The sequence below is a fragment of the Vulpes lagopus genome, chromosome X (genome assembly GCF_018345385.1).
Source record: "Vulpes lagopus strain Blue_001 chromosome X, ASM1834538v1, whole genome shotgun sequence".
NCBI lineage: Eukaryota > Metazoa > Chordata > Mammalia > Carnivora > Canidae > Vulpes > Vulpes lagopus.
In genome coordinates, this window is record NC_054848.1 from 34,841,547 (window position 1) to 35,984,742 (window position 1,143,196).

Here is a 1,143,196-nt window from a genome sequence, read left to right on the forward strand (position 1 = left end):
GTTTTGTTAAGGGAGGCAGTATTCCCTTACCAGCTCCCCTGGAGAGCCTACATTTGTCCAGGAGCTTTTGGGGATAAGCTACCCTCCTCTGTTTGTCCAGGGCAACAGAGAGCGCCTGGAGTGGGGCAAGTTGCCTCCCCGGTAGGCATTGCAAGGCAAGTGAGGTGGAGGGCCTGATCCAGATGTCCTCTCCCACACCTCCTGCCTGGGGAGAAGAGTCTCACCATCCAGGCTGCCCTGCTGGAAAACCTCATTGTGAGCTGCGTATGAAAGCGGACCCCTGCGAGTGGTCGGCTTCTCTCTTTCCTTCTCCAGCCCCCCTCAACCTGGTCCTTTAAGAGCCTTTGTTACCAGGCACAGAAAAAGGACCGTGGCTCCCCTGCACATTCCTTGGAGGTCTCACAGCACTGGGCCTCATATGCCCAGAGTAGTGCTTTGTACACAGCAAGTACCTACTAAATGTTAAAATACTGGGCCTCTGCAGTGGCCAAGAGCACCCTGGATCTCCCTCTAACCATGGGTCACCCTCCTCCTCCTATGCGTTTCCCAAAGCAGGGAGCTCTGGGTTCTGGTCTCACTCTTGCCAGTAATGGGTCACCTTGAGCGAGTGTTCTTTTCACCCTCTGAACCTGTTTCTTCAGCTGGGTTCAATGGGGGCTCAGTTAAAGCCCTGGTAGCTTGGCTGTTCTAGAAGGTATGCATCCACTTCTATTTGCTGGCTGTCACTTTTACCCTGCGGTCAGAGTAAATTGACAATGACCCAGGTCGGGCCACTTTGATCATGCCTGGGCCGGGATCTTCAGTAGGGTCCCTGGCCTTCTGCTGAGGATTCTCCTCCTGCTTTTCCACGGTCTGTTTAGCTTCACAACACACACCTGGTCCTTGGGCTCCTGACATATCCGTTCCTTTCTGTCCTCACAGCCATTTATATATACAGCTGCAGCTCCCGCGTACGACGGGGCCATGGCACATGAGCAATAACTCCAATGCCACAAGGGCACCTGAGTCATTTTTCTGCAGCCAGCATTGTCTGTTTGGAGCTACGGTAGACCTCCCTCCTGCCTGGTGGTGACACAGGCCCGGTTTCGTTATCTGTGGGCTCTGGATTTTTTTCTCCCTAATTTCCATTTCTCCTTGATTTCAGCAAGATAGTTAATGTGCACTCAGTGGCTCTGCTGAGGGTAAACAGAAAGTGTGATCAGAGGGATCCCAGTCCTCCTGTCTCTCAGAAGATTCACTTTCTCTGCCCAGGTAATGACCCCCTCTTCCTCCCAGCTTCCTCTCAGCCTCCATATATTTAGCACACGTTGCCCTGGATAGAGTTTAATTAGGCACCAATGCACCCAGGGGCAAGAACCAAGGACCCCTCTCGGGTTGAGCAAATGGGGCCCAGCCCCGGCACAGGAGCCTGCAGCCAGCCTCCCCCCACTGGTAAGTGATGGGCTGCCAGCAGGTAGAGGTTGTCCATTCTCAGCTAATGATCGCCTTAGGCGCCAAGTGATGGAAAATCCAGGCGGGCTGGCGAGCTGCAGGGTGCAGTGAGGGACAATTGTATGGACCAGTTTAACTCTGCTGGGGGAGGGATGGCAGAAGGAATGTGTGTGTGTGTGTGTGTGTGTGTGTGTGTGTGTGTTTCCTGGTCTCTTTTCTTTCCTTTCCGCACTGCCTTTCCTTCCTTCTTGCTCTCCATTTCGGTCTTCTCTTCTGTTTCTAGCCCACGCGAGTTGAAATTAGAAAGGTCTTTGCATTCATTTATTTGTTTTAATAAAGACAGCATTTTTAAGCAGCATATTTGCAGCAATTGAGTGTTAAACTAAACACCAAGCCAACTAAATGTGTTAGGGGGAAATGAAAAGTCGGTTTACAAGAAACATATAATTAACACGTTCTCTGACTTTCCCTAAGCCTTTGTCTGGCTGAGGACAAGGCAGAGGAACCGTAATCAACTTTAATAAAATGAAAGATGGAATCAAGGCAAGAGGGGAACAAAAAAGTTTGGAGTGGGAAAGGATTCTCAAGAGGGAATTCTTGAGTTAGAATAAATATGCTTTAAAAAATGAATCTTAAAAAAAATGAATCTTGTGGTGCCTTATTTTAGCCAACAGCCATGTTCTCCTTACAGTGACAAAGGCTCCAGAGGCTCTAGTTTGTACTGTACCTGTTAGCCACTGAAGGATGCTGGAGTGGGAGGCAGAGGCGCTGGAGTGGGGGGCAGAGGCGTGGGAGGGGGGTGGTTCTGAGGAACTGGCAGGAGATGCATGGGAGTTTCTGGAGGCTGATCTACCCAGGCTAATGGAAATTACTATTGCACAAACACCAGAGTCTTCACGTGGCCTGACTTCCAATAAACTGTTCCCCTCCTCACCCCTTGGAGAAAGTGAAATAAGACATTAGACTTTCAATAATCTCATATGGTGATGATCAATCAAAACCCAGAGGAGAAGGCCAATTTATAGAAATTGTATCTGCTTCACTGGGCGGCTACAACCAGGGAGCCGCAAAGAACACTGTGTTTGCCTTTGATGTGTGAAGTTGCCTAAAAATGACAAATGCCAAAAAATATCGCCTATTCACATGAAGGCTTTTCAAAGGGAGAGGGTGCTCCAGGGAGGCCTGTGTGAGGTGGCTGGCTGCAGGGACCTGCCTGGTGAAAGGCAGAAGCACATGTTTAGGCCACGTCCAACTATTTGTACTGTCTTTTGGCCATTTTCCGTTGCCATCTTTCTTGTTTGTTTTATCACCAATGAAGTTTATTTACTGAATTAACTTTTAAATGGATCCTCTACTTTGTTCTTCAAAGTTAGCTTCTGGGAGCTTTTGTAGCCAGGACTTCTCTTGCCTTTGTGACCAGCTCTCACCAGTTCTCACAGACCCCCAGCCCCCAAGACACACACACACACACACACACACACACACACACACCCCAATTCCAATCCTGGAGGTGAAGAGCTCAGCCTGTTAACTCCTTGCCTGCTGGTGTCTTTTCTCTGGAGCTACTAATCACCTCCTTTTGATCACTGCCAAGTTCTCAGGTTGAAGGAAGGAGAAGACCTCTTGACCATTCTGGCTGGCTTTCCACATGAGCCTGAAAATGTCGACAAATTTGAAACATCTGCCTGGCTGCTTTGGTCTGATTGCTAAAATATGCCGACCTCAAGCCCCCTCCCCCCCCCCGCCCCTTTTAATCTGTTTCATATTCACAAATTAAGCATTTAGTCTGGGTAATAAATCAGGGCGGTTTACGAGGCTCACACGAGACAAACAAGCGAGCAGGGCACAACACAAGCCCCTGGAAGCGGAGTGCGCGCGGAGCTGCCAGGAGTCGGGAGCTCCACGCGATCGAACGCGGAGAGCGGCCCCGGCGCGCCCTGACACGCCGCCAGCACCCACACTTTGGCCGGTCCCCGAGCGGGCGGAGCAGACGAGTGCGGGAGGGGGCAGCCCCAGCCTGGGCGCACATCCCTCCAACCTTCCCCGGGAACCAGCGGCGCCCGGCCCGCCCTAGCCCTGGGCGACTCGGCGCCCCCGCCCCGCCAGGGAGGGGCTGCTGGCAAAGGCGACGGCCTCACCCGGCACACACCCCTTGGTGGGCCCATTAAGCCTCTCCCAGCCGGGAAGACGGGATGCCCCCTCCCCCACCTCTTCCATCCGGCTGGGTTCGGCCTTCAAGATCCCAGGCCCACTCTCGCCAGAGAACCAAATGATCCCCCTCCACATCCACGTGTGACCTCCACTAAGCCTGGGCGCTAGGCACCGCCCCCCACCCCATCTCCCCGCGTCGCCTCCTCGCAGGTTTTCTGTCCCGGCAGCCACAAAGCTACTTTCAGATTCAGAAAGGGGGGGGGCGGGCAGGGAAGGGCTCTTCTTTAGAGTGGATCGAGGCTTAAGAGAGGCATGTGGAGGGGACCCCAGGCCCCCGCGGCAGAAATCCCGGCCAGGCTTTCAGCGATCGCCCAAACTCAGGGGGTTCTAACCCGTGCTTTTCCTGCCCTCCCCCGTGCATCAGCGAGAAGAGGACCTGGACGGGGAATCTGGCCAGTCCCAGCCTAGGACCTTGGGAGACCCCGGAGGGGATAGTGGCTCCAGGTCACCTCGTCCGGGCCTGCGTCGCCCTTCCATGCTCAAGTTCCCTATCGACTGGCGTTCTCGACGCTACCGTGGGACGCGGCGGTGGAGAGGCGGAGGGCGGGAAATCGGGCAGCCGGAACCTGCAGCCCACCCCGGACCCGGTGGGGAAGGCGTAGGAACGATTCCCCCACCTCGCAACACTGTACACACATCGCCCTTCCTCTCTTCTCCTAGCACACATTCCGACTGCGAAAGCCATTACCGCCGGCGCGCGAGAGACTTTTTAAATATTTACAGCCCGCTCTCCGCACGGTAGCCTGATCCATCTTGTGGGCGCGGAGGCGGGGCGCGGGGCTCCGCTCCGGGGGAGGTGCGGACCCAGGGCGGGGGGCGCCAGCCGCCTCCCCCGCGGCCCCCGGGTCCTCCCGGAGCTCCCCATCTCGTCCTCCCCCCAGATGGGGAGGAGGCCAGAGACGGCGCGCAGCGTGCCCGGGGCCCTGCTGGGGCCTGAGCAGGCGGGGGGCAGCGTCGGGGCGGAGGGAGGGCCGGGAGGCTGATTTAAAGGTTCTCACCGGGAAGCGAGCGAGGCACAGACCTGAGAGCCGCCGCGCGGTGAAATCCGAGGAGCTCTCTTGGCGAGGAGGGGCTGTCAGAGGCCATTTATCTCTCGCCAGAGTGGAGGCTCGGCTCCCACACCGCCCGCGAGTAACAATGGCAGCGATCAGCAGCTCTGCACGCGCTTCAGTGCATGAATGGATTGCGGAAGATGCCTGCGCTCCTCTCCGCTCAGGCGGCTCTCGGAGCGCCCCCTCCCCGCCCGCCGCCCCCGCCCCCCGGCCTCCTCCAGCCTGAAAGCGCGCGGTGCGCCTCGGGGTTCGCGGCTCCGGTCACCCGGCGCGGTCACTCTCACCCGACCCCGGCTGCCCTTCCCCCTGCCGCCGTTCCCAGGGCCTTGGCACCTTGCCACCGAGTGTCATTAGGGGCTGAAACTTGACACAAGCCTTCCCGACGCAGACACCCCCGCCAGCCCCCTCCCTCCTTCGCTCCCCTCGCGGCAAGTTTACTTTCAAGGAGTTGGTCGCTGTTTCCGCCTCAAAGGCCGGCCGAGTGCGGACCCAGGGGGAGGGGGCGGGCTCGAAAGGGTGTCTTCACCTGTCCCGAGGCCTAGGGTGTTCTCAGGCCCCTGGCTGCCCCCCCCCACCCGCCCCCTCCAAGCGCCGAGGCCAGTACCCCCTCCCCCCCTTTGTAGCGTTAACCGAGAGTCCCTGCGATCTGCACACATGTACCCAAACTCCGGGCAGCCCTGCCCGGACCCACACTCTGGCCAACTTTCAGGTCAAAGGCAGAACCCGGTAGTCAAATTCTTAAGGGCTTACAGTCTCGAGAGTTTGGAGAACGCGCAGAGGTGCCAGGTCGGCCACTGAAGAGTTCCCCCTTCACCCGAAAAGTAGGTCTCATAAAAGCCCCCTTCAGTTGCTGCCTAGGGCCGGGAGCATCAGGAAACGCCGTGAGGGATACTCCGACCCTCTTGAGTTTGCTCTGGTGGAGCTAAACCAGAGTCTCCGGCTGTTTCAGTTCCGAAGGTCGTAGACACCCAGACACGTGGGTCTGGGCCAAGGGAGGGGGCGCAAGGGGTGGACACTCCCAGCGATCCTAAGGCGGTGCCAACTAGCCCGAGGGAAGGGCCCGAGCTGAGCCCGGATCTAGGGAAGGGGGCCACACGCGTGCTTGCAAGAGCAAGGCAGCGTAAATGCCAAGATGCATTCGGAGAGGCAGAGCGCGACCGGCCGACCCAGGAGACTGGCGAGGGCAGGCGAAGCGCTGGCAGCCAGACAAAGCGGGAGGAGAGAACCGGGGAGGCTCAGCCGCAGACCCGGAAACACTGGCAGCAGCAGACGCCGGAGCCCCGACACGGAGGCGTGCGCAGCCAGGCTGGGCCTGGCATACCCCAGTTCGCTCCCAGGGGACAGCTACCTGGACTCCTGACGGGGCCTACTGCCGAACCACTCTGTTGAGCCGCCTTAGCGAGTCAGCCTGGGCCTTCCTCGACTCCGGTGGTCTTAACTAATAGGGACCCGTCCTGTCTCTGCCGTCCCTGAGCCCCAGACAAAGGTATGGGTTAGAGGGGTTCGACACTTTCTCAGGGCCCTTGGAGAACTTGCGTCTCTGCCCTAGGGACCTCTGGCAACTGTTTGCCTGACTTGGACGGTTCTGGAGGGCCACCACCCTCCACTGAAGGAACATTTGGGCTTCCCGATCTTAAGGCTTTTATGGCAAAGCCCACTCCCTGACTTCCCAACAAGTGGGAAACCTGCCATGAGGAACAGTGCAATGTGGCAAAGAGGTCCCCAGGCTCAGGTTCTCTGCCACTCCTTCCCACTGCCGGCACAGTGAGCCCACCAGCCCCTCCCCCACTGGGCCAGCAGCAGCCCCAACCCACTGCTTCCCCCCAGTCTCGCCAACCCCAGCAGCGCTGGGGCAGCTGTGGCTGAGCACGCCTGTCCTCCCTCGAATGGAGCCCGGCACACTGGCACACTCCCTCGGCTGTTGGCCTTGTACACACTAGCTATACCCACCCCCACCACACACACACACACACACACACACACACACACACACACAGTCGTTCTCGTCCTTCCTGTCTCCCGCTGGGCATCCTCGAAACCTGACTGTCTAGTCTGAGCCCAGAACCACGCTGAGCCAGAAGCCACGGACGGAGACCAAGTGGAGGTGGCCAAGGGAGAGGAGGGGAGTAACCCATAATGGAGGAGGGGGCTCATGCAGGAGAGAAGGAAGCCAACTGGGAGACACAGCATGCGGGAGAGGAGGAGTATAAAGGGAAAGCCAACACTAATCCCTCAGCCTGCCGATGATGGGGCCTGAGTCTACAAAAGCCTTTTCCCTGAATATTATATCATTTGCACCAGCCTCACTGCCGGGCTGTGAGGGAGGTAAAGCAGATAGCATTACCCCCATTGGCAAAGGAGGGAAACGGAGCCCAGAGAGGTTAAGAGAGTCTGTATCAAGGTCATAGAGCTAAGAGTGGTAGAGGAAGCCCAAGGCCTGAGTTTCCTGTCCCCAAGTTCACTTTCCTGTTCAACAGCTCTGTGTGCGTGCATGTGTGTGTGTGTGTGTGTGTGTGTGTGTGTGTGTGTCTGGGGGAAGATCCGTGTGGAGGGGAAGGGGGATGGCCAGCCAGGAATGCACAGTCCAGGCAGGCAGGGAAGTCCAGGCAGGAAGGACACAGCCCCACACCTCTTCCTCTCCCCAGGTCTCACAGATCTGGCCACTCTTTCGGTAGCGGCCTGAGAGTTGGCTCCCAGCCCACCTGCCCAGGGGTGAGCTGTCAGTGTGCCCAGCTGTGCCTTCAGCAGTGGCTACTCCTGAGATCTCCTATCTTTGGGAGGCCTGGCTCCGCTCCTCTGCTCTGCTCTCCTCTCTGCCTGTCATCCCCGCCCCCAGCCTCGGCTGCAGGATGCCTTGCGTCCAACTGTGGTTTCCGGGCAATAAAACAACTATTAAAGTCTCAGGCACGGCTGGTGATTTGCATCACATCCTCTCGTGCATGGATTCAATATTTAATACACAATATTGAATACGGATATTAAAAATCAATAGCTGAGGACCCCTGGGGAGGCAGCGCAGTGCAATCCTGCTTCAGGAACACAACCAGCTCCTCTAAAAAGACAGGAACGGTGAGTTCAGCCAAGCCGAGCCCAGCGCCAGGGGAAGTGAGGAGCAGTGGATGCCGCTCAGCTTCCTGGTATGCTTAACTGTACCCAAGTAAGTGGAGCTAAAGGGAGGCCGAAGGAATGGTTTGTCCCCAGGCTCTATGAGTTGGGGGTGGGTGGGGAGGGGTAGCATTTATTTCTGGGCCATCTACCAGGTGGATGGAGCTGCTCTTTGCATTTTTTGGGGGGGGGGTTGCTGTTTGCATTTTGGTGCGGGTCAGGTCTGAGTCCTGCAAGCAAGCACTCAATTCTTCCCACCATGAGGGCTCCTTCCCCTGGCCTCACGACATCCATCACCATAGGCCCCATGGGGAGCTCTTGGCATAAGCTTTCAGGGAGATGGAAAAGGAATTCCAATAGCTCAGAATATTCTTTGCACAGCAAAAGAAACTGTGAAGAAACTACCAGACTCAGAGTCGCAAGGTCTGCTGAGGCACTACCAGCCTTCAGGACAGAAATCCTCTTTCCACGTGGCCCACCCAAGGACCTGGTAATGGCTGGGTGGGATGACGAGGAGAAAGCTGGGACACCAAAGCACTCCTGCTCCAGAACCAGAATCCAGATTGTCTATTACACAGCCAGGAGAAGAGCGAGCTCCCAGGACACATAATTATCTTTTCAGGCCCGAAGAAGAACACAAATTACTCTTTTCTTTATCAAAACACAGGAATATACTTTACCCTACACAGAAACAAGGTTCTCCAGACTGATAGGATACAAGGGAAGAAGAATAAACATCTTTGAGGAGAATCTTTTTTTTTTTCCGCTATAGAAAGAGAAGAGAAACTAGCAGTGGGAAAATACACTTTGATTATCTGATTGGAAGGGGCTGGAGGCTTTTAGATGCCAAAGAACTAGGTGAACTTGACCTACTGAAGCACCATCCTAGACACCAAGTTCTCATATTAATTTTAGATTCCCTTTTTATCATAGCTCAAATCAATATGGACTGAGTTGGAAACCTTGCTATGTTTGTGAATAGAGAGGACACCTCAGGAAAACCTCCAAAGAGGGGGTTTGGGTAAAAGTTAGAAGGGAAGGAAAAAGGTGTTGGAAAATGAGCCAATGGCCCTGCCTCTTTGTTCCCTAACAGTTGCCAGATAATCATCAAAGGGGAGGGAACCGGTGCCTTTCTAAGAAGAGTCGCAGGAAAAGCTGAGGCTCTCTGGCTGCTACTGATCCCCTGGGTGGTGGTTTGCAGACCCAGCCCCCTGGGAGTTTGCCGGTGTGTATTTAGGCTTTTCTGGGCTGGGGGTGCAGCCACTTTTACAGCCTAGGCCCTGAGTCTGTGAAATCCACTAGGAAAAAGTCATACTCTGAGGAAAATTCATTCTAAGGCGGATGTTGGATATAGGGCAACTCTCCAGTATCATGAACAGTGTTTCCTCCAACTGCCTCACTTCTTTCTCCCTTGGCCATCAGGTCAGGCTCTGGGCCTCCTCTAGACCCATGCAGAGCAGACAGTCTGCAGACTCCATAGCTTGTACCAAGCAGGGACCTGTGGATAGGGTATATGATGGCAGGCCAAGGGAGAAGGGAGGCTCAGCTGGAGGGACCCAAGGCCCAGGAAGGCCTGCTGGCACAAGTTTAGAGCTGACCCAGCTTGGGGGAGGTGCACCTCTAGAACCCACTGAGGCTGACAAGTGCCTCCTGGACCCATTTGGTACTTCAAACCAAGCAGGAAGGTGGCCCCAGCCCATTCAGGTGGGCTAGGCGCTAGATAGGAGAGCTCTGCTGCGGCAAGTTCCAAAGCCTGAGAGGGACTGGGGGCAGGGCAGAAGGCAGCAGGTAGTTTCGTCCTCCCAACACCCCCAGCCCTCTGTAACATCTTCCTGGAATGGACTGCAGTTACTACTGGAGTTGCTCCTGAAGCCCCTCGGGTACTGTCACCACTCCTGGTGCAAGACTGCGAGGACGATGGCTTCCTGCCCAGAGGATCCCCTGGATAGTATTCGAGCCCACCAAAACGAGCCTCAGATTCTGGCGCAAAGACTCACTCTTCGATAAGATTCTACCTCCCTCCCCACGCCCCACAGAAAAACACCCCCGAACTGCTGGGTTCAACACAGAGTCTGAGGCCAGGGTCAGCGGAGGGGCGTCCCCACCAACAACAAGTTGCCGGCCGAGATAACAGCTGTGGGAGGGGGAGGGGAGCCGGAGGCAGCCACGACTGAACGGTTGCGATCTAGAAAATTCAACAAGAGGCTGCCGCGGCGGCGGCGGCGGCTGCGGTTCCAATTAGCTGAGCCAACTGGGAAGGCAGAGAGCGAGGCAGCGGCCCCGTCGATCGTGCCCGGGGCGAGCAGGCGGGCGAGGGCGCGGGGCCTCGGCGCTGCCCGGGCGGCCCTCGCCCGGCCCCTCCCGCGGGCTCTCGGAGCGCGCCTAGTGTTTACACACTGTCCTTCCGACACGGGATCAAGTTTCAGAACGCGCTGGAGGCGCCGGGGGCCGGCCACAGGCCCGGGAGAGGGGAAGAGCTGGAGCGGGATCTAAGGCAGCAATGCGCGGGCAAGGCCCGGCTCGCGTGGGCACTGCTAGTGCTGCGGTCCCCCCGGGGGCGGGGTGAGGGGAAGTCCGCCGGGCAGGGTGGGGCCGCGGGGCGCTATCTGCAGCGAGAGGCATCTTCGAGTCGCTAGAGTGGAGAGCTTTGCTCACTCTGGCCGGAGGGCTCACCCCTGAGAGGGAAAGGGCTGCTAAGAACCCCAGCGCAAGGACTGCCCTGAGCGCCCCTCGCGAGCTCTTCCCCCAGTCCCTTTGATATACTACCCGATCCAGGCCATTGTTGGGGAGGAGGGGGCGGTCTGTGGGCTAGATGAGGCTCGCGCGCTTGGAGACCTCGAGCTTCCCAGCGCGCCCTGGCCCCAGGGCTGCGGAGGCCTCCGGCCGAGTGCCCGAGGGCTCGCCGCTGCGCGCCTCCTCTGAGCTGGCAGCGCGCGGGTGCCCCACGCTGTCAGGCGGCGGTGGGTGAGTTCCAGCAGCACAGGCACACTGTAAACAGCTGCGTGCGCGCCCTCCCAGCCCGGGCTGGGAACCTCACCCAAACACCATGTCGCCTTCTCTCTGGCTCCGGGCGGAGGCTAGGGGAGCTGGCCCGCGGGCGGCGCGGCTTTTGTAGAGGGGCCTGGGGACAGAGGGCCCCCACCCCATCCCCGGGCCGCCCGGCCCGGGAGCGAGCGTTCTGAACCTGCAGGGGTGCGGGGTGCTGCGGGGAGGGGAAGGAGTCAGCGCCTGCCCCCTCCCCACTGAATGTCTGCTTTGTTCCGGAAAACAAGGGAAGCATTAGGCTGCTGCCCCCGGGGAAACACAAAACTTCTTTTTGAATCTCGGGAAGGGCGGTTGACTGCGCTACGGGGCTCCCGAGACAGACCGAGGAGGGGAAAAGCTGAGAGGGCGGGCGGAGACTGGGAGACTCCGGAGAGAGGACAACGGAAAGAACGGGGGCGGGGGCGGGGGGAGCCGCTCAGGGTGACTGGGCGGGAGACCCGGGAACCCGACTCGGCGCGAAGGTGCCGCGCGAGTTCCAGCGAGCAGCCGGCCCGGCCAAGTGGCGCCGGCCCAGCCGGCGGCCGTGCCAGCTTCCTGCCCTGCCCAGGACCGCGGAGCAGTCGGGGACGCCGCCGCAGGCTGGCCCGGAATCGCAGGACAGCGGGGGTGGGGTGGGTGCGCGAAGCCACAAGTAAACCTCCGACTAGAACTTTCTGCACACACACACACACATACACACACGCCCCAGAGTGGGCCGGGACCCCCGGCCTGTGGGGCGTCAGCTTCAGGCTTTACACCTTGGAGGAGGGAGGGGGTGAAGGCGCGGGGAACTCCCTCGAGGAAGGTGAGGGACAGTCTGAGGTGTCTTTGGTGTCATTTGATGACCGCTAATCCGATCGGCTCCCAGGCCCTCTGTGCCGTTCCGAGGGGGTGGGTCAGTTCTGCCCCGGCCGGTAGCGTCGTGCAGGGGGACGAGCCAAAGCAAACCTGGAACTCACTCACTCTCCAGCTCCCTGTCCTCCTCCGGCCACCACCCTTCACTTCACCTTCCCGCATCTAAGGAAGGGGAGGGCGCCCAGGCCCTGCCCCCCACCCCGCGGGGCGCTCCCCTCCGCCTGGGAAGCTCAGACTGAGAGCGAGGGTTTTCCCCCTTTCCCCTGGGCTCTCTGGGTTTCTAACTTCCTCTAAACCTCCCTCCTCGCTCCGAAAAGCCCCGAGGAGAGGAGCCGAGAGGAAGCACGCCGCGAGTGTGCGAAATGAAGAACATGTGTGGGGACGGCGGCATCAGAGTGCAGCCGCCGGGGGGTGAGGGGTGGCGAAGGCCCCCGCGCAGCCGGAGGCTCGGGGCGGCAGCAGCCAGCGCCTCTGCTCGGCGTTGGGGACGCGGAGCCGCAGCGAGAAGCGGCGAAGAGGCTGGGCTGGCCTCGTGGCGGGCGGCGGGGGGGGGGGGGGGGGTTGCGGGGGCTGCCGCGCCGTGGGGGGTGGGGGGCGGGGACGCAGCCCCGGCTTCCTGGGCCGCAGCTGCGACCGAGGGCGCAAGAGCAGATCGTGCTCGGCGGCGGCGGCGGCGGGCGGCGGCGGCGGCGGCTCGGGCCCGCCGCGCTCGCAGCTGAGAATCAACAAAGGGAGCCGGCAGGCGAGCGGGGGAGGGGCGCCGCCGAGCGTTCGCTGGCTGCTGTGGAATAATAAAAAATAATTAATAATGATAATAAGAGAAAAATCCCCGGGCTTTCATGGCTCTAGGTTTCCGTGTGGCTGCAGCGGGAAGCGCGCTGTCCTTGAGGCGGCCTCTCTCGCCTGGTCTCCCCGCCCCTCCCCCTCCCTCGCCCCCTCCCCTCCCCGGGAACCGGGAAGAGAAAGGTCTGCAGCTGACAAATATTATCCATTCTCCCCATCGATCGCGGAGTGTACAGATGTGAGCGCTTGATGTGCCCGCGGAGCGGCGGATCCTCCCTGCTCGCTCGCTCTCGCCCAGGCTCCGCTCACCGCCCCCCTCCTCCCCCTTTGTTCTCCTCCCCTTTCCCTCTCTTTAAATAGATTTCAGGGCGCTGCCTGTTGGAGAGCAGCTGGCGATCTCTCCCGAGAGAGGGAGCGAGCGCAGCCCGAGGTGCCCTGTCACCAGCTTCCCCTCCCCCACCTCGCCTTCCCAGTGCGGGCCCACCCCCCCTCCCCACCTTTCTCCAGTTTCCAAAACAGAAAACACCGGGAACACCCACGTCCACTGCACCGCGAGTCTCTCGGAGCCTTTGGACCCCTCGCGCTGTCCCTGTGCTGTTCCTGTCTTGGCGTCTTTCTGTGCGGGGAAGGGAGGGGGCGCAGGGAGGGGACCCAGGGACGTGCCGGAAGAGCTGAGGGTCGGGATCTTTCCCCGGCAGCAGCGGGGACGCAGCCCCGGTCACGCTGAGGGGAGACAGTTTATCCATTAGGGAAAGTCGGCGGAGGCGGCCCTTTTATTCCTCTTTTGCAGATGGCAGATTAAGCCGACAGCGTCCGGCCTCAAAGGGGCCGGCAGCTCGGCGAAGGGTTAACCCGTCAACCGGTGATCGCGGGCGGGCGCGCGGGCGCGCGCGCGCACACACACACACACACACACACACACACCGCGCGCGCGCGGCGCGCCCTCCCCGCCCGCCCGGGCGCCCGCCACAGCCCGCAGTGCGCCCGGGGCTTGGGGGGGGGCACTTGAGGGGGAGGGGTGGGGCGGGCTTAACCAGGCCGCTCGACTGAGCCGAGGCCACCTCGCCGTCTGTCACTTAAATGATTGTCCTCCGCTCTGCTCGGTGCGGTCAGTACGGGCTGTTAACAGGCAGTTGCAATCAGTTTCCGAAAGGTCAGCCAAGGTCCTCCGGCTCTCGCAGACGGAAGGCATTACGAAACCGCTTTTGTATCTGCAGGCACTTTAGAAAAAGAGGCGAGGAGGGGCGCACCGCAGCGTCGCGGTGCAGCGAGCCCCGAGAGCGAGGGGCGGAGGCTGCAGGGCGGGGGAGGGGGGTCTCCCCCCCCCCGCGGTCTGCACCCGCGGCGGGAAACCACCCGGCGGGTGACCCAGGCCCTCCCGATTTCGATGGGGAAGCAGGAAAGAATGGGGAGTGGGTGGGCAGGCGGCAAGGGAAGGAGGAATGGGAGGAAGCGGGAGAGGCGTCCTGGCTCCCCTCCTCGCCCGGCCTGCGGCCCACACCAGGACCCGGACGAGGGCAGGCGGCCTTGGGTGCGGCAGGACCCCGCTCGGACTCTCAAGTCCTCCTGACGCCGGCAAGTGGGCGAGGGACGGTTGTGGGGGCAGGGGAAAGAGAGACCCTCGCAGAGCAAGCGAGTCCCCGCATGGTGTCTGAAGACGCTGCTGCTGCCGCCGCTAGAAGTCGTCCATCAGCAACCAGTCCAACCTGCCAGTGATAATGTGCGATCAACACCAAATCACCCCCGCCAGGCGCGATCCATCATCGCTGCGCGCCGCGGGCCCGCGTGAGGCTGACTTGGGGCTGGGGGCGGGGGGCGGGGGGTTGCGGAGCAGGAAGCGGTCGCGCAGCGCATTGGGATTGCCGGCGCACCTAGCCGCCCCTCTCCGAGGCCTGCATAACTCTCCAAGTTCCCCCGCCGCAAAGCGCAGACCGAGTTCCTGGCGCGGGTCACTTAAGGAGCCCTTGCATCCTCGGCGCCCTACCACCTGGGTCACACCCTACAAAGCCATCCCGTCCTCGGAACTGCCCTGCCGGTCCCTTTCCCCTCCTCCGAGAAAGCCTGGCTGGCGGGAAATTAATATTTAATATCGTGAAATTGATTAAAGGGCTGGAAGCCGACGATGGGGTGGGGGGAAGGGTAGGGGCGTAATTAAAGATCTGAGAGTCGTGGCCGTTCCTCGTCTGCCTCAGCCGCACGCGGCCTTTGTGAGGCTGAGGCGGGGTCGCATCGGGCTGAGTCTGGCGGTCCCAGGGCCCTGGCGCCTGCAGCCTAGGTTCTGGCTGGTGACCGATGGCAGAGGGCAGGGGTGGCACCGCGAGGTCTGACTGGCCCGGAGATGGCGAGTAACCTCAGCGCACGGGGAGCTGTACCGAGAGCGGTGCCTCCTTTGCCTGCCGGCTCAGTGGGCTCATCTGGGCCGCAGGAGCCCGAGGGTGGGATGCTGCACTTCCTCACTGCTGGTTCGGCGCAGAAGTGCCTTAGATGCCAAGGAGGACCTCTAGGGCGCGACCCCCCTGAGACGCCAAGGTCCCCAGCGCAGCTTCACACTGGGCCCGGCTCTGAGGCCACCTCCCCAACCCCTCACGGGGGTCTTCCAGGCCTCTCACGCAGCCGTTCAAAAGAAGAGTCAGGTTCACCCAGTTCTGTAACTGCGGGATCCTGAGACCCAGGCTGCCGGGTGCTGCCGCTGGTTCTTTCTCATCCAGGCCCCACCCCAGGCCGCTCACACTTGGGGCAGCTTAACTCGTTCAGCTGCACTGCAGATGGGGCCTGCCGCTCCAGGCGGCGGTCTCCTGGGAGTCGTCACCAAACCTGCTCGGTGGGCCGCCTGTCGTGCCTTTTATGGTTACTGCGCCTCCCAGGAGGGGCATGGGGCTGGACAGGGCTGGAGGTGAGTGCGCCCTGGCCATCGGAGCTGGTGTTACCAGAGGAATTCTGTGGGCACGTGGTCAGCGGTAACCCATTGGCGCTGGCTGCGGTTTGCAAAGCAAAGGGATGGCTCCCTGGCAGTATTGACTCCCAGCTCCTGGAGGCCTGGCTTCAAAGGGCCGCTTTGAACTTTTTCTTGCATATGATTTATTTTTTGGTAAAGCATTGTGTCTGAATACCAACAAGTGCGCAGAGGGGAGACAACACACATCAACACAACAAGCGGCGTCCTTGGCCCTCATCAGTTGGGGAGAGCCAGGACAGCCCTCGAGGCTCCAGGTCCACTAGAGGGAAGGTTAGGTCCAATCTTGGGTTTATTGCTGCCCATGAACAAAGCACTGGGAGCTGCCTAAACTGGGGCAAGAGAGAGGTAATTAAAAGAGGGGCTGCAGAAGGCTGGAAAGGCTGGTGTAGCTGTTGCTTAGGTGGGTGTAGGAAGTGTTCTCCATAAGAATAACAAGCCTGTGCAAACCTTATGCAGAACAAGTTTATTTCACCAAAAGTTCAGATTCAGCCTCTCACACTCAGCCGATAAACCACAGGTAAACTTTGGATGGAAGCTTGAACTCATGGGAGGTGCCGGCCTGGAAGTTTACAGAGGACAATGGCCAGCTTTTCCAGGTACATCTCTGTTCCTACCATTGTGATTCTACCTGCATCAGCTGCTCCCTCCCGGGCGGGGAGAGGCGGCTTCTGACCTCCCAACCTGAGCCGGAGGCGAGATCACTCAGAATGCACCGCATTCATCAATGCCATTTCTGGTAAATTGGACCTCAGGTTTTGGAGTGTCCTAGGAGGAAGGCAGCCTACACTGTGCGCATACCGATGTTAGAGCCAATGTGACCAGCGGCCCACGTCCTATAGCCTTTACTAGGTAATATTACGGATTTCACAACCGGATGTACCAGCTTTTCCAAGAGAATTCTGATTTCAAGAGCCCTGGGCCCTGTGTCTCCGCTGGGCATGACCCCCTCCCTCTGGTCACTGGCATTGCGTAACTGTGCACCAAAGGTGTTCCGGGGCTTACTGGCCGAGCTGCCGAGGCGAGAGGAAAAGGCTTGGGAGGGGGGTGAGGGTGAGGCCCGCACCCAGTGGTACCCGCTGGCCCTTCGTCCACCGTGTGTACTCCGGCTGCCACCCTCACAGCCCGTATTTCAGCCAAGGCCTGGCCCTACCCCGTCGGAACCCGAGTCTGGGAGAGTTGGTTGATAAAATGTCCCTTTAGGGCCCGTCCAGGTAGAGCGCCTGGCAGGGTGCCTGTCTGGGGAAGTCGCAGGACTGGGTCCTCGGGGGTCCCTGCGGGTCGAGGAGGAGCGGTCCCCCGGGAGACACAGCCACCCGCGCCGGCTCCCGCGGGGGGCGCTGCCTGCCTCCCCCGCCACCCCCGGCGCCCGGGGCCCGCGCGGCTGCTCGCCGGCCGCCATCTTAGCCCGGGCGGCGCGGGCGGCGCTGCCCCCGGCGGTGGGACTGCGGAGCCGCAGGCCGGGCCGAGGCGGGCGCGCGGGCGTTCCCCGGCAGCCGGGGCGGGGGCGGCGGGGGGCGCGCGGGCCGCCGCCGCGCCCGCCCCCTCGCGGGCCCCCTCCGCGCGGCAGGGCACAGCTGACCCCAGGCCCTGGGCGGCCGCTCCTGCTTGGAGCGCGGTCTGGAGTCGCCCCTCGCCGCACCGCCAGAGTGGATTTTAATCCCAAGCAACGACCTCTCGTTCCCGGAGTCCTGCAACGGTCAACACCTTGTCACCTCTGCCGCCGAACTTGGGCTGCTGTTCCCGACTGCAGCGTGCGGTGGCAGCTCCCGGGGGTGGGGGCGGCGGGCGTGGGCAGTGGGGCCGGGGAGCGAGGCCTGCAGCGCAGTTCCCGCTGTTTCGACAGATTTCGCAGTCGCTTTCCGGGCAAGAGAAGATTGGAAAGTTCCCTCTCTTTAAGGGGATCTTGATTGGAGAAGACTGCCACTCTACTTGTCCACTTTTTTGACATGCGTTTATGGAGAGCTTGCTAAGGGCAAGGCACTGTTAGGTCCTAGGGGAATCCAAAAAGTACAAAAGTGAATTTTGTAAAAAGGCACCCCTGGCCCTCAAATGATTTACAGTCTAGGTGGGAAGGCAGACTTGTAAATGACTAACTAAACACAAATAAAAGGCGACGTGAAATGAATGTAAACAAAGGGCACGAATCCTGCAGTAAATGGCCTGGGGAAGGGCCAATTAATTATTTTTAAAATAACCTTTACTTTCTAAAAATGTAGAATCCGTTCTGAGAGGGGAGGAGCGGAAAGGATAAAAATTTACTAACACTAGCTAGTTCCAGGGTTCCAGGGAATAACAGTCATCACTTCTGAAAGGTTGATGTTTAGGAAAAATGGTGAAAGTTTATTTAAACTAAGCAAAATACCAAGAATCAGAAACTTCGGATTCATCTCTCAGCTCTTGACATTAGCTGGGTGGTAGAGATGCAATTTTCTAACAAGACACAATGCCCTCGTTTGAAATTGGTAAAACTCCCACCATACTTCATACAAAGAAAAGTTTTTAAAAATAAAGCTAAATTGGGGATTAGAAACTTCCAGAAAGCTTTCAGACCTAAAGATAATGGGAATTAAAAAGAAAACACACAAAACAAAATAGATCGGCCTATTTATTTGCAGATGGTCTCCAGGATGTGAACGTGCAGAAAACTGTCCCAAGATGATTTGTACAGAGGTTGGGGAGTGTGGGAAAGTTAGTCATAGGTCAAAGAAAATTAAGCAAATTAAAAACTGAGGCAATTATTAACCCCGGGGCGGGGGGGGGGGGGGAATGTTCAAGAAAGGAAATGTGATCACTGAAGCTCATTTGCCTCAGCAATATACAATATATATATGGTTACGAAGTAAACAGTGGATATGAATTTCATAAGAAATTATATAGCTCTACTGTAAGAGTGGGAGAGGGGAAGTACAATGCAGAGAACTAAAATCCTCCTGTCCCATAGTAGGAGGTCAACAGATGATAGTTACCACGGATTATTTAAGAGAAGGCCACACCTACATATTACTTAGAAATATGATGGTAGGGGCCCCTGGGTGGCTCAGGTCATGATCCTGGGGTTCTGGGACTGAGCCCCCTCCCCCCACCATTGGGCTACCTGCTTAGCTGGGGTTCTGCTTCTCCCTCTCCCTCTGCCCCTCCCCCTGCTTGTGCCGGCTCCGGCCCTCAATCTCAAATAAATAAACTCTTTTTAAAAAAAAAAAAAAGAAATATGATGGTATCTACCAGAAGAAACAGGCAGAACAAGGGAGGGGTCTGCTTTTTTGTACCAAGACTTTACATATTATTTGGCCTCATAAACTTTGGGCAAATATTCCTTTGGAAACAACTCCAATTTTTTTTAAAGATTTTATTTATTTATTCATGAGAGACACAGAGAGAGAGAGAGGCAGAGACACAGGCAGAGGGAGAAGCAGGCTCCATGCAGGGAGCCTGACATGGGACTCGATCCTGGGTCTCCAGGATCATGCCCTGGACTGAAGGCGGCACTAAACCACTGAGCCACCTGGGCTGCCCAACAACTCCAATTTTTTAAAAATTAAAAACACACATTCTGAGCACCTGTGTGGTGTGGTAGTTGGGTATCCGACATTTGGTTTCAGCTAGAGTCATGATCTTTGGGGTGAGATCAAGCCCCTGATTGGTCTCTGTGCTCAGCAGGGAGTCTGCTTGAGAATCTCTCTCCCTTTGCCCCTCACCAACTCTGCACCCCAACTCATGTGCACGCAGGCTCTCTCTCACTCAAATAAATCTTTAAAATTTAAAGAAACACACACCCATTCTTTTTTTTTTTTTTTTTTTTTTTTAGATTTTCTTTATTCATTAAGAGAAAGTGTGAGCAGGAGAAGGAGGAGACAGAGAGGGAGAGAGACTCTCCATCAGATTCCTCACTGAGTCCCAGCCCCTGCAGGCTTCAGTCTTAGGACCCTGAGATCATGACCTGAAATCAAGAGTGAGAGGCTTAACCGAATGAGCCACCCGGGGACGACCCCCACCCACAATCTTAGAAAAATCTCTGCAAACTCTCAGTCACAAGGATGTAGTCCTTCAAAACCATCCTTCAATATGCCCAATTCAAATTATCGGAAGTGTGGGAAAAATGGGGAGGGAAGTGAATGGATTTGGGGCTTCCAGGCTATACATTCCTGGTTAAAGGGGAAGAGCGAGTCCTCTAAATTTGCCTTTCTCAATACCTTTCCGAGTATTAATGGCATTCCAAATACCAATACTGTCCAGTACAGAAATGAACAGGAGTAGGCTCTACAGGGCTAATTTAGAAGGCTTCTAAAGGCTTTCCCTACCAGCCTATTGCTAACACCAGAAAAGTTCCACTCTGGACTTATTTAATTTTGATTAGGAATTGCTTTATCTGGATGATTGTCCACTTTTTTTTTAAGTAAGCTCTATGCCCAATGTGGGGCTTGAACTCACAACCCCAAGATCAAGAGATGCATGCTCTACCGACTGAAACAGCCAGACACACCCTGATCTTCCACTTTTATTTATTTTATATATTTTTCTTTTTACCTCTGTATTTCTGAAAGTAATCGCTAGGCCCAACATGGGGCTCGGACTCATGACCCCAAGATCAAGAGTGGTCTACTCTACTATGGAGCCAGCCAGGCATCTTCTGCTCTTATTTTTATTTTTTAAAATTTTATCTTATTTTACTATTTTATTTATTTATTCATGAGAGAGAGAGAGAGAGAGGCAGAGACACAGGCAGAGAGAGAAGCAGGCTCTATACAGGAAGCCTTATGTGGGACTCAATCCCAGGACTCTAGGATGATGTGCTGGGCCAAAGGCAGGCGCTAAACTGCTGAGCCACCCAGGAAATCCCTGGCATCTTCTGCTTTTAAATGTAAGTTATCTTCATCCATTACACATTAGCGTGCATTTTCCTTCACAGGTAACTCGTTAAGATGTTAAACTCCGTTGCACTACCTGTTAGGGTCTTACGCTCAAATGCCTACACCCAGTCCGTAAGGGCCTGCAGTTAGCAGCATCCCTTAAAGTCTTCATATTCGAAATCAAAGAAAACATGGTACCCCCATTCCCAGTGCCACCTTGCTTGCTAAACAAGATACATAGATAGAGTGACACCCTGTCTTTTTTTTTTTTTTTTTATACTCCAAATAAAGCCTAGAAGGAACCCAGTAATTTAGGAACAGTAGACTTCAGATGAGAGCTGACAAAGCAAAGAGTGAGTAAATGGCCTACTGCTCCAACCTGCTGGGTCAACGCTGGCTTGGTCTGCAGCCTTAGGCAGGCCCACTCTGCTCCCAAGATGCCCTTTTGACCCCTGCTCTGCCCTGTGTCACCATCTCTTTTCTTCTTGATCAGAGAGAGAATCTGTTTCTCCTCTGCCCTGAGAAGAGAACTGCCACTAACCTACTCAGTGATTTTGTAAGAATGGGAGAAAGGTGCCCTGGGCCTGAATTCCAGCCCTCCCTGTCTTGGCTGGAGACCTTTGTGCAATGCACAGAATGCACAAACCAATGTGGTGACCCAGCCTGAGAAGCCAGCTTATTTCAGGGGTCACCCTGACTGTTGTTTGGTTCTGACCTACAAGGTTCCTGCAGTACCTGGGTTTCTTTGGCTTCCGAAAGAGAAGTAGCCAGCCCCACAGACAGAACAAAATCACCTGCAGGGAGGCCCCCGAGTAGGCCAGGTACAGCAAGGCAAGTTGAGGTGAGGTCAGGAAAGGGGCAAGTGGGTCAAAGTTCACCCAGGAGTTTTCCACTAACCCTGGGGACTTAGTTTTCATTGAGATCTAAAACATGAGCATCCTGCCCCCAAAGCCTTGCTGAAAATTAAATCTTTGTGAGCAAAAAGGAAAGCAGGCCAGAGGGTGCACATGCCTTTTGGATTTTCAAAAACGGGAAAATGATTAGATTTCAGATTTAGGGAAGGTGTGTTGCGTTAGGGGAGCCAGAGAAAAGAAAAACTGCCAATTCCAAAGCAAAACAAAATCATGTTTTTCCACCACGTTTCCATCTCTGTCTCCTAGTTGAGCCACAATGAAACAGCGGATCAAGTAGCAGATCAAAGGCAGAGGCAAATACAATTATGTTGCCTGTGAAACCCCTAGCATGAAATTAGAAGTCAAACTCTCCATTCAGGGGTTAGAGACAAAGATAATGAGAACCTGGGGCCCTAGAGATGTACGCAGCCCCAACGCTCTCTGTGCTGGATATTTAAAACCACACCTGAGGGTAGGGGGCAAACATTAAGTATTAGAGTAATTTATTATGAGACTAATGTATTATTTTTTCCACACTCACTTTAGGAAATGCATTGACTACATCTCCAGCTTTGTACCAACACGGAGATACCTGTATGTTGGAAAAAACAAAAAGCGATTGGCAGGCAAATAGTACAATTGCTGTTGTCTGAAGCAATGAAGGGCGGCCACAGATCCCCCAAAGATGGAGGGCGAAGGATGGGGAGCAGCTGAGTCCTGTCCCCTACGGCTTTCCCTTTCAGTGCTGCTTCAGATCCCAACACAAAATTCTCCTCCGTCCTTCCCACGCTTCCCAAGCTCACAGAGCTGTCCTGATACTGTCCATTTTTCATAAAATCCGTATTTGCTTTATGGATCTGCTTCTTCTACCCTGGCCTAATTTTAATTCTGCCTCCCCCAGGCTCTGTATAATTTTTTTAAATATTTATTTATTTATTTTGAGAGAGAAAGAGAGAACAGGGGGGAGGGGCAGAGGAAGAGGTAGTGAGAGAAACTCAAGCAGACGCCACCCCTGAGCGTGGAGCCCAAGGCAGGCGCTGGATCTCACGACCCTGAGATCCAACCTGAGCCTAAACCAAGAGTCCAAAGCTCAACCAACTGCGCCACCCAGGCGCTCCTACCCACCTCCCTGTATAATTTATGCGGCCTCTTGAGATTATCAGTTCCTATTACAATGTAGACTATTCTGTTTGGAGCCGCCACTGCTAATTAAGCTTAGCTCTCAAGAGTGCCTGGCATGCCCCCACACACTATGGCCACAAGTTCTCTGACACTCCTGCCGATGAGAGGTAGGGTCTAAGTCCTCTTCCCTCTACTGTGGGCTTGTGACTCCCTGTAACTGGTAAAATACAGTAGGAATGACACCACATGACTTTTGAGGATGGGGCAGACTAGGTGATGCAGCTTTCTTCCCGTCTGGGGGCAGGCCTGGGTTTGGAGCTCTGAGCTGTGGCTGTGGGACTCCAAGGCCTACATTCCCAAAGCCACCACATCATCTGGAAGCCCAGGCCACAAGGACAGCCCCGTGTTTGTGCTGCGGGACAGAACTGAGGTCCCAGGCAGCAGCCAGACATGTGGGTGAAGCTGCCCCCAGACGATTCTAGCTCCCAGTTGTTGTATTTCCACCGAATTCTGGACCCACAGAACCCACAAGCGAATTCAGTTGCCTCTGAGTGAGCTTCCCTGAAGCTGACACATTCTGACCCTTATTTTTGTGATGGTAAGTAGTAATCAGTTTTAAAACATGTTGTTAAATCCATGGAAGAAGGTGAGCTGGATTAAAAACAGAAGTGTGGAGGATAGGACACTTGATCACGGCCCAAATCCTCCACCTTCGATGACATAACTGATCTCTTGTTCTTTAGGGAATCCCTTTAGGACAGTGTCCTGTCTCCTCCTCAAATCTGATCTCACACTTCCCTAATGGACCTGGTTGAAAGAACTCTATCTGTTGTCCCCTCCTGTCCTACAGTGGCTGCACAAGGCAGCCAGATAGCTGGGCAGGAGACCTGGACCAAGCATTTCCACCTGGCTAGCTTTGCTCCCCCATCTATTCGCTTCTCTCTCCACATTCTTCTTGCCTCTCCCCGAAGAAGGCTCTCCCTTCTGGGATGGGGAAGGATGGAAATACAGAAGGAGTGTCAGCATCAGTTTCTTCCCCCACAAACTCCATGTCTTTCGTTCCCTGTCTCCAACTACTCCACCAGTATCACCCTCCAGACACGTGTATTTTCATTCACAATACTCAGAGTCACACTGGCTGGGCCATATGCCCGCAGAATCACCCAGCAGTGCCCATTGGCCTGTTCCACCCTCCGTCCTCCTTCACAGACCCTTATTCATACCCGGCCCTCCTGGGGAAGTGCTGAGCTCAGAGGATGAGTCCTGGGGAGGGGCTGCAACAATCTAGCATGTAGAAGACTGAGGAGGGGAATGTGGGGACCCCGAGTGGTAACCACTCACCCCCAACAAGCAAGGCAGTCAGGGAGCAAGAGGAAAGAGCCCATGAGGTGAAATTGCCAAATTGTGTGTGCGGTGGAGTGGGGTGGGGGGTGAGAGGTGGGTCGCTGCTGAACAGGCCAGAATAAGACAAGCAGCAAAGAGAAGCAGGCAACACCCCCTCCCTGCCCTGCCAAAGGCCAGAGGATGAACTTGTCGAAGATAAAATACAGCCATGAAACAGGAGCAGAGGTCAGGCGGAAGGGACGGTTCCCCGGACCACAGAAAGCCAGCACCAACTGGGATTATCTGCCAGTCACTCATCCCAGGAGGCCTGACCGTCAGAGCAGCGCAGCCAGGGCTCAGGCACAAGTCAGCCCTACAGAGGAGAGAGCCCAAAGGCCTGGGACCTGCCCCTTCCCACCTTCCCCAGAGCCTGAGATGAAGGCTGGCGTGGCTCCCAGAGCTCCTGGTGGGGCTGCCTGTCCCCTCTGGACAGTGAGATCCCACGGCTCCCATTTACAGGGCTACTGGAACACACATTTTAGAACCAATTTTCTCTTCTGACTGAAATCCCAGGCCAGTGAGATCTGTGCCCAGCTAGGGCCTGGCACGAACTTTCCTTCCTATACTCCAAATAACATCAGCCCAAACCTTCTGTCACTCCTTCAACAATATTTATTAAGCTCTTATTATTATCTTCCTGGTGTTTTTATTTGTATTTTTTAAAGATTTTATTTATCCACTTATGAGAGACAGACAGAGAGAGAGAGAGAGAGAGAGAGAGAGGCAGAAGGAGAAGCAGGCTCCATGCAGGGAGCCTGACGTGGGACTTGATCCCAGTCTCCAGGAACATGCCCTGGGCTGAAGGCGGCGCTAAACCAGTGAGCCACCAGGGCTACCCATCTTCCTGGTGTTTTACATGCAATCACTTCATCTAATCTTTCCCCAATCTTGTGATGTAGGCATTCTCATACCCATTTCACAGATAAGGAAACTGAAGTTCAGATAAGTTATACAAATACTGAGGGGGAGAGGGGTGCACAGAGGCTCCCATCTAAAGCCCAGATATGTCTTGTTCCAGAGATGTCCACCACACCTGTGATTTCCCAAACATTTTTTTAAAAATAAATTCTCTGTTCAACAATGTGGGCTAGACCTCACTACCTTGAAATCAAGAGTCACATGACATGCTTTACAGACTGAGCCAGCCAGGCACTCCAATCTCCCAAACATTTTGAACATGTATTTTGTGCCAGGCCCTGAGGTAGGCTTGAGAAGATAAACGAGACAGTCTCTGTTCTTGGAGGGTTTGTAGTCTAGTGGGGGAGACAGAAACCCCACAATACAGTGGCACAAGAGGGCCAAATGGGAGATGGTCCGAGTACCATGGAGCCCTTCTGACTATTCTGAGCATCACTGCCTGTCCAGTCCACCTCTATTTTCTTAGCTCCTTTGGTTCCTTCTCATAGGCCATTCTTCTTTTCTACCTTAGGCATTGGCTGCTGGCTTCCCTCCCATGTCTGTCTTCTGTCCATGGGGTCTGCACCCACACACCTGGCAAGGATCCTGGTACCCTACTTGCCTTGGAGGGGCCACAGTGGTTGAGTAGTTGCCTTTGGCTTCTGGGGTCCCAGAGAAGGAGCTAGCCCCTGACCACAGCCCTAGGCTTCCTCAGCTGGAAAATGGGCACAGGGGTCCAGACACTGAGCAGGCTGGTAGGCCCTAGTAAGGCTTTTATTGAAGCCTGTTAAAGGGCTTTGGGCTTCCTCTGATGAAAGGCGCTTAAGTGCATCTGGTTTTGATTACAGGGGAGGAGAAAGCCAGGCAGTCTCTCGGGGGTTGGACCAGTCATCTGGCTCTGCCTTCCTCCGGGCAGAGCTGGCTGCTGGTGAGGCCAGGAGGCCAGGTGTGGGGGGGGTGGCAGGCAGGAAGCAGAGCCAGTACAAAAGCCCCCAACTCTCCAAGGCTCCTCACGGGAGCCCCTGGCTCTGCCAGGCAGGAGTCCCCAAAACAGCACGGCGACTCAGAGGTGCCAGGATCCCTTGAGAAAGTCAAGTTCAGAGTGGCTGCTGCCCACTCCTGACCACGTAGCTCTTTACTGATCACCTGCACTTCATCTCCAAAATACCCTCCCAAGAGCCCCTGACTGTCCAACAACCTTCCCGGACTGCTCCTCTCCCTCTGATGAAGTTAAAATAGACTTCTGCCTCAAGGGTTTGCACAAGTGATGAAAACTAAGGAAATGAAGACTTTCCAAAGTTGAAAACCCCTCAACATTTTCTTTCTCCTTTTCGACTCGCAGATGATCATTTCCCATCAAACAGACATCGTTAAGGATTCCGCGTCCCTGTAACTGACAACATGCTGAATTAAAGGAAGAGTTATATATTAAAATAACGCGGCTGCCCCAGGACGTCATCAGGCAGTCCCGGGCTGCTCACTGCCCAGCACCTGTCCCTGCGCGGGACTCCACGTGGGTACAAAAACTCTTGGGGGACCGGATGGGTTAAACGTAGTCCGCGGTTCTAGAAACGAAAATGCATTTTCTTATTCCCGCCCTGATTTAATCCTGCTGCGTGTTATTATTGTCAAGTCTCTTCGCACCACCGTTTCTAAAAAGAAAACCCGTGGGTCTGCGCGGCCCTTCGCCGCCTGCTCGGCTTTTATTGTGCACGCAGCCTGGTCTGTCTGCGTGGATTCAGCACGTCGTGACCGCTTCGCAGGCGCGCACGGACACCCTCGGATTGGCATTTCGAGAAGAGCTGGGTGCATTGTCTCAGTGGCGAGACGCACACACGCGCGCGCACACACAAAGATAATAAAGGGCTGCAGACCTCTGGCCAACCCTCCTCGCAACCCGTAATTAGAGATGACCTTTGCGAAAGGCAATTAAAATATGGTAATGATCGATGCGCTCCCCCCCTTTCCAAAAAGGGAAATACACAGGTGTTGGCTTCGGGAGGCTCCACCTGGCACGGCCAGGAGGCCTCCGCCAGCTCATGAATGAACTCTTTCTCTGGGGGAAGCTTCGATTCCCCGCTACCTACGCGAGCGCTGGCTCTCCTCCTCCCCTTCCCCTCCCCCACCAGTGCTCAGGCTGCCAGGAGCTTGCTGGCGGCGGCGGGGCTTTGTCATCGGAACGCACACACAGACACGCACACGCGCGCACCCGGCCACCACGGGACCGCGGCGGCCGCTGCGCTATGTCCTTCCTCCCAGCGCTTCCCTCCCCGCCCACTCCCCCTTTTTAAGAGCTCCACCGAACCCTTTCTTCCCTCCTCTATGAAAGCGGTCCTTTTAATGGAGGAGCTAGGGAAGCATTTTAGGGGGTCCTCTCGCGGGGCGCGGGACGGCAGGGCTCAGGACGCGCGCGGAGAGGACGCATGGGCAGCTGGGCTTTGTTCTGTCCCTTGTCCTGGTCCGGAGGGCAGAAAAGTCTCCGCCGCGCTGGGGCCCACCGGCGAATTGGCGGCGCCTAACACCAGCAACCCCCCCACCTCCACCAGACTGGAACGCGAAATCCCCTCCGGAGTTCACTTCGGACTTGGGCCGGGTGGGGCGCATCGCCTCGGGGAGGGTCTCTGGTCCACAAGTGGCTCTCCCCATACAAGCAAATGTGCAGTGTCATTATGGTGGTTCCTGTTGCTCGGGCCCCGGGGTGCTCCGGCGGCGCGCGCACCCCATCCCTACACGGCAGGGAGGGCGGGCCCTGGGGCTAGGGCTTCCCCGGGGGCTGCGTGGAGGAGACGCCGCGTCCGGCCCTCCCGCACCTCCTGGCTGTCTTCTGAGACCGCGAGCACGGAGCCAGGGCGGCCTCTCGCCTTTCATTACCGGGCCTACGAAAGCAGCAGCCCAGGCAAATATGTAGCTATTAAAATTAATCGCCCTGCGTTGTCAGCTGAACATAATGCAAATTATTTATGGGCTGTCTGCGCAATATTTATCATCGTGCAGGCTCCAGGCGCTTCGTGCCTCCCGGCCTCCCCCGCCCGCCCGGCCCGCGCAGGTTGAAGCTGCGCACGGGCTGCAGCAACCTGGGGGCTCTGGGCACCAGAGTGGGGTTCCTAAGGTGAGGCCGTGCAGCGGGCTGCCCTCCAGGCCAAGAGCCTCATTTTAGGTTCTGACATTCATTCCACGTTGGTCGGAGGCCTACTACGTGCACAATTAGGAGGTGTGCGAAATGGGGGGGGGTGACCAATTTGGAGAAATCGGGGCGGAACAGACAAGCTCAGGCCGAGGGGCGATGCAGGCGAGGGTTCCTCGGCTGCCGAAGTGAATTTTCCGTGGCTCAAGTCTGTCCTCCAACTCGGGAAATTTGTGGCAGCTGGATTCAGAGAAACCCAGAGCATCAGAGGTGCCCAACATATCGGAGTGCTTAGGATCCTGTTGACGGGAACAGGAATTCGGTGTCCTTCGAGCCTCAAAACTTGTTTGCAGATCGCAGATAACAGATTAACTGCTAATTGGCAGAATCGGCCAACCATTTAGTTTATCACTGCTGGGGGCCCCTTGGTATTCGCTGCACTTTTTATATGTAAAAACAGCCTTGGTACCTCCTAAACGGCTTTTGTGTGGCTTTTGTTTCTCTTTCAAATACGGTGTTTTAAAAAACAGCAGCAACACGCCACCCCACCCCCTCTGCAACCAAGCCTTCTCGTTAAAAAAAAAAAAAAAACCAACCCAGGAGGAGAAATAATCTATAGGACAATCCCCCCCTACTGGTCGGCGCTGGCGTTAGGGCTTTTAAAGCAGATCGAGTAGCCCTGGGCTGCAGAGGTAAACAGGCTTTCTGCACCGCTGCTAAATGAATCACGAGGGGGAGGAATGGGACTCCCGGGCGGAGGAGGCCTCGGGATTCAGGCCGGGTGCCAGGGAGGGGAGGGTGCAGCAGAAGGGGCAGTGGGGTGGAGGCGAGTTGACCCTGTCTAGAGGCCTCAGGGCCAGGGAGGGGAGAGGAAGGTCGGTGGGCGGTCCAGCCAGAGCATACCCCCTCCCCCCTCCCCCCGCGCCCCCGCGCCCCCGCGCCCCGCCTACAATCTGCTAGGCTGGGTGAATGCAGCCCAGGGCCTCTCTCCCCAGCGTGCCTGGGTGCCACCTGGGGCTGGTCACGCCGTGTGAGTCCATCTGTGGGTACAGAGGTCACGGGGCGCCCTCTCCCACACAGTTTGGGCAGCTCTGGGCCTTCAGGATGCGGAGGCAGGCCTAGGTCTTTCTTCTGATGTTCATTTTAAGCATATTATTACCAGTCGTCACTGTCCTCGCCCTGAACTCCAATGTCACCTCGTACTTAGGTGACCCAGGCAGAGTCAGGGCCTACTTCTGGGGTCCTGCGGGGTGGAGTGGCTGTCTATGGCATCTGCTCTTCAGACTAACTGAAGGAGCCTGAAAGCTACTTTGAATGTTTATCTATTCTTCATCCCTGTTTTTCCTCCTCACAATGTGGTTTGAGCCAATTCGAGGGTCTTTTTTCTATTTAACCCTCCGCCCCCGTTTTTGACCGAGATTTTTCTTGCAACATCCCAAAGCTTCTCCCATCACTTCAGAAACTTACTTTGAAGCGATGAAAAAGAAAAAGAGGTTCACAATATTAAGTTGCTTTTGGATTCCCTTTTTCTTGTGCATTCCCACACGGATTTGAGGAAGGGCTGCTTTTTTACTCTGTTTTGTTTTCTAATTATCAAATCACTGTGTTTTCTAGAGGAGGAGAGGCTGGACGTTGATCCCGGTTAAGTGGAGGGGTCATGCCCTTTTAACAAAGTGCTTTTGACACTGTGGGCCCCAGAATCCCACCTGAGCTGGGCAGTGTCACCATCCTTGTTCCCATTTGGCAGCCAAGGAGCCTGAGCCCCTCCGCCCCCCAAGTTTTAGGGATCTGATCTTCCTCACTGAACTAGGGCCAGAAGCCAGATGACCCCGGCCTGCTCCTGCTCGCACCCACCCTCCTCCAGTTCGGTGACTTGTAGCAAATGCCGCATCCATTTCTGAGCTCCATCTACTGGGCCACCCTCCGGCCGAGGCAGCTCCCCACTGCCTCCATCTGGGGCAGCTCCTCTCCAGCCTACAAACCACCCGGATCGGCTCTTACAGCCTCCTGTTTACTCACTTGCCTCCACCAAGTTAATTCCGACTGCAGACCCGGGAGGACAATTTTAAAGTGTTTCTGCAGACAGACCCTCTGGCCCCGCCGGAAGTGTTTTATGGACCTGTGAGCCGAGTTAATCCCAGGAGGGGCGGCAGGATTAGTCCCTGGTGTGGGTGGGGGATTCTTGTGTTAAGGTTTAATCCCCTTGGGAGGAGAAGAGATGGGGAGGGGGGGAATCGGGGTGGCTTTGGTAACGGGTGGCTCCCCCCATTAGACTCTTCGATTTTGGGGCGGGGCCGATGGAAACTGAGGCATGTGGCCCCGGACCTCAATATTTGGCTCGGCAGCGGCAGCGGCAGCGGCAGCGTTGTCGGCAGCCCGAGGGCACCTCGCGTCGAGCACCCTGGGAGCGCAGCAGGGACGTGGAGTGCAAGTGGAGAGAGCGCAGTTGTGTTTTTCTCCAGGTTTTATTCTCCCAGCCCTGTGGAAAGGAGGAGAGCCGCAACCCGGGGAGGGAGCCGGAAAGAAACACTTAATCACCGGCGTCTCGCTGCTCGTCACGCGAAGATGGCAGCGGCTCCCCTGGGTTTCAAGGTTCCGGGAAAGGCGTGTGTTCTGCCTCGAGGCGCGCGGGCTGCTGCGCTCCCTCCCTCCGCTCGGCGGCCAGCCCGGGCCCTCGGAGCCACTCTCAACCGCCGCAGGGGCGGCTAGGCCGGCCGGCCTGCCCTTCTGCGGCCCCGGCGGTGGCCAGGGCAGCCGGGCCGAGTCGTCGCGTGCAGAAAGTAAAGGCTGGAGGAGGTGGAGATCTGATCGCCCAGCGCCGGCTCTGACCACGAACCCTCCAGCCGCACCCAACACACACCCTCACGCCGGCCCAGGCACGCAGGGGCAGGGGCGTCAAGCTGCGGCCAATACAAGACCTGCAGGGTTGACTCCTATTAGCGGTGGCCGGAGGCCAAGCCGGCCTTGGCGGGAAAGGGGATTTGTCCCCAACCCCATCCACGCGCTCACCCCATTGTGTGTGTCCTCCCCCCGCCCCCGCCATTAGGAAACACGGCGCACAGGTCCCCGCCAGCCCCCGCCAGGAGGGGGTGGGGTGGAGGGGAGATTCACAGGCCTGGCTGCGGGCCCCGGGGTGCGGCGTGCTCACGGATGCCCGGGAAGAGGGAGGCACCTCGGTCCCTCCACCCTGACTCCACAGCCGGCGCAGCACACAACCGCCGAGGGCTTCCGAAGCGCCCTAGCGGGAGGGAGGAAGGGAAGGCGGAGGCCCCGGCGGCCGGCTGTGCGCTTGGAACCCGTGCTTGCGCGTGCGCGCGCGTGTGTGCGTGCCTGCGCGCGCTCTCGCCAGGAAAGGGTGTCCCGTGTTTACGAGAGGCAAGATGGGTGTGAGCAACCCACAACCAGCCATCCCCGCGGGGACTAACTGGCTGGCCTCTCCAGCCTCCCGCCATGGGGCTCCATGCCCGGGACTGGCGTTTCAAGAGGAGGGGAGCCAGGAACTGCGGGCTGCGCTATGACATCCATCCAGTTCTGCGGGAGGAGCCCAGGGATCGAGCCGCCCCCACAAGCGTCCGTTTAGCCCCGCCTCCCGAGACCGCTGACACTTTGTGATAAGGAGTTCCTCCGCAATCGGCTGTTCCCAGCCCCCAGTCACCTCCGGTAGACGTGACCACCGGATGCTATGCGGCAAGATTGGGCATGGGGCCTTTGCACTACCTTCTCTGACCCCTTCTCCAACGCGGAGCCACAATAACGTGCTTCTGTATGAAGACCCGAAACTTTCTTTTGCTAAATAAGGGCCAGATGTTGGGCCTTCACCGGTCTTTAACTTTTTCCTTTAGAAGGTAGGGGTTCAGGCAGTCGACCCCGACGACCCCGAAACATCCCCCAAAGGGCTCGCCTTCACTACCCAACACTGGAGAGCCCCAGAGCTCTGCCTCCCTCCCTCGGGGCAATCCCTGCCCTATCCTAAACTGTGTTGCTTTGGCCCAGCTGCTGAAGAGTTCTGAGCTTCAATGACCTCATCTGTAAAAGGAGGCCAACAACAGTGTCTAATTCACAGGGTTGTCTTGAGGATAATGAGTTAACATGTAAAACACCTAGAGCACTGCCTCTCAAACAGTGCTATGATGTGTTTGTTGTTATAATTCGGTACTCTCTTTTTGAAAACGGCCAGGTTAAAGTTCCCAAAGGCCCATATGGAGGCAGGGATTTGGGCAGGGAGGAGAGGGCACTGGTAGCCAAACAGAAAGGGCCAGAAGGCAAGATGGGCTCAAACTGTCTGAGCTACACTTTCCCTTAAAGGCCTGAGTGTGTGGTGGTGATGTAGGGAGGAATGTGCGCTTTAATGGTGCTCATTTAGACTGGATTAATGGAAAGCTTCTGCCAGGGCTCAGGCACCATTACCCACCATCCTCTCCCTGAGGCCTTGGGTAAACAGCACCAGTGGAAAGAGGACCTCCAGTAGACTCTCCCAGGCCACCTTTCTTTTCTTTTCTTTTTTTCCTTTTTTTTTTTTTTTTTTGATGGCTCAAAGCCACCTCCTATAAATCAGTTCTTGGAGGCACTGGGCAAAAGCCACATCCTCTGGGGATGCACTTTAGCCAGAGTTTAACACCGGTCCAGGCCTGGAATGTGGCAGGCCTAGTTGCTGGGCCTCATTTTAGGGACACATAAATGCACTACTATTTATGTCCAAAGAATTGGTCAGATATCTAATTACAAGAAGCTTCCCATTTCCTTTGAAATGGGGTCTCCTGTGTGATGGTTTGGAGCTGGGGCAAAGAAGGGTCCGAAGAGGCCTCAGCGCCCCTGGCTCCCAGGCTGGGCCTCTCCGGGTCACTCATAATTCATTAGGTGGGACAGCCTTTTCCTTTTCAGAGACAACGCAAATGGCCTTTGCCTTACGTGGCTGCAGGCGTTTGCCTAATCACTGAAATGTGCTGGCGGTGCGCTCTCCCTCTTGGTTGATCCTTATCGGAACTGTGCGTGCCAGGCTGCCAACCCCGGGGGAAGACAAAGACGGGGCTGCCTCCAGGTCTTCCCCCCCCCCCAAGCCTCAGAGTCACCTACAGGGCTTCCCCTCTACAGCCTCCGGCCCCCAAGCCGCTGCCCGAAACACAGCCGCAGCCCTATGTCAGAATTCCAGTTCTCGAGCGCCACCCGGAGAGCTCACATTTCCCCTCTTTCGAGGCCGCGTGGTGCGCCAGCGAGAGATTAAAGGTGGTGGCAGCACAAGTCTGGCTGCGGGGGGTGGGAGGGTGGGGGACGACGGGAGAGGGGGCGGGCGGTTTCCCCGCACCCAGCTGCAGGTTCGCAGGAAAAGAAAAAGCTGAGAAAAAACTTGGGCTTTAAAAGCCCAAACCCAGGGCAGTCTACTAGTAAGTACAAACAATCCCAGACAGGAGTTTGCAAGGAGTAAGCAACCTCCAAACAGAAACTACAACTAAAATAAATCCCTTTTTAGAGTTATATTAAAAGTCCTCCACGGTGCAGTGCAAAGGGGAGCGCGCCTTGTTAGGACACACACGGCCGTGCCAAGATACATCGTGCTCAGCCCAGCACCTCCTGCGCATACGTTTAATACTAGGCAAAAAACCGAGGTTCTCATCCGCATCTAGTAATTAACCAGTTCTCCTAGTATTTATAACTGACTCAACGTGTACTCGATTTAAAAAAAATGATCCTGCTCGAAAGATACATGGACGACCTGTATTGAGATAGGCTAAGTTCCCGTCGCTGTCTGACCACATTTGTCTAGTCTCTCTAAGAATCCACGTTTTCTAGCCCGGGAAGGGGCAGGCGGCCCTCGTGGCTTCCCCTTCGGCGGTTTCCTGGCGAGGCGCCCACCCTCCCCAAGCACCGGGAACGGAGGCGGCCGCATTAATACTCGCGGGCAGCCTGCTCTGACCTATACTGTCATTTTTTCCATCGGTCAGGATCGGGCTAGGGTGGGGGGGGGCGGTGGGTTCTCCTCCGAGGGGCTCTGCACGGATCATTGGGTTTTCCCCGGCGAACTTAACACGGAGGCAAAAGGGGCAGATGGAAACCAGGCCTCCGCTGGCCCGGCGCGCGTAAGCGCCGCACTCTGCAGCTCGACGCAAAGCCAGGGCTGGATTTTCGCGGCCCGGGCCCGGCGGCCTCCCCGCGCCGGCGCGAACCTCTCTCCCTCCGGCTGAGCAAACGTGCTCGCCTAATTCCGCCCTGGAGACAGCAGCTGTGCGGCGAGAGCAGGGGAGGGGTGGGGGGGACTGCAACTTTTCCAACAGAAAGTGTATGCGCACAGGAGAGGTGAAGGCCCACCCCGATTCTGTGCACGTACCGACACAGCATCTAATCAGTGTCACTGCCAGGAATACGCTTCCGCGGCGGGCGACACCCCCGCCCCCGCCAACCTGCAGGAGGGAGGGGGGAATGCAAATGGCGTCTCACGTCGTCCCAGACTCTGCACAGCTCCCGCTGCCCCACGACCCCGAGCAGACGTCGCAGCGGGCCAAGCGCCGCCACCCTGGGGACACTGACACGCTGGCGGCCAGCGCCCCTCTCCTGCGTCCCGGTTTCGGGAAAAGGAACTAGCACCTCTCCCCGTTTCGAGGCCATTCCCCTGCCCCATGTCCGGAAAAGTCGCCCTTCCCCGACTGGGGGGAGGGCCAGTGAGGGGACGCGGGAAACTTTGCGAGACAACTGTTCCGCGCCTTCCTCGCGTGGCGCCGGAGAGGAACGTGGGTGGGTTTCCCGTCCGAGGCCTGACCACGCTGCCCCACTCTTCCAGGCCTCGGACCTGGACCTCGTGGGCAACGGCGGCGGCGGTGGGATACATTTCAGGCCACGGGGATTGGAGGGAGGACACCAGAGTCCAGCGTCTTCAAGGGCTCTGGCGGGTGGCCAAGTTTGTGTCCTTTCCCTCCCACGCTGGAGTAGCGCGCGCCGCTTGGGGGAAGCGTGAGACTCCTCACCCCTGGCCATGAGGCCACTCCTGTCTTCAAGGTGGGGCCGATGGTTTCTCTACAGCACCCTCTCCCGCTCTGCGGCCGCCTCACGGCTCGCAAGCCCCCGGGGAGTCCCCAGAGACGGCCGCGCCTTCACTCGCCGGCTCTTCCGGGGGAGGGGGAGGCGTGGGTGTCGTGTGCACCACGGCTCGGGCTCGCACCCTCCGCGGAACCACCTCCGCAGCCCTCCCGGGCCATAGCCTCAGCCGATCCCCGCCCGGAGTCGCCCGGCGGGATGCAGCCTCCTCCACGCGGAATGGGGCGCCCCAAGGACGCAGGCAGGGATGGCGGTTCCGGTCGTTCCGGGATTTGCGTGCAAGAAGAAAACAAGGCCGGCGACTACGAGATCGGCGCCTCCATTCTCGGGGTTCGGACGCCCGCGCGGTCTCCGCGTCGGTCCCGCTATCACCACTCCGGGCTCGGGGACCCGCTTCCGCACCGCCCCCCCGCCCCCCGCAGCAATTCCTCGTCCCGCCCGCGCCGCACCACGCGGAGCGCCGAGCACCGGGGCTCCCGCACCAGCAGCCCCCGCTCCTCCCCGTAACTCCCGCGCCCGCCTCGCCCGGGGCTCGGGGCTCGGGGCTCGGGGCGCCGTTCGCTCTCAGCACCCGGAGCACGCCGGTTCTACCCTCGGCTGCGAAACCGCCACCCCCGCCCGGACGGGCCCTTGTCCCAGCCTGGCTCCCCCGCCAGCTGCGCCGCCACCGCCGCACGTGACCCGCCCCCGTCGTGGCTTCCGCTGAGCTGCCTGTTCCGGAGCACAAACAATTTCTGCTCTGACGCGGGGTCTCTCGGGCCCTGGCGTCCTCTCCTCCCTGCCCCCCCTTCTGGGTACGAGAACTCAAAACAACTCGCTGACCTTCGGGCCGACCAGCTCCTGCTTCCACCGACTCCGGCATTCCGTTCGAACCCAGCCGCGGCGGCTTCTAAGATTTCACTCCGCGCTGGGCTGGGGGGAGGGGGTGATTTCTCCAGGAGGGGGTGTCTCAGATCGAAAGAGCCACTACACGCTCCTTCCTCTCCTCCGAAGTGAGTTTTTAGACTACCCGGAGGCCCTGGGGAAATGCTTGCAGCAGCGCGAAAAGAAACCACCCCACTGCCACCACACACAGACAAACACACATACACACGCACATGCCGCCTTGACTAGTGTCTGACCCGATTTCCAGGGTCACGGCCCAGCGGCAGAGGGCCTGGTCAGCCTCAGACATACCACCCAGCGGTGGGCCCGTGGCACCGATCAGAGCTGGAGTGGGATGGAGAGAGTGCGTCAAGTAATGAATAGTAGCTCCCACTTCCGCTTTGTGCTAAGTATTTCAGAACCCCCAACTTCGCAGATCAAGAAACTGAGGCATAGAGAAAGATCAGTTATATAACTAGCTCAGGATCACCCAGCTAGTTAAATGACTTGGCGAGAATTTGAATCCAGGTCACCCAGAGTCCAGGGTGGTTAAACATTATGCTGTGGTGCTCTCACCTTGGAATCAAAAAGACCCATCTGCAAAAGCTAGTATTCACTTGCGGGCTCTATGTTTTTGCAGGACGCATTGTGGTTGGCACCTAGTGGTCACTCAAATGCTGGTGGAATCAATGAGTGGGTGAATGAGTGATTGACAGAATCGGTGCAAGTGATTTTCCAGAAAGTAGCCTTGACTATTGTTTCTCCCGAGATGATTGTCCTGCCTTAATAAAATCTCTGGTTTTTGAGTGTTAGCAGGTAACAGGAAACTCTTATTCAAAAATATGTCAACCTCCCACCCCTCCCTCCCAGCCAATCAGCCTGGCAGCATTTGAACTTGCTGGGGCACATACCCAAAGCAGCTTTTACTTGGTGTCAGCCATTTCTCTCCCACCGTGTTCTTTCTCTGGAGGCTTCTGCTCAGGGTCAGGCAGCCTGGAACCACATTTGAGGTGATTCAGAACATATAGCAAGAAGGAAGGAGTGTACACCCACCAAACATGGCTCATTGGCCTCCCTTCCACAGGCAGGTTGGTTGGGGAAGCATGGTTTGCAGCTCAGTGGTTCTTTTTTGAATTCATGGACCGCGTCAGGACCACCACCATCACACAGTCACCGCCCTCACCAGCTGTGAGGCCACATCTGTCTGAAGGCAGACAGCTCTGAGATGCTCATCAGTGGGACCAACAGCTGCCATTTGGAGAGCTGCCACTTGGCCCTCTGTGCTGTCCCCCTCCTTCCGGTGGCCCCTAACAGAGGATGCGACCAAAAAAATTTTTTTCGTCTATTTAGATAATCCCATAGAATGTACTTTTATACTGTATTGTTATTCTTCCCTCCTAATTTTCTAAACCTGACCAGTTGTCCCTTCTATGCTACTGATTGGGCAATGTGTAAACGAGGACCAGTTTCACTTCCAGTTACCTGAAAGCAAACTTTCTCCTTTCCAGTTTGATCCTTCCAACATCTGTTGCATGCCTCTGCGGCCTAAGTCACTATATTAGGCAGAACATGGAGGAAGAAAATGCCTAGTCTCTGTTTCTGATTATTGATATAGTCTGTTCTTCCCCCTTCTCTCGCCCCTCCCTTTCTGACAGTTGTCTATTTTGGCTCATGCTCCTAGGATTATTAACCAAGAAATGAAAACATTTATTTTCTAAGTGACGACCCAGTCTTGACTATAAGGCTGGGGTTTTGGCGGCCTCTTTTACAATCTGGTCTGGAGTGACCAGCAAGACCCTGTGACCTCAGCTCGTGGCCAGCCCAGGTTGGAAGCACCAGATGATTTCCAAAGAGGCCACCGGCCTCAATCTCATGTGGGCCCAATTGTAGCTGAGGATAGCCTTGCCGAAACTCACTTACCCCTTGAGCAGGGGGACGGGTGACAAGTGATGCTGAACGGGAGGTTCAGGATGCTAATTTGATTTATTATCTGTGTACAGCCTGGGGAGGAGAAAAGGCTCATAAAAGTGTTCTAGGCTGGTCATTCTGAATGTGAGCATTTATTTCTCTGCAAAGCTGCCGAATGTCCCTGCAGGAAGTCTCCGGCGCAGCAACCCCTGACTGCACAGACAAAAGTCTCCCCTTTACACAGGGCTGCCCTCATTGTTTCCAACAGCTTTGTGCTTTCCCTGGGGGAAGAGGAGAGTCACAGAGCGAGTTTTCTTCCTCTTTTCTCACGCTGCAGAGGAAGTGATGTTGTGGAAACAGTCGCATTAACTTGGCCTACAAACTGCGTCGGAGCCAGTGTTGGGAATAGCATGATGCAGGGTGGCATTCCTAGGGCTTGTCTCCCCCGGGGCCCCAAGCAACCTGGCCTGGGTCTGAGTGTAGGGATGGTGGGCACTCACAAGTGGCACACTGCAAGAGAAGTAATACTGGAGAATCATTTCCTCCTGGTGCATGGATGCTTCTGACCCCTTGAGCCCGCTTCCTTCTTGAGCACTTTTCATTTATTCTCTCTGTTCATTTATTGGGCAATATTTCAGGATCTCCCACGTTGTGCTGGACACTGTGCTAGGTCTGGGCGTGCAAAGGTAAGAAGACCCAGCGGCCCTGCCTTCACAGAGTTTACATTCTACTGTCTTGGTGCACAAAATGTGCAGGATGTGGGGTCCCCGCCATCAAATCCTGTGGGTCCTCCATCTGTGACATCTATCCTATACTCTTACTCCTCTGCCTTAGTTCAGAGCCTCGAGGACTCTTCGTGACACAATTGGACCCACCATCCCCAGACTTGCCTCCTCCATCTGATCATGCCACTCACTGCTTTAAAAATCTTTCAAGCAGCAAGAAGGGGAGGGACAAGAGGCAAAAGGGACACCCCCCTCCATTTGAATCAGCCTCCTTTAAAAAGATTTCTCAGAAGTGTCACCCAGTGATTTCCACTTCTGTCTTATTGGCCACCTCTTGCTGCAAGGGAGGCTGAAAAGTGTCGCCTTTTGGCTTGGGTGCATGGCCACCTCCTGTTACTAGGGCAGAGGAGGGATGGCCATTGGGATAGGCAACTGGCCACCTCTGCTCATCTACTCACAGAGTGTATGGCAGATGGCAGGAAAGCACTTTGTAGGTGGTAGGAGAGGGTTCGGGAGGGACCTTTGGGGCTCTGTTCCTGGCTTGCTTTGTGGTTCTCTGGGAAGTGGCCCTTTATTTCTTCCCCAGGGTCGGGACACCAGCAGGCTTCACTGTGGCTGTAGGTCCAGGTGGAGCCTGCTGCTGGCTGAGCCGGTTCTTTTCTTTTTCCTGGGAACCGCCAATTGGGAGAGAAAGTTGATCAGTTGGGCCAGGGCTGTGGCTCCACTGTGTGTGACCATTGCAATCACGTAACCCCCTGGCTCAGAAGGGCCCCACGCTCAGTTGCCATCTTGTTATGCTGAAGGATATCATTTCTAATTCATGTTTGGTAGGTGAAGCCTGATGGGATAATGGAGCATGAGCCAGGGGCGGGGAGCCTCGGCTCCTGTATGGTCTCACCTCCTGGGGTACCTCCTCCGAGGGGGGTTCTCTGATGCCTGCTCCCCAACTCCCAATGCTGCCCAGCCCTCCTCATACCATCCTGGCTGGGACTTGGGGGCTAACACTGGGGAGGTCATGGCGTCTTGGGGTAGGGAGGCTGGGAGGGCCACAGCACGTTTGGCTGGCAACTTGGCAGGGGCTTCCCACCCACCGGGGATACAGGCACGGAGTGTGTCCCAGCATGGTGGCTGTGATCCCTGAGTGGAGGCAGTAAAGAGGCGGGAAAGAGAGATTGCCTTTGCTGCCCTTGACTGGGGCCCTGTGTTTTAATTTTGTTCCGGGCCCTGCAAATTCTGTGGGCAGTCCTGCCTGACCGTGGGGCCATTGTGTTCCAGCCTGTGTATGCCAGGCGGGGGAAAGCCGGTCTGCAGAAAGGCAGAGAATAATGAAGAAGTGCAGTAAGTAACAGAGCGCCTTCAGAACTATGGGGCCTCGGCGAGGGCAGAGATGGCTTCCTGGAGGGGCTCCGGTGCCCAGGTCCTGCCCCCGAGGAGGCCTGGCTGTGCTTGTGTTCCTCTGTTCTTCTTATCAATTCTCTTCTGTTCCTTGTGCTACTATGAATGGGTCTCCCTGATTGCCAGCTATGAGTTCCCCAACCAAGATTAAAAAAAAAAAAAAAAAAAGCTTGGTTTTTAACAGACTGTGCGATACTGGGCAAGTTAGTCATTCTCTTTGAGCCTTCACTTTCTCAGCCTTCAAAAACAACTGGATATAATGGTACTAGCTTGGTGGGCTGCTCTGAGAATTATGTTTATGCCCTTTCTTGTTGATGGAGGGGCTTAAGGCACAAAGCATGCAGGAAATTTAGAGTGAAATTACTTCCTTCTTTCACTGTTTTCTCAGTACTTAAAAACTGCTTATTTGAATCTGGTTAACTTGAGTGGTTAGAATAGGGTCAACCAAGAGGGATGTCATAGGTTTGAGCACAAGACAGGTTTGCTTGGCGCATTTCCAGGACGGAAGACCGAACACGTAAGGTAGATATTCCAGTTATCTCTTGCTGCACAGTGAACAGCCCCCAAACTTGGTGGTTCAAAATGACAACCATGTTAGTGTAGCTCATGGTCTTGTGAGCCAGGAATTGGAGCAAGACTAGGAGCAGTGATTCTTTTGCTCCACGTGGGGTTGATAAAAATAAAATCTTAGGAAAAAAAAGAAGGCTTCCGAGAGATCCTGGGTAAGGAGCAGGAGATGGAAAAGCTCTTGGGAGCATTAGCTACTGCAGAGTATCTGAGAGCTAAGTCCCTGGGCTTTGTTTGTTTTTTACTTAAAGATTTTTATTTATTTATTCATGAGAGACACAGAGAGAGAGGCAGAGACATAGGCAGAGGGAGAAGCGGGCTCCCCATGGGGAGCCCAATGTGGGACTCCATCCCGGAACCCCAGGATCAAAGCCTGAGCTGAAGGCAGATGCTCAACCACTGAGCCACTCAGGCGTCCCAGTCCCTGGGCTTTGGATGTTAAACCCTAGTCCTGCTTCTCTCAAACTTACACACACACACGAAAATCTCAGGTTCCTATGAGGGAGTGACTATAATTATCTCCATTTTCTCTATAAGGAGACTAAATTGAATTGCCTAGAGTACCAGCTAGAAAATGGTACAGCTGGAATTTGAACTCAGGCGTACCTAATGCCAAAGCAAGAGGTCATTTTACAGTTTACAGTTTTAAGTAATTTTCTTGGGGTCAGCCAGAGAAACCAGAAATACATTTCAACACTCATTCATGAGGTAAATGCTTTGTAGACTTAAAAGAGAATGGAAATTCCTTTGTCTGATAAAGGGTATGTACATACAAAACTTACACTAAACATTATCCTTAGTGGTAAAATATTGAAAGCTTTCCCTCCAGAGATCAGGAACTAGAAGGACATCTGCTATCACTCCTCCTATTCATTATTATTCTGGAAGTTGTAGCCAGTGCAATAAAGCAAGAAAAAGAAATAAAAAGCACCCAAAGTGAAAGGAAGGGCTGAAACTGTCATTCACAGATGACATGGCTGTGCACATAGAAATCCAAAAAAGCCTTACAATCCAGCTATTAGACTTAATAAAGGAATTCAGCCATTTAACATAGGGCTTTTGTGGGGTTTTAATGGGAAACTTATATCAGATACTAAACTCCTACCTATTTAATTTTCACAACCACCGCTCTTTGGCCTGTGGCACTGGTGAGGCTTCCTCCTTGACGTTCCCTTTACTCTGGTTTCCTTGACACTATCTTCCTTTGTGTCTTGTCCTCTTTTCCCTCCAGATTTCTCTCCCAACCTCCTCTTTTGGTATCCACCCTTACAATGTTGGCCACGTTCAGATCTCTGTCCATAAGCAGTGCTGTGGTGAGCACAACTGCATCATGGTCTACATGGATGGCACCTCCCATGATTGTCTAACACCCTCATACCATTTCTTCCCTGGACTGTCTCACTGACCTAGTCTTCAACTGTCCCATCTCTAATCTTTTCTCCTCCCACTTTTTTTTTTTTTATTATGGTACAATCTCATAATGTGAACCTTACTGTCCTAAAAGAAAAACTTGCTATCTTAACCATTGTAAGTGTACAATTCAGTGGTATTAAGCACACCCATCTGCTTGTGCAAACATTGCCACCATTCTCCTGCCTCCAGTCTTGCTCTTTTTTGCATCCATCTGTTGCACAGCTCCTGGGGTTATCTTCCTAAAAAGCAACCTTGATCCTTGCCATCTTTTCCCTATTTAAATTCCTTCAAGATGTTGAGACACCTTGTTAGATTCAGCATCCTCTGAATGGTACAATAGCCCTCTGTAATCACTGTCCTGCTCACTACTGATGCACACCGTTCATGCTCTCTTGCTCTGTTACTGTCTTAATTTGGGTACCTCCAAAAGCTGACCCTGAGCCACGAATTTGGGGGCATAAGAGCAGTGATCTCAGGAAGCACAGTGAAGGAGTGGGAATTGAGAAAGACCAATAAAGGGTGCATTGGTGAATAGGTTGCTGATGTGGCCAAGGAGGCTCGATCCCCACTGATGCCTCTCTGGGATCCTGTGTAGCACACCCCTCAGAACTGTCCTCGTGAGGGGTGAAGAAGCTGAAGTATTTATCCACCGACTCCCATCCAGTGGTGTGCTGGTAAACCAGCTTTCTGGGAGGACAAAGAAAGTCTCAATTTGTAGTGTTTGCCAATTGCCATGATATAAATATTCCCACTGTGGCTGATTCTAAGCTAGCAATGGTTTAACAATTGGCTTGCAAATTTTCTGAATATGTAACAATCAGGCTCTCCAGAGCTAGTACCACTGCTCCAACACACCCCTGCTTCCATTCTGCATTAGTTGAGGGTTATTTCTGGGAAGCCAAGCACTTAGGATCTGCCCACACATATGGTGGCCAGCTGAACATGCTTCAGAGGCCAGAGAACTCTCTCTGATGGAGTTTCAGGAAGTCCTCTTTGTATTTGGGAAGTCCTTTCAGGTGCCTTCCAGGGTGGGCAGAGGGACATGGGTGAGGCACCAACAGAACTCGCCATAAGGTCTTTGCTGGGCTCCTCCCCCTGCTTGGAATGTCTGCCCCCTCTCAGCCCACCACTGAGCTTCTGCTCCTCCCTCAGTACTCAGCCATGGTGTCACCACCTTCATGAAGCCCTCCCTGCATTCCCACAAACTGTCCTCGCTTTCTCTACAGCCCCCAAGCAAACCCTTCGCTGGTCAATTGTTACCTGTTTTTCTCCCTCACTGAACTGCCAGCTGTCAAGGCCCGAGATGTTGTCGATCGCTCTCGGTAAGTGCAGTGGTTAGCCCAGTGCCCAGCGCAAGCTTAGCTACTTAATAAATACATAACTCATCCCACCCCACCTGGCACGTAGTAATGGTTGAGTCAAATTAACACTCTCCCCCGCCCTTATGTATATATCTGCTGCTCAATCAATCAATTGGTCTCTCCATGGCTTTATTGCTTATTCCCATCCGTTTCCAAAGAGGACTTGAGGCAGCAAGCAGGTGCTTCCTTTCCCGTGAAGGTGTGAGCGACCATATTTTCTGAAGCAATGATCAGGACACGTGATCCGACACATGTTCCAACACATGGTCTGACAATGGGACAGAATATTTTAAATCACCACCGTCTCAGAAAATCCGAGCTGCGTGGCTCTGTGTAGAAAAAAGCCAGGAGCCACGGCCTCATAATGCATACCCAGAAGAGGCAGGAGTTCTGTTTTAAAGACCTCTGTGATTTTTAAGAGCAGCATGTGAAGATAGCTGAGGAGAGAAGTTGATTTCTGTGCACTCTAGCTGGAGTGATCATAGGGAGCGGGAAAAAATTTGTGGCAGAAACAAGCTCTCATTAAGACCATATGCTGTATTTCTAATCGATGGCTCTTAGAAGTAATTCCCCGACATTTCATTCATTTTTACTGCCTCCCCTTCAGGGGCAGGAAGAACAGCGTTGTTAGCCTGCATTTATAGATGAGGGTATTTAGAAACAGAGAGGTTAAATGGCTCAGCCCCAGTCACAGAGTGAATCAGAGACACCGCCAGCCTTGAATTCAGAATTCCAACTTGAGCTTCTGTGCCAAGATCCCTCGGGGCACATTTCCTTTCTCATTTGCATAAATCATCAACATTTTTTTTCCAAGCTTGTGCTGAGAAAGCCCCTTTTCAAACAGTGGAAACTCCCTTTGCCTTCTGTTGCCTTAGTTTTATTTTGTGAACCAAATTCTTTTACTTCAACACGTAGCCTTGCTGTTTTTCCTTCCATAGAGCCCTTTTCAAGAGGTCGTGACCTTTGCTTACAGATGCATTGGAAACCGGTGAGCCCAAATAAATGCAAACAGATGATCTGGAGACTATATAAAGTGTAATTCCAACTCATGTTCAAAATCCCATGCCGTTGATTGCAAATCTTGAATCATGGCAGGTTATTAGGAAAAGAGTGGCTAATGGCGCTGCCAGTGTTTGAACCCTGTCGGGTGTGAAACGTACCTCCAACTTGCAGAACAGATTCATAGGATCAGAAATGGGAAACTGGACAGGGGCGCCTGGGGGTGCACTCTGTTACGCGTCTGGCTCTTGGTTTCGGTTCAGGTCATGATCTCAAGGGTTGTGGGATCAACCCCCGTGTTGGGCTCCACACTCAAGGGGAGTCTGCTGGAGATTTTCTCTCTCCCTCTGCCCATCCCACAACCCACACTCACTCTCTCTTTCTCTCATTGTCTCTCCAATAAATAATTAAATCTTTAAAAAGAAATAAGAAACTGGATAAACCAGGGCCATGCAAGTCTGAAAATGTCAGTCTGAAAATATGTAGGGAGTCATACCTGAGATTAATGGTATGTGAACTTGGACTTCTAATCACCAGTGTAATTACATAATTACTCACAATCCTTTCACATATTTAAGGAATTCTTAGCTCATGACCTCATCTGTCTGATGGTCCTTAGGTGACTCCAGTATTGAGGTTTCTGGGCATAAACTGTGTTTCCTGGATTCCCAGGTCAGCACTTAGCACATTGCTGACACTCACGAAATAGTAACAATCCTCCTGAAAGTGAAAACATATGCAATGTGTTTGGGAAAAACTTCCCCTCCCTGTCAAATATGTTAGACAATCAAAATAATTTATGGCTTATCGGTTTAATCGTTAGACAAAAAGAAATAATATCTATTCGGAATCCTTGGTAAAATGAAATTCAGCATAGAGAAAGAGCTTTCCATCTACATGGTGTAGTAATTTACTTTATTACTTATCACATTGGTTAGTTATTGGTGCAATCATGCTGTGTAACAAAACTTTTAAACACACCACACCTCAGTGGCTTAAAATGTTCATTTCCTGCTCATGGGTGGGTGGCTTGTTCTATTGATTTCAGCTGAGTTTGGCTCATTCTGGTGTTTGCGTCCAGGCCTGCTCCCATGTCTCCTCATTCTCCTTGAACCAGCAACTTCCTGGGGGCATTCTTGGCATATGGTAGATCACCAGAGAGCAAAAGTCACGCCGAATGGTGCAAGCACACTTAAAGCCTTTGCTGGCCTCTTATCTGCTCACATACATTGACTAAAACAAGTCACAGAGTCAAACCCAAAGTCAGTGGGGCAGGGGAAACAGCACCCCAAGAGGGAGAGGAAGGCAAGTGAATGTTTGCCGAACACCAGTCTCTCATGATTAGCAACCCAAAAAGGCTGCATCGTTTCCCTTCAAAATTCATATATCAAGCCCTGACTCCCCAAGACTTTAGAATGTGATTTCATTTGGAAATACGGCCTTAAAAAGTGATTAGTTTACCCCCTGTAACTAATACTACACTATATATGAATTAACTTGAATTATTTATTTATTTATTTATTTACTTACTTACTTATTTATTTGAGAGAGAGAGTGAGAGAAAGAGAATGCATGAGCAAGGGGAAGGGGTAGAGGCAGAAGCAGACTTCCTGCTGAGTGAGGAACCTAATGCAGGGCTGGATCCCAGGAACTCCAGGATCATGACCTGAGCAAAGACAGATGCTTAATCCACTGAGCCACCCAGGTGCTCCTTAACCTGAAATTTTTTTTTAAGATTTTATTTATTTATTCATGAGAGACACCGAGAGAGAGAAAGAGAGGCAGAGACACAGGCAGAGGGAGAAGCAGGCTCCATGCAGGGAGCCTGACACAGGACTCAATCCCGGGTCTCCAGGATCATGCCCCGGGCTGAAGGCAGGTGCTAAACCACTGAGCCACCCAGGCTGCCCCTTAACCTGAATTTAAATAAAATCTTGAAGAAGAAAAAACAGGATTAAGTTATGGTGAGGCCATTGGGGTGGGCCCTAATCCAATCTGACTGGTGTCCTTATAAGAGGAGATTTGTTTTGTTTTGACTTTTTAAAAGATTTTATTTATTTACTCATGAGAAACAAAGAGAGAGGCAGAGACGCAGGCTCCTTGTGGGGAGCCTGCTGTGGGACTTGATCCCAGGACCCCGGGATCACAACCTGATCCAAAGGCAGACTCTCAACCACTGAGCCAACCAGGCATCTCTAAGAGGAGGAGATTTGGAGACACCGAGAGACCCCAGGAGAAAAGGCCATGTGAGGACACAGCAAGAAGATGGCCAACTGCAAGCTAAGGAGAGAGGCCTCAGAAGAAACCAAAGCTGCTGACACTTTAATCTTGGGCTTCCAGCCTCCAGATCTGTGACAAGTAAATTTCTGTTTTTTAAGCCCTTCCAGTCTGTGCTATTTGGTTATGGCAGCCCAAGCCGACCAAGACAGCCTGTAAAACCCCCTGTGGGTGACTCAGGGCTATGTCGTGCTCATCATGCTGCCCTTTCCACCCCCACAGCACTTAGTGCATTACCTTGTGTCCATGTTTATGTGTCTTTGGCAAACAAAGTCTCTCAGTCTCAACATGGGCAATTATTTATTTTATCAGCTAGGACTCAGGGTTGCAAGTGTTAGAAACCCACTTACAGTTGTTGAAACAAGAACAAAATCTTTCAGGTCAGATGACTGGGGTAGCTTCTAACATCTAAGGAGTGAATATAGGAATCAGGGCCTTAGGTATTGGCACAGGGGACCACACACCTGTTAGATCCTCTCTCCATATTCTATCACTGAGGCAACTGGCCTTTTTTTTTTTTAATTTTTTTTTTTCAGATCACATGGCTACCAAAAAATGGCAGGTTCTGTTTTCAAAAACTGGCATCAAGAATATCTTCCATCCCAGATGTTCATCTTACAATGTGACTTCAACACTCCTCCCACTGAGAGATGGAATCTATATTTTCTGGGTGTTTTGTTTTAGGAAGAGAGAGCACATGTAAGAGGGGGCAGGTAGGGGCAGAGGGAGAGGGAAATGGAAATAGAGAATCTCAAGTTGGCTCCATGCCTGGCACAGAGCCCAATGTGGGGCCCAACCCCACCACCCTGAGATCCATGCTGTGAGGAAGCTCACACTATGGGGAGAGGCCATATGAGAGTGTTGTGAAGGGGAGCTCCAGCCGTGATCCCAGCTAACAGCCAACGTCAACCACCACCTGTGAGTGAAGATGCCCCTTGATGATTCCATCCCCCACCCTTCCCCATCACTGAGTTCTCCCTGTTGAGGATCTAGATACTGAGGAGCAGAGACAAGCCATCCCCACTGTGCTATCAGAATTTCCAGCCCACAGAATCTGGGAGTATGATAAAATGCTTGTTTTATGGTGCTGCATCTTGCCATAACCTGTTAGATACCAATAGTATGTGGAATAAAGAGCCCAGGATTACATCTTTTTTTTTTTTAAGATTGATTTATTTATTTGAGAGAGAGAGAGAGAGAGAGATGGGGGGTGGGGGAGAGGAAAAGTGTTAAGCAGACTCCACACAGAGTGGAGAGCCTGATGTGGGGCTTGATTTCATGACCCTGAGATCAAAGCAGTATCAGAAGGAGTGTGAAAATGTGTCCTGGGCACACTAAACTAATAGGTACATTATATCAGCTTTATTTTATTTGGTAACTTTTTTCTTTGGGAGGTTTAAGATAGTTTCCTTTACTTTTTTTTTTTTTTAGTCCGGGGATGGAGGCAGCCCAGGTGGCTCAGCGGTTTAACACCGTCTTCTGCCTGGGGCCTGATCCTGGAGACCTGGGATCGAGTTCCATGTCAGGCTCCTGCATGGAGACTGCTTCCCCTGTGCCTGTGTCTCTGCCTCTCTCTGTGTGTGTCTCTCATGAATAAATAAATAAAATCTTAAAAAAATAAAATAAAAATAAAGTCCGGGATGGGTTGAGCCAGGAGTGGCTTCAAATTCCAGCCCTACAATTTCCTGGAGGTGTAAATTCAGGTGTGCTATGTAACCTTCCGAAGCCCGGTCTCCTTTGTTTTTTTTTTTTTTTTAAGATTTTGTTTATTTATTCATGAGAGACACAGAAAGAGAGGCAGAGACACAGGCAAGAGAGAGAAGCAGGCTCCATGCAGGGAGCCCGACCTGGGATTTGATCCCAGGACCTCAGGATCACGCCCTGAGCCAAAGGCAGACGTTCAACCCCTGAGCCACTCAGGCGTCCTTAAAATAGTTTCCTTTAAAAAGACTGGAGAGCAGGTTCTATTACCTATAAGCTGTGTGACTTTGGGCAGGTTACTTAGCCATCCTAAGTCTAATAAGAATAATTTTTAGGGGCTCCTGGGTGGCTCAGTTGGTTAAGTGTCTGCTTTGACTCAGTCACGATCTCAGGGTCCTGGGATTGAGCCTCAGGTCCAGCTCCCTGCTCAGCAAGGAGTCTCCTTCTCCCTTTCCCTCTACCAGCTCCCCCAACCCTTACTCTCTCTCAAAAAAAAAAAATAAAGAAAATCTTAAAAAAATATTTTTTTAATAATTCTCTGGCATGTTGTTAAGGGCTTGTTAGAAACACTTTTCATTTTAACCACAATTCACGTGGGGATAGTCATCACTTGGAAGCAGGGACTTCAACGTCCTGGTCCAAGAGATACACACACACACACACACACCAGTCATAGAAGATGTGCATATACACATATTAAATATATATTTTTCACATATTCCATAAAATACCAAACTTTTCTTCTTTTTCTTCTTCTTCTTCTTCTTCTTCTTCTTCTTCTTCTTCTTCTTCTTCTTCTTCTTCTTTCTTCTTCTTTTAAAGATTTTATTATTTATTTATGAGAGACACAGAGAGAGAGGCAGAGACACAGGCAGAGGGAAAAGCAGGTTCCCTGTGGGGAACCCCATGCAGGACTGGATCCCAGGACCCCGGGGTCACGCCCTGAGCTGAAGGCAGACGCTCAGCCACTGAGCCACCCAGGTGGCCCAAACTTTTCTTGTTTACTGAAAACCAGTAATATTTTTGCAGCCTAAAAATATTCCTAGGGTCAGTATTCTCTATCAGAGGTTGACAGACTTTTTCTCTGAAGGGTCAGAGAAAAAAATAGTTCAGGCTTTGTGGGCCACATGGTTTCTGTTGCAACTGCTCACCTCTGCCACTGCAGCGAAAGCAGGCTCCAGAAAATATATAAGCGAATGGGTGTGGCTGGGTTCCAACAAAACTTTATTGACAAAACCAGGTTGCTGGCCAGATTTGGCGTACAGTGTGTAGTTCTATAGAGTCTATAGCCGCACTGTCTGGTAGAAACACAGTGCAAGCCACATATGTGGCTGCAGGGAGAGGAGATGCCTTCTCAGCATCAATTTCCAGCTCCCCTGTTGCAGAAGATGGTATCCAGGTAGAGCATCAGAGATATGTGGGTGCTGGAGGAAGGGAAGGCATGTGAGTATAATTCACTGTCTCCCACAGCTGTAGTGAACTCAGGCAGGCCGAGGGGATAAGGAATGGGGCATCAATAGTGTCTGCCTCAGGGAGCAAAGCTGAGGAAGAAGCCTGTGCCTCGGAAAGCAGGTCAGTGAAATGGGGAGGTACTAGAGCACAGGAGACTATGTTGCTGGATCAAGGCTTGCCTGAAGTCAACTCTACCTCTGGACTCTAAGGTCATAGGAACCAAGATATCTCCCAATCAGTATTGAAGCCAGTTTTAGCGGAGGTTTCTATGTCTTCTAACAGAAAGCAGTTTTTACTGCTCTAGGAATTAAACAGGTTAATTACTCCAGCAGTTCTTCAGATGCTGAATGCCATGAAAATTGAGAGTGGCAGAGGTGCAGAGGTTCTCTTTTAATATTTCTGAGTGCCTCTATATTTGATATGAACCTTCCTTCTCATTCCTGGCCTCTCAAACAATCAAATGAATCCAACTTTTAAAAAACATACCCTGGGGGCGCCCGGGTGGCTCAGTCAGCCAAGCGTCAGACTCTTGATTTTGGCTCAGGTCACAGTCTCAGGGTCATGGGTTGGCTCCTTGCTCAGGATAGAGTCTGCTTGAGATTCTTTCATTCTCTTTCTGTCCCTCCCCTCGTTTGCTCTTTCTCTCAAAATAAATAAATAAAAATTAAAAAAACCCATCCCACATCCAATATCAGTAGTAAAATAAGACAAGAAACACTGAGAAATCTGGGTGGACCCATTTAAAATTTTTTTAAATTTAATCTTAATTTTTTAGCAGATTTTATTTACTTATTCATGAGAGACACAGAGACATAGGTAAAGGGAGAAGTAGGCTCCCTGTGGGGAGCCTGATTCAGGACTCCATCCCAGGACCCTGGGATCTGACCTGAGCCAAAGGCAGACCTTCAACCACAGGTGCCCCTCCATATCCATATATTTTAAAGTAGACTCCATATCCAGCATGGAGTCCAATGCAGGGCTTGAACTCACAATCCTGAGATCAAGCCCTGAGCTGAGGTCAAGAGTCGGACACTCAACCAACTGAGCCACCCAGGTGCCCAGGTAGGACCTATTTCTGAACTGTCCATGGCAATCTGATCACTGGAAGGCCCAGACTGTTGGCTGAAACAAAGTGTAAACATAAACCACACCATAATTAAAGGGAATGCGATATATATTTAATGGAATATTATTCAGCCATAAAAGGAGTGAAATCCTGCCATCTTCAACAATATGGATGGACCTTGAGAATATTCTGCTAAGTAAAATGAATCAGACAGAGAAAGACAAATACTGTATGATCTCACTTATATGTGGAGTCTATAGAAAACAAACAAAACCCCAAGCTCATAGATACAGAAAACAAGTCCATGGTTGCCAGAAGTGGGGAATGGGTGAAATGGGTGAAGGGAGTCAAAATGTACAAACTTCCAGTTACAAAATGAGGAGGACCTGGGAATGTAATGTACAGCATGATGGCTATAGTTAATAATACGGTCTTGCATATTTGGAAGTTGCTAAGAGGGGTGCCTGGCTGGCTCAGTCACTGGAGCATGCAACTCTTGACCTTGGGGGCATGAGCTCAAGCTCCACGCTGGGTATGGAGATTACCTAAAAAAGAAAAAAAACTTAAAAAAAAACAAAAAAACACAACAACCAATCCTTTAGGGAATCCAGAGAGCTCATACTTGATTGGCTGATGGATCAGGAGCCGGTTCTTACCCTTCATTGATAAACATTATTGGAATATCCAGATCCCAATTCCAATTTGTGGGGAGAGTGGGGGTTTCTCACACCAACAACAAGCAATGCTCTGGACACCAGCTGGGGGGGGGGGGTGGTCCTACATTCAACTCAAGTCTGACACTACCTCCCTGGAGATAGTGTCAGATCCCACAGGGGAAAGGCTCAGTCCTACAAGATCGCCCTCCTCCCCCATCTCAGTTGCCAGTCACAAATCCAAGTTGTCACCTGTGCTTTTGACTAACCAGCTGTACAATGGAGGTTCCAATGATCCCCTCCTTGGGTTCAATTAAATTGCTAGAGCAGCTCATAGAGCTCAGAGAAACATTTCACTTACTAGATCCTTGGATTATTACAAAAGGATAGAATTCAGGAACAGCAGCAAATGGAGAAGCATAGGGTTTGAGGAAAGGATGAGGAGCTTCCATGCCCTCTCCAGGGGAGCCACTCTCCCCACATCTCCAAGTGCTTGCCAACCCTGGAAGCTCTCCGGACCATATATATATATATATATTTTTTTTTTTTTTTAAGATTTTATGTATTTGTTCTTGAGAGACACAGAGCCAGAGAGGCAGAGACACAGGCAGAGGGAGAAGCAGGCTCCAGGCAAGGAGCCTGATGTGGGACTCGATCCTAGGTCTCCAGGATCACACCCTGGGCTGAAGGCAGGCGCTAAACCGCTGAGCCACCCAGGCTGCCCCGTTTTGGGGTTTTTATGCAGGCTTCAGTACCTAGGCCTGATTGATCAAATCACTGGCCATTTGTGATTGACTCAACCTCTAGCCTCTGTCCCCGATTCAGGGTCAGGGGCTGGGAATGCAACTTCCAACCCTTTAATCACTCCACTGATTCCTCTTGACCAGCCCCCACCCTTAGGTGATCTGGGGCTTTCCAAAAGTCACCTCATTAACATAACAAAAGACATCTTGATCATTCTCTGGGCTTAAGAAATTCCAAGGGTTTTAGGAGCTCTGGGCCAGAATGGGGTGAGGACCCAATGCCTATTTCTTGTTATAAATGACAATATCACAGTGAGCCTTCTTGGATTCTACGAGAAGTAAATGAGGCACCTGAGGTTAAACAAGAATCTGGAGCATCATGATGGTGAGATCTCACATTTTTCTAGGACCCAAGTGGTCACCGATCCCTTGTCACTCAGGAGACAGGCCTTTTGTCTCAGCTTCTTGCGCTGTTGGGAATCTCCAGCCTCACTTCTCTTCGCTGGTAGTTTATGGCATTCAAAAAAACAACCATCACAACAAATTTCCTTTTCTGGCTTTTCCAGCGAGAAACCCAAGTGCCAGTATTATTTTCCACTTTTAATCACGGCTTGACCGAGATGGAAAGTTAAATCATGTAATTGCTTTTGTGTTTTGTAGTTCTTTTCACTATTTTGGAAAAAAGAAATCGTTCAATGGATAAAATGTGGGTTTACACCAAACCCCAAACATCACGAGCGTTAATGGCAACCATGTGTTATTCCTGAGAATATGCACCTAATTTGTTTGAGGAGGGAAAAAATACAGTGCTGTTCAGCCTGCATGTAGAGCCAGCCAAAGGGTTCCCAAGACATATTTGGGGACAGTTAGCCTTTCAGGTATTTTAAAGTAAAAAAAAAAAAAAAAGAAAAAAGAAAAAGAAAAAGAAAGAAAAAAAGAGAAAAAGCCTATTTTGTAAAAACTTCAGATGTAGCTTACAATAGGAATATTTGAAGCAAGATTGCTTTCCCAAAACTCTTGAGTCATAAAACATCTGTCTCAAAATTGGAAGACTGGGGATGCCTGGAGGCGCATCTGGCCCATCCGCGGCTGCCTTCTGCCTGGATTGTCCACAAAGAGACTAGGCCAGCATGTGACCCTCTGAGCAGCTCGACCGACCCACCGTGTGTGTGCACGCGCGTGTGCCTCCTCCCCCCCCCCCCCCCCCCCGCCCGGCCCCCCCACCCTCCCACCCCAACCGACCTTGACCGGGCTCTCCACACTGCACTTGATCCTTCCCCTTCTCTCATTGCCAGAAGCCTCAGGATGGCTAGGGGCATAGCAGAACAAACTTAGAGACCTATTGGTTCTAGGGCCCGTGACTTGATACCACTAAATTCTGATTTCTTGCTGGAAAGACCAGTGCAGGCTTCGTCTTTGTGAGTTTAGTGTCTGCTCATGGGCTGGAGTCGGGGCTGTGGCTGGACACATCCCAGCCCCCAACTGTAAAGTGGGTCAGAATTTTTGCTTGGTCACAAAGTCTGGTATGCAGAGACTAATGCTCTTTATTTTCTTGAAATTAAAATGACCTTGGCCCTTGAGCTCACATTTCCACTGGTGGTGGAGAATGTCAGCGTGCCAATTCAAACCAGCTCAAGTCCTTCTAAGTTTAAAGGTGGTCTCCTTGCAGGGTGAACCCGGTTCTTCCTCATATCCACCTCCTCCCTCGCTTCTCCCCAGGGGTAATCCTGGGCTGAGTCCTGGTCCTGGCCCCAGGAAGGCTACTGGTACCCACTGACTTCTGCCCTTCGGGTTATCTATCTCCAGCTGCATACCAAACCACCGTAAAACTCAAAACAAACACAGCATTTATTTTCCCCATAAAATCTGTGACTTGAGCAGGGCTCAGCAGGGACAGCTATCTCTGCTCCACTTGGTATCAGCTGCGGTGGTTGAAGGCTGGGGGTTGGGATCACCCCTTGCAAGGCCTCGGGGGAGTTGATGCTGAGTACCGTCTGGGACCTCATCTGGGGCTGTCAGTTGGAAGAGCTGCACCTGGCCTCTGCCTGTGGCCTGGGCTTCCCCACAGCATGCCAGCTGGATTATGACGGTGAGTGCAGGGGGTCAGGGAGAGACTGAGGTGGGGAGAGAGAGAAAGAGAGAGAAGCCAACCTGCCATTTGTGATACAATCCTAAGAAATCATACAGCATCACTTTTGTCACATTCTGTTTGTCAAGATGGCCCCAAAGACCTGCCCAACTTCAAAAGGAGAGAGATATAGACTCATTGCTCTTTTTTTTCATTGCTCTCTTTTTAAACAAAGATTTATTTATTTGAGGGAGGGGAGGGGCAGAGGGAGAGGGAGAGAGGATCTGAAGCAGACTCTGCGCTGAGCATGGGAGACCGACAAGGGGCTCCATCCCACGACCCTGAGATCATGACCTGAGCTGAAACCAAGAGTTGGATGCTTAACCGACTGCACCACCCAGGTGCCCCTAAAGTCATCTTTTGATGGGAGATGGCAAGGTGGTTCTGGAAGAGTATGCTAAATCATGAATATCATTGAGGGCATTTTCGAAACACAATCTTCTACACCCTCTCTTCTCAGTGCATTTACTGGTGACCTTTTTCAAGCTGCATGGTTGCTGGTTCATTAAATCCACTCTGGCTCCCTCATGCTACCCAGAGGTCCCTTGGTGTTGTAGCCCCCGGCTGCATCTGCCCATCTACACCCAACATGGGGCTCGAACTCACAACCCCAAGAGCAAGACTCGCATGCTCGAACTTACAACCCCGAGATCAAGACTGAGCCGGCCCGGCACCTCTAGCAGGCACTATTGATGCCCATCTCTATATGCCCTCAGCCTGCCCCTGCATTCACTTGCAGCTGCTGTGAGCTGTTTCTGGAATGCCTATAGTGCCCTCCTGTCTTTTCTTCTTGACCTATGGGCTTTCTTTGGCATCAGAGATCTTTCTGTAAGCATGCAACCTGAAAATCCCACGGAGACAGCACCATGGGGGAAATCCTCGACCTGGCTGCCCCTGGCTGGGTGTTTGGAGTTGCAGAGTGTGCTCTGAAGCATATCCCACATAGCCTTTCATGGTGTTTCCAGTGGGATCAAGCCTCAGCTGCTCCCAATGGCAAACTTGCTGGTCAACATCCCTGTGATTTGGCTTCCATCTCTGTCTCACTTCTCCCCTCCCTCACTGTACTTGGAGTCACCTTTTTTTTTTTTTTTTAAAGATTTCATTTATTTGTCAGAGAGAGAGAGAGAGAGAGAGCAAGTGAGCACAAGCAGGGGGAGGGACAGAGGCAAAGGGAGAAGCAGACTCCCCACTGAGCAGGGAGCCCAATGTGGGGCTCAATCCCAGGACTCTGGGATCATGACCTGAGCCAAAGGCAGATGCTTAACCCACTGAGCCACCTAGGTGCCCCCTGCAATCACCTTCTGACTGAGCTACTTGCATTGAAGTCCTCTTCTCAGGCTCCGCTTTTGGGGAAACCCCAACCAACCCCCATTCCCAGCCCCCTCCCCTGACATATAAAGTAGAGAGGCTGAATGCTTACTTGTCTGGATCCCTTCACAGTTATAGGTGGCTCATAAGCTGAAGTCTGCCGGAAGATTCCTTGGAAAGCTTTCACTTCTTTATAAAAGGAATAGATATTTTTGGTGCTGCCTCACCTCCTCCCACTTTCCTGCCTTGACCATGAACATGTTCTTGGAGCTTCAGTGGCCATTTTGAGGCCAGGAGGAAAGACCAAGAGAATCACAGAAATGCTGTCCCTGATGTTTTACGAGGTTGAACTTGTGCCTGTAGACATGAAATTCTAGACTTCTTATGAAAGCAAAATAACCCTTAGGTTTGTTCAGAATGCTGATCACGAAGTTTTTGGTTACTTGCATCCTAATGCAGGCCTAACTGATACAGTTGCTCAGGGCACTGAAGTCCGTGGAGGCTGCTTCCCAGATATCCCAGTCATGAAGCCAGGCTTCTCTGGAGCGGCACAGCATCCCCTTCCCTGCCAACACCCAAGCAGGAGGGCCAGGTGCCCCTGGGATTCCCACCTCCTGCTTCTCAGACTTATAGCACGAGGAGTGCAGGTGGCTTCAGAGACCACTGGCAAGTCCCTGGCTTCCTTAACTCATTTTTCTTCCTAAACCCAATTTCCTCCTTTTTAACTTCAGCTTTGCAGAGAGAGCAAGCTCTGAAGGAAAATGAAAAGAGACTACCCGCGTGTTTGGGACAATTCCCTGATTTCCCTGTGATTTACATCTCTTCATCACTCTGTGGCTTGTTTTGTCTGAGAGTGCAAGCTGGTGAAAAGCAGGCTATGGCTTCTCCGGGCTGAATGGTGTGCAATTGTTAACTGAGGCTTACTGAGCACCTAGGTCGCTCTGGGCTGGGGAAGATAACGGGGAAACAGAAGCCCTGCCCTGTCCTAAAACAAGATGCAGGGCAGCCTGGGTGGCTCAGCAGTTTAGCACCGCCTTTAGCCCAGGGCCTGATCCTGGAGACCTGGGATCGAGTCCCACGTCGGGCTCCTTGCAGAGAGCCTGCTTCTCCCTCTGCCTGTGTCTCTGCCTCTGTCTCTCTGTGTCTCTTGTGAATAAATAAATAAAACATTTAAAAACAAAACAAAACAAGATACAGTCTGGATGGGAAGGCTCCTGGAGCCACCCGAGACAGCCTGTAGTTAGAGGGACACTGTAGCACAGGGATCGCCAGCAGGTGCTCTACAAGGAATGGCCCGTATTGAGCAAAGTACTTAACCTCTCTGTGCCTCAGTCTCTTCCTCTGTGAAATGAACAGAATAATGGTACCTAATCCTTGGTGTCACCCATGCCTGCACATCCTAAGCTGTGGGAACGGTTCCTTCCCTGCGCACCTATCCGTGAGTACCCAGGGCACACCTGGCACCGTGCTGGGAGCTAGAGGCTGGTAGACAGATGAGGTACCTGCGTCTAGGAGGGACACGGACACCAAAGGGGTTACACGTGTGACAGCTAAGGCTTCCAGGCAGAGGTTCCCAGCCGAGGTCGGGGCCTTGCAAGCGAAAAGGGGCGGGTTCCGGAGCCCAGAGGGGCGGATGTAAGCAGAGGCTGGAGCAGGTCCAGATCCTGTGGGCCTGGAGGCACAGGTGTAGACGGATGCTTGGTGCCAAATAACAGTGGTTTGGACCAAACTGCCGGGGGAGTCTGTCGCGTAGACGCAGGGCAGGGCGGACGAGAGTCGCACCCCGCGCCCCCTTTCGACCTCCGCCTCTCCCCTTCCCGCGGGCAATGTGGAGGGATCGTGGGGGCCCCCCGCGGGAGACCGGCCGCCGGCTCCGGCAGGCGACCGCTCTGATCCAGCCGCGGAGGAAGATTAGCAATGGAAGATTAATTTCTCCTTGTCATTTCCCCGGGGGCCTTAAGCAATCTCGGGAGCAATTTTCCTCGCCTGGAACACCGCCCTCGGGAAGCTGGCGGTGATCTGCCGCCGCGCGGCGCCCGGCGTGGGACAGCGCCCCGGCCGCTTCGCAGCTGGGTGGCAGCCAGGGACAACTGTGCCTGCCGCACAGTCATCGCCGGCCTGTGATGGATGCTGAACAAAAGACAAGAAAGCAGAAGCATCGCTTTGCTGTGTGGGCTTTGCATTTGGCTAAGGAGCGTGAAGGACACCTGAAAGGGGGGGGGGTCCCTGCTTTTCCGAGCAGGCGGCCACTCGGGGCCGGGCAGCCTTTGTCCCGAACAACATTGGTTTTCATAGTCTCCGCTCTGCTTGGAGGGAGGGGTGCTGAGTCCCAGGCACTGTTCATTCCCCCTGTTCAAGACAAGGAAGAGGGTAGGGCTGTCCTGTGCTGGAGTTGGGGTCCCCAAGCTCACCCCGACAGGGGAGTCTGAGGTGAGCCCTTAGGAAGGACGTCCCAGCCGTAGGATTCTCTTCAATCTCGATTTTGATTAGAGGCTTTTCTTTTCTTTTCTTTCTTTCTTTCTTTCTTTCTTTCTTTCTTTCTTTCTTTCTTTCTTTTTTAAGATTTTATTTATTTGAGAGAGAGAGCGAGCGAGAGGGAGAGCAAGCGCACAAGCAGGGGGAAGGGCAGAGAGGGAGAAGCAGACTCCCCACGGAGTAGGGAGCCCAATGTGGGACTCGATCCCACCACCCCGGGATCATGACCTGAGCAGAAGGCAGACGCTTCACTGACTGAGCCACCCAGGCGCCCCTGATTGGTGGCTTTTCAGTGAAACAGAGAAAGCAGTTGTTTGGGAAGAATTTGAAGATACTTAAGCTGGAGCTCAAGGATGATCCAAAGATTGGGACAGGGTATGTCCCACACAAGGTTGGGTTTCCTGGGCCCCCCAAGATAGGCAGTGACTTTTAGACCCTCAGCAGCACCCCTGCTTGGTCATTCATTCATCCTTTTGTAGCTTTATTGGGCACTGATTGTGTTTGAGAGAGGGCTCCACCAGTGTGACCTTGGATGTGGTATTTTTTTTAAATTTTTTTAAATTTTTATTTATTTATGATAGTCACACACACACACAGAGAGAGAGGCAGAGACACAGGCAGAGGGAGAAGCAGGCCCCATGCACCGGGAGCCCGACATGGGACTCGATCCCGGGTCTCCAGGATTGTGCCCTGGGCCAAAGGCAGGCGCTAAACCGCTGTGCCACCCAGGGATCCCCCCTTGGATGTGGTATTATCCTCTCAGACTCCATTGCTTCCGAAAATGGGCTTAAAATGTCTTCCTCACAGGCAGATGGATGGCGGAAGATCTAACATTGTGAAAGCAGTCCTTATATATGGCCATTAGATGGGGTGCCTTCCACTGCGAGGGACCAAAAATCCCCACTAAAAGTAGCTCAACAAAAAGGTGAGGCACCTGAGTGGCTCAGTGGTTGAGTGCTTTTGGCTCAGGGCATGATTCTGGGGTCCTGGGATCAAGTCCCTCATCAGGCTCTCCACAGGGGGCCTGCTCCTCCCTCTGCCTATGTCTCTGCCTCTCTCTCTGGGTCTCTCATGAATAAATAAATAAAATCTTAAAAGGGGGAGGTCACGTATCTCACAAGACAAGAACTCCTGAGGCAGACTGGTTTCTAGGTGGGTCTAGCAACTGGGGTGTGTTCCATCTCTACACCTTCCTTTCCTTGATTGTCGGAGATGACTCTCCTCATGGCCTCAAGATGACTAACGCAATTCCAGGCATCACATGTTCAGCGTAAAGAAACTGACACTTCCGTCTTTGTGAGTATTTTGGTAATGGATTTTACTTCCAGCCTCACTGTCTAGGACTGGGTCACATGGCCATGCTCAAGCCAACTTTGGAAAAGGGATATGAAACCTCCATGATTGGCTCAGACCAAGCATGATTCACTGCCCCAGGACTGGGGAGGGGTCACCTTCCCTGACCACACAGAATGGGGAATACTCGAACAAATTTTAGGCTTGGCCATCAAGGAAGATGGAAGGAGGTAGGGGGCATGGAATGGGAGAAGTACCCCTTGGATAAGCAATGCAGTTTTGGCCACAGTTACTTGCCTTCCTACCTTTTTATTTTTGACTGTATGTCATATCTTCATTAAGAGAGAGTATGGGGGTGCCTGGTTGGTTGGGTCAGTACAACAGGAGACTCTTGATCTTGAGATCATGAGTTGAAGCCCTACGCTGGGTGTGGAGCCTACTTAAAATAAAAAATGTTTCTGGTGGGGAGATCCCTGGGTGGCTCAGTGGTTTAGCGCCTGCCTTCAGCCCAAGGCATGATCCTGGAGTCCCGGAATCAAGTCCCACATTGGGCTCCCTGCATGGAGCCTGCTTCTCCCTTTGCCTGTGTCTCTGCCTCTCTCTCTCTCTCTGTGTGTGTGTGTCTCTCATGAATAAATAAATAAAATCTTTAAAATAATGTTTCTGGTGGGAGATAAGGTGTATTTTTTTTTTTTTTTTTGAACAGAGTACGGCGCCTGGGTGGCTCAGTTGGTTGAGCATCTGACTCTTGATTTCTGCTCAGGTCATGATCTCAGGGTTGTGGGATCGAGCCTTGCCTGGGTCTCCATGCTCAGCAAGGAGTCTACTGGACATTCTCATTCTCCCTCTCCCTCTGCCCTTCCCCCTCTCTTTCTCTCTTAAATAAATAAATACATCTTTAAAAAAGAGTTGGGGAGAGCACCTTAGTGGCTTAGTTGGTTAAGTGTCTGTCTTTGGCTCAGGTCATGATCCTGGAGTCCAGGGATGGAGCCCAGTGTTGGGGGGTGGGGTCCCTCCTCAGCGGGGAGTCTGCTTCTCCCTCTCCCTCTGCCCCTCCCCCTGCTCCCTCTCTCTCTCTCTTTCTCTCTAATAAATAAATAAATACAATCTTAAAAAGAAGAGAGAGTATAAAAACTTGCTGGTAGGGCAGCCCCGGTGGCGCAGCGGTTTAGCGCTGCCTGCAGCCTGGGGTGTGATCCTGGGGACCCGGGATCGAGTCCCACATCGGGCTTCCTGCGTGGAGCCTGCTTCTCCCTCTGCCTGTGTCTCTGCCTCTCTCTTCGCTCTCTCTGAATGAATGAATGAATAAATAAATCTTTAAAAAAAACTTGCTGGTAGGAACTTTTGTTGATTCTTCTATTCCCCAACCCTGGTCACATAGTAGGCACTTCATAAACATTTGTAATTGATGATAGCATACATAAATAATTATAAAATCATGGTGCAGGAGAGTTGACTCTTTCTTTCTTTCTTTCTTCCTTTCTTTCTTTCTTTCTTTCTTTCTGTAAGAAACTTGAGGAAACATAACTTTTGAAGCAGTTCGTAAAGTGTTACTCTGAAATTCATTATGAGAGAGTGATCAAGGAAGAGATACTACAGATAAAAGTATGTCGTCTGGCGACAGGAAGTCAGGAGGAAAGAAATAACCAACATATATCTAAGGGGATATATATATGCACACGCAGACTTTTTTTTTTTTTTTGGCCCATTTTCCTTTCCTGCTTTACCAAAGTAATCTGCATTGAGAATGTCCCCCCTATGGTAAAGCATTTTTACAGTTTGGTTAGCCGAACAAATCAATAGTGGCACCCAGTGGCTAGAAGGGTTAATCAGGGAACAGCAATTTCTTTTTCTTTTCTGTGGCTCAGTTCTGCCAAGCGAGGCCACCCCTAAAAATTCAGCCATTGAGTAATGCATTTGAAGAAAATGTCTCTTTGGGCAGCATCTTGTTTCCCACGCCTCCATTACCTCTTAGCAGCAGGGACCTCCGAGGCCCATCTTCCACCTTGGAGCACAGAATGGGGGAGCGAGAAAACCTCATCGTCTGGCATGGCAATGGGGTTTGTTAAAAGCTTATTTATTCTATGCTCACACTGGAACTAAGCGAGTGCAATTATGTGCATTGCTGGAGTTCCAGGTCTTTCCCCACCAGAGGACATTTCCCCCCAAATTTGCTGATGTCTGGTCCTTACTGAATTTCAAGAGACAAGCGATCCAGAGGAAACAAACCTCTGCCAGTTAACAGGATAACCAATTAACTAAACCGGCAAGAGGGAGCATGAAAATGTTCATGTCTAGCTTTGGATTTCATGGTCATTCTTCCAGCAGTTCGCAGGGAGAGCACGTGACTTAGACCAGGCTGGTAATTACTTAGTCACTAGTTTTTGCAAGGTTCTAAGTCCTATTTATGAAGCTGCATGGACTGTGTTTTTGACTCAGAAGGAAAGATAGGCCCAGGTTACATGCCGACACAGGGAATGAATTATCTCCTGTTCCAAATAAGCTGGAAGATCTCCATGGCACAGGCCATTAGTTGGCCTTAAATAGCTCTTTCCTCACTATTTATAAGTAATCGAGTGTTAGCTGGGGCACATAGCCTCCTGGAGGAAAAAAACTCCTCTATTTCCCAGTTTATTCGTAGCTAGGTGTGGCCATGTGACTAAGTTCTGGTCAACGGCATGTAAAGGGAAGTGCATGCAACTTCTGGGAAGTGGGGAGTGTCCTTAAAAGGAGTCATCTTACCCTATTCCTTCTAACATTTGCTTGGAATCTAGTCCTGATGGCTGGAGCTTAGGCAGCCTCCTTAGGCTATGAGATGGCATAGAATGGTCAAGTGCCAAGATAAAAAAAACTGGTTCCTAAGTGCCATTTCAGTTCTGGGCACATTATAAACAGGCTTTTGTCCCTAACATTTTATTTTTTCAAAGATTTTATTTATTTATTAATGAGAGACACACGCAGGGAGAGGCAGAGACACAGGCAGAGGGAGAAGCAGGCTCCATGCAGGAAGTCTGGCATGGGACTCGATCCCAAGTCTCCAGGATCACGCCCCGGGCTGAAGGTGGTGCTAAACCGCTGAGCCACCCAGGCTGCCCTCCCTAACATTTTGTTACTCAAAATGTGGTCTTGAACCAGCACAATCAGAATCACCTGAGAACTTGTTAGAAATGCAAATTTTCAGGACCTATCCCACACCTACTGAACCAGAACCTCTGCGAGTGGGACCAAGCCATCTGCATTTTAATAAGCACATGGGTGATTCTTTTTTTTTTTTTTTTTAATTTATTTATGATAGTCACACAGAGAGAAAGAGAGAGGCAGAGACACAGGCAGAGGGAGAAGCAGGCTCCACGCCGGGAGCCCGACACGGAACTTGATCCCGGGACCCCAGGATCATGCCCTGGGCTGAAGGCAGGTGTCAATCTGCTGAGCCACCCAGGGATCTCCCACATGGGTGATTCTGATGTACTTTATAGTTTAAGAACCATTGCTCTAGACTATTAAACTATTTTCTCATTTTTTCCTATTAAAGTATTTTTCATCGATCTTTCTCCCAAAATCTATTAAGAAAAAGTATTTAGAACTAGGACACCCTAGTACTCCTTTTGTCTTTTCTTCTACTTATTTCCTTCCACCTAATTAAAGAGGAGATATTATCAACATCAATAAGAAGATGAAAGTACACAAATGATGCATGGGTGAGGGCAAGACTCCTTAAAGCGTAACATTTAGGCCAAGCAAGAGCAAATCTGGTACTACAAGCTAAGAATGTCCAAAGATAAACCAGCTGAGTTCATGAAGGACGCTGTGATGGTTAGTTGTAGGTGTTGACCTGACTGGATCACATGCACCCAGATATTTGGTCAAACATGATTCTGGGTGTGTCTGTGAGAGTGTTTTGGATGAGACTAACATTTGGATTGGTAGACTGAGGAAAGTGGATTGCCTGCCCTAAAGTGGGTGGGCCTTACCCGATAGTCAAAGGCAAAAGGTAGAACAAAAAAGGTGGACCCTCCTGGGAGTAAGAGGGAATTCCCTCTGCTTGACTGCCTTGAGCTGGAATATGGGGGATTTCCTGCCTTGAAACTTGGACTGAAACAATGACTTTTCCTGGATTTTGAGTCTGAAGGCATCCAGACTGGAACTACCACGGGCTCTCCTGCGTCTCAGGCCTTTGGACTCAGGATGGAACTACACTATTGGCTCTCCCACGTGCAGCTTGCTGGCTGCAGCTCTTGGGACTTGTTAGCCTCCATGAACATATGAGCCAATTCCTTATAATGAAACCTTTGTATACACATCCACCCATCACCACTCCTCCACCCTCTGTTGTTCCTGTTTCTCCAGAGAATCTCACTGATACAGACAGGGAGGCAGTGTGACATTGATCAAAGACCCAGAGGCCCCCATATTTGAATTGTGGTTCCATTACCAGCTAGCTATGAAGTTGTTTAAACGTCTCTATTTTTTTTTTTTTTTAAACGTCTCTATTTTTTTTTTTTTTTAAACGTCTCTATTTTTTTAAAGATTTATTTTGTTCATTTGTTTTAGAGACAGAGAGAGTGTGGGGGGGGTGCAGAGGGAGAGAAAGAATCTCAAGCAGACTCCCCGCTAAGTGAGGAGCCTGTAGGGCTTGATCCCACAACCCTGAGATCATGACCTGAGACAAAATCAAAAGCCAAATGCTTAACCAAATGAGCCACCCAGGTGCCCCTTGTTTAACCTTTTGAATCATGCTTTCTACATTTGTAAAATGGGGCTAATCATACATACTTTTTTAAAGATTTTGACAAGATTAAAGGAGATAATGTTTGTAGAACACCTAACACAGTGCCTGGCCCATAATTAGATAACTAATAACAGTGACAAAGATGATGATTGTTACGGTTGGGGCACCTGAGTGGCTCAGTTGGTTAAGCATCTGCCTTCAGCTCAGGTCATGATCCTGGGTCCTGGGATGGAGCCCCACATCAGGCTCCCTGCTCAGCAGGGAGTCTGCTTCATCTTCTCCCTCTGTGCCTCCCCCTGCTCATTCTCTCTGTCTCACTCATTCTCTCTCTCTCAAATGAAGCCTGATGCAGGGCTCAATCTCACAACCCTGAGGTTATGATCTGAGCTGAAATCAAGAGTCAGACACTGAAGTGACTGAACCATTTGGGTGCCCCGTAGCTTTCTTGTTTCAAAATCCATTTTTATTGAGATATGAGTAACATATAGCATTGTTTAAGCTTAAGACATATGACAGATTAACTTGATACATTTATATCTTGTAATATGATTGCTAACACTTCTATCATGTCCCAGAATTATTTCTTTTTTGTGGTGGTAACAATTAAGATCTAGTCTCTTAGCAACTTTGAAGTTTACGTTATGGTTTTGTTGTCTATGATTGCTATGCTGGGCATTGCAGCTTTCAGCTTACTCTCTTGTGTTTCTTGCTCTGGAGGAAGCCAGCTGCCATGTTGCAAGGACATTCAATCAGCCCTATGAAGAGCTCCACATAGAGAGAAACCAAACTGCCAGCAACACCTTGTCGACTATGTGAGCAACCTACTACCATGGAAGTGTATTTCCCAGGCTCCCGACTTCAAGTCTTCCAGAGCAAGCCCCAGACATCATGGAGACAAGCCGTCCCCACTGTGTCTTATCTAAATTCCTGACCCACAGAAATCAAGAGATGTAATACATTGTTATTGGCTCTAAACCACTACATTTTGGGGTGACTTGGATAACTAATATGGGAGGTGGTGGTGAGTTCCCTCAGAGCTCAGCCACAGCCAACTGTGCTCATGGAGGTTAATGACGAGCCTACAGGGGATGTGCTTCACAGCCTACAGTCAGACAGGAGGAGGTCACAAAAGGACTGTCTATTCCCCTCAAATAAGTTCCTATTACCATAATGTTTAGTTGTATCTTCTAAAAAAATTAATTACATGAGGTTTTAAGATATTGTTTAAGAAAGAAAACTTGAAGGTACTGGACAACTAATTCATAATTAAATTGTAGCCTCAGGACAAAGCCCTGCATTGCAGTTTACATCAGTTAAAATTAGGTTTGAATACAAGGGACTGAAAATGTTAGAAGTTTCCTTCTCTTACATATAAAAGAAGTCCACAGTAGGCAATCCAGAACTGGTACAGTAACCTCAAAAAGTTTTCAGAGACCCAAGATCCCTCAGTCATCTGGCTCTGACATTCTCAGCATGGGTTGTAGCTAATGGCCCAAGATGGCTGCAGAAGCTCCGGTCATTATGTTTGCATTCTGTCCACAGGAAGGAGGAAGGGATGAAAGGGAGCACACAATTTCTATTTCAGGACATTTTCTGGAAATTGCATCCGTAAATTTCTGCTTATAGCCCATTGGCCACGACGTAGTCTCACGGTCACATTCAGCTGCAAGAAAGGCAGGGGTGTATAGACTTTGCTTCAACAGCTATATTTCCAGAATGATTATCGGGGGATTCAGAGTTCATACTCCCATATTGTATCAGTAAGAATTAGTCTCAACTGAGAGTGACTGAAAACCCTAAAAAAACCAAAACAAACAAACAAAAAAACCCAACCCAACAGTGGCTTGAGCAAAATAGAAGTCTAGTCATGCCAAAATTTGGAGAAAGGCATCCCAAACCAGTATAGTAGCTCTTCTCTCTGAAATGCTCCTGGATCCAGACTCTTTGCCACCTTCCTCTTATCTGTGGTGTGTATCCTCCATTCTTAAAATCCTCTCATGGTTCAAGCTGGCTTCTCAAGCTCCAGTCAGGATTGCTGCATCATTTGTAGGGCTTGGTGCAAAATGAAAATACAGGGCCCCTTGTTCGAAAGATTATTCAGAGTTTCCATACAGCCTGAAAGAATCATCAAACCCTCCACGGGGCCCCTCTGGGTGCAGGGGTCCCATGTGGCTGCACAGGCCACAAACCTGTGGAGCCAGCCCTGCCTTTACAGCCAGAAAGGAGGCAGGAACCATGATGGCTGTAGCAGCAGGATGTGCTTGCAGGGCCCATGTTGCTGATCACCTTCTGTAGAAAGAAAGGATGTGGGGCGCCTAGGTGGCTCAGCAATTGAGCATCTGCCTTTGGCTCAGGGTGTGATCCCAAGGTCCTGGGATCGGGTCCCACATCGGGCTTCCCACAGGGAGTCTGTTTCTCCCTCTGCCTGTGTCTCTGCCTCTCTCTGTGTGTCTCATGAATAAATAAATAAAATCTTTAAAAAAGAAAAAAGAAGCAAAGGAAGCTCGGGTCCAGTACTATTGTTTTTGCCTGGCCAGCATCCATTCTCCCTCCCTTTGGTAACAGTATCTCTTCCATTACCTATCACTGTATCACGAACTACCCTAAAACGTAGTGGCATAAACTAACCAGAATGCCAGCGCATAGATCCTGCCAGTCAGGAATCTGGCAAGGGCATAGAGGGGACAGCTTGGCCCTGCTCCGTGATGTCGGGGACCTCGGCTGGGAGGACTCAGACAGCTGGGGCTGCAGGATCCACTTCCAAGATGGCGTCTTCCCTCTCATGGCGGCCACAGGGCCTGGAGAGCTGAAGGTCAGGTTCTGCTGTGACTGCTGATAGACTACCAGGATGGCAGTCTCAGGCTGGAAAGATGTATTAGTTTCCTGGAGCTGTCATAACAGAGTGCCACAAACTTGGTGGCTTAAAACAACAGAAATGTACTGTCTCACGGTTCTGGAGGCCAGAAGGCCGAGATCAAGGTGTGGGCCGGGCCATGCTCCCTCTGAGACCTCTAGTGGGTGAATCCTTTCTTGTCTCTTCCAGCTTCCAGAGGTCCCAGGCCTTCCTTGGCTTCTAGGGGCATCATTCCAACCTTTTCTTTTGTCTTTGCGTGGCATTCTCCTTGTGTCTTCACATGTGTTTTCCTTTTTTTCCTGCGGGTCTATGTCCAAAATCTTCCTCTTTTAAGGACACCAGTCAGATTCAATTAGGGCCCACCCTGCACCATGATAGCCTCATCTTAACTTAGCTAGCCTTAGTTTCAAGGACCCTACTTCCAAATAAGTTCACTTTCTGAGGTCATGGGGGTGACGACTTCAACATATATTTTTTGGGGGGTGCACAGTTTAACCCATAGCACAAGACTTCTTACATGATGACTCTTACTCTAAGACCAAGTGTTGCCATTTACCCTCTAATGCCTAAGCGAGACAAGATCTGCATGGCTTTGTCTTATGTAGCTTTGGAAGTTAAAGAGTGTCACTTCTGCTGTCATTTGAAATAGAAGCCCATCCATCGAGGGCAGGTGTCCAAGTCGGCTCGGGCTGCTGTAACAAAACACCACAGATCAGGTGGCTGAAACAACAGAAATTTATTTTCTCACAGTTCTGGAGGCTGCAAGTCCAAGATCAAGCTGCTGGCAAATTCTGTTCTTGGTGAGGCCTTTCTTTCCGATTTATGGATGGCCGCTTTCTTGCTGTGTCCCCACAAAGTCTTTCCCCTGTGTGGGCAGAGAAAGAGCTCTCTGATGTCTCTTCCTCTGCTTGTAAGGACACCAGTCCTATAGGATTAGGGCCCCACCCTTATGATCTCATTTGACCTTAATTATCTCTGAAAAGGCCCTATCTCCAAGCACAGTCACATTGGGGGTTAGAGTTTCAACCTATGAATTTGTGGGGGGTGGAGGGGGGCACAATTCAGTTCATAACAAAGTGCTTCAGTATAGATTATGTGTGTCTTTGCTGTTATTTTATTTTTTAAAGATTTATTTATTTGAGAAAGAGAGAGAGAACATAAATAGGGGGAGGGGCAAAGAGAGAGGGAGAGGGAGAGGGACAAGCAGACTCCCCACAGAGTTTGGAGCCTGCCATGGGTCTCAATGTGGCCCTCCACGTGGGCTCGATCCCAGTACCCTGAGATCATGACCTGAGCTGAAGTCAATGCTTAATGGACTGAGCCACCCAGGAGGTCTACTCTCTTTAACCTCTACGGTAGAAGAGGTAGGTCTACATTTGAAATACACCAATGAAGAGTAGAGTGCACACCTCAGGGATGGTCAGTTAGCATTTGAAAAATTGAATCAGAAATCCACACTGCAAAGGGGTGCCCGGGTGGCTCAGGTCCCACTCGATTTTGGCTCAGGTCATGATCTCGGGGTTGTGGGATCAAGCCTGGAATTGGGCTCTGTGCTCAGCTTGGAGTCTGCTTGTCCCTCTCCCTCTGCTCCTCCCCCTCCCGGCCGCCCAACTCCCCCAAATACATAAATAAATACAATCTTTATTTTTTTAAAGATTTTATTTATTTATTCATGAGAGACACACACAGAGAGAGGCAGAGACACAGGCAGAGGGAGAAGGAGGCTCCATGCAGGGACCCCAACGTGGGACTCGATCCCGGGTCTCCAGGATCACACCCCGGGCTGCAGGCAGCGCTACACTGCTGCACCACCAGGGCTGCCCTAAATACAATCTTAAAAAAAAAAATCCACGCTGCAAAGACAGCTCCCACGAGCACATCAACTATCTAATAAATCTGTATCAGAGGGTTCACCAATTAGCATTTAAAGATGTTGGAAATAAGTTTTCAGTGATAAAACAAGTGATACTCAAGACATAGGCTGGAAATATTACTAGTACCTCTGCTATTGCCCCATGGGGTGGGGGTCTATGAGTCTGACAGACCCAGAGACCAAACACCCTTGGGTACGGCAACCCAGGCCACAGATTTTATTTACTTCTGTGGCCTGCCACCCAACACAGTAGGACATAGTGCCTGTTCTAACCAGAAGGTTAGTTGAATCCTGCCACTTACATATTGTCACTTTTTTTAAAAAAAGATTTTATTTATTCATGAGAGACAGAAAGAGAGAGAGAGAGAGAGAGACAGGCAGAGACACAGGCAGAGGGAGAAGTAGGCTCCTCGCAAGAAGCCCGACGTGGGATTTGATCCTGGACCCCGGGATCATGCCCTGAGCCGAAGGCAGACACTCAACCGCTGAGCCACCCAAATATTGTCACTTTTATATTCGGTGTGCCTTTCAGCCAAGGTACTTTTGCTGTGCTCAAGGGCAGAGACGTGGCAGTGCCCTTCATTGGGTTATAAGAGCAGGTTGAGAAACTGTTTTTGTGCCTGTTTGTAATAAATGCTTTTATATGCAATTTCTGATTCAGTCGGAGACTGGCCATGATTTTTTTTTTTAATGATATTTAACAGAACACCTGGTAGTGAGGCTGTGAGAGACGGGACCTTTACTTTGTTCTGGGCCAGGGCTCTTAACCTGAGGTTCAAGGATAAAATGCACAGGGTCTGTGAATTTGATGTAGGAAGACATGAATCTTCATTTTCACTTGCTTCTAACTGAAATTTCGCATTTCCTCCGAACATAAGCAACAAACTTCAGTAGTATTCGCAGTACCTGCGACTGTCACCAATTAAAATCACGTTCCCATTGTTGCAGAGATCTCGAAATATCATTTATGTTCATCAGCGCTATGAAATGATGATAGTTATTAGATCTGCCACAGGAACTTGTTACTTAATGATTCACTAAAGAAGCACATAAATATCTATATCACAAATTTGTTTTAATAATTTGATAATGTTGTAAATGCTGTTGGTTTCCTTTGCATTCTGCTGTATTTATGTTTAAGGACCTCTGTTCTGGAGGCTTCTGCTGTTCATCAGATAGTCCCAATATACGATGTACACTCAAGGCCAGGCTTGTCATTAAAACAGCAGTGATTGGAAACTCGTGTTTCAAATTGTCTCTTGATATTTTCAATTTGAGGGCCAACTTCATCTCAGATCTGATTAAATTATAGTTGTTTTGGCCTCATGATGTGGCTGACAAAGAGCTCGTACTAGAAGAAACATCTGCTCTGCCTCCATCTTGTTCGGGCGTGCTTGCATTATTAGTATTATTTTTAACACATGGTTTCTTTGCAGGAATCTTTTTAAGCCCTATGGCTCATTTGGGAGTTAAGTTAAAACTAGGTCATATGATCAGTAAATCCACATCGCTAGGCACCTGTAAGCTGCCATGCGTCACAATATGCTGACAGTGGAGGAGGAAGCCGGCCTCCTGCTCTTCTCCTGGTCATGCAGATGCCACGGGTGACCAACATTTACTGTGGCACTGGCCAGGAAGGGCATTTGCAAGTGGCAATCTGCACAGGAAACAAAGACCAGTCACATTGATTTGAATCTACAAGTAAAAATGAAAGTAATCTCCATTAATATTGACATTAGGACTTTACATGTATTTTTTATCCTAAAAAAATAAGACAGAAACTAAAGTTGTCAGCGCACTGCAGCGGAGTGTTGAAGACCACAACTCAACAGCATAAGCCTTTGGTATTAGCATTTTTTGGCAGTCACATGACGCAGTAAATTCATGTGGCATTTACTAAAGCCTCAAAGTTGTATTTATCCACGCATTTATTTTGTTCATTCACTCATTTATTCATTCATTCAACGAGTATTTATTAAGTACTGCTTCATGCAGATTCTTCTAGGTGCTCAGATTCAAAGATGAATTATCTACATTCTCCACCCTCCCTTGGCACAATCCAAGGCGAGACGGGCAGTGAACAGTCCTGGGATACTGAAGGAAGATGGCCTGTGTAGGTGGATAGAGGGTAGGGGGCTCAGTCTGGAAGCTGACCCCCGGTCTGGTTGGAGGAGATGTGTTGGAGATGGGGTAGGGATTGGAGAGAGTCTGCCAGACTCCCAAAAGAGCTCACAGCGGGGATTGGGGCAATTCATTTATCAGAGCTGGCAGGTGTGTGAATGAGTGACAGGCAGCAGGGTGAGGCCAAAGCCTGGGCCTCAGGGACTTGTCCTCCTTTGAAAGACTCTTAATTAAATCACGGGGTCATGGAATGGATTTTGTTAGTTTTTTTTTTTTCTGATGGGGTGCCTAGACAAGGCTTGTTATTTATTTCAACCTGTTGAGAGACTTCCCCATCCTAATTAGTCCTACATTTTATACCATGAAAATTGTAGAATGGGGTGTGCCTGGATGCCTCAGTCAATTAAGCATCTGCCTTTGGCTCAGGGTCCTGGGATCAAGCCCCATGTCTGGCTCCCTGCTCAATGGGGAACCTGCTTTTCCCTCTCCCCCTGCCTCTACCCTCTGCTCATTCTCTTCTCTCTCAAATAAATAAATAAAATATCTTTTAAAATCCTGTAGAATGGGACCATGGTACCTCATCAAATCACTAAAGGTAGCCAATTGCACTGAGGGGAAATGTGTAAGATGAAAGATGCTTACCTTCACTGCAGCTCTGGGGTGGGACTGGGGAGAGAACAGGTAAACCATTTGTTCTCCATGTTGGTGTCATTTTGACTTTAAATCAACCACTGAAAGAGATACCATCCGAGTGAAAAATCCCTGGCTGTAAAACATATCATGCTATACTCCGATGTAACGGAGAGATACTTCCCTATAAAAAAAAAAAAAGGAATTTGTGTCATCTAATTATACCCTTGCGAGTTCTTGTTCAATAAAACAATGACCATTGCCAATCACCAGTTTCTCGTCTACCCATAACAGCACGTGAACCCAGACATTTGGAATTTCACACTGGGGAGACTGAGATCATTTGATGATGGGGAGTTTGAACTTTGATGATTCTTTTCCCTTTTTAGTATGATAAAATTGGCCTAGATATTTTTGCCTTTCCAAATGTGCATGGGGATGTGGCTGCTGGTGGAGGAAGGCAGAGGCGGGAGCCAGGCCTTTTCATCTTTGCATGGAAAATCAAAATTCAGGCCAGGCTGTAGTCACTGAGCTGTCTTACCATCTTCTGGCTGCCTTGGTTTATGGAGGTCCCTGCAGCCCAAACTCTCCCCATTTACTAGGTGTCTCACTGTGTCCAAGCACCTCAATGCCTTCTTGTTGGTCCTGGCTTAGTGAGAGGCTTCTGAGCAGTACCTGTCTAGGGTGGTCACTCCTTGTGATTAGGGCTCTCCTCTTCTCATTTTGGAGAATCTGTCTGCCTCTCTCCCCAGCTCCCTGGATTCCACATTTCCTCTTTCATAATTTTCCCCAAAATTTTGGTGGCTCATCTCCTCCAGCAGCTTTCTGGGAAAGGATGCATGGGCAGCAATGTTTTGAGACCTTGCACGTCAGAGAAGTATTTTCTATGCTCACACTTAACTGATAGTTTGGCTGGATATAGAATTCTAAGTTGGATCATTTCCCCTGAGAATTTTGAGAAGTGTTTTTCTCTTTTCTCCCTAGTTGCAGGGTTGCTATGGAGAAGTCCAGGGCCATTCTGACTCTCAATCTTTGTGTCTAATACATATTTTCTCTTTAGAAGCCTTTTAAAAATATTTTATTTATTTATTCATGAGAGACACAGAGAGAGAAGCAGAGACACAGGCAGAGAGAGAAGCAGGCTCCATGCAGGGACCCCAATGTGGGACTCAATCCCAGGACCTCAGGATCATACCCCAGGTCGAAGGCAGATGCTCAACCATTGAGCCACCCAGGAGTCCCTAGAAGCCTTTAGGGTCTTTGTCTCCAGTGCCTCAAAGTTCATCACAGTGTGTATTTATGTGGGTCTCCTGCCATCCACTATAATAGGTATTCCAATGGTCCTTTCTTTTTTTTTAAAAAAGATTTTATTTATTTATTCATGAGATACACACAGAGAGGGAGAGAGAGGCACAGACACAGGCAGAGGGAGAAGCAAGCTCCATGCAGGGAGCCTGACATGGGACTCGATCCCGGGACTTCAGGATCACACCCTGGGCCAAAGGCAAGCACCAAACTGCTGAGCCACCCAGGGATCCCCTCAATGGTCCTTTCAATCTATAAACTCATGTCCTTTAGGTAGGGGGACATTTTCTTAAATTATTTCTTTGATGTTGTCATGCCCCCCCCCATTCTCTTTCTAAATCTCCTTCTATTTGAAATTTCAGACTAATCATTTAGAAATTTGTTTTCTATTTCTCATCTCTTTTTTCTTTTTTTAAAAAATATTTTATTCATTTATTTGAGTGAGAGAGTGGGGATGGGGAGAGGGAGAAGCAGACTCCCTGTTGAGTGAGGAGCCTGATGTAGGGCTTGAGCCCAGGGACTCTGGGATCATGACCTGAGCCAAAGGCAGATGCTTCACAGACTGAGCCACCCAGATGCCCTCTCATCTCTTTTTCTTTCATCAAATTTTTTAAAAAAGATTTTATTTATTTATTCATGAGAGACACAGAGACACAGGCAAAGGAAGAAGCAGGTTCCATGCAGGGAGCCTGATGTGGTACTCAATCTTGGGTCTCCAGGATCATGCCCTGGGTTGAAGACAGTGCTAAACCACTGAGCCACCCGGGCTGCCCATTCTTTCATCAAATTTGATTCTCTAGAAGTTTCTTTCTATTCCCCGAATGCTTATTTTTAATGCTATTAAAATATGTCTCTTCTGGATCATTATCTGTAGGTAAACATGTGTGTATGCATACATACGTGTGGTGTGATTGTGTGTGTGTGTGTGTGTGTGGGGTTTACATTTCGTAGTATAGTCTGTTTTCTTCAGGTTGTTTCCTCTGTTCCTTTTTCCCCCCTTAAGATTTATTTATTTATTTTTAGAGAGAGAGTGAGAGAGAGAGCAGGGGCAGAGGGAGAGGGAGAGGGAGAGGGAGAGAGAGAATCTTCAGCATACTCCCCACTGAGTGCAGAGCCTGACACTGGGCTTGGCTCGGGGATCAATCCCACAACCCTGAGATCATGACCTGAGCCAAAACTAAGAGTCAGACACTCAACCGACTGAGCCACCCAGGTGCCCCTCATCTGTTCCTTTTGGTCTTGGTCATTCACGTTAGAGGTTTTCCTTAGATGTCTGATGATCACCAGTTATGTGTCCACATTTACAGCAGGACACTAAAAAGCTGCTAGGGCCCTCTGTGTGTGTGCACGTGGCCTGCCAATTGCAGACTTCACTCTGGAGCAGCAGTTCTCAAAGTATGGTCCCCAGGCCAACAGTGACAGCATCACCTAGGAACTTCTAAGTAACACACATTCTTAGACCTTGATCTAGATTTACTGGATTCAAAACCCGGGCTGTCTGAGTTTTAATAAACCCTCTAGGGCATTCTGTTGCCAACTAAAGTTTGAGCACCACTGTGGTGTGATGATCTGTCTAGGCTTTTTAAGTGGGAAATCTCTAGTGACAGTATTCAATCTCCTTCCTAGAGCCTGAATGTCAAGTTTCCAGGAGTTGAGTGGGCAGGAGAGCTTGGCTGGGAGCACGATATTCATAAGAAAACTTACACCTAATCTCTCCATTTTTGTTTGACCATCCTACTTTCAGCTGTGCCAGTATCTCTGTCCAAAGACCCTTTCACTGAGCCCTGTCCAGATAATAAAGGTCTAGTCTTCCACCTGCAGGGGTCGGTGGTGAAGGGGGACAGTCACATAGGTGTACAGAGCCAGGGAAGGCAACTGCAGACCTCACTGCTTCTAGAAAAGACTTTCAATTGATCGGTTTCACCTCCACTTCCAGAAGCACCTGGCATAGCCCCTTCTGGGTCTTTGGAGGGGAGAGAAATTCTGATAGCTTCTCAGCTTCTCTTCTGGCCAGCTGACAGTTCGGCTCTCTCGGTCTTGCTATATAAGTCAGTCACCAAACAACCCTCCTCTTTCCAGCTTCCAAGCTCTTGGCTATTTTCTCCTTTTCTGTTCCCTTTATGCTTGCAGGCAAATGCCTTTTCAAAAAATTGCTCTACTATCATCATCATGAAGTATTGGAAGGAGGCAAAGGAATGAATGCATGTGTTCAATCCTCCATCTTTACCCATGATTTTCTAAGTGTGTTCCCTTTGGGGACGGCAAACTATCCATCCTCAATGAGAGACTAGGTTTTCCAAGACTGCTCCCTGCTGTTGCTACTGTGATCCGTGGCAGGGCTGTGGCTGTGGCTGTGTTTTGGCCTCTCTGGGTCCCCCGGGTAAAAGGAAAAGGGGATCCAGGGCCTACCGTTATTTTGGCAGAGAAACTTTCAGAAAATATGGTTTCCATCCCTCGCTCTGGAGCCAGCCATGGCTCCTCACTGCCTACTGCCTGTAGTGTTTATGCTTCCAGAGAGGCAGTCAGAGCTTGCCTTGACGGTGCTTCATTTAGCTTGTCTGACTCACCCTTCTGCTCTCCCCCTCCCTTCTCCTGGCCAAAGACATTGGCACTCCTGTCCTGTCTGTCCTCTCACACCTAAGTGGACTCCATTCTCCCCTTTGCCTTCGAAAATCCCCCCCCTCCCAGGGTGCTGGGTGGCTCAGCAGTTGAGCAGTTGCCTTCATGATCCTGGGGTCCTGGGATGAGTCCCACATTGGGCTCCCCGCAGGGGGCCTGCTACTCCTTCTGCCTATGTCTATGCCTCTCTCTGTGTCTCTCATGAATAAATAAATAAATTATACCTTTAAAAAAAAAAGAACACCCCCCCCTCCAACTCCAGCTGAGATGCCCTCCCTCCCTCTAGACACTCCCTCTATGTGCTTCACTTTCTCTCCCCTTCTCTGACCTCACACACTTGATGTCAGCATCACACAACTTAGCTTGACAGCATCAAGGTTTATCTCCAATTCACCTTCTGGGCCCAACATCAGGTTGGAAACACTGGGTTTTAAATATCATGTCTGATTGATTGGTGAGAACTTACTGTACTCATTTCTTATATTCCTTATTACTAATACATAATATATATTGATGCATATTTAAAAGTGACAAGTGATATCTTAGCTGGGTCCCTAATTTGTTTTTCCTTCTGGTGTTTCTTTCTGTATAATCTTGCCCCTTAAGTCTTTTTTTTTTAATTAAGATTTTTTTTTATTAATTTATTTATTTATTCATGAGAGATCAGAGAGAGGCAAAGACATAGGCAGAGGGAAAAGCAGGCTTCAGGCAGGGAGCCCGATGTGGGACTCGATCCAGGGACTCCAGGATCATGCCCTAAGCCGAAGGCAGGGGCTCAACCGCTGAGCCACCCAGGCGTCCCCCACCCCTTAAGTCTTAAGAAACATTTTGCTATAGTTGATCAACAGTCTGTGTTTTAATAATAGAATTTCTGCCTGACAGATTTCTCTTAAACACATAAAAAATACATTGCACAAACTCTTTTAACAACTTTTTTTCAGAAATCAAAATGCATCCACCCATAGTCCTATGATCATAATGCATTAAACAGTTCTCATTTTTCCATGTTCCCTTTCAAGCTCCTCCTAATGCATTCTTTAAAAACTTGAGGAGAAATTCATATGACATGCAATTAACCATTTTATTTATTTATTTTTAATAAAATATCATCAGATCTTTTTTTAAATTTTAAGTAGACTTCACACCCAATATGGGACTTGAACCCACAACTCTGAGATTGAGTCGCATGTTCTATGACTGAGCCAGCCAGGTGCCTCTAAAAATTAACCTTTTTTTTTAAGGGGGAGGGGCAGATGGAGAGGGAGAGAGAGAGAGGGAGAATCTTAAGTAGGTTTTACGCCCAGAGCAGAGCCTGACTCTGGGCTCCACCTCAAGATCTTGAGATCATGACCTGAGCTAAAATCAAGAGTCTGATGCTTAAATGACGGAGCCACCCAGGTGCCTCACAGTTAACCATTTTTAAATGAACAATTCAGTTGCATCTAGCACATTCACAATCTTGTACAACCATTACCTCTATTGATTCCAACACATTTTTATCATCCCCAAATAAAATTCTGTATACCTGCCAGTTGGTCTCTATTCCCTTTTCCTCCTCCCAGCCCCTGACAATCACCAATCTGCCTAATCCAACTTTTCAGAAAATTAACTCATTTTTTCGTTGTAAAATATACACAACGTAATGTTTATCATTTTAACCATTTTGAGGTGTACAGTGCAGTGGCGTCAAGCCCATTCACATTGTCATGCAACCATCACAATCACCCATCTCCAGAACTTTCACATCTTCCCAGACAGAAATTCTGTGTCCATTAAACACTAACCCCCCCCCATTCCCCCTCCCGCCAGCAGCCACCGTTCTTTCTGCATCCACTAATCTGAGTACTCTGGGAACTTCATGGAAATGGAATTATACAGTATTTGCCCTTTTGCAACTGGCTTGTTTTGTATTATTTGCATCATATCCTCAAGGCTCAGGCATGTAGCGTATAACAGAATTTCATTCCTTTTCAAGGTCAAAGAGAGCGTATCCAGTTTGTTTATCCGTTCCTCGGTCTGTGGACACTTGGGTTGTTTGCACCTTTTGGCGATTGTGAATAGCGCTGTAATGAACACGGGTGTACTGGTATCTGTTTGAGCCGCCGCCCCCAATTCACTTTTAACATAGTTGCAACGGCACCGGGCGCAGTTTGGGGGTCTGATCCTTCGTTGAACGAGATATCACGCCTGCCTTTTTCCATGTTGGCACATGGTCTTTATAATCCTCCTTCTCAAGAGCTGCGTATGGCCCATCTAAGTAACTCCATTTTCGCAGAGAAACGCAGCGCCAGCTTAGGCAAGTTTTTACAGGCCTCCCTCACCAGTGTCTTTGGAAGGTTTGGAGCCGGACACGTTTGCAAAATGCTCCCTGGGAGATCAGCCTCAGCCCGGAGCACCGACACCCTTCGCCCCCCACCCCCTCCCCCGCCCCGCCCCCCATCAAAGCTTCAGGAAACAAAAGGAGACATCCAGTTCCTGAAAACAGATAACAACAAGCTGAAAGGCACGGAGAGGAGTCTCTCTGATGTTCTATACTGAAGATGGGCCCCCCCTCCCGAAAGAGGGGAGAGGCAAAGCCGACCAGCATTCCGGCACGTTTGCTTTCAGCGTCAGTGCGCAGCTGCGAGCCCAGCCAGTGCCCGCGGCGCGCCGGGCCGCCACCTCCGCCTTCACCTGCATCCTTCAGCTTCGCGCGCATCCTTTGGTGACCCTCACGATGTACCCAGACGCCGCCTCCCCTACTTGCCTTGGCCCCTGTCAAATGCCATAAGCAGCACTCCTGCTCCGGAGCGGGGGATCCGCAGAGAAGAAAACAGCTTTTGATGACCCGGGGACCCGCCGCCGGCAGCCCTGGGTGCCTGGCAGGGAAAGAAAGTGTTTTGTTTGGCTTTGTTTTGCTCACAGAGCCTCCTCTCCCAGCCCGGTTCACCTTTGCAGCATCACTTGAAGCAACAAAGCCGCTTAATTACGCTGCCTTTTAAAACTTTGAACTAGGCAGGCTGGATTCCTTGTGTTAAAAATCCTTTCCCTCCTGTAAGGGCTGAAAGGAGCTTCCCTCCTCAGCCTGGTTTTAAAACCCTCACACCAAGCATGGAAAATTCTATAAATACCAAATGCGTACCTCGAGTTTAACCTTTAATTATTCCAGCCTCCAGCTCAACCTCCCGATTCCACCATTTTCTTTCTGTACATATGTCCTCTTTAAACTGTCTGGAGCTTGATCAACATTAATGAAACAAAAAAATCTCCTTGGGAAGACTTTCAGAGCCATTTGAAAATGAATAGGAATCATAAAAGTGGGTGTGATCTTTTTTTTTTTTTTTATGATAGTCACACACACACAGAGAGAGAGAGGCAGAGACATAGGCAGAGGGAGAAGCAGCCTCCATGCACCGGGAGCCCTACGTGGGATTCGATCCTGGGTCTCCAGGATCGCGCCCTGGGCCAAAGGCAGGCGCTAAACTGCTGCACCACCCAGGGATCCCCAAGTGGGTGTGATCTTGGAGAAACACTCATCTGGCAGCCTGTGTTGTTGCATTGGTGCCAGAGGTTTGTATCAGTTTGATTGTCTGAAATCACGGCCATCCTCCCCCCGCGCCCCCCCCCCCCCAAAAAAGCAGGTAAAGCCTATGTATATACTGACTTGGCTTCATTTTCTCCCAGGTTGGTGTCCTCGATGCATTTGTTCTGCAGACTTCTGCTCTGGTAGTCTGCTTAATAAGCCACCTCCAAATTAGTGGCTCAAAACAACAATCATTCATTTTGCTTACAAATCTGCAGCCTGGGCAAGGCCAGTGGGGGACAGCTTGTCTCTGCTCTGCACAGTGTCCCTGGGGTGGCTTGACTGCTGGGGACTAGAGTCATCGGAAGGCTCTTGCTCACAGATCTAGTGCTGGTGCTGGCTGTCTGCCGGAACCTCAGCCGGGGTTGTCCATGTGGCCTCAGCATGCCGCTTCCTGGTTTCCTTGGAGCATGGTGGCTAGGTTCGGAGGGCGAGTGTCCCCAGGAAACAAGGTAGCCGCGCATAGCAATTTTAAGACCTAGCCTCAGATGTCCCAATAGCTTCGCTTCTGCTGTCTTGTACTAGATGAGGCGGTCACAACTGCTTGATCTGGTTCAAGGGAAGGGGCATAGGCTCCATCACGGGAAGCGACATCATCATTGGAATGTCATTATCACCTTGAAGAAGACCCTGTGAGTTGGGAGATACCGCAGTGTCTGTATTCATCTGCTGGGGCTGCCAGAACAGAATCTCGCAGGCCGGAGATGTGGGGCTTAAACAATAGAAATTTACTGTTCTCGAAGTTCTGGAGGCTAAAAGTCTCAGAGCAAGGTGTCGGCAGGTTTGGTTTCTCCTGAGGCCTGTCTCCTTGGCTTGAAGGCTCCCAGTATCCTCACATGACCTCTCCTCTGTGGGCGGATCCTTGGAGTGGCTTTCTCTTTTTATATGGATACTAGTCTGAATGGATTAGGGCCCCAACCCTGTGATTTAATTTAACCTTAATTACCTCCTTATAGGCTCTATCTCCAAATACAGCCCCACTGTGGATTAGGGCTTCACCCCATGACTTTCAGGGTGGGGGGACACTGCTCAGTCCTTAGCAGTGCCCATCTTTGGAAAATACAATCTGCTACAGGCCCTTAGCTATTCCTCTCTCTGAGTCTCTCAGCCTGAAATCATCCTTCTCAAGTCATGAGTGGCTTAAAAGGATGGCATTGGGCTTGGAAGACACTACCCAGTGAAGGCTTTCCCTTTCATGAACTGAGTCCACCAGACAATCTTGCGGTCCAAAATGTTTGCAGCATAATCTTCACTTCGAAACTAGCTGGGCCAAAGAGTGACCACAGAGCTTCTGGCAATCTGTTCAAATCTGGACCCCTTGGTGATTTCGTATTGTGGTCACCTTGGCCAGGCAGGAGCAATGTTCCCACCCCCAACCCCCCCCACTTCTTTACCTTTCACCGTTCCTGATGAGAGCGGAGTCAGAAGAGAAATGTGTACAACATTTGGAAGGTGGAGGAGAAGCAGTTACTGCTCCTGTCTGGTCATCGTGGTTTGGTGCAGTGAACGACAGAAGGTGCTAGAAGGTGCCAGCTTGCCCTTATTCCCCCCTGCCCTGCACGCAATTCTGTTTCTTGACTGCTGGTCCTGCTGAGCCACAGCTGGGCCATGCCAGGCCCACCACCAGATGTAGAGACGCATCTTCCATGGGCTTCTTCCCAAGCTCTCTTTCATGCCTCGCCCTGGCACCCTAGAGACTCTCCCTTAAGCTTCCCACCTTCCCCTTTGGACCCTTTCTTTCCCAGACTCCCCCATGGTCAGGAGGTCTCGCTCCATTACAAAGCCTTCACCCCAGCAGCCCAGGGACTACGCTCAGGGCAAGGTTTGCATGATGGAGCGCGAGGAACCTAATGGGTTCAGAGCAGTTTCCAGTTCAGAGCAGAGTTTCCGGCTGTCCAAGTTATGGGACCTTGTCTCCACATCTTAAATGGTGCTGTTGGAGTTGGGACAGGCCAACAGAGGGGTTCCTTTTGGGACTTCGCAAAGCTAGGAGGAGCCTCTGGGCTGGGAGCAGGGCCTTTGATCTGTGAAGGCCCCAGGCACTCTGGCTACCACAGACACTTCGGCTTCTAGTTCTGGATGGTGCTCCTCAGGCCTGGCACGGAGGTGTGTCATCACTTTTTCCATGACATCATCTCTGCCCCAGGCTTCAGAGACAGAGTGAACACACTGCAACACTGGAGAGAGCCCATGGCTCCGCACTCTGTTCTTTGAGGGGACAGGCCTTTCCTGTGTTCAATGATAGCACCATCATAATTCCACAACATTAAACACAAATGAACTCACCCAACAAGTTAATAAATCAGTTCGATAGGGTAAGCTGAGTTCCTTTTTTCTTCTTAAAAGATTTTATTTTTAAGTGATCTCTACATCCAACATGGGTCTCAAACTCATAACCCTGAGATCAAGAGTTGGCCATATTACTGACTAAGCCAGCGAGGCACCTCTTTTCTTTCTCCTCTCCTCTCCTCTCCTCTCCTCTCCTCTCCTCTTCCTTTCCCTTCCCTTCCCTTCCCTTCCCTTCCCTTCCCTTCCCTTCCCTCCCCTTCCCTTCCCTCTCTTCCTCTCCTCCTCTCCCCTCCATTTCCCTCCTCTCTCCTCTTCTGTCTTTTCCTTTCCTTTCATTTTGGTGAACTGACTTTCAAGTGACTTTCCAGTGGTCTCAATCCCAACAGTGAAACACTTTTAGCAACCCCCCCTCCACTCTATGTATATTTATTCACTCATAACTTACACTCATGTGCTAATGCTTTTTGCTAAGATCCTGAGGCCATATGCCTGTGTGTGTGGTCCATTATTAACAATAGGAGTCAAAAAGCCATATTTCAAATTGTCTTCTAAAGTGTGAACACTTTAAAATGAACTAGCTCTCAAAGTAGGAGAACTGTGAGCTCTGCCGGGTTCTTAGCCTAAGCTTTCTTCTATGGGACTATCTTCAAGCCACAGTTTCATTTACAGGAACCGTTTCAAGCCCCTTGCCCATTTTGTGATGATTAGTTTGGTTAGAGGAACATAATATAATCCGTAAATTCACACAATGTGGCACTCATAATAGGCCATTTGCTGAAAGTGAAAAATCATTTGAGGCAGATGATGTCCAAGTTATGGAACTGCCACTCTTGCCTTAGCACTCCTCAGCTGTCACACTGGATGCTGAGTGGTGACATACAGCCCAAACCAGGCCCCAGGGTCAATCTGCATGTTGCACATTGGTCATTGTAATAGTCAGCTCTTGCTACAATAATGCTGCAGAACAAACACTCTGAAACTCAGTGGCTTACAATAATGGGCATTTATTTTTCTTGTTCATCCTGCAAGGTTTTGGGGGTTTGATTAATCCTGCCTGGGCTTGGCTATTTCAGACTGTGGGTTGGCCAGGCATGGTTCCAGGTCACGAATTTTTTGTTTTTGTTTGTTTGTTTGAGGTGGTTGACATCTTTATTGCTTTGGAGGTGGGGGAGAGCAAGTGCTCAGGAGCTCTTGATGGGGTGGGCTGGCTTCCTCTTCACCATTTCTGGCTTCTGGCTGCACAGGATGGCACCAGCTCTGCAAATGTCAGCCATGCACAGATCTGGGCAGTGGTTGTTCTTGTGGATCATGGGCCTGGTGCTGCTGAGAGTGGCGGGCATTCTGGTTCATGGTGGTCCACAAGTAGGAGGTGATGGGTTTTCACTGGCGGGAACTCTGCTTCATGAGCACCACTACACCTCTGTTGTCGGGCCCTGGCTATATGCCCACAGTCTAGTGGTGAGTCAGCATGTTGTAGTGAAAGGAGTTGCTTTCCTTCAGATTATTGAGATCGGTGCTGTATGTCTTCATCAGGAAGCTGGAGCAGTCCTACCTGACCATCCACTGCAGGTGGGCAGATGTGGTGGCAGCTGCTCTCACTATGGCAGTCGGAGATGGAAGGAGCTCCAGGTCACAGATTTTGCGCAGCCTGGAGCCCTGGCCCATGTGACTATAGCCTCCTAGGACCTGTTCTTCTCCTAATGATGGCAGAAGCTCAAAAGGGCAAACCGGGGCAGCCTGGGTGGCTCAGCGGTTTAGCGCCTGCCTTTGGACCAGGGCCTGATCCTGGAGACCCGGGATCAAGTCCCACGTCAGGCTCCCTGCATGGAGCCTGCTTCTCCCTCTGCCTGTGTCTCTGCCTCTCTCTCTCTCTCTCTGTGTGTCTGTCATGAGTAAATAAATAAAATCTTAAAAAAAAAAAAAAAGGGCAAACCGTACCATGCAACACATTTAAAATGCCTGCTCATGGGCCACGTCTGGTAGCAGTCTTGCTCAAGCCCAACTTCCCTGAGGTGGGAGTAGTATATTCCACCCACAAAGGGAGGCACCGCAAAGTCACATGTAAGTGGTGTTGTTTCTATTCCAGGTGAGCAATGAATCAGGATCAGTAAGCCAAACTCCTGGGGCACCTGAGTGGCTCAGTCAGTTAAGCATCTAACTCTTGATTTCACCTCAGGTCATGATAATCAGGGTCTTGGGATCGAGTCCTACATCAGGCTCCATGCTCAGTGGGGAGCCTGCTTCTCTCTTTCTGCCCCTCATGAGCTTGCTCTCCTTCTCTCTCTCAAATAAATAAAAACCTTAAAAAAAATAAGCCAAACTACCATCGTGATATAAATGAAAGTTCTAAAGGTCTGGTATTTTCTTCCTACCTATGTTAGTTTGCTAGGGCTATCAGAACAAAGAAGCACACGTTCTTTGCATGGCTTAAACAATAGAAATGTGCTGTCTCACCATTCTGGAGGCCAGACGTCCAGGATGAAGGTGTTGGCAGGGTTGATTCCTTTTGAGGGCTGTAAGAAGGGCATTGGTTCCAGGCCTCTCTCCCTGGCTTGTCTTTTTCCTGTGTCTCTTCACATTGTCTTCCCTCTATGTCTGTGTTTAAATATTCCCTTTTTATAAGGACATTAGTCATATTTTTTAGGTCCACCCCAATGACCTCATTTTAACTTCATTACCTCTATAAATATCTTATCTTCAAATAAGGTCATATTCAGAGGTACTGGGGCTTCAACATATGAATTTTGGTGGGACACAATTCAACCCATTACCACTACCCCTCAAAGGTAATGGTAACACTTAGGGTGTGTGTTATCTCACTTTGGAGACTTTTTGGCATAGAGACCAGTGGAGAAAGTCTTCTTGCACTTGGCCTTAACTGACGCCTCTTGGCCCGGTGGCAAACACAGGACAAAGGCTTCAGACTTTAAGACCCCACCCCCAGCCCCATAACGATCAGAAATAAGCGGACCTGTTCAACCACGCCATAGCCAAGCCACGGCATCTCAGTTTGCTGGAGGGGGGGGCGGGGCATGGGAGGTGGTAAAAAAAATCCATGCCATTGGCTATAAGGTGTCACGGGGGCAAAATCTTCATATCAGTCTTAGCACCTGTGAAATGAGTCCTCACCTTCCTCTAATGGGATGTTGCCATGTGTAATGTTTGCCAGAAGAGCCCCAGAGGAAAGGGCAGAGTCAGTCCTACCGATGATTCTCTAGAACAGCCTGCCTTTTTTATTAAGGCTCAGGAAGGAGTCTGGGACAAGTGATGGAACTCACACAAGTTTGTGTTCCAACGAACACGGCCGAATGGGCCGTCAATGTACGCACGCCGTAAATAACCTTAACACTTTATAGGAGCACGCGAGGAGGCAATTCTCTCAGCCGGCTGCCCTGTGAGGCCGGTCTGATTCATTCCTGAGTGATGGGGCCCACACGTCCTCCTGCAACCGCAGGAACAAGTGTCCTTTCTGCCAGGTCAGCATTTTCCCTTCTGGCGTAAATTACGAACACTCCAGTCATTTCATTAAGAAATTACGTCTCCGATGTGACGCGTCGAGTTTCCAGAGCAGGACAGAAAAGCCTGTATGTGGCCCAGGACGGCTGTTCCCCCTACACCACCACCTCCCCAAACACAACGATACTCCTGTGACACCTGGACCTTAGGCTGAGGAGGAGGAGGGAGAGCAGCCACACTAGACATGCCACCGCAGACGACGGCGAGGCTCTGACAATGATCAGCAGCTTCCTTTCTTCCTCCCCAGCCCCATGCCTGGTGTTGGAATATTCCAGACATCTGGAATTATGACTGGTTAAATGCAGGCGAACACAGATTTCTTTTTGTGGAAATATTCTGATCTAAGACCCAGGAGGGCAGGGATATTGGGTAATTGCCATCCTTGCAATAAACATATTATGGAAGTTTATAAACTCGGCCTATCTCTTGGCTGCTTTAGGCTTCTGGTGTGCCTGGGATGGCTTTGATTTTGAAATCACTTAGACGATAGGCAGACTTTTCCTCTCCAAGCATTTGCAGAGCAATCTGATAAACACATCTGTGGCAAGTCCTGTTTGGGCTAGTTGGGGGCCGACCAGAGGATAGAGCACTTTCCCTGAAATAAATACACACATACAAAGCGTGTATGTGACCCAACTGGAATCGGGAAGAATGGAAACTATCACAAGATATTCTGTGCACACGATATCTAATCTCCCTTCTAGACAGAAGAAATTCAAATGAGCCTCTGCCATTAAAACTTTGATTATCAGAAACTTCATTTTAATCAGAGCTTGCCATAAACTCTGTGTGCTCAGCCGACTTGTGTATTTAACATTCTCGATATTATACGCTGTTCCAATTATCCAAATTTTTCTTAAATTCAATTTCCCAGGGCCTTGTGGTGTTCAGCTAATCAAGCTTTAAGGTTTTTTTTTTTTTTTTTTTTTTTTTTTTTTTTTAAGTGTTTATCTCTCGTCTCTGTATACACGCTGTGGCTATACACACAAGGGGACCAGATCTGGGAAGCCGTCGGGGTGCCACGGTGCGGGCACTTGGCTGATGAAGGGGCCCCTCTGGCGCTGCCTGGAATGTAAATGCCACCGGCTTTGTGCCGGATCCTTCAGTGCCCGGGGCGAACGTTGCCACGCTGCCTCCCCTGGCTCCCCCGCCGGCCCGGGCCGGGCTGCCCACGGGAGGCCGAGACGTGCTCTGCGCCCAGCTCCGTCGCCGGCCGCCTGTTTCCCGCTGCCCCCAGCTCGGGCGCTCACAGAGATTAGCCTCCAGGAATGCGGTCAGCACACACTGCGCTCATAACTCAGCCCCGTATATCACGGCACACAATCGCAGGAAATACCACATGTCATTACAACGTGCGCGCTCACGCGTCGATCCCCACACGGGCCGCACGTAGCAGCACGCACATGCACGCACATGCACGCTGCCGTGTGCCGTCCCTCCTGCACCCACCACTCGCTGCGTGGGCCCTACATGCCCTTGGGCCCCAGCGGTGAAGGGAAAGGATCCACTTTTTTTTTTTTTTTTTTAATCGCTGCGGCTACTTGGCTTCCCATTCTAGGCTCAGCCCACAAGGGTCAAGAATCGTAAAGAAAGTCCCTCCTGGCCCCCTTCCGGGTACCGGGTACCGGAAGGGCTGGGGCTAGAGATTGTGCTGTTGCAGTTGAGGGAGGGGAGGCCCGCTCGGCCTGCGTCGGATCGGGCAGGGTTGTCTCCTGCAGACCCTGGGGAGCTGGGCAAATGTCCCCTCGGTGGCACCTGCGCATGCCTACCGAGTCCCTTTGCCCTTTGAACCAAGCTCTTTTCTGCCATTGGAATGTTCTTTCCCCCTTTCTCTGCCTATTGAAATCTTGCCTCTTCCTCAATGCCTCGCACAAGCCCCACCTCCCCTGAAGAGGCCAGCTGGAAATGATCTCTCTCTCATTTCAACTTCTTAAAGGCTTTATTTTCTATAGCACTCATTGGACCCAAAGTAAACACTGCCATTGGGCGTTTGGGGGTTTTTGTGCATGTAAGAGCAGGGACTTTGTTTTGTACTTCCCTGCCTCCCTGTGGAGCCTGAATATGATGGCTCGCACATAATAGACACTCAACAAATGTTTGTGGATGAGGACAATAATGGCAACAGCTACCATTAATTGAGCACCTACTGTGTGCCCGGTGCCTTATCTAGATGATTCTATTTGGCCTGTTTGGTTTTGATGAAATACAAACACATTTTCTATCCGAAGTACTTTATATTTTTAAGGATTTTATTCATTTGAGACAGAGAGAGAGAAAGCATGAGCTTGCTAGCATGAGCAGGGTAGTGGGGCAGACAGCAGGAGAAACAGGCTCCCTGCTGAGCAGGGAGCTGGACTGAAGGTTAGATCTCGGGACCCTGAGATCATGACCTGAGCCAAAGGCAGATGTTTAACCAAATAACCCACCCAGGCGCTGCTATATGCAGTACTTTAATATCTTCTCTTTCTGAAAACTTAACATTTGGGGCGGCTGGGTGGTTCAGTGGGTTAAGTGTCTGACTCTTGATTTCTGCTCATGTCAGGATCTCAGGGTCTTGAGATTGAGCCCAGTGTAGGGCTCCATGCTAAGGCATGGACTGCCTTCAGATTGTCTCTCTCTCTGTCTCTCCCTCTTGAGATTGTCTCTCTCTCTGTCTCTCACTCTCCCTCCTGCTCATAGTCTCTTTCCCTCCAAAAATAAAATAAAATAAAATATAAAATAAAAATCTAATACATAGAGTAACAAGTGAACACTTCTTTCAGTCCATTCTCTACCCACTTTACTCCACCTTCTTAATTCCCTCCCTACGGAAAACCACCCTTAATAATTCAGCCTACCTGATCTTTGTCTAATATATATGTCTTATGTAATATGCAATATATATGTAAGATATACATATAGTTTGAAAATATACATAATTATGCTCTATGTGCAGTAACTCACAGTTGAAACCTCATAAAATCTTAAGAGGAACATTATTATTATTTTTATTTTAGATTTGAGAAAATTTGAGGCTGAGAGGTTAATTAACTTTTCCAAGGTCACACAGGTAGAAAGCGCAAGAACTAGGACTTGAGCCTGGCCTTTGCTTTTCATCTGAATAATTGTGAGGTTTCAGAGTTGCCTCCGGACCGCCAGCATCAGAATACCCGGGGAGCTTCTTAAATGTATGGATTGTCACCTGCCTCTCAGCCCTGGGTCCTGATTCAGGATGAGGCCCTAGATGCTGTCATGTAGCAGTCAACCATGGCTGACTCTGATGTATGCCAAGATTTATAAAACATGCTCACCTGGTGGCATCTAGGTTGGTCTTCTGGTTTCTAGCACTCATCTACCCCAGCTAGAGGGACAGCCAAGGCCAACAGAGTGGTGGTGTAGCCCTCATAAGTCAGGATACCTGGGTTCAAATCCTGTCTCCCCCACTTCCTACTTCTCACTTGGGCAAATTAAGTAACCTCTCCTGGCCACAGTCTCCTTATCTGTAAAATGGGAATGGTAAATAATAATGTCTTATTCACAGGGTTGTGTTGAGGTTTAAATTAGGTTAACAGACATAAAGTGCTTGCAACAGCACCTGGCAGGGGCATCTGGGTGGCTCAGGCAGTTAAGCGTCTGCCTTCAGATCCTGTCAGATCCTGGGGTCCTGGGATCAAGCCCTGCATTGAGCTCCCCACATGGGGGGGAAAGGGGCTGCTTCTCCCTTTCCCTCTGCCCCTTCCCCCCTTGCTCATGTTCTCTCATTCTCGCTTTCTCAAATAAATAAATAAAGATGCAGTTGGGTTAAGGCCATTCTCTGTCCATTGGCTCTAGTGATTAGCGGCTACAAGGAGCTCCAGAGCATCCAGCTTCCCCAAAAGGCTTTTCGTGGTGTCTATCCTACTCTTTCCTTGTGGTATTAGCAGGCCATTGTTTGTGGATGCTGTGGTGTCCAGCCAGGTCAGCCCTGCGCTGACCACGGGGCTCATCCCCAGTTGAAAGGCTCACTGTTTCAGTGCTCTCTCGAGAACTGGCCTTGACCTACAGGACAGCTTTGCCCAGAGCTGATGACTCGAGGCTTATGCACCCCTCTTCCCCCAATGGGATGACTTGTAGCCAGTGACTAACTGACACAGGGGATATAAAGGCCTGGCCCCCTGTGTCATGTATGGTGTTGAATGACTCCATGATCCCCAGCCCCTTCTGCCAGGGAGTCAGGCTGAGGCTAAATCTCCATCTTCATTTTGCTTCTTCCCCTGCCCTACACTGCTTCCCTCCCGTCTCTCCCTTTTTCTTCCGAGAGCCTTCCCTCAATAATTCACTTGCACAGGAATCTGTGTCTATGTGGGGCTCTGCTTCCAGGGAGCCTGACCTGAGACGCTGCTGGTCACCATGGCCCGCGGTAATAACACTCACAATGCAGAGACCGTTACCAAGCTATCCTGTGTCCTCTCTGTCCCCCACTTAAGTAATGAGCTCCCTCCCAGGGCCTGTTTTCTACCTTCTCATCAGAAGCTGGCATGAGAGTGAAAGAATGATAAATGAGAGAGGGAGCTGTGGTGTGATGTGAAGCTGAGAAACGCAGTCACCTGGGAGCTAGGAACCGTGGGAAGGTCCCACTCAAAACCGAGTATCACGACCACCAGCTAGAGGTGCTAATTTGCCTCTCCTTCCCACACCTTTGCACCCTGAGGTCAGGAGCCCCAAATGCCTACAAAATAATGTTAGTTAATGTCCCTTGCTACAGGTGCAGTGAGCTCAATATAGTGAGAGCTGGACACTTGGACACACAGAAGAATTTTCAACCTGTTTATGTGTGGCATTTCAGGTTTGGATGGGTAGGGAAGGCAGTGGAAGTTCACACGGGCTACTGATGTAGACCTGCTCTGGTCTGTTATAGACAGAAATGGCCACCAGGAACGGTCGTCCTGCCCACTGCCTGTTGGCTGAGCACTTTCTTGACAAATTTCTATTGACATCAGAGCCTTTGTATTTCTCTCTGCAGTGCAGTGCCCTGAATACTGTCTTTCTAGAAACTCTATGGTAGGCAAGTAGTACTGCTGTAATGATGGACATTTGTTTTTGTTTTTGTTTTTGTTTTTTAAGCAAGCTCCATGCCCAGTGTGGGGCTTGAACTCACAGCCCTGAGATCAGGAGTGACATACTCTACTGACTGAGCTAGCCAGGTGCCCTGGACATTTGGTTTTTAACTCCTTTTCTTAGTTCTATGAATGAAGTCGTATGTGGCCTGTTCCTTTCCTTTAGCAGTCAGGGCTGGAGAAGGCCTCGAAAGGGGATTTCAGATATAATTAAGGACGCTTTGGTTCTCTGTAAATTACTTGTGATTTCAAAACAAACTATAATATACTGATTAGGGTGAAAGGTAATGAAACACAACTTCCTGCATAAATTGTAGTTCACAAATAAATGCTTACTCTTCTTCCAATTTTTCTTCTTTGACTTCAAAGAGAAACTTTAATTTACTCCCAAGTATGTTTCACTGCATTTTGGAAAACGTCAGGTCTGTACCCAAAGCAATCTATAGATGCATTGCGATCCCTATCAAAATTCTAGTGGCTTTTTTTTTTTTTTTACAGAAATAGAACAATCCATCTTAAAATTTGTATGGAACAACAAAAAACTCTGAATAGCCAAAGGATTTTGAGAAAGAAGAACAAAGCTGGAGGCATGATGTGTCCTGATTTCAAACTACACTACAAAGCCATAGTAATCAAAACAGTAGGATACTGTCATAAAAACAGACACTTAGATCAATGGAACAGAATGGAGAGCCCAGAAATAAACCCACATACACATGGTTAATTAATTTACAACAAGGGAAGCAAGAATATGCAATGGGGAAAGGACGCTGTCTTCAACAAATAGTGTTGGGAAAACTAGACAGCCACATACAAAAGAATGAGACTGGACCACTATATGACACCGGACCACTATATGACACCATACACAAAAATCAACTAAAAAAAAATGGACTAGGAAACTGAATATAAGACCGGAAACCATAAAATCCCTAAAAGAAAACATATGCAGTAAGGTCCTTGACATTAGTCTCAGAGATATTTTTTGGATCTCACTCCCAACTACAAGGGCAACCCAGGCGAAAATAAACAAGTGAGACTACATGGAACTAAAAAGCTTCTGCACAGTGAAGGAAACCATTGACAAAACACAAAGGCAACCTACAGAATGGGAGAAGATATTTGTAAATCATACATCCAATAAGGTACTAATATCCAAAATATACAAAGAACTCATACAACTCAAGAGCAAAAACCAGTTCAATTAAAAAAAGGGCAGAGGATCTGAATAGATGATATTTTTCCAAAGAAGGCATGCAAATGGCCAACACTCATATGAAAAAGTGCTCAACATCACTCATCATTGGGGAAATGCAAATCAAAACCACAATGAGATATCATTTCACACCTGTCAGAATGTCTAGTATCAAAAAGACAAGAAATAACAAGTATTGGCAAGGATGTGCAGAAAAGGGAACTTTCACTCACTCTTGGTGGGGATGTAAATTGGTGCAGCCACTGTGGGAAATAGTGTGGGGTTCCTTAAAAAAAAAAACAACTAAAAATAGAACGATCTAGTAACTCACTGCTAGGTATTTATCCAAAGAAAATGAAAACACTAATTTGAAAAGATATATGCACCCATATGTTCATTATTTACAATAGCCAAGATATGGAGGCAACCAATTCATTGATGGATGAATGGATAAAAAAGATATGGTATATATATGTACAATGAAATACAGCTTGGTCATAAAAAAGAATGAGATCTTGCCATTTGCAACAACATGGACCCAGAGGGTATGATGCCAAGTGAAATAAGTCAAACGGAGAAAGACAAATACCATATGATTTCACTTATATGTGGAATCTAAAAAACAAAACAAACGAGCAAACAAAACTCACAGATGCAGAGAACAGATTGGTGGTTGCTGGAGGGGAGTGAGGTTGGGGTGGGTGAAATGGGAGAAGGGGTTAAGGGGTACAAACTTCCAGCCATAAAATAAACATGTCATGGAGCTGTAACACACAGCATGGCGACTCTGGTCAACAACATCGGATTGCATCTTATGTAACTTTATATGGCGACAGGGCGGTGGGGGGGGGTAAGCTAGACTTATTGCGGTGAGCATTTCACAGTGTATACAAATATCGAATCCGTATGTTGCGCACCTGTAACTAATATAATGTTATATGTCAATTATACCTCAATTAAAAAAAAATGTCAGGCCTGGATAAACCTTTCCAGCTCCCTCATAAGCGAGGGAGGATGTGGATGTGGTTTATGGGAAAATTGGGCAGACGGTATTGAGCTCCCATATACCCCAGTTTCCCCCATTAGAAGACTGGTTCAATATTGGTATGTTATTATTAACCAATCTCCACAGTTTCCAGTAGGGTTCACACTTTGTGTTTACATTCTATGGGTTTTGATACATGCATAATGTCATATATCCACTATTATAGTGTCACACAGAGTAGTTTCACCGCCCTAAATGTCCTCTGTGTTCCATCTATTTGTTCCTCCCTCCCTGCTCCATGCCCCCCCCCCAAACCTCTGGCACCCCCCAATCTTTTTACTGTCTCCATAGTTTTGATTTTCCAGAATGTCATGTAGTTGGACCCATGCAGTATGTAGCCTTTCCAGACTGGCTTATTTCACTTAATAACATGCATTTAAGGTTCCTCCTTGTCTTTTCATGGCTTGATAGCTCATTTCTTTTGAGCGTGTAATGGTATTCCATTTTCTGGATGTGCCTGCCCCTTTCTATACACTAGACATTGATGCAAGTGCTAAAGAGATCGGAAAGGGGCAAAGAAATCAAAGTCTATCTTCGAGGAACTTCTAGTCTAGTTGGGGAGAGAAGACACACACAGCCATACAAAGTCAGCTAATAATTCAGCAGTAAGTCAGATGAGCCGAAAGACACATGTGGAACGAGTAATTGCTGCTGCAGCTATGGTGCAGGAAGAGTTCTTGAAGGTTCTACGACGAAGTGCAGTGGGACCTGGGCAGGGAGAGACAAATAGGATGGAGAGAGCATTCAGAAAGGCTCCGTATGTCTCAGCTTTTGACCCGTATCCTCTCACCTAGGCTGTGTACAGAGAAGAGAGAAAGAGAGAAAAGGGAAATGATGTGCTCACAGTGTGTCCATTTTTTCTGATGGGAGACGGTCCCCCGCGGGGAATTTGGCAATTAGCTCACAGGTGGATGAGCTCATTCCCTCTCTTAATATGTGAGCAACTGGCGCCAGGGAGCTGGTATCTTTATTAAGTTCCATCTCTAGGCAGCAAAGCCTCTCAAATCTTTAGCTAAACTGTGTGTGTGTGTGTGTGTGTAGTATAAAGTTTATTTTAGAAGACATCATTCTTTATACTTTTTTTTGGCGAGATAGGTTGTAGGATACTAGGACATTTTTATTCCAGTCTTTGTATCTTTTATGCATTTAAAAAAAAAAACACACAGAATGCGTCCTGAATTTGCATGTCATTGTTGTACATGGGCCATGCTGATCTCAGTACCAGCCTGATTTTACCGCATGCACAGCCAAAGTGAGCACTATACCACTTTCTACTACTGCAAAGGACACATAACATAAAGTTGGCCATCTTAAGCATTTTTAAAGAGATTTATTTATTTATTTTTGAGGTGGGAGGGGCAGAGGGAGAGAGAGAGTGAGAGAATCTCAAGCAGGCTGCCTGCTGAGTTCAGAGCCTGATGAGAGACTCGATCTCAGGACTCTGAGAACATGACCTGAGCCCAAATCAAGAGTTGGATGCTTAACTGGGGGAGCCACTCAGGCTCTTCCGTGTTAAGCATTTTTTTCCCCTATGTTAAGCATTTTTAAGTGTATAGTGGAGCGGCATCACCACCATCCATCTCCAGAACTTTTCTGTCTTCCCAAATGGAAACTCTATATCCCTTGGATACTAACTTCACATTCCCCCCAATCTCCTGGCCCCTGGCAGCCTCCATGCTACTCTCTGTCTCTATGAGCGCCACTACTCCAGGGACCTCATATAAGTGGAATCATGCAGTATTTGTCCTTTTGTGACTGGCTTAGTGTTCTCCAGAATGCCTGACCCATTTTACGTTCCTGCCAGCAGGATGACAGGATTCCGATTTCTCCATGTCCTTGTCAACACTTTTTATTCTCTGATGTTTATTTGCTTGTAATAATGGTCAGCCTACTGGATGTGAGGTGCTCTTTTATTGTGGTGTTGATTCTGTAGCTAAACTTATTTGTTGGGGAAGCAATGGAGAGTAATGATTCCTGTGTGGGATGTTCATTGTGAGTGGACTCAGCTTTGGACTTCGGAAAGCCAGCCTTCCCACTCTTGGCAGTTCACTGGCTCTCTGGGGCCTGTTGTATAAAATATATATAAAATGTTCCAATCTCCTCCATGTACCTCATCTTCTTTTCCTCAAGGATTATTAGTATGATCAGTTCACATGTGAAAGTTTAAAAGATTCTTCTAAATATTCATTTTTAAAAACATTTTATTTATTTATTCATGAGAAACATACAGAGAGAGGCAGAGACATAGGCAGAGGGAGAAGCAGGCTCCCTGTGGGGATCCCGATGTGGGACTCAATCCCAAAACCTCCGGATCACGACCTGAGCTGAAGGCAGATGCTCAACCACTGAGCCACCCAGATGCCTCCCCGTCAAATATTTAAATGCTCGCAGATAGGCACATATAATTGTGTTTTCTCTTTTGTTAATTCATTTCTTAAATTTTATTTTAATGTCTTTTTTTTCAAGATTTTATTTATTTATTCATGAGAGACAGAGAAAGAGAGAGAGAGGCAGAGACACAGGCAGAGGGAGAATCAGGCTCCATGCAGGGAGCCCGACGTGGGACTTGATCCCGGGACTCCAGGATCATGCCCTGGGCGGAAGGCAGGCGCTAAACCACTGAGCCACCCAGGGATCCCCTATTTTAATGTCTTTTTTAAGCTTTATTTCTTTTAGGAATCTCTACCCCCAAAGTGGGGCTAAAACCCATGACCCCGAGATCAAGTGTCACTTGCTCCTTGGACTGAGCCAGCTGGGTGCTCCTACTTTGTGAACATCAAGGAAGTTCAAATACGGGGGACCTTCAGGCTGGGTGCTGGATGCAGGGGAGAAAAAGAGCATGGAATTGGAAGCTGCCTTTCGTGTCTCCTTTCTCCCACCTCTGTAAGCAGGACTGGTGTTTTTGTTTTTACAACGCATTCCAGTGTCTGTTGACAAGCACACACAAAGACTTTCCAGGAAAGCCAAGGCCAAGGCTGGGCTAATTTGGCTGGTAAATATGCAGTGTGCCACTTTTAGACTTGGACACTGTATTACTTACAAAAACAGTGAAAGGAAGATCAGCTGAAAGTGCTGGCTCCCTGGGTCGTTGTCCCATACAGAAAGGATGCCACTAAAGTACATGGGCCCAGACGGTCTAATTCCAGGCTGGCAGTACCCAGCTAGGCGGTTTTGTGGTCTGTGGCCCTGTCCTGTGGCAGGTTGGCAGGTGGTATGAAGAAGCTCTCATACCTCATCAGAACCCAGGAATTTCTTCTGAAAGCGTCCCAGAGGAGATAAGGAGGTGTTAGGCTGTATTATGTACCCCCTGCTGCAATTCGTATGTTGAGGCCCTGGCTGGCACCTTCATCTGGGGTTCTAGCTCTGGACCTGGGAGAAATCAGATTTCTGTTGTTTAAGCCCCTCCCCCCGCCCCCCCCCACGACCCTCCCCCATCCCGCCAGTCTCTGGTACGGGAGGCAAATGGAAGAGGGCCTCAGAGCCATTCCCCACACTCCTCCGTCTTCTGTTGTGCCAGGATGCAGACCAGCTGCCGTTCAAGCCCTGCCTGCCTGGACACGTGGCTGGTCACTAGGACATGGTGGTGAAGGGGTTCCTCAGAGAACACCTGCCTGTAACCCGCTTGCTGGATAATGAGATGGCTTTCAATGATTTTAACGCACCTACATAGGTTCACTTGTAAAGTATTGTTTGAACTTTAAAATTTTTATTGTAAGGGGCACCTGGGTGGTTCAGTCAGTTAGCCATCTGACTCTTGGTTTCTGCTCAGGTCATGATCTCAGGGTGGTGAGATCCAGCCCGGTGTTGGGCTCCATGCTGACGATGGAACCTGCTTGAGATTCTCTCTCCTTCTGTCCCTGCCCCTCCCCCCACTTTCCCTTTCTCCCTCTCTAAAAAAAAAATATTTTGAAAATCAGCCTATTTTCTGCCTAATGTTTTGCAGACAGTTTTTTCACTTGATGGGCAATACTATGGGTAGTACCACCATCAGTCTTACAGTGGCCTCCTGGGCCTGCATTGCTGCTACAGCAGCATACTCTTGAGGCCAACACTTCCACGGGCAGTCTCCTGAGCCCCCACCTTCCTGATGGTGACAGAGATGACTTGAGAGGTGAACCAATAAGAGGACCGTTGTGTTTGGGGCACCTGGGTTGCTCAGTTGGTTAAGCATGTGATTCGATTTCAGATCAGGTCATGATCTCAGGGTTGTGGGATCGAGGCCCATGTCAGGTTCCTTGCTCAGTGGGGAGTCTGCTTGAGATTCCCTCTCCCTCTGCCCTACCCTGTGCTTATTCTCTCTCTCTCTCTCTCTCTCTCTCAAAAGTAAAATACATAAATCTTTTAAAAAGAAAAAAAAGAGGACTGTTGTGTTTTCAACACCAAAAGTCATGGGGGCTTAGTATAGGACAGCGGTAATGAAGAAGGAGGAAAGTAGTTACATTTGAGATGTATAGAGTGTATGAAAAATCTCATCCTGTTCTATTTTATCTTTTGTTTGCTTAAGAAGTGGAATCACACCGGGGCTCTTGGGTGACTCAGTGATTGAGCATCTGCGTTTGACTCAGGTCATGATCTTGGGATCCTGGGATTGAGTCCTGCATGGAGCCTGCTTCTCTCTCTGCCTGTGATTCTGCCCATGTCTCTATATCTCTCATGAATAAATAAATAAAATCTTAAAAAGAGTGGAATCACACAATATCTACCTATTTTAATATCTATATTTTTGCAGAATGCTTTTTTTTTTCACTTGACAGTATGTGGGCAGCCTTACATTATCAGAATCAATATATCTCATTCTCCTTTTTTACTGGCTACATACTATTTCAAGTCAGGATTAAGCATTAGGTAATATATATAGTTTAATTAGGCTCCATGCCCCACATGGAGCCCAGTGTGGGCTTCAAACTCATGACTCCGAGATCAAGATCTGAGCTGAGATCAAGGGTCACTTAACTGCCTGCCAACCCAGGCACTCCTAGATAATATTTTTTTAACCATGTTGTTATTAGTAAACACTGAGGTTGACTCCACTATTTTTTTAAAAGATTTTATTTGTTTGTTTTAGAGAGAAAGAGCATGAGCAGAGGGAGGGGCAAAGGGAGAGGGAGAGATTCTCAAGCAGACTCCAGATTGAGTGCAGAGACTCCACAATGAGTGTAGAGACCAACAAGGGGCTCAATCCCATGATCCCTGAGATCATGACCTGAGCCAAACCAAGAACCAAATGCTTAATGACTGATCCACCCAAGAACCCTTGACCCCACTATTTTTTAATGTTACAATGAACACTTTTGGAGTGTTCAGGCTTATTCTCTTGGAGGTTTCTATAAGCTAGATTCCAGAGGGAAAATGCTGTCGAGAGGGATATACCCAACAGAAACGTGTTGCTATGTGCACCCAAAGTCACATACAAGAATGTTCATAGCCATACTATTTACAATAGCCCCAAACTGAAAACAACCAAAATGTTCTTCAACAGTACAACAGAACAATCAAGTATGGTCTGGTCCTGCAATGGAATTCTATACAGCAACAAAAATGAATGTTCTGCTTCACAGAGCAATATAGATTAAGCTTAAAAATATAGTATTTGGTGAAAGAAGCCAGACACAAAAGAATATATACTTTATAATTCCATTCATGGAATGTTCAGAAACAGGCAGATCCTGTTAGGGGTGAGGATAGTGGTTACCTAGGGGATTTACTGAGTAAGAGAGAGCACAGGGTCTTCTGGGCACTGATAATGCTCTCTTTCTTGATCTAGGCAATAGTTACATGGACACGCTGAGTGTCTGAGCCACATAGGATCTCTGTCCTTTTCTATATGTGTGTTCTACTTCAATAAAAAGCTTCTGTACATTTCTTTAAAGGTATATGGATTTTTAAAAAAAGATTTTATTTATTCCTTAGAGAGAGAGAGAGTGGAGAGCACAAGCAGGGGGAGGAGCAAAGGGAGAGGGGGAGGTAGACCCTCAACCCCCAAGCAGGGAGCCTAACATGGGCTCAACCCCAGGACCCTGAGATCATGATCTTAGCCGAAGGCAGACGCTTAACCGACTGGCCCACCCAGGCACTCCAAGGTATATGCATTTAAAATAATAATTGGAACTGCAAATCGCCCTCCAAAAAGGTTGCACCAATTTACATGCACACCAGCAATGCACACAAGTTCTCCTTCCCCCACACGCTCGCCAACAGCCATGCTAGGAAGCAGTCTGATTTTTTGCCAATTTGATGGCTTTTGAAAAAAAAGTATCTTTTCATTTTCCTTTGCATTTGCCTAACCACCAGTAGGTTGAGTATCTTTCAGGCTTCTTTTCCACTTGCATTCCTTTTTCTATGAATTAGCTGTTTATACTTTTCCCCATTTTCCACTCAAACTGTGTGTCTGGCTCTTATTTCTATATAATGGATATTAACTTTTTGTTGGATGTGTTGCAAACCTGGTCTCCGAAAGCATCTTATGTCTTTATCTTGCATTTATGGCACATCTCAGGGACCTGCTGAGGCTAAGCAAGCCGTGCAAGTAAGCAAGTCTGTGGCGGGCTGGGAAGCGCACCCCGCTTTGCTGGGCTCTGGCCAAGTATTGCCCGGTGGGAAGGTGGGAACCAGTGTGTCAGGTCTTCTGATTCTTCAGAAGATGCTGGAAATATAGATTTTTATGGGGAAACTTCCAATTTTAAAGTGCTGGCAACTTGTTCAAAAAATGTTGAGCACTAAAAGAAACAGCACATGTTCGGGTTGGGAACATGTGGATGTGTGGGACACTGGTTTGCAATCTCAGGGCGATGCTGTAGTCCACTGCAAAGGAGGTTTGTGTTGTCACATCTGTCCATTTTTTCCCTATGACTCCTGAGGTCTGTCTCCTTGTCCCCTTTTAGCCAGTTTAACATTGTGTTTACTCTCTAAATCCTTCTCTTTTAAGAGAAGCCTTTGGTGCTTTTATTCAAGTCTCCTTAATGAAAGAAATAAAGGCAAATATACACATTACTGGACTCAGAGAGTAGGGAGGGTCTGGACCTTGGGAATGTGAGTGGCTGGGCCCACGATGGTTAAAACATAAACATTAGAACTCCTTATTTTCTCAGTTAAGGCCAAGGGCCTTCCTATACAGTGAGATTTCAAGGGACGAGAGGCCGTTAGGCACACTGAAATTCACACTAACATGTAAATAAATGACTTCAAAGCCCCTTCCTGGGATCAGGTGTGCAAGTCAGAGCAGGGAGTGAGGAGCTGGGCACTGCAAGCCTGAAAGTGCAGGAGGAGGAACTCATCTTGAGCCCCACTTCCCTATGGGAGAGAACTTTGCCATTCCCAATTGCATCTGCTTTCCTCAGACCCTCCCTGCCCCACTTGGGTCCCACTCTGGCTGGCGTTACTGGCATTGCTCCAAGCAGAGTTGACGGGGAGCAAAACAAACATTCCCCAATCATCTGGGCTACTTTAATGGACTTTCGTGGTATCGTCTGCACATTTTTCACCCGTGCTAATGAGCGGCTGGCATTGCTGTTGCAATGTTGCATTAACAGAGCACACCTAAAAACTGCTCTGGGGGTAGAAAAAAATTTCTCTGGCTTCATGAACAGCAGGACCCAACAAGGGACAAAACAGGGGATCACTGGCTGAAGGTATGGCATAGCTTATTCCTTTTCTGGCACCAGATGACTGAGATGCTGAGCTCACCCAGAGGGTTGGTGCTGGTGGGCATATATTTATTCCCAATAATCATAACTGCATTTAGTGAGTGCCTAGTGTGTGTTAAGACCTGTGCTGGGCACTGTATGTGCACCACCTCATCTCTCTATAATCCACACTCAGCCTGCAAGATAGGGCTGTTAGTCTAAGTGATGGGGTCCAATGTGAACCAGGTGGCATGCATGAACAGCCTCAGAATTCTACTTCCAGCACAAGGCTTCCTGTCCTCCCAGCCTCAGGCCAGGCAGGGTGGCCCTCCATTCCAGCAACTTCTCCAGCCCAGCCTTGCACTGTGATTGGACTCTGGTCTCTATGGTAAGGATGGGCAGGCTCACCGCCCCCCCCCCCCCCCCCCCCCGCCTTCTGCTTTGCCTCAGTGGCCCTGCCCCTTTTGCCATAGGGGTTGGTGAGGCTCTCCCCTTTCTCCTCTCACCCCCAGCCCCCTCCACCCCCACTCCCCTAGTTGAATATTATTATGTCCTGAGACACCAGCTAATAATCCAGGTGTGAACAGATAATGAAGGTGCTGGATGGGAAGAGTTTTAAGGTGTGAGTTTTCTAGGCCACTCACATTCATAAAAAGCAGCACAGACCATAGAGTTTATTTTCTGATGCTAAGAGCAATCATGCCCTTTGTAGAGAAGTCAAAGATGCAAGAAGATATAAAGAAAAAAAAGTCACCTTACCACGTGAGACAATCATTGTCAACATTTTCAGATGGCTCTCACCACTCATTTTCATGTATCTTTCATATATACACACACACACACACATATATATATATATATATATATATATATATATAAATTTTAAATATATGTAATTTTTAAGCAAAGTTGAGATCACCCTGGCAATATACTTTCAGACCAGCTCTTTCCACATATGGTGTCATGGGTGAGCACTTTCATTGTTAAAAAATTATTTACTCATTTGAGAAGGAATGTGTGTGTGTGTGTGTGTGTGTGTGTGTGTGGTCATGCGTGCAAGTTGGGGGGTTGCAGGGATGAGGGGCAGAGGGAGAGGGAGAGAGAATCTCAGGCAGGCTCCACATCCAGTAAGGATCCCAACCAGGACTCGATCTCAAGACCCTGAGAACATGACCTGATCTGAAATCAAGAGTTGGCTGTCTATCCGACTGAGCCATGGGTGAGCCTCTTCTGAAAGGGACCCTGTGAGGGCAAAGGCTTTCTGAGTACCATGGGTGGAATCAAGGAACTGGGGAGGTAGGTTGTGGATTTTATTTTCAGCCAGGGGGGTTCCCTAGCCCACCTATGACACGGTTGCTCCTTGGCCTCAGGAGTGGAGAGGGTTGCTCTCAGCTTCAGTGAGGACAAGGAGAGACTCCTCCACTACCCCCTTCAATGTCACTCACTAGTTCTTGGGAGGGGAGAGAGAGTGTCTGCCTCTGGCCCACTCCCCACCTCACTGTGGGCTGGGTCCCCACAGCCATCCCCTCCCACATGGTTTAGTGTGTGTGTGAATATCTCTAGGGGACTGGCAGAGGGTGAGGGGGACACATGGGCTGGCTGGCTTATGGCTTCATGAGGCTCTCCAGTGGTGGGGGCAGGGCACCCATGGCCCTGGCACTTCCTGCCTCTTGAGAAACAAGCCGCCTTTTGGCTGTGACTGTGGATCTGCTGACCTCCATTAGCTGCTTCCCTAGAAGTGAAAATGGATTTGCTCTGAGCCCTGACATACCCTGTGACCCAGGGCTCACAGAAGCCACACCAGGAACACAGGACTGGCACCAAAAGGAATCATGCTAACTTGCCCTCAAGGAGATGTGAGCTTGCTTGATGCCAGCCTTGTGAGCATGCTCCCTGCCTCCCTCCTCCAATTACCTGACAGAGCTCTTGAAATATAGGAAGAGGGGCACTTAGGTGGCTCAGTGGTTGAGCGTCTGCCTTCAGCTCAGGTCGTGATCCAGAGGTCTTGGGATCGAGTCCTGCATTAGGCTTCTCATGGGAAGCCTGCTTCTCCCTCTGCCTGTGTTTTTGCCTCTATTCATGTTTCTCATGAATAAATAAATAAATAAAATCTTAAAAAAAAGAAAAGAATTATGGGAAGGTTTGGCACTTCCCCAGAAGGCTGTCCCTTCATTGGTGACAGTGGAGGAGGCCTGGCTGGGCCATCGTGGTTAGAACCAAAGGGACCTGGGGTAAGGGCCCAGCTCTGCCCTTAGCTGTGCCACCATAGGCAAGTTACTGAACCTCTAAGTTCAGGGTCCTTACCAGTAAGGTGGGCCAAACAGTAGGTACTGCCCAGAGGTGCTCTGCAGATTAGATGCTTTAAATTCCATGTATAAATCATCTACAGCAGTCCCTGAAACACAGCAGATGCTCAGGAAATGATCTTACGGTGTCTTACATTTACTCCTCATAACTTTTGGCAACAAATATCATCACCCCGTTTTCTGGAATCATGCTCGGGGTGGTCATGGCTCAGAAACGTTAAATGTTGTTTCATTTATTACTTAGTGGCTTCAAACAATGCTAAGTCATCATGAATGAATGAAAATTTCTCATGATTCTGTGGATTAATTGGGTGGTTCTTGGACTCCAGGTGGCTTTGGCTGGGGTCTCTTGTGTGGATACAGTCAGCTGGCAGCGAGATTGGGCTGAAAGGTCAAACAGGGCTTCTCACGTGCCTGGGGTATTGGTGCTGGCTGTTGGCTGGGCTGCCTTGGTCCTTTGCCTCCTGACCTTTTTTACCAGGCTAGCTTGGGCTTCCCTAAGCATGGCAACTGGATTCCAGGACAGAAGTGTCCCAAGAGGACAAACCTCAGCGTGTAGGTACACACCAAGCCTCTGTTAATGTCCTATTGGCCAAAGAAAGTCACAGCCAAACCCAGAGCCAACACGAGAGGGGGCTACATCGTGGCACACATACTGGAAGCACAGCTCATCGGGGGCTGTCCACCTAACAGTTTGCAAAAAAAGGCTTGCCTAAAATCCCACGTCTCTTGAATGGCATAGCTGGGATTTGAACCCAGGGCTGTCTGACTCTAAAATCCATGCTCCTCCTTCCAGGCACGGCTGAGGCTGGCTCTACGGTAGGCTGATGTTTGCGACCCCGTCATAGTCTGATGGCAAGCTCATTTCCCATCTTGTCTTCAGCCCACCCCTGCTGTCAGTGCCACATCATGATCTTGAACCTCTCCTGCTCACCTGATGGATGGGAGAAAAATACTCCTTCTTTGCTGGTCCCCAGTCTGCCTTTCTGTCTTCCACGTTGCCTACAGAAAGCTACTCCCGCTTCTTCCAGAGTCCTGGCCAGGACAGCGGTGGCCCTATCGATCCTGCAGGCAGCATTCTGGCTCTGCGGGCCTCGGGGCACACCCAGCTCTGTTTTCAGGACTCCTAACTAGGAAAACGATGATCACGAGGACAAAGACAGTATCTCGGAGATAAATCCAAGTTTACAGCATTTTGTGGTAATCCCAGTGGACTTCCAGACTGCTCACGGCTGGGGCCGGCACCTGACACAGGCCCCCTCTCCTGACCCCTGTCGACATTTAGCCAGAGGCTGCTTTGAGCTGGCCCCACGGTGCTGACTGCGGGAAGCCAGCCCCTTCCTGTTCCTGCCTGCCTCTGACTGAGGCTCCTGTCAGTTCCACCGCTGCTCTGACCCCTCCACCCCACACCTTAGGTGGGGAATGCCCTTCTCTCCGTCTTCCTTTGTTCCCGGGGCCGCTGTCAGCAGGCAGCATCACTCACTTTCCTATGGCTGGACTCTCCCTCTGCCCTATCATGAGCCAGTAGTGGAACTGAGGCCTCGAACCTGGGTTCTCACCTCCAGCCAGTACTCTCCCAGGAGCCCCTGTGCCCCAGCCCGCATTGTTTGATTCTGAGCGGGGCCCGCAGCTGTTCCGTTGCAGCTCAGAACAAAGGCTAACAAAGAAGCAAAGCCTCTGGAAAAAAAGAGAAAATGTTCTCTGGATGCTGAATTGGTGACCTTGGGGAGGTATGTGCGAGTGGTGTGTGTGGGAGGCCTCTGACTTGTGCCCAAGCAAAGGTCACGGTCAGGGAGAAAGCCTTTTGATGGGAGTCTGAAATGGAGCCCAGGAATGTCATCATGCGGCTGCTGGGGACAGAGATAGGACCCTCCGTCAGACCAGGCCAGTTCTCCTGATGTAAGGTCAACATGCCGAGGTCTTGGGAGAGGGATCTCCCAGTGAGCCGACTGGGTGGGATACATGAGGTGTCTAGGAATTGGTGGTGTCCTGTGTGGTCTCACTGAGGGAAGCCAGGCAAAATCTGGCAGCTGGGCTCAGGTTCTTGGCTTCGAGCAACAGGAAGTCATTCTGGTTTATTTAAGCAGAAAAGGACTTTATCGAAAGGAACTTGGGGAGTTCACAAAATAATCAGGAGGGCTGGAGAACTGGGTTTGGAAAGCAGGCCAAACAAAGGAGACTGCGTGGTAGTCAGGACCATGGCCAAGGTCAGGTCAATCCAGGGACAGCCCTGCTGCCAAGTCCAGGACTCCCAGCTTACACTGCCACCTGTGGATATGGTTATGGTCCCTGCCATCCCAGAAATGGAATGCCATTGCCGTGGTGACTGCCACCCTCCACCAGAATGGACCTCTGGGCTTCCTGCATCCTTGCATCACCAGCTCCCGCCTCCCAGTCTTTCACGGGGGCATCTGATTGGTTGGGTCTAAGTCAGGAGCCCGTGCTAGGCACACCAGTAAGAGGGAAAGTGACTCTCTGGCGTTTTTAGCTTCTCTGGTGAAAGGCAACTAGGAGGATGGAGAATTTCTCAAACGTGATTGTGGGGTTTGGACGTGGGTCAGCCATGTACTACCTGACCTGGGAAAATGTAGGGCAGCTGTCCTCAGTGAGTGCTAGAGAATTGCATGCCTCCAGGGACGGCCTGAGTTTATCTCTTATCTTCTCGTCCTCCAGATGGTGATGGAAGTGTGTGTGATTGTGTGTGCTTAAGGATAGGAACATGTTATGCAATGTGTGGCTAGGAACCCTAGGTTCGATTCTGAGTCCCCTCTGCCTGTCAACCTTAGACAAGCTGTTCTCTATCTTGGGGCCTTGATTCCACTTCACTGCATGCTGTCCAGCCCTTGAGCATGCAGACGGTGTGCGATAGCTTCTGCTGTCGTCTGCCCTCTCTGGCTGAGAGATGCCCCGAGACTGCCAAAACCCCAAATGGAATGGAACCGTTGGTTCCGTGTAACAGATGAGAGTGCAGAGAGATGGTGGTTAATGGCCATGTGACCCTGCACCCGTTCCTTAACCTCTGTGAACCTTAGTTCCTTATCTGCAAAATGAAGAAGAGGTAATAGGCACCCAGCCTCCGTTCCAACCTGGTCCTGTAGTGCCTTCATGTCCTGCAGAGGCTGGAAAGCTAAAGACCATGGTTTCCAGACACCTCTGCAGCTAGAGCTGTGGATGGGAATTAAGTTTCCCTGCGGCGCCTGGGTGGTGCAGTTGGTTGAGCCCCATTCTTGGTTGAGCACCAATTCTTGGTTTCTGCTCAGGTTGTGATCTCAGGGTAGTGAGATCAACCCCCATGTTGGGCTCTTCACTCAACCAGAGTCCGCTTGAGATTCTCTCTCCCCCTCTCCCTCTGCCCCTCCCCACTCTTTCTCAAATAAGTAAATAAATCTTAAAAATTTTTTCACTGATTAGATTCACTTGGGTAAGGTCAGGAGGGCAGCAGCGAGGCAGAGACTACTTGCTTGCTACTCTGGCTGTTGCTGCTGGAGACGCTGTGTTGTGTGTGTGTGTGTGCGTGTGTGCACTATGGGACAACATTCTTTTTTTTTTTTTAAAGATTTTATTTATTTATTGATGACAGACACACAGAGAGAGAGACAGAGACAGAGACAGAGACAGGCCGAGGGAGAAACAGGCTCCATGCAGGAAGCCCGACATGGGACTTGATCCTGGGTCTCCAGGATCATGCCCTGGGCTGAAGGCGGCGCTAAACCACTGAGCCACCCGAGCTGCCCTATGCGACAACATTCTAATGTTTGTTGGTCACCAGCTTTGTGGGTATTGAGAGATATTGTGGTGGCAGTGGCAGTGGCTTCCTGACCCTGGGATGGCAGCTACCATAGTGTCCTCTTGAAAATGAACATCTCTGTGGGTGGCCCCCACCCTCCCTACCTTCTGGGTGGTGGCAGGAATGGCAGCAATCTTGGTGGCACAGCTCAGTGGTGTTATGGGAGTCTAGAGCCTGCTCTTCTGGCTCTGCCAGTGATTTTGTAAGCACCTAATTTCCTGTATTAAATCTCTTCTTGCTTAAAATAGCTGGAGAGGTTTTCTGTTTCCGGCAACCGAATTCTAACTGCTATAAAGGTGACACCCCATTGCTCACGCAGTTGTTGGAATGAGATGAGTCGGTGGATGCTACTGGCTTTATAAACTGTAAAGCCCGTTAGGTATATTAGGTGTTTTTTGGGGAAGGGTATCCCTTTTGTCAGGGGAGACTAGATGTGATAGGCAGCCTCGTGACCAGCCACTGGAAGTTTATATGCTCTCAATGGGTTCTCTTACCTAGAGTTGCTGGGGCCGAAGCCAGCCTGAAAGAATTCAGGTAATTTGGGTGGATTGCCTGCTTTGGGAGGCTGCAAGCATTCTCCTGTGTATTGAGGGGGGTCCGGTCCCCTGTTATAGCAACGACTGGCCCCAAAGCAGCTGGGAAAGGTGGCAGGCTTTCTGGTGTGAGCCTGCAAGGTCAACTCCCCTGAGGTTCTCCCCTACAGGTAGGTGCCTGGGCTTCCCAATGAATTCCACTGGTTTGTGTTAAAGTGCACTTTAATTCCTTACCCCTACCCAGTTAAACCTTTCGTGTTTAACCATCCCCCGGCCTCCCAATCAGGTTTGAAGGATCTTCCTTTCTGTGTTGTGTAACATTCCCATGGCCGTGGCCTTGGCCCCATTAGTGTAAGAGTTTCCAGAGAAAATAACTGACAGAGGGATGCCGGGGTGGCTCAGTGGTTTAGCGCCTGCCTTCAGCCCAGGGCGTGATCCCAGAGTGCTGGGATCGAGTCCCACATCGGGCTCCCTGCATGGAGCCTGCTTCTCCGTCTGCTTCTCCCTCTGCCTATGTCTCTGCCTCTGTGTGTGTGTGTCTTGGGAAGAAGTTTGAAAGGCAGGGGGCCCAGAGGCTGACGTTGGGGACACTGGGCAACCACAGCCCAAGGGTGCTGGGTCCTGAGGGCAGAGAGGAAGACAGAAAGGGCACAAAAGTAAAGGGGGTTCTTGTGGGGCCCCCTACTCTGTTCAATGAACAGATTGCCTTTCCCCCCTCAGAGGTCCAAGCCCCTCACTCTCCCTCATCCTACCTCCTGCCATAAAATGGGGAACGCCTGTGGGGTGGGGGGGGGGGGGCGGGGGGGGGCAGGCAGGTGGCCCTGGTGGCTATGGAGCTGGGTGGAGGCTGGGCTGGGTTTGGCCGCCAGAAGAATCCAGGCCTCTCTCCAGCCCATCAGGGGGCTTGAGGCTGAGTGGGTGAGATAAACTCTTTCAGTGGTTTCCAGGAGCCCTAATCAATTGCAAGGCAGGGCGAAGCCCTCTGGGGACCCATAAAGCCCGCCGGGCGCTCCAAGCCCCGTTGCAGCCAACGTCTGTGTGGTTTGAACTTTTGTGTGGTTTGGACTAGTTCGCTGGGCTTTGCTGGAGTGGTTTCCTCTGCTTCCTAACTGCAGTACAGAAAGGCAAGTCACCCCCGAGAGGAGAGAGGGGGCCCGTCTTCTGTCCCCATTCGGGTCCTGCAGGCTCCGGGGAAGAGAGGCTGGGTATGTGCAGGCGAGCCAGATCCCTGGACTCCCACCAGGGATGCCGGGTGTAGACGGTTTGCAAAGCGCTCCCTCACGTAGGGCGCGCGAGCCCTTTGCGTTGCAGAGTTGGGCTGCGGCCGGTCGCAGTCTCTGCTCCTGCTTATGAACTAGAAAGCCCGATGGCCACTTTCGGATTCCAGGTTCAGCGGCAGACACCTCCCGCGGCGCAGTGGCCCCGCGCAGAGGAAGCCCGGGACGCTGGGGACACCGCCTGGAGCTTCCGCGCATAGCACCGGGGCGCCCTTCTTTCCAGCTTGAGGTTCCTGGCTTAACCTCTAACATGCCGGAAGACCCCGAAGGCTCGCGGGCAGGCCTTGGCTGGCTCCAGGCGGGGCTGGGCCCCCTGATCTGATCGCCGCCGGCTGGTACTCCGTGTGCCCAGGTCTGTTGCACTTGCCTGCAGGAGAGCAAAGGCTGCCCAGCGAGGTGCACCAACTCCGGGCGGGCGGGGACCCATCTGACAGTGTCCTGTCCCCTGGAAAGCTTGTGCCAGCCCGCAGGGGCCACAGGCGAATAGAACGAGGCACATGTGCTGCTTGCGAAGGAAACTTGGGCATCATCGCAGGGATGCTCACACCCTCCAGGGACCTTCCTGCCTCCACAGAAGGTGGGGACAGAGAGAGAGAGGCGCGCATGGAGAGAGAGAAAAGGAAGTGGGAAGAAACTGGTCACGGAGGAGGCTATTTTTATTCTTTGCTACAGCTGCGTGCATTTCTCTGACCAACTAGGCAGCGAAAATTAGACCGGCTCCTGCTGAAAACAGGCCTTAAACCATGGGGGCGGGGGTGGCTGGGCCAGGGAGTGGGTGCGTGCAGAAGAGGGGTGGAGAGGGGGAAATCCCTGAGAACTCAGCAAACCAGTCTCCAGAAGCCCTCACTGTGCAGGGCTAGCCCTCTGCTGTCCCTCTGCCCCAGATGCCTCAGCCCCAAGCTCGGTGCTCAGAGGTGGGGCATCCTTTCCCTTCTGTCTGACATCTTGGGCATGATGCAGTCAAGACAGGGGATTCAGTTCATCAGTGTCTTCCACCGTTAGGCCACAGAGGACAGCTTTATCCCTTCCGGCAGGTGACAAGTCTGCCTGGGTGGTATCAATTACCATGGTCACCCCAGAGCCCAGAGAAACTGGCAGATGTCCTAAACAGGAAACCAAGGTTGAGGGTGAGGGCCGTAGAGTTAGAATCTTTTTAAGCCATGATTGTCTAGGTCAGCAGTTCCTAAAGTAGGTTCCAAGGAGTCGTGCAGCTCCTGAGACCCTTTCAGACTGTCTTTTCTAACTGCAAGACTCCACAAGGCTGGATTTCCTTCCTCTACTGCAACCAGCACAACGTATCACAACAGATAAAATGCCGAGGCAGCTATGAGAAAGCAGCTGTCTTCTATTAAGCCAGATATTAAAGAGGTTTGCAAAAATGTAAGATGATGCCACTTTTCTCTGTAAATTTCCTTCTATTTCAGAAGAGAGTTGTTTTTTCATTCAGTGGTCCTATTGATGTTCAAGTGTGTATTAGTTATCTATTGCCATATAACAAATTACTCCAAAACGTAGTGGCTGAAAACATTTATCTCTCAGTTTTTGCAGGTTGGGAATCCGGGAACAGCTAGCTTAGTTGGAGGTTCTGGTTTGGGGTCTTTCGTGAGGCCGCGATGGAGCTGTGGTCCAGGGCTGTGATCAGCTCAAAGCTCACCCAGGGAGGAGAGGAATCCACCTTCAAGCTCACTCGTGTGACTGTTGGCAGACCTCAGTTTCTCGCCACGGGGGCATCTCCAGAGGGCTGCCTCGTGACATGGCAGCTGGCTTCCCCCAGACAGAGTGAGAGTGAGTACCCAAGACAGAAGCCACAGTCTTTTTATTAACTGATTTTGGAAGTGATCACATTCAAGGGGAGGAGATTGCTCCAGGGCATGGATGAGAGAGGGCGGGATCATTTGGCACCATCATAGAGGCTGCTCACCACACCCATACAAAGTTCATTATTGCTATTTTTATATAAAGTAATAAATACAGTTTAAACTTCTCAGTTTTCATTTTTAATATGGGAAATGTTGACAGATATGGTCAATATAAACAAAAGCTTTTTGGAGTCCTCAATAATAAATAAAAAATAGATCCCAAGAACTAGAGGTTTGAGAACTGTTGGTGCAGGTGTTATGATACCTACAGGAGAAGTACCTTGGTAACGTGAAAGTCAGTCCACCCTCCTATCCATCCAACCATACACTCATCCATTCACCCATCCATCCATCCATCCATCCATCCTCCATCCATCCTCCATCCTTCCTTCTACCTACCCATTCATCCACCCATCTTTCTTTCCATCCATCCCTCCATCCTTCCATTCATCCACCCTTGCATCCATTTTCTGATCCATCCATCCATCCATCTACCTACCCACCCACCCATCCTTGCATCTATCTACCCACTCATCTATCCACGCATACATCCAATTAAGATATTCCAACCACTGGGCTAGGGCTGGTGCTTTAACAGTGAATAAGACTGCCAGCGACTGCCCTATGGGACTTATAAGATTTAAACAGATGACACAATTAACAAATAAATAAGATGAATTTTTAAATAATAGCTTTAGGTTGTGATAATTTGAAACCCTGAAGCCTGGAGCCCAGGGAAGCAAAAACTCTCAAACTGGCACCATTTTGGGAGATGACATCAGAGGTGGCCCAGACTGGGGGTATGGTGGGCCCAGGCGGTAGGGTCCTGGGAGCAGGGAATGTGTCCCAGCTCTGGTCAGATGCACATGAGGCCCCAGTGTATCTGTTGTGTATCTCAGGTTCTTAGTGCCTAATCAGTGATCAGGGGCCTGCGGGTGAGAGAAGTCAAGTGAAAGATGTAACCCATATGGGCAGAGTTTCAATTTCTTGGTTCAATTTCCCTTTTCTTGTTGGAAGGTCTCCTTCTGGAGCTGACCTGATATGGATACTGGAGACTCCTCTGTAGCCCCGGAGCATCCCTGTGCCACAAATTCCACCACTTGTGAGTCCCCATAGAAAATGCTAAGAATCAGGGGTAGTGCCTCAAACTACCAACCCCAAACATGTAAAAACTTGGGTCCCTTATCTTCTTGTCTAGGACACCTTAGGGATTTGAATTGGTGACCTGCAGACTGGAGGAAGTAGGGAAAGTCTGGGGCAGAAAGAGGCAGCAGGCCCAGGCTGGAGACAAAAGGAGACTGGGCTCTGGGACAAGGAAAGCAGGGGTGGGGTAGATGACCCGAATGGAAGGTGATGATCTTTCAGACATCAAAGCCTGACCTTGGCCAGCCCTGCTCTGAGGGTCAGCTAAGGTAGGAGCCCCCAGTCCCTCCCCCAGCCTCTGAAAGCCATCGAACATTTTAAGGAGGAAATGTGCCCCCCACCCCGCACTCCCCAGGGGTTTCATGGTGTGGCTTGTGCTCCAGAAGGGGAGGAGGTTCATGTCCTTGGGGAGCATGAGGCTTGCATCAGTTATACCTGCTTTTGGTGACTGTGCCCCAATCCAGTGGGCTCCAGAAAGACTGGGCCAGGCCTCTTTGGGATGACTCATGGCAAGGATTTTTTTTTTTTTTTTTGAGGGGAGGGTTAGAAGTGGCCTATCTGTGGCTTTGCACAGTTCTTCCAGAGAAGTCTTTTCCACTGGTGGCTTTAGGCCTCAGGTTTGAATATGAGCTGTTTTTTAACAAAATGCTAAAACAGTGAGAATATTTGCGTGCAATTCAACTCCTATGTGGCTCTTGAGCCCTTTCAGGAGAGATTGGGGGTGTTGCCTTTGGTTTCAAGCCTAGTCATGGACTACATTTGTGAACTAATAATTGCTAGCTGGGTTACCTATGATATCTGTGAATCTCAAAGCATGGTCCAGAACCAGTAGCACCAGCATCTTCTGGGAACTTATTAGAAATGTGAATTCTTAGGGCACCTGGGTGGCATAGTCGGTTGAGTATATGACCCTTGGTTTGGGTTCAGGTCGTGGTCTCAGGGTCATGAGATCGAGCCCTGCATTGGGCTCAGCTCTCAGTGGGGAGTCTGCTTGAGATGCTCTCTCCCTCTTTGCTTGCCCCTCCCCTGATTCCCTCTCTCAAATAAATTTTAGAGGAAAGAAAGGAAGGAAGGAAGGAAGGAAGGAAGGAAGGAAGGAAGGAAGGAAGGAAAATTAAAGAAGAAAAAAAGAAATGTGAATTCCCAGGGGGCAGCTGGGAATCTGTGTTTTAGTAAGCCCTCCAGCTGATTCTGATGCCCTTCCAGGTCCAAGTTTGAGAGCCACTGATTTATTAAGTTTATTGTCCCCACTTAACAGACAAAGAAAATGAAGTTCAGAGGGTTTAAGTAAACTACCAGGAGCATGTAGCCAGCAAGTGAGGTGTTGGGAACTCTAGCTCAGGTCTTCCGTTAGAGGGACTATGTTTTTTTCTTCTGTGTCTTTCACTCCCTCCCTCTCTGTCCTCACCCCTCTTCAGTCTGGATCTTCTACTCTGGAGGTTTTCTTTTTTTTTATTTTATTTTATTTTATTTATGATAGTCATACAGAGAGAAAGAGAGAGAGGCAGAGACACAGGCAGAGGGAGAAGCAGGCTCCATGCACCGGGAGCCTGATGTGGGACTCGATCCCGGGTCTCCAGGATCGCGCCCTGGGCCAAAGGCAGGCGCCAAACCGCTGCGCCACCCAGGGATCCCTACTCTGGAGGTTTTCAACTTGGCTCCTCATCACCCAGGGAGCTTGAAGAACTAATATTGCTGTTAGGGTTCCACGCTAGGAAATACAATCCCTGGGGTGTGACTCCAGCATGTGTATTTCTCCCCTATTCACTGGAAGCTTTACCCAAATTCCTTTGCTCCTCAAAGTGGTTCTTTTTTCTTTCTTTTTTTTTTTTTTTTTTGTTGAAGATTTATTTATTTATTTGAGAGAGAAAAAGAGAGATCAGGGGAGGAAGCAGAGGGAGAGGGAGGAAGAGAATCTACAAGCACACCTCCCATTGAGCGCAGAGCCTGATGCAGGGCCTGATCCCAGGACCCGATCTCAGGACCCTGGGATCATGACCTGAGCAGAAACTGAGAGTTGGATGTTCAACCAACTGAGCCACCCAGGTGCTCTCAAAATGTTTCTGATGGATGCATTTGCACTAAGGTGTTAGTAACTGGATGTATTACCTTTCTCAGGGTATCTGCATTTGAGAAAAAAAGAACCAAGGACATAAAATAATGAATTGCATAAGCGTCCTAGCAAGTGGGAGAGGCCAGCTTTTGATCTCATTTCTCCCACTTACCCCAGATTTATTGCCATCACACACCCTGCTAAGAATCTACCCAGCAGTCTTGGCTGAGATTTCTGAATATACTGTGTCTTTTCGAGGGGATCCTTGGGCTAGAAGAATTTGAGCTAATCCTATTTCAATGCCCTTAAGCCATCAACTTTGTCCACAGAGGGCTGAGTTTCCAAAACTAGTAACAGTCAGTCAGTTCTATTTTAGCTAGCTAGCAAAACCAAAATTAAAAAACAATTTTTTTAAGGCATTTGGGAATGAATGTTAAGGCCCTGTCAGGCCTTCCCCTAGGTCCATCCAAACATACTCAGCCACAGAAATCGAGGTAGTCCCTAAACCATAAATTAGATTGAGAACTGCTTACATGAGACCCCTAGCATGGCTATTTCTAGAACAGGGCAAGATCGAAATGTTGACCTAGGCTACAGCTACTGCCTCTTAGAATGGCCATAAACTTTTGATTTTTAAAAGTGAAGAAAAAGAAAAGCCCACCCTAAAATGATTTTTTTTTAATGGCAGCTATGTCTCTACCCTGCTTCCTGCACCTGGTGGGGGACACAGCGCATCTCCACCCTTCAGGAAACAGCCCACTTGTCAGCAGCTGGGCTCCCAGGAACAAAGGCCTGGGTTCATTACCACAGTATCAACCCTGACACGTTCTACCCGGGCCACCTCCCCCAGACTCCTCAATTCACACCCCAAATGAAGTGTAATTGGACCCGGACACCTTTGAAGTCCCCGAGCAGATTGCCAGCAGTTTGAAATGTCCTTGATTTGCATGGTGAGGACCTGGTTGGAGGTGACTTTTTCCCACAGTTTCAAAGACAGAATTATTTTCAGTGACATTCCCCAGCCAGGAAGAGTTACCATGGAAGAAATAAAAATTCTCCGAGCCGAAAAAAGAAAAAGTAAAATAAGTCTGCAGATCTGATTAATCTCTAAATTGCCCTTTTGGCCAGTTTTTGTTGGGTGAGGGCCACATCCGAGGCCATCGTTTCCTCTCAAACTTCTCCTCCGGTCTGCAACCTGGGGGATCGCAAGGTTGCGGGGGACTCAGCTAGGAGGTTCTGAGGACCTGCAGGCTGCTGTCAGACCTGAAGCAAGAAAACAAGCCCCACCGCAGGCTGGTGAGTTGATGAGGGAGGCCATGTGTTGATTGGAGATCATCTATTTTCCTTCCCAGCTGAGCTGGGGCTGCTCTGCAGAAATCATGCACAGTTCCAGAAATCAGTGTGTGTGTGTGTGTGTGTGTGTGTGTGTGTGTGTGTGTACGTACTGTGGGCCTAAGCCTTGATGATATCCTGCAGCCCACAGCAGGGCCAGCCTGGTGGAGTTATGCCTGTGGCCAATGTGGGTATTTGTCGGCCCCATGACAAGCCAGCTTGGCAGTCTGCTTTGCCCTGAGAGGTGACCTGACCCTGGTTTGCTGCCACCAACTACCCCCCCCAACTCATCTGCTTCTGTGAGCTTTCTCAGGGGTACCAATCCTCTGAAGCAAATGATCCACTTTTGGAGCTGTTCTGGCCCTGGAGCTGTCTTGTCCAGGAGAACGTCCTTTGAAGATGGAAATATTCTAGATCTGTGCTGTCTATGTGGCTCTTAAGCACTTGAGACGTGACCAGTGTGATCGAGGAAGTACATTTTATTATATTATATTGTATTTTTTTAAAAAGATTTTATTTATTTATTCATGAGAGACAAAGAGAGAGAGGCAGAGACATAGGCAGAGGGAGAAGCAGGTTCCCTGCGGGGGGGCCTGATGTGGGACTTGATCCCAGGACCCCGGGATCATGCCCTGAACCAAAGGCTCAACCACTGAGCCACCCCAGTGCCCCCAGGAAGTACATTTTAAATTTTGCTTCAGTTTATGTAATTCAAATAGCCACATGCAGTTAGCAGCTACCATATTGGAAGTTCAGGGACAGATGACCCAACAAAACCCAAGAGCGGATACCCCAGTTTGGCCGTGTACAGTACTGATTACCAACTCCCTGAAAAGACCATCAGAATAGCTTCTCAATCAGGTGAAGCTAAGTTTATTAGACGTACTTCAGGAAAGGATGGTACCCCTTGACAGAATGTTAGTTATGTCTCCAAGCGGGCATCTGGGGAAGGATATTTACAGCATTATAGAGACTGGACTGGGCGATTTCTTTTTCTTTTTTCTTTTCTTTCTTTTTTTTTGGACTGTGTGATTTTGAAGTTTGATCTTCAAGACGAGAAACGGGGTTCGGGGTTTGGGAGACTTGGTGGCAAAATAGTTTTGGATTGTATGCAAGGTGAGGATCTTGTAGTGAATCTTAAAGAGGCAGATACTGCTCTCAATAATAAGCTATTTTAAGTTGGTTCAGTCTTATCTTCTAGGAGCAAGGGTTTCTTAGGGAAAATAGCTAAGTCATTTTTGCTTGTTCTCAGTATTATTTGAACACAGGGACAGGAAAGTATGCCCGGTCCCAGTATTGTTTACCATAGGGACAGAGAATAAGTTACCCCCAACGTAGTGACTTTGAACAATAAACATTTATTATTTCACAGTTGCTGAAGGTCAGGGGTGTGGGAGCAGCTGAGCTGAATGGTCCCGTCTTGGGGTATCTCCTGAGGTTGCAGCTGGGATGTTGGCTAGGGTTACAGCTGTCATCTGAAAGCTCGGCTGGGGCTTCCACTTCCAAGGTAGCTCGCTCACAGGGCTGGTGAAATGGTGTTGGCTGTTGCCAGAAGTACTCAGTTTGTTTGTCATGTGAGCCCCTCCAAAGGGGCTGCTTGAGAATCCTCATGGCATGGTAGCTGGCTTTCCCCAGAAAGAATAATTCAAAAGAGAACCACGCAGAACCCACCATGTCTTTTATGACCTACCCTGGGAAATCTCACTTCATTATTTCCACCATTCCCTACTGGTTATCCAGGCCAGCCTCATTCTGTGTGGGCAGCGATGATGCAAGGGAGTTCATAACAGGGGGCAGGAATCACAGGAAGAGGGAAAGATGTGGTTTCAGTTCTCAGTGGTAAGGGGGGGCAGTGGGTATAAGAGGGGTGCAGAGGTTCCTCGGTTTTAGAGCTGAGATGCAACTGTGGCAGTTCTGTTCACGTTGGGGATGGGGGAACCTGCCCACTGACCCAGCCTTTCAGCCACCTTTTATTTATGGCACATTGTTTCAGTTGCCTTCATGATGAGACAAATTGCTCCAAAATTTTGTGACTTCTCACAACCATCTTATTATGCTCACAGACCTTGATGAGTTGGGAATTGAGATAGGGCGCAGTAGGAGCTGGCCTGTCCATGCTCTGCAATGTCTGGGGCCTCAGCCGGAAAGATTCAAAGACTGACAACCGGGGAGCAGGGGCCATCTGCAGGTCTGGTCACTGTAATGTTTGGTGCTGGGCTGGGAGGACTCAAAAGTCTTGGGCTGCGGACTGGAACACCTACAGGTGGCCTCTCCAGATAGCTTGGGCTTACTCACAGCCTGGTGGCCTCAGTGTAATGAGACTTCTTACCTGGTGGCTCAGGGCTTCAAGTGTGATTGTTTTAGCAAACAAGGTGGAAAATGGGCTTTTAACACTCAGCCTTGGGAGACACCCGCCATCGCTGCCTCTGTACTTTATTGACGGGAGCAGTCATAGACCTGCCTAGATTCGAGGGAAGGGGACACAGACCCAGTCTCTCCATGGGGAGTGTCAATGTCACATTGTAGAAGAGCATGTGGCATGGATGGTACTGGTACAGCCTTTCTTGGAATATACTATCTGCTCTGCACGCCAGTTTCCCAAGGCTTTTGCCTGTGATGGGCACAAGCAGTGGGAGCTAGAGGAATTTGGGCCCAGAGCACCCCACGGAGGCATCTCTGTTAGACGCTGTTTGTTCCCTTCTAAGCATAGCTCGTTGGCCCAAGTCCACGCTGAGCAGGACACACGAGGAGAAAGAGATGAACCTGAGAGAGGGAGTCTTAGAGGGTGGAGCCCAGACACTACCACTTACTGACTGTGTGGTGGACAAGCAGTTAACATTTGTGCGCCTTGCCTCTACACGGGGAATAGTAAGTCCTGCCTCGGGCTCAGCGTGGGGAGTGGGTTAGGTAGGGTGTGCAGAGTCGTAGCAGGGTGCCCTGGCACATAGTGGGTATTCTGCAGATGGTAGCCGCTGTCATCGTGCCGTATTTATTTCTCTACCCCTTACCCAACCGGAGCTCAATCATCTATGGCACAGTATGTTATACATTGTTGGGTAACAAATCACCCCAAAACCTAGTGGCTCAGAATGAGCGATTTCTTTCACTCTCCTGGTTTCTCTGGCTCAGAAATCTGGAGCTTGGCAGGGCGGTGGTGGCTCAGGATCCGAGAGCCTGAGAGTTCACAGGCGTGGGTGGGGCTGGAGCACCCATCTCCAAGGTGGGTCACACACGTGGCTGGCAAGTTGGTGCTGGCTGCTGGAGTAGGGCCTCACACTTCTCTGTGCGAACCCTCCTCAGGGCTCCCCGAGTGTCCTCATGGCATGATGGCTGGCATCCCCAAGAGCAGGTTTCTCTGGGAGGGCACAATCTGGGTCTGCCTTGGTCACTGCTGTATCTCCAGAGACCAGCCCGATGCTAATGCCTGGCACAGAGCATTCTTTTTCTTTTCTTTTCTTTTCTTTTCTTTTTTTAAGATTTTATTTATTCATGAGAGACACAGAGACAGAGGCAGAGACAGAGGCAGAGGGAGAAGCAGGCTCCATGCAGAGAGCCCGATGCAGGACTCGATCCCAGGACCCTGGGATCATGACCTGAGCCAAAGGCAGACACTCAACCACTGAGCCCCCCAGTCACCCCTGGCACAGAGCATTCTGTGACGGGTTGAGAGACTGAGAGCCCTCCTGGCTATGCTGCCCTAGTTCCTTTACATTCTTCTGCAAGGTCTTTCGCCTTCTGCACCTATGTTGACATTGTGCTCAAGGTTTTAAAGATCCCAAAGGCAGTGGAAAGAGGAGCCTCAGCGAGAGACAGCTGCTAAGGTCAGGACCCAGCTGTTCCTCCTTACTGGAAACTCTCCTTCCAGACCTTGACCTTGGGCTTCTGAGTTCATACTAAGGGAGTTCACATTCAGAGAAGCCCAAATCAGCATCCCACAAGGCCAAGAGCCATGCAGGCCTGGAGAAGGAAGATAGCTCGTGGGAGGGAGGAGCTCACATCTGGCTGAGGGGCTGAGGGGTCCAGTGCTCCAGCTGGGCCTGAGAGGACAAGTCAACAGTGCTGTTCTGGTTAAGTAGCTAAGTGCAAAGGCCCTGAGGCGGGAAGGTGTGGCGTGAGTTCTGGGGCCTCCGAGCAGGTGGGCTGGGCTGTGATCCCAGGACCGGATGAGGCAGGATGAGGCTGGGACACAGGGTTAAAGCCAAACTGCAGGGCAGGAGGTTCGCTGAGGCAACAGTGAGGGGAAGAGGGAGCTGGCTAGAGAGAAAGAAGCAGAAGCAGGAAGACTACAGACGATGATGTGAAGCAAGGCCACAGCCCTGGGAAGTGGATGGAAGGGAAGGAGATCGGGCCAGTTTGAGAAAAGATTCAGATAGAAATTTGACCCGATTAGATGACCAGATTAGATTAGCCGGGAGCAGGGGGCGGGGAGCGGGCATGCAGATGAGTGGTTTTCTCTTGGAATGTTCTTTCGCTCTCAGTGTTGGGAGGCAGCAGTGCAGTAAGGAGGCTTAAGGTGTTTGCTCAGTGTCCCGAGGCCAGAGAAAGAACCCAGAAAGCCCAGGGCCTGGCAGAGCTTGGGCCATGATGTCATTCACACAGGGGGTCTGGCTGCAGCCCGTCTGGGGTGAGGGCCCCACTGTGGCTTGTCTCCCAGGCAACCTCCTCTGCTGAGAAACATGCCCTAATGACTGTCTCGATTTGCAGGTTACCCAGCACTTGCACGAATCTCTTTGCTTCATTTAATTGTCCCCGTGGGAACTGTTATTCCCATTCTACAGAGGAAGCAACCGAGGTGTCAAGGCTCAGAGAGGCGGGGTGGCTTTGTTGGGGGCCAGGAGGTAGCAGAGCCGGGCCTGGGACCCCATTGTCCTCACTCGCTGGCAAGTCTTTTCTCCAGGACGCTTCCTTTCCTGCAGTCTCTATCTCTCAGCTCCCCTAACTGCCACTTACATTGGGTCAAGTTCACAAGGAACTGCAGCCTTCCCCTAGGGTCTCTGGGGGGTGGGCATGTGTGTGTGTGTGTCGGGTTTGGGTGAGGCTGCAAGCGGCTCTGGCTTTTGAAGGTGGGGTATCTTGATAAAAGTGGGTGCCTGGCGGCATGGATGTAGGGGGGCGAGGGACTTAACCATCAGGGCCATCAATCAGGAAGGGGTCCTCGAGGCAAGGTGACATGGCTGAGCCACATTCAGGAAACCTATCAGGATGACAGTGATCTAGGACAAAGGTGCCTGCTTCTAGGCAGGTGTCAAGTTCACAGAGATCTTGATAACAGGGCCTTTTGCTCTCTCTCCCTGTTCTGGTGCCAAATATTCAGAACCTTGACCGCCTTTTCTGGTTCTGCCCCCACCCTGCTGCCATGCCTCTCTTGGCTGGGTCCCTCTTCCTGGAACTGGTGGCCAGGGTGGTACCAAGACCCAGAAGGAAGCTGCGAATTCCGTCCCCTTAATTCCTTTCCCAGCTCCCCTTGCAGCTGGAACACCTAAACGCTTTCTGAGACAGGCTCTCTAAATAATTGGAACTTTCTCCCAAATCAGCACTTTTTCATGCTACATTAGCATTTATTGGTTTGATATTTACATTTGGCAAAGGAGCACCCAGTCTCTGGGTCCCTGGGAGCGCACACTGTCAACTGAAACAGACTATAATTGCCACTTGCAAGCTTCCCCCTCCCCCCATCTGCCACCTGCCTTGTCCTTCCCTGCTCCCAGTCCATTAAAAAAAAAAAAAGGCTCAGAAGGGTTATCTTCACAGACCACAAGGTCTGCTGATAAACATGGGCCCTGCCCAGAGAAGCCAGGACCTGGGGGGGGGGGGGGCAAGGACAATTTAAATTTGTATGGTAGTGATGTCTATGCAGGGTCACTCCTCCATTGGATTGTAACCTCCTTGAAGGCAGGGATCTGCTGTAGTTCCTTGAATTTCTCCATATTCCCCTTTGGGGCCAAGAACCCTGCTACACAAACCTCAGGTTCTCAAGGAACATTTGTCCACTCTGGAATTTGGAGAAAATCTCGCTCTGGCTTTCTCTGACAGCTGCAGAGGGAGAGGCTGGAGGATTATCCAGGGAATGCCAGGGCGATGGAGTGGTGGGTGCGGTGGGGTGGTACATGGTAGGGAGGAAAGTTGTCTCTTCTCCCTTTCAGACACTGCAGCAGAGCTGGCCAAGGAGCCCAGCCCTGCAAGACTGTGGTGGACTGTATGTACTTAGAGCTCATCAGACCCAGCTCCAAAAGTCAGTGCTGACTGGTGTGGGCCTCAATTTCCTCTTTGGCAAAATCCAGATTATAGTGGTTCCTTTCCTCCCAGGTTGGTTGTGGGGATTAAGGAAGATTGGGTGTGTGATGCGTTTAGGGGATCATGTAGAGCAGGCCGTGCGCTTAGGAGGTGGTAGGTCCTGGGATTTGCTCAGGCCCGTGGCCCCTTGCCTTGTGGGAATGGAGCCCTGGGTATAAATCATAACTCCTCCAATGCCTCTTGGCATATTTACGCAGGGCCCTGTGGTTTCCAAAGGGCAGGCTCTCACATCAGCTCCAGAGCCTGGCTACTTAAAGTGGGGCCTGTGGACTGGCAACAGCAACATCACCCGAGAGGCTGTTAGGAAGGCAGACCCTCAGCCCCCCCAGATCTGCCCACTCTGTATTTTTAAAAAAGATTTATGTGTTTATTTGAGGGGGGTAGGAGCAGAGGGAGAGAATGTCGTAGGCAGACTCCGTGCTGAGCTGGAGCCCCGCATGGGACTGGATCTCCAGACCTGGACCTGAGCTGAAACCCAGAGTCAGACACTTAACCGACTGTGCCACCCAGGTGCCCCTGTCCACTCTGTATTTTAAGAAGGCCCCCAGGTTGACTTGTATGTGCATTAAAATTTAAGAAGTACTCTAGTAACCCTCTGTGAAATATGCAATGCAGAAATGACTTCCCTAGGGGCGTCTGGGTGGCTCAGTCAGTTGGGCGTTGGCTCGGGTCATGATCTTGGGGTCCTGGGATCGAGCCCGCAGTTGAGGTCCCTGCTTCTTCTCCTTCTGCCCTCGACCTCCCTCCCCCGCTCATTCTCTCTCAAATAAATAAACAAAGTCTTAAAAAAAAAAAATGACTTCCCTTTTCGTGGATGAGCAAACTTCCTAAAAAAAATTGATGATTTCTTTTTGCCCAAGCTCATGAGCCATCTAGAAGGCTCGTGACTCCTGTTTGTCCTGGATCCTTTTCCCTGCCCGCAGCTGTTCCTTAAAGGATCAGTATACTCCAGTGCAGGGTGGAGTGAGCGGAACCAGGCGCCAGGGGCTCATCTATAGCCCTGACTCCATTAAGGGGCCCTGGATGGCCACCTGCTGTCGAGGTGCTTTGTGGAGCCCACCCTGAGGAGCATGGGGTATTGGCCCACAGGCTTGAGTTGGGATGACAAGGTGGTCAAAGAAAAATGTCCCATCCACAGATGCCAGCATTCCTTTGTCAAAACGGAGTTTCAGAATTAGACCACTCGATTGTTCGTGCCGGTAGAAAATGACCATGTGGCAAATATTTTATTTAACTCCTTCATTAATGAGGGAACCTCTAAGATGTTAAAACCAGTTCTAATGAGAAAGTAAGGAGCTAGGTATTTAGAGGCAATTAAATGGAAAAAATTTAGGGTGAGGTAGCTAGTTTAGAAATTATTTGCATCTCTACCAGACAGAAATCTGCAAGTTAACCAGCCTCTGCCCCCAACCCCCACGGGATTGGCCAATTGCCTGGTCAATAGGAAATCAATCAGAGGTGCCAGCCCAGCACCAAGCTGAAAGAACACCCAATAATCTCTTTTGCCCATTTCCCATCTTGAATAGTTTTTTCTGACACTACCCTCGGTTAGTCCTTGAGAATCCGGAAATAGCTGTTGCCTGAGAATTACCCTCAGAATGGAATGTGGGTCTTGGAAGGAAAGGAGGAAAAAAAGATGAGCAAGTCCATCTTCTACCAGATGGGGAGTGTGCTTTCCTGTGCACCTTCCCTCCATTGTGTGGGGTGCAATGGCTCCCAGAGGGCGAGAGTTGGCATTGCACAAGGGAAGGTGACTCTTCCTAGGGAGGGGACTGCGAGGCCTGGGCCTGCTCTTTAACCTTGGCCACTGCGCAGAGAGGGATGATGTATCTGCAAACATATGCAGCCTCGTCCAAAATATTTTCCCCTCCTGTATAGTTCTTGCCAATATTGTTAATCTGTGGGTTGACTTCAGACCAAAATAAATCTCCCAGCCCTGGCCACCAGCTAGCTAATTTTACTTTGTAACCAGGGAATAGAAAGTGGGGGCCTTCAGCCGACCGTTCTGTGTTTATTTTGCTTGCTCTCTGCTGCAGTTTAAAAATCACACTTGGAAAAGTGGACCCTCTGTGCATGGGAGCAGCCACCCAGAGAAACAACAACAGAAACAGAGGGATCGGAAAAGTCGAGTTCTGCTATTGCCCACCATGCTTCTCTCTCTTCTCGGGTTCTGATCGTCCCCACTGGCCTCTCCCGTGATGTCTAGTCTTGTCAAATGTGCCAAAAAGCAGAAGGCTACATGGCCATTTGGGGAGGATTTTCCGGTTGCATTCTGTCATTCTTGTCGGTCACTCGCTAAGAGAATTAAACTCTGGGTTCCTCTTGACCAATCCTAGAGGAAGCAAGCGAGTAGAACCTTCACGTGTCAGCTGGAAGGGACCTCGGAGGCCGTCTAGTCCAGCCCTGCCGGCTAAGAGGCAGGATTACCTAGTGGTGGAGAGCACAGCGTGGCAGCCAGCTGGCCCCAATTTGAACCTGACTCCACCACTTGCCAGCTGTGTGATCTTGGATGAGTTATTAACCTCTGCCTCAGTTTCCTAATCTGTAAAATGTGGATAGTAATAGTCATACCTCCCTCAGAGGATTGTAGTGGGGACAAAATGAATTAGCAAAAAGATTGCATCGGGAACAAGAAAGCCTACAGTGCTTGATAAGATAAGGCAATGAGGCTCAGAGAGGAGAAGCAACCTCTCTAAGGTCACTCAGGGAGTTGCCAAACTGAGTTGGACTCAATGAAAAAAGAGGAGAGGTTATTGCTTCTTGGAAATTCTGAGTAATAACTGTTTTCTTTACTTGTGTTACATCATCCTCGCTCAACACTTGGAGGGAACCCTAACATGGAAGTCAGGGCGGCACATTCTAGTCCAGGCGCACCTCTAACTGACAGTGGCCCTACTGGTGCTTGGTCTGGGGCTGGATGGTCTCTGGAGTTCCTGTTGGTACTAACATCTTATAATTCAAAATTAGGGTCTGTGCCCTCCATTCAAGCCAAACCTGTTTTTCCTGCGACGCTCTTCGCTGTTTTTCTTTTTTTTCTTCCTATTTTCCTCTGACATTTTGCCTGACTGTATCCTGTGGACATCAGCAACCAGGTTTTTTTCACTCTCCTACCTTGTCCCTTCCCCTCATTGCTTCCTCTCCTCCTCCCCCCAGTACAGCAATCAAGGGCTTCAACTGCCCCACGCCTGAGCCCTGTGGATGCCATGTTTAAGTGGATTCGACACTTGACAGTCTTGTAGATGTCTTGAAAGTTACCAGGTAGTGACTTGAGTTCTTCTTTATTATGACCCACTTTGAAGGTCTCATAGAGTGCCCTTGGCAGAGTGACTTATCCATTATGGTTTGTTGACTGGTTCCCAACAGAGTTGGGATATTGGATTGGATGAAATCTTTTATTATCAAGGCTCCCGCTGGTATATTCAGTACAGCTGCCATAGATGTCCTTTGTTTGAGAAGAAGCCAGAATTATCCGACTTCGAAGCCTGCTAAAAAGGGTATTTTAGAACAATCAAGATTTCAAGCCTGAAAATTACAGGCTGGGATACAGGAATATGTTAGATACTTCCTCTGCTGCTTTTCATTCTTCCCACCCTCAGCCTGCAACCCCTCTCCCTGAAATTCAGGCCTGAGTCCAATGTTAGATTGCCACCCATGGGTGAAAGGTGCCATTGCAGCCTCACTCTACAAGACATCGTAAACGCCCGGAGTGAAGTAAGTGGAGATTGAGGTGCTGAGAGATGAGACTGTCAAGTCAGGTGTGGCCCAATATCTTTTGGATTAGGTTGATCCTGAAGGAAAGGTTGAGAGCTAATATCAAAGGTGAGTCCTCGAGTGAGAGAAATACTTCTAAGTGCTCTCAGGGCTGCGAAGGAACAGTAAACAGTTATCTGGGGACACAAACATCCTTAATGCCAAATACTGCTGAGTATATATATATATATATATATATATATATATATATATATATATATATCAAGGCCTCACGTACCAGTGGGCTGACCACCAATGAAATCCTCCTTTGCTCAAACCTTCGTCCTTACTTAAAATTGTTGGAATCCAATTTAAAAGTCTATATTGGAGTGATGCCTGGGTGGCTCAGTGGTTGAGCATCTGCTTTTGGTTCAGGTCATGATCCCGGGGTTCTGGGATTGAGTCCTGCATCAGATTCCTGCGGGGAGCCTACTTCTCTCTCTGCCTGTGTCTCTGCCTCTTTCCGTGTGTCTCTCATGGATAAATAAATAAAATCTTAAAAAAAAAAAAGTCTACATTAGAGAGGTGCCTGGGTGGCTCAGTTGGTTAAGCATCTGATTTGGCCTACTAGAACACTCACTTTGGGGATACTCCCTCCTGGAACCCAGCCATCATGCTGTGAGAAGCCCGAACTACATGGAAAGGTCACATATAAGGCCGTTAAGTTACCAGCCAGCAGCCGACATTAATTGCCAGCTCTGTGCCTGTGCCATCTTGGATGCCTGGCTCGGTTAAGCCTTCAGAGGACTCCAGCTCTAGCTGACACCTGACTGCAACTGCGTGAGAGATCTGGAGTAAATACGCCCCCAGCTGAGTCCAGTCAACTCACGGACCTGTAAAAAAAATAACAAATTGTACTATGCCATTGGGTTTGGAGGCACCACGTGGCAATAGGTGACCAGGACAACAGCGACTTTCGTTAGACACATGAACCATAGGATGACATATAATTAGGTATAGTTTTTAAATCTTGGATTCACCCTTAGAACAATGAGTCTCTGGGGTGCCCCTGTGGGTCAGTCAGCGTCCACCTTTGGCTTAAGTCATGATCCCAAGATCCTGGGATTGAGCCTTGCATTGGGCTCTCTACTCATCGGGGAACCTGCTTTTCCCTCTCCCTCTGCTGCTCCCCCTGCTTGTGCTCTCTTTCCCTCTCTTGTGTTGTCTCTCTCAAATAAATAAATACAATCTTTAAAAAAAAGAATGAGTCTCTAACATCATAGTGCAGTACTATTTCAGTGCACATCTGCTGCTTCTGATCGAAACACTATCTTGTACTTCCTGAGAGACGGAGGGCACTTCCTGACAGGTGTCCCCTTGCATCCTCATCTATGTGGCTGTGGAGCTCACAGTCTCTCACACATGCTAGCACAGCACTTTGTGCCCTATTTGCAGGCCATGAGGGAAGAACCTGTGCTGTTGTCTCTAGAATGTCCCGTGGATGGGATTGTGCTATGTACAGCAAGAATCCACCCATACATTTTCCTTTAGTTAACCTTATTGATGTATAATGTACATATAATAAAATAGGCCCATGGAGTGCCTGGGTGGCTCAGTCGGTTAAGTGCTCCACTGTTGGTTTCAGCTCAGGTCATGATCTCAGGGTCCTGGGATTGAGCCCTGCATCGGGCATCAGGCTCCATGCTCACAGTGGGGTGTCTTCCTCCCCTTCTGCTCCTCCCCCTCTAAAATAAATAAATAAAATCAAAAGAAGATCGCAAAGCTGTCACACTGTGGGCTTTGAAAGCAAATTTGTTGTCTTTGGGAAAAAAATAGACCCATTTTAAGTCTATAAATTGATGAGTTTTGACAAACGTAATCACCACCACAGTCCAAGCATGGAACATTTCCATGACTTCAGAGTTTCCCTCTGACTCCTTTGCAGTCAATCCCCCACCCCCTGCCCCCAGGCAGAAACTGATTGGCTTGGCCACTACAGATCAATTGTCATCTTTTCTGATATTTCATATAAATGGGATTGTATAGGATGCATTCTTATGTGACTGCATAGTATCTTATCGAACATAATATTTTGAGGTTTATCCATGTTATTGTGTGTATCTATCCTTCTTTTCCCCCTGAGTAGTACACCATCGTACAGATAGTTCACAATTCATCTATTCCTTCTCCTGTTGATGGACATTTGGGTTGTTCACAGTTTAATAATAACACTAATAACACTGCTATGAATGCTCACATACAAGATTTTATGATCATGTGTTGTTGTTCGTCTGGGGTGAATATCTGAGAGTACTCTTACAGGGTTATACAATCAGCATATGGTTAACTTTATAGGAAACTGACTAATGGTTTTGCATGCCTACCAACAAAATATGAGAGTTTTGGGTGCTCCGTATTCTTACCAGCACTTGACATCATCAATCTTTTTTTTGTAGCTTCCCTGGTGAGGGTAAAGGCACCTCATTTGCCCACAGGATTCTAAGTGTTTGTCTCCTTGGTGCTGCTCTCAGAGAATGTTACTGTGCCCTATTAGTGAGTGATCTCTTGCTGCAGAGTGAGTTACACCAAAACTTAGTGGTTTAAAACAACAACAAACCTCTATTACCTCACAGTTTCTGTGGGTCAAGAATTCAGGAGCAGCTTAGCTGAGTAGTTCTGGCTCAGAGTTTTTTCTTAAGATTGTAGTCAAGAGAGACGCCTGGGTGGCTCAGCGGTTGAGCCCCTGTCTTCGGCCCAGGGCATGGTCCTAGAGTCCCAGGATCGAGTCCCACATCGGACTCCCTGAATGGAGCCTGCATCTGTCTCTGCCTCTCTCTCTCTCTCTCTCTCTCTCTCTCTCTCACAAATAAATAAAATCTTTTTTTTTTTTTTTAAAGATTGTAGTCAAGATGTTGTCTGAGGCCACAGTTGTCTGAAGACTGGAGCCAAAGGATCCACTTCCAGGATGGCTTGATGGCATGACTATTGGCAATAGGCCCCAGTTCGTCATTGGCTGTTGTCAGAAGGCCTCAATTCTTCACCATATGGATCTCTCCATAGGGCTCTCCATTGAGAGTCCTCCCAGCATAGCAGCTGGCTTCCCCCCAGATTGGCTGAGAGAGAGCAGGGCAGAAGCCAGAATGTCTTTGATAATCAAGCCTCAGAAGTCATACTTTGTCATTCTCACAATGTCCTGTTGGTCATGGAGGGGATATGCAAGGGCACAAATAACAGGAGGTAGATGCCATTGGGGGCCATCTTGGAGGTATGCTACTGCATGCCTTGTCTGGACAACGTTCTTGGCTTGTGGTTCCTGGCCCTCTGGGGGAGGGTCCTGTGGATCCAAAGTACACTCAAGAAAGCGAAGAGCTATCAAAGTCAGACAGCTACTCTACATGTCTGAAAAGGAAACTGGAAATTCTGGCTGTGAACCTATGGACCCCAAAGACTCTTTTAATTTTGCTCTTTTGGAATCCGAAAGAAAGACAAACTTTTCTTTTTTTTTTTTTTTTTTTTTTAATTTTTTTTTTTTTTTATTTATTTATGATAGTCACAGAGAGAGAGAGAGAGGCAGAGACACAGGCAGAGGGAGAAGCAGGCTCCATGCACCGGGAGCCCGATGTGGGATTCGATCCCGGGTCTCCAGGATCGCGCCCTGGGCCAAAGGCAAGCGCCAAACCACTGCACCACCCAGGGATCCCTTTTTTTTTTAATTTTTTTTTTTTTTTATTTATTTAGAAAGACAAACTTTTCAAAGTGAATCCAACTGATGATGAAAACAAGACGTGATCCTAGGGTTCCTTACACCAACTCCATGACCTTCTATGCTGTCCTGTGAGCTTTCCCTGGTTCCCTACTAGTTATATTAGTCAAAGTCCAGTTGAGAAAATAGGAAATATGCTAAGGGTTTCGAGCAGATGGAACTCTATGCACAAAATTGTTGACACATGCGATGAAGAAACTGAGAAGCCAAACAGGAGAAGGTAGAACAATCCAGAGAGAAGCAAGTGCAGGACTGGCCCTAAGGCTGGAGGGATGTAGGGCAGAGCCGGGTCAGGGACCTGGAAGGGGGCTTGGCGGGCTGAAGCTGGAGCTGTGGTGGTCCCGTCCTCTGGGATCTGCAGGCACAGGGGAGCTCCAGCTACTGAGGCAGACAGCAAGAAGGAGAAATTCTCTGGCGTCTCCCTTCCTCTTGTCCTCCAGTCTTCTTCCAGTGACTTCCATGGACACCAGGGAACACACAGATGAAGCAGAGAAGAGGAAGAGGAAGGAGGAGGGATCTGAGGGCACCAGGCCCAGGACTGGCTCACTGGTGGTGGGTGGGCAGCAGATTTTGTTTTCCAAAAAGACAAAAGACCCTGATAATATTTCTGGCCCTACTTGTTCTTCTAGAACCATGATACTCTCCCATCAGATGGAGTCTGAGTCCCCCTCTTTCATCCTGCGTGGGACTTTGTGATTGCCTCCATGAATAGAAATGAGACAGAAATGATGCTAAGTGACTTCTGAGAACCAGCCACAGAAGCCAATACAGCTTCCATCTGGTTTTTGCTCTTGGGATGCTCTCCCTTAGAACTCAGCAACCATACTATGAGCAAGTCCAAACCAGCCCAAACAGAGAGTCCACATGGAGAGGCCCAGGAGAAGAGAAACTGAGACCTCAGATATCATGGAGCAGAGACAAGCTGTCCCTCATGTTCCTTGTCTGCACTTCTGACCTGTGAGCATAATTCTTTTCTTTTCTTGCCACTCCATCTCAGGAAAATTTGTTTCCATGGCTGTTGTAACCAGGAGATGGGGTGAGGGGCAGGAGGATTTCACGTGTCTCTTTGGGACCCAGAGCTATGCCAGCCTCCTCCTGGATCTTCTCTTTTGGGGTGGAATCTCAACCAATAACTGGAATTGGTTTGAAAGCATGTGGAAGTTGGCCTTACTCTTCTGCAAAGTCATAAAACCTTGTTTTTGGACCCATTCCCTCGAAAAAACTCACTAATTCAATTTATGCATATTTATTGAGTGCCTAAACTGTGCTAGGCAGAGTATGCCCTTGAAAATAAAACAGGCATGGTCCCTAACTTCAGACAGAAAACAAATGACCTTATGAGAAAGTATATAATTACAAAGCGAGAGAAGTGCTCTGAAGGAAAAATGTTAGATGCCAAGAGAGTATAACAGAGGATCTGGATTTTGTTTGGGGTGTTGGCAAAACTTGTCTCAGGAAGTGATATTTCTTTCTTTTGCTTTCCTAAACTTATTTCTTCAAAGCCATGAAATGTTTTACAATACGCTTTTTAAAAGTTAGCAAAATGAGATTATTCCCTGAAAATGATCATCGGACACACATATGCTAAAAAGCATTTACTCAGGGACGCCTGGGTGGCTCAGTCGGTTGAGCATCAGACTCTTGATTTCGGCTCAGGTGGTGATCTCAGGGTCATGGGATTAAGCCCCAAGTCAGGGCTCCTCACTCTCTGGGGAGTCTACTTGAGATTCTCTCTCCTTCCTTTCCCCCACCCCCACTCATGCTCTCTTTCAAATCAATCTTAAAAAAAAAAAAAAAAAGACATTGACTCATTCACGAGAAACCAGGAACCATGGAGGGTTTTGCTGGGAGACGTATGAAAATCAGAGACTCCCTCCCCCCAAAGAGTGCCTGAAGTTTTAGGGGAGTGATTTGGTCCCCAGTAGCTAGGGACCCCGGGCTGGCTGGAATATGTGGCTGGTCTCAGCTATGACTGTTGCCTCTAGGAGCCCAGCACAGAGGAGTGGGCTCTGGAGACAGAGAAGGGAGGTGAGCTGCAGGGAGCCGGGGGGGGGGGGGGCTGCACCTGGAAAGCCTAGACAGCAGGGACTGGGCTGCGGGCTGGGGCAAGTGCTGTGCCCTGAATCTGCCAGTCACTGCATGGACAGATGGCCCCAAATGGCTCTTTCTGGCAAGGCCTGTAAGGAAAGGGGCAGGAATGAGACCATTCCCACGGTTCCTGATTTCCCTTCCACCAGAGCAGGGATCTTCCTCCGGAGATGGAGCTGGGGTTTTTCCATCTGCTGTCCCCACAGAGCCGCCCTACCTTGTGTGTCCAGTGGCATCTGTCTGGTCTGTTGACACCAGCCTCACACACAGCCTTTTCTAGCTGTGCTTCTCCAGGAGCTTGAGTGGACATTGATGGGTCACTCTGCCTCCTCCACGGTGAGTGGCACCCCGTCACTGCTGCTTGTCCGCATCCGCATAATCTGCCGGCCCCCCAAAGATGCTCACCAAATATGCCTTGCAGGGATGGTCGCCAAACGACACACAGTCAAACCTCAGAGCCGCAGCCTTGCTTCAAAATACTGCAGGGAAACTCCAGGGCTCCCACAGCAGATGGGGAGATATGGCTGACGGGCCTAGGGCCCTGGCTGCCTTGATGCTGCTGCTGTGGTCCACCTCTTGGGCCTCGCGGCCAGCCCTTTCCATCCAGGTGTGCTCCCTGCTCAGATTATTCATCCTCCCCGCAGACAGGGAAACCAGATTCACTAGCAGGTGCTCATCACGGACACACCTGTCCCCAACTTTGCTGGGGTCCAGAACAAGAGCACACACAGAGGCCCACATGCTGTATCTCTAAATATTTCAAAATCAAAATCAAGCTTAGCAGCCCTTACCTGGAGTCTGTTGACAAATGTAACCTCACAGTGGTGTGAGAGGCTAGGAGTGGATTTAGAATTCTGGATTCTTCAGTGTTGCGCCAGCTGGCGCCTGCCCTCATCCGCCCCTCCTCTTCCCACCTGTGGGGCTCAGTCCCGCACCAGGATGGGCATACTGCTCACCCTCCAGCCCCCACGGTCCAACTCCATCCATTCATTGCCTTCCCACCACCACCACACCCCTGCAAGCAGTCACTTCTTGGCTACTTAAGGGGGTTAACAGGTAGTGATATGTGCTTTTGGAAGGACAGACAAGGGAAAGAAGCCTAGGAAGTCTCTTAGGCTTATGGAGGGGAATTCTGGGGTCCCAGGACTCCAGATCCTGTCCAGAAGGGGAGAACAGGCTCCAGGTGGGTGTTCCTCTGGTCCTGTGTAGTCTTCACCTTAAGAGCAGGGGCGTGGCCAGAGCAGGACCCTCTAGAGCATGGGACCCAGACCAGGCGCCTTTACTGCCCAGTTCTTTTTATTTTTTTAAGATTTTATTTATTTATTCATGAGAGACACAGAGAGACAAGCAGGGACATAGGCAGAGAGAGAAACATGGAGAGCCCAATGTGGGACTCGATCCCAGGACCCCGGGATAACGACCTGAGCCAATGGCAGACACTCAACCACTGAGCCACCCAGGCACCCCTCATTGCCCAGTTCTAAGGGTACTTTCTTATCCTCAAAACCAGACTGAGTCTTGTGGAGTAGACATGCTCTGTGTCCTTTGAGCTGTTACTCATGTACAGCCACTAGGAACCTCATTGAGGCTATTTGCCCACCTGGCACCCCTTCTGCCAAGGGCAATGTTCAAAATATTTTGCCTCCGTGTGGTATAGGTAATCACCAATACTAGCCGGGGTTAGGCCAGTGCTGAGCTGGGGTTCTGGAGGCCGTCTACAGGGCCAAGCATTGACCCTTCTGTTGTTGGATCAGGGGGAGACAGGGGATGGTTCTGGGCCACAAAGAAGAACACTGGGGGCGAGGCTTGGGGAGGAGGCCATTTGTCACCACTACGGAGATATTTAAATATGTTTTTTAAAGATTTTATTTATTTACTCATGAAAGACACACACAGAGAGAAGCAGAGACACAGGCAGAAGGAGAAGCAGGCTCCTCACAGGGAGCCCGATGTGGGACTTGATCCAGGGACTCTGGGATCACGCCTTGGGCCGAAGGCAGCGCTAAACCACTGAGCCATCCAGGCATCCCAATATTTCAATATTTTAACAACAGTGCTGCTGTACCCATGAATATCAACTCTATATTCTTCCCTTCTTCCTTGGATTTTAATAGGGCCAGCATTGTGCCCAGCCAAAAGACGACATCCCCAGCTTTGCTAGACGCTTAGAAGAGGCGGATAATATATAATGACAAATCTTCAGAAAAGCTTCTTCAGCTGGGAGGAATCCCCTTTGCCCCGTCCTTCCCCTTCTTCCTAAACCTGTGCTGCCTGGAATGACGGTGGGTGGAGCTCCAGCAGCCATCTTGTGACCTTGAGGATGGAAGCCCCACGCTAAGGAAAGCAAAGCTGAAATATTGAAGGAGCCTGGGGTCCTGATGACTGCAGAGCTGCCTGACCACCCCCAGACTGCCTACTGCTAGACTCTTTTTTTATAAGAGAGAATAAACTTCAAATCTGTGTAAGCTGCTTTAGTTAGGTTTCTGTTATTAGCACTTGAATTTTTTTTTAAGATTTTATTTATTCATCCATGAGAGACAGAGAGGCAGAGACAGAGGCAGAGGGAGAAGCAGACTCCCTGTGGGGAGCCCAATGCAGGACCCGATCCCAGGACCCGGGGATCATGCCCTGAGCCAAGGCAGATGCTCAACCACTGAGCCACCCAGGTGCCTCTTAGCACTTGAATATTATTGCCAATTCATATTAGCTCCAGTCCTCACTGCCCACGTCTCCTCAGGGCTGGTCCAGGGGTCAGGGAGGCAGAAGGGAGAGGGATCTTCATTCGGCATGTGTCTTCCACGAGTAGGATGTGTTCTGCCAGCTAATCCTTAAGACCATTCTGGCCACTAGTGTGAATTTCCTCACTTTGACCACTGATAAAACTGGTCTCAGAGGTTATTCGGCTTCACTCGTGGCAGAGCTGGGGCCAAGGCTTGAGTCTTGCAGGCTCCAGAGCCCACATCTGCTCCACCACACTTCCCAGTCTGTGCAGGCAGGACTGGGAGCCCCTTCTTATTCACTGCCGGGGTGGGGGGGAGGTGCCTGGAACATCCCCAGAGAGGGGGCATCGTTGGCTTGGACTTTGGGCTTTACAGATCCCACTGCACTTCACTGGCAACTGGGCAGGGATCTGCCTCCAGAAAATTGGGGTGTGTGTCAGTCAGAAAGAGTCTTTAAAAATCACCTGTCTCCATTGTTACTCTTGAGAGAAAAACCCAGAACAGTAGGCAGTGGGGCTATGGGTCAGAGGGGGAGGGGAGGGGAGCTGTGAAGCAGGTAGCAGGTAGCCTTCTGCCCTCCAAGCTCAGAGAATGAAAATGAAAATCCCTAGGTTGGGGGTGGGGGGAGGGCAAGCAGGACCCATCTCTGAGGCGGGGGTCCTCCAAGAGACCTGAAAAGGTGCTCAGTTTCCCCAGGCTTCGAGGCTGCTGCGTCCTCTAGGCAGCACACTTGTTCTCCCGAAGCCTGAAAGCCCAGCTGACCTCTGAGGGCGGCTGCAGCAGGAGAAACATTTTCTGAGGCAGTTTTATGGTCCCGAAGGTCTCTAGTGGACACCGGTGCAGGCCTGGCACGTAGAGGCTGGCGGTCATCCCTCCTCGGCCCTCTCTGCCAGACTCACTTCCATTCCTAGTATATCTGGAAGCGAGGGGTGGGGGTGGAGGAGAACTGTCCAGAAACCCGAAGCCCTCGCCTTCCTGAGGATCTCCCAGAATCCTCCACTCCCTGCTTTTCTCTTCAGGGGCCAGGGCCTCTCATTCCCTCTCCCCTCCATCTGTCCAGGGACTTTGCGGAGGTGAAGAGCAGCCTCTGAGAGCCCCAGAGGGAGCCTGCCCTCGGCCGAGTGGCTTCCTGGGCGCCGGGGGGAGAGCGCCAGGACGCGAGGCCCAGAGGAGGCTGCGGGCTCAGGCCACGGCCGCGCCAGGGCCTCGGCGTCCCTCACTCCCCTCGGGCAAGCGTGACCCCCCAGGCCCTCCTGAGGAGCACCCCCGCGCCTCCCCCTTCATGGGCTCCCAGGCGGAAGAGATGGAAAGCAGACCCTCCTGAATGTTTAACTTCAGCGGAGATGATAATAACTTTCCCATGGACGCAACTGTATCCTTTCCCTGCGTTCCTTCGGGGCTCCCGAAGCTCCATAAGGTTCTCATTTGCAGCTCGTTCTTGAGGAGGCCTCATTTCCTTGCCACACACCCCTGATGTGGTCAGGGTCTCCCTCCCACAGCCCGGGCGGGGGGCGATGGGGCGGAGGGGGGCTTCCCTGAGCTTTTCTCTGATGGCTGCCCCCCTTTGGCCTGGCCTCACCAGACCCCTCCCTTGGCCTCTGCCCTTTCCCTAACCCTTGCCCACCCCCGCCCTCCCCCAAGCCTCAGACCTTTCAGCTTCTGCTCCCCAAGCACCCTGGGAAAGGGAGTGGCTGGTCCGTGCTAGACTGTTCCCCAGGCAGAAGGACCCTTTCTAGGAGCTTCTCCCTCTCAGCCTGATAGGCCTGTCGAATGACCCCAGGGGTCATCATGGGCACTGTATCCTATGTGAGTGGCGCCCCCTGCAGCTATCAGGCACAGCCTCTGCTGGTAGGTCCTAAGGGGAGAGCAGTTCCAGAGCCCTTCCCAGCCTGGAAAAGACCCCAAACCCCTGTTGCCAGAAAGCTCGGCTACTCAAACTCTTTCTACCGCACACCTCTTATCACTTTGGTCTCATTAGGAAGCCCAGAGGAGCTGAGAAGAGGAAAGGGAAGAATAATACATCTCACGTTGGCATAGCGCTGCTGTTTTGTTGTTGTTTTTTAGATTTATTAATTTATTCATGAGAGACACAGACACAGAGAGAGAGAGGCAGACACAGGCAGAGGGAGAAGCAGGTGCCTCGCAGGGAGCCTGATGTGGGACTCGATCCCCGGACCAAGGATCACACCCTGAGCCAAAGGCAGACGCTCAACCACTGAGCCCCACCCCCACCCAGGTGCCCCTTACTGTTGTTAATATGTTCACGTTCCTGGAATCTCTCAAGCTTCAACTCACCCCCTCCCCCCCCCCGTGGGGTACCAGGGCAGGGGATTGTCAGGGGCCTCTGACAAAATGGGTGAGGAGGCTGGGCCCTAGGTCAGGGCCACTTGGGTCCCGGTTGGGCCCCAGCAGCAGATTTTCAGGGCTCCAAGGGCAGGGGGGAGGCAGAGTGGGGGCGAACAGGCCGCGGCTCCCAGGGTCCCGCTCTGCCGCCTGCGTGGCCAAGAGCCTCGTGTGGGTCACGCCCCCTCCAGGTGCCTCTGCGTCCTCAGCTGTAAAATGGGCGTTCAGGGCCGAGAGCTCTAAAGCGCCCTCCTCACCTCCGCTGTAGTTGGTCCCTAGGGCAGGTCCCGGAGACCCCGCTTCTCCCTCGCCCTGGGGCCCAGCTGCACTCTCACAATGAGAAATCTCTGAGGACTGGACACCCCCCCGCCATGTGCCCGCTCTGGATCTGGCTGCCACTTCCCATTTGCTCCTCTGCCAGGTTCTGAGGTCGTGTTCCAGTGGTTTGCACGACCCCCGTCCCCGTTGGCAGCACAGGCTGGACCCCGGTTAGCCCTGGCTTGGGCTGGGTTCCGGGAGCCCAGGAACCCACCTGGACCTCCAAGGCTGGTCCTTCGGGGCAGGTTCTTTTGTGTCGGGCTGGACCTGGGATAAATAGGTGCGATTAGGAGATCAAAGCGCTATACCACGGGTTTGGCCGGAGGGGGCGCTTTGATCTGCCCATCCCTTCGCTTCCCCTCCCCTCCCCCCCCCTCCCCACCCCCCACCAGCCCTGGAGTCCTGGCAACTCCAAATCTCCCTGCTTTCATTCTTGTCTTATCAAGCTGCTGCCTCAGCTCCCCGCACCGGGCGCGTCTTGCCTGTTGATGAGGAGCTGGGTTTTCCCTCCAGGTTGTTTACTAAATCACCAGTTCGAAGCCGAAGCCAGCGCGCTGCAGCAGGTCTGCAAAACCCCAACGGTTTCATTTTGAGCCTCGGTTGCAAAACCTGAAATCTTGATCTACTTGTAAATGATGGGCGGGTGAATCACGCCTGCCTCTCGGGGTATCTAATTAGATGCAGGTCCTGCCTGGTCTCCCAGAACTTGGCCTAGTGAAGGTGGGGGCGGGGGAGGATCGTTATGAGTCTTCTTTCTTGATCCTTTGAAAAGGATTGGAATTCCTGTAACTGCTTATGGCTGTGAACCTGTAGAATTTTCCTCCAAACTTGAGTGATGGCTTCTACCGATTGTGCCGTAAGGGCTCAGAATGCACCCTCTGCCACTCACCGGCAGCTTGTCAGGCTACTCAGGCTGCTAAGGACCCCAAACTAGAAGAGAGATGTGTGGTGAGGAGGTGAGGTCTCATCCAGCCTTCCGGGCCACATTCCAGGACCCGCCACCATCGCTGGCAGGCAAACAGGGCCTCTGCTGGCCTGCTCCCCCGGGGCTCTAGTCTTGCCTCTGGGACTTAAGGCCTGCCTACAGCTGATGATGCGCAGGGCGACTGGATGTCTGTGTGGGGAGAACTTCTGGTGAAGCAGAAGCAGCTGCAGGGGACATGGGGGAGGATTTCTAGGACACCCTCTCTGGGAGAAGAGAGATCACTATCCTGAGCTTCCCTGGGAGACGACAAATGGGTGGCTCTGGCTGCTTTTATGCTTTCACCTGCAGGAGGACCAGCCCTGGGGAAGCCTGCTTTCCTAATCCTAGTGGAATTGACAACCTAGGTTTATGTATTCAGCAAATATTTAGCAAGTGCCTGCCATGCGCTCGCTAGGAGCTGGTCTAGGCGCTGGGGACGTATCAGTGAGCCAAATGGACCAGAGGTTCCACCTCTCATGGAGTTTGTGTTCCAGGAATGGAGGAAGGCAAACAAAAAATATAAAAACCGAGAACATGATCTTCTCTCTTTAAAAGGTGAGGAGCACAATGGGAAGATGTTCAAGGAAAGAAGAAGGTAGATTGGCAGTAAGAGTTGGGGTGAGAGCTAAACTCGACAGAGTGGGGAAGGGGGAGAAGAGGTCACCCCCAAAATCCATCTCTCTGGTGTTAAGGATTATGGTGAGCTGATTATTTTTAGGAAACAGCAGAGACGGAAGCTCTGAAAAGCTACCCTCCTGAAAGACACATTTCCAGGTAGGAGGGAAATCTCCATTTGCAAGGGTGGCTCCCTTGCTGGACACGGGAAGAGAAGGGGGGAAGAGAAGGAAGAACAAGTCTCTAGAAACTCTGATCAATGGAGGAGACACTGACCTAAATCTGCATAATAGCCTGCATAAACTGAATGACGTCCCCAACCTCCCCAGATGTCCACATCCTCATTCCAGGAACTGTGAATGTGTTTGTCACCTTACTTGGCAAAAGGGACTTTGCAGATGTGATTAAACTAAGGATCTTCAGGGGCACCTGGGTGGCTCAGTGGTTGAGTGCCTGCTTTTGGCTCAGGTCATGATTCCGGGATCCTGGGATCGAGTGCTGCATTGGGCTCCCCACGGGGAGCCTGCTTCTCCCTCTGCCTGTGTCTCTGTGTCTCTCATGAATAAATAAATAAATAAATCTTTAATAAAATTAAAAAATAAGTAAACTAAGGATCTTCAGTCAGGGAGATTATCCTAGATTATCTGGGTGGGCCCAGTGTAATCACCAGGGGCCTTAAAACGGGGGCAAGGAGGATCAGTCACAGAAGAAGATGTGACAAGGGAAGCCGAGGTCAGGGTGATGTGGCTGCTGGCCCTGAAGATGGAGGTAGGGGCCAAGAGCCAAGGAATGCAGGTAGCTGCTGCATGCTAGAAAAAAACCAAGCAAACAGATTCTCCTCTGAATTCTCCAGAAGGAATGTTGTCCTGCCAACACCTTGATTTGCAATATCTGACCTCCAGAGCTATAAGAGAATAAACCTGTGGTGTTGGAAGGCAGTAAGGCTGCGGTCATTTCCTCCAGCAGCGATGGGAAATAATACTCCTCTGAAGGTGAGTCCAGATCCAGAGCTCCCTGGGGAGTGGGGGCAGGGCCACTTCTGCCCCATCCTGCTCTGCCCCATCCTGCTCCCCGCTTCCCTCCTGCAGACATCGGTGCCATGAGCCCCCTAATGAACACCGTGCACCGTGAGCTCCACCTCAGAGTTTGCCTCCTGGGGAACACGACCTGCTACACAGCCAGCATATATTTATTATAAGGCTTTGTTATGAGCAATTTCAAACAGACACAGAGGTAGTAAGAATAATATAATGATCTCCCACGATCCCACCGCCCAGCCTGGGCACTGGCCAACTCATGGCCAATCTTATTTGATCTCTATGGGAACGGTAGCTGAAAGGAAGATGCAGAGCTCCTGCCCTGCAAACCTTCCCAGTCTAGGCAAGGAGTTCAGATGGTGTTGACATCTCTGAGGTCAAGAGAACGCCAGGCAGCAGACCCCACGTCAGCGAGTGTGGAACCAAGAACACAGAGAAGCAGGGTTAGAGAAAGACAGGAAAGGGGGCAACTAACCAGAACCGATGGGGCCAACCATGTCACCAAAGGGGGGGTCCTACAATCATGGGCAAACTCATCTAGAGTCCAGAGTCCAAGGCAGGAGGCAGGTGACATGAAAAGGGACATAGTTGAATAGAATAAGCGACCATTTGCCTTTGTTTGTTTCTTTCTTTTTCTTCTATTTTTTTAAAGGCAGGCTCATATGCCCATCATGGGGCTCAAACTCATGACCCAGAGATCAAAGAGTCCCTTGCTCTACTGACTGAGCCAGCCAGGTGCCCCCACTCAGGTGCTCCCACCTGCCTTTGGTTTATTCCATTGTCTTTCTAATGTTTGTTTGTTTGTTTAAATAGGCTCCCACTTGCTTCTACATGACTATTAATAATAGTGATGCTAGAATAGTGCCAGCTGCTGAGCTAAGCACTTCCTGCAGGTTATCTCACCCATCCACCCGGCACCCCGGAGGCAGATACTATTTTTATCTCCATTGCACTGAGACTCAGTGAAGTAAGGCCATTTGGCCAAGGTCCCATGGATGGTGTATTTGCTTCCTGGGGCCGCTGTAACAAACGATCACATACTGGGGGGGAGGGGGTTATGACGACAGAAATAGATGGTCTCTCAGTTCCGGAGGCCAGCTGTCTGAAATCAAGGTGTCAGGCGGGTGGTGCTCCCTTGGAAGGTTCTAGGGGAGGATCCTTCCTGGCGTCGTCCAGTTTCTGGTGGCTCCGGGTGTTCCTTGGCTTGTGGCCGCATCCCTCCAATCTCTGTCTCTGACTTCACATGGCCTTTTCTCTCCACCTGTGTCCTCCCTGTGTCTCTTATAAAGACACTTGTCATTGGATCCAGGGGCCACTTGGAAAATCCAGGATGATCTTTTCTCAAGATTTTTTTAAAAGATTTTATCTATTCTTTTTAAAAATTTATTATTATCATTATTATTATTATTTAACTATTCATGAGAGACACAGGCAGAGGGAGAAGCAGGCTCCATGCAGGGAGCCCGACATGGGACTCAATCCCGGGTCTCCAGGATCAGGCCCTGGGCCAAAGGCGGCGCTAAACCGCTGAGCCACCCGGGCTGCTCTCAAGATTCTTAATTATATCTGCAAAGACCTGTTTTCCAAATAAGCTCACATTTCCAGGTTCCAGGGTTTAGGACACAGGTATAGCTTTTTGGAGGCCACCACCCACTCTGCCACAGGTGAGAAGAGGCGGACCAGGGGTCTGAACCTAAGAAAGATGATCTGTTGTCTGTGGAATGTGATGCAACTTTACCGAGAAGAGCTGGAAACTCCTTGTACTGGTTTTACAATATACCACAAGCTCTTTGACACTCCTCCCGTTGAAAGGTGGCATCACTGAACCCCACCCCCCTCAAATCTGGGCAAGCTTGTGACTCATTTGTCACCAAAAGAGTGTGACGAAGTGGTGCTGCGTGACTTCCAGTAGTGCATCAGAAAGGCAATGCAACATTTGCTTAAAAAAAAAAAAAAGATTTATTTATTTATTTATTTGAGAGAGAGCATGCACTCGAGAGAGCATGAGCAGGGGGAAGGGGCAGAGTGAGAAGCAGACTCCCCGCTGAGCAGGGAGCCCAAGGAGGGGCTCAAACCCAGGACCCCAGGATCTGACCACCTGAAGGCGGATGCTTCACCTACTGAGCCACCCAGGCACCTCAGCCATCTGCCCTTTTTCCAGAAACATTCGCTTTGGGAGCTCTGAGCTGCCCTGTGAGCCATCTGACTGCCCCGAGGCTGCCCTGCTGGGAGGAGGCCCAGGCCAGTGGAGAAGTCCCATGGAGGTGTTCTGATCACTAGCTGGAGCTGAGACAGCCTCCCCTACCTCCAGATGGTTCCAGCCTCCGGCTGTCCAGTCACTCCCAGCCACGGAGCCTCCCCAGCTGAGGCATCAGAGCTCCTGGAGCAGAGACAAGCTGTCCCCACTGCCCCCTGTGAATTCCTGACTCACAGAATCTGAGCATAAGAAAACTGGCTGTTTTATGCCACTATGTTTTGGGGAGGTTTGTCACACAGCAGTAGTGATCAGGGCACCCCTCCGTGTCTAGAAAAAGCCCCAAATCGGGGGGGTCAGTAGTTCCTGAGAAGTAGATCTGACTCAGAGAGAGACAAAAGAAAACATGTCCTGTCTGAACAAGCACACCCCCCACCCCCAATTCCCGGTGATTTCCTGAGAGGTGAGGGGTGGGGTGGGGTGGGGTAGGCAGAAAATGGAACCAGCTCATCCGGGCACCAGAAACCATCCCTCCCCAAAGCCCACGTGCAGAGCTCTGCGGCCTGAGGCTGCAGCCAGGCCTGGGCAGCCACCAAGTTCTGCAGCTCCCCCCGCCAGAGCAGGGCTCCCCAACCTGCTGCAGCCACTACAGCTTCCCATGCAGCTGCTGCAGACCGCAGGCCCCGGGGCCCCATCCCTCCCTAGGTCCTGGCCACCTAACTGAGTGCCCCCCTACCCCGGGGTGGGGAGTGGGGGCGTCTGGGGTCGGGGCCTAGCTTGCCCTACACTGGAGGGAATAGCAATGCCCCCCGCCCCCGGGGGTCCGCCTGCAGCCCTGGCTGCCAGTCACCAGAGCAGGCCCATTCATTTGCTGGATTGGATTTTGGGATTTTGTCATTTGCTATGCGGGGTTTTCTTTCTGACTAATTTGTTTACCAGGTTTAATTCTTCAATCATGTTTTCATTTTAAGAGATTTCAGGGTAATTATGAACTTTGAATAAATCCATCTGAGGCACCAAAGTGCTCTCAGCTCAGCTCTGCTAGGGTCTCTGCTGTTCCACTGCTACACTTGAGATCTGGTGTGAATAGGACCTCTCCTGTCTGCCCACCGCCCCCCACCCCCAACTCCTGCGATTGAAAACAGCTGGGCCTCTGGGAGCCAAGGTCAGGATTTGAGAAAAAGCCACAATTGAAAACCACACCGGGGTGGGGGTGGAATCAGGCCGGTGGGAGACCGAGGCTCCACAACCTGCCAGGATCCGGCCCCTCCCCACCCACCTCACCCATGCTCCCCCCACCCCCAGGCCGAGGCAGGGCTGCCCCAGCATTGCCAGCTGAGCATTTGCCAAAGTGAGGTGCAGGAGTGCCTGAGAGAGGACCAGACACAGGCTGGGGATCTAGTTCCAGTCTCATAGCCCCTGAGCAGTGGGGCCATGTGCAAAGTTTCTGAGCCCTCTGGAGAAAAGTAGAAATATATCGAGGATGAAGGGGAGCCTGGGTGGTGCAGTTGGTCCATCGGCCTTTGGCTCAGGTCATGATCCTCGGGTCCTGGGATGGAGCCCCACATTGGGCTCCCTGCTCAGTGGAGAGACTGCTTTGCCCTCTGCCTCTGCCCTCTCCCCTGCTCCTGCCTCTCCCCCTCTTTGTGCTCTCTTTCAATCTCTCTCAAATAAATAAATAAAATCTTTTAAAAAATATTGAGGATGATGAGGACAGTGCCTATTCCCTCCACTTTGCAAGCTTGTCACAAAGGAGCTGATGGGTGGGGGTGGGGGTGGGGAGGGGGTGCATTTTCTAAGCTAGATCACATGACACAGTTGAGAAGTGGCAGTGTTGTGGAACAAAGTCTCTTGGTTGTATCAGTGGAGTCACACTGGCAGGCTGGGGCGATGCGACACCCGAGCAACTGATATAGGCAGGAAATGCCACCAGGCTCCTAGATGTCTTGACTCCCTCACCATTTCTCAGCCAACACGTCCTGGCTCCTGGGTGTGCTGAGATGGTCATCTCTATGGAGTGTGTGAGCCTATGAACTGTGACTCCGAATCCCAGTTCCAGGCCCCAGTACCTTATCAACGCCACACAGGGAGGCTGCTGTGTCTTGCATCTTATCAGCATCAACAAATTAGGGTTGCCGAATTTGCATATCCGTATCAAACCTGCAGCCAGCCTGGGGTGGGTGGGTAATGCAGGGTGCACGCTAATCATAACTAGGATCAATGGATTAGGTTTAGCTAATTTATACGCGGCCAATCACAGCCGAGGTATGAACAGCAAAGCTTCTAGGGGAACCAATCCCACTAAGGGAATTCTCTACCGCACAGTGTATGTAAGACGCTGAGCTTCTTGAGCTTGATGGCACTTGCTCCCACCTCCAGGGAGAGGCTGTGTAGGGACCCCAGACTTGCCCTGACAAGAATCCAGCGCAGGATCCTGTCTCCGGGGACGGCATAGGCAGCTGAGGGTAAGAGGGAGGGAGTGGTGGTACTGTCTTTAGTTTGGGTTCTCCTAGAAGCAAGTCTACACGAAGATTCGAGAGCAGGAGGGACTCGGGTTATGCCAGAAGACAGCCAATAAAGGCTGAGTGATCAGACCAGGTAGTTGTGGGCAACTGTTCGGAGTGAATTGTGTTCCCTGCAAATTCATATATTGAAGTCCTAACCCCTAGAACCTCTGAATGTGACTGTATTTGGAGATGTGGTCTTGAAAGAGGTGATGAAGTTAAAACGAGACCATCAGGGTGGCCCCTAACCCAATCTGACTGGCGTCCCCATAAGGAGAGGAGGTTAGGACACAGAGGCACCCAGAAGGAAGACCGTGCAGGGACACAGTGAGAAGGTGGCTGCCTGCAAACCAAGGAGAGAGCCCCCAGGAGAAACCAACCCTGCTGACCCCTTGGTCTGGGGACTTCCCAACCTCCAGAACCATGGGAAAGTAAGTTTTCTTGTTTAAATACCCCTGTCTGTGGTCCTTGGTTATGGCAGCCCCAGGCACGAAGTCATTTCCATCCAGGAGACCGTGTGGAACATGGCTCCTAAGTTATCCCATCCGAGGGATGAGGCTGGGGTATTTATCTACCAACTGTGTCAGGCCTTAACTAGGAGCTGTTCCCAGGGGAGGGCATTAATTCCCACACCCCCAAGCTGCCACAGGGCCAGGCAGAGCAGCTTCGGTGACCAGCGGAAGCCCCCAGGTGATGAGGTTCAGGGGTTGCCACTTGAAAGTTGGGCATAAGAGTGAAAAGTTGTCGTAAGAGTGAAGGGACCTGTGGGTGGCAACAACAGTGGCATGTGCCTGTGAGAACAATATTGGATTTTCTTAGGTACCCCCCTAGAGGCTAAAGTACCATGGCCTTTAACCTCTATCCCAAAGGAATGTGCGTGTGTGCACACACATGTGTGTGTTGTGTGCGCATTACCAGGAAGGTTGAATCTAGATAGAATGCACACTTTTATGTTGGATAATCCTGTGTAATGATGTATGACCCTCTAATGAATATAATTTGCAAAGGTTACCTCTGGTTAGTTTCTATGCCAAAGCCAGTGGGGTGAACAGAATGTGTAACATGGCTCACCGTCTTCTCAGACCCCAGTGGCTTTGGTGGCCTCTCTAATGGGGGCCTGGATGAATTCAGTGCCTCTTGCTAATTTTAGACTCACATTCTGGGCGCAGCTATGGTGAGGGTGCTTTGAGTTAGGCTTCTTGGTTTCAAGCAACTGAGACTAATGATAGCCAACTTCAAGAGGCAACAGATTTCTGGAAGGTATGAGATAGTCCAGACTTGTGGGAAGGTGGCAGGACTCATAACTAAGAACACTCTTGGGGAGCAGAGGGGACTGACTTGCTAGCAACCCCCTCACACACAGCCTCCATAGGACACTTTCACTGCTGGACCCTTGCCACCATGAATGGTGTCATTGTCCCTGCCTCTTTATTTCCTTGAGATTCAAAGTCTCGGGCCCCTTGGTTGCTGGGGTTGGGGGAGATTTCAGGGAGGGGAACTAGGCTATGAGCTTCTCTAAATGGGAGGTGGGGGGCAGGCCATTTGTTTCCTCAGTATTACCCAAACCAGGGGATGCCTCCCAAATGGGTGAGACACTTGCCCTTTTTTCTTTTTTTAAAGATTTTATTTATTTATTCATGAGAGACACAGAGAGAGGCAGAGACATAGTCAGAGAGAGAATCAGAACCCCTGTGGGGAGCCCGATGCGGGACTTGATCCCAGGACCTGGGGATCACGACAAGAGCCGAAGGCAGATGCTCAACCACTGAGCCACCCTGGTACCCCGAGACACCTGTCCTTGCCGCGTAACACATGGTTAGGTGAAAATCCCAGAAAGGGGGGTGGGATTTATTTTTGTGAGTCCTGGCTCATTTGGGCCAGGCTAATGGAGATGGTGGGTAGACTGAATGTCAAGCCAGGTGTGGGGTGGTTGCCCCTGACCAGGGACTCCTGCGGAGATCAAGAGGAGCCATTGGGGTCAGAAGCAGGAAGACTGAGGATGCTGGGAGTTCTGCTGAGCTATTACTGCATAATAAGCCACTCCAGAACAGTGGTTTAAAACCATAGCAATCATTTACACTGCTCACACATCTGGGGCTTGCCTGAGCTCAGCCAGATTTAATTTGGGGGTTTTTATTAATTTTGGGGCACCCGAAAAGAAGGGGGGGGGGGGGGGGGGGGGGGGGGGGGGGGGGGGGGGGGGGGAATATGGCTTAGAGAAGATAAAATATTCTTTCTTTTTTTTTAAGTAAGCTCTAAAACCCAACGGGGGACTCGAACCCCATGATTTCCGAGATAAAGTGTCACATTTTTTTTTTTTTTAAGATCTTATTTTATTTATTTGGAACACAAAAACAAGAAAGGAAAGGGAAAGGGCTAGGGGGGAGGCCGGGGGGGGAAAACCCCCGAAAAACCCCCCCCGGGGGGGCCGGGTGTTAAAATTTCCCCCTTAAAACCCGGGGGGGGCAAAATTTTGGGGAAACCCCGGGGGGGAATTTTTTTGGGCCCCTTTTTTTTAAAAAGGGGGGGGGGGGGGTTTTAAAAAAAAAGGGGGGGGGCCCCCCCAAAAACCCAAAAAAAAACCCCCAAAAAAAAAGGGCCCGGGGGTTTTTTTTGCAAGCCCCACAATGCGCATCGAGCCTACTTAAAAAAGAAAAGGTCAAAGAAGGGCTTCTCTCTATTTAAAGACACTTCGTGGAAGTCAAACCCCAAACTACTGCTCACTTCATATTGACCACACATGGCTTTTTGGGAGGCTGGACAATCTGGCTTTTATTCTGGGCAGCCATGGCCTAGCTGACAATCAGAACTTTTGTACTAAAAAAGAATGGATATCGGGGGTGGGGGTCAACTCAGCATCTACCACAGCTGGGATTGAAACTCAAGTTAGAATAGCTCCTGAGGCCTGAGGCTTAATCACTCTGCTGTCTTGACTTTTCTTTTCTCGTGAAAGAAAGGGCGAGGCAGACACCGTGGGTTTTCCCCCCAGCCCTTTTTAGATCATTTTTATAGTTTCTAGGCACCTCTTCTCTGACTTAAGTGCTTTTTGCTGCTAACAGCTGGCCCATGAGACATGCCTCAGAGGCCGGCCCTGAGACTGCTGGGGGTGCTCTGCCCACATCTGGGAATTTGGATGGCGCCTACCAGTGACTGGCTGGGTGGGAGGGTGCCAGCCCAGCTCCCTGGCCTGGAGCCAGGACGACCACCAAAGTGTCATTTCTAGGTCGGCAAGCGGGCAGGGCCAGGCCAGGCCAGGTGTGCTCCCCTGCTTGGCTGCTTCCCGTTTTGCGTCCTGCTTTCCCCACTCCCTTAACTGGTCTCTCCTGGAAGCACTGCCTTCATAAATCACGTGCACACAAATTCTCGTCTTGGTGTCTTAGTGGCCTAAGGGTTTACCCTGGAAAGTATAAATAGGAAGTGGGCCAGCACTTTTGAAGACAAAGCGGTTCTGTTGTCACATGCCCCTCCGCGACGAAGAGGCCAAAGTGGCAAAGCCCTTGAGTTTGAATTAGGTCACACCCAGCCTTCCTGGCAAATCCCTAGCTGTGACAACTTGCACGAAGCTGGGCATTTAATATGTAGTCCAATCTTTCTCCAAGCTGTAGGTTTTTAAAGAGAATGTGTATTATTAGTCAGGGTTGGGCCGGGAAAGCAGACGGCACTCTCTGCTTCAAATGGAAGCGGATTTCATTCCGGAGATTAGGCACTCATAACACAGCTGGAAGAGCTGGAAGAGCAAAGGTTTAGGAAAGCCGATGCCAGCTCTCAGATTTCCTCCAAACTTCCAGAAAGTTCGGAGGAAAGTGTGGTGAGCTGCACACCCGCCCACAAGACCCAGAGGTCGGTGGTTTTCAGGGAAGTGCCTGTGAGTTGCTGCGAAAATTTCTGCATGCTGTCCCCTTCATGTCTGCCTGCTGGTTTTGGACAAGCGATAATAATTATGGCTTTTTGCCTCCTTCTGTCCTTCCAAGTCTTGTGCAAGAACGGGAGATGCTCTTTATCCGTGAATTCCAGATTAGCAGATTTGCCCACTCGCTAAAATGTATTCATCACCCCCAAAGCAATGCTTATGGGTATGTTCACAGTTATTCACGAACTTGGACAGACCAGCACATCTTCTCCTAGCTGAGGATGAACAAGGTGATGATGCTCTGACTTCTTGTTTTTGCTCTCCGACTGTAAACAAGGGCCCTTTTTCAGGACCTACACTTGTATCTTCACTGGGAGCAATGGGTCAGTATCCACTAACTCGGGTCACGGCGACTTGGCATAACATCACTACCATGAGTAATGATAGACTATTGGTAGAATCTAATTGGTGACCCATTTGGCTTAGAATGATGGAAAATGTAGTTCCCAAGCCTTCATATGCTGCCATACTTGGGAGACCATAGAAGGGGGAATAGTGTTAGGTTGCTGACAGACAATCCAGGGCAGCATATTAAGCCATTTAATGCTGTAAAAAAAAAATTTTTTTTTTACAATTGCCTTAGAGTGTTTACAGTAATTAATTAGCATCTCCTTCAAATAATATTATACTATTTCACATGTGAAGACTTTATAAGAGAATATACTACCGATTCCTTGGGCCCATTCTACATTTTATTTTTTTAAACGTTTTATTTATTTGAGAGAGAGAGAGAGAGAGAGAGAGAGCCAGTATGAGTTGGGGGAAGGGCAGAGGGAGAGAGACAAGCAGACTTCCCTCTCAGTGGGGAGCCCAACTTGGGCTGATCCCAGGACCCCAAGATCATGACCTGAGCCAAAGCCAGATGCTTAATCAACTGAGCCACCCAGGTGCCCCCATTTTACTTTTCTATATGCTCTAAGCACACAACGCATTGCTATCAGCATGGCAGCCAGGCTGATTTAGACAGTTATCTTTTAGAGCAACTCCTCAAAATTATATGAATTTTTATTTACCTTCATTTGTTCCATTTCTAGCTCTCTTCATTTATTTGTGTAGATCCAAGCATCTGCCCAATACCATATTCCTTCTTTCTATCACATTTCTTATAGTACACTTCTGCTGGCAATGAATTCTCTCATTGTTGTCTTTGAGAAAGGACTCATATATGTATGTATGTGGTTTCTTTTTTCAAAGATTTTAGTTATTTATTCATGAGAGACACACAGAGAGGCAGAGACATAGGCAGAGGGAGAAGCAGGCTCCCTGTAGGGAACCTGATGTGGGACTAGATCCCAGGACCCTGGGATCACAGCCTGAGACGAAGGCAGACCCTCAACCACTAAGCCACCCAGGCATCCCTGTATGTGTGTATTTAAATGGCAGTATGTTTATTGCATTTCATTTTCTCCCAGCTTTATTGAGGCATATTTGATAAGTAGAACAGTAAGATAAAGTATACAATATGATGATTGAATATACATATACATCGTGAACGGATTCCCCCCATCAAGTTTATTAACACCTCCATCATTTCGCATATTCACTTTTATTGCATTTTTTTAAAAGTCAAAATTTCAAATCTGAAACAAATGATTTTTTAAAAAAGATTTTATTTATTTATTCATGAGAGACATGCAGAGACACAGGCAGAGGGAGAAACAGGCTCCATGCAGAGAGCCTGACGTGGGACTTGATCCTGGGTTTCCAGGATCACACCCTGGGCTGAAGGCAGTGCTGAACTGCTGAGCTGCCCAGGGTGCCCTGAAACAATTTTTAGAGATCCTTTTGCTAATTCTCTTTCACTTAAAAAATATATATATATAAATTTAAGTGATCTTTACACCCAATGTGGAGCTTGAACTCATCACCTCAAGCTCAAGAGTCAGATGCTTTACTGACTGAGCCAGCTAGGTGCCTCATTTTGAAAAAATATTTTTGCTGCAGGGGCACCTGGCTGGCTCAGTTGGTTAAGCATCCACCTTTGGCTCAGGTCAAAGATGATCCTGGAGTCCTAGGATCGAGCCCTGGTCATCAGGAAGTCTGCTTCTCCCTCTCCCTCTGCCCCTCCCTCCCACCCATTCTCTTTCAATCTCTCTCTCAAAAACATAAAATCTTTAAAATATTTTTACTGGGTATAATATTTTGGGTAAACATGTTCGGTGTTTTTTTTTTTAAGCACTTTAAAGATGTCACTTTGTCATCTGACTTGCATAGTTTCTGATGAGAAGTCAGCCATAATTCCTACCTTTGTTCTACTGCACATGATAAGTCTTTTTTCTCTGGCTGCCTTTATAATTTTCTCTTTGTCTTAAGTTTCCAGCAGCTTAAATATGCTATGCCTATTTTGTTTGTGTTTTAATCTTTCTTCTATTTTCTGAACTTCTTGGATCTGTGGTTTGGTTTCTGTCATTAATTTTGGAAAATTCATGGCCATTATTTCTTCAAATACTTCTCCTTCCCCATTCTCTCTCTCTTGGGAATTCTATGAGATATATGTTAGATTGATGTCCCACAGCTCTTTGATGGTCTATTCTGGTTTTCTCCCCACTCTTGTTTTCTCTTAGTGTTTGAGTAATTTCCATTGACTTATCTTCAAATTTATTTATTTATTTATTCATTTGAGAAGAGACAGAGAGTGAGTGCGAGTTGAGGGGGAGGACAAAGGGAGAGGGAGAGAGAGCCTCTCAAGCAGACTCTATGCTGTGTGTGTAGCCTGACTCAGGGCTTGATTCCACAACCCTGAGATTGTGACCTGAATCCAAATCAAGAGTTGGATGCTTAACTGATTGTGCCACCCAGGTGCCCCTGATTTATCTTCAAATTTGCTGACTCTTTTTTCAGCTGTGTCAGGTCTCCTGATGAGCCACTGAAAGCACATCAGTGTTTTTCATTTCTAGCATTTCCATTTGATTCTTATAGTTTTATTCTCTCTGATGAAATTACCCATCAGATCTTGCACATTGTCTACCCTGTCCATCTTTTCCAGTGTCCGGTGCCATCTGCCCCAGGCAAACAAGTGCTCACTCTTATCTCACCTTGGAGGCACTGGTCTTTCTTTAGAGTTCAGGTCATTTGGGTGCCCTGTGATCTCAGTGCTCTGATGAGTTCAAGAAAAGTTGTGATTTTCAGATTATCCAGATTTTTTGTTGTTGTTATAAGGATGCTCTTGGGCAGGCCAGGTGGCTCAGCGTTTTAGTGCTGCCTTCAGCCCAGGGCATGATCCTGGAGACTCAGGATCAAGTCCCATGTCGGGTGCCCTGCATGGAGCCTGCTTCTCCCTCTGCCTGTGTCTCTGCCTCTCTCTCTCTCTCTCTCTCCCTGTGTGTCTCTCATGAATAAATAATAAAATCTTTTAAAAAACAGGTATTAATAAGGATGCTCTTTCCAGCATTCTACATCCTAAGTAGACTACTACTTTTTTTTTTTTTTCTAAGAGAAGTGCTTCTTTAGGAAAAATGTAAGAATGTATTTAATTCTTGGCTTCTGGGGGATCCCTGGACGGCTCAGCGGTTTAGTGCCTGCCTTTGGCCCAGGGTGTGATCCTGGAGACCCCGGGATAGAGGCCTGCATTGGGCTTCCTGCATGGAGCCTGCTTCTCCCTCTGCCTGTGTCTCTGCCTCTGTGTGTGTGTGTGTGTGTCTCTCATGAATAAATATATAAAAATCTTTTAAAAAATAATTTTTGGTTTCTTTTGGATCCTTGAAATGTACATATATAACCAAACCAAGGCACTGGTATTTGCTTGATGGAATTTAAGAGGGAATCCTCAATCTCCCTAAGACTAACCTAAAAGCTGTGGTAAGTAGTGTAAATAACTGACCAAATGTAATATATACCCTCATTATCAACTGAATTGTGTCCTCCCAAAATTCATATGTTGAAACCCTAACCCGCAATGTGACTGTATTTGGAGATAGGGACTTTAAAGAGGTAATTGAGTTTAAATGAGATGAAAGAATGGAGACTTAATCTAATCTTACTGGTGTTCTTTTTTTTTTTTTTTAAGATTTTATTCATTTATTCATGAGAGACACAGAGAGAGAGAGAGAGAGACAGAGACAGAGACACAGGCAGAGGGAGAAGCAGGCTCCTCGCAGGGAGCCCAATGTGAGACTCCATCCCAGGTCTCCAAGGTCACGCCCTGGGCCAAAGTCGGTGTTAAACCGCTGAGCTACCTGGTCTTTCCTGACTGGTGTTCTTCTAAGAGGAAGAGACACAAAGGATCCCTAAGCACGGAGGTAAGGATTCTGTTTACCAATGACAGTGTATGGGATTTCCTCCATACTACCAAGCAATTCTTGGACACCAACTAGGTGTCCTACAGTTCAACTTTATTCTGACACTATTTGGAGACAGCATCAGATCCCATAGGGTTAAACCATGAGGTTAAGTCCCCCCAAACTGCCCCCACCCAACTTCAGATGCTGCTCACAAGCCCAGGTGTCACCTACACTTCTGGCCAAGTGGCCGTAGGTTGGAGGTTCCAACATCCCCTCCTTGGGTTCAATTACTTTGCTGGAGCAGCTCACAGACTTCAGACATTTTACTTACTAGATTGCTGGTTCATTACAAAGGATACTAAGTATGCAAATCAACACCCAGATGAGATCCCAAACAAAGGAGCTTCTGCCCTTGTGGAGTTTGAGGCCCAAACAGTGGCAGGTGATGTATTCTGATTCACCAACCTGGAAGCTCTCCAAACCTTGTCCGTTTGGGTTTTTATGGAGGCTTCATTACATAGGCAAGATTGATTAAATTTGAGGCCATTCACAATTGATTGAGCCTCCAAACCTCTCCCCCCTACAGTGGTTGGGGCTGAAGGGAAACAGAAAGTTCCAACCCTCCAATCACATAATCAAGTGCCCTGGCAACTAGCCCCTACCCTTAAATGGAGTCCCAAAGGTACCTCATTAACATAAAACCCCACACCATTATGGCCCTCATGACTTAGGAAACTCCAATAGTTTTAGGAGCTCTGTATCAGAAATAGGGATGGAGATCAAATATATATTTCTTATTATAAACTTATATTATAGTTATTATTATATATATTATACTCATTATATTATACTTATGTTATAAACTTATTTTATAAATATATTATATATAAAATATATATTTCTTATTATATCGCAAGAGGAGAGGCCAAGTGTGGAAGCCTGAGAGGGTGGCCATCTGCAAGTCAGAGGGCCTCAGGGGAAAGAACGCTGCCAGCATCTTGATTTGGGACTTCCAGCCCCCACAACTATGAGAAAATTAATTTCTGTTGTGTAAGCACCCCCATTCTGTACTATTTTCTTATGGCCACCCAACTAGACTAATATACCCTCAATGCACATGTGGTAGATTTTTACCACCCCCTACCCGGCTGCCTCATATCCCCTGCTTTACCACCCTATCCTCTTCCCCCTCCACATGCCGCCTGCCCTGCCCCCCCCACTACCCCCCTCCCCCTACCCTATCGCCCCTTGTCCGATGCCCGCCCTCCCCCCACCCCAGCAGCTGCCCCTTACCTCCTAGGCCAACTCTTGCCTTCCCCCAACCCTCACTGCCTCCCGCTGCGCATTCTGCCACCCCCACTCGCCCACCGTCCCCTCCACCCTCGTCTGATCCTTCCCCTCCCCCCCCCGTTTTTTTTACCGACAGCATATATTTAATTAGACAATTGTAGGCTCTTTTTTTTTTTAATTTTTTTTTTTTTAATTTATTTATGATAGGAACACAGTGAGAGAGAGAGGCAGAGACACAGGCAGAGGGAGAAGCAGGCTCCATGCACCGGGAGCCTGACGTGGGATTCGATCCCGGGTCTCCAGGATCGCGCCCCGGGCCAAAGGCAGGCGCCAAACCGCTGCGCCACCCAGGGATCCCTGTAGGCTCTTTTTTAATGAGATAAAGCCCAATGCTTTATCCACGGTACTTGCACGTTCAAGAAAGTTGGGGGGGATGGGGGGCGGAGGGGAAGAAATCGCAACGAAAACCGCAGATGTATGGGACAGATGTACTATAAAGCACCGTTTACGTTTTTGGGGGTTAAAGGTAAATAACAGTCAATGCCCAGTCACTAAACTAAACTGGGAGAGAAAAAAAAACTTGACTTCTTAATCTGGCGCTTTGGTATCTGCTCATTTCATACATCTAATTTATTGGGTGCTAGTACTCACTAGCAGACAATTGAAAGAAAAGCGAACGCAAGGAAGTTGGGAGTATAAGAGAAGGAAAAGCCGGCTTCCTGAGTGGGGCGGGGCGCCCGACGCCAGTCCGGGCTCATCAGTAGAAGCAGACAGTGTGCAGAAAGGCTCTGCCGCTCTTTTCCTCGAACTCCTGTAGCAGCTCATCGATATCATTCTCCATATCGTCGGTGTGCTGGATGCACTGGCATAGCTCACAGATGAGGAACGCTCCCAGAGTGGCCTCTTCAAGGTTGTCTTGGATGTCAACGTTGATCACATGCACCGGCTGGCAGGTCTCCTGCTCTCTCAAAGTCAGATCTTCCACCACTTGATCGTACACTCTCTCTTCACAGGTAACAATCAGATCAAATACATCTCTGCAGCTCTGGAACCTTTCTGGGTGCGGCTTGATCCTCTTGTTTCTGTCTAGCATGTGTAATATGCCGTTCTGTGTGTAGAGATCTTTGTCTTTCCGAAGGAGGTCATTGTACATCTGATCATACGTGGTCTTGAAATCGTAAACATTTGGTTTGTCTGGCGCTGGCCCCGGGAGCTTCACATGGGTCCCTGTTCCAAAAGAGCGGACGCTGAATCCCCGCTTGTTGAGGATGTTGTGTGCCTCCATGCTTCTGTTCTGGTTGCTGGAGCACACCACCGCCACTTTCAGCGGCACCGAAGGCATAGCGGTAGCCGCCCCAAGGGCTAAACGAGACTCCCCTGGGACTCGTGCTCCACAGCTGCACTTCTTCAGGACTAAGACATGGTGATTGTGGCGTCCAGAAGTCGTGGTGCAAAGGCGGGGCTTCTGCGACGTATTGCATCAGGACGCACGTGGGTGTGACGTGAGCATGTGTGCGGTATCCCAGTGGTCACCTGCTCTGGAAGGCGATAGATTCCGAAAGATGGTTCCGGCTGAAACGTGGCTCCCACTGTTCACAGCGCCGCGCAAAGCGTCTTTGCAGTGTCAAAGTCCTTTTATCAAGTGGTAGAATTATTTTTCTACTCTTTAAATCTAAGCTGGCCTTGGTGACGTGGGTGCGGGGGAGGGGTCTCAGTCTCAGACTCAGGAGGCCTTGCCTCTCCCGGTTTTGTTAGAGGGAATTTCCAGCTACCATGTAAGGAAGCCCAACCTATCCCGCGGCAGGGAGAGACCACTTTGAGGAGAACCAAGGCCCCCAGACACATTAGTGAATCTTGCCAACACCGTGAGGAGACAGAGGTCCAAACATCCTACTGATCCCCCAGCTAATTTGAACCACTGTAAGTCATCTGTGTGGATATTTGGGTTCTTTAGCCTTAGGCAACACCGTGTGGAGCAGAGATGATTCATACACCCACCACACCTCCCCTTGCCCCAAATTCTTGACCCATAGAGTTGTGGGAAATAAAACGATAGCTGCTTCAGGCTCCTGAATTTGGGGATGTTTTTGTTAGGCAGCAATAGCAAACTGAGATAGCCGAGACTTCCACTTGCTCCAGGGCATCCCTCCTCTGTTTTGTCCTCTATGAATGGCTCATTTCTCAGCCAGATACATGGCCACCTAAATCAAAATAACATTTCTCAACTTTCCTTGCAGTTAGATACAGCCATATAATTATATGATCAAGTTTTGGCCAATGGAATATAAATAAAAAGGGTACCTCCAAGGTCCAGGGTAGCATTTTTTTTTTTTTTGAGGCCTTGATCTTAACAATATATCAGAGTTTATTAGAGACTCTATTGTAATTGGAGAGACAAAAACACTTTGTAGGACAACCATCTTCACTTCTCCCTCACCTTTATGAGATAAGGGTTATTTTAGCACATGGTAGGAAAAAATAAGAGCAACAGCAACCAAAACAGTGTACTTCAGGCAAGGCTTCAGGATCAAAAAAAAAAAAAAAAGTAAGTAGAAAAAGGATCTCAAAACAATATAGCATGAGAATCAGAGTAAAGGTAACCCTCAGGCAGTGTTGTTGGGAATGCAAACTGGTGTGCCCACCGTGTAAAACAGTATGCAGGAGCCTCAAAAAATTTAAAATAGAAGTACTGTGTGATCCAGTAATCCTACTTCTGGGTATTTATCTGAAGAAGGTAAAAACACTAATTCAAAAAGATATCTTCGGCCCCATGTTCATTGCAACATCATTTACAATAGGCAAGATATGGAAGCAACATAAGTGTCCACTGATGGATGAATGGATAAAGATGTGATGTGTATATATATCATACATACGCACACATATATACCTACACACACACACAATAGAGTATCATTTGACCATAAACAAGAATTAAATCTTGTCATTTGTAACAACATGGATGGACCTCAGGACCTCAGGGGCATGATGCTAAGTGAAATAACTCTGAGAAAGACAAACACCATATGATCTCACTTGCACATATAATCTAAAAACAAAAACACCAGGGGCGCCTGGCTGGCTTGGTCAGAAGAGCATGTGACTCTCCATCTCAGAGTTGTGAGTTCAAGCCCCATGTTGGGTATAGATATTACTTAAAAATAAAATCTTTAAAACAAACAACACCGCGAAATTCATAGTACAGATTGGTGGTTGCCAGAGGTAGGGAATGGGGGTGTGTGAAATGAGTGAGGGGGGTCAAGAGGTACAAACCCAGTTACAAAATGAATAAGTCCTAGGGATGTAGTGTACAACACGGTGATTATACTTAATAATACTGTGCTGTATATTTGAAAGTTGTTAAGAAAGTAGGTCTTAAAAGTTCCCATCACAAGAAAAACATTCTAATTATGTCTGGTGATGGATGTTGATTAGACATATTGTGGTGATCATTTCTCAATATATGCAAATACTGAACCATGTTATACACCTGAAACTAGCATGTCAGTTACACCTCAGTAAAACTAAGGTATTTTTTTTGTTTTGTTTTGTTTTGTTTTGTTTTGTTTTATGATACAGGGAGCTCCAGTTGGAAAGACTGCCTTTATTTAACCTGCTAGTAATCTAACATTTTGAGTGCCTTGGCAAATATGTTGTGGTGAATCTTCTCACTGAAAGTTGATTTATTTATTTATTTTAAAAATTGTTTTTATTCATGAGAGACACAAAGAGAAGGCAGAGACATAGGGAGAGAGAGAAGCAGGCTCCAAGTAGGGACCCCGATGTGAGACTCGATCCAGATCCCGGGATCATGCCCTGAGCCAAAGGCAGACGCTCAACCACTGAGCCCCCCAGGAGTCCCTGAAAGTTGATTTAAATCAAGACTTGGGCCCTTTGACTTTGGGCATGGAATGCTCTCAGTGTAATAACAGGTTTGGTACTTGCATCTCCATTGCCCACTTGCAGGTTATGGTTGTGATCTTGCTGTAGTAGAAACTACTAAGATCTTTTTGCTGAATCCTGGCTCCAAATAAACAATCCTTCCAAGTATGGTAGAAAGTTGAGAGGTATGCTTAAAAGTCTGGATGAGAATGGTTGGCATAGATGCCTGCCTAGGGCTCCTCATCCTGTTAGCCACTAAGCCTGTCCATGCTTTATTTCTTAATCCTGTCACCTTCTCTTTCCCCATGACCACTTCCCTGTGTTCAGCCTTTATCATTTCTTTCCAGGGCTCCCTGACCCTGCCCTCAGTCCTGTCCCTCGAATCCATTCTCTGCTTTGCAGCCATAATGATTTCTCTAGAAAGTGTATCAGATTCATAACATTCCTGTGCTTAGAATCTTAGCAATAAAACCCTAGCAAGTCTCCCCAGTCCTTTCATAGGAAGTAGAAACCTCCTTCAGGCTCTGTATGATCTAGCACCACTTCTTTTCCCTGACTCATCCTGGTTCCTCTTCACATGCCTGCTGTGCTCCAGCCACCCTGGATGACTAGAAAACTCCTGAAGCAGTCCAGCTGTCAAAGCCTCAGGGGCTCTTGCCTCGCCTGCCTTCTAGGTAGGCCAACACTTTGCTGCCTTTGTAAGACTCAGTTTATGCATAGGACTATCTCCTTGAGGAGGCTTCTCAGATTAAGGCCTTCTTTGTGTTCCAAGCATGCCAGTCATTATACTTGTCAGGCTGTTTTCTTATGGTCAGTCTTCCTCGTAGAACTGTAAAATGCTTGATTTAAGTGTAGCACCGAAGCCAGTGCCCCGCCCCCCATACCCTATCAGCACTTATCATTTCCAGCCATTTGCAGATCTCCAGAAAGCTGCTCTAGGAGCCCTAAGGCAAGCCCTCTAAAAAACAGACAGGTACTGGTATTGGCAACAAAAGCTCACTGAGGCCAGGGGGTATTAAAAAACAGTACAGAGGTATCCGGGGAAGCCAAGAGACAGCACCAACATTGGCAACAATGATTCTTAGTAAAGAACAGGAAATTTGGGGATCCCTGGGTGGCTCAGCGGTTCAGCGCCTGCCTTTGGCCCCTGGGGCATGATCCTGGAGTCCTGGGATCGAGTCCCGCGTCGGGCTCTCCTCATGGAGCCCGCTTCTCCCTCTGCCTGTGTCTCTGCCTCTCTCTCTCTCTCTCTCTCTCTCTATGTCTATGTCTATCATGAATAAATAATAAATAAAATCTTTAAAAAAAAAAGAACAGGAAATTTCCCTGACCTCCTCACCCCTTCCAGAGCATCATGGATGCTCCCCTTCCATGGCTTCTCTCCATCTTTGTTTTTGCTGTAAGTTCTGTGGGGACAGAGACTGTGCAACTTTGTCCCTCCAGCAATCACCCAAGGCCCTGTACGTAGTCTGCCTGGATCACTGTTGCCCAAGGGACAGAAGATTGAATGTTTTGTCCAACAAGAGTATAAGCTGCAAATGCAAGGGCCAAGGTTGAAACAGCTCTCTGGGTATAAAGCAAAGGTCAGGACAGGGACTAGGGCCTCAGCTGGCTCCGGAATGATTTTTTCAAACCTGGAGCCAGTTTGGTAACCTCTCCATTAGCCACCAACTCAGCTCGAATGAGTGATGCCTTCTGAGGGTGTGAAATATTGGTAGCTATTATTAACTTTGTGTGTATGAGGATAGGGTGGGGGCTTGGAAAGCAAAGGTGCTTCTCAGCTTCCCCCCAGGGGAGCCCAGATGGTTCTAAGCTTGGAGGAGAATGGGGGCCAGAGGGAAGGGGACTTTCAGGTTAGGGAAGAAATTTCCAGTACAGAGCTGATATGATATGAAGTAGCCAGAGGAGGATTGTGGTGAGTGGATTCACCCCTGCTGTGGCAGCTGTTTGGGTACTTGATATCTTTTTAAATCTTTTGTATTTGTTTTTGAAGATTTTATTTATTTATGAGAGACACAGAGCAGCCCGGGTGGCTCAGCGGTTTAGCGCAACCTTCAGCCCAGGGTGTGATCCTGGAGACTCAGGATCGAGTCCCACATCGGGATCCCTGCATGGAGCCTGCTTCTCTCTCTGCCTGTGTCTCTGCCTCTCTCTCTCCCTCTGTGTGTCTCTCATGAATAAATAAATAGAATCTTTTTAAAAAAAAGATATTTATGAGAGATACAGAGACATAGGCAGAGGGAGAAGCAGGCTCCCTGCAAGAAGCCCAATGCGGAACTCAATCCCAGGACCCTGTGAACATGCCCTGAGCCAAAGGCAGATGCTCAACTGCTGAGCCACCCAGGTGCCCCTCTTTTTCTTTCTTTCTTTTTTTTTTTTTTTTAGGTCTGTTACTCTCCTGAAGCAAGAGGGCCCTGGGGACTGACTCTCGGTAATTAAAATCACATGAGATTGGTCTAAAATACCTGGAAAGTCATTATTAATTTACAGTGAAAATGCAGTCATTTATTCGTTTATTTATTCCATGCATATTTATTAAGTGCTGACCTAAGTCAGGCTGGTCGTGTATAACCCTAAAGTTTTTTCTGGAAGTTATCGAAAGAGTCTTCAGGCAGGAGACAAAGACTACACCGGTTATTTTAAGAGAGAATTTATTTTATTGATTTATTTTTAAAGAGTTTATTTATTTATTTGAGAGAGAGTGAGAGATCACGAGCAAGGGGGTAGGGCAGAGGGAGAAACTGACTCCCCACAGAGCAGGGAGCCTGATGCGGGCTCCATCCCAGGACTGCGGGATCATGACCTGAGCTGAAGGCAGATGCTTAATCAACTGAGCCACTCAGGCGCCCCCTACAGAGAGAATTTAATTAGAGAATATTTAGCTAGGTATAATCGCTGAAGAACCCAAAAAGCAAAACAGGAACTCTAAGGCATCATGGAGGTAGTAATCTCAGACAGCAGCTACCACTGGTGGGGGGAAAAGGGAGAAAAATGTAGTTACTGAAACCTAGAAGCTTGGCGGGGGGAATCACATGGGGCTGAAAATCAGATGCCCCAGGAAGGGGCACCTGCCAGTGTCTGAGCTCAAAGCAGGAGAGTCTCATTGAGGTGGGACTCAGATCCCCAAAGAAGGGATGCTGGCTGGTTCTGCGGAAGTCAGAAAAAGTGCACAGTAGATTTCAGTTGCTGTTACAGGAAGGAAATGCTGTAAGAAACGGGGAGGATGCCATTCACAGGATCAGGAAGCCAACAGAAAGCCCCAGGAAGCCAACAGGAAGCCAGCAAACGCTTAGAGGAAGAAATAAGTCCCTACTTCTTCCTCTAGCTTTGAATCTTCCTCTAACCGCCCCCCCCCCTCCCCGCACTGCCCTGGGGCAGAGCCTAGCAGGGAGCCGCTGGCTGAGCAGAAATGTGTGTAGTCCCAGCCCCAGCACCACAAAGACAGGGGTGGGGGGACACAGTATCTCAATAACTGACATCTCCAAGGAAGTTTGAGGTGAGTGAGGGTGAGCTAACCCCTTCCCCCAACCTCTCTACTAGTTCACACAAAAGCAAGTCTCTGCCCAAATTCTGTTACACGCAGACATTTATTAGGCATGTATTCATTAGCAACCAGGCACAAAAAAGTCCTTGCAACCTGTTCTGTAGGCTTGAGGGAGTCCCAGCTCTCAGCCTACCACTTGCGTAGCAGGTCCACTCAAGGCAGATGCAACATTCTAGAAGTATCAGGGAACCAGAAATTCTCCAAAACTAAAGGTCGGATCAGACCTCAGGTGCCACCTCTGAGGTGCAGGCTGGAGGCGTTGCTAGAGTCTAATAACCTCTTCATGTAAAGGCAGGGAGCATCTCGAACATATTTAAGCAAAACCATAGATCTTGAATACCTTGAATTTCACCAAGAGCCTATTTCTTGTTTTCTTTTTTTAAGATTTTATTTATTTGAGCGAGAGCAAAAGAGATCACAGAGGGAGCAGGAGAAGGAGAAGCCGACTCCCGGCTGAGTGAGGAGCCCTTCTTGGGGCTTGATCCCAGGACCCTGGGATCATGACCGAGCAGAAGGCAGATGCTTAACCGACTGAGCTACCCGGGTGCCCCACCAAGAGCCCATTTCTAACTTTCATCATGCTAATTAACAAGCCACCAATTTCATCAATGAAAACCCATTTCTGACTTTCATTTTGCTAATTAGCAAAACCTCAGGTATTGATGAAGCCCTTGTGATCTTCCATTTGGATTCGGCCTTTCAGAGGCAAAGCTAGCTGACTAGCTGGAGAGGGGATTTTTGATGAGGGGCAAAAGGTTGCCCCTGGAATGGAAGCATTAGCTAACAGTGACATAATAGCACAATGTTCAGGTACAAGTATTTCAAATACTCGTAGAAGACATCATAATAAGTTTAGTTTTTTAAAAATGTTATCTATTAATTATTTGTAAAGTAGGCTCCATACCCAATGTAGGGCTTGAACTCGTGACCCTGAGATCAAGAGTACATGCTCTACTGTCTGTGCCAGCCAGGTGCCCCATAAAAAGCTCCTTTTGTACCATGCGCTGCCAGGATTTGGTAGTGGGCCAGCCACAGTCCTCACTCTGAAGAAACTCACAGCCTGGAGACAAAGAATAAAGCAGTGATTGCAGTGCATGCCAGGAGCGCCCCTGGGGGTCTGCCTGCCTGGGCTGTGCACTCTATTGTCAGCAAACCTCCCCTGTACCTTGAGTTTCCACATAAAATACAGGCTGGGGACACCTGGGTGGCTCGGTTAAGCAGCTGCCTTCAACTTGGGTCAGAATCCTGGGGTCCCGGGATGGAGCTCTGCATCAGGGAGCCTGCTTCTCCCTCTCCTTCTGCCCCAACGCCTGCTCATGTTCTCTTTCTCTCTTCCTCTATCTCTCTCAAATAAATACAATCTTTAAAAAAAAAAATACAGGATGCCCAGTTCAATTTGCATCTCAGATCAACAATGAATAATTTTTTAGCATAAGTACTCATATTTTATTTGCTAAATCTGGCAACCCTACTTCTCGGCAAAGCGAGGACAGCCGCAGAGGGCAGAGTTTGGCTTGGTGAGCGTGAATCAGTCAAGACAGGAGGGTGAGGTAGTTTTAGGTTCTGTGCTAGAATTATCCATTTCCCTTGACCCCTGGACAAGCCCAAGCGTTTTGGAGGTCAGAGGGTTTGTTTCTCCAAGCAGTGCTTGTCCCAAGCCACATGTGGTCTCTCTGAGCTCCCTTTTCATCGCAGAGTACAACCCTTCTGCCAGGATGGTCTTTCTCAAAGAGACCCCCAAGGAGCTGGTTACTTTTTTTTTTTTTAAAGATTTTATTTACTTATTCATGAGAGACACACGGAGAGAGACAGAGACATAGGCAGAGGGAAAAACAGGCTCCATGCAGGGAGCCCGATGTGGGACTCGATCCCAGGACCCCGGGATCACGCCCTGGGCCGAAGGCAGGTGCTCAACCAGAGCCACCCAGGTGCCCGAGCTGGTTATGTTTAAGTTCCCATAATGGCAATGCCATTTTGCTTCCCTCTTCCAAATAGGTCCCCCGAATGGTGTTGGTTTGCTCTCGGCCTTCATTTCCTTTTTCCACTGGTGGATGATCTCATTTTCCTCTTAACACTCAGAGAGGTAAAGAAATTTGCCCAAGGCTGGCCAGCTGGAACTTAATCTCACCTCTGGCTTCAAGGCCTGTGCCTTTTCTACTGTCTGGTGTGGGTCTGTGTCCTGGAAATTCCCCATCACAGGGAAGTAGCTGTTGGGTGAAGTGGAGGACACAGGGCTTGGAGTTACAGGACTTGGGCCTGGTTCAGAATGGCAACATCAGGGAAGCCTGGGTGTCTCAGAGCCTGCTTCTCTCTGCCTATGTCTCTGCTTCTCTGTAAAAAAAAAAAAAAAGGAAATGGCAATATCAGAGACAAAGTCAGGAGTGTGGGGAGGGCTGGGCTGTTCAAGCCTATGGTCATCTGGAAGATTCAAGCGGTGGGAGGGCAGGTTCATGATCCACCTCAGACATCACGATTTTCAAGTCTACCAGGCTGGGGCCAGATACCAATGGCAGGGCAGGGGGCAGAGGTTCAACAAACATAGGCTCTATGGCCAGCCAGGTAGGAACCTGAAACTTTGTTTCCTAGCTGTGTTCTAGGGTGACTAGATAATCTCTCTGATTAACAATTTTCCCATATCAAGATGAAAATTGAGGCACCTGAGTAGCTCAGTGGTTGAGCATCTGCCTTTGGCTCTGGTCATGATCCTGGGGTCTTGGGATCGAGTCCTGAATCCAGCTTCCTACAGGGAGCCTGCTTCTCCCTCTGCCTGTGTCTTTGCCTCTCTCTGTGTGTCTCTCATAAATAAATCAATAAAATCTTTAAAAAAAGAAAATTATGCTATCTACCTGTTGGGGTTGTTTTAAGAATTAAAGATAATATATGTAAACGTCTATTACATAATTGTTATTCCATATGAAATAGTGCTGCTGGTAATAGTGATGGCGGTGGTGATAATAGTGGAGGTGATGGAGGTGATGATGATGTGATGGGGGTGATGATGATGGAGGTGATGGAGGTGGTGATGATGATGGAAGTGATGGTGGTGGTGATGATGGTGTTGGGGGTGATGATGATGGTGATAGGAATGATGGAGGTGATGATGATTGATAGAGGTGATAGAGATGATGGTGATGGGGTGATACTGATGATAGGTGTTAGTGATGGTGGAAGTGATGTTGATGGTGGCAACAGTGACAGTAGCGGTGGCAGCAGAGCTTGCAGCTGTTCACATTACCTTGATTAGTTCAAGATAGTGAACTCTGTAATTTATTCTGAGGGACTGGACCAAGTATTTATGTTACTATTGTTTTTAATTTATCTATTCCTTTTTAAAAACTATTTTACTTATTTATTCATGAGAGAGACAGAGACAGAGAGAGAGGCAGAGACACAAGCAGACTCCATGCAGGGAGCCCGACGTGGGACTCGATCCTGGGTCTCCAGGATCACAACCCAGGCTGAAGGCAGCGCTAAACCACTGAGCCACCTGGGCTGCCCTTATCTATTCCTTTTAATTTGCATACCCCACTCTTGTGATTTACCCTTTTCTATGGTCAGTTATTCTTTCAGTTTAGTGTGTATATTTAATTTGTATTTTCTCTTAGAGAATGTATATTTCTTTATGTATCTTTTACTTTAAAAATTTTTTTAAAGATTTTATTTTATTTTTTATAAGATTTTATTTATTTATTTGAGAGAGAGAGCGAGCATGAGTGTGGGGGGGGGGGAGGGGGCGGAGGGGAGGGAGAGGGAGAAGCAGACTCCCTGATGAGCACAGAGCCTGACACAGGGCTAGATCCCAGGACCCTGAGCTCATGACCTGAGCCGAAGTCGACACTTTACTGAGTGAGCCACCTGGACACCCCTAAGGATTTTATTTTTTAAGTAATCTTTACACCCAATAGGGGACTTGAACTCACAACCCAGAGATCAAGAGTTGTATGCTCCACCAACTGAGCCAGCCAGGTGCCCCTCTGTTTCTTTAACTTTTAAAATCAGCTTTATTGAGGTATAATTCACATGCAAAAATGTTCCTATTTTAAGTGAACATTTCGCTGAATTTTGACAAATGTGTATACTCATGCAACTACACCAAAATCAACATATTATTGATCACTTCCATCACCATGAAAAGTTCCCTTGTATCCATTTGCAGTCAGCCCCCTCCCTCAGTGCCAGCCCAAAGCAACACGACTGCTTTTTCTTTTTTTTTCCTTAAATATTTAATTTATTTATTCATGAAAGACACACAGAGAGAGGCAGAGACATAGCAGAGGGAGAAGCAGGCTCCCTGCAGGGGGCCTGATGCGGGATCCCAGGATCCTGCCTTGAGCCCAAGGCAGATGCTTAACCACTGAGCCACCCAGACGTCCCAGTTCACCCCTTTTTTAATGACCATCTAGAGATTTCCACCTGCTGAGACAAGTCTCATAATTCTCCCCTTCCTATTTTCTCTTTATTTCCCTTCTATCGATATTGGCTTTATTCACCTTATTTTTAAATAACTGTTTAAAACTTTCCACCTTTTTGGGAAGCATCACAGGACTGTTCCTGGCCTTCCCCATTAGCTTGTTAATTAACCTAAGGTTTCTATTAGCATCTGTAAGACCCCTGAGGGGAAGCTGAGGCAGCAAATTCGATGAGGCTTCCGGAGCTGTTGTTTTCTTCTGCAGCAATGAGGTTCAGTGGGGCGCTCCTGTGAAAGGGGCCCCCTCAACCATGGCATTTACCATGACCCGGGTAATGGGTCTTTTGGGCGGGTTAATATCTCGCTTGTGATAAAGCCAGTCCCCACGCCTTGCATAGGAAGCTTATCAGCTGCTCCATCGGGGTGTTGCACTTGGCATTCATGTGGGGGTTAACAAGGTTTAGGGTGGCTTTTATCCAGTCCACCGGGCTGGCTGTTCCTGGGGAATGTCTGGATCACATACAGCCACCTGCGAGTGTTCCAGAGCGATCTGTGGGTCCCGCCTCAACCCGAACCTGCTGTTCCACAGGCGGCATTCAGACCAAACACACCGCCCCCAATCAGTTACTCCCCCAATCCGGCTCAGGAAGGCTTCCTCAGGAAGCTGAGGATACTGATTAGACAAAATGAAAACAACGCTTTCACACTTCTCCTTCTTGGTTTTGTCCTCCCCCAACGCTGGCTGCGTTCTTGGTGATCAGAGGTCTTAGAAGTACTTTCAGTTGTGCCTGCGCAATTTCCTCTCGGGGAAGCTGCGAAGCTAGTGGCTGAAGCTCAGACCCACCGCAATCTGGGTTTGGATTAGCGTCAAAGTCTGACCGGCCTTCTCTTGTGCTCCAGCTGTTACAGATCACGATGACCACAGGATCGAAATGTTGCCTTTTTCTTATTCGTACGCATTTCCTTCTGCATCCTGTGCACCAACTCCCTGGACTTGGAGCCATCCCTAAATTCCACTGGTGGCTTCGATCCTGCTCCACACCATTGGTGAGCACGGAGCCATCCAGGAATCAAAGGTTCCTTATCCTTTACCCTTCCCTCCTTTCTCTTGCCAAACCACATGTTTCCGTGAGCCAGGGCCATTCTAGCAAATACCACGTCACTGACACCAACTAAAGAGAAAAGACTTCCCCTATCCACCTTGTAGGGATAACCCCAGTTGTGTGTTTCTTCCCTGTTACCAGACGACACTTCACTTCTGATACTTCTGGTTACCAAATGTGTGGAGGTCCCCTCCCTGCCCCCGCACCAAGCGATTATCTGTGGCGCCAGCTCGGTGTCCTACAAATTGAACTCAACTGTGACACGGTCTACGCAGAGCCACCTTAAGATCCCACACGGTAAGGGATCAGTCCTACAAGACTGCTTCCCCTCCCCGCCAACTTCAGACCCCAGTCCATGTCTAGGCTGTCATCTGTGCTTCTGACCTACTGGCTATATAGATTGACTTCCTCCTCGGGTTGGATTAATTCACCAGAACGGCTCACAGAACTCAAGAGAAACATTTTACGATCTAGATCACGAGTCTACTACAAAAGGGGAGAACTCGGGAACAACCAGATGGAAGGGACGCACAGGGCGAGGTAGGGGGAGAGGGTGAGGAGCTTCCCCACCTTCTCCAGGCCCGCCACTCCCCCACATCTCCACGTGTTCGCCAACCCGGATATTCTCCCAACCCCAACTTTTTGGGTTTTTACAGAGGTTTCATTACAGAGACGCGACTGCTTAAATCATTGGCCATTGGCCACTGAACTCAAACTCCAGCTCCCCACCCCTTGCCAGAAATCAGGGGGTGGGGCTGAAAGTCCCAACCTTCTAATCTTGGTTGGTTCCCCTGGCAACTAGCCCCCATCCTTAGGTTACCTACGGACTTTGCAAAGTCACTTCATTAACATAACTAAAGACACCTCTATGGCTCTCGTCACAGGAAATTCCAAGGGTTTTAGGAGCTGGGAACCTGGAACTCAGGGAGAAGATCAAATATATATGAGAAATATTTTGGTCCTCTGAATGACCAAATACATATTTCTCATAAATCACAATATCACCAGTTCTTAAGCCTCATTCACAAGTAGTCTTAGATTGAGACACTTTTTTTTTAAGGTTTTATTTTTAAGTAATCTCTACACCTAGTGTAGGGTTTATAACCCTGAGATCAACGGATCAAGAGTCACAAGCTCTACCAACTGAGCCAGCCAGGTGCCAGGATTGGGAGCCAGTTTTAATTTTTCACACGTGGCATGCCATCTTTCCCCCTCACCTCCACACAGGTGAGCTCCAAAGCCTTGGCTGTAACATGAGCACAGGTGGTTTGAAAAAAGAAATCTCTTCGTTAGAATTTGTTTGAATTTTTTATTTAAGTATGGCATACATACATAAAAGTTCTCAAAATCATAAATTTGATGAATCCATTCATGGCCCATCATCGAATAATTCTGCTTTTGTGTGTGTGCGTGCTTCATATAAATGGAATCATGCTTAATGTACTTTCTTATGTCTCCCGTTTTTCACTATCATGTTTATCAGATTTATCCACACTGTTGTGTCTAATTCTAGCTTGTTCATTCTTGTTGCTGTATGTATTCCATTGCATAATTATACTACTAGTACTATACTAGGTGTACAGTATAGTGATTCAACACTTTCATACAGCACCCAGTGCTCATCATGACAAGTGGCCTCCTAAACCCCCATCACCTATTTAACCCATCCCCCCTTGCACCTCCCCCTGGTAGTCATCAGTTTGTTCTCTATAATTAGGAGTCTGGTTCTTGATTTATCTCTCTCTCTTATTTTTTCACTTTGCTTATATTTCTGTTTGTTTCTTAAATTCCGTGTATGAGTGTAATAATATAATATTTGTCTTTCTTTGGCTGACTTATTTCACCTAGCATTATGCTGTCTACTTCCATCCACGTCTTTGCAAATGGCAAGATTTCATTCTTTTTTAATGGCTGAATAATATTCCATTGTGTGTGTGTGTGTGTGTGTGTGTGTATGTGTGTGTGTGTGTACCACATCTTTATCCATTCATCAATCAATGGACATTTGGGCTACTTCCATTATTTGGCTACTGTAAATAATGCTGCTATAAACATAGGGGTGCATGTATCCCTTTGAATTAGTGTTCTTGTATTCTTTGGATAAATACACAGTTTTTTTCACCAGCAAAAATGAGTTTATTCAGGAATAGTAGACATGCAAGTTATGGCAAAACGAAATATATTTTTTGTACATTTTGATACATAACCTTTATCAAGTTAAGAAAGTTTCTTTACGTTCCTAATTTGCTAAATTTACTCATACTAAGCCATAATTGAATTTCTGGGATAAAAACTTTATCATTATGGATTTTTAAAAAGATTTTATTTATTTATTCATGAGAGAGTCAGAGACCTAGGCAGAGGGAAAAGCAAGTTCCCTATGGGGAGCCTGATGTGGGACTTGATCCCAGGACCCCAGGATCACGACCTGAACCAAAGGCAGATGCTCAACCACTGAGCACCCAGGTGCCCCTATCATGATGGATTTTTAAAACATACCTATTGAATTCAGTAGCTAATATTTTGTTTGGCATTTGTACATCTGTGTTCATCAATGGAAAAGCCTTATAAGTATTTTATTTATTTATTTATTTATTTATTTATTTATTTATTTATTTATTTATTTATCTGAGAGAGCAAGCTAACAGAGGCAGAGGCAAGAAGGGAGGGAGAATCTCAAGCAGACTCCTCGCTGAGTGTGGAGCCTGATGCAGGGCTCAATCTCATGACACTGAGATTATGACCTGAGCAAAACTGAGCTGGACGCTTAACCAACTGAACCACCCAGGCACCCCAAGCATTTTAAGTATTTAAAAAAATTTTTGTCACTAATTAGTTCTTGAACTAAGATAGACTGGCCTCAAAAAATGGGCTGGACAGCTTTCACTCTTTTTCTAATCCCTGAAACAATTTGTGTAAAATAGGAATTAAGCATTGCTTGAAAATTTCATAGAACTCATCTATAAACCCACCAGGGTTGGGCGGCCCAGGTTGCTCAGCGGTTTAGCACTGCCTTCAGCCCAGGGCCTGATCCTCGAGACCCAGGATCGAGTCCCACATCGAGTCCCACATCGAGTCCCACATTGAGTCCCACATTGGGCTCCCTGCATGGAGCCTGCTTCTCCCTCTGCCTGTGTCACTGCCTCTCTCTCTGTGTCTCTCATGAATAAATAAATAAAATCTTAAAAAAAAGATTAAAAAACCCCATCAGGGTCTGAAGTTCAGGGGGAAATGATGTCTCTGACTACCACTTCAATCTCTTCAGACTTGGTGGCTTGGAATTAGTCATCTCCTTCTTGATAAGATTTTGACATTTTATATATTTCTAGGGCATATTTCATTTTTGTTCTTAATTTTATTAGTGCAGTTACAACGCACTTGTAAAGAAGTGTAAAGAAGAAAAATTCTTTTGTAATTATCACTTTTGTGTCTGGAGTTACTTCTTCCTTATCTTCGTATATTTTATTTATTCACATTGTATCTCTTTTGTTCTTGATAATGCTTGCCAAAGGCCTGTTTTTTAAAAAAATTTTCATAGAACCAGCTTTTGACTTTTAAAATAATGTCCATGGTTTTTGTTGCTGTTCTTTATTTTACAGAGTTCTTCCAGGATCAAGCCAAACATTTGCATTTGCTTTCAATAAGAGCTTAACGTGCAAACTGAAGGTCAACTCCAGTTTCGATGTATCAATAATTGGTGATTACATCTGTCACAATATGGTCTCACCAGAGCTGCAATTATTCCAGAAAGATGGTCAAATTGTTACCTTGGCCATCATCATTGGCCAATCCATCAGGGAATAGTTCACAGGAAAATTTGAGAATAGAGTCTAATATTGAAATGACAGCAATATTGTTGATACATGCCAGGACTCAGGAGGATTTGCAGTTTATTCAGCAAATGCACCTCCTCCTCCTTGGGAAGGGCTATGAATGACATCCTGGCCAAAAATTCTGCAGGACCAGTCCAGAGATAGGACTTTCTGACTGTGATAGACTCTTTTTCAGAACCACTTGATATGCTCAGATCTGTGCTGTCACATGCTCAGATCTTCAACAGGCGATTCCTAGCCTGGGCATTGCAAGTCACTTATCTTTGGTAATAGATCCAGCTTTGCCAGAGTTGAGTATAGAGGATTTATGGTCAGGAACCTCATCCCATTGTCACCACCCTCCCCCAGGCCCCCAGATAAGTGGACAGATGATAAAGCTGGTAATGTGTGCTAAGGATGCTGTGAAGTAGATTACAGGAAAGATGAGCCATAAGACATGCCAGGTTCCTCACTGCCCAAAATGTCACACACTGTTCGACTTTTACAGCCAATCCTGCTGAATGACCAGGGGGAATGTCCTTCAAGAATAGTCTCAGTTGGGCAGCCCGGGTGGCTCAGTGGTTTAGCGCTGCATTCGGCCCAGGGTGTGACCCTGGAGACCCGGGATCGGGCTCCCTGCGTGGAGCCTGCTTCTCCCTCTGCCTGTGTCTCTGCCTCTCTTTGTGTCTCTCATGAATAAAATAAAATCTTAAAAAAAAAAAAAAAGAATAGTCTCAGTTGCCTCCACATGGATAAATAAGTGTGATGTCTGAGTGCCACTTTGTCTGTAACTATATTTCACTTGTTTTTACCCTATGAGTTAGCTTGTGGGGTTAGGTCAAGGGTGGGGTCTGCGGCTAGAATAATTAATGTCGGGACCCTCAGAGTGCAGGTGGGTCAGTGTGGCATTGTCCAAATGATTTGTGGTCAAATCTCCCTCTCGGGGTAATCTGACGAAGACAAACCAATAAGAATGTCTTCTTGAGAGTCATCGATGTTGCTTTTTCAGAGACTCGCGTGGAACTGCTCAAAGCTATGAAGATGGGGGCACCTGAGTGGCTCCGTCGGAGAGAGTCTGACTCTTCATTTCAGCTCAGATTGTGATTTTGGGGTTGTGAGATCAAGCCCCATGTCGGGCTCTGTGCTGAGTGTGGAGTCTACTTGAGACTCTCTCTCCCTCTGCCCCTCCCACCCTCACCCCGACCCTTGCTTGTGCACGTTCTTTCTCTCAAAATAAATAAATAAAATTTTTTAATTGATTTTTTTTTTAAGCAATGAGGATAAAAGCAGTAACTCCCCAGTCATTGCAACTATACCCAGTATTTCACTTGCGAAGTGCCTAAGAAGACTACTATAAAAAGATTGTAACGGGCCAGGTTTCCTGGGATGACAGTATGTTTTGTGTGTGTTTTTTTTTTTAATTTTTGTTTTTTTAGATTATATTTATTTATTCATGAGAGAGGCAGAGACACAGGCAGAGGGAGAAGCAGGCTCCATGCAGGGACCCTGATGTGGGACTCCATCCCAGGACCCCGGGATCACACCCTGTGCTCAGTCACTGAGCCACCTACGTGCCACTGTTGTTTTTAAGTAGGCTCTGTGCCCAGAGTGAAGCCCAACACGGGGCCTGAACTCACGACCGTGAGATCAAGACCTGAGCCAAGATCAAGAGCAGGATGCCTCCCCCATCCCAGGCTCCCCCAGGAAAGTACTGTCAATCAGTCCATTTTACAACTGAGAAAATGGAGGCTCAGAAGATTGAAACCCTGCTCTGTGGGGGGATTGCAGAATCTGAAACCTTCAATGCTGCCTCCCCTGGCGGGCCATCTGGAGTTGAACCAGATCCAGGCCCTGACCTCCAGCGTGTAAACAAGTAGGTGTAGAACTCTTATTATTTCTCTCAGGTTCCCCCAGGCCTCCTCTCCTGGGAAGCCCAGACCCTACCCCCTCTCCTGCCTCCAACAGCTAGGGTAACCCAAGTCCAGGGTTGCCTGGGACCCAGAGTTTTCCGGGCTTACGGACTTTCAGTGCAAAGCTCAGGACAGTCTGGGCCTTGCCAGGACTGTTTGGTCACGCATCCGCTGTTCCTCTAGCCTTTCCCCTCCTTTCTCCTTCAATGGCTTTGCTCATTTTGTGCATGGCATTTGTTTGACCTCATTGTCTCCTTGGGGGCCATGAGTACTTGTCGAGCACCCTCTGGGAGCCCAGCACCAGGGCAGGGGGGAGATTAGAGGCTGCAGTGAAGGTTTGGAATGTGCATTCTTGGATAAATGCCCTCTGGATGCCCATAGTCGACCAGAATATCACCCCCAAACAGACACATCATTCACATCTACAGGCTAGAACATTCTGGGCTCGGCTAACACCTGGGGAGAAAGAAAAAGGCAATCTCTCAGGCAAGTTCCCCATTCAATTCATTCATTCATTCATCAAATACTCGTTGAGCACCTATGTGCCTGGTTCTGCTCTAGGCAGCAATGAACAAACCAGATCGAATCCCCAGCTTGTGTTCCCTGGTCTCCTAGAGCATTTGTCTCCCTGTCTCCCTAGTTTAAAAAAAAAAAAAGGCAGTGTTGAAAGTTTTCCATATACTTCAACCCCCAACACCCAGCATGGAATATGCTACACAGAAGATGTCTGATAAACTTTAAAATCAATCAATTGGAGTGATCTCGGGTTCTGATTGGTAATGCCATAAGTTCCATCTTGAAAGGTCTGCTAACTTAAATAAGGTCTCCCCATTTGAAGTCAGGTGCACCCCAAAAGGGACAGGACCCAAGTGTGCCTCATGTGAAGGTGACTGCGGTTGGACGATGCAGGTCTGTGATGGGGTGGGGTGCCATGTCAAAGCGAAGGGGACCTCAAGGAAACCTAGAGGAGCAGGGCCTGCACATGGTCCCAAAAAATCAGGGTCCGAGCGGCTGGGGAAGGGACCTTGGAGGACGGTGAGCACGTAAAGAAAAAATGATGGCAGTTGTTAAAGATGGTGGAAGACTTTATTCAGGACCATTCCCATGTGCAAGGGGGTTTGGCACTGGGGGAGAGAGATCTCTTTGCTTTCAAATACAACAGGACAGGTGGAGAGTTCTGGCCAAGGAGTAGGGTGGGAGTCACTGGAATGACCAAGAGGAAATATCAGTGGTAAAGGGGATTCTGGCAAAACCAACTTGATGGGATTTTTGCTGAAGGCAGGCCAGGGTGATGGGATTTGACGGTGGGTGGTGAGAAATTTGACCAGATAGCAAGGGTGGGGGATTTTGGCTGGACTGATCGGGCTTCTTGCTAAAACTGGATTAAGTGGGCAGAGCCACTGGGCCAAGGACAGAGCCCAAGGTTGAGGCCTAGTCAGAGAGAGTTCTTGGAGGAGCCTGACTCAAGTTTGGTCAAAGGAGAGAGTCTTTGTTGGTCACAAAGAAAGGCATCTACAGCTGCCACTCTCTGCTGGCCCTGAAGCGGGGGACTAGGAGGAAGATGCTGGCAGGGGAAAGAGCTCAGGATTTTCTTCAGAACAAATCCTGGTCCCACGCTGAACACGTCACCAGGAAGGACCGTGAGTCCTGGGATTGACACACTGGTTTCATATTCAGTTCCATCATGTGACCTTGGGTGAGTCATTCGGCTGCTCCATGCCTCACTTTCCCCATTTGGCAAATGAGTGTAATGTTGCTAACCTTGGAGGGTTGTTCTTAGGATCATCTAGGGCAGTGGTTCTCAGCAGCATTACCCCGGAACTGGTTAGAAATGCAAATTCTCCGTGTACCCTAGATCTGCTAAATCAGAAACCCAGCCGCTTTAACAAGCCTCTAGGGGATTCCAATGCGCTCAAGTTCCAGAAACACAGTGCTAGGTCAGGTCAGCACAGGAACAAACCCCTTGTAGGTGAGCAGTTCTTTTTCTCTGCCCTGATCACAGAACCAGGGGGGCGGATTTCAGGCCTACCCTCTGGGTGCACAGTAGAATCACCTGGCCTCTTCCCAGACCAATTACTTCAGGCTCCTTGGGGGTGGGGGATGCCAGCCATCAGCCACTTTTAAAGCTCTCCAGATGATGCCATGTGCAGCCAGCTAGCTGGTATCAGAGCCCCCCTGGAGGGCTTGTTAAAGCACAGCCAGCCAGCCCCACCCCCAGAGTACCTGATTCCCTAGGTCTGAAGTGGGGCCTGAGAATTTACATTATTGTCTTTTTAAAAAATTATTTATGTATTTGAGAGGGTGTGGGGTGGGGAGGGGCAGAGGGAGAGAGAGAATCTCAGACTCCCTGCTGAGCCCAGAGCCTGTCTCAAGGCTCCATCCCACCACCCTGAGCTGAAAACAAGAGTTGGACATTCAACCAACTGAGCCAATCTGGCACCCCAAGAATTTGCATTTCTGGCAAGGTGCCAGGTGATGCTGGTGCTGCTGCACTTGGACAGCACCTTGAGATCCACTGCCCAGGGGTTTAGATGAGAATGGAGACGAGCAGGACTTGAGGGGGCTTGGGGAGAAATCCCAGCTTCGTCCTTGCTCCGCCCGGCCCCCCATGCTGATTTCAGCTGAACTTTGCTGGCACATCCATTGTTTTCATTACACTCTGCACCAGAGCGATGAGGTAGGCTGACGTTTGTGGAGCAGTTGAGCTGTGGTCTGGGCCTGCCTCGCAGCAGGAATTATTCCCACCATCTCGGCAGATCTCCAGGAAAATCAATCAAGAGGAGCCGATGGTACTAGGGTTCCTTGGGTGGTGCATGGAACCTCCCAGATGTCCCACCACTGCCCCGGCCCTGGCCGTGGCCTCCTTGCCTGCATTTTCTCAGAAGCAGGTGCTTTCTTTTACTTTTTCATTTCCCTGGCTCCCAAGCGCCCCTAGTGGGGAGGGGAATAGGGAGCCAGGAGGCCGAGATGTTTTCTATGGGGTTTTCCATGGATCTGAATTTATTCGTTCATCTGACCATCATTTTATTCAACAAGTATATGTGGCAGTGTTAGGTGGGCAGGGAGGCAGTCTTGTTTTGTCACTGCTGCATGTCCAGCGTCTGGCACATAAGAGGTGCTGAAGAAAAATTTGTTCGGGGATGGGGGACCAACTGTAGGCTAGGCGCTTCTACCAGGAAACGAAGGCACAGTCCCTGCCCTCAGTGCTCAGAGCTGCGTGTGTAGGGCAGAAAGATGCTAAACCAGTAACTACAAGCTGTGATGGGCATGGTGACAGCCCAGGGTCTTTGAGCATTTGTCCGAGGCCCCGTACCTGGTTCTGGAGGTCCAGGAAAGGGCTTCCAGGGGGGAGGTGTGTGTCAGCTGAAATCTGAAAGATGGACAAACCAGGGAAGAAAGACAAATGAAGGGAGAGGACTCTCTCCTAGGATGTCTGAGGATGGCAGAAAAGTGGTGCAACCACTTAGGAAAACTGATGGAATTGTACTCTTTATTGTACTCTTTACACGTGAATGACACGGGCACCTGGCTGGCTCAGGCAGTAGAGTGTGTGACTCTTAATCTCTGGAATCATGAGTTTGAGCCCCACATTGGGTGTAGAGCCTACATTTTTTTAAAAAATGTGAATCATACCTTTTAAAATGGTTTGAATGGTGAATTTTATGTGATACGAATTTTACCTCAGTAAAAATCTTTTTTTTTTTTTTTTTTAAGATTTTATTTATTCATGAGAGACACACAGAGAGAGGCAGAGACACAGGCAGAGGGAGAAGCAGGCTCATGGCAAGGAGCCTAATGTGGGACTCAATCCTAGGACCCTGGGATCACAACCTGAGCCGAAGGGAGATGGTCAACCGCTGAGCCACCCAGGCATCCCTCAGTTGCCAGATCTTAATCCCATGCTGCTTCCAGTCCTGCTGCTTTTCAGCTGTCTGGCCTCTCCCTTGGAGAATTTCTCTCTCTCAGCCCTCCATCTCCCAAAGTGGGCTTTCTGAGGCCTGGCTGTGTTCCTGTCACACACACAGTCTTTCGCCAACAGAAAAAGTCACAAGGCTTGGCCTGCCGTGTAAGGCCTTGTCCAGTTCAGCCACACCCATGTGTCCGGGCTTACCTTTCCCAGGCTCAACGGTCGGGAGAAGCCGGCTCCTTGCTCCAGTCATCCCAGTACTGGCCTCCCCCAGAACATGGCCTGGCTGAGGCGTCCACCTCGCAGCAAAGGCTTCCCAGCACACCCTCCCTGTGTGGTCTTGGACTTGTGCCCTGGGTTGCTCCAAACCCTGTTAGTACCTGCTGACCCTTAGACAGCCCCCCAGCTTGGCACCCCTAGGCCGTGTCACCTGCCTGTTTTCTCTCCTTGACCGCCGCCTGCATGACCGACAACAGGCCACGCTGATCCTGTCGTTGGCACGGCCCACGGCGGTGCCCTGCCCAGAGCGGGCACCCGGGGAATATGGGATGAACGAGCGGATTTTTCTAGTACAGTGACTTTCAGGGCTGGGAACTGTGGTTCCCAGACTATCAATGGAGAAATGGAGATTAGAGAATTTCTTGCTCAGGTCAGGCAGCCGGCCAGATGCAGAGCTGGTCACCTGAGCGCTGATGAATCACCCTGCCTCCCCAGAGACTCATGAGAAAGTGCGCTAAACAATCCTGCAGTAGCATCTGCCAATGGGGGGCAAGAACATTCGAGTAACATTTGCCAGTGTAGCTGCACAGCATTTGGGGGACTTTTGAAGTGTGTGTGTGAGTGTGTGTGTGTGTGTGTGTGTGTGTCCTCCCCAGAATTTCTCTCTTTTCTCTTTCTTCCCCTTCACTACCTCATGGCCTCTGAGAATCTCGGCTGAGAGTTTGCTTTGAGAAACTTAAGGCAGTTGAAGAAATCCTCTCTGCCCCCAGGGAGCTTTAGGAAAGCCAGTGCAGGGGTGAAGCACCAGGGGGAAGCAGAGAGGAAAGAGAGGCTTCCCCATGCTCCTGGCTGGGAGAGCTGGGCCCTCCAGGGAGGGGAGGGAGAGAAGCCTGAGTCTCAGAGCTGTGGGAGCGAGGCCTGAATGGTGGTTAGTCGTAGGTGTCAACTTGGCTGGGCCACGGGGTACCCAGTATGAGGTCAAATATTCTGGATGCTTCTGTGAGGGTGTTTCTGGAGGAGACTAGCAGTTAAATCAGTGGACTTGGAGTAAAGTAGAATGTCCTCCCTAACATGGGTGGGCCTCATCCAATCAGTTGAAAGCCTGAGTAGAAAAAAAAGACTAGCCCTTACCAAACAAGAGAGACTTCTCCAGCAGAATTCTCTGGACTTCATCTACATCATCAGCTGGTTTTGGTTCTACAGCAGACAGCCTTCAGACCAGACCGCATCGTTGGCTCTTCCTGGGGCTCCAGCCTGCTGACCCACATTGTAGATTTTAGACCTACCAGCCTCTATAACCGCATAAGCCAATTCCTTATAATACATTTTTTTCTCCCTCTATATACACATTCTCTTAGTTCCATTTCTCTGAAGGAGGTCTAATACAGTCTGCTTCCTGCCAGGGCCTATGTTGGTTCCAGCATCTATGCCCCAGGGCAGGAGAGACAGGCCTGGTACCCAGTGTAGCAGGAGGGAACTTAAAACCTTGCCTGGAGCTACAGTTCTTTGGGGGCCTTGGGACTGGAGCCACCCTCCCTAAACTGAGAAGCTGGTCTTCCTCTTGGAGCCCTCTCTCTTACCTCCGTACCTGGCAGCATGGCCCTAGACCCAGAGCCTGGGGATGGATCAGGCCTCCTGTTCTGCTCATCGTGCTGGGCCCAGATGTCAGCAGGAGGCAGGGCTCTTCCCTGTGCTCTGGGGCCGGCCCCGTCCTTGTTGCCAGGGAGCCTGGGAAGGCATGGGACGGTGATCTCTCTGGACATCCAGGGGCCCAGTCACCCTTCATCTTAGCCTGCTTGGGCTGCCTTCGCAAAATACCACAGACTGGGTGGCTTAACAGAACTGTCTTTTCTCATGGTTCTGGAGGCTGGAAACCCAAAGTCATGGTTGAGTTCTAGTGAGGGCCCTCCTCCTGGCTTGTAGATGGCAGCCTTCTTGCCGTGTGCTCACATGGCAGAGAGGGAGCTACAGCCAGCTGTCTGGCGTCTTCTCTTATAAGCATACCAGCCCCACTTTATCAGGGCACCACCCTCATGAACTCATTGAACCTTAATTACCTCCTTTTGGCCCCATCTCCAAATGGAGTCGCATTGGAGGTTAGGGCTTCCAGACTGAGAGGGACGCGAGTTGGCCCATATGACCCTTGCAGATGAATCCTTTCCCTCGAAGGTCTCTGCCTGGTCACTAATACCTCTGGGCTCCCCAGGCCTTCACCCGGAGAAACAAGAAAAGCCTTAAAAGGCGATCTGGGTACTTTGTGCTCAAACCACTCGGAAAGCACTAGCAAGCCTAGTCTGTCTCAGGTCCCACTCAGGTTTGCCCCTAAGGGTCGCACTCCCAGGACCCACGCTGATTAGCAGGGAAATCACTGGGGATACGGCAGGTGCTACAAGGGCCAGGAGCAAGACTAGGGTTGGGGTCAGGCCTAGGTCAGGGGTATTTTTTTCAAGGGACTTGAAGTTCCTGCTAACCCAAGATGGGGAGCAGAACTCTGTGTGTGTGTGTGTGTGTGTGTGTGTGTGTGAGAGAGAGAGAGAGAGAGAGAGAGAGAGGGAGAAAGGAAGGAAGGAAGGAAGGAAAGAAGGAAGGAAGGAAGAAAGGAAGGAAGGAAGACACATGGCCAGGAGGGCAAGAAACTCAGGTCACACACCAGCTGTCTTTGTAACCTCGGGTCACCTCCGTCTGTGGGCCTCAATTTCCTCTTCTGCAAAAAGAAGGCCTGGATTAGATCACCCCCCAGGCCGCTTCTAACCCTGACATTCTGTGATTTTTCTAATTTCCTTCAGACTCCAGGGGCCTGCAGACCCCATGCTAAAGTGCATGAATAAAACATGGGCGTCCTCAAGCTTGAAATATCGCAAGTATTTGCTCTGGATTTGTTCTCACTTCACTGTGTGGTAAGCAGCGTCCAGCTGGGGCCCCACAGCCTCCTGTTTGGATTGTTCCAGTATGGCTGGGCTGCCTCAGGAGGCCCATGGTGTGTGTGTGGGAGGAGGTCCAACCATCCCAGTGAGTGAGCGCCTCCCTGCGCCTTCCTTTCCTTGATCCTCCCCACATGCTTTGTTCCCAGGTCTCGACCCCAAACCCAACTCACCAGTTCCCTGTGCCCAGGTCTCTCATGGCACCTCACTGGGACCATTTCCCTTGGAAGTCTGCCCTGGCCCCTTCACATGGTACATGACATCCATCTGGATCCACACTGGGAGGCAGCCTATTGCCAGCAGCCTTCTGGAAGGGACATATCCTACATCTCTTCTGTTGGAACTCAACAGACATAATTTTTTCCCTTATTTTTAAGTTATTTTTTTATTTTTAATTTTTAAAAATTTATTTACTTATTTGCGAGAGAGAGTGAGAGAGAGAGAGCATGAGCCAGGGGAGAGGCAGAGGCAGAGGGAGAAGCAGACTCTTCACTGAGCAGGGAGCCCGACACGGGATCCAAGCATCATGACCTGAGCCAAAGGCAGATGCTTAACCAACTGAACCACCCAGGTGCCCTTTAAGTTATTTTTTTAGAGTGAAGTTTTAGGTTTACAAAAAAATTGCACAGAAACTACAGAGTTCCCATGTCCCTCCTCATTGCCTCCCCCACTGGCCCCCCCTCTTATTAACATCTGGCCTTGGTGTGGTACCTTTGTCACCACTGACAAGCCAGTATTGGTGCTTTGTTATTTAGTGAAATGTGGGGTTTAGATTAGGGCTCGCGCCTTGCGTCGCACAGTTGCATGGGTTTTGCCAAATGCATGATATCGTGTACCCACCGTTATGGTACCATTTGGAACAATTTCCTTGCCTTCACCACCCCCAGTGCTCTCCCTATTCATTCCTCCTTTCTTCCTTTCTCCAACCCTGGGCAACCACTAGTCTTTTTACTGTCTCCATAGTTTTGTCTGTTCCAGAATGGTCACATAGTTGGACTCATGCAGTATGTAGCCTTTTCAGACTGGCTTCTTTCACTTAGTAACATGCATTTAAGGTTCCTCCTTGTCTGTTCATGGCTTGATAGCTCATTTCTTTTTAGCGCTGAACCATATTCCATTGTCTAGGTGGACCGTTCAATAGATAACCTTTGTGATTGATGGATTGGCGGAGAAGACCAGAGGTATGCGATGAACAGTCACCCTCCAAACATAAAGTGTGTAAGAAATCTGGATTTCAGGACAGTTCTAGGTGGTATATATAGTGTGTCCCATAGAGAATATCCGACATCCTGAGAGTTGAATTTAGAGTATTAGCTGTGAGGCAAACTACCTTTATTACAGAATGCTTCTTTCTTAAATAGTTGCATTTAAGATAGGATTCGATCAATGATTTTTCTACAACATTACAGGCATGCATTCACACTAGAAATCAGCTAAACCATATTAGATATTGTGAAAACAGGGACACTTTGGAGAGTAAAGGGGAGGTGCTATTAATAATTATGCCCAGACAACAGGTGCAAGCCAGGACTATCCCAGATAATATATAGTCTTTCTATTTATAACTGGTTTCTGTCTGTTTAAAATAGCTGAGGGAATGCAGGATATTTTTGTGTTTCTCCAAAAAAATTAGATGGTATATCATCTAAGGTTACATGAGCAGTGGTAACACAAAGTGGCGAAGCTTAGCTTATTTTTCACTCACATGAAGTCCAAAACATGCATTGCTGATTGACAGGGATGGGAGATGGTGGGGGATGGGGGCTCTGCTCCATGCAGACACTCAGGGATCCAGGCAGATGGAGCCCCTGCCATCTTCCACATGTGTCTTTCAAGTGGGCTGACCACTAATATTTGTCTGGGAGTGGAGGGTTTCCCAGGCTGTAGACTCTCAGTGCTAAAACTGGGATGGTTTCTGGCCAACCAGGACAGTAGGTCATTTATATCCAAGGTTGCTCTGAAGATTGACATACAGCTGCTAGGAGGGGAGAGGGGGGAAGATTGAGAGAGGGAGAGAGAGAGAGAGAGAGAAGAATGGCATGGCTGGCTTTTCTGGACCAGGCCTGTCATCACTTCCACCTACTTTCTATTGACCAGAACAGTCACGTGGCTGCACCTAGCTGCAAGGGAGACTGGGAAATATAGTCTAGTTGTGTGCCTACAGCTAGAAGAAAATGAGTTTGGTGGCGAGCTACTACGGGGCCCTTAGACTGAGATGGACTTTTATCCTAGCTGACATGTGTCTGGGAGGGACGGGTACCTTCCTTTTGTGAATCTAAGTCTCATTTGTCTAGTAGTCAATGGTGTTCAACTCGGGGTGTCCTTATGGCCCAGGCCTCTGCCAGGGGACAGTCTCGAATACTCCAGGATTCTGGGAAGGTTAGGGGCATGGCATAGTGGAGGTTACACCTGGCAGCCACAGGAACTCACTACAAGGGAATCGGGTTGTGAGCAGGGAGGTGCCACGTCAGAGGGTCTGGTCATGCTGCAAATGGAAAACTTGTGGTCTGTGAAGTCAATACACTCTTGCACCCATGTCGAATATGTAGCAATATAATTGGTCTTCATTGTGACTGCTTTTTCCAGGCCAAAATTGTCAATGGGTTGTTTGGTGCAGCTGAGCACCTCCATGGCCACATTCTTTCTAATCATTAGCTCTCATAGCATTCCGGAGAAGTGGGTTAGGGCTGTTAGCCCCACGTTGGGGGCAGTTTCCATCTACAGGGTGACACCACATGCTTGACTTGTACAGGTCTGTCCTCCCCCTCAATGTAGCCAGGGACAAGGTATGGAGGGCTGACTTCAAGAGCCTGACTCCAGGGCCTCAGATACAGACAGTCTGTGGCTGTCTGGGTGAGAGGCAGATTGTTCCAGAAGCAGAGAAGGAAATGATGCTACTTTCACTCACTTCCCTGTCTGGACACCTCCTGTGGGGTGGCAAGGCTGGGAGCTGATGTGAGTGGGCATCAAGAAGATCACCCAGGGCAACCCCAACTGGAAGGACCTTGGTTTCTGCAGTCCCCACCCAAGGGACCAAGGGTTCTTTTTTCAGTGTGTGGGCTCGGAACCCAGGCCTTTCTTAACTCCTTCTTGGGGGTCACAGACTCAGTTGGTCACTGTATTTGTTTTCTGTGGCTGCTGTGACAAATAACCACAAACTGAGTAGCTCACAGTTCTAGAGGCCAAAGTCCCCAAGCGGTATCACTGGGCTAACATTGGGTATCTCTGGGAGGCTCTGGGAGAGCCCGTTTCCTGCCTCTTCTGGCTCCTGGTGGCTGTGGCCTTCCTTGGCTTGTGGCCACATCACTCCTGTCTCTGCTTCTGTAATGTCCCTCTGCCTCCCTCTTCTTATAAGGATGCTTGTGGTAGCATTTCTGGAACATCCAAGTAGCCCTGGATAAGCTTCCTGTCTCTAGATCTTTCACTTAATCATATCTGCAAAGTCCTTTTTGGCCATAGAAGGTAAGATTCCAGGGATGTCCTTGACACTTGGACATCTTTTTCTTTTTCTTTCTTTCTTTCTTTCTTTCTTTCTTTCTTTCTTTCTTTCTTTCTTCCTTCCTTCCTTCCTTCCTTCCTTCCTTCCTTTCTTCTTTCTTTCTTTCTTTCTTTCTTTCTTTCTTTCTTTCTTTCTTTCTTCCTTCCTTCCTTCCTTCCTTCCTTCCTTCCTTCCTTCCTTTCTTCTTTCTTTCTTTCTTTCTTTCTTTCTTCTTTCTTTTCTTTCTCCTTTCTTTTTTTCTTTCTTTCTTTCTTTCTTTCTTTCTTTCTTTCTTTCTTCCTTCCTTCCTTCCTTCCTTTCTTCTTTCTTTCTTTCTTTCTTTCTTCCTTCCTTCCTTTCTTTCTTTCTTTCTTTCTTTCTTTCTTTCTTTCTTTCTTTTCTTCTTTCTTCTCTTTCTCCTTTCTTTTTTTCTTTCTTTCTTTCTTTCTTTCTTTCTTTCTTTCTTTCTTTCTTTCTTTCTTTTGGGATGGCATTATTTAGCTTCCCACAGTTGCTTTGGCAACAAGTACTTCAAATGGTGTTAGAGCATTTCTGGGTATGGATCAGGGTATGAGGGGATGGGAAGGAGGACACCTGCTCCATGCTTCATGCTCCTGATCTCATTTAATTCTTCCAGAGCTGTCTGAGAGGGTATTATTATCAGTTCCACTTGACAGTATAAGACTCAGAGAGGTTGAGTGATTTACTTATATAACACAGCAGGTGAGGGACACCTGGGTGGCTCAGTGGTTGAGTGTGTGTGCCTTCGGCTCAGGGTGTGATCCCAGGGTCCTGGGATCGAGTCCTGCATCGGGCTCCCTGCAGGGAGCCTGCTTCTCCCTCTGCCTATGTTTCTGTGTCTCTCATGAATAAATAAATAAAATCTTAAAAGATAAAACAAAATAACATAGCAGGAGAATGATGAAACTGGACTGAGACAGGGCTGTCTGACTCCAGAGCCCGTGTTCTGCTATGGAAACACAGGAGATTCGACGAGGCCTGGACTCCATTGGACTGCAGACGACCGAGCACGACAACCTTCTCCCCCATGTAAGAGAGCCTGTCCTTTTTGCCTGTGTGATACTCTGATTTATAAGCAGAAATATATATTTGGTTTTCATCCCAGTTTCTGATCCAGAGCTCCTAAAACCCTTGGGGATGTTGAGAGTCTTTTGTTATATTAATGAGGTGACTTTTAGAGCCTCCATGTAAGGCTGGGGGTTGGTTACCAGGGGAACCAGCCTTGAATGGAGGGTTGGAAATTTCAGTCCCAGCCGTGACCTCTGGGGAGGGGAAGGGACTGGAGATTGAGTTCAATCACCAATGGCCAAAGATTTAATCAATCATACCTGTGTAATATAGCCTCCATAAAACTCCAAAAGGACAGGGTTCAGGGAGTTTCTGGATTGGTGAGCACGTGGAGAAGTGGGGGGAGTGGCGGGCCTGGAAAGGGTGGGGAAGCTCCTCATCCTTTTCCCCTACACTATGCATCAATTCCATCTGGCTGTTCCCTGAGTTCCATCCTTTTGCAATAAATTAGTGAGCTAGTGAGTAAGATGCTTCTCTGAGTTCTGTGAGCTGCTCTGGAGGAGGAAGTCATGGGAGAGTCCAATCTGTAGCCAATTGGTAAGCACAGATGACAGCCTGGACCCAAGTCATCTGACATAGGAGCAGGGCACTCTTGTACGACCGAGCCCTTACCCTATCTCTTACCGCTCTCTCCGGGTAGACAGTATCAGAACTGAGTTGAGTTGTAGGACAATGCCCAGCTGATGTCAGGAGCATTGCGTGGACGTATGGGGAAGCCCCCATCCAGCACAAGCATTGGAAATTGGGTCTGGGAATCCAAAAAAGCCTGTCTCTGGGATCACCCGTTGGCTTTGGACTAACATAGCTTGACCACAGGCCTGAGTGCACACGCGGCAGACCCAATCCCTGGAGAAGCCCCTGCACCTTTTTTAGTGAGCCCCTTTTCACTGACATCATCTCTTGGTTTTCACAGATACTTCTCTAGTCATCCATCCCCTCATTTCGGGCTCCTTCCTTCATCTCCAGCCTGATCAAACCCTTGCTTCTTTTCATCCCTAGTGTTCTGGAAAGTTCCTGTTCTCTTCATCGCTGTGTATTTGGTAACTTTTTCATCTATAGGAAAATTGGCAAAAGGCCATAACAGTCAGTATAAATAAGGCATAGATGCAGGGTAGTGGCATACTTCTTCACACAGAGACACACATTTCTGAAACTTATTTACTAGGCTCATGCCTCAGATGTGAAGATGATAGGAGTGAGGAATGAGGAGTTTTAGTCTCTGCTTCCCTTCTGGACTTTCTTTACACCAAATCAATTCTTCCTGTTTTTTTTTTTTTTTTCAGATCTGTGAATAAATAAATCCAAGCCATCTACCACTTCTCTTTTTTTTGGTGAGAGCTAGGGATGGAGAAGCAAGCTAACTTTTGCATTTTAGCGTTTGTGGCCTTTTGGCAAATAGTTTATCAGTTGTTAGAACCCATAGGTAATTAGGAGCTATGCTTAAGCACACACGCACATGCAAAGGCACACACGCACACACCTATATACCTTGGCTGACTAAAAAATCCCGTGCAGTAGAAACTGTAGAGTTGGGAAAGCTGCACACTCCAGGGTCCTCACACCCTGTTTTATTTATTTATTTTAAAGATTTTATTTATTTATTTGAGAGAAAGAGAACACACAAGAGAGTACAAGTGGTGGAGAGGGTGAAGCAGGTTTACCATCTAGCAGGAACCCTGATGCAGGGCTCAATCCCAGGAACCCGGGATCTTGACCTGAGCCAAAAGTAGCTGCTTAACTGACCAAGCCATCCAGCCCCCCCCCCCAAAAAAAAGGGTAGGCTAGGCTAGGCTCAGGGGCAAATCAACCCTCGGCATCTCAGGGGCTGAGTGCAATAGCTGATCTCTGGCTCCGATGAAGTCTGATGCAAAATAAATAATAATTATTTCTTTGCTTTCTCACCCCTACTCCTTGCTCTCTGCATTTAATGGGAGCCACCTTAAGGCATCTGGGAATTCGTGGAATGGCCACACCCTTAGTCTGGTCTTCACTTTGAGTCATTTTGAAACTCAGGTTTCTCCAATCCCATCTCTCACTTATTTGCAAAAGAAAATTTGACGGAATATTTTGTTCTGTGTAACAGGCATCGCTATCTTATCGACCTCTAATATCATGTTCCTCACTTCCTGCTGCCTGACCTTAGGGTTTAGGTTTTAATTTCAGCAAACCCTCATTTCTGATACCAATTTCTATTAGTCAGGATAGGATAGATTATGCTGCAGAAACAAATTAAGCCCCGAATCTCTGGGGCTCAAACAAAGGTTTCTGTGTTGCTCGTGGGAAGTCCAGTGTGAGTCAGGCCACTCTCCAGGGCAGTGTCTAGGATCTCGGATGCTTCTATCTTACCATCTTGATATGCAGCCTTCCTGCTTGTTGCCGAAAGTGAAGGTTGCACAAGATGTTTTTAATGGGAGAGCCTGGGAGGAGTGCTATACATTATTTCCACTTCCAACCCATTGGCTGGAATCCTATCATATGACCTCAATCTAACTTCAAGGGAGGCTGGGAAGTGTAGTCTTTCCGTGACCCCAGAAAGAAGAAAATGAAACAGGAGTTAGTGAATATATAAGATTATTCCTTTCACACTCCTTTTTTGAGGCTCTCTGCTCTTATTTATCTATCCCTGCCCAGGGTCTAATGCTCTGTCACTTATTCCCTATGTCCCATGCCTCTCTAGAATTTGCACTAGGAATATAAATGACTAATAATAGCCTAAAACTTGACCCCTCTTCTAGGCAGTTGCGTGATAAAGTGAATTTTAAGCTTTGGTCTAGAGGGTTAATGCTGTGATATGGGATTTTCAGACATGAGTAGGCTAGTAGGAGAAATATTTTTAGGGTTTCTGAAATGACAGACTGGGCAGGTCCTCTGTACCATCTTTTGTGTGCCGTTCTGCTATACCCAGGGAGATATTTGTGAGATATTTTGGACTCAAGGGACGTCAGGCTAACAGTATGAGTGGCCATGTTGTTAGATGTGATCAGACGATTAAAGCATGATTTTTCATCTGGCCATCTAGAGGTTATTGATATGAAGTAGGGAGAAATTATTGTCCACTCCAGCTGATTTGGAATCAGCTTTCAAACCATCCATCTACCATCCCTCCCTTACTCCTTCCCCTCTGCAGAATGAAAGAGGCTCGATCCACAGTGGGTCTGTAATAGGCCTCATGAAGGACAGGGTTGGGGTGGGTGGTGATGGGCTGGGGTTTCCCCAAGATTCTGGGGGCACTGAGGTCTCTTGTGTTCTCACTGTCGGACTCTAGCTCACCCATGGCTGTCTTGGCTCATCCTGGCTCCAGCCTGAGGACAGAAAGCACCTTTCTGAGCACCTTTCTCATTGACTGCACCCAGCCCTCAACACACACTCCAGCCCTGTGGTGCCTTTACTCTGTGAGCACCTAGTTAGACTGGAACTACATTTCCTAGAATTCCCTTCTGTGCCAGATGAGGGTGGGCTGCAGCAGCCACTTTTAGTGAGCCAACCTCACTCGTGTCGCTGCCGAGCTGCTGGCTCACATTTTGGGCCTTAGGGTACAGCCAGGCCCATAGCTACATTATATTTTTCTGGATCTTCTTTGGCTTCTCCAGATCCTGGGGCAGGTGCCTCTGAAGACATGGCAGAGGGTGCCAGCTTTTCCTGTGGGTGGCTCATGCCATAGAGGTTGGAGGCAATGAAATGTGGGTTCTAGCTGCCATGGTGGGTTCCAGTGTCTTTGTGCTTCCCCACACTAGCCTCCAAGATGCCCCCAGCAAGTCCTGCCTCCTGCTTTTTCTCTTCCTGAGTCCTTTCTTCTACATTGTACCGAGTTAGTCTGTCTGGCCAATATGAGTGTGAGAGAAACAATGGGATGCCACTTACGAATTAGGTTATAAAAGACATGGCACCTTCCATCCTAGCCTGTCTCCCTCTTTTTTTCTAAGATAGCTTGATCCAAGGAAAGCCAGCTGCCAGTGTCAGGAGGATACCTGTGGAGGGATGTGATAAGAAACTGAGGCCTTTGGCTAACAGCCAGTAAGGCACTTGAGGCCTCCCAGCAACAGATATATGAGTGAGCTGTCTCTGAAGCAAATGTTCCAGCCCCGTTTATGTTTTCAGATGACCTCAGGCTCCAGCTGACACCTTAACTGCAACCCCGTGACAGACCTTGAACCAGAACCACTCAGCGTAGCCGCTCCATTCCCAACCCTCAGAAACTGTGAGATAATAAACGTTTGTGGTTTCAAGTCACCAAATGTTGTTGTGATTTGTTACATAGTGATAGATGACTACTACAGGGTCCATTGTTTTTATCTCAACTGCTGGCATGCCTTCAAGCCTTTAGTCCTTCTCCCAAACGTGGGCTAACAGTTTTATATGGGCAGCTTAACCAGCCCCCACAATTGTGTCAGGCCCAATCCCACAATAAACCCTTATTTTGTATCACTCAGAGTGATTCTGCTTCCTTGATCAAACCTTACCTGATACCACAAGAAACTAAAAGGAAAGATTCCTCAGATCCCTCATCATTGGTTTTCCCTACCACTCTGGTCTCAACTTTTGATCAGAACCACCCTAAGAGCTTAAGAAAAAAAAAAAAAAACCAATGCCTGGATCCTATTTCCAGAAATTCTGATTTAATTGGTCTGTGCTGTGGCTTAGGTATCAGGATCTTAGAGCTGCCAGGTTCTTTTAATGTGCAGGTGGGATTAAGAGCCACTGGTCTAGTCCGGCTGACTCTACCAGTCCTGCTAGGTCTCCACTTCTCTAGCCTTCCTTGGGCTGGGACATGGGCACCCAATCTAAACACCCATGGTAACTTTTAGTTGGGGACTCCTGACACCTAGAAGTTGATTTACTGACACCTAGGAAATCATCTCACTGGTGGTGGTAGTTCCAGCAAGACAGTTTCCATGGTGGCAGGGAAACTTGGCAATGGCCCCGGTGTGTGTGTTCTGGTTCTTTAATTCCATCACCATCTCCATCAATGCTGTGAGAATTACCCAAAAGCTTCTTTCTTTTTTTTTTTTTTTTATAAAGAGAAAGAGAGAGAGAGCATGAGTCAGGGGAGGGAGGAGGAGAGGGAGAGAGAATCCCAAGCAGACTCCCCACTGAGTGCAGAGCCCAATGTGGGGCTTGATCCCACTACCCTGAGATCATGACCCAAGCTGAAATCGAGAGTTGGACGCTTAACGGACTGAGCCATCCAGGTGCCCCTACCCAACAGCTTCTGGACTGTATTTCTTTCTCCTTACATTATGGGACCTTTAAGATCTATTCCAACCCTAAGAGTCTGGATCAGGTAACTAAATTTCACATTAACTTCCCCAGTGACCTTAAGGGTACCCAGCTCCTCTCTGGCAGTCAGTTTCCTTATCTGTCAAGGGGAGGGCTGTATTAGATGAGCTCCAGACCCTTTGTCTTGGGTTGGGTTGGGAAACAGGCTCTGAGATGGAAATTTGTGTGCAGATGGTTTCTGGGGGAGTGCTTTGAGGATCAACATCTGTAAGAGGGAGTAGGGAAGCAGGAGTGAGCAGAGGAGGGGCTGAACTATGATGTTCTTTTGATGCCCTGAGAGCCTCGAAACTGGTATGGTCCTTCAGAGTGGTCCTGAATTGAGGCAAGGGGTTGAGCCTTTGTACCCCAATTGGCCAGTCATTGAGTGTGGTCTGCTCCAGGGAGAAGAGTGTAACTTCGAATGAGGCAGCTTTCTTGGGCACTTCCTGGAGAGGGAATCAGTTGAGAGCTGTCAGTCAGTAGCTGACACCCCGGCAGCTGGAGGAATGAGTCCCTCCATCTTGAAGAGATGGAGGTGGGGTGGGATCTGAACAATGCACCCCACTGAGTGCTGCACCCTTCCAGCTCAGAGAGCCCATTATCATAGCCTTAACCTCAGGGTGACCTAGGAAGAAAGGGGTGGATCTCTTACTCCCTTCAGCTAAGCATGACATCAGACACCCCAGGAGAGTAGCTGGAAGGTTCCAGGAGACCACAAGCTTGATTAAAGCACAACAACTCTTCTTAAAACCTCCCTCACCATTAACAGAGGGAAAGCCAGAGGGAGGTGTAATGTCAACTTACTCCAAAGAAGCAAGGCCCCAGGGAAAAATTAAAAGCCACTCCTGGAGGAAGGAGTGGCTTCCAGAAGGAAAATCTCCCAGGTATCACACTCAACTCCCAGGAGCACAGAAGATAACAGAGCTGAAAGGGACTGTGGTCGCCATGGTAATGGCATCTTGGATTCCAGCTGAATGAAGCTACTGGCTGGCCTGTCAATCACACAACGGCTGCATCTTCAGTGGGAACTAGTCTTGGGCCAACTGGGGTGGGGAGGAGAGACCACCCTCCTGTGCGCACGCAGCAGGCTTGTGGGCTTGTTGATGTTCAGGTGTGTGTCTTCACATATATGATAATAAAGGCATCTGTGCACATGTTTGCAGACATAGCATGGAAAACCGAGTCCAGTGGTATGTACGTGTGTTGGGGCTGGGGCTGGGGTCTGCATGCTGGACCCACTGCCCGTGAACCTGGGGCAGAACAGATTGCTTCATGTAAGAGGCATGATTTTAGGGCTTCTTCACCCTTCTTCAAAATATCAACAACTGTCGTTGTCCACTCAGCGTTTGAAAGCCATTTGTTTGAAGAAATATTCTATCTTCCATAGTCTTTTTTAAAATGCAAAGAATTATTGGGACCCCTGGGTGGCTCAGTCAGTTAAGCAACTGACTCTTGATTTCCACTGAGGTCATGATTTCAGGGTCATGAGATCAAGTCCCAATTTGGGCTCCGCGCTCAGCAGGGATTCTCTCTCTCTCTCTCCTTCTGCCCTTCCTCCCCCTTCCCACCCCCCCAAAAATACAAATAAAATGCAAAGAATTATCAATTACTGATGGACTTCAGTAATTAGCCCACTAATGGTGGGCTTCCCCAAAAGCTAGGCCAAGAAGCAGAGAGAAGATGGAACTTACCTAGTGTCTCTCACCCAGTAGGTGCCCAGCATGTTGGTCCGCATTTATGAATGCATAAGTATGTGAATAAATAGCTGGCTTTGGTAAGGGAAGGGCAACCAGGAGCCAGAATGGTCTCATGGGGAGGTGGAAGGGTTCCTGATATTGGCCTCAGTCAATTCAATTCCATTTGCTGAGCACCTTTCTTGTGCCAGGCATTCGGCTGGGGGCGGATGGTAGGTGGGGCAGATTGGAGCCTTCCAGAAGCGTAGAGTCTGTCTATCAGGGATGGGGGCCTCCCTTCACAGGTTTCCTTGGTGCTGGGCCGAGACTGCCATCCTTCAGCAAGGCTGGAACCCCAGCCTCTTTCCTTGGCCTTCTCAGGCTGCCAGGTCTGGTCCTCTGTCATAATCCCCTTCAGAGCCTGTCAGAGTTTCAGTCACATTCATCCATGAATCCTGGCTCTTAGTTTGGCTAAGCCTCCGGAAGCAGATCCCAGGACAGGGACGTGAGTGCAGGTTGTACATTCAAGGGTGATCCTGGGAAACACCCCTAGGGCACTTGGAGAAGCAAGACAGGGAAGAGAGGGAAGCCAAGAAGAGAGTGTGTTATGGGACAGGTCCCACTGTGGGCATGGGGTTTAAGTCCTACTGGGGCCTGGAGACAGTGGAGGGCCCACCTCCCAGAACTGTCCTCCCGACTCTGAAGGGTGAGGAAGCTACGATAATTCTCCACCAACTCCTGTTCGTCCTAGGCTGGGGGCTGCTCCCAGGAGACTGACTCCTTGTGTCTTCAGCCTGCCTCACTCACTAGCCAGAGAAAGCCCTTGGAAGGGGGCAGGTGGCAGGTGGCAAGTGCTCTTGACCCACAGTGGTTAGGAGGGACTAGAATGACTACTGCTGAGGGGTAAGGTCGGGGCACCGCCAGTGCCTGCTGCACCCCGTGTGGCCTTTCCAGCAGAGTGACCAGGGCAGCTGGTCCTCTCGGCCACAGCTTAGCAGGGCCCCATGGTGACAGACCAGTTCTCGGACCGGAGGTGGGTCCGGGCCAGAGGAGAGCCAGGGCTTCTGAAACGTTGGCTGGGCTGCAGGAGACAGAGATATCTGCAGGGCTCTTGGCTCCCATCACCCCCTTTCCTTCTGCTCCTGATTCTAGGCTGGGAACCTTCCCTGGACACTGGCACACAAGCCTGGCCTCTGAGCTCCGGAACTCCGCATCTGCCTCCCTCAAGGCCCGCTTCCCTCCTTGTCCTCGCCGCCTATGTGGGGGTGGGAGAAAGGCCCCTGGATCCTGCACCTGCAGCCTCCCTGCTCTGAACTGAGAGGAGACCTTCCCTTTCCAGATTATAATCGGCTCCCTCCTCTGCCCTCCTCCAACAAGTGAACTGAGGACGGAACAAGGGACAATCAGGCAGCGTAGCTTCCCTTGGCTCATCTTGAGTCGCTAACTTTCCTATTCCATCCTGCTTAGAGTCCCACCCACTTCCAGACTCTCTGGATGTTGAGTTCAATTCAACAGCTGCTGGAGGACTTTCTGTGAGTTCAGGACCATGCCAGGCAAGGGGAAATAAGAAGGAAGTCCAGGCAAGCCTGTGACACCTGCTGCAGGGGCCACTTCATCTCTGTTCCAGACGTGACTTCTTCTTCTTCTTTTATTTTTTTTTTTAAAGATTTTACTTATTTATTCATGAAAGACACACAGAGAGAGACAGAGACATAGGCCGAGGGAGAGGGAGAAGCAGGTTCCCTGCAGGGAGCCGGATACAGGACTCAATCCCAGGACCGCAGGATCATGCCCTGAGCCAAAGGCAGACGCCCAACCACTGAGCCACCCAGGTGTCCCCAGACATGACTTCTTTCTTTGCCTTTTGACCTGTCTGAGCTGGAGCTTAAAAGCCCTCATGATCTGGGCACATACTGGGTTTCTAAACACCACCCAGAAGAACTGCTTGCCCCATGGGAGCCTTGAACTGGCCTGAAGTGGAGCCGCAGGTCAACGAGGAGCATCTACAGGAGGCCTTTGGGACAGGTGCACTGTTCACTCAGGCGGGGAAGGGACTGCACGGTGTCTGCCAAGGCTGATGGGGAATTTCCGGCTATTTCACCATCTGCAGGCCCTGGTCCATTGCCCCCTGTGGTCAATGTGTGCTTTCTGTTTGTCACCCCGATGCCGTGGCATAACACATACCCCCCCCCCCCCCCAGTGCTTTGGCAGACACTGGCAAGCTCTGCCTTGCCTCTCTCTGAGATGAAGAAAGTGGGCTGTCTTCTATTTCTACTGCGAGGGCTCCTGCGGGTCCTGCCACTGAACCCAAGAGAAGGGCTTTGCCCACAAGTCAGCAGTTCAGAAAGGAACTTGCAGCCTGTGTTGATTATAAAGTAAAAAGTCCTCTGACTTCCTTGCCACAAAGATCTTGCCGGGATAGCATTGAGGGCAGAGGACAAAGGACAGCAAAGGCTCACAGGGACCTGGAAATCCCGTCGTGCACTCTCCTTCCTGTCCCACCAAGGATCAAGCCTGTGAGATCAAGATGTATGTGGCCGGAGAATGCAAAATCTTTAGGAAGCATTGTGGAAGGGGGAAACATGTCTATAATTCTTTCATACAATCCTTCTTCCTCAACCGCCCACCCGTCCCCTGCCACGCCTTTCCTGGTGCCCAGCAACAAATATCTTACTTTTTTTTTCTTTTTTGAAAGAGCAGAAGAGAGTGTGCATGTGTGTGTGCTTGAGCAGGGTGGAGGGGCAGAGGGAGAGGGAGAGAAGGAATCCCCAGCAGGCTCCACCCTCAGCACTGAGCCCATTGAGACCCTAAGATCATGACCTGAGCCAAAATCAAGAGTTGGATACCTAACCAACTGAGCCACCCAGGTGCCCCAAATGTCTTACATATATTTATAATGCTGTCTAGTTTTCTCAGTACTTTCACACACATCATTTCCCCACCCAAGCTAATTGTGAGGTCTGTGGAGTAAGCATTTGATTCCCATTATAGAGATGAAGTTACCCACTGAGGCTCAGAAAGCCCCAGAATAGGCCCCTGTTTCAGTCAGGATTAGATACAGGACTCAAAATAGCTGTGACTTAAACAAATGAAAGTTTTTTTTCTTTGCCATCAGAGTTGGGGGATAGGTAATTCTGTTCCACAAAGTCACAGGGATCAAAGATCTATCCATTGCTTTGCCAGACCCAGGATGGAGTCCTCACCTTCATGCTCCAAGATGGCAGCTGGAGCTCCACTCATCATATCTGCATCCCAGGCAGCAGAATGGAAGAATGAGTGAAGAATAAAAGTGAGGAGAAGAAAGCATGTCCTTTCCCTTTAAGGATACTTTCTGAAAGTTGTACTTGCCACTTCTGCTTTCACTCTAGCATTTAGTCACCAAACTGCAAAGAAGGCTGAAAAATGTAGACTTTGCTGCAGATGATCACGTGCCCAGGTGAAAATCAGAGATTCTATGCCCATGAAAAGGGGGAGAACATATACTGGGGGAGAGAACTGGTCTTTCTTGCTACAGAGACTGCCAGCAGAGGGATAAATCAGCCTTTGAATCTAGTTTTTCTGACTCCAGATCCTGCCTTCTTTCCCCTCTGTGTCGTGTGGTATCTCCTATGTATAAGAGATTCCCAGAGCCATAGAATTTCCTCATTGAGAAGGACTTTGAGGGTCCTTCTGTTCTCCCCTGGTTGCATGCCTGAGTTAGCTCTAAAATATCTTACAGTAATGGCCATTGCCTCTCTGAAACATCTCATAGGCCAGTCCACTTGGAAGTAGCTCCGAGAGTTAACAAAGACCCTTCTGTGAGTGGACCCAAGCCAGTTTCTCTGGTTCCTCTGACCATTGGTCTTCATCCTGTCCTATAGTACCTGTCCGAGTAGAAAGCGCCTACTCTTCTCTTCCCTCCTCTGCAGTGAAGTCCTGCAGATGTTTGAAAAAGATCCGATCGCTCCTGATCCTCCTGAGTCTTCTCTCTTCCATGTCCCACCAAATAGTCCTTGGCTGGTCCTTGACTTTTCTTTTTTTTAATATTTTATTTATTTATTCATAGAGACACACAGAGAGAGATGGGCAGAGGCACAGGCAGAGGGAGAAGCAGGCTCCATGCAGGGAGCCTGACGTGGGACTCGATCCAGGGTCCCCAGGATCAAACCCTGGGCTGCAGGCGGCGCTAAACCGCTGTGCCACGTGGGCTGCCTGGTCCTTGATTTTTCTAGACATCCCCCTAGTGAGGGCTGCTTCTCTTACAGTACAGTTTCCACACTAGGACACACTCTCAAAGAGGAAGGGGATGTCTCCGAAGACTGGAGCTACAGGGCATGCGGCTCTCAACCACTTCAGCAAGAAGGACTTGTGGAGTAAATGCAGGGGTGACTGAAGGTGTCTGCATTCTACATTCTCTGTAAAATGCATGGTAGGGATGGGGCCAGACTAGAGGACCCCACTACTTTGACATCTGGGATGCTTCTTCAGAGCTTCTTTTGTCTCTGGGATTCTGAGTGTTATGGACTACATGTTTATGTCTCCCCCACCCTGGAATCTTAGGATGAAACCCTAATCCCCAGTGTGATGGCATCTGGAGATGGGGTCTTTGGGAGGTAATGGGTGGTGAGAATGGAGCCCCCATTAGAGGATTAGCACCCTTAGAAGGGACGCCAGAGCACTGTCTCAGGCTCTTGTTTTCTCTCTGTCTCTCTCTCTCTTTGTCCTGGAAAATAAAGAAATTGGGTTCAACCACTTCTCAAGTCCTCTCCGGCTGGGATTGTGTGGAAATGGTTGGGTGAGAGGCTCCCTAAAGCTAATGGAAGAGAAACTTCAAGGGCTTTGTCATTGTAACGTCTGGAATTTGAATCCAGGCTCTGCCTCAACAAGCTGTGTGACCTTGAAGAAGTTGCTCACCCTCTTGAAGCCCAACTTGGCTCTATGTGGAAAATGGGTTAATTCATTTTTTAAAAGATTTTATTTATTTATTTATTTGTTTGTTTGTTTATGAGAGCCACAGAGAGAGAGGCAGAGATATAGGCGGAGGGATTAGTAGGCTCCCTACAGGAGTCGGGACGCAGACTGGATCTGGAATCCCAGGATCACGCCCTGAACCCAAGGCAGATGCTTGACCGCTGAGCCACCCAGGCGTCCCGCTACTTCACTTCTTGAGCGCCCTTTGAGGGCCAGAGTCCTGCGTCAAGTTTCTAGGCATCCGCAGTGCTTTGCTGTGTTTCGGCTTTCGGTGGGGAGCCAGGGTCCTGCTCGAGCTTCCCCTGGGGCCAGGAGCTGCCTCCTCTTGCTCTCTCACCCATCACTGTCCCTCCCGATGACCACTGAGGCTCCAGATCATACCCGAGCCCCCGAGGGAGCCAGTTAATGAGTCCTGGCAGAGAGGACAGGACCACCCGCGGAGGCCGCTCAGCAGGGAGACGCCTCATCAATGGATATTAAGCATTCACCGGACAGTAGGGTGGAAAGGGTGGCCACGCCTGAATCAGCGGGGCCCCTGGGTGCTGAGGCCATGCAAATGAAGTGCAGCCCCGAGCCTGGGCCGCCACCCCTGAGGCGGCAGTGGAAGGTGCTACCCTGAGCCTGCCCTGAGCCTCAAAGTGCCTTCCAGTGCAGGCCCAGCCAGATGTCCCCTCTGGGCTGGGAGCTCCATGACACTTCCAAGTTTCTTCAACCAGAGCTAACAGGACTCCTGCCGCCAGCGCCAGGTTGTGGAGGGCTTTTCCCTCTCCTGCCCTGATTCTGGCTCCCCTTGATAGAGCTACTTAGCATCAGCCGCTGATCTGAAGGAGCCTTGGGCCTCTGACACCCTGCTGATGACTCAGAGCTGAACTAGGCTTGGAAGTGCTAATTGAGCGGCTAGGGCAGGGCAGGCTGGGGCTGTCCTGCCCTCTGCCCTCTGAGGACCTCAGGTTTGGGGCCTGTTGTGGGCTGAATTGTGTACCTCCCTCAATTCATACACTGAAGCTTGAGCCTTCATTACCGCAGAAGGTGACTGTAAGTTAAAACAGGTCATTGGGGGGCACCTGGGAGGCTCAGTGGTTGAGCATCTGCCTTTGGCTCAGGTCATGATCCCAGGGTCCTGGGATTGGGTCCTGCATCAGGCTCCCCACGGAGAGCTGCTCCCTGTTTCTTTCTCTGCCTATGTCTCTGCTTCTCTCTGTGTGTCTCTCATGAATAAATAAGTAAAATCTTTTTAAAAATCCTATAAAAATGAATGCTGTTGTTGTTTCTAAGTGGGCTCCACACTCAATGTAGGACTTGAACTCACAACCCTGAGATCAAGAGTCACACGTTCTATCAATCAAGCCAGCCAGGTGCCCCAAAAGTGAATGTTTAGAGGAGAAAAGAAATAACAAATTCCAACATTGAAGGACTCATGAAGGCCTCAAGCTTCACAAAATCCAGAAAAAAATATATACTATATTTAGTAATTAACTGCCTGAAACACTTCCATGATTCTTCTTTTTCTCCTCTTTTGGGCTTCGTGGCTTTGATTGCTTCTCATATGGTAACGATTTTTTAATATCGTTTTCTATAGAGACAATAGAAAGATCATTCCGTCTCTCCTGCAGTGTGCGTGATCTCCCTTTTATAAAATTATTGATAGCGCTGTGAAGTTTCTTTCGGGTTCACAGGTTGTCATTGGTAATTAGTTTCTATTGTAATGCAATCCTGGAGTGACATTTTGAAGCATCCCTTCGTCTCCTTTGTTTGTTATGGCTACTACTGAGATACTTCTATCTTCCTGTCCTATTTGAATTTTGGTATGATTAGTAATTCTAAAAACACACACACATACAATTAATGTGAAATTAAGGTGTCCATATTAAGCTGCGTAATTGCATAATGAAATAAAATGACTCTTAAGCTACATGCGTTGACGGACTGATGAACATAGGAGTTTTGTCACTGGAGCACTTGTTTCTTTAGGCCCGTTTGGTACATCAGTGGCAATTTTGTGTGCTGCTTTTTTCTGAATCCATCAGGCTTCACCAGGATGAGATGTGTCAGATACGCTACAATGCAACCTGAAATACTGGGATGCATAAAGCTTCTTACTTGCTCTTTAAGCAGACGGACTCATGTTTGTAGAGTGTTCCTACAAACACTCGGATTCCGATAAATCCTATTTTGTGCAATTCCCATCAGAAAGGAAATAAAGCTAAATGGCGCGTTATTAATTGCAGACGCTGCATTATTGAGTATATTCCTGACAGAAGCGAATTTCCACTCTGACTAGGCGTCAATGAGAACGGGATTCGTCACTTCCAATTTTCCACATCTGATGAGTGGAAGATTTTCCACAGACTCACTTCTAGCACCCTGCATTGCAGGCTTTGTTTCTCTCCACTGTCTACATACTTGGAGGGGCTGGGAGCCATAGGATACTGTGACAGATTGTATTTTTCAAAATGGTCATAATAAGGTCTCCCGTCCACATGCTCTTCTCGCAGCAGATGTCGGCCTTCCTCTCACTGAGGCATAGGGCCCATCCTTCCCCTTGAATCTGAGGGGGTCTGGGACTACAGCTGAAGTGATGTTATGTGACTTCCAAGGTTAGGTCATAGAGAGTGATACGGCTTCAACCTGTCCCTCTTGGGACACTTGCCCTCGGAACTCAGGTGCCAGGATGTGAGGAAGCCCAGGCTATATGGAGTGGCCATGGCCAGCTGAGGTCTCAGCCAGCACCCAGTGTCAACCACCAGATATCTGAGCAATGAGCCTTCAGGTGATTCCAGCCCCCAGCCTCCAAGCCACCCCAGCTGACACCATGTGAAGCAATGACAGGCTGTCCCACAGATCCCTGCCCACTGCAGATTTGTGAACAAAACAAATGATTGCTGTTGTTTTAAGCCACTGAGTTCTGGGGTGACTTGCTATGTTGCAATAGATGCCAAGAACAGACATATTTATATTGTGAGGCGACATGTGGCATGCATCCTCAAGTCCCAGTACTGGACAAGTCAACCCTGAGGACAGTAAGAGTGTTCCCAAAGGCCATTGCTACTGTCACATGTGTTGGCCAGCACCAACTTTACATGGAAGTGGCTGCAGACGCTATATACGTATATCCCTAAAAAAAACCCTCATCGTATCCTCACTCTGACTTCCTCATAGCCAGATCCCAAATACGCCCATGTCTACTTTTACATCACCAGACTCAACAGGAGATGTGATTAAGCAGCAGTCAAATTGGAAACAGATGGTGGTCTGTACAAAACATAAGCACCCTACTCCCCCTGAACCACGCTTGGAAGGGACCAGTGTAAGTGACGTGCCTTGGAGCTTAAGGTTTACTCAGTTCACAATAAATCTACTTCCGTGGCCAATATTTATCGAATGTGTATAACAGTAGGTCCTGGGCTAAGCTTTTTATATAAATGGTCATATTTGAGCTTAAGTTATGACCCCATAGGTAGATACTATTCTTCTCCCCACTTTACATATGAGAAAACAGAAGTGAATATAATTCAAATATGTTCAGCATGTACTTACTAAGTTTTTACAACTAACAACTATTTGTATATTGTCTAATATTGTACAAAGGATCTGCAAATCTATCATGGGTGTTATAGCAACCCTCCAGGCATAATTTTTTTTAAGATTTATTTATTTATTTATTTGAGAAAGCGAGAGAGCGTGAGAGAGCGTGCAAGCCTGAGTAGGGGGAGGGGCAGAGGGAGAAGCAGACTTCCTGCTGGGCAGGGAGCCTGCCAAGGAGCTCCATCCCAGCACCCTGAGATCATGACCTGAGCTGAAACCAAGAGTTGGATGCTTAACAGACTGAGCCATCCAGGCACCTCTAGTCTCCATTTTTTAAAAGATATCTATCTATCATCTATCTATCATCTATCTATCTATCTATCTATCTATCTATCTATCTATCTGAGAGAGAGAGAGAACATGAGTGGAGATGGGAGAGGGAGAAGCAGACTCCACACTGAGCAGGGAGCCCAATGCAGGGCTTGATCCCAGGACCCTGGGATCGTGACCTGAGCTGAAGGCAGACACTTAACCAACTGAGGCACCCAGGTACTCCCTAGTCTCCTTTTTAAGGAGAGAATGGAGAAGTTATAATTTGCCCATGTTCACAGCTACTAAGTAGCAGGATTGGGATTTGAAGCAAAGATTTACTGTCTCCATGCCCACTAGCTTTCTGCTCTGGTTAATGCTACAGAGTTCTAATCTACAAAGGGTTCAAAGAGGTGTCCTGAAAGCTAGAGTGGGAAGGACCGAAAGACGTCTAGCTGGAAGTCAGTTAATTACACAGAGAAGGTAGAGCCTTAAATGCAGAGGGTAGGGTCCATTTATCTTGGCAGAGAGATGCTGCATGAACAAAGGCAGAGATTGATTGTACTACTGGGGGCAGTACACAGGAAGGGGCTCAAACAAAGAGTGTGTAGAGATGATGAGATTTATTTCTACATATTTGATGTTTTGTAAATGCTATTATAAAATGTTTTTTATTTTCTAATTTTTTTGCTGCTAACATAGAGAAATGTAATTGATTTTTGTATATTCACCTTATTTCCCATGACCTCGCTTAATTCATTTATCAATTCTAGTCATTTGTTTGTAGGTTTCCTTGAATTTTCTATAGACATAATTATGTCAGCAGAGGACAAAGACAGTTTTACTTCTTCCTATCCAAGTTTTATGCCTTTTCTTGCTTTATTGCACTGGCTAGGACCTCCACTACAACACTGAATAAAAATGATGAGAGGGGATGTCTTTGCCTTATTCTTGATCTTAGGGGGAAACAATTGGTCTTTCGTAATTAAGTATGAGGTTAGCTGCAGGTTTTTTTTGTAGATGCCCTTTATCAAATTGAGAAAGTTCTCTTCTATTTCCTGTTTGCTGAGAAGCTTTATCATGAACAAGTCAAGCCTTCTTAAAATGTATAACATGATTTCAGTTGGACCGTGGGGAATTAGAAAGGGTCATGACTTCATTCACTCATAGAGTATTTATTGATTCAGGTCAATGTTCTCAGTTGGGAGGTAGACTGCAGCAGTTATCAGCATAATATAGGCACGTCCAGCTGAGTGGCAACCTTCCAAAGTTATCAGCAAGCAGGAAGACCTGCACAGTGACTAGACAGAAAAGGCTGAGCAGAGGGACCAGAGAGACTGGTTCCAGAGCACAGATGAGTCAGCATCAAGGAAAACCTAAAAATAATTGGAGGGTGTGGGAAATAGGGGTGTTAATTCCAGCAAGAAGGCCAGTGGGGGCTCACCATAATCACTGGATTTAAAAATGAAGTATAATAATAATTCTGTGATCACACTCTATAGAGACTGAATACAAATTTCTGTTAGAATTTACCTAGGGAGGAAGAAGCAGTAGTTCATTCTATTTTAGGGTGGGGGAGAACTTTTTTTGTTGTTTTAGTAATTACATTTTAAAACATAGAGGAAAGCTGAAAGGCTATTACAAGGGAACATCTAATTCCTCCACTCCACCCTGTATTAAACAATCGCTAACATTTTGCCACATTGGCTCTCTTTATATTAGGCTGAACCACACGAGTTTGCCTTTTGTGTTTATCAAAAATAGTTGACTATCAGAAATTTCATGCGGATGTATTTTATGTTTTTGCCAAGTCACTTGAAAGTTGCAGGTGCCACTACACTTCACCTTCTGCAGTCATCTCCTAAGAACAGGAACATCTTCCTACAACACCATAATAACATTATCACACTAAGAAAATTCACATCATTTCCAGGGTACCTGGTGGTACAGTCGGTTAAATGTCTGACTCTTGGTTTCAGCTCAGGTCATGATCTCAGGGTGTGAGATTGAGTCCCACGTTGGGCTCTGTGCTCAGTGTGGAGTTTGCTTGAATTTTTCTCACCCTCTCTCTCTCTCTCTGCCGCTCCCCTCTGCTCTCTCTCTCTCTCTAAAATAAAATAAAATAAATCTTTAAAAAAATTAACATCATGTCATATATGTAATAGCAAGTCTCCAACATGGCCCCCAGTGGTCTCTACTTCCTGGTATTCACAACCTTGCAGATACCTCTCTCACAGTGGATAGGGCTGACCTGGGTAACCAATGGGATATTGAAGAACTGATGGAGTGTGATTTCTGAGGCTAGGTCATAAAAGACATTGTGGCTTCTTCCTTGCCTCTTGGATTCTCTCACTCTGGGAGAAGCCAGCTGCCATATTGTGAAGGCATTCAAGTAGTCTATGGAGAGGCCCACATGGCAAATAACTGAGGTCTCTTGCCAACAATCAGAATCAATTTGCCAGCCATTCAAGTGAGCCACCCGGAAGCAGATTGTCCAGCCCCAGCCAGCATCTTGTTACCTCCTGAGAGACTCTGAACAGGAACCATTCAAGTCAAGTTGGCCCTGGTTTCCTGATCCACAGAAACTGGGTAAGATAATAAATATTTTTTTTTGTTTTTTTTCAGTTATTAAATATTGGGGTAATTTGTTACTTAGCTCTAGATAGCAATTGAATAGCTAATACATCATTCGATATCTGACCCACATTAAAATTTCCCCAGTTATCCCCAAAAGTCTTCTAGAGTTTTGAGGTTTTTTGTTTGTGGGGGTGGGAATCAAGGATTGCATACCATACTTGGGTAGTATGTGCCTACCATCTTAGGCTCAGGGGCAGGGAGAACTTGGGCCTAACGACTGTAGGCAGAGTAGAACTGACCCACACGTGCTTGAGAACAAGATGAGACTCAGGGGAATGATTTATCCTGAGGCATAGTGGAAGATCAAGTTGAAGTAATGGTGGATGCTCACTGGGTGGTTTACCATATGAGTTAAGGACAGTAGGAGGTAGGCACGGTCAGCATCGTCCCCATTTACAGAGAAGGTAACTGATGTACAGTGGAGCTAAATAATTTGCTGCAGGTCACTTGTTAGTGATTGATAGAGCTGGGACTTTAACCCAGGCAGGCTGGCTCTAGAGCCCACGCTTTCAACCACTACACCATCATGTCTAAACCACAGAAGTTGTTGCTGCAGCTTTTGGAAGGAAGTCTGGAAGGATTCAAAGAAGAGATTGAAAAGAGAAAACATCAATGCTGTGAAAACCACTAAAAGGGATGATACAATGTGGGGGAAAATCAGGGCTGGGAAAGGTGGGGGGGAGAGCCAAACATTTCAAGGTTTATATAAAGCAAAGAAGAGTGATGGGTTCTTTCTCACCTTGACACAGATGCGTCAGAGGAAACTTCACTCAGCCTCATCTGGAGTCTGTCTGGAACAAGGACAGAAGAGCCAGGCGGTGCTGGAGAAGGAAAGCCATCGGGGTGGGATGGGTTAAGACCCCTTCTCTGGGCACTATGGGACTGAGCTGTAGGACCTCTTAGGGTTCTGTTGAGCCCAAGGCTTTCACGAACATTTGTGCCCACTTGTCCCTTGTTACTCCTTTCTGCCTGCGTCTGGTGGACACTGTTGGCACTCTGCCCATCTGTACCCCCACAGTGACTGTCTCTGCACTCAACGCAGTGCTGTTTCCAATAGAACTTTGGCTGATAATGGAAACGTTCCCTACCTGCACTGTACTGTGGGTACCCACTAGCCACATGTGGCTATTGAGCACTTGGAATGTGGCCAGGGCAGCTGAGAAATGGAATCATACATTTCATTTCATTTTAATTAATTTAGATTTAAAGAGCCACATGCGGCCAGTGGCAACCTATTGGACAGCACAGAGCTTCTAAAGGTTGTTTACTGAGAACACCTGCAACTCTCTGCCTGAGGGCTTTTTTTATTTTTTATTTTTTACTGATCAGAGCAGCCTAGTCCACCCCTACCCCCACCCCACCCCCTGCCCCTGCCGGTGGTAAGTCAAAGGTCCCCCCTCCCAGCAGCCTCCCTCCAACTAACAAACTGAGGAGGCCCCTCACCCCTCAACTGCAAAACTCTGAGATGGCTCCTCTGGGTCCCAGAGTTCCCCAGTGGGGCCAAGCCCCAGTCGCCCACGGTGGTAAATGACTCGATATTATTGACCGTGTATTGGCAGTAGTCCCTTCTCTGTTTCACTTCCCTCCCAAATAAAGGACTTGCACTTGTGGCAGGGTTTGTTTTGGGGTGCCCAAACTAAGACCTGCTTGCCCTCTGCTACTTCAAATAAAAAAACCAAATCCCCAAGATGTCTGCACTCCTGCTTCCATTCAGGGGGAAAAATGAACTGACCGTTCCATCCCCTGCCTATATGCTTCTGTACAGAATTGATAGGTGCCCCTGCCCTGATGGTCTTCACTCTGCTGGCTGCAACTCCATTTGCCTTGAGGCCCCCAGGCTGGAAGGAAACCCAGGACTGTCCAGGCCTAGAAGAACCCCTCTATCTCTGCCACAAGTGCTCCTTCTGTTCTGTAAGTGTGGGCAGGGCCTCAGTTTCAGGGTTAGGTGGTGTTGATCCTCAAGGTCAAAGTCAAGCTCCTTGAGGGGCCGGGTCTCTCCAGAGGGTAAGAGCAAAGCTGCACGGAGCAAGTCTATGGTGAAGGGCGGTCAGCTGATTGTTAAAACCTTTTCCTTCAGCGTGGCCCTAACAAGGGATGGTTCGGTGAACATGCTGGAAAACTTTCAAAGCAGAAAGACTCCTTTTCTTTGTCCCACCATCTCCTCCTCCGCTCGATCCCATGGCTTCCCCTTATTGATGTCTCTTATTAAATAAAGGGCAGTGGACTCCTTATAACCCCCACCCCCTGGCAAGTGGCCACATCTATTCCCACCTGTCCCCAGAATCTAAGATCAGGGATCTCAAAAATAGGGCTTGTCCCCCTCTGACGTTATATACAGATATGTGCCCCTAGGGGCAGCATTTCTTGGACTTCAGATGTTTATTATGTTCTATCATACCTCTTGTGAAGAGCCTCTCTTATGAAACTTTGTTGTGACCAACTATCCCCCCCTCACTTCCTGCTAGATTATTTCTGCTAGGCCATTCAGCCAATGGGCTGGAATTAATGCAAACTGGTTTTGTTTTGTTTTGTTTTGTTTTCCCCTAAAGGGTCAGCACAGCTTGTCTGTTGGGACTGAGCGATTGTGGACTGGCTTTCTGTGCCACTGCACCCGGGACAGGTGTGATTCCAGGGACCCAGCGCTTTCCTGAAAGTGGAGGTCCAGAGAGGGTTTCTCTGTCCAGCAGGAGGGCCAGGCCCTCTGGCTGAGGAGCCCACCGAGCACAGAAGCACGGCCAGGGCTGAACAGGGAACATTTGGAGCTGGTGTAATTGCTTATGTAGTTTTAATTGCTCATTCATCATGCTAACAGGCCCAGAGTACTGATCGTTTGCCACGTGCTCAGTAATTAAAAGACCAGGGGGTGAGATAGGGTGATGAGGAGTGGCGGGGTGAAATGAGGTGAAGAAAAGCCAACACGCACAGCACAGAAGGCAAGTGGGGGCAGTGGCTTGGCCCCTTTCTGACACTGAATGAGCAAGGGCTGTGTTTCACACCAGCGTTTCACAGTCCTTGGTTTGCACCTGAGAGCAACCTTGCTTCCAGCTCCCTGGGAGGGAACCTAGTCCCTAAACTGCGTTTTTCGGTTTGCAAGCCATTTCCTCCCACATCGTCCCACTTAGTCCTAGATGACTCCAGTGAGATTGGTGGCATCTGGGTGTCCAGTTTTCAGGTGAGGAAAAAAGACTGTACGATGCCTCACCCAGGATCACACGCGGCTGGCCACTGGTGGAGTCGAAAGCCAGATCCACATCTCGTCATTCCAAATCTCTGGCTTTCTCCTCCCTAGGGATCAGCAGAACATGGGGTTTTCTCTGAGTCCTACTGACATTATCACAATAGCTGGATTCTACAATGAATATCCAATTGCCTGAGGAATTTACAATAATTTACAATAATTCACTGGTTCTTATGTCCCACGTTCAACAAGGTTGGCAGCGTTTCTGGGGGTCAAGGTGGGAGTCTATGGATAGGATGTTCCCCTGGCAGCTCTAATGATTGTTCTGGCTTAGAGAGCCCTGTTCCAAAGGACACACTGCTGGCCCCAGTCCCCCTTCAAAAAAAGGCTTCACGGCAGGTGTCTCAGTTTGAGATTCCCCCAGCAGCTGATTCCAAGTCAAGTATTTGAGTGCAAACAAGTTTATTTGGAAAGGTGGAGAAAATTCTGGAAGACCTGGGGGAAATGAGACAGGGCATCAAAGGCAGAAAATGTAGGACACCTTACCAAGCAAGTTCCCTCTGCAGGCAATGCAAGCTTAACCCCATTGGGGACTTCCAGGATACCGTGCAGGACATGACTCACGGTTCTTTCACCTGAGGGGCAAAGGACACTGGGGCATTTATACTCCAAGTGTCCTAGAGGTGGGGGGTGTGAATTCCTTGCCACTGTCACTTTCAGCCTACCCTGCAGAGCAGAGCAGGCCCCAGCTCCAAAAGAAAGTCCTCAGGCAAAAGAGACGAAGATTCTAGCATTTGTGGGTTTGATGGGTCTGTGCTACAGTGGAAGGCCCCGGGGAATACAGGCAGAATGAGGACAGTGTCCATCGAGCAGGTATTGCTGTATGGCCACAGGTGCGGGGGGCTGCTCCTGAGAGCCCCTGTTCCCAACCACCCTGTTCAATCTGCCTTCATTGGCAGCTCAGCTGTTCTGGAACGATTTGCAAGTTGAAATAGCATTAGTGTTCCCCTGGGAGTTATTTATGCATTCATTTTCCTCCTCGCTTCTTTCTTCTTCTTCTCTCCCACTAATGCAGAAGATCCCCTGACCCTAAAAGTCATAGGAGACATACTGACCATTTCTGGAAGGCAGGCAGCATGGAGAGGGAGCTCCGTGATGATGTGCTGTGCTGTACTCCTTTCATTCCTGCCATGATTCAAGAACGTGGTCCTTGTTCCTAGTGGGGGACATAGACAGCCAGTGTGGACCCCCACAACCTGCCCTTTCCCTGTTCCTTACTCTGAAAGCGAACCCAGGGTTATGCCTGACTCCTGACTTGAGGACTATCATTCTACAACATTCTTTCCCTCTCAAAAAAGCACAATGGCAGGCCGGCCAGTGAGTGGCAGTGACGTGATTACAGGGATACCTTTCAGCAAATAATTTGAGATTTGTATGTTTTATTGTTAACAAATTTTGTGCAAGACAACTCACAGCTGATGGGGACATATTCATTGAGAACCACTGTTTGGTGCCATCGCAAAGAAACGTTGCTTTATTTTGCATCCAGGGCAGCAAACTTCCTGGAAACAGTTTCTTTGCATGCATGGCCAACTTTCCATCAGTTGATCAATAAATCAATCAACAAATATTGATTGTCTCCATTGTGCAAAGCATCGTGGAGATTTATTACAAATATAAACATGCTCCCTGCCTCAGAGGAGCTCACCACTTAATTGGGAGTAAAATCTGTAGACATGAAAAGGTAACTAAAAATGCAGAGTAGTGTACAAATGCTGAAAGAGTGGTGTACGTTGACTGGGTTGGGGAGAAGTCAAGGAAGACTTCTTGGAAGAAGGGTGATTTGACCTGGGCCTTGAATAATAGGTAGGAGTTGCACAAAATGACAACAATAGAAGGTACTATAAACAAGAGCAGCAGTGCCAAGGAGAAAAAGCCCAAGGCCTGTTCGGGGATTGTGAAGGGGTCTGTCTGGCAGTGGGGCTCATAGATGGGACAGGCACAGCCCAAGTCTTTGGGACAGTTTTGAGCACTGTTGAGTCTTCCTCATTTGAAGAACCACCCAATCCTCAGTGTTGGAACTTTGTCACTGCTATGGACTGAATCATGTCTCTCCAAAATGTATATGTTGAAGCCCTAACCACCAATGTGACTGTATTGGGGGATAGGTCCTGGTCCTAAAAGGATGTAATTAAGACTTAGCAAAGTCATAAGGGTGAGTTCCTAATCTAATAAGATTGGTGGCCTTATAAGAAAAGGAAGGGTTGGGATGCCTGGATGGCTCAGCAGTTGAACATCTGCCTTTGGCTCAGGGCATGATCCCAGAGTTCCAGGATCGAGTCCCACATCGGGCCTCCTGCATGAAGCCTGCTTCTCCTCTCCCTCTGCCTATGTCTCTGTCTCCCTCTCTATGTGTCTCTCATGAATAAATAAATAAAATCTTTAAGAAAAAAAAAGAAAAGGAAGAGTTCTCTCCCTCCCTGCCTCCCTCCTTCCGCCCATGCAAGCACCCAGGAAAGGCCATGTGTGGACACAGTCAAAAGGCAGCAGTCTGCAGGCAGTGGTGAGAACCCTTAACCAGAGACCAACTCTGCTGGCACCTTGATCTCAGACTTTCAGCCTCCAGAGCTAAAAGAGATTTTTGTTGCTTAAGCCACCCAGCCCGTGACACCCTGAGCAGACTCACACAGTCACCTTCTACCTGTGGAAGACAGGTGCCTCCCTGGGTGTTCATTCATGCTTGGCAGAGCAGATGGGTTCTAGCCAGCATCTGTGAAACTAGCGAGGGTCCCCCAGCCTCCCTGACTCAGCCCACTCAGCCCCGCCAGGGTGGCCTGGCCTCCACTGTCCTCTCTGGGACCTATGAGCCTTAAGGAACTATAGTTCTCTTCATACCAGGGATGTGCAGGAGGTTCACGCTGGGTCGACCTGCCCCCTTGCCCCACACCCCTCCCCAGGCCATGTGAAAGGAGGGTGGCTGGATCTAGCAAATAAAAATACAGGACAACCAGTGGCACCTGGGTGGCTCAGTGGTTTAGTGTCTGCCTTCGGCTCAGGTCGTGATCCCAGGGTCCTGGGATAGAGACCTTCATCAGGCTCCCTGCTCAGCAGGGAGTCTGCTCCCACCTCTCCCTCTGTCCCTCCCCACTGCTTGTACTCTCTCTTGCTCTCTGTCTCTCTCTAATAAATAAATAAAAATCTTTAAAAAATAGGACACCTAGTTAAATTTGAATTTCAGATAAACAATGAATAATCTTGATAGTATGTCCCATGCAATGTTTGGGACGTACTGTACTTATACTAAAAAAACTACTCATCGTTTATTTGAAATTTGCATGTAACTGGGCATCTTGTATTTGATCTGGCAACCCTCCATGGGAGGGCTTACAACCCGTGTGTGGCCAATCAGAAGACCCCATGCTCTGCGTCACCAGTTGGTTCAGCACTGGGCCTGTGACCCAAGGTCAGAGCCCTCCCTGCCAACACATACTAGGACTGGAAGTTCCCAAGCTGTCAGGACCAAGAAAGTTCTACAGCTGTAGGAGACTTTCCCCAGGGAAGCACCTGTCTGACAACCAAGTTCACACAGAAGGAAGTAGAGCTGAGGGAGAAGAAAGGAGTCTAAAGACACTGCTTGATTCAGCTTCACCCCTTGAACTCCCAACTAAAATGGGAAATGGCTTGAAGTGGGAATGCTTCACTCACAACTAACTCGGAGTTCTGGCAAAATCTGTGGGCACTAAGTCACCTGAGAACCGTAAGTCTCAAACCTGACTAAATTCAAAGGGAGGGCTGCTCCTAAGACACTTCCATTTTTTTAAAAAAAGATTCTATTTATTTATTTGAGAGAGAGAGAAAGAGAGCGAGAGAGAGCGAGCAAGCATGAGCAGGGGAGGGGCAAAGGGAGAAGAAGTAGACTCCCCACTGAGCAGGGAGCCTGACACGGGGCTTGATCCCAGGACCCCAGTATTATGACCTGAGCAGAAGGCAGATGCTTACCCGACTGAGCCACCCAGGCACCCAAGACACCCCCATCTAATCGCTGAGCAAACAGGGGCTCCTTGGCTCAGAGGGCAGTGAAATGTCCCAGCAGGTCCCTCATGCCCACTGGGCCTCCTGGGCGTGGCTCTGAGGTGTCACCTCTGCCATATCCGCCCCCTGCTGACAGCTGGCAGAGGAGCCCTTTGCTTCCCGTCCCCCTCATAGGTTTTTTTCTGTCATTCCTCCCTCACATCTAGCTTTCCTTTCTCTCAAAGATCTTTTTTCCGTCATCTGCCATATCTTTTATGTCCTTTCAGTTTCTTGTCTTGCCCTCCATGCTTACTTTTAAGAATACAACCCACAGACTCTCTCAACCACAGAGGGTTTATGGATTTATTCTGGACATCTTCTGGACTGGACTAGAAATATTGGAGCTAGAAAGACCTGAGGGCTGATACAATCCAGCCCCTCTCTCTCCTGAGCTCACAGAAGAGGAAACTGAGGTTCACAGTGGTCGAATCACCAAAGGCCCCACCAAGAGTTACAGGCAGATCCTAGAAGAGGAAAGCCAAGCGGTTGAGGGCACAGGTCCCTGGGTCTGGATTCTGAAAGCCTGTACATTCATGTAGGTTCGACCACAAATCACTTAACCTGTTTATGTCCATTTCTCCCGCTTGAGAAGGAGCTTAAAACCCCATTCACCTCATCATGGCTTCCGCGGCTGACAGAATTACAAACTGCCAAATGAGTGTGCTGGACCAAGGCTGCACGGTATTAGTGTTGTTGGTGTTACTATTATTATTTAACGAGGCTAATCTGCCAGAGAAGGAAATGAGCACACATCACGAAATTAATTATAGATGTTTTTTTTAAATGACTGTTTATATTGAAAGGAAGGCCTCGTAGTTGCCGCACAATTTGAGGATAAGTCGTGTTTTGGAAAAATATTAATATTCAGAGCTGTGTTGATTAGCTTCACTCTTGTTGCTAGGCAACAGGGTCCTTTGTAGCCTTTGCAGTGTTGGGATTTTTCTAGGGGTGGGGGTGGGGAATGGGATGGAGGGATTAGAGGGAGAAAAAGTGCATTACAGTAAGTGATTCCGCTGGTTCAGCCAATTCCAAAGTTGCCCTAAAAAAAAAAAAAAAAACTACTCCTTTAACAACTTATGTGATTATAGTTGTTGGATAAGGAAAACCAGAACGTGACCCCGAGCTCACCACTCACCCATGACTTGAGTTTCAGGTTTGGCAAGACTTGCGTTTACGAGATCAGAGCTGAACCACACATGGCCCGGGGTTTACCACCGCTGACGTTCGCTATGGCTCTGCAAGGGCAGCCTGCCAGCGTGCAGATTAGGGGGTCGTGAGAGGCTGCCATGAATCAAACGATCCAATCTCATTTAATAGTGTCTGTGGCCTTCCTAGTCAAATTCTAACACTCGAATGGGGCCAGCCCAGAGAAAGCCAAGTAACATGTTTTCTGAAGCAAAATAGAGTCTCATGAGGATCTGAAATGCATTGAAAATCCAAGACAGGTTACGTGCAAGTAACCATACAGAGTGTCTACTGGGTGCTGAGCACTTTGCAGGGTTCTGGAGCCCATGCTGGGAAAGATATAGTATTGTCCCCATTTGGGGGACTGAGATTTGGAGAGATGAGGCCAACTTGGCCTGGGTCACACAGGCTAGCGCAGGGCAGAGCAAAGATTTAAACTCAAGTCTTTCTGTGCATGAGTACCATGTGCCCACTTAACCAGGCTGTCTGCCCTTACCTGGCTAGGAGGGGCTGGGAAGGGCCCAGAGAAAAAGCTCAGGGCTTTGCATGAAGTTGGCTGTGGCCTTTGTTGGGTTGAGGCCCCCTTAGTGACTTTCTGATATCATCACAGACCACTTAGTATGTGGCACTGTTCCAGTCACTACTGCTACATTAGCCACCCCTAAACCTAATGGCATAAAACAAGACCCATTTTCTTATGTTCATGGATCTGTGGGTCAAGAATTCAGGCAGGGCTCAGCTGGCCGATTCTTTCACTCTTCTCACTCCTGTGTGCACTGAGACCATCTTGTGGCCAGTGGGCTAGGTCTGGAGGGTCCTACATGGCTTTATTCACACTTCTGGTGCTAGGAGGAGGGATAAGCTGTCACTTGGAGCATCATCCCAGCATCGCAGTCTCTGGGGTGGCTGGACATCTTCCATAATAACTGATTTCCCCTCCGGCATTCATCCCAAGAGACCCAGGGAGAGGCCGCAAGGACCTTTCTGACCTAACATAGAAGTCACATTGTGTCATGTGTGCCATATTCTATTGGTTGAAGGAGTCACAAGCCTACTCGAATCTCAAATCTTGATGGGAGGGCCATCAAAGAATTTGGAAACTCTGTTAAAAACAGCTCTCGATACCAAGTTCCTCATTCTAGTAAGAAATGGATAGTCAAAAAAAAAAAAAAAAAGAAGAAAGAAAGAAAGAAAGAAAGAAAGAAAGAAAGAAAGAAAGAAAGAAAGAAATGGATAGTCAAAAAACTTTGGATGCTCTGAAAATGGAAGAAATAGAGAGTTCGATATTCAGTGCTGCAAATTGTACTTATTTCAATGGATTTAGGACATAGCTGGTTGAATAAAAGGTAAGCTTAATAAGAGCTTTTGTTTGTTTGTTTTGAATTTCATGTTCAGGTGTAGTTGCCAGCTGAGGAGCCTATCCTGCTGACCAGCTAAGTCTCATTTATAATTAATAGTGATTCCGTTTGCATACAGTGTGCTTATGACTTTTAAAAGCCTTCATTCCACTATGATCATATTTACAATATTAGTTTGGTTAGGAAAGCCTTTTCTCCTTGTAGAAATCAAGTGAGATAATGATGTCGTTGAAAGACACTTCGGATATTTTAATGAGCTCTGCAATCCTCTGCTAGCCTACCTCTTGTTCCTTGGTGTTCTTTCTGTGTCAGGCGTTATGCTGGAGTCATTTAGAATATTGAGATGCACAAGACCATCTCTGGCAAAGACTGTTCCCCAGTATACTGCCTCTTCTTCTAACAGAGAAATCAAACTCTGATTTTATGCTAGGCACTATAATTCCCAGCCTCCTTTGCAAGAATGTATGGCAGTCTGATTTTAAAAATCAGGCTATTGGGATATAAGTGGAAGTATCACATTGCTGCTTCCTGGAACCTTTTTAAACAGATAGCTGATATTTGATCATTTGTCTTTTTATTCATTGTCTCTTGCTGCCTGGAATGTAGATGTAATGACTGGAGCTCTAGCCACCATTGTGGACCATGAGCACAGGGCTTCACTTTAGGAATGGTGGAATGGTAAACCAGAAGATGCCTGGGGCCCTGAGGTCTTCTTAGGACAGTAGCCATTCCCATGATGAACTGCCTACCCCTGGACTTTTACAAATGAGAAAGGAATCTCTACCACATTTAAGCTACTGCAATTTTGTGTCTTTGTTGCTTTTAGCCAAATTTAATCCTAATCAATATAGTATCTTTCTCTAAGAAAGTCACAGTCTAGTGAGGAGACAAAGAAGTACATAATTTTAATCAAATGAATGAATGAAATATGTGGCCTAATCACAGTGATTACAATTATGAGAAATAATCTGAGAGATACAATTTTGATGTTGAAATACTGAAATACTGTGACAGTATTTTTGAATTTAGGACCAATCCAGAAAATAGAGGACAAATGATAGCTATATAGCAATGCCAGAGCTAAAAGGAAAATGCCAGATGAGCCCTGATAAAGGAGTAAGGATCCCCCCCCCCTTTTTTTTAAAGATTTATTTGTTTGAGAGAAAGAGAGAGGGCATGAATGGTGGGGTGGGGGAAGGACAAAGGGAGAGGGAGAAGCAGACTCCCCACTGAGCAGGAAGCCCAATGTAGGGCTTAATCACAGGACTCTGGGATCATGACCAAAGGCAGATGCTTAACCAACTGAGCCACCCAGGTGCTCCAAAGAGCAAAGATTTCTGATGAGGACATCTTAATCAGATTCACAGGAGAAGAGGTAGGAATTTTAACTTGGTTTGGCATTTGGGGCTGACATTGTTTTTTTTAAAGATTCTATTTATTATTTATGAGAGACACACAGAGAGAGGCAGAGATATAGGGAGAGGGGCATCCCAGGGCTGGCATTTTTGACAGAAACAAGAAAGAACAAAGTCCAGGTAGTGTGGAAATGTATAGAGAGGTTTATAGAAGTGTCTAGGCTTTTTCCCCCAGTTCCCTTGGCCAGGCCTCAGGCAGCTATTATGTGAACCTGGGACTTTTAGCACATGATGCACATTGAGGGTCTTGGTAGCCACTCTCCTACAAAGGTGTCCTTGGCCTGTGTAGCTTTTATCTTTTTGAGTTAATTTTTGTACCTGGTGTGAGATAGGAGTCCAACTTCATTCTTTTGCATATGCATATCCAATTGTCTATGCCCACTTTTTGCCCACTGCCTGGACCAAACACTGAGGTCTCTGATTCATGGGACAAGCAAACACCACATATTTCCAGCAAACAAAATGAAGAGCGTGAGCAGAAGCCAGGCCACACTCGTGGTGCTGTTGTTCACTTATTTTGACGTGGGCAGTATAGTTTTAAATAGTCATGATCTCATCCAGTGCATTCTGATAAAGGCCCTGCTGAGAGTTGTGCCACGGGAAGGAGTTCCTGGATGCCCAAACCTCTCTTTAAGTGCCTCTCTGCAGAAATCTTTTCTTTGGACTTGGTGAGGTTTAGCAGGTATGTGGATTAGCAGTGAAGATTAGCACAGCCCTGCTGAGAAGATGGCCCATTGCCCAGAGCCTTGGTCCACAAAAGCTGTGTTAATAATCTGATGTGGGATGAGGACAAGGGACATCATAATGAGATTCTTAATAAAATCCCTTTTCAAAGACTGTGGTTTTTAAACAATTTTTAAATAATGACAATAAATAAAATGTTCCAGTGCATTAAGACATGAGAGGAGTTGGTGCACCAGGCCTATGGAATACTGGCTTTTCAAACACCTTCCTTCTGGAGAAATCTAAAGGGCAAATGGTCAGGATAAGGAATGAGTAAAGACAAGCATACTGTGCCTTGAAATGTTGGCATAGATGACTCAGGATTTAAGTCTTTGATCCATTTTTAATTAATTTTTGAGTATGGTCTCAAGTAGAGATTTAACTTCATTTTGTATGTGTGTGGCTATCCAGTTGTCCCCTCATGATTTGTTGAAGGGCTTATTCTTTTTCATATTAACTGGCCTTGGCAACTAACTTTGTCAGAAATCAATTGACCACACGTGCATGTGTTCATTTCTGGACTCCCAATTCTATTCTTTTGATCTGTATGTCTCTCCTTGTGCCAGTACTACACTGTTTTAGTTACTGTAGCTTTGCAATAAGTTTTGAAATTAAAAAGTGTGAGACCCCTCAACTTTGTTCTTTCTTTTTCAAGATCATTTGGGCTATTTGGGATCCCTTGCAATTTCATACAAATTTTGGGATCTGTTTTTTCAGTCTTGAAAAAAAATGACACAGGGATATTGATAAAGTTTGTATTGAGTCTGTAGATTGCTTTAACAATATTAAGTCCTCCAATCCATGAATATGGGATGCCTTTTCATCTGTTTAGGTCTTCTTTCATTTCTTTCAGCAATGTTTAGTAGCAACCAGTAGACAAATATTTGGTTAAACTTATTTTTAAGTATTTGATTCTTTTTGATACTATTGTAAATATAATTGTTTTCTTAATTTCATTTTTGGATTGTTCATTGCTTGTATACAGAAATATAACTGAGTTTTGTGTATTGCTCTTACATCCCACAACTTTCCCTAATTGCATCAGTTAAAGGACTTGCAAATTATATAAAAACCCATTCGAACTGTATTGAACCTAAGAGAGATTGATCAGTTCACATAATTTAAAAGTCTAGTGGGCTTCAGGCATGATTCTATCAAGGTTCTGGCTCTGTTTCTCTATACTTCTCTCAGTTTTGCCTTTCTCTAAGAATTGGTTCTATGCTCAGGTTGACCTCCCTTATGGTTACAAGATGGTTGCTGACAGAAACTAGGTCTGCACGCTTCCTTAGTCACATCCAAAGATTGTTAGCATTTCTTTCCCTCAAAAGTCCTGAGTGTCTCTTTGATACTGTCATCACGGTCTAGTGACAAGAGAGATGGAATTGCTGTGATTGGCTTAAACTATTGAGGTAGGGATGGGTTCAAACCCACTCAAACTTTATGGTTGATAACACAATGGGGTATATGTAGGGGGGTGGTTGCTATACAAAAGGAGATGGCTCTTAGAGGAAGATCTCAGGGCTGTTAGGAAGGGAAAAGATAGTGTCCACCAAACCTATGAACTTTGTACAATACGAAGCAGCATTCAATGACTAATTGCTGAATGAATGAATGAATGAATGAGTGAGTGAATGAGAGGCCCCACTAGTCCTTTCATAGATACCCAGCTCCCTGGGGCTGTCACAACCTCCATTCTGCTGATGGTCATTGCTGCAACCTCTGGAAATCCCCTACTGAGATCCTATGCTCTTCTATGGGGATGAGAGAATTCTTCCTACGGGTTTTATAACTTCTCTGGTTTCTGAGCAGCAGGATCCTAGTAGAATAGACCTGAAGAACTATGAGCACTGGGAAATCCACATATTCAGAATAAGGAGGGAGAGTCTTGTGAGTCCATGATGTGGCTCTGAAGTCCTCATGTATGAACTGCTCCTCGGCCTGATGCCTGACATTCCACCATTAGGAAATCATTCCTCCAGTTAGTTTAAAAGGTTTTTATACCTTTAAGATCAACCCTCCCTTCCCGCACCATCAACTTGGGCTTTGGTTTGCAATCAAACATCTTTGTGTGACCAAACCATAGCAATACTGATGTACTCAGAGGAGTATATTCAGTGATAAAGAATCACCTACACCAGAAAATCAGAGTCAAGGATAGGTCCCAGGAGCACCAGGTCCTGAATTATGAGAACTTGCTTCTCTTCATAGATATACAGTTTGAGCTTAGTTTCATCAATTCAGGACTCAGCCCCTTCTCTGTCTAATACCAAACTCCACTGTAGCAGGGGTATTTTCCAAAGATAGCCACAACAATAGTTCCTATCCCACATGCTTTTCTAGATCCTTGCCTCTCTTGCGTCAATAGGTGGAGTCTATGACCCTTACCATTGAACCTGGGTGGGCCTTTGTTACTGCCTTGACCAACAGAATGTGGCAGAAGGGATGCTGTATGACTTCTGAGGCTAAGTCATAAAAATGTAGGGTACTCTTGCCTTATTCCCTTGAGACAGTTTCTCTGGGAACCCAGCTACCACACTGTGAGGAAATTCAAGCAACTTATGGAGAGGAATCAAGGCTCCCAGACCATGGCCTCAGCTGAGCTTCTAGCCAACATGCCAAATGGCAACACCATTTGCCAGTCAGGTGACGGCCATCTTGAGAATCAATCCTTGTGATAGGCAGAATCTAAGATGGCACCCAGTGATGGAATTCTTACCCTTATGTAATCTCCTCCCCCTTAGGGCAGACTAGACTGAGTACCTAGATCCTAACAAATGGAGTACAGCAGAAGTGACAGGATGACTCTTCCAAGATTAGGTTATAAAAAGATGGTGGCTTCTCTCTTGGACACTCTCTCACACATTCTTTCTCTTGCATTTCTTGCCCTTCAGGAAGCTAGCTGCCATGATGTGAGGCAGCCTCGTGGAGAGGCCCATGTAGTCAAAGACTGAGGACCCCGCAACAGCCAGGTCTTCAGAAGAGAACCCAACTACAGCCAACAGCTTGACTGTAATCTCATTAGAAAAAAATATCTTATTAGATATCTGGAGCCAGAGGCCCTCAGCTGAAGGAGGCACCCAGCTAAACTGCATGCAGATTTCTGATCCACAGAAACTGTGTGAGATTACAAATATTCGTTATTTTAAGTCACTAAATGTTAGGGGTAGTTTGTAGGCAGCAAGAGATAACTAATACAATCTTCTTTTCCCCAGGTTGGCTAAGTGGAAGAGCCCTGCCCAAATTGCAGAATTGTGAGTAAAATAAATGGTTGCTGAGTTTTTAGCCCACTAGGCTTTGAGGTATTTGCTAGGCAACCATGGTTAACTTTTTCTCACTGAGAACCGTATCACAGGTGCTGGAGAAACAAAGCAACCAGTTACCCAGACTGAAACATTCATCTACCCTAGCCCGGTATCTCAGTCTGCTCAGGTCGCCACAAGGCCCACAGATTGCGTGGCTTAGAGAACAGACATTTCTCCTCTCATAGTTCTCCAAGCTAGAAAACCAAGAGCAAGGTGTTGGCATAGTGGATTTCTTCTGAAATTTCTCTCCTTAGCTTATAGATGGTTGCCTTCCCACCACGTCCTCATGTGGTCTTCCATTGCTACCTGTCTGTGTCCAAATGGCCTCCTCTTACAAGGACACCAGTCATCTTAGATTGAGACCCACACTCAGGGCCTTATTTTAACTTAATCATTTACTTTATTTATTTGTTTTTAAAAGATTTTATTTATTCATGAGAGACACCGAGACAGAGGCAGAGGGAGAAGCAGGCACCCCATAGGAAGCCTGATGCGGGACGAGGTCCCAGGACCCCGGGACCACGACCTGAGCCAAAGGCAGATGCTCAACCACTGTGCCACCCAGATGTCCCTAATCATCCCTTTTTAAGGCCCTAGCTCCAAATACAGTCACATTCTGAGGTCCTGGGGGCTAGGGCTTCGACATAGGAATTTCTGAAGGAAATAATTCTGCCCCTAAGACCTAGGCCACCTGCTTCTTTTGGAAGGTCCTCCAAGAACTGATTTTCCTAGAGATAAAACGTGTCCTCTCTTCTCGCTGAAGCATTTTAAAATGAGACGATTTTCATTGTCTTCCCAAAGCTTTTAAAAATCCCTTTGAAACTCACTTCTGCCTCTAAAAAAGCAATACCCTCCCACCCACCCCCTCTCCCCTGCCAAATTCCTTCCATCTCCCTCCTTACAGGTTCCTGGGCTTTACCACAGCAGATCCAGAGGCCCACGGTGGTGGCGGGGGCCACTAACCAAGGTTCAGGGAGACCTAGGCCCCCAGTGGATGCAGGCCTGTGGTACTCCCGGGCCTGCAGAGGTCACAGAACTGAGAGTGGACACAGGCCCTCAGTGGGCCCTGGGCCCAGGGTCCCAACAACTACCCACTCCAGGGACAAAACCCAGGGTCCACAGTCCTCGTTTTGTGGCCGCTTCAGTGAGGCCGAGGAGCTAATTCACAGCCTCCACTTAAGCACTTCCTAAGGATTAATGACTCCGGAAGAGCTGATGCCTGAGGCAAAGCAGAAAGCCGTTACTCTCAGCTCAGCATTAATTCCATCGTTATCATTATCGGGCCAGACACTTCTTCCGGGTTGTTTTCTGTTTTCCTACAAAATGGAGGGTGGGCGAGAGGCAAGGTTTTCAGCTCTGGGGCGGTAGTCTTGGCAGCAGAGCTCTCCCGCTGGGGACGAGAGGCGAGGAGGTAAAAACCGTGAGGCCGCTAGCCGACAAAGACTTTTCCTGAGCAGAAGGCTTCTCCCAAGTTCTCTTGGGGTGTCGGAGAGGATCTCCACCCCCCCCCCACCTGGCCCACCCTTCTATCCTTCTTGCTACACATTTTTGTTACCAGGACCGTGGGCCAGGCACTGTGCTAGATTCTTAGTTTTCTTATGTGATTTGGATTTATACGGTTTCTAGAAGCCCTTGCAAGGACTTTCCCTTCTACCCACAAACCCCAACCTTGTCCCTGGATGACTTGAAGTCCCCTCCAGGTAAACAGGCTTTGCTGAAGGTTGTAGCACGTGTGTGTGTGTGTGTGTGTGTGTGTGTGAGAGAGAGAGAGAGAGAGAGAGAGAGAGAGAGAGAGAGAGCAAGTGAGGGAAAGCAAGGAGGGTCTTCTGGTGGCCTCTATCCAGTCAAGCTGCCAGTGAAAGGGGGTGAGGGGCAAGTGTTTCTGGGCACAGAAAGGCAGCCTTCCTCCATAGGATTCTTGGCCTGCTTTCCTGGCTAGTTCTGCTAGCCTGCTCTCGGCGAACACACCCTGCCAAAGAAAACAAAAACCAAGGGCCCAAGAGAAAAGCCACCGTGTACAGAGCACAAGCCTCTAAATAGCTCTTCAGCCCCCATCTAAACCTCAGAAATGTGACTTTGGGGTAGGACAAGGGCTGTTGTGGAACAGAAACGGGACAAATACATAAACAGCGCAGGGATCCCGTAAATCCACTTAATCGTAGGTTTATTAAAAAAGTGGCCTTCCTGGGAGACTCTCAAAGGGCCCTGTGGTGGCGAGGCTTCGTTTTACAGAGAGGCCCCCTGAATCACCACCTCATCGGGCCCAGGGTGCTAGAAGTCCCGGTCCCAGGAGGGCTGGGTTGCAGACAGGTCTGGGGGACCTCAGGGGGGTCTCCGTCTTGGCCCAGTCCTTGGCCAAGGCCAGAAGATCCTGATTAACATGACAACGGAAGACAATTTGGGGCGTCCTCGGCGGCTGGCTCCTGTGCGGCTGAGCGGGAGGTAATCATTCTATCACTGTCTTTCTGGGCCAATTAGATGACTCAGCATATTCCTGGCCTCTCTCCGCGCTGAGGTGATTTATAGTGAGCGCTGCGGGCCTGCCGAGGGTGAGCGATGGGGAGAGGGGCCGTCCTCTGGGTGCGTGCAAGCGCGTGTGTGCACACACTTCACACATCACGTACGCAGCGCCAGATGGGGTTGTGTGTGAGACATGAAAACATTGGCGGGGCCTCTCCCAGCCACTCTGGTTGCTGACAGCTTCTACTGGAGAAATTCTTCTATCCGGCGAAAATCTGTACTTGTTGGGGGGTGAGGAGGTGGGGGTCTCCTCATGGGAGAAACGAGAAAGGACAGGAGGTTAGGGGTTAACCCACGGGCTGCTGGGAGTGAAGAGCTTTGGGATAACAAACAGAATGTGGTGGTGGCTTTGAGGGAGGCAAGAGGGGCTGGGCTGCGTTGTCTCTGCTGTCTGAGCCCACGTTTCTGGGGCTGCAGGGGCATGTGGGCCTGGTGCTGGGGCAGAGGCGTGAGTGGCCATGATGGGAATGGGTGTGTGCACAGGCCATGCCTGGCCATCCGCATTCTCCTAGATGTTTTGACAGGCTGCTCTGGATCATTGTTTCAATATGTGGCTCCTTCCATCCTGGGGGTGGGGGGGAATCTCATATTTACTGCCCTGGGAGGGTGAAGGAAGCTGTGTAATGTCCTCAGGAATAAGGAAGCCCCAACTTGATCTTCCCGAAGGAGTCAAAGGTGGGCCCTGGTGGTTCTGGGGCCGCTATGAATTGTTTCCACCCATCTGTCTTCCCCAGAAAGAGAGTCTCCGGCTTCTGTAATGAACTCTTGATATCACCCATAGGACACTGACCACTCCTGGCCACTCCCTAAGTCACTAATTGGAAGTCCGAGGGTCCTGGCCTGACGTGGCATCCGTACTAGTAACGTCATTGTCCCTCACACTTGTGAAATACCTATTGTATGCTAACAGTTATTCTGGATGCCTTACATACCTCATTTATTTCCCAAGACAATCCTTTGGCAATGTTGTTAGCATCCTGTGATGGTTAACTGGAATGCACCAACTTGTCTGGGTATGGGGTGCCCAGACATTCAGTCAGACATGATTCTGGGTGTGTCTGGGTGGGCATTTCCAGATGAGGTTAGCATTTGAATTGGTAGACTAAGTAAGCAAATTGCCCTCCCTAGTGTGGGTGGGCCACATCCAATCAGTTGAAGGTATGAATAGAACCAAAAGGCTGAGTTAGAGGAAACTTGGCCTGCCTGCTTGTTGAGCTGGGGTGTTGGTCTCCTGCGTTCAGAGTGGAACTTACAGCATCAGTTCTCCTTGTTCTCAGGCCTTCAGTCTTCGACTAGGACTATACCACTGGATCTCATGGGTCTCCAGTTTGCCGACTGAAGACCTTGGAACTCTTTAGCCTCCATAATCATGTGAGCCAATTCCTTATAATAAATCTCTCTCTCTCTCTCTCTCTCTCTCTCTGTCTCTCTGTCTCTGTCTCTCTCTCTCTCTCTCTCTCTCTATATATATATATATATACTTCTGCATCAGCATTCTCATAGGTGTTTTGATAGGCTGCTCTAGATAATTGCTCTCATGTATGGCAATTATATATATGTATATATATATACACACACATATATATATATCTACACACCTATGTGAACTAATAGGATATATATGTACTAATGTCAATATACACTCACCAATATGTATATATGCACACATCAAGAGGATATATATATATATATATATATATATATCATGTAGGATATGTTCTGTTTCTCTGGAGAACTCTAATACATATCTCCATTTCACAGATCAGGAAACTGAGGCACAGAGAAGCAAATTCATTGCATGGGGTCTTACTTAGGAAGTTGGGATTTGAACCCAGACAGTGTGACTCCCAAGCCCTCCTGCCTACCCCACTAGTTCTCCTGCCCTCTTACTCCTTAGCTTCTGCACATTAAAATATGTCCTCAGATTCAGTGTGGGAGAGGGAGCTGAGAAGCATGGAGTTAGTTCGTGGCTTGTGCCGTTCCCTCCTGCTTCTGATCCAAGCCACTCAGGCCCCATCATGAAAGGATTACTGAGAATTCCCGAGGGTTGGCTTACAGCATCCAGTGTTTTCAACCCTCGGTGACCTGAGAAGACAGGTGTTGTAGTGGAAGTGAGAGGCGAGTGAACTGGCTTCTAGGTCTACCTGGATGTGGGTGCGCTGTGTGGCCATTCCTCTGCACCTTGGTTTTGTCAGCTGTTGAGAGGGAAGTGTGAGCTCGATTATCTCTGTTGCCTGGGAATCCTGTTATTCCACGGGGCCGAAGCTTTCCAGATGGCTCGGAATGAGCCCCAAGTAACCACTTAGGCCATTTCCCAGCCCGAGGGCTTCCCAATAAATGTATCCAATCACAGAGGAAGAAACTTGGAGAGTGACTGTTTCAGTATGTAGCCAAATTCTGCCCTTTCCTGAGACTTTGGGTGAGTTCCTTGATCTCTCCTGTCCTGTTTCTGTAAAATGGGGCTAATGATGCCAACTCTCAGGATTGCCAGAATCGCGAATGCAGGTGCTGTGCTGATCTAAGTGGCCAATGGCATTTCTTTCCCTTCCTGACTCAGTTTCTATCATCATGGCTCACTGTCCCAGCCCAAGCACTAAAAGCGTCAACCTGTATCTCTTCCTTTCCCTTTCAGGAGTCTGAGAAAGCCTCAAGGACACCATGGGATCCAGCTTACTCTCTTAAAGGGTCAAGCTTGCTTTCTCTCTCCATTTTTCCTCCCTTTTCTTGTTTCCTGGCTCTTTTCCCCGATTCTTTTCTTTTTTCAACAAGCAGTTGCTAAGGAACTCTCTATATGTGCATTTGTGCTGTTTCTTTCAAAGTCATGTTTCCACCAGCTCTCCAAGTGTGAGGCAAACAACCTTCCTTCTTCTGAGCCTGGCATCACATGACTTCTTCAAGTGGGGAGGAGGGTGGAGGCTTCTGTACGGGGCCATGTGTGTGTCTAGACTTGGACACCCTTATATGCAGATGTGTGCATAGCAAAGAGACCCACATATGCATGTGTGTATATGTACACATGGAGGCCCACATGTGTGTACATGCGGGTACATAAGAACACTCATGTATACACCAAAATGTGATTCTCTAGCTGATGTGCAAATGAGTCTCCTAAGACCCTCTTCTTATCCTGCCCCCAAAGTGTAAAATTGCTGGTGAAAATGAAGTCATGTGTCTCCTGGGTTTGAAGGAAATAGAATGTGTCTGGGTAAAAGGAAAGAATCCATACCAGATGGTGCTCTTTTCATCTTGAAGCCCAACATTTTGAGGTGTGCCGTTGCCCAGAGAGGAGGGAAGATTCTTAAATCAATCAAACAAACTAAACGGGATGGAGAAGAGACATACCAGGTTCATGGATTAGAAGTCTTCATATAGCAAGGATGCCAATTTCCTCCCAAGTCAATCTATATTTAACACAATTCCAATTAAAACCCCAGCAGGAAAAAAAAAACAACAGCAGGATTTCTTATAGGTATAGACAAGCCGATTCTAAAATGTGTGTGGAAAAGCAAAGGAACTAGAATAGCCAGAACAATTTTGAAAAAGAAGAAAATTGAATCACACTACTTTATTTTAAGATCTATTACTGTATGACAGTGTGATATTGGTGAAGGGATAGACATATAGATCAATGGCATAGAGAGCCCAAACCTATAAACCTATTAATATATGGCAAATTGATTTTTTAAAGGCCTTATTTATTTATTTGAGAGAGAGAGAAAGAGAGAATGAGCACAGAGGGAGAGGGAGAAGCAGATTTCCTGCTGAGCAGAGAGCCTGATAAGTGGCTCTATCCCAGGACCCTGAGGTCATGACCTGAGCCAAAGAGGGATGTCTAACCAACTAAGCTACCCAGGTGCCCTGGCAAATTGATTTTTGATGAAGGTACAAGGCAATTCAATGGGGGAAAGGATAGTCTTTTCAAAAAACGATGCTGGAGTAATTGGACATCCATAGCAAAAAAAAAAAAAAAGTAAATCTCAACCTAAATCTCACAAATGATACAAAAAATTAACTCAAGATGAATCATAGGCCTAAATGTACAATGTAAAACAAAGAAATTCTTTTTGACCTAGGGTTAGGCAGAGTTCTTAGACATGAGAGAAAAATTGATGAATTGGACTTGACCCAAATTGAAAACTTTTGTTCTGTGAAAAACACACTTAAGAGGGTAAAGAAGCTGCCTACAGACTGGAGAAAACATTTGTAAATCATGTATCCAACCAAAGACTTGTCTATAAAATATCTAGAGTCCTCAAAATTCAGCAGTAAGAAAACTAACAGCCCAATTAAAGTCAAAAGACTCCGACACTTTGCCAGAGAGGATAACAGATGGCAAATAAACAGAAAACAATGTTCAGCCTCATTAGCCATGAGGGAAATGATGAGATACACACCTATCAGAATGGCTAAAATTTTAAAAAGTACCATATCAAGTGCCGACAGGCTGTGGAGTGACTAGAACCCCTATATATCGCTAGTGGGGAGGTTAAATACTACTGCCTCTCTGAGAAACGGTTTGGCATTTTCTCATATGATTTCCATGTGACCCAGCAATCCCATGCCTGTTACTTATCCAAAGGAAATGAAAGTGAACACGTATGTTCATGGAAAAACCTGCCCAAGAAAGTTTATAGCAGTTCTTTTTTTATTATTTATTTGAGAGAGAACAAGCATAGAGGAAGAGGGAGAAGCAGACTCCCTGCTGAGCAGAGAACCTGATGCAGGGATCATGACCTGAGCCGAAGGCAGACGCTTAACCCACTGAACCATCCAGGCACCCCATAGCAGTTCTATTTATAATTACCCCAAAGTGGAAACAACCCGAACATCCTTCAGTGAGTGAATGGTAAGACAAATGGTGGTATACCCATCCAATGGAAAACTGTTCCACCATAAAAAGAAACTATTGACATACTCAGTTTGGATGAATCTCGAAAGCATTGTGTTAAGTTAAAGAAGCCAGTCTTGGGCATCCCAGGTGGCTCAGTGGTTTAGTGCCGCCTTCAGCCCAGGGTGTGATCCTGGAGATCCAGGATCGAGTCCCACATCAGGCTCCCTGCATGGAGCCTGTGTCTCTGCCTGTGTCTCTGCCTCTCTTTCTCTCTGTGTTTCTCATGAATAAATAAATAAAATCTTTAAAAAAAAAAAAAGAAGCCAGTCTTGAACAACTTATATACTAAGTTGTTTCATCATGTATACATGATTCCACTTATATGATGTCCTGAGAAAGATGTCACTACAGTGATGGGGAGTGGATCAAGGGTTGCCAGACATTATGGGTGGATGAGAGCTTGACTCCAAATGGCGAGCACAAAGCAGGTGTTTGGAGTGATGGAGATGGTCTGTGTCCTGGTTGTGGTAGTAGTTACAAGAATCTATGGATGTGTTAAAATTCATAGAACTCTACACACTTACACACATGCACACAGAGTTTGGGGGTTGTCCTTTAATGAATTAAACACCCAGTTCCATTTATCTACTTGAAGGAGTCATGATTTCTTTCCTCTTTTCAGAAGGGAGATTGGATACATTAACTGGTGTTGGACAGACATATTCATCACCTATAGATGTTGGAGGTTTAATATTTTGTACAGAACTTCTCTACCACCCCTTCCCTCCAACTGGACACCACAATTTCTTTCTGCCACACTTTACCCAACCCTTACTTCGCTATCACAATGTGCCCATCCTATGGGAACCATATTTTATCATCCTAAGTGGGCCATGTTAGAACGAGTGTGCTGATGGACGCAACTGGACAGAATGTTTGAAATTGAGACTGACCACAGGACACTCAGAGCCCGAGGTAATCTTGCTTCTACAGTGTCTCTGGCTTGCCAGTGACCCCACGTCCAGGCTACATTTGTCCCATTTGGAACCCTCTTTTTTGCCTCCCCTCACCCCTCAGAGAAGGGGATAGCCACGGTGGAAATGCGACTCCTGATAAACAGATAAGCAGATTGGGACTGGCAGAAATTAGGCCCCTCGAAGCCACCAGACTGAAGATAAAACAGAAATTTAATGAAAATTGAAAATACAATCCGTATTACAGAGCCATTAAAAATGATGTTTACCGGGAGTTTGCAATAACATGAAAAATGCTTGTATCACTACGTTGAGCAAGAAAAGAGCAAATTACCAAATTGTGTGTACAGTTGATCACAATTATATTTTAAAAGATGTAGAGTAAAAAAGACTGAAGCTAAATATACCGTGAGGCTGGCAGTGACCGACTTTGAGTGGGAGGAGGAGTCTCCCCCCACCGCTCTGTACTTTAATCTGTATATTCCAAATATTTTCTAGATTGACTACGTTCATCTAATTTAAATTAACCTTCAAACCGAGGAAATAGAATGTTGGGATTTTATTTTAGAGCTACAACGTGAAGCCCTGGCGCTGTGTGCGTAAGTGAGCCAATATTTATTCAGCACCTAGCCTGTCCTGAATCCTTTGCACAATAAAACCGTCACTTGCCAACCCTGCTCCCCCCTTCCCCTCCCGTAGCCAAGCCTCTCCAGCACACACAATGTCATCATCTGAGCACTGCATTTGTGCCTAAGTGCCTCATCGAATAACCAAGGCAAGCTCAAGGATCTGGCACAGACATCATTGACAAGGCAGCTTCCTTTTGACAATTTCCCCAAGACAGACACCCTTATAATAAACCCCTGCCTGGGCCTGAAAGGTCCCCTAGTTAAAACCCTCATGTCTGCCCTGAATCGCAGGCTCCCGGAGACTCTGGCTCAGCCTCCCTCTATTCCAGCCCAGCCCCCAGAGCTCATCAAACATGTCCCCCTTTGTATCTGGTGGCCCACTCTCTCACCGTGCTTCCTCTGATTGACAGCACCCACCTGTCAATCACAGGCCCTGCTCAAGGGCCTTTGCAGGGTTACTGCAGGGCCCCTCGGCCTGCCTTCCCTGACATGGGCATTCTTCCCCTCGGGCTAAGACCTCTCCCAGCCCCCTGCCATGCCCCCGAGTGATCCGCAGGCCACTCACAATGCCTGGCCGCCCTCATTAGCCCTGGGGGCCTTCTGGGCCCCTCCTCGGGGCGAGGCACCATTCACACTGAGCCCCGCCCTCTAAATTCAGTGGTAGGCCACCTGACCCCTGTCGGCAACAATTTCTGTGACACGACTCAGTGTGGGAAAGGCCAGTGACACTTTCTAGACAGATCAGGCCCCACGAGGCCTTCTTTTACCCTGCCCGGAGTGGCCGGAATGGTAGGTGGGGAAAGCCTCTGGGCCGGGCCTGCACACCCTCCTGGAGTCTCATCTTCAGTCTGAGGTCCCTGGAGAAGATTCCAGAAAGGGCTCTGTCATTCCTTGTTAACCACAAAAACGGTGCAAGCCAAAACAGGAGAAGCAAACAAGGGGGTTGAGTCTGCCATGGCGGAGGGGAATTAAGCTGGGCCCAAAAAGAGAGGGGATGGGGCTCAGAGCCCCTGCTGAGCAACAGGAAAGGTGGGTAGACCCAGAGAGTCAGAGACACACACACAGAGAAAGAGAGAGAGAGAGAGAGAAGAAGGTAGAGGAAGAGGGGGAGGAGGGAGATAGGAAAAGGAAGAAGACCAGCAGCGCACATCAGCCATAATTGGAGCCCTGTGCCAGACCTGGTGTTCCCAACCTCCAGAAACCTCCAGTCTAACTGGGGAGATGATTGCGATACCCTGTAATAGGAGCAGATACAACACTGTGTGGGTTCCAAAAAAGGGACTTGTCCCTCGGCCTCTGGGTGTGTGAGTGTGAGCGCTCACGAGTGTGTGTAATGGTAGACTGTCGGGAATGGTCCTCCCAGAGAAGCTGGTGACTGAACCAAGTCTTGGGCAATGGGTAGCAAGCAGTTGGCCAGGTAAAGGCATAGGGAGGGGTGTTCCAGGGGGAAGGAACAGCAGGGGCCAACCCACAGCCTAGCTCCAGCGTTCTCCTTCTGTTTTCTAATGGGGGGCCTCCGGGGACTTCACCTAGAAACCTGGTACAAGCCCCACTTTCATTTTTTACCTAAGATCATTGGTTATGGCATGCTATGTATCAGATGCCTCCCATGTGGCTTACATTCTCACGGTATCGTGACTGGATTCTGAGAGGAAGTGTCCCTGGAGGTGACATCTAGACAGCAAGGGTCTCAAGAGGGAGACTTACGTGGAAGCTTCATGGCCTTAGCTGGTCTAGCCTGGGAAATCATTCCCTGTCACTTCCACTGTGTTCTACTGGTTACAAGTGAGTTTACAAGGCTATCTCGATTCAAGGGGCAAGGACCTAAATGCCTGGGAGAAGTGTCAAAAAATTTGCAGGCTTGTTTGAAACTGCTCTAGATGATGTCTATGAACTAGTCCTGCCCTCTAAAATACACTGGAGACTTTCTGATGGCAACATTAAGAACCAAACCTAAGCATTCCTAATAGTGCCATCAATGAGTTTATTAGGGAAAAAGTCCAAATCTAAGAGTCACACATTATTTGAATGACAGCTTGAACCAGGACAGCTACCAGCAGCAAGTTCATTCCAGAGGGAGCTTAGTGCATACATCAGCTCAAGTAAACGTCTGTTCCATCTGTTGATGGGAATGGCAAATGCAGAGTGTAGTGTGCATAGAAAAGAAAGGAAGAGTTTAGAAAGAGGGAAGGGTGGATGCCTGGGGGGTGCTCAGTTGGTTGGGCATCTACTTTTGGCTTAGGTCATGATCCCGGGGTCCTGGAATCAAGTCCCATGTTGGGCTCCCTGCTCAGTGGGGAGCCTCCTTCTCCCTCCCCCTGCTTGTGCCCTCTTTCTCTCTTTCTCTCTCTCTCTCCTTCTCAAATAAATAAATAAAATCTTTTTTAAAAGAAGAAGAAGAAGAAGAAGAAGAAGAAGAAGAAGAAGAAGAAGAAGAAGAAGAAGAAGAAGAAAGAGGGAAGGGTGAGAGAGGAATTTCACTAATTAGCAAGGTGCAAGAAGTGCTTCCCTTTTAAGGCCTCCCCTTCACAGAGGAGCCTTAGGAGGAGTCAGAAATTGCAGGGGGGGGGGGCACCTGGCCGGCTCAGTTGGAAGAGTATGAAACTCTTAATCTTAGTGTCGTGAGTTCAAGCCTTATGTTGGGTGTAGAGATTGCTGAGAAGGAAGGAAGGAAGGAAGGAAGGAAGGAAGGAAGGAAGAAAGAAAGAAAGAAAGAAAGAAAGAAAGAAAGAAAGAAGAGAAAATTAATTGTTTAGGACTTAAAGTTTGGCCAGCTACATAGCTTTAGATGGATCACTTTGGCTTTCTGGCCTCTGCTCCCTCATCTGGAAGTTGAAAGGATCAGAAGAAGGTCTCTGAGGTTAGTCTGAGGTTACTTCTTGATTTTAACCAAAGGAATGGCATCCAGTAGGCCAGGGGGAGTTTGGCTACTACAGGGGTGCCACCCTTCAGTTCAGCAAAGCTTTGCCAAGCCTGCCAAGCATGGGCCTTGGTAGGAAACCAGCTAAGATAGGTCTGTGCCGTCAAAATGCTGCATGTCTGAGGACATTCTCAGCCAGAGTGCACAAAGTCCCCAGGAATCTGGGGTTTCATAAACATAGAGCCTGACATGGGGCTCCATCTCGTGACCCTGAGATCATGACCAGAGTTGAAATCAAGAGTCAGATGCTCACTGAGCCACCCAGGTGCCCCAAGAAAATCAATATTTTAAACAACCACCTATAGATGATTCTTAGGTCTTGTCGTGGGCAACTCCATTAGTGCAGGATTGGGGAAACAATCTTGATAATGATTTGTCTTAGTTGATGTTTGGTTGCAAGTAACAAAGCAACTCTAGCTAACTGAAGCCCCAAATGAGACTTTCTAAACAGAGGCACACACTTCTTGCTTCCTACTTCAGACCAACCATCTTTCCTCCACGCTTTCTCACAGCCAGGTGTGGCCATGTGACTATACAGAGCTATAATGGGAAGAGCCATGTGACAAATCTCTAGGAGCCTACCTTCAAAGACAACTGACATGTCCTTTGTCCCCTTTCCTACATTCTACTGGTCGGAATGTGGACGCAAAAGCTGGAGCTGGAACAGTCATCTTGGACCAAGAAGTGACCTGCGAAATGGAGACTGCTCACAGCTGAGTGACAAGATAACTGGAACCGGGATAGCCGAGGACTAGGTGGACCAGGGCCACCACACCAGCCCTGGGCTTCATTCTTCTGGGGCTTTTGTGTATGAAACAAATAAACCCTCTTGTTCAGGCCACTGTGACTTTGGGTCCTTGTTACATGCAACTGAATGTCACCTTCACCAATACAAATAGTAGGTGCCCCAAGGGAAAATCTCCAGATGATTTGGTACCTAGGGCCAAGGGCTGGCGGGGGACTGCCAGGGTCCACCCAGGACACGGGTCTAGAGCAAGCTGAGGTCAGAAAACCCTCCGAGGTCTGGAAACATACCAGGAGATGCCCGCTGGCTGTTTGGAAGTTCTTTCTACAATCCCCGGGTTTTTAAAAGATGTTGTGATTATTTAAGATGTTGTGTCGAACTACAAGCTCCTTCATCCCAGGCTCCCTCAAGGAGCTAGAGGATGTCAGTCAAAGCCAGCTGCATTCAAGGTGCCCAGGGGAAAACAGTTCTCCTGGTGGCAGGTGCCAAGGATCTAGCTTCAAATTTAGGTTTGCGCCAAAGACCTCATTAGGGTTCAACTTTTATCTAATCACTTTAAGATTTATTCATAATGATGCCATTTAAGGAGCACTTCCTATGTGCTAGGCTAAGTGATAAGTACTTAGCATACATGATTGCATTTATTCTATGTGGCAAGGTCTCTCTTACTAGCCATGTGAGAAAACAGGCTCAGAGGGCGGGGTGATGTGCAATGAGCCCATGGTCACGCACACAGCCGGAACTCAGACCCAAGTCACTGTGATCCCAAAGTTCAGGGGCTAACATTTTGGTGAGCTTCTGGAAACCGACTCTCTCCCCTTCCATCCAGCCAGAGCCAGCTCTCCAAGCTGGCACTCTTCCTCTCCCTAGGGGGCAGAAACCAGGGACACTCCCAAAGATCTGGCAACTTCTGCCCTTACCATGTTCCTTAGCAAGACTGTAGATGAAAGAGAACATGCTGGAACAGGCTTGGGCAAGTGGGCAATGCCTCTGAAAGGGGTTTGCAGAGTATCACTGGTCCAGGACTCTGCGAGGGTTGGAGAGAAAGTGCTTTTGGCCTCGAGCCACAGAAGCCACCTGTAAAAGAAAGTTGGGTGTGTGTTTGCATCAAATATAATAGGGAGTGGATCCAGCCATGGATGACTGCTCAGGGGAACCTTTCAACCTTGAAAGCACCCCTGCTTTCCAGTGAATGATTACTAATTGCTCACTCTAGAAAACTAGAAGCCCCCCCCACCTATCCCTTTACCTCTCTCTCCACCTCAACTTCTTGACTTGCAAACCACCAATTAGGAGGTAACAGAAATTACTAGCTGCTAATTAATACTAATTAACAGGGCTACTTAAGGTAACTGCTATTTAAAAAGCCAGAAGTGTTTCCCTATTATGAGTTAAATTGGAAAGGTCGGGCCAAGTTGACACGGCTGCCCGGATGTCCTTCCATTCATCACCTCTCTTTCCAGAGCCTTTCTTTCCCTCTGGCCACTGCACACGTCACTCCAAAAGACAGAGACTCTTTGCCCTTTTTGCTAACCGTCAGCCACCTTGTCCGCAGTGCCTAGAGTAAATGCCTCGGTGGAGGCAGAGGACACTAAAGCCAGTCGGTAGGGATGTCTGTGGTGTCAGAAAACCTCAGATGATCTTCTGAAGGTTGCCTGGGGCTGGGTCTCACAGTCTGGTTGCCCTCATCCCCAAACCCTTCCGTATCCTTGAGTTTTTTGCACATCCAAGTGAAGGCACTCTGGAAGTCAAATCAGAGATGCCCACCACGTGTTTCTGGCTCCCCCACCTGCCAGGCACGTGGAGGTGAATTGTACTTCTAGCCTGCTGCAGATGAATGTGGCCATGTGACCGGTCAATTGTAACCAGTGAGTTCTGAGCAGGAAGAGAGCCTGTTTTCCCTCTGTCACAATAGATGGCACTCTCCAAACAGCAGCCCATCAACCTGTGTCCACCAGCAGTCCACCCCTGGTCAACCCCAAACGGGCACATCACGTGCAGGTAAGAAATCGGTCTTGGGTTGTGCTAAGGCACTGAGAATTTAGGGGACCACTGATGACTAGTGGTTCTTAACCACTTGGTATTTGGGGTCCATTTTCCAATTTGAGAATTCTTGTTAACATACCTGAAGGGATTAGAAGTCTCAAGCAACACTAAAAGAGGCAACGGTGGGCACAAGTAATTCCCTGCATCAGTTGTTGGGGGGGGGGGCGGTTGTCCCTACAGGGCCCTACGACTATCACTCTTCAACCCCTGGCACCTTTTTTGCATTGCTAAGCGCTCACCCATTGCAGACAATCGTGATTCCCTTAGAGCTGGCTTGATGCACACTACACCTCCTTCCCATGCTTCTAACCTCCATGCCTGACCTGCTCAGAACAATGTTCCATCTGACACGGAGCCAGGAGACTTTCATCCTCCATGTGACTCACTTGCCAGGCGGGAACTCACCTCCATGCAACTGTGGCCGCCAAGTACACTTCCCGGCGAGCTATCCCAGAGATCACGGGAAAGCAAGGCTCACAAGCCAACACAAAGAGCTCAAATCCATGCAGTGTAGCAAAGCAACTGGAAACACGCAGTGAGAAGCAGAGAGGGGGGGGGGGGGAATGGGGCAGGTTCACATACTCAGGACCTGGTACAAGCAGACAGAAGGACTGCGCTGCTTGAATCCTGGGGTGGGCAATGCTCTGCCTCTCTCAGCTGCCTCCATCAGCCTTCCCCTGCTGATTGTGTGGGTACGAGACCGTAGTTGAGGTTTGAGGTGCATAGAAGTCTGGAAGGTGCCCGGGGCCAACAGCGCACGCATGCTCTATCAGAGAGATGCAGAGACAGCATGTCTGGCCACGGCTGTGCTTCTCCAATTAGCCTGAGGAGCAGCCATGGAGCTTATTTGCATTTCTTGGGCTCGGGACACATGGGGCCAGGATGAGTGTTACCAATGGGTGGCTGAATATTGAGTGCCTCATATGCCTCATGTATATTTAGTTTATTATGAATATTTAGTGCCTCAGGTGCCTTAAATATATTTAGTGCCTCATGAATATTCTGTGCCTCTTGTATATTTAGTACCTCATGAATATTAGGAATCTCTCGCTCCCTCTACCTCTCTCTCTCTCTCTCTCTCTGTTCACCCATATGCTCTACCTTATCTGCCTAACATTTTCCCCAGCTTACTAACTTCCTTATCGATGACAACTTCCATCCATCCCACTGCTTGCTTGTCTTCCGTGGCAGACTTGAATATTCTCCACCAGCGCAGCAAGTACACACCGTGTCAGTCGTAGCAAGAAGCAAATCATCTTGGTCCGAATTTAATCACGGGTCTATGAGGGCTCACAGGACACGGGAGCCCCCGGCACACAGCACTCCTCCAGGCCAGGCACTTGCCAGGCCCGTCTCACGTGATCAGCACAGCAGCCCCAAAAGGCAGGCCTCATTTTGCTTCCTTTACATAGACGGGCGTTGAAACACAGAGAAGTTTAGAAACTTGCCAGAGGCCACACAGCTGGTAAGAAGCACAGTCAGATCTTGAACTCAGAGCCAGTTATATTGCTTCCTTTACCTCATGCTTTTGGGCTTTCCTCTCCACCAGGAAGTAGGGGATGTTCTCCATCAGCTTGATGTCTCCCATCCATCACCTGTACAGCTCCTACTCTGGTCCAAGCTGTTAGCACACCCCCACTTCAACTTTCCAGTGGTTTCCTATTGTTTTCCAAATAAAAATCCAATCCCTCACTACCACTTACTTATTACAAGGCTGACATACTCTGGCCCCTGCTGACCAGTCCAGCCTCTCTCTTTCCCATCCTCCTCAATGTCTGTCTTCCAGCCACACACCAATCTTTTTTTTTTTTTAAGATTTTATTTGTTTATTTGAGACAGAGAGAAAGAGAGAGAGAGAGAGAAAGAAAGAAAGAGAGCATGCACGTGCACAAGCAGTGGGGAGTGGCAGAGGGAGAAACAGACTCCCCCCCTGAGCAGGAAGCCCGATGCAAGGCTCCATCCCAGGGCCCCGAGATCACAACCAGAGCCAAAGGCAGACGTTTCACTGACTTCACCTTCTAAGCACCCCTTGTACACCGATCTTTTAGCAGCTCTCAAATATGCCATATCACCTCCCACTGCAGGACATTTGCACATTCCACTCCCTCTGTCTGCAATGCTTTTCCCTTCCCTTACCATCTGGTTCATGCCTATTTGACCTCATGTCTCAGCTTGCATGTCTCCCCCCTCTAAGAAATTCTCTCAACCCTTCTAGTCTAAGTCAGTTTCTTAGTTTACAGATTCCTTCCCTGCAGAGTACTGGTGTCAGCTTATAATTTTATTTGCATTGCTGTCGTTATTCACGGGCCTCTTCACTGACCTGTCCATGCTGTGAAATCAGGGACACTGGACTTTTGCTCCCCACCATACCTCTTGTGCCTCTCTATAGGTGTTTTCTATTGGCAGGATAGATGTCTACCCTAAGGAAATTGCCAGGGCCACTGCATTAGACACCCTCAGCTAGTAGTTTCTTTCTCAAGACGGAAAGAAAAACCACTTTACCCAGAGTCAAAACTGATCACCACCTGCATAGTGTGACCTCAGGTGGTCTCAAAAGTATCCTCCCTCCTGTTAGTTTGCTGGAAAATTCTGGGATGAAATGCCTTGGGGATGGGGTTTTCTGTGAAGATGCAAATCTCTCTGGGAGAACTTTCACATGAAGCTGGAGCTCAGTTAGAATCAGATTCCAGGGGTACCCAGTGGGCTCAGTCGGTAGAATGTGTGACTCTTGATCTCAGGATTATGAGTTTGAGCCCCACATTGGGTGTGGAGATTATTTTTAGAAAAATTTTTTTAAATTTCTTTTTCAAAAAAAAGAATCAGATTCTGATCCCATTTATAGAGCACCTACTGTGTGCCAGGGAGTATGCTAGGCGCTTATCACCCATATAACATCTTAGTTATCTATTGCTGCATAACAAATTACCCTAAAATCTAAAGACTTAAAATAACACCCATCTAGAGGCTTAAAACAAAATATCACAGTTTCTGCAGGTCAGGAATCCAGGTGTAGTTTACCTGGGTACCTCTAGTTAGGGTCTCTGATGAGGAGGAGGTCAAGATGTTGACCAGAGTCACAGGCTCTACTCGGGGTGGAGGACTTAGCTCACTCACGTGGCTGTTAGTGGCCTCACATCCTCACTGGCTGTTGGCTGGTAATGTTCCCTCATCATGTGGGCCTTCCTGTAAGTAGCTCACAACATGGTAGCTGGCTTCCCTCAGGGTGATTGAGCAAGAAAGCAAGAAAGGGTGGGCAAGATGGAAACCAAGTCTTTGTATAGCCTAATTCCATATTCTTTCTGTTCATTAAAAGTGAGTCAGTGGGTCCAGCCTACACTCAAGGGGAGGGGATTACACAGAGCATGAATACCAGGAGACAAGAGATCATGGGAGTGAGCCACAGTAGAGGCTGCCTGCCACATATCAGTTCTCATTTCATCCTACTGGCAACCTTGTGAGGGACTTTCGTCTTCATTTCAAAGGGGGAAAAGGCTGGTTCAGAGAGGCTAAGCATGGTGGTTAAATTTTATGTGTCAACTTGGCTAGGCTATGGACCACAGATGTTTGGTCAAATACTCCAGATGTTGCCATAAAGGTATTTTGTAGATGTGGTTGACCAGTCAACCATAGTCAACAGTCAGTTGACTTTAGGTAAACCAGGTTATCCTCGATAACATGGGTGGGTGTCATCCAATCAGTGGAAGGCCTTAAGGGCAAAACTGAGGTTTCCTGGAAGAAAAGGAATGCTACCTCCAGACTCTAACACAGAAATCTTAGCTGAGTCTCCATTCTGCTGGCCTGTCCTACAGATTTCAGCGTCAAGACTACAACATGAACTCCTATCAGAATTTGCAGTCTGTTGGCCCGCCCTATGAATTTCAAACTCCAGGCTGAGTTTCTGGCCCTACAAGTTTCAGACTTACCAGCCTGCACAATCATATGGGTCAATTCCTTTAAATAAATAAACAAACAAATACACACAGACACACACACACACAAACACACACACACACACACACAGACACACGCACACATTTATGTTAATGTTTATATCCTGCTAGTTGTTTCTCTGGAGAACCTACTGATACAGTAAGTTTTCCCAAGTCACGTAATTGGTAAAGTAGCAAAGCAGGGAGGTGGAGAAAAAAGTTGAGAGCATAAAGTGACTATCCAGCAACAAATATTTACTGAGTAATGTGGCAGACACCATTTTCCAAATATGGCCACCACATGATATCCCAGCCTACAAGCTCTTCTTACAATGTGATTTTGAGACTTCCTCCATCAAGAGATGGGGTCTGTGTTCTCTTCCCTTGAATCTGGGTCAGTGTGTGACTATGGTAGAAGTAACACTGTTTCATTTCCAAGCCCAGGTCCTAAAAGGTAACACCACTCTCTTCTACCCTTCTTGAGAGGTTCCCATTTTGAACTCAGCAGCCATGCTGTGAGGCAGCCCAAGCTAGTCTTTGTGGAGAGAGCCCCTGGAGAAGCCATGTTGTAGGTTCGGGCTGACAGTCCAGCTGTCGTCCCAGCCAACGGCCAGTATCCACCACCGGACAGACCTCCAGGTGATTTCAGCACCAGCTTTTGGAGTCCCAGTCCTTCTAGAGTGGTGACAAGCTCCCCCTGCCATGCCTTGTTTGAATTCACACCACACAGAAACTTTGAAGCATTAAGAAAAAAGACTGTTGCCATTTTAAGTCGTTCAATTTAGGGGTGATTTGTGACACAGCAATAGATAGCTGGACTATCCATTCCTGCACCAGGCCCTCTTGGAGGCCCAAGGAGTACACTGGTGAGCAAGATGGATATGGTATAAAGGAGTTTTTTATCAGACAGCTCAGGCGGCTATAACAAGATACCTCAGACTTGGTGGCTTAAGCAATGAACATTTATTCCTCATGGTTCTGGAGCCTGGGAAGTCCAAGTTTGAGTTTCCAGTCAGTTCAGTTCCTAGAGTGAGCTTTCTTCTTGACTTGCAGGGGGTTGGTTATCTTGCCATGCCCTCACATGATAAAGAGAGATCACCTCTCTGCTGTCTCTTAAAAGGGCACTAATCTTATCATGAGGGCCCCAACCTTGTGACCTCACATAAACCCAATGATCTTTCCAAAGCCCCCACCTCAACATATCACCATCATTGTGGGTTAGGGCTTCAATATATGAATTTGGGAGGGGGGGGGGCACAAACACAAACATTCTAGCAAGTTGACATATGTAACAGAGGGAAGAGTTCCTGATCACAGAAACAAACAAGTAGATCATCTATCTAAGGTCTGGAGAAACAGAACAGGTGATGTGTTCCAGAAGTACTGCTTGAACCAGGGTAGTCAGGAGAGGCAGACAATCAAAGAGCAGCGGAAAGGCATTCCCAGCAGAAGGGATGGCAAGTTCAAGGCTAGAATCAAGGCCACACTTGAATGGGGGCTCTTTGAAGGATCTCAGCAACTGGGAGACTGCAGAGGACTCCAAGGAGTCTGGTAGAGGTGGGCCCCACTGCCTGAGGTAGGGCTAGGGAACTTCATTTGCTGATAATGAAGGGCCAGGGGGAGAGAGAGAGAGAGAGAGTGAGAGAGAGAGAGAGAGAGAGAGGTGAGTGGGAGTGCAGGTCAAATTTAGTGCTGCAGGAGAGAGGATCCTGGGAGGGATCAGTAGCAGTGCAAGCTGCCTCAGAGTTGGGCTGGCCCTGCCCAAAGCCTGCTCTGTGCTGAGCTGACCTCCACCCTGGCCAGGGGGAGGGAAGAAGGGGAGGAGGGTGATAGGGGGGTGCAGAGGGACTCCCACGCATATCAATGGGCTCTTTCTCCTTTCAATAAGCTCAGCAGAACTCCGGCCTTTGTCTGGGGCCCCTGCTCCCTGGGCAGATCTCATAAAGGGCCTGCAGGCCTGGCCTAAGTACAGCGCAGTCCTGGCTGGCCTCACAATGGCAGGGTGAGGAGGTTAAAGCCCAGTGTCAGCTGCTCGGAATCTTGTCCCTAGGGCTTTTCCTGCTTTTGTTGTTCCTGGTCATAGGCCTGATATTTGAGGGGGGCCTCTCTGCAGTTAGCTGCCTGGTGGGGGATGGCGAGGCCGGCCTTTGCCGAGGTTACAATGGACTGGTGAGCCATGGGGGCGGGGGACTCAGGGGAGGGATGTGAGAGCCCGGGTTGCACAGTCTCTGGGCTTTCAGATCCCCAGCTCCACAGGCTCCACAGAGCTCATCGATGATGAGTGTATCTTAGATCCCCACCATCTCGGGCAAGGAAACCACTGCCTCATCTTTTGGACAATTTTCCCACAGCAAGCCTGATAAGGTTCCAAGGGAAGGACCTTGTCACTCCAAGACGCTGCTGGGGGACTAGTGGCCTTCGTACCAGGACCCTCCAGAAGTTGTGATTGAATGCACAAAAACTGCACATCCCCATCAACAGGGGAAGAACAGTTCAACTATGGCAGTCACACAATGGAATACTACGCAGCAGTATAAAAGGACAAACTACCAAGTCCTCAGTAACCTGAATGAATCTTACAGACATTATGTTGAGTAAAAGAAGCCAGGCACAAAAGAGTAAATGCTGTTAGATTCCATTTATGAGGAGCTCGTGGACAGGCAAAACTAATGGATAATGCTGGAAGTCAGGACAGTAGTTGCTTCTGGGGATGTTGACTAGGAGGGAGCATGACAGAGCCTTTTGGAACTGGTGTTGGATTGTTCTATAGCCCGCTCCATCTGAATGATGGTCACACATGCTTGTGTGTGTGTGTGTGTGTGTACACAAATTCATCAAGCTGTACATTTAGATCTGTACACTCTATTTCAAGGAAAAAAAAGATAAACTGACCTGTTTACCCCCCACACACATACACATGCATCCTGCTGCACGAGTCAGGGGTAAGTGTTGGGTGTTCATTAGCCCAGGGACAATTCAGGGAGCCAGGTTCCAGCTGTACTCAGGATTTCAAGCTGTATTCTCAAAAGGAGTCTTTTGCTGCACCTGGTCCCTCGATTCAGTTGCCCTCTGAGCTCTGGTGGGGGCTACCCTTGAGCACAGCAGCCAGAAACCCTTTAGGCCAATTACTAACCCTCTTCCTGGTGTCCCAAGGGTGGGGCAGAGTGGTGATGAGCAGAGGCAGAGCTAAGGCCATGTTCATGCTCCTTTGTGCCACCTTTGCTGTTTTCTCCACAGCTTCCTCCTTGTACCTAAAAGCTGGCTATAGCTCCTTGGCACAGCCTTCCCCAGGAGCTCCTAAATTTTGCTAATTGTGGTTCCTGAACACACTTTTTTGTTTGTTTGTTTGGGTTTATTTTATTTTATTTTATTTATTCTTTTCTGAGCACACCGTTTTGATTGGATCTCCTGACTCTCCTTGGCCAGTCCCTCTCCCTTCCACATCCTCCCTCCCAACTTGAATTATCTCCCCCTCCATGTAACCTGCCCACCACAGATAACACACAGGTCCACGAACAAATGCCTCTCCAGAAGGGGCTCTGGGCCAACCTGCTCCAGGAGGTCCTGGATGCTTCTTCAGATCTTAAAGCCAACAGGAAGTGAAGTACTAAAAACAAAGGCACGAGGGACACCCAGTTGGCTGTCAGTAGAGCATGTGACTCTTGATCTCAGTGTCTTGAGTTCAAGCCCTGTGTTGGGTGTAAAGCTTAGTTAAAAACAACAACAACTGGGCAGCCTGGGTGGCTCAGCAGTTTAGCGCTGCCTTCAGCCCAGGGTGTGATCCTGGGGACCTGGGATCAAGTCCCACGTCAGGCTCCCTGCATGGAGCCTGCTTCTCCCTCTGCCTGTGTCTCTGCCTCTCTCTCTCTCTCTCTCTCATAAATAAATAAAATCTTAAAAAAAAAAAACAACAGCAACAACAACAACGAAGAAACAAAGGCATGAGTGAATGAATTACTCAGCAAATGACTCTCCCAGGGCCCAGAATGCTAAGGCACAGGTAGGAAGCAGGGAACTTTTTCTAAGCCAGGGCAACAGATATACAGGCACAGGGATCCTAGAGAGGGTTGATGGAGACTGGTAGTCCTCAGGTGTCTCCTCAACACTGACCATCTCACCACTGTAACCCACCAGTTTGAGATTCAGCAGAAATCTGTTAACTACTTATCATGGATATGTTATCTAAGAAATCCAGAACACAGTTTCTACTGCTGGAGCCCTCAACATTTATTGAATGAAGAAAATGCACAGGAGATTTCCAGTTGCCTAGAGAATTACTGGCGCATACTCACACACCTCCACTGTCTCCCCCTAAGCCTCCAGGAAAATGACAATAACAGCATTTTTTTAAAAAAAGATCTAAATCCACAAGAATAAAAAGAGAGAGAAAAGACACAGCTGTCCAAAGGTGTCATCAATGACTTGGAAGCCACAAAGCAAATGGACGAAAAGTAACAGACTTAGCAGACCAGAGAATGCTGGGAGCTCAGTGCCTATGGGGTAGAAGCTGCAAGAAGCAAGGTGATTCAGAGGGCAGAACCCAAGAGAGGCTAAGGAATCAGAGGCCCCAGGTACTACAGAAGGTACAGATGAGGGCACCTGGGTGGCTCAGACAGTTAAGCATCTGCCTTCAGCTCAGGTCATGAGCCTGGGGTCCTGGGATCAAACCCCGTGTGGGGCTCCTTGCTCAGTGAGGAGTCTGCTTCTCCCTCCCCCTCTGCCCCTCTCCCAGCTGAAGCTCTCTCTCTCTCTCTCTCTCTCTCTCAAATAAATAAATAAAAATCTTAAAAAAAAAAAAAAGAAGATAGAGATGGGCTGAAAACAGGGCTGTTGGCACATCTGTTTATGAAGTGTTAGATCCTCCCACCTCTCCCAGCCAGGTGACCTCACACCCACTCCCCACCTCCTCTCACCCTGTCAGAGCCTGGGGATTCACTCTCTGGAGATCTTGGATGCACAGGACTCTAGACTCAGGACACTAAGCTCAGTTGACCGTGTGCCCTGCTGGAAACAGGGGGGATGGGGGCTGCCATAATGGAAACAGAGTTAAGTGATTATTGTTATCTTGAGCCACTAAGTTTTGGGGTGATTTGTTAAGCAGCAATAGACAACTACTAAAGAAATAAACAATAGGCATGGAAAGTGTGGGATTCAGAAGACTGGAGATCCCACATACTGGAGAGAGGCAAGAATTCTCACTTGAACGCTGAGGGGAGCTCCCAAGGGGATCGCTGGGCAGCAGACCTTGAGTGGAACCCCAGCTGATCACAGCAGGAACATGCAGGATTTGGGACAGGGTCTCAAATTAAAAAAACAAAACAAAACAAAGAAGCTGGGGGGGGTTATCTGAACGTATCCAGAAGCTGAACAAACTAAAAGAGGGTGAGAGATAAATATTAACTTTAAGGAAAACAAAAATCTGTACAGTAAAGGACATGTATTCCAAGCATACTACACGACATGGCAGTGAATAAATTTACATGCTTATAAACATTGTATATTGATTTAACAAAAAAAATTGTGATACCATTTTACTAGGATCATAGAGGCAGGCAACAGTATAGGTGTGGAGTGGGGGAGGGTTAAATTTGATTTTCAAGTGAAAAAAGTCAATGATGGATCTGTTTTCTAGGGCTGCCACAATAGGATACCACAGACTGGGTGGTTTAAACAACAGAAATGTAGGGGCGCCTGGGTGGTGCAGTCGGTTGAGCATCCGACTCTTGATTTTGGCTCAGGTCATGATCTCAGGCTCTGTGCTTAGCGTGGAGTCCGCCTGAGGTTCTCTCTCTCCCTCTCTCTCTGCCCCCCACCTGTTCACATGTACTCTCTAAATAAATGAATAAATAAAAAAAATTTTTTAAAGAAACAACAGAAATGTACTGTCTCACAGTTCTGGAAGCTAGAAGTCTGAGATGGAGGTGTCGGCAGGGCCATGCTCCTTCCACGAAGACACTAGGGGAAGAGCTGTTCCAGGCTTCTTTCCCAGCTTCTGGTACTTCCTTGGCTTGTGGCAGCATAATTTCAGTCTTCCCACGGTGTTCTCCCCGTGTGCATGTCTGTGTCTGGGTCTGAATTTCCCCCTTTCATGAGGATAGCAGTCATATTGGATTAGGGCCCGCTCTAATGACCTCATCTTAACTTGATCATCTTGCAAAGACCCTACTTCCAAACAAGGTCACATTCATGGGTCCTTGGGGTTAGGACTTCAGTATCTTTTGGAAGGACAGACTCCAACCCCTAACAGATGGATAAAGTCTCAGGTTAATATATCAAGAGATAACAGCAGAAGCACATTATTTAGAAATATGAAGGTAACTATGGAGAGAAATAAATAGATCAGAGAGTCAAAAGTGGATCCTTGTGGGTAGCAGAAATTGGGGTAGAGCCAAGGAGGCTGCCGCTTTTTCTTTATAAGCCAGAAAGGACTGCGTGATTGCTGAAAGCATGCACATTTCTCACCCATCTTGGCTATGACACTCATCACATGCCATTACAATTTGATTACTCATCTGTGGTCCACACAGGACCATAAACTCCTGCAGGCTAATAGTAATCATAGCCGTATTTACATAATGCTCACTAGGTGGCCCGCCACTATTCCAAGCAGCTCACACCACCCCCATGAAGGAGGTACCGTTATTATCCACCATTTCATATGGCAAAACAGAGTCACAAAGAAGTTACACAGAGGTCACACAGCCCAGGTCACACAGCCAAGTAGAAGAGCCTGGATTGGAGAGGGGACACTGCTTCTATTTCTGTTTCATTTTGGCATTTCCTGTTCTGAAGAGCATGGGAGGACATGCATAATAGGTGCACAGTATCTCTTCAATGAGGGAAGGGGATGGAAGGGCCTCTTTGTCTACTCCCTTTGATGAGTGTATGGTTTCCTTCTATCCTGGGCCAGTCAAGCCTCATTATGTCTTTGCCCCCATCCTCCCCTCTTAGGGGATGGGTACGCCCTTTAAGTCCTGCACCTGCATAGCCATATTCTTCCCCATGCAGTCCATCCCACTCCACTGACTGCAGCTGATTGGGCTAGAAAGTTCCCCTGACCCGGGACCAGCCAATCAGAGGCTGTTCTGGGAGCCATGGTATGGTGTGGCCTGGCGAGGAAAGACAAGTTGGCCAGTCCAGTTCTCCCTTCTGGGCAATGTTTCCCTTAGCTGCACAGAGAATCTAGGCCACTCAGCCGTGGACGGAAGGCAGTGTCAGTCAGCCCATGGCTGGTTATGTTTGGAGCAGCAGGAAATGGCTGGTGGAGAGAGAACAGAGGAGAGAAGCAGAACCACCTTACAGGCCCAAGAGAGAGGTAGAGAGATTCCTAGGACTCCCTCAGAAGCTCACCATCTGTCCAATTGCAGACCCCACGCCACCTCACAACCAAACCCCTTTCTCTTGAGATACCCAAGTGTCTTGTGATCTTGCAAACAGCCCCCAGTGTCTATGATGGCCTATGCCTTGCATCTGGGCATTTCTCCTTTCTAGATGTTTCCTCCGTGTCTTCCTCTGCTTCTCCTCCCACCTTTTTATCTCCCTCTCCCCCTCTCTAGTGCTCTGGCTAATCAGACATTACATTTTTACTGGGCATTGTTTTTCATAAAGTCATGGACCGCCAGCGCTGTAAGGCACCTTTCAGATTAGCACTGTCCAATAGAACTTTCTGTGATGATGGAAACGTTCCACATCTTTGCTGTCCAATACAGCTGCCACCAGACACATGTCGCTATAAGCACTTGAAATGTCACTGGTGTGACCAAGGAGCTAAATTTTCCATTTTATTTAATTTTAATCAACTTAAAGGTAAATAGTCACATGTGACTAGTGAGCACTGAGTTGGACCACACGGTCATTTGATTATCTGGTCCATGACCTCTTTTTACAAATGAGTCTCTTGTGAGTGTAAGAGCCTTGGATCATCTCTTTCTTATCCCAGTGGCTGCCTCCTGGAGTCACTGCCCAACCATGGGATATAACAGCACAGGGACTGGGGTGACTGGCCCTCCCTCAAAGTCAAGTAGTTGTACCCTCACAGTAGCAGACTGGGTAGACCCTTGGAGGCCCTCCACACAAGGGCCCATATGTAGCAAGACTTTAGGGACAAGTCAATGATTGGGCTGAAGCAGGAGAATGTTGTAATCTCAAATTCAAGGACACAACTCTGATTTTGGGGGCCTCCTCAGAGGTCCAGTCCTGCTTCTTCCTGGTGGCCCCTCACTCTACACTCCCTTTCCCCAGAGGCCTTTCCATCAAGACCGTCCTGTTCTGTGCCACGGTCCCTCAGAAACTCTCTCTCTGAAGCAGTGGATGTTGCCTTGAGACCAGCACTTTACTATATTCAGTGTGTTAGCACCTGGGACAAAAATAAGCTGGAATCTTCCCTAACTGGTTTTGCTTGCCTTTCCCAGCTGTGGCCATGTGACCTTGTTCTGGCCAATAGCATGTGAACAGAAAAGATGGCTGTCCCATCCAGGTCTGGCCCAGAAAAACTTCCCATGGGTTCTTTCCCCTTCCACACCTCAGTACAGATGTATCCAGCAGAGCAACAAGATGGAAGGAGCCTGGGTCCCTGAATCACTTCTAGAGAGGAGAGCCTTCCATCCTTCAGGAACACCCATTTTTGGACTTGATGTCAGTGATAAGCTGCTGTGGTAAGCCACTGCCCCTTGTGGGTGTATCTCTGGCAGCAGCTAGGCAAACACATGTCCTCCTGCATGAATCCTTGTGTTGTGGATGGTGGGGATTGGGGTTACTCTGGCAGTGCCAGTGAGGGAGAAGGGGTCTTGTGAATTGTGATCGGAGATCTCAGCTCATGAGGTGAAGGCTGACGCTCAGCACCTGTGCTGAGTTCAGAACTGACTGTGTCTGCCTGGGGCCTTTCTGATCCACACAGCCCAACCTCTCTGTGGCCCAGGGCTGACAGATTCACGCCCCACCCCCTGCTCTCCCAGTTTGCTGAATGGAAGGTCTCCAACTGATGCCCACAAAGTAATGATTTCCCCTCTGGGGGAGCAAGGGCCTACAGAAAATCCTCTCTGAGGAATTGATGGTCTTCAGGCTGGACCAGTGGGCCTCTGTGAGAGACAGGGAGCACCTCAGCTCCAAAGAGCTCACGTAACTCACTCAAATGTGAGCGGCAAGGAGAAAGTCAAAGGAATTGGAATCACGACTTGAGTGAGGCCCAAGGTGGGTATTTCCTGGCAAAGAGATGAAGAGCCTGGCCAAAATTCCCTGCCAAAATTTCCCAGTTCTGAGAGTCACGGATGAAGGGCACAAGAACTTTCCGCCTCATTAACCAAACTAGTGAACACGGGGAGAGGGTCAGGCTGGGAGGGCAAATATCAAGACCACTCTGGAACGCACAAAGCTGAAGGGGGGTGGGGGAGGGTGCCCACATACACGCTTCCAGCAGCTGGAAGGGAATGGGGTCTCGACAGGGCCAAACTGATGTGCAAACTTGTGTCTGGAGACAGGTGATGATAAGAAACACAGCAAGGGAGAGGATTGCCAAGGGAGCCAGAAAGAACGCTAAGAGGCCTTATGGAGCAAACAAAGTGGGACGTTTGAGGTGCCAGGAAAGCCAGACAAGGAGACAGATGAAGAACAGGAGAGGGAGGAAGAGGCGCAGGAGAGAGGGGTGTCGGAGGAGCCACTTGGGGGCAGAGGGTGGGGGAGGAAGGAGCGGCCAGCCATGTGGAGCAGCGAGAGGACACGAGGGGAAGGGGCATGGAAAGGCCATCGGATCTGATGACACGGGCTCATTGGTGGCCCACGAGAACAAAAGTTAACCCAGAAGGACACTCACTGGTTGGCAAGGGGAAGCCAGGTGGAGATTCAAAATTTATGGCAGACAGTCTGCAAAAAGGATAAATTGCCCCTTAGGGACTGTGAGCTAATTGTGTCACGTGGTGCGCCTCGGGCAGGGACAGTCTCGCGGCACAAAACAGAAACCCCACTTGCGGGAGCTGGAAAAGGGAGAATTTATGGGAAGATAGCCTCATGTTCAAGGACAGGAAGTGCAGCCGGCCTCTGGGGAAGGGAACCAGCGACTGGGGAGCCGGCAGGAGCCTTGGCAGCTCTGTTCTCTCCTTCTCTGCGTCGGCTGCTCCGAGCTCTCTGATCTCTGCTCTCTTCCAAGAACGTGCCTTCCTTCTCTGCATTCTCTGCTGCTCTGTGCCCATGGTGGCAAATAGCTGCCCCGGGCGACCCTCTCTGGTCTGTCCACTTCCGTGTCCCCTGAGCCCCCAGCTGGGCCCGGCACAAAGCGCTCAGGGTTCAGGTAGCCCATAAAGACTGCCTAGAACCACCAAGACATCCCGAGGCCAAGTTCCTGGGAGGGCATCTAATTGGTCTTTTTGGATCAGGTGCCTGTCCCTTACCCAACTGGCGGTGGCCAAGAGGAGGATCTTGTGCCCTGAGGGGGTACCCTCAGAGGGGACCGAGGAACAGCATCTTTGGGAAGGGGGCCCAAGCGGGTTCTTGAAGAAGAGAATGTAGCGGCTGTCATACTTGGATGTTCCAGAGAAAGCTCAAGGGAGCTGACCTGCCTGGAAGGTAAAGAGACTCACAAGGTCAAGCTCCACTTTAATGGTGGCCAATAAACGACTCCATGGAGGCCACGAGGGGTGTGGTGCGTGTGCCCATGGACAGACGGCATTCCTAAAAATGGGATTTTTCCAGTGCCTCCTCCCTCCCGCCACCCCCACCCCCAGGCACCCAGGCCCAAGGATCCCACCCAAAGAGCTCATCGGGCCCTCTCACAACATCTGGGAGATTCGCCACCCACCCCCCAACACTTATCTTCTTGGATGTAGTCCCGACTCCTTTGTTCCCTTCAGCTGCAGCCCGAAATGAGAAGAGCTGGGTTGGAGGGGGCTGCTTGGGCACCGGGAGCCACACTTGCCCTGCTCCTGTGCCTGACCACAGGCACGTGGGGCAGGCGGGGTCTCAGCAGGAAACAATTAGGATAGTTCTAGAAGTATTTATGTACAAAGGGCCCATCATCAGAGAAGTGGGTGGAAGGTAACCACAGGGTTAGCCAAGAAACAGAAACTGTTTGCAAGGGGTGGAATGGGGTGGGGGGTTGCTACTACCCTGGGCTCCAAGGGCCAGGAGGCTCTCATGGTTATCCAGGAGAGGGGACAGAGGTAAGCAGAGAAGGCCACCTTTAAAGGAGCAGTGGCAGGGATCCCTGGGTGGCTCAGCAGTTTGGCGCCTGCCTTCGGCCCAGGGTGCAATCCTGGAGTCCTGGGATTGAGTCCCGCGTTGGGATCCCCGCATGGAGCCTGCTTCTCCCTCTGCCTGTGTCTCTGCCTCTCTCTCTCTCTCTCTCTCTCTCTCTCTCTCTCTCTCTCTCTCATGAATAAATAAATAAAATCTTCAAAAAAAAATAAAGGAGCAGTGGCAGGGTTAGTCGGCCCAAGTAGACTTCACAGGGAGGAATTTGGGAGATAAATCTCACCCCAATGTCCTCCTGCCCCCTGAGCTCTTGGTGGGCCTTCTCCATTGGCTGGAGCTGGCTAATGGGAAGCCAGAGGCTGGGGAGCCCTTTGAGATGAGTGCAGAGGGTCAGCTTCCTGGGGTACAGGGCAGAGAGGAAGAAGGCATAGTGGGGACCTGCAGGGGCAAAGGGAAGGTGCTGGGAACATCTGCTTCCACGCCCTGGGCTCCTTCAAGGCAAGCCACTGGCTTCTTTGCCTCTTGTTACCAGCGCCCAACTGAGTGCATGGCTCGCGCTTCCCACCCACGTTGGCTGATGCCCGGAGTGAATTTGGTGTGCCTGTCTGTTTCCCACATTGCAGTGTAGTGGCCGTTAATGACATTTAACTGAATGGGACCAGAGGCTCCTCTTAAAGCAAAGATTTAGAGGGAGGAGGAAGGAAAAAGCAATGAGATCAAGAATGTCCTGAACACGGAGGTGGAATAATGGGGTAGCTATTCTTCACCACCTCGGTAGGAAGTGTGGATAACAAGCTGTACTGTCTTCTTCTGTACCATGGCCTTTATACTGGTAGTAAAAACAACCATAACTGGCATAATGCAGTTCTTGCAACTTTACCAAGTGGCTTATATGCATTACCTCATCAGATGCTCTCAACAACCCTGTAAGGTACACTGTATTATCTTCCCAATTTTACGGGCCAGGCTCAGAGAGGTTAGATGACTTGCCCAAGGCCACACAGCTAGAACTTCCGAATCCATTTCTACTGTCATTTGCGCTCTGCTGCCCATTGGCGAAAGGCGTCTCAGGCCTGTTCCTTGTTGGGCTCGCTGTCCAGATTTGGGAACCCCAACTTTCAAGAAGCTGAACAGCTGAGCTGGGAACTGGAGCAAACGGACCAGAATGGGTGCCCAGGAACTCGGCAGGAGCACAGGATCCCTTTGTTTTCTGTTGCTACCTCCTGGATCATTGTGACCCCTTCCCTCTCTCCACTTGGCTTCAAATAGAAGCGGAAAGGGAGAGGGGGATGCCCTCCCTACTCATTTCAAGACTGTATAACAATTTGAGGATTTTATTTTATTTATTTTTTAAAGATTTTATTTATTCATGAGAGACACAGAGAAAGAGAGAGAGGCAGAGACACAGGCAGAGGGAGAAGCAGGATCCATGCAGGGAGCCCGTGGGACTTGATCTCGGGTCTCTAGGATCACGCCCTGGGCTGAAGGCGATGCTAAACCTTTGAGCCACCGGGCTGCCCGAGGATTTTAAAACCAAGTTCACAAGGTACCTGCCTGGCTCAGTTGGAGGAACGAGTCAATCTTGATCTCAGGGTCGTGGGTTCAAGCCCCATGTTGAGTGTAGGGGTTACTAAAAAATTAATTAATTAATTTTTAAAAATTTTGAATTCACCTCTGAATTCACTTACTATACGGCAGATGAACCTTGAAGACATGCTAAGTGAAACAGGCCAGTCACAAAATGATCAATATTATGTAATTTCATTCGTATTAGGTACTTAAAGTAGTCAAGGTCATAGAGACAGAAAGTAGAATGGGGGTGGGGGGTAGCTGGGCAGGGAAGGAAGAGTGTGGAGTTGGTATTTGATGGGGACAGGGTTTCAGTTTTGCAAGAGGAAAAAGTTCTGGAGGTGGATGGGTGCACAACAGTGTGAATATGCTTCACGTTGCTCAACGACACATTTTAAAATGGTTAATATGGCACATTTTATGTTATTATATTTTATGCAATTTTTAAACATTGAGTTTGGTAAATATTCAATTAGCATCTGCTATGTGCTCTGCACTAGGAATTCAAAGCCATAATGCGTTGGTCTTCAAAGACTGGTCAGTCCGGTCGGGCAGAGCAAGAGGAATTTTCTCAGGGCCATATGGAAAGTGCAATAAGGCAGCTTGCATGGAACTGGTGGAGGAGGATGGAGGGAGGGTAGGCTTTGTTGTAGGGGGCACAGGGAAGCCTTCCCGAAGGAAGTAGTATCCTAGCCGGCTGTCCCAGGAACTGAGATGACTTCACGTGTGTGACATAGAGGTTGAGCAGGAGGCAGGAGAGCTGGGGACACAGAACATTCCAAGCAGACTAATATAGAGATGTGAAATAGCATGTTGCTAAGCCTCTTCTCTTTTATTTGTGGGAATGCACCTAAACCCATATCCCCTTATTCTACACCAATAGGTCTATGACAGCACTTCTCAAGCCATCTGTGGTAAAGAACGTGTGTGTGTGATTTCTTGTCCATCGTAGACTGATATGTGGCCCTACCATGTATGACTATTACAGAGCTCGTGCCACATGCTACTCACCACGGAAGTTTGAATGCATCTACTTCCTGTTCAGTAAGAGTCCACTGATCACCGGCCTGGATGTTAACAAGGTCAAGCTGCTATCAAGGTTTCAGAATGGTTACTCTTAGGCTTATCTTATTGTGGACTAGCATGGTCCTCAGACCACACTCTGAGTAACGCTACTCCGAAAGACAGTGAGTCCCATATAGGGAGAAACCACGTCCTTTTATTTTATCCATCTTTGTGTGTGCCTGCAGATTTTCACCAGGACCACCCAAAAGAAGCCCTCTCCTCGCCCAGAAACGGATGCCCACTTGTTAATTAGCTAGTGTTTTGAATATGGAAAGCTCTACCAGCATTAAATATTATTATTATTATTAGCCTCGTGTCCACTATAGTAGATGTCATTTAATTAGAACTGCATAATAGGCAAATCTGCCTTAATTGGCTGGGATGTGGCTAAGAAACCATTTCACGTCTGTGTCTGCATTCTCTGTTCTGTGGTCATCACATCACATTCTCTGGCAATGGGTCATTCTGGAGACCTTGGGTAGGGTTCAGGGAAGGTTATCTGGCTACTGATTAACACTTAATTAGCACCTTTTTCATGTAGCACAGCAGTGACTTTGTAAATTTAAAAATTTCAGGGGACCACTTAATGTGGAATTAAAGTACAAGTGCAATATTTAAGATGCATGAAATTGTTTTACGCATTACAGCATTAACTAGCTCTTAATTTATGTGGTGCATGCCAGAGAAGGGCAATTAAAGTGTAGCAGGAAAAAAAATTATAGATCTCTATGTTGTCCTGTCTTTTCCTCTAACGGTACTTTTGAAGGCTTTTACTGCATTTGTATCTCAACTCCTATCCTAGATTTAGGAGTAAATGGTAAGGTCTGAAGCCTGTTTGCCACCACAGGAATTGACATTATCTTTAGCCTGAAACTCTCTCCAACCAGTAAGTCTCTCCAAGGGCCTAGAAATCTACCCTGATCTCAGTGATTGCTCCAGGGGTAGGTACAAACCCAAGTAGAGCCAATGAGATGTCAAGAAACATTTACTGGAACTGTACAAGAAAGTGATGCTAACAGCATCCTCCTTGATAGCCATCGGAAGGAGTGGTTCCCTTTTCCCCTGGCCAATGTGAAGATGTGAGGTCTGGAACGGCAGCAGCCATTTCGTGAGCAATCTGAGGCTACAGGGGAGCCGCTGTTTGGAATTTGGCGATGAGGCCAACACCATGGGAGGCTATAAGGCAAGATATCCTGGGAACCATGGGAGACACAGGATTGGGACTTGTCTGATGGCCGTCTGACTTCTGGACTTTTGAGTTATGTTGGAGCCTGTGAATGTTCTACTGCATATTCCCACCTTGATTCACGCTGTTCCCTTTGACTGGAATTCTCTTCCCTTCTTTCTCTCCATCCTTCAAGGCTAAGTCCAAATGCCATCCATCTAAAAAGCTTGCCTTGATGCTTGAGATGGTCAGAACCATGCTCCCCTCCTCTGGACCTAACGCCCCTTACTTGAACCTCTCCTTCGGCAAGGAGCACATACTGTCCTGAAAAGCGTGAAGCTGCAAATGAGACTCTCCATCTCCCCTGTGAGGACCTAAACTCTTGCTTCTTCTGTTCCCAGCATTAGTGGACACACTGAATCTGCAAAGTGCCACAACCCCGTTCCTAGAAAGGAATGTTAATAATTAGGATGGCATCGGCAGAAGAGGAGAGAGCCCATTCGGGCATATGGTCTTCTTAGCTAAAGCCAACCGAAAAGAAACTGTAAAAGCTGCAGCGGGGTGGATCCCTGGCCACCGCAGCTGTCGGGGCAAGCGAGGACTTGCCCTAGGAAGAGGGAGGAGGCACAGACGTGAGCCAGTTAGAATATTCGTCTGCCCCTAGGTTTGTAACTTACATAGAGGGATACAGTCTCCGAGTACAAAGTCAAGGGCCACAAAAGTAAAAGTTTCCCTGTCACCTCCTCCCCACGCTTCACGTCCTCTGTAGCAGATCCGTGCCTGAGCTGCTAGGATCCTCCTACCCCGCCCCCCCTCCAGCCAACAGCCTCCAGGTGCACCCAGCCCTTCTCCAGTCGGTGGCCCCAGCCAACAGCTGAGCAAGGCGGTGGCACTCAGGGCTGGCCACTTCCCCCCAACGCCAGTCCTCCCCCAGTGCCACCCAGAGACTTTTCAGAGCTGCATTGCCACCTGCCGGCTCCCCCTGCCCAGTCCCGCTTCTGCCCTTCTCTTTTCCCAGGTGGTCCTCCCAGCAAACCCTTGGTGCTCCTGACTCCATCTCAGTGCCTGCCTCCCTGAGAACCCAACCTGTGACACCCTCCCCAGAGGGAACAACTCTGCAATGTGTATCCTGCCACACGTTTTCCTATTCACTTATATACGTATGTGCATATACCACCGGAGGATTTGTCATAACTCCTTTTGTTTTCCCATAAGTGGGATTGTACCGTGCATGTGAATCATCCTACAACTTAAAATTGGAGCGCGTCTCCACGAACGGTATCTATGAACGGTAGGTATCAGTGTGCAAAGGCATGTCTTTCTTTTCGTTTGCTGCATACTATGCTGTAGTATGGTGAGCCCACAGTGTGTGTAACCATTCCCATACTGATGGACGTTTGGGCCATTTCTCTTTCCTCTTCCCCCTAATAATGCTTCTAGGAATGTTGCTATGAATGGATTTCAAATAAACTGAACGTGATTCCAAGCAGTATAAACCATGCACAGTGAAAGGCTAAAAGAGAAACCTGTCTTCACCATGCCTTTGATTGTCTGTGTTCCGATGCTTTGATATCTGGGGCCCTGCTGACCTCCTAAGGGACTAGCCCCTCCCAGGATTAGCCAACTCCTAGAGATTGTAGACACCTCAGCCCTGGAGGGTACCTTTCAAATGCAAAGCAACCAGCCCAGAGCGCCCACCTCTAACTACCTCCTCTATCTGGCCTGTTACACTCCTGGGCACTATCCACCTGCCCCCATCAGGTAGCTAGAGACCAACCCTGTCCTCCAGAGCCCTTGGAGATTGTTCAAACTAGCCAACCCTACACCTGCCTACCCTGTTCCTTCCCCTGGAAACTATGTAAAGGCTCTTGCCCACTGGCTCCCCCGCTCCCTCACCTCCTGACAGACCCCAGTGCTTCCCCGGGCACTGACGTGCCCTCCCTCCTCTCGGGATGTGTAAGTACAACCAATTATCTTTTCTCTGGCGGTCCCCTCCTGATGGGTTGGCTTCAACCGTACCAAGGGGTCCAGAATGCTTCAATTCGTGAGCTCTCCCTGGGCCAACGTGAAGTGTTAAACGTGCTGTTGCTCCAGTCAGACCCGAGAAGGAACTTCCTGCTGGTAAGCAAGGCCGCCGGCAACACCCCGTTCCTGGAGCGTCTTGAAAACAGTATCATCACCAGCAACAACAACCCTCGTGAGCTGATTCCCCCCGGAGCAGAGGCAGGGACCGAGGCTATGCAGCAGTCTCCTGCTGGCTGAAGCCTTTGGGAATTTACCACTCGCCTGGGCACTGGCCCCAGCCCCTGCAGAAGGAGGCCATCAGGGTCCCCCCTGCCAGGGGCCGCGGTCCCTGCAGACAGCTGAGGTCACGCTCACCTGGGAGGGGCGCAGCGAGGGGATGATCGCCCTCTCTGTTGCCCTGGGGCTCTGGGCCCGATGACGCGGGGCATCCTGGCGGAGGCTAGCCTGTGTTCACAGCTGCCTGCCGGGAGCCGGAGCCTGTCAGCTCGAGCAGCAGCGAGGGAAGACGTTTCTGACACAAAACCCCAGGGGAATCCACGGAGGAGCTGGGCTGTCATTACTTATTAACAATGGGCCTGATCCCCAGCCAGGCAGGCCCAGGGAAATAGCCTGGGGGGAGGCCAGCCTCCTCCCCACCGCCCCCCCTCCTACGAGGTGGATTAACACTTTCTGGGCAGGAGAGAGCTGTTTGGGGGGTCCATTGTCACATTTTGCATATAAGAGGGACCATTCTTTACACACTAGACACAGGCACACTCTTTTCCTCAAGGTGCCCTCCCCCTTCTGTGTCTGCATTCTTCTCCCGAGTTCCCTGCCCCCCTCAGGTTTTAAACCAGCAAACCCACAGGATGTGGGAGGCTGTGCTCACAGGGGAAAGGAAGGTTGGAGAAAGCACACAGCCAGAAACCTGAGTCTAACGCCCCCACAGCCGGCCTGCGGGGGTGGGAAGAGGGAGAGGCAGGTAGAGCTGGGGTCCGGGAAAGGTCTGCAAGCGGACTGGTCGGTCATTAGAACTGGTTGTGGCTCCTTCTCTCCCCCCTCGAGGGGTCCTGGGCTCCGTGCCAGCATGCTCTGGCCCAGCTCCTCCATCTCAGGTGGGCAGAGTGACCCGCCCCTGAGGTTGCAGGTCGGTTTCCCTGGAGAAGCAGATGCTGAGACAGAGATTGGCACGAGGCTCATTGTTTAGGGAGCACTTCCTAGGATGAGCACCATGAGAAGTGAGGAAATGGAAGCAGGCAGAGGAGGAAACTACTGCAATGCTAGCCCGACAGAAGCCTCCGCTGACCCCACCAAGAGCTCTGGAGCCCTGGTGACTTCGGTGCCGTTCCGATTGGGGCTGGACAGACAAGCCTCCGAGCCTCTGAGCCTCCGAGCCTCCGAGCCTCTGAAGCCTTGCATGGATAAGCTCCCTGGGTGTGAGCTGCTCCAGGAGCTGACATGACCCTGGGCTGGGTGGTTTCTTCAGCCTTGGGGAAGGGCGGACAGCTGAGGGCAGGCTGCAGACAGCCTCTCAGGGGCAGAGGGTGTAAGTCTTTCCTTCCTGAGCATAGAAGCCAGCATCCTGCCTCCTAGGAGCACGACTGATGGGGGCATTCCTCAGGACTCCTGCCTCCCGACAGAGGCCAGCCTGGCCTCCTTTCCTGCCAGGCTCCTCCCATCCGTCCTCCTATCCGTCCTCCTACCCCTCCTCCCACCCCTCTTCCTATCCCTCCCCTTACCCTCCTCCATTCTTCCCCCATTCCTGATGCTATCCTCCTCCCATATTTTTCCCCACTCTTCCCATCCTTCCTCTCCCTCCTCCTATCCTTCTTGCCACCTCTCCAGCCACCCCACCCCCATTCCTGCTGCCATCCTCCTCCCATCTCTTTCCGCACCCTCTCCATCCCTCTCTTACTCCTCTTCCCATTCCTCCTCTCGCCCTCCTTCTATCCTTCCTGTCATCTCTCCCCCATTTCTCCTGCCATCCTCCTGCCATCCCTCTTCCCGCCCCTCCTCCCATTCTTCCTGCCATCCCTTTCCTCTTCCCTCCAGGACCTATCACAGGTTTACAAAGTGCTAACAGGCCCCCAAAGTGGCAGGCCAGTGCGAGTTTACAAGGAAGCAGAACTGCCCTAATTGAGGTGAAAGGTCAGGAAGCCCCTCCTCCCGGCCCCCGTGGTCTGCCTATAAAACACTCTGTAATCTGTAAAGAGCTGGAGGGCTGGACCAGCAGCAGTTTTTCCCCTCTCTAATTGGGTAGTTCCGAACCTGCCACAGGGGGTGCTGAATTGTCGTCGTAGGTGCTTCTGTTTTATTTGTGTCAACAGGAGCAGGAAGCGCGTGGTTGTTATGTGGTGCGTCCTGTAAAGTCAATTCCGTGGGGCTCATCTGGTACGTACATAAGTGTAAAGTTTCATCTGCTTTGGGACACAGTAGTGGGCCTGATTGGGGACATGCCTTTAGGAAACGGTCAGCATTTTATCACAAGTCCACACTTCCAGAGCCCGCGGTGACCTGTGCTTCCATCAGCCCCGGCGGTCTTGTACGTTAGCATAAAGAGCCCCAGAAATGAGTTCTCGCTGGTGAAGGTAGTGGCTTTCGCTCCTAGAAACAGGAGCAGCCTTCCAGCTCCGGCAGGTGCAGAGGTGGAGAACCTGGCACGCCCTATGGTTTGTTCTCATAGGAACGGCACCGTGGGTTTGATCCCGGAGTGATCCTGCGCGCATCCAGCTGCTTGGTTTGGTGGCTTTTGTGCCCCTGGAGTTGGACCAGAAGGTTAGAGAATTCTGCTTGCAAGAATCCCCTCGTATTTGCCTCAGGCAGACTTTTCTGCGAGGCGCTGGCGGAACTCTTAAAAAGACTCCGGGCTGGAGCTTGCCGGAATTTCCCCGAACATGTTTTGTGACTGCTTTGTGCAGCTTGCTCCAAGCTGGAGCTGAGGACTTGGCTTCCGAGGAACTGGGCACGGTGGAGGAGGTGCCCTGGGCCCTGGCCCACCTCTAATTACTGAAGGCTACAGAGATCTACCAAAAAAAACCTAGTCATTTTTGCAAGACCAAACTGCCTTAGGTCAGTTTGCAGCAACCTAAAATGTCACCCTATAAAATCTTAATCAGCTGTGAATTCCCACCTCAATACATCAATAACCACCGCGTACCTTGATGTTTTCTCACGGTTATAACAGGGTCTAATACTTGGGTCCTCTGTCATAGGAAGTCATGAGGACTATACTTATGGTTTCCTTTTTTAAAAAAAGAATATTTATTTATTTATTTATGGAGGGCAGAGGGAGAGAATCCCAAGCACACTTCCTGTTGAGTTCAGAGCTCAACCTGGGGCTTGATCCCACAACCCATGAGATCACAACCTGAGCCAAAACCAAGAGTCAGATGCTTGACCTGCTGAGCCACTCTGGCACCCCTATACCTCCTGTTTTCTTAAACCATTCCAAAACAGGTTGGATTCACAAATTGGAGACTGAGGTCTTGGGGCCAGGGGTGGGGGTGGGGGTAAAAAAAATCAATGCTCAGAAGTGGCCACGGCTTTTCTAGTATTTGTCAGTGTCTCAGCAAGGAAACCTCTGGCCCTCGCTAATCAGTACAAGGTACTTATGAAGGGCTGGCTCCAGGACAGACGTAGTACAGAGTGAACTGGTTGCCTGTGGGGAAGAGAACCAGGGCTGTGAGTTACGTTCTCAACTTGGGTTAAATCTTCTCTCCCTGCAGCCTGGACCTGAGGGTCAGAGTCAATGTCAGTAAGGAAAGCGGTGGTTCTCAGCCAGTGATAATGATGTGCTCACCTGTATGAGGTAAACCCCAATGCCTGAGACCTTAGAGCCCAACGTGGGTTCCGAGTATCCTTTAGCCCTTTTAGTTGACAAAGCATTTTCACTGTCAATGTCGAGTTGGACCTTTACAGTTGCTGAAAATGTAAGAGATACAGGACAGACAGCTGCATCTCCTTGAGCTTGCCAATAGCCACTTCCCTTGTTTGCTGACAAAAGCCCAGTTTTACTCTGATATCAGATGGTAGTGTGTTCATGGAAGGTGGGCTCAGTCCCAGGAGATGATCCATAATTACCCTAAACCAAATATGGGACAAACTTCATTCTTTGATGATTTCTTTTAGGAATATACCTGCTCTGATCAATAGAACCTAACAAGGATTCTGGCTGGGGGTTGGGGGGGGGGTTCTCAGAAATATTTTTCTTCCCGAAAAAAGAGAAATGCCTAAGGAGATTACTGCCACCCTTACCCATCCGTGTTCTTTCTGCCTTTGAAAAGCTGCTGTAAGGATATGAGGTATTGGAACAACAGCAGCCATTTTGTGACCATGAGGCAGTGACAGAACAGAAAGGTAGAAAGAGCCTGAGTCCTTGATAACCTCTTGGCCACTGAACTAGAGACCACCTACCTCTGAGTTTCTTGCTATATATGAGATATTAATATAACCTTATTGTTTAAATTACTTTCAATGGATACTCTGCTGAGAGCATCCTAATGGGTACAATCCCCACTTAATAGTTGAAAAAGCTAAGCCTCAGAGAGATTGGGTCACAGTCAGTGACAGAGAGGGGCCTAGAATCCAGGAATTCCAGTTTCATCCAGGGCACTCTTCTCTGCCTCTGAATGCTACAGAGTCTTAGGGATCCCCTGGGGCCCCCTCAAAGCCAAGGGTGCCAATGATTAGGCTCTGTGTGCTTGCCTCCCTTCCCCAACCCAAACCAGAGCATCCTGGCTTTTACATGATTTGCCTTATTAGCTTCTCACTAACATTTGGTTTGAAACAAAGGCTATGAGGCTTAAAAATATTCTAAAACCACTGTCTTATCCGTTACCCTTCAATTAACAACAGCAGCCAGCTTTTTACCCCACCACAGGAGGAATTATAAAGAAAATGTCTTTTCTAAGAGGAAATAGGAAATCTTAGTTTATTTCCTAGGTTCAAGCTAGGAGATCCTAGCAAACTGCTCACTCACACAACCTACAGACACACACAAATGCACTTCTGAAGCATATGCATGCGGACATGCTGCTCACTTGATTTTGTCATCCTATTAGACTCTCCCAAGTTATCAGGCCCAGCGACACAATGAGGCTAGCACAGGTGCTGGGGTTTATAGAAACCCCCAGAGGGCTGAACGTAAGCAGAAGCTCCTGCCTTGGTTCTGGAAATGTCAGCAGCCAGAGCCACACTTGTCACCTGGCCATGTCCTTGGCTGTTCCAGACTCTGGGGCTACCTCCATTCTGGAGACCCAGCTTCTCTTGGCTCCTACCACTTGTTCTCAAGGTGTTCAGTTGGAAACCATCCCCAGGGCCGATGTGATCAGCTGGGCTTCAACGCCGCATGGCATGGACGCACCAGCCTCGCTTGGGCTGGACAGTGTTCTCAAGCCAGGGCACCTTATGTCTTTCCCAGGGTGCAGATCCCTGAGCCAATCAATGCTAACAGGATAACATAGTTCAATGACATGAAACAGGTGGTACCTTCTGCAAAAGGAACCTGGCCCTCCTCAAAACAGGGGGTGTGAGCATTGCAAGTGTCTGACACTTAATGAGCCCCATAATAGCCTCACGAAAACAACCAGAACTGCCTCTTATTTCCTCCTCTGCTCTTCTATGCACCCCTTTCTCCCTTCTCTTCCTCTTCTCTTTCACTCCTATCAATTTCTTCAATGTCTGCTATTCCAGGCATTTACTGCTACATTATAAATACCCCCCCCCAAAATCTAGTGGCTTCAAAAGAAGACTATTTTTATCATATCTCACAACTTTGGGGTTCAGAATGTGGTCAGGGCTCGACAGGGTGATTCTTTTGCTTCTCATGGCATCTGCTATGATCACTCAGTGATACTTGCTAGCAGCCTGTCTGGTCTGGAGGGTCAAGGTGGATCACGTCTGGTGCCTCAGCAGGAAAGGCCACATGGTGGGGAAGGTCTAGACTCCTTCTTCTCCATGATCTGAGGGTGGACGTCCTCATTTCCATAAGTTACAGGAGAAACTGACATTGTAATGATGGTGAGTAGGGGGCAATGGAGAGAACTGAGCAGGGCAGGGTTGCTCTCAGGAGGTGACTTGGGGGGAATGGAGGGGGGAGGGGGTGACGAGGGGTGACAGTGGGTGAGATCCAGGAGAGAAGAAGCTGCGCCTAAGGCAACTGGAGCTAGGAAGGGTTGTGCAGGGGAAAGGAGAGCCTCGTACTTGTCTTAGTCTGGGTTTTCCCTAAAAGCAGAGCCTAAAACGAAGACTTGGGTGTAGGTCCTTTGGGGGATGACCCCCAGAAATGCAGTCAGGGGCTGGGAAAGTGACACAGGGAGGGGAAGGAAACCCATAAGGGGTGTGCCGAGGAGCAAGTGGACATCAGGGGCTCAATTGTGCCAGAGCCCCGGGAAACTCTCAGGCAGGGGGAGGGGGGTGTCCCCACTCCAGAGCTGTCAACCAAAGAGCAGTGAAGCTGCCCTTTTTACGCATCAGCTTTCCTCCCTGATTGATCAAGAGGTGATCTGAGGGTGTTAGACTCTCAGCACTTTTGCCCTGCTCTGAACCAGGGACCATCCCAGAACGGTCGCCGTGTCCATGAGCTGTCTGTAGGTGGCTTCCGGAGTGGCCAAGGGGGTGTGGGCAGGGCCCTGACAATGTCTGCTGAGACTGTTTACGATGAGAATTTGTACTTCTTCTGCAGTGGGATGTGCCAGGGATACCTGTCCCACCGTATTGCCTGTTAAAGGTGCCCCCTTCACGTGCAATCGAATCCCCTCCCCGACCTTCCTGCAAAGTCATTGTTATGACCAGCCTGGCACACAGATGCTTTGAGAGGCAGCTGATTCTCTCTGGGGGCACCCGAAGAATGCAGAATGCGGAGTCCTGAGTCCTAAGTCCCAGTCAGCTCCAAGTTGAAATAAAGACTCAGGTGGAGACGAGTGGCATGTCAGGTTACCCCTTGCTTGTCTCCTTACAGCCCAGAGTCAGGGAACAAGGGAATGGGAGCATAGGGCTTGGTGAACACAAAGGAGGTACTTGGTCCACAGAACCCAGGCCAAGTTAGTGGCTTCGTTCAGCCTTCGTGAGCCCTATTTCATCAGCCAGTCAAAGGGCATAACTCTTCCCATCCGCACCCCACTCCCACCTCCGCCCCTGCCCTCGTGGGGAGCAGATGGGGCAGTGGATGTCAAGCCCTGCACACCAGTTCAGAACCCCATCCCTGCCATTTCCTAGCTGTGTGACATGGAGGAAGTAGCTCGAGCCCTCCGGGTATCCGTCTCCCCACCATTGCTCAGGCCTCGTAAACCCTAGCAGGCTGTGATTTGTGGTTCTATGAAGGAGCAAGCCTATGCGTGATCAGTAAACACGGAGGAGCGAAGCATACTGTTTAAACTGAAAGCTTTCATGTGGCTCTGGCTGTTAGGGCCATGTGGACTGCTCTGTGGGGACCGGTCTCACTATTGGTTCATCCTCCTCACATAGGAGCTCCCCCGCCCCGTGTGCTCTTGCCCTGCCTCCCACACTCTAGCAGGATCTCTGTGTCCTCGGCTACTCCACACAACCCACAGTGACAGCTCTGCTTTCCTAGCAGTCTCTTCTTGATAGAGGAGAAGGGGGCCCCCAGGCCCCCAGCTCATGCATATGCCCTGAGATACCTTGGGCCAGGAGGGGGCACACCCCGGGGGGCTCTGTACATTGGTGCATGCCCACACCCTGTCCTGTGCAGACTCTGATGGGCTATTTGTGTTAAGACAGGTAGAGCTTACTGTTCCTCATGCCCTCAGGTAGGGAGACATTTTCAACTGTTCTGGTTCTAAAATTATCTCCAGGCCGCCTTCTTGGGGGCACTCGTGGCTATAAGTAACAGAAGCCCCCAAGATGGGGAAGCCCCCAAGATGGTACTTCAAGGCTCCTCTTCTCTGTGATCCTCTTGGCTCTGCCTTTCTGGGTCCACGTGTTGATTTCAGCCTCCACCTGGTCCCAAAAGGGCTGTTACAGATTCAGGCATCCCATGTAGATGCACACTCTCTAGCAGCAAAGAACTGTCCCTTCCAGTCAGGGATGATGTTAAAAACATTCAACAACCAGTACAGCAGGGCACCAACCAGGGTGAAGAAACTCCAGCTGTATTGGTATGGGCCTGCAGAATATCAGGAGTGTTTCCAGGGTTGCCTTCCTAGGAATGAGGAATCTACCATCAAAACTAGATTCCAGGGGATTACCATTGATTAGGTTGGAATGGTAAAGATTTGCCTCCAAGGGATGCACGCCTGGGTGGCTCAGTGGTTGAGCGTCTGCCTTTGGCTCAGGGCATGATCCTGGGGTCCTGGGATTGAGTCCTGCATCAGGATCCCATGAGGAGCCTGCTTCTCCCTCTGCCTGTGTTTCTGCCTCTTTCTGTGAGTCTCTCATGGATAAATACAATCTTTAAAAAAAAAAAAGATTTGCCTCAGAACTGAGGAAGGAATCCCTTTCTTTTTTTTAAAAAATTGTATGTATGTATGTATGTATTTGAGAGAGAGAGAGAGAGAGAATAAGCAGGGAGAGCAGCAGAGGGAGAGGGATAAGCAGGCTCCCTGCTCACCAGGGAGCCTGACGCAGAGCTTGACCCCAGGGCCCCAAGATCATGACCTGAGCTGAAGGCAGACGCTTCTCCAACTGAGCCACCCAGGTGCCCTAAGAATCCCCTTTCTTAAGGGTAGACATATGAATTAGATTTAGATTCATTTAGCAGATTGGAAGTTAGGGAGCCCATCAATCTCACTTGCTCCCCAGCCTCCCACCCCCACCCCCTGTTACCCCTCCAAAATAACAGGTTCTTTATGCTGGTCTCAGCTCCACTGTGAAATCTGCCCTGAGCATCTTGATTTGTCCCCTTGCTTGTTTCTGCAACTGCCAAGTGCTTTATGATTTTTATGCAATTGATCTTTAATAACTTCTGCAAAGTATGAGCTAAATATTCCTTGGTTCAATTAGGCCCACTTCATGGATGCACAAAATGAACTCTTTTTATTTATTTATTTATTTATTTATTTATTTATTTATTTATTTATTTGAAAGAGAGAGCCAGAGTGAGTGGGAGGAAGGGCAGAGGGAGAGAGAGAAGGACAATCCTCAAGCAGACTCCTGGCTGAGCAAGGAGCCGGATGCAGGGCTCCATCCCAGGACAAGGAGATCATGACCTGAGCTGAAATCACGAGTCAACCGGTTAACCGACTGAGCCACACGGGTGGCTGAATATTTCTAAATGAGTCATTTGGAAGAGACTAGAATAAGGTTAATCTAAGAGGCTTTGGGACAAACCAGCAATTTCTGCTCAACTGCCTGCCTTTCTCCCTCTCTCTATAGCTCACACCCTTTCTCCCCCTCTCCTCGGGCTTAATTGATAGGCAAATTATTGAGTGTTTGGCCAGGCAGAGGGCCAGGAAGCTGTTTATAGCCTGCAGATCTTGCCTTTTAGGTAAGGTAGGGACGAGTCTGCCAGCAACCATCAGATAATGGGCCTCTTCCAGTGACAAGGGCATGATGGATTTCCTCCATTCTTTGATATCAATGCTTTTGTTAGTTTGCATTTTCTGCGGTGCCTTTCCTCTCAGCAAGTCAAGGCCTTTTGCAGAGTCTTATGTAATGGAAAATCATTCTGCAAGGTAGGCAGACCCAGGCAAGGCCAGCATACAGAAACCGCATTCCTTCTACACTCCACACAGCGACCCTGCTGGGGCCCATCTGTGTTGGGGCCGCGACATTCGACATTCGTGGTGCTTGGAGACCATAACAGAACACGGACATAGGCAGAGGGGAACGCAATTGCCTTTGCTAAGCTCCAAGGAGGCCCCTCTCCCTGTGCTTGGGTGACTGGCTTTGAAATGAGAAAAGGAGGGGCTTTGAGAAAGCTAAGGGTAAGTGAGGGAGGAATGGGTGATTATCCGAAGGAAGGAGAAGTCAGGAAGTGCATAGCCTTTATGGAAAACTGAACAGTAACCACTAAACCTGAATAAAGGCTCACCATCCATAGATGGCAATTCCCCTTATGGGTAAATGCCTGGAGGTAGCACACATTTTCACCAAAGACCTGCAAAATAATGCTCATCACACTATTCGGTTAGCCAAGAATTAGGGACAAGCCAGATGTTTATCAGAAGTAGAATGGATAGGGGCACCTGAGTGGCTCAGTGGTTGAACATCTGCCTTCCGCTCAGGTCATGATCCTGGGGTCCTGGGATTGAGTCCCGCATCAGGCCCCCCCTCAGGGAGCCTGCTTCTCCCTCTGCCTATATCTCTGCCTCTCTGTGTGTCTCTCATGAATAAATAACTAAAATTAAAAAAAAAAAAGAAGTAGAATGGATAGGGACGCCTAGGTAGCTCAGGCAGTCATCTTCCTTTGGCTCAGGTCATGATCTCTGCATCCTGGGATGGAGCTCCACAGGTCCTGGGATCAAGCCCTGAATCAGGCTTCCTGCTCAGTGGGGAATCTGCTTCTCTCTCTCACTCCCTTTGCCCCTCCCCACCATGTGTTCTCTCTCTCTCTCTCTCTCTCTTATAAATAAAATATTTTTTAAAAAGTAGAATGGATAAATAATCTGGTGCAGTTCATTATCCATGGAGTATTATCTGACAATGAAAAAGAAGAAACTCCTTCTTTGTACAATACGCAGACAAGCTGTCACATGCAGAATGTGGACAAAGTCCACAACCAGGTTAAAATAACCTCCAGTGATGGAAAATCAGCAATCCTTATGGAATGGGAGGCAAGAAGGAGCCATCTGAGGGGGTGTTCTAGATCTCGATCTCTGTGCTGGATGACACATGAATTTACTTTGTAGAATTTCATTAAACTGTACACTTAAGACATGTGTGCTACACTTATACATTTACGAGGTATATATTTTATGTATGTTACCTGTATACTTGATGTGTGCTACACTTCAAAAAAGGTTTGCGGGACAACTGGGTGGCTCAGTGGTTGAGTGTCTGCCTTCAGCTCAGGTTGTGATCTCGGGGTCCTGGGATCCAGTCCCACATCGGGCTCCCCACAGGGAGCCTGCTTCTCCCTCTGTCTACGTCTCTGCCTCTCTCATGAATAAAATAAAATAAAATCTTAAAAAAAAAAGGCTTGCAACAAGGAGGGGAAGAGAAGTAAGGGAAACACACATATGCATCAATTTGTGAACAGGTTGGAGTCTGTCTGTCCTTGAATCCATTTGTTCACTGATCCAAAGGGACCATCACTCACTTCACCTGTTCCCTGGCAGCAGAGCTAGTATACATTTTTTTTCTGGTCCTTAGCTTTCTGCCAGAGTTTGCAGGCCAAAATTTCATAAGCAGAGATGCTTCTATCTAGAGTAAGGCCAAGGGCATTAGAGATTTATGACTTCATTCATTCACTCATTCATTCATTCAACCATCAAAAACGGGAAGAATTATTATGTGATTCTGGACGCTGTTGGCCAGAACTCTTCATTTCTAGATGTTCTCTTACCAGCAACAAGACAGTTCAGCCCACTGTGGGGGAAAAGTCAGAGGTGGGGTGGGGGCTGCCAATGCTATAAAAACTGCCTTCATTCCTCTTTCCCTAGATTCCTGCATTGGGATGCTAATACTTGCTAGAATGGAGGGTGACAAAGTAGTGACAGCCTTGAAAGGGGGTGGATTTGTTTCTCAGGGCTGTCATAACTAAGTACTGTGAACTAAGAGGCATAAACAGCAGAAATGTACTGTCTCACTGTTCTGAGGCCTACAAGTCCAAGATCCAATTTCCTCTTTTTATAAGGACACCAGTCACACAGGATTAGGGCCCACCCTCGTGACCTCATTTTAACTTGATGACCTCTGTAAAGACCCTACCTCCAAATGGCGTTCTGAGGACACATATTTTGAAGGACACAATTCAGCCCATACCAGAGGGGAAGGACTCTACTGCAAGCACTTCACCCCGCCCCCCATTTTCCCCACTATGTCTGGAGCACACCAGCTGGAAAAGGCTGACAGGAACCAGAAACTCTTCTAAAGCATTGGGGAGGAGAAAGCAGTTGGCCTGAAGAATGAAAGTTTCACCAAGATAAGAGGAGGAGGAGAAGCTATGGAAGCATTGACTTGGCAGCAGGATAGGCTCAGGAGACGGGCAGGTTTGGTTCAAACTCTCACTCCCCTCATGGAACTACAGTCACATTGAATGACCTTGAGCAAATTAAAGTTAGGTTCTTGACCGCCGAGACCGCGTCCACCCCGCGAGCACAGGCCCCTCGCCCTCGCCGCTCCGCCGCCGCCGCCGCCGGTTTACACCACCCCCAGTTCGCCATGGATGACGATATCGCTGCGCTTGTGGTCGACAACGGCTCCGGCATGTGCAAGGCCGGCTTCGCAGGCGACGACGCCCCCCGGGCCGTCTTTCCTTCCATCGTGGGGCGCCCCCGGCACCAGGGCGTGATGGTGGGCATGGGCCAGAAGGACTCCTACGTGGGCGATGAGGCCCAGAGCAAGAGGGGCATCCTGACCCTGAAGTACCCCATTGAGCACGGCATCGTCACCAACTGGGACGACATGGAGAAGATCTGGCACCACACCTTCTACAACGAACTGCGCGTGGCCCCCGAGGAGCACCCGGTGCTGCTGACCGAGGCCCCCCTGAACCCCAAGGCCAACCGTGAGAAGATGACCCAGATCATGTTCGAGACTTTCAACACCCCAGCCATGTACGTGGCCATCCAGGCTGTGCTGTCCCTGTACGCCTCTGGCCGCACCACTGGCATCGTGATGGACTCCGGTGACGGGGTCACCCACACGGTGCCCATCTATGAGGGGTATGCCCTCCCCCATGCCATCTTGCGTCTGGACCTGGCTGGCCGGGACCTGACCGACTACCTCATGAAGATCCTCACGGAGCGTGGCTACAGCTTCACCACCACCGCCGAGCGGGAAATCGTGCGTGACATCAAGGAGAAGCTGTGTTATGTGGCCCTGGACTTCGAGCAGGAGATGGCCACCGCGGCCTCCAGCTCCTCCCTGGAGAAGAGCTATGAGCTGCCCGACGGGCAGGTCATCACTATTGGCAACGAGCGGTTCCGCTGCCCAGAGGCTCTCTTCCAGCCTTCCTTCCTGGGCATGGAATCCTGCGGCATCCATGAAACTACCTTCAACTCCATCATGAAGTGTGACGTTGACATCCGCAAGGACCTCTATGCCAACACAGTGCTGTCTGGTGGAACCACCATGTACCCTGGCATTGCTGACAGGATGCAGAAGGAGATCACTGCCCTGGCACCCAGCACAATGAAGATCAAGATCATCGCACCCCCTGAGCGCAAGTACTCTGTGTGGATTGGGGGCTCCATCCTGGCCTCACTGTCCACCTTCCAGCAGATGTGGATCAGCAAGCAGGAGTACGACGAGTCCGGCCCCTCCATCGTCCACCGCAAATGCTTCTAGGCGGACTGTTACTTTAGTTGCGTTACACCCTTTCTTGACAAAACCTAACTTGCGCAGAAACCGAGATGAGATTGGCATGGCTTTATTTGTTTTTTTGTTTTTTTTTTTTAATTTTCTTTTTGGATTTTTAATTTTTTTAATTTTTTTGTTTTTTTTTTTTCGGTTTTTTGTTTTTTTGGCGCTTGACTCAGGATTTAAAAACTGGAACGGTGAAGGTGACAGCAGTGGGTTGGAGCGAGCATCCCCAAAGTTCTACAATGTGGCCGAGGACTTTGATTGTACATTGTTCTTTTTTTTTTTTTTTTAATAGTCATTCCAAATATCGTGAGATGCATTGTTACAGGAAGTCCTTTGCCTTCCCAAAAGCCACCCCGTTTCTCCCTGCAGAGAAGGGCCTGTCCTCGCCCGAGTCCACACAGGGGAGGGAAAGAGAATTGCTTTTGTGTAAATTATGTAGTCCAAATTTTTTTTAATCTTCGCCTTAATACTTGTTCTTTTTGTTTTATTTTAAATGGTCTGCCATCACGGCCCTTGTTTTTTGTTCCCCCAATTGAAGATTTATGAAGGCTTTTGGTCTCCCTGGGAGTGGGGCTGAGGCATGGAGGCATCCAGGGCTTACCTGTACACTGACTTGAGACCAGTTCAATAAAGTGCACACCTTAAAGAAAAAAAAAAAATAAAGTTAGGTTCTTTAAGCCTCAGTATTCCCATCTCTAAAGTTAGAACTTTGGGGCATCTGGGTGGCTCAGTCGGTGAAGCGTCTGCCTTCTGCTCAGGTTCTGATCTCAGGGTCCTGGGATTGAGCCCAGCATTGAGCTCCCTGCTTGGTGGGGAGCCTGCTTCTCTCTCTCCCTCTGCTGCTCCCCCTGCTCGTGCTCTCTTGCCCTCCCTATCAAATAAATAAATAAAATATTTTTTAAAAAGTTGGAACTTCAGTTCCCACTTCCCAGGGGTGTCACAGGACATGTGAAGTGGCTTGCGCTGGGCTTGGTGTACACACAGCCCATAAGACTCGCAAGGAGTTATTGTTTGATCCTAAAAGAGACTCAAGAAAAGCAGAAACAGTAAGTCAGGGCTTTAGTGGCTGTACAGAGAGCAGTTTTAAAGTGATTAATCCAAAAAAAAAAAAATAAAGTGATTAATCCTTTTTTCAATTATTTCAGTCAGATGTGGATCTGTTTTGGTTTTGGTTTTGGTTTTGTTTTTTTTAACGCAAACAAATCCCACAGAAGGGTTCAAGGTGGAAAGTCCCTCTGGGCACTTTCTAGGTCTCCAGACCCACATCCCTAGAATCTTTCCAAGCATATCTACAGTATCTATATATTTACATTTTTTTTGAATACACAGATGAGACCACCGCAGATGCTGTCGAGCCTGTGTCGCCCCCACTGGCCCTGAGAAGCACCTGCAGACATTTCTTTTTTTTTTTTTTTCTTAAAGATTTTATTTATTTATTTATTTATTTATTTATTTATTTATTTATTCATGAGAAACAGAGAGAGAGAGGCAGAGACACAGGCAGAGGGAGAAGCAGGCTCCATGCAGGGAGCCCGACGTGGGACTTGATCTCGAGTCTCCAGGATCAGGCCCCGGGCCAAAGGCGGCGCTAAACCGCTGAGCCACCCGGGCTGCCCCAGACATTTCGCTCAAAGCCTACCTTCTTTCTGAATTTCTCTGCATGGGCATGCTCTCTGGCCAAGGAGATGCTCACTGGCATTTCGGGCTGGCTGGAGGTAGTGGGGAATGAATATCCCTCAAACAATGAGTGGCCAGAGTTGGCAGATAAATACCCCCTGGTGGCATGATCCTGAGGCTCGTTCCACACACATTTTCTGTGGTTCCCTGGGGGACTGAGCCCTGGATGCCCCCCAGTGGGAACCCGTTCACTGATGTGGGCTTTATTGGCATCCTCCCCACCCTGGCTCACTTCCCTCTTCCCTCAACTGTGCTTCCTGGATCTCCTCCCAAATAATGACTGCACCCAGAGTCTTGTCTCAAGCTCTGCTTTGGGGAAAACCCAGCTAAAACTGGGACAGTACGGCCACACGCTGGTCTGCACTAAACTTCTTCCTGCCAGCGGGTGGCTTGCAGATCTTTCCCTATGGGCACATATTGAAGGACCGCGGATCACTCCACAGTCTGGGTGTGCCATAATTAATTTAGCCAGCCGTCTCTTGGTGGACATTTAGGATGCTTCCAGCTTTTTATAAAGAATGATGTTCCAATGAGCCGGCTTGTATGTAATATCTTTCCGAAAACAGGCAAATCCCCAAGGCTAACTTTCTAGAAGTCCAATTGCTGGGTGGAAGGCTAAGGGAAGAGTTTTGATCAGGACCCAGAGATAGGCTCTGGAATCAAGACTGGAAGCAACAACAACAAAAAAAGACTGGAAGCAACAGGGGTGCCTGGGTGGCTCAGTTGGTTGGGTGTCTGCGTTCAGCTCATGATCCCAGCGCGATGGGATAGAGCCCCGCTTCAGGCTCCCTGCTCAGCGGGGAGCCTGCTTCTCCCTCTCCCTGTCTCTGTCCCTGTCCCTCTGCCCCTCCCCCGGCTTGTGCTCTCTTGTTCTCTCTCAAATCAATAAATCAAAAATTTAAAAACAAAAATAAAATCTTAAAAAAAGAAAAAAAGATTTGGAGGCAACAGGAGTAGAGTGGTTCCAACCTGGGGACACTGTAGTGAGGAGGCAGTGTGCCTAGAGGGCCTGTCCACCCCCATCCCCCCAGAAAGTCTACCCAGGCATCTCTGTGCATTTGTCGGGGGAGGGGGGTGTCTGTGTGTTCTGTGCACTGGGCAGAGGGCCCACTGCAGCAGAGGGGCCTTCCCTCAGAGTCACTGCCTTCGAGAAGAACTGCCACCTCTCATCTCACGTGCCCCCACCCCACTGCCACATCTGTGCCATAGGCTGTTGTTTCTCTAGCAAAAGTCTCCAGTTTTCAGATGAAAAACAGCTTGTTTTGAGAGTCCGCACTCCTGAGATCTTCAGGCTCTTCCTTAGGGCTGCCTGTTGACAAGAAATTCATGCTTAGGAAGAGGGTGGAAGGAATCAGTGATGAGGCTGAGAACAGGCCCACGGAGGCACAGGCAGTGTTTTCTATAATTTGGTTCCTCTGCCCACTCACGAACACTTACAGTGTTTACCTGATCATCAGTCTGTTCTGAAAACAAATGTTAAATGCATCAAAATACTTCCTCTTCCTCTCTTGAATTATTTGCTGCCTGCTGGCTGCCTACTTGATCTCCCCTCAAGATGCAGAGAAAGGTGCCCCAGACCTTGCTTGGGGGACTTGAGCCAGTGGAGACATAGCTCAAGGCTGAGGCAGCGGGCCCGCACCACCCAGACAGTCGAGGTTCTTGACCTTGACCGAGGAGGACGGAAGGGATTTTTCTTTCCCTGTCTCTTCTTTTTTCTTCTTTCTCTTGTTTTTCCTTTTCATCTTCTTTGTTTTCCCTTGTCATTGGAGGTGAGGAGCTGCGCAGAAGAGACACGGACACGCGAGCCCATCTTCAATAAAACCTTCGGGAAGGAAAGGGATCTGTGAAGAATGGTCAAAAGAGAGGGGGTGCTATTTAGTCAGCTTTCTGTGGAGATGAGGTGGGGGTGCCCCACCTTCTCTCTGGCTCTCACTAGCTCTCTCTGTCACACACACACACACACACACACACACACACACAGGCAGCGGTTCAGAATGTGAGCCCCTGGGGGAGGGGTTCAGCCACCTCAGCCAATGCACTTGTGAGGGGCAGCTGGGGAGAGGTGTGGCCTCCCTGGCCCTGAGGAAGGCCCAGGCCTAGCCCAGCCCCTGAGGATGTCCTCCTGGCTGCCTGGGGATTATCCGGCTCCTGGAGGTGAGTTATGGGGTCTGGAGAGAGACGTGGCAAAGGGAGCCTTCCAGGCACCCCCGCGGGAGGCTGGGAGGTTGAATTCTGGCCTTGTTGCCAACCGTGTGCGATGAAGGAGAGATGTCATCACCAGGCGGGTGGGGAGGGGTGCTGACCCACATTCTTACCCGGTGAGCCCTTGTCCCCCGCCAGCCTGTGTAATCGCATAGGCCCCAAGTTCCCCCCCATATCTGGGTGGGGGCCCTGTGTCTGAAGCCCGTGACAGGATTCTCCCACATGCAGGGTGTCCAAATCACCTCCCTTCCCGGCTGCTGCCGCCTCCACCCCCTTGGCACCTCCTGCTCATCCTTCCTGCTCCTGCCTCCCCGCCCCCCCGCCCCGGGCCCGAGAAGCGGCCTAGCAGAGGGGCTGCAAGCGGGGCCGCTGGAGCCAGGGGTGAGGTGCGTGTGTGGGGGGTGCTGCCCTGGGATCCCGGTGCCACCACTGAGCCGCTCTGCTTGCCTCAGTTTTCTCATCTGGTTCTTCTGAGGGTCAGTATTTGGGAAGTGGCTCTAACAGCGTCTGGCATGGAGTCGGCACCTGATAAATGTCTGTTAAATAAAAATGGTTACGTGTCCCCCCACCTATAGAACATAGCATCCCTTTAGGGAAGGTTCGGAAGTGATGGTGGATAAGGACAGCACAGAGAAGGGCAAAAGGCAACTTCAAATGGGGCGCCCTACAATCTCCTAACCAGCCCCCCTCACTGGGCAGCCTTGTCTGGCCTTCTCTCTTCTGAGCCTCCTGGAGGCACCATTTTGCAGTTTTCTTCCTCTCCCTCTGGAGGCCTTTTCCCCTTCCATTCTCTTACCCCAGCCTGGGGGAGCCTCAGCCTGCCTGTGGAATTCTTACTACTTTGTTCCCAGGCCAAGTCATCCCCCTTTGTCCCAACCTCTCCCTTTCAGATGCTGCCCTGCTCTGATCCTTCTTCATGAAAACAGTGATGTGTTTTCCTGAACAAAAGAACCAGCTGCTCTGGGTCTCTGTCCTTGGCACCCTCTGCATGATCCTACTTAATCCTCAGGACAGCCCCGCGCGCCAAGTATGGCTGTGACCCATTTCATAGCCGAGTAGATAATGGAGCAAAGAGATTGTCACAGAGCCAGTTGGTCTCGGAGATGAAATTCGAACTCGGCTCTCTGTAACTGCCCCCAACCATTATCCCATACTGTTTGCAGTATGCAAAACATACTCTCCCTCCCCCCACTTCAAAAAAAAAAAAAAGACAGAAAAAGAAAAGAAAAGAAAAAGCTATTTTTAAAAAGACCAGAATTTCTGTGCCTTACTCTCTGAGTGACCCTGCTCTGGGTTCAGCTAAAAACACGATTGCTTCTACCACTATGGAAACAGTACGGTGGTTCCTCAAAAAATTAAAAATAGAACTGCCATATGATCCAGCAATTCCACTTCTGGGTATTTATCCAAAAGAATTGAAAGCAGAGACTCGAAGAGATATTTCTCACACCCATGTACATAGCAGCATTATTCACAGTAGCCAAGAAGTGGAAGCAACCCAAGTGTCCATCGATGGACGAATGGATAAACAAAATGTGGTCTAGCCATACAGTGGAATATCATTCAGCTTTAGAGAGGAAGCACATTCTGGCACCTGCTGCAACACGGATAAACCTTAAAAAACAGGATACTAAGTGAAATAAACCAGTTACAAAAGGACAAATGCCGCATGGCTCCACTTCCATGAGGTCTCCAGAGCAGTCAAATACGGAGAGACAGGAAGTAGCAGGGTAGTTGCCAAGGGCTTCGTGGAGGGGGTGGAAAGGGAGTTGTTTGATGATTTGGGGAGATGAAAAAGTTCTGGAAATCTGTTGCACTGCAATGCGAATATATTTAACACTACTGAGTTGTACTCTTAAAAATGGTTAAGATGGTAAATTTTACAGTAGGTGGTTTTTACTGCTATTTAAAACTTCTAAAAATTAAAAGTAAACATATTTCAAAAGCACCACTGCTTCCAAAAAGCTCAAGGTTTAATCCACTTTCTGACCTTCCATGATTATTTTAAAATCTCCTTTGCAGAACCCAAGTCGTGGACCGTTAGGTCTGACTCTACCGGGAAACTGCTAAAGCTTCCCCGGGCTATCTCCAGGCAAACTGCTTCTTCACACCTCCTCTCCCCAACCGTGCCTAGTTCAGAGATTCTTAACACCTTTGGGTCTCAGGAAAATCTGAGAATCTGATGGAAGCTGCCACATTCTCCCTGCCTCCGCACCCCAAACCTACATATGCATTGATACGATTCGTTTTCTTTATGATTCAGAGGATTTCTGGATACCTTGGCACCTCTCCAAGGACCCCAGAACAAGCGTCCCTCACATCACAGAGCTTCCCCTGATTGGCTCAAAGACCCCATCATTAGTCATCTACTTTCCCTCTCAGTGCAATCAAGGGGAGAGGGAGCTGCTTAGAAAACCAGAATGGTGCAAATTATTTGTGTGACAATTCACTCAAAAGCATCTCTGTATGTACAGAATGGTGTGTGAGTGTGTGTGTAAATACATTTACCACAGGGGCAGTTAGTTAGCAATTCAAAAAACCTAATGAGAAACCCACGCTCCAGAGGTGGCTACTCAAGTGCTTCAAATATCCCTATCTAAATCTATACCAGAGGGTCCCTTAATTAACACGGAGGTCCTAGAAATAAGAAGTATATGGTTTAAGATCATAGGTTCCATGCCCTGGTAGGAGCAAGGCTAGTAGTGCAGCTGCCTGGCACCCTCAGAGCAACACACCAATCTGGAATTCCATCAGGCACTCTATGGTCTCCCCATTTTCAGAGGACTGTGGTGCCTGATTCCCACCCCACCCCCACCCACCCCCCACCAAGGGTGGTTGAACCTGTCAAAAGAATATCATTGCTTCTGCCTCTGAGCAATCTTGGCATGCAGAGCGCCTACTGGAGGGCCTAAGGACAGAGTGGGACCAAGCGTACAGGAACAGGTTACAGTGCTGTCCTTGTACCTGCTTCCTAACGAATGATCATACAGCTGGTCAAACTCCACCTGAGTAAGTAGAGCCCCAGCCTACTTCCCTGGCATATTTCCCTGGCAACAGGATCAGTTTGGGGATGCCCACAAGCTGTCCAAGTTGGAAGAAGCTTGGCTGTATTCAGGAATTGAACTGTGTCATCTGGACTCAGTTTCTCCCTCTCTCTTCTCCTGGCTCTGGCTGTATTCTTAGACTCCCTGGTGACAGCAAGATGGCAGCAGTGTGTCCTCATATTCACTCTGGTTCGAGTTCACCCTGGAACGTAAGGAGGACATTTTTTCTGAGAATTCTAACAAAAGTCCCCAAAGTGAGTCCAATTGCCATTCTGGCCTGACTTGGATCATGTGGCCATCCCTCATCTGGTCACTGATGCTGGGGAGAAAGATGTTCTGATGGGCCAGACACGAGTCACTGGCCACTCCAGGTAGGGTTGTCGTCTCCACCAGAACCACATGGCTTGAGAATTGTTAGGGGAGAGTAGTGAATTACAGCTGGGTCACTGCCACTCCTGCCACTCTGCCATTGAGACATGTAGTCCATTTTCCATCCCCTTGAATCTAGGCCAACCTTATGCCTTGTTTTGACCAAGAATGTATGATAGACATAACACTGTAAATTTTAAGGCTGGGTCTTAGGAAATTTGTGGATTATGCTTTTGTGTACTTGGAATACACCCTCATGGAATATTATCAGGAAGCCATGTGGAGAAGCCCGTGTTGGGGAGAGTCAAAGAGCTCTGGCCAATATCCCCAGCTGATCTCCCGGCCAGCACCCAGCACTAACCGCCAGCTGTGTGGCAGGGCTCGTCTTGGACAGTGCAGACCAGCTGGGCCTCCACACACTGGGAGAAGCAGAAGCATTGCCCAGTTGAGCCTGGTTAACTCATGGATCCATGAGGATCCAAGAATGAGGGTTACTGTTTGAAGTCATGAAGTTTGGGGATAGTTAGTTACACAACCATAGCTGATATGGAGTGGCTTCCGCAATGAAAATCAGAAGTTTTTCTTAGAAATTAAACGAGTGAATGCTAGCTGTACAACAAACAAGATGTCCCCACAGCCATCTACTGTGTGTAGTCGACTCTGCCGGACAACTGATGGGCTGAAGAGACATGGGATTCTCTGAAGCAGCATTCCAGTGTCCACTCACCAGTTCTGTCAGTGTCCAGAGCAGTTGCTGGAGCAGGAGATCCTGCTTCCTGGTACCAGGCTCATGGCTGTGGGTTTTTAAACATGGCTACTCCATTGGTGCCTCCTGGCCTCCCTGCGTGTGGCAAAGATGGCAGATCCCCAGCAGGCCAATCCTGAAGGCTTCTGGGAGTCATTCCTGGAAATCCAGCCTAGAATTCTCACAACAGCCCTTCTGTCATGGGCTGAATGGTGGCCTCCCAAAGGCTATGTCCATGTCCTAACCCCTGGAACCTATACATGGGAACTTACTTGGCAAAAGGTTTGTTGCAGATGTAATTAAGTTGAGATCTTGAGATAAGATCATCCTGGATTACCTAGCTGGGAGCCAAATCCAATGACGGGAGCCTGTATAGCAGACGGGAGAGGAGAAAACACAGAGAGGAGAAAACCACATCAAGACAGAGGCAGGATGGAGTGACACAGCCCCAGAAAATGCCAACAGCCACCAGAAGCTGGGAGGGACAAAAGCTTCTCCCCCAGAACCTCCAGAGGGAGCATGCCCCACCTTGATTTCAAACTTCTGGCCCCCAGAATGGTGGAAAGAATTCATTTCTTGTTTTAAGCCACTCGGTCTGTGGTCATTTGGTATGGTGGTTTCAGGGAATGAACACACCTTGTAATGATCCCATAAGCACCAACTTTCCTGTCTTAAATCCCTTTCTGTTTAAAATAACTGGAGCAGTTTGCTTGTTTGTCTCTTTCTTTCTTAAGTAATCTCTACACCTATTGTGGGAGTCAAACTTACAACCTGGAGCTCAAGGGTCTTGTGCTCTACTGACTGAGCCAGCCAGGCACTCCTGGAACAATTTGTGTTTCTCATACCAAACCCTGAGTGGTACAACTCCTCTCCCATCCTGGAAATGCAAGACCAAGCAAGCCAGAATGCATATTGTGGGGAGGACCCCGGGACAGACTGAGATTTCGTACTATCCGTGGTTCTGCTGTCAGCCTTACTGGCACGTGCATTTCTCCCAGTTCAACAGAAGCACAGGTCCTGATTGAGTCTTCTCTTTTGCCACTGTGACGGCAAGGCTTTATTTTTACTGTAAATTATTGCAGCCAGGAGAGCCTGGCTGGCTCAGTCGGTTAAGTATCTGCCTTCCCCTCAGGTCATGATCCCGGGGTCCTGGGATGGAGCCCCGCATCAGGCTCCTTGCTCAGCAGGGGGATTGCTTCTCCTTCTCCCTCTGCCCCTCTCCCGTGCTCGTGCTCTCTCTCAAATAAATAAATAAATAATCTTTAAAAAAATTTATTGCTGCCAGCACCCCAGCTCACGTCTACCAAGAGCCCACTCCCTCTGCAGTCTGGGAATGCAGAGCCCGGCAGGGCCCAGAGAGGCCCATCTCCCTTCCCTTCATCCCATGGAGTCCAGAAAAGATCTGGAAGCTGCCAGAGCTGGACTGAAGAGTTTTTATCTCAATACCAGTGAGAGGCTCCAACCACAGTTACTTCTTAAAGAGCAGGTTGTCCTAGTCTGCTTTTCTTCTCCAAACCAAAACTCTACGTTTTCATAGAGATGCGAATGGTAGGTGTCCATGGGTGTCTCTGAATTTGTGTGTCTGTGTTTCTGTGTGCCTGTCTGTGTGTTTGTACTTGTATTTGGCGTTTGGATGTATGTCTGTATTTTTATGTGTGTGTGTTTATGTGTGTATATTTACAGGTGTGTTTATATGTTTGTATAGACATATGTGTTTATATGTGTGTGTATTTACGTGTGTATTTATATATATGTATTGGTGTGTGTATTTATATGTATGTGCATGTATTTATATGCAGTGTACTTATATGTGTGTTTATATATGTGTGTATTTATGTGTTTACACACGTGTGCATTTTTGTAAATGTATATGTACACATGTACTTCTATATGCATATGTCCATATGTGAGTATTTGTGTTTGTGTGTCTGCGCGTGTGTGTGCACGTGTATACATGTGTGGAGGGAAGAAGTGAAGTGCCGGTGCTCACGGTTAACACCATAAACTTGAGCTATTGTTTTCATAAATCGGAGGCTGGAGATGGTCCCTTGCTCTTATTCTTGTGCTGTTGAAATGATACTGCTGCAGAAAATCCTTCTTTCGTGCTGCAAGCATAACCACAAAACCCAGGATGGGCAAATTGGGCATCATGGGAACCCAGATTTCTCTGCGCTGTCCGTGGAGCTCCCAAGCCGGAGTGCTATAGCCCCTAATGGCCTTGGCTCAGGGGAACAAAATAAAAACCACGGAATTGTCTGCTGGTAAAGGTGACATCACCGCAGTGCTTCTCGATAAATTCTCTGCGCTGCCAGCATTGATGGTTATTTATTAAGCACGCATCGTGCACCTGGAGCTGTTCCAGCTCCTGGCTTTACTGAGAGGTCCACCTCCATCCGCCATCAGAAAGCTCTTGCCCTTATGCGGTGCCATCAACACTGAGTGAAGCAGGGGACAGGGGTGTCATGAAGCGAAGCTGCTGGTGGTTCAGGCCAGCTCTGTCACCTCCTACTTTGAACCCAGTTCTCCAGAAACAAGTCTTCACGACCAAGCCCCTGCCTTAGATGCAGGCTTCTGGAGGGCATCCTGTTTCCGTGCTGCCCACTCCATCCCCGGGCTACTTCCAAAGGGACTGGAGGGCCACCTCAGTTTCTGCATGCCTCCGGAACCCTGACTCTTGAGTTCCCCTCCTGGGGCCTGGGGCCCCGCTGCCACCCACCCCTCTACATCCCCAGCGGCACACCCATCCATCAGCCAGGCTTGGCATACCCTTGACACCTGCCAGGCAATTGCTCATCTCAGTACTTGCCACTGCTGTGGAGACTGGAAGTGTCTGGAGCTTGGGGTCCGGCTATGCTCACCATCCTATCAGGATTTTCCCCAGCCCCAGTGCCAACAGACAACTGCCCTGGCAGAGGGCTCAGGTCAAACCTCAGCCTCCAGATGCCTTCAAAGCCCTGGGTGCTAGCCAGAGTGCTCCCTCAAGAGCAGTATCGCTCGGAGACCATCCCGCCACCCTGAGCATCACCCAGGGCTGGGTGAGCCCCATGACCCTGGGAGACACGGCAAAGCCAGGGTTTCCCAGGGAGTGCAGAGGATCAAAAGGCAAGGGATAGAAGCCAAAGGATGGGGTAGGGGCTGAGGAAGGGGGTAGGAGGAGGAGGGACGGGACACACTACCCAATCCCAGAGAAAGTCACCTCCTGTGGGGGTCAGGGTGGGGTAGGGGAGAACGAGTCGCAGTGGCCATTGGTTGTTGAGCACTGAGCGTGTACTGAGTGCTGGATATGCATCTTCACACCAGGCCTCACAACAGCATAAGTTGTTCCTGTCTCTTAAGTGGGGAAACTAAGAAACGCAGCCTGAGTGACTCGCCACAGTTAGGAGATGCGGCCTGACTCCCGCGTGTGCCGCAGGCCACCACGGCCGCTGGCTCGCTACAGAGGCCTCCGATGTGCTGGTGGCCGAGTGCCCCCACATGGGTCTGGACAGACAGAACTTGAGGATAAAGGGCCACGACTGGAGGAGGGATGGCCCTTTATCAGGGCCTCCTCCAGTCGTGGCCCTGTCTCCCCTCGGGGCCCTGGACTGGCCCCTTCTTCCTTCCCTCTCCGGGGCTCAGAGCATCGTGGCTGCCACCAGGGCCTGTGCTCCCAGCAGCCTCCGTGCTGAATCCTCTGCCATTCATCACAGAGGCTCTCCCGGATGTCTGTGTTAAGAAACAAATGTTCTCCCCCTTTAGTAAATCATGTGAACCATCACACACAGGGACAGCTGGTTAGAACACAAGCTACTACTTTCCTACAAGGTGAGGACATCGGAGGCACAAAATGTATTCAGGGCTGCACACGGGCAGGGCCTGGCCTGCCAGCTCAGCACATCCTGGCTTCCCTCCGTGTGCCCCTCGGCCTTGGGCTCCAGGCCAGCCGGGCACTGTGTCTTCCTTCCCAGCCCTTGAGGAAACAAGGTCATCTTTCTGGCTAGCTACCTGGGCACAAGGCACACTTAGCAGACACGGTTCCTCCAGGGACCTCCCCAGCACCTCCGCCTGATCGGCCTCTCCTCTGTCCTCTGGTTCTCAAAACCAGAAATCTCACCAATGTGGCTCCTGCGTCAGAAGGGGGAAGTGGGGAGACTGGGGTAGCGGTGGTGGAGAAAGCAACATTGGGCTGTAGATTATCACATTATTAAACTCTTTTATAGCCCCTGCCCTTTGGGGCTCTCTATCTTCAGGCCACAAGACCCAGGCTCCCATCCTTTGAAACCCAGGCTCCCATCCTGGAATGAATCTTGTGTCAGCCATTTACATCTTAGTATAAATTTAAGTCAATGAAAAAATTATCTCTCCCAGGAGGGTTTGCATTTAAATCTTTCTGAATGGAAATCATTATGCAATGAGAGATTTGTCTCCATCAAAGGAGTTTTGACTCATAATCCCATAAAACAGAGAGGCGTTTCGGTGGGTACAATGCTTCCACAGACAGAAAATACCACAACTTCATCTACCTGTCTTGTTCCCAAACTATCTTAGGTCGACTTCTTCCCTCTATGCTTCCTTACCCTCTCCTGCTTCAATTGATCCTTGGGTTTGGGAGGTTCTGTTGACTCACATTTATGATTCATCTCAGAATCATAAGATTTCAGGGCTGGTAGGAGCTTGGAGGTCAAATAATGCAAGTTTCTAGATGAAGAAACAGAAACTCAGAGAGAGATAAGTGAGAGGCCCAAGATCTCCCAGCAAGTTACAGCAAAGCTGGGACCAGATGCCAGATTTCTTGGCTCCTGTAAGTAGCTCCAACACCAATACTGTCTGCACAGGGAAGTCTGGGCAGAAGCCCTCTGCTCTGCTAAACCAGAGAGCATGGGCCTACACCAGGGGCCCAGCCCTTCCAGAGTTAATGACATGAAGCAGCCTTTGTGTGGCTTGGGAGGAATGTTTCTGGAAGCATTTGGTCTTTAAAACAAGGGCCGTGGAGCCCCCCTTATGGCTATAGGGTCCACAAGGTGTAAGGGGTAAAGAGGCCTGAGCAAATGTCACTATTGTTACCATCCAAACTCCTCTCCTGAGTTTTGCAATGAGGGGCTTTAGTTTTCTTTTTCCAGCAGTCCAGAGCCCCTCACCCTTCAAAAGCAGAGCCACCCTCCATCATACTCACCAAACCAGCTGAGTTACTTCCTCCTCACCAGACAACACAAGGCCCCCTCACCTATTTGAGATCACCCTTGGCCTAAATTTGATCTGAATTTATCCCAGAAGTACAGGCCAAAGGCACGGGACCAGAATCAACATGTGGTCTAGTGTATTAACGGGCACTAGAAATAGAAGGCCTGAGTTCAAGTCTCACCTCTGCTGCTTCCCGTTCTGTGCCTTTGGTATGTTTACTTGGTTCCTCCATGCCTCAGAATCCTCATTTGTCTGGAAGGGATCATTCTGGTACCTTCCTCCAGGCTGTTGTGATAAATGGAGCTAAAACATGGAAAACAAAAAAAACAAAAAAACAAAAAAAAAAAAAAACATGGAAAACACTCAGAATGGTGCCTGCACATAGTAAGTGCTCACTTAAAGGTACCCATAATGTCTTTGTTGCCTCCCTTCAAAACCTCCCAGCTATCTCTTTACCCCTCCTCCTGAAACTAGGTACTGTGAGCTTTGGTTTAAAAAGGTTGGGGAGGGGCACCTGGGTGATTCAGTCGGTTAAGTGTCTGACTTTTGGTTTTGGCTCAGGTCGTGATCTCAGGGTCCTGAGCTCAAGCCTCTGTGTTGGGCTCTGCGCTTAGCACAGCATCTGCTTGAGATTCTCTCCCTCTCCCTCCCCTACTACCCTTCCCCTTATGCACTCTCTTTCTCTCTCTAAAATAAATAAAATCTTAAAAAAAAAAAAAAAAAAGGTTGGCGGTAGGGAGGGATGTTAAAAGAAGCCTGTGTGGGAATTTCTGAAATTTATCTGAAAAACTGAAATACACTGACCATACCCACTTTATCCTGACATCAGGCTAAAGCCAACAAAGAAACTAATAATATAAAATTCTGGTGTGATACGAAGAAAGAGAGAGAGAGAGAGGGAGAGAGAGAGAGAGAATGTGTGTGTGTGTGTGTGTGTGTGTGTAGCAGGAGTTGTGCTGCCAGTTTTCCCTACCCTACTGGAAGTTAGCCTAGTTTCTAACATACAGGTTAGTGCTAAGAAATAAAATAAGAAGGAAAAGAAGGTGGGATGCTCCAAGGGAGCCAATGCTACATAAATATTCTAACTTTCAAACAAACTTGAATTTCACACACACCACTCTATTCTCGCCCCTTTACACTGTGGAGCACTAAATCTGTGTAGCTCTGAGCTGGCCACCAGAATGACCCAGAAACATCACCCCCTCCTCTTCTGCATCATCTGGGTGCTGATTCACAGTACAGGCTGGGGAACGATCGTGTGGAAGTGTGGAAGCTACTGTCCAGGCTGCCTTCAGAGCCCCAGTGATTACAGTTTGGTATTTATGGGCTCCGGGTAGACTGAACAGCCAGCTGTCTGCACCAGGAAAGTCCCTTGGCCGAAAAATATATCCCCTACTGGCCTGTGGTAAATGCCTGAAATTCCACTATTAGCAATGCATTCCTTTGGTTATGCCACGCCATTCTCAGGCCACAGTTTTCAAGTGAAAATACCCCTCAGGGGAGTAACACGTGAAGATTCTGACAATTAATGATGAATGAGTGTTTCAGCTCATTCCTGAGAGAGGTGAGCATTGGCTGCCTGGATTGGTTGGAGTGTGGCTGGGGGCAGAGGAGAAGGAGTATGGAAGAAGAAGTGGGGGCATGGAGGGCTGAGTGCAAACTTGGACAGCTGGGCCATTATGACACTTAATTCTTTGACACTCTTTCCAATGAGAGATGGGGTTTATGGCTTCTTCTCTTGAATATAGACAGGCTTGTGACTGCTTCAGCCCAGAGAGGGTGGCTAAAGCACCCCATGTAACCTCTGAGGCTTTAGAGTCATAAGAGGTCATGCAGCTTCCTCCTGGTTCTGGAACACCCACTTTTGGAGCCCTAGGTACTTGAGAAGACCAAGGACCCCGAGACCATGTGCTGGGAAGACCACTCTGATGAACAGAGCTAGCTGAGCCAAGCCTAGCCTGCTGGCCGTCCCAGGCAAGGTTCTTACATATCTGAGTGAAGACTCCAGAACAATCCAACTGTCAGCTGAATACCAGAGAGACCTCCCTCGATGCACTGAGGACAAAAGTTGTGCAGTCAAACCCTACCCAAATTCCTGACCCATGAAATGATAGCATATCATAAAATAGTTGTTTTAAGCCACTCAGGACTGGAGTCATTTATTATGCAGAAGCAGATAACTGGAATCTCCATGTGCCCGGAACCTGGCCTGATAGAGTCAGCCTCACAGACGGCTGATACAGATACGTCTGGGATTGGGGGATGGGGGGAGCTGGACTCCCAATAGAATAGGCTCATCCATCAGAAACCAGCCACCTCAAATCCCTAGAAATAATGCGTAGCCCGCACTTGGGGCCTGCACCTCTGGCCCACTGTTGGGCCATATATCGGCTAGCCCATAGAACCTTCTGCACATCCAGGGTTAGGAGCAAAAGACTTAAGGGAGTCCAGCTTGCCTTCCTTCATAGACGAGGCCACTGAGCTTCCAAGATGTGAGGCAACTTGCAACTCCACTGGCATCCACTGCAGGACCTGGTATCTGGCTCTTCAGACCCCCAAAGGGGCAGTGTAAGATTTTGTGCAAAAAGCATGGGTGTGGGCTCAGAAGCCAGGAAGGCCTGGCAAGACCTGGCTTCTTCACCTCTTGGTTTTGTTGGCCTAGGTAGAATGACTCAGTTTCCCCATCTGTGATATGGAGATAGCAGATCCCCACGCACAGGGTTAACCTGAGAGTTATATGACATGGCATACGGCACAGCCCTGGCACACCCAGGGGTCATCTTTGCCCCATCCCTCCCTCCATGGCCCTTTCCACCCCACCACCCCACCAGGGAGCACCTTCTCTCATCCTGGTCCTATGGCAAGGAGGTGGAATAAAGATACCTCTGGGAACCCCTGGGAACAGGCTGAGTTGCCCAGCTGCAACCTGAGTGCTCCCTGAAGCCCACTGGCCTCTCCTCGCTCAGTCCCTAGCCCAGACAGGCTCTTTCAAAGCACCATCTTATCAAGAGACAGCCACAGGGTAGAGGCTTCTCATTAGCAGAATTACCCGGATTTTCCATTTCTTCCCCCAGTGACCTCTGGAACAGAGCTGTGGGACGGGGCTAGACCAGGAAATAAAAAGCAATCAAAAGTCCTCCAAACCAACCACAGCCAGTCCTGATGGAGGCCCCTTAAAATCTATCCTTCGGGGGCACCTGAGTGGCTCAGTGGTTGAACGTCTGCCTTTGGCTCAGGTCATGATCCCAGGGTCCTGGGATCGAGTTCCGCATGGGGCTCCCCACAGGGAGCCTGCTTTTCCCTCTGCCTGTCTCTGCCTCTCTCTGTGTGTCTCTCAAGAATAAATAAATAAAATCTTTAAAAAAAAAAATCTGTCCTTCAGGTGGTCAAGGACCACACAACCCAGAGGGCCCCTCTTGCAGAAGGAGTCTGGAGATCCCAGATCCCTGACGTGTGTGAGAGGGTGCAGGGGTGGAGGAAGTGAGGGGTGGGGCCCCTGAACCATAAGGAAGGCTGTCTCCCCAGCCCTTGGGTGCCCACCTCGCCCCGAGCGCAGCCCAGGGGGGAGTCAGCAGCACGTGGCAGCCGGAGAGACTTTCCAGGCAGGGCCGGGCAGGGGAGCATAGGGCAGGGCAAGGTAGGGCGGGGCAGGGCCAAGCGGGGTGGGCCAGCCCGGAGGCCTATCAGGGGAAATCTTTGCACTCGCAGATGGCTAGGTTCTGTTAGCACATTGTTGCTGTTCTGGAAGAACAGACTGTTCATAAGGGAGGGAGGGTGGAGTCTGGAGGCTTTTTGAAAACGTGATGGACGTGAACATAACACCTTTTTTCTTCTGTGTGAGCGGTAGCCACCAGGTCTGTGTACTCTCCCCCTCCAGTGTGTTCCAGACTCCCCCTCTCTTCCTCTCCATCCTGACCTACTTTGGGCTCCCTCAGAAGCAGACTGGGAAATGTGAGCAGAACTGGTTTATTTGGAGGAACGGAGTGGAGCTGGAGGTGGGGGGACGAGGAGGGCAAGGGAAAGGAGCAGCATCCAGAAAACGATCCCCGCCACCGGCCACCGGGTTCTACACGCCTGCCTCCGAGTGTCCGGCCTCGGGGAGGGCACCAGGGAGCCGAGGCAGGAGTTTCCCAGTCCTGCGGTGTTCGGCCAGAGGTCCCCCCGGCTCCTCTGGCACCCACACGGGCCGGGGACAGCTGGGCAGTGCGACACCTGCGCCCTTCAGACCTGTGCCCGCGCCTTCCCTCTCGGCTTTCTGTGCACGGGACCGGCTGGCGCATCACTCACCGTGATGTCCACCTCCACTGCTCGGGCACCTCGAACTGAGCAAAAGTCACCATCACCCCCCAGGTTTTCCCTTGGAGTTTCTGAGAAGGAAGGTGGGTGGCAGAAAGAGCCCCGGAGAGGGGCAGACTGTTCCCTCCTTAGTGTGGACAGGACCCTGCTCTCCCCCGATGCTGTAGCCTTCGGAGGAGACAGGTCCCGGCCACAAGCTGCCCTCGGCTGTCTTTCCAGAAAGACCCTGCGTCATTCCACACTCTCCATCAGCCCCCCGTGCGGCCCGGAGCCTGAGGGTGGGCTCGGCATTCCCCCAGCCTTCGCCCCGGCGGGCCCCAGACCTCACCTGGCCTTGCTAAGCCTCCCTGCTCTGTTACTTGGGCCCAGCTGTCACTGCCACGGCCAAGCCTTGACACGGGGCGGTGAGGTTTGTTTTTATTTTCCGTTTCTAAGGCTCCTTCTCTCCCAGGAGCAGGAGGTGATGGGGAAGCTGTAATTTGCTAAACAGGCATTAATCTTCACATCAATCCCGAGAGGCAGGTAGAGCTTCTCAGTCAAAACACACAGGGCTGTGATTAGACAGGGCTGGCAGGGTAATGCGCGGGGATTTGCACTTCGCCGGCCAAGCCCTGGCCTCCCCGGGGCAGAACGGCTGACCTCGCCCCTGGGCTGTGGCCCACGGAGAACGTTCTCTCTGCACAAGGGCAGGAAAGCCAGGCGTCAAGGGCCACTGGGCCGCTCCCTCGGCACCCCCAGTCTTTCTCCAAGCCTTCCTCCCTTGGACGGGATGGAAAGTGACACAGCCTCGGAGGAAGACAGACGTGGGTTTGAATCTCGTTCTGTCACTTTTTTCCATTCAGCAAATATTAATGAGTCCCTATGATATTCCTGGCACTTTCTGGTTGTGGGAATACGGTGATAGATGTTGGGGTTTCAGGAGGGTCCATTAATAACGCTCTTTTCTTCTCCTCCCGACCGATTGAGAAATGGACACAGAAGTCCGAAAGGTAGGGCTCAGAATGTCCTTTATTACAGAAAAGGCTATCTGGTAGATGTGGCTCACGATCTGTCACAGCAATTGTCTTGCTGACACTCGCTCTGGCGTTGATCTGACCCACTAGGCTCCGGGTGGAACTGAAGACCACGGTGAGCTGAGATGCTCTGCTTTTTCTGGCAGGCCACCTCCTAGAGGGGACCTAGAAGGGGGGGGGGGAGACCCCTGGGCCCAGATTTGTCCCAACTCATCAGATAAAGCACTTGCCTTGTCTGGGCCCCCAAACATAGCCCTTGAGATAAGGGTGTGAGTATTAGTAGGATATTTGGGAGTGGACCCCAGGAAACAAGGGGAGGGCACGGAGTCATGGGCCAAGAGTCTCAGAGCTTGGCATGCGCTAGGTGCTCAGTAAAGATCATCCTTGCCCACCCCTCATTCCGCAGGCAAGTTGGGTAACCCCAGGATGTGGCAGTTCGGCTGCCCCACCATCCTGATGCTTTGGGGAGTGGGAGTGGGGACAGGTGATATTAGTAGCAGTGGAGATCCTGGCACTTGGGCTCCCCCACCCTTGGCCAGCAGTGATGTAGCAGAGATACGGGTGGGAGTGACAAAGGTGAGGGGATCAGAAGGCAGGAGCCCCCGTGTGTGAATCGAGGGGGCAAGAGAATTACTCAGTGACTCTCATGAACTCACCCTCCAGATTTTACCTAGGCCTAGGGAGTTCTGACTGGGGCCCCCAATGAGTCTTCCCCTGGTGCCAGAGATGTCACAGCATGGATGGGCACACGCGTGCATGCACATGTGTATACAAATACAGACACATGCAAACATACACACACAGAAACACATCTGCACACAACACATAAATTACCTACATTCACACATACACAACACGTTCTCGCACACATAAAAACACACAGGCATGCGCACACGTGAACCTATTCATTCACCCATACGCCTCACCTTTTTTGTCACTATGTGTGATGCAATCAGGCAGCCCTGGCAATGTGACCTCTGCGGTAGGAATCAGCCTCCGTCTGAGGAAGGTTTGTACCTTCCCTCCTACTCCTGCCTCCTGCCCTCCCAGCCCCCCGGGAGCTAGTCAGGAGGTAGGCCTGCCTCTGGCTTCCGCCATTTCTCCCACAAACATGCAGCTTGGGAGGACTCCAAAGCGAGGGCATCTTCCTGGAACATGCTGTGGAGGCCTAGTGTCCGTGACGGGCGCCCTTCCCTGGGTCAGGGGCTCTTCCCTATGCAAGGTAAAGGGGAGAACAAGGCTCAGAGCCAGGCTTTTTATGGGCAGGGCTGGTGCTCCGGGCTCCGGGCCAGTGCTCACCAACCACGTCTGCGCCTCCTCATAGGACACTCACAGGTAAATGTGCCTGCCCACCAGACATCACCAGGGCATCTCCCCACCCCTGCTACTGGACAGTGGCTATGCCTTTAGCACAGGCCAGCAGTGCCAGACCCATACCCCACCTTATCCAGTGGACAGGTCAGCCTTGCTCAGAAAGGATCTGTGGTCCTTATTGTCAATTTGGCCTCAGCCAAGAAGTGGGCATTCTGGGGGCTGGCAGTTCTGTGGACAGCCTAAAGACAAGGTGAGACAGACTATAGTCACTGAGAAAGGGGGAGGCAAAGGAACCATTGCTTTTAGGACCCCAGACACCAGTGTCTCATCATAAGTGAGGATGGAAAGGATCATGTTATTTCTCTAGATCCTACTGTTCCGGGTTTTCTCTTATTGGATGGCTGCAGTGGGAGGTGGCCCCGTGTTTCTCAGGCTGGCAACAGATAGAGACAAGGGATGGAGTCTAGAACAGGTTGGGTTGGGCCAGCTGAGAGAATAACATCCATCAGCCCTGCCACCCAGCCTGTGCACTGGCCCAATACCCAGCCACCCCCAGGGCACTAAACTCAACCCCCCAGGGAGGCCTCCCTACCCAGTAAAATGAACTTTCAATCTGGAGGCTGACCTCAACTTAGAAACAAGAAGATCAAAGCTTTTTGAGTTCCCTTCATTAGTCCTATTATCCAAAGCCCCCAAAGGGAGTGGAAAAAGAACTTGGTTGTGCTGGCAGAGCATTAGCATCAAAGTCAAGAACCGTCCAAGGCTGGGAATCAGCCTGACAATACATGGCGGTAGCCCCACGGGGAGCTCGGTGAGGGCTCCTCCTGGGGACCACCAAAAGCTGAGACACTGTGTCAGTTAGCTTTTGTTGTGCCACAAAACACTCCCAAACCGTGGCTTCAAATAAGCACTAGCTGTGGGGCACCTGGGTGGCTCAGTCGGTTGGGCATCCAGCTCTTGGTTTCAGCTCAGGTCATGATCTCATGGGTCGTGGGATCGAGCCCTGCATCGCAGGAAGTCTGCTTAGAGATTCTCTCCCTCTGCCCCTCCCCCTGCTCACTTGCTGGCACTCTCAATCTCTCTCTCTCTCTCTCTCTCTCTCTCTCTCTGGAATAAATAAATCAGTCTTAAAAAAAAAAACAACCACCATCTGTTTAGCTCACATGTATACCATAGGTAATTTGGGCTGGGCTCAGAAGGCGCCCTCATGCAGAATGAGGGATGAGCGAGAATGTATGTTCACTGAGCACCTAGTACGTGCCAGGCTCTGTGACTCTCGGCCTTCGGGCTTCCTCTGGCCTCTGGAGCCTACTGGTCCCCACATGGGTTAGGCTAGCGGTGAGGTGACAGCCTTCCAGGAAGTCCTCAAACACTGAAGGGAAATGGGGCATCATCAGGGGGCTCCTACAATCCTGGGGGGGGGACTAACTGAGGTATGAGGTGCTACTATCCCCCAGGGGTCCCCAGTAGCATTGGGCTCCAGATACCCCCAGTGGGGATCTGCTCAATGGAGTGTCCTTTGTTGACTGCCTCCCATCCCTGGCCCTCGGCCAGTGGTCACCAAGAAGTTCTGCTTCTGAGGGCCACCTGTACGCTGGAGCAAAGGGCTAACTGGTCCACAGCTCTTATCATCCAGCTGGCTGGCCTGGGCTTGTTCACCAGGTGGCTGAAGATTCTAAGGGCAGTAAGTGGACAAGCAGCATTGTGTAAGCACTTTTTAAGAGCTTACATGACGTTTAGGACTTGCCAAAGCAGGTCAATGACCAAGTCCAAGGTCAGTATGGGAGGGTGCTACCAGTTGGCAGGGAAGGATCTGGGGTCAATTTTTTGCAACCCACCACAGGCAGCACAGCAGGTGTCACCACCAGCCTATCGAGGAGGATCTACTGACTGGCACAAACCTCCCCACAGAGCCTCAGTCCCAAGCCCCACCTCACAGCAGGCTGCGGATGGCAGCGCATCGGACTTACATCCCCAGTCCCACGTCCCAACACCAGCGGCCATGCAGAAGAGGCCTCTGGGGTGCATGCATGGATACTGAATGCACATTGCCTCCGGCAGCAGGGTGGGCAGCAAGGCGACTTAAACCTCATCTGGACTCTCCAAAGCCCTCTGTGGCCTGGAGGCCCTCATCGGGTGTCCTTGTTCCAGACCGGGGACACCTAGGGTTTGTGCCAACACATGATTACTTTCACCTCTCTCTTTTGAAAAATGGCCCATGTTTAAGGATTCATAAAACTTAGGAAATGCATCACTGAGCCTATAACGCCGTGAGAGCCCCATGTAGAGAACGGCTTAAAAAGAAGATTCATCAAACTAATTACTTCTCCTCCCTATCCCCCCACCCCCACCCCGCCCCTCTTTCCGCTTCGCTTGCTCAGAAAGACATACAGCCTCTTCAACTAGGCTGCTCCAAAGCCAGACTCCCGGGCCTGTTTATGTGGGAGGGGCAGTGAGACACCCCGGGCCTCGATCTTTCTCCGACTTTCTGGGCAGACAAGAGGTTTTCCTGCTGATTCATCTATTCTGGAGGCGGAGGCAAGGCCAGGGTGCCTAAGGGGTGAGGCGGGGGAGAGAGCAGAGAGGAGAGAAACATTGGGATGCAGGAAGGCTCTCGGTCATCCAGCTCTTTGAGACAGATTCTACACATTCCCCTCTAATGCCTCACGTTGTGTCTGGGGCTTTCTGGAGATGCATGGGGGCTACCTTGGTAGAGGGCAAGGCTCAGCACTATGCTTTGACATCACCAGGGTCAACCCCAGCCAGCGAGGGCTGAGAGTTTATGGATAAATACTTCAGCTTCACATTTGTAGTGGGTCAAATGGTGGCCCCCAAAAAGATGTGTTCACCTTGACACTGTGAATGTGACTTTGTTTGGAAAAAGGGTCTTTGTAGACATAGTTGAGGTAGGGATCTCGATATCATCCTGGATTATTCAAGTGGACCTTCAATCCAATGACAAGGGTCCTTAGAAGAGAAGGGGAGAAGATGCAGAGAAGTGACACGAGGGCAGAGGCAGAGATCGGAAGGATGCATCTACAAGCTGAGGAATGCCGAGGATGGCCAGCAGCCACCAGAAGCCAGAAAGAGGCATGGAACAGCTTCTCCCCGAAGTCTCCAGAAGGAAACGACCCTGCTGACCCCTTGGTTCTAGACTTCCAACCTCCCGAACTGTGAGACAGCACATTTCTGTTGTAAGCCACCTAGTTTGTGCTACTTTCTTCCAGCAGCCCTGGGACACGAATACAGTTACCCTCAGTGAGATGATTCTAAGACGGGTTCAGAACAGTCCTTAAGAGGGTCCCCAACAGGATCGAGCCTTAGTTGTCCACAGGAACAACCAGCTCATTTGTACACCTTTCTTGGCTTCTTCTCCTTCCTTCCCTCACTACCTCACTGCCCTACCAGGTTTCCTAAGATCACTTCCAAGTGAACACCCTCCCCTAATTCCTTGTCTGCCCTTGTGGGCACTCAAGCTAAGGGTGCACTGCTCCAGAGCATCCATTCCTTCATTAATTCCTCCTGTCACCATTTATAAGGGAGGCAGCACAGGGAGTAGATGTAGTAGACCAAATGATGGACCCCCAAAGATACTCTCATCCTGGTTCTCAGAACTTGCAAGTGGTACCTTACACGGCAGAAGGGACTTTGCAGATGTGATGACATGAAGGATCTTGAAGTGATGACATCATCCCGTCTTCTGAGTGAGTCCAGTGTAATCATCAGGGTCTGTTGAAGAGGGAGGCAGGAGGTCAGAGCAGTAGTAGGAGAAGGTTATGTTGCCACAGAAACAGAAGTTGGAGTGATGCAACCCTGAGCCAAGGAAAACCAGCAGCATCTAGAAGGTGGAAGAAGCAATGAACAGATCATCCCTTGGAGCCTCCAGAAAGAATCAGCTCTGCCACCACCTTGATTCTAGCCCCACAAGATTTATTTAGGACTTCCACCTCCAGAGCTGTAAGATGATAAATGTGTGTTGTTTTAAGCCACTAGATTTGTGGTACTTGGTCACAGCAGCACTAGCAAACTCGTACAGCGGTTAAGAATACAAGCGTTGGGATTGAGCATACATGGGTTGAAGTCTTGGTTCTGCCACCCACTGCCGTGGACCTTGGGCAAGTCACTTACCCCTCTAAGATTCGGTTCCTTTGGTTTTCAAGTGACAACAGTCATCAGCATACCTTCCTCCCGCTGCTGTATGGACAACACGTGGTAGTGCCGGGCCAAGCAGCCAAGCACAGCAGTGCAGAGAGTTCATTACCATCTAGTATTAGCCAGTTGCTGTTGGAATACAAGGTCCGGTAAGACACAATCCTGGCCTTGGATACACAAAGGGCAATTCTGCTCTTTAGAGAGCTTAGAGCCTCGAAGCATGGAGGAGACCACCAATGTCTGTGAAAAGGGGATTTCTGAGCCACTGCCCCAAATGAAACAAAGATGCTTCTTGACACCTTGGGCCACAGCAGTTAGGACCTCCGAACTGTCGCTCCTTCACACAACCCCTTTCCCTCTGTGCAAAGGCTCAGTAGTAATAGTCCCAGCTGTGATAGCAATGGTACTAGTAGGAATAATTACCAGTGGCACAGCTCTGGCATTACCAATATCCCAGCCCTTGGATTCCAGTGTGCTGGTAAAGGCTCAGCCTCCCATCTCAGAAGTCCTCATTATCCCAGAGTCACTCAGAGTGGCAGGTATTTTGGGTTCCTGAACCCAATTCTAGTTGTGTGTAGGGGCCTGGGGGGAGGAGTTCCACAGACCCAACAACAAGCAACACTCTGGACACCCTGGACGCTCTGGACGCCAGGTGGGTGTCCTACAATTCAAATCAATTCTGACACCATCTACCCAGAGACAGCGTCAGATCCCACAGGGTAAAGCCCAGTCCTACGAGATCACATGCCCCCACCCCTCACAAGCCAGTCCAAGGCCAGGCTGTCACCTGTGCTTTTGACTGACTGGCTGTAAATCAAAGGTTCCAACGGCCCCCTCCTTTCTTGGGTTTGATTAATTTGCTAGAGCAGCTCACAGAACTCAGAGAAACATTTTACTTAGTAGATCATTGGTTTATTTATAAAAGGATAAAACTCAGGAACATCCAGGTGGAAGAGATGCTTAGGGTGAGGTCTGGGAAAAGAGGTGTGACGCTTCCATGCCCTCTCCCCAGATCTCTGAGTTCACCAACCCAGAAGCCCTCCCAATCCTGTCCTTTTGGGTTTTTATGGAGGCTTCATTACATAGGCGCGATTGACAAAATCATTGCATTGGTGATTGATTGGACCTCCAGGCCCCCTCTCCTTCCCTGGGGCCAGGGGAGGTACCATGGAAAGTTTCAACCCCTTAATCACTTGGTTGGTAACCTTGGCAACCAGCCCCCATCCAGAGGTGCTTTCCAAAAGTTGCTTCATTAACATAACAAAAGACACCTTTATGGTTCTCATCTCCAGATATTGCAAGGCTTCTAGGAGCTCTTTGCCAGGACCGAGATTGAAGACCAAATACGTCCATATTTCTTTTTATAAATCACAGTATCTTAGCAGCCATGGTCACTGCAAAGTCTGGGCTTCGTTGAGTTCTAGAAATTTTGCTTCATCTGGCGTGAGCCTTGTGTGTGGTGTGGGGGGAATATAGAAGGTTCCAGACGGACCTCAGAATGGCTCCTTCTCTTTCTTCTCCCTTTTCTAGGCAGACACCCATCTCCTCCCTGCCCAGTATGTCTTCCATGTGGCCTCTTGGAGGGCGCGAGCTTGGAAACTACATAGTCACAGTGATGCTTGCCTGTGGTAAATGAAATGCGCTCGTCACCGTAAGAGACAGCTAGGACTAGATGCAGGAATCACACAACCTCCCCAATGTCTGTGCAAAGGAGTTCCCAAGCCACGTGCCAGAGAGACACCTTCTGTCTGCAATCAGGGAAGGCTCTGTGGAGGAGGTGGCATTTGCAGTGGGGAAATGCAGGGATGGGGACGAGTGGTCCTGGGGAGGAATCGCAGGAGCAGAGCCAGAGGTGGAAAGGAATTTACAGAGCCCCAGAAAGGAGCTGTCCCAGGTGTCCTCTCCTATGTCTGGTCACAGAGGGAGTCCCAGCCCAGCCCAGCCCCAATCCTGCCCTTGCAGGCCCAGAGCCTGGGCCACACTCCCACCAAGGCAGCAGGGACCCTTTGCAGGCCGGCAGCCCAGACAGGCGAGTGGCAGGGCTGGGGGCCAGGAGGAGGGGAGCACCCCAGGTCATCTCCGTTTTGCCTGGGGCTGGTCTGGCTTGCAGGGGCCAGCCACAGGGTCTTCAGGAAGGGGATACAATGACTGCTGCCTGCACTTGCTTCCTATCACTCTGGTGGAAGGATTAAACCGCAGGATCTTTCTGGAAGGCAATTCTGCCATGTGTCAAAAGCTTTCAAGACCCAGCCAACTCTGGAAAGAGGAGGTGGGATACCTGACACAGGTGAGCTCATCACGATGTAGTTTATAATAGTGAAAACTTACAAAAGACTGCAAAGGAGCCGTAGGAGGTACATTTAATACATGATAACATTTTCATGCCAACAGAACGCTGGGTAGCCGTGAACTCAACGTAGATCTATTTTTATCTAGGAAAATACTCACGATGTGCTGTTAAGTGAATAAAGCAGTTTCTGAATTAGTTCCTATGGCATCTCCTCATTTTGTGGGAATAAACATGTTTATACGTGTATGTCTGCAGAGGTGAACATTTGATGAGATGTCCACCACTGGGTTAGCAATGACCATCTCAGGGAAGGTGGAACTTGGAATGATTTCCATTTTCACCATGTTGCTCATCTATGTTGTTGGTTTGTGGTGGGTTTTTAAAATTTTATTTAAAAAACATAAGGATGCCTGGCTGGCTCATCCAGTAGAGTACGGGACTCTTGATCTCAGGGTTGTGAGGTTGACCCCCACGTTTGGGTGTAGAGTTTACTTAATACACACACACACACACACACACACACACACACACATTAGGAAGCAGACCACCCCCCTGCACCCCCCACCCTGCCCTGCTAGTAAGGAGTCTGATGCAGGGCTCAATCCCAGGACCCAGAGATCATAACCTGAGCAGGAGGCAAACACTTAACCAACAGAGCCACCCAGGTTCCCCCCTACTTATGTCATTTTAAAAGGTAAGGGTTTCTTGGGGCCCCTGGATAGCTCAGTCAGTTAACTGCCTGCCTTTGGCTCAGGTCATGATCCTGGGGTCCTGGAATCCAGCCCTTCGTAGGGCTCTCTGCACAGCAGGGAGCCTGCTTCTCCCTCTGCCTCTAACCCCCCCACTTGTGCTCTTTCTCTCAAATGAATAATTTTTTTTTTTAAGGCAAGGGTTTCTTTACCTGTATTTTCTCACCTATAATGGTATTTGTAACGGTATTCAGATTCTCCTATCTAGACCTGTGTGAGCTCCCTGGGGAAAAATGCCCACAGTGGGAGACCCTAAGGGTCCTGGGTGGATGGGGTGTTTGGTCAGGATGGCCTCTGGCAGCCGTGAGACAGGATACCAGGAATAATGAAGGAGATTCATGGTGGTCACTGTGGTCCAAGGTGCAAGGCCAAGCCAGGAGCTTGGAGGGAGGCCCAAGGGCAGAGGGCAGGGGCTGGAGGGAAGGGCAGAACAAGACAGGGGGCTGGGACAGTGGGGGCCAGACTTCCCCATCTTCCCTGGTGCCCTGGGTCACACAGGGGACCTGAGACCTTAAGGCAGCCTCACAGGCCCAGGCACAGAGAGCTGCTGGGTGCTGTTTGAGCTCGGCACCTCCTATCACTCCAGGGTGTGTGAGAAAGAAGGAGTTAACATCTGGAATCTTCTTCCAGTGGAAGCTGCTCACAGCGCGAAGCTGCATTTGTGAAAAATGGGCTCAATCTGATATTTGGAGAGCAATGAAATTGAAATCATTTCAAATTTTAAATGCCCAACATATTGAGACCCACCCTCGGATAGATCGTCCAAATTATACTGCGAACTCTCCATGCCTAGCTGCAGGAGGGGATCGGCTTCTTTGCCAAAAAAGATTCCTCTTCCTTGAGTTGGAAAACAAAAGGCCCTGGGTTGGCGGGTCTCCCTGAGCCCGGGCCCTCTGTGTGCTACCGAGAGTCTTCTGCGCGGGCTGGAGGAGGAGTGTGTTTTTCTTCCTCTCTCAGGTAATGAATTTGATCTAATGGGACTGTCTAAGTGCCCAGATACCATGGTGATAGGCACCCCATAAACACAGAGATAAACAGGTAGAGAGATATATGGAGGCAAGCATAATTTGCTTCTAAGTGCCTTTTCACTAGTATAAATAAAGGAGGAAAATAAAGTTGTTGGAGGCACTTGCAATACTAATGTAAGGAGGAAATTAAGCACTAATTACAACGTTAAGGATAAATGAAAAGGCCCACCCGGTCCAGGTGCATTGGCATGCGTGTGTGGAGGGGCCAAGAGTGGGAGAGGCAGGAGAAAAGGCACTGGGGCCATCTCCCCAACTCCACCCAGAAGACCGTCCGCAGACAGTTTCCACAGGCCCCGTGGCTTCCTGTGTTTCTCCACCGGAAGGCACTCTCTGGCTCAGGGGGCATCGTGGGGCTGGCCTGGGAGTTGTTGGGGGGGGGGGCAGGCTGTGTGTTAAATGCTCCAGGAGTGCAGGAGCCACCCTCAGCCAATGAGAAATGGGAACCGAAGGATAAATACCCCAGCTTCCTGGCCTCTCGGTAGAAGGAAGATATTCATTCCAATGTCTTCTACATACTCCTTCGGAGGGCCTCCAGGGCCCATGGGGATAATCCACCCAAGAACAGACCTTGACTGGCTTTCCCCACTTCCCTTTCTCACTTCCCCACCCGACCATCACTGTGTTTCCTGCACAAATAACCTGGGCCCCTCTGCTTTGAGGGAAACTCAAACCAAGATGGGCCGTTTTGCACCAGGTCTGGAAGCAGAGCCTGGAGCCTGCGGACAGTTTAGGGGGAGCCCAGAGCCCACTCCCAGAGGGGCCCCATGCTTGGTTTCATGTTCTGCTAGCTCTATCTTGAAATCCTTAATAATTTTGCCATCAAACTTGTCTTTCCCAAGTGACAGCTGATGGGACCAAGGAGCACACATGAGAGTCACATGGATAACACACAGGGTGATGACGCTGGGTGGCAGCTGGGGGCTCTGCAGGCAGCATAACCCAAGGGTTTCCCTAGCAACCCAGGGCACACATGCATGCTTGGGGCAGTCCCCAGTGCAGCAGAGCTCCAAGGCCAGATTGGGGGTGCTGATGGCAGCTGTGGTGGAGAAGGGCAGGATATCCACATGGAGTTGGCGCTGGGACCCCTGGTGGGAAGCCAGCATGCCTGGCAGTGCATGGACCCCGTTCCTGTGGCATCGGCACAAATGTCAGCTCTCCGGCCTGCGCACCTGGGCAGGAACTGCCAGAGCTCAGACAATCAAGTTTGTCAATACATCTTTAAAAAAATCAAAGCATACACATGGACATTGCAATAAAGCATATCAGGGAGTTAGAGTTTTTCGATGAGTTTAGAATCTCGGGTTTTAAAAACCCCAGCAACACTGCGTGACAAATATCCACAGGCTTAGACATAGAAATTAAATTTAAAGATCATCAAATTCAACAGAAAAGAACGCTATTTTCACAGGAAGCTTCAGATGAACCAATTATTAACAAAGACAATTTAAAAATTAATTTTTCCTTGTAATTGGAGATACAACAATAAAATGCATAAACAGGCATTTTGAATTATAGATAAATCACGAAGCCACTTTTAATTTCTTCTATGACCTCCACGAGTTACAGGAGACGTCAGAGAAAATATTAAAATGCCTTTGTATAAATTTACATTTAAAATTAAATTCAGACTTAGATGAAACTGATTTGTATAGTTGATTTTTTTTTAGGAAAAAAGATGTTCTGTGAGACTCGGCTCTAGATACACTGAAATTTTTGAATTTCAAAATGTAATATATTTTGAAATAATTCATCAGAAATGTATCCCAACCTGGTCACAGCCCATAAAAAGACTCTAAACAGGTCTGGTAACAGTTATCACACAGAAAAGTCCTTTTCTAAAAAAAAAAATATTTTATTTATTTATTCAAGAGAGGCAGAGGCAGAGAGAGAGAGGCAGAGACATAGAGGGAGAAGCAGGCTTCTCATGGGGAGCCTGATGTGGAACTCAATCCCTGGACCCTGGGATCACACCCTGAGCTAAGGCAGATGCTCAACCACTGAGCCACCCAAGCATCCCCAGAAAGATCCTTTTCAAAATTAAAAATTTCCAAAGTCACCTGCAACCTCACATTTGCCAGGGGGGATCTATGTCACATTCAATTTATTTTGATTGAAAATGAAGTAGCTACAAGTATAAATTTTGATGACCTAAATAAATGAATTTGCAGAAAAGTGAGCCAGAAAATATGATCAACGTCAATAGCACATTAATAAAGTATTATTGATTTTGTTGCATAAAATCATAATGCCAAAATATTGTTTGGCATGGGGCACCTGGTGGGCTCAGGTGGTAAACTGTGCAACTCTTGATCTTGGGGTTGTGTGTTTGAGCCCCACAATAGGGGTAGAGTTTACTTAAAGACAGAGAGAGAGCTTGTAAGGAGTTCTTGGGCCTGAAACCTGCTTTAACCCCTGTTTCACAAACTGGGTCTTGTCATCCAGCCATTGGCTGCAGGCTTCCCATGGGCAAGGAAGTTCAGTGTGCTTGAGGACAGTTCTCGAGAAGGAACACTGCTCTGGGAGTCATCAGCACCTGGGGCCAGGTAGATTGGCCTTGAGGGAGGATCTGAGTAGAACACAATAGTGTCAACTACAGTCCACCCCTTGCGCCACTGCATTCACTTGCTGCTTGTAATGACCTTACTCTGCTTGTGGAAAACTTGTCCAGGATTCTGGAGTCTTGTTTTCTGGGAAAATTAAGAGAATAGTTAGTGGGAGAACCATAGTCCCTACTGCTACTCTTATTGATTTTGAAGACATAATAGGTCCTCTTTCTCCTCCTCCTCCTCCTCATCATCATCCTTCATCTTTTATAGATTCCCCTCTGCTAGCATAGCTTTTATTTAGTTGCCTTTCCTGGTGAGGTGATAAAGACCTTTATGCCTGAAAGACCTAAACCCTGGGTCACCGTGGCCTTCTTAGGCTATAACTGCCATACTTGCCCATTTATCATTAATATTGGACATGAGAGCACCAGGAGATTCTCAGTGGATAATTCGGGAGCCATATTTTTCACCGTTCCAGTTTTGTAGCATTCACTCTATCTCCTCCTAATGATCAGGGCTCCACTGCCACTGTCAGGATGGTGACTACTCCTTTTTCTGCCTGTTGGTCACTTGGCAAGAGGCCAAGAGACTGGGAGACCACCTAAATCTTAAGGCTGAACAAAAGCCTTAGTGTATCCCCTAATGTACACATTCCTCTTCTGAGAATGGAGACCTATAGATCCACATGATGGGGACCAGAAGCATAAATTCCCCCAAGTGGATCAACAGGATTGATATTAATTGGGCCACTCCCATTTCTACCTCTTGGTTCCTGAATCCACATATCCTACTATTGGGGCTACAGTGCCATATAATCATTGTTGATTTCGAGTATGTACAATGTCCCAGAAGATGGCATCCCATCCTTACAGAATACATCCTTCAAGCTGGTACATCAGCAACAACAAAATAGGCCATTTATCTGTTTTCTCATGCTAACAGCTCCTGGGTGGTGCAGTATGGGATAGAACCAGAGCATCCTGTGGTCATGTGTCCACTGTCATACCTCATTTGCTGTAAAGAGGGACCCTCAGAGGTGGTGTTATATGAGAATCCATGTTAGTAAATCAAAGGTTCTGTAAGCCTTCAAGATTGGAACTAACTCAACCTCAGCCTTTCCCCTTATCCATCAGCTGGTCATAAGGGTCTCCCCAAATGTGGTGTCCACTGGAGGCCCAGTGGACAGGAGAGATAAGCCCATATTGCATGTTGGTCCCAGTCAAGATGAATCATTGCCTTTTCCAGGGCAGAAATGAACTTGCTACCAAGGGGACAGCTGGTCTTCTTGAGGAATGGTGCCAAATTGGAAGTTTAGCACTGGTCTATGTTAATGATAGGTCAGACACTCAACAGTGCCAGTAGCTAGATCAGCCTTAGTGAGAAGGAGCCCATGGAGTTGGGCCAATGAATAACTTCTATCACTGTTATAATGACTACTTCATTCATGCACCTATTATGCCACTGTGTCAGCATTGGGGTGGCCAATGACAGAGGATGGCTGATGTCAACTGACAGATGTCTACTTGGTTGTTTGGTGACTCTTCTGTGGTAGACACTCTCTGGTGGTTATTATGTGTGATAGATCATACTTCGTGCATACCCCCATACATGCCCCCACATGACTCTTCCCCAGACCTGTTTGTCCCTCATCTTCTAGTCTTTCTCCTTTCTGGAACCTGACAAACCAGTCTGACCATTTGCCACTGTCTGTGAGTTTGTATTTTCTTACTTTAGGCCACTTTCTGCACAAGGTAAATTATCAGGTGTACCATCTAGATCTCTGATCATTGAAAGGATTTCTCCTTGCTTATGTCTTTCAGGGCCATCCCTGAGTGGGATGAGACAGCAATCCACTTTGGGCTTGCACCAACATACCAAGCTTACCCCCCTGTGACTCAACCTCAGCCTTTTCCCTTATCCATCAGCTGGTCATAAGGGGCCCCCCAAATGTGGTCATTTGAGGTCAGCTAAGGGAAAGATGCTGGAACAGTGGTAGAGGACAGGAGCATCTGGGCTTACATGTTTGTGTGGCTTACATGAGCTCTCTGGTCCTGCTTGCACCCAATTCAAGAACACCATTCTTATCATCAGTGGATTGCTACTGGGCCCACCCAAACTTATGATATAGTGGGTCTTACAGTCCCAGCTCATGATGGGTAGTACTGATCACATAATCACTTGACATCACATATTTAGGTGCTTGGTCTCTAGCAGGGCTCAGTAGCATGCAGGGAGCTGTTCTCTGAATGGCACGGCATGGTCTTGCTCCAAAAACTAGAATCAGGCACCTAGCTTGTGATTCTTCTGTTGGGGCTTGCCATAAACTCCATCTGGCATTTTATCCCACCACACTTACCTCAACTATAAGGTCATAGGGCCCAAGCCCCAGGGCTGTTTGCTCTGCAGCCTGGACTTGCTTCAGAGTTCTTCCCTGCTCTGGGCCCTACTCAAAGTTGGTAGCCTTCTGTATCGCCCAGTTAACAGGTATCCCCATGTGCAGAACATGCTACCCCAAGATCCTGGGGAGGCTTACCAAATATGGCACTCCTTTCTGAGTGGTGAGACAAAATACAGTAAATTGCTTTTGCTTTGTAGAGGATGCCCCAGCACGTCCCAGACTACTAGGGGTCCCTCAAACCTTCACGGATGTGATATGATACTAATTGTCATAGGGCTCATCTCTCATTCTCTGGAGTTCATATGTCTTATCAAGACCTCCAACAGGGTTCCTGGGTGGTCAGTGGTTGAGCGTCTGCCTTCTGCTCAGGCATGATCCTGGAGTCCCAGGATCAAGTCCCACATCAGGCTCCCTGCATAGATCCTGCTTCTCCCTCTGCCTGTGTCTCTGCCTCTCTCTCTCTCTCTCTCTCTCTCTCTCTCTCTCTCTCTCTTTCTGTGTGTGTGTGTGTGTCTCATGAATAAATAAATAAAATCTAAAAACAAAATAAAAATAAATAAAAAATAAAAATAAAAAAGACCTCCAACATACTTACCACTCGTTGCTCATCTGTTGTGATTAACAAGACACCACCAACATGATGCATCCATTTGATGTTTTGCAGAATGTTCCGATGGTCCAGAGCTCTTCAGATTATGTTTTAAGAGAGAGTGGGAAAGTTAACATAGTCCTGGAGCAAGACCATCCGTGTCTACTGTTGTCCATCCCACAAGAATATAAGCCATTAGAGATAGCAAAGAATGGTTTACTATCTAGCTGAATTCCAGGGGCCAGATGAATTTAGGGTCCCCTCCTACTCCACTATCTTAACTCCCCAGCCAGATAGCAAAGAATGTATTCACCAGATCTTTGGCCATATACTATGTGCCAGAAGCAAAGATGCCACATTGGGTAAAACAGCTGCGAATTGGGGTTGCCGCTTGATCAAGTGATCCACTCTCATTCACCATACTCCATCCAGTTCTTTAAGGGGTCAGACTCATGCATTAAATGGGAACATGTTGGGAACCACCAAACCTGCATTCTTGTCATCATTGAGCGTGACCCTAATCTCTGCCATCCCCCCAGGATGTGATACTGTTTGTGATTCACTCCAGTGGCTTGGGGTGTGAGGGGAGGCATTTCAGAGACTTCCACCTCATCTCCTTCGCTGTGGGAGCCCTTACTCCGTAGGCCAAAAAACCCAATATGAATGGGGGTTCTGCTCACCACTAAATATGTCCATTCCAATTAGACATCTAGGGAGCAGAGAAATAACCACTGAGTACGTTCATGGACCCAGTGGAACCACCACTAGTCAGACCTGGGCCTGGCCTCTATTTATTACCTGGCCCACATGTGCTTTCCATTCTAATAGAGGCCCCAGGATAGAGTTTTGTGTTCTGGTATCAATGTCTGTGCCAACAATCCTTGAAAAGTCTGCTCAGTCTCATTTTTTCTACGGCTCCATTACCCAAGTAAATGGCCATAGGTTCTTTGGAAAAGGAATGAGCCTCAACCAACTAGCAGTGAGAGTTGATGACTAAATACCCCAGCTCCCTTGCTCATCTGGGAGAACAATTCTGCTTCACACCGTCTCCCAGAGTCCCCGGAGCAATCGTGCCCTGGTTGCCCACAGAGTTCACCTGCTGTGGAGCTCAGCCTTCACCAGCCTTCCCCCTGTCCCACCCCATGGCTCCCGTCCATCACTGTGCTTCTGGGGACCTCTTCCCACATGAACTACTTGCATCTTCGTCCTTGTCTCAGGGCTCCTTGGGGGAAACCACGTTAAGATAATAGCATGGAAATGAGTGGCCTGAGAAGTCAGCCCGTCTCTCTCTTCTTAACCCTTAGGCACTTCTGGTCTGCTTGCCCAGAGGTGAAGAAAAGGTTCCACCAGCCTCTATGGCAACCCAGTTCAACATTTAATTCTCATTGTCAGACCTTTGCTTTTTATTCTCAACCCTCAATCCCTCCTGCTGGAATTTCAAACCACTTCATCATCTTAGGATTTTTTTCTTTCTTTTTTCTTTCAGAGAGAGAGAGAGAGACAGAGACAGAGAGAGAGAGAGAGAGAATAGCCGGGCACCAACTTCAGTGTAAGAGAACCTTATATACTCGAGTGTGGGTATTAATCTTTACTTCTCCAGGCTGAAGAATCCAGGTTCTTTTAAAGAGTGCCCATCAGTCCCGTTTTCCAGGCTTTTAATCATCTTTGCGGCTGTAAGCTGTCACCCCCAGCTGCTCACCATAGACCAGCCTGCAGGCTTCTGGAGACCACCAGATGCATGTTTTAACCCAGAGAAGTTCACAGGAGGGGAGGTGCCCCAGCTGCTGTAAATCACCCTCCCCCTTGCCTCCTCCCCAAAGCCAGAGAACAAGCCCCAGCTTGCTGTGGAAGGCCATAAAACTTCTCTTCTTTAAAGGGCCCCTTTGTTGGGTATGTTCATTGTAGCAGGCATGCAAGTCCACCAAGGGCCCATAAAACTTCCCCAGGCTTTGTGCGGGTGACCCCACAGGCCTGCGCCGTAGCAATCCCACCCTTAAGCCCACAATGAAACTGTTTCTGGGTTCACCCAGAAACAGACTGGACTCAATTTGCCTTGTGATTTGTTTGTTAGCTTTACAAATGGCTTTTGAGGCCAGACAACCCCTCCTAACCCTGACTACTTGATGGGTGGAAGCCCAGGGACTTCCCGGGGAACTGTGGGGGCTCTCAAGTCTCCATGGAGATTTCTAAACAATTCACCTCAAGGGAAAAGCTGTTGTGGCCCTGGAAGGGTGAGCCAGCATTCAGACGCAGCGGGCCGTCTTGTCTTTGGTAGCAAAGGTGTTTTGCCTCATGCCCTCGCCAGCATGGCCTAGGGCCCAGCTCCCTGAGTAGCTCCAAGAGCCTTGCCTGGTCCCTGACGATTAATCTGCTCCGGCAACCCTACCAGCCTTGGTAAGCAAAATCCAAACAAAGTCAATCAGCCGGAGGATGATATTTATCTTAGACATAGCTTTAGTGGTTAAGAGCACAGGCTTCAAACAACCCAAATGTCCATCCACAGTGGAATAGATATTTATACAATGGGATATAAAAGAACAAAGCACAGATATACACAACCACATGGACAAATCACACAGACACCCTGCTGAGTGAAAGAAGCCAGACATATAAGAGCAAATGGTACACACTTCCATTTATATGAAGCTTAAAAACAGTCAAAACGTAATCTATGGTAGTAAAAGTCATAATAGCAGTTACCTCTGGGAGGCAAAGAGGGGGTGGTATTGACTGCAAAGGGACCCAAGAGAACTCTCTGGGGGTGATGGAAAGATTCCACATCTTGAGTGCTGGTCATACCCACATTATGTATGTGTATAGGTATATACACACATAAAAAGTAATCGAGCTGTCCACTTAAGATCTGTGCTCTTAAAAAAAGTTCTGTGCTCTTTATTGCATATAAATTATACATTAGGGTAGCTCTGGGGGAGAAGCCCCAGCTTCTGACCTACGGAACTATGAGCTTATAAATGGCTGTTGTTTTGAGCTGCTAAATTTGTGGCGATCTGTTACATAGCCAGAGAAGACTGGAACATCTCGGTTCTGACATCGGTCCTGCCTCCAGTTTATTGTGTGGCCACGGGCATGCAGCTCACCTTCTCTGAGCTTCAGCTTCCCAGCTGATGAGAACGATAACTCCTGTCCTGCCTGCACGACGAACGTGGACATCAAATGAGTCAAAGTATGTAAAAGCTCTTGGGAAGTTAGAAAGCGGCTCATAAATGGGAAGTTTATTATTGTCATATTAAAAATAAACCTCCAACTTTGAGCACAGGAAATGATTTGGAATTAACCAACCCAGGGCTTTGGGGTTAAACAATCATGGGTTAAAATCCTGGTCCTGCCACTCATTAGCCGTCTTTTAATTGGGTTATTTAATCTCTTTAAGACTTAGTGCCCTGGGAATTGAAATCTGTACCTCATAAGGTTGTTGTGATTCTCAAATATCATAGTGTCTGGCACAGAATAAACTCTCGGTATCCGATACTAAGAGTCATGGGTGTACCAGGCCTGGAGGGCAGCTGGTTCAGATGGGGACAGATCAGGAGGCTCCAAGAGATAGAGTTTCTACAAGATGAAATTGATTGAATACTTGACATGTCTGAATGTCTTTAGAGATTTAAATATCTGGCAAAGTTTACAGTTGTGTTACTGATAAGTGTGTACAAAACAAAGAAAATCAAAAACCAAATGACTATTAACTCCAGGGAAAGGGTTGTACAAGAAAAAACAACCATAATTCACTGCATGGTTCAGTTGTATAAAATATTTACAAAACATTTAGATAAATACTGACCACTGGTCCAATCAAAAGTACAGTATAACTACATTGGGAGCACGGGGAGGGAAGGGCACACGATGTGGGGAAAGGGCAGGAAGAGAAACGAAAACAATTTTTGTAAAGAATGGACTCATGGGGGCGCCTGATAGGCTCCATCGGTGGAGCGTGTGACTCTTGATCTTGGGGTCATGAGTTCAAGCCCCATGTTGGGCATAGAGTTTGCTTTTAAAAAAAGAAGAATGGATTAATGGATTATGTATTATGCTCTAATTTGATAATCATAAGTGAAAGATACTTTTAGTCCATTAAAGATTTTAACTAAAAAAAAACGATTCTAACTTGTGGAAAACAGATACAACGATAATAATATTTTAAGAGGGTAGCAACTGTGGGATGTAAGGGAAGCTCCGAGTCATCTGGACAGGGCAATATTGCCCTGTCAGAGGGAGAGCTGCAAGGTTCTAGAAGGCATAGAACTTTTAAGCAAGTGAAAAATAAAATTTCTATGTATTTTACTTTAGGAAGGTTTTTTAAAAAGTAAACAAATGTGAAGGCATCTGCCTGTGTCACTTCTGTTGCACAGACAAAATGGTACGCAGGTAGCAGTGTTCAGAAGGAGTGCATCTGACATCATCTGTTCCCCCAAGCTTGGCCAGATCCAATGCTGAACACACTCACATGCAGTGGACAGTTATTGCTGAGGCCCTGTAACAAAATGGGGGCTTATTGGCCCTGGGTTGGTTGATTCCAAGTCATTTCCTGTGCTCAAAGTTGGACGTTTATTTTTTTTTTGAGGTTTATTTTTAATATGACAATAATAAACTTCCCATTTATGAGCCGCTTTCTAACTTCCCAAGAGCTTTTACATACTTTGACTCATTTGATGTCCACGTTCGTCGTGCAGGCAGGACAGGAGTTATCGTTCTCATCAGCTGGGAAGCTGAAGCTCAGAGAAGGTGAGCTGCATGCCCGTGGCCACACAATAAACTGGAGGCAGGACCGATGTCAGAACCGAGATGTTCCAGTCTTCTCTGGCTATGTAACAGATCGCCACAAATTTAGCAGCTCAAAACAACAGCCATTTATAAGCTCATAGTTCTGGTGTGGCTGGATCCTCAGCTCAGGTTCTCACAGGGCTAAAGTGGAAGGCCAGCCAGGGCTGTGATTTTGCCTGGAGTTCACAGCCCCCTTTCAGGCTCCCTCCAATTGCTGGCAGGATTCAGTTCCTTGCAGTTGTAGGATTGAGGGGCCAATTTCTTTATGGCAATTGGCCAGGGGTCACTTTTAGCACCTAGAGACCACTCTCAGATCCTTGCCAGGTGGCCCCAACACCTTCAAAGCCAGGAGTGGAGAATCTTCCTGACACCAAATGTCTCACAGGTACTGGATCCTTCTCATTTAGAGACCAGTCACTTTTAAAGCCTCACCTGATTAGGTCAGACCCACCTGGGGTAATCTCCCTTTCTTGAAGTCCACTGCAACACAGCATAACCTAACCACGGGAGTGTTATGCTGTCATATCCAGAAGTCCTTCCCCACACTCAAGGGGAGGGAATCCTACAGAGCCTGGACCCCTGGGGGCCACCTCAGAATTGTGCCTACCACAGGAAGTGTGCTGGAATAGCATTTTCCCTGCTAAAAGGAGGGCTTCCTTGACCACTCATTTTGAGAGTTCCATGCCCACCCCAGGTTATAAAAAGAAGAAGAAAAAGAAGAAGAAGATGTATCATTGTAAAATTGGCTTAAAGGGATGCCTTTAGGCTGATGCATTATAGCTATGCCATGGAGAATGTGAAATGTGTCTGCTTCAGCTCATTACAGCAAAGATTTGTAATTTCTTAAAAGAATCATCCACCAGAAATAAACCAGTCACAAAAAGACAAATACTGTACGATTCCACTTATTTGAAGTATCTAGAGTAGTCAAATTCATAGAAGCAGAAAGTAGAACGGTGGTTGCCAGGGGCTCAGAGGAGGGGGAATGGGGAATTGTTCAGTGGGTTTCAGTGTTGCAAGATGAGAAAGTTCTGGAGGTTGATTGCATAACAATGCGAATATACTTAACACTACTTAACTGTACACTTAAAAATGGTTCAGATAATAAACTTTAGGTTATGTGGCTTTTTTTTAAACCACAGTTAAAAATAAATTAAAAGGAAAAAAGAATCACTCAGGAAAGCTTTTTGTGATCTGAAGTATAAAAGTGCTCTTCAAAGCAGCCTTGGGATGAGGGGAAGTTCCTAGAATGGGGATGATGGGGAGGATGTGTTCTCTCGCCATCCATCCCACCCTCCTCTTATGTCAGTCTGCACTGCCAAGCCAGGAAAACTAGGGTTCTGAGTGCGGATTACATTCTACCTATTAGATGTCCCTGTCAGAGATTCAGAGGGTGGGAGTGAGGCTGAGGCCATGTTCCATTGACAAGTGTGGCTGGGGGTAGGGTCAGTGAGTTTCTGGAATAGTTTTTCAGTGCCCAACACTGGCCTCGTGAGTGTCAATTGGCAACTGAGGCAACAGCATAATTGTGATCCATCCCTGGATCACACACGGCTAAAGCAGCATGCTCTTGAAGCAACCAGTCCCCCCGCCACCCCAACCCAGAGCTTTCTATGTCCCCACTTTCTTGGTTAAGATAGAGAAAGTAGCTCCCCTGGCAGGCCAGTCATTCTGTGGTGTCATCCTGAGAGTCATTCCTGACCTTGAATACCCTGAATCGAATTCCTTTCTGCTTAAAAGAGCTGGGGTGACTTCCTTTTTCTACAACTAAACTCTGAGTCTTAATTGGACATGATGGTCAGGCTAGCAGATGGATGCTTTCCATCTTGTGAGGTTTTGGTGACAACGGATAGAGGCCAGCATCTTCAGCTTTTTCCAGGACTGTGCTGGGGGCCTTCTGTGGCAATGGGGGCCATTATTCTCATCTGCCTGACTTTCACCCGGTCCCCGTACCCTAGGCCTCAGGTGGCAGCAACTGGCCCCCTACTGCTGGCAGGCAGTGCTCTGTTTCTCTCCTCTCCCTCTCGCGGTTGTTTGAAAACTTTTCCCTTCTACTCAAGTTCCCAACCTTCTGCTAACAGAACCCAATTTTGTTTGGGTATTAGGCAAATATCTCTCAATTTTAGGCACTATGTTCTGTGATGGATTTGTGACCCAGTCCTGGCTAATAAGGAGGAGTCTCCTGGGAAGCTTCTGAAGAGAATTTTTCTTCCTGAGGAGAGAGTGTGTGTGTGTGGGGGGGGGGTTCTCATTGTCTGACTGCCCAGGACTTCCTTGCCTAAAACAGGCACTGGGCTGCCTGGAGCCACAGCAGCCATCTTGACACCATGAAGTTACAAGAATGGGAAGGACAGACCACCAGCTAAGGATGGCAGGGCAGAGCGGCTGACAGAACTGGATTTTCCATGCAATCAACAAACCACGGACAGACCCTGGACTGCCTACCTCCAGACTTCTTGCTAGCTGAGCAGTAAAGGTCCTTAAGATTTAAGCCACTATTAGTTGGGTTTTGGGCCACTCAATGCCGAAAGACTTCCTGCCACTTATAGCCCATTCCTGATTAACTCTCAGCAGATGCCCTTGCCTTTGACTTTGCAGAGAAAAATGGAGTCCACTTCCTGCCCACCACCCCCCTCCCAACACACAAGATTTCTCTCTTCCCTCTTGTGTCCTAGCCAAGGGCCTCTGATCTGATCTGAGACTAATCATTCCCTGGGGCTTCAGACACCAGGCCCACCCCTCTGTGGGGAGCTCCCCAACCATTCTCTCTCTCTCTCTCTCTCTCTCTCTCTCTCATCTTCCATCTCCTGTTCTCCAGCAGCCCCCTCCCCAACTGTTGTCCTGAGCAACCACCCAAGGCGCTGTGTGCTAGACTGAGTGCACATGTCTCATCCTAACCCCCAGGGCGCGGCTTCTAAAGGGCCCCTGCCCTGTGCGGTGGGCCAGCCCCCAGGGGTGAAGGAAGCAGGAGGTTGAGGGCTTGGAACTGTTCTGACTGCAGAGGTAGCGGCTGCCCAGGACTGTGGACGGACATGGGGGCCCATGCCAACGGCGCTGTCCACTGCAAGGCTTATTTTCCTTCTGCCTTTTCCCCTTATTTTTATTGAGGGCATATTTTCCTTATCTTTAAAGCTTTTATAGCTTTGTATCTCTGCCTCGTTTTAGTATATTCTGTTGTTATGATTTATGCTGCTTTTACTGGCTCTTTACCCTCAGCACATAAACACGTTTAAGTTTTCCACAGCTTAGAAAAATAAAATAAAATAAAAAAAACCCTTCCTTGACCCTGCATTCTTTTTGAGATTTGGCGCTCTCTCTCTCTCTCTCTCTCTCTCCTTCATTGTGAGCTCTTCGGGAGCTGCCTGTATTCAGAGTATTCCTTCACATCCCACCCAACATTGAACTCTTGGCTCCCAGACCGGAAGCGGCCCAGCCTCACTTAGCACAATGGGGGTTTTATTGGCAGGATGCAGGGGATCTCACAGGGTGTGGGAAGAAAAGAAGGAAAGGGACGCAGCTGGGGCCACCAGCGCCCCTGGGACTCATTTCTGGCGGCCCCCACGCTCTTTCTCCCAGCTGCTCTCCTGAGAGTGACGTCATTCCCCCACGTGACTCCTTCCTGCTCCAGAGCCTCCTACCCCTCTGCTCCCCTTCACTCCAGTTTGAAAAATCCCAGGGAAAGATTCCGATTGGTCCAGCCTGGGGCGGGGGGGAGGGGCTTCTCACGGATCAGCCTGTGGGGCAAAGTCTGGGAGCAGAGACAAAACCTCAGGGAGGGGAACTATAAGCCAGCACTTCAGTGGGCTTTTTTCTTAGCCACAGCACTTGCTTGAAAGTGGCGGTGGCGGGGCGCCCGGGTGGCTCAGTGGCTGAGCCTCTGCCTTCAGCTCAGGGCGTGATCCTGCTACAGGCTCCCCGCGGGGAGCCCCCTTCTCCCTCTGCCCATGTCTCTGCCTCTCTCTCTCCCTGTCTCTCATGAATAAATAAATAAAAGGGGGGGGGTGGTGGCCTCCCCTCAGTACTCAGGCCTTGCCTCCATGTACTCAGGCTTTTTGCAACTGCCCAGGCCTGCCCGGCACCTGGGCGCTCTGCTCTGCCGGTGTATAGGGCAGGTCGGCAATGCTGAGAGATGACCACACCGCTGCTGACCTCACCCACGACCCTGGGCTGCATTAACGGCACAGCTTGCTGGAGAGGGCGAATGCAGTGGCCACAGAGATGCACCCCCAGTGCACCCCCTTCACAGAGGGACTTGTTGCCTCGGTGTGGGTAGACGGCCTCCAACTGCTGGAAACCACCTGGCCCCAAGGTAGTTGACGATAATTGGTCATTCGGCTCTGTGTGGGACAACTCTGACCGGCCGGCACATGCTTCAGGGCTTCCCAGGGGTTCAGTCCAGGGTTTGCTAGGCCAGCTTTTGCAGTTCAAGCCAGCTTTCAGCCCAACCCTGCTTCCACCCCCCTTTTTCCACAAATGTTCTCTCTAATAACTACCCCACATGCCAAGTGCCATTGTGGCTTCTGCCTCCAGAGAACCTAACCTGTGACAGATACCCCTGAGCTGTGTGTCCCACACCATCTCTGGGAGGTCCTGGGGTCCTGACCACCAGCTGCCCCTAGTGGGAACAGACTTGATAAGGCTCCCTTTACTGGCTGCCTTCCTTCCCCTAGCTCCCTTCCCCATGTCCCATATTCTCTGCATCTCCTGAAATCTACTTGCTCTCAAGTCCTTACACTGGGGACAAACCAAATCCAGACACCAGGATTATTGGGACTTTTTTTTTTTAACTCCAGAATCTCAGCCTTTATCTGTGACATGTACCGCTGTGACCACAAGCTCGTTCTTGAAATGCTGTCCTCCCTGGACACGCTGGGTTCCCTGTTCCCTCGCTGCCCACTCCTCTGCCCACCCTTCTTCCTCGGCCCACTCCCTGGGTTATAGCTTGGCTTCTCTACATGCAACATGTTCCAGGGAATCTCACTCACGCCCCTAGAGTCCACCACTACACGGGGATGACCCACCCTTGTCTGTGTCCTGCCCGGATCGCTTCTCTTGTACCCTGGACTCAGATATCCAACTGCCAACTGCCTCCCTGCCATCTCTACTTGGATATCCCACAGATGATTCAAAGCAATTCAGCAGAACTGAACTCATTGCCTTTTTCTAAGCCAACTTCTCCTACATTCCCTCTCTCAGCCAACAGCATCGCTGTTTGTTGTCCCCAAAGCCAGATTTCTGAAAGGCACCCCCACCTCCTACCTATCTCCTCACTGGCTCAATAGCACTTTCCTGTCTTGGTATGAACCCACCCACCCCTGCCCTTGATCAGACCTCCCACACCTAGGCTCCGTCCTCCACTAGTCATGTGACATGGAATTGCTGAATCTCTCTTAGCCTCAGTTTATGCATCTGTAAAATGAACTGTTAATAACAGTAGCTACTCTCTTAGAGTCGCTGTGAGGTTTAAAAGATATTGCCCTATGTAAAAGGGTTAGCAAAGTATACAGCGAGTAGTAAGTAATGATGGTTAGCAGGGGTTTTTTTATTATTATTGTTCTTGTTTTTTTATCTTTACCCTCCCCATCACTTTCCTTGTATTGTAACCACTTACGTGGCATCTTTAAATGCCCTACTGGTCTGCAAGATTTTTTTTCTTTTAAGATTATTTATTTATTCGTGAGAGACCCAGAGAGGCAGAGACACAGGCAGAGAGAGAAGCAGGCTCCCTGCAGAGAGCCCCATGCAGGACTCCGTCCCAGGACCCAGGGATCACACCCTGAGCCAAAGGCAGATGCTCAACCACTGAGCCACCCAGGTGCCCCATGGTCCGCAAGATTCTTGAAGGCAGTGTTATATCTTATTCACCTATCTGTGACCACCGTCTCCACTCCTATTTCCCCTCAGATCTGGTAGCATGGGAGTAACGAGGGGGATTTCTTTATATCCAGCTAAGGAAAAATTGACTTGGGGATATATTTAGTTTGGGTTTAATGGGACGTGTGTGTGTGTGTGTGTGTGTGTGTTTAAGATATCGCTGGCCATCCCAGGGCAGGAATAGCTTCCAAGAACACTCTCACCACCCACTGGGTTGACTCCCCAGGTAATGTAACATGAAGATTCAGGTCCAGAGGTTGTATCTCAATGTAAACATGTCCTACGGTGCCCAGAACCAGAAGCGTATGTGTAGTAAAGGAGAAACAAGGTTTGATAAGTCTGGAGTCAGAAGGTACTCTACTCTGGAAAATTCTTCCAATCACCGGACATGAAAAATTGTAAACAGGGGATTTAGTTCTTATTCATGCCTAAACAAAGGAAATTCTCTCCCATTGGGAGTACATTCAGCCATGCAATGTATACAATTATGAATGCACCATATATTTTTTTCCTTTCTCATGGAATGTATATGGAATAGAATTTATCAGAATTCTTGGTTTGTAGGGCACAAACTTATAGCAGTACAACAAATGGTGAGTAGGTCCGCATGTGATGTCGCATGTTTTATCCACTGCAGTGAATTGAACCATATCTTAGAGTATCTGATGCCTCTTGTTCTGATGAAGTCTGGCAGTTCCAGACGAAACGGCAGACAAAATTGACACCGACACAGCAAAATACCCTAAAGAAACATATTTATCAATGAGTCAATTTTTATCCCATAAGAGTAATTCAATTACATAATTATGTAGCCTGGTACGATGTAGTGGCAATTTAAGAAGGCATTTGAATTGCTCTTGTATGCCCTAATTTCAGATTAACTTTAGATATTTTTTTCGGAAATATCGATCAAACCAAAAATCGATCAACGAATATGCAGCCAAAAATCGTAAGATTAAAAAGTACTATCGAGGTGTATCAGGCAATGAGTGAAAATATTCTATGACATTGTCTGGATTTTGTGAGGTTTAGGTATTTGTCAACTCTTTCAAATTCAAGATTTCTTGTCATACCTCATTTTGGCCCTTTTGTCTTACATTCTTTTACTTAAAGAGAGGGACCCCCAAATTATGTATGTTTCAGGCCTCACAAAGCCTGGATCCTCCACCAGTTTCACTCTGCGACCCTGCATGCGTGTGTGTGTGTGTGTGTGTGTGAGAGAGAGAGAGAGAGAGAGAGAGAGAGAGAGAGAGAGAGAGCTCTATTGTCCCTATTCTGGTACCCGCTGCACTCCACACACATCCTCACAGCCAGCCATGCTGGAAGGTGTCTCTTGACAGAGGGAACGGAGGGCCAAGTAAACCAGGCTATGGTTCTATCGTGTAATAGAGCTGGGACCTGCAAACCACAGAGGCGACCCGGTGGGGCAAATTCAATCAGCGGGCTCCCACTTTGGGGACTGGGGCACAAGAATGTTTGGCAAATAGAAAAAGGGGTGGGAGTGGGGGTGGTGGGCAGGCCCAGAGTGGGCTGCAGTTCTTCATTTGACCACAAGATGGAGGTAGAAGAGTGGTCTCTCTGCTCCCTCTAAAAACTCATTAAGAGCTAATCAAGGTAAAGGGGTTTTTTCATGTTTCCTGAGGGTGCCTTCTCCCCTTTGCCAAGCCTCAGTGCACTTACTATTGTTCCATTCTTTTTGGTTGAAGTCGTCACAGATCTGCATTTTTGTTTGTTAACTCAACTGTAGCCTGCAGTTCGTCTTCTAGACAACTTTCCCTGCTCCTTATGGTTAAGGATTATGTTCTTATTAACTATTATTAGAAGAATTTTCTGACTCAGAAGTTTCAGGACTTAAAGCTATAGTCTTAGCTCAATAATTGCCTGATTATTTGCTGCCGTGCTTGGAACTTTCATTACCTGGCTTCTATTTCGCACGCATTGCTCCATACCACCCCCCCTCCCCAGTCAGGGCTCTGTACAGAGCGCTATCTGGAACACCAGGCCCCGTTCCCATCTGTCTGAGAGAGATATGGTTCCATCTAGTTTTACTGGGGCCCTGTGAAGGTTGAATTATTCCTACATTAACCATAAACAAATGGAGCAACTTGCCTAAGGAAGACAGTGATAGAAATAGGGTCAGGCTTCCTGGATCCATTCCTCCATTCTCCACTGGACAGGACCCCCTCCCCCCGGCAGGATGGTGGTAGTCCCATAGACCAGCACCATTAGCTCAGAATGCACCGTGCAGAAAGCATGGGGCGGTGACCAGCACTGACCCACCTTCCAGACGTCTTTTGAGAACTTTGCCTTCTCTGAGAGTCCTTGACCTAGACATGTACTTGGCTTATTGGTGGGGGCTTTGCTGGAAAAGCATGCTAATAAGAGGGCAAAGGTCCCCACCCAAGAGCAACCACACTATGATCCTGAGCACACAGATGCATGAGCTGCCTCTCCAGTAGTGGAAGCTATAATGTTTGTCTTTGATGAGTCATAAGCTTGTCTTATGACTGAGGTTGGAGATTACATCTGTGTAAGAGGACATACCAAAGCTCACTGGCCCACATTCACAGCAGATCTTGGCTGACCCCTTAGTAAATCTCCCCTGTTTCTTGACTACTCCAGCATTGAGATATCCCATGGGACAACGGGTGCTTTCTTTGAAGCAAGTAGAGGAATCAGAAACATTATGGCCTATTTCCCCTGCAAAATGCTTCCCTGGCTCCAGATCCCACGGATTTATTTTGTTTCGTCTTGTAGGAGTATCCCGCCCTAGACGGCACCTTGGGGCCTCGAGTTGGGCAGAATAGGAAAAGCAGTGCTGGACAAGGAATTAGGGGACCTAGCTTCAGATGGCAGCTGTGTGACTATAGCATCTCCTGTCAGGGACGAAGGACTCCCCCCAGCTGCAGGAGAGACTCTCTGGCCACGGCCACACCTTTTCCCAGGGTAGCCCACCTCTGATGACTACTGGCAAGGAGGTATTAAGTTTCAGCCTTCTTGTCCCAACTCGAAGTGACTCCAAGGGTCTTCTTTCTATCTTTCAGATTCCCCATAGAGTCAGCAAAGTTTTCCCTGAAGGCTACATGGCAGCTCAACTTGTCCCTCCATCCACTCTTGCTTTCTCTCCTCCCTTCCTCAGGGGTGGATCCCAAGGGCTCTCCCTAATAAACCTTCTCTGCATGCAAAACTCCATCTCAGAGTCTGCTTTCTGGGGGAACCCAGCCCAAGACAGTGACCTTGGGAAAAGGTAAATACTCTTTCTGAACTGTGTCAGGAGGCTGGCCAAAGCTGTGGAGCTACATTTACTGCCACCCCTGTGCTCATTTTTCACAGCTGACCACTAAGGATCCCACCAGCTCTTGGCAACCAGACTCGGCAAAGAATCCAAAGTTTCAGAAGCCTGGGAACCCAGTTACAGAGGCGTGCTCACACGCAGAAGTGGCTGCTCACTCAGGCAGGCTAGGGAGCAGTACTGAGATTCTGTAGCTCTCAACCCAAATTCTAAGAGTGCTGCTGTGTTTGGTTTTCAAGTCCATCTGCTGCTTAAGCTTGAGGGATAATTTCTCCCACTCAATCCCTGCAACTCAGAGACAGGCCTGGGACATTGTCCACTTCCATTAGTGGTTGGTTGTCCAGTTGTCCAATGTTGACCTTTGCTCTCTCTCTTCCTGTAGGGCCGTGGAAATAAATTCCTGTCCAGGAAATATTTCCTGTTCAGCGGAAATAAATTCAAGCCACATATATAATCTTAAATTTTCTAGTAGCCATACATAAAGGTAAAAAGAAGAGGACGAAATTGATTGCAATAGTATACCTAACCCAATACATCTAAAGTACTATCAGTTCAATAGGTAATCAATAGGAAAATCATTCACAAGGTATTTGGTATCTTAAATTCTTTTGGTTCATACTCAGTCTGAACTCTGGTGTGTGTTTGGCACAGCGCCTCTCCACTTAGACTCGTCACATTGCAAGCATCCAGTAGTCACTGCAGTGACCATATTGAACAGTGCAGGCATAGATTATAAGGGAGGAGAGTTGCAGAAGGAGGCATATGAGACCCTGGGATTTCGAAGCCAACCACTTTTGTTTCTAGAGCTGATGAGTTTGAAGCCTGAACTCCAAATTCTTGCTAACCCCTAGCTCTCATTTCTCCATAGATTAGAGATAATACCGTACCTGCCTCATAACGCAGGTAGGGGACTTTAACAAGATAACATCCCTAAAGCACCAGGCACACCCACAGGTTATCTGAAACCCCATGGCTTTTTACTACCTGCTCCCAAAATTCCACCAGCATGAGCAACATCAGCCAGGACTGGTTCATAGGGTTTGAAAGCAATACTAAAGACACCTTTATTTCAAGTTGCATTTCTGCATCTTGCACAAAGTCTTGACCAATTTTCTAATCCCAATCAGGGGAGGAAGTGTTTGGAGAGAGGTATAATACTACGTGTTCCCTTAGAATGTAAAACATTTAATTAGATGCCAAGGATTGAAAATCTTGATTCAGAGCCCGAAATGGCTAATAAGGTTTTATTGTTGCTATTACTTAGAGTTTTTATAGAACTTTAGGCTTGCAGAGTGCTTTTCAATCACTTGAGAGAATCTAAGTTTGTTAACAGCAAGATGAAAAAATGTTCTATTCATCAGGAAAGACAACATACATAATATTTTAAGTATTTAAGAATTACAACCCTGCTGTGAGAACTTCTGAAATTACCTCTACGTGGATGCAAGAGATTCTTGTTATAGGCACAGGACATTAATGCAGATACCAATGTTATTACCCTGCTGAGTCTGCAAGGGTGAACTTTTGCAAGTCAGGAAATACGGAAGTTTCTAAAACAAACATTAGCTGGCTCTAGTTACACATATGGAGCTTTTTGCCCACACGTAATTTTTGAACATTTTTCTAAAGGAGCTCTTAAGGTTTTATGGGTGATCATATTATAAAATCATACATAGTTCTAATACGGCATAATTTATGACTGCTCTGGGTCACTGAAATCTCCCAGGATTGTGCTGTTGGGGCTGCTGCAATTAGAGACAAATTTGCACCAATTCCTCTATAAATATTATCGGTGAGGCAGCATTGGCTGGAAAATGAATTTCTCTTCCCATGTATGCCAAAGGCAAATCCAAGCCCTCTAGCCTTTTGGATGTATCAGTTAGCTTCTGCTACAACAGTGCTGCCTAACAACCAACTCAAAGCGCAGTGGCATACAACCCTAAGGATGTATGCCTCCAGATGATTGGCTAAGTGGCTCCACTGATCTCAGCTAGATTCACAGGTGCTTGGTGGCTGATCAATGCTGGCCTCAGCTCTACTCCACTCTACATGTCTCTCGTGGTCCAGCAGGCTAGCCTGGGTATATCAACATGGAGATGGCTGATGCCCAAGAGAGAGCAAACTCCAATGAATAAGCCATTTTCAGCCTGTGTCATGCTTGCTTACAGTCCATTGGCCAGAGTCATTTGGCTGAGCCTGGAGTCCATGGCTGTGGTAAATCAACCCACCAACCAAGGAAATGCACTGCAGTCACATGGCCAAGGGCACTGATGAAAGGAGGGATGAGAATCGTAGCCATCTGTGTGGGCTACTACAGGTGTTAATGGATTAGAATAGTTTTCTTGAAAAGAAAAGGAAGGGCAAGCACAGTAAATGTCACCGACATTTGCATCCATTTTGATTGAGAAAAGATGCTCTCAGCTGGTAATGCCAAGCTAATGCCAACTCACTTCCCAATCCCTACCTCTCGGAACAGTTCCTAGGCCAAAGGTCATGGGAAAAATTTTTAAAAGATTTTTATTTATTCATTTGACAGAGAGAGAGAAAGAGAGCGAGTGAGAGAGAGAGAGAGAGAGCACACAAACATGGAGACTGGCAGGCAGAGGCAAAGGGAGATGGAGAAGCAGACTCCTCATGGAGCAGGGAGCCTGACGTGGGGCTCGATCCCACTACCCCGGGATCATGACTCAAGCTGAAGGTGGACGCCCAACTGCCTGAGCCACCCAGGCTCCCCAGAAATTTTTTTTAAAGATGCATTTATTTATATAGAGAGAACGGGTGGGGGGAGGGGAGAAGCAGAGGGAGAGAGAGAATCTTAGGCAGGCTCCATGCTCAGCACAGAGCCTGACATGGGGCTCAATTTCACAACCCTGAGATCATGACCTGAGCAGAACTCAAGAGTCAGATGCTTAACTGAGCCACCCAGGTGCCCCATGGGCAATTTTTGACTAAGTTCTAATGGGCAATTTTGACAGAGTATGAAGCAGGAATCTTTTCAAGTGTACCCCTTCATAGACAACACATAGGTGAGTAGCTCACAGCATCCTCCTGTCTATCTCCTTCTGGTAATCTCCATGTAGGGCCCTCAGTACCATGTAGAATTATACTTCAGAAAGCAAGGCAGGGGTTATAGACCCCTGTGGCCCTGCCTTGACCAGGTTTGGGTGGCCGCCACACATGCTGAGAGAGCCTCTGCTCTCTGCCATTAGGCCAAGCATCAGCTGGCCCCATGCCAAACTAGCATTTGTGCCCATCTGTCAGGGTGGCACCTGGCCCTCTTCTAGAAGCAGATGGTTTCAATTGATCTTTCCTTGCCAGTCTTCCCTGCATTGACACTCCAAACCTGCCCTGCCTCTATCTGGGATTTAATGGAATTCTCACATGCTCTAGCTTCCTGTATCTTTTCCCTGATAGCCAACTTGTTTTTCTTTTTTGCTTTTTCTTTCTTTCTTCTTTCTTTCTTTCTTTCTTTCTTTCTTTCTTTCTTTCTTTTTGTTTAAGTTTTTACTTTTCTGAAATAGTAGGATTATAAATGGATTTGTATATACAGAGGGAAAAATCAATAGCCTGTATTTTCTAGGACAAAATGTAACCTCGAAGCAAAGCACCGACAATTATAAAAAAAAATCATTTGTTTTTCCATTTCACTGATCTTGACATACAGTCCACCTCATAGTCCTAGACAAAACCAACTTTGGCCTCCCTGGACATAAGCGACTTGACCTAACAAAACCTCTCAGAATGAGACAGGAAATATGAAGGCCCATTCCTGGCACACCTTGGGTGTCAGGCTGACAGTTTAGTGGCCCAGAGGACAATATGGATTTAAAATTTTATTTAGTTTTTTTAAAGGAAAGACCTGAGTTCAGGCAGCTAAATGTTACAAATATTCCAAAGGTAAGGTGGTGCCTTGGCCCTGAGGTCCCAGCCTGGGAAGGGACAAGTGACCCTGGTGACCCGGCCCAAGGACAACAGGACACCGCCCCTGGTGCTGGGGCCTGCTGACCTCTGCCTGCAACCCAGCCCATAGAGACTTAGCTTTGGCCAGTGGGGCTGTCCAGAAGCACCCAGCAACGTCCAAATCACAGCCTGGCTTGGGTGTTTCTCCTGCTATATGCCTGAGATGCCACCATGTGGGTAAGTGAAGGCGGAAGAAGACCTATAGACAAGCACTTCAGTATGCACGGAGCAGCTCTGGCCAACAGAAACATAGTGCGAGTTGCAGATGTAATTCAAAATGTTCTAATAACTACATTTGTAAAACGTAAGAAGAGAACAGGTGAAATCAATTTTAATGAGACCTTTTCTTTACCCAATATATCAAAATATTATCCCTTCAACATATAATCTGTACGAACAGTGACTTATGAGACATTTCACATTAGTTTTTACATGAAGTCAAATTCGGTGTGTGTGTTGCACTTACAGTACACTACAATTCAGAATAGCCATATTCCAAGCACTCAGTAGCCACGTATGGAGAGGGGCCACCATATTGGGCAGCGCAGAGCTTGGGTAGTTCCAGAAAGGGACTCAAGGAACAGTTAACAAGGGTTGCCTCTCAGGAGAATGAAGGGACTGGGCCATAGGGATGGCAAACAGAATTTTATCCATAAACCCTTTTGTATTGCTTTTATATACTGAGTGTACAGATTAACACTACTCTGTTGTATTAGGGTTCTCCAGAGAAACAGAAAAAATAGGAAAGAAATATATATATTAATTAAATATATTTATATATAATATATATAAATTATATCATCGATATTCATTTAAATGTTCATCTAAATTACATTCAGATGTGTCTTTACTATATCAGTACTGGGCTAATTGCTTTTATTTTGTTTTAAGATTTTATTTATTTATTTGAGAGAGAGAGAGAGAGAGAGAAAGAGAGAAAGAAAGAGCTCACAAGCAAGAGGAGGGGCAGAGGGAGAAGCAGACTCCCCGTTGAGCAAGGAGCCCCATAAGGGGCTCCATCCCAGGACCTTGGGATCACGACCTGAGCAGAAGGCAGACACTTAACCGGCTGAGCCACCCAGGCGCCCCAGGCTAATTGCTCTTAATCTTCACAAAAACTTCAAAGTGGAACGTGCTGTGGACCCTGTTTTACAACACAGATACTAAGGCTCTGAGGTTAAGAAGCGGGCTAGCTAGTAAGAGGTAGGACTTGAGTTTGAACTGATTCTGTCTGCCTTCAAAGCTAGCAGATACAGATAGGGAGAATGAACACAGATGGTCCAATAAAAGAGATTTATTATAAGAAATCAGCTGATGTGATTCTGGAGGCTGAGAAGTCCCACGATCTGCCTGCCGTCTGCAAGCTGGGGACCCGGGAGAGCCAGTGGTGTAAGTCCCAATCCAAGGGCAGAAAACCGATGTTTCGGCTGGGCAGGCAGAGAGCAAACCCTCCCTTCCTCTGTTTTTTTGTTCTCTTGGGGAGGGGGGCCTCAATGAATTGGATGAGGCCCACCCACAAGGAAGGGGGGGGGCAATCTGCTTCACCTGGTCTTCTGATTCAAATGGTAATCTCATTCAGAAACACCCCAACAGATATACCCAGAAATATTGCTTAACCAAATATCTGGGCACCCCGGGGCCCCATCAACTTGACCATAAAATCAACCATCGCCTCTCCTTCTAGAATGGTATCATAAAGAAACAACTAGACAAGAGGGCCAGTACATTACGGACGAGGCTGTTTATCTCAGCATCTGAGCTCTTACTGGGAAATTGAAACGATCCTAAACGTTGCCAACAGATGTGTAGTGAAACTGCACCCTCTGGAGGGAGTGGCTTCTAAAGACAGGCAATAAGAGGAAATCACCAAGAGTCAAAATTGCCCTTGAAAATCACTTGGACAGCAACCTACCTAGGAGGCTCGGCGCTAAATCCTCCACAGCAAGGTCGCTGCTTCTCAGCCTGAGCTCAGGATGCAGCAGTTTGCTCGCTCGCCTGGGCCATACTGTGTGAAAAATAAGTGCCCTACACCCCGGTATAAGTGGGCAAGATTGGAGAGACACATTTGAATGGAAAGCAACGAAGGACACAGAAGATTTGTGGCTTCCACCTTGGGCTCCGTTTTTGAGTAAACTGGGAGACCGAATTGCCCCCTCTTATTTAAATTGTTTTCTCTTGCTCTGTGAAGTCCATACTTTGCACTAGACACAACTGACATGCTTGAAAGGGGGTTTGGGTGACCTGCTGCATACTGACGGGTGTGTATAAAGAATATAAGGGCATGAATAGGGGCGCCTGGGTGGCTCAGTTGGTTGAGTGTCTGCCTTTGGCTCAGGTCATGATCCCAAGGTCCTGGGATCGAGTCCCACATCGGGCTCCCTGCTCAGTGGGGAGTCTGCTTCTCCCTCTGCCTCCCCTCCCCACCTCCATGTATGCATGCGTTATCTCTGAAATAAATAAAATATTTTTTAAAAGGAGGGAGTGGTGTGCTCTACTTCAAACATGGGGTACATTCTCTTTATATTCAAAGGGATTGAGGAAACATTAGAGATGCCACTGGCATTTACAGAAGACCAAGGTCCTTGGTTGGGGGGCTGAGGACAACAGCTCCCCCTAGATAGTTCTCCTGCCTCCACTCCATGCCACTGCCCCCCTGAGGCTCAAACGAAATTAGAGATGTCTCCTGCGGGGATGGCTCATCACCCCAGGCCCCCAGCCTGCCCACCCCTTCCCTTCAGGGCTGCGGTGGGGCTTCCCGGACACCCCGCAGATTGTCACACAGTGCAGCACGCGCGCCCCCCTGAACCACCGGCCTTGGCATAGCAGGAGGAAGCCTGGCAAACACAGGACACATTGGAGAGGGACAAGCATAGCCTGGCGGCGCTGACTTAGGTGCGGGTTTAAAGCATGAGGCAGCCCCTTCCAGCAACTTGCTGTCATTTCCAGTCAGCATGCTCCAGATTCTAAACATACTAATGAGAATCCCTGCCCTGTCCTGGCGGCTCAGCCTGGAACAGGACTGTCCGTCTGGACGGTCTCTCATTTAATCCCCATAACAAGCCTCCCGGAAGGCGTTGCCACAACTACTTCACAGATGATGGAAGCCAGGCTCAGGGAGGCAAATCCTCTTGCTCAAGTGTCATGGGTTGGGTTCCCAGGGAAGGAGACTCTAGGCAGAGGGGAGCGCGCAGGATGCTTATTAGGGACCTTGGAAGGAAGAAAGGAATGGGGAGGGGGTGGGAGGGGCGGGCAGAAGGCAAAGTCAGCTGTGATGCGGGGCAGTAACAGCCTTGGTCACCCCTCCACAGGAAGCTCCGGAGCAAGGGTTGTCCCGAGTTGCCCCAACGTGGCCAGATTCTGATCTGATGCTCTGGCAGCCATCAGTCAATGGATGGGACCCACCCCAGAAGGCCATGACCTTGGCAAGGTGCTCTCTGGAGCCAAGACAGACCCTGCAGGGGCAGAGAGCTGAGGGCTGTCCCCTAACAGCGTCACTGATGGTGGGCAGAGCAATGCATCTTCTCTGGAAGGAGGACCTTGGCCCCTCACATGGCTGTGCCTACCACACCAAGGTCATCCAGCTAATGAGTGACAGAGCCACCGCTGAAAGTGAGCAATCCAAGAGCTGCAATTTCTGCCATGCTACTAAGCTACACTGCCTCCTCTGGGCTTCAAGTCTTACAGCAGCCTCAACCTTCCACCTAAACTGGGTCCTGTCTGAGGCCATGTTGGGGGGTGGGGTGTGAATAGTGAGTCACTATTGGAGTCTAGATTACCAGGCTGTTCCAGGTGCTCCTGGAGCCTCGCTACAGTTGTTCCCAACTGTTGTACAGTTGTTCCACAAAGGCTGTGGGATCTTTCAATTTTGCCTCAACATCCTCCCTAGCCCACAGGTGGGCTACTCTGCACCATCCCCCCCCCCATCACCACCTCTGATTGCTTCTACCACTACCTTTGGCCCCACCGCATCCTTCAGCATTTTTAGGGTGGATTGTAATGATCCAGGGGTGCCCGGGTGGCTCAGTCAGTTTTAGCATCCACCTTTGGCTCAGGTGGTAATCTCAGGGTCCTGGGATCAAGCTCCTCCCTTTTCCTCTGCCCCTCCCCATGCCCATGTGTGCTTGCTCTCTCTCTCTCTCAAATAAATAAATAAATTCTTTCCCAAAAAGATGGATTTTAACGATCCAAAGGAATTTTACCAAAACCTAAGGAGATTTACAAGGGAAACCAAACATTCGAGCACATTAGTGGCACTTAAAAACTGTGGTTTTCTCATCCTACAATAGCTTTTCAGGCATCAGTAAGCTGAACCAAAATCCTGATTCAGAGACTCCCATTTCCTCTTGGTAGATTCTTACTCACCGCCATCCCCCAGGCCCCACAGCCACACTAGGCAGGGGTTAGTGAACCCCTCAGTCCCACAGCCCATCCGGAGGTGAGTGACATGGAGGACAACCCCCACAGGTAAGGCTCCTTCTTCAGGGACAGCTGCTCTTCTACTTGGAGGGAATGGGATTCTGGGACCCAAACACACACACACACACACACACACACACACACACACACACACACCAGTGGCTTGGGAACAGTGGCCTCACTGGCTGGAGATCGGATGGAAATGGATGGGCTGGGGAAGAATATTGGTGTAGATGCTGAAGGGCAAAGGACACAGGAGAAGAGACAGAAATGGTCAGAGATAGAAAGGGACAATGACAGCCTTTGTTAGAATCCTACTCTGTCCAGCCTGGAGCATTAATTTCCTAGGGCTGCTGTAACGAAATACCACATGCTGGGTCACTTAGACAACAGAAATGTGCCTCCTCGTGGTTCTGGAGGCCAGAAGTCCAAGATCAAGGTGTTGGCAGGGCTGGCTCCTTCTGAGGGCCTGTAGGGGAGCAACTGTTCCAGGCCTCTCTCCTCTGGCTTCCGGTGGTTTGCTGGCAGTCTTCGGTGTCCCTCAACTGGTATAAGCATCACCCCTATGTCTGCCTTCACGATCATGTGGCCTTCTCCCTGCCTGTATGTCTCTGTGTCCCAATTTCTCCTTTTTGTAAGGACATCAGTCATATTGGACTCACGCCCACTGTCATGACCTCATTTTAACTCAGGGACCTCTGTAAAGACCCTTTCTCCAAATAAGGTTACATTTAGAAGTCCTGGGGGTTAAGGTACCAACGTGTCTCCTGGGGAGGGGGATACAATTCAATCCATGACACTTACTGATTCCAAACCCAGAGTGGGCATCTCTGATTTTTGCCAGCACAGCATGCCTGCCTATCTTCTGGTAACTTCTCCTTCCTTTAGGACTGAGTCCTTCCTTTCTATGCAGCTCCCAATAACATGACCCCATTTTCCCATTACAGGGATGGACACATGACCCAAGCTAGCCAATCAAATTCTCTCCATCCATCTCTCTTTCTGGATTGTAATGATGTTAGTGAATCAGTTGAGAGAGAGAGAGAAGTTGGGGCTCTTCCTGAAAATTGGCCCAAGCCCAATCTGTTTCTAGTATTTGCTCTTTTAGGAAAGTCTTCATAATGATATGCCCAAATAGTGACAAGCCCAAGGCTGCTGTGCCTGAGGAAAGCCCTTGGCTTTGATGCACAAACCCCAACCTCCTCATTAATTAGCTAAGAGATTGAGAAGTTTTCAGTGCCTAGGTTTTCTTCTCTATAAAATATGATGGTGGTAATGCTATCTATCTCAGAGTACTCTTGTAAGGGTCATATACATAAGAAGATTCCATACAAAGCAAAGGTCTATAAAAATATTTGTCATTATTAGAAAGGTTAGAAATCTAGGAATAGGAGAGCCAAAGAATAAGAATTTGTCAGTGTTTACCCAGTCCTGACTTCGAGCACTGGCATCACACTTTCCCGCCCCACACCCTCTTCCCCTTCATCTTCCAGTTGATAAGGCCATGTGGTTGGTTAAGTATGACTTTCTGGCCCAGACTCAATGTGGGAGGGAGAACACAAAAGCATGAACACAGAGGGGTGAGTGAGATTCATCAAGCATTACCAAATGGTGGTCTGCCACAATAGTCAAATAGTCACTCATTTGTTCATACTTTCATCCACTCATCAAATCCTTTTTGAGTACCCTTTATGAGTTCAGCACTGTGTTAGGCTCCGGGGATTAAAAGATGAATAACCAAGGTCAGTCCCTCAAAGTGTTCCTCTTGTCACAGGTGAGATGGGGTGAGCACATAGTTGCAATATAATGTGTCCATCCCTACAAGGGAGGGGAACACTGTCTGGAGTCCAGAGAGGCTTCCTGGAGGAGGTGATATATCAGCTAGCTTTTAAAAGGCAAGTAAGTGATTACCAAGCAGATGGGGGCAGAAGAGCTTTTCAGGCAGAGGAAGCCACACTTCTGAAGATACCAAATGTTGGAGGTGTTGTGCAGAGGTTTCAGAGTGGCTGGAACACAGGGTGTGTGGAGTGTAAATGCCAGGCTAAGGCATTTTGATTAGATGATGAAACCTGGGGAACCACAGGAGGTTTTCCAGCAGAGAAGTAGCTTAAAATGAAGTCTTTCTAGGAGAATAACTCCAGTGGGAGGGTAGAAGATGAGTGGCAGGAGAGGGATTGGAGGCAGGCCAGGTAGAAGGCTACTGCACAAGTCCTGAAAAGGGATAATGAGGCACAAATCAAGGCATGGGGTGAGGACTGAGGCAAGAGACTAGATGTAAGAAGAATTTCTGGGGTATAAGGGAGAGATGTTGGAATGGGAGCCTGATTATGACTAATTCTGGATAATTGGCCTGAGTCCTTTAGACAGAGCCTGGAGTGAAGACCACTAGCCTATTGCATCTCCATAGCTTGAAAGAAATTTGTTTCTTCTAATTCTCTGCTTCCTAAACAGTTCTCTGGTCTCTAGTTTGGTCTACTGAGGAGATCAACCCCCTGGAAGAATGTTCTATGTAGATCAAACACTTGTGTTCAGAACCCAGAGAGGAATACCTAGTCAAAAATATCCACTCCTCTTACCTCCTGCTCTGCTGCTAAGGAATTAGGTCCCATCTTCACATTTTGGCTGGATGTTCTTCCTTCTGGAACAGATGGGTACATTTTCTCCTCTACACATAAGATCTAAGGGTAGAGGAGACAGAATTTGCTGATTGACTGAATGTCAGATGTGAGGGGAAGAGCAAAGGTGAAGATAACACCGGGCTTTGGGCTTGAGTAATGGGAAGAACAGAATTACCACTTACTGAGAGGAGGAGGAGGAGGTTGGGGGAGGTTGGAGTTTAGTTTTGGAGATGCTCTAAGTGAGATGCTACTGGGCATGTAGGTGGAAAGGTGGAGAAAGTGGTTGAACGTATTAATATAAAGTTCTAACACATTACCCAAAATGTGGCAAAGAAAGATGAAAAATATCAAAGGAGGGTTACAGGATATGGAGGAAAGAACAAGACAGTCTAATAAATATTTAATTGAAGTCACAGAAGAGGAAAATGGAGGAAAGGCAATATTTGAGGGGATAATGGTTGACAATTTTCCAAAATTAATGAAAGGCATGAATCGTCAGGTCCAGAGAGCCCAACAAATTCATATAGGATAAAAGAAATTACATCACAGTGGAACCAAAAAAAAATCAAAAAACAAAAAACCCAACAACAACAACAAAAAAAACCTGAACACAAAAACACAAGAGAAGATTCTAAAAGCAGCCATGAGATAGGGGGATAGAATGGGACACAATTACCTATAAAAGAATGACAATTGGAATGTCAGCATAGTTGCCAACAGCAACAGCAGAAACAAGAAGATAGCCAAATGCTTTCTAAAAAAATATATAATTCACGTACCATGCAATTTATTCTTTTAAAGTATACAATTAAGTGGGTTTTTAAATATTTACAAGGTTGTGCAACATCACTGCTATCCAATTCTGAAACAGTTTCATCACCATCCCCCCTCAAAAAAACCCATGACCCGGGATCCCTGGGTGGCGCAGCGGTTTGGCGCCTGCCTTTGGCCCAGGGTGCGATCCTGGAGACCCGGGATCGAATCCCACATCGGGCTCCTGGTGCATGGAGCCTGCTTCTCCCTCTGCCTGTGTCTCTGCCTCTCTCTCTCTCTCTGTGACTATCATAAATAAATAAAGATTTTAAAAAATGTTTAAAAAAAAAAACCCATGACCCATTGGCAGTCACTCCTTGTTCCCCTGTCCCCTCAGTCCCCAGCAAGCCCTAACCTAATTTCTGTCTCTATAGATTTGCCTATTCTGAACACTTTGTAACAACATAGAGATTTTGCCTGGCTATAAGCTACAGTCATACTTGTACTCTAACCCTCCTATTCACCCCCTTTTGCTAAGCCCTGTGAACCCCCAGAACCATGAGGAACAATAAGAAAACGATTGTTGCTATTTTAAATCACTAAGATATTTTGTTAGGCAGCCATAGGTTACTGAAAACTGCTGCCTTGTTTCAAAGGCCAATGTCCTGGTGCAAAGGGCAGAGTAGGGATGGTCATTCAGAAAGGATTAGGTCCCACGCTTGTGTGTGCATGTTGGGGGGGGTCCTAGGAAAGATAATACAGGTTTCTGAAACCAGTCTACTGGGCACCAAGCACCGGTGTATCTTCCATACTGAGAGCCATGTTGGGGTTGTTATAGCCATCGGTCTCCTTCAAGTTTTACCTCATATGATTCAGCCCACAACAGCCACATCCTCCCTGGGTAAACTGAGAACATCTCATCTGGGGGCTCCGATGCTGAAACCCACTCCAGTGACTCCACCAGAGGTGTAGGCCCTGTGAGGTTGTACATTCTTTAGCTGCAACATTTTGGCCAAGACTAAGAAAGCTTATGTTTGCGAAAGTATTTTCATTAGCTCAACACTTTTTGGTGCTTACTGCTTCCTGAAAAAGTTAAGAATGGACAGACTTTGGGATGCCTGGCTGGCTCAGTCAGTGGAGCATGTGACTCTTGATCTTGGGGTTGTGAGTTCAAGCCCCACTTAGGGCATAGAGTCTACTTTTAAAAAAAAAGAATGAACAGACCTCTACCTGGAAGCTTTAAAGTTGAGTCTTTATTATTATTATTATGTTGAGAATACTTAACATGAGATCTACCCTTTTAACAGATTTTTAAGTGCACAATACAGTGTTGTTAGCTATAGTTGTACGGCAGATCTCTAGAACTTCATCTTGTGTAACTGAAACTTTATACCTATTGATGAGTAACTCCCCATTTCCCCTTCCTTCCAAGGCTGCCTCTTACTTGAATTAATTCTTTTTTGATTAACAAAGCATAAGCCAAAAATATATCCCTATGTTATGTTTAACAAGTATCTAATCTTCTCAAAAATAAATTCGTTGAAAATATAAGCTTTACATTTCTCTTTAAGAAATCCTTGAAGTTAGGGCCACCTGGGTGGCTTAGTGATTGAGCATCTGCCTTCGGCTCAGGTCATGATCCTAGGGTCCTAGGATCGAGTCCTGTATCGGGCTCCCCACAGGGAGCCTGTTTCTCCCTCTTCCTATGTCTCTGCCTCTCTCTGTGTCTCTCATGAATAAATAAATAAAATCTTTTTTTTTAAATAAATCCTTGAAGTTTGAAACTATAGAATGTATATAGATGTATATGCTAAAAAGTTTTCAGAATGAATTCTTCTGGACACCCACAATTACTACAAATGAGACCCCCAAATTAAGTGTTACATGATTTTTTTAAAAGACGGTAAATTTTAACAAATTTCACTATTTTCTTTAAAATTAGGGGCATTAGGAAATATTGAATACATTTTTAAAATAAGACAGATTATTAAATTATAGACTTTGTAGTAATATTGGCTCTCACCCACCTTTATTCATTCAGGCATTCATATTCAGTAAATATTCTTTGAGTGTGTAAGATAAATAATAACAAACAGCAAGTCTTTTTATGGATCAGGGACTATGTGACACCATGGATATCATCTTATCTAATCCTTTTAATAGCCTTTCAAGTATATGGGGGTTTTTTTTATTCCTTTTGCCCAGATGAGGACCGATGAGGTCACTGAGGCACAGAGAAGCTACCTTGACCAGTTACTAAGTGGATGCACCCAGATGTGAGCTGTAAATGTGTCCAGTACTTTCTTTTAACCACTGTCCTCTGCTGCCTCCATGTGCCCAGCAAAAAAACTTGGGTGCTGAGATGGAGAGATGTTTAAGACAAGTTCTTAATTCCAGGGAGGTGACTATAAGAATGAAGAAATCAAACAGCTCAACCTAGCCGGGGAACAAATAGTATAGACCATACTTGATAGGGCAAGTTTTTACCAGTTTAGGGTTAAATAAATTCATGTGGCTTTTGTCTTTAAAAAAGATATATATATTTAAAATTTAACACGTTTAAACTTACACAAAAGAAGAGAGAATAGCATAATGAACCCCCCCACATACCCATCACCCAACCACCCAGTGTAGCTAGTACTATCAATTTACCGCCAATCTTGATTCCTTTATATCCCATCCACTTTTTCCTTCCCCCTCCCCCTCCCTACTGGATTTTTAAAAATGTTTTTTAAGATTTTATTTTTAAGCAATCTCAGCATTCAATATGGGGCTCGAACTCACAACCTCAAGATCAAGAGTCACATGGTCTACTAACTGAGCCAGCCAGGTGCCCCCTTACTAGATTTTTTGAAGCAAATCTCAACCACCCTGTTCTTTTATCCATGAATACATCAGTATGCATCTTTTAAAGACAAGGAATCCTTGTAAACATAAGAGCAATACCAATACCCCTCCCCAAATAATTAACAATGACACCCTAGTAATCATTCAGTCTGTAGGGGAGGAAAATCATTTTCTCTCTACCCTTCTAGGTTCGTGGCTGATAATAAATAATAATAAAAATTTAACAGGAGAAAAACAAGTATGTCTAATAACATGTATACCTCCATATGCATGGAAGAGACCTTGGAAAGCTGAATAACTCTCCAAAATTGTGCAAGTCATCACCTTAAATACCATCTCCAGCTAAAGACAAAAGAAGATATTGGGATCGGGGCGCCTGGCTGGCTCAGTCGGTAGAGCATACAACTCTTGATTTCATGGTTGTGAGTTCAAGCTCTACCTTCACTGTAGAGATTACTTAAAAATAACATCTTAGGGACGTCTGAGTGGCTCAGCACTTGAGCGTCTGCCTTTGGCTCAGAGCATGATCCCGGAGTTCCGGGATCGAGTCCCACATTGGGCTTCCTGCATGGAGCCTGCTTCTCCCTCTGTCTGTGTCTGTCTGTCTGTCTCTCTGTGTCTCTCATGAATAAATAAATAAAAATATTTTAAAAAATAAGATCTTAAAAAAAATGTCAGGGAAAGGGAAGGTCAGTTACAGGAAGTTATCTGGCAAAGAGCAGTAATCAAGAATATGGTCATTGTGCAGATTTAGGTCATTGCCTTCTCCACTGATCAGTTTCTAGAGACTAAGTCATCCTGGTACAGAGAGCAAGACACCCTCACAAATAGGGAGTTCCCTTACACATGCACTTTTCTCTTACAAAAGGGTCACTTTCACTTGATTGTCAAAGCTTTTCTTCTGTCTGCTGTTTATCAAAATAATAATAATAATAATAATAAGCCTAAAGTAATTCTTTTGCCAAAGAGACATATTTTGGGATGACAGATTCTATTCCCCTTCAAGTCATTTACATATTCAAATTGACTCCTTAGGGGTCCACATATCCAGATTAATAAAAAACACAGTTTCTCTCCTGGGGTTCCTCTCCTAGTGAACTGAGATGCTAGTCCAATTCCATTGTGGTCCTGCTTCCAAGCACCTGGAGAAGAAAGAACCAGAGAGTCTGAGCCATCTCCCAACAGGTGCCCTCCTTACTTGCTGCCCCGGCTGCCCCTGAGTCTTGCTGATGGAAACCAGTGATCTTGGTCAGTCCAACCACTCTGACTTACTGCTAGTCAAGCTCCTGTCTAGGTCCCAGGGGTTCTCCCAGGAAGGCTGAACCTCTTCCTCTGGGGAGCCCTTGGATAGGCAAGGGCCCCACTGTGGGGATCTCAAGTGTCTGGCTCTTTACTTGCCTCTGAAACAGCCCTTGTTTCCACAACACACCTGGAGCTTTCAGGGCCCAGCCCCACACCTGAGCAGAATCCACCTTCCCCAACAAGAGCCAACACCAAAGGTATTGATCCTAGTCGAGCTTCTTCCTTCTTGGTGCATTTCCCCAAGTGCTCCCATGCCCCTCTCCCGCCAACAGATGCCCATCCGGACCCCGGCAACCTGTCAGAGAAGGGAGATGTCTCTGAAGTGAAGGACTAGGAGCCAGTTCCCTGTAATGTCGGGAATCTCTTGAGCCCCACACAAATCTGCCCTGGGACAGTTTCTGCAGGCCAAGACCTACTGGAAGAGGTGGGCCACAATCCAGCCACAAGGAAGGTCTTGTTATACCCCTCCCCTGGGCTACCTCTCACCACACATTTACACAACTAAGAAAGGTGGTTTAAGGATTTCTTAGACACAAGTCCATTCCAAGGTGACCAGCTGCCTCCTCCTCCACAACCTGTGGAGTTTTGCCTTTGTTTTGTTTAGCTAACTTCCATGTTGTACATTTATGTCTTGAACAGGTCAGATATTTGCATAGTTCAAAATTCAAAAGATATCGAAGGGTAGGTGGGAAAGTCTCTCTCCCACTGCATCCTGCTCTCACTCACCCAGATCATCCCCCAAAACAACCAATTTCATCAGTTTCTGGTGCTTCCTCCAGCAATATTTTATGTCTGTACAAGCCGATATATATATATTTATAATTTAATATATATGAATATTAAAATATATAAATGTTTTCATATGTATATGAATATATATTTTTCCCCTCCTTCTTACAGCAACAGTAGCATACGATGCACAGTGTTTTGCTCCTTGATTTTTTTCCCCCACTTTACAGTATAATCTTTACAATCAATCCAGGGGGGCATTCTTCTGTTCCTATTACACTTGCAGAGTATTCCAAAGTGTGAAGGTACTGCAAGTTGTTTAACCTCAAGTCTTCTATCGGTAGGCTCTCGGGTTGTTTGCCATCTTTTCCAATTACAAACAACACTGTACTGAATAAACTTATAAACAGGACCCAGACAGCTTTTTAACAAGCAACTTCTCTTGCCTAGAAACAAATTAAAATTCTAACTAAGTAGGCACCCTGCTGTATAAGATAAAGAATGATAAAATACTCTGGAGGATCAGAAAAGATAGAACTTACTTAGCTGTCTGGGGGCCACAGAGAAGAGATGTGTGGGGCGGGGAAGACGGAATCTGCAGGAGGGGAAATCACAGGGAATTCATTTAGAAAAAAAAATTAAGTTACCCTGATCTATGTATAGAATGTACAATAAGGAGGGGGGCAAGTTGTTATTTCAATTAAAAAAACAAACCTCTAACTTAAAAACTCTAGTATTCACATGGCATTATATATACTGCTTGCCTGAGAATGTAAATATCAGGCACTCCAAAATAAATTACAGACATAATGCAAAATCTGACCCAGTTCTTAGGAACACAGACTATAAAACACTATAATGAAGGCAAAAATCCACATCAAAATCTCCATTGTCTCAGAAAAATGGAATTTAAAGAAATCCCTTCCCTATTCAGTAGCGTTATCACTGGTATATTAGAATAATGCTATTCCTGCCCTTTGTCATTAATATATGCTTGCCACTTCTTGGTAAATGTCTCTGGTTTGCCTTTTGGTTGGTGGGTGAAAGGTGATTGTAATGCAGTTAAGGTAGCAAATTTTCCCACAAACAGGCAGTACAGACATAATATCGTTCCACACTGCACTTGATGCTCTGAATTATTAATTAGGACGTTAAATATATTGCTCAGTGCATGAGGTTATATTTAACTCCATATACTGACAATCTGAGCTTTGCACCTTCCTGGGTTTGAAAATTAGATTTGTAACAACAGGATTTCTTGTGTTTGTTCAGAAAATCATACCTGTAATGAGGGTGGAGAATCATTTCAAGCGGACCTCGAGAGGTGAAAAGTCAGTTGAGGTTCTGGAATGAAATGCCCACATAGGAACTAGGAAAAGAGCAATATCCATAATTAGTTCCTGGCACTTTCACTCCCAAGTTCAATCTTCTCGAAAATTCTGTTGAGAAGTATCAGGAAAGACTTGGGCCTCTGTCAACCAGATCTGAATTCAGATCTAGATTCTGACAAAACCTAAGATACAAAAATAGGGGATTCGATCAGTAAATTAGGATGCATTCACACAATGAAATATACAATTATTAAAAAGATGTGTGCAGATATACTGTTAAATGGATGGTACTAGAGCACTTCATGTAAAGGCAAAACATGGGAAACATTTTTAATGTCTGTTGAAACAGGCTTGGAAAATTAAATTATGATACATCTGCTGTGAACTGACCAAGGCCAATTTGGTCAAGGCACTCTTATGAGGCTCTCTTGTTGCAGCAATTAGTCTGAGGCAAGTAGGGTCTATTTATGCCCCACTTTGCCACCAGCTTTTGTTTTTCTTTTAAGATTTCATTTATTTCTTGAGAGACGGTGAGTGCAAGAGCAGGGAGTAGGGGAGCAGAGGGAGAGGGAGAAGCAGACTCCTCACCAAGGAGGAAGCCCCACTCAGGGCTCAATCCCAGGACCCTGGCATCATGACCTGAGCCGACAGCAGACACTTACTTAATCAGCTGAGCCACCCAGGTATCCCTTGCCACCAGCTTTAAGGAAAGTGGGTCTCAGGCCCAAATCAGCCAGGTATATATTAACAAGCAGGCCTAGCAACAGTGTCACAACCTCTTCTGTATACAAAGGAGTCCCAGCTCAGTCCTTGTGTTCAAGGTTCATTTGAGGCAAAGGCTGTAGTATTCTAGAAGCAGGATTCCATTGGCCTTATAGGTGGTATCAAGCAAGTAGAATGTCCAAATTCATGGTTGGATAAAGCCCCATTAGAGATCAAGCCTAAGGTGCCACTGAGCAAAGGCTGCATGCCTGCCTAGATTCAACTACCCTGCTTGTGCAAGTATGAGGAACGTCTATAAAATAGTTCGGCCAATCCATACACCTTGAATACTTCTCAACTCAACAATAAGAGCCCATTTTGAAAAGCATAGCTTAAACTAAATAACACATTCATAAAACACTGACTATATTTAAAGTATATTACAGGGACACCTGGTTGGCTCAATTGGTAGAGCATGCAACTCTTGATCTCGGGGTTGTCAGCTTGAGCCCCATGTTGGGTGTACAGATTACTTAAAAAAATAAAATATTTAAAAGAGAGAGAGAGAGCCCCTCGGAGGTACAGTCAGTTAAGTGTCTGACTCTTGGTTTCTGCTCAGGTCATGATCTCAGGGTCATGAGATTAAGCTCCACATTGGGCTCTGTGCTCAGCACAGAGAAGATAGGGAACTTATCATTATCCCAGGAAGTATGATTAGTGGGAAGAGAAGAAGCTGTCTACTTTTTTCTTTATGCGTTTCTGTATTTTGAATTTTTTACAATGACTATGTAGTTGATTACATGAATTTTAAAAATGCACACTTCTTCTAAAAGGATGTTGCAGAAGAATAATTATGTGGAGAAATGTTTATAATACATTCTTGGGTAGAAGACATTAGATGGTATTATATTAGATGTGACAACCATTGTCTCCTCATCTGTATGCAAACCTCATGTGGCAGATTGTGTTTTCTGAAGATGGCCAGGCCAATAAATATCCCAACCCATGGGCTCTTCATCCGATGTGACATCAGTAGGCCTCCAGTGACAGGCAGCAGGGGTGGGATGGGAGGAGGTCATCTTTGTTCCCTCTCCTTACACCTGGCAGATCTTTCTGCCTTGCCCAAGCAAGTGAGCAAAGACGTGATGTTCAGTGACCTTCTGAGGCTAGATCCTAGAAGGTGATAGGGCTTCCATCTGGCTTTCTCTCCTTGGGACACGTACTTGAGCCATTGGAGTCCCGAGTCCCCATATAGGACAACGGTTACCCTGATGCTGCCATGCTGAAATGTCCATGTGGGGAGACCATGGAGAAATAGAGAGATGCCCTGTATGCCCCAGCTGTTCCAGCCCCCAGCTGTTTGAGTCTTCCCAGCCCAGGTGCCAGACAGGCAAACATAGAAACCTTTGACATGATACCACCTCTGGCCACCATTTGACTGCAATGGTGTGAGACAACCTAAGTCAGTACCACCCAGCTGAGCTGCTCCCAAATGCCTGACCCACAGAATCCCTGATGAATAATAAATGAGTATTGTTTGATGCCACTGAGTTTTGGGGTTACTTGTGGAGTGTAATAGATAACTACTACATTCTTCCTTTTAATTTTAAAGCTTTTTATTTATTTAAGAGAGAGAGTGAGAGAGAGAATGATCAGGGGATGGGGTAGAGGCAGAGAGAGAAGCCGACTCCCCCCTGAGCAGGGATCCCAACATGGGGCTCGATCCCAGGACCCCAAGATCATGACCTGAGCCAAAGACAGATGTTTAACTGACTGAGCCACCCAGCCACCCCTACTACATCCCCTTTGAGAGAACCTACCACTCCCTCAGCCTAGAAGAGGAAGTCTTTACAATCCATTTGCTTCACAAAGAGCATCCATACATATCCGCAGAGGCAGGACCCCTGGAGGTCACCCGACCTCCTGGGAGTTCTCTGTTTCTCTCTTCCAGAAATTTGGAATGTGAACACTGACACCAAGTCTCCTAGCTTGGGGACACTAGACACTTCAATTTCATTTTCTACCTTATGTCCCAGGCTGCAGAGGACAGCAGAAGGACTCAAACACTCAGAGAAGAGCAGGACAGAAAGAGATCTCGTAGCTTTAAAAGAAAATGAGAGGGACACCTAGGTGGCTCAATGGTTGAGCATCTGCCTTTGGCTTAGGGTATGATCCCGGGGTCCTGTAATCAAGTCCCACATTGGGCTCCCCGTAGGGAGCCTGTTTCTTCCTCCATGTATGTCTCTGCCTCTCTCTCATTCTGTGTCTCTCATGAACAAATAAATAAAATCATTAAAAAAAAAAAGAAAATGAGAGAAAATATTTTTCTGTCTCGTTCCTGATATTCTTCCTACCTTTTGGTTCTTCTAAGTGCTCAGCATGTGTTAATTTTAATCCTCACCTGATGTATGGAGCTGACACCACTATTGTCCTTATTTTACAGATGAGGAAGCTGAGTCCTGAAAGGCAAAGTAACTTGCCCAACAGGCAGTTGAATAATGCCTTTTTTAAAGTTTTTGTTTTGTTTTGCTTTTTTAGGGCCAAGTATAAGCACACATACAACAGTGCAGAGCCAGGCTCAGATGTTCCCCTCTCTGCTCTCACTAATCTCACTAATGACTGAGAGTGGATCAGTACAAGGCACCCTGCAGGCTGCTGTGTGCAGGGTTCTTGGTGGGGCCCTCCGGAGGCTGAGGGAAGGTATCTGGAGACTGGAGATTTTTCATTCATAAGTCATCGCATTCATAAAGAAGGGGAAGTAGCTGCTAGAGGTGATGAGAGGAGACAGAGAGCACGTGGTTTCCTGATGCTGGTAATGGATCGGTAATGACCAATTCATGCTTCTCAGTCTAGACTCTTTCCCCTTATGGTCAGGACGATGGATGCCCAACAGCTGGCTGGAGCTAGGAGTGTGGTCTCCCAAGGGATTGGAGGGCAGATAGGGGCTTAAAGACATTTCTGGAAGCTTTAAATAGCTGTAGAGGTGGGGGAGGAAGGGAAGAGGCAGTGACTAGGTCAGGGGAAAGGATGGTCAGGGCTCAGCTGAGAGCCAATCCTAGGGATAGAGGAATTTCCACAGCAGCAGCGGTCGCAGCCCATGATAGGAAGAGAAGGTAGGCAGTCACATGGTTCCAAGATCAAGGTTTTGTCCAATAGGTTGAAGAGAAGACAGAGAGGAAAGAGATTCAGGGTGTGGCTAAGAGAAAGAGTGAGGAGGGGTGGCCCATGACTCCAAAGTGGGATAGGAAAGGCAGAAAAGACAGAAGGGGGGAGGTGATAGGAAAAATAGAGGACCAAAGGTCTGTTCAGGTGATCAAGCATCCCTACCAGCTCCTGGGAGCTCCAGAAAAGATCTTGAAAACACTTGTGAATGAGGCACGGTCTTGCCCTATTTTTTGTTTGTTGGGTTTTTGTTTTGGGGGTTTTGGGTTTTTTTTTTTAAAGTAATCTCTACCCCCAAGGTGGAGCTTGAACTCAGGACCTAGAGATTGAGTCATGTGTTCCACTGACTGAGCCACCTAGGCCCCCCAGTCTTGCCCTGTTTTTGCCTTTGTAATTATCTGGAAGTTGAACTTATTGTGATCACTTCATTAGCAGAAGATTCCCCCCATTTCATTCTTCATAGATAAATAGAAGCCATCATTAGTTAATTTGTTCACTTATTCATTCATTCATTCATTCATACGTCCAATGTTGTGTTTACAATGTACTCTGTGAACACGGGTCCCTGGTAACATGGAGGTGAACCACATGAAAGGAAGCATTTTCCCGTTGTCCCCAAATGGGACACAAATTCTCAGCTTATTTCCCCAAAGTTCAGCTCCAAGTTAGCAGAACCCAGAGTTCACAGAGCACATTGTAAAGGCACAACGTTGGATACAGGAGTGAATGAGTGAGTGAATGAACAAACTAAATGAACAACGGCTTCTATTCATGTTGGTTTAAATATGATCATCCACTAGGTGCAAACTGAGAATACGCTAAAGATATGTTAGGTGTAATTTGCATGTAAAAATGCATGAATTTCAAGTGAACAGCTTGTTGTATTTTCATCTATGTGTATCCTTCATATAACCACCATCCAGATCAAGATATAGAACATTTCTGTCACCCCAGAAAGTTCCCCTGGGCCCTTTCTCAGTCTACCTTCCTCACCCTCAGAGATAATGAATATTCTGACTTCTATCATCATAGATTCAGAGGATCCAGTGCTTTTGATTAGGTTTTTCAGGAGAGTTGAAGAGAACTATCCAAAGTCACTGTAGTCAGTATCCAGTGGCTCAATGAGAGGAAGTGCTCATGAAAGCTTGGAAATAAGATTGCTGTGTCTCAGCCAGGGTTTAATCAGGAAAACAAACATGGTAGGGACCATGGAAGGGGGTGGAAGCTCTCACGGATGGAGAGGTATGGTCTGTGCCATCACCCCAAAGTGGCTTATTACAGTGTCCTGTCAGTCTGACACACATATCCAGCCTGCCCAGGGAGTACATTCTAGCTGTGGAGACGGGTACAACAGAGTGCCATGCATGAAATATTTGCTCTGATTGTATACTCACCAAGTTGATTTTGAATAACTAGGATTCCTGTGTCACTTGCATTTTTGGGAGAGAATACACTGACCAGGTTGACATGAATATGTAGACTACCACATACTTATATCTCATTGTAAGTGAACAAAATGCTATTTACAACATGAAGATCTTTTGAGTTTATTGGTCCATGTCATGGAGTCAGATCCACTCTGAGACACTGACAGAGCTGGGATTCTCAGGCTGTGATAAATTCCCATGATAGATCCCACCTTTAAGATGTCTTAGAAAACACTCATTAACCTGCCAACCTAACTCTGGCCTTTCTTTGGAAACTTCCACACTCACTGAAGACATGTTTTGTAAATACAAGATTCTCCAAACACGCATTGAAATCACACACAAATAATTCCTATCAAGTCAAAGAAAAATACATCTTCTCAAGATCCAAAAAAGCAAACTGATTTTTAAAACCTTTTAATTGTAAAAGATAGCACACAAACATGTAACATCAATGTTCAGAATATGGATGATTATGAAATAAGCACTAATGTAACAACCACCATCTAGGTCATTAAGAAATGGCCAGCATTACCAAATTCTTGTGCATGTCCCTCTTTTTTTAAAAAAAGATTTATTTATCTATCTATCTATTTATTTATTTACTTACTTATTTATTTATTTAGTGTAAGCAGGGAGAGAGGCAGAAGAAGAGAGAATCTCAAGCTGACTCCACACTGAGCATGGAGCCCAGACCCTGAGATCATGACCTGAGCCAAAATCAAGAGTCAGATCCTTAACAGACTGAGCCACACAAGCACTCCTTACATGTCCCTTTTAGTCTCATCCCCTTCTCTACTACCCCCATAAGTAACCACTATTGGATTTTTATGATAATCACTTCCTTATTTTTCTATATACTTTGAATGCCTATGCTACATACCTAAACAACATACTTTCTGGGTGCCTGGGTGGCTCAGTCAGTTAAGAGTCTGCTTTGACTCAGGCCATATCTCAGGGTCTTAGGATGGAGCCCCACATCAGGCTCCCTGTCCAGCAGGGAGTCTGCAGTCTGCTTCTCTCTCTCCCTCTGCCTTTCCCCCTGCTTGTGCTCTCTCTCATTCTCTCTCAAATAAATAAATAAATAAAATCGTTTTAAAAAAACCAATATACTTTCTTTTTGTCTGCTTTGAAACTTTATATAAATGGAATCACATTTCTCATTTCTTATTTCTATTTCTGTGTAATATATATGACATATAATATTTATTATTTACATTTCTTAATTTTTATTGTGGTATAGCATCCCATTGTATGGAATATACCACAATTTATTATCCATTCTATCGTTAACGAACATTTAAATTACTTCCAGTTTTTGGCTATTATGACTAGTGAGCAAATGAATATTCTCTTTTCTTCTTAAAGATTTGGTTTTTTAATTTTTTTTTTAAAAACCTTTTATTTATTTTTTTTTTAAATTTTTATTTATTTATGATAGTCACAGAGAGAGAGAGAGGCAGAGACACAGGCAGAGGGAGAAGCAGGCTCCATGCACCGGGAGCCTGACGTGGGATTCGATCCCGGGTCTCCAGGATCGCGCCCTGGGCCAAAGGCAGGCGCCAAACCGCTGCGCCACCCAGGGATCCCTGGTTTTTTAATTTTTTAAAAAGATTTTATTTATTTATTTGAGAGAGAGCAGAGTGTGAGAGAGAGCATGAGCAAAGGTGAGAGGCAGAGAGAGAGGGAGAAACAGACTGCCTGCTGAGCAGGGAGCCCTATGCGGAGCTTGATCTCATGACCCTGAGATCATGACCTGAGCTGAAATCAAAGTCAGTCTCTCAACTGACTAAGCCACCCAGGCACCCCAGTGAGTAAATGAATGATATGAACATTATGTGCATGTATTCTGGCACATGTAAGTACATACTCATATTTATTCCAAAGAATAAAGCTGCCAGGTCATAGAGAATGTATATCTTCAATAGATTAGGCAATGTTTTAAAAAAATCATTGCACCAATTTATGCTCCTACCAGCATGTTATGAGAGTTTCAGTTGACTCACATCCTTGCCTACACTTGGCATGGTCAGCCCTTTTAACTTTTGTCAATCTGGTGGTGTGTTGTGGTATCCCGTGGCTTCAAATTTGCATTTCTCTAACTACTAATGAGGTTGAGTGTCTTTTTATCTATTTACTGGACTTTTGTATTTCCTCTTCTGTAAAGCATCTGTTCACATCTGTTGCCCATTTTTCTATCAGACAGACTTTTTCTTATTAATTTTTAGGAATAATTTATATAGTCTGGATACAACATATCTTTTATCTTTCCAGTTTTTACCTTGTATTTTCATTTACTTTATGGGTTTTTTCTTAGAGATTTTATTTATTTATTCATGAGAGACACAGAGAGACAGAGACATAGGCAGAGGGAGAAGCAGGCTCCCTACAGAGAGCCCTATTCGGGACTCAATCCCAGGATTCTAGGATCACGATCTGAGCCAAAGGCAGACACTCAGCCACTGAGCCACTCAGGCATCCCTACTTTATGACTTTTTATGACTTTAGTTTTTAGAACAGTTTTAGATTTAGAGGAAAATTGAAAAAATATAGAGAGTTCCCATATACCTCACACTCAGTTTTCTCTGTTAACATCTTACATTAATACAGCATATTTGGGGCAGCCTGGGTGGCTCAGCAGTTTAGCGCTGCCTTCAACCCAGGACGTGATCCTGGAGACCCAGGATAGAGTCCTACATCGGGTCTCTGCATGGAGCCTGCTTCTCCGTTTGCCTGTGTTGTGTGTCTGCCTCTGTGTGTGTGTGTGTGTGTGTGTGTCTCTCATGAATAAATAAATAAAATCTTAAAAAATAAATACAATCTTTTAAAAAGCACAGCATATTCATCACAATGATGAACCAATATGGATATGTTATTAAGTAGAATCCATGCTCTATTCAGATTTCCTTTTTTCTGTTGCAGGATCCCATGCAGGAATGAACAATTATGTTTAGTTGTCATACCTCCTTAAGCTACTCTTGGCTGTGACAGTTTTTCAGACTTTTCTTGTTTTTTATGAACTTGAGAGTTTTGAGGAGTACTTTGTGGTATCTTTGTGGTGTCTGTCCGATCGGGTGAGGGCCCCCACAAGTGGGGTGATGACTGGGTGGAAGCTGGTGGTACAGGCTTCACCTGAGGCAGAACAAAGGAGACAAAAGTTTATTGAATACACTGCAAGGGAGCTGTGGGTGAGACAGCAGAGGAGAGACTGAAATGAGGCAGCGGGTAGAGGCTGTTTTTCAAGGGGGAAGATGAGGAGGTATGGCATCCATACCCCAAAGGGTATGGAATTCACCCTTTTCTGGTAATTGTGCCTGGTTGTAAGTAGCCTATTGTTCAGTTAGGGCCTATGGGTATCTTGAGGTGGGGCACCTGTTGGTCCTGTCTGTCTTCAGTCAGGGGGCTGCTGTGGGCCCTTTCTACATTCCATTGCTCAAACCTGTTTGCCTAAAAACCACCTCTACATACTTGTCATCAAATATTTTGTAGGATGTCCCTCAATTGGGATTTGTCTGATGTTTTCCTCATGATTAGACTGGGGTTATGGGTTTGGTGAGGTAGGCCATAGAAGTAAAGTGCCGTTCTCATCACATATCAAGAGTACACACTATCAGACATGGTTTGTCACTACTGATGTTGGCTTTGATCACCTGGCTGAGGTAGTGTTTGCCAAATTTCTCTACTGTACAGTTACTGTACAGTACTGTACTGTTTACCCCCACTTTTCCATTCTGTTTATGGTATCTTTTGAAAATGAATTATTTTTTTAATTTTTTTTTAATATAAGTAATCCCTACACTCATCATGGGGCTCAAACTTATGACTCAGAGATCAAGAGTCTCACACTCTTCCAACTGAAACAGCCAGGCACCCTTGAAAAGAAAGTCTTAATTTTAATTGAGTGGGGGCTGCATGGTCTAGGGGTATGGCACGATCGTAGCCTCCACAGGACTCCCTGATGGCTGATTTGCAGGGACCAAGCCATTTTAATGCTGCCTCTGGGATCACTCAGAACTTACTGCTGGAATTAATGGGGCTGAGGGGCAGAATTAGGGAAACAAACTAAACTGTGTCTTCTTTCAAATCTTGTATCTGAATATCTCCTTTTAAAACTCAAGAGCCAGGAACCTGGGTGGCTCAATGGTTGAGCATCTGCCTTTGGCTCAGGGTGTGATCCCAGGGTCCTGGGATCAAGTCCCACATTGGGCTCCCCGCAGGGATCCTGCATCTCCCCATGCCTATGTCTCTGCCTCTCTGTGTGTCTCTCATGAATAAATAAATAAAATCTTTAAAAAAAAATAAAACTCAAGGGCCACAAATTTGACATCTTTGTTTCCTAGTTCTTCTCTGAGAATCCTTCCCTCAGGGCAAAGAATGACAGGAGTCTTGGCTATTTGGCCTGGGAGGAGAGGGGTGTGTGATGAAGGCGGAGGAGGAGGCTTCTTTAGAGGAGTAACACATAGCCACCTCTAAATGCTTCAAAGAAAAAGAAAAAGTTAACCACACGTACATCACCGATTATTTACTGAACACTAAAGATTGAATCAGGAGGGCTACAAATAGGAGGCAGAACTACTGACGATTCAAATATGACCTTGAGTACATACGCCCTTCACCAGGTTCAATCTCTCAATCTATGAAACAAAGAGAAAGCTTCCTACAGTGTTTATTTTACTGAATTCCTAGGCTCTAAGGAGCAGTGATGCCTCTTGGAGACCTCAGAGGAAAGGAGGGCTTTAGATTTACAGGCTAAGATATTCATCCCAATTTCAAAAAGGGATGTTATTTCTCAAGACACAGAGTATGAAAGAGACTGAGGTTTTCTTGCAGGGAGGAGAAAGAGAAGGGATTTTATGTTCCTGTCTATAATATCTTTGTTCTTCTTCAAATTAAAAGAAATAAGAATGTTCTAGAACTCTTTCAAGAACAGAAAAATTCACCCCATTTCCTGTGTCTTTAGGCTGGGTGAAATGGCGTGGAGTTCTGCTCCACTTTTAGCTGATTGTGCTCCTAAAGAAGGTTTATTTAGACAAACTCTTTCAGGGCCTTTGGTTTAGAATCTATTTTAAGATATGCAGCAAGATGGACAAAGAAGAAAATTTTAGTTAATGTAAAGAGAAATGACTCCATCATGCTTAAAAATGAATTTTTAAAAAATGATTAAATTCTTATTGATTTTTTTTCAAGCTAGTCATTTCAGAGTTGATGCTTTGAAAATTAGCTGCTTTAGACAATTTTGGTAATCTAATAATTTCACATTCCTAATGGAAAACTATCCTTCCCCCTTTCAGATTTTTTTTTAGATTTCTTTCTTTTTTAAAGATTTTATTTATTTATTCATGAGAGACACAGAGAGAGAGAGGCAGAGACATAGGCGGAGAGAGCAGGCTCCATGCAGAAAGCCCAACGTGAGACTCGATCCCGGGACCCCAGGATCATGCCCTGGGCTGAAGGCAGACACTCAACCACTGAGCCACCTAGGCCTCCCCAGATTTCTTTAAAGTCACTTTTGTGCTGGATCACCTGCCTGGCTCAATCCGAAGAGCATGTGACTCTTAATCTCAGGGTCCTGAGTTCATCAGTAGTTCAAGCCCTATATTGGATGCAGAGATTACTTAAATAAATAAAAATCTGAAAAAAAATAAAGGCACATTTGTGCAAATTCTTGCCTCTGAAAGAATGCAAATTTGAGAGTCAAAATTTTCCTGAAGTTGAATGAAGAGATCCAGATTCCATTCCATCAACTGAGAGTGGCTTTTGTAAGCATAGTGGATTCTGAAAGTTCAAAACTGAGTATCTGGGGAGTGTTCTGATTCCTGTTTTGAGTTGGGCAAGTTTTTCCTGGTATAGGTCTGCTACCTAAGAAACTCCTGGGATCACTGCCTTCAATCCATCTCCTATTTTCTCCTTCAATTAATCCCAAAAAGAAAATGGAAATTGGAAACTGTGTAAACAGTAGGACATTTTCTCCCAAAAAGTTTGTCTTGCATTTGTGCACTTTACAAAGCTCAAACACCTTCAATGGCTCCCCATTTCCTGTCAGTTGATGTGTTCTTTTATTTAACATTTAACATTCTCAATAAAAATGTCCCTAATTGAAATTTTTAGCCCTATGTGCCTCTCCCCCATATAATCTCTTCTTTGGTTAAATTAAACAGTTAATGTTTAACCTGACAGGCTTTCTCCATGCTGCACCTTACAGTTTTTGCTACCTGCCAGAACCACTCCCTCTCCGATACTTGCATATTGAAACCACAGCATCTTTCAAGGTCATGGGCCAGGGCATCCTTTTCTGATATTAGATGCCACATTGTGTCACTTCTTGCTTAATATCATAGGCAAAAAAACTTGTGATTAATGTGGGAAACAACGGCAGAAGGAAATGTAGGTAAAATTAAATGTCCTTATAACCTGCAACCCATTGACAAATACTTCTGGCAGGCAGCTTCTAACATTCCTCCAAGAAGCTCTCTACTGTCTTAATGTTAATGACTTGCTAGAGGGAAAAACTACTTTAGCCTGACAATAGCAAGATCTCCAATATCCCAGGAGTCTTGAGCGTAAAAAAAAAAAAAATCCTTTTTGGAACTTCCCTGATCTTTACCTCCCCAACACCATAGTACATAATCAGGTGCTCTTCACAGTTCCAGGGCAACAGCTCTTTCTGCCCAGGACCCACAGGTCCTGTTCCTGTGCTTTAAAAAAAACCACCTTTCTGGACTGAAGACATCCCAAGAATTCTTTCTTGGTCATAGGCTCCAGACTCCAACAACACTACTCCAAAATACACATGATGAGCACTGGTTATTGTACGCAAGTGATGAATCACTGAATCCTACTCCAGAAACTAATGTTACACTGTGCGTTAACTAAAATTTAAATTTGAAAAAAATATATCATAGGCCAAAAGACTTAAAAGTTGGAAGAGAGGATCCTGGTCTAATTAGTAGGTCTAGCCCTCACCTAACACTGAGCGAATGGATGAAGTAATTAACGTTCTTGGCCCCACATTCTTGGTGGATAGGAGAGTCTTAGGAGATAGGGCTGCCAGATTTAGCAAATCAAGATATATGACGGCCAGTCATATGTGAATTCCAGATAAACCATGAATACTTTTTAAGTATAAGCATGTCCCATGAAATATTCACGACATAGTTCTACTAAAAAGTATTCGTGATTCATTTGAAATTCAAATTTAACTAGGCGTCTTATATTTTATCTGGCACTCCTGCTTAGAGGGCAGGGGCTCCTCGAGGCGCCTGGCTTCCACCCAGCAGGTGCTCAGCATCTGTGCAATTGTTAGAACGAAATCCAAACCAGCTCCGCAGCTTCCACAGCTGCACCCGAGCTGGGCGGAGCCAAGCCACCGGGAAAGACAGACACCCCCGACACCGTCACTAGAGATCCGCCAAGGGGTCTGCACCTGAGAGGCAGCCCCACCCGGTGGGCACTCAAGATCCTTCCACAGGCTTCGTCATCCCCCCCACGTCCCCGACCCCCTGCCCTACGCTCCGTCTCGTGACTCGTGGTCACGGGCCGGGGGAGCGGAGCCGCCCGACTCTCCAACCGCTGTCTACCATTGGCGGGGCCTTCCATCCATCACGCTAGGCCCCGCCCACAAGGCCGACGTTCCCTGGACTACGTCGCTCCCGCAGGCCGCGACGTAGCTAGCGATTGGCGGAGAAGGCGGCAGCCGTCCCAGCGGAGACGACGACGGGGAGGTCTCAAGGAGTCGGGACGAGACGGAGCGCGTCACCCCGTACCGCTGCGGTGGTCGCTCGCGTTCAGCCGGTCCCGTCCGTGCCGCCCTGCACTGTTGAGGCCACCGCGGGACTATGGCTGCGCTCGTGGTGCTCCTGTCCTTGTTGGCGGCGGGTGAGGGCCGGGGCGCGCTGGAGGTGGCCGTGAGCCCCGGGGGTCGGGGGCGGCCCCAGGTGGGCGGTAGCGGGGCGGGTGCCGCAGTGCGGGCGCCCGGCGGCGGCCTCACCCCAGCCGCCTCCCTCTCGGCCGTCTGGTCGGGCCGACCTGTGGCGGCGAGGCCTGGCGGGCCGCCGGGGCGGGGCCAGGCCGCGTAGGGGCACCTGAGCCGGCCTCCACCCTCCGCCTCTTCCAGGAAGGCGCGGCCACTGGTCCCGTCGCCGGTCTCTTCCGGCTCCGGAGGCACCGGGATGCGTTTCTCAATTAACTGTGACCGCAGCCCTCGGCGAGGAAGGGAAGGCCGACTTATGAGCTGCCATCAGATGCTGCGTCAGTTTCTTGGCATTTTTCTGGTGTCTTCCTTTCCAGCGTTTGTCATCAGTAATTGGTGAAGTCCCCTCTATTCCCTTACATGTTTCAAATACAGAAGTTGGAGGTGGAGTAACTGGTTTTGTAGGATTCTTTCTAAAGGCAAGTTCAAAGTACCTCTCAGTAGTTTGTCAGGGTTCTCCATTTTAAGGATTTGGAAACTAAGATGTGAGTCACGTTCCTAGGGTCACATGTCAAGTAAATGATAGCTTTCAGAGTGGAACCTAGGTTCCCTAGTGTTCACCAAGTCCGCTAATATTTGGCCTCTTACTGTGTATCATGTAATTCGTTTAATTATACAGTAGTCCTTAGAAGAGGACATCATCCTCGTTTTACAGGGCGATCAGGCCTAAATCCATTACCAACAGCCCACAGGTAGGAAGCAGCAAAGCTGGAATTGAACCCGAATCAGCTGGCCCCAAGGCATGGGTATTTCCGTTGTGTGTGTTGTGGCACAAGTGACAGAAATGCGCCTACTGCGTAGGAATGATGGGGACCTGGACTGGGGGCTCAGTGGCAAACAAAAGGCCAGATTGAGAACAACTTGGTCTCTGTCTGTTTAAAACCTATAGCTTAAAAATCTGTGGGAGGCTCCACCCACTTTTGGAATGGTGGTTTATTTCAACAGGAGGGTATAGACCACTGGCATTCTTGAAATCTGACGTTCTTGAAATCTCCATCCCTGGAGGTGTGCTCGGGGTCATGTGTTGATAATTATACTTATTTTCATACTCCCAGGGTTTTAGGGTTCTTTTGTTCCTTTCATTTCTGCTTCTGGCTCTGGAAGGGTCATCCTGATCTATCTAGTAAGTTATTTTGAGGGGTGTTTTTATTTGTTTGAAATGTAGTTTTTGAAATCTAAAAAAAATCTTCCCTTTGATACTGTGATTTAACTGAATATCTGTTGAAATCCCATCTTTTAATGTTGTGACTAATAGTTTGGTTCAGTGAGGTTTAGGGTTTTTTGGTTTTTTGGTCTGAAGCAAAGTAATTGCTTCTGTACACGATTTGAACATGCTTTCCTACCTAGAGTATAGTTCATACAGACTAAGAATTTGACCTTGTCAGTTTCTGCATTGCTTGGTCTTGTCACATGAGGTTAAATTACTATTTTCCACAATGACTAAATGTGATTTAGTGGAAAACATCTCCAAGAGATTAGACTTCTCTATTTGAGAAAAAACGTAAATCCTTTAAAATGGTGTTAACCAGAGAGAGACTAGAGGAAGGGAACTAGTGTTATGAATACCATGTCAAGAGGAGTATTTGAAAAAAAAAAATTCAGATGTTTATCCTAAACAGGGAAGGCCAAGGGCAAACAGGTGGTATTTGAAACAGTGTCATGTGGAAGAGGGATTTGATGTGGCCAGTGATGCCCCAGAGGTCAAAAGTAGGACCTATTTTGTTCTTCTCTTATTGATTCCATCCACTGTTCATCGATCACAGCATAGTACCGTGGGAGTTCCCAAAGGGAAAGGATACTTACCCTCTAGCCCAAAATGGGAGATAGAAATTTTGTTGTGGGGGGTGATGCTTCATGGGCAAATATGTGGAAAAGATTGGAGTGGGGGAAGGCAGTTTAGACAGAATGGCCTGTGTATGAGCAGAGATATGAGCAAAAGAGCCAATAGTTTGGTGGGGCTGGAACGAATAAGGATTGAGCTGGAGAGCTCCCAGGAAGTAAGGTTGGTGAGGTTCCTTGGGTGTTCTGTTTTAGTTTTTGTCTCAAAAGCTCTGGGCAGTAAGTGCAGGTGGTTAAGCTGATAGTGAACAAACCCACTGGTATTTTGAAAAGGTGCTAGAAAAGCTGGCCCAGGGAATAGTGTGACAGGTAATCAGGCAGCCAGTTCTAGGAAGCCTGGTAAGGGTCCGGGAGTGTGCACCTGACCTGGAGGGAAGAGGATTTGTGAGATAAGGGAAAAAAATGGACAGAATTCAATGGTTGATTGGCTGTGGGGCTGAGGAAGAATTTAAAGATGACCAGTGTGAGCAGCTGCCTTGGAAGATGGTGTCGAGATAGAGAATACAGAAGGAGCATGTGGAAAGATGGTAAGTTCAGTTCGGAACCTGTTGAGTTTGAAGGACCCATGGGACTTAGAAGGAAATGCTTATTAGCAGGCTGTTGGGTATGTAAGTCTAAGGCTCCAGGGAAATCTAGGCTGGCAATAAAAGTCTGGGAGCCATCAGTGTTTTTGGCGTTTGCAGCCTGAGGAGTTGATAGGCTCGGCCAGGGAGAGGGATATAGACTAGGAAAGCAGTGAGGGTCAGGAACAGAGCCCTCAGATCTCAAAAGTAGAGTTTGCTCGGTGATCTGTTAGGATGCCAGAAGAGGGTACTAGAACTTCCATTTGTAGCTTTTTTAGCTCCCCCCCCCAACTTTTTTTTAATAGTAATGGTCAGATATTTTGTAGAATATCAGTCAATTCAGGTTTCTCTGATGTTTTCTTATGATTACAGTGGGAAGAATACAACACAAATAGCTCATCCTTTTTAAAAAGTTTCTGGTTTTGTGTGCTTTGTAATATATTATGAATGTACAGTCTATTCTACAAGTGTGTACTTTATAAATAAATATATGTATATTGGAGCTGCTGTCAAATTTTGTACCAAAAGAATTGAAATCTAAAAAGTTTGGACAGGGGACACCTGGGTGGCTCAGCAGTTTAGCGTCTGCCTTCGGCTCAGGGTGTGATCCTGGAGTCCCGGGATCAAGTCCCACATCGGGCTCCCTGTATGGAGCCTGCTTCTCCCTTGCCTGTGTCTCTGCCTCTCTGTGTGTGTCTCTCATGAATAAATAAATAAAATCTTTAGTAAATAAATTAATTAATTTTTTAAAAATTGGACATCACTGCTTTAAAGGATGGAAAGGAAAGAAACTGAGGGGAAACTGCCAGAGGGACTGGGAGGGGGGTGGAAACAAAACAGGGGCCCTAGCTTCATGAGGGCCAAGGCAGGAAATTTTCTGTTTTGTTTTTTAAGATTTTATTTGTTTGTTTTTTTTTTTTTTTCATGAGAAACACAGAGACCCAGGCAGAGGGAGAAGCAGGCTCCCCACAAGGAGCCGGATGTGGGACTCGATCCCAGGATCACGACATGAGCCAAAGGCAGATGCTCAACCACTGAGCCACCTAGGCATCTCAAAGCAGGAAATTTTCAAGGAGAGAGTTACCCAGGATGGGTGCTTTGAGAAGTTAAATAAAATAAGGGCTGAAAATTGTCTTTTGGATTTGGTAAATGGCATCAGTGGCCCAGTGGGGTCAGTAGCTGTGGGTTAGATGGTAGTGTTAGATGAAGAAGTAAAGAAGCAAACAGTGATGGTGATTTGGTGGCTCTTCCAGGACCCTTCCTCGGAAGGGAAGCAGAGGCTGGTAGAGGTGGGGTTTTGTGGTTGTCATTTTAGAAGGGGAGCACTTAAAGCGTATTTTTATGCTGAAGTGAAAGAGCCGGTTGAAAGGGGGAAGTGGGTAGCATGAGGCATGGCTTCACTCATGAACTCAGCAACTATTTCTTGAGCACCCATTTGTCAGGCACTGTTCTCAGCCCCAGGGATATTCTGTGAACAAGACAAGCTGGAATCCCAGCCCTCGTGGAGCTTACATTTTTACAGGGCCAGCTTTTTGTGCCTACAACCATATAGCCACCTAACTCCTGATCCTCATTTTCCCAGGATAGTGGCATAATGAACATTGAATGACAAATAGGTGAGCGAATGAAGGTTCCTAAGAAGGCTGAATTCGGGGGTGATGTCAGCCTGGATGAAGGACAGCCCTGCCAGCATCTGGAGGGAGAGGAGATAAGCCTGGGAGCTGGTGCTGATAAATTTATAGTGCGGAGAGGAAGCAGGCAGTGGGCAGGATTCCTGTGCTCTCTTTTGAATCCAGGGATGAGGTTATCTAGTAAGACTGAATCAGGGGTGATAAGATGCAAGAAGTTGGTAAGCTCATTTCAATTGAGTACAAGGAAGAACTTTTCAGGGGACTGGAATGTTGGGACAGTAGAGATGACTGCTGGCAAACGTTGGGTTTGTAAGTTGAGGCAGTGTCCCCCTTGACTGGTTATATTCTGGTAGAGAAGGGGAGACTTCCTGTCAGGTATCCAGGAGAAATCTGGAGTAGGCAACAGTTTCTCAGTCTAGGCCACAGCTGTAAGGTTTTTCTATAGCCTGAGGCTCCTGAAGGACTGTCATGCAGGCACCAAAGTGGGGAATCTACCTACAGTGTTGGGGCAAAATAATTCAGTAGAGCTTTCTTTGCTGGGATTGAGTGAATAGGGCCCTATTACAAAACAGGACTATCTCCAGATCCAAACAAGGTTCTTTAAATGTGTATGATACTTAGAAAGTACAGGTCTCTTGCTGCCCCATTTTCCTTAGCGTTTGCAATAACCACTAGTGTAGTGAACCAAGATGTCTATCAGTTAGAGACAGCCATTCCATTCTAATTTTTTTTTCTACCTGCCTTTGGCTAGAACACTTTGGAAATCCTGCTCTGGTCTGCGCTGAATTGAAACTCATAACTCTTCATGTTGTATCAGCACCATCCTGAGGCCTTTTATTTACTGTCAATACTGCAACACCAAAACATTTATTGTTGCTTCTAACTTTATTCCCATACCCTGTAAGTGGTACTTTCCTTAGGTCAAGAGAATAACAGTGATGCTTTATTAAAGTCTAATTTTCCCATACTAAGTAAGCATGGCCAAGATTTGTTTTGGACTTGGAGCTAATATTTCATAGGAATCTGAAAGTTTCCATAAGTTACTTGTCCTTGTCTAAGCTAGACATCATTAGGTTAACACAGAATGGCTGAAGAGGCCAGATACCTCATCCTTGGAGGGTTTATCACATAGTCCCTTTATTCTCATCCTTTGCCTCTTAATCTCAGACTCCCTACCCCTAGACTTGTTGGCTATATTATTACAGAATACTTGTTCTCAGCCTCTTGATAAACCCATTGGAAATACTATTTTCTAGACTACTTCTAAAGTCTGCAGTGCTTATATTCTGACTAGTAACATGGGCCCCCCTTCCCTCACCTTTGACAGTCCTCATTTTGCTAGGTTTGTTTATGGGTTGTAAAAAGAGATCTGCTCTATCTGAAGATATACTAACTTGCTCAATTTTTAGAGTGAAACACTAGGAGTCTTAAGAATTTGCATTTTGAAGAGAAGGTGGATGGCAGAAATACTTTAGAGATTTCAAGTTTCTTCCTTTTTAGTCTGTGCCAGGGTTTTGCTTTCTTTTTGTTTTTATTTTTTAAAGTTTTATTTAAGTAATCTCTACACCCATCGTGGGGCTTGAACCAACTACCTAGAGATCAAGAGTTGCATGCTCCTCTGACTGAGCAAGCCAGGCACCCCTTGTTTGCTTTTGAAATTCTGGAGCCATGCCACTGATTTCTAACTCTTGCTGAATGTGCCAAATGCCCCTGTTTAAGGGCCACCTGCAGGAAGGTATCTAGCTCATTGAGAGAATTGTGTTTCATAACTGTGCCTCTGTGACAACCCAATGTATGGACTTGGGTTCTTAGAGCAATACTTTGAAAAAGAATTTGTTGATGTTTGGGATTCAGCACTTTGTTCAATAACATGTAGTATGCTAAGTCAGTGGAGAATGGGGAAACAGGTTTTATTTTTTATTTTTTGGAAACAAGTTTTATATTTAATAATTTTCTACATGGGCGTAAGAGATATATGATGTTGATCATTCACTTATTAATCTGTTTTCTTCCAGGTGTTTTGGGGAGCGAGTTCAGTATATTAAGATCACCAGGGTCTGTTGTTTTCCGAGATGGAAATTGGCCTATACCAGGAGACCGAATCCCAGATGTGGCTGCATTGTCCATGGGCTTCTCTGTTAAAGAAGTATGTGTATTTTTGAAAAAATATTGGGAGCTGCTTCTAAAAGTATTTTTGTTGATTTTTCTGCCAATAGCCCAAGAAACCAAGAAGCAAACATAGGTATATTTAGTAGAGATTACAAAAGGTAAAACTTATTTGTAGTCGGGGAGATTTGGAGATGTGCTACAAACTTGGCTTATGAAACCAAATCATCATAAATCATTAATCATGTAATTATTCATAGTAGTGATGTTCTTTGTATATGAGAATGCATCTGTCCTATTAATAGGATGTACAGTTTTACTTATTTTGTCAGTACACAGTAGATGTAGGTCTTAGCTTGGGTTGCTGTTACAAAGTACCAGAGACTGGATGGCTTATAAACAATGGAAATTTTTCTCTCACAGTTTTGAGGGCGAGAAGTCCAAGATCAGGGTGCCAGCCCAGTCAGATTCTTAGTGAGCACCCTCTTCCAATTTGCAGACTGCTGACTTCTTTCATGTCCTCACAGGGTGGGGAGAGGGTGAGAACTCTCTGGAGTCCCTTTTATTAAGGCACTAATAACCTCACTGTGAGGGCTCCATCCTCATGACCTAATCACCTCCCTAAGGCCTACCCCTAATACTATCACACTGGGGGATAGCTTTCAACATGAACCTGTGGGGGGGGGGAGACAAACGTGCAGTCTATTCCAATCTATTATGAATGATAAAATGTGCATGCGTCTTGCCAGAGTTTAAGAATGTAATGTGGTCAGTAGCTGTGGAATATAATGCCTAGGACCTTGGTTTCCCCACAGTGAAGCCATAAGCTGTTGAGTATTTGGCTGCTGCCATGATGTAGTGAAAGGGGTGTAGGTCCTGTCACGAGAGGTCCTCAGTTAAGGGCATGGAGAGAGGGGATGTAGTCTGCTCTCTCTTCCCACTTCCTAAGTCTGGTGCTTCTGATGTGGTCTCTAGACATCACCTGTCACTCAAAGGGACTCTCCTCTTAGGTCCTGAGTTCCCTTGAAGCCTGAAACCCTGCAAGGGAGCTGCCTCTCTACTGGGCCTGTGGGTGGTCCCGAGTTCCTTACGGGAACAAGACTGGCTGTTTACATTTAAGGATGAAATTTGTACCTACTTCTTTATAGACTTAAATTTGACTACCCTTGGCTGTCATAATAACCCTGAGAAGTGATTATTAGTAACTTAACATGAGCTGCTTTTAGGAGGGATTTTATTTATGAAGAGTTTAGTCTAAAGAGAAGACTTTAAATGGCAGTTTTGCTGTGTCCTTATGAAAGAGAAAAGCCATGCTGTCAGTAAGGGCAAATGATGGGGTAGGGAGTGGGGATTCGCCCCTGGTTCTGTGAAGAGTATGTAATCTGGAATTTGAAGAGGATCTACATTTTGTTTACTTGTCTGCTTTCTTCCACAAAAGGTTTGGGAGGACTTACTACTAGACTTTGTTGTTTCAGATCTGTAGAAGTTTAAGAATATGAAGGAGGTCAAAATCCCCATCCCTGGTTAGGAGATTGCAACTACTGCCTTAAACATTTGCTTCCCCTGCCCGCCCCCCCTCCCCTGTGAATTTTCATTGCCAGTGTTATCCCGGAACCCTTTGACTCTGCTTAGTACCTGTTGTTGGGGAGGTGGTTTCTGGAGTGGATAAGTAAGCCCCGTCTCATGTTTTACAATGTCTAGGACCTTTCTTGGCCAGGACTTGCAGTGGGTGACCTATTCCATCGTCCTCGGGCTACCATTATGGTGATGGTGAAGGGAGTGGACAAACTCGCTCTACCCCCAGGCAGTGTCATTTCATACCCTTTGGAGAACGTGAGTATTTATTATAAAAAATTAAAGGCACCCATTTTTAATCTTGTCGAGCTGTCATTATGAATTATGTTTGAAGCACACTTTTCTTGTCCACATTTTCTTGGGCATTATCTTGTCACTTTCCCTTCTGACTTTTATTTGATTATTTGTGTAAGTAGGAGACTGGAGTCTGTTTTGCTGGCTCACTTACTCCTTCACTGGCTTTTCAGATAGTGTGGCTGGATGAGCTATCGTGAGAGGCCCTCCTTCCATTGCCAGCACATAGAAGTCACTAAAACATGTGTGTAGCTGAATTTTCAAGCAAGGGGTACACAGAGCTGCCAGACAGGCATGGAAAGCTCAAAAGCTACAGTGGTGAGCCAGAGTTTCATGTTTCTTACAGAAACCCAGGGGCTGTGAAATGCTGTCTTGTTCTCAAAAGGGGGACTAGTAAAACCCCAGCTGCCCCAGAGCTACACACCAGAGGAGCTGGCTTACCACTCTTGAGCAGTGGCACCCAAAGAGTCCCCTAAGAGAAATCAGAACCCCAGGCTTGGGCTGTGCAGAGTGGTGTGCCCCAAATTCACATGACCCACCCCATACGGATGCCTCCACAGCCCAGGGCTGCTTTGATTAAAAAAAAAAAAAAATTGAAGAGTAATTCACAAAGCACTTGCAAGAAAAAAATGCCATGAGAGAGTCTGCAGGCGCAACAAATTGAATTCATACCCTTAGAACTACAGATAACAGACCAATCTCAAGGAGATTTTAAAATACATATGTTAAAATTGTGAGGAGGTTCAAGGAAGGGATAAAAAGAAACTGAGGCAGGTAGAAGACATTTTTGGTATGTGGTGCATTCATTGATACCTCTGAATATTGTAATTTATCTTGTGATTTCTTTAACCCATGAGTTATTTAGAAGTGTTTAACCTGTGGGTTATTTTCAAATATTTTTAAATTTTTCAGTTTCTAATTTCATGGCATTGTAAGACTGGTCTATATGATTTTGGGAGGGAATTTTTCAGACTTTCCGTGGTCTAGTATAAATTATTTCCAAGCACACATGACATGAATACAGAAGGCCATGTACTAGGCCACAAGGCAAACCTCAACAAATAATAATTCATATTAAATAAACCACCCTCTCTGACCACAATGCAGTTAAATCTGAAGATGATAACAAAACAATACCTTAAAAAAATGTATTTGGAAGGGTGCGGAGGATGGAGGTAATAGGTGCAGGGGACGAAGATGTACAAACCTCCAGTTATAAAAAAGTCATGAGAATGGGAAGTACAGCATAGGGAATATACTCAATAATATTGCAATAACTTTGGTGACAGATGGTAACTAGACTTACCATGGGGATCATTTCATAATGTGTATAAATACCAGATCACTATGTTGTACTCCTGCAAACTAATACAATACCGCATGTCAGCTATACTTCAATAAATAATAATAAGAAAATAAAAACGCATTTGGAAATGATAAAAACAAAATAGATGACCCCTCAGGTTTAAAGCACACTGGAAATCTTAAAAGATATTTGAGAAAAGCCATTGTCTTCACAAAGGAATGATAGTAGAAAGCAGATTTCTCATTCCCATTAGACACTAAAAGCAAGAACCAAAAAGCAGTGACGGTCTATGGGGCGCCTGGGTGGCTCAGTCGGTTAAGCGTCTGCCTTCAGCTCAGGTCATGAACCCAGAGTCCTGGGATCAAGTCCCACATCAGGCTCCCTGCTCAGTGGGGAGTCTGCTTCTCCCTCTGTTCCTCACCCCGCTCATGCTTTCTCTCTCTCTCTCCCTCTCTCTAAATAAATAAACAAAATCTTTAAAAAGAAAACAAAAGCAGTGATAGTCCAGTATAAGGCCAGGCTGAGAATACAGTTTATATTATCATAATAATGATAGATCCAATGAAAATTATGACTATTGGGAAGGTGACAGCATGTATGTGGTGGGGGATAGGGCTGTGTGATGCAAGAAAGCTAAATCCTCATTCTCTATAATCAATAAATAGATGATCTCTAAAATGGAAAAATCAAGATGTAGTAACTAAACATATTTAGAAACGGTGGCAAAAGGAAAAGGAAACTGTTTGAAAGTGGGGGCCTTGGGAATGAGAAATGGAGCAAACTTTATTTTTCATAGTCTAATGGAACTCTTCATATCTTTAAACTGTATGTATAATCCTTTTTCTATATGATTCTTGAGAAAAAAATTATTTGTTTTTAAAGATTTATTTATGGTGGGATCCCTGCATGGCACAGGGGTTTAGCACCTGCCTTTGGCCCAGGGCGCAATCCTGGAGACCCGGGATCGAATCCCACGTCGGGCTCCCAGTGCATGGAGCCTGCTTCTCCCTCTGCCTATGTCTCTGCCTCTCTCTCTCTTTGTGTGTAACTATCATAAATAAATAAAAATTTTAAAAAAAGATTTATTTATGGGCACCTGGGTGGCTCAGTCGGTTAAGTGTCTGCCTTTGGCTCAGGTCATGGCTCAGGTCGTGATCCGAAGGTCTGGGATCAGCAGGGAGTCTGCTTTCCCCTCTCTCTTCGCCCCTCCCCTTGCTCATGCTCTCTCATTTGCTCCCTCAAATAAATAAAATTTTAAAAGATTTATTTATTTTAGAGAGCATAGGAGCTGGGGGGAAAGGTAGAGGGAGAGGGGGAGAAGGAGACTCCCAGCTGAGCGTGGGACACCCTCCCCCACAGCCCTACTGGTTCTCACCAATCAGAGATCATGACCTGAGCCGAAATCAAGAGTGGGACACTTAACCAACTGAGCCATCTTAGGTGCCCCATCTCTTGAAAAAAAATTTTTTTTTAATCAACAGGAAAAGTTAGTTGGAATAGATGGACTCCTACTAAATAATTCAAAAGTTAAAAAGAAAATCACAGTGGAAGTTTTGAAATTATTTGGAAGTGAATATCAACGAATGGTACCATATACTTAAAAATAGTGAGGTGCGGCTAAAGTGGTAAGGAAAGGAAAATTTATAGCTTAAATGCATGCATTAGTTTATAAGATTGGAAATTACTGAGCTAAAGAAACAAAGAATTTCAGAATAAATGAAAGGAAACAGTAAAAATCAAAAGGCAGATTTATTTATTTATTTATTTATTGGAGTTCAGTTTGTCAACATATAGCATAACACCCAGTGCTCATCCCACCAAGTGCCCCCCTCAGTGCCCATCACCCAGTCACCCCAACCCCCTCCCCTCCTCCCTTTCCACTACCCCTTATTCGTTTCCCAGAGTTAGGTGTCTCATGTTTTGTCACCCTCACTGATATTTTCACTCATTTTCTCTCCTTTTCCTTTATTCCCTTTCATTAATTTTTATATTCCCCAAATGAATGAGACCATATAATGTTTGTCCTTCTCTGATTGATTTATTTCACTCAGCATAATACCCTCCAGTTCCATCCACGTCAAAGCAAATTGTGGGTATTTGTCATTTCTAATGGCTGAGTAATATTCCATTGTATTCATATACCACATCTTCTTTATCCATTCATCTTTCGATGGACACTGAGGCTCCAAAAGGCAGATTTTAAAAATATTTTTATCTTAGTAATAAGATTATTAAGAATGCGATTTCTGTGAAAATCATTGTTGAGGATCCCTTTAAAATATATAAAAATCCAAAATGCTATTAAGATGTTAATATGCATGCAGTCAAAAACTAAGGATTTTTAAGACTAGCCTCATTTTACATGAGTACAAAATGTGAAAAGAGCTCATGTTGTTGCTTGACCCTGATTGACTGCTAACACTTTTCCTGGCAGTGGGTGGTAAATGAAATACAAGGCTCATAGGGCAAAATCCACAAAATCTTAAAAAATTACCCTTAATCCTCAATGAAGCTTCTGTTTGATTAGCTCCTTTCATTAGAATTTCAAGTCCTATAGATAGAGAAATTTCATTCTCTCCAGGACACACACACATCTCCTTCTAATATAGTAGAAGAAAACAGGAGATTTTAAGCAGATGAGTTTTTTCCTTTTTGAGCTTCGTGTTCTGTATAATTTTTTCTTCTCCTTCACAGTTTGGCTCTCATCTGACTCAGCAGCTTCTCTAATTTGATTGCTAAGGATGTGTTACCTTTAATCTTCAACTTTCCTGAAACAAGTGCCATTACATTAGGTGAAGTGAGGCTGGAAAGTCACAGCTCTCGCATTCCCTTAAAATAAGTTAATAGTATCATGAATTAGATGAAATTCCAGCATCAAAATTAGAGATGAATTATATTTATTTCTGTCTGTACCATGTTAGCATTAACTTGCTACTTACAAACACTAACCATTTAATAGTAGAGGGAATCACTGGGGGAAAAAATCACTGTAAGAAATCTCATTTTTAAAAAAAAAATCTCCATTTAGGGATGCCTCGGTGCCTTCAGCCCAGGGCATGATCCTGGAGTCCCAGGATCAAATCCCACATCAGGCTCCCTGCATGGAGCCTGCTTCTCCCTCTGCCTATGTCTCTGCCTCCCCCCCCCCCCCCCCCCGCCCCGTCTCATGAATAAATACATAAAATCTTTTTTAAAAATCTCTATTAAAACAAAAACACTGGGCATCCGGGGTGGCTCAGCAGTTTAGTGCTGCTTTCAGCCTAGGGTGTGATCCTGGAGACCCAGGGACTGTCAGGCTCTCTGCATGGAGCCTGTTTCTCCCTGTGTCTCTCGTGAATAAATAAGTAAAATCTTTAAAAAAAAATAAATTTTTTTAAAAAAGTAGATTTTTACTACAATTGGTTATTTCAATTTGGTATCATGTGATCCCAGGGTAGAGGCTTCAGAATTCTTGTGACATACTTTATACTTTATATGCCTTGTCTGAGTCTTCAGTCTATCTAGAGAAAAACCCTAAATCCAATATTTTTTAAATTCTGAAATGAAAAATGAGGTCTAGCTCTCTTCCAGTGAAATTTAATTCTTCAAATTCTTCTGACCTTCTTTTACATACAAGTTAATACTTTATTATAGAATGTGCATTCATTGTAACACACTTAATATTGAAATCAAATGAATTGCTGCTTAAAATACACTAACTACCAGGCACCTGGCTGCCTTCAGCTTGGATCATGATCCCAGAATCCTGGGATCGAGTCCTGCATCCGGCTCCTGCTCAGCAGGGAGTCTGCTTCTCCCTCTACTCCTCCTGCTTGTGCTCGCTCTCTCTCAAATAAATACATTTTTAAAAACCTTTTAAAAGTATATGAACTACCACCAGGAAATGATAATTTTGCAAGTGTTGTGTCCTTCATGTTGGCAAGTTACTTCCCATCTAGGTGTATGAGAGATACAGACTTGAGGCCTTGTGTCTAGGGCCTGCTTTGTTCCTTTAGAAAGGCTGTGTTTGGAAATGTTTTGGGTCTTTTGAATTTCCATAAATGATGGGGTTTTTTGTTTTCTTTTAAGGCTCTTTTGTTGTTGCTGAATGGTTTCTCTTACCCTTGTATTCTGACGATAATTGGTCTTACTCTTAAATTTCAGGCAGTTCCTTTTAGTCTTGACAGTGTTGCAAATTCCATTCACTCCCTATTTTCTGAAGAAACTCCTGTAGTTTTGCAGTTGGCTCCCAGTGAGGAGGTAAGTGATAGTTTTTATTTAAGGTGTTTTAAAAGATAAGCTTTCCTTAATGAAAATTTAAAACTACTTTTATGAAAAATTGTATATATGTTCTCTATTGATTGCATATACATATATATTTTATATATACTCTGTATATTGGAATTAATGCGCAGACTGTAACAAAATTTTGGATTCTTCTTGCAGAGAGTGTATATGGTGGGGAAGGCAAACTCGGTTTTTGAAGATCTCTCTGTAACATTACGACAGCTCCGCAACCGCCTGTTTCAAGAAAACTCTGTTCTCAACTCACTTCCCCTCAATTCTCTGAGTAGGAACAGTGAAGTAAGAAATGCCGCCATTGAATGAATACATGAACATCATTACTAATTTTCCATGTCTTATGTCCCCTGACTTCAGGAAATGACAAGTTTTGCCAGTTTCCTGCTGGCATAGATTCTTCTTCTTTAGTGTAATTTTTAAATGAATCCCAAATCCCACGAACAAATAGACTTTTTTTGTGACTTGAGTAAATAGTTTTATAATCTCTTGCTGCAGGGGTTGCCACCAGTTAAGGCAGACAGGCCAGGAGTCACACAAACTACTTGATTGGTGGAGCTCTGTTGGTCTGGTTCTGTAGAGGCCATTATTCACTGCCATCTCTGATGTGTTGTCTCCTCTTTCTAGTACATTCTCAACAGTACAGTAGAGGGAAGGACTCTTACTTTTGACTCCCTGTCAGCTTCACCACCCTCTTTACCATGTAGCATGCCACCTTTGTGGCAGCCTCTCCTCTTTACCTACTATGGATGACCAGACCCGCCATTTTTTCTTCTCTGATGTGGAATGTATTCAAAGAATGTGAGCAGACTGGGCCACTGGCAGGACCTCATTGCAGTGTGTCAAGAGTATTTTGATTCCTGGAGAGAAAACCACTCGAGAGTTTGGATGCTTTATCAAGTTTTTTTAAAGAGCTTTTATTTAAATATTCAAGGAGTCTTATAACTGCTCTTAAAAATCAGACCTGTGCTGGGTTTATCTGAAACTCCCATTTCAACTAATTCTGTTATCATACCTTTATCAAATATATAGTTTTTTTTTTCAAATATATAGCTATTGAGGGTAGTCACTGTACTGAGAATGACCCATCACCTTTTTATTAGGAAATGATTTTATGAGTATTTTCAGTTGAGATGAACCTACCAAATGGAGAAAACTGTTGCCTAAAATCATTTACTATGCTAAACATTTATAATATATCCTGTGCCTTGCATGATAAATGGCAAATACAGATCTCTGATTCATATTTAAAATAATGCTTATTTCTTTTGGCCCTCTGAAGGTTGATCTGCTCTTTCTTTCTGAATTGCAAGTGCTACATGATATTTCAAGTTTGGTAAGTCAGCTACTCTAGTATTTGTTTCATTTATTTTGGTTCCAAAAGATATTTCCGGAGAATCTTGAAATGATAGTGAGACCAATTAAAATTTGATTCTGCTTTAGATTTATGGTACCACAAAAGTTAAGAAATTGGTGGTGATGGGAATTCTGAACTCTTTTGTTACAGTGAAATTATTTTTCATTTCTGCTTCTAGGAGAGATAGTATATATATATCTTCAAGGGCACAGGCCTGGGAGTAGGGCCACCCTCGCCATAGTCCTGACTTGGCTGTTGATTTCTTGAAAGACATTAAGACCTAATTCCTGTATCTTTATCTTTGGGTCTAAAATAGAAATAACAGTTTGGACTAATGCTGTCAACCAAGTCAGGAAGGAAATAAATATACCTGTAGTATATTTTGTGTGTGAGAGTGGTTCTTAAAAAAAAAAAAAAAAGAGCCCTCCTGAGACTAAAAAAGAAAACTTACTGGTATGCTGTCTTCTGAGGTTGTTGCCCAGTTTTCAGTGGATTGATTTGGGGGAGTCTAGAGGTGTATTGCTGGGGGCCAGCCAGCCCAGTGCTCTAGGAGGGGGTAACTGCTCTCTGAGCACTGATGGCTCATGCTCTCCTGGGATCAAACTGGTCCTGTCTGTTCTTTCATGCCCTGGCCCATATCTGAGCGTGTTTTGTTTTCTTAAGTTCTATGTAGGCCCCGTGTGAGGCTTGTACTCCTGACCCTGAGATTCAGGGTCATATGCTTTACCAATTAAGCCAGCCAGGTGCCCCTTATATCTGAGGTTTTTTAACTAAGAAGCTTTTTTTTTAAGAGCTTTTATTAAATATTCAAGGAGTCTTACAGTCGCTCTTAAAAATGAGATTTGTGCTGGGTTTATCAGAAACTCCCATTTCAACTAGTTCTGTTTGCCACCAGATTAGACTATTTGTATATTGTGGCACACTGGTATGGTTCTGTTCAGCCTAGTTTTTAGTTCAGTATAGAATTTGAAGTGGCTGTGTCTGACATGACCCACTTCCTTTTGTTTGTTTGTTCTCCTAAGTTGTCTCGACATAAGCATCTGGCCAAGGATCATTCTCCTGATTTATATTCGCTGGAGCTGGCAGGTTTGGATGAAATTGGGAAACATTATGGGGAAGATTCTGAACAATTCAGAGACGCTTCCAAAATTCTTGTTGATGCTCTGCAGAAGGTAAATTAGTGATGGGGGTATCTGAGGTCAGAGTAATACCATTTCACTTTTAGCCTCTTAGTGGAAAAATCTATTTAGTGAAGTACTGTTGATTGAAGTCTCCTCTTTGGAGGACCTCTAATTTTAGTGACAAAGGGTAGAGTAGGTCAGAGATGTGTGCTGGGATGTCTCTAATGCTGGCAGAGACAGCAGAGGAAATGATCAATAACTCCAGCACAATACTTTTTTCTTTTAATTGTGGTGAAATAATATGTAAGTTAAAGTTACCATTTTAACCCTTTTTAAATGTACAGTTCTGTAGCATTAAGTACGTTTACATTGTTATACAACTATCACCACCATCCATTGCCAGAACTTTCTTCTTTGGTACCTGAAACTCTGTCTCCATTAACCCTATGAAATCTTCGAAGGAGCACACTCTGCACCATACCAGACATTGAGTAGTTGTGTAATAGGTGCTAGTTTCTCTCTACCCTTGGAGTTGCTTACCTGCAGCTCTTCAATGAGTTAAACTTTATAGGTGTTTGTGATTAACTGGAGACCCCTTAGGAAGATTTTTACTTCCTTTTCCACTTCCTTTCCCCAGTTTACATGCCAACAACTTGTTTCTTCTTAATTTTATTTCAAATGTTTGAATATATGTTGAAGATTAACACTTTTCTGAATATTTTGACATAATCAAACCTTTAAGACCATGTGGTGCGTTAGCTAATAGGTGGATATATGTTCTCATAGGTGCACAGAGCTTTAACATTATTTTCATAAATGCATGTTTGCGATTCATAGTAACGTCCGTAACTCTTCAGTTTGCAGATGACATGTTCAACCTTTATGGCGGGAATGCAGTGGTGGAGTTAGTGACTGTCCGGTCGTTTGACACATCTCTTGTCAGGAAGACAAGGACTATTCTTGAGGCAAAACAAGCGGTGAGCACATTTTTAGACCCTGCTTCAAAACTGTAAAAAAAAAAAAAAAAAAAAAAAAAAAAAAAACCCACTAAATCCTCAATCACCTGTGGGCTGCATGGACGATCAGACAGTAAATCTGGGAAACAATTTCAGTGAAAACCTAGATTGCTTATTCACGGAGGCATGTGTGTTTTGCCAGGCAATGCTCAGTTCTTTAGGGTTGTAATCAGATAATACAAGATTTGAGTTAAGGATGAGTCTATCAAAGCCAATAAGATAATTAAAATACTGCTCTTACAAGCAGACATCAGACGTTGATGTGAGGGAGTGGAGGATTCAGCACGTGGAGTCTTTTCCTGGAGGTATGTTGTCTGTGTGGCATAGTCTCTCATTTTCCAGGACCTGCTGTGTATACTCCTGAGAATTAGATTTACTTCTGTAAGTTTTCAGCCTGCATCATGCTTTGATTTTAAGCATTTAGAGGGTCCTAGGCAAGGGTGCCAGCCATAGCAAAATGTGTGTATGTGAGCATAGATAAGAGCTGCACTCTGGGAACTCCAGAACAGCATGTGGGCAAGAACCTTTTTTTTTTTTTTTTAATTTTCTTTATTTATGATAGGCACACAGTGAGAGAGAGAGAAGCAGAGACACAGGCAGAGGGAGAAGCAGGCTCCATGCACCGGGAGCCCGACGTGGGATTCGATCCCGGGTCTCCAGGATCGCGCCCTGGGCCAAAGGCAGGCGCTAAACCGCTGCGCCACCCAGGGATCCCAAGAACCTTATTTATAGTTGGTTTGAGAGCTTAGAACAATTACACAGGCATCTAGAGACACTCCCCTTTGGACCCATTTATTGATCTCAGTGTGGGACTTAAGACTGTCAAAGGTAATGCTAATTCAAGATCATCTAGACGTGACTGATCTGAGATAGTTTCATTCTAAAGGGAGTAGGAGGCCCTGTATTTAAGACAGTATGGGGACACCTGGGTGGCTCAGTGGTTGAGCATCTGCCTTTGGCTCGGGGTGTGATCCCGGGTACCACGGTACCCCGGGCTCCCAGCATGAAGCCTGCTTCTCCTCCCTCTACTTGTGTCTCTGCTTCTCTCTGCCTCTTGTGAATAAATAAATACAATCTTAAAAAAAAAGTATGGTAGGTTGGACAGTCCAAAAAATATTCTCACTACAGAGCATCTAGGAATACCGATAAAATATAAACACCTTTTTGAGCGTATAGTTTAGCTCTCAAGACATAACATTCTTCAGGAGCAAATAAAGAAGAGGAAGTCAAACTGGTAGGCAGGCTACCCTGGGAACATTTCTAGTTGGGTTACCAGTAGAGTGGTAGTAAGGCCCTGGCTCCCTCAGAAGGGCAGGGTTTGAAATGGACACTTCTATATAAAACTGGGGGAGCCAGGGCGGACTAAGAAACCGGTATCTGCCCACTGGCAGAGGAAGACAAAATGGCAGGTTGGGCTCCATGTAGTTGGGGAATGTTGTTGGGGATGGGAATGTCTCTTAGGGAATTCTTTCTCTCTCTCTCTCTCTCTCTCTCTCTTTTTAAGATTTAATTTATTCATGAGCGACACAGAGAGAGGCAGAGGGAGAAGCAGGCTCCATGCAGGGAGTCCAACGTGGGACTCGATCCTGGGTCTCCAGGATCACGCCCCGGGCTGCAGGCGGTGCTAAACCTCTGGGCCACCGGGGCTGCCCTCTTAGGGAATTCTTAACCACAAGTCCACCTTCATGTGGGTTTGTGGCTCAAATTTATATTTACTGCAAGTTCTAGGAAGCCCCAGGCCAAGAAATTCACACAAACCCTGGTCTCAAGATGGTAAGACCTGTGGTGCCCAGCAGGAGTAAATGTAAAACCTCTGGTAGGACATTCCCTCCACACGAGCCACAGTGGAGCGGGTGCCCCCAAATGTGAACTCAGAACATCATGAAGCAGGAGCAGCCAGTTTCCTGTGAGTGCAAGGTAGCTACTAACGTGTCAATTAGACCACCAAAAACTTCCGTAGAATATGGATATAGGCTATAAAACAATTTAAACTGATTAAAGAAATAGGAGTCAAGAAAAAGAATAAGATACTTTTTAAATTTAAAAGATTTTATTAGAACACAAGCAGGAGGAGTGGGGGAGGGAAAAGCAGAAGCAGACTCCCCCTGCTGAGCAGGGAGCCCCCAGGACCCTGAGATCATGACCTGAGCCAAAGGCAGACGCTTCACCTACTGAACCACCCAGGTGCCCCTCAACATACTTTAATGGCAGATGTGAATGTAACTGGAGCCTTCCAGTACTAGATTCTTTCACCACTGTCCCCACCAGGCCTGCTAATTTTATAGGAGGTGACTCTGGAGAGAACTGTGCCAGTTTGAAGAAGGTGTCCATGTTTTGGGAGTTTGGCAAGGCAGTTTTGCAGAGGTGAATTACTTTGCCTTCTCTGAGGTGTTAGGTGGAATTTATAATGGATAAATGGAGTTTATTAGGAAATGAGCTTATTAGGAAAGTAGTTTCTAAAATTATTTGTTGTCTGTGTGGTGAGGGGCCAGAATCAGGTGGCAGTCACTGGATTTTCTTTACCTACAAGGTAGTGCATTAACATCTTACACACATAATCTGAAGTCTACAGTATCTAGCAGACAAAAGCACTCAGAGCCAGGAGGCTTGTACCCAGCACCCCTGGGAGCACTGTTCTGCCCCGTTCTCCTGTGTATGGTGTCTGCCCCTCAGCTCTGTGCAGATGATCTCCCCAGTCCCCAGGAGACAAGGCCCTGGGCTTAAGGTTCTCTGTAGGGTATTGGAAACGTTCTACAGTTAGGTTGTGGCGCCAGCCGTGCAGCCCTGGGAATATCCTAAGGTGCAGGGAGTTGTGCACAGGAAGAGAGAACCTGTTTACCCCCAAAAAGAAAGAGGTTTCCAAGGGTGAAATCCTTTAGTGTTTGCCTCCTGTTCTGAGCTTCCCACACATGGGAATGCCCAGCTCCTCTCTCCCACTGAGATCACGATCTTGCTTTAGTCTGAGGGAGAGTGTCAAGAGTTTAAGGAAATGTTCAAATGCCCACAACATGCCAGGTGCTGGGGTCTGAGGCTGCTTTCTCTTCTCTGTCCTTTTAAGACAAGCCTGATCCTATTGCTCACTTCCTGCCTGAAACCTCGCCCACAGGCTCAAGGCCACATTGCCCATACCTCCCCTGCCTCTAGCCACTCGTCCTGCTGCTTTCCTCCTTGTTCTGTTCTCCAGCCAGGATGAACGAAGCTTCCCCAACAATGCCTCTGCGCACACCTGGAATCGACTCCACCCCCACCAGGGCCTGGCAGGATGAAGCTGTGGCTGAATGAACTATTTGTTTTCCTCTTTAAAATTAAAAATTTTAAGTGGAGCACACATAAGCATATAGCATGTGGGGAAGGGAACACAGTACTTGTTCCTCTGAACCTCCCGGTCCTGTCCCTGTACCATCCCCATCCCCAGGTAACTGCTGTCCTGATACATTAGTCATGCCTGTGATTTCTTTACAGCTTAACCACGGAATGGATTTATCCTTAAAGACTAGTGTTTGGTTTGCCTGCATTTGAATTATATGTGGACGGAACCCTGCTGTGGTTTTCAGAGTCACACAGGCTGTAGGTCAGGCCTCACTGCCACAGCTTCCATTGTGTGGACCTGCCACATTCTCTGTGCGTTAAGTGGAGATCCCTGTGCATGTGTCTCAGTACACAGAAGGTTTCCCTAGGGTATGGACTTGCTGGATTACAGGATATGCATACTTTCGACAATAGTGAGGTCACCACACTTTCTGAGGCAGTTGGACTGGTTTATGCTTCCACTGTGTGCTTACCTTTTCCCGGGAGGCTCCCCTTCCTGGCTCCTCCTAGTAGAAGCATGTCTTAATGCCGCCTAGGAATAAATGTTTGATAAATGAATCAGAGCTACCAAATGGGGATAATTTCCTATCTTAAAATTCTTCCCTCTTGATTTGCTCTCTTTTCTTCCTCATAGAAGAACCCATCAAGCCCCTATAACCTTGCATATAAGTATAACCTTGAGTATCCGGTGGTTTTCAACATGGTACTTTGGATAATGATCGCCTTGGCCTTGGCTGTAATTATCACCTCTTACAATATCTGGAACATGGATCCTGGATATGACAGCATTATATATAGGATGACAAACCAGAAGATTCGAATGGATTGAACTTTCCTTACCCCAAACTTAAAAAAGAGGTTTGGAAATTGGCTGTTTTGTTGAATCTTCTAGTGTAAAGTAGATGGTATACTTTAAATTTATAAAAAAGAAATTTTGTTCTCCGTGTGCCTGTAACGTTCTTTTAGAGTGAATTATAGTATTGATGTGAATTGATTTGTGTGATATAGATTCCATGATATGCTCAAATATGATATAACCATTTAATATAATTTCATTCCATTTAACATTTGGAAATGTGCACTGAAATAAATGTAAAACATTTAGAATAGCTTGTGTTATTTATGTTGGGGAAAATGCACTGAATTTATTAGACAAACTTAGGAGCGCTTAACTTCCTTACACAGAACAGGTGAAAATGACATTTGGGCTATTCTATACTATGAACCATTTGTAAATGTCTTACTCTTGATGTAAATATCTCTGAAACAAGATAGAACGTTTTTAAACTTCAAGTAGCCCTAAACAGGAGATTGAGAACTGCATCTGATTCACAGAGGGTAGCTGGCTTTTAACCTCTTCTGAACGTTTGATGATCTAAATCGTAGTGTGCATATTAAAAATACTATGTTGATCTAAAAAGAAACTGGAAAAAAACAGCTGGAGTTTAGATACCTGTCATTAGATACCCAAAAGCCAGTATTTGGGGGACATCTTGGGGCTTGACTATAAAATCTTTATTTTAATAACTTTTCCCCCTGTGTAAGTTACTGTTAATGGTTTGTGGTACGTCATTCTCTAGAATATTAAGTGGAAGTAGATGCTCCCTACTTTTCATGTGGAAGTGGACCAATGTCTATAAAGAGTGACAAATAAAGTTAATAATGATTCCAAATTTGTGTCATTTCCTAACGAAGCAGGTTGTATTTACTCAGAATTGGCTGTTACACAAACAGTTTCATGTCTCTTTAACATTTGTTTATTCTCGCTGCCTCCTGAGATTCAGTTTCAAGACAAGACATTTTAATTACCATTCTTATTGAATTTATACAGAATATCTGGTGAATTCACACTAGACTTTAAGTAGGAAAAGCCCAAATTTCCCTGTAGTATTTAAAAGAGGAGTAATTGATCAAAATAGAAAGGACTATCTAAGGTAAAGGCTTAAAGGTTATAATTTTATTTCTTAAAAGACTTACTAGAATTTTAAATTTCATGATATTTCATGATCATGTAGCAAAATCAGTCAGTTGTGCTGTCCTGCCCCTGGGAACTCTACTTGGGCTCAGCAGGAGCTGTTTCCATGCCCCTTCTTTGGAAAGATCATCACATCCTTTTTAAGTAACACTGAGGGTGGCAGGTTTGAAAAGATGAGTCAAGCTAGTTATGTTTTCTACCACTTAGTGGAAGATACCTTTAACAATTACAGTGTTAAGTGTCCACAGAGGAAGGTTTGATTTTCTTTGTCTCCTCTAACTATAAATGGCCAAGCTAGTATCCCGTTCCCCGGGAAGAGAGTTCCAAAATCACTGAAGTGTCCTCCACCTCTACCTCCCTGGTAAGGTTATCGGGGTGAGGGTGTTTTCAACTGCCTGTTCCCAAAACGCTAACCCCCAGAGAACTCAACAGAGCCTGTCTTTGGGGAGCCAGAAATCTATAAGGCTGCGGAATAGTTAAAATCCATGTTTCTTTCACAAATTTCTTACATAAACATTGCCAGAGAAGACTGTGATTACATAGGAAGTAAACCAATGCCTTTGTAATTTAAAACTGATGAGATGAAGTTCTAGGGGAGAAAAGAATTACATGACAGCACTGCTCCTCATAGTGTAAATGGCATCAGCACCCTTCTGTCTGTGAGGCAGAAAGCAGTTAATTAAAATAAATGTTCTGCCAAGATTATTATACCTGTTGCTGATGATTTGCTTTTAAGTCTAATTTTGTTCAGGAACATAAATCAGTGTGGAGATTTGTATAAGAGGCAGGAAAGCTAGACTCATGACAGACTATTCTACTGACAAGCTGAAAAAACCCAATCACTTTATATCAAATTGGTAGAATATTCCAGGCTTATAAAATATCTGAGATTCTACATGTGTGAGGTACTGCTTCTGGCCTAATCCTTTTACGAATGCTATAGAATTGATCTTTGTTCTCTTTGGCTATGCCTATTTTGAAGGAATGGTAATATGAATACATTTTCATTGGTACCAAATAAGTGGAAGCCATGAACTCACTTTTTTTTTTAAGATTTTATTTCAGAGAGAACACAAGTGGGAGGGAGAAGCAGGTTCCCCACTGAAAAGTGAGCCCAACATGGGACTCATCCTAGGACCCTGGGATCATGACCTGAGCTGAAGGCAGATGCTTAACTGAGCCACCCAGGCGCCCGACTATGCAATGGCTTCTTGGAACAACAGAGTTGTTGGAGTTAGTAGAATGCACTGGGATTAAAACCCCTCAAGAGTCGTACAGATTATCAGTTCACCATGTCACCATCTAATACCTGAACAATTTTGGGCAAATCCCTCAATCTCTAAATCAGGATTTTATTTATTTTTTAAAGGATTTTATTTATTTATTCATGAGACACACACAGAGAGAGAGGCAGAGACACAGGCAGAGGGAGAAGCAGGCTCCATGCAGGGAGCCCGATGTGGGACTCGATTCCAGGTCTCCAGGATCACGCCCTGGGCTGAAGGCGGTGCTAAACCGCTGAGCCACCCAGGCTGCCCCAAATCAGGATTTTTAAAAAAGATTTTGAGAGGGCACGAGTTGGGTGGGGGGCAGAATCCCTGCTGAGCAGTGAGCCCAATGTAGGGCTCAATTCCAGGATCCTGGGATCATGATCTCAGCCAAAGGGCAGATGTTTCACCAACAGCCACCCAGGCACCCCTGAAGCAGAGTTTTAAATCAACATCATGGGAATTGTAATACTTTAGATTTGTGGAAATGAGCCTTCAACGCACTAACATGTTCTAAGGTTTGCAAATGCTTAATATAATAACAGTTATATTAAATTCAAGGAAATCTGCTTGGATCCATGGTTGTACCATTGATGTGTCCTAGCCAGTTTCTTGGTTGCTAACAACAGTAACAAAGTTTGGTTAAATTATACCAACTGTCCTACTAAGGACTTTTTATTAGCCCAGAATCCAGTTCAGGAGCACACATTGCATTTAGTTCTCATGTTTCCTTAGGCTTCTTTAACCTGGGACACTTTACTTTTGCAGTGTAATGGACTGTTACTTTATAGAATGTCCTTCAGTTTCGGTTTGATACTTGCTCATGGTGAAATTCAGGTTATAGGTTTTTGGAAAGAATACCACAGAAGTGGGGCACCTGCATGGCTCAGTAGGTTAAGCGCCCCACTCTTGGTTTTGGCTCAGTCATGATCTCAGAGTTCTGAGATCCAGCTCCATTTGGGCTCCACATTGAGTACAGAATCTGCTGAGATTTCCCTCCCTGTGCCTGCCACCCCGCCTTGTGTGTGCATGTGATCTCTAATAAAAAGAATACCACAAGTGTGTTCATCTTAGCATGTCCTTATCAGGAGGCACATGGATGTCAATGTCTCATTTTTGGCAACCTTAACTTTGGTGAAGGTGGTATCTACCAGTTTTCTCCCCTATAGGTACTTAGACATGATAAGACTATTATTCAGAGGTACCTGGTTGCCTGAGTGTGTAGACGTAATACTTGATCTCAGGGTTGTGAGTTAAAGACCCATGTTGGGCATAGAGCTTACCTAAAAAAGGGGGGGGGTGCCTGGGTGTCTCAGTCAGTTAAGTGTCTGACTCGATTTTAACTCAGGTCATGATCTCAGGATCATGAGATCGAGCCTTGCTTCGGGCTCTGCACTCAGTGGAGAGTCTGCTTGAGGATTTCCTCTCCCTTTGTCCCTTCTCCCATACATGCCCTCTCCCTCTAAAATCTTTTTTCAAAAATTCACATTTCATTTTTCATCTTTTACCTATTCTAGCATCTACTGATATTCTTGCCTGAAGGAATTACTCTTGTGGTGTTTGCCAAATAATGATGTTTTATTTCCATCATTCCTGCTCTATTTATTAATTGGAATTCTGTAAAGAAGAGCTTTCCCATACAAATCAAAACCACAATGAGATACCACCTCACACCAGTGAGAATGGGGAAAATTAACAACAAATGTTGGAGAGGATGCGGAGAAAAGGGAACCCTCTTACACTGTTGGTGGGAATGTGAACTGGTGCAGCCACTCTGGAAAACTGTGTGGAGGTTCCTCAAAGAGTTAAAAATAGACCTGCCCTACGACCCGGCAATTGCACTGTTGGGGATTTACCCCAAAGATTCAGATGCAATGAAACGTCGGGACACCTGCACCCCGATGTTTCTAGCAGCAATGGCCACAATAGCCAAACTGGAAGGAGCCTCGGTGTCCATCGAAAGATGAATGGATAAAGAAGATGTGGTTTATGTATACAATGGAATATTACTCAGCAATTAGAAACGACAAATACCCACCATTTACTTCAACATGGATGGAACTGGAGGGTATTATGCTGAGTGAAATAAGTCAGTCGGAGAAGGACAGTGTATGTTCTCATTCATTTGGGGAATATAAATAATAGTGAAAGGGAATATAAAGGAAGGGAAAAGAAATGTTGGGAAATATCAGGAAGGGAGACAAAACATAAAGACTCCTAACTCTGGGAAACGAACTAGGGGTGGTGGAAGGGGAGGAGGGCGGGTGTTGGAGGGGAATGGGTGACGGGCACTGAGGCGGACACTTGACGGGATGAGCACTGGGTGTTTTTCTGTATGTTGGTAAATTGAACACCAATAAAAATTAATTTAAAAAAAAAGAGCAAAAATAAAAAAATAAAAAAAAAATAAAAAAAAAATAAAAAAATAAAAAAAAAGAGCTTTCCCTTATCCCCATTATTTATTCCATTATTATGCAGCACAAACTCATGGATATTTTGGGCTCTGTGTTATAATCCATTACTGTCCTCTATTTTGTTGCTCAGTTGTCCCAGATTTGGTCACTGGGAGATCATTTGGTTGGTTCCCACGTCCTTTTGACATATCCCCATCATTTTTTGAGTACTTTAGGCACCATGTATTTATGGCCTGAATTTTCTCTTTTTTTATAAAGATTTTATTTATTCATGAGAGACAGACAGAGAGAGAGAGAGAGAGAGGCAGAGACACAGGCAGAGGGAGAAGCAGGCTCCATGCAGGGAGCCCAACGTGGGACTCGATCCCAGGTCTCCAGGATCAGGCCCTGAGCTGAAGGCGGCACTAAACCGCTGAGCCATCTGGGCTGCCCTGGCTTGAATTTTCAAGTTAGCCATTAGCACACCTTTACGTGATAGGGAGAAAGGTGGGTGGGGAGGGGGGCAAGTAAGGAATGAAAAAGTGGAATATGTAAACGTATACATAACAGAACGAGGAATTAAGGGTAGCCATTCTTATTGCTTCAAAAGACAGCAAAAAAATAAAAATAAAAATAAAAATAAAATAAAATAAAAAAAGACAGCGAAGTCAGAGTTAGATTTGAGAGGACTTTTTCTGGTCTACTACTCCGCTCATGTTCCCTTTACCTTCAGCTCACATCTCAGTTCAGAGCTTCTTCACTCATCACAGAAACCCTCTATCTCTGGAGGTTGAAGGGACCTTCTAGTAACTTCCTAGTGGACTAAATGGGTTGCTCAAAGTGGCCTAGAGATAGGTGCCAATCTGTAGGCTGTTACCAGTCTGTGATGTGGTAAGTGCAAAAACAGATCTATGTTAAGAAGTTTTTATAGCAATTTGACATGACATGATCTCCAAACAAATTATCAACAGCTTCCTCTTTAATGAACAAGGTACAGACCACAGGCCAGTTTGGGTGTAAAGCCTGCACGGTGAACCACATGCAGAACAAGCTGTGTCCCAGTCATGCACAACGAAACCATGTCCTAATAGATATTTTAAGGTTAGTTTGCCAACTGTTACCCAAAAGTATAAAAAATTAACATTTACATCATAAATTGTTAGAACTGAAAATTTGAAGACATATTTTGGGAGTAAGTCATCACTTCCTTTTAGCTTAGATGAAAATTAAAAATAAATATCCTGAGCTTGCTGGATTACTTTAAAATATCTTCTTTCGTTTCTGTCAACATAGCTCTGTGAGACTACAGTTTCTCTACTATAGATATATATAAGAACAGAGAAGTCATTCAGCTCTGTATCTGCCCTGCGTGTAGCACTGTCCTCAGTCCAACCTGAATCAGATAAGTTACCAAACAACCACGCTTACTGGTCACGTTTAAACTTTAAGAAACATGGTGTTTCGGGATGCCTGGGTGGCTCAGCAGTTAAGTGCCTGCCTTCAGCCCAGGGCGTGATCCTGGAGTCCCGGGATTGAGTCCCACATCGGGCTCCCTGTGTGGAGCCTGCTTCTCCCTCAACCTATGTCTCTGCCTCTCTGTCTCTCATGAATGAAGAAAAGAAAAGGAAGAAAGAAAGAAAGAAAAGCAAGCTAGCTTGCTCAGAGTACATATAGGCATTGGATATGGGAGAACTGATTTGACTCCTGATTTTTATCTAGTTATAACTGTAATGATAACATCATGAATATAGTAGTGACTACTAATTGCCTATATATTCACTTTCAACTAATGTATAGTTTTTACTATTTTTTCCTTGCGTTTCTTCTGATTATACTGATTAAAATGCAATTTTATCTGTTAAGTAAAACAGTTGGGCTTGTAGTTTTTGGATCAGTTAAAGATACTCATTTTCAAAGTAATTCATTTTTGTTATTTTACAAAAACACTGTGGTCCACATAGCCACATGCAGAAGAATGAAACTGGACCATTCTCTAACACCGTACACAAAGGTAAACTCAAAATGGTTGAAAGGTCTAAATATGAGACAAGAATCCATCAAAATCCTAGAGAACACAGGCAACAACCTTTTTGAATTTGGCCACAATAACTTCTTGCAAGATACATCTATGAAGGCAAAGGAAACAAAAGCAAAAATGAACTATTGGGACTTCATCAAGATAAAAAGCTTCTGCACAGCAAAGGAAACAGTCAACAAAACTCAAAGACAACCTACAGAAGGGGAGAAGATATTTGCAAATGACATATCAGATAAAGGGCTAGTATCCAAGATCTATAAAGAACTTATTAAACTCAACACCCAAGAAACAAAAAATCCAATCATGAAACGGGCAGAAGATAGGAACAGAAACTTCTCCAAAGACACATACGTGGCCAACAAACACATGAGAAAATGCTCCGTATCACTTGCCATCAAGGAAATACAAATCAAAACCACAATGAGATAACACCTCACACCAGTGAGAATGGCGAAAATTAACATGACAGGAAACAACAAATGTTGGAGAGGATGTAGAGAAAGGGGAACCTCTTGCACTGTTGGTGGGAATGTGAACTGGTGTAGCCACTCTGGAAAACTGTGGAGATTTCTCAAGAAGTTAAAAATAGAGCTACCCTACGACCCAGCAATTGCACTGCTGGGATTTACCCCAAAGATACTGATGTAGTGAAATGGCAGGACACCTGCACCCCAATATTTATAGCAGCAATGTCCACAATAGGCAAACTGTGGAAGGAGCCATGATGTCCTTCAACCGATGAATGGATAAAGAAGATGTAGTATAAATACATACAATGGAATATTCCTCAGCCATCAGAAGAGACGAATACCCACCATTTGCTTCAATGTGGATGGAACTGGAGGATATTATGCTGAGTGAAGTAAGTCAATTGGAGAAGGACAATCATATGGTTTCACTCATATGGGGAATATAAAAAACAGTGAAAGGGATTATAGGGGAAAGGAGGGGAACTGAGTGGGAAAAATTAGAAAGGGAGATAATCCATGAGAGACTTCTACCTCTGGGAAACAAAGGGTTGCAGAAGGGGAGGTGGGTGGGAGGATGGGGTAACTGGGGGACGGGCAATAAGGAAGGCACTTAATGGGATGAGCACTGGGTGCTATACTATATGTTGACAAATTGAATTTAAATTTTAAAAAATGTAAAAAAAAAAAAACCTGGTCCACAATGGATTCGAAAATAAAATAAAAAACTGGGTGCTGGGCAACCCCAGTGGCATAGTGGTTTAGCGCCGCCTTTAGCCTGGAGTCCCAGGATCAAGTCCCACATCAGGCTTCCTGCGTGGAGCCTGCTTCTCCCTCTGTCTGTATCTCTCTTTCTCTCTTTTTCTGTCTCTAATAAATAAATAAAATCTTAAAAAAAAAAAAAAAAAACCTGGGTGCTCGCTTCAGCAGCACAGATAGTAAATTAAATTTAAATTAAATGTAAATAATAAAATCTGGTCCCTTACCACAGATAGCACAGAAACACTGCCCCAGTAGAACCCCTGCCTGTCCCTCCACCCCCACTCCTGCCTGGTGTGGCAACCTTATTTGCTCTTTCAGAGGGAGATGAAGGTGCTCCTGAACTAGGAACTCTGCACAAAAGGCCTGCGAGTAGAAAAAGAATTAAACAAACTCAGTGCAAAATACTTTAAGAACAAAACAAAAATCAGCTGATGAAAATTCTCCCCATAAAAGCCAACCATGAAGCAGATGGAAACTCTAATACAAAAAATCCAAACCAAATTAAATACTCTCAAATGTGTTTTTCAATATTAAAAAATCCTAAAATCAGAAATGTAAAAACTAAGAACAGAAATTAACAACAGGTACAAATGCAAGAGAGTTGACTGAACTCAGGAAAGAAATTGAAGTCACCGTCTCATAAATGAATAAAATTACAAGGCACCCAAGGGAGAACAGATTCAAATGAAAATTTAATAAAGGATACTGAACAAAGATGGAGATGAATCCAAGAAAATAAAAAGCAGATAAAGAAGTAAAAAGGGTCAGAAAAAAAAAAGTGGTCGGAATGGAAAATATGCAAGAAAACTCCCAACATACACACACTTAATTTGAGTCCAACAAAAATGGAAGAGAATTTTTATGAAAATTATTTTATGAAAATTTTATGAAAATTTTCTTATATGAATAAGAAAATTGGCCTGGCATCAGAATTCTCAAGCATAATACACAGGGTACTCCAAGAGTGAAACAGCATTTTCAAGAAAGCCAGGGAAATAAAATGCAAGCCAAGAACAGTGGCTCTACCCTGGCTACCATTTAAGACTCACGTATATAGGAAACAAGTTTCAATTTTGAAACACTCCTAAAAAGACACAGAAATAGACTTGAAAAATGAAAATACATCTTCTTGAATAGGAAAACATGGATGCCAGTCCGTGTGCTTCAGAGAATGAAAAAAAATATAGTTTCTACATACACATGCACACACATGTATACATACACACACAGAGGTGTTTTAAGAAATCCGGTTATGTGATTGTGGGAGCGGGGCCAGCAGGCTGGGAACTCACGTAATATTCCTGTTATGGTCTCAGGCAGAATTCCTTCTTATAAGAACAGTTCTACTGGCTGAAAGGCCCACCCTAACTCCTGTGTGATCTCATCTGAACTCACGACATCTGTAGGGAACCTATTCCCAAATGAGGTCAGTTCTGTGGGACCAGGACTTAGGACTCCAACATATCTTTTTGGCAGACAAAACGCAGCCCATGACAACATCCCCCAAAATGTCAGCTCTCCCTAAGTTAATTTAATGCTCTCCCAACGAAAATCAAAATGTTTTTATGGAGCTGGACAAGGAGATCCTAGAGTTTATATATGGGAAACTAAGAAAACACAGGAAAGGAAGAGTTATAAGGGCTGAACTACTGCTACCTGATATGAAAACCTAAAGCCTCCATGATTAAAACAGTACGGTGCTGGCCCATTAATAGACAAACCAGTGGAAGAGAAGAGAAGATCTAGAAAGAGACATGTAGTAGATGGTAAAGGCAGCATCTCCCATTGGTGGGCAAAGGTAGACTTTTTAATAAATGAGATTGGGGCAACAGGATACCCATTTGAGGAAAAAAAAAAAACTACATCCCCATCTTCTCGCATGTACAAAAATAAACTCCAAATGGATTAAAGATCTAAATTTTAAGGAGAGAAACTACACAAGTGCTAGAAGAAAACAGCGTTGGTTATTTTATAGCCCAAGTGTAGGAAACGGCTCTTGTCTCTATTGCATCAAAATCCAGATGCGATAGAGGAAAATGTTGATAAATTTGGCTATTTAAAAGTGTGAATTTTATAATTTTTATTGAGACATATTTTAGATATCACATATCTATCGCAAGTGTTTAATTTAATGATGTTTTTGTGAATTGACCAAGTTGTACAACATCACCATAAATCAGTTTAGAGCATTCCCATCAGCCCAAGAAGATCCCTCATGTATATTTACTGTTAATCCTATCCCCCTCCACCCGTACAAGTGCCAATCTCTCTGTCTCAACAGATTGGCCTTTTCTGGACATTTTATATAAATGACATCATGTGGTGTGTGGTCTCTTGTGTCTGGCTTCTTTCACTGGGCATAATGTTTTTGAGGTTGTTTATGTCATAACATGAGTCCATAGTTTGTTCTTTTTATTACTGAATAATATTCCTTGTGTGGATAGACCACATTTTGTCTGTCTATTCACAATTTAGGGCTATTATTAATAATGCTGCCAATAACACAATAAAGAAGTGAAATACAAATAATAAAGAGAAAATATTGGCAATATACATCACAGATAAAGCACTAATGTCTATAATGAAGAGCTTTCCAAATTTGAGGAGAAAAGTCCAAAATTCCTATTTAGAAATGAGCCAAAGACATGAATAGATAATTCCCCTAAAATTATATTAAGATGCAGGTACCTGGGTGGCTAAGTTGGTTAAGCATCTGCCTTTGGCTCAGGTCATGATCTCAGGATCCTGGGATTGCCCCCTCCCCCCTGCCACACAGGGCTCCCTTTAGAGCGAGGAGTCCACTTGTCTCTCTCCCTCTCTTCCTGCTCAGGTTCTTTCTCTCTCAAATAAATAAAATCTTTTTTTAAAAAGATATTAAATGGCTCTTAAACATATGAAAAGAAATTCACTAATAAGTGCAAATTAAAACTGAATTGAGGGGCGCCTGGGTGGCTCAGTGGTTGAGTGTCTGCCTTTGGCTCAGGTCATGATCCCAGAGTCCTGGTATTGAGTCCTCCATTGGGCTCCCCAAAGGGAGCCTGCTTCTCCTTCTGCCTATGTCTCTCTCATGAATAAATAAATAAAATCTTAAAAAATAAATACATAAATAAAACTGTTGAGAACATCAACTAGGAGGCTATTTAAAAAAAAGATAGGTAATAAGAGTTGGCGAGGATGAACTCTTGAACACTGCTGTTGGGATTGTAAAATATTGCAGCCTCTTTGGAAGACAGCACAGCAATTCTTCAAAAGATTAAACGGAGCTGCTGTATGACCCAGGAATTCCTTTTTGTTGTTGTTAAAGATTTATTTATCCATGAGAGACACGAGAGAGAGAGGCAGAGACATAGGCAAAGGGAGAAGCAAGCTCCATGCAGGGAAACAGATGTGGGACTCGATCCCAGAGACTCCAGGATCACGCCCTGAGCCAAAGGCAGACGCTTAACCACTGAGCCACCCAGGCTTACCATGACCCAGGAACTCCACTCCTAGGTATCCAACCAAGAGATAGCCAACCAAGAGACATCCACACATAAACTTGTACACAAATGTTCAGAGTGGCATTTTTCACAATAGTCCAAGGTGGAAACAACTCAAATGTCCATCCATGGATGCATGGATAAACAAAGTATGGTCTATGCACACAGGGGAATAGTATTCCGCTGTAATGAGGAATAGAATATTACTACATGCCACAACATGGATAAACCTGGAAAACAACATTGTAAGTGAAAGAAGCCAGACACAAAAGTCAGCCTGTTACTTCCATTTATACAAAATCTCCAGAACAGGCAACTCCTTGGAGTCAGAAAGTAGTTTAGAGATTGCCAGGGGCTTCCAGGAAGGAAGAATGAAGGGTGACTACTAATGGATACAGGGTTTCTTTTTGGGTTGGTGAAAATGTTCTAGAACCGATTGTGATGACAGAGGTACAGCTGTGTGACTATACTAAGAACCACTGAATTGCGCACCCTAAATGGATGAATTGTACGGTATGTGAATTACACCTCAATATAACTGTTTAAAAAAAAAACTACCATAAGATACCATTTCTCAACTGTCACATCAGCAAACATTCTAAAGCTTGACAATATACTCTGTTGACAAGGCTATGGAGGAACAGACACTCCTCAACATTGTAAAATGCAAAATGGAAGGCAAATTTGTTAATATCTAATAAAATTAAATTTGTATTTACTCTCTGACCCAGCATTAACATTTTAGGGCCTTCCTCTTTTTTTTAATTTTTTTAAGTTTGTTTATGTATGCATGTATGTAACCTACACCCAATGTGGGGCTTGAACTCACAACCCTGAGATCAAGAGCCACATGCTCTCCTGAGGCAGCCAGGTGCCCCTCTCAGGCCTTACTCTTAAAATACACCTATAACAATAAAATACACATGTGCAAGGATATTTATGATTATTCATATTTGCAAAGTAGTAGAAACTACCTAAATGTCTAAATGAAGGATACTGGCCAAAGAAACTATAACATGTCCACACAATGGAGTACTGTGTAGCTGTAAACAAACAAAAAAAGGTGTATCACTTCCATGAGGTGATAGGGAATGGTTTCTAAGATATATTGTAAAGTGAAAAAAAATATAAACAGTCTGTTCTCATTTGCATAAGAAAGGGGAAATAGGGGCACCTGGGTGACTCAGTTGGTTAAGCATCTCCCTTTGGCTCGGGTCATGATCTTGGGGTTCTGGGATCGAGCCCCATGTTGAGCTCCATGCTCGGCAGGGAGTCTGCTTCTCCCATTCCCTCTGCTCCTCCCCCGGCTCAAGCTCTCTCTCTCCCATGCTCTCTCTCAAATAAACAAAATATTTTTAAAAAGGGGGAAATAAGTGAATATGCATGTATCTCCATATTTTTTGCAAAAGGAAACACAGGAAAGATGAACCAGAAAATAATGATGTTAGTTACCTATGTGTGTGTCTGTGTCTGTGTCTGTGTGTGTATGAGAGAGAGAGAGAGAGAGAGAACAGCATGCAATAAACTGGGAGGGAACAGCCTTTGCAGGGTGTATCTTTTTGTGTAGTTCAATGTTGGGGTCAGAGGAGATAGCTTCAAAGGGCTCCCACTGTCCAAATATGGACCAATTGGAGCATCAAAATTAAGACGACAGTAAAGGATTCTAACCCAGTGAATAAAATAGGAATTCACAAGACCGTATTAATAATAAATAGGTAAGTATATAAATGGAGGAAGCAGGAGATTCTTCTGTACAGTAATGCTGACATGTACATGGAAGGACTGGTAGAACTGGAAAATCCTCACCTTGTATCCATCGTAGTAAATATTGATTTGGACAAGAATCATCCAGGGATGCTAAATCTATGGGAGCAAAAGTCTGATCAGGAGCAGGCTATTTATACGTTTTAAAGCATCTATCTACTGACCATTTATGAGCCGCAAGGGGCAAAGCTATAACCCTACAGTGGAGAAACTGGACAGTGTTCTGACTAGGTGATCCAAATGTCCACTACAGCAAGGGGCAGACAGACACGTGCTTTTGGGTGTGGTGCTCTGAGGAGGACACAGATCACAGACAAGTATTTTGACTGAGAAAGTGTAACCTCAATCTGTGAGGAAACATCAGGCAGGCCCCAACTGAGGAACAATGCTGTAAACTAACTGTGGCCTGTGGCTCTTCAAAAACATGCAGGTCAGGATGCCTGGGTAGCTCAGCAGTTGAGTGTTTGCCTTCAGATCAGGGCATAATCCCAGGGTCCTGGGATCAAGTCCCGCATCGGGCTTCCCGCAGGGAGCCTGCTTCTCCCTCTGCCTGTGTCTCTGCCTCTCTCTCTCTGTCTGTCACGAATAAATAAAATCTTTTTTAAAAGCCAAAAACATGGAGGTCATAACAAGTAAAGAAAGGCTGGGGAACTGTTCCAGATGAAATGCCCTGCATACTGGGGTGGATCCTGTACTGAAGGAAAGGATGCTATAAAGGACATCACTGGGACAGGTGACAAAACTGAAAGAGGGCCTGAAACTGCATAAAGTACTGTATACAATGTTATATCAGTGATTACTGTGGTTATGTGAGAAAAGCTCTTTGTTCTTCTCTCAAATGCTTCAGAGAAAATATGTAGTAATGTACCGTTTGGACATACATATGTAGTACATACACAACACATATAGGGACACACGTACACACACACACACCTACAAAGAAAATGATAAAACAAACATGGGAAAGTTTTAAATTGGTTGGGGTGGTCTGTACTGTGTCAGCCTGGCTGAGCCAGAGCTCTGATTCCCAGAATCCCCTTCCTCATATGGTTCCACATAAGAGATGTGGCATACGGAAGTCAAAAAAGGACTCTCTGAAGGCATTCAGGATCAAACACAGTGGAAGACACAGATGTGTTGGCAGATTCCAGCTTGTTTGTTGAGGCCAGCCCTTCTTCCTAACTGCGGGTCTTACTGAACAACAGAGCCCCAATGCCCGGGCCTGTCACCAGACTCTTGGCTGCAACACCTCAGAGGCAAGAGGCCCCGACCCCCACCCCACCCTGGGCCTGTCTGCCAGACTCCCTTCCAGCACTCTATGCCCTACTTTGGCAGTTCAACAGGCCTGGCTCCTCACGATGGCTGGTTGGTGATTTCTTGCCCTCAAGGCCCCACCTCCGACACCATCACGTCCCCAGCTCCTTCCATGGCTCTGTTCCATCGACTCCCTCTAATAAATCCCTACTCACTCATAGTGGCCCTGCCTCCCTGATGGAACCCCACCATTGGTGAATCAATCTGAGTAAAGGGACAAGGGTTTTCTGTATTCTTATAACTTTTTGGTCAATGTGAAATACTTGCCAAAGTTTTCAAAATTCAAAGTTTTATGTTTTTGTAGAATTTACTTATATTTTAATTTTTTTTTAGATTTTATTTATTTGAAAGAGAGAGAGAGCACAACAGAGGGGAGGGAATGCCGAGGGAGAGGGAGGAGCAGACTCCCCACTGAGCAGGAAGCCCAACATGGGGCTGGATCTTGGGACCCTGAGATTACAACCTGAGCTGAAAGCAGATGCTCAACTGACCCGGCCACCCATGTGCCTATTTTTGTAGAACTTAAAATACTGGATGAATGGATAAAGAAGATGTGGTCTTTGTATATAATGGAATATTACTCAGCCATTAGAAACGACAAATACCCACCATTTGCTTCGACGTGGATGGAAGTGAATATATGAAGGAAGTAGGAGTGGGAATGGCTCTGTGAAAAGTGGGTGCAGTGGCCAAACCAGATTGTATCATCTCTTCTGACGGCAAAAACCTCACCATAAAAACTGAGAGCACTTTGAAAACAACACAGTTTTCGTGTAATCTGGGAGAGAAGTTTGAAGAAACTACAGCTGATGGCAGAAAAACTCAGACTGCCTGCAACTTCACAGACGGTGCATTGGTTCAACATCAGTAATGGGATGAGAAGGAAAGCACAATAACAAGAAAGTTGGAAGATGGGAAATTGGTGGTGGAATGCGTCATGAACAATGTCACCTGTACGCGGATCTATGAAAAAGTAGAGTAAAAATTCCATCATCATTTTGGACAGGAATTAGCTGTGAGGATGAACAAGCTCAGTTCAATGAGCAAATCTCCATACTGCTTTTTTTTCATTACTGTGTTCAATTACCTTTACCACAAACATTTTACATGCAACTATTTCAAAGTGTTGATTTAATTAGAATCATTCCTTTGGTTAGTAAATAAATGTGTTTGTGCTATGCCAAAAAAAAAATAAAATAAATAAGTCCTTCCAGAGAAGGACAAGCATTATATGGTCTCATTCATTTGGGGAATATAGAAAATAGTGAAAGGGAATAAAGGGGAAAGGAGAAAAAATAAGTGGGAAATATCAGAAAAGGAGACAGAACATGAGAGACTCCTAACTCTGGGAAATGAACTAAGGGTGGTAGAAAGGGAGGTGGGCGGGAGGTGGGGGTGACTGGGTGACGAGCACTAAGGGGGACACTTGATGGGATGAGCACTGGGTGTTATTCTGTATGTTGGCAAATTGAACACCAATAAAAAATAAATTTAAAAAAATACTGGATGATCCACTCACTCAAAGGTTTAAAAAAAAAGGGGGGGGTCTTCATTTCTGGGGCAAAGAAGTATGAGAAGGTAGCACTGAGCTATTTCCAATGGCAGACCTTCCAATGAGGCCCTGGCAAAAGAAGCAGGTGGAGGGAGGCTTTGCAGCCTCTTGCTCCGTTTCCCAGTTTATTCCTGGTCCATTTGCCATGGACCTGGTCGGAGGACGTGTGAAGAAGGCAGAAATCCAACAAAAGCAACTGTTTGGTGGGGGCTGGACCCAACCTACCCCCTCCTGCCACTTGATCACACCCAGGGACCCAGGCCAGGCAACAACCCACTTTATAGCTAGAGAATGTGAGCTACAACACACTTAACTGACTTTCTCATAGCCACTGAAAAATCCCCCCAACCCATCCTTTAGCCGCTGTGTCCTCAGGACAAAAAAGAGCATACATAAAGGCAAAAGATTAGAATCAGGCCCACAGACAATTCTAAAATTACTTTCAGCATTTACTGAAAATAGCAGAGCCAATATATCTGCTTATTGTTTTATTCATCTGGCTTTTCTTGAGGCACTCTGCTATTTATTCCCTTTGGTAGAATTTAAGAGCAAATATTCCAAGGAGATCAGTATAGATGTGACAAAGAAAAAAAAATTTTCTGTTCCATAAAACACCCAAGCCTTAAATGTTCAGTTTTCACAGCTGTAATTCATGAATAGTCATAGGTTTTGGAAGTGTTGGCTAGCATTCCAGGGCAACTTTAATGAAATACATACAGTGTTGCTGGGGCGCCTAGATGGCTCAGTCGTTTAAGCATCAGACTCTTGGTTTTGGCTCAAGTCATGATCTCTAGATCCTAGGATCGAGCCCCCAGGTTGGGCTCCATGCTCAGCGGGGAGTTGGCTTCAGGATTCTCTCTCCCTCTGCTTCCCCCCCACCACCACCCACGCTTGCATGCCCACATACTGTCTCTTAAATAAATAAATAAATCTTTAAAAATAAGAAAATAGGGACGCCTGGGGGGCTCAGCGGTTGAGTGTCTGCCTTCGGCTCAGGGTGTGATCCCAGAGTCCCAGGATCGAGTCCCACATCGGGCTCTTTGTGTGGAGCCTGCTTCTCCCTCTGCCTGTGTCTCTGCCTCTCTCTCTCTCTCTCTCTCTGTGTGTGTGTGTGTCATGAATAAATAAATAAAATACTTTAAAAAAATTTTTAAATAAAAAATAGGGTCACCTGGGTACCTTAGTCATTAAGCATCTACCTTCGACTCAGGTCATGATCCCAGGGTGCTGGGACCCAGCTCCACAGTCAGGATCCCTGCTCAGCGGTGAGTCTGCTTCTCCCTCTGCCCCTCCCCCAGTTTGTGCTTTCTCACTAGCTCCCTCTCAAATAAATAAAATCTTTTTAAGAAATAAAAATAAAAAAACAAAAAATACAAACTAGAATGTCACCATCATTAGAGTAACAATTCAGGCAAGAATCAGCAATGAATGCTAAAATTAGTAGGTTAAATATCTGATGAGAAAATAGATATTTACATCATCTCAAAGTATCTCCCCATAAACTACTTTTTACAAAGGGGAAAACACAGACTTTATGGTGGAGAATCCTGGCAAATACTGCCTTACTATCACTAATAAGCAGACACACAGACATCATGTGCCTCCGAATGGGACTAATGCAGTGAGGGACACAATGCTCTCATGGGGTTCCTGCCCAAAATGAACACCCTGAAGACAGTCACGAAGGAACATCAAATGAACCCAAATTGAGAGACATTCTACCCAACAGCTGGCCTGTACTATTCTAAAATGTCAAGGTTGTGAACACCAAAGAAGGGCAGAGGAAGGCAGAAGTGTTCCAGATGGAAGGAGATGAAAGAGACATCACAATTAGATGCAGTGTGTCATCCTGGTCTGTATCCGGGACTAGGAAAACAAAATGGTGATACAGGCCATTATTGGGACAAGGAACAAAATGTGAAGTAGAACTACAGATTATGGTATTATACTGTGAAATGTCTTGATTCTGATGGGTATCCTGTGGTAATGTAAAAGAAAGCCACGAGCCTCCGTATGCTTAGGAAATGCACACTGATGTTCTTAAGAAATACCCTTCGAGGGAGAGAGAACTTTACAGGGGATGTTGCACAATGTTGAGAGTTGGGTAAATCTCAGCGAAGGATATGTGGGTGTTCTTTTGGCACTTCTTGCTTTGTTATACTTGCTTAATTTTTAAGATTTATTTATTCATGAGAGACACAGAGAGAAAGGCAGATAGAGACATAGGCAGAGGGAGAAGCAGGCTCCCTGCAGGGAACCTGATGTAAGACTCAATCCCAAGGTCCTGGAATCACACACTGAGCCAATGTTATACATACTTTAAATTGTTTTAACTTTTCTATGAGCTTGAAATTATTTCAAAATAAGTTCAGGGGCACCTGGGTGGCTCAGTTGGTGAAGCATCTTACCTTTGGCTCAGGTCGTGAGGGAGCCTGCTTCTCCCTCTCCCTCTGCCCTTCCCCCTCCTTGTGCATGCTCTCTCTCAAATAAATAAAATCTTTTTTTAAAAAATTTTTAAAGGGGATCCCTGGGTTGCTCAGTGGTTTGGCGCCTGCCTTTGGCCCAGGGCGCGATCCTGGAGTCCCGGGATCAAGTCCCGCATCGGGCTCCTGGCATGGATCCTGCTTCTCCCTCTGCCTGTGTCTCTGCCTCTCTCTCTCTCTCTCTCTCTCTGTCTGTCTATCATGAATGAATAAATAAAATCTTTAAAAAAAATTTTAAATAAAAAGTTCAGAAGAACAGTTAAAATAAAAAGATGTGCTCTACTGTGGTCCACTGCACTGGAGCTCATTGAAGGGTCATGTCAGGCTAGAGTTGTTAACGTCAGGGTCCTGGGATCGAGTACTGTGTGGGGCTCCTCAGAGGAAGCCTGCTTCTCTCTCTGCCTATGTCTCTACCTCTCTCTCTCTGTGTCTCTCATGAATAAATAAATAAAATCTTAAAAAATAATAAAAAGTAAAGTAAAATAATGATAAACCTTTAGCTCTTTAGTCTCCTGCATTAAAACCCAGTGAAATTCGCAGCAAGGCTAATTTACCCATGGGGAAGGGTAGTCACTGGCCAGCATTACCGTCAGAGCACCCAGCTGGGCTGACTTGCTTCAGGTTAACACGCTCCTGGCTTGCTGAACTAAGGCCTTTGATCTGTCACAGAACTAATGTACTTTGAGATTTGCAGACCACTGGACTTGGGGAATGAAGGAGCAGAACTTTCCCAGGCCACAGAGGCTAGCAAGTCTGTTTGAGGCTGCCTCAGCTTTCTGATTAGCTAAAACATCTTTTATCTTTTAGCAAAATGTTTTTCTCTTTTTACGGTCACGTAAATGACTTTACTGACCTCCCTCTGTGCATCTGTAGACCCTGCCCTCCTTTGCAGAAAGAACAGAGTATTCTTGTGCAACCCCCTAAGTACCAAAGAACCAGACCTTCTTGCACAACCCCTTCCTCCCTCATCCCCTGGGGCACCAAGGAACTTCTAGAATTTCTTGCACAACCTCCGTGCACTGAGATAACTCTGTAGTTGGCATCATGCAGTCTGCACGTAATCAAGAAAAGTCACAGACCACTGCACTCCTTTAATTGATTAAACCCCTTTAAAAATCTCTGGGCCAGGCAGAAACCTCAGTCAGGTTGTTTGTTTGTTTGTTTAAGAATTTATTTATTTATTCATGAGAGACACACAGAGAGAGACAGAGACATAGGCAGAGGGAGAGGCTCCATGCACGGAGTTCAGTGTAGGACTCGAGCCCAGGACCCCAGGATCATGACCTAAGCCAAAGGCAGATGCGCAGCCAATGACCCACTCAGGTGCCCCCAAAGTCGGCTTTTGAACAAGAGTCTACCTTCTCCCCGGGTGGCCAGTCACCTGAATAGAGCTCATATTCCTTTCTAATCAACATTCATCTCTTGAGTACTAGCCTTCCAGGCAGTAGGCAGCCAAACTTGGGTGCAGTAATATTACTTATGTTCTCTAATCCTAAAATTCTTTTGTCACTATCTTTGCTTCAGGCAAGTAGGATTCTTATAGCTTTGCTCATTCCTAGCCCCGTATACCCACTCCAGTTTCTCTTCATGTGCTGGCCAAGCTCTATGACCATGCCTTACCTCTGGGGCCATTTATTGCAACTCTAAATACCAACAAATATCTACCAGGCACAAACCTTATACAAAGACTGTATTCAGCCAGCATCTACTGGCCTGGAACCAACCAGGAAAGTCACACATTGTCTGTACCTCCATTTCTCTGGCTGTAAAATCCCTACTGAAAGGTAGACCTTGTCTTGTTCAATTTGGACCAGGTCCAGTCGGCACATTAAAAGAGGCTCCTCGGGAGAAGGAATGTTTCCTTTGGTGATATTTTCCCTGGTCTGAGGGAACTTACAACATAGGTGGAAAGACAGAAACACATCAGATGTTAAAATGATTTGTGTAGAGGACTGATGTGAGAAATAGGAAATCTTAATACTGGTGTACTGCAAATTCACTATGTCATCATGGCAAATAACATGATGTCTTAAAGGCTTCATGCCTTATTTATAAAATGAGGGGTTGGAGTGGATAACAATGATAATAGAAATGTACTGAGCACATATTATATGCCAGGCCCTAGACTAAGCACCAAACAAAGATTAATACACTGAAATCTCACATGGGTGCTGTGAGTTAGGGACCACTACCTCCATTTTACAAATAACCCGTGAGATCCTTTCAACTCCAATGGTCCAGAACTATGTGATTTCAAGTTAAGTAATATGGTAAACTGTTATTTACCAAAGGGGCCACGCTATTTCCCATCCCATATGCTTTTCTAAAAGTGTGACTCTGACACGCCTGCCTTTAAGAGATGGGTCTGTGTCCTCTCTCATTGACTTTGAGTGGGCTTGTGATTGGAGAAAGTGATGTTATGTGACTTCTGAGGCTAGATCACAAAAGCCAATCTAGCTGATACCGTTTTCCTATTGTGACACAACAGATGACCACATACTCAGTGACTTAAAACAGTATCTGCTATTGTTAGCTCAGTCCATAGGTCAGAATTCTAGGCACAGCATGGGTGGTTTCTCTGCTCCAGGAGTCACCAGGTTGAATTGAAGGTGTTGGCTGGACTGAGTTGCCTGGGGGCATCTAGGGGAAAATCCACTTCCAAGCTTATTCACGTTGTTGGCAGAATGCAGTTCTTTGTGACAGCAGGACTTGAGGTCCGCCTCTCCTTGCTGGCTATCAGCAGAGGCTGCACTCAGCTCCTAAAAGTTCCCCCCAAATTCCTTGCTAACATGTCCAACTCCACCCTCAAAGCCAGCTGTAAATCTCCCTCGCATCAAATCCCTCGAACGCTTCAAATCTCTGACATCCTCTGTTTCTGGCTTTTAGAATGGACCCAGATTTAAACGACTTCAGTGATTAGATCAGGCCCACATATAGAATCTCCCTATCTTAAGGTCAACTGATTTGGGAACTTACTTACACCTGCAAAATCCCTTTTGTCACACAATCATGAGAGTTAAATCTAATCATATTCGTAGGTCTCACCCAACTCAGGGGGCATATGCCAGGGCAAGGGTCACGGGGGTAAAATTGTGCCTACCACATAGCTCCTATTTGATTCTCCCGTTATGCTTATTTTTGGAGCGTGGCCACCATACTCTGAGGAAGTACAAGCAGCTTGAGGAAAGGAACAGACCAGCTGAGCAACCAGCCAACAACCAGTATTAACTTGCCAGCCATGTTAGTGAGCCATTTTGAAAGTGGGTCTTCCAGTCCCAAACTGAGCTGCCCCAGTTGGTGGTAAGGACAGCTTATTGAGTCCCACTCAAATTGCAAATTCATGGGTAAAATAAAGGACTGTTGTTGTAAGCTACTACTAAGTTCTGGGGTGATTTATTACACAGCAACAGGTAATCAAAATGAAGTAACAACCTAAGTAAGATGATCTACTGAAAGATTTTTGCAGACAAGGAGTGGTAATTTACATTTCTTTTAGGACACTGAAACATCTGATGATGTAGCCCTAAAATGTCATTCAATTCATGGTTGCTGATTTATTAATTCAAACTTATACTGAACTAATTTACTCTAGTATATTAGTCCTCCATATTTGGAAGCCCAGCATTTTAAAAAGGTTATCTAAAAATTATGCTGCTTCCTTTTGAGCAATGGCTAAACTATACATTTTAAACTACATTTACAAAATATTTGGGATGTAAATAAACAAAAGATAATGAATGTATTAATTTTTAAAGATACCATGGCCTTGTTTATAAATCACTAAAGTATCAGTACCTCAATGTATATTTAATTACTTTTTAACAGGTATTATTTTCAATTGGAAAAAATAGGAAACACTTGGAAAATAACCATCAGTTTGTCATTAAGAATTTTCATCAATGGGGGTTATCTGGGAGGCTCAGTTGGTTAAGTATCTGCCTTTGGCTCAGGTCATGATCTCGGGATCCTGGGATCAAGCAGGGAGCCTGCTTCTCCCTCTGCCCCTTACTCCACTGGTGCTCTGTGTTTCAAATACATAAATAAAATCTTAAAGAATTTTCATCAATGGATATTAACTGTTAGGTGAAAGACTGTTGGAGTAGAACTCCTCTTGGATTTTTGTTGATTACAGAGGGGGAGAAATGTGGTAGACAAAGCCTTAACCAAATAATCAAACTTAAAAGACAAAAATAAAAACAAAACAAATAATCAAACTTAATGTCACCAATGATATTGTAACAGTGACATCATGTGCCTTCTTCCACTGTGATGCACTAAGGACACACCATCACATGTGTAGTGTTCTTGCCCTGAAGTGTTTAATCTAAATCTAATTATGAGGGAATCCCTGGGTGGCTCAGTGGTTTGGCGCCTGCCTTTGACCCGGGGCACGATCCTGTAGTCCCGGGATCGAATCCCGCATCAGGCTCCTGGCATGGAGCCTGCTTCTCCCTCCTCCTGTGTCTCTGCCTCTCTCTCTATGTCTATCATAAATAAATAATAAATAAATATTTAAAAAATAAATCTAATTATGAGAAAACACATAAATCCAAATTAAGGATATTGTGAAAAACCATTGACTTATATTCTTTAAAAATGTCAGTGTCATGAAAGACAAAAAAAGGGGGAAGGAGCTCCTCTAGGTTAAGGGAGTCAATCTAAAAGAGGTAACTAAATATGAATCTTGATTGGATCTCCCTTTTCCAACAAGAAAGAAAAAAAACAGCTATGAAACTATAAAACTTAAGTATGCACTGCATATTAAATAGTAGTGTACCTAATGTTAAGTATCTGAGTGGATTACTGTACTGTGGTTAAGGAGGAGAATGTCCTTACTAAGAGTCAGATACAGAAATATCTAGGGGTGACATGTCACTATATCTGCAACACTCAGGAAAACTAACTCAGGACTAACATTGTGGACCTGGTTGTAGGATTTCCTATCAACATCTAGTCAACACAGTCCACAGACTGGGCAAAACAAGCAAATTTCCCTTTGGGTAGTTAAGGAGAAACACATATCTGGACGCTCACCTCCCTGGTGGTGCATGGGGCCCTGAGAGTCTTACGGTGGTCTCAGCACAACGGCGAATGAAAGACGAGGCTGCGGCTTCACTTTTGCTAGAGAAACAGACGTACGCACACAGGAGAGCACTCAGGCTCTGCACACTTTACCGCAGCCCTGCTCAAGCGTGACGGCGAGGCCGTGCCTCTCGCCCAGAGGTTTACCTGACAGCGGTACGTGCCTGTCCGATGCACTTTACGGCAGTCACGCGAAGGCGTGGGGGAGTGCTTACACCTCCCGCGCCCACAGGCACGCAACGACAGCCGCACATGCTGTGTGGAGCGCTTTATGGCAGCCACGCGAAGGTGCGAAGGCGGGAAGCCAAGGGCCGGTGGGCCCACGCTGCACGGGGTAGGCCCGGCGTCCCACGTCATCATAGGCTGCCTGTTATTTTATTGTCACTCCCACAGCTGAGCGATCATGGCGATGGTGGCGGGACTGTGGCAGAGGGTGAGAGACTATATGAAGACCAAGGAGTTCCGGGACTACGTGACCAGCACGCACTTCTGGGGTCCCCTGGCCAACTGGGGCCTACCGCTGGCCGCCATTAAGGACATGAACGCATCTCCTACCATAATCAGTGGCCCTATGACGACAGCACTTATCTTCTACTCAATGGCATTCATGCGTTTTGCCTACCGTGTACAGCCTCGAAACTTGCTGCTGCTGGCGTGCCATAGCACCAACGTGGTGGTGCAGAGTGTGCAGGTGAGCCGCTACCTAATTCACCAGTACGGCGGGGACGCCGTGGGGGCTGCTGCGGCCTCTGCTGCCGCCACCGCCGGTCTCACCAGCTGTTAGCAACTTTGAGGATGATGACTTCTGCTAGACAGCCCGCCGCCAGCCCCAACCTGTGGTCCCGAAATCTGGCTGAGAAGGCCCTATCAAATCTCGGCAGCTTGCAAGCCCTGACCTGTTGTCCTCCCTGAAGAAAAGACCAATGAAGTTTGGTTTTGAGTCTAATAAAAAACAAAAACAAAGAAACAGTGCGACTCTGATTTAAACCTGCAGTTTGCTTATTAAGAAATAGAAAATAGCACAGAACTGAAGGTGTAGTGTTGTTTATTTCGTCATCTGGAAAGAAACTTATTTAGGTGAGGGTAGATTGGCTGGTTTTCCTCTTCACGGGACCGGCACCTCGAGGGTTAGTTTTTACAGGGGAGGAAAACTGAATGAAAATGCCCCTGAGATCGTGTTTCGTTACTTGTTTCTTTACTTGTTTCGGGCCTCCAGACCAAATAATGGTGCTTAGTGTCATACATGATTTTGAAAACTTGGTATAGACAATCTCTTTACGGGAAAAATAAGTCGGGAGCTATTTCTACTGAGGGAACTACCTCGAAGGGGTTTAAACGAATTCAATGAAATACAGGTTAGACTTTTCAAAAGTACTTTTTAAAAAAAATTTTATTTATTTATGAGAGACACAGAGGGGCAGAGGGAGAAGCAGGCTCCATGGAGGGAGCCCCACGTGGGACTCGATCCCAGGTTTCCAGGATCACGGGACTCCATCCCAGGTTTCCGGGATCACCCCCTGGGCTGAAGGAGGCGCTAAACTGTTGAGCCACCCGGGCTGCCCTCAAAAGTACTTTTTAAGAGAACCTAGAATCTCTTGGTGATTGGAGAGCGATTATAATTACCATGGAAACAGGATAAACAACTCTGAAGTCAGTTGCCCCGAACTCTGAATTCTAGGTAAATAGAATATTAAAACGACGAAATCACCATCGCTGCCTTTCTTCTTCATGCCTAAAAAAGGAGGAAATGGCAGTCCGTAAAACGGGTAAGCCTATTACCCTGTGTTGAAAGCTAGTTAGGGTTGGGGGTGAGGGTCAGTGGTCAACAGTTTTAGGCCACAGTGTCCCCCTGGTTATCGTGTGGGTGCTAAGGACTTAAGTCAGGTTGAATGAGGTGGGGAAAGAGAAGGGCGGGGCTTTGGGTGTAAGGCCATTGTTCCTGCCACAGAGGCTACACTGTAGGGTTTGACCTCAGATCTCCTGCCTCTGGAGGATGTGGGAAGTTCCAGAGTGGTGTACGGGGGGAAGAGCACTTAAACTCTACTTTTGTTAAAGATTTCAAATGCAGATTGTTCGACTGAGCTCGGTCGGCCCCTGACTCCCGGCGGCTGACCGCGACGGCTGCGGTGGGCGGGGCCTGGTGTTTCCAGGCTGAGAGCGGCGCCAGGGTGAGGGGCTCCGAGAAGGAGGAGGAGCAGGGGCCGGAGGAGGAGCCGTGTGCCCAGACACCGAACGCCATGGCCTACGCCTATCTCTTCAAGTACATCATCATCGGCGACACGGGTGTTGGTAAATCATGCTTATTGCTGCAGTTTACGGACAAGAGGTTTCAGCCAGTGCATGACCTGACTATCGGTGTAGAGTTTGGCGCTCGAATGATAACTATCGATGGGAAACGGATAAAACTTCAGATATGGGATACGGCAGGGCAAGAGTCCTTTCGTTCCATCACGAGGTCATATTACAGAGGCGCGGCAGGGGCGTTACTAGTGTATGATATCACAAGGAGAGATACATTCAACCACTTGACAACCTGGTTGGAAGATGCCCGCCATTATTCCAATTCCAACATGGTCATTATGCTTATTGGCAATAAAAGTGATTTAGAATCTAGAAGGGAAGTAAACAAAGAGGAAGGGGAAGCTTTTGCACGAGAACATGGACTTATCTTCATGGAAACTTCTGCTAAGACTGCCTCCAATGTAGAAGAGGCATTTATTAATACAGCAAAAGAAATCTATGAGAAAATCCAAGAAGGAGTCCTTGACATTAACAACGAGGCAAATGGTGTTAAAATTGGCCTTCAGCACGCTGCTGCTACTAATGCCATACATGTAGGCCATCACGGAGGACAGCAGGGCGGGGGAGGCTGCTGTTGAGTCCACCCTTTTTACTGTCTCGCTGCCCAAATTCGGCTTCTCACTTCCTCTCACTCTCCCTTGCTCAGCTGAGACCTGAAACTATTCGAAATGGCTTTATGTCACAAGGCTTTAATCCTTCGAATTGTTGTATAACTTTGAATAAATGGTTAATGTTCACTTAAAAAGATTTTGGAGATTGTATTCATATCTATTTGCATTTGTTTTCTAGGTCAATTGATGTGATTAAATATTGTCTCGCGCCTTACCTAGGAACTGAACTGTACTAAACACTACAAAGTCATCTTGAGTATTTTAAATCTGCTTGTATGGTTAAGTTTCCCAACATCTGTGGTGACCTAATGTTTAATATTCTAGAACTGTCCTCAAAGAGTTTGTCAATTTTCAAGGCTATAAGAAAACAGGAAGGCCTCTTTTAATTCTCTACTTATCATTTACTTTCCATATATACAGTTTAACCTGCTTGGGTGTAACCAAGCTTGAATTCTTTAAAGCAGTTGCATAAATTCTATACTGTTTAGAGCTTAAAGCTACAGAAGCATTGTTAGGAATTGCTTGGACACTGAATTTTAAAATTTTTGACATTGTTAACAAGATGTTCATCTTCTCTTGTCACTAGCCCAAGAAAATATGCTTAATATACATTACTAAAGGCTATGCATGTGTTAACCTTGTTTTAATGCCAAAAGTTTGCTTATGTGTCCACAATTTCTTTAAGACCTCCTCAGAAAAAGAAAAAAAGACCTCTCAGAAAAGGATCTGTTTGCTTTAATGAATATTGTTGGGTAGAGACACAGTATAATGAGTGAAATGGGCAGAAGCAAGAACTCCCTACACCTAAGTGACTCCAAGAAGAATGAATGTCCATATTTAGATGGTACATTATGAGGACTTTAATCTTTCCTTAACACAATAATGTTTTCTTTGGCTTTTATTCACATGATGTCTAAGTATATTTTCCATGCAGGACAGTTCTTCAACCTTGGTGTACAGTAACTGTGTAAATTTTTTCTTTCAGTGGCAACCTATAATCTTTATTTTTTTTTTTGGCAACCTATAATCTTTAAAATATGGTAAGCATCTTCTCTGTTTTGAAGGGGATATGACAATAAATCTACCAGATGGAAAATCTTGTCAAAAGTAGAAAAGCAGGGATCCCTGGGTGGCGCAGCGGTTTGGCGCCTGCCTTTGGCCCAGGGCGCGATCCTGGAGACCCGGGATCGAATCCCACATCAGGCTCCCGGTGCATGGAGCCTGCTTCTCCCTCTGCCTGTGTCTCTGCCTCTCTCTCTCTCTCTGTGACTATCATAAATAAATAAATTAATTAATTAAAAAAAAAAGTAGAAAAGCAAAAAAAAAAAAAAAAAAAAGGGGGGACGCCTGGGTGGCTCAGCAGTTGAGCGTCTGCCTTTGGCTTAAGGTGTGATCCTGGAGTCCCGGGATCGAGTCCCACGTCGGGCTCCGGGCAGGGACCCTGCTTCTCCCTCTGCCTGTGTCTCTGCCTCTCTCTGTGTGTCTCTTATGAATAAATAAATCTTTAAAAAAAGTAGAAAAGCTTTAGTAATTTTTTTTAAGCTTTAGTAATTTGCTCAGTGTGATGGTTTTATCCTTTTTTTTTTCCTCTCCCTTGGTCTATAATAAAATTGTTACAGCAGTGCAAAATAAAATCCTATGTATAAAAAAAAAAATTTCAAATGCAGAGAGGGGCCCCTGGGTGGCACAGTTGATTGAGCATCTGACTCTTGGTTTCAATTCAGGTCGTGATTTCAGGGTCTTGAGATGGAGTTCCTGTCAGCTCTGATCTCAGTGAGGAGACTGCTGAAGTTTCTCTCTCCCTCTCCCTCTGCCCCTCCTTGCTCACTCTCTCTAAAATAAATCCTTAAAAAGAAAGTTTTCAAATCCAAAGATATTGAACATGATTCTTTGAAGGGTTCTGAAGACATCAGATCTTAGATAAGACAGGCACAACATTAGGGGAACTCTGGAAGATTCCCCTTTATCTTCTGTGGCATCTAGGCAGTAGTTCACTCTGTAGGCAGTTTCTGCATTTCACAATCTGCAGATGGGGGAGAAAAACCCTGGAAAACTATTGTGTATTAGTTATCAATTCCCGTGTGACAAATCACCTCAAAACAGTATAAAACAACAAATACCATATCACACAATTTCTGAGGGTCAGGAATCTGGGAATGGCCTATTTGGGTTCTTCTGCCTCAGCATCTTCGCTGTCTGCTGGGGCTGTAGTCTCTGGACTTGCCTGGATCTGGTGGATCCATTTTCAAGATCACTCACACAGTCGTTTGCAGGTTTCAGTTCCTTGGCATGGGGGCCACGGGGCTGCTCAGGGCAGGGCTTCCCTCCAAGTGTTCCAAGAGAAAGCCCAAGATGGAAGCCACAGTCTTCTATAGCATCATCTAGGAAGTGACATACCATCAGTTCAGCTGTGTCCTATTGGCCACATGAACCAACCCCAGTACATTGTGGGAGGAAAATACAAGGGTGGGAATACCGGGGGGCAGGGATCTTTGGGGGGGCATCTTGGAGGCTGGCTATCACATATGGTTCTGAAATAAAAATTCTCGGGATCCCTGGGTGGCGCAGCGGTTTGGCGCCTGCCTTTGGCCCAGGGCGCGATCCTGGAGACCCGGGATCGAATCCCACGTCGGGCTCCTGGTGCATGGAGCCTGCTTCTCCCTCTGCCTGTGTCTCTGCCTCTCTCTCTCTCTCTCTGTGACTATCATAAAAAAAAAAAAAAATTCTCATGCCTTTCTGAAAATTCAGTAGAAAGTAATAATGCATGTCAGGTCATTGCCCACCTTCCCCAAAAGATGTCACAAAATGTTCAGTTTACAGTTTTGTGGGCATAACTAACATGCATATATCATGGAGCATGGATTTGGGAAGTAGGAAAGAAGTCTCTGGAAGATAGTGCTTTAGTATTTTAGATAGTTCAGACTATAATACAGTAATCAAAACCAGTTCTTAAAGTTTTGAGATGAATCCTAACCTTTTATCAAGATTTATATTAAAACTTGAAAGAGGGCAGCCCGGGTGGCTCAGCGGTTTAGAGCTGCCTTCAGCCCAGGGCATGATCCTGGATCGAGTCCCACGTCGGGCTCCTTGCATGGAGCCTGCTTCTCCCTCTGCCTGTGTCTCTGCCTCTCTCTGCACCTCTCGTGAATAAATACATAAAATTAAATAAATAAATAAATAAAATAAAACTTGAAAGGAATATTTCCCTTCACTACAATGTGAGTAGAAATTAATATATTTTTAGATCTGTCTTACAACATGTATTTTGTAATTTGAGTATATTTCAATCAAAGGCAGGTAGATTTCTAATTAACCTGGTAAAGGAAAGGTAGGTAATAATCCCTGCTGATAATTTCATATCATTCTACATTTATAATTTAGAGGGCAAAATGATGAGAGAAAAAAAATCCAAAAGATTCCAATGCCTCCAACTCTAAGGCAATGTTTCAGTTACAGGATCTAATTTGTAGTATGCCCACCCAAGAGGTCTAACCTTTGTTGCCTAGGATATTCATGTTTAAAGCCATATAAGTGATTAATACTTTAAAATGAGCATTTCAAATCATTAGGGTAATAATCACTTCATAATCTCCCCAAACTCTCAAACACAATCCTTTCTGGCCTTCACAATTTAACCCAGATCTACAGATCTACAGATCTCTTCCACTACTTTATGAAGCCAATAATATTTTCTGGATTGGCATTTTTCCCAAAGTTTTTGTTACTAACACACTTTTGTTACTACCCAGAATTTGTTTTATACTGATTTTAGTAAGTAGTGTCCTTCTCCTTGGGCCCTCTGAGTTCCCTGGCAAAGCACAGGCTAAAATCCAAAGAACTGCCTTACTTTTGCAACCATAATGCTGAAACGATTTTTCTCCTCTAATTCCTCTGTTAGAGAAAAAAATTGTGTGGTGGGGAGAGGTGGAGAGAATAAATCATATTGCTGGATGAAAAGCAGGCACTCAGAGACAAAACGGCCCTGTGTGGAAAGGAGACCATTTTCCTGGGCCTCTCCAGACCCTGCCACCTCAAAAGTGCCCCCAGAAGTGGAGCTGACCCCCATGAAAATGGAAGCTATGACATATTCCAGGAAATGTGACACATGAGCCTTGCAGTTTGACTTTATACTGTTCACGTCTCTTGATTATCTTGAAATGAGAAAGCTGTAATTAAAAACTTTCAAAACACCAGTGGCGCAATGTTTGTTGAACAGATTTCATATGGAACTAAGCCAAAAACAGAAAAGCCAGATTTCTTCTAACCAACCCCCTCAATCCCAATTCCTTTCACAGTGGTACACAGCAAAGAAGCTTGAGAAAGGCACACAGCTTTCCAGACCTTTTATTGAAAAATACAAATAGTTTTACAGCATGCTACGCATTGTTAAACGTTCTGCTCTTCTGTTAAGTGTGTTTTAGAGATCATTCTATACTACTGCATTGTGGCATTACTATATTATTCTAACAACAGCATAATACTTTGTAGCATGAATGTGCTGGGATCTACCCAATCATCTCTCTTTTTTTAACATTTCATTTTATTTATTTATTTTTAAAGATTTTATTTATTTCTTCATGAGAGACACAGAGAGAGGCAGAGGCATAGGCAGAGGGAGAAGCAGGCTCCATGCAGGGAGCCTGATGCGGGACTCGATCCCCGGACCCCAGGATCATACCCTGAGCCAAAGGCAGGGTAAACCACTGCAGACGCTAAACCACTGAGCCACCCAGGCAACCCTAACTAGTCATCTCTTGATGGCGGGCTGCCAATGCCGCTGTGAGCACCCTTTTGTGCACATCCTGTGCTGCATGCCCAGGTCTGGAGAGGAGAGGCCCACAGGCTGATGTTCCTGTACACACTCTCTGGGCACATCTTCCCTTTCTTCCATTTCAATGGAATTAAATGTTGCCACTCTGATGTTTTCTGAGCAGTATCTTTATCAGAACAGACAGTAAATCCAGAGATGGCATGTATACCATCACCCACACCTTATAAACCCTCACATCTGCATCCATTTCAGTGCCTGGCCATGACCGGTAATTGATAGATGTTGGAGAGAGAGGTAAGAGCTAACTGGATACAAGGAGTATGAAATGAAAGTATTCATAACCCCAAGTCCCTCAAGTTAGAAATCAGGTCTTAACTTGGTTAGTGAATCAGGATTTAATTTGATCCCAACTTCTAGATGTAAGGTCCATCTAGGAAAAGTTTTAGCAAATTTCTTAGTTTGGGCAGAGTTGTGAGATGAAGATTCTTACTTCACTACTGACATCTTTTTTTTTTTAGATTTTATTTATTTATTCATGAGAGACAGAGAGAGAGAGAGAGAAAGAGAGAGAGAAGCAGGCTCCATGCAGGGAGCCTGACGTGGGACTCAATCCCAGGACTCCAGGATCATGCCCTGGGCTGAAGGCAGGCGCTCAACCGCTAAGCCACCCAGGGATCCCCTAAGCCACCCAGGGATCCCCACTACTGACGTCTTCTAAAGGAACTGTATGAAATGAAGGGACAAAGAAAATGTATGATTCAAGACCAAACAGTTATAGGCATATTTGCATTCATCCAGAGTTTACAGCATTATATATATGCATTGTAATGTAAAAATATACCAAATATATCATACCCTCTGCCCATTGTCTACAGATTACATCTTTGATGGGCAGCTGAGCAAGCAAAGAAGGATGGCTTCCTTTGGGCCTGGAGTGGAAGCACTTCCTCCAGGCGGCAGGGCAGGGGACAATTCTGCCCCCAAGGTCCAGAGGTGACATGGCCCAGCTAAGTAGCACTGGCTTTGAAAAGGAGCAGATATAGGGGATGGGGAGGCTGATCCCATGGACCACTGCATACGACTGGGTGGTGGTTTTGCAGTTTAGGAAACCAACAGGACAAAGAAGTGGATACAATAAAGCAACAGAAGTTACAAATGAGTTTGTCACTTTGTGGAAAGAAAATGATAACTTTGAAATTCCCTAAGAGTGGTGATATTTCATCCTTAAATCTCATAACAAAGGACCAGGCTTAGTTAACAGTATAACAAACACTCACATGTAAGGATAAATTGTCGGTGGATCCTTCAGTCAACAGATAATCATGGAGCACACGAGGGCTAGGCCCTGTGCTCGGTGTTCCAGATATAATGGAACATAAAGAGCTGTGATTGCCACAGGAGCTAACTTTTCCCAGGAGTACCAGGAACAAGCCAGCAACCACACAGCTGTCCCTGGTGTCCCCATCTGAGCTGAGCCTGGTGATGCTGGCTCAGGCCCTCTGCCTGCTTTGGTCAGTCAAGTCCCTGTGTTCTCCACTACCCCCTGACCAGCCTTGGGCCCACCTCCTTGCCCTACTGCCCTGGGGCTACCAGAAATGGGGAGCAGTAGTTCTATACTAATTAGAAATGGCCTTTTAGGTGATTTGTTTTCTTGCCTTCTTCCAAAAAGGAAGGGTTTATATCACAACATTTATATCACAGCTCACTCCTTGGGCATCCTCAGAAACGAGACTCTCAGGAAGGGGTGTGGGGAAAGGGCTTGCGTGCCAGTGAGCAGAGAACTCGATGTGACCCTTCACGCAGGCCTGGCCAAACATGGACTTTACTGTGTAAAGCAGCTTTAAGTTCAGGACCGGAAAAGAATCTCACCTTCTGAATAGTAAAATAAACCCCCAAACCAAAAATCAAAACAAACAAATGGAAGTAAAAAAAACCCTTGGATGACAGCATGTGTTGGCACAGCAGTATCTAACATTTTTTGGGGGGGTGGTTACAGATAATGCAACACCAACCTTACGAATATTTTTTCCAACCATATGAATATTAAAAAAAAAATGTTCCCAAAGAGTTAAAGAAAGTCCAGGAAAAGAGAACAAAAGTTCCTTTTTGTTTGGGCAGGGTACTCTGGTAAGTTTTTCCTTTTGCACAGAAAAGAACAGGTGATATCGAAACTGTGCTGACCTTCACATAAGACACCTGATTTCTGTCAAAGGGCAACCTGAAACCAGAGAAAATATTTAATTTTCTTTCTTTGAAGGGAAAACCGTGGAACATCAGACAGTTATTTTAACAAACTTTTCTTATGGAAACGACCAAGTTGCTAAGAACTAGGCATTACCGGCATCGTTTGAGGGCTCACATGCTTTTTGATTGTGTTAGAAAGTTGATTTACTTAAGACTAGACCAGTGGCTTCAGGTATATTGGCCTAATAAACAAAGCTGACAGGAAGATTATGTTGAATCACTTCAGAGATGTGAGAACCATCAATTAGCACACAAAGCTCAGTGCCCTTTCTTTTCTTTTCTTTCTTTTTTTAAACATTTATTTTTATTTTTTTAAGATTTTTATTTATTTGTTCATGAGAGACACACACACACACACACACAGAGAGAGAGAGAGAGAGAGAGAGAGAAGCAGAGACATAGGCAAAGGAAGAAGCAGGCTCCCTGTGGGGAGCCCAATGCAGGACTTGATCCCAGGACTCCGGGATCATGCCCTGAGCCAAAGGCAGATGCTCAACCACTGAGCCACCCAGGCATCCAGTGCCCTTTCTTTCAAATAGTAAGGACACAGGGAAACTTCAGGTTAGACTAAACTGTGTGTTCATCATGGCCTTGTGTAAGAGAATAGGCATCAAAGTGCTGAGGTTATTCTGTCCTTACTTAACATCATATGTGGAAACTCCCCTCAGGCCTTCTCTTTGGGTGCCTGGGCCCCAGGTTCCTCTGAATCTGGTTTTTGATGCTGGAGATGGAGGCTGTCTAGTTTCTGAATATCTTCTATAAGACCATTTCGAAGATCCTCATTGTTTCTCAGAAATTCTTTCACCACTTCCAGTTGATTTAAGATCTGCAAGAGGAAACCATACAGTGCATGGCTTAGATCACTTTATAGCAGGCTCATAACTCAGAGGAAAAACTTACTAGGTCCAAGACTGGCTTCTGCTCCTGTGTCTTCCAATAGCTGGCTCTGGGCCACACAATGGGGGGTTTGTTTGTCTCCTCAAATTTTTTTGCTTTTAAGGGCTAATATCCAAAATATATAAAGAACCCGTACAACTGAATAGCCAAAAACTTCCTGAATAGGAACAAAGATGGACAAAGGACCTGAATAAACATTTTTCCAAAGAAGATGTATGATTGGCCAACAAGTACATGAAAAGGTACCTGACATCACTTGTCATTAGGGGAATGCAAATGAAAACCACAATGAGATCTCACCACATGCCTGCTAGAATGACTATCATCAAAAAGACAAGAGATAACGAATGTTGGAGAGGATGTGGAGAAGAGGGAGCCCTTGTGAACTGTTGGTGGGAACATAAATTAGTGTAGCCAGTATGGAGAACAGTATGGAGGTTCCTCAAAAAATGAAAAATAGAATTACCCTATGATCCAGCAGCTCCACTTTTGGGAACACATCTGAAGGAAATGAAAACACCACATTGAAGAGATTATTTGCTCTCCCATGTTCATAAGAAGCATTATTTACAATAGTTAAGACATGGAAACAACCTAAGTGTTCATCGATAGAAGAATGGGTAAAGAAGATGTGGTATAAAAAAAAAAGAAGAAGAAGAAGAATATGTGGTACATGTATACAAAGGGAGATATTACTCAGACATCAGAAAGAAAGAAATCCCACCATTTGTGATAACATGTATGGACCTAGAGGGCATTATGCTAAGTGAAAGAAGTCAGGGAAAGACAAATGCTATATGATCTCATTTATATGTGGAATCTTAAAAAAAAAAAAGCCCCCCAAACAGACTCATAGAAAAAGAGATCAGATGTGTGGCTCCAAGAGGCAGAGGGTGGGAGGAGAGGGAATAGGAAGAAGGTGATCAAAAGGTACAAAGTTTAGTTATAAGATAGATAAGTACTAGGGATGGAATGTACAACACGGTGACTACAGCTCGCACTGCTGTGTGATACATAGGACAGTTAAGAGAGTAAATCCTAATATTCACCTCACCAGGAAAAGTTTCTTTCGTTTGGTATCTAGATGAGCTGATGGATGTTCACTAAACTTACCATGGTGATCATTTCACAATATATACAAGTCATGCTACATGTCACCATAAATTTATATAATACTGCATGTCAATTATATCTCAATAAAAAAATGGGGAAAACTTTAAAAGTTCTTTTTTGCTTTAAAATCTCCTACATTTGGGGATGCCTGGGTGGCTCAGTGGTTGAGTGCCTACCTTTGGCTCGGGGCATGATCCCGGAGTCCCAGGATTGAGTCCCACATCAGGTTCCCTGGGGGGCCTGCTTCTCCCTCTGCCTGTCTCTGCCTATTTACTCTCATGAGTAAATAAATAAAAATCTTAAAACAAACAAAAAAAACCTCTTATATATGTAGGAAATAGCCATATATCTATCTATATATGTGTATGTACACACATATACACATACATATATGTGCACGTTTGTATACATATATAAAAATAAGAGGCACCGGGTGGCTCATTCAGCTGGGTAGCTGACTCTTGATTTTGGTTCGCATCATGATCTTTTTTTTTTAATTTAAAGATTTTATTTACTTATTCATGAGAGACACAGAGAGAGAGGCAGAGACATAGGCAGAGGGAGAAGCAGGCTCCCCGCAGGGAGCCTGATGTGGGACTAGATCCTGGAACTCCGGGATCATGCCCTGAGCCAAAGGCAGACGCTCAAATGCTGAGCCCTGAGCCACCCAGGCATCCCAGTTCATGTCATGATCTCTTACTTGTGCTCTTTCTCTAGCTCTCTCTCAAATAAATAAAATCTTTAAAAAAAAATCAGTAATGATTTTAAAGAATGTGGAAATTCCTTATATGTTTTTCAGCCACTTACTACACTTGACATGTTTTAGCTGAATTGTTGAACCTGCTGGAGACAAACAGAGCACTATGGGTTGGCAGGTCCACATGAAGAGGTCTTGGGTGGTGGCTGGCTGCTGCTGCAGATGGGCTCATGGTGGACATACTCCATACATGTCCCAAGGGGCCCGAGCAGCTGCTGCTCCCATTTGGCTCTGAAGCGGAATGCATTTTACAATCACAATTATACAAGCAGAGTGTATTTTAATGGGAACTCCTTTTTATAATGCTGTATATCACTGAGGCTTGTCAACTGAACAGAACAGAATGGAGATGATGAGCTCTCTCTGCTGTACGGTCCCTGGCCATCCCATGCTCCATGATATGTTGGTGCAAACTGTCACACTAAATTACCACCATTAACCATTTTTTTCTCAGCCTGGCTTTCCAACAGTAGCCATACTGTTTTAATGAACAGCAGAAACAGGTCTTGTGAAACAGTCACTGGAAAAGCCTGTGGTCCTAATATAAGCACAGTATTTCTAAATTCCTAGATGCCTGGTTTTTCCCATATCTTAGTATCTCCAATGAGAAGGTACCTTACCGTTGATAGTGTCTCACAATAGATTGGCAGTGTTTTTTTTGTTTGTTTGTTTCTTTCTTAGAAGTGACTGGATTAATGGCGTCTCACAGTCGATGGCATTCTAGATTCACTGAAATCTGGTTTGTCAAATCCTCTGACTTTGTGGAAACTAACCCTAAAGAACACGGATGACCATATATGGTACAGAACCTTCAAAAGACAGTAAGTTCACATATTGTGGAAAGCCAACCTTCAACTTCTTTGAGATAACATCACAATCTATCCTAACTTCCATTTTGATCAATCAAAATATCAAGAGACATGTCATGCTCTACTGAACAGAGAGCATGAAGAATGAGAATTTATCAAGTCTACCTAGAGATTTTGGGGACCCAGAGGACAAGCCAACTAACCCTAATTTCCTGTCTATAAAACAGAGATAATGAGGGTTCAAAATTTATAGCTGCTAGCTCCTCGGTGATATATGATCTGCAGGGCCACATGTGGAAAGGCCTAGAAACAGAGCCTTGAGACCCCCGGGGCCAGCCCTCACTCCCCAGCTGCATGGCCTGGTGTCTGTCAGTGCACGCTCCTGGTGGTTGCTGCCTCACATGCAAAGCAGCGGACCTGGTCCCTGCCAGGTTCCCTGCCAGCTCCTAACTTACATAGACTCCTGGCTTGAGTGCACTGCTACTGATATATTTTGCTGTTTCTTACACTAACAGGAAAAAATAACTACAGCTCCCTGAGGAGAGTAGACAGAGCTAGTGATGCCTCTGGGGCCTTAAGTCTGACCCCCCACCCCATCCCTGGTTGTCTTCTCCTGTTCTAGGCTGCTTCTGACAAAAGCAGCAGAAACAAAACTCAGACTGGTTCTAATGATATTTTGAAATAAAGTATGACAAAACACACAGATTTAGAAAATAGAAGACTTAACCATTTTCTTCATCGCTGTCAATGCCTATGGTGTGCTGGGCTGGGAGCATCCAAAAACCAGGGGCTCTCAGTCCCTCTGCTAAAGGAGCTCACTAAGTTGAATGAAGCATCTAGGTCAAGGTCAGAATAATTAACAGAGGCCTATGGAGCAGTGAGGAGCAGGGCTTAATGAATGAAACACACACTTTGTATTAAAGAAACACTTCGCCTGTGTTTAAAGAGGTTACCAGCAAACTAATTTTCTTGGACAAGGTAGAATGGAGAGGTAAAATGATTTGTCCAAGATCTCCTGGTGATCTAGAACTCTAATCCAGCAAGTACTGGAATCTGTCTGAAGTTTACTAGAATATAATTCTACTACTGTTCCTCCCCCCACTTTTTTTATACCTTGCATCTAACAAAGAGGATTCATTTGTCCTGTATTCCCTAGCAGGACTTAAGACCATCATCAGTCGGCACTGTCCTAAGCTGGAAACCTTTAAACCCTCCCTTCCCACTTTCTTCCAGTCCCATGTCACACTCCAAATACTCTAAGCAGCCACTAAGAGCCATCAGCCCTGCCCCAGCAATGCCTCCAGATTCCAGCTCCTCCCCTGCACCTCTAGTTTCTATCTTTTTTCCACTCTCACATGGCTGTGACAGCCTCCCGCTTGTCTCCAACCCCCAATGACCATGAGTTAGCTTTCTAAAAGCCACATTAGATCTATTCAGTTTACTCTTTCTTGCTTAAAAACACTTGTGTGTGTGTGTGGGGGGTGCCTGGGTGGCTCAGTCAACTAAGCATCTGCTTTCAGCTCAGGTCATGATCACAGGGTCCTGGGATCGAGCCCCACATTGGACTCCCTGCTCAGCGTGGGCTCTGCTTCTCCCTCTCCCTCTGCCTTTGCCCCCCTACTCATGCTTGCTCTCTTTCTCTCTCAAATAAATAAAATCTTTAAAGAAAACAACCAACCAACAAACAAAGAAAGCATCTGTTTGCTCCCCACTGCTTTTTAGGAACAAGGCCCAAGTCCCTTGCAACAGCACAGCAAACCTTCTAAAATATGGCTTCAAGCTAACCTGACTGACTTCGCATCTGACCATCACTCCTACACTTGCCTTCTCACTGCTCAGATCCAAGCTATTCTTTTATATGTCTGCAACTGCTGCTCCTTCGGCCCAGGATGCCCTCTGCTCTTGCTAGTTTGCCAAACTCTTGTGTGATTCCGCTAGTCCTGGTTCAATGGCACCTTCTCAGCAAAGTTTTTTTTTTTTTTTTGCAATCCCCCCTGACCTGCAGAGAAGCCCCAGAGCCTTTTGTTCAGAATCTTGTTGTAGCCCTCACCATGTTGTCCCATTCTGTGCATACTTTGGGAACTCAAATGTTCGCTGACTGAGGGAAAATATTTGTGTAAAGGTAATACTAGTCTGTGTCAAAAGAAAACTTTCTGGCAATGGGTTGATTTCTAAATCAGAAACATAGCTGGCAGTATGTTAAAATGAGCGACTCTTCCTCCCTGGCGCATTTCTTTGATTTGTTTACTCACACAGAGTATAGGATGCTTTTTTTTTTTTTTTTTTTTTTACCTCTTCAGGCAACACGTCTTGTTCTTGTGCTTGAAGATAGATCTCTTGAAGTTTTTCCTTTAGTAATTCCATTTCTATTTCGTTGACTTGGCTCTCACTCAGGTAAACTCCTGTTTCATATTCACAGCCATCTCGCTGATCTTCTGCAGGGATGTGAACAGCCCAGTCAGATGTCAACAGCTGTTGGATTACCGAACAAATATGTGAATGATGGAAAGGGAAAGATGTTTTACTGGATTGCTCAAAGAACTTAAAACTAAACATCTTTGACTGGATCCACTTTAGCAATATCCTGTGACCAGAGAAAAGCTTCTCAGCATTGGAACAATTCTGGATTTCATATCAACATTTCTTCCCCCTGCTTACATTCTAAAATTTCATTTAAATCTAACAAACTTTAAATTCTAAATGAGTGAATGCAGTTGCCTTTCCCACTTTTGTTCTTTATACCAGAACCGTTAAATCTGATTTTTACCTGTTCTATTCTAGTGTACGCTGCCACAATCTCTGGGATATTCTTGAATTCATTCAGGAAATTTTGGATCTTCATCTGAAAATCTCGAAGCCACAGAGAAGACACTTTCATCTCTGAAGAATGCATGATCTCGTTACGACACTTAATCACCTACAGAAAGGCAAAAAAAGGTTTCAAAGTCAAACAATGGGGTAAACGGAGATTTTGTAGTTCCAATGGAAAATTCCAGAAAGGCTTTGTTAACTACAAAACCCACAAGTGTGGCCTGTAGTTGTTATCAGGGTTTGAGGGGATGTTTGACCGCCTGCTACTTGGCAGTCATTGGAGTGAGAAACACAAACAAGCCTACAATTCTTGCTAACTCTTGAAATCTTGTTACTGGCTGGTTCTCTCTTACACAAGCCCCCAAATCTCTTAACTTAAAACTACCGGCCAAAGAGCAAGAGTATTGTTTTCTGGCTCTGGGTACACCCAAAGGCTGAAGCAGACAATGTGAAAATCTTTTGAATATTGTTGGAGCTCCAGGAAGCTGGGCCAAGGGAGTGTTTTGATGTGGAAATTCTGATGAAAAGAAAATCAGGGATGCGTGGGTGGCTCAGCAGTTGACCATCTGCCTTTGGCTTAGGGCATGATCCCAGAGTCCTGGGATCGAGTCCCACATTGGGCTCCCTGCATGGAGCCTGCTTCTCCCTCTGCCTATGTCTCTGCCTCTCTCTCTCTCTCTCTCTGCGTCTCTCATGAATAAATAAATAAAATCTTAAAAAAAAAAGAAAAGAAACTTCTGCCTATATTTTGGCAAACAATTCTCTCTCTCTCTCTCTCTCTCACACACACACACACACACACACACACACACACATTTTTAAGTAGGCTCCACACCTAGTGTGGAGCCCATCACAGGGCTTGAACTCACAACTCCAAGGTCAAGACCTGAGCTGAGATCAAGAGTGAGATGCTTAACTGAGCTACCCAGGTGTCCCATGTCTCATCATATATTAATATGTAATTCACATAAAGTCTTCTACATTTTTAGTTAAGAGACACAAAGGGGTCAGGTCTATACTGGGACAGTTTTTGCCTCTGCTGATATCACTCAAGATTCTCAGTCCTTTCAGCTGCTGGCATGCCAGCGAAATATACATGTGTTTCTCTGCATATTATATATCATCCAGGTATGCTACATACTCTTTTTGAAGAACCTCAGAGTAATAAATGTGCAAGAGTTGCTCTCTGGTGAAATAAAGTCTAAAGCCTCCAGAGAAAATATGACAAGCATCGTGATCTATTCTGACACTGTCTGTCCATTAGTGTTTTTATTTCCTTCAGCTCCGTGGACCTTGCTCTTGCAACTGTCTAGCTGAAGACATTCAGAAGGACAGGATTCAAATGCTGGCATACGACAGAGTGACACACTGCTTTCCTATTTTTTTTAATGGGGAAGATTACGTTATGTTTATGGCAAACCAGAAAAGAGAAATCTGTGGTTTATCTATTTTGGCACCGAACACTATAAAATCAAGGTGTTGGGAAACTTCAGTGAGGGAGAATTAAGGGGTCCTATATTCACACGCAGCTTCTCCGACGTACAGAAGGGGCACGCGCCATGATCCCCACTAGGCCTCCCGCCGCTGGTCTCATCTTCACAGTCCCCTCGACCTGCCTAACTCTCACTGTATGGTTTTAAATCCAACGGCTCTTACCTCTGTGACTTTCTTTCGATCAACTGTGAAGTGATCGCAGGAGTTGATGAGACTTAAAAGAGCAACGGCATCACATTCCTCAGGGCCTGTTTTGTCCGTCAGTCCTCGGGGCATGAAGGCCTACAGCAGGGGAGGCACAACGGACGTGGATACCAGAGGCTCCTCCAACCCCAGGAGCTAGTGGGGCAGGTGTGATCTGCCTGTTTCCCGAATGATGACCGAATTCTCTTACTGAGTTTTCGAGGTTGAGCCTCATGAGTCAAAAACACAAGTCAGGAACCAGTGTCAGAGCTAAGCCTTGGCCAAGGGCAGTAACCGAAGGGCTGCTCTGCCTGTCCCTCTGCTATCAGAAATACTTAAACACTCGACAGAACTGGTTTCCCATCCTTTCCCAATGGGGTATAAGCAGGCAGCAAGGGTAGGAAGCACCAAAGTTTCAGTGGCTGAGCTGTTGAGAAGGTTATTTAAAATTTAAAAATAGTTACTCCCAAGTGGGAACTGTAAAGATGACTTAAGCAAGGGGTGCCTGGGTGACTCAGTTAGTGAAGCGTCTTCCTTTGGCTCAGGTCATGACCAGGGTCCTGGGATCAGGCCCTACACAGGGCTCCCTGCTCAGTGAGGAATCTGCTTCTCCCTCTCCCTCTGCCCCTCCCCCTGCTTGTGCGCGCGCTCTTGCTCTCAAATAAATAAAATCTTAAAAAAAGTAAAGATGACTTGAGCAAGTTCAGTATGATGGTAGCACAAAGTTAAGAGCCTGGGCACTGCAGTGTGACACAGCTGGGTTCACATCCCAGCTCTGCCACTTGCCAACTGTGCGGCCCTTACTCTCAAGATTTCTCATCAGTAAGTAGGGGATAAGTGTTGTCATCACCCTCGAAGGATGTTGTGAGAATTGAGTTAATGCAGGTGAACCACTTGCATGGTGTCTGGCACATGCTAAACCATAAATGTTGGCATAGATTATGTTGATGGTACTAGGCAAGCATGACCTATTTAGGAGTTACAGATGGAATCTTAGGGTTTGAGATACTCGATACATCAGAAGGGCCTTGTTCTAGCATAAGCTTGCCTTTTGTAGGATTTTAAGGCATGGACACCCAAAATGGTATCACCACAAGGCTTGGGCATGTTTCTTTCCTGAAATAGTCCCAAAGTTACACCTGAATGCAACAACTTTACCAAGCTCAGAAGCTCACCAGTGACTAGAAAAAATGACATATGAAAGACAGCTTGCAGTAAGAACTCCAAATAAAAGGAACTGTTCCCTTGAAAAGAAACACATCTCAGGAGGCAAGCAAATGCAGTGCTTCCTACAGTGCTGCTCATGATGAGATTCCAAAAAGGGCTTGTGATCAGGGCCCACACACCCCAAGGAGAGTCTCAGCTACGTTCCTGACAGTGGTAGAATCCTTTCTGGAGCCTCACATACTTAAGAAGAACTTTGTAGGGGTGCTTGAGTGGCTCGGTCGGTTGGGTGTCCACCTTCAGCTTAGGTCATGATCCTGGGGTCCTGGGATAGAGCCCCAAGTCAGGCTTCCCATTCATGGGGAATCTGCTTCTCCCTCTTCCTCTGCCCCCTCCCCATTGCATGTGCTCTCTCTCAAATAAATAAAATCATTAAAAAAAAGAACTTTGCATGCACTGAATGGCCCATATCGAAAGGTACAGTAAGTAGTGAGTACCATTACTCTTTCCATGTCTTAACAGCCACTGACATACTGAGCCTCTGAAAGTCTACGATGGATGCTCCGATGTTTTTTGTTTTTTAAAGATTTTTATTTATTTATTTAGAGCACCCCAACAGGGGGAGGGGCAGAGGGAGAGGGTGAATGAGAATCCCAAGCAGACTCAGCATTGAACACAGAGCCCAACATGGGGTTTGATCCCATGACTCTGAGATCATGACCTGAGCCAAAATCAAGAGTTACAGGCCCAACCGACTGAGCCATCCAGACGCCCATGGATGCTGCGATGTTAACATAGAAGTTAACTCATGTATTACAACCAAACTAGTGCAATGAAACTGCAGGAAGAAAAATTACTTCAGCTCCTCCTGGGAGGATGATCCCAAAGTTATAAGGGTCTTAGGTGCCTCAAATCCGGGCACAGTTTTTCTTTTCCATGACAAGGTGCATTTTCTCACCAATATGGGTTTGTCTTTTCCACATTCTTGCTTTAGTCTAGTAATTATTTCCCTTTCTTCTGAACTAGAAGATGACAAGGGAGGCTCTGCTGCCTCCTTGCCACTGAAAGGAGTTTCTTAAAATGGTGCCAAGTGCCACTGTGTTCTAGACATCAAATGCACAGCAGCGGGAAACATGTGTTACTGCCTCCCATGACCCTCTCCTGCCTCTTCAGTGAGTAGATGTTTTGTTTTGCAAAAACAAACAGGGGCCAGATCTGGCTCTGGAAAGGAGTTTAGAGTTTCTTCTAAAGACATCAGGAAGCCTCCCAAGGGTCAGAAATTAGAAAACGATCTAATTTCCCCTCAAAGACTACGTATCCTGCCATGTGGAGAACCAACCAGGGGGTGACCAGATGCCACCAGAGCAGCAGAGGTGGCTGGGTGAGAGGCTGAGGCCAGAGGTCAGGCAGGAGGTGGAGAGAAGGAATCCAAAAGTATTTTGCAGCTGTAAACAAGGGGGCAGTAAGTGGGAGAGATGAAGCGAGGGTGGTTGTAGGTAGCTGCTGCTGGGGTGTGGCCACACTGCAATGGGTTGGGCAGTCCAGGTGGCAAGTCCTGCTTGAGAATCCAAAGTGCCCAGGGGGTAATAAGGAGAGGGGTTGAGCATGCTAGATAGGGGCACCTGGAGCTCAGAAGAGAGGGCAGGGCTAGGGGCACGAATTAGGGATAGCATGAGTGTAGTATTTGGTGGTGAACTCCATGGGCCAGGGCAGTACTGCCAGAGGAAAAGAGAGGGACAGAAGAGGCCTGAGAAAGGCCGGCTGAGGACGGGAAAGAGGCTTTGGAGGAGGAGCCAGGGAGACAAGAGACCCATGGGGGACAATGATGACATAAAGCCTGAAGTGTTTCAAGAAGAGGGGCCAGTCATGCAAAATGCCCCTGAGGAAAGAGAGATGGGGCTGGAGAACTGAAGCCCGACAAGACCGATGCCGGGGGCTGGCAGAGGCAGAAGCCACACTATAAAGGGTTGAAGAGTTACGGGCAGCTGGGGAAGAGAGAGCAGGCATAAAACCCTTTCTGAGAAGCTCCACAGGGTATGCATATGGGAGGCAGATACAGAAATGGGGACAGAGCTAGAGGGAATGGCTCAGGGAAGCTTTACTTTCTTTTTAAATTTTATTTTCCAAATATATATTCAAGCAGTTTTATTTTTTAAAACGGCTTTACTGAGGTACAATCCACATACCAAACAATTCACTCTTTGAAGCATATGGTTCTCTGTGACAACATGAATGGATCTTGAGGGTGTTGTGCTAAGTAAGTCAGAGAAAGACAAATATTGTGTGATCTCACTTCTATGTGGAATCTAAAAAAACAAAACCAAACCAAACCCAAGCTCGTAGATATGGAGAACAGGCTGTCAGAGGTGGGGAGTGGGCAAAAATGGGTGAAGGGGGTCAAAAGGTACCAACTTCCAATTATAAAATACGTAAGTCATGGGGATCTAATGTCCAGCATGGTGACTATAGTTAATAATACATACTGCATATTTTAAAGTTGCTGAAACAGATCTTAAAAGTTCTCATCACAAGAAAAAAAAACTTTTTCTAACTCTGTATGCTGATGTGGCAATCATTTCTTTTTTTTTTTTTTGCAATCATTTCTTAATATTTACTCCTATCACGCCATTAAGGTATACATCTAAAACTGATACAATGTTATATGTCAGTTATACCTCAACTTAAAAAAATGTACAGTTTCAGTGGTTTTGAGTATATTCACAGGATTGTGTCACCATCACCAGTTGATTTTAGAACATGTTCAGCACCCTAAAAAGAAGCCCTATACATCTGTTAGTTATAATCTCCCTCTTACCCCCTGGCCTTAGCAACCACTCATCTTTTTGTCTCTGTGTTTATGCCCATTCTGGACATTTCATATAAATGGAATCATACAATATATGATTGGCATCTTTCACTTAGTATAATGTTTTCAAGGTTCATCCAATGTCCTAGCATGTATTCGTACTTCATCCTTTTTTTTCAAGATTTATTTTTATTTATTTGAGAGAGAGAGAGAGAGGAGGGGAGAGGCAGAAGGAGGAGAAAGAATCCCAAGCAGACTCCACACTGAGAGTGGAGCCTGATACCGGGCTCAATCCCACGACCCTAAGATCATGACCTGAGCCAGAATTAAGAGTCAAATGCCCAACTGACTGAGCCACCCAGGTGCCCCCACTTCATTCCTTTTTATAGCTAAATAACATCTCATTGTATGGACAAGGCACATTTTGCTCATCCATTCATTGGCTGATGGACATTTGTGTTGTTTCCACTTTTTGGCTGCCATGAATTGTGCTGCTATGAACACTCATGCACAGGGTCTTGTGTGGATGTGTATTTCCACTTCATCAAATACAAACCTAGAAGTGGAATTGCTAGGTCATATGGTAACCCTATTTACTATTACAGTAACCCTATTAATATTGTCTTTTAAAAATTATTTATTTATTAAAAATTTTATTTATTCATGAGAGACACAGAAAGAGAGGCAGAGACATAGGCAGAGGGAGAAGCAGGCTCCCTCCAGAGGAGCCCCATGTAGGACTTGATCCCAGGACCCTGGGATCACGACCTGAGCCAAAGGCAGATGCTCAACCATTGAGCCACCCAGGTGCCCAATAATCTTGTCTTTAAAAAAAAATTTTTTTTAATAAACCAAGACAGTATTAAAGCTATCTGTATGGTGGTGGGAATAAGCTCGGGCGGGGAGAGAGTGGATCCCTGAGGCCTGAAAGTCCATGGGCAGGTGGGAAGGGGTATGATCCAACATACTAGTGGAGGGCCAAGGTGGTAAGAAGATAAATGTCCTTCCTTCTTTGTAGCAGAAGAAAGATGGTGCACATGGCGGGGGGTGGGGGGGTAGGTTTGTAGGTCTGGTAAAAAGATAAAGCAGGTATCTGTGGGCATGTATCAACTCCAGGAAAAATGCACAAAGTCAGTAGCTGGGAGCGAAGGTGGCGGAATGGGAGCGTGGCATGGGAAAGGCAGCAACAACTGTCCCCAGGAACAGGAGCCCTATACAGAGACGTGGCCAGACCACTGGGGCTCATGATTAAGAACTAAAAGTGAAACCAGTCAGCTCCCTTGTGACATTATTCCCCTGAGCATGATCAGATGATGGTGTCATCAGGGCTGCAGTTGGGCCATGCAAGTTCAGAGAAAGGAGGGAAAAAAGGAGGATATGGTTGGAGAATAAACACTTGGATTGGACTAGAAGGTCTGTTGGTGACAGCAACAAAAAGGTGCATGAACAGGTGACATGGGCTTCAAGAGAATTCCAAGGGTATGAAAGCAGTAACAACGACCACACAGGTGAGGGATAGTCACAGTAAAGGGCAGAATTTTAAGTTTCTTTCTTTTCTAGGTAAAAGTAAAAGTTGGGAATTCTATGGTGGCAACAACAAAAAAGAAAGAAAGAAAGAAAGAAAGAAAGAAAGAAAGAAAGAAAGAAAGAAAGAAAGAAAAGGGGAAAGAAGGTGTAGATATGGTGCGTTTACGGATCCATGATAGCCACAAGTCTGTGGCCACTGATCAAGTCCAACTTCCTCATTTTTGAGGTTAGGGAACACAACAGCAGTTAAGCTAGGACTCTGATCCTTGCTTTCCAGGCACCAAGCCTGTGCCTGTTGCTAATTAGTGTGTAGACTGACTATAAAAGTTAATTTGGGTTAGAAGGTGACTTTGCCCAGCCCCACCTGCTACTGGGCTTCTGGAAAACATTAAAAAAAAAAAAAATTCCCCAATTGGGGAAGTCACAGCTAGGCAAGTCATAGTGCCAAGATCTAACAGTCTATCTGGCTGCCCATTCCACCTGACCTCCCCAAAGTTTTATGCCTTACCTGGGCACTTGAAGTCCTTTCTGTTTTAGCTCTAACTTCCCTTGGCTTCCTCTGCTATCCTGATGGCACTCTACAGTCAAAATGAGCTACTCAGGGAGCCTACACTCAAGAACGTTTGCCTTATGTGTTTCTCCCTCTGGGCCTGTGCCCATGATGCTCGCTCTACATCTTGGGTCAGTGTCTCTTGTTGAAATCTTTCCAATAGATTTCCAAGCAGGGGTAGCAAACTTAAATGCCTTGTTAGTAGTAGCAAGCTTCTACATCGCTAAGCTAGATCGGATGCAGTACAACAGCTCTGAACCCCCTGGATCGTAGATCAAACACTCATTCCTCTATCTCTGCGTCTGTTTATGAGGCTCTAGGATCCAGGTGACCAGCTACCTGGTGACTCAGCCACCCTCCGGAGCAGGTGCTTACCTTGGCCACCTCCCAGGCATCAACGGGCCAGCGGCGCGGCTGGCAGTTCCCCCAGTGGACGTCTCCATTCCTGTTGGTGTGGTGTTTCAAAATCTCCCGTTTCCACTCCGCGCATACCTGACACTGAGGCTGAAACTACAGGGGGCGGCGGTGAGAAGGGGCCCGGCAGGGAGGGGTGGCGTCTTGGGCAAGTGAGCCCGAGGTTTTGCGGTCAGCGCCGCCCCGGGGAGGGCTCCGGACCCCGTGCTCGGGGACCAGGACGGGGGCTGGGAGTAAAGCCAGGGGCTCACCTGGCGGGCCCGCGGGCTACACCGTGAGCCGCTGCGGCAGGCGGCGCGGGGGCCTAGGCTGGGAGTGGCGGCGAGCAGACCGCGATGGAAGGCGAGTACCTCGCGGGCGACGAAGCCCTGCAGGCAGCCGCGCAGCAGCAGCAGGCAGTGGCCCGCCTTCACCCAGTTCTTGTACTCGGTGCAGTTGAGGCGCGCGGCCAGCTCAGACAGCACCATGTCCCCCTCGGGCCCCGCGCCAGGGGCGAAGAGCTAGGGGGCGAGGGTCGAGAGGCGGGGCGGACGGCACTGCGCAGGCGCGGGAACCTGGGCGGTGTCGTCAGCCAGGCCCCGCCCGGAGCCCGCCCCCATGTGGAGGCCGAGGCAAGGGGGCGGAGCCTTCTGGCTTAACGGATACGCCCGCCCCACCCCAGTGTTAGGTGGCAGCAGACGCGAGTCCTTTATCCAGTGCTGGCCCAGAGCTTGTACCTGAGTAACAGCCCGTTTGTCTGTTCCCCCAAACTGAGACCCTGCCAGTACCCGATTCGACTCCCTCTCCTGTTGTCCGTGCTCTTTTATTGTAGAGATGTGCAAGATGCTCAAGGCACAGTTTTTGAATGATGCATGTTCCTTGCATTATACAATTCTATAAAGTTTACTTAGTTCCTAAGCCCAACAGGTTGGCTGTAGCAAATAAAGGCATTACTGCAGTGTGACCGCTGGTGGCCTATACCACGTGTCTACCACGCACTTGCAGTGTGCCAAAGTGACACAAAGCTTAACAACATCCGCCATTAGGCCATCTAGCTGAAGCAAACAGGACGACGCATCCCGGATGGGTTTGTGGAGGGCTGCACTGCCCCAAGCCGTATAAGGGCTTCTTCCACTATTGTCCTGAGGCATCCAGCTTAGATGATGATTTAGTAGTCTCGGTTACAATTAGTGCTTCTTACCTAAGGCAGTCTTAACTTCCAAGTAAGTGCCTTGAGGGTCAGAAGGCAATGGACTGTCAACTCTGTCATGACAAGAGGTTCTTTCAGTTTGGGGGCTATTTAGTGAGCTTCTTGAACTTGGAAAACTTTAAGTTGTGTGTAGTCAAAAGGCTCTGGGAGAAGAGTCTATAGACAGAACCTTCGCTGACTTCCTGGTTAAAAGCAAAGTGGCACAGTGTGTAGGGGAGCTCTAGCTCTGAATTCAAACTGCCCCCTTTTAACTGTTTGATCTTAAGCAAATAATTTTGATCTCAGCAAATTACTTCATTTCCCTGGGCCTCAGTTTACTCATCTGTAAAAGGAGGGTACTATACCTACCCCACTGAGTTGTTGTGAGAATTAAACACACATTGAAATACTTAGGATAGTGCCTGGCAATAGTAAGCTCTCAGTAAATATTACATTGTTCTAAATGTGCCCTTCCACCAGTCATATTCCTGGGCAAGGTATGTGAACAAATCACTGGCCACTTGGAAAAGTGGACGCACTATATAGAAAATTGAGATCTGGTCTTCTGGGGTTGTGCAGCTCAATGCTGGCTGTGCTCTGCTTCTTTTTTCTTAATAACCTCAATACTAAATCCACCCTAAGTAAATTTCCAATCATTTCCTTAGACATATTGTCCACTCTCATCAAACCAAATGAAAGAGGAAATTCCACAAGAAATAATGAAATATACATTAACGTTTTTCCTTTCTGCCTCTAAAGTTTCCTGAGAAGTTCTCTTAAAATTTTCTGTATATTGATTTTGTATCACGAACTTGGATAATATACATTAAAGTAAAATATAACGGGTAGTTCTTTGAGGAAAAAAAGTCATGAAAGAAAGGAACATTTTGGGATGCCTGATGGCTTAGCGGTTGAGTGACTGCCTTCGGCCCAAGGCGTGATCCTGGAGCCCTGGGATGGAGTCCCTTATCGGGCTCCCTGCATGGAGCCTGCTTCTCGCTCCGCCTATGTCTCTGCCTCTCATTCTGAGTCTCTCATGAATAAATAAAAAAAAAATTTTTTTAAAGGAACTTTTCTGTGTAGAAATTGGATTCTGGATTTACCAAAATTATACTTCTTGAAGTTATCAAATTAATCATGATCCAAAGAGTTACTAACAAATGATTAGTATTCTGTGGCTGAATGAGTTACTGTATTAACTTCAACAGTTATTAGTGGTATTTAAATTAAAATCAGCTATGCTTTATTCTGCTTACACTAGCTCAGAGTTAACTTTCAAACATAAGGTTCAGCCCTGCTATTTAAAAACTGGGTATGTTCTGTTGAATTTTTCATCTTCCTCACTAATTCTGAAAGTACTTCTACACCTTCCAAAATGGCATTTCAGTGAATGAAAAGAAAAAAAAGAGAGAGGGCAAATCAGAACTAATTTCTTCTTTCGAGATCAAACTAATGCTAAACCAGATTACTATCTAAAACATCTCCGTGCAAATTAACTAGAGAGAGTTGGTAGTTCTCTGAAACTTGTATAAATTTTATTACCAAATATACTAAAATCACATTGAAAACACCCATCAGAGAAAATCACTATGGGCATCCCGTCCCTTTGATTGAACCTGGGTAACAAAAAGAGGCAAAAGACATGGTTTATCCTGAAACCTAAGATTTGAATTCTAGTGTTTTCAAGCTTTAATAAAGTGTATACCAATTCCAAGTACCAAGCATAATATCAAAATTTGTATTCATGGGTTTATCCTTCTTAAGCAATGAAAGCAAATTCTGCTCGCTGAATCCTACCTTTTGATTTGCACGAGGCATTCAGAGGAGTTATAATCAGAAAAAAGTGTCCGCTGAATGCATCATGTTTAAAAAATACAATTAATGTTTCAAAACCACACTTAAAAGGGAGAATATCTGAAAAGTTTACTCCTTCATAAAATTTGAGACAATATCATCCTGCAGATAAAAATACATTTCTTGTATATACACGTAGGATTTCTACATGAAAGAAAGGACTCAGCTACCAACAGAAAAGGGCTGATCCTTGATAAAGACACGTTAGAGATTGCCAAACTGATGTGATTCCCGTTGTAAGGAGAACAGAAAAACGAAGGATAAAAGATAAGTTAAAAGAAGGATAAAGTCCAGTCACCTGCTCCTGAACAGCGGCAGAGCTGGGTAAGAAGCAGGGGATAAAGGTAGAAATAAGACACTGAAGAATGGCAGAGAAGGCCTCGACTCTGACCAGAAGTGATTAGAGAATCAAGCAAAGTTGAGAACAGATATGCTACAGCTGCAGTGAGATGTCTGAAACTAGAATTTGGTAGTTGATAGTTACCAGAAGTTCAAATCATCTTAAAGTGGAATTAGAGCATCTAAAATTCACTGGAGAGCCAATATTCCAGTGACCAGATAACTCTGTATAGTATTATCATATAAAAAACGGTCCCAAATAATATTAGGTCACCAGAAGACTTTTGCTTCTGATCACATTCTTTAAAGCTTAAAAAAGTCCCTGACTGGGAGAGACAGCACAGTGCTCCAAAAGAAACTCGGCTGAGATGGGTCAGCACCAGAAACTTCACTTCACCCTGGACGGCACTGAAGTTGGCTTCTTCAAAGTGAGGGCGCTGTACCAGGTTTCTTCCAAGCAAAACATTTTACTGTTTTGTTGATAATGAATTAAGTTGGGATTGTTTAGAACAACCCCAAGCATGGTGGGGAAGGAAAGGGAGGCAGAAGTTAAGCAAGATAAAGAAAATGTCACAGAAATTTAATGCAAGGGTGGAGCATTCAAGTTCTAGGTTTCCTAATTAATGCTGTATGCAGAAGTAACCTATAAACTATATTTGCCTAACAGAAAAGTTTCCATATCTTCAACAGATGAGAATGATTGTAGTATTTGGGATCCTTGATCAATATGAACTATTCACTGTCTCTTCTCAAAGACTGGTTCCTTCTTTTTTACCCAAATCCTACACTGAAAGACAACTACGGTGCTAAATATTCACCATCAGTCAAGTTAGGAATAGCTGAAGAAAATAAACTTGAAACAAAGAAGTAGAGGTTTCTGGTCAAATTTCAGACATGTATCATTAGAAATTAATTATTGGCCCCACCAGCTGAAAGATAAAGGAGGCCAGGAGAAGTCTATAAAGCTGATATACACACAAGTGAGTGTCACTGTTTTGTTTTGTTTTTTTAACCTAGTTTTATTAAATATTGCTTCTTTGGGATGTGTTTATAACAACTCCCAGAACATTTTCATGTAAGGACTCAAAGCGGGCATATTAAAATACAGCTTCAATATAAAGTTTATCACAGTTTTACAGTATTCAAAAATGACAGACCTGCCTTAAAAAACAAAACAAAAACCAAAAAAAAGGACTATTACACCCAAAACATAAGAAAACAATTAAATAAACAAGTTTGGCATTTCCATAACTTTATAGTATAAAACAGAATATTAAATCTATTACTGGCAAGCGGACACCAATGTTTTACCTAGTTTGAAATGTGTCCCATTTAAACACACTATACAAGTTCACTATACAAAAGATTGATGGTCTTTTTGATGAAAGAAGTGCACCCTGAAAATTTTTGCCAGTTTAGAATATTTTAGCTCTTAAAGTCAAAAAAGTCCTTTTTTAAACTGAAGGCTAAATTCAGATTTTTTTTTTTTTTTTTCTGTTTTGTCTCATTTGTCAGCCTTCCTGGTTTAAAAACAATAGTGTCTATGGACGCCCACCAGGGGGCAGTGTAAGATTAGCCATTAAATCACGAACAGCTGCAAATATTGTGCATTCACCTGCAACAGAGAAAAATGGTCATTAGCTATTCGCAATACAGGAAAGATGATGTCAACACACCGGTGGGGGTAGGGATAATTAAATCTAAAATCAGCAAGAACTTCAAGGGTCAAAATAAAAGTCTAAATTTTAACTGCACAGGTTATAGGGAATTATTAAGCTTTGTTGCTAAGTATCAAATGATACTTGATTCAGGTTTTATTTGTTTTTCTTCTCACGGGGAAATTCTGGGTAAGTTCCAGTTGGGTTTGGATTTAAGAAGATAGGCCTCAAGTTTCTCTGTAGAAACAATGGAGCATTGGATAAACCTTTAAATTTGGGTTTCAAGGCTACTGACTGTTTGTGCATTTGAATCTAATGAAAATATCTAGTTTAGATTTATGCATCAGTTACAACATCAATGATGTCCTTCTAATGTTGCTTTAAAGGCTGGATAAAAATGTCTGTGACCGCACTGTGCAATAGAACTTTTTGTGCTGATGGAAATATTCTATATGTGCACTGTGGCTCCTGAGTACCTGTAATAGCTTGTGTGACTAAGGAATTCAATTTAAAAATTTTAGTTAATTTTAACTAGCTTGAATTTAAATAGCCACACGTGGCTAATGACAGTTATATTGGACAGTGCACTTCTATGACATATACTGGAGTTTTCTCAAATTTAAAGGAAAAGATCAACTTCTGGAGTTCAACATTAATATCAATTAATAAAAAGAAAAGTAATTTTTCTTAAAAGCACTTCACTGGGAGGGGAGGAAGTGATGGGTTGCGGGAGAGGGAGGCTGAAGTATGGCACAACGACAATTCAAAAACAAGACTTGTTTGGGGCAGGTGCGGGGGGGGGGGGAGGTAATGGGGGAGGCTAATAACTCATCCTTTCAATGTCCCCTTTGCTCAAAGAAACCAAAGACCCTGCCTCTTCTTGTGAACATTACACATACTTAAATATAATAAACCCAAACCAGCTGTAAAGAATATAAACCAAAAGCAATATAAACCCTTTCCTGGTGCATGGCGTAATGCTACAGTGGCTGCAAGTGAGAGAATTGGAGGCCTCAACTGAATAATGGCCTTTTGGCAAAGGGTGGGGTGTGCAGTAACCCTGTGCAAGTTACTGCAAGCTTCCCTCCAACTGGTACAGAAAAAAAAAAAAAAGAAACCCCAGTCTTGCCCAGTCTAAGGTAGATACAAAATAGACTGAAAAAAGAAAAGAAAAAAAACATTCCTAAAGCATCCCAATAATTTCTCAAATAAAAGGAAAAGTTACATCCTTTTTCCTTTTTAAAAACACATTTTCATTATTGATACGTAGAAAAACTTATTTGATCCCAAGAGGATCAACACATTCTTTTAATTGTAAATTCCACAAGACATAATAATGATAATCATCTGCTTGTGAAGGAATGGCCTTATCATCAAAGTTCTACCGAACTGCTACTCTGAAAATTCTTCAGCTTTGAACTTTGATTCTTAAGGACCTATTTTTAGCTGAAAGAAGAGATAAGTCAAAGGATGGAAGCAGAAAATTGTAAGAAGTGGAAGAAGTATCACAACAAAAGAAGCATACTCTTCTCTACTGCCCAGTGCAATCCTTGTAAACTCTATGTGAGTGAAAACTTGCCTATGTATATACAATATGGAGAAATAAATAGCTGAAAGTGTAATTTCTCCCATGATTCCTGTTTCTGGTAAAGTTTTAACACTGTGGTACCTAAATAATGTTTCAGAGAACAACTTTCCCTCATTTATAAACACAACTCTGTTGTCATGCAATTCTAAACAGAAAGCTACAGAGGACTTCCTTAATATCAGAAATAAGCAAATTTTAATTCAAATTTAATTTCCTTAAAAATAGCAACAGGCAAAATGGAAGAAAAGTTCTCCTTGCTGAACTTTAGGTTTTTTGACCAGTTAGCACTGCTGGGAATCGTGCTGTTACGTGTAGGCTACCACAGTATGGAAGGGACCTTGTTTACCTGCCAGAAACATTCAGGGTTCCTTGAAAATGTTGTTTGAGAGCTTCATTGTGCACTTGGTGAAAAGGTTCACTTGCACCCGCCTGACACTTATATAAGAAGCCCAAAAAAGCAGTGATGCCATTTGTATCAGCTTTTATTCTTCACAAAACATTTAGAAGATACAGAACTTTGAATGATAATATTCTATTCATGATTGAACCATGAAATATGAGAAACCAACATGCATTTCAACTGGTGACATACAGAGTGGCAGGTATCAATGGGAGGGCAGGAATTCACAGCCATGAAAAAGTCTATCATCCTAACCTAGGGCTCTGTGGCAATGTGTGCTATAAATACAAGCTTCTGGCATTAGCAACTGGGTCAGTCCTGATAGTGAAATCACTAACAAAAATGAGGTCCAGGCAGCAGAGACATGGACAAAAATGAAGAACCAGTGAGAAAAGAAGAAAGCGACAGGCAGACATTAAGAGGGCCACAGCAATCAGTGCTCTATTACTAGAATTGGGGATGAGGCAGGTAAGGAGGGAGCAGAGGGGAGGAGGAGGAATCTCTCAAAAAAACTTTTATAACATATATGCAATAAAATATCATCTACTGGTCATGTACCTTGTCGTGGTGGGTTCATCTCTGCAAACCTCTTCAGAATGTTGCTGACCATCATGGGAGCAGCAACAGAAGAGTTCTGCTGTCTGGGAATGTCTGCCTGTTGGGTTGTACCTGAAGCCATGTCATAAATGATCGGAACTATAATACTAACAGGTTCTTGGGGAGGGACCGATGTTTTCTGAGTTAGCTGAAGCTGAAGACACACAACACATACAAAGAGAATAAAAACGTAGTAAGAAAATAAAACATTTGCCTAAATTTATCAAAGGTGCTATTATTTACTCTATCAGATTAAGATACCTCAGGCAAAAGAAAACTAAAGATGACAAAAGTGACAACTGAGTATTATGGTTAAGATCCAAGTGTGCCACACAATTGCCTAGAGTTCAATACATTTCTGTTATTACTGAAGGGACGGGGAGTACATCATGTCTACACTGACAATTGAGGATCTGAGCCTGTGTTTGGCAGTGACAGTTAACTCTGCAGTAATTTAAAAGTTGTCCTATTATCCTCACATGGCTTTTTCCTTGGGGGCTCTGTACATGCGACAGCACATGCATGCGCGCGCGTGCGCGCACGCACACACACACACACACACACACACACACACACACACACACACACACTGTCTCACACATGTGCTGGGTGTACTTACAAAAAATAGCATTTTGGATTTCAGCACCACAGCAGGTGTCCCAGGGGGTGCAATTGGAGGCGCACTGGGAGGGATCGTCAGGCAAAACTGGACGTTCCATTTTAGTTGTGTTGCCTGGTCAGGAAACTGTTTTTGAAATCATGATAAAGTCATGTGAACATTTAAAATTACATCCTAGTAGAGGAGTCTGAAAGGTCAGAATTTTATTTTATACTCCATTATGTACAGAACATAAAGATTATAGCCTGCATTATTTCAAAGAAAATGCATACATGATGTTACTACATGAAAAGTCAACTCCAGACCGAGGTGACATGTTTCCTTCCTTTTCTCCCACTCCGTTAATTCCCAAGGCCAATGGATTCTGCTTCCTTGGTATCTCGGACATCTGTTCCCACCGCTCTATTTTCATGGATGCCACCAAGCTCCAGGATTTGTGACTTCTCTTGTGACCCCTAATGGTCCCTTCCAGTGGCTTCCCTTCCCAGCTACTCCATCTACCACTGCCAGAAGAATGTCCTAGAGCACAGTTCTAATTGACCTCACAAATGTTTAGTGACATGCAGTAACACATGGTGTTTGTTCCCTTCCCTTCCCCTGCCAGGACCTAGACCTGGCATTCAAAGCCCTTCTTAACTGTAGCCAGCCCAGACTTCCTAGGCTCATTCCCAACTCCTTCTCTAAAACATACTTGTCAAATTGTGTTAATAATTTTAAACTGTATTCTCTGGTGTTTTTTGTTTTGTTTTTTAAAGATTTATTTATTTTAGAGTGTGTGTGTGCGTGCGCACGCACGCAAGCTGGGAGGAGGGTAGAGGGAGAGAGAGAGAGAATCCTGAAGTAGACTCCCCGCTGAATGCAGAACTGGACTAAGGGCTCCATTCCAGGACCCTGAGATCAAAATCAAGGGCTGGGGATCCCTGGGTGGCACGGCGGTTTGGCGCCTGCCTTTGGCCCAGGGCGCGATCCTGGGGACCCTGGATCGAATCCCACATCAGGCTCCCGGTGCCTGGAGCCTGCTTATGTCTCTGCCTTGTCTCTGCCTCTCTCTCTCTCTGTATGACTATCATAAATAAATAATAATAAAAAAAAAAAATCAAGGGCTGGCCATTTAACCGGCTGAACCACCCAGTCGCCCCTACTGGTACTTTTTTTTTTTTCTTTTCAGCCACATGAATACCTATTCCTTCAAAAACTCAAATGGGTATCTTTTTGATACAAATAATGTTTCCTATAGGCTACCAGAGCAGAAGCCAAATGTTGACTATTAGCAAAGGAACATTCCTGTCCTGATACTAACAGTAAAACACCAACTGGAAAAAGGAGTAAGGTATTTGGAATTACCCAAAACAATACTAGAAACATTTGAAAGTCCTGTAAGCTTGGAAAAATATAATCAGCTGTCACCTGAATTCCATTTATATAACTGTATATTTTCACAGGAAAGAAGAGGGATTAATCTCCTCCAGAGAAGAAATTTTTAAACAAATGATATTAGGGCAATTTGGGGCATCTGAAAAAGCTAGATCCATACCTCACATTTGACAACAAAGTATATTTTAAATGGATCAAAAACCTAAATAAGTAATTTATAAAATGAATCTACAACAGTATTAAAAGAAGCCACGGGAGCATCATTTCAGTATCCGAGAGCAGGAAGAGTGAATTAAATATATTTGTTTTAAGAGGTAAGCCACTGGTAACTTGGGTTGTCTGTAGGGAGGGAGACTAGACAGCTAGACAGGGATATGTGGGAAATTTCCCCCGTATCACATCTTGATCTAAATTCAAAAATTAAAAGAGGGCTGTGTTACCTATTCAAAGATAAATAGAAATCTTAAAAATTAAGAAAAGTAGGAGAAAAACAGAAGTACATATAAATAGGTGGAAACCAATAAATACTGCTCCCACCCACTCCAACCTCCAGACAGACCTTGGTATACAAAGTATGCATTTCTCTGTAACTTACCAGCTCTAGCTTCATAATATGCACACAGTCCCTGAGGATGTGTGTAGGAGCTCCTAACAGCTTGGTGAAGGCTATTAAAGTGTTGGCTTTAAATGGCGGTCCTGCAACCTATAAGGATGAATAAAGCAAGTTACTCTGCATTCTACTTTGACTCTTCCCTTTTGTCGATTGTACAAGCATACTTTGGAGATGTGAGTTTAATTCCAGACCACCGCAGTAAAGCAAGTATTGCAATAAAGCAAGTCGAATGAGTTTTCTGGTTCCCCAGTACATATAAAAGTTACGTTTATACCATACTGTAGTCTATAAAGTGTGCAATGGTGTTATGTCTTAAAAAAAAAAAAAAGAACCTATCTTAAAAAATACTTCATTGCTAAAAAAAAAAAAAATACTTCATTGCTAAAAAATGCTATCACTTGAGCTTTCAGTGAGTCACAATCATTGATCACCATAAGAAATAATGGGAGAGTTTGAAATATTGCGAGAAGTACCAAAATGTGACAAAGAGACAGGAAGGAAGTGAGCAAATGCTGTTGGGAAAATGGCCCTGACACACTGGCTCCATGCAGGACTGCCACAAACTTTCAATTTGTAAAAAACATTCAGTATCTATGAAGCACAAGAAAGCAAAGTGCAATAAAACAAGGTATGGCTGTATTAAAACTATGCATTAAGAAACACATACTCTTGTTTCAAAGAATTTCTCCAAAACTTGAAGTTCATCGGGTTTCCACTGTCCTGCATTTTCAGGTGTCACTTTTAGCTGAAGTGTTTGATTGGTTTTGGGACTAAGGGCTACTCTGCATTTCAGCGCATCAGTTTTAAACATGATCACTCCAGGTTCATTGGAATTTATCAGCTGCAGCTGCAAAACATGAAGGATGCACGGAGTTAAAATGTAAGACAAAGAGAAAATGAAAATGTTGCTGAGAGAACTGTTTCAAAGGGAAAACAACTCAGCTGATAACTGTTCCCAAACAAAAATATCTAGGCACTGAGCACCATCAATTGCTAACATCCCAAAGGAACCACACATTAGGGGTCTCTCAATGGAAGAATAGAACAAAATCTATGGAATATCCTCATGAAACAACAACAAACTTGAGCTGGAATTTGGTAGTTAGATCCGCAGGGTGGACCAATACAGAAATGTGAAGGTCAAAAGAACATGTTCAGGAATTCCAAAGGGAGACAATCAGCAAAATCCAGACTGAGAAACTCGAGAAGACAAAGGATATGGTTTCTTCAACAAATAAAATGTGTAAGAAGAGATGGAGAGGGAGCCTACAGTTTAAAAGGGACTTAAAGACTTGTTTGGGTTCTACTGTAGACTGTAAAAACTGTAACAACTTGGGTAATCTGGACACCAACTAGCTATCTGATGATAAAGAAATGGTCTTTATGGATGAAACGACGTCTGAGATTTGCTGTCAAACCATCTGGAAGAAGCTATAGAGAAAACTATTGACAGGGGTTCACTGTTGAGGGTAGGTGATAAGAACATAGAAGTTCATACTCTTATACTATTATACTCTCAACTTTTATGTATAAAATTTTCCACGAGAATTTTTTTTTTAATGGCACAGTAGAAGAATAAAGAATACCATTATAAAATGTTGGATCTGGACTGGGACCTTATATTGGCCCAGCAGCTGGCAAATTTTTCTGTAAAGTAATAGTGAATAAATATTTTAGGCTACATGGTTTGTCTCAATTACTCAATGATTCCATCATAGTTGAAAGCTACCATCAACAATAAGTAAGTCAATGGGTGCCACTATGTTCTACTAAAACTTTACTAAAAACAGGTGGTGGGTAGGACTTGCTCCCTGGGCCAGTAGTTTACTGACCTCTGCTCTAGTGTAACATGTTGATTATGCAGATGAGCAAAATGAGGTTCAAAAAGAGCTGAAAGTTTCCATGGCTCTTAAGTGGCAGAGTGAGGATAGACCACAGGTCTCATAATAATCATTTTTTAAAATGCTAACTATTTAACTTATGTTAAAACCTCTGTAATTTTCAAATCTGTATATAAAGGTTGCAAAATAGCTTGGTGCCATCCATGGAGTGGGTATTTTAAACATTCACCATTCTACCTCATTAACACATACATATATCAAGAGTTATACATAACTAATATATACTGAGCGATACCAAGATATTACGTTAAGGGCTTTATGTGAAATACCTCCAACTACCACAATTGCTAGGAGTTATATAAATACTATTATCTACCATTATTGAAAAGTAAAGGTTGTACTAGCCTAAGGTTGTACTAGCAGGTAGCATGGCCTGAGTACAAACCCAGACAGTTGGGACTCCAGAACTGGTAGTAACAACTCTGCACTATCTCCTGAGGGTATCACCATAGGACACAAGTCTTTTTCTTTTTCTTTTTTTTTTTTTTTTACAAGTCTTTTTCTTAATCAGTTCAGTTGTTCATGTATCTAAAAAGGAGCTTTCAAGCTTGTGATCATAAATAAGTTGATTTCAATGGAGAATCTGATTCAAAGTCAGCCTGCCTGCAAGAGATTCCAAGGCCAATAGTTGCTTGTATGCTACTCTCTGCAAAGGCTGATCTAGGGTCCATCCGTCCAGTGGCACTATGGGGACCCCATGGGACCTATCTACGGATCCCTAATGTCAGCCATAGCACAGCAAACTATAAAATGCAGGAGCATGTTAACAGAAGAATGAAAAAGAAAAAAGTGGAGTCCATTTTTAATGCTAGAGCAGGGTGGAAAGCAGTTTCAACAAGCTAACAGAAGTGAGGGAACATCATCTTAGTTCAGATGTCACTCTGTGGGGCAACGTAGCACCCACCTCCAACAATCACCACCAAGGAGTTCACTAGTACCCATACCGTTTCTTGTTGAATGATTCTTTGAAGGTGCCGTCTCATGATGACCGATCCAAGGAATCTCTCAAGCGGAGAACAAAGGTAACTACCTGCCAGGCCAGGTACAAGGCCTGGTGTTGGAGAGGGCAGCAGTAAAATGTTCAAGGCACTATGTGTGAGGATGGTAGGTATGGAGGCTGCCCAGGAGCGCTGAGGTAGTTTACGAGGTGGAGGCATGTTTGTTGGCAAAGTTTGGGAACCTTTTGGGAAGGAAAACATGTCATTTCATTTACAAAAACACACGGTTCCATTGTTCTGTTTTGCTTTTATTATAAATCTTTGATATTCTAAAGCAATCCATACTGTTTTCGTTACTCCTTGTGGTGTAACAATCATGTTAGCTTCCTGTCAGCAAAATGGCCAGTTATTCTCCCTGTAGCTAGGTCCCTTGCAAAGTGACTTTATAGCAAGCCCTTTGAGGGGCAGAGTCTATTTCTTGACCCAGAATCTGGGCTGGCCTTGTGACTTACTGTGACTGAAAGGATGCAGTGGAAATGATGTGATGCCAACTACAAACTAGGATTTCGCTCATGTTCTTGAAACCCCATCCAGCCACCAAATGAACAAGGCTGTGATCAAGTATGAGACCACATGGAGCAAAGGAAGCCATGCCGGCTGGGGCCATTTTAGACCAGCCAGGCCCCAGCCCATGTGGGAGCTGACCACAGACACGTGAGTAGCAAAGCAGAGCCTAGAAAACTAACATTATGTCTGCAATTTTCTCCTGTGTTAATTTATACAACCTTGTCAGTTAACTTTAGGTGTCCTTTCAAGGTCTAGTTTTGCAGCTAAGTTAGTAGGCATAACAGAGGCACTGGGACTCACCTCAAAAGATTTCTGGAGACATTTCCCTTTCTTACATTTTGCTTGACTATGCAAATTAACTATTGTTAACCAATTTACTAAAGGGCTAAAAGTTTAAGTTATGAAGTATCCCCATTTAATAAGTAGGTCACAACTTTCCAATGTGAGGATGAGAAAAAAATAGGTCATTTGGAGGTTAGGCTAAAATGAACACTAAAGTGATGGTGATGCTCACTTGTTCCAGCTCGAGGGGAATGAGAAGCATCTGGAACTGGAGAATGTAGTGATGGATTGGCTGGTGACATTCCAGGCATGCGTGTTGCTGGTGAGGGGCCAGACACTTGAGGAGACCCTGGCCAGTTCCCAGCTCGTCCGCTTGGTGACACCATAGTGTATGGAGAACTAGGGTCTAGGGTTCCTGTAAACAAGTAAACAGATGGTCTTCAAAACCTGTATTTTAACAACTGAAAAGTACTTGGCAGTGCTGAAATGCTCGACCCTTTACAAGGTGATCATTTTTTCTTTCGCTATTTCACCGAAGTATGATGCTTAACATGGCACATCTGAATCTCTATTTTGTGTAGTTTATGTACTTTTATACATGATACAACATTAGAAAGGATAAAATTTACCTTCACACAAGCTTCAACATGTGCAACATGTAACCATCTACTTTATACTATGCAACAACCTACTACTTTCAAAACCTATTTGCAAACATCTTTGAAAATGTCAAGGAAAAAAATCTCAAAGCTCATTTAAGGGCCAGAAATCTTGTATTTTTCAAGTAACCCTGACAAATTGTTTTTTCATTCTATTCAAGGCTGAGGAGAGGGAAATTTTTCCCTTTTCTTTCTAAGAAACGAACCAAGAATCAAGTTTTGAAAGCAGCAAATTACTGAACAATTTGATATTTAAATTTCATCCTGTAGACACCTTTAACATATTACTTATATGCCTCTGTAACCAAATGACAAACTGAGAAAATACTTTTACCATATATCACAGAGTAAATGATCCTAACTTAGAAGTCTTACAAATTGGTAAGAAAACACACAAGAACATAGAAGCAGGGATAAAATAAGAAATACCAAAGACGTGTGAAAGAAAAAAGGTTTAACATAATTAATAATCAAGAAATGCACATCTTAACCAATAAGATACCGTGTTTCACCAATCAAATGACAAAGATTTCTGAAAGTCATAATACCCTGTGTTGGCAATGATTAAGGAAAATAGACATCCTTGTTTGATGCTAAAGGAAATTGGTATAGCCTTTCAGGTGAGCAATTTGCAATGTGTTTCAAAAGCTTTAGAATTTCTCAAACCCTTTGAGGCAGCAATTCCACATCTAGGAACTTACCTAAGGGAATAATCATGTGAGCAGAGAGGATACCATTTTTAGTTGTAAAAAAAAATGGAAACATTCTAAACATATAATAAAGAGGGCAATTAAATTATGGTATGTCAAGACAAAGGAATACTATGAAGCCATCTAGTATGATGATGTAGAGTTTTTACTGACAGAAATGTTCCTACAATATTAATACTAGAGAGTAAAATCACAGATGCTACACAGCTGTAAAAACTGAGCAAGTTCTTTATGTTGTGATTTGGCACAGCATTCAGGAAAAATAGATGAAAAAAGTAAGGCACTGAAGTATGCTGTCACGTGTGTGAAAGGGCAGAGAACACTTACAGTATCTGCTTGTCTATACATACATCATCTCTGCAAGAACACATGAGAAATTAAGAACACTGAATGCCTCTAGGAAGAGGAACTAGGTGGTTGGTGGCACAGAAACACTTCACTGGCTACCTCTTCTATTTTTTACGAACCAATTCAAAATAGAATTTTTTAGTTAGAAAGTTAAAAAATTCAAGTCTCAAAACAATACATATGGTACAGTCCCAATTGTGGGGGGTAGGGTATTTGAACGGATAGACAAGCAGACAGGTGGAGAGCAGCAGAGAAGCGAGCAGGCAGGCAAGCATGGGGTGCGTGATGGGAAGTGCAAGGCAGAGTGGGGGAGGGGGGGAGTCCAAAGTAGATGGACGAACTGGTAGATCTCTACATGGTGGGATCAGGACAAATTCATTTTCTTTTGTGATTTCCCCAACAAACAATGTGCTAAGGTTGCAATAAGAAAATAACTTAACAAAAAACTACTTTCACGTCAAATTCTTATGCTAATCGCGATTTCCACGTATGGACTCACCATGTGGACTAGCAAAACTGGCCCCTGGTCCTATTGAGATTCCATGCGAGGATGGGGGAGGAGTTGGAACAAATGACGCTGGTGAAGGGGCTCTCAAAGCCCCACTGGGGGAGCTGGCAGCATGCAGATTTCCTAATAAAGGAAAATAATTATAGATGATCTTCGCAGGACACATAATATGTCCTGGCCAAGGACCTCAAGTTAAGACTCTCTCTACAGATTAAAGAAATAAGCAGTAAAGCTCCCTTAAATAGCACAAAGAAAATCTGGAATGATTTTGTTACTGAAAAAGAGAGAGATCAATTCCATGGGGCCCAAATTCTAGCTCTTCTATTGACTGAGCTTAAAAACAAAACAAAACAAAACAAAACCCAGTGTACTTTTTTATTCACTCATTCACTCTTTCAGCAAGTGGGCATGAACGTTCATTTCATGCCAAGCATTGCTGTAGGCACTGGGGATGTAGCAGTTGCCAAGAGACAAAAATTACTGCCCTCGTGGAACTTCTATTCTAGTAGAACGAGAAAGACAACAAATGTGTATCAGGTAGTGGTAAGTGCTATGGAGAAAACCAGGGCAAGGAAAGGGCGCAGTATCATGTAATGGTGGAGGTGGGTGCTGTTCTTTCTGTAAAGCAACACAAGACCACTCTAAGGGGTCACATGGGTAAGTGAAGGGTAAGGTGGGCAGATACCCAGGGGGTAAGATATTCCAGGCAAAAAAAAGAGTGCAAAGGCCCCAAAGGCAGCAGTAAAAATAACAGGTAGAGGGGCCGGTATGGCTGGATCTGTGGGAGCCATGGGGAAATGGGAGATGAGGACAGAGGGTGGTGGTCGGGTTCCCCAGATCACACAGGGACGTGTAGGCCACTCCAAGGACTCAGGGTTTACCCTGAATGAGATGGGAAACCACTGCAGTTTGGAGCAAAGGAGTCATAAACTACCTTCTGTTCTAGAAGGATCACTCTATAGTCATTGTGTAAAAAAGAGACTACAGGGCAGGGGCAGGTAAACCAGTTACAGGGAACAGTAATAATCCAAATGAAGGCTAGTTAATGGCTCGGTTGAGGGTAGAGGCTGAGGGTTAGAATCTGGATAAATTCTCAGTACAGAGCAGGCAGTGTCTGGGGCTGACTCAAGTGGGTATGAGAGAAAGAGGAGTCCAGCAAGACTCTAACAGCTCTGGCCAGGCTGCAGGCAGGAAGAGGCTGCCATTTATGGAGATGAGGTGGAGGAGGGGGGACAGACTGGGGGGTAGGTGGGTGGGAAGTGTTAGAGGAGTTAAGTCTCAGCCATTGTCTACACAAGGACATGCTGACTAGACAGCTAGAAAACATAGGACTCGAGCTCAGGGTGGAGGCCTAGATGGCAGATATTAAAAAACTGAGAGCAATGAGCTTAAAGATGGGATTTAGCCACAGGACTAGTTTCAACCGAGGATCAGGAAAGGGGGACCTATGCTCCTCAAACCGCGAATAAATGTTACACAGAGAAACTACATTACCATCACTTTCCTCAGTATCTACACATTTCAAATTCTTACTACTACCTAAGAGAATTTATTTTCTACGTTCTGTGCCTAATGGAGTGCCTTACAAGCAGTTAAGTATGTCCATCAACTTGATTAACCTTTAAGCGTCATATTTAGATATTCAGCTGTGGGTTTTGCTGTGGAGATTCAATGGATAAAGTGCTCATACATACGGCTTAGCACATAGCAAGCACTGTATACCTGTCTGCTACTATAATTATTCCAAAATAATTACTTCTGCTTCCTTTACATAAAACCTCTCTCGTATCCTAGAAACACATACGCCTTGGGTTCTATGCCCACATCTCCTGTTTTGCTCCTTGCTCTCTAGCAGCTACTTCTCAGGCTCCTACATCTGAGAAGCAGCTCCCCGTACTCCACAGGGGCAAGAGCTCACCCACTCAACTCAGCCTTCAATGACCTTCAGTGAAATGAAGTAACTTCCAAATCTTCCATCTGTGGTTCCGTCATCTCTGATGAGCAGGTAAGGGGTCATCTACCCAACAAATCTGATACCCATCTTTCTTGCTAGACTTAAGCTTTAAGAGTAGGACTGGTATCTTGCTGACTGCTAAATCCCCAGCACCATGGAGCATCTGGCCCAGGGCAAGAGCTTAAGTGATACCAAAGAATTGTTTGGTTAAAAGTAAAAATTAGGTATCCTCAAGCAATTTTATAGTGCACTTCATGGGGCTGCCAACAGAGCCATTTTGTTTGGACAAGCAGGTTGTGCACTGGCCTGACAGGCAGGGCACCTTTCATATATAACCAGCTTAGGAAACTTGTTCTGTAAGGGATCGTTTAGAAGGAAAGCAGCCCCCACTACTGCATTAAGGGGTGTGGCTGGATTCCCACGAAACTACAAAAACAGTCGGTGGGCAGGACTTGGCCCATGGACCTTGGTTTGCTGGCCTCTGCCACAGATTGTGTTGTGACCAGCGCTTCTCCGAGCTGGCTTCAAGCCTGGCTCTGGGTGACAATACCTCCACTTAATTCAAACCTTTTCAAGTGCTCCCGAATCATGAACACAGCTTTCACAACCCTGCCATAAGGAATGAATAGGAGATACCTAGCCACAGATAAGGAGTGGTCTCTGAAGGTCTAGGCTACATGTGTGGTGCGTGTGTGTGTGTGTGTGTGTGTGTGTGTCCATATCTGTTCTGGATGTCAAAGTTGAACATGACAGGAGAGGAAGTAGTATCTTACCTGGAGACTGTGTGTGCATCATAGAAGGAGACTGATTAACTGTGCTGTGGTAAGATGTAGGGGGTGAAGTAAGGGGATAAGCACCTGATGATCCCGGTTGCTTGGGAAATGGCTGCAGAGAAAAAAAGTAAACATTGGTTAAAAAGCCACCTGCATATAGTATATAGTACAGACAGCACATAGCATTCGGCTGGTGTTAACCTTTACACATTTCTGTGGTTATGAAACAGGAAACATGAGATACGGAAATGTGTAAATTATACATCAATAACACAAGTTTTTAAAAACTCCGACTTTCAAAATATTTTAAACAGCAAAAACCTCATTCCTGACCTTATATTACCATTGCTTATATACCTCAAGATGGTTTTTTTGCTTATTTTATCTACCAGATCACTGATTTTTCTCTATCATTTATCTACCATTTCACTGATTATAAGATCCTGAGCACCACCCCCATGCCCTTTACTATCTCTGAAGTCAGGGTGTATCTTTGTATCTTGCAATTCATGGCACAGCATGGTTTCACTGGCAGCTTTGTTTCTGGCAGTTTATAAAAAGTAGTGCATCTTACACTTGGTGGGGTTTTACAGGCAATCAAATATGGTAGTTCAACCTGACCTCTCCTCACCCTTACCTTCATCTCCAGTCACGAAAAACCTAGGACAACATAATCCTTCCTAGTTTCTTGTTTAAGGTACAAATCACATATAGTAAAGAACACAAATCTTAGAAAATGTCCAGTCTGATCAATTTTTACAAATGCCACAGCCACAGAGATCAAGACATTGAACAATACCACTAGTCCCCCGGAGGCCTCCCTCATATGCCTTCCAAGTCTTTATCACCTCCCCAAAGGTAAGCACTATTCTGACTGCTGTCACTCAAGCTTAATTTTGTCTGTTGTCGTATTTCATATAAATACTAAATGTATAGTTATTAGCGTCTGGTTTCTTTTGTTCAACATTAGGTCAGCAAGATTCACCATGTTGTTACATGTAGCAAGAGTTTGTTTTCTCATTTTTGTATTCTTTCTTTTTCTCCATTTTTGTAAGTACTCTAGTGTACGAATGGACCCAGTTTATTCACTCATTCTGTTGCTTGATATTTGGGTAGTTTGTACTTTTTAGATAAATATGTTTGCTATTAATATTCTTGTGTTTCTTGATGCATTTCTGTAGCACATATACCTAAGAGTAGAATTTTTAAGTCAAAGCTGTGCCTAATGTTCAGATTTAGTGCTCTGGAATACCGCTGAAAGGTTGTTAGACCACTTTATGCACCCTCCAGCAGTAAAGGAGTTTCACTTGCTAATACCAAATGCTGGCAAGAATTATCAATTTTCTCCTTAAAGCCATTTTTGTGGGTATGGAATATTATCTCACTGTGGTTTTTTTTTTTTAAGATTTTATTTATTTATTCATGACAGACACACACACACACACACAGAGGCAGAGACACAGGCAGAGGGAGAAGCAGGCTCCATGCAGGGAGCCTGACGTGGGACTCAATCCCGGGTCTCCAGGATCACACCCCAGGCTGAAGGCGGCGCTAAACCGCTGGGCCACTGGGGCTGCCCTCTCACTGTGGTTTTAAGTTGTATTTCTGTGATGCCAAACGATATAGAACACCCTTTCTGTGCTTACTGGCCATTTGGATATCGTCTTTTATGATCACATGGCTAATCACCTTACATCATTTTAAGTGCACGAATCTGAGATTAGTGCTACTTCTGGTACTGTTCAGCTGCCATCACTAGAAGCCTCCTCTCCCTATGTTATTATTTTTTCGTATGGACTTTCTGGAGATCTTGGGCCCACCAAGGACCTCCTTGCCTTTCAAAAAAGAAGCCCTGACACCTTAAGAACCCATTAAGTTATGTGAATGTGAAGCTATTTGGAATTTCAGTGAGACATTACCTGCTGTTGGGGTGGTGGTTGAAGCTGTGAGATTAAAGAATCCATCATATCTCCTCCAATGGGAGAAGGGGGATTATCGTCCTCATTTACAGACCTTCTTCGAGCATCCTGATTGCTGTCAACAAACATATTCAGGAATGTCTATGGATATAAACAAGTAGAATTCAGATTATTTTATTTAACTTTAGTATTTTTAATCATTCAGACTATTTTAACAGAAAGAAATATACTATGCCCATCACTAAAACAGAAGTTGGATACACAGCCACTATTATGAGGACAACCTGGAAGACATTGATAATTTTGAAGGGGGGAAACTGAGGAAACTGGTTAACCACAACAGAAACAACATCTAAGTTAAAAATCCTGTCAAGTAAAAAGTATTGTGCAAGTAACAAAGTTGAAGAAGTATACCCTGGTACCTCCTCATACTAGGTCGAAGTATTTTCTTAGTAACTTCTGAACCAGAAATGCAGGGGGGAAAAAAAAAGTTGTATGTTGGCCATTTAAGTAACTTAAGTGACTTGGGAAATTTCCTATTTGGTGAGAGTCCTCACTTTCTAAGCTAGAAAATATGACAGGAGAACTGAATATAGGAACTAAGCCATCTTTCCTCTTTTTTTATCTGACATGACTGAAATTTTGAACCACCAAGAGTGGGACAATCTTGTTTTATGGGATATGTCATCAAAAATTAAGCAAGGCTATGAGGGTTTGTGTTTCAAGCATTTTCTTCCTTTTAATACTCTCCACCTTCCCCATCTTCAAAAACATAGATCAAAAGCTTGTCAGGATCACTCAAAAGCTTTTAAAAGTACATCGCTTGATTTCTAATAAAAGATGATGGAGTCACAACGCACCATTTTATCTTTTCCCAATACCCCACTGAAACTCCTTAAAAAATTTTTTTTAAGCAATAAGTTACAAATACAGAAAGAATGGGAGAAGAAAAAAAATAGCAATGAATTCTGGAGGCTGCAGAGCAGATGGCTGAGTGGTAAGTGAACTATCCAATGTGAGGAAGTTGTATCCTAAAGCTGGCAGGGGGGAAAGCCAAGAAGCAAAGCTATTTCCGTCCAGATCCTCAAGACACGTAGGAACTGGCAGCAGTAGACACCTCTGGAAGTGGGGATGAAAGTGGGACTAAAAATAGGACTGGCTGGAAGTCTCTTTAAGAGACAATGAAAGCCTCCCAGAGCCTCTGTCACTCTCACTGTGTGAGGTTGACTTCTACCACTCTGGTGGAGGGTCTTTTACTAGGGGGACTCTAGCATCGATGGAAAGGAATGCCGTATTAAAAATGAAGATTATGGGGCACCTGGCTGGTTCAGTCAGAAGAGCATGCGACTCTTGATCTCGGGGTTGTGAGCTCGAGCCCCACGTTGGGTGTAGAGATTACTTTAAAAAAAAAAAAAGAAGATTAAAGTTTACATACTGAATGTTGAAAATAGTAGTTTCCTTCTCTTATTTGACTTGCCAAAAATTGGGGGCCAGATGCACACCATCTATGCAGAGACTTGAATACTCCTCCTCACCAGCCCAACAAAAAGACTTCAATCTACTGACACTGATAGTTACCCAAGGAAATGGCCAAAGCAGACCATCCTAAAGTGAAGACCATAGTCAGCAAGTCTCACCTTCTACTAAGAGCTGCAAGTTAAGCATCACTAATATGAGAGATTAAAACAAACAAACAAACAAAAAGCAAAGTGGATAAAATGGAGATTCTGGAGGAAGAAAAGAGGTAAGAAAAGTTAAGATAGCCATATACAACAAAGATGTCATAAAATGAACACTGAATGAACATTAGGAACAAAAGCGAGCTCCTGGAAGTTTTTTAAAAGATGGCAAAAAAATAAAATAAAAAAAAAGATGAAAAGGAAAAAACAAGGAAATCTCTCAGAAACAAAGAGATAAAAACAGAAAACATAAGAAAAATCAGAGGGTAAGTCCAGGATACCAAACATCAGAATAGTAGTGGTACCAGAATGAGCTAACAGAGAGAACAAAGAAGAATCAAGAAATAATACAAGGAAATCCCCAGAGCAAAAGGATTTAAGTTTACAGAGTGAAAGACTCTGCTTAGTTACATAAGGTCCAAGAACTGGAGATTAAATACCTCAATTGTTATAATGGAAATAAGAAGACAATGGAGCAATGTCTTCAAAGTTCTTACAGAAAATTATTGGAATCTCAAATTCTACACCTAGCCATTCTCTCAATTAGATGAGGGTAAACTAAAGATATTTTTAGGCACACAAGATCTCAAATTAACTTCCCACGTACCCTATTGAGGAAACCGCGCAGAAGCTATTCTACCAAAACAACGGAGTTAAACCAAGAAAAAGACCCATGGTCCATGCCACAGGGCATGCAACACAAGAGAGAGGTCAAGGACTCTCCCTCTTCACCATCCTCCTACAGATTCCTAAATCAAAACTGTGCAAAGAGTCTGGAGCACTGCCATTCCAGAATGGAGGTCAGAGGACTGTAGAAGAGATTTCTTCAAGATGAAACCAGTGAGATTTCTGATATGTAAACACACTGAAGCGAGAGTTATATCTATGGGAGAGACTTTAAGGCTGAGTTAGTGATTAAGTATAGAGAAAGCTAGGCAAACTAGTAAATTAATAATTCCCAGGAAAATAAAATGTTGAACAAGAAAAAGTAATCATACTAAGCTTGGCAGATAGTGTTTACATATTTATAATGAGAATACTGAACAATCATCTAACTGAAATTGCTGCATAACCATACTGTAAGGATAGGAGGAAAGAAAGAAGGTGTAATGGGAGCTGCCTGAAGAGGCATTAAGAATTAAGAATTAAACCATCATCTTCCACTGCAAGGATGTGATAATGCCCTCGATTAAGAAGTCCACAAATAGCAATGTAAGCATGTTATTTAGAAACAGGGATGTAAATACCAAGAGAATCACCATATAAGAGCTGAAAACAGAGCAGGAAAATGGCAAGAGTGGGCTGCAAGCAACTAATTTTCCAAACAAGTCTTTGTAACTATCTGACTCTAAACAACTGAGCTATTATACAAGAATCTGCAGGGATTGTGGCCCAGGACCCTACATTTTAAAAAAATCTCATGGTTGAACTGATGAATCAAACTTTCTCAATAATCAATGAGAAAGACATTGTTGAAGTTCCTTAAAGTTCCAACTAGCAAACAGGACTCTCTTCAGTATCTTCCTTCCACCTTATTCATTACAAGGAGAGGAGATTTTATCATCTCATGCACGTAGGCACAGCACTTTAGAACTTCTCGCTCCTTTGGAAGGACGCTGCAGAGGTGATAAACTAACACAGCTGTATAAAACAGGAATTTGTTCTTTGCCCCATTATTTTCCCCTTAAAAGAATTTAGAGATATTTATGTTTACTCGTGCTATAATATTAAAGTCGGTTACCTTTAGTCCGGGTGCAGGATAAAAACCTTCCACTAACTTGCTATTATCAAAAAGACTATAGGCACCATCTCGTATCGCCACCACTCCTCGGCTCCGGCAGTAAATATCAATGCAGTACATGTTCCTGAAGGCCAGTCTAATGTGGGTGGACGATTGGGGCAGGATGGAGAAGCACTGGTAAGCAGTGTTGGTTCTCTGGGTCAAGCCCAACATCGGCACGGTGGGGAGTTTGTTGATGGCATTTAACGGAGCCTGAGTATCAAAGAGTACCTAAAAGGAACACACACAGTGAGGGTAGCAAGTTTCTGCACAAATGCTGAAGCCTCAGAATCTTCCATGTCTAATGGTCATGAATGAGCCTAGGTCTTCCTGGCACAACCCATATGACTTTCCCTTGAAGAGAATGCAATGTACACTGCTGCATCCTCTTTGAATCAAAGAAAATTCCCCAAGAATGCAAGATATAAAAGATAAAAATATGCACCCTTGTCAATGAAGACAAGTTAAGCCCACATGATTTTTAGAGTTTTACATGGTACACTAACACTGACAGAGGCTTATGTTTACATAGATAATAAGCTTAATTACCTGTAATAACTGAACCACATTTGGGGTTTTGTTGAACATTTCTTGAAGCTGATGGAGAATGGTATTGTGACAGTTACTGCAACCTGAGTTTGGGCCAACAGTTCCCAAAGAAATGTGAAATTTCTGATGTATGGAATTCCACTGGATGCTAATCTAAATCAAAGAAATTACAGGTTTCAGAAACTGAGAAAGTAACAGATTCAAGTAAAGAAAAAACAATGTTTAAACAGTAAGGCAGAATGCCAAAGATCTACATGAGGTCTTTTTGGAAAGCCAGTCATAAGACTGGGTTCTATAAACTCCAGAAGTACTGTTACTATGGACAATTACATTCCCGGAGTAGGTGCATATTAGCCCACCCCCACTAAGTAAAACAGAAAGAGGAGGTGTTAAAAGACCAAATCTGGATTAAGCTTTGTTTGAAAATTATCACTGGTGGTTCTTACTTTTCCTTTTTTCTGTAGGACTGAAGAAAAGTCACCCTCTAGGTGAGTGCTGTCATAAAGGGAAAGGAAGTCATTTCTAACACAGATGCTTTCAGTTTATAGATGTTAAAACACTCAAGTAATTTCTCATATTACTTGAAATGGAAGAGTCCAGAAAGAAGCCAAATGGTTGAATTTTTATGCTAAATTTCTAGGACTTTACATATGGGTGGGAAGAAAATGAGGAAACCGAGATTACAGGGAATACCTCCCAAGATTGAGACATGATCCAAAAATGTTAATAATCATAACATGACCAAAAGCACAGACATACAGTAATGTTCAAAGCCATTCATAATCTTCATTATAGGAATCACGTTGCTAACCAGGTTTGAAATTGGTGAAGAAAAAATACAAAAACCAAAAATACATTACCTTGTCCAAAGCTCATTAAGATTATAATACCCCATCAAAGAGGGCATAATTTTTGCTTTCAATTTTAAAGAATTAAGCATTATAGTATACTAGTCTACAGTATTTATATCATCAAAGTTTTTAAAATTTACTTTTAGCCCTAATTTTTACTTGAGTCCTCAATTATTTCAAGGCAGTTTTCATAACTTTTGAATTCTTGGTTGTTTTTTTTTTTTTTAAAGGATTTATGAGAGGAACTTCAGTTTTAAGTAGTTCATAGACTTACTGAGCTTCCCTTGGTGGTTCCATAACACAAGATAAGTTTACGGTAATTATAGACACGGACTTCTGAGAAAATATTTAGATGAGCAGGTATGTCTAAAGAGAAAGGAAGAAAAAAGGAAACTAAGGTGACACATGCAAAACTTTAAAACCCATATTTGAAGAAGCAGGCATCTGGACAGTATCATATGCCTAGCTGGAAAGATCTCTAGATACGTTAATTTCATCAAAAAAATTTTAAAAAGTAAAGCAATGGCATAGACAGTGGGGTCTGTATCCATTTCTACATAAGGGGTCTAGGGCAGGAGTGGAGACTAATGAAGCAGTATAGCACAGCGGTCAAGAGGTTCCAATTCCAGCTCTACCCTTTAGTAAATAGCTGTGCAACCTTCAGCAAGTTCCGCAGTCTCTGTGACTTGTTTTCTTCATTTGTGAAATGAGGAATACTAACACCTACCTCTCAGGGGGATTGTGACAATTAAATGAGTTAACGCAAGCAAACTGTCTGCTACATTGTACAGCCCATAGTAGACTCTCAATAAATACTTTTTTTTTTTTAATTTTTATTTATTTATGATAGTCACAAAGAGAGAGAGAGAGAGAGGCAGAGACAGAGGCAGAGGGAGAAGCAGGCTCCATGCACCGGGAGCCCGACGTGGGATTTGATCCCGGGTCTCCAGGATCGCGCCCTGGGCCAAAGACAGGCACCAAACCACTGCGCCACCCAGGGATCCCAATAAATACTATTATTATAATACGGTAGAGCTCGGAGTAAAATTTTCTGGATAGGTACGAAAGTTAACAGTGGTTGTCTCTGGGGGAAAGCCTGAGGTAGAAGGGAAATTTATTTTTCATTAGATAAAAGGGCGAGCGGGGACGCTCCCTTCCAAAAGGAACGTTATCATATGTACCTGGTAGAGAACGTGCAAATTCCAACACACATTCATATAATCGTGCAATGCTATTCCAGTCATTAAGGAACATTTCAACCACTTTCCTACCACCAACGGGTTCAGACAACAGGTTTTCATATGTCAGATAAACATGCCGGGATGGCCCTACAGGATTAAAAAAAAGAGAATCGCTATCAATACTAAAAAGAAAACCCCAGAAATATGCAAAGACAAAGTGTGTGAAGCATCTTACCTTGCTCCCTAGTAGAAGTGCCATTAAGTGGACAATTTGCAAATACTAACTCCGCCACCCAGGTGCGGTTATTTCTACCTTGCAATCGGAAAGTGCAATCGAGAAGAGAGCGATCCAGAGCTTTCTGGGTTTCTTCATTCACACCCTTACAGGGAGGAATTCTGGCAATGAAAGATAGAGCATATGAAGTGTACTTTGCATTATAGAAAGACATGAGCACAACCTACACAACAGACAGGGTATCACATTAGGGCTTCAGTTCAAACTCCACTACTAGGTGCTTTCTGCAAAAGAAGGAAGTGATTCATAGCAATTCACAGCAATTCATAGCATCGAACCCACTTCTACTCACACCAACACAGATTAGGACCACCCGCTTTAATGAAATGTTTGTCTGAGTGTTTTAACAAAATGTATTTATCTTCATCCTTATTCCTGTTATTAGAAACGCTATGATTCTTCAAAGTGAAAAATCAAGGATATTGGCTTTCTATGAAATCTACCTAGAACATCCTCAAGGAAAAGGGGAACAGAATACTTGTAAAACCACTCTGAGAACAGAATGTTACAGTGGAAAAGAACATGGGCTTTGGAGTCAGGGACCTGCATTCTAATTCTGACCCAGTCACATTTAACCTCTGAATTTCAGTCCCCCAACTACACAATGGAGAGAATTACCTCCTAGGTCATTGATTTTAAAACATGACACCATATGTGTAAAGTGCTCATGGTAGCTGATATAATGGTATTCATTCGTATATGTTAGCTCCCTTTGCAGTAAAACCAAGTCTCATTCACTGATACCAAGACAAAATCACAGGTCTATTATCTCTACTCCCCTCTTCAGTAGAGGTAACACTCATGTGATAGAGCTTTGCATGTACTAACTCATTTAACATACTGTCACTTGAATATATCACATATAGAAGAAGAATGCATTGGCTTTAATGTCATAAAATACCTACCTATCCATTTTCCTTTTGCAGCTTTATGGACTATCTTATCATAAAACATTATGAAGTCATATATTCTCATGTTTTCACAGTAATAGATGAAATAATGAGATACTTTATATTTTTTAATTACACATTATCCTTTAACTCATAGGGAAGATGGGTTAATTCTCAGACTTGGTATAATGATTATCTATTATCTAAGTCTACAACAATGGGAAATATGGAATCTTGATTCAGGCCTCTTATTCAGAAACACCTAGAATAGGGTTTCTCAATCTTGGCAATATTGACATTTTAGGCTAGATAATTCTCTGTTGTGTAGCCTTGGCCTCTCCCTACCAGATGACAGTAATACCTCCTACCCACTCTTTTCAGTTAATGATCACCAAAAATCTCTCCAAACATTACCCAATGTCCCCTGGAGGGCAAATTGACAACCACTTGCCTAGAATAAACAATTTAAGAGCAAAAAAAGAGCCAGAGATTGCAGATGATTAAAAAAAATTTGGAGGCTTAAGAAAACAGCTACACAGGTTGCATAAAAATAGAATTAACATAGTACCAAAATTTTCTTAATTAAAAATTCCACCATAACTCCTCTTATTTTTATTATTTTTTATTTTTTAAAGATTTTATTTATTTATTCATGACAGACACACACACACAGAGAGAGGCAGAAACACAGGCAGAGGGAGAAGCAGGCTCCATGCAGGGAGCTCGACATGGGACCCGACCCCAGGGTCTCCAGGATCAGGCCCTGGGCTGAAGGCAGTGCTAAAAGCTGAGCCACTACCGGGGCTGCCCCATAGCTCCTCTTAAATGTATAGTTTTGTTTTTAACATTTCAAAAGTTAATCTTTTGATTAACTTGTAACCAAAAGTTGATTAACCAGGGATGCCTGGATGGCTCAGTTGGTTAAACGTCTGCCTTCAGCTCAGGTCATGGTCCCAAGGCCCTGGGATAGAGCTCCACATCGGGCTCCTTGCTTAGTGGGAAGTCTGTTTCTCCCTCTGCTTGTGCGCACATGCTCCAATAAATAAAATCTTTAAAAAAAGCTAATCTTTCATACTTATTTTTTATCACTCACTACAAGATTTGCCCAATGTTATTTGGGGTAATTACAGAAATTGCATACATTGCATATATGCTTATCAATTTTGTAGGTATACTGAGAACTTTTGCCTGTCCTTACCCCTGAAAATACAACCTCAACTCATAAGAGTTATAAAACAGCCAATTTAGATAGATTTTAATCTTGATTTAAAAAATATAAATGCAAGGACGCCTGGATGGTTCAGTGGTTGAGTGTCTGCCTTAGGCTCAGGGTGTGATCCCGGGGTCCTGGGATTGAGTCCTGCATCGGGCTCCCCACAGGGAGCCTGCTTCTCCCTCTGCCTATGTCACTGCCTCTCTCTATGCCTCTCATGAATAAATGAAAATTTTTAAAAAATAAAAATATAAATGCAGTAATTATCTTCCTTTCACGTAAATAGGTGTTTTGTGAAATCCATCTGGTTTGAAAATGAACACAAAGAAGCCAGAATGTTTTCAAGGAAGAAGGGTAAGACTCCTTTCAATTTATGCCAAGGGATAGCATGACCCTAACAATGCATTCTATGTCACCTTCTTTATCTGGGACACACAAGTAATTGGCTCAGCTTCAAGGAACCTGTAAACTATTTATTTCTTTTAAGGTTACAAATGTAATACAATAAACTACAATTTTAACTTTAATCCTCCCTCATTGAGGAGGGGGAAATAAAGCTTCCCAAAAGGAAGCCTTTTGAAACAAAACTGTTACAAACTCAAAATAGTCACCAAAAATTAAGAACTGGGGAAGATATTTCTGGGACAATGGCTTAACCTTATTTGAACATTTCTACCAATCCAAAAAAGCTGTTTTTTGACCTAAACAGCTACACCCAACTAATTTTTCTCCTGTAATCCTGAGTATGGGAAAAAGGTAGAAACTGGGGTCTGGTCCTTTAAGGTAGATATGGGCTAGCACTGCTCCTTTTTGGTCACCACGTGCTATCAGTTTCATCCTGAGGGATTCCACAAACATCAGCAACCACATTATGGAGATCACTGAACGTGCTAGTAAAGGAAGCGCAATTGTGCCTACAAGGAAAGTGAAGAGGGCTTTATAAAGGTTCCATATGCATATTCAGAAGGACTGAGTCACACAACTGATATAAGCTGAGTCACACAACGTGCAAAAATGAGTTGTGCCTATGCATTATTTGCATAAGTTACAAGAGGCAAAGAAACACAATGGACAAGATGAAAAATCCTTGTGGGTGTGGCTAGCAGACCAGCATCACTGTCCAGCAGTGTAATGTTATAGTTCAGGAGAAGGTGGGAAGTTTGCTCAAAACGAGGCACTGTGAGCAGCATGCTGCTCTTGAGACCTGTGTTATCTGTGCTGTCAGGTCAAGGCTCTTAGGAATCTATACAAGGCAACAGGCCCGTGAACTACAGCAATCAAAGGTGTTTACCATTGACACTTTCAGAAACTTCAAGGAGGCCTGCTCAACAGATTCTCAAAAAGATAAGTTGAATAAGAATTAAACATGTTTTTACAAAGAGCAGAAAAATGTGCTCAATTTTAAAGCTTTGAAGTATTGACTCATACTCCCATTTAGTATTAATATATCTAGGAATAAAAGCTTAAGACTTTCTAAAGAGTAAATGCATTAGAGTACTTATTTGCTAATTAGACCTATGCCAGGTTTTAATTTAGTAAAATCGTGTTTAAACATTTGTTATTTATGGTTTCCTTCTTAATTTCTATACCCTATCTCCATAATGGACAGCAGGTACTAGACAAACAGATTATCTTTAATTTTCCATTTCTCTGTATATTTTCCTTTTAAGTTTTAAATAAAGAAAATAGCCAGGATGTAATAAGGACTTTTAAAAAATTATTATAATGAAGCTTAAAAAACAATAAATGCTTCCTTCTTAGGTAGGACTATATTATGGGTTCTCTCAGATTCAAGAAGGAAGAGGACTGAAATTTCTTCATAAAACTGCTGAGAACAAGATATTTTAAGACTCTTGCAAAACATGAAAAATTTAGCTATGAGACTAGAACCTAAATCTTAACATTATTTATCTGCAGTTGCCAAGAAGAGTATAAAGATTAAAAAATCAAAACAAAACCCAAACTCCTATACTTTAGGCTGAGGTGATTCAAAATCAAAAGCCATTAAAAGTATACATTTTCCTATTGATTTCTATTACAAGGCTAGCTCTCTCTCTGGAGAACTTTTTGTAGAGATAACGTTTAGACAGCCAGGAAGGGAAGCTATTCTAGTTCTTCAACTCTGTCCCAAGTAAGCACCATGACACACGGGTGGAGTGCGTGCTGCTAGTCCTTCCCATCTTCCACAGAAACCAACTGTTTCCCAAGAAACAAAAATTAAAGCTCCACTGGCTCAAATTGTAAAGCAGCCATGTCTTGGCAGTCAGAGGAGTTCCATAAATAAAAACTGCTTCTGCAATTTTTATCAGTAAGCAACACCTAAGAGACAATACAAATGCCCACCCTCCCACACCCCCAAAACGGTTTTTTGCATCAAAAAGACTGATCTTGTAAATGGCATCCTAGCTCTGCAAGTCCATCCTGGTTGCCTTACGTGACACAGGCAATGCACTATGTTGGCTTTCCTTCTGAGCATCCTTTGCCCCTGGTCCTTGATTCATTTAGAGCCAAGACCTCTACTCATCTCCCTCTGTATACTCTTTCCTGGCAATCAATTTTAATATCCCAGCTCAATTACTATCACCTTGGTGATGACTCATACACTTCTCCTGCCCAAACCTGTTGCCTGAGCCTGAGACCCAGCCGTGCCTGGCCAAAAGAATGCACAGGCACCTCAACCCTGTGAAGCCCCTTCCAACTCACATCTTCAGTGTCCCTTATCTCACAAAACACCACCACCATCCATCATGTGCCCAAGATAAAACCAACAAGCACCTGTGCCATTTTCTTCTCTTTCTTACCTTCAAACATCAATATCCTCGTCAACCCCTGAATATTCCATCCCCTAAGTCCTTGCAGAACCTTCCCAGGTCTAAGCTACCAACAAGTCTGGTGTGAACCACTTCAGCAACCAGTTTCACCGGTCTTGGTCCCCTCCAATTGACCCTTGATAGGGCTTTCAAGATGAACTTTCAAAAACACCTAACTCATGATGTCAGTTTCCCTTTAAAATTCACCTGATGGCTTCTTTGGGCCATTAGGATGAAGCCTACATTCCTTGAGGGCATTTAGAAAGCCCTCCAGGATCTGACCCCTTCCTGCTTACAGCTCCAGCCTCAACGCTCTCAACTCCTGCCACAATGACCTCCTTTCAGTTCCAGGAGGCAGAGCTCTCTTTCTCCTGCCTCCAAGCAAGAAAAACAGAAAAAGAGAAAACTGCCTGCCACCACTTTAGCACTTAATCCCTTCTGGCTAAGACCGCCCACTCTGTGCCTCACTGCCCACCTTCCCTCTGGCTAATTCTCCCCTCTCCTTCAGTCTGAACACAACAGGTACTTCCTCAGGGATACCCTTTCTGGCTTCCAAACTAACTTAAAATCCTCCTGCTACATGAACCCACAGCATCCAGAAGGGCCCTAGCAGAATTCAAGCCTGATACACAGTCACACTGAGTTAACATCCATTAAAGGAGTAAAAAGAAACGCAGAGGAAAGACGTCCTAAAATACCAAGTGTGCTGGATCTCGACTCAGCAGGTGGAAAAGCAGCCTCCCCAGGACCTCAGTGATTGTATGCAGAAATCCAGAACACCCACAGGTTCTGAACTCTGCTTTACATGGTCTCCTGGGGGAGGGGCAGCTCTAGCACCATGGCTCTAACATGAGGGACTGAATGAGACAGGACTGAATGAGACAGGATGGGGACTTACTTCAGTAAGCGAATTGCGTGGCTGAAGCCATCACCTTCCATTTGTACTCCTTGATGGGGAATCTCCAGATTGGACAGCTGGTAAGACAAAAGCAGGTAGATAAGACCACCAATTTTACAAAGGAAACTACCTTTTCTAAGTACTAGCGTCTATTTTTGCAGCACCTGTTCTAGGGCTACTCTGTTCCAAAGTTACAATATATTAGGCATGCATACTGTCCTCCATTATCTGATTGCCTGGGTCTTCTATGGCAGGCTATTTACACCCACCTTGTTCCAGAAAGGTTTTAAAGCAACCCTAAGTATCTGACCGAGCCTGCTCTTTAGGCCTCAGAAGGGCAAAGGTTTAAGAAAAATAACTGCCCACCAAATAGGCCATAGGAGTCCAGATTCAAAAGGAAGCCAAGTGTAGGAGGACTCCAAAACACTGTCTCTGTCCCATGCATCAGAGATCTAAATGTTCCTGGTAAGATGAAATTCAGTTATTCACATCTCAGCATAAATTACTTTAAGCAGTAAATGTGCTTGCCTTTTCCTCAATGTGGCTTTTTCACTGAGAGAAGAAAAAGCAGGCTGTTGAAGAGCTTGAGTGGGTTCAACAGAGTACTACTATACAATGTTCTTATGTGGCCCACCTGTGCAACAGGTAGAGGAGCACAGAGGAGGAGGACAGAGAAGACTATGTCTATAGGTTTTAGTCTCTGTGAGCCCTACAAAGACACAAGTTTTTTTGCCATTTCTAGACTGTGGGTAGAGCAGGCAGGGAGAGAGACATCACAGTGCCCTTAATTACCATGTAGCCTCCCTTCCCACCTCAAAGGTAGTAAAAATGAATGCATTCTTGTCATCAATCAACAGGGCACAATAAAAAAAGCCCAAGAAAAAAAAAAAAAGCCCAAGAACACAGTCAAGTAGATAGGAAGCATAGACACTGTCCGTACAGTTTAGGACCTATGGCCAGTACCTGGATAAGAAGACCTTTATCAAGCTCACAGTTTTAGGAGCGAGGACATCAAGGACACAAGTATCTATTTTAGGTGCCTATTTCTGGGCCTCGATTTCTCTGGGCTATTCCTGTTCTTCATAGTTTTATACTTTACTCTCTGCCTTCAGACCCTAAAGCCCTACAAAGCAAGGGTCAGCACACAACAGCTCATGGGCCAAATCCGGCTCACCACCTGTTTTTGTAAATTGTTACTGAAACATAGCCACACTCATCTGTTTAAACATCAACAATGGCTAATTCACATTACAAAAGCAGATGTGTATAGCTATAATAAGAGATCCTATGACCCACAATGCCTGAAATACTATCTGGCCCTTTACGGAAAAAGTGGCAATTCCTGCTCTAAAGCATGAGAGTGTTCAACAAGACTATGGTCATTATTTTCACTAAAATAATTCACTTCCACACTCCCAGAGCTCTTCTTTTTTTTTGTATCTTCGGTTGTTTTAGTCATAAACACTTTTTTTTTTTTTTTACAATTATCTTTTATTTTATTGTGGCAAATGTCTCCACTTCATTCCCAATAATTTACAGAGGGAAGGAGTCTTACAAAAAGTGAAAACTTCAAAATATAGGGAAATAATTATGGTTTTGGTGTATCCCTTCAAAGGGATGCCAATCCTTGGCCAAAGCCCTTTTCAGAAATATAAAAAATGCTCGTTTTGGGGACATCTGGGTGGCTCAGCAGTTGAGCATCTGCCTTTGACTCAGTTCGTGATCTTGGGGTCTGGGGATTGAGTCCCACATCGGGCTCCTGTAGGGAGTCTGTTTCTCCCTCTATGTCTCTGCCTCTCTGTGTTTCTCATGAATAAATAAATAAAATCTTTTTTTTATTTTTTTATTTTATGATAGTCACAGAGAGAGAGAGAGAGAGAGAGAGAGGCAGACAGGCAGAGGGAGAAGCAGGCTCCATGCACCGGGAGCCCGACGTGGGATTCGATCCCGGGTCTCCAGGATCGCGCCCTGGGCCAAAGGCAGGCGCCAAACCGCTGCGCCACCCAGGGATCCCAATAAATAAAATCTTTAAAAAAAAAGTAGGTTCTGTTATTGCCCTTTACTATCATATTTAGAGATCATGCTGGATATCACAACTATGTATTCTTGAAAGACATTAATTCTAAATGTATTCTTTAGTCCATGTGACAAGAGTAAAAATTGGTTTAATATTCTTTCTGACCTGCTTCTCATAAAGGAATGCAGTCTTATTAGTATGTAAGCAATATGTATGGCTTCACCAACTCAGAAATAAGCCACTCCTTTATCAACTAACCACCTCTAAGAGATAACACTGTACTAAGAGGTATGCAAGTAAGATGATAATACTCAAAAAATGTCCCTTTTAAATTGGTTAGACTTTACTTTCCATTTCCATAAAGAGCAGAACGCCCACAATTTGGAATCAGAAAGATGAGATAACATAAGTCCTGTTTTACAGATATACCATGAGATGATATGATTTCAATCCCATCCCTCCCAAAATAAGTAAGATCACAACTATTCTGGTTCTCCTAATGGAATCCATGTATCTTTAGCAAGGCATTTAAAAAATTACTCTTTTATACAGAGTATTCAAAATTGTTTCAAAAAAATTACCTCCAACCGAAGTCCTACAAATGGCATATTTGTATCACACATAGCAACAAAGTGAGCTAGAACTTTATTGAAGGCACACATTTCTCCTGATCGTTTGGTTTTCTTGGGTTCTACTGGACATGGATCATCAGACAACTAGAATTTAAGTAAAGAACACAAGTGGGTAAAGAAGTAGAGGTGATGCAATTAGTTAAGGCAGTTAAACTACTGTAGCTCAAGGTTAACCAAAACAAATGTTATGCATTCAACAAATATTTGCTGAGCAAATATTTCAACCTAAATACTAGAAATTTAGGTAAATATTGTGTATTTAGCAAACTCTCTTGTGGAAACGGTGTATAATTATTAATTAAGAGGCATTTTCAAGAAAATGTAGAAAACTGTCATTTAAACCTTATTGCCCCCTCATCTCCTAAAACCCTACCTAATTCTTTCCCATATTAAAATGTTTAAAGAACCCAGCAGAGTTAATACACACAAATCCTGTACTCACTTCGGTATGTGATCATACCTTGCGCTTGGGACCAGTCCTAGGCTGTTTCCCAGGTTTTGTGCGAAAAACCAATTCTTGGACGTTTTCCTTGAACTGCTGCAGCAGGAGTGCCATAACAGGGGTGTCTTCACGTTCTGCAGCATTCACAGACATGAAGTAGTACTTATATGACAGCTGTGTGGGTTTATTAGGAACCTCCAACATCTCCACAACCTAAGAAGGCCCAAATCAGAAATAAGACTCAGAGAAATAATTAATGAGTGTCAGATATTTTCCACCTTATAGCAAGTAGAGCTCAGAATTGTAAATCTACTGTAGATGGTCTTTCTTCTTTAAATGAGGATAAATCAATCTCATGATTCTAAACGAGAAAAGCATTCTCATTAAATATATATTCTGTTCTCTAAAAAAATAGATCAGACTAACAAAAGCAAAAACCGCTATAAACTATAGCAAATGGGACATTTGAACTATTATAGCATTAAGTGTTCTGGACTTTCATACTTTAGCTTAAAACACTATATGCTTAAGTCCAGCAGGTCTGCTAGATTTTCCAGAATGGTTTCTGCTTTAAATTGCCATTTCCCTTAACCATTAAAATATCCTAGGGGGAGCCCAGCTGGACCAGTTGGTGGAGCAGGCAAGCAACTCTTTATCTCAGGGTTGTGAGTTCAAGCCCCACATTGGGTAGACATTACTCAAAAATAAAATCTTTTTTTTTTCCAAAAATAAAATCTTAAAAAAAAAAAAACCTCCTAAGAATTCCAGTTATAGCAGAGAAAAATGACAACTAACTCTCACAATTGGAAGCATATAAAAATAAACCCTGATAAATGTGGTCACTGTGAGGATAAGGATCTCATGACCAACAATAGTAAACACTAATAGAGAGTACTATGTGCCACGTACTGTCCTAAGTACGTGACACATGTTAACCTCTTCAGTCCTCTTAATGAATCTAGTAAAGAAGGATTACTTTTTCATTTTTCTGATGAAGAAACTGAGGCACAAAATACTTAGGTTACTTGCCCAAAGTCTCAAGAGCTGAGAAGTGATGGACTCATGCTTCAACCCCAGTTTGCCTCCAGAGACCTTGCTCTTAGTCACTACCCATTTGAAACAGCTTACCTTCAGCATCTACCTAAAATTTAAGAAAAGTCCCCTAAATACTCAAGGGGGAGAAATAAATGCCATTGGACCATTATTGCTCTGCCATATGCTTTCCGTCTCTCTTCCTGCCTCCCTTCTCTCCCTCATCCCCCACCTTCCTATGCACTCTCTTCAAGGAATTCTTAGGCTAGCACCTACTATCACAATGATACACCTGAGGAAATGGAAAAATTAAAAGGAAAATGGATGTTTCACCAGAGAAGGTAAAGAGATGACCAAAAAACACATGAAAAGATATTCAATATCATCAGACATTAGAGCAGCATAAAATAAGACTACAATAAAATACCACTATACCCCTATCAGAATGGCTAAAATTTATTTTTTTCAGAGATTTTTAAATTTTTAAGTAATCTCTACGCCCAATGTGGGGTTCAAACTCATCACCCCAAGATCGAGAGTTGCATGCTCCACGAACTCAGCCAGTCAGGTGCCCCCAGAATGGCTAAAATTTAAATATTATAGTACCAAGTGGTGACAAGAATGCAGAGCATCTAGAACTCTTTTATTGCCATCAGAAATGCAAAATGGCCCAGCCACTTTGGAAAACCCTTTGGCAATTTTTTATAAAGCTAAACATACACTGACATTATAATCTAACCCAACAATCCCACTCCTACTTATCTAAAAGAAGTGAAAACCTAAGTTCACACACACACACACACACAAAACGTATACACAAATGCTTACAGCTGCTTTATTCAGAATTGCCCCAAATTGGAAGTAAGCCTGATGTCCTATCACCAGAGACTGGTTAAATAAACTGTGGTACATCCTTACCATGAATACTACTCCAATTAAAGGAATGAATTATAATATACATCACAATGTGGATGAAAATCAAAGGCCTCATGCTTGCTGAGTCAAAGAAACTAGACTGATGGGCAATCTGATATAATCAGAAACAGGTAGTCAGGGGTCATCAGCTGAGGGGGGGGGGAGCATCAGATTATAAAGCAGCAGTATGAGGGCATTTTGGAGGTGACATCTGTTCTGTGTTCTGCTGAGAGGGGAATTACAATAGTGTAAGCATTTATTACAACTCAGATATAAAAAGTCTAAATTTTTCCCGCATAAATTATATCTTAATAAAGCTGACAGAAGTGTAACAGCAGACCAAGCCTTTCCACAGTAGTTTCTCCCACTTCTATGAATGTATCATCCCTAAGTGAGAAGTAAGAAGGATGAAGAGAAACATACATTCAGTTTTGATGTAAGCCATGTGAAACAAATTATTGCTTTACAATAAATCATTAATCACTGAAACTAACACCTGGTTTCTGATGATATTAAGTAAGGTCAGAAATAATAAAACCATTTACTCTGTGGCTAAGTATAAGGATCTTTGTGTGTTCAAAGGTTTGGTTATTATGTGTGTATTCTGAATATCATTTTATATGTACACCAGGCAGCTCACCAAGAACGGAAACAACAATCCTTTATCATGTATCAAATTTAGTTCCACAGCTGAGGTCTTAAAATTCAGGAAAAAAGTGAAATTCACATCAGTGACAAACTATTGCTCTACATAAATAATGCTAATTTAAGATACATCAGGTTATGCAGGGTACCTTTTTAAAAGATGGTATCTTTTAAAAATACAGCTCAAAACCTTAAAAAACTTCACCTCCATTACCTTCAACCAACAATCTTAAGTTTTTCAAACATCTTAGATTCTTAGCCAAAAATATCTACTTGGTATATGTAGAAAATTCCTACAAGCAGGGAAATATATTTAGGGTGAGTTCATATTTCAAATTCTTGCGACTTTTAACCATTTAAAGATCTCAAAGAAACAAACTAGAAACCACCTAGAAAGAGTGAAAATAGAAGAAAGGATCTTACTGTGCCCTGAAAGGTATATGCAATCAAAATATCTATATATATGTGTGTGTGTCTGTGCCTTTAATCAATTAAGGAGAATATAAAGCTACTTCAGTTACTCATATTTAAAAGGATATATTATGCAAGTTAACATTAAATTAAAATCAAGACAGTTTATCTGACACCAAAACATCTCCACACCATCTACAGTAGTGCTTTCAAAGTTTTTCCTCCTATATAGAGGAGATGCTTCATCGCCAAGCAGAAACTAGGTCTCGCTACAGGAAAGATCTGAGGGTGAGGGATTAAGATATACCCTATATTCCCCAACCCTGCCTGATCACTGTATCATTTCTTAAACACATGATTTTCTTCTCTCCCTCATCCCTACCTCCTAGGTTAAGAATCACTAAAGTATCCAATAAAATATATTTGCAAATTTAATTAATCAATAAATCACGTGAAATAGTAATAGGATCACTGAGCTTGATCACCCAAATCCCCCCCTCTGCATACTTACAATGTAGTACTGTGGAAGACGGGTAAGTTTAATGAACAGCTTATTCTTAGAAAGATTTCCAATAGGATGGGTTGAGTAATTGGACAGCTGCAATGTTTCACTGCTTATTGTAGGCAGATGTTTTATAGATTGTTTGCAACGCTGCTGTCCAAGCCAAAACCTTAATTGAAAGGAGACAATTCACATCACAAAATCAGATTCTTCTGATTAACTGTGTGCAACTGATCTGTAAATCCATTACTGAAGACCACTAAAAGGTTACAATTAATCTGAAACTTAACAGTAAAAAGACAACCATAATGATGAATCATTTCTCAAGTTTTGCATTGGTCAGTTAGTTGTAGTTTAAGGAGCTGAAACTGCTATGTGAATGATTCTGTTCAGTCATAATGTAGAATTAACTAATATTAAGGCTGGGACACTGTAGCAGTGTATTACAGAAGATGACAGATTTCCTATGGTTTATTAAGACAGCAGTAACTAATCTCAACATCTTTTATTTTTTTTTCTCAACATCTTTTAAAAAATATCTGAAGTGTTTATAAAACAAAATAGAATAAATAGGTATAAAGCTACCTAATTTTTCCAGTATCACTGGAGATATAGTTCCAGTTCTTATACTGTGTATGTTTAAAGTGATAGTTCTATCTAGCAGGTGCCAGTAACTATTAATTATCGTCTTTCCCTCCTTTCAGTTAAGCCAACAGATTTCAGTTTGATGCTTTTTATAGTACTCCTCTCACTTCTTTTATTTGATTAGCTATCCTTGAGTCTAGACACTGTGTGTGTGTGTGTGTGTGTGTGTAAAGTATGGAAAAAATACTGTATTAGTCCAGTGCAGTAAAATCATGTCATAAAATGACTGGTTTACAAACTCTCACTGATTCACAATGAAATAACTACAGAAAATAAGAATACAAATTTATAAACTTTCCATAGCAATGTAACAATTATCACAACATCCAAGCTCATAATCAGTAGGCTGGCCCTGCTAAACAGAGTATGACTAGTTTGGGTGCTGTTGCTTTTGTGTAGCGAACTGCGTGTGGTACAAACTTTGTACTAATCATGTGCAGTAAAACCATGTCATAACATACGATGTTTTAAGGGAAGTTTGTCACAACTATTATCCAAAAATGGATAAAGTCTAGAAAGCACTTTTTTTCCCCAGTGAAAAACAACTTAAATTTAGCTGCAACTTCACAGGATCAATTGCTAGAACTGGCTATAAATGAAGAAATGAAGACAAATTTTGAAAATACGGTACTTCCTTCGTTTTAGATAAAAGCTAAAAATGACTATTCTGAACTTGCTAAAACTGCTTTCAAATCTCTACTTCCAGTCCAATCAACATGTGAGACTTTGTGAGACTGATAACTCTATTAAGTATGCTTTTAAAAGAAAAACAGAAAAAGTTAACATATACATTGTCTCCTGTAATTAGCATCATCATTCCAATCTAGATTAAGTTACAATGAGCAAGAAACTCATTTGTCATGTTAAAAATTCTAAATACAAGACAACATTAATACAATATAAATTCTAAATATATACAAATGTATTTAGATAAATTATAAATACAAGATACTCTTTTCAAAGCACATACAGCATTACCATTTTACTCTTGACTTTTTGTTTTGATTTCATGGAACAAAAAAATCTATGCATTAAGAGTAATTTTCTGTATTAACTGCCCATGTACAGTTCCAATAAAAAACGTGGAGATTTTTTAGTTTTATACGGTTTGTTCTGATTATGTTTACTGAGATATAATTTTTTCTGTTGGTTCTTACAATTTAAAAAAATGGGACTTATATGTTACACATGGTTTTTCATTTTTTGTAGAATGTTTTCATTGCACGTTTTAAGAAAAGTAATCACATGAATACTCATCATCAGTCATTAGAAAAATATAAATGAAAACAACAGTGTGATACCTCGTTATACTCACTAGGATGGCTATAGTCAAAAACCATAAATGTTGGCAAGGACTCATGGAAATGGAAATCCTCAAATACTGCTGAGATGTGATTTTAAAATGGCACAGCTACTCTGGAAACTGGTTTGGCAGTTTCTTCAAAAAGTTAAACATAAATTTACTGTGTAACTCAGCAATTCCACTCCTAGTGGAATGAAAATTTAAGTCCACACATAGACTCACACATGAATATCAAGCAGCATTATTCAAAATAGCTGAAAAGTGAAACAACCCAGAGGTGCCTGGGTGGCTCAGTCAGTTAAGCGGTCAACTCTTGATTTTGGCTCAGGTCATGATCTCAGGCTGAGTCAGTCTCCTGCTCAGCGGGGAATACCTAAAGATTCTCTCTCCCCTTCTGCCCCTCCCCCTGCTTATGTGCGTGCTCTATCTAATAAATCTTAAAAAAAAAAAAAAAAAAAGGTGAAACAAGCCAAGTGTCTAACAATTTATGAATGGATAAGCAAAATGTGGTATATAGCCATATAATGGAGTATTATTCAGCCATAAAGAAATTAAGCATTGATACCTGGTACAACACCAGGATGAACCTCAAAACATGGTTAAGTGAAAGAAGCTGGTCACAACAAACCACATGTCTTGATTCCATTTATATGAAATGCCCAGAAAAAAAGATCTTAAAAGAAAGTAGATTCATAATTGCCTGGGGCTGAGGCTGAGAATGGGGTTAACTGTAAATGAACACCTTTTTGAAGTGATGAAAATGTTCCAAATACCTGAAAACTGGATTGTGGTTATGGCTGCAAAACTCAGTAAATTTACAAGTCATTGAATCATACACTTAAAATGGGTAATTTTATGGCACAGAAATTATACTTCAATAAAATTATTTCAAAAACATTAATGTCCCATGAAAGATTAGGAATAAACTGGTCGTCCACCAAAGATCATCTGAGAAGCACTACTGTAAGTGATAACGAACAGATCTTTTTTAGAAATTATGTGTTTAAGTACAGAGACATATTTGATAAGTTTAAGGCTTTGGAGACTTAGCCTTCTGGTTTTAGATTATATTTCTGCTAGCTGGACTGCCAGATATCCTCAAATTATGCAAGATGTGAGTTACTAAGCATTTAAGTATTTAAACCTTATTTGTTTAGCCAAATACACAAAAAAATGCTAAATCGCTAAAAATTCTGGAATGTATTACCCAGAATGATTATCATTTTTTAGAATTTTATTTATTTATTCATGAGAGAGAGAGAGAGGCAGAGACACAGGCAGAGAGAGAAGCAGGTTCCATGCAGGGAGCCCAATATGGGACTCACGTGGGACTCGATTCCAAGACCCCAGGGATCACGCCCTGGGCAGAAGGAAGATGCTCAACCACTGAGCCACCCAGGCGTCCCTGATTATCATTTTTCATATACAGTTAAACTAAGCAGCGGTTCAAAAGGAGGCTCACAAAACATTATCTATCTACTGGCATTAAAAATCATGTCCTGTTAGTGAAAACATTACTTGATTATACTGAATTCTTCAAATATTTACACAACTCAAACTGGCAAAAGGAGAAGGGATAGGGTAGATCACAAAATCAACAGATCTCTGTGAACAGTCTAACCCTCCCAGTTCTCTATTTGCCAGTTTGGGTTTTGATCTCTGAAATTTATTTTTATCCCTTGGAATTTTGTTTTATTAATTTTAAAAGAGACTTTGTTAGAGTTGCCATAATGGTACCTCTGTGTACCATGATAGTAATGAAACCTCACAGAATTATCTCTAGCTCCGTTTTCAATGTTCTTTAGTTTAACAGTATGAAGCATTCAAAAGATTCTGAGATGGTATTGAATGACAGCATTAGAGAAGCAGAAATAACTATTTTGGAAGTGTCAGCTGGTAGATTCATACCATGGAGATTATCATGGGTAAGAACAAGTAAGACTCTATCGCAGAGAATATCAGATTCAATAAAATTCATTGTTTGAGTGATTTGTACAGTGCTTTTATAGCAGGAAATATGGCAAGGAATGAAGAGTGGAGTGTCATGCCCTTCATACCTATATTTGCTCTAGAGGGGAACTGGATACAAAACACTGCCACCTTGGCCCTATTCCAAAAGAATTTTGATTCCAAATACCAGAAGGTGCTCAAGTTTCATGTCATAAACATTAAGGACAGTGACTGACCAAGAGTAATGATAGAGAAGAAAATATATCATGTCAAAATAACATTCCATTTTTAGTCTTGAGCTAAATAAATAAGCTTACTTCAGTTGTTGAATCCAAGGAATAATTCGTTTCATATCATCATTCACAGACTTCTCCATGTCATCCAGCGTGGCCTGGTCTATAGAATATAGCACTTCATTAATTCGTTGCTTACACGAGGCACAAAATAGGTAGGCCAAAACTTAAATGAGAATTATTGTTTTATGCAGAAAGTAGTGTCATTTTTAAGTCAGAGAAAACCTCAATTAAATGTATCACTAGGCAGAAATCAACCTAATTTGTTTAGCCTCTTTAACACTTAGAGAGTTATAGTTAAGACAACTAATTAATAGCAAAAGCAGACTAGTGGGAAGAACAAGTAACAAATATATGATTATCATATTATTCATATTATCAATATATGAATTCTTTGCCTACATTTTAATTCCCAAAACTCTTGGTATAGTTAATTATTTTTCCCTTACATGTATTTCAAATTCCTTGGATTACTAAACTTAGAACCTTAAAAATGCAAAAACTATAAAACTCCATTAAAATGTTTATTCATTAAACACAAATGATTTCTGGCATAAGTAAGAGCTGTTGGCTTAAGTTAAGCTTGCTAAACATCACTTATTAGACTTTTTAATGACTAAAAAAATGCTGTAATAGCATGCCACACAAAAAACAATATAAAATGATTTCAACTAAAGAAAAAAGTATAGAGAAAATTAGAACAGCATGACTATGGATTAAACTGTGCCCTCCAAAATTTGTATGTTGAAGCCCTAAACTCCTAATGTGATGGTATTTAGAGGTGGGGTCTTTGGGAGATAATAAGGTTAAGACAAAGTCATGAGGGTAGGACTGAGGTCATGATGTTATTGGTGTTCTTATAAGAGGCACCAGAGAGCTTGCTCTCTCTCCTTTTTGCCATGTGATGACAGAGAGCAAGCCTAGCCTCCAAGTCAGGAACAGAGCCCTCACCATAACTCAACCATGCCGGCAACCTGATCTTGACTTCCAAACTCCAAAATTGTGATTGTCTACTGTGTTTAGACCAAGAAAAAACCTCCTGTTCTCCAGGATTCTGTACCCCAAGTCATCTTTTATATGTTTACACGGTCAAAAACCTGTTCGGCAGTCATGAGTGACATCAGAATCCCCAGTAGTCATTCCATGTCACCCAACTACTAGTGGCAGTATTGTTAATCTAAAAACCACCAGCCATTAATCTTATTACTTTTACATAAGAGAAACATGAATGAACTTCATATTGGGAAGTTTAATATTATACAAGAAAATCCAAAGTAGGCTTAAAATTGGCCCCAAGGAATAGACATCAGCTAGAGTTCTTCCTTTCACATCTACTTTCTGTACTACTGATACTACCCCCTCCAATACCTAATGGCAGAAACACTTTAGTGTACTTTTGTTAAAATGTTTTTCCTTATGCTAAGTGACTATATCATTAAGTAACTTACCAAGTCCGTAAAGCATCAATTGAAACATTCCAGAATGCAAGTCTACGAAAATGTGTAGACACTCAGAATTACCGCAGGGCTCCAAAATGGGAACAACAAGAGCCGGAAGCGCAGTCTCTATGGAAGCTGAATGGTTAAGAATAAAAGATTATATTTCTATCTGAATGTTTTCCAGAAAAAATTATTTCTCAATGAGTAGAAACAAACGATCAAACAATCCTGAATGTCAGAGGAAAAATATGACTTTGCAAAATTGGAATAGTACTATTATGTCAATTTAGAAGCTCAAAAGGAAGAATGTATTCCTCAAGGGGACTTGAAACAAACATACCCCTCTCAAATACTACAGTAAAAAAAATCCCGAGTCTTTTAAAAAAGGTTAAAAGAGGGATGGCTGGGTAGCTCAGTGGTTGGGCATCTGCCTTTGGCTCAGGGCATGATCCTCGAGTCCCAGGATCCAGTACTGCATCGGGCTCCCTGCGTGAAGCCTGCTTCTCCCTTTGCCTGAGTCTCTCTGCCTCTCTCTCTGTATCTTTCATGAATAAATAAAATCTTAAAAAAAAAAAAAAAAAGATTAGAAGAGCTCGTGAAAACATAAACTTCAGCAGTGAGCTGAGTTCTAGTTTACCTTCATTCAGTAATTACTAGTAAATTAGTTTTTAAGGATTTTCATTTTGATATAGTGGGAAGAAAATTGTTTGGTAAATACAATAAATTTCATCTACAGCCTCAATATTTTCAATGCCATTCTTCATAAGCAGAGATTTTCTGGCAATTAGGGCTCATGTGTTAAATTAAAACACACACACACACACACACACACACACACACACTTGAAAACCACTAAGCATTGCTTATTTAGGAAAAAAAAAATTTTCCAGTTATTTATGTAACCTTATTTTCAAGTCACAGATGAAATAAAAGCAAGCAATTGTTAAACACCAATTCCCAAAGCTGCAAGTATACTTCTTCTAGAGGTTCATAGTATTTCCACCAGGCCCAATTAACTCTTCCCTTAATCCTACAAACTGGGGTAACAAAACTGAGTAAAGGAGCAAAGTACTGAAAGCACAGCCTGTGCTGATCAGATTGAGGAATTATAAAAGGAATATGCTCTTCTAGTTACCACATTCCTCTAACGCTATGGCACAGAAGAAAAAGCAGGCAGTGAGGAGAGTGGTAATGGAGGCCCAGCCTTTCACCAGGTGTGACTTCTCTGTGCTACTCTGTTAAACAAGAATAATAACATCTTCCTGTCCATGCCATGGATCCTTAGGAGGAAGAAATGACAAGTTTATAAAGGTGCTTTAAAAAGCAAAGTGCTCAACAATGTGCATTTCCTATAGTCCTTTATGAATCAAAGAAACAAACCAAAACCTCTTATTAGGAATTTGCACAATAATTAAAATGGGTGAAGTTACCATTAGTGCTATCTATACAAAGAAATTATCAAACAAGTTAATAAAGCCAAAAAATAGGAGACATATTTAATCAGATGAAAACAAACTGCTTTCAAGTAGATTACTACATATTTGCAAAGAGATGTTTAACATACAGAGCCAGCAGAACTATCACCTAAAACAAACACAGAAGAACAAAAAGGTACAAACAGAAATTTCTTTTACAGTATTTTATAATTCAGAGCAATGTGACAAATTAGTTCAAATTATGTTTTGCTGAATTCACTATGTTAATAAACAGTGCTTACAGATTTGAAGCAAAATTACTGATTTTTAACACAATTTTAACTATTGTAATTCTTAATGGAGTAGGAACATATTCTTTAAAGCAAAATCATTTTTTTTAATTCAAATTCAATTAATTAACATACAGTGTATTATTAGTTTCAGAGGTAGAGTTCAGTGATTCATCAGTCTTGTAACACCCACACCCAGAGCTCATTATGTCACATGCCCTCCTTAATGCCCATCAGCCAGTTACCCTGCCCCTCCCCATCCACCTCCCTTCCAGTAACCCTGAGTTTGGTTTCTGTGATTAAGAGTCTCTTATGGTCTGTCTCCCTCTCTGATTTCATTTTGTTTAATTTTTCCCTCCCTTCCCTTATGATCCTCTGTTTTGTTTCTTAAATTCCATGCATGAGATCATAGGATAATTGTCTTTCTCTAGCAAAGTCATTTTTAAAGTGTAGCAATGGTGTAAAACTAATTCTGACAATTGGGATAACGATTATAATTTCAATGTAATGATAAAAATTGAATATTTTTGAAAAGACAGGGCATCAGAGAAGAATCTAGAAAGCACAGTCAAAAGGTAAAAAACACTTTTATGTGTATCCCTAATAATGGCCAATGTCCTAATTTTCTTTACAGAAAATATTAAAAAAAAAAAAAAAGAAAATATATAAGGCCCTAAGCATTTAAAGGCAACTGGTTTGAAGGTATCTAAAAAGAGCAAAATTTACAAATAAAATATAGAAAGGGAATTAAAGGCTGTGCAAGATGACAGGATAGTACACCACTTTTTCCTGCAGCAGTAATATAGAAATCTTCTATTTATTGAGGACCAGATGAGGAATGGACAAGTACAGAGTAATATAAAATGTGAAGACTAAAGAGAGGCAATTAAGCCCAATTAGGAAGAGCTGCATGTGGTTCACAGCTTCCAAACTGCCCTAGATACCCTGATTCTCCACAACACAAGGGAGACTCCCCTGGCTTTCAAGAGACAGGAATGCTGCAAATAAATGGGCCAACTGGCAAGTGACATTTAAGTGCCTTGCACTGCCTTTTTTGACCTTCTCTCTAAAGTTCTGCCTACTCTCTCTGGAGATGTTCCCATTCCCACGAAATCACACACTGCCATCTAGCCTGGCCAAAACCTGCTGTCTGTACATCCCCCCAGCCCTCCCTTGAAATGCTCCCTTGTCCAAGCTACTCATTTCCCTGGCTTATACCAGTGAGGAGTGGGAAAAAAAGCCATGTGATTTAAGGGTGATTGCACTAAAGGATTCCACGAATAGCCCTTTGTCCTAGTAAAGGATCTGACTAAAGCATGCTTTCCCATCACAAAAGGGATCAGGTAAGACTACAGGAAATATACAAATGCATGAACAGGAATTTAAAAACAAGTTTAAACATATGTCATAAAATGGTGGACCAGTAGGCCCTCTCCTACAGCAAGTCCTCATTTCCAGAACTGTTCTGATTAAAGCAGGTCTGAGGGGCCCAACCCCACATGCAAGTACCTATCTCTCCTCCAAAACACAGTACAGTCTCCAAAGCACCCTTCTCTCACATCCAGAACTCTACAAACACCTGGAACATGAAAACCACTGCTGGAGCACACACTCCCACTAGAGTTAGAGATCTAGGAAAAGCCTGGACTAAACATCTTTGAGTTACAGATGAGAATGGTACCCAAAAAATACTACTGTTCAAGAGCATGCACCTCAACTCAGACCTTCTGGCTGCCCAACCAGTGAAATCTCTACAAAATGGCACTGATGAAAAATCTTTCTGACTTGTTGCATATTAACAAGACACAAAACTATTCTTATATAAAAACTTGGTTAGTCTATTTTTCAAATTAATTTAAATATCCCCTGGGCAATCATACTAAGCTTTTTACTTACTACAACTAAGAGTTGCTTACGGATGATATTAAAGTAAAACAGAGTTGGTACGCCGGGGTGGCTCAGCAGTTGAACTTCTTTCCGCCTTTGGCCCAGGGTGTGATCCTGGTGCCCAGGGCATGATCCTGGTACCCAGGATCAAGTCCCACATTGGGATCCTTGTAGGGAGCCTGCTTCTCCCCCAGCCTTTATCTCTGCCTGTCTCTCTCTCTCTCTCTCTCTCTGTCATGAATAAATAAAATCTTAAAAAAAAAAGTAAACAAGCCTGTCAAAAGATCATAAACCTTGATTTTCTGTAATCCCAACAAGTGAATTTTAGAATTTTACTATTTTGAAAAGTTAGAAATAAAAAAAAAATTAAGATTGCAAAAATCCTTAAAAATCTTCTTTACAAGGGTGCCAAGATAATTAAATGGGAAAATTGTTTTTTTCAAATGTTACTAGAATTGTACACCCTCAAACAAAAGAACACAGCTGGACCCCCTACTTCACACCACATACAAACATTAACTCAAAATGTAATCTAAACATAAGACTAAAAACTATGAAATAGAAGACAGATGACAAGATGTTCAAGAATCATTAGGCAGAGATGCAAGTCAAAACCATAGCGAGGTACCAGTTCACACCCACGAGAATGGCTAGAAACCCGAAAGACTGTAACTGGTGTTGGTAAAGTGTGCGAAGAAACTGGAAACCTCACACACTACTGGTGATGGGATATAAGGTGGTGTTAAACATGTAAAAAGGTAAAACAGAGTTACCATGTGACCCAGCCCTTCCACTACTAGGTACATACAAGAGAAATGAAAACAGAGCCACACAAAATCCTGTATAAGCATGGTCACAGCAGCGTTATTCATCATAGGAAAAGAAAAAGGAAGTGCAGTGGGAAACAAAGGCAGAAAGAAATGTAAATAAAATCAAAAGTCCTAATCACCTGCAGCCCACTAACGAGTATTTGAGGAGGCAGAGTAGAACATTCTTCCAGGAAGCTCCCAACTGTCTTAATGTTAATGCCTTGCTAGAGGGGAAAACAACCTAGGTTTGACAAAGGCAAGGTCTTAGGTTTCCGGAGTCTTTTTTGCATATGAAAATCCTTTTGAAACTTCCCTCACCTTTACTTCCCCCAACCCCAAAGTATACCATAAATAACTCCTCACAATCCTGGGGCAGCAGCTCCTGCCCACGGGTCCTGTCCCCATCCTTTAATAAAAATCACCACTTTGCACCAAAGACATCTCAAGAATTCTTTCTTGGCTGATGGCTCTGGACCCCACCAAACACATCAACATCCAAAAACTACATCAGATGCGACCCCATCACTGATGAATGGAGAAGCAAAATGTGGTGTATCTGTACAATGGATTATTTGACAACAAAAATTAAGTACCAAAGCATGCTTTAACATGCACAAGCCTTAAAAAGGCTATGCTAACAATATGCAGAAGAGCAAACATTATATAATTTCATTTATGTGAGATGTCCAGAATAGACAATGCTACAGAGGTAGAAAGTAGACTAGTGGTTGCCAGGGGCTGAGGGGAGGGATGAATGGGGGAGTGACTGCTAATGCATAGTTTTTTTTTAGAAATGATTAAAATGTTCTAAAATTAGATTGTGGAGCTAGTTGTACAACTCTGAGTATGTTAGAAACCACTGAACAAGTGAATGTATGTGAATTTTATCTCAAAACTACTATTAAAAAAGAACAAAACGGGGGGGGGGGGGTTATGCATGCTTTCTAACCCCAATGAAAGTTTTGATTATACTTTCCAATCACAAAGAAATCTTAAGGCCAGGATTTAACATCCTTGTTTGAGGGATTAAAAGGGAGGAGAGGATGAGGACTTACACTGCATCTTATAATTAAATTAAAATCACTAAAACCTGATAAATCGTTAAGCCCTTATGGGGCTAGTGGACATGCCCCCCTCAATAGATTTAACCACTGCATACATCAGATGTCTATCATACTCTTTATTTTTTTAAGGCCTATATTTGCATTTTTGTGAAGTTAAGCTGCCCTTCCCTTTAATCTTTAGTTTGGCTCAGACTTTCTTCTACACTTTTGTCTCTTTTGCTTTCTTTGAATGACTACTGTATTCGAAATACAAATTTATTTTCCTGATGGTCTTTCCTTCAGGCAGTATTTCTACTTAATTCATCAAAGTGGTACCAAAGAAATTGCTTAAGTAGAATGGACTGAGTTGGGCTCTGTGAGGATGAAAGTCAGTACCTTTGCTACTAGAGCTATTAAAGACATGATATTTTTATGGCACTTTCCATACATCAGCTCACTTAATTGAAGGCTGTTCACTGTGGACATGAGGTGATCACAACCAAAAACAACTGGGGTAGGGATAGTGCCTATGGTCATTATGATACTGTGAAACTATTTCTAGAATGAGAGCACTGGTTCTCTAAAGGATTGTCCCCAAAGCTCTAAACTTAGAAGATTTTTCATTACATGTATATATCTGTATTTCTTACCTGAATCTTGCTGATGTATTAACAATTCAAGAAAAAAATCTTTAAAAAGACCAGGGATAAAATCTGTTTCACTCAAAGAGATGCGTATTTTATAAATAACTTAAGTATCTGCAAAGCTGCCTTATTCTTAGAAGACATAAAAGAAATAAGATTCATAATAAGATGTTAAAATAATTTCCACTTCAATTGGAAAAAAGCTTTCAGGAGGTTCAATATGTATACGTTTCAAAAATATAGCCAAGTTAAATAAGAAAGAAGAAAATAAGAGAAAAATTAGGGCAAGCTTGATAGATCGCGAAAGTTAAAATGCAGAAATGCCCAACCGCCACAACAAAACCAGGGAAAAAAAAGTATTAAGACACTTAGTAAAATAAAAGTGGATAGTAACATAAACAAAAAGGAAGAAATGCCAATTTTAAAAGAACCTACAGTTTTCGTTGGCATTGAAGCCTCGCAGAATGGCCTTCAGCTCCTGGAGCTTCTGATGAGCTCGTGCATGGACGCTGTCTATCAGGAGCTTTTCTATTGATAAGTGGTCAATCTGCATAAACAACAGAATTAAACAATTTTAACAATTAAACAATTAATTTAAACATATTTACTTTAAAAACCTAAGAGTACATTATTGTGCTTTAAGATAGTTCCTTTTAGAATCACACTGACTGTTAACCAGTAAAAGCAAGCAAGCTTAAAAAGATAAAAGTATATGGTACTGGTAGCTTAAAGACTTCAGCTAACATTCTGGCAAGTGTACACCAGGATAGTATGTATTGGTTATCAGTGATTAAATGGCAGACCTTCAGAATAAAATGGTGATCTGTCCTAAGTTAAAAAATTTGAGAGAACATTAAAAAAATCATGTATAACATCAGTAATAAAAAAATGCAAACATATAACATTTGTTTATAACAAGTTTCATAAAGGGTTTAAGGAGAACCTTGGTATTTTAAAGAATTTCTGCTAAAGTTTAAATATAAATAGTAAGTTACATATATTCATTTAATCAAAATAAAATTAAGATACACTTAATCTTTTACCTTCATGGCTCTTTCTACTAATTTGGAATCAGAAGCTGGCAAAGGAGGATCATGAAAAATCTGTAAAGGCTTAGAGACATCATTTTCATCGATTTTAATTGTAACTTTGTGAACAGATGCCGTCCCTGTTTTTCTCCCAAGAACCTGTTGACTGAGAGAAAAGAAGATATATTTTCATTTTTTACAGATTTATATATTTACTTATTTGAGAGAGAGAGAGAGAGAACGCACATGCACAGCAAAAGAACAGAGGGAGAGGGAGAGTGAACCCCAAGCTGAATCCACATTGAGGGTGGAGCCAGACACAGGGCTCAATTTCATGACCCTGAGATCATGACCTGAGCCCAAATCAAGAGTCAGATGCTCAACTGACTGTGCTACCCAGGCACCACAAGAAAAAAAAGAAACATGAATATAATTTTTTTCCAACACGACCTATTAACTTTTGGAATAAAACAGAATAAATATTGTGTACCTTAGCCAGAGTCTAGAACATGACAGGCCCTCAATGTTTGTGGAGGGAATAAATTAATAATGAGAAGACTGCTATTCATAATTGAACACATTATTTATGTCCTTTAAAAAAAAAGACAAAATTTAAAAACAAAACGCGCGCGCGCCCACACACACACACACACACACACACACACACACACACACAAAATCCCAGGGGGATGCCTGGGTGGCTCAGTGGTTGAGTGCCTGCCTTCAGCCCAGGGCGTAATCCTGGAGTCCAGGGATCCAGTCCTACATCAGGCTTCCTGCGTGGAGCCTGCTTCTCTCTCTGCCTATGTCTGCCTCTGTGTGTGTGTGTGTGTGTTTTTCTCATGAATAATTAAATAAAATCTTAAAAAAAAAAAATCCCAAAACAAAACCACCTGTGTTCTAAGTGGTGTCTATTAATCTCTGATTTCTTTACAGAAAATGAGTGTCAGGCAAAGTTCAAACAGGGAATCAAGAACTGTAAACAGCCTGATACTAATTTTCCCCAAAAAAGACTTTAAAGGGCACAATTCAAAATGTAAAACTCTGATAAGCATATTTTAAAAACATACCCAACAATCTCAATGGTCTTTCAGCCATCTGGTATGAGCTCAGAGTAATTTAACATTTTAAGAATAGCAAGTCTTAGTACAAAGAGAGATCTATGTATTTAAAACATGTCATGCTCTAAGAAAGGGGTCAATTATAGATGTTCTATGTGGTATATATGATACCAGTGACCTTACTATATAAAATCATGTTGCTAGAGGTACACAGCTATTGGTTTATAGTAAATCAGAAGCATGAGAGAAAAAAACAGAGTATTAACAGTCACAGCATGAACTAACCAGAATCAACTTCACTTACTTCCAAACTGAGAGGGAGAGGCACTTTCCAGCATGGTACCTTTCCACCTGCACAAGGTCTCCCCACCGCTCTCGTATTAACATTAGAGTTTGGGAATGTAGCACTTCTAACTGAAGCGATAAGCAGAAAGAATCTGATGGGTCTCGTTAAGCAGATTTAATAAATCACTACAACAGCCAATGAAGTACAAGCAAAACTTCATTTAACAAAAGCTCTATTTCCCCAAAACCTGGATATGAAAGAAATATCTGGAATTATATTTCTCCAATGACATATACTTAAAAAGTGTTATAATTTCTGGCACAATCTTAGAAAGAAGCTTCATATTTAATTCTGAACAAATATAAACAAACTATAAGGTCCAAGTTGCCTGCTAACTGATCACAGTTTAGAAATTATGAGTAGACCAAATAGCACTATTTTTTTCCTCCAGATAGTACTATTTCTAATTCATTTTTGCTTTTACCTGCAAAGTGAAGAGTAAAATGTACAATTTGGTTTAATACAGATGTATAATTATTCTTCACACTGATCAATTTCCAGCCCTGTTTCTACCCCCATAAAGGAAGGTGGGGAGGCAGGGGAAGAGTTTAGTCTGCTACAGTTCAGGATGGGGGGAAGGCAAATGGAAATGTGGGGAGGAGAGGGACATACAAACTCCTTACAAATATATGTCTCAAATTTCAAAAGGATACGTAGGCAGTTGTACATGTCCTGAAGAGGTTTTTCATCAGCAAAGAGTCTAGACTGCACCAGCTGATGGATAAAGTTGATTTGCATACTATGAACCAAGGCTCGCCCATCTTCCATTGGCAGGAGAAAAGAAGGTGGTTAATCAGAAAAACACTGTACAGATCATGTCACAGTACCATTTAAGGAAGAGTATACTAACAATAAAAAAAAAAAAACTTAATTTATCTATGAAAACCAGAGAACTTTATACTTGAGAAACACTAAAGCCTCTACAGATTAGCAGGTAGGTATGATTACCATAACATGTGCTTCAAATTACAGGATAAACTGCTAAACATTTATTATTCTGTAAGAATGTTCCAATAATATAAAAACAACAAACATTTGAATTTTTATGATTTAAATCAGTATTTGTGATTTACCTCCTGTTTCCTTGTCCTCAACTAGAATTTCTAGCTTGAGAAGACGCCATGGAACATCTGGATCATCTCCCATCACGGTTAAAGTGGCTTCAAACTCTCCTTCAACTCGAAACTTCACCCGGCCATTTGCTTTTAAAAGAAGAAGACAATGACTACTATGCTAGAAAATAAGCAGCTTGCTAACCTAGAAAGCTTAGTCTTGCTTAAAAGAAATTTTAAATAGCTTGAAAGTTCTTTCATAAATGTCCAAGAATTCAGTAGTTCCTGCATAAGCAATAGCCAAAGGCAGTTAACACTTCCAACATCAACTGATAATTTTCTCTTGAGGCCTAACTCTGGAGCTTCCTCTCTCTCCTCCAGCCCTAGGTAATCCCTTTGCTCCCAGCTTCACATACCAGCATTTTATCTCCAGGTGCTAAAACTTTACCCCTAGGTACTAAAGAGAAATGATTGGATTGACAGGTCACATATTTGAACACCACCTGAACTGTAGGCCAAAACATCAAAATGGTATTTCTTCAAATGAAACCCCCCAAAAATTGTTTTTAAAAAAATTCTAACAAAAGTTAATTCTTTAAAAAACATAATAAACTTCAGGTACATACCAACTGTAAGATTTGCTAACTGAGGGGGAAGATCTGTGGTCACAAGCCGATGTCTAAGAATCTGATTGAGTTGGTGAAGTGTGGCTTGTTTCTCAATCTTGGTAATTGGGTCTGGAGGAATAATTTTATCCTACAAAAAAAATTAAGTGATTTTAAAATAATGTACAAAAAGACACAATCTTTACCTATGCCTATCTTAACGTAATATTTTCATACTTTGTCCAAGAGAATCTCAACACTCATTTCTGCAGTCTATATCCAATAATAGTGACATGACCATTACTATCATGCATCAGAGTTCCAATGATTCCACCAGTACCCAGCTAAGACAGTAATGCATATGATCTTCATGCTCTATTTAACCAAGTTCATGTCACTAGATAACTTCTACCACTTCTTAAAAATATAAAATGCAATAGCACCGAGTCAGTAAACAACTACCACAATAAAAGTTAAATACAAAACAAAATCTTTCAAAAAGCAAGCATCATTCAGTATTTTTACATCTGAAATAGACATAAATTAATTTGCACATGTTTAACTTCACATACACAAAGATTCATCCATTTTGATAGTTACTCACATTCTGGCCTCAATTTTAGTTACAGAGGAAAAAAAAGTGAATTACATGAAATAGCTGTTTTAAAAATACAGAATAGTCATTTTTTTGGGCTCCTTAATAACACAGTAGACTCCATTGCCAAAGTCTTCAACTTTTGAGAAAGGGAGTGGTAAGCAATGCACTTACCCTAATGCAGGTGGGCAGTCGTGGATAAGACCCAGTAGTCAGTACATCAATGGCATACGGGATGGCAAAACTAGGCAGGCGTGCATGGACTAGGGCATCTCTAGCTAATGAGGCCAGGCGATCAGCAGTATCCACAAACAGAATGGCTTGCTGATCTAAAAAGCTTGAAATCATCTTTAAAGCAAAGGGTAAATGTATTAAGTTTTATTGAGAATGGGCTGCTTTCCACTTAAAATATCATTTATTCATTCCAAAGTAAACTTTGAGGGCCTTAATACAGTTTTTCACATTTTGAAACATTTCTTCAAGAAATTTCCCAGTAATGTGAAGAAATATTTAATGCATTTGTATTTGGCATTAAAAACAATAACCTTCTATCACTTAAAGTAAAAGGTTTTCCAATTTATTTCTCCATCCCTAACACTGCATATACATATCAGAAGTTAGGAAAAATGAATAAAATAAAATGCTTTTTTTTACTCTCATAGATTTCTAGAGTTGGTTGTTAAAGTAGTTAAAAGCATGGACTCCTGGACCCAGACTGCCTTGGTCTCAATTTTAACTCTGAACTTGCTAACCCTATATAAACTAGGCAAGTCACTTAACCTCTCTGGGCCTCAGTTTTTTCAACTGTGAAATGGAGATAATGATTTCCAACCTCAGTAAGGTTGTTCTAAAGATTAAGCGTTAACGCATATAGGGAGCACTTGGGTAGTTCAGTCTTAAAGTGTCTAACTCTTGGTTTTGGCTCTGGTCATGATCTCCTAAGACGTGGGAATGAGTCCCACATTGGGATCTGCACTCAGTGGGGAGTCTGCTTGAGATTCTCTCCCTCTGCCCCTCCCCCTACTCTGTGCTCTTGCACTCCAATAAGTAAATCTTTTTTAAAAAAAGTTAATGCACATAAAACCTTCAGAACAGTGCCCAGAACACATAAAATACTCCATAAATGCTGCCTGTTATATGAAATCTAGGCCAGTTTCATACCCCAAACAGAAGTTGGGAGTCCATTAAAAGACCCTGATATTTTGTACATAAATCTCTATCAAGCAAAGTTCTTTTCCATCCTGAAACCAAAGGAGGACTATAATCTGTCTGGTTTTAACAGATTAAAACCACTTGGATTCTACTTCTCAACTTTTTTTTTTTTTTTAAAGATTTCTTTATTTTAGAGAAAGCAAGAGCACAAGTAGGAGATACTGAGGGAGAGACGGAGAATCCCAAGCAGATGCCACGCTGCGCGTGAAACCAGATGTGAGGCTCGATCCCTCGACCCCAAGATCACTACCCGAGCAAAAACCAAGAGCCAGATGCTCAGCTGACTGTGCCACCCAGGCGTCCCTACTTCTCTCAACTTCTGAGACTCAGATTTAGTCTCCAATCCAGGACACTGTAAAAATGCTTATCAGATAAAAGCCAAAGCCAAAGAATACCAAAGACCTCCCTCCTCCTGGGAAGACATGTATCAATCCCAGTGCAGTAATATAGTTCATCCAGCCTTAAATCCAGTGCTCTACCTTAAATGTGGGTAATTAATGAGACATTCTCCAAACTACTCTGGCTCAATTCAAAATACACTAGCTTCAGTTATACTCCTTTGACTTAGAAACCGAATGAGTAAACATAAAATGTTAGTTTTGAGTAACTTACTAGTGAAACTATATAGGTCCCTAATGATCTCTTTTTTAAAGCACTCATGTGCCAGTTGTTAATATGGTTAGTAATATTCTCCTTTCAAATCTAACTGAGCACTGAATAGACATTTCTCAAAGAAAAATACATAAATGACCAAAAGTACATGAAAAGATATTCAACCTCACTGGTCAGCAGAGAAATGCAGATCAAAACCACAATGAAATACCACCTTCACACCGAACAGGATGGCTAAAATCAAAATGTCAAATGATAACAGGTATCAGCATGGAAAAACTAGAACCCTCATACACTGATGGTGGGAATGTAAAATGGTACAGCCATTTTGAAAGACAGTCTGGCAGTTCCTGAAGTGATTAAACATAGTCACCATATGACCCAACCATTCCATTCATAGGCATATATATCCAAGAGAAATGAAAACATATGTCCACACAGAAACTTGTACATGAATGTTTATAGCAACATTATTCATAACAGTTAAAAACTAGAAACAACCTAAATGTCCACAAACTGATGATAAACAAAATACAGATCCATACAATTCAACTATAAAAAGAAATGAAGTACTACTACATGCTACAGCATGAATGAACCTTAGAAACATTATGCTAAGTGAAACAAGCCAGTTACAAAAGACCCCATATTATGATTCCATTTATATGAAATCTTCAGAATAGGCAAATTTACTGACAGCAGACTAGTGGTTGCTTAGGGCTGGGGGAAACACCTGGAGGTGATAGCAAAAGGGTAGATGTTTTCTTTGAGATGATAATAATGTTCTAAAATTGACTGTGATGGCTGCACGTATCTGAATATACTAAAGACCATTAAACTGTGTACTTTAAATGGGCAGATTGTACGGTATATGAGTTATACCTCAATAAAGCTGTTTTCAAAAAGCTCCAGGAATATGAGATATTTTCTTTTTCTTACATAAAACATGACCCAGGCTGTTTTACCATTAGAGTTCTATAAACTGTGTATTTATACCCTGCCACACACTTAATATGTCTGGAATGGCTAAAGATCACTATCTATTAAGAACCTCAAATGAAACTAGATAAATAATCATTAGATTGAGAGGAGTCAAAACACAAATAATCCTCTAATCCTCAAGTTGATGGGCATTATACCGGACATAAATACATCTTTCTACATTCTCAAAACAAAAATACCAGAACTTTAGAAGTTCAATATGAGACTTTATTCAGAACGTGACTTATGTGAATAGCCAATTAAAAAAATTAATAGAAGAATGCTGAACTATGAATGAAAGATGAATAACAATATGGTTCAATATCAAAACCAAGAGTTTTGAATTTTCCTTGACATTATGTTACTGAAGCAAGACTCAGTAATATTAAATAGGTAACTGAAACACCCATGATGTTATTAGGGATTTGACACCAGGTTTGAAAAATTGAACACTTCAATATGATACACTTCAGTGACACCTAACTTCTCACTGCAAGTTTGAACATCTTTAAGAAAAGACTATCCCAAGTTAAGTAGTTAATGAAAAGAAACTACAGGCTTTCCAGAAATATTATACCATGCTTCTTCATTTCAGCCAGAATAGATTTACTACATTTGGTGTCCAAATTTCCAGAACAATGAATTGTAAATCTTTCTGATAAATAAGCTTACCATAAATCTATTTATTAATATTTATAATCAAAACTATCCCTTGAATGATGCTTTACAGTAGACAAAAGACCTTCTGAATACAAACTTTAATTTCTCTATCATACCAACAGACAACAGATGAATCCAAGAACACTTTCCCCCGTGAGGAAAACAATATATGGGGTACAAAATATCCTCCCTCCAAATAAACCTGTGACTGATGTACTTCAGAAGGATGATCGCTTACTCCTATGGACAAAGATATGCAGGCTAGAATGTCTCTTGGTAGAATTCTTAGTATTGTCACTAGCTTAGTTGGTAGAGATGGAATGGAGTATCAACTTCAATGAAAACCAGGTTTTATTTTTAACTTAAAAATTATTATTCTGTGGGGATCCCTGGGTGGTTTAGCGCCTGCCTTCAGCCCAGGGCGTGATCCTGGAGACCCAGGATTGAGACCCACATCGGGCTCCCTGCATGGAGCCTGCTTCTCCCTCTGCCTGTGTCTCTGTCTCTCTTTCTCTCTCTGTGTGTCTCATGAATAAATAAAATCTTTAAAAAAATTATTATTCTAGAAATTACAATTCTCAACTTCTTCACAATCCCTTTTCTCCTTTTACTTTAGCAACTTTCACACAGGCTTTGTGTCTAATGACGAAGGAACCTAGTAAAAACCAAGGAAAGTGAATGCAGCAGATACAATGGAGGGGAAAGCTCAGGAAATCACATGCAGAAACACAACTGTGTCCTAGATTCATTTCTAAAGTGGAAGAGGCAAGCCCTGATAGACTTGCAAATATAAAAGTACTATAAAAATATTTTTGACTTAGCTTGTCAGGGTGCTAAAAAGAAATTTATTATAGTACCTCTATACTAACTGGGTGGCTGTTCATTTTAATTTATCCAGGAAATCTACTAAACTTTAAGAGATTCTGAAAAGTACTCAAGTAAAATTTAACCAGTGTAAAGCTGTTTTTCTGCCTTTACCTGTAAAAACTGATTTTAAAAATTTTAATATTACATAATTGAATGGAAAAAAAAAAGAGCATCAGTGTCATGCTTACTTAGAGAATCTACCCACTTTCCAAGTATAACTGACAGTGGCTAGGTTACTTGGCCTTGTAAAGCTGACCTCAATTAAAGTGAATAAATGCTCTCATCATTCTAAGACTTTATTCGCTTTATGATAATTATTCTATCCTTTCCAAGATGAAAGAGTACTCTACTCTCTTTCCATTCTCCTCACTGGAAGTGACCGGAAGTAAAACAGAAGGGAGTAATCATGTGTTTTGTTTGTTAACAGGGCGTCATCCTCCCCAATAATGAGCTCATACTTGGGTTTCTTTTCTTTTCTGAGGGGGGGGTGGCAGATTTTAGCATCTTTGGTACACTTCACTACAAGTCATTCCTTTGAATTCAAAAGATTTAACAGACTATGAGCTTCTGGAGAGCAGGGGCTATGCCTTACTTAAGTCTCATCAGCCATACCCTATGCCGGACCTGTGCTCACTCAAGGGTATGGAGAATCAGATAAATGGTGTTATTAGCTGTGACCTTGAAGAAGCCATTTAGCTACTAAGAACCTTATTCCCTCATCTGTAAAACAAGAAAAAAAATAACAACTCTGCCATACTCAGGGTTTTCAAGAATCAATAGGCAAAGTTCAAGGAAGCACTTTGCACACTCTAAGGAAGTATAACGATATAAAGCTGTTTCTCCCTCCTTTAGTTCAAGTCTCATATTGTCTTCTAGAGTAACAGTGTTTCCAGATACTCTTTTTTTCTGCTCAGGTGATCAAATACTAAATTTCTATAGAAATATATTACACATTTTCTTGGGTTTTTTAAAATGTTATTTATTTATTCATGACAGACACAGAGGGAGAGGCAGAGACATAGGCAGAGGGAGAAGCAGGCTCCCCACAGGGAGCCTGATGTGGGACTTGATCCCAGGACCCTGGAATCATACCCTGAGCAGAAGACAGACACTCAACCACTGAGCCACCTAGGCATCCCATATTACACATTTTCATCCAAAAATATGGCTACTCACTTAAGTAATGTCCCTCAAAACAAATCAGCAGATATAAATTAAAGCCAAAATTAGAAACTATGTCTAAGTTAACATTCCAAAAACTTATTTTTTATAAAATAAAGTGAAAAATTTAACTTACCGCACATTTTTCCACCTTGCCAGCATTATTAGCCCATTTTACTAAAGCTAACAGTCGAACAAAGAGTTGCCGTGTCCGGCTAGCAAACTGCACTATTTCTATTTTCCTATAAAATAAAACAATTCTTAATGAACCAACACATTTGAAAAAGAGTATTTCACAATTTACTTCATCTGGACTGAAATACGAATCAATCTTTGTTTATGAGCATTACAATGAAATGAACCTAAATATGAATTATTGTCACATTTTATATACTGCCTGTTTTTTATTTTCAATAAAATTCAATAAAATATTTTAGCAATGAATCAGAATCACATTTTAAAAATTAATTTTGTATAACAATAAAAGCTGTTTACTAAAATGTATCCAATTTACAAACATAAAAATACAATGTAAAAGTTAACTAGCTCACAAAGGAGATCAAATTTAGAATTAGGAATTTCATAATTCAGACTACGAGTTATGAATTAGCAACCTTTTTGGTAGGAGAAAGGAATTGAAACAGATCTTTACCAAAGCTTGAAAGTGTCTCACTTCTACAAAACCAAGAGCCCATTTCCATCTTGCAAGCGTGTGATTTAAACACCTGAATAATTAAAGAACTATGCAACTTTACCAAACTAATTTTAGTGAAAAACTTAGACATTAAGTCATCTAAACAAAGTTAAAGAAAGTAAGCTAAGCACTAAAAATAAGAGCTAGATGGTCTTCCCATATCTATTTTTATTCTCTACCCACTACAATGCTTCTTCTCTAAATACTCATCTGTATTTTTATCATCTCATAAAGCCTTAAAAGCTTTACGTTGTCAGTGTGTTAGCAAGACCTCTCACTTTCCTGTCAGCTTTAAAACTGAAAAACCACTTTCATAGTTTACCTTAAGATACTGAAAAAAATATTCGACAGGCCAGGACTGATGACAGGACTCAGCAGGACATCAACCTCTCTCCAAGTGGACTCTGACCTATATTAATTTCAGTACAGCTGTTCAATGGCCTCCGGTTCCAACCCACATCTCTGCATCTCACCAATAGCAACACCATGAGGCAATGCACCAAAATAAAAGCTTTTGTTGAAATATAATCCTGACTGAGGACCACAGAATCTAAGTCCTAGCAAGCCTACAAAAAACCTGAAAGACTTCCTTAAGATTCAGCCAGCAATACGATTATTGATAGTACCAAGAAAAGCAAGGGCACAGATACAATTAAGACTCTTTGCCAGTGTCTGTGAGGGACCTTAAGAAAGAAAACAAGAGGAGCATTACTCACAAGGCCGGAGCATAGCAGAAACAGAAAATGTACATTAAGACCTGGCACCGTCTCATTGCTGGGGGCCTCACTACTGTCACTCCAACAGAGCAAACATATCTGTATATTATTAACTTGGTTCCCCAAATGAGCTCCTGTACTGGAAAGCAAACACCCACCTTTGTAAACTATTGTTAACATGACTTTTCAACTCCATGCAATCTCAAGTGATCAGCAGCATGAATCAGTTTTTCAAGGCCCAGTTTCCCTTCAGACACCAGAGTGGACATAAGAAATCCGAATTTACATTTCCTTCCTTTAAAATGGGCCAGCCAAACCATAACAAAAGTATGCTTTAACTGTCTCTCCCATCTCTACCTTTTGATCTCATTCCATCAGAAAGATAGCTGGCAGTGGGGGTGGGGAGCATATAGTCAGTAATAAATCCTCCCTAGTGACTTGGTATTTAGGAAAAAAAAAAAAATCAAGCAAGGAGCATAAGTAAAGCCAGACATACAGTCATGTAGCCTATACCATGGCCACAATTTAAACCTCCATCACAGGATTACTCCGAAACCTTAATTTATCTTGTTCCTTTGGCCTATGGAAACATTGGTATTTAATTTAGTTGGGTCTTAAGCCCCAAACTCCAATTCAATCAAAATTCTCTCAACTATGAAACAGCAATAGCAGAAGACAAATGTCAGTTCTCTAACGACATCTAACAGCATCATTGTGGCAAATGGTAAATTAGCAGCCAACTTCCTGCAATCAGTCTGTTCCTCAGCTTTTCTTAAGTCCTGTATCTTCTACATCTTCCTACCCCCTCAGGACTTGACAATAAAGGTTTCTAGAACACAAGGTCCAGAGCTGGTCTCACACCAAGAACTGTCGAACTGTCAAGGATTAGGAAATCACATTTCCAAAGGTGCCCTAAACAAATGGTGTGAAACATACCTTCTCTGGACCTAGGTTTCCAATCCACAGCCCTACTACCCATACCCACACCCTTTCTCTTTCTCATACATACACTCTCATAGATAAACCAACATAGACACAGATTTAAGTTTTTTTCATACTCACCTTTCTACATCAGATTTCCTTGGCAGTCTAAGAGAAAAAAAAAAAAAGAAAATGACTAAATATATACATACCTTCATCAAAATATGACAATGGTCTTTATGTTGACTCTATTATATATCTTAGTGTTTCAGAAAAACTGGATAAATAGCCACTACGGGCTGGCGAGGCTACCTACTCTTTTTTATAAGTTTCTAGCAATATGGCTATAAGGGAAAAAACCAACAAAGGAACATTCCTCTCCATTCAAGATGGTCCAAAAGGTACTGCATGAGCCTCAAACATTTAAAAACCTCAAGCCTTACATTAAACACACTACTCTATCATGGAGTCAGAGAAAATATTTTTAAAACCAAAATAGTCACAGATGTAGAATACTAGCTGCCAGCTTCCCTGTATCCAATGGAGCCTTGCTTCCAAGCAGTAATTTCTCCATGTTTTGTCAGGGTGGGTAAAACCGGAAGCTAAACACCCAAAAGAACCAGTGTCAGCCAAGGGTTTTACACTAATTATGATGTTGCATGGTGGTTAGATGTAAATGAGGACTTTTAAGCTCCAGTAAGGTTTTTATTTCCTTTTTGCTAGTTCTCTAGTACAACAGCCAGCAACCAATGTCACCAATTACCCTGTTAAATTATACTATTTAACACACTCACCTCAAATGATGCTTACAAAGGTCCTTATCTGCCTCCTGAATCACCACATTCGGGAAGTTTCTATCTCATGTCCTGCCCAAGATTCAATGGCCTGAGCAGCTCCTCTACATCTAATCCCCTTTTCAAGAACACACACCGAACCACTTAGGTTCTCTTCTCCCACTCACAGGCCACAGGTGCAGAAAAAAAATAAAACCAGAGTTCAAGGTACAAGGAGGGGAAACTATTAAAATGAGCTCTGGCTTACAGTTAATAATTCTGAGAGTAGACAGTGAGATAGAAGTTGAAGTTATGATCCGAGTGATAAAGGAAACTAGGTAGAAGCTGGAAGGGCCAGGAGATCATATGAAGTAGAAATTAAGGCCTTGTAAGAATGCAAGGAAATACAACTACTGGCAAGTTCCTCTACATGTGAAAGCTCTTGAGAACATTCCCTTGAGAAGCCACAACCCTCATCCTCAAGGGAGGGAGAGAATGAGAACCACCACGGATGCTGGTGTGCGCATAAGAGATGGAGAGAAACAAGATGAGAGCCTTTGGGGGGTAGAAAGAACAGGAAACATTGGTCTCTTCTCTTATGCCCTAGGGACCCTAAAAGGATGATCTCAAAGTCAGAGGCAGTATCATTTCCGGGACAAAGATTAGGCTTTGTTGTCTGCATCTCTTTCCTCCCAATTCCTTCTAATCTATTTAAAAATTCCTTTTATGGGGGATCCCTGGGTGGCACCGCGGTTTGGCGCCTGGTTTGGCGCCTGCCTTCGGCGCTCAGGGCGCGATCCTGGAGTCCCGGGATCGAGTTCCGCATCAGGCTCCCGGCATGAAGCCTGCTTCTCCCTCTGCCTCTCTCTCTGTGCCTCTCATTAATGAATAAATAAAATCTTTAAAAAAAATTCCTTTTATGGATAACAAATCCACTATTTAAGGCAAAAGTCCTAAAATGCAAATTTTTGAAGTCACACTTATTTACACCAAAGTGTAATAAGACAAGTTTACATGACTGAGATCCTAGCATTTTCTAATTTTAATTAAAACAGGTTAAAAAAAAAAAAAAGGTAGAACCTAAGTCCCTAAGAAATCAAGGCAGAGTGTAAACTCCCAGGTGAGAGCATGTATGTTGGGGGAAAGATGGAGGCAGACAAGCAGAAGGGGAAAAACAGAAATCTGCGGCCAAAATCAAACTACTGAAATTGTCAAGGTAGTCCTTTTTACTTTCAATAGTTGAAAGACAAGCATCAAATGTGGCAGAAATAAGGCTCTTAAAAAGTAGATCTAGAATACTAGTTTCACATCAATACATTGATTCTGACAGTTTTCCACCTGAAACAAGGAAAAATACATGATTTAGGAACTCCAAGGTAAGTTCCTAATTTTGGCTAGCACACATCAAAAGAGAAAAGAGTTATTTTATATATCCAAGTATGAAGAGCGGGAATGTATTTTCCCGTTAAATACTCCACGGTCTACAATGACAATTCTAAAAACTCATTCGTTAATGTATTAAAATAAACTAATGGTACCCAGGAGTGATAAGAGAAAAATAAAGCAGTGAGTAAAGAAGAGATAGCAGGGGCAGAGTGCTTTCCAGGGGTGGTCAGAGAAAGTCTTTCTGATAAGTTCTATCTGAACAAAGACCTAAATTAAAAGAAATGGGAAGAAAAAAAAAAAAAAAGAAATGGGAAGGCAGACCACACAGATTTCTGGGAGAAGAGCAAAGGCTCTAACGTGGGAGTGTGCCTGGCACTATCAAAAATATGTCAAGAAGGGTAGTGGGGCTGAAATAGAATAAGCAAAGAGGAAAAGTATTAGGAAATGAGGATAAAGAGGGAAGGAGAAGGCAGAGACCACATGTCCTGGTTTGCCAAAGAAAGTCCTGGTTTATGCCTGATGCTCGGATATTATTTTTTAAGATTTAGTTGAGAGGGAGAGAGAGCGTGCTCATTTTGCATGCAAGCGGGAGGGGGAGAGGGAAAGAGAAAATGAATCTCAAGTAGACTCCCTACTGAGGATGGAGCTCAATTTCATGACTGAAATCACAGCCTGAGTTGAAACCAAGAGTCGGGATCCCTGGGTGGCGCAGCGGTTTGGCGCCTGCCTTTGGCCCAGGGCGCGATCCTGGAGACCCGGGATCGAATCCCACATCAGGCTCCCGGCGCATGGAGCCTGCTTCTCCCTCCGCCTGTGTCTCTGCCTCTCTCTTTCTCTCTGTATGACTATCATAAATAAATAAAAATTAAAAAAAAAATTAAAAAAAAAAAAAAAAGAAACCAAGAGTCAGATGCTTAACCAACTGTGCCACCCATTATTATTAACACCACCACCTTTCATGCTCAAAAGTGTCCTGATTTGGACCATAAGTCTTATAGTCACTCCATATACAGGTAACTATAAAATGTTTTTACTCTAAATGAGATGGAGAACCACTGGAGAGCTGTGAGCAAAAAAGTTTTAAGGATCTTCTTGGCTATTTTATGGATGACAAAATTGCAAAAGGAAAAGGGTAGCAGTAGAGACATCAACTGGCATACTACAGTTAACATGGGCGAAGGATTCATACTCAATGGAAATGCTGAAAAGTGGCCGGACTCTGAAATCAGGTGACAAGACTTGATGTACTAAGTATGGGACTGGAATAAAGAGGAGCCAAGAATTACTTGAAATTTTTGGCTTAACCCACAACAGGAAGAATGGAGATACTCTTTAGTAAAATTGGAAAGGGGTGGGGCAGGGCGGAGGCAAGGGGGATTAAGTGGAATTGACTGAAATGCCCATTAGGAATTTAAATGCAGCCATTTGGATATATAGTCTGGAATTCAGTGAAGTCTCTGCTGGAGATAGAAGTATAGGAATCATCATCATATAAAGGATGCAGGATTAAAACTATATACTTATTCTACTGCAATAAAATAGACGTTTCTTCATAATTAAGTTGTAAAATAGAACACAATATAATTCAAAGAATTTCTACAAATCATCTATGAAAGAATAAATTATACAAATTACACAACCACTGACAGCGTTTTCAACATTTTTCCATAGCTATACACTGGGTAGGTGAGCTTCATATATACGTAATTTTTTCATGGATACCCTTAAGTTTTTATGAAATCCAACAGTAATTGGTTCAGGGAATTACACTACTACAATAGGACCTAATCATGACAACTACTTAAGTTTCTCACTAGACGGGGTAGCCTTCTTTCTGTTCCATTCAATAAAGTACCATATGTCAAATTGAGTGGAATGATGTTTTACAGGAATAAGTGGAACCTATTCTAACTTTCAGTTATCTGCAAACAAATATTTTAAGTCTCTGGTAACAAATTACTGTGCCACTTTACAGACTAAGATCTACTTACAAAAAAAAGATCTACATACTAATGTATACAATTGAAAACTAATGTATATGTTTTCAATTGTATACATACAACTGCAACTGTTGATCTGCAGTTTAACAATAACATAAAAGATAAAAACTTAAAATTCTTACTTTTTTTGAACCTGGATTTAAAAATGTAAAACAGTAATTAAGGTATATATGCCTCAAAATTTTATAGTGCTTTTTCTACACACACTGAAAATCATTAGTGTATTCTGATCCTATTCTGAAGGGATTAACACTCTAATCATGTCCCAAGGCATTTCATTGGTAACTTGGTGATTTATAAACTCCCTTCATACTCCGAGACAATAACAGAAGACCGGTAACAATAAAGCTTTTTCTTATACTAAATGCGTTAGGACTTCAAACACTCCCAAACATTTCAGGAAAAAACAACCTAGGAATCCAAAATTTTAGATTATTTTATACACAATACATCTCCTGAGTTCAAACTCTGTCAGAAGCGATTACAATCCTACATTTAAAACATACCGTCAAGACGCTGTAAAACAGACTTCCTGTCTTTGGGAATTCAAATAGTATTCAACTTTGGGAATTCAACCCACCTAATCTTGGGTTAAAAAGCTTCCAACCAAGATATCAATTGGGCTCTGTTGGCAACTGGAGGAAAAATCCCAAAGATGGGATTTTCAGTGAGTCTAACATGCATAATTAACAAGTCTCCGTTGCTTCATCTCGAGAAAGACCCCAAACGCAAAGCTTTTCCTCCACCTCCGTTGAGCCCCACGAGTTCAGAAATTCTAGAGTAGCCCAGAGGAAAGGAGAAAACAGCAGCCCCTTGGGGAGAGGGAGGTGCGAGCCTCTCTAAGCTGGTTGGGCGGGAAGAGGCGGACGGGGGGGGGGGGTGCTGGGGAGCAGGCATGGGTTTCGCGGCACTTACAGGTCCGTCAACACCATGAGCTCGGAGTAGGCCCGGTGCAGAAGAAATTCGATGAGGGTGCTCAGCCGGTAGCCCGGGCTGGCCGCCGCTGCAGCGGCCGCCGCCACGGCGGCTCCTGGAGGAGGAGGCGCAGGGGCTGACGCGGGACCACCGCTGGCCCCGCCACCGCCTCCAGGCGGGACCAACTGGTGGTTCTCCAGCTGCACTGGGGCCATGGCGGCGCAGGGCCGGACTTGGCGCAGCGGCACAAGATGAAGCCCTTGATCCTCCCGGGCGCTCGGTCACCGCGCCTAAGTGGGCGCGGGCAGAGTCGCCACCGCCTACCGCCAGGCCGCCTCCGAACAGGAAGCCGTGCGCCAGCCGCGGAGGCCCGCCCCCATGTAGCGATGAGCCCGCCGGCCCCAGAGACTGGAGCGAAGGGCGGGGGGAAGCGGGGGGAGGCGGGGAGGGCGGGGAAGCGGGACGGCCTCCGCAGAGAAGCTGCGCCTCCGCAACTGATCAGAGGCAGCTTCGCCAGGCAGCCGCAGCGTCCATGTTGACGGCTCAAAGCGGAAGTCGTTAGGCTAAACGGAAGGGAACCTGCAGGGGGACTTCCGACAGCAACCTGTGCCTTTTTTCCCGGCTGTCCGGCGCCGTGACGCTGGGGGGCGCGTGGGAGTGGGGCGGGGCCGGCGCGCGGGCCGGGAAAGCGGAAGCGGGGGCTGTGCGTCGCCGGAAACGGGTGTGAGGGCGGAGTCGGCGGCGTCACCGCAGACGTCAGTAGTTGCCCCGCCCTTGCCTTCGCCGCCCGCCGGTGCTTAAAAGGCTTCAAAGTACTGTGAGGTATTTATCAACGCTCCCCAATGGGGCCAAACGCGACTCGGGAGGTTTCCTCCCAAGATGTTCGTGAGTTGTGGTTCTGGAATCGCGAAGAAATTGTGGCGGCTGCGCTCTTGTGGCTTCTCAGATCTTTGCTCCTCCCACAGTCTGCTCATGCGCTTTTCGTGGGATAGCAAACGTTTCCGTCATTGTTGGCTTTTTTTTTTCCTTAACTGTGGGAAAAGATGCGAGAAAATATGATGGGGGGGCGGGAGCAGGGCTTTTGGCAGAATACCTTCACTTTAATGAAGTTGGATATACGTATATCTCGTTTCCGACCCCCTAAATCCCGGGAGTTCTACCACAGAAACAGCCCTTAAATCCTCTACCGCGGGCTTTCACTCAGTTCTTGTCCCTGCTCTTGCAGTCGACGCCCTGCCCTCCTAAGGTTTTCAGTTATTTTTCTGTGCGCTACCTCCACTTTTCCTCTTCAAAATCCACGTTTAGTATTTTGCTTCTTGCTTTAAAATGGTGACTCAACCCAGCCTGCACGTTGGAATCGCGGGGTGTGAGGGGCGGGGCTTTAAAAAATACTTATGCCACCCTCCTAGGTTCGGCTTTAAGTGGTCGGATGTGAGGTCTATGTTAGAAGGTTTTAAAAGCTTCCTAGGTGATTTTATTGTACAGCTAAGGTAGAAATCCACTGTTAAAAAAAAAACAATTGCTGTGACTCTTTTTTCAAACATCCTTTTGGAGATTCCTATCTGTAACTCTTAGGTGTAAAAGATGCCCTTGTTCCTTCATGTATAAAATACTTTTTGCCCACTTACTAATTCTCAGTCATTCCTGAAGGCCGTTCACTTGTCGCCCAAAGGTGTAACCTTTGGAGTATAGTCGCTTGCTCTCTTTTGTGGCCTTTAAGCATATTTACACTTAATAACATCATGGTACTCCTCAAAATGCTTTCGGAGTACTTATGGATAGTGCAGTTGCTGGGGGGCAGAGACTATCATCCCTCCCTATGCAAGTTACCTCAGGGAACATTTTTCTGTTAGCTAGAATGGTACCATTTCTTTTGCAGTTTTTTGAAGTTCTCCCCCACTCTTCTTGAAAACTATTGACTTGCGTTAAAAAAAAAAAGTGGTCATAGACACGCGAAAGATAAATGGTCGTATAAGATGGTGTTTAACGTCTTTTCTAACTCTCAGATTCTCATTCTGTGTGATGTTGATAGGGTTTTAACTCTGCCTTATTGCATATATTAAACACAGTTATACACTATGTCTTTTGGTATACATTATATTTGTCAGTAAGGGTCTCCAGAGACAGTATGACCAACTAGCAAAAAAAAGAAAAAAAAATTAATTGGATGGGTTTGTTTTAGAATAGAGAAAGTCTCACCCACATCCATCAGATTAGATTCTATTGAAATATCTGTGGGTTGAAATAGGTATCTTTAAAAATTGGAAAGTACTTGTTAAAAAGGATATTCTAAAGGAAAACAAGGCAAAAATCTAGGAATAAAACTGTGAGAGGTGCTATGCTTGAATTGTTGGTGATCAGGGAGGTAATACAAATGAAAGCTCAAAGGGGTGATAGCCCACCTCCCAACCTGATAGTTTAGCTGTTAGACAAATACAGGAAGTGCTAGTGAGGAAATGAATGGGGAAGGAGAAAAATTGTTAGCAAGTTTGGCTGAGTTACTAAAGGAATGACTCCTCCGAATCACTTGTGTAAATCGTGTAATTTATAATTTTACAGCCTATAGTACAGTGCTTGGCTTTGTAGTATATATACATAATTCTTTCATTCATAACTATTAATTATTCCTCTATTTGGTCATCACCAGATTCTTCACACTTCAGATAGTTTCAGAACTAGCAGCATGATATTTCCTTGGCTCTTCAATTGACCTAAACATTTGAGATCTTTCATGAAGTCAATCTGATTTTAATAAATTGATTGCAAAATAGGGAAAAATAAAAGAACATTTCCTTTTAAGCCCTCTTGATAGAAAAATAGAATTGTGATAAATATAACTTCATTTTGAAGCATACAACTGCCCCTCAGACACAAATGAGTGGGAAAGAGATTGAAAAGTAATTTTTTCTTTTTTTTTTTTTTTTTTTTTTTACGAGATACTACAGTCAGTTTCTCCAAAGCAGACTGCAAAAGCAGTAACTGCATTCATTCAAGAGATGCTCCATTGATGGTAAAGTTGAGGAAAAGAAGTCAATACTGTGAGTGTGGTCTGAGCAATGTAGAAAAAGACAACACTTTTATTGTTTTTGCCTGTAAAAGAAAACCCAAACTTCTTACTGTGGTCTCTAAAGCCATTAACAAAGTGACCCTTGCCTGCTTCTCCACCACTCTCATGCCACTCTTTCCTTCGCTTACTACACCTATAACCTCACTGGGTCTAGCACATGCTGTTCTCCACAATGTTAGGGCTTGTCCACTGTTCCAAATATGGGAAACACTTGTTTCCCAGTTGTCCCAGTTCAGGTGGCTGGTTTCTCATCCTTCCAGTATCTGTGTAAATGAGAAAATCCTTAGCGAGGCCTCCCCTGACTATGATATTAGGAATGTAAAAGGAATTTCATTGCTCTATTGTAGAAGCAAAATAGCTGAGTAAATTGCTTTTTTTTTTCTTAAGATTTGTTTATTTTAGGGACACCTGGGTGGTTCAGTGGTTGAGCACCTGCCCCTGGCTCAGGGTGTGATCCGCAGTCTCAGGATCGAGTCCCACATCAGGCCCCCTGCCTGGAGCCTGCTTCTCCCTCTGCCTACGTCTCTGCCTTTTTCTCCCTGTCTTTCATGAACAAATAAATAAAATCTTTTATTTATTTATTTATTTTTAAATAAAATCTTTTAAAGAAAAAAAGGTTTGTTTATTTTAGAGAAAGAGAAAGTACATGCAGTGTGAGCACACGGTTGGGCAGAGGAAGGAGCAGAGGAAGGAGAGAGAGGATCCTCAAGCAGACTCCTCATTAAGTGCAGAGCATGACACAGGCTTGATTCCAAGACCTTGAGATCACAACCAGAGCTGAAATCAGGAGTTGTCCACTTAACCAACTGAGCCACCCAGGCACCCCAAACTGCTATATTTTTATGTAACTGTTCAAATGAAGAAATTAAACCTATATGTAACAACATAGATACATCTCAAAAACAATACTGAATGAAAACAGCAATCTTTTTTGATATTGATACATTTCTGTCATTTTTATTTTTTAAAATTTAATGTTAATTCCAGTGTAGTTAACATACACTGTTATATTGTTTTTAGGCATACAACATAGTGATTCACCAATTCTATACATCACCTTGAGCTGTCATGACAAGTGTACTTCTTATTCCCCATCGCTTATTTTATCCCCCCTCCCCTCTGGTAACCATTAGTATGTTCTGTATAGTTAAGTGTCTGTTTCTTGCTTTGTATCTTTCTTTTTTTTTTCTTCACTCATCTGTTTTGTTTCTTATTTCTGCCCATTTTTGAGGCACGCAAAATAACGCTATAATTTCATATATTGTAGTCAAAGTGAAAAATGTAAATGAGGATGACATAGCATTTTCAGGATGGTAGTTACATCTAGGGAGGGGTAAGGGATGAGGCAGTGCTTTATTGGTTGTTAGCTATTAGTTCTATGTAATGGGTTTACTGAAGAAATACCTGAAGGAAATGTGACAATATTAATATCTATTAAATCTGGGTAGAAAGAGATGATTGTTAATATATTCTGTACATTTCAGTATTTTTAAAAATTTCATAATTTGTTAAAGTGTTTCTGTTAATTTACACAAGCTGCCATAATAAACCACTAAATCACAGTGACTTAACAGTAAGAGTATTTCTTGTGCTCACAAAGTTCAGTAAAGATATTACCTGATGGAGATGCCCATCCTACTCTGAGTAGTAACCCAGAGATCCAGGCTCCTTCTACCTTGGGAAGCCATCACTTTAACCAGGAGATTTTTTTTAGTGTCCACCCACATTCTATTAGTCAGAATTAGTCACATGGCTAGGAGCTGGGTTAGTCTATGTTGTCTCAAATGGCAAGACTTTATTCTTCTTTATGGCTAGGTGATATTCCATTATATATATATATACCACATCTTTTTTATCCATTCATTTACCAGTGGACACTTAGGTTACTTCCATACCTTGGTTATTGTAAATAATGCTGCAGTGAGGGCTAGGGAGTGAAGAATGGGTGAAAAAGGTGAAGGGGATTAAGAGGTACAAATTTCCAGTTATAATAAGTTGCAGAGATGAAAAGTACAGCATAGAGAGTAGTCAATAATATTATAATAATGTTATATGGAGAAAGATGGTGACTACGCTTACTGTGGTGAGCAAAGCTTAACATATAGAATTGTTAAATCACTATGTTGTGTCCCTGAAATTAATATAACATGGTATGTCAACTATACTTAAGTAATAAATTCTTTTTTTAAGAGTTATTAATTATTTTAGAGGTGGGGAGAAGAGAAAGAGGGTCAAGCAGACCCTGTGCTGAGCACAGAACCTCATGCAGGGCTCAATCTCACAACTCCAAGACCATGACCTTAGACAAAATCAAGAGTCAGACACTCAACCAAGCCACCTACTCAGGTGCCCCAATAATAAATTCTTCTTAAAATAAAGGCCATGGAGCTGGGAAATATAGTCTTGTGTGCCTAGGAAGAAAATGAAATGGTTTGGTGAACAAATAGCATTGTTTTTACCACAAGATTAAAGTAGTCTTCTCTCTGTCTCTCTCTCTCTGTCTCTCTCTCTCTCTCTCTTTTTTTTCCCCCTTAGAGCACAGCCTCTGGAATCAGATCACTTAGATTAAAATCCTAGTATTTACCTCAGAGGATGATTGTGAAGAATTGATGAGTTAACATTTGCAAACAGTAAGTGATCTATAAATATTAACTATTACCATCATCATTACTTAAGAGTAATAATTCTTAAATTTGTTATTTCACCTTAATTACCTATGAACTAACTGTCTTTTCTTGTACTAATGTGGCTCTCTCTGTCATGGCCCCAGCACTACCATAGTATGCCTAGCTTCTGGCTTCAATGAATGAATGGGAAAGGTATATTTCATCATCTATACACTGTAGTTCTATTTATATTGTGTTCTTTTATTTAGGATTAAGATTGACTTACATGGATTTACATGTGAAATGAAGTGTCTAAGGTTTCTATGAAAACACTTTGGAAAATAAAGTGGGCAGAGGTAGATGTAATACCACTGGCAACATGTTGAGAATTATTAAAGTTGATGATAGCTACATAGAAGTTCTTTATACTCTGTTCCTTTTCTTCTTTTCTGTAGGTGTGAGAATATGCATGATAAAAAGTTTTGAAAAATTGAATACAGGTAGTCAAATAAAGTTCCAGATTTTTTTCTTTCCTAATCAACAGCTGATTGATACAAACACATATAATGTTTCAGATTTTTAAAAATATTTTCTTTATTTGAGAGAGAGAGAGAGAGAGAGAATGAGCAGGGGGAGGGGCAGAGGGAGAAAGACAAGCAGACTCCCTGCTGAGCAGGGAGCCTGATGTGGGGCTTAATCCTAGGACCCCACAATGACCTAAACCAAAGGCAGATGCTTAACTGACTGAGCCACCTAGGCGTCCCATCTTCCAGATTTTTAAAACATTTGTGTAATTTATAGAGTGTTTAACATTAAAAAAAACTAAAAGGAAACTTATGCTTGCTTGTAAAAGTGTTAACTTTGGTTTCAGGCCTTGAAATAAGAATGTTTGCAAGGAGCTCTAAAAACAACAAAACCGAAAAAAAAAAAAACTTATCCAAATGTATAATCTTAAAAATTTCTAGCTGTGCTAAAATTCAGTATCTTTTATTTCACGTCCCAGTTACTTAAAAAAAAATTGGGGGCTGAGAACATTTAAGATCTACTCTCTTACCAACTTTCAAATATACAACACATGTTAACTATAGTTATGATACTATATACTAGATCTTCAGAACTTATTCATTTTATAACTGGAGATTTATACCATTTGACTAACATTTCCCCATTTCCCCCACCCCAGCCCCTGGCAACCACCAACCTACTCTTTGTTTCTATGAGTTTGACTTTTTTGGATTCCCACATGTAAGTGTGATCATATGGTATAGTCTTTGTCTTTCTGTGTCTGACTTACTTTACTTAGCATATTGCCATCAAAATTTTATCCAAATGGCAGGGTTTCCTTCTTTTTTATGGCTGAATAATATTCCTTTGTCTCTGTGTGTGTGTGTGTGTATGTTCACGCTGCAGTGAATATGGGGGTACAGATACCTCTTTGTAAAATTCATTATCTTTTATTTTTTTAATTTTTATTTTTAAGATTTTATTTATTTATTTGACGGAGAAAGCACAAGCAGGGGGAGTAGAAGAGAGAGAGGGAGAAGCAGGCTCCCCACGGAGCAGGAAGCCCAACCTGGGACTCGATCCCTGGACCCTGGGATCATGACCTGAGCTGAAAGCAGACACTAAACCTACTGAGCCACCCATGCACCCCTATTATCTTTTAAATGAGTGATTTCTAATGTGTGAACAAAGGAAAAAGAAACAGAAGGAAGAAGGAAGCCATTTAAAAAATAGTTATATTCTTCATTAAGAGATAAAAATTTTATTGTGTCTTGTTCTATCTTTGTTAGGGAAGAACACCAGCCTCTAAATTGCCAGGAATAAACCTGCCATCCGTAGGTGCCAAAAGTGACGACGTGATCAGAGTAAGCCTTAGCGCAGCAGACAACAGGGGCATCACCACAATAACTCTGGTTCTCATGTCCCCAAGTCCCATGGCATGATGTGATGGGCCCAGATGGAGACCCTGTGATCAGTGAGTTGCATCATAGCTGAGAAACCTGGGGCCCACGGTTCAACATCTTAATTCTTAGCAGTCAAATTGAAACAAGATTGAACTGGTACACATAGGAGAGAGCTGAGATGTCAGGCCCAGCTGAATAGTCCTCCTTTTTTTGTTAGGGTATCAGGCAGAGCAGAATAGCCCTGCCATCCTGAGGGTGTCCAGTGCAACACAGTAATTCCACTGGGCCAAGCCTACATTAGTTTTTCTGTGTTCATAGCACAAGGATGAGATAACAAACCCAGCAGTAGGGTCATGTCACTTGCAGCTGCTGCTTGACTCATGTGAACCATGTGACAGTTTTGTGATGCTGCAGTGCTCGGTGAAGGGGACAAAGAAAGCATTAAATGTTCCCACCCCTTCCCCAAACACACACACCTCATAGGGATGAAGGTGTCCCATTATCAGGTTATTGTTTCCTTTCCATGACCACATAGTTCATTTGTTCTAAGTCAGTAGCCAGTATGTCTCTCTTCACTCAGCCAACTCCCACCTCCACCCAGATCTTTTTCCATTTCAGATAGGCACCATGGTAGAACTTGGTGGAACCATGATGTCCCCTGTCATCAAGCAGGCCATGGTAGGGATACTCTAGGGTTTATGAATGTCACCAACTGATTGTTCTAGTGAATGAGCACTGGTATTCAAGTGAGTCATAAAAATTTTTATCCTGCTTCCTTGCCCTCCCTTTACCTCACTGTATCCTAATTAGAGGTTAAGGCCTCTGGTTTGCCCTGGGAGTGGAGAAACCTCAACCCCCATCCTTAGTCCCTTTTCTCCTTAAAGGCAGTTAAATCAGAATACTTGGTTCATGGTCAAGCAGTAAAGGTACTGGAGGAGGAATGTGTTTTAAGGCAGCCATTTATTTGGCTTCTCAATTCCTCCAATAGAACGATTTCTGTGGAGGGATCTGGTTTCATAGAGGCACTCTCAATTCCAGTTGGGTGGACAGCTCACTGTTTGCTGCCCCTCCCTCCATGGCTCAATATCCAGACCAAATTTCTTTGGTACTCATCCTGTCAGTCTCCTCTATGGGTACCCCCTGCTCAAACAGCCGTATCTGCATTGTCTTACACATTACTTTGGAGGGAATTTGATATCCCCTTCCTTAGTTTTGTCTTGTACTGCAGAGTCTTTGCCTTGTTTGGATTGCCCATCTTTATCCTAGGCATTTTTTGGCTCTGTCATCACCACCTACCACGCACACAGGGCTTCCAAGGATTAAAAACAAAGAGAGTAGTCTTCTACCTGGAAGTTGAGTGGGGCAGACCACAACATCCTTTCAGCCATTGTCTAAAGTGAGGGGCTCATCATGGGAGCTTTCATTCTGTCCATTTTGTAGTCAGTCTGGAGCATCTGTAGCACTCAGGCTTTGAATAGCTTCTTCCATAATGTTCCATCCATGGAATTTTTATCAGCTTTGGGGAAATCTTTCTGGTTTGGCTATAATGTAGTCATTGAAACAAATTTAAAGTAGCAAGCCTTGTTGAAGGCATAATTCTGTCCCAACTGTGTCATAGCTTGAAGCATATAAGACAGCCTAGCTGCCACCACTCATCCTTGATCCCTTGCCACACACATAGCAGCCAGGTCTTCAGTAGCTCTCCACTCATTAGCCAAAGCAGTCCCCAGTGTCCCTCACCACAGTGGGCCAAAAAAACCCTGATTTTTCTTAGACTACAGATTTGTCCCTTATGATTTTAGACTGATTAGGCTAGGATAATTTAGAGTTTCTACCAAGGTATGGTCAGGACCCTCACTACTATGAACCAGGACCCTTCACTCAGTAATAATGTGCACATCTGCAGCTCCTTGCATCTCCCCCACTTGAGGCATCTCTATCACTAATAACATACTTTCTGCACTGAATCTGGGCTCTGATTATCTTTTTGGCCCTTCGGTGTCAGATTTGTTATTCCATTCTGGGATTTTAGAGTTCTGATCAGACTTTGGTGTCCTCTCATGAAATATGTCTCTCTCTTTTTTAAAAGATTTTGTTTATTTGAGAGAGAGAGAGCACAAGCAAGGAGTTGGGGGAGGGGCAGAGGAAGAAGCAGACTCCCCAATGAGCAGGGAACCTGACATGAGTCTCCATACCAGGACCCTGGGATCAAGACCCAAGCCAAAGGCAGACACTTAACTGATTGAGCCACCTAGGAGCCCCTGAACAATCTTTTAATACTATCTATGTTCTGTGTTCCATCATCTTGTGTGTTGTCTGAGAACTTATGAGAAATTGGCCTTGGAAGAGATCTTTGTAAATATTCTGCCCTCTAGGAGGCTGCTGATTTTTCCACTGAGCAGTTGAGATAACTTAACATTAGAGTTAAGGGCCAAAGTCATGTGTAAGTGATATTTTTTTTTGTTTAACTGAGTGTCAGGTAATTTCTCAGGGAGTTGTTTGCTAATAAATATACTAACTTCTGGCATAACATCCCTGAGGATAATTTGGAATTGTAGTGGCCACCTTAGGCCAACTTTGACATGAATAAGATTGTTCCTCTGAGAGGTGCTAGAGGTGTCTTAGAACAACAGGAAAAAACTCACAAGGAGACTGTCCCATCTAAGAAAGAGAAAACACATTATTTTTCCATACATTGAATACTAACAAGTGCTGACTTTTCAGTGCTATGACTTGATTAAATGATCAAGACCCCAAGTTATTGGTTAAAACACCTCTAATGACTCTTGTGGGAAGCTGTATATAGCAACCATATGTCAAAATGGGTGTTTAGCTTTTACAGTGCTAACTTCATTCGGAAACCAACTCCTTCTCACCTTTTACAGTTTTTCCTTTTCTCTTTGACTCACTTAGGAAATTTTAAAGATAATCAGAAAAATTATTTTGTCATTAGGTGCAAATTCTAGGAATATCTAGTACAGATCGTCATAAATGTCTATGAGGAAGAAAGAAAAAATACAATAAACTGTGTTTCTTTCACTTTAAAAAACACAAAAAATAAGTTTAAATCATGGCCTTTTTTTTTTACTATAGTTACAAGGTAAGAAGAATGTCTTCTCTTGGTTTTAATCTATAAAATTAATGCAAGTCACTGTTCTAGTTTATACAACTAAGGCCAAACTTCTCATTATTTAAACTTCCTAAATTTCATATGTTGGTCTTTTGGAACAAATACATTTTCATTGTTTGCACAAGATGCTAAAGATTACAAAATATAAAATGGTGCTTCACTAGATGACAGTTTAACAAGCATCTTTTATCCAGATCTTTAGTAAACATCTGTTTAGGTTTTAAACATTAGATTGAATTTATTGACGAATAATCTTTGGATAAATTTTGTACTAATTTCTTAGTACAAAAAATATATAAAACTTTAGTCACTAAACATAGTTTCAATTTACTCTCATTCTTATAAATCATAGAACTATTTTAAGTTCACAGAATATTCCAGTGCTTTAGATCATTGACACATGCTTATATCCCCTTAAAATTTACTAATCTAAAAAGTGTATGCAGGGAAAATTAGCTAGAAGGTTCTTTTTTTTTTAAGATTTTGTTTATTTATTCATGAGAGACACACACACATACACAGAGAGAGAGGCAGAGATACAGGCAGAGGGAGAAGCAGGCTCCATGCAGGGAGCTGATATGGGACTCGATCCCCGGTCTCCAGGATCACGCCCTGGGCTGAAGGTGGCACTAAACCGCTGAGCCACCTGGGCTGCCTTAACTAGAACTTAACTATTTCCTGCCTATTAGTTTTTTCTGTGTCTAGAGAAAACAAAAGTTGACTGTGTGGATTAAAGGAGATAATAAAAGGGACGCCTGGGTGGCTTAATGGTTGAGCATCTGCCTTTGGCTCAGGGCATGATCCTGGAGTCCTGGGATCGAGTCCCACATCATGCTTCCTGCATGGAGCCTACTTTTCCCTCTGCCTGTGTCTCTGCATCTTCTGTGTCTCTCATGAATAAATAAATAAAACCTTTTTAAAAAAAGGAAATAAAAAATTTTACTATATACAGTATAATAATTATATAATACATTAATATGCATGTAGGAAAATAGATACAATTTGTTACTTAAGGAAATTACTAGTTTATTAAAATAGTGATTTCATGGGATCCCTGGGTGGTGCAGCGGTTTGGCGCCTGCCTTTGGCCCAGGGCGCGATCCTGGAGACCCGGGATCGAATCCCACGTCGGGCTCCCGGGGCATGGAGCCTGCTTCTCCCTCTGCCTGTGTCTCTGCCTTTCTCTCTCTGTGTGTGACTATCATAAATAAATAAAAATTAAAAAAAAAAAAATAAATAAATAAATAAATAAAATAGTGATTTCAATGTAATACATATTTTAAGGGGCACCTGGGTGGCTCTGTCTGTTAAGCATTCAACTCTTGATTTCAGCTCAGGTCATGATCTCAGGGTCATGAGATCAAGCCTTGCATCAGGCTCCATGCTGGGGGTGGAGCCTGCTTAAGATTCCTCTCTAACCCTCCTCCCTTTCTGTCTCCCTCTGCCTCTCCTCCCATTTTGCTCTTTCTTTATCTCTAAATAAATAAATAAAAATCTTTAAAAAATACATATTTTAGGGTAGCCTGGGTGACTCAGCCCAGGGCCTGATCCTGGAGACCCAGGATCGAGTCCCATGTTGGGCTCCCTGCATGGTGCCTGCTTTTCCCTCTGCCTGTGTGTCTGCCTCTCTCTCTCTCTCTGTCTCTCATAAATAAATAATCTTTTAAAAAATAAAAATACATATTTTAATATGTTAACACTAATTATACCTTAAAATTAAAGCCTTTAATTTTATTGTCTATTAGTATATATTTATATTCAAACACATTCGTATGAAGGTGTATTAAGGAATGATGTCACTGAACATTGCAGAGTTAGGGAACTCCAGAGTTCCATCCTTCCACAAAAGCAACTAATGAGCTGGAAAAAAATATCAGAATCAACTTTTGCAAAACTGTAGAATCTAGTCAAACACTTATAACCAGAGGAAGACTTGGTGAAGACAACAGCTGCTGAGTTGTGGAAAGAGAGCACAGTGGCATTTTAAGTTGCGCACATATGTTCTCCCATGAGGACAGCAGCCCATACTCCTGTTGCAGGTTACTAGTTGCCTAAGAGAGGACTTTTATAAGTTCCTACATATACTTGGGAATCAGGAAGGCCACATGTATGCCCAGGACTGGATATATGCTCAAAAGAACCTGAAAAGACACTAAACTTTTGCCTCCAGCTGGACTTCGTTCTCCACACAAGCAGGATGAGAAGACTAAGGCAAAGTTGCAGATAGCCTGGCTAAGCACTGGAGAAGTGCTTCCATATTGAACCAATCTGTGAAGACTGGGAGAGTAGTATATTTTTTCGTTTTCCTTCCTTCAACCCCTTGTCCTTGTTCTCATCTTCTTCTTCCTCCTTCCCTTTCACTTCCTCTTTCTTTTCTTCTGGTATATAAGTAAACTGTCAAAACACTAACTGATCACAAAGCTAACAGAACAGAGGCTTATGTAGCGACATATAACAAAGAATACAGACTTTACAAAAATAATTTAGAAAAGTCACTGAACAAGCAAGCAACAGTGTAGATCAATGGATTAGAGTTGAGAATTCAGAAATAAATCTGTGTATCTATGGCCAACTGGTCTTTGACAAGAGTGCTAAGACTACTCAATGAGGAAGGAATTATCTCTTCAACAAATGGTGCCAGACAACTAGATATCCACATGCAAAAGAATGCAATTGGACCCTTACCTTATACTATGTACAAAATTAACTGAAAAATGAATGGAAGACCTAAATATAAAAGCTAAAAGTTTAAAACTCTTAGAAGAAAACGGGTAAAAATTTCATGGCCTTAGATTTGGCAATGGACTCTTAAATATGATACCAAAAGCACAAGTAATAAAAGAAAAAGGAGATACAGTGGACTGCATCAGAATTAGAAACTTTTGGGGGATCCCGGGGTGGCTCAGTGGTTTAGCACCTGCCTTCAGCCCAGGGCATGATCCTGGAGTCCCAGGATCGAGTCCCACATCGGGCTCCCTGCATGGAGCCTGCTTCTCCCTTTGCCTGTGTCTCTGCCCTCTCTCTCTCTTTCTCTCTTTCTGTCTCTCATGAATAAATAAATAAACCTTAAAAAACAAACAAAAAAACAAAACTTGTACATCAAAGGACACTATCAAAAAAGGGAAGATACAGGGGCACCTGGGTGGCTCAGTTGGTTAAACTTCAACTCTTGATTTCAGCTCAGGTCGTGATCTCAGGATCGTGAGATCGAGCCACATGTCAGGCTCTGCACTGAACCTGAAGCTTGCTTAAGACTTTCTCTCTTGCTCTCCCTCTCCCTCACTCGAGCTCATGCTCTCTTGCTCTATCTCTAAAAAAAATAGATATTTTTATTTTTTTAATTTATTCATGAGAGACACACAGAGAGAGGTGGAGACCTAGGCAGAGGGAGAAGCAAGTTCCCAGCGAGGAGCCCGATGCAGACTCAATCTCTGAACCTCAGAATCATGCCCTAAGGCAAAGGCAGATCTCAACCACTGAGCCACCCAGGCATCCCTCTAAAAAAATTTTTTTAAAAATTTAAAGTGTTTTTTTAAAAATATTTTTAAAACGTATTTATTCATGAGAGACACAGAGAGAGAGAGAGAAAGAGAGGCAGAGACACAGGCAGAGGGAGAAGCAGGCTCCATGTAGGGAGCCCGACATGGGACTCAATCCTGGGTCTTCAGGATCACGCCCTGGGCTGAAGGCGGCACTAAACCCCTGAGCCACCCGGGCTGCCCTAAAAAAATATTTTTTTTAAAAAAAAGAAAGTAAAACTACAACCTACAGAATGGAAGAAAATTTGTGAATCATGAGTTTTATAAGAGTCTAGTATCCAGAATACATGTAAGACTCTTACAACTCAACAAAAGACAATACAATCTTAAAAATGTGTGAAGGACTTGAAAAGACATTTCTCTGAAGAAGGTATACAGATGGCCAATAAATACATGAAAAGATACTCAGCATCGCTAATCTTAGGGAAATTCAAATCAAAACCACCACAAGATATTTCTTCACACTTAGTAGGATGGCTATAATTAAAATACAAAATAGCAAGTGTTGGTGAGGATGTGGAGCATTGGGGTCCTTATGCTTCAATGATGGCAATGTAACATGGTGCAGCTCCTGTGAACAGTTTGGTTGGTCTTCAAAAAAGCTAAGCTAACAATTGCCATATGACCCAGCAATTCCACTCTTACATAAATACCCAAAACGAATTAAAAGTGCATGTAGAAATATTTGTACCTGAATGTTCACAGCTTCACTATTCCCATTAACTGAAAGATGAAAACAACCCAAATGTCCATTGACCAATGAACTGAAAACATTAGATTTTTTTTTTGTAAAACAACCAATTAGCTGCCTAGATAACAGATGATTTCTGTCATGACTTATCTAAAAATCATAGAACATATTTTATTAAGACTCAAATGCTCTTTTTACCTTTTTGTACTTCTAGCAAACTCTTAGGTAATTTTGACAATTTTTTTTTTTTAAGTTTAAATTCCTAAATAAAGGGACGCCTGAGTGGCTCAGTGGTTGAGCGTCTGTCTTTGGCTCAGGGCGTGATCCCGGACTCCTTGGATCGAGTCCCACATGGGAATCCTTGCGTGGAACCTGCGTCTCCCTCTGCCTATGTCTCTGTCTCTCTCTCTGTGTCTCTCATGAATAAACAAAATCTTTAAAAATAAGTAAATGAATAAATAAATAAATAATTCCTTAAAAATGACCACGGTTAATTATTACTGTGGTTTAAAAATATATATAATTTTTGGTTTAAAAATTATGATTGCACAGTTAACAGGAAATAATATTTTTCCCAAGGGCATGCTATAGGTATAGAATGTCATAATAACCACCTTCTTTGGTGACTACTGCTGCCATACTTACTTAGAAACTTTATTCTCTAAAATCATAGACTATCAGAAACTTTGCTTTTTGAAAATATTCCTCTGGAATGCCTGGGTGGCTCAGCGGTTGAGCGTCTTCCTTTGGCTCAGGGCATGATCCCAGGGTTCTGGGATCAAGTACTGCATCAGGCTTCCTACATGGAGCCTACTTCTCCCTCTGCCTATGTCTCTGCCTCTCTCTCTCTCTCTCTCTCATGAATAAATACATTTTTTAAAAAAATAAAATGAAAATATTTCTTTAAAAATGAAACATCTCTTTCTTGCCTGGAGAATTTAAGTCACTTTGATCTAGAGAAACAGCTGCAATTTTCACCATAGGTACAGAGCTTTAGGTAGGGGTTCTGGATTTCACATTGTACATATATCCTAACTTTGTAGATTCCAAGGAATCCAGGGGTTTACATTGCAGATTAGAGTTGATGTTGGTCTCTTTTCACACAACCTTGCTTTGAGTTTACTGTTTCATTTTCAATTTCGCCTAAACTCCACCCTCACCTCCCCCCGAAATTCTATAATGCCTTTGTCTTATCCTTCATTTGATAAAATGTCTCATGGTTCCTCTGATGTGATCTCCCTCATTGCAGTGGGTTGATGAACCTAATTTTGTTACACTATAGGTTTGTTTTTGGTAGTCTGATGAGGCTAATAGAGTAAAACCCCTGCTTCCACAGGTGTCAAAAAAGTATTGAACAAGATTCAATAAATCACAATAAGACATTTTATTCCAGCACAGCAAATGGTAGGAGTTTCAGCATAGCAGTGCCAGTTCCTGTGCCTCTAAGACTCCTGATGTGAGAGGCTAAACATATAGTGGATTATGCCACAGCTGAGGAACCCAGCATCAATAACTTAGCATGTTTTGTAGCAAGTATCAAACAGGTAAGTTCCCCTTTCCTAGGGAGCAAACCATCCCATTGTAGTCATCTTTTGATCACCCTGACCAACCCAACTGTATACGGGACTCTATAGAAACTAGTCAGTATCAGGGGATGGTTAGGCTTTAGCATGGCACACTTAGCAAGGCGATGTAAGGGTGCTTGAGACCTGTGGTGACTACCTTTCCCATAAACCAATGGAAATATTTGTATAGAATTCATTTTTCTGGGCGCCTGAGTGGCTCAGTTGGTTAAGCATCCAACTCTTGATTTCAGCTCAGGTCATGATCTCAGTCAGGGTCCTGGGATCCAGCCCCACATCTGGCTCTGTGCTCAACAGGAAGTCAGCTTGAGGATTCTTTCTCTCTCTTCCCTTACCCCTGCTCCCACTTGAATGCACTGAGACATGGGATCACTCTCACTCTCAAATAAATAAATAAATCTTTTTTTTAAAAAAGGATTCATTTATACTTCAAAAAACTGTAGCCCATTGTTTCTAGAGATTTTTGAACAAGGTGGAATGAGCCAAAAGGAAAGGAAACTCCAAATTCTAAGCCAAAGCAAAGTTTTTTTTTTAATATTTTATTTATTTATTCATGAGAGAGGCAGAGACACAGGCAGAGAGAGAAGCAGACTCCATGCAGGGAGCCTGACGCAGAACCTGATCCCGGGACTCCAGGATTGTGACCAGAGGTGGAGGCAAACACTCAACTGCTGAGCCACCCAGGCATCCCCAGCCAAAAGCAAAGTTTAGAGAGAAAACAATGCTCCTCAAGAAAATGTAAATTATAACTTTGTTTTTTATTTGATACTTATGAAGGATGCCAAAATTACTTACCCTGAATGTTATCAAAAGACTATTGAATTAGTTACTATTGAGAGATAGGTAGTGGTATAGCAACATGTTAACTAAACCAAAGGCACAAAATAAGATTGCAAAATATTATGAGGTTGTTGATCCGTCAGTAATTTCATCTATATGTGTTTTCTTAATTTTTCAGTTTTACATTTTTGCTGACTCAAACAACCAGAAATGTATTGGAACCTAGTGTATATTGAACCCAAACTATCTGATTTTGAGGGCTACTAAGCTATAAAAGTACATGTGGACAAATCTATAACTTGAAATCTGATACTGAGTTTAGCTTTTATCATCCCCTGGAATCATCACATGACAATTTTTTCAGTACAGAAAAGTTAGACTACACTGCAGCAAAGTCACAATTCTGTCATGCTGAATTTCCATACCAGTCAATTATTTCCTCTTTATGGATGTTGTGTTCAATTATTCTGATATCGTAGGTCATTATTTAATGCCAAAATATTTTCTTTTTGACAACAGAACACTTCTGCAGATAGAACAAATAATAAATAGATTTAAGAGACCATGCATAAACCTGTATTGATGAATAGTGCCACTGAACAGTAAACCCATCTGTCTCTGGTATGTAGTTGTCACAACCCATTTACAGACTTTCCCAGATCTGGTCTGACCTCAGCCAAATCCTAGATTAGGTTTCAAAATCATTGGGACTATGGGCACTGACTTGAGAAAAATAGAATAAATGAAACTCTGCCTGAGTAAAAACTAGTTCTACTTTATTTTTAAAATTCTCAAAACCAGAATATCTTCCATTGTATCAGCTAGGAATGATTTTGGCTGCAAGAACGATTTGGCCAGCAATGGACAGGAGTTCATTTTTCTCACATAACAAGGTGGAGATTTGTGGCTGCTGGGAAATTGTTTTTTTTTTAAGATTTTATTTATTTGTTTGTTTATTTATTTATTATTTTAAAGAGAGTGTGTAGGGGAGAAGCAGGTGGAGAGGGACAAGCAGACTCCACACTAAGCATAGAGCCAGATGCAGGGCCTGATCCCACAACCCTGAAATCATGACCTGAGCTGAAACCAAGAGTTGGACACTTATCCAACTGAGCCACCCAGATGCCCCAGGAATTGGTTTAATGTCTTAACTATATTAGCATCCTCTGCTCCATAAGTTCATGGTCATAAGATGGTTGATGCAACTCCAGACATGGCATGAACTAGAGAAAAAGAGACGATCTCAGGATATTTGCCCTCCTTTCTTTATAAAGCAAAACTTTTGGTGCACCTGGGTGGCTCAGTCAGTTAAGTGGCTGACTCTCTATTTCAGCTCAGGTCATGATCTCAGGGTCCTATGATCAAGCCCCACCTCGGGCTCTGCACTTAGTGAGGAGTCTACTTGAGGATTCGCCCTCTGCCCCTCCCCCTGTTCTCACTGTCTCTCTGTCAAATAAATAAATCTTAAAAAAAAAATAAAGCAAAATTCTCCCAGAAGCCCTCCAATAGATTTCTGCTTGTACTTCATTAGTCAGACTGTGAAGCATGGCCACTTTTGGCTGCGAGGGAGACTGGGAAACCATGGCTTTTTGTAGCCTCTAAAATGGACCCAAGAAGAGGGCAAAAGCAGAGGGTACAAACATGGAGTTACCCTATCAACACATGTTATAGAGATGCCTGGATGGCTCAGTGGTTGAGCATCTGCCTTTGGCTTAGGGTGTGATCCTGGAATCCTGGGATTGAGTCCCACATCAGGCTTCCTGCATGGAGCCTGCTTCTCCCTCTACCTGTGTCTCTGCCTCTCTCTCTCTCTCTCTCTCTCTCTGTGCCTCTCATGAATAAATAAATAAAATCTTTAAAAAAAAACATGTGATACACATGTAACTTCTATGCTATTCAGTTCTATTCCATGGGACATGGGGTGCCAAAATTAAGGAGGAAATCAAAGAGGTTCTGTCTGCCTGGAGTTCATAATCTTATTTCATTTATTTTCCCAAAATACAAATCAAAGTCACTGTTCAAGCTTTATTTACTATTTCCTTCAGTGTACTGTATGATCTGACCCAATTTAATTTCCTGCCTTCATGCATTTGCTCATGCTGTTAGCTCAGTCTGAATAGACCTCTTCCCATTTCTACATATTAAACTTCTTATTTGTTCTTCAAAACCTAGCTCAAATATTATTTCTCTCATGAAGTGTTTCCTAATCTCCCCAACTCAAAATTACCTGTGGGCTCCAAAGACACATTCTTATTACCTAAAATAACAATAGCTTGAGTTCTTTACATAGACCATCTCAATCTTCACCACCCAGTGAAGTAGGTACTATTGTTATTCTTATTTCACGGTTGTTGAAACTGGAGCTTAGGAAAATGAAATCGTTTGGTTAAGGGCACGTAGCTTGTAAGTGCTAATGTGAAGATTCAACTCCATTTCTATCTGATGTCCAAATCTGTTCTTTTAACATCATGCCACATTGCTTTCTCTATCTACCCAGTAGCTGCATGAGGGTATATTAAGGTAGGAACAGAGTCTCATTCACCTCTAACTAGCCTCCCCTCCTTTACTTTTTCACTGCCTTGGAATTCAGAGACGCTCACAAAGTTATTAAATAAATAAGTAAAGCTGAAGGCTCTGCCAGTAGAGCAGCATAGTAGTACGTAGGAAGGAAATTTGAAACCCAATGGCCTAGGTTCAAATTTTGGCTTATTTGAGCAAGTTTATCTACCTTGTACAATTTTCTTACCAATAAAATAGTAATAATGACCCTTTCTCCATCTTAGAGAGTTATTTTTATTAGGCTTAAATGAGATAATATAGATAAGGTACTTAAAATAGTGTTGGCACAAAGTAATTGCTCAAGAAATCTTAGCTATTATTTATTTTTCCAATAGCCCTTCATCAAATTGAGATTAAAGATGCTAAGAATCAAGGGACCATTTTCAGATGGACCTACCGAATAGGCCATAATGTAAAGTAGTGCTACAAAAAATTTACCGAGTACTTCTGTTTGTTTCATTCCTGTTACATTATTTAAATGTATTTTTCATAAACATGTACCATCAATAAATACCTATATCTTTTTCTCTAACTCCATACTCTACCCCCAACAAAACAAGAACCTTAACATGCATTCAGTTCCCTCTGCTACCTGTGCTCCTCACATATAGAAATCACCTGGGAATTTATTTGGACTGTTGATTTTTTTTTTTTTTTTGCAGTATGCAGCAATGACTTAGATTTATCTTCTTTTTTCTTTTTGATTCATTTTTATTTTGACAAAGTACATCTTCAAATAATTCTTTCAAAAATAGTTTACATATCTGAACACTGAGAAATTTTGCTATTGTCAGGGCCTGGGAAAAACAATTTAGAGGTGTTAAACAGAAATGTTTCATTGAGCTCTCAAGGTTGAATGGTAGTGAGGCTTGTTATGAAATTCTAGGATCAAAATGTTTTCCCTCAGAACTTTCAAGATATTTTCTTATAGTATCCATGGTTGCCAATTTTATTCTCATTTCTGTACAGGTAACCAGTTGATTTTTCTCTGAATGCTTTTAGGATTTTCTTTAAATTATAAGACCTCAGTTTTCACCATAATGTATGTAGGTGGAGGATTTTTTTTTTTAAGATTTTATTTATTTATTCATCAGAGACACAGAGAGAGAGGCAGGCTCCCCGCAGATAGCCTGACATAGGACTCGATCCCGGGACTCCAAGATCATGACCCGAGCTGAAGGCAGACACTTAACTGCTGAGCCACCCAGGGGTCCCTGTAGGTGGAGGATTTTTAAAAAATCTATATGTGTGTGTAATGGGAACTAGGGGCCTAAAGATTGACATCTTTTTTTTTTTTTTTAAGATTGACATCTTGAGCTCTGATGATATCTCATTCATTACTTCTTTATTCCTTCCCTCTCACTATCTCTGTGGGGTTTTTTGGGTGTTTGGGTTTTTTGTTTTTTGTTTTTTCACTAGGATCCATGCGGAGCATGGAGCCCAACACAGGGCTTGAACTCACAACTCTGAGATCAAAAGTCAGATAATTAACCAACTGAGTCATCCAGGTGCCCCTCACTATCTCTGTTTTACCATGAATCATGATCATGTAAATATTTAAACTTTTGAATCTATTTTCCATATCCCTTGATGTATCTTTTCCCTTTTTTTGCCCCTATGCATTATATTCTGAAAAAATTGTCTGGCTCAATCTTCATCTGTGTTTAAGGCTGAAATTAAGCCAATTTACATTGCTAGGGCATACTATTCTGAGGCATATATTTTTTTAAAGGTTTTATTTATTTTTTCATAGACACACAGAGAGAGAGGCAGAGACACAGGCAGAGGAAGAAGTAGGCTCCATGCAGGGAGCCTGATGTGGGACTCGATCCCAGGTCCCCAGGATTACACCCCAGGCTGCAGGCGGCGCCTAACCACTGCACCACCGGGGCTGCCCTGAGGCATATATTTTGATTGTTGGATAACTGTGCCATACTAGTCAGTAAATATTTTTAATATCATTCCTAGGCATGTTTGTCATTCTTTTTAGCCCCTTTCTTGAGTTTTTTATTTTAATGATCATATATATTTTATTTCTAAAAGTCTAGTTATATCTTTTCTCTCATGTACTTTTTTATAGAATATCTCCAGGATACTATACTTAATTTTAAAGTCTTCTTGGGGGATCCCTGGGTGGTGCAGCAGTTTGGCGCCTGCCTTTGGCCCAGGGCGCGATCCTGGAGACCCGGGATCGAATCCCACGTCGGGCTCCTGGTGCATGGAGCCTGCTTCTCCCTCTGCCTGTGTCTCTGCCTCTCTCTCTCTCTCCCCCTCTGTGTGACTATCATAAATAAATAAAAATTAAAAAATAAAATAAAGTCTTCTTGGGATGCCTGGATCGCTCAGCGGTTTAGCACCTGCCTTCAGCCCAGGGCATAATCCTGGTAGTCCCGGGATCGAGTCCCACATTGGGCTCCCTGCATGGAGCCTGTGTCTCCCTCTGCCTATGTCTCTGCCTCTCTTTCTCTCTCTCTCTCTCTCTCTCTCTCTCTCTCTCTCTGTCCCTCAAGAATAAATAAATAAAATCTTTAAAAAAAATTTAAGTCATCTTTAGTTGGCTGTTTTAACTATTTCTTCCATTTGGGAAGTTGACTAACTTTCTTTCATGGTGGTTCTGTTTTGCGCTTGTATTTTTTTCAGATGCTCTATTATTCTGTTCATGAATTTTTGTTCCATGTAATGAATTTCACATTGTTAGCAGTGAGGGGTTCTAGATAAGTTTCAGTTACCTGAATTAATCTGTGGCACAGTTCTTTTAGTGCTAAAACATAAGGATTTTTGTATAAATACTATTATGGCTATATAGTTACCTGCCACATAGGATTAAGGGCCCCTTTATGAGCAGACAATGCTATATGGGAAGTTTTGAGGGGAGAGAATCTCCCTGAAAAATCAAAATTCTAAGAATATGCCTCTTCTGGGTTTGAATTCCAAATTCCAAATAACTCCCCACATGGTTTGGTAATCCCAAACTATACAGTTAATGTAAAAAATTAGTCCTGGTCTAGTGATACCTCCTGAAGAACCTGATGTACCGTTTATCAGCTTATAGCCTCTAAGCTTTAAATATACCCTTCTTTGCCCTGCTTTGTGATACTAGACCTTGTAAACATTTCTCCTTGGCCATGTAGTATAATGTTAGGCTTTGTCAGGTGAGGGTGCTGGAGGAACAGTTCAGAGCATAGCAGAGGCAAGAGCTTATCTTTTTGGTCTGGGGTATTTTCTTTTCCTGAATCTGTCATGCAACTGCCAGTAGTGTGCAAGAGACCAAGTGGTGCCCTTCTTTCAGCAGTTTACACCAGATTCCAAGTAGGTAGCACCCTTGCCAGCACTGTACAGGAGACCCAGTGGCACCCCCTTGCCTAGTAGATTTCCCCAGCACCCAAAGAGGCAACTCCCTGCTTGTCAGCCCTAGCTCACTAGCCTGGGAAGCAGCTGCCTGTTTGCCAGCCTTGACCAGCCATGCCAGTTGTGACCCAGATAGTCACTGACAATCTAAAAACAACAAAGATGACAATAATGATTAATTTGGGTGTATTTAAAATAAGATGGAATTAAAATATTGGCAAAGACATCTAAAATTGGAAGGGGAGACTGGAGTTAGAGTATTTTAAAGTCAACACATTCATCAAGATGTAATCAAGTTAAGATGTGATCATACTGGATTAGAGTGGACTCTAAATCCAAAGACATTTGAGGAATAAGAAAGGAGAGGGAGGGACGCCTGGGTGACTCAGTTGGTTAAGTGTTTGGCTCAGGTCATGATCTCAGTGTTGTGTGATGGACCCCTCATCAGTTTTCCTGTTTGGTGCAGAGTTTGCTTGAGATTCCTTCTCTCCCTCCCTCTGTCCCTCCCTCCCCCCAAACTACCACTCACTCACACACTGTCTCTCAAGTAAACAAATAAAATCTTTCAAAAAAAAGACAAAGGAGAGTGAGATTTATATAGAGAGATACACAGAGGGAAGAAGGTCATGTGATGATGGAGGCAGAGATTGAAGTCATGCCAAGGAACATTAAGCCAAGGAATATTAAGAATCACTGGAAGCCTCCAAAAGCTAGGAAGAGGCAAGGAAGGATTCTTCCTTCTCTATGGTCTTCAGAGAGAACATGGCTTTGCTGACACCTTGATTTTAGAGTTCTGGCCCTCAAATATGTGAAAGAATAAACTGTTGTTTAAGCTGACAAGTGTGTGGTAATTTGTTATGGCAACACTAGAAAACTGACACACTGCCAAATTAGTTTCTATAGTGGCCACACCAGTTTATATTCTCACCACTAGTGTATGAGTGATCCAGCTTCTCTATGTCCTCTCCAGCATTTGGTATCATCAATATATTTTCTTTTTGCTGTTCTAGTAAGTTTGTAGTGATATCTCCTTATGGTTTAGATTTGTATTTCTCGAAATAATGAATGACATTAAACATCTTTTCAGGTACTTAATCGCCATCCACATCTCTTCCTGGGTGAAATGTTTGTTCGTGTCTTTTGCTCATTTTACAATTGGATTCTTTTCTGTTAACTTTTGAGAGTTCGTTACTTACTCTACAAAGAAAGCTTTTGCTGAAAATGTGCTTTGCAAATATTTTGACCACACTGTAGCTTATCTTTTCATCCTCTTAGTAGAGAACTTCACAACATAAAAGCTTTTAATTTTGATGAAATCTAATCTGTTTTCTTTTATGAGTAGTGCTTTTAGTGTCATTTTAAAGAACTCTTCACCTAATTTGAGTCCCAAAGATGTTCTATTTTCTACTAAAAGTTTCACAGTTCTACATTTTACATGTAAATCCATAATTCATTTAGAATTAACTTTTGTATTAAAAGAATAAAACTTTTGTATGGTATGATGTTTAGGTCAAGGCTTATATTTTCTTCTTTTTTCACCTGTATGGATGCCTATATATTCCAGCACAATTTGTTGAAAAAGTTGTCCTACCTTTCTTGAATTGCTTTTGGACCTCTGTCAAAAATCAACTGGCCATTTCAACAAATGATGCTGGGAAAACTGGATATCCATATGCAAAAGAATGAATTTAGATAGATACCTCACACCATACAAACATTAACTCAAAATGTATCAAAGACTGCCTTCTCCCCAGCAGTTCAGCAAAGTATAAAAATTTAAAGCATTTCTTTCTTAAATTTTTTAATTCTTTACTATGAAATAGCTCAGAATGTCACTTCTGTTTTAAATAACAGAATTGATAACTGAGAAAGGAAATGTAATTTGGATCTTAAAATTGTTGCTTTAATAAAAAAAATTCCTAAAACATTAAAAAAAGAAAAAAAAAAAAAGTAAGACCTAAATGTAAGCGCTCCCTGTTGTTCAGATTGTGTGATGTCTATTGATTTGTCTTTGAGTTCTCTGATTCTTTCCTCTATTTTCTCCAATACTGTTGAACCTATCCCATGAGTTTTTTTTATTTCAGTAATTAGACTTTCCAGTTCTATAATTTTTTTGGTTCTTTATAAACATATTTTTTTTTGCTAAGAATTTCTATTTCATTTATTTCAGGAGTGTTCATAATTGCTCATTGAAACATTTTTAGGATTGATGCTTTAAAATCCTTGTCAGAGAACATAAAGACTCCTAACTCGGGGAAACGAACTAGGGGTGGTGGAAGGGGAGGAGGGCGGGTGTTGGAGGGGAATGGGTGACGGGCACTGAGGTGGACACTTGACGGGATGAGCACTGGGTGTTTTACTGTATGTTGGTAAATTGAACACCAATAAAAATTAATTTAAAAAAAAATAAAATCCTTGTCAGATAATTCCAATATGAGTCATCTGTGTTGGCATCTGAGGCTATTGTCCTGGGTTTTGGTATAATGAGTCATTTTTTATTGTGTGATGGATATTTTGGGTATTATTTTGTGAAACTCTGGATCCTACTTAATCATTATAAGCAGACTGTACTGGTTAGGTATAGGGAACAAGTCCACCTTTTCATCCATTTATAAAATTGGTTTGTGTTCTTATCAATGAGGTATATAAGTTCTTTCTAATTCTGGATATACAAGTCCTTTATGTGATTTATGTGAAAATGAAATGTGATTTGCAAATATTTTCTCTCAGTCTTTGGCTTTTCTTCGTGTTTTTTTTAAGGTGTTTACTAGTATTTCTTAGTGGTGTTTTGAGCTTCGAAGTTCAAAAGTTTTGAATCTTGATGACCTTGGATTTATTAATCCAATAAAGTATGACCCCTTTTATGGGTCATACTTTTGGGGTCGTATCTAAGAAATCTTTTCCTAACTAAGGTGCTTAAGATTTTCACCTGCTTTCTATTACAGGTTTTATAATGTTAGCTTTTACACATAGGTCTCTGATTCATTTTGAATTAACGTATGAGTGTAGTGTGTGTGTGGATCTCCAATTTTCCCAGCACCATTTGTTGAAAAGGCTATCCTTTCCCCCACTGAAATACCTTGGCACCTTTGTCAAAAATCAGTTGACCATAAATGTAAAAGTTTATTTCTAGATTCTTAGATCTTTTCCTTTGATTTATGTCTGTCTTTGTGTCAGCATATACTATATTATAACTACAGTTTATAATAAGTTTTGAAATTGGGAAGTGAAAATCCTGCAACTTTGTTTTTCATTTTCAAGGTTTGGAGTGGGGGTATATTCTAGATCTATTCCATTTAATTTTAGGATCAGTATTAAGTCAAAAACTGTGAAGGGCCTGAGATTTTACCCTACTTTCCAACTAAGTTTGTCACAGTTTCACATGTATATACTGACAAGAATATATCAGATCCCTCTGTCAGAGACACAGATGATATATTACTCATGGTAAAAACAGCATCCAGAGTAGCATTTTGCATCAATTCTCCATGCCACAGTTCTCCACAGGGCAACACAAATGAGGGTCAGATGTTTACCTGCATATGCAGTGGGTTTCGCTATAGGAATAGACCCTCGAAATTATGAGACTCTAAGCTCATGTAAGGTTTGATGGCACATCTACCCGTTCTTCTCTTTTGGGAGAGAGTGACTTCATCTTTACTCTGGAATGTAAAGAAATCTTCTCTGGGAAGGGGAGGGAAAGGTGTCTAGATTTATTACCTTGGAATGTAAGCAAATGTCTCTTAGGGAGACATCTCTCAGTCTCTAGCTTCCAAGGTCTTTGCTATTCAAACATGTTCTTTGCTCAGAAGACCTACACTGTGCAGAACTGTGGAATATCCATGGAGGATTGTCTCCCAACAGCCAGCTTATCAATTTCCACATACACAGAAAAATTTGTTGGAATTTTGGTAGGGATTATATTAATGTATAGATCAATTTGGGGATGACATGAGATGGCTCTCCACTTATTTAAATATTTAATTTACCTCATCAGTGTTTTTAAATTTTCAGTGTACATGTTTTGTATTTATTTTGTTAAATTTATTTCTAAGTATTTTTATCCTTTTTAATGCTATTGTTAATGGTATTATTTTCTTATCGAATTGTTTATTGTTTATAAATAGTGATATAATTGATTTTCATATACTGATTTTGCATCCTGAGATTTTTCTGAACTTACTTATTAATTCTAATAGTTTTTGTGCGTGAATTCCTTACAATTTTCTAATGCAGGATCATGTCATTTGCAAATAAAGACTGTTTATCTTCTTCCTTTACAATCCGTATGGCTTTCATTTTCCTTGCCTGATTGCACTGGCCAGAACCTTCAGTACAATGTTGAAGTAGCAACAGTGAAGTGGCAGGAATGGGCATCCTTGCTTTGTTCCCAATCTTAAGAGGTAACATCCATTCAGTCTCTTATCAGTAATTATCATGTTAATTGCAGGGATTTTGTACATGTCTTTATCAGGTTCAGGATTTTCCCCCCTATTCTAGGTTTCTTGAGAGTTTGTATTATGAATGTCAAATGCTTTCTTCTGTACCTCTCAAGATGATTGGGTGGCTTCTGTTCTTTATTATATTTTGCTTTTCATTTTCAAGTGTATTAATTTTCCTGAACTTTTAGAAGGGAGATACAGATTGTGTAAATTTATGACTAGGGCTCTTTCCTGCTGTTTATGTGAAGTGTCAGAAACTATGGTGGTTTAATTTCTGGGATTTTTTGTCTCTATTGTCACTATCCTGTTCAATTTAGATTCACCAGCATGATCTCCTCAGTATAGATATTTATCCTTAAAGGATGCATTAGCTGATTAGTTCTAAGAGTTCATGTGTATTAGCCAGACGGTTTTAGCACCTTTTTTTCTGTTTTAGCACTCTTAGACCTTTTTACAGACCCATGGTACTCACTTACCATTGAAATATTAAATCCTTTACAATTTTAGCTCCTCTCCTCATGTTGGCTCTATGAGCTTTCAGTGAGTACCTGTTCATTATTTTTTTTTATTCTCAGGTCAGTGAGAGGCCCTGTTGCTTCCTTCTGCATATAAGGTAATACTGTAGTTATTGTTGTTGTCACTAGTTTATCCCCACTTGCTGTTTTGTTTTCTGGTGGGAGGGATAATTTATCATCTTGTTTTGTTGTACAAATAACTCCTATTTAAAAAGAAAGCTAGCAAAAAAAATAAAATAAAATAAAAAAATAAAAAGAAAGCTAGAAGCTAAATAACTTGAATGTGACAAACCAAAGAACAAAAGTAAAGTATGTCAACTCCTGGGACCAGGACTATGACAGATGTGTGTGTGTGTGTGTGTGTGTGTGTGTGTGTGTGTTTGAGAGAGAGATAATCCCTTTTGTTGGACCATATCTTCTATGCACCAGGTGGCAGAAATAATTGGGAATGGACGGGGAGTAATCAACAAAAAAAAGTGACAGCCTTCTCCTCTAGTACTTCAACTTACTAATTTCTTTTAAAAAATATTTTAATGAAAATTAAGTTACCTTAGGGAGCTTGGAGTTACATTTTACACAGGTAGTTATGAGTAGAGAAGAAAGGCGGTTAATGAGATGGTGCTTTGGTATTGCAACAGATGTTATTTAAATCCTTCAAACAAAGATTTTGGAGTTTTTTTTTATCATAGTGGAATAATGAGGCTTGTTATTATAGTATTTTCTCAGTTCAAGGAGGGAGATATTGAAAATGGATTTTATTCCCATGTGCCATCAGTAGACAAGTAAAATAAATACTCATGACCTAAGTGTAAGTGATTACTCAGTAAGTTAAAGTCCAACAAATTTGAAAGCAGGAAAAGTAACCTAGAGACTCTAGATAAATACTTTTAAACCAAATAACTATGCCTTTGATTGCACCATAAGATGTTTTATAAAGAGACAAATATATAAATTCAAATTTTGAAATAAATATTTTTAAATCTGGTATGCTCTGTGATTAGAAATCTCAGTGACTAAAACAGGGAATTTCCATTTTTAAAAAGCAAAATGTTGGACTTTGGATATTTCAAACCCACCTCCACATACACTATTCTTATCCTAAGAATTTTGTTTCAGCCATTGTGTAACATTTTAAATTTCTCCACAAATAACTTTATACTTTTGTTTTAAATTACCCAAATGCTTAAAATCATGCATTTTAACCTTAAAAAATTCCTAGTATGCCCAAGTATGGAAATATAATTCCAGTTCATTAGCTGAAAGTAATTTCTTAAGAATTACAAATAATCAAAAACAGGAAAGATTAACAAAAAGCATTTATCTTGAATACTGAGCCTTCATAGTAAAAAGTAATAGATGTATTTCTCTAGTCACTATATTTTATGTAGGAGCTATAGAATGAAACACACATACTTTCAAAATATTTTTAATGTGCATACATTTGAAAGCAAATCTTAAATTTTTTTTTTAAGATTTTATTTATTTATTCATAAGAGACACAGAGAGGCAGAGACATAAGCAGAGGGAGAAGCAGGTTCCCTGTGGGGGACCTGATACAGGACTTGATCCCAGGACCCCAGGATCACGACCGGAGCCAAAGGCAGATGCTCAACCACTGAGCCACCCAGGTGCCCCAAATCTTAAATTTTTAAAAAAGATTTTTATTTATTTATTCATGAGAGACGCAGAGAGGCAGAGACATAGGCAGAGGGATGGGGAGCCTGATGTAGGATTCCATCCCAGGACCCCAGGACCATGACCCAAGCCAAAGGCAGATGTTCAACCACTGAGCCACCCAGGCATCCCACAAATCTTAATTTTTAAATCAATCTAGTTTCAAATATTTTTCCAACTGCCTAGTACATTCCCATTAAATGCCATAATGACTGGTTATGCTTTAAAATTATAAGAAGAATAATTAAAGGTTTTACTCTGGAAAATTATTATTTTTTTTTTTTACTCTGGAAAATTAAAAATATAGAGTGATGATGTCCAAAGAATTTGAAAAACCAAGTTAAAATTAATGGGCAAGTGCCTCATTAAATACCATCAAGTAATTCTGATATTTGAGGAACACAGATGCTAGTTCCAGAAGCCTCTCCTGTTTTCTTCTTCACCCTACCAATGCAATTTATACATGTTGTCAATGGAGAGAGCTTTATAGTAAGCACAGCTTGATGAATAAAACTGTATGTCTAATACTACATGTATCTAAGAAATATTTTTTTCTAATTAAGGCTGTTCAAAATTGAGATAATACTGAAAAAGAGATCAAGGTAAAAGATGAACAGTTTTCCTGGATATCAACCAGTCTGCTAAATTTTTTAGGGCAAAGAGTAGGAGAAGATGATAAATGACCCAGGAAGGAAAAGGAATCACAGAGAAATTGCTAGAAGAAAGAAGAAAAAAACTAACAAAATCCTAGCTCATTAAGATCTATAGTCTGAAGAAGAAGGAGGAGCCTATATTCACAATTCCTGTATATGTATTAAATGGAGATCTGACAGACAAAATTATCTTTTATTATTTAGAATTATAACTATTGATATAGTGAAAAATGTGATTGAAGGTGTGGAAGAAATAGGTTGTAGAAAATACTTGCCCAGTGACCAGCAACTATAGTCCTTAAAGCATACCAGTCAACCAACAGTTCTTGGTTGAAACACAATTAGAATAGGCAACATGGGGATCCTTGGGTGGCTCAGCGGTTTAGCGCCTGCCTTTGGCCCAGGGCATGATCCTGGAGTCCCGGGATGGAGTCCCACATCGGGCTCCTGGCAAGGAGCCTGCTTCTCTCTCGGCCTGTGTGTCTGCCTCTCTCTCTCTCTCTCTCTCTCTCTCTCTCTCTCTCTCTCATGAATAAATAAATAAATAAACAAATCTTTAAAAAAAAATTAGGCAACATAATTCATTTAAAATACTTGTTGAATGGAATATTACTCAGCCATTAGAAACAACAAATACCCACCATTTGCTTCAATGTGGATGGAACTGGAGGGTATTATGCTGAGTGAAATAAGTCAATTGGAGAAGGACAAACATTATATGGTCTCATTCATTTGGGGAATATAAAAAATAGTGAAAGGGCTTAAAGGGAAAAGGAGAGAAAATGAATGGGAAATATCAGAGAGGGTGACAGAATATGAGAGACTCCTAACTCTGGGAAACGAACAAGAGGTAGTAGAAAGGGAGGTGGGCAGGGGATGGGGTGACTGGGTGACAGGCACTGAGGGGGGCACTTGACGGGATGAGCACTGGGTGATATGATATGCTATATGTTGGCAAATTGAACTCCAATTTAAAAAAATAAAAAAATAAAAATAAATAAAATAAAATACTTGTTGAGCACCTACAATGTGCCAGAGTGGGCTCTACTCACTGAGACTGAAGAGAAAGCAAAACATAAAATTCATACCTTCATGCGATTATATTGTGGTCGGAAAAACAGATAAAGACAGGATAAATAAGTAAACTTACAGAATATAGATATTCTGAATAAGTAAACTTACAGAATATAGAACTATATCAGTAGTGCTAAGTGCTATGGAGAAGAAAATAAAGCCAGGAAGGGGGATAGGATGTCGTGGGCAAGAGTGATGGTGGTGGTGATGTGGAGATGAATAAGAAGATAACATTAAGTAATTTCCAAAGGAAGTGAGACTATCTGGGGAAAGAGCATTCTAGGTAGAGGGAAGAAGAAATGCCAAAACTTTGAGATAGGAGTTTGATGTGTTGAGTGAATTACAAGAAGACAAGTGTGGCTAACAGAATGAAGGGAAGAAAAATAAGAGGTCACGTCATATAGTTACAAAATTTTCTTTATCTTATGTGGACTTTTAGGACCTACTATCTTAGCAACTCTCTCATTCATTAATTCATTAATTCATTTATTTATTTTAGAGAGGGAGAGAGAGCATGTACAGCCACAAAGGGATGGGGGGAGGGGCAGAGGGAGAGAGAGTCCCAAGCAGAGTCCATGTCATGATCGTGAGATTACCACCTCAGCCAAAACCAAGAATGGATACTCAACCAACTGTGCCACCAGGCACTCCATAGTCTCTTAGCAATTTTCATATATTCAATACTATATTATTAACAGTAGTCACCATTTTAAATAGTACATCCCCAGAGCTTCCATAAACTGGAAGTTTATACGTTTTGATCACCATCACCCAATTCTCTCATCACCTAACCCCCTCTTCTGGCAACCACAAATCTGATCTCTGTTTCTGTAAGTTTGGTTTTTTAGGCTCTACGTGTAAGGCAGATCATATAATATATGCAGAACTGACTTCTGTGGTATGACCAGATGAATAAATGGGGGATGTTAACTAAACTTATTGTGGTTATTATTTAGCAGCACAGGTATCCCCTGCATTTTAAAAGTTCACATTATACCACTTTGCTTTTACAAGAAACTTATATCAGTACCTATTTTTGCTAACCAAAAGAAACCCACAGAGTTTTTTTGCTTTTACAAAAAAAGATGAAAAGTGAAAATAGCATTTGGTGTTTGTTTTGCAGAGAGCAATTAAAATGGCAGTGGGCACCTTTGGTTGCCTGGGTGGCAGAGTCAGTTGAGCTTCCAGCTCTTGGTTTCCTCTCAGGTCTTGATCTCAGTCAGGGTCATGGGATCAAGCCCTGCATCGGGCTCCACACTCAGCACACAATTTGCTTGAGTTTCTGTCTCCCCCTCTGCCCCTCCTGCTCATGCGTTCACGTGCGCTCGCTCTCTCTCTCCTTTAATAAAATAAATAAATCTCTAAAAAAGAGAGAGAGGGGCAGCATGTACCCCAAGAGCAGGGAGAGCAGCCCCACCAAGCTTCTTCCCCCAGAACTATAATAGGCATCTCAGCATCTAGCCACCAGAGCTTTCTTTTTTTTTTTTTTTTTAAAGACACATTTATTCAGCGTCATGATCAGACTATTACATTTAGCAATCAACAGCATGGGTGCAAAAAAAAAAAATCTACATTAAAACCCTTTGTTGGAATGCTTTACACTTTCCACAGAACAGAAACTAAAATAACCTGTTATACAATTAGTCACAAATACAGTCCTCGAGTTTTTTGCCCATACACATGAGTATTGTCTAAAACATGTCTTCTTTGTAGCAGCTAGGCCCTGCCACCACTGTGCTTGGCTGAGTTCACAAATCTGTTGTAACCTGTAGCTTCCCTGTCACTTCTCTGGCTCTCCTCTCCTGCTAAGCTTTGTTTCCTGGCAGTAATTAAAACCTTCTGCCACTGCCATAGCTGCTGCTGCTGCTGGAACCACCATAGCCACCTTGGTTTCGTGGTTTGGCAAAGTATTGGCCTCCACCACCATAGGGGCCAGAGCTTCTGCCTCCAAAATTTCCTCCTTTCATGGGTCCAAAATTTGAGGATTGATTGTTGTAATTGCCAAAATCGTTATAGCTTCCGCCACCTCCAAAGTTGCTTCCGTCATTACCAAATCCGTTAATAGCCATCCCCACTGCCACCGTATCCACCACCACCTCGACTGCCACCAAAGCCACCTCGACCACTGAAGTTCCCTCCACGACCAAAGTTGTCATTCCCACCAAAACCACCTCCACGACCACCACCAAAGTTTCCAGAACCACTTCAGCCTCTTTGGCTGGATGAAGCACTAGCCATCTCTTGCTTCGATAGGGCTTTCCTTACTTCACAGTTGTGGCCATTCACAGTATGGTATTTTTGAATGACAATCTTGTCTACAGAGTCGTGGTCGTCAAAGGTCACAAAAGCAAAACCTCTCTTTTTGCCACTGCCTCGGTCAGTCATGATCTCAATCACTTCAATTTTCCCGTACTGTTCAAAATAATCTCTTAGATGATGTTCTTCAGTGTCTTCTTTAATGCCACCGACAAAAATCTTTTTCACAGTTAAGTGGGCACCGGGTCTTTGAGAATCCTCTCGGGAGACAGCCCTCTTTGGTTCCATGACTCTTCCCACCTTGTGCGGCCGGGCGTTCATGGCCGCGTCCACCTCCTCCACGGTGGCGTACGTGACGAACCCAAAGCCTCTGGAGCGCTTGGTGTTGGCGTCTCTCATTACCACACAGTCCGTAAGCGTCCCCCATTGCTCAAAATGGCTCCTCAGACTCTCATCGGTCGTTTCGAAGCTCAAACCTCCGATGAAGAGCTTCCGCAGCTGCTCGGGCTCTTTGGGAGACTCTGACTTAGACATGACGGCGGTGGGAGGGGAGACTTTAACGATGCTTACTCGGCGGCATCCAGGGGCAGAAAGTCCACCAGAGCTTTCAACTGCATCTATGAGCATCTGTGTTTTATCTCAGTATTTTGTGCATTTTGTTAGCAAGATGTGTCCTAAGGTTTCAGACAAGCCTAAGAGGGGTGATTTTGGTGGAGCTGAGAACATTCAAAATTTTTCCAGATGAATAGGGCAGCCCAGGTGGCTCAGCAGTTTAGCACCGCCTTCAGCCCAGGAGCTGATCCTAGAGACCTGCGATCGAGTCCCACGTCGGACTCCCTGCATGGAGCCTGCTTTTCCCTCTGCTTGTGTCTCTGCCTCTCTCTCTCTGCGCCTCTCATGAATAAATAAAATCTTTAAAAAAAGTTTTTTTCCAGATAAATTAATGGTAATTGGTTTGTTTTATGCCATTTCAGCTTATGAAAACTTTCATAGGAATACCCTAGTTTTGGTGAGAAAACATGAGAGACCCCTAACTCTGGGAAACAAACAAGGGGTAGTGGAGAGGGAGGTGGGCGGGGGGTTGGGGTGACTGGGTGATGGGCACTGATGGGGGCACTTGGCGGGATGAGCACTGGGTGTTATGCTATATGTTGGCAAATTGAACTCCAATAAAAAAATTTTAAAAAAGAATACCCTATTTTTTGGAAGCAGAGGAAGCCTGTATATACATATATCAAATCATTCTATTGCACACCTTAAACTCATATATTGTTACATGTCAATATATCTCAAACTGGGATAAAAGTAATGACAATACCAAGTGCTGGTGAGGATGTAGAGAAACTGACTCTCTTATTCGTTGCTGGTGGAATGTCAAATGGTACAGCTACTCTGGAAAACAATTTGGCATTTTCTTTAAAAACTAAACATAAACTTACCATATGGCCCAGCAATCATACTCTAGAGCATTCATCCCAATGGAATAAAAATTATGTTGGCATCAAAACCTATACATGATTGTTCTAGCAGTTTTATTTATAGTAGCCTAAAATTGGAAACAACCCAGATGTCTTTCACAGGTGAATGGTTAAACCACTGGTACATCTGTGCCACAGAATACAACTCAGCAATAAAAAGAAGTAACTATTGGTGCTTTCAACAGCTTGAATGAATTCCAAGGGCATTATAATGAGTGAACAAAAGCCTTTTTTTTTTCTTTTAACAAAACCCATTTTTAAAAGGTCACATATTGTATGATTCTATTCACATTGCATTCTCTACTAACAAAATTATAGAGATGGAGAATGAGTTAGTGTTTGCCAGGGGTTAGAGTTTGTGGCATGAGCGGGAAGAGGTGTATGTGACTATTAAGGAATAGCAAAAAGGGGGTTCTCGTTTTAAAATTTTTTTATTTAAACTCAATTTAGTTAACATATAGTGTATTATTAGTTTCAAGAGTAGAATTTAGTGATTCATCAGGTGCATATAATACTCAGTGCTTATCACATCAAGTGCCCTCCTTAAGGCCTATCACCCAGTTACCCTATCCTCCCACTGACCTCCCCTCTAGTAACCCTCAGTTTGTTCCCTAGAGTTAAGAGTCTCTTATGGTTTGCCTCCCTGTTTTTATCTTATTTCATTTTTCCTTTCCTTCCCCTATGTTCATTTGTTTTGTTTCTTAAATTCCACATAAGTGAAATCATATGGTATTTGTCTTTCTCCGACTGACTTATTTCACTTAGCATAATACCCTCTAATTCCACCCATGGCATTGCAAATGGCAAGATTTCATTCTTTTGATGGCTGAGTAATATCCCAGTGTGTGTGTGTGTGTGTGTGTGTGTGTGTGTGTGCGCGCGCGCGCACATGCAGGCGCGTGCACACACACTCCTGCACCACATCTTTATCCATTCATCTGTCAATGGACATCTGGGCTTTTTCCATAGTTTATTGTTAACATTGCTGCTATAAACATTGGGGTGCATGTGCCCCCTCAAATCACTATTTTTGTATCCTTTGGATAAATACCTAATAGTGCAATTGCTGGGTCATAGGGTAGTTCTATATTTAACTTTTTGAGGAACCTCCATATTATTTCCACAGTGGCTGCACCAGTTTGCATACCCACCAACAGTATGAGAGCATTTCCCCTTGTCTGCATCCTACTCAATATTTGCTGTTTCTGGAGATGTTCATTCAGCCATTCTGACAGGTGTGAGGTCATTGTGGTTTTGATTTGTATTTCCTTTATGCCAAGTGATGTTGAGCATATTTTCATGTGTCATGTTTCTGGAGTTGTTCATTCAGCCATTCTGACAGGTATCTCATTGTGGTTTTGATTTGTATTTCCTTTATGCCAAGTGATGTTGAGCATTTTTTCATGTGTTTGTTGGCTATTTGGATGTCTTCTTTGGAGAAATATCTGTTCATGTCTTCTGCTCATTTCTTGACTGAATTTTTTGTTTTTTGGGGTGTAAAGTTTGATAAGTTGTTTATAAATTTTGGATACTAGCTCTTTATCTGATAAGTCATTTGCAAATATCTTCTCCCATTCCATAAGTTGCCTTTTAGTTTTGTTGACTGTTTCCTTTGCTGTGCAAACACTTTTTATCCTGATGAAGTCCCAATAATTCATTTTTGCTTTTGTCCTTTTGTGCTTCATGTTTTATGCTTACCTTTGAAATCTTTTTGTGTCTAGAGTAAAATGTAGGAAAAGATGTCTGTCATATATCATATGATTACCTGAAGTATATACTTGATAAATATAGTTTGTAGGACTACCTAGATGAAAGATTTTATACTGTTTTTCAAAGGGCTCACCAGGCCAGTGATTCTTGTATTAAGTCATAGAATTTCTGAAAGTATCACTGACCCCGAGGTATACAACCTACCACCATGAGAATCACTACTAAAGATTAAATATTTTTATTTTCTTAAAGACTATTTTTAGGGAAGCATTAAAAATTTATTCATTTGGCCAGACCACAGAAGTCAGTTCTCTGATTTTTCTAAATACAATATGCTGAGTCTTCTATCTGACAGTAACCAAGGCCTGTGGAAATGTGGTACAGTGACCCTCTTCTCCAGAGCATTCAAGTAAATCTCAGATTCTCTTCTCCAGTTTGGAAAAGCTAAGAAAGGGCATATTCTCTAAAACACAAGTTATCATTTCTGGTGCTTACAAAGCCACCTTATTAAAAAACAATTAGGCTTGAATTGCTGTTTGCAGGCTGAAACTCACATACTGCTTTGACCTTCAATGTTCATTGCTCAGCTAATAAACTGGACATTATTGTAAGTGCTAAATACACTTATTTCTCTGTAATAGAGAATAATCAACATGTGCCTTTCCTGTCCTCAAAGAAACAGTTGTCATCATCATAGCCTAATGAGTTACAATTGAATTCAGTATCACATTCAAACAAGGGTGCCATTTTAACAGAGGGAAATACTATAGTAAATAATTTTATGAATAGAATAGGTAGAAACCATATTTTAAAAAAGATTCCTTGATTTCTATTCCTTAGGGAAAAGGCAGTCTTTGATCTCTCTTGTGACAGAGATGTACAGATTAGGTTACTGGGGTCTTTTTTTTTTTTTAATTAGCACACAGTATTACTGACATTTTTGTGTATATACACTTCTATGAGTTCTAACACATTTATAGATCTGTGTAACCACCACTACAGTTAGGATACAGAACAATTACGTCACACATCACATCCTAGACTCCTTTGTGCTATCTCATTATAGTAGGGATTGGCAAACTACATCCAAGTCAAATCTGTCCCATAGTGTTTTCTTAGGACTCTAAAGCTAAGAATGGTTTTTATATTTTTCAAGTGTTTTAGAAAGAACAGAAGCAACAACAAAAATAAATAAGAATATGTGATGCAGACCATATGCAGCCCACAAAGCCTAAAATATTTACTATCTGACCCTCTGCAGAAAATATTTGTTGGCCTTCTGCTCTACAGTCATATCCAAGCTACCCCTTACCCCTTGGAAACCACTTATGTTTCTCATCACTATAGTTTTGTCTTTTGGAAAATGTCATACAAATGGTGTCATATAGTATGCAGCCTTTTGAGACTTTGGAGAACAATGCCTTTGAGATTCATTTGTGTTGTTGCACTTGGCAATAGTTCTTTCCATTTTATTGCTGAGTGGAATTCCATTTAATGGATGTACCACCACTTGTTTATTCATTTGCCTTTTGAGAGACATTTCAGTTGTTTCTAGTTTTTTGGCATTTATAAATACAGCTGCTATGAACATTCATGTACAGATTTTTGGATGAATGTAAATTTTCATTTCTCTAGGGTAAATACATGGTAATGAGATTGCTGGGTCATATGGTAAACATATGTTTAATTTCATAAAAGGTAACCTGCCAAAGTGTTTTTCAGAATGGCTGTATCAGTTTGCATTCCAACAGATAATGTATTCTCCAGAGTTCTGGTTGCTCTGTATCCTTGTCAGCACTTGATATTGTCAGTATTTTTTTATTGTTGCCATTCTAATTGATATGTAGTGTTTCCTTGTGGTCTTATTTCAATTTTTTTTTCTTAGAGAATGAGAGAGAGAGAGCAGAAGTGGGGGAAGAGGCGCAGAGGGAGAAAAAGAGAATCTTAAGCAGGCTCCAAGCCCGGTCTGGAGCCCAATGCAGGGCTCAATCCCACAATTCTGAGATCATGACCTGAGCCAAAATCAAAAGTCAGTGCTTAACCCACTGAGCCACCCAGGTGCCCTTCCTTGTGGTTTTAATTTGCATTTCCCTAATGGCTAATGACATTGAACATCTTTTCACATGTTTATTTGCCATCCATATGTTTTCTTTGGTGAAATATTTGTTCAGATCTTTGCCATTAAAAAACCTCTTTTATTGTGAAGTAACTTTACATTCACAGGAAGTTGCAAAGATACTATAGAGATGTCTCATATCCTCTTCACCTGCTTTCCTCAATGGTTACATCTAACATAACTGTAGTATAATATTAAAACCAGGAATTGACACTGGTATGATGTAAGTGTATAGTTCTATGCCATATTGTCATTGTGTATAAATTTGTGTAACTACCACAGTTGGCAAGATACAGAACTGTTCTATTACCACAGATACCTCCCTTGTGTTACCTCTTTATCCTCATGGCTGTGCACCTCCCCTGAACCAACCCTAACCCCTGGCAACCAGTAATTTGTTTTCCATCTCAATACTTTTGGCACGTTGAGAATGCTGAATAGGTGGAATCACATAGTATGTAACAGTTTGAGATTGGCTTTTTTATCTCAGTCTACCTTTGAGATCTATCCAAGTTGTTGCATATGTAAATCATGTACTTATTTTTGTTGTTGAATAAGTACTCTGGTATAGATGTACCACAGTATGTGTAACCATTCAACTATTGAGGGACTTTTTGGTTGTGTCAGGGTTTTGGCTATTGCAAATAATGTTGCTGTGATCATTTGTGTGGACATAAATGTTCAAATCTCTGGGATAAATGCCCATGAATATGATTGCTAGGTTGTATTTTAAGATTTTTGCTGGGCTGTTTACTTTCTAATTGTGTAGTTCTAAGTTCTATATATTATACTGGGTATGAATCCCTTTTTATTTAATGGATCATATTTTTGCTGTCATGTCTAAGAAATCTTTGCCTAGGGGTGCCTCGGTGGCTCAGTTGGTTAAGTGTCTGCCTTTGGCTCAGGTCACAATCTTGGGATCCTGAGATGGAGCCCCATGTCGGGCTCCCTGCTGAGCTGGGACTCTGCTTCTCCTTCTCCCTCTGCTCCTCCTCCCACTTGCTCTCAAATAAAGAAAATCTTTTAAAAAAAAAGCCTGCCTAACCACTGACGATGATTTTCTCCTATTTTTCTTCATATAAGGCTTATAATTTTATATTTTACATTTAGATATGGGATCCATTTTAAATTAAGTTTTAGATAAGGTATGAGGCTTAGATCCAGGGTGTTTTTCTTTGTGAATAGATGTCCAATTGTTTTAATGCCATTTGTTGAATAGTCGATTTTTTGTCCAGTGAATTGCCAAATGTGGTGTATTGTACAATGAATGTTACTTGGCAATAAAAAAAGAAATGAAATACTGATACAAGTTGCAATATGAATGAACCCTGAAAACATTATACTAAGTGAAAGAAGCCAGTCATAGAAGACCACATACTGTATTCATTCCATTTATATGGAATGTCCAGAATAGGCAAATTCATAGAGACAGAAAATACATTAGTGGTCACCTAGGGCTAGTAGACTCAGAAGGAAATGAGTGACTGCTAAGGAGTACAGGATTTTTTTTCTAAAGATTTTATTTATTTATTCATGAGACACAGAGAGAGAGAGAGAGAAAAAGAGAGAGGCAGAGACACAGGCAGAGGGGGAAGCAGGCTCCATGCAGGGAGCCTGATGTGGGACTTGATCCTGGGACTTGAGGATCATGCCCTGGACCCAAGGCAGGTGCTAAACCTCTGAGCCACCCAGGGATCCCAGGATTCCTTTTTGAGGTAATAAAGATGTTCTAAAATTGACTCTGATAACAGTTGCAGAGCTTTGTTAATTTTTCTAAAAACCATTGAACTATATCCTTCAGATGGATGAATTATATGGCATGTGAATTATATTTCAATAAAGCTGTTATAAATATTTTTTAGATTATTTATTTATTTATTTGAGAGAGAGAGAGAGTGCAGAGTGAGAAAGAGAACAAGTGTGGAGAGGAACAGAGGGAGAGGGGGAAGCAGGCTCCCCACTGAGCAGAGAGCCCAATGTGGGGCTTGATCCCAGGACCTTAGGACCATGACCCAAGCCAAAGGCAGATGCCCAAGTAACTGAGCTACCCAGGCATTGCTGTTATAAACATTTTTGAAGGAAGGGAGAATGTTTGTGAAATGAAGCAATGACAGGATAGCAACAAGCAAAAATTAAGGATAGATAATTGAAACAGAGATAAGTAGTTTCAGATAATTTCAGAGCAGGGCAGTAGTATTAGTAAAGGTCGTTCAGAAAGCAAAAGAATACATTTGTATTTGTGAAGTGTTCAATGAGTTTTGAACATAAATTTCTTTAAAACGACCCAAGCCTATAATTTATTACAGTAATGGTAGAAGTATAAATTGATATGCCCTTTATGTAAAACAATTGATCAGTGTTTATCAAGAGTTTCTTAAAAAAAAAAAAAGAGTTTCTGGGGCACCTGGGTGGTTCAGCTCAGGTCATGATCTCAGGGTCAGAGTCAGGCTCCATGCTCAGCGGAAGTGCTTGAGATTCTCTTTCTCCCTCTCCCTCTGCCCTTCCCCTACTCATGTACTTGTACACACACTCTCTCCCTCTCTCTCTAAAATAAATAAATCTTTTAAAGAAGAGTTTTTTTAAAAAAGACCCTAAGGTTCTTTTACTCAGTAGTCCCATTTTGAAGAATTTACCATCCTAAGAAAGTAACTTAAAATGCATTCAAAGATTTATGAATAAAGATAATACCAAAAGTTTGGAGATAATCAAAGAGAACATAGCTGAGTATAACTATGCAACGAATATTGAGCTATCATTGAAAAATCCTATTTCTAACACCTTTATTGAGATATAATAGATATATGAGAAACTGCATGTCTTCAGTATACAATTTCATAACTTTTGATGTATATATACCTATTAAACTATCACCACAATCAACAAAATGAACATATTCATCATACCCAAAAGTTTTCTTATCCCCCTTCTTCTTGCTCCTCACCAACCACCATCACACATCAGGCAACCACTGATCTGTTTTCTGTCACTTTAGATTAGTTGGCATTTTTAAGAATTATATATACATAAAATTATACTACTGTGTATTCTTTTTGTTTGGATTATTTCACTCAGAATAATTATTTTAGATTCATCCATGGCGTTGTGTATATCAACAGTTTATTCCATTTTATTTTATTTTATTTTATTTCATTTTATTTATTTTTTTAAGATTTTATTTATATGAGAGAGAGAGAGTGAACACAAATGGAGAGGGGCAGAAGGAGAGGAAATACACTCTCTGCTGATCAGGGAGCCCAACGTAAGGCTCAATCCTGGGACTCCACTTGGGACCATGACCTGAGCCAAAGCCACTTAACTGACTGGGCCACCCAGGCACCCCTGGTTTATTCCTTTCTAATGGTGAGTAGTATTCCATTGTATAGATGTATCAAAATTAACTTACTCATTCATCTATTGATGGATATTTGAGTGGGTTTCTAGTTTTGGGCTATTATATAAAGCTGCTATGGAAATTCATGTACAACTCAACCTATGGACGTATGCTTTCATTTTTCCTGGATAAATACTAGAAGGGCAATAGGTGGGTCATATGGTAGATGTGTGTTCAACTTTCTAAACAACTATTAAGTTGTTTTCCAAAGCAATTGTGCATTTTACATTCCAATCAGCAGTCATGCAACTTATAGTTCCTTCACATCCTTACCAGTTTCTGGTATGGTGAGTCTTCTTAATTTTAGCCATTTAAAATAAGGTGAGAGGTGGTATTTCATTGTGGTTTTAATTTGTATTGCCCAGATAACTAGTGATTTTGACCATTTTTTCGTGTGTTTATTTTCCAACCATATATCTTCTTTGGTGAAGTATCCATAAAAATCTTTTATTCATTTTTTTTAAGATTTATTTATCTGAGAGAAAGAGAATGAGCACAAGCAGGGGGAGCAGCAGAGGGAGAGGTAGAAGCAGCAGACTCCTCCCTAAGCAAGGAGCCCAATGCGGGACATGATCCCAGGACCCTGACACTTAACTGACTGAACCACCCAGGCACCCCTTTTTCACTTTATTTTTTGGCTTATTTGTTCTCTTATTATTGATCTTTGAGAATTCTTTATTCTCAACACTAGCCCTTTATCAGATATATGATACATGTATATCAGATATATTTTTCTATCTGTAGCTTATTTTTTCATTCTCTTAACAGTATCTTTTGAAAAGGGTAAGTTTTAAATTTTGGTGAAAATTCCTTTTTTTTTTTTCATGGATAATGCTTTTGGTGCTGTTTCAAGGAAATCTTTTTGTAACTTAAGGCTACAGTTTTTCTCTTTTGCTTTGTTCTAGGAGTTACATAGTTTTTACATTTAGGTCCTTGACCTATTTTGAATCCATTTTTGTTTATGGTGTAGAGTATGATTCCAAATATATTTTTCTTTTGCCAGTTATTATAGATAGCCAGTTATTCTAGCACAATTTGCTGAAGAGACTATGCTTTCTCCACTGAATTGTCTTTGCATCTTTGTCAAAAATCAGTTGTTCATATATGTATAGATTTAATTCATTCCATTGCTCTAATTGTCTATCTTGACATCAATCTGACTTTATCTTGATTATTGCAACTTTATACTAAGTCTTTGAAGTTAGTTTTAATCTTCTAATTTTGTTCCTCTTTTTAAAAGTGATTTTGACGATTCTAGGTCCTTTGCACTTCTGTATGAAATTTAGAACCATCCTGTCAGTTTCTACGAAAAAGCCTACTGGAATTGGTGATTACATAATCTGTAGATCAATTTGGAGAGAACTGACCTATTAAATCTTATGATCCATGAATATAGTATATACTATATATAGTTAATTATATATAATTATATTATAATTAATCAATGCATATATTCATTTATATCCATTGATTTCAGTCTTGTTTAATTTCTTTCAGCAGTAGTTTGTGGTATTTAGTATACAGAGTTTTCATATCTTTTGCTAGATGTATTGTACTCTTACTTAAAGAGTAAGTTGGGGGGTGCCTGGATGGCTCAGTCTGTTAAGTGTCTGCCTTTGGCTTAGGTCATGCTCTCGGGATCCTGGGATCAAGCCTTATGTAAGGCTCCCTGCTATGCAGGAAGCCCACTTCTCCCTCTCCCTCTGTTGCTCCCCTTGCTTGTGAGCACTCTCTCTTTCTCTCTGTCAAATAAATGAATAAAATCTTAAAAAATAAAGAATAAGTTGAGAATTATTCCCTCCTTTTCAGTTATTTGTAAGTTACAAAGAACTGGTATTATATTGGGATGCCTGGGTGGCTTAGTGATTGAGCCACTGCCTTCGGCTCAGGGCATGATCCTGGAGTTCCGGGATCAAGTCCCACATCGGGCTCCCTTCATGGAACTTGCTTCTCCCTCTGCCTAAGTCTCTGCCTCTCTCCTTCTGTGTCTCTCATGAATAAATAAATGAACTCTTTAAAAAAAAAAGACACTTAAAAAAAAAGAATTGGTATTATATCTTCCTTAAATATTTCATAGAATTCACCAGTGAAGACATGTAGGTCAGGTATTTTCTTTGTAGGAAAGCTTTTAACTAAAAATTCCATTTATTTAATGTTGGACATTTCAAGCTTTCTGTTTTGATATTGGTCATTTGTGGGTTCGTTTTGGGGGGGTTTTTTTGGATCAGTTTGGTTAAAGGTTATTGTTCTGAGAGTAGCAGCTTTGGGTTTCATTTATTTTCCCAGCCATTTTTCTCTTATCTAGTTCATTGATTTCTGCTCTGATCTTTGTTATTTCCTTTCTTCTTCATAGTTTGGTCTTAATTTGCTCTTGCTTTTGTAGTTTCTTAAAGTGGAAGCTGAGGTAATTGATTTGAGGTAATTTCAAATCAATGTAAGTGTTTAGTGCTATAGAATTTCCCTTACATACTGCTTTAGTGACATCCCACAATTTTGTTATGTTCTGTTTTCATGTTCATTCCATTCAAAATACTTTCTAATTTTCCTTTTGATTTTTTCTTGGTTTCCTTTTTGTCTTTCACTTTATTCTTTTGATTTTGTTATTTATATGTGTTAGTTTTCAAATATATATGGATTTTTCAAATATATTTCTGTTGTTGATTTTTAATTTAATTCCATTGTCCCTAGAAAACAGTTTGTATATGACATATATCCTTTTAAATTTATTGAAACTCATTTTATGGCTCATAATTTGGTCTTTCTTGGTAAATGTTCCATATGCAATTGAGAAGAATGTGTATTCTGCTGTTGTTGCATGGTGTGTTCTATAAATGTCACTTAGATCAAATTGGTTGGCTGTGATGTTCAAGTCTTCTATAGCTGTACTGATTTTCTTTCTGTTTGCTCTTTCAATTATTTAGAGAGGGGCATTGAAATCAACTATAATTGTGGATTTGTCTATTTCTTCCTGCAGTTCTTTCAGATTTTGCCTCATATATTTTAAAGCTCTGTGATTAGATGTATAAGCATTTTGGATTACGTCCTCCTGATGAATTGACTTCTTCATCAGTTTAAAATGATCTTTCATATTCCTGATAGTATTTTGTGCTCTGAAATCTTCTTTGAAATTAATATAACTGCTCAGGCTTTTTTTTTTTTTTTTGACTAGTGTTAGCATGATAATCGTTTTCTATTCTTTTAATTACTTGTATCTGTATATTTAAGGAACATTTTTATTTTATTTATTTTTTTAGAGAGAGACAGCAAGGGGGAGGGGGGGCAGGGGAGAGAAAATCTTAAGCAGGCTTCACACCCAGCATGGAATCCAATGTGGGGCTCGATCTCATGACCCTGAGATCATGAACTGAGCCAAAATCAAGAGTCCCATGCTTAACTGACTGAGCCACCTAGGTACCCCATTTAAAGTACATTTTAAAACCCATACCCTTATGAGAAACAAATTTACCACCTAAAAATACAATGACTATATACAGTTACTTTTGTCTGTAGCCTTATAGTTTTCAGTCAAAACATCATTGTCCCAAGTAAGATAGGTCAGCTTTTTAAAAAAATGCATACATTGGGGATCCTTGGGTGGCTCAGCAGGTTTAGCACCTGCCTTTGGCCCAGGGCATGATCCTGGAGCCCTGGGATCGAGTCCCAAGTCGGGCTCCTGGCATGGAGCCTGCTTCTCCCTCTGCCTGTGTCTCTGCTTCTCTCTCTCTATGTCTATCATAAATAAATAAAATCTTTTAAAAAATAAATAAATAAATAAATAAATAAATAATGCATGCATTAGAATTCACTCTTTATAATATATAGTTTTATGGTTCTATACAGTTCACATGCAATCATATATCCATCACCCCCACACCATACAAAACAATTCATTCACCCTAAAAGTTCTCCCATGCATCCCCTTTTATAGTCAACAACTTGGGTCTTCTCAACCTCTGGCAACCATTAATTGTTTTGTCTCGATAGTTTTGCCCTTTCCAGGTGTCAGATGAATGGACTCATACAATGTATACAATATGTAGCTTTTGTTTTGTGCCTTCTTTCACTAAGTAGAATGCAGTAAGATTCATTCATGTTGATGAATGAATCAGTTGCTCATTTCTTTTTACTGCCGCACAGGATTTCATTGTATGGATGCACCAGAGTTTGTTTATTCATTCCCCTGATGAAAGACATCTTTCTTGCTTTCAGTTGTTAGCCAGTATGAATAAAGCTCTCTAAACATTTGTGTACAGGATTTCATATGGATATAATTTTTCACATTACTTTACATTATAGTGGTGCTAGATAAGTAAATGGATGGTGGATGGTATGTCCAAGGTTCTCACTGTCAGAAAGTTATAGGTAATCAAGGAAAGGAAGCAAGAATAAACCCTGTGATACTGAATTAGAGTCAGAGACATAAACTTCCATTTAGCTTAATATAGATATATATATAGGGGAGGAGAGAGAAAGACAGAATTATAGGCATGTGTGTACATGTGGGTTAGTATCCATACATATATTACTTAGATCTATCCATTGAGAGGGCCTAGAAGCAATGACACCCAATAGCAACAAGCATAGTCAGGACCCAGATTTTGGTTTCTAAATACAGCTCCAATAAAAGGAACCAGGGATTATTAGAGGAACAGCTGATTTTAGGACCAGGGCAGAGAACATATTCTAGTATCAGAAAATAAGAAAGTGCTGGGCAGCCCGGGTGGCTCAGGGGTTTAGCGCCGCCTTCAGCCCAGGGCACCATCCTGGAGACCCCGGATCGAGTCCCACGTTGGGCTCCCTGCATGGAGCCTGCCTCTCCCTCTGCCTGTGTCTCTGCCTCTCTTTCTCTCGCTCTGTCTCTCATGAATAAATAAATAAAATCTTAAAAAAAAAAAAAAAAAAGAAAAGAAAAGAAGAAAGTGCTTAAAAAAAAACCCAAAATGAGGTCATGTCAAAGTGACAACCAACCTGAAAGAACTACCGCTAACCAACATGGGAACAAATTGAGTGTTTTTTTAAATTTCATTTTATCTCCTTTAACCCATGTATTAGCCCCCCCCCCCATTAGCTTTAACTCTTTGTTGTGTTGTTTCGGTGGTTGCTTTTGGGTTTAAGTATACATTTTTAATTTGACATAGTCAACTTTCTACTGTTGTTATACCACTTCATACATAGTTTAATACCCCTACAATAGTATATTTACATTTCCCCCCTCCTGGACTTTGTGCTACTGTTGCCCTGCATTTTGCTTTTACATATATTATAAATCCCACACTACATTGTTAATTATTTCTGTTTATATAATCAAATGTCTTTTCAATATATTTAAAGAATAAGAAAAAATTATTACGCATTTACCTATGTAGCTACTATTTATGGTGCTCTTCCCTCCTTTGCAGAGATTCATATATCCTTTTAGTAGCATTTTCCTTCAGCCTAAAGAATTTCCTTTAACATTTCTTAAAATGATGGTCTGCTGGTGATGAATTCTTTCACCTTTTGTAAGTCTGAAAAAAGTTTTGTTTTATCTTTGTTTTTGAAATGTTTTTTCTGGGTATAGAATCTTATGTTGACTTTTTCTTTCAGTTCTCTAAAGATATTCCATTGTTGTCTTCCTTGCATTGTTTCTGATAATAAATATGTTGTAATATCCTAGTGCCCTAGGGCATTCAGTTAGGGAGGTAAGATCACAAACAGAGTGGAACTCCATGGGCACAGGCCAAGCTGTTGTTCACAGGTGGAATTTCTTATTTGTCTCAGGGAAGTTTCAGCCCTGCTTTCTAACTCCTATTATCATTATTCACCACTTCAAGCAAGTCCTAAAGGTTAAGCCTACAAAATGTTGTGTTCCTAATAGCATGAAGAGGAGATATGCTTATATCCTTGAGTGGTGGCAGCAGAAGTGACCAGCCGCAGAATTAGGGGCCTCTTATGTAAGAGTCTCCTTCCTTTGCCCCACCATTAATTCAGCCCTTTTATTCAGTACATCATTTGTACTGTCCGTCTTCCTTAGTCAGAATTTTAACAACTATGTATTTTAAGTGAAGGACGGTTGCTTTAGATAATTGGGTGTTGAATAGAAACCAGAAAATTTAACTTAGAAAGTACCAGGGCCCAATGGAAAAATACAAGCCAATACAATAAGTAGCTTGCACTTGTACTTGCAAACAAATAAGTACTCACAGTACTCTTGGTTTTTGGTTGTTGAGATTTTTCATTACAGATATGGGTGGCCAAATAACTAAGTTCTGGCTAATATGGTAGAGGCAAAAGTTTTGGGTGGGATTTTAGGAAAGCTCTTTTTTTTTTTTAAGATTTTATTTATTTATTCACAAGAGACACACAGAGAGAGGCAAAGACACAGGCAGAAGCAGGCTTCATGCAGGGAGCCCAACATGGGACTCGATCCAGGATCTCCAGAATCACGCCCTGGGCTGAAGGTGGTGCCAAACTGCTGAGCCACTGGGGCTGCCCAGGAAAGCTCTTTTGAAAGGGGTTTGAGAAAAAATAAAAATAAATAAATAAAGGGGTTTGACTCACCTGGAAAGTAGCCTTTGGCCTCTATTCTGTCTTCCTCTCTACCACAATCTGGAATACAGACACAATGACCAGAGTTGCAGTGGCTACCTTGCAATCATGAGGCAAACTTTAGGGTAGAAGTTGTGTGCTAAGAAGGACAAAGCAGCAAGATAGAAGAATCCAGGGACTTGGATGAGTTCATGGGCTTGTCAGGCCACCACTTGATTACCTACCTCTGCCTGCAAAAAAAAGACAAATAAACTCCCAATCTAAAAAAAAAAAAAAAAAAAAAAAACTCCCAATCTATTTAGACCACCCTTTATTGAATGCCTGTTATTAGCATCTGAATAAAATTCAGAAATGATGCATTCACATTCATGTGATGGGCACCATCTTCTGCTCAGTATCCTTCAGGTGAGACTAGCGTGAAACTGACATGGAATACTTTGAAGTACTAAGTTAGGGTTGTATCTTAGTCAATCTTTGCCTCCACTTCTAAAAGTAGTGCCTGACAGATAGTAGATGCTCAGTAAAAACTGGCTGACCAATCAGAGGCCTTGCTTAGGATCTGTTATTCTCAGACCCCTGTCTCCAGTTTGATCAGGCTAGACATGTTTTAGAGCCCTTGTGCTTCCTGCTTGAAAACAGCAAACAAATCTTGTTTCACTTTCCAGGTAATAGAGTCCAAAACAATCACAAAGATATCTTAAATAGTAAAGAGCCACTAAAAACAGGAAATCAGGGCAGACCCTAAAATGAAAAAATGGCAGATGATGATGGAGATACAAGAAGAGAGTCCAGGCCTTTGTTAATCTTTCTCTTCTAATCTAGTTCTCTCCAGTACATTTTTGGTCTCTCGTTCATCTTTCCTGCCCTTTAGAGTATAAACACTTATCTGCTTAAACATTTGTAAAACTATTTTTGTAAAACAAATTGTAAAACATTTGTAAAAATAAGGTGACCTAAAAAAATAAATTAAAAAATACGTAAAATAAAGTGACCTACATAAATAAGTAATTGTGATGGATGAATAAATAATGAGTAAAGGAATGAGGAAGGAGTGAATATGCACATATGTTCATAGGCAACACACATAAAGAATCAACAATGGTATTAGATGAGGTCACTAGGACAGGGAGGGAAGAGAGAGGAGTCAGATGCAGAATATGCTCAGAGAAGGTTCATATAAATATTAGAGGACAAGAAGCCTTAAAAACCAGATAAACATTTTTTTCTTACTTTCAAAAATGCATTTCAAAGTGACTGGAATTGCTGGCAGGCGCCTGGGTGGCTCAGTCCTTTAAGCAACTGCCTTCAGCTCAGGTCCTGGGATTGAGCCCAGCATCATTGGTCTCCCTGCTCAGTGGGGAGCCTGCTTTTCCCTCTCCTTCTGCCCCTTGTCCCTCCATGCTCACTTTCTCTCAGGTTCTCTCTCACTCACTTTCTCTCTCTCTCTCTCTCAAATAAATAAAATCTTTAGAAAAAAAAGTGACTAGAATTACTGGCATCAAGTTCTCCTTCCAGCCTCTGGGAACTAATGGTCTTATCCTTATGACATGCCTATAGCCAAGGAAAATAAAATTCAGTCAGTCCTCCAAACAAGAAGGACCTGGTAACCATGTTTGTAGGAAAGAAGACATGAAATAGTTGAAGCTATAGAATGTTTGAATTTCTCATATATCTTTTTCTTCTGACACTTAGTCAAGAGCTTATGATCCTAACGTTATTCCATAAGTGTTTAGTTCCTAATGTGAAGAATATGTAGCAGATGGGACGCCTGGGTGGCTCAGTGGTTTAGTGCCTGCCTTCGGCTCAGGGTGTGATCTTGGGTCTCAGGATTGAGTCCTGCATCAGGCTCCTTGTGAGGAGCCTGCTTCTCCCTCTGTCTGTGTCTTTGCCTCTCTCTCTGTATCTCTTTAATGAATAAATAAATAAAATCTTAAAAAAAAAATACACAGCAGATGATAGAATATTCTGAGGCCTCAGGATAGACTCCTAGGAATAGAGCCATGAGAGGTCATAGATAGAAACTTTTTATCTTTACTTCTAACTTTGCTCATCCCGGCTTTGTCTCTTGCATTTTATCTTTGGCTCAGTGTATTTTTTTAATTTTATTTTTTGCATGTTATTTTCATTTCCTAACCTTTTTATTTTGAAAACTGTTGATCCTACAGAAAAGTTATAAAAATACTGTAATAAACACCCACATACCCTTTACCTAGATTCACTAGTTGTTAACATTTTGCCAAATTTGTTTCTTACTTAAATGTGTTTCTGTGTAAGTGCATATGTGCACATGTGTACATACACACACACATTTTCATGAAAGATTTACCTTTAAATCTCTTTAAAGGTAAGTTTCAGACATCTTAACATTTTACCTATACATAGTTAAAGCATATTTTTCTTAAGAAAAATAACCATAATATATTTGTCATACTCAAGAAAATTATCACGCTCAAGAAATTTAACACTGATATATGATACTGTTATCTAATATACATTCTGTAGTTATATTTCTTCACTTGGATCAATAACAACAGTATCTTTTACACTGCTTTTTAAAAATCCAAGATTCAAGGGCACCTGGGTAGTTCAGTTATTTAAGCATCTGCCTTCAGCTCAGGTCATGATCTTGGGGTCCTGGGATTGAGTCCTGCATCAGGGAGACTGCTTCTACCTCTGCCCTCTGCCCTTCCTCCCCTGCTCATGTGCTCTCTCTTACTCTCTGTCTCTATCTCAAATAAATAAATAAAAATCTTTAAAGTTTGTACATTGCATTTAGTTGTCATGTCCCTTTACTTTCTTTAAAGATAATGTCTGCACTTTTCTATCTTTTATTATATCAACATTTTTGAAGAATACAGGTCAGCTACTTTGCATAATGCTCCTGAATTTAGTTTGCACAATTATTATCTTATGATCAGAATCTATTTTTCTTTTGGCAGGAATACTTCATGTGTGATTTGTGTCCTCAGTGCATCACATCATAGAAAATACGGTATTTTTTCCCATTTTGGTGACCTAAGTTTGTTCATTTGGTTCAAGTGATTTCCACCAGACTTCTACATTTATAAAGGTACCTTTTTTCTCATTTATTCTCCTTTTTCCTTTTCTCTTTGTAATTGTGACTAGTGGTACTTTGAGACTGCATGAATATATTCTTCTTTACCAACTTTTCACTCACTCATTTTACATCTATTGATGATTGTTGCCTGAATCAAGTATTACAATAATGATTGCAAAAGGTTTGTTTTCTAATTCTAACAATTCCACATTTATGAGTTGGCATTCTTCTGTAAACACTTCTTTCATCATTTCTTCCTCACCCTAAATTTTTTTTAAGATTTTATATATTTATTTGCGAGAGAGAGAGAAAGAGAGAGAGAGAGAGAAAGAAAGGGAAAGCACGAGTGGGAGAGGGGCAGAGGGAGGAGTAGGCTCCTATATGGGGCTCGATCCCAGAACCCTGAGATTGTGACCTGAGCCCAAGGCAGCCCAAGCCCCTTAACCAACTGAGCCACCCAGGCACCCACCCTTAATTTTTTTTTTTTTTTACTGAATAGTGTCTCATTAAATTATTTTTTGTTCAAGGTATTACTATCTATTCCATTTCCTTATTCATTTTTGTACTCAAATTGTCCCATATTTATCAAGTGGGAGCCATTTCAAGCTGGCTTGTGTCTTCCTTTTACATGACCCCATCAGTTTTTGAGCATTTCTGCATTTTTCTGGCACAAGATATTTCAAGACCACCTTATACTTTCCCTACTCCTGATTAAAATCATCCATTTTTTTTCGAGGAGCTCTGGTTCTTTTTAGTGGGGTATAATCCAGGCACTAGACGTGCTCATTGCAATTGAGGTGTTATCTACAATTTTTTTTAAAGATTTATTTATTTATTTATCTATGATAGACACAGAGAGAGAGAGAGAGGCAGAGACACAGGCAGAGGGAGAGGCAGGCTCCATGCCCGGAGCCCCATGCGGAACTCAATCCCAGGACTCTAGGATCATGCCCTGGGCCAAAGGCAGGCGCCAAACTGCTGAGCCACCCAGGGATCCCCTACAAATATTTTTTTAAAGATTTTATTTATTTATCCATGAGAGACACAGAGAGAGAGGCAGAGACATATATAGGCAGAGGGAGAAGCAGGCTCCCCACAGGGAGCCCAATGTGGTACTCGATCCCCAAACTGGGATCACGCCCTGAGCCAAAGGCAGATGCTCAACCACTAAGCCACCTAGGCGTCCCTATCTATAAATATTTTAAACAGAAAAGAAATACCATTGAAAACAGTTATTTCAGATGATTGTGTAAAGAATGTGAAAAATACAAGAATTTTCACAGGTAGATTATTCTAATAATGGTTTTCATTTGTATAAGATGATCTAAGTGCATGACATCTGATAATGTCACAACTGACACTCACAGAAATACCAAAAAGTTATATTGAATATGCTCTCATCAGCACAGTAATATATATTTTCCATTTATAATCTAGAATGTGATCAGCATCATTTAACATAAATTTAAAATCCCAAGTTTATAATATAATTTTCTGCCTAGGATCTCAACTTCATTTGCACTTAAAACTATTTTTAGATTTTATTTGAGAAGAGAAGAAAAAAGATGAATTAAGAAAGAGGAAGGAGCCACAGAGTACTTAATTAGAGGAAATCACTGAATTTCTGGTAGTTAAATCTATCATCTGAATGAGTCCTGATATAAAGCTCTAAAGGAATTCCTTAATTCTTAGGGTATCTGTGTGATACAGGCTATTAACAACTATATAGTACTTCCCACTTCCCCTAGAAGTGAACAAAATAGGGGCTTTTATCAATTATTTTAAAATAATGTTTGTATGTATAATGTACATAAAGCTGAGCTGTACCATGGCCCAGTCTTAACTAGTGTTGTTTTCAAAGAAATGTCAGTTGAACATTCAAGAAACAATTTTAAAAGCAATTTTATTTTTTTAAAAGATTTTATTTATTTATTCATGAGACACACACAGAGAGGCAGAGACACAGGTGGAGGGAGAAGCAGGCTCCATGCAGGTAGCCCGATGTGGGACTTGATCCCGGGTCTCCAGGATCAGGCCCTGGGCTGAAGGCGACGCTAAACCGCTGAGCCAACCGGGCTGCCCAGCAATTTGATTTTTTAATAAAATAATTTGTAAAATTCCAAAAGGGGGGTTTCTATTTATATTATACGGGAAAACTTTTATCCATCTATCCATTGTATCGAGATAAAATTGACAAATAAAAATTGTGTATATTTAAGGTGTATGATTTGATTTTTTAAAATTCCAGTATAGTTAACATAGAGTATTATATTAGCTTCAGGTATACAATATAGTGATTCAACAATTGTATGCATTACTCAGTGCTCATCGTGGTAAGTGTACTCTTAATCCCCTTTACCTATTTCACCCATCCCCCTACCCATCTCCCCTCTAATAACCATCAGTTTGTTCTGTATAGTTAAGAGTCTGTTTTGGGGTTTTTCTCTTCTTTTTCTTCGTTTTGTTTTTAAATTACATTTATGAGTGAAACTATATGGTATTAGTCTTTCTCTTACTGACTTATTTCACTTTCATTATACTCTCTAGATCCCATCCATGTTGTTGCAAATGGTAAGATTTCATTCTTTTTTTGTGGCTGAATAATACTCCATTGTGCATATATATCACTTCTTTATCCATTCATCTATCAGTGAACACCTGGACTGCTTCCATAATTTGGCTATTGTAAATAATGCTGCCGTATACATAAGGATGATGTATCATTTTGAATTGGTGTTTTTGTATTCTTTGGGAAAATACCCAGGAATGGAATTACTTGGTCATTTGGTAGTTCTACTTTTCATTTTTTGAGGAACCTCCATACTGTTTTCCACAGTGGCTACCCTAGTTTGCATTCCTACAAATAGTGCACGAAGGTTCCTTTTTCTCCACATCTTTGCCAACACTTGTTGTTTCTTGTGTTTGGGATTTTAGCTGCTCTGACAGGTATGAGGTCTTATCTCATTGTGATTTTTGATTTGCATTTCTCTAATGATTAGTGATGTTGAGCATCTTTTCATGTGTCTGTTGGTAATCTCTGTGTCTTCTTTGGAGAAATATCTGTCCATGTCTTCTGCCCATTTTTAAATTGGATTATTATTTTGGTGTTGAGTTATACAAGTTCTTCATATAGTTTAGATACTAACCCTTTATCGGAATATCATTTGCAAATATCTTCTCCCATTTAGCAGGTTGTATTTTTGTTTTGTTGATTGTTTCCTTTGCTGTACAGAAACTTTTTATTTTGATATAGTTCCAGTAGTTTATTTTTGCTTTTGTTTCCCTTGCCTCAGGAGATATACCTAGAAAAATCTTGCTATGGCCCATTTACTGTTTAGTAGCACGTTATTTAACCTCTATGTATTTGTGAGAGAAAGTACTGTCTGTGCTCTCTTCTAGGATTTTTGTGGTTTTAGGTCTCACATTTAGGTCCTGAATTCATTTTGAGTTTATTTTTGTATATAGTGTAAGAAAGTGCTCTGGTTTCATCCTTTTGCATGTAGCTGACCAGTTTTCCCAGCACCATTTGTTGAAGGGACTTTTTCCCATTGCATATTCTTACCTCTTTTGTCAAGGATTAATTGACAAATAAATCATGGATTTATTTCTCAGCTCTCTATTGTGTTGTATTGCTCTGCTTGTCTGTTTCTGTGCCAGTACTGTTTTGATTACTATAGCTTTGTCATATGTTTTGAAATTTGAATTGTAATATCTCCAGTTTTGTTCTTCTTTTTCAAGATTTCTTTGGCTATTCTGGGTCTTTTGTGCTTCTATACACATTTTAGTATTATTTATTCTAGTTCTATGAAAAATGCTGTTGGTATTTTGATAGGGATTGCATTAAATCATTGGATTGCTTTGGACATTTTTATAATATTTGTTCTTCCAATCCTTAAGAATGGAATATCTCTCCATTTCTTTGTGTCATCTTCAATTTCTTTCATCAGTGTCTTATAGTTTTCAGAGTATAGGTCTTTCACCTCCTTGGTTAACTTTAATCCTAGGTATTTTATTGTTTTTTGTGCAATTTTAAATGGGATTGTTTTCTTTATAAAGATTTTATTTATTTATTCATGAGAGACACACACAGAGAGAGGCAGAGATATAGGCAGAGGGAGAAGCAGGCTCCATGCAGGAAGCCCGATGTGGGACTTGATCCCAGGACTCCAGGATCACACCCTGAGCTGAAGGCAAATGCTTAACCACTGAGCCACCCAGGCATCTCATGATTGTTTTCTTAACTTCTCTTTTGCCACTTCATTATTAGTGTTTAGAAATACAACAGATTCCGGTGCATTGATTTTGTATCCTGCAAACTTACTGAATTCATTTATTAGTTCCAGTAGTTTTTTGGTAGAATCTTTAGGGTTTTCTTTTTTTTTTAAGATTTTATTTATTTATTCATGAGAGACACAGAGAGAGAGATGCAGAGACATAAGTAGAGAGAGAAGCAGGCTCCTGGCAGTGAGCCCCAAGTGGGACTCAATCCTTGGACTCCGAGGATCACGCCCTGGGCTGAAGGCAGGTGCTCAACTGCTGAGCCACCCAAGGTGTCCCTCAGGTTTTATATATATATATATATATATATATATATATATATATATATATATATATATATATATATAGTATCATGTCATTTGCAAATAGTGAAAGTTTTACTTCTTCCTTACCAATTTGGGTGCCTTATATTTCTTTTCCTCATCTAATTGCTGTGGCTAGGGCTTCCAGTACTATGTTGAATAAAAAGGGTGAGAGTGGACATCCTTGTCTTCTTCCTGATCTTAGGGAAAAAGCTTTCACTATTTCACCATTGAGTATGATGTTGGCTAAAGGGTTTTCATACATGGCTTTTATTATGTTGAGGTATGTTCCCTCTAAACCTACTTTGTTTTTTTTTTGTTTGTTTTTGTTTTTTTTTTTAAATAAATTAATTTTTTTTTGGTGTTCAATTTACCAACATACAGAATAACACCCAGTGCTCATCCCGTCAAGTGCCCCCCTCAGTGCCCGTCACCCATTCACCCCCACCCCCCGCCCTCCTCCCCTTCCACCACCCCTAGTTCATTTCCCCGAGTTAGGAGTCTTTTTCTTCTCCCTTCCCTTATATTCCCTTTCACTTAAACCTACTTTGTTGAGGGTTTTTTATCGTGAATGAATGTTGTACTTTATCAAATGCTTTTTCTGTATCTACTGAAATGATAATATGGTCTTTATCCTTTCTTTATTGATGTGATATTCCATGTTGATTGATTTGTGAATATTGAACCACCCTTGCATCCCAGGAATAAATTCCACTTGATTGTGATGAATGATTTTAATGTATTATTTAATTCTGTTTGCTTATATTTTCTTGAGAATTTTTGCATTTATGTTCATCAGAGATATTGGCCTATAAGCTCTCTTTTTTTGTGGTATCTTTATCTGATTTTGGTATCAGGGTAATGCCAGTCTCATAATATGAATTTGAAAGCTTTCCTTCCTCTTCAGTTTTTTGGAAAAGTTTGAAAAGAATGAGTATTAACTCTTATTTAAATGTTTGGTAGAGTTCCCCTATGAAGCCATCTGGTCTTGGACTTTTGTTCATTGGGAGTTTTTTGATTACTGATTCAATTTTATTGCTGGTAATTGGTCTGTTCAAATTTTCTATTTCTTACTGATTCAGTTTTGGGAAGTTACACATTTCTAGGAATGTATACACTTCTAGGTGGTCCAATTTATTGGCATATAAGTTTTCATAATATTCTCTTATAGTCTTTGTATTGCTGTCAGTTGTTATTTCTCCCCTTTCATTTCTGATTTTGTTAATTTGAGTACTCTTTCTCCCTCTCTTTTTTTGATCAGTCTGGCTAAAGGTTTATCAATTTTATTGATATTCTCAAAGAACCACCTCCTGGTTTCATTGATCTGTTCTATTGTGAGGTTTTTTTGTTTTGTTTTTTGGTTTTTTTTTAGTTTCTATTTCATTTATTTTTGCTTTAATGTTTAGTATTTCCTTCCTTCTGCTGATTTGGTGTTTTGTTTTTTCTTTTCTGAGCTCCTTTAGGTTGTTTACTTGATATTTTTCTTCTTTTTCATTTTTTTAAAGATTTTATTTATTTATTCATGAGAGATGCAGAGAGAGAAGCAGGCTCCATGCAGAGAGCCCAACGTGATACTCGATCCTGGGACTCCAGGATCACACCCTGGGCCGAAGTCAGGTGCTAAACCACTGAGCCACCCAGGCGTTCCCCCCCCCCCCCTTTTTTTAAATATTATTTATTTATTTATTTATTTGAGAGAGAGAAAGCGAGAGTGAGCGAGCATGAGTAGGGTGAGGAGTAGAGGGAGAAGCAGGCTTCCCTGCTGAGCAGGGAGCCCCATGCAGGCCTGGATCTCAGGACTCCAGGATCATGACCTGAGCCACGGCCCTTTTTCTTACTTTTTGAGGTAGGCCTGTATTGCTATAAACTTCCATCTTAGAACAGCTTTTACTGCATCCCAAAGATTTTGTACCATTATGGTTTCATTTTCATTGGTCTCTCTTTTTTTTTAATTTGCTCTTTGATTTCTTGGTTGAATGACCCATTCATTATTTAGTAGCATGTTATTTAACTTCCATGTATTTGTGTTCTTTCCAGATTTTTTTTTTTTGGTTGATTTCTGTTTCATAACACTGTGGTCACAGGAGATGCATGGTATGCTTTTGATCTTTTTGAATTTGTTGAGACTTGCTTCGTGGCCTAATATGTGATCTATTCTAGAGAATGTTCCATGTACACTTGAAAAGAATGTATATTCTGCTGTTTTGGGATGGAATATCCTGAATATATCTGTTAGACCCAACTTGTCCAATGTGTTGTTCAAAGCCACTCTTTCCTTGTTGACTTTCTGTTTGGATGATCTATCCATTGATGTAAGTGGGGTGCAAAAGTCCCTTACTATTATTGTATTACTATGGATTACTTCCTTTATGCTTGTTATTAGCTGCTTTATGTATTTGTGTGCTCCCATGTTGGGTGCATAAATATTTACAATTGTTACATCATCTTGTTGGATTGTTCTCTTTATGACAATATAGTGTCCTTCTTTATCTCTTTGTCTCTTTCTGTAAAACAGTCTTTGTTTTAAAGTCTCTTTTCTCCAATATAAGTATTTTTACCCTGGCTTTCTTTTTGCTTCCATTTCCATGATAAATGCTTTTCCATCCCTTTACTTTCTTTTTTTTTTAAGTATTTTATTTATTTATTCATGAGAGACACAGAGAGAGAAGCAGATAGAGACAGAGACAGAGACAGAGGAAGAAGCAGACTCCATGCAGGGAGCCTGATGTGGGACTCGATCCCAGGACCCCAGGATCATGCCCTGAGCCGAAGGCAGACACTCAGCCGCTGAGCCACCCAGGCATCCCTCCATCCCTTTACTTTCAATCTGCATGTGTCTTTGAGTGTGAAACAAGTCTCTTATAAGCAGCATATAGATGGGTCTTGCTTTTTTATCTATTCTTTTTTTAAAAAATATTTTATTCATTTATTCATGAGAGACATAGAGACATAGGCAGAAACAGGCTCCCTGTGGGGAGCCCAATGCAGGACTCGATCCTAGGACCCTAGGATCACGACCTGAACCAAAGGAGACGCTCAACCACTGAGCCACCCAGGCGTCCCGCTTTTTTATCTATTCTATAACCCTATATCTTTTGATTTGGGCTTTAGTCAATTTACATTCAAGGTAGTTATTGATAGTTATGTACATATTCCCATTTTGTTACTTTTTTATGGTTATTTTTGTATTTCTGCTTTGTTCCTTTTTTCTTGGTTTGCTGGTTTTCTTTAGTGATGTACTTGGATTCCTTTCTCTTTATTTTTTGCTTATCTACTACTGGTTTTTGATTTGTGGTTCCCATAAGGTTTGTATATAGCATCTTATACATATAGCAGCCTATATTAAGTTGATGGTCACTTATGTTTGAACCTATTCTTTACTCCACTTCCCCCAACATTTTAGGTATATGGTATCATACTTCATGTCCTTTTATTTTGTGAATCTCTTGACTGGTTTTTATAGATATACTTAATTTTACTGCTTTTGTGTTTCCTACTTTTCTTACTCCCACTTAGAGTCTTTCCTTTCTACTCAGAGTCCTCTTTAACATTTCTTGTATGGCTGGTTTATTGGACATGAACTCTTTAACTTTTGTTTGTCTAGGAAACTCTTTATCTCTCCTTCTATTCTGAATGATACCCTTGCTGAGTAGAGTATTCTTGGCTGCAGGTTTTTTTTTTTTTTTCAGCACTTTGAATATATCATGCCACTCGCTTCTGGCTTGCAAAGATTCTTCTGAAATATCCACTGATAGCCTTTTGGAGTTTTCCTTGTATATAGCTGTTTTCTCTTGCTGCTTTAAAATTTTTCTCTTTATCACTACTTTATGCCATCTTAATTATTATGTGTCTTGGTGTGGACCTCCTTGGGTTCATCTTGTTGGGGGCTCTCTGGGCCTCCTTGGCCTGATTTCTGTTTCCTTCCTCATATTTGGAAAGTTTTTAGCTATTATTTCTTCAAATAAATTTTCTGCCCCCATTTCTCTCTCTTCTCCTTCTGGGATCTCTATAATGTGAATATTATTACACTTGATGGTGTCATTGAGTTCCTTAAGTCTATTTTCATTTTGTGTTTTTTTTCTTACTCCTGTTCCACTTGATTGCTGTCCCATATTATTTCCTCCAGTTCACTGATCTGTTCTTCTGCTTCCACCGGTCTACTATTTTTTCCTACTTTGATTGGTTCTTTTTTATGTTTTCTGTCTCTTTGTTGAGGGTCTCACTGTGGTCCTGCAGTCTTTTCTCAAGTCCAGTGAGTATCTTTATGACCATCACGTTAAATTATCTATCAGAAAAAAAAAATTATCTATCAGGCATTATTAATTATCTCCATTTTGTTTAGCTCTCTTGCTATGATTTGCCCTATTCTTCCATGTGAGACATACTCTTCTGTCTCCTTGCTTTGGCTAATTCTCAGCATCTGTCTCAATGTGATAGGAAAGTCAGCTACACTCCTGCCCTTGAAGGTAGTGATGTTAGGAAGGAGAGGTCCTGTAGTGCCCTGTAGTGCAGTGTGCCCTGTTTACTAGAACCTGCCACTTCAGGGGTGTCTCTTATGTGTGTTGCATATGCCCTGCTGTTGTGGCTGAGCTGCTTTTGCCTTCAGTCCAGAAATCTGCAATGGCCCTCTCTGCTTGTTGTGGGCAGGGTTTGGTCCCTGTGTTGTTAGTGGGTCAGTCTGGGCCTCCCTTGGGCTTAAGTTGAGTCAGACCAGGCCTTTGCTAGAGATACAGTAGCACTGAACTGCAGGAGAATGCAGAGGTGGGGTGCACCATGCCAATAAGGCCCACATGGGTAGGAGGGAACCTACAGCTGCCAGGGACCAAAGCAGGATGTATTGGAGCGGAAAGATCTGCAGAAGCTCACAGGGGTGGGACTCACAGGTAAGACTCAGAGTTTACTCTGGTCCACTATAGGAGGGGATCTGCAGCCACCAGGTCAGAAGGGGCAGATTCACAGAAGCAAGCAGAGGCAGAGCTCATGGTGTTAGCAAGGTTTGCATAGGTCTGCTGTGGGAGGGGACTTGGAACTGAGGCCTGGCTGGTAGGCAAAAGTCCACAGGAAAACATAGCAGGCAGGACAACAGTGTTATCAACTTAGGTAGCAAATTATGTAGCATTGGTTCCAGTAGGTGTCCTTGTATCTAGGATGGGGGACAGGGGAGGGAAATGCTACCCACCAGCTCCTTTGTTTCTGCAGAAGTCTTCCCACAATCCCTGCCCCTCCAGCACTCTCTCTGAGATTAGTAAACAAATCTCCCTCTTGTATACCCTGGGCATTTTTCAAACTGCTGCTTCTATGCTATATCTCCATGGGGCTCTTTGCAGTACTGTCTCTTTAAAGATAGGGACTCCGTTTCTTCTCACCCTCCTGACTTTCCCACAAGCCAGCTGATTTTAAAGTTCCAGGTTTTAAGCCTTGCTGATTGTAAGAACTTGCAAAATTCCGCCCCTCTACTTTTCAAACCTGAGTATCATGAGGATTCGTCTTCCCCATGAAGGCTCCCTGGTGTGAGTCTGTTTCTCACTTCTTTCTGCCCCTGTAGCATCCTTCTCTGCCATGGGTAGTTCCACAGGTCTATTTAGCTCCCCAACATGTCTTCCAACCATCTTCAATATGGCTTCTCATCTACATTTAACTGTGGAGAGTCCGTTCTGCCAGTCTTCAGGTCATTTTCTGAGTTATGTACTGATGTGGCTTGACGTTTTGATATATGTACACATTGTGAAATAACTGCCATAATCAAGCTAATTAACATATCTACCACCTCACATAGTTACCCCTTCTGTCTCACTGGATCCTAGATAGAATGCCCCAGAAATTCCCTGAAAAAGGTCAGTTGTGGACCTCACATACTCTCCTCTGACCTCCTCTCCACCATTTGTCCACTTCCTTGCATGAATTAGCAACACCAGCTGGGGGCCAAGGACTGCTTGAACTTTCCAAATTTTCTCAATTCACAAAACCAAAACTATAGCTTTGCAAAGCTGTGGCATTACTGAAAGGAATGTCTGGTGATATCTGTGTTAGGGGCTTTAGAAGAAGCTGATACTGGAGATCCCTTGGCCCCTGAGGTGGCCAGTACTTTTGGATTTATATCTGGATAGCTTTTGTCCCCACAGTAGAACAGCCAGTGTGGAGGCCCCACAGTAACAACCATCACACTGTACCTCTGCCAACTACCCTTTCTAGGTATGCCAATCTTTTTCCTCCTTTGGGGTAGATACTTTGAAAGGGAACCCACAGTCACTTCATGTTTATTTCTGGCACTTCTTCCTCAGATGTCTGGGTCTGGGTCTGAACCTAATCACTGACATCATTCACAGTCTTTTCCCGTGGCTCTGCACTGACTCAGTAAATCAGCTGATGGAAATCATTGCTGGGATGGGGGCCTCTCAATGTGCAGTCTCTGGTTAGGCTCTCTTAGAGTATGCAACTGCAAGAGCTTTTATGCATGGATTTTTATTTGGCAAGATAAATATTTTAAACTTCTTTTTAAGATATTAAAAAAATGGTGGTAGCCTGTAAACACTGAGTTGTAGGACACTCTTATCAGCTTCAGAAAAGCAAGAAATCAAGTAATAGTAAATACTCTAAAAGTCACACAATTCTTGGGCTTTATTGAGAGAGAAGCAATAACCAGATAGATGTGCAGATGTCATTTTGATTTGCTGTTGAGATCCCTCTTCAGTGAAGATCATGTTGCCCCAGCTGCCAGGGGAGTACATATATGTGTCTGCATTTTAAATGTATCTACTAAGGTCACACCCTTCCCAGGGCAGCCCACATCCAGTGATGTAGAGGTATGAAGACCTGGCCATCTCAGTTCATAGGCAGACAGTTCTGAAGCACTGTTTTAGCTCTGGAGCTTTCCTTGGGTTCGCCAAGGCTGTCAGCAGCCTGTTATAGCTCATCTTCTCTCTGCCCATGCCTGCTTGCTTCTATAGGTGTTAGTCCCAAGGGCACTTCTAATAAATAGCCTACACAATAAATTTCATTGCAGAACTTGCTTCCTAAGGAACTCAACTGGCAAAACAATGTTTTGCCTTCTTAGGTAAGATTCTAGTGATTTGCTAGCTTCATATGCACTCTATATGGAACCCTGCTGTAAGTGATATTACTGTTGCCCTTCTCATTTTGCAGATTCAGTCTCCAAATTATTAATCACCTTTGAGGAAATCAGTTTGACAGATTAGGTATAACAGCACCGAATGCTGCAGTGAATTTTCATCTGTCCATCAGTCCATCCATCCTCCATCTAGCTAGGTAATAAAAAAGCAGGCTCTGCCAACTATTTTTTTTTAACTTTTTAAAAAAAGATTTTATTTACTTATTCATGAGAGGCACAGAGAGAGAGAGGCAGAGACACAGGCAGAGGGAGAAGCAGGCTCCCCACCGAGCAGGGAGCCTGATGTGGGATTCAATCCCAGGACCCCAGGATCACGCCCTGAGCCAAAGGCAGACACTCAATTGCTGAGCCACCCAGGCACCCCAGGCTCTGCTAACTATTAATGTTCACCAAATATTCCACTTTGTCCCTATATGCACAGCCCCCCCCCCGCCCCCGCAGGCGGATAGGCAGTCAGGTGATTAGTTCTGGCCAATGAGCTGTGAGGGGAGAAGTCATCCCTGGGCTGAGGCAGTGAAAAGTCAAGTATGATTCTCCTCTCTTCTCTGCTAGGGCTGCTGGGAAGGCTGCATGTTGCAGACAGTGTGGATACAAGATGCTGAAGCTCTGACAGCCTAGATTCCTGGGTGACTATAAGAAACAAGCTTTTGTCGAAACAGGGTTTTGTCGTGTTAGGACATTCAGATTGGGGGTTTGTTACTTCACTCCTTATTAACCAGCCTATACTGACTAATATACTTTATATTCACTATAAAATAACATTTACACAAAACTATTTAAGTAGATGTGTATTAAATACATATACATCTACTAAAAGATGCATTATGGGGTGCCTGAGTGGCTCAGTAGGTAAAGTGTCTGTCTTCAGCTCAGGTCATGATCCCAGGGGCTGAGGATTGAGCTCTGCATCTGGCTCCCTGCTTAGCAGAGAGGCTGTTTCTCCCTCTCCCTCTGTCATTCCCCCTGCTTGTGCTCTCTGGCTCTCTCTTTCTCTCTGTCAAATAAATAAATAAAATCTTTTAAAAAATAAACAAAAATATTCATTATATATATGAATTATATAAAATAGATCAAATAGAAATATTGTATATACATCTATTAAATGTGTTAAGTATATACAATATACACATCATGCTCTAGCCATGACAGCTATTAGCAGTTTATTCACCTGCTTCAAGATTTTTTCTAAATAAAGTAAGATGTTGGAAGATTAAACATTTAGGTTGTGGGGATGCCTCGGTAGCTCAGCAGTTTGGCACCTGCCTTTGGCCCAGGGCGTGATCCTGGAGGCCTGGGATCGAGTCCCACATCTGGCTCCCTGCATGGATCCTGCTTCTCCCTCTTCTCTGTCTCTCTCTCTCTCTCTCTGTCTCTCTGTCTCTCATGAATAAATAAATAAAATCTTTAAAAAAAAAAAACATCTAGGTTGTGTTTGGCAACTTTGTCACCAGTATCAAGCTTTACCCTTTTTAAGTAACTCCAAATCCCCAAGGTGGAGTTAAACGTCTTTTCCAGAAGTTTGTCTTCCAACATTTTGTTCAAAGTAAAAAGCTGTCTTGGGCTACTTACCTCTCCTTCCTCTTCCCCAAATGGTGGTTTTTTTCTTGGATGACTAGTTAATCCCTGGGCAGGCAGGAGCCTTGAAACTCCCTGCCCCTTGACAGCTGCTTCCTTTTGCCACAAGACTTGAAGTCAGACAAGAAAATCCCAGGGCGTTGTGTCCCAGAGTACAGCTCAAGCATGAAGAGGTGCTTTTCCAGTGTACTCTTCTTAGCTTCCCCACCTCCCACCATCTGGTTAACCTTTTAGTTTGACTACTGTAGCAGATGTTAGCAGGCTCTACACTTAGCCCCTTTTTTCCACCCCAGGGGTCCCATGGATACTCCCTGTGCATGCTAATGGCTTCCTGTATCTCTGTGCTTTCTGGAGGAAGCTGCATGCTGAAAATGTCTGTGAATTAACAACCCTAGGAGCAATCCTTAGGTCTCTAACTAATGAGGGATGAGAGTAAATACATATTCTGGCTTTCTGGCTCCTCAGCAGAGCCTCTCAGTGTCTCAGGGGCTCCAGCTGCATTGAGCCCCAGATGCCCAAAGTGATAACCTGCTCATTGGCACACCCTTTATCGGAGTCCCTCTTCTTGTTTCCCCATCCTTAGTCTATCACTCTGCTTCCTGGGCTCACCTCTCAACTACTTGTCTTCAAATCTTGTTCTCAGGCTCCATTTGGTGGTGGTGGTGAGGGGGACCCAAATGAAGGCAACCACAAGGAAACTTGATTGTCTATGATGTTAGTTTAGATCTCTGAAGGCCAGAACTCAGATTCTGCCTAGACCAGAGTTACTCCCTTACCCTGAGATATCAAGACCAGGAAGTATGTCAAAAATACTGAAATTAAAAAAAAAAATTAAAAAAAAATACTGAAATTTGTGAATGATTTTCTTGATAGTTTCTTTATAAGTTAGGGTAAATTTAAGGTTACCCCGTGAATAGTGCTGTCTTCTTTCCTGGAGGCTAGGTATGGAGTTAGAGACATTCACTAGGAATTAGTGCTACTCGCATCACTTATCTTCTATGTTTCAGTGAAGAAATTCTTAAGCAGGTTTTCAAGGAAAAAAAATTTTTTTCTTGAAGGGCCTGTATTCAGTCATTCAACAGGTATTCATTAAGTGCTTATTAAGTGCCAGGATCTCATATTAAAGATACTAGATATTGTATTGAAGGTATTAAGATGTTTTCTGGGTGGTTGATAATTATGATACTTGAATTTAGAAACTTTAGCGAGACTTTGTAGAGTTAATTGTATTCTTTAAATAAACTGAAAAAAAGAAATAGTGGCTTTATTGCTCAGGTAGTAAGTTGGCTCACTTAATATCAATTCCAGTGTTGGTGGTGTCTCAGGCAGAATTTTTCCATGGGATGACTGTATATTTTTATTGGCTACATTGTCCTGACTGCATTATTTCTGAGTTGTAGCCAACTGCTTTCTGGGTAAACTAGCTAGAATAGGGATCCCTGGGTGGCGCAGCGGTTTAGCGCCTGCCTTTGGCCCAGGGCGCGATCCTGGAGACCCGGGATCGAATCCCACGTCGGGCTCCCGGTGCATGGAGCCTGCTTCTCCCTCTGCCTGTGTCTCTGCCTCTCTCTCTCTCTCACTGTGTGCCTATCATAAAAAAAAAAAAAAAAAAACAACTAGCTAGAATAAAACTGTTGTCTGTAACTGAGAACCTGGGATGGGAGAACTGTAAACAGCAGGTTAGGAAAATGTTGCTAAAGATAAACACACTGGTTTGGTGGAGAGGTATTTGGGTGAACCTCCCAGAGAGGGCAGAGGACATATGGACTTTTGTGTTTCACATTAACACCCACCGCAGAGCATCCACTACAGGTGCCTAAGATGATCTGTCTTGAGGATGTCACCAGCTTCCTCATCCACCCTAGCACCTGTGAACAGAGTGGTCATGGTGGCCTCATGGAGGCTCTACTGGAGCCCAACAACACAGATTCCCATTCACCACAGGTGATCTAACTACTGCCACTGCTGCGTGCCCAGCCTTCTACCAGCAAAGAACAATGCCAGGCCCTTGAAATGGACCAGTGTTCAGAGAGTTCTGCCAGCCAACAGCATGTTGTCAAACTTCGGGATTTTTGCCAAGATGGCAGGGGAGAAATGCTATCTCTGTGCAGTTCTAATTCACATTTCTCTTACTATGAGTGAGGTTGAACATCTTTTCATATATTTGAGGGCCTTTTTTCGTTTCTTTTTCTCCAACTTATCTGTGTATGTCTCTTACCATTTTTCTATTGATAAAAGTCACAAATACTTTTCCCAGTTTGTCACTTGTCTTTTCACTCTTCTTATGACATTTTATACCAAGCAAAAATTTTTATTTGACCAAATTTATCTTTTTTCTTATTGCTTCTGTAATTTGAGTGATAGGTAAGTTTTATCACTCCCAAGCTTTAAGGGAATTCACTCATATTTTCTCTTATTACTTGTAGTTTCATTTTTTTTTAAGATTTTATTTATTTATTCATGAGACGCACACAGATGGAGAGAGGCAGAGACACAGGCAGAGGGAGAAGCAGGCTCCATGCAGGGAGCCTGACGTGGGACTCGATCCCAGGTCTCCAGGATCAGGCCCTGGGCTGAAGGCGGTGCTAAACTGCTGAGCCACCCGGGCTGCCCATGTAGTTTCATTTTTTACATTAAGAATTCTGATCTATCTGGAATTTATTCAGTGTAAGTAATAAATTGGATTTTATCTTTTACCATATGGCTATCCAGTTGTTCCAATGCCACTTATTAAAAAGTGTTTCTTTTCCCATGATTGAGATAGCCTTTATCATATACTCTACATATACACTATCTCCATGTGCATGTGAGTCTTTTTCTGGATTTTTTTGTATTCTGTTCCATTGGCCAATTCATGTGGTGATATCTTTTTTTTTTTTTTTGAGAGAGAGAGAGAGAGATGGAAAGAGAGAGAGCCAGGGACGAGCAGGAGGAGGGGCAGAGGAAGAAAGAGAGAGATCTCCATCCTGAGATCATGACCTGAGCCAAAATCAAGAGTTGGAGGCTTAACTGGCTGAGCCACCCAGGTGCCCCGATATCATACTGTTTTAATTATGAAAGCTTTATGATAGGTTTTCATATTTGTTAGAGCTATCCCTCCTTGTTGCTTTTATCTTTTAGAGAATATTCATCCTGGCTTGTTTATTCTCTGAAGTAAACTTTATAATCAACATTTCTGGCTCCCGGAGAAAAGACTGATGAAATTCTACCGAGATTGTGTTAAGTTTATAGATTAGCTTACAAAGAATTAATATCTTTATCCTGTTAAGTTTTCTTATCAAAGAACATGGAATGTCTTTCTGCTTACTCAGATCTATCAGAAATGTTTCATAGTTTCTTCATAACGATTTTTCACTTTCCTCATTATGCATATGTCTAGGCACTTTCTTTTATTTTGCTCTTGTGAATGCTACCTTTTCTCCCATTGTTTCTTCTAGCTGATTATTGATCATGTGTATAAATAAAGGCTTTTGTTTTTTTTTAATATTTTATTTATTCATGAGAGACACAGAGAGAGACAGGCAGAGACACAGGCAGAGGGAATAGCAGGCTCCATGCAGGGAGCCCGATGCGGGACTTGATCCTGGCACTCCAGGATCGTGCCCTGAACCGAAGGCAGACGCTAAACAACTGAGCCACCCAGGGTTCCCAAGGCTTTTGGTTTCTGCATGTTAATTTAATATTCCGCTATTTAAATGAATTTTCTTCTTGTTTGTGATAGTTTTTTTGCTGACACTTTTAGGTTTTTCAGATAGATAAAATGTATCAACTGCAAAAAAGGATAAATTTTCCTCTTCACTTCCCATTATTATGCCTGTACTTGATTTTCCTGTCCAACTGCTCACTGGCTAATACCTCCAATACAATGTTTGATATTAGTGGAGAGAGTGGGCCTCCATGTCTTAGTCCTCACTTTAGCCTGAAAGCCTCTATTATTTCCTGATTCAGTAAGATGCCGGCCTTTAGGATTATGTATATTTTATCATCATAAAGAAATACCCATCAAGTCCTATTTTATGGATCATTCTTAACACACCTGTCAACTTTTAAGTTGATAATTAGAGAAAAAAATGAGTCACATTGTTTATCTAAAATACAAAATCTGTGAATGTAGAATGTAACACATAACCATAGTGGCATTGCAGGCAAGCATTCAAGGGTATCTGTCCTGGGAAGTTTATAATCCCAGGAGAGGGGCAGTGAATGAGGCAATCACAGACTCATTCAAAGGCTCTACAATGTGGGACAGGGACAATGTAGTATAGCAGGTTCTGAATGAAAAGACCCAGGTTTGACTCTTAGCTCTGCAAATCACTTTGTGATCTTGGACAACTTGCTCAGCCTTTCAGCACCTCCATTCCCTTTTATGTGAGTGTGTTTAATGGCAGTAGTTACATTAAGGATTGTGTTTAGTGAGGTAATCACCCCAGAGGATTTAGTTCAGGACTTGGCACATAGTAAATGTTCACTAAATGGTAGCTATTATCATTAGGTACCAAAATAAGTAGTAAAGATGATAGATGCTATGAGGGTTCTCTGGAGGAGGGCGTACTCAAGCTGGTTTATTGAAACTGCATAGGGTTTGAATAGACAGAGAGTAGAGGAAGAAAGAGACTTGCCAGGTAGGAGAAAAAGATCTTTAATATTTAGAAGGTCATGCCAAAATAGTAGTTTATTTTAATTTGTATTTTTAAAGAGGTCCAACTGCCTTTTTTGGCCAAATGCCTTTTAAAAGCATAATTCTTTAAAATTTGATCTGCTTTCCTCATTACATTTTGCAGAATACTTGAATATGAATAACATGTTTTATTATGCATATGAGAGAAAAACATTTTGAATCAAATCCCATGCTCTCTATCTTTGAGGCCTCCACTGGTTTTTCCATCCTTTATAGTTTTTTTTTTTTTTTTGTCTAGTTGCCATTTTGCATTTTAATTTGACCCTGCCTTTTATTTATTTGCATCTATTACCAGAATGCTTTTCTAAACTAAATATTTTGTGGTGTTTGCTATTCAGCATTTGATGAATGTTTATTACTATAATTTATTATTCAGAATAATGTACCATATTCTACATCAGTCATTACACTCCGTTATCCATGGGGTCTAACTCACTTCATAGTCATTAAATGAATATATTATTTGGGGATTCAATCAATGGGAAGAAAGGATAAGGGCAGCCAAAGGTGGTGAGAAGTAAGGTGGGCAGTGGTGAGGCTTATGCAAGCAGGAAACACATAAAAACCTCAGATTTTTCCTTCCTCTACCTCCCCTTTCTGCCACCTTTCCCTCAAGTAAATGTAGAAACTTGCATCAGGCTGCGTTCCAGATTAGCATGGGCAGTGTGGAGAATGCCTGAACAAATATCTATGGGACATATTGATTGTCTTAGGTTGCATTGTCTAAGAAAACCCCCAAATCAAGAATTTGAGTGTCAGTTGTTTATTTGGGAAGTGAACCTAGTAAACACCAGTGAGGGGAATGGAGAAATGAGGCAGGAAAGAAGCCAATAAATGTTATATCATTGTCGAGAACTGTAAAGGGCCATTTGTTCATTTAATATATTAAAAATAATAAATACTTACTGGAGAAATTCCAGAAAAGAAATATATGTATAGAGATTATATACATACATAATATCATATAAGTTTTTATTTATTTATTTAAGTAATCTCTACACCCAATGTGGGGCTCCAACTCAGCAACCCTGAGATCAAGAGTCAAATGCTCTACTGACTGAGCCAGCCAGATACCCCATATTGCATGATAAAAATGTCAAGAATGGTGAAGATTCTGAGGTTTTAACCTTCTTGTAAGCTAACAAGTTAGCCTGCCACAGATTCATAGACGTTGGGAGTTTCTTGGGTTAGAGGAACCAGGATATGTCATTCGTGGCCTGGCAGGCAGCCCCTATATCTCACAGGATGGTGGAGAATGGCCCAGGTAGATGTCGCACATGCAGCATCTCTTATTGACTGGGGCTGCTCCTGGGGGCATTAACGCAGTGGCACTTTTGGCCCATTGATTGTTCCAGAGCCAGTCCTGACCAGAAGGTGGAGTTGGCTTTAGTTGGCAACCTCCTCTTCTCCAGTCTTTCCCCAAGACAACTCTGTCTCCATCTTCCCCAGAAAATGGGTCCACATTTTCATGTGTCTTGATCTCTTCTTTTATTCCCAAAGAAGTCTGACTTTGTAAACTCTTCATTTGTATTAGGGAGGAAATGGCTGGGAGCAGTCATGTTAGCATTGGAACTGGGATGTCCTAAAACTGAGTGTCCTAAAACTAAAGATATAAACACCCTCTCTGGGAAGACTTCACATACCAGATGGCAAATGGAGGAAGCTATGGGACAGAGGGAAAATGCCCACTTCATTAAGGCTGAGATTTCAGGGATGATCCTTAGGTTGCCTGGGAAAGTCAAGTGTCCTGCTCTTACAACTCCCAGGTCTTGGGAAGAAGAGCTCATTACCATTTCCTCTGATGCAGCTCTATGTTAAGTCACTTTGATTTTTGGTAACATCTACAAGGGACCAATAATCTTCCTACATTTACATTTTGTCCATTTTCCTCTTCCTCCTCTCCCTAAATGATAGATCGCCGGGCTGAAAACAAAATTCACTTGTTTCAAATAGATGGGTCACAGCATGAACAAAGAACAGAGGCTCCATTCTTCCTTCATCCCAGAACATTCTAATGAGAGGCCTGCCCCCATTTCCCACAATTCCCAGCCACCTCAGTGTAAGATACAAAGTTGTGATCAGTTAGCACTACCCTCCAGGCCAGGGAGTAGCATGGGGTGGGTGGGAGGGACCTCAGATGCCTAAGAAACAAAAAGATCCCCTTGAGGCATTACTCTATGTCTAAAATGAACACTATGGTACACAATCCTGAGCTCAGTGACTTTCCACCGTTGCTTAGATCTATCAGAATGTCATTCACTCTACTGAATGACATTCTCTACTCTTTTCTCCAGGCTTCCTCTGGGCAAAATGAATGAATGAATGTGTGTGTTTGTGTGTATTCCATTTTCCAATGCCTTTTCATAACCTTGAGATAATTATTTAGGGCACTCAGCACCTTGCTGTAATTACTATTGTTAATGTACCCTGTGATTATTCAGAAAAAAATCTGATGATTTCAAAAATATGTCCTCATCCAGGGCACCTGATTGGCTACTTTGCTCCCTTTCTACCATCTCTGAGACTGAGAAGGTTGGCATTTATTGAGTGAATGTGAGCTGTAGAATAAGCCATATCTGATCCCACACAGATTTATTGACTAGAACTACCCAGTCTAGCTATGTCTTCAGATAATGGTTAGTACTTCCCTTGACACTGTATGGACATGGCTTTGTGGAACCAAATCCATTTAGATCTTTATATCGCCTAATAAAATTTTATAATTTTTTCCATTGAAAATCAAACATTCGGGCAGCCCAGGTGGCTCAGCGGTTTAGGGCCACCTTCAGCCAAGGGTGTGATCCTGGAGACCTGGGATCGAGTCCCACCTCAGGCTCCCTGCATGATCCTTTTTCTCCTCAGCCTTGTTACTCTGCCTCTCTTCTCTCTCTCTCTCTCTCTTCTCTCTCTTCTCTCTCTCTCATTGTCTCTCATGAATAAATAAATAAAATCTTTAAAAAAAAGAAAATCAAAACATTCTTATTCATTTACTTTATTTTAAAAAATGTCCTTGGCATTGATTTTTCTCTGTCACTTTGAATTCTAAATTTATCCATTTTTAAAGTTTCCTCTACCTGATTTTATCTATGTGTTTGATTTATTGTGTTTTTTTCCTTTAAAGTTTATTTTATTCATGAGAACAAAGAGAGAGAAGGGCAGAGACACAGCAGAGGGAAGCAGCTCATGCAGGGAGCCCGATGCGGGACTTGATCCGGCACTCCAGGATCGTGCCCTGAACCGAAGGCAGACGCTAAACAACTGAGCCACCCAGGTTCCCAAGGCTTTTGGTTTCTGCATGTTAATTTAATATTCCGCTATTTAAATGAATTTTCTTCTTGTTTGTGATAGTTTTTTTGCTGACACTTTTAGGTTTTTCAGATAGATAAAATGTATCAACTGCAAAAAAGGATAAATTTTCCTCTTCACTTCCCATTATTATGCCTGTACTTGATTTTCCTGTCCAACTGCTCACTGGCTAATACCTCCAATACAATGTTTGATATTAGTGGAGAGAGTGGGCCTCCATGTCTTAGTCCTCACTTTAGCCTGAAGCCTCTATTATTTCCTGATTCAGTAAGATGCCGGCCTTTAGGATTATGTATATTTTATCATCATAAAGAAATACCCATCAAGTTCCTATTTTATGGATCATTCTTAACACACCTGTCAACTTTAAGTTGATAATTAGAGAAAAAAATGAGTCACATTGTTTATCTAAAATACAAAATCTGTGAATGTAGAATGTAACACATAACCATAGTGGCATTGCAGGCAAGCATTCAAGGGATCTGTCCTGGAAGTTTATAATCCCAGGAGAGGGCAGTGAATGAGGCAATCACAGACTCATTCAAAGCTCTACAATGTGGGACAGGACAATGTAGTATAGCAGGTTCTGAATGAAAAGACCCAGGTTTGACTCTTAGCTCTGCAAATCACTTTGTGATCTTGGACAACTTGCTCAGCCTTTCAGCACCTCCATTCCCTTTTATGTGAGTGTGTTTAATGGCAGTAGTTACATTAAGGATTGTGTTTAGTGAGGTAATCACCCCAGAGATTTAGTTCAGGACTTGGCACATAGTAAATGTTCACTAAATGGTAGCTATTATCATTAGGTACCAAAATAAGTAGTAAAGATGATAGATGCTATGAGGGTTCTCTGGAGGAGGGCGTACTCAAGCTGGTTTATTGAAACTGCATAGGGTTTGAATAGACAGAGAGTAGAGGAAGAAAGAGACTTGCCAGGTAGGAGAAAAAGATCTTTAATATTTAGAAGGTCATGCCAAAATAGTAGTTTATTTTAATTTGTATTTTTAAAGAGGTCCAACTGCCTTTTTTGGCCAAATGCCTTTTAAAAGCATAATTCTTTAAAATTTGATCTGCTTTCCTCATTACATTTTGCAGAATACTTGAATATGAATAACATGTTTTATTATGCATATGAGAGAAAAACATTTTGAATCAAATCCCATGCTCTCTATCTTTGAGGCCTCCACTGGTTTTTCCATCCTTTATAGTTTTTTTTTTTTTTTGTCTAGTTGCCATTTTGCATTTTAATTTGACCCTGCCTTTTATTTATTTGCATCTATTACCAGAATGCTTTCTAAACTAAATATTTTGTGGTGTTTGCTATTCAGCATTTGATGAATGTTTATTACTATAATTTATTATTCAGAATAATGTACCATATTCTACATCAGTCATTACACTCCGTTATCCATGGGGTCTAACTCACTTCATAGTCATTAAATGAATATATTATTTGGGGATTCAATCAATGGGAAGAAAAGGATAAGGGCAGCCAAAGGTGGTGAGAAGTAAGGTGGGCAGTGGTGAGGCTTATGCAAGCAGGAAACACATAAAAACCTCAGATTTTTCCTTCCTCTACCTCCCCTTTCTGCCACCTTTCCCTCAAGTAAATGTAGAAACTTGCATCAGGCTGCGTTCCAGATTAGCATGGGCAGTGTGGAGAATGCCTGAACAAAATATCTATGGGGACATATGATTGTCTTAGGTTGCATGTCTAAGAAAACCCCAAATCAAGAATTTGAGTGTCAGTTGTTTATTTGGGAAGTGAACCTAGTAACACCAGTGAGGGGAATGGAGAAATGAGGCAGGAAAGAAGCCAATAAATGTTATACTCATTGTCGAGAACTGTAAAGGGCCATTTGTTCATTTAATATATTAAAAATAATAAATACTTACTGGAGAAATTCCAGAAAAGAAATATATGTATAGAGATTATATACATACATAATATCATATAAGTTTTTATTTATTTATTTAAGTAATCTCTACACCCAATGTGGGGCTCCAACTCAGCAACCCTGAGATCAAGAGTCAAATGCTCTACTGACTGAGCCAGCCAGATACCCCATATTGCATGATAAAAATGTCAAGAATGGTGAAGATTCTGAGGTTTTAACCTTCTTGTAAGCTAACAAGTTAGCCTGCCACAGATTCATAGACGTTGGGAGTTTCTTGGGTTAGAGGAACCAGGATATGTCATTCGTGGCCTGGCAGGCAGCCCCTATATCTCACAGGATGGTGGAGAATGGCCCAGGTAGATGTCGCACATGCAGCATCTCTTATTGACTGGGGCTGCTCCTGGGGGCATTAACGCAGTGGCACTTTTGGCCCATTGATTGTTCCAGAGCCAGTCCTGACCAGAAGGTGGAGTTGGCTTTAGTTGGCAACCTCCTCTTCTCCAGTCTTTCCCCAAGACAACTCTGTCTCCATCTTCCCCAGAAAATGGGTCCACATTTTCATGTGTCTTGATCTCTTCTTTTATTCCCAAAGAAGTCTGACTTTGTAAACTCTTCATTTGTATTAGGGAGGAAATGGCTGGGAGCAGTCATGTTAGCATTGGAACTGGGATGTCCTAAAACTGAGTGTCCTAAAACTAAAGATATAAACACCCTCTCTGGGAAGACTTCACATACCAGATGGCAAATGGAGGAAGCTATGGGACAGAGGGAAAATGCCCACTTCATTAAGGCTGAGATTTCAGGGATGATCCTTAGGTTGCCTGGGAAAGTCAAGTGTCCTGCTCTTACAACTCCCAGGTCTTGGGAAGAAGAGCTCATTACCATTTCCTCTGATGCAGCTCTATGTTAAGTCACTTTGATTTTTGGTAACATCTACAAGGGACCAATAATCTTCCTACATTTACATTTTGTCCATTTTCCTCTTCCTCCTCTCCCTAAATGATAGATCGCCGGGCTGAAAACAAAATTCACTTGTTTCAAATAGATGGGTCACAGCATGAACAAAGAACAGAGGCTCCATTCTTCCTTCATCCCAGAACATTCTAATGAGAGGCCTGCCCCCATTTCCCACAATTCCCAGCCACCTCAGTGTAAGATACAAAGTTGTGATCAGTTAGCACTACCCTCCAGGCCAGGGAGTAGCATGGGGTGGGTGGGAGGGACCTCAGATGCCTAAGAAACAAAAAGATCCCCTTGAGGCATTACTCTATGTCTAAAATGAACACTATGGTACACAATCCTGAGCTCAGTGACTTTCCACCGTTGCTTAGATCTATCAGAATGTCATTCACTCTACTGAATGACATTCTCTACTCTTTTCTCCAGGCTTCCTCTGGGCAAAATGAATGAATGAATGTGTGTGTTTGTGTGTATTCCATTTTCCAATGCCTTTTCATAACCTTGAGATAATTATTTAGGGCACTCAGCACCTTGCTGTAATTACTATTGTTAATGTACCCTGTGATTATTCAGAAAAAAATCTGATGATTTCAAAAATATGTCCTCATCCAGGGCACCTGATTGGCTACTTTGCTCCCTTTCTACCATCTCTGAGACTGAGAAGGTTGGCATTTATTGAGTGAATGTGAGCTGTAGAATAAGCCATATCTGATCCCACACAGATTTATTGACTAGAACTACCCAGTCTAGCTATGTCTTCAGATAATGGTTAGTACTTCCCTTGACACTGTATGGACATGGCTTTGTGGAACCAAATCCATTTAGATCTTTATATCGCCTAATAAAATTTTATAATTTTTTCCCATTGAAAATCAAACATTCGGGCAGCCCAGGTGGCTCAGCGGTTTAGGGCCACCTTCAGCCAAGGGTGTGATCCTGGAGACCTGGGATCGAGTCCCACATCAGGCTCCCTGCATGGAGCCTGTTTCTCCCTCTGCCTTGTGTCTCTGCCTCTCTCTCTCTCTCTCTCTCTCTCTCTCTCTCTCTCTCTCTCTGTGTCTCTCATGAATAAATAAATAAAATCTTTAAAAAAAAGAAAATCAAAACATTCTATTTTCTTTAATGTTCCTTGAGATTGAGGGGTACTTGTAGTTAGTTCACCTTTACATTAAAAGTGGGACCTCCTTTTTCTATGTGTTTGATTTTTTTCTGGTTTGTCTTTTAAAATTCCACATATAAATGAAATTATACAGATTTATCTTTCTGTGATTTATTAGCATAATGTCCTCAAGATCCAGCAATATTGTCAAACATGGCAGGATTTCCCTTTTTATGGCTGAATAATATTCCATCGTGTGTGTATGTATATGTGTGTAAACCACATCTTCTTTATCCATTCATCTATTTTTTTAAGATTTATTTATTTATTCATGAGAGACACACAGAGAGAGAGAAAGAGAGGCAGAGACACAGGCAGAGGGAGAAGCAGCTCTATGCAGGGAGCCCAATGTGGGACTCCATCCCAGGACTCCAGGATCACGCCCTGGGCCAAAGGCAGGTGCTAAACCACTGAGCCACCCAGGGATCCCTTCCATTCATCTATTGATGGACATTTACTTAGATTGTTTCCGTGTCATGGCTATTGTAAATAACACTGCTATGAACATGGGGGTACAGATTATCTCTTTGATTAATCAGTTCTAAGATATGCTTTTTTTACATTTTAACATTCTAGAAATTAGGAGTGCCTTACAGTAGATGGTGAATTTCAATTCCTGTTTGTCAAGCATCTGTCCTTATGTATTTGTAATTCTCAAAACATGCAGGAATTTGGCCACAGTAAATCACATTGCCACCATTTCAGTTGAGTTATTACACTGTTGATACTACATGTTAAATTCAGTTACCACTTTTAAAAAGTTTTCAAAAATATTATCCCATTATTTGCCATTGAAATGAAAAATTGTTGTATGTGCAAAAGACACAGGACAGCACAGCATAAATTTGATATTAGTAAAGGTTCAAATTCTTCTGGTAGAAACAATAAGTGCTAGCAACAACACTTGCAAAACAGATGCCAATGGTATGGGAAATCTAAGAGACAATAGTGAAGTGTTAACAATATATCAAATGCCTTCCCCACCCATAGTTCCTTCTAAGGGGACTTATTACCCTATCTTCAGTTTCTATTGAGAAAGCTGCCTCATGTTTTGTTTCACATGACCCAATACACTCCTCTTCTCTACCATTGCTCATGGTCACAGTTGACTGGGCCAGGGTAGGCACCTGTCCAGTGAGCAGCCTGGGCAGGTTCCATAGACAGGTCAGGAACCTCTGCTGTAGCCTGGCCCAAAAGCCAAATTGGCTCTGTCATATTACCTCTTTTTTAGAAAACATGAATTAGATGGCACAGGAAGCTGAAGTTGAACACATGTGTAAAGAAAGGCCATGGCCAACATGCACATGAGAAAATGCTCTGCATCACTTGCCATCAGGGAAATACAAATCAAAACCACAATGAGATACCACCTCACATCAGTGAGAATGGGGAACATTAACAAGGCAGGAAACCACAAATGTTGGAGAGGATGTGGAGAAAAGGGAACCCTCTTACACTGTTGGTGGGAATGTGAACTGGTGTAGCCACTCTGGAAAACTGTGTGGAGGTTCCTCAAAGAGTTAAAAATAGACCTGCCCTACGATCCAGCAATTGCACTGTTGGGGATTTACCCCAAAAATTCAGATGCAAGGAAATGCCGGGACACCTGCACCCCAATGTTTCTAGCAGCAATGTCCACAATAGCCAAACTGTGGAAGGAGCCTCGGTGTCCATCGAAAGATGAATGGATAAAGAAGATGTGGTTTATGTATACAATGGAATATTACTCAGCCGTTAGAAATGACAAATACCCACCATTTGCTTCAACGTGGATGGAACTGGAAGGTATTATGCTGAGTGAAGTAAGTCAATCGGAGAAGGACAAACATTGTATGTTCTCATTCATTTGGGGAATATAAATAATAGTGAAAGGGAATAGAAGGGAAGGGAGAAGAAATGTGTGGGAAATATCAGAAAGGGAGACAGAACATAAAGACTCCTAACTCTGGGAAACAAACTAGGGGTGTTGGAAGGGGAGGAGGGCGGGGGGTGGGGGTGACTGGGTGACGGGCATTGAGGGGGGCACTTGATGGGATGAGCACTGGGTGTTATTCTGTATGTTGGTAAATTGAACACCAATAAAAAATAAATTTATTATTAAAAAAAAAAAGAAAGGCCACGGATTAGTGCTGGCACCATTCAGGACAGAACAAACTCAGATTGCAAAGAAGCAGAAACTGTGAATCAGCAAAAAGCTAAGAGGTAGAGAAGAGCTACATAGAATAGAGGGGAAAAGTAAACCAGAGAGGGCATTTCTGTTTCACCTAGGGCATGCCAGTTATCCTAGTTATCTTAAAAACTACAAACACAAGGGAATTCTGGATAAAATGGAACAAATATCCTCTAAAATGCATAACTGAGGTCAAGGAAATAAATCTGGGAGGGAAGGGAGGGACAAAAAGAAAGCCAACCCAAGTGGTAAGCTTGTGCTGATGTTTTGTACTGGTAGAAGCTTTTATTGTTCTCAGCAAACAAGAAACATGGTGGGGCTGAGAGATAAAGAGCTCCCTCAATGAGAGGCCGTACCATTTTTCTACTCACCAACAAAGGGACATCACGAGGATACTTGTCAATCTAAGTTTGACAGTTGTTGGAGCCTCAAGTGTGGCCTGTATAAGTTGGGGAACACACATTAACAGTGTCACCAGTATGGCCTCCCAGACAGCTGGTATACCTTAAGTTCCCAATTCTGTTTGAATAATTGAGTTTAGTCCTCAGTGTTAGAAGGCCAATCTCAGGGTACTTATCCAATCTATTCTATTTGTCCATACCACCAGCCAAATGACATTTGTCCACCCTGTAGAATGAGTCAAGGCTATGGGAATGAGCTTGGGGAAGGCATCTGGAGGTGCTGACAGGTGCCTTATATGAAAGTTTAGCAGCTTGGGTCTTCCTCTACTGTTGCTTATAGACTTCTCAGTAAGATTAAGGACAATAGTGACCATATTGGCATCAGAGCTATCTGGCGAGGACAGCAGACCCAATAGTCAGTTAAATTATAAAGTACACAAGTAAAATAGTTATGGAAAGCTACATTGACACATTTTCCCTCATAAAGCCAAGCAAGGCTCCAGGGGCAGTTCTAAAAGACAAAAGGTCATTAATGTCCCTCCCTCCTCTGTTCATCTTGGCATCTAAGGTATTCCCTCCCTGGATGCCGGTATTACTGCTCTCCCTCCACCTCCACAAAGTTGTTTTGGCCTATTCCAGCAGCTATAACTTCACTTTTTTCCAGTCATCTATTCATACCCATACCTCTTGTCCATAAGAGTCAGGTGCATGATGGACAAAGATGTTTTGATAAAACTTACAGAAACCCCCATTAAATCCCCCACTTTAGCCCATATGGGTCATGATAGGGAGATTCTGTGAGCAATGCAATCAAGTGCTCATTACCTTTCCTACCTAGACCATGGAAGTCTAACAAGAGAATCTAGATGGCTGAACCAGAATTAAGTTCCAATCCCCTAGGCCTTGTTTTGGATTAAGCTGCCACCTAGAGAGTGTACCAACCAGGCTGGCTTGGGGTTGCCATTAGGAAAAGAAGCATCATGCTGAGAACTGGGCAGGATGGAATCCTGAATTTTCAAAATAGGTCTCTTTATATAAATCCCACCACTTTTGTCCTGATCATTACCTAGGAAGTAGCTGAAAAGGGAAGATCCCTTTTTTGGGAACAACTATATTCAGTGTCCAAACTGCCTTATGATATATAGACCTGCGATATATAGACCAAGAGGAAGTGAGGGAAATAGAAATCCTTTTAAGTTGATTTTTGAGGAGGCTGGTCAAACCCCCCAATATCAGATACATGTGGATGGTAGGGCACATGGAAGAACCATTGAGTACCTTGACAATCAGCCCATTATATGTGGCTTTTGCCACAAAAGGGACCTTATTGTCAGCCTGCAAATGGTCTGGGAAGCTGATCACATGACCTAGATTAGCTTCAAGGGCCACAGTAATTTGTTTGGATTCAGATGATCAGACTGGAAGAGCAGAAGAGTAACTTTAAAAAGTATCAACAGCAGTGAAGCCCTACTCCTAGGCCTGAGAGAAGGTCAAAGGTCCAGTGTGATTAATCTTTCAGGAGCAGGTAGAGCCAGCACCCCGTATAATATTGGTGAGACAAAGGGGTCAGCTTTTGGCAGATGTCACAAGTCTGGCATGCAAGAGTAGCCGCTACATCAGAAAGCTAAACTTCCTTATTTTGTGCCCAGTCTGAGAGTGGATGTGTTGCCATGTTTGATCTAAGCCGCAATAGTGATAATCTGGGCAGTGCAGGCTTGATTAGCAGCTTGATTTTCATTGGTCTCATCAGAGAATTGGGCTTTATTGGCATTCACTTGAGTAATCCAGCTGGTTTGATCAGAAGTCATGATTCGTTTCTATTGTACATAGGTCTCAAGAGAGGTGTCCTTAATCTAAGTTTTCCAAGTGGCAGACCAAACAATGAGGCTGTTGGCAATAGCCAATAAGTCAGTAAAAATCTGACAAGGATAGTCAAAGGGAGTACTGGTCAGAGCTATGAAAATGGCCTGAAGTTCTGCCCACTAAGTGGAGCCACATTCATTTTTGGTTCTGTGTTGCTGGTGATGAGGTTAATTAGTTGCAGCAACCCAGTGGACACCACTGAGTTTAAGTTTGGGCCATCAGTGAACCAAGCCTAGGCATTAGAGGAATTTCTGTGAATCAAGGATCCCACTGAACCAGTGACTCAGCTTTAGGCAATGGAGTAGGGGATAAATTATCCCCCAAATGATAACTGTCATTTTTTCATGTAAAGTTGAGATGCTGCTTATGCCAGGCCAGCTGCTTTATTTTCTTTTCTTTTTTTATTTTTTTTATTATTTAGTCATGAGAGACACAGAAGAGAGACAGGCAGAGACACAGGCGGAGAGAGAAGCAGGCTCCATGCAGGGAGACTGACGAGGACTCCAGGACCACACCCTGGCCGAAGGCAGGCGCTCAACAGCTAAGCCACCCAGGCGTCTCTGCTTTCTTGAATATACCATTGACAAGTGAAGCATATTGGGCTCATTTTACCTTGTTAGTCATCAAAGTTTGAGTCGGCCCAGCCCAAAATGGAGATATCAGGCTAGAGAGTCACAAGGCTTCTATAGGTCAGATGTTTAGTTTTGACAAGAACCCAGTAGCAAGCTAATAGCTTCTTTTCAAAAGGGCTATTTCTAGTAGCCATGTCTAGGAGGCAACTAGTCCAAAACCCCGAAGGGCATTTCTGGGTGGAGGCTGCCTCCCTTTGCCAGACTTCAATCAGCAAAATCATGATCATTAAGTTTATGGAACACTAAAGACTTAGAGCGTGCCATAACTTGCAGAGCAGCTTCAAATGCGATCTCTTGGTATAAGCCCCACTCAAAGGATGCTGATTGATTAGTAGGTTAGTTGGTATAAAAGACCAAGTAGCATGCCTAGGTGAACAACAGATTGATATCTGAAGAATCCAGTAAGGTGTTGGGCTATTTGGTCTGTAAGGCCAAAGAGACAGCAGTTTTTCCATGACCACCAGAGGGATTGAATGTTATTAACGCATCCACATAGTTCTAAGAAATTTTGCTTATTGAACAGGCCCCTAGATTTTGTCTGGGTTTATCAGATCCTCTTCCTGGCTACCCGCATGGTGTAATAGCACTACCACCAAATCATTGAGACTGATGCTTCTGCCTTGCCAACAAGGTATCCCCTATATAGTGAAAGTTTGGGACCTCAAAGGTAGAGGAACTCATGCCAAATCCTGACTCACCAACTGGTGGCAAATGGCAGGGAAACTTGGGTATTCCTAGGGGAATACTATAAACATATATAGGAAGCCTTGCTACATGAATACAAGCTGATCTTGTTCCTCAGGTATCAGTAAGATGGCAACAGAAGGTATTGGTAATGTCTATGAGAGTATACCAAGTGTCATCAGCCTGTACAATGGATTCAATTGTGGTCACAATGTCTGGAACAGCCAGGACTATGGGAGCAGCAATTGAAATCAGTTGGCAATAATCTGATATAAGCTTTCAAATCCATTTAGTCTATTTTTACTGCCTTAAAGGGCTTTTGTATTCAGATATTGCATTGTGGTTTGGATTTGCGTTTCCCTAACAACTAATAATGAACATCTTTTCATGTGTTTACTGGCCATTTGTATATTTTTCCTCGGCTTTACTGAGGTATAATTGACAAATAAAAATTGTATATATTTAAGGTGTACAATATGATGGTTGAGATATATATAGTGTATTGATTGTCGTAATCAAACTAATAAATATAACATCACCTCACATTGTTACCTTTTTTGTGTGTGGTGAGAACACTTTTTCTTTAGTATAGTTAACACAATACTACATTAGTTTCAGATGTACAATTTAGTGATTTGACAAGTTTGTACATTATGCTATGTTCAAAAGTATAGCTACCATCTGTCCCATTACATCACTATTACACTATCATTAACTGTATTCCTTATGCTCTGCTTTTTATTCTCATGAGTTATTCATTCTGTAACTGGAGGCCTGTATGAGAATGCTTTTAAGATCTACTTAGCAGATTTCAAGTATACATTACAGTATTATTAACTATAATCACCATACTCTACATTAGATCCTCAGAATTTATTCATCTCGTAACTGAAAGTTTTCACCCTTTGACCCATATCTCCCCATTTTTCCATACAGCATTTGTCTTTTTGTGTCTAGCTCATTTCACATAACATAATGTCCTCCAGGTTCATCCATATTGTCACAAATGGCAAGAATTCCTTCTATTTTATGACTGAATTATATTCAAATTTGTGTGTGTGTATACCATATTTTCTATATCCATTTCATCTGTCAGTGAACACTTAATTTGTTTCCATATCTGGGCTCTTGTGAATAATTCTGCAATGAACACAGGAGTACAGATATCTTTTCAAGATACTGATTTCATTTCCTTTGAATATATAACCAAAGTGGGATTGCTGGATCGTATGGTAATTCTATTCTTAATTTTTGAGGAAAATCCATACTGTTTTCCATAGTGTCTGTCCCAGTTTATACTCCTACTGGCAATATACAATATTCCCTTTTCTCCACACCATTGTCAACACTTTTTATCTCAACACCATCCTAACAGGTGTGAGGTGATAGCTCAGAGGGTTTTGATTCATATTTCCATAGTGATTAGTGATGTTGAGCACGTTTTCATGTACCTATTGGCCATTTGTTAGTTGTTGTTTTTTTTTAGAAAAATATCTATTCAGGTCCTTTGCCCATTTTTAAATTAGGTTATTTGTTTTTTGCTATTGGGTTTTAGGATTTCCTTATATATTTTGGATATTAACTTATCAGATGTGTGGTTTACAAATATTTTCTCCCATTCCATAGGTTGCCTTTCTATTTAGTTGATTATTTCTTTTGCTATGCAGAAGATTTTTAATTTGATGTAGTCCTACTTGTTTAGTTTTGCTTTTATTCCTGTGTTGGTATTGTCATATCCAAAAAATCATTGTAAGGACCAATATCAAGGAAATTTCCCCCCCCCCCCCATGTATTCTAGGAGTTTTACAGTTTTAGGTCTTACAATTAGGTCTGTAATCTATTTTGAATTAATTTTATTCTACAGTATAAGATGAGGTCCAGTTTCATTCTTCTGCATGTGAATATCCAGTTCTCCCAACAGCATTTATTAAATAGCTTATTCTTTATCTATCATGTATTCCTGATATCCTTGTCAAAAATTAGTTGACCATATCTTTGTAGGTTTATTTCTGAGTTCTCTATTTTGTCCCACTGGTTTATGTGTCTGTTTTTTTTTTTTTTTAAGATTTTTAAAAATTTATTCATGAGAGACACGGAGAGAGAGGCAGAGACATAGCCAGAGGGAGAAGCATTGTTCTGTATGACTTCTTTAATTTCTTTTATCAATGATTTGTAATTTTTGGTATACAAGTCTTTTACTTCCTTGGTTAAGTTTATTCCTATTCTTTTGTTTTTGATGCTATTGTAAATGGGATTGTTTTCTTAATTGCTTTTTTGGATAGTTCATGGTAGTGTATAGAAATGCAGCTGATTTTTTATTTTGTATCCTAAAATCTTACTACATTTATTTATTAGTTCTAACAATTTTTTGTTGTGGAATCTTTGGGATTTTTTTTTTTTACCTATAATATCATGTCATCTGCAGAGACAGACAATTTTACTTCTTCCTTTCTGATTTGGATGCCTTTTTATTTCTTTTTCGTCCTTAAATATTCTGACTAGGACTTCCAGTATGTTGTATAGACATCACAAGAATGGGCACCCTTGTTTTGTTCCTGGTCTTAGAAAAAAAGCCTTCAACTTTTCACTATTGAGTATATTAGCTGACAGCTTGCCCTATATAGCCTTCGTTATGTTGAGGAATATTCCTTCTATACCTATTTTGTTGAGGGTTTTTATCATGAAAGGGTACTATTTTGATTACTGTAGCTTTCTAATATATTTGAAATCAGGAAGTGTGATGCCTCTAACTTTGTTCTTCTTTCCTTTTTTAAAAAAAATATTATTTATTTATTTATTCATTTATTCATGAGACACAGAGAGAGAGAGAGAGACAGACAGAGACAGAGACAGAGACAGAGACACAGGCAGAGGGAGAAGCAGGCTCTATGCAGGGTGCCTGACATGGGACTGGATCCCGGGTCTCCAGGATCATATCCTGGGCTGAAGGCGGCGCTAAACCGCTGAGCCATCTGGGCTGCCCTGTTCTTTTCTAAGATTGTTTTGGCTACTTGGGGTCTCTTGAGATTCCATATACATTTTAGGATAGGCTTTTCTATTCCTGAAAAAAAAAAATCATTGGTATTTGGATAGGGATTGCATTGAATCTGTAGATTGGTTTGAATAGTGGTAGTATCTTAATGATATTAAGTCTCCCAAACTATGAACATGAAATGTGTTTCCATTTATTTATGTTATTTAATTTCTTTCAGCAATGTTTTGTATTTTTCATTGCACAAGTCTTTCACCTCCTTGGTTAAGTTAATTCCCAAGTATTTTAACCTCTTTAATGCTATCATAGTTGTAATTTCCTTTTTGGTGCTTGTTAATGTATAGAAATGCAACTGATTTTTGCATATTAACTCTGTATCTTGCTACTTTACTAAATTCATTTATTAGTTCTAACAATGTTTTTGTGGAAAAACATATTTAGGGCTTTCTGCCTATGATCAGATCATCTGGAAGCAGGTCATTTTACTCCTTTCTTTTTATATGATGCCTTTTATTTCTTCTCCATTTTTTAAAAAATATTTTATTTATTCATGAGAGACACAGAGAGAGAGAGAGACAGAGACACAGGTAGAGGGAGAAGCAGGCTCCATGCAGGAAGCCTGATGTGAGACTCGAACCTGGGACTCCAGGATCACACCCTGAGCCAAAGGGAGCCACCCAGTCATCCCTATTTCTTTTCTTTCTTGCCTTATTGCTGTGGCTAGAATTTCCAATACTGTACTGAGTAGAAGTGGTAAAAGTAGTCATTCTTGCCTTGATCCTGGTCTTTGAGGAAAAGCTTTCATTCTTGCACTATTAAGTTTGATATTTGCTATGGTTTTTTCATCTATGGCTCTTATTCTGTTGATAGTTTCCTTCTATTCCTAGTTTTCTGAGTGTTTTTACCATGAAAGGTTGTTGATTTTGTCAAATATTTTTTCTGCAGCAAAACACAAAAGCCTGTGGGCTTTTTTCTTCATTGTGTTAATGTGGCATATTATACTGATCAATTTTTGTACATTGAACCATCTTTGTATTCCAGGAATAAATCCCATTTGTTCATGGTGTATAATCTTCTTAATATACTGCTGAATTAGATTTGCTAGTATTTTGTTGAGAATTTTTGCATCAGTGTTCATAAGAGATATCAATTTTTAGTTTTCTTGTAGTGCTTTGTCTAACTCTAGTATTAGAGTAATGCTAGCCTCACAGAATGAGTTAGGAGGTGTTCTCTCCTCTTCAACTTTTTGGAAAAGTTAGAGAAGAATTGATGTGAATTCTTTAAATGTTTGGTAGTATTCACCACTAAAGCCATCAGGTCCAGGACTTTTCTTTATTGGGAGATTGTTGATTACTGATTCAATCTTCTTACTAGTTTTAGATCTATTTTGTATATCTTTTTCAGTGAAGTCTTTTCAAGTCTTTTGCTGATTCATTACTTGAATTGTTTGTTTTACTATTGGGTTGTATGAATTTTTTACATGTATTCAACATACAAGTCCTTTGTTAGATAATTGTATAGAGAATATTTTCTTTTAGTCTGTGGCATGTCTCTTTATCTTCTTAACACCATCCTTTGAAGAGCAGACATGCTGATACAGTCCATTTTGCCAAATGTTTTTTCTGTTATGGTTGGTGTTTTTTATTTCCTATTTAAGAAATCTTTAATTATCTTAAAACCAAAAAGATTTTCTCCAATTATTTTTCTAGAAGTATTATAGTTTTACCTCTTATGTTAAAGTCTTTAAGCCAGAGACGCCTGGGTGACTCAGTGGTTGAGCATCTGCCTTTGGCTCAGGGTGTGATCCCAGGTCCAGGGATTTAGTCCCCCATCGGGCTCCATGCAGGGAGCCTACTTCTCCCTCAGCTTATTTCTCTGCCTCTCTTTCAGTGTCTCTCGTGAATAAATAAATAAAATATTTTAAAAAAAAATAAAGTCTTTGAGCCATTTCAAGTTAACTTTTGTGTATGATATCAGCTAAAGGTCAAGATTCACCTTTTTCCACCTGTTTTTTTCTCTCTACCCATCTTAGGTTCATTGGCTGAGTCCTGTAAATGAGACTAACAAAAAACAGATTAATAAGGGAAAAACAAGCAGAAGTTTATTAGCATGTGTATCACACATACACATGGGAGCACTCAAACAGAGATGAGTAACTCAAAGGGATGGCTAGAACTTGGGCTTATATAGCATCTTAACACAAGTACAATAAATTTTTAGAGAGATAACAAGACAAAGGAGAAAGACTGGTTTCTAGGGGAGCAGATTGTAGGAAGGCAACTACATAAGGAGAAATAATGGAAGATAATGGCTAATTAATGAAGTTGGGTATATGGATTCCTTTGGCCCTGTCTCTGGGCTGATAGGCATCTAGGGTGGTCTCCAATGATTAACTTTTATCCTTCTTGGTAGAGAGGGAAGGAATAACACCTTTACAAATTTATATCCTGCTTGTAGGCAAATAGCAGTTGAACTTTTCTTTTATCTGTTTCTTCTCAATTGCCTTCAACTCAAAATAATCTTATGCCACAGTGGACTATTTCACAGTGGCATATTCTGCTACCCCTCAGCACTTAGCATTTATATTATAATTGCCCTTTACATATTTTGTTCCCTGCACTTTATCCTGATGTCATCAAGGGTAGGAACTATTTATTTTTATCAGAGCTTGGTTCCTAAAACACAGTAGATGCTAAATTGAACTTTAAATTATTGAACTTAAAGGGGCACCTGGGTGGCTCAGTGGTTGAGTGTCTGCCTTTGGCCCAGGTCATGACCACAGGATTTTGAGATTGAGTCGCACATCAGGCTCCCCACAGGGAGCCTGCTTCTCCCTCTGCCTGTGCCTCTGACTCTCTCTGTGTGTCTCTCATGAATAAATAAATTAATTAAAAATATAAATTATTGAACTTAAAAGTTTTTGCACTTTACCTTTGCTCAACAAATGTCAGAAAATGAACATCCAAAGGAAATCATTCTTTGTCACTACCTCTAGAGCCCATTCTCCCTAATCCAGTCCTTTATTCATACATTGTTTCATTTTTTATTGTATTTGTGTGAGCAGGAATTCATGGGTAATCTCTGATAAACTGGTTTGCATTACAGCAAATTGTATTCCCACTCTGAGATTATTTGCATTTAAAAGTGAAGGCTGAAGAGGAAAATTCCTTTTGCCAAAGAGGAATTCCAAGCATCTCTTACTAGCCAATGGGGTTATGTTTTTGGAAGGGGTTAGAAACTGTTTGGGGGAGAAACTACCAAATCATCCCGTAGAAGGAAGTTATTTTATTTTGGTCACAAGTAGCAATAAGAACAATCTTGAAATCTTGAACAAAAGTCTCTAAAGAGGTTTGATTTTGGAAAGAGAAGGAGAGTTAAAATACTAGCAGTTAAAGAGTTAAAGAGAAAATATGCTTCTGCCAGCAGTTCCTGGGATTCTGTCCAAACAGCATGCTGTCAGCAGCATCAGCCAGCAGGAATGCATATAATCTTCCACCCTTTGGTTTTAGTGGGTAATATTAACTAAGAAAACACTCCAGATTTTTCATATTCATATGGTATAACTCACTCACTTCAGACATGGCCCTTTATCCAATAGTTACCTCCTACACTTGGGAGAACTTCCTTCCTTCCTTTCTTTCTTTCTTTCTTTCTTTCTCTCTCTCTCTCTCTCTCTCTCTCTCTCTCTTTCTCCCTTTCTTTTCCTTCCTTCCTTCCTTCCTTCCTTCCTTCCTTCCTTCCTTCCTTCCTTCCTTCCTTCCTTCCTTCCTTCCTTCCTTCCTTCCTTCCTTCCTTCCTTCCTTCCTTCCTTCTTTCAATACATTATCAAATTCAGGACACCAGCCAGCATGTCCTAGGACAAAAAGACAGCTTTTCAGACTATAAGGTCACTTTTCTTTTGTTACAATCATTCTTTGAGTCAAAAAGGCACAGTGACCTCAGGTTTTAAGATTTCTGAAATTAAACATACTACCTAATTCTTTCCCCCACCCTGAAAATCTCTTATTAAATTGATGGTCAACTAGTGACTCATGGTGTCTTAGAATGGAGGAAAAACATGCCGTGGAAATGCACTGCCTGTCATTACCTTTGTCCTGGTGAAAAGAATGCTCCCTGGATCAGGAGCCCTCCTCACTTCTGTGGAAAAACAAACAAAAAAAGCTATGTCATGTACTACACTATAACGTAGTTCAAGTCAGCAAAATTTATTAAAGATTTATTAAATGCAAATCTCCGTGGTATATATAGAGCTGAATAATTTAATTCAACCAAAGCACATTGAAGCTTAAATGAAGCTAGCACCAGGGTTACAAAGAATAAATCATAGCCCCTACATTAGCTCAGTGTGTTCAGGGAGACCATCTACAGATAATTATTTTAAAATGTGATATGCACTATAGTGAAAGAAAGCTCAAGGAAGAAACAATAAAAATTTTGTGCGGAGAATGGAACTTTAAGTTCCTTACAGAGCACTGTAGTAGTTTTCAAACCCTTTGCCTTGTCCCACAGTAAGTAATATGTATATTTTTTAAGAGTCTATTTATTTAGAGAGAGTGTGTGCAAACAGGGGAAGAGGCAGAGGGAGGGAGAGAATTTCAAGCAGACTGCAGTGAGGAAGGAGCCCAGCATAAGCCTCGATCTCAAGACCCTAAAATCATGACCTAAGCCACAATCAAGAGTCAGACACTCAATTAACTGAGCCACTCAGGCACCCCAGTAATACATATTTTTACTTGATGTTTTGATTGAGATAACTGTGGATGCAGTTTTAAGAAATACAGAGGGATACCATGTACACTTTATCCAGTTTCCACCAATGATAATATTTTGGAAAACTGGATTATAATATCACCATTAGGATATTGATATTGATATAATCCACTGATACTATTCCAATTTCCTAGTTTTACTTGCACTTCTGTATGTGTGTGTGTGTGTGTGTGTGTGTATGTGTGTGTTAAGTTCTCTATTATCACCTATGTAGGTTTACTTGTCCACCACCACAGTCAAAATACTGAATAGTCCCAACCCTAACGGATCCCTCCATATAACCACACTTACCTCCCTTCCACATCTGTCCCTGAACCCTTGCCACCGTTAACGTGTTCTACATTTCTAAAACTTTGTCATTTAAAACTTGTTATATAAATGGAATCACACAGTATAAAACCTTTTGGGATTGGCTTTTTTCATTCAATGGTAATTCCCTGGAAATTCATCTAAGTTGTTGCATGTATCAATAGTTCATTCCTGTCGGGGAATATTCTATGGGATGGAATTCCATAGCATGGAATACCACAGTCTGTTTAACCATTCATCTGTCAAAGAATAGCCTGGATGATTCTAGTTTTATGCTGTTCCAAATAAAGCTACTATGTACGTTCATTCATGTACAGGTTTCTTGTGGAGATACATTTTCATTTCCCTAGGATAAATGCCTAGGAGTGTAATTGCTGAGTGTTATTGTTGCATGTTTAATTTTTTAAGAAACTGATACCATGGGGCATGTGGGTAGCTCAGTTCGTTAAGCATCAGACTCTTGATTTTGGCTCAGATCATGATCTCCAAGTCATGAGATTGAGCCCAGCATTGGGCTCCACACCTTCAGTGTGGAGCCTACTTAAGATTCTCTCTCATCTCTCCCTCTGCCCTCCCTCCCCTTCCGAAAGGAAGGAAGGAAGGAAGGAAGGAAGGAAGGAAGGAAGGAAGGAAGGAAGGGAAAGAAAAGAAGAAAAGAAAAGAGAAAAGAAAGAAAAGAAACGAAAAGAAAAGAAAAGAAAAGAAAAGAAAAGAAACAAAGTGTTTTCCAGAATACCTATATAATTTTACACATTCACCAGCAATATATGAGTGATCTAGTTTCTTTGCATCCTCTTCGGCATTTGTTGATGTCAGTTTTTAATTTGTAGCTATTCAGGTATGTGTATAGTAATATCTCATTGTGGTCTCTATTTATATTTCCTTAATGGCTAATGATGTTCAGCATCTTTTCTTTTTTTTTCTTTTTATTTATTTTTTAGGATTTTTTTTAAGTATTCAATATCTTTTCATGTGTCTGCCTACCATCTGTTTATACTCTTCAGTGAAGTGTCTCTTCATGTCTTTTGCCCATTTTCTGTTTGGATTGTTTGTTTTCCTCCTGTTAGGTTTTGGGAGGGTTTTTTTTTTTTTTTTTAAGATACATTCTAGATGGTAGTCTTTTATCAGATATATGGGTTGCAGATATTTTCTCCCAGGCTGTGGCTTGTCTTTTTATCTTTGTCACGTAGATTCTCACAAAGCAAAAGTTTTTAATTTTGATGAGCTTCAACTAACCAATATTCCCTTTTACAGTTCATGCTTTTATTGTCAAGTGTAAGAATCCTTTGCCTAGCCCTAGATCCCAAAGATCTTCTGTGTTCTTTTCTAAAAGTGCACTCCCACAGCAGCTTTTTACTCACTTCAGAGAAATCACACTGGAGCTTAATGGAAGACAAGCAGTAGGTTAGAATTTAATAAGAGCACTATATTAGTGTGCTTGGGCTGCCATAGCAAAATATTGCAGACTAGACAACAGAAATTAATTTTCTCACAGTTCTGGAATATGGAAGTTCAGTATCAGGGTGCTGCCAGGGTGGGCTTCTGGTGAGACCTTTCTTTCTCCTGGTGGACTGCCTTCTTCTTTGCTAGATTTTCACAGGGCCTTTCATCTGTGAGAGCAGGGAGATTAGAGCTCTCTGATGTCCCTTCACCTTCTCTTAAGGACACCAGTCCTATTGGATTAGGTCCGTACCCTTATGACCTCATTTAAACTTAATTATCTTCCTAAAGGCCCTATCTCCAAATACAGCCGAATTATGAGTCAGGGCATCAACATATGAACTGTTGGGGGGACACAATTCCTTCCTTAACAAACACAGTGCTTTGCGTGTTGGACTACCTGTTCTGGGTTTTTTGAACCACCTGTGCTGGCTGTTATGAGCAGCATTTATATGTGGGCATACGTACCAACACTGCCTGGTTTCCGAAGTCCTGTTGCATGAATGCCAACTAGTTCATGTGCTTGTCTGCTTAGCGTGTTCCTATTCCCCCCACTCCCTTGATTTTCTGGGAATCATCCCTGTCTCTCCCACTCTGGTAATGAGGCTCTTACCCTCAGAACTGCTGACTTAGTACAATATGCCTCTGGCACTCTGGGCATAGTGAATTCGTCCAGGAAAGGGACTAGTTGAAACCAGGGCAAATCAATCTTTTTCTGGGAATTTTGACCTCAAGACTCCCTTTGGCTGCTCTAACTAAAGAAATCTGAGCTTGGGGGCCCTTGATGTTGACCATGTTCTGCTATGCGGATTAGGAAACCGAGATGGTGGATTTGCCATGAGAAAGAAAATGGTGCAGATGCAAAGAAAAAACAGGAGGCAGAAACAAGGGGCAGAGAATTCTAGCACCAACCACTGTATCTTATCCTTGGGTACTATGAAACACCGAAAACCAAACTGCCCTTTTTGCTGGGAGGAAATTGAAGGGGGCAAGGAAGGAGAGGGAGGAGAAAGCTGCTGCACAGAGTTCCTGCCCAAGCTCTTATTCCACTTTTAGTCCTTTCCGGACTGACCATTTAGGTCAGCATACTCTTCAGAGCAGCTCTCTCCATAAAATGGAATGCACGCCACATAGGTCATTTTTAATTTTCTTGTAACTGCATTTTTTTTTGTTAAGAAACAGGTGAAAGAAAGTTTAATAATTGATTTGACAGGGCAGCCCAGGTGGCTCAGCGGTTTAGTGCCGCCTTCAGCCCAGGGTGTGATCCTGGAGACCCGAGATCAAGTCCCACGTCGGGCTCCCTGCATGGAGCCTGCTTCTCCCTCTGCCTGTGTCTCTGCCTCTCTCTCTCTCTCTGTGTCTCATGAATAAATAAATAAAATCTTTAAAAAAATTATTGATTTGACCAATATTTCTAAAACATTATTTCATCATGTAACTCAATTTTTACAATTGCTCCTTTTGAATGATTCATGTACTGTTGGTTGCCTTAAGAGGTCTAGAAATTCTTCTGAGAAGTGGGGTCTGAAAGACAGTCTTATTGATGAAGTGTGGACTATAGGTGAGGTCTGGAGCCGACGACCAAGAAAAAATTCTTGAGAGGTCTTTGGTGCAAAATGGTGGTTTTATTAAAGCACAGGGACAGGACTCGTGGGCAAGAAGAGCGGCTGCCCCAGGCCTGTAAGGAGTGGCTAATTATATACTTGCAGATTTCAGGGAGATGGGGAAAAGGGAGATTCCAAAAGGATTTTTTTTTTTTTAGATTTTATTTATTTATTCATGAGAGGCACACAGAGAGAGGCAGAGACAGGAGGAGGGAGGAGAAGCAGGCTCCGTGCAGAGAGCCCAATGTGGGGACTCTATCCAGGCATCCTGGGATTGAGCCCTGAGCCAAAGGCAGATGCCCAACCATTGAGCCACCTAGGTGTCCCGATTTCCATCACTTAATGTGTATGATAATAAGGTGCTGTCTTGGACCCTGCTATAGGGATGTTACATAGTATATACATTGCCTTATCTTTCTTAAATCTAAACAGTCCTGAACCCCAAAGCATATGTGGTCTTAAGAATTTCATATTAAGGTTTATAAATCTGTATTTGCTTTTAGCAGGGAAATCTTAATTAGATTATATTACAGACCAATGATGTATGCTTTGTGAATAGGCTATATCTAAAAAGAGAGCTGGACAGAATAAGATTTTTATTAATTCCTAAATTTGGTATTTCTAAGTTTTGTGGGTTTTTTTTTTATATATTTATGTATTCATGAGAGACAAAGAGAGAGGGAGGCAGAGACCTGGCAGCGGGAGAAGCAGGCTTCATGCAGGAAGCCCAATGTGGGACTCTGGGATCACACCCGGAGCCAAAGGCAGGCACTCAAAAGGCAGGGGTCCCCCGAAAAGATTTTCATATGATATGCTAAGCAGGACCTATAAGATACTGGAGGCCTTGCCATTGTCAAGTTAAAGATTACTTTTCCCTCTAGCAAGACATTAACATTAAGACAATTGGAAACTTCCTGAAGAAAGTCACAGGTATCCCACTCTGGATGGGGGTCGTTTGCAGGATATCAGCTGTGCTTTGTCATCAGCTAACCCTGCTCCCTCATCTTTATGGCCAGGGTAACTCCTGGGCTGCTTCATGGTGACTCTGTATTCTGGGAGCCCAAGGCAGCCACGTGAGAATCCCAGATTTCAATTTGCAACCAACATGACCACCTCCCTAAATTTCTCCTAAATAAGTCTGTGATTCTAGATAACACCCTGAGTTAACACTTTCTTCCACGTCAATGCCATCTGTCTGTTTGTCTATCTATCTATCATCAGATGAGCTCTGGAGTTAGAATCTCTATTTGAGTCTTGCCTCTGTGCCTCTCTCTTATTAGCTCTGTGACCCCAGGCAAGTTATTTCATCTTCTCTGAGATCTTCATTTCATGACTGTAGAATGGGGATAATGGCAGTACCCGCCTACCACTCTTAGGATGGGGATTAAATGAGTGAAGTATGAAAAATGTAAGAAGGTGAAAATCTCAGTCGTGTACATTAACCACTCCATAATTGGTAGCCATTATTATGCACAGACATCCTCTCTAAAGAGCTGACAGCTTTCTAGCAGCTAATAGGAAGGACAGAAAAGGTAACATACAAAGAATTAATAAAAAGAGATACTTCAAATTCTGATATCTAACAATACCTGAAGCTTGGCACAAAACTTTTAGTTCCCCTTTGGGTTTCTACTTAGGAAAAAAAAAATTAAAGCTCTTTCTTTGTCTTAGCATCCATTCGCACCCTAAATTTTTTATATGGGTTATTCAACAGAAATTATTTTGCAGTAGGTCTTTACCCTTTTCCTGTAGGTTGACCAATGTCTGTAGATCTTTTAGCATTCTCATTGAACACCACTCTCCTTTCTCCCTTTAAGTCACCATCCTCCCCTTCAGTGTTGCAAGTGATTTTCCTCTGGAGCATACATAAATAATTTTATTTTTTTATTTTTTAAAAAACACTATTTAAAAAAAAAAAAACACTATTTATTTATTTATTCATGAGAGATACACAGAGAGAGGCAGAAACACAGGCAGAGGGAGAAGCAGGCTCAATGCAGGGAGCCTGATGTGGGACTCGATCCTGGGTCTCCAGGATCACACCCTGGGCCGAAAGCAGGCGCCCAACCGCTGAGCCACCCAGGCGTCCCCATAAATAATTTTAAACTGTGGCCCTGGAAATTTCTTTTACCATGAGAAAAAGAACCCCTAAGATGATTTGCAAATGTATTCAGCTAGAGTCCACCCACATCCCCACTAAGCTAAACGCTCCTGTTATAATGGAAGGAGGACTTCAAAGAGAGAGAAATAAAGAGCAGGAAGTTCAAGCTGAGAGAAAATTTAGAAAACATTCAACACAATCCTTCTTAAATCCTGAGGAACCTGGGCCCCAGAGAAATTGGCCCACATTCTTCCAGAGTTTTCTGTGTTCTACAAATACCCACCCAGCTCACACCTGCAGAGTAGCCTTTGCCACTTTGCATTATGTTTGGTAGTGTGTCTACCTTGTCTGCTATCCTCTGAGACCATCAATACAGGATCAAGTCTTATTCATCCAAGTCCCCAGCACTGCACTTGATATATAAGTGGTGAATAAATGTCTAATAAATGAGTGACATGCTTTTGGACTTACAACAATCCATCTTACTCTGGTATCTGGAATTAATAAAAGATCAGAGTGAGGTCTTTAGTTCTTATCTTTTTTGTTCCCAGGGCCTGGTTCTCTGGTATGTATTTGCTCTTCATGGGGCTCAATTTCTGTAAAATGTGTCTGAGTAGGCTGAAGAGGGCCCCAGGCATAATGTGAAACAAAATGATCTGACGGGGATTTCCAAATGTTATGAGAATTAAAAGCCCTCAGTGTACTGTACCTTAGAATGGCCATTTTAACTCCCAAGTGAAGAGACCCTGCCTGAGAATGAAGCCTAAACAGAAGAAATTAGAGTTAAGGGAAGGAGAGAGGTATCTTTCTGATGACATCATCTGAGTACCTGCATCCAGTCATACCTGAATGAAGTCAGTGTGCCTGCACTTGTCTCTTATATGAGCCAATGTACTGGCTTTTCATATATGCCAGCTGAGTTAGGCTTCTGTCACTTGTCCCCAAGAAGGATTGATTAATAAAATAAAGACCAAATAATTAGAGAACAATAAAAGCCACATATATAAAGTGTTGAACTGCATGGTACTGATTATAGATGCAATAGAAAGAGGAACAAAGGTAATGAGAGTTGGACAGACCATGATCCATGATCACTGTTGAATTATAAAGAAACACCAAGAGGGGACTGTGACTGGTAAACTATAGTAGTGTAGTAGAGTAATAATACAGTATAGTCTAGTATAAAATCAGGAATATTAGATAAAAAGGGAAGAAGAATGGGCCAAGTGTAGTGCTAGCCATTATCCTCTTAGAATGTTGTTAAGAGGGCCAGTGGAGGGAGAGAAAATCAATATGGTGTAAGACTGTTAGATTTGGACAGTCATCCAAGCCTAACCTAGTGTCTGGGCTGAACGTACTTTATTATCTTGTCTAGAGCAGTGGTTCTCAACCTTGGCCATGCATTAAAATCAGTTGGGGAGCTTTAAGAAATCCAGATGCCATGTGTACAGGGGAATATTATTCAGCCATAAGAAGGAAAAGAATCCTGCTACTTGCTGTAACATGGATGAAACTTAAGGATATTATGCTAAGTGAAATAAGCCAGATAGAAAAAGACAAATTCTACATGATCTTACTTGTATGTGGAATCTAAAAAAGTCAAACTCATAGAAATGGAGTAGATTGTGGCAACTAGGGGCTTGGGTGTGGGGAGATGGGGAAATGTTGGTCAAAGAGTACACATTTTCAGTTATAAAATGAATAATTTCTAGGGTATAGCATACTGACTATAGTTAACAAAACTGAATTGTGTACTTGAAATTTGCTCAGAGAGTAGATCTTAAATCTTATGAGGTGATGGATATGTTAACTAAGCTTAACGTGGTAATCATTTCACAATATATACACACATCAAATTGTAACATTGTACACCTTAAACTTACACAATATTATCATCAAATTTCAATAAAGCTGGAAAAAAACATCCAGACACCCAGGCCAGGTAAAGCTGAATCACTGGGGGTACTTGGGGGGGATGGCGGCAGCAGGTATCACTATTTTTTAAAAATATTTACTTATTTATTAATGAGAGACACAGACAGAGAGATAGGCAGAGGCACAGGCAAAGGGAGAAGCAGACTCTTCGCAGGGAGCCTGATGCGGGACTCAATCCCGGATCCCGGGATCATGATCCGAGCCAAAGGCAGGCGCCCAACCGCTGAGCCACTCAGGCATCCCCATGGTATCACTATTTTTAAATACTTCCCAGGTGATTCCACAGTGCAGCCAGATTTGAGAACAAGTGCTCTGGGGTGGTGCTTCTTGAATTTTAATGTGTCTTTGAATCTTGCTTAAGTCTAAAGTGGGATCCAGAATTTCAGGAGTTAAGTGTAGTTTAGTGTGGTGGTGATGGTGGTGGGAAGGCTGCTCTTCTAACCCATCCAGCCAGATTTCCCAGAAATAATCTGTGGACAACTACATGTGATGAAAGGTTGAAGGCTCCATGATAATGCCAGTTCTGATGTAGGATATAGGATGACCCACTGACCTAATTTGCCTGGGTCTCAGGGGCTTCCGTGGCCATGGGGTATTCAGTGCCAAAACATGAAAGTTGTGGGCAAATCAGGATGGTTAGTCACTCTACCTGACCCTGCCCTCAGGCAGTGAAGTTCTGGCCACAGTTAGGAAGATTTCCAACCAAATAGGCACCGTTAATAAAGTGGGAGTGAACGAGGCCTCAGAAGATGCTCCTTGAAAAAGAAAAGGAGGACAGCCCAGGTGGCTCAGCAGTTTAGTGCTGCCTTCATCCCAGGGCGTGATCCTGGAGGCCCCGGGATCGAGTCCCACGTCGGGCTCCCCGCATGGAGCTTGCTTCTCCCTCTGCCTCTCCCTCTGTGTGTCTCTCATGAATAAATAAATAAAATCTTAAAAAAAAAAAAAAAAGAAAAGAAAAGAAAAGGAGTTGCTGAAGCCGGCAACAGATAGGGGGGCAAGGGAAGGAAAACAAGTGCTCTGGTGTGCCTGGCTCACAGGCACCTATCCAGAAAGGGGGAAAGGTCTTTAGCTTAACATGAAGAAACTGGAAGCTTCCCACTAATGTGGGGAATTCAAACTGGAACATACAGAATTACCCAGAGAACTCATTCAAAATGCAAACTCAGCACCTCCCCTGAGAAATTCTAATTCAAAAGGTCAAAGGCCTTTTAACTGGTATCCCAGGTGATTTTAGGCCACACACTGAGAAACACTGAACTAAAGGGCCTGTCTGCCAGTAGTTTGGTCTGTTAAAGAAAACTTTCCTGACCAGTAGGATGGGCCAACTCAAAGAGACTTAGCAGTGATGGTAAAGTTTCTCAAAACAGCAGGTCCAGATGGTTTCAGAAGTGAATTCTAGCAAATCTCTAAGGAACAGATCATTCTAATGCTTTTAGAGTTCCAAACCATGGACAAAGAAGGAAATACAATTCTATTAAGCCAAGATAACATTGAAATCAAACCTAGCAAAAATAACACACAAAACAAAACTGTAGACCAATCTCATCTATGAATATCAATGTAAAAATCTGAAATAAAATATTGGCAAGCAAAATTCTGCATCCTTTTAAAAGGATAAATTACTGCCACCAAATGGGGTTTATACTGAGAATGAAAGAATGGTTCAGTGTGCAGGAATTTATTACTTTGATACATGATATTAACAGAGCAAAAAAAATTGCATGTCTATTTTTGTAGGTTATGTAATAGCATTCAATAAAACTCTACATGTATTCTTAATGCTTTTTTTTAAAATGCCCATTATGATCTGGGTGTTACCTGATCTACACCATAAACTTGAACATGCATGGCAATTTTCCCTTACAAAACAGAAGTCAAATATATGAAACCAGGCCCAAGCATGTCAGGAAAGCAAGAGAAAACTATCCAACTAGGTGGCTCAGACTCTTATGATACCTCCTCTTACTGCTACTCTGCCTTACATTCAATTTTACCTGTGGCCTCATGGACTCAATTCCCAATGACCCGTTTTCCGAGAAGGAAAAAGCTTGAACTTGCTTCCCTAATGGGTTTACATGGTATGCTGGCACCAGCCAAAAGTGGATGACTATTGCACTACATCCGTATTTAGAAGTAGCCCTGAAAATGTTGCTGAAGGAAAAATCCTTCCAAGAGGCAGAACATTTAGTTGTTTACTTTGTTGGGACTGAGATGGCCAGAGGACTGGATTCACACTGAGCAATAATAGCGGAGTTATCTAATTGGTCAGGGACTTGGAAAGAAAAAGATTAAAAATTGGAGACAGGACATCTTAAGGGCAGGTATGTGGATGGACCTCTGGCACTAAGTCTAAAATATGAAAGTTATTGTGCCCATGTAAATGCCCACCAGAAAGCATCTATTGCAGAGAGGCTCTGAATTATTAGGTAGACCAGATAACCTATCCCTGGTTGTCAGTCAGCCTCTCCCTCTAGTTACCCTGGTGCTCCCTCAGTGATCTTGTGAACTCAGAGTCATAGCATCCACAACAACAAACTTCTCTCACTAAGTCCACTACGGGATGCCTGACCAGCCAACAGTGGAGGCAGCTCTAAGTCTTTCATATGGCACCATTCCCTGAGGGAGTCCAGGCTTCTGGAGCAGACGTGAACAGGACTTGAGGTCTGGAGTTAGCCTGGCCCAGCTGAACCTAGCCTAAATTAACTGAACTATAACTATAATGCATAGACCTGTGAGCCAGAAATAAAACGTTTGCTCTATTAAGCTACTGAGGTTGTGGTGCTGTTTGTTATACAGCAGAAACCTAACATGGTCCTGTTATTAATTCTCACTGAATTCTCCTGATTTGGTTGTGCCATCTGTTTCCTTTTGGAGCCCTGACTGAATCACTGCCTTTTTACAGATGACTCAAGGATATATAAATCTCCAGTTCATACCTCTCTTCCCAGACCCTGACCCATATGTAGTCAGTGTTCTGCTGGATAGCTCTTCTTGGATATCACAAAGGCATCTGAAAGTCAACACTCATTTGTCTGTCACAAACTTGGTCCTCTTTCAGTGGCTTCCCTCTCATTTAACAGTACCGCCCACTGAAGAAACCTGTGAACTCTCCTTGACGCCCACTTCCCTGTCATCCCTGTATTTAAACTATCAGCATATCACATTGATGTAACATCCTAAATATCTCTCTAATATGTCCCCTTCCCTTGACCACCACAACCAGTATCACCCTAGCCCAAGCCACCAGTATTTCTTGCCTAAAATAATCTTCCAATTGGCCCCCCTCCAGTTGGTTTTCCATATAGCAGTCAAAAAGTTCTTTTTAAAAACTGTTCCAATATGTCCATGCCTCATTTGAAGTCCCCCAATGTCTTCCCATTGCCTTTAAGATAAAGAGCAGAATATTTAACATGGGCCTCAAGGCTCCATGTGGTGTGGCCCTTGCTCCTCTGCTTTATCTCTACCCCTCTCTGCTCTCTTTATTTGGTATAAGAGGCCATATGGCCTTCTTTATTTGCTATGTGCCATCTTACCCCTTGCTGTTCCCTCCCCCTGCAAAGCTCTTTCTCCTGTCTTTTCCTTATTAACACTTACTCATGCTTTACATCTCAGCCCAAGCATCACCTCTTTAAGCAAGCCTTCTCTCAGCTCCCTAAGTCTGGCTCACAGCATGGTGTATTTTACATTTGTGTGATTGCTTGATAATATTGGTCACCACTGCTGCCCCTACGCACTATAATGTGACCCTCAAGAAGGCAGAAGCCATGTCTGGTTTTGGTCATCACTGCATCACCGCAGAGTCTGACATACCCTAGACACTTGGCACCTACTTATTAAATTAATAACTTGGTAAATCAGGTGTTGAGCTGGAATGTCTCTAGAGTTCATGTCAGCTCTAACCTTTGGGCTTCCTTTCCAGGTTCTGCCAGTAGGATAGAGGAGTGATGGGGAAAGCAGCCAACTGAGGTGAATTAGCAGCCCCCATGCAGTCAAAGCCATTGGTTAGACCTTGAAAGAAGCCCTTTTCCTACTTCAGAGATACTGCTAAGAACAATATGGCATGTGCCAGCACTTGACTGGCCGGACCATTCTCAAAGAATCCTTAACACAAATGCCAGAAAACCAAGTGCCAGAAATCCTGGGATAGAGGCTTTTGCCAGGAGATTCCCCGATTTGTTGAGCTGAACTAAGAGAGAGATGACTCTAAACGCCACTGATTAATGACCAAGAGTGATGCTTATCCATTTTGACACTCTGCTGCTTCTTGTCAAGTGTTCACCCACCCTGCCCCATTTAGAAAGACCTCAAGTAACTGCTGTCTTGAAACCTCCTTAGATGGTTGGCTTGGCTGATACCTAAATATCACTTGACTCATACTGTGGTGTTGGGGAAGGAGGGAGGGATAAATTACTCTTCTTGCATTGCATGATTCTGTTATTTTTTTCTCTCTTTTTTTAAATTTTATAAATTACTCTTCTTGCATTGCATGATTCTGTTATTTTTTTCTTTTTTCCTCTCTTTTTTTAAAGATTTTATAAATTACTCTTCTTGCATTCCATGATTCTGTTATTTTTTTTCTTTTTTTCTCTTTTTTTAAGATTTTATTTATTTATGGAGACAGATAGAGAGAGAGAGAGAGAGAGAGAGAGGCACAGACACAGGCAGAGGGAGAAGCAGGCTCCATGCAGGGAGCCCGATGAGAGATTCCATCCTGGGACTCTGGGATCACACCCTGAGCTGAAGGCAGATGCTTAACCACTGAGCCACCTAGGTATCCCATATACTAATATATTTTTTAATATAATTAATTGTGACTCAAATATGAAAGCATTTTGATTATAATGTAAGTCTCCATGCAGGGAGCCCTATGTGGGACTTGATCCAGGAGTCCAGGGTCATGCCCTGGCCTGAAGGCAGGTGCTAAACTGCTAAGCCACCCAGGGATCCCCTGTTATTTTTTTTTTAAAGATTTATTTATTTATTCATGAGAAACACCAACTGAGAGAGAGAGGCAGAGACATAGGCAGAGGGAGAAGCAGGCTCCCCTCAGAGAGCTCAATGCCAGACTCAGTCCCTGATCCCAGGATCACGGCCTGAGCCAAAGGCAGGCGCCCAATCCCTGAGCCACCCAGGTGTCCCAGATTCTGTTATTTTTAATTCTGAGGATTCCTTTTCCCCTTATAAAGAGTGAACTAATTACATTTTGACAGCATGGCTTGGATTTCATCCAGGGGAAAGAGGTAGGGAATTCCAAGTATGTGAGTCATTCTGCCACCAGAGGTAGAGGCAGTTCTTCAAGTCCTTATTCCATGGCAAAGGCAAACTCCTCTCAAAGTCAGATGATATTCTGAATCCATACTCACCAGGCAGCCTGCCATTTCTAACAAAGCTTTCCCCTAGGCCAGGGAAAGAAGACTTGGATGAGGGACCTGGATAATTTGGCTCTTAGGAAGGGGTGTTACTTTGGTTGTGAATTAAGAATCCAACATCCTGTGTGAGGCAGGAAAGAGGAGTGAGTGCATTCCTGGGTTCTGCATTTGGCTGGTAGAAAAGGTGTGTCTGGTCAGAAAATGGAATACTATATAACAGTTAAAATGGATGAGCCAGAGCCACACTATCAACATAGACTAATTTTTAAAACATAATGTTGGAAGGATGGAGCACCTGGCTGGCTCAGTCAGTTAAGCATCTGCCTTTGGCTCAGGTCATGATCCCGGGGTCCTGGGGTTGAGTCCCACATCAGGCTCCCTGCTCAGTGGGGAGCCTGTGTCTCCCTCTCCCTCTGCTCTCCCCCCACTCGTTCTCTCTCTCAAATAAATAAATAAAATCTTTTTTAAAAAAACATAATGTTGGAAAGAAACAGCAAGTTGCAGAAGGATACATAGAGGTCTGCTACTATTTATAAAATGTTAAAATATGCAAAAATATTATAAATAAGGTTGCCTGGGTGGCTCAGTTGATTAAGCATTGGACTCTTGATTTCCATTCAGTTCATGATCTCAGGGTTGTGAGATCAAACCCTCCATCAGGCTCCACACTCAGCGTGGAGTGTGCTTGAGATTCTCTCTCTCCCTCTGCCCCTTCTCCCACTCACTCTCTCAAATAAAATAAATAAATAAAATATTTATTTAAATTATAAATCATTTAGTTTAAATATATATTCCTAATGATTTGTAACAGGATATAACTTACATAGGATTTATGATATGTATATGTATGTATAACATATATGTAACAAAAATATAAAAATACACATAGAAATGATAAATACCTAATTTGTGGTTGTCCCAAGGGTAGAGAGAATGAGAGTAAGAAGGGGTACACAGAGGTCTCCAACTGTATTTGAAATGTTTTATACCTTAAGCTGGATGTTTGTTAGATTATTCTGTATACTTTTGTGTTTCTGAAATATCCCATGACAATTTTTTAAAGGCAGAGAAGAAACATTGGATTTTAGGAGGCTTGAGTATAAAGTCAAACCATGGATTTGTGCATTTATTGGTACCATCTCTCAGCTATGACCGCCCAAGTTACCAGTGTTCCATGAGCAAATTCACCCCCATGTCTATTGGGTCTTTCCTGTCAATTGCTGCTGAAACTATAAATGCTCCCACCTCTGCTGCTGCATCACTGCCAGGCCCACCCCCGCTCCTTTTCCCTTCTTTCTGTAACTGCTGGGAAGCCTCTGCCTCTGTTCACAGCCATCTGGACATCTTCCAATTCCTTTTCCTGCCTGGTACACTCCAATCCCCCAAGCTTTAGGAACCCCCACTTCTAACTGCAGAGTGGAGTAGGGAGTAGAGAAGGCAAGCTGTGCTCCTGTTCTCCCAAGTTGGAACTTAAAGTGGATTTTCACTGGGAAATAAAATTCTACCCAACAACTGGCTTCCTGACCATCATTAATACCAGCATCCCACTTTGTTAGGGGTGACATGGCCCCCAGGGGCCTGCTTGGGAACCAAAGTCATTCCTAACCAACTGAGGAAAATCTGTTCTGAACTCTACGACAGATTTTCTGACAAACTTTTGGAACAACACCAATTTTTAAGTTGTTAGTTCTCTCTAAAGCCCTAAGGGGCAAAGCTAAGTTTTCCATGGCTTAAGGGGATAAATCCAAGGAAGCAAGGTTGCTGATGGGTGAAGTAAGACAGGGAACTTCAGAGGAACTCCAAAAGAATTTCCTGGGAAACAAAATTACATCATGGCTCACCTACCCCACTGCTTGAATTCTTTAGAGTACCCATGCTTCTATGGAAAAAGCCTTTTTCTTTCTGTTAAATATGAACAGTATATTAACAGATTCCAGTGAGAAGATCTGACAATTTGCCACACAATGTGAATTCTAATTGCTTGAATAATACTGCACAATGGAATAATTTCCTACCCAGTAAAAATGATTCCTCCTTGCCTGCGTGATAATATCCTGTTGAAATATAATGCTGTTCCAGACAGGGACTACATAATGTCTGGAGGCTTTTTTTTTTTTAATATAACCTTTAAATGCTAAGCATTAGAAATAAGGCAGTAACAAGTGATAAAACATGTTCCCAGATGAAGAGAAGAATTCGTTGGGTCTGTTTTGGAATCTACTAATTACTCAATGTCCTTGGATAAAATAGTGAGTCAATAAATTTACAATGCATAGACAGTCTCTGCTCTGTTCTTTTAGAGAAGATTGGTTTTGTGAAAAGAATGGAAATGGATTTTTCCATGAAGTTGGTACACAGTGTAACATATGCATTTGGACAGGTACACACACCATGCTGTTAATTTTAATGCACCAATTTAATCCTTGTTATATGCATCACTGGACTCATAAAAGCAGATTTGTCTTTAGAAAATGTAATTGTTAGACATTTGTTGTCCAATGACCTAAGTGTGTAGTGCTCTAGCTTTGGGTGCTGTCTAGGAATATGGAAGAAAGGGAAGATGTGGTCCCTTTTCTCAAGGTGTTTGGAACACAGGCAGTTTATGGAAATTCCGAGCAGAAAGAAGCCATTCATCAGAAAGATGAGTAAGTGAGGCCTGGAGAGGGAAAATGACCGTCCCAAGGTTACAGAGCTATGTAATGGAATTGTTCAGATGAAAACCAGGTGTCCAAAAACTGGAGCCCAATGCTAGCCTCTTCGGCACCAGACCTTTACAACATCCGTGTTGAGACAGGACCAATGCTATGCTAGATTTGAAAGTTTCTGGAGGCTGGGCTGTGTTTTTGGGCACCATCTTCCTCCATGGGACTCATGGGAGGCTCCTTTGCTGGATCTCTTTGCAGTTCTTATGATGGGCATCATACACTGTTTTTCCAACTGGAATCCCCTTTTTTGCTTTTTAAAGATTTTATTTATTTATTCATGAGAAACACAGAGAGGGGAGAGAGAGAGGCAGAGACACAGGCAGAGGGAGAAGCAGGCTCGATGCAGGGAGCCCAACGTGGGACTCGATCCCAGGTCTCCAGGATCATGCCCTGGGCTGAAGGCGGCGCTAAACTGCTGAGCCACCCGGGCTGCCCCTGGCATCCCCTTTTAGCCCCTGGTTCTGGGACTGAGGTGAGAAGGTGGGGGAGGGGATGCTCTACCCAGACCCTTATTATTGAATCCACACTCTCTCTAAGAAATCTTCTTGGGCGAGACTTAATACTGCTCCAGATTTGACAGATACCACCCCTATAACCCTGAAATGCCACTCCCAGGTATATCCACAAAAGAAATGTGTACATATTTACTAAAAGATGTGTATTAGAATGTCCGTAGCTATTCATAATAGCATCAAATTGGAAACTACTAAAATGCCTATCAGCTGTAGAATGGATAAATACATTGTGGAATATTTACATAATGGGATGCTATACAACAGTGAGAATAAACTACCTATAGCTACATACAACAATATGATGAATCTCATAAATATGATCTTGAGCAAATGAAACCAGGCACAAAAGGGTCCATACTGTATGATCCCATTTGTATAAAGGACAAAGAAAGGGACCACCTGGATCGCTCAGTTGGTTAAGCATCCAACTCTTGTTTTCAGCTCAGGTCATGACCTCAGGGTTGTAGGATTGAGGCCCACATTGGGCTCTGCACTGAGCATGGAGCCTGCTTAAGATTCTCTCTCTGTCCCTCTCCCTCTCCCCCTCCCTCTCCCCTCTCTTGGGGGGAAAAAAAAAAGAATATAAAGAGGCAAAACTAATCTATGCTATCAGAGGTCAAGATAGTAATTATCCCTGGAGGGTAGTGGTGACTGAAAGGGTGTAGAGGGACATTATAAGATGTTGGTAATTAATGTTCTAGTTTCATGGGGATGTTCAGTTTAATGAAAATTTGTCAGTCTGCAAATCTGCTATTTTGGAACGTTTTAATACGTATCATATATTTCAAAAAAGGTTTATAAAAGGCTCCAGACAAAAAAAAAAAAAAAAAAAAAAAGGCTCCAGACAGACTCTTCCCCTGTCCCTGGCTCCCACACGTGTAGGAGTAGCCTCCCCAGTGTAGCCTCTCTCTCCCACTGCCACAGGCTGTCTTAACTCATGTCCCAGTCCTGCTTCCCCAACTACAGGGAACATACAGCAACCTTTTTAAGGGGGCTCCCCTTAATGCCCTCTCTTATGAGGCTGGAGGTTAGAGGGCATCTCTCCCCTTAACCCCACCCCAGGGGCAGGGGGAAGGAAACTCATAGAATGACAATAGACTTCTCCAAAGAGTCCTCTTCACACATCCTCCTTCTCTCTACCCTCTCTTGATGCCTTTATAATAAAAATTGTTGAGGGCATTTGAGATCTTAGAGTTTCTTGTAAAGTCTGCCTCTGTGCACTTGTTCACACTATTTTTGGAGCATAATATCTCTTCTGTTGGTACTAGACAGTATCAGGATGATCCCATTTTAATATCTTGTTATGTAAGTAAATAAGAAATCTATCCACCATAATGACTTACCATATTCACATAGTGCTTAGAATTGATGAAGAGAACTCCAATCTATTTCCTTAATTTGATGAGGTGACCTCCCTTGCCTGAAGTCACACAGGTACTACATGAGGACACTGGAACCCCAGACCAGGTGCTCTGATTCCAGATTTATTCTGCAGCAGTTCAGAATTACCAAGTATTAGCCAACACTGTTGGTTACCTACCCAAACCCATTTCTCCTTCTAGAATCACTTTCCTATGACCATGTGCTCAGGGAAAGTATTACCTCCCACTCCCCAACAGTTAGGGTGATTTCATTCATTTTGTCTTGTGATAGGTTTAGGCATGGACATTTGATTCAAACTTGGCCAGTGAAATCTGAGGGGATGTCTGCTGGGCAGAATTCAGAAAAGTTTTGCTCACTCTTGGAAAGGAACACAAGACAGGAAACATTCCCCTCCCCCCATTGCCTTTTTCTGTTCCCCCCTCCCAATGCTATTTTGTGAGGATGTGCTACTTGAAGCTGCTGCAGCCATCTTATGATCATGAGACATAAATGTGAAGGTAAAACCTGGCATCCCATAAAGAAGAGGTGGCATATATACACAGTGGAATACTATTCAGCTATAAAAAATAATGAAATCTTGCCATTTGCAACAACATGGATGGAACTAGAGAGTATTATGCTAAGTAAAATAAGTCAGAGAAAGACAAATACCATATGATTTCACTCATATGTGGAATTTAAGAAACAAAACAAATGAGCAAAAGAAAAAAAGAGAGAAAAGCCAAGAAACAGACTCTTTACTATAGAGAACAAACTGATGGTCACCAGAGGGGAGGAGGGCAGGGGTAGGGGCGGTGGAAATGGATGAAATAGGTGATGGGATCAAGGAGGGCACTTGCTGTGATGAGCACCAGGTGTTGTATGGAAGTGTTGCATCACACCTGAAACTAATATAACACTATGTTAACTGGAATTAAAATAAAAACTTTTTTTAAGATTTTATTTATTTATAATAACTTTTTTTTAAAACTTTAGCATCCTAAACATAGGGAAACAGTAATAAAAAATAAAACAAAACACTGAATCCTTGATAATATTCTGCCACTAAGTTAGACAACTCTGGAACGACCTACCCTCAGACATACTATATAAGTTAATAAATGCCACTATTTTATTTTATTTTAAAGATTTTATTTATTTGTTCATGAGAGATATACAGAGAGAGAGAGAGGCAGAGACACAGGCAGAGGAAGAAGCAGGCTCCATGCAGGGAGCCCGATGCGGGACTCGGGGATCACGCCCTGAGCCAAAGGCAGACGCTCAAGCACTGAGCCACCCAGGCGTCCCAATAAATGTCATTATTTTAAAGCTACTTTTAGCCAAGTATTTTCTCCTTGCAACCAGAAGCATTCTAACTAAAAAACGGCAACATTTTAGTACCATATCGTTCTTTATAATGTTAATAATACTCATTTATTAGATGACGTAGCCAAACAGATATCAATCATACAGGAGAGAATCCAGGGTTCAGTGTAGGAAAAGAGGTACTAGAAGAAGAGTAAATAGGTGGCTAATAAAGGAAGTGGAGGGAACTCTTTTCACCAGATTGGAGGTGGAACTAAAAGAAAGCCATAAGTAGACTACAGCAAAGCTAAGCTATACACAGCTTCCCTTCCCCTCATTACAAGCTGCCTGTACAGTTTATGGATTAGACTTCCCCTACAGGAGAAGTTACACTCTTTCAATGTGCAACCTCAAACTAGAAAAAAAAAAAAAGAGAGAGAGAAGAGAAGAAAAGAAAAAAAAAAAACTATTAAGAACAAGCAACAATGTTTCTTATGTTTAGCATTACTGACATTATCTGTTTCTTTCCCTTTTTGTGTCTTTAATGGGCTAGATAACTGGAGATACTTTTTTAAGAGGTTGAGACTTACTGGGTGATCACACCATACCAGACTTGTGCTAGTATTGTCTATTTTAATCTTTATGGCAACTATGGCAGATACTGTCAGTTGCCTGTGTAGTATCCATTTTATCCTTCTGTCTTGCGCTCTCTCAGTGCTTGGGATCAGACAGCAGCTCCCCTCCCTCCCCCAGGGCAGAGGAGGGGCTACACAGCATGGCAGTAGTCCTCTACAGAGAATTCTCTCCACAAATCCTCCTTCCTCACACAGCTCTGGTTTTTATTCAGGATGACAAAGTTCCCAGGTAAAAACATCACCTTTCCAGACTTCTTTGGGGCAGCCTGTGACAGAGTCTTAAACAATGAGAAGTAGGCAAAATTGCTGCTTGGGCTGTTCAGGAAACTTTTTTTTTTTTTTAACATTCCAAAGGAGCACCAAAATATATATGTAGGTTGTATTTGCTTCCTAGTAACATTCATAGAGAGGGTATGCACTAGAGAGATTGGGGTCTATAAGAAAAATTGGGCTGTTTGGAACTCCATTGCCCAGTTTTCATGGACATACATGTATTTAAAAAAAAATTTTTTTAATTTAAGGATTTTATTTATTTATTCATGAGAGACAGAGAGAGGCAGGCAGAGACATAAGCAGAGGGAGAAGCAGGCTCCATGCAGGGAGCCGGATGTGGGACTTGATCCGGGGACCATGGGATCACGCCCTGAGCCGATGGCAGATGCTCAACCGCTGAGCCACCCAGACCTCCCTGACGGACATACATGTATGCAGACATATATGTGAATTTTGCAAGTGTTTATGACATAATTTTTAAATCTGACAATAGGTAAGATTAAATTGTCCCCACAGGTGACTTAGTATTGGTCAACACAGTGCATTTGCTCTTCTGTATTTACAGCACACAGCCAAAGCACATGAGGCCCAGCATACTTTGTGAAAGTTATACACATTTCATTTTATAATGGGGACACTTCACAGTAAATAACCTGAGAGCAAGAACATTTTGGAAATAGTGCCAAGGGGCTGGTATGCCATTTTAGGTATCCATAAATGTAAACTTATTTAATTAACCACAATATGGTCTCATTTTTTTTCATATACTTTTATCTAGATTTTAGTTGGGGTTTTTAAATTTTTATTTATTATTTAAAATATTTTATTTATTTATTCATGAGAGACACACACAGAGAGGCAGAGACATAGGTAGAGGGAGAAGCAGGCTCCATGCAGGGAGCCCAATGTGGGACTCGATCCAGGGAACCCAGGATCATGCCCTGAGCCTAAGGCAGACACTTAACTGCTGAGGCCCCAGGCGTCCCTAGTTGGGGTTTTTTAAAGATTTCTTTTGAAGATTTTATTTTGAAGTATTTTCTATACCCAACGTGGGGCTCGAACTCATGACTCCAAGATCAAGAGTTATATGCTCTACGGACTGAACCAGCCGGCTGCCCCTAAAGATTTTAAATAATCTTTAAAATTATTTAATTTTAAATAAATTAAAATTTATTAATTTTAATAAAAATTAAAATTTTTAATTTTAATTCGGCCCCCCCCCTCAGTGTGGGGCCGAATGCACGACCCTGAGATCAAGAGTTGCATGCTCTATTGATGGAGCCAGCCAGGCACCCCTAGTTCGTTCTTTTTATTTTATTCTAAATAGATTTTAATCATGATTTAAACATATGAGGGCCTGGGTTCACTTTTTTAGAATTTTTATTTATTTTAAAAAATTGTCATGTAACATATTATTAGTTTCAGATGTACAAGGAAAACTTTTTGAAGTGGGGGCCAACTCAACTCTCTTGTCTCTGTGACTTTTTGCCCTTTGTCCTTTGCCATTCTTCCTGGAACATGGATGTGATAATCAGAGGTAAAGCAGCCATCTAAGAAGCATAAAGACAAGAGCCAAGCATTATCGTTCCAAAAGTTAGGAGGAGCCTGGTTGCCCATGGCATTATGGAGATATTATACTAACCCTGGGCTGCCTTCCCCTAAACTTCTTCATTATGGAAGAAAAATATATTCCTTTTTAGTTAAACCTATGTAGTCAAGTTTCTATTCACGCAGTTGAATACAGGCTGTCTGATATAGTTGTGCACTGAAGTTTACCTTTTCAAAATTTGTGAAATTCATCATGCACAAAATGGTTGAAATTCACATATAAGATTTTAATATGATCAAATCTACCTTCTCCTGGATCCTGCTCCACTCTCCTCCCTGCCAAATGGAGTCGACCATCCTGACTTATGGCAATATTTTTTCTCAGTTTGTCATCATCCCCTTAAAACTTAGTCACTTTTTTTTTTAAGTAATGAGTTTCCTTTCCCAAAGTCCATTATGACAATAAACAAGATGTTCAAAAAAGCAAAACCCTACAGGGACAAAGAGATTGGGAGAGAAAACAACAAACTCTCAGAAGCAAGAAAGCAGATGGACAAGTCATTACTGATCCAACAGACCAGAAGAGGCCAACTTCCAAGTTTCTCAGAGGAGTTAGGGAGACCAAGAAGCAAGATAATTTCTGGTGTGAGACGCCAGAATGGTTTGGGATTTGGAGATGAACCATGCCTCTGGGATGTAAGTGAGGCAGGAAAACAAGAGGTTTCATTGAAAGTAGGTCTAACAGTCAAGATCTGGTCAGGATACAGAAAAACCCTATCAATTATTTGAACAGAGAGAATTTAATATAAAGAATCATTAACTAGGCATAAAGTTGAATCCTAAAGTATCAGGGAGGCAGTAACTACAGGAAGCAGCTAACACCCCCCAGCTGGGGTAGGCGGGGAGCTATGAGGCTGGTTCTGAGAGTGTCAGAAAAACTGCAAACTGACTTAAAGTGTTGCTGCCAGAAGGAAGCCCTGCTGGAGCAAAGAGGTATTGCTGGGGTAGTGGGTGGGGGTGGGGGGGGTGGTTGCTGTTCACACAGTAGGAACATTAGGAAGCAGTCTTCTGGATTCCCTCTATTGACTTCTGTGGGTAGAGTCTAACAAGGAATAGTTGGTAGAGTGCCTGTGCTTTGAAGAGTCTCAGCACCAGTGTTGCAAAGCTGAGTATGGAAAGGTTGGGTTTATTGCTAAGAGACAATGACAGAGTAACAGGCAGTGTTGGTAGTAGAAGCAAGTTTATTTTTTTAAAGATTTTATTTACTTATTTGAGAGAGTGAGAGAGCACAAGAGGGATGAGGGACAAAGGAAGTAGCAGGCTCCCTACCGAACTGGGAGCCTGATGTGGGGCTTGACATGGGGCTCAATTCTGAGACCCTGGGATCATGACCTGAGCTGAAGGCAGACACTTAACCAGCTGAGCCACCCAGGTGCCCCTAGAAGCAAGTTTAAGCTCAGATCTCCATCCTCAACAAGGCAATAGCTGCTTCCCCCACTCTAGCTATGAATACTGAGGTGTATTCTCTGGAGGGAAGAGGGTCTCCAGACTAGGATCCATTAATCACTGTTGAGGGTGGGATCCTGTTTTTAAAATAGAGATTAAGCCAAGATTTACTGAACATCTGGACCTCAGCCCTCTTCTCCCAAATGACCCTCACTGAAAGTTAGATATGTATTCTCCAGACAGGGGATTTGGAAGCTTCTCAGAGAATTTGACAGCCCAAGAAGGACCTAAACATCCTGGTATCAATATATAGGCCTAGCTAGATTATAGTGAAGCTTGTAATCAATAACCTCCTCCAAGCTGTCTTCCAATTGGGCTTTTAGGTTATAATCTTAAAGGGGAGCAGGATAGCCTGAGACTTCCAGACATCTCAGGAAACTCTAAGGTACAAGACAGAAGCCAAAGATTGAGGAAAAAAAGAACCTGGAGGAAATAGAGACTATGCTGAGAGATATCATCTTTGATATTTAATATTTTCTGAAAAATAAGATTTGCAACTAAATAAAAAAGAAGTCAATGAAAAGGAAACATTTAGAAAATAGGAAAGAATCCTTGGAAATTAAAAATAATATAGCAGAAATGAAAAACTCAAAAGGAAGACTAGAAGCTAAAATTGAAGAAATCTTCTAGCATGTAGAGCAAAAAGTCAAAGAGATGTAAAATAGGAGATAAAATAGGAGATAAAAGGTTATAAAAGCACTGTGTCTCAAGAAAGTCAACATATAAATGAGTTCCAGAGTGAGAACACATGGAAAATGGAAGGGTAGAAATCATCAAACAATTCAAGAAAATTTCTCTGGCTTGAAGGATACCAGTTTCCAGACCAAAAGGGCTCACTGTGTGTCCAGCACAAAGGCTGAGCAAAAAACACAATTATACCAAGGCACATAGCTATGAAATTTTACAACACAGGGGACAAAGAACAGATCCTATAAACTGCAGGGAAAAAAATTGTTAAACCAGGCTGGGGTCAACCTCAGGAATCTTTGTTGGAGACCTTATTGTGCTGCCCAAGTACCCTGGCAGTAATTATATCCAACTAAAATAAATAACTATCATTTATTAAGTACCAAAGACTTCACACATGTAATCTCTCTTAGTTTTATAGATATCCAACAAATCACATAATCCTATCCCCACTTTATAGATGAGGAAATTGGAGCTCTAGGAGGTATGTGACTTTTTCACTTTAGAAAGGATACAAAAGAAAGAGATGGCTCTCCTCTGCTACTGCATATTGTAGTGTTTGGATATGATGATGCCTGGACCTATGGTAGCTGTCTTATGACCATGAAAGGAGACAGCCCAGGAAGGCCTACAAGCTGAGGTTAGAAGAACATACAGCTAGAAAGAACCTAGGCCCTTGATGAGCTAACCAATACTGAAATTTCCCTCTTTTTGGACTTATTATGTGAGATAATAAATTTTCCTTATTATTGCAGAAAAAAAAATAGTTACATAGGATCATGTGTCAGAATGGGTCTAAACTTCTCAACAACACTTGTAACCTAGAAAACAATGAAGAGAACAATGCCCTCAAAATGCCAAAGAAGGGCAGCCCGGGTGGCTCAGCGCCGCCTTTGGCCCAGGGCGTGATCCTGGAGACCCGGAATTGAGTCCTACGTTGGACTTCCTACATGGAGCCCGCTTCTCCCTCTGCCTCCCTCTCTGTGTCTCTCATGAATAAATAAATAAAATATTTTTTAAAAATGCCAAAGACAATGAATTCTGACCTAAAATTCTATACCTGTAAAACAATCAGTTAATGCGAGGATAGATTAAAGGCATTTCCAGATATGCAAAGTCTCAAAATATTTACCTCCCATGCGCCTCATTCTCAGAAGCTACTGGAACTGCTCCATGAAAACCATGAATAGAACTGGGAAAGAAACCTATGGAAACCAGGAAATGAGATGTAACAAGAGAGAGGTGTTAGGAGTATCAAGGATGATAGTGAAAGGAAACCACAAGACAGCAGCTGAGCCCCAAGAGTAGAAAGTGACCAAGTAGAGTGGGAAAGAGTTCTTCAAGATGAAATTGATGGACTCCCTGATGAATTTGAACATACTGAAATGAGGGAAGATTTGGGGGATGAATTCATTATAAGTGGGTAGGAAATGACACAAGTGAGAAAACCAGACAGCTAGCAATTCTAGGAAAATGAAAATGTTGAGTAAGCAAAGGAAAGTAATTGTGGAGTACTACATAGCTTAGCCAGGAATGACATTTACATAATCCTATAAAGAATGAATATTGGAAAAAAAAAAAAAGAATGAATATTGGTTTAGCCCAATTATGATACATGTATTGGGAGGCTTGGGGAACGAAAAGTATGGTTATATGTGGTAACCAGGGAAGGGGAAATCAATGCAAGAGCAAAATCTTCATTTTTCAAACTGAGACATAAGTAGATAATGCCTACACTGGGCAAAGCAAGCACAATCACTATGAGCATGTTATTTAATGACCTGAAGAAACAGCTAAGAGGGAAGCAAATGGTTGCCTTTGGGGAGTGGAAAATGGAGGTGATGGGGTGCAGAAGGCCGTTTTTTTTTTTCATTATTAGCCTCGGAGAATTGATTAACTGTCCAGGAGTTTGAATAATTTTAGTAAAAATTTAAAATAATTTTTTTAAAGATTTTATTTATTCATGAGAGACAGAGAGAGAGGCAGAGATATAAGCAGGCTCCTCACAGGAAGCCCAATATGGGACTCCATCCAGAGACCCCAGGATCACGCCCTGACCTGAAGGCAGATGCTCAACCACTGAGCCATCTAGGTGGCCCTAAAAATAGATTTTTTTTTTAAGATTTTATTTATTTATTCATGAGACACGCACACACACACACACACACACACACACATAGAGAGAGAGAGGCAGAGACACAGGCAGAGGGAGAAGCAGGCTCCATGCAGAGAGCCTGATGTGGGACTCAATCCGGGGTCTCCAGGATCACGTCCTGGGCTGAAAGCAGGCACTAAACCGCTGAGCCACGTGGGCTGCCCTAAAAATAGATTTAAAACATGAGATGTGCCTGGGTGGTTCAGTCCACTAAATGACTTGATTTCGGCTCAGGTCCTGATCTCAGTGTTGTGAGATGGAGACCCCTGGCAGGCTCCACATTGGGCATGAAGCTTGCTGAAGATTCTTTCTCCATTTCTCTCTGTGCCTCTCCCCACCCAAATCATGCATGCATGTGCCTGCATGTGGGTGTGCATGCTTTCTTTCTCTTGCTCTCAAAAAAAATCATAAGAAACCCCCAAAAAAATTTTTTTAAGAAAAAGAGCCAATTTTGAACTCCCAGGCAAAAATGAGTTATTCAAGAAAATAGAGGACACTAAATGTGCCCTGCTGAGGGCTGCCTGGGTGACGCAGTCAGTTAACCATAGGACTCTTGATTTCAGCTCAGGTCATGATCTCAGGGTGGTGAGATCGATTGCCGCCTCAGGCTCCAGGCTCAGTGGAGAGTCAGCTTCTCTCCCTCTTCCTCTGCTCCTCCCCCTGTACATGCTCACTCTCAAATAAATAAATAATTCAAGAAAGAAAGAAAGAGAGAAAGAAGAAAGAAAGAAAGAAAGAAAGAAAGAAAGAAAGAAAGAAAAGAAAGAAAGAAGAAAGAAAGAAAGAAAGAAAGAAAGAAAGAGAAAAAGAAGAAAAAGAAAAAAAGAAAGAAAAAGAAAAAGGAAAGGGAAAGGAAGGGAAAGGAGGAAGGAAGGAAGGAAGGAAGGAAGGAAGGAAGGAAGGAAGGAAGGAAGAAAAGAAAGTCGGCTGTGAATACTAGTTACATAATTTGCCTTCCAAATTCATCCACCTTTCCCCACCCGCTCTGTGCCTGGGAGGCAACCCGCTATGGACTCCACCAACAGGCTCCCATGCCCCTGACTTCCAGATGAGTTCTTCCCCTAGGAAGTCTCAGTAGGAGATCAAAGGGAGGAAGGAGGTTGAGTTGAAGGTACATGGTTTTCTCTCTGTCTTCCTATCATGGTCATGTCAGGCTGGCTACATGCCCTGACAATGGTCCAGTTGCTATCAGGCAGCTCTCACTATACACTTTTAGATCTCCAGGTTCTTTGGAGTTTAGGAGTGGTAATGGAGCCCCCACAGTTCTAGCAGCCCTATCTCCAGTAGTTTTCCTATACCTTGCCCACACTTTTTACAGTTGGTCCCTTATTAAATTATTCTCAAATTACTGGATTTGAGTGTGTCATCTATTTCTTGCTGGGACACTGACCCATGCATATAACCATGATAATATAAATGATGAATGTTGACCTAATAAAAAACCCATGATATATTGGGAAATGAGGAGAGTAAATATGTGAATATTTGAAGAAGGTGCATGAAAGGGAGCTAAATCCTCATTTTCCATAAGAAGAAAATAGATCATATGTAAAAGCAAAAGAAAAATGAAATAAGAATATATTCATGTTATTTAGAAATATGGAAGTAAGTCCCAGAAGAAATAGCAAAATAGAGTCAGGGAAATGAAGATCCTTCTGATTTGTTATTTGGCTGTCTGAGGAATAGATTCTAAGACTGCTTTTTGGACTATGTTTTTTGGACTATGTTTTGGACTGTGGTTTGAGACTCATTAGAGTCTTGATCAATTCAGTGAATATCGGTCAATTCTTTTATTATTTAGAACAGAGTGGAAATTATCAGTGTTTATCACAAGTAGTGAGACTATGATTTTGTTAAATGGTTTGGTTTTATGTATGATATAAAATGTGTGTGTGATATAAAATGTATTATTGTGGATTGAGCTCAAAAAAACTTGAAAGTCACTATTCTGAAAGATCAATGGTGGCTGAAGACAGGGCAGCGAAGTAAATATCTTAACCAAATGGAGTTAAAGGGTCATGTTATTCTCTGTGGATGCCAGGAATAAAAATTCACTGCATTTGTGTGAGGACCTGCCAGGTTAACAGTCCCACATGCAGCTCTTATTATATTCACCCCGTGCTTTATAATGTTCTTGGCTCACCAGCTAATAAAGAAGTAAATCCAGAGCCTCTCTGGTGGGATGATATATTGCTTTATCATGGAAGCCACTATCTACAAAAAAATATAATCGCTCAGGATGGGGCAGGGTTGGTGGGGGTGGGGGTGGGCGGAGAAAATAAAAATTACACCCAGACCTCTTTGCAATGAACTGTCACACTACAGGCCAGGTGATGCAGGGCTTAAGCTAACACAATTCCTAGCATGTGAAACCAAAAACACTCTCTCATAGGAATAAGCATTTAACTTTCCTTTTGTTAGAGAGGTGGAAGATGAGCTCCAGCCTGGTGAAATAAATTGAAAAAGTGTCCTATTTTCAAATCTGCACGAAGATACCATTTTATCATATATAGTTGAAGCTGTATATAATTATGGAATTCCAACTATATTTATTCTACAAATTGCGTAATGAAATGACTATCGTGAGAGGAAGGCAAGGAACTAGCAAATCACAGGTGGCACTGAAAAGCCAGCAATTCCTGTGAATCCATCTGTTTGAACTCTGCAGAATTCTAAACACAAATGACAAGTGCAAAATTGTTGATCATGAGAATAAACCCCGATACACACTTTAAGTCTATTTTTTATTGTAACAACTTGTTGTGAATAGATTGTCAATGAAAAGTTGGCCCCTCACACAACAGCTTTTTCAGCCAATGGTATATTCAGCTCTTCATGGCAATGAGGGTGAAAGGAGGTCTGAGGTCTCAAGAAAACATCACCACTCCATTGGAGAATACAGAAACAGCAAGAAACTTGTGCTCACCAACCATCACTTTCTCTTTCTTCAGCATGTGACAGTGAACTGAGAGGATTGAAGTCAAGGCTGCTTCTCTGCCCCTCATGCTCTTAAGCCAGCAGCACATACTGCATGAAGCCTGTGTGTTCACCTCTGAGCCAGGCACCACAAAGAGCCAAAAGAAGGAAGAAATAGGGTTCCACTCTTGAGAACTTCTGTCTTGTTAGGTACCCAGGAAACGACTAGGGTATGGTGTCAGACATCATGTGACATAAATTGTGTGTACTGGGAAATCAGTCCAGCTGAAGAGATTCGTGTCCCTGGTGCCATGCTATAACATGTTTGGAGAAGTCCTGCCACCTTTGAGTGGGCTGTGGAATAGGTCGAGGCTCTCATTTTCCACAGTGCATTTGGATGGGCCAAATGAACGTAAGAGCTGACATGCCCTTCTGTGCTCATTACTGAAACCCACCGACTCTAAGAACTGGTCTGCTCAGGATATCAAAATCCCAATTGCCTGTCTGTCTTAAGCTACCATTTATCTCCTGATACGCTATAGAAGGCTGGGTTACAAGAAGTAGGTATCGGGGGCAGCCCAGGTGGCTCAGCAGTTTAGTGCTGCCTTCAGCCCAGGGCATGATCCTGGAAGCCCCGGGATTGAGTCCCACGTCAGGCTCCCTGCATGGAGCCTGCTTCTTCCTCTGCCTGTGTCTCTGCCTCTCTCTCTCTCTCTCTCTCTCTCTCTCTCTCTGTCTCTCATGAATAAATAAATAAAATCTTAAAAAAAAAGAAGTAGGTATCGGGAAAACCAAGTCCCACAGCCTCATAGGCCTGTCTTCTGCCTAAAGCGACCACACAGCGAGATAGTAATACACAACCACAAGGCGGATGCATCAGGCAAGCTCTTTGTTGCAAATGACCCCCATCCTGATTAATTAAACGAAAAGGAACATATTGAGGGATAGTAACCAGGCTCACAGAATCTCTAGAATAGTGAGAGAATCAGGTTTGTACACCTGAACTGTGCTATCATCAGACTGCTTCCACTGCTGGGCATGAGTATTGCAGCTTACATGACTGATGCTGGGCATAGGATGCTCCCACTAGGATCCCTGCCGCTGCTATCCTGAAGACTGGAAGTCTCTTCTTCAGGCTCTGCCACCCTCACTAGAATGGATTCTGTGCCATCCCTCTGCTTGCACTCTCTTCCAAAGGAAACTCTCTCCTGGGAGTATCATTGCATACCCACACCATAGCTGCAAGTATGTCTGAGAAAGCAAGTTTTTGCCTTCTGCCTTGGGAGACAAAATGTGCAAAATCATCCCAACATAGGGAGGCTGTGCAGAGGCGCCAGGCAGCCAAAAGGCATGGAAAAAATGTTCATTTGTTAAATGAGCCTAAGGCAGAACATACACAGGGTTCTAGTTCCACATAGTTGACCTCTCTACACACTGCCTCCATGACATTTGAAATAAGACATTTCTCATCCAGTAGGACACGATGACTCTTTTCTTCCAAGGTCATAGGATGGTTGTGCAGGTGAGGTAGCCCAAGGCAGCAGCAACAGCAGCAGGCAAGAACTAAAAAGGAACACGTGGCTTACGAAGTGCCTCCTGACACACACGACACCAGTGATGTTCTGTGCTGATGTCAGTCACTGAGGAAAATCCTGAATCGCAGTTCAGATGCCCATTCACCTGATAAAACCACACAGTAAGATGGGACTTTAGTGTCTTTTCAAAGCTGAAACATAAGATCTGAGTGAGGATTATTCGTTATATTAGTTTCTTGTGACTGTTGTAACAAATGACCACAAATTGGGGCACCTGCATGGCTCAGTCGGTTGAGTGTCCGACAATTTCTGCTCAAGTCATGATCTCAGGGTCATGAGATTGAGTCCTGCAACACACTCCATGCTCAGCAGAGTCCACTTCTCTCTCTCCGCCCCTCCCCCTGCTTGCTTTCTCTCTCTCAAATAAATAAAATCTTTTTTAAAAGGACCACAAACTTGATACCTTAAAACAACACACATTTATTCTCTCACAGTTTTGGAGGCCAGTGGTTCTGAAATTGGTATCAGTGGGCCAAAATCAAGATGTGGGCAGGGCCGTGCTCCCTCCAAAGGCCCTAGGGGAAAACCCATCCCTTGTCTCTTCCAGCATCTGTGGCTGCTAGCATTCCTTCCTTGGCTTGTGGCCACGTCACTACAATTTCTGCCTCTGTCTTCACATTACCTTCTCTATATGTATAATATCCCTCTGCCTTCCCTTTTATAAGGATAAATGTGATTGCATTTAGCGCCCACCTGGAAAATATAAGATAATCTCTTCATCTCAAAATCCTTAGTTCAGGACGCCTGGGTGGCTCAGCAGTTGAGCACCTCCCTTCGGCTCAGGTCCTGATCCTGGAGTCCCGGGATGGAGTCCCACATCGGGCTCCCTGCATGGAGCCTGCTTCTCTCTCTGCCTGTGTCTCTGTCTCTCTCTCTCTCTCTTTCTCTCTCTCTCTCTCAGTGTGTCTCATGAATAAATAAATAAAATCTTTTTTAAAAATCCTTAACTTAATCACATCTGTAAAGACCCTTTTTCAAAACAAAGTAACATTCACAAGTTCCAGGCATTAGGACCTGACACCTTTAGGGAACATTATTTAGCTTACTACAGAGGTAACTGAAGGCTGTAGGAGAAGATAGGACTAGAAGGATCAGGCAAGACTGGGGTCAATAAATTATTACAGGGACTCTTGGTGGGGATGTAAATTAGTGGAGCCACTGTGGAAAATAGTATAGAGGTTTCCCCCCAAAATTAAAAATAGAGCTACCTTATGATTTAGCAATTCCACTTCTTGATATTTATCGAAAGAAAATGAAAACAATAATTTGAAAAAAATACATGCTTATATATTTATTGCAGCATTATTTACAATAGCCAAGATGTGGAAGCAACCTCAGTGTCCATTGATAGGTGAATGGATTAAGATGTAGTACACACACAAATTTTACTCAGCCATGAAAAAGGATGAGATCTTGCCATTTGCAACAACATGGATGGACCTAGAGGGTCCATAACATATTAGCAAAATAAGTCAGAGAAAGACAAATACCATATGATTTCACTTATGTGGGAATCTAGAAAACAAAACAAGCACACAAAAAAACCCAAACAGACTCATAAATACAGAGAACAAACTACTGGTTGTCAGAGGGGAGAGGGATGGGGAATTGGTAAAATAGGTGCAGGGAACTAAAAGGTACAAACTTCTAGTTATAAATAAGTCATGGGGATGAAAAGTACAGCCTAGGGATTTAATCAATAATATTGTAACAACTTTGTATAGTAACAGATGATAACTAAACTTATTGTAATGTATATAATTGTCAAGCCACCATGTTGTACATCTGAAACTAATATAATATTGTAGGCCAACTATATACTTCAGTTAAAAAAATTTTAAAGGAAGCTAAAAAAATTATTATATGGTCAGATCCTTCCCCGAATCCCTTCAGCCAACCTCTAGCATCCTCAGAATTTGGTAAAACTAAATGACCCCTGCCCCTAGACTTAGTTCCTAGTGTGATTAATCCCTTTGACATGAAGTTAGCTTCAAAGGCAGCACAAGTAAGATCATTTGGAAAGTTTGTTAAGAACATCTCTTGACAAGTATAGGCACAAACCTAGGTTTGATGTCTCATATTTGTTGTGACTTAAGGCAGTTGATTTGTGCTGCCTCAGCTATGGCTGACTGCAAGCTGGCAGCAAGGGCTTGTCTAGGATGCCAGGGTGGAATCCCACTCTGCCACTCCCAATGATTTGACCTTGGGCAAGTTCTTCAGCTCTCTATTTTCTGGTCTCTAAAATAGGGATAATAATAATAATAATACTTACCTCATAAAGTTGTTACAAGGCTAAAATGAGATAGCATATATAAACAATATCTGGCATATAATAAGCATCAAACAAATGTTAGCTTTTGTTGTTGCTTTTGTTTTTTTTTTTTGTGGGTTTTTTTGTGTTTTTTTTGTTGTTGTTGCTTTTGTAATTGTTGTTATTATACTTTAATGCATTTTATCTAATTCTTTTTATGAAAATATGGTATCTATAAGCCAAAGCATATAAAAAGGGCCTTTGAGGGGTGCCTGGGTGGCTTAGTAGATTGAGTGTCCAACTCTTGATTTCAGCTCAGGTCATGATATCGACCCCTGCATCTGGTTCCATACTCAGCAAGGAGTCTGCTTGAGATTCTCTTTCCTTCTCCCTCTGTTCCTCCCCCACTATGCACTCTCTTTATCTCCAAAATAAATGAATAAATCTCTAAGTTATTAAACATGAAAGAAAGAAAGAAGAAAGAAAGAAAGAAAGAAAGAAAGAAAGAAAGAAAGAAAGAAAAAAGAAAGAAAGAAAGAACCTTTAAAACCATATGAAAAAAGTTTATCAGGGACAATCTACAAAAGTAGAAATTTAAACACTAAAGTTTGTTGTACTGAATGAAAGGAAAATAAAAGCCCAAAGTTATAGTATTAAACAGGCCTCAAGGGACACCTGGGTGGCTCAGCAGTTGAGCATCTGCCTTTGGCTCAGGGCATGATCCTGGAGTCCCAGGTTTAGGTCCTGCATTGGGCTCCCTGCATGGAGCCTGCTTCTCCCTCTGCCTGTGTCTCTGCCTCTATCTCTGTGTATCTCTCACGAATAAATAAATTCTTTAAAAGAAAAAGAAAAATAAACAGGCCTCAAATAAGTTCAGTGATGTTTTTGTTTGTATATCATAAGAATGATTCAAACACAATAGCAAGAATTTTTCTCCATGTAAAAGGCTTTTATAGACCTCAACATATAGAGACTATCTTGTGGGCTTAAAAACAGCTTCTTAATGTATACATCTTCATGCAGGACACTAGGAGCAGCTTTATTAGCAACACTTATCAGTTAAATAGTAAATTGTCCCAAATATTTTGGACTGTACATTTTTTTAAAGTAGACTCCACACCCAGCATAGAGCCCAACGCAGGGCTTGAACTCACAACACTGAGATCAGGACCTGAGGTTAGATCAAGAGTTGGATGCCTAACTGACTGAGCCATCCAGGCGCCCTAGGACTGTGCATTTTATCCTAATCAAGTGGAGTCCACAAGCAAATATTTAATTTATGTTTCTGTTTATATATTCCCAAGAGTATTTATTTGTTTAATGTGGCTGGTAATTGGAAATGTTGACTGAACTAGGCTCCCTTGTACAAAATGGAAGACTTATAAAATTTTATCATAACTATGAGTCATAAAAGCCCCTTAAACAAATTAATGGCCACTGATGGAAATAATCAGGGACTAACAAAAACTTCAATTAGTCATTTCATTAATTTTCCCCCCAATCTTATCCTACAATAATGTCATAGTTTTCCAAATACAGTACAAGACCTTTCACTTAATACTGTTTTTGTTGATTTGTGGCATTTTCTGACACATTTAAAAAATTACAACATGGAAAAAATTTCGTTAAACTTTGACTAGCATAATCAACTCAAAACATAGAACATATTGGTAAGATTTTTACTCTCCAGTATTTAGAAAAGCAACTTAGTAAGTTGAGAGAGTGTGTGTGGAGAGACCATTTTAATATATTTTTTACTTTCTTATGGTCTCTTAAAACATGATTTATAAAATCTTATTTTCTAGTGGGCTCAGATTTGTGAATGGAAGGAGTTAGGATCCGTCTAAAATCAGGTAATAGATGTATCTAATTTTAAGTACAGAGGATTTAGAAAAGCAAAGTTGGGCTATTTTTAAGCTAATAATTTTGGGTAGACATTTGGAGGGGTGTTTTTTTTTTCCTTTTAGAATAAAGGAGGAAAAAGGCTTTGATGCCTGGTAAGGGTAAGAAATCTCTGAGTGGTGTTTATGTTCCTGGAAGAGTTTTGCCTCTTAAAAAATTTAATGTCAGTTTAAATATACATTCTTGTCAAGCCTGGAGAGTTGATGATTAACAACCACTACATATTAGTGATTATTTTTCAGTTACATTTGCATGTTTATATTCTTCTACACATTAGTTCTCAGATATTCTATGTTCTTCTTTTATATCTTAGTTTGGATTCCTCTAGAAGCTGCCTGTGAGTCAAGGGTTTAAGAGCAAGTAGTTTGGGACACCTGGGTGGCATAGTCTGTTAAGTGTCTGCCTTTGGATCAGGTCGTGATCACAGGTTCCTGGGATCCAGCCCCCATGTTGGGCTCTCTGTTCAGGGGGTAGTCTGCTTCTCCTTCTCCCTACTCCCTCCCCAGGCTCATGCTCTCTCTCACTATTTCTCTCTCAAATAAATAAACAAAATCTTAAAAAAAAAGAAAAGGAGCAACTAGTTTATTTGGGAGGTAAAGGAAAACATAGGTAGGGGAGTAGGGAAGTTAGTCCATGAAGGTAAGTCATTAAAGGGTGGATTATCCGTAAAGAGACAATTGTGGACCACTGGGGCCTAATTCTGTGGAACTCTGGGAAAGAGTGTAATGCATGACCCTCAGAGTCTTCTCACATTGGGAGTGAGGGGGTTGGGGTATTTATACATGAACAAGCCATAGTCTTTGGTTGAGGGTTGCTCATGGAACTGTCAAAACCCTTGGCACTTTCAGGCTGCCATACTGTGGGCAAAACCCTTGGCAGATATGGGCAGTTGGAGCACACTGAAATGGTAGGTCCTGGGGTCAGAGGGGTTAAGCACCCACAACATCTAGTATAGGTTACACAGAGGAATTCTATGATAAATGAATTGTTGCATATAAAGAATTTAGAATAATGCCTGCCACAGAATAAGGATTCAATGTTAGTTTAGTTGTTTTGATGATATTTACTTTTTTTTTTCTTTTAATATGTCATGAACCATTCTTTCTTGGTGGCCAAGGACTTCTCTTTCTCTGCTGGCACTTTATTTTTATTTTTGGCTTAAACAACAGCAATTTATTTTCTCATAGTTCTCAGAGGCTGAAAGTTTGAGATCAAGGTATTGGCAGAGTTGGTTCCTTCTGACAACTAAGGCAGAGGATGCCTTGCCGCCTCTCTCCTTGATTGTACATGGCCATCTTGTCCTGTGTCTCTTCACATCGTCTTCCTTCTGTACCTGTCTATGTCTAAATTTCCTTTTATGTATTTATTAAAAAATTTATTTATTTATTCATGAGACACACAGAGAGAGAGAGAGAGAGAGAGAGGCAGAGACATAGGCAAAGGGAGAAGCAGGCTCCTTGCAGGGAGCCTGATGTGGGACTCGATCCCCAGTCTCCAGGATCACGCCGTGGGCCGAAGGCGGCACTAAATCACTGAGCCACCTGGGCTGCCCCAAATGAACTCATTTTAATGTAATTACTTCTTTAAAGACTATTTCCAAATAAGGTTACATTTTCAGATACTAAGATTAGGACTTCAACATATGAATTTGAGGGGGAACAGAATTCATTGTATAACACTACTGGATCAAGTCATACATATACAAACAATCACGCTTAGTAAAGTTGTAAATCCATGTTTATAAAAAGAAGAAACAATTTTTTTTTACTACCCAATTATCTGCTTAGAGTCCCCTGATCATGATAGGGGTGACCAGTGCATAAGAAATGGGGTTCCTGGGGCACCTGGATGGCTTAGTTGGTTAAGCATCTGCCTTCAGTTCAGATCATATTCTCCAGGTCCTGGGATCAAGTCCTGCATCAGGCTTCCTGCTTAACAGGAAGTCTGCTTCTCTCTCTCTCTCTCCCTCTGCCCTCCCCATTGCTTCTCTCTCTCTCTCTCTCTCTCTCTCTCTCTCTCTCTTAAATAAATAAATAAATAAAATCCTTAAAAAAAAGAAAAAGGAAATTTGGATTCCTTCCAGAGTCATTGGCCCCTTCACAACCCTTGAAATGAACTCTTTACCTTAAGCCAGATGAAGTTTGTAGGCAGGGCTTCTAGCCCTACCCTTGTCCAAAGGAAAGCCCCAGTGATGAATACAGCTCCATTTGGGTGGTGGGATTATGGGTGACATTTGCTGTCTTTATTCCTTCCTCAAATATTTATTGAATATCAGGTACTGGCAATACCTTGGCAAAGTCAATGGGAACAAAACGGTCCCTTCTGTCATAACAGAGATTATATCCAAGGAAACAAGCAATGTGCTAGTCATGGCAACCAATACAGCCTGGTCCAGGGTCACTTGCTATCCCAGACCTGGTATAAAACCCAGTCAACAGTATAGATTTCCTGTTCTTCCATGGGGATTATCTCTGCCCATCAATGATGTTCCTGTGACTTAAACCACAGAATGTGCTATGGAAACTCTCTACTCTTCCCAGATGCCTTTGGATCTCTTACCCTGTCTGTGAGCCCATCTGCAGTCTTTGCTACTAGAGCCATTTTGCCCAGATGTGGGTGCAGAAAGCCAGAAGTGCCTGGGGCTTTACTCCTGCCTTCTCCACCCACTCCCCCATAGGCTTAGCTAGTGCCCGATGGATGATGGTCAGGATAATAGTCCAGAGGAGGGATAAACTCAGAGTAGTATTTATAGTTGATCCTAATTATTGATAGAACCCCTATTTGCAAATTTTCCTATGCACTAAAATTTATGTGTAACCCCAAAATGCATGTGTGTATGTGTGTGTGTGGTGGTTTTGCAATCATTGGTGGATGTGCACAGAATGAGGCAACACCCTGCCCCTTGTTTCAGCTCTTCATACTATAAACAGGTGTCCTTTTCGCAGTCTATTTAATGCTTCATGTTTCTTTCACTTTTGTGCTTTTGTTGGTGATTTCGCTGTTTAAAATGACCCCTAAACATAATGCTGAAGTGCTGTCTACTATCCCCATGCACAAGAAGGCCGTGATGTGCCTTATGGAGAAAACACATGTGTTAGAGAAGCTTTTTGTTCAGGCATGAATTACAGTGCTTGGAGTTCAGTGTTAATGAATCAATGGCATACATTTAATAAGGTCTTTAAATACATAAAAACAATGTTGGCATTGATCAGTTGCCAGAATGGGACCAGAGACTCACAGGAACCTATACGTTATATTTCCCCTAGGGGTAAGGATTCAGCAGTATTTGCTAACTCAGTGTTCATGGTGACTTTATAGAGAGGATGAGAACCCACCATACATTCCAGACTCCCCTGTGTGTTTAGGTTGAGGCTGGCTTCTCCCCCATTATCTCTTTGGCATTTCCTACTCCTTTACCAGTTTCTCTTGGGAGCACTTCCTTAATAAATTTTTTAAGATTATATTTTATTAATTTATTTGAAAGAGAAAAAGTGAGAGAGGACAAGCAGGGGGAGCAGCAGAGGGAGAGGGAGGAGCAAGATCCCCCCCCCCCCCTGAGCAGGGAGCCCCGCATGGGGCTTGATTCCAGGACCCTGGGATCATGACCTGAGCTGAAGTCACACTTAACTGACTAAGCCACCCAGGCACCCTCTTCATAAATTCTTGTACGAGAACGGTCTCAGGGTCTGCTTCTGGGAACCAGACCTGAAGAAGGACAGCACTCTTATCTTTTTGCTTCTGGTGCTGTTCCTCAGCCCCTGGAAAAACTGGTTTCTACTTCTTCCATAGAGACCAGCTCTGTGTAATGCAAGGTATTGGGAGGGGAGCATGGTCAATCCACAAAATAAGGACTTGTTATATATCCATCTGGTCTAAAGTGTCACTAAAAGCCACTGTTTCCTTATTGATTTTCTGTCTGGATGACCTATACTCAGGTGCTCCTCTGTTGGGTGCATAGATATTTACAATTGTTATATCTTCCTTTTGGATGATCCCTTTATCATAATGTAATACCCTTCTCTGTCTCTTACTACAGTCTTTAGTTTAGAATCTATTTTGTCTGATACAAGTATTGCTACCCGAGCTTTTGCTTACTTCCATGTGCATGAAATATCTTTTTCTATCCCTTCACTTTCAGTCTGTATGTGTGTTGAGGTGTGAAACAAGTCTCTTCTATCTCTGCCTGCACTTTAAATGCTGCGGTTCCTTTCCTTACTCTACATCCTTTTCCAGGGCCATCTTTTACTGTGTCACCTGGTGGTCACTTTTCTCCCTAATGCACATATCCAGACCAGGCCACTCCTCTGGGTCCCAGACTCCTCTACTCAACTGCCTCCCTGAGAGCTCTTCCACAATCACACAGATCCTCAGGCTCATTTTGCCTCATCTGAAGTCCATCCCCTGCCAATACAGCTCCCCACCACTTCTGTTGGTGGCTTCACCAACAGAGAGACTACACATTCTTCATCTTAGGCCAGGGCCCTTGAGACTAAGGTCTATCATGGCCCTTGTCCATCCAAGCCCACCAGATGCTTCACTCCACTCTCACCCCCATTGTGGCAGGATGAGACCTGTTCTAGGGTCAGGCCTCACAAGATCAGGATGTTAGAGATCTGAATTCTGGAGTGAGGAGGATCTGGAAAGCCAGGCACGTTCGAGGGAAGCTCTTTTCTTGAAATATCTAGATGCAAGGTAGGGAAGAGGGGGGTACTGAGCCCTCTAATTCTCCTGCCATCCTGGATGCTTGAATAAGCCCTTTGGTTGCAGTTATTTGAGGATAAGATGGTCCCAAGTATTCCAGACCCCTTAGAGGGACAATGGAAGGCCCACAGCTCAGTTCTCACAGGAAAGAACATGAACAGGGCCTTTCTTGTTTGGCCTCACCTGAAAAATAAAAGCCTATTTAACCATTAAAAACCAAAACAAACAACAACAAAAACTTCTCCCAGAGCAATGGGGTCTAGTAGCACTATACTGTATAGAAGGGAGACTAGTCGAGGAATTCTTCAGAAAATGAGGGGGAACAAAACTCTTTTAGAGGATTTTCTAGCCCTCTCTAGAGCTTGAAGGGAAAACTTTTAATGCAAAAGGAAAGGAAAAAAATACAAATTCTCCTCTGGCTGTTATCTGTATCCGGTGCCACTTGATTCTCATGGAGCCTGGCCCAGACTAACATTCAGGAAACACTGGCCCTAGGATAAGGGTCAGACCCTCAGGGTAGCAGGTACCAGGGATGTCTTTTTACCCCTTCCTCTGTTCTGCCCCCTTTTCCTGCAACTCTTATGCAATGGTTCTCTCCATTTTAGCAGCATGTTGGGTTAGATACCACATCTCTGGACTCCTGCTAATGCCTTGTGCATATCCCCATTATCACCCTTTTCTCAACCATGTTACAGGTATTTATTTGGGGCTATCTCTTTTAATAGGCTGTATGAACCTTGAGAACAGGGACATAGAGTATTAAGCGATGCACCTCCAGTGTGGCTGGCCCCGAGTACAAAAGGAAGGAAGCAAGAGAGGGAGGGAGGAAGAAAGAGAAGGACCCTTAATAGTTTTGATCTATAGAGCAGCAGGCACAAAGATGGGCTCAAACATACAAGAAATTTATTAAAGAAAATACCTGTGAGAGAAACTAAGCAGAAACAGATGAACATATGGGAAGGGGAAAAAAATAGGGGAGGGGAAGCAAACCATCAGAGACTTTTTTTTTTAAATAAGAGACTCTTAACAATAGAGAACAAACTGAGGGTTGATGGAGGGAGGTAGGTGGGGGTTTGGGCTAGATGGCAGACAGGCAATCAAGGAGGGCACTGTTGTGAGGAGCACTGGGTGTTTGTATGTAAGTGATGAACCGCTGAATTATAATCCTGAAACCAATATTGCACTGTGTTCACTAACTAGAATTGAAATAGAAATTTGGAAGGAAAAGAAAAAAATTCAGGCAGGAGATAGAAAAGACTGGGAAGCCTAGCAGGCTAGACTTGGGAAGGAGGAACGAGAAGAGGGGAAGGAAGGAAGTTCCGATGGAAGCATCTTAGACTGCACTTCAGCATAAGGAAGGTTGAATGCGAGTGAAGGGGAGCCCTTGAGCCCAAGTTCCTGTCAAAGGAGCCCCATGTCGCTCAGGAACAGGCCTGCCTTCGTACACCTGCTCCATTCAGTCGCTGGTGGTGGAGCAGCCTATGAGAAGCGTGGTCTGAGCACCAACATGCTGACAGATTTCTGAGGCTGCAGCTTGGGGCCCCTGGGCAGTTATACTTCTAAAGTCAAAGATCTGAGAGGTGAATTCTCATGAGGGAGGTAAGGAGAGAGGACATACTGAATGAGAATCTCCAGGGAAGGGGCCTGAGAATTTTCTTTTTCAAAATTCTCCAGTGATTCTAAAATATTACCATGCAGCAGGAAATAATCACATCCTCCTGAGGGCTGATCTTACTAACCTAGACCTAACATGCACCAACAAACCTTTACAGCCAGGCATCACAGGGCTGCATTCTAGTCTAGTCCCACACTTGGGATGCACTCTATGGCTGGCTTCAGATGCTTTTCTAATCTCCCTCTGAAGCGTCCACATTAGGAAATGAATTCAAAAGAGAGCCTCAAATAGAAAACTCATCAGAGTTTTTTCTCAGATGAGGAAACTCCCCAACCTTAATCCTTCCATCTGAGCGATAAAACTGTGCTCACTTAACTAGGAGAAACACAACTAACTTCCTTCAAAGCATACCCTGTACCACTGTCATTCTAGTCATTTCTGTATGTACATTGGCACAGTTCCCAGGTGGCCCTCTCAGGACCACCTGTGATGCTGGATGACAGTTTCAGAGACCAGTTAGAGCAAAGAAGATTTAAGTTGCTTAATGTACAGTAAAAGAATTCACAAATGCAGACATTTTTATTGTACCAGTTCTTGCAAGTTCCAGAGCTCTCCTTTTAGATCATGGTTTGTTGACATTTGCATTTCCAGTCTTGTTCAGTCCTTGACACACAATAGGTGCTTAATACATGTTTTGCTGGTACATGAGAATTTAGGACCCCTAACCCAATATAATGTTGACATAGTAACATAATCAACATGGCTTGTGAGGTTTCTTCCTTCCTCTTTTGCTTTGGTGTATTTGCATAGGTGCTGCATGTACCTTGTAACCAGTTAAACAAAGCATAAGACATTTATGAAAAATCTTACCTTCCCCACTTTAATCTCGCCCCCTGAGGTTACCAGTGTTAAGTTTGGTTTATATTCTTTCGCACCATTCTTTATGCTCCTACAAAAAATATACAAATGCATAGGTATTAGGGTTCTTGAGAGACCTAGAACCAATAAGATATATCTGTATATCTGCATATATATATATGTGCATACATACATATATATATGAATCTATATATATATCAGATATATCAGATACATACACACAGAGAGAGTTTATTTTAAGAAATTGGCTCACCTAGTTGTGGGGCTGCAAGTTTGAAATCTCTTGCCAGGCTGGAAATTAAGGTAAAAGTTGATGTTGCAGTCTAAGTCCAAATTCCACAGGGCAGCCCAGGCAGTCTGGAAACTCAGGGTTTCTATGTTGCAATTTTTTTGAAGATTTTTATTTATTCATTCATGAGAGACACAGAGAGAGAGAGAGAGGCAGAGACACAGGCAGAGAGAGAAGCAGGCTCCATGCTGGGAGCCCGATGTGGGACCCAATCCCGGGTCTCCAGGATCATACCCTGGGCCAAAGGCGGCGCTAAACCTCTGAGCCACTGGGGCTGCCCTCTATGTTGCAATTTTGAGAATTCTTCTTTCTTCAGAGGATGTCACTCTTAAAGGCCTTTGGCTGATTGAATGAGGCCCACATTATAGAGGATAATCTACTTTACTCAGTGTCTACTAATTTAAATATTAATCACATCTAAAAAATATCTTCACAGTAAGATCTAGACGAGTTTGACTGAACAACAGGGCACCATAGCCTAGCCAAATTGACCCATAAAACTAACCATCACAGCATATAAACAGATTATAGGGATTTTTAAATTTGCTTTTTCTCCCAAGTGGAATCATACCCCATGCTTTTCTGTACAACTTGCTTATTATTTTACAATAATATACCATATTATTATTAATAAAATAATAATGTCTCATATTTATCTCATCGAGTCAATCCTTGTAGATCTTACTATTTTATTTTAAAGATTTTATTTATTTATTTGAAAGAGAGAACTGGGTGGGGGGAGAAGCAGAGGGAGAGGGATAAGCAGACTCAATGCTGAGAACAGAGCCTGATGGGAGGCTCGATCCCACAACCCTGAGATCATGACCTGAGCTGGTATCAAGAGTTGGACAATTAACCGACTGAGCCACCCAGGCACCCCACTCTTACTGTTTTAAGAAGTTGCATAATATTCAACCATTTGTCCTTTGAGGGGATTCTTTCCAGTTATGACCAATGCAAAAAACATCATTACACATCTGTACTTACATATTGGTACATTTATTTCTGGAGGCTATAATTCCAAAAATCAAAGAATCAAAGAGTATGTGCATCTTTGATTTTAATAGATCCCTCTAAATTACTTTTTTAATATGCTATAGCAGTTCTCCTTCTAGCCAGGAATGAAAGGAAGTACACATTTCCATACATCATTGTCAGAATTAGTTCTACATTTCGCCTGATGGGTAAACAATGGTATTCTGTTATTGGTGTGTTTAAAATTTGTAACTGTGGTAAAATACACATATAGTAACAATATATCTATAACATATGTAACAATAATACATGTAACAGAAAATTTACCATCTGGAGCATTTTTTTTAAGGATTTATTTTTTTTTTCATGAGAGACACAGAGAGAGAAGCAGAGACATAGGCAGAGGGAGAAGCAGCCAGGAGCCCAATGCGGGACTCGATCCCAGATCCTGGGATCATGCCCTGAGCCAAAGGCAGACACTCAACCGCTGTGCCACCCAGGAGTCCCAGAAGCATTTTTAAGTGTACAGTTCAGCAGTATTCAGTACATTGTTGTACAATCAAACTCCAGAACTATTTTCACCTGCAAAACTGAAACTCTGTCCCCATTAGACATTTACTCACCATTACTCCCTCCCACCAGCCCCTGGCAACCATTCTGTTTTCTGTCTCTATGAATTTGACTACTGTAGGTACTTTAGGTAGGTAAAATCATGCAGTATTTGTATTTTTTTCAGTGACTGGCTTATTTCCCTTAGCATAATGTCTTCAAGATTCACCCATATTGTAGAATGAGTCAGAATTTCCCTCCTTTTTAAGGCTGAATAATATTTCATTGCATGTATCTACCACATTTTATCTGTTCATCTCTCGAGGGACACTTGAGCTGCTTCCATCTTTTGGCTCTTTTGAATAATGATGCTATGAATACATATAGGTGTGCAAATATCTCTTTGAGACCCTGCTTTCATTTCTTTTGGGTATATCCCCACAAGTGGAATTGCTGGATCATATGTAATTCTATTTTTAATATTTTAAGAAACTACCATCCTCCAGAGTGAGTGCACAAATTTACATTCCTGCCAACAATGCACGAGGGTTCTGATTTCTCCACATCCTCACCAATGCCTGTTCTTTTTTTTTTTTTTAAGATTTTATGTATTTATTTATGAGAGAGAGAGCACACTCATGGGAGGAGAAACAGGGGGAAAGCACAAGCAGAATCCCTGCTGAGTGGGGAACCCAATGTATGGCTTGATCCCATGACCCTGAGATCATGACCTGAGCTGAAATCAAGAGCCAGATGCTCAACCAACTGAGCCATCCAGGTGCCCCAACACCTATTCTATTTCTTTGGTAGAAGCCACTTTCCTCTGCCTGTTTTAACTTTCACTTTCATATATAAACATATATATTTACTTATTTACAATTATATATTTATATATTTGCTATTTACATTTTCTTTTCTATGAATTTCCTCTTTATAACTTAGAATCCTCACCTTTTTTTCCGTTGAGTTATGTGTCTTTTTCCAATCAACATATAGAAGCCCTAAAATGTATGTATTCTAGGAGCCCTGTGTGTTGGGTTGAAATCTGAAATTACCATTTTTTTTGGTCATAGACAGTTGATCATCAGCAATTTCATATAGTTTAACTTAATATTATGGATATTAATCCTTTGTCTGCAAATTTGTTGCAATGATTTTCTCACAGCCTTTTTCTTTTGATTGTTTATGGTATCTTTTATCCCTGGAAAATGTTGTCTCTATTATCAAATTTATTTCATTTCCTTTATGTCTTCTGAGTTTCTTGATTATTTAAGAAGGCCTTTCTATCTGATATCATATAAATATTCTCCTAGATTTATTTCTAGAATGTTTGCGTATTTTACCTTTGCATCTTTAATCCATCTATAATTAAAGAAATAGGGATCTAACTTTATATTTTCCCTATAATAAGCAATTCTTCTAACATTTATTGAATAAGCCATCACTGGCTTATTGGAATGCCACCTTTATTGTACTCTGTATTAAGTTCCCAGAAAATCTATTTCTTTCTTCTGTATTCCATTCCACTGATCTGATCTACTTGTCTGTTCTTGTGCCAGCTCCCTACTCTTTTGATTACACTAGCTTTATACTGAGTTTTAATATCCATTAGGGCAAGACACCAGTGGGGTATTACTGGTCTCGTTTCTCAAAGTTTGATTAGCAGTGATCACAGAGTTGTGGAGCTATTGTTCTTCACACAAATCTGCAGACACCCCTCATTAACAGTTAAGTCACTTAACACATCTTAACATCTCCCTCAACTCACAAAACTAGTTGGGTTCAAGTTCCCCTTAGGAGGCCAGTACCCAGAGCTTCAGCAAATGATTAGGAGGATGCAGTGGAGGAAGAAGAAGAAGCAAACCTCTCCAGAAGCCCTCAGCATAGACCTACTGGTTGCTCATAATTGCCCCCCACTGTCCTCAAGATGGACCTCCCAGGTAGATAGAGTAGTAAAGGATGGTAAAAGAGCAGCAGAAATAAATTACCCACTTCAGAGTTTCAGTTAGTCATGGGCTTGTTCTTACCAAATATTTAAATGACCCCAAAATAGAAATAACAACTCCTCTTCCTGTCAGTCCACAACATTGCTTATTAACTAAAACATGTGGAAGCTCCAATGTGGCAATAAGATCTCAGCAAGTGGTGAGGGTACACTGCAAACCAGTTAGGTGCATGCCAACTAGACAGTGTCCCTGAGTGCCTACCTCTGCAGGATTCCAGACCATTGTGGAAATAAATCAAACATACCATGCCAGTTAACTCAGGTTGCCGCACAAATTCCTGACATAACTAAGGAAATGTAAATGGTCCCACTCCCTCTGAAGCAAGGCCTACCTTGAGCAGAAATCTAAAGCTCCTTCTTTAATGGCCTTGCCCCAGCTCTGGTTATCATTTCTGTGTTATGTGTCTGCAATGTGTACTGTGCTTCTATTATCCATATCACTCAAAGTCAGTGGTGATAATTAGCCTCAATTCTTTTTGAAATAGTGTTACAGAATTGTAACCCATGCATTTGGTTTTTAAAAACCCCTTTGAGGGGTGCCTGAATGGCTCAATTGGTTGAGTATCTGACTCTTGGTTTTGGTCAGGTTGTGATCTCAGGGTAGTGGGATCAAGCACCATGTCAGGTTCCATACTCAGCACAGAGTCTGTTTGTCCCTTTCCCTCTGCTCTTCCTCTCCCCCCCTTCAAATAAATAAATAAAAATCTTAAAAACTCCTTCAAATAGTAAAAATGGACACAGAGAATAAAAATGGATATATAGAAAGAAAATGAATATAGAAAGTCTCTCATTCTCACACCCCCAAGCCCCCCAGTCTCTTCTTAACTCTTCTCATTTGTTACTTGTGTGGGGAGAAACTTCCCGTAAGTGAACCAAGAATCCAGTCTTCTTAGATTTCTCATTATAAATTAATGTCCTGGTCTATTAAATTGCAACTTGGTTAAACTTCATAGAGAGGAAAAGCATTCTACTTCAGCAGATCCCACATTGCAGGCCAGGAATACAGAAGAATTGAGCTGGCTAGAGGAAAGAGAGCTGAGGCCAGATGGGTATGGGGCATGGAGACAGCTCATGTGGAGGCTGATGGGCTCAATGAAATCCTCACATACACAAGGGAAGTACATCCTGGCTTGTGGTAGCCATGGGGAACCTGAAAGAATCAGGTGGGGGCATGACCCTGTTCACTGGCCATTGAGGGGATGTCTGGCAGCCCATATGCAGAGGCAGCTGGTTGTTCAGGGCATGGCAGAGCACAAGAACCAGGGCTGGCAGGAGGGGTGCAAGAAGCTAGTCCCCTGCCTAGAGGCTGGGGCCTGGAATGGGTTACCTCCTTACTGGGCAACACTGCCTTGTGTAGACACTGGAGGATAAACAGAGAGAAAACTCGAGCCCCAGGCAGAAGAGGACCATTTAGACTGCCCCCCTCTACCAGAACTACTCAGGCAGGGAGACCACCACCACCCCCTAACTTTCACCGCTACCCTCAGGAGTGCTGGTGGAAACCACCATGGGCAAAACTACAGCAAAGTATTTCCAAATTCAGTGTGTCAGATGGCTTCCTTTTGCCCTTCCAGATCCCTCCACCCTTTTGCACCTACTCTGTGCCACTGCAAGCCAACCTCAATGGAATCCATCAATGGACTCCTATGTCCTCTGTCTTCCAGTTGCCTTTGACCACCACTAAGAGATGGGAAGCTGGGAGGAGAGAGATCAGGGTATTTGTTTCCCTCAAATGCCTTTTTTCTGGGTCCCTGAGGGCTGGCTGGTTTCATCCCTGAGCCAAAAGGCATCACTTCTGTCAAGAGGCCCTCTTCACAGAATTCTCCCCTGAGGTTCCAGTAACTGCTCCCTCCTTCTGCTCCTTCTGTCCTGTGGTTTCCCTGTACCCTGATATGCCTTTGTAAATAGTCTATTAAACTCATCTCAATTTACCCAATCTGAGAGTGCCATCTGTTTTCTGCCAGGACTTGGAATGATACAGATGGCTTGTCTGACAGGCCCTATTGAGGGAGAGTCCAAGGACTCCTTATTGTTCCAAGCATAGGTGGGGCAGCCTGCAGATAGCTAGAGGTTACTACAGACACCTGGAATGAAGCCAGGAATTTGAACCCTTGGAAATAGGGACTGTGTCTTCTTATCTTTGCAGCCCGAATATTAGAGCAGGGCCTGTCTTTTAATAGGGGGACCTCTCAAAACAAGTTTCTTCTCTTTCTTCAGTTCAGGAATACTTTTCTGTCTTAGAAGGATCCCCTTCTCTAATGATGATGTCCCTAAGCAGTTGCTCTTTGAATGATTTTCTGATAATATCAAAACAATCAGTAAATTCTTGAGCAGAAATTAGATGCCAACACTCAGAGAAGAACAGGCCCTGGGAAGGGGCTGAGGGGATGAGGATCTGGAACAGCACTGGAGGAAGAATATGCCCTCATAGAGAGAAATGGAGGGCTGTTTCAGAGACCTCCTTCCCCATTCCACAACTTTGCTTGAAGCCAAAATTCTGGGCAAGGAAGAGGTACTGATCCAGCTTAAAAGAAGCAGAAGAAAAACAAGAGCTCCCACCACTATGCAGGGAGTTTTTCATCTCTTAACAAGGGGGCAGGTTTAGGCCAGTTACCTGCACATTTTGCAGCATAAAAATATTCTAACAATTAGAAGATTACATATATGTGGCCTTTTATCATTTTTTTGAAAGCCAATGTACACCATGATCACAACTTTCTATATATGTCTGTCTTGATAAAGACCAGAATTCGTGTACCAGAATGTACACGAATATACTTATTGTATTAGGGTTATAGAATAATTTTCCCTTTTTTAGCTTTGTTGAATTATAAATGATATACAAAAATTTCACACATTTAATGTATACATCTTGATGAGTTTGGACCTATACATACACTGACAATACCATCACCACAATCAAAAAATTAAACATATCCAACACCTTCAAAATTTTCCCTGTGTTCTGGGGAGCCTAGGCTAAGGTGCTAATAATTTTCCCTATGTTCTGGTGGCTCAGTCAGGTAAGCATCTGACTCTTGATTTTTGGCTTAGGTCATGATCTCATGGTTGTGAGATTGAGCCCCACTTCGGGCTCTATGCTGGGCATAGAGTCTGCTTGAGATTCTCTCTCTCTCCCTCTGCATCTGCATCCCACCCACCCCCCCACTGCCACTCATGTACTCTCTCTCTCTCTCTCTCTCTCAAAAAAGTTCTTTGTGTTCTTGGGGTTTTTCTTTTTGCTAAGAACACTTAACATGAGATCTATCCTTTTAACAAATTTAATTGTAGGTACTGTGTTGTACAGTAGGTTTGTAGAACTTACTCATTTTGCATAATTTTTTCATCAGAAAATTGCTAAGCTCATAAAATTATTCTTAAAATGTAGGAAAAACACAAAGCAAGTATTTACATGAAATTGGACAAGGTATTTTCTTTTTAGTTTCCTTTTCTTCATCTATATAATGAGATAAACTGTTTTCTTTTTTTTTCATAAACTGTTTTCTAAAGTCCATTCCAAACTTTACAGAATGTGATTCTGAACTGTTAAAATTAATCATAGAAATACGGATACAGGGAGAGAGAGAGAGATTTTGATTATTTTATCATTTCCATAAAAATCAAGAAATAGGTAGAATTGGTCTTGTTCCCATTGGGACTGTGGTAACTGGAATGCTCTCTGTCCAGCATGGTTTCCCATTTCTTCCTTTGTGTTACTTTGAAGATCCTTTCTTTGATCTCATGTGACCCTGGTGGACAGGTCAATCATGGTGCCCTCCTTCCTCCTTGACAGGCATTTGGTGGTCACATGGCCAAAGCAGAGCCAATCAAAACCTTCTGTAACATTGATACATGGACTGGACACCAAAGAAGATCTCTTTCTTCTGAAGCTATTAAATCTTCCTGCCCATTATTTGGGTGACTTTAGACAAATCATTTAACTTCTCTGAGCCTCGATTTTCTCACATTAAATGAGGAATATAATCTCCCTCATAAGAACATGTGAGGAACAGTTGATATAACATGAGAAAGGGGCAGCCCGGATGGCTCAGCGGTTTAGCACCGCCTTCAGTCCAGGGCGTGATCCCGGAGACCCAGGATCGAGTCCCACATCAGGCTCTCTGTATGGAGCCTGCTTCTCCCTCTGCCTGTGTCTCTGCCTCTCTCTCTCTCTCTCTGTCTCTGATGAATAAATAAATAACACCTTTAAAAAAATAAAGCATGAGAAAGGCTGCTATAAACTTTAAAGTATAATATTATTTTCAATACATTTATTATTAAACATTAAGAAAATTATATGAGATACTAATCCATTATAATATGTTGATCAATCATAAGACATTAAGTCCCTAAAGGATGTTTCTCATTTTTAAAGGAACCCATTACATAAAGTACAAAAACAAGCTGTAGTAATCTATACTGTCAGAAGTTAGGATAGTGGTTAACTTTGGAGGTGAGGCTGGTGATCACAGGAGGCCTGAAGGGACTTCTAAGGTGTGTTGGTTGTTTTCTGTTTCTTGACCTGAGTTCTATACAGGGAAGTATTGTTAGTGAAAATTCATTGGCACATATGCTTAAGATATGTGCTCTTTTCTGTATATATGTTATACTTTAATAACCAGTTACAAAAACTTGAGGACTTCTATTTTCAAGAAGATGGAATAGACATACTTTTCTTTTTTTTCTCCTCATAAATACAACTAAAAATGCTGGACATTGTATATGATTCAAACATAAGAAGACTCAAAGTGGAGAGAAGGAAGACCTGCTAAGGACCTCAGTACTCAAGGTACAACATGGTAGTGAAGTCTCTGGATTTTCTTTTCAACTCATATATCTCAGATTTGTACCTATAGAAGCTAACACCCAGAAATGCAAAAAAGTGCAGAAAAAAAAAAAAGCCAACAAAACCTTCTAAGCTAAAAGATCAGGAAAGAGCAGCATAGGAAGAGAAAACCTTTCAACTGTAACTGCTCTACTCCATCTAAACCCATAGGAAAAGCTGTGGCCCCACTCCCACTCATCTAACAAAGGTCAAGGGGGGAACCCAGAATTGAACCCTTACCAGGCTTTAATGAGGTACCTCAATGTACCCATTAGGATGTAGCATCAGAGAAGGCTACGTGTGGAGCCAGTTCTTTCTTCCTTGCTGGGTGGTAATGAGGAAACCATATAAGAAACCTGTCCTTCCATCCTGTGTCCTTTCTGCTAAAGTAGTATCAGAAGAAGCCTAGTGGAGAGTCATGACTTTCACCATTGCTCAATTATATTGAGGCCACCGTCTCCCTGGGGTGTCAGTGGAGATCTAGTGGGGAGCCTAAACTTCCACCCCACTCAGAGGTAATAAGGAGCCCCCTCCAACAGATACTCCTCCATACCTCCCCTCCCAATCCAACAGAGACTGAGGGGACTTCTCTGCTGACCTGGTAGTGATTGGGGAAGGCAGGCGGATTCCCCTCTTCTCCTGTTGGAGTTGTATTTTACAAACAGCTAAAATAGGGGTGCCTGGGTGATTCAGTCAGTTAAGTGTCTACCTATGTCTCAGGTTATGATTCCAGGGTCCTGGGATCAAGCCCTACATCGGGCTCTCTACTCTGTAGGGAGTCTGCTTCTCCCTCTCCCCCACCCCTGCTCATGCTTGCATTCTCTCTCTCTCTGAAATAAATAAAATGTTTAAAAAAACCCCAGCTAAAACAGAAGGTTTAGATAAGATACAGTCATAACATAATATCCCAAATGCTCAGGTTTCAATAAAAAATCACTTATGATACTAGGAATGAGGAAGATCTCAAGCTAAATGAGAAAAGATGCCAACACTGAGATGAAACACATGTTAAATTTATCTGACAAATATTTTATTTTATTTTTAAAAAGATTTTATTTATTTATTCATGAGAGACACACAGAGAGAGAGAGGCAGAGACAGAGGCAGAGGGAGAAGCAGGCTCCATGCAGGGAGCCCGATGTGGGACTCAATCCCCAGACCGGACCGTGGGATCACACCCTGAGCCAAAGGCAGATGCTCAACTGCTGAGCCACCCAGATATCCCAATCTGACAGAGAAAGCAGCCATCATAAAAGTAATGAGCAATTACACTTTATACAAATGAAAAAATTAAAAATCAGTAAAAAAAATAGAAGACATAAAGAAAAGCCAAATGGAAATTACAGACTGAAAAATAAAATAACCAAAATTTAAAAACTCAGTGGATGGGCTCAACCAAAATAGAAGCGACAGAAGAAAGAATCAGTCAACTGGAAGGTAGAGCAATAGAAATTACCCAATCTGAACAACAGAAAGTAGACTGAATAAACAAACAAACAGAGTCTCAGGGAGGTGTAAAGAACTCTCAAAACTTAATACTTAAGAAACAAAATGAAGCAATAATCCACTTAGGAAGTGGATTGTAAACATGAAGAGACATTTTACTGAAGAGGATATACGGATGGCAAATAAGCACACAAAAAGATGTTAACCTTTAGGAAAGTGCAAACTCATCAGAATAGCTGAAATTTAAAAATAGTGGCATCAAATGCTGGCAAAGATGCAGAGAAACTAGATCACTCATATCTTGCATGGGGGAGGGTGTGTAAAATGATACAGCCACCGTAGAAAACAATTTGGCAGTTTCCTAAAAAACTAAATATACACCTACCGTATGACCTAACACTTGTACTTCTGGGCATTTGTATGAGAGAAATGAAAACTTATGTTCATACCAAAACCTGTACGTTAATGTTTATAGCAGCTTTATTCATAATAGCCCCAAACTGGAACAATCTAGATGTCCTCCAGTAGGTCAATTGTTAAACTGTGGTCTATCCGTACTTTGAAATATCACTCAGCAATAAAAGGGAATATGCTGATGATACACACAACAACTTGGGTGGATTGCCAGAGGATGGTGTTGAGTGAATAAAGCTAATCTCAAAAGGCTACTGATTACATTTACATAACTTACTTGACAAAATCATAGAAATGGAAAACAAATTAGTGGTTGCTAGGATTAAGGAAAAGTAGGATGGGAGGGAAATGGGTGAAGGCCATAAAAGGGCAATGTGAGGGATCCTTGTGATAATTGAACTGTTTTATACCTTGACTGTATCAGTGTCAATATCTTGGTTGTGAACTGTACTATAGTTTTGTAAGATGTTACCTTTGGGGGAAAGTAAGTAAAGGATACATGGAATCTCTATATTATTTATTACAACTGCATTTAAATTTCTAATTATCTCAAAATAAAATGTTATCTTTCTTAAAATGAGGCAAAGGGATCCCTGAAAAGCAGAAATCCTATAGGACTAAGAGAAGAAAAAACGTCTAATAGTCTGATTTCAGGCATGGTGTCAAGTTAGTAGAAGAGGGAGATAGATGCACCTTTTATCACATTCATTAAAGTCAACCCTGGCACGTAACAGAGAAAGAGATTAATACAGACATGCCTTGGAGATATTGCAGGTTAGATCTCAGACCACTGTGATAAATCACAATATCACAATAAAGTGAGTCAGATGAAGTTTTTTATTTCCCAGTGCATATAAAAGTTTTGTTTACACTATACCATGGTCTATTAAGTATGCAATAATAGCATTGTCAAAAAAAAACCCGTACATATACCAATTAAAAAATACTTTATGGTGGGAAAAAAAAATGCTAACCATCATCTGAGCTTTCACCCAGTCATGATCTTTTTGCTGGTGGAGGGTCTTGCTTCAATATTGATGGCTGCTGACTGATTAGGGTGATGGTTGCTGAAGTCTGGGGCCACTGTGACAATTTCTTAAAATAAGAGAATAGTGAAGTGTGCCTCATCAATCAACTCTTCCTTTTATGAACGATTTCTCTGATTATTCATATAATGCTGTTTGATAGCATTTTACCCACAGTTGAACTTTCAAAATTAGTCAGTTCTCTCAAACTCTGCCACTGCTTTATCAGCTCAGTTTATGTACCATTCTAGATCCTTTGTTGTCATTTCAATGATCCCCACAGCACCTTCACCAGGAGTAGATTCTGTTTCAGCAAATCACTTTCTTCACTCATCCGTAAGAAGCAACTTCTCATCCATTAAAGTTTTATCATGAGATTGTAGCAATGCAGCTCCATATTCAGACTCCACTTCTTCTGGTTCTCTTGCTGTTTCTACCACATCTGCAGTGACTTCCTCCATTGAAGGCTTGAACCCCTCCAACTTGTCCATGTGAGTTAGAATCAACTTTTTTTTTTAATAATTTTTTTCAAGCCATCGGAGTTTATTTATTTATTCTTTTAATTTATTTATGATAGTCACACAGAGAGATAAAGAGAGGCAAAGACATAGGCAGAGGGAGAAGCAGGCTCCATGCACCAGGAGCCCGACGTGGGATTTGATCCCGGGTCTCCAGGATCGTGCCCTGGACCAAAGGTAGGTGCTAAACCGCTGCGCCACCCGGGGTTCCCTAGAATCAACTTCTTCCAGCCCCCTCTTAGTGTTGATATTTGACCTCTTCCCATGAATCACAAATATTCACCATCTAGAATGGTGACTCCTTTCCAGAAGTTTTGCAATTTACTTTTCCCAGACTCATCAGAGGAACCACTATCACCAGCAGCTGTAATCTTATGAAATGTATTTCGTAAATGATAAGACATGAAAGTTGAAATGACTACTTGATACATGGGTTGCCACATGGAATGCTGTGTTAGCAGACATGAAAATAACATTAATTTCATTGTCCATCTCCATCTGAGCTCTTGGGTGACCAGATGCAATAATATTTTGTTTTGGGCTTTTTTTTATTTTTATTTTTTAAAAGATTTTACTTATTTATTCATGAGAGACACACAGAGAGAGAGGCAGAGACACAGGACAAGGGAGAAGCAGGCTCTCTGCCAGGAGCCCAATGTGGGACTCGAACCTGGATCTCAGGATTATGCCCTGGGCCGAAGGCAGATGCTCAACTGCTGAGCCACCCAGGTGTCCCAAGAAGTAATATTTTGAAAGGAATCTTTTTTCTGAGCAGTAGATCTTAACAGTGGGTTTAGAATATTTGTAAACTATGTTGTAAACAGATGTGCTGTCACCCAGGCTTTGTTGTACCATTTGCAGAGCACAGGTAGAGTAGATTTAGCATAATTCTTAATGGCCTGAGGATTTTCAGAATGGTACATGAGCATTGGCTTCATGACTTAACATCACCAACTGCATTTGAAGCTCTGAAGCCAGGTATTGACTTCTCTTGGCTTATGAAAGCCCTAGATGGCATCTTCTTCCAATAGAAGGCTGTTTTGTCTACATTGAAAATCTGTCGCTTAGTTTAGCCACCTTCATTAATTAAATTAGTTGGATTTTCTGGATAAGTCACTGCCACTTCTACATCAGCACTTGCTGCTTCACCTTGCACTTTCATGTTAAGGAGATGGCTTCTTTCCTTAAACCTCAAAAACCAACCTCTACTAGCCTCAAACTTTACTTCTGCAACTTCCTCATCTTTCTCAGCCTTCAGAGAATTCCAGAGACTTGGGGCCTTGCTCTGGATTAGGCTTTGGCTTAAGGGAGTATTGTGGCTGGTTTGATCTTCTTTCCACACCACTAAAATTTACACCTTATCAGCAATGAGGTTGTTTTGCTTTCTTATCATTCGTGTGTTCACTGGAGGAACACTTAAAATTTCCTTCAAGAATTTGTCCTTTTTATTTCATAACATGGCTAACTTGTTTGCCGCAAAAGACTTAGCTTTTGGCCTGTCTCACCTTTTGACATACCTTCCTCACTAAGCTTTACCATTTCTAGCCTTTGATTGATTTATTCTTTTTTTTTAAGATTTTATTTATTTATGAGAGACATACACAGAGAGAGAGTGAGGCAGAGACACAGGCAGAGGAGGAGCAGGCTCCATGCAGAGAACCCGATGTAGGACTCGATCCTGGGACTCCAGGATCATGCCCTGGGCTAAAGGCGGCACTAAACCGCTGAGCCACGCAGGGATCCCCTGACTTATTCTTTTTAATTATTTTTTTTAATATTTCTTTTTTAAGTAAGCTCTAAGCCCAATGTGGGGCTTAAACTTATGACCCTGAGATCAAGAATTACATGCTCTACTGACTGACCCAGTCTGGCATCCTTAGACTTTGATTTAAAGTGAGAGATGTGGGGGGGACCCCTGGGTGGCTCAGCGGTGTGGTGCCTGCCTTTGGCCCAGGGCGTGATCCTGGAGTCCCGGGATCGAGTGCCCTGTCGGGCTCCCTGCATGGAGCCTGCTTCTCCCCATGCCTGTGTCTCTGCCTCTCTCTCTCTCTCTGTATCTCTCATGAATAAATAAAATATTTTTAAAAAAGTGAGAGATGTGGGACTCTCTTTTTCTTGAATACTTAGAGACCCTTGTAGGGTTATTAATTGGTCTAATTTCATTATTGTTGAATTTCAGGAAATACAGAGGCCCTAAAGGAGTTAGAGAGATGGGAGAATGGCCAGTCAGTAGAGTAGACAAACACACACACATTTATCAATTAAGTTCGCCAACCTATGTGGGTGTGGTTTATGGTGCCCTAAAACAATTTACAATAGTAACATTAAAGATCACTAACCAGGGTGCCTGAGTAGCTCAGTCGGTTAAGCATCTGCTTTCAGCTCAGGTCATGATCCCAGGGTTCTGGAATCGAGCCCTGCATCAGGCTCCCCACTTGGCAGGAAGCCTGCTTTTCCCTCTCCCCCTCTGCTTGCCACTGCCCCTGCTTGTGTTCTCTCTCTCTCTATGTCAAATAAATAAGTAAAATCTTAAAAAAAAAATCACTGACTGCAGACCACCATAACAAATGTTATAATAATGAAAAAATTTGAAATATTGTGAGAATTACCAAAATGTGACCCAGGGACACAAAGTGAATAAATGCCATTGGAAAAATGATGCCAATAGATTTTTCTTGATGCAGGGTTACCACAAACCTTTAACTTATAAAATAAAAAAAGAGGGGGTGGGCGCCTGAGTGGCTCAGTTGGTTAAGCATCTACCTTTGGCTTAGGTCATGATCCCGGGGTGCTGGAATTGAGTTCCACATTAGGCTCCCTGCTGAGCCTGCTTCTCCCTCTCCCTCGCCACTCCCCATGCTTATGCTCTTTTGCGTGCGCTCTCGCTCTCTCTGATTTAATAAATAAATCTTTTAAAACACACACAAAACCCCTCAGTATCTGTGAAGTGCAATAAAACAAGGTATGTCTGTATTTATATCTGGCTGATTGAAGGACAATTCTTCATATATTATGAAGAAGGTAATTTATAAATTACTCTTTGTAAAATTTGCAGTCATCAATAAAGGCAAGATAAGAATCTGTGTCTGTTATTCTTAGCCCCAGATATAAAGGACTTAAAAATCTTGGTTGGTGCTCTCTGTGTTTATGTAATTTAATTATAGTGATTTTTTATTTATTTTATTTATATATTCACAAGAGACACAGAGAGAGAGGCAGAGACACAGGCAGAGGAAGAAGTAGGCTCCCCACGGGGAGTCTGATGAGGGACTTGATCTCAGGACCCTGGGATCATGACCTGACCCAAAGGCAGACACTCAACCACTGATCCACCCAGGCATCCCTGACTATAGTGATTTTCATGTAAAAAGATTAGCAGTTTTAATCTGCACCATAGAGGAATTTGCAGCTGAAAACATCTCAGTTTCTCTAGGTAAATTTTCAAAATATCTAAATTTTCTTAGAAAATACCCATGGGGGGGCAAAAAAAACAACAGAAAGAAAATACCCATGGTCTCAGATGTGGTTACAGAATAATGGTCTCCTGATGACTCATAAACTGAGTCCCTTTAGGGGGAAAAATACCTCTGGCACTACAAATAGGATTGCAGAAACTAAAAAAACAAATTATGTCAAGTCAAGAGGTTTTTTTCTGCTCATGCTGTGTAACTCCTTTTGTGGTGCTTCAATGGGAAGGTTGGTAGAAAAGTAGGACCTGGAGAAGTGATGATTGACAGGAGAGACTCTTGAAGAGAGACTCTTGGAACTAATATCTCTTTTTGGTTCATCTAAGAAGTTTAGGAAATAATGTCTTAGGATGAGAAGAAATTGTGACCCCTGGGTGGCTCAGTGGTTAGGTATCTGCCTTTGGCTCGGGGTGTGATCCTGGTCTGGGGATGGAGTCCCACATGAGGCTTCCTGCGAGAAGCCTGCTTCTCCCTCTGTCTCTGTCTCTGCCTCTCTGTCTTTCATGAATAAATAAAATCTTTTTTAAAAAATGAGAAGAAATTATACTAATAATTTAATCATTCAGATTCCAAAGAGGACTGCGTGAGAACTGAAAGATCCAGAAGAAATACATTTTATTTTTTTATTTTTAAAGATTTTATTTATTTATTCATGAGACACACAGAGAGAAAGAGAGGCAGAGACACAGGCAAAGGGAGAAGTAGGCTCCGTGCGGGGAGCCTGACGTGGGACTCGATCCCAGGTCTCCAGGATCACACCCTGGGCTGAAGGCAGCGCTAAACCACTGAGCCACCTGGGCTGCCCAAGAGATACACTTTAAATACATGACTATGAAGGTGGTGGTGTGAATGAATCAGTGTGGACCTCCTTCAAGATTGAATATTTAGAGGAAGAAGAGAGGTAAGGAGGTGACTGGCGTGGTTGGTGGTCCTCAGCTTAGTGTTTGGCCAGTGTTGTCTTTGGGTTCTGAATCCTACACTGGAAGAGCTAACCAGTCTTCATGGGTTGGCTGAGGCAGAGACAACTAGTCCTAGAGGTAGATAGCAGAGAACCACCTGGGAGGACAGTTTTGTTTTCAGAAGAGCATGGATATGCAGCCCGCAACCAGGAAACTGAGGCATGATCTGAGCAAGGACTAAGCTGGGGGTGGGCCCTGATGGACACAAGGATGGAGAGGGGGTTACATGGAGCCCTGACCTGGGGACAGTAGCCAGGTCAGCAGGTGCCAGAATTCAGGCTGATGCCAACTGAGCAAAGCTAGGCTCAGGAACAAATGTGAGTGGTGGTTGCAAAATCCTGAGATTCTCGCTCCCTAGTATACACTGATTAATTTCCTCCACTTGAGTGTGGGCAGGATCTGTGAATATAGTGGGATAATCAGTCCATCAGTTATGTTATATCATACCAGATTCTGCCATCTCCTGCTGACCTTGCAGATGTAGCTGCCATATATTTTTAAATTATTTTATTTATTTATTCATGAGAGACACACAGAGAGGCAGAGACATAGGCAGAGGGAGAAGCAGGCTCTCCGCAATGAGCCTGATGCGGGATTCGATCCAGGGGGACCCCAAGATCACGACCTAAGCCAAAGGCAGATGCTCAACCACTGAGCCACGCAGGCTTCCCTGTAGCTGCCATATTATGAGAAAGCCTCATGGCTAGCTCCTGAGAACAGTCTGTCAATGTTGAGAGAGGTCTCTCTACCAACAGTCAGCAAGAAAATGGGGATCTTAATCCACAACTTTAAGAAAATCAATTCTGGGAGTGCCTGGCTGGCTTAGTCAGTGGAGCATGTGACTCTTGATCTCTGGGTCCTGAGTTTGAGCCCCACATTGGGTGTAGGGATTACTTAAAATAGATTAGATAGATAGATAGATAGATAGATAGATAGATAGATAGATGATAGAAAAAATCAATTCTACCAGCAACCTAAAATTTGGAAGAGACACCAAGCCTCGCATGAGTTCATAGCCCCATCTGGCTGACACCTTGATTAAAGCCCAGTGAGACCCTGAGCAGAGGACCCAGCTAATCCTGTGCCAGGATTCCTCAACCACAAAACTGTAAGTAATGAGCTCATGTTGTTTTAAGCCACTAAGTTTGCCACACAGCCAAAGAAAACTAATATAGAAGGTCTGGCCTGGATTTAGAAATGTCAGGATCAAAGAAGTTTGGTGAGAGTGCCCATCTAGGTAGATGGATCCCACAGGGCACTAACTTCAATTGAGACAACCATGGAGGATGTGCCACCCCTGCCAGAGCTGTCTTTAAGGGGCCTTGGCACAATTTTCCTGTGTAAATTGGCACAAGCTTCCTGAAAGTCAATTTAGCAGCATCTATCAAAATTACAAGAGCATATGATCTTTGACCCAGTAATTTCACTTCTAGGAATTTACCCCACATACAGTAGCAGACGTGGGAAATGATCCATATACAAAGTTATCCATTTGGACATTCATCTATTCATTCATTCATATAACACATGTATTGTTAGTAATAGCAAAAGGTTGGAAATAACCTAAATTTATATCACTAGGAATAATGAAGTACATTACTGTACAGTGGAATACCACATAGCTGAAACAAGAGAACCAGGAAGCTCTGTGTGTATCAGTATGGAAAGATCTCTGAGATTTTTAAAAATGTATTTATTTGAGAGGGGGAGGGGCAGAGGGAGAGAGAGAATCTCAAGCAGACTCCCTGCTGTGTCCAACTCCGGGCTCAAACTCATGACCCTGAGATCATGACCTGAGCCAAAATCAATAGTCAGATGCCCAACTGACTGAGCCACCCAGGTGCCCCTCTAAACTGTTGTTGTTTTTTTTATGTTTATTTATTTATTCATGAGAGACACAGAGAGAGGCAGAGACCTAGGCAGAGGGAGAAACAGGCTCCCTGCAGGGAGCCTGATACGGGACTCAATCCCTGACCTGAGGATCACAACCTGAGCCAAAGGCAGACACCCAACCACTGAGCCACCCAGGTGTTTCTCTAAACTGTTTTAAAAAGAAAAAGCAGAATAGAGCATACAATCATGTTAAAAGAAGAGTTAGGATATATATTCACATACATTAAAAAAATCTCTGGCAGGTTTAATTGGGGAGGGAGGAGACTAGGCAGATGGGGCAAGCATTAGAGGGAGACTTTTCATTATATATCTGGTTATAATTTTTATTTCTGAGCCATTTTGAACTATCAGCTATATATAATGTTAAATGCATGCATTTTGCAATTAAGACATTTTCAAAGAGACTTCAGCTCAATAAACTTAGGGAACCACATGATCTTTGTAGCATTACCCACCACACTTCCCACTGGCTCAGTTTCCTTTACCCTGTGGGACCAGGAAGGAGACCCTCCTCTGACCCACAGTTAGATTTTGTAGCCTGAGCACTATCCTTTCCTGGAGCCACCACTTACCTTTCCCACCCCAGCTCCCTGGGGAAAATTTAAGGGGTGTTTTCCCAGAGACCACCAAGGCTTTCCAGCTATTCCACGGCCCTTGCTGACAGCTGAGATTCCCCAGGGACAAGAGAATCTGAGGGGGTCCTGCTAACCACCAGGCCCTAACCATCTGGGAAAACTTGATTTCAAATAACCCAGCCAGTCCTGAATCCAACGGCAGAGCCGAGAATGAACTGGGATGTATCAGTGCTAGTTATTTATACCTGAAGTCTCTTCTTGCTGTTTACTGCCTTTGGTCTGCAGGTTGTTATATGGTTTGGCTATCATCTCTGTCCTCAGCTACTTCTCTCACTTCAGTACCCTCTATTGCCTCCTTCCCACTACTCTGGGCTTCCTCCCTTGATTGTACCTATTGCTGCTGATTACTTTCTGGTATCGGACAGGAGCCCATCAAGAAACAGATGGCATGCTCAAATTGGGTAATTTGAGAAGAGTTTACTAAGAGATTATTTATAAAAGTGTAGGCAAGGTCTAGGGAAACCACTAGGGATAGGGCAGTACCTGGGGGCAAGAAGAGGGATCAGCAGCAAAAAGGGATGGGTGGAGCAGGCCCTGGCAGGAGCTGAGACTTGTGGTTGATTAAAGAAGGCAGCCAGCTCACTGTGACTCATCAGGGAGGGAGCCTGGGAAATTAAAAACCCCAACCTCACTCTCTTTCCCTCCTTCCATCTCCTAAAGGTATCCCATTTTACAAACCCAAGAGAGGGCACAAGAGCCCATTGATTCTATCCGTAGAGGTCAGCTTCCCAGGCAGAGCATGGGGGGAAAGGTGGAGAGTGAATCTGGAGGGACAAATGGAATCTACCTAGCACCACTCCCATAATGTTTTAGAAAAATCATCATGGAAAAATTTTAAGCATATAAAAAAAGTAGAATAGTATAATGAACACCATGTACCCAGCATCCAATTTCAACAATTGCCAACATAGAGCCAATCTCATTTATCTGTATTCCTACTAACTCTGCCCTCTTATTAGGTTTCAGCAAATGCCAGGCATCATATCATTTCATCTGTCAATAATTCATATGCATCTCTTAAAAGTAAGGATTCTTTTAAGCCACAAAATCATTAGCAAAAATAATAAATGAAATAATCCCTTAATATCCAATCAGCATCAGACTTCCAATTGTCTGATAAATATCATATATGGATTTTTAAAAAATAATTTGTTTGCTTGAATCAAGATCCAAATAAGAGCTAATCTTTGCAATTATTTGATGTCTTTTGGGTCTCTTTTAAATCTATAGCTTCACCCTCCACCACTTTTCTTTTTCTTGCAATTTATTTATTGAAGAACACAAGACATTTGTCTGGTAGCATATCCCACAATCAGGATTTTGTTGATCACATTCCCATAGTCTAATTTAACATGCCCTCTCCTCTGTATTTCCTATAAGATTATAGTTGGTTCCAGAGGGTAAATAAGATTCAGGTCCAATATTTATTACTACTTCATAGACAGATGATGATACATTCTTCCTTCAGGACGCACAAAAAGTCTCATTGACGATTCTTGTGATGGTAGTAACCATGATGATTGATGCTTACATCCATTAATTTATTAGATATTGTAAAATGATGGTATTCAAATTTATTCCTGTTCTTGTGTTAGCAATTTTGCATCTTGTTATTTTTCAATTCATAATACTTTTTTAAAAAGACTTTATTAATTTATTCATGAGAGACAGAGAGAGGCAGAGACATAGGCAGAGGGAGAAGCAGGCTCCCTGTGAGGAGCCTGATTCAGGACTTGATCCCAGGACCCTAGGTTCACAACCTGAGCCAAAGGCAGATGCTCAACCACTGAGCCACCCAGGCACCCCTCAATTCATAATACTTCATGGAACTCACCATGCCACCTGGTATAGCCCTAATGCATCCTTTTTAATGACTCTATAACTTTTATGCTGTGGAATATTATCGCTTATTCAACCATTCTCCTATTGGCAGGCTTTCACTTGGCGACTAGGTTTTTGGCAACTATGAGCAATGCCGCAATAAAACATCTTTTTACACATTTTCTTACTTACTAGTACTTTCATTCCTACTGAATAGATTCCCAGGAGTAGAGTTTCTGGGGAAATGAAATTTGTTAATATTAACAATTGTTACCAGATTACTTTCTGGAATGGTTGGAATACTTCAATGTTCACCAGCAATGTGCAAGAATACTATTCAATCTATATCCTCACCAGCTATAGGTGTACAGCTTTTATAATTTTTGCAGATTATGGGTATAAATAATGTCTCATTGCTTCCTTCTCTGGAGCCGACTTCTGGATTTAAATTCTGATTCAGCCACTTACTGTATATGTACCTTGGTCACATTAACGTCTCAGGATCTCAGTTTCCTTATCTGTAAAATGGGGATGATAATAATAATACCTGCCTTAACATGTTTTAAGAATTAAGTGAGTTAACATACATAAAGTGTTTAGGACAGTGTCTGGCTTATTGCAAATGCTTATCATTATTTTTCTATTTTAACTTTCTTCTCTTACCTAGAGCTTCGTGGTATATTACATCAATTCCTCTATTGCTAGCACCTTAGTATCCTGAGTCCCCGTTCTTTTACACTCCCACCATTGCAAAGCCCACTCTCTTCTCCTCTTACCTAGGCTGCCAGGTGCAATTGTGCAGACAATGCCATTAGGAAATCAGACTCTTTCCTCAGATGAGTCCTGAGCACTGATCAGAGATCTATGTGTCTTTGAGACCTCCCCCAAGCAGGTATTCTACATTATCACTATACCTCCTTATCCTCTACCCCACTAATCTTTCAGCAGACAACTTTGAAGCCCTTACCTATAAACTTATGGAGGTAGATGTGTCAGATTGACTTATTTGACACCCATTTCAATGTGTACAGTCTGGAAAGATAGAAGGCTCCTTTGCAGTCAGGGGTTTGGATGTGATTTGGGTTATACCAATTAAAAGCACTGATGCGGGATCCCTGGGTGGCGCAGCGGTTTGGCGCCTGCCTTTGGCCCAGGGCGCCATCCTGGAGACCAGGGATCGAATCCCACGTCGGGCTCCCAGTGCATGGAGCCTGCTTCTCCCTCTCCCTGTGGCTCTGCCTCTCTCTCTCTCTCTCTCTCTGTGTGACTATCATAAATAAATAAATATTACAAAAAATAATAATAAAATAAAAGCACTGATGCATCAGATGGTGGCATTCTCTCACAGTGAAAAATAATTTCTTCAAATTGCTTTAAAATACAGTGTTTTGATGACATAAACCTAGTGGAATATACCCTTAGGATAAAGCACTCTTAAAAAAAATCTTAAACATCTTTCAGTAGTCTTAGTGATATTAGTACTGCTATTGTCATACATACACACGATAAGCCTAATTAATGATTATGTTAATATTGTCAGAAATAAAGATTTTCCACAAAATATAAAAGAGAAATGCTAGTAAAAAATCATTTAAGCATAAACACTTTAATCATAAATTCAAATTGGAAATATCAATATAAACTCATGATTTAGGTTTTTTTTATTTTTTATTTTTATTTTTAAAGATTTTCTTTATTTATTCATGAGAGAGACACAGAGAGAGAGGCAGAGACACAGGCAGAGGGAGAAACAGGCTCCACGCAGGGAGCCCGACGCAGGACTCGATCCTGGGTCTCCAGGATCACACCCTGGGCCGAAGGCAGGTGCTAAACCACTGAGCCACCCGGGCTGCCCGATTTAGGTTTTTTTTTAATTGTATCTTTTAGCTTTGTACACTGACCAAGGCTTAGATACAATGGTAACTCAGCAGCATTCACACACTACCAAAGTGGTGTCCTCTAAATACCATTTTCACCTAAAGGAAACAAGGCTTCTTAGAGAAATGGCTGATTCCACTTAGAGATAGGAGGTATACAAAATAAGCAAAGTATCAGTCAACTGGGGTGTGTCAGAAGGACACAGAAACCAACTTGAAGGCATTCTCACTGGTTTAAGATGAGATAATTTTAGTATCAAAATGAATAAATACTGCAATTGATTGATAAACATCATTTTTAAATTTATGAGTTTACAATCATACTAAGCAATGAAACAAAACCCCAGAAAACTCATTTGTCATCATTGGAGGTTGCTAGAGCACCAATTCATCGTTTTGAAAAAGTGGGTTGTTGTTTTTTTTAAGATTTTATTTATTTATTCATGAGAGACAGAGAGAGGCAGAGACACAGGCAGAGGGAGAAGCAGGCTCCATGCAGGGAGCCTGATGCGGGACTCGATCCCGTGTCTCCAGGATCACACCCTGGGCTGAGGGTGGTGCTAAACCGCTGAGCCACCCGGAGTGCCCTGAAAAAGTGGTTTTTAAGTAAGAGAAATAATCAAATGTTTATCCTGACTTTTCTGTATATTGACTGAATTTTTAGGTAACCAAATAGTTGATGAAAAATCTTCTTCTTTTTAGAAGAATTCCAGCTAATATGCAAAATAATGATAAAATAAGAATATTACCGTTTTTCAGGTCTTAATAAAATGATGGATCTTAGTGATGATCATTCATGGCTGCTAAAACCACTAGTGGAAAGATTGATAGGAAACTTTACAATGGGGGAGCCTGGGTAGCTCAGCGGTTTAGCACCGCCTTCAGCCCAGGGCATGATCCTGGAGACCCGGGATCGAGTCCCATGTCGGGCTCCCTGCATGGAGCCTGCTTCTCCCTCTGCCTGTGTCTCTGCCTCTTTCTCTCTTTCTCTGTGTCTCTCATGAATAAATAAATAAAATCTTTTAAAAAAAAGAATACTATAATGAATGAATCAGGCTGACACCACCTGATCTTACTCATCAATTTTAGCATCACTACAAGAGAGAAAATACATTATCTACCTCCTGATGTGCTGTGATAAGTACATAACATCACCTATTAAATATTTTGCCTACCAAAAAAAAAAAACATTAATCAAACCTCTCTATATAAATACCAATTATCAGGAAACACAGGAAACAGAAAATGAGTTAAATGACATCCAGCAGGGCAGCCCTGGTGACCCAGCAGTTTGGTGCCACCTTCAGCCCAGGGCCTGATTCTGGAGACCCGGGATTGAGTCCCACATCAAGCTCCCTGCATGGAGCCTGCTTCTCCCTCTGCCTGTGTCTCTGCCTCTCTCTGTGTTTGTCATGAATAAATAACTAAAATCTTAAAAAAAAAATGACATCCAGCAGAAGCAATCAACCAAATCCAGATTATAACATATCCTACATGATAAATGATCCAGTTCGTCAAAAAAAAAAAAAAATCAGTGTTAGGGAGGAAAAGGAAGTAGAGCTGTTAGAGAATAAAAGAAACTTAAGATCTATACTAACCAATACGATATATAAACCTTGCTTGGATCCTAATGTGAACAAACTAACTGAAAATAATATCTTTGTGAGAACTGAGAGACTTTGAATATACCTGGGATGATATGGTATTAAGGAATTGTTGTTGATTTTCTAAATGTAATAGTGGTGTCATATTAATATTATTTTCAACACCCTGATTAGATAGAGATGCTTACTGAACATTTATGGATAAAATTATATGATCTGGATTTCACTTTAAAATACTCCAACAAAAGATATTGGGGTAGTGGTGAAATAGAAAAAGATTGGCAAAATATTGTTAACTGTTGATGCTGAGTGATGAGTACATGGAGGTTCATTATATAATAATTTTTACTTTTGTGTATGTTTAAAATTTTCCATAATATGAAGTTGTTTTTTTTAAGATTTTATTTATTTATTCATGAGAGACACAGAGAGAGGCAGAGACATAGGCAGAGAGAGAAGCAAGCTCCATGCAGGGAGCTTGATGTGGGACTTGATCCTGGGACTCCAGGATCATGCTCTGGTCCAAAGGCAGGCACCAAACCGCTGAGCCACTCAGGCACCCCATAATATGCAGTTTTAAGGGGCACTTGGCTGGCTCATTAGATCGTGTATGCAACTCTTGATCTCAGGATCATGAGTTTGAGTCCTATGTTCGGCGTGGAGATTATTTTTTAAAAAGTAGGGACACCTGGGGGGCTCAGTGGTTGAGCATCTGCCTTTGGCTCAGGGTGTGATCCCACAGTCCTGGGATCAAGTCCCACATCAGGCTCCCTGCATGGAGACTACTTCTCCTCCCTCTGCCTATGTCTATGCCTCTCTTTCTGTGTCTCTCATGAATAAATAAATAAAATATTTAAAATTAATTAATCAATTAATTAATTAATTAAAATAAAATGCTTTTAAAAGTAAAAGTTCCTTAAAGACAAGGAAAAAACAAGAAAATGTCACAGATTGTAGACTAAGGAGAGGAGACATGACTAAATGCAATGTGGTATCCTGAATCAGATCTTGAAAGAGAAAAAGGAAAGTCCAAATAATGCCTGGTGTTTATTAAAACTATTGTACCAGAGGTGCCTGAGTGGTTCTATTAATTGAGCATCCAACTCTTGGTTTTGGCTCAGGTCATGATCTCATGGGTCGTGTGATTGAGCCCCATGTCAGGCTCCATGCTCAGAAGGGAGTCTACTTGAAGATTCTCTACCTCTGTCCTTTCCCCACCAAATAAATATATCTCTAAAAAAAACGTACTGTATTGTACCAATGTTCATTTCTTAATTTTGATAAACATACCAAGGTCATCTTACTATTCAGGCTCCTATAGCAAAATACTACCGACTGAATAGTTTATAAGCAATAGAAATTTATCTCTTATAGTTCTGGAGGCTGGAAATCCAAGATCAAGGTGTCAGCATGGTAATGTGAGGGCCCTCTTCCAAGTTCATACCTGATGTTGTCTCATTGTGTCCTCACATGGCAGAGGGGGGCTAGGGATCTCTCTGAAACATCTTTTATATGGCATTAATCCCATTCATGAGAGCTGCACTGTCATGACTAAAGCACCTCCCAAAGGCTCCACCTCCAAATACCATCACCTTTGGGGATTAGGATTTCAACATATGAATTTTGAGGGGACACAAACATTTGCATCATAGCAATGGTTATATAAGATGTTAACATTAAAGAAACTGGGTAAAGAGTATATGGGAATATTCTGTACTATCTCTGCAAGTCTTCTGGAAATCTAAAATTATTTAAAAACTAAATGTTAAAAATAAAAAATGTTATTAATCTCTACACATAAGTTTCTTTTTTTAAGATTTTATTTATTTATTCATGAGAGATACACAGAGAGAGGCAGAGACATAGGCAGAGGGAGAAGCAAGCTCCCTGCAGGGAGCTCGATGCAGAACTCAATCCCAGGACCCCAGGATCATGATCTGAGCCAAAGGCAGATGCTCAACCACTGAGCCACCCAGGTGCCCCTACACATAAGTTTCTTAAAGTGAACTAGTAACATCAAAGAAAAATACTTATGTCTGTATTATTGGCTTTAAATAATTCTCAAAAGATGAGGAAATTGGCATGCTTACACTACCTTCCTGTTTTTTTCACCTCTAGGATATCCAGAATTTGGTTGGCTATAGTATGACTTCTATTTATATCATCATAGTATATATAACATTTATATGCTATTCTCTTTCTATAGTCGCTTTAGCCTTTAATGGACCCATTGATCTCTCCTAGTCATTTGTATTATTATATCTGTTGGTAGAAATTTATCAGACAGTTTTATCTTCAAGAAAGGTTCTTGAGAACTACAAAGCCATCTGTTTGTGTCATTATACTTGGATAGCAGTCTGCTCACCACACATTCTCTTTCTCTGAAGATTTAGCAGGCATTACTCCTCCATCTTCTAATGTTGGATGCTATTATAGAGAGGGTGGAAGCCAAGTGAATTTTTTCCCATTCACAAGTAACTTAGTTTATTTGCAAGGATTCTCATGGGATTCCTTCTTTATTTCTGAAATCCGTTAGTTTCATCAGGATATGTGTTGAAGGTAGTTATTCTATATCAATTTTACCTGGGATAAGTTTGTTTTTCAAGCTAAAAATCAAGTCTTATTTGTGGAAGCACTCTTGAATCATATATTTGAAAATGTTTGTTAATGTTGCTGCTCCATTTAATCTATTTTCTTATTTAGAAACACTGATCCTACATGTGGTAGATCTTTGTTCTTTATATGTCATTTTCTCTTTAATCCTCTTAAACTTATTTCTTTTTTAGAGAGAAAAGGAGAGAGCATTCACAAGCAGTGGGGAGGGGCAGAGGGAGAAGGCAGAGAGAATCTTAAGGAGGCTCCACCCTCAGTGCAGAGCCCAATGCAGGGCTTGATCTCACGACCCTGAGATCATGACCTGAGCTGAAATCAAGAGTCAGATTCTTAATCAGCTGAGCCACCCAGGTGCCCCTAATCCTTTTAAACTTCTAAAGTCTACTTGTTATATTCTCATTCTTTTTGTTCACTTTTCTCAAGACTTCCTTTCATATCCATAGCTTTTTTAAAAAAGAAATGTCTTTTTTTGATGTTTATAACATGACCTTCATTTCTCCTTTATATGCCTTCCCCATTTCTTTTCTGAGCTCTGCTAGCTCATTTCTTATTTCTTTTATCTTATTTTTTCTTGAGCTAGTTTATCTGTGTTTAGGTTCCTTATTCACATATTGTGTTTTTATTAAGCTTTTTGTATTCCTATATAAATTTTTGGTCATGATTTTCATTTTTTCCTTGACAAATTATTTGTTTTGTGCCCTTTGACCTTCTCTTGATCTTGCTCCTTTATTCTTTTTTTTTTTAAGATTTTATTTATTTATTCATGAGAGACACACAGAAAGAGAGAGGCAGAGACACAGGCAGAGGGAGAAGCAGGCTACATGCAGGAAGCCCGACGTGGGACTCAATTCCGGAACTCCAGGATCATGCCCTGAGCCAAAGGCAGGCGCCCAACCGCTAAGCCACCCAGGCATCCTGCTCCTTTTTTCTTGATGATGTTTTTGGACAGTCCCTATATTGGTTCCTTTTTATTATTACTAATATTTCAGTGATGCTTGATTTTCCTAGACCACTGTGTTGTGGAAGGCAGAAAGGACAAATTTGAACAACAAACATTTCTTGGTCCAGAGTATAGAGCCCTTCAAAGTATAAGATAACCTAGGTTAAAAAAAAAAAAAAAAAACCCTCACAGGATGAGTTCAATAATAAAACAATGATGACAGAGGAAAGTATTGTTAAACTTGTGTATATCAATATTAAATTTAAATATATATAAAATGTGCTCAATCTGAACACTAAGAAAACAAAATTTTTTAAAAATGAACAGAGCCTCAAGAAATACAGGACAATAATAAAAGGGCTAGCATTCATGTCATCTGAGCTCTAAAAGGAAAGGAGAATAAGTGTGGTACTGGAAAAAAAAGTAATTAAAGAAATAGTGACTGAAGACATCTCCAATTTGATGAAATACCTAACCTCCCGATTCAAAAGGCTTGATGAATCTGAAGCAGTATAAACACACACAAAAAAACCCATATCCAGATACATCATAATCAAACTGCTGAAAACTAAAGACAAAGCAAAAATCTTAAAAACAGAGTAAAACAGCGTATTACCTGCAGGGGAACAGCTATTTGAATGACTGCAGATTTCTTATCAGAAACCATGGAGATAAGAAAATAGATCAGTTGTACAGATTAGAGAATCCAGAAATATGATTTGCAGAAATATGTACAGCTGATTTCCAACAAAGATGCAAAAGTAATCCAGTTGAGGGAGTTACCTTTTCAACATGGTGCTGAAGCAATTGTACATCCTTGAGGAGAAAAAAAGAATCTCAATCTAAACCTCACATCTTACACAAAAACTAACTCAAAATGGAACTAGGACTTAAATGCAAAACATAACAATAAAACATTAAGGAAAAAGTAGGAGAAAATCTTTGGGACCTAGGGCTAGGCAGAGAATGCTTAGTCCTGACACCAAGAGCATGATCCATGAAAGAAAAAAAATTGATAAATTGGACTTCATCAAAATTAAAACTTTTTCTCTGTGAAAGACCCTGGTACGATGATGAACAGTCAAGCTATAGCCATGAACGGTCAAGCTATAGCCTGGGAGGAGCAAACCACAAATCTAACAAAGGATTTGTATTTAGAATATATAAAGAACTCTCAAAACCTAACAATAACAATAAGAAAATAATCAGTTAGAAAATGGGCAAAAGGCATAAACAGACTTTCACCAAAGAAGATATATAGATGGCAAGTAATCACATGAAAAGGTACTCAACATCATTAGCTATTAGAGAAATACCAAACAAAATCTGAGATACTACCACACATCTATTAGAATAGTAAAAGGCAAAACAAAATAAATACTGACAGGACCAGGTGCTGCCAGGATGTAGAACAGTTAGAACTTTTTTTTTTTTTTTTTTAGAACTTTTATACAAAGAGTAGGAATGCAAAATACTGCAGCCACTCTGGAAAACAGTGCAGCAGTTTCTTACAAAGTTAACATTTTTTACCGTATATCCCAACAATCTAAGTTCTAAGTATTTGCCCTAGAGCAGGGGGTCACCAAACTAAAGCAAGAAGGTCAAATCAGGCTAAGGATTTGATTTTGTATGGCTGCAGGCTAAGAATGCTTTTTACAATTTTAAAGAGTTGTTTGTCGTTTGTTTGTTTGTTTTAAGAATATGTTACAGAGACTATAGGTGGTCCACAAAACCTAAGATATTTACTATCTGGCACTTTACAGAAAATGTTTGCCAACCTCTGCTCTAGAGAAATGAAAACTTATGCTCACATAAAAACTTGGGCATTAACTTATATAATCTCTATTCCTTTTGCCCCAAACTGGAAACCATCCAAATATCCTTCCATTGGTGAACGGATTAACAAATTCTATGTGTTACATTTATAATAATGAAATTCTACTTAGCAACGAAAAAGAATAAACTATTGTTACATAGAACAATTTGGATGAATCTCAAAGGCATTATTCTGAGTGAAAGAAGTCAGTCCCAATAAAGTTACATACTGTATGATTCCATTTATATGACATTCTCAAAAATATAAAATTACAGATACAGAAAGCAAATCAGTGGTTGGGGTGAGAGGGTGGAGCGGAATGAAGGAGTTTTTGGGTTGATGGAACTATTCAATATCCTGATTGTTGTGGTAGTAACAACAATGGCTGTAACTAGTTTAAAATTCATAGAAGTGAATTCAAAGAAAAATGTTTATTTTACTGTATAACAACTTAAAAAGGGAAATAGTTTTAAAAATTCAAAGTGACCAAACATTTGCCAATGGGTAGCTTCTTTTAAAGTGGTTATGGGAAAAAATAAAAAAAAAAAAAATAATAAAGTGGTTATGGGGCAGCCCTGGTGGCTCAGTAGTTTAGCACCGCCTTCAGCCCAGGGCATGGTCCTGGAGACCTAGGATCTAGTCCCATGTCGGGCTCCCTGCATGGAGCCTGTTTCTCCCTCCGCCTGTGTGTCTGCCTCTGTGTCTCATGAATAAATAAATAAGATTTATAAAAAAAATAAATAAATAAAGTGGTTCATGAAAGAAACGGAAATTTATTTATTTATTTATTTAAGATTTCATTTATTTATTCATGAGAGACACACAGAGAGAGAGAGAGAGAGAGAGGCAGAGACACAGGCAGAGGGAGAAACAGGCTCCATGCAAGGAGCCCAACGTGGGACTTGATCCCCGGTGTCTAGGACCACAATCTGGGCAGAAGGCAGCGCTAAACCACTGAGCCATCCGGGCTGCCCAGAAACTGAATTTTAAATTGAGCTAACAAAAATAAATAAATAAATAAATAAATAAATAAATAAATAAATAAATAAATCTAACAGCAGTAATAATAGCAAAACAAAGACAAGAATGCTGGTGCCACTCCAGGTAAAGTTTAGGTTGTTTATTAAACTATATCATGTTATCAGCCATTACTATAGAAATTATACTATGAAATATTGCTTATGCTAGCTCAAGGAAATGCTATAGTGGTTACATGGTAAATTTCATGGGTCTGGGGGCAGATGGAAGATCATTAGACATGCCACAAATAATGTTCTTCTACAGTATCAATGCCTCTGGAATAGCATTACTAATTAAGCCATTTAAAGCTTCATTGAGGATTTGGCACAGGTTACAACAGTGGGATACAAATCATTTCCAGAGAGGATAAAGAGTATTTTCAGTTTTCACAACCAATGCCTAAAATGTCACTGCAGAACAATAACTGGTTCAGCATTTGTGGGCAGGGACTAAGGAGACTTGAGTTTCTCTGAGGTAAGCCTATCATGGGCCTACAAGCTCAGGTCCTTCTGTTAATGGAGCCCTGTGGTAATGAACAATCTAATATTACTTCTGGATAGTGGTGGTAATGAACAATGGTTTTAATCCCTCTTCATCCAATTAAAGAGTTCGAACATGATATTGTCTTTCTTTTTGTGATCCAAGGGCATATCTCTCTACTTAGTCTCTTAGAGTCCATTTAGAAAAATTAGTTGAAATGTGATTCCTTTTAGATGAGAGAATCAAGAAAAAGAAAACAGTGATCATACATCTCAAAGCCCATCATTTGCTCTTTCCAATATACTTGATCACTGCAAGTATCAAGAGAGGAAAGAAATGTATTTTCTTTGATATCCACCTAACTGCAAGACAGGCTGGGAAATGTAGTCTAGTAATGTTTCTAGGAGAACAACTTAAGAGGTTTGGTGAACAGCCAGCCAGTCTTTGCCACAAGCAAACCAGTGTTGGTGGAGGACAAATTGAAGAGACCATTTGAACAACTTGCCCCAAAGGGTGTTCATTAAGTGATCAATGTCAGCTAAGAATGAAGATTATGAAGCAGAGCCACAGGACTTTGATCTCAGACCTGTTTATTAGTTGAGTCCTCCAGGAAGCAGACATTTGGACAGAGTTAGGAATGGAGAGGTTTACTGATAGGTAATTCCTGTGAAAGATAAAAGGAGGAGAATGCAGGTTGGGCAGGGCCACCTTCAGCCTGCAAATCAGACCTGACAGTCTTAGCCAATACAATGGGGAGCTCCAAAGCAAGATTGCCCATTACAGGAGTTGCACATGGCACAATCATAAGAGCCTAGTAACACCACCATACTTAGTTGTCTGGGAGCTATTGTGAAAGCTTGGTTCGAAAGCTGAGGCAGTGATGTAAGCAAAATGGAAGAATAGGAAGCCCAGACAATCCTTACTCCCACAGAGACACCAAAAACAATACAGGGATGGATTCCCTATTATGAGAAATCCAGAAACCACTTAAAAGGCTACTGTACCCCCAGACAAGCATGAAATCAGCTATGTCAAAGGTCCTAGGAAATTCTGTGACCCTCTTCCCATAGTCCCTCCTGGGGTATAGTGCCACATGATTGTGAGAAAACTCCCAGCTCCTGGTATCTCCCTGGGTAGGAAAGAGAAGACTAGATCATATATTCAACGTTCTGACTTTTTAAGGGGACTACCTAAGGGGCTGGCTTATGTCTCGCCTGCCTGCCTCTGAGCGCTGACAAGAACCAGCATACTTGAAATACCTGGGCGCCTGCTGAGAACAAAGAAGAGCCAGGCAGCACGCTGCTACTCCTGGGAACCTGCTTACAACAGACAGAAGCTGATATGGCTTGGTGGCCTCTCCCTCAAGAGGAAAGTGAATAGTGGAGAATGTGTGCAACATTGCAGCTTTTCAGGGGGTTGTCCAAAGGACTGATTTCTGTCTCAGAGCACGGATGGGACCTAGCATGCTCTAGATGCCCGAGAGCTGCTGAGAACAGAAAAGATCAGTGCAGCCTGCTGCCTCCCCAGAGGTCCTGTGGCACAGGAGAAATACACTGATACAAATTGGCACCCTCTTCCGAGAGAGAGAGAGAGAGAGAGACAGAGAGACAGAGAGACAGAGAGACAGACAGAGAGATAGAGAGACAGAGAGAAGAATGGAGTATGCATCCAACATTCTAGCTGATTGGGGAGCTGCCCAAAGGATTGGTTTCTGTCTGGCACAACTTGGGGCACTGACAGCACCTGACATACTCTACATGCCTGGAGGGCCACTGGAAAATAAAAAGCTAGGCAGAATGCTGCTGTTTCACAGGACTCAGAGTATAGCAGACACCAGAGTAAAGAGATTATAAGATTTTGAATGAAAGAAACAAGCAAATTCTCTAATTAGAAATCGACATGCATAGGGGCACTTGAGTTGCTCAGTCAGTTAAGTGACTGACTTTGGCTCAAGTCATGATCTTGGGGTCCTGGGATTGAGCCCTGCATTGGGCTCTGCACGCAGTGGGGCATCTGCCTCTCTCTCTCCCTTTGCCCCTCCCCCTGCTTGTGTGAGCACTCACTCTCAAATAAATAAATAAATAAAATTTTTTTTAAAGAAATCTACATGCACAAATCTAGAGAAGACACATCTACAGAAAATGTTTGAGAGGCGCCAGGATCTCTAGTGAGACTGGTGAAGGTCTTTTCCTGTACAAAGCTAGTCTATCAAGACTGAGAGAGGTGGCTGTTTTTCCAAATATCAACACAAAGTTACAAAGACATCAATAAACAGGGGGAAATGGCCCAATCAAAAGGACAAAATAAATCTCCATAAGTCAACACTGAAGAAATGGAGATACAGGAATTACCTGACAAAGAATTCAAAATAACCACCATAAATAATGTACAATGAGCTCAGGAAAATTATGCATGGACAAAATGAGTATAGCAAAGAGATAGAAAATATAAAAAAGAACCAAACAGAATTTTGGAGATGAAGAATGTGATAACTGAGGAGACTAAGAAAGCAAAAGGAACAGAAAACTTATTTAAAGAAAAGATGGCTGAGAACTTCCCAAATTAGAGAAAGGAAATGGCAACCACATTCAAAAACCTTAATGGACACATAATAATCAAATTATCAAAAGTCAGAGAATTTGGAAAGCAGAAGTGAACTCATCATATTCAAGGAAACCCTCATAAGACCATAAGCAGATTTTTTTTTCAGCAGGAAACTTGTAGGCCAAAAGGGATATATTTGAAGTGCTGGAGAAAACTGCCAGCCACGATACTGTCTCCATCAAAATTGTCCCATCGAAAATGAAGGAGAGAGAAAGACTTTCCCAGATAAACTAAAGCTGTGGGAGGTAATCAGCAATAGTCCAGCCTTATAAGAAGTGCTAGAGTCCTTCAGGTTGAAATGAAAACACGCAGCACAAAAACATATGAAAGTATAAAGCTCACTAATGTAATATATAAATATTATTAATATATAAACAAGTACAGAATACTAAAATACTACAATTACGGCACATAGATCTTTTTTTTTTTTTTTATGATAGGCACACAGTGAGAGAGAGAGAGGCAGAGACACAGGCAGAGGGAGAAGCAGGCTCCATGCACCGGGAGCCCAACGTGGGATTCGATCCCGGGCCTCCAGGATCGCGCCCTGGGCCAAAGGCAGGCGCCAAACCGCTGCGCCACCCAGGGATCCCACATAGATCATTTTTAATTCTGGTATAGAACTTAAAAGACAAAAGTATTATAAATCACTATAATTATAAAAATATGTTATTGGATACACAATATAAAAGATAGAATTTCTGACATAACAAAGTGGAGGGGGGAGAAGTAGAAGTATAGAGTTTTTATATGTGATTGAAGTTATCATCTTAAAATAGATGGTTGTCACTATAAGATGTTTTATGTAAGTCCCATGGTAACCAGAAAGAAAATACCTATAAAAGATACAAAAGAAAATAAGAAAGGAATCAAAGCATGTCATGATCCCTCCCTCACAAAAATAAATGAAACGCAAGGCAACAAGAAAACAAAAGAGGGACAAAAGAGCTATAAGACAAACAGTAAACAATGATAAAAATGACAGTAGTAAAAAAAAATGGCAGGATCCCTGGGTGGCTCAGTTGTTTAGACCTGCCTTTGCCCAGGGTGTGATCTTGGAGTCCTGGGATTGAGTCCCACATCAGGCTCCCTGCATGGAGCCTGCTTCTCCCTCTGCCTGTGTCTCTGCCTCTCTCTGTGTGTCTCTCATGAATAAATAAATAAAATCTTTTTTAAAAATGGCAATAGTAAGTCCTTCCCAATCAGTAATCACTTTATTTTTTTTAAAAGATAGAAGAGAGAAGGCAGTCATAGGCAGAGGGAGAAGCAGGCTCCCCACAGGGAGGCCGATGTGGAACTTGATCCCACAACCCCAGGGTCAGGCCCTGAGCCAAAGGCAGAAGCCCAACCACTGAGCCACTGAGGCCTTCCTCAATAATCACTTTAAATGCAACTAGATTATGAGGCACCTGGGTGCTTCAGTCAGTTAAGCATCCAACTCTTGGTTTTGGCTCAGGTCATGATCTCAGGGTCGTCAGATGGAGCTCCCTGTCAGGCTCTGTGCTTATTAGGGCGTCTTCTTGAAGATTCTTTCCCTCTGCTCCTCCCCCTATGCGTGCTCTTTCTCTCTCTCTCTCTCTCTCAAATAAATAAATAAATCTTTAAAAAAAAGATATTACAACTGATGTTACAGAAATAAAAAGGATTGTAAGAGAAGCACCTGGGTGGCTCAGTGGCTGAGCGTCTTGCCTTTGGCTCAGGTCGTGATCCTGGGGTCCCAGGATTGAGTCTTGCATCAGGCTCCCCATGGGGATCCTGCTTCTCCCTCTGCCTATGTCTCTGCCTCTTTCTATGCCTCTCATGAATAAGTAAATAAAATCTTTTTTTAAAAAAATGAAAAAAGGATTGTAAGAGACTTCTATAAACAATTATATTCCAACAAAGTGGATAACCTAGTAAAAATGGATAAATTCCTGGAACATGCAACCTAACAACACTGGGTCATGAAGAAAGCAAATCTGAACAGACCAATAATGAGTAAGAAGACTGTATCAGTAACTAAAAAGCTAGCAAAGAAAAGCCCAGGACCACATGGCATCACTGGTGAATTCTACCAAATATTTAAAGAATTAATGCCAGTCTTTCTCAAACTCTTCCAAATAAGTGTCGAGGCCAGCATTACCCTATACCAAAGCCAAATAAGAACAGTACAATGTAAGAAAATTACAGGCCAATATTCCTCATGAACATACATGCAAAAATCCTCAAAAAAATACTAGCAAACAAAATTTAACAGCACATTAAAAAGACCATATACCATGATCAAGTGGGATTTATCCCTGAAATGCAAGGATGATTCAACAAACACAAATCAATTAATGAGGTACACTTTATTAACATAATGAAGGATAAAAATCATGTGACCATCTCAGTAGAAACAGAAAAAAGCATTTAGCAAAATTCAACATCCTTTCTTGATAAAACTCAACTAATTTGGTATAGAAGTATTGTACCTCAACATAATAAAGGCCATATATGACAGTCACACAACTATCATCATACTCAATGTGGAAAACTGAAAGTTTTTCTCCTAATATTGGAAATAAAGCAAGGATGCCCACTCTCACTACCACTATTCAAAGGAATACTGGGAAGTCTTCACTGGAGTAAAATTACTTCTGTTCACAGATGACAATTTCATATGTAGAAAACCCTAAAGATCTCTCTCTCTCTCTCTCTCTCTCTCTCACACACACACACACACACACACACACACACACACACACCTATTAGAACTAATAAATGAGCTCTGTGAAGTTGCAGGATACAAATTAAACTTTTTTTTTCAAATTAAACATTTTTAAAAAAGCAGTTGCATGTCTATACAGTTAGAACAAACTATCTGCAGAAAATATTAAGAAAAATATCCTGTTTACAACAGCATCAAAAAGAATAAAATACATAGGAATAGATTTAAACAAGATGAAAGACTACAAAACTGAAAACTACAAAACATTGATGAAAGAGATTGAAGAAGACACATAAAAATGTAAAGAACACACTTATAGAACCAATGCAATTCCTATCAAACTTCCAGGGGCACCTGGGTGGCTCAGTTGGTTAAGGTTCTGCCTTCAGGTCATGATCCCCGAATCCTGAGATCAAGCTCCACGTGGGGCTCTCTGCTTATTGGGGTGTCTGCTTCTCCTCTTCCTCTGCTTCTCCCCCTGCTCGTGCTCTGTCTCTCTCTCTCAAATAAATAAATAAAAATCTTTTAAAAAATGAATTAAAGTCTTGAACATCAGACCTGAAACTTTGCAGTGCCTAGAAGAAAACATAAGGGGAAATCTTCATGACATTGACCTTAGAAATTATTTCTTGGAAATAATATCAAAAGTATAGGCAACAAAAGCAAAAACAAACAAGTGGGACTTCATCAAACTAGGAATCTTCTGCATGGCAAAGGAAACCATGAACAGAATGAAAAGTCAGCCTACAGAATGTGAGAAAGTATTTGCAAACTGTATCTCTGTTAAGGAGTTAATATCTAAAATATATAACTCATATGACTCAATAGCAAAAAAACCAAATACTCTGAATTTAATATAGATGAAGGACTCAAAGAGGCATTTCTCTAGGGAAGACTTACAAATGGCTAACAGGTATATGACAAGATGTGCAACATCACTAATCATTAGGGAAAAATGTAAATCAAAACCACAATGAGATAACACTTCACATCTATCAGAATGGCCATCATAAAAAAAAAGAAAAGAAAAGAAAAAGAAAAAGGGTTGGTGAGGATGTGGAGTAATTGGAACCTTTGTGTACTCTGTTGGTGGGAATATAAAATGGAGTAACCACTATGGAAAGCAGTATGATGGTTCCTGAAAAAATTGAAAGTAGAATTACATATGATCCAGCAATTCTGCTTCTGAATATTTATTTTAAAGAATTGAAATCAGGATCTCAAAGAAATGTCTGTACTCCCATGCTCACTGCAGCATTATTCACAATAGCCAAGAGATAGAAACTACCTAAAAGCCCTTCAACAGATGAATGGATAAAGAAAAAATGGTATGTACATACAATGAAATATTAGTCAACCACAAAAATGAAGGAAATATTGTCACATGCTACAACATGAACCTTGAGGACGTTATGCTATGGAAATAAGCCAGTCGCAGAAGGACAAATACTGCACAGTTCTACTTACATGAGGTATCTAAAGTAGTCAAGCTCATTGTAGCAGAAAGTAGAATGGTGGTTGCTAAGTACTGAGGGGGAGGTATAAAGTGGAGGTTGCTGTTCAATGGATATAAAGTTTCAGTCACATAAGATGAAAAAGTTCTAGATATCTGCTGTACATGTACTTATAATTAACAGTGCTGTACTTTATAGTTAAATATTTGTTAAGAAGGTAAATCTCATGTTACATTTTTATTTTTTTTACCACACACAAAAAAAGAAGGCTGAAGCAGAGCCTGAGGGCATGAACAGTGAGGGCTCCTGGTTAACTGCATTCCATGTAATAAATGATAAATTCCTTCTTGAATACCAGCATGGCATACCTCCATGGCCATTGCACCTTGTCCTATTCAACATTATCAGTAGCAGTGACCGAGATGAAGCCATAGAATGGTAGATAACTGACTTCTACAGCTGACTCACAATGTGAAGAGTGATAGGCAACCAAATAGCATTTGAAAACTATTTTGACGGATGGGACATTGCTGGATTGAATCCAACATGTTGAAATCCTACAAAAATCAATGAAAAATCTTCCATTTATATAAATGCTAATGATGAAAGTATTTTTCCATTCATATGCAAGGCTCTGAAAGTTTTGTATGACTACCAGACCAAAAATGATACAAAGATGTGTGCTATGGCTCCTTATAAAACCAGAAAAGACCGTGGCCGCACTAATGAAAGTGTAGTGTTTAGAACACAGGAGGTGATATCCATCCGAAGCAGGTGTTACCTTCTGGGCATCATTATTTAAAAAGGACACTGACAAACTAGACAACATTCAGAGGAAGGTGACCAGGCTTTGGAAGTCAAAGAACTATGTAATATTAAGGAAAGATGAAGGAATACAGTGCACTTGTTATAAGCTATCTTAGCACCCTATAGTTTTCTGGTGCAGAATTTATATAAGGCTATTATAAAATAAATAATATTTTAGTTGTACAGATGTTTTCCAATTTCATTAACTTTTTATTTTAAGATAATTATAGATTCACAGGAAGTTGTAAAGATAGTGCAGAGCCCTTCACCCAATTTTCCTCGATGATTACATTTGTCGAAAGCATAGAACAATACCAAAACTCAGGAAATTAACATTGGTATGGTGTGCACATGTAGTTCTTTGTTATGTTGTTACATGTGTAGATTTGTGCAACCACCCCCACGGGTTTTTGTTTTTTTTTTTAAGATTTATTTATTTACTTATTCATGAGAGACAGAGAGAGAGAGAGAGAGAGAGAGAGAGAGGCAGAGACATAGGCAGAGGAAGAAGCAGGCTCCCCACGAGGAGTCCGCTGCGGGACTCAATCCCAGACCCCGGGATCATGCCCTGAGCTGAAGGTGGCTCAATCACCAAGCCACCCAGGCGTCCCACCCCCACAGGTTTTATTGGTCTTTTCAAAGAACGAGCTTTTTGGTTCACTGATTTTCTTTTTTCTTTCTGTTTTCAACTTCTTTAATTTCTGTCCTTAGCTTTATGATTTCCTTTGTTCTGCTTGCCCTAGGTGTATTTTGCTCTTTTTTTCCAGTTTCTTGAGCTGGAAGCTTAGATTATTGATTTGAGACTTTTCCTCTTTTCTAACATAGGCATTTAGTGCTACAGATTTCCCTCTCAGTGCTGATTTAGTTGTTGTTAGGCCAGTGGGATCAAGGGGGATCGGGATGATGGCGGCTGACCCTCCATCTTGTCACCCTCGCCTCTGGACTTTCCCGCCGCTAGCAGACCCCCCAAAGACACGTCGTCATGGGAAAACAAGACCTATGCAGGAAACAGAAACCGAACCTTACCTAACCCCATATTCACTGACCCCGTCAACCACCAATTCCTTTTCTGTTATTCCACCCCTAACTCTTCCCTCTGCAACGTCAACCTGTCAAATGTTACCTCTCATCACGCCCCTATGGGCGGTTTCTTTTGGTGCAATGGCACCCTTTCTAAATACCGGCACCACCCTACCCTTCCCTATAAAAGCCTGCCTGTATTATCCCCATGCATGACTTCCCCAGTCTCACTCCCTTGCGGCCCAGAACCTCACCTGAGAGCGCTTACATTAAAAGCTTGCCTCCATCCACCTTTGCCTGGCCTATTTCATTTCACTACCAACCAGATCAAACCTGACAGTTGTGTCCCACAAATTTTTATTGGGTATATTTTTGTTTCCATTTTCATTTAGTTCAAGGTAGTTTTTAAAATTTTACTTGAGGGGTGCCTGGGTGGCTCAGTTGGTTAAGCATCCGACTCTTGTTTTTGGCTCAGGTCCTGATCTCATGGATCATGAGATCCAGCCCTGCATCCAGCTCTGCACTCAGTGGGAGTTTGGATATTCTCTCCCTCTGCCCCTTCCCCCACTCATTCTCTCTCTCTCTCAAATAAATAAAATCTTTTTTTTTAAGATTTATTTATTCATGAGAGATGCAGAGAGAGGCAGAGAGAGAGGCAGAGACAGGAGAAGTAGGCTCCATGCAAGGAGCCTGATGAGGGATTCGATCCCAGGACTCTGAATGACGCCCTGAGCCAAAGGCAGATGCTCAACCACTGAGCTACCCAGGTGTCCTCAAATAAATAAAATCTTTAAAAAAAAAATAAATAAAATGAAATAAAATTTTACTTGAGACTTCCTCTTTGACACATGGACTATTTAGAAGTGTTTTGTTTTGTATCTGAATATTTGAAGATTTTCCTATTAATCTTTCAGGTATTGATTTCTAGTTTGATTACACTGTGGTCAGAGAACACACTATAGGATGTCAATTCTTTTAAATTTGTTGAAGTTCATTTTATGGCGCAGGACATGTTCTATCTTGGTATATGTTCCATGGGCACACATGTATTCTGTTATGAGGTGGTGTGTTCTATAAATGGTGATTAGGGGTGCCTGGATGGCTCAATCAGTTATGCTTCTGCCTTTGGCTCCCATATCCAGCTCCCTGCTCCACAGGGAATCTGCTTCTCCCTCTACCCCTCCTCCCTGCTTTTGCTGTCTCCCTCTCTCTCTCTCTCAAATAAAATCTTTAAAAAAAAATAAAATAAGTGGTGATAATAGCCTGTTATTTAATGGTAGTTACATTTTTCTGTATCCTTGCTGATCTTCTGTCTGGCTGTTCATTAATTGTTTAGAAAGGAGTGTTGAAGTCTTCAACTATAATTGTGGATTTGTCTGTTTCTCCTTTTCAGTTCTATCAGGTTTTTTTCTTCCCCCCTTAGGGTTTTTTAAAAATATTTTATTTATTTATGAGAGACACACAGAGAGAGAGAGAGAGAGAGGCAGAGACACAGGCAGAGGGAGAGGCAGGCTCCAGGGAGCCCGATGTGGGACTCGATGCGGGGACTCCAGGATCACGCCCTGGGCCAAAGGCAGGTGCTAAACTGCTGAGCCACCCAGGGATCCCCTCTATCAGGTTTTGATTCGCATCAAATACATCTGTGCATACACATTTAAGAATGCTATCTCTTCTTGATGTATTGACCCTTTTATCATTATATAATATCACTCTGTCCCTGGAAACTTTTTTTGCTCTATAGCCTACTTTATCTGATACCAATATAGCCACTCCTGCTTTCTTTTGATTAATACTTGAATTATATAGCTTTCCCATTTTTTTTCTTTCAACCCACCCATATTTGAAGTGTATTTTTTATAGACAACATATAATTCAGTCTTGACATTTTTATCATTTTGCCACTCTCTGGCTTAAAATTGGTGTATTTAGTCCATTTAAATTTAATGTAATTATTGATATGAAAAATCTGTCTTTTTATTTTCTGTTTATTTTCTGCTTTTCAATCCTCTGTTTTCTTTGCTCTGGCTTCCTCTGGATTACTAGAATATTTTTAGAATTGCGTTTTAATTTATCAGGGGTGTTTCTTCATGTATTTCCTTGTATAATTTTCTTACTGGTTCTTCTAGGTAATAGTAATACATATATAAGCATATATATATTATCAATATATTTTCACAGTCTACCAGTGTCATCCTTTTTCCAATTTGAGTGATATAGAAAACTTACCTTTTGTGTCCCTTTACCCTCCCTAAATTATAATCATCTTAAATATTTCATTTTTGTACATTTTTTTAAAGATTTATTTATTTGAAAAAGAGAGAGCATGAGTGGGGGGCAGGGACAGAGGAATAAGCCGACTTACCAGTGAGCAGAGAATCAATGTCAGGCTTGACCCCAGAACCCTGAGATCATGACCTGAGCTGAAGTCAGAGGCTTAACTAACTGAGCCACCCAGGTGCCCCTCCTTTACATACATTTAAAACTTAGAACCACTTAAGACAATGTAATAATTCTTGCTTCAACTATCAAACATAATGTATGAAACTCAAAAAAAGTAAAACCTATTGTATTTATTCATATTCTTGTTCTTTCCTTCTTTCTTTCTCCCTGATGTTCCAAGATTCCTTCTTTTATCACTCTGTGCTTAGGGAAATTCTTTTAGCCATTCTTTAGAGTTGGTCTGCTGGCAACAAATTCTCTTGGTTTTCCTTCACCCGAGAATGTCTTGTTTTTCTCCTTGATTCCTGAAGTATATTTTCAGTGCATATAGAATTCAGGGGTGACCATTCTTTTCCTTCAGCACTTAAAAAATGCTATTCTGCTACTTTCTGGCCGCCATGGTTTCTGATGAAAAAATCTACTATATAGTTTTTCCCCTATAAATACTGTGTCATTTCTCTCTAGCTGGTTTCAATTTTTTTTCTTTGTCTTTAGTTTTCAGAAGTTCAGCTGTGACATGACTTGGTGTGGATTTCTTGAGATTTATCCTGTTTGAGATTCATTCAGCTTTTGAATCTGTAGGTCTTTGCCTAATTTTCACCATTCTTTCTTTGAATCCCCCCACCGGCCCCACCTTTGGGATTTTGATGACAGGAGTTAGATATTTTATTATACTCCTGTGTATCCCTGGGGCTCTATTCTTTTTTGTTCAGTCTCTTCTCTCTGTTGTTCAATTGTGTAATTTCTATTTTATATCTTCAAGGTCCTGACTTTTTTTTTTTTTAATTTTTATTTATTTATGATAGTCACAGAGAGAGAGAGAGAGGCAGAGACACAGGCAGAGGGAGAAGCAGGCTCCATGTACCGGGAGCCCGACGTGGGATTCGATCCCGGGTCTCCAGGATCGCGCCCTGGGCCAAAGGCAGGCGCCAAACCGCTGCGCCACCCAGGGATCCCGGTCCTGACTTTTTCTTTTGTCCTCTCCATTCTGCTGTGAGCCAAATGTATTTTTTAAATTTCAGTTTGTATTTTTTCAGTTCTAAAACTTCCAGTTGGTTATTCTTTATAGCTTTAATTCTTTGCTAAGACTTTCTGTTTCGTTAATGAGATTCTATTTTGTCATTTGTTTCAAGCACGTTAATAATTACTAATTAAGGGATGTCTGGGTGGCTCAGCGATTGAGTGTCTGCCTTTGACTTGGGGCGTGATCCCAGGGTCCTGGATAGAGTCCCACATCGGGCTCCTGCAGAGGGCCTGCTTGTCCCTCTGCCTATGTCTCTGCCTGTCTCTCTCTCTCCCTCTCTGTCTCTCATGAATAAATAAATAAAATCTTTTTAAAAACATTACTAATTAAGCATTTTTATGATGGCTGCTTTAAAATTCACACCAGGTAATTCTAATATCTTTGTCATTTTGGTGGCATCTGTTGTCTTTTTCAAGTTGAGATCTTCATGGATTTTGGTATGATGAGTGACTTTCTATTGAAACCTATGTTGTGAGACTTGGGATTTTATTTAAATTGTGTGTTTTAACAGGCCTCCTCTCGCACTACTCTGGTCATAGAATGGAGCATGTTACCTCATTACTGCCAGTAGGCCCAGACATCCACATTCTCCACTCAGTTAACATTGACACTGGAGAAGTGGTGAGGATGGGCCCTTTGTTACCTCCAGTAGGGATGGGAGTTGAGGCTTCCCATTAGGCCTCCACTGATACCATGCTGGCTGCCAGTGGAAGAAGGACCACAGTTTCAGGAACAACTTTCTCTGCCTTTCTTCTCATTAAATCTTCAGATCAAACAAACTAAATAGCTGGTTTTCTGTGTAGAAGAAATATTAACTTCTGAGCTCAGTCCCTAGATGGCTGTCCTTATAGTTGTCTGAGACATGAAAGAAAACACAGTTACCCTAAAATGCAGCATTTTCACCACCAGAAACACTTGCTTCATGTGCTTGTTAATATTATGTTTCAATTCTATAGCTTGGGCAAAAAGACCTTTCTTAAATTGTAGTCTCTGAGATGCCAGCTTCTTGCCAGGTTTTAAAAAGACTTCTTGAGGAAAAGGAATTCTAAGATCAACCAAATTTGGGGAGCCTGTAGCCTACACTTCTGGAAAATTGCAAAGGCCCATTCATTTCCTAAAGATCACAGGAGTACTGAAGTGAAGAAACCTGCTTAATTTTGTTCAACCTAAACATATTTGACTCCCAAATCTTATAACACCTATTAACATCTCAAAGACCAGCAGAGACCATGTGACCCAGTTAGCAAGTGCTGTTCCTGGGAGCCTTTGGCATTTTTTCCTCTCACAATGTATTATAGAAAGTATATTATTATGTTAAGGTTCAAAGCATGTGTGCCCTCTCAGGAATACAATTAAATACTTAACCTTGGGCAGCCCAGGTGGCTCAGCAGTTTAGTGCCGCCTTCAGCCCAGGGCCTGATCCTGGAGACCCGGGATCGAGTCCCACTTGTGCTCCCTGCATAGAACCTGCTTCTCCCTCTGCCTGTGTCTCTGCCTCTCTGTGTGTGTATGTCTTTCTCTCTCTCTGTGTCTGTCATGAATAAATAAATAAAATCTTTAAAAATACTTAACCTTGAATATGAGACCTCTTGTCTTTTTTTTAAAGATTTTACTTATTTATTCATGACAGACACAGAGAGAGAGACACACACACACACACACACACACACACAGACACAGTTAGAGGGAGAAGCAGGCTCCATGCAGGGAGCCCCATGTGGGATTCAGTCCTGGGACTCCAGGATCATGCTCTGGGCTGAAGGCAGGCGCTAAACCGCTGAGCCACCCGGGGATCCCGAGACCTCTTGTCTTAATTTGCACTCCCCCAGCAGCAGACCCCAAGACAAGGATTTGAACACAATCTGGGGGGCAAGGGAGAGGTGATCATGGGAAGCATCTGTAGTGGAGTGGAAAAGTGAAATGGGGAAGAGAAATAAGCCAAAAAAATGTGAGCTCTTGACCAGGTTACAGTTATGGGTAACTGAGGCTCCATCCCACTGGGGAACTCTAGGAGACAGCACAGAACACACTTTGGGGTTGTCAAATTACCCCCTCACAATAAAGAAAGGAAGCTAGGGTGTTTATCCTAAACTCCAATACATCTTTGGCTGAGAGCTGGTCTCAGGGCCGTTGACTGTCTGGCATTTTGCTTGCCCTGCCCACAGCTGAGAGAAAGTACACAGGCTGAGTCACAGGTGCTTGCGGTGGGAAGCCTTTGTCTTGTGTCAGAAGTGAGTGCCAAGGGGCTGTGAGTGGAGCACTGATGGTGTTTGCTACGTCTCTGAATTCTAAATGTGTTTTTCCTAATCTCTTTTTGGCTCTAGTGTAGCTAAATAGACAACCCTATTAATAAAATATTCTTAAGGATACTGAAATTAGCTCTAAAAATAGATTATGTATAGTATTTTCTTTAAGGTCCAAGAAGCCTGGAATGATCAGGGTGGTGGCATTGAAATAGGGCAGGCCCCAGCCTGATAACTCAAAGTGCCCCCTCACTCCCTGGAATGGCAGACACTAGTAGGACAGTCTCAGCTATAGGGACTTGAGGTGCAGGCCCAGTTTCTAAGATAAGAGCAGTCCAAGGCAGCAGACTACTATGGCATCTGACAACTATGGCAAAGCACAGCTGACCATGTAATCTACATGGCATTACAAAGGACACACTTGGGGGAACAAAATGTCTCTAAAGGTGCTCAGAGCATGTGATGGGAATCTAGGCATAGGTGATGGCAGAGTCATCCAGAGCATCTGGAGCATCCAGAGAGCCAGGAGGATAGACAGGCAGCAGGTGACAGTCATCTGTTTCCAGTAGTTGGTGCCAATCACTGAAAATGGGTCTGGGCACAACTCTGGATTCTGTGAGGGAGCCTACCAAGACTAAGTCAGAGCCCCCAACCTTAGAGGGTTTTAGGAACCAGACAGGTGTCCAAAGTAGGGCATTAAATACAGAGGACAAATCCAAGACCAGGAGAGGGTCAATAGAACTATGGCTTCCAATTAGGGAGACAAGAAGCCCAAGGTCAAGATGACATAAACAATAAGGATGCCATTGCCCTTGCCTTTGCATATGGGGATAGGGTTCCTGAGACAGTCCAGCCTAAGGCCAGGATTTGTCCCCAAGTTTATTTTTTTATTTTTATTTTTTTTAAAGATTTTATTTACTTATTCATGAGAGACAGAGAGAGAGAGAGGCAGAGACACAGGCAGAGGGAGAAGTAGGCTCCATGCAGGGAGCCCAAGGTGGGACTTGATCCCCAGTCTCTAGGACCACGCTCTGGGCCAAAGGCAGGCGCTAAACCGTTGAGCCACCCAGGGATCCCCTGTCCCCAAGTTTAGAGAAGGCTGCATAGACAAATGGACATCAAGCAGCCCTAGCAGTAGAGAATGAAGTTCTTTGAGACCCGGCAAGGCCTGGCCCCCTACTCAGACATTTGCAACCAGGTGGTCAGGTGTTCCTGTCAACCAAACCTCCCATTCATCCCAACACTTTCTTTATGGTCTTGCACATGCCCTCCTCTCCCTGCCCCACTGACCACCACCCTAAGACTTTGGAGCACTTAAAAATTGGTGGTCGGAGTCTGCCCACTGGCCTTGAAAGGCAGCTAACTTCTGGGATGGAAAATCATAGAAGCCAGTTGTTCCTATGACAACATCCAGAGCATCGTCCTCTATAACTCACAGAAACAGAATTTGCAGGTAATTTGAAAGTCCTCCATTGTCTCATATTTAAAATCATCTCCTCAAATTCCTCTGCCCGAATAGTGTTAATGGCCCCTTCTCTCCCTTTCCCTTCAAATGACACTGTACATGTCTATTTTGGTCCATTTCTGATTAAATGTGCTTCCTTTTCTCTTTCTATTCTTGCTCCTTATTCCTCTTTTTCCTCTCCTTTCTTTTATATGCTGTTGTTTTGTACCCTAAATCTGACCCCGGCCTGCTGTCCCAGGCCCCCACTCCCACCCACAACAAGGTTTGGATCTGTTCAGTTCTTCTGATCGCATAGCCAGCAATTCATTCCTTGTAGGACTTTCCTTATGCCTGTTTCCTTTTTGTTTTGTTTTGTTTTGAATCCTTTATTACCCAGCTTTCCCTGGCAACTGTCCAAGATGAACCGGCATCGCTTTCTAAACCTTCTCTCTCCTAGTTCCTTCCTTTCTCCACTTTGCCCCTAGCTTCCTGAAAGTATGCCTGAGGGTCCATTTCATGTCTATTTATACCAATAACAAATACTTCGTTTACTGTTTTGAATACACTATGCTTCTCAGCCTAAGGATAACTTGTTTCTCCTCTGAAAACACTTATTTCTTCTTTGAAAACACTATCTTAAAAGAATCCACTAAACCTCTTTCATACTTTTTTTGGAAAGATTTCTGCATGCTCATTGCAGAATTCTAAATAGGTGGCATCACGTGTATTTGGAGCCAGACTTTTGACAAGATGCCTTCCATCACCCACAGCTTCTTTATGAGTTTTCCCATCAAATGTGACTTCAGTTATTAAGATGTCCCAGGTGATTAGACTTGCCAGCAGCCTCCTAAGTACTCAGCTGAGGAAACCCGATATCGTAGGGAGAGGCTGTTCGGGGGAGATTAGTCCGCAGTGGTAAAAGTCAGAGGCCTGATGTCTGCAGAAGTTTGTTCACTTCTCAGAAGTCCTTTGACTGGGTGATGTGGGGAAGTCGCCTGAAATCTCCTTGTCTCCCTCCAGCTGCAATAAAAAGGCAACAATACCCCATTACAAAAGTTCTATGAGAAAAACATTACAAAATACCAACAAAATGCTTTGGACTTCTTGTATATTTCACCACAGTAGATGTAGCAAAGGACTGCCCCTCCTCCCAGTCAGTCTCTCTGAGGCAGGGAGCTGTTTAGGAGTGGTAAGGCTGCCGGGAGCAGTCTCTGGAGGGATGGGAGGTACAGCTCCCTGGGAGCTTGCTCTGAGAGGGGCTCACACAAACCCCTCCCATCCAGACCCGGCCCTGACATCCAGGTCCGTTTCCCTAGTTTCCCATTATTTTGTACATCTGAGAGTTCGTGTTTTTCCAGAGGCTATATATCCCTTATTGCTCAAGTAAATAAAGGTTCAGTGAAGGAGATATAGGCAGCATTAACATGGTAGTTAAGAATATGAACTTGGGAGGCAGATGCCCTGGTTTGATACCTGGCCCTGCCATGTGATAGCTTCGTGACCTTGGGCGACTTCTCTGTGTTTCAGTTTCCTCTCTATAGATTGAGAATAATATTATGAAGGTTAAGCAAGTTGATATTTGTAAAGGTCCTGCTTGAAACAGTGCCGGTATATAGTGAGCATGTTAAAGTACCTGTTAAATTAAAACACTGTCCAGATTCTAATGCTTTTAATGTTATAAAATCTTTTGTAAAAAAATTACTTAAGATACAATAAAAAACTGAAAAGACAGCCTTCTTGTGGCAATGTGGAAAATAAAGTGTAAGTATAGCAAAAATAAAATGATCTATGGGCCACCAGGCAGACCACCAAAATGATCCTGCTGGCAAGATTTCACACCTTGAAATAATAACTCACTGATAGTTGTGCTGTTTATAACTGAAAGGAAGAACAAGAGGGAGAGAGAAGAGAGGTGAAAATGGAGGGTAAAAAGAAAGAAGAAAGTCCTCTAAGAATTTGATCTCTTTTACAAACACAGATCCACGAGAGTTCCTGTAGAAATTTGGAAAGTGCGACGGATTATATTTTCCCAGTATGGCTGCATTAATAAATGTATCCCATCCAAACACTCTTCTTTCGATGTGGCATTGACATCCCTCCCACTGCTATTTAAGATGTACAACATGTTTTGATAAACATATACATAGTGAAATGATTACTGCAGCCAAGGTAATTAACATATCCATTTCCTCACATAATTTCCATGAGGGAGGGTATGTGTGTGCAAGTATGGTGAGAGCACCTGAAATCTACTCTCTTAGCAAATTTCCAGTATATAATGTAGTATTATTAACTATAGTCATCATGCTCTACATTAGGTCCTACATAACTGCAACTTTGTACCCTTTTTTTTTAAGATTTTATTTATGTATTTGTGAGGAGAGGGAGCAGACACCCTGCTGAGCAGGGAGCTCGATGCAGGGCTCAATCCCAGGGTCTTGAGATCATGACCTGAGCCCAAGGCTGACACTTAACTGACTGAGCCACCCAGGCACCCCAATTCTGTACCCTTTGACCAACATCTCCTCATTTCCCTCAAGCCCCACCCCTGGTAACTACCTTTCTACTCTGCTTCAACGAATTCAACTTTTTAAGATTCCACATCTAAGTGAGATCATGCAGTATTTTTCTTTCTGTATCTGGCTTGTTTCACTTAGCATAATGTTTTCCAAGTCTTTCCTTGTTGTCACAAATAGAAAGATCTCCTTTTTTTTTTTTTAAGATCTCCTTTTTTAAGGCTGAATGATATTTCATTGTGTATGTGTAAATACATACTACTCTTCTTTATCTACTCATCCATCAGTGGACACTTAGGCTTTTTCCAAACCTTGGCTATTGTGAATAATGCTGCATTGAACATGGGAGTGCAGATATCTCTGAGATACTGATTTCATTTCCTTTAGATATATGCCCAGTAGTGGGATTACTGGATCACATGATAGCTCTATTTTTAATTTTTTGAGGAACCTCCATACTGTTTTACGTGGTGGCTGTACCAACTTACATTCCCACCAACAGTGCACAAGGATTCTTTTTTCTCCACATCCACACTAACACTCGTTACCTCTTGTCATTTTCATAATAGCCATTCTGATAGGCATGAGGTTATAACTCATTGTGGTCTTGATTTGCATTTCCCTGATGATTAGTAATGGTGAGCACCTTTTCATGCACATTGGCTATTTGTATGTCTTCTTTGTAAAAATGTTTATGTGGGTCCTTTGCCCATTTTAATTGGGTTGTTGGAGTTTTTTTGCTGTTGAGTTGTATGAGTCCCTTATATTTTTTGGATATTAACCTATCGTCAGATATATGGTTTACAAATATTTTCTCTCCATCTGTAGGTTGCCTTTTCATTTTGTTGATTGTTTCCTTTTCTGTGAAGAAGCTTTTTATCTTTTTATTTTTTTAAAGATTTAGTTATTTATTTATGATAGACACAGAGAGAGAGAGAGAGAGAGAGAGAGGCAGAGACACAGGCAGAGGGAGAAGCAGGCTCCATGCCTGGAGCCCAATGCGGGACTGGATCCCGGGACTCCAGGATAGTGCCCTGGGCCAAAGGCAGGCGCCAAACCGCTGAGCCACTCAGGGATCCCCGAAGAAGCTTTTTAATTTGATGTTGTCCCACTTTTTGATTTTGCTTTTGGTGTCTGAGCTTTTGATGTCACATCCAAAAAATTGTTGCCAAGGCCAATAACAGCTTTTTTTTTTTTCCTATATTTTCTTCTAGAAGTTTTAAGGTTTCAAGCCTTATGTTTAAGTTTTTAATCCATTTTGAGTTGATTATTGTGTATGGTGTAAGATAGGGGTCCAATTTCATTATTTTTCATGTGGATACCCAGTTTTCCTCACACTATTTTTTTTTCCTCACACTATTTTTAAAGAGACTAATCTTTTCCCATTATATATTTTTGGCACCTTTCTCAAAAGTTAATTGTCCATATATGCTATCGTTTATTTCTGGACTCTTGACTTTATTCCATTGGACTATGTGTCTGTTTTTATACCAGTGCCCTATAATTTCTACTTGTTTTCTATTACACAGCCTTGCAGTGAATATAATTCTACACATACATATCTGAGTATTTCTTTAAGATAAATTTCCATAAGTAGAACTGTAGGATCAAAGAGCCAGAATTTTATAGGTCTTTGGATGAACAGTGCTATGTTGCCCTCTAGAAAGATTATAACAATTTACATGTACACCAACAAAATACAAGAGTCATATAATTGCTAACTCAGATTTATTTTTTTTTAACTTGGATAATCTTATAAGCCAAAAATTGTAGGTCATTGTTCTTTTAATTTGCACCTTTTTAAAAAAATTTTATTTATTTATTAGAGAGAGACAGAACATGAGCAGGAAGGAGGAGGCAGAGGCAGAGGGAAAGGGAAAAGCAGACTTCTTGCTGAGCAAGGAGCGCAACACGGGGCTTGATCCCAGGAGCCTGAGATCTGACCTAAGCTGAAGGCAGACGCTTAACCAACTGAGCCACCTATGCACCCCATTTGCATCTTTCAAAGTTGACCATGTTTTTGGTTTGGTTTGGTTTGGGTTTTGGCCACTTGTCATTATTCAGGAATTGCATGTTCCTGGTTTTTTGCCTTTTTTATTAATGCATATATACTTTTTAGTCGATTTGTATGAACTCTTTATATGGTAAAGATATTAACCCATTGTCTATCATAAATACTGTGATTACTTTTTCTTAAGGGTTCATTTGTCTTTTAATACTATTAATGGTGGTGGTGGTTTTTTTATTTCTCCAAATTTTCTAAATAGGAAATACCTTTACACCAAGTGATAGTTTTTAAAGGGTCTGATATTAGTATACACCATATATGCAAAAAGACCTGGGGGAAAGGTTGCCCTGGGTGATGCCTTTTGTACTTTCCTGTCCTTCCCAGATTTACTAAAATGAGTAATTCTTGTGATCTTAAAAAGTATTCTAAAGAATGTTTTTATTTCTTTAAGTGCAGAGAAATTTGTGTGCTCTATGTGAGTGGAATGCCAGAAGCAAGAATGAGGATGGGAGGGAAGATGGGTGATGGGTGAAGTTAAAAATGAAAATGGAAAAAAAAATGGAAAAAAAAATGAAAATGGGAACCAGACCAGCAAAAACTTTGGATTCCATGTCTGAGTTGCAGTCTGTTGAAGGTTTTTCGGCAGGAGTGTGCCCTGATAAGATCTGTATTTCAGAAGAGCTCTAGTTACAATGGGAAAGATAAATTAGATTTGGGGTTTGAGAAGACATTGGTGATGGTATCAGTTGTTTATTGCTACAATAATACTGTGTAACAAAGAACCACAGACCCTCAGTGATATATAACAGTTCTATTGCTCACATGTCTGGAGTCAGCTAGAGGCCAGCTATGCAGCCCTGCTGGTACTGGCAAGGCTCATTCACACGCCTAGGAGTGGTTGTCTATTGGCTGATCTAGACTGGCCTTGGCTAGTCCGATAGCTGTTTTCGTAGATGTTTGTATAGCTAGCAGGCTTGGGAGATAGAGATGGTATTCCCTCCAGAGCAAAGGGTAAGAATGCTTACCATCTGTTTTAAAAGATTCAAGTTCCCTGATCTTAGAGTTTTTCTCCTGTAATGCCATCCACTGTGTGTGCAGGCATTCACCTGAGTTTATCCACATTGCCCTCATCAGACTTAGGGGGCAAGGGGAACCAATGCAAATACACATGCTAAAGTGGCTTGCTGTGCCTTGAATAAAAAAATCCTTTGTCTTTGACCCGGAAGTCACGTGTCTCTTGCCAGTATCCAGGAAACTGTGGCAAGTTAACAAGGTAAAATCTCAGATTCTTCAGTTCTCTTTTTAAAATTTTTTTTCAAAAAAAAAAATAAATAAATAAATATTTTTTTCCACTTTTATTGAGATATAATTGACATATAGCACTGTGTAAGTTTAAGGTATATAGCATAATTACTTGACATACATATATTGCAAAGTGATTACAATAAGTTTAGTTAATGTCTATCACTTCATATGGTTACCAAAAAAACACATTTTTTTCCTTGTCATGAGAACTTCTAGGATCTACTCTCTTAGCAACTTTCATATACACATACAGTATCATTAACAATAGTCATTATATTGTATATTATATCCTCAGTATTTATTCATTTTATAACTGAAAGTTTGTACTTTTGACCACCATCATCCATTTCCCCTACCCTCGCCCCACCACCTCTGGTAACCATAAATCTGATCTCATTTTCTATGAGTTTGATTTATTGTCGCTGTTGTTGTTTTAGATTCCACATATAAATAAGATCATACAATAATCTTTCTCTGCTTGCTTAGTTCACTTAGCATAATGCATTCAAGATCCATTCATGTTGTTACAAATGGCAGGATTTCCTTTTTTATTGCCGACTCGTAGTCTGTTGTATATATACTACATTTGCTTTACCCATCTCAGACTCATCACAGTTCTTGACAACAGTTATTTCTCCCTCTTTAAAAAAAAAAAATTTTTTTAAAGAGGGAGAGGGATTTGTGGGGAGGAGCAGAGGGAAAGGGGGAGTCCCAAACAGGCTCCAAACCCAGCACAGAGTGCAGTGCAAGGCTCAATATCACAACCCTGAGATCAAGACCTGAGCCAAAATCAAGAGCTGGACCCCCAACCAGCTGAGCCACTCAGGTGCCGCAGTCGCTTCTCCCTCTTTTTTTTTTTTAAGATTTTATTTATCTATTCACGAGAGACACACACAGAGAGAGGCAGAGACACAGACAGAGAGAGAAGCAGGCTCCATGCAGGGAGCCGGATGTGGGACTCGATCCTAGGACCCCAGGATCACGCCCTGGGCCAAAGGCAGGCACTCAACCGCTGAGCCACCCAGGCGTCCCTCACTTCTCCCTCTTAACCATTGACTACATGAGGACCTTTTATAGTCATATTCCCAGTGCTAGGCACAGGGCTTCTATTTAATTGTCACTTCAGAAATATTTGTCAAATGAATAAATTAATCATTTTTATTTACTCTTTATTTTTTTTCTTTTTTTAAATTTTTATTTATTTATGATAGGAACACAGTGAGAGAGAGAGAGAGGCAGAGACACAGGCAGAGGGAGAAGCAGGCTCCATGCACCGGGAGCCTGACGTGGGATTCGATCCCGGATCTCCAGGATCGCGCCCTGGGCCAAAGGCAGGCGCCAAACCGCTGCGCCACCCAGGGATCCCTTTACTCTTTATTTTTAATAAAAAGACTTGAAAATACCATTATACTTGACTTGGTGATCAGTCTTCTGTCATTGTTACTCCAAGTAAGCTTCTCCCTCCAGTACTTGTTAAGAGACTGGAACCGTAGCATTGGCATAGGGGGTATGGTAACCTTTAAAGTATTTTGGGATGGTGGTCGATGCAGGATTTATATCCAACACAATTATACATGGGCTCTTAGGGATATTGTTTCCACTTTTCTGAAATTCATTTACATGTGAATTTTCTTTGTTTTTGTTTTTTTTGAATTTTGATCTTTTAATGAAAATTTTACCTATAGACTTTAGAAAAAACTCTTCACCTTTCCCTATACACTTACTGGCTAGATTCCCAACTATTTGTCCAACTGAGTGGATAAGCCCAAAAGGAAGATGAACAAAATAAAAATAGAGAATCAACTGGCTCAAAATGAGAGAAATGGACAAAGGTTAGGACAGCTTACCCTGGGATCCCTGGGTGGCTCAGCGGTTTAGTGCCTGCCTTTGGCCCAGGGTGCGATCCAGGAGTCCCGGGATCAAGTCCCACGTCAGGCTCCTGGCATGGAGCCTGCTTCTCCCTCCTCCTGTGTCTCTGCCTCTCTCTCTCTCTGTCTGTCTATCATAAATAAATAAATAAATCTTTAAAAAAAAAAAGGACAGCTTACCCCTTCAACTGTTATTATGCAAGTTTTCTGCAGCTGTCTGCTCAGCTGCTGAAGTCTGGGTTAAAGTTCAAAAGGGAAAGCTCTATATGCACATATTTTTCCATGTAAAAAACAGTTCAAATATTTGAAACTCAAATATTTTCATACACTAAAAATATCCAGTGATGAATTTTAATAAAGCTATATGCAGTGTAGAAGAAATTCAGCTCAGATCTCAACATCATTCATCCATGGTTAAACTGTATTAATTTTAAAACTTCAGAAAAAAAAAAAACTTCAGCCACAGCACACTTCATAAAGCCTGTCTCCTCCCACTGACTCTGGAGACATTCTCTGAGCTACACGTGAGTCAGAACTTGTGACATTGCACAGACAGCAACTGTGAGGTGGGGCATTTCACTTCTCACTTTGGCTCATGTTTGCTTATGCTGATTGGAAAGTAGTGATATAAGAGGAAAGCAAATGTGGGAAATAGGGTTCTAATTTCATTCAAAAGGCTCTGGACTAAGAAATATTTAAAGATTTGTTTTGTTGTTGTTTTTTTTTAATATAACACATGAGACTATTTGAGCTTCAATAAGTATAAAATGCAATGGATACTTAATACCACACAACTGTACACTTCAAAATGGCTCAAATGGTAAATTTTGTTATGCACATGTTACCACAATAAAAATGTAATGGATTAAAACCCATAACGTGTGTTTATAGTTTTAGACTCATTGTGATATTTAAAAACTAGCCACATTAAAAGATACCAGAAACCAAGTCATCATCTGAAAACTGGTAAATAAAGGGGAAGAATCAAACGTGTATCCTGCTTTTCCTGAAGAGACTGTACCACTAGATAACCAAAGAGTACATCAGGGAAGCATCTCTTTATAAAATTATTGCAACTAATAAATGGAAATAAAATGATGGAATTAGATTATCACCATTTGCAAGGCTCAATGAATTAATTGATTTAGGCAGTAAGAACCAACAGCTACTAATGTTGCAAAAAGAGACACAACCAGACATCATGTCTGCTGATGCAAGAATTCAGAACTGCTTATAAAATCCAACCTAAGTCTGGTCAAACCTCTGGGTCTAGCTATTTTCAAGAAAAGCTGGGGACAGAATACATATTGAGATGTACCATGTATGTGCCATCAGCAAAATTCAAACTGTAGGAAACTCTATAGGTCAAATTGTCCATGTTCTTCAAAAGGCAAATTATAAGGAAAAAGGGATGAAGAGGGAATCTGTAGATTAAAAGAGATTTATTTATTTATTATTTTTATCATACTTACATTTTACTTAATAAGAATTCAACCATATGCACCAAGACCCTCCTCCAAAAAAGCCCAAGAGATAAGTAAATTAGTGAAATTAGAAATACTGTAAAATCATATTTTACATATATGTATAACATTCTGTTGTTTATACATTTATACATATGAACACATAATAGCCTGTGTTATCAGAGTTTTTTTTAAGATTTTATTTATTTATTCATGAGAGACACACACACACAGAGAGAGAGAGGCAGAGGCAGAGGGAGAAGCAGGCTCCATGCAGGAAGCCTGATGTGGGACTCGATCCCGAGACTCCAGGATCACACCCTGGGCTGAAGGCGGCACTAAACCACTGAGCCACCCAGGCTGCCCGTGTTATCAGAGTTTTACACAAAGCTACATAACTGCATATTATGAGTAAATGCAGAGATTTATTTTTATTTTATTTTATTTTATTTTATTTTATTTTATTTTATTTTATTTTATTTTATTTTGTATATATATTATTATTTGAGTTCGATTAGCCAACATATCGCAAAACATATAGCATAACACCCAGTGCTCATCCCGTCAAGTGCCCCCTCAGTGCCCATCACCCAGTCACCCCAACCCCCCGCCCACCTCCCCTTCCACTACCCCTTGTTCGTTTCCCAGAGTTAGGAGTCTCTCATGTTCTGTCACCCTCTCTGATATTTCCCACTCACTTTCTCTCCTTTCCTCTTTATTCCCTTTCACTATTTTTTATATTCCCCAAATGAATGAGACCATATAATGTTTGTCCTTCTCCAGTTGACTTACTTCACTCAGCATAATAACCTCCAGTTCCATCCACGTCGAAGCAAATGGTATTGGTCGTTTCTAATAGCTGAGGAATATTCCATTGTATATATAGACCACATCTTCTTTATCCATTCATCTTTCAATGGGCACCGAGGCTCCTTCCACAGTTTGGCTCTTGTGGACATTGCTGCTATAAACATTGGGGTACAGGTGTCCTGCCATTTCACTGCATCTGTATCTTTGGGGTAAATCCCCAGCAGTGCAATTGCTGGGTTGTAGGGTAGCTCTATTTTTAACTCTTTGAGGAACCTCCACAGTTTTACAGAGTGGCTGTATCAGTTCACATTCCCACCAACAGTGCAAGAGGGTTCCCCTTTCTCCACATCCTCTCCAACATTTGTGGTTTCCTGTCTTGTTAATTTTCGATATTCTCACTGGTGTGAGGTGGGATCTCATTGTGGTTTTGATTTGTATTTCCCTGATGGCAAGTGATGCGGAGCATTTTCTCATGTGCAGGTTGGCCATGTCTATGTCTTCTTTGGTGAAATTTCTGTTCATGTCTTTTGCCCATTTCATGATTGGATTGTTTGTTTCTTTGGTGTTGAGTTTAATAAGTTCTTTATAGATCTTGGAAACTAGCCCTTTATCTGATATGTCATTTGCAAATAACTTCTCCCATTCTGTAGGTTGTCTTTTAGTTTTTTGTTTTATTTTGTTTTATTTATTTGTTCATGAAAGACACAGAGAGAGGAGAGGCAGAGACACAGGGAGAGGGAGAAGCAGGCTCCTCATAGGGAGCCTGACGTGGGACTCGATCCCAGGGCCTCCAGGATCACGCCTTGAACCAAAGTCAGACACTCAACCGTGAAGCCACCCAGGCATCCCATGTCTTTTAGTTTTGTTGACTGTTTCTTTTGCTGTGCAGAAGCTTTTTATCTTGATTAAGTCCCAGTAATTCATTTTTGCTTTCGTTTCCCTTGCCTTCATAGATGTATCTTACAAGAAGTTGCTGTGGCCAAGGTCAAAAAGGGTGTTGCCTGTGTTCTCCTCCAGGACTTTGATGGATTCTTGTCTCACATTTAGATCTTTCATCCATTTTGAGTTTATCTTTGTGTGTGGTGTAAGAGAATGGTCTAGTTTCATTCTTCTACACGTGGCTGTCCAATTGTCCCAGCACCATTTATTGAAGAGACTGTCCTTTTTCCAGTGGATAGTCTTTCCTGCTTTGTCGAATATTAGTTGACCATAGAGTTCAGGGCCCATTTCTGGATTCTCTGTTCTGTTCCATTGATCTATGTGTCTGTTTCTGTGCCAGTACCACACTGTCTTGATGACCACAGCTTTGTAGTACAACCTGAAATCTGGCACTGTGATGCCCTCAGCTCTGGTTTTCTTTTTCACTATTCCCCTGCCTATTTGGGGTCTTTTCTGATTCCACACAAATCTTTGTTTTTTGTTTTTTAAAGATTTTATTTATTTTTTTATTCATGAGAGACAGAGAGAAGCAGAGACAAGCAGAGAGAGAAGAAGGCTCCATGCAGGGAGCCCGATGTGGAACCCGATCCCGGATCCCAGGATCACACCCTGAGCCAAAGGCAGATGCTCAAGCACTGAGCCACCCAGGTGCCCCTGATTCCACACAAATCTTAAGATAATTTGTTCCAAGTCTCTGAAGAAAGTCCATGGTAGGGATCCCTGGGTGGCGCAGTGGTTTGGCGCCTGCCTTTGGCCCAGGGCGTGATCCTGGAGACCTGGGATCGAATCCCACATCAGGCTCCCAGCGTATGGAGCCTGCTTCTCCCTCTGCCTGTGTCTCTGCCTCTCTCTCTCTCTCTCTCTCTCTCTCTGTGTGTGTGTGTGTGTGTGTGTGTGACTATCATAAATAAATAAAAATTTAAAAAAAAAAAAGAAAGAAGAAGAAAGAAAAGAAAGAAAGAAGAAAGAAAGAAAGAAAGAAAGAAAGAAAGAAAGAAAGAAAAACTAAAAAAAAAAAAAAAAAGTCCATGGTATTTTGATAGGGATTGCGTTAAACGTGTAAATTGCCCTGGGTAACATTAACATTTTCACAATATTAATTCTTCCAATCCATGAGCATGGAATATTTTTCCATATCTTTGTGTCTTCCTCAATTTCTTTCACAAGTGTTCTGTAGTTTTTAGGGTAGAGATCCTTTACATCTTTGGTTAGGTTTATTCCTAGGTATCTTATGTTTTTGGGTGCAATTGTAAATGGGATTGACTCCTTAATTTCTCTTTCTTCAGTTTCATTGTTAGTGTATAGAAATGCCACTGATTTTGGGCATTGATTTTGTTTTTTTGGTTTTTTTAATAATAAATTTATTTTTTATTGGTGTTCAATTTACCAACATATAGAATAGCACCCAGTGCTCCTCCCGTCAAGTGCCCCCTCAGTGCCTATCACCCAGTCACCCCCACCCCCGCCCCCCTCCCCTTCCACCACCCCTAGTTCGTTTCCCAGAGTTAGGAGTCTTTATGTTCTGTCTCCCTTTCTGATATTTCCCACACGTTTCTTCTCCCTTCCCTTATATTCCCTTTCACTATTATTTATATTCCCCAAATGAATGAGACCATATAATGTTTGTCCTTCTCCGATTGACTTACTTCACTCAGCATAATACCCTCCAGTTCCATCCATGTTGAAGCAAATGCTGGGTATTTGTCGTTTCTAATGGCTGAGTAATATTCCATTATATACATAAACCACATCTTCTTTATCCATTCATCTTTCGATGGACATGAGGCTCCTTCCACAGTTTGGCTATTGTGGACATTGCTGCTATAAACATTGGGGTGCAGGTGCCACGGCGTTTCATTGCATCTGTATCTTTGGGGTAAAAACCCCAGCAGTGCAATTGCTGGATCGTAGGGCAGGTCTATTTTTAACTCTTTGAGGAACCTCCACACAGTTTTCCAGAGTGGCTGTACCCGTTCACATTCCCACCAACAGTGCAAGAGGGTTCCCTTTTCTCCACATCCTCTCCAACATTTGTGGTTTCCTGCCTTGTTAATTTTCCCCATTCTCACTGGTGTGAGGTGGGATCTCATTGTGGTTTTGATTTGTATTTCCCTGATGGCAAGTAATGCGGAGCATTTTCTCATGTGCTTGTTGGCCATGTCTGTGTCTTCCTCTGTGAGATTTCTGTTCATGTCTTTTGCCCATTTCATGATTGGATTGTTTGTTTCTTTGGTGTTGAGTTTAATAAGTTCTTTATAGATCTTGGAAACTAGCCCTTTATCTGATACGTCATTTGCAAATATCTTCTCCCATTCTGTAGGTTGTCTTTTAGTTTTGTTGACTGTATCCTTTGCTGTGCAAAAGCTTATCTTGATGAAGTCCCAATAGTTCATTTTTGCTTTTGTTTTTTGCCTTCGTGGATGTATCTTGCAAGAAGTTACTGTGGCTGAGTTCAAAAAGGGTGTTGCCTGTGTTCTCCTCTAGGATTTTGATGGAATCTTGTCTCACATTTAGATCTTTCATCCATTTTGAGTTTATCTTTCTGTATGGTGAAAGAGAGTGGTCTAGTTTCATTCTTCTGCATGTGGATGTCCAATTTTCCCAGCACCATTTATTGAAGAGACTGTCCTTTTTCCAATGGATAGTCTTTCCTCCTTTATCGAATATTAGTTGACCATAAAGTTCAGGGTCCACTTCTGGGTTCTCTCTTCTGTTCCATTGATCTATGTGTCTGTTTTTGTGCCAGTACCACACTGTCTTGATGACCACAGCTTTGTAGTACAACCTGAAAGCTGGCATTGTGATGCCCCCAGCTATGGTTTTCTTTTTTAAAATTCCCCTGGCTATTCGGGGTCTTTTCTGATTCCACACAAATCTTAAGATGATTTGTTCCAAGTCTCTGAAGAAAGTCTATGGTATTTTGATAGGGATTGCATTAAATGTGTAAATTGCCCTGGGTAACATTAACATTTTCACAATATTAATTCTTCCAGTCCATGAGCATGGAGTATTTTTCCATATCTTTGTGTCTTCCTCAATTTCTTTCAGAAGTGTTCTGTAGTTTTTAGGGTAGAGATCCTTTACCTCTTTGGTTAGGTTTATTCCTAGGTATCTTATGTTTTTGGGTGCAATTGTAAATGGGATTGACTCCTTAATTTCTCTTTCTTCAGTCTCATTGTTAGTGTATAGAAATGCCACTGATTTCTGGGCATTGATTTTGTATCCTGCCACACTGCCGAATTGCTGTACGAGTTCTAGCAATCTTGGGGTGGAGTCTTTTGGGTTTTCTATGGTCAGTATCATGTCATCTGCAAAGAGGGAGACTTTGACTTCTTCTTTGCCCATTTGAATGCCTTTTATTTCTTTTTGTTGCCTGATTGCTGAGGCTAGGACTTCTAGTACTATGTTGAATAGCAGTGGTGAGAGTGGACATCCCTGTCTTGTTCCTGATCTTAGGGGAAAGGCTCCCAGTGTTTCCCCATTGAGAATGATATTTGTTGTGGGCATTTCGTAGATGGCTTTTAAGATGCTGAGGAATGTTCCCTCTATCCCTATACTCTGAAGAGTTTTGATCAGGAATGGATGCTGTATTTTGTCAAATGCTTTCTCTGCATCTATTGAGAGGATCATATGGTTCTTGTTTTTTCTCTTGTTGATATGATCTATCACACTGATTGCTTTACGAGTGTTGAACCAGCCTTGCATCCCAGGGATAAATCCCACCTGCTCATGGTAAATAATCTTCTTAATGTACTGTTGGATTCTATTGTCTAGTATCTTGTTGAGAATTTTTGCATCTGTGTTCATCAGGATATTGGTCTATAATTCTCCTTTTTGGTGGAGTCTTTGTCTGGTTTTGGAATTAAGGTGATGCTGGCCTCATAGAACGAGTTTGGAAGTATTCCATCCCTTTGTATCTTTTGGAACAGCTTTAGTAGAATAGGTATTGTTTCTACTTTAAACGTTTGATAGAATTCCCCTGGAAAGCCATCTGGCCCTGGGTTTGTGTCTTGGGAGGTTTTTGATGACTGCTTCAATTTCCTCCCTGGTTATTGGCCTGTTCAGGTTTTCTATTTCTTCCTGTTCCAGTTTTGGTAGTTTGTGGTTTTCCAGAAATGTGTCCATTTCTTCTAGATTACCTAATTTATTGGCGTAAAGCTGCTCATAATATGTTTTTTAAATCGTTTGTATTTTCTTGGTATTGGTTGTGTTCTCTCCTTTTTCATTCGTGATTTTATTAATTTGAGTCTTTTCTCTATTGTTTTTAATAAGGCTGGCTAATGGCTTATCTATCTTATTAATTCTTTCAAAGAACCAACTCCTGGTTTGGTTGATCTGCTACACAGTTCTTCTGGTCTCTATTTCATTGAGTTCTGCTCGAATCTTTATTAACTCTCTTCTGCTGGGTGTAGGATCTATTTGCTCTTCTCTCTCCAGCTCCTTTAGGTGCAAGGTTAGCTTTTGTATTTGAGTTCTTTCCAGTTTTTTGATCGATGCTTGTATTGCGATGTATTTCCCCCTCAGGACTGCTTTTGCTATATCCCAAAGATTTTGAATCGTTGTATCTTCATTCTCATTAGTTTCCATGAAACTTTTTTATTCTTCTCTAATTTCCTGGTTGACTCTTTCATCTTTTAGCAGAATGGTCTTTAACCTCCACGTGTTTGAATTTCTTCCAAATTTCTTCTTGTGATTGAGTTCAAGTTTCAAAGCATTATGGTCTGAAAATATGCAGGGGAACAATCCCAATCTTTTGGTATCGGTTGAGACCTGATTTGTGACCCAGTATGTGGTCTATTCTGGAGAAAGTTCCATGTGCGCTTGAGAAGAATGTGTATTCAGTTGCATTTGGATGTGAAGTTCTGTAAATATCTGTGAAATCCATCTGGTCCAGTGTATCATTTAAAGCTCTCGTTTCTTTGGTGATGTTGTGCTTAGAAAATCTGTAATTTGCAGAAAGCGCCACATTGAAATCTCCCAGTATTAGTGTATTATCTAAGTATGTCTTAACTTTGGTTATTAATTGATTGATATACTTGGCAGCTCCCACATTTGGGGCATAAATATTCATGATTGTTAGGTCCTCTTGTTGGATAGATCCTTTAAGTATGATATAGTGTCCCTCTTCATCTCTTACTACGGTCTTTGAGATAAACTTTAATTTATCTGATATGAGGATTACTACCCCTGCTTTCTTTTGAGGACCCTTTGAATGGTAAATGGTTCTCCAACCTTTTATTTTCAGGCTGTAGGTGTCCTTAGGTCTAAAATTTGTCTATTGTAAACAGCAAATAGATGGGTCTTGCTTTTTTATCCAGTCTGAAACCCTGTGCCTTTTGATGGGGTCATTAAGCCCATTCACGTTCAGAGTTACTATTGAAAGATAGGAATTTAGTGTCATCATAATACCTATTCAGTCCCTGTTTTTGTGGATTATTTCTTTGGGCTTCCTCTTTCTTTTACAGAGTCCCCCTTAATATTTCTTGCAGAGCTGGTTTGGTGGTCACATATTCTTTCAGTTTCTGCCTATCTTGGAAGTTCTTTCTCTCTGCTTCTATTCTGAATGAGAGCCTTGCTGGATAAAGTATTCTTGGCTGCATGTTCTTCTCATTTAGGACTCTGAATATATCCTGCCTGCCCTTTTTGGCCTGCCAGGTCTCTGTGGAGAGGTCTGCTGTTAACCTAATACTTCTCCCCATATAAGTTAGGGATCTCTTGTCTCTGCTGCTTTAAGGATTTTCTGTTTATCTTTGGAATTTGCAAGTTTCATTATTAAATTTTGAGGTGTTGAACAGTTTTCATTGATTTTAGGGGGGATCTCTCTATCTCCTGGATCTGAATGCCTGTTTCCCTCCCCAAGTTAGGAAAGTTCTCAGCTATGATTAGTTCAAATACACTTTCTGGTCCTCTGTCCCTTTCGGCATCCTCTGGAACCCCAATTAAATGTAGATTTTTCCTTCTGAGGCTGTCATTTATTTCCCTTAACCTTTCCTCGTGGTCTTTTAATTATTTTTGTCTTTTTTCCTCAGCTTCCTTCCTTGCCATCAACTTGTCTTCTATGTCACTCACTCTTTCTTCTACCTCATTAACCCTCGTTGTTAGGACCTCCAGTTTGGATTGCATCTCATTTAATTGATTTTTAGTTTCAGCCTGATTAGATCTAAATTCTGCAGTCATGAAGTCTCTTGAATCCTTTATGCTTTTTTCTAGAGCCACCAGTAGCTTTATAATTGTGCTTCTGAATTGGCTTCCTAACATTGAATTGTAATCCAAATTCTGTAACTCTTTGAGAGAGAGTACTGTTTCTGATTCTTTGTTTTGTGGTGAGTTCTTTTCTAGTCACTTTGCTCAGTGCAGAGTAGCTAAAAATGAGTTGTATTGGAAAAAGGAAGAAAAAAAAAGAAAAAGAAAAAACAAAAACAAAGAAAAAAACAAGGAGGGGTATCCTTTGGTTCTATATACTATAAATCCCTTGACTTCCCCTGGAGCTTTCCAGCAGTGCTCGGCCAAGAACTTGCTCTTCCCCTGTTCTTCCAGCTTGGTCTTCTGGGGGAGGGGGCTACTGTGCTGATTCTTAGGTTTGTGCATGGCTCAGTGGGAGCTGTTTATTCTGTGAGGCCCCATTCTGTCCGACACAGGGTGACACCAGGAGGAACAACCACACTGGGCGGCGGCCAGCCTTCCAGCTCTGGAGTCAGCTCCTGCAATAACTACCACAGTCTCCCAGTCCACACTGGCCTGGACGCTCCGAGGGCGGGGGACACTGATCTTCACAGCTCGGGGGCGCCCAGTGGCAGGAGAGTCCTCACTGTCCTGGCCCCTCCCCGCCTCCGCCTACCCCAGGGGAGTGCAGGATCCTGGACTGTGTCCTCTCAGAGTCCTGGGATCCGGGGCCTCTGCCGCTGGAATCGCGCTCCCAGGGCCGCACAGCCCCCTCTGCCTGGAGCCGCCACCTGAGCTGCTCCAGAGGCCCCGCCCGGCGCGCTCCAGCCCTTTACCACGCTCGCCCCCGTGTGCAGTGTGCTCTCCCCTGGGGTACACTTCCTCTGTTAGTGACCCCTGGAACCTGGGGGCTCCACTGCCCCTCCTGCGGTTCTGCCCGGTTTCCCTGCTGAGCGCCTTTCCATCTGGGAAGAATCTGGTGTGGATTTTTAAAGTTCCACTTCTCCGGGACTGGGCTTTCCTGTCCTGGAGGCTTTTGCTGCCCGGCTTTAGCCCGGCTCCTTGTGGGGCCCCTCCCCCACTTGATTCGTTTTTATTTCCCCCCTCCCCAGCCTTCCTACCTTGTTAGAAGCACAAACTCTTCTCTCTGTAGCGTTCCAGCTGTTCTCTTTTTAAATCTCAGGTCGAATTCATAGGTTTTCAGGATGATTTGAAAGTTATCGAGGTAAGTTGATAGGGACAGGTGACTTGGGGACCCTACTCCTCTGCCATCTTGCCCCACCCCCTTAAAAGAGATTTAAAAGAGGGGGATCTGGGAGACTCAGTTGGTTAAGCATCTGCCTTCAGCTCAAGTCATGATCCGGTGCCCTGGGATTGAGCCCTGCGTTGGGCTCCTGCTCAGTGAGGAGTCTCCTTCTCCCTCTCCCTCTGCCACTCCCTCTGCTTGTGCCTGTGCTCTTGCTCTCTCTCTCTCAAATAAATAATAAATAAAATTGGGGGAGGGAGGAGATTTAAAAGATGAATCAAGGGGCACCTGGGTGGCTCAGTCAGTTAAGCCTCTGCCTTAGGCTCAGGTCATAATCCCAGAGTCCTGGGATCGAGCCCCATGTGGGCCTCCCTATTCCAGGGTAGTCTGCTTCTCCCTCTCCCTCTGTCCCTCCCCCTGCTCACACACCCTCACTCACTCTCTCTCTCTCAAATAAAGTCTTTAAAAAATAAATTTAAAAAATAAAAGATGAATCAATAATTGTTTAAAGAGCAAGGCTCAACTTGAGTGTCTGAGGGTGCACACTTGCATAATGAAGCCATAAAGAAGTATAAGGAAATGACTACTATAAAGATGGGGGTTTTAGACATGAAGGGACTTCTGGAGTGGCAGGCAAAGTACTACATCATCACCTGGGTGGTAGTTATGAAGGTGTGACCTTATGATAATTCACTGTTCTACATGTTTGTGCATTTTTCTGTGTTTTATTTTGTAATAAATATATATTTAAATAAGGTATCCAGAATGAACTGTAGTAGTATGTCACCCAGGACTGCCATGTGGATGTGGCCAGCTGGTGAGAAAGAGAGATGATGAGAGAACTGGTGAATCCTCAGTAGCCTCCTCAAGGCCAAGCATTTGCCCAGCTACATGTGGGCGAGTGGCAACTGAATTGTACTATGAAATTGGGCCAAGACAGCATTTTGAATTCCTGGCAGAAATGGATGGAAAGGGCTCAGAAGTTGTTTTGAGCAAACCATATTTTAGTTCCTTGAGCAGTTTAGTTCTCTGGGCATAATAGCTCTGGCCAGCCAATTGCCAACAAGAACTTAGAATTGCACCTTCAAGACTGTGCAGTTTGAGGGCTGTGGGTGAGGAAGTACTTGCTTTAGAGGCCCCATTTTATTAGAGAAATACTGTAGTATCATTTGTCTCCAACCCCACCCCACCACTGTAACATCCTTATCAGCAATGCACTCAAAGCTGTGTTTAAGGCTGCAGCTAGCTCTTTTTCCACCAAGAAATCCAGAGAAGACCAACAAATAAATATATTTTTAAAATAAAAATAAAATAATAAAAATTAATCAATTAATTATTTTTAAAAAAGAAATCTGGAGAAGGTAAGGAGCTTATTATTACATCTGTGATACCAGAAATCCCAAACAGAAGTCCCTAAGGTGAAGGCAGCATAAAATGTCAGAGCAGGAAAAACAATATGTTCTACCAAAGATTGGATTAACAATGTGATACAACAAACACCTATTAAAATCCTCAAATCTGATCATTCAAAGTGCTGGCAAGAATGTGAAACAACAGAAATTCTCATTCATTGCTGGTGAGAATGCAAAAATGACACAGCCACTTTGAAAGACTATTTGACATTTCTGTACAAAGCTAAACATAGTCTTACCATACAAAATAACAATTGGGCTCCTAGATATTTGAAAATTATTTCCACCACCCCCCATTATTTTTTCCACAAAAACTTTCATCCAAATCTTTGTAGGAGCTTTATTTAGAATCACCAAAAATTGGAAAAAAAACAAGATGTCCTTCAAAAAGTGAACAGATAAATCATAGTACATCTGTGTAGTGGAATACTCTTCTGTGATAAAAGGAATGTGCTATCGAACTATGCAAAAGATACAGATGAATCTTAAATGCCTATTGCTAAATGAAAGTAGCCAGTCTGAATTACTCCATTTATATAACTATAGAGACAGTAAACAGATCAGTGGTTGTTAGAGCTTTAAGGAAGGGGGAGAATGGAATAAGTGAAACACAGGATGTTTAAAGCAGCAAAATTATTTTGTATGATACTCTAACGGCAGCTATGTGATGTTATGCATTTGTCAAAACCCATAGAACTTTACAGCATAAAGAGTGCACATTAATGTGCACAAATTTCTTTTAAAAGTCATTTAGGGGGCACCTGGGTGGCTCAGTCAGTTAAGCATCTGCCTTCAGCTCAGGTCATGATCCCAGGGTCCTAAAATGGAGCCCTGTGTTGGGCTCCTTACTCAATGGGGAGTCTGCTTGAGGATTCTCTCTCTCTCTCTCCCTCTGCCCCTCTCTCCTGCTCATGTGCCCTCTCGCGCTCTCTCAAATAAATAAAATTTTTTTAAAAATTTAAAAGACTTTATTTATTTATTTGAAAGAGCACAAGCAGGGGGGAGGGGTAGAGGGAGAGGGAGAAGCAGACTCCCTGCCAAGCAGGGAGCCCAATGCGGGACTTGATCCCAGGACCCCAGGATCATGACTTGACTTGAAGGCAGACGCTTAACTGACTCAGCTACCCAGGAACCCAATAAATAAAATCTTTAGGAAAAAAAAAAGTCACTTGGGAGGTCAGTAGATCCCAGTATGGATTATAGACTGTGACAAGAGACTCTAACTGCATTATGAATGTATGAAATAACTTCACTAAAGGTACTGGGAAGAAAATATGCTGACCTAAATAACTTGAGAAATGAGTGGATAAAAAAAAAAGAAAAAATATGTGGATACTGTAAGACTAAAGACAAAAGAAACTGTACGTAAGCACTACACTCTAGTTGATAATGTGGTTTCCCATGGGGGTACAGGTTAATGATTCTAATGCTACTGTGCATGTATACTGGAAATTACCAATTAAGTAAATAGATGGCACATTATGGAAGCCAGTTTTCAAACTATTCGAGTAGAAAGTTACAGACAATCAAGGAAGAGAAGTCTAGAATGATCCATGTGGTACTGGATTAGAATTGGATACATCAGTATGGAGACTTTTTGCCCTTGCCCTTCCTCCTGCCTACTGCCCTAGAATATGAATATAATGACTGGGTTGCAGCAGCCATCATGGACTATGAAGCAATCTTGATGATGGGAGCCATGCATCAAATATAGGGGAGCAGAAAGAAGGAAACTGAGTCCTAGATATGTGTAGAACTGTTATATTTTTTTTAAAGGTTTATTTATTTACTTGAAAGCAAGAGAGACCATGGGTGGGGAGCAGAGAGAGAGGGGGAGAGAGAATCTTCGAGCAGACTCCTCACTGAGCATGTAGCCTGACTCTCGGCTTGATCCAATGATCCTGAGATCATGACCTGAGTTGAAATCAAGAGTCAGATGTTTAACCTACTGAGCCACCCAGGTACCTCTGTAGAGCTGCCATATTAACCCTAGATGCCTACCCCTGAACTCCTTTTATGGGAGAAAAAAATAAACCCCTATCATATTTAAGCCACTGTGATTTGGGATTCTTTTATATGAAAACCAATCCAGTGAAAACTAACTGATACATTTACTTCATAAAAGAAGTATATTTGTGGGAAATTTTAAATTTTATGGATAAACTATCCTAAATAAAAGTAGTAAAAATGCTAAGTTTCCTAAGGTAATGATTAAGCCACTTAAATCTGAAATCTGAAAAGAAGAACTTTAACTCAGTCAACGATTGTATCTTTTGACAAAGGAAATTTCTGTGTAAGCAAATTTGTGGTGCTGGGTTATCTGCAGCTATACCTTTGCTGTTCTGTGGCTTTGGTGGAGGAACACACTGTCTTGAAGACCCTGGACTTGTTGGTTTCTGTAATATTGTTATATATATATATATATATCACAAATTATATATATATCTGGTCTTCATCCACAGTTCCTGGCTTATAGCTTCCAAAACCCTTGGAATTTCCTAAGAGATAAGAGCAATAGGAACATCTTTTGTTACAATATTTTGTCTCTAGCCTTCAGTTCCTAAAAATGCTTCAGAGCCCTAAAGGTGAAATGAGTGTTTTGTTATTCATAACAAACCTCTTTCACCACTACTGGGTTTCTGTTAATGAAGGTCACTTTTTGAAAGCACCTAAGGATGGGGACTGGTTGCAGGGGAACCAACCATGAACAGCAAGTTGAAAATTTCAGTGCATCTCCTGATTTCCAGGAACCGGGAGAAGGGCTAGAGGCTGAATCAACCACCAATGCTAATAAGTTAATTGATCGTGCCTTATGTAATGAAGCCTCCATAAAACCCAAAAGGAGGAGTTTCAGAGACCTTCCTGGTTGGGTAACCAGAATACTTCCATGTGCCACATGCCAGGCCCCAAGCTCCATGAATATAGAAACTTCTTTGTTCAGGACCTTGCCCTATGTATCTCTTCATCTGACTACTGATTCATATCCTTTAATATCCTTTGCAATAAATCAGTAATCTAGTGAGTGAACGGGTTTCCAGAGTTCTATGACCCATTCCAGCAAATTTTTAAAAAAGATTTTATTTATTTATTATCGAGAGAGAGAGAGGCAGAGACACAGGCAGAGGGAGAAGCAGGCTCCATGTAGGGAGCCTGACATGGGACTTGATCCTGGGTCTCCAGGATCAGGCCCTAGGCTGAAGGTGGCACTAAACCTCTGAGCCACCAGGGCTGCCCTCCATTCCAGCAAATTAATGAAACCCAAGGAGGGGGTCATGGGAACCTCCAATTTATAACCAGTCAGAAGAATGGATAACAACCTCGAGTTGTGATTAGCATCCTGAAGTGGAAGGGTTTTTTTTTTTTTTTTGGAACCTCCAATGTGTAGCCAGTTGGTCAGAAGCATAGTTAACAACTTGGGCTTGTACTTGGCATCTTGAGGTGGAGAGTGGTCTTTTGGAACTGAGCCCTTTCCCTATGGAATCTAATGCTATCACTGGATAAATAGCATTAGAATTGAATTGAGTTCTCAGACATCCTACTGGTATCTGATAATTGCTTGTTGGTATGGGGAAGCCTATACATATGCATTGGAATTGTGTCCAGGAACCCAAAAAACAGTTTCATTGCCTCTTGTGCCTGGGCTACACACTGGGGGATGTTAAGTCAATAGATGTTGTACATGCTGAAATCATGTTCTTTGTGGGTAAAAGCAGTTGAAGGAGAAATAAAATCTAATGAAACAAAAGTTATTCCTTCATTCATAGAGAGAACTGGGTGGAAGGAGCAAGAATGGACTTTTCTGAATGCACCTTGTTTGGGAAATATATACATATTTTTGTGTAATTATAAAAACAAATTTAAATCAAAAATATTTTTTTAATCCATGAATAACAAGAAAGAAATAAAACAAATCAACCTGTATATCAAATTTGTGTCTAACAACACAGAAAGAAATTATTTCAAATAATTTTAAATATATAGTGTTGGGATCCCTGGGTGGCGCAGAGGTTTAGCGCCTGCCTTTGGCCCAGGGCACGATCCTGGAGACCCAGGATTGAGTCCCACGTCGGGCTCCCGGTGCATGGAGCCTGCTTCTCCCTCTGCCTATGTCTCTGCCTCTCTGTGTGTGTGTGTGTGTGTGACTATCATAAATAAATAAAAATTAAAAATAAATAAATAAATATATAGTGTTGACTATACCACTCTTATGGGATATATCCTGTAGACAAAAAGAAATTCAAAAAAATATTAAACTTTCAGTGATAATTCTACAATTGCTATTTTGAAACTATTACTGTGAATGATATATATCTATACACATACATACACATAATCATACACACATATATATTAGGATAAAGCAACTAAGAAACTATGTTAATGTCATTAGGAACTAGTATTTTCAGCCTAAGAGTAAAAGGACACAAATATAAATTCAATCAAATTATGTAAACGCCATTTAACCTTAATTTTGAATTGGAGGTACCAATATGAATTTGTGAATTCTTTTTATCTTTCTAAAACATACAAACTTCTCAGCTCTATCCACTGAAAAGGCAATGACCAACTCTGGGGCATGAGTACTCCCAGTGCCAGACTGTGGTTTCTCAATGCCTTTACCCAGCTCTGTCCACTGAAAAAACAATGATCAGTTGAGGCATGAGTACTCCTAGTACCTAGATTGTGGTTTCTCAATGCTTTCACCAACTAAAAATAACCAAGACTCCCTGGAGAAATTACTGATTTCAGATATAGACCAGGAGATAAGCTATGGTAGCAGAAAACATGAAAGCAATCAAATATTGATATCATGTCAAAAGGGCATAGTAATCAATTTTAAGGGGTTCTACTTGCTAAAGATGGGACAATTTGAACCTCAAAACAAAAAATGATCCTAAGATTAGGAATGAGACAAAGATGTCTGCACTCACTACTTCTATTCAACATTGTACTGGAGGTTCTAGCCAGGACAATTAGGAAAGAAAAAGAAGTAAAAAGCCATTCATATATGAAAGGAAAAAGTAAAATTATTTCTATTTACATGGTCTTATAAATAGAAAATCCTCAAAATCCACTAAAAAAGTATTAGAACCAATAAACAAGTTCAGCAAGGTTGCAGGATACAAGATCAATATACAAAAAACAATGTGTTTCTATATACTAGCAATAAGCACTCTGATATTAAAATAAAAAATAATTCCATTTATAATAGCATCAAAAAACAAAATACCTAGGGATAAATTTAAAAGAAGTGCAAAACTTATACACTGAAAATCACAAAACATTGCAGAAAAATTAAAGATCTAAATAAATGTAAACTTACACATGTTTATGGGTCAGATGTTAATACTCCACAAAGCCATCTACAAATCCGATGCAATATCAAAATCCCAGATCAAAATCCCAAATCCAAAATCCCAAAAATTGATTTTTTGCAATAACTGACAAGCTAATTCTAGAATTCATATGGAAATGCAAGAGATCCACAATAGCCAAAACAATCTTGAAAAAGAAGAAACAAGTTGGAAGATTCACACTTTATTTTGCAACTAATCAAGACCATTTGGTACTGGCATAAAGATAGACATATAGATCAATGCAATCAAATTGACAGTCCACAAATAAAACCATTCATTTACAGTCAAATGATTTTCAACAGGGGTGCCAAGACTATTTAATGGGGAATGAAGAATCTTGTCAATGAATGGTGCTGGAACTAGATATCTATGTGCAAAAGAATGAAGTTGGAGCCTTACAACATTTGAATTAATTCAAAATGGATTAAATACCTAAATGTGAACGTTGAATCTAAAGATACAGATTTTGGATTCTAAAGTTTTTGAAGAAATTATAGAAGTAAATCTTCAGGACCTTGGGTTAGCCAGTGGATTTTTAGATACAACATGAAAAGCACAGCAACAAAAGGGGGAAAAATAGATAAATTTGACTGCATCAAAATTAAAATCTTTCATGCTGCAAACAATAGTATCCAGAAAGTGAAAAGACAACTAAAGGATGGGAGAAAATTTTGAAGATTATATATTTAAATAGGGACTTACATCCAGAATTTATATATATATATAAATACACACACACATACACACACTCTTATCATTCTATAATAAAAAGACAAGTTGGGACGCCTGGGTGGCTCAGCGGTTGAGCGTCTGCCTTCTGGCTCAGGGCGTGATCCTGGAGTCCCCGGATCAAGTCCCACTTCGGGCTCCCTACATGGAGCCTGCTTCTCCCTCTGCCTGTGTCTCTGCCTCTCTCTCTTTCTCTCTCCCCCCCGTCTCTCTCTCCCTCTCTCTGTCTCTCATGAATGAATAAATAAATAAAATCTTTTAAAAAATGGACAAAGGATCTGAATAGACAGTTCTTAAAACATATTTGCATACCAATAAAAATGTGAAAAGATATCTCAGTAAAACTGAAGGGGGGGAAGAATGTGAAAAGATGCACAATATCATTAGTCATTAGGCAAATGCAAAACAAAAAACCACTGTCCACCCACTAGGATGAGTATAATCAAAAAGACATGAGTATAATCAAAAAGTTGTTGAGGATGTGGAGAAATTAAAATCCTTATGCAGCTGCTTTGGAAAACAGTTAAGTTGTTCCTCAAAATGTTGACCATATGACCCAGCCATTCCACCTCTATGTACATACACAAGAAATGAAAACATGTGTCCACACAAAACTTGTACAGGAATGTTCTTTGCAATATTATTCATAACAGCCAAAAAGTGGAAATTAGCTTCCTAGGGCTGCAGTAACAAATTACCACAAACTGGCTGGCTTAAAACAACAGAAATGTATTCTCTCACACTCTTGGAGGACAGAAGTCTGGAATCCAAGTACAAGTAGGACTGCACTCCATCTGCAATGTCTAGAGGAAAGTCCTTCCTTGCCCCTTCCAACTTCTAGTGATCCTTGGTTTGTTGTGGCTGCAAAGCTCCAATCTCTGCCTCATCTTTATGGGTCATTTTCTTCCTCTCCTCTTTGTTTTTTTATAAAGATATTTGTCACCGGATTTAGGGCCCACCAGGATGATCTCCTTTTGAGATCCTTAACGTAATTACATCTGCACAGAACCTTTTTCCAAATAAGGTCACATTCACAAGTTTTGAGAGTTAAAAGATGGACATGTCTTTTTGGAGGCCACCATTCAACTCACTACAAACCCAAAGGTCTATCAGCTGATGAACAGAGGAACAAAAATATGGTTTATCCATACAATGGAAGATGATTTCCTGATAAAAAAGTACTGACACATGCTGCAACATGAGGGAATCTTGAAAACATTATACTAAAGGGAAGAAGCCAGACAAAGGCCACATGTTATGCAATTACATTTGTATGAAATGTCCAGAATAAGCAAATCAGTAGAAACAGAAAGTAGATCAGTGGTTACCTAGGGTTGTGGGATTCTTTTTTTTTTTTTTTTAAGATTTTTTATTTATTCATGAGAGACACAGAGAGAGGCAGAGACAGGAAGAAGCAGGCTCCATGCAGGGAGCCCAATGTGGGACTCGATCCCTGGTCTCCAGGATCACGCCCTGGGCCAAAGGCAGATGCTCAACCACTGAGCCACCCAGGCGTCCCGGGTTGTGGGATTCTTAAGAATAGACAATGAGGGGGGATCCCTGGGTGGCGCAGCGGTTTGGCGCCTGCATTTGGCCCAGGGCGCGATCCTGGAGACCCGGGATCGAGTCCCACATCGGGCTCCCGGTGCATGGAGCCTGCTTCTCCCTCTGCCTGTGTCTCTGCCTCTCTCTCTCTCTCTCTCTGTGTGACTATCATAAAAAAAAAAAAAAAAAAAAAGAATGGACAATGATTGCTAATGAGTATAGGATCTCTTTTTGGCATGATGAAATGTTCTAAAGTTATATTACAGTAACAGTTGCACACTCTGAATATACTGAAAGCCATTGTATTGTGCACTTTAAATGGGTGCATTTTATGGAATGTAAACCATATCTCCATGAAACTGTTAAAAGTGAGAAATTTAAAAATTAATAATGAAGGTAATGGATTAAAATATATCAAATATGCTCAAATTCATAGGCCCATGATGATTTTTTTTAAAAAAAGCTATTTAGTCATCTATAGACAATGTTGGCGAATAAGAATCTTTTTTAAGATTTTATTTATTTATTCATAGACACACAGAGAGAGGCAGAGACACAGACAGAGGGAGAAGCAGGCTCCATGCAGGGAGCCTGATGTGGGACTCGATCCCGGGTTTCCAGGATCACACCCCAGGCTGCAGGCTGCGCCAAACCGCTGTGCCACCAGGGCTGCCCATTATTCTGCCTTTCCTATATGAACTATACCTGAGGGAATCCAAATAGTTGATTCCCTCAATCCTCTCTAGTTAAGAGAAAGTTCTTTATTATAGAAAAGTCCCTGCTAATTAAGGTATAAGAAAGGACAGAATTAGAATCTCACCATTTGCAAGCCCTCATGAAATAATGGATCAAGGCAATGTTTTCCATTAGGTGAAAGTTTGATGGGAACTTTAAAAGAGGGGCTAACAAGATCTGAATCCAGTGATTAATCTTAGTATCACTAAAAATGGGACAGCCAGACATTACAGGCCTCCCAGTGTGATGCAATAGGAGGCACACAGTACCACTTACAAAGTATTCTTGCCAATAAAATCAAACCTGAATTAGATCAAGCCTCTAATTTTAACTAGCAACTTATAGGAAATACAGGGTCTAAAGGAATATTATATTAAATGACACTAGAAAGGTGGGTGCAATCAGCCAAATACTGACTGGGAAATTTTCCGGGACAAATGTGTCCTTTTTTTTTTTTTGGCAAACAAATAGGAAGAACATAAGATGGGGGCATTATCTGTCAAAAAGACTTGAGACCTGTTAACCACATGTAATGAGGAACTTTATCCAGTTCCTAGTTTGAAGAAACCAAATGTAAAAAAATAATTATGAGATAATGTGGAAGATCTTGAACACTGGATATAAATGATATTAAGAAAAATATTGTCAATATTTTTATTTTGTCAATATTTTAGTTTTAATAATAGTTATATTTGAAAAAAAGTTTTTATCTTTTAGATATACATACTTTTTTTTAAAAGATTTATTTATTTATTCATGAGAGACATGGGGGCGGGGGCAGAGATACAGGCAGAGGGAGAAGCAGGCTCCATTCAGGGAGCCTAACATGGGACTCGATCCTGGGTCCCCAAGATCATGCCTGGGCTGAAGGTGGCACTAAACCACTGAGCCACCCGGGCTGCCCTAGATATACATACTTAAACAGTTGCAGATGAAAAGATATAATGTCTGGGGTTTCCTTTAAAATAATTTCATGAGGGGGTGAGAGAAGTAGCTGGGAATATAGATGAAACAAATTGGCCATTTGTCACTAATTGTTGAAACTAGGTAATAGGTATATGGTGGTTCATATGCTGTACTACTTAGTATATATGTTTGGAAATGTTCCAGAGTAAAAAAGTTTGGTTTGGTTTTTTTAAGTAGGCTCCATGCCCAGCATGGAGCCCAATACTGGTGTTGAACTCATGACCCCAAGATCAAGGCCTAAGCTAAGATCAACTAAGTCACCCAGGTCCCTAAAAAGATTTTGGGGTTTTTGTTTGTTTAAGATTTTATTTATTTATTCATGAGAGACACAGAGAGAGGCAGAGACATAGGCAGAGAGAGAGCAGGCTCCATGCAGGGAGCCCTATGTGGGACTTGATCCCAGGACTCCAGGATCATGCTCTGGGCCAAAGGCAGATGCTCAACCGGCTGAGCCACCCAGGCCCTCCCAAAAGGTTTTGTTTTTATGTTCTTTGGAACATTGAGTTGAGCCCTGAGTATGTTTTTCTATGTAAATCAATATGGTTTTTGCCTAGTAAAGTATATGGAATTCCTTTTTGCCTGATCTGACTAAAGCAGATCATTTTGAGAGGAGAGAAACAGTGCTTTGAAATCAGGCCTGGGTTTGAGTTCAGGCCTCACTATGCACTCATGTTGTCAGATACTTAACCTCTATGAAGCTCAGTTTCTTCATTGATTAAACAGGCATAATAATAGCTCCTCTCTCCTGAGGTTGTTTGGGGATTCAATAAAATATAGAACACACACACACACACACACACATATATATATATATATATAGAACACAAAGCACTTTCCACAGTACCTGGCAGTGCTCTATAAATATTAGGGGCAGCTAATTCTTTTTTTTTTTTTAATCAGTTTCTCTCTTTTTTTTTTAAGATTTTATTTGTCTATTTATTTATTCATGAAAGACACACACACAGAGAGAGAGAGAGGCAGAGACACAGGCAGAGGGAGAAGCAGGCTCCATGCAGGGAGTCCGATGTGGGACTTGATCCCGGGACTCCAGGACCATGCCCTGGGCCAAAGGCAGGCACCAAACCGCTGAGCCACCCAGGGATTCCCGGGGCAGCTAATTCTTATTTGCTTTGGCTATCTATTCTGGATTGACTTGACTCAACTGGGAGCTTCTGCTTTGTCTGCTATCAGCTGGGACTATAGTCATCTGGTGGGTGAATTGGGCTGAAACAACCAAGCTGGCTCATATACAGAGCAGGCAGTTGATGCCAACTGTTGGCTAGGCGCTCAGCTAGCTGTTGTCCACAGCACCTACACATGGCCTTTCCATGACATTTGGGCTTTTCACTTCATGGTTCTGAGAGGAAGTATCCTATCCTAAGAGCAAAGTGAAAGCTGACAGTTCTCAAGGGCCTTGAACTGGCACAGAGTCACTTCCACTACGTTCTGTTGGTTGAAGAGTCACACCTAGATACAGTGGGAGGGGAAATAAACTGACTTCTTGATGGGGAGAGGGGCAAAGAACTTGTAGCCATTTTTAATCTACCACATTAGGTGTCCCTGTTTCCTTATTAGGTGATCTGCAGATAAAGATCTAGATTTCAAAGAAACACACCAAAAATATACTCAGTATATGTCTCTGGAAGATGTTCACCCTGGACCACCCTGACTGACATTTTTCCTGCTGCTCAGCTGACTAAACCAGGGCCTGAGGAATCAGAAGGCTAGACAGTGGTCACTAACCTGAGACTGGATTGGGAAGAAAAATCAGGACAGGACTAAAGCTTCACCACAGAAATACCTTGGCATGAGTCAGTGGTTCTCAAAAATAATTTATGAGACCAAATTAGGTCATCTATTTTTAATTATTGCAGTTATTAATTTGACAAATTGTAATTCAATACTGTTCTCATATGCAGTAATTCTTGAGACGAGGAACTATTAGTATTCTTTTCCAAGGTATTAATTGATTCCTTAATTCTTTAGATTTAAGGCATAACAACTTTCCACATATTTCCTTCTCTTACCTTTTAACCAACAGTTGCTGGCTTTCACATCTCCTCTAACATTGTCTAAAACACAGTCCAGGAGAGGTGTGTCTGTGTTTGTTTTACAGTGTATTGCACAAACACAAAGTCTTCCCTTTTGGGTAAGAAACATCTGCTAGGGCTAAACAATGCAAGGTTAGTGGCTAGCTTGTGCAATATGAGTTTTACGTGAAGACAAAGCTTTCCTTTTAATTGGAACATTTACAGTAAACAAATGATTGATAAAGATACCCAGTTGCCTCTATAAACAAGGAAGAACTCAGCCATGCTGAACACTGTGTTTATTTTCCACTGGAGAGGATGTAAACTACTAATCACTGGCATGCCATGGTTTAATTTCTACACAAGACCCCTTCCTGATTTTCTATTTTTAGAAAAAATGAGGCAGCCCAGGTGGCTCAGCGGTTTAGCGCCGCCTTCAGCCCAGAGCCTGATCCTGGAGTCCCGGGATCAAGTCCTACATCGGGCTTCCTGCGTGGAGCCTTCTCCCTCTGCCTGTGTCCCTGCCTCTCTCTCTCTATCTCTCATGGATAAATAAAAATCTTTTTTAAAAATGATGGCATTTTTGCTAAATTTCTTTGTATAGACTTCTTAAATGCTATTAATTTTAACATAGGTTATCCAAAAGAAAGTTCTTAAAACTTCAGGTGCTTCTTAAGCTTGGATTCATTCTGCTATTGAAAAGATCCCAGGTGACAGCTGTGATATAAATGCATGGAGAAGGAAATAAACATTGGCTCTTTGACCATGACCTGGAAGTTATGTCAGAAGAATCTGGCATTCTATCAATTGGCCATAAAGCAAATATGGGGAAGTGGGAAGGAGATGGAACAGCCACATATTTCTGGCCCTTTCTGGATTCTGAGCACATCAGAGCATATAGCTAGAGGCTCAGATTCATTGTGGTGAAGAAAGAGTGGTTAAAAGCATTCCCTTAGATATAAATTGTCCCTGTATAAGCTAAGACCCTTACTGACATATTTGAGATTTCTGACTTGAGACTCTTTCTGATTTATTTAAGCCCTCCCAGACTTTTTTCAAACACTGTCTGAGGAATTAGATACCCATCCTAATTTGTATGGAACTCTTCCTTACCTTTTGAGACCCTTCCTAATATGTTTGAAACAATTCCTAACTTGTTTCAGACCCATCCTTTCATGTGAGAGACTCTTCCTGACATATTTGAGATAGCTCGTGATTTGATTGAGATATTGCCTGAGGTACTTGAGACCCATCCTGATGTATATGAGACTAGTCCTGAGGACTTTGACATGCTTCCTGGCATGTTCAAGATGATTCCCAAGTATTTAAGACTCTCCCTATCTGTTGGAGATCCTTCCAGACATATTTATAATTCTACCTGACAACTTAGAGATCCAGTCTGACTTGTATGAGACTCTTCTAGACTTGTTCAAGACCTTTCCTGGTGTGTTTAAGACCATTCCTGATGTATTGAGACTAAGATGTATTGAGACAGGATGTATTCCTGTCTGAGACTCTTACTTACATATTTAAAAACTCTTCTGTTTTTAGACACTTTCTAACCTGTCTGAGATGATTCCTGCTATGTTTAAGACCCCCATCTGACATATATTGGACCTTTCTTGACATGTTTGAAATGCTTCATGACTTGTTTGAAAGCCTTTCTGACTGTGTGGGAAACTTCTTGACATGTTTAAGATTCTTCCTAAATTGTTTGAGACCCTGCCTAATCTATTTGAGAAACTTCCTGATGTATTCAAACCTCTTCCTGACATGTTTCAGACCTTTCTTGACTTGTTGTAGACTTTTTGACATGTTAGAGAACTTGGCTGACTATTTGAGATTCTTTCTTTCTTTCTTCTTTCTTTCTTTCTTTCTTTCTTTCTTTCTTTCTTTCTTTCTTTTTTGAGATTCTCTTTCTCTTTCTATGATTCTCTCACTTCTTGACTTATTGAGACTCTTCCTGACCAAGACCCTTGCTGAGGTAACGAAAATGCTTCTTCACTACTTTGAGATCCTTCCTCCCATGTTTGAGACTGTCCCTGACTTGTTCGAAAACATTCATGACACATTCAAGACCCTTGCTAACATATCTGACCCCTTCCTGATTTGGTTGCAACCATTTTTAACTCTTTGAGTCTCTGATGTAATTAATCCCTTCCCTTATGTTTGAGACCCTTATATTTGAGACTTATGATGATGACTGATACTTTTTCTGGCTTGTTTGAAGTTGTACATGAAGTATTTGAGACTCTTCCTCTCTGTTTGAGACATATCTAAATGTCTTTCTACTTACTTTGACTTGTTTGAGATGTCCCCTAGCATATCTGAGATCCTCCCTGACTGTTGAGACTCTTCCTGATGACTTTGAGACAGTCTCTCTCACTTGTTTGACAGCCTTGTGACTCTGTGATATCATTCCTAAATTGTTTTAGTCTTCTGATTCTTCTTGTCTGAGACCCTTCCTGACTTAATGTCAATGCCTATTGAATATGAGATCCTGACGTGTTTGAGAACCTTCTTGATGTATTTGAGACCATTTCTGACATGTTTGAGATTCCATCAGACTTGTTGAGACTCTTCCTAACAGGCTTGAGAACTTTCCTACTTGATACTCTTCCTTTCAGTTTGAGACCCCTCTAGACTTACTTGGGACTATTCCTGACATGTTTCCATCTTCTCTTTATTTGTTTGACACCCTTCCTGACTACTTAAAGACTGTTCTTGACTTGTTTTAAGACACTTCTTACATATTTGAGCCCCTTCCTAATGTATTTTAAACTCCTCTTGACTGTTGGAGCTATATCCTGTCAGCTTGAGACCCTTTATGAATTAAGACTTTTGCTGTTGTAAACAATTCCTGTATAGTTGAGACCTTTTATGACATAGTTAAGGGGCTTCCAGTCTTGTTTGAGATGCTTCCTAATCTATTTGAGAATCTTTTAGACATCTGGAGAGACTCCTCGATTCATTTGAAACCCTTCCTAATGTATTTGAGACTCATCCTGACTTGTTTGAAATTCTTTTTGACATCTTTGAGACTATTTGAGACCCTTCCAGATGTATTTTAAACCCTGCTAAGGAATTTGAGACTCTTCCTGACAAGTCTGAGACTATTCCCTACTTGTTTGAAACTTTTCCTTATGTATTTGAAAACCTTTCTGACTTATTTGAAACTGTTCCTGAACTAAGACCATTCCTGAAGTATTTGAGACTCTTTCTGGCTCTGAGACCCTTAATGATGTATTGTAAGCTCTTCCTGACTACATTCAGATACTGACTTTTTGGAAGACACTCTGACATATTTGAGACCCTGCCTGCATGTTTGAGAAACTTCCTTACAAGTTGGAAGCCCTACTTGACATATTTGAGAGACTTACTGACTATTGGAGACTCTTTCTGTTGACTTTAGCACCCTTCTTGGCTTGTTTCACAGCTTTCTTGACCCTTAGAAAGCTTCCCAGACATGTTTGAGACCCTTCCTGACTAGTTGAGATCCTTCCTGAGGTATTTGAAAATTTCCCTATATATTTGAGACTGTTACTAACTTGTTTGAGGCTTTTGCTAACATCTTTGAGACTACTTCTCAGTTTGAAATGCTTTCTGACATTTAAAACTCTTTCCGTTTGATGCCGTCCAGACTTGTTTGAGACTGACATATTTAAGAACCCTCATAATGGGTAACTACTCAAAAGTAGCCTGTTTGAGTTCCTTATTAACATGTTTTTTACTCCTCCTGATGTAGTGGGATTCTTCCTGATGTATTTGCTGCCCTTCTTGACTTTTGATATCATTCCTAATGTGATACTTTCTCATATCTGAGAAACTTCTTTTCAGTTTGAGACATTTACTGACTTATTAATAACTTTTTAAACTACGTTGAGAAACTTTCTGACTTATTTGAGATATTTCCTCATGTATTTGAGATTCTTCCTCTCTGTTCCAAACACTTCCTGACAAGTTTAAGAGTCCTCCTTACAGAATAAAGGGGAAAGGAGAAAAAAATGAGTGGGAGATATCAGAAAGGGAGACAGAACATGAGAGACTCGTAACTCTGGGAAACGAACTAGAGGGGGGGTGGAAGGGGAGGTGGGCAGGGGGTGGGGGTGACTGGGTGACGGGCACTGAGGGGGGCACTTGATGAGATGAGATCTAGCATACGGTTGCACTATAAAAAATCACTGGGTGACTTTTTAAATCTCCCACATGTAAAAAACCAAGAGTTGTACAATAATGAATAAAGTTATATATCTAAGACATCAAAAAAAAAAAAAACTTGAGATGTTTTCAAACAAAAAATGTTTGAGATGAGCACTGGGTGTTATTCTATATGTTGGCAAATTGAACACCAATAAAAAATAAATTTATATATATAAAAAAAGAGTCCTCCTTACATGGTTGAAGCCATGTTTCACACTGTATTTAACAATGTTTCTTGTGTATTTAAGACTCCCCTTAAAAAAATAAATAAATAAAATAAAAATTAAAAAATAAGACTCCCTTTGAAAAGTTTGAGACTCTTTATGATATATTTGAGACCTTCTCTGACATGCTTGAGACACTTCTTGACTTGGGACCCTTATTGAAATGTTTGAAACCCTTCCTTTTTGTTTGAGACCCTTACGGACAAAACTAAAGCTTTTCTTGACAATTTCGAATACTTATGGTCTAATTTGAGAAAATTGTCAGTGCATTTCCGACTTTCCCCCTTTCTTGGCAACACTTCCCGTCTTGTTTGAGACACATCCTAACATCTTCGAGACTCTTCCTGATGTATTTGGCACACCTACTATATCTAGATTACTAGGGCTGCCTTTTAAAAATACCACAAATTGAATGTCTTAAAACAACAGAAATTCTCTCAGAGTTCAGGAGACCAGAGGTCTGAAATCAAGGTGTGAGCAGGATTGGTTTCGTTTGGAGACTCTGAGGAAGAATGTGTTCCATGGCTCTCTCTTAGCTTTTGGTGGTTTCTGGCACTCTTTGGCATTCTTTGGCTTGTGGACCTATCACTCCAATCTCTGCCTCTATCTTTATGTGGCATTCACTTCTCTATGTGTCTTCACATAGCCTTCTTATAAGGACACCAGTCATTGACTTTAAAGCCCACCCTAATTCAGTGTGGCCTAAGCTTAACTAAATACCTCTGCAAGACTCTATTTCCAAATAAGGTCTCATCCTAAGCTTCCAGATGTACATGAATGAGGGTGGGCAGGGGATAGTATGTAACCCAGTGCATCTACTAATATAATTGAGATTCTTCCTGACTGTCTGAGGCCCTTCAAGACATGCTATAAGTTCTGTCTAATGATTTTGAGACACTTCCTGAATTGTTTGAGATGCTTCCTGATTTTTTGAGACTTTTCCTAATGTATTTGAAGCCCTTTCTAACTTGCAGTTCTTCCTGCTTGAGACTCTTCCTGACATTTCTGAGAATGTTCCTGCCATGTTTACTACTCTTGTTGACATATTTGTGAATCTTCCAGATTTATCTGAGATATTTCCTGACTGTTTGAGACTATTCCTGGCATATTTGAGACCCTTTGTGTCTCTTTGAGAGTATTATTCTTGGATTTGGAAGCCTTCTTACCTATTTAACACTCTTCCTGACATGTTTGAGATACTTCATGAATTGTTTGAGACTCTTACAGATGTATATGAGGCCTTTGCTGACTTTCTTGAGTCTCTTCTCAACTTGAGACCCTTCCTGACATGTTTGAAACATCTGAGATGTATTTGAGACACTTCTTGCTCTTTGAAACACCTTACTGACTTATTTATAGTTTATCCTTACTACTTTGAGAAACTTCTTGGCTTGTTTGAGCTACTTCCTGATGTATGTTCTCTGCTTCCTGCATCTTCTCTGTTCTGGATACTTCCTGACAAATTTCAGACTTCCTGGAGTATTTGAGACCCTTGTTGCCATATTTGAGAACCTAGCTCATGTATGTAAGATTCTTCCTGACATATTTGAAACCTTTCATGGCTTGTTTGAGACACTCCATGGCATATTAGACAATTTATCAAACTTGCTTGAAACACTTCTCAACTTATTTGAAACCTTGCTGGACATGTTTGAGACCCTTCTGGAGGTATTTGAGTTTCTTTTTCTCAGTTTGAGATGCTTACTGAAATGTTTAAGAAGTTCTTCCTGCTTTGAGGACCTTTCAGATTTGAGATTCCTGATGTAGTTGAGACTCTTTCTGTCTGTTTGCAAGACTTCCCAATATGTTTGCTACTCTACCTGATGTATTAGATTCCTCCTGATATATTTGAGGCCCTTCCTAATTGTGACCATTCCTGACCTGGTATCACTCTCTCAGTTGTATCTGAGACACTCTTTTCTGTTTGAGACTCTTACTGACTTATCTGTAACTCTTTTTAACTACTTTGTGAATATTCCTGACTTGTTTGAGATGTTTCCTCATATATTTAAGAATCTTCCTCTCTGTTCTGGAAACTTCCTGACAAGTTTAAGACTCTTCCTGGCATGTTTGAAACTCCTCTTCCTATGTTTGAGACTCTCTCTACCATATTTGAGAAACCTCCCCATGTATATAAGACTCTTTGGGGATATATTTGGGAGATTTCAGGGCTTATTCGAGTCTCTGTGGTAGAGTTGAGACCTTTTTTGACATGCTTCAGATGTTTCTTGACTTGTTTGAGTCCCTTACTGAGTTCCTTACTGAAATGTTTGAGACCATTCCAGATTTATTTGAGACTCTTTTCTCTGTTTGAGACCCTTACTAACAAATGTAAAGCTCTTCCTGACATCCTTGAGATCCTTCCAATCTGGTTGGAGAGAATTTGTGATATGTCTCAGATGCTTCTTCTCTCTTTGCAACACTTCCTGTCATTTTTGAGACTCTTCCTGGTATTTGAGACTCTTCCTGACTATGATTTTTCCTGACATGTTTGAAACTCTTCCAGTTTTTTGAGACTCCTGATGACTTTGAGGCCCTACCCAAAGTAAGAGTCTCTACAAAAGACTCTGCTGAACTGTTTGAGACCCTTCCTGATATGTGTGAGGCTGTTCCTGGAGTATCTGAGACTTTTCCTGCCTGTTTGAGACCCATTTCCATTATGACCTGTTATAGACACTTTCTGACATGTGTGAGACTATGTTGAAGCCGGTTCTGACTTGTTTTTGATGATTCTTCATGTATTTAAAACATTTTCTCTCTGTTTGTGACCCTTTCTGACTTATTTGAGACCCTTCCTGATATATCCGACAACCCCCTAATGTATTTGGGACTCTTCCTGACTGTTCTTGTCTGTTTGAGACCCTTAGAGACACATTTGAACTCTGCCTGATGAATTTGAGACCCTTCCTGACATGGTTGAGTCTTTCCCTGACTTGTACGAAACCCTTCCTGATTTTTTTGACACATTCTGAATTACTTATTTTTTTGAGGATTTTATTTATTTATTTGAGAGGGAGAGAGAGAGCACAAACCGAGAAGAGAAGCAGAGGGAGAAGCAGACTCCCCACTGAGCAAAGAGCCCAACACGGAGCTCAATCCCAGGACCCCGGGATCATGACCTAAGCCAAAGGCAGATGCTTAATCTAATGAACCACTTAGGCACTCCCATCCTAAAATATTTAAAATATTTAAAGCTTTTTCTGACTTGCAACTCTTCTTGATTGTTTGAGACCATTCCCAACATATTACTACTCTTCCTGATGTATTTGAGACATTTCTTGAATTAGACTACTTTTTGACATCTTGGAGATTCTTCTTGTCTCTTTGAGACCATTCCTGATGGACTTGAGAACCTTCTGTACGTATTTAAGACTCTTCCTTCCATGTTTAAGACCGTTTATAATGTGTGTGACTCTTCCTTACATATATGAGACTTTATCTGACTTGCTTGACATGCTTCTCAACTCACATGAGTCCCTTCCTGAAATGTTTTAAGACGTATTTGAGACTCTTACTAAGCCTTACTGATAAATGTAGTGCTCTTCTGGACTACTTTAAGATCCTTCCAGTCTGGTTTGAGAAGACTCATGATGTATTTCAGATCCTTTCTCTCTTTTGGGAATAATTCTTGTCATGTTTGAGACTCTTGTTGAGGTCTGCACCTCCCCCCCCACCAGCCCCACAATGTGTTTGAAAGCCTTTCTGACATGCAGGACTCTTTTTGTTGTATTTGAGACCCTTCCTGACATGTATGTGACCATTCCTGAAGTAGTTGAGACTCTTCCTGTATGTTTGAGACCTGTCCTGGCTTGTTGGAGATGCTTCCTGAGTTGTTTGAGACTCTTCCTGATATGTTTGAGTCTGTTCCTGATCCGTTTGCTAGTCTTTCTGATATATTGAAGAATCTTTTTAATGTCTTTGAGACTTTTCCTGACTGTTTGAGACCATTCATGACATATTTGAGACTTTTCCTGTCTCTTTGTAATCATTCCTGACAGATTTGAGAAACTTCCTTTACTATTTGAGATTCTTCCTCACATATTTTAGATTCTTTTATGTAATTCTTCCTGACATTTTAATCAATTCCATACAAGTTTTAGAGCATCCATTATTTCTTTGTGACTCTTCCTGACATATTAGGAACCTTTTCTGACTTGCCTGGGACCCTTTTCAACTGACTTGAAACCTTTCCTGACAAGTTCGAGACCCTTCTGGAGGTATTAAGGTCATTTTCTCTCTGTCTGAGATTTTAATTTACAAATTGAATGTGCTTCCTTTTTTTTTTTTTTTTTTTTGAATGTGCTTCCTGACTACTGTGAGACCCTACCAGACTTGTTTGAGAAGATTCTTGATGCATGTGAGACCTTTCCTCTCTGCTTGTGACATTTCCTAACATGTTTGAGAAACTTCCTGAATCTTCCGAATTTGCCTGTTTAGGATCAGTAAATACATATTTTAAACTCTGTCTGATGAATTTCAGACCCTTCATTATCAGTTTAAGACCTTTCCTGGCATGTTTGAATTTCCTACTGTGTTAGATATTCTTTCAATATTTGAGGCTCTTTCCGGCTGAGTAAGCTGACTCCTGTTATATTTGAGACCTTCCCTTACTTATTACTAACTTTTCTAATTATTTAAAACCCTTTCTCATATTTTTGAGGCTCTTACTCACTTTTTGAGAACCTTCTTAACAAATTTGAGATCTTTCCTGATTATTTGATATGCTTCATTTAGGTTTGAGGCCCTTTGTAATGTATTTAAGACATTCTTCTCAGTTTGGAGCCCTTACTGACATTTTTAAATTTTTTATTTAAAAAAAATTTTTAAAGATTTTATTTATTTATTTAAGAGAGAGAGCACACACCAGTAGGGAGGAGCAGAGGGAAAGGGAGAAACAGACTCCTGTTGAGCAGGGAGCCCAATGTGGGGCTCCATCCCAGGACTCTAAGATCCTGACCTGAGCCAAAGGCAAATGTTTAACCAACTGAGCCACTCAGGTGCCCCTGAAATTTTTTAAATTTTTAATTGAAGTGTAGTTGACATATAATATTGTATTAATTATAGGTGTACAGCAAAAATGATTCAACAATTATATACATTACAAAATGTTCACCATGGGGATTTGTTTGTTTGTTTTTAGGGTGACGAAAATATTCTGGAATTAGATAGAGGTGATAGTTGATCACCTTGTGTATATACTAAAAGCCACTAAATTTTACACTATAAAATGGTGAATTTTACTGTATGTGAATTATATATCAATAAGATATTCTACACAAAAAATACACTTTCCAATGAATTTCAATTTTGAGATACTTCCTGATGTATTTAAGACACATTCTGACTTTTTAAGATCTTTTTTTTTTTTAATTTATTTATGATAGTCACACAAAGAGAGAGAGAAAGAGAGAGGCAGAGACACAGGCAGAGGGAGAAGCAGGTTCCATGCACCAGGAGCCCGATGTGGGATTCGATCCTGGGTCTCCAGGATCGCGCCCTGGGCCAAAGGCACCAGGGATCCCATTTTTTAAGATCCCACCGCTGGGCCACCCAGGGATCCCATTTTTTAAGATCTTTAAGAACAGAGACACTTCCAGATGTGTTTTCCTTTTTAGGATTATAAATGGCTTTATTTTTTTCTAGCTTTATTGATATGATTGACATATAACTTGTATAACTTTAAGATATTATATTGTGATGATTTAATATACATATATATTGTGAAATGATCACTATAAGGTTAGTTAACACCTCCACCACCTGACCTAATTACCTGTTCTGTATTTGTGGTGAGATCATTTAAGACTTACTCTCTTAACAACTTTCAAATATATAATAAATAATTGTTAACTGTACTCACCATGAGGCACATTACATCCCCAGAACTTATTCATCTTATAACTGGAAGTTTTTATATACCCTTTGACTAACATGTCCCATTTCTTCCACCATCACCCCCCTACCAGCCCTGGCAACAACTATTCTACTCTCTGTTTCTATTAGTTCAGCTTTTTAGATTCCACATGTGAAACCATTCAGTATTTGACTTTCTCTATCTGACTCATTTCACTTAGTATAATGCCCTCAGGGTCCATCCATGTTGTCACAAATGACAAGATTTTCTTCCCTTTTAATGGCTTAATGATATTCCAAGTGTGTGTGTATGTATCATATTTCCTGTATCCATTTGTCTGTCAGTAGGTGCTTAGATTGTTTCCATGTGTTGGCTATTGTTAATAATGCTACAGTGAATGCTACAGCATATATTGTTAATAATGCTACTTATGGAAGTGCAGATATCTCTTTAAGATCCTGATTTCATTTCCTTTGGATATATACCATAAGTCGTATTGTTAGATCATATGGTCATTCTGTTTTTAATTTTTTGAGGGACCTCAGGTACTCCACATTGAGTATTATTGGCTTCCTTGTCAAATAATAGTTGTATATGATTGATTTTATTTCTGGGCTCTTAATTCTGTTCTATCAGTCTGTGTGTCTATTTTGATACTAATATGATACTATTTTGATTACTATAGCTTTGTAATATATTTTGAAATCAAGTGTACCTCCAGCTTTGCTCTTTTATCTCAAGATTGCTTTGGCTATTTGGAGTCTATTTTGGTTCTGTATGAATTTTAGAATTGTTTTTTCTACTTCTGCAAAAAAAATGCTATTGTAATTTTAATAGAGATTGCTCTGAATCTGTGGATTGCACTGAATCTATAAATTGTTATGGACATTTTAACGATATTAAGTCTTCCAATTCATGAACAGAGAGTATATTTCCACTTATTTGTGTTTCTAAATTTCTTTCATCAAAGTCTTAAAATTTTCATTTTACAGGTCTTTCACCTCCTTGGTTAAATTTATTCCTAACTATTGTATTACCTTTAGTGCTGCTGTAAATGGAGTTGTTTTCTTTATTTCTTTTTAAGATATTTCATTATCAGCATAGAGAAACACAGCTGATTATTTATGTTGATTTTATATCCTGCAACTTTGCTGAATATGTTTGTTAGTTCTAGCAGTTCTTTGGTGGTCTTCGGGATTTTCTCTATATAAGATGTCATCTACAAAGACAAGTTTACCTCTTCATTTCCAATTTGGATGCTTTTTATTTTCTTTTTTTTTTTTCTCCATATTGTTCTGGCTAGAACTCCTATTCAAGTACTCTGTTGAATAGGAGTACCAAAAGTAGACACCCTTATCTTGTTCTTGATCTTAAAGGGAAAGCTTTCAACCTTTCACCATTAAGTATGTTAACTATGGGTTTGTCATGCATGTTCTTAATTATGTTGATGTACATTCCTTGTATGTGTAATTTGTTGAAAATTTTTAGCATGAAAGGATGTAAAGTTTTTTTCAAATGCTTTTCATGCATGTATTGAGGTATCTCTGTGATTTCTATCATTCATTTTTGCTAATGTGGTGTATCACATTAATTGATTTGCATATATTAAGTCATCCTTCTATCCCAGGAATAAATCCCACTTGATCATGGTGTGTTATCTTTCAAATGTGCTGCTGAATTCAGTTTGCTAGTATTTTGTTGAGAATTTTCATTTATATTCATCAGGAATATTTACTTACAGTTTTCTTTTTTTGTAGGATCCTTATCTGGCTTTTGTATTAAGGTAATGCTGGCTTCATAAAATGAGTTTGGAAATGTTCTCTCCTCATTAATTTTTTGGAAGAGTTTGAGAAGGATCGGCATTCATTATTCTTTATAAATTTGGTAGAATTCACCAGTAAAACTACCTGGTCCTGGGCTTTTCTTTGTTAGGAGGTTTTTCATTACTGATTCAATCTTACTCATTACTGGTCTATCCATATTTTCTCTTTCTTCATGATACAGTCTTGATAGGTTATGTTTCTAGGACTTTGTTCACTTCTTATAGGTTATCTAATTTGGGGGCATATAATTGTTCAAAATAGTCTCTTATGCTCTGGGAAAGGAACAAGGGGTAGTGGAAGGGAACATGGGCAAGCAGATGGGGTGACTGGGTGACGGGCACTGAGGGGATGAACACTGGGTGTTATGCTATATGTTGGCAAATCGAACTCCAATAAAAAATATACAAAAAAATAGTCTCTTATGATCCATTGCATTTCTTTGGAATCAGTTGTAATGTCTTCTCTTAAATTTCTGATTTAATTTATTTGAGTTTTCTTTTTGGTTAGTGTAGTTAAAGGTTTGTCAAATTTGTCTCTTCAAAACAACAGTTCTTAGTTTTGCATTTTCAACAGTTTTTTTAAAAAAAGATTTTATTTATTTATCCATGAGAGACACACACAGAGAGAGAGAGAGAGAGAGAGAGGCAGAGACACAGACAGAGGGAGAAGCAGGCTCCATGCAGGGAGCCCAACGCGGGACCCGATCCCGGACCCCAGGATCACACCCTGAGCCAAAGGCAGACACCCAACTGCTGAGCCACCCAGGCATCCCTTCTATTGGTTTTTGTATGTGTGTCTCTATTTCACTTATTTCTGCTCTGATCTTTTTTATTTCCTTCCTTCTGCTAACTTTGGGCTACTTTGCTCTTCTTTTTCGAGTTCCTTAAGATGTAAAATGAGGTTGATTATTTGAGATTGTTCTTCTTCCTTAATGTGACCAGGGTGTTTATTGCAATAAACTTTCCTCTTAGAACTTCATTTGCTTCATTCCGTAAGCTGTGGTTTGTTGTACTTTCATGTTTGTTGGTTTCAAGATTTTTTTAAAATCTCCCTTTTGATTTTTTTCTTTGATCTATTGGTTTTTCAGCTGTGTGTTGCTTAATTTCCACATATTTGTGAGTTATCTTTGGAGGAGCAGAACTTCAGTATTTACATTCAATCCTGTAGCTACCTGTTACAGAGGCTAAGTTACAGGTGAGCATAGTTGAGAGGTTGAGGGCTCCTGTATTCCACATAGTACCCACTTTTTGGGTAAAAGATTTGCTTCAGGTGTCATACACTGAGAATACTGGGGCCCTGATCAGTCTTGCCCCAGCTTGTTCATAGCAGAAGTTTCATGCAGGGGAAGAGGCTACCACCCCGCTCAGTGCCCAACCCCTAAAGTAGGCTTATCACTCAGAAACTATGTTACTGTCCCTGCCCCCAGCTCTGGAGCCATGACTCAGAAATTTTTCCCTGAGGGATAGGCAGGCTCTGAGAGCTCTGAAGTTCTTCCCAAAGGAACTAACTTTATTTGAAGCATTAGTGTGGGTAAATTCAAGCCTAAGAAAGCTCTAAAAACAATGGAGGTTTTGGTGGAAAGCAATTAGGAGACTGGTAGTTTCATTAGAAATATAAGCTAAACCATAGGCCAGCTTGTTTAATAGGGAGAACCAGGGAAAGTGACAGCTAGAATAGTCCTCTTAAGGTCAGAAAAAAAACCTCACACATTGATCTCAAACCCTATCCCTACTAAGGAGACTGAATTTAGATTGAGTCTATGGAGTAATTTATGCCCCAAAGGTATTATTGAAAGCAATAAAGCAATCATCCAACAATTAGGGAAGTTAACAGCTGGGTGTGACCAGGGAAAGAGACAAAGAGGGCCCTACTAAAACCACTTTCATCCCAGGCTGACGGCTTGTGACCAAGACTTTGCCCACTGAGGAGCAATATCAAAGCCTTCACATTGTAGAGGAAATTGACTTCGCTAAAATAATCCAGCCAGTCACTAAGCAAATAAACAACAATAACAAGCTGGGGGGGGGGGGCAGCGAGGACTGGTATCAGGGTTGCTACAATGTATTATATAAAATGCCCAATTTTCAACAAAAAATTACAAGACAAGCAAAGAAATAAGAAAATATCATTCAAATACAGGAAAACAGAATACAAATACAGGCAACAGAAACTGCCTGTGAGAGCAACCAAATGTCAGATTTAACAGAAAAAACTTCAAAGTAGTCATTATAAATATATTCAAAGAACTAAAGAAAATTATGCTTAAAGAAGGAAACGATAGGATGATTGTAATAGACTGAATGTTTGTGTCCTCTCCCAAAATTCATATGTTGAAATCTAATCCCCAATGTGATCGCATTTAGAGGTGGGGCATTTGGGAGATGATTAGGTCATGAGGTTTGAGCCTTCAAGAATGGGATTATTGCCCTTATAAAAAAGACCCCAGAGAACTCCACCACCCCTTTGGCAATGTGAGGAGATAATCATAAGACAGCTGTCTATGAACCAGGAAGCAGGCCGTCACTAAATCTGCCACCACCTTGATCTTGGGCCCCTCACCTTCCATGACTGTGAGAAACAAATGTTTGTTGTTTAAGCCACTGAGTCTGTGGTATTTTTGTTATAGGAACCCTAACCAACTGAAAGCTAGAAGCTTTGGGGGTCCAGACATAAGCAGATCACCACAATACTGTGTTTTACTTCTAAGAGACCAACTAGTTTCCCACAGTAAATATTGGAGAAAAATTCCCTGGTCCTTCGATTTAAGGGAAAGAAAGAGGAAGCATCTTGAAATACACTACGACATTCTCTACTTTTTTTTTTTTCCCAAAGATTTTATTTATTTATTTATTTATTTATTTATTTATTTATTTATTTATTTATTTATTCATGAGAGACCAGAGAGAGAGAGAGAGAGAGAGAGAGAGAGAGGCAGAGATAAAAGCAGAGGGAGAAGCAGGCTCCATGCAGGGAGCCTGAAGTGGGACTCTGATCCGGGGACTCCAGGATCATGCCTTGAGCCAGAAAGCAGACCCACAACCGCTGAGCCACCCAGGTGTCCCCACACTCTGTACTTTTTTTTTTTCCTTAAGATTTTATTTATTCATTCATGAGACACAGAGAGAGAGGCAGAGACACAGGCAGAGGGAGAAGCAGGCTCCATGCACCGGAAGCCCAATGTGGGATTCGATCCTGGGTCTCCAGGATCGTGCCCTGGGCCAAAGGCAGGTGCCAAACTGCTGCGCCACCCAGGGATCCCAATTAATAAAATCTTTAAAAAAAAAAAAAAGACTGAGATCTAATCATAGGATTATACAATGCTTCCTCTCTCCCCACAAATTACCACCACATTAGTAAGGCCTATTTACAGCAGTTTCTTTTACTTAGTACATCATATTAAGAAAAAGTACAGTACAGTACAGCTGTATTAAGAAAAAATTACAAGGCATACCAAAAGGTAAAAACCACAATTTGAAGTGACAGAATAAGCATTAGAACCAGACATGACAGGGATATTGGAATTATGAGACCAGGAATTTTTTTTTAAGATTTTATTTATTTATTCATGAGAGACACAGAAGCAGAGAGAGAGGCAGAGACATAAGGAGAGGGAGAAGCACGCTCCACGCAGGGAGCCTGACGTGGGAATCGATCCTGGGTTTCCAGGATCACACCCTGGGCTAAAGGCAGCAATAAACTGCTGAGCCACCCAGGCTGCCCTGAGACCAGGAATTTAAACAACTATGATTAAATGATGTGGGCTCTAATGGATAAAGTAGACAACATGAAAGAACAGATGAGCAATGAAAGCACAGAGATGGGAATCCTAAGGGAAGAAAAAAAGAAAGAAGCACTAGTGAATTAAAAACAAAAACAAAACAAAAACAGTGTCCCAGAAATGAAGAATGCCTTTTTTTATTATTTTATTTATTTATTCATGAGAGACACAGAGAGAGAGAAAGGCAGAAACACAGGCACAGGGAGAAGCAGGCTCCACTCAGGGAGCCCAGCATGGGACTCAATCCCCAGTCCCCAGGATCACACCCCAGGCTGTAGGTAGCACTAAACCACTGCACCACTGAGGCAGACTGAAGAATGCCTTCTTTGGGCTTATTAGTAGACTCGACATGGCTGAGGAAAGAATACCTGAACTAGAGGATATATCAATAGAATCCTTAAAAACTATAAAGCAAAGTGAACAAAGACTGAAAAAAAAAAACAGAAAAGAATATCCAAGGACTGTGGGACAACTACAGAAAGTGTGGCATAGGCATAATGAGAATGCCATAAAGAGGGGCACCTGAGTTGCTCAGTGGTTAAGCATCTGCCATTGGCTTAGGTCATGATCCTGGGATCCTGAGATCAAGTTCCACACCAGGCTCCCCAGAGGGAGCCTGCTTTTCCCTCTACTTATGTCTCTGCCTCTCTCTGTGTATCTCTCATGAATAAATAAATAAAACCTTTAAAAAAGAGAAAGAGAGAGAGAGAGAATGCCATAAAGAGAAGAGAGAGGGCAGCCTGGGTGGCTCAGCGGTTTGGCACCACCTTCAGCCCAGGGCCTGATCCTGGAGACCCAGGATCGAGCCCCACGTCAGGCTCCCTGCATGGAGCCTGCTTCTCCCTCTGCCTGTGTCTCTGCCTCTCTCTCTCTGTGCCTCTCATGAATAAATAAATAAATAAATCTCTAAAAAGAGAGAGAGAGAAGAGAGAAAAGAACAGAAGAAATATTTGAAACAATGGCTGAGAATATCCCCCAAATTAATGTCAGACACCAAACCACAGATACAACAAGCTCAGAGAATGTGAAGCATGATAAATGCAAAAAAAAAAAAAAAAAAAAAAAAAAAAAAAAAAAAAACCTTACACCTAGACATATCATTTTCAAACTACATAAAATCAAAAATAAAGAGAAAACCTGAAAGAAGCCAGGCATAAAATAAACAAACCTTACCTATGAAGGAACAAAGATAAAAATTAGATCTGACTATTCCTCAGAACCATACAAGCAAGAAGTGAAGTATTTAAAGTATTGAGAGGAAAAAAACCACCAGCCTAGAATTATGTACACTACAAAATTATCCTACAAAAGTGAAGGAGAAATACTTTCTCAGATAAACAGAAATTGAGAGAATCAATGGCATTACTGGCATTGTTGCCAGTAAACCTGTCTTGCAAGAAATGTTAAAAGAAGTTCTTTGAACAGAAGAAAAATAATATAGGTCAGAAACTCAATCTACATAAAGGAAAGAAAAATGTCAACAAAGAAATAAGTGAAGGTAAAATAAAAATTTTTTCTTATTTTTTAAAGATTTTATTTATTCATGAGAGATACAGAGAGAGAGAGAGAGAGAGAGAGGCAGAGACATAGGCAGAGGGAGAAGCAGGCTCCATGCAGGGAGCCCGATGTGGGACTCGATCCCGGGTCTCCAGGATCACGCCCTGGACCGAAGGCAGTCACCAAACCGCTGAGCCACCCAGGGATCCCTCTTATTCTCGATATAACAACAGTTTCTTCAAAATAATATCAATAACATACTTCATTTTGTATGCTTATATATATATCATATATATATATAGATATATGCTTATATAAGCTTACATGTAAGTGAAATGAATGATAGCAATGATACAAAGGATGGCAGAAAGGAATTGAGATTATTTTATTACAAGGTACTCATGCTGTGCAGCAGTATAGTGTTATTTGAAAGTGGATTTGAGTTAGCTGTAAATGTATATTGCAAACTCTAGGGCAATCACTAAAAACAAAAGTTGTTTTTTTTTTTTAAGATTTTATTTATTTATTCATGAGAGACAGAGAGAGAGAGAGAGAGAGAGGCAGAGACACAGGCAGAGGGAGAAGCAGGCTCCGTGCAGGGAGCCCGATGTGGGACTTGATCCCAGGGACTCTGGGATCACGCCCTGGGCCTATGGCAGGCGCTAAACCGCTGAGCCACCCAGGCGTCCCAAGAAAAGTTTTTTTAAAAAAGTATGACCAATATGCTACGAAAGGAGAGAAAATGGAATTATACAAAGTGCTCAATTAAAATCACAGGCATAAGGTAGTGAAAGACAAAAATAGGAATAAAGAAAAAGGCAATTGGGACACCTGGGTGGCTCAGCAGTTGGGCATCTGCCTTTGGCTCAGGGTGTGATCCTGGAGTCCCGGAATCGAGTCCTGCATCAGGCTTCCTGCATGGAGTCTGCTTCTCCCTCTGCCTATGTATCTGCATCTCTATCTCTCTGTGTGTCTTTCATGGATAAATAAATAAAATCGTTTTTAAAAAAAAAAAAGAAAAAGGCAATAGAAAATAGTAACAAATGTAGAAAATATTTGTCCAACTATATCAATAATCACTTTAAATGTCAGTGGTCTACATGCATTAAAGGACAGAGATTGTCAGAGTGGATCAAAACCAAGACCCAGGGGATCCCTGGGTGGCGCAGCGGTTTAGCGCCTGCCTTTGGCCCAGGGCGCGATCCTGGAGACCCGGGATCGAATCCCACATCAGGCTCCCGGTGCATGGAGCCTGCTTCTCCCTCTGCCTGTGTCTCTGCCTCTCTCTCTCTCTGTGACTATCATAAATAAATAAAAAAAAATTAAAAAAAAAAAAAAAACAAGACCCAACTATATGTTGTCTATAAGAAACCCACTTTAGGGACGCCTGGGTGGCTCTGCAGTTCAGCCTCTGCCTTCGGCTCAGGGCATGATTCCGGAGTCCCCAGATCGAGTCTCACATCAGACTCCTGGCATGGAGCCTGCTTCTTCCTCTGCCTGTGTCTCTGCCTCTCTTTCTGTGTCTCTCATGAATAAATAAATAAAATCTTTAAAAGAAAATAAAAAGAAAGAAAACAAACCCACTTAAGAGGTGCCTGGCTGGCTCAGTTGGTAGAGCACGAGACTCTTGACCCCAAGGTTGTGAGATTGAGCCCCACATTGGGTGTAGTTAAAAATAATAATACTTTTTTAAAAAAAATTAAAAATAAACCCACTTTAAATGCAAAGACACACACAAAAAAACAAAAAACAAAAAAAAATGCAAAGACACATATAGATTAAAAGTAAATGGGTGGGGGATCCCTGGTTGGCTCAGCGGTTTAGTGCCTGCCTTCATGACCTGAACCAAAAGCAGATGCCTAACCAACTGAGCCACCTAGGTGCCCCCAAAATGTATATTTTATAATGCTAAACGGTTAATACATCTGGAACATATAACAATTATAAACATATATGCACCTAACAACCCAAAATACATGAAGCAAAAATTGACAAACATTAAGGGGGAAATATTCAAATCAACAATAATAGTTGAAGACTTCAATATGTCCCATTAAATAATGGATATAACAGGGGCACCTGGGTGGCTCAGTTGGCTAAGCATCTGACTTCTGCTCAAGTCATGATCTCAGGATCCTGGGATCCAGCCCTGCCTCAGGCTCCCTGCTCAGTGAGGAGTCTGCTTCTCCCTCTCCCTCTGCCCTGCCCCTGCTCTCTCTCAAATAAATAAGTAAATAGAATATTTAATAAATAAATAGTGGATAGAACTATTAGGCAGAAGATCTAACTAGCAGATGATAAAGAAATAGAAGACTTGAACAGCACAATAAACCAACTAGATGAAACAGATACCCATAGAATACTTCACACAATAATAGCAGAATATAAAGTCTTCACAAGTGCACAAGACTCTCTCTGCCTGTGTCTCTGCCTCTTTCTCTGTGTCTCTCGTGAATGGATAAATAAAAATCTTAAAAAAAAAAAAAAACAAGTGCACATAAAACGTTCCTCAAATTAAACCATATGTTAGGCTATAAAACAAATTTCCATCAACTTAAAAGTATTGAAATAAAAGAAAGGGTGTTCTGTAATCACAATAGAATGTTATTGGAAATCAATAACTGAAAGAAATTTGGAAAACTCACAAATAAGAGGGAATTAAACAACACACTCCTAAATAACCAATGTATCAAAGAATAAATCAGAAAGGAAACTAGAAAATACTTTGAGATGAATGAAAATGAAAGTACAATATACCAAAACTTTAGAGATACAGCTAAAGCAGAGTACTGAGGGCAGTAAATAGTTATAAAATGCCGATATTATAAAAGAATGACTTCAAATCAGTCAATAACATAAATTTCAACCTTAGGACACTATAAATAAAAACAAACTAAACCTAAAGCAAGCAGAAATAATAAAGCTTAGAGCATAATTTAATGAAATAGAAAATAGAAAAGCAATATAGAAAATCAAGAAAATCAAAGTTTGGTTCTTGATGACATCAAGGAAATTGACAAACCTTTAGCTCCATTGACCAAGAAATAGAAAGACCCAAATTATTAAAATCAGAAATGGGGGGGATCCCTGGGTGGCGCAGAGGTTTGGCGCCTGCCTTTGGCCCAGGGCGCGATCCTGGAGACCCGGGATCGAATCCCATGTCGGGCTCCCAGTGCATGGAGCCTGCTTCTCCCTCTGCCTATGTCTCTGCCTCTCTCTCTCTCTGACTATCATAAATAAATAAAAAAATAAAAAATAAAAAAATAAAAGAAATGGGGGTGCATGGCTGGCTCAGTTGGTAGAGTATGCAACTCTTGATCTCAGGGTTGTAAGTTCAAGGCCCATGCTGGGCTGGGCATGGAGCCTACTTAAAAAATTTTTTTGAAAAAAACAAATGAAAAATATTACTGTCAGTCTTACAGAAATAAAAAGGATTATAAAGGAATGCTATGAACAACTGTATGCCAGCAAATTAGATAACTTCGATGAAATGGGCTTTTTTTTTGGCTATTTCCTTTTATATTTTTTCTTTGCATTTTAATTTTTTTTGTATATTTTTTTATCGGAGTTCGATTTGCCAACATATAGTATAACACCTAGTGCTTATCCCATCAAGTGCCCTTCTCAGTGCCCATCACCCAGTCACCCCATCCCTCTGCTCACCTCCCCTTCCACTACCCCTTGTTCATTTCCCAGAGTTAGGAGTCTCTCATGTTCTGTCACCCTCTCTGATATTTCCCACTCATTTTCTCTCCTTTCCCTTTAATCCCTTTCACTATTTTTTATATTCGAAATGGGCAAACTTTTAGAAGGACACAAACTATCAAAACTAACTCAAGAAGTGGAAAATATTAGTAGACCTATAACAAGTAAAGATATGAATTAGTAATCAAAAAAACTATCTATGAAGAGAAGCCTTGGCCTAAATTGTTTCACTGGTGAATCTTATCAAACATTTATTTTTTTAAAGGTTTTATTTATTTATTTATTCGTGAGAGAGACAGAGAGAGAGGGGCAGAGACATAGGCAGAGGGAGAAGCAGGCTCCATGCAGGAAGCCCGATGTGGGACTCGATCCCAGGACTCCAGGATCACACCCTGGGCCGAAGGCAGGTGCTAAACCGCTGAGCCATCCAGGGATCCCCTCAAACATTTAAAGAATAATTAATACCAATTCTTCATCAACTCTTCCAAAAACTAGAAGAGGAGGGAACACTTCCCAGCTCATTCTATGAGACCAATATTATTCTTATACAAAAACAAGACAAAGATATCACAAGAAGACTATACATCAATATCCCTTATGAATATAGACCACACACCCCCCCCCCGAAAAATCAACAAATTACTAGCAACCTGAATCTAAAACTCTCATGCACCATGACCAAGTGGGGCTTATCACAGAAATGCAAAGTTGGTTTAACATCTGAAAATAAGTCATATTAATACACCATATCAATAGAATCAGAAATAAAAACCTCAAGATCATCTAAATAGACACAGAAAAAGCATTTAACAAAATCCAATAGTCTTTCACAATGGTAACACTTAACAAATTAAGAATACAGGGGAACTTCCTCAACCTGATAAAAGACGTCCAAGCAAAACCCACAGCTTACTTTACACAGAACAGTGAAAGACTAGATGGTTTCTTCTTAAGGTCAGGAACAGGACAAGTGTATTTGCTCTTGCCACTTCTATTCAACATTGTACTAAAAGTTCTAGCAGGGGCAATTAGGCAAGAAGAGGAAGTAAGAGCCATCCAGATTGGAAAGGAAGAAATAAAACTATCTCTTTTCAAAAAAAAAAAAAAAAAAAAAAGGGGATCCCTGGGTGGCGCAGCGGTTTAGCGCCTGCCTTTGGCCCAGGGCACGATCCTGGAGACCCGGGATCGAGTCCCACGTCGGGCTCCCAGTGCATGGAGCCTGCTTCTCCCTCTGCCTATGTCTCTGCTTCTCTCTCTCTCTGTGTGTGACTATCATAAATAAATAAAAATTAAAAAAAAAAAAAAAAACTATCTCTTTTCACAGATGACATGATCTTAAATATGGACAATCCCAAGGAGTACACTAATATATATATATATATATTAGGATATTATATATATATAAGAACTAATTAATTTATCAAGGTTGCAAAATGCAAGATCAATATACAAAGATCAATTTTATCTCCTACACTTGCAATGAACAATTTCTGATATATTTGGCATGACTTTTGACATGTTTTTAATCCTTCCTGACTTTTGAGACCTTTTCTGACATATTAGAGACTCTCTGTGTGTGAGACCCATCCTTTTCTTACATGTTTGAGACTTTTCCTGACTCCTTGAGCCCATTGCTCACTTAAGACCCTTCCTAAAAAAAAAAAAAAAAAAGACCCTTCCTGATGTGTATAAGACTGGCTGATCAAAACCACAATGAGATACACTTCTCACCCACTAGCATGGCTAAAATCAATCCAATAACAAATGCTGGCAAGGATGTAGAAAAATTGGAACCCTCATACACTGCTGGTAGGACTGTAAAATGGTGCAGCTTTTTCAGAAAACGGTCTGGCATTTCCTCAAACGATTAAACACAGAGTTACCATATGACCCAACAATTCCATTTCTGTGTGTATAGTCAAGAGAAGTAAAAACAAAAACCTATACATGAATGTTGTTTATTATTATTCATAATAGCCAAAAAGTAGAAACAAACCCAAGTGTCCATCATTGATAAATGGATAAACAAGTGTGATATATCCATACAATGGAATATTATTTGGCCACTGAAAAAGAATGAAGTAGAGCTGAATGCTACAACATGGATGAATCTTGAAAACATAATGCTAAATCAAAGAGGCCAATCAAAAAAGACCACCTATTATATGGTTCAAGTCCCATTAAAGTCCAGAATAAGAAAATCTATAGAGACAGAAATTAAATTAGTGGTTGCTTAGGGCTGGGGCAGGGGGCAGGGAATAGGAAATAAATGATAGCAAAAGGAAATAAAATTTCTTTTTGAAGCAATGAAAGTTGACTGGGATGGTTATACACATATGTGGATATACTAAAAACCATCGAATTATATACTTTAAATAGGTGGATTGTATGATATGTGTATTATATCTCAATGAAGCTGTTTTTAAAATAAAGAGTAAAACGGGGGGGCGCTTTCTGACATGTTTAGAACCTTTCATGATTTGCTTCAGACTCTTCGTAATGTATTTCAGATCTTTCTGACTTGCTTGAGACATTTCCCAACTTCTCTAAGACTCTTCTTCACATGTTCAGATCCTTCTAGCCATAAATAAGAATCTTGTTTTCTGTTTGAGACTCTTCCTAACTTGAGTGATATCTTTCTGGGTTTGTTTTATTCCTCCTTAAGTGATTGAGAAAGTTCCTAACTTGTGTAAGACTCTTCCTGACATGTTAAAGTCTTTTCCTGACTATATGTGATGTTCCCTGCTTGGTTGAGACACTTCCTGAAATATTAATGTTTCTTTCTGATTCTTTGAGACCCTTCCTGACCATTTGAGACTCTTCTGGTTGACGTTGAGACCCTTTCTGTCATATTTTACACCCTGCTTAATTTGTTTGACACTCATTCTTACCTGTGTAATATTCTTGCTGAAATGTTTGAGACTTGTCCTGACCAAGTAAGATTCTTCCTCATAACATTTATACCCTTCTTGACTTTCTAAGACCCTTCCAGATGTATTAGATAGCTTTCCTGACATATTCGACTCCTCTTGACATATCTAAGACACTTCATGATGTGTTTAAAGCCTTCTTTGGGATCCCTGGGTGGCTCAGCAGTTGAGCATCTGCCTTCGGCTTGGGGCGTGATCCTGAGATCCCAGGATGGAGTCCCACATCTGGCTCCCTGCGTGGAGCCTGCTTCTCCCTCTCCCTCCTGCTGTGTGTGTGTGTGTGTGTGTGTGTGTGTGTGTGTGTGAGATGAATAAATAAATAAAACCTTTTAAAAAATAAATAAAGCTCTCTTTAATGTATGTGAGACTTCCTGATAACTTTGAGAGCCTTCCTCTCATCTTTGAGACTTGTGTGATACATTTTATGACATGTTTGAGATACCTGACATATTTTAGACTTTCCATGATGTATTTGAGACTCTTCCTTTTTTTTGGGTTCCTACCTGGCTTGTTGAAACTCTTACTGACTTGTTTCAAAAGACTCTTTACTGCTCCTTGAAATCAATCCTGGTGACTTTGAGACCCTTTCTACTCTATTGGAGACTCTTCTTGTTGCATTTGAAACAATTTATTTGCTTAAAACTCTTTCTGACATGGTTGAGACTCTAACATATTTGACTTGATGACCTGTTTGAGCCACTTTCTGACTTATTTGGGACTATTCCTGATTGAGATATCCTAGTGATGTTAAGTCACCTTCTACCATGTGCACAGTCCTTTCTGACTTGTTTGCTACACCCTGTGACTTCTTTGAGACCTTTTATGACATATTAAAGATAATTTCCGTCAGTGTGATATCCTTTCAAAGGTCTTTAAAACATTTCCTTATGAGTTTGTGACCCTTCCTCATGTATTTGAATCTCTTACTGACTGCTTAAGACCTTCATTGACATATTTGAGAACCTTCTTGTATGAATCCCTTCCTGGTATATCTAAAACTCTTCCTGATGACTTTGAGACCCTTCCTAACATGTTTGAGACCTTTTATAACTTGTTTGAGAGGTTTCCTGATATATTTGAGACGATTCATAATTTTCTGAGATTCTTCCAGATTATTTGGGGCCCTTCATGATATATTTGAAATCTTTCATATCTTGCTTGAGATCTTTTCTAATGTGCTTGACCCTTTTCTGACTATTCAAAACTATTACTTTCTGTTTTAAACACTTCCTTATTATTTAGTACCCTTCTTAACTTATTTGAGACTCTTCGAGAAGTATTTGAGATTTTTTCCTGACTTGTTTGAGACTTCTTCTGACATATTTGAGACAATTTCTGACTTGCCTGAGACCTTTCCTGAGATGTTTAAGACTCCTCCTTAACTATTTGAGAGTCTTCCGGTCTGGCTGAGACACCTTTTCACACATTTTGAGATCATTCACTCTTTTTTGTCACAAGACTTTTTATTTGTCACCATTACAAGTCTGAATTTTAAACAGATTTTCAGATTGGTGGCTCAGATTCATCAGCTTGTTCAACTTTAGCACCTGCCTCATTCCCAGTAGTTTTTTCAGGACTGCTACCTTCACCATGAAACTCCATGAGTTTTCCCAATTCAGGCTTGGGCTTCATCATTTTTACATTTCTAACAAAGATGCCATGGAGTGGATAAATACATCGGCAAACATTTTCTATATCTTTTCCAATACTGTCTGGAATCAATTTATTGGCTGCTGCTTTTTAAGTCATTTGTCTGCACCTCCAGGGTCATGATTTACATTATCTTCTAGATTTGTCAAACACATTGATGCTAGGTATAAAAGCTGTTCCAATTTGATTGTTGGAACAGTCTCCAACACAGAGTAGATGAAGCAAATAACCTTTGGTAGTCTTGACAGTAACATGAGCTTCAATCATGGGCTGCCATTTTTTTTTACTATGGAGCACATTTTGTCACAGATAAGATCTGTGCCATGAAAGTAAGTCAGGCAGTTTTCCCCCTGAATATCCTCAGTAGTTAGCTTTAATTTTCTACATGCAACTTTATCATTCTGCAGATCAGCAAGGTTCACTTCAAAAGCACTTACTCTTGAGCAGCCCTGGTGGCCCAGAGGTTTAGCGCCACCTTTGGCCCAGGGCGTGATCCTGGAGACCCTGCATCAAGTCCCATGTCAGGCTCCCTGCATGGAGCCTGCTTCTCTCTCTGCCTGTGTCTCTGCTTCTTTCTCTCTGTGTCTCTCATGAATAGATAAATAAAATCTTTAAAAATAAATAAATAAATTGGTTTAAAAAAAAGCACTTACTCTTGAGGCCATCAGATGCAATTTTGGTTCCTTGAATTCTTGTCATGAGTGTTTTTCCAATATTTATTATTAATTGAACATAGTTGGTGCTTTCACAGCATACCAATCTTTCTTAGAAATTGTATCACTTTCTTCTTGGCTCCTTTTTTGTTACCTTTCATAAAGCACTTGATCTTGCCAACTGTCATGGTTCTGCTTAGAACACTTCCTTCTTTTTCTGAGACTCTTTTTGACTTCTCATCCTGACATGTTTTTGAGCCATTCCTACCTATTTCAGATTCTTCCTGACTTACTTGACCCTCTTGCTAACATGAATGTCTTCCTGACCTATTTGAGACCCAACTTTATATACATAAGGACACTGAGACTTTTCTTGACATCTTTGAGACCCTTTTTGTTTTGTTTGAGACTCTTTTTGATAACATTGAGACCCTTCCTGGGCAGCCCCGGTGGCTCAGCGGTTTAGCGCCACCTGCAGCCCGGGGTGTGATCCTGGAGTCCCGGGATCAAGTCCCGCATTGGGCTCCCTGCATGGAGCCTGCTTCTCTCTCTGCCTGTGTCTCTGCCTCTCTCTTGCTCTCTCTGAATGAATAAATAAATAAATCTTTAAAAAATTTTTTTAAAAAGAAAGAAAATGAGACCCTTCCTAACTTCTTTGAGACCCTTACTGATGTTTGAAATCCTTTCTGGTGATTTTGAGACCCATGGTGATGTATTTAAGTAAACTTCCTGATTTACTTCTAAGTGCTGAATCAGTCCCTGATACAGTCTTAGGAGGCAAAAAAGACCTTTAGCCTCAGACTTGAAAGGACTTTTCTTCAAGCATTTAGTCAAAAAATGTCTATGACCATATATCAAGAAAAATTCATCAATGCTTTTTCCAACCATCAACTGCAAATGGACAATGGGAACTTTTACTGGTCATTTTTCTAGGCTCTTAATGAAATTTTTCTATAATTCTGTTTAAGTATCAGTGATTTTCATTAGAATATAGTTTTTTAAGATTTTTTTTAAAGATTTTATTTATTTATTCTTGAGAGACACAGAGAGAGAGAGAGGCAGAGACATAGGCAGAGGGGAAAGCAGGCTCCATACAGGAAGCCTGATGTGGGACTCGATCCCGGGTCTCCAGGATCACACCCCGGGCTGCAGGTGGCACTAAACCGCTGCGCCACCGGGGCTGCCCAAAGATATTTTATTTATTAGAGACACACACACAGAGAGAGAGAGAGAGAGAGAGAGAGAGAGAGAAACAGGCAGAGGGAGAAGCAGGCTCCATGCTGGGAGCCCGATGTGGGACTCGATCCCAGGTCTCCAGGATCACACCCTGGGCTGAAGGCAGCGCTAAACCGCTAAGCCACCAGGGCTGCCCTAGAATATAGTTTTAGCTGTGGTCTCAGAGAGCCAAAATAATGATGTCTTACATGATAGAAAGCAGTTCATTTCTCTCTCATATTAACATCTGAGCATATGTAGTCTGGGGCTGCTCTGCGACACTATGGTGGTTCTCAGGCTCTTCTGTCTTAAGGAACTGCCATGCTTGGTTGGAGCTTTGTCCATATTGTCCAAGATGGCTCATTAGCACATACCTTTTCCAGCCCCCAAGAAGTAGGAAGGGGGGCAGCAAACTGCCTTTTTAAGGACATGACCCACAACTTGCTCATGTAAGTTCTGTTCTTGTATGGTTAGCCAGAATGTAGTCATATGACCATACATATGACCATATGACTATAATGGAAGCTGGGTAATGTAGTCTCTATACTGGGAAGCTATTTTACCTTCTTAAGTTCAGAGTATCTATTACCACACACACAAAAAAAAGTATTTTGGGTAACAATTAGCAGTCTATTCAAAGCCTCTCATTTTAAAACTTTGAAATTTTTAATTTTGCCAAGAAAAACAGTTCCCTCCTCTAGCAAAAGGAAAAAAGGATTTTTCTCCCTTTTCCCTTCCTTAACTTGGTAGCTCCCAGAGAAGAATAAGTTCTAATTCTAAACCGTGAAAGTTCAAGGGAAAAAAGATTGCTTGAAACTGGAGTGTTTATTTGTAATGAAAAAAAAATGCCTTGGACTATTACACTAGTACCTAAAGACCAACCTGAATTTTGTAATTGAACATCTATTCATGAAGCAAAAGCACAAAACATTTTCAGAGGCAGAGTATAAGATCACCATCTGGACCATAAATAATTTATGCATTTTAGATACTTGGAAATCACATAGATCAGGAACAAATAATATACTAAATCTCAATGAGAAAAAAATTCTCTAAACATTATATTTGTGAATTCAATTTAAGGCCTAATGACAGTTCTGAGAATTCGATTAAAATGCAGGAAAGAGCCCCAGTGTTTATGTGAAACTAAATGAACATTATTCTTGATTTTAAAAATATACAAAAGAATAGCTGATCAAGCTTAAATTGCCACAATCAAGCTTAAATCTCTACAATCTGGTCATGGAGGCCAACTAGAATTGAATTCCATATCCAGTACACTATCTTTGAGTAAGACTTTGAGATAAAACTCTTATCAGATCCTGACCTAACAGTGACTTTACATGCTGAGCCACAAGTTTGTGAAATATGGTCAGCACTTTAGCTGTTTTTGAGAGTTGCTAAGGTAACTATTCTGGTACACCTGAGGAAAGACAGAACATGGCAGAGAGTTCAGAGGTTGGTCCTGGTTGGAGCAGCAGGCTGCCCCAGATCCTGTGAGTGGAGCATGGGTGGGGGCATGAGACAAGGTCAAACTGAACATTACCTTGAAGTCACAACAGAAGCTCTTCCATAGTGGAGCCAGAAGCCTGAAACCTAGAAATGAACTATGTTAGGAGCTGGCAAGGTAACTAGACTACTGACCTTCACCAAGTACTCGTCAGCAACCTTGGTCAGCCTTTACAGGCTCAGCCATTCACCTGCCAACACCTCTCTGGACAGGGTTTTTAAGACCCCATGGATGAAGCTTCAGCATTGTACTCTCTGGGATGGATTCTTATGAGTTGGTTGGGCATTTTTCTGTCTTATTGGGAAATGAGTGATCGTGTATGGTCTCTCTGTGTTTTTTTTTAATATTTTATTTATTTATTCATGAGAGAGAGAGAGAGAGAGAGAGAGGCAGAGACACAGGCAGAGGGAGAAGCAGGCTCCATGCTGGGAGCCCGACATGGGACTCAATCCCGGGACTCCAGGATCGTGCCCTGGGCCAAAGGCAGATGCTAAACCGCTGAGCCACCCAGGGATCCCCGGTCTCTCTGAATTTGAATATAAATGGACACTCTGTGCTTTTGAGCACTTAGACTTTTAATTTCATATTTATTGAAAGGATTCTTTTGGGCTTATTTAGGTATTTGTTTATTATCATACATCACTTATAGACACACATAAAAGGAAAATTATATAACAATAAAGGTGAGAATGAATACTCCTGAGACTTCTTCACACTGAGAACCCCACTTTTCTGAATGAACTTTTTAAAATTGAGGTATAGCAGGGCACTTGAGTGGCTTTGTCAGTTAAGCGGCTGCTTTCGGTTCAGGTCATGATCCCAGGGTTCTGGAATCGAGCCTGCATTGGACTCCTTGCTCAGTGGGGAGTCTGCTTCTCCCTCTTCTTCTTGCTTCCCCTGCTTGTGCGTTCTCTCTGTCAAATAAATAAACAGAATCTTAAAAAAATATATATCACCCAATCAGTGAGGTCTATCCTAACCACCCAATTATAAATTGGAGTCCACACACCTCTACTCCTGATCCTTTTTACCCTCCTTTTTCTAGTATCACCTTCTAAAATACTCTAGAAATGACTTATTATATTTTTGCTTACTGCATTATTTTATTATTTTATTATTACTGCTTACTGTATTTTGAGGTTACCTGTACCCCTTGTGAGAATGTAAGCTCCTCATCCAATTATTGGTCTGTGGTGGTGGGGGGGGGGGCGACCCAGCCCACTCACTCCAACTCATGGCATCACAATAGGTTTATCCTTGCTCCAGAGCTCCCTATGGAATCCACTGTGGACTTTGCTATGACCACATCCAAACTCAACTTTTCCTTCTACCCAATCCTACTTCTGTCACTCCCCAAAGGCACTGATTTCCAAAGAACTTCCCAATAAATTTCCTGTCTGTAAATCATAGTCTCAAAGTCTGTTCCCTGGAGCACCTGAGCTGTGATAATGCCTTCCATTGAAACAGAGGCAAGATCAGGTTTACTAGAGAAGAGTCATGAGTTCAGATTTGGACATATTACCTTATTATCTAAGAAATATAAAGTAGATAGTTGCATATATGAAAAGGAATACATTTATTCCTTAAGCTGCTCACCATATAATCAAGAAGATAAAGCATGTTCTCTTAGAAAATCCATAATATGAGGTATTATATTACATAAGATTACAGCTGAAGTGCTAGAGGGGTCCAGAGGAGATCAGGAAAGACCTGGCAAAGGTGACTTTTTTTTAGTGACCACCGAAGATTGGGGCAGGAGCAGAGGCAGAGCAATGTAAGCCAGGCATGAAGACAAAACACTTAGAGCAAATAGAGGGAGTAATGGGCAGTTCAGCTTGAATGGAAGGTCAGGTATGCAGGGGGGCTCAGTAGAACACAAAGTTAGGAAGTGTATTAGGGTTCTCCAGACAAATAGAACCAATAAGATTTATATATATATATATATATATATATATATATATATATACAGGAGTTCACTCATATGACTAAGGAGGCTGGCAAGTCCAAAACCTGCAGGGTGAGCTGGCATGCTGGAGACCCAGGAGTGCCAATGGTGCAGTTCTAATCTGAAGTCTGCCTTACTGTAGAGCCAGGAAGATCAATGTTGCAGATCAAGTGCAAAGGCAGTCTGCTAGAGAATCCTCTTGCTCCAGGAAGGCTGGTCTTTTTGTTCTATTCAGGCCTTCAGATGATTGGGTGAGGCCCACCCACATTACAGAGGGCAATCTATTTTACTCAAAGTCCACCAACATAAATATTAATCCCATTCAAAAATACCCTCACAGGGGTGGCGCAGCGGTTTGGCGCCTGCCTTTGGCCCAGGGCGCGATCCTGGAGACCCGGGATCGAATCCCGCGTCGGGCTCCCGGTGCATGGAGCCTCCTTCTCCCTCTGCCTGTGTCTCTACCTCTCTCTCTCTCTCTCTCTCTCTCTCTCTCTCTCTCTGTGACTATCATAAATAAAAAAATTTTAAAAATAAAAATAAAAATAAATACCCTCACAGAAAAACTCAGAATAATGTTTGAGCAAATATATTTGCACCCCATGACCCAGTCAAGTTGACACATAACATTTAATCATCACAGGATGGTAAGGGCCAGTTGAAGACCTTGAATGCTAAGCTAATATTTAGGCTATGAGAACCACTAAAGATTTAGAGGCCAGAGGATTGGAATGAGGAAGCTTGGAGGCAGAGTGAGAACTTAGAAGACTACTGTGATCATCCAGGCAAGAGGGAAAGGGTAATTACAGTTAGCCTGGAGGGGATGAAAGGGAGGCAAGCATATGGAACTGACAAGACTTGGCAATTGACCAGTCCCAGGGTGGGAGAGGGAGTGAAGGAAAGTATGCACAGAATGACCTGTGGTTTCAAACCTAGGTAACTAGGAGGCTGGGAAAGCCACAGAGAAATGGAGGAATTGGTAGAGAAAAGATGCTGATCTCCCTGGGGGCTCCTCTAATGGAAGGGCTTACAGCACGTTCAGGTTATCAGTGTGTAACAAACCACCCAGAAATGGCAACCTAAAACAAATGCTGTATTTTGCTCACAGATCTGAAGGTGACTGGGCTCACCTAGCAATTCTCACTCTCCATGATGATGCATTGTGGTGGTAACAGTAAATTAATTCTTCACATAAGATTTATTAAATGGAGGATGAAAGTAAACACTGATATCATCTTTTCTGCATATTACCCACTGAACTTGTTTTGTAAAAAATTGATTGCCATTTTTATCTACTGACACTGAATAATTCTAGATTCTACTTTGTTGCCCTAAGAGAGAGAAAATGATCTACTGTTTGTGCCTCTCCTGTACCCAGAAAGTGTTCTGAGTTAGAAACGTCTAACATGCTTTTCCAGTAGAACTTGGTTGAATTACCTGTTTATCTTTTAAATGAATTTTAGATTTCCCTTTGACCTTAGTTCTGTTGGATTTTATTTGTTCAATATTCTAGGACCAGCCTGAATTCTTTTTAAAAGATTTTATTTTTATTTATTCATGAAAGACACAGAGAGAGAGAGGCAGAGACACAGGCAGAAGGAGAAGCAGGCTTCCCACAGGGAACCTGATGTGGGACTTGATCCCAGGACCCCAGGATCACGCCCTGAGCCAAAGACAAGTGCTCAACCGCTGAGCCACCCAGGCATCCCAGCTTGAAATTTTTGAAACAATTTTCTTGGGGCATAATTTACTCTCATAAAATTCACTCATTTTTAAATGTGCAATTCAGTGATTTGTAGTGAATTTACTGAGTTGTGCAGCCATCATCACAGTACAGTTTTAGAATATTTGTGTTATCCTAGCCCCAGGCAACCACTGACTTTCTAGATTTACCTTTCCCAGACTTTTCATATAAATAGAATCATATGGCATGTGTTCTCTTGAGTCTGGCCTCTTTCTCTTAGGATGATGTTTTCACGATTCATGCATGTTGTAGCATGTGTCAGTACTTTACTGCTTTCTTATAGCAAAATAATATTCCACTGAATACCACAATTTGTTTATCTATTCAACAGTGGGTGGATTTTTGGATTGTTTTCACCTTTTGGCTATAAAGAATAATGCTGTTATGCATATCTGCATACAAGTCCTTGTGAGGACATATGCTTTCATTTCTTATGTGTAGATACCTAAGAGTGGAATTGCTGAGCATGGTAAATTGATGTTTCACTATTTAAGAAACTGCCAAATTATTTTCCAAAGTTTTCATATCATTTTGTCATACCTGCCAGCCATATATAAGGGTTCCCATCTCTCCATGGTCTTGCCAGTATTTCTTACTATCATTTTGATCCTGGCCATTCTAGTGGGTGTGAAATGGCATCTCATTGTGGTTTTGATTTGCATTTCTCTCAGAATAATGATGTTGAACATCATTTCATGTGTTTATTAGCCATCTGTACATCCTCTTTGGTGAAATGCCTATCCAAATCCTTTGCTCATTTTCTATTGGGTTCTCTTTTGAAAATTGAGTCATAAGAGTTTTTACTTCCAGGCCTAAATTTAATATAATCAATACAACCTTTCTGAAGTACAATATGACATTATGTTTTAAATATCCTAGAATTTATTTAGTTTTGCTTATCCTGCCAAGTGGACATCATGGTGAATGCTATAATGCATTACCCAGATCTTATCTCTTATTGTCCAACTTCAAGAGTATGATCAGCAGACAGTCCTTAGATGTCCACCCTCTGTGGCCCACCTCAGCTACATAGAATCACTAGGGCAGCCCACATCCTATGACTGATAATTGCCAGGGTATAAAGGTTTGCCCATTTCCACTTACCTTTGGATAATTCTATAGGACTGTTCTAACTGCAGTGCTCCTTATAGGGTCAGCCAAGTCTGTCATCAAGCCTGCTTTGAAACTTGACTTCTTCCTCTAACCAATCCTGCTTTCTTCCCCTCCCAATACCCACAGGTGTTGATTCCAAGAGCATTATTTCCAGGGTTATTGAGATATAATTGACATATAACATTGTATAAATTTAAGGTGTACGATGTGTTGATTTGATACATTTATTTTTTTAAGATTTTATTTTTAAATAATCTCTACACCCAACATGGGGCTTGAACTCACAACCCTGAGATCAAGAGTCACATTCTCTACTAACTGAGCCAGCCAGGTGCCTGATACATTTATATATTGCAAAAATGGTTACCACCATATAGCTAACATCTCCACCTCATCACATAATTACCATTTTTAAGGCTAAAAACATTTAAGATTTATTGTCTTAGCAACTTTCAAGTATATAACAAAGTATTATTAGCTATAGTCACCATGCCATACATGAGGTCCCCAGAACCTGTTAATGTTATAACTGGAAGTTTGTACCCTTTGGCCAGTATCTCCTCATTTCCCCCACCTCCAGCCCCTGGTAACCACCACTCTACTCTGTTTCCCAGAGCTCAGCTTTTTTATATTCCACATATAAGTGACATCATACTTATTTGTCTTTCTCTGTCTGACTTATTTCACTTAGCTGGTTCATATGGCAATTTTTTTTAAGTTTTAAGGAACCCCCACACTGTGTTCCACCAACTTATATTCCCACCAACGGCGCACAGGGTTCCCTTTTCCCCACACCCTCACTGACTCTTGTTATCTCTTATCTTTTTGATTATGGTTACTCTAACAGGTATGAGGTGATATTTCATTGTGGTTTTGATTTACATTTCCCTGATGATTAGTGCTGTCAAGCACCTTCTCCTGTATCTGTTGGCCATTTATGATTTTCTTCAAAAAATGTTTATTCAGGTTCTTTGCCCATTTTTAATTGAACTATTTTTTTTAAAATATATTTTGCTATTGGGACGCCTGGGTGGCTCAGTTGTTGAGCGTCTACCTTCGCCTCAGGGCATGTTCCTGGAGTCTAGGGATCAAGTCCCGCATCGGGCTCCCGACATGGAGCCTGCTTCTCCCTCTGCCTATGTCTCTGCCTCTCTATCTCTCTGTGTCTCTCATAAATAAAATTTAAAAATCTTAAAAATATATATATTTTTTGCTATTAAGTTGTAGGAAGTCCTTATATATTTTGGATATTAGCCCCTTGTCAGAGATATGATTCAGAAATATTTTCTCTCATCCTATAGATTGACTTTACATTTTGTTGATTGTTTCTTTTGCTGTGCAGAAGCTTTTGAATTTGATGTGGTCCCCACTTGTCTATTTTTTATATCGTTGTTGTGCTGTTGTGCTGTGTTGTATCATGCCCAGGAAAGCACTGCCAAGACCAATGTCAAGAAGCTTTTTTCCTATGTTTTGCTCTAGAAATTTTACACTTTCAGGTCTTATGTGTAAGTCTATAATCAATTTCATGTTTATTTTTGTGAGTGGTGTAAGATAGGGCTCCAATTTAATTCTTCTGCTTATGGTTATCCAGTTTTCCCCACACCATTGACTGAAGGGACTACCCTTTCCCCAATAAGCATTTCTGGCTCCCGTGTCAAATATTATTGTGAAAGTTTATTTCTGGGCTCTTGATTCTGTTCCATTGGTCATTGTGTCGATTTTTTTTTTGCTTTTTTTTTTTTTTAATTTTTATTTATTTATGATAGTCACAGAGAGAGAGAGAGAGAGAGAGGCAGAGACACAGGCAGAGGGAGAAGCAGGCTCCATGCACCGGGAGCCCGACGCGGGATTCGATCCCGGGTCTCCAGGATCGCGCCCTGGGCCAAAGGCAGGCGCCAAACCGCTGCGCCACCCAGGGATCCCCGATTACAATAACTTTATACTATAGTTTGAAATCAGGAAATGTGATGCCTCCAACTTTGTTCTCTCTCAGAATTGCTTTGGCTGTTTGGGGTCTTTTGTGGTTCCACACAAATGTTAGGATTGTTTGTTCTATTTCTGTGAAAAATGCCATTAGAATTTTTTTAGGGATTGTATTGAATCTGTAGATAGCTTTGGCTAGTGTGGACACTCTAACAATATATTAATATTTCTAATTCGTGAGCACAAAATATCTTTACATCTATTTGAATCTTCTTAAATTTCTTTCATCAAAGTCTTACAGTTTTCAGTATACAGATTTTTCACCTCCTTGCTTAAATTTATTACCAAGCATTTTATTGTTTTTGATGCTATTGTGAATGGGATTATTTCTTTTTCAGATGCTTTGTTGTTAGTGTATAGAAACCCAACTAAAAAAAAAAAAAAAAAAAGGAAACCCAACTATTTTCCATGTGTTGATTTTGTATCCTGCAACTTTACTAGAATCTGTTGATTACTTCTAGCAGTTTTTTGGGGAATCTTTATGATTTTCTGTATATAAGATCATATTATTTGCAAACAAAGACAATTTCATTTCTTCCTTTCCATTTTGGATGCCTTTTATTTCTTTTCCTTGATTCATTGCTAAGAGCACTTCTTTTTTTAAAAAAGATTTATTTATTTATCTTTAGAGAGAGAGCATGGGTGGAGGGACAGAAGGAGAAAGAGAGAGTCTCAAGCACTCTGTCCTGTCAGGGGAGCCCCACACAGGGGCTAGATTCCACCACCCCAGAGGAAACCAAGAGTTGGACACCCGACTGTGTGGTGGAGGTAACCCACTATGAGCACTTCTTAATAAACATCCTGCAATAGCTGTAAACTCCATCTCAGAGTCAGTTGCCTGGAGAACCAAACCTACTACAGGCAACTTTCATTTTAATTATCCAAAGATTGGTACACTCACACACAGAGCCACACACATATATTATTGCTTGTTGATTGGCCCAGATGTGAGCACCTGACCCAGGATGGACCAATGAGAGTCTTTCCCTGGGGGTATTGAACTTGGGAATCAGTCTAAGTTGCTGCCCCTCTATCGTAAAAACCTGGAAAATGGGAAGGGTGGGAAAGAGTAACACAGTATTTGTGATTGCTCATGCCTCACATGTCTCCAAGGGAACCTAGAATCATGATGAACACCTGGAGATAGGGGCCCTCCAAAGGTTTTTTATGTTAATGATTGATGATTTTGTTGTGTACACCTGGAGCAGTGGACCATTCTGTACTAGCTTGTCCATATTGCTTTGCACAAACATCAAGATTGATGATGCGCACCAAAAGGGAACCAGCTGTCCAGATGGTCTTTGAGGAGGGATAAAGGCAGCATGAATGTCCATTTTCTGGGCTACGTGGCAAAGGAGGAAGCTGGCATGCTTATCTGTCTGAAACATGCATTCTGCCCTCAGGACAACCATGCATCTGTCTTCTCCAAACTCTACACTGAACCCAGCAAATCTCCTGCAGTCTTTTGATTTTAGAGCCAGACCAGAAAATAGCAAATGGCAACCTAGGGACAGTAATATCTCTGCCTTGGCAATCATTTTTCCTCCAAAAGCCGATCTACCACAAGAACTCAGAACACATCTTACTGCCTCAGAATCATCTTGGTTACACACATTTCTATTACTTACAGGTGAATTTTGAATCTAGGACCTCTTTGAACCCCTTTCCAGTCAAAAAAGTTTCTCTAAAAAAGGTAGAGACAGTGCTCACAAATATCCAAATCATACATCAGGGAATTCTTTTTTTTTAAGATTTTATTTATTTTTTAAAAAAATTTATTTATTCATTCATGAGAGACATGGAGAGAGAAAGAGGCAGAGACACAGGCAGAGGGAGAAGCAGGCTCCATGCAGGGAGCCCGATGTGGGACTCGATCCCAGGGCTCTGGGATCATGCCCTGAGCCAAAAGCAGAGGCTCAACCTCTGAGCCACCAAGGCATCCCTTTCAACATGACTTTGTCTCCTCTTCCTTCATCAGCCCAAAGTACCACTAGAGCATGGCAGCCACGGGTGGCTGACTTTAACTGATGTTTGGGAGAAATGAAAGCCAGTCACAACACAGCAAGAAATAACTTGAAATTCACGCCAGATATTATGGTCTCTAGAAAGTTACTGGCCATTCTCCGCCATATGGGGTCTTTTTGTTCATGATGTTTTTTCATGGACCCTGATGTCCTGCCATGTTCCTGGGACCTTGTGCTCTCTTCATTGACCATATTATGTTTTCTCTTTTTTTCTCTGTACCTAAAAAGTTCACCTCCTCACTCTAGCAGCCCTGAAAATTCTAAATGCCTCCTACTTTATTGTGTAATCCCTCACACATCCCAGGAAACAAGTTCCTCCTCAAAACATTTTCTTCATTTGGCTTCTAAGACACTACATTCTCCTGGTTTTCTTCCTTCCTTACTGGCCACTCCTCAGCTTCCCTTTACTGGCTCATTGTCCTCTCTCTGACTTCTAAAAACGAAGGTGTCCCAGGGCTGAGATTTTAGGCCTCTTTTCTATCTTTATTCATTCCTGAATGATCTAATCCAGTCTAATGGGTACACTTACCCTCTATATGCTAATGATTCTCAAATGTATATCTTCTGCTCTGACCTCTAGGCTCATATGCCCAACTGCCTACTCAGCTTCATCATTTTGATATCTAACAAGCATCTTGAAGTAAATCTTTCCAAAACTGAATTTTGTATTACTCCCAAATTTGTCCCTATCTCAGTGAACGCCAGCTCCATTCTTCCAGTTGCTTAGGCCAAAACCTTGGAGCCATCCTTGACTCTTGTCTTTCTCTCCCACCTCAAATTTCTCCTGGTAGGAAATCCTGCCTGCTCTGATTTCAAAGTATATGCTGGCCCTGGCTACCCCTCCCATCCTCTAACACTAGATTCCTGATAGCCTCCTTGATGGTCCACTGCGTTTGATCCCATCTGGTCTGACCGGTTGATACAGCCAGACTGATCTCCCCGTTGTCCTTTAATGAAAGAAACTCTCATCATGGGGTCTGTGCACTCATTGTTCCCCTTACTGAAATGTTCTGCCCTCAGATCACAGTATAGTATCCTGCCTCTGTTCATGTTGCTGCGCAAATGGCACCTCCTCAGAGAGGCCTCCTTGACCACCTTTTCTAAAAAGAGCACCCACATCAGAATGATTCTGTCAGGGATCCCTGGGTGGCTCAGCGGTTTGGAGCCTGCCTTTGGCCCAGGGCGTGATCCTGGAAGCCCTGGATCGAGTCCCACGTCGGGCTCCCTGCATGGAGCCTACTTCTCCCTCTGCCTGTGTGTCTGCCTCTCTCTCTGTGTGTGTCTCTCATGAATAAATAAATAAAATATTAAAAAAAAAGAATGATTCTGTCATTCTGTCAAAGATTCTATAATCCTTGACACTGCTTTCTTTCCCTTCATGGTACTTACCCTGACATTGGATTACATTGTTCATTTTTGTATCATCTCTCTCCCCATGAGAGCAGGAACCGATCTGTTTTGTTTATGGCTATATTCCTGTAATCTGGACTAGGAATTAACACAGAAGAGGAGCTCCACAGATTCTCATTAACTCTCTTAGTTTATGTTATGCCCTTCCAAGTTCTTCCCCACTTGGAATATACCATCAAGGCTCCTACAGGTGCTTTCTTTACCACAAGACACAGCCACCTCTAAGATGAAGTTTATTCCCCTCTGGAATGCAGTTATACACACACACACACACACACACACACCTATGGAGCACATGCTTCAGATAAACTCACAGAAGTAAAATTACTAAGTCATGAGCCAAATTTCCAAATTACCTTCTATCTAGAGAGGTGAACACTAATCACTCTTCCATCAGCAGTGCTCTCTCTATTCCAGTGTATTCTGGGTCTCCAGGCAAATGGTGATGATGATGATGATGATGATGATGATGATGATGATGATGATGATGATTTATGTCCCCCTTACTCTTCGTTAACTAGAAAAGAAATGGATCTCTGTAGGGGCAGGGAAACAGCTGAGTTTTCATGCCACTGTTGAGGGTCCTGGAGTATGCTGACTTTGGGAAGTAAAGATGCTCTCTGGCAGCTTCCACATCTGAAATTATGGCCTCACCAACACCTTAAATTGTTTTTTTTTCTATGATGCCAAGTCATGTTCTTCCATTAATTAATTCATTTCACTATTACTTTTGAGCATATGTTTTATATGTAAGCCCTAAACATTTGCCAAACTGAAAAATATCCCTTGAGATAATGAAATCTGCAACCATCATGGTGTGCAGGAATTTACAAAGTGCTTTCACTTCCGTTATCTCATTTGGACTATACAAAAGCCAACTAGGAACAGTTCTGCCCCTTTTAAAGTGAGGGAACGAGAGGCACAGAGGGCAAGGATTGGCCACAGGTTACATATGACATATGAGTCAAAGCCACAACCAGGAACTCTCTGAGCTCCTCCACACATGCCACCCCCTCCATATGACAATATCCTGCCAGGTCCACCACCACCAAAAGCAGGTGTACTTAGCCATAGTAAAAAGGATGGCATACTTATGCCTTTTAATTTCTGCGCTGAGGGACATCAGAATGGAAGAATTACTTAAAAATGGTTTCTGCAGGTGATGCCATGTCCTCTATCATGGCAGTGGGGGCTGTACTGAATTGCACAATGGTGCCTTGATTAAGTCAGGGAATGACAATTTCCTAGAAGCTCCTCCCTTGTATGATTCTGGGTTAGAGTTGGCCAAAAGAGGAACTTGTGTGGGAATTGTAGGGCAGAAGGCGAGAGCAGTCACTAGGTTTGGCAGGTTTTCCCATCAGACCCAGTGATGGTCAGAAACAGAGGTGCCCAGCATATTCCAACTTATCGGCTCTCTCCCGGCTTCACCTCCAGCTCCCATTTCATACTGTTGGCCTGGTTAGCCCAACAGCTGCCTCAGGCCCACCGCCAGGAACTTGTCTGTAGCCCCACACACACTGTAGTAGGAGTTACACAGAGGCCACAGCCTCCATAAACCCCTCCACGAACAATCCCTCCACTGCCCGGCTTGGGCAGCTGAATGCACTTGGCTTCTTGAACTTTTCCTGAAAGCTCTGAGGGCTCCAACTGCACCAATGCTTCCGGTGCTGGCTAACGAATCTCTGATCCTCTGACTCGTCCTTCCAGACATTCACTTCCCCCAGCACTTCTCACATCTGTGAGAGGTTTTATTCCTAGAATACTCATGGTGGCTCTGCTTCCCTGTCTGAATCCTGACTGATATAATACTTGCAGATTTTGCTTTACTTGAAACGAAAAATAACATAAGAAAAAAAAATGTTCCAGATTGTAAGGCAGAATTCCACCTTCTATTTAGAATCTGTATATCTCAGATGCTAATTTATAGACGGTGGGCGTGAAGGGAAAAAAGGAAGGGAGATTATTAAGTGAACTAGTGGAGGATGAATAATGTATGCCTTACATATAGACCAAAGTGAGAAAGGAAATGAGAAAGAAGAATCAAGAAGATTTACTTTCTCTATTTTGTTTTTATAAGATAAATGGGTGGAAGAGAGATGAAGAAATTGGAAGTGATATTATTTTTGTAGTCTGAAAATTTTCCATCAAGCTTTACCATATTTCTGTAGGACATAGTCAAAGAATTAGTCCAGTCTCTATCCTCTAAGTAACCATCCTTTGTGAATTGCAAGAGAAGGGAGTGATTCTTATCTAGTAAATCTGGGGGGGGGGGGGGTTAATGTAAAATATCAAATTACATGTGAACAGGAGCAAGGATGATGTCCAACGACACTTAAACATACAATCCAACAGGATAATATCCACCTGATAGTGCTGAGGCCTACAATGAAGGCTTTAATGTTTGGCTTTTTCAATTTTTATTTGGAGAGACACAGCAAGAGAGAGCATGAGCAGGAAGGAGAGGGAGAAGCAGGCTCCCTGTGGAGAAGAAGCTCCACATGGGGCTCTATCCCAGGACCTATGGACCATGACCTGAGCACAGCCAAAGGTAGATGCTTAACCATCTGAGCCACCCAGACACTCTAAGGTTTTGATGTTAAATAAATATGTCAAAGATCTTCTCCTTTCTCCTCCCTATCCTAACTCCCTCTCTTTGAAAAAATCACAGAAAGGAAGTTTATAAAACAATTTCCAATAGAGAACAATTTTGAAATTCAACATTCTCTTCAAAGGAGACAGCAGGTGTGTAGAACAGACATTCTGTGGCATTGTTCCTTCAAATATCAGACTTGTCGTCGGGCTCCCAGTGCATGGAGCCTGCTTCCCCCTCTGCCTATGTCTCTGCCTCTCTCTCTGTGTGTGTGACTATCATAAATAAATAAAAATTTAAAAAAAAAAAAGATCCCTGGGTGGTGCAGCGGTTTAGCGCCTGCCTTTGGCCCAGGGCGCGATCCTGGAGACCCGGGATTGAATCCCACGTCGGGCTCCCGGTTCATGGAGCCTGCTTCTCCCTCTGCCTATGTCTCTGCCTCTCTCTCTCTCTCTCTCTCTCTCTCTCTGACTATCATAAATAAATAAAAATTAAAAAAAAATCAGACTTGTTCATCCCCCTTCCATCCTCACACAGTGAATGGGTTCTTTAAAATATGCCTGCCTCAGGTGGCTGGTCATTTTATCAAATAAAAGGTGGCAGACTTTGCCAATTTCCTTTCCCTACTCTGAATTAATAAGCCCGGCTCACAGAGCAGTAAAATTTTATTTCCACCAAGTAAATATAGATTGCTTTCTCCTTGGCTGCTGTTTAAAAATTGTCTCACTCTCACTCGCGTCCAGAGCATGCACCTATTCCTGCAGCACTGATGTTGACAAGTGGCCAAAGCATAGGAAATGTTGCAAGTCAGTCCTCACCAAATGGATTCCCCCTCTGCCACTGTATAAGCCAGAGAACTACCAGCTCATTCTCAAGGACACAAAGAAGGGATCTTCTCTACTCCCTGGAGCCCCAAGGACCCAAACTCTTGGCTCTGCATGTGGTTTCACCTCCAACTTGTTAAATGTTGAAAAACAAAACAAAACAAAAAAGAAACTTCCGGGGGCACCTGGGTAGCTCAGTGGTTGAACATTTACCTTTGGCTTAGGTCCTGATCCCGGGGTTCTGGGATTGAATCCTGCATCAGGCTCCCCACAGGGAGCCTGCTTCTCCCTCTGCCTATGTCTCTGCCTCTCTCTGTGTGTCTTTCATGAATAAATAAACAAAATCTTTAAAAAAAAATTTGCCGAGTACATTTGAGGGTCTAATTGGTTTTATTAAGTGATTCAGGAATCAGGTAGCATCTCATCTAGTAGAAAGGTAGAAAATTGCACAAAACAGAAGGTTTCTATGGGCTGGCAAGGTGGTTGCAAGGAAGTATTAGCAAAAGAAAAGAAGGATTGTTTCAGGCCAGGAGGCCTTCTTTCTGCAGGGAAAAGCTGGGCAGAGTTTTTATCATGCAAAGTACTTCACTTGTGCAGATCCAGAAATTTCAGATTGACTGTTCAAAGACCACATACCTGGGGTGCCTATCTGGCTCAGTCTGTAGGGCTTGCAACTGTTGATCTTGGGGTTATGAGTCTAAGCCCCATGTTGGGTGTAGAGATTACTCAAAACAAGCAAACAAAAAAGACCACATTTCCAGAAGAGGTTGAAACTGTGAGTCTTGGGGGCAAGTTTTGCTGTCAAGGGGGCAAATGACTCCATTTTGGGCTTGTTTCATGGGTTTACAGCTGCAAGCCTGTAATTGTTTCCTGGGGCCCACTGTAACAATTAACATAAACCTGGTGACTTCAAACAACAGACATTTAAACTCTCATAGTCTGGAGGCTAGAAGTCCAAAATCAAGGTGTCTAAAGGGCCATGCTTCTTCTAGCTTCTGATGGTTGCCAACATTTCCTTGTGTTCCTTGGCTTGTGGCCACACCACTCTAATCTTTCTATCCATGTTCACATCTTCAACTCTGTGTGTCCATGTCTTCTCCTGTCTGTCCTCTTCTGTCTGCCTCTAATCTCTCTGTGCCTTTCCCTTCTAAGGACATTTGTCATTGGAATTTAGCACCCACTCAGATAATTCAGGGTGATCTCTGCATCTTGAGCTCCTTAATTACATCTGCAAAGAACTTTTTACCAAACAAGGTAATATTCACAGGTTCCAGGGTTTAGGACATGGACACATCTTTTGGGGGCCACCATTCAATCCACTACAAGACCTTACCTCTCTTTCTTTGCCTGACTGTTTAAGAGTTTTCAACCTGTCACCACAGTGCTATACTCATTAACGTTGCCTGTTGTATTCAGAAATGAGCCTTCACAGCAGGAAGGGCTGCATTTTGCTCAGGAATCCCACTAAAGTGATTCATCCCAAGTTTTTTTCTCTCAACACTGGAGTCTCTACATCTTTTTCTCCAGCCACTCTACCTTCACTCAACTTTGCTGGCTCCAGTCTTCTGTTCCTGTGACTAGAAATCTTCTGTCCCCTTCCCATACAGAGCAGTAGAGCCTAATCCAGTCACTCTAAATTTATGTCTCCATATCCACCCTCCTCAAAGGATCCTCCAGTTACCAAAATCCATTTGGCGGTATTGAAGGGAAAGGTGTTCAGTAAGTTTTCTCCTTTTTAGGATTTCTTTTTTTAGGATTTTTTTTAAAGTTTAGTTTATTGAGATGAATTTTGCATAGCATGAAATGAACCATCTTTAAGTATACAATTCAGTGGCATTTTTAAAAATTTATTTATTTTTATTAAAGGTTTTATTTATTTATTCATGAGAGACAGAGAGAGCCAGAGACACAGGCAGAGAGACAAGCAGGCTCCATGCAGAGAGCCTGACGTGGGACGTGATCGGGGTCTCCAGGATGACACCCCAGGCCAAAGGTGGCGCTAAACCGCTGAGCCACCCAAGCTGCCCTTCAGTGGCATTTAGTACATTCACAGTGTTGTGTAGCCAATCACCTGTATCTAAATCGGATACATTTTCATTATCCCATGAGAAGACCTGTACCCATTAAAACAGTCATTTCCATTCCCTCCCTCCCAAGCCTTAAGTAACCACTAACTACTTTCTGTTTGTATAGAGCTGCTTATTCTAGACATTACATGTAAATGGAAGCATACAATATGTAGTCCTTGATATCTGTTTTTTTTTTCATTTAGCATAAAGTTTCCAAGATTCATTCATATCATAGCATGTATCAGTACTTCATTCCTTTTTAAGACTAAATAAAATTCCATTGTAGGATAGATATGCCACATTTCCTTTATTCATTCATCTGTTGATGGTTAGGTTTATTTTTTAGTATTCCTTATTGCAGAGTTTCATTCACTGGTTTCGCAAGTATTTACTGAATGATAACTATGTGCTAGGCACAGTACAAGGAACAGGCCATATAGCACCTGACAAAGCAGACCAAAAATATCTGCCCGCATGAAGCTTACATTCTGGTGGAGGAGACATGATAGATAAGACAAACAACTGAAACACTTAGATTGCTTAATCAAAGTGCGGAACAGGAGAGAAGGGTTGGACAGTGACTAGAAGGGGCCACTTAAGGAATTTTGAGGGGGTGATTAGTCATTTCCTGTTTCTTGAACTAGGTGCTACATGGGCATGCTCAGTTTGTGCAGAGTAAGTGAACTTGGACTTAAGATTTGTGCACTGGGGGGGGGTGCCTGGCTGGTTCTGTCTGTAAAGCACACAACTCTTGATCTTGGGGATGTGAATTCAAGCCCCACATTAGGCATAGAGTTTACTTTAAAAAAAAAGATTCGTGCACTTCTCTGTATATATGTTACACCACAATAAAAAAATGTTTAAGCCAACGTGCTTCCATTTCCTTTATTTTATTTTATTTTTTAAGATTTTATTTATTTATTTGAGAGAAAGAGTACACAAGCATCAGGGAGAGAGGTAGAGAGAGAAGCAGACTCCCTACTGAGCAGGGAGCCCAACACAGGGCTCCATCCCAGGACCCTGGGATCATGACCTGACTGAAGGCAGACACTTAACCTACTGAGCCACCCAGGCATCTCCTTCCATTTCCTTTCAAAGGCAGCTTGTTGCATCTATCTCTGGTGCTGACTCTTAATAAAATGAATGTGTCAAACAAGATGGTTTTGCTACCTAGGGGATCCAGCTAAATCCCTGACACTGTTCTTGGGTGGGTTAAGGATGCCACCAGATCATGATGCTGTTTTCAGCATTCTACCATTCGCTTACATCCTTTGGGTTTCTGGATCATTCCAGCTCTCTATAAAACCATTACTGTCAGTGGACAGCCAGAGTTTACAATGACCATGATGGCAATTTCAGCTCATTACCTTCTTTTAAAGCTCATTTCTGCCATTATCTTGAGCCTAATTTGGCTCTTTTTACAATGCTGACCTTAACAAGAACAAAATTTTTATTTTGGGGAAAGAATAACTGTGGAATCACAGGACTGGAGGAGGACAGAAACAGATTATAATGAAAGGTAATTATGTTCACAGAGGAAAGGGTCACCCTTGGTTATCAATTAAAGAAAATGGTTGAGATTTCTATGCAGTACAACTCAACCTAAATCAGGAAGCAGTCCCTAGTGGGCAGTTAAATTGAAATGATTTGAGGGAAAGATGGATGAGTAATAAAAATTGGCCTTAAGTAGGGTCTATACCTCCTACACATGTATAACAATTTAGAGTTTATTCAGCCAGAATTCTGTGACCACAGACACAAGGTAACTTGATTTGCCCAGAGTGTGATGAAGGACACGTCCTTCATTATGTGAGTTGTTATTACACCTCCATTATAACTTAGATGAGTTTGGGATATAAAGGTAACAGTGACATATACTGATGGAGAGGCTGCGTCCAAGTTGGAAACATGTCCTAGAGAATGTTTTTGAGAGAAGAAAAAAGGGGAGTACATTGAGTCTTAGATAAGTCAGAATCAAAGAAGACTTTTATTAATACAAATAGGATTTTTTTTTAATTTGAGAAAGAGAGAGAGAGAACACAAGTGGGAGGGGCCGAGGGAGAGGGATAGAGAATCCCAAGCAGATTCTATGCTGAGTGCAGAGCCCAATGCAGGACTTAGTCTCATGATCCATGTCATCATGACCTGAGCAGAAACCAAGAGTCTAACACTCAACCAACTGTGCCACCCAGGAGCCCCTATTCATACAAATAGGAAGGAAGTTGGCCTAGATAGTCAAGAGGGATGAGTATGATTTAGGTAAGAGAGAAGACTGCAGAAACACTGATCTCACTGCCAAGGTGGAGAGAAATGTTTGTGGAGAGATATCTGAGTATGTACTTCAGAGAACTGCTAGGGACAGGGCTGCCAGAAAATTTAATTCTGGCCTAGAGTTAGTGCCAAAAGGGGTGAGATGTCCCTACCCACCAGCTCTAAGAACTAGTCATACAGCTGGAGGGAAAAGGAGGTCAGAAATGAATATATCTGACATGCATATTAAATTGTGTTAAACTCTATTCAGGGACTAGGCAAAGCTCCAGTGATTCACAGACCAAGAAGATATAGCTTACAGATCAAACTTCCTCACGTTTTGGTAAGACAGATGCATCAGTGATGAAAACAGAACAAGTGAAGTCCTGAATGAGACTATGGGGATGCAGCCTATAGAGGAGATAGACCTTTAATTTCTCAGGTCATGTGGTAGAAAAGACAAGAGGACACCATAGGGGCCATTGCCTAAAACAGAGATGCCTACAAACATTCTTTTCTCAGTTCTCACTAACATGTGGGCACCATTTTGATAAACAGTGTTGTGATGGGATCCCTGGGTGGCTCATCAGTTTAACACCTGTCTTCAGCCCAGGGTGTGATCCTGGAGTCCCGGGATCAAGTCCCACATCAGGCTCCCTGCATGGAGCCTGTTTCTCTCCCTGCCTGTGTCTCTGCCTCTGTGTGTGTGTGTGTGTGTGTGTCTCATGAATAAATAAATAAAATCTTAAAAAAAAAAAAAAAAACAGTGTTGTGAAACTATACCTAACTAGAAAGTGAGATACAAGGTAAATATCAGAGGTCACCAGATAATGTTCCTGTGTGATCCTTGTAGACATTTATTTCACCTGCTTGGGCTTAGTCAACTAATAAAACCTTCGTATTCATACAGTGCTTTATTGTGAACAAAGTACTCTAGTGTTGTATTTCATTGGATCATTTCCTCAAATCCTCATAAGGAGAGATGCCCTAAAGGCCCAAGCCTATGAGAAATAAGGAGTCCAAGAAGGTAGTTACTCTGGAAGTTCCCAGCTTTGCCAGTTAAGGTCAGTGTAGCACTCTGAGGCTGTTAATCACTCCTAGGTTCAAAGATCAAGGAGATAGAGTGGTAACTAGAACCCAGAAGGGAGTCTCATACAAAGAAAGAAAGGCCTACCTTGATAAGAGCTGTGGCCTTTCCCCACAGCCAAACTGAGGGGATCCGGTAGACAGCCAAGAAAATAGACCCCTACCTTCATTCTACCTCCTTCCTTTGATCTCTTGCTGGGGCTCCGCATTGGCCAAACTGAAGCAGAGAAACAGAAAGCAGGGTAGAGGAGAATGGAGAGTGGGTCTGAGGGACCAATAAAAAGCTCTGGCACTACTTGAGCAATCAGGATTTTCTTCATTAATTGATCCCTTCTTCTTGATTTTCTCCATTATATTCTTTTTTTTATAGAGAGAGAATCCTAAGCAGGTTCCATGCCCAGTATAGAGCCTGACACATGGCTTAGTCCCACTGACCTGAGCCAAAATCAAGAGTCAGACGCTTAATCAACTGAGCCACCCGGGTGCCCTTTTCCATATTTTAGAGGTGAAAAATGGTGACAAAGAGAGGTTAAGTGACTTTGCCAAGGTCACTCAGTTAATACATAAGAGGGCCACAATGTGAATCAGGTTTGCTGACATCAGAGCGTGCTCTCTTAGCCACCACCCTATCCTGCTTCCACAACCTCAAAAAGCCTTCATATGATTAAGGCAGTTATAAGAATAAAATGAGATGGCACAGGGGATGCTCTTGCGGTATAGGAGGTATTGCTCTTGTCAGCCTCTGAAACCCATGAAACCAAAACAGAAAGACAGATTGTCTTCAGGGACCTACAGAAACAGGGGCATTGATGAAGCTGGCCAGTAGCTTTGGTAGGGAGTAACTGAAAGAGAGGGAAAGGAAACTGATCTAAGAACCAGTTGCCAGAGGCTGACCCACCTGGAGCAGCAGAGAAGAGGCAGAGAAATTCCCCAGTAACAGCCTATGATGTCACCACAGGGAAGAGGGCTGAGGTGCACAGGCAAGCAAAGGTGTGGACTCTGGGCAAGCTGCCATGGGCCACCAGGCAAACACCTCTAGTTTCATCAAAAGTAGAACTGACTAATTAGAAACATAACTACAGATAGTCCCCAACTTATGATGGTTCAACTTACAACTTTTTGACTTGACGATGGGATGAAAGTGATATATAGAAACTGTACTTTTTTAAAATTTTTTTTTAAATTTTTTTATTTATGATAGTCACACAGAGAGAGAGAGAGAGAGGCAGAGACATAGGCAGAGGGAGAAGCAGGCTCCATGCACCGGGAGCCCGACGTGGGATTTGATCCCGGGTCTCCAGGATCGCACCCTGGGCCAAAGGCAGGCGCCGAACCGCTACGCCACCCAGGGATCCCTAGAAACTGTACTTTGAATTTGGAAGTTTGATCTTTTCCTAGCCTAGCAAGATGGAATAGGATACTCTCTCATGGTGCTAACAGCTAGCTACAGCTCCCAGTCAGCCATGCAATCACGAGGGTGAACAACCAATACACTTACTGTTTTATACCCATGTGACCATTCTGTTTTTCATTTTCAATACAGTATCCCATTAATTACATGAGATATTCAACACTTCATTATGAAAGCCTTTGTGTGAGATGATTTTGCCCAACTGGAGGCTAATGGATATGTTCTGAGCACATTTAAGGTAGACTAGGCTAAGCTATGATGTAGGGTAGGGTGGGTGTAGTAAATGCATATCTGATTTAAGGTATTTTCAGCTTACACTCGGTTTATCAGGATGTAACTCCACCATAAGTTGAGGAAGATCTGCATACCTCAAAGACACTGCAGATGTTTTAGCAAAGCCAGGGTTGGGGAGTGGGGGGATGGGAATCAGGGCATCAACCCAACTCAAAGGAGCAGAGGTTAGATCTTGGGGGCAAGAGAGATAATTAGCATAATAACTAGGGGCAAGCCAGTTGAGGGCAAGAGAGATATTCAGCATAATATATGGCTTTCCACAGGGGTCAGTCCTCTCCTTACACCCACATTAAAATTTTACCCTGACCTATCCTGCTCACTGATTTTGCCACAACTCAAAGAGGGGAGGAGTGCCAGGCTCATGTTTATTTATGTAGCCCTGGAAAATGTGTTTTACATATGTCTGCTTATTTAAATACCAATCAACCTATGAGCAAATACAAGTTCTCTTTTAGCGGAATTCAAGGCTCAGAGTTTAGGTTATTTCCCACAGTTACACTCCATTACTGGGGAAACCGAGTTTCCAAGTCAGGGCCGTCAGATGCCAGTACCTGTGCTATTTATTTAAAGTGACCCTAATATATTCTCTATTTCAGAAATTCAGAAAGTAAAATTCAAAGGAGGGTAGTCCACATGGAGAAGAAAGAAAGTGGACACCAAAGTGCCATACGGAAGGGCAGGGGCTATGCAAATCTGGCAAGAATACCTCAGGATCTTAACTGAAAACAAACTGAGCATGAGCCATAAAATATAGCAACATGGCTTTGAAAAGGTCTGCCACAACAATAGTTCTTTGATTTTATTGCATAGTTTGCACATCATTTTTAAAAACTATTTATTATGAAAATTAACAAATAAACACACAAGTAAAGAACACAACAAACCCCCATGTGCATCTCACCCAGCTCTGATACTCTTTCACATTTGTCACTATTGCCATCACCTGTGAGAACCTGATGAAAACCATGGACTGCCACCCCTTACCCCTGTGAAGACAATGCTCAGATACACAACTGTGCATACGTTTCCAGGGCACTTGTGGACTCCCTGAGATGCATTCACGGATCTCCTGGGACACACAGATTCTAGGTTAGGGCTCCCTCTGGGCTGCAAGGATGCAGTAACCTTGCAGTATACAGAGACTCCACTCCAATCCAATCCATCAGCATGTTCTTTTGACCCACCAAATAGATCTCCAGTAGGTCCACCTTCTCTCATCTTCTGCTGCCACCATCTTCTGCCTGGACTCCTCTGAGAGCCTCCTAACTGGTCTCCCTGCTCCATTCTCGCCCATCCTACAATCCATTCTTTACCCAGCAGCCAGAAGCCTGAATCAAACTGTGTCATTTACTTGCTTGAAGCACTTTGAAGGGTTCCACTTGCTCTCTGAATGAAACCTAAAGCACTTAGCCTGGGGTGCGGGACACTGAGAGCTTTTATACCCCCCCTCCCCCAAGGCTCATGTTTCTTTCATCTGCACTCACTCTCCAGTCACCTTAGCCCTTGTAGAGGGGCAAAAATAATTTTCCATCTATGCTTCAAGGTTCTTGGCTGAGACCCCCACAGTATAAAAGGCAGACAAACAGGTGAAAAACAAACAGAAATGGGGATCCCTTGGTGGCTTAGTGTTTGGCGCCTGCCTTCGGCCCAGGGCATGATTCTGGAATCCCGGGATCAAGTCCCACGTTGGGCTTCTTGCATGGAGCCTGCTTCTCCCTCTGTCTGTGTTCCTCTCTCTCTCTCTCTCTCATGAATAAATGAATAACATCTTTAAAAAAAAAACACAGAAGTTTAATAATGTGTTCATATACATACATGCAAGAGAGACTCATGAAAACTGAGTTACTCCCCCAAAATACCTCAAGTGTCCATCTTAAATAACATCTCCAGCTAAAGACAAAAGAAGAATGTTGAGGGTGGGAGTCAGTTATGGGAGGTTATCAGTCAAAGCAGAGGTATGATTGCTATGCCAGTTTAAGTAACTGCCTTCTCCACTGATGAGAGTTTCTAGAGATTTAGTCATCATCCTCCTCTTGGCAAAGAGAGGGAGACACTCTTACAAATGGAGATTTTCCCCTTTAAATGTAAATGCCTCTTTCAAAAGGGTAACTTCTACTCTGTTTTCAAAGCTTTTCCTTTGTCTACCATTTCTTAAAAATAACCAGCTCAAGGGACACCTGGGTGGCTCTGTGGTTGAGCGCCTGCCTTCTTGCCCGGGGCATGATCCTGGAGTCCCTGGACTGAGTCCCACATTGGGCTCCCTGCATGGAGCCTGCTTCTCTCTCTGCCTATGTCTCTGCCAATCTCTCTCTCTGTGTCTCTCATGAATAAACAAAAATCTTAAAAATAAATAAATAAATAACAAGCTCGAGATAATGCTTATGCCAGGGAGGAATATTAGGGGGTGGCAAATTGTGATCCCCTTCCCCTTCCAACAATCAGAACACATCAAGCTCTTTCCTTCCTCAGGTCCTTTGCACTTACTGTTCCCCAAGCTCTGTAAGTCAAGTTCTTCCTCCATTTTCAACACAACTGGCTCCCTTGTATCTCAGCTTAAGTGTCTCCTCTTCTCTTGCCATCCTAGCCACAGTACCCTCCACTCCCCTCCTCGCACACACCCTGATGCTCCACCAGTGTTGTATATGTTTTTGTTCACAGCACTTACTATAACTGGAATTATATTTATGGATTCAGTTGATCATTTGACATCTCTCGAGTAGGATATAAGATCAGGATAGGAGTTCTCTGATTTTTATTTTTATTTTTATTATTATTTTTTTTTAGGTCTCTGATTTCTTAACCTTCAGACCATCCTGCACCCAGAGCAGTTCCTGTCATAGGGTGGGCACTCAATAACTATTTGTGTGTATCATTAAACTTGCCTAGGGGCATCTGACTGGCTCAGTTGGTGGAGCATGCAAATCTTGGTCTCAGGGTCATGAGTTCAAGCCACATATTGGGTGTGGAGTCTACTTAAAAATAAATAAACATACAGGGAACCCTGGGTGGCGCAGTGGTTTGGCGCCTGCCTTTGGCCCAGGGCGTGATTCTGGAGACCCGGGATCGAGTCCCACGTCGGGCTCCCGGTGCATGGAGCCTGCTTCTCCCTCTGCCTGTGTCTTTGCCTCTCTCTCTCTCTCTCTCTGTGACTATCATAAATGAACTTAAAAAAAATAAATAAACATACAAACAAACTTGCCTTCTGTCAAGATTAGACTTGATGAAAACCTTAGGACACTGTGTCAAGTCTAGTTTCCTAGACAAAGGAAAATGGTAAAGAACCTAAAGATAAAGGAGGAGCTAAGGTAGTTTTATTCGTCAGCTTGGGCCACCATAACAAAACACCATAAACTGAGTGGCTTAAACAACAAAATTTTGGGGCACCTGGCTGGCTCGGTTGGTACAGCATGCAACTCTTGATCTCAGGGTCCCAAGTTCAAGCCCCATGTTGGGCATGCAGTCTACTTAAGAAAAGAAAGAAAGAAACAACAAAAATTTATTTTCTCCCAGTTCTGGAGGCTGGGATTCTGAAATTAGGATGGCAACATGGTCGGGTTCAAGTGAGGACTCTCTTACTGGCTTGCAAATGACAGCATTCTCACCGTGGCCTCCCATAGTAAAGTGAGAGAGAAAGTGAACAAGCTTCCCAATGTCTCCTCGTATAAGGGCACCAATCCCATCATGAGGGTCCCACCATCGTGAACCCATCTAATCCTAATTCCCTCCTAAAGACCCCATCTCTAAATATCGTCACATTAGAGGTTAGGGCTTTATTTTGCCCCTGTATTTCATATACACTGGTAGTAAAATCTAGAACCTTTCTCAGAGTTAGGTTTGATTTGGGGGCAAGAATACTTCATACGTGATGTTGTAAATCTCCATCGGGAGATACATAGTATTTCCCTTTTTAGTGATGTAGTAACCATTGATGATCAATGCCCAGGATCCATCACTTTATTAACTATTTGGAAAATAGTAATAATCTAATTCAAAAGTTCTCAAGCATTTTAGACCAGAATTCTTAATAGTTATTGAGGATTCCAAAGAGGTTTTCCTTATGTAGAATATACCTATTGATATTTATCATATGCAATATTAAAACTGAGAAATTTTACTGGGTATCTGAGTGACTCAGTCAGATAAGTGTCTGATTCTTGATTTCAGCTCAGGTCATGGTCTCAGGGTCATGGGATCCAGCCCTGAGCCAGGCTCCATGCTCAGCAGGGAGTCTACTTGAGATTCTCTCTCTTCCTCCCCCTCTTCCCCTCCCCACACCACATTTTCTCTCTAAAATAAATAAAATAAATCTTTTTTAAAAAACTGAGAAATGTTAGGGACGCCTGGGAAGCTCAGTGGTTGGGTGGCTGCCTTCAGCTTAGGTTGTGATCCTGGGATCCAGGACCGAGTCCTACATCGGGCTCTGGCAAAGAGCCTGCTTCTCTCTCTGCCTAGGTCTCTGCCTCTCTTTCTCTGTGTCTCTCATGAATAAATAAATAAATATTTAAAAAAAAACTGAGAAATTTTAGAACATATATATATTAGTTCATTTAAAAATAATAAAAACCAGGGCGCCTGGGTGGTTAAGCATCTAATTCTTGACTTTGGCTCAGGTCATGAGATCAAGCCCCACATCAGGCTCTACAGAGTGTGGAGCCTGCTTAAGATTCACTCTGTCTTGGGATGCCTGGGTGCCTTAGTGGTTGAGCATCTGCCTTTGGCCCAGGGCGTGATCCTGGAGTCCTGGGATCGAGTCCCACATCAGGCTTCCTGCATGAGCCCTGCTTCTCCCTCTCCCTATGTCTCTGCCTCTCTCTGTGTCTCTTATGAATAAATAAGTAAAATATTTTTTAAAAAAGTAACAAAACAAGTGGAGCATAAATAACATGTTTTATTAAAAATAACCATATTTTCCAAGACAAAATAACTATATTTTCCAAGAAATAAGTGGCACTATACATTGGTGTAAATCTCTTTAATGTCTGGCTTAATGAAAGACAGCTGGATTCTCATATTTGCTTCTATATCCAATCTGTTGTATTATGTTGCTTTGCTTGAAGTATATGAAGAATATCTGGCATTACACAGATATGTAGTTATAAAAGGGAAAAGCATTTTAATAACCCCTACAAATAATTGTAGATATTTTTTTTAGGAAAGAAATTGTAGTTTCTTAAAGGTCAATAGTCTGATGTGGAATCTGAAATCACACCAGTATACTTTTTATACTGTTTCATTAAAATCTATCTTGTACTTTGAATGGTTCTTTTACCCATCCGTGATTTTGTAACATCATGCATTAGTCATTTCAAAAATATTGATTCATTGAGTTATGCAAATATTGCAAATGTTGACACATCTCATTACACAATATCTTTAAAAATCCCATTTGTTAATATCACCACCAATCTCATCAGAAAAATCTTTAAATATTGAGAAGATATTAAACTCACAGTGGTGGATACAAATTTTCCAGAATTTCAATTTTCACTTGAAACCTTGAATTTTATCATTGGCAGTAAATACTGTTACGTTGTTTTCCTTGGAACGCCTGGGTGGCTCAGTGGTTGACTGCCTGCCTTCGGCTCAGGGTGTGATCCTAGAGTCCTGGGATCTAGTCCCACAGTCGAGTCCCTGCATGGAGTCTGCTTCTCCCTCTGCCTAAAATCTTTGGAAAAAAAAGTTGTTTTCCTTGATGTGATAAGGCTCATGTGTTAATTTTTCAAGAAGATATCTGTCTAGTACTCCTGGCTGAATAACCAGTTTGCCTGTCAATGGTTCTTTTCCGTTTTTCTCTAGTCCTCTTTTTTTTTTTTTTTTAAATATGGGTTTGAATGTATTCTTGAAATTGAGACTTGGGGAGTCTTTTTTTTTTTTAATATTCCATTTATTTATTCATGAGAGACACAGAGAAATAGGCAGAGGGAGAAGCAGGCTCCGTGCAGGGAACCCAATGTGGGACTCAATCCCAGGACTCCAGGATCACAATCTGAGCCAAAGGCAAACACTCAACCGCTGAGCCACCTAGGCTTCCCTCTCTAGTCCATTTTTATTTTGTTTTTCTTTTTTTTCTTTTGTCCCCAGCTTTATTGAAATATAATTGGCATAGAACATTGTATAAGTTTGTGTTATTTGACAAACTTACATATTGTAATATGATTACCACCATAGCTTTAGCAAACACTTCCACGATGTCACATAACTCCATTTCTTTTTTGTAGTAAGAACATTTAAATTCTATTCTCTTAGCAACATTCAAGAATATACTATAGTATTGTTATTTTTATTCACAATGCTGCATACTAGATCCTCAGAACTTAATCATCTTCTAACTGGAAATTTGTACTATTTGACTAATATGTCCCTATTCCTCCCACCCCCAGCCCCTATTAACCACCATTCCACTCTGTTTTGACAAGGCCAGTTTTTTTGAAATCCACGTATAAGTAAGATCATACAGCATTTGCCTTTCTCTATCTGCCTTATTTCATTCACCATACTGCCCTCATTGTCTATCCATATACCTCAAATGGCAGGATTCCTTCTTTTTCATGGCCAAATAATATTTTATTGTGCACATCTTTTTTCATTCATCCATTGATAGACTCTTACATTATTTCTATATCTTGATTATTATGGACAATGCCACAATGAACATGTGACTACAATTATCTCTTTGAAATCTTGTTTTCATTTCCTTTGATATATACCCAGAAGTGGGATTGCTAGGTCATATGGTAGTTTTAGTTTTTATTTTATTTTATTTCTTTTAAAGTGAGCTCTACACCCAACTTGGGGCTTGAACGTACAATCTCTAGATCAAGAGTCATGTGCTCTGCTGACTGAGTTTATTTTTAATGTCAGTGATTCTTTTAGATAAAAATAGTATTTTATGAAAAAAAATGGCTACTTCAGCTCTCCATTAAAACACTTGCACAACTGCTTTTCAAAACAGTTCTCATACCTGAATGTTGTGCAGAAGTGTCTTGTGTACATTTCCCATTCTATCATACAGAATTTTATACATATACTCAAAGTTTGAGATTTATTAAATTAATAATTTTACTGCTTCAAAAAGACACTCTTTAAGTGAAACTGGGAATTTTTTACTGTGAGTGTGGCAGTGAAGAATACAGTGACAGTATAGTCAGCACCACTGCCTTACCACATGCTAAGGCACCAGGAAATTTAGCCACCACTGCTTTTGCACCATCAATGAAATATCAACCTAGTGAAAAAGGTAAGTAACATCTTCATATTATTATAAAAATAATTTTGACTTCATAGACCCCTGAAAGAATGTAGAGGCCAACACTTTGAGAGCCACCATTCTAATTCTATGTTTCCCTCTTCATTTTAAAATTAGAAAATTTGCATAGAGGGAAACTGTCCCTCATTCACTCATTTGGTTACCCTGAGGTCAGTTTGTACAAGAAAAGGCAAGGTAAATTTTTATTTTGTCTCTTGATTTACTAGTTGTTTTTTTTTTTTTTAACGGTTCTCTAGCATCCTACAATGGTGATTGGTGAGAATTTGGTAGTTTATTTCATTATGAACTTAGGTATTTAATATATTTGATGTGTTTCTATCCATTGCAGTTATTATTTTTATTGATACCTAACTATTTCCATCATTTGCTAATGGGAACCTCTTCAGATTGGCTACTGAGTTCTTTTGACATGACCCAAATAATCTTTGACAACTTCCTTGCCTTCTTGTATGACAGGATATTCTGTGGACATACTGTACTTTTCCTGATTCAGACCTAAGAATCAACCATTTGTCTAAGGAACTCTAGTTTCTTTCAGTAGAAAATAGTATTCAAAGACCACAATCTGGGTGCTAGGAAGACTGTGCCAGTTATCAATATATTGCCTCTCAGATCCAAATTTACCCTATTATACTGCTCTGTTAAAATGAATCTGGGCCCTTTAAATCATTTTTCCTTTGCCAGTAGTCACTGAATCTTAGTCAGTAGAGGACAATGGAGAGACATTGCAGAAGAAAAGGGTTTTGCATCCAGGTTCCAATGTGCTTTCTTAGCAGGGTCCTGCAGCAAAGATGGTGTTGTGTAGCACCAGGCTCCTGCAACATGGACAGCTTATTGAGTGCCCAGTTCCTGCACTGTGCAGTTGATAGCAGGACTCAGTAATGAATGGCCCAAGCACCCCCGTGGGTGGACTTCTGCCTTGTTCCAGAGGGCAGATTTCCAGTATGTTACAGGGGGCTATTTTCCATAAATTTCCAGAGGATAGATCTCTTCACTGGGTGTTTCATCTCAGCCCTATTAGTAGTGATTGTACCTTATGTCTACTATTTACATATTTACAGTGATATTTATTTCTAACTAGCCAATCTCTTGTTACTCTAATCTTTTATAATTACTCTTTTTTAAAAAAAGATTCTATTTATAGGGCAGCCTGGGTGGCTCAGTGGTTTAGCGCGGCGTTCGGCCCAGGGCCTGATCCTGGAGACCCGGGATCGAGTCCCACGTCGGGCTCCCTGCGTGGAGCCTGCTTCTCCCTCTGCGTGTGTCTCTACCTTTCTCTCTGTCTCTCTCTCTCTCTCTCTGTGTCTCTCATAAATAAAAAATATTTTTAAAAAAAGATTCTATTTATATATTTGACAGAGAGAGCACAAGCAGGGGAGCAGCAGGCAGAGGGAGAGGAAGAAGCAGGCTCCCCACTGAGCAAGGAGCCTGATGCAGAGCTCAATCCCAGGACCCTGGGATCATGACCTGAGCCGAAGGCAGACACCTTAACTGACTGAGACACCCAGGCACCCATAATTAATCATTCTTTTTTTTTTTAATTTTTTTTATTTTTTATTTATTTATGATAGTCACACAGAGAGAGAGAGAGAGAGAGAGGCAGAGACACAGGCAGAGGGAGAAGCAGGCTCCATGCGCTGGGAGCCAGACGTGGGATTTGATCCCGGGTCTCCAGGATCGTGCCCTGGGCCAAGGGCAGGCGCCAAACCGCTGCGCCACCCAGGGATCCCTAATTAATCATTCTTAATGTTAAACTTTCCCTGTTGAAGTTACTGTGTGACTTCTCTTTCATTGGACCCAGACTAAATTGAGTTGGTCATTTTTGCTATGTTTCCACTGGCAATAGCTAGGAAATATGTATTATTTTAAAGAGAAAATACATCCTAAATTCATACTGGTAGTTTCTATTAACAGGATTAAATAACTTGATTTTTATATTTTATCTCATCCATGCTGAAAATCTTGGTTCCTAAAGACATTAGTATAATTAATTATAAACTTTATCCTACTAAATATATAAATTTAATTTAAATATTGTCTAGTTCAACAAAACTAAAAGACAACCTACAGAATGGGAGAAGATATTTGCAAATGACATATCAGATAAAGGGCTAGTTTCCAAGATCTATAAAGAACTTATTAAACTCAACAGCAAAGAATCAAACAATCCAATCATGAAATGGGCAAAAGACATGAACAGAAATCTCACAGAGGAAGACATAGACATGGCCAACAAGCACATGAGAAAATGCTCTGCGTCACTTGCCATCAGGGAAATACAAATCAAAACCACAATGAGATACCACCCCACACCAGTGAGAATGGGGAAAATTAACAAGGCAGGAAACCACAGATGTTGGAGAAGATGTGGAGAAAAGGGAACCCTCTTACACTGTTGGTGGGAATGTGAACTGGTGCAGCCACTCTGGAAAACTGTGTGGAGGTTGCTCAAAGAGTTAAAAATAGACCTGCCCTACGACCCAGCAATTGCACTGCTGGGGATTTACCTCAAAGATTCAGATGCAATGAAATGCCGGGACACCTGCACCCCAATGTTTATAGCAGCAGTGTCCACAATAGCCAAACTGTGGAAGGAGCCTCATGTCCATCGAAAGATGAATGGATAAAGAAGATGTGGTTTATGTATACAATGGAATATTCCTCAGCCATTAGAAACGACAAATACCCACCATTTGCTTCAACGTGGATGGAACTGGAGGTTATTATGCTGAGTGAAGTAAGTCAATCAGAGAAGGACAAACATTATATGGTCTCATTCATTTGGGGAATATAAATAATAGTGAAAGGGAATAGAGGGGAGGGGAGAAGAAATGGGTAGGAAATATCAGAAAGGGAGACAGAACATGGAAGACTCCTAACTCTGGCAAACGAACTAGGGGTGTTGGAAGGGGAGGAGGGAGGGGGTGGAGGTAACTGGGTGGCGGGCACTGAGGGGGGCACTTGATGGGATGAGCACTGGGAGCTATTCTGTATGTTGGCAAATTGAACACTAATACAAAATAAATTTATTATTAAAAATAAATAAATAAATAAATAAATAAATAAATAAATAAATATTGTCTAGTGTTGGGGTGAGTGCGTTGCTCAGTCTGTTAAGTGTCTAATTCTTGATCTCTGCTCAGGTCTTGATCTCAAGGGGCGTGAGTTCAAGCCCCACATTGGGCTCCACACTGGGCATGGTGCCTACTTTAAAAAAAAACATAATATGTAACTCTCTTATAATATATTATTATAATATAATAACATATTATTATTAAAATGTGATTAATATACTTAAATATATTTAAGAAAAATAATCTTTATGTAATATCAGAAAAACAAAAACAATATATTATTTTCAGTGTAAGATTTTATTTTTTATTTTATTTTATTTTTTTTAATTTTATTTTTTTTAGATTTTATTTATATATTGAGAGAGAGAGAGAGAGAGATTGAATGGCTGGGACACAGGCAGAGGGAGAAGCAGGCTCCATGCAGGGAACCTGACATGGGACTCGATCTCGGATCTCCAGGATCACACTCCAGGTTGTAGGCGGCGCTAAACCGCTGCGCCACCGGGGCTGCCCTATTTTTTATTTTTTTTAAAGATTTTATTTATTCATGATAGAGAGAGAGAGAGAGAGACGCAGAGACACAGGCAGAGAGAGAAGCAGGCTCTGTGCCGGGAGCCCGATGTGGGACTCGATCCGGGACTCCAGGATCGCGCTCTGCACCAAAGGCAGGCGCTAAACTGCTGAGCCACCCAGGGATCCCCCAAGATTTTATTTTATATCTCCCTTTTATCCTTTGGGTATGTCCCATAGAAACTTAGTCAAATTACTATCTTTTATTTATCTTAAAGATTTTATTTATCTATTTTAGAGAGAGAGGGAGAAAGTGCACAGCAGGGGGAGGGAGAGGGACAAGCGGACTCCAAGCTGAGCACAGAGCTCAATAGTGTGCTCAGTCCCATGTCCCTGAGGTCATGACCTGAACCAAAATCAAGAGTCAGATGCTCAATGGACTGAGCCACCCAAATGCCCCCAAATTACTGTGTTTTAAAGTTCACTTGAAAGAATTTGTCTCCATGTAATTAAACCATTAGTTCAACATACAGATCCATTTGTTTCATTTTGATTTTGATTTTTAAATAATGCTTTTTAAAAATTTTTTACTAATTTTGCTTTATAATTATGTAAAATATTGACATGGTCCTGAAGTTTAATCTATAATTCAAAATATCTTCAGAAAAATCTAGGTTCTGTCCCTGTACTCTATTCTTTTTCTCCTTTCATAGGTAATGCATTTGTTTTATGATCTATCCTTACATTGTCCTCTCAGAATATAAATACATACATGTTCACATGCTTCCCCCTTTCTTAGTTAAACTGGAATAAACTATGTTCTTTTCTTTACTTAACATTATATCTTGGAGAATACTTCATAGCTGTGCATAGAGATACACTTTGTTCCCCTTTATATTTAAGTAGTATCTCATTGTGTAGATAGATAGATCTGAATTTATTCTACAAGGCCCCCAGCAGACATTTTTGTTATTTCCAGTCTTTTGCTACTATTAATTCTGTAATAAATATTTTTTCTTTCATCTTTTTATTTTGTACCTTGGGGATAGATACCTAAAAGTGGAAATACGAACAGACAATGTTGACAAACGTTTGGATTTTTGCTACCCTGGTAGGAGAGAGAAGGTGTTCCAGCGTAGTTGTAATTTACATTTCTATTATGAGCAAGACCAACCTCTTTCCATGCTCAGGAGTGATTTGCATTTAGTTCTCTTAAATTGATTGTTCATGTCTTTAGCCTGTTTTCTAGAATTTTTTATTCTTTTTCTTCTCTATTTTAAATTCTTTTTTTTTTTTTTGAGAGAGAGAAAGCACATAGGTGCATGTGCACAAGCAGGGTGGCAATGGGCAGAGGGTGAGGGAGAAGGAGAATCTCACAGAGACTCCATGCCCAGCGCAGAGCTAAAGCGGCTCCATCTCATGACCCTGAGATCATGACCTAAGCTGAAATCAAGAGTCAGATGCTTGACTAACTGAGCCACACAGGTGCCCTATATTTTTAAAAAGCTTATCATATATTAGGAATAGTAATCCTTTATATGTGATACAAGTTGCAAATATTTTTTTCTCATTTTGTCATTTATCTTTTTCTTCTATTTAAGGTGTTTTTGTTTATTTGGTTTTGCATCCAACAGTTATTTGAACATAACCACATTTATCTATTTTTTCCTATGGCTTTTGTATTGTGAGTCATCATTGTAAAAGTTTGATTTCCTCTCAGATTACCTGGCAGCCTTGCGACCTAAGTGTTTTTCTCTGATCAGCAATGTTGGCATTGCCTGGATTTTGTTAGAAATGCAAAATCTCCAGCCCCACTCAGACCAATTGAATCAGACTACATTTCAACAGGATCACATTAGTTAGTTAATTTGCATACTCAAATTTGAGAAGCACAGTTTAGGGGATTTCACTCACATTTGCTTCTAGAACTGGTGAGGTGGATGAATAGTTCTTAATTGGAAGTCATTGGTGAGCTCTTATCCACAGCTGTGATGAAAAACAAGGGAAAAAATGAGGCCGACTCCAGCAAAGGATCTACATTAAAGGCTTTCTGGACCACCGATTTTATTAAATACAGATATGGGAATCATCTATTAAAATGGTCTTTAAGGGCAGCCCTGGTGGTGCAGCGGTTTAGCGCCGCCCATGGTGTGATCCTGGGGGCCCGGGATTGGGACCCACGTCGGGCTCCCTGCGTGGAGCCTGCTTCTTCCTCTGCCTCTCTGCCTGTCTCTCTCTCTCTCTCTCTGAATGAATAAATAAATAAATAAATCTTTAAATAAAAAATAAAATGGCCTTTAAAAGTATATCTTTTGTAGTGCTAGGATTACTTGACTGACCTGTTGATCCATCATTTTATACACATCTGTGGACAATATACTAGTGAAAAGTGGACTTTGGTTATTTTTTTTCCAAATGAATAGCACTATCTCCTGCTGTTAAGCCTTTCATGATTTTCATGACCATGAACTTTGCAGAGGAAAAAATAAACCTCTTTAAGGCTTGCTGCACTGCACAAGCAAATCCTGTTTCTCTGCCACAAACTTCAAAGATGGTTGCATGAACAGTGCTAAATACATTTGTGGGTAAAATATTCATACAAAGATTCTTGACAGGCCTTTGCATCTAGCACCATGTAGCTGTTTGTCAGTAATTTTCATTTCTGCCAGAATGTTATTTAATCTCCTTTGCTAATAGGTTATGTAGAACTTAATAAGAATGAACAACAAACTGGAGAATTAGATCTTGACTCAGCTGTTTGTAACAGCTTTTTGCATTTTTCATTGTCTTGGAATGTGAAAAGGTTTTGCAGGAATGATTAAGGCAGGAATCGGCCACTATAATATGATGCTGTCATTCATTTTTAATACATGGGCTTGGATTCAAGAGGCACTGAGAATTCCAAACACTAATAGAGAGAAAATAACTGCTTTGAAATACAGAACTGGACCTGTCAACATGAGGAACATGCTGGTATAAATTTGACAAATGATTTCTTTTTTTTGACAAATGATTTCTTACTTTGGTTCTCTTTTGACTTCTCTAGTATTTCTGAAGCAAAGCTCTTAAAATTTAGTACATCACTTTATTTTTAAAAATATTTTATTTATTTATTTATTTGAGAGAGAGAGAGTGCAAAAGGAGAGAGAAAGAGGGAGAAGCAAACTCCCCACTGAGCAGGGAGCCCAATGCAGGGCTGGATCCCAGGACCCCAAGATCATGACCTGAGCCAAAGGCAGATGCTTAACCAACTGAGCCACTCAGGTGTCCCTCATTTTATTTGTTTGTTTTTCTCCACCCTCTCCCTTTACCATATCATTTTAAACCTAGATGTTAGGTTCCAAGAAAAGTAGGTTTAAAAATCCTGTGTGGGGGGCACCTGGGTGGCTCAGAAGATTAAGCATCTGACTTTGGCTCAGGTCATGATCCTGGGGTCCAGGGATGGAGCCCCATATTAGGCTCTCTGCTCAGCAGGGTGTCTGCTTCTACCTCTCCCTCTGCCCCTCCCCCTGCTCATGTTCTCTCTCTGTCTCAAATGAATAAATAGAATCTTAAAACAAAATCCTGTGTGGGAAAACACTTCATAAACTATAAAGCAACATCTTTATTTTGGTTATTGTAGTGGGATCATGGTTCACCTTTCAGCTTTATAAAAGTCAAGGAATGTAATAGTACAAATGATAAAGATTTCTTAGTCATTGAGCTTCCCTAAATAAAGTAGCAGCTTTCTACAACCTCATGAAAGACATGACCTATCTGGCTTTGCCTTACCTGGTGACCTATGCTTGTAGGAACTGTTTCCATGAACTGTTTTTCCGTAGTCATAGCATCAGCCTCTCCACACAGCTGAAATACATAGTTAAAATATTCAGTTGCTAGCTGTTCTCATAATTGCTAGTGGGAGTCTAAACTGGTATAACCCCAGAGGTTAATTTTGCAAAATTAATCAAAATTACTAATATGTAGAGAATAAAAAGCCCAGAAATAAACTCATGCTTATACAGTAAATTAATCTTTGACAAAGGAGGCAACAATATACAATAATTGGGAAAAAGTCTCTCCAACAAATGGTTGTGGGAAAACTGGACAGCCACATACAAAAGAATGAAACTGGATTACTTTTTTTTCCTAAGATTTTATTTATTGATTGATTAGAGACAGAGAGAGAGGCAGAGACATAGAGGGAGAAGCAGGCTCCCCGCAAGAAGCCCAATGCAGGACTTAATCTCAGGACCCTGGATCACGCCCTGAGCGGAAGGCAGATGTTCAACCACTGAGCCACCCATGTGTCCCCTCACATTTAGGTCTTTAATGCATTTTGAGTTTATTTTGTGTATAAGAAAGTAATCCAGGGATGCCTGGGTGGCAAGAGAAACAAAAGCAAAAATAGACTACTGGTACTACACCAAAGTAGAAAGCTTTTACACTGCATAGGAAACCAATAACAAAACAAAAACACAACCTACTGAATGGGAGAAGATATTTGCAAATGATATATCTGATAAACGGTTAATATCCAAAGTATATAAAGAACTTTTACAGCCCAACACCAAATAACCCAAACAATCCAATTAAAAAATGGGCAGAGGACCTGAATAGATGTTTTCCCAAAGAACACATACATTGTGTTGGGGATTGTCTTAAAACATAAGAGATAGGGATGCCTGGGAAATACTATATAATCCAGTAATTCCATTACTTTTTATTTATCCAGAGAAAATGAAAATACTGACTTGAGAAGATTATGTTTATTGCAGCATTATTTACAATAACCAAGATATGGAAGCAACCCAAGTGTCCATCAGTAGATGAATGGATAAAAGGTGGTATATAAATACAATGAAATATTAGTTGGCCATAAAAAAGAATGAGATCTTGCCATTGGCAACAACATAGATCTGCTTAGAGGGTATAGTACTAAGTGAGATAAATCAGTCAGAGAAAGACAAATCCCATATGATTTCACTCATATGTGCAATTTAAAAAACAAAACAAAAGAATAAGCTAAGAAAAAAAAGATATAAACAAATGAAAAAAACAGACTCAAATACAAATAACAAATTGGTAGTCGCCAGATAATCGGTCGGTGGGGGAATGGGTGACATGGATAAAGGAAAAAAATTGCAAATACATAAATCATTTGACCCATCAGTTCCACTTCTAGGAATTTTTGCCACCCCAATATTTACATGTGTGTGAACTAATATATGTACAAGGCTATTTTGAACACCAAAGATTAAAAACAACTTAAATATCCATCAATGGTGGTGTTGATGCTGCTGGTCTGGATATAGTGGTTAAGATGGGAAAGCTGAGGTATAGAATTATGTGACTTGGTTAAGATTGTATAGCTAATAAGTAATGGAGCCAGAATTTTGAACCCAGGTATTTTTACTCCAGAACCATCAGTACACTATTAAATTCTTTTTGGTAAAACAAAAAAAAATTGCAGTATAAACAAACTTAAAATATAATGCAAAACACGATCATTTTTGAATGATTGCTATGATTTTGCATTATTAAATGTATTGATTTTTTGGCAACATCTATTTATTCAGCAGCCTGACATTCTCCACTAAGTGCTAATGTTATTAACCATTAAACATGTTTCCTCAAGTCTTTTAATTATTTTCACTTCAGAAGAAAAATATTTGTTGAGCATCTGGTATGGTAATCAGAAATAGTAATTGTCTAAACTGTGGTTAATAAACAATGGACTTCAGAAAAGCCACCAATAATTTTTAAATTTCCTAGTTGGATTTTTAATAGTGTAATGCAAAGCTATATTTTCACTGGCAAGAACCCTGTTGAAAAAATGTTCCTTGGTACTTTTTCTGCCCTTTTCACAGTGGAATCTTTATGCATTTGAAAAATTTGAAGTAAGAAATGCAAACAAGTCAGCAGTTGTTCTTACCCTTGAAATCATGTGTCTAGCTGGGTACTTACTGTATCAATTACATGATTAAAAATAGTAAACTATAATTCCTTCCCCTTAAAAAGTGCCAAAGGTATGGTAACTATCATAAGCAGAGCAAAAATCTTTAAAGTATCACTAAATTTTGCTAACGTGACCAAATGAGTCATCCATGCAGATAACATGGAAAAAATATAATTATGTCTTACGGTTTTTTTTTTTAAGATTTTATTTATTCATGAGAGAGAGAGAGAGAGAGGCAGAGATACAGACAGGGAGAAGCAGGAAGCCCAATGTGGGACTCAATCCCAGAACTCTGGGATCACACCCTGAGCCAAAGGCAGACACTCAACCACTGAGCCACCCAGGCGTCCCTATCTCTTATGTTTTAAGACAATCCTGTATCTATTGATTTATGACATGTAATTCCAACAGACTTCATCACACTTGCAGCTAAGAAATGGCCAATTATTAATCCACATCTGCCACAGCACTTTATCTTTACCTTACCAACAAAGATTTCAGAATCCTTTAGACTGAAAACCAGAAAGCTTAGAAAGCATTGGGAAATGCTCTTGAAACACCAGTGAACTATATAGGGAGGCTCTCTGTGAACATGCTGGGTTTGTTCCATTCCAGCAATGGGAGCAACAATAACATGTAACAAGTATGCTTTCTGGTGAAATGGAGATTCTGAACTATTCAAAGTAGTTTTCCCAATAAAGTGATCTATTGTAATACCAATTACATGTTTGTGCTCCTATTTTCATAGTACTATATAATTTGTTTTAGTAATGCTTAGAACATTAGACCTAAATGAAACTGCAAAACTAACATGATGATTTATTACTGGATAGGTCATTGGAATAGAGATTAGATAATTTAGAACATTCATGGAATTTCACCCTCATTGTCATTCAGGGCACCAAAATAAAATTTGCAAAATAAAATTTGTAGGTCAGTACCATAAAATAGTGGTCATCATTCTAGGAGTTCCAGAAATCTGCGGTGGGGTCCCCCATACATAGAATAAAACTCCACATGGCTGGACAAAGAACTTTTCCACAAAGAACTACCAGAAAGTTGTATTCATTGATTCCCAGAGTTAACACAGGACCAGGGATCTTCAGGTTATCAGTCTGAGAGACCTTGATCCCAGAAATATCATACCTTAGCATTGTTAATCCTAAATTAATCTAGCCCTGCAGGGAAAGCTATTCTAGATCTCTAAAAATTCTTGAAAAGAAGTCTGAAAGGGATCAAAATGACCTACAAATAACACAACTGCCTGCCAGAACAAGTCCAACACTATTTAAAGTAATATGGGAAATTCTGTGACTCACATATGTAACATTCATAATACCTGGCATCCAATCAGAAATTAACTAGTATGCAGGGGCGCGTGGGTGGCTAAATTGGTTAAGCATTTGCCCTCTGCTCAGGTCATGATCCCAGGGCCCTGGGATTGAGCCCCATGTCAGGTTCCCTGCTCAGTAGGGAGCCTGCTTATCCCTCTCCTCCCTACTCATGGCCTCTTGTGCTATCTCTCTCTCAAATAAATCTTTAAAATGAAAAAAAAGAAAAAGAAATTAGCTAGCATGCAAAGAAACAGAAAGTATGACCCTAAGGAGAAAAAATAGCTAATAGAAACAGACACAGGAATTACAAAGTGCTGGAGATAACAGACAAGGATGATAAAAAAGCTATTATAAATATTTTCAATATATTAAAGTAAAAATAAGAAACAACTAACAGAATAGAATGAAAACAGAAGGGGAAGATATAGAAAACAGAGCCAAGTGGAAATTGTAGTTATTTAAAATACGGTACTTGAATTTATAATTTCACTGGATGGGTTTAACAGAAGATTAAACACCACAGAAGACAAGAAAAGAGATCTTGAAGACATAGCAGCAGAAACTATCCAAAATGAAGCATGAAGAGAAAAATGGCTAAGAAAATGATACATAAAGCCTCAATAATCTATAGGAAAATATCAAGTGTTTTAACATATGTACAAATTTGAATCCCAGGAGAGGAGAAGGAAGAGAGACACAAAAATATTTGAAGACATAATGGCCAAAATGTTTCCAGGAATGATTTTTTAAATCTGATACACCTCAGGGGCACTTGGCTGGCTCAGTCAGCGGAGCATGTAAGTCTTGATCTAAGGGTTGCGAGTTCAAGCCCCACATTAAATGTAGATATTACTTAAAAATAAATCTTAAAAAAGAAAATCTGATAAACCTCAGTAGTTATAGATAAATAAACTGGTATATCCAGACAATGGACCATTTATTCAGTAGTGTAAGAAGTAGCTATCAAGCCATTAAAAGGCAGAAAGGAGTTTTTATTGATTTTTTTAAAAATATTTTATTTATTCATGAGAGACACAGAGAGAGGCAGAAATATAGGCAGACTCCCAGCAGAGAGCCTGCTGTGGGACTTGATCCCAGGAACCCGGGATCATACCCTAAGCTGAAGGCAGATGCTCAACCACTGAGCCCAGGGTGTCCCAAGGCAGAGGGAGTTTTATTTTTTTTTATTTTAAAGATTTTATTTATTTATTCATGAGACACACACACACACACACACACACACACACACACACACACACAGAGGCAGAGACACAGGCAGAGGGAGAAGCAGGCTCCATGCAGAGAGCCCAATGTGGGACTCATCCTGGGTCTCCAGGATCATACCCTGGGCTGAAGGCAGCGCTAAACCACTGAGCCACCTAGGCTGCCTGAGAAGGGAGTTTTAAATACATATTACTAAGTGAAATCTGAGGATGCTATATACTGCATGATTCCAACTTATATGACATTCTGGAAAAGGCACAAATGAGGGGACAGTGAAAAGATTGGTGGCTGCTGGATAGAAACAAGAGGTAGGAGTAGGGATGAAAGGAGCACAGAGCATTTTTAAGGCAGTGAAAATACTTTGTATGATATTATAGTGATGGATGGGTGTCATTATACATTTGTCCAAACCCATTTTGAATGTACCAAGAGTGAACTCTAATGTAAACTATAAACTTTGAGTGATTATGATATGTCAATGTAGGCTAATCCTCAATTAAATATATATGTATATACATTCCATTCTGGTAAGTGATGTAGAGAATGGGAGAAACTGCATATATGGGAAATCTCTGTACCTTCAGTCTTACTGAAAAGCTAAAACTGCTCTAAAAAAATAAAATCTTTTAAAAAATCTTATAAACCCACAGGTCCAAATAGCACAATGAACCCCAAGCAAGAGAAACACAAAGAAAACCACATCAAGACACATCAAAATCAAATTGTTAAAAAGGAGTGGTAAATCGGCACCTGGCTGGCTCAGTTGGAAAAGTATGTGATTCTTGATCTTGGGGTCGTGAGTTCGAGCCCCATGTGGGGTATAGAGATTACTTAAATAAATAAAACGTTAAAAAAAGAGGGAACAATAAAGAGAAATCTTGGCAGCTTTCCAAAAGGAGACTGTCTGCTTCATGAAATGTTAAGTAAAGTTTGTATCATCTAAAAAGAGGGAGAAAATCTTAAAAGCAACCAAATAAAGGCATATTGTGTATTGATGTAGAAGGGGAAAAAAAATCCCCATAGGCTTTTCTTCAGATACTATAAAAGACATAAATGCAGGTCTTGACACAGCTGGAAGGAATTTTTTTAAAAGTCAATTTAGAATTCTCTACCCAGGGGTGCCTGGGTGGCTCAGTCAAGTGAAGTGGCTGCCTTTTGCTTAGGTGATGATCCCAGGGTCCTGGGATTGAACCCTGTGCTCAGCAGGGAGCCTGCTTCTCCCTCTTCTTCTGCCTGCCACTCCCCATTTGTGCTCTCTCTCTCTCTCTCTGTCAAATAAATAAACAAAATCTTTTTTAAAAATGGGGCACCAATAATAAAATAAAATAAATAAAATAAAATAAAAAATAAAATAAAATAAAATAAAATAAAATAAAATAAAATAAATAAAATAAAATGGGGCACCTGGGTGGTTCAGTCTGTAAAGCATCTGCCTTCAGCTCGGGTCATGATCTGGGGGTCCTGGGATAGATCCCCACATTGGGCTTCTCCCCACCCCCCTGTTCTCTCTGCTTGTGCAGTCTCGCTTGCTCTCTCAAATAAATAAACTTTAAAAAAAAATCTTAAAAAATAACTCGTTACCCAGAAAACATATCCTTCAAAAATGAAGGTGGAAAAAAGAGTTTTCAGGCAAATAAAAACTGAGAGGATTTGGCACCAGCACACCTGCACTATGAGAAATGTTAAAAATTCTTCCAGCAGAGATATATGGTACCAGAAAGAAACTTAGATCTACAGAAAGGAATGAAGAGTGCTGAAATGGCATATATGCAGTTATTTATTTATTTATTTTTGCATATATGCAGATAAATATGAAAATAATTATTCTAATTTTCTAACAATTCTACAAGACAACTGTTTATTTTTTTTATTTTTTATTTTTTTCAAGACAACTGTTTAAAGGAAAAACAATAATGATGTGCTGTACCATTTATAACATATGTTGAAATCAACACATAAGTCAGGAGGGAAGAAAGGGAAGTACACTGTTGCATGGTTCTTACACTATATGTGAAATGGTATAATATTATCTGAAAACAAATTGTGAGAAGATGAAGACAACTTTTGGAAACCCCAGAGCAACCACCTCAAAACAAAGAGGTATAGAGAATAAGTCAAGAGTGGAAATGAAATGGAATAGAAAAATATCAACCCAAAAGAAAACAGGAAAAGAGGGGAAAAGGAACAAAGAACATATAGGCAAACAAAACAAAGAGCAAATGTGAGATTTAAAGCTAATTATATGAAATAAAAATAAAGCTAATTATATGGATACGTTAAATATAAATTATCGAAATGCTCCAATTAAAAGGCAGAAATTCGGGGCACCTGGGTGGCCTCAGTCAGTTAAGCTTCCAACTCTTGGTCTCAGCTCAGGTCTTGATCTCAGAGTTGTGAGTGCGAACCCTGAGTTGGGCTCCACACTGGCATGGAGCCTACTTAAAAACAAGACCCCCAAAAAGGGCAGAAATTAACATCAAACTAAAAACCTTTTGCACAGTGAAGAAAACAAAGCAAAAAGGGAACCTACTGAATGGGAGAAGATATTTGCATCATACATTCAATAAGAGGTTAATAGCTAAATTATAGAAAGAATTTACACAACTTAATATCAAAAACCACAAATAACTTGAGTAAACAAATGGACATAGGACTTAAACAGACATTTTTCTGAACAAGACACACCAATAGGCACCTGGCACACAAAAAAAGTACTCAGCATCATTAATCATCAGGGAAATGTAAATCAAAACCACAATGAAATATCTCCTCACGCCTGTCAAATTGGCTATTATCAAAAAAACAAAAACCAGCAAGTGTTGCTGGGGATGTGGAAAAAGAAACTTCAGTCACTTGGTCAGAATATAAATTGTGCAGCCACTCTGGGAAACAGTATAGAGATTCCTCAAAAAATTAAAAATAGAGCTACCAGATGACCCAGAAATTCCACTTCTGGGTATTTAGCTGAAAAAAACCAAAACATCAATCTGAAGAGATATCTTCTCCCCTATGTTCACTGCAGCATTATTTACAATAGCCAAGATATAGAAGCAGTATAAGTAAACATGAATAGATTAACAAATAAAACTGTTTTACACACACACAAGATCTTGCCATTTGTGAGAACATGAATGGGTCTACAAGATATTATGCTAAGTGAAATAAGACAGAGAAAGACGGGAACCTGGGTGGCTCAGTAGGTTAAGCATCTGCCTTCAGCTAAGGTCATGATCCCAGGGTCCTGGGATTGAGCCCTGTGTCTGGCTCCCTGCTCAGCATGCAGCCTGTTTCTGCCCCCCCCCCCTCTCTTTCTGTCAAATAAGTAAATAAAATCTAAAAAAAAAAAAAACAAAACAAAAAAAAGAGAAAGGCAAATACCATATGATTTCACTTATATGTAGAATCTAAAACACAAGACAAACAAAACAAAGCAAAAACAGGCTCATAGATAAAGGAAACAAATTGTTGGTCACTACAGTGGGGAGAGGGTGGGGGGCAGGAAAAGTAAGTGAAATGGATTAAGAAGTACAATCTTCCAGTTATAAAAAAAAATAAGTTATGAAAATGTAATGTACCACATAGAGAATATAGTCAATACTATTGTAATAACTTTGTATGATGACAGATAGGTAACTAGACTTATTGTGGGGATCATTTTGTAATGTATAAAGATATTAAGTCACAATGATATACACCTAAAACTAATAGGATATTGTATGTCAATTATACCTTAATTTAAAAATGACAGGGGCACCTGGGTGGCTCAGTGACTGAGCGTCTGCCTTTGGCTCAAGTTCTGATCCCGGGGTCCTGGGATCGAGTCCCACATTGGGCTCCTCTCAGGGCTCCTGCTTCTCCCTCTGTCTATGTCTCTGCCTCCCCCTTGTCTCTCATGAATAAATAAATAAAATCTTTAAAAAAATAAAAATGACAGAAATTATCAGACAGGGTTTTAAAAAATAAAAAGCAAGACCCAAGTATATGCTGTCTGCAAAAACTGACAGAAGTGAAAGTAGATAGGGGATCCCTGGGTGGCTCAGCAGTTTAGCACTTGCCTTCAGCCCAGGGCAGGATCCTGGAGTCCCAGGATCGAGTCCCACATTGGGCTCCCTGCATGGAGCCTGCTTCTCCCTCTGCCTGTGTCTCTGCCTCTCTCTCTCTCTCTCTCTCTCTCTCTGTGTGTGTGTGTGTGTGTCTCTCATGAATAAATAAATAAAATCTTTAAAAAAAAAAGAAGTGAAAGTAGATAAAACCAAAATTACAATTGGAGATTTCAACATATTTCCTATAGTAATTGAAAGAAAAGCAGACAAAAAATCAATAGGAGTAAAGAACACACAACACAATCATTCAACTTGACCTGACGTTTAAAAATATTCCATACAACTACAGAATACACATTTTTTCCAAAGTGCACATAGAACATTCAGCAAAATAGACCATATGCTGGGTCACAAAATAAGTCTTAATAAATCTAAGAGAATTATATCATACAGAACATGTTTCTTACCCACAAATAAATTACAAACCAATAAGAGAAAAATATCTGAAAAATGCCCAAATATTTGGAAATTAAACAACACACTTCTGAGTAACATAGGAGTCAAAGGAGAAATTACAAGGAAATTTTATAACTTTAAATACTTAGGGTAGAGACGAAGAGATGTCTACAAACAATAAGCTAAGCTTCCATATGAAGAAGCTAGAAAAAGAACATATTAAACCCAAAGTGATGAGAAGGAAAAGTAAAAATAGGAACAGAAATCAATATAATATGGGGCATGTGGGTGGTTCAGTCGGTTAAGCGTCTGACTTTGGCTCAGGTCATGATCTCAAGGTCCTGGGATTGAGCCCCAGGATGGAGCCCCATGTCAGGCTCCCTGCTCAGCAGGAAGTCTGCTTCTCCCTCTCCCTCTGTCCACATGCCCCACTAATGTTCTGTCTCTTTTTCTCTCTCAAATAAATAAATAAAATCTTTTAAAAAATCAAAATAGAAAATGACCAATAAAGAAAAATCAATGAAACCAAAAGCTAGTTCTTTGAAAATGTCAATAAAATTGATAAACCTCCAGGTAGATTGATCAAGAAGAGAGAGAAGATACAAATCCTTACTATCAATAGGAATAGAAGAGGGTATATCATATAGATCACAGAGAATATATACATTATATAAAATATATAAAATAACATGAAAATAATGTTATATATAAAATAACTTCATACCAACAAGTTTAACAACTAGATGAAATGGACAAATTCCTTGAAAGACAAAAATAAGGGATGCCTGGGTAGCACAGTGGTTGGGCATCTGCTTTTGGCTCAGGGCATGGTCCTGGTCCTGGGATTGGTCCCACATCAGGCTCTGTGAGGGGCCTGCCTCTCTCTCTATCTATGTCTCTGCCTCTTTCTCTGTGTGTCTCTCATGAATAAATAAATAAAATCTTAAAAAAAAGACAAAAATTACCAAAATGGGCTTCAAAAGAAATAGAAAAAAAGAAAAGCCCTATATCAATTGAAAAATTGAATCCACAGGGCAGCCTGGGTGGCTCAGCAGTTTAGTGCTGCCCTCAGCCCAGGGCCTGATCCTGGAGACCTGGGATCGAGTCCCATGTTGGGCTCCCTGCATGGAGCCTGCTTTTCCCTCTGCCTGTGTCTGCCTCTCTCTCTCTCTCATGAATAAATAAATAAAATCTTTAAAAAAAAATTGAATCCACAAATAATGACCATTCCAGAAAGAAAACTGTGTGCCCAGATGGCTTCACTGAATACTACCAAACACATAAGGAAGACATAATTCTAATCCTACTACAATTTTTCAAAACATGGAAAAGAACACTTCCTAACTCAATGGATGAGAGAATTATCCTGCTACTCAAAGCTGGTAAAGAAAAAAAAAAAAAAAAAAAAAAAGCTGGTAAAGACATTACAAGAAAATAAAACTACAGACTAGTATTCTTCATAAACATAGACAGAAAAATCCTTAATAAAATATTGACAATTCAAATCCAGCAATATATGAAAAGGATGATATACATGACCATATGAACAAGTAGTAGTCATCTAAGGAACATAGATTGGTTTGTCATTTGAAAATTAATCAGTTACATTGGCCATGTTAAGAGACTAAAAAAAAAAAATATTATCACCTTGATACAACAAAACAAAACCACATTTCACAATATTCAACACTCCTTCATGATAAAATCTCTGAGAAAATTAGGAATAAAAGAGAACTTCCTTAACTTGATAAAGAACATCTGTATTAAAAAAACAATTAACATTATATTTAATATTAAATAATAGATGTTTTCCAAGTAAGACCAGGAACAAAACCAAAATACCCATTTCACCATTTCTGTTTCATATTGTGCTATAGTAAGTATTAGCCAGTTTAATAAGTCAGGGAAAAGAAATAAGTGGTGTAAAGATTGGAAAATGAAAGGTAAAATTGTATTTATTTATAGATGGCACAATCATGTACAGAAAATATCCTAAATATTCTACAAAAAAGCTATTAGAACTGATAGGTGAGGGATGCCTGGGTGACTCAGAGGTTGAGCATCCGCCTTTGCCTCAGGGCATGACCCCAGTCCAGGGATGGAGTCCCGCATCAGGCTCTCTGTAAGGAGCCTGCTTCTCCCTCTGCCTATGTCTCTGTCTCTCTCTCTGTGTGTCTCTCATGAATAAATAAGTAAAATCTTTAAAAAAAAAAAAAAAAAAAGAACTGATAGGTGAATTTAGCAAGTTTGTGATATACTAGGAAAAAAAGACAAAAATTGATTATATGTCTATATACAAGTAATGAACAAAGGGAAATTGAAATTTTAAAAATGTCATTTGCAATAGGATCCAAATACATGAAATAGGAAGAAATTTAAGAAAATATGTTCAAGGGATCCCTGGGTGGCGCAGCGGTTTAGCGCCTGCCTTTGGCTCAGGGCGCGATCCTGGAGACCTGAGATCGAATCCCATGTCGGGCTCCCGGTGCATGGAGCCTGCTTCTCCCTCTGCCTATGTCTCTGCCTCTCGCTCTCTCTCTGTGTGACTATCATAAGTAAATAAAAATTGAAAAAAAAAAGAAAGAAAATATGTTCAAGACTTATATACTAAAAACTTCAAAATATTACATAGAGAAATTAAAGAAGACCTAAATAAATGGAGAGAGATACCATATTAATGGATTGGAAGGGTCAATATTGTTAAGGTATCAAGGTTCCCCAAGTTAATCTACAGATTCAATGCAATCCAGATGAAAATCCCACTGGTCTCAGGGTACCTGGGTGGCTCAGTTGGTTTAAGTGTCTGCCTTCTGCTCAGGTCATGATTCCAGGGTCCTGGGATTGAGCCCCACATTGGGCTCCTTGCTCAGCGGGGAGTCTGCTTCTTTCTCTCCCTCTGTCTCCCTCTTCCTCTGCCTACTCCTCCTCCTGCTTGTCTGCTCTTTCTCTCTATCAAATAAATAAGTAAAATCTTTTTTAAAAAAGAAACAAAAAAAGAAAATCCCACTGGTCTCTCTCTCTCTCTTTTTAAGAAAATGACAAACTATTTCTAAATTTTACACGGAAATGAACAGGAATTAGAATAGCCTAAATAATTTTGAAAAAGAACAATGCTGGAGGATTTACATTACCTAATTTTGGTACTTAATAATTACTAGATATTCATAGGGAAAAAATGCAGCTTTACCATAATCTATACCATACACAAAAAAAATTAGTTCAAAATGGATCATAGACCTAAATGTAAAATCGAAAACATAAAATATGTATAAGAAAACATAGGAGAAAATTTATGTGATCCTGGACTAAGGAGAGATTTCTCAGGACACAAGAAATGTGAACTATACAAGAAAAAATTAATTAATTGCACCTTATCAAAATTAAAAACTGCCCATTGAAAATCACTAATAAAGTGAAAAAGAGGGCGGGCCACGTGGCTCAGCGGTTTGGCGCCGCTTCGGCCCAGGACTGATCCTGGAGACCCAGAATCAAGTCCTCCATCGGGCTCCCTTAGTGGAGCCTGCTTCTCCCTCTGCCTGTGTCTCTGCCTCTCTCTGTGTGTCTCTCATGAATAAATAAATAAAATCGTTAAAAAAAAAAAAAAGCCAGACATCCTGATGATTTCATTCATACGTAACTCTAGAACGTGCAAAACTAATCTATAGTGAGAGGAAGCAGGCCAATGGTTGTCTGGGACCAGGGGTGAAGGTAAGCATTGGCTGAAAAGATGAACAGGAAACTTTTTGAATGGGTAGAAATGTTTTATATCAGAGGTTGGCAAACTACATCCCCATGGGCTAAATCTCATCCACAGTCTTTTTTTGCATAGTCAATGAGCTAAGCATGTCTTTTACATTTTTCTTTAATCATTGAAAAAACTCAAAGGAAACATGCAAATATTGCCTAGAATTTGAATTTCATTGTCCATCAATAAACTCTATGATAGCAGAATTGAGTAGTTGAAAGAGAGACTGTATGGTCTTCAAACCTAAAGTATTTACTATCAGACCCTTTACAGAAAAAATGTGCTGACCCCTTGAAGTAAGCCATAAAATGCCATACAATTCCACTTTGCGCGTTAGAATACTTTCCTTTTGAGCCCTGAGTTGCCACATAAGAAGTCCAACCTCCCTGAAGCTGCAATACTGGGGTAGCCCAAATCACAAGGAGAATGTAATATAGACACTCTGGTAGATAATCCAAGGTGAACCTAGGCTTTGAAATATCCCAGGGACCAGACATATAAATGAAAAGCCTCCAGGTGATTCTTTTCCCCAGCTGTTCAAGTCATCCCCAGACATTTCAGTCCCCCCAGATATCATATAGCAGAAACAAGCCAATCTCACTGTGTCCGTTGGGATTCCCTGCTCCAACTGTAATAGAATACCAGTTGTTTTATGCCACTAAATTTGGGGCAGTTTGTTATATAGCAATGTACAACTAAAATAGATAACACATTAATAAGAAAAGGATAGATAGTTATTAATCTAGTTTTATTTATTTTTTTTAAAAAAGATTTTATTTATTTATTCATGAGAGACACACACACACAGAGAGAGAGAGAGAGAGAGGCAGAGACACAGGCAGAGGGAGAAGCAGACTCCATGTGGGGAGTCCGATGTGGGACTCGATCCCAAGACTCCAGGATCACGCCCTGGACCAAAAGGCAGGCACTAAACCACTGAGCCACCCAGGCATCCCTACTAATCTAGTTTTAAAGCAAGATAACATACATATACATACACACGCAGAAAACAACCAGTAAATCATTTTAAAGATATTTCCCATTTAAGTTATTACCTCTTAGAGAATTCACTTGCCATAAAATTCCGGCACAAAAAGTCAAAAACATTCAAAGCTCTAGAGGGCTGCCACTGTGAGTCATCATGACTCAGTCTGGATAGAACTGGCAAAGGGTGCCTTTTTATTTTCATGAAGAAGGATATGTTTATTTCAGAAATGCAGAATTGGTATGCAGTTTGAAAATAAATGGTAGTCACCATATTAATAAAACAAGGAGCAGAATTATGAGTATCTCAAGATGCATTTAAAGCATTTAGTATAACGTCCATTCATGATATAAATTCTTAGAAAGCTCCAAATAGAAATAAATGGGCTTTCTTGAGGCCCCTTGATGGCTCAGTTGGTTAAACACCCAACTCTTGATCTCAGCTCAGGTCTTGATCTCAGGGTCTTAAAATTTTTTTTTTAATTTTTATTTATTTATGATAGTCACACACACACACACACACACAGAGAGGCAGAGACACAGGCAGAGGGAGAAGCAGGCTCCATGCACCGGGAGCCCAACGTGGGATTCGATCCCGGGTCTTCAGGATCACGCCCTGGGCCAAAGGCAGGCGCTAAACCGCTGCGCCACCCAGAGATCCCTGATCTCAGGGTCTTGAGTTCAAGCCCCACATTGGGCTCTGCATTGGGCATAAAGCCTACTTTAAAAAAGAAAGTAGAAATGGGATTCCTTAAAGTGACATGTACTAAAACCCTGCAGCAGCCATCATACACAATGATAAAATATTTAAGGCTGTGAAATGGAAACAGGATGAGCATGTCCACTCTTACTATTTAATCCCTATTGTAATGCAGCCATTACAATAATAAGGCAAGAAAGAATAGATGAGAATGCATCATGTCTAGCAAAACAGAAATAAAACTGTCACTACTTGTTAGCAGTATGATTGTGTATGTGGAAAGTTGTGTATGTGTAAGATCAGCAAGGTACAGCACAAAATGTCAAAACAAAATCAGTTGCATTTTTATATGCCATCAAAAAATAGGAAAAAAAATTAGAAAATCAAACTTTAAGAGGAATTATTTATATTAGTATAAAAAACACTAAATACATACAATAAATCTATCACAATTGTACCAGCACTCCACAAAGAAAGCTATAAAATACTGTTAATATTATTGATAGAGGGGTGCCTGGGTGGCTCAGTTGGTTAAGCGTCCAACTTTTGGTTTTGGCTCAGGTCATAATCTCAGGGTTGTGAGATTGAGCCCCGGGCCAGGCTCCACACTAGGCATGGAGCCTGCTTAAGATTCTATCTCCCTCTGCCCCTCCTCTGCCCCTTGTCTCTCTCTCTCTCTCTCTCTGCCTGTCTCCCTTTGTACCTCTCTAAATATATGTGTGTGTGTGTGTGTGTGTATCTATATATATTATTAATAGAAATGCAAGGAAACATAGATTGGAAGATTTAATATTGCAAAGATATCAATTTTCACCAATCACCAACTTAAACATCTATATGGTATTGTATCTGTAAGAGCAGATTGTCTAGCTTATCCTTTTTTCCTAATATGGATTTTAATATTTTAAGTTACTGGCGCCATTATTGAGAATATTAAGATGCTTTCATGTTGAAATTATTAAAATGATATTTGGAATAATGAATAACACAAATAGCTCCCAGACACTTTTTAAATTTATTTTATTTTATTTATTTATTTTTAAAGATTTTAATTATTCATGAAAGACAGAGAGAGAGAGAGAGAGGCAGAGACATAGGCAGAGAGAGAAGCAGGCTCCATGCAGGAAGCCCAATGTGGGGCTCAATCCCAGAACCCTGGGATCACACCCTGAGCTGAAGGCAGAGGCTCAACCACTAAGCCACCCAGGCATCCCTCTTTTTTAAAAAAAGTATAAAATTTATACTATCATGGAAAGTCTTCAGAAGCATTCTTCTGGGAAACTCAGGGTTGGGGAGCCATAAATACAGCATCAGTAAGTCCTAGAATGTGATCTACTACAAAACTTTGAAGCTCATTACCTACCAAGAACCCTATATATAATTCCTGCCCCCAATAAATGAAAAGGAACTTGAACTACTCTGGAACGTGGTATCATTTTCTTCCTAATTGTTCAAAAGCTAAAGATGCTTGTTAAAATAGATCTTTATATCTGGTATGGAGAGTTTGCCAAGGTTGTCTGATTTGGAACCCAAGTACAGCTTAAGCACTTAGGGCAGAGCTCCAAATGTATGGAATTGGCTTCTCCCCCTTGCCAGAATTGCATCATGCCCTTTTCAAACCATCTTTATTCCATTTTCCCAGCAGTATAGGTCACACACAGAGGGCTTTTGGCTTTTGTAATCAGAACGTAAAGGTGCCATCCTGCCCTAGGAGGGATCCCGTGTGGTGCAGAAGCCTAGCTGAGCCCAAGCCTTGGCAAGGAACCCCTTCTGGTGTCATGGTAGGGTGGCCTGCTGACCTGGAAAAAACAGCCTTCTTTGAGTACCAATATAAACAGTCACTAACCCATCATAACTCCCAAAGCAAAGCTCCACGGAAGTGCTTAGCCAATTCCTTCCCCTGCTCCCACCCCGCACCCTAAAGCAGTGAGATGCACTATGCTTCCTTGGGAGGAAGGGTCTAGGTTAGCTCAAATAACCCTGGCATGCAGTGGAGATGCCTCCACTCCCACTCCCCCACTGCACCCCCATCAGCCTCTCATTTGCCACCAGAATAATCTTTTTCCTGCCTTCCTGAGGATTGCTTGAACATTTTTAGGATCTCATTTTAAGGGGCACCTGACTGGCTTAGTCGGTACAGCATGTGACTCTTGATCTCAGGGTTATGAGTTGAAGCCCCATGTTAGACATAGAGATTACTAAAAAAAAAATCCCATTTAGATTTATCTATAGTGTTCTTTGAGTGTATCTCTTCGTATATCTTTTTAATGGTTGCCCTAAGTATTATGTTATATATACCTAACTTAGGAGTCTACTGTTGTCAACATTTTACCAGTTCCAGTGTAGTGCAGAAACATAACTTCAAAAAAAAAAAAAAGAAAACTTACTTCCTTTTCCAACTCTTCACCCTTCCCCATATATAATTGTCTTAAATATTTCCTTTACTTAGAAAATTACATTAGCCAACGTTATAATTTCGTTTCCACCATCAAACATGTATTTGCTCTGTCATTTTTTTCTTCTTCTCTGATGGGCCAAGATTTCTTCTTTTATAGTTTTCTTTCTATTTAAAGAACTTCCATAGCCATTCGGAAGAGTAGGCCTACTGGCAAAAAATTCTTAGTTTTTTGTTATCAGAAAATGTCTTGATTTCCCCTTCATTCCTGAAGGATATTTTTGCTAGCTGTACAATTCTGTGTTGAGAGCTCTGTGCCCTCAGCACTTGAAAAATGTTATGCCATTTTTTTTTCTGGCCTCCCCAGTTTCTGATGAGAATAAAATCTATTATTCTAATTGTTTTTCCCCTATGGGTAGTATCATTTCTCTGCCTTTCTCAAGATTTTTTTCTTTGTCCTAATGTTCAGAAGTTTGACTATGGTATTCTTTGGCATGGATTTCTTTAAATTTATCTTGTTTTGGGGTTCTGGAACCTGTATGTTTACATCTTTTGCCAAATTTTGGAAATTTTTAGCCACTATTTCAACTCTACCTTCTTATTCCTCTCCTTCTGGGACTCCTGTGATCCAAATATTCATTTTATGTTAGAGTCTCACATGTCCCTCAATTTCTGTTCATTTGATTTTTCAGTCTGTTTTCTGTCTGCTGTTCAGATTGGGGATTCTCTATTCTAGCCTTAAATTCTCTGATTCTTTTCTCTGTCTTCCATATTCTACTGTCCATTGAATTTTTTATTTCACTTATTGCAATTTCTAGTTCTAAAATTTCCATTTGGTTCTTACTTATATTTTTTGGATTTCTTTGCTGAGACTTTGGTTTTTCATTTCTTTCAAGTGTGTTTGTAATTATTCACTGAAGTGTTTTTATGATGGCTGCTTTAAGTCCTTGTCAGGTCATTCTAACAATTCTGTCACCTTGGTTAATTGTCTTTTCTCATTCAAACTGAGATCTCCTTGGTTCTTGATTTGACGATTCATTTTTGATGAAAACCAGGACATCTAGGGCATGATGTTATAAGATTCCAAATGTTACTTAAATCTTGTGATTTAGCAGACAGCCAGCAAGTGAGGACACTGCCTCACTACTGGCAGATGAGGGTGAAAGTCCACAGTCTTTCCTTGGCGTTATTGACAGGCATGTGGGGTATGTACCTTGTTACTGTTGGGTAGTAGTGGGAGTTCAGGCTCCCTGCTAGCCCTGCACTGGAACTACCCTGGCTGGCAAGGTTAAAGGTGGTTCATGCTGCCTCCGCTGTGGAGTGGGGAGTGAGAGGGTGGTTCTGTAACCACTGAGTGGTGGTGAAAATCCTAAATGTCCACTATATCTCCTCTGACACCATCCCAGAGAGGAGGAGGAGAGGTACCTTGCTACTGCCTGGGGTGGGGAGTAGGAGTAAAGGGGGGAGTGGAAACCCAGACTCCTATGTTGATTCTACTAGCACCAACTGGTGGGGGACTTGTTACTATCTAGTAGGGATATCTAGTGCCTGCCTTCCCACTAAGCCTTCTGATGCCACCTGGATGGGGAAGGGATGATGTCTGGCAAGGGTGGCAATCAAGGTTTCCTACTTGGTCTTTGCTGGCAGACTGGGGCCACATTTCTTTTCACCCTGTGGTGTTTGTCCAGAGTAAAGCAATTATTGATGAAAAGTTTTCTGTCTTGAGACACCTGGGTGGCTCAACAGTTGAATGCGTTGCCTTTGGCTCAGGGTGTGACCCTGGAGTACCAGGATGGAGTCCCACATTGGGCTCCCTGCATGGAGCCTGCTTCTGCCTCTGCCTTTGTCTCTGCCTCTCTCTTTCTGTGTCTCTCATGAATAAATAAATAAAAACTTAAAAAAAAAGTTTTCTGTCTTGCTAAGCTGTCCTTTTCCTGGTCTTTTGGCTAGAAAGAGCAAGCTTTTCTTGGATTTGTTTTCTTGTCAGTGCCCATTGATGTTTCTGTGTTGCTGACTTCTCTAGCACCCAGTCAGGGAGATGTGAGACATAAGGAAAACTTTGGTAATTTACCACCATGTTGTTGCTTGATCCTGAGGTCCCTACTTGGTCTGATGTTTTCTCTCCACCTTTCAGTCTTCTCATGATTATTTTATATATGGAAATCTAGGGATAAGTACATTTATTCCATCTTTTTGGAAGTGGAAGTCCCAAAGATTCCTTTTTTTTTTTTTTTTTTTTTTAGATTTTTAATTTATTTATTTGAGAGAGAGAGAGAGCAGGGGGAGGGGCAGAGGGAGAGAGAGAGAATCTCAATCAGACTCCACATTGAGCACAGAACCCAACATGCAGCTCAATTTTACAACCCATGAGATGATTGTGACCTGAGCTGAAACCAAGGGTCAGATGCTTAACTGACTGAGCCACCCAGGTGCTCCATATATTTTAAAAATTTATTTCTAAAGTAATATCTATACCCAGTGTGGGGCTTGAACCCACAACCCCAAGATCAAGAGTCACATGCTCTACCAACTGAGCCAGCCAGGTGCCCTAAATGTGTATGTTTTATAAATATTGTTTTTCTAAGTCTATGGCTGTTTTTTCATTCTCATGTGTTTTGTTTGTATGATTTATTTATTTATTTATTTATCCAAAGATTTTATTTATTTATTCATCAGAGACAGAGAGAGAGAGAGAGAGAGAGGCAGAGACACGGGCAGAGGGAGAAGCAAGCTCCATGCAAGGAGCCAATGTGGGACTCGAACCCAGGAGTCTGGGATCATGCCCTGGGCCAAAGGCCCAACTGCTGAGCCACCGAGGCATCCCTATGTTCTATTTATTTAAGCAATCTCTACACCCAATGTGGGGCTTGAAACCACAACCCTGAAATCAAGATTTTTACACTCCTCCAACTGAGCCAGCAGGCACCCCAACATTCTCTTATGACGTTAAAAGGACAAAAGGTTTTAATTTTGATGAAGTCCAATTTATCATTTGTGGAAGGATTATACTTTTGGTGTTATATCTAAGACATCTTTGCCTAAACAAAGGTCATTTTCCTGCCTCTTCACTTGCCTGGTAATTTTCGATTGGATGCCAGACATTATGAATTTTACCTTGCTAGTTGCTGGATATTTTTTGTGTTCCCATAAATATTCTTAAGCTTTTTTCTTGGATGCAATTCAGTTACTTATAAATAGTTTAATCCTTTTGGGTCTTGTTCTCATAATTTGTTAGGTGGGTCTGGAGTAATGACCAGTTTAGGGCTAATTATTCCCCATTACTGCAACAAGACCTTCCTGAGTACTTGAGTTTCCTATAAGCAGCATATAGTTGTCTTTTAATTGAGGTATTTAAGTCATTTACCTGTAATGTAATTTTTATATGTCTAAGTTTGAGTCCATCACCTTGCTATTTGTTTTTATCTGACCCATCTGCTCTTTGTTTCATTTTTCTCCTTTTGTTGTTGTTGTTGTTCATAATTATTTTGGTGATTCCATTTTATCACCTTTGTTGGTTAATAGCAGAAGAGAAGGTTAAAGATTCAAAGCACAGGAAGGATCGATTGTGTTGTTGCTGCTAAACATGAAGGAAGCCATGTGTCAAGGAACATAAGTGGCCTCTAGGAACTGAGGGTGGCCCCCAGTGGGCAGTTAGCAAGGAAATGTAGACCTCAGTTCAACATACACAAAGAACTGAGGTCTGTCAATAACAAGAATTAACTTGGAAGTGGATTTTTCCCCAGAACTGCCACACAAGAATTTTGTGAGTCCAACAATTTGATTTCAGCTTGTGACACCCTGAGCAGAGAACCTACCCATGCTGTGCCTGACTTCTGACTTACAGGACTATAAGCTAATAAATCTGTGTTGTCTTAAACTGCCAGGTTTTTGCTAACTTATTATGCAGCAATAGAAAATAATAGGGGCAGCCCGGGTGGCTCAGTGGTTTAGTGCCGCCTTTATCCCAGGGTGTGATCCTGGAGACCCGGGATCGAGTCCCATGTCAGGTTCCCTGCATGGAGCCTGCTTCTCCCTCTGCCTGTGTCTCTGCCTCTCTCTCTGCATCTCTCTGTGTCTCTCATTAATAAAAAATAAATAAAATCTTTAAAAAATAACTGTAGATTGTTTTTAAATTTTAATGATTGTCTTTGGGTTTATAGTATAGTATTTAACTTGCTAGTTTACTTTTAAGTGATATTATACCATTTCACTTATTTTTTTTTTTAAGATTTTTATTTATTCATTCATGAGAGACACAGAGAGAGAGAGAGAGGCAAGGACACAGGCAGAGGGAGAAGCAGGCTCCATGTAGAGAACCTGATGTGGGACTCGATCCCGGGTCTCCAGGATCACACCCCAGGCCAAAGGCAGCACTAAACCGCTGAGCCACCCAGGCTGCCTTATACCATTTCACTTATATTGTAAGAACCTTACAATAGTATACTTCCATTTCTCTCCTCTTGGTCCTTACACTATTGTTGCCATGTATTTAACTTTTATATAGATTATAAACCTCATAATACATTGTGATTATTTTTGCTTAACCAATTATCTTTTAAAGGTATACATATAATTAAAACATCTTATATATTTATATATATTTACCCATGTAGTTAACCTTTCCTGGTGATCTTCATTTCTTTGTGTAGATCCACATTTCCATCTGATATGACTTTCATTCTGCCTGAAGGATCTCCTTTAACATTTCTTTTACTGCATGTGTGCTGGTGATGAATTCTTTCAACTTTCATATGTTTGAAAATGACTTTATATTGCTCTACTTTATGAAAGATATTTCCCAAGGTGTAGAATTCTAGTGTTTTTTTGTTTGTTACTTGTGTTTATTGAGTTTCTAGGATCTCTGGGTTTATAATTTTCATGAAGTTTAGAATGTTTTGTCCATTATTTCTTAAATTCTTTTGTCTCCTCCCCCCCCCATCCCCTTTCAGGGACTCTAATTACAATATAGCAGACCACTTGAAGTTGTCAAACATCTTACTGGTGCTGTTTTATTTTTTTAAAAGTCACTATGTGTTTAATTTTGGAGATTTTTATTACTGTGTCCCAGATGAATTTTTTTCCTCCTCCAAAATCATAAAGGGCACCTACCAAAAATTCCTACAGCTAACATTATACTTAATGGTGAAATACTGAACATTTTCTCCTTAAAAGCAGAAACAGGGTAAAAATGCCATTCTCACCACTGCTATTTCACAGCGTACTGCAACCCTGAGTCAGTGCAGTCAAGGCAAGAAAAATTCAAGGTACACAGACCAGAAAGGAAACAGTAAAACTGTCTCTTTTTGCAGATGACACAATTATTTATTTAGAAGACCTTAAGGAATATATACAACTACAACCTAATTTTTCAAAGTCACAGAATACAAAGTTAATTTTGAAAACTCAATTATATTTTTATATGTTATCAGCAAATGATTAGAAAATAAAATTTTAAATGAATTTCATGGGGATGTCTGGGTGGCTCAGTGGTTTAGTGCCTGCCTTCAGCCCAGGGTGTGGATCCCGGAGTCCTGGGATCAAGTCCCACATAGGGCTCCCTGCATAGAACCTGCTTCTCCCTCTGCCTATGTCTCTGCCTCTCTCTGTGTGTCTCTCATGAATAAATAAAAATTTAAAAAAAATGAATTTCATGTATAATAGCATCAAAAAACATAAAATACTTAGTAATAAATTTAACATGTGCCAGACTTCTACACTAGAAAACATCTTTTCTTTTTCTTTCTTTTTTTTTTTTTTTTAAAGTAAGCTCTATGCTCAACACAGGGCTTGAATTCAACACACCAAGATCAAGAGTTGCATGCTTTAATGACTGAGCCAGCCAGGTGCCTCGAAAACAGTTTTGAGAGAAATTAAAGAAAAACTAAATAGATGGGGAAATAAACTATGTCCATGAACTGGAAGACTTGATATTATTGTTTATCTGTCGATTCTACCTACACTGATCTATAAATTCAGTGCAATCTTTATCCAAATACCAGCAGTTATTTTTGTAGATACTGAAAATCTAGTTCTAAAGTTATGGAAATACAAAGGACCTAGACTACCCAGAGTATTTGAAAAAGAAGAACAAAGTTTGAGAATTTGCACTACCTGGCTTCAAGGCTAATTGTAAAGCCACACTAATCAAGAGTGTATGGCATGTAAGTTGATAGCATAGAGAGCTAGAAATAGACCCACACTTATTTAGTCATTTGATTTTTTACAAAAGCACCAAAGCAATCCAATAAGGAAAGAAAAGTTTTTGCAGGAAATAATGCATAGTAACTATCTATCCATATGAAAAAAATACAAATGTTAACCTCTATCTCACACCATACACAAAAATTAATCTGAGCTGGATCACACACCTAAATGTAAATGGCAAGCTATATATTTTTAAAGGAAACTTTAGAAGAATGTCTTCATCATTTGAGATAGGTAAAGTTGGCTTAGCAGGTCACAGAAAGCAGTGTCATAAAAGAAAACATTGGTAAGTTAGATTTCATCAAAATTAAAAACTGTTCATCAAGACGCAGTCTACAGACTAGGAAAAAATATTCAGAAAACGTATCAGACAAAGGACTGCTATGGAAAAAATATAAATAATTCTATAACTAAGTATCAAAAAGACAAAGAACCCATCTTAAAATAGGCAACAGCTTTGAAAAGGTATTTCTCAGAATAAATAGCCAATTATCAGATGAAAAAGTGATCAAGGTCATTAGTCATTAGAGAAATACAAATTAAATCCACAATGAAATGCTGATATGGGCCTGCAGAGCTAACGGTCAAGAAAGAATTCTTGAAAAAAAAAAAAATAGAATTCTTGAGAGGTTTTCTGTGCAAAAATGTGCTTTTATGGGGTGCCTGAATGGCTCAGTCAGTTAAGCATCTGCCTTAGGCTCAGGGCCTGGAATCTAGCCCAACCTGGCTCCCTGCTCAGCGGGGAGCCTGCTTCTGCCTCTCCCTCTGTCTTCCACTCCCTCTGCTTGTTCTCTCTCTCTCTCTCTCTCTGTTAAATAAATAAATAAATAAATAAATAAATAAATAAATAAATATTTTTTAAAAATGGTGCTTTTATTATAGCACAGGCAGGGACAGGACCTGTGGGCAGAAAGAGCTACAGTGAGATTGTGAAGAATGGCTGATTATATACTTTTTAGTTAGTGGGAGTGAGGGATAAGTAAATTTCTAAGGAATCTGGACACGTTAAAAGCAAGGTCTCCAGGACCTTGGAGAGCTAGCGATTGTTAAGATAATGTTTTGCTTTTAGTCTCTAATGAAACATCAACACTAAGGTAGCCATGAGTTCCTTGAGGAATGTCAGTCACACTCTGCACTTCTCATGGATTTATCAGTGGGCTGCAAATTTTAAGATTTACTTTTTTGCTACATTTCTCATGCCTTTGTTCTCCTCATCAATAGCACTATACAGGGCAGCCCAGGTGGCTCAGGGGTTTAGTGCCGCCTTCGGCCCAGGGCATGATCTTGGAGACCCGGATCGAGTCCCATGTCAGGCTCCCTGCATGGAACCTGCTTCTCCCTCTGCTTGTGTCTGTGCTTCTCTCTCTCTATCTCTCATGAATAAATAAATAAAATCTTTAAAAGAAAAATAGCACTATACATCTTTTAGAATAACTAAATAGCTTCCAGGGGAGCCTGGCTGGCTCAGTTGGTGGACCACAGGACTCTTGACTTTGGGGTTGTTTGAGCCCCACATTGGGTATAGAGCTTACTTTAAAAAAACTAGGGGCGCTTGGGTGGCTCAAACGGTTAAGCATCTGCCTTACCCTTAAGTCATGATCTCAGGGTCCTGGGATGTAGCCCTGAGTTGAGCTTCCTGTTCAGCGGGGAGTCAGCTTCTCCCTTTGCCCCTGCTCATGCTGTCTCTTGCTCACTCTCTCTCTCTCTCTCAAATAAATAAAATCTTAAAAAAGAAAGAAAGTTTAGAAAAAAGAATGGTTAAATTTAAATGACTGACAACCCCAAATGTTGAAGATTGTAGAGCAATTAAGCAGACCTCTCAAACCTTGTTGGTGAGAATGTAAAAGTATAACAAGTTTAGAAAAAGATGTGGCAGTTTCTTACAAAACTAAACATTTACTGCTCTGTAGCCCAACAATGCCATTCCTATTTACCCCAAAGAAATGAAAACATATTTACACAAAGACTTCCACATGAATCTTTGTAACAGCTCTATTTATAATAGCCAAGATGAGGAAATATCAATAGGACAATCGTTGATCCCAGGTGCCATCAACAGGGGAATGGATAAACAGAATCTTGTATATTTCATGCATTACCACTCAGAAGGAATGAGCTACTGATACATGCAACAGCATGAAGAATCTCAAAAACATAATGCTAAGTGAAAGAAGCCTTACACAAGAGAGTACATACTGTATGATTTCATTTATATGATATTCTTAAAAAAACAAAACAAAACTTGGAACACCTGGGTGGCTGAGCAGTTGGGCATCTGCCTTCAGCTGGGGTGGTGATCCTGGAGTCCTGGGATCAAGTCCCACATGGGGGTCCCTGCATGGAGCCTGCTTGTCCCTCTGCCTGTGTCTCTGCCTCTCTCTCTCTCTCTCTCTCTCTCTCTATCTCTGTGTCTCATGAATAAATAAAATCTTTTAAAAAAATCTTAGGGGGCACCTGAGTGGCTAAGTTGATTAAGTGTCCGACTCTTTTTATTATTATTTTTTAAAAAATTTTTATTTATTTTTTAAAATATTTTTTTAATTAATTCATGAGAGAGAGAGAGAGGCAGAGACACAGGCAGAGGGAGAAGCAGGCTTCCCACAGGGAGCTCAATGCAGGACTTGATCCCAGGACCCCGGGATCATGCCCTGGGCTGAAGGCAGGTGCTCAACCGCTGAGTCACCCAGGCATCCCAAGCGTCTGACTCTTGATTTTGGCTCAAGTCATGATCTCAGAGTTGTGAGATCGAGCCTCACTTCAGGCTCTGTGCTAGGTATGGAGACTGCTTAAGATTCTCTCTCTTCCTCTCCCTCTGCTCCAACTCCCACCTCTCTCTCTCTAAAAAAACAACAACCCCCCTCCCTCCAAAACCCCACTTAAACTATATGATATTCTAGAATGAACAAAACTAATCTACAGTGGAAAAAGTAAGAATAATCTTTGCCTCTGGCAGATAAAGTTGGGTAATGATGGGGAAAGAACATGAAGAAACTATCATGAGTGATGGAAGTGTTTATATGTCCTGTTGTTTTTGTTTGTTTGTTTGTTTCGTTTTGTTTTTCTTAGAGAGGTGGAGAGGAGTAGAAAGAGAAGGAGAGTGAGAATCTTAAGCAGGCTTCATACCCAGTGCAGAGCCCAATGTGGGGCTCGAGCTCACAATCCTGAGATCATGACCTAAGCCAAAATCAAGAGTCAGACACTTAGGAGTCTGAGCCACCCAGGAGCCCTCTTTTTTTTTGTTTTTAAAATATCTTTGTTAAAGTAAGTTCTATACCCAGTGTAGGCTCAAACTCAAAACCCAAGTTCAAGAGTCACATGGTGCACCACCTGAGCCAGCCCTGCACCCCTGGAAGTATTGTAAATCTTGATAGGGATTTGGATCACATATCATTGTCAAAATTTAGTGAATGTACTCTTAAAATTTGTGTCTCTGGGTGCTTGACTGGCTCAGTCCATGGAGCATGTAAATCTTGATCTTGGGGTGTGATTTCGAGCCCCATGTTGTGAGTAGAGATTACTTTTAAAAAATGTGTCTCTAATTAAAGATAGATTTTATAGCAAAGGAAAAACTGTAAACAAGTATTCTAGTTAATTATTTGCCTGCTGAAGTATTTTGGAGGGCATGCACTGATGTCCACAATATACTTCAAAGTGCATTAAAAATTAATGGATGGATAGAGGCATGGATTAATAGATTTGTGATAAAACAAGTCTAATAAAACGTTGATGGTAAAATCTATGTGGAGTATACCAATTTATCTTTGCTGTATGTTTGAAAATTTTCATAATGTTGAGAAAAATTAAAAGAACACAGAAAAATATGTAGTAAAAAGCAAAAGTCCCTCCTTTCCTACTCTAAATTTTGCACTTTTCCAAAAGTAACCACTATTAATGGTTTGGTAGATATTTTTTTCTTTGTGTTTTTTTTTTTTAAGATTTTATCTATTTATTCGTGAAAGACATAGCAAGAGAGATGCAGAGACACGGACAGAGGGAGAAGTAGGCTCCATGCAGGGAGCCCGATGTGGGACACCATCCCTGGAATCGGGATTACGCCCTGGCCCAAAGGCAGGTGCTCAACTGCTAAGCCACCCAGGCATCCCCAAATTCTTTTCTTTGAGTGGCATATATTTATGTTGAAATGTATAGTTATCTTTTTTAATACATAAAGGGAATTATACAATTAACATATTGAGTAATTTACTTTATTCACTTGATACTTTGTCTTGGAGATCATTCTATGGCAGCACATAAACATCAGCTTCTTTCTTTTTAACTCCTGCCTACTGCCCCATAGACCATGCTATAGTTTATTAATTCCCCAATAGACATTTAGGTTGCTTAAACTGTTGTGGTGTTAAAAATTACTCTCCAGGGGCACCTGGCTGGCTCAGTCGGTTGAGCATATGACTCTTGACCATGGGACAGTGAGTTTGAGCCCTGTGTTGGGTGTAGAGATTACTTAAAAAAAAAAAAAAAAAGAAAAAGAAAATCTTAAGAAACAAATTCTCCTAAAAGCTGAACCAAATTACCTATAAAAAGGCTGATTAAAAAAAAAAAAAAAAAAGGGATCCCTGGGTGGCGCAGCGGTTTGGCGCCTGCCTTTGGCCCAGGGCGCGATCCTGGAGACCCGGGATCGAATCCCACATCGGGCTCCCGGTGCATGGAGCCTGCTTCTCCCTCTGCCTGTGTCTCTGCCTCTCTTTCTCTCTCTGTGACTATCATAAATAAATAAAAATTAAAAAAAAAAAAAAAAAAAGGCTGATTTTTGGTGATTATGTATCAATGTTTGATTCCTGACACTCTTCCCTACAGGGGATATTATCTTTTATTTTTGTCTATCCAATGGCTAAAAAATGGTTTGTGTTTTCCTAAGAATTGGTGAGGTTGCAAGTCTTTTAGTATTTTTATTGGCCATATATGGGTTTTCTTTTGTGAATTGCTTTTCTTTGCCCTCTTTCCTATTGGATTTGACTTTTTCTAATTGATTCTTTGTATATTCTGGATACAATCCTTTGTCAGCTATCATATTGAAAATATAAAAATATTGTCTCCATGTTAACTAACTAGAATTTAAATAGCAGTTTGAAAGAAAAAAATATGGTTTCCTTATTTGTGTCTTATGGTTTCACTTTTTCCTATATGTCTTTTAATTAACATTAGGGGGATCCCTGGGTGGCGCAGCGGTTTGGCGCCTGCCTTTGGCCCAGGGCACGATCCTGGAGACCTGGGATCGAATCCCACGTCGGGCTCCCGGTGCATGGAGCCTGCTTCTCCCTCTGCCTGTGTCTCTGCCTCTCTCTCTCTCTCTCTGTGTGACTATCATAAATAAATACAAATTAAAAAAAAATAATTAACATTAGGTCTTAGTTTAAGTGTATTCAAATGTGTAAGCCTGGGACACCTGGGTGCCTCAGTGGTTGAGTGTCTGCTTTCGCTCAGAGTGTGATCCCAGTCTGGGGATCGAGTCCCACATCAGGCTCCCTTGGAGGAGCCAGCTTCTCCCTCTGCCTGTGTCTCTGCCTCTCTCTGTGTCTCTCATGGATAAATAAATAAACATTTAAAAAGAAAACAAACAGGGATCCCTGGGTGGCTCAGCGGTTTAGAGTCTGTCTTCAGCCCAGGGCCTGATCCTGGAGACCCAGGATAGAGTCCCACATCAGGCTCCCTGCATAGAGTCTGCTTCTCCCTCTGCCTGTGTCTCTGTCTCTGTGTCTCTCATGAATAAATAAATAAAATATTAAAAAAAAAAAAAACAAAAAAACAAATGTGTAAGCTTTTCTTTATGGTTGTACTTTTTATGTCTTACTTAAGAAATTTTCCACTATCATAAGATCATGAAAATAATTCTCTTACATTATCTCCTAAAAAGTTTTCCAGATATTTTTTCTCTGCAGATACATAATTTGTGTAATCAGAAAACAGGATGACATCATGCATACTGCTCCATAACCTGTTGTCCTGTCATTTAGCAATATATTTTCAACATATATATATATATTTTTTAGAATTTTATTTTATTTATGATAGTCACAGAGAGAGAGAGAGGCAGAGACACAGGCAGAGGGAGGAGAAGCAGGCTCCATGCACCGGGAGCCCGACGTGGGATTCGATCCCGGGTCTCCAGGATCGCGCCCTGGGCCAACGGAAGGCGCCAAACCGCTGCGCCACCCGGGGATCCCTCAACATATTTTCTGTGAATAAATGTATCCATGGTGTTGTGGGTGGGGTTTCCCAGGAAACAGTCTCAGATAGAGATTTGGGTACAGAAGTTGATTAGGTAAGGCCTTCAGGATCAACATGTATGGGGGAAGGGAACAAAGTAGGATTAGAGAGGAGAGCAGTGGTGCAGAGGCAACCAGGGTTGCAACTTCATAGTTTAGAGGATCTTGTAAGTCGCAAATTGAAGGGGCTTGGCCTTGAGACTCCAGTATTGTTAGATGTGGCTGCCTCCAGCGAAGCGGATTGGACACTGAGTAAGGCAGCTGACTTCAGTGGAATACAATTCCTGGAGATAGCTGCCAGATGAAGGTTGTCAGCCTATAGTATTCCTAATAGATGGCCGTCCTGAAGGGGTATCTGAGCAGCACATCACAGAATCCACCGCAGTTAGGGACAGTTTTGACTCTGAATAGCAGAAACCCCGGTCTAATAGCAGAAGGTCTGCAGTAGATAATTGCCAGCATCAACAGTATCTATCCTTTTTATCTGGGAAGCAGAAACGTTCTCAGAAGTCCCCAGAAGACTTTCCCTGAAAATTAATTGGCCAGTACTGGGTCACAAGTCTATCCCTAGGTGCAGGGGAAGCTGGGAAAGTGGGAATAGGATTGTCACGATTTTGTGCCTGGAGCAGTGAATGTTGCTGCCTTGAACAATCTCTGGGTTCTGTTACCATAGTGGAAAAGGAGAAAGTATATTAGGCTTACCACAATAGACCTCTACAAAGTTATTCTGAATAACTGCATTTGGATATAACTTACTGAGTCTCTGTATTGCTAGACATTTGGTTGTTTCCAGCTTTTTGCTATTATTCACTGTGCTTCAGTAAACATCCTTGCAATTTTTCTCTGCCCATATCCTCAATTATCTCTTTGGAATGATATGCAACATACGTAATTGCTAGGAGGAGGGAATGTACTTTTAAAGAATCTTGATGATGGAGATTACCAAGGTGTACCTTTGAAAGACCTCCAAGTCTTTCAAAAGGCCATTATACCTTACAATTTTATGTCTTCCCTCAGCAGTGAATGAAGAGGTCTATCCTTACTGACACTGGATATTAACATTCTCATCAATTTGCATCAGTTTTATATTTTTAAAAAGTACCTCATTTTAGTTTGCGTTTTCTATTGATTTTTATTGTCTGTATTTGTCAATTTTTGCATTGTGGTCCAAAAACCGTGCTTTGGACCTTTTGGTTTTTTGGAAAGTATTGAGATGTAGTCAGTGTTTGGCTATTGTGCTCTGGGGGTTAATTCCAGCAGGCCTGAGTTGTTTTGCTGGTCAAGGCATGAAACATACTGATTAACAATGTTTCCATTTAACGATGCCGGGACTAATTTCAGGGCATTTCAACCCAGTTTGTTGGAACTATTTATTGATAACAATGAGAGTGATATTTGCAGGTGGTCTTGGTGTTAGCGACCCCCATCCCCACCCCACCCTCTGGAGGGCTCTGCTGCTGAGTCTGGTTACATTTCAGGAAAATGGCTACGTGTTACGAATACCTAAATATATATTCATAATTAGTATTCAAAGCAGCAGCAGAAGAGCTACGCAAGAGTACTTTGTAACACGAATATTTTTATGACCTATAAATTGTACTCTGTATAAATGCCAAAAATATTTTAAAAATATCACTCGGAAAGGTAAAAGGAGAAAAAAATAATTTTGCTAATTAATCCAATGAAGAATGGTGACATAAGAATTTAGAAACATATGCCATAGCTATTTTAATGAGAAACATGGCAGGGCTGTTTTAAAAACATTTACTGAATATGTAGTTCATGAATAATAGATCTCTTACGCCAGTAGATGTTTTCTTAGTTAAAAAGGGTTAACAGCTATTTTTACAGCAAAAATAAAACCGTGGTGCTACAAATCCAACAAAATGACTTGAATATTTTACTATCTCTAAATATTTGAATATATTGTACTAAAAATTGCTGGGATAATTTTTATTGCATTTTGTATGACTTGTATAATCATTATTGCATTTTATAATTTTAGCACACATTATAGTCTTGCATGTAAGTACTAGATATTTACTAGTTGAGAAAAATATCCTATAAGTCAGCATGCACTTCAGGTGAAAGATGTAGAAAAATAAAGTTAAATAGTTAAAAATGATACTTGATATAGATTTTGAATTAGTAAGAGTTATCTTTGAAATATGGAGTAATAAAGTAAACTAACTTACTACTAAAGCATTATGGGTAAATACATGGCCAGCCACTACAAGCATATACTTAAGTATATCTGTCAAAATAGTCAAGATTAAAAAGAATTAGACCACTCAATTTAGATAAGAATACAGAAAAGATGGACGCTCTATACTTAGTAGGTAGAAATGTAATGCAGTATAGCTCTTTTGTGAACCAATTTAGCAGTACATAAGCAAAGCATAAAAATTATTCATAGCTTTGACTTAATAAATATGTGAGTCTAGGGACGCCTGGGTGGCTCAGTGGTTAAGCGTCTGCCTTCGGCTCAGGGCGTGATCCTAGGGTCCTAGGATCAAGTCCCACATGGGGCTTCCTGCATGGAGCCTGCTTCTCCCTCTGCCTGTGTCTCTGCCTCTCTCTCTCTCTGTGTGTCTCTCATAAATAAATAAATAAATAAATAAATAAGTCTAGAAGTCTAAGATAATAATCCAACACCCAGGTGCACCTGGATGGCACAGTCTGTTGAGTGTGACTCTTGGTTTTGGCTCAGGTCATGATCTCAGGGTTCTGGGATTTGGCCCTGCACCAGGCTCTATGTTCAGTGTGGAGCCTGCTTGGGACGCTCTCTTCCTCTCTCTCTGCCCCTGCCCTTCACTCTCACTCTCTCAAAAATAAAGAAATAAATCTTAAAAAAAAAAATCCTACATCCAGAGAAACCTGTACATACAAAGATATTTGTTGCAGCATTATTTATAATGATGAAAATTATAAGCAGCTTAGATGTCCAAAATTTGGAGAAGAATTAGTAATTAATGAAGCCATTAAAATGTTATTTAAACTATAGTATATTTGTATAATGAAGTTAAATGAAGCTGTAAAATGGAGTGAGGAAGATCTCTGTGCTTTTTTTAAGGTTATCTGTAGAATATGGTGTTAACTGAAAAAAGGCAAGGTGCAGAAAAGTTGTATGGTAGGGAATATAAATATAGGTATGTATTTTCTGATATTTTTCAAAGGGAAACAATGGAAAGTAAAACAAGGACTAACAAAAGTGGTTTCCTAAAGGAGGAGGCAAGGAATGTGGAAAGTACAAAGATGGCAGCTAGACCTCTCTGAATATATCTTGTTTCATAATTTTGTTTTGAGTAAAAGATGGCCCCCAAAGATTCCCACCTCCTGGTATTTACATCCTTGTGAAGTTCCCTTGACACTGTAGCAGAGTTTGTCTGTGTGACCAGTAGAATTTGGCATCAGTGATAGTATATAACTTCCAAGATTGGACTCTAAAGGACAATGTGGCTTCTGTTTTATTCTTTCTTTCTCTTGGACCACTTGTTCTGGGGGAAGCCAGTTGCCACATGGTGAGGATCTGAGGTCTGCCAGCAGTCACGTGGGTGAACCATCTTGGAAGCAGATGCCCAGCCCCAGTTAAACCCTGAGATGACTGCAGCCCTAACAGACATCTTGACTTTATTTCATGAGAGACCCTGAACTAGAACCACCCAGCTAAGCCATTCCAGATTTCTGACAGAAACTGTGAGATAATAAATACTTGTTATTTTAAGTTTGATTTAATTTGCTAGGCAGCCGCTAATACATGTTGGAACCATAAGATTGTTTAAAATAATTTAAAAACTGAATCTCATTCTTGGACATTGAAGACAAACAGAAACAAATGAACTCAAGTATATATCAAGTTTTGCCATCAAAACTACACAGAGAATAATTATTCCAAGTGACTTGGAAACATAGTATTTTTATAGTATATCTCTAGTGAGTTAGATCCTAAGGACAAGAAGAACTGCAAATAAATCTGAAATGGCATTCGGTGGTCTAATTGTCAGCAATAATATTGATAGTGTTACCCTGATGCTCCTCTATCTATATAGTAGAATCAAGCGAATCAGTCATTATGTTAATATCATTAAGAATCAAGATTTTATACATGAGAGAAAAGAGATAAATACAGAATCAAAGAAACTAAAAATCCTTTAATCTTTCATTTAGATTGAAAATAGCAGTATGAATTTATAGTTTATTTTTCTTTTTCTAAGAAATATGTCTTTCCTAGCTCGGTGCACTTAAAAGACCTAAAAGAAATGACAACATAATAGCAATAAATACCCAGCATCCAGATTATGGTGACTAAATATAATTTCAAACAAACAAACAAATAAACAAACAGGGGCAGCCCTGGTGGCTCAGCGGTTTAGTGCCGCGTTCAGCCCAGGGTGTGATCCTGGAGACCTGGGATCTAGTCCCACGTCGGGCTCCCTGCAGGGAGCCTGCTTCTCCCTCTGCCTGCTTCTCCCTCTGCCTGCGTCTCTGCCTCTCTCGCTGTCTCTCATGAATAAATAAATAAAATATTAAAAAAAATAAAACAAACAAACATGCAGAGCTCCTTAGGGAAAGAACTGATTTCAATTCTGAGGCTGGAAATGTAAAAGGTGAAGCTGGAATATCCTGATTTACTAGAAATTAAAGACTACAGGGTGGTATTAAAGGATTAAGGAACCAACTTTTTAAGGGGTTCTTACTGGCCCCAGATAGAACACTTTAAGCATGAAAATGCCTAATGACTGCAAAGTAATATACACATTTATACATCAAATATTGTAGAACTCCATGAGTTCATTCTGATACTAAAAAATAAAACCTCATTGGTCACTTTTTGGAGGCTGCTAGGACATCAACTTATGAATCATAAAATTAACAAAGGGAAAAAAATCAAACACTTATCCTGCCTGACTGTATTTCAGAGCAGTCAGAATTGATGAGAAAGTTCTTCATTAAAAAAGAATTCAAGCTCTTAAAGGAAAATCACCATTTATGAAGGAATGGCCTGGATTATGGAAATGCTTCAATATCTTGATCTGAGCAGTGGTTACATGGATGTATAGTCTGTAAATAGTCCTCAAGCTGTTTACTTAGTTTCTGTGTATTTAATTTTGGGTAAAGTATACCTCAACTTAATAATTTTACCTCAATTTTTAAAAATGACCATAGTGCCTTCCAATGAGGGGTAATAGGAAGTACACAGAATGCTATGAAATATCCTTGCCAAAAAATTGAACCTGAATCTAGCCAAGGCTCCAGATGTAACTACCCACTTACAGAAAATAAAGGGGACAGAGGAACATGTTAAATGATACCAGTAGGATTCAACTAGAAAAATTTAGAATATGAGACATTCCACAGGACAAATGATGTTTTTCTGGTGAATTGAAATAATATACAGGAAACAGGGAAGGGGGAAGAAAGGATTATAGATTAAGAGAGAATTAAGAGATATACTGACAGAAACCATACCTGGACATTGTTTGGGTCTTGATTCAAACAAACCAACTGTAAAAAGCCATTTTTGAGACAACTGGGAAAATTTGAATACAGACTGAGTATTCGATTATATTAAGGAATTAGTGTTAATTATATTATGTATGATAATGGAATTATGTTCCTAAAGTCTGTATCCTATTAGACACTTAAGTATTTATGGGTGAAATTATGTCATTTGCTTTAAAATACTCCAGGGGAAAAGTATGGAGGGAAATAAATGAAGCAAGAAAGCCAAAATAGTAATAACTCTTGAAGCTGAGTGACAGATAAACTGGAACTCACTAAACTATTCTCTATTTTTCCGCATGGTATTAAGTTATTAAGCTTCACACTCACCCTTCTATACTCAACCCTTTGATTCAGGAGATGGGAAGCTACCACCCACGTTTCTGCTTGGCCCGCTGCTTCCTGCGAGACTCTGCCTATAGGGGGCGATAGAGGGAGACTGCAAGGCGGGAGGAGGACGTAGCAACTTAAACTCCTTTCTGTTCTTCCTTGTTCCCTTCTGTCAGCTTCCTGCTGCTGTCAGCATTCCCCCAGAACATTTCTTCACCGCCGCCCCAGCAGCGCCTTTCCTTGTCTCCAGCGGAATCCGGCTTGCAGTTTTCTAGGATTCACAGAACGAGCTTCATCCCACCCCGATCAGCAGCACCAGCATGAGGTGAGTAGCACCCCCTCCTCAGAGGTCTGGGTCCCAGTTTCCACGGAGCCCTTCCTCCAGTCTTCTAAGTTTAACAATTCCATTTTCTCCTTTGTACCCCAGCGCTGGGGCTGGTAGCAGCTTCCTTCTATTACTTTCTTTACGATACCTTAAGAGTTCTCTTTTCACCGCTTGAGTTAGCTCCTTAACTTTATGCCTAGTTAACGTTTTTGTTGTTTTGTTTTGTTCGTTTTTTAAATAGTAAATCCTGTCTTTTCGAATAACAAATGTGCTTTCTACGTCCCAATTGGTCCCTGATGAAAGGTACACGGACTCCCATTAGTCATTGGTTGAGGGCTGCGTTCAGGGGGCTCATTCCCCAGCATTTCTGGTCTGCCACAGGGTAGCAGAGCCAACTCCAGCAGCTAAGCAGGTTCCAGTGGCAAGAGAAAGCCCTTAGGCAAAGTAATTCAGGCGCTACCAATTGGAAGTTGCGCCAGTGTGCATTAAAGTGATAAGGTGGGGGCGGCTGGACAATTTTGCTATGCAGCCAGATGCCCTTTATAAAACATTAATTTCTAATTACAGAAGCGTTAATTGTCCTTGAAGGACAGTTATTAAGAAAAGGCTGAAATCCTCTCAGTCACCAGCCCCAGTTCTGATTCCTTTCTCTTCTCTCCTGCTGCCCAGAGGCAGCCAGTATTACCGGTTATCATTTACATATGCTTTTCTACATGTATTATTAAAACACACATGGCATTATGTGTGGGTTCAAAAATTTTTTTTGCATAGTATATATATCTTTTTGCATATGATGATACATCGAGCCACCTCTTTCTTTTAAAATGTTTATTTATTTACTTGGTGGGAGGGGCAGAGGGAGAAGCTGACTAGCGGCTGGATCCCAGGACCCTTGAGATCATGACTTGAGGCGAAGGCAGATGCTTAATGGTTTCAGGCACCCAGCGTCCTCATCCTCATCTCATGCTTTTCACCTGCTGCCTAATATTCCTTATTAGGAGAGCATATGCCATTGTTTATTGCACTCTTGCCATATGTTCACTCTTACCCACATTCCATGATTAATCTTCATGTCCCGGCATCTTTCTACCTGTTTAGGAATGTTTTTCTAGAGGGTTTTTTTTTTTTTTTGGATTATTTATTTAAAGAGATAGAGAGGCAGAGACACAGGCAGAGGGAGAAGTAGGCTCCATGCAGGGAGCCCGACATGGGACTCGATCCCAGGTCTCCAGGATCACACCCCAGGCTGCAGGCAGCACTAAACCGCTGCGCCACCAGGGCTGCCCTGTTTCTCTAGAGTTAATGCAGAGTACAAGAAATGCTGGGTCTGAGAGAATACATATTTACAACTTGAATTAGGTGTTAAAAATATGTCCTTCAAAAGGAAGTTGCAACTTACAAGCTGTAATACTGTGATTGGTAATAAGAAATATATATTTGGCTTCCCTTTCATTTCGGGCATAGAGCTAAAACCCTTGGAATTTCCTAAGTGATGAGAGCAACAAAGGTGTCTTTTGTTATGTTAATGGTGACATTTGGGCTGTACCTAAGGCTGGGGGCTGGTTGCCAGGGGAACCAAGTAGGAATAAAGGGTTAGAACTTTGAGTCCCACCCCCTGACCTCCCGGGAGGAGAGGGGCTGGAGATTGAATCAATTACCAATGGCCAATGATTAAATCAATCATGACTATGTAATGAAGCCTCCATAAAAACCCCAAAGGACAGAGCTTGCAGGTTGTCAAACACCTGGTTTCAGGCAGAGTGACGGGCTTGGAGAAGGCATGGAAACCCCTCGTCCTTACCCCATACCTTGCCCTGTGCATCTCTTCCATCTAGCTGTTTCTGGGTTATATCCTTTTCTAATACACCGGTGATCTAGTAAGTAAGATGTTTCTCCGAGTTCTGTAAGCCACAATAGCAAATTAATGGAACCCAAGGAGATGGTCGTTGGAACCTCCAATCTGTTGCTGGTTGGTCAGAAGCACAGGTAACAGCCTGGGCTTGTGACTGGCTTCTGAAGTTAGAGTAGGGTGGCTGGGGGTGGAGAAACCGTCTTCTAGGACTGAACTCCTAACGTGGCTAATCTGATACTGACTCCAGGTAGGTGGTATTGGAATTGAGTTGAATTCTTGGACTCTGCTGGTCCCAAAATTGCCTGGTATTGTGTGGAAAGCCCTTCCCCCAACTTTGGATTTGGGTCCAGGAACTCCAAAAAGTTGGTGGTCAGTGAATTGGGACTTGCTAGATGCGTCCTTGGCTCACGGAAGTATGTGGTTTGGGAAGAGAAAGGATGAAGCGGAGGTAGGGGGGGATGAGGAACCTCTTGATTCCTGGGTGATCATGTGGTTACTCCAGGAATGGAGCAGCAACTATGTTGCATTCAGTTATTAAAGATGGACCCAACTCCCAGGTATTTCGAATAAGGAAGTGCATACTAATGAGAAAAAGGCAAAATATTCAATCCTTTGGTCATTGTTGTTATCTGTAATGGCTAAACTAAAAGGGACCGCTCAGTCGGACTTTGGTGCCAGTCCGAACTCCGATTTCAGTGAGTCTGAGCTTTGGCCGTTAGCCTCAAAGCTGCCCCCCTAAGGTAAAAGTCACTGTGGGGGAAGGGCAAAACCAAGGAACTTTTGAAACTAGGGGGATAGAGTGTGAAAGCCTTGTTTTCATTTTGTCTAATCAGTATCCTCAGCTTCCTGAGGAAGCCTTCCTGAGCCGGATTGGGGGAGTAACTGATTGGGGGCGGTGTGTTTGGTCTGAATGCCGCCTGTGGAACAGCAGGTTCGGGTTGAGGCGGGACCCACAGATCGCTCTGGAACACTCGCAGGTGGCTGTATGTGATCCAGACATTCCCCAGGAACAGCCAGCCCGGTGGACTGGATAAAAGCCACCCTAAGCCTTGTTAATCCTTGGAAAGGGGACTGTACTTAACCCCCACATGAATGCCAAGTGCAACACCCCGATGGAGCAGCTGATAAGCTTCCTTTGCAAGGCGTGGGGACTGGCTTTATGACAAGCGAGATATTAACCCGCCCCAAAGGCCCATTACTCGGGTCATGGTAAATGCTATGGTTGAGGGGGCCCCTTTCACAGGAGCGCCTCACCGAACCTCATTGCTGCAGAACCAAAAAACAGCTCGGGAAGCCTCATCGAATTTGCTGCCTCAGCTTCCCCTCAGGGGTCTTACAGATGCTAATAGAAACCTTAGGTTAATTAACAAGCAAATGGAGAAAGTCTAGGGACGTTTCCGAACCAGGTGGAAAATTTTGAAGTTATTAAGAAATATGGTGACTAAAGTGAGTATCAATAGGAGTGAAACAAAGAGGAAAAGAGAAAGGGGACTCGTCCCAGCCAGGTGGAAATTTTTAGATGATTATTAAGACATGGGTGAACTGGTTTTTTGTTGTTGTTGTTGTTGTTCTGTATATATAAATTGCATAAGGATTTTTTCTTAAAAGAAATAGGATGAATAAAACAGACATTGATGGGGTTAAGACAAAGGTTTTATTTCTTTTTAAGATTTTATTTATTCATGAGAGAGAGAGAGAGAGAGGCAGAGACACAGGCAGAGGGAGAAGCAGGCTTCACGCAGGGAGCCCGACTCTGGGCTCAATCTGATTGATCCCAGGACCCCAGGATCACGCCTGGGCCAAAGGCAGGCGCCAATCCGCTGAGCCACTCAGGGATCTCTAAGACAAAGGTTTTAATAACAGCACTACCTAAGGTTGATCGGGCCAAATGGACCCGTTACTACCCCAGCATTAAAGGGCCCCAAACAATTTTGCTTTATGTTACCCTGTTTGGGAGAAATTTCACAAGGCGGAAGGCAAAAAGTACAATGAGGTCCCTGACCAGCAACTGCTTGGGCAAGCAGTTAGGCAGATTAATCAAGATAAAGATGGACAAAAGGGCCAGCGTCCCTTGGCTTAAACACCTCACTGGAGATTCAAAGCCTGTATAGCACAAGAGTAGGTAAAATGGTCAGAGAAGTTTCCCTGGACTTCTTCATACAGGAGTCCCATGAACTAGGGTACCAAAACCCATCGGTAAAGCCCTGACTCCTGCTACAATTAGACTGACAGAATGTAAAAATATAGGGTTTGATAGGATTATGAAAGTTGATATACTGAAGCTGGTGTTCTCTGAAGAAATCATGTTAACTTTACCTGAATGTTTTATGGGAATGGATATTAAATGTGGCTGAGGAGCACTTCCTTTGCCTGGTTGTAAAACCATAACCTGTTGATGAAGTCCTGACAGGCTGCAGCTAGGAACGTGAGTCCATGGAATCATGGTAAAAGTTTGTAGGAGAATTTGTACATTTGAATAGCCTTTTTGGGAAGGGCTTGCGTTTCTTTTACCTGATGGTTAAAAGGCAAAATATTAGGGAATGACAAGGGGTGGACATTGTATCTGACAGGGGAATGCTTCCCCTACCTAGTATTGTAACAGAAGGCATGTATGTCTGCCCTTCAAGCAGTATTAACTGGATGTGCTAAATGGGAACCAGTAAGATGCCTGAGCCCACAGCGGAGGGTAGAAGCTGGAATGTTGGTGGAGACCAATTCTGGCAATAGTGCTTTGTAAGAGTGTACACTGGGGTTTATGGCAAGAGCCTGTGAGCGCCTCCCAGTGACCACTACTGGGACTTTGGAGAGGAGAATTTTGAAGGTCATTTATAACCTTGCTATGGGATGTTATTAATTGAAGCTGAAGGGCATACACGATCTTGAAACCTGAAATACCCATAATGTCTAGAATGATGTTCGAGAAACACCTTAACGGGAATAGCAGTGCCTGGGAATGCGAGGAGGAGCTTCCTCACAAGCAGGGAGCCCTTTTCCCCTAGGATGGACTCTGGAACTGTGTGAGGAGCTTGTTGGATTCTCTTGTCACTTGGTCAGTGCCCTGTAAATAGCTCTCAACTGATGGACAAAGAGCTGCCTGATCTGTGGATGCAAGTTCCATGGGGAATGGACAACATCTTACTTGGAAGGCTTCCATTCTGAGCAAAAAAGGTAAAAGCCAGTCAGCTCAGTGGTCTGAATTGCATGCTGTTTTGCTCTCAGCGATGGAAGAATTGAACCGTGATAAAAAGCCTGTATGTTTGACTCTTTACTGACTCACGGGCAGTGGCCAGTGGCCTGGGCTTATGGTCAGCAGGAGGGCGGCAGAAACATGGTCTATTAAAGGGATGCCCAAGTAGGGCATAGCCCTCTGGAAATTTGAGGGGTGCATTAAAGTAGAACATGCCAATGCCCATCAGAAGAACTCCCTTCCAGGTTTGGAAGGTGGTTGGAAGAAACTAGCAGATCTCCCCATGTGCTCCCTTGAGGTAACCACCTGGCTGGGGATGAGTGGACACTGGGGGTCTGTAGCAAAGCAGAGATGGGCTGGTTCCAGACCTGTTCCTCTGGCACCTTCTGAGGTACAAAATGTCAGTAAGAATTGTTCTGTTAGCAAGGGAGACAGAGACTGCAGATGGCTCTGTGGCAGATTCCCTGGTGGGAAAGGCCTTAACATAGTGGGCAAGTGAGACTTGATACTGGAAGTACTGGGGGCTTCCAGTAGGTCCTGACAGCAGGAGTCACTGACTCTAGATTGGGCTTTGCTTACCCAGTGGGAGGGGCAGATGCTCGAGGGCTGTGAAAGACCCAGAACTGAGGATACTGCACCGCTTTGGACAGTCCATCGGCATTTCTTCAGAGGGAGGAATATACTTTATAGCTGATAATGTCCAACATGGGACAGGGATATCCTCCTGAGTACCAGTTTGATAGAGAATGGATGGGGCAGTTAAATAGTGGTTGTCTTAAAGGGGCTGGGGGTCAGGGTGGGCAAGGGGGAGAGAAGCACACAAAGGGGGCTAGCTTTCAGGCCTTCATGAGTGTGTTCTCACACTCAGAATGAACATGATGGGGACTACAGGAATGTCCCCCTGCATAGATTCCTCTGTTTTCCCATTGGATCCGGGGAAGAGGGTGTGTGGGAAGGTGCTCATTCTTTTCCACATTGCCTCAACTTTTTTTTTTTTTTTTTTTCTCTGCTTGATGCAGTGGTCAAAGGACCCAGGACTACCAGGGCTGGATTCTCAAGCAAGAAACTTGCAACTGTGTATTTTTAACCCTGTGTCAGAATTCCTTTTTTTTTTTTTTTTTAATTTTTATTTATTTATGATAGTCACACACAGAGAGAGAGAGAGAGGCAGAGACACAGGCAGAGGGAGAAGCAGGCTCCATTCACCGGGAGCCCGACGTGGGATTCGATCCCGGGTCTCCAGGATCGTGCCCTGGGCCAAAGGCAGGCGCCAAACCGCTGCGCCACCCAGGGATCCCCTGTGTCAGAATTCCTAAGGTCCCAATGAGGCAGGATGGGTCTTTGCCCCTTCTGGCGAAATTGGGGCTAACAGCGAATTCAGCTCTATTGCCTGGTGGTGCAGATAGCCCACTAACTAGTAACCTTAGCTTATCTGACTAGAACTGAACTGAGCGGGAGGGACTTGCTAGACTAGTTTTGCTGCTTGCAATCTACACCAGCACAGTGGCCAAACCCAATGTTCCTTCAGAGGTGGAAAGGTTTGGATATAAATGGAGGGAAGGAAAATAGTAGCTGAAGGGTAAGGGAATGAATATGTGGGTTATAGAATGAGGGAAATCTATGCATGGGATGTTACATTGACATGTCCAAAGAGGCTCAGAGCAGGAGATGCTATTATTTCTTAGCTTGAGTATACCAGATGCTTGAGAGGGTGAAGCCATATGTTGCTGAGCCCACTCTTGGTTTTGGAACCTGATGGGATCTACTGGAAGCCTGCAAACCTGAGTGGCCAACCCCCTGGGAGGGGGACTGCTCTTCCTCCATATGATGCTGGACTGGATAGTTATTAATCACTGAATGAGATTCTAGTAATGTGCCATATCTTTTGACTTTTATGATTGTTTTGCTGTTAGGGATCCGCGTTCGAAGACCAGGGTGGGCTGTGATACTGTGGTTTATAATAAGAAATATGTGGGCAGCCCAGGTAGCTCAGTGGTTTAGCGCCTCCTTCAGCCCAGGGCCTGATCCTGGAGACCCAGGATCGAGTCCCACGTCAGGCTCCCTGCATGGAGCCTGTTTCTCCCTCTGCCTGTGTCTCTGCCTCTCTCTCTCTGTGTGTGTGTGTGTCTCTCTCATGAATAAATAAATAAAATCTTAAAAAAAAAAAAAGGAATATGTTTGGTCTTGTCCCATTTCTGGCACCAAACTCCTAAAACCTTTGGAATTTCCTCAGCATTGAGAGCCTTAAAGGTGTCTTTTGTTATGTTAATGAGTGACCTGGCCAGCACCTAAGGAAGGGGGCTGGTTGCCTTGGGAACCAACCTTGTGATCAGAAGGTTGGAAATTTCAGTCCCACTCCTCTAATGGGTGGGAGGGGGATTGAATCCATCACTATTGGCCATAGATTTAAACTAAAAGGATTGGGTTCAGAGAATTTCCGGGTTGGTGAGCCTGTGGAGTTGTGGAGAGACTGGTGCTTCTGAAGAGAGAATGGAAGCGCCTCATCCTTTCCCTGGACCTGACCCTATGCATCTCTTCCATCTGGCTGTTCCTGATTTATCTTTTTATAATAAATCAATAATCTAGTAAGTAAAATGTTTCTCTGAGTTCTGTGAGCCACTCTAGCAAATGAACTGAACCCAAGGAGTAGGTCATTGGAACCTAGCCAGTCAGAAGTACAGGTCAACATAGACTTGCTGCTGGTGTTTGAATTGAGTTACCAAGGAGGTGGTCATTGGAACCTCCTATCTACAGCCAGTTGGTCAGAAGCACAAGCAACAACTTGCGTTTGGTGTCTAAAGTGAGGTGTGTGTGTATGGGGTGTGGGACAGTAGCAGCCTTGTAGGACTGAGTCCTTAACCTGTAGAATCTGATACTCTTTCCAGGTAGATAGTGTCAGAATTGTTTGGTGTGGGGGAACGTGGCCCCCCACACATTGGAAATTGTGTTTCAGAACACTTTGAAGACAAGCGTACTAGGAAGGTGCCAGTGCTCTTACTACAGGACTCAGTAGAGTTGCCTTATCCTGCATTTCCCATCTGGCACTGCTCTGGGCTCCCTCAGCAGAAGATAACCTGGGTGAGAGTGCCGTTCACCCTACCACACCACAGAGAGGAAGGCATTTTCTGCACCCTACTCCCTAAGGGGCCACCAAGGTGGAACTACTGTAATCAAGCTGGAGGTACCAATACCCTCAGGGAGTCCTCAGAGTGGCTGCAGTGTCTGATATCCAGCCGAGAGTAGAGTCTCATGGAGACTGTTGGATGGGACTTGTTCCTGGGCACACGGTGACAGCCCTTAGCAACTCCTGGAAATCATTTGGTGCACTTCGTGGAGGCCCTGAGGTCCTTGCATGAGTAGGTGGCAGGGCAGTTAGGTTCTGCCTGGCTTCTGGTGAACCTGGTGCCTGTCGGAGTGGGAGCTTTAGGGAGAAACCTACAGTCTCTCAGCTACCTTCTGTGTGCTTAGTACTCCCATCCCTGATGTCCTTATAAATATGTGAAATCTATAAATGTGAAATACTTCATAAATATCTGAAAAGAAATTTGTTTCAGGGACAAGAAGGAACCAGCAGAGGCCAAGGATCTGAGATGGGAATGTGCTTTATCATGTTCAAGGAATGATAAGGAGCCTGGTTGGCATGGAGAGCGTGAGGGCGGCAAGAAGGAAATGATAGAAGTGAGTTAATGATGGGGACTGGAGACTCCGCTTTCCCAGATCGCTTCTTGCTCAAGGGTTGTTTTACCTAATTTTTTTAAAAAAAGATTTTGTTTATTTGAGAGAGAGAGAGAGAGAGAGCATGAGCAGGGGAGGGGTAGAGGGAGAGGGTTAGAAGCCGACCTCCATCTGAGGAGAGAGCTTAATGTGGAGCTCAGTCCCAAGACCCTGGGATCATGACCTGAGCTGAAGGCAGACACCCAACAGACTTGAGCCACCCAGGTGCCCCCAAGGGTTGTTTTAAACCTTGCAGCTTTTCCAGGCCACATCTTGACTTCCTTGGTGATCAGTTCCATCCAAACCTTAGCAGGCCTCTGATCTCTCTGTTTGAGACCTTGCCCACATTCTCTTCCTAGATGTGGTTGTGATGGCTACCTTACTTATTTGCTTCCTTGTTCCTGTACTGCTCCGTTTTGAAACTAGTGGTGTCTCCCTTGATGCTATCTCAAACAGCAGGCTTAGATGAGAAGGATACCACCTCTTCAATTTGATTTGATTTCACTTCAATTTGATTTTCACTTTAGGGCAGAGTCCCGTTTACGGAGTTTTACACAGGGTAGCACTGAACATGCCAAATGACAGACCACCATAGTGCTGTGGAGAAGCCAACTCTAAACTACTGCCGAGCAGTTTTATAGAAAGCCGTGGAAGCTGGTGGCTGGATCCTAGCGGGGTAGTGGGGGAAGCTAGAGAGAGTTGCCCTCCCCCTAAACTAGGGAGATGGATAAGAAACAGCCCTGTGGCAGTCTCCCTTGAGTTAGGGGTGGAGAAGCAACACTGTAGCAGCTCCTTGTCCTTAACCCCTTTCTTCCAGGAGGAATCACAGAAGATTCTGCTATGAGTTGGGTGAGACTGTAGATGTTCTGTTTATGTGTCCTACGTGGAGATAGGCAGGGTCACAGTATCATGATGGAGCTGTTCTACACCTTTGTGACACTAAGCCTTTTTCAGTCTTTTATTATTTGGGATACAGAAGCAGTCAGCTTCTGTTTCTTTCTTTTTTTTAAAGAGCAAGAGAGAGCGCAGAGGGAAAGGCAGAGGAAGAGAGAGAATCTCACGCAGACTCCATGTCCAGTGCGAAGCTGGATGTGGGCCTTGATTTCACCACCCTGAGACCAAGACAGGAGCCAAATTAAGAGTTGGAGGCTTTTAACTGACTGAGCCACTCAGGCGCCCCCGCAGTCAGCTTTTCTAATCTTGTATCCCCAAATTTCTCATTTTGTTTTTACAACTCAACCAACCAGTTCTTGCCTGAACTTTTTTCTTCCTTGTAACACCTTGCTAAAAGAGCAAGGAACCATCAATACGCACTACTAACATTGCTTTCCTATATCCTTTGCAAAAGCTGGAGGCTCTGGAGACACTTGGCCCTACTTCTTTTTTTTATAGGTAGCATCTGCTGTTTAACAAGACTCTTTCCATCTTTCTATCCTCTGATACCGTTTTCCTCATCGTCTACTGGTTCAAAGAGGAAACATTTCTTTATTGCTTATCTTCCCATGCTGTGTGGGTAAACAGGTCATGGGGACAGCCCTCCATGTTGTCATTCAGAAACCCAGGCTGACTAAGGCCTTGCTTTCTTTGACATGGGGCTACTAAGGTCATCCTTAGGAGTAGGGTTTGGAGCCACTTCTGTTATAGCAAGCTGCAAGGGGAGAAAAGCATATAAGAGTATGCTTGGGAGGTTTACACGGACAGGCTGGAAATGGTAATGTGAAATTTGTTCTCACATTCCATATGGCCACACCTACCTGCAAGAGAGGCTGAGGACTGTGTGCCCAGGAAGAAGAGGAAAGTGTGGAGTCGGTGAGCAGCCAGCAGACCTTGCCACACCATGCTGTGGAATAGTTGTATTGGCAGTGCAGGTGCTGAGAAGAGGCTGAGTTCTGGATTTATATAGAAGGTAGAGACCCAGGGTGCTTGGGCGGCTCAGTGGTTGAGTGTCTGCCTTGGGCTCAGGTCATGATCCCAGGGTCCTGGGATCAAGTCCCAAGTGGGGTTCCTTGCTCAGCTTCTCCCTCTTCCTCTACCCTTCCACCTTGGCTTGTGCTTTCTCTTTCAAATAAATAAATAAAATCTTAAAAAAAAAGAAAAGAATTTGTTGACACCAAGGTTTGGGGCCTGAAAAGTTGGGAGAATAGAGTTGCTGTATGTCAAGATGGGAAAGGCCATTGAGAACTATGTTTTAGACATACGATTTTTGAGGATCTGTGAGCATCCACGTGGAGACATTAGGTAGGCAGTTGGAGATGTATGTTTATGGCTCATACAGTTTTTTTTTTTAAAGAGTTTACTTATTTATTCATGAGACACACACACACACACACACATACACACATAGAGGAAGAGACATAGGCAGAGGGAAAAGCAGGCTCAATGCGGGGAGCCTGATGCGGGACTTGACCCCAGGACTCCAGGATCATGCCCTGGGCCGAAGGCAGGTGCTAAACCACTGAGCCACCCAGGGATCCCCCAGGTTTATGGTTCAAAGGAGTCAGGACTGAATAATAGGGAGCAGCCCTCAGTACATATATGGTATAAAGCTATTAAACAGCACTAAATACAATACTGAATTTCATTCGTTCTTCAAAGCACATTTTTTTTTTTTACATCTTCAGATCTTTGCAATTGGAACAAGTCTTTTTTTTTTTTTTTAAGATTTATTTATGAGAGAGAGAGAGAGAGAGAGAGAGGCAGAGGCAGAGATATAGGCAGAGGGAGAAGCAGGCTCCCCACAGGGAGCCCAATACAGGACTTGGTCCCAGTACTCCAGGATCATGTCCTAAGCAAATACTCAACCACTGAGCCACCCAGGTGTCCTGAAATTGGAATGAGTCCTCAACACTAAATATAGTCTTCAATTATTATGATTGACTGTTTTCTTTCTTAGTATCATTTAAAATAATGATGTGTCTTACAACTGATGGCACCCCAGATTCAGTGAAACTGTGATGATAATAGTAAAAATGATGATGCTATTGAGCACGTACTAGTGTGCGTCAGACACTGTGCTAAACCACTTCCATGATTATCTTTACATGTAGTTAGAGGAATGTTAAGTGTTCAGATGCTGGGGCATGACTGCATGGATCTTGAATTCTGGCTCTGAGTTTACAAACCATATGACCTTGGCCAAATGCTTACTCTGTTTGTGCCTGAGTTACCTCATCTCTAAAATGGGATGATAATAGTGCCTAACTTACAGGTTTATTATGAGGATTAAAGGAATTAATACCTGTGTAGTTCTTATAACAGTGCTTAACAGGATAACTGGTAAATTGTTAAACATGATTAACAAATTAACATTGTTAAAACTGGCAAATATATGTATGTAAAAATTTATCAAGCATGAAATCTTGCCATTTACAACGACATGGATGGAGCTAGAGAGTATTATGCTAAGCAGAATAAATGTCAGAAAAAGATAAATACCATGATTTCACTCATAGGTGGAATTTAAGAAACAAACGAGTTTGGGACGCCTGAGTGGCTCAGCGGTTGAGCATCTGCCTTTGGCTTAGGGCGTGATCCTGGAGTTCCGGAATCGAGTCCTGCATCAGGCTCCCTGCGTGGAGTCTGCTTCTCCCTCTGCCTGTGTCTCTGCCTCTCTCTGTGTGTTTCTCATAAATAAATAAATGAAATCTTAAAAAGAAAAAAAAAGAAGCAAGTAGTCAATAGTTGCCAGATTAAAAAAGAAAAAAACAACAGACGAGCAAAGAGAAAAAGGCAAACTAAGAAACAGATTCGATGGTTACCAGAGGGGAAGTCGGTGGGGAGATGGGTGACATAGGTGATGGGGATTAAGGAGGGCACTTGTGATGAGCACTGGGTGTTGTATAGAATTGCTGAATCTCTATTTTGTACACCTGAGACTATAACACTGTATGTTAACTAACTGGAATTTAAATAAAAACTTAAAAAGAACAATGTTTCAAGCCAAAAAAATTCATCAAGCTATACTCTTTAATGCAATTTACCCACATTACTGTATTATTAGTTTATACCTCAATAAAAGAAGAAAACCCAAACAAAAAAGTTTGTTGAAAAAGATTGTCTTTTTTTATTTATATGTATTTTTATATTTATATGTATTTTTATATTTATATATGTATATATGATATTATATATATATATATATATATATATATATATATATATATATATATTTTTAGGAGTGACTGGGTGGCTTCGTCTGTTAAGTGTCTGCCTTCCGTTCAGGTCATGATCCCAGGGTCCTAGGGTCAAGCCCTGCATGGAGCAGGGAACCTGCTTCTCCCTTTCCCTCTGCCCCTCTCCCAGCTTGTTCTCTCTCAAATAAATAAAATCTAAAGATAAAAACTTAAAGATTTTATATATTTGGGAGAGAAAGTGAGCAAGTGGCTGGAGGAGCAGAGGGAGAAGGACAAGCAGACTCAGCACTGAGTGTGGAGCCTAAACCAAGAGTCGGCCACTCAACCACCTGAACTATCCATGTGTCCCCATTTGCAAGATATTTTAAGTGACAAAATGCAAGGTACAGAAAATAAATAGCATGAATGAATGTTTTTTGAAGTGAATCAATATATATTTTTTTTAGTCTTTTTTTTTTTAAATTTTTTTATTATTATTTATTTATGTAGTCATCCAGAGAGAGACAGAGAGAGAGAGGCAGAGACATAGGCAGAGGGAGAAGCAGGCTCCATGCACCGGGAGCCTGACGTGGGATTCGATTCCGGGTTTCCAGGATCGTGCCCTGGGCCAAAGGCAGGCGCCAAACCGCTGCGCCACCCAGGGATCCCTAGTCTTTTTTTTTTTAAAGATTTATTTATCTATTTATTCAGAGGGGGGGGGGGGCAGAGACACAGGCAGAGGGAGAAGCAGGCTCCATGCAGGCAGCCCAACGTGGGACTCGATCCCGGGTCCCCAGGATCACACCCCGGGCTGCAGGCGGCACTAAACTGCTTCACCACCGGGGCTGTCCCTGAAGTGAATAAATATTTTAAAAATGGATATGTATTCATATCAACTATTTTTTAAAATAAGTAAAGGAAATAGAATTTTAAAAGATTGGTGGAAAATATATCAAAATTACATTTTAGCCACAATATACCACAATCCATTTTAGCCAATATACCACAATCACATTTTAGCATTATAGGGGTTGTTTTTGTTTCTTAATTTTCCAAACATTCTTAATTTGGTTACATTATTTCTATAAAATTTTTTAAAAGATTTTATTTGAGAAACAGAGGGGCAGAAGCAGGCTTCTTGCTGAGCTCCATCACATTCCCTGGGATCATGACTTGAGCCAAAAGCAGATGCTTAACCAACTGAGCCACCCAGGTGCCCCTATTTCTATCATTTTTTAAAGGAGTATTCATAAGAAAAATCGGGAAGGTAATACACAAAAATGATAGAGATCATTGGTTTTGGTGATAGATGTAAGGAAAATTCCTTCTATTTGCCATTTTGTAATGTTATATTACATATACAATAATGTTTTTTGTGACACATATGCAGGTTTTATTTTGTTTAAGCATCTGGTGTCCATGTTAGGCTTGGAACAGCCTGGTTATACCACCTGTTACACTAGCATTCCTAGTACACATTGAAAAGATACTATAAATCGCTATTTTGGTGTACAGTCCTATATTTGTTGAAGGACTTGATAAAGCAGAAAAGACTGGCTGATTTGGAAACAATGTAGTTTTTCTCCAGCCCTCTAGCCAACCAAGTGAACAATGCAGCCACAAACAACACATTTCTGCAAACCGCTACTCGAATCTGAAAACCAAAGAACAGAGCGGGAGCAGGGATGTCCTCTGCATTACCTAGATCAACCCAAGAAGAAGCAAGAGGTCCTGAAAAGAATCCAAAAATAAAAAGAAGGGAGAAACTGATGCTATATAGTTGACAAATCATTTGTATTTTTTCTAAAAAAAAAACATAAATTTTACCTAAAAGAGGCAAAACACAAGAGCTGAGAAAGAATAGCTGTTTCCAGCAAGTCAAAAATGAAATGCTTAGAAGACAAATATAAATGAAAACAAAAAATAGAAACCTCACTAAATGTGATTGAAAGAAAGCCTTTTTGTATTTGTGAAAAGTTTGAATTGCAGAGTATATTTAGAGAAATAGCAATTAATTACATTATGTGTATAAGGTAATTATATGTATTGTAATATATGTAGGAGTGCCTGGGTGGCCCAGTCTGTTACTTGTCTGACTTATGATTTCTGCTCAGGGCATGATCTCCTGGGTGGTGGGTTGGAGCCCTGGGTTGGGCTCTTCACTCAGTGAGGGGTCTGCTTGAGATTCTCCCTCTCCCACTGCTCCTGCCCCTACTTGTGCAGGCACACACTCTCTCTCTCTCAAATAAATAAATGTTTAAAAACTGCACTGGTCCCTTTTTACATAGATCACTTTTGATAAATACGGTACTATAAATGTATTTTCTCTTTTCTCTCTCTTTTTTTTTTAAAGGTTTTATTTATTTATTCATGAGAGACACAGAGAGAGGCAGAGACACAGTCAGAGGGAGAAGCAGGCTCCCCGCGGGGAGCCTGATGTGGGACTCTATCCCGGGACCGCGGGACCAGGCCCTGGGCCGAAGGCAGGCAGTAAACCACCGAGCCACCCGGGCTGCCCTCTTTTCTCTTTTTTTATTTATGATAGTCACACAGAGAGGGAGAGAGAGAGAGAGGCAGAGGCAGAGACACAGGTAGAGGGAGAAGCAGGCTCCATGTACCGGGAGCCCGACGTGGGATTCGATCCCGGGTCTCCAGGATTGGGCCCTGGGCCAAAGGCAGGCGCCAAACCGCTGTGCCACCCAGGGATCCCTCTCTTTTCTCTTTTTAATGATTAGTTTATTTATTTATTTTTTTTAATTTTTATTTATTTATGATAGTCACAGAGAGAGAGAGGCAGAGACATAGGCAGAGGGAGAAGCAGGCTCCATGCACCGGGAGCCTGATGTGGGATTCGATCCCGGGTCTCCAGGATCGCGCCCTGGGCCAAAGGCAAGCGCCAAACCACTGCGCCACCCAGGGATCCCTAATGATTAGTTTAAAATAACATTTTCTCTAGCTTTCTTGATTGTAAGAATACAGTATATAATACATTAACAAAATATATGTTACTGACAGACTATGTTATCAGTAAGGCTTCTGGTCACCAGTAGGCTATCATTAGTTAAGTCTTTGGGGAGTCAAGTTTTAAAACTTACATCAATTTTTTTTTATTTTTTTAATTTTTTTTTTAATTTTTTTTTAATTTTTATTTATTTATGATAGTCACAGAGAGATAGAGAGAGAGGCAGAGACACAGGCAGAGGGAGAAGCAGGCTCCATGCACCGGGAGCCCGACGTGGGATTCGATCCCGGGTCTCTGGGATCGCGCCCTGGGCCAAAGGCAGGCGCCAAACCGCTGCGCCACCCAGGGATCCCTCAATTTTTTTTAAAAGATTTTATTTATTTATATATTCATGAAAGACACAGAGGGAGAAGCAGGCACCCTGCATGGAGCCCGATGTGGGACTTGATCTCGGGACCCCAGGATCACGCCCTGGGCCGAAGGCAGGCACTAAACTGCTGAGCCACCCAGGGATCCCCTTACATTAATTTTTGACTGTGTTGGGGGTTGATGTCCCCAAACTCTGTTGTTCCAAGGCCAACTGTATATTATATATTACCATATGAATTCTTTGTTAGAAGTCCTGAAGGAAGTGACTCTCAAACTTCAGTAGCCTGTAGTAGTGTCACCCTGGGTTGCCTCTTTAATTTGAACCATTAGCCCTTCTTCCATTGATTCTAGAAAGCTCTGTGTGAAACAGAGCCCTCAAGTCATTCTGTGCTTTCTTCAAATGCCTTAGAGACGCTACCTTAATAGTTAAGAATGATGTAGGAGTTTAGTATTTTAACAAATCTTACTAAAATTTCAGAAGAACTGTATTGAGAGACAAGACTGTAAATAATTATGATTTTGTTTATACTGTTGATTTGACTGATGCCTTTTTAAAAATCCAATGATAGGTCAAGTATAAAACTCAAGACCTGTTCTGTCTGAATACCATTTTCTAACTTAGTAAATTCTTTTTTTTTTTAAGATTTTATTTATTTATTCATGAGAGACAGAGAGAGAGGCAGAGTCACAGGCAGAGGGAGAAGCAGGCTTCCTGCAAGAAGCCTGAAGCAGGACGCCATTCTGGCATCACGCCCTGAGCCGAAGGCAGATGCCCAACCGCTGAGCCCCTCTGGCATCCCTAATTTAATAAATTCTAAATTATGTTGTAGTACATGAAGTAGTAGCAAATGAGCATATTTATGAGCTTGCAGTATTGTGATTTATAAGAAATATATATGTTTGGTCATTCAGATGACCAAAATATACTTCTATCGTTAATCTTCATCCAAGTTTCCTGGCTCATAGCTAGCTAGCTCCCAAAATCCTTGGAATTTCCTGAGCAGTAAGAGCAGTAGGAGCATCTTTTTTCATAATATTTGGCCTTTTGTCCATATTTCCTAAAACTTTATTGCTTCAGAGCCATAAAGGTGAAATTGGTGTCTTATTTATAACAAGCCCTCTTTCCACTACAACTGGGTAAATGTTAATGACTTCTGTCATGAACAAGTCTCCAGGTGACTTCTGGAAAGCACCTAGGAATAGGGGCTGGTTGCCAGGAGAACCAACCATATGATTGGAGGGTTAGAACTTTCAGTTACTCCCACACCCTTAATCTCTGGGGAGCAAAGAGGGACTAGAGATTCAATAGATCACCAGTGGTCATTGATTAAGTTAATCCCATCTATATCATAAAGCCTCCTTGAAAACCCAAAAGGGAGAGGCTTCAGAGAGCTTCCAGGTTGGTGAACAAATGGAGATATGAGAGGATGGCACATTTGGATAGAGGCACAAAAATTCCGTGCCTCTTACCCATACCCATCCCTATGCATCTCTTCATCTGGCTGTTCTTGAGTTTTGTCCTTTAAAAAAAAATTTTTTTTAAAGATTTTATTTATTTATTTATGAAAGACACACAGAGAGAGGCAGAGACACAAGCAGAGGGAGAAACAGGCTCCACGCAGGGAGCCTAATGTGGGACTCAATCCCGGGATTCAGAGATCAGGCCTTGAGCTAAAGGCATACAGACACTCAACTGCTGAGTCATCCAGGCATCCCTCACTCTAGCAAATTAATTGAACCTAGGGCTGGTGTCATGGGAACCTTTGATTTATAGCCATTAGTTCAGAAGCATCAGTAACATCCTGGATTGGCTATAGACATCTGAAGTAGGGTGAGGGGGGCATTCTTGTAGGACCAAGCCCTTATCTGTAACGCAAGGTGGGAGTCATTGGAATCTCCAATCTCCAATCTATAGCTGGTTTGTCAGAAGCATAGGTAACAATCTGGAATTGCAGTTTGGCATCTAAAGTGAAGTGGACTCTTGGTGGGACTTGATCCCTTAACTTGTGGAATGTGATGCTCTTCTCTGGGTGGATAGTGTCAGAATTAAGTTGAATTGTAGGACACCCACCTGGTGTCAGAAACTTAATTGGTGATGGGGGGGGGGAACCACTTCCCTCCCACACACCTGTTGAAACTGGTGATCAGAATCTTGGAGCTTAAAACTGATTACTTTTTTCTGGCATAAGCAATGATATTAGAGTAGACTTTGGAGAAACTTTAGCAAAAGGAAAAATTAAAAACTTGTGTTACTACAAAATTTCCAGGCTGGCCATGAAGAAATAGGGAGGGTATGCTAAGGCAGAAAGCAAGATGGAACTGAGGTTTTACCAGGCTGCAAGCATGTGGAGAGAATGTAGTAAGAATTTGGCTTGGCGTTTGAATTACGAAATGGTTGGTCTGGGTGACTGCAGTGCAATTTTTATTGTAAAAATGGTTGAGAAAATCAGGTTGACTTTGCCGGTTCACATTTAAATCATGAGGCTTAGATTTTAGCTAGATAAGACCTGGAACATTTGGCACACACAAGACAGAGCTGAGCTATACCACTGTTAAGGAGCTCTTAGTTTGGTAGAACTAGCATTGGGCCATGTCTCAAGTCATGCTGAAGCTACTTGCCTATGCCATAAAAGTAATAGAAGATCCAGGCTTCCAAGGAGGCATAGTTGTCATTCTCCAACTGGGAAAATGTGTATTTCTTAGGCCTAGATAAAGTAAGTAAGACTTGAAGTAAAAATAAAAGGCTCAGATTATTTTGCCCTATGGTAGGTTATATAAAATATAACCTAATAGAAACAGAACCCTTCAAATTTTAAATAAAACCCAGGAGATTCTAAAACTCTAGAATAAAAGGAGTGAAATAATACCCTGAAGTTGATGTACAGGTCCTTGGCTGGGAATAGGTCAGTTTTAGAGAGATTCCCCCACAGTGGGATAGACATTTTTTTTTTTTTAAGATTGATTAATCAATTTAGTTTTTTTGAGCGAGAGCACACGTGCGTGAGTCTAGGGAGGGGTGGAGGGAGAGAATCTCAAGCAGACTCCCACTGTGCAAAACCACCTGAGATCATGACCTGACAGAAACCAAGAAACCAAGAGTCAGTCTGTCACTTAACCCACTGAACCACCCAGACATCCCTTACCATATTTTATATTGAAGATGGTAAGTCATTGTGGACTTTCCTCATTCCATTCAAATCACAAAGCCTTCTCTAGTATACATATTAGCAATTTTATATTTGCTTGGCATTAACCCAGAAGACCTTTTCACAAGTATGAAGCAGTTAATCCCTTGTCTCTAGAACTTTGGAATGTGTGGCCCTGAAAGTATTAAGTGGTATCAATTTAGGAAGGCCTGTCCTTTTTCTTTTTTTTTTTTTTTTTAAGATTTTAAAAATTTATTTATTCATGATAGACATAGAGACTGAGAGAGAGAGGCAGAAACACAGGCAGAGGGAGAAGCAGGCTCCATGCCGGGAGCCCGACGCGGGACTCGATCCCGGGACTCCAGGATCGCGCCCTGGGCCAAAGTCAGGCACTAAACCACTGAGCCACCCAGGGATCCCCCTTTTTTGTTTTAATTGAAATATAGTTGATACACAATGTTAGTTTAGTTTTAGGTGGACAACACAGTAATTGTACAATTCTATAAATTTGCTGTGCTCACCACAAGTATAGCTATAATCTGTTATCATACAACGCTATTGTAATACTGTGGACTGTATTCCCTATGCTGGGCCTTTTATCCCATACTTTTATACTTTCTCATTCCATATCTGGAAAACTGGACCTCCCCCTCCACTTCTTTTTGCCTGTCCCCAACCCCCATCCCTCTAGCAACCACTGGTGTGTTCTCCATATTTATGGGTCTGTTTCTGCTTTGTTTTGGCTTTTAGATTACACATATAAGTGAAATCCTATGGTATTTGTCTTTCTCTGACTTCTTTCACTTTCTGTCTGTTCTTTAAGATAAATGTCCTAGTAAACAATGAGTATACTTATTAAGCATTTCTGGTTGGACAAATAAGAGTGCAGTGGGAGATTTTATGAGGAAATGGAATATGATAAGGCTTTGCTTTACCAAGACAGAACCAGGAAGTAAAAAATTACAGTTTAAAAAAAAATTACAGTTTTAAAAACCAAGGGGGGATCCCTGGGTGGCTCAGTGGTTTAGTGCCTGCCTTTGGCCCGGGGCGTGATCCTGGAAACCCGGGGAGTCCCACATCTGGCTCCTTGCATGGAGTCTGCTTCTCCCTCTGCCTGTGTCTCTGCCTGTGTCTCTGCCTCTCTGTCTCTCCCTCTCTGGGACTCATGAATGAATAAATAAAACCTTTAAAAAAAAAAAAAAAGGAAAATAAAAACCAAGGGGCACCTGGGTGGCTCAGTTATTTAAGGGTCAGTCTTTCAATTTCTGCTCAAGTCTTGACCTCAAGGTCTTGGGTTCGATCCCCAAGTGGGGCTCCCTGCTGCGGGGAGGAACCTCTTGGAATTCTCTCCCCCTCTCCCCACCCTCATGCAGGCACACGTTCTCTCTCTCAAATAAGTCTTTTTAAAGAAAAAGAGTGAGAAACCAAAATGAAGGAAATGAGAAGGAAGGCCAGGACTGTATGGACTTTAAGGAGCTTGCACTGTGGCATTGAGCCTCTTCTTTTAACTCCAAACTGTTCATTGCCTAGCCCATTAACTGAGTGGAAGGTGTCAAAAGTGCACAGTCCTGTAGGCCACACCCACTCTGGGAGCCAAGGTGCACATGGTAGCTTTGTGCTAGGAAAGAGTGAGCTGCTGGTGAGTTTGACTTGTTAGACTAAGTCCCCCTAGAACTGCTGGTGGGAGTGCCATTTATAGGCTAAACCATATGAAACAATTTACCCCCACTTTTTAAAGTTTATGGTAAAATATATATAAAACATGAAAGTAATCGTTTTAACCATTTTTAAGTGTACTGTTCATTGGCTTTGAGCAGCACATTCAGTGTTGTGCAGTTATCAGTTTTCAGCCTCAGAATTTTTTCACCATCCCAAACAAACATCTTACCCATTAAACAATTACTTCCCCATTCCCTCCTCCCCCAGTTCCTTGTAACCTCTATTCTGCTTGCTATGAATTAGTCTGTTTATAGGTACCTTATGAGTAGAATCATACAATATGTAACCTTTTGAGTCTGGCTTCTTTCACTTAGCACAGTGTTTTCAAGGTCCATTCATGTTGTAGCATGTCTTGGAATTTCATTCCTTTTGAAGTCTGAATAATATTCCATTGTGTGTATGTACCACATCTGTTTTTCCACTCACCTATTGGACATTTCGATCGTTTCCACATTTTGGCTATTGTGAATAGTGCTGCCATGAACAAGGATGACAAGTATTTCAGTTCCTGCTTTCAGTTGTTGTGGGTACATACTTAGTGGAATTGCTGGTCCATAGGGTGATTTTATGTTTAGATTGTGGGGAGCTGCCAAACTGTTTTCTATAGCAGCTACCGCATTTTACATTCCCAGCAGCAGTTTGCAAGTGTTCCAATTTCTCCACATACTTGCCAGCACTATTTTCTTAAAAAAAAAAAAATATTATAGCCATCCTAATGGGTGGTAAGTGGTATCTCATTGTGGTTTTGATTTGCATTTCCCTCAAGACTAGTGATGTTGAGTTTCTTTTCATGTGCTTATTGCTAAAAAGTCTGCTGGGATTTTGATAGGGATCAGGTTGACTCTGAAGATCAATTTGGGGGGTATTGCTATCTAACAAAATTAAGTCTTCTAATCCTTGAACACGGCCTGTTTTTTTCATTTATTTTGGTCATCTTTAATTTCTTTTAATGATGTTTTGTAGTTTTCATTGTACAAATCTTGCACTTCTTTTGTTAAATTCTTTTGTTAAATTCATTCATTACTATTTTATTATTTTTGATGTAATAGAATTGGTTTCTTTATTTCAGATTGCTAGCATATAAAAATATAACTGATCTATTATTGATCTTATATGTTGCAACTTTGCTAAACTCATTTATTAAGCTCTATTAGTTTTCTGTAGTTTATTTCCCAGGATTTTCTATATCTGCAAAGGGGGATAGAGGTGGCTTAATTGTTCCTTTCTTACCTTTGTGTCTTTCAGTTCTTTCTCTTCCTGTGGTTTGAACCGCAAGTACAATGTTGAATAGAATTGGTGAGAGTGGACATCCTTGTTAACACTGCACTTTTGATAGGGTTAAAAGACAGGTGTTTTTTTAATTACTTATTTATGTATTGATGAGAGACACAGAGAGAGGCAGAGGCAGAGGGAGAAACAGGCTCCATGCAGGGAGCCCGATGCGGGGTTGGATGCGGGACTCAACCCCGGGACTCCAGGATCACACCCTGCCTGAGCTGAAGGCAGATGCTTAACTGCCGAGCCACCCAGGCATCCCTAAAAGACAGGTGTTAAACACTTTCCAATCCTGTCTGGTGATCATGGGTAAATGACTTATCCTATTTCTTTATCTAAAATTAGTGATAGCAATATATGTTCTGGCTTACCTCACAGAGTTCTGAGGATTAAGTAAAATCATGTGGCTAACAAACCTACAGTGTACACAGATGGTAGTGTCTGCTCTTTAGAGGCTCATAAGCTAATGGAGAAGAAAAGCCATTCATGGAAATAATTATAAAAACAAGGTAAAATGTGCTATGAATTATTAGGGCTATGAATTTTTTCTTGAATACCTTATTATATAATTTTTGTGGTGAAAACAATCCAGTAATGTATAGAGAAATGATTTTAAAGATACTAGTAATGTGCTGCCATCCCGAATTAGTTTGGATTCCATTTTAACAACTGTATTACAAATTAACATAATTATAGCATAACTAAGTCTAACTCTTTTCCATACAAAATATAATCTTATTTAACAAGGGTTTGCTACGATTTCAAATTTAGTGTCCAGAAGCATTTTTAAGTCAAAAGGAAATCTGTGGTAAATTTGGAACTGCTTTTCTTTTCTCTCCATTTGGGCACTGAAAGTAGGTTGTATAGAATTGATCTAAGCACACCGTTTATTTGAAATTAGCCTGATAACCTTCATTTTTGGAATATAAACCTGTAGAAAATAGCCCATGACATACATAGTGGATGTCATGGGTTCTTAAGGGTTTTCCTGGTTCTAACACAGAATTGGACTGATGATTTGGCAAAAGAGGCTAATCTTGCTGTTGAAACTGCTTTGTCCCTATGCCTTCCGTGGCATTTTATAATTTTTTCTTTGCTGTTCTAAGAGCTCCTATGGTCAAAGGGCGGTCAAAGTCAATACGGTTGTGAGGAAGCCCAAGTGCTTTCAGGTACTGATGCTACAGGATCATGTGAATTAGTTTCTTAGAGCACCTGCTTCTTAGAGTGGGGGGGAGCTCCCCAATCCGACCATGTTCCCCCCCACCCCGCAATAGATAGCCACACCTTCCCCCTATCGGCGAGGAGCAGGTGGCCAGGCCCTGAAGACCTCGCACTGCTGCCACCCCCAAGGTATCCGCCCAGTGGGCCTGGCTGGCTCACCCGCCAAGTGACGCGGGTTAGCTCTGCCCCCACCCCAAACCCCCACGCACTGCGGGTGCGACCGCTCAGCGCGTGGTCTAGAGATCTTGTCTTTCTGCTACCCCTCCCCCCCACAATCCCGGAAAAAGGGGGGGGTTGGTGACGTCATCATCCGGGCACTCGCCGGCGGGGCCACGGTTCACAATGGAACAAAAACAAGCGGCCCAAGTCAAACTCTGAGCGACGCAGCTGCGGTTTGCGCGATTAACCCTGTCCTGGCCACACACTCTGCTAGTCCTGAACTCCCAGCTCCTCCTCTGGCGTTTGCCAGATCCTTCCGGACTTCCCTTCCCCCACTTTTCCCTGTCCTCGTGTCACCTCTGCTCTCACATCGTTCTCGATATGAACGGTTTGGAACACCGTTGCCGGTCGTAGCGCGATCCTGAACGGGCCGGCCGGAAGAAACGGTCCTGCGTGAACAGTCTTTACCGCATTGTGTTCCCCTCCCCCACTCCAGCTCCCCGGGTTCCAAACGTCTCTCGCCTGGCGCGGCTTCCCAGTAGCACGCCCAACTCTCCCTGGCTCTGGGTATAGGAGGGAGCAGCAGGAGCAGCTGAGGGAGGAGGAAGGGAGGGGGGAGGGGGGTGTAGGTAGGAGGGGAAGGGCCTTGAGGGGCGGGGCCTCGAGGGGCGGGGCTTGGCGGGGGCGGGATCCTCGCGGCTTTGGGCGGCGCTGGGGCTAGTGGGAGTCTGCGCCGCCGCGCTGCTGCCTCCACCGCCTCCAGTGCTGCTGCCGCCGCCGCTACCGCCGCCGCCACTGGCCGAGCGGTTTTTTTTTCCTTTTTTTTTCTTTTTTTCTTTTTTTTTTTTTTTTTTTTTTGGTTTGCCGGATCCGCCATATTGGCGAGGACGGGCATCCGCGGCTGCGGAAGCTAGTCTCCGCTGCCGCCGGAGCCGCAACCTCTCAGTACCCGGCCCGTCCGGGCCTCAGCCGTGCGGGGCCCCTCCCCGCGTTGCTCCCCTCACAGGCCTCGCGGGAGCCCGCCGCTGCCGCCTCTCTCCCGGGAGGCGGCCGCCCCAGCCCCTGGTGTTCCGGTCGGTGCTGGGAGCAAGGAGCGACCCGCAGCAAAGCGATCAGGCCCAGAGCGGGTAAAGAGGCGGCGACCAGGGGAAGGTGAAGCCGCCGCTGCAGGAGGAGGAGCAGGAGGAGGTGACGCAGGAGAAACGCACCGTCCGGAGCCCGTCTGAGCTCAGCGAGAACCCCGGCCCGAAGGGGGAAGAGGGCCGCCGCCGCCGCCGGCTGAGGAGGAGGAGGAGGAGGAGGAGGCGGGCGCGGCGAGCGGCGAATTCCGGCGCCCCCTGTGTAGCTCCCTGGTCTTCACGCCCGTTGCCTCTCGACCCACTTTGTCGCCAGTCACCCCCGGGCCTGGGATGCACCCAGGGTCGCCCTTGCCCTGGGACTGAGTCTTGCAGCTGCCTGCTGCTTCCGCGTGCCCTGGTTGTGAGGAGAAGACGCCTGTGTCGTGCGGTGAGTAGCTAGCCGCGCCGGGCCAACAGCTGGATGTAAGTGAGGGGAGGAGGCCGAGGGGGGTGTGAGAGCCCAATGTTTCTTCCTCGGCCGGCGGCTGGCCGGGCCGGGGCCTTTCCGGTTCCCCCTCCTCGGCCCCTGGTTGGGCGAGCGCGCACGGCGCGGGTGGGGGCGCGGAGCTGTGTTGTGTGTCGAGCCGGCGTCCCGGGAGCGTGTCTGTGTGTTTTGGACTGTAAGGGAAAATGGCTGACGGCTTCGTCCCTCCCCCTCCTCCCCCTTCCAGTCCTGTTTGGGGCCGAGTAGGAGGATGGAGTCTCCGGGCCCGGCGTGCAGCCCCCGCAGCGGCGCCTGGGGGCCGGGTCGGCGGCGGGGCCTACTCGCCCTCGGCCCTGGGGCTTACAGCCCGACGCTCGGCGAACTCATGGCCGCTCTCCTCCCCAGTCTCGTTCCACTTGACACCAAACGCCATTACTGAGGTGGAGTGATTTGGAGCAGCAGAGCTAGGCCTCGGCTACGCCTGGCTATCAGGCCCGACGACTTGTCCGCCTCCCCCTCACCCTCCCGCGATAACCGGCAGCTTCTCCTCAGCCCTGTGGCCTGGGAGCCTGGGCCCGGTTATCGGCCTCCTACACCTCCTTCGCCCCCCTTCATTTGCTGAAGGCCAAAGCCCCGAAAGATGTTTTGATGCAGAAATCGCCTCCAAGCTAACTTGGACCCACCACCTTTCTATTTTTAACTGTTTCTGAGAAAATATTAGCCTGTGCGAGCTTGTTGATAAGGACCCTTCAGATTCGTGTGGTACGAGGCTTCCGGTTCGGTAAATTGCTTATTTTTCATTCATTGTAAAATATTAGGTTAAGTTACGGAGCAGGTGTATACGTTCTTTTGTAATCTTTGTAGGGACTTCTGTGGCGACTGGAATTTACACGGGAATTTTTTTTTAAGACTTCCAATAGAACTTGCTTAAACTAAGCGTATTTTTTTGAAAGTTCTATAGGAATAACGTTTATTGGAGTTTCCACGGTGCAGTTTACAGGTGTGTGTAATTTCTTCAGATTGTCTTTGAATTTAACTGAGCGAGTTGTAGTTGTAAATATTCGTGCCTTATTTTGAGCCCAGTGAAGGAAATATCTGTAGCCTCTTTTCCCTGGAAACTCATGAGCCTCCTAAATCTACATAACGTTTGTATACCTTCAGTTTTGGGGAAGAATCTGGGCTGGGCTGTATTTATTGATTAGGAAACTTTTCAGCAGGTACTTAACCCTGTCTTGGAGCTCATTATCTCTACTCTTAGTGATTATATAGTAAGGACTCGTTAACCATGACTAGCTTGAACTATGACTAGCTTGGCTTTCTTAATCCGTACACTTGAATTTAAAAATAGAGACTGCAAACTCTCCTTTAGATCTCACTGGTCTGATTCAGTGGGCTGCCATTTTGGTTTCAGCAAATGCCTCTCAAGTTCTTGAAGATTAAGGTTTATTGTTCCAGTGTCTGCATAGAGTGAAAATCAGAAGTATTTGAAATTGGTGTTCCATGGGTGAACTCAAAATGTTTGTTATGTTTTGTTTCTTCTGTTTTAAAAAGGCATTTGGAGTAATTTTTCCTCCTAACCTGTTATCCTTTTTTTTTTTTTCATGGACATTTGACTTGGAATTTTTAACCTGTTATCTTCATGTTCTCATGCCATTTCTTCCTTTTGTTCGCTGACCTTTGTAGTTTCTGAGAGGGAAAATTTCTGGAAGGTTTGAGTAACGGCAAGAACAGGGCATGTGAGAATCTAAATTCTTCAGAAAGTTACTTTGAAGGGCAGATTTTACCTTTAACCGAATTACTGTAATCTCTTGTTGGTGTTCCATAGTTCTCTTGTTTTATCGATGGAATGTTCAAGTAGGATTCACTTTGCATCTTTTTTTCTTCCAGGATCTTGAAATAAGTATTCTGACATCTCAAGAAGATGAGGGATTTCGTGGATGTCTCTTCAGAGATAATTTTTTTTTTGACCTGGTATAAATAATGCACCTTACAGTTTTTGAAAATGGATGTCGTGACTGCTGGTTAAATTCTTAGTTGGACATAAGCAACTATTCTTTCAGCTTGCTTTTATTTGATAAGGTCAACTTTAGTGAAGTTTTTATGCTTCAGTTACAGAATTTTAATATTGAAACCAATTTTTGTTTAGGTTAAAGTTGTCTGAAATGTGGGGGGGGTGTCAAAGGATCAATCCTCTTGTAAGTCTTTGGGGCAGTTTAGTAAAGGATCTCATTCTGTGATACTTGAGCTAGTTGGGTTTGTTTTTTGGTGTGTTTTTTTTGTTGTTGTTTTTAATTTTAAAATAATGTGATGGTTTCATAATAGCCTGAATATTTCCTCCCTTGCTGGTATGTTTTCTAAATCTTTAAGTTTTATTTTTAAAAATTGAAAAATATTTTAGTTTCCCTTTTTTTTTGAGCTGTCATGTTTGTTCCTAAATTCTTGTCTTGGTATAGGCTCTAACATTAGTGTTTGGAGAAGGGTTAATGCGTTGACCCTTAACCCTGACTGCACATTGGAATCTCTTAGGGGAGGTTGGGGGGGCAGGGGGAGAATACGGATGCCTGAGTCTTACTCTCTAAGACTGATTAGGTCTGATATGGGTCCTGAGCAAAGATTTATTTTAAAACCATTATGGGTGATTCTCATGCAGTTAAGGCTGAATACTACTGTTAATGCTGTCTTACTGGACTTTCAAGCAGATTTATAAGAAGATGGATTTTTTTCCACATGTTTTCAATTACTGCATAAATAATTCTCCATTATACAGATGAGGGATTGAGGTCTGTCAACCAGTGATGTTTCAACTATGGTGCCACATTAGTGAAATGACACTGATCATTATTTAAAACCAAAACAAAACAAAACATACAGAACTTTGTTTCATGAACCAGAGTAGCTTTAGACTAAGATTTTAATAAAAATATGACAATTATCTGCAATTTGGGAAACACTTTGGTTACCCAGCGAGGTGCTAAAAGCTTTGCTGCAAGTAGGTTCTTCCTCTTCCATATGTCTCCCAACATGTTCTGGGTGATAGTTTAGTTGGTGGGTGTGTTTATGACTAAAATAATGTTAGGCAACATAACGTTCCTAAAAGATGTAAAATCCAGGCATTTGTCTCCCAGTAATTTATTTAAATCATCTCATAAATGAACATTTAGTATTATGTGAACTATTATCTCAGTTTGAAAATTCTGAAGTTTATTTAGCTTAGTTTAAAATCTGTGTAATTTCAACAAAAAGTTCTGAAAACTGAGGGTTTCATTTTGCACTTTCGTAGTATTGCTCAATAATTTTATGGAATAAATGAAATAGCAATAAACACCTTTATTTGGTGTTTATTTCTTTTAATTCTCTTGGTCCACTGTGTTAAATTGTGTATTGAGGCTGCGGGGAAAGCCTGCTAATGTAGAATCTATGAGCTTTCTTAATGTGGCACAAGATCTGTCAAAGATCTTTTTTTTTTTCTTTTTAAGATTTTATTTACTCGAGAGAGGCAGACACCTAGGCAGAGAGAGGGAGAAGCAGGCTCTTCACAGGGAGCCCAATGTGGGACTCGATCCCAATCACGGCCCTGGAGCCAAAGACAGATGCTCAACTGCTGAGCCACTCAGGCGTCCTGAGCAAATGGATTTTTAATTCTGTTTCTAGCCACTGTCTAACAATGATTTTTCTAACTCAGCTGTGTATCAGAATCACCTGTAGAGCTTTTTCAAAATCCATTTTCTTAAAAAAAAAAAATCCTAGATCATCCACTCTGGAAGTTATGATTGAATTGAATAAGTGGTGGAAACTAGGCATTAGAATAGCTCAAAAAATACTTTGCATGTTCAGCTAGGGAGTTCTTTGCATTTCATTTCAGGGAAAGGGGAGATCAGAGACTTTGCATTTTGAGTCCTACCATTAGGCAGTGATATTCTCACTTTTCAGTTTTGCCACACTGCCAAAAATTCCAGGCAAAGTAGCAAAAAGTTCAGATGCTTGATTAAAATTTGGGAGAGACCACGATTCCAGAGTTTAATGTATACACACACAAATGCACAGAATATAGTCATTATCTGTTACTGAGCAGCATCTTGGAGTTATGGTTCCAGTCTTAATACTAGCATTACTGATAATCTGTTTTAATCATTAGTTTGCTTTTTATCCATTCAACAAATATTTATTGGGAATCTGTGTACCAGGCATTTTTCTGGAGATTGCTATTGTCTAGAAGCTTATGTTGTATCAAGTGAGGGGCATTGGACTAGCTCATTTCTAAAGTCTCTCTTAGGTCTAACTTATTTTTCTTAGAGATTTTATTTATTCATTCATGAGAGACAGAGAGAGGCAGAGACACAGGTAGAGGGAGAAGCAGGCTCCACGAGGGAGCCTGATGTGGGATTTGATCCTGGAACTCCAGGATCACGCCCCAGGCCAAAGGCAGGCATTAAACCACTGAGCCATCCAGGGATTCCCTAACTTTGTTATTTATTGTGCTTCATAGATGGAGACTGGATTTTGTTCTAAGAAATCTACTTAGTTATGGTATAATTCAGTGGAATTTTCCTTTTTCAGTTTCTTTTAGTTAATAGAATTTCATTCTGATCTCCAGTCTTCTCTAGCAAGCACAGATGTCAAGTGCAGTAGAAATGGATTAGAATTCTTGTATATTTGGTTTAGGAATAGCTATACTTGCAATGTTTTTAATTTTTTGTCAGGAATTACACACTCTGGTGTCCCACCTTTCCTCTTGCCATTCCTTTTTTGTATTGATGGTCTGTCAGTTACCTTTACACTGTTGGTGTGTTTTTCTTTTTGTTTTACTTATTTTGTTCAAATGCTTTGATTTTTGTCCTCCAAATTTTAGGTTAGTGGCATTCATCTGATCAAACTCAAGATCCTAAGTCAATGATACATCTCTAGTAGCTAGAAAGTGCCTGGCACATAGATATTCAGTAATTATTTGTTGGATGAATAGTCAGTTCATCACATTACATTCTGGTATGATTTTTCTCCATTTTTTTCTTTTTTCATAATTTTCTTTATTATTTGGAGTCACTTGCCCTGAAAATTGTTTTATGATGAGCAGTCCTGGAAGGAGTCTTAGACCTACTCAAACTCCTTTTCAGATGAAGAACATGCCTCAAAAAGTTGCTGAAGTAACTTAATATAGTGTGCATAGAGTACATTCTACTTGAAGCTCTTTCCATATCTAATAAGGCACAGTAACTACTTTTTGAAATCCAGTACCTTTGTAGTCATTCATTGTCCTAGAACTCACACTTAAATTTCTCTAAGGTGGTAGATAATAGGTAATAAGGTCAGCAGTTCTGCCCTTTACCTTTGTTTATTCCAGAGCATGTAGAATATTATTTACAGTAACTGGCGAAATCTGGAGGAATACTTGACTTCCAGTACTTAGAACTGCATACAAAATTGATGTATCATCATATTTTGGCTCTTTTCAGTTTATCCTTCTGTAACTGATCAATCATAGAAGTTTTGAACACTTTAGACCCATATTGATTGGCCAGCCATATCAGAGGAATTGTTTTCCTTGGCATGATTTTGACCTGGTTGTCTTGGATCCCAAGCTTGGATACAGAGCCTATGAAGTGGGAAAATAAGAAAATTTAGGCTGAAAAAAAGGAGTAGGAAAAGACTCCCTTTCCTATTCTATTTATGCTAGTTTCCTTTCTAGTGACTTTGGTGTTTATTCAAAGTTTAGGTTGTTGATTATTTCTTTTGTGGTCTTTGAGCTGTTTTTTTTTTTTTTTAAGATTTTATTTATTCATGAGAGACACAAAGATATAGGCAAAGGGAGAAGCAGGCTCCACGTGGGGAGCCCAATGGTGGGACTCGATCCTAGGATTCCAGGACTCCGGGATCATGACCTGAGCCAAAGGCAGATCACTGAGCCACCCAGGTGCCCCTCAGCTGGTTACTTCGAAGGGACTTCTGAGTACATTTATTCAATTAATTGAGACACCAGAAAACATGGAAATTATTACATGGTATTAGACTCATGTTGTATCTTAAGAGAGTATTTTGTCTCAGATCAAGGTAGTGTAGAAAGATTTGATTGTTTTCCTTGATAATGCCTCCCAAATTCAAATCTGGAATCAGCAAGTTTTTCTCTAAAAAGCCAGATTGGAATTGTTTTAGGTTTTGCATGTGAAGAGGAGAAGTTGAGGATATTAGGTCAATTTTCTGTTAGTGGAATTAAAAATAATGATAGTTGGTGCAGTTATTTGTAATTCGGGTCTAATAAGAATAGAATGGGGAGGCTCATAAATACAGTATTTTGCCTAATGGGGAATTTAAAGTTAGTGTTCCCTGTTATCAAATAAGTTGTAAATGTTCCTGTGTGAAATACATTCTCAGCTTGTGGGCTATACAAAAACAGGAGATTGGATTTGGTCTTTCATCATAGTTGGCCCTGGTTTATTATTTTTTTTAATTTTTGTTCTTTTAAAGATTTTGTTTATTTTATGAGAGACACAGAGAGAGAGGCAGAGACACAGGTAGAGGGAGAAGCAGGCTCCATGCAAGGAGCCCGACATGGGACTCCAGGATCACGCCCTGGGCTGAAGATGGCGCTAAACTGCTGAGCCACCTGGGCTGCCCTTGGCCCTGGTTTAGGGCAACGTTCTAAAACCTGTTGGTTTGTTAAAACTGATTTCTGGGCCCTGCCCCCTGAATTTGATTCAGTAAGTGTAGAATGGGGCGCAAGAATATATGTTTCAATAGATGCTCAACCATTGAGCCACCCAGGCATCCAAAGAGTATATATATATTTCTAACAAGTTCCCAAGTGTGTAACCACCCTTGGAGAATTACTGGTTTAGACATGAATTCCAGCATATCTTATCTTTCTTCCGTCTTATCATTTTGTCTAATTTTACTTGAATCCTTTTTTTTTTTTTTTTAATTTATTTATGATAGTCACACAGAGAGAGAGAGAGAGAAGCAGAGACACAGGCAGAGGGAGAAGCAGGCTCTGTGCACCGGGAGCCTGACGTGGGATTCGATCCCGGGTCTCCAGGATCGCACCCTGGGCCAAAGGCAGGCGCCAAACCGCTGCGCCACCCAGGGATCCCCTACTTGAATCCTTTTTATTTTGTACCTTAAATTCTGCACTTCTATGTTAAATGCCTATTATGTGCTAAGTATTGTACCAGATAACAGGGATACGAGGTGAGCAAAACAGAATTGTTCCTGTCATATATACTGGTTAGAGTGAGCTTAAAAATCAGTTTCCAGGGCTCCTAGATTGCTTAGTTGGTTAATTGTCTGACTTTGGCTCAGGTCATGATCTCGGGGTCCTGGGATTGAGCCCCCCCCCCCCCCCCCCCGTGAGCTCTCTCAGTGAGACGTCTATTTGTCCCTTTGCCCTTCTCTTGCTTGTTCTCTTTCTCTCTCAAATAAATAAATATAAATATCTTTATATTTAAAAAGATTAAATAAAAAAAAAAAATAAAAAGATTAAATATAACAAACCCTTTAGAGCTAGAGTCTGTGAAACAGCACCATTTTGAAAGTGGGGCAATGGTGTTTAATGCTTGTTAAAAGCAAGCTAAGTTGGAAACGTTACAAAAAACTTCATTAATTTGATGTCTTAGGAGATATTGTTCTGTATAAATGAATTTTTCAGATCACCAAAGCTTTTTTTATTTTTTTCATTTTTTAAATATTTTATTTATTTATTCATGAGAGACCCAGGGAGGCAGAAACAGAAGCTTACTCCTCACTAGAAACCCAATGTAGGGCTCAATCCCCAGACGGGATCATGCCCTGAGCTGAAGGCTAACTCTCAACCACTGAGCTACCCAGGCGTGCCCCAATGCTTACTTTTAAATACTTAAAACCAACTAGTTATTTGATGGAAGGCTTTCTAAAGATATTATATATATTTTTCATCTGATTATGAACTTAAACATATTCTGTTAAAAAGTCTGAAGAGCGTGAGGGAATAAAAGCAAAAAGCAGGGCAGCCCCTGTGGCACAGTGGTTTAGCGCCTGCCTTCGGCCCAGGGCGTGATCTTGGGGACCCGGGATTGAGTCCCACATCGGGCTCCCGGTGCATGGAGCCTGCTTCTCCCTCTGCCTGTGTCTCTGCCTCTCTCTGTGTGTCTCTCATGAATGAATAAATAAAATCTTTAAAAAAAAAAAAAAGCAAAAAACAAAACACAAACCTCACATTTGATAATTCCATCATGTCGAAACAACCATGTTAATTACATATGTGTTAAAAGTTCTCATCAGTTAAACACTTTACTAAGTCACGTACCCTCGTGTCTGCTGTCCTCTGCCTCCACTTACTCCTGCCTCAGGAATTGAGTGTGTGCCATTTGTTCATCCTTCCTAGGAGACAATTTTCATGTCCCTCCTCCCTCCCCCACTCCTTTTTTAGTTACTGCTTTTGTATACACTGCTGCAAACTTTTATTATGAAGTTGATTTTTGTACAACTTCATAACTTAATTTCCCCACATTTTTTTCTTAGCCCCCTCCCCCAATCGCTCATTTACTTGACTCTCCCAATTCTCCATATACTTCCTTATTCTTTCAGACTTGTATTTTATTTCTTCAGTATCTTTTTTTTTTTCTTTTAATTTGTTTATTCATGAGCGACATAGAGAGAGAGAGGGAGGCAGAGACACAGGCAGAGGGAGAAGCAGGCTCCATGTAGGGAGCCTGACTTGGGAGACTCCCGCGTCTCCAGGATGATGCCCTGGGCTGAAGGTGGCGCTAAACCGCTGAGCCACCAGGGCTGCCCTGTTCAGTATCTTTTTTAGGAGTTTCCTATTCTTTGTATCAGCTGGAGGTCCCAAACTTCATATCCTTGACAGGAAACTGATTAGGGATATGTCTAACATTACTGGGTTAGACAGTTCATTGGGTTCATTGGTTATGTTGCCTGACTTTTTGTTCACTGGTGGATGAAGTAATTGCACTGACACAGGAAATTAAGTATGGCAAGTGTGTAGTAAAGCTTACAATGATTACATTACAAAGATGAGGTGTAATTAAGGATTTTATAATAATTGGAAAAATATCTAGGAACATGTGAATCTGTTGTTTGGATTTGGAATATTTGATTTGTCACATTTTCAGGAATGCCTTCTGTGTGAAAGGGAAGGGTACTTGCCCAGGCTCTTGTGAAAATGATTGCAGAAAATCTAATTTTTCTTAAATTTAATCAGTATGTATATAGATGTTGACTATGTCATTTGTAGATATAATTCAGTTATCCAAAGTTCTTACGAGTTTTTGACTGGGAGTGTGTTGAACTGGAATGAAAGGGATTGTGAGCTCAGGTTAAGGGTTGGAGGAAGAACCCGGTGTACTCTCCGCAGGTGTATTCCCTGTCTGGCTTGATGTCATTATCTGAGCCATATAAATGTCAGCAGTCTCAAATTGATACTACTAAAGTGTTAGTAGGAAAAATCATGGCGAGATTCTTTGGCTTCTATTCATCTACACAGCCACAAGAATCATGTTTAAGTAACTCCTTATGTCTTCCGCTCCCCCCAAATACTGTTCAAAATTGGGGTGCCTGGCTAGCTCAGTTGGTGGAATGTATGACTCTTGATCTCAGAGTTGTTTATTTGAGCCCCCTGTTGCATGTAGAACTTAGTTAAAAATTAAAAACTATTGTTCAAAACATACCATGGCAATTCTTTTTTTTTTTTTTTTTAAGATTTTATTTATTTATTCATGAGAGAGAGGCGCAGAGACACAGGCAGAGGGAGAAGCAGGCTCCATGCAGGGAGCCCAATGCGGGACTCGATCCCGGGTCCCCAGGACCAGGCACTGGGCCGAAGACAGGCGCTAAACCGCTGAGCCACCTGGGCTGCCCCTACCATGGCAATTCTATGCAAACGAGGTCATTCTGACATAATTCCAGTCTGACTTTTTTTTTCTTTTTAAGGATTTTATTTATTCGTGAGAGATACAGATAGAGGCAGAGAACACAAGCAGAGGGAGGAGAAGCAGGCTCCATGTAAGGAGCCTGATGTGGGATTCAATACCGTGACTCTGGGATCATGCCTTGAGCCAAGGCAGTCACTCAACCACTAAGCCACCTAGGCGTCCCTCCAGTGTACTTTTCCAAGGTGATTTCTTGTTCTCCCATCTAATCAAACAACCCATACTTGATGTGGATGCTCCAGTCTTTTCCTATTCCCATGACTATACTTCTTGGAGCTCCATCTCCCCTTTATGGCTAACCTCCAATGTCTAGCTCACAGGCCATATTCATGAAGTTGGAAATTGGTCTTAACCTTCTCTGAATTCTGGTAGCATTTTTCCTGTGCTCTTCTTTTGGTCTTATTCTACTTTTTGTTTGTGTTTCTTTAAATAAAGCCCCCCTTGGAAGGTGGCTCTGGAAATTCTGAGCCTTAGTTGATAGTGTTTGAGTTTGAGTTAGTGTTTAAGTTTACATTTGTCTTTTGTGGGTAGTCAGAACCTCCCTCAGCCTGATTGAGATCGTAGTACAGTAGGTAGTAAAGAGCTCTAATCTCAGTCAAAAGGGTTAGATTACAGTTGTAATTCCTCTACCAATTAGTGAGCAAGTTACTTAACCTCCACGAAATCAACCTTAACACTATTGACACTTTGAGTCAGATGAATCTTTGTTGTGTAGTGTGCTGTCATATTTCCTTCTGGTTTCTATCCACAAGATGCCATAGTACCTGCTCCCCCGCTCCCCACCCCGTTGTGATAACCAAAATTGTTCCCAGACATTGCCAACTGTGTTCCGGATACAAAATTTGGGAACTGTTACTTGAAATGGAAGAATGAAAGAGAAAGTATAGTGTTTTAGAGAAAAGTTAGTAGAATGTAGAAGGAGCATTGGAGATAATTGGAAGGGATTATGGGAGGTGAGGCTAGATTGCAAGGGACAGACAACCTTGTATACCACATTAGGACACTTATATTTTGTTTTTAGGGTAATGAGACGGATCCTTATGTGAGCGATGATTAGGTTTGTGTTTTTGAAAGATAATTCTGATGGCTTTGAGGTAGACCTGTCAGAGGGGACAGTTGGGGAGCCAGGAGAATGTGAGGCAGTATTTTCAACACTTTGGCTGAGAAATGATAAGAGAATAGTTTAGGGAATGGAGTAAAGGAAGTGAGACACGTGGGACTCCTCTTGAATGAGGGAGTTGTTGCTAATTTGACTTTGCTTCTGTCACTGAAGGGAGTGTTGAACTGGAAAGCAAAGCACCTTTATTGTCTTTTCTTTCTTCAACTCTTACTCCATTCCCAATTTTACCTCTCCACTTGAGAGCTTCTGACTGTTGAGATGTGTTGAAAGGTCATAGAGCGGAATCTGGGTTATAGAATGACTGTATTTTCCCAGTGTGGCTCCATTACTTAAACAGTGGATTATGAAAGCACATGCTTTCTTACCACCTCCCTCCCCTAAAATGTAGGTGGCTGGAATCTGGTATCCAGAGAGTGTTAACTGTTGCCTTGCCATGGTTTGTATAGGTGTTATTTTACAGCTTTTAAATTAGATTTTTACACAGGAGTAGAATAATCATATTGTTTAAATAATTGCATTAATTCCATTAGCTCCTAGTTTGGAGGTTTTTTTGTTTCAAAACAGCATTTGTATTTGAATTGAAACTGTTGTAGTCAGTGGAAGGGTACTGGACTCCAGTCAGAAGGGCTCTATTCTAGTTATTCTGCACTCTGTGTTAATCACTTAACTCTTGGGTCCTCATTATTCTTATCTGTAAAACCATGGTGTTGAACAAGAGAGGACTTAAGCTACCTCTCTCTTTTCTTTTCCTTTCCTTTCTTTTTCTTTTTCTTTTTTTCTTTTTCTTTTTCTAAGATTGTATTTATTCATGAGAGAGAGAGGCAGAGACCCAGGCAGAGGGAGAAGCAGGCTCCATACAGGGAGCTGGGTGTGGGACTCCATCCGGGGACTCCAGGCTCGCACCTGGCTGAAGGCAGGCACTGAACCACCCAGGGATCCCCTGGATCCCCTGTGTATCTATTTAAAAGTAAAACTCATTGCATATTTTTTTCTTAAGATTTTATTTGAGAGACAGTGTGAGCAGGGCAAGGGCGAGGGCGTCGATGGTGCAGAGGAAGAGCAGCAGACTCCCTGCTGAGTAGGGAGCCTAATGCAGGGTTCCACCCCAGGACCCTGAGATCATGACCTGAGCTGTAGGCCAACACTTGACTGAGACACCCAGACGCCCAAAACTCATTGCATGTTAATGTGAATAGGACTTTTATGAAAAATAGCTTTTCCCAGAAAATTGATAAAACTGATAAAAAAGATTTTTTAAACAATTTATTCATGAGAGACACAGAAAGAGAGAGAAGCAGGTTCCATGCAGAGAGCCTGACATGGGACTTGATCCCAGGACCCCAGGGTCACACCCTGAGCTGAAGGCAGATGCTCAACCGCTGAGCCACCCAGGTGTCCCCCAAGAAAACAAAAATTAATGAGCAGTGTTGCATTGTTCTTTATTTTTGCAGGTATCTCATATTTGGCTTAATTAATAGAAGAAAGCTGGATTCCATCTGCTTCTGCCTTTAATCTCTTGTAAATAGGCTATATCATCAGACTTTGGAAGAACTCCACTGTGTACTGGAGAGAGAATGACAGTGACAATAGCAAATACTATTTTCTTATTATGAAAACAATTTTGACTTTTTGAATCTCCCGTAAGGGTGACAGTGGGACCACACTTGGGGAACCAGTGCATCAGACTTTCAAAGGAAGTTTGACATGATCTTTTGAGTGGCTTGCCTACTCTTAAGATTTTCTTTTTTTTTTAAGATTTTAATAAAATCTTAATAAGGAATAAGGAATAAGGAGTAAAATTCCTTTATTCATGAAAGACAGAAAGAGAGAGAGAGAGAGGCAGAGACACAGGCAGAGAGAGAAGCAGGCTCCATGCAGGGAGCCCAACATGGGACTCAATCCCAGGTCTCCAGGATCAGGCCCTGGGCTGAAGGCAGTGTGCTAAACCGCTGAGCCACCCAGGCTGCCCTATTTTTAAGTAGGCTCCATGCCCAGCGTGGAGCCCAATATGGGGCTTAAACTCATGATGTTGTGATCAAGACCTGAACTGAGATCAAGAGTTGGATGCTAAACTGAGCCACCCAGGCACCTTTCCTTCTATCTTTCAGTGAATTAATTATGCCTGTTTTTGAGCTTCATATAAATGGAATAATATAATATGAAGTCTTGTGTCTGGCTTCTTTTGCCCTATGTGATTAACTTCTTTTTCATTACTGTGTAGTCATTGTATAAAATATGCTGTAATTGCTTTATCCATTCTTTTGGGGACATTTGGATTGTTTATGGGTTTTTTTTTTCTAATTATAAAGAATATTGCCATGATCATTTTAGAACATGTCTTTTGGTATATACCCAGAAGTGAAATTGCTGAGTTAGAGGATATGTATCTGTTTAGTTTTAGTAGATACTACCAAACAGATTTCCCAAGTTGTTGGTGTCCTAGTTTTAGAATTCCACCACTGTAGTTAGATTGCTCTTCCTTAACACCACTTAGTACTGTCAGTCCTTTTAATTTTAGCCAGATTAGTAGGTACTTAGAAATACCTAATTGTGGCCTAAATCTTCATTTGCCTGTATCTAGTGGTGGTTAGAACCTTTTCATAAGTTTGCTGGGTTTTTTGGCTACTTTGCTCTCATATATAAATTCTGAAGTTTGGCTAGTAGGCAGCTTGAATTCTTTTGTGGCTCAAAATCACTACTTGAGTGAATTTTTGAAAATACAAGCTTTTTTTTTAAATGAACTTAATTGGTCAGTGTTAATGGGGTTAAACATTACTGATAATTTAAAGAAAATTATGCGTATTTGGCTTTAGAGTATGTAAAGATCTTTGCTTTTGAGAGAGCCAATACTTCAGATTAAAATATGACCCTTAAAAATACCAAGAAGAGGGATGGCTGAGTGGCTCAGCGTTTGAGCATCTGGCTTTGGCTCAGGGTGTGATCCTGGGGTCCAGGGATTGAATTTCGCATTGGGCTACCCACAAGGAGCCTGCTTCTCCCTCTGCCTGTGTCTCTGCCTCTCTCTCTTTCTCTATCATAAATAAATAAAATCTTTAAAAAAAATCTGATTTATTTTAATATGATTGCATATGTTTTATTCATCAGTGAGCTTTTTGTATAGGCCAAATTTGTTTTGTTATGATCTAACACCTAATGCCAGAGTTAGGAGAAATGAGGTTAGGCAAACCACTCAGTGGTACTTGAGGTGATTGGTGCTTGTCTTTTGAGACACTTATTATGAACTACTGTTTTTTATTTCCCTTTCTTCCAAACTTTTTTTAAGTTTGTATTTATTTTAGAGGAAGAGTGAGTGCTTGAGTGGAGGGAAGGACAGAGGGAGAGGATCTTCAAGCAGATACTGTGCTATGCACAGAGCCCATTATGGGGCTTGATCTCATACCCCTGGGATCATGACCCAAGCCAAAACCCAAGAATCGGATGTTTAAAGGACTGACCCACTCACGTGCCCCTTAGGCTTTTATTTAAATTTCAGTTGTTTAACATAATACTATTTCAGGTGTATAGTGTAGTGATTCAGCATTTCATACACCTATTGCTCATCACAAGTGCACTCCTTAATCCCCATCTATTTAACTGATCTCTTTATCCAAACTTTTTATTAAGGAAAAATCAAACATACAAAAATGCAGGTAAACTGCCACCAAGTAGCTTCATTTTATGGCTGTTCTTATATTTTATAAAACTGTATTTAGAAGCAAATCAAAGCCTATGATCTTAAATATTTCAGTATAATCCAGTCTAGTTGTTTTTCCTTGGCACTCATCATTCTTCTCTATTGCAAATTATAGGTTTTTAAATTTAGTTCTTAGATATTCTCATGTTCCAATTTGTAAACCTCTCACAATAACAGCATCTATAAGTGAGAAAAATAAATCGTTTCAATACTTACATTCTTTATATTCTTCAAACAATCCTAAGTATATATTACTATCCCAGTATTATTTATTAGGAAACCAAGACACAGATTAAGGAATTTTCCAGGTTGGGTAAATTTAGGTAAGTGAGAGAACAGGAATCAAACTGAAGTAGTTTATCTTTAATCTGTACTCTTAACCACTACAGTATATAATGTCTGAGTGAATGAGCTCTGTTAGCACTTGTTCCTTCTTATTAATTTGGCCACCTTTGGCCTTGCATTTGCCAACAGCACCTATGTACTATTTGCTCTTTCATAAATTATAGCCAGAAGGGACCTTAGCATGTAGCTCTCCCATTTTATTTTTTTATTTTTATTTTTAATTTTTATTTATTTATGATAGTCACAGAGAGAGAGAGAGAGAGAGGCAGAGACACAGGCAGAGGGAGAAGCAGGCTCCATGCACCAGGAGCCCGACGTGGGATTCGATCCCGGGTCTCCAGGATCGCGCCCCGGGCCAAAGGCAGGCGCCAAACCGCTGCGCCACCCAGGGATCCCCAGCTCTCCCATTTTAAATATGAGGAGGTTTCTTTGCCTTTAGCCTTTCTTTTTTTATTTTTTTTTTTATTTTTTTTATGATAGTCACAGAGAGAGAGAGAGGCAGAGACACAGGCAGAGGGAGGAGCAAGCTCCATGCACCGGGAGCCCGACATGGGATTCGATCCCGGGTCTCCAGGATCGCACCCTGGGCCAAAGGCTGGCGCCAAACCGCTGCGCCACCCAGGGATCCCTGCTTTTCATTTCATTTGTAATAAGTAAAAAAAAAAAAAAAAATCATTGACCTCTGGCCTCTGTATAGTGTCTGAATATAATAAGGGGAGATGGGTGCTAAAATTGAAATGTTTTATATACTGTACACTACATTTAAAATTTTTGTTGAGTTTGCATTTTTACTTAACATTTTAGTCTTAATTTTCAGTAACTTGGTATTATAGCTTCCACTTTTGATATTTCTCTTTTGATTTGAGTGTTAGCTTTCATGGTATACTGCAGTTATTTTGAACTTTTAGAGTTGTACACAATAGACTTTAAAGGATACTTTTTCTCTTAGATATCTTTTTTTTTTTTTTTTTAAGATTTTATTTATTTATTCATGAGAGACACAGAGAGAAAGGCAGAGACACAGGCAGAGGGAGAAGCAGGCTCCACACAGGGAGCCCGATGTGGGACTCAATCCCGGGACTCCAGGATCATTCCCTTGGCCGCAGGCAGGCATTAAACCTCTGAGCCACCCAGGTGTCCCTTTTTTTTTTTTTTTTTAAAGATTTTATTTATTTCTTAGATATATTTTAATGGAATCTACATGTATAAAACTAGATCGGAAAAACAATGCTAGTGTCCATCAACTAATGAATGCATAAAGTGTACTATACAATGGAATAGTTTTCAAAAGTAAAAGTAAGTGAAGTATTGATACATGCTACAACTTAGTTGAACTTGAAAAACAATTATGCTAAGTGAAAGAAGCTAGTCACAGAAAACTCCATATCATAGGATACCATTCATATGAAATGTCAACAGACAGTTTTGTATAGACAAAAAGTAGATTAGCTTAGGGCTGGGGGTATGGGGTTTCTTTTTGGGGTCATGAAAATGTCCTAAAATTGTGTTGATAGCTGTACAGCTCCGAATAAACTAAAAACTATAGAATTGTACACTCTAGATGGGTGATTTATGTGGTATGTGAGTTAGATCTCATGGCTGTTCTTTAAAAAACTTTTATATATAACTTAAAAATATAGTGAAAATCATCTCATTGACTGAAAGGAATTTCAAATTCCTTGATTTCCTTTTCAAATTTTTACGTTTGTGACTTAATCTAGTTGTGGAATATTCAGACCAAAAAACCCACTGGATACACGTTGAGAATGGTAATTATTAATACTATTGGTCTTTCTTAAAATATTGACCAAATGAAATGAGGTCCTCGTTTCCAATGTGATGGATTAGCATTTCATGATTGAATTAGTAACTTCCAAGTATTAACTAATTTTGATAAGGATTATTAAAAGCTATTAATAGGTAACTTTGAGTTGTTAATCTTGTTATTTAACAAAGAGACAGATAAGTGGTTATACTTTCTGTGACATTTGGCATGTGACTGATATTTTAAGTCAGCATTGCTCACCTAATAATAGGTTGATTTGTTTAGCGACTGGAATTTAATGGACCTCTGTTTTACTAGGCAGAACCATAACCAGTAGGTGAGTACCAGTGACAAGGGAAAATAGACATTTGACATAATAGAAGAGACTTTCCTGCTGACAGCAGTGGGCTTGACAGTGTTGTAACAGGAAATCTTCAAGGGCAGATAAGATGTTGAATTTTCCACATTTTGGAGCAGTTAATTTTTAAATCTTAATGGACTTCCAACCACACCTCCTCCACTCTCTGCAAAGTTCTAGCCTTCAAAGTATCTCTTTGGTACCCTTTTTGTGCTAAAGTTAAACGTTTTCTTGTTAAAGAAAGCAGACTTGTTTTAAAATTAGTGCGAGTATTTTGGACTGCCTCCTAATCAAGAACTGCCACACTATTTCAGGACTTATGTTAGCTTTGTATTTTTCATGCATTGGTGCTTTTTGATTTGTGGGACAGTGAGAACAACAGAAGCTGATTTATCACATAATGATCCCTTCGTGCAAAGGACAAATTATGTCATAAGACACCATGTATACACAGTGATGTAGTAATTCAAGTAGGAGGGCTAAGTCTCCCACATGACTTATGGTGGTAGGATAGCCGTGCAAAACTCGCAAGAACCCATGCCTTAGCAGTCAGTAATATGCTGCCATCTGTCACGTTATATTATTATTATTAATAGTTTTGTTTGTTTTGTAGGAGGGCAAGAAGCATAAGGAGTTTAATTCTTAATTTCATATTTACATATGTTTAAGCAATGTTAAAATAGTAATTTTAAAAATTCTGTTAAGGTAGAACCAAAATTGGCAAACTTGAACCAGCTTTGTATTGTTGATAGAAATCTGGTGCTTGGAAGTCAGGTGACTAGAACCTGGGATTCCAGTCCATACTTACTAGGTTATTTATTAAATGAAAAGTGTGTTTATATTTCTACCTAAAAGTGTGATTTTTTTTTTTTTAAGATTTTATTTATTTGGGGATCCCTGGGTGGCTCAGCGGTTTAGTGCCTGCCTTTGGCCCAGGGCGCGCCATCCTGGAGTCCCGGGATCAAGTCCCAGGTCGGGCTCCTGGCATGGAGCCTGCTTCTCCCTCCTCCTGTGTCTGCCCCCCCCCAATAAATAAATATTAAAAAAAAATTTATTTATTTATTCATGGTAGGAGGGCAGAGGGAGAAGCAGGCTCCATGCAGGGAGCCTGATGTGGGACTTGATCTCAGGACTCCAGGATTATGCCCTGGGCTGAAGACAGGTGCTAAACCGCTGAGCCACCCGGGAATCCCCTAAAAGTGTGATTCTTTTATTCATTCCTTTATAGATAATTTGTAAGTCATGTAACACCACATGCTTTTGGTGTCTTATTACTGTTTTTTTTTTTTTTTCTTTTTAAATGATAGAGAGAGAGAGAGAGAGAGAGAGGCAGAGACATAGGCAGAGGGAGAAGCAGGCTCCATGCACTGGGAGCCCGATGTGGGATTCGATCCCGGGTCTCCAGGATCGTGCCCTGGGCCAAAGGCAGGCGCTAAACCGCTGTGCCACCCAGGGATCCCTATTACTGGTTTTTTTATTCTCCCTATTACATTTTGTTTTTAGAGCCAGCACAAAATCTGATAGGAATACTGTGCTATGAGTCGTCCTACAGACGTTAAGATAATTTTTTATTTGATTTGAAAAGTAGGACAAAATTTTGAGATATGGTAGGATTCTGTGTTAAAGCAACAAAATAATAAAAACATCTATAATCGTATAAAACTGTTGAGACTGTTCATTTATTTAAAAATCATCCTGAGGAATTGTGATACATATATCAGGAGCATAGAATCTTGGTAGTTTATAATTGCGAGAATACTTTCCCCCTGAACTGATCTAGAGATCATATTCATCGGGAGCCTAGGAAGGTTCAAAAATAAGTGTTGTCAAGATTACATAATCACATAATTGGTATTTCAGGGGAGATATAGCTGGCACTTGTTAGAACACCTGCTATTTATTGGGTACCTTCTATGTGGAAGGCATTTCACATACATTCTTCCGTTCAAGCTTCCCAATAATTTCTGAAGGTATCAGGTAATTTGGGGTGGAGGGGATGATATTTTGAGATCAAACACTACCTGTTAACAGGCATATCTGTTACATTGTAGTTGCTGAAAAAACTCATGCTCTGCAAAATTAAGGCACCAAAATGTAACTGGATTTATGGGGAGGAAATAGGGTTAAGAGTAAAGAGATCTGGATTCCTGGGTGGCTCAGTGGTTGAGCGTCTCTTGGGCTCAGGGTGTGATCCCGGGAGTCCCACACGGGGCTCCTCTCTGCCTCTCTCTTTCCGTGTCTCTCATGAATGAATAAGTAAATCTTTAAAAAAAAAAAAAAAGTGAAGAGATCACTCAAAAGCTATGTAACTTTGTAATTAGAACACTAACAGAAACAATAAAAATTCTATTAAACAGCACAGTTTGAAAACATCCTGAATTCCTGACAAGCTATAGTAAATTATAGGACTTATTAAAAACCAGTAACCTAATGGATTCCTTCCAAATAGGGAAGCATTGAGGTTACGGAGTTAGGGAGCAGAGTTAGGGAGCACGAGGGAGGGAAATAAAATGCACAAAGATCAGCGTGAACAGTTTAAGTACTTCCAAGGCAAAGCATGTAGCCAGCCTGAGCCAAGAAGAAGCTCAGACCTTTATTCCCCACTCTCATACTGCTGCTGTTATTTGGTGCAAGACATGTATTAAGGGGAAAATTGCATCTGAATTAACATGATTTGCAGGTGTGTTTGCTGGCATTTGCCAGTGAGCTAAATACTAAATACCATTACAAAGTTGTATGTTTTGTAGCAAAATAGACTTCACATTGACCAAGTCCTCTTCACTTCAAAACCCACATTCACAGTTTCACCTTCAGTAATAAATTGCAAATAGTTGTCTTTAAAATGTCTCCCCTTCAATGGAATGTGTTAGAAAGGAAAAGGAACTAATACTTACCTGGATTCCTTCTGGCATTTAAAGATAATCATTATCTCATTTAATCATAACTGTAGCCTTATATCCTCAAGTGAGGAGACTGAGTCCCAAAGAGATTTGGGAATTTTGCTCAAGATCACACAGTAGGTATGAGTAGAAATTTAAATTCAGGGCAGCCCTGGTGGCGCAGCGGTTTAGCGCCGCCTGCAGCCCAGGGCGTGATCTGGAGACCCTGGATCGAGTCCCACGTCAGGCTCTCTGCATGGAGCCTGCTTCTCCCTCTGCCTGTGTCTCTGCCTCTCTCTCTCTCTTAAAAAAAAAAAGAAATTTAAATTCATGTGTTTCTGGTTACAAATTTGCTTTTGTATACCACGTACTTCTGGCCAAATAATTTTATGAGGCCTTTAGCTAGAGTGGTTGTCTAGTGCACCTAATAGAGGGAGCCTGCTTCTCCCTCTGCCTGTGTCTCTGCCTCTCTCTCTCTCTTTAAAAAAAAAAAAGAAATTTAAATTCATGTGTTTCTGGTTACAAATTTGCTTTTGTATACCACGTACTTCTGGCCAAATAATTTTATGAGGCCTTTAGCTAGAGTGGTTGTCTAGTGCACCTAATAGGGATTGGTGAAGTCCTTCTATTCCTTCCCATTGGTCTCTTACAGCACTGAAATAGGCAGAAATAGTGATAGAGCATACCAAGTAGATACGCAGAGGTGATGGTACCAACTTGTCTAGATTTGAAACCTAGATTTCCTAACTTTGTTCCCCCTACGTATTAGCTATTACAAGCTAGTCAAATTATGCACCTCAGTTTTTTTTTTTTTTTCCATCTGTAAACTGGTCCTGATGACTCTTTCTTGGGACTGTCATGAATATTAAGTTAATAGATCAGAATCCTTTACATGATAACCTGGCTCATGGTAAGTGCTTAGTAAATGTTAGCTTAGTTGTCTGTCTCCTTTGCCCCATTGCTTCTCTCATGTTTTGGTTCTTTTTCTGCTCCTAATCCATACTGTGCTCCTATTTCTCCCCTTCCTCCCCATCTATTCATATCACTGATTTGAAATAGATTAAATATAGGCTGTACTTAACTGTATGTTGATGTTTTTTAACACTTTCTACGTTTTCATTGATGTTTTGGGTATATTTGGATGGCTATTGTTTATGCAAGGCCTGACAATTTGAAAAAGTAGCCATATGTGAGGATTTGTAATGTTTTAGTTTTTGAGGTACAAATTACGGAGCCGAGTACATAGTAGGTATACTATTTTAGTCTTATCATTTTGTGTGCCTAAATTTCTTGTATCTGAAGTGTAATATACATGTGTAAGTATATAAATATATACACTATGAAAAAATGAGAAGCAAGAGTCTTAAGGTTTATTTTGGTGATATGATTGTGCCTGTTTTTAAGGAGAATTGAGAATTTTTGTTATTTGTAGATGTCAGGATTATATATAAGAAAATCAATTGAGAAGCTAGTAATTGGTTTGAATATGATCACTGTGCCAAAGTAAATTTAATTTTCACATATTTGTGAATTTCCCAAAATTTCCTTTGGTTGAATTCTAGTTTTATTTCTCTGTGTTCAAAGAACATAACTTTTTCAATCCTTTAAATTTATTGAGACTTGATTTACAGCCTAGTGTGTGGTCCATTCTGGAGAATGCTTATGTGCACTCAAGAATAGGTGTTCTGCTGTTGTTGGTAGAGTGTTCTACATATGTCTAGATGGTCTAGTTGGTCTATACTGTTGTTAAAATCTCCATCTTTGATCTTTTCTTAGTTCTATCCATTATTGAAAGTGGGGAGTTGGAAATTTTAACTGTTCAATTGTCTATTTCCATTTCTTTTTGCTTCATAAATATTGGGGCTCTGGTAGTTTGCATATATGTATTTATAATTTTAACACCTTGATGAGTGGACTGTTTTATTATAAAGTATTCCTTTAATATATTTTTGTCTTAAAGTCTATTTTTTGTGATAAATGTATGGACACTTAACCTTTCTTATGGTTGCTTTTTTCATGATGCATATTTTCCCATTCTTTTACTTTTTTTTTTTTTAAAGTAATGTCTGAGGGAGGTGGGTGGGGGTGACTGGGTGACGGGCACTGAGGGGGGGCACTTGATGGGATGAGCACTGGGTGTTATTCTATATGTTGGCAAATTGAACACCAATAAAAAATAAATATATAAAAATAAATAAAGTAACCTCTGCCCAGTTTCGGCCTTGAACTTGTGGCCCTGAGATCAAGAGTTGCATGCTCTTCCAACTGGCCTTGCCAGGGGCTCCTCCATCCTTTTGCTTTTAACCAATTTGTATCCTTGGTTCTAAAATTCTGCTATTAGGGTGCCTGGGTGGCTCAGTAGTTAAGTTTCTGCCTTTTGTTCAGGTCGTGATCACAGAGCCTTGAAATGAGTCCCACATCCTACATCCTTCCTTCCGGTTGTGATCTCTCTCTCTCTCTCTCTGAAATACAATCTTTTTAAAAAATAAAATTCTCCTTTCGATTACATGTGGTTAGATCTTCCTTTTTAAATCCAGTCTGTCTCTGTGGTTTGATTGAATTTTATGAGCCATTCACATTTAATGTCCTTGATTTAGCTGGATTACATCTGCCATTTTGTTTTCTGTATCTCCTTTTTGTCATTTGCTGATTTCTTTTGCCTTAAGTGGATGTTTCCTAGTGTATTTAAATTCCTTTTAATGATTTTTTCACTATAATTTTTGTTTACATTTTCTTTTAATAGATTTATTGAGGTATATACATATTCTGTAGTTCATCTAAAGTACACAATTCAGTAGCTTTTGGTGTATTTAAAATGTGTTAAAATATATCACAAAATTTGCTATTTCAACCATTTTAAGTGTACAGCTTAGTGGCATTATTTACATGCAGAGTATTGTATAAGCATCACCACTATCCACTTCCAAAACTTCCTCATCACCCCAAACAAATTCTGTAATGGCTAACCAATAATTCTCTATCCTTCCTTTCCCTTGGCATAGTGTTTTCAAGGCTCGTCCATATTATAGCATGTATCGAACTATATTCTTTTTTATGATGAATAATCTATTGTATGGGTGTACCACATTTTGTTTAATGCTGTAAACATTTGTGTATAAGTCTTTGGTGTGGACGTGTTTTTATTTCTCATTTATATATATAGGAGTCAGACACAACTAGGCCATATATCAATTGTGTGTTTAACTTTTTGAGGAACTGCCAAACTATCTCAAAGAGGATGCACCATTTTTATTCCTGTTAGCAGTGTATGAAGTTTCCAATTTCTCCACATTCTCGCCAATGCTTTTCTGTTCCCCCACCCCATTTTAAAATGTACAGTTCTGTGATATTAACTGCATTCATATTGTTGTGAAGCTATCACTGCCATCCATCTCCAGAATGTGTTCATTTTCCCCAGTGAAATTGTGTCCATTAAATATTAACTCCTCAAGTTCCTTTCCACGAAGTCTTTGATAACCACCATGTTACTTTTTGTCTCTGAATTTGACTACTGTATGTGCCACAAATAAGTGAAATCCTACACTATTTGCCTTTTTGTTACTTCTTTCACTTCTTGTAATGTCTTCAGGGTTCATCCATGTCATAATATGTGGTGACTTTAAATATTATTTTTAAGATTTTATTTATTATTGGACAGTGAACATTAGTGGGGGGGAGGGGCAAAGAGAGAGGGAGAAAGCAGACTCTGCTGAGTTCATAGCCCCAGGCAGGGCTTGATCCCACCCCCTAAGTCATGACCTGAGGCGAAGTCAGACCCTTAACTGACTGAGCCACTCAGGTGCCCCTTGACTCCTTTTTTAAAGCTGAATAATACTCCACTGTATATAACATATTTCATTCATCTGTCAATGGACACTTGGGTAACTTCTACCTGTTGGCCACTGTGAATACTGCTGCTATGAACATGGGTGTACAAATAATCTGTTTGAACCTCTAATTTCAACTCTTTGAGGTGTATACCCATAAGTGGAAGTGCTGGAAAATATAGTAATTCTATGTTTGTTTGTTTTTTTTAAGATTTTATTTATTTATTCATGAGAGATCAAGAGAGAGAGAGAGGCAGAGACACAGGCAGAGGGAGAAGCAGGCTCCATGCAGGGAGCCCGACGTGGGACTCGATCCTGGGTCTCCAGGGTCAGGCCCTGGACCGAAGGTGGTGCTAAACTGCTGAGCCACCCGGGCCACCCCCTATGTTTAGTTTTTTTGAGAAACTGCCATACTGTTTTCCACAGTGGCTACACCATTTTACATCACCACCAGCAATGCACAAGGATTCTCTTCTCCCCACATCCTCACCAACACTTTTTTTTTTTTTTTTTTTAAGATTTTATTTATTCATGAGAGACACACAGGAAAGAGAGAGGCAGAGACAGGCAGAGGGAGAAGCAGGCTCCATGCAGGGAGCCCGATGTGATCCCGGGTCTCCAGGATTAGGCCCTAGGCTGAAGGCAGCGCTAAACCACTGAGCCATCCGCGCTGCCCCATATTATTTTCTTTTTGATTATAATCATCCTAGTTGGTTGGAAGACTCTTTCTTACTGTGGCTTTGATTTACATTTTTCTGATGGCTAATGATGTGAGTGAGCACCTTTTCTTGTACTTAGCATTTGTACATCTTTGGAGAAATGCCTATTCATATGGTTTCATCATTTTTAAATTGGTTAGCTTTATTATCTAGTTGTAGGTGGTGTTTGTTTTGGTGTATTATAGATAAAAGTCTCTTATTAGGTTCATGGTTTGTTTTTTAATATTTATTTATTCATGAGACACAGAGAGAGAGGCAGAGAGACACAGACAGAGGGAGAAGCAGGCTCCATTCAGGGAGTGCGATGTGGGACCCAATCCTGGGCCTCCAGGATTATGCCCTGGGCCGAAGACAGATGCTAAACCGCTGAGTCACCCAGGGATCCCCAGGTTCATGATTTTTAATGTTTTTTTTCCCCCTCCCATTCTCTGTGTTATCTTTTCACTGTCTTGATCTTATATTACATGCCTTTTGAAGCACAAAAGTTTTTAATTTTGGTGCAGTCCATTTCATCTCTTTTGTTCTTGATTTTGGTGTCATACCTGTAAGAATCCATTGCTGAAATACTAGGTCATGAAGATTTACTCCTATGTTTTCTCCTAATTTTATAGCTTTTGATTTTTTGTTTAGATTGTTCATTTTGCAGATTCGTTGTTACAGGGAAATATTTCTATATGCAATAGACCCAGTTCTGCATTATGTATACTTTGCTTTATACAGTGCTTTTTAAATCAGTTAAGAGAAGAAAGGAGAAGAAATGTATTTATACTGTTTTTATGATTATATTTACCAGTACTGTTTCACTGGAGATTGGGTCTGCTAAGGTTCTTAGGCTGTCATGCTGGAAGTTGATATCTGACTTCTGTTTTGAAACAATTTTGGTTGACAGGATTTTTTCTTTCACTACTGTGAATGTGTCATCCCACTGCTTTCTGGCCTCTATATTGTCTGATGAGAAGTCAGCTGACAGTGTTATTGAGGAACCTTTATATGTGATGATTTGCTTCTTCCTGCTTTCTCACTTCTCTTTGTATTTGGCTTTTGATGTTTTAATTATAATGTTTCTCAATCTGGTCTCTCTGAATTTATTCTACTTGGAGTTTGCTGAGCTTCTTGGATATGTAGGTTAATGTTTTTCATTGAATTTGGGGGAATTTGGACCATAATTTCTTCAAATATCTTTTCCTTCCTCTTTCTGGACTCCATTATGCATATGTTGGCATGCTTAATTGTGTTCCACATTTCTCTGAAACTCTTTTTTTTTTTTTCCTCTTCAAATTGCTTAATCGATTGATCCATCTTCTAGTGTGCTGATTCTTTTTTTCTTTTTCTTTTCTTTTCTTTTTTTTTTTTTTTTTAAATATTTTGTTTATTCATGAGAGACACACACACAGAGGCAGAGACATAGGCAGAGGGAGAAGCAGGCTCCCTGCAAGAAGCCCGATGTGGGACTCAATCCCAGATCTGGGATCACGCCCTGAGCTGAAGGCTGAGGTTCAACCATTGAGCCACCTATGAGTCCCTCATTTTAGTTACTGACTAAAAATTATGACTCCAGAATTTTCATTTGGTTCTCTTCTATCTCGTTATTTATAGTCTTCTCCTAAACATTGTCCTATTTTCCTTTTTTTTTTAAAGATTTTATTTATTTATTTGAGAGAGCACATGCTGATGGGAGGGGCAGAGGGAGAGGGACAAGCAGACTCCCCACTGAGCATGGACCCCCTGATGTGGGACTCCATGCCAGGACCTGGGAATCATGACCTGAGCCAAAGGCAGCAGATGCTTAATCAAGTAAGCCGTCTTGGCATTCCTTTTCTTTACTTCTTTTAAGCACGGTTTCCTTTAGTTCTTTAAACATACTCCATGGTAAGTCTGACATGTGGACCCTCTCAAAGCCAATTTATTTTGCTTTGCTTACCCCCTCCCCAATATCCCCATGTATGAGCCACATCTTTGCACATCTTGTAAATTTGAGGGGGGAACGACACTGGATCTTTCGCCTACCATAGCAACTTTGGATACTGATTCCCCACTACCCATACCTAGGGGCTTCTTGTTACTTGCTTGTCTGTCTAGTGGCTGGGCTAGACTACTGTAATGAAATCCATTTTCTTGCAATGTACAGCCTGTGATTTTACTTTAAAGAGGGTACAGAAAAAAAAAAAAAATAAAGAGGGTACAGGCTTAGTGCATCTGTGTTAAGCTGTCTCCCTCTTTTGGTATCACATGCAAATGTTAGTCTCCCCTCTTTGTTGGCTGACTGCTTGTTTGTTTTAGGTGATGCCCTGGGATTTAATTGCCCCACAGTTTGGTCCAGTTCAGTTCCCCCCCCCCCTTTTTTTTTTAAGATTTTATTTATTTATTCATGAGAGAGACACACAGAGAGAGAGGCAGAGACACAGGCAGAGAAGCAGGCTCCATGCAGGTAGCCCGATGTGGGACTCGATCCGGGTACTCCGGGAACACGCCCCGGGCCAAAGGCAGGTGCTAAACCGCTAAGCCACCCAGGGATCCCCAGTTTTTCTCCTTTGTAAAGGATAATCTTTGAGATCAGTCTTTGAGGTCTATTCTGACTCAGGGGCACCCTTAGCTGTCTCACTACCTGATTGTTTCTAGGTAAGCTGCTAGTGAGTTTCAAGTTTAGTTTCTTGCTCTCATGAGATTAACCAGCTTCTTAATTGGTTACTGCTTTGGTCTACATTGTTTTTAGTGCACCCTCAGATTTGAACTTCCCCTGTACTCTGTTCCAAATGAAATCCATTCACTTTGAGAGAAATGTGAAACTTTCATATGGCCTGCCTTTTCCCATGGGCAAATCCTTCAGGCCATTGCTTCAGAACGGGATGAAACAGTGGCTCACTTTTGTCAGTGACATCCCTGGTTCATGAGTAGAGTGTTAGGTGGGAGCAGCAGCCTCTGGTGTTTTCAGTTTGTGTCTCCTGGTGTGGAGCCTCAGTCCTATGAGTGAAATGGAGTGAGGGCCATTAGGAACACATTCTTGGCCTGTAGGACCTAGGGTCAAACTTCTGCTCTGCAAGTAGGGCTTGGATAGCAAGGAACCCCCGACATCTCAGCTGCTTGGGCATGCAAGAGAGCCACTGCAAGTCTAAGTTGGGGATGATGAGGCTGCCTTCCCTCTCCTGGGGAGAGAACCTTGACTAGGAGGTTAGAGGAGAGAGCCCTGTGTTCTTGGCTGCACCCACCTGGAATGGAGCTTCTGTCCTGCTGAGCTGTCCCAAAATGCTACAGATGGTCTATTATTACTGAGATACAGAATATTTATTTATTTATTTTATTTTTTAGTAGATTTTCTTTAGTACGTGTTTCTTACTGTCTACACTCAAGACAGTTTCTCACTCTCCTTCTGAGTTTCTCGAATTATACATTGTATATTTAGCCTCTTTGTGTGTGTTTTTATTAGGATTTGGATATAAATGGAAGAGAAAATTAAGAAATCTCAATTTAAAGGGAATAAAAATAAAAATGTCCCTCCCTCAAATATCGGGGAATAGAACATATGGTCTATAGGCTATGTGTTGGTCTATATAAAAGTATCATGTGATTCATTATATTTGTTTATCCCATTTTTATAATCACTCAAAGATTAGAAAATCAAAGCATTATTTGGGAAGTTTAGAACAGTAGCTAGAAATAAAATTATTTACACTTTATTACAAATATACACTCTCTCCCCTTATCCCCGGTCACCTGGTTGACCTTAGATATGTCATTTGATAGGTCTCAGTCAGCTAATCTGCAAATGAAGGCTTTGGAAACCTGCTGTAAAGTTGAATTTCTGGGGACTTAAAAAATTTTTTTTAAAATAATTTTCAGTGGTTATTGTGTTTTCACTGGAGAAAGTATTCACAGAGCTTCTGATGCCAGCATTCCAGAAGTCATTTTTAATTTAAAATTACTTTTTGCTTACAGCCACTTAAAAACTCATGTTTCAGAATGTCCTAGAAAAGATGCTGGAGTTTATTGAAGCTTTAATGTGCATATAAAAGCTTCCAGTATACTAATTGTGTAGATACGACTTGACACTTAGCATGGAGAAGTTTTAAATAGGAGTGTTTAGCTAATTACTGAGCATTTCTAAATGAACACATTTTTGTTGCAACAAAAAAACTAGAATGCAGGATGCAGTCTGTTGTGATTACCTAATATGAGGTTATCCATAGGAAGCAGCAGGGAGTTTACATAGTGACTCTATTTTTAAAAATTTTTAGTGTACATAGTGACTTTATTGTAAAATTTTAAAGAATTTTTAAAATTTAAGTATAGTTGATCCACGTTACATTCGTATATGGTGATTTAGTGACAAAAATTGTGGCCTGTGTGTGTTTAATAGTGGTGGTAATAGAATATGAGCATTTAGCTAAAGTAATGTATTTGGGTTTAACAAAGATTAATTAAATATCTTCATTTGCATTAGCCTGAGTTATTGATTGGATGTGAAGCTGTCTAGAGCTAGCATCACATTTGGGGGCTGGGGAACCTGTGCTTAATATAGCTGCCTTGACTGGTTTTGTGTATAATATATCATAATTGTGAGAAGAATGATGAGTCCTGTGTTAATGATAATGGCAGTACTGGTGGAGCTAGGTAAAGAAAATCCTTGACTCTTGAGCAAAGACTACATTTAAAAATTGCTTAGGGATATTTAGGTTTGTAGCTGTGGACTCAGCTATTGAAAATAACTTGCTGCATTTTAAACTCTTGAAACCTGAAATCTCATGTCTCACTGATCATTTTTTACAACATGGTTTTTGATTATACTATTTTTTTTTTAGGAATACAGTGGTAGTGTTTTTTGTTTTGTTTTTAAGATTTTACCCATTTATTCATGAGAGAGAGCGGGCGGGGCACAGAGAGACCCAGGCAGAGGGAGAAAGAAGCAGGATCCCGCCCTGGGCCAAAGGCAGGGGCCAAGCTGCCGAGCCACCCAGGGATCCCCGTGATGGTGTTTTAGAAGAAAATGCTGCAGTATGTAGCTATTAACAGTGTTATAGAAGAATAACATGGGAAAACTTTAAATGAACTAAAAATCCAGTTTTATAAAATGTGTTTCTCCAGCAGAAACATTTTGATAGAGTTTATCTTGGAGTTGGGGATATAGTGACGGTAACGGTAGATTTTTTCCTCTTTTTCAACATTATTGTGTGGCCTGGTAGTTAAAACTGAAGAACCCTGGAGCTTGTGCAACCTGGGGTAGGATCCTGGCTCTACCACTTTCACTGCCTATTTATTCACTGTGCCCTAGTTTCTTTACCCCTAAAATGGGGCTAATAATAGGCTTGATCTGAGGATTCAATAAGTTATACATAAAATTTTCTTAGAATAGTGCCTGACACAAAGTAAACACTCAAAATAGTAGCTATTATCATAACTATCAATAAGAGAATTTTTATTTAAATTTGAGGCATGTCACCTTGAGTATAGTAGTATTGAAATTGGGGAATGAGAGATGAAAATAGGGCTGACTGAGAATGACCTTGAATAGTGCTTAGGTAAAAGGTGGAGAGGAAACCACTAAAGATTTCATAGACTGAGATCTAATATACTAAACAGATTGGTGGTGTGGAGATAGTGTGGAGATCAGCCAGGATGCTTTTAAAATTGGAATCTCCTAAAGTGCAATGGGAGTAGGAAAGATAATTTTGAACACATCATAAAAGGGGAATTGTTGGAGATGGGAAGGGAGAGGGTTTGTTTGACTTGGATGTTTTTACTACCCACCCCCCCACCCCATTTTTGTTTTGAGCACCTACTTGTTGTGTACCAATGAATCCTTAGGATACAAAGATGACCACAATTCAAATAACTTCTACCCTTAGGGAACTTTTTTTTTTTTGTAAGGATTGTGATCATTACACAGATGCTTTAAGTGCAGCTGGCTCTCAGAACTTCGGATAGGAGTACTTGATGAGTTCTGAGTTGAGTGCTGGTGAATCAGTATGGGTGAAACTAAGCTGACTGCTTATTCAGAGGCTTGAGTCCACATGAAGGAGTACATTCGAAGGAATAAGAAGGCAAATTGAACTGGAGTATTTGCAAGATGAGACTGGAGTTGGGTATTGGAGGATCTTGTAGACTATTAAAACATTTTGGTCTTTGTCCTGGTTATTGAAGATTTTTAAGCAGGGCCATGATATGGTATAGTTTGCATTTTATTTTAAAGATTTTATTTATTCATGAGAGACACACACAGAGGCAGAGACACAGGCAGAGGTAGAATCAGGCTCCCCACAGGGAGCCCAATGCAGGACTCCTCCCAGGACCAGGACCAGGACCAGGACTCATCCCAGGACCCCAGGATCCTGCCCTGAGCCAAAGGTAACTCAACCACTGAGCCACCCTGGTGCTTCTAGTTTGCATTTTAATAAGAGTCATGGTGTTCATTTCCAATGCCAAAAAGATAAAACATAATTGGAGGGGTGGGTACAGGCTTGATAGTAACCATGATTTTAAGAGAAAGATCACATTCTCAGACACATTATCCTTGTCCCCTCATCTCCTCCCCCTTTTTTCCATCTTAATTCTCCTCCTTCAGAGAGAACATTTTGCAATCTGTGGAGAATCTTCATGGTTTAATGGAAGAGCCAGTGGCTTTAGAGTCTTAACACGTTAGTAACTGCCATCTTGGACAAACTCAAGTTACTTAATGTTTTAGCTTCTGTTTGTGACTATTGGATCAACAGTCATATGGGATAGGTGTCATGGTGATTTCATGAGGTTATACAAATAAAGCACCTACTGTTCTTGATACATAAGTGCTCATAACTTTGCTAATGTACAGATTAAGATGAAACTGTAAGGAAGCTGTGATATTGTAATTGATAATAAATATATATTCAGTCTTCATTCCAGTTTCTGACACAGAGCTTCAAAAACCCTACAAATTTCCTAAGAGGGGAAAGCCAATAAGAGGCATCTTATGTTAATGAGGTGGCTTTTGGAAAGCTCCTTCCCCTTCTCCCTCCTTGGGGTGTAGGGAGAGACTGGAGATTGACTTTAACCTTCAGTAGGCAGTGATTTAATCATTCATGCCTATGTAATGAAGCCTCCATAAAACTCCAAAAAGACAGGGTTCAGAGAACTTCTGGATTGGTAAACACAAGGAAAATTGGGGAAAACAGTGGGCCCAGAAAGAACATGGGAAGTACATTGCCTTTTCCCCATACATTGTCTTATGAATCTCTTCCATCTAGCAGTTTGAGTTACATCCTTTAATAATAAACCGTAAGCTAGTAAATAAAATGTTTCTCTTAGTTCTGTGAGCCGCTCTAGCAAATTAATTAAATTAACTCAAGGTGCAGGGATCATTGGAACCTCCAATCTATAGCTGGTTAGTGAGAAGCATAGGTGACAACTTGGACTTGTGACTGAGGCGGGGGAGAGGGGAGTGATCTTGTAGAACTGAGCCTTTAATCTCTGGGATCTGATGCCGTCTCCAGGTTGATAGTGTCAGAATTTAGTGGAATTGTAGAACACCCAGCTGGAGTTGGAGAATTGCTTGGTGTGAGGGGGGAAAAAAAGCACACATTGTAATTGGGTGTAGAATTGCAGAGAAACTTTGAATGGAATGGAACCAAGTCCATAAAAGAAAAAATTCTTTGAATAGTATAAATACTGAAACCCATTTTGCCTTTACCCACTAAAGTGGTTATGGATTATATGGTGTCTGAATATAATTGATGGATTGTGAGGTGTGTGACAGATAATCATAAGTAGTTAAATAATTAGTTGAAACAAATAAAATAGCAATGTTTCCAAGTGAGGTTACCTAAAAACTCGAATCAAGATTATTCCCAGTTACTATTTTACTCACATTTCAATGTTTTATTAGGAGGGATAGTAAAAAACACACACAACTGGAAGTCCAGGTATTGGTGCAGAGAATTAAGTGCACATAACTTTTAATTTTGTGTGTATGTGTGTGTTTGAATAGTTTTTGGGTTTTGGCAATTTCTCTGTGTCCATGTAAGTGTCTAAAACCTGCAATAGTTTCATGTGTCCTTTCTAGTGTAGTAGGAAAACTCCTATGTAGGAAAGGATACTTTTTCTTCCAGATAACAATGCATAATCAAGTTTGCCTTTAAGCATATCGAATCTGTCATAGTAGTAGAAATCCCAGTTTAAAATTCAAAAAGGTTAGGGTGCCTGTAACACTGTCCGTTAAATGCCCAACTCTTGATTTCTGCTCAGGTCATGGTCTCAGGGTTGTGAGAGTGAGCCCTGTGTCACGCTCCATGCTGAGCGTGGGGCCTCCTTGGGATTCTCACTCTCCCTCTCCCCACCTCATGCACACACTTGCTCTCTCTCAAATCAATTTTTAAAAAACGTTCTTACTAAAATAAAATTCCAAAAGGTCTAAATACTCTTGGCCTAAAAATAAGTATTTTTGTACTCTAAAATGATGGTTATTTTGAAATAAAGCTTAGTTCCTAAAAGATGTTTCACAATGGGTTATAATAAAGATGGGAAATTTATACATTCTACTTTAAAATTTTAAATGCACAATTCTGTTTTTCCTCTATATGCTAGTGTATTAACTGCAAAATAATAAATTTTCTAAGACACTTGTAATTAAAATTTTCATTTTGGGACACCTGGATGGTTCAGTGGTTGAGCGTCATCTGCCTTCGGCTCAGGTCATGGTCCTGGGATCGAGTCCCACATCGGGCTCCCTGCATGGAGCCTGCTTCTCCCTCTGCCTGTATCTCTGAGCCTCTCTCTCATGAATAAATAAATAAAATCTTTAACCAAAAAAAAAATGTGCTCCATTGTAGACACTGAACACATATTTCTTTTTCTTTTCTTTTCCTTTTTTTTTTTCTTTTAAGATTTTATTCATGAGAGACACAGAGGCAGAGACAGGCAGAGGGAGAAGCAGGCTTCTCTCACGGAGCCCAATGTGGGACTTGATCCCTGAACCCTGGGATCACACCCTGAGCCAAAGGTAGATGCTCAACTGCTGAGCCACACAGGTGTCCCTGAACACATATTTCTTAAATGAGTAAGCTCTGAGTTTTCATTTAATCATCTTTTATTTTTGGATGAAAAGAGAAAGTTTTATTTATTTATGAGAGAGAGAGAGAGAGAGGGGCAGAGACACAGGAGGAGGGAGAAGCAGGCTCCATGCCAGGAGCCCGACATGGGACTCGATCCCGGGACTCCAGAATCACGCCCCGGGCCAAAGGCAGGCACTAAATCGCTGAGCTACCCAGGGATCCCCTGAAAAGAGGAAGTTTTAGAAAGAGAAGGAACTCTTAAGTATACTAGGATTGTTTATATATGTGCTATATATAAAAAGACATTCTGAAATCAAGAAAAGGTTTGAGCAGAGGTGGAATAATTACTGGCTAGAGAATGACCATTCTTTGACTTGAGGGTTTCTCTAGTATTAAGGCCATCTTCCCTTGAAAACTGTTGAAGAGGGGTGCCTGGGTGGCTCAGTCTGGGAGTGTCTGACTTTTAGTTTTGTCTCAGGTCATAATCTCCGCCAGGCCACTTGCTTTAGGCTCCCTGCTCAGTGGGGGAGTCTGCTTGAGATTCTCTTTCTCTCTCAAAGAAATAAATCTCTGCTTGAGATTCTCTTTCTCTCTCAAGAAAATAAATCTTCTGGACGTGTCCCTCCTACCTTGTGCTGGTGTTGCCGTGACCAAGCATGGGTTTCACATTGTTTGCTTAAATGGAGACTTTGGGTCTCTGTCACGGGGGAATCCTTCTAGAAATGACTGGAGGGGGCAGTGGGTGCCAGCTGAGGCCAGGATGGGCCCAGGGCAGCTCCCCTTCCTCCCCAGATCCAGGCTTCCTGTGCTCTTCCCTGTGATTTACGGGCTAGCCTGAGGCCTGCATCAGGCAGAACCAGAACCTTCCATTTCTGCCAGAATAATTGATCTTTTTTTTTTTTTTTAAGATTTTATTTATTTGTTCATGGTAGACATAGAGAAGCAGAGACACAGGCAGAGGGAGAAGCAGGCTCCATGCACCGGGAGCCTGATGTGGGATTCGATCCCGGGTCTCCAGGATCGCGCCCTGGGCCAAAGGCAGGCGCCAAACCACTGCGCCACCCAGGGATCCCCTCTGCCAGAATAATTGAATTGAACACATTGGCCAAGTAAAGTTGAAATTTTACTATAAATGATAATAATAAATCATTAATTTAAAAAAAGAAAGAAAAGTGTTTGAGAAATTCAGTTCTGCAAAATTTAAAGTGAATATAAATGGTTGCCACTATGTAATACTAGATTATTTTAAAAAAACACAATGCCCAAATAAATAAAAATAAAAAAAATAAAAAACACAATGCCAATCTTTAACCAGGTATAGATGATGCTTCTTCCGTCTTGGAAGATACTGAGATGCTAAGTTTAAATATGAAAAAATGCTGTCTTCTAAAGGCCATATAATATTGCCATTGAGGTTACATTGCAGAAAATCCAACATAATTCCTGGTTAAAACCTGAGTGAAAGAAAGGGAAAACAATGATCCTTACAATACTTCACGTTTTTCTAAAATAGAACTTGATGCTTTTTATACAAAGCTTACCTCTTCATACAGGCAAATGAACTGAGTATTTGCAAGATGAGACTGGAGTTGGGTATTGGAGGATCTTGTAGGACTATTAAACATTTTGGTCTTTGTCCTGGTTATTGAAGATTTTAAGCAGGGCCATGATATGGTATAGTTTGCCATTTTATTTTAAAGATTTTATTTATTCATGAGAGACACACACAGAGGCAGAGACACAGGCAGAGGTAGAATCAGGCTCCCCACAGGGAGCCCAATGCAGGACTCCTCCCAGGACCAGGACCAGGACCAGGACTCATCCCAGGACCCCAGGATCCTGCCCTGAGCCAAAGGTAACTCAACCACTGAGCCACCCTGGTGCTTCTAGTTTGCATTTTAATAAGAGTCATGGTGTTCATTTCCAATGCCAAAAAGATAAAACATAATTGGAGGGGTGGGTACAGGCTTGATAGTAACCATGATTTTAAGAGAAAGATCACATTCTCAGACACATTATCCTTGTCCCCTCATCTCCTCCCCCTTTTTTCCATCTTAATTCTCCTCCTTCAGAGAGAACATTTTGCAATCTGTGGAGAATCTTCATGGTTTAATGGAAGAGCCAGTGGCTTTAGAGTCTTAACACGTTAGTAACTGCCATCTTGGACAAACTCAAGTTACTTAATGTTTTAGCTTCTGTTTGTGACTATTGGATCAACAGTCATATGGGATAGGTGTCATGGTGATTTCATGAGGTTATACAAATAAAGCACCTACTGTTCTTGATACATAAGTGCTCATAACTTTGCTAATGTACAGATTAAGATGAAACTGTAAGGAAGCTGTGATATTGTAATTGATAATAAATATATATTCAGTCTTCATTCCAGTTTCTGACACAGAGCTTCAAAAACCCTACAAATTTCCTAAGAGGGGAAAGCCAATAAGAGGCATCTTATGTTAATGAGGTGGCTTTTGGAAAGCTCCTTCCCCTTCTCCCTCCTTGGGGTGTAGGGAGAGACTGGAGATTGACTTTAACCTTCAGTAGGCAGTGATTTAATCATTCATGCCTATGTAATGAAGCCTCCATAAAACTCCAAAAAGACAGGGTTCAGAGAACTTCTGGATTGGTAAACACAAGGAAAATTGGGGAAAACAGTGGGCCCAGAAAGAACATGGGAAGTACATTGCCTTTTCCCCATACATTGTCTTATGAATCTCTTCCATCTAGCAGTTTGAGTTACATCCTTTAATAATAAACCGTAAGCTAGTAAATAAAATGTTTCTCTTAGTTCTGTGAGCCGCTCTAGCAAATTAATTAAATTAACTCAAGGTGCAGGGATCATTGGAACCTCCAATCTATAGCTGGTTAGTGAGAAGCATAGGTGACAACTTGGACTTGTGACTGAGGCGGGGGAGAGGGGAGTGATCTTGTAGAACTGAGCCTTTAATCTCTGGGATCTGATGCCGTCTCCAGGTTGATAGTGTCAGAATTTAGTGGAATTGTAGAACACCCAGCTGGAGTTGGAGAATTGCTTGGTGTGAGGGGGGAAAAAAAGCACACATTGTAATTGGGTGTAGAATTGCAGAGAAACTTTGAATGGAATGGAACCAAGTCCATAAAAGAAAAAATTCTTTGAATAGTATAAATACTGAAACCCATTTTGCCTTTACCCACTAAAGTGGTTATGGATTATATGGTGTCTGAATATAATTGATGGATTGTGAGGTGTGTGACAGATAATCATAAGTAGTTAAATAATTAGTTGAAACAAATAAAATAGCAATGTTTCCAAGTGAGGTTACCTAAAAACTCGAATCAAGATTATTCCCAGTTACTATTTTACTCACATTTCAATGTTTTATTAGGAGGGATAGTAAAAAACACACACAACTGGAAGTCCAGGTATTGGTGCAGAGAATTAAGTGCACATAACTTTTAATTTTGTGTGTATGTGTGTGTTTGAATAGTTTTTGGGTTTTGGCAATTTCTCTGTGTCCATGTAAGTGTCTAAAACCTGCAATAGTTTCATGTGTCCTTTCTAGTGTAGTAGGAAAACTCCTATGTAGGAAAGGATACTTTTTCTTCCAGATAACAATGCATAATCAAGTTTGCCTTTAAGCATATCGAATCTGTCATAGTAGTAGAAATCCCAGTTTAAAATTCAAAAAGGTTAGGGTGCCTGTAACACTGTCCGTTAAATGCCCAACTCTTGATTTCTGCTCAGGTCATGGTCTCAGGGTTGTGAGAGTGAGCCCTGTGTCACGCTCCATGCTGAGCGTGGGGCCTCCTTGGGATTCTCACTCTCCCTCTCCCCACCTCATGCACACACTTGCTCTCTCTCAAATCAATTTTTAAAAAACGTTCTTACTAAAATAAAATTCCAAAAGGTCTAAATACTCTTGGCCTAAAAATAAGTATTTTTGTACTCTAAAATGATGGTTATTTTGAAATAAAGCTTAGTTCCTAAAAGATGTTTCACAATGGGTTATAATAAAGATGGGAAATTTATACATTCTACTTTAAAATTTTAAATGCACAATTCTGTTTTTCCTCTATATGCTAGTGTATTAACTGCAAAATAATAAATTTTCTAAGACACTTGTAATTAAAATTTTCATTTTGGGACACCTGGATGGTTCAGTGGTTGAGCGTCATCTGCCTTCGGCTCAGGTCATGGTCCTGGGATCGAGTCCCACATCGGGCTCCCTGCATGGAGCCTGCTTCTCCCTCTGCCTGTATCTCTGAGCCTCTCTCTCATGAATAAATAAATAAAATCTTTAACCAAAAAAAAAATGTGCTCCATTGTAGACACTGAACACATATTTCTTTTTCTTTTCTTTTCCTTTTTTTTTTTCTTTTAAGATTTTATTCATGAGAGACACAGAGGCAGAGACAGGCAGAGGGAGAAGCAGGCTTCTCTCACGGAGCCCAATGTGGGACTTGATCCCTGAACCCTGGGATCACACCCTGAGCCAAAGGTAGATGCTCAACTGCTGAGCCACACAGGTGTCCCTGAACACATATTTCTTAAATGAGTAAGCTCTGAGTTTTCATTTAATCATCTTTTATTTTTTGGATGAAAAGAGAAAGTTTTATTTATTTATGAGAGAGAGAGAGAGAGAGGGGCAGAGACACAGGAGGAGGGAGAAGCAGGCTCCATGCCAGGAGCCCGACATGGGACTCGATCCCGGGACTCCAGAATCACGCCCCGGGCCAAAGGCAGGCACTAAATCGCTGAGCTACCCAGGGATCCCCTGAAAAGAGGAAGTTTTAGAAAGAGAAGGAACTCTTAAGTATACTAGGATTGTTTATATATGTGCTATATATAAAAAGACATTCTGAAATCAAGAAAAGGTTTGAGCAGAGGTGGAATAATTACTGGCTAGAGAATGACCATTCTTTGACTTGAGGGTTTCTCTAGTATTAAGGCCATCTTCCCTTGAAAACTGTTGAAGAGGGGTGCCTGGGTGGCTCAGTCTGGGAGTGTCTGACTTTTAGTTTTGTCTCAGGTCATAATCTCCGCCAGGCCACTTGCTTTAGGCTCCCTGCTCAGTGGGGGAGTCTGCTTGAGATTCTCTTTCTCTCTCAAAGAAATAAATCTCTGCTTGAGATTCTCTTTCTCTCTCAAGAAAATAAATCTTCTGGACGTGTCCCTCCTACCTTGTGCTGGTGTTGCCGTGACCAAGCATGGGTTTCACATTGTTTGCTTAAATGGAGACTTTGGGTCTCTGTCACGGGGGAATCCTTCTAGAAATGACTGGAGGGGGCAGTGGGTGCCAGCTGAGGCCAGGATGGGCCCAGGGCAGCTCCCCTTCCTCCCCAGATCCAGGCTTCCTGTGCTCTTCCCTGTGATTTACGGGCTAGCCTGAGGCCTGCATCAGGCAGAACCAGAACCTTCCATTTCTGCCAGAATAATTGATCTTTTTTTTTTTTTTTTAAGATTTTATTTATTTGTTCATGGTAGACATAGAGAAGCAGAGACACAGGCAGAGGGAGAAGCAGGCTCCATGCACCGGGAGCCTGATGTGGGATTCGATCCCGGGTCTCCAGGATCGCGCCCTGGGCCAAAGGCAGGCGCCAAACCACTGCGCCACCCAGGGATCCCCTCTGCCAGAATAATTGAATTGAACACATTGGCCAAGTAAAGTTGAAATTTTACTATAAATGATAATAATAAATCATTAATTTAAAAAAAGAAAGAAAAGTGTTTGAGAAATTCAGTTCTGCAAAATTTAAAGTGAATATAAATGGTTGCCACTATGTAATACTAGATTATTTTAAAAAAACACAATGCCCAAATAAATAAAAATAAAAAAAATAAAAAACACAATGCCAATCTTTAACCAGGTATAGATGATGCTTCTTCCGTCTTGGAAGATACTGAGATGCTAAGTTTAAATATGAAAAAATGCTGTCTTCTAAAGGCCATATAATATTGCCATTGAGGTTACATTGCAGAAAATCCAACATAATTCCTGGTTAAAACCTGAGTGAAAGAAAGGGAAAACAATGATCCTTACAATACTTCACGTTTTTCTAAAATAGAACTTGATGCTTTTTATACAAAGCTTACCTCTTCATACAGTAAATTTTCACATTGGATTTGTTGAATATGAGCATTCCTTTAGGAAATTTAACTATTTAACACAATAGTTAAATTTTAAATGATTTGTATAATTTTTGAGTTGTTCAGTGGAGGATACTGCTCCTTTGACTTGGTAGAAAGCTTGTTCTGTCTTTGCTGGGTATGCCTAAGTGTCTCCTAGAAAAGAAGCTCTGTAGAGTCTGGGGCTGCTTCTTGAAATCAAGTGAAACACAGTGTGATTCCCATCTATTTCCACCACTTGGATTAAATGGTATTTATTAAGAAAGGTAGCAGTGTTAATTCTTGGATAACTTAGTTGTAGCATATCTTTGATAAATTTTTTTCCCATTCAAAGCTTTCCAAATTATTATTATTTTTTTAAAGATTTTATTTATTTATTCATGAGACACAGAGAGAGAGAGAGGCAGAGACACAGGCAGAGGGAGAAGAAGGCTCCATGCAGGGAGCCCATGTGGGACTTGAACCCCGGAGTCTGGGATCACACCCTGGGCCAAAGGCAGTTGCTAAACCACTGAGCCACCCAGGCGTCCCACTTTCCAAATTATATCTAAAAACATTATTTTACAATTCTTACCTCATATTCAAGAACCCTTCACAATACAGTATAGAAAGGGAAAAGAAAATTAGGTATTTTGAGAATTACTGTGTGTTTGGTATTTGGCAAAACATCTTTATTAAAATAATCTTTAAAAAATAATCTTTGTGGCATTTTTGTGGGTGGCATTCAGTGTTGTTCTTTTAAAGATTATTTGTTTACTCATGAGAGAGAGAGAGAGAGGCAGAGATACAGGCAGAGGGAGAAGCAGGCTCCATGCAGGGAGCCTGATGTGGGACTTGATCCCCAGACTCCAGGATCATGCCCCCGCCAAAGGCAGGCTCTAAACGAGCTACCCAGGGATCCCCCATTATCTCAGTTTTAGACACCTGTGAAAATAGAGTGGCCATTACTGGTTTTAATAAGATAGGCAGCTTGTAAGTGGCAGAGGTGGGATTTTGAAATAAAAGTTATGCTTTAATCCAGAAAGTATTTTTAATTACTTTGTATCTATTTCTTGCTCTTAATCTTTGAATCCTAGCATACTGAGGAAAAGGTTATCAATTCTGATGTGGTGGGAGAGACATAGCTATTAAAAATACCAGAATAGAGTAGAGTATATATGCTATGCTGAGACCTGACATACCTGCCCAGCACTACTGGAAATCTTGAAATGTGGAGAACTTGACAGAGATAGAAGAAATCTAGAAACCAAGGGACAGAAAAGTGAGAATTATATAGGAAGAGATAGGATGGCAAGCAGTTTGAAGCTTTGTCAATGGGATATTCTGCAAGAAGCAGAAGATGATTTAGTTCTATGGTCAGAATAAAAAGTATATTGTTTGGTGGAGAGGTTGGTTACACGTCTCCCTTTTCCATTTACCTTAAAGTTGTTTAAAGGGGTAGTTCTTTAGTAATCCACAGAATACTTTTCGTTAAAATAATTTATTCCCAGACTTTAGCCAGATAGTTTTGATTTGTTTGTAGACGGAGGGTTTTTGGGATACATATAGATAGGAGGATGTTGAGCTTAAAACATCACAAGGGTATAATTTTCAAGATATTTTAACTCAATCTCCAAATGTTAATGGACTGCAAAGCAAGAGAGCGTTCAGTGCTATGTGTATACATATAATTTTATTGTGGGAGAAAATACATAACCTTAAATTTTATCATTTTAACCATTTTTAAGTGTACGATTCAGTGGCCCTTAAGTACGTTCACGTTGTGCAACCATCACCATCATCTATCTCTGGAACTTTTTTTTATCTTCCCAAGCTGAAACTGTACCTGTTAACTCCTTAATCTTCTTTCCCCTTAACCCCTGGTGACCACCTTTCTACTCTCTGTATTAGTGTTGGTACCTCATGTAAGTAGAATCATAGAATATTTGTCTCCTTGAGACTGGCTTATTTCACTTAGCATTATGTCCTTGAGGTTCATCCATGTTGTAGCATGTGTTAGAATTTCCTTCCTTTTTAACACTAAAGAATATCTCAGTTGTATGTGCATACATTTTATTCATTCTTTTGTCCTTGGATTGCTTCCTGGAAAGACTTTTTAAGAGAGATAGTATTGGTGTAGTGAACAAAGTAATAGAATTTCTAATTCTAGACTTGTTTATTTTCTACTGTGCTTTGGTCGAGTCACTTATTGGATGCTTGGTTTTCCAATTTTAGAAAAATACCACATTCTGTGTAAATGGTAAAGATTTACCTTAAAAAAAAAAAACTTCAATTTTTTGGTGTTGCTCAGGATTCATCCTCTCTCCTAGACTTTCCCCACACTTGGCATCCATATTCTTCAGTTAAGACCCACTGGCTTTAAAGCAACAATTTTTATTTTTTATTTTTATTTATTTGTGATAGACACACACACACACACACACACACACACACACATACACACACACACAGAGGCAGAGACACAGGCGGAGGGAGAAGCAGGCTTCATGCACCAGGAGCCCGACGTGGGACTCGATCCCGGGTCTCCAGGATCGCGCCCTGGGCCAAAGGCAGGCGCTGAACCGCTGCGCCACCCAGGGATCCCTAAAGCAACAATTTTGATAGCTTCGACTCAAACAGATGATGAGGAAAAATGGAAGAAGGGAAAGGGGAGGCAGAGACATTCTTCAGATTTTTGGGAAAAGGGAAGGGCAGAGATTGGTGATTTTTCAGTAAAGTAGATGAAGAATAAGGCATCCAGGAAAAGAGCAAGGGGATGATGATTGGAGCATCAATCATCCTTTGGGGAGAGTACACAAGTGGATCATGAACCCAGGTTGGGAAACAAACAGAAGAAATTGGAACAAATTTGAAGTGGAGAAGAATCAAGCTGATTAGCTGATAATTTTGAGTGGCAAGAAAAGAAAGGTACTCACATAATTTGCTAGCAGACCCAAAATGACTGAAGAAAATTAGGCTAGTTTCTCTAGGTTTTTAAAATTGTTTACTTCACCTGAAGTTTTTTGTAATGTAGGGTGTATGCAAATGGAAAACAAAATTGAAAGGAGGGCCAATCAATCGTGTTATCTTTTGTATTTTCACTTTACATATTAAACATTTTTCTGTGTCTGTTTTTAGGCTCATTAGTACTTGATATTATTGGTCTTAAACTTTTATACGAATTTGATAAGTGAACAAAATCTTGTTAGGAACTTATTTCTGGGTTAAGTATTTTATTTATTTTTATATATATATATATATATAAACGTTTTTCAAGATTTACTTATTTTAGGAGTGCCTGGGTGGTTCAGTCAGTTAAGCATCTGCCTTTGGCTCAGGTCATGATTTCCAGGGTCATTAGGATTGAACCTCGCCATCCCCAAGATCATGACTTGAGCCAAAATCAAGAGTTGGACACTTACTGAGCCACTTAGGTGTCCCAAATGGTTATATTTAAATTAGAGGTGTAAACTTGGACTGTTTTGGACTAAAAGGAAAGTATGGTCACTTTATAATGACATATCTATATAAGTCATCAGCTAAGGCTCTCGATCTCATGGCACAATTCTCAATCACCAAGGGAGATATTTTGGAAGTGCGAGCCATTGGTCTAATGAATATAGAATTGAGCGTTTTGCTGGTATTCCCTTATATACCTTTGCTGGTCAAGTAACAAAGAATTCCATTGTTAAACAGTTGTGGTTTGTCAGGCTTCTGGGGAATGCCTGTGACCAAAACAATGCCAAAAGGGAAGAGTCAGGGTCACTTGAAACATTGAGTTTTTTGGAATAGTAGTATATAGTTTGAACTTTTTCCAAACAAAAATCCCCCCAAAGTTTTAAAGTTTCTATTAAAGCCTGTTATAATCTTGTTCGAAAACTATTTTTATAATGCCCTAGTACTGGTGTGATAAACGTTAGTTGTACAGTCTTTCTGAAATGTTTTTAAAAATAGCCTTTTGTTACCTGGTTTATGCGTGGAGTATTCATAATTTTACAGTGAATTGAAAGTATTAGCAAATTGGAGACAGTTTTTTGTCATTCCATGATTGAATCAAAATGGCAACTAAATAAATACCTTGATAATATGTCTTTGGGATCCCAGAAGAAAGCTGAAACATATAATCCTGTGCTTTGGTACAAACTGATCTACAGTTACCAGTTTAAGTTGAATATGGTATTAATGAGACTTTAGGTTTTCACCTCACCCTCTCAGTATATAGCCACCTTGACTAGATTCACTGGTAATACTAAAATTGAACAGTTCCTTAATTCATGATTTTTAAATATAAAACAAATATAATGTTTTTCTTCTCGTAGGTTATGCAATGGTCTCTGCAAGATGGTTTATTCTTGAATTGGAGCTTTTTAAGACTGACAAATGCTGGTACTTCATCTTCTATAAGTGGACTATAATTTCTTTTCTCAAGACAACTACATAAGCAGACAAAATTGCAAAGATCTGCCCTGTGTCGAGTATGACAGCCACGACTCGTGGCTCTCCAGTAGGAGGGAATGACAGCCAGGGCCAGGCTCCTGATGGACAGTCTCAGCCCCCCCTCCAACAGAATCAGGTAGGACATTTAAGATACTAGTTAAAGCCACATTGGTATGTCTACTATGTGATACTAAATAATGGAGCATGTTCTGAATAATTTATGAAGTAACCATAAAACTTAAGAAATGTAAATATAGGTCTCACACAGTAATAAGAAAGCTCAAGCACTGTGGGTGGTGATGCTTGAGTATGTAGCCCCTCTTTTGCTCGTATCTTACTTATTACACAATCAGTTATCAAATGAAGTATTTATATTTAAGCCCTCTGTATCAATTCCAGAGTAAAGTGTTAAATCATTCAGTGTAGCCTGTTAAAGAGATTGGATTCAAGTCATGTTGTTTGTGTTCAAATTTGAGATTTTCACTGTACTAGTCTTACGACTGGATAAATATACAACCTCTGAGCCTCAGTTTTTCATCTTAAAATGGGGATAATGGTAGTAACTACTTAATGGGATTGTGAAGAGGATCAAGTGAAATAATGATTACAAAGTTTACAAAATAGATTTTGGTATCAAGGTTTTATGCTGGCCTTAAAACTCACAGATGAATATTTTATTCTATTCTGTGGATGAATTTGTGTATGATTTCTGCATTTTCATTAATCATTTGGAAGATTTTATTGGTGAAGCCATCTGGCCTGGGGTTTCATTTGTAGGAAGGTTTTAATAAAGATTCATCACCTTTTTTTATTAGAGGAATTTTCTCGATCTTATTTTTTGGAGTGTGTGTTTGTGTTCTCTTTTGGTAAGTTGTGTTTTTCAAGGAATTCGTATACTCATCTAGATTTTCAAATTTACTGAGGTATAGTTGTTCTCATATCCTCCCTATTGTCTTTTGAATGTCTCAAAGTCAGTGGTAATTTCTCTTCCTTCATTTCTGATACTGCTAATTTGCCTTCCCTCTTCTGAGGACTATTTCCTTAGGGATTCATCTATTTCATTAAACTTGCTCCAAAACCAACTTTTGGCTTCAATTCTCTCTCCCCTCCTCACTTGTATATTTTAACCTTTTATCTTTGTTCCTTTCATTTCCTTGGAATTTGACTTGCTGTTTTTCTCATTTCTTGAAGTGGAAGTTTAATAATTGCTTTTCAGCTACTTTTCCTAATATATGCAGTTGTATCAATTAATAACCAAATAAGACAAACATACTAAAATTTGTGATGTGCAGCTCAACACTTACAAGTGATTTTATAGCTGAGGTGCATGCACATGAATGACAGACATCTGGCTTACAGTTGGTGCATGTTTATGTAGAATTCTGTATGGATAAGTTTTTAGGCAAAAATATTGTTACTGTAGGGTACTTAAATTTGTCATTTGGGGATAAGTTCTCATTGTCCAGTTTTTATAGGTTAAATGATCTATTACAGATAGGGTACAAAAGAGATGCACATGTGCTCTCTGTCTCTCTTTCCCCTCCTTCTTTTCTGTCTGCCATTTTAGAGAAGTGAGCAAATCAGGTTTTTATTTTATTTTACCAAATAAATATGTTGCCTTTATTCCTTTTCCTCTCCAGTTTCCACGTTTAAGCCATAAAATACTGAAGTAATAGTCACAGGTATTAGTGTTGTTAAGCCTTTCTTGTGTCATAGATTTGTTACCTAGTGTTTGGGTTTCTTTAAAACATAGTCAAAGGTTTGTGTTGGATGCCAAAGAATCTTATTTTTAAACCAGGAGCTAGGGATGCCTGGGTGGCTCAGTGGTTGAGTTGCCTTCGGCTCAGGGCGTGATCCCAGAGTCCTGCGATCGAGTCCCACATTGAGCTCCTTGCATGGAGCTTGCTTCTCCTCCCTGTGCCTCTCTACATCTCTCAGGAATAAATAAAATCTTAAAAAAAAACCAAAAAAACGAAAAAAACAATGAGCTAGTAGAGTTTCAGTATGTTTCGCTCTCTTTTCTGTTTAACATTTTACTTAATTATTTTTAAAATTCAAGTATAATTTGGGGCGCCCAGGTGGCTCAATTGGTTAAGCATCTGCGTTCAGGTCACAATCACCCAAGTCAATCCCCCTGCTTGGTGGGGAGCCTGTGACTCCCACTCCTTGTGCCTCCCACTGCCCCTGCTTATTCTCTCTCTTTGTCAAAAAAAATAAAATAAAATCTTTAAAAAAAATACTAATTTCAGGTGTACAACATGATTCAACAATTCTGTACCTTAGTGCTCATCACAATAAATGTATTCTTAATCCCCTTCACCTGTTTCACCCATTCCCCACCTACCTCTCCTGGCAGCTACCAGTTCTCTATATTGAATAGTCTGCTGTATGTTAACTATACTGGAATTAAAATTTTTTTAAAAAGTGGTTGTCTCCATTTTCCCTTGTTTGTTTGTTTCTTAAATTTGACTTAGCATTTTACCCTCTGGATACATTCCTGTTGTTGAAAATGGCAAGATTTCTTTTCTTTTTTTTTTTTTTCTTTTATGGCTGAATAATAATCATCGTATCTTCTTTCTGTTTTATAACTGCATTGTGCATGGAGTCCTAACTTCTTTTGCAGTGCTTGTGGCTTGCTTGGCTTTAAACAGATATTAAGCCTCTACTCTATTACTTTTATTTTAAGGTACATTTGATAATTTTTAGAGCTCTTGGGTTTGTGATATTCACCTGTTTGTGCTTCTGCCTTATGTTCTCTTATAGCTCTTGATGTTTTTTTGAGTGGACTGACCGATGATTAAAAGAACAAAAATTACATTCTTAGCTGTCTGTAGAATCCCTCACTTTTGTTTTCTTATTCTCTACATTTTAATGTTAGAATTTTAGTTACTTCACAAGATTTGACACTCTTGGACCAAGGAAAATCAACTATAGCATTAATAATTATCCAATTTAAGGGTCCCTTTTGGAATATGCTTTTTATATGTTGGCATAAAAGGAATTTCTTAGATAAATTAAAAATTTCAGTTGATGTACAATTTTTAAAGGGTGTTTTTTATAGGAGAAAAATTGAAATTCTAGTATGTATTGAAACTTGGTCTTGAATGAAACCTTGGCAAAGGTACTGTGGGTTGAAAACTCTGGGTGTGGTTATCAGAGGGTGCAAACTTTCTGGAATGTAATTTGGCATTATGTATGTCAGTATTCCTAAAAGAGTTTATAAACTTATTATTGTAATTATATTTCCAGGATTCTATCCTAAGGAAAAACTGAAGTTCACCACAAAGATTTATATGTAAAAAAATGTCATTACAGCTCTGTTAATGTTGGCATAAAGATGACAAAATACTGGGACGCCTGGGTGGCTCAGACGTTGGGCAGCTGCCTTTGGCTTAGGGCGTGATCCCAGAGTCCCAGGATGGAGTCCCACATTGAGCTTCCTGCATGGAGCCTGCTTCTTCCTCTACCTATGTCTCTGCCTTTCCTTCCTCTCTTTCTCAGTCTCTTTGTGTCTCTCATGAATAAATAAATTAAATCTTTAAAAAAAAAAAGGCAAAATACTAAATATCCCTTAATTTTATCTTATTTAATACTGTGTGACCCTTAATCAACTTTTTAAAACAGATTTTTAATTTAAATTCAGTTTGCCAGCATATAGTATAACACCCACTGCTCATCTCATCCTGTGCCTTCCTTAATGTCCATCACTTGGTTACACTATTGCCCACCTACCTCCCCCTTCTGCAACCCTTTATTTGTTTCCCAGAGTTAGGAGTCTCTCATGGTTTGTCTTCCTCTCTAATTTCTTCCCCACTCAGTTTCCTCCTAAAAAACGATTCTTAATGATGTAGGGAAATAATCAAATGTTGAATGGAAAAGGACATAGATTTTACCTAAGCAGGTAAAATCTCGACTTTAAAATTTAGATGAGATTTGTGGCTCTTAGAACAAAGATTGCAAGAAAATAATTAAAAATGTCAGTGTTGCTTATCTATTGGTGTGGTATTACATGTTTTAGTTACTTTTATCTATGATTTTTGTGAGCATGCATAATACATATGTACCAGGGGAGAGGGTTTTTTTTTAAAAAAAAAAACAGACTTCCTAACATATTTTAAGTGCTAATATTTCTGTTGGGCTTCTAACACTTGAGTTCTGTGCTATATACATTTCTTTCTTTTGTCTTGGGACTAGCTCTGTAGCACCTGGACAGTGTTTACCATCTTAAATAAAAGTTCACCATTTGGTTGCAAATCGGCTCTATAAGTTCATGCATAACTTTTGTAAGTAGAACATATTAATAGTGATATGCCCAGCTGTCTTCAATATGTGCATTTACTTATGCAGCTGTTCAGTAGGTAATAAAATGATAGGGAGAGGATACTTCAAGAACACATGAGCAAAAATCAGGTTAAAATTTGTACTGGTTTCAGGTTGCATTGGTGGCTCAGTGGTTGAACATCTGCCTTCAGCTCAAGGCATGATCCCCCGGTCCTGGAATGGAGTCCCACATCAGGCTCCCTGGAGGGAGCCTGCTTCTCCCTCTGCCTATGTCTCTGCCTCTCTCTCTCTCTCTCTCTTTCTGTGTCTCATGAACAAATCTTTAAAAAAAAAAAAATTATATTTCAGTTTAAAAGAGAAAATACCATCTGCTCTCTAAAGTAATAATGTAAGGGTCATAAAATTCATTTACTTAGTTTCAGAAATATGCATATCTAAAGGAGGAGGAAGGGCAGCCCCGGTGGCGCAGCGGTTTAGCGCCGCCTGCAGCCCGGGGTGTGATCCTGGAGACCCGGGATCAAGTCCCACATCGGGCTTCCTGCATGGAGCCTGCTTCTCCCTCTGCCTGTGTCTCTGCCTCTCTCTCGCTCTCTCTGAATGAATAAAAAAAAATAAAAATAAAAATAAAAAAAAAATAAAGGAGGAGGAAAGAGAAAGATGCTAAAAATGAAGAATGAAAATGAATAAAATTAGACCTATTAGTTGAAAATGATGTAGCTTATTTAGAAACAGCAATTATGAAATTTTATTTATTTTTTTAAAGATTTTATTTATTCATGAGAGGCAGAGACAGGCATAGACAGACAGAGGAAGAAGCAAGCAGGCTTCATACAGGAATCCTGATGCGGGAGTCAATCCTGGAACTCCGGTATCATGCCCTGTGCCAAAGGTAGACACGCTCAACCTGTGAGCTACCCAGGAGTCCCATGAAGTTTTAATAATTGTTTCGGTAGTCGTTTGAGACTACGGAAATTGCTGAATAAAAATTTTTCCTTTCAAATTAAAAAAATGAAAGTTAGAATTCAGAACCTTCTGTCTGTGAAATGTGAAATGCATTGTATCATATTTGTACAATAATTCCTGTTGTGACAGAGCTCATATAATAGGAAATGGAAGCAGAGAAGCAATATACATTGTGGTTAAGAACACAAACTTCAGGGATCCCTGGGTGGTGCAGCGGTTTGGCGCCTGCCTTTGGCCCAGGGCGCGATCCTGGAGACCCGGGATCGAATTCCAAGTCGGGTTCCTGGTGCATGGAGCCTGCTTCTCCCTCTGCCTGTGTCTCTGCCTCTCTCTCTCTCTGTGTGACTATCATAAATAAATAAAAATTGTTTAAAAAAAAAAAAAAGAACACAAACTTTAGAGCTAAACCTGGATTCAAATCCTGACCATAGATTTGAACCTGTGTGACCTTGGGCTAGTTACTTAACGTCCAGGTTTGGTTTTTCATCTATTAAATGACTGTTCAATGCTTCTTAGGCTGTTAAGAATTAAATGGAATTATTTTGAAGTATAATATCACAGAGACCACCTGAAACATCATAAAGATACAGTGATTTTTATCTTTAAAATTTTCCCTTTACTGTGTTTGACTTATTAGATGTTGTACATATGTTATACAAACCTAAGTCTGAAATAATCTAATTTTTTATTAAGACTTCATCGCCTGATTCTTCTAATGAAAATTCCCCGGCAACTCCCCCAGATGAACAAGGTCAAGGTGATGCCCCACCGCAGCTTGAAGATGAGGAACCTGCATTTCCACATACTGACCTGGCGAAGTTGGATGACATGATCAATAGGTGAATTAGTTTTGTTTTCTTAATATGTGTAATACACAGGAAAACCAACATTTTCTCAGTATAATTATTAGTAGTAAATAAGAGAGTGGACAGAAATATTATAGTAGCCACACTACCTCTTTAATAGCCTTAACATCTTAGTGCTTACCAAATACTTTGTAACCTGTGGTTCTTAATGGATTTAAAGAATGGAAGGGAGTAACAGTGTCAATAAAGTTTTCAGATTAATGATGATGACCCATGCTGGTGTGTTTCTGAAGTAGAACCATATGTGTGATTTCCCTCTTTCAGAGTTTATGAAGATTTTTTCTTTCTTCATTTTTTCTTTATTGGTACGTTAATTGCTACAGCTGCTGGATGATTTTCATAATTTTTACTTGGTCCCTGAGGTAAGCCAGGTCATCAGAACATTGAGTTCCTCACAGCCTGCCCCTTATGAACTCTCGAGTGTCTGAGGCATTTAACCATCTCAGCTTTTTGTTTCTCTTGATCTTCACCTCAGGGGCAAGTTCGGAGTAATAATTTTTTATACTTGTAGTGGGCAACTCTGAGAGTGAAAGTTTAAGCTTGTGTGCAGGGGTAGAAAAAGGTCTAAAGAAGATAAAGGAAGAGTGTGTTGGGGAACCCCCACATGGGTGTAGTCTTCACCAAGGCTGTGGGGCCCAACAAGTGAGTGCTAGGGAGGTGTGACAAATCCTCCCATCACCACTGCCACCAAAGCAGAAAAGGAAAGTAAGGAAAATAAACTTAGAAGCATTTGACTTTACTAACTTTCCTTGTTGTGTTTCACTTTCTAAAAAATCAGTTTCTGTTACGTATATAATACGTAGAAACCCCTTGCCTCCCCCCCCAAATTCTGATTATATATGTAATATATGTACTGTTGAACATGGAAATACTATGTTGATAAAGTTCTATAATTTCCTTCTTCTGTACAGATATATTAAATTACTAACCATAAGAAGTATGCTTTTCAGATTATTTTTACTTTTACTATCATTTTTATTGATTTTTCTACAGATAAGAGGTTTTTACTATATCATTTTATAACTTGTTCATTTATCTTGAAATTTTTTCCTATTAATATATTTTTAACTCCTTGTTTGTAATAGTATATTTGAAAGAACACTTTGTAATTTTAGTAGATACATATAATGGTATACGATGAGTTGTAGTCAAAAAACCAGAAATTGTAGTTATTTTAGTGTCTCTGAGTATGTTTTCTCTAGAGCAGAGACCTAGCAAAAGGTTTTATAGTTGCTTTTTGATTTGTCAGGTGATTGGTGGTGGTTAATAAAGGGTACTTATTATGCAGACTTGAGGACAAAGTTGTGTATTAGCAAATTCTCAGGGGAAGATAAATACAAATGGTGTTTTTATGTGAATAAAAACAATGACAAGGGTGGTATGCATTTGAATATATAGTCATGGAGCACTTTTTCTCAAAACAAGGGTTTGGGGAGCAGTGAGGAGAGAGGGTCAGGGTAGGGGAAAGTAGCCTTGAAGATGGTTGAGCTGCCACTGGGACCGGAGAAAACACCGCCTGGGTGCTTGCTGCATCCTTCTTGGAGGGAGGAGGGTACCTGTGGTGGCAGAGAGACTTGGAGAGCCACATCTCCCTTAACCTTCAGGAATAACTGACTATCAATTGAGGCAGAAATCTGTCATTTTCCACCTAAATGCTGCTGCCTTGTGAGGAAATTGAAGGCAGGTAAGAGGTTCATCATAATCCTGAAAGAGCACTTTCCTATGAACGTGAACAATAGGTATCCATTTAATTGATAACTTGATTATTATTCTAGTTTTATATTATTATTAAAATAATTTCCTTTCCCCCTTGCTATCTTTTGTTTGACAGTTTTTTAAAAAATTCCCTTTGTAGAGACAACAGATGGAGCTTAGTTCCACAAAGTAGATATTCTGCCAACCTTGTTGTTTTAATATTTTAACATTTTTTATTATTAATATTTAATATTTTCATGGTGAGGCAAGTATAATTAGTAACTCATTTATAGTGCTTCTTTTAGAGTGCAACCAATAAGCATCTTTTTGTATTATTTAAAACTCTTAGGCCTCGATGGGTGGTTCCAGTTTTGCCGAAAGGGGAATTAGAAGTGCTTTTAGAAGCTGCTATTGATCTTAGTAAAAAAGGTAAGTTTGGATGTTCTTATGCTTTTCATAATGTATACTACTAACACATTTTCACTTCATCCCTGAAGACTTTGTTCCTCTCTTATAAACAGTTATTGGGGGAAGCCTGGGTGGCTCAGTGGTTGAGCGTCTGCCTTGGGCTCAGGGCATGATCTTGGTCCAGGGATCGAGCCCTATGTCAGACTCCCTCCGGGCGGCCTGCTTCTCCCTCTGCCTGTGGCTCTGCTTTCTCTGTGTGTCTCATGAATCAATATATAAAAATATTTTTAAAAAGCCTTATTGGATATTCCTGGACTAGAACGTCTAACTTAAGTTTTCTTGCTATTGCTTATGATACATACCTAGAACAAGGGTTCAGATCCTTTGGACAGCCTTCAGGCATGTTTGTGAACTCACCGAAGTCATATATAAAATTTGTGTATATTCATTTTTATTAGATTTTTAAGATTTTCGGTATTTTATAATTGTCTAGTTTGCATGTTGATTATTTTTTTTTAAATATACAGAAAAGATCTAATTTCTTTTTTAAAGAAAAGCATGAAAGATGAGGTCTGATGTTTTTACCTTGTATAGAAGTGAAAGCTTGGCAGTAGATTTTTTTTTTAATGACTTGGGTCTGCTTTAGGTACAGTTGAATTCTTAGTAAAGGACGACTGTTGTAATATGGTCTTCATTTTTAAGGCATTGGAAATTAGCAAAGTGGCAGTAACGTTTCAATATCTGAAATAGGGTAGCTATGGATGTATTCCGTCATTAGGCATTATCAAAATTGAAGTTGATTGTTATAAAAATTACTCTGCTTACATTTGTCTCCATGGCAAGGGTGATACTTCCTTCATCTTAGAATAATTACCTTCCTTTATTTAAAGAATGTCTCTCCCCACCTTTTTAATCTTGTAAAAATAATCTAGTAAAGTATAAAAATACATTTTCAGATTACAGTTATTTGCTGCCAAATTTCTTTTGTTCATTTACACATTTATTGAGCAGAATTTTGAAGATTTTTGCACTAGGCATGTTGTACTTCCTGGCTGTACAATGCTAGGTAAGAACACACAATGGTATTTTATTTACTATTCATTGACATTCACTGGACGTGTAGCCCCCACTATCTTTCTTTTCTGGGACCATGGTTTATTTTAGGAAAGGTTCAGATTTTTAAATACAATCCTGAGTTTCAGTGTCCTCTCTTGTGCAATCAAGATCCTAGAACACTTTATATACAAATTGAGTGGCTTTTCACTTTGTCCTCAAGAGTTAAAGATTTTCAAAGGGTGCCTGGATGGCTCAGTTGGTTGAGCATCCTACTCTTTTGGCTCAGTTCATGATCTCAGGGTCCTGAGATTGAGCCCCAAATTAAGTGCTCTGCATTGAGCACGGAGCTTGCTTAAGATTGACCGTCGCTTGCTTTCTCTTTCTTTCTCTCCCTTCCTTCACACACCCCCCTCCTCCAGTGTGTGTGCTCCCCCACTCTTTCTCTCTCTGAGACAGAAAAATAATAATTATGAGAAAAGGTTTTTCTTTGTGTTTGGTGAGGTGTAGGGTATGTCGCTGTGTTGCCTTTCTGAAATAAGATGAAATTAAGCAAAACTATACAGAAGCATAGATGCTAGTACAGTCAAGAGAGACTTGAGACAAAACCATTCATCTTACTCAATGAAACACTTATGTAAAATAGTTTAAGGATATTGATGTCTAATGAATCATGTACAACTAAAATTAGATTTTAAAAATAGTTGTGAAACATCATTTTCTGGGGCACCTGGTTGGCTCAGTGGTTGAGCATCTAACTTCGGCTCAGGTCGTGATCCTGGGGTCCTGGGATTGAGTCCCGCATCAGGCTTCTTTCAGGGAGCCTGATTCTCCTTCTGCCTATGTCTCTGCCTCTCTCTCTTTCTCTCTGTGTCTCTCATGAACAAATAAAATCTTTAAGAAAAAAAAAAAAACCACATCATTTCCTACGGTTTAATGTTTATCTTCAGAGAGTAAAATTTTGTGAAGCACTTAGATTCCCTCTCAATGGTACTGGTAACCATTTTGTGTTTAAGGTCTGTTGTCATAATTTGAAATGTTTGCAGTCCACCTTGCTGTTACTTGGTTTGATGTGCTTTTATTCAATTAAATAGTTTTGAAATTCATTGATTTTTTTTGTTTGTTTCGTAATCAGCTACCTTCTTGATGCATAGGAACTTTGATAATACCTATGTATGTTTATCTTTTTGACCTCATAATGATAGATAATGCTGTGAGTTTTTTCCAAAGCTAGTCTGAATTTCTTACCTCTCAGTAAATTATTACTTTTTATCATATAATTGGACATTTTGAGACAACCAGAAAAATACTTTGTTTACATTAATTGTCTTCCCTTTTCTTAGGCCTTGATGTTAAAAGTGAAGCATGTCAGCGATTTTTCCGAGATGGGCTAACAATATCATTCACTAAAATCCTTACAGACGAGGCAGTGAGTGGCTGGAAGTTTGAAATTCATGTGAGTCTTTCATTTGACTTTAAAAAATCATTTTCCTAGTGTTGCCTGTGTTTTCTCATATATATGTAAAATACATATTTGATCCACTAATTGAATTAAAGGTCTAAAACTGAGAAACTTTAAAAATACTTGTTATAAATTATAATTTCTATCGAAGGGAAGCATAATCTTTTAGGAGTGTGAGATTTAGAATTAGATACCTTTGGTTTAATCTGTCTCCTGGGTGCTTTGTGACCTTAGGCTGTTCACCATGTTTCATTAATTGTGAAATGCACCACACATTTATTTTATGGACCACCAAGGAAGGAAAACACCTAACTAAGGTGGGGAATCAAATACGTGGGACACAAAGGCTCAATGCAGAGAAATAAACTTGCCATACAGAAAGAGATGCGAAAGAAACCCATACGTGTCAATTATGGTATCTTAGAGGGGGTAAAAGTCTCCTGAAGATTTAAACAGGGGATCCCTGGGTGGCGCAGCGGTTTAGCCCCTGCCTTTGGCCCAGGGCACGATCCTGGAGACCCGGGATCGAATCCCACGTCGGGCTCCCGGTGCATGGAGCCTGCCTCTCTCTCTCTCTCTCTCTCTCTCTCTCTGTGACTATCATAAATAAATTTTAAAAATTTAAAAAAAAAAAGATTTAAACAGGCCAGCATTCAAAGAGTTTTGTAATTTGAAATCAGATTATCGTTGTGAAACAAAAAAAACTCCTTAAATGGATAAAGTGGTCTCAGGTTCATGCTATGCCCAAGTGATTGGCAGAGGCAAACACCGGTTTTCTCTACAGTACCTTCAGTTGAAAAAACTACAAGGCCTTGATTATAAGATACAATGGAACTTCAGAGTTTTTAAAAAGTAAAAAAAAGTCATGCATCTTAGGTCTGTAGAATGCCAAAATTATTCAAATTCTTTCTCTATTCATACTGTGGAAATCTAGTCATAAATTGTGAAGCAGATATTTTTGTGCTCTGTGAACTATTTTTCAGATAGAACTATAGCACAGAAATCCCATCTTCAAATTCAACGTGTAACTTTATAAGTAAGGAAATGGAAACTTTGGAGGTGCTATCACCTCCATTCATTGAGGCTTAGATAGCAAATCAATTCCATCTTAGATAAATAAAATACTGTGTATATTTTAGAATAGCTGCCTCTACTGTGCAAATTCCAAAGAGGAAAAAAATTTGCATCTTATCTGTTGATGTAGAGCAGTACCTTGTTCATTTTGTAAGCCATTGCAAGTGTTTTTTTAAGCAGGTACTATATAAAGGATAGTAAATGTTAGTTGGTTTTTGATATATCAGTTTGATCCTAATATTAATTCAAACGATCAGTGTTAAAAATGGAGTGATCATAATTAAAATATAGTTAAGATAGGAAGGTGTTTCTATTTGGAGTTACAGTGTTTTGATCTTCTAAAAATCACTTTTCCTCCTTATATAATACAGAGGTGTATTATCAACAATACTCATCGCCTGGTGGAACTATGTGTGGCCAAGTTGTCCCAAGACTGGTTTCCACTTCTAGAACTTCTCTCCATGGCCTTAAATCCTCATTGCAAATTCCATATCTACAATGGTACACGTCCGTGTGAATCCGTTTCCTCAAGTGTTCAGTTGCCTGAAGATGAACTCTTTGCTCGTTCTCCAGACCCTCGATCACCAAAAGTGTGTTGGTTTGTTATTTTCTAATTAATACAGTTTTGGTCTCCAACAGAGCTGTAAAAGATCTGAACTGCTTGTTAACGTGAAGAAGAGTAGTTTCACGTTCCTATTGAAGGGATTCTGCATTATTTTGTGTTTTGGATTCTTTTTTCCTTTCCAGCTTTACTTGAAGCAGAATTGACAAAATTGTTTTTGGATTGTATTTTTTTAGCTTTCTCTACAGTTAATCCCCATTGTTTCTTCCCAGCTCCTTGGGAAATAGTCATAAATTGAGTTAATATGAAGCAGGCCATAATTTTCGTCATAAATAAGGGTAGAATGGGAGGCGACTTTGCCCCCTTCCCTGGCCATGATCACTGTAGATATTCTAATGTCTTGACTTGAGGATCAAGTATATCCTGTAAATGTCTCATAATGTGTCATAAAAGTAAAATTATAAAAATTATAAATGAAAGAAACTAAAATTTGTAAGTATCAATGAAATATATGTAGTATGCATCAATGTAAAAGTTCTTGAATGTAAATGTTCTATATTGGCATAAACAGTATACAAAATCTATCCTAGAACTGTACATCTTTTAATAAATAGTAAATAACAATATATAGTTTTTAAATTTTAGAATTTAGGGAGACTTTTTAATATGGGCATTATAAAAAGGAAAACCTAGACAAGATAATTTGAATTTATACATAAAACTTTGGTTTATTTCTGTTAAAAGTGGAAATCCTGAAAATGTGTTAAACTGAGGGCTGGGATTTTTTTTTATATATTTCCCAAGATTCGTGTTTTTGCCACTTCATGCCTGTTTTTGTTTTGGTAAATCAAATTAGTATCTAAACAGTTACAATCTCCAAAATATACCTGTGATTTTTGCTGTATAGTTCAATGATAATCTTCAAGAGACTCACAGGGAATAATAACTTGATTTAAGATGGCTTCTGGCTGAAGATCTCTTTATATCTTTCTTTGAAGCCTAGCTCTTGAGTATTATTAATTAGAGTGTTCCTAATTGCTTAAGCATAACATCAAAGCTGAAAACGTTTAGTAAGATTCGCTTTAGGATTTTTTTTAACCTTATGCACATACACTTTTTTATATATTCGTGTTGTACATAACTACTGAGCGTATCAGCCTATCAGTCTCATTCTAGTTTCTGGGGAAATTGAAGTACAGAATTGCTTAATGCCATAAGGGACTCATAAATTAAAATGTTCAAGTTTTAAATTGTTTAGAAATAACTTTTTAAGACCAAATAAAAAGATAGGAAAATACTATAATGAACTTAAATAGAAAAATGGTTAATTTAGTACAGAATTTAATTTAGATATAAAGTCCTATCAAAACCACCTTTAGCTAACATAAGTCTCTTTGAAAGCATTACCTAACAAAATAAAAAAATAAAAAAAGAAAGAAAGAAAGAAAGCCTTACCTTATACTTCATTTCCCTTTGTCCTGGACACATTTTTCTGTTTTTGTTCTTAAGTACGTGTTGTAGAAATTATTTGTATTTAAGACTTAGTAGCGAAATTACCTACCCCCTGCCCTTGGTTTTCCCTCAGTGGATTCTAAAATGTGGCCTTTTAAAAGAAACCAAGGTATAAAAGGTTGTCTTGGGTACATAAATTTTTTGATCGATTTGATTCTTAGATATGTATATAACCTCTTTTTTTGCATGTAAGCATGCTTTTAACTCCATAAACCATTGGCTGTCCTAACTGTATTGGACTTTGAGTGATTGCTGTCCCTTAGGGAAGATTTTGAAAGACAGTCCATAGTTATTGGATCGTTGGTTAACTCTAAGCTGAGAATTGGCATGAGCCAGCAAAAGCATCAGCCAACATGTTCTAGTTAGGAGCAACAAAAATACCAGGGTTAGCTTTTATTTTATTTTATTTTTTTTCAGGGTTAGCTTTTAATTAATAGTTCACTCTCGGGCTTTAAGATTATTGTTTTCATAGGGAATTTTAAATTATTTATAACTACAATAAAAAGTAAATTCAAACATTATTTTTGGTTACCAAATATCCTTTTCTTATTTTTAAAAGTTCTTTAATCTCCCTAAGTTTTTAAAAATAACTTTCAGATAATAAGATTTTCTCCTACAGTGGGATCTCTGAAATAGAAACCTGGCATCTAATTCCTGTTCATGAGTTCTGTTGGTACAAACAACTGTGCCCTAGTGATTTAATCTGTACTGTTGCTTTTGCTTTTTTCTCACAGGATTACTGTAAATAATATGAAGTATTTCAAAGATGATTTTACATAATGATTTTCTTTTATTGAATTTCCTGTTTTAATCAAGAAAGTACTTCAGATGCTGCTTTTCTTCCTTAAAATCAGGAAGTCAGCCTCTTTCATTAACTGTATTACAGGGTTGGCTGGTGGATCTTCTCAACAAGTTCGGCGCTTTAAATGGGTTCCAGATTTTGCATGATCGTTTTATTAATGGATCAGCATTAAATGTTCAAATAATTGCAGCCCTTATTAAGTAAGTTATGTTTTTAAGTGAATCTTATGTGTATTATAGGAATTGCTACTTAATTCCTTGATAAAAAATTTTTTCAATTATGGTTTCCTTTTTAACTGATAACTACTAACTTTTTAAAAGTAATATAAGTAAGTCTGAGTTCAGTCCTAGTTGATTGTAGGAAAGCAAATATTATAAGAGTATTTTTGTCTTTCTTCTTTCAGACCATTTGGGCAATGCTATGAGTTTCTCACTCTTCATACAGTGAAAAAGTACTTTCTTCCAGTAATAGAAATGGTCCCACAGTTTTTAGAAAACTTAACTGATGAAGAGCTGAAAAAAGAAGCAAAGAATGAAGCCAAAAATGATGCTCTTTCCATGATTATTAAATCTTTGAAGAATTTAGCTTCAAGGGTTCCAGGACAAGAAGAAACTGTAAAAAATTTAGAAATATTTAGGTTAAAAATGATACTTAGGTAAGATGTTTTCCTCTTGAAATAAACTGTGTGAGTGTTTAGAATCCTACTTAACACTGAATTTCTCTTCTAGATTACTGCAAATATCGTCTTTCAATGGGAAGATGAATGCACTGAATGAGGTTAATAAGGTGATATCTAGTGTATCCTATTATACTCATCGGCATGGTAACCCTGAGGAGGAAGAGTGGCTCACAGCTGAACGAATGGCAGTAAGTCCTTTGGTTCTTCTGTTATAAGTGCTAGAGGAGAAAATGGCATCAAGTGTTTAGAAACTTTTGTGGCATTTTGACATTGCAACATATTTCCTGTATTTTTACAAACACACCTGCAACAGATTAGAATCAAAATGGACCTTTACCAACTGAAAAGTATATTTCGCTAGCATAATTGGGGGGGGGGGGACGTAAATACTTATTAAGTTGAATACTATAAAGTTACACAGTATGGACTATTACATTTTTGTATTGTGAGTTATTAGAATTTTGTTCTATTGGTATCGATATTAAATAAATGCCAGTCAGCAACATTAGCATACTGTTACAGAAACACAGACTTGGGAAGCATGCAGTCTTAATTCCAGTTCCACTTCTCACACTTCTGAGCCTGATTACTCTTAACTTTAATAGGATAATATATCCCTTGTTAGGATTATTTGGAAGATTAAAGAGCCAGTGGATAAGCAATAGTAGCATAACTGATGAATAAATAAAAGCAAAAAGTTAAAAGGGCGTGTTTTCACCAGAATCCCATCTGATGTAAGGAAACCAAAGATCTTAAAATAGGTCTTGTACCCACTCTACCTAAACCATTGTGCTTACTGCACTTAAATACTACTTTACTGCATAAATGCTGGAGTTGAATTTTCAAAATAATTGCACTATTTCTGAGTCATGGATACATTTCAGTATGTGCAATATTAAGTTTCATGAAATTATAGTGGTTTTTCATAGTTTTGAATTAAAAAGGCACATAAGCCTATGTGCTTTTTAAATAAATACGTTAGTGTATTTATTTTGCATTTTTAAATTCCTACTAATTAAAAGTGTGAACTGTATTTCATACGTATATTCTAAAAAGCTTCTGTGTGGGACACCTGGGTGGTTCAGTGGTTGAGCGTCTGCCTTTGGCTCAGGTTGTGATCAGATCCTGGGATTGAGTCCCACATCGGCTCCCCATAGGGAGCCTGCTTCTCCCTCTACCTGTGTCTCTGCCTCTCTGTGTGTGTCTCTCATGAATAAATAAAATCTTTAAAAAAAAAAATAAAAAAGCTTCTGTGTTTCAGCTTCTTTGAAACAAGTTTTTAAATTTTGTTTAGGAATGGATACAGCAGAATAATATCTTATCCATAGTGTTGCGAGATAGTCTGCATCAACCACAGTATGTAGAAAAGCTAGAGAAGATTCTTCGTTTTGTCATCAAAGAAAAAGCTCTGACTTTACAAGATCTTGATAATATCTGGGCAGCACAGGTAAGAAATTTCAGATGGTGACTACTTGGTTTCTAAAAGAAAGATATTAAAAACGAAAGTAATATAGTAGTCATGAAACAAGATGAACGTTTATATTATTAGACTCCTTGTACATTTAACTGCTCTTGATTTACAGAAATCCTGTCAATCTTTTTAAATATATTCATCATTTATTGTATGTTTGGTACAGGTTACCAATTTGTAGGTGGATTTTAAAAAAATTTAGTATTCAGTACAAATTTTTGATTGAAGTATTTTATTTACACAATATTACATTAGTTTCTTCATAAACTTAATTCAAAGAAAACTTTAATGTCAGTAGAGTTAAATCACTAGATTATGTATGAAGACCTGTTGTATGTAATCCAAAGGATTTATAGCTTTGCTGAAGGATAAGTAACTTTTTTGATTTAAGAAACTAGATGATTCAAATCACTTTGACTACTTCAATAATGCATTTTTACTAGGATCACTTGGGAAGTATTGATGAGTTAGATTACAAAGCTTTGTGTTTTGAGTCTGTAGCAAGAAAACATTCAGTTTTCCCTTTGAGTGCTTAAGGTAACAGTTTTTGAACAATACCAGTGCTGTACCTTATTGTTCTACTTAGAATGTTAAAATTGGTACGCTAAATTCAATAAATTATAATAGAGGCTCACATGAATTCCCAAAGTACACATTAGCCATGTATATCAAGGAATTTAATTTGTCAGGTTTTAGAGGACAATTCTAAAGCATTTAAAATGTTAGGGATTTCCTTATGTTACACACTTAGATGAAGATGATGGGAATAGTTTAACAGCTGTCAGTGGTTAGTATATACAACTTGAGTGCTGTTCAAATTGAAATATGCTATGTTTTCTTTGGTTTTTCAATAGGCAGGGAAACATGAAGCCATTGTGAAGAATGTACATGATCTACTGGCAAAGTTAGCATGGGATTTTTCTCCTGAACAGCTTGATCATCTTTTTGATTGCTTTAAGGTAATAGCATAGTAAAGTAATGCCACTTCATTTTAATAAAATTATTAGATCTATGAGTTGTTCTTAGACAATACATACTTGAGAAATTTTCTGGTGTGAAGGAATTGGTCTTTTTTTTTTTTCCCCCCAGTTAGCACTTAATGTTCATTTTTATTATAATAGGTCCTCATAAATAAGTAATCTTTCAAACTCAGGTTGTGAGTTTGGATTCCTTTCCCCCTAGCAATTTGAATTTTTTTAATAGATTCTGGTGCACTGTAGGACTTCAGGGAAGGATGATTGGTTGCAATAAAAGGGATTACCAATAGCTTGATATTTTGGGGTGATATGCGCAGACAAATCAAAATGTAATTCATAAGGTAGCCCAAGAGCCCTTACAGTGATATCTGTGTTAGTACCATCTGCATTTTTTAAGGCCGTATTGTGTAGCGGTTTCTCTATAGTTGCTAGTACCAGGTTTGTAAAAAACACGATTGATGAATTTGTGGATTAAGAATATATAACTTTAGGGCAATAACAGTGCTCATGAAGGATGTTCTATTAGCAACTGGCATTAGATGATAAAAGGTATCTTGTTTAAAATTAGTCACACTGCCTGCTGGTGGAAACATAAGTTGCTACAACCGTCTTGGATATAGAATGATATTTCTTAAAAAGTGGAGGATTCTCATGACTCATTAGTTTGACTTCTGAATATATCCTCTAGAGAAACTCACATATAAGTGCACCAGGATACATGTTTAACATTTGTAGCAGAATTATTTGTAATAGCTAGCAAGTAAATTACTATGTAGAATGGATAAACTGTATAATGTTCCTACAATTTAAACACTTCACAACATTGAGAAAGAGTAAATTTGAGCATTTCAGCCACGTGGATAAGTCTAATAAAGTTGAAAAAAGGAATAAAATTACACAAGAATTCATATACCTTGATTGCATAACATAGACTTCAGAAATAGACGAGCTAGCTTCTAGAGTCTTGCTTACCAGGTTATTTTTGACCTGTGTAGTAAGTTACACGGGTGTTGACATTATGTAGATTATGTATACACTTACACCTTTCTTGGTGTGTATTTCACAATTGAAGGAAAAAAAAAGTGAGTTATTGGCTTGTACCTCAGACCAATTAAATTTGAATTGCTTGTTATGGTGCCTGGGAGCCTGTATTTTAAGCAACATTTTCAGCTGAATCTTAAGCACATTAAAGTTGTAAATAATTGCCTTATGGAAAAATTCAGTTTGAAATCTATCCAAGGCAGCTGGGGAAATAATAGAATCTATTATCATGGGTATTCTAAAGTTAATTGCCATTCAGTTTTAATCTTGAGATGACTTCTGAAGTGGCACAGCGCATGTTGACCAAGATGGCCGTGATGGGAAAAGGAAAGAAGAGGTCAAATGTACAGCCTCCTGAACCCTCCTCTTCTAAGGATGGTCTAAATACAACAGTAGTTTAAATACAAACATGGTTCCATTATTTTTATCCCCTTTGGCCTAGCAGGTATTTACTAAGCACAGGTCATTTGGTCGTAAGCACTGTTTTCTAAGGTGTTGGAACTTTTTACAAAAGATGATTCAAAGGAAGCATGAAGTCCAGGTCATGCCTTGTAGTTCTTTATAAACTGGAAGCAAGTGATTTCAGACTTGTCGATTAGTCTTAGGTACTTGCCTAGTTTAGTTTCAAGTAAGTCTTTGTTCTTCAAAACATTTATACTATTGTACAGTCCCATCAAGATTTTCACATCCTAGCCAGCAGTTGTTTTGTCAGAATTCTTGATTTGTGACCATCTGCTTGGTATGAAATATCTCATTGTGGTATAGCCGCTTACTTATATCCTTGATCACTAATGAGGTTGAACATCTTTTCGTATGTTTCTATTCTTTATTTTGTTGTGAAAACCCTATTGAAGTTTTTTGACTAATTTTTTCTTATTGGGTGGTTATTTTCTTAGTGCTTTGTAGGAGTTCTTGGCATTCTCAGTGATAGTCCTTATCAATTCAAGTGTCACAAATAATTTCTCCCAGTTTGTTGTTGTCTTTATTCCTCCCCTTATGGTGGCTTCCCCTGAATAGGTGTTCTTAATTGATTCTCCTTTTCATATTCATTATTTTTGTATATATCCCTCGGAGATGAGTATATGAAGAAAAAGTTCATACTATTATCATACCTAAAAAAAAACTAATAATTCTGTAGTACTGTCAAATAGTATTAAAATTCTTATTTATTTTTTTTAAATAGTATTAAAATTCTAATGGTCTCAGATCATTATTTTTGAAATTTGTTTGAAAAGGTATTCATACTTTGTAATTGGTTGTATACATCATTTAAGTCTTTTTTGAATCTACAGTTTTTCCCTTTATTCCTTAAAGAAACTGGATTGATTATTGTGTTGTTTTATATCAGTAGTATGAAATTTAGGCCTGTGGGGTTTTTTTCCCGTTTCCTAGAATACATCAGAGGTGGTCATGTGCTCTTTATTCAGGAGGCATGTAATGCCTAGCAAACCTGTCTTTTTAAGATGTTCTTAATTGTAATGTCTAGTACTTGAGACGTTATCCTGTAAACTTAAGAGTTTTCATATTTCTTTCATAATTTTGAGGGGTTAGAAGGAATTACAAGTTTGCATTAAAGTTGTCTTCCAAGATATCCCACATTTATCAAATTGTAAATGGTTGTGTGTAATGATTCCATTGAAAGGATCTCCTATAATTAACGTAGTTATCCTTCTGTTGCTTGCCTTTAGGTTGATTTCACATTATTTTCTAATAAACACTCATCAGCAGCTTAATACATACAGCTTTTCTCATACTGTTTAGCAACAGCCCTGGCCTTTACCCATTTGATGCCTTCATCACTTACAACCTACCCCACGTGCATGGTATAATGGCATTTTTAAAAAATACCATTTTCAGAGGTTTTTTTTTTGTTGTTGTTGTTGTTCCCCCCATTGTAGAGATTGTATTTTTTTTAAGCTTTTATTTATTTGAGAGAGAAAGAGAGCACAAATGGAGGAATAGCAGAGGAAGAAGGAGAAAGACTCCTCCCCGAGCCAGGACCCCAGCATCATGACCTGAACTGAAAGCAGACACTTGACTGGCTGAGCCACCCAGGCTCCCCTTATTATGGAGATTTTAAATGAGTAGTATTATCTTCTTCTATATTGAAATGAAATAGCACCAAATTATTTTTACAAACGTTAGAAATTGTTTTTATTGGTTAATAACAGACTTAATATTTTGTTCTCATGTGTAGTGCACAGTGCTCTCATCAGCTTTTTAAATTTATGAAAATCTTTGTATATCAGGTTGTGTTTATCAGGTTTTAGTATAATTTTTCTATTTATTAGAGAGCACAAGTGGGCTGGGATAGGGGCAGAAGGACAAGCAGACTTCTGCTGAGTGGGGGTCCGGCCTAGGCCTGGATACCACAAGCCTGAGATTATGACCTAAGCTTAGGTATTTAAATAGAGATTTTTTTTTTTTTGTCTTCTTGTTTAATTCTGCTCTTATTTCTCATCTATCACCAGAATAATTCTGTGCTCAGCTGTGTTGTTTTTCCAATGAATATATTTAATCCCATGACACTTAATTTAATTACTGATGGGTGAATCTGTTGTTTTCATGTCATATAAAATTTTTTTTTCTAGGCCAGTTGGACAAATGCAAGTAAAAAGCAACGTGAAAAGCTTCTTGAGCTGATACGTCGCCTTGCAGAAGATGATAAAGATGGTGTGATGGCACACAAAGTGTTGAACCTACTGTGGAATCTGGCCCACAGTGATGATGTACCTGTGGACATCATGGACCTGGCTCTCAGTGCCCACATAAAAATACTTGATTATAGTTGCTCACAGGTAAGGTGTGCCCCCTTGCTCACTTTTTTTGACCTTCATTCTCAGGATGGCTTAGATAACGAGTAGTTCCACATCTTTCCAACGTTGTTATTTTTAAAATGATCCTCAAGAAGTGACTTATTTTCTCCATGTAAGTCTGCCTTATGTTAGGTCTCTGTCAAAATTTTGTGTATCATCTAGAAAAGCATTTTAGTTTCCTTGGGAGAAAGTATTTTAAAAAGCAGTTTATGGGGGATCCGTGGATGGCTCAGCGGTTTGGCGCCTGCCTTGGGCCCAGGGCGCGATCCTGGAGTCCCAGGATCGAGTCCTGTGTCGGGCTCCTGGCACGGAGCCTGCTTCTCCCTCTGCCTGTGTCTCTGCGTGTATCTGTCTGTCTCTCTCTCTCTCATATAAATGAATGAATAAATAAATAAATAAATAAATAAATAAATAAATAAATAAAAAAAATCTTTTAAAAAACAAAAAGCAGTTTATGTAGTGGTATCATTGTTGGTGCTTGGTGCTGAAATACCAGTTTTAAATAGATCATAAGATATTAAAGCTGATGAGGGACGTTAGAGGTAAGAATTTGGGTTTTCTTTGCTCACAGGGAAGTTAAGAAAAATTAATAGAATGTTCTAAATAGTAAAACATTTTGAGCCTTGCCTGTGGGCAAATCACACAACAGCTTCCCTGCATTCTAACTTGTAGCATGTTAGCTGTTGACCCAGGGTAAAATTAAAATTGCTGTTAACTAATTTTCCACTTGTTAAAACTGTTTGCTACACCAATGAACTGAAATTCTGGTGAGAGCTAAATAAATAAGTTCAAGTAGGTGTATGTGATTCAGATGCCTTTTTTTTTTTTTTAACTAGCTAATCACAGTTCCATAAGTATTTAGTATATCAAATACTACTAACAGTCTTTAACAGAGAAAACACACACACACACACACACACACACAAAGTAATCCAAACTTCAAGTTCTTAGTGCAGAAACCTGCATTTCTGATTACTATTAATTTAGGGGAAGGAGTAAATAATGTTTGAGAAATGAATATCATGTTTGCAATAATTCTGAGTTTATAATATTTTCATAACTACTTTTCTTTTATCTTTTTGTGTATATGTCCGTATTTCCTTATTTTGATTTTTACTGAGAATTTTTTAACTTAGTTGCCATACCATTATTTTCTTGGTAAAATAGAAATTTTCAGTGTCCCTCACCATGCTAAACAATCCCATATAGAATAACAATTGGATTATATGTTATTGCTGAATTTTATTATATGGTAGCGTCCTTTGAAACATTGGATAATATTGTTTTGCTTTTTGTAGTTTTGGTAGTAAATGTGAAATGAAAATGTATTTTGTGCTGCGTTTTATTACTGTTAATCTCATTTCTGCAATTATTACATTTGTTACGATCTTTTAAGAAAAGCCCTATTTTGTCATTGGAGGTGGAATTTTCCTGAGTGTGTGGCCTATCTCTAAAACAGTGAAATTGTTTGTTTAAGGATCGTGACACACAGAAGATCCAGTGGATAGATCGCTTTATAGAAGAGCTTCGTACGAATGACAAATGGGTAATTCCTGCACTGAAACAAATTAGAGAAATTTGTAGTTTGTTTGGTGAAGCCCCTCAAAATTTGAGGTAAGGCTTTTAACAGAAAATGTCAATATTTTTATTTTTGTATTTTATTGAAAAGAAATAGCATTCTCACTTGGTGAAAGCAAATTTGTCAAAAGAAAGAGTGGGAGGTTGACAGGCAAAGTGAAGGGTTAATTTGGAACAAAAGAAGATTCCTGTATCATATCCACATGTTGATTTTATTTATGAAGAAATAAGCCACAATTAAATTATAAGCATCAGAATCAGCAGTATTCTATATTACTCATGCAAGATAACAAGATATGGTTTTTTTTTTTAATTGATTGTAGCTAGATTTCTATTAGTGGTATGTATTTATATATAGGAGTGTTTAAATACATCATTTTACATGCCGAATTCTGGTTACTAAAATAATTTGTCCTGGTGTTTTCTTTCTATAAGAGTTATAACAGATAATGTGAAAAGTTAAAAATAATCTGCAGAGGGAGAGCCTAGGTGTAGTACAAAGAATATTTATAGTGGGGACAGGATTCCCGAGTATGACCCTTGTGTCTGAGCAGTCATATCATCTTGTAAAGATTTATGAATTGAAAGAAATGTGTTTTTCTTATATGTAAATTAGATGATTGCCTTTGCAGCTCTAGATTATTAAGATTATGCCTAAGACCGTAAGGCTGTATATATTTTGGTTTCAGTGGTTCAACTTTGTCTCATTTTTTTTCCAAAAGCTTGAAAAAATATGAAATTAGTAAAGCTACAGGGATAAACAGTGGAGAAAATCCAGATATATATCTTATTAAGAGTAACATTTCTTTGAGGGACATATTTTGATTTTTTGGGCCTTTTTGCCTTTTTCAAATGTATGTATTTGTTGGCAGATAAAGTAGTTTACATACTCTTCCAGGGTCAGGGTACAGTGACTTCATCTCCACTAGAATAGTAAAGACTGAGAGTTTATTGGTTTCAGTGAATGTAGTAGAAAAGGTTGGAAAGGAGCTAGTTATCTTTCTGGTAATGTGGGCAAATATGGCTATACACCAAGTGTCCCAGAATGTACCTCGAATGGCTAATAAAATTTTACAGAAAGCATTTTCTTTGATCAAATTCCTTACTATTAGAGCATAATCCTTGTAGTGCAAGTCTTGAAAGGATTATGTTCTTATTTCATAATTCTGGAAATAATCACATAAACTTACACAGGTGCTTTAGTACTACTGTAGTATAGGAGTAGAAAATGGTTGTTGAGGTAGACATCCACGTGGTGAGATGGGAGAATATTGATGCATAGTGTCTGTGTAAGTAAGAATAACGGAATAAATATCTTAGTTTTTGAGGCATTATTTTCTTTTAAATTACTTGATATTGTTATTTAAAAGTAAATGGCCAAGATATGCAATTCTGTCATGAAGAAAACCATTCTAAGCTTTTTAAGTAGTAGCTAAGAATTTAGATTGTATAAGCTCTTTTGATTACAACAGAGTTTAATTGCCTAATTATATTGTTAAGTTCTTCTCGTTTCAGTCAAACTCAGCGAAGTCCCCATGTATTTTATCGCCATGACTTAATCAATCAACTTCAGCACAATCATGCCCTAGTTACTTTGGTAGCAGAAAACCTTGCAACTTATATGGAAAGCATGAGGCTGTATGCTAGAGGTATGTTTTGCAAGCTCACATGAAATAACAGCAATTTTCCAGCATTTTTTAAATCAAATTACCTCAGAAATGGACAACACAAGTATTTTAAAAGATGGAAGATAATTGGTCTTATTATTTTTTATTTTTTATATAATTGGTCTTATTAACTATTCCTTTATGAGCTTATATTCCTTTTTATGCTGTTTTTACCCACCCTAAATCCCAAGCCAGCATTTTAAAGCTTTCTTTAGTTCTTGCCTTCCCCATTCTCCTTGTTAAATTGATTTCTTTCTCTTCTGTGGGAGTTCTGCCTTTCTATAGTATGTATAATTCGTATTACCTTCTTTGGGAATGTACTTGACTTATTCTCAGCTTTGGTTCGTTACTACCATCACCTTTATTATTTTATGAAAAGTGTGTGTTGTCTATGTCTATTCTTATATATATTATAGTTCCTTTATAATCCTAAGTCCTTATTTTATAAGAGTTTCAGACTCTTTGAAACAAGAGTTTCACTCTTTTCATGTGAATTGGAAAATTCACACGAATAATGTTATGAAGCTACAAGAATCCATGTGTTTATGTTGGTTTTCAAAGTGCAAATTTGTTTAAATTTGTTAGTTTCCTGAGATTTCAACAGCTGGTTTTTAAGTTCCTGCCATATGTGGAACTCTGCCTCAGTACTCTTTTTTGCCCTCTGATGGTTGTGTCTATGCTAGAGTAAGGATGGGTTTCTAGTAACATTCCACTGTCTTTTAGGCCCAATATTGTTCGCATAGCCAAAGAAAGAAAACTTGATACTACCACTGCTAGAAATAGAACTGAACATAATGGGTACTGAACATATTATTGATTTAACATGTTACATTACATAAGAGTCTACAGAAACCAGTAGTCCTATATTAGATATAATATTTCTAATAGTATTTGAAGAATAGATTAAACTCTTGGCATTCTTGAATAAAATCCCAAGATGCTTGTAACTCATAGGATTTGCTTAACGCAGGATATATATTTCCATCTAAAATTCAGATAAATATAATGGAAAAATTAAGCAGCTCTTCAGATATGCCTACGATTGTGTTGATTCCTTTGTCCTTCCTTTACCCTGCCTCAGGGCCAACTGAGTTCTCCAAGGCTGTAGATTGTAGAGCTAGATAAGCAATCTAAGCATCAGGTGGTTGATAGGCACCAGGCAACGATCTTCTATAGTTTCAGGCCTCAGTTCATTCTAAGCAGCATGATAAGACAATCAGAGCATGTGACCATGTGATTTATGTTCTGTACCAAATGCAGCCAAAATCAGAGAAATGCAAGAAGTTTCCACATAATATGCCCAATCAGTCAAGCATCTAGGCTCAATTTAACATAATGCAGTTTCTTTGTTTTGGCCTCATCTCTTCTTGCTGGCACAAAGTTCTCAGAAACACCATTGCAGGCCTTCCCCCAAAATGCAGCCATATAAATCACGTGTGCTGAGATACAATTTTTATTTACTTCATTGTGTGTTTCAGTTCTTTTCATTGCCACAAGTTGAATACTATGTTGTTGGGACAGTCATGTAATGCTGATGCATGTGCAGTTCACCTGACTAGAGTTCTCAGCTTTGTTTTAGTCAAATTTTACATGAGTCATTGCCTCATCTCAATTTTATTGTCACAAGAAGGTTTTCAGTCTTCAGTTTTCCCTCCTTAAATTGTAGCTCCATAAGAGGTATGATTCTTCATACAAGTTTGATTGTCTAGATTTGAAAATGACCAAAATATATTAGGTTTATGAAATTGGGCAAGTTATGTATACTAGAACAATGCACAGCACATAGTAAACTCTTAGATTTTTGTTATAGATGGTCCCTGAATTCATTGACACACCTTTTGTTTCTTGTAACTTTGATAACTTCTTCCTTTATTACAGTACTCTTCTGATTAATACTGAATGGTTGGTCTACAGATCGTTAAATATGGGTTTAAAACTAGTGAAATTTTCCTGTTAAACTTTCTGCAGTATTAAGTCACTTCTGTGTAACATCAGCCACCAACTTCCGAATTTGGAATTCTAAAGTAAATTATAGGTTTTATCTATGTATAATAGAAGTATTCCATAGATTTCATTAGGTATGAACCAACTATTCGCAGAATAACATCAAGATTCCACAATTTCCTGATACTTTTAATTTTGGTTAACTATTTTATCAGCATTACATATTTATCCTACCCATATTTCATCTCTACTAGCACCTTTAGTTTTGGAATAAGACATTTTTACAGTAGTAGGGGCAACTGATTCTACCTCCTGTTTTAATATTATTTAGATAAAGTAATGAATTTATTAAAATTCTCTCCAATATTTACTTATGTGTTCTTACTAATAGTGCCTTCAGACACTGGTGCTTACTGGTCATCCTTTAAAAGTTTTTTAGTACACACAAAGTAGAAGACCACTTTTAATCTTCACTCAACATTTTGCCTCATTGGTAGGGTAGTCATTGTATTGACTTGAACACGTATTGATCATTTTATTTACCACTTTTTCTGGTTTCTGGATAGAGTTGTAGAACTTAATCTTCATTGTATATCGTACTTTTGCATTCTGTTTTCCAAGGACAGCTACTTCTTTGACATCTTCTGAATCTCTTACATCCAGTACTGGCGATTCTTAGGAACATTTTTCCCCATAAAAGATTATTTCATGAGTGTCATTCACCAACAGTACTCTGTGTTAGGGTTGTAACGTCTTCTAGACCTTCTCCGCTCTGGCTCATTCCTACACATCAGTCATGAAATACAGTTAGGTCTGTGTGGGCTCTTTCTGATTTTTAAAAAAATTGAGTCTTCGTTTTATAAATAGCTTATACTTTTCTGGAGTAATGGTTATTTCCATGACTGGTTGTATGAAAAGTATGTAAGATGGGCCTCCAGCATCGTATTTTAGAAAGTTAGAAAGGGTTTAAAGAATTTTGTTAAAGGCTGCCTAAGTGGCTTGGTCAGTTGATCGTCTTCGTCGGACTCTTGATTTTACACTCTTGATTATGGCTCGAGTCATCAGGGTCATAAGATTAGAGTCTTGCCTTGGGTTCCGCACTCAGCAGGGAGTCTGTTAGAGATTCTCTCTTCCTCTGTCCATCCTCCAAATGTGCGAAGCACATTCTCTCTCTCTCTCTCTCTCTCTCTCTCTCTAATTAAAAAAAAAAAGTTGACATTTTGAAAACAACTAGGAGCCAGCTCTTACTGGCCAAAATTAGGTCAAAGTAAATAATAAAAATAACTAAACCCATTAAATAAGCTACAGACCCCTAAGTCCATGCTGTTAGAAAGTATCAACTAATATATATATATAGAACATGCAGTGATGATTTAAAAAAAAAAAAACATAGGATGAGGGGTTTTAATTTTTTGAATGGTGGGAGTAAGATGCTCAGTGGACCTTATTATTTTTTTTCTTTTAAAGATGATTTATTTTACAGAGAGCATGCAAAGGGCAGGTGGGGGAGAGGGAGAATCTCATGCGACTAACCACTGAGCATGCAGCCCAACACACAGTTTGATCTCACAACCCTAAGTGAGCTGAAATCAAGAGTCAGATGATCAACCAACTGAGGCACCCCTCAGTGGACCTTCTCCTTAACAAAACAACCATTTTGCTGAAGAAAAGTTTTTAAATAATCATTGAAAGTACCTGGAAATGATTCTAAGGGGATACAGAAAATGGTGAAATAATTATTCAAGAAAATCTCTTGAGAAGAACAAGAAGAGTCTGTAGCATTTGAGCTACAACTTACTCTCTCTCTCTCTACAGCTGCCAGTCCAGGGCTGTGGTTCCACCATAAGAGGGGCATAAGATTGGCGCTTATTATCTTCCCCAGTTAATGTTTTGCAGAAGTTCTGTTCTAAGGCAGTCATGTTAAGAAAACAGAGACTCCCTTATCCTGCTCAGTGTCTACTTGTAGGTCTAAAGCTTTGCTCTAGGCATGGCAGTATGAGAATACTTAAGCTCCTATTACTCCCATTGCAGTTTGCTATGTCATAAGATGCAAATTCTGTGCCTAGGGAGCCAGACTGAGAAAATCGGGTATTTCCGTTTCCCACGCACCAGCACCACTCAACAGAGCCAGAGGTATCTCTCTTGGAGAAGCTGCTTGCTATGTTGTCACCAATTCCTGTGCAGTGGCACAGAGGTTCTGCCCAGAGGGAGAGACAGGCTGTAAGGATGAAGAGTTCAGTTAGGCCTGAAGGGGTTGACCTTATTTGGATCAGATCATGACTTCTTAAAAGCATTATTAAAAGCAGTGGAGATTTTGGTGAAGAGCAATTAAGAGGGAGCTGATAGTACTCCTACTAACCAATGAAACTGCAGAGCAATAAAAAATTTAACAGATTTAGATAAGGAGACAGTCAAGATGAGCCCACCTGGGAGCACAGTCAGCCCTAGGCTGTCACAAATGTTCTGCACATGCATTAGATTGTACCCACTCAGAAGCAATTGGAGGAAGACATGGACAACTTGAAAACATTCTTCAGTCCACATGCCAATCTATCAGGAAAGGTGGTAAGCTTCACTGGCTCAAGGACTTAAATTCAACTTCTGACCAGTGGGTGAATTATAAGCTACCATGACACCTGAGGCAATTCCTAGGAATCTAGGCTTAAAAGTAAAATTTTATCCCTTTTAGAAGTAAAAGGAATAAAACCTATTCCTTATAGTCAGAAACACTGTGTTTCATGCCTAAGACCACCCTCATGAATTATTGGGAAGAAAACCTCCCACCTACTACTAGCCCTTGACTGAATGTGAGACAAAAAACTACTTGAACTACAATGATAGTATCCAAGCCATACTTCATCCACTGGTAAAGGGTAATAATTTAGCCAAGGGGATTTAATTACAGCCTTTGGCCACTAAGGGGCTAATGCTGAACCAAGAACAATCTACAGGTGGCAAGGCTGAAAGGTAAAAACAAGGAGAAACACTGTGGATGAGATAGACTTCTTAGAGTTAGTTCACCCTAGTCACTAAACAACCAAGGAAACAACAACAACTCAGGGAGTGAGTGGGTGGTGTCAGTATTCAGGTTGCTACTAACTGTTAAATACCCAGATTTCCACAAAAAAAAAAACAAAAAACTTAAAGGTGTCACCCATACATACACAGACCATAGAAACTGCCTCTGAAAAGGCCCATATTATGGGTAGATTCTGTAGACAAAGACTTGAAAGAAGTTATTGCAGATATGCTCAAGGAGCTGTGTGAACTTGTCTAAAGAATTAAAGGGGGAAGTATCATGATAGTTTTCATTGAGAATAGCAATAACAAAATAGAGTCTTTTCTTAAAAAGAGAATCAAAAAAAAAAAAAAAAAAGAGAATCAAATGGAAATTCTGGAGTTAAAAACTATAGTACCCAAAATGAAAAATTTGCCTCAAGGGCTGAACAGTAGATTTGAGCTGAACGAAGAATCAATCTCTGAACTTGAAGATTGAGCAATAGAAATTATGCAATCTGAAGAACAGTGAAGAAGGGATAAAGAAAAATGAATGGAGTCTTCGAGAAATACAGGACAGCATTAAAAGAGTACCAGCCTACATGTAATGAGAGTATGGGGGTTGGGAAGATGCCTGGGTGGCTCAGTGGTTGAACATCTGCCTTTAGTTCAGGGCGTGATGCTAGGGTCCTAGGATGGAGTACCGCATCAGGTTCCCCGCAGGGAGCCTGCTTCTCCCTCTGCCTATGTTTCTGCCTCTCTCTCTCTCTCCCTCTCTCTCTTTCTCTCTCTCTCTCCCCCCCTCTCTCTCTCCCTCTCCCTCTCCCTCTCTCTCTCTCTCTCTCTCTCTCTCATGAATAAGTAAATAAAATCTTAAAAAAAAAAAATGAGTGTGCTGGAAGGATACGCGGGGAGAGAATAGAGACCAGAAAAGGACATAATCACTGAAGACATCTAGATTTCAGTGAGAGACAGACCTTAAACATACAAGAACCTTAAAGAATTCCAAGTAAGTTAAAATTAGACCTGGATGCAGGCATATCATAGTTCTAAGAAATTTTGAAGGAAGTAAAAGAAAAATGACTTCACAAGGAAACCTCTGTAAAATTAACAACTTCTTTTTTAGAACACTGGAGACCAGGAGGCATTAGGATAATTTATGTGAAGTGATGGGGCAGTGGAGGGACCTAAGAATCAAACCTATCTTTAAAAAATAAAGGCAAAATAAAGACATTCCCAGATAAATACTGAGAATTTATTGTTAGCAGACTTGCCCTGCAAGAAATACTAAAGGCAGTAATTAGGCTGACAGTAAGTAACACCAGACTGTAATTCAAAGCCCGGGGGGGGGGGGGGGGTGGAGTGGGGGAGAATACAGGCATACCTTGTTTTATTGCTCTTTAAAGATAATTGTATACTTTACAAATTGAAGGTTTGTGACAAGTCTGCATCAAGCACTTCTATCGCTGCTATTTTTCCAATAACATTTGCTCACTTCATGTCTCTCACATTTTAGTAATTCTTACAGTATTTCAAACTCTTTCATTGTACTTGTTAAGGTGAACTGTGATGATTATGACTTGCCAAATGCTCAGATGATTAGTACTTTTTAGTGATAAATTGTTTTTAAATTAAGGTATTTGCATTGTTTTTTAAGACCTAATGCTTCTGCTTAGTTGATTCTAATACAGAATAACTTTCAGATGCACTGGAAAGCCAAGAACTTCATTTGACTCACTTTATTGCAATACTTGCTTTGTTTTGGGGGCCTGGAACCAAACTTGTAATATCTCCAAAGTATGCCTGTCAAACTTTAGAACACCATAAACCAGTAATCCGTATATCACAAGTATCTTTGGAATACTCTATCCAGCAACAGCTATTGTACATTTGTAAGTGTAAATAGAATATTCTGCAGGACAGACCGTATTCTGGGCCATCAGCAAGCCTTAATAACCTAAAGTTTTGAAATCTTACAAGGTAGGGGTTTTGTCCACAATTGAATTAAACTGTAAATAAAAAAGGAAATTGGTGATTTCACAAGTATGTGTTTAAGTATATGCTCAAAGAACGGGTCAAAGAAGCAATGATAACTGTGAAATGAGAATATACTGAGATGAATGAAAACAAAATCCCAAAATATGGGGAAAGTTACTAAGAAATTTGTACCTCCAAATGTTTATTATAAAAAAGAAAGTTAGAAAATCCGTAACTTTCAGAAACTAGAAAAGAGCAAACTAAACCCAAAGAAGAAAGGAAGGAAATAATGAAGATTATTAGAGGAGAAATCAAGTAAGATAAGAGAGAGTAAATCAATGAAACTGAAAGTTAGATTTTTGAAAAGATCAGCAAAATTGACAAAACTTGAGTTAGGCTAAGAAAATAAGACTCAATTATAAAAAATCAGAAGTGAGAGGATACCATTAGTGATCTTAGGAACAAATATGAGAATACCAAATTACTGAAATTGAAGGAATTGTTAAAAAGTTAGACTCCTATCAAGTAAAAGGAGTGTATTAATAACCAAGCAAATTAGCACAAAGAAATTCCAGGACCATATGGTTTCGTTAGTGAATTTTGCTGAACAGTTAAAGAAGAATTACTACTGGACCTTCTAAATCTTCCCAAAAAATTAAGGAACATTCCTTCTATGAAGCTCTTATTACCCTGATGCCAATATAATACAAAGACATCAGAAAACTATAGACCAATATCTTTTGAGTATAGATTCAACCCCCTCCCCCTAAGAAATAAGTAAACCAAATTTAACAACATACTGAATAGGATTATGGAGGCGCCTTGCTGACTCAGTCAAAAGAGCATGCAACTGTTGATTTTGAGCTTTGAGTTCAAGCCCCACATTGGATGTGGAGAATACTTAAAAATTTTAAAAAAGAAAAAGATTATTTATTGTTACTAATTCGAATGTATCTCTGGAACATAAAGTTGGTTTGATGCCATTGTGATACATCATATTAATAAAGGATCAAAACTTAGGTAATCTTGTACATGAAGGAAAGGCGTTTGACAAAATTCAACATATTTCATTTTGAAATAATTCAACAAAGTAGGAATAGACGGTATCAACCTGATAAAGGACATCTCAAAGATCTCACAGTTAATCTCACTTAATGGTGGAAAACTGGCTGCTTTCCCCTTAGCATCAAGAGTGAGACTAAGATGTCCATGCTAGTCCTCCTATTTAACATTCTATGGCAGTGCTGGCCTGAGCAACGAGGCAAGAAAAACATCCACATTGGAAAAAGCATATCTTATAACAGAAAACATCTGTACATAGAAATCCTAAGGAAATCCCTAAAATTTATTAAAACTAGATTACAGGAATTAAGATCACTATATAAATGTCATTTGTATATCTGTATGCTCAACAAGAATCAACCTGAAAATTAAGAAATAATTTTATTTATAATAGCTTTATAAAAACGAAACATTTAAGAATGAATTGAACCAAAAGTATAAAACATATATTACTATTTTTTTTAAAGATTTTTTAAAGTAATCTCTGCACCCAATATGTGACTCAAATACACAACCCTGAGATCAAGAGTCTCACACTCCACTAAGCCAGCTAAGCTGCCCCCAAAACTTGTACATTTATTTATTTTTTAAAAGATTTTATTCATGAGAGAGAAGCAGAGACATAGGCAGGGAGCCCGATGAAGGACTCGATCCCGGGACTCCAGGATCATGTGCTGGTCTGAAGGCAGATTTGACCATCTGCTAAGCCACCCAGGTGTCCCAAAACTTATACATATTAAACTACAGAGTAATATTGTTGAAAGAAGTTAAAGATCTAAATGGAGAGACAGACCAGGTTCACCGAATTGGAACAGTTAAAATTGTTAAGGTCACAGCGCTCTGCAAGTTGATCTATAGATTTAACACAATCCCTATAAAAATCCAAACTTTCTTTTTATAGAAGTTGGCATGCTGATCCCAGAAATGGTAATAGCCAAGACGGTCTTGATGAAAACTAAAGTTGGCTGACCTATAATACTTTCTGGTCTCAAAACTTAATGCAAAATAACCATAATCAAGACAGTGTGGTACTGACATCAGAATAGATTATGCATCAGTGGAATGTAATTAATAGAAATAAATCGTTAAATTTATTGCTGATAATGGAGTAAAAATGGAATATCTTTGACTACTAACGAATCACAGTATTTAGACTGAACAAGAAAAACCACCAACTATCCTGTTGATGTTCTGACAACCCAAACCCAAAAGCTGTTCTGTAGCTAAGTGTAATGTCTCTCTCTTCCTATTTAGCATTTTTTTAAAAATTTTTATTTATTTATGATAGTCACACACAGAGAGAGAGAAAGAGGCAGAGACACAGGCAGAGGGAGAAGCAGGCTCCATGCACCGGGAGCCTGATGCGGGACTCGATCCCGGGTCTCCAGGATCACGCCCTGGGCCAAAGGCAGGCGCCAAACCGCTGCGCCACCCAGGGATCCCCCTATTTAGCATTGATGGATCTTCTTACTTCTTGACTTTTCTTGATTATTGTTTGATATTCGTTAAGGATTTTCAAAGTTTTTCCTGTGTTCAGTTTCCTAGTTTTTTGTTGTTACTGTTTTTTTTAAAGTGGGCTCCATGCCCACTGTGGAGCTCAAATTTAGGTCCCCAAGATCAAGAGTCACATGTTCTACCAGGTGAGCCAGCCAGGCATCCAGGGTCCTAGTTATTGATAAATTCCTGGTATGTAAATAAAAAAGAGGTGGGGATACTAAACCTAGTATAAAAGTTCGGTAAGAAGCAAGACACTTATATAGTCTGCAGGTCTCTCCCCACTAATTACTTAATAGATTATTAAAAGAAAAATGGTAACTTTATAGTGTAGTAACTTACTGGAACCATATTAACCAAGTGATGAAAGTTAACTTTAGTACCGTATAAGTATTAATTTGACAATTGTTAATGTGGTTATATAAGCAAGTGTCTTCATTATTTGGAAATACTTGAGTATTCAGGGGTAAAGAGCAATGTCTTCAACTGACTCAAATAATTTAGGAAAATTTTATATATGTAGCAACTAATGAAGTAAATGGGTCAGGTTGTCAGCAGCTGGTGAATGGGGTGAAGGTGATAAAGGAATTCTTACGTTCTTTTTAAAACTTAAGGTTGAAATTACTAAAATTTAAAATTTCCCCTACAAAAGAACATGATAAGTAAATAAAGCTATGCATAAACTACTTGTTAACGTTTTTTAAAAGGTAACTGAAGTCCATTGATTATTCAGATACCTAAGCACAGATTCTTTGATAAGGAAAATTTTGGGGTGCCTGGGTGGCTCAGTCAGTTAAGCATCCAATTCTTGATATCAGCTCAGGTCATGAACTTGTGATTGAGAGATCTAGCCCCATGTTGAGCTGCTCCATGCTGGGTGTGGAGCCTATTCAAGATGCTCTGTCATCTTTCTTCTGTCCCTCCCCCCTTCTCTTTCTCCCTCTTTAAAAAAAAAAAAAAAGATCTACATAGTTGATTAGAATTTGATATTCTGGGGCAGCCCAGGTGGCTCAGCAGTTTAGCGCCGCCTTCAGCCCAGGGCATGGTCCTGGAGACCCATTGAGTCCCACATTGGCCTTCCTGCATGGAGTCTGCTTCTCCCTCTGCCTGTGTCTTTGCCTCTCTCTGTATGTCTCTCATGAGTAAATAAATAAAAATCTTTAAAAAATAAAAAAATAAAGTCCTCAGCCCTAATGAAATTGACTTTCAAGGATGTAGAGAGTAGGTGTTTAGGACTTACTTCTGAAAGGTCTCATATAATTGGTATTCTGTGGTGGTAGCACACATACCATAAAGTCCATGATCTGGTATTAATTGATCAGTAATTAATACTAATGGGAAATCACACAATTTCTCATTCCTCCATAACTTGGTACAACTTTCTGGAAGAAGGGTCAGTGATTTTCTCATGGTTGATGGCATTATCAGGGAATTTGCTTCATGTCTCTTTAGTGCCATTTCCATGTCCTGCTGCTTTTTCCCATTAAATTGGTGATTTCACAGCACGAAAGCCACTGTCCATGGTATTTTTAGGACAGTAAGTCCTTTTTAAGATGTTTTGCTGTGGTCTTTCGTAGCAAATACTGAGGCTTTTCCATCCATTGTATACTGTAATGGAAGTAAAACCAAAGAATTTGATAGCGCTCTTTTTCTCTTCTTTTTTTATTTTCTCTTTTATTTTTTATTTTTTCTTTTTATTCATTTGAGAGAGCGCAATCATAAGTAGGAGGAGAGGGAGAGAATCTCAAGCAGACTCCATCCACACTGAGCACAGAGCCCAACATGGGGCTGATTCCCACAACCTCGATGACTGACCTGAGCCAGAACCAAGAGTCAGACTCTCAACCGAGTGGTCCCTCCTAGGCACCGTCTTTTTCTTTTATTTGATTTTTAAAGCTTTTTATTTATTAATTTGTAGAGAGAAAACTCATGTGCAATCAAGTGGGGGGAGGGACAGAGGGAGAGACTCTGAGCTAATCAAGGAGTCTGAGGCTGGGCTCAGTCCCAGCTCCCTGAGATCAAGACCTGAGCTGAAATCAAAAGTCAGTTGTTTAACTGACTAAGCCACCCAGACTCCCTCTTTTTTTTTTTTTTTTCTTCTTTAAGAAAGAATTTACAGATTAAGTTAGGTTTAGTGACCCATACCTATACACATGGTTATGATGGAGAGGTAGGTTTTCTTGAATTTCTGAGACGTTCTAGACTTAACAACAAGTTATTGCTTATTGCTGATAACTATGATAACTTAGTTACAGAATAGCATCTTGTGTTACCCTTGTGTCAATAGGTAAAAATTGACAACATATACTTTTTATATAACTTTTTTTTCTCTATGAAGACAGTTTTCAGTATAACAGGAAATCGGAAAAATTTTGTCATGGTAGTTCATGTTCACAGACCACTCAGGTCAATTTTAGGCTATAAACAAAAATTGCTTCGTTGTGTATAAAGATAGTGCAGATAGGCTATGAATAATTATTTTTGACAGCATGTTTAACACTTTTATTTTTTTGGTTATGTAAAAAGTTCGTATTTTAGGGAAAATGGATGGGTAGAAACCATCAATAATTAGTAAACATTAGGTTGCCTTTTAATAAAGAATTAATGACATTTCAACTGACTTAATTACCTTTGGTTAAAGCCAGCAGTGGATATCCATATGTATAATGCGTGATTTTTCTTAATTTGTAGATCATGAAGACTATGACCCACAAACTGTGAGGCTGGGAAGTAGATATAGTCATGTGCAAGAAGTCCAGGAACGGCTTAACTTCCTTAGGTTTGTTTTAAACCATCAGTGTTGCTCTCTTTAAGACACAGATAAAGAATGCTTAGTTAATGTGCTGTATAGTTAAGTCTTTTTTAGGTGACCTTTCGCCTGCCACATTTAATTTTCTCACAAGGAAATGATTGATTACCTAAAAGTCAAAGGTCATTTCCCTATGTGTTTATGATGTAATACTTTGAAATTATTGGCTAAGTTTTAACTTCTTTTCAATGTTTGAAGAGAACACATTTTAAGATTTTTGTATATACTTTTGTCCTTCTTATTTTTGCTAAAAATAAGTTTAATGATTAAATTTCTGTATTTTGACACAACCTGCTGGAGAACTCTACTGACCTTAGTACTGGTATCCTAAACCATAAGGAAATGGAGACAAAGGGCTACTGGCTCAACACCTCAAAAGAGTGGTTTGCATCCACTGCTGCCTGATTTATCCTAGGAGTGCGTGACAAAGGAGATTTGAATGTGGGAATAACATTATTCTGATGGGGATGAGGCAAAGAGGTTATCCCTTTTGGCCAAAGCTAAATTTGTCCCAGCCTGAATTTGAATTTGCTCAGTGATAATTATTTTTTAATGATTATACACCTAACAGATTTGAAATTGTTAAAAAAATTTTATGATCGGTTTCTTGTGAATTCAGAAACCACGTACTATAGAGGTGCTTATTCAGTTTCTGAGTGTGCTAAGAGAAATGCCCAGATTGTCAATGTTTTGAGAAATCTATTGGATTTATTATTTTGATACATTGGGGGATTTTCTCCTGAGCTGAGTTAATTATGGACTTGTTTATTGAACTATGTGTTGATTTACTGGGAAACATTTATATAAATAGTAATTTTTTATATAAATAGTTAAATAATTCTCTTAACTTGAAAAACTTCAGCCACCAGATTTTAAGAAATTTGGCTTTTGTTGAAAATGAAATGTTTTTTTCTGTGTGTGTTTTGATTTTTAACCACCTGGAAGAAGCTCCTACCTCTCCAGATCGAGAATCACTGCCTTAGTGAACCACTGTTACTGATTGGTGTGTGTTGTATCCCTTAGGTTTCCTAGAACAGAAAAATGGTTATGAGTTCTACTATCTTCAAGTTTGGAATCACAGGATCTATTCTACTCCATACTCTATTAGTGCCTATCTACATGACCTATAGCAACACAGGGGAAAAGAATCTTAACTTTACTTACTGTATTACTTGGCCTGTGTTAGACACTTCACATTTAATCCTCATAACCATGCAGAAGGCAGGTATTCTCCCCATTTGATTAAAAAGAAAATGGAGATCGGCATGGATTAAACTAGCTTCTTTGAAATCTCACAGCCAATATTGACTGGCGTTGCGCTGCTCCTCTAGATCTGACTTCAAGGACTATGCTCTTTATATTAGGCAGTGATTTTTGTAAATCTGTCTTGGATCCTTAGGGCTTCTAAGGAGTTTCCTTCAAGATTTCTAAACAAGCAATGGAGATCTGATCCCCATTTCTCCTTTCTTTCCTCCTTCCAACAACTGGGGCAGCCCCACTTGTATTTTATACATTGGACTTTGAAATGGAATTTTTGCTTGAAGAAAGTTTTCTGCTATTGTATTTAAAAACAAGCTTGAAAAACAAATGCATGTTACCATGGAGGACATTTCATATCATCTGTAAATTAGAGGTAACAGGGTTAGGTAGGACTAGGTGCTAGAAATCTTAAAGCTCAGCAATTCTTTTAAAACATCAAAGAACCTAGGATAGGGATCCCAAAATACTTAGAAATAATGAGGGAACCCACTGACATGAAATACATTCACTTTACTCCTTTACTGGGTGTGGAACCATTGTTAAGTAAGCTAGAAATTCTGTGCTATTATTCAGAACAAACTGAAGTTTTCTCTTTTCCTGTTATTCACTGATAGGGCAGACAGGGTGGGTGGAGGAATGCTAAAAGAAATACAGAGTTCATAGAAGAGACTGTAGCTGTAACAAAATTCACCTTCATTGTCTTAATAACCAACATTCACAAAATGAAGAAGACCCCAGAAAGCATCACTGAGTCATTGATAAGCATCCTATTAAAGATTGGCAGAGAAAGTTAAATCCTATGTAGTCTGTTCTGTTCAATGTGGCGAAGTATGGAGTAATGCGTATTAGAACATCAGAAAGCATTAAAACTTAAGAAATTTTGATTTAAATTAATGAAATGGTTGTCTGTGAAAGTCACTTGGAGATCACCTCATTTTCCGATGATGCTATAGAAGCGGAATGAGTTTTACCATTCCGCTTCTATAAACTCAACCCATTAAATAAAGTTTTGCAATGACTGGTTTCAAAAACCAAACTGCTTAAGTTCAGAAAACAAATCTTTATTTGGTTTAGGCCGTCACCTAATGGAGTTCCTGGCACATTCAGGGCGTCCAATACATGCTTATTCAATGAATAAATTAATACCAAATTATTTAGTTATTTTTACTACAAAACAAAAATTGAGAAATAAGTTTGGTAAGATGTCAATAAGAACTGACATCGTTTTACCTGTAAAAGTAGAATTGTGACAGATTATTCCTGCATTTATTGATAGTTTGCCTTTCATGGTAAAAGTTATATAGATCTAATTGCTCATTTTTTGTTTTTCCAAGATTTTTATTGAAGGATGGCCAACTGTGGCTGTGTGCTCCTCAGGCAAAGCAAATATGGAAATGCTTAGCAGAAAATGCAGTGTACCTTTGTGATCGTGAAGCCTGTTTTAAGTGGTATTCCAAGTTGATGGGGGATGAACCAGATTTGGATCCTGATATTAATAAAGACTTCTTTGAAAGTAATGTGCTTCAACTTGATCCTTCCCTATTAACTGAAAATGGAATGAAATGTTTTGAGCGATTCTTCAAAGCTGTGAATTGTCGAGAAGGAAAACTAGTAGCAAAAAGGAGAGCATATATGATGGATGATTTGGAGTTAATAGGATTAGACTACCTTTGGAGGGTAAGTGAAAAGTGGAAACTTGATAAACACTCTTACTGATGATTTTGCAAATAGCTAAGGGGTCGCGATTTTGCATATTAATTATGTACATCTGCTGTCCTGGTGCTCTTCCTAGTAGGTAGTATAGTTCATCTTTATCTTACAGGGTCATTTGTCATTAGGGTTTTTTCCTTCTCTCCCTTCCACCAACCCTCGCAATTGATGATCTTTTTGTCTCAGCTTCGAATCTGTCCATTCCAGATGTGTTTAGAAATATACTAACCATACAAATTCTTCATGCCTCTCTATGGAAGTTAACTGTTCTTTCCTTTTTTCATTCAGTATAGATCTGTTCTCATTTGGTGTTAATTTTGTGTTATTCATGCAATGCTAAAACAGGACAGAAAAGAAGATTACTTAGAATGAATTACAAATGTATACTTTATTGGCACTGTTTTAACGTGTGATGTTTTTAAACACTTTAGGGAGTAAAATATTACCGTCTGTTTAATTTTTCCACCTTTTTTAGTACTAATATGTATATATGTTCTTTAATTGAGATTAAATTGACACATATTACTTTCAGGTGCACAACATAATGATTTCATATTTGTATATATTGTGAAATGATCACCCCAGTAAGCCTAATTTTTTTTCCAGTAAGCCTAATTAATTAACATCCATCATCACCACATATCATTAGAATTTTTTTCTTGTGATGAAAAAAAAGTCTGACAGCAACTTTCAAGCATGCAGTACAATATGATTAACTATAGTCACCATGTTGTAAATTACATCTTCAGTACTTATTTATATGTGGAAGTTTGTATCTCTTGGCCACCTTCACGCATTTTGTCCATCCCTTCCTTGCCTTTGGTAACCACCAGTGTGTATCTGAATTCAGTGTTTTCTTTTTAGATACCACATACAAATGATATCATACAATATTTGTCTTTCTCTAAACTTACTGCATTTAGCATAATGGCCTCAAGGTTTGTCCGCATCGCGGCAATATAGTAGTAATTATTTCTATCTTTGAAAATATAACCATTCGCGGCAGTCTATATTGTTTTTTGGATATACTTTTCTGCAAACCATGGACTGCTTACTGTGTCATTCAGTTATTTAGACTTTTTCATTAAGTGGTTTTCAACATTTTCAAACAGCCAGAACCCTTTTTAAAAATAAAAATTTATACAGTACTACAAAATATAAAACTAGTTAGAGAAGAAAGAACCTTTCTTTTGGGGCAAGGAGTTCTTTGGTTTTGTGGATTTTTTTCTGCTCCTTCTCCCTGTGCTTCACAGCCTTCCCTCTTTTTTTTTTTTTTTTAAGATTTTTAAATTTATTCATGAGAGAGAGAGAGAGAGAGAGAGAGAGAGAGAGAGAGAGGAACAGACACAGGCAGAGGGAGAAGCAGGCTCCACGCAGGGAGCCCGATGTGGGACTCAATGTGGGACTCGATCCCAGGTCTCCAGGATCACACCCTGGGCTGAAGGCGGCGCCAAACCGCTGAGTGACCCAGGTTGCTCAGGCTTCCCTCTTCTGAAGCCTACATAGAGGTCAACCTTAAATCACTTCCTCAACCCCCTAGAGTTCTGCACATAGTTTGAAGGCCCTCAGCAGAATTAGATGAGTGAGGGGATCCCTTGGTGGCTCAGCAGTTGAGCGCCTGCCTTCGGCCAAGGGTGTGATCCTAGAGTCCTGGGATGGAGTCCCACATCAGGCTCCCTGTATGGAACCTGCTTCTCCCTCTGCCTGTGTCTCTGTGTCTCTCATAAATAAATGAACGAAATCTTTAAAAAAAAAAAAAAAAAAGAAGATTGGATGAATGATAAAGATCTATAGAAATGGAAGTTGTAGGACAGCTCTTTTTGCTAAATTATTTTTTATATTTATTTCTTTTTAAATAATTTGAATTTCTCCTTCAGTGTCTGACAACTTGGTTACCAAGGTGTCAATTTACAGGGTTAATAACTGGTCAAAGTGTATTTTGTTGTTAGTAATATGTGCCTTCCATTCTTAAACAAATTGCTTTATTCAAAGACTAGAATTTTGCATTTTATTACTCTTTTTTTGGTCTATTTTCTCACTTAATTTTACTTGATTTGCTTGATTATCAAATATATCCCCAAATTATAGAGTACAGTGTTGAAAATAACCGAGGGAATAGTTTGAAATGTCCAACTAAAATATTTCATGAAAGTTATTTACACTTGAATCTGTTTGAACCTAGGTTGTGATTCAAAGTAATGATGATATTGCCAGCAGAGCTATAGATCTCCTTAAAGAGATATATACAAACCTTGGTCCGAGGCTACAGGTCAATCAGGTGAGGATTGACATCCACTAAAACTTCCACAAATTAGAATTCTTATTAAAGAACTCTATCGCTTAAAAGGATTTTTTCTTCAATTCTGAAATAACTAAATTGTTTTGTTTCAACTCCTTTTAAAAACATAGCAAAAGGGGCACCTGGGTGGCTCATTTGGTTGAGCATCGGACTCTTGATCTCAGGGTCGTGAGTTCAACCCTTGTGTTGCTCCATGTTGGGCATGGAGTTAAAAATCCATCGATCTATCTAAAATATTTAGTCTGTATCTCCATTATATAAAATGCTGTCCAAATGAATCTTGATAATTATGTGAAGTGATTATTTTGCGTATAATTATGGCATGAGATTTCAACTGAATTTATTTTGATTCTACAACCTACTCTGAAGTTCATACTTGTTAACTTATATAACCATAGCTTCCCTTGACAAAACATAGTATGTTTTATTATCAGTATAGACTTTGGTGAAATATGATTGCAGTTGAGAGCTATCTTTAAAGTAGTTATTGCCATCTTTAATTGAATTATTGTTTTTATGTGTATTTTTTTTTTTTTTTTTTTTTTTTTTTTTACATTTTAAAGCATCTTGGACTGTCTTTATTTGGCCCATTATTTGTAGGTGGTGATCCATGAAGACTTCATTCAGTCTTGCTTTGATCGTTTGAAAGCCTCTTATGACACGTTGTGTGTCTTGGATGGTGACAAAGACAGTATTAATTGTGCAAGGCAGGAAGCTGTTCGAATGGTTCGTGTATTAACTGTGTTAAGGGAGTACATAAATGAATGTGACAGTGATTATCACGAGGAAAGAACAATTCTACCTATGTCAAGGTTTGTGAATAACTGATCCACTAATTATTTGGTATTTCTTAGACCTTTTTTTTTTTTTTTTACAGGATACAGTTTTTGCTTGTTGTTTTGTTAGAGCATTAAGTTTAGTTTTCTTTCTCTCTCTCTCTCTCTTTTTGCCGTTGACTTTTGTACCTGTTAAGTGTTCCCAAGGATCAGTATGCAGTTGAAGTATTTTGATGACATTCGTTTATATAGTTAATCGCACAAGAGATTGGAGAATAATTGGAAAAAACTCTTAAGAGCTGCTTTTAACAGCTGATATAGCAAGAAGTACTTGCAAATGATCTAAATACTTCCAAATGATCTGTTTATAGAATGAATGCTATCATTATTTAAGAGTTTTCCTTGCTCATTCTAAAATTATATAAAGTTGCTTCTTGAATATAATTTTTAGTTGTATCTTACCTATAACAAGATATTGTCAAATATTATTTGGGGTGTGAAGTTTGAAAAGAACAATTTTTCAGAAAAACTTTCCATCTTTGCATTTTTGTTAATAATATCAAGCTAAAGTTTATCTTTCACATATAAAAATAGCCTTAATGGGGGATCCCTGGATGGCTCAGTGGTTTAGCGCCTGCCTTTGGCCCAGGGAGTGATCCTGGAGTCCCGGGATTGAGTCTCACGTCAGGCTCCCTGCAAGGAACCTGCTTCTCCCTCTGCCTGTGTCTTTTTTTTTTTTTTTTTTTTTTTTTAATTTTTATTTATTTATGATAGTCGCAGAGACATAGGCAGAGGGAGAAGCAGGCTCCATGCACCGGGAGCCCAACGTGGGATTCGATCCTGGGTCTCCAGGATCGCGCCCTGGGCCAAAGGCAGGCGCCAAACCGCTGTGCCACCCAGGGATCCCTGCCTGTGTCTTCTTTTTCTCTTTCTTTCTCTCTCTCTCTCTCTCTCTCTCTCTCTGCCTTTCATGAATAAATAAATAAAAATCTTTTTTAAAAAATAGCCTTAATGAGTTGCACTTTTATGACATTAAAATAAGTATTAACTCAGATCTCTGATTTAATTTCTTTAGACATCTCATTTTCTGCAAGTATAGGTACAAGAATAACTGGAAAATGATTGTTGTATTTTGAAGATCACTTAAAATATTTGTAATTAAAAGGCAATATATTTTGATTTTCAAGGTCCTAAAAATAAGTATCCTTAGTTCGCTTTCTCTTTTTTAATGAGAAAATAAATATTCAACATTAAATACCTAGCTTAATTTTCCTTGCAAGAAGATAATAAAAATCTGCTAAGATTTTTTTTTTTTCCCCCTCCAGAGCTTTCCGTGGTAAACACCTCTCTTTTATAGTTCGATTTCCAAACCAGGGCAGACAAGTTGATGACTTGGATGTGTGGTCTCATACAAATGATACGATTGGTTCAGTACGACGATACATTCTCAATCGTATTAAAGCCAATGTAGCCCATACAAAAATTGAGCTCTTTGTAGGCGGTGAACTGATAGATCCTGCAGATGACAGAAAGTTGATCGGACAATTAAACTTAAAAGATAAATCGGTAAGTATCTATGATTACCAAACTTTTCAAGAATGTCAAATGGAGACTATTTTTTCATCTCACTGGTAAACATTTCACTCCATAAATGTTCTTTTTTATTATTTATTATTTTTTTATTGGAGTTCAATTTGCCAGCATATAGCATGACACCCAGTGCTCATCCCGCCAACTGCCCCCCTCAGTGCCCGTTACCCAGTCACCCCAACCCCACCCGCCCACCTCCCTTTCCACTACCCTTTGTTCATTTCCCAGAGTTAGGTGTGTCTCATGTTTTCTCATCCTCACTGATATTTTCACTCATTTTCTCTCCTTTCCCTTCCATTCCCTTTCACTATTTTTTATATTCCCCAAATGAATGAGACCATATAATGTTTGTCCTTCTCCTGTTGACTTATTTCACTCTGCATAATACCCTCCAGTTCCATCCGCGTCAAAACAAATGGTGGGTATTTGTCGTTTCTGGCTGAGTAATATTCCATTGTATACATATACAATATATACATATACATGTACAATCTTTATCCACTCATCTTTCAGTGGACACTGAGGCTCCTTCCACATTTTGGCTATTGTGGACATTGCTGCTATAAACATTGGGGTGCTGGTTTTCTGGCGTTTCGCTGCATCTGTATCTTTAGGGTAAATCCCCAGCAGTGCAATTGCTGGATTGTAGGGTAGCTCTATTTTTAACTCTTTGAGGAACCTCCACACAGTTTTCCAGAGTGGCTGTACCAGTTCCCATTCCCACCAACAGGGCAGGAGGGTTCCCCTTTCTCCACATCCTCTCCCAACATTTGTTGTTTCCCGTCTTGTTAATTTTCCCCATTCTCGCTGGTGTGAGGTGGGATCTCATTGTGGTTTTGATTTGCATTTCCCTGATGGCAAGTGATGCGGAGCATTTTCTCATGTGCTTGTTGGCCATGTCTGTGTCTTCCTCTGTGAAATTTCTGTTCATGTCTTTTGCCCATTTCAGGATTGGATTTTTTGTTCTTGGGTGTTGAGTTTAATAAGTTCTTTATAGATCTTGGAAACTAGACCTTTATCTGATATGTCATTTGCAAATATCTTCTCCCATTCTGTAGGTTGTCTTTTAGTTTTGTTGACTCTTCCTTTTGCTGTGCAGAAGCTTTTTATCTTGATGAAGTCCTAGTAATTCATTTTTGCTTTTGTTTCCCTTGTCCTCATCGATGTATCTTGCAAGAAGTTGCTGTGGCTAAGGTCAAAAAGGGTGTTGCCTGTGTTCTCCTCTAGGATTTTGATGGATTCTTATCTCACATTTAGAACTTTCGTCCATTTTGAATTTATGTTTGTGTCTGGTGTAAGAGAATGGTTTAGTTTCATTCTTCTGCACATGGCTGTCCAATTGTCCCAGCAGCATTTATTGAAGAGACTGTCTTTTTTCCAGTGGAAGTGGATAGTCTTTCCTGCTTTGTTGAATATTAATTGACCATAGAATTGAGGGTCCACTTCTGGATTCTGGATTCTGTTCCTTTGATCTATTTGTCTGTTTCTGTGCCAGTACCACACTGTCTTGATGATCACAGCTTTGTAGTACAACTTCAGGTCTGGCATTATGATGCTGCCAGCTCTGGTTTTCTTCTTTAATATTCCCCTGCCTATTTGGGGTCTTTTCTGATTCCACACAAATCTTAAGATGATTTGTTCCAAGTCTCTGTAGAAAGTCCATGGTATTTTGATAGAGATTGCATTAAATGTGTAAATTGCCCGGGGTAACATTGACATTTTCACAATATTAATTCTGCCAATCCATGAGCATGGAATATTTTTCCATCTCTTTGTGTCTTCCTCAGTTTCTCTCAGAAGTATTCTGTAGTTTTCAGGGTATAGATCCTTTACCTCTTTGATTAGGTTTATTCCTAGGTATCTTATGCTTTTGGGTGCAATTATAAGTGGGATTGACTCCTTGATTTCTTTCTTCCGTCTCCTTGTTAGTGTATAGAAATGCCACTGGTTTCTGGGCATTGATTTTGTATCCTGCCACACTGCCGAATTGCTGTATGAGTTCTAGCAATCTTGGGGTGGAGTCTTTTGGGTTTTCTATGGTCAGTATCATGTCATCTGCAAAAAGGGAGAGATTGACTTCTTCGTTGCCCATTTTAATGCCTTTTATTTCTTTTTGTTGCCTGATTGCTGAGGCTAGGATTTCTAGTACTATGTTGAAAAGCAGTGGTGAGGGTGGACATCCCTGTCTTGTTCCTGATCTGAGGGAAAAGGCTCTCAGTGTTTCCCCATTGAGAATGATATTTGTTGTGGGCTTTTCATAGATGGCTTTTAAGATGCTGAGGAATGCTCCCTCTATCCCTACACTCTGAAGAGTTTTGGTCAGCAATGGATGCTGTATTTTGTCAAATGCTTTCTCTGCATCTATTGAGAGGATCATATGAGTTCTATGAACTCCATCTGGTCCAGTGTATCATTGAAAGCTCTTGTTTCTTTTGAGAGGTTGTGCTTAGATCTGTCCTTTACAGAAAGCACCATGTTGAAGTCTCCCAGTATTAGTGTATTATCTAAGTATGTCTTTATTTTGGTTATTAATTGATATACTTGGCAGCTCCACTTTAGGGGCATAAATATTCAAGATTGTTAGGTCCTCTTGTTGGATAGATCCTTTAAGTATGATATAGTGTCCCTCTTCATCTCTTACTCTGGTCTTTGAGATAAACTTTAACTTATCTGTTATGAGGATGGCTACCCCTGCTTTCTTTTGAGGACCCTTTGAATGGTACATGGTTCTTCAACCTTTTATTTTCAGGCTGTAGGTGTCCTTAGGTCTAAAATTTGTCTATTGTAAACAGCAAATAGATGGGTCTTGCTTTTATATCCAGTCTGAAACCCTGTGCCTTTTGATGGGGTCATTAAGCCTATTCACGTTCAGAGTTACTATTGAAAGATAGGAATTTAGTGTCATCATAATACCTATTCAGTCCCTTTTTTTGTGGATTGTTTCCTTGGACTTCCTCTTTCTTTTACAGAGTCCCCCTTAATATTTCTTGCAGAGCTGGTTTGGTGGTCACATATTCTTTCAGTTTCTGCCTATCTTGGAAGTTCTTTATCTCTCCTATTCTGAATAAGAGCCTTGCTGGATAAAGTATTCTTGGCTGCATGTTATTCTCATTTATGACCCTGAATATATCCTGCCAGCCCTTTCTGGCCTGCCAGGTCTCTGTGGAGAGGTCTGCTGTTAACCTAATACTTCTCCCCATAAAGGTTAGGGGTCTCTTGTTTCTTGCTGCTTTAAGGATTTTGTTTATCTTTGGAATTTGCAAGTTTCATTATTAAATTTTGAGGTGTTGAACAGTTTTTATTGATTTTAGGGGGGATCTCTCTATCTCCTGGATCTGAATGCCTGTTTCCCTCCCCAAGTTAGGGAAGTTCTCAGCTATGATTAGTTCAAATACACTTTCTTGTCCTCTGTCCCTTTCGGCACCCTCTGGAACCCCAATTAAAGTAGATTTTTCCTGTCATTTATTTCCCTTAACCTTTCCTCATCGTCTTTTGTTTTTCTCTTTTTTCCTCAGCTTCCTTCCCTGCCATCAACTTGTCTTCTATGTCACTCACTCTTCTTCCTCATTAACCCTCGTCGTTGGGACCTCCAGTTTCGATTGCATCTCATTTCATTGATTTTTACTTTTGGCCTGATTAGATCTAAATTCTGCAGTCATGCAGTCTCTTGAATCCTTTATGCTTTTTTCCAGAGTCACCAGTAGCTTTATAATTGTGCTTCTAAATTGGCTTTCTGACTTTGAATTGTAATCCAAATTCTGTAACTCTGTGGGAGAGAGTACTGTTTCTGATTCTTTGTTTTGTGGTGAGTTCGTCTTTCTAGTCCTTTTGCTCAGTGCAGTGTGGCTAAAAACAAATTGTACTGGAAAAAGAGAGAATAAAGAGGAGGGGGGACAAACAAAAAAACAAGGAGGGGTATCCTCTGATTCTATATACTGTACGTCCCTAGTCTTCCCCTGGAACTTTCCTGCAGTGCTTGGTCAGGAACTTGCTCTTCCCCTGTCCTTGCAGCTGGTCTTCTGGGGGAGTGGCCTGCTGTTTTGATTCTCAGGTGTGTGTACCTGGGGGAGCTGCTCCACCCCTGCTAGGTGCATGGTTCAGTAGGAGCCGTTTATCCTGTAAGGCCCCTGTTCCCTGGCACCCTGCTCAGTCCCAGGCACAAGGTGACACCATGAGGAACAACAACAGTGGCAGCGGCCAGCTCTCCAGCTCTGGAGTCCGCTCCAGCAGCAACCACCGCAGTCTCCCAGTGTGCAGAGGCCTGACATTCCAGGGGCCGGGGGTACTGCTCTGCACAGCTTGGGACCACCCGGCGGCAGGAGCATCCCTGCTGTCCTGTGTGCTCCCCGGGCCGCACAGCCCCCTCCTCGCAGAGCCGCTGCCTGAGCTGTTCCCTGACCCTGCTGGACACTCGCTCCATCCCTTTACGGAGCTCAGAGCTCAGCCCACGGTTTGTGGCGCTTTTCCTCTGTTAGTGACCCTGGTGAGCCTGGGGCCATCACTGCCCCTCCTGGGATCCTGCCAGAGTTCCCTGCAAGAGTAAAGTTCCTGCTTCTCTGGGACTGGGTTTTCTTGTCCTTGGGGCACTCGACACCAGGCCTTAGCCTGGCTCCTTGCAGGGGCCCCCTCCCCCTTGGATGCTTTTTTATTTTTATTTTTTTCTGTTTTCCTACCTTGATAGAAGCACGAACTCTTCTCACTGTAGCATTCCAGGTATTCTCTCTTTAAATCTCAGGCCAAATTCGTAGGTTTTCAGGATGATTTGAAAGTTATCTAGGTTAGTTGGTTGGGACAGGTGACTTGGGGATCCTACTCTTCCACCATCTTGCCCCACCTGTTCACTCCGTAAATGTTAATTGAGCTTCTATTCTGTGTAAGGCTCTTTATTAGGTATTTGGATTATAACACTAAGACTCACATTAAAAACAAAAGTATTTGATTGTTAGGCAGTACCTGTAAATTGTATTTGTTGAAGTGCTGCCAATAGTTTTTTGGTTTGTTGATACGTTACTAATTTCTGTTGTGCATATTTTACCTTGTCTTTGATACTAACTTAGTATATATTATTTTCAGCTAATTACAGCCAAACTTACACAAATAAGTTCCAATATGCCTTCAAGCCCTGATAGCTCTTCTGATTCCTCAACTGGATCTCCTGGAAACCATGGTAATCATTACAGTGATGGTCCCAATCCAGAAGTGGAAAGCTGTTTGCCTGGGGTGGTAAGTAGATGGTTTGAGCTACCGTAGGCAAGGCATTATGATAGATTCTTTGAGAATAAGGAAATATAGTTGGACCTCATATCGACCACCTACCCCTCACCATCCCCCCCACAAAGTAGAAAATTCAAGTATGCCTTTTAACTCTCCCAAAATTTAACTACTCATAGCCTAGTGTTGACCAGAAGCTTTAATAATACATAATCAGTTGCACATATATTTTGTATGTTATATGTATATTTATTGCATTTTTACTGTATTATATACTGGATATATGCATAATATACTTTTTTAAATAAAGTAATCTACATAATAAATGCTAAGAAATTCATAAGGAAGAGAAAATACATTTACAGTACTGCATTGTATTTGCAAGGAAAAAATATGTATATAAGTGAACCTGTGCAGTTCAAAGTCGTTGCTGAAGGGCTAGGTGTATATAGAATAGTTCCTTTTTTTTTTTTTTTTTTTCTGAGAAGCTTACAATTTAATGTGGAAAAATACAAATAACTACATAGTTAACCATCAACTTCAGAATAGATCTGAAAGGTGATTGTAACTTGGTTGAAATTTAAACATTTCCTTTTAGATACAGTATTACATATAGTAATACATTTACATAAAATTTATTACAACTGAATTACAACTATTGAATATATAAACTTAGAAAAATATCACTGTATTTTGTATTTGTACCACAGAAATAAATCCTTTCTTCACAACTGTTTCTGTAGGAAAATGTCTGCAGTCTTTCTCAACTTGTCCTTAACATACCTTGTATCTCAAGAAACAGTGACTCCTCCTTTCCTTACCCTCTCCTTCCACTCCTCCCCAGAAGAATTTTAATGGCTGTGATAATAACCAGCCACTCCAGTGTCAGAAGAATTGGCTCCTATAACAGGATTAGGAATTTAAGTATTAACAGCCATTACAGCCTTTGGCATGTATGGAGTCTAACGTTTATGTATGAGAGAAATAAAATAATGATAGAGCTGTCACTCAGAAATTACTGGAGATGGCTTGGATAATATAATTCAGTCTGAATCATGAAGGATTTCTACAGATGAAATGTTGGGTAAAGCAGGCCATTTTAGAGACAGTAGAAATGACATAAGCAAAAGTGTGGAAATTAATTACTTGGCTCTTTTTGAGGGTACATGTAATTTATAGGTAAATGTGTTGTATGTTTTGTGTTCTAGATAATGTCACTACATCCCAGATACATTTCTTTCCTTTGGCAAGTTGCAGACTTAGGTAGCAGCCTAAATATGCCTCCTCTTAGAGATGGAGCAAGAGTACTTATGAAACTTATGCCACCAGGTAAGAATTTTTTTATATGTATAATGTTCATAAAATATACGCTGGACAATAATGGAGTTTATTAACATTCTTTCTCTAAATGGAATATGCTTTGTTGTATAGGCCACATCAGGAGTTGACAAACTAAGTACACAGCCCAAATTCACCCCATTGCCTCATTTTGTACAGCCTAGGAGCCAAGGATGATTTTTACATTTTTAAATGGAGGGGGGACGGATTTCAAGAGAATAATATTTTGTGGCTCCTGAAAATTACATGAAATTTACATTTTATTGTCCTCAACAAACTTCTGTTAGTGTACAGGCACACTCATTCGTTTATATACTATCTGTGGCTGCTTTTGTTTTAAAACACTAGATAGTGCAATAGTTGTGGTTGACACCGTATGGTCTGCAAAGCTCTAAATATTTACTATCTGGCCCTTTACAGAAAAAATGAGCCAACTTCTGCACAATGTTATGGGCCATGTGTCATCTGTGACAGTGTTTGTTTATTATTCCTCAGAAACAATTACTTTAACGTGCAGCTTTTTCTTCTATATGTATATACCATTATATCTATAAATAATAACTTAGTACAATTGTGTCCTGTCTATTTTAGATACCTGCTCTTGAGTTTCTATTGTGGAGATGAAAACTTAAGTCTTATTATTTTTTTTTAAGAGTTTATTTATTTATTCATGAGACAGACAAAGAGAGAAGCAGAGACACAGGCAGAGGGAGAAGCAGGCTCCATGCAAGGAGCCTGACGTGGGACTCGATCTCGGGTCTCCAGGATCACACACCCTGGGCTAAAGGCGGCGCCAAACCACTGAGCCACCGGTCTGCCCTTAAGTCTTATTTTCACATCCTCCTCATTTTTGCTTAAATTCTTTTATCTAAAATTATTTTTTTTCTTTTAATTTTTATTTAATTATGATAGTCACACAGAGAGAGAAAGAGAGGCAGAGACACAGGCAGAGGGAGAAGCAGGCTCCATGCACCGGGAGCCCGATGTGGGATTCAATCCCGGGTCTTCAGGATCGCGCCCTGGGCCAAAGGCAGGCGCCAAACCGCTGCACCACCCAGGGATCCCTCTTTTATCTAAAATTAACACTAAAATGTAAATTTACATTTACATTTCTTACTTCAAGAGTACGTGGGAAGTAGTTTGGATTACTGACAAACTTTTTTTCCTGAATTTAATAATGTCCACTTTTTCTTTTCTTAATTTTCTGTATGCTTATCACTATTTCATTCCACATACTGTTTAGTAACGTTTCAAAATAATTTCCCGTTGTTATTTCCATTATATAATCTGTTATGTTTTACTATTTTCTGGAGCCTTTCTTCCTTCCCCTTGTAGCTGTTTATTCTTTGGTATACAACTACTGTTGTGGGACTTCTTTCTTCACCTTTTCCATGGCAGCATCTCCATTCTCAAGTTCCTATGTCTTGGGTCTTGAAGTTTTTTCTTCCCTACTCCCACAAGGATGTACTCTCGAACCCTGCTTGGGCTGTGATACCTTAGACTATGCACCCCTTTCACATGGAATTTAAATAGCACTATTAAAAATAATATATCTTCAGAGAGAACTTTAACAACTCACCAGGTAATTGAGTGTGCCTGAAGGCTGCCTCAGGAGATAGTAATAAAAAGACATGACACTAGTAGAAAATGCTGACTTGGTAGTGCTGAGGTAACACAGGGGGAAATATAACTGGGAGATAGATGGCTGCCATTAAAGTTTGCCTGGGAACCAACACCCAAGAGTCCTGAAAGGCTGGTTGTACACCTCTCAGAATAAGCTCTGCTTGCAGGTCCTCACTTTTCATTTTCCTAAAAAGTTAAAAGGGCTTTTTACTATACAGCTGCCTGGGCCAGGGGTTTTTGGTTGGTTGGTTTTGGGTTTTGTTGTTTTTGAAAGTTAGACCTCATCAATTATATTGGCACCTTCCTCATGATACAGACACCTTTTTATTTGCCATTTGAATATGAGCTAATTAGGGTTTTAAAAACATGTGACAAATGAACAGAATTTACTTATTTCCTTGAAGGCTAATACTGATAGGTGCTTTATTTTCTTGTTTCCTGCCTGTCTCTTGTTTTTGGAGAGTACCTTTTTTCCTAATAAAAACTTATTTTCCTATTTTTTTTTTTAAAGATTCTATTCATTTATTCATGAGAGAGAGAGAGAGAGGCAGAGACACAGGCAGAGGGAGAAGCGAGAAGCAGGCTCCATACAAGGAGCCCAGTCCTGGACTCGAACCCGGGAATCTGGGATCACACCCTGAGCCAAAGTCAGGCGCCCAACCACTAAGCCACTCAGTCGTCCCTTATTTTCCTATTGTAAATAATTTCAAACTTACATAGAATTATACAGTCTCATTTACCCATCCCCAGATTCAGTAGTTGTTAATATTTTGGTATAGTTGTTAAATCATTCTGTGGTAAGATTTTTCTAACTTTCAGAGAGCAAGTTGTAGATACCCTATTTTTTTATCCCTAAATACCTACTGGTTTCTAAGAACAAGAACATTGTGTTAAAATTACCACAGTAATTAATCATAATCAGAAAATATAACATTGGTAAATTACTATAATTTACCCAAAAAATTACTATAATTTACAGACCTTATACATATTTTACCAATTTTCCCCATAGTGAATCTTATCAACAGTGTTTTCTGGTTGAGAGTCCAATTCCGGTTCTTACACTGTATGATTCGTGTGGATCTTTAATCTGGAATGGTTCCTCGGTCTTTGTTGTTTATGATTTTGAAGATTTTGAAAAACACAAATCATTTGTGGTCTTTTTCAGTTTTGCTGGTCTTCTGATGGTTATATACAGGTTGTACATTTTTGTCAGAATACCACTTATGTGATGCTCTCTCAGAGCATTATACCAGGAAGCACATGTCATTTTGTCCTTTATTGGTAACATCACAGATCACTTAATTGATGTCTGCCAGGTTTCTCCTCTATAAAGTTACTTTTCATATTTTGGAGAAATGTTACAAAATTCTGTAACTCTTTCCTCATCACACTTAGGATTTTACCATTCATTGCAATTATTGCTTGAATCGGTTCTTTTCTGGTGGTTACAAAATGGTGATTTTATTTAATTTGATCATTTCTTCTGCATTTACTGGTTGGCAACCCTATTTGTGATGTATTTTATATGTATACACACATGCATAACCTTGTTGGGTTATAGCCATTATAATTATTACTTATTTTGATGCTCAGTTGTCCCATAAACAGTCAGTGGATGGACACAATGCCTTTTTTATATAGCTTCATCATTATTTGAGTACTTCATTACTTGCTGTCACAAGATGTTTAAAGCTCATCTAGTACTTTTATTCTAGCCCTAGAATTAGCCATTTCTCCTTTCTGTGAGAGAGAGGGTATTTAGAAAACAGAAACTTATTGCTACTGGGGTATCTTGTTTCCAGGCCTTCCCATTAAACTGAGGAAGTAATACACATCTCTGTCAATTTCTGTATTTGTCTCTATTAGAAAAAATAAACATGGGTTTATACTGGTTCTACTCCAGCATCTTCATCTTTCCCCATTTCATATTTGTATCTATCTCTAAATGAGTAAGAAATCTGCTTTACAACTTCATCAATTTATTGTTGGTTTGGGGGAGTGACTTGCTTCTTATGCAGACTTCAGCCACTGTTAGGTCTTTGATTTCATCTCTACTTTCTCAAGTACCTGTTGTTTTCATGTCCTGAGCTTTTCTAGGATTCAGTGGGACATTAATTTAGTAAGTACCTCTTACCCCCATAGGTGCTTCTTGTTCATCTAAGCTAGCTGTCTTCCATCCCCTCTATACCTTCAGTAATTCACTCACATTTTTCTACTGTTTCTTCATCCCCTATTTGTATGTCCTTTTGAGGTTATATATTTTATAATCCATTATTCTCTTTGTGGTGGGTTTGTGGTTGCTTTGCTGATAACAGTTCAATAATTGGCCCAGATAATTTTTATTATCTCCTTTTTCTAAAGCAAACACCATGTTGACATTTCCCATCTTGTTTTCTGATTCCTATGGGACAGAATTGGTTCAAATATTAAGGTTCTTAGCTAAAGTGTCTCTCAATCACTTAATTTAATCCTTATCCCTTACCTGTTGTACCGTTTGGAATTGTATTGTTTTATTTACTAGTGTTTGAGTAACAGTTCTTGCTTTATGTTTGCAAAAGAGTCCACCATCACAATGTATTTTAAAACACCTCAGAATCCCTGATCTTGTGATTTGAGCATAATGCCACTACATAGTACAAGAAAGCTCTTGCCAGAGAAGCTCAAGCAAAAAACCTCAGTGTGCTTTTTTTCATATTTTATATGATCAAAGTATAGTACCTAAATTTGAAATAGCCAACACTGAAAAAGCCAGTGATGATCATATTACAATAGACAGATCACAGGCTTTGGACTCAATGGACTTGAGTTCAAGTTGTTATTCTAGTTATTTCATGCCTCAGACATGTTTTCTTTGTTTTTCAGAATTTCCTTGTAAAACTGGGCTAATAACTATTTCATGGAATTGCAGGGATTACATGGGTGATCCATACATACATCTATGGAAAATCCCAGCCTAATGACTGGTATTTAATAAGTATTCAACAAATGTTAACCTACTCGCTGTCACTATAGTTGCCTCATGCATGCATGCATACACACACACACATTAATTATCCATCCCTCCCTCCCTCCACCCCCTTTAAGAAAGGAAGCAGGGACTCCTAAGGAAAGGAAGTAGTTATAAATTCTGTTTCTAGCTGTGTTACTTTTGGGTAATCATTTAATGTTTGTGTACGCTTGCATATATTTTAAAGGGGGAGAAAACCTAGATGGAATGAGTAGCTTTTTTTCTAGTCATTGACTTTACATCTCTTAGTTCTTTCTGAATCTGCCTGAAAGTCAGGTGCCTCTATTATGAGTTGCTGTTAAACTTCGAACATCCCCAGTCTTCTCTGTAGGTAATTTAAGCTTTTGTAATTTATACTGTTGTCAGTAGTTCCTCTGTACTTTCCCTACGTGCATTGGGAAAAGATTTTCCTTGATACTGAGTAATAAAAATGTGTACTGCTTTACTAAGCAGAATGAGTTGCTTTTCCCTTTCAATGCTTCCTTTTTGTTTTTAATTTTAATTTTAATGTATTTCTTTGGAAAAAGAGAGAGCACAAGTGGGGGAAGAGACACAGAGAGAGGGAAAGACTCCCTGCTGAGCAGGGAGCCTGACACAGGACTCCAACCCAGGACCCTAGGATCATAGCCTAAGCCAAAGGCAGCTGCCTTAACCCCCTGAGCCACCGAGGTGCATCTTCAGCCCCCTTTCCCCTAGAAGTTTAGTCTGCTTAATATCTTCAAATATGCCAAAGTCCATTGTAAGCACTTCATTTAAGCCTCAAAACATGCCTATGAAGGAATTAACTTTTTTTTTTTTTTCATTTAAAAATTTTCCCTCTCTCTGTCTGTGTCTCTGCCTCTCCCTCTGTGTGTGTCTTTCATGAATAAATAAAATCTTTAAAAGGGGGGTGGGGATCCCTGAGTGGCTCAGCGGTTTGGCATCTGCCTTCGGCCCAGGGTGTGATCCTGGAGTCCCGGGATAGAGTTCCACATCAGGCTCCCTGCTTCTCCCTCTGCTGGTGTCTCTGCCTCTCTCTCTCTCTCTCTCTCTCTCTCTCTCTCTCTCTTTCTGTATCTCTCATAAATAAATAAATAAAATCTTTAAAGAAATAAAATGAGGGCAGCCCTGGTGGCGCAGCGGTTTAGCGCCGCCTGCAGCCCAGGGTGTGATCCTGGAGACCCGGGATCGAGTCCCATGTCGGGCTCCCTGCGTGGAGCCTTCTTCTGCCTCCATGTCTCTGCCCCACTCTCTCTGTGTGACTCATGAATGAATAAATAAAATATTTTCAATAAACGAAAAAATATAAAGATGGAGAAACTGAGACAGCTATCAAGCTACCTAACCAGGGACACATAACTTAAATGACAGTTCTAAGATTCAAATGTAGACATTTGGGCTCCAATGTTTATACTGTAAACATATATAGGTTTATATTGCTATTCACTGTTTTCTATAATTTTAATAATACATTGCTATAGCCATATACTTGATTAGGCTTAGGTATCTTTGTATAAGACGGGAAGGGTGTAAACTAAAATCTTAACTATAGTTGGATGACAGTATTGTGGATGGTTTAAATTTTTCTCTATTTAACTGGGGACCTGGAATCATTTAGATTCATGAATGCTGAAGTTGGAATAGCCATTAATGATCATTTGGTTTACATAGCACAGTTGAATAAAATAAAATGCAACAACATTAAATGATTTGTTTAGTATTCATGCCTTCCTTTTCTTAGAACTTGTTTCTTTTCTCCGGCTCCCTTTTGCCTTCATCCTTCACTCAGAATATCTTTAAACCAAGCAAGACTTTCTCAGATAAAGCCTATCAGTTGGTTTGTTTTTAGAGAGTAGTTTGGTGATATATGTTAAAAGTCTTGGATCTTGGTGGCTTTTTCTGCTTGCAGGATTTTTTTTTTCCTGATGAAATAAATAATTGCAAAGATTGAGCTGCTAGGATCTTCAGTGTAAAAAAATATAGAGACAAAACTACATGCCCAATGAGAGGTTAAACTGGTAAAATAACATACTATCGATTTAAAAACCAATTAAAAATAATATAAGGGATGAATATTTAATATTCTCATTACATTTAATATTCTCATTACCTGAGAAGTTATTCACAGATGTTAGATTATAAAACTTAATATTTGGGCAGACTGGGTGGCTCACCGGTTTAACACTGCCTTCAGCCCAGGGTGTGATCCTGGAGACCCCAGATCGAGTCCCATATCGGGCTACCTGCATGGAGCCTGCTTCTCCCTCTGCCTGTGTCTCTGCCTTTCTCTGTGTGTGTCTCTCATGAGTAAATAAATAGAATCTTTAAAAAATAAAAATAAAAAATAAAACAAGACTTTATTTAGTTACATTATGTTTCACTGTCCCTTCAGAATAGGGAAAACTAACGATTTTAACACAACTGATTTGTTTCTTTCAAGATTTTTAAATTTTGTTTTTAAGTAATCTCTGTACCCAACATTGGGGCTCAACTTCACAACTCCCGAGATGAAGAGTCATCTGCTTCACCAACTGAGTTAGCTAGGTCCCCCACAAACGGAAGATTTTGCTATTTCTAGGCTACTTCAGGCATATAAAATTACCTTACTCTATGGAAATTATAGTAATTTTCATTTATCTTTATTCTTCAAGAAAAAAGATTTTATTTTATTTATTTTATATATATATATATATATATCTTTTTAATTTTTATTTATTTATGATAGTCATACAGAGAGAGAGAGAGAGGCAGAGACATAGCAGAGGGAGAAGCAGGCTCCATGCACCGGGAGCCCGACGTGGGATTCGATCCCAGGTCTCCAGGATCACGCCCTGGGCCAAAGGCAGGCACTAAACCGCTGTGCCACCCAGGGATCCCAAGAAAAAAGATTTTAATATTTCTAAAGCAATCTTAGTTATCAAGTGGTATTTTAATCATAACACATTACCTTGGAAATAATTTGATAACAAGGTACTTTCTAAAGTTGATTGACTATTCTTAAGTTTGAATGGTAACTAATGCTAAATTGCATCATGGGTATTTTTTTAACTGTATCTTTTCGCTGTCATTTGAAAGAAATGTAGGGGTACGTGGGTAACTCAGTTAAGTGTCCAACTCAGTTTTGGCTTATGTCATGAGATTGAGTCATGCATTGGGCTCCATCCATGCTCAACTCGGAGTCTGCTTAAGATTCTCTCCCTCTCCCTCTGCCCCTCCCCTCATGCTCTTATGTGCTCTGTCTCTCAAAATCTTTAAAATGAAAGAAAGTCAGAAACTTGTATTTTAGTAGCATGGGTGGAAGAAAAAAAGTCCTGTGCTTGGAGGTAAACATTAATCCCCGTAGGTTTCTCCTGCTACTCAAAAGTAGATTGTTCCTATGAACAACCTTTTGTAAGCCAAAATGATGTAAAGCACAAAGAAGCAGTTACCATTAGTTTATATGGGAAACTATTTTTTTTTTTTAATTTATTTATGATAGTCACAGAGAGAGAGAGAGAGAGAGAGGCGCAGAGACACAGGCAGAGGGAGAAGCAGGCTCCATGCACCGGGAGCCTGATGTGGGATTCGATCCCGGGTCTCCAGGATCGCGCCCTGGGCCAAAGGCAGGCGCCAAACCGCTGCGCCACCCAGGGATCCCTATGGGAAACTATTTTGAGTGTTCCCACACCCAAAAAAGTAACCTCTTAAGCCACATCTTGTTCTAATGGATCCACAAAATAAGATAAAGCACAAGCTCACAGAGGCAGCCTGACGCTCTAGTGGCTTGATACTGAGTATAATTCCCAGGAAAGGAGCTTTGTGGGGCCACTTCCCTGCTTGAGGGTGCACATTGCCTCTTTAACAACTCTGCGAAACAAATAACACTATTTTTGTTTTTACCTTTTCATAAAAGTGAAAATCCTCTTTGGATTTCTTGTGGCTAATGAAAACAGATACTAATGTAGGTCTTTCTTGCTTCCTTTCTCTTTCTTTCTGCCCCCCCTTTTTTTTTTAAGATTTTATTTATTTATTCATGAGACAGAGAGGCAGAGACACAGGCAGAGGGAGAAGCAGTCTCCTCCAGGAGAGCCTGATAGGGACTCCTCCAACGCCCTGAACCAAAGGCAAACGCTCAACTGCTGAGCCCCCCAGGCATCCCGAATGTAGGTCTTTCAGTAAAGAGAAGGGCCGTGCTGTTAGGCAAAGGGTGCGCCTATATTCCTTTTTTTTCTTCACCATTGTTTGTTTTAAAATTCACCTCCTAAGGTACCACTAAGCTCATATTCAGTAAAATAAAATAGTTAATGCATAGTGTCATAAAGGTGAACAGTAGAGAAGTTGGAAGACTTCTCACTTTTTCTCTTTTGTTAGTTTCAGTAAGAATTCTTTCTTCTGAAATGTACTGTATTTTTTAGGTTTCTAGTGGCTGAGGAGGCGTGTTGATTTGAGGTCTCTGATTAGGTGGAGACTGCCTCCTTTGTGTTTGGGTTGACTGATAGGAGTCATGGTTGATGGTGGGGTTTTTTTGTTTTTTTTCTTGTTTTAAATCAATCCAGATCTGGCTAAGTCTTGTGAAGTATGAGCCTATATAACTCAATGAACTGATTGTTATGCCACACTGAAGTAATTTTCAAAATATCAAAAGTGAAATACTATGAATGGATGAATTGTGTTGTGTTTTAGACTATCTTGTTTTCTTTCAGATAGCACAACAATAGAAAAATTAAGAGCTATTTGTTTAGACCATGCCAAACTTGGAGAAAGCAGCCTTAGTCCGTCTCTTGACTCCCTTTTCTTTGGTCCTTCAGCCTCACAAGTGCTGTACCTAACAGAGGTTGGTATTTTCCCTTTTGAATTTATTTCATATTCTTTGAACTTCTCTTTTTATGTGGTAATGTGAAGAACATGGATAAAATTTGAAAATTTGAAATATATTTTAAATGGTCAAGAATTTCTTAACAATGATAATAGGAAAAATAGAAGTTACTTTTTAAAACCCTTTTAATATGATCCTTTTCTTTTTCCAGGTAGTCTATGCCTTGTTAATGCCTGCTGGTGCACCCCTGGCTGATGACTCGTCTGATTTTCAATTTCACTTCTTAAAAAGTGGTGGCCTACCCCTTGTCCTGAGCATGCTAACCAGAAATAACTTCCTACCAAATGCAGATATGGAAACTCGAAGGGGTGCTTACCTCAATGCTCTTAAAATAGCCAAACTGTTGCTAACTGCCATTGGCTATGGCCATGTTCGAGCTGTGGCAGAAGCTTGTCAGCCAGGTGTAGAAGGCGTGAATCCCATGACATCGGTAACAACTTTTTAAAAAATATCTTATTTATAGTAATAAATGGTAATTTTTAAAGTTCGAGTTCAGAGTTGATTCAGGATATTTCGAGTTCCTTTCTAGTGGAATCTTAATTTAGAGGGTTTCGTCTATTAAATTTGTATGAAAAGTGAAAATGGTATTTCCTGACTGTACTCTAAGAGGACAATTCCTCCCTGCTCCTTTAAGCCTGATAAAAACTCCATATGGATCTCTTACTAACTTGTACCTGGCAGATGGATGAAGATAAACGTGGTAGTAAGAAAGCTTTAACTGATTTACTACCCTGTTGCCAGCCTCTCTTCCCACCTTGATAGGCTTAACCTCTAGTTCTGAGCTTATTCCAACTCTGTTTTTGTCTTGGTGGCATCCTTAATCCATCTCACCAAAAGTCCTCAAGGCATGCCAGAATCCAGTGTCTACTTATGAGAGGTCAAACTATGCACTTAATTCTGACTAAAATTTGAAGTTTTCTATGTTGATCACAAGTGATGGTTTTACTAAATTAACCAACAGAAGATAAAGGCTTCAGGAATGTAGATTCTCTTTTTTATAAATGGCTTGGGTCTTAATCAGGGAATTGGAATGGTGATTAGATATGTGATATTATTATTAAATATGTGATATGGAATAATACTGCATATATTATAGCACTTGTAATTAGGTATGATAATGATACTATGGTTATGTTTTAAGTGAGGTGCCCCATCCCTTTTTATTTTTAATAATTGCTAAAATATTTACAGGGGAAACTATATGATACGCAGGACTTGCTTCAAAATAATTCTGGGGGGCAGCACCCGTGGCGCAGCGGTTTAGCGCCACCTGTAGTCCAGGGCGTGATCCTGGAGACCCCGGATCAAGTCCCACATCGGGTTTCCTGCATGGAGCCCGCTTCTCCCTCTGCCTCTCTCTCTCTCTCTCTCTCTCTCTGAATGAATAAATAAATCTTTTAAAAATAATAATAATAATTCTGGGATTGGGGCTCCTGGGTGGCTCACTTGGTTGAATGTCTACCTTTGGCTCAGGTCATGAACCCAGGGTTGTAGGATCTAGCCCCTCATTAGGCTTCTGGCTCAGCAGGGAGTCAGCTTCTTCCTCTCTTTTTACCTGCCGCTCCCACTGCTTGTGCTTTCTCTGTCAAATAAATTAAAACATTAAAAAATGATAATAATCCTGGGGTTGAAAAGTGAGGGAGGGAGAGTGGTTAGATAAAACACTATTGGTCCTTTGTTCATAATTATTGAAGCTGGTACATGAGAGTTTATAATACTACTCTCTCTCTGGTTTTATATACATTAGGAACTGTCCATTAAAACAGTAAAGAAAAACAAAGGGCCTGGGTTTATATCATTTACAGTTTAGAGAAAGGGAATTACAACTGGAAAGGTAGTCAGAATGGCCTGGCTATGTAAAACTAATCTGTTTTTTATTTTATTTTATTTATTTATTTTTTTGGTAGGTAGGTAGATAGATTGATCTGTTACTGAAATTCCTCAATGTTTCTCCTTTTCAAAGAACAAAATGATGACCAGGGGAAAGCAGAGCAGGATCTGCCCAAGAGCCCATGTGAGAGATCTGGGATAATTTATTGAGTCTCTAGATAGGGTTGGGACCATCAGTTTATTACTTAAATCCGTAAGATACACTGAGCCCACATGTAGAGACAGGAATTGAATTGATCTAGAATGGGTGTTTGCAGAGGGACATGTTAGCACTACATTGCACAAGAAAAAGTGGAGGCCCTATTTTTGGCAATATGGTCCGCTTTTTGTGTAAATCACCGGTTGACTGTGTGTGTGTGTGTATGTATATGTATGTGTGTCGTTCTGAGGGAGGGGTGATGGGTGGAGAGCAAGTGGTTGGGTCTGGTTCTGTACAAATTACTTTCTTCAAACCAAATGGTTACATTTTTTCAGGTCAACCAAGTTACTCATGATCAAGCTGTGGTGCTGCAGAGTGCCCTTCAGAGCATTCCTAATCCATCATCTGAGTGCATGCTTAGAAATGTATCCATTCGTCTTGCTCAGCAAATATCTGATGAGGTTAGTATTAAATATTTTAATACTTAGTATTAAGAATTTTAAGCTGTGAAATCTTGCAAGATCTTTTCTACTTTTGGCCCTCTGTTTAATTAAGAAATAACCCTTATCACAATTTAATCAAGACTGAATTTTCGTGGGCCCACTCACTGTAATCACTTTCTCAGTCTAGAGTTCCCCTAACATGAATTTTATATAATATTTAACGTTAGTATTTTCCAGTTTGAATCCTCTTTCTGTACAATAAACATCCTCTTAAAGTGTCTAATTCAATTTTAACAAAAGCATGTATGGGAATTCCTGGGTGGCGCTGCCTATTTAGCGCCTGTCTTTGGCCCAGGGCGTGATCCTGGAGTCCTGGGATTGAGTCCCACATCGGGCTTTCTGCATGGAGCCTGCTTCTCCCTCTGCCTGTGTCTCTGCCTCTCGTGTCTCTCATGAATAAATAAATAAAATCTTCAAAAAATTAAAAATAAAAATAAAAATAAAAATAAAAAATAAAATCTTCAAAAAAAAAAAAAAGGCATGTATGTATGAAACCATCACCATAATCAGGACTCAGAACATTTCCATCACTCTGTGATGTCCCTTTACATTCCCCTCTTCCCTCTACCCCAGGTAACAGTGATCTCTTGTCACTATAGAATAGTTTCCATTTTCTACAGTTTTATATAGATATAATTCTACATACAGTGTGTGGTCTTTTATGTCTAGCTTCTTGCACTCTGAATAATGATGTTGAGAATTATCTGTGTTGTGTGGATCATCAGTCCATTCCTTTTTTACTGCTGAGTAGTATCTCATTAAGAATATTCCACATCCATACACTTGGTAAAGGACATGTGGATTGTTTCCCCTTTCTGGCTATGAATAAAGCTGCTATGATGATTCTGTACAAGCATTTGTGTGGACTTGGTTTTCATTTTTTCATGGGGAAAAACCGAGTAGAATGTAGATTGGTGGGATCATCTTTATAGTCTTTAATATTCTTCTGAAAGTAATGTAGGGCCATATAATAACTTAAAGAGCATACTTTGTGGTACTGCTGTTAAAAAAACAAACAGGAATAGCAGTTTGGGAACATGAAGATTATAGTACTGCCTCATGGCCATTCCTGTTTATTTTACAAGGAGAAACATTTTTTCTTCTCCAGTTATTTTACTCCAATACTTTATCAAACCATTTTTATTACTCATTGTCTTGCAGGCTTCAAGATATATGCCTGATATCTGTGTAATTAGAGCTATTCAGAAAATCATCTGGGCATCAGGATGTGGGGCATTACAGCTAGTATTTAGCCCAAATGAAGAAATAACTAAAATTTATGAGAAGGTAAGAATTACCTCGAAATATTTTCCTTTTAAATAAATGTTGTTTAATTGTGTGTGAGGCTGAATCATTACATCTGCTATTTTTAAAAATCCACTCGTTTGCATCTTGGATGGTTGAAAATTAAAAAGTATCTATAGCTAAGATGGAGAATATAGTAAAATTTTACTTAGGAAATACAGTACTGCAGAATCCTGCCATAAAGCTTGTTTTTCAAATATGATGAAACTATCTTTTTCTACTTCTCACTAGAGTCCGATATGATCTACTGAATTTGCTTTTCCCTATTCTCTTCGTTCTTCTTTCATCATCTTTCTATCCTATGTAAATTTTGGTTTAGTTAACTATCAGCTGTGGTGTCCTGGCAGTTAAGTATTTTTGATGCTCTTAAAGCAGTCAAAAGTAGAAAGAGTGTCAGCAAATGAGGTATCATCTCTGACCTTCCCTTAGATTAAGCAAATTATTTACATAAGCAAGGCTGTGTTTGACTCTTTGATTTCCTGTTACATGTACTTGCCTCTCATAATCACAGCTGCATATTTAGAAGCGGAAATTAAGTTATAGCAATTTCTGGGCTTGGTAGAGCTTCCTTTTTATAAGTTTTTTTCTCTTTTTTTAAGATAATTTATTAGAGAGCACAAGCAGGAGGAGGGGCAGAGGTAGAGAGACAAGCAGACTCCTTGCTGAGCAGGGAGCCCAATGTGGGGCTCTATCCCAGGATCCCAGTATCATGACCTGAGCTGAAGGCAGATGCTTAACCGACAAGCCACCCAGGCACCCCCACTCAGCTAGTATTTGAATGCTTACTTGTTCTTTTTTAGGCATGTATTATAATTACTAATTTTCGATAAAGTCAGATTACAATTTATTAGCTACCCACCCAAGTATATTTTCGGTTGTAAAACCTTCAGAACCTTTCTGAACAATTGTCCAAGAATATTGCTTTCGAAATAAAGTTTCATTGTAGGTATACTACATTTAGTCATAAGTTCCCAACTCTGCAGTGCTAGAGTAGCTCTTGAGAAAGGAATGATGGTTGCTTCAGAAGATCCCTAGGAGCCTGAAGGACAAAGAAGCAGGTGGTATTCTCAGTGTGCTCCTTCATAGCTCCTTGGGATGTAACAAAATAACAGAATTAAACTCCATTGTCTATTTTAGTCATTCCCGTACTATTCTTAAACGAATCTCAAGTTGTAGGTAGAGAGGCTGACGCCAAATGGTTTAAGTGAGTCTGTAAGTTAAGTTCCAGTTGTCTGAGATTTTTCTTAAATGCATCTCTAGGTAATTTGCCTTTGACCATAATTTTACAGACCAATGCAGGCAATGAGCCAGACTTGGAAGATGAACAGGTTTGCTGTGAAGCACTGGAAGTGATGACGCTATGTTTTGCCTTGATTCCGACAGCCTTAGATGCTCTTAGTAAAGAAAAGGCTTGGCAGACATTCATTATTGACTTACTGTTGCACTGTCACAGCAAGTAAGTATCTTTCTTAATTATAAGAAACTTGATCTTTTGTTATGCAGAAATAAATTTAGGCTGGTGGAATTTATCCCAGAAATCTGCACTCTGTCTGCAGACAGACCAGAAATAAAATATTTATTGTCCCTATAGCATAATAATGATTAGGGAAATTAACCATATTTTCCCTAGACCTAACTTTGGTTTTAGTACCTGTAAAATGGCAACATTAAACCTCAAAGTAAATTTTTCTCTAATTTTTTAAATCTGGTTTGTAAGATTTCAGTTATAATTTTCACCTCCTATCGTGGATAGGTAGATTTCAGGGCTTTTTGTTTCAAGAGAAATCATTAATTCAGTGTGAAATTCACAAGCACGGTTATGGTAAGAACTTTTTCATTTTATAATGAGAATAAAGAGCAACTATATAAAGCCCTCATTTTCAATTCAAGATCATTTGATCAACGATATTAACTTTGTTTTGGACTTCTTTTTTGTGCAAGTCCATCATATTTGTAGAAAATACTGGTTTCCATCCTCATGTTATAATCCTGACCTTCATGAGGTAACTTTTTAAACTGGAGCTCTAATTAGTGTCACTGTTCCATGTAATTAATCTATCTTACATACATTTTGTGAAAAGTCAGAAAATGTTCATTTTGATTATTCTCTCATGTCATTTAGCAATGACCAGAAATCAATGATGATTTTAATGTAAAGTCAAAATATAAGTGCTGAAATAAAACCTAGTGATAAAGCTTTTTTCTTTAAAAAAAATAGTACGTTAATGGAATAGATATAACTCACTTGTTTTAGAGGATGCTATTAAATGATTTAGTTGAAAGGGATACTATTTTAGAAGTTCCTTGGTAATTTCCTTGAAATTCAGAAAATCCTTTGACAGGATTTAATTTTCTTTATTTGTTTATGAGAGACAGAGAGAGGCAGAGACATAGGCGGGGAGCCTGATATATGGGACTCGATCCCAGGGCTAAGGGATCATATGCCCTAAGAAGGCAGGTGCTCAACCACTGAGCCACCCAGGCATCCTGGCATTCCCAAAATCTGAATCCCCACATAAACCCAATCCCAAGGGTTTCAGATACTGGATTATGTCCCTGCATACACGATGCTGCCCTTCAGGCAGAGTTTATACTTGTATAATATTACTAACCAGTATATCCATGTACTGTGCATTTCCCACATATGTTTTCTTCTTAATTCTGTAGTAACGCCAAAGTAGACTGCTGCTGGCAGAACTAAGGCTGAAGTTATAGGGCAATGTTCTACCTCTTGAGTTTTAACTTTCTGCCACACAATTATACTCTGTATAATTATAATCCGTGAGCAAATTAATTTGAGTCCCTATTGATGCTTGGCAACGAAAGTAAGTAGTCACAAAATGTAGTTTTTACACTTGAGAGCTTTGAGAGAGTAATTAGTGTCATAAACGGCAAAGCACTCTGGGAATTTGAAGAGGAGTAAGTTACTTTCTACCTGAGAAGAGCAGGAGTAAAGGTTCTATGTAGAATGTAACATGTGAGCTCATGTTTGAATGTTTGAGTTAGACTTACATGCATACAAATGGAAGATGGGCATTGGCGGTTCTGCCCCTCAACTACACTCCCCATTATGATGTTTTTATTTATGTATTGTTGGACTCCATATACTTTCCTTCTCCTCCTCCATATTGCTTCTACCCTTGTCTAAGCAACCAGCACTCCTTGCCCGGACAACTGCAGTATCCTTAATCTTCCCACCCCAGTGCTGCACTACTAAGTTATTACTCTAATCTGGGTACCACACTGCAAACAGCATGATCTTTGCCAAGCAAGATCATGTTGTTTTCCTCCTAAAAAGTCTTTTTTCTATGCCTTCCCATTGCCTTTTAATTAAGTCTAAACATTTACATTTGGCTTATAAACACCTCAATTTGGCCCTTGCTTCTACTTAGAAGTTTCACCCGCAATGCCACATTTTCTAGTAAATTTTCTGGGAAGTCTCCCAGACCTCTGTTCATATTAAATGAGGTCTGTTTACACATCATAACATTGAACTTACTGTAATCACCTACAATTGGTTTTAAATTCCTTTATGTGGCTATGTTTCTTCCTGCCCCTTCTACCTCCTTTTGCCTTATATCCTACCTATTTAACTCCTTTGTTATCTCTGATTGACAAAGGCATTTGAGTTTCCCACCCCTGGAGTAGTGCTTTCAGAGAAAAGCTGAGTAGTCTGGTTTGATGTATGAAAGAGAAGTACAGGATAATACTGTAAAGGAGATTAGTGGGAGTCAGCTTACAGAAAGTGTTGATGCTGAAATATAAGTAGTGTTCGATTTTAATATGGTTAGGCAGTCTCATTGGTAAATAATTTAGCAAGTACCTATTATGTATCAGGCACTATTCTAGCTATTAGGGATATAGCAGTAAATAGATAAAATGTCAGCCTTCTTGGAGTCTACAGACTACAGAAGTTAGGGATTGGGAAGGGGCAGACATGTGGGAAAAAATATATATAGTATGTTATATAATAATAAATGCTATGGAAAGAAAGCAGGGAAGGTGATAAGTAATGGAGAATCAGAGTTTGGTTTTATATAAGATAGAGAAGCTTCCTAAGAAAGTGACATTTAAACAAAACTCTGAAAGAGGAAGTTAGTGATCCATGTAGATAATGGGGGAAAGGTGTTTTAAGCAGAAGGAGCAACAGATGTAAATATCCCAAGGCCAGAGCATGCCTGATGTGTTAAAGAATAGCAAGGAAACTAGTGTGACTGGAACAGTGAGTAAGAGATGGGCAGCTATATAGGAGTTGAGGTCAGAAAGTTAAACAGGCAGCCTGTTAGGATTTTATAGGTCATTATAACAACATGAGGCTTGTTTGTGGGTTTTTTGGGTTTTTTGTTTTGTTTTTTACCTTGAGATGGCATCCCATTGTAGGGTTTTGAGCAGAGGAATGATGTGCTCTAGCTACTAACATTCTGAGTTTATTCTGGTTGCTTTGTTGAGAATAAATTCTAACTTGTCAGGAAAAATAAGACTATTAATCCAAATAAAAGATGACAGTAACTTGAAGTATGGTAATATTAGAAGTAGTGAGAAATGAGATTTTGAGTATGATGTAAAGATAGAGGCCGCAGGATTGATTGATAGGCATGTATTTCTTTGGAAGCATTATAGAAGCCTGCATGTATGGGGGAGATTTCACCAAAAAATGACAAATACAAATATGATAGATCCTACTTTATTTGGGCTGCATACATAAGTTTTAAAAAAATAAAATAGGACAGTGTAAATGACATACACCTTTGAAAATCTAATAAAAGTTAAGGACTTTGTCCTCAGAAAACTTAGGTACTCCTGATTTCAGTATACTTGGGTTCCATCAAATTCAACCCAGAAGGCTTCTAAAGTCCTGGTTTATAGAGGACTATGTACAGCTTTCCAGAAACCTAGATATATCCCAGGGGAGGAGGTTAGTATATGAAAAATATGCTGTCATGTCCTTTACACTGAGCTATAAATTTGGCTCTAAGCTCTCTGTTGGCTAGCGCAAAGACAGAAACAAGATAGTTTTCCATTAAATGTAGTTTGCAGTGTCCATAAGATGTATCCAGTGGAGCACTTCCATCTTCCATCTTGTTCCAAGAAAGGGGTGTTACAAGGCATCCCTCTATGACAATTTGAGGTTATAGATCTTGCCATGCAGCCTATGTTCATCTGTTCTATGTTGCCAGCTTAAGGGAGTGTTACCTTGTATTCTTGTATCTTTACTTATAATATACCCTTTATTCCACTCCACTCATCCCCCCAAAAGAGATCAGTGTTGGAATCTTTCTTTTTTTCCTTCATGCAAATATGTTAAATGTGAAACATTTTTATTTCAGAACTGTTCGCCAGGTGGCACAGGAGCAGTTCTTTTTAATGTGCACCAGATGTTGCATGGGACACAGGCCTCTACTTTTCTTCATTACTCTGCTCTTTACCGTGTTGGGGGTGAGATATTTTTTAATATGCTTCTTAATGTGATTAATTCTTTAAACAAGGCATTCAGGAATTTATGGTTTTAGCTTATATTCAAGTTAGAACAGCTTATATTTATTAAATATTTGTAACTTTCCATACTGTTTTAGTCCTCTGCTCTAGTTAACTCTAGGTTTTTAAAAAGTGGCTTCTGAGCATGGACATGTAAATTCACATTATTCTACTTTATTGTTTCAGAGCACAGCCAGAGAGAGAGCTAAGCATTCAGGCGACTATTTCACCCTCTTAAGGCACCTTCTTAATTATGCTTACAACAGTAATATTAATATACCCAATGCTGAAGTTCTTCTCAATAATGAAATTGATTGGCTTAAAAGAATTAGGGTAAGTTACCTTTAATACTGTGTTTATTGTATTGATAGAGTTTTTTGTTAATAGTTTGTAGTTTTGAGCACATTGGTTAGGTGAAACACACCAAAAAACAATAAAAAAGACCAGATAATATACTCTGTGATGGTGGGCCTTAGGAACTGATGATTCACAGAATGAATGCCTAACAAGTTTTATAAAATGCTTTGTTTTACTTGAAACTTGAAATACTGATTTTTTTCAGCCTCTTCCATTTTAGAATCTTGAGCCTTTTTGCAAATTTTCATCTTCAAAAATGTTTGAATTGTTCTCCTCGAAAATCCGTGTGTATAGACTATCACTTAACTCTTAACACTGGATACTCTTTACTCAGAATTGTATGGGAATTTATTTCAGAAGAGATTCATAGCTTTTATTGCCCTGAGAAAGTTCTGAAGAGAACTTCTCTTGCCTAGAAGGGAAAGCTTTGGCAAGAAACAGACTCTTAACTATAAAGAACAAATAGATGGTTATCAAAGGGGGGGTGAGTGGGGTGAGGGGAATAGGTGATGGGAATTGAGGGCACTTTTTATGATAAGCACTGGATGATGTATGGAAGTGTTGAATCACTCTACTGTACACCTGAAAGTAATATGACACTACGTTAACTACACTGGACTCTGTGTGTGTGTGTGTGTGTGTGTGTGTGTGTGTGTGTGTGTGGATTTTTTTAAAAGAATGGAAACATTTGGGGGGACTACTACATGTATGTCTAGTTCTCTAATTGTGGATCCTCTCTGCCTCCATTCCTCCCTTCCATAAGTTAAGCATTTGTTGTTTTTTCTTTGGCAGGATGATGTTAAAAGAACAGGTGAAACAGGTGTTGAAGAGACTATCTTAGAAGGCCACCTTGGGGTAACAAAAGAATTACTGGCCTTTCAAACCCCTGAGAAAAAGTATCATATTGGTTGTGAAAAAGGAGGTGCTAATCTCATTAAAGTAAGTTTTGTCCTACACCAGATATCATAACCTCCTAAATGTTTGTTTCCAAATATATCTGGTTGGCTTATAATATCCTGTCTTTGGTATATTATCTTGACCTTTTTTGTTTCTGCTTTCTAAGAATCTCTACAGGGCACCTGGGTGGCTTAGTCGTTGAGCATCTCCCTCAACTCAGGGCATGATCGGGGTCCTGGGATTAAGTCCTGCATCAGGCTCCCTATGGGGAGCCTGCTTCTCCATCTGCCTATGTGTCTGTCTCTCTGTGTATGTGTCTCATGAATGAATAAATAAAATCTTTAAAAAGAAAAAATCTGGATTTTTCACTTTATTGGTCTATTTAAAACAAGACAGACCTATTTGGGGGTTTTTTTGTTGTTGTTTTTAAGATTTTATTCATTCATGAGAGACACAAAGAGAGGCAGAGACATAGGCAGAGAGAGAAGGAGACTCTGCAGGGAGCCCAATGTGGGACTGGATCCCAGGACTCCGGGATCATGCCCTGAACCGAAGGCAGATGCTAAACCATTGAGCCACCCAGGCGTCCCAAGACAGACCTATTTGTAAGGCTGCATCTCGTCTGTGATATTTCTTTAATGACTTTCTTTACGCATATAGTTAGGAAGCAGAAAGTATTCATTTTGGTACATGTTATTTTTATTCAAAATGAGTTTTGGTATACATAAGATTAAAGGGGTAAACTTGGGGTCTCTGGGTAGCTTCCTTGGTTAAGCATCTGCCTTTGGTTTGGGTCAGAATCCCAGGACTCTGGGATGGAGCCCTTGCTAAGCAGGGAACCTGCTTCTCCTTCTCCTTAAAGCGGAATCTTTTTATTAGAAAATCCAAGTAAGTTTTCTCAGATTATCTTTAATTATCTTTAATTCTGACATTATTTCCTTCCAAGAGTCATTTCTTACTTTCCTCAAAAGAGAAATGTATATATACATACATTCACATACATACAACTTTGTGTCATATGTATAAACCTTTATAAAATATAACTATTTATATAATATACATATGTAATTGTTAACATACAATCCTTTTTTCAACTCTTATAGGAATTAATTGATGATTTCATCTTCCCTGCATCCAATGTTTACCTGCAATATATGAGAAATGGAGAACTGCCTGCTGAACAGGCAATTCCAGTCTGTAGCTCCCCAGCTACCATTAATGCTGGTTTTGAGTTACTTGTAGCATTAGCTGTTGGCTGTGTGAGGAATCTCAAACAGATAGTAGATTCTTTGACTGAAATGTATTACATTGGCACAGCAATAACAAGTAAGTATACTAAAATACAATGTTGTGATGACAGATAATTCTCTAATGTGTTCAAATTCTATTTTTCTATTTTTCCTTCAGTAAACATCTTCAACTCATGTTTTTCTTTCAGCAACTAGTTTAACATTTGTAGGAAATGAGTGTATAATTTAACAGCATTATAATTGAAGAGCCTTGATGCAGAAAACTTTTCAAGTGTTTCTAAATTTCTTCCTATAAGGGGTTTGTGTATTTAGCAAAATTTCATCTCCATCAAATCTGGAAAAAACCCAAACCACAAAATGATAAGTAGTCAAAATAATGCCAGAGTTCAAACTTAAAACTTGTGTTGCATGCATTGGAAAACCTTTCAGGCCCTCTCTTAGAAGCTTTTTAATAATATTTTTATGTGAACTCATAATCTGGCTTTAAAGATTAGAATGTGAGAAGATAACATTCTAATTCGCTTTTTTCCTCAGTTAATGCTCACATGAAGCCCTTGAGATAGACTATAGACTCCAGATCATAGAGATCTGAACTGAAGCTCCAAAAGGGTGAAAGCAATATTAAATGACCCCAAAAAAGAAGAAAATAATAAGAAATAGCACAAATAATTTGAGAAGAAAACCAGTGTTTATTTATCTTACAAAGCTTAAAGATGTAATTGATTCTGGTAAATATTTAAAAATGTGATATTATTTCTTCATACATTGTATTTCAAAATATAAGGACATTTTTAAATAACATTTTAGGAGATTCTGATTAAACTGTCTCCTTTAAAGGTTATATCCTTTATTCTACCGTGTGTGTGTGTGTGTGTGTGTGTGTGTGTGTGTGTGTGTGTGTGTGGTGGGGTGTTTGGGTTTTTTAACTTAAAGAAGAGTCTTTTCTCAGTTTTTTGATTTAACAAATCACACATTTATTAATTTAATATTCAATAATCTTACACCTTCAAGGGGTACAGTATCACACAGATTCTGTTTTGTGGCCTTAACAAGAGGGTTGCTTTGGAATTTGGCATGAACCATACCACTGCTTCCATGGGCATGGGTAACCTTTCCCCAGATTCATCTGGTTTTGTTCAATTTGCCACCAGGAGTCACCGTGTCATCCTTTCCTTTGTACATGTGCGCACATCTCTTGCCTGTATAGAATTACTTCATCTCGGGCATCAACACCTTCAATTTTAAGGTGAGCTGTGTGCTCACTGTGGTTTTGGAGTACCCCACTTCAAGCCACCACAACATGGCCTTGGACCATTAGCACTCCAAATATATTGGCATTTTCAGAAGTCCTCTTCTGAGTACCCCTTCACAGGTTCAAAGATAACAGAAACAAAAAGGCTGCTTGTTTTTTAAGTAGTACATGTGCATAGTAAAAATTTGAAATACCAAAAAAGCTACATGCTACAAAGTATGTTTCCTGCCCATTTTAATCCCCAGCTCCTCTTTAATAGCTGTAACCATTATCGTCAGTTTGTCTGTCCTTCCAGCATTTCTGCATGGAAACAAAATCTTTTTTGGTTTAGTTGTTTGTTTTTAACCACAGATTGGCATATAGTATACAGAGTGTCTTCACTTTGTTTTCCCCTTAATATATCTACAATTGTTCCCTATCGACAATACGTATCTGTCTAGTTCCGTTTATTGGTTATATACTTTTCATTTCAGTGTACCGAATTGAAATTTACTTAACCAGTTCCATAGACAGTGATAATATTTACACTGTTTCCAGATTTATACCAGATAGAGGGAGATGTACAGTGATTTAAAATTCTCACAGAACTTTCAAATCCACTATTTGATTAGCTCCTCAGAATAACATTGCAATTATAGGCAAAGCAAGTGTTACTCTTTATACATTTATTAGGAGGAAACAGAAGCTTACCTGAAGGTGAAAGAGTTGGTAAGCAACAGAATCTGGGTATGATCCCAGGTGGTTCCAGGATGCTTCAAAACTGAGCAAGCTATAGAATACGTTGGTGTATTTATATTAACATTATATGTCAGAATGAATTTGAAGGCACTTTAAAAACATAAGTTGAAAAAAAAGTTCATAATGACTAAATAATAAAAACTAAAAGTAAAGTGAGCACATAGAAGTTAACATTGTACCATCTCATGAGACTGCTTCTGACATTTCCCGTAGAAGCAGCCTCAGGTAAAACACAGGTTCTCAAATGGTAGGATAAGAATCCCTATAGGGGTGCATGTTGCCACATACCTTCAGTTTGTCGAGAGGTAAATGTGTACTCAATGTACTGCTTCAGCTGGCTGAAGAAGTAGTGGGACTGTTGATAATGTTAACTTACCATCTTAACAGAGCTAAAAACTGAACAAAATGGTTGTGTTAATGCTACAGGAATCTTTTCCCTTCTCTCAGCTTGTGAAGCACTTACAGAGTGGGAATATCTGCCACCTGTTGGACCCCGCCCACCTAAAGGATTTGTGGGCCTGAAAAATGCTGGTGCTACTTGTTACATGAATTCTGTGATTCAGCAACTCTACATGATTCCCTCCATTAGGAACGGTATTCTTGCAATTGAAGGCACAGGTAGTGATGTAGATGATGATATGTCTGGGGATGAGAAGCAGGACAATGAGGTAAATTTTATTCAGCTTTTCTGTTTTATGTTTGTTCTGCTACCAGATGCTGTCATTCTCTCTGACAGAATGTTGTACTTTCATTGGACATGTTGACATACATTTATTTGAAAATAAAGCTGGAGTCTCCCATCACGGACTGCTATGTCCTGACACACATAATCTAGTGCTCACTAGCTACCAAACTTTAAACTATAGTTAATTTTCATGATAGTTTATGTTTTTTTAATAATAAATTTATTTTTTATTGGTGTTCAATGTGCCAACATACAGAATAACACCCAGTGCTCATCCCGTCAAGTGCCCCCCTCAGTGCCCGCCACCCAGTCACCCCCACCCCCCGCCCTCTTCCCCTTCCACCACCCCTATTTCGTTTCCCAGAGTTAGGAGTCTTCCATGTTCTGTCTCCCTTTCTGGTATTTCCTACCCATTTCTTCTCCCTTCCCCTCTATTCCCTTTCACTATTATTTATATTCCCCAAATGAATGAGACCATATAATGTTTGTCCTTCTCCGATTGACTTATTTCACTCAGCATAATACCCTCCAGTTCCATCCATGTCGAAGCAAATGGTGGGTGGGTATTTGTCATTTCTACTGGCTGAGTAATATTCCATTGTATACATAAACCACATCTTCTTTATCCATTCATTTTTCGATGAACACCAAGGCTCCTTCCACAGTTTGGCTATTGTGAACATTGCTGCTATAAACATCGGGGTGCAGGTGTCCCAGCGTTTCACTGCATCTGTATCTTTGGGGTAAATCCCCAGCAGTGCAATTGCTGGGTCGTAGGGCAGGTCTATTTTTAACTCTTTGAGGAACCTCCACACATTTTTCCAGAGTGGCTGTACCATTTCACATTCCCACCAACAGTGCAGGAGGGTTCCTTTTTCTCCGCATCCTCTCCAACATTTGTGGTTTCCTGCCTTGTTAATTTTCTCCATTCTTACTCGTGTGAGGTGGTATCTCATTGTGGTTAGTTTATATATTTTTAAAGCAGTGGGTCACATTCTCATTTTTTTCTGTGACGTGTTTAGTATAATTTGGAGTTTGCATAATGAAGGATCTTCATTTTTATAACAGTTTAAATTATATTTTTACTTTTATATCTCATTTTTATTTATATTTCCATTAATTTATGCCAAGTTGGGGCCCCCCCGGGTGGCTCAGTGGTTGAACGTTTGCCTTCAGCACAGGTTGTGATCCAGGGTCCTAGGATCGAGTCCCACATCAGGCTCCTGAGGGAATTTTTCAATTTTCTTTTCTCTTTTCCAATCTCTCTGCCTCTCTCTGTGTGTCTCATGAATAAATAAAATCTTTTTTAAAAAATTAATTTATGTCAAGTTTTATACTATGCCAGTTGCTTTTAGGTTACTTTTATATTTGCCCCAGATCATAGCTCTTCTTGCTTAGGTAACAAACTTCTCTCTGCTTCATATGTCATGTGGTCTTATGACAAATTGAGGCTGCCTACCAAGTATCCACTGCACAATAAAGCTATAGAAAAGTTAGGTTGTAGTGACGGATCATATTTGACGTAACTATGGCACAGATCTTTAAAGAGAGAATATTGCAAGACTTAAGTTGTGGTCATGTTTGTATCCATCCTGTGTTTATTTTTATTTTATCTTTTCCTGTTCGTGGTGTTGGTGAGAACTGCAGAGAGAAGCCAGAATGTTTTCTAACTGTAAATATCTTCAGTGGTTCCTTCCTCCTTCCCTCTCTTGAGTCACCAGAGCTTTTTGCTCTAATGTAGTTTAACGCTTACATGGCTTCTGAAACATATGCTTGTCCCAGTTCTTCCCCCCAAATCTACTGAACCACATCACCCCAGGGATCAGGGTCTGCGCGTTGTTTACTTTTTTTTTTTTTTTTTTTTAAGATTCATTTCAGAGACAGAGCATGCACATGAGCATTAACAGGGAGAAAGGGGAGGGGGTAGAGGGAAAAGCATGCTCCCTGCTGCACGGGGAGCCCAATATGACGCTCCATCCCAGGACCCTGGGATCATAACCTGAGCCAAAGGCAGACACTTAGCCACCCAGGCACCCCATTGTTAACTTTTTTAAAAAGCTTCATAGTGGGGATGTTTATACCTGTAGCCATTTAATAACCACTCCTCTGAGTAGAAATTAAAATTGAAATTCTGTTTCTATAGCCCATCACATCTCTGGGATGTTATAGGTAAGCTCAGGGAGAGAATGCTAATTGTATTGGCAAGAAGAAAATAAGACAGACAAAATATGTAATTTTAAATAAAGTGTCCCATCTTTGCTCTCATAATACCTTCTGCTCTGTGTTGTCTCGGCACTTCACTGCACTTAAGGTTTGTTTTGTTTTGTTTTGTTTTGTTTTGTTTTGTTTTGTTTTGTTTTTTTGTTCTTTGATTTTTGCCTGTGCTCCTGTTTCTTCTCTATTCAGAAAGCTTCTCATGGGCAGGGATTGGATATTTTCTGTTTCTGTATCAAAGGTCCCTGATACCACAACTCTCTTTCCATCTCTACAAATTGACTATTCTAAGTACTTTAGATAAGTGGAATCATACCATATTTGTCTTTTTGTGGCTGGCTTATTCAACATAATGTTCTCAAGGTTATACATGTATCATGTGTCCAAATTTTCTTCCTGTTTAAGACTGAATAAGAGTCCACTCTGTGGATAGATCACATTTTGGTTATTTATCCATCGGTGGACACTTGGGTTGCTTCCACCTTTTAGTGATTATGAATAGTACTCCTATGAATATGAACATGGGTGCCCAAATATCTCTTTAAGACCTTTCTTTCACTTCGTCTGGGCATATATCCAGAAATGGAATTGCTGGATCATGTGGTAATTCTATTTTTAATTTTTTTTAAGAAACTGGTCGCAGTAGCTGCACTGTTTTTACATTTCTACCAACAGTATACAAGGGTTTCAATTACTTTGCACAAAAGTTTTTAAGAGTTTCATAATTTTAGCTCTTGCATTCAGGTCTTTGTTCTGTATTGAGTTTTAATTTTTGTATATCGTGTTAGAAAGGAGTCCAACTTTATTCTTTTGCATTGGTGATATCTTGTTTTTCCAGCATTTTTTTTAAGAGTGCTACTCTTAACAGGCATATTTTATTGAGTGTTCACAGTTTTGTTTTGAAGATTTTATTTATTTATTCATGAGAGACACGGAGGGAGAGGCAGGTTCCATGCAGGGAGCCCAATGGGAGACTCGATCCCGGGACTCCCGGATCATGACCTGAGCTGAAGGCAGACGCTTAACCACTGAGCCACCCGGGCATCCCAGCTGTTCACAGTTCTGAGCACTTTATAATTCTCACCATAGCTACACATCCCCATGAGGAAACTGAAGCTTAGAAACATTGGAGTAGTTGATCGGCTCTAAGTTAGACAACTTCTAAGTGGCAGTATCAGCACTGGCGTCCAGTTCAGTCTGTGTCAAACACCATACTCTGCTACGTTGCCTTCATTATCTCCCTTTCTGATACATAGGGTTGTTCCTTTCTGACAACTCTTCTGTGGAATGGTGGAGATAAACCTTAATATTTTAAATTAAAAATTTTTAATTGAAAGTTAAGTGCTTTGGAAATAAATAGTAGAAATGATTAATCATTTGTTCACTAACTGGTGTTTGTCTCAACATATTTTACTGTACTTTAAAGTTGGATTAACTTACTAGTATTTTTTCATTTCTAGAGCAATGTTGATCCCAGAGATGATGTATTTGGATATCCTCAACAATTTGAAGACAAACCAGCACTGAGTAAAACAGAGGATAGGAAAGAGTATAATATTGGTGTTTTAAGGCACCTTCAAGTCATCTTTGGTCATTTAGCAGCTTCTCGACTGCAATACTATGTGCCCAGAGGATTTTGGAAACAATTCAGGTAAACTATAGATAGACAGGAATACTGCTTAAACCTTTATGAACATCTCCATACACTAATGTCAAACTTGTAACATACATGTTGGAAGGCACCTTTATGTTTAATATTTAAGCAGTAGTACAGGTGACCCTGAAAAACATGAGTTTGAATTGCACGGGTTTTGGGGTTTTTCTCCAGTGAATACAGTAAAGTACTTTAGGTGTGGCTTTTTCCCCCCTATGGTTTCTTAATAACATTTCCTTTTCGCCAGCTTACTTTACTGTGAGAATACAGTATATATAATACATAAAACATACTAAATATTTGTTAATCACTTCTTTGTGTCATAGGTAAGACTTCAAGGCAACAGTAAGCTCTTAGTAGTTAAGTAAGTTTGGGGGAGTCCAAAGTTCTAGGCAGATTTTCAACTGTGTGGGGGTCAGCTATAATAATCAAACTTCTTAATATATTTTTCTCTCGTTGTCTTCAAAGTTGGAGGTAGAGAGTGTATCATAGTTTGAAGAGGCAGCATTCTCTAGTCTCCTAATATATGAATAATTTTTGGGACACCTGGGTGGCTCAGCGGTTGAGTGCCTGCCTTCGGCCCAGGCTGTGATCCTGGAGTCCTGGGATCAAGTCCCACATTGGGCTCCCTGCATGGAGCCTGCTTCTCTCTCTGCCTGTGTCTCTCTGCCTCTCTGTGTGTGTGTTTCTCATGAATAAACAAAATCTTTTAAAAATCTGAATATTTAATTTTAAAAACTTTTCACATTCAGAGAAGTAGGGAGAACCGTGTGAGCCCTTATGTACTCCTTCCCCCAGCCTCAGTAGTTGTTGACTCATGCCCAATCTCGTTTAGTCTACATTTTCATCTGTAAATATTGCAGTATGTATCTCGGATGGCCTTTTTTAAACATAATAATGATAATATTACCGTGACTTTTTAAAGTCCTTAATATCCTTATCAGTGTTCAGATTGACTCAATTTTCTCACAATTGGTTTTTACTATGAATTTTTTGGAATTGGGACCCAAATGAAGTCCATATACCTCAAATGTTACTATGACTCTCCTCCCTCTAATCAGTTTTCATCCTTGCAGTTTGTTGGGGGGAAGAGTAGGTAGTTTATCCTGTAAAGTTGCATACCATCTGGATTTTATTGATGGGATACCTATGGTGTTCTTGTATTTGCTGTTTTCTTTCAGTCCACTGTATTTCCTATAAATAAGGAGTGAGATCTAGAGACTTAATGAGATCAAGGTGTTCTTTCTTTTTTTTAAAATGCTAGGCAAAGCTACCTCATAGATAGTAACGTTTACATCAGTGAAGAGAGGTATGTAATGTCTGTTTCCCATGATCACAGCCATTTATCATCAGTGCCTTAGAGTATTTCATCACAGTTACAAAATGATAGTGGTCTCCTTTTATCCTTCTTTGATTTACTAGTTAGATCTACGTATAAAGGGATACTTGCGGGATGCCTGGGTGGCTCAGCGGTTTGCCGCCTACCTTCGGCCCATGGTGTGATCCTGGAGTCCCGAGATTGAGTCTCACATCGGCCTCCCTGCATGGAGCCTTCTTGTCCCTCTGCCTGTGTCTCTGCCTCCCTCTCTCTTTCTCTCATGAATAAATAAATAAAACCTTAAGAAAAAAATAAGTAAAGGGATACTTTTCCCTCACCAACAATTTGAATATCCTGAGGTAGAATTTTCTAGGAAAGATGGGATAAATACCTTTTTTAAAATCATCATCTAGGGCAGCCTGGGTAGCTCAGCAGTTTAGCGCTGCCTTCAGCCCAGGGTGTGATCCTGGAGACCCAGGATCGAGTCCCACGTCAGGCTCCCTGCGTGGAGCCTGCTTCTCCCTCTGCCTATGTCTCTGCGTGTCTCTCTCTCTCTCTCTCTCTCTCTCTCTCTCTCTCTGTCTCTGTCTCGATCTCTCATGAATAAATAAATAAAATTTTAAAAAATAAAAATAAAATCATCTATTATGTGTTTCATGCACTGTACTATAATACCACAGTACAACCACTTAACTCTTTTTACTGTATATGCAGAAGGCTCTAATATCCTTCATAGCAGTGCACTTTTTAAATAATACGCCTTAGAATCTCTTAAAGGTCTCAACCCATCAACTGAGAGCAGAAGTAGAGGGTCACCTGACACTGCTGCCCCAATCTCTATCTTTCCTGATTCTATCAGAGCACATTCCCTTTTCCCTACAAGGATACTATTTAGATTTCTTCTGAAACCACTGCTTTATAGTATAGTGGCTTTTCTGTGACTCAACCATATAAATTCCTCTGATTCCCTTAACTAGGTCCTGCTTATTAATCCATACTACTGGTTTGTGTGCACCACCCTCCTTCCCAGCTCTGCTTTTACTCTTTCTGTCCCATCACCTGGCACACCCTTTGCCCTCCTGACTATTCTAGTTCTTTCTTTCCCCAGCTTGTCCCACCTCTGCCATAAATAAGGCTATTAGCATTTGTGTTCTTCCTCTTCCAAATTACTCTCCCCTTTTTATGTTTCTTAAAATTTGTCATTCAGTTATAAATAATTTTCTCTCTGACAATACATTTGCATTTTTTAATTTCTAAATTACTTTGTATGGCAGTGGAGCTTCCAGTTCATCTAGACTAGCACTTCTGGACAATTCTCACTTTATTTTTTATTTTTTAAGAATTTATTTAAGAGCATGCACAAGTGGGGATAGGGTGGAGGGCAGTGGGAGAGGGTGAAGCAAGTTCCCCACTGAGCAGGGAGCCTGAAGTGAGGCTTGATCCCAGGACCCCAGGACCCCAGGACCATGACCTGAGCCTAAAGCAGATGCCCAACCAATTGAGCCATCCAGGAACCCCTGATTCTCACTTTAGACACAGACTGCTGATACATGTGGGTTAACCACATTCGCCACCCCACGCCCAACTGTTGATTTTGAAAAATTTGACATCAATAGAAAAGGTGATGAAGTAGGATAGTGATCACCTTTTATGTTATACTCTAACCAGATGTACCAGTTGTTAACATTTTGCCATGCTTACTTACATGTATACAGTTAGCCCTTGAATAGTGTGGGAGTTAGGGGCATCAATTCCCCCTCACAGTTGAAAATCTACATATAACTTTTGATGCGCCCAAAACTGAACAGCCTGCTACTCTTGAATAATATAAATAGTCAATTAACATTTTGTATATATATGTAAGAAATACATTCTTACAGTCAGGTAAGAAAAGGAGGAAATAAAATGTAATGAAAATCATTTAAAAAAAAAAAGAAAGTCATAAGGAAGAGAATATATTAATAGTACTAAACTATATAGAAAAAATATCTGTGTATAAGTAGTGGATCCACATAGTTCAGACCTTTGTTCCAGTGTCAGCTGTACTTGGGTTTTGGTTCTTCTGAACCAGTTCATGGTAGGTTGTAAATATGATCCACCCACACCTACATGTGTTTCAGTCTGTATCAGCTAAGAATAAAGATACTTTCCTACTTATATATAATACCATTATCACACTCAATAAAATTTAATGTTGATTTAATAATTCCTAAATGACTCTTGATTTAGGGAGTCATGAATTTGAGCTCCCACGTTGGGTATAGAGATTACTTTTTTAAAGGAATGGAAAATATTTGTCTACCTTTAAATATTTTTATAAAATAGTAATAGTAATGCCTAATACTCATTAGTGTGTATTCTGATTTCCCCCAAAATGTTCTTTGTAACCTTTTTTTTTCAATCCCATACTGATATCCTGAAAGGATTCACAGGAATTGGTTGTTACCTCTTTAGTTTTCTTTAAAATAATCTCCTAACTTGTCATGACTTGTATGGTACTGAAATTTTGTCTTTCAGAATTTCTCTCATTTTGATTTGTGTGATAATTTCTTCATGATTAGATTCAGGTTAAATGTTTTTGGCAAAAAAAAAAAAAACCTACGGTAGATGATGTTACATGCTTCTCATTGCATTACATTGGGAGATACATGGTATCAGTTTGATGATTGGTGATATTAACTTGGTATCTTAACATATCTGTTCATTTTGGAAGTACCTTTTCCCTTTTGTAATTAATGGTTTGACTACATGTTTGAAAGTATGGGGAATTGACCATAATTTGAAAATAAATAGAATGGATTTATGTCATTTTCAGTAATGAAACAAGTTGATTCTACCAAAAGGACATGTTTTATTTTAAGCTCACTGTATCAAATTTAAGTCTAAAATACAATTGAAGGCCACCTGGATGGCTCATTCAGTTAAGCATTAGACTCTATCTCAGCTCAGGTCTTGGTCTCAGGGTCGTGAGTTCAAGCCCCACATTGGGCTCCATGCTGAGCAAGGAGCCTACTTAAAAAAACAAATAAAAATATATAATAGGACTGAGGGGCAGCCGGGGTGGTCAGCGGTTTAGCGCTGCCTTCAGCCCAGGGCGTGATCCTGGAGACCCAGAATCGAATCCCACGTCAGGCTCCCTGCATGGAGCCTGTTTCTCCCTCTACCTGTGTCTCTGCCTCTCTCTGTGTGTCTCATGAATAAATAAATGAAATCTTTAAAAAAAAAAAAAAAAAAGGAATGAGGTTATTTGCTACATAGAAAAAATGTAGACAGTTTCTCTAGCACATTTAAAATACATTTGTCATATCTCTCACTTAGAATGCATTCATACCTATATTCACTATGTATGTCACTCTATAAATACAAAATTAGGGGTCAAATTAAGAGCAAATAAATCCTCGCACTGTATCTGTAACCTGAAATTTAAGCAAAATGAAAGAAATTCTAACCTCTACATAAGAGTGAAATCCACCACACAGTGTCTTCATCTAGATTCAAAATGCATCTGTGTACCATGTTACCTAAAGCAGCTGCCTTTGCTGGAGCCATAGTATCTATCCATCAACCACATCAGCAGTTTCATGGTGACTCTTCCCCACCACAGTGCTACTTGTACTATGAGCCTCACTTTTCTTTCTCACTGCACTGTATACATAAAGAACATTTTTTTTCTTACTTCCTCATGGAGTTGGGGGGGGGGAAATCTGTTTATATATTGTCATTTGTGGTCATCTTGCTTTTCTCCTGAGAAAATATTGTATATATTCTGAGTATCACACATTACATATTTGATTCCATTCATTTCTTAGGCTTTGGGGTGAGCCTGTTAATCTGCGTGAACAGCATGATGCTTTGGAATTTTTTAATTCATTGGTGGATAGTTTAGATGAAGCTCTGAAAGCCTTGGGACATCCAGCTATGCTAAGTAAAGTCTTAGGAGGTTCCTTTGCCGATCAGAAGATTTGCCAGGGCTGCCCACATAGGTAAGTGCTGATTATATATTTAAAGTTGTACTGTTGGGCAGCCATAGTGGTGCAGCGGTTTAGCACCGCCTGCAGCCTGGGGTGTGATCCTGGAGACCCAGGATTGAGTCCCACATTGGGCTCCTTGCATGGAGCCTGCTTCTCCCTCTGCCTGTGTCTCTGCCCCCCCCCCGCCCCCGTGTGTGTGTGTCTCTCATGAATAAATAAATGAAATCTTTAATAAAAATAGTTATACTGTTTATTTACTTAACAAAAATATTTACTAGTAGTTATGTGCAAAAGTGGAGTATGCCACCAGTTTAACTATATATCTGAGACTAAATGAATTATATATACTGTGCACACCTTACTGTTGTGAGTTTGGGTTTTGTGTGTGGTGGTGGTGGTGGTGTTTCTGTAGACTTTTGTTTTTCTGGTTTTGAGGGTTTTGGTTTGGTTTCTCTTCATTTCATCAAGTAACTTTTGGTTCCTTTTACCTTTGGTCATTCCTGGGGAAATCAAATGGCACCTTGCATATATATAGCTTATAGGCATTACTCATAAACTTGTTCTTTATTAAATTAAAGTAATTAAAATATAAATACATTAAGCTTAGAAGATGACAGACTGGAGCACCCGGGCTGCTCCGTTGGCCTTCGCTTAGGTCATGATTCCAGGGTCCTAGGTCTCAACCGCATGGGACTCCCTACTCAGTGGGAAGCCTGCTTCTCCCTCTCTGCCCGACCCCCCGCCCCCCCGTGTTCTCTTTCTCTCAAATAAATAAATAAAATCTTGTAAATTAAAAAAATAAAGAATATGACAGACAATGGGGTACTATTTCCTATAAAAATACTAGTTTTTAAAATAGCATTGATTTGGTCATTATCCTTTAAAGTATGTTTTCAACACAAAACATAGCAAGAGGTGACTGAACAAATTGTGTTTTTGACTTAAAAGGAAAATCAATCAAGGGCTCTTACTGAAAATAGTTATATGATTACTGAAATTCTCTACTATTAAAAAAATTATATTCTCTACTAGTAGATACATGTTTATGCCTATTACATGGATGTTTTACTTTGGAACTTCTCTTGCATGTTACTGATTACTGTTGGTTTAAAAATCACTTTTCACCAAAATATCACAGTTCGAAAGTATTTTCTACAAGCCCGAACAGAATTACATAGTCATGAGTTGTATGTGTATATGGCTGATTGGAGTGCTGCATTTTTTATCAAGGGAAATGATTGGTTGAGAGATAATACTGTAAAAATGAGAAATTATGATGAGGTTAAACCATTCAGAACAAGACAGTGTAATTATTCACATAGCCTAGACAATTTTTGGTCATTTAAGATCTTTTGCATTAGGTAGACATAAAAAACTATCATTTTTAACTAAACTTTTTAATCACTAATAAAATAAGCCAACTTTTTGGTCATTTATTCTAATCAGTCCTTCTTGGTTTATTTTAGACATCTTTCAAAGTTATTTGGAAATTACTGCTTTTTTTTTGCTAAAGTGAAAATATCCAGAGTGCATGATCATAAGTAAGATCCCGAAAGTTGTTTTTTTTTTTAAGATTTTATTTATTCATGAGAGACAGAGGGGGGGGGGATGCAGAGACACATAGGCAGAGGGAGAAGCAGGCTCCCCACGGGGAGCCTGACCTGGGACTCCATCCCAGGTCTCCAAGGATAATGCCCTGGGCTGAAGGCGGCGCTAAACCGATGAGCCACCCAGGCTGCCCAAGATCCCGAAAGTTTAATACTTTCTCCACAACTAAACTAATCTTGTGATATGCCAGAAGGTTACATAAAGAGCGTCCCAAGTCTGTTTTAGGGCATTATTTATCTAGATCAGCGGTTAGCAAACTATGCACCATAGGTCAAATCCAGCCCTGCATCTGTTTTTATATAGTTGTATTAGAAGATACTCCCCTCTTTACCTACTCTCTGGTTGCTTTCCGTAGAACAGCAGAGTCACAGAGACCTCATTGCCCCCAAAAAACTTGTAATAGTTACTATCTGGCTTTTTACTGAAAGAATTTTGCTGGCTTTCTCATCTTTGAATGTCCCAATTTTAGGTGAAGTCGTTAAGTTCTGACTTCTTTTTTCTCTTTTATGGATTGTTACCTGATCAGAGTAGCAGTATGCTTAATACCTACTTCATATTCCATTCATGCCAGTTACAAATACCTTTTTCCCCATAACTAAACTGAAAAGCCTCAAATATGAGGAACTGTGTTCAACGTTGACTATCCCAGAGTACTTTTACACATAGAAGGCACCGTGAATATATTTGTTGAATGAATAAATTTGATGGTTGAAAGTGTATTCCCCATATCTAATGTTCTGAGTTTATGAATGCATCTCATCAGGAATCTGACATTTCCCTTGGTAGAAAATTGCCAGAAGATGGGATTCTGGCTCCTACTCAGATGGTTTATCTCCTTTTGATTGGTTTGTTCAAACTTGTGCTTGTCTTAAGTTTTCCATTACAGAAAAGAAGGACCATTTAAAAATCCAGCCCGCTAATAGTTTAAAATATGCTTTTCAGAGGTTGATGAATTCATGCTTTGGTCTTGGCATAAATTACTGCCTAAATAGGTGACAGTGGAAGCAGCACGGTAGACTGTAAAGAGCTTAAGCCATGAAGCAAAACAGACCTGGCTTCAAAACACCATTTCACCTAGTTAATCTTGACCAAATTAACCCTTCCAAACCCCAGTACCCTTGTCTCTGGAGTAGAGGTGGTGATATTTCTCTAGCAGGTTTGTCATGAAGTCAGAGAACGTGGTGTATTTATGGGGTGTAAACAACCGAATGGGGATCCCTGGGTGGCGCAGTGGTTTAGTGCCTGCCTTTGGCCCAGGGCACGATCCTGGAGACAGGGATCGAATCCCGCGTCCGGCTCCCTGCATGGAGCCTGCTTCTCCCTCTGCCTGTGTCTCTGCCTCTCTCTTTCTCTCTCTCTCTCTCTCTCTCTGTCTATCATGAATAAATAAATAAAACTTTTGAACAACCGAATGTAGTGCCCATCGCTAGGTAAGTGGCCCATAAATGTGTCGTTTATTGGTAACATTCTATGACTTAAGGGTTTCATGTTATAATTAGTGCAAATGTAGTTTTCATTAAGTCTATAAGTAAGAATGTTTAGAAAGATAATTAATCCTTCTTATTTCTTAATATCTTTAGATACGAGTGTGAAGAATCTTTTACGACTTTGAATGTAGACATTAGAAACCACCAAAATCTTCTTGATTCTTTGGAACAGTATGTCAAAGGAGATTTATTAGAAGGTGCAAATGCGTATCATTGTGAAAAATGCAATAAAAAGGTATGAATTGTCCAGGTTTTTAAAATAATTATGGTTACATTTAATGGATTTGAGAATTGATTTTGTTCTCAAAGTTCACCCTCTTTTTATTCCCTACCCTGTTTTGTTATATTGGTAGCAGAAGGTTGTTAAGATAACTGATACAACACTTTTTCAGGGAAGAAGATTGAAAGAAAGTAGTGCCAGCAAGGCTAGGGAAGCAGGTAAATAAGAGTGACCATTTTAGAAGTCATAATAGTTTAATAACTTCGATGGATTCAACAACAATTTGGTTGGGTTGGACACAGACCCTTTCCATACATACCCAACCAAACTACTATTGAACCCATCAAAGCTATAGCGCTGACAGGAAAACATTTCTCTTGTCATGTCCAGAATTACTTGTAAGGACCAGGAAGTTCACTAAAACCTTCATTACTTGATTTGGTTGCATAAGATTTCTTCTACCACCTGTGTTTTTAAACCACTCAGTTCAGATTTTTAGGCCCAATTGATCAAGTTTTATCTTTGGGATCTCTTAGGAGAGACTGTTTACATGGGTGGACAGTAAATAACGTGTATCTTCTGGGCTCCCAAACTGTCACCTCCAAGTCACCTGTATCGTTTTGACATTTACACACCACCTAAAGAGGTGTTAAAGTCTAGAGGGTGAGATGTGAGCTATAAAGCCCAATTGCCTGCCACCCACAGTTCTGAGACATGAGGCAAGTGACTCGATCTCTGCTGCTCCTGCTCCTCCTCATTACCACTCAGTAGCTCCTGCCTGGTGGCTTATGAGGATTAAATATGTTACTACTTGTGCAGTGGTTAACATATTACTTGGCACTTAATGGCCCAGTAAATAAGCTGCTACTGTATATCTTCAGTTTACTCATAACAGAGCACACCTTCATTAGAATAACAGTAAACATGAAACAAGTAACAATGGTTAGATAGCACAGACAATATAGAATCCAGGCAATGAGTAATGTCTGTGTCACTAATTTCTGCAGTTTTTAATAAGTGGCATCCACTATTTCCATATTAATAGTTTTAGCATTTTTTAAATGCCCACTGTGACAGACTTACCTTGATTATTATGTTCATTGCCGTGTGTTTGTTTACACTTGTAACCTCCAATTAGTCTTAACGAGAATTTAATAATACAGTTTTATAGTTTGTTTTGTGCAGTGGATTATAAAAGAACATCTAGTAACTTGCTCTGTTTGTTTTAGGTTGATACTGTAAAGCGCTTGCTAATTAAAAAATTACCTCCTGTTCTTGCTATCCAACTGAAACGATTTGACTATGACTGGGAAAGAGAATGTGCAATCAAATTCAATGATTATTTTGAATTTCCTCGAGAGCTGGACATGGAACCTTACACAGTCGCAGGTGTTGCAAAGCTAGAAGGAGATAACGTAAACCCAGAGAGTCAGTTGATACAGCAGAATGAGCAGTCTGAAAGTGAGACAGCAGGAAGCACGAAATACAGACTTGTGGGTGTGCTGGTACACAGTGGCCAAGCAAGCGGGGGACATTATTATTCTTATATCATTCAGAGGAATGGTGGAGATGGTGAGAGAAATCGCTGGTATAAATTTGATGATGGAGATGTAACAGAGTGTAAAATGGATGACGACGAAGAAATGAAAAACCAGTGTTTTGGTGGAGAGTACATGGGAGAGGTGTTTGATCACATGATGAAGCGCATGTCATACAGGCGCCAGAAAAGGTGGTGGAATGCTTACATACTTTTTTACGAACGACTGGATACCATAGACCAGAGTGATGAATTGATAAGATATATATCAGAGCTTGCTATCACCACAAGACCCCATCAGATTATTATGCCATCGGCCATTGAGAGAAGTGTACGGAAACAGAACGTGCAATTCATGCATAACCGAATGCAGTACAGTTTGGAATATTTTCAGTTTATGAAAAAACTGCTTACATGTAATGGTGTTTATTTAAATCCTCCACCAGGTAAGTATCAAGAATTTATCTTAGGAATGAAGCATAACTCTTACTTTACTTGCAGGATTTCTTAGCAAGTATCAAAATGTTTGTGTTTTTACTTTAAGCTGTTTTTGTTTTTTTGGTTTTTTGTTTGTTTTTAAAGATTTTATTTATTCATGAGAGATATACAGAGAGAGAGAAAGAGGCACAGGCAGAGGGAGAAGCAGGCTCCATGCAGGGAACCCAACGTGGGACTCGACCCTGCGTCTCCAGGATCAGGCCCTGTGCTGAAGGCGGCGCTAAACCGCTGAGCCACCCGGGCTGCCCAGCTGTTTTTAAGCCGTGTTTCAGATGACTGTTACTTTGAGCAGTATATATTCTCTTGCTATTTGAAAACAGAGGAGGTTTTATTTATTAAAACCATTTGGTTTTGACTCAAGCATTAGTTTGAAACGTGCTTCACTGAACTAAGAATTATTTCAAAAGTTAGCCGGGTTTGGGGGGCCGGGGGCACAGTTAGCAAAGTTCAGAACATTTGGGAATCAGTGGAAATGCAGACTTGTTTGAAAATGGAGCTTAGACATAGAAATTCGTTTGAAACTTGTTTAAAAATATATCTCCATTTTTTTTTTTTTTATAGGGCAAGATCACCTGTTGCCTGAAGCAGAAGAAATCACTATGATTAGTATTCAGCTTGCTGCTAGGTTCCTTTTTACTACAGGATTTCACACCAAGAAAATAGTCCGTGGCTCTGCCAGTGATTGGTACGTTGCTTTTGGTTTTCATTCCTATTATAGTAGCATTTAGTTTGGTTCCTTAATAAAAGTGTCCTGGGATCCCTGGGTGGCGCAGTGGTTTGGCGCCTGCCTTTGGCCCAGGGCGTGATCCTGAAGACCCGGGATTGAATCCCACATCGGGCTTCCGGTGCATGGAGCCTGCTTCTTCCTCTGCCTATGTCTCTGCCTCTCTCTCTCTGTGTGAGACTATCATAAATAAATAAAAAGTTATTTTAAAAAAATAAATAAAAATAAAAGTGTCCTAAGTTGGGACTCCTGGGTGGCTTAGCGGTTGAGCATCTTCCTTCGGCTCAGGGCATGATCCTGGAATCCAGGATCGAGTACACATCAGGCTCCTAGCAGGAAGTCTGCTTGTCTCACTGCCTGTGTCTCTGCCTCTCTCTCTCTCTCTCTCTCTCATTCTCTGTGTGTGTCCCTTGTGAATAAATAAATAAAAAACTTTCATCTCTGTTGTCACTCTTTGAGAAGATACTAAGTTGTAGTAGTCATCTGTCCTTTTAACACTGGTAATAAAAGCAACCATGGCTGATTCTCTCCTTCCAGTAGTAAACAGTGTTTGATTTTTATTTGGTTCATAGAGACCCCTATCTGTGCTATATACAAAACATATCATTGAATTGACATTCATAGATATTGTTTTGTTTTCTCTTAGGTATGATGCATTGTGTATTCTCCTTCGTCACAGCAAGAATGTACGTTTTTGGTTTGCTCACAATGTCCTTTTTAATGTTTCCAATCGCTTCTCTGAATACCTTCTAGAGTGCCCCAGTGCAGAAGTGAGGGGTGCATTTGCAAAACTTATAGTTTTTATTGCACATTTTTCCTTGCAAGATGGGCCGTGTCCTTCACCTTTTGCATCTCCTGGACCTTCTAGTCAGGTAATTTTCCTGGTTTTCTTTCTAATGATTAAATGCTTACAGATCGCTTTCCTGAAAGTTTGAGTCAGCAAATATATGTGCATCTGTTTGATATGTGTGTGTATGCACACACCCCACACCATCTGATATCTAGGAGTTTAGTAAAAGTATTTTACAGCAATGAATAGCAATTATTGGCGCTTTAAAAGCAACAGAATTTTCTGTGTTCGTTTAGTTACAAGCGGTGGCTTAATTGTACACATTGTTATGTAGATTATCTATAAAGTTTTTGTGTAATGGACCTCCATTTATTAAAAATTAAAATATCATGAAGGCTCTAGATAAAATCTACCTCAGATCTTCATTCCCTAAAATGCAACCCTTTTTAATCATTTCTTTTGTGATTAGTCCTTCCAGAAATTTCTGCCTGTATTTGTATGTGTTTGCGCTTTTTATGCAAATAGAATTATATTGTCCTATATCTTGTCACTGAAATGAAAAATAGCCAGTGCTTTATCCTTTACAGGCCTACGACAACTTAAGCCTGAGCGATCACCTACTAAGGGCAGTTCTCAATCTCTTGAGAAGGGAAGTTTCAGAGCATGGGCGTCATTTACAGCAGTATTTCAATCTGTTTGTAATGTATGCCAATTTAGGTAAGAATTTAAGTTCTTCTAAATCTGTTTTAATGTATTCTATTAAGTGGCAAAGTCCTTTAGTCTAATGATGAGACATTTTTCAGTGCACTTTTCACCTTGTACTTTATAGTTCTTTTTGCATATCTCCGCAGTAGACACAGGCCAGAATCTGTGTCCTTTTTTAGAGAGCGAGAAAGTGGTGGGGGAAGGGCAGAGGAAGAGAGAATCTTAAGCAGGCTTCACTTTCAGCCTGGGGCCTGGCATTGGGCTTGATCTCACTACCCCGAGATCATGACCTGAGCCAAAAATCAAGAGTTGAACACTTAACCAACTGAGCCACCCAGGCATCCTCCAAATCTGTGCCTTGGGCAGCCCTGGTGGCTCAGTGGTTTAGTGCCGCCTTCAGCCCAGGGTGTGATTCTGGAGACCTGGGATCGAGTCCCACATCAGGCTCCTTGCATGGAGCCTGCTTCTCTCTGTGCCTGTGTCTCTGCCCTTCTCTCTCTGTATGTGTCTCATGAATAAATAAATAAAATCTTCATTCATGAGAGACAGAAACAAAGAGAGAGAGAGGCAGAGGGAATAGCAGGCTCCATGCAGGGAGCATGGACGTGGGACTCGATCCCGGGTCTCCAGGATCACACCCTAGGCTGAAGGCGGCGCTAAACCGCTGCGCCACTGAGGCTGCCCAGAATCTGTGTCTTAATCATACTTTTATCTCCTAAAGCGGTGGTGCCAGACCTGTCTGGATATGAAAATACTGATTCTTAGGCCCCATACCACACCAACTTAAGTAGAATTCTCAGAGCTATCACAAGGAATCCACATTTTCGAAAACTCCCCAGATGGTTGATACTCACCCAAGTTGAGTGACATGGTGAGTCCTTGAGTAAAGGACTTGGTCTGAACATAAATTTTTGTTGGAGTAAACTGAATTAAAATTACATATAATATAAATATTGAATTACCCTATTATTTGTTACTGCCTCTGCTTAATAACTTACTTTCTCAAAGTAATCTAACATTGCCTGATCAGTGATCCCAGAATACTTCACTTAAAAGTATATTGTTATGCTATCTTCTGCTTACTCTATTGGTTTTGATTGTATTCAGATTTTTATGTTGCTCCCCAGCGAGATTGCAAAGATCAGAAGTTTTCACACAATGACACTCAGTAAATGTTTTTTAAATGAAAAAGATGTACAATTAGGAATATTATGAAAAATCCATCCATCCATTATCTTTTAGTGTTTGTTCATTGGCTTTGTATGGGGTGGTAAATTTCATTAAGAATATAAACGTTTGTTTGTTTTATTTAAGTAATCTCTATGCCCAACCTAGGGCTCAAACTCACAACCCTGAGATGAAGAGTCGCATGCTTTTTGAACTGGACCAGCCAGGCAACCCTAAAATTATAAAAAATTCTTATCAATCAGGTGCTCATGCACTGTTTCCAAAATGATTAATTTATTGACATGCCATTTAAAATCTTACTAATATTTTGCCAGCTTGGAAACTGATTCAAAGACTTAGCAGATAATAACTTCTTTAAAAATTTTTGGGGTGCCTGGGTGGCTCAGCGGTTGAACATCTGCCTTTGACTCAGGGCGTGATCCTGGAGTCCCTGGATCAAGTCTCACATCGGGCTCCCTGCATGGAGCCTGCTTCTCCCTCTGCCTGTGTCTCTCTGCCTCTCTCTGTCTCTCATGAATAAATAAAATCTTTAAAAATAAAAAAATAAAAGTTTAAAATAGGGGGTGCCTGAGTGGCTCAGTTGGTGAAACGTCTGCCTTTGGCTCCAGTTGTGATCCCCAAAGTCCTGGAATCTAGCCCTACATAAGGCTCCCCGCTCATGCATGCATACACATACTCTCTCTCCTCTCCCCCTATCTATCTCAGATAAATAAGAAGAATCTTTAAAAAAAAAAAAAAAAAAAGTTAAAGCTTAAAAGAGGGTCACTCGGGTGGCTCAGTTGGTTAAGCATCTGACTTTGGCCCAGGTCATAATCTCGGGGTCCTAGGATCAAGCCCCATGTCGTGCTCTGTCCGCACTCAGTGCAGAGTCTGCTTATCTCTCTCTCTCTGCCTCTCCCCCTGCTTATGTGCTCTCTCTCAAATTTAAAAAGTATTTTAAAAGAAATAAAAGTTTAAAAGAAAAGAAAAAAATACCTTATATCCAAAATTAAGTTCTATAGACAAATATCCCTGTCATTACATGTTTTTTGTGCGTGAACTTACTAATCAGTTTACCTCTGGTCCTTTAACATAAGCACATTCTGCTGCTTTGTCTCTGTATTTTGTCTTTTCCTTTACCTTTCCGTACAAGAGATGCTTGGTTATTTGTAGTTGAGAACGGAGAAAATATTCATTGCACAAACAAGCAAGTGGAATCTGTATTTCAAACTTAAAAATACCAGGGACGCCTGGATGGCTCAGCGGTTGAGCATCTGCCTTCGGCTCAGGGTGTGATCCCGGAGTTCCGGGATTGAGTCCCACGTTGGGCTTCCTGCATGGAGCCTGCTTCTCCCTCTATCTGTGTCTCTGCCTCTCTCTGTGTGTGTCTCATGAATAAATAAATAAAATCTTAAAAAAAGGAAAAAACTTAGAAATATCAAATTTAGGAATTCATAAAAATCCTATTCTGTTCAGCTTTCTTTTTAGATACAGCCTATTCACAAAGCATTACATCATTGGTCTGTAATATAATCTAATTAAGATTTCCCTGCTAAAAGCAAATACAGATTCATAAACTTTAATATGAAATTCTTAAAACCATATATGCTTTGGTGTTCAGGATTATTTAGATTTAAGAAAGGTAAGGCAATGTATATACTATGTAATATCCCTATAGCAGGGTCCAAGACAGCACCTTATTATCATACACATTAATATTTCCTTGGAGTTCAGGATTATTTAGATTTAAGAAAGGTAAGGCAATGTATATACTATGTAATATCCCTATAGCAGGGTCCAAGACAGCACCTTATTATCATACACATTAATATTTCCACAGTAAAGCATGAGTAGTCACTCTGAGAGAGGGGATAAAGACTAAATAGCCTCTTGTCAGTTCAGGCCAGCTTTTCCCACAAAACATGTTTTGACATCAACTTTAGGAAAGAAGTTTGTATTTATTATAAGTGCTTTTTGAATCTCAGGATTTCAGATAAAGGATTGTGGGCATTTATTTATTTTTATTTTTTATTTTTTAAAGATTTACTTATTTATTCAGAGAGAGAGAGGCAGAGACACAGGCAGAGGGAGAAGCAGGCTCCATGCAGGGAGCCCGATGTGGGACTCGATCCTGGCACTCCAGGATCACGTGCTGGGCTGTAGGCGGCGCTAAACTGCTACGCCACCGGGGCTACCCGTGGGCTTGTATTTATTATACTTCTTGGAATATGACAATATAAAGGATAGTCTATCGTCTAATGGGGTATAAAAGCAAATGAAAAGGTAACTGCCAGAGCACCTAGATGGCTCAATTTAGGTTTAGTGATTGGATATTAAGGAGAGGGGAACACAGAAGAGATGTTAAATGATGCCCAAGATTCAACCGAGCAGATAGCAGTGCCATGTACCAAGAGGGAAGAACACGGATAGGGGAGTAAAATGAGTTTAGTTTGGGCAAATTGAGTGTGAGCCTGTTGGGCACCCAAATAGTGATGTTCATTATTCAGTAGAACACTTAATATATTTGTCTGGAAATATTTTGGAATCATCTGGACAAAAATACCTGGAACTTGAAGCCATTAGAGTGGGTTTGATCGTCCAGGAAAAGCATACAGATAGTCTGGTGTGGGAACTTTGAGGAGCAACCATTTTTCAGAGACAGAGGAAGGAGGACTCACAAACGAGACCAAGGAGAAGAGGTTGAAAGAAGAGAGGAATCCAAGAAGGAGAGGAAGCAGTTATGGTTTAGTACTGTTCTTTAGCTTTACCCCGGGAAAGTGGGCAGAAACCAAACTGACATGGGCTCAGAGTGGGAAAATAAGAAAATTGAGATGCCACCAACTTTTTAGGCATGGTTTCTTTTCTTTCTTTCTTTCTTTCCTTTCTTTCCTTTCTTTCCTTTCTTTCCTTTCTTTCCTTTCTCTCTCTCTCTCCCCCTCTCTCCGCACAAGCAAGGGATAGCAGCAGGGAGAGGAAGAAGCAAGACAGCCACTTTACCAACTGAGCCACTCAGATGCCTCTAGGCATGGTTTTCAAGTAGCTTAGTTGTAGAAGAAAATAAAGAGGCAGTGTATACAAGCATTCTTAATTCTCAGAGTTTTTATCATCCTCCCTTATGATGAGGATTGCAGTCTAGGCTAGTCCCCCAGACTCTAAAGCCATAGAAGGTGTTCATTTTCTTTCCTTTTTTTCCTTTAATTTTTTTTATTGGAGTTCAATTTGCCAACATACAGCATAATACCCAGTGCTCATGCTGTCAAGTAAGTGTTGATTTCCTTGATGCCTGGTTTGACTGGAATATCATAGGCTTATAAAAACTTCAACCCGGGCAGCCCCTGTGGTGCAGCGGTTTAGCACCGCCTACAGCCCAAGGTGTGATCCTGTAGGCCCAGGATCTAGTCCCACGTCGGGCTCCCTGCATGGGCCTGCTTATCCTTCTGCCTGTGTCTCGGCGTGTCTCTCTCTCTCTCTCTCTCTCTCTCTCTCTCTCCCTCCCTCTCTCTCTCTCCCTCCCTCCCTCTCTCTCTGTGTGTCTCATAAATAAAATATTTTTTAAAAATAAAAAATAAAAACTTCAACCCAATTATACCATGTAGATTTTCTGTTCTCGTCAAATCATTCTAAATGCTAAAAGTAGTCTTCTGATTCGAAAACTTACAGAAAAAATATTTTAGATAACTGCTTTATTATGAATCCCTTCACCATCCTAATTTTTTTCTCTTTTGTATTCTTCTTCATTGTAGGTGTGGCAGAGAAGACACAGCTTTTGAAATTGAATGTGCCTGCTACCTTTATGCTTGTGTCTTTAGATGAAGGTCCAGGTCCTCCAATCAAATATCAGTATGCTGAATTAGGCAAATTGTACTCTGTTGTGTCACAGCTGATCCGCTGTTGCAATGTCTCTTCAAGAATGCAATCTTCAATCAATGGTAAAGTCAAATGCTCACTCCTTTACATTGATTTTAAAATACTGCTGACCATACATAATACCCAGTTAAAAGTATTTAAGTCTGACAGTCTGTGCTTTGGAATATTTTAATAATATTTTGGGTTCTACACCTTTATCACATGTTTAAAGGGGATCTTTTTTTCCTCTCTACTTGTTATGAGGTTGATACTTTATTTATGAAATAGTTTAAGAATTAACCTTTTAAGTTAAGTTTGCATTTTATCATCTTTGGTCTGTCTGATCATTTTCATACCTAATATTACTTTCTTACTTCATAGTACTTAGGAATATTGATTTTAAATGTTATTTTTTTAAAATCCAAAACTCCTAAGCTGTTTTCTGTGGTGAAGGCTGTATTATTTTATTGTGGAGAAGCCTATTAGTTTTTCATTGATGACAAATCTGTATTCTAGGTAATCCTCCTCTTCCCAATCCTTTTGGTGATCCTAATTTATCACAACCTATAATGCCAATTCAGCAGAATGTGGCAGACATTTTATTTGTGAGAACAAGTTATGTGAAGAAAATCATTGAGGACTGCAGTAACTCAGAGGAAACTGTCAAACTGCTTCGCTTTTGCTGCTGGGAGAATCCTCAGTTCTCATCTACTGTCCTCAGTGAACTTCTCTGGCAGGTTAAAGGACAATAAACATTCGTATGCCTCTCTGATTTGATTTATTAATCCTTTAAATAAGTTTTTCACCATGTCTTTCCTATTTTTAGGTTGCATATTCCTACACCTATGAACTCCGGCCCTATTTGGATCTGCTTTTGCAAATCTTACTGATTGAAGATTCCTGGCAGACTCACAGGTAGATCGTCCTTCTTAGTTGACCAACTTTTAAACTAAAAACTGCCAATCTGCGTTTTTTTTGGGGGGGGGTGGTTGGGGGTTTTTGGGGGGGGGGGTTAACCTCCTGGAGATCTAATAAAGGTTTTACATTAAAACAAAAGCTTGGGCAGCCCCACTGGCACAGTGGTTTAGCGCCGCCTGCAGCCCAGGGTGTGATCCTGGAGACCCTGGATTGAGTCCCACGTCAGGCTCTCTATATGATGCCTGCTTCTCCCTCTGCCCCCCCCCCCCTCTCTCTCTCTCTCTCTGAATAAATAAAATCTTTTTTAAAAAAATAAAACAAAAGCTTAAGAATGAATAAAAAGGGGGCACCTGGGTGGCTCAGTCAGTTAAGCATCCATCTCTTGGTTTTGGCTCTGGTCATGATCTCAGGGTCCTGAGATTGAGTCTCAAATCAGGCTCCGCACTCTGCTTGGAGTCTGCTTGAGATTTTCTTTGCCCTCCTGCTTGTGCTCTCTCTCCCTCCCCCCTCTCTTTTTCAAATAAATAAATGTAATCTTTATAAGAATAAAAGGAATGAATAAAAAATTCCTTCTTCCCTCATTTGATTTCACTTTTTATTCTTTGACTGCCCATTTGCATACTTACTACTAGCTTTGGATTTTTTTTTTTAATTAAGGAAAACTAATAGAAAATAAAATATATAAAAAATAATAATTAAGGAAAACTAGCATAGACTTTTGGTAAATACCTTAATTTCATTGATAGGGTTATTTTAGGATTAGATTACAGTAGTTTTAGAATGAGTCCTATAAGGTCACATTTCGTTATATAAAAATAGTCCTTAGGTAAGTAAGTACAGTCAGTTCCCATTATTCATGGAACTTATTTTCTATAAAGTCACTGTGAATACTGAAGGAGGGAATGCAAAGGCGTTATTCCTAGGGGAAATACGAGATTAGGTTCCTGCAAGCTTCTGGTTGGTTTTTGTTAACTAGTCTATACATAACCTTTTTTTAAATGTGTGTTTCTTTTTAAAGACGCCTTAACATACATTGCTGACTTGTTAACAGTGACCTCCCAATAACCTGTGTCTGATAAAGTAACAAAATATTTTCTCTGCAAAGCCTTTTTGGGCTTAGGAATACTACGCACTTCAGAACTACACATTTGAGGGGGTGTCATTTTAAACCATGAGATCAATAGAAAGTACAAACATGTGGGAAAGGTGTCACTAAACTGCAAAAAGGACACTCCTGTACAATATAAAGTGCCACTTTGTTCTGCTTTAGCTGGTAACATACATGTTCAGTGACTCCAATTTTTTTTTTTTTTTTGCCACCTAGCACATAACCACAAAAGCACCATGCTATTTTTTACCATTACAAATAAAGTTTACCAAGTAGGAAAAACCACAAATACAAAATCTGTGAATAATGAACATCAGCTTTAGTTTTTCAGTATATGAGAATTTGAGTGCAGTTTTTCTCTTTAAACTGAGGTTATCCAGCATAACTATCCCTTCAGACTTCATCTATTATCTTTTAATACCTAAAATTATATAGATGGTGAAGTATGTAATTAGCTGACAACTCTGCCAGATTATATAACTTCCCTCCCCATATGGATGATAGTATAATACTTGATTTTCGGAAACAGTTCAAAATTCATATATTCTATCAGTAGTTAAAACAGCAATTTGAAGACAAGTTCTGTAACGACAAAATGCTTTAAGATGATTCATAGGAGCACCTGGGTGGCTCAGTCGGTTAAGCATCTGCCTTCAGCTCAGGTTATGATCCCAGGGTCCTAGGATCTAGCCCCTGGACTCCCTGCTCAGCCGGGAGTCTGCTTCTCCCTCTGCCTCTTCCCCTTGCTCTTGCTCTCGTTCTCACTCACTCTCTCAAAGTATTTTTTAAAAAGAACTTAAAATTTTGAGTCTTAGTGGGGATTGCAAATGTCAGAATTCGTGAATTAATATTTCCAAGTTATCTCTGAAATTACCATCATAGATTTAAGTTGTATTGTTCTAAAAATAGTTATTAAACCAAAAATCAGTTTTCATGACACAAGAAATTGAGTAGTTCCAAAACTATAGCCATATATTTTGAACACCATCCAGTACCCTTCTCAGTATGATTATAGAATTTTTGAAACTTTTCTTAAGGGATGCCTGGTTGGCCCAGCGGTTTAAGTATCTGCCTTCCTTCGGCTCAGGGAGAGAGCCCTGGGTCCTGGGATTGAGTCCTGATCGGGCTCCCTGCTTGGAGCCTGATTCTCCATCTACCTGTGTCTCTGCCCCTCTCCTCCCTCCCTCCCTCCCTCCCTCCCTCCCTCTCTCTCTCTCTCTCTCTCATAAAGAAATAAAATCTTTAAAAAAAAAAAAAGAAGAAGAAGAAAAACTTAAGAGTTGTTTTTAGGGGCATCTGCGTGACTCATTTGGTTAAATGTCTACTCTTGGTTTCGGCTCAGGTCATGATCTTGGGATTGTGAGATAAGGCCCTGCATAGGGCTCTGTGCTGGGCGTGGAGCCCACTTAAGATTCTCTCTCTTCCCCTGCCTTTCCCTCCCCCTAAAAAAGCATAGTTGTTTTTAACTGAATCTTTCACTCTTTTCATTTCAAAATACTGTAAGCATTATAGCTTTAAACCAGTCCTTTATATCTTAGCTCTCAATTCATTATAGTAAGCGATAATGGTAAAGGCAATGTGCTATATTAAATATGGACAATTGACTGTTGTGTAATGAGTTTAGTAAGGTATTATTATTTTGAATCACTGGCCCAAACTTGAAAATAACTTTCTCATAGTGAGCTTTTAGTTCATTCGGTAAGCAGTGTTTGAATATTTATGGAGTATCTACCATGTGTCTGGCACAACCAGGCATTGAATGGGAACAAGGCGTACAAAGATAATATTGATAAAAGATGGCATCTGAAAGCACTTAAAACTACTGGGAAGAAAATGTGATGTGGCAGAAATAATGGCTTAACACTTCATTATCACTTGACAAAACTGAAGGCAAAAACAAGATACACTGAAGTGTTTCAGATTAAACAGCCAAAAGCCTGTATATGATTGATTAGTGTGAAATCAGTAAACCTTACAAGATTGCTGGAGTCATGATTTCCAAACCAAAGATTTTATGAATGCATGTAATGCAAAAACAAATTGGAATTTTTATTTGGAACATTCTATTAAGTAAAATTTATGGTTTATGTAAGTATTCTTTTTCTAATTACTACCCAGGTAATGTTTCCTTATGGAGGTAAAATTCACTTACAATATTCACCATTTTCATCATTTTAAAGTATACAATTCAGTGGTTTTTAGTAAATTCATAGTATGCAACCATTTCCACTAATTCCAGAACATATTCATCCCTGCAAATGGAAACCCCATAACCAATTAAGCAGTCATTCTCTATTACCTCCTATCGCCCAGCAACCACTAATCTCCTTTCTGTCTCTGTGGATTTGCCTAACCATAGGCAAATGTCCTTTTGTGTCTGGCATCTTTTACTTGGCATAATGTTTTCAAGATCTTACATGTTAGAGCATGTATCAGTACTTTATTCCTTTTTACGGCTGAGTAACATTGCATTTTGTGGATGTACCACATTTTGTTTATCCATTCATCTATTGTCAGACATTTGGGTTATTTCTACCTTTTGGCTATTGTGAGTAATGCTACTATGAACATTCATGGACATGTCTTGTTTTTTTTTTTTTTTTTTTTTTTTTTTACATGTCTTGTTTTTAAATCTCTGTTTTCAATTCTCTTGGATATACCACAGAATTGCAGACAGGTAATTATTATTTTTTAGTTAAATTGTAAAAATATTCATAACTTACCATTTTAACCATTTTTAAGTGCACAATTCAGTGGCTTGAAGTATATTCATAATACTGTGTTACCATCACCACTATCCATCTCTAGAACTTTTTCATCATCCCAAACTGAAACTTCTGCATTAAACGATTACTCTCTGGCAGCCCAGGTGGCTCCAGGGCGTGATCCCGAGATCGAGTCCCATGTCAGGCTCCCTGCATGGAGCCTGCTTCTCTCTCTGCCTGTGTCTCTGCCTTTCTCTCTGTGCGTCTCTCATGAATGAATAAATATTTTAAAAATAAAAAGAATAAATAAACGATAACTCCCCATTCCCCTCCCTCCTCTCCAGCTCCTGGTAACTATTATTTTTTCTTTGATTTTGCCTATTCTAAATACCTCATAAAAATAGAATCATACAGTATTTGTCCTCTTGTATCTGGCCTAGTTTACTTAATGCCTTTAAGATTCATACATGTTACAGGGGTGCCTGGGTAGCTCAGTTGGTTAAGCATCCAACTCTTGATTTTTGACTCTGGTCATGATCCTCAGGGTTGTGAGATCTAGCCCCGTGTAGCGTTCTGCACTCAATGGGGAGTCTGCTGGAAATTTTCTTCCTCTCCCTTTGCCCCTCTACCCTATTTGCACGTGCTTGCACTCTCTGAAATAATAAGTCTTCAGAAAAAAAAAAAAGACTGCCACATATAGTATGTGTCTGAATGTCATTCCTTTTTAAGGCTGAATAATAATCAGCTGTATGTATATACACCACATTTTGTTTACTGTTAGGTGATGTTTTTAACACAAAAGAGCACATTCTACCCCACAGCCATTTCTTAAGTTGCTTCTTGGGCCGGGCAGGGATAGGGACAAGGAATCATTGACTATCACTCTGGTCAAGAACTAAAATGAAATCATCCATCATTGGCAAATCAGCTAAATAGTAGCATTGGTGAAAATTGCTTTGCTCTATAGCTCATTATTAGAATTCAGGTTTGTTTTGTACTTCTAAATTATATCACCATTTCATAGTCACTGGTTACTTACTTTCAGCAATGCAGTTTTATAAAAGGTACTGACCTGAAGCAAACTCTTAAGTATAGCAGTCATAAACTTAGTTGTTAGTTAACTTTAAGTCTGTATTACTTCTGGTATCCTAAAGTAACTTCAGGTAATGTCTTTGAATTACATACATAGCAAAGCCATTTTGGATTGGTAACATGTTGGTAAGAGCACAGACTACTGAGTGGCTGTATGACCTCCAGCAAGCTGTTTAACCCGTCTGTACCCCTCTTCTCATCTGTTCAGGGAGTCAATAACTGTACCTGCTATCCAGCATTAGATGACATGACTACATCAAAAATCTTTATTGAGTGGCACATAGTAGGCACTCCATAAATGTTAGCTGCTATTTGATTTTACAAATTTTTATATTTGGTTCTTTTTCAGAATTCATAATGCACTTAAAGGGATCCCAGATGACCGAGATGGGCTGTTTGACACAATCCAGCGCTCTAAGAATCACTATCAAAAAAGAGCATACCAGTGTATAAAATGTATGGTAGCTCTTTTTAGCAATTGTCCTGTTGCTTACCAGATTCTGCAGGTGAGGATTTCTTTTCTTAATTTTGTAGAAATCTGGATCAGAATTAGGGATTCCTTTTTAAAGAAAGGAACAGTGAAAATTTGGACTTGCTATTTTAAGTTAACTTTGAAAAGTATTCTAAAACCTTTTCCATACATGGTTTTATTTTCTTTTGAAGGGCAACGGAGATCTTAAAAGAAAGTGGACCTGGGCAGTAGAATGGCTTGGAGATGAACTTGAAAGACGACCATACACTGGCAATCCTCAATATACTTACAACAACTGGTCTCCTCCAGTGCAGAGCAATGAAACATCAAATGGTTATTTCTTGGAAAGATCACATAGTGCTAGGATGACACTGGCAAAAGCTTGTGAACTCTGTCCAGAGGAGGTATTTAAAAAAAAAAAAAGCCACAAGTGTGCAGCAGATAGAAATGGAAGAAAGCAATTTTACTTTATAAGCCAGTGTTTATGTATTAGTGATAATGTCAAAGAAATTTTGTTGGGATTTTGTTTGCTTTAGTGTTTACTACATGTAATCTTAAGTTAACAAGAGAGCCTTCTTTCATAGAAATTTCTGAAACCAAAAAAAAAAAAAAGAAAAAAAGAAAGAAATTTTTGAAATCACCTGAAATGTAGTCTTTCTGAGAGGACCCAAGTCAGGTTTTTTTCATCTGCTTTAATTAATCTTCAGTAGGGCAGCCGGGGTGGCTCAGCCGTTTAGTGCCACCTTCAGTGATCCTGGAGACCCAGGATTGAGTCCCACGTCGGGCTCCCTGCATGGAGCCTGCTTCTCCCTCTGCCTATGTCTGTGCCTCTCTCTCTCTCTCTGTCCCTAATGAATAAATAAATAAAATCAATTCAGTAAAAGGAAAGTTGTGGGTCAGTTCTGTAGGTTTTTAAATTTTTATTTCAGATAGTAAAAACTTAAATTTGTCTACATAATTCTTTATCTTTAAATATTTAAAATTAGGAGCCAGATGACCAAGATGCCCCAGATGAGCATGAGTCACCTCCACCTGAAGATGCCCCATTATACCCCCATTCACCTGGATCTCAGTACCAACAGGTAAATAAGGATTGATTTGTATTTTTATCCCCTAGAATCGATTCTTATGCTTTATTTAAAGGGTGGCTAAGATTTTTGTTGTGACTGCAAAGTAATAAAGGGATTATGTAGACTACCTTTAGAGCATGATCAAAAAAGGAATAGCTGGGGCAGGGTCATGATGTGATGTGTTTGAACTTCCCCCTGTGGTGTTTTCATGGTCAAATGGGTGCCCTTCTTTGTACTTAGTAAAAGTGTATGACAATTGATGTCAACATAAAATGATAGTGTTTCGGACAGAGGGTTAGGACATTTCCTGTTAGGCTGAGTCTGCAAACGGATTCCAAAGACATTTAAGATGTGGCATTGAAGGAGATTGTTCTTGATTATTTAGCCTAAGACTTCAGTGACACTCAAAATTGTTGAAAAATATCAAGCATTTGATAGATTTCCATAAAGTTTCATCTAAAATCAGTAAATAAAAAAAAAAAAAATAAATAAAAAATAAATAAATAAAAAAAATAAAAAAATAAAAAATAAAAAAAAATAAAATCAGTAAATAAAGTTTCGATGAAGATACTTTAAAAAAACAAAACTTTGGGGATCCCTGGGTGGCGCAGCGGTTTGGCGCCTGCCTTTGGCCCAGGGCGCGATCCTGGAGACCCGGGATCGAATCCCATGTCAGGCTCCCGATGCATGGAGCCTGCTTCTCCCTCTGCCTGTGTCTCTGCCTCTCTCTCTCTCTCTCTCTCTCTCTCTCTCTCTCTCTCTCTGTGACTATCATAAATAAATAAAAATTAAAAAAAAAAAACAAACAAAAAACAAAACTTTGTTTTCTAAAACCAAAGATGTGACTGATTCAGATCTTTTGAGGCAGTGGTGCTCAAAATAAATAAGCATCAAAATCCCCTGGTGTAGCTCGCTGGCTTGGTTGGTAGAGCACATGACTCTTGATCTCAGGGTTGTCTGTTCAAGCCCTACATGGAATATAGAGATTACTTAAAAATAAAATCTTTAGAGATGCCTGGGTGGCTCAGCGGTTAAGCGTCTGCCTTCAGCTCAGGGTGTGATCTTGGAGTCCCAGGATCGAGTCCCACATCGGGCTCCCTGCATCCCTGCATGGAGCCTGCTGCTCCTTCTGTCAATGTGTCTGCCTTTCTGTCTCTCATGAATAAATAAATAAAATCTTTTTTAAAAATAAAATCTTAAAAAAAAAACCTGGTGGGCTTGTTCCAAAACAGATTTTTGGGCCCCACCCCAAGTTTCTGATTTATTTAGGTCTGAGGTATAGAACCAGAAAAATCTACATTTCTGACACATTCCCAGGTGATTGATGCTACTGCTAGTCTGGAAGCCATACTTTCAGAGCCATTATTTAAGGCATTCTTTGTTATATTTCAGGATGGAGGGCCTCCTGGGTGGGTGGCTCAGTTGGTTAAGCATCTTGACTTTTGTTTTTCTTTTTTTGTTTGTTTGGTTTTTTTTTTTTTTTTTTTTTTAAAGATCTTATTTATTCATAGACACAGAGAGAGAGGCAGAGACAGAGACAGAGGGAGAAGCAGGCTCCATGCAGGGAGCCTGATGTGGGACTCAATCCCGGGTCTCCAGGATCACACCTCAGGCTGCAGGCGGTGCCAAACCGCTGCACCACTGGGGCTGCCCAGCATCTGACTTTTGATCTCAGCTCAGGTTTTGATCTCAGGGTTGTGCGTTCAGGCCCCACATTAGGCTCCACATTGGGCATGGAGCCTAATTTTTAAAAATTGGGGGGATGGAAATAGAAGCATACTTAATAGTTAGAAAATGCATATTCAACATTTATTTTCATAATACAAATTATAGAAAGTAAGACCTAAAATGTCCTTGACTGGTCGGAATGTACAGAAAAATGAGGTTTCACGGGTTTAAAAGGTTAAAGCAAATTGAAAAGAAAGTTACTTTGATCAGCCTTGAGAAAATTCATATATTAATCAGGCCTGGTTCATCCATGTTTCTTTAACATTGTATTGTTTTCAGTGACACTATTCTGTGTTCAAGGTTGCTGGTAATGCAGATCTCATATGACCAGTCAGATTCGTCATTATCACATAGAAGCTTCAAGGTGCTTAGAAGAGTCAGAATAGATGTGTTCTAGCTCACAAATCTTTTTTTGTGAGTGTTGTTGACATAAGCAGTAACAAGCTGCGATCCCTTATATGTTGGACTTAGGTCTAAATGATTTGGGGCACTAAAAATCACTTTGACTAAATATTTGTACAGACCTACACTGCTTTTACTTGGGGTTGCATTTAGGCTAGCTTTTCTCTTCCAAACCAGTTTTTTTCCTTCACCAATGGCCCAAGGATATTTTACTTTCTGTAAGTCCTGGGAGTAAAAGAAATGTTTACATGTCCACAAATTTTTGCCCATGATTTTTAAAGTTTAATATATGAACATTTTTAACATAAATCTCTTTTCCCCTCCCAGAATAACCATGTGCATGGACAGCCATATACAGGCCCAGCAGCACATCATATGAACAACCCTCAGAGAACTGGCCAACGAGCACAAGAAAATTATGAAGGCAGTGAAGAAGTATCCCCACCTCAGACGAAGGATCAGTGAAATGCACATAATTAACTGGTTCCATCAAGACTGTGCACCCAGGCCTTACAGTCCAACCTTTTTCTGTGTCTGGCTAATAATTTAAAACTAGAAAAACTATTCCTAATCAACATGGAGTGGAGAGTTTATTCACTGTCTTATCTGCAGAAATTTGCTGTCAATATATAACCCGCCTGCAGTGGAAAGTGTATAGTGTTTTGTAATAAATGGCCTGATGCTAATGTGTAAATGGCAAAGGTGTATATAGTATATTAATGTTTGACTGTTAATTCTTAAGCAAGAAACTTTTTTCTTGAGGAGACTCACAGATCTACAAAAACTACAAAAGTTAATTTTCTCGTTCTACCCACTGCACTCTGCAACCAGTGTTGCCTGCCTCGTGGCAGTTGGATCTACTCCTTTACAAAAACAAAAAAATACACCAACAGCAACAAAACAGAGCCCATCCATGTCAACCACACCAATAGTTTCATGTTAATTCTTTGCCACTGGAGTCAGTTTTACTAAGAGCAATGATGTAAGGCTGGTAACCTTTAAATTATTTGGTTGATGTGGAAAATTGGTGATGTAACATTGTTTCTAGATCTTTTTCATTGCCTTTTTATTCTGATACTAGGTTAATCACTTTGAAGCTATAGTTATGCTGTAACATTTAGCATGGCTTCACACCAGGTTAGTGTAGCCAATGAGGAAAAATTTACCATAATGACAGCAGTTGTCCCAGTGTGACAGCTGTATTGCTCAGAGCTTTTCCTTCTTACACCTAGAATATAAATATAAAACAAGGGGAGAAATGTGATAAAAGGCGGTTTTCAGTTACACATATGTTGCTTATGTCTAATGTTTGACAGTTCGATTTCTGGGTGGGATAAAGAAATTTAAGTATCAGTAATGGGAATTTTTAAAGATTTAAAACAAATATGCAAAAATTTGCTATGCCAGAATGCTTGGAGCATAATAGAAGACTGTATTTGGTGTGCTTGTTTTGTTTCTTTGGTAGAGCTTATTAGGTGAATCTTCTAAAACTTTCCTTCTGCTGGACCCCAGTGAAGTGGAAGTCAACAGAGTCCCACAGTACTTGGAGCACCACTGCACCAAGATGTTTAGCTGAGTTTCTGCTCAGTCAGTTTTACTTGAAAGCAAGAATTGTCCTAGCTCCTTTTCCATTATTCCAAAATTTGAATGTTCGAAGCAGGGTCTGATTAAAAAGGAAACTACTGGTTAGTTAATCTAATTGAAGTATCATAATTTCAGCATAAACATTTAATTAAAGATAAGGAACTCATTGGTTAATACTGTATTTAAAAGAGAATTGGTAACTTGAATGTGTGTAATTTTTGGAACCTGTCTAAAAACCAAATACCCCTGCAAACAGATACAGTCCACCCTATTCTATTTAAATATTTTGCTGTTTTATTTTATAGAAATTATTTTGCTGAATTCACAAATAGAATTTGATTTACGAAGAACTTTTTGTCCTGTGGTGTGTTTTTGGTTTTGTTTTTGGGTTGGTTTTTTGGTTTTGGTTTTTGTTTTTTTGTTTTTTTTAATTCTTTGTCCATTTTTATTGTTTTTGTTTTTGTTTTTTGAAGGACTGCATAATAAAATGAATTCTGTGCATAGCCTGCTTAGGCATGACACTGAATTCAGGAGTTCAGACGCATTGAGCTTTTGTGCACAGAAAGATCTGACCTTAGGCCCTTGACTAAAGATTTAGAGAAAACAGGATGTTGACACTGTAAAAGTTTCCTAACATAATCAATCTTGTACTTTTTGTATGTTTTTTATATACATGTATATTTAATGAGCACAAGCTTGGTTGTATTTTTTACAATTTAGTTAATAGGAAAATGTTTTGTCAAAAAGGCTATAGTTGGAACTGAACAAAGCAGAAACAAAATTGAGAATTGCTTTATTTTGTGATTAAAAGGGGCAGGTATTTAAGATAAAGCTTTGGGTATCTTATTTGCAGTACTCTCTAGTCCATCTATGCTTTTAGGTTTTCTGTAATATTAGGAAATTTTGACACAAGATAGATCCTGTTTTTACCTTAAGTATATTACATCCGAGTTTGTTAAGTTTGAGCAGAAGTCCTACACACTGTTTGCAATTCCAATTGGTGGTTTTAATTCCAAAGTTCCTCATTTCCAGGCTTCCTTAGCAATGAACAAAATAGGTTCACTTTATTTGGACAATTTGCTATCCTTAAATACACCATCTCACCAGATGGGAGATTGTTTTTGTATTTCCCGCTCCTTAACCAAGTATGTGATGTACTTAATTTAAAAACTCGAATGACTTCCTAGACCCGAAAAACTTGACATTTGAAAAGGCTGTGAATTTTTCTCCCTCTAAGGAGATCCCACTTGTGTTGCTTTGGATTGGTAATTCCCCTTGTGCCTGGTGAGGGCTTGTGAATCCTTTTCCCCTCCATTTGAGGAAGAGCCATCTGTGCTATGTCCAGGATCGAGGGAAAGTGAACAGGGAGATTTATTTTTGTGCGAATTATTTTCTCTATTTAACTTCTTAAGCATTAACATAGAAGAAATTTTAAGGCGCATGTTATTATAAGAGCAACAGTAATGGTGGTGTTGAGGTCTTTCTGAACATCAATGGCACATTTTAAACTTCCAAGTCTTCAAAGTGCCTAAAGATTATTTAATTCTCCCTCAACTGATTTCTTGAGCCATATATATAATTCCTACTTTAAATGTTTGTTCCAGAATCACTAGTCTTCCTTTCAAAGAAGTACCCCCACGAGTCTAAATGGCATGATTACTTCATAGAAGACCATAGAATCTGTTAACACAAAGACTAAAGCTATTTTTGTTGTTAATCTGTGAACAAGGGCTTGGCCCTGTTGGAAATAAGTATTTCGTGCACAACTTGGTGAAAACCATATTGCTGCTGTTTCTAAGCCCTCCACCAACCAAATTGTGCTCGGCAGTGTAGAGGCAGAAATAACATAAATCATATTTGGGGGTTTTTGTCTTTCCTTGATTTTTCTCTGATAGTTTCCCAATCTTGTGTCTTTTAGCTGTTATATATACAAATTTAGAATTATTAAAATGTTTTCTATTTTTTTCACAATTAACTTTTATTAGTGAATGATAAGTAATCCTAGTAGTGGTTAAAAAGATGAGGAGCCTTTTTTATTGAAGCTACGTCTGTAAATGAAAGCAACAGTCTGTGAATTTTCAGATGACTACTCCAGCAAAATAGTTCCTTTCACTTTTTTCCCTTGGTATTTTTCCAGCTTCTGTTCTCCCATGAACTCTTTGCTGAATTTTGTGGTTAATTTCGTGGATATATCCTGCCTTATTTAGAATTCTAACTGGATAAGAAAATTGCCTTTTCCTTATAAGTGCCCAACTTTGGTCTCTAGCTGGAAGGTACTATACTACATACTTTAGAGAAAGGAAAACAACCTCCTTCCCGCCCCACCCCGGTTTTGTGTTACTGAGAGAAAAAAAAAAATTCAGTGCTGGTTTTGTAGTAGTGCTCAACCAAAATTGGTCCTGCACCTACATGACTGTTTAGTGTTTGAAAATAAGGTTTTGGGTGTGATACATCACTACAAAAAGTGCTAAATGTGTTAATAAGAACTTGCTGCCGACTGTATTTATAACAATTATTTTACATTTGCAGAAATGTAGCGCTTTTCCTCCAAATTTCATAGGTGTAAGAAAAAAAGGGGGAAAGGTGCACCATGTTTTAAACTTGCAAATAATTTTTTTTGAAATCCAGATTCCCCAAAGGAAATTCACCACCCAGACCACACACTTCTCAGCCTTTTACAAGCCAACAGACTGACGATTGTCCACAGTTCCTAAGATTTAGCACATATACAAAAATAAAACTTTATAAATTAAATTTCGGTTTTCCCTTTTATTTATTAAAATAAGATGCCTAACGGAGATAAATTACAGGTGTAATAGATTTAATGGGAATTTTTTAAAAAGTGTCTACAAAGTAGAGAATTTTGGCCCTCATTTTTTATCTCCAAGGTGTATTCACATCTAAGTTCATAAATTGTGATCTAATTGCTTACTTAACAGTTCAGTCTAAAACAGATTTGGCAAACACTCATGATGTTTAAAAGTTCATTTAAATATCCAAAGTGCAGCAGGTCACATGTTTTGAGGGGAGTTACAGAAGTGAAAATTCTCCAGCAGATTTCATCTACTCTGCTTTCTAGTATCTGCAAAGCAATTCTTTGTTGGCAGTATTCCAAAGAAAAAGGACTTTCACAGAGGCCTGGTGGTGTGTCCTTTAAGTTGGGGTACTGTGAGGAGTACTGTTAAAGACCTAGCCCAGATTCTCTGCATTTTGGAAAACTCCACTTAGGTTAAACCATTTGAACTTTTAAAGATTTTAATTTATGAGAGACACAGGCAGAGATGTGGGCAAAGGGAGAAGCAGGCTCCATGCAGGGAGCCCAATTTGGGACTTGATCCTGGGACCATGGGATCACATCCTGGGCCAAAGACAGGTGCTCAACTGCTGAGGCACCCAGGCGTCCCTAAACATTTGAACTTTATTCTTAGCAACATGAATACACTTAATTGAATGAAAATGTACATAGCCACTGATATTTTGAACTGTTCATTGTAACCTGACAATTGACAGGTAGGTAAAAAGTTTAAAGTTGGGGGTTACCCTCTTGCACTGTTGGGAATGGGAACTGGTGCAGCCACTCAACTGTGGAGGTTCCTCAAAGAGGAAATAGATCTGCCCTACGACCCAGTAATTGCACTGCTGGGGATTTACCCCCCAAAGATACAGATGCAGTGAAACGCTGGGACACCTGCACCCCAATGTCTGTAGCAGCAATGTCCACAATACCCAAACTGGAAGAAGCCTCGGTGTCCATCGAAAGATGAATGGATAAAGAAGCTGTGGTCTATGTATACAATGGAATATTCCTCAGCCATTAGAAACGACAAATACCCACCATTTGCTTCGACATGGATGGAACTGGAGGGTATTATGCTGAGTGAAGTAAGTCAGTCGGAGAAGGACAAACATTATATGGTCTCATTCATTTGGGGAATATAATAGTGAAAGGGAATAAAGGGGAAAGGAGAGAGAGTGAGTGGGAAATATCAGAGACGGTGAGAGAACATGAGAGACTCCTAACTGGGAAACCAAGGGGTGGTGGAAAGGGAGGGGGGAGGGTTGGGGTGACTGGGTGACAGGCACTGAGGGGAGCAATAAAGTTGGGGGTTACATAAAAGGTTTTCATAACTTTTTTAAGATTTTATTTATTCATGAGAGCTACAGAGAAACAGGCAGAGGGAGAAATAGGTTCTTCCATGCAGGGAGCCGATGTGGGACTTGATCCCAGGACCTCGGGATCACACCCTGAGCTGAAGGCAGACGCTCAACCACCGAGCCACCTAGGAGTCCCAATAACTTCTTTAGGGATACAAAGTCTCAAAGGAAATCTCTTCAACCACAAACTTTTGTCCATGAAACACATTTCAGACCCATGTAAAAAATCACCAATTTTAAAAGCATTCTTTTTAAATGTGTAAGACTCCAGAGTATAGTAGTGGGAATGCTTTTTAACTGTCCTCTGAAAATGAGAAGTCCTCTCCTTGTGCTCCATTTCATCCAGAAATGCCATCTTATGATGTGATGCCCCAGTAAGCAAAATCCCTGGCTGATATTTCAGGGTATCAAAATGTGAGGAATCCCATTTCGTAGTAACCCATAGCAAATACTTTTTTTTGATATCCGGAAATAGTGTTTCATTGTGTTGGGCTTTTCTCACGTGGCTTATTTTTCCATTAACGTAGCAGAATAGAGAAACCCTACTTTTATGTGTAATTAGTAATAAAGCTGGCAAATTTACACGTTTATGAAGAAAAAGTCTGATGGAACTGAGCCTCTGAGGAGTCCTCAAACTATTAATGGAGTGACCTATATTAGCAATTCTCTTGAGAGTTTTCTTTCCACACACATTATAGTTAAGATGTCAGGCAGACTTTCTGGCTCCACCAAGTGTTCTCCAGCTGCCCTGGCCTCATTTTTGTGTCTGTCAAAGCACTCCCTGTGTTAGAACAAGCGGAGCAATTGGTTTCCCTACCCTTCTTACTATTCCTCCCCAAAGGTAACCTGGTGAGGGTCACCTGCAAGATAGAATCACTTGTTTTCTATTTCAATTGTACAGATGTTAAATTATTCAAAATGGGGGCACCTGGGTGGTTCAGTCGGTTGAGTGTCATGAGCTCAGGTCATGAGCCCAGGGGCCTGGGATCGAGCCCCACATCGGGCTCCCCATGAGGAGTCTGCGTCTCCCTCTACCTGTGTCTCTGCCTCTGCCTCTCTCTGCTTGTCTCTCATGAATAAAATCTTTAAAAAATAAAAATGGATGCTCTGGATGCTGGAGGAGTTTCCAGGAGTCCTTTGGAGGGATTCATTTGCAGAAGGATTTAGAAATGTATTCTTAAGAGTATTGCTGTACATCACCCGCCGTTCTGTCAAGTTCTCCTGTAATTCCCCACTCATTAGAACACTGGGTACGCCTTTGGAATTCACAAGTGAAGATAACATGGTGGGGGGGGGGTCTTAAATCTTGTTTCTTAGGCAGAGCGAAAGAAGCGTTGCATCATGAAGGTTCAGAATCCCCTTGCCTTCGGACTTACCTACTGCTTGCACCATGGCTGCTGGCAGGAAGCAGCGTTTATGTTCAGGGCGCCAAGGAAACGGGTCCACACTTAGGGCTGTGTGTGTGTTGAGGAAAAGCCCTTCGTAATCTGTTTTCCTGAGGTCTCTAGATGTTCAGGATATGTCCCTGACCTAGTTCTTTTTTTGTTGTTAAGATTTTATTTATGAGAGAGTGAAAGGGAGCACAAGCAGTGGGGAGGAGCAGAGGGAGAGGGAGCAGGCTCCCCACGGGGAGCCCCTGTGGGACTCAATCCCAGGACCCTGAGGGGGTCACACCCTGAGCTGAAGGCAGGTGCTCAACCACTGAGCCACCCAGGCGCCCCTCTGACCTAGTTCCTGATGTAAATTAGTGTGTTCTGTTGGGTGAATAGGCAAAGAGCTTTTCAAGCTGTTTAAAGTCAGAAATCTAGATGGTGACTGCTTAAATTTGGTGAGTACCTTCCCTCCCTCATTAAAAATACTCATCAGTAGGACTAGTAATTAGTTCTTTCAACCATCTGCTTTCAGAGTTTCTTCTTAAGCATTTAGTATAAATCTGTTCTCCGAAAAACAGGCCTTACACAGATCCCCAAAAGGCTGTTCTAACATATCTTCCTTAGGAAGTCTGACTTAGTCAAAGACCAAGTCCGTAAATATGCTTAAGATTTACAAGCTAAAACTACCAAGTCGGTTTTTTTTTTTTTTTAAGATTCTATTTATTTATTTGAGAGAGAGAATGAAAAGGAGCACAAGCAGTGGGGAGGAGCAGAGGGAGAGAGAGAAGCAGGCTCTTGGTTCCCTGCAAGATCCAGGGCTCAATCCCAGGACCCCAGGACCGCAGGACCGCAAGATCATGACCTGAGATGAAGGCAGATCTGAACTGAACCACCCAGGAACTCCATGAGTCCTTTTTTTTTTTTTTTTTTTTTTTTTAAGATTTTTATGTATTTATTCATGAGAGACAGAGAGAGGAGTCCCGGGATGGAGTCCCACATCGGGCTCCCTGCATGGAGCCTGCTTCTCCCTCTGCCTGTGTCTCTGCCTCTCTCTCTCTGTGACTCTCATGAATAAATAAAATCTTTTTTAAAAAAATCAATGTGAGGCTGAGAAGAGTAATAATGTATATAGTAGGGAAACTGATTTAACTCTAGAATGTTTATATTGAAATGTTTTTTTAAGTGAAGAATGAACTGGAGAGGGACCTGGGTGGCTCAGTCCGTTAAGCGTCAGCCTTAAGGTCAGGTCACGGGCCTAGGATCCTAAGATCAAGTCCCGTGTCAGGCAGGGGCTCCCTGCTCATTGGGAGGCCTACTTCTCTGTTTGCCTGCTGCTCCCCCTGCTTGCGTGCTGGCAAATAAAAAAGCAGTCGTTGGGCAGCCCGGGTGGCTCAGCGGTTCAGCGCCGCTTGCAGCCCAGGGCCTGATCCTGGAGTTTCGGGATTGAGTCCCACGTTGGGCTCCCTGCATGGAGCCTGCTTGTCCCTCTGCCTGTGTCTCTGCCTCTCTCTCTCTCTCTCTGTCATGATAAAATCTTAAAAACAATGCCAAAAACCCACAGGTCCGTGAGGAAAGGAAAATGGCCACTTCCATTTTCAAGGGACAGCAGGATGTCCCCTGACCCAGCGCCATTCCATCCAGTCCCCTCGGCCACTTCCAAGTGGGGGCGTGGCGCCGCCGTCCCAGGGGTGACGTCATGACACCCAACCGAAGAGGCGGGCCGCGCAGCGCTGTGATCTTGCCCAAACAGCCGGGCGGTATCTAACTGACGCAGTCTTATTCTGTATATGGTTCTTAACTTCGATTTCAACTAGGGACGTTTTCCTTCCTTAAGGAAATAAAAAGCGTGTTCGTATTGAAGCCCACGGCGGTAATTCTCATTAGAGGCCCGCCTCCTTCTGAAGCTCCGTGAAATGGTGCGGATTTAAACTGCGCGCGGCTAGTCTCAGCGCAGGAGTTATTCTCCTGTGCATTTCACTCTGCTCTTCGTTAAAATGAGTCGCCATCAGACGTGAATTTGGCTGTAACGATCCGTCCGGGCTAATAATGCTGCAGCCATGTTCCGGGTGCTAAAGAAAGTGACTCTAAAGAAAGGAGGGGAGCGTGGTACGGGAACACAGGAGCGAGCTCCACGACCTCTACGTGGGAAGCGCACTTGTCACTCAAACTCGCATTTTTCCGATAATGCCTGAAGCGGCGGCGGCCGTCTGTTGTAGTTGCTCTCGATTAGGCGGGGGACTGGGTCCCAACGTAGTCTCTGGAAAGCTCTGGCTTCGGGTCGCCAAGGGCATGGTCACCCATCGTGTGTAAAATCATTTGTGTTCAGTGTGCAGAAATAGTAGTGTCAGCCTTGTCCTCGCCAGGGTTTCTCCGCTGTGTTCGTGTCTTAAAAAAAAAAAAAAAAAAAAAGCCAGCTGTCCTTACAGTTGGTGCCAATCGCATGTTTAAAGAAAGGCGAGCAATAGAAGCTCTCAACCTGGAATTAAAATGGACAACTTAGTAGGTTTAGGGTTGCCTGCAAATAAAACCTTACGTTGAGCCCCGTTATCTGGATAGATTGGTACAACCCAAACCGGTTGGTTTGTATTCTTCGATTTTTAGTTGCTTGCCTGCATATACTTTTTTTTTTTCACATCGTATTGAGATTTTTGAAGGAACATGCATGTAAGGAATATTGTTTGGTCTAGCTTTGGCCACTTGTGTTTGTATCGGTGAGAATTAATTTTCAGTGGAAATGACCGGGCCCTTTGCTGTGCTGCGCTCCTCAAGACGGGAACTTGCTCTCCTTTGTCCATCGTTATAAAGCCAAGGAACCCGGCAAGGCCGAACAAAGGCCCGGGGCAGCCGAGGACAGGGGCCCCGCGCGAGGACCCGCAGGCCCCGAGCTCTCTGGCTCTGACTTGGGAATAAGCCCTCCCGCCTCAACGAAAGTGTAAACAAGTCGGAGGATGAGAGGATCTTACTCCGGGAAAAGGGGAATCCTCCATGCGGGCTGTTTACCGAAGCGCAGCCCGACGGCAGCCGGGCAGCCGCAAGGAAGCCCCTCGCACGCACGCTCACCCCACTCACGAAAGGGGGGCCCCTTCCCACGCGGAAGTTCTAACCCGTTAGCAGCTTCCTCTTAAATTTGAAAAGAAAGAAAATATAGCCCAGTCTTAACTGTCATGGCAGAAGCAAGGCATGAAATACGCTTGACAGAAAGCCATACACGGTCGTGAAACTTTCCTAGTCTTTATTAGTTTTAGCTGCCTGATACCAAGTAGCAAGGAGGACTATTTCATTTCACTTCCTCCTTCCGCTGTTCACCACCTGAGGGAGGGTGGGGGCCGTGGCAAAAAATAATAATATGATGGGGTCCGGTACCTGGGTGGCTCAGTGGTTAAGCGGCTGCCTTGGGCTCAGGTTGGGGGTCCTGGGGTCCTGCGATGGAGCCCCACCTTCCGGATCCCTGCCCAATGGGGACTCTACTTCTCCCTCTGCCTTTCCTGCTGCTCCCATGTGCTTGTGCTCTCTCTAAAATAAATTAATCATTAAAAAATAATACATTTTTGTAAATATTTTTTTAATCATGAGACACAGACAGAGACAGAGAGAGGCAGAGGGAGAAGCAGGCTCCATGCAGGGAGCCTGACGTGGGACTCGATCCCGGGTCTCCTGGATCATACCCTGGGCGGAAGGCGGCGCTAAACCGCTGAGCCACCTGGGCTGCCCTAAATAATGAAATCTTTAAAAAAAAAATGTGTACAAAAAAGGAGTGACAGTGTACGTCCACATGTAAGGATCAGTGTGAGCGCACAGGACAGAAGAAAAGCCAATCTAAAATTAGGACAATCAGAAGACAATGTGGTGCACAACCTAAAACAACCAGTGCTAGCTACGGTTAGAAAGATACCGCTGGCAGGTTGCATTGCCCCCCCTCAATCCCCCCAGCCCCGCTGGCAGAATTAAAGCTCCACATTATCTGAGGAGGAAATCCATTTATATCGCAAGGCCATTCACACAGTCCGTGGTAATATAAACTGAAAGTTTCACACTTTGGCTTTAGAACTGCAGGAGAGGGGATCCCTGGGTGGCGCAGTGGTTTGGCGCCTGCCTTTGGCCCAGGGCACGATCCTGGAGACCCAGGCTTGAATCCCACGTCGGGCTCCCGGTGCACGGAGCCTGCTTGTGTCTCTGCCTCTCTCTCTCTCTCTCTCTGTGACTATCATAAAAATTAAAAAAAAAATAATTGTTTAAGAACTGCAGGAGAATCATAGTCCATGTTGTCAAATGAGTTTTGACCCACTTTTGACATATAGAGACCTCTTTTGTTATTATTATAGTAGTGATTTCTGGTAAGATTGAAGGCTTGAGTCCCCACATGGACAGGTACACTGCTAGTTTTTTGGTTTCTGAGTTAATGCAGTTTGGAGTATTGTATTGGGGGATTAGAAATACACACAGTAACTTTTGTGAGGCAGTGGTGCTTCTAAGCTGGTCCAAGGGCTGGCGTTGGAGGGGCTGAATGAACAACATCTGGGGAGCTTCTTTAAAAACCCAATGTCATGATCCCTGGGTGGCTCAGCAGTTGAGTGCCTGCCTTCCACCCAGGGCCTGATCCTGGAGTCCCGGGATTGAGTCTCACATCGGGCTCCTTGCACGGAGCCTGCTTCTCCCACTGCCTGTGTCTCTGCCTCTCTCTGTGTGTCTCTCATGAATAAATAAATAAAATCTTTTAAAAAATAAAAAATAAAAACCCAATGTCTGGGGACGCCTGGGTAGCTCAGTGGTTGAGCATCTGCCTTCAGCTCAGGGTGTGATCCCAGGGTCCTAGGATCGAGTCCCGCATTGAGCCCCCCCTCAGGGAGCCTGCTTCTCCCTCCACCTCTGCCTCTGCCTGTGTCTCAAATAAATAAATAAATAAATAAATAAATGAAATCTTTAAAAAATTTTTGTCCGAGTTCCACTCCTGGAAACTGAGCATAGATGTGACGTGTCCAGGAACCTGCAGCATTCTTTTTTGGTTCCACATGCACCATGCACCATGCAGTGGAGTTTGAAAGCTATTTCCATAGGGCACTGTTGTTCTTAAAAAAAAAAAAAGTGGGGGTGTGGGTTGCCAAACTTGAAAACCACAGATAAGTAAATAGAACACCCAAACACCTCTTAGCCAGGACAGGCATGTTTGCTTCAAGTATTATTTTCATCAAAAGAAACTGGGTATTAGAGCCGAGTCCCCAAGTCCCCAGTCCCATTGCTGGTGGTCCCCAGTCACCCTGCTTTGGAAGGCTCCATGGTTATGACGCACTGTGCATCCCTAAGGCACATCTTGGAACAGTGCCCAACGTCGCTGTCAGGTGCCCAATACAGGTGGTGCAGCAACCCTAGGCTGCAGTTCCACCTGGAGAACTGGAAGTTGTCTCTCTCCAGAGAGGGACCAGGAGGAGCCTAAAGAATTTTAGGGAAGAAAAAAACGTTTTGGTGAATTCGGGAACACTGATAATGCACCGTGTGCAAAGGTGTCAGGGCCAAAGGAACGGATGGTGTTTTCTCCAGAAGTGATGATGGGGCTCTGGGTTGCAAATGGTGTTCTGCACAGATGTGTGGGTATAACATGACACACACCCCCCCCCCTTTGTGAAGAGATTCCTAGTCGTCTGATTTTTCTCCCCTGTGCTTAGAGTCCACCAGCAAGAGGAGGCTGGTTTCTGTCAAATTTTCCTTTCAGGAAAGTCCTGAGCCCCAGGGAGCTCTGATCTAGCCCAAGACAATTCCTCCAGCTTTAAGTGTGTGATCCCAGCAGCCCAACTATGCGATATTTCCCGAACAAATAATGACAAATGAACTAGCACCTCGAGCCATCTGTTGCAGTTGGTGCATTTTGCCTCTGGTGTTTATAAACCTGCTTCAGTAGGAAGCAAAAACAAAGCCCGGAGTTTAGCAAAAAGCAGGGTTGGCTGAGCAGCAAGCGGCAATTTCCAACTCAGAAAGAAACACGACTTAATTTATTTTTATCCAGGATGTTTTAGGACCGTGTGATTTGATTTAGAGCAACAAATGCAGTGTGCTCTGGTGCTGCCAGCCTCCCCTTTTTGAAGGAAAACATGGGGGGGTGTCACAACTTTGGGGTCGTTTTTAGTCTAAATTTGGCTTTGTTGCTGAAGTTAGCCGTAAGAATCTTCTGGAACATCTGCCTAACTAGTTCACCGAGCGGTTCCCGGTGGTGCTTGGGAAAGAGATGACTTTCAGGGATGACCCATGGCCGTTAGAATTGTGCTTTGTTTGCTCTGGAAAATTCCAGGGGGCCTTTTCCCATGTTGACTCGCTCAGTGCGCGCTCACCCGGTAGCCGTCTCCGCGCCGTTCCTTCCCTACCGAGTAGGACTGGAGGCGACGGGCTCTCATCCTCACCACTTGTCAGGAAGCTAAGATGTCCTTGTCCTCCGGAGAAATCTCAGCTCGGGGACAGCTTGAAAGGGTTGCTGGGGTTCGCTTGGCAGGAAGAGGGAACAAACAAAAACTTGTTTTCTTTGTCTTACACTAGGGGTCCAACAGGAAAACTCAACGGGGAGGCGGCGTTTCCAACGTGCCAGGAGGTCTGCAGGGGGCGCCGGGGGGTCCCCGTCAGCAGGGGGGTGGCCAGGAACCGTGTCCCCAGCCGCAGCGGGGACGAACGCGTATGCTTTTCTGCCTCCGAGGAGCTCGCTGGCGTGTCACAGTTGCGTGGGTTACTTGGTAATCAGCCCCCGCCCAGGTCCACTGCTGCACCCCCGGAGGGGAGGGCGTTGAAGATATTTTTGTCCAGAAACCAGTTCCTCTCTCTTTCGAAGAAACGGGCTGGGCTTCCAGTGTGCACAGTGGGGGGTGGCAGACGGGGTTCAGCAGAAAAACCGGGCTTGCAAGGATTGAAAGTAATTCATAGATATGGGCGAATAAACTCTATTGTTTTTTTTTTAATATGTGATCTTTTGTCCTTCTGCTTTTATTACCAAAGCAGAAAATCTAACCAAACTGCCCTGAAGCTGGAAATGCAGGAAATAAGAGACGTGCAGCTTCTTTCTGGGGCTTTTCGGTCCCCTACGTGTCGAGGGCGGCGATGCTGCCGCTTCCCGGGAAGGCCCGCTCTCAGCAGTTGTTTTGTTTTGGTTTTGGTTTTTTAGGAGTTAACTTTTGTTTATTCATTAATTTTTTTTTTTTAAGTAGGCTCCGGGGGGATCCCTGGGTGGCTCAGCGGTTTAGCACCCGCCTTCGGCCCAGGGCGTGACCCTGAACACCCGGGGTCGAGTCCCGCGTCGGGCTCCCTGCACGGAGCCTGCTTCTCCCTCTGCCTGTGTCTCTGCCTCTCTCTCTTTCTGTGTCTCTCATGAATAAATAAAATCTTTATTTTTTTAAATAAAATCTTTAAAAATAAATAAAGTAGGCTCCGCTCCCAAGTTGGGGCTAGAACTCACCACCCTGAGGTCACGAGTCACACGCTCTATCCCCCTCCCCACCCCTCTCAAGCTTTTTAAAATCTTTTTTTTTTTTTTAAACAATGAAAACCCACTTGAGAATTGCGGCCTGGCCGAGGGCCCGTTTAGTCCGCCTCCCGCAGAGGCCGCTCCGCCCGGGGCCGCGGCAGGCGGCGACGACTCCCGAGGCGTGTCCGCGGCCACGTGACTCCTCCAGGGCTCCCGAGCCGCGGCTGCGCCTCCTCCGCTCGCTAAGAACAGCTCCCAGCGGCCGCGTCGTGCTGGCTGCGTCACCCTCCGCTGGCCCGGCCCGCAGGCCCCTCCGCCGCCCGGGAGCCGCACACGGGGTGAGGAGTTAACGACGCTCCGTCTCCCTCGGGCTCGAACCCACGTCCACGCCGCCGGGTTTCCGGAGCCAATGCGGCAGCAATCGCAGCAAATTCTTTGTCACGGCTGTGGTGGGGAGGGCGAACTGGAATGATTTAGTAAAAATAGATGTCTCTACCGCACGGGAATTTGATGATCTGTATGTAAAATCTGCCTGACAACATAAAAGCGCTTATTTTTGTGATTTTTCTAAAAGCCTCCATAAACGGGCAGCCCCGGTGGCTCGGCGGTTCAGCGCCGTCCTGGAGCCCCAGGATCGAGTCCCGCGTCGGGCTCCCTGCACGGAGCCTGCTTCTCCCTCTGCCTGGGTCTCTGTCTTTCTCTGTGTGTGTGTCTCGTGAATAAATAAAATATTTTTAAAAAATAAATAAAAGCCTCCATAAACCGCGATTCCAGCAGGTTGACCCTGGGCTCCTTAAGGACCTCTTGGGGCGGTGCTCCCAGGGGGCAGCCGGTTGTCCGCGCGCTGGGAACGCTCCGCCTTAGAAACCCCCCCCCGCCTTCGGACTGAAACGTCAGCGTGCAGGGTCCTGCGGAGAAGTCTTCACGGCTTGGTTTCCTGTACCGGATTCAAAACAAGTCGGAGGGATCAAATGGGGGAGAAATCAAGCCTCCTGCTGGTAGTAAATGGTTTTGTGCCCTTCTATTTACCTATACTCTCAGCCCATCAACGAATTTTAGGGTAAGAAATGCGAAAGCTGCCTCTGTGTAACTAGTTCTCAACTATGCCACATATTAACATTTTAGTGGCTGGAAAGCGGCGCTAGCCTCTTATTAGCATAAATCTCCTTTGTTGCCCACGAATTCTACCCTGGAAGAAAAATACATTTTACCCCATGGGACTCAAACCTATTTTTATTGGGAATGAAAAATAAATGCAACCCACAAACATCATTTTTCCCCCGAAATTGACTCTTGTGGGGGAAGATAAAGGTTGCTCACCAAGAAATTTCTAGTAGCTATAAGAGATTCTGATTTGCACAGTGTGATTTCTAATTAGCCAAACACCCCACGAATACTGATTAAGAAAACCTACATGAGCTGATGTAGGTCAAAGGGTACAGATCTTCAGTTCTAAGAAAAATAAGGTCGGGGTGCCTGGCTGGATCAGCAGTAGAGCATGTGTTTCTTGATTTCAGGGTGGTGAGTTCAAGCCCGTCATTGGGTGTGGAAATTATTTAAAAATAAAATTTTTTTAAAAAGGGTCTAAGAATCTAATGTATAGCATGGTAACTATAATTAATATATTTTTTTTAATATTTTTTTTAAATTTTTACTTATTTATGATAGTCACAGAGAGATAGAGAGAGGCAGAGACACAGGCAGAGGGAGAAGCAGGCTCCATGCACCGGGAGCCTGACGTGGGATTCGATCCCGGGTCTCCAGGATCGCGCCCTGGGCCAAAGGCAGGCGCCAAACCGCTGCGCCACCCAGGGATCCCTATAATTAATATATTATTGTAGACTTGAAAGTTGTCGAGAATGGATCTTAAACTTGCCCACCACACAAAGAGCCAACTATGCCTTAACTATGTGACGTGATGGATGTGTTAATTATTTTGATCTTGGCAGTCATTCTACAATATACATATATATCAAATCAGGTTGTGCACTTTAACTGCTTACAATTATATTTGTCAATTATTACTCAATAAAATTTTAAAGTTTATTTATTTTAAGTAATCTCCAATGTGGAACTTGAACTTACAACCCCAAGATCAAGAGTCCTATGCTCTCCCAACTAAGCCAGGTGCCACCAAACTTTTTTAATTTTTAATTTTTTAAGTAACAAAGTCTTTAAAAAGCAAACTGGGAAGAATAACTAAAGAAGGAAACAAAATAACCAGATGGGAAGCAGCTCCCAGGGGCACTAAGGGGGGTATTAAGGAGGGCGGTTTCTAAACACTGAGCTAGTCCCCAAACCTCATACCCTGAGGATTGTTCTAGTCAACATGAAACAGGTGAGATTTCTCTTCAGATGAGAGAAATCAAAACAACACAGTAAGAGTTTCATAAAACTCAAATTGCTCCATTTAAAAAACTGTCCTGTGAGATGATAGGACCATTGGATCTTTTAAAATTCAAATGTTGGGATGCCTGGATGGCCCAGCGGTTGAGTGTCTGCCTTCAGCTCAGGTCTTGATCCTGGGATCCGGGATGGAGTCCCACATCGGGCCCCTTGTGGGGAGTCTGCTTCTCCTCCCTCTGCCTCCCCCTCTCTCTGTCTCTCATTAATAAACAAATAAAATCTTAAGTAAGTAAATAAATAAATAAAATACGAATGTCCACACTTATATGATGATGACACTAGTAGGCTGTTGCTGTTTTAATGCTCTAACTTGCTAAAACACAAAGTTGGCAAACCAATGTTAGTCTCCTTTAAAAAAAAAAAAAGTTATTCAGACTAAACACATACACAGATTGAAAATGAAGGGAGGGAAAAGCATTTGTTATGCACATGGATGTGAAAAGAAAGTTGGGGTAGCAATACTTGTATCTGACAAAATAGACTTTTATTTTTATTTTTTTAAGATTTTATTTTATTTATTCATGAGACACACAAAGAGAGAGAGAGAGAGAGAGAGAGAGGCAGAGACACAGGCATAGGGAGAAGCAGGCTCCATGCAGGGAGCCTGACGTGGGACTGGATCCCAGGTCTCTAGGGCTGAAGGCAGCGCTAAACCACTGAGCCACCGGGGCTGCCCCAAAATAGACTTTAAAATAAAGACTGTAGGGGCACCTGAGTGGCTCAGTCGGTTAAGTGTCTGATTCTAGATCTCAGCTCAGGTCTTGATCTCAGGGTTGTGAGTTCAAGCCCCACTCTGGAGCCCAGCCTGGAGCCTAGTTAACAAAAAAATAAAATAAATAAAGACTGTAATGAGACAAAGAAGAATACTATATAATCATAAAGGGGACAACCCTACAAGAAGGTATAACAATTGTAAATATTTATGTACCTAACATGGAAGCACCAAATTACATAAAGTAGCAATTAACAAACACAAAGGAAGAAATCAATAATAATACAATAATAGTATGGGACTTTAACACCCCACTTACATCAATGAATATATCATCCAAACAGAAAATCAACAAGGAAAGAGTGGCTTTGAATGACACACTGGACCAGATGGGTCTAACAGATATATTCAGAACATCCCATCCTAAAACTGCAGAAAACACATTCAAGTGTACATGAAATATTCTCCAGAAAAGATCACATTAAGCCACAAAACAAGTCTCAAGTCAATTTAAAAAGACTTCTTAAATTAAATCCTGTATTTTGGGGTGCTGGGCAGCTGAGGTCATGATCCTGGGATTGAGCCTCACATTGGGCTCCCTGCTGAGCAGTGCCACTCCTGCTCCCCCTGCATGGACTCTGGCTCTCTCTCTGTCAAATAAATAAATAAAATCTTTTTTTTTTTAAATCATGCATTTTTTTTCTGAAGAGAATGCTATGAAACCAGAAATAAACCACAAGAAAAAACCTGGACAGAACACAAATACGTGGAGGTAAAATAATATGCTACTAAACAATGAATGGGTCAACCAAGAAATCAATGAGGAAATTAAAAAATACATAAAGATGAATAAAAATGAAAACACAATGGTCCAAAATCTTTGGGATCCAGCAAAAGCTGTTCTAAGATTATAGCAATACAGACTTACCTCAAGAAGAAAAATCTCAGGACGCCTGGGTGGCTCAGCGGTTGGGCATCTGCCTTCGGCTCGAGGCGTGGTCCCGGGCTCCCAGGATCGGGTCCCACATTGGGCTTCCTGCATGGAGTGTGCTTCTCCCTCTGCCTGTGTCTCTGCCTCTCTCTGTGTGTCTCTCATGAATAAATAAAATCTAAAAAAAAAAAAGAAAAGAAAAGAAAAGAAAAAGAAGAAAAATCTCACATAAAAGACCTAACCTTATAACAAAAGGAGTCAGGAAAAAAAGAACAAATAAATGCCAAAACAAGTAGGAGGAAAGAAATAATAAACATTAGAGCAGAAATAAATGAAATAGAAACTAAAAATACAATAGAACAACAGATCAATGAAACCAGGAGGTGTTTTTTTTTTTTTTAAGGATTTTATTTATTTATTCATGAGAGACACAGAGAGAGGCAGAGACATAGGCAGAGGGAGAAGCAGGCTTCCTCTAGGGAGCCTGATGCAGAACTCTATCCCAGGACCCAGGGATCACACCCTGAGCCCAAGGCAGATGCTCAACCAGTGAGCCCCCAGGTGCTCCAGGAGGTGGTTCTTTGAACAGATCAACAGAGTTAATAAACCTTTAGCCACACTCATAAAAAAAAAAAGAGATATAGGGGGCAGAGGGACTCCAATAAAATCAGAAATGACCAGGAGAAATGACAAGCAACATCACAGAAATACAAAGGATTCTTAGAATATATTATGAAAAATTATATGTGAGTAAATTGGACAATCTAGAAGAAATGGATAAATTCCTAGAAACATAACCTCCCCAAACTGAATCAGAAAGAAATAGAAAATATGAACAGACCGATTACCAGCAATGAAATTGAATCAGTGATCACCAAACTTCCATCAAACCAAAGTCCAGAACCAGATGGATTCACAGGGGAATTCTAACAAAAGCTTAAAGAAGAGTTAATACCTATTTTCTTTTTTTTTTTTTAAGATTTTATTTATTTATTCATGAGAGAGACACACACACACAGAGAGAGAGAGAGAGGCAGAGACACAGACAGAGGGAAAAGCAGGCTCCATGCAGGGAGCCTGACGTGGGACTCGATCCCAGGACTCCAGGAACACACCCCGGGCCGAAGGCAGGCGCTAAACTGCTGAGCCAACCAGGGATCCCCTAATACCTATTTTCAAAAACTATTCCAGGGGCTCCTGAGTGGTTTAGTCAGTTAAGCATCTGCCTTTGACTCAGGTCATGATCCCAGAGTTCTGGGATCAAGTCCCACATTAGGCTCCATGCTCAGCAAGGAGTCTGCTTCTCCCTCTCCCTCTGCCTGCTGCTCCTACTGCATGTGTTCTCTCCTCTCTGTCAAATAAATAAAGTTCTTAAAAAAAAAACAAAAAAAAAAGTATTCCAAAGATAGATGAAGAAGGAAAGCTTCCAAATTCATTCTATGAGGCCAGCATTACCCTGCTTCCAAAACCAGTTAAAGACATCACAAAAAAAAGAGAGAGAGAGAGAAAGAGAGAGGACAAGCCAACATCTCTGATGAACATAGATGAAAAAATTCTCAACCAAGTTATCAGTAAACCAAATCCAACAATACATTAGAAGAAAATCATTCATCATGATCAGGAATAAACCAGGGATACAAGGGTGGTTCAATATTCACAAGTCAATCAACGTGATCCATCACATCAACAAGAGAAAGGATAAAAGCCATAAGATCATTTCAATAGATGCAGAAAAAGCATTTGACAAAGTACAACATCCATTCATGATAAAAACTCTCAACAAAGCAGGGGTAGAGGGAACATACCTCAGAATAATAAAGGCCACAGATGAAGAAACCACAGCTAACATCATACTCAATGGTGGAAAACTGAGAGCTTTCCCCTAAAATCAGGAACAAGACAAGGATGTCCACTCTCACCCCTTTTATTCAGCATAGTACTGGAAGTCCTAGCCACAGCAATTAGATGAGGAAAAGAAATATAAGGCATCCAAATTGGTAAGGAAGAAATAAAACTTTCAGTATTTGCAGATGACATGATACTATGTATAAAAAACCTTAAAGGGGATCCCTGGGTGGCTCAGCGGTTTAGCGCCTGCCTTTGGCCCAGGGTGTGATCCTGGAGTCCCAGGATCGAGTCCCATGTCAGGTTCCCGGCATGGAGCCTGCTTCTCCCTCCTCCTGTGTCTCTGCCTCTCTCTCTCTCTCTCTCTCATAAAAAACCAAAACAAAACAAACAAACAAAAAAACCTTAAAGACTCCACCAAAAAGCTCAGAACTAATCCATGAATTCAGTAAAGGTACAGGATATAAAATCAACATATAGAAATCTGTTGCATTTCTATACATTCATAATGAAGCAGAAGAAAATTAAGAAACCCCATTTACAATTGCACCAAAAAGAATAAAATGCCTACAAATAAAATTAATCAAGGAGGTGAAAGACCTGTATTCTGAAAACTATAAAACATTGATGAAAAGGGCAACTGGGTGCCTCAGTTGGTTAAGCGTCTGCCTTCAGCTCAGGTCATGATCTCAGGATCCTGAGATGGAGCATTGAAATATATAGAGAGAGGCAGAGACACAGGCAGAGGGAGAAGCAGGCTCCCTGAGGGGAGCCCAATGGGACTCGATCCGGGAACTCCAGGATCGTGCCTGAGCCAAAGGCAGATGCTCAAACGTTGAGCCACCCAGGTAACCCTGATTCTTGGTTTTGGCTCAGGTCATGATCTCAGGGTCATGAGATTGAGCCCCAAATTGGGCTCTGTGCCGATGGGAGTCTGCTTGAGATTCTTTCTCCCTCTCCCTCTCCCCCCACCATGCTTGTGCATGCACGCTCTCTCTCTCTAAAATAAATAAATCTGGGGCAGCCCTGGTGGTTCAGTGGTTTAGTGCTGCCTTCGGCCCAGGGCATGATCCTGGAGACCCGGGATCGAGTTCCACATCGGGCTCCCTGCATGGAGCCTGCTTCTCCCTCTGTCTGTGTCTCTGCCTGTGTGTGTGTGTGTGTGTGTGTGTGTGTGTCTCATGAATAAATACTTAAAAAAATCTTTAAAAACATTTATTAAAAACTGGTAAAATTGTTAACCTCTGAGGGGAAAAATGGATGCATGAACATAAACTGATAGAAACAACACACTTGTCAATGTAATCCTTTCATACCTTTTGCTTTTTTTTTTTAAAGATTTTATTTCAGACACAGAGAGGAAGAGAGTGAGCAAGCATGAGCAAGGGGGAGAGGCAGAAGCAGAGAGAGAAGCAGGCTCCCCACTGAGCTGGGAGCCCAATGTGGGGCTTGATCCTGGGACCATGACCTGAGTCGAAGGTAAACACTTAACTGACTGAGCCACCCAGGCACCCTACCTTTTGCTTTTGCAACATGTCTATATTATTAGCTCAATAATTAATAAGATATAAAAATACTGTCATAGAAATGATTTTAAAAAACAGAATTATGCACCCCCCAAAAAAAATCCAAATTCAATTTAAAAATGGGCAGAAGCCATGAATAGACATTTTTCCAAAGGAAGACATCCAGATGGCCAACAGACACACGAAAAGATGCTCAGCATCACTCATCATCAGGGAAATGCAAATCAAAACTACAATGAGCTATCAACTCACACTTGTCAGAATAAGTAAAATAAACACAAGAAACAACAATTGTTGGCGAGGATGTGGAGACAAGGAACCCTCATGCGCTGCTGGTGGGAATGCAAACTGGGGCAACCACTGTGGAAGATGGTATCAAGTCTCCTCTAAAACTTAAAGGTAATTACCATAGGATCCAGTAATTCCATTACTGAGTATTTACCCAAAGGAAACAAAAACCCTAATTCAAAAGGATATATGCATCCCTATGTTTATTGCAGCATTATTTACAATAGCCAAGATATAAAAGCAATCTATGTGTCCATCAAAAGATGGATAGGGAAGTTGTCATACATATATAAACATATATGTATATATACAATGGAATATTACTCAGCCATCAAAAAGAATGAAATCTTGCCATTAGCAACAACATGGATGGATCTAGAAGTATAATGCTAAGTGAAATTAATCAGTGAAAGACAAATACTGTATGATTTCACTCATGTGGAATTTAAGAAATAAAACAAAGAAAAAAGAGAGACAAACCAAAAAAACAGGGTTTTTTTTAAGGGCTTTATTTATTCATGAGAGACACACAGAGAGAAGCAGAGACATAGGCTGAGGGAGAAGCAGGCTCCTTGCAGGGAGCCCAAGGGGGACTCCATCCCAGGACTCGGGATCATGCCCTGAGCCGAAGGCAGATGCTCAACCGCTGAGCCACCCAAGCATCCCCAAAAAACAGACTCTTGGGCAGCCCGGGTGGCTCAGCAGTTTAGTGCTGCCTTCAGCTCAGGCCCTGATCCTGGAGACTGGGGATCGAGTCCCGTGTCGGGCTCCTTGTGTGGAGCCTGCTTCTCCCTCTGCCTGTGTCTCTGCCTCTCTCTGTAGCTGTGTGTCTCTCATGAATAAATAAATAAAATCTTTAAAAAAAAACAAAAACAAAAAACAGACTCTTAAATATAGAGAACAAACTGACGGTTATCAGAGGGGAGGTGGGTGGGGGGATGGGGGAAATAGGTGAGGGGATTAAGAATACACTTACTGGGGCACCTGAGTGGCTTCTGGCATGGGAGTTGTAAAGGCCTCTTGCCTGGGAGGAAACACAAATAACTCCAGGTGGACCCTCTTTGAGAATGAGCATGATGAGTCTTGAGGTTCCCTGGGCTAGAGTGGGGTGCACGTGCTGGAAGACCTGCTCACATCAGCATTAGCAGGAAGCGCTGGACCCGGAAGAACCCCCAGATGAGGGTAAGACACAGAGTAAAGGTAGGTATCTGTATTCGAAATCACCGAAATGTGGAAACAGCTCGAGTGCCCATTTGTAGACGAATAGGTAAACCGAATGCAGTACAATTATGTCCACGCGATGGAATATTAGTTGGCCACCAAAAGGAATGAAGAACTGGCACATGCTGGGACGTTGTATGAACCTTGGAAAACTCACGCTAAATTAAAGAAGCCAAAGATTCCATTTATATGAAATATCCACAACAGACAAATCCATAGGGTCAGAAAAATCAGTGGTTGCCTGGGGCTGGGAGACAGGTGGGGACAGGGAGCTACAGCTGATGGGTTCCTTTTGAGGGGATAAAAATGTTCTGAAACTAGATAAAGTTGATGCACGGCACTGTGACTGTCCTGAATGCTAGTGAACTGTAGTTGACTAATACAGTGACTTTTGTGTTATGCTTACTTTAACACACACACACACACACACACACACACAAATATGTGTGCCTTTCCTGCCTGTGGCTACAAGGGACTCACGGGTTCCACAGATACCCTCCTGCACCCGCTCTGCTGGCCAACCCTTCCTGCCACCTATCCCCCACCCCACCCCCACGCCCCAACTAGGAGCCATGTGAATGTGCGGCGTCCACACAGACTGGGCCCAGTAGCCTCCCACACCTGAACCCAGCTATCCCTGGGTTAGGCTGTGGGGACTGACCATCCTCATGTTCATCAGAGTGATGGTCTCACCTAAGTTCTTTGCTTCTACCTCATCATCCCAACCCTCTACTCAGACCTGGGAGGGGAGCTCTGGACATTCTCCTAGAGACCCCTCGGGGCCCTGAGGCCCAGCGGTCAAAGACAATACCTTGTTGAAAACATGAGGGGCACCTGGGTGGCCCAGGCGGTTAAGTATCTGCCTTCGGCTCAGGTCATGATCTCAGGGTCCTGGGATGGAGCCCTCCCTGCCACCCTACCCCATGGGGCTCTCTGCTCAGCAGGGGAGTCTGTTTCTCCCTCTACTTGTGCTCTCTCAATAAAGGAAAAAGAAAAAGAAAGAAAACATGAGGTACCGCCTGGACTCCCAGAGCGAAGCCAGCCAGTGTCTGAGGGGGCTGCCCCGCGGGATGCCTCCCCCCCAGGGCATAGCCTGGCTTCCAAATGGGGGTGGTGCGGACCCCACCCATCCTGCGGCCCAGCTCAGGGCGGTGCCACCAACACAGGCCCTCCGAGGTCTGGCGCCTTCTTCCCTGGCTGATGTGCCCACTCCGGCTCCGGGTCCCACCCCGTCACAAGCCTCCCCTCCCAGGTCCGAGACACCCTAAATCAAAAGCAGGAGTGTCCTGCACGCTTTAGGAACTGGACGGGTGGCAAAGTCCCCAGAGGCCTAGTGCCGGGTAGGCCCCCCCCACCTCCTCGTCCGCAGACCTCAACAGGGGGCCCGGCCCTTTGCCCTGGGTGTGGGGGGAGGTGGGGGGGGTGCTCCTGGGTAAGGACAAACTTCTGGGCACCTGAAAGGGCTCCCGGAACTTGAGCGAGGAAGCCGGCCCGCTCCCTGAGGCTCTTGCCGCACCACGAGCAGTCGTCCGGACCCGAGGGCGTCCGCGCCAGGCCCCGCGGGCTGTACCTGGGCTCCGCCGGCGGGCGGCGGCGGGGAGCGCCGGCGCGCAGGGCACCGGAAGTCCCAGGGGGCGAGGCCCGCCGCCGCCGCCGCCGTCCCCGCCGTCCCCTTGGCAACCGAGCGGCTCCGGGATGAGAGTGTGGTGCCCTCTAGAGGCCGCGGGGCCGCACGGCCGGGACCCGGGCGACGGCCGGGGGCTGGCAGGTGCGGGACCTACGTGGACGCAGAGGCGAGCGGTTTGTTCAGCTCAAAGGGAGAAGCGGCTCCGAGCCTTTCCGAGTCGGCCTTCTGGTATCCCGCTGCCGCTGGCTAAAGAAAGTGAACAAAAAACCCTCGCACACTCACACCCGCCCGGAGCTAATGAACCTGCGGTGTCAGGGCGCCTCATTTGCTAAAGACCCTGGGCGGGGCCCCAGAAATGGCTTCACCTGGTCGTGTGTGTTTGTACAATTTGCAAAAGGGAACTATTTGAGCTGTAATTGATTAAGATCGCTCTCTTCCCGCTCTGACTCTGTCACCCTTCCTCTCGGGTCCTGGAGAGGCCGAGGCCGTGAGGGGCTGGCTACGGGGAAGTTGGGCTGGGAACACACTGAGTGTGCCTTTAATGGGAACCGTTTACATAGGTAGTTATTACTGGCCATCCCGCTGTAGGAATGACTTCCGGGAATAATCCCACTGCCCACCTGGCGTCCTGACTTCGAGCACCACAGCAGCTGGGCTGTGGGAGGAGGAGAAACGAAGTTTGAAATGTGCAGGGCTGGAAGCTACCCTGTGGGAAATTCTTCCAATCACCAAATGACTAAATTTGTGAGCAGATCAAAACAGAAAATTTTCCTCCCAAGAATATCATCAATAATGCAGTGCATATAATTGCAAGCTTCCTAGAAAACGAATTATTTTTCAGGTATGTCCATATGCAACCAGTGGAAGCGATTCTGGCATAGAAAAGTGAACTGTAACAGATTTTTTCCGATCACACCAAAGGAGAAAGCGATAGATTTTGAATAGAGGTGATATGTGGGCTCTTGGTTTGTTTAATAATCGACTTAATGAAAAGAAGTGAAGTATATGAACACAATGGGAAAATAGTTAAATTTCCTGTTGATTTGGGAAGCCTGGGTGGCTCAGCGGTTGAGCGTGTGCCTTCCGTCCAGGGCATGATCTCGGGGTCCTGGGATCGAGTCCCACATGGGGCTCCCGGTGCATGGAGTCTGCTTCTCCCTCTGCCTGTGTCTCTGCCTCTCTCTCTCTCTCTCTCTCTCTCTCTCTCTCTCTCTGTCTCTCATGAATAAATAAATAAAATCTTTAAAAAGAAAAACAATAAGTTATCTTTCTATCCTCTTGCTAGAAAATGATATCACAAAATTGTTGTACAAAAAGGTGTTCAAGAGTCTGCAGAGGAAAACTGTAGGGGAAAATTGTATTTCTCAGCCTTTAAAATGCCATGTGTTAGGTGCCTGGTTGGCTCAGAGGAGCATGTGACTCTTGATCTTAGGGTCGTGACTTCCAGCCCCATGTTGGGTAGAGATTACTTTTGAAAAAATGCTATGTATTGTGTTTTATTTCTGACTCTGAATAACATTCCTCTCCTACCTAATTTTTGTATCCATTCTGTTTTCTTCTCTTTAAGGGCGCCCCCAAATCATAAAATCTTCAAACAACCACAAAACCTGGATCCACCCTCCCGCCCACATATATACACACAGACACACTCATCTCACATACTCGAGAATCAAGAAAACCACAGGCTCACTGAGTAAAAAGAGGCACAAGACCCCTTCCCTAGAGACATTTGTGTGCCTTGGAGTAGTTCTTCTTGTCACTAAAAAGGCACTGGTGAATATAAGTCTGACATCAGACTTCTCCAGAAAATATATAGAATCATAAAATGCTCATTGATTTGTTAAAGGCTAGATCCGATGAAAATTATTTTTACTAATTAAGCTAATTTTACTAACAAAGCTAATTTTCCTGGGGAGCCTGGCTGGCTCAGTCAGTAAAACATGTGACTATTGATTTTGGGGCTGTGAGTTCGAGCCCCATATTGGAGTAGAGATAGCTTAAAAATAAAATCTTTTTTTTTTTAAAGCTGATTTTCCTCCTGGTTTCCCCAATGCCTTCCATTCCTTTAGTAGATCCCAAAGGAATTGCAGAGGACAGGTTTGGGCCATTATTTTGCCATTCCCCTCAGTCAGAAGGAGTGGTTTTTCTTCCTTACTAGTCTTTTGGGTATTTTTAGGTTGTCATTATCTGTTATGCAAAAACAAAACAAAACAAAACAAACTTATTTTGTATCTTAATATTTCATGAGCCAAACGTCTTTTGTTCTCTTGGCATTTATATAAAGAGGTTTTTTTTTTTTTTAAGTCTGCTACTCAGAGTGAAGTGGCCGCAACCTGCAGAGAGGTACCTTGTTCATTTGAATGTGCAGTAATATCCTGGTTGATAGGAAGCTCCTAGTCCCATGATGGTTTTTTCCTGTCAGGCTGTACTAGAAGAAGAAACAGAAGAGGCATAAGGGTATGCCAGATGGTGAAAAATAGGTTTACGGCACCAAAATAGTGTTGTTTTTATTAAAAACTAGGCTAGTATTGAATGCCAGAAGGTGTGAAACCCAGCTCTGAGTAAGAATCTCCACATTTAGCATTAATCTTGGCCCATTTGAGCCTCCCACCAGGGGAAGCAGAGTGGGCTCACTAGCCTGCGTGGGGGCATTGTTGCCAGGCTGCTCGCACAGCATCCTGGAGGCTCACAGGAGAGCACTGGGCCCTGCTTCTGGGAAGGGCCAGCTTGGCTCCCCAACACCTTCCTGTCCTCATGCCCGCCCCATCATGCCAGAAGTTCTTGGCTAGGTGTTCTCCAATTCACCCATTCTCTTTCATATTGGATTCTGAAATCCAAGAACACATAAGGCTGGAACCCAGGAAGTTCTAGGCTTCTACAGCATCAGTGAAGGTAACAGCTATCTCCAAAAGTGTTCCTGGAACCTCCAGTGGGCAGTGGCCCTCAAACACTCCAACTTAAGAGAAACCAGCATCTGAGAGGGTTAGGCTCCTCACCAGGAAATTCCTTATATACGTCCATCATCATACTCTGAGACAGTTAGCTTTTGCTACAAAACAATCCACCACCAAGCCTAGTGCCTTAAGACACCAACTTTATTTTTTTTATTTTTTATTTTTTTAAGAGAGCACATGAGTGGGGGGGAGGGGCAGAGAGAGAGCAAGAGCATCTTAAGCAGACTCCATGCTGAGCATGGAGCCTGATGCAGGGGGCTCGATCTCACAACCCTGAAATCATGACCTGAGCCGAAATCAAGAGTCACATGCTTAACCGACTGAGCCACCTCAGGAGCCCCATCCAATTCTTAATTTAGCTCTTTATTCTGTGGATGGGGAATCTGGGCTTGGCTCCCCTGGTTCACACCCATGTCTACATTATCCACTGCCAGGGTGGCCAGGGCAGGCTGGCTTGAGATGGCCTCAGCTGGTCAGATCATCTCTCCCTCACAGGGTCTCAGCATCCCCCAGCAGGCTAGCCTGGGCCTGTTCATAGGGACGTGGCTGGGTTGCAGAAGAGGAAACAGAAACAGCAACAACACTCAAGGCTTCTTGAGAGGCCTGGATCAGGTATGACGTTTGGTATTTGGATTGGTCAGAGCAAGTCCCGAGAGCAGGCCAAGTTCAAGGGCTACACCTCTTGATGGGAGGAACTGCTCTGCATTGAAGACGGGTACAGGTACAGGGAGGGTAATAACTGTGGCGAGATGTTTTCTTTAAAAATTTTATATTGTGGGCTGCCTGGCTGGCTCAGTCAGTGGAACATGCAACTCTTGATCTCAGAGTTGTCAGTTCAAGCCCCACACTGAGCGTGGAGATTATTTAAATTGTTTTTTGTGGGACGCCTGGGTGGCTCAGCAGTTGGTCAGGTCGTGATCCCGGGATCCAGGATCGAGTCCCACATTGGGCTCCCTGCGGGGAGCCTGTTTCTCCCTCTGCCTGTGTCTCTGCCTCTTTCTCTCTCAGTCTGTGTCTCTCATGAATAAACAAATAGATCTTTAAAAATTTTTTCAATTGTTTTTTGTATTGTGGTAAAATATACAGAACATCAAAATTACCCTTTTATCCAGTTTTCATATACATTCAGTGGCATGCAATACATTCACATTGTTGTGCAACCGTCATCACCATCCATTTCCAGAGCTTTCTTTTTTCTCCAGAGCTTTTTAAAAATAGACTCTAAAAAAAATAAAATAAAATAGACTTTAGAAATGCTGCCTTTTATTCATTTAGCACTTTTACAGTTAGTACAGGACCATTCTTTTCACTGCCTCAAAAAATCTTCTGTGTTTGGCCTATTCATCCCTCCCTCTCCCCCAACCCCTAGCAACCACCATCTTTTTACTGTCTTCATAGTTTTGCCTTTTCCAAAATGTCATATGGGGCACCTGGGTGGCTCAGTGGTTAAGCATCTGCCTTTGGCTCAGATCATGATCCTGGGGTCCTGAGATCGAGCCCTGAATCGGGCTCCCTGCTCTCCCTCTACCCCTTCTCTCTGCTTGTATGCTCTTTCTCAAATAAATAAATAAAATCTTTTTTTTTAATGTCCTATAGTTGGAAGTATACATTATGTAGCCTTTTCAGACTGGCTTCTTTCACTTAGTAACATGCATTTAAGTTTCCTCTGCGTCTTTTTATGGCTTGACAGCTCATTTCTTTTTAGTGTTGAATCATATTTTACTGTGTGGATGTACCACTGTTTATCCACTCACCTACTGAAAACATCTTGGTTGCTTCCAAGTTTTGGCAATTATGGATAAGCTGCTATAAACATCTGTGTGCAGGTTTTTGTGTGGACATAAGCTTTCAACTCCTTTGGGTAAATATCAAGGAACGCGTTCACTGGATTCTATGTTTAGTGGTGTTTTTGTGTTTTGGCTTTTTTAACATTTCTTTTTTTTTTTTTTAAAAAAAAGATTATTTATTTGAGAGAGAGAGAGAGAGAGAGAGAGAGAGCACAGGCAAACAGGGCGAGCAGCCCAGCAAAGGAAGAGGGAGAAGCAGGCTCCCCACTGAGATGGAAGCCCTATGTGGGGCTTGATCTCAGGACCCAGGATCATGACCTGAGCTGAAGCCAGATGCCTAACTGAGTGACCCACCCAGGCACCTCCTTTTTCTTTTCTTTTCTTTTCTTTTCTTTTTTTTTTTTTTTTTTAACATTTCTTTAAAAATAGGGATGCCTGGATGGTCAGTGGTTGAGCATCTGCCTTCAGCTCAGGTCATGATCCCACAGTCCTGGGATCAAGTCCCACATAGGGCTTCCTGCATGGAATCTGCTTCTCCCTCTGCGTCTCTCATGAATGGATAAAATCTTAAAAAACAAAATAATCTCTACACCCAACAAACAGCTCAAACTCAAGACTCCAAGATGGAGAGTCACACACTCCACCAACTGAGCCAGCCAGGCACCCTGCCTATGTTTAGTTTTTTAAGAAACTGTCAAACTACTTTCCAAAGTGACTATAGCATTTTATTTATTTATTTTTTTATTTATTTTTTTTTTTTTGACTATAGCATTTTATAGCGAGGGAGAGGTCCCGTCGCCCCACATTGTCAGCAGCATTAGGCGTTGTCAACTCTAGAATCTTTCATCAACCCAAACAGAAACTCTGAACAGTGACTGAGCCTTCCTCCCTTCCTCAGCCCCTGGTACATCTATTCTACTGTGTCTCTGAGTTCAACTACTCTAGCTCCCTCATACAAGTGAAATTGTGGCCTTTTTTTTTTTTTTTAAATTGTAGCCATTTTTGAAAACAATCCATCACCTCTGCTCTTAGAATAGGTGGATTTATGGGGCTCCAAATGTTTCATCATCTATATCTGTCCCATATTCTAGGCACAGCCATCCTTTCCAGAGTCACGTGTACATGTCATCTCCAAGATGGCTGGCCTTGGGATGACTGGATGGCTCAGTGGTTGAGCGTCTGCCTTCAGCTCAGGTCATGAACCTGGGGTCCTGGGATCAAGTCTCACATCCGGCTCCCCTCAGGGAACCTGCTTCTCCCTCTGCCTATGTCTCTGCTTCTTTCTCTCTGTGTCTCTCATGAATCTTTTTTTATTTATTTTTTATTATTTTTTTTGTAATTTATTTTATTTTATTTTATTTTATTTTATTTTATTTTATTTTATTTTATTTATGATAGTCACATAGAGAGAGAGAGAGAGGCAGAGACATAGGCAGAGGGAGAAGCAGGCTCCATGCACCGGGAGCCCGACGTGGGATTCGATCCCGGGTCTCCAGGATCGCGCCCTGGGCCAAAGGCAGGCGCCAAACCGCTGTGCCACCCAGGGATCCCTGAATCTTTTTAAAAAAGATTTTATTTATTTACTTATTTGAGAAAGAGAGAGCACAGGAGCAGGAGGGAAGGGCAGAGGGAGAGGGAGAAGCAGACTCTCCGCTGAGCAGGGAGCCTGATGTGGGAATTGATCCCAGGACCTTGCGATCATGACCTGAGCCGAAGGCAGATATTTAACCAACTGAACTACCCAGGCACCCCCCAACTGATTTTAATCAGTATTCTCACTGTAATAAACTATAACTATGGGTATAACAACATTCAATGAGTTCTTTCTAGCAAATAATCAAACCTGAGGGTGGTCTTGGGGACCCCTGAACTCTGAAGTTGGTGTGAGAAGTGAGGACGGTCTTATGGACTATTATTGCCTAGTTTGACAAGAGGATACACAGATGGAGAATGCTATCCTGTTAACAGTAAATGCAAGAATAATGGTCATAGTGCCCTCAGTCAGATGGGGCATGGGGATGCTTCTGGAAACTGCCCAGGGAGAATCACAAATTCAGTTCAAACTTGTATTGGTTGGTGATGATGGAAAAATGACATTCATGAAACATCCTTTGACTAGTGAATTGGAGAATCATGTGACTACATCGGAGGTTGAGGCCCATTCCTTTGTGTTCCACACCAGCAGAGGACCATTCCGTCCAATGTATGGAATACAATAGGTCAGGAGAAATTTGGTGGACCAAGAGATTACTATTATGTATGAACCCTGTGTGCCATTGTAATGTTCCATGTGACATGAAGCGTTACTTCTGAGGATGTGCCTAACTGGCATAGAGATTTGGTTACGAGTATATGAAAACATCCCCATCACACTGTGTGACAACAAAGTGGGTACTAAGGACAGGAACGTTAAAGGCAAAATCCATAACCTTCCATCGAAAGAAGAATCTTCAGTAGTTTGACATTTCTGCTAAAAGTAGCTACAAACTTTGAAAAGCTCTTCCTTGGAGATCCCTGGGTGGCTCTGCGGTTTGGCGCCTGCCTTTGGCCTATCTTGGAGTCCCAGGATTGAGTCCCACGTCGGGCTCCCTGCATGGAGCCTGTTTCTCTCTCTGTCTCTCATGAATAAATAAATAAAATCTTGAAAGAAAGAAAGAAAGAAAGAAAGAAAGAAAGAAAGAAAGAAAGAAAGAAAGAAAAGAGCTCTTCCTTTGGCTTGTTTGAAAACTAACTGTAGACCCTAACTTGGAGTTTGTCACCATGCCTGCTCTTGCCCCATACCAGAGGTTGTCAGGGACACAGTTTTGGCAGTGCAGTATGAGGCTGGTAGAGCGGGGAGGGGGGGGGAGCAGGGGGGACTGGGTGGGCCACAACAGTGTGCCCAGAAACACCATCTCCACATGTATCCGATACCTCTATCCTTTTATGGCTGGTGAGCAGTTTCATGGTGTCCATGCCAACTACAGGTTGGCTGCTCTCTAATGAACGTGACTTCTTCCCATTAGACCATCTTTATTTTAAGTGCCTTATAGGAAGAGATACATTTAGTTTGAAAATCCATTTGCATACAGTAAGAAATTTCAAGTGGGGATCCCTGGGTGGCTCAGCAGTTTAGTGCCGCCTTCCACCCGGGGCCTGATCCTAGGGACGGAGAATCAAGTCCCGCATCAGGCTCCCTGCATGGAGCCTGCTTCTCCCTCTGCCTGTATCTCTACCTCTGTGTGTGTGTGTGTGTGTGTGTGTGTGTGTGTCTCATGAATAAATAAATAAAATCTTAAAAAAAAAAAAGGAATAGGGGGCCTGGGTGGCTCAATTAAGTGAGTGACTCTTGATTTTGGCTCAGGTCATGGTCTCAGGGTTGTGGGATTGAGCCTCATGTTGGGCTCCGAGATCAGCCTGGCGTCTGCTTGAGATTTTTTTTTCTCATCCTCTCATCCTCTCCCTCTGCCTCTCCCCACTCTGTGTTCGCTCTCTCAAATAAATAAATAAATCTTTTTTTTTTTTTTTTTTTTTTTTAGAAAGTATAAGAACAGGAGGGGGAAGTGGGTGAGGGAGGAGATGAAACAAAATTGACCCTACTCTTGATGAGATGAGCACTGGGTGTTATACCATATGTTGGCAAATTGAATTTAAATTTAAAAAATTTAAATTAAAAAAATATTTTTTAAAGATTTTATTTATTCATGAGAGACACAGAGAGAGGCAGAGACGTAGGCAGAGGGAGAAGCAGGCTCCCCATTGGCAGCCAGATGGGGGACTCGATCCCAGGACCCAGGGATCATCACCCCAGCAGAAAGCAGATGCTCAACCACTGAGTCACCCAGGTGTCCCTTAAATATTTTTTTAAAATTTGACCCTACCTTGGTAAATGATGAAGCTGAGGATTCATTATCTATTCATCTACTTTTTAAACATGTGTGAAATTTTCCATAGTAGAAAGGAGGAAATGAAAGGAGGGTTGTGAGGGACACCTGGGTGGCTCAGTGGCTCAGCGGATTAGCACCTGTCTTCTGCCCAGGCGTGGTCCTGGCTTGATCCTGGAGTCCCAGGATTGAGTCCCACATCAGACTCCCTGCATGGAGCTTGCTTCTTTCTCTGCCTACGTATGTCTCTGCCTCTCTCTGTGTCTCATGAATAAATAAAATCTTAAAAAAAAAAAAAAAGGAGGGTTGTGAAAATTTCATTAGGAAGCTGGATATTTAACACCACTTCTAATAGTTTATTTTTCATTTTCTTTACATGATTGCATAATACAATGAAATCATTTCTTTTCCCACCAGGCCCCATTTTGACTCTCCAAATACTCTCCAGTTCACCCCTGAAAGTCATTGGGATATTATATAAATTTTCTGGGTGTCTCATGACGTGAACAAGGACGAGGAGCCTGGCCTGACCCCACATCCACAAACCTCGCCAAAGGCCGCTGGCGCCCCCGACAGGGCTCCAAGAGGGCAGGCGCCCCGGCCTCCCCGCCCCCATCCGTCCCGGGGCGGGAAGGGACGCAGAGGAAGCGCAGCCTCCCGGGGGCCCAGGGCGGCTCTCCCGGCCGCTCCTGCCCACGCTCTGGCTTCCAGGAGTGGCTGCGCCCAGGCTCGCCTGCCCCAAGGCGCGCGCCCCGGGCTCGGGGTGGGGGTGAGGGTGCTGGGAGCGGCCGGAAAAGGCGGGCCAGCCTGAATTACGAACCGCTCCAAACCATCCGGGGAGGGGCCAGAAGCATCTCTCAGGCCTTCCATCCCCACCCCCTCCCACCCGCCTGCAGCTTTGCGCACGCCCTGGCCTCCCGGTCGCCCTGGGACGCCCCGGCTTTGGGGGGCGGGAGACCTCTGCCCCGCTGAGTCACACTCTCCGGGAGCCCTGGGACCCCTGGGCTCTGATACTCGACGGCTGTACACCCGCGCAGCCCCGAAGTGAAGGGGCGCGGCGCCGAGGGCCGGGGAGGTGGGGGGCGCGGCGGCCCCGGCTGGGCGTGGAGCGCCCCCCGAGGCAGTCTGGAACCCGACTTTCCGCCGCCTTATCGACCCCATCCCGCTTCCCGTTTGGAATGATTGATGCGAGCTCTCCTGCCTCGAAGCCACCCTCCCAGGAAGCCCCCTTTCCTTGCAAGGGCGCCCAGACCCCGCGGCGCGAGCGGGGAGGGAGGGAGGGAGGGAAGGGGGGCTGGGCTGGCGGGCAGAGGGGAAGGAGGGAGAATGAATGAATTGCATTGGCCGGTGGCATGCGCAGCGGACGATGCGGACACTCTCGGTGGGGGCCCCCTCCCCCGGGCCCAGCACTCCGCTTCCCTGCGCGCCGGCTGCAGACAAATGAGCACCCAGCACGCGGACCAGAACAGAAGCAAGGCTATTTTATTACTTCTTATTTATGTATGTATGTATGTATGTATGTATGTATGTATTTTGCACGGTAATTAATAAATAAACTGCTGCACCGGAGGGGGAAAAAAAGCTAGCAAGCAGAATCCAAACATCCTCTCGGTTGCCATTTGGTTATGTAAGAAGGAGGAACGAAGGCTAGTTGGCCGTAAAGAATTCCTCCAATGCCATGCTCCAAATCAGAGCCCCTGCAAGGAATTAAATCAAAAGGGAAAGCAGGCACCAACAGCCAGCACAGAAAGTGGGGCAGAGTTCTGCCAGCAGCTCACCTAATGTTCCTGCTCCTAAGGGGACGATTGTCACATGTCGCAGAATTAGGCCCAGAGAGCCACCAGCCCTCCACACCAGCTCCTAGTTCCACCCCTGCCTCCCTAATCACTTTCTTTCTGAGCAAGGGTGGGCTCCCAGGCAGCTTCCTTTGTTCTGGGTGCCCACCTCCACCCATCAGGGCCAGAGGTGCTGGGGCAGAGGGCACACAGCTGCCCCAAGGTACAGGGTCACCAGAGTCCCCTCACCCAGGAATTTAGGATTGAGATGGAGAAAGAGAAAAAATGTCTGAAGAGCTAGAGGCCATTGGGTGTGTAAACAGGGGAGCTGTGGGGGGCTGTAAGCCTGAGGAGGCAGAGGGAGCAGTCAGGGAGAAGAAAAGACCAAGGGAAGGAGGGAGAGCGTGAAAGAGAGAAAGGGAGAGACAGCATAAAGAGCTGCTAAGCACAGAGGGTCAGACCACAGGAATTCTGCTTATGCTCCCAGCTGCCTTCTAGGCCTTTCTGAGGCCCACTGCAGCAGCCCCCTCCCCCATCTTGCGGCAACAATAATCCCTGTCTTCTGGTTCACCAGGCACCTGTGACCTATAACCTTCAAGCTCAACGAGCTTGAAACTTCTGTTGCTTGTACTCTACGGGCTTCTAAATCACATGCCTTCTATCAAGCTTTTAGTTTTTAGAGAAGTTGTAGGTTCACAGCAAAATTGAGAGGAAGATAAGAGAGTTCCCATATACCCTCTGCCCCCTCTACATACACAGCCCTCCCCCCTCCCCCAATATCAACATCCCCCACCAGAGTGCACATTTGTTAAACTGATGAACATACGTTGACATATCGTAATCACTCAGAGTCTGTAGTTTACCTTAAGGTTTATTCTTGGTGGTGTACGTTCTATGGCTTTGCACAAATGTATAATTGTTACTGATTTGATCTATTACAGCCACTCACTCAGGAAACAGGTGAGTCCTGGCCCTGCCCTGGCCACCTGCTCAGTCCAGGGGAATCCCTGGGAAATTGGGGGCTGAACAAGTCAAAAGCGCAGCTCCTGGTTAAGTTTGCCAATGCTGGGGATCCCTGGGTGGCTCAGCGGTTTGGTGCCTGCCTTTGGCCCAGGGCACGATCCTGGAGTCCCGGGATCGAGTCCCACGTTGGGCTCCCAGCATGAAGCCTCCTTCTCCCTCTGCCTGTGTCTCTGCCTCTCTCTCTCTCTCTCTCTCTATGTCTATCATGAATAAATAAATAAAATCTTTTAAAAGTTTGCCAATGCTGTTGCCAAACAAACTCACATAAACTCACCGTAAGAGACATCAATAACTCAAGAGGTGAGGGTTTGGAAGAGAGAAAGGGAGAAATTTATTTCGGGTGCTGGCAACTGGGGCTGGTGGCAGGCTCAAGCGACCTCTCTGCCTGCAAGATGGACATCTAGAGCTTTTGAGAGAGAGATTTGGGAGGTATGTGCAAGAGAGCAGGCAGGGAGCGCATGATCATGCATGGGGGTCAGTATGGGTCCAGGCCATGAAGAGGACGTGTGGGGTGTGGCCTTCTAGGCATTCCACTGGTATCAGGGCTTTTCTGGTCTGGTGGTTGGAATGTTCTGGTCATTGCAAAACATCTTCGTCAATGCCTTAAGAAAATGTGATAAGAAATAAGCACAATGGGTTTTAGTTAGAGCATGAGGTAAGCAGGCTTGTCTATTCCTGGTTTTAATTGTTGGGGTCTATAGTTGAGCAAGAGGGCTCGCTGACATAATGACATGTATCCAGCATTACAGTGTCATACAGACTAATTTCATTGCCCTAAAAATCCTCTGCACTCTGCCTCTTCTTCCCTCCCCCTAAGCTCTGGCAACCACTGATCCTTTTACTGTCTCCATAGTTTTGTCTTTTCCAGAATGTCAGAGTTGGACTCATGCAGTATGTAGCCTTTTCAGATTGGCTTCTTTCACTTTGTAATTCAAATTGCTGCTTTTTTTTTTTAAGATTTTATTTATTTATTTATTCATTAGACACAGAGAGAGACAGAGAGAGAGAGAGAGAGAGAGAGAGAATGAGGCAGAGACACAGGCAGAGGGAGAAGCAGGCTCCACGCAGGGAACCTGACGTGGGACTTAATCCTGGGACTCCAGGATCATGCCCTGGGCCGAAGGCGGCGCTAAACCACTGAGCCACCCAGGGATCCCCTGCTTTTTTTTTTTTTAATTAGTTTCGTAGGTAGAATTTAGTGATTCATCAGTTGCGCATAACACCCCGTGCTCATCACATCGAGTGCCCTCCTTAATGCCCATCACCCAGTTACTCCATCTGTCCGCCCCTTCAATTTGCTTTTATGGTAGGAGTTTCCCATTTGCATTTTTCCCAACCCTTCTCTTCTTTAGTGGACATACTACATCATACCTTCCAGTTGTGGGAAAAAGCATATTTGGGATCTACAAATAAGTTGGAATCAAATGTTTTTCCTTTGGGAAAAAGGGAAATGACACTCACTGAATCCTAGACACTAGAAATACCAGCATTTCTCATTTTGGCCATAGTCCAACTGATCTAGAGCATTCTCTGACTTCATTTTTTCCAGAGCAGGGATGTTAAAAACCTGGGGACATGTGTTCTGAATGGCAGCTGCTTCCCCCAAGGATGGGCATGCTCCTGAGCCTGGCATCCAAGGGGCCATCCCTTAAGTGCCCCCCCTCACCCCGGGCAGCACGGGCCCATCTGCAGTAAGTAGAGGCCAGTAATGCTGTGCATTGAGACAAAACCATGGGGGCCTGTTTCAGGGGCACTTGCAAAGACTTCTTGTCCCCTTTACCTGGAGGTCAAGAGCATCGTACTACTGGCACACTTAATCCCCACGCTGGCCGTGCGATTCTCCCATCACCTATAATAATGACAGTAACAGCAGTGGCCATTTACCTACTGCTAATTATATGCCAGGCACCTTGCTAAGCACTTTATACCTATTTATTTAATCCTCCCAACCTAATGAGATCGTATCCTTCATTTTATAACCAAAGAATCTGAGTCACAGGAAAATTGTTACATGCTCAAGGTCACACAGCTTAGAAGTGGCCTACCCAGGATGTGGGTCCAGGGAGTCTAGTTCCAGGGTTCGAGTGGGAACCACAGCGCTGTGATGGGGGAAGATATTAGTTATATATTGCTGTGTAACAAAAGCCTCCAATACTTAGTGGCTTAAAATAATGGGCAGTTATTATGGCACACAGTTTCTGAGGGTCAGGAATCTGGGTGCTCTGGCTCTGAGGGTCTTGGGGGGAAGGCTGTAGTAAAGGTATACTCTCCCAAGACTTTACTGAAACTAGAGGATCTGCTTGCTTGCTTTCTCTTTTTTCTTTTCTTCTTTCTTTCTTTCTTTCTTTCTTTCTTTCTTTCTTTCTTTCTTATGAGAGACACAGAGAGAGCAGAGACACAGGCAGAGGGAGAAGCAGGCTTCCCGCAGGGAGCCCTGTGCAGGCTCGATCCCAGGACCCCAGGATCACGACCTGAGCCAAAGGCAGACGCTCAACCACTGAGCCACCCAGGCGATCCTAGAGGATCTGCTTCTAAGCTCATTCATGTGGCTATTGGCCGGAGGAGGCCTCAGTTCCTTGCCCTGTTGGCTTCTCCATAGGGCTGCTCAGGACAAGCTTCACCCAGTGTCAGTATTGAGGGGGAGAAAGATATTGAGAGATGAGCCACGCACTCTACCTTTTATGACCTAGTCTTCCAATTACACATCATCACTTCTGCCTTCTTTTATTTGTCAAGCCAACCCACACTCAATGAGAGGATTACGCAAAGGCGTGAATATACCAGGAAGCAGAGATCACTGGATCACCATCTTGGAGGCTGGCTACCACAGCTAAGCATAAGGACCTTGCCCTCAGAAAATCCTAAAGCCTGCTTTAGAGGTGATAGCAAATAGCTACTGAGCCCTGTGCAAATGTTTGTCACCACTCAGCAGGCCCTTCCCTGTGTCTGACACATTTCACCAGGCACTATGGGGAGAGGTAGACTCATCTGGAACATGAGCTCTGTGGGGACAGGCTCTACATCTTCGGCAACATATGGTTGTCAGGCTTCCATGAATATTTTTAATTGACTGACACTAAAGAAGTAAAAGATACACTCACTGCTCTTAGAAAGTTAACAACCTAGTTTTAAAGCAATCTATTTTTTTTAAATTTTATTTATTTATTTATGATAGTCACAGAGAGAGAGAGAGAGAGAGAGAGAGAGAGAGAGAGAGAGAGGCAGAGACACAGGCAGAGGGAGAAGCAGGCTCCATGCACTGGGAGCCCGATGTGGGACTCGATCCCGGGTCTCCAGGATCATGCCCTGGGCCAAAGGCAGGCGCCAAACCGCTGCGCCACCCAGGGATCCCAAAAGCAATCTATTTTTTAAAAGATTTTACTTATTTATTCATGAGAGACACACAGAGAGAGGCAGAGACATAGGCAGAGGGAGAAGCAGGCTCCCTGTAGGGAGCCCAATGTGGGACTCGATCCCAGGACCCCAGGATCATGCCTGGAGACAAAGGCAGATGCTCAACCACTGAGCCACCCAGGTACCCCTAAAGCAATCTTAATTGCATTTTATTTGCGTACCTTTTGTTGTAAAATATACATCACATAAAATTTCCACTTGAATCATTTTTCAAATGTACTGTTTAGTGGCATTAAATACATTCACATTGTTGTACAACCATCACCACCATCCATCTCCAGAACTTAATCATCATCTCAAATTGAAAATCTGTGCCCATTAAAGAAGAACTCCCCATTTCCCTCTCTCACCCACCCCCCACCCCTGGCAACCACCTATCTACTTTCTATGAGTCTGGCAAACTCCAGGTACTTGATACGAGTGGAATCATACCATACTTGTCCTTTTGTGACTGGTTTATTTTGGCCTAATGTCTTCAAAGTTCATTCATGTTGCAGAATGTGTCAGCATTCCCTTCCTTTTTAAGGCTGAATATTATATTCCATTGGATGTGTATGCCACATTTGGTTTACCCATTTATCTATCACTGGACATTTGGGGTGCTTCCACCTCTGGTCTATTGTGAATAATGCTGCTATGAACGTGGGTGTGCAAATCTATTTGAGTCCCAGTTTGCAATTCTGTTGGGTACATACCCTGAAGTGGAATTGTTGGGTCATATGGTAAGTCTGTATTTTGTTTCTTTCTTTCTTTTTTTTTTATGTCTAATTGTTTGAGGAACCACCATACTGTGTTCTTAACAACCCAGTGTCAATAAACACTATTGTTTTGGGGCCCCTGTTCTAAGCTCTTTATATACTTTATTTGAAACCAACACTGCAAGGTAGAGTTGTTATTCTCACTTTTCTTTTTTTTTAATAATAAATTTACTTTTATTGGTGTTCAATTTGCCAACATACAGAATAACACCCAGTGCTCATCCCGTCAAGTGCCCCCCTCAGTGCCCGTCACCCATTCACCCCCACCCCCTGCCCTCCTCCCCTTCCACCACCCCTAGTTCATTTCCCAGAGTTAGGAGTCTTTATGTTCTGTCTCCCTTTCTGATATTTCCCACACATTTCTTCTCCCTTCCCTTCTATTCCCTTTCACTATTATTTATATTCCCCAAATGAATGAGAACATTCTCACTTTTCAACAGATGAGTTAATTTGCTCAACATCGCATAACTATTTGGAAGACAAGGTCAACACAGGTGGATCGCTTAGCAAGGCAAACGGCTACAAATCCAGTTCAATAAAACCCAAAGTCAGTGCAAGGCCACAGGGTGCAGCTGTCTGCAGAAAGGTTCCTACGAGTAAGTGGTGAACCACATTTTGAAGATGTTCTGTGATGAGGCATCCGATGGAAAGCTAGGAAGACACTTGGCTGCAGAAGGGACAAGAGCCTTACTTTGAACCCTAGGGGTCTGTGTGTGATTCTCTTATCTGGGCTTGTCAGGGGCTCCATACAGCATCCCTATCCAAAGAGGCTTTTGAGAACCATCAGCCCAAGTGGCAGAGTGGCTTGTACCATAGCAGAGCTGTCTCTTGCTCTGGGTGCCCTCTGAACTGTCTGCCTCCCTGTTTCTCAGCAATTGGATCAGAGCAGCTGGCTAGAATGGGGTGTATGTTGCCCCTAAAATTCAAAATGAGGGGTGCCTGGGTGGCTCAGTTGGTTAAGTGTCTGCCTTCAGCTCAGGTCATGATCTCAGGGTCCTGGGATCGAGTCCCCGCATCAGGCTCTTTGCTCAGCAGGGAGTCTGTTTCTCCCTCTGCCTCTCTGGCTCTCATTGTCTCTCAAATAAATAACATCTTTAAAAAATAAAATAAAATAAAATCTAAAATGACACTGTAGGGGAGCACACTTTACCAGCCCAAAATAAGTCTCTTTGGCATAAGGACCATTATAGGCTGATTATTTTCAAGGGACTGCAAACAAGTGAAACTCAGAAAACTAAGCGGATGGTACCCTTTTGAAAGAGAGGTTTACAGGTGTAAGGGAACTCACCCATTTCCAAGTGTGTCTCTCTGGTGGTTCCAGGGAGAAGGGGATGACCACATCTCTAGAAACTCATCAGTGGAGAACACAGTGACTTAACTCTGCATAACAACCTTACCCTTGTTGACTATACTTTTTCTGATAACCTCACATAACTGACTCCCCACACCCAACATCTTTTGTCTTTAGTTGGAGATGATATTTAAGTGATAGCTTCTGCCATTTTGGGGAGTTACTCAGTTATCCTGGGTGTCTCTCATGCGTGCAGGAGGAATCTGTGTTTTTAAACTTCTGTTTGGTTTTCTCGTGTTACTCCATCTTGTATTTCGAGGGGGTCTCAGCCAAGGACCTAGAAGGGAAGAAGGAAAAATGATTCCACTGCTTCGACACGAAATACTGTGCCTTTTTCTTGATGGTAAGGGTGTTCCAACTTGTGTTTCATTTTGGAAGTGGCATCCCACTGGCTCCCTAGAAACTTCCTCCAGGTGGTAGAAATTACAATATGTGAATAGTGAATCCAGTTTTGAAGTAGCGATCAGAAAGGCAAATGAAGGAAGAGAATGGCATTCGAGGCGGAATAAGGGCAGAGACACCATGACACAGACAAGCACGTTACAAATGATCTACCACATTGATGTACGCAGAGGGAACAAGGATGGTTCACCTGGAGGGCTCACAGGACTCAGGATACAGCTGAGATTTATCACAGGGACACAAAGCCCAATCAGCATAAGGAAAAAGTGCATGAGGCCAAGTCCAAAGGAGACCAGGAATAAGCGTCCAAGATTCCTTTTCCCGTGGAGTCACACAGGACATGCTTAACTCCCCCAGCAATGTGCAGTGATGACATGTTTGAAATGGAGTTTACCAGAGAAACCCATTAGAGACTGGTTTTTACCGGGGGCTCATGTAGGCACGCTTTGCCTGGCATGACCCACATTCCAACCTCCCAGAAAGAAAGCAGTTCAGCATGAACCACACTGTTTTCATAGAGTCTAGGCACAGTGGGCCACTCTTATCAGGTAGGGAATGGTGGGGGAACATCTGGGTGGCTCAGTGGTTGAGCATCTGCCTTCAATTCCTGGAGTTTGGGGATCGAGTCCCGCATCGGGCTCCCTGTGAGGAGCCTGCTTCTCCCTCTCCCTCTGTGTCTCTCCCTCTGCCTCTGTGTCTCTCTCTATGTGTCTCGTGAACAAATAAATAATTTTTTTTTAAGTAGGAAATGGTGGAAGCCCTCCCCAAATCCTGATTTCCAGGCACCAGTCAAGGACCAACCTGGGCAGCTGGCCTTTCTACGTAGAAGCAGTCAGGCTTGCTGTGTCAACCCCATTTTGCACAACACATATCCCATAGAACGGCTCAGACAGGTCCATGAGGGAGATGCACAGGTGTTCATTCAACTGCTATTGTGGTAACGGAGATCCCCAGGCACTCTGGGCGTCTGTCACAGGGACAGGGTACATGGTTCAGTAGGGTGGAGGTGTACCCTGGAATATCATGCAGCAATTAGAAGCAATGGATTATATGTGCACGTATTGACAGGAACGGATCTGAAAAACTTAATCCTTGGTGAAAAAAAAGGTGAGAAACAGGCTGATATATATAAGCCAATACCATTAATGTAAATTCAAAATATATACAGGTACTATTCATATAAATTTCAAAAACAAGAAACGTAATGTGTACTGTTAGAAGTCCAGATGCAAATCACCCTTGGAGAGGTAGTGACTGGTAAGGGGCATTAGGTGCTTCTGGAGCATTGGTCCCATTCTCTCTCTCTCCTGAGCTGGGAGCCACACAAAGGTGTGTCCATTTTGTGAAAAATTTTCCACCTGTACACTTATGATTTGTGCATTTTCCCATGTGTGTTACATGGCTATACAAGTTACATTAAAACAAAAAGCTCATTGGGGTGCCTCGGTGGCTCAGTTGGTGGAGCGTCTGCCTTTGGCTCAGGTCACGATCCTGGGGTCCTGGGGTGGAGCCCAGCGTCGGGCTCCCCATTCTGCAGGGAGTCTGCTTCTCCCTCCAACTCTGTCCCTTTCCCCCCATTAGTGCTTGCTCTCTCTAGAGCTGTCTCTTTCTCTCAAATAAATACAATCTTAAAACAACAATAACAACAACCCATATTCATGGAAAAGAGCCCATAGGAAGGAAAAGATAAATACTAAAATGATTGTCTAGGGGCAAGGGAGGTGAGGTGGGAACAGAGAGAAAATGAAGAATACCCGCACACACTCTTGCATGCGTGCACGCAACAGGCCTTAGGGGGATCAGTGTTGTTAATAGGACACAGAGGAGTATTATTAATTTGCCCCTCTGCACCTGGGTTTTTTTTTTTTTTTAAGATACTAAAATGCTCACCTTGTGATTTCACTGTTCAGAGGGACTTGATTTCTTTTTTTTTTTTTTAATTTTTTTAATTTTTATTTATTTATGATAGTCACACAGAGAGAGAGAGAGAGAGAGGCAGAGACATAGGCAGAGGGAGAAGTAGGCTCCATGCACCGGGAGCCCGATGTGGGATTCGATCCCGTATCTCCAGGACCGCGCCCTGGGCCAAAGGCAGGTGCCAAACCGCTGCGCCACCCAGGGATCCCCGGGACTTGATTTCTTTGTAGTGTTTATGAGCCCAGCTCTGTTTACCCAGCTCCCTAAGAGATTAGTGACCCCTCACCCCCCCACACTGTCCCCAACCTGGAAGAGCGCTAGGGGTTACCTAGCAGGGCTGAGATCCCAGAAGGCCCACCAGCCTCGCTCCGGAACCCTCCGGTCAACACCACCCTTGCTGAGTGACTTAGTAGAGAGGAAAGATGCACTCTCATCAAATCCCCGGAAAGACTTAAGAGAGATTTGTAAGTTCTCACCAGAGCTGCATCCCTATCCCCTGGAGGGCTCATTAAAGCACAAAGTGCTGCCCTGCCCCCCCCCCCCCGGGGCTGTCTGATTCAATTGGTCTAGGGGGAGGCTAGAGAATTTGTATTTCTAACAAGTTTGCAAGAGCTGCTGTTGCTGATGCTCCTGGAACCTCACTTTGAGAACCACTGATGCTACAAAAGAGGAAGAGAAGTCCAGCTACCAGCCATTTCTGATAAGCAAGATTTCCTCCCCCAGAGCCACCCCAGGCTACAAAACAAACCTCAGCTCTGACTGTGCTCTAACCAGATAGTGTGACCCCAGACGTGGAGCTGATTACATAGACAATGGAGGAAACTCATGAGGGGAAGATCTGTAGGTTTTGAGACATCAACAGGCCACTCCTCCAACCAGCCCAACCCTCCATCCAGCACAAGAGGTGGTGGTCTGAGCTTTCAGCTGAGAAATTTGGGCAATGGCCAAGTTCACTATAATGGTAGTCTCAAGGAAATGTGAGTGTATATCCAAGCAGGTAATTGCATGATGACCCCACTCGAGAACAGAGCATGTTCTGGAAAGAAGTGGTCAGTGGGGAGTCTGGACCAGGGCTTCCTAACCTCTTCACACACTGAAAATGATTAACACTTGCAGTATTCATTCCAGATTGCTGATAAAAGTTTTGGTTAAAAAAAAAAAAAGAAAAACTATTCTATTTCCTTTATATATCTAATCATGGTAATAAAAAAGGATTTGGTGACTAAATAAAATATAGAAGTTGTATACAATTCAAATAAAATTACAAGAAAGTGTACAAGCATCAGTTCTTGGGGCAGAGCTGTAGGCCATTACCTGCACTTAGGTAGCCACAGCACTCTGGCTGGGAAGCTCTGCTCCAAAGCCTCCTACTCCACCAAGCAGGAACCAGGTTCCACCTGCCAGAGGCAAGAGCCAAGCTGACCAAGAGGTCCCCATTGGGGTGTTGGTTAGCTATAGCTGTGTAACAAAACATAGCGGCTTAAACAACACTGAACACTTACCCTCTCACAGTGTCTGTGGGTCAAGAGTCTGGGAGTAGCTCCCAGGGTGGCTCTGACTCTGGGTCTCCCATGAGATTATAGTCAAGTTTGGACTGCAGTCTCTGAGGACTCCACTGGGCTGGAGCATCCACTTCCAAAATGGCTGACTCACATGACCGGCAAGTCAACACTGGCTGTTGGCAGGAGACTTCCATTCCTTACCACGTGGGCCTCTCTTGAGGGCTGTGTGAGTGTCTTCACAACATGGCAGCTGGCTCTTGCCAGAAAAAAATGATCCAAGAGAGAAGAAGGCACAAGCTACCATTTCTCTTATGGCCTGACTTCAGAAGTCATGCAGTGTCACTTCTGCAGTCTCCTATTAGCTACACTGCCAGCCGTATTCATTGAGGGAGGGTTGTATACAAGAGAACAAGTACCCCAGGGCCAACATCCAGGGCCATCTTTGAGGCTCCTGACATAGGCGGCCTGGGCGGTGGGGGGGTGAGGTGGGTCGGGGATGGCTAGGGCTCTGCATTCATATCCTGGCCTACAGGAACTATTCCTCTGGGCGATGCTTCTTCCTAAGCTCTAATTTGGTGCTCACTTTATCAGTTAGGATTAGGCATGGCTGTTAAACAGAACATAAGTGATTTACACCAGATAGATGTTTATTTCTCTTTCATTTAAAAGAAGTCCAGAGATGGGGCAACTCAGGTAGCTCAGCCGTTTAGCCGTTTAGCACCGCCTTCAGCCCAGGGCATGATCCTGGAGATCCTGGAGACCTGGGATCGAGTCCCACATGGGGCTCCCTGTATGGAGCCTGCTTCTCCCTCTGCCTGTGTCTCTGTCTCTCATGAATAAATAAATAAAATCTTTAAAAAAATAAAATAAGATAAAAATAAAAGAAGTCCAGAGATAAGCAAACCAAGGCTGACAGGGTGGCTCCATAGGCCTCTGGGACTCAGGTTCTTGCTATCTTTCTACTCCTACATCCTCAAGGCAGGGCTTCCATCCCTCAGATCACAAGGCTGCTGGAAGTCCATCAGCACACCCACATTCTAGGCAGGAAGGAAAGGAAAGGCAAAGAACAAAAGGCCTTTCCTAGAAACCTCATCCACCAACTTCCACTCACAGGTCAGTGGTCATCCCTAGCTGCAAGGGAGTCTGGGACCGTCATTTTCTATCTGGCATATTGCTACCTCCAATAATACCACCGTACTGTTGGTAAGGGGGCAGAGGAGAAAGAGGAGTGGGTAGGCATGTTTGTAGTGGGGACAGAGGGGTGCAAGAGCATCTGGCTCCTGGGGGGGGGGGTCCCAAACAGACCAGGTTTGGCCACTTGCTACTGACAAAACCCAAAGGCAGAGAAACAAGTGGAGGTGAAACAAGGAAGGACTTTATTTCAGTGAGGCCACCACCAGGCAGACAGTAGATCTGCATCTCAAATATTGTCTCCAAAGTGCCAAAAATACTTCCAGATTTATATAAGGAAAACGTGGAGGTGGAAGCACCTGGCTGGCTTAGTCAGAATCAGCTTGTGATTCTTTATCTCGGGGTCATGAGTTTGAGCCCCACATAGGGTGTAAAGATTATTAAAACATAAATTTTAAAAAACAAAGGAAAAAATGTGAGTCAAAGATGGGTGGGTACACGCAGGTGGCAGGGAAGGTCAAACTGATCACTGTCTTAGAGTCAATCATGGGTGGGATCTTGCGGGCTCAGGGCAGTTCTTGCTCTTGAGGGGTAGTTTCATTTCCCATCAGGGGATGCTTTGCCCTGGGGTCTTCCACCTGACCCAAGAGACAAGCTGGAAGAAACCCAACTAGAGAGGTCAAAATCGGGATGCCTGGGTGGCTCAGCAGTTGAGCGTCTGTCTGCCTTTGACTTAGGGCGTGATCCTGGAGTCCTGGGATCTCGGGATCGAGTCCCACATTGGGCTTCCTGAATGGAGCCTGCTTCTCCCTCTGTCTACATCTCTGCCTCTTCTTCTGTGTCTCTCATGAATAAGTAAATAAAATCTTAAAAAAAAAAAAAAAAAGAAAGGTCAAAATGGAGGCAGCTGGGGCATCTGGGCAGCACCATTGGTTAAGGATCTGACTCATTTTTATTTATTTATTTATTTATTTATTTATTTATTTATTTATTTATTAGGATATGACTCTTGATTTGGGCTCAGGTTATGATCTTGGGGTGGTGGGATCTAGCCCCATGTCAGGTTCTGTACTGAGGGTGGGGCCTTCTCCCTCTCTGTCTGCCCCTCCCCTCCATGCATGGGCATGTGCACTCCCACACTCTCTCTCTAAAAATAAATAAATAGTGAAATAAATAAATAAAATGGAGGCAGCTGAAGTCCTCTATCATGTCCACCATGTTTGCTAAGCAAACTTCCCACAAAATTATTTAGCCTCCCAGTATCCTTCATTCAGAGTAGGGGGGTTATTAATGGGAAACATGGATATTTCTGGACCATGAAAACTTATGTTCAGTGTAAAGAAACATGTACTTCTTTTATTTTTTTAAGATTTTATTTACTTATTCATGGGAGACACACAGAGAGGCAAAGACACAGACAGAGGGAGAAGCAGGCTCCCTGTCGAGAGCCGGATGCAGGACTCTATCCCAGGACCCCATCCCAGGACCCCAGAATCACGCCCTGAGCCAAAGGCAGATGCTCAACCGCTGAGCCACCCAGGCATCCCAAGAAACATGTACTTCTTAAAGTCAACATACTGGAATCCAGCCTACATGTCAGCTTGGGAGCCTTTGGTTATTCCAAGACAGTGATCTGGACTGATGCTAGGGGGTCTAGGAATGGACCTCCTACCTTTTTCAGGTTGGAGGTCCTGGATCCTGGAGCCCAGCCCCTCAGGTGTGCCACCTAGCCAGCTCTCCTGGGTCAGGCCACTTTTCCCAGGACACTTCCAGGGAGCAGAGCACCCCCACTGCTTGCAGGGTGGCCGGCCTCTATCCCTGCCTCTGCCCTGGGGATTCTCTGCCCCATCCCACCCGCTGGGGGGGGAGGAGAGTGCCCCTCCTTCCACTCTCCTCCCTTGTCACCCAGCAGGACCTCTTCAGTCAGCCCAGGCTTTCCCTAAACACCTGAACCAGGACTTGCCTCCAGTGGCTCAGCTTTTGCCACCCTTGCCAAGGCCCTGAGGCCAGGGACTAGAGTCTGGGCTGGGCCTGCCCTGAGAGGAAAGTACCCGAAGAGCTGTGAAATAATAGTCCGATACATTTTCCTGTCTTGAGTGAGAGGTAGTGGCCAGCCTGGGCATGCTAAGGAGCTTAAACTTTATTCTGTAGGTGTTGGAAGCTACTGGAATTTTTTCCACAAGGAAGTGACATGACCAGATGGGCATTTTAGGAAAATGATTCTGGAGGCAGCAGGGAGATTGAACTGGAAAAAACAGGGTCTCGAGAGAAACAATCATACAGTCCAGACGACATCTTTATTTTTTTAAGATTTTGTTTATTTATTCATGAGAGGCACACAGAGAGACGACACTCTAGTGTCTAGGACCTTTGCTCCCCGTCCCAATCCTACCCCCTCCCCACCTGCTCCAAACTCCTCCACCTGGCTCCCCAGGGGGACTCTTACACTCCTACTCACCTCGGATCTGGGTCTGACTCTCTTCCCGCCTCCTCTCCAAGTCCTTCCGGTCATAATTGAGCCGTTTTAGGCACATGATCCCATAATGCAGACTCACCCTGAGCAGTAGGGGTAAGTGGGGTCACAGATGAATCTTCACAACTCCAGTGGCTGCTGCTGCTTCCCTCCCCATTGGCTGTGGTCTTCTGGGAAAGGTCGGGGAGTTGTTCCACTGGGTCAGTTTTAGGGAATGCTGACCTTCCCAGGACTTGGGGTATTTTCAACAGGCAGTTCCTATTGGCTAACCTGGACAGGGTATGGGGTCAACTAGCCAAGCTGTCTGAGGATTTGGACTTTTCCTGATGGACCATCTTATTGGTTGGAAGGGGCACAGAATTTCAGGATTTCCTGAGAATCCAGGCTAAAGGACCAAAGATAGTCCGAGGACTTTCCCATCACCAGTCCCATTGGCCAAAGACTCTCTAGGAGTGAGGCTTCCCCTTGGACTGTCCCCATTGGCCAGGCAGCCCCCACCTGTGGAAGCTGTCCACCATCTTGAGTTGGCCCCGGAGTTCCTTCTTGTAAAGATGATCTAACATGCAGGCATCCACCAGCGACTCCATGAAATAGCTGCGGTATTGGGGCAGCCCCAGGCTGGGCAGCCAGTCATTTCCCACCCACTCATGGTTCATGTCACCATATGCCAGGATCTGGGGCCATGGGCAGGCAGGGGAGGGGTCAGAAGGCCTGACCCGGGAGATCCCGGGTCTCCAGGATAATGCCCTGGGCTGAAGGCAGGCACTCAACTGCTGATCTACCCAGGTATTCCAATAAAACTTTTTTTTTTTAAATTTTATTTATTTATTCTTGAGAGACACAGGGAGAGAGAGAGGCAGAGACAGAGACACAGGCAGAGGGAGAAGCAGGCTCCATGCAGGGAGCCTGACGTGGGACTCGATCCCAGAACTCCAGGATCAGGCCCTGGGCTGAAGGAGGCAGCACTAAACCGCTGAGCCACCCGGGTTGCCCCAAACTGGTTTTTAATAAAGAACACAGGGGCACCTGGGCAGCTCACCTGGTTGAGTGTCCCACTAGTGATTTAAGCTCAGGTCGTAATCTTGTGGGTCGTGGGATGGAGCCCTGAGTAGGGCTCCTGGCTCAGTGGGGAGTCTGCTGGGGATTCTCTCTCTCCATCTGCCCCTAAAATAAATAAATAAATCTTACCTTAAAAGAAAGAAAGAAAAAAAAAAGAAACCAAGAGCACACCTAGCTGGCTTAGTTGGTAAAGCATGTGACCTTTGATCTCAGGAGTTGTGAGTTCAAGCTCCACATTGGGTGTAGAGATTACTTTTAAAAAAATCTAAAAAAAAAAAAAAAAAAGGAGGGAAATATTGAAATGCCTCTGAGGCTGCTGACGAGGGTGGGTTCAAGGGCACAAGTGCCAGGTCAGGCTTGGGAAGGGTGGGCCCCTGAACCCGGAAGGACCTACCAGGCGGACGAAGACATCTGGCCCAGCTGCGTCCAGCGGCCCTCGGCGGAGAAGGAGGCCGGGTTGGTTATCTTTCTGCCCGACTCTGCGGTGCGAGCCCGGGGCGGGCGGGGGAGAAGCAGACGGCTTTGAACCTGCTGTTAGGAAAAGCAGGAAGCCAGCCACCTGGTTCGAGTCCAAGGCTTGTCAGACCTAAAGCTGGAGCTCATTAATCAGTAATGAAGCCATGAAGCCATTCGGTGTGTTGATGGATTTTACCCTAGCAACCTGGGGGCAAAGCGGAGGGAGAAACGTTTCAAATGCCAGCGCCCTCCCCGCCTCCTGGACCGCGCCGCGGCTCCCACCAGGCACAGGGGCCTTGCAGGTTCTGCAGACCAGGCTGCCTCCGCCGTGTGGGGAGGCCGCGGGGCAGCCCCAGAGGCTTGGCCTGTGTCCCCTCAGGCTGGGTGCTGTTTCTCAGGGCCTCTGCTCCCATGTCTTCAGTCCTGTGCCCTTGGACAATTCAGCCCCCCTCCCCCTGCGCCCCCCCTTGCCAGTCCCACGGCCAAGCCCCAGGTTGGGGGTGTGCTCTTGCTCTGCTGACCGCCAGCTCTGTTCAGGGAGGAGAAGCATCAGAAGTACTCTGGAACCCTAAACTTTGGTCTGCTTCCCCCCCTCAGTCACCTCCAGGGATTTAAGGGTCGGCACACCTCCTCCCTCCTCCATAGAAGGAAAATCCTCCCCGGAGGTGCCTGTCCGCCTGAGCACAGGCCCTATTCGTGGTAATCCATTACCTTCCATCCTGCTCCATTGGAGTTTTTTCATCTTTAATTATCTTGTGATGACAAAATTACGTGCTCTTTGGAAGACAAACAAGGTGGAAATGTATACTTCTCGGTGCTTCCACCTTCCAGAAATAACCCCTGCTCGCTCTGGTTTATATTCCTCAGGATAGATGTGTGTATTCTTGCATATGAGAATGCATTAATTTTATTTTTTTATATTTTAGTTTTGATTATGTTAAAATATACACAATAAACATGACATTGTATAGAATGTAAAAAATTTTCTAAATTTATGCAATATAAAATGAAATTTTAATTTACCATTTTAAGCATTCTTTAAATTAAAAAAATTTAAAGATTTTATTTATTTGAGGGAGAGAGTGCACATGAGCAAGGGTGGTGCGAGAAGGGAGTGGGGGGGGGATTGGGAGGGAGGGTAGAAGGAGAAGCAACATCAAGCTGAGTGCAAAGCCAGACACGGGGATCTCAGGACCCTGAGATCAGGACCTGAGATGAAGTCAGAGGTTTAACCAACTGAGCCACCCAGGTGCCCCCATTTTGGCCATTTTTAAGTATACAGTTCACACTGTTGTGGAATCACCACCAACCACCTATCTCCAGAACTTTCTCATCTTCCCAAACTGAAATTCTGTCTCCATTAAACACTAATTCCCTATCCCCACCCCCCACTCAGCCCCTAGAACCCAGGGACTTTGTGTCTTTGTGAATTGGGCTACTCTAGGGACTTCATCTAAGTGGAATCATACAATATTTGTCCTTTTAAAAAAAGTATTTAAGTAATCTTTCTATCTGACGTGGGGCTGGAACTCAAGATGCCGAGATCAAGAGTCACAAGCTTTTCTGACTGAGCCAGCCAGGTGCCCCATTTATGTCTGTTTTATTTCTCTTAGCATAATGTTTTCAAATTTCATCCATGTTGTAGTATGTGTCAGAATTTCATTCCTTTTTAAGGCTGAATGATATTCCATTGTCTGGTTAGACCACATTTTGTTTATCCATATTCATCCATTAATGGACATTGTATTGTTTCCACAGACTGTATTCTTATATATGAGAATATGTTCTTGGGGTGCCTGGCTCAGTCAGTGGAGCATGTAACTTTTGATCTCAGGGTTGTGAGTTTGAGCCCCACCTTGGGTGTACAGATTACTTTAAAAAAAATAAAGGTAAAGAAAAGAATATATTCTTATATGAAAGAATATCAGTTAATCCTATTGATTCTCTCTCTCAGCCCAATCTAGTTTTCACACAGAAGAGATCACTGGATATGCCTTCTCTCCTTCCATGTCCATAATCTATAATCAGATGCCTTCCCAGACCAGGCCCCTCTGATATTCTGTACCCTGTAGTGCTTTTTGCCTCTGTGCTTTTATCCCACAGATTTTGCCTTTTTCTAGAAGTTTCTATTGCCTAAATCTCTTTCTATGCTCCTCTGCTTAGCCAATCCCTTGGTCTTCCCCAACTAGTCCAACTCTTCCCTTGTCCAGGGATTCCTGCTGTTTGTATCCACAGCAGCACTTTACAGATCAGCACACAATTTGCTTGTTTTTTTGTATGACTTCCCAACTAATGATAGGCATGATTTGAAGATGCAGTTATCACCTCTGTATTCTCCGTACTCTAAGTTCAATACTAGGCACACTGATTTATGTAGGGCTGATCCCACAGGATCCTGAGAGCCTAGCAAACAAGTTAGACTCAATGTTAGAGGGGCATCTGTAAGCATAGCAGTGACAAAACCAAGACATATTTTATGCAAATCTGTTTTTCCTGTGGGGGAAAAAACTAAAGTAAATGTCCTTTGTAAGCCATAAGAACTGTGGTTTTCTCTCCACATCTGGTTAGCACTCCCCATCTCATCAATATATGGACAGTATATATTTACTGCACATTTGGGGTTGGCATTCAGAATCACGACTACAAAGTCATTATGCAGGCCTTGCGGCACAGGACTTGGACAAAAGCCAGCAGAGTAGAGAGGAAAGTGTGCTGGAAGAGATTTGAAAATCCTATGCAATCGCTATGAACAACTTCATGCCAATAAATTTAGAAAATTAAATGAAAGAGACAATCTTGTAGATGTAAAGTAACAAAATCAATTCAAAAATAAATGGAATGTCAGAATAAATCAATAACCTCTTAAAAAGATGAAACAGAAATTAAAAATTCTCTCCCAGTGCCCACACTCTACCCCCCACAAAAGAAAGAAAGAAAAAGAGGAAGGGAGGAAGGAAGAGATCCAACTTCAGGTACTTTCATGGATGTGTTTTACTCCATCCTCAGAAAAATAGGAGATCCTATCTTATATGAACCATTACATAAAATAGAAGGGGAAACTGCCCAGATCATTTTATGGGGCTATTAGAATCTTGATATCCAAGCCAGATAAGTACAATAACAAGATAAGGAGGAAATTGACTAAACTCATTTATAAGCACAAATTAAAAAAAAATGTTTAAAGATTTTATTTATTTGAGAGAGAAAGAGGATGAGCATGAGTGGGTGGGGAGTAGGGCAGAGGGAGAGGAAGAAGCAGACCTCCTGCTGAGCAGGGAGCTCGTTATGGGGCTTGATCCCAGGACTCTGGGATCATGACCTGAGACAAAGGCAGACACCTTGCCATCTGAGCCACCCAGGTGCCCCCAAAATTTTTGAATAGAATATTAGCAAGTCGAATCCAGCAATGTATAAGACACTAAAACATTATGGCCAAGGAGAGTTATTGCAGGCATGCAAGGATGGTTTAACATCAGCAAATCTATATGGAATTCAGTGTGTATAGAAGAAAGAAGTATGAGCATCAGGAAACAGATTTAAGTTCTATCTCTGTTCTGCCACTAACCAACTGTGGAATCTTTCACCTCCCTTCTGCCCATTTCCAACAGGGCTCTCAGGAGGGCCTCTTCACTGAGAAGGGGAGCACAGCTTTGAGAAACACAGCTCCATTTTTTTTCACCTGTGAAATGAAATAGTCTATCACTTTATAAGTTTTATGAAAGGAACATGATAGAGTCAAACGAAACAGGAATGGAAAAATTGCCATGTAGATGGGCCGCAGCTCAGCAATTGTGCCCCTGGTGCTGGTGGGCTCCTTAGAGGTGATCAGGCCCACACTGCCACCCTGTGGCTTGTTGGGAAATGCATAAGAGGTATAGGCACCTCTGGGGCCAGTTGACGGTAGACAAGAAGAAACAAATTTAGACTAAATACAATGGTGTATGATGGAAGTACACATTACCATCTGAGGTAGCTTGCTTGCTTGCTTTTATTTTTTAAAAAAGATTTTATTTACTTATTTAAGAGAGAGGGAGTGAGAGAATGAGCAAGGGGGAGGAGCAGACTCTCTGCTGAGTGGGAAGCCTGACATGGGGCTTGATCCCAGGACTCCAAGATCATGACCTGAGCTGAAGGCAGATGCTTAACCAACTGAGCCACCCAGGCACCCCTCTTTCTTTTTTTTTTTAACTTTTTTAAAAAGTTTATTTATTTGTTGATTTATTTATTGAAGTAATCTCTATATCCAACATGGAGTTTAAACTCATGAGCCTGAGATCAAGAGTCATATGCTCTTCCGACTGAGCCAGCCAGGTGCCCCTGAAGTCATTTTCAAAACAAAACTAAAAAAAAAAAAAACAAAAACTGATTCTGATCAAGCTTCTACATCTGATTTGTCCAAATACAGTAGTCACAGCCATATTTGGCTATTTTTATGTAAATGAATCGAAATTACATAAAATTAAAAATCCAAATCTTAAGTCACACTAGCCACACCTCAAGTGCTCAGTACTCACATGTGGCTAGTGGGCAGCCATATTAGTGCAGATATAGAACATTTCTGTCATTACAAAAAGTTCTACTGAACAGCATTGGCCTAGCTCTAATTACCAACTTATAGAGAATACAGAAGACAAAGGAACATGTCAGGGCAGCCCAGGTGGCTCAGCGGTTTAGTGCCGCCTTCAGCCCAGGATCTGATCCTGGAGACCTGGGATCGAGTCCTACTTCGGGCTCCCTGCATGGGGCCTGCTTCTCCCTCTGCCTGTGTCTTTGTCTCTCTCTCCCTCTCTCTCATGAATAAATAAATAAAATATTTTTTTAAAAAAAGGAACATGTCAAATCACACCATGAGGATGCACTAATCAACCTTTAGTCTATGGGAAATTCTTATCAGAAAATATTGAATTTCTTCAATAACAAAAAATTACAAGATAAAAATGAAATGGAGTGTAAATGTATAGACTAACAGACTTAAGAAACATACCATCAGGGGATCCCTGGGTGGCTCAGCAGTTTAGCACCTGCCTTTGGCCCATGGCATGATCCTGGACACCCGGGATCAAGTCCCACGTCAGGCTCCCTGCATGGAGCCTGCTTCTCCCTCTGCCTGTGCCTCTCTCTCTCTCTCTCTCTCTCTCTCTCTTTCTCTCTCTCTGTGTGTGTGTGTGTGTCTCTCATGAATAAATAAATAAAATCTTTAAAAAAAAAGAAAAGAAACATACCATCAATAGGACTTATTTGCATCTGACTCAAACAAACTTTTGAAGGTGCCTGGGTGGCTCAATTGGTTAAGCGTCTGCCTTGGGCTTGGGTCATAATTCTGGGGTCCTGGGATGGAGTCCAAGGGTCCCTGCTCAGTGGGAAGTCGGCTTCTCTGCCCCTCCCTACTCTCACAAAAATAAATAAATAAAATCTTTTGAAAAAAATCCACCCCAAAACGAACTATTGATTTTGTATAAAACCAGTTGGGGACATGAGACCACTGAGTAAATGGTTGATGGTATGAACTATTGTTATGGGGGGTGTTAATAGTATTGTAGTTATTTTCTTTTATAAAAGTCTTTAACTCTGGGAAGCCCTGGTGGCACAGCAGTTTAGGGCTGCCTGTAGCCCAGGGTGTGATCCTGGAGTCCCTGGATCAAGTCCCACGTCGGGCTCCCTATAGGGAGCCTGCTTCTCCCTCTGCCTGTGTCTCTGCCTCTCTCTCTCTCTCTGAATAAATAAATAAAATCTTAAAAAAAAAAAGTCTTTAACTCTTAGGGGCACCTGGCTGGCTCAGTTGGTAGAGGATGTGACTCTACTCTGGGTTGTGAGTTCGAGCCCCATGTTGGGTGGAGATTACTTAAAAAAAATGAAATCTTAAAAAAAAGTCTTTAACTTTTAGATATACATTTTGAAAAATCTGCAGATGAAATTATATCCTGAGATTTGTTTCAAAGCCTTCTAGGGGTAGGGAAGTGGGAAAGGAATAGAGGACATGAGATTAGCCATGAATTGATAATTTTTGAATCTGAGTAATAAGTACTAAGGATACCCAGATATTTGGTCAAACATTATTCTGGGTGTGTCTGTGAATGGTTTTGGATGAGATTAACAGTTAAGTTGGTAGACTGAGGAAAGTAGATTGCCCTTCCCAATGTGAATGGGCCTCATCCAATTAATTGAAGGCCTGAGTAGAATAGAAAGGCCGAGAAAGAGGGAATTCCTCCTGCCTGCCTGCCTAAAAACTGGGACATTGTTTTTTTTGTTTTTTTTTTCCCTGTCTGAACTGTAAAACATCAGCTCTTCTTAGGTCTCAGGATCATCACTGAGATTGGAACTACACCATTGGTTCTCTGGGTCTCCAGCTTGCTGACTGCAGACCTTGGGACTTATCAGCCTCTATAATTGTATGAGCCAATTCTTTGTGATGAATCTCTTTATAGACACACACATCCTATTGGTTCTGTTTCTCTGGAGAACCTGATTAATACATTTGATAAGTAAACACCATCACTGGATAAAAATTCCAGTGGGCTCCCTGATTTTTCCGCAGTCTTAGGCACAGCCCTATGCCTAAAGTCACAAGCACAACCTCTCTTCCATAATTAGAATATCCAGTCCAAGATAATCTTCATACCTCCTCATCTCCCCTGGCTCTAACCTACTTCTGGTTGGAATCCTCTAACAGTAAGGTGTGGCTCGCTTCCTATTTCCCCACCTTACACTTCCCCTTCCCTCCCCCACCTCTAGCTTCTCAGAGGTGAGGTTGAGTGGAGGGAGGAGTGGTGTTTCTCTTGACCTGTTGCTCTCTCTGAGTCTGGGAGGTGTCTATGGCTGATTCTCTCTCACTTGAGAGTTGTTGTGGGCGCTTCAAAGATTCTTACTACTGTCGTTCTCTCCCGGGGTGGTGGATACAGAAGTATGGGCGGTGCCTCCCTCAGCCCTGGGCATTGGGCACTACCCTCCAGCTTCTTTGTGTGTTTTCACCTCCCCTCCACCCCAGAAGTCCTCTTGGGAAGTCTCTAAGACAACCCCAAGGAGGCTGTCTCCTTTGGGGCCAAGAAAACACCCAGACAACCTTTCTCCCAACATGCTCTGGAAGGGTAGGCTGATGTCATGCGGCAGTGCTGTCTCTTGGCCACCATGGCAGTGAGCTTGCCGTCATTTGCCCTTTAGAAGGCTTGGGTAGGAGGAGCGCCTGGGTGGCTCAGTGGGTTAAGCGTCCAACTCTTGGTTTCCGCTCAGGTCATGATCTCAGGGTCGTGGGATCAAGCTCCACATTGGACTCCACTTGTCCTTCTCCCTCTGCTCCTCCCCTTCTCGTGCTCTCTCTCTCTCAAAATAAATAAATAAACCTTAGAAAGAAAGAGAGAAAGAAAGAAAGAAAGAAGCAAGTCTTGGGTGGGAGCAGTCTCCAGTCCCCAGCCTACTTTAGTGTTCTCCAGGGTGGAGTTGACACCTCTCACTCTAGCCCTGAGCTTCTCTGTGGCTGGGTGGGGAGTAGGGGCTGGGGGACCACACAGTGGCATTTTGGGGTGGAAACACCCCAGGCCAACCCTTGACCAATTCTGACTTGGAGCCCGTCCATAAATTCAATCTTCCTCCACCCCCACCCCCCATCCCCACTCTAGGCAGACAGACGATTCTCAGGCACCTTTTAAGTGGCTCCTCGGAAACTCCTCCAGTGATATCAGAGCCCAAGAGCTCACACTGGTGGTCCCTCCTTTCCCGGTTCACTCTGGCCCCCACTCCCATTTCCTGGGGCACTCTACAATATAAACTCTGCAAGGAAGCTCCTTTCTCAGGCCCTGCTTTTGAGGGGTGGCAAGGAGACAGGCTCAGATGGACCGCTCATTAGGCTTTGGGTCAAAAGGCATCACCTCCCCCACATACCTCCTTCCCCACATTACCTGTCATTTTTCGGGGGTAGGTGGGGGTCTTAGACACAGCAACTACTACCCACCTCTGCCTCAAATCTCTTCAACAGTTTTCCCCTTCCCCCTCTCAGACCTTTCCTGTCCTTGAAACCCCAGCGCAGTTGAACAGGTTCAAGGAACTTTACCTTTGTAAATCTGTACATGTATATGCCAATTTGGCCCCTCACTCCAAAAGTTCATATTTACTGTTGCTTAGTATCTGTGTAGAAGCTTCCATTTTCATATCCTGTTACACACTAAACATTCAACCCAGAGTTCCTTTTCGGGAAAACAATGGCATCTAGTTTTTTCTTTTGTGTCTATAACACAATTCCCAATTCTCCTACTATGCTGGTTGCATCCCCCCGCCCCCCCGCCATCACCAGGTCTTGCTCTGAGCCTGGTTACTAACATCAATCTGAAACTTTGCCCACTCCCTGCCCACCGCTAGTGACAGCAATGAAGCCTACATACAATGCAGCTATAAATGCAGCCTAATGTGCTCGTTTTTGCAGCCACGTCATCTGGCCTCTTCGGCAGTAGCTCCCCAGCCCCATTTCCTAATGCCTTCTGGATATTTCCACCTGGATGCCTGCAGGCTCCTCAGATTAACAAATCAGCAGCTCATTATGTCCTCCCACTGGCTGCCTCATGTATTTGTGGTCTTGGTCATCCAAACAGTGTCCTGGGCAAGTCACCTCACAGAATTTCCTAAGGCCTCCTCCTCCTCCTCCCCTGCCCTTTCTCCTCCTCCTCCTCCTCCTCCTCCTCCTCCTCCTCCTCCTCCTCCTCCTCCTCCTCCTCCTTCTTCTTCTTCTTCTTCTTCTTCTTCTTCTTCTTCTTCTTCTTCTTCTTCTTCTTCTTCTTCTCCTTCTTCTCCTTCTTCTCCTTCTTCTCCTTCTTCTTCTTCTTCTTCTTCTTCTTCTTCTTCTTCTTCTTCTTCTTCTTCTTCTTCTTCTTCTTCTTCTTCTTCTTCTTCTTCTTTTTTTCCAAGATTTTATCTATTTATTCACGATAGACACAGAGAGAGAGAGAGAGGGAGAAGCAGGCTCCATGCAGGGCTAAACTGCTGAGCCACCCAGGGATCCCATCTCCCCTGCCCTTCTGATCTGCCTATCCCCAGACTCTCTGCAGGGCCACTGAAACCACGATTTGAAGCTCTGGCTCCTTCTCTATTTCTGCCACCAAGTCCCTGGTTTCCAGTCTCTGACTGTAACCTGGTGACTGAGTTTTCCAGTCCTTTCTAGTCATTCCTTTCTGCTCTCCTCATTTTATTCTTGTATTGAGTCATGTTTCTCATTGATGACTGCCTGCTATTAATTTTCAAAGTCTCAGGATCTTGCTGGCTGCATCCAAATAACAGTTATCTGAGTACATACTCCCCAGCCCCCTGGGAGCATTAAGTGGCCATGGCTCATTAGGAGGCTGCACAGTGGCCTGTATGCCTCACTCAGTACCCTGGCTTTGAGGGCAGGATTCTGGAACACTGTGATCTTCTCCACCCACATCTCTCAGTTGATGTCATCCTGAGACACTAACTTGAGGTACTTTCAAAGTACCTGCTTGGGTCCATGGATCTGCAGAGGCTAATGGGCAGGCCCAACCTTGGAGTGGTCAAGGGGATACGGGGATGCTGGTATCAAATCCATAGGGTAGAAGTCATCCAGACTACAGAAGAACAGTTGTTTTTTTTTTTTCTTTTTGAAGTCATCTCTATGCCCAATGTGGGGCTTGACCTCATGACCTCGAGATCAAGAGTTGCATGTTCTTCGGACTGAGCCAGTCAGGTGCTCCAAGGATGACAGCTCTTTTTTTTTTTAAGGAATTTTTTTTTTTTTAGATTTTTTATTTATTTATGACAGACAGAGAGAGAGAGAGAGAGAGGCAGAGGGAGAAGAGAGAGGCAGAGACACAGGTAGAGGGAGAAGCAGGCCCCAAGCAGGATCCTGGGTCTCCAGGATCAGGCCCTGGGCTGAAGGCGGGGCTAAACCGCTGAGCCACCCGGGCTGCCCAGGATGACAGCTCTTAACTCTGGTGGCAAATCCCCAGAAATTCTTGTAAAATCTGATGATGGGTATTTGTAGTTCTGTTGACGATGGGGAGAAGGTTCACAATTTTCAGTAGATTCCCAAAGGGATTATGACACAAATGAAGTTCAGAAAAGAACAAAGGGGCCACCAAAATGGAACCACCATTTTGTTAGAATATGGTTCTTCCTGATTTTAGTAGTAATCCATATTCATCAAAAAATTGGAAAATGAGGGCAGCCCCGGTGGTGCAGCGGTTTAGCGCCGCCTGAAGCCTAGGGTGTGATCCTGGAGACCCTGGATCGAGTCCCACGTTGGGCTCCCTACATGGAGCCTGCTTCTCCCTCTGCCTGTGTCTCTGCCTCTCTCTCTCTCTGTGTCTCTCATGAATAAATAAATAAAATCTTTTTAAAAAATTGGAAAATGAGAAAAGCACAAAGAAATCTCTAAAACCACTCTTGGGCAGCCCCGGTGGCTCAGCGGTTTAACGCCGCCTGCAGCCCAGGGCATGATCCTGGAGACCCTGGATCGAGTCCCACATCAGGCTCTCTGCTTGGAGCCTGCTTCTCCCTCTGCCTGTGTCTCTGCCTCTCTCTCTCTGTGTTTCTCTCATGAATAAATAAATAAAATCTTAAAAAAAAAATAAAACCACTCTTGATTCCAGCATCCGGAGATAACCACAGTGGCATTTGGCTATGCATCCCTCTAGCCCTTTCTCTGGGCAAACATGTTATCCTTCTAAATTTGGGCCAGAGGCTCCTTCATGACCTGCTTCTTTCTCCTTAAGATACCATGGACACTTTTCCAACTTATTAAATATCTTTCTAGAACTTTAATGACTTAAATAACTTCATAATATTTGATCACTTGGGTGCCTTATTTATTTTACTTTGCTTTCTGGGTTTTGTGGGTTTTTTGTTGTTGTTGTGATAAATAACGTTTTGATAAACATCCTCTTACATATGTTTAAAAATATTTCTTTGTGGGCAGCCCAGGAATAAATAAATAAAATCCTTAAAATTTTTTTCTTTGTTTTCTTTTAATACGATTCTAGAAGTGGAATTTTTAAAATAATTTTATTTTTTTAAGATTTTATTTATTTATTAATGAGAGACGCAGAGAGAGAGAGGCAGAGACACAGGCAGAGGGAGAAGCGGGCCCATACAGGGAGCCTGATGTGGGACTTGATCCCGGGTCTCCAGGATCAGGTTCTGAGTTGAAGGCGGTGCTAAACTGCTGAGCCACCTGGGCTGCCCAGAAGTGGAAATTTTTTAAGTTTATTTAAGTAATCTCTGCACCCAACGTGGGGCTCAAACTCACGACCCCGAGATTAAGAGTCCCAGGCTCCTTCAACTGAGGCAGCCAGGTGCCCCTAGAAGTGGATTTTTTTTTAAAGATTTTATTTTTTATTCATGAGAGACACACAGAGAGAGGCAGAGACATAGGCAGAGATAGAAGCGGGCTCCCTGCAGGGAGCCTGATATGGGACTTGATCCCAGGACCCTGGGATCACATCTTGAGCCAAAGGCAGAAGCTTAACCACTGAGCCACCCAGGTGCCCCTAGAAGTGGAATTTTTAAATTAAAGGGTATAAACACTTTCATTTAAGGATTTTGATATTGACAAATTATTCTCCATAGGGTTGGCAGTTTGTGAGAATACTTACTCCCTTGCATCCTCTTGTGATCGATACTCATTGGTGTTACCTTTAGGGGAGACTCTGAGGGGGATATTTGCAATTTGCTAGACGAAGTTATTGCTTTTCAGGCTTTCCCAAGTTTCATGTGGAAGCTGGTCTGTGCTTTGGTTCTGTGTTGCACAGTTAATATTGCCTGAGAATTTTCTTCAGATTTTGACAGCCCTCTGACAGGTGCTATTCAACCGAAGATGACTCTGCTCTTTGCCTATTTAGGAGACCTGACACACGGTGACAGCTTAATTTCCAGGCAGTTATGAGAGTCCATGCAACTGAATGACAGCAGGATAAAATATTTGGTGGCTCTTTCCAAAGATTCCCTCTCATCTCCAGCTTAAGTCAAAGTGTCAATGTCCTGAGAATGTTTAAGAATTGCAGCTCACCCAAAAACTCTAACCCCCACCCCTCCTCCCTGGCATGCCTCAATTTTCTGGATAATTTGAGGAGAAATGAGCACGTCTGAATAAAAACCATTTGTAATTAACAAACATCTGCATAAAGGCATTTCTGTTTTTACATAACAGATATGTGAGGGATTCCAGAAAGTTGTGAGTAACTGGCATCTATTTCTAATTTCTCTAGGATTAACTCAAGGTGATTCTATTCTTTTGTATAGTCTTTTTTTTTTTTTTTTGGTATATATTCTCTTTTTTGTCATTATTTTGGAAATAACATCTGTTGCAAATCTCCATTTCTGTCCATCCAAAAGTCACTTAGTCAGTCAGTTGGCTTACTGGGAGCCTGATTTTTTTTTTAAAGACTTTATTTATTTATTCATGAGACACACACACACACACACACACACACACAGAGAGAGAGAAAGAGAGGCAGAGGGAGAAGCAGGCTCCATGCAGGGAGCCCGACGTGGGACTCGATCCCAGGTCTCCAGGATCACTCCCTGGGCCAAAGGCAGGTGCTAAACCGCTGAGCCACCCGGGCTGCCCAGGGAGCCTAATTTGTGAAGAACATTGTACTTGGAGCTGTTCAAGGGACAGGTTTTGGTCTTGGGTCTCAATTCTGTCCCTCAGGGCTTTATTGAGGAGTGTGGCAGAGTCCCCGACAGGCTAGCTCTACTACTGTCCCTCCTTCCTGCTGGGAGGGCCCCGTTGCCGTCACAACTGTTCCCATTATCTCCTCAGCCTTTGGATACCAACAGCTGGAAGGGCACAGCTGAGGGAAAGCAGATAAATGTGGGAAATGACCCCAGAGGTCACCAGCCCACACAGTAGTGTCCCCAAACTGGCCAGCAATGTTAACTAGCAGTTTCTGTTTAAATTGAAAATTGCTCTTCCAGGGAAATTCCTGCCTTTCTCTGGTTTACAGGAAGGCTAAATGTTTGACAGATGGGGATAGCATGGCATGGGCGCAAGCAACTTGGTCCTGAACCAACACAGAACATTCCTTAAATCCCCCATCAACTTTGCTTTTCAATATTTTTTTTAAAGATTTTTATTTATTTATTCATGAGACACACAGAGGAGAGGCAGAGACATAGGAAGAGGGAGAAGCAGTCTCCCTGCGGGGAGCCCGATGTGGGACTGGATCCCAGGAGCCCAGACCTCGACCTGAGCCGAAGGCAGATGCTCAACCACTGAGCCACCCAGGTGCCCCTTCAATATCTTAATGTAAAGCAACCAAACCCAAGTTCGTGATATAACACCATGGAAGAAAGAAGCAAAAGAGCAGGAGTCAGATACAAATAAGGATGTGTCCGCAAAATGCCATTTCAAAGCTTGTTGTTCTGGAGCTTGGAATGATTTTTCCCAGCGAAAACCAGAGCAGTGTTTAAAGTGGTCGTTAGATTCCTAGGCTAGATCTCAAAATTCTATATAATTCATACCATGGATGAAATACCTATCTCTTGTCATTAAAAATTAGTAGGAAACAAAATGTGATTTTGCAATAATATTTTTAAAACACGAAGAGGGGGATGCCTGGGTGGTGCAGTTGATTGAGCAGCTGATCCTTGGATTTGGCCTCAGGTCATGATTTCAGGGTCCTGGGATCAAGCCCCCTGTAGGGATCCCTGCTCAGCCTGGAGTCTGTTTCTCTCCCTTTTCCTGTCTCTCTGTGCCTCCCCCCAGCTCTCTCTCTCTCAAATAAATAAATCTTAAAAAACAAAACAAAACAAAACAAAGGAAAAACAATTTCAGAACAGAAAATAAGACTTTCTTATTTTGAAAGGCTTTGTGAAATAAGGTTTTGTTCATCTGAAGCACAAGTGCTTAAAAATTTTTTAAAAATCCAGACTTATGGGCAGCCCGGTGGCTCAGTGGTTTAGCACTGCCTTTGGCCTAGAGTGTGATCCTGGAGACCTGGGATCAAGTCCCACGTCGGGCTCCCTGCATGGAGTCTGCTTCTCCCTCTGCCTGTGTCTCTGCCTCTCTCTCTCTGTGTCTCTCATGAATAAGTAAATAAATAATTTTTTAAAAATCCAGATTTACTAGAAAGTAGGGAAGAAGCAGTTCACTTTGGGGAAAACATTTTTAACAAGTACTTTTGGGAATTCTCACCGGGTTTAGGGCTTGAAGTCACAGGTTCTTTACCCTTAATTTTTCTTCAGAACTGATGGCTTTTTTAAAAAATACAAACATAGCACTAAAACCACTCTGGTTTAACATCAGCCATGACTTGGACTGGGGTGGCAGGGGGGGAGGGGTCTGGGCTCGAATGTGGAATTAAAAGGGGGAGAGATTTTACTGAAGTGATTACATTGGTTGGAGAGAGGCTCTAGGAGATAAAGGTACTAGGTGAAAGAGGATGAAAGTGAAGAAAGATTGTCTGAGGTGGAACTACTTTGCCTGGCAAGGTGACAGATGGCAGTGAGAGAAAAGAACGGTGAAGGTAGAGGAGACCTAGGCCTACCAGTGTCCTGGGCCTGTAGAATGGCCCTGTCAGCCCCTGAGAGCTTGGGTGCTATATTAGGAGTGTTGAATACAGATGGGAGGCACCATGTGTACCCAGCCATCCACTTAGGAGACCTGTTTTAATACCCACTCTTTGAAACTAAGAGCACCCCTGCTCTGTGGTGCCAGGCTCTCAAAGCTCATTGCCAAAGATGGCCTCCCTGCTGCACTGGTATTCACGCTCTTGGATCCTGGCTGACCCTGAGACTTGCTTTTTGGCTAATAGAAAACGGTGGAATGATACTGTGTGACTTCCGAGGCTAGATCCTAGTAAGTGCTGGGGCTCCTGGGACATGTGTTCTAGGGGAAGCCAGACACAATGCTGGCTTTGAGAAAGCCCACATATTCAGAGACCACTACTGCGTTGTAAGGAAGCCCACATCTGCTTTCCAGCCACTCCAGACATATGAGTGCAGAAGACTCAGGTGAGTGCAGCCTCACCTGCCATCTGACTGCAACCAAACTCAGAACCTCATGGAAGAACTGTACTCTGGGTCTCTTATCCCCCAGAACTGTGAGGAATAATAAATACATGACTGGGTTTTTTCTTTTTTTTTTTAAGATTTTATTTATTTATGTATTTATGTATTTTTAGAAAGAGAACATGAGCAGGGGGAGGGGCAGAGGGAGACTCTCCAGCAGGCTCCATGACCAGCATGGAGCCAGACTCCAACTTGATCTTATGGCCCTGAGATTGTAACCTTAGCTGAAATCAATAGTCAGACACTTAACCAACTGAGCCACCCAGGCATCCAATAAATACATGGTTGTTTTAAGCCACTAAGTTTTGGGGTGTCTTTTACATAGAAGTAGATCATGGGAACCTGGATTAAGCCCCAAACTTGCTGGCCTACAAAGCACACTCACATGTTAGTTCCAAACTACCATCTTCTCCCAAGAGGGTGTGTTGACTCATAGTTCAACATGCTTAGCAAAAGGGACCATCCAGGATCTCCCAGCATGTCAACTATAATAATAATAATAATAATAATAATAATAATAATAATTTCATAGCATACTCAACTTTTTTTATTCATGAGAGACACAGAGAGACAGAGGCAAAGGGAGAAGCAGGTTCCCTGCGGTGAGCCCCATGTGAGACTTGATCCCAGGACCCCAGATCATGACCTGAGCCAAAGGCAGACTCTCAACCACTGAGTCACCTGGGCATCCTGCATACTCAGCTTTTAGACCTCGATTCATTTCTTCTCAGTCTCACCCATGGGCCGTTTGCTAGGTTAGAAATCTAGTGACTACAATTAAGGCAAAGAAATTAAGCTCTTGGATGAATAAAGACAACATTAGCTCTCTGTAGCGTTCTGGTGGGGCAGCCTTGATGGAAACCCAGAAGTATCTCTGGGCCAATGTCCCACAGCTTACTGGAAAAGCAGCTTCCTGTCTCTACAATTTCACTGCTGTAAGTTGAAAGCTCATACAGTTTTCTCTACGTTCTCGAAGAACTGGGTCCTTCTGGAGACACAGCAGAGTGCAGGTGTTTTTCAAAGATTGGCTTCAGGAACTGAGTAAAGAAAGACCACCTGGGCACAATGCTTGAGATTCCTTGCACTGCTGAAACGACTTCAACAGAGCATTCACTTTCTGGGTGAGTTTTCACCGAGTTGTTGTTTATGATGAGGCTGGCAGAGTCATCGTTGAACAATTACACTAAGGCAATTTGGACAACACAGTCATGGAGCTAGCTTTGAGATTCCGGTTTCACCAATTCCTTCGTCTCAAAAGAACAAAGGATGTGGTCATGTTAGGGGAACTGATATGACACAGAGAATTTGTCCAAGGGGTCGGTGCCCCCTACGAGGCAGATGATCAACAAGAGTTGCTTTCCTCCTTCAACCTGGAATGCTGTCTTGAAACAGATGGCATTCAAAAATGTCTGCCCGATGAATGAATCTATGACTTAGAAGGCCTGAAAACTGAGTAGCTTGGAGTCAGGTAACTCACAGGGATACTATAAATAGCCAGACGGAAAACAACTCCATTCATGCTGTAATTGAGTTACACCCTAGGCAACTATACAGAATATTCCTCCAGGCTGGAAACAGGCAAAAATGTAGAATGTCATCAAGGACATCTTCAGGGGAAAAAAATTACCCATGTTTCCAGACTTTATGGACACTGTATATGTGAACATCAGACATTTCTAATCTTTTACCAGTTTGATCCCAGAGGAAGGAACAGATCTTTTTTGTTTTGGAAGGCTTTGGTCAGAACCCTGTAGCACAAACCCTCTTGTCAGCGCTGCCAAGGGGCCTCACACAGAGGAGGGACTCGGAAATGACAAAGGTGCTTGTGAGCTGGGCTGTGGCAGTTGGTTTCCCTTGGGCTCCTGAAGGGCATCAAGAAGACATAAGCAGGGCAGCCTGGGTGGCTCAGCGGTTTAGCGCCGCCTTCAGCCCAGGGCCTGATCCTGGAGTCCCGGGATCGAGTCCCACGTTGGGCTCCCTGCATGGAGCCTGCTTCTCCCTCTGCCTGTGTCTCTGCCTCTCTCTCTGTGTCTCTCATGAATGAATGAATAAATAAATAAATCTTAAAAAAAAAAAAAGAAGACATAAGCAGGGGGGCCTGGGTGGCTCAGTAGGTTAAGCACCTGCCTTCAGCTTGGGTCATAATCCCAGGGTCCTGGGATCGAGGCCTGTGTCGGGCTCCCTGCTCAGTGGGAAGTCTACTTCTCCCTCTCTCCCTGCCCCTCACCCCGGCTTGTTCATGTTCCCCACCCCCAAGTAAATAAATTAAATCCTTTAAAGATTTTATTTATTTATTCATGAGAGACACACAGAGGCAGAGACGTAGGCAGAGGGAGAAGCAAGCTCCCTGCAGGGAACCTGATGTGGGACTCAGTCCCAGGACCCCGGGATCATGCCCTGAGCCAAAGGCACACCCTCAACCACTGAGCCACCCAGGCATCCCAATAAAATCTTAAAAAAAACCCAAACCAACCAAACAACAACAAAAAAAAACACTTAAGCAGGCAGCCAGAGAAGCCAGGAGGCAGCAGCAGCAGTTTACCTCCCTCCAGTCCTTCCCCAGCAGTGCCTGGCTGGAGGACCAATGGTTGGTCCCTTGGGAGCAATAATGGTGACAGTGAAACAAAAAGGGGCCTGATCCCCTTTCCAGAGCCAGCAACGTTTGGGGCTTTCTCCAGAAACATTTCCACTTAAGGGGACTTGCCTTTCTTTTCTCTTGGCTTTCCTACCTAAATGGTGTTGGATTCCCTGAAACTGGAGGATGTAGGAGTGATACTACTTTCAATAGTGCATATTGAAACCCTACCCCACTGTGTGATGACATTAGGAGGCAGGGCTTTTGGGAGGTAATTAGGTCGTGAGGGTGGAGCCCTTATAATGGAATTAGTGACCTCATAAAAGAGACCCGAGAGGGCACCTGGGTGGCTCAGTGATTGAGCCTCTGCCTTCTGCTCAGGTCATGGTCCTGGGATCCTGGCATCTAGTCCTACATCAGGCTCCTCCCTGCAGGGAGCCTGCTTCTCCCTCAGCCTGTCTTTGCCTCTCTGTGTGTCTCTCCTCTGCCTATGTCTCTATCTCTCTCTCTGTGTCTCATGAATAAATAAATAAAATCTTAAAAAAAGAAAAGAAAAGAAAAGAAAAGAGACTTGAGAGAGGTCCCTGGCCCTTTCTACTCCAGGAGGACACAGCAAGATGATTATCTAGGAACCAGGAAGCAAGACCTCACCAGACACAGAATCTGCCAGAGCCTTGATCTTGCACCACCAGCCTCCAGCACTGTGAGAAAAACATTTGTGTCATTCATCAGCCACCCATCTGTGGAATTTCGTCACAGCAGCCTGAATGGACTAAGGCAGGTCTCCAGTTGTCCCTGTGATGAGGTCAAGATATAATACAAGGAGGTTGTGATGGTTAATTAACTACCAAAAGCGCTACCTGCTATCAAAGTTAGGTTAATTGAAAAGCATAATTGTCCAATAAACCTTTAGGGGAAAGGACAAAAGGAAGTTCAGCGTGTACATTGCTGACTAGTTTACATTTCTGGACACTTATTAAATCTTCCAGGATCCTCTGAAAATACTTCACTCAACATTTGTCAGAAGAATTTAGCAAAGAAGGCAATGATGAGTTTAGTAACCTGGAGGGAAGGAAGTGATACTGGGCCTTTAAGTGAAATCTGCTCCTGCTGTTACAGCCACAAAACAATAACAAAAGAATTACCACTCTACAGGCACCTTTGAAGGCTCCGGATATATTTTAATTGCCTCAAGTTCTCATGAATCATGATGTAAGAAGCAGGTATTTAAAAGAGAGGGCTCACATGAAGAAAAAAAACGGAGTTGCAAGTCAGAAATGCTACTGGTTTCTGTTTTTAAAAACTTTCTAATTTAAAAAAAATAAAAAACTTTCTAATTTTGAAATATAGATTCACAGGAGCTGCATAACTATGGTACAAAATGAAAGCGAGGAAATGTACAATCCACAGACCTCATTTAGATTTCTCCAGTTTTACAAGTATTCATTTATGTGTGTATGTGCACATGCACGTACATATGTGTATACGTATGTGTGTATGTGTGTGGCTCCATGCAATGCTATCACATACGTAGCTTTGTGTAACCACCACTGCCAAGACACTGAGCTCTCCCATCACCACAATGCTCCTTCTGATTATCCCTTTACAGTCATGCCCACTCCTACCCCCACTGCAATACTAAGCTGTTCTCCACCAGAATGATGTTATTTTGTGAATGTCATACAAATGAAGTCATAGTATATAACCTTTTAAGATGGGCTTTTTTGAAAAACATTTTTTAAAAATTTTTATTTATTTATGATAGTCACACAGAGAGAGAGAGGCAGAGACACAGGCAGAGGGAGAAGCAGGCTCCATGCACCGGGAGCCCGACGTGGGATTGGATCCCGGGTCTCCAGGATCGGGCCCTGGGCCAAAGACAGGCGCTAAACCGCTGCGCCACCCAGGGATCCCCCAAGATTAGCTTTTTAAAACAAGTTTACTTACTTATTTTTTAGTGATTGCTACACCCAACATGGGGCTCGAACTCATGACCCTGAGATCAAGACTTACATGCTGTACTGACTGAGCTAGTCAGGCACCCCTGGTGTCTCTTCTAATAAGGGTACCAATATCATCAGGGCCCCACCATAACATAACCTCCTCTAAGCCTAATGACTTCCCACGGGCCCCCTATCTTCAAATACTGTCAACATTGGGGGTTAGGGCTTCAACGTATGAACTTTGAGGGGGTCACAAATGTTCAGTGCATAACAATTATTCATTCTTTTTTTTTAACTGTTCTTTATTTTAATTTAAAAAATTCTTTTGGGGACGTCTGGGTGGCTCAGAGGTTTAGTTTCTGCTTTTGACTCAGGGCATGATCCCGGATTCCCGGGTTCGTGTCCCACATTGGGCTCCTTTGCATGGACAAGGAGCCTGCTTCTCCCTCTTCCTATGTCTCTGCCTCTCTCTCTCTCTCTGTGTCTCTCATTAATAAATAAATAAAAATAAGAAAATTTTTAGGGCAGCCCCTGTGGCTCCGCGGTTTAGCGCTGCCTGCAGCCCAGGGTGTGATCCTGGAGACCCTGGATCGAGTCCCGCGTCGGGCTCCCTGCATGGGGCCTGCTTCTCCCTCTGCCTGTGTCTCTGCCTCTCTCTCTCTCCTCTCTGTGTATTCTCATGAATAAATAAATAAAATCTTGAAAAAAAGAAAAATTTTAAAGATTTTATTCATTTATTCATGAGACACACACACACACACACACACACACACACACACAGAGGCAGAGACACAGGCAGAGGGAGAAGCAGCCTCCATGTAGGAAGCCCGATGTGGGACTTGATTCTGGGACTCCGGGATCACACCCTGAGCCAAAGGCAGATGCTCAACCGCTGAGCCACCCGCGTGTCTCTTAATCTTAAAAAAAATAAATAAAGTAATCTCTATGCTCAATATGAGGCTTGAACTCACAACTCTGAGATCAAGAGTCACATGCTCTACTGACTGAGCCAGCCAGGCACCCCTCATTCTTTTTTATTGTTGAGTCCTATTCCATGGTATGAATGTGCCATAGTTTAGCCAGTCACCCACTGAAGGACATTTTGGATAGCTTTCAATAGTAATCTTTATTATGAATAAAGCTGCTATGAACGTTTGTGTAGAAGTTTACACGAGAAAATAAATTCTCATTTCTCTGGGATAAATGCCTGAGTCCAAGTGCTGAGTCATACGGTAAGTCCATTTTTAGTTTTGAAAGGACCTGCCCAACTGTTTGTCAGAGTAGCTATATAATGTTACATTCCCACCAGCAATGTATGAGAGGTCTAGTTTCTCTACATCCTCTCCAGCATTTGGTATTATTTGTATGTTTTATTTTGGCCATTATGACAGGTGTGTAGTGCTTTCTTATTGTAGTTTTAATTTATTGGGTTTTTTTTTTGGGGGGGGTTATTTATTTGAGAGAGAGAGAACATAAGCAGGGAGGGGAGGAGCAGAGAGAGAGGAAGAGGCAGACTCCCCACTGAGCAGGGAGCTGGAAGCAGGGCTCCATCCCAGGACCCCGGGATCATGACCTGAACCAAAGGCAGAGGTTGAACTGACTAGGCCACCCAGGCACCCATCTCACTGTGGTTTTAATTTGTATTTCTCTAATGACTGATGCTATTGACATTTTTTCATGTGTTTGTTAGCTGTTTGTATATTCCCTTCAGTGAAATATTTGTTGATATCTTTTGCCCATTTTCTAATTGGATCATTACCATTGAGTTTTGAAAGTTCTTCATATATTCTAGATACAAGTCCTTTGTTAGATGTGTGATTTGCAAATATTTTTTCTCAGTCTTTAGCAGGGTCTTTGGCAGAGCAAAGTTTTTAATTTCGATGAGGTTTTATATTAAAGTTAAAAAAACAATAATCACCTCCCTGCCTGCCCTGAATTCCATGCCAAATAAGGGCAAATACATATTTCATCTGTCTGTCCATCCAAGTGATGTTTATTGAGCACCTACTATGTTCCAGGTTCAGTACCAGGTACTAGTGATCTGAAAAGGAATATAATACAGTTGCCTCCAGGGTGGCCTGGGAGGCTCAGATGGTTAAGCATCTGCCTTTGGCTCAGATCAATTTCTGCATTGGGCTCCCTGCTCAGCAGGGAGTCTGCTTCTCCCTTTCCCTCTGCTTGTGCTTGCTCTCTCTCCAATGAATAAACACAAAATCTTAAAAAAAAAATACAGTTGCCTCCAAGGGTTCACAGTTTTGTGGGGAGAGGGACATGGAGCACATGCCTTCCATAAGAATGTGGTAAGGGATGTAAATCAGGCTGTAGGAGCACAAGACAGAGCACCTGCTCTGACCTGGGGAGGTGGGGGAGGCTGTTCCCTGCTTATCTCCTTCACACAGCTTCTGAGGGACTGTCAGTTATGAACCAGTTGAAATCTTAGCATTATTCTAGCTCTATGTAGGTCATAGTGTATCATGGAAATACATTTCCATCCATTCTTTTCGTCAAAATTACTGCTGGTTCATTTTCTAGAACATTCTTTCCGCATCCCCAAATGACTAATAGCAAAACTGAGATCCTGTGAGATTAGCCAAGAATTCACCCCGAATGTGATCATTTCACAAAAATAAAATGACACCTGTTAGTTCAATGGGTGGTCTTCACCGTGAAGTATAAGCATCAAGCAAATGTAGCTGGGACCTGTTGCATAACAGTCCTTGGTCCTAATATAGCAACGTTCATCTGAGAAGCTTAAAGGACTTGACTCACATGACAAGCTGCCTCATTTTGTACTGACTCTTCGAGGAAGACAAGACAAGATTTATTACACAGGGGCCTATATTCCAAATAGAGTATGATGTTCCTTACCCAGGTAACCGGAAAAGTATGTCCCGTGACGCATTCAGGAGGACCCTAGAGATCCTTCGGTGAGAAAAGAGGATTGAACCATTGGCTTAGGCCACAGTTCTGCTCCAAGAATTTTTTTTTTAATGTAAGGCGTGATTTTGCTTATATAGAATATAGAATTGAACAAATTATTATTATAACAAATAATTGAGGTTCAATATATTTTATTTATTTATTTATTTATTTTTATTTATGATAGTCACAGAGAGAGAGAGGCAGAGACATAGGCTGAGGGAGAAGCAGGCTCCATGTGCCGGGAGCCCGACATGGGATTCGATCCCGGGTCTCCAGGATTGCGCCATAGGCCAAAGGCAGGTGACAAACCGCTGCGCCACCCAGGCATCCCATAATTGAGGTTCAAAACCTGAGTGTTGTCTGTGTTCGTGTCTAATCTATACTTGCCAGTTCTTCCTGGGTGATATCCCCCCCTTACATTCTCCTTCCTTCTTAGTCCATACTACAGTTTGGTCCAGAGACACTTGACATCCAGCTGCCCAGCCTCAGTTTCTTTCTGCCCCAAACTGCCCTGTACATAACTGTTACAGATAAAATGTCTGTGTGTCCCCCCCATCAACCAAATTCGTATGTTGAAGCCTAATCCCCAATGTGATGGTATTTCGAGGAGTTTAAGTAGGTCCTGAGGGTGGTGCTCTCATGAATTGGATCAGTGCCCTTATAAAAGAGGACCAGATAACACTCTTGCCCCTTCCCCCATGTGGGTACACAGGAAAAAGGCATCATCTAGGAACGAGGAAGTGGGGTCTCACTAGGCACCTAATTGGCCAGCATCTTGATCTTAGATTGCCAGCCTCCCAACACTGTGAGAAATAAATGCCTATTATTTATAGGGTCTCCAGTCCATAGTATTCTGAGATAGTAGCCCGAGCTAAGAAAGCAGCAAGGACAGATTTATATCTCAAATATGGTGTTTCTTCTTGTCACTCCCCTGCTAAGAAATCTATAGTTGCTCCTCAATGGTTACAAAATAAGATCCAAATGCTTCATTCTCCATGATTGGTCCCAGTTGACCTTTTCCACTTACCTTTTTATCTTCCTCTACTTTTCTAAATACACATTTAAACACCATGGGCTGGGCGCCTGGGTGGCTCATTGGTTACGCATCTGCCTTTGGCACAGGAGCCCTGTGTTAGGCTCCCTGCTCAGTGGAGAGCCTGCTTTTCCCTCTCTTGCTCTCCCTACTTGTGTGCTCATTCTCTCTCCCTCTCTCTCTCTCTCTGTCAAATAAATAAATAAAAAACAAAAAAAACACATGGTCAACAGATGGGCAGTCCCATGACATCAAGGACTGATGTCTTGCTCATTCATCACTGTGTCTCTGCATTGCAGGTTTTCCTGAATGAATGAACCATCCTCTCCAACCACTGTTTCCCAACTCGCTGCTTCCAAAAGGTCCTTGGCCAATCCTACCCCTAGCCCCTATGCATCCACACACTAAGTGTCTTCTCCCTCATTCCCACAGCCAGAAACAGCCCTTCCTCTCCTCTCTGATTATCTGACTCCTAACCATGTCTCCAGGTTTGACTCAAGTTCCAAATCTAAAGGCTTCCAGAATTTTCCTTTTTTTTAAAAAAAATTTATTTATTTATTCATGAGAGACACACAAAGAGAGGCAGAGACACAGGCAGAGGGAGGAGCAGGCTCCCTGTGGGGACCCCAATGAAGACTCAATCCCAGGATCCCAGGATCATGACCTGACCCAAAGGTAGATGCTCAACCATTGAGCCACCTAGGCACCTAGCCCATGCTTCCAGAGCTTTCTAGCCCATCATATCTTCCTCTTTAGAAGAGCTATTGCACTTTTGGTACCACTCATTCATTTACTCCACATCCTCCCCCATCCACGAATGTCAGGAAGCAAGACAGAGACCTGGAAGGTTTCTATTCCAAAGTCATAGAAAGTGGAGTTCCTAAGGAGACCAATCCTCACCCACGGTGACACTTCTAAGCAAGTAGCTCGCTAGATTTGGACTAGGTTGGAAAGAAAAATAGTGGGGCAGCCCTTTGGAGAAAGCTATTCTTCCAGGGCCCCTGGAACTCCTAAGCTTGCAGTGTTGCCACAAAGACCCTCTCCGGTCTGGTCCTTGGCATGATTCCTTTTTCAATATAAGTTTTATTTTTTTGTGCACCTCTGCTGATCATGTGAATGAAAGAGGAACAGTTGGAAGAGCTGTACTCGCTTCACAGACTGTCTGTCTCCCTACAACAAAACTGGGTGGTCATGACCTGACTGGCCTACCAATCTAATACAGGGTAAACTCATTTGAGGAGAAACCAGCTTTAACTGTTTAAAAATCACTACTTCACTCTGTTAATTCAACAAAGAAAGGAATAACTATGCCAATAAAACGTTTTCTCCCTAAAAAAAAAAAAAAAAAAAAAAAAAAAAGAATGCTGGCCCTGCAGTAGAGGACCTCACATTCTCATAGTCTAGATTTACTATATACTGCCTCATGTTGGGTTAATGATCTTTTTGTGTATATGTCTTGTCTCCCCAGTTTTGTAATGGTAGAGCCATGTTTTAAACTTATTTTTCCCCTTCTCCCCATATCCAGCCCTTAGTATGGTGTTCACTAAACATGTTCCTTTTTTTCAGTATTATTTATTTTGAGAGAGAAAGGGGAAGAGAGAGAGCATGTGCAGATGCACGCACACGCACACACACACACACGTGAGTTGGGGGAGAGGAAGAGGGAGAGGGAGAGAAGCAAGCAGACTCCCTGCTGAGTGCAGAGCCTAGATTCAATTTGGGGCTCCATCCCTGAGATCATGACCTGAGCTGAAATCAAGAGTTGGATGCTTAACCAACTGAACCACCCAGGAGCCCCTCAATAAACATCTTTTGAATGAATAAAATAATAATTTGATTTGCTATATCCCCCCCTCTGTAGATTTCTCCTTTCACCCAGAGAAAACAATGTCCTATTACCCATTTGCAGTACTTAAGGGATGGCTCTTATTACCCTTGTTTTATCAATGAGGAAACTGAAACACAGAATGGTGAAGTAAGTGTTCCAGACTGCAAGTGAGTCATGGTTGCTTCATTCAAAATAGAGGTTGAATAGTTTTGGAACCAAAGACAGCTCCATTTCCATGGTGCCAGCATGTAGCTTTCTCTCTTAGATGCTGAGTATAAATTATGCCCTATTATAATACCCGTAGAGATTTCATCAAAATCATGAACATGAACATGTGTATGTTTGAAGTCAGAGTTTGGTTTGTGCAGAATAATGAATATTCTTTTTTTTTCCAGAATGAATATTCATTCTTATGTTCAAGATCAAGTTATATGAAAGGTAACATATGATAGATTCCAAGACATTCCAGAGAGGAAAGAGTGGGTGGCAGCTGGTGAGCTGCAAGATTTTTCTTTTCATAGAACAATTCTTGTGGAAGAAACAGCATTGCTGCCTTTTTCTATTTTCAGCCCAAAGTAACACTTAACTAATCTAATTATTATTCAAGTGAAGGTGTATAGCTAGCTGCTAACCTTCATCTGCAAGTTTTACAAAACTAATAATATACACTAGAGGATGCAAATGGGTGGTCTGCTGCAAACTTGAGTTCACATAGAAGGTTTATAGTTTCAATTTGGACCACGTATACAAGGATATTTACAACATATCTATGAGGCAACAAACCCTCACGTACCCATCAACCCAGCTTAACAACTAGAACATTACCAAGAGTCCTGAAGCCTTCTAGCCACACTCATCGCCTAGAAATAATAGGGATGAGCTGCCAACTGTTAAAAAATCAGGACATTTCACCTAAAAACCCAGATATCCAGCTTCTCTTGAAAAACCTGGCACTGCTGGGCCCGCATTCCTGTAGGGAAATAAGGGGTTGGGTCACTCCTCCAGTTCAGCACATCCCACCCTGTGTCTGCTATCTGGCTGTCTTCCTTCATCCACATGACCTGTCTGGCCCTGAGGCATCTGAGTTCAGAAGCCCTGGTATGTGTGTCTCCTTTCTGCTTTCTCTCCTCTGACCCAGTTCAAGACCTCTATTTCCCTAGTTCTGTCTCTGCTTTGGGGCACCTCTTTTCTGGGTGGCGCAGGACCTTTCAGAGGCACTAGGGCTCCACGGAGATGCACAGATGAGAAGAAACTGTCTCAGCCCCCAGTGGACATGAGCCGTGTACATCCTAGTGACCTGTGTACAATCGCATATTATATAAGACAGGCAATAATGGGAATGGAAAAAGGGCATAGGAACACAAAGCAGGCAGAAACTGTGTTAGTCATGGTTCTCCAGAGAAACAGAACCAAGAGGATTGATTGATCGATTGATCGATCTGGAGATTGATTTTAAGAAATGGGCTCACATGACTCTGGGGCTGGCAAGTCTGAAATCTACAAGGTAGGCCAATAGGCTAGAGCCCCAGGGAAGAGTTGATGTTGCAGCTTGAGTCCAAAGGCTGTCTGCTAACAGAATTTCCTTTTCTTTGGGGAGCCTCAGTCTTTTTCCTCTTAAGGCCTTCAATTGCTTAGATATGCCTCACCTACATTATGGAGGGTCATCTGCTTTATTCAAAGTCTACTGACTTAAATATTAATCTTTTTTAAAAAATCAATTTTAGGGGATCCCTGGGTGGCTCAGCGGTTTGGCGCCTGCCTTTGGCCCAGGGCGTGATCCTGGAGTCCCAGGATCGAGTCCCACATCAGGCTCCTGGCATGGAGCCTGCTTCTCCTTCCTCCTGTGCCTCTCTCTCTGTCTAGCATAAATAAATAAATAAATAAATAAAAAAAATCAATTTTAATTAAAAAAAAAAAGTATTTATTTGCCAGAGAGACAGCACAAGCAGGGGGAGCGAGAGAGGGAAAAGCAGACTCTCTTGGGATGCCTGGGTGGCTCAGGGGTTGAGCATCTTTGACTCCGGGTGTGATCCTGGGGTTCTGGGATCGAGTCCCGGATCGGGCTCCCTCTGAGGAGACTGTTTCTCCCTCTGCCTGTGTCTCTGCCTGTGTCTCTGTCTCTCATGAATACATTTATAAAATCTTAAAAAAAAAAGAAAAAAAAGAAAAGAAAAGCAGACTCTCCACCAAACAAGGAGTCCAATGCAGGCCTTGCTCCAAGGACCCTGGGACCATGACCTGAGCTGAAGGCAGATGCTTAACCTACTGAGCCACCCAGGCACCCTTCAATGTTAATCTTATCTGAAAAGCAACTTCACAGCCACACCTAGACTGAGTTTGGCCAGATATCTGGGTACTGTGGTCTGGCCAAGTTGACATATTAAAATTCACCCTCACAGACTGTATGGGTGCACGTGTGTGTGTGTGTGTGTGTGTGTGTGTGTGTGTGTGTGTGAAGGTTCATTTAAGAGGCAGGAACACGGGGGAAGAACATTTTGTGTGGAGGAATCGTTGTGAACCAGGGAACAGAGGTGGGCTTTGTGCTGAGTATGTTTGGAGAATAATGAGCAGTTCAGTGGAGGAGCACAAAGTGTGAGGACAGCGCTGGAGATTGTGGGGAGGGGTGGTGAGGGGACGAGGTGGACAACAGGGGTGAGGAATGGTTGGGGACAGGAGAAAATGGGATGGGGCTTGAATGGGAGGTGTCAAAGTGTTTTGAGCAGGGAAGTGGCACAAGACTGTTGTAAGAAAACCCTGGACTTGAGGTGCCTGCGTGGCTCAGTCCATTAAGCGTCTGCCTTTGGCTTAGGTCATGACCCGAGGGTCCTGGGATCGAGAGCCCCATGATGGGCTCCCAGTTCAGTGGGGAGTCTGCTTCTCCCTCTCCCTCTGCCCCTCACCACCTCACGCACGCGCCCTCTCTCTCAAATAAATAAATAAAATCTTAAAAAAAACCCAGAAAAACCTTGGACAGACTTGTAAAGGATGGGGCAGAGGAGAAAGAGTGAGGCAGGAAGAGCAGGGAGGAAGTTTCTGGCATAATCAAGAGCAGGCTTGAGCAAAGCTCGAACTATCGGGGAGAATTCTTATAAACATGTATATTCTGAAAGTGGCACTCCTGTAAGAGAGAGAGATTACTCCTACTGATGTAAAGGTAAGTAAGAGCCTCAACGAGGCAGTGGGACAAGACCAGTTGGAGAAGCACAAGGTGGGAAGGAGGAATGGTCTGCTTATGGATCACAGGCAGGCTAGAAGAGAAATGGGAGTCCAAAAAAAATCACTGAGGTTTTAAGTCTGGGTGTGTGAAATGATGATGCCTCCGTGTGAGATAAAAGCCAGGAAAAAAAAAAAAAGCCAGAGACTCAAGTGGTTTGGGAGCTGATGGGGAATCCTGTTTATTTAGGACTTGCCAAGTTTGAGGTGTAGGAAGGGCACTGGTTAATGGTGTGTGGGGCCCTGGCTTCATAGGCTGATTTGACCTCCGCTGGTGTCCACCAATTGCCAGGCCTGTCAATGACAGCATGTCCTTGGGCTTTCTGTCTGTGTGCAAGGCAGGGCTGGTTCTCCTCCCTTCTAGAGCCATGGTGAGGATTAGATAAGCTAATAATATGTATGAGGCATTTTAGAACCATGCTTCTGGACACACAAAACCAGACCATGAAAAATGCAACTCCATCTTCCCAGAAAATGTGAAAGAAGTGTTTCAAAGCACTTTCCTTGTGGGTCTCCACATTCCAGGAGGGCTCATCTGCCCTGTGTGGGTGGTGACACTCACAACTGTGATGAAACTGAATTTCCATGATAAATCTTCCCTGCCTTTTGGTTCCTAACATTAGGATGGCCAACATGAAGGAAGACTCCCTCGGGAAGAGGGTTCGGGTTCTGCCTAAGTACACAATTCTACATTAATAGAGTACAATGGGCTGGACAGTATGATTTTGACTCCCAATTATAATGTGTAATTTTTTTTTCTATACCACCAGGCAATTCTTTTTTTTTTTTTTTCCACCAGGCAATTCTGACACGGCCTGGGAGCCCTACATTCAAATTCTTTCTGATGCTGTCTCCAGGTAGATCCCATAGGGTAAGGGTGCAGTCTTACATGATTGCCCCCTGTCCCCCACTTCAGATGTCACAAATCCAGATTATTACCTGTGCTTCTGACCAACAGCCACAGATCGGAGCTCCCAACAATCCCCACCTTTGGTTCAAATAATTTGCTGGAGCGGCTCATAGAGCTCAGAGAAGGGTTTCACTTAATAGATCGCCAGTTTATTATAAAAGGATGTAACTCAGAACAGCCAGATGGAAAAGAGATGCACAGGGCAAGGGCGGGGAGAAAGAGAGGGAGGCTTCCACATCTTCTGCAGGACCCCGCCACTCTCCTCACATCCCCACGGGCTCACCAACCCAGAAACTCTCTGAACCAGCCTTTTTGGGTGTTTATGGAGGCTTGTTACATAGGCACGATTAAATAATTGGCCATTGGGGATTGAATTTAACCTCCAGCTCCTCGCCCCCTCCCAGGTGGGCAGATTGGGACCAAGAGGTCCAACCTGCCAACCAGCGCCCACCCTAAGGCACTTTCCAAAAGTCACTTCATCAACCTAACAAAAGACCTTTATCACTCACTCTTTTCACAGGAAATTCCAAGGGTTTTAGGAGCTCAGTGCCGCGGAATGGGGGTCAAAGACCAAATACGTATTTCTTATTCTAAATCACAATCTCATTGACAGTCCTAGCAAGAGGTCTTTAAAGAAATCAAAATTCAAACGTTGAAAAGGTCTAAAACACTTAAAAAATGATTAAACCTAGCAGCCACCAAGGTCTGTAAAACGACGGCAATAATCACCAAAGTAGGAGGGGGTGGGGGAAATAATTAGTGAGTTTTACAAAGCACAGAGTGCGTAATTCCAACACAGGACAGTGATTGTGAGGTTCTGGCTAAGTTCTGGATCGCCCGAGAGAGAAAGACTGCTAAAGATGCCATTACCTAAGACGCAGCGTGGAATCTTGAAGGCATGTGACCCCTTTCGTTGTATTTCCAAGAGTCCTCCTCTTTCCCTAGACAAGGCAGCCTCGTTGTCCCCGCCCCTCCCGTTCTTCCAGCTCAGAGCCTCCACCCAAGACTTTCCTATTTATCCTTTGTACTGGCTAGTCACCTTGCACGAACGGAGGCAGAAATACACTGGGTTTTTCTGTTTGAAAATGTTTTCAGCAGTGTTAGTGGTAATGAAGATACCCTCCATGTAGCTTGGTTTTTTATCTTGCCATCTTTGTGGGAGGAAAGTGAATTCCAGGCCAGATCTGCTACTTGGGAATATAATTGCCCAAATCATGCCTAGTTTTGAATGTACCAGTCCTGACCCTCGGAGAATAAGAGTGTACAGCAATAGCTCAAAGTCTAAGACTCTTCTTTTCCCTTTAGAACTTTTATCAGCTTCCATAGTAATATCTTCCTAATCACAACTGACCCTGGAAGAATGTAGGGATTAGGGACGCGGATTCCTGACCAGTTTAAAATCCACATGTAACTCTCGCCTGCCCCCAAACCTTACCACTAATAGGTTACTACTGACCAGAGGCCTTTCTGATAACAAACAGTTGATTAACATTTATATAGTATTACATACTGTATTCTTAGAATAAAGTAAGCTAGAGAAAAGAAAACGTCATTAAAATCATAAGGAAGTGGCGCTTGGTGGGCCCAGTTGGTAGAGCACGCGACTTGATCTCTGGATCATGATGTTGAGCCCCATATTGGGTGTAGAGTTTACTTTAAAAAAATCATAAGAAAATATAGGGGTACCTAGGTGGTTCAGTTGGTTAAACGTCTGCCTTCTGCTGAGGTCACGATCCGGTATCCCCTAGGATCAAGCCCCAAACCGGCTTCCTACTCAGTGGGGAGTCTGCTTCTCCCTCTGCCCCTCCCTCTGCTTGTGCTCTCTCTCTTTCTCACACATGTTCTCTCTTTCTCAAATAAATAAATAGAATCTTAAAAAAAGAAAATACATTGATAGTCCTGTACTGTAAAAAGATCCATGAATAAATGGACCGCGCAGTTCAAAGCCCTGTTGCTCTAGGGTTAACTGTACTGTAAATTAGCTGGCAGTGGAAGCTGATCTGCTTTATTGGGAGCCCGAAACAAACAGAAACTCAAAAAGGCTATTACACTTGAAAACATAAAAGGAAACTCAGTGGGCGCTGCTTTTACTTCCACACCTAGTAATTATCCTTCTGATTACAGGGGAGTTCCGCCCTCCCCGAACCTTATTCCCCGTCCACACTAAAGGGAAGGATGGGGCAGTTGGACCTTTCCTCTGGACCTTGCAGAAAAACTACTGGTAATCGCGAAGGTTCACAAAAAAAGCTCTGAGGTTTCTAGCTCTTAGAATCCCTTTTCCTATCACCTTTCTTCAAGCTGCAAAATAGTCTGATTATCTTTCTGCAAGGTTTTAGGTTTTTTGGGCACATTATTTCTTTGCACCACGATAATGTGATTTCAGTTTGTCTTAGTCTCAGAGAATGGTGATGGAATTTACTTAAAACCATTTGCGGAAGCAAAATGATGGATTTAGATTCCTTAACATGCCCCATATTACAACTTGCCCAGGGCGGGCATTTGCACTAATTGCTCATCATCAAACATCTATTGGGCAGTGCAGAGTTGTGACAAGTTCCCTCTTCTCTGTGGGCTCACTCAGAACCGCAGCACAACACGGTGAATGTATCAGTGGCTTAAACAGTGGGTGCATCGGCTTAAACAGTGGGTGCCAGAGCAACAAACTCTGCTAGAGGAGTTAAGACGATGGGGGCAGAGACAAGTGTATACATACTTATATCGACCATGTGCTAATTTCTCACTCCTCGCAAAGCATTTTCATGCACTAGCCCCTGAATCCCAACCACCTTTTGAGACAGAAACTATTTATTTTTATTTCTTATTTTTTTAGTAATCACTACACCCAACATGGGGCTTGAAGCAATGACCCCAAGATTAAGAGTCGCATGCTCTCCCGACTGAGCACATTAACTAGTTTTCTTCTAACTTTATAGATAAGGAAACCGAGGCACGGAGCTCTCAAGTAGTTGCCCCCAGTCACACAGCTGGTCAGCAGCGAAGCAGGAATCTGAACTGCCAGTTAAAGGATCCGCAGTTTTTAGGCTTTTGCCTGCTCAGCTGTCTCTAGGGAGGGGGGAGGGGGATGGGGGTGGTGCAAAGAGTATATTTGCTTCAACATGGGCCATCAACTTAAGAATGTCTGGGAATGTAAGGAAGTGAGAATGCAAAAATGTTTCCCTGGTTTCAGCTTTTCCTAACCCTTTTTAGGTTACTTCAAATAAAATTTGCAAATGACTGCCATGTGGAGAAGATATGCAAATAACCGTTTAGTGGAAGAGTCCTTCGGAGTGTTATGAAAGTTGGCTCATTTAGCTACCTCAAGTGTGCACATCATACTTTTTCAGAGTGAATGTGTTTGAAGACAAAGCTTTGTATGTTTCCTGGCCTCCTTTCCAATTTGATATTCCAATTATAACATATTGATTAACAAAACACCCTAGTGGTTTGAACTGAGTATGCTATGGCAGGGGTTAATTGAAAATAGGAAACCGCTGTATATTTTAATTCTTTTAGGTACTCCCATGGTGGTACCCTGTACATCGGCTCTACTGAAATGTAAAACAAGGCCCAGAACCGAGGATATCAGGATATCCCATTGTTGCTATTTGCAGTTCGAACTGTCAGAACTATACCTTTTCAACCTGTTTACCCTGGTCTATATTAAAAGGAAACCGAAAGCAGACCAAGCAGAAACACCTCACCAATGCTCCGTGAGAATTCACAAATGTCAGGGCTGAAAGGGACCCTAAATGGTCGTTAAGCTTAATGATTCTCAAGGGGGGGCATTGTGGATATCTGTATTTTTGGTTGTCACAATGACTAGCACAACTACTGGCATTTAGTTGCCAGGAACTAGGCAAGCTAGACGTTTTACAATGTTGGTCAGTTCCGTGCTGCAAAGAATTGACCCGCTGGACACTCACATAAAGGAAAAAGTAGCTCATCCTAAAGCCTGGAACACTATTTTACACATAGAAATATTCTCGCCTACTTTCGATGTAACATTGAAATCTCTATGAATGTACTGTAACAATTGAGAGAAAATGTTACTGTTTTGTTTCAACCATTACCAACACTTCCATCATTTTGGAAAAGGTCAGCAGTGGCAACGCTGCTCACCCTACTTGAGTTGCGAAAACACTATTTCCGTTTGGGTTTGTTGATCACCCTGAGCAGGGGTCTATCATCGCTTAGCGTCGTCGGGCGGGAGCATTCACACATTAAAGTACATCGTTTTGTTACAATCATTTTTATTCTACAGTTAGGTCACGTTTTTCGAAATTGTGTGTTGTCAGGTTTAGGTTATATTATCTATGATTTGTTATTTCAGCATGTTTAAAGGGGCGTTAACAAGCGGTTGTCATAAAAAGGAATGGAGTCTTCTACAGGGTTTATGTAGCCCAGTCAACTCCTTATATAGATGAGGAAATGGAGACCCAAAGCAGTTAAGCAACTTGCCGGGACACAAGTGTTATATTATCTCCTATCTCGTTAGAATTTCAGTTTCAATTTTAAAAATCTGAAAGGGAGAGAAGCTACGTGGTAATTTATGCGATGAGCACTAGTTATTTGAATTCTGGCAGAAGACCCTTTGAGGGATGGTGGAAAACCCTGTATATTATTTAATTCTGTCAGTCTGAAGGTTAGAAGAGAGGGGGGAAAAGCGTTTTTAAGAACCACGTACGCGCGGCTGCTCGCTTAAAGCCGGGGATCTACTAGTCAACACATTTTCTTCTATTTAAGGGTCTGTGTCATTGAATCAAGAACTAGGGGTAGCCTGCTTCGGAGGGGGCCACAAGAAGGGGTTCCTCCGGCGGCAGAAACTCATTTCCTCCCATCCCTCTTTCACTGCAGGGGCCTGAGGGCCACCCCCACCCCAAGCAGATAACGCCGTAACACGCCTTTCGGCAGGCCATAACTGCGCCTAGCCACAAACACTGCCGACTCTGGGAGGGCCGTTTGCAAGCCTCATGAGCGCCCCGCGGGAGGAAAGGAGGGGCCTAATGTCGCCGTTGTTCCCACGGAGGGCCAGGGTCCCGGGAGGGTACGCCAGCACCGCCTCAGGTTCAGCGCCTGATTGCCTCATTGTTTCCTCACCGCGGATGAAACAGGAGGGGCTATTGCGTTCCTAGGCGGTGCCCCCGCTGCCTAGGCAACCGAGCAGTTAAAGCGTCGGGCCACCAGCCCTCGTCCCCAGATCCCCAGCACTCCCACCCCAGTCACTATTCCCCCCTCCTTCCTCCTCCTTTCCCCCCTCCTCCTTTTCCCCTTCTTCCCCCATTTTCCCCTCTTCCCTCTCCTGTCCCCTCCCCCCCCACCCCCCCGCATTTCAAGCACTCAATTGAGGCCAAGGCTTCCAGCTCCACAAAATGGCCACCGCGATCAACACCTGCGGTCACGTGACCCGCCGTCCTCCCGGCTTCGGGCTTTTTTTTGCCTGACTCCGGTTTCGCGGAGGCTGCCCGAGGAAGAGCAAGGGCTGGTTAATTCTAAGAACTCTCCAGACGCCCCCAAGCCCGAGGACCCAGAGAAAAAAGAACGAGTGCGCAACCGAAAAGAACAACAACTGGGAACACAGGGAGAAAAACAGTAAAGAGGCCTAGGTTAAATTTAAGACCTCCTCGCAGGCGGAAAACGGGACACGAGTTATCGCGAGATCTCAAGAACTCAAAGACAGGCTAGGGTATTAGCGGAGAACAGGGGAACGGAAGCTCAAGGGAACTAGGGCAGCATTTGGCGCGCTGAACTCCAAGGTAGGACGACAAGCCAGGGACGGGACTGAATTGGAAATCACGCGAGGCTTGGACTTAACCAGCGCGCAGTAGCTAGGCAGAAGTCACAGCGGCAGGGGGAGTGGGGTGTGAGAGGGCGGGCCTACGTCTTACGTGCTGACGTAGCAGCCTTTCGAGTGGGTATATTAGATCCGTGGTCGCGCCGTGCGCTCCAGAGCCGCAGTTCTCCCGTGAGAGGGCCTTCGCGGTGATTCTAACTCACTCAGCAGAGGAAGACTCCGAGTTCTCGGTACTCTTCAGGGATGAGTCATGTGGCGGTGGAAAATGCGCTCGGGCTGGACCAGCAGGTGAGCTGCAAGGAGCCTACCGGGATGGTTGTTGACCTAACTTGGCTTATGGCGCAGCGCTAACTGGCACTCTTAGTTCCCATTTCCTGAGTGCCTCATGCTGGCCAGTGTCAGTGTTTTGCAACTGTGGAGGGACGGGAAGGTGGCAGAAATACTGGTTATGGCTCTCGCTCGGGCCGGGGCTCCGGCCTGGCCCGCGGTATTGTCCCTGGGCCGAGCACAATGGCGGCTTTTGTGTGTGCGTGCGCAGGCGGGTGGAGGGGGAGGGGGTGCGCGCGCTCTCGCCGAGACGCGCACGCGCGAACCTCGACTGGTTAGTGACCCAGGGGTGGTGGCGGGGTGTGTGGCGTGGCGGTGCGCGAACGGGGACCTTTTTGGCCTTTTGGTCTTTCGACTCTCATTGCGCGCGCCGCCTGGATTCCTGTCCCAGAGACTCGGCGGCGTTGGTGTGTGTGTGTGCGCGCGCGCGAGCGCGCAGCGGCATTGGTGTGCGTGTGCGTGTGAGCTGGAGGGACGCGGCCCTGGAATGTAGGAGGGGGCGGCGCGGGGGGGTGGCCTTCGCTCGGGGTAATGGCGGCGGCCGCCTTTGTGTGGGGCTGGGTGGCTGGGCGGCGCTGCGGCCCACTAGCGGTAGAGAGCGGGTCCCGGGCTGGCTAGGGCCAGGAAAGGAAGATGGAATGGCATCTTGTTCCTCCCGGGCTTCCTTCCGTAGCCCTTTTCTCTCAGGCTCAGTTTCCGCAGGGGCCATGGCATGTTGGGTGCCGCGGCGGCCGAGGCCGCGTTTCCGGAGTGGAAAGTTTTGTGACGCAGAAGATTTCGGGGAGGAGTGGGGGGAAGGGGAGGGAGTAATGGGTCCCTGCGTGCGCGGTGGCGCTGGGCTCTAGATAGAGATTGAACGCGGCGGGGAGACTTCAGGGAGATTAGGGACTTGGAGCGGCTCCTTTTCCTTACTTGATCCAGATAGTCTGTGTGAAGATTTAGCGAGGGTCGCGCGTTGTTTTGGGCGGTACCTTGGGTTGTATGACCGTTCCCGGGTTTTAGTGACGTTTGATCCAGGAATCGGCCGGAGGAAAAATACCCGGAATGTAGCTTGGGGGAAATAAACAGTTTCGTTGTTGACTTGTTGCTGCCTGTGCAGTGAAATTGTGAAATAGGTCAGAACTCCGGGTCTGTCATCTTAACCGGAATCCCCTTTTCTAAAGCTTTGGGGGTAGATTAGAGGAGGACGTATGCTCTGAGCGAGAAGGGGCTATGGGCTTCGGTGGAAGGAGTCTGAATTCCTCTGCAACAGAGGCACCGTGCTTCGGATAAGCTTTTCGGTGGGATGTTTGGAGATTTTAAGTAAACTTTTGCTTAACCACGAACTCCGGAAAAATCCTGAAACGAAGTTTAGTGACACAAATTGATAGATTTTAATGTAGTCGTGTGTAATACATTTGTAGAGATTTAACGACCTGTTTCTCTGGGAGCATCCCCCCCCCCCCCAATTAATGAATCAGTTACATCCTCCAAATTGCTGACACGTCATATGTTGAATGAAGCACATAGAATATCTTGTCAAGAGCACAGGCTATCCCCAATTTTAACATTTTCTATATAGGTGGTGCCGGTTTAAAAAGATTATAGGCAGGAATGAACCTTATTTGTGATATAATTAAAAAGTAGACTAGTTAGAAACAGGCAGCAAGCAAATTCATAACAAAATTGCAACAATTTAATCCTCAGTTTACAGTATCCTTTAAAGCGCTTTTGCCCAGTGTAAAATTAACAAAACTTGTACTGTAGCAAGTGCAAAAGGAATATTTGTTCCCGTTGGGCTTTATTTAAATAATCAGTCTCTTGTAACAGAAAGCAGGCAACATTGTTTGCTAATTCAAAGTATGGAAGCGAGGTGCCCAAAAGTATTAACCATACTTAATTTCTTTTTAAGATTTAGCATCTGCTTCCAGTTTTCAGTGACTCCACTGATGATGCTTGCAATTTGACAGTATCAGTCTTGAGCTTTTAACAGAAGACTTAACATCACCTCTGTGACATCAATACTGTGTGATATGGTCTTTTGTGGCTTTCTTTAAAAAAAAAAAAAGGGTCTCTTTTGACACAGTTTTTTCCCCCTGGTATTGCTTGCAGTAGTTTCTGGTTAGTCGTAACAGAATGAGAACATAGCAGATCTTTTTGTAGAATATTTAGGTTTAGAGCTTCCAGTGAAGGAGAGTAGAAATGGAGATTAAAAGTAGTGTGAAATGTGTTCTCTTTAAAAACATTGAATATCATTTGTGCCATTTATGTCCAAAGTCTTCTGAACCTAATCTCAGTCTTGAAAATGAGAGAATAAATAGGTAATATCTACTTAGTTCTTTTTTTTTTTTTTTTTTATCTACTTAGTTCTTAAGAGTGTTTCCATAATTAAAAATGCTTGTGCAATAATTAGGGGTAAAAGGACAAAGAAATGGTCAGTTAAAATTTGTCTTTTTAAAAGTGTGCTCCATAGGCTTAAAATATTCCAAGTAGAAAGTTGGCATTGGAAATGTCAAATATGATTGGAGTAAAAAAATGAATTCCTTTGCCTATTTGACATTTTAAAATAATTTTAGTTTCTTGGAACTTTACTATGGAAAATGTTACAGGGAAAATTCATTTTTAGTCAAATGACTTAAATTTGGATCCAATTTTTACCAGGTAGTAGCATCCTAGTGTGCTGGTTTCTAGGGTATAAACAGTTACTGATATTTTGTGTTTGCTTAGACAAGTTTCACATCAGCCCCATTAACTAGGGCAACTAGGGTTTATTCAATGTTAGAGGACAGGACTAGTTTTCTCTTAGTGTAATATTTCAGCGCACGGGCTGCTAACCATTTAAAACTCTCTTCTAGTTTGCTGGCCTAGACCTGAACTCTTCAGATAATCAGAGTGGAGGAAGTACAGCAAGCAGTAAGTAAACCATTTTATGGATTTCTTGACTATTAGAGCTTTAATAACTTAGTGTTTCATTGGACTTACTAGAAGCATTGTGGCCTTTTGATAATAAAAGGGTCTCAGATTCTTGAGTACAATCATTAAAAAGAACTTGATAGGGGCAGCCCAGGTGGCTCAGTGGTTTAGCGCCACCTTCAGCCCAGGGCGTGATCCTGGAGACCCAGGATCGAGTCCCATGTCGGGCTCCCTGCATGGAACCTGCTTCTTCCTCTGCCTGTGTCTGCTTCTCTCTCTGTGTCTCTCATGAATTAAAAAAAAAAAAAAAGAACTTGATACAACGCACAAATTATCTTTGGAAGAGTTTGATTATGTCCATTATGAATCTCTAGCCCAACTTAAAGAGGTTGTGGGAATGTGTTTATTCCTGTTACAGTGAATTTACCAGAATTAAATCCAGTAAAGGGGGAACATTCAACGTTAGTTAGCTACAGCTAACCCTTTCCTGTGACGAACATGAGACTTCATGATCGAACAAGGCTATACTGAATCTTGAGATGGTGGTTAGGATTTTAAATGCTGAATTGAATCATATTTTTGAAAAGTTAGGTATAAGAGTTTTTTTAAGATTTGTTACAGATTAGTATTAAGGTATAGGTGATTTTTTTGAATTTATTTTTTTTAAAGATTTTATTTATTCATGAGAGACAGAGGCAGAGGGAGAAGCAGGCTCCCTGTGGGGAACCCAATGAGGGACTCCATTCCAGGACCCTGGGATCATGACCTGGGCAGCCGCTCAACCACTGAGCCACCCAGGTGCCCCAGTATAGGTGGTTTATTATTTGGCAGTAGACCTGCTTCAGATTCCTTTAGGTCATGTCTCTTTCTATAACTCTCCCACCCTGCCCCAAAGGAGGCGGGAAATGGATATAGGCTGTAGGATGTGGAAGCATTAATTATTATTATTATTTTTTCCAAGCACCGTTAGGTGGTAAAGGATGTGGCCTCATTTTTAGGCAAGAAGGGCCTCACTGGGGGCATAGAGTTACTTGGTATTTTTTTTTTTTTTTTATATTTCACATTATTTGCCATGTTAAAAGATCTTTTAAGAGTTGATCATCCTAATAGAAATCTTTAATATTTAATTCAACCCAAAAGTTGGAAAAGAAAGTATAAAATTGTGATTTATTAGTACTAAAGCAGGTTGGCTTTCTTCCTTTACTTGGTGGATATACATTATTTGCTTTTGCTTCTCATCCATTGTCTAGGCTGTTGTCTTGCCTGTGTGTACAGAACAACAGTTGACCATAGACTCCTCAAACCCCAAGTTAAAATTAAAACTCTCGGTTCCTTGAAATTCTTTGCCTTTGCAGTTTTTCCTTAATATGTATAGTCTTTTTTTGGGAACTTAACTGGATGGAAACAAAAAGCCTCTTAGTGTCTAATTGCATGATTTTTTACAATTGTTTTAGGTTGTTATGGTAATATTTATGTTGTAACAGTTTCTGTTTATGACTGTTCTCTGGAATAATTGGCCTTTATTTTTTTATTTTATTTTTTTTAATAATAATTGGCCTTGGGATCCCTGGGTGGCGCAGCGGGTTAGCGCCTGCCTTTGGCCCAGGGCGCAATCCTGGAGACCCGGGATCGAATCCCACGTCGGGCTCCGGGTGCATGGAGCCTGCTTCTCCCTCTGCCTGTGTCTCTGCCTCTCTCTCTGTGTGACTATCGTAAATAAATAAAAATTAAAAAAAAAATAATTGGCCTTTAAAAAAAACTTGTTACATTAACCACTAGTGGCAAGTTTTATTTATTTATTTATTTATTTATTTATTTATTTATTTATTTATTTATGCAAGTTATATTGTGGATTTCAAGATAAGGATTTTTATTTACTAAAACTTGGTCCTCCCCTTCCCTTTTTAAAGTTCTTAAAAAGCAATAACCATTTAAAGTAAAAATAGATTCGTTTTCTTCCTCTCAGTCAGACTGGAAGGCTAGATCCTAAAAAAGTTTTTTCCAAGAGCATTTTTTAGTAGCCTGAATTTTGGTAAAAAGCTTTAACTTGAAGTTTTGGCATTTAATTTTGTATATTTTTTTTTTCTAGAGGGGCGCTATATTCCTCCTCATTTAAGGAATAGAGAAGCTACTAAAGGTAAGTCAAGTAACTTGGTGGACCTAATTCTTGTGTTTAGAAGTTGAAGCCTGGGGAAAAATGAGGCACTTTGGGAAAACTCTAAAGTCATGCAGTGGAAAATTTTGTTTGCTATGTCAGATTTCTTTGTGGCCAAGGGCATGGTTTTGTACAATTTTACTGGTGTTGTACTTTGTGATTTGTGTTTATAATTATTTACATCTTGATTTCAATTTGAAAAAGGTGAGTAGGCATCCTACTATGTAAACCAAATTGCATGGTGATAACCCAGTTATTTGTGTTTTGCAAAACTGTTGAAAGATGGGTTATTGCAGAATAGTTAACAGATTATAAACAGATCATAACACTGGGCATGCTCCCAGGAAGTTGGGAGTGACTCTCTGGTTTCATCTCCTTGGGCTTAACTGCTTCATTTGAAAAGTTTTGTCTGAAACGTATCACAACACCTGGTCTTTAATGGTTATGTTTGTAATGTAGTGATAACTAGATAATTCGTTATGGGATGATTGTTGGGTGCTGTATATTCATAGAATAGGTGATCTGAGGCTTGGAGGAAAAATGAAGTTTTAGAAAACTAAAGGTTAAGGGGAGATGCTAAGACAGAGTTGGAAGGGTGAAGAAATCCCAGAAACTTAGGGTTTGCTGTCATTCCTTCATGTGCATGTTCAATCTTTATAGTAGCTTCCCTGTCCTTGGTGATAAATGGCTATAAAATCTGTATTATAATTTCTTAACTATAGTATCATTGTTCCTAGTTACTGCATATTTTGTCTTAGATTCTCTCATTCTTAAAGTGTTCTAGCTAAAATTGGCTCCATACCTATTTAGTGCTTTTCCCTCTTGATTGCAGTGAGAGATCAAAGGGAAGAGGCAGTTTCAGAGGTTTTAGAACTGGAAGAAGGCTAGACATGTAATTCAGTTTTCTTATTGCTAGCTAAGGCCGTGGATCACCTGACTGGCTAATGGTAGAGGCATTAGGCTGAAGGAAAGTAACTTATAAACAATCTCTATTTAATGAAGTGCTATCGAAATTTGTTTAAATCCTCTACTACTGGTCTTTAAATCTTCTACCTGTTGGGCTAATTCACACATTTTTCATTCTCTGTTGAATGTTTATAGTTGTACCCTAGGAATCTGCCCACACCAATAGTGTAAAGGGATGAGCACTTCCCTTTTTTTCTAGATATTCCTGATTGTTGTCTGAGAGTATATTTCATGTGAACAGAGCATTGTTCTACTTTTTTACTTTTGAAGCTGGAAAATACTGTATCAAATCAAGTAATCTGACACATTTAGGAATGCAAATAAACATCACCTCTAAGAAACATTGAAGCAGTGGTAACTGTTTCCTAGTGTAAACTCATAAAATGAATGGTAATTGTGGTGGACTTAAAACATTTTTTTAGAGGCAAGGCTATTGTCCTTTTTAGAGGTGGTATTTTATTCATTTATAACACTTGTAGACTGTCAAATTGCTCCATTTAGTGCACAGTATTTTCTAGTGGAGAATTAAAAATCTGAACAATTTTGTGTGCCATTGTGAACCAGCTCTAAATCTTGGTTGTCTTCTAGTACCATGATAGGAATATTTCCATTATCTTTCCAGTTCACAGAGATAAGATAGTAGTAGAGCACTTTAAATTCAGAGACTTCTGATTAATAAAAAAATGGGTTTGCTTTTTTTTTTTATTGAAGGATTCTACGATAAAGACAGCTCAGGGTGGAGTTCTAGTAAAGATAAGGATGCTTACAGCAGTTTTGGATCTCGTAGTGATTCAAGAGGGAAGTCTAGTTTCTTTAGTGATCGTGGCAGTGGATCAAGGGGAAGGTAAGTGATTTTTATTGATCTTTGTGTCTTGTGTATGCAATTCAGGAATTGGTCTTTAATTTGATGAGTACTCATTCTTTTACTCTGACCATTAAAGCATGATTTTTTTTCCCTTAATAGACCACCTATTTGGATGTTAAGAATTATGTCTATATAATCCTATTTTCCTAGTTATAAGAGGTCTTTCTTAACTAAATTGAACTTGTTACGTAGAACTTAGATGAGAATAAGAATGCCCCAGGTGTAATGAAATCCGTTACTTTTATATTTCCTTAGTTTTATTTATATTTAAAGGAGTAAGTTTATCTAGTGAATGGCCTATGGTTGAGATTTTTTGTGGTTATTCTATATGACAATTTTAAACACCTTATATTTTTGATTACACAAGTGGTGAACTGACCTCATGCGCCTAATAGCTGTGGTTAGTCCTGTGTGTCCTGATTTTTCGCAAACAGGCCTAAAACTAAAAACATCTTTAATTCAGGTAAGGATTATTTTCTACCTTTTATCCAAAGTCTGTCACACAGGTAAATTGATTGTCCTTTTAAACAACATTCTAGTATAACTGGACAATTATTTGGTGTGCTGTTTTCTTCTCTTTCCTACCACTAAAATATTTTTGGATGAGAAGTCTAAATAAAGGTGTAAGTTATGTGCTGATAGCAGATATTTGAGACTTGGTTCTTAATTCCAGCATGTATGAGGCCTGTGTAGGCTGTATAATTTTACAGAAATCAAGAATACTTAATTTTGAAAGTAAAGCTAAGTAAATGACACATGATCTGATTAATTAAAGGGCCTTATTTTCAAGAGTAAGCAAAATTGACATCCTTGAAGTTAGCCATAATGAACAATTTAACTTCTCTTTTGGTACAGTTGTAGTTATAAATACAGGAATCTGATAGTGGTTAAGTGATATGATACTGATGAGTTCGTTATGCTATTCAGGTTTGATGATCGTGGCCGGAGTGACTATGACGGCATTGGCAGCCGTGGTGATAGAAGTGGCTTTGGCAAATTTGAACGTGGTGGAAATAGTCGTTGGTGTGACAAATCAGACGAAGATGACTGGTCAAAACCGCTCCCACCAAGTGAACGCTTGGAACAGTAAGTTTTTGAAATGTATATCAATTGTGAGTAAAGCCTCATTAGCTAATATAACAAGTAAACTTACTAATCTTTTGATTTTAGGGAACTCTTTTCGGGAGGAAACACTGGGATTAACTTTGAGAAATATGACGACATTCCAGTTGAGGCAACAGGCAACAATTGTCCTCCACATATTGAAAGTGTAAGTATTTGTGCTTGAGTTGTTAAGACACAGAGGGGTGTGTATAAACTTTTCCACAGCACATCAAAATGAGGTGGGCTTCCTAAAAGCAAATGCAGAGTGTGCCTGCTTTATTTTTTTAGTTAATTAAAAAGATGCCTCATTGGTTATGGAAAGGGGAAGATTGAGTTCAGTGTTAACATTGCTAATAATTGGAAATAGAAATATAGGAAGAACCTCGACTTCTCCAATGTGTAATGAGCCTGGGGAGGTTGATTTTTCTCAAAATAGGTCTTTTCATTGTTAGGAGTTTTTCCCCCATATTATTTGTGTATAGTAAAAATGGCTCCAGATAGCATTTCTACCTATTTAATTCTGAATTTCTTGACAGTTCAGCGATGTTGAGATGGGAGAAATTATTATGGGAAACATTGAGCTTACTCGTTATACTCGCCCAACTCCAGTGCAAAAGCATGCTATTCCTATTATCAAAGAGAAAAGAGACTTGATGGCTTGTGCCCAAACGGGTAAGTTTACTTGATAGAGTAAAAAATTGTCAAGAATACTGTAATTAGGTTTGCTCTTGTAAAACTAGTACCAAGAAAACACACGGGTTATCTAAGTTTCCTAGGGAAACATGAGTCCCAGATGTAGCCTAACTGGTATTCTTTAATATGGGCATGCAGTACTTGGCTTGGTATTTCTTGTCTTAGACTTTTGGATTTTATGTTACCTCTAGTATTCTCATTGGGATGTCTTGGGGAGCCTATAGAAAGTCCTCAGCCTGGAATTACTGCAATAAGGATAGATTATGGTCTGTGCATTGGTGGGAAATGAGAACTATTATTGCATCTGGAATAAGGATAAGAGTATAGAATAGTCTGTGATCCATAGGAATGTGGCCAAGGGAAAAAGATGCCTTTGTGGGAAAGGAGCACCTCCCATCTTTTGGGAATGGATGTAGTTAGAGCCTCTAAATTGAGTACAAGTTTTGCTATATTGGTGAGTTTGACCAATATGAGAGTGGCAAATCTCCCATCCCCATTAAAAAAGTATAATAATTTGGTATTTTTCCTACCCTATGGAAGTGAGAATGTCATCGTTTGCACACTATCAGTACCTCTACAAAGAAGCGTTAGAAATTGACCTCACTTTTGAGGCAAAATTGCTGTTTTCTTACACATACAAATGCAAAGAAGTGAGTTAGGTATCCTTCTATAAGGGAAGAAAGTAAACAATTTTGGTTTTATGGGTCATGTGGTCTCTAACGCCAATTTACTCATTTCTCCTGTTGGAGTGTGAAAACACCTATGGACTGTAACTTGGGCATGGCAGAATTCCAACAAAGCTTTATTTACAAAGATAAATATGCTGGGTCTTAGTTTCTTGACTTCTGTTACATCTGACCTACAGATGGGTCAAAGAAGTCACTTCTTGGTATTTTTAACTTTGGTGTTAATTTTTAGAAAATTTATTTGGGTACAAAGTAAAACATTAGTAATAGGGCAGTTACTCATCTACCAATACTTATTAAAAAATAATGAGCAGGTTTTTCTGTGGTTGAATTAGATTATGCTTTCTCTTAAATAGGGTCTGGAAAAACTGCAGCGTTTCTCTTGCCCATCCTAAGTCAGATTTATTCAGACGGTCCAGGCGAGGCTTTGAGAGCCATGAAGGTAAATATTGTTAAATGGGACGTTATTTTTAAAGTAAGCTTTATGCCCAACTTGGGGCTTGAACTCACCACCCCAATTCTCTACCGACTGAGCCAGGCAGGTGCCACTATAAATAGGACATTATAGAACTTTGGAGGTAGCTGCTGAGAGTTCTTTATAAGGAACTTTGTACTTATTCCAAGTTATTTAATGAGAATGAATTTTCAAGTGTAATCAGTGAATTACAGAAGGGAATTATGTTGTACTAGTTTTTGTTTTTTTTTGTTTTTTTTTTTGTTTTTTTGATAAAGAATGTTACAAATATAACTTCCTTAAATTACTTCTTAGGAAAATGGAAGGTATGGGCGTCGCAAGCAATACCCCATCTCCTTGGTATTAGCACCAACTAGAGAATTGGCAGTACAGATCTATGAGGAAGCCAGGAAAGTAAGTATGCATTTCAGGGATTATTAGCTTTCTCATTGATTATAATGAAATGTTTTATGACCATGTGAGAGTTGGCCTTGAAATTGATAAAATTTCTTTTCTTTCAGTTTTCATACCGATCTAGAGTTCGACCTTGCGTGGTTTATGGTGGTGCTGATATAGGTCAGCAGATTCGAGACTTAGAACGTGGATGCCACTTGTTAGTAGCTACTCCAGGACGACTAGTGGATATGATGGAAAGAGGAAAGATTGGATTAGATTTCTGCAAGTATGTTAATTTTTAAATGCATAAAATGTAATTTTTAAATTACTGGCCTTTAGTGTGTTTTTTAAAATATAGGATTGCTTAAATTATGGATTCTTTTTAAAAAAGATTTATGTATTTATTTGAGAAAGAGAACAGCATGAGCAGTGGGGAGGAGGAAGAGGGAGAAGCAGACTCCTTGCCTAGCAGGGAGACCTGGACAGGGCTCTATCCTAGGACTCTGGGACCATGACCTGTGTCTGCCTTCAGACACTGAGCCACCCAGGCACCCCTGGTCATTAGTTTTGTAGTTAATCAGCATTGTTGACATTTTAAGATTTGAAAAGTGGTTTTATCTTAGTTCTCTTTTATAAAAAGTTTGCTAATTGTAATTTTAATGTCGGAAAATCAACAAGCTTTTAGTAGAGGCTGAGAATGACCAGATTGGGACAGAGTGAAAAGTAGTAAGTGCTAGTTTTGCTGTGTGCTTGTGAATGATGGCCGAAATCCTGGGCTTGGGTCTTGTGTACATGCGTCCAGTCATGCAGTATGAGGGATATAACTATCAAAATGAATATATTAATTTTAATAACAGTTACACTAAAACTTTTTTCTTAAATTCTAAACTTGACAGATACTTGGTGTTAGATGAAGCTGATCGGATGTTGGATATGGGTTTTGAACCTCAGATACGTAGAATAGTTGAACAAGATACTATGCCTCCAAAGGGTGTCCGCCACACTATGATGTTTAGTGCTACATTCCCTAAGGAAATACAGGTATTGTTTGATGCTGCAACTTTTATTTTCTTAGGAATTTGTTGATTTCGGTGGATAATAAACATTTTTTTTCCCTTTCAGATGCTGGCTCGTGATTTCTTGGATGAATATATCTTTTTAGCTGTAGGAAGAGTTGGCTCTACCTCTGAGAACATAACACAGAAAGTAGTTTGGGTGGAAGAGTCTGACAAACGGTCATTTTTGCTTGACCTTCTAAATGCAACAGGTAAATGACAATGTTAGCATCATTCTAGTGGCTTAGGTAGTAATGAGAATCCACTTGGATCCCCTTTACTGCTTTTCCTCCTCCCCATTCAGAATATTCTGTTAAAAGCCTGGCTTTTTATTTACTTCTATTTTTGCTTGTTTTACTAAATGTAAAAAGAACTAAGTCCCTATTAGTGACAAAAACTTGGTAATTTTTCACAATCAGGCAAGGATTCACTGACATTAGTGTTTGTGGAGACCAAAAAAGGTGCAGATTCTCTGGAGGATTTCTTGTACCATGAAGGATATGCTTGTACCAGTATTCATGGAGATCGATCTCAGAGAGACAGAGAAGAGGCCCTTCACCAGTTCCGCTCAGGAAAAAGCCCAATTTTAGTGGCTACAGCAGTATGTATAAAGACCTTCTCACTTTTGAGTTCAGCATGTTCAACTTCTGGCTTTAAGTGTGCCATGTATAACAAAAGTTATTTTCCAGGTAGCAGCAAGAGGACTGGACATTTCAAATGTGAAACATGTTATCAACTTTGACTTGCCAAGTGATATTGAAGAATATGTACATCGCATTGGCCGTACAGGACGTGTAGGAAACCTTGGTAAGTGTTTGGTTACTTTTGATGGTCTGGTGGTGGTTTTTCAGTGGAATGCACGCAGACAAGAACTTTCCAGGATCTTAAATCTTAAGAACTCCTCTGTTTCTGAGGGATGTGGTTAAAGTCTATCTCAGTGATACAAGTGATTTGTAATCTCTTTTCTTGGTATTCTACTTAATATTCTGTGTAGGAAAGTAAGAATACTATGCTTTTGCGGAAGACCTTAACTTAAGTACTTTTTTGGAACTGGTTTAGGCCTTGCCACCTCATTCTTTAACGAGAGGAATATAAATATTACCAAGGATTTGTTGGATCTTCTTGTTGAAGCTAAACAAGAAGTGCCATCTTGGTTAGAAAACATGGCTTATGAACACCACTACAAGGGTAGCAGTCGTGGACGATCTAAGAGGTAAGGCAGCATACAGGTGGTATATAAAGAGCTGTGTCCACAGTTCATTTTTCCAGTATTTAGTTGTGTGGGCTTTGTATTTCTTGGTTGGTTGCCTTCATCCTTTGCATAAGAGGCATCGGAAGGGGTTGACACAGTTAATGCCAGCTGTTCATGGCTACAGCCTTTAAGATCACTATTAGGGAACATAGGGCTGGATAGGGAGTCATTTGAATTGCAAAATTGGAACTTGAACCCTGGGAAATTTAACAAGAATTGGGTTATTTGGAACTCCTTCCCCCGTGAACCACCAGCACATTTGTCGTTGCAGTAGTAGGTTTAGTGGAGGATTTGGTGCCCGAGACTATCGACAAAGCAGTGGTGCCAGCAGTTCCAGCTTCAGCAGTAGCCGTGCAGGCAGCAGCCGCAGCGGTGGAGGCGGCCACGGCAGCAGCAGAGGGTTTGGTGGAGGTAATGTGAATTTCTAACCTATCTTTGGGGAAGGGCTTCTTCCTCCTAGTCGTGTTTTTCAAAGTGTAATTAAAAACATTGGGGAAGTTCGGCCCTACAGATTGCTTTTCGTAATTTGACATCAAAGTATTTAAAGAAGGGAAAGATTATGTTGAACAGTGGATGACTTAATTAATTTCTCTCTCTTTTTTAAATCTCTCATTAGGTGGCTATGGAGGCTTTTACAACAGTGATGGATATGGAGGAAATTATAACTCCCAGGGGGTTGACTGGTGGGGTAACTGAACCTGCTTTGCAGTAGGTCACCCTGCCAAACAAGCTAATATGGAAACCACATGTAACTTAGCCAGACTATACCTTGTGTAGCTTCAAGAACTCGCAGTACATTACCAGCTGTGATTCTCCACTGAAATTTTTTTTTTAAGGGAGCTCAAGGTCACATGAAGAGATGAAAGGAACAATCAGCAGCCCTGTTCAGAAAGGTGGTTCGAAGACTTCATTGCTGTAGTTTGGATTAACTCCCCTCCCGCCAACCCCCATCCCAAACTGCATTTATAATTTTGTGACTGAGGATCATTTGTTTGTTAATGTACTGTGCCTTTAACTTTAGACAACTTTTTATTTTGATGTCCTGTTGGCTCAGTAATGCTCAAGATATCAATTGTTTTGACAAAATAAATTTACTGAACTTGGGCTAAAATCAAACCTTGGCACACAGGTGTGATACAACTTAACAGGAATCATCGATTCATCCATAAATATTATAAGGAAAAAAACTTATGCGGTAGCCTGCATTAGGGCTTTTTGATACTTGCAGATTGGGGGAAAACAAACAACAAACGTCTTGAAGCATATTAATGGAATTAGTTTCTAATGTGGCAAACTGTATTAAGTTAAAGTTCTGATTTGCTCACTCTATCCTGGATAGGTATTTAGAACCTGATAGTCTTTAAACAAGCCATTCCAGTCATGATGAGGTGATGTATGAATACATGCATACATTCAAAGCACTGTTTTCAAAGTTAATGCAAGTAAATACAGCAATTCCTCTTTCAATGTTTAGGCAGATCATTAACTATGAGCTAGCCAAATGTGGGCATATTATTACAGGGAAAGTTTAAAGGTCTGATAACTTGAAATAGGTTTTTAGGAGAATTCATCTACTTAGACTTTTTAAATGCCTGCCATAAATGAAATTGAAATGGTAGAATGGCTGACCACAGCAATGACCAGCCCTCCTTGGGGCCCTGGGTGATTTTTGGTCTAATAACGCATGCTAGTGTTGATGTTTTTTGGTCAAGAGGGTATGAACAGGAAGAATTAATGCAGCAGGCTTTATTTTAAATGCCGATTCACATTACTCTGTTCAAGCTGCGTTGAGATGTTAAACTGGCTTACTATAGACTTTGTAAAAATGGCTCCAGAAGAGTAACAAACTGAAATCTTTGAGATCACACAGGTTGGAAATATGTACATAACTGCACAAGGTGTCAATTCTGCTCTACAGTGCAGTTTTAGTCAGTTTTAGTTGCATAGGTTTCCATTGTATTTATAGTCTGTTTATGCTAAATCTGGCCAAAGATGAGCATTGTCCACCACTAAAATGCCTCTGCCACTTTGAATTCTGTGCTAATTTTGTGGCCAGAATGCGGTGATCAAAACGCTCAATCTTTTTACAGTGGCATAGGAAGATGGCAAAAATTTCCTAAAGTGCAATAGATTTTCAAGTGTATTGTGCCTTGTTCTAAAACTTTTATTAAGTAGGTGCACTTGACAGTATTGAGGTCATTTGTTATGGTGCTATTTCAATTAGTCTAGGTTTAGGCCCTTGTACATTTTGCCCATAACTTTTTACAAAGTACTTCTTTTATTGCACATTCAGAGAATTTTATATATATGTCTTGTGTGCGTGTCCTTAAACTTCCAATCTTATTTTGTCTCTTGGAGATTGTTGAACGCAGCTTGTCTAGGAAGGGGATGGGACTAGATTCTAAAATTTATTTGGGACCACGGGAATAATAGTTGGGAAGAAAACTATTTGCACACGACAGATTTCTAGATACTTTTTGCTGCTAGTTTTATGTAATATTTATTGAACATTTTGACAAATATTTATTTTTGTAAGCCTAAAAGTGATTCTTTGAAAGTTTAAAGAAACTTGACCAAAAGACAGTACAAAAACACTGGCACTTGAATGTTGAATGTCACCGTATGCGTGAAATTATATATTTCGGGGTAGTGTGAGCTTTTAATGTTAAGTCATATTAAACTCTTAAGTCAAATTAAGCAGACCCGGCATTGGCAGTGTAGCCATAACTTTCTGATGTTAGTAAAAACAAAATTGGCGACTTGAAATTAAATCATGCCAAGGTTTTGATACACTTGTCTTAAGATATTAATGATACACTTCAAAAACACTGATAAGAAGTGTCCAGATTCTCAGATGTTTGTTGCGTGAGTTTTGTTTAGTTGTGTGTATTTTTTTTTTTCAGTGAATGTCTGGCACATTGCAATCCTCAAACATGTGGTTATCTTTGTTGTATTGGCATATTCAGTGACTTGTACATTCAGCGGCAGCATTTAAGCAAGTTTTATCAGTAAGCAATATTTTCAGTTAAATAAACGTTTCAAAAAATCACATAAGAATGGATTTAAACTTGCTGAATGTAAAGATTGAACTTCAAGTCACTGTAGCTTTAGTAATTGCTTATTGTATTAGTTTAGATGCTAGCACTGCATGTGCTGTGCATATTCTGATTTTATTAAAATAAAGAGTTGAACTGCACAGTCTCCTTTGTTGTTGTCAATTGTGGTTTATTATAGGTGAAAATAAAGTTGTGCTCTTGCCTGAAGAATTGTAAGGTGTAATTTTTTTTGGTTTGCCGTCCAGTGCTAATTTGGAGATGTCTCTTGGAGACAGAATTACTCTGATACTCTAAGTATTTGTAATAAAAGATGAAGTTGGCCAAAAGGGTTGGAATAGATGGGAATCTAAGATTCTTAGTGGTATACAGCATGTATTGCAAATTGTTCTGTACTTTGAGCAGTTTGATATGGGTGGAATTCTTTGTTCTTTGAAGCACTTGATATGAAGGTCAGCTTGAACAGTGGAAGTTGGGTAAAAATCTAATGTACTAGTAATCCAAGTGCAGATGAACACGTAGGGATCAAGAATGTATTTGGGGTCTGGGCAGGGGAGCTCCTAGCTGGCTCAGTCGGTAGAGTATATGCAGTTAAGTCTCTCAGGGGTGTGAGTTCAAGCCCCACACTGGGTGTGGAGCCTACTTCTAAGTGTATTTGGTTGGGTCAGGGTGATAGACCTGGCATGGGCACCCTTTATCCCTTTATTTGCTGGCCTCCATTACCCCACATTGCGGCCAGACCCTAGTACTGATTAACAGGACATGGTCTGAATCAGAACTGGATAAGACCTAAGAAGTTAGGTTGGACCATATGAAAGGACTTGTTTCGGGGGTCAAACATGGTTAGGGGTTGGCAATTGGATATGACTAAACCTAAGGAAAGTACTTAATTCAGCTTTTGTTTGATTTCTTGCAGTATTATGGAGAACAATTTTTTATTTTTTGGCATTATACTTGCTGCTGGGTAGTTAGCCATTTTTGGAGTTAGTAGTGATCTCAAACAGCAATCCTAAATTTTGGGGGCAGAATTTTGAAGATGATCAGCCACATTGGTTTTGGAGATGGGAAAGAGGAAGGATCCTGGGTTTCATCAGAAGTGTGGAAAGAGGTTATGTTAGGATGGCTGGGTTGACAAGATAGTGGCAGGTGATAAGTAGTGAAATTGGATTCTAAGGATTTAAGGTCCTTTATATTAAGAGTGTACACAAGCTATCTGGGGGGCACTAAATCATTGAGATTATTTCTAGTCTAGCAGGGTTAAGATTATAACAGGTTTATTTGCATACTGTTAATTTTTGTAGTTTAATTTTTGTAGTTGAAGTGATAATGTTTATATATTTAAATGCTATTGTCCCCCTACCCCCCATCAATGTTAACTGGGTTTGTTCTTAAACCATGTCTTGGCTGAATTTCAACACCAGATCTTTTCTAAAACAACTTACAGGGACCATGTTTGAAAATGTTCAGTGTCTTTATTTATATAAATGTTTTTCTATCATGGGTGGCTGGTTCCCTTGCCCCTATGCTCCTAAGTGACCTGGCTGAACAGTCACCGACTTGATTTCTTTGAAGCTCAGTAACTAAGCCATCTGGGTGTTGACACTGGTCTTACCTGCCTTCCAACTGGAGTGCAGAGCTTCCATTCACTGCATTTTAGGAACCTCTTTTTTTCTCTTCTGTTCTCATTGAACACGATTCCAGATATGTTTAAGCTGCTTTGCTTCAGATCCTGTCCTCATTTCAGTTGATGTGCTTTTCAGCATTTTCAGTCTGTTTCTAATGTGGTTTTCCTCTGTAGTGACTTCTCCATTTCTTTCATTTTCTTTGTTGATTTTCTTCCCCCTGAGTTTTTCCTACCTATATCTGACTGGGGTGTCTTCAGGATAATTCTGAAATGTGATTGTTTTGACACAGGGCACTGTTAGTGTGGAAGAATATTTCATGACCTGGAAACACGTTTATTATGAGAGAAAACATAATAAAACAGATGAATACATTTGCTTTATGAGGAGAAGAAGTCTCAAAACACGTTAAACATGGAATTACCATATGACTCAGCGATTTTATTTCTAGGAGAATTCTACCCAGGAGAAATGAAAGCAAGCCTACAGCTTAGGTTTGCATGCGAATGTTCATAGCATTCAAAATAACCAAACAGTGGAAACCACCAATCAGCTGCCAATCAGCTGGTGGATAGACAAAATCTGTATGCATGGAATGGAATGCTGTTTGGCCATAAAAAGGAAGTACTGATGCTATCTCTATCCTTTGGGGACGTGACCACATCCCTAATTTCCTTTCCCTTCTTCAAAGGATCATTAGGAGGGCCTTTTAGCACTGTGACACATGACTGTACTCTGACTTAAGGTTTTCTGTGGATGTCTGTATGGTTTCAGTCCTGATTTTATTGTGTTAGCAGATCTAGTCATGGTTTATAATTTGAGGGTTCCTGTTTTCTTTGTTACAGTGAAGATGACATTTGACCTTTTTTTTTTTTTTAAAGTAGGCTCCACACCCAACATGGGGCTTGAGCTCAGGACCCTGAGATCAAGTGTGGTGCCCAGACGTTTTAGTTTTTAAGAACTAAGTGGAGTAAAAACGCCTCTCCCATCTTTGGAAGAAAGAGGAAATCCTCATTCTTCCTTTTCCACTCTTCATTCTACTCTATACTCACCTAGATTTTCAACAGTCCATCTCATTTACCTGACATCAGTTGGGTCGTTGTAGGCAGGATGGTGTTTGAACCTCCACTCCTGACCCAGTCACCTGATAGAATCCTAGTGGGTTTTCTAGGAGACATTTGGATAGCCAAGGTTGATTTAGGACTCATTCAAAAACTGGGAGTCTGCTTGGTGTTGGGGAATGTAGCAATGATTTCAAATGTAGTCCTTGTCCTCTTGGGACCCTGGTTTTTCTTTTGCAGTTCCCCAACTTGATGTTGCAACAAAAGAATCTGGGAAATGATTCTATGGAAACTCTAATAGAATCCATCCCTGGGGTTCACTCAGGAATTTCTTTTGCTTTTAATTTCCCCAGGCAACTCTGATGAAGCAAACTTAAGGTATGGAGTCTGCTGTTCTCTACCCTTTATCATCTGTTCTAAAACTTCAATTACCATAATCATGTTTCAGGTACTTCATGGCACAGGCATCTCTATATTCCAAATTACAATAGATATTGCAACCAAATGAATAGTGCTCTATTAAGTTGGTCCTATCGTGTGGCACCAGTCTACCTTTGCAGCTTTTAACTTTTTCCCCATATCCTATACCGTAGCCAAATATGATGCTATTGCCCAGACACATCCTGCCCTCTGGCTTTGCTATAGTTTTTTTTTTTTTTTTTTTTAAAGATTTTATTGATTTATTCGTGAGAGACACACACACACACACAGGCAGGCTCCATGCAGGGAGCCCGACATGGGACTTGATCCCAGGTCTCCAGGATCACACCCTGGGCTGAAGGCAGCGCTAAACCATTGAGCCACCCGGGCTGCCCTGCCATAGTTCTTATTCACCCAGTTCCTTCTAACTAGAATTAGAGCTGAATTAATATTTAATTTTATATATTGTGCTCAGAATATTAAGCCACCATTTACAGTATTAGCGATGTAAAGAAAATAATTGCTCTAATGGGTTAAGGAAGGAGTAGGCTTCAACTGGAGTGTGCAAAATGAGCTCAATTCTTTGGGGGAATATATAGAAAACTAGAGGGAAATTGCAAAAATAGTGACAGTTCTGGTAAAGCAGAAAAGATTTTCTGCAGCTTCATACTTTTCCTGTACTGAACAGGTTTTATACAATTTTTTTTAAAGATTATTTATTTGACAGAGTGAGCAAGCAAGCAGGGGCAGAGGTAGGCAAAGGGAGAAGCAGGCTCCCCCACAGCGCAGGGAGCCCAATGTGGGGCTCGATCCCAGGACCCTGGGATCATGACCTGAGCCAAAGGCAGACGCTTAAGCAATTGAGCCACCCAGGCACCCCACAATGGTATTTTCTAATAAAACTTACTTTTATTAGTCTGAAATGAGGTCATGTGTACCTTTCTTGCAGTTTCCCCTGTTGGTAACATCTGACATAACTAGTACATCAAAACCAGAAAATTGACATTGGTACAATCTACAGACCTCCCTTAGATTTCACCAGTTTTATGTGTATCTTGTGTGTGTTTAGCTCTATGCAGTTTTATCACATGTTGATTTGTATAACCACATCCTCAGAACTCTTCCATCACCAAGATCTCCCTAGTGCTACCTCTTTATAGGCACACCTGCCCCCCCCCTTTCTGCTTCTCTACCCTGTCACCCCTGGCAACCGCTTATCTGATTTCCATTTCTAAAATGTCATTTCAGAATTGTTAACATAAATGGAATTGTGCAGTATGTGACCTTTTGAGATTGGCTTTTTATCATTCAGCATAATGTCCTTGAGAGCCCTCCAAGTTGTTGCAAATAGTTTGTTTCTTTATTGCTGAGTGGTATGGATGTTCCATAGTTTGTTTATTCAGCTGTTGAAGGATATTTGGCTTGTGCCAGTTTTTGACTATTGCTAGTCAAGGTTGCTATGAACATTCGTGGACAGATCTTTGGACACAAATTTTCATTTTTCTGGCAGAAATGCAATTGTTAGATCATATGGTAAGTGTATGTTTAGTTTATGCTAAACCATTTTCCAGAGTGGCTGTATCACTCTGGTTGCATTCCCACCAACAATACACCAGAGATGCAGTTTCTCTGCATCTTCACCAACATTTGGCATTGGCGTATTTTATTTTGGCTATTCTAATTGGTGTGAGGTGGTATCTCCCTGTGGTTTTAATTTGCATTTCCTAAATGGTTAGTGATGTTGAACATCTTTTCATGTGCTTGTTTGCCATCCTTATTTCTCTTTGGTAAAATATATGTGTCTTTTGCCCATTTAAAAAATTGTTTTTCAATGCTGAGGTTTAAAAAAAATTAGTGAAATATAGTTGACATACAATGTTACATTAGTTCAGGGATTTGACAATTCTGTACATTACACAGTGCTCACCATGATACATGTAGCTACCATCTGTCACCATACAAAGTTATTGCAACATTATTGACTGTGTTCCCTATGCTGTACTTTTCATCCCTATGATTTATTTTATAGCTGTAAATTTGTACCTCTTAATCTCCTTCATCTATTGCCCTCATCTCCCCAATTCCCTCCCCTCTGGCAACCACTAGTTTGTTCTCTGTATGTAGGAGTCTGTTCTGTTTGTTTGTTTTGTACTGTTGAGTTTTGGGAGTTCTCTCTATATTCTAGGTACCAGTCCTTTGTCAGATGTGTGATTTACAAGTATCTTTTCTCAGTCTATAGCTTGTCTATCTTTTTATTATTATTTTAATTCCAGTGTAGTTAACATACTGTGTTCTATTAGTTTCAGGTATACAATATAGTGATTCAAAACTTCCAGTGCTTGAAGACTTATCTTGACAAGATAAGTGTACTCTTAGGGCGCCTGGCTGGCTCAGTCAGAAGAACATGTGACTCTTGATCTTGGGGTCATAAGTTTGAGCCCCATGTTGGGTGTAGAGATTACTTAAAAAAAAAAAAAAAGATAAGCGTACTCTTAATCCCCATCACCCATTTCCCTCATCTCCCAACCCACCTCTTCTCTAGTAATCCTCTGTTCTCCACATTTAAGAATCTGTTATTTGAAGGGTGCCTGGGTAACTCAGTTGGACGCTTGACTCTTGATTTCAGCTCAGGTCTTGATCTCAGAGTCATGAGCTGAAGCCCCACATTAGGCTCCATGCTGTGGAGCCTGCTTAAAAAAAAGTCTGTCATTTGGTTTGTCTCTTTTTTTCCTTTGTTTTGCTTCTGAAATTCCACATATGAGTGAAATTATATGGTATTTGTCTTTCTCTGGCTTATTTCACTTAGCATTATATTCTCTAGATCCATTCATATTGTTGCAAATGGCAAGATTTCATTGTTTTTAATGGCTGTATAATATTCCATTACATATATACTCACATCTTCTTTATCCACTCGTCTATCGATGGACATGTAGGCTGCTTGTTTTTTCTTAATGGCCTCTTGCAGAACAAACGTTTTTATTTTATTTTATTTTTTTAAAATTTATTTATGATAGAGAGAGAGAGGCAGAGACATAGGAAGAGGGAGCCCAATGTGGGATTCGATCCCGGGTCTCCAGGATCGCGCCCTGGGCCAAAGGCAGGCGCTAAAGCGCTGCGCCACCCAGGGATCCCATGTTTTTAGTTTTTAAAAAACATTTTCAATCTTGATGCAGTCCAATTATCAATGTTTCCTTTTGTGGATTGTGCTTTTGGTATCATGTTTAAGAACACTTCACCTAGCCCTAGGTCCTAAAGATTTTCTATTTTTTCTAATTTATAATTTTACATTTAAATCTATGATCCATTTTGAGTCCATTTTTAAGATGTGAGGTTTAGGTTAAGGTTCACTTTTTAATCTATGGATGTTCAATTGCCCTAGCACTATTTATTGAAAAGACTCCTTCCTCTGTTGAGATGCCTTAGCAACTTTGTCAAAACTCAGTTGACCAGCCTTGTGTGGGTCTGTTTTGGATTCTCTTCTGTTTCATTGATCTCTGTGTCTACCCCTCCACTAATACCACAGTTTCCATTACTTCTAACTATATAGTTAGTATTAAAACTGGGTAGAGTGATTCTTCCCACTTTATTCTTTTTCAAATTTGTTTTAGCTATTCTAGTTCCTTTGTCTTTTCACATAAGTTTTAGAATTAGCTTTTCTTTCTTTCTTTCTTTCTTTTTTTTTTTTTTTTTAAAACTAAGCTCTATGCCCAGCATGGGACTCAAACTCATGACCCTGAGATGGAGTCACATGCTCTACTGACTGAGCCAGCCAGGCGCCCCTAGAATAAACTTTTCTTTACAAAAAAATCTTGCTGGGATTTTGATGGTAATTGTGCTGAACCTATAGATCAATTTGGGGGAGAACTGACCTCTTTACTATGTTGTCTAAAATATATTTTTAAATTCCAAACTCAGAATATCCAGCCAACAGGAAAAATCATCTGCTACTTCCTTTCTGGAGCATTCCTGTTTATTCATCTTAGGATCATGCCCCTTGTTTGGAGCATGTCCACAGAGCAGGTATCTCCATGAAATGCTACATTTTGTAAAGGAAGTTCATGTAGGAATATATGAAGGAGTCTGCCCGGTTCTCATTCTGATCCAGACATTCCCCTTCTGATCCAGTAAGCATCTTCTGGAAGGGTTCCTGTTTGTGAGGCTTCCTGAAAGTCAAGTCAGTAACCGCCTGTGCAAAAAATGCAACATTGAGGGACGCCTGGGTGGCCCAGTGGGCTAAGCATCTGCCTTCAGCTCAGGTCACGTTCTTGGGGTCCTGTTCTTGGGGTCCTGGGATCGAGCCCTACATCAAGCTCCCTGCTCAGCCGGAAGTCTGCTTCTCCCTTTCCTTCTATCTGCCATGCTCTCTCTCTGTCAAATAAATAAAATCTTAAAAAGGAAATACAATATTCAGTTCATTTTAAACTTGTAAGAAGCCTTACACCTTTTCGGTTTCATCTTCTTAAAACTCATTATTGGGAGAGTACTTGGGAGTCTTACTTGAATATCAATTCTCAGCATGCACTGAACTTAATGACTGTAATGTCCCAGAATTTTAATAACAAAATTTTAATGTCAGTTTTCATCTGGGAACTGTGTCCTTGGATTGTACTGTGGTGGTGACTTCCTGTAGAAGTTCTTTAATTGGCATAAGCTTAGGCAAAGCTGTCTTCTCCACAAGAGGCTGGGAAGCTGCCATGTGCAATTTGCGAGTCTGTTTATTCCATGGATTTCTAAAAGATCTACAATGTTAACAGTATCCCTTGTAATAGGACCTGTGGGATAAATTTATTTGGGCGTCAGTGTCACAAATAGGCTTTGTTTTTAAGGAACATGTTTTTCTCTTACAAACACTGAAAACCAGCCCCCTCCTAGGAATGAAGTCTGTGGCATTTATTAACCATACCCCCCCCCCGGTTGAATCTCAGCCTACTCATTTCTCACTGACTTTTCATTTTCTCGCACGGACATCTGAAACTTGCCTCCAAATTTTGGAGAGAGATAAGGTATACATATATGAAGTGAAACTTAATGCTATTTTCTAAAAGTCTGTTGTTTTGGTTTGTTACCACAGGAAGGAATATCTGGAGATGGGAATTCAGATTTAACAATGATAATACAAAAAAAGAGGGGATGTGATTCAATTTTGACAGTGCAGCAACCTGGGTAATCCTATTTATTTACTGCTTTGGAGTTGTGTGAGACATAACTCAGATTTTATCTAATTCTATAGGGCAGTTGGGTTTGTATTCCTGTTTTAGTGATCAAGCAGCCAAAGCAAAGGCATTTTAAAAAGGCATTTAGTACCAGACGATAAGGATGTACTTGGTAACAACTCTGTAGAAAACCCCAAGAGACAACTGGGATCACCCCTGACCTGATTCATTATCTTCTCTTAGATGCTTTCCATTACTTCCTCCATGAGGAAGTGTTCCTGTTTAAGGCCTGACTGTCTAGCTGTGCCTTTCTCAACCACTTAGTGCTGTGGTGCCCTCTTACACCTCTGAATGCATCATCTGTATTTCCCTCTCTTCTGGATCATTCCCTTAACTTCACCCATCTCAAAGCCCTAGCTTGACCTCATGTCTCTATCCAGCTTGCGCTTCCACCCATGTTCATAGCTTTCGATACCATGTCTTTTTATTTAATATTTTGCCTAGATAATACATTGAATTATTTTAAGAATCATGTGATACGTGAAGTTATATAGCAAAATCTTACTCCCACCTTGCCCTCATCCCAACCAGTAGCCACGTATTTCTTGTCTATCCTTCCAGAGTGTCTTTATGCAAAAGTAAACATATATGAATATACTTTCTTCTCATTTTACCAGTCAGTAGAGCATGTGACTCTTGATCTCAGGGTCATTCAAGCCCCATGTTGGGCAGAGAGCTTGCTTAGAAAAAAAATTGCACACTATATTGTTCCATACCTTTCTTCTACTAAACAATATTTAGTGGAAAATTTTGCATGTCAACATGTAAAGTCCATTTTTTTTACAGTTCTGTACTCAGAATATTCTTATTGTATGGCTGTACCATAATTATGCATAATTATGCAGGTACCATAATTATGTACCATAATTATGAATGTATAGGCTGTTTTCTATCATTTGCTATTCCTAGCAATACTGCAATAAATGATTAACTTTGTACACATAAGTATATCCATTGAACTTTGAATACATATGGTCAAGTTCTCCCCAGGAGTTGTATCAATTCACACTGCTACTAGTGATGTACAAGAGTGCTTCTTTTTCCATAATTTTGTGTATTGGCAAACTTGTATTTTGGCTAATGTAATTGAAACTTTTTTTACCTGGATAGTTTTAATTTATAGTTCTCTTCTGAGTAAGCTCAAACATCTTCCCATAATTTAAAAGGCTATTTGTATTTCTTTTTCTGTTAAGTGTCTATTCTCAACAGTCTTTGGCCAATTTCTCTTTTGGGTTATTGATCTATTTCTTGTTTGATTTGTAGAAGCTCTATAGGAGGATGATTAGCTCTTTGTTACAGTAGTGACCAGATTGTTTTTGTTTTTGTTTTTTTACATTTGGCCATTTGTGTTTTCATGTTGCTTATGGTGTTTTGGTTTTTGACAATATAGAGGGTTTTAAAAAAATTGTTTTTTATTAGGTATTCTCTATGTCCAACATAGGGCTCGAACTCAGAACCCCGAGATCAAGAGTCACATGCTCTTCTGACTGGGCCAGCCAGGCACCCCTGAGAATTTGTTTTTTTTTTTTAAATGTGTAGTTTATTTCATCAATCTTCCGAATATTGAGTCATATTTTTTCCTACTCCAGCATGTCATAAAAGAATTATCCTAAAAAAAGGAGAATTCTCCTGTGTTTTCTTTTCTTATAGTTATATTTCTACCTTTGTGGTTTTATTTTCACATTAATTTTTTAATTTGGAGTTTATCTTGGTATATTATAATGGTCTATGGATCCAACATTTTTTTCTATTTGAACCAACACCATCTATTGAAACATTCATATTTTCTATACTGTGTTAGGATACAGTTGAAGAGTTGTAACCAAGAGGCCCTGAAATAGAATAGCTTCACCAAGATAGAAGTGACTTCTCTTACTAGTTCAGAATTCATATTCTTGGGTCAGTGGGTGACTGTTGTTCTCAGCAGGATTGAGGTTCCTTCCATTTTATTTCTCAACCTTAGGGCAAGTAGTTCTCAACACGTGGTCCCTAGACCAGTAGCATCAGTGCCGCCTGGGGATTTGTTAGAAATACAAACCCTTGAGCCTCACCCCAGACCTGTTGTATCTGCAACTCTGGAGATGGAGCCCTGCCATTTGTGTTTTAGTAAGCCCTCCAGTGGTTCTGATGCCTGCTAACTTTTGGGAACCACTGACTTAGGACATTGTCCTCATCTGTGTGGTTCAAATAAGACTGCATTGTAGACGGAAGGAAAAGGGCATGGAGGAGACACTCCAGCAGTTTTCATGTGTCAGTACTGAAGGGGCACACATCACTCGTGCCAGTTTGGGCAAAATCTTGGTCGCATGGCCACTTCTAACCCCAAGGGAGGCTGGGTAGGATCATTTAGCTGGGCACATTGAGAGATAGCTAACAGTCTCCAAATGTGGCCAACAGTGATAAGATACAAAATTCCCTTTATACAAGTAGGGTTGCTTCTGGAATTGTGAACACTGGCCTTTTTTTTTTTTTTTTTTTGAGGGGGGGGGAGGGGGGGAGAGAGATTCTTAAGCAGGTGCAATGCCCAGTGCAGAGCCCAACATGGGGCTCCGTCTCACAACCCTGAGATCATGACCTGAGCCAAAATCAAGAATTGGACGCTTAACCAACTGAGCCACCCAGGTGCCCCAACACTGGCTTTTTTGAATCATGTGCTAGAACTACATAGTTTTAATAATTCAGGCTTTGTGATATTTTTTTAATATCTTTACTATCTAGTCCTTCAGTGCTCTTTTATTTAGAGTTTTGTTTTGCTCTTCTTTTTTTTTTTTTTTTTAAGATTTTATTTTTAAGTAATCTCTACACCTGGCATGGGGCTTGAACCCACAACTCTGAGATCAAGAGTCTCATGCTCCATCAACTAGCCAGCCAGGTGCCACTTGCTTGTTTATTTTTTAACATTTACAGTCAGTTTGTCTAGCTCTAAAAATTTCTCAGGTTGTTTTGGAATGATGTTGATTTACAAAGTAACTTAAGGATAATTGACCTTTATGATGACTCCGTTCAGTTGCCTTTTGTAACTTCAGTAATGTTTTAAAGTTTTCTTTGTTAGGTTTTATGTTTTTTTTTTAAAGATTTTATTTATTCATGAGAGACACCCAGAGAGACAGGCAGAGACAGAGGGAGAGGGAAAAATAGGCTCCTCGCAGGGGGCCTGATGTGGGACTCAATCCCAACTTAGTGGCACGTAGATTTTATTTTATTTTATTTTATATTATTTATTTATTTATTTATTTATTTTTTATATTTTTTATTTAAATTCAACTTACCAACATATAGTATAACACCCAGTGCTCATCCCATCAAGTGCCCTCCTCAGTGCCCTATCCCTATGTACTTTTTATGTTATTTATTGCTATTATAAGTGAGGTATCTTCTTCCATTATATTTTCTAGCTGGTAATTATATATAGGAAAGTTGTTGATTTCTGCATATTTTATTTTCTGCTACCTTATTGAATTCTTATATTGTTTATAGTAGTTTCTTGGTTGAGTCTCTTGGCTTTTCCAGGTATACAGTTACATTATGTACAAATAATAATAGTTTTACTTCCTCCTTTACAATCATTAGATCTTGAATTGGGGGAGGTTGTGTTTCCTTATTTTATATTTTTTCATTGCAGAAATGGTACTATTTATTAAAGATATACTATATTATATACTATATAAAAGATATACTATAAGGTATAAAGATATACTGAAATCACTCAAATAATACATAAAGTAATTTTATCTGTTCCTTAAAACTATATCATTAGACCTCTATCGATTTCTCATGTCCAATTGCCTCAGTTGGTTTCTCCAGTACAATGTTAAAATAAGAATTGTGAATTCTTCTGGTGTTTGCCATTAAGCACAATGCTGGAATAATGTTAAACATGTTAAGGGGATCAGTCTGTTCATATTTTGAATTTTCACCAAGAATGGGTATTGAGCTTGTCACATGACTTTTCAGCCTCTGCAGAAATGATTATATGTATTTTTATCCCCATATTTATAAATATACTTAAATATTTTAATAGATTTTATGATATTTAAATAATGGGGTACTCTTCACCATCCGAACTAAAGAACTGAACAGATGGTGGATAATAGCAGATACCTGTACCTTTTCCCTCCCTTTCCCTGACGTCTCCTGGGTCCTTCCCCCATTTCATTAAATGGCTTGATCAGTTCACCTACTCAGGTCAAAGGCTTAGAAGTTGTTCCCCCCCCTTTTTTTTTCTCTCATACCCTTCATCAACAAATCTCAGACGTTCTCCTTCCAGACCTGGCCATTTCCTCATCACCACTCTAAAATCCTGGTCCAAGTTAACTTCCTTTCTTTCCTGACTATAACAGTCTCCTTAACTGGCCTTCCTGCCTCCATTATGACTTATAAGACTACCTGACTTGGTTCCTCCTCTAATCCACTGTGTCCCTCTCACACCAACCTCCTTTCACTCTCTTAACCATGCCAAGTTCATCCTTTCTGCTAGAACTTCCTTTCTTCTCATGGCTGTCTCCTGCTCATTCAGGTCTCAACCCAACTGTCTCCTCTTCAGAGAGAGCCTCCTTGACATTCTTAGCTAAGCTCTCTAATTAAAGTACCAAGGAAGCCCTAAAGAAATGATGTGCAACCTCTGACAGGGCCCTGAGCCAGTTTCTTGCCTACAAAAGGTGGAGCAGGAGCTGCTGAGGCTGATGACACTTGTTTGGCCACCTCATTTCCAGCTTATGAGGGACAGGTCAGAGAGGGCTGGGCTTCCACTCCCTCACGGCCACTAGATGTGGCACACTCCAGGCAGATAGATGCTTCCTGGTTCCCTTGACGCTCCCATACTGAGAGCCATCCTCCCTTACTGTCTTCCTGCCATGAAAGGACCTATAGCGAGAAAGCACACTTCCTAAAAGTAAGATGCTGTCTATTTGTGAGCAAGAGGGTGCCACCTTACTGCCCGTGGCCTTCAGCAAGTGACTTAATCTCTGAGTCCCAGATTTCTTTATGTGAAGTCAGAACCACAGTACCTGCCTTTACACTTTTGGTGACAATTAAGGGAGGATATATTTAAAGAGCCATTGTATGATTCTATGATTTCAATAGACATGGAGGCAATAGTAAACTGTCATGACTGTCACAAAAAATAAAGCCCTGCCCCTCCCTGCCAGTCTTCTCACTTCTCTGCCAGGGTAGGAAGCTTAGAGCCGCCCTAACAGTTCATTTTACCATCTCTCCTACAGTCACCCAAGGCTGGTTCATTGTTTCGGAACATGGCTCATGTCTGCTATTCTTCCCTTCCTGCTGCCTTTAACCTGGACTCTGGAGATAGCTACCTCTCTGTCTTTATTCTCTCCCTGTCTGTGACAGATACTCCTTTCTGGTCTCCCTTCCCAACACAACTCCAGTTTGGCTCAGGGTGGACGTGCCTCTCTGAAAGTATACTTGGCTCCTCAGCCTCCCTCGCCCTTGAGTAGCTTTGTCTTCCAATTCTGGTCAATGAGATGTAGGTAGAAGTCCCCAGGATGGGTGGGTGTCCCTTTCTTAACGTAAAACCTCATGAGAAGAGTTTTGGATCTACTATTTTTTCTTTCCTAGAACTTGGAGCCTCACACCCAGGGGGGCAGGAGCTGATCTGTGACCACAAAGACAAAAACCAAATGCTGACCATAGTGGAATAGAACGATGAGCAAACCTACATCATGGATGACCCAGTGAAACCAGTACCCCAGCCTTGGCTGTCTTCCCCAGTGTGCCTCATTACATAAGAAAAATAAACCCCTGTGCATCCCAGTTTCTATCCTTTGCACTGTTTATTCTTACAACTCTTTGGCAAGTTTAAATTTTCTTCTAAATGAAAGATCAGGAAGCAAACCTATAAGCTAGTGGGAAAGGGAATCTCCCATCTGTTATGATACATAAATATTTTTACATATATTTTCCATCATATGAGATATTATCTACATGACCCTTTGGCAAATACGAAATTTCTTGTTTTAAAACTCTAACTGGATGTTTTATTTTTACTGTTAAAAAAGAACACACACACACACCTCTCAGGAATATGGAGAGCATCTGGCTGTGGTGACAGTATTGTCACAGTGCCACTATGATGGAGGTGAGCCCGTTACACTGAAACACCGTGAATCAGTGACTCACCAGTAACTACCACCACTCTTGATTTCAAGTTTTCTCTGTGAGCCAGACGTTGCTCTCACTAGTTCTTGCAAGCACCCCAGTGTTGAGTTTTCTGCCTTAGGTGTGATAATGGTAGTGCAGTTACTTTTTGCAAGGGTGATTCTTACCTTTCGGAGATACATATTTATTTACCAGTGAAAGGAAGTGATGTCTGGGATCTGTTTCAGGATAATCGAGGGACGAAAGTGAGTCAGGGTATAAACGGAACAAGATTGTCCAATCAGTTGATGGTTGTTGAAGCTGGATGGTAGATAAGCCATTTATTTATTTATTTATTTATTTATTTATTTATTTATTTATTTATTAATGAGAGGCACAGAAAGAGGCAGAGACATAGGCAGAGGGAGAAGCAGTCTCCCCACAGGGAGCCTGATGCGGGACTTTATCCCAGGACCCCGGGATCACAACCTGAGCTGAAAGCAGACTCTCATCTGCTGAGCCACCCAGACGTCCCGGTGGGTAAGTCTTTTTAAAAGATTATTCCCTTGGGATGAATTCCCAGGACTGGGGTGGTGGGTCAGAGGGTGGGATCATTTATGAGTTTTACATCGGGTTATGGCATTGATTCCTCTCTGGACTGCTAGGGGTGGGTGATCCCCATGTGTGTTCAAACTCCATGGTTTCTGGCCCTGAAAGCACATTTGTCTTCTCCTGATGTAAACTATCTGAAAAGCAGGCAAAGGGCATGCTTGTTCCAGCCCACTGTGTGGACTAAAGGAGCATTATAGAAGGCTGATATTAGTATAATAAGGGCTTCACAGCTCAAAACAGTGCTCAGGACGAGCCCAGGCCCCTGAATCACTGCCCTGCCCCAGCCCCTTTGTCAACACCCCCAACACATTAACTCCAGTTGACACCAATGTCCCAGAGTTCCGCAGAACCAGCCACTTCTCCTTAAAACCCTATCACTGTTGCCCTCATTGGGGTTCTCCACGCATCTATGCTTCTCCCCCGAATTGTTCTAGCACTGTCAGAGTTGGCCCCCCTGGCCTTTTTCTCTTCCCCAAAACTACTGTCCACCCACAGGTCAGCATGCTCTTTGTAAAGAGTGGTGACTTGGTTGTGTTATTCTCCTGCTTAGGCAAACTCTGCCAGGCTGGTTTAAACGCAGAAAAGTGCCTATCATATGCTCATAATTTAATAAATAATTACAACAGAAATACCCATCCAACCAAGAGTAGAGTTTTGGCAGCATCCCAGAGGCCCAGCACATATTCCTCCCTAATCTCAGCTCCTCTTCCCAGAGGTAACCACTATGCCTTCCTTGCTTTATAGTTTTATCACTTACACATGCCATCTTAAATATTGATTTTGCCTGGTTTTGAGCTTTCTTTGCTGTATAATATTCCATTTCATGGATAGCACAATGTATTGAATCCATTCTCTCATTGCTGGACATTTGGGCCATTTTCTAGTATTTTGCTCCTGAGAACAATGACAGAGCAAGCTTTGGGGTTCTAGAATTTTTGAAAAAACAAAAGTACAGAGAATGAGTGGTATGATGAATTCCCATGGAGCCACACACAGCTTCAACTTATTAACACTGCAATGCAAGTGTTTATAATGCAACATCAGAATCTCTGGGGGCACCTTTGCTGAACGTATGGGTTCTAGCTAAATCCCTGGAGGTCCTGCATTGCATTTAGTTATGTCACTGTTTGCCAAACTATGGACTTAATCCCAATATCACCAGTGTTTTCACAAATGTTCTTGATCTGTTTCAGGATCCAACCCACAAGTCCACATTGCATGTGGTTATTATGTCTCCCAGTGTCTTCTAGTCTTCTAGTCTTTGATGCTTCTTTGGTCTTTTCTCAACACTCATGAAGTGTCCCAGTCATGTATTTTGTGGAGTATCTCTTGATTTAGGTTTGTCTGATGTTTTCTCCTGATTAGATTGAGGTTATGTATTTGGGGCAAGAATACCATGGAAATGATGTTGTGCCCCTCTCATCTCATTGCGGGGATACAGGATGTCAATGTGTCTTATTCCTGGCAACCAGCTTGATCACTGGTTAAGGTGATTTCTGCTGTGTTTCTCTACTGTAAAATTACTATGCTCCCAGCATTATTTTTTTTAAAAAGATTTTATTGTTTACTAATCTCTATGCCAACATGGGGCTTGAACTCACAACTCCGAGATCAAGAGTTATTCACTCTACCAACTGAGCCAGCCAGGCATCCCCCCATCCTGTTTTTATTAATAAATATCTTAGAGAAGCTATTTTGAGATTATGCATCTATCCTGTTTTTCTTGAAACTTTTGCCCACTGATTTTAGCATCTATTAGTAGATCTTGCCTGTGACGAGGCAATGTGTTGTGTTGTTTATATTTCTCTCGTTCCTTCTATATTTATTAATTGGAATTCTTATGTAAGAAAGAGCTGTCCCTTCTCCTGTGTTTATTTATTTTTTCAGTTATTTATCAATATCAATATGGACTCTTGGATATTTATTTTATTCTATGGGTTATAATGCAATACTGTTGTCGTTTATTGGTCGAATTGCTCTGACTTTGGCTATCGGGAGTGCCTTCAACATGTTCTTATCTTTTTGTGAGCATTTCCTTATTTTCTTTATGCAGAATTTTTGGGGAGATTTTTCATTGACAGTACCATTTACAAAGATGTTGGCAGGATTGGGGGAATTCACAAGGGATATTGAGGACTCAGGAACTAGCAACAGCAGGAAGCCATTAACACCCATAGATCTGAAGGGGTAGGTGGAGGAAAATTATATTATTGGAGGCTGGTGAGAGCTGGCGCCATGAAAAGGGGCCGCTTGACAGGAGCTGTGGCCATGGAAGGTTCCAGTCACTGCCAGAACCACAGTGAAGCAGAAAACAAGAACAGACTCCCAACTTCTTTTTCTTCCCCCCTCTCAGTCTTTTGCCTGTCCTTCTGATTGTCTGGACCCACTTGGAGTCCAAAGAGTCAAGGGAGTCTGGTTAATGAAATCCATTAAGGGTCACTTTCAAGGGCAGAGAAAAACAAAGAATGGATTAGGGGGCAACTGGAGAATAGCCTTCACAAGCTAATACTTCCTCCAAGAATCCTTTCCTGGGCTGAAGGCGGCACTAAACCGCTGAGCCACCCGGGCTGCCCGGGGGGCTGCTTCTCATTCACCCTGTTACTTCTGCTCTGGGTTGGCCCATCCACAGGAAGTGCTCAATATATATTTTGAGAAGAGATGAAATCTGGGTGATGCAGGCCAGAGCTGGAATAGTCACAGGCCCATCTATTCCCGAATATGGCCACCCTCCAGCCCTTCAGGGGCTGAGCACACCACACAGTCTTCACACCCTGTGCCTTTTATATGCTGTTCCCTCTCCTTGAAATACCAACTGTGACAAGTGTTAAGTGAAATTAGATGGGCAAAATGTTGATAATTGTTGAAACTGAGCAATGAGAACATAAGGGGCTCAGTACACTGGTCTCTCAATAGCTTTTGTATGCTTGAGAATTCCCATAAAAATAGGTTTCAAAACAGTATTTCTGGAATCCATGCTGTGTGCCAGACCCTTTGCTTACAGATACTGGGGACACAGTGGTGAAACAGCCAGGCAGTTGATACAAATAGGAAGAGACAGCCCCTCCTCTCACTGGAAGACTGCCCATTGTCCTATCCAGGCTAGGCTCAGGTGGTCTACCCCTGCAGCATCCCATCTGTCTTCTCCAGGACTCCAGCTCAGTACAGAATGGTCAGGGTCTTCGTGCTTCTTGCTATGACTGAACTGTGCCCTCCCCCATTCGTCTGTTGAAGCCTTAACCTCCCCGTGTGATGGTATATGGAGATGGGGTCTTTGAGATGTAATTAGGTTACATGAAGTCATGAGAGTGAGGCCCCCATGATGAGATTAATGTCCCTATAAGAAGAGATGCCAGAAGGGCACCTGGCTGCCTCATTGGTAGACCACGTGACTCTTATCTAAGAGTTGTGAGTTCAAGCCCCACATTGGGCATAGAAGCTTACTTATGGAAAATAAATTCAGGGACACTTGGGTGGCTCAGTGGTTGAGCATCTGCCTTCTGCTCAGGGCGTGATCCTGGGATCTGGGATTGGGTCCCATATTGGGCTCCCCACAGGAAGCCTGCTTCTCCCTCTGCCTATGTCTCTGCCTCTCTTTATTTTTCATGAATAAATAAATAAATCTTCCAAAAAAAAGATAAATACAAAATAAAACACCACTGTGCACTATAGTTAGAAGAAGAAGAAGAAGAAGGGACACCAGAGAGCTCCCTCTCTCTCCATCATGTGAGGACACCTCGAGAAGGCTGCAAGCTAGCTAGGAAGAGGGCTCTCACCAGAAACTGACCATGCTGGCACCCTGATCTCCAATTCCAGCCTCCAGAACTATGGGAAAATTTCTGTTGTTGAAGCCACACTGTCTACGGTATTTTGTAATGGCGGCCCCAGCTGACTGATAACTTCCCTTGAGGTGACAACTGCTCCCACTGCCCCAGTTCCAGCGATATGGTTCATCACCCTTGGCCTTAGAACTGCTGAAGGGTCAAGAGCTCTGAGAGCCATGGTCAAGGCTCCACATCCAGGGGTGTTGGGGGTGAAGATGTATGAGCTCCTTTAGAGCTTTGTATGTATCCACCAAAACTGAACAGATGCATTCTCTGACCCAGCACTCCCACTCCTGGCTATATCCCCAAAAGAAATGCAAATATACACTTATCCCAAGACAAAAATGTTCATGGCAGCATTCTCTGCAATAACCCTAAACCAGAAACTGCCCAAATGCCTGCCACTGACACGGAACAGAAATAAATGGTGTCTTCAGACAGTGGAATACAGTACAGCAATGAGAATGAATAAGGTCTTGAGACAACACGGATGAATCTCATATTGTTGACCAAAAAAAAAGCAAACAAACACGAGTCGGTACTGTATGATTCCGTTTATAGCAAGTTCAAAAACAGGCAAAATGAATCCACGGTATTATGAGTCAGGATAGTAGTTATGCTCCACTAAGAGTTTTTATTTTTATTTTTTAAAAACATATTTTTTATTTTTTAAGGTTGTTTTATTATTTGTTTTTTATTAAGGAATCCTTATACCCACTGTGGGGCTCGAACTCATGACCCCAAGATCAAGAGTCACACGCTCCACAGATGGAGCCAACCAGGCACCCCTCCACTAAAAGTTTTTAAATCCGTGCTGACAAATGGTTTGCAGGGTATGAAGTACCCGTGCACATCTGTTACCTCATTCTTTGTGCTTTTTCATGCCCACAGTATTTTCTTGATCTCTTAGTTTAGATACAGCAAAATGCGTAAGTCTTAAGTGACCAGCTTGATGAATTTTGCCACATGTATACACCTGGGTAATCCATACCTAGGTCAAGCTACAGAACTTTCCACCACTCCTGGGGGCTCCCCCACATTATTTCCTTTTATCTTCATGGCAATCTCAGGATGACAGAGCTGTTATTTGTTCCCATCACCACCAAGAAACAGCCTCAGAGATGGAGCCCTGGCACCTGGCACTGCCTCCTCAGAGTCAGGCTGCTGCCGCTCTTTACAGTGGCGGAGGGATGACTGAGCAAACCCTTGGAGACAACCCTCAGCAGCCTTCTCAGCACACCTTGTCTCCAGCTTGCATCATTAGCCAATGAGTTGACTTCCTGGAAGATGAAGCTCTGTCCCCCTTCCCACACAGCTGGGCAGGGAAGTTGGGGTGGCCAAGTGGGAGGCATCTGTTAGTTATTTTTTTAGCTCTGGTTATTTTCCAGAGTCATCTCCCAACCATCGACATTCTGGACAATGCCCTGGAGTCTGAGAGGTGTCAATGCCAGGTGCAGGGACGCTGGTGCCAGGCTAGAAACTGCCCCTGGGGAGGGAGTGGCCCCCAACTCGTTAAACTGGGTGGGCAGGGTGCCTAGGGAGGAACAGGTACCTCTAATCCATCTGCGCTTCAAAGGATCGGGGCCTGGATTGGGGCCTGGAATGGGGCTCAAGCCGAAGCTTTTGGAAGGCCAGCATGGATGCTCTTGGAGTCCAGTTTTCACTGTCCCTTGATCCCTCCTGGGGCTGAGTGAGGTTTTCGGGCTGACCTACACACACTAGAAGAACAAAGAGGAGGTGCATCATGACCTTTCCTGGCGATTTCTCCCTCCGTTCAAAGTCCTTCCTCAGACAGGCTCTATCCCCAGGTCACGGCCTTGGGACTTGTGTGACCTCTGCTTCTCAAGGGTAACCCAGTAGGCTCCTTTGGGGCGAGGACACCCTTGCTCACGGTTCCCTCAGAGTTCTGGCAAGTTTCTTAGTCCTCTGAGGAGAATACTCTTGACTCTTCCATTCAGGAACAGAGCTCTCCTACCTGCTCCTGGGACTGGAACTCCATCCTCGGGAAGCAGAGGACTGCAGAGTAGCCAGGAGGACAAAGGCCTTCCTGGTTTTCCCTCCTTGCAGAGCCCCCTCCAGCCACATGCTCACTGGCTTCTGTGAGTGGGAGGCTGAGGAGCTGGGTGACTCATCCTGTTTCTGGGAAGGAGAGGATCAAAGGTTCCTTTATTTCTGACTGAGATCTGGATGACGACGTGGCATGAGAATCATACAAAGGCTTGACAAAACCTAGCCTTTTTTCTATTTTTCTTTCTTTCCTTTTTTCTTTTTTAAATATTTTATTTGAGAGAAGGAGAGCAGAAGCAGGAAGAAGGGAGGAGTAGACTCCTTGCTGAGCAGCAGACTCCCTGATGAGCAGGGAGCACGATGCAGGACTTGATCCCAGGACCCCGGGATCCTGACCTGACCCAAAGGCAGATGCTCAACCGCCTGAACCACCCAGGTGCCCCTTCTATTTTTCTATTAAAATACACACATGCACACACAAGCCTTAACATTCCGAAGCCACAAACGAACTTACACCATCTGCTCATCCCCCAGCCTAGGAACACAATTCCAGGAAGTAGGAGAAGGCAGGCCTGCCCCAGCTGTCCTGTGAGGACCGTCGGGATGGGAACAGCTGCTTATCCTCAATGACTCTTTCCACGCAGACCCATTTATGGGGTTTGCTGTCCCTTGGGTGGCAGAAGGGAAACTGACCCCCCACCTCTGCCTAGAGACAAAGAAAAGCCGGATCTCTACTCCCATCTACCCTACAGGAGCTGGGGCTAGAAAATGAATAGCCTCCAGTGCCTCAAGCTTTCACTTGGTTAAAAACAAAGCAAAACAACAAACAAAACAAAGTAAAACAAACAAACAAAAAAAACCCACAACCCTGGGACACCTGGGCGTGATCCTGGAGACCCGAGATCAAGTCCCACATCGGGCTCCCTGCATGGAGCCTGCTTCTCCCTCTGCCTGTGTGTCTCTGCCTCTCTCTCATTCTCTCTGTCTCTCATGAATAAATAAATAAAATCTTAAAAAAACCACAAACAAACAGTTTTATTGGAACGCCTGGGTGGCTCAGCGATTGAGCGCCTGCCTTCAGCCCAGGGCATTATCCTGGAGTCCCGGGATTGAGTCCCACATCAGGCTCCCTGCGAGGAGCCTGCTTCTCCCTCTGCCTGTGTGTGTCTCTCTCTCTCTCTGTGTGTCTCTCATGAATAAATAAGTAAAATCTTAAACAAAACAAAACAAAACCACAACCCTCCTCATGTTCCTGGGGCCTGAGCTTCTGAGTAACTACTGTCAGCCTCTGTCCCGACAAAGAGCTTCGTCTGCCTTTGCAACAAGATTCTGGATGTTGGGCTTTGATGTGAATTCTAGTTCTTTTATTTCGGCATATGCCCTCTTGATGTCCTTAAAGTGTGTGTGTGTGTGTTGGGGGATGCGTTACTAGAATGACTGCGGGACAGGAAGTTATAGAAGCTCCCCCGCCAAAAAACCCCCTGCAAACCCAACCCAGATGCATCTTTGCTGGGAGTACAAAAGTAGCCAGGCCTCAGCCTGAAAGGTCCCTTTCAGAGCAAAAAGGAACCGGACAGCAAAAGTCACATGCCACCCAAGCCTCAGTGAGGTCTGGCTGAAATGGAAACTTCCTGTTTATTTTAGTCCATTCGAGCTGCCGCGGGAGGGCAGGGATTTAAACCAGGGCTATTGCAGCTTGGAAAGAATCAGAACTGCTGCATCAGTCCTGAAAACTGTGGCATGGCCCGTCCCATCAACCACACCCTCCTGTTCCCACCCGAGGAAGAGACAGAGATCATACCATAATAATGCAGAAGAGTTACCCCGAACGTGCACCAGATGCTTTCAATGAGCTAATTTTAACCCCATGGCATCCTTTGGGGGGGGTGGGGGTGGGGGGTGGGGATGAGAAGCAGACACAATCCTCATTTTTTTCAACACATCACGGCCGCCCACCCCGGGAAGGCTGAATAACCCAATCGGGGTCAAACAGCAACTCAAAGGTTGAGTCAGGATCTGGCTTGGTCTCCCTCCTCCCTCTACCCCAGCTACTCCTCCCTCTACCCCAGCTACTTCCTCCTTAAGAGCTCTAAGCACTCGGTTTCTCTCGCCTTGAGTTTCAGCTCTGGGGCTGCCGTGATCATTTCCCTGGCCATGCTCCCACTCTGCCCTCCCCACCCCGGGGGTCTCTGTGGAAGGGGATCCAACCCCGGGCCACCCCACACCTCAGAGTTGGTCCCGGGTAATTCTCAGGATGGGAAACAAGTCGGGCTTCCAGAGCTTAGTGCAGGGGGCTCAAAGTTCATCACAGCTGTGCCACATGATAAAGATCCACAGGCCGAGGATGTGGGGAACTTGGCACCCTCACTCATTGCCAGTGGGATGGTTCAATGGTGCGGCTGCTATAGAAAAGAGTTTGGCCGCGCCTCACGGGATTAGAGAGCTACCCTAAGACCCGGCAATTCCACTCCTAGGTACCCACCCGAGAGGAGTGAGGACATGCATTCCTGCAAAAACTTGCACGCGAGCGTTCACAGCGGCGTGATATATGACAGCCCCAAATGGAAATGACCCGAATGTCCATTAACCAATGAGTGGATAAATGAACTGTGCTCTATTTGTACAGTGAAATCTGATTCAGCAATTAAAAGGAAGGGAGCCGCACGTGCTACATAACGGAGGGACTGTGAAAATGCGATGCTGAGTGAAGAAGCCAGACACACAAGGCCACGTATTGTACGATTCCGTGTATAGGCAATGTCTAGAGCTGGCAAATAAATCCACAGAGTCCCAAAGTAGACTAGTGGTTGCCAGAGGCTGGAGGAAGGGGGGTGGGTGGAATGAGGAGTGACTGCTAATGGGTTTGGAATTTCCTTTTGGGGTGATGAAAACGTTCTAAAATTAGATAGTGGTGATGGTCGCAAAACTCTGTGAATATGCGACAAACCACTCACTGGTCTGCTGTAAAAGGGTGAATTTTATGGTACGTAAATTATACCTCTGTTAAGCTATTACCCAAAACAAAAACAAGACAACAACAATAAAAAACATATGCCTGGGCCCACCCTCGGAGATTCTGGTTTAGCAAGTTTGAGATGGGACTTGGGCGCCTGCCTTTTGAAAAAGTACCCTAAATGTCGTAGAGGGAGTGGTTTGCAAAGAAGCGTATGGCCTCGCTCGCGTCCCCAAAGAGCTAGTTCACGGTCACACTGGGGAAGCATGGGAGTCTGTTAGGGAAAAGTCTGTTAGTGTCAAAGTGTGTGATCCTAGAGGAGAGTACATAAGAAGTTCAGGAAAGAGAGAAGACAGTTTGGGTCAAGGTGGCCTGGGAAGGGCGGAGGGACTGAGCCTTGGGGGATGGGCAGGATTTACATGGACAGAGGGGCTACATTCCAGGCAGGAGAAGGGGTCTGGCAAAGATCTGGGGGTGGGAATGAGCATGGCAGGATTGGGGTCTGTTTGAACTGACCTAGAAGGTGAAATTAGGGGTGTTGGGGAAGACAAGCTTGGAGGAGTGGTCTGGGATCCTCTCTGAGTGCCAACCAGGAAGCACTAATGGGGGAGATGTGGAGCCAAAGAGGATTAGAATGGCGCAAAGAAAACCAAGTGTTAGGAGGAGTAACCTGCCATTTATGTAAACATGTATTGTAGGCAAGGACTGGCAGTAAAAGGCTGCTTGAAAAGCTGGGGCAGGGAGGCGCCTGGGTGGCTCAGTAGTTGAGTGTCTGCTTTTGGTTCAGGTTGTGATCCCGGGGTCCTGAGATCGAGTCCCACATCGGGCTCCCCGAAGGGAGCCTGCTTTTCTCTCCGCCTATGTCTCTGCCTCTCTCTGTGTCTCATCATGAATAAATAAATAAAATCTTTAAAAAATGAAATAAAAATTAATCCTGAATAAAAATAAACAGAGGAGACTACATCACACTAAGAAAGCTTCTGCACAAGAACAGAAACCGTCAACAAAATGAAAAGGCACCCTACCGGATGGGAGAAAATATTTGTGAATCATATATATATATCTTATAAGGGGCTAGTATCCAAAATAAGCAAAGAATTTGCACAACTCAATAATAACCCCCCCCCAAAACAATCCAATTGAAAAACCAGGCAGAGGATCTGAATAGACATTTTTCCAAAGAAAGCATATAGATGGCTAAAAGATACATGCTCAATGTTATTCATCGTTGGGGAAATGTGGATCAAAACCACAATGGGATATCATGTCACTCCTGTTAGGATGACTATTATCAAAAAGGCAAGAAATAACAGGTGTTGGCGAGGTTGTGGAGACAAAGGAACCCTCGTGCATTGTTAGGAATGTAAATTGGTGCAGCCACTCTGGAAAACAGTATGGACAGTCCTCAGAAAATTAAAAACAGAACTGCCATAGGATCCAGCAATCCCACTTCTGGGTATTTATCTGAAGAAAACAAAAAAACACCAGTTTGAAAAGATACAGGCCCCTCCATGTTTACTGCAGCATTATTTCTAATAGCCAAGGTGTGGAAGCAGCCCGTGTCCCTCAACAGATGCAGGGACAAAGAAAATGTGGTGTACATATATACGAGGGAATATCACTAGCCATAAAAAAGGATGAAACCTTGCCATTTGCGACAACATGGGTGGATTGAGGGCATTAGGTGAAGTGAAGTAAGAGAAAGACAAATACCATATGATCTCACTTATATGTGAGGTCTAAAGAAACAAAACCGGGGTGCCTGCGTGGTTCAGTCAGTTGAGCATCTAACTCTGGAGAATTCAGATCACGATAGTTCTTCCATGATGGAGAGACACTGCCTCTTCCACCAGTATTGGTCAGGCTGTTGCTTTTGAGTAGGAAGATAAGACCTAGAGGAAGTGAAAGCCCAACATTTGTCCTATCTGATCCCCAGGAATTGTGGGAAGAAACATGGAGGCGGGGCCAGGAGAGACCTGGCGGTGGGTTCCCAGGTTACTTTTCTGGGCTTGTGGCCAAGAGAAAGGGTGAAAAGTTGAAGTTGAGAGGGAAGCCAGAAGCAGGAGGCCTTTGGTCAGATTCATATCTGGGACTCCGAGAGGTGACCATGTCCTGCACTGGCCCCTGCCGCCAAACACACACTGGGGGGCCCATGAGGATGTCTTGGCAGTGCCACCAGTTGACATAGAGCTGGGAGGAGGGTAGCTGCCCAGGATTTCCTCCCTGTGCTGCAAGACTTGGATGGAAATTTCTGTTCTGGCTGGATGTAGGCCAAGAAGAGGGCAACAGGCTATAGGTAGAAATGTAGGAGTCAACATAAATTGAGCCCCTAGAAAATTCTGCTCTGGGAAATATAGAAAGAGTGGTGCGAAGCTGACCTACAGTTTGAGCTCCCAAATGATCCTTGAATCCAAGCTTGGTGAACTCACTGACAAGCGGGGTGGGGAGACCCATAAGTTAGGCAAGACTAGGTGAGAAGCTTGAAAGCACCCGCAGCCCAGAGAAGAGACCAGAAGTGTGGCAGGAAAACTGGCAAAGTGCTTTGTCAAAGACTCCAGGGGAAGCCACAGCTTCCATGACAGACGTTCAGTTCTGGAAGCACTTGGTGCATGCCCACGGGTGGCCAAGTTAGGCTAATCCACGTGGTCAGAGCTGTGTCTCTCATTTGCCTCGGAGCTGTTGTACCTGCCTGACGTTTCAGGATGGGCAAGCTGAATTCTCCAGGCCTCGAATGTGCTCTTTTCAGAGGGGACCGTACTCCTGTTGGATCCCAGGCTGACAGGAAAGCAGGTCCCTGTTTGGGAGGCCACTCAGGCCCTTACTGGAAGAGTCCCTGCTGGAGCCACACCTATTGTCGGGGAGAGGTGAGTCAGGGCCTTCAGTAGCCCAGGGGAGCACTTCCTGTCATCAGGGAGCCTGGGTCCTGGCTGCCGGCCAGAGGACAAGGGAGCAACAGCAAGTTCCCTTCCACTACCGTGGTTGCAACTCCAAGTGCCAGAGTGGCAGAGGCCGTGGGAGTGCCCAAAGGCAGGCAGGCAGGTCACTTGCGTGGTCAGGCCTGCCCGGTTCACATCCCTGAACTGGGCCAGGAGGGCGTGTTGGGCAATTAACTGAGGATGACAGTGGCAGCTGGGCGCACAACCCCTGATTTCCACATGGCTTGCTGCTTCTTGTTCTTCCTGTCTGGGGTAATTTTAGTTTTGCTTCGGTTGTTACTTTCTTTTCTTTTTTTTTTCTTTTAAAGATTTATTTATTTAATTGCTAGAGGGAGCGGGAAGGGGTAGAGGGAGGGGGAGAAAGAGAATCTCAAGTCGACTCCATGCTGAGCCCACGAGGGGCACGATCTCATGACCTGGAGATCATGACCTGAGCTGAAATCAAGAATCGGATGCTCAACCGACTGAGCCACCCAGGTGCCCCGGTTGTCACTTTCTATAGCCCTTGGACTGAAAAAGGAAATGAAAAAGAAGTAGCCCCCTCCATTTGGACCCAGAGGGAAGTGTGGGCTTGGATTTTCAAGGCCTTGGTTGAGGAGGGAATAATGAGGACGTTACTTCCTGAGACTCCTGGTCGCCACAAGAAATTATGGAAATGACAAATGTTTTTCATAGGATATATTCATCCTTGCGACACAAGGTGGATATGGACACAGTCTCATTCACCAAGTTGTTTTGAGATTTTTAAAAAGATTTTATTTATTTGAGAGAGAGATTGCAAGAGAGAGAGCAACAGAGGGGCAGAGCGAGAGGGAGAAGCAGACTCCCCGCTGAGCAGGGAGCCTGATGCAGGGCTGGGTTCCAGCACCCAGGGATCATGACCTGAGTGGAAGGCAGATGCTTAATCAACTGAGTCACCCAGGCAGCCTGAACCTTCCAAGGTTTTGAATTACTTGAGCCTCCTATGTTTTTTTTTTTTTTGACAATTTTTGCATGTGAAAGTTGTGACCTCAAACTGTTAAAGTAGACAACATTTCTGACATTCAAAGCCACTATACTTTGATCTTAGCATGATGAAAATCAGTCTTCTCCCTCAGTACTCATTGACATCAACTCCAACCTTGTTCACTCATTTATTGATTCATTTATCCATCTGTGCATTCATTCATTCATTCATTCATTCATTCAATAAACAGTTTTTGAGCACGGAATGTGTAGTGATGTACTGCTTGAAGCTAGGGATACAGAGATGAAAGATAAAGTCTCTAGGTGCCAAGAGGGAAGTTACCATTCCATGTGAAAATGTTAGGCTAGGTGCTGCAGGGTGCTGTGGATGGCCTGCCCCATCTCCCCTGAGCCCCCGAGCTCACCTGGAGCTGCAGTAGGCAGGTGACCACTCTACCTCCAGGCCTGCCTCTCAGCTTCTCAGCTTGAGCACCTGGTGGGGGGACCAGAATTATGGGTGAGGGTTAGCAAAAGGGCATGACAGTTGGTAGAAAAATGTCCCAGCCTCCCAGTCTCCCAGTGTGACGGTTGGGAGGCATGTCCCTGGCCTCTGAGATGATCCCTAGCAGGTCTAAGCCCCAGTTGCCCAGGGTGCTCATCAACTCATAAACATAATCTTTATTGGCTTCCCTCTGTGTCTCACTTTCTCTACTTGAAAAGAGTAAGACTATAATTCTTGTTCTAAGATCTAAAAAAAAATACGATTTTAAAAGATTTTATTTGTTTATTTGACACACACAGAGCACACATAAGCAAGGGGACGGGAGAGGGAGAAGCAGGCTCTCTGCTGAGCAGGGAGACCCATGTGAGGCTCAATCCCAGGACCCTGGGATCATGACCAGAGCCGAAGGCAGACACTCAACTGACTAAGCCACCCAGGCGCCCAAAAGATTTATTTATTTGAGAGAGAAAGAGAGAGAGCAAGTAGGGAGAGGGAGAGGGGTGGAGAGAGAAGCAGACTCTTCCCTGAGTACCAAGCCTGAGATGGAGCTTGATCTTAAGACCCTAAGATCACCTAAGTAAAAATCAAAAGTCAGATGTTTAACCTGCTGAGCCACCCAGGTGCCCCTAAAACTTTACTTCTTTACAGGAAGGAACTCACTTGTGACTCCTGAGGTCACCTCTCAAATAAGCTACTTGCCTCCAAATCCTCCTCTCAGGGGTTTGCCTTGGGGGGAGGGCAAACTAAGACAACAAAGATATGAATTGGGGGAGATATGGGAGCCCAGAGGAGGTACCCCCAAACTGGAAATCGTACAAGTTTCACCAGACAAAAAGCCTTGAACTGAGTCAGACGAGAAGCCCGAGTTGATAGGGGGCGGGGGTGGGGTGGTGGTGGTGGTGGTGGTGGTGGTGTGTGTGTGTGTGTGTGTGTGTGTGGAGAAGACCGAGAAGGGCTTGGGCTCCAGGCGGAGGGGCCAGCGGGTGAGGAAAGGGCTGTAGGTGGGAGAGCGCGGGGAGCTGCACGGGGAGCCTCCAGCCTGCAGGGGGCGCAAGTGCGAGTTGCTGGGGTGGGCGGGGCGCCCTCCGCCCTCAACTGCCGCTCTCCTTCTTGCCTCAAATCCTTTGCCCCGTTCAAAATCGGTTCACCAGTTCGCTGTGAGCAAATCCTCTACCCCGCCTCTTAACCCCACTGGCACCCTGGAAAAAAAGGACATCCAATATTGAAAAGCGACTTTTTAGCAAAAGCTCAGAAGTCTTCGAGGGGGCGCCTGGCTGTTTCCGTCAGTAGAGCACGTGGCTCTCGATCTGGGGGTTGTGAGCTGGAGCACACATGTTGGGTGTGAAGATGACTGAAAAATAAAATCTTTAATTGAAAAAAGAGGAATCTTCGAGGAACGTAGGATCAAAACCCCATTTGCACCCTGACTTTCGAAGGAAAGAACATAGATAAAGCAGCCATCAGGCGCTCGCTCAGTCCCGCGGTAAGTATTTATGGGGCACCTGCTGGGAGCCACGTGGGTGCACAGTCAGCATCAGGAGACGGCAGGGTGTCCTTCTCACAGAGGATGTTTCTGTACCCACTGGCAGGTGGACCTTTGCCTAAAAATGTACCGTAGCATTGATAGCAAGGAAATGGATTCAGTTGAACAGAGGGCGAGTGGCAGCAAGTCTCGCCTTAGCCCTTTCTAGTTTTCGCCCTCCCTTCCTTCTCCTTCCTTTTTAAAGAATTTCTTTTAAAATTTGTATTTATTTATTTGACACACACACACACAAAGAGCAGAAAGAGCACAAGCATGAGTAGGGGAGGAGTGGAGGGAGAGGGAGAAGCAGACTCCCCCCTGAGCAGGGAGCCGGATGTGGGGCTCGATCCCAGGACCCCGGGATTATGACCTGAACCAAAGGCAGACCCTTAACCGACTGAGCCACATAGGTGCCTCTTCTTCCTTTAAAGGGGTGTAATTGGGGATCCCTGGGTGGCTCAGTGGTTTAGTGCTGCCTTTGGCCCAGGGCATGATCCTGAAGGCCCGGGATCGAGTCCCACGTCGGGCTCCCTGCATGGAGCCTGCTTCTTCCTCTGCCTGTGTCTCTGCCTCTCTCTCTGTGTGTCTCTCATGAATAAATAAATAAAACCTTTAAAAAAAATAAAGGGGTATAGTTTTATTCTCTTTGACTACCCAGAAGGGCAGCGCTAATCTTGTTTTTTGTTTGTCTTTAGTTTTCTTTTTTTTTTTTAAAGATTTTATTTATTTATTCATGAGAGACACAGAGAGAGGGGCAGAGACACAGGCAGAGGGAGAAGCAGGCTCCCTGTGGGGAGCCCGATGTGGGACCCGATCCCATCGAGATCATGACCTGAGCCCAAGGCAGATGCTCAACCACTGAGCCACCCAGGCATCCTGTGTTTAGTTTTCTGAACTGGTAATACACTGTCTTTGTTCTGGAAAGAGAGAACAAGGTAGCTTGGAAATGGTCGTCCTCCTTCTGTCCTCTAGTCAGTGGATCACCTCCCCCAAGGTAACCCCTGTAACAGTTTCTTGGTGTATCTTCCAGAAATATCCTTTGCCTTTATCGACATATATGGTTGACCTATGTTGATATATGATAACCATATTGATATATGATTATATATGGTTATATTTTTCTTTTTTTTGGCTGCATGTAAATAGTAGCATTCTATACACCATCTAAACCTTATATTTTTACCTAAAAATAATCCCTGGAGGGCTTCCAATATCAGGGTAACTGGAGTGGCCTCATTTGGGAAGCCATACCGTCTTGTTTTTGGCTAGCCTACTATGGATAGATAGCTATGTAGGTTGCAGACAGTCTGTTGCTGTTACAAACAATGCTGCGATGTGTATCTTTGTTGACAGATCATCTTGCACAGGTGTGAGTGCCTCTGTAACATGCCTTCTTAAAGGAGGAGTTGTTGAGTCAAAGGGATGAGCAACTTTAATTTTCATAGATATTGCCCACTTGGCCTCTGTAGAGGTTATGCATATTTACGTGCCAACCAGCAATAAATGCATGCAGCCGATTCTCCACACCCTGTTAAACACAGCGTATTAGTTTTCTATGGCTGCATAACAAATTACCTCAAACTCTGTGGCTTAAAACAACAACCATTTACTAGCTCACAGCTCTGTAGGTAAGAAGTCTGGCACAACATGGCTGGGTTCTCCGTTCACGGTGTCACAAGGTTAAAGTTGAGGTGTCTGCCCTATGGAGTTCTTGTCTCGAGACTCTAGGGAGGCATCTGCTTCTGAGCTTGTTTTCGGTGAATTTCAGTGGTGGTGGTGGTGGTGGTGGTGGTGGTGGTGATGGTGGTGGTGGTGGTGATGGTGGTGGTGGTGGTGGTGGTGGTGGTGGTGGTGGTGGTGGTGGTGGTGGTGGTGGTGGTGGTGGTGGTGGTGGTGGTGGTGGTGGTGGTGGTGGTGGTGGTGGTGGTGGTGGTGGTGGTGGTGGTGGTGGTGGTGGTGGTGGTGGTGGTGGTGGTGGTGGTGGTGGTGGTGGTGGTGGTGGTGGTGGTGGTGGTGGTGGTGGTGGTGGTGGTGGTGGTGATGGTGGTGGTGGTGGTGGTGGTGGTGATGGTGGTGATGGTGGTCATGGTGGTGGTGGTGGTGGTGCTCGTGGTGGTGGTGGTGGTGGTGGTGGTGGTGGTGGTGGTGGTGGTGGTGGTGGTGGTGGTGGTGGTGGTGGTGGTGGTGGTGGTGGTGGTGGTGGTGGTGGTGGTGGTGGTGGTGGTGGTGGTGGTGGTGGTGGTGGTGGTGGTGGTGGTGGTGGTGGTGGTGGTGGTGGTGGTGGTGGTGGTGGTGGTGGTGGTGGTGGTGGTGGTGGTGGTGGTGGTGGTGGTGGTGGTGGTGGTGGTGGTGGTGGTGGTGGTGGTGGTGGTGGTGGTGGTGGTGGTGGTGGTGGTGGTGGTGGTGGTGGTGGTGGTGGTGGTGGTGGTGGTGGTGGTGGTGGTGGTGGTGGTGGTGGTGGTGGTGGTGGTGGTGGTGGTGGTGGTGGTGGTGGTGGTGGTGGTGGTGGTGGTGGTGGTGGTGGTGGTGGTGGTGGTGGTGGTGGTGGTGGTGGTGGTGGTGGTGGTGGTGGTGGTGGTGGTGGTGGTGGTGGTGGTGGTGGTGGTGGTGGTGGTGGTGGTGGTGGTGGTGGTGGTGGTGGTGGTGGTGGTGGTGGTGGTGGTGGTGGTGGTGGTGGTGGTGGTGGTGGTGGTGGTGGTGGTGGTGGTGGTGGTGGTGGTGGTGGTGGTGGTGGTGGTGGTGGTGGTGGTGGTGGTGGTGGTGGTGGTGGTGGTGGTGGTGGTGGTGGTGGTGGTGGTGGTGGTGGTGGTGGTGGTGGTGGTGGTGGTGGTGGTGGTGGTGGTGGTGGTGGTGGTGGTGGTGGTGGTGGTGGTGGTGGTGGTGGTGGTGGTGGTGGTGGTGGTGGTGGTGGTGGTGGTGGTGGTGGTGGTGGTGGTGGTGGTGGTGGTGGTGGTGGTGGTGGTGGTGGTGGTGGTGGTGGTGGTGGTGGTGGTGGTGGTGGTGGTGGTGGTGGTGGTGGTGGTGGTGGTGGTGGTGGTGGTGGTGGTGGTGGTGGTGGTGGTGGTGGTGGTGGTGGTGGTGGTGGTGGTGGTGGTGGTGGTGGTGGTGGTGGTGGTGGTGGTGGTGGTGGTGGTGGTGGTGGTGGTGGTGGTGGTGGTGGTGGTGGTGGTGGTGGTGGTGGTGGTGGTGGTGGTGGTGGTGGTGGTGGTGGTGGTGGTGGTGGTGGTGGTGGTGGTGGTGGTGGTGGTGGTGGTGGTGGTGGTGGTGGTGGTGGTGGTGGTGGTGGTGGTGGTGGTGGTGGTGGTGGTGGTGGTGGTGGTGGTGGTGGTGGTGGTGGTGGTGGTGGTGGTGGTGGTGGTGGTGGTGGTGGTGGTGGTGGTGGTGGTGGTGGTGGTGGTGGTGGTGGTGGTGGTGGTGGTGGTGGTGGTGGTGGTGGTGGTGGTGGTGGTGGTGGTGGTGGTGGTGGTGGTGGTGGTGGTGGTGGTGGTGGTGGTGGTGGTGGTGGTGGTGGTGGTGGTGGTGGTGGTGGTGGTGGTGGTGGTGGTGGTGGTGGTGGTGGTGGTGGTGGTGGTGGTGGTGGTGGTGGTGGTGGTGGTGGTGGTGGTGGTGGTGGTGGTGGTGGTGGTGGTGGTGGTGGTGGTGGTGGTGGTGGTGGTGGTGGTGGTGGTGGTGGTGGTGGTGGTGGTGGTGGTGGTGGTGGTGGTGGTGGTGGTGGTGGTGGTGGTGGTGGTGGTGGTGGTGGTGGTGGTGGTGGTGGTGGTGGTGGTGGTGGTGGTGGTGGTGGTGGTGGTGGTGGTGGTGGTGGTGGTGGTGGTGGTGGTGGTGGTGGTGGTGGTGGTGGTGGTGGTGGTGGTGGTGGTGGTGGTGGTGGTGGTGGTGGTGGTGGTGGTGGTGGTGGTGGTGGTGGTGGTGGTGGTGGTGGTGGTGGTGGTGGTGGTGGTGGTGGTGGTGGTGGTGGTGGTGGTGGTGGTGGTGGTGGTGGTGGTGGTGGTGGTGGTGGTGGTGGTGGTGGTGGTGGTGGTGGTGGTGGTGGTGGTGGTGGTGGTGGTGGTGGTGGTGGTGGTGGTGGTGGTGGTGGTGGTGGTGGTGGTGGTGGTGGTGGTGGTGGTGGTGGTGGTGGTGGTGGTGGTGGTGGTGGTGGTGGTGGTGGTGGTGGTGGTGGTGGTGGTGGTGGTGGTGGTGGTGGTGGTGGTGGTGGTGGTGGTGGTGGTGGTGGTGGTGGTGGTGGTGGTGGTGGTGGTGGTGGTGGTGGTGGTGGTGGTGGTGGTGGTGGTGGTGGTGGTGGTGGTGGTGGTGGTGGTGGTGGTGGTGGTGGTGGTGGTGGTGGTGGTGGTGGTGGTGGTGGTGGTGGTGGTGGTGGTGGTGGTGGTGGTGGTGGTGGTGGTGGTGGTGGTGGTGGTGGTGGTGGTGGTGGTGGTGGTGGTGGTGGTGGTGGTGGTGGTGGTGGTGGTGGTGGTGGTGGTGGTGGTGGTGGTGGTGGTGGTGGTGGTGGTGGTGGTGGTGGTGGTGGTGGTGGTGGTGGTGGTGGTGGTGGTGGTGGTGGTGGTGGTGGTGGTGGTGGTGGTGGTGGTGGTGGTGGTGGTGGTGGTGGTGGTGGTGGTGGTGGTGGTGGTGGTGGTGGTGGTGGTGGTGGTGGTGGTGGTGGTGGTGGTGGTGGTGGTGGTGGTGGTGGTGGTGGTGGTGGTGGTGGTGGTGGTGGTGATGGTGGTGGTGGTGGTGGTGGTGGTGGTGGTGGTGGTGGTGGTGGTGGTGGTGGTGGTGGTGGTGGTGGTGGTGGTGGTGGTGGTGGTGGTGGTGGTGGTGGTGGTGGTGGTGGTGGTGGTGGTGGTGGTGGTGGTGGTGGTGGTGGTGGTGGTGGTGGTGGTGGTGGTGGTGGTGGTGGTGGTGGTGGTGGTGGTGGTGGTGGTGGTGGTGGTGGTGGTGGTGGTGGTGGTGGTGGTGGTGGTGGTGGTGGTGGTGGTGGTGGTGGTGGTGGTGGTGGTGGTGGTGGTGGTGGTGGTGGTGGTGGTGGTGGTGGTGGTGGTGGTGGTGGTGTGTGTGTGTGTGTGTGTGTGTGTGTGTGTGTGTGTGTGTGTGTGTGTGTGTGTGTGTGTGTGTGTGTGTGTGTGTGTGTGTGTGTGTGTGTGTGTGTGTGTGTGTGTGTGTGTGTGTGTGTGTGTGTGTGTGTGTGTGTGTGTGTGTGTGTGTGTGTGTGTGTGTGTGTGTGTGTGTGTGTGTGTGTGTGTGTGTGTGTGTGTGTGTGTGTGTGTGTGTGTGTGTGTGTGTGTGTGTGTGTGTGTGTGTGTGTGTGTGTGTGTGTGTGTGTGTGTGTGTGTGTGTGTGTGTGTGTGTGTGTGTGTGTGTGTGTGTGTGTGTGTGTGTGTGTGTGTGTGTGTGTGTGTGTGTGTGTGTGTGTGTGTGTGTGTGTGTGTGTGTGTGTGTGTGTGTGTGTGTGTGTGTGTGTGTGTGTGTGTGTGTGTGTGTGTGTGTGTGTGTGTGTGTGTGTGTGTGTGTGTGTGTGTGTGTGTGTGTGTGTGTGTGTGTGTGTGTGTGTGTGTGTGTGTGTGTGTGTGTGTGTGTGTGTGTGTGTGTGTGGCAGAAGACCGAGAAGGGCTTGGGCTCCAGGCGGAGGGGCCAGCGGGTGAGGAAAAGGGCTGATAGGTGGGAGAGCGCGGGGAGCTGCACGGGGAGCCTCCAGCCTGCTGGGGGCGCAAGTGCGAGTTGCTGGGGTGGGCGGGGCGCCCTCCGCCCTCAACTGCCGCCTCTCCTTCTTGCCTCAAATCCTTTGCCCCGTTCAAAATCGGTTCACCAGTTTCGCTGTGAGCAAATCCTCTACCCGCCTCTTAACCCCACTGGCACCCTGGAAAAAAAGGACATCCAATATTGAAAAGCGACTTTTTAGCAAAAGCTCAGAAGTCTTCGAGGGGGCGCCTGGCTGTTTCCGTCAGTAGAGCACGTGGCTCTCGATCTGGGGGTTGTGAGCTGGAGCACACATGTTGGGTGTGAAGATGACTGAAAAATAAAATCTTTAAAAACCGTTCAACACCTCGACAACTACTAGTTAACCTTGCAAATTCCAAAGATAAAGAGAAGATCCTTAAAGCAGCAAGAGACAAGAAATCCCTGACTTTTATGGGGAGGAGTATTAGTATTAGCAGACCTCTCCACAGAGACCTGGCAGGCCAGAAAGGGCTGGCAGGATATATTCAGGGTCCTAAATGAGAAGAACATTCAACTAAGAATACTTTATCCAGCAAGGCTCTCATTCAAAATGGAAGGAGAGATAAAGAGCTTCCAAGACAGGCAGGAACTGAAAGAATATGTGACCTCCAAACCAGCTCTGCAAGAAATTTTAAGGGGGACTCTTAAAATTCCCCTTTAAGAAGAAGTTCAGTGGAACAATCCACAAAAACAAGGACTGAATAGATATGATGACACTAAACTCATACCTTTCTTTTTTTTAAATTTTTATTTATTTATGATAGAGAGAGAGAGAGAGGCAGAGACACAAGAAGAGGGAGAAGCAGGCTCCCTGTGGGGAGCCGATGTGGGGCTCGATCCCAGGACCCCGGGATTATGACCTGAACCAAAGGCAGACCCTTAACCGACTGAGCCACATAGGTGCCTCTTCTTCCTTAAAGGGTGTTAATTGGGGATCCCTGGGTGGCTCAGTGGTTTAGTGCTGCCTTTGGCTCAGGGCGTGATCCTGGGGTCCCGGGATTGAGTCCCACATCAGGCTCCCTGCATGGAGCCTGCTTCTCCCTCTGCCTGTGTCTCTGCCTTTCTCTCTGTCACTTATGAATGAATAAATAAAATCTTAAAAAAGAAAGAAAGAAAAAGAGAATATCCTGTCTTCCTATCTCACTCTCTCTCTTTCTTTTTTATTCAAGTATAGGTAACATACAGTGTTATATTGCTTTCAGGTGCTCAATATAGCAATTCAATAATTATATACATTACTCAGCGCTCATCACGATAAATGTACTCTTCATGCCCTTCACCTATTTCACCCATCCTCTCACCCATCTCTGCTCTGGCAATCACCAGTTTGTTTTCTATATTTAAGAGTCTGGTTTTTTTTGTTTGTTTATCTCTTTTTTTTCTTTGTTCATGTGTTTTGTTTCTTAAATTCCACATATGAGTGAAATCATATAGTATTTGTCTTTCTCTGATTGACTTATCTCACTTAGCATTATGCCCTCTAGATATTGTTGCAAAGAGAAGATTTTGTCCTTTCTATGGCTGAGTAATATTCCATAGCATGTGTGTGTATATATATGTATATATGTGTGCACATACATCTTCCTAATCTTCCTTATCCATTTATCTGTCAGTGGACACTTGGGTTGCTTTTATATCTTGGCTATTGTAAATAATACTGCAGTAAACATAGGGGTGTGGATATCTTTTCAAATTAGTGTTTTGTATTCTTTGGATAAATACCCAGTAGTGGAATTGCTGGATCATATGGCAATTCTTTTTTTTTTTAAAGATTTATTTATTTATGATAGACATAGAGAGGCAGAGACACAAGAAGAGGGAGAAGCAGGCTCCATGCGAGGAGCCTGATGTGGGACTTGATCCCGGGACTCCAGGATCACGCCCTGGGCCAAAGGCAGGCGTTAAACCGCTGAGCCACCCAGGGATCCCCCCAATTCTTTTTTTAAAGATTTTATTTATTTGATTTTTTAAAAAAATTTTTATTTATTTATTCATGAGACACACACACACACACACACAGAGAGGCAGAGACAGAAACAGAGGAAGAAGCAGGCTCCATGCAGGGAGCCTGATGTGGGACTCGATCCCAGGACTGGGGGATCATGCCCTGAGCCTAAGGCAGATGCTCAACCACTAAGCCACCCAGGCATCCCAATTTATTTATTTATTTGAGAGAGGGTGCTCATGCATAACTGGGTGAAGGGCAGAGGGAGAAGCAGACACCCTGCTGGAGGAGGGAGACTGACTCAGGGCTCAATCCTGGGACGCGATCCCAGGACTCTGGGATCATGACCCGAGCCGAACGAAGGGGAATGCTTAACCAGTTGAGCCATCCAGATGCCCCCATATGGTAATCCTAATTTTAATTTTTTGAGGAACCTCCATACTGTTTTTCAGTGTCCATACCAGTTTGCATTCCCACCAGTAGTGCACAAGGGGTCCTTTTTCTCCACACTCTTGCTGACACTTGTTTCTTGTGTTTTTGATTTTAGCCATTCTGACAGGTGTGGGGTGATATCTCATTGGGGTTTTGGTTTGTGTTTTCCTTATCATGAGTGCTGTTGAGCATCTTTTCATGTGTCTGTTGGCCATCTGTATGCCTTTTTTGGAGAAGTTCTATTCATGTCCTCTGCCAGTTTTAAAATTGGATTATTTGTTTTTCTGGTGTTGAGTTGTATAAGTTCTTTATATATTTTGGATATTAACCTCTTATCATATATGTCATTTGCAAGTATCTTCTCCCATTTAGTGAGTTGTCTTTTTGTTTTGTGGATGGTTTCCTTCACTGTGGGAAAGCTGCTTATTTTTATGTAGTCCTAATCGTTTAATTTAGCTTTTGTTTCCCTTGCCAAAGGAGGCATATCTAGAAAAATGATTCTATGGCTAATGTCAAAGAGATTACTGCTTGTGTTTTCTTCTAAGAATTTTATGGTTTCAGGTCTCACATTTAGATCTTTAATCCATTTTGAGTTTGTTTTGTGTATGATGTAAGAAAGTGGTCCAGTTTCATTCTTCTGCATGTAGCTGTCCAGTTTTCCCAACACCATTTGTTGAAGAGACTGCCTTTTTTTCCATGCTATATTGTTGCCTCCTTTGTCATGGATTAATTGACCATATAATTGTGGGTTTATTTCTGGGCTCTGTATTCTGTTTCATTGATCTATGTGTCCACTTTGTGCCAGTACCATATTATGTTTTTTTTTTAGATTTATTTATTTATTTGAGAGAGAGAGCATGAGCAGGGTGGGGGCAGCAGGGGAAAGAGAGAGAGAGAATCTCAAGAAGACTCCCTACTGAGCACGGAGCCTGATGCGGGACTCAGTCTCACAACCGTGAGATCGTGACCCAAGCCAAAACTAAGAGTTGGATGCTTAACTGACTGAGCCACCCAGGCACCCCTATTGTGTTTTGATTACTAAGGCTTTGTAGTATATTTTGAAACCTGGGATTGTGACACCTCTAGCTTTGTTCTCTTTCAAGATTGCTTTAGCCTTTTGGGGTCTTTTGTGGCTCTATACAAATTTTAGGATGATTTGTTCTAGATCTGTGAAAAATGTATTGGTATTTTGGTAGGGATTACATTCCATTTGTTTATGTTCTCTTCAATTTCTTTCATCAGTGTTTTATGGTTTTCAGAGTACAGGTATTTCACTTCCTTGATTAAGTTTATTCCCAGGTATTTTTTAAAAAGATTTTATTTATACATTCATGAGAGACACAGGCAGAGAGAGAAGGAGGCTCCATGCAGGGAGCCTGACGCAGGACGTGGGACTCGATCCCAGTTCTCCAGGATCAGGCCCCAGGCCGAAGGCCGCACCAAACCGCTGAGCCACTCAGGCTGCCCCTATTGCCAGGTATTTTATGTATTATTTTTTGGTGCAATTGTAAATGGGATTGTTTTCTTCATTTCTCTTTCTGCTACTTCATTATTAGTATATAGAAATGCAATAGATTTCTGTATATTAATTTTATATCCATTCCTGTCCTTTTCTTAAGAGTGAGAAGTGTCTTAGAAACTTCACTGCAGACTTCTCAGGTCTCATTGACCAGTATTGTGCCACCTGTTCATTAGTAAACCAGTCACCATCAAAGGGAATATATTACCATGATTGGACTAATCAGGATTCTCCCTCTGGGGGAGACAGGAGTCCCAACACACTTGGGACTAGTAGATGAAACTGACATATACTTAATTGTAATCAGAGTTTCGTTAGCAAAGAAGAAGGAATGGATGCTGGGGAGGCAAATAATGTCTACCACACCTTCATTTTTCCTGGAGTTTATAATTACCTTGATTTTTATATTCACCCATTAAAATTTTTTTATGAATATTGAGGATCTACCAAATTCTAGGCACTATTCTAGGTACTGGGTATTTTTCTTAAACAAGAAAAACTTAAGTTTTTGGCTTTATGGACTTTACAACAAGATCCTACATGTTTGGAACACTGACTGATGGGTAGTTCCTTAAACTCCCATTGACAATGGTCTCCTGCAATTTTCATTTGTGTCTACATGTACTTGTTTGAAGAACTCAGCTTGCTCAACTGTTATTTATTCTTCTTTAAAATTTGAAACATTTAAAAAAAGTTGAAACATTTTTTTGGCCTGTCTCTGAGTAATTCATTTGAATTCTTAAGAGAGGCTTTATATAGTTTTAGTTGTCAGTTACTGTTCAGATTCCTCAAACTGGATGATCAACAAAACAATCTTAATTCCTCAGCTGTGAAAGGATCAATATTCTTATTTTCTCGTGATGAGCACCTTTAGGTACCTTTAGTCATTCCTGATTTGGAGGTAATGTTCCTTTTGATTACTGTTTTCATTGAGAAATAGTAGACGGATGAGGCCACTATGATATAGGAGGAGAAGGGATTTTTCAAAGATTCCATGCTTTATTCAGATTATCCCATTCAGGACTGTTCACCCCTCCCTATTGAAATTAGAATAATCAAGGTGTCTGGCTGGCTCAGTTGGGAGAGCATATAACTCTTGATCTTGGGGTCCTGAGTTCCAGCCCCACATTGGTGTAGAGATTCCTTAAGAAAAAGAGAGAGAAAAGAAAGAAATTAAAATAATCAATAGATGCTCTCAAGATTTGCCTATACTATCATTAGCAGTTGTCTCCTGCAGAAGCTACAAAATTTCAGAAGTTTTTCTCTCTTCTAAACTCTGCTACAACTTTGTAAGTTTAGCTTCTCCAAAATCAGTTTTTATATTTTGAGTAAACATGCCAGTAGTCTTGGTAGCATGTTTTTTATGGCTCATAGCAATGAAAACATTTACTTAATCAGTCAACTCCCACAGTAGAATGTAAAGTTCAAGAACTTTCACATTAACTGTAGTGTTTTCATGAGATATTTTAGTAATGATAGGGACAAATTTTGTTTGAATTTTGATAAATCTATATGTGAGGTAAAGTTTCATCTAGTGCCATTGGTTAATTCTTATGAGGCTTTGGAACAAAACTTTTCTATAATTGTTCTATTTTTTGTTGGTACTGATGAAAAATGTAGGTTTTAACTTTGTGAAAATTGGTGTGTATACTATGATCTGAAATCACGGCCATGTTAGGGAAGGGGGTTATCCATTCAAAAGAGAACTGTTTTTTCTCACTATGAAAGGACTCTTGCATTTTACCAGGAAAATTTTATGAAAACTTTTTAAAAGAATTTATTTATTTGAAAGAGAGACAGAACATGAGCAGGGAGGAAGAGGCAGAGGGAGGGGGAGAAGCAGACTCCCCACTGAGCAAGGAGCCTAACTTGGGACTTGATCTCAGGACCCTGGGATCATGACCTGATCCAAAGGCAGATGTTTAACCACCTGAGCCACCCAGGCACCCCTATGAAAATTTTCTTGATAAACATAATAGAAACTATAGAACTGGTAGGAAACTGATGATTCTTTGGTGGTGTTCATAAAGTCAGATTCCTACTGTAAAGAACATTTTTTTTTTTTTTTTTTGTAAAGAACATTTATGCCACTTTTCTACTGAGTACAAATGATATAAAGTCAACTTTGTAAAATTACATATTCTCATGTCTTTTGTACTCATTTTGACACTAAAATTAAAAATTATATTTAAATGTTCCCTCAAACTCTTTAAACAGCCTGAAACCATTGACAAAGTTAGCCCAACTGATTAAGGCACACCCCAACATGGAAAACCATGGAACATTCCATGGGTGCCCATGCTTTTAGTTGATGAGTTGCTCAGCCCTTCCCAGCTTTGCACTGGACCCCCAGCGCTGGATTGCCTGGCCACTTTTCACCACGGCAGAGACATGCCCTGTGTTATAGGAACAAGGGTGCAGTGACTTGTTGGGTCCCAAGGCCTTCCCTTGGGGGTGTGCATCATCACCCCCCTACCCCCTACATGCATGTGCCTGGCTGAAAACAGACTTGGACATCCACTCTTGACTACTGAGCATCCATGGGGAGCCACTTGCTGGGCTTCCTGATGGACCCACCTGATGCTAGTGTCACAGCCTGATTGGACACACCTCAGTACCTGAACTCGACAGACCATCATTTGCCCTGTTTATCAAAGAGCCTTTCCACCTCCGCAGAATGCCCTCTCTCTGAGTTCCAATCTGGGCTGCAGTTTTACTTACCTGTAGCCTCCTCTGAGCACTTTCTGTGCACCAGGCAATGCACTAAGTGTTTCACATAGATTATCACCTTAAGCCTAGTTATAACCCTATGAGGTAGGTAGTGTGTTCAGCCCGTTTCACAGATGAGGGAACTGAAGCTTCCAGAGTTTCCATCACTGGGCTGATTAATGCCCCACAGACAGACTGAATGACTCATCTGGCCCCATGCTGACTCACCATCCAGGTGGACAGTTAACCAGTCAATATGCCTCCCTCTACCCAGAACATTCCATTCCTTGGTTGTTAGAGCTTTCATCCCTCTTGCTTCTGAGCCTCGCCATAATGTCAGCTGCCTGTTAACATCTAGCAAGACTTCTCCTTGCCCAGGTAGGACAGAGCCCCTGTCAAAATTAACAGGATACCCGACAATGTGGGAAAGAGGCATATATGGTATGGGCTGACAGACATTGGCTCCAAGGGAAACAATCAGAGAAAACTGGCTTAAGACTCTCCTTCCTCCCCCACTGCTTCAGCCTACCCTGTTGAAAAGTTGAAGTGTACTTTCTCATCCCATTCAGGCTGATGGGTTTTCTCAGCCCCGTGGAAGTCCACTGTTGGTGACCCCCTCCAAGCACCCAACAGTATCTTCTACCACTTTCTGCCTTGGCTGACTCACTGAGAGCCTGCTCCATTTCCTTCCTGTGTTAGTTCCTATCACTGCTGTAATAAATTTACACAAACTTAGTGACTTAGAACAACACCCGTTTACCATCTTACAGTTTGAAAAACTAAAGTCCAGGCATCAAGGTGTTGGCTGTGTTCCTCCAGGAGACTAGAGGAGAGAACGCATTTCCTTCCTTTTGCCAGCTACAGGCTACCTGCATCCTTTGGCTTATGGCCCCTCCCTCCATCCTCATAGCCTGCGATGTAGAATCTTCCAATCCCTCTCTTTCTGTCTTTGACCTCTGCTTCCATTCCCACATCACCTTCTTTCACTTTGCCTCCTCTTGCCTCCCTCTTAGAAGGACCCTTGGGCTCACATTGGGCCCAGCTGGATAATCCAGGCTGATCTCCCCATCGTGAGATCCTTAACTTGATCACATCCACAAAGTCCCTTTTGCTGTATTAAGATCATATGTTCATGGGTTCTGGGGATTTCCATACCTCCCACTACAACAGCCCAGCCACTAAAGATGGGAGCTGAAGGACACAGGGGAGGAGGTACTAGGTTGTGGCAGAGACCCTGGCCAGGTCTAGTTAATAGGTCCTGTGGAAAGAGGAGGTGGACCAGAAGCACTGGAGGAAACCCACCTGCCTTCTCAGGAAAAGGCAAAGTTCGTTTTTCAGACAGATTGGAGCAGCCTTGATTCTAACTTGCCCTGCCCAGCTGCCTAGGTGGGAGAGGGCAGAATGATGGGGGCTGCCCATAAACCAGGTCATCTTATCATCCCCCATGAGATGGATGGCCAGCAAGGAAAGACACCATTTCTACACACAGGCCTGCTTCTGTCCCGTCCATCTCCTGCCTCCTGGCCTTGCCCATGTTTCTATCTGCTTCTAACCTGGAGTCTTGCCCACTGACCTTCCTTTACTACCCTCTGCCCCAGTGGTTGTTGAACTAGGCCTAACTTCCCGCTCTTCTACTACCATAGAAATCTGTGTACCATCTTTGGTCCCATGGCTATCAACCACTGTACCTCAAGGAGGTGGACATTGGTCAGGGAAGAGAGTCTAGAAATATTTGCCACTATTCTCTTGTTCTGTCTGGCTCCTTGCCCTCAGGCATTCTGGCTAGAATGTGCCACACAACACAATCTTCCCTCAGCAGAATATGGGTCACTGTGAGCTCAACTTTGTGAATAATTGTGAGGTGCTGTTTTATTCTTTTTTTCCAAGCCTGCCATCTCAAAAAATGCTTAATGACTTCATTCATGTAGATATAATTCATCAGGATCCTAGAATTTAAGGGGGAAATGATGATTTGTAATGACAAGCAGATAGACTATTTAAAAATCAGGGCTCACCCAATATAGCCAGAACATATGATCGACATCTGGAAAACATCTGCATGAATGGTGTGGTCACAACAGATACCAGAGAAATGGAAATTTTAAGAACTCAACTGAGGGTTTCTGGGTCCTAAGAACACTAAAAGTCCTCCTGGATTATATAGCAAATTTATATTCAAGGGGATTTTTTTTTAAAAAAAGCAAAACGCTTTTACTGTAAAATAGAATGCAGACACAACCAAACAAATGTATGACTCAATGACTTATTTTAAGCCAAACATTCTTGTAACCACCAGCCAAGGTCAAGGCACCCTAGAAACCCCTTCATGTTTCCCATCCAAACCACATCACCCCCCTTCCCGCTATGTAATCATGAGCCTGACTTCTCTGCTAATCATACACACATGAATAGTTTTATCAACCAATTGTACATCCCTACATACTATAGTTTAGTTTGCCTTTTGAAAACATTTTAAATGTCTTCTAAGTCACTTTTAACCTATTTCCCCCTTCCATTTCTTTCTTTTCTTTTTTTAAAAAAGATTTTATTCATTCATTCATTCAAGACACAGAAAGAGAGAGGCAGAGACATAGACAGAGGGAGAAACCCAGGGGGCCCGATGTGGGCTTCAATCCTGGGACCCCGGCATCACAACCTGAGCCGAAGGCAGATGCTCAACCACTGAGCCACCCAGGCATCCGTTTTTCTTTTTCCTACAGTCTAGCTGTTGAAAGGCTAACCCACTTGTTCTGGAGAGTTTCCCATAGTCAGGATTTTGCCTATTTATACTCATGGCACTGTTCATTTTCCTCGGCCCTCTATCTGAGGAGGTTTTGGCTGCACAAAGGAGGAATGGCAAACATGACCACCTCACCACCTCATCTGTGGTCCTTTCCCAGAAATCTTGTGAATGAGGCTGGTGCATATTTAGCTCTCCATGGCTGTGGGGGCACCCACTTCCTCAGCCTGGTCCCTTGGGTTCCCATCCAGGGCCCCCCACCCCATTCCAGGGCCAGGGGATCTTGCACCTGGCAACAGTTTCCTGGCTTCAGTGAGCTTAGGGAAGCAGCCAGTGCTCTCCACTAAAGATGTACAGCCTGCCTGAGATGGAGCCTGTCTTCCTGCAAAAGAGCTTTGCAGCAGGCCAGGAAACCTCTGCCTGTGGTAATGCCTCTGGCAAATTGCTTCAAAGGTGAGCCTGTGTCTGATGAAACGCAGGTGATTGTCCAGAAGCATTCTGTGCCTCATTCTTCTACTGCACTGTCCTGGATGGGCCTGCAGCATTGGCTGGGCTGCTCTAGGCAGCAAAGGGAGCTCCTACTCCAGTATTGCCTTCTGGCCTGAGCTCTATGCTTTGGAATGTGCCGTGTCACCACACTAGCACACTAGAGTTTTCAGGGGCATCTCCACCCTGGGATCCAGTGGTCAGTGTTGGCATAGTCCTGAGCCCTGAACTGTGCCCTTCTTGGGACAGGCACTTGCATGACTAATACTGTTCAGGCCCTGGGGAAATCCTTCTGCACAGCGCTTGCTCTGTGTTCTCAAACAAAAGGCGGCTATTTATGGATGCCGTGAAGGTTTGTGGGTTGTGCCTTCTCTGATCTTGGAGATGGCCACAGCTTTGGAGTAAGGGGGAAATGTGAACAGCAGAGGCTTACAAGAAAGAAAAGACAAATTAACTCGGCAGACCCTTCCTTCCAGATAGCAAGAATGCAAGAGTTACACTTAACCGAGTATCATTTCCCACTGATGCTGCACGTCTATACTCTTGTTTCTCTTTGTGTTCCAAATTGTGGATCCAGAGGGACCGCATAAGGAATGCCATGAAACATTAAACAATTAATATTACTCTTAAATATATATGCATATCCATAAACATGTACACTCCTTTTTTTAAAGATTTATTTATTAGGGAGTGTGTGTGGGGGGGGGAGAGAGAGAAAGAGAGAGAGAGAGAGAGAATCTTCAAGTAGACTCCCTGCTGAGCTTGGAGCCTGATGGGGGGCTCGATCTCACAACCCTGAGATCATGACCTGAACTGAAACCAAGGGTTGGACATTTAACCGACTGAGCCACACAGGTGCCCTGTAAACATACACACTCTTAATGCACAGGAAGCATGATATTAGTTCTCTACAATGGTGCTTAGAGGGACATTGGACACTAATAATGCAAAAAGTTGTATATTTATAAAAACATTTAATAAGACTTCATTAAAAATTCAAATTAGTGAGGTGCCTGGCTGGCTCAAGTAGGAAGAACATGCAACTCTTGATCTCGGGATCATGAGTTTGAATCCCACATTGGGTGTAGAGCTCACTAAAAAAAATAATAAGTATTTTTTCTATTTTTTTAATTTATTTATGATAGTCACACAGAGAGAGAGAGAGAGAGAGAGGCAGAGACATAGGCAGAGGGAGAAGCAGGCCCCATGCACCGGGAGCCCGATGTGGGACTCGATCCCGGGTCTCCAGGATCGCGCCCTGGAACAAAGGCAGGCGCCAAACCGCTGTGCCACCCAGGGATCCCCTTAAAAAATTAATAAACTGGGATCCCTGGGTGGCGCAGCGGTTTGGCGCCTGCCTTTGGCCCAGGGCGCGATCCTGGAGACCCGGGATCGAATCCCACGTCAGGCTCCCGGTGCATGGAGCCTGCTTCTCCCTCTGCCTGTATCTCTGCCTCTCTCTCTTTCTCTGTGTGACTATCATAAATAAATTAAAAAAATTTAAAAAAAAATAATAAACTATTACAATTAAAAATTTTTGGTATTAAAATTCCAGCATGATTTAAATCACTTTGACTTCAAATTCTGATGTATACATTTTATTTTATTTTAAAAATTTTATTTATTTATTCATGAGAGACAGGGAGAGAGAGAGAGAGAGAGAGAGAGAGTGAGGCAGAGACACAGGCAGAGGGAAAAGCAGGCTCCATGCAGGGAGTCCAACATGGGACTCGATCCCGGGTCTTCAGGATCAGGCCCTGGGCTGAAGGCGGTGCTAAACCGCTGAGCCACCAGGGCTGCCCAGATGTATACATTTTAAATAAACATGCAATATGGGGGCCTGCATCTGTCCTTTTGCCCTTGAGCTTGCAAATCTGGGGACTGGACCAGACTTCATAGCTCTTGAACTCCAAGCTGTCAGGCAGCTCAGAGTAACATCCTAGCAGCCCTTGCTAATTGCAGACTTCTGTCTTTAAAGCTTAAGTCTTGAGCCATTCTGCTTGGAGAATGCCATTTTTCTTTCTCTTTTTTCTTTTTGCCTATTTCTAATCTTTCCATCATGGACATGGATTACTTGATTAATTACAGTTGTAAAAACCTTTGACTGTTTGTGGTAGCCTAGAGTAGTAAGATATCAGGATTCTTCTCTCATACTATTCTGTTGTTTCCAAATTCTCTACATTTTTGTTTTTAAGATTTTATTTATTTATTTATTTTAGAGAGAGAGAGAGAGCGCACACGTGTAAGTTAGGGGAGGGGTAGAAGGAGAAGGACAAGGAGACTCCATGCTGAGCACAGAGCCCTACGTGGGGCTTGATTTCATGACTCTGAGATCATGACCTGAGCCAAAATCAAGAGTCAACTGCTTAACCAACTGAATCACCCAAGTGACCCTGGAAATTCTCTACATTTCTAAATTTTCAAATTTTCCAAATTACTTTTATAACCTGAGAAGAATTAAAAGGAAAGAGAAAGATAGACTTCTGGTGTTGAGCAGGGTATAAGTCTTTTTGATCAGGAATCTGACTTGTATAAACCCAAATAAATGTTAAGATGTTTGATTCACTTATTCAGTGGCTATTGATCAAGTGCCTACTCTGTGCCAGGCACCATTCTGGGAGTTGAGGATCCAACAGCAAATCTTTCATTCTGTGAAACAAAACATAAAAAGTTCCTCATGAGAAAATGAGTGAAAATATCAGTGAGGGTGACAAAACATGAGAGACACTGAACTCTGGGAAATGAACAAGGGGCAGTGGAAGGGGAGATGGGTGGGGGGTTGGGGTGACTGGGTGATGGGCACTGAGGGGCACTTGGCGGGATGAGCATTGGGTGTATGCTATATGCTGGCAAATTGAACTCCAAAAATGAAAAAAATTTTAAAAAAAATTTCCTCATGGAAAAAAAAAAAGCCACAATGAACTGTAGGGTTGATGAAGCCAAATGGATGAGGGTTGGGAATGAGGAGAGGCAGGAACAGGAGGTACACTTAACTGAATTGATTTCAGGATTGGTTTATTTTGTCCTGCACCTGAGTCTCCCTACCTATGAAATGTCATCAGTATTCTGTACACAAGCTTATGCGACAAACCTTATTTTAAATGTATAATTAGGGAAGCCTGAGTGGCTCAGCGGTTTAGCGCCGCCTTCAGCCCAGGGCCTGATCCTGGAGACCTGGGATCGAGTCCCACGTCGGGCTCCCTGCATGGAGCCTGCCTCTCCCTCTGCCTGTGTCTCTGTCTCTGTCTCTCTCTCTCTCTCTGTCTCTCATGAATAAATAAATAAAATCTTTAAAAAAATTAAAAAATAAATGGATAATTAGTAATTATTCCAATGAAATGGATGTAACTATTTATTTATTTACTAATTATTTTTAAAAATTCCAGTATTGGGCACCTGCCTGGCTCAATCAGGGGAGTGTGAGACTTTTGATCTCAGGGTTGTGGGTTCAAGCCCCACATTGGGTGTAGGGATTGCTTAAAAATAAAATCTCTTAAGGGTACCTGGGTGGCTCAGTAGGTTGGGTATCTGCCTTTGGCTCAGGTCATGATCCTAGGGTCCTGGGAATGAGCCCTGAGTTGGTCTCCCTGCTCAGCGGGGAGTCTGCTTCTCCCTCTCCGTCTACTCCTACCTGCTTGTGCTCTCTCTCTCAAATAAATAAATAAAATCTTTAAAAATACATAATTTAGATTTTTAAAAAGATTTTATTTAAGAAAGGGAGAGAGAACGAGAGCGATTGAGAGTGCAAGAGTAGGCAGAGGGAGAAGCAGTCTCCCCACTAAGTAGGGAGCCTGGTGTGGGGCTAGATCCCAGGATGCTGGGATCATTACCTGAGCTAAAGGCAGACTCTTAACGAACTGAGCCAGCTAGGCACCCCAAAAATAAATATTTTTTAAAGAGCTCAATTAAAAAAAAAGATTTTGTTTATTCATTTGGCAGAAAACAAGAGCACAAGCAGGGGAAGCAGTAGGCAGAGGGAGAGGGAGAAACAGGCTCCCTGCCGAGCAAGGAACCCAATGTGGGGCTTCATCCCAGGACCATGGGATAATGACCTGAGCCAAAGATAGATGATTAACTGACTGAGCAAACCAAGGGCTCTCCACAAAATAAAATCTTTAAAAAATTTTCCAGTATAATTAACATAGTGTTATATTGCTCTCAGGTGTACAATATAGTGATCCACCAATTCTGTAAATTACTCAGTGCTTATCATGGTGAGTGCTCTTTTTTAAACTTTTTAAAAAAAATTTTGGTTTAAAAATTTTTTTTTAGATTTTATTTATTTATTCATGAGAGACACAGAGAAAGGCAGAGACATAGGCAGAGAAAGAAGCAAGCTCCATGCAGGGAGTCTGATGTGGGACTCAATCCTGGGACTCCAGCATCACACCCGGGCCAAAGGCAGGCACTCAACTGCTGAGCCACCCAGGCATCCCAGGTTTTTAAATTTTTAAATAGGCTCCATGCCCAGGATGGAACACAATGTGGGGCTTGAACTCATGACCCTGAGATCAAGACCTGAGCTGAGATGAAGAGTTGGATGCTTAACTGACAGCCTGGTGCCCCATGGTAAGTGTACTTGTAATCCCCTTCACTTATTTTACATATCCTACACCCTCTTCCCCTCTCGTAACCATCAATTTGTTCTCTATAGTTAAGAGTTTGTTTTTTGGTTTGTCTTTTTTGTTTGTTTGGTTTTGTTTCTTAAATTCCACATATGAATGAGGTCATATGGTATTTGTCTTTCTCTGACTTATTTCACTTAGCATCATACCCTCTAGCTCCATCCATGTTGTTGCAAATGACAAAATTTCATTCTTTTTTTTATGGCTGAGCAATACTCCATTGTGTATATATACCACATCTTCCATATCCATTCATCTATTGATAGACACTCAGGTAGCTTTTATATCTTGGCTATTGTAAATAATGGTGTAATAAACATAAAAGTGCATATATCTTTTTGAATTAGTGTTTTGTTTTCTTTGGGTAAATAACCAGTAGTGGAATTATTGGATTGTATGGTAATTCTTTTTTTAATTTTTTTTAAAGAAAATACCATACAATTTTTCATAGTGGTTCAACCAGCTTACATTCCCACCAACATTGCACAAGGGTTCCTTTTTCTCCATATCTTTGCCAACACCTGTTGTTTCTTGTGTTGTTGATTTTGGCCATTCTGACAGGTGTGAGGTGATATCTCATTGGGGTTTTGATTTGTATTTTCCTGATGATCAGTGATGTTGAGCATCCTTTCATGTGTCTGTTGGCTATCTGTATGCCTTCTTTGGAGAAACATCTGTTCATGTCCTCTGGCCATTTTAAAATTGGATTTTCTTTTTGGTGTTGAGTTATATAAGCTCTTTATGTGTTTTGGATATTAACTGCTTATTGGATATGTCATTTACAAATATATTCTGCCATTTAGTGGATTGTCTTTTGTTTGTCGATGGTTTTTTTTCACTGTGTGAAAGCTTCTTATTTTTATGTAGTCCTAATTGCTTAATTTTGTTCTTGTTTCCCTTGCCAACGGAGGCATATCTAGAAAAATGATTCTATGGCTAATGTCAAAGAGACTACTGCCTGTGTTTTCTTCTAAGAATTTTATGATTTCAGGTCTCACATTTAGGTCTTTAATCCATTTTGAGTTTATTTTGTGTATGATGTAAGAAAGTGGTCCAGTTTCATTCTTCTGCATGTAGCTGTCCAGTTTTCCCAACACCATTTGTTGAAGAGACTTTTTCCCATACTATATTCTTGCTTGTTTTGTCATAGGTTAATTAACTATATAATCATGACTTTATATCTATATTCTGGGCTCATTCTTTTTTTAAATTAATTTTTATTGGTGTTCAATTTACCAACATACAGAAAAACACCCAGTGCTCATCCTGTCAAGTGTCCACCTCAGTGCCCGTCACCCATTCCCCTCCAGCACCCGCCCTCCTCCCCCCTTCCACCACCCCTAGTTCGTTTCCCTGAGTTAGGAGTCTTTATGTTCTGTCTCCCTTCCTGATATTTCCCAACATTTCTTCTCCCTTCCTTTATATTCCCTTTCACTATTATTTATATTCTCTGGGCTCATTCTATTTCATTGGTCTATATGTCTGTTTTTTAGAGATTTTATTTATTGATTGATTTTTTAATAGATTTTATTTATTTATTCATGAGAGACACACAGAGAGAGGCAGAGACATAGAGAGAGAAGCAGGTTCCATGCAGGAAGCCTGATGTGGGACTCGATCCTGGGACTCTGGGATCATGCCCTGAGCCAAAGGCAGATGCTCAACTGCTGAGCCATCCAGGCGTCCCAGATTGATTGATTGATTGATTGATTGAGTGTGAGAGTTGGGGAAGGGGTAGAGGGAGAGGGAGAGAGAATTCCAAACAGACACCAGCTGAGCATGGTGCCCGATGCAGGGCTTGATCTTATGACCCTTGATCATGACCTGAATTAAAATCAAGAGTCAAACACCTAACTGACTGAGCCACCCAGGCATGCCATGTGTCTATTTTTGTGCTGGTACCATACTGTTCTGATTACTATAGCTTTGTAGTATATCTTGAAATCTGGGATTGTGATACCTCTAACTTTATTCTTCTTTTCAAAAGACTACTTTTGCTATTCTGATTCCATCAAAATTTTAGGATGATTTATTCTAGTCCTATGAAAAATGCTGTTGGTATTTTGATAGGGATTGCATCAAATCTGCAGATTGCTTTGGGTAGTGTGGACATTTAACAATATTAGTTCTCCCAGTCCATGAACATGGAGTATCTTCCATTTGTTTGTGTCCTCTTCAATTTCTTTTATTTATTTATTTTAAAAATATTTTATTTATTTATTCATGAGAGACACACACAGAGAGAGGCAGAGACATAGGCAGAGGGAGCCTGATGTGGGACTCAATCCCAGGACCCTGGGATCACGACCTGAGCTGAAGGCAGATTTTCAACCACTGAGCCACCCAGGCACTTCTATCCTTTTCAATTTCTTTCATCAGTGTTTTATGGTTTTCAGAGTACAGGTCTTTCACCTCCTTGGTTAAGTTTATTCCTAGGTATTTTATTCTTTTTGGTGTACTTACTTATCTTTTGTTTTTAAAGATTCTATTTTTAGAATCGTGGGATTGAGCCCTGTATCAGGCTCCACACTCAGCAGGGAATTTTTTTTTAAATTTTTTTTTAATTTATTTATGATAGTCACAGAGAGAGAGAGGACTGTAGTAACACAGGACTTGAAGTCATAACCCTGAGATCAAGAGTTGTATGCTCCACTGACTGAACCAGCCAGGTACCCCTCTTTTTGGTGCACTTTTAAATGGGATTTTTTTCATTTCTCTTTCTGTTACTTCATTATGAGTGTATAGAAATGCAACAGATTTCTGTATATTGATTTTGTATCTTGTGACTTTACTGAACTAATTTATCAGTTTTAGTAGTTTGTATAGTGGAGTCTTTAGGGTTTTCTTTCTTTTTTTTTTTCTAGGGTTTTCTATATATAGTATGTCATCTGCAAATAGTGAAAGTTTTATGTCTTCCTTACCAATTGGATGCCTTTTATTTCTCTTTCTTATGTGATTACTGTGGCTAGGACTTCAGTACTATATTGAATAAAAGGAGTGAGATAGACATCCTTGTCTTGTTCCTGATCTTAGAGGAAGAGCTGTCAGTTTTTCACCATTGAGTATGATGTTAGCTGTGGCTTTTTCATATATGGTCTTTATTTATTATGTTGAGGTATGTTCCTTCTTTTTTTCTTTTTTTTTTAAAAGATTTTATTTATTCATGACAGAGAGAGAGAGCGAGAGAGCGAGAGAGCGAGAGAGAGGCAGAGGGAGAAGCAGGCTCCCTGTAGGGAGCCGGATGTGGGACTCGATCCTGGGACTCTGGGATTATGCCCTGAGCCAAGGGCAGATGCTCAACCGCTGAGCCACACCCAGGTGTCCCGAGATATGTTCCTTCTAAACATACTTCATTGAGAGTTTTTATCATGAATGCATGTTACACTTTGCCAACTGCTTTTTCTGTATCTATTTAAATGATCATATGGTTCTTATTCTTTCTTTTATTGATATGATGTATCACATTTCTTCTTAAGATATTATTTTAAGTAGGGGTACCTGGGTGGCTCAGTTGGTTGAGCATCTGACTCTTGATTTTGGCTCAGGTCATGATCTCAGGGTCGTGGGATTAAGCCCTGTATCAGGCTCCACACTCAGCAGGGAATTTTTTTTTAAATTTTTTTAAAATTTATTTATGATAGTCACAGAGAGAGAGAGAGAGGCAGAGACACAGGCAGAGGGAGAAGCAGGCTCCATGCAGGGACCCTGATGTGGGACTTGATCCTGGGAATCCAGGACCATGCCCTGAGCCGAAGGCAGACACTCAACCGCTGAGCCACCCAGGCATCCCTCAGCAGGGAATTTGCTTGAGATTCTCTCCCTCTCTCTCTGCTTCTGCCTTCCTTGCTTGTGCTCTCTCTCTCTAAAAATAAAATCTTTTACAAAAAGATGTTATTTTAAGTAACCTCTTTAGCCAAAATGCGACTTGAACTCACAACTCTGAGATCAAGAGTTGCATGGTCCTCCTGACTGAGCCAGCCAGGTGCCCCTGATGTGATGTATCACATTGATTTACAAATATTGAACCACTAAAATAGAGTATTTTTGGATGGGTTTTTATTTTTTAATTTTTTTGTATATTTTTTTATTGGAGTTCTATTTGCCAACATATAGCATAACACCCAATGCTCATCCCGTCAAGTGCCCCCCCTCAGTGCCCGTCACCCAGTCACCCCATTTCCACACCCACCTCCTCTTGGGTGGGTTTTTATAAAATATGAATCCCTTATGTTCAAAAATACATTTAAGGGGTGCCTGGCTGGCTCATTCAAAAGAGCATACAACTCTTGGGGCACCTGGGTGGCTTAGTTAAGTGTCTTCCTTGACTCGGGTCATGGTTTCGGGGTCCTGGGATCTAGCCCCCTGTCAGGCTCTCTGCTCAGTGAGAGAGCTCCCTCTCCCTTTGCCCCTCTCCCAGCTTATGTTTTCTCTTTCTTTCTCAAATAAATAAATAAAATCTTTATTTAAAAAAAAAAGAGGATACAACTCTTCATCTTGAGGTTGTAAGTTTGAGTCCCACCTTGGGTGTTGAGATTACTAAAAAAATAAAAAAATACATTTAAAAAGCTTCGATGAGAATGCATAATAATTGAAGTCAGCCTCTTTCATGGAAGCACAGGGTAGAAGACCAACAGCCACCTCCTTAGGTGAGAAGTCCTCTGCAGATTTTGTACTTATCAAGGATTTTAGCTTCTTGCTCAAGGAAATTGCCTAGAGGATTCTTTAATCCCCCTCAGCATGGGGACGGTGGTGAGGGTGTGAAGAGGCACACCCTGAGGAAGGCAGGAGAACTTGCTGCTGCTGAAGAGGGAAGGTTAAGGTGGAGATTACTTAGCTAGCTGGAAGAACAAAGTTCAGTCTAGGCTCCACACCCCTTCCTGGCCAGCTGCAAGCCCCTAGCCTCAGCATTCAAAATTAGAATATTTTTTAAATTGGTCCCAAATTGAAGAGAGAAGGTCACTTCTGTTGGAGGGTGGAAAATGCACCCCCTAGTCAGGCTGGGGTTAGGGACCGTTGATAGAGCAGCCCCTTCTGTCTCTACTTGGTGGAACAAAGGAAACAAGTCTTCAGTGAGGGAGACTTGCTACTTACCTGAGGCTTTGGTTGCGGTTGGCCCAACCAGCACAGGCTGTTTCCTGATTGACATTTAGCTTTAGCTCTTCAGCACTGTTGTTTCCTCGTGTTTGTAAAACTGGAGGGAGATTTGTCAAACTTCCTCTTGCCCAAGTTCTGGATGATTCCTTGCTTCTTGAATTTGCTTTCTTTTCTTTCTTTCTTCCTCCCTTTCTTTCCTTTCTTTCTTCCTTTCTTTCCTTCAGATTTTATTTATTTATTCATGAGAAACACACAGAGAGGGGCAGAGACAGACATAGGTAGAGGGAGAAGCAGGCTCCTTGCAGGGAGCCTGATGCGGGACTCCATTCCAAACCCCAGGATCACACCCTGAGCTGAAGGCAGATGCTCAACCGCTGAGCCACCCAGGCATCCCTTGAATTTGTTTTCATATGATCAGGTTCTCATAGCCAGTACCACCCTTAGATCTGGGCAAGAGGGGTCCCTGCTCTGAATGCTCTGCATTTCAGAGAGCACCACAGGTCACAAAGACACATTTATCAACAAACACATGGGCACCTCTGGGCTTAGAATCAGCTAGTCAGCACTGGCACTGCCCAGCCCAAGATCTTGAATGTCCACTCCTGTGACTGACAGGGTCTAGGCCCCAGGAAACACTGCTCCATGGGCATAGACCTATGTCCTTCAAATAAAAGGCGACCAAGGCTACATGCTGTGGAGATCTAGAAGTTGTGCTGCAGATGCCAGAGGTAGTCAGAGTTTTGGAGTGTGAGGTAGAGGCTTTGAGGGACTGAAGTGCTTGAGAAGCGGCAGTATCATCAGACTTACCAACTATTTCCTCTCAGAACAGCTCATGGTTCTGGAGGTTCTCATGAATGAAAGGGGTTTTCACAGCATGGCAGCTGAGGATCATTGGCAGTATTGAACCATATTTAAAAACATATGAACAGGGCAGCCCGGGTGGCTCAGCGGTTTAGTGCTGCTTTCGGCCCAGGGCATGATCCTGGAGTTCCGGGATCGAGTCCCACGTCAGGCTCCCTGCATGGAGCCTGCTTCTCCCTCTGCCTGTGTCTCTGCCTCTCTCTCTGTCTCTCGTAAATAAATAAATAAAATCTTTAAAATAAAAAAAATATTAAAAATATTTAAAAAACTAACAATATAAAAAACAATTTGTATTACTCTTTTTAAAAATATTTTATTTATTTATTTATTTGAGAGAGAGTGCGTGTGCACGAGTTGAGGGAGAAGCAGAGGGAGAAGCAGGCTCCTCACTGAGCAGGGAGCCCGATGTGGGGCTTGATCCCAGGGCCCTGAGACCATGACCTGAGCCGAAGGCAGATGCTTCACTGACTGAGCCACTTAGGTGCCTCTTTATTATTCTTAATTTGCTATGTATGTGGGTTTGGACCTAATGTGTGCAATGTGATGCCATTTTTTAATTTTATTTACTGTTATAAGATATTTCTTAAGAATTAAATTTTCAAAAACTTACATTTTTTCCCCAAATGTGATGGGTTTATTTTATTTTACTCTGATGCAAAACCAAAAATTTCACTTCAGCACAGAGACCAATATATTATTTTTACTTTTTAAAAAAGATTTTATTTATTTATTCATGACACACACACACACACACACACACAGAGAGAGAGAGAGAGAGAGAGAGAGAGAGAGAGGCAGAGACATAGGCAGAGGGAGAAGCAGGCTCCATGCATGTGGGACTCGACCCTGGGTCTCCAGGATCAGGCCCTGGGCTGAAGGCGGCGCTAAATCGCTGAGCCACCCAGGCTGCCCGAGACCAATATATTAAAATGTCATGAAAAAGTGGCTAAAAATAGATCTGCCCTACGACCCAGCAATTGCACTGCTGGGGATTTACCCCAAAGATACAGATGCAATGAAACTCCGGGACACCTGCACCCCGATGTTTATAGCAGCAATGTCCACAATAGCCAAACTGTGGAAGGAGCCTCGGTGTCCATCGAAAGATGAATGGATAAAGAAGATGTGGTCTATGTATACAATGGAATATTCCTCAGCCATTAGAAACGACAAATACCCACCATTTGCTTCAACGTGGATGGAACTAGAGGGTATTATGCTGAGTGAAATAAGTCAATCGGAGAAGGACAAACATTATATGGTCTCATTCATTTGGGGAATATAAAAAATAGTGAAAGGGAATAAAGGGGAAAGAAGAAAAAATAAGTGGGAAATATCAGAAAGGGAGACAGAACATGGAAGACTCCTAACTCTGGGAAACGAACTAGGGGTGGTGGAAGGGGAGGAGGGCGGGGGGTGGGGGTGACTGGGTGACGGGCACTGAGGGGGGCACTTGATGGGATGAGCACTGGGTGTTATTCTGTATGTTGGCAAATTGAACACCAATAAAAAATTATTATTAAAAAAATAAAAATAATAAAAAAGAAAAAAGAAAAAAAGAAAAAGTGGTGTGGGACACGCAAGACGTGATGTATAAGCTGGAGGCTTGGGTCACTTCCTTTGTAATGTGACACTGTATCGTGGCTGAGGAACACATTTAAAATCACATTTCGGAACTCACCTAAAATGTGGCACAAACATGACAACTTCCAGGCATGCCTTTAAGTACTTCCTGTAGGATGGACTTGTGATCTCTAGACTTCAGTGTGGGGAGGATTACAGTTCTTTGGAAGAATAAAAAGTGCATACTTTTAAAATTTCACAGAAGAGTTTTAAGGCTAAAACAGTGGGTTCTCTTCACCTCCAGGGACAAATCGGATGCTTTACTCAAAACCACATTAAGCTTCTAGTTCAGGGGCACCTGGGTGACTCAGTGGTTGAGTGTCTGCCTTCGGTTCAGGTGGTGATCCCGGGGTCCTGGGATGGAGTCCTGCATCAGGCTCCCTGAGGGAAGCCTGCTTCTCCCTCTGCCTATGTCTCTGCCTATCTCTCATGAATAAATAATCTTAAAAAAAAAAAAAACTTTCTAGTTCAAATCCCAACCCAACCTTGTGACCTCCTGCATTGAAGTTCTTTCTGTCGATTAAAGCTGATAGGGTCAGTTTGACTCCAGGCCGAAGAGTCTGAGTATAACCCAGTCTGATCAGACTGGCATTATTTACTTCAGCAGACAGAGAAGTTCTACAATCCAGCATGTATTTAGCAGCGATGCCAAAATGGGTATTATTACTGCTGGCCCTCCAAGCAAGGTTTATTGATGTTTCAATCTTCTCGTTAACCTTCTAATAGACAGACTCTCCAAATTCAGTGTCATCATTCACATGAGTGTGCAGCTGGAAGTCTGCAGCCTTGTAACCCAGGGCAAAATTGTTCTGTGACAGTTTGGATTTGGCTGTGTCAAAACTCATCTGATAGCCAGCAAGCCAGCCTTCAAAGGCTAACACAGCCCAGCCATAGATGGATGATCCAGAAAAATCTCTACCAACGTTGTTACTGCCAAGACTGAAACAATCTCGTTTATAGGAGGCCTTCAATTTTACACTCTTCTTTCCTGTGTTTGGTACAAATATAGTATCAAGAGTTTGTTTCAACTTTTCAGTCAACTTATTCTCCAAAGATATTTTTGTCGCAGGAGTATTATCTGTGTTCCATTTCTGGGTAAAGGTAAGTCTGTACTTACAGACCTTATATTTGGTCTCTAGGTTGGCTGATGCTTTCCCTGTATCAGTGTAAGCATGACTAGAAGTAGAAAGTTCCACTCTACTACAAGACTTGGTTCTCAGATCTCTCTCTTTTTTTTTTTAAAGATTATTTATTTATTTATTGATAGAGACACACACGGAGGGGGTGGGCAGAGACACAGGCAGATGGAGAAGCAGGCACCATGCAGAGAGCCTGACGTGGGACTAGATCCAGGGCCTCCAGGATCACGCCCTAGGCTGCAAGGCGGCGCTAAACCGCTGCGCCACCGGGGCTGCCCTCAGATCTCTTTTGACTATTCTAAATCTATATCCTTCATTGAAGACATCCTTGGCGGTCTTTCCTAGGTCACGGTAAGTCAGTGCATTACACATATATCCAATCAGAGGCCTGGACTCCGTTCCACCAGAGCAATGCCAAAGGTCTTCTTCCAAAAACTTAAATTTAATATGTTATCTTTACTTAAAGAACTTAGATACAAATTTTTTTTCTTAGATAAAAATTTGATATATGTTGATTATATTTGCCATTTAGCTAAAAATGTTTTGATTGTGTTAAAATACATATAACAAAATTTATCATCTTAATCATTTTTTCCCTAAGATTTTATTTCTTTGTTTGACAGAGAGCACAAATAGGTGGAGCAGCAGGCAGAGGGAGAGGGAGGAGCAGACTCCCCGCTGAGCAGGGAGCCCCGATGTGGGGCTTGATCTCATAACCCTGGGATCATGATCTAAGCCAAAGGCAGACGCTTAACTGACTGAGCTACCCAGGTGCCCCTCATCTTAACCATTTTTAAGTGTATAATTCATCAGTATTAAGTACATTTATACTGTTCAACCATCACTACCATTCCTCTCCTAAACTCTTCGCCTTGCAGAACTGTAAGTTTGTACCCATTGACCACTAATTCCTTATTCCTCCCTTCTCCAGCCTTTGGCAACCGCTGTCATTTAATTTTAATATAACATTTTAAATATTTTAAATATTTGTTTATTTATTTTAGAGAGGTGGGGGAGGTGCAGAGGGAGAAGGAGAATCTCAAGCAGACTCCCTGCTGACTGGAGTCCAATGCAGGGCCTAGTCTCACGATCCAGAGATCATGACCTGAGTCAAAATCAAGAGTCTGATGCTTAACCAACCAAGCCACCCCGGCACCTTGACATTTTAAATATTTTAGAAGAAAAATATTTTAAAAACATATGAAGATGTTTAAATATTTTGGTTTTTACTACCTCTTTTAATTTTAAAATTTGATATAATTATGTTTAAAATGTGTACAATTTTAATGCAATTACCTCTTGTGAGATAATAGAAGATATATAAATATACATTGGTTTCTGTCCTTGGTTTCTGGTAGAGAGCTCCTAAAACCCCTTGTAAATTCCCAGGTGGTAAGAGCACTAGGAGCATCTTTCATTTTATTTTATTTTATTTTATTTTTTTTGCATATTTTGTTTTAATATTTGGCCTTAGACTCAGGTTTGTGATACAGAGTTCCTAAATCCTTTGTAATTTCCTAGGTGATAGCAATGTCTTTTTCTTTTTTTAAAGATTTATTTAGAGCCTCCTGGGTGGCTAAGTTGGTTGGGCATCTGCCATCAGCTTGGTTCATGATCCTAGGGTCCTGGGGTCAAGCCCCACACTGGGCTCTCTGCTCAGCATCAAGTTTGCTTCTCTCTCTTCCTCTGTGATCTCTCTGGCTCTTTCTCTCAAATAAAAATATCTTTTAAAAATTTATTTATTTTTAGAGAGAGAGCGAGCGAGTGCATATGAGCAGGGGGAAGGGCAGAGGGAGAGAATCTTTCAGGCAGACTCCCCACAGAGTGAGGAGCCAGGTGTGACAGGAGGCTCAATCCCACAACCCATGAGATTGTGACCTGAGCTGAAACCAAGAGTAGGATGCTCAACTGACTGAACCACCCAGGCGCCCCTACGATATCTTCGATTTTAATGAAACTGCTGCTGATGGCTCCTGGATGGGGGCTGGTCACTGGAAAGACCAAATCATGATTAGAAGGTAGAATTTTTAGCTTTACTCTCCATTCTCCAGAGGGAGAAGAGGAGCTAGAAATGGAGTTAATGATCAATCATGCCTCGGTGAGGAAGTCTTCATAAAAACTCAAAAGTACAGAGTTCAGAAAGCTTCTCTGTTTTCGGGTTGGTGAACACATGGCAATGCCAGGGAGTGCTACATGATGAGATGACATGGAAGCTCCACCCCCTTTCCCACACTTTGCCCTATGCACCTTTTTTTTTTTTAAGATTTAAATTTATTCATGAGAGACACACAGAGAGGCAGAGACATAGGCAGAGGGAGAAGTAGGCTCCCCATGAGGAGCTTAATCTTTGACTCAGTCGCAGGACTCAGGATCACGACCTGAGCTGAAGGCAGACTCTAAACCGCTGAGCTACCCAGGCGCCCCTCTTTTTTTTTTTTTTTTAAGATTTTATTTATTTGAGAGAGAGCGAGAGAGGAGGGGGAGGAGCAGAGGGAGAGGGACAAGCAGACTCCACACTAAGTGCAGAGCCCAACATGGGGCTCTCGATCCAACGACCCTGAGATCGTGCATGGCCTGAGCCAAAATCAAGAGTCAGATGCCCAACCAGCTGAGCCACCCAGGCACCCCTATGCACCTCTTCATTTGGACATTCATCTGTATCCTTCGTTAGACTCTTATAATAAAATGGTAGACAGTAAGTAAACTTTTCCTGAGTTCTGTGAGCTCCTCTAACAAATTAATTGAACCCAAAGAGGGGGTCATAGCAACCTCTGATTTATAGTGGATCTGGCAAGAACAGGCAACAATCTGGACTTGTGACAGGCATCTGAAACAGGGGTGGGAGGCAGTCTTGTGGGGCTGAATCCTTAACTGTGGGATCTCATAGTAGTGTCAGAATTGAGTTAAATTGTGGGATGCCCAGCCAGTGTCACAGAGGATTGTTGGCGAGGGACACCCCCATGCATGTGGTGTTACAAGTGTTGTGAGTGTGGTAGTCTTGTGAGAATAAAAGAGATACATATAAGAAGACTGAGTTTTTCCTAACACACATCTTCTATTAAAATCCTTTATATAATTGTTGTTAAGAGAACATAAATTATGTAAACTTTTTTTGATTATAGCAGCATAATTTGTGATTTTATAAAATAAAGGCAATGCTATTATATAAATTACATACATCTTTCTTAAAGTTTTTAAAAAATTTTTATTTATTTATGACAGAGAGAGAGAGGCAGAGACATAGGCAGAGGGAGAAGCAGGCTCCATGCACCGGGAGCCCGATGTGGGATTCGATCTTGGGTCTCCAGGATCGCGCCCTGGGCCAAAGGCAGGTGCTAAACCACTGCGCCACCCAGGGATCCCTACATACATCTTTCTTATTACTCATCCATACTCAAAGGATACACAGGTACCCACAAACATAACTGATTTCAGTAGTCTTTGATATATTTTTAAAAGATTTTTAAAAAAAGATTTTATTTATTTGAGAGAGAAAGAGCAAGAGAGAGCACGAGCTAGGGGGAGGGGTAGAGGCAGAGGGAGAAGCAAACTCCTCACTGAACAGGGAGCCTAACATGGAGCTTGATCCCAGGACCCCAGGACCATGACATGAGTGGAAGGCAGACACTTAACCAACTGAGCCACCCAGGTGCTGCCCTTTAAAGATTTTTAAAATTTATTTTTATTTTTTAAGTTTTTTAGATTTATTTATTTATTTATTTATTTCTTTATGAATGAAAGAGAGAGCGAGCATGCAGGAGGGAAAGACAGAGGGAGAGGGAGAAAGAGAGAATTGTAAGTAGATTCCCTCCTGAGCACAGAGCTCGATGCAGGGCTTGATCCCATGAGCCTGGGATCATGACTTGAGCTGAAACCAAGAGTTGTATGCTTAACCAACCGAGCTACTCAGGTACTCTTAAGATTTTAATTTTAAGTAATCTCTACACCCAACATGGGGCTTGAACTCAGAGCCCTGAGATCAAGAATTGCATGCTCCACCGACCAGGCCAGCCATGTGACCCAGTAGTCTTTGATATTTTACTGACTTTCAGTCATATGAAAGATGGTAGCTTAGGGACGCCTGGGTGGCTCAGTGGTTGAGCGCCTGCCTTCGGCCTAGGGCATGATCCTGGAGTCCTGGGATCGAGTCCCACATCAGGCTCCCTGCGTAGAGCCTGCTTCTCTCTCTGCTTGTGTGTCTCTCATGAATAAATAAATAAAATCTTAAAAAAAGAAAGATCATAGTTTAATTTAAATTAAAAAAGACTATTTAACCCACTTAAAATATAAAAAAATAAAAAAACATAGCTTTACATATGTATTTCCAATTTTGTCATGTGTGAGTGTATTAGTCAAGATAGGAGAATAGAACATACTTTATTTGACAGTTTGCTAGTTCCATGTATAACTTAGTCTTTAGACATATGGTATAGGGGCTTCCCTTTGTACTCTTGTCCTGGACAGTTTAGGGTTGCCAGATTTAGCAAGTAAAAATACAAAAGCAAAGTTAGATTTGAATTTCAAATAAACAACAAATAAGTTTTTAGGATAAGCTTGTTTCATGAAGTATAGTTGAAATATACTAAAGAAGTATGTTTTGGTTATCTGAAATTTAAATTTATTGGGCCATTGTCCTCTACCTGGCAACATGAGCTGAATTGCTCAAATGTAAGAAGACATCTACAACCTAGTCTAATCTGTTGTGAATTTTTACTATAATTCAACTTTATCTGACCTGTTCTTATTTTTTATTTTTTGTCTTTTTATTTTTTTAAAGATTTTATTTATTTATTCATGAGAGACAGAGACAGAGAGGCAGAGACACAGGCAGAGGGAGAAGCAGGCTCCATGCAGGGAGCCTGACATGGGACTTGGGCTGAAGGTGGTACTAAACCGCTGAGCCACCCAGGCTGCCCGTGTTCTCACTTTTTTTTTTTAAGTTTTTCCTTGTAAAGTAAAAAACAAAAAGTGCCTAAAACTTACATGTGTGATTTAACAAATATTTATAATGTGAACACCCACATCAGCAACACCCAGATAAAAAAATAGGACATCATTTCCACTCTTGAAGTCCCTAGGTATCCCTTCCTTTTTTTTTTTTAATTTTTATTTATTTATGATAGTCACAGAGAGAGAGCGCGCCTAGGTATCCCTTCCAATCATAGTTTTCATCTGTCCTCAAGAAACAATCCCTCTTCTGACTTTTATAGTAGTCATTTCCTTGCTTTTCCTTACATTTTGACTATTCCTGTTTTTCCTTACATTTTGACCGTTTTTGCCTGCATTCTAAAGCAATATAGTTTAGCAAACAAACAAAAAAAACCAGAGACGGGGTGCCTGGGTGGCTCCGTGGTTGAGCATCTGCCTCCGGCTCAGGGCGTGATCCCAGAGTCCTGGGTTCGAGTTCCACATCAGGCTCCCTGCATGGAGCCTGCTTCTCTCTCTGCCTGTGTTTCTGCCTCTCTCTCTCTCTCTCTCTCTGTGTGTGTGTGTGTCTCTCATGAATAAATAAATAAAATCTTTAGAAAAAAGAAACACCAGAGACAGACTCATAAATACAGAGGACTAACTGGTGGTTGCCAGAGAGGAGAAGTGGGGGGAATGGGCAAAATAAATGAAGGGATTAGGAGGTACAAGCTTCCAGTTGTAAGATAAATAAGTCACGGGGATGAAAAGTACAGGATAGAGAATGTAGTCTAATAATGTAATAATGTTGTATGGTGACAGATGGTAACTAGACTTATCATGGAGAGCATTGTGTAATGTACCGAATTGTTGAGTCATAATGTTGTATACCTGAAACTAATCTAACATTTTTATCAGCTACACTTCAATAAAAAAAGAGATAAGGGGCACCTGGGTGGCTCAGTCAGTTAAGCGTCCAATTCTTGGTTGCAGCTCAGGTCATGATCTCAGGGTCATGAGCTTGAGCCCTGCCGCGGGTTCTGGGCTGTATGTGGAGTCAGCTTGGGATTCTTTCCCCACCCTCTCGCTTCCCTCTCTGTTCCTCCCCCCTACTCCTACACTCTCTTTCTCTCAAATAAATGAATAAATAAATAAAATCTTTCAAGAAAAGAGATAAATCAATATGGTTTTACTTCTTTATTTTTAAATAATCCCTATGCCCAACATGGGGCTCGAACTCACAAACTCAAGATCAAGAGTTGTATGCTCTACCAACTGAGTCAGCCAGGCACCCCACTATGGTTTAGCTTTGCCTTTGCTTGAACTTTACAGAAATCAATTATACTTCATGTATTTGGAGGGGGTGCTAACTACTCTATATTGTGGCATGTAGCTTTAGTTCATCCATTCTTACTGCTATATAGCATTCCATGGTTGAACATTATGTAATGGTCTTATTCCTCCTGCTGGTGAGAGACAGTTCAGTGTTTCCAGTTTGGAGTACTCATAAAGAATGCTACCATGACCATTTTCCCATGTATATCCTTGTGCATGTATACAAGGATTTTGATAGGGATACACTAGGGCTTAGATTGCCTAAATATGGAAATTAAATAAACATCCAAATAGGATTCATCGTGTATATTAGAATTCTGTGCGTAAGAGATATGTGAATGAAAACAAAACTGAAGAATTCTAGATTTCTTCTTGCCTAATTCAATGAGCAACCTATTGTTAACATTTAAACCAGAAAATTCATTTTTTTCTAAAGGAAATAGAAGTTTATTGAATACACAGCAAGGGAGCAACAGGCAGGATAACAAAGGAGACTCTCTACAAAGATTTTTTTTTTTAAAGATTTTACTTATTTATTCATGAGAGACACACAAAGAGAGAGACACAGACACAGGCAGAGGGAGAAGCAGGCTCCATGCAGGAAGCCCAATGTGGGACTCAAACCCAGGACCCCTGGATCATGCCCTGAGCCGACGGCAGACGCTCAACAACTGAGCCACTCAGGTGTCCCAAATATTTGTTTTTTTAATTTAAGTTCCATGCCCAATGTGGAGCTTGAACTTGTAATCCCAAGATCAAGAGTCGTGTGCTCTACCCCAAAACTCTGTCATTTTTACATACATGTGTGAATATACATTTCTACCTCTTCTTGCTTCTTTTACTTAGGTTTAGATATCATAGGCTTTCATTTTGTGGTATTCTGAAGCTCCTGGTCCTAGGAGAAGGGGAATACAAAGTAGCCATCTTCAATCTTCTTGATCTTTTCCTTTTATCTTGCCAGTTTTGTGGCATCCATTGGGTTGTTACATCAGCGCAACTCAGTCTACCTATAATTATGGTGTCTGTGTGTAGGAAACAAGACTTGGAAAGGAGGCAGAAACAGATCCTGCTGACCTAGACCAATGTTTTCCAAGTGGAATATCTGTAATCAGGCCAGTAATGATATTTTCCTGGAGAAAGAATTGAGTGAATTTAAGAAAAGAGTTTTAAAGTGCAACATGCATGTGTCTGGGCTGGGGGTGGCATTGAAATGCAAGACAATGTAAGAGTTTGGTTCATTATCACCTCCTTTCTTTTTTTTTTTTTTAAGATTTTATTTATTTATTCATGAGAGACACAGAGAGAAAGGCAGAGACAAAGGCAGAGGGAGAAGCAGGCTCCATGCAGGGATCCCAATGCAGGACTCAATCCCAGGACCCTAGGATCATGACCTGAGCCAAAGGCAGATGCTCAGCCACTGAGCCACCCAGGTGCCCTTCACCCCCTTTCTGGAAGAAACATAATTTTAGTGATACCAGCCTTGTCCTGTGAAGAAAGGGAACTCCTCCAGGAGTAAAGGGATATAAAAGTTTTAGGAAGAAATATTGGTGATTAAAGAAATATTTTGACTGGAAATAGCCTTTTATTTTATTATTTTTAAAAGATTTTGTGTATGTATGTATGTATGTATGTATGTATTTAGAGCAAGCAGAGGGAGGGAGGGGCAGAGGGAGAGGGGAAGAGAGAATCTCCAGCGGACTCCCCACTGAGTGCAGAGCTCAGTGTGGGGTTCAGTCCTATGACCCTGAGATCATGACCTGAGCTGAAATCAAGAGTTGGACATTCAACCAACTAAGCCACTGAGAAGCCCTGGAAAAGGCCTTTGAAACAGGTCCCTAACCTAGAAATCATAAAGCAAAAAACTGGTAGTTCTGATAATATAAAAAATGTCTATGTGAATCAAAATACCATAACTAAAGACAAAAGCTAAATACAGACACCTCATCTCGATTTTTAAAAATACATGTGACAGACTATATGCTAATTTCCTGAATATACAAAGAGCTTGTACATATCAATGAGAAAAGGACCAGTAATCTAACAGAAAATGGGCAAGGGGCAGGAGCAGGTGGCATTTACAGAAAAATATAAGTGGCTAATAAGCTTGTGATACGATGCTCAATGTAATTTCTAATTTAAAAAATGCAAATTAAAACAACCATATTAGCCTGTCTAATGGTCAAAGATTTAAAAGTTTGATAGAACGAGGACATGGTGGAAATAGAAATTCTCATTCTCTATTGGTATATGTGCAAATTGGCAACTCCTTCAAGGAGACGATTTAGCAGTACCTAGCAATTTGGCAATAGTTAGCACGGTTTAAAAATGCACAAACTCTTTGACTCAGCAATTCTACTTCAAAGAGTTCAGCCTGCAGATATACTGAAACAAGTGGGTACAGATAAATCTAGAAGAATGTTTATTGTCTCATTGCTGGTACTGTACAGTGATATAAATCGGATAAGTAATTTGCAATACATCTTTATTGTGGTAGAATGAGGTAGGCCCATGGGTGCTGATGTGTGAAGATCTCTGTGGTAATCAGTAAAGATGTTCCCAAAAGCTCTGCCTCTCTTCTGCCTCCCCACACAGGTAGGGTTGTACTTTCCCATCCTCTTTATTTAAATTTTTTTAAAAAAATTATTTTAGAGAGAGTGCATGAGAGTGTGGTGAGGGGGAGCTCGGAGCCTGATGCAGTATTTGATCTAATGACCCTGAGATCACGAGTTGAGCCCACCCAACTGATCAACTGCACCACCCAGGTGCCTCTCCCATCCTCCTTGAAGAGAGGTGTGCCTACATGGCTTGTGGCCAATGTTATCTGAGCAGAAGTGACATGAACACCTTAAGTGCTGGTAGGTGACATCCCCTTCTTCCTGCCCCTGCGATTGTGGACACAAATGTTGAAGTGGGTCCTGGGTCTCTGAGTGACTATGATGAGCATGTGCCTCTTAACTATCTGAGTTAGTAGGAGTGGGAAATAAACATTTAAACCACTGGGATTGTGAATGCTTTTCATTACCTCAGCATATTCTAGCCTATTCTGACTAATATGATCTCCAAGATAATTATGTGAAAAAAAACCCCTAAGTGCCAAAAGAGTGATCTCATTTGTATGTGTGTGTGTATTTATATGCTTAAGAAATTTCTGGAAGGGTTCCTGAGAAACTTAACAGGGTTTACAGCAAAGGTGTTGAAAGGAGGCAGAGATGGGGAAGGCAGCTTCTGCTTTTCACATTATAACATTTCACATTATAGTTGGAGTTTAAAAAAAAACAAGCACCATGGCCATGGTAAGTTTAAATTTAAAACCAGCCAGTGTTTCCACAAAAAGATTTCTGCAAGAACATTCGTGGCAGCTTATTCATAGTAGCCCCAAACTGGAAATAGCCCAGATGTCCATCTATAGGAGGATAGATAAACAAATTGTGGTATATTCATACAATGGAATGCTTACTACCCAGCAATGAGAATGAATGAACCACACTGAATGTGCGCATAGAAACTCATACAGATATGACATTGAATAAAAGAGGCCACACACAAAAGAATGTGTAGTTTATTCTGTTTATGTATAGACACTGGCAAAGCTAATTTATGGTGTTAGTAGTCAGGATACTGGTCATGTAAGGAGGCGAATGGGCTTTGATTGGAAATGGACTCCACCAGGGAGCTCCTGGGGTAAAGGCTACAAGGATGTGCTCAGTTTGTGGGAATTCATGGAGCTGTATCTTATCATTTGTGCACTTTTCCATATATAGGCTACACTTCAATAAAAAATACAGACCCAAACCTGGTTGATATAAAAAATAAACAGGTAGGGGTGCCTGGCTGGCTCAGCCAGTAGAGCATGGGACTCTTAATCTCGGGATTGTGAGTTCGAGCCCCCACGTTGGGTGCAGCAGTTATTTAAAAATAAAATGTTAAAAAAAAAATTAAAAAAATAAAAATAAAATGTTAAAGAAAAAGAAAAGAATTAACAGATAGTCAGAAGGCAGTGCTTGGCAGAGCTGGGGTAGCATGTCCCAGCCAGTGGTGCCCCGTTGGCCACAAATCCTCGAATGCAGGCTGGGGCACGTTGGCGCACTGGAGCCCCAGGAGCTCAGTGTCCTCATGTGAGCCCACAAATATGTTCCAAGCAGGCTAGCCTCTCTTCCCATGCATGACCTCAGCACCAGCTGCTTAGCATTGCACTTAAAAATTCTGTGTGGACATCTGCTGGAGCCTGATTGGTGACCCGGGCTTTCCCGTGGGGACAGGGCATCCTTGGCAACCAGGGCAGGAGTCTTGTTCTATTGCAGGAGAGATGCAGAAATACAAGCTGGAGCAGAAGCTGCTGGCCTCTTGGCAGCGATGCTTAATTAGCCTCCTGCAGGAGATTTGGTTTTTAATATAAAAAACACTCTAATTTAAGCAATTTTATTGAACAACGAATCGAATGAAAAGCAGTCTTATTGTTTAATCCATTCCTCTGTAGTGCAATTCAGGGCTCCCACCAGGTTCAAACTACTTTCATAAATACTAAGACATTGTTTGCCTTTTCCCCTCTCATTCTCTCTCTGGTATACAGTGGAGTTTTCCAAGGGCTATGTATGTTTGCTAACACAAAAGATTGAAGGGCAGAGCGCTTGGAGAATCCAGCTGTTTTCTATTAAGCCATACACGAGAGATTTGCAAAAGTGTAAAACAATGCCAATTTTCTGGCTATTTTGTTTGTGTGTTTTGCAAAATACAGTTTTTTCCCCCATAAAAGTATATGATTTAAGTTAATATGTAATGGGTTTCTTATTCTCATTTTTAAAAAAGATTTTATTTATTTGAGAGCACAAGCAGGCGGGGAGAGAGAGCAGCACACTCCCCACCGAGCAGGGAGCCAAATGTGGGGCTCAATCCCAGAACCGTGGGATCATGACCTGAGTCAAAGGCAGACGCTTAGCCGAATGAACCACCCAGGTGCCCCTCTTATTCTCATTTTAAATAAATATATGAATACATATTTTAAAAAGTTCTCAGCTTTAATTTCTGACAGTAAATATTGATTGCTATAACCCACATGAACAAAAGCTCTGGGTCCTCAGTAATTTTTAAGAGTGCAAAGGGGTTCTGAGACTAAAACATTTGGGAATCACTCCTAGCTCTGTAGTTTTTTTTTTTTTTTTTAAGATTTGGGGCACCTGGGTGGCTTAGTGGTTGGGATCCTGGGTCCTGGGATCGAGTCCATATTGGGCTCCCTGTGGGGAGCCTGCTTCTCCCTCTGCCTATATCTCTGCCTCTCTCTTTGTGTCTCTCATGAATAAATAAATAAAACCTTACCAAAAAAAAAAGATTTTATGTATATATGTATGTATTTTTTTAGAGAGTGTGTGCGAGCAGGAGCTGGGGGAGGGGCAGAGGGAGAAAGAGGATCTTAAGCAGGCTCCGCACCCAGCATGAAATCAAGAGTTGGATGCTTAATCAACTGAGCCACCTAGGCACCCCAAAGATTTTATTTTTTAAGTAATTTCTGCACCCGACACAGGGCTTGAACTTACAACCTGAGATCAAGAGTTGCATGCTATCTACTTGAGCCAGCCAGGCACCCCCATCTATAATTTTTTGTAAAGCTTTTGATTTTATAACTTCAGTTGTACAGAAAAGTTACAGAGCTATTACAGAGTTTTCATGCACGTTTCACCAAGCTTCCCCTGATATTAGCATCTTGCATAATGTACATGGTACTTTAGTCAAAATGAAGCAACCAGGGGATCCCTGGGTGGCTCAGCAGTTTAGCGCCTGCCTTGGGCCCAGGGCGTGGTCCTGGAGTCGCCAGATCGAGTCCCACATCGGGCTCCCTGCATGGAGCCTCCCTCTGCCTGTGTCTCTGCCTCTCTCTCTCTCTCTCTCTCTCTCTCTGTCTGTCTTTCATGAATAAATAAATAAAAAACAAAAAATAAGATGAAGGAATCAGCATTGGTACGTTTCATCCCTATACACTTACCAGTGCATGCCTTCTCTCTTGTTTCACTTCATATTCTTTTGTATAACATTTTCATGTTTTTATTTATTATTATTATTATTTTTAAAGATTTTATTATTTATTCATGAGAATACACAGAGAGGAGACAGAGAGAGAGGCAGAGGCACGGGCGCAGGGAGAAGCAGGCTCCACGCAGGAAACCCAATGTGGGACTCAATCCGGGGTCTCCAGGGTCACGCCCTGGGATGAAGGCGGCGCTAAACCGCTGAGCCACCTGAGCTATCCCATTTTCATGTTTTTAGATGGTCTGCACATACCATTAAATCTTTGCTTAGTTGTCACCCATATTGTCATATATCATATTGTTTTTATATTTCACTATTATGAGTAGCCTGCATGCTTTTATTCAGTAGTTTTTTTTTTCTGTGTATATGTGTGGAATCTTTGGCATGTATTCCCCAGAATAAAGTTACTGTGCCAAAGAGTGTGAATACTTTTATAGTTCTTGTTATATATGATAATTGTATATATTATACTGTTTTCATTGTTTAACAAATACTCTCTTACCAAGTGTATCAGTTGACTCTTTTGATTAAGAGGTACAGAAATCAAACTGAAACAGTTTAAGCCTCAAGAGAATTTCTTGAGGGGAGGAGATAAAGGGGAGTTGTTATTTAATGGATACAGGGTTTCAGTTTGGGATGATGTACAAAGTCTGGAGGATAGTGGTGATGCCTATACAGTGATGTGAGTATACTTAATCCACTGAATTGTACTCCAAAAAGAATTAAAATGGTAAATTTTGTGTTCTATATATTTTACCACGATTTCGTAAAAGAGAGAGGAGAATTTCTTGGGTCTAGCAATTGGATCTCACTTCGGGCATGGCTGGATCTAGGGGTCCAAGCAATATTATTAGGACTCTGACCCACTCACTCCCATATCTTAGTTATTTTCTTTGTGTGGGTTTCAATCCCAGGTAGACTCTCTCCATGTGGCCATTGAGATGGTTACCAGGGTCACTAGATTTATGTCCTTAACCTTCAAAATCCTGGAGAATTTATCATGACTCTCCCCAGTGTCCGTGTCACTCCTTGAAAAGGGCTGTAATTGGCCTGCTTGGATTACATGCCCAATCTAGGAGAATTCACCTTCTTTATGAGGATGAGTTACTCTGGCCATCTGGGTCACCTCCTCATCACAGCACCAGGGGATTGGCAGTTCCACCAAAGTCATGCAGAGTGGGGGAGGGGAAGTTCCCCAAAGAAAGAGATGACCTGTTACCCTTGTAGTAACTGAGAAGACATGGGGCCAGGCAAAAACAACAGATGTCCACTACATGTGTTCTGGATTTCCCGTGTAACCCAAGCACTACGAAAGAGAACATTTGAGTGTTTCAAAACATTCCTATGTGATCGGCATTTTGTTTTTGTTATTAAAAAAACATTAATGCTTTGTGGTTTGACCATCTGGTGGATGGTATTTCTGCCTTTCTGTGAATTCCAAATCTAATAAGTCGAAAAAACTCTTGATGTGTGCTAAATTAATGAAAAAAATGAGTCTTTGTGGTCCAATACAGGATCATAATTTTTTGCGTGTTTGCGGTTGGTATGATCTTTGTATACTTGGAAAGGACTATATTACCCTGTCCCAGCTTAACTTTCTCCACATGTCTGCCAAACTCATTACTGTTTGTGGAGCTGTCTTCTAGCACAAGCCCTGGAATTTAGTGAGTACTTCCTCCCAATTTTTATTAAATGAGTTATTCAGTCATACAGTATTTTCTAATTTATTTTTTTTAAGATTTTATTTATTTGCTCATGAGAGACACAGAGAGGCAGAGACATAGGCAGATGGAGAAGTAGACTCCCTGTGGGGAGCCTGATGCGGGACTCGATCCCAGAACCCCGGGATCACGCCCTGAGCCAAAGGCATGTAATCCAAGCAGGCCAATTACAGCCCTTTTCAAGGAGTGACACGGACACTGGGGAGAGTCATGATAAATTCTCCAGGATTTTGAAGGTTAAGGACATAAATCTAGTGACCCTGGTAACCATCTCAATGGCCACATGGAGAGAGTCTACCTGGGATTGAAACCCACACAAAGAAAATAACTAAGATATGGGAGTGAGTGGGTCAGAGTCCTAATAATATTGCTTGGACCCCTAGATCCAGCCATGCCCGAAGTGAGATCCAATTGCTAGACCCAAGAAATTCTCCTCTCTCTTTTACGAAATCGTGGTAAAATATATAGAACACAAAATTTACCATTTTAATTCTTTTTGGAGTACAATTCAGTGGATTAAGTATACTCACATCACTGTATAGGCATCACCACTATCCTCCAGACTTTGTACATCATCCCAAACTGAAACCCTGTATCCATTAAATAACAACTCCCCTTTATCTCCTCCCCTCAAGAAATTCTCTTGAGGCTTAAACTGTTTCAGTTTGATTTCTGTACCTCTTAATCAAAAGAGTCAACTGATACACTTGGTAAGAGAGTATTTGTTAAACAATGAAAACAGTATAATATATACAATTATCATATATAACAAGAACTATA

The 1,143,196-nt window shown here is 42.9% G+C and overlaps 11 protein-coding genes, 2 long non-coding RNA genes, 1 other non-coding gene and 3 pseudogenes across 22 annotated transcripts in view; 7 read left to right on the forward strand and 10 right to left on the reverse strand.

The window, feature by feature from the left end:
• The window catches only part of BCOR (BCL6 corepressor), an 83,440-nt gene extending 78,356 nt beyond the window's left edge, over nucleotides 1-5,084 (reverse strand). The window contains exon 1 of the mRNA XM_041741442.1: nucleotides 4,664-5,084. The gene's annotated coding sequence lies outside the window, so the exon portion shown is untranslated. The remainder of the gene's footprint in view (nucleotides 1-4,663) is intronic.
• A 77,116-nt stretch (nucleotides 5,085-82,200) lies between these two features.
• On the reverse strand, nucleotides 82,201-82,684 carry LOC121482479 (annotated as a pseudogene).
• Nucleotides 82,685-152,469: 69,785 nt separating this feature from the next.
• Nucleotides 152,470-153,054, reverse strand: LOC121482407 (RNA polymerase II subunit A C-terminal domain phosphatase SSU72-like). The gene has a single exon (XM_041740330.1). The coding sequence runs from the start codon at nucleotides 153,052-153,054 to the stop codon at nucleotides 152,470-152,472; it is 585 nt and encodes a 194-aa protein (XP_041596264.1).
• A 110,296-nt stretch (nucleotides 153,055-263,350) lies between these two features.
• LOC121483270 (actin, cytoplasmic 1) lies at nucleotides 263,351-265,229 on the forward strand. The gene has a single exon (XM_041741669.1). The coding sequence runs from the start codon at nucleotides 263,425-263,427 to the stop codon at nucleotides 264,550-264,552; it is 1,128 nt and encodes a 375-aa protein (XP_041597603.1). The 5' UTR covers nucleotides 263,351-263,424; the 3' UTR covers nucleotides 264,553-265,229.
• A 77,792-nt stretch (nucleotides 265,230-343,021) lies between these two features.
• ATP6AP2 (ATPase H+ transporting accessory protein 2) lies at nucleotides 343,022-365,371 on the forward strand. Of its 2 annotated transcripts, XM_041741846.1 has the most exons (9): nucleotides 343,022-343,209; nucleotides 349,352-349,482; nucleotides 351,144-351,275; nucleotides 356,761-356,856; nucleotides 357,043-357,180; nucleotides 358,178-358,231; nucleotides 359,275-359,424; nucleotides 360,231-360,350; nucleotides 364,333-365,371. In XM_041741846.1, the coding sequence occupies exons 1-9, from the start codon at nucleotides 343,170-343,172 to the stop codon at nucleotides 364,525-364,527; spliced, it is 1,056 nt and encodes a 351-aa protein (XP_041597780.1). In that variant the 5' UTR covers nucleotides 343,022-343,169; the 3' UTR covers nucleotides 364,528-365,371. The 2 variants fall into 2 exon arrangements, with proteins under 2 accessions (XP_041597780.1, XP_041597781.1); XM_041741847.1 differs by lacking the exon at nucleotides 343,022-343,209 and having other exon boundaries at nucleotides 349,315-349,482.
• A 23,307-nt stretch (nucleotides 365,372-388,678) lies between these two features.
• Nucleotides 388,679-389,059, forward strand: MPC1L (mitochondrial pyruvate carrier 1 like). Its single transcript, XM_041740391.1, has one exon. The coding sequence runs from the start codon at nucleotides 388,679-388,681 to the stop codon at nucleotides 389,057-389,059; it is 381 nt and encodes a 126-aa protein (XP_041596325.1).
• A 741-nt stretch (nucleotides 389,060-389,800) lies between these two features.
• LOC121483265 (ras-related protein Rab-2A-like) lies at nucleotides 389,801-391,614 on the forward strand. The gene is made up of 2 exons (XM_041741664.1): nucleotides 389,801-390,041; nucleotides 390,331-391,614. The coding sequence occupies exon 2, from the start codon at nucleotides 390,513-390,515 to the stop codon at nucleotides 391,152-391,154; it is 642 nt and encodes a 213-aa protein (XP_041597598.1). The 5' UTR covers nucleotides 389,801-390,041; nucleotides 390,331-390,512; the 3' UTR covers nucleotides 391,155-391,614.
• Nucleotides 391,615-392,815: 1,201 nt separating this feature from the next.
• On the reverse strand, nucleotides 392,816-413,545 carry CXHXorf38 (chromosome X CXorf38 homolog). 3 transcript variants are annotated; one of them, XM_041741661.1, is made up of 7 exons: nucleotides 412,979-413,526; nucleotides 412,689-412,823; nucleotides 406,246-406,365; nucleotides 404,546-404,695; nucleotides 404,071-404,250; nucleotides 398,842-399,028; nucleotides 392,816-393,568 (listed from the first exon to the last, which is right to left on the reverse strand). In XM_041741661.1, exons 1-6 carry the CDS (start codon nucleotides 413,192-413,194, stop codon nucleotides 398,867-398,869), a joined length of 963 nt encoding a protein of 320 aa, XP_041597595.1. In that variant the 5' UTR covers nucleotides 413,195-413,526; the 3' UTR covers nucleotides 392,816-393,568; nucleotides 398,842-398,866. The 3 variants fall into 3 exon arrangements, with proteins under 3 accessions (XP_041597595.1, XP_041597596.1, XP_041597597.1); XM_041741662.1 differs by lacking the exon at nucleotides 392,816-393,568 and adding an exon at nucleotides 395,516-398,176; XM_041741663.1 differs by lacking the exon at nucleotides 392,816-393,568 and having other exon boundaries at nucleotides 398,596-399,028; nucleotides 413,078-413,545.
• Nucleotides 413,546-417,086: 3,541 nt separating this feature from the next.
• Nucleotides 417,087-482,198, reverse strand: MED14 (mediator complex subunit 14). 2 transcript variants are annotated; one of them, XM_041740841.1, is made up of 31 exons: nucleotides 481,542-482,197; nucleotides 476,609-476,635; nucleotides 474,273-474,378; nucleotides 468,818-468,991; nucleotides 468,070-468,199; nucleotides 467,465-467,593; nucleotides 467,045-467,152; nucleotides 466,350-466,482; nucleotides 465,000-465,150; nucleotides 464,392-464,503; nucleotides 457,878-458,003; nucleotides 456,454-456,532; nucleotides 452,248-452,407; nucleotides 448,752-448,946; nucleotides 448,241-448,375; nucleotides 445,643-445,719; nucleotides 439,772-439,932; nucleotides 439,537-439,683; nucleotides 438,630-438,721; nucleotides 437,505-437,657; nucleotides 436,917-437,186; nucleotides 433,497-433,637; nucleotides 431,578-431,689; nucleotides 428,842-428,973; nucleotides 426,858-427,040; nucleotides 425,783-426,018; nucleotides 423,605-423,784; nucleotides 422,920-423,027; nucleotides 420,951-421,076; nucleotides 420,293-420,485; nucleotides 417,087-417,703 (listed from the first exon to the last, which is right to left on the reverse strand). In XM_041740841.1, exons 1-31 carry the CDS (start codon nucleotides 481,754-481,756, stop codon nucleotides 417,630-417,632), a joined length of 4,365 nt encoding a protein of 1,454 aa, XP_041596775.1. In that variant the 5' UTR covers nucleotides 481,757-482,197; the 3' UTR covers nucleotides 417,087-417,629. The 2 variants fall into 2 exon arrangements, with proteins under 2 accessions (XP_041596775.1, XP_041596776.1); XM_041740842.1 differs by lacking the exon at nucleotides 428,842-428,973 and having other exon boundaries at nucleotides 481,542-482,198.
• Nucleotides 482,199-482,316: 118 nt separating this feature from the next.
• Nucleotides 482,317-969,692, forward strand: USP9X (ubiquitin specific peptidase 9 X-linked). 4 transcript variants are annotated; one of them, XM_041740837.1, is made up of 48 exons: nucleotides 482,317-482,363; nucleotides 487,144-487,238; nucleotides 533,528-533,658; nucleotides 791,623-791,771; nucleotides 861,075-861,328; nucleotides 867,130-867,275; nucleotides 869,347-869,426; nucleotides 871,802-871,914; nucleotides 873,366-873,584; nucleotides 875,955-876,070; nucleotides 876,274-876,525; nucleotides 876,599-876,737; nucleotides 877,844-877,996; nucleotides 878,875-878,979; nucleotides 882,630-882,836; nucleotides 884,332-884,468; nucleotides 885,933-886,081; nucleotides 898,265-898,352; nucleotides 900,977-901,319; nucleotides 903,535-903,630; nucleotides 904,252-904,463; nucleotides 905,753-905,993; nucleotides 911,091-911,240; nucleotides 912,437-912,557; nucleotides 921,861-921,991; nucleotides 922,185-922,463; nucleotides 924,398-924,523; nucleotides 925,727-925,852; nucleotides 927,160-927,326; nucleotides 931,198-931,306; nucleotides 931,532-931,678; nucleotides 932,495-932,641; nucleotides 933,703-933,925; nucleotides 936,287-936,507; nucleotides 940,199-940,389; nucleotides 945,520-945,693; nucleotides 948,870-949,011; nucleotides 950,226-950,979; nucleotides 951,593-951,716; nucleotides 952,402-952,627; nucleotides 953,133-953,262; nucleotides 958,161-958,346; nucleotides 958,780-959,000; nucleotides 959,090-959,178; nucleotides 964,436-964,592; nucleotides 964,750-964,962; nucleotides 965,545-965,640; nucleotides 968,086-969,692. In XM_041740837.1, the coding sequence occupies exons 5-48, from the start codon at nucleotides 861,233-861,235 to the stop codon at nucleotides 968,221-968,223; spliced, it is 7,680 nt and encodes a 2,559-aa protein (XP_041596771.1). In that variant the 5' UTR covers nucleotides 482,317-482,363; nucleotides 487,144-487,238; nucleotides 533,528-533,658; nucleotides 791,623-791,771; nucleotides 861,075-861,232; the 3' UTR covers nucleotides 968,224-969,692. The 4 variants fall into 4 exon arrangements, with proteins under 4 accessions (XP_041596771.1, XP_041596770.1, XP_041596773.1 ...); XM_041740836.1 differs by lacking the exons at nucleotides 482,317-482,363; nucleotides 487,144-487,238; nucleotides 533,528-533,658; nucleotides 791,623-791,771 and adding an exon at nucleotides 816,303-816,993; XM_041740839.1 differs by lacking the exons at nucleotides 482,317-482,363; nucleotides 487,144-487,238; nucleotides 533,528-533,658; nucleotides 791,623-791,771 and adding an exon at nucleotides 816,303-816,993 and having other exon boundaries at nucleotides 885,948-886,081.
• Nucleotides 601,558-614,715, reverse strand: LOC121482857. The gene is made up of 3 exons (XR_005985644.1): nucleotides 614,005-614,715; nucleotides 613,743-613,821; nucleotides 601,558-602,488 (listed from the first exon to the last, which is right to left on the reverse strand). It is a non-coding gene; the product is annotated as an uncharacterized LOC121482857 (long non-coding RNA).
• Nucleotides 717,240-718,239, reverse strand: LOC121482856 (annotated as a pseudogene).
• Nucleotides 775,659-775,731, reverse strand: TRNAK-CUU. The gene has a single exon. It is a non-coding gene; the product is annotated as a tRNA-Lys (tRNA).
• A 16,783-nt stretch (nucleotides 969,693-986,475) lies between the features above and the next one.
• On the reverse strand, nucleotides 986,476-992,899 carry LOC121483221. Its single transcript, XR_005985703.1, has 3 exons — nucleotides 992,692-992,899; nucleotides 990,993-991,395; nucleotides 986,476-986,535 (listed from the first exon to the last, which is right to left on the reverse strand). It is a non-coding gene; the product is annotated as an uncharacterized LOC121483221 (long non-coding RNA).
• A 6,718-nt stretch (nucleotides 992,900-999,617) lies between these two features.
• Nucleotides 999,618-1,001,927, forward strand: LOC121482481 (annotated as a pseudogene).
• A 52,156-nt stretch (nucleotides 1,001,928-1,054,083) lies between these two features.
• Nucleotides 1,054,084-1,070,061, forward strand: DDX3X (DEAD-box helicase 3 X-linked). 2 transcript variants are annotated; one of them, XM_041741117.1, is made up of 17 exons: nucleotides 1,054,084-1,054,241; nucleotides 1,057,115-1,057,172; nucleotides 1,059,262-1,059,309; nucleotides 1,061,005-1,061,137; nucleotides 1,062,086-1,062,244; nucleotides 1,062,329-1,062,428; nucleotides 1,062,799-1,062,934; nucleotides 1,063,998-1,064,083; nucleotides 1,064,411-1,064,509; nucleotides 1,064,617-1,064,777; nucleotides 1,065,388-1,065,532; nucleotides 1,065,614-1,065,758; nucleotides 1,065,966-1,066,147; nucleotides 1,066,236-1,066,353; nucleotides 1,066,606-1,066,759; nucleotides 1,067,070-1,067,209; nucleotides 1,067,415-1,070,061. In XM_041741117.1, exons 1-17 carry the CDS (start codon nucleotides 1,054,197-1,054,199, stop codon nucleotides 1,067,492-1,067,494), a joined length of 1,989 nt encoding a protein of 662 aa, XP_041597051.1. In that variant the 5' UTR covers nucleotides 1,054,084-1,054,196; the 3' UTR covers nucleotides 1,067,495-1,070,061. The 2 variants fall into 2 exon arrangements, with proteins under 2 accessions (XP_041597051.1, XP_041597052.1); XM_041741118.1 differs by having other exon boundaries at nucleotides 1,067,073-1,067,209.
• A 16,752-nt stretch (nucleotides 1,070,062-1,086,813) lies between these two features.
• On the reverse strand, nucleotides 1,086,814-1,128,806 carry LOC121482482 (voltage-dependent anion-selective channel protein 3-like). The gene is given in 4 exon segments (XM_041740393.1): nucleotides 1,086,814-1,087,054; nucleotides 1,124,809-1,124,908; nucleotides 1,127,756-1,128,521; nucleotides 1,128,702-1,128,806. Coding segments are annotated over 4 exon segments (1,212 nt in total).
• Nucleotides 1,128,807-1,143,196: the final 14,390 nt, after the last annotated feature.

What these genes read in the sequence shown, in the direction of transcription:
- LOC121482407 (XM_041740330.1), bottom strand. Translation starts at nt 153,054, where the DNA reads ATGCCTTCGGTGCCGCTGAAAGTGGCGGTGGTGTGCTCCAGCAACCAG.
- LOC121483270 (XM_041741669.1), top strand. Translation starts at nt 263,425, where the DNA reads ATGGATGACGATATCGCTGCGCTTGTGGTCGACAACGGCTCCGGCATG.
- ATP6AP2 (XM_041741846.1), top strand. Translation starts at nt 343,170, where the DNA reads ATGGCTGCGCTCGTGGTGCTCCTGTCCTTGTTGGCGGCGG. An exon ending in CCTGTCCTTGTTGGCGGCGG is followed by an intron (nt 343,210 to 349,351) that starts GTGAGGGCCGGG and finishes GTTTTCTTCCAG; the next exon opens with GTGTTTTGGGGAGCGAGTTC. An exon ending in TTCTTGAGGCAAAACAAGCG is followed by an intron (nt 360,351 to 364,332) that starts GTGAGCACATTT and finishes TCTTCCTCATAG; the next exon opens with AAGAACCCATCAAGCCCCTA.
- MPC1L (XM_041740391.1), top strand. Translation starts at nt 388,679, where the DNA reads ATGGCGATGGTGGCGGGACTGTGGCAGAGGGTGAGAGACTATATGAAG.
- LOC121483265 (XM_041741664.1), top strand. Translation starts at nt 390,513, where the DNA reads ATGGCCTACGCCTATCTCTTCAAGTACATCATCATCGGCGACACGGGT.
- CXHXorf38 (XM_041741661.1), bottom strand. Translation starts at nt 413,194, where the DNA reads ATGGTGCTGTCTGAGCTGGCCGCGCGCCTCAACTGCACCGAGTACAAG. An exon ending in GTAGCCCGCGGGCCCGCCAG is followed by an intron (nt 412,824 to 412,978) that starts GTGAGCCCCTGG and finishes CGCCCCCTGTAG; the next exon opens with TTTCAGCCTCAGTGTCAGGT. An exon ending in AAGACGTGTTGCCTGAAGAG is followed by an intron (nt 399,029 to 404,070) that starts GTAAAAAAAAAA and finishes TTCCTCTTGCAG; the next exon opens with ATCTTAAATCAACTGGAAGT.
- MED14 (XM_041740841.1), bottom strand. Translation starts at nt 481,756, where the DNA reads ATGGCCCCAGTGCAGCTGGAGAACCACCAGTTGGTCCCGCCTGGAGGC. An exon ending in CTCTCCCTCTCAGTTTGGAA is followed by an intron (nt 465,151 to 466,349) that starts GTAAGTGAAGTT and finishes CTTTTCTCTCAG; the next exon opens with TCAACAGGTTCTTGGGAGAA. An exon ending in CACTTCTACTAGGGAGCAAG is followed by an intron (nt 439,684 to 439,771) that starts GTAAGATGCTTC and finishes TTAATCCTGTAG; the next exon opens with GGCCATCCCGGCATGTTTAT.
- USP9X (XM_041740837.1), top strand. Translation starts at nt 861,233, where the DNA reads ATGACAGCCACGACTCGTGGCTCTCCAGTAGGAGGGAATGACAGCCAG. An exon ending in AAAGCTGTTTGCCTGGGGTG is followed by an intron (nt 911,241 to 912,436) that starts GTAAGTAGATGG and finishes TTTGTGTTCTAG; the next exon opens with ATAATGTCACTACATCCCAG. An exon ending in TATGAAACTTATGCCACCAG is followed by an intron (nt 912,558 to 921,860) that starts GTAAGAATTTTT and finishes GTTTTCTTTCAG; the next exon opens with ATAGCACAACAATAGAAAAA.
- DDX3X (XM_041741117.1), top strand. Translation starts at nt 1,054,197, where the DNA reads ATGAGTCATGTGGCGGTGGAAAATGCGCTCGGGCTGGACCAGCAG. An exon ending in CGCTCGGGCTGGACCAGCAG is followed by an intron (nt 1,054,242 to 1,057,114) that starts GTGAGCTGCAAG and finishes ACTCTCTTCTAG; the next exon opens with TTTGCTGGCCTAGACCTGAA. An exon ending in AGTCGTGGACGATCTAAGAG is followed by an intron (nt 1,066,760 to 1,067,069) that starts GTAAGGCAGCAT and finishes TTGTCGTTGCAG; the next exon opens with TAGTAGGTTTAGTGGAGGAT.